The 1,008,455-nt window shown below is 46.3% G+C and overlaps 1 protein-coding gene across 1 annotated transcript; it reads left to right on the top strand.

Annotated features, from left to right (window-relative positions):
- Positions 1-156,123: 156,123 nt before the first annotated feature.
- Positions 156,124-1,003,931, top strand: WDR97 (WD repeat domain 97). The gene is made up of 26 exons (XM_069621894.1): positions 156,124-156,209; positions 210,559-210,715; positions 232,626-232,756; positions 259,726-260,315; positions 332,309-332,430; positions 377,036-377,705; positions 400,029-400,177; positions 431,354-431,590; positions 516,198-516,288; positions 523,579-523,711; positions 543,692-543,816; positions 548,231-548,303; positions 580,527-580,682; positions 601,914-602,069; positions 606,131-606,280; positions 630,087-630,329; positions 728,558-728,596; positions 785,163-785,354; positions 827,281-827,478; positions 875,315-875,436; positions 886,947-887,112; positions 901,182-901,256; positions 921,427-921,507; positions 956,726-956,916; positions 1,002,554-1,002,615; positions 1,003,545-1,003,931. The coding sequence occupies exons 2-26, from the start codon at positions 210,670-210,672 to the stop codon at positions 1,003,829-1,003,831; spliced, it is 4,485 nt and encodes a 1,494-aa protein (XP_069477995.1). The 5' UTR covers positions 156,124-156,209; positions 210,559-210,669; the 3' UTR covers positions 1,003,832-1,003,931.
- The last annotated feature ends 4,524 nt before the right edge of the window (positions 1,003,932-1,008,455 follow it).

Genomic DNA, 1,008,455 nt, shown 5'->3' with positions numbered 1-1,008,455 from the left:
TGCAAACAGGCTTTCTAAACCAGCTAGCCCTGTGGTTCAATAGGATTGTCTATGTATCCCAGCTTGCTATGAACAGCTTACCCGCTAATAGAAAAGTAAGAAGTGGTCTGATGTCTTTTTTAAAAAAAAAAAAGGACACTGGGAGCTTTGAGGGGGATATAACAATTTAGGTAAAAGTAACATTTTAATAACGGTCCTGCCAATGAGTGAATCGGAATTCTAGTCCATCTGGTCAGCTTATCTCGAGTTGATTGTAGCAGAGGTTCATGATTGATCCTGTAAAGGTCTGGCACCTGTCGCACCACTTACGCACCCAGTGTAGTAAGAAATATATAGGCGACGGACATGAAGCGATGATTCAAACAGACCTTTATTAGAAAACGTAAAGAATAACCTGCTCTACTCCCTATCACTAAGAAGAATTCCCTACGAAACTATAAAAAGGATGCTAGTCGGGATATCACATAAGTAATGTCCTCTGTCCAAAACCTAAACTGACCCATGGCTAACCTACTCTAGAAGGAAAGAGCAAAAATAATTCTAAGCTTTTGCTTTTTGCAGGGTTGCTTCACCCCAGGGACTTAGGTGAAGGCTGGTTTCTGACTCCCCTACCCACTGGCGCATGATGTCTCTGAAGATTCTTAAGTAGGTTCTCTTCACGAAGATCTTAGTTTCTTAAAAGTTCAATGGAAACCAGATTTTCAAATCAATAAAAGGTCATTAACCTGTTCCTTCAACAAGGCTTCTGCCAGGTACCTGTGTTTATCCTGTCCCAGGAACTTTGGAGTTTGTTCTTTGTCTTGGAAAGGCAACTTCCAAGATTGCTGATCTGAGGTTTCCTGGACATTCTGACCTCGGGTGAGCTGTGGGTTTTCCAGTCACACTTGTTAGTTCCTCTTAAAATATGGGTGTCTCTAGCCCCTGCTCTGCCTAGGCTAACATCTTGTGGGTTATGGCCACCTGCGGCTCTTGTGGTTTCTTGGTTCAATTCTCACAGATTGTATGCTTCTTTCTCTTTGGCCTTCAGCAGGCCATGGGCTTCTTCGGCCTGGTTTATGCATTGCTTCTTCGGCCTGGTTTGTAGTGGCTTTTCAGAGGCTATGAATGTTTATCGCCCCTTTGGCTCCTCAGTCGTCCCTTTGCGGGCTACGGCTCTTCCCCGCTCCTCCTCCCCCCTCCCCCCATCACCCTTGTGGTTCCTTGATTATCCTTTAGCAGGCTGCAGGCTTTGGTGGCCCTCCTTGTGTTGGCATTTGTTGTGTACAATGGGTAGATATCTCTTGCTTGTTCGGTTCCTTGTTTGGTCCCTCTTGGGCTATGGACTCTTCTAGCCCCGACAGATTTACTTACCTGTCACGGACTAGGGGTGTGTCTCGCCCCTGCTGGTCTTCGGTTGGCCCATGGGGGACTGTGATCCCGGTAGTTCTTCATTTTGCACCTCCAGTGTTTTGGCCTGGTTAGCTTCCCCATGTGGGAATTGGCGGCCTTGCTGTCTCCAGAAGCTGTTTGCCTTTGTTGGTGGTGAGGGCGGTGCTCCCTGCCTCAGCCGTGTGACTAATCAATTTACGGGGCACCAGTTGTCCGAGGATGAATATCTGTTTCTAAACCATCAATCAGTCGCACACTTTTAGTACACCTGAAGATATCTGAACAGATTGGAACATAAGTGAATTATAAACCTACTTGTCCAATTTTGGTAATGTGCATGGAACAGTAGGCTTATCTCTGTAAGGTTGTGTATTGTTGGTTAGTTGCAACACAGCCAAAATACAATTATTACCAAATGATAAAATGGATTGTCCAGTCAAGGTTGCATAAAAATATCTACTTTATTATTATTACAACAGACAGTTCTAGCACAGTACAAAATACAAACCACCCTGTAAAGGAACACGGAGGACAGACAGTTTCACAAAGGAAAGGGAAGCACTTTGGATATTGACATGAGGGTAGTCTGTAAAGCAATCTGTCTTAACTGTTCAAGGTTATTTGGTTTCAGCACCAAGGGAGCAAGGGGTCGTAAATGTCACTAGAGGCCTTCGGAGAAGAACCAGGGGGAAAGAACCACAATGTACCTGGTGCTTGTGATGTTATTGATGCGCGACAGCATCGAGTTGATTCCAGGATGCTTTGCAGCTCCTGCAACAGAGTTCAAGACAGGAGACTGTTGCGGGTATCAGGCGGCAGGCAGTACGGCAAGCGAGGCTGGACGGAAGGCTGCAGGCTGGCCTGCACAGCGACTTGGGTTCAAGAATCGTCTCTTTGCTGGTTGGTGGATCTGGAACACTGATCGAGGCGTCTCGGGTGGCTTTAGTGACTGCAGCAGGACAACAGTCAGTGGTGCAGCCAGGCATGGTTCGAGGGCTTGACTGCCTCAAATGTCCTTAATAGATGGACGCTGGTTGATGTTTGTGTGGCACTCCTAGCTTCTTCACAGGGCTTGTGGCGTCCTTTCAAGGCGGACGGGCCAAAGCGGAGGAGAGAGTTCGCAGGCAACAGCCTTGTCCTTTGATCAGAGACTCTCTGGCACTTCCCACCTAGAAAGTCTGCTGGCAGAACCTAGCAGGGCATTCTGGGTACCGGTTCTGGAGCTGCTGGACGGGTCCTCGGAGTCCAGTATCTTCCCCTGTTCCCTGGGAGATGTTTAAGCGAGGGATCTTGCTTCCCTCTTGGAATCCTGGCCTCCCTTCACTGGCAGAAGATGTAAGGTAGACTGTACCTTCAGCAAGGGGTCCAAATGAGTACTCCTTTTGAGGTTGTCAGATCTGCCAAGTGAGGGCTTCAGCCCTCTTTTAAAGACAACTGGGCCCCAGCGATTGGTGCAGACTAAGCCTACCTTAATGATCCAATCCTAGGTCGCCACCAACAATCTTCTGTTATGCGTGAGGTCAGAACCAGATTGCTTTGCAACAGGTAAGGGGTGACAGCATATACTCCTAAATCTCACTCGTCTTTCTGTCTGGTGTAGATCAAAGTGTCTCTCTGGTTAACTGAGCCCTCTGTGGCTCTTGATCAAAGTGTAGGTCTCCCTTGAAGTTTGTGATGAGAGCAGACTTCCTGTCTCCCTGAAATCACATACTTCTCCCTCTGAAAGGGGTCTGCTCTGCAGGGGTTACTTACGGTAAATGGTGGAACCAGACATGTCATTCACTGCCTTTCATACAGAGGGGTGGGAACCAGCTTCAAGCTGACACATTGTATATCAAAGAGGTGTTGGCCCCGCTTTCCTGTTGTCTGTCCTGCAACCAAGCCCCTTCGCAGCCTTGCCTTAATTATTTCTCATTGGTATGCTCTGCCACCAGCCGAATTAGACAATAGGGAGGCAGATCCATGGGGCTTTTGATATTTTAATTAGGCTGCCCATGGCCGGAGGAAGGTGCGTCTTCCCCCTTCTTGAGATGCTTTGATGTGCCCGTGGCCGTCACATGCCGGCTGAATATGATGGGAGGATGGAGCCTGTAGGCTGTGTCCTGGAGTGCACATGATTATGCGTTTCGTGCAGTGAGCAAGGAAAGTGTGTGCAGAATGGCCTCCCACATTTTCGGACGTTGATTTCCCATCACTCAGCTACATTTTTTTAAAAATCAAAAAGCCCAGGCGAGCGCCCCCTCCACATGCAGATGGTCGAATTCCTCATAAGTGATCCCATATTGCTTGGGGACTCTGTCTTTGTCGGATCTTTCACTCTCCCACCTCAGCGTATGTCTTGCGTGGCTCTGCTCAGCTGATTTTAAGTTCCCCTGTTGATTGGAAAAAACCTGGTTGGGCTGGGTATTCAATGTTTACAAACCCAGCCTCTCACCTTAAACATAATGGTCTCACTTAGTGTCCATATTTCCTACAAACACTTCGGCCTGTAAGGGGAGGGGAGATGTTGCTGTCATTAGGGATCTTGGGTTATTCCTTGTTGGCAGAGGGGGCGTTATCCCACCAGTGGGAATCACACTTGCCCTCTCCTCTATGTAGGGTATTGTGTAGTGTCACCTCCCTAATCCCAAAGAGGGAGAAGAGGCAAAATCCCTGGGTTCGTCATACCAGCTAAGGTGAAGATTTCGGGCATCATCTAAATCCCCTTTCAGCTCTGACATGGAGTGTACAATGTAGAAGAGAATATCTTGGATTTCGACCAGTTAATTCGAAAACTAGATATGTTGGTGCTTCGGCACCTACCCCAAGTTTAGTAGTGAGTTCTTCCACTAAAAATAATAAATTGAGTACAAAGAGGTGAGCACATAGGCCCTTCTTGCTATGAGCCCCTAGCCTGCGTGCTTGGTGACAATCAACAACGTGAAGAAGCGGGGATGGGGAATGGCAACCCTGTCCTGTCCTGGGGGGTAGGGGGGCAACTGCTTTGTTTAGGACCCTAACTGAAGGTATTTAGGAGTGAAATCCCTCATCCTCGGTGTCTAAAAAAACTAATGCAGCTGGAAGCTCTGGATCCAGCATGTTCAATACCAGGAAAAGATTACTAATGTTCCATTGTGACCGCCCGGCTATAAAGCCTGACTGATTTGGCAACACATTTTGGGGGTATTAACGGGAGCAGCGATTGGTCAATACTTTAGCAAGAATTGTAATTTCCAACCTCAAAAGTGAAATCGGACGATATGACTGACAGTTTTTTGTCTTTATCTTGTTTAAGAGGAATTGTGATGAGCTTCCCTTGACGATGTAGTGAGATCCTCTGGCCAGCGCATCATGCTGCATACAGGCTGACTAATTTGAGCAATTACAGATCAAGTAACCCTTCCATTATCGGGACATCAGGCCCCAGTACCGTACCCAGCCTTTTGGATCTCCGATAAGTGACTAGAGCATTCTATTGTCGCCCTGTGTGATTCCTCCAGCCATATTGGCATTGCCCTTTCTAGATGGGAAGCAAAGTGACCCACACAGCCACCGTGAAGCATAAAGGACACAATAGTAGTGTTTGAGTAACAGCAGAGTCAACTCTCACCACAATGCCGGATATCCTCAACCTCCCACATTTCTCGATCAAATTCTTTTGTGAATAGACCAACAAAGTTGTTCACCCGGCAGGTGACCCTCACTGTATAACCTTTCCGTAACGTTTTGAGACAGATATTTAACATCCTGATCAGCCAGCAGCATTATGGAACGGCACGTGTTTCTCAGTTAGTAGGACCTGGGTGTACTGACTTTGTCATGCTCTCGGTTGCTCCAAATCCCCCAATTATTTTTATAGTGTCTCGAGAAACCTGCCTCCTTTCTCAAAGAGTGGAAACATTGTCAACCGACCTGGTGTTCAAATGAAAGAATTTGATTTCCCCAGCTAGCACAGATCTAAACGCCACAGATCGCTAACACAGCACACTTCTCCCAAGAAGGATCACCACCTTCTTGGACGGTCGAGCAATGTGTCTTCTCAGACCAGGCGTCTGCCCAGCCATCACCTATCAGCTGCAGAGTCCTTCAGGGCTCATGCACCTCCCCCACCCTCTACAACCTCTTCACTCTCCCCTTATTCAGTGACCTAGAAGATTTCGGCATAGCCTTCACAAATTATGCCGATGACACCCAAATTCTCCTAACTTTTAACAGGCAACTATGAGCAGGACCTCAAGACACATATGCACGCATCCAGGCCTGGATAGCGGCAAAAGGTCTATGCTTAAACAGTGAAAAAAACAAAATTCTGCTAGTAGGCCCAAAAGAAGCGCTAAAAAAAACTAGACAACTATAGTTCCTTCAGTATTGAGGACACCATCAGTAAAACTTCAAACACAGTCAAAACACTCGGGAGTATATCTGGACTCTACCCTATCAATGGATAGGCAGGTCAGCGCCATCTCATCAGCAGCAGCACTTGCGTCAAAAATCATAAACGCTGTGAGACCAGAACTATACCAAAAAAAATGCCTCAACATTGCAAGGGCCATAACTGGTGCAAAACTAGACTACTGCAACATTCTACTCCTAGGCACCTCCAATAACAACATCAACAGACTACAAATTGCTCAAAACAGTTCCCTTAGAGCTGCACCCGGCATACCCAAGAGAGAGCACATCTCCCAAGCAAGGAAAGCTGCCCACTGGCTCCCGATCAAAGAATGCATAACATTCAAAGCACTCACCATCACACATAGATGTATCGCCCAGTCTGCCCCAGCATACCTAATGGAATGAATACACCAGTCACCAGCCCACTGACCGAAACGTGACCAATACTCGCACCAACTCACAGTTCCTGCATTCAAAAGAGCAAAAGCAGGCAGCTCTAGCGTTGAGGTTTAGCCCCCAAAGCCTCAAACTCACTCCCACTCAGTCTAAGAAAGGAAGAATCCCTGATAACCTTCAGGAAAGCACTAAACACAAAGCTGTTAAACGAAACCCCGTTCATGCATTGTTCTTTAACAAACTCGCCCTGTAACCTGCAAATCCCCTCTACTGTGTCATCTACTGTATATAATAATTCCTGCTACTAAGTTAATACCTGCACAAAGTGTATACCCTGTATTTTATGCACAACCTGTGCCAAGTGTATACATTTATATCATGTATAACGAGCACCAAGTGCATACCCTGTATATCATGCATAACGTGCACCAAGTGAATATCCTGTAACAGCGCCACGATGCCTCCGGGCCGCTGGGCGCTTTATAAATCCAAATAAATAAAATAAAGTAAATAAACACTGACAATTGAAGTGTGTGGGCAGCAACTGAAACTAATCAAATGGGGAATGATCATAGATTTAATGAGGAAGAATCTCACATTCTGAACTGGTAGCCACTATGCATGTAGAGGATAACCACAGATCAATAGGCGAAAGATTCATGAACAGTGGAGTAAAATGTATCATGTGTGGAACCCTTGTGTAACTATGGCTAAACCATGCTAGAGCAAAGGGGTACCTTCATCCAGAATGGCCTTGGCTGCACAAGAAAGCTTGCAGGTGTTTGAGGACCAAAGGGGCTTCGTGTCCAGGACAGTGCTCATACTCCAATATGTCAGGAACTCAGTATTGGCAAATTCAAGGCAATTGGAAAGACGGATGAAAGAACTTGGAACAATAGATGTTTACGATCGTAATAGGGAAGCCCCAAAGAATCTGATTATTTTATTTCTTGATATGGCTGAAAAACTTCAACCTTACAATAGGATTAAAACATTTCACACCGTAAAACAATCCCATAAAATACATTCAATACATAAAGAAACTGAGTTCATTAAAGAATGTTCACATTTCCCAATTGAGTCTATATCGTTCAATAACCCAACCTAATTTGTATGAAATTATTCATATTAGCTGCCCCTTTTTTGGCCCTCTGGTCAAAGCTTTCAAAAACCTAATTGTTGCTTAAATTAAGGCTATGTGCTGTGAATTACACATCAAAATATTTAAACAAATATAAAATCCTTTTGTCTCCTTTCACACAGGCTAACGGCAGATGCCTCAGGGTTTCTAATTCATTCTGATAAGCAAAAAAAACGATAACATCTTTCCCGTATCTGCAATTTCATCCTTATTCCTCTGACCTCCGTTGTTGGCCACAGATTAAACCGCAACCTTAAAACTTTATACCGAGTACACTGTTCAATAGTTAAGATCCAATCAGATCACCATAATTTCCTTTAGCTCTATCTGTGATCAATAACAGAGTGTCTAGGTCTGCTGCTATTAAATCCAGACAGTTCTCTTTCCATTTCTGTAAGGAACGATCAATCTGAATCTCCAACAAATTGGCAATAGCAGGGACAATAGAAGTTTTATGGTCTAGTAGACTTGTTCTCAGTAGCGCTAATGCTCTCCACTTTACCATGATATCTAGGGACAGCAGACCCAATTCAAAGTGGATTATCAGGACTGGAATACTCCTCAGGAGAGCTAAATCCTTGAAGTGATTTTGGTTCAGCCCCATAAATCGGCATTGGGACAACCTTTTGTTTATAATAGGTTACTACAGGTATACATGAATATAGTCTAAACTTCTTATGAATAATCAACCCCTAAAATGCAGCTGTCATAGCCTTCTGTCTCATTTCCTGTCTATATGGAGCCTCGGTTGCATGATCATTGGTACAAACTCCCAATTATTATTAATGGAGCTTTGTACAAATACCAAGTCAACAAAGGGATTTTCCCTAATTTTCTTTGAGGTCAGAATCATTGCATTTTTTTTAAATAATTTTTTTATTCCTTGTTTATAGCCAAATATTGGCTTTTACAAGGACGTGATGAGAAAAAAAGATTGTCGTTAGATGTCAAGATTAGTATGTCGAGAACATAAGTGTGTGAAGAGTCTAAAAAGTATTGTGACGACATTGCTTTACAAGTTTGCAATTTTGCCATTGCCAGTTTTAGGATTTTTGCTACTGCGATGGTCCATCTATTGTTATCACCAGAAAGAAGACGAGTCCACCGTTTGAGTCATTGCATTTGATTACATCACATTAATTCTGAGATGATTCACATTTGCATAGGTCTCTATCATAGTTAACCACCTCTGTAGCCCAAATGGCATCTGGTCTAATAGGACCAGATCGTCCGCATACAGGAGCCATGAAACTGGAGGTTTGCTTAGTTTCGGCGGAAAAGAGGCCAGCTTCGACAGAAGTCCCCAAGTCTGCTATAAATAGATTAAATGAAGCCAGGGATAATATACCCCCCTGCTTTAACCTTCTAAAAGTAGGAATCTGTTTTGATAAGAACATGCTGGTTTAATCTAACTTGAATAGAAGTTTCAAACTAAAGTTCATGAATTATAGCCAAAAGGTGTACTGGACAACCCCACTTATATAGTTTACCAAATAAAATTCCTCAATCAACACAATTGAAGGCTAGCTTAAAATATATAAATGGCAGGTACACTGGCTGTCCTGCCTGCAAAACTTTATTCTTTACTAGAATTGGGGCCAACAAATTAATCAAACTGCCCTGGAACAACCACTGATTGGGCATGGTCAAGACAATTCACCTCCTACACCCATTCCATTAAATCCCTCAATACTAAACGAGCAAATATATTTCCCAAGCGTCAAGGAGAGCTATGGGCCAGTGGTTCAGTAGGACCTTGTGGTCTCCTTTCTTAAGAATTGGTATCACTACCGCCTTCTAACAGACTCATTCAGCATTCAAAAGCCCCTATCATCATTCACTGCCAACCCCTTTTTCGCTCTCAGGGTTAAGAGCAAAACCTGTGTCTGTACACCGGTTAGATTCAAGTCTTCTGCAATGAGAACAGCTGAGGTTTTAGAATCGTCTTCAACTACATTTTAATACATTTACCACTCCTTCCAAGAAAGGGTCTGTATGGATACCCTTTGTGTTGCAATAAAGATGAATCCGTGCAAAATGACCTTGACTCTCACCTTCCTTATTTACCCAATGTTTTGTCAATTGCGAAAAAGTTAGGAGCTGCCCAGGCTTAAAGGCTAAATACCAACCCATTACGACCATCAGTTAACCCTGATGTCGGTCTCCCTTTCAAACACTTGCTAGCCTCCAGCAAAATGAGCGAATAACCGTCCCAGCACGGGGGAGTCGTGAGCCATGTTTCCTGAAGGAATACAATGTCTAGAGAGGATGGAAGATTACCTTTTGTATTTAATAAATGTTTAAATCCTCTAGTCGTCCACAACCCCATAATAACTTGGAGAGACAAATTCCCTGTGTAGTTACTCACTTGGTACCCCAGGAATCGATGCCCCTGGCATCCAGGACCAACCCTCAGCCAGCTGTGTGAGTGTTCGATTTAATAAACTCAATTGTACGACTCCCTTTAGAATTAATTTGGAAACAAGTTGCCCTCAAGGGTAAAAAGGGTGGCAACCTTGCCTTAGAGTCAGGCGTTTGTCTAGAATGCCTTCCAGGGTGAAAAGACTGGACTCTGTTCACTGTCCCAATGTCATAACCAAAAGACTGAAAATGGTTTATTGCCGAGATTAGTACTTACGAAACCAGTTGGGATGGAATATGCAAAACCACTCAGTGAAGATCATAACACATTCAACTTCGGCTATATCACTTGATTGAATAGCCCTTAATCCTGGAATAATAGCTAAAAGTCAAGAAACATTAGATCTATTTAGGATCAAATGATCCACTGGGGTATACACCTACATTCTTTTTTTTTTATTAGCCCAGTTGTCAATGCTACAATTTTGTATTCCTAATAGCCTCCCCTCCCCCAGCCTCCCAAGGAAATGGTGTATAGTTTGTTGTCGTTAGTGTATGAAAATGACTCTTGGTCATCGGATTGATCTACAAATAGTCACACTGAAGATAAAGCACAGTTGCTGGCAAAAATAACATCTCTACGTGCACAGAACCATTGCTTAAAAGGTAACTAATGCAGTCCATTGACCAATATCTAGTAACCAATCTGTAAGGCTATTGCCTGTAACAGTAGATCAGAGAAGTTGGGGCAGCGAAAGAGGTTGGAGGAAAGGTGGACGGGGCTAAATTGCAGCACTACCTTCCACTTTCCATTCCAAATTTAATTCATCTGCATAACACTTTCTTCACAATATTTGTAACTTTTCGAGTATAATTCTGATGCTTGCCCATCCACCCCTCACCCACTGTTTTAGTTTTTATGTGATGTCCAGAGAGTATGTGCCTTTTAACTCTTGTTTTATTTAATTGTAGAATAGTTACAAGCCACGCAAAGACACATTCAGTTGGCAATACATCATTTACAGGCATGGCTGGCGGCTCTGACCAGGACCGAATCATTCCCAAAATCAGAAGTCGTTGAAAATGGACTGTAGATCATTTGCACAACAAAAGGTGATACCTTTTTTTCTACTCCTTTAGAACATGTTTCTATTCCTATATTGGTCGCTTACACAGCATATAACCAATTCTTTGTGTGAATATAAATTAAAAGGCACTATTCTGCATCGATTATGGCCAGGCCCATTTGTTCATTTCATGTTAAAGATATTTGTACCGCACAGTCACCACCGGAAGTGGTACCCAGGTGTCACAAGTCTGACTGGGGAGCACAGGGCAAAGGCTATGCACTGTAGAGTAGGGGAGATTCCGGGGGCAATGCTAGTATATAACGGAAATGGGGTACATACCAAGCTGATCTGAGTTGAAACAGGTATTCACAGGAACTGCAAGGGCAGAAGCTAGCTGTTACCCAAGAGGCCGAGAGAAGGCAAAGACGAGCAAATACCCTGGGCAACACAGATTGATTAGAATAAAGGGTGCACTGGAATATGTTAAGGGGTCTCCAGGGATTAAGAAAAGCCCTTGGGATCGGTACCAGCAGATTACTCTTAACGGTCATACAGCAGTGTCATGAGTTAGGCGTGCCGAAGAAACTGTTGTACTCAGTGCGAGGGTAAAACTGGAGACCATAAACCGAGGCAGGTAAGCTTTCAACAGACTAGGCGAAGGCAACAGAAGTCATTCCCTTATCTGATCTGAACGAAGACCACCCCAGGGGACACACTGTAAACGGATTCAAAGCAGAGGCACAACAGTGGACCAAGATGTAATACAGGTAGAAAGCAGCATTGAAAGTAGTAACCAGGTACAGGACAGGATAGAGAAACACAGTACAAAGCATAGACTGGAATATCAATATACACAAGACAGAGGACTAAGGCAAGATGGATCGCTGCCAACACAGCGAATACGAGGGATTCTGGTAACTCTGAGTACTTAACAGACCTTCCAGGATTTTGCGGCATGAAATGGCAAATTTTGCGGCATGAAATGGCAAATTTTGCGGCACAAACCTTTATTTATTGCAGCATTTTTGCGGGACATTTTGCATTAACTGGAGGGTGTAAGATTGCCACATTGCAGGAAATAGGTAGAGTGCAAGGCTAGAAGAGAGCCAGGGTATCATTATTATGTGTCTTTTGTATTAATTTAATAGGAAGAGTCCCAGATGTCTCTGGCTTGGCAGAACAGTGTTTGATTTGGCTACATTTCTGGTTTAATGTTCATGCCTATTTAATAGTATTAACTAAATTGATCATTATCAATTGTAATGCTGAAAATATTCCCCTTCTATGTTCTCCAATCCCCCAAACACCCACAAACATCTCACCAACTCTCCATCATAACTTACATTCCTTAACCTCTCACTCTGTCATACAAATACTCACGTGCTATGTCACACTGTCAAGTCACAATCTGCACTGCCCAGCCCCTGCCACACTCCAAATCATACTCCCAACTCACACCTTACACTCTACAATTCCTCCCTCAATATACAGTCCTTCATTCTTTTGTGCTGCTTCTGCATCTTGCATCTTTTCTCCCATTCTATCACTTTCTTCCCTCATCCTTTTTCTCAATCTGCAGCTCACTGCCTCTTTCTGGCCAACCGCTTCCTCTACTTTCTGTACCTCTGCTCGCTCTCAGATTTCTGGCCCACCGCATCACTGCTTCCTCTGCTCTCTTGTGCAGCACTTCCTCCTCTGACCCACTGCTCTTCCTCTGCTTTCTTGCCCATCACTTCACATCTCACCCATCACTCTCCCTCTCTCTCATAGTGTAACCATTTTTATTATTTTTTTTTAAATGTAGATTTTGTCCCAGTTCCTCAAATGAGGGGGCATTTAAAAAAAGAACGGAGGATATGCTATTTTTAGACAACCCATTTTTGGAAATGAGCAGGTCACCTTATTCTCAAAGGTGACCGGCGCATTTCCACAGGCTTGAGCTGTAGCGCAAATTGTGCGCTGGCAGCTGCCTTGAATGGTGTTCTGGGTTGTTTGAACGAAGTGTAATTATTTGCGGCGGAATTGACCGTAGTCAATTTTGCTGCAAATTGATTTGCACTTCAGCCAAACAACCCAAAATGTACCTTTCACCACCACCCGACCCCCTCCCCTACTTAACCGCTTGGTCGCTGCAGCTTCCCCTGCAACCCTGCGGTGCCAGATCCGTCCCTCTAACGCGGGTCGGATCCGTCCCTCTAACGCGGGTCGGATCCGACTCTGCAGGGTCCTTTTTTCGTTATTTTCCTTTTTTTTCTGTCCCCGCCTCCAATTTTGAGGAAAAAGGGGAAAACACTTCTGCAACCACCCTAGACCAAAAATACTAAACAAGGGGAGCGGGTGACACCCCCGCAATACATGTTCAGTATTTATAAAAATCGATCGAATAGAACTGCACGTAATTGGTCAAATTGTAACATTCGATAGATTTTTGTCATCAAAATGGGGAGTACTTTGAATAGAATCGCTCTCCCGACAGTGTTCTGCAAGCTCCCAGCGCCTTTCACAGGGACAGGCACTCTAGGTGCCTGCCGCTGTAAAATGTGACCCAAAAAATGCATTTTTATCCTGTTTGAGGAACAGAAATGCAAGCGACTCAGCAGCGGTTCATACCTTAAAAGAAATGCATGACAGGGTCAGGAAAGACCCTGTCATGCAGTGGCAGCCCCACATCCCGTGCGCGTAGGGTTGCCTACAATTTCTGCACATTTAAAAGTGCATCTTGCTTGGAAATGCGGGATGTGCTTTTAAATTGACAGAAACGCCACTTTATTTGATCAAGGAGGTGAAAAAGGCCATCTGAATGGGCGCGCATATAAAATGTGCCCATTCATGTGTCCCTTGTGGATTGGGCTGCAATTTTTGGGGCGCAAGTGATTTCATTTCTTGTGTAAATAAAAACAAAAAAAAAAAGTTGAGCACCTGGCACCCTGAGGATTCTTTTTTTCAAAACAGTAATTTTTGCAGATTACTTTAAAAAAAAAAAAATTTTTTTTTTTTTTTTTTTTTTTTTTTTTAAGATGCTGTTTTTGCACAAAACGGCCATTTTTGCGGCATTTTGCGCAAAACGGCCGTTTTCGCGGCATTTTGCGGGATCGCAAAATCGCAATAAGCTGGAGGGTCTGACTTAAGAACCAGCGCTAGAACTATGGACTGAAGTCGGGAAATATTGCGGGCAAGGAATAAACAGGAAAACTTCAAAAGGCTGGGTTTGCAGAAAGAGCGAAAAGCAAGGCAGAAACAGGACAAGCCTGTGAAGCAGAAATGCTTACAGAAAACAGGGTGTTGTCAGAAAGGCAGAAAAGATATCAGTTTAGAACTGAATGTCTCAAAAGGTATCTGAAGTCAAAAGCTGGAAATCAAGGAAAGATTGAATAACGGGCAAGCTGCAAGGCAGAGGAGCAGGGCAGAAGGCAGAGGAGAGTGGCAGGGCTGCCAGGCAGGGAGTCCAGAGGTGCAGGGCAGAACGAAAAAGCAGACTGGAGAGGGTGCTGCAAACAGCAAACGGATTCAAAAGCCAAAATGAGGATTTTCAGGAAAGGTCAAAATCTGGTAACAGGAGCACAAGCACATCTGATCAAAGAGAGCTTATAAAGGCCCTCCCAGCCAGCAGGCCAACAGGGTGGAGCTGATTGCAGTCTCCGGCAGCTGTGTTCAATTAAGCCCAGTCCTGGCTTCAGTAGCCTGCAGCAGTGGTTTCTAATTAAGGGCTCTCCAGCTCTCTGCAGCCTAGCATGCAGTAGCTTGGAACAGGTAAATGAAATCTGGTCCTCTGCAGCTCTTAGTACCTTGGGGCAAACACATGTATTAGTATGCCTCCTCCAGCCCTCTGCCTTTTGGACAGCATACATGTACCAGAATACATCTGCTGGTTTAACCCAAAAGCCGGGAATGGAACATGAAATTAGATTAGTCCAAAACTGCAGCGGTAAAATAAGTAAATAAATGCAGAGGCATTTTGCAGGTTTTAACTTTGCAAGTATACCATAAACAGTGTCTCTGAATGTGCTCATGTAGCGGTGCTGGGCGGCAGGTGAGTAGGATCGTGACATCAGGCGGATCTGAAAGAGGTGGTGTGGGGGGTAGGTAGGGTGTAGGTAGGGTGTAGTGCGAGTAGGAGAGAGAGCTGTGATGTCCTGTTGGCAGCTTCAGTTTGGTTTTCACTGTGCTCTGAGCTCGAGTGCGGTTATCGGATCAGTGAGAGGTTATCGAATCGGTGAGAGGTTATCAGATCGGATCATGTGCTGTTGATACGGGTTATGTGTTTGTTGCTGCAGTGTGGGGAAGTACGTGTGGATTTCTGTGCAGAGAAGTGATGGTGTGGGTTTCTGTGTGAGAAGTGTATGGGGGAAGTTGAGGTCTTCTGGGGTTAGTGTTTTTTTTTCTTGCCTCTTAGTCTTGTTTCTTTGTTCCACATCTATGGTTAGCTTGTGAGTATGGTATTGTAGTTTGTCCGTCTAGTTGGCAGGTATGATTGGGTTGCAGTTATCCTTGTGCTACTTTCGTGGCTTGTGTACCTGGTTTAAGCAGGCTTGTTCCCCAACCCTGGTGTTTGCGATTTACAGTTTGCAAGATTCAGCTCCCTTCCTGCCTATTTCCGTGTTGGTTAGTCCTTACCTGCCTATGTTTCCTCAATGGACTAGCGGTATGTGGATATGGCATCCTCCCCCTGCCCTTCTGGTCCCTCTTTGCCCATTCCCAAGTGAGATCCTAACCTACCTACGTTTGCGTCTTTGGCATAGTGGTGTACAGTAATCGCATCCTCCCCCGCCCTCCGGTTAGAGAAGATGTGTTAGGAAGTTAGGGAGGATGGGTTCCCTCTCTGGGATTCTTGTTTCCTGCTTCGTATATGCTTCCTAGTCGTTTTCTTCTGGTTCTGGGGCAAAGAGGCAGGTTTTGAGTTGTTTTCTGAATTGAAGATCTCTTGTGTTACATATTTTTTTATAGCTCATGCCAGGTTATTGGTGACAGGTGAGAGAGAGATGATCCTCTGAATTTTCTTTTGTTGTATGGTTTTCGTTCTAGGCTGATGTTGTTGCTTGATCCGAGTGGTCGTGTGGGGTGGTATATGTTTATTTTCTCTTTTAGGCGCTCTGCTCCTTGGCAGTGGATTGCTCTTTGCATTATGCACATTGATTTGAACTTTATTTGTTGTTTTATTGGTAGACAGTGTAGCATTTTCAGTGCTGGTGTAATGTGTTCTCTTTGTGGTAGTTTGAAAAGGAGTCTGGCCGCAGCGTTTTGGATGTGTTGGAGATTTCTATAGTCGTTCTGGCATTTCTAGGTATAGGCTGTTGGTGTAGTTTACTCTGGACATGATGAGTGATGATGGTGACAGTTTTATGGGAGAAAGCGAGGAGTGGTAGGATCCTTATTAGAGCGTTTACTTGTGGCTCTCGCATTAGTTTGTTGTCCATCAAAACACCCAGGTTCTTTACTATCGTCGATGGAGCTGGCACTGTAGCAAGTTCTGTCAGCCATTGGATGTAGTGATTGTTTTCTCCGCTTTTGGATATGATCATTATTTCTCCAGCGTTGGTATCTTTCATGGATTCACATCTGGGAACCTCAGCTTGACGATGGGGAATATTCACAGCATGTGGATCCATGAAAGATACCAATGCTGGAGAAATGGAGTTACAGGTAAGAAACCACTCCCTTCTGTTTTGCCCGGGTTGAGTTTGAGGTTGTTTGAGTTCACCCAGCCGTAGAGTTCTTGGAGGCAGTGTTGTGTTTTCTTCCTGTTTGTCTTGTATTTTGTAGACTATTTGTGTGTCGTCAGCGTAGTTGTAGCAAGTGTGGCCGTGTCTTTTAATGAGCTTGATTAGTGGAGCGAGGTATTTGTTGAGGAGCAATGGACAGAAGGATGATCCTTGTGGTTGTCCACAGGTGGATTCTCTTCAGGTGGCTTTGAAAGGTTTGATACATATGGTTTCTCTTCTGTTTGTTAGAAAGGATTTAATCCATAGTAAGGCTAGGTCAGTGATTCCTATTTTTTCCAATCTCCTGATGAGAATGTCGTTGACCGTGTCAAAAGCTGCCGAAATCCAAAAGTATCAGCTGTGCTTTTGTCTGAGTCTGCATTCGCCTTTAGATCATCCCAGATTGAAAGCAGTGCCGTTACCGTTCCTCTCATTGTTCTGAAGCCTACTTGTGCCTGATCCAGCAGTAGGTGTTCTTCTATGAATTGTTATTCTATAGATATGATATATGATCGGTTATTTATAACACGCTTAATACCCAGATGTTTCTAAGCGCGGACCCGGCGATCGAACCTGTTGCTCCATGTTGTTTTGATGTATGTTTCAAGTAATTTCGATGGGTACGGGATGTTGGAGATGGGTCTGTAGTTGGTCCACGTTGCCTGGTGTGTCCTTGAGGAGTGGCTTGATGTATGATGATTTGAAGGGTTGTGGTATTTTCCCTATTGAAATTGATTTGGTTGAAAAGGTTTCTGTAGTATTCCATGGGTGTTCCTTGCGTGAGGATTGATTTGTGTATGTCTGGGGAGGCAGGCATCCATGGGGGAGCCTGCTTTGTTGCTATTGTTCACCATCTTGATGAATGTCGCTTTGAAGTTTGTTCTGGCCGTCCTCGGATGGGGTTTCTTGGTCTACTTTGTATGATCTGTTGGATGGTTCCGATTTTGTTTTGTCTGCAAGGTCGTTGAATAGTTTCAGCAAAGGTATTGGTGAGATGTTGCAGCCAGGGGTGTTTCTCATTTCGTTTAATTTTAAACATTTCTTTTTGGGTGTTGGGGGCTTTGGTGATTCTGATGGCAAAATATTTCTTTTTGGCCTTGTTGGGAATGGTGGCGACCTGTTCACCCCTCACCACCCCCTGGACCCCTTCCAGCGATTTAAAGTAAGATTAGATGCATTCGAAGCACTGGGGGTCAGTGAGAGTGAAAGGGACGCCTTCCTGTCAAGCAGGACCCCAGGCTAATATAACCAATTATAGTGTAACCATATGGTGTGGCACAAGGCACGGGCTGCATTGCTATTTTGCCTATATTAATCATAGGTTGACGAAAAGGCTTGCGCAGTAAATGCAGCATTACCTGTATTGGGTCCAAATCCATGAGGCCACAGAAATCCTTAGTCATGCCCGAGCTTCCATGAGGACAGTTTGCACCCCTCACCCGCCACACAGTTTGTTCATTGTTCTTGAAAGTGTTGCAAAGGTGTGCCTTTTACCCAAGAGGAATGTGCCCTACAAGGCCAACGATCAGAGGCCAGTCCCTGGTGTGCATGTTAACTCACTTTGTGATATGATATGGCATTTGTAACGCGCCTATACACAAGTGTTTCAATGCACGACGAGGCGGGAGGGGGGAACAAGGGGAGACAGACAACGATCCTACTAGGCCAGGTGTCATTCAGATCGCGCAAGTGCAAGGGTAGAGGGGAAGGGAAAAGTGCAGGGGGGGGAAAGCTAGAGGGGAAAAATGCAGTACAGGGTTGTAGCATACAGGATAAATTACAAGGGCCAGCTGGTGGCAAGTGCGAGGTAAGTGCAGACAAGTGCTGGGAAGGGGGGCTGTAGGGATACAGACGCAGTCCCGCAGTGCAGGGGTTGCCAGGGAGGCAGTGCGGGGGAGAGTGGCTGGGCCAAGGACCAAGAACGGTGAGTGGCCCAGTTGCAGATTCAGTGCAGTTTCAGTACTTATAGCAGGGGAGAGGGGGAGAGAAGGCGGAAGCAAAGAGGAAGGTTTTGAGGTGCTTCCGGAACCGGAGATGGTTCTCCTCAAGTTTCAGGGAGGCAGGAAGGCCGTTCCAGAGCGAGGCCCCTGCAGCGAAGAGAGATCTGCCCCCAACTCGTTGTTTGGAGAAGCGGCTGACCCTGAGGGAGTTGGAGGCAGATGAGCAAAGAGCACGAGAAGGAAGATATTTAGGAAGAGGGAGTTGAAGGTATTTTGGCCCAAGGCTCCAGACGGCCTTGTGGACAATGTAAAGGGTTTTGAACTTCATCCTCGCAGTCACTGGGAGCCAGTGTAGTGATTTCAGTCCTGGAGAGATACGGTCCCTGGGCTTGAAGCCAAGGACAAGTTTCTCAGTCCTGTTCTGGATGAGTTGCAAAGGGCGGAGAGTAGAGGCGGGCAGATTTAGGTAGAGGCTGTTACAGTAGTCCAGCTTCGAGAGAACCAGGGCTCTAGAGACAGTGAGCTTCTGGGGGAAGGAGAGGAAAGGAAGGATACCTCTGAGGAGGTGTAGTTGGTAGTGTGACTTCTTAGAGACGTCGGATATGTGAGGAGAGAAGGAGAGTGTGGAGTCGAAGATGACCCCGAGGTTTTTTGCCTTGCAGGAAGAGGGCCAAGAGAGGCCGGCCAGAGAGCTGCAGGGAAGGAGGGAGTGGGTGTGCCGATGAGTAGAATCTCAGTCTTACTGGCATTAAGGCAGAGGTCGTTGGCGGCACACCATTCCTGTATAGCAGAAAGACAGTCAGAGATGAGGGAAGGAGAAGAGGAGGCCGAGGGTAGCCTAAAAATGAGCTGGGTATCATCCACATAGCACTGAAAGTTGGGGCAGAGAGCAGCGATGCGGTGGGCGAGAAGTGCCAGATACTGGTTGACCAGCCAGGGAGAGAGGTTAGAACCCTGGGGGACACCACAGGTAGAGAAAAAGATGTCAGAGAGGAAAGACCCCAGTTGGACCTGGGAGGGTCGATTTGAGAGGAAAGAGGTCAGCCAAGCCAGAGCCTGTCCAGTAATACCCAGGTTATCACGGAGACGGTTGAGCAGGATGGTATGGTTGACATTATCAAACGCTGAAGAGAGATCAAGCAAAATGAGAACACATGGAATGTTAGAGTCAAGGTTCGGGAGCAGGTCCTCACGGATGTTCAGGAGAGCAGTTTCCATGCTTCTGGCAGCTCTGAAGCCAGACCGATGGTCATGAAGGCTACCAACAGATTCAGCATGGAGATTAAGCTGGGAGAGAGACCACCAGAGAGCTGCAGGGAAGGAGGGAGTGGGTGTGCCAATGAGTAAGATCTCAGTCTTACTGCCATTAAGGCAGAGATCATTGGCGGCACACACTCCTGGATAGCAGACAGTCGGAGATGAGAGAAGAAGAGGTGGCTGAGGGAAGCAAGAAAATGAGCGGAGTGTCATCCACATAGCACTGAAAGCTGGGCAGAGAGCGGCGATGCGGTGGGCAAGAAGTGCCAGGTATTGGTTGAACAGCCAGGGCGAGAGGTTAGACTCCTGGGGAACACCAGAGGTAGAGAAAGAGATGGAGAGGAAGGACCCACCCAAGTGGGACCTGGGAGGGTCGATCGGAGAGGAAAGAAGTCAGCCAAGCCAGGGCCTGATTAGTGATACACAGGTTATCACAGAGACAGTTGAGCAGTATGGCATGGTTGACCGTGTCAAAGGCAGAAGAAAGATCGAGTAAAATGAGGACACAGTGGGTGTTGGAATCAAGGTTGGAGGGTAGGTCTTCACGGATGTTCATAAGAGCGGTTTCCATGCTTCTGGTAGCTCTAAAGCCAGACTGATGGTCATGGAGACAACCAACAGATTCACTATGAAGATTAAGCTGGGAGATGGCCAGCTTTTCCAGGAGTTTGCCCAACAAAGGAGTGATGGAAATTGGGCGATAGTTAGCCGGACAGGATGGGTCAGCAGAGGGTTTCTTAAGAAGACACTGCAATATACAGCTGTAGGACACGGCTCTGCAGTCACACACTAGAAGCCCTGCTCAGAGAGGACACTGCAATATACACCTCGGCAGACGGGCCACTCCAAAGCACTAGAAGCCCTGCTCCGAGAGCATACCGCAATATACACCTGTAGGACACAGCTCTGCAGACATGCCACTCCAAAGCACCAGAAGCCCTGAGAGGACACCGCAATATACACCTGTGGGACATGGCTCTGCGGACACGCCACTCCAAAGCACTAGCAGCCCTGCTCCGAGATGACTCTGCAATGTACACCTGTAGGACACGGCTCTGCAGACACGCACTAGAAGCGCTGCTCAGAGAGGACACTGCAATATGCACCTGTAAGACATGGCTCTGCAGACATGCCACTCCAAAGCACCAGAAGCCCTGCGAGAGGACACGGCTCTCCGGACACGCCACTCCAAAGCACTAGAAGCCCTGCTCCGAGATCACTCTGCAATATACACCTGTAGGACACGGCTCTGCAGACACACACTCCAAAGCACTAGAAGCCCTGCTCCAAGAGGACACTGCAATATACACATGTAGGACGCCACTCCAGGCATCCGACAATCCTCCACTAAATGTTCGTATTATAGGATCTAAACACATCAATCTTCATCAGTGCATGAGCCGGAATTGTATAGATAGACTTGCGGATTACAAAATAAGGGGGTTCCTGCCAAGCACATCTGGTAAACGACCAATGCTAAATTTGCACACATTACTGTGGCAAGCTGAGCAGACCTGGCACGGATCCACTAAACCACGAGAAAGCAGTCTGTTAGTGAGCAAACCGTTGCGGGGTACCCTCTAAAGAACACCTGGCGGGGTGGGGCATCCGTAAATTTCAGGTAGTTGGTGACAGTTAACCAAGCAGAAACCTCACCAAGACAGTGAGGCCCTGCCCAATACGCCAGGGAAGTGGTGTACCTGTGTGTAGTAGTGTTTAAAATCAAGGTCAGCCCACAAAAAAATGAGCTTAACATAAACAGGTGCCAAACCTTTGCTATTGTGCATGCCAAACAAATATCAAAACTGAAGCGGGCCAATAAATTAACGATCTTCACTTATGGCCACAAAATGTCTTCACTACCAACATCAGTTTTACATTAATAAGTTGACAATGAAAGTTGCAATGTAACTCTCCCAAAAAAATGCAGCTACTGCCAACACTACGGGAGTACTATGGGAGTACACTCCTATCTTAAAATCTTATCGCTAGCCATGCCCTTTTAGTTACAATAGAGGATACAAAGTTCCTGGGAGTGATTTAGCTCCTGCTTCTAGCCTAGGGGAGCGTGGTTAGTTTGAAAAGAGATACCTATTTGGCTCCCTCTGCTAACAGGTTCCATACAACCATGAATGTGTGTCATTAACTGAGTTCTTGTGAATGAATCACATAATGGGCAAAAGTTGCCATACATATCATCTGAAGTTAGATTTGTGGTGCGCCGGGTACTCGCTCCTCCGTCACCAATCGGTAGATCATGCCTACTGTGCAATGACCCTCACCCAGGAGCTGGGTTTAGCTCCTCATCAAATCTTAATTTTGAACCATGAAATATAAGTATAAGAAGTGCACAGGGGGTGAACGGTCCAACCTCTTGCGGTCTAGCCTCCTCAGTAGCCCTAAGGTGTGTTGCATATCTGCAGCCAGGTTGTACAATATGTTGTCCAGTTCATCTTTTGCTGGAGGTCAAGACAAAAATAACCCAGACTGAATGTCTCAAGATTCTAAATTGCTGGGTGCTTTTTTGGCTCCTGCTTCTAGGTCAGAGGAGCCTGGCTTAGCTCAGGCTTTGAAATTGAGGAGAGCGGGGAGCTATTTAGCTCCTGCTTGTAGCCTAGAAGAGCCTCACAACAAAAGCTAGCTGGAGCTACTTTTGGCTCCCCAGTCCAAACGACGGTGAACAAAGACACCTATGTGAATGTATCTATAAACAAACACCAGGACACATCAATGCGATAATTGAAGCATAGGGAGTTCTCAATTATGGACACATATATATTTGAATCCTAAGTAGAAGTTATATTTGCGGAATGCTATTTACTAGCTTCTCGTTCCCTAATGGCACATCCTGGTCACAGTTTAATGCTTGATACCCAGGAGCGGCTTTGTGCTTCTGCTTATCCAAGCTTATTTTCGTTCCTTGCACTGCTACCATGAGCTACATTTGGCTCTCCAGGCAAACTGGTGTTAAGCAATCATTCCAATATTGCTCTTGTGTATTTGGGAATTTGCATAAAGCATTATAACCCAATAGAAAAACTCTAGAAGTGTGCATATCTTGTGTAAGAGATGAAGCATGCTATGGACTAGCTCCAGGTTCTCTGTTGGTAGCCCTTGCCTACTGTGTGATGCCCGATGCATAGGAGCTTGTTTCCGCTCCTTTCACAATCTCAATTCAACCCCAGTCAGGATCAGCGCATTTCAAGCAATACAGTACCAGACATCGCAGGTTAAAGTTGGCACATCAGGAGCGGCACCATGTTGATAATGTTGCCAACTGCAAAGCAGGTTACTTTTCAGCGCTCCAAAATGCAGAAATTTCTGGGCCTGGTAACTACTGCAGGGCCTGGATTCTAGATTACGCAGCATACACAAGGCCTCTTTTGCAGGCCCTGAGGGAAGCACAGAATACAAAAGACTACAGGTTACAGTGGATGCCAGAAATGATCAAACAGTTTGACGACTTAAAAGTCGTCATTATTTCGGCACCCGTACTGGCCACCCCGGATTACACACAGGATAGGAATTCTATTTGTTTTCGCATTCTGATGGTCAGCTTATGACAGCAGTGTTGATGCAAAAATACTGTATGGGCCACAAACCATTGGCTTGTTATAGTGGCACTCTGGATGCGAACAAGCATTAGCAGCTGCTGACTTTGCAATAGAGTAAAGTTCTACAATCGTAATGGGGTGTTCAGTTACGTATGTGGAGCATTCTTTGTTTGCCATTGAAGAAGGGTTAGTCTACCATGACTATGCAAAGGTTGTCGGCATATGAGATTATCATCTCTAAACCCCATGTTCATGTGGTCAGGTGTAAAACGGTGAATCCTGACACCTTTTTAACAGACTTGCCTACGGACGGCGCACGACTGTGCCACATACGAGGGGGAGGAGGATCACACTCCACTTTGATCAGGGCAGGAGCCCAGCAACAGCAGCCGTGTACTGCTACATGCTGCTGGTGTCTCTCCATGCTGCAGGAGCAGCTAGAAATGAAGTGATAGCCGCCGTAATGCACCCATGTTGCATTTGATATAATTGCCAGCACGAGGTGTACTGAGGCACCGTGGCACCTAGGCACCATGGCCTGGCCATTTGCGCCACATTGCCTCCCAATCCTACCCCCGAGCCACGAGGACTTTCTACAGCTACATTCCCCTAAGATGGCCGCCGCCCACAACTTGGCGTCGTGTTTGGTTGACTAGCAACCCTTCTGAGCCCACTGCCATATGCAGCCAGGCAAGCCGGAGGCGGAAGCCGGCCCACCATGCCTAAGGCCCACTTAGGCAAAGGCCCCTTCCTGTCTGTCCCTGTCAGCACCTGCGCTACGGCGCAGGACACTGCTCCGCAGTCCTTCTCATCCTCGCCTTGCTGCCGAAAGCATCTAACATTCGAGCCGATCACTCCGCTCACCCCACAATCCCAGTAAGACTCAGGAGGCGCATCTGATATCTTGTATTCCAGCACCAGCACGGCCCGTAACAAACTAGTGAGCGCCCCGCTCTGTAATGCACTTGTGCCTGCCGTACTACCGCCCTGACTTACCCACTTTCCTTTTAACTACTGCCCTAACCTGTTCCTACGCTATCTATACATATGGTCTGCAGCAGCTACACCGCTAATATTGTACATTCATCACGGACTTGCACGCTGCCTGTCTATTTTATGCTTTGTATGTATGATATTTTGCAAATTGTCTGTTGCCTGCAAACCGCTGTACGAATATAATTACTGACGACGTTAATACTCGGTTTCAGTGCCTTCACTCATTGCTGTGTACCACCTTTGTGGCAAGACTAGCATGACACAAACCCGATTTTGTCTCATGCCATCTTACCTACTGCCCTGCCACTGAGTGCCCCTTTTTGCCTGCCAAATTCGACTCGTGCCATTTTACTTATTGTTTTGCCACTGTGTGCCCGTCTGTCTGCCTAGCATGTGTATGGGAGGACAGGTCTGTAGGACCCCCTCCCCTACATTGTCCACCTACATGAAGCTCATGACTCATCGGCAGCCCCCATGCATCTGGGCTCGGGAGGCAGGGCGGCTGTTACTCACCGATGAGATGAGTGCGTTGAACCGGCGAGTATCCAAAACCCAGGAAGTTGCTTGAAGAGCTTTGGGTAGGGCCTCTACCCAAGCCTCCTCTCTGTGAGGGAATAAGACCTTCAAAATGATATGACCACTTGCTGTATTTAACCAGACAAGGGGACTGATCACCCAGAAGGGCGGGGAGAAAGCGCACCGCCACGAACCAGGCTGTAAAGGAAGAACAACAAGTAAGTAATAGGAAGGTAACAGTTGTCCCCTGTAAGCCTTACTAACTGATGGAATACCTGGGCTTTTTTCCCCCCGTAGGATAGAAGAACAGCACAACCCGGGAATCACCTAGGAATATGACAAGACTTTGTATCTAACTGGTTTAAACTATGACACAATTCAAGAGGTGGACAGGATCTTACCAGTGGAGAATGACTGGCGGATTTGAGTAGTTTAGAACACAACGACAGGGATAAAATAAGAAAAAGGTAATGTTAGTAGTAGGATACTAATACCCGGGCGGCACGAGGGTCGCACTGGATTCGGGATGGTGCACAGCTGCAGAGCGTCCTTGAGTGCACGGAAAAAAACAGGTGCAATCCAAACGTTCCGTTTGTGAAGCAAAAAGTCTTACCACTGATGAACGAGTCGGGATGGTAGTTCCAGGTAAGGTAAGTTGAAGGCAGGTACGGTCTGGCACGATGTAGAACAACCAGTCGGGATGGCTATTCCTGAGATAGGTAAGTCGAAGGCAGGCAAGGTCTGGTACACTAGCGGACAGGGACTATGGCAAAAGCACGTAGAAGAGAAGTCCAGAAGAAAATAGGTTTTCGGTACGCAGGCAACAACAAAGACAAAACTTAATCTAGCGGGGTCCGTGAAGCAAAAACAGGTTCGGTACACAGGAAGGCAGTTCAATAAGGGTATTTCCAAAACAGAGGGTCCAGTAAACAGTCCGAGTCGAATCCGTAAGAACGAAGAGGTTTAGCAATTGAAGAAGGAACTTCTAAATGCCGGGAGTAGCTGTAAACAGAAGCGGCGCCCTGGCTGCCTCCATGGACTACATCAGTGAGAGAGGCGGGGCAAGCCAACGCGAGGCTCTACCGGCAAACTACCGTACGGAGCCAGGTTTTCTGGGGAATGTAGTTTCCGATTTGCTAACTTCCACGGCAGCTGCCATCGTGCATAGAATGGGGCAGCATAATGCCGAATCCTTTTGGGGAGCGCTACAAATCTCCTATTCATTCTGGTAGTTGCACTAGGAAACCGAAGTGCTAGAGGTGCAGGTGGCTGGGTTTTGCACACAGAGGGGGGTGAACGTCGACCCATAACAGCATCCGCCCCCAAAGGCGGCGGCAACCCCTTGCGGGCATGGAAACGACGCAGGAGTACAGGTGAGTGAATATTACACAAGGGTTCCCAAGACCTATCCTCAGGACCGTACCCCTTCCAATCCACCAGATAAAAGGGCCGACCCCTGCGGAGTTGGAAGTCCAATATATCAGCAACCTCATATTCATCATCGCCATCCACGCGAATAGCGCAAGGGCGCGTAGGTAGGCGCGTGGAAGGAAGGCAAGGCTTGATAAGACTGACGTGGAACACAGGATGCAGTTTCCATGAGGTTGGCAAAGAAAGACGCATTGCCACAGGATTCAAAACCTCCGTAATGGGAAAAGGACCCACAAACTTTGGTAGCAGCATACGTTTGCCAGGAATACGTAGATTACGTGTAGACAGCCAAACCTTCATGCCCACTTTGTATTCCGGAGCTGCAGTCCTATGCCGGTCAGCGTATTTTTTTGCTCTCTCCTGCGCAAGTAGAAGGTGGGATCGAACTCCCCTACGGACTGAGTCCAATTCTCTTACACAAGCCTGAGCGGCCGGGTTGTCAATGGGGAGTGCCGGATCCAAGGGCAAAGAACGTGGATGGAATCCATACAAGGCAAAAAACGGTGATACACCCGAGGCACAGTGTACCGAATTATTGTAGGCGAATTCGGCAGGGGCGAGCGTCTCTAACCAGGTAGACTGAAATTGGAGACACAGGCATCGGTGGAATTGCTCCACAGTGGCGTTAGCCCTCTCAGTCTGTCCATCGGTTTGTGGATGGTATGCAGAGCTGAAACGATCGTCAATGTGCAGTGAAGAAGTCAAAGCCCTCCAAAAGCGAGAAGTAAACTGAGGGCCGCGGTCCGAAACTATGATAGAGGGAAGTCCAAAGAAACGAAAGACATGCTTGAGAAACAAAGAAGCCAGTACGGGGGCCGAAGGCAACCCCGAGCAGGGAACAAACAGAGCCATCTTGGAGAAGTAGTCTATGACAACCCAGACGGTATCATAACCGCTTAAGGAGGCAGGTCCACGATGAAATCCATGGAAACCGTATACCATGGTTTATGTGGCACCGGAAGGGGTCGCAAAAGGCCCACAGACTTGGATCTAGACACTTTGCATTGAGCACACACTGAGCAAGAGGCCACGTAATCGATGATATCCCTGGACATCGATGGCCACCAAGCCCAACGGCGCAGTGCCTCCAACGTCTTTTGCTGCCCCGGATGGGCTGCCATCAAGGAATTGTGTGACCAGGCTAAAGCTCGAAGACGTGCTTCTCCAGGAGGTATAAAAAGACGACCTTGGATATAAGGCAAGCCCTGTACGATGTCGAGATTCACATTCCTCAACATTTGAGGTCACCCAAGACGATATAAGGGCACGGAGCGAAGGCTGAGGAGTGCAGGCACAAACCACCCTTTCAGGTAACAGCAGGGGACGATCAGCTTTAGAAACACAGGAACTGTGGGATAACCTTGAAAGAGCGTCAGCACAGGCATTGAGTCGAGCCGGTCGATATGTGATGACAAAGTTAAACTGGGAAAAGAAAAGATGCCAACGAGCTTGTCGGGCCGTAAGGCACTTCATTGATTTAAAGGCAAGGAGGCTACGATGGTCCGAATAAACAGTAACCTGATGACGGGCCCCCAACAGATGATGACGCCATTCCGCAAAGGCATCCCTGATGGCTAATAACTCACGTTCTGTGATAGGATAATTGCGTTCATACGGGGTCAATTTTCTGGAAAAATATGCCACTGGATGGATTTCTCCTGAATCGGGACATTCCTGTGACAACACTGCCCCAACAGCTGAACCGGAGGCGTCTGCCTCCACTAGGAAGGGGAGGAGAGGGTCCGGGTGTTGCAAGACCGGTGCCGTCGAAAAGGCGGTCTTCAGGATTTCAAAGGCCCGTTGTGCCTCCGGATTCCATGCATATGGTTTCTTGGAGCTGGTCAGTGCCGTTAAAGGAGAAGAGATCGACGAGAATGAATGGATGAAATGCTGATAAAAATTGGAGAACCCCAAGAAGGACTGCAGTGCTTTAACTGAAGCAGGAACGGGCCATTCCAGAATCGCTCTAACCTTAGAGTGACTCATACGAATGCCACGACTGGTCAAGTCATAACCAAGAAATTCCAACTCGGCGGAATTAAATACACACTTCTCTGCCTTGACGTACAGGTGGTTCTCCCTCAACCTCTGTAACACAAGACGCACATGTACGTAGTGATCTTTCATAGAGGATGAGTAGATAAGGATATCATCCAGATAAATTACGACAAATTGATCCAGATAGTCATGGAAGATGTCATTCATGAAGGCCTGGAAGGTGGCCGGGGCGTTACAAAGTCCAAACGGCATCACTAAGTATTCGAACAAGCCATAACGTGTCTTAAAGGCAGTTTTCCACTCGTCCCCTGCTCTAATCCGAACGAGATTATAGGCCCCCCTGAGGTCAAGTTTAGTGAACACCACTGATGAACCAAGTTGATCCAGAAGCACTGATATCAACGGAAGAGGGTACTGATTTTTTTTACCGTAATAGCATTCAATGCCCTGTAATCTATACAAGGGCGCAGGTCCCCCTCCTTCTTAGGGACGAAAAATAATGGAGATGCCGCTGGGGATTTTGAAGGCCTAATAAAGCCCGTGGCCAAGGCTTTATCTATGTATTCTTTCAGAACCTTGTCTTCTGGTAAGGTGAGGGAATAGACTATTCCGGCTGGTATCTTGGCCCCTGGTAACAGGTCTATTGGATAATCATAGCGCCTATGAAGCGGCAATTGATCTGCCCTGCCCTTATCGAACACATCCCGAAAGGATTCGTATTCAGGAGGGATGTCTTTACTAGTGTCACGAACGATGGCACCTATGACAGACAAGGAAGCCACCAGAGCTTGACAGGAAGACTCTGGGCATACATACGTATCCTGAAAACAGTTTTCATTAGACTCCAAAGAAGGGAAGCGAACACTTTTCTTTACCCAATCAATAGCAGGATTGTGGTGTTGCAACCACGGAATACCCAATATGACCTGATATTGAGGAGCTTTGATTAGATCGAATGAAATCGATTCAACATGTCCGTCTTCGGTCTTCATGTTGACAAGGGAAGTATTCTGTGTAACCAAACCGGATACCAAAGTTGTACCGTCCACAGTATGGACCCTCTCGGGTTGAGCCTTTGGTAGAATGGACACATTGTTTTTTGCAGCGTAGTCAAAGTCCATATAGTTTCCCGTAGCTCCGGAATCTATAATAGCCAAGGAGGAGAACGTAGCGTCTTCGGCCGTGGTAAATAACACAGGAAGACTGACAGGAGCAGACAAAAAACCCTGTGAGTCCAAAGAAGACACTCCCGGCGTAGGGACTCTATCTATCGCCGGGATTTGGCGTTTCCCGCCTTTTTGACCGGTCTTTTGGGACAGTCTTTCAATTGGTGTTCTGAAGACCCACAATACATGCACAAATTATGTGAACGTCGATATTCACGTTGGGCCTGAGTCAAAGGACCCCTCACCGCCCCTATCTGCATGGGTTCTGGAGTCGGAGCAGGAGGAGTAACTACATCTGCTGGAGTGGGGGTAAGGATTGATGTTTTACGTTCCCCTCTTCTTTCAGACCTTCGGGCATCTATTTGCAACACCAAGTCTAATAATTCACCGAAGGAGGTCGGAACGACCGGTACTGTGGCTAGGATATCTTTTAATTCTTCGGACAACCCCTGGTAGAATACGGCTGATTTCTTCTCTTCGGGCCAGTCTGTCTCAGCAGCTAGCTGATTGAATCTGGTGAGATAAGAAAAAAGAGAAGAAGTGCCTTGTCGTAGACTCAACAACTCCAGGTCCGATGCTTGAGATTTGTAACGGTTATCAAAAACCTTATTCATGGCCAATATGAGTTCATCACAGTCATAGAGGACGTAGCTGTTGGACTCAAGCAAAGGGTTGGCCCACGCAGCCGCTGTACCCCCGAGATGGGAAAGAATAAAGGCTGCCTTGGTGGTGGAGTTTGGAAAGGCGGTGGGCCGACACAAAAAATGCAATTTGCATTGATTTATGAAGGTCCGCTATTGCTTTGGATCTCCAGTAAAGCGTTCCGGAGGGGCCAACGGGAATTGTGTGGCCATCAAAACCGGGGTCGCAGAAAACCCAGAGGCGGAAGCTGAAGGTAGACCAGAACCTGAAGCGGCCGCACCCGCCATGTCTACCCCGAGTGTCGGGGGGGTTTGAATACTCTGTAAGCTGTCGATCCTTTGATGCATGGCGTCATGAGCTAATGTCATGTCAGATCGTAACTCAGACACTAAACGAAACAAGGCAGCCAAAGGATCAGCTTCATCCATGGCTTCTGTTTTTGTTACTCACCGATGAGATGAGTGCGTTGAACCGGGGAGTATCCAAAACCCAGGAAGTTGCTTGAAGAGCTTTGGGTAGGGCCTCTACCCAAGCCTCCTCTCTGTGAGGGAATAAGACCTTCAAAATGATATGACCACTTGCTGTATTTAACCAGACAAGGGGACTGATCACCCAGAAGGGCGGGGAGAAAGCGCACCGCCACGAACCAGGCTGTAAAGGAAGAACAACAAGTAAGTAATACGAAGGTAACAGTTGTCCCCTGTAAGCCTTACTAACTGATGGAATACCTGGGCTTTTTCCCCCCCGTAGGATAGAAGAACAGCACAACCCGGGAATCACCTAGGAATATGACAAGACTTAGTATCTAACTGGTTTAAACTATGACACAATTCAAGAGGTGGACAGGATCTTACCAGTGGAGAATGACTGGCGGATTTGAGTAGTTTAGAACACGACGACCGGGATAAAATAAGAAAAAGGTAATGTTAGTAGTAGGATACTAATACCCGGGCGGCACGAGGGTCGCACTGGTTTCGGGATGGTGCACAGCTGCAGAGCGTCCTTGAGGTTTTGCACACAGAGGGGGGTGAACGTCGACCCATAACAGGGGCTGTGGATCGACACGTGAATCTGCACGATCAGTAGCCTGGTATAACATATACACCATTTTGTAATAAGCAAGACTCCATTTTAGGTGTGCTAAACCCTGGCCCATGCAGAATAGCCTGCAGAGAGAGCTGCAGCTTGGCCCCCACTTGACCTCACACAGAGAGGCCTGTACTTCCCCCAGCCTCCACCTCATGGCAGATCCGCTGAAGGCCCGTTCTCACGAGCAACTAGACGCAAACAAGTAACAGACCAAACACTGTATCATTTACCTTCCGCAGTACATCATTGCCCTAGAAGTGACCGGACTTGTAGTTGGAGTCTGGAAAATAACAAAAACCATCCCATCCGGTATGCCCTGACCCTGCATCTTACCCCCAGCGTTTGTGATATATGGAGTCCATTACCCCTGTCCAGTTCTCCCAAATGAAGTGTTAACCATACATACTAAACCCTCGAGTTTCACAGTCTTATCCATGTTGCATATGTGTTGGAAAGGGTTAAAACATATAATGCTATTAAAAGCATGATGACCCCCGCTTACCCCAAGACAGTGTGTGCTCTACCTAATGTATGATCACTCGAACATCCATTTCGTGCTAACTAAGGTTTGCTGCTATTGTAAAAAGGGTAATTGAGAAGCAATATATAAAATGCCTGTATATGATGTGATAACACATGATTGTATTGTATGCAGGCCATCTGGGGCACTGAGCCAGTTTTTACTATAATCGAAATATTAAATTAAACACATTGCGTTCTTGTTTTCAAGCACATAACCCAACCTGACACTACCTCACGTTTGTTATATGGTTATCGTTCTCATGAACTGCAAGTATAAGGTCGACCGATATGTACTGTTTGTGTTAATGACAAATCGCCATTGTTGTGAACCTAATAATGTAAGCATATGTAAAACTGAAGAAATGTGTAATGTCCCTAATGCTTCCAGCTTTAAAATTCATCCCCTCCAAGGGTATAGTATGCAGTCCTATGAATAGAGAATCACTGCGTTACAAGGCCATCTCCCCCTACTCCCGCCAAGCCTCGCAGGAGCTTGCTGGTGTTCGAGCAGCACAGCCTCACCTCCCCACATTCCGGCTGGACCCCAGCTTCAAGTATTTACCTCCCCCATGTCAGAGGCCACCATGGCCTGGCCAAAGGAATTGAGCTACCTGGTCCTAAATCCCACCGCCTTTGAGGGGCCAGTTATGTGTCCTTATTGACCCGATGGTATTCCAGCTCACTCCAAGTTTAATGGGCCATGGAGATAGTTATTCAGCCCTCTACCAACATATCGTAAAACCATCCCTCATTACATCTAACGGAATAGAATGATAAAAGCAGCTTACCCCGTGCCCCTGGCAGGGCACCTGGACTCATGAGACTAGGCCCCTCGTTAGGGGTGACTTCATAATGATGTATTGGTGAAACTTCACGTTGCATACTGTTTTTCTCTGTCTCCCTCTGATCTTAGATTAAAGTATTGTAGGATTTACAGGACAACTTGAAACTGTGTATTATAATGAATGTGTGTGAGAGTAGCCACAAGGGCAAAGTGTTAGTACAGCCACCAATCTTCAATGCGAACCGCGTCTGGCCTGGCAGCTCCACCCCGAAGAGCCCAGCTGACCTGTCTACCCCAATTGGCACCATACAGACGTCCACCAATCCTGGAGCAGCGTCTCTACACAATGTATATAGTTTAGCCAACGCCACCCAATCCCTAAAACTATGTGCCCCCTATAGCTTACATCATGCATGACGTATTTTTGTAATAAATGACTGTCTTTGCTATTGTCACAGAGTCCTCTCGGAGTTTGCAGAGTCCTTTGCATGCCCTATATTGATCTATATAAAACCCTTTTAACTTCACCCGCTCTTTGTTGTGGTCTCATTCCCTCCTGGGGTGTGTGTCCTTTACTGCCTCACATTAAGGGGGGGGGGGGGGGGTTTACTGCCTCATTGGTGGACGCTTACTTTCACATGCACGCTGAGAACCACCAGACATACACTGTATTACTGCATTGCTTTTGACCTATACTGTATGACTACACTCCCCTGAACACGTACCACTGTGCCGCTACAGCAACCGCACTCTACCTAATCTAATCGTTAGGCCACCTGTGTCACGATATGCTGCTGTGGTCCTTTGCAGCATTTTCTTCATACACCCTGTCATTACAGGACAATTAGTCAATGCACATTGTGCAGCATCTTTCAGCACCGCTGAGATTCTCCATCACCACCCCAGTACGTACTCCCCCCACTATGCTCCACAGTACATTACCATTGACTCACCTCTTCCCCCCCCCCACACCTACGCACAACACTACAACTAACCCCATCATTGACTACTCTACCAACCCTTATCACAATGCACCTGCCTTGTGGCTTCAACATTTCGCCACAAAACCCACACCTAATCAACCCTGCTCACTCCAACTCAGGAATGCCAGACTTAGGTCCAGACTGCCTCACATACCGTGCGCCCAGCGCAACACACTCCACCACCACACCTCCAGCCCACGGCCAACCACGCAGACTCTACCCAACCATCCTGTGATTCCCCCTATTAAAGAATTAAATGGAGCCCTCATCAATGCCAGATCCCTCACTCCCCAAGCCCTTGATATCACAGACCTTGTCATGATGCCTACCCCCGGGCTTCAGGACCAAGCCCATCAGCTCCGGGAGAAGGCATCCAGATACTTATTAAAACCCCAACAGCCCCGGCTGGGGGCTGTTTGGGTTCAGTCCTGGTGCCTTAGGCGCCAGGCTCATAGACTTTACTTACCTGATGCAGACCATGCTGCAAGTGAGTCCAAGCCAACGTGAGGCCTGGATGGGACTATTTTATTACAGGGACTATTTTTTACTTGGGCGTGGTTCTGGGGAACTTCTTACCTGGAACTACTTTGGAGGCTATTTAAACCACGCCCGAACAACAGCACACGCTTCGTGTTATTCTGCATCCAGCAGCGTAACGCTCACCGTGCCTGCAGTCAGCATCCAGTCTTCTGCCACGCCCGCCTCGAATCTGGAGCTCCTAAAACCAAGAGTAAAGAAAAGGACAAGGTTAGAAAACAAACTATTTTCGAATTCCTCACCTGATTCCGGATCCATCTCGCCTCCGGACCTGGAAAGAACATCATTTCACTATGCGTCGTATCTCCAGCTGCAGCACCGTGCCATACTCGCCAGTCCTCGCAGTATCTTTTGATTCGGCACTGCCTCCATCATTTCTTCGCCGAACTCCGGCACCTGGGGGACAAAAGAAAACAACAAGGTGAGCCGAGAAAACCAACAAACATAACTCTTATCACCATAGACTTACCCGATTTACCACCGGAGGCATTATTCTATAACTCTCCATATCTTCATGTGCCGCACCTGCAAAGAGAAAAAAAACAACACATTAAACATGTGCAACATTTACCAGACAGCGTTGGGAAATACTATTACCTGAGCGCCACCAGCTACCATGAGAGCATCTTCTCACAAACTGAGCTGCAAGACAAGGAAGGAAGGGGGGAACAAGAGTGAACATCGGAGATATTGAACTCTATGAACTTGATACTTACTGGTCCTTGCCAGGAACCTCAGAGTCAATACTCTCCGGAACTCTCCCACGCCTTCAAACCAGTGAAGTAACTGGTATCAACGCGCCCCTGCAATCCATGCAAGATGGAGAGCTCCTCTTTCAAGAGTATAAGGTGAGATTGCTGAGAGGGCACTTCGGAGGTGATTAGTGGGGAGGACTGTGGGGGGTGCCATCATTTGAATCCACGGGTGGCTAAATCCATCCCTCCACTTGCAGGAGAATACTTCTACGGGTCAAGCAGACAAGATTAGGAGGGCCAGTCTACGCATCACGTTGGTTGAGACCGCAGCCGTCCGGGTCTGACAACACCCCTGTGGGAGCCAGGTGAGCGTAACAGACCTCTTCACTGCCCAAAACCTCGACTTCATCGCCATCACGGAAACCTGGCTACATGCCGCCTCAGGCCCGCTCCTGGCCCTCGCCATCTCTGATAGCTCCTCCATCCTTAGAAATGACCGCCATTCCAACCTCTCCAAAGGGTGCGGCGTCGCATTTGTACATAGGGACAATATCAATATGAGACTCATCCCAACACCCAATTTAGCTCTGCCGAATCTCTGTCAGTGAAACTATCCCTATCACTGACCAACACAGCATCACTACACCTTTATTTACAGACCACCAGGAGCTCTCACCTCCTTCGCAGAGGATATTACTTCCATCCTTACCGACAACACCAAGCCCAACTCCTGCTACTGGGTGACATCAACCTTGGCTTATCAGACCCTAAGGATCTCATGGCCACCGAGGTTGCTAGTATCATTTCTAACTTAGGTTTTCAGCAATGCATTCTCGAACCAACCCATAACAAGGGTAGAACGCTCGATTGGATTGTAGACTTAAACTGTAACACATTGGTAAGTTCTAACTCTGCCTGTGCCTGGTCTGATCACCACATCATTATCTTTCATATACCAGCCACCAACCCTTGCCCTAAACCTATCATAGCCCCCTCTATTCCTACTAGGAACAAAAAGGACAAACTACTCCCCCTCATCTTACCTATTCTTAACACCTGTGCCTCACAGCATAACGACCCCACTGTCTTAGTGGACACCTTTAACCAAACATTGCTCAAAGCAATTGACACCATAGCACCACTCAAACTACGGGAAGCTAAACAACAAGCCCATTTGAATTTGTGGTTTATGCCGCAACTTAGAGCTCTGCTCAAAGAAAAACGTAAGGCGGAAGCACTTTGGAAAAGTCTTCCTTGTGCATCTAACGAAGACAACCTTTTCATCGCATTCCTTAAATACAAGGAAGCGATCATACAAGCAAAAAAAGAGACTTACAACCAGCGTATCTCGCAAGCTGAATCCAACACGAAGGAGTTATTTAAAATTCTCAAAGAATTAGAATCCCCTTCGCCCATCCTAGACACATGCAGCAAAGACAGTACATGGTGCAATAATATCCAAAATGCTCTCCTCGCCAAAATAACCACCTTACAAGCCAAAATCAATGCCAAACAAAACTCCCTTCTTACCTCCTCCCAAACTAAACTCCCTGCACCCAAGACAGCCACAACTGCCTTCACCCAGAACCCATTTAGCTTTAAACCTCTCACCATCCCAGAGGTTAAAAAAATACTTAGCAATCTAAAACCTTCCAACTGCCAAGTTGATTCCTGCCCTGCACCGATCATCAAGAAATCGGCACATGACCTTGCCCCCTTCATTACCGCCTTCATCAACTCCTCATTTCACTCTGAAATTGTCCCTAACAATCTGAATGACGCATGGGTGATCCCATTGCTGAAAAAATCTACACTGGATCCATCGATACCATCCAACTACAGCCCCATCACCACGGTCCCGTTCCTCCTAAAAATATTAGATAGAGCAGCCTACCTACGGATACAGAAGTATCTGAAAACTAACAATTTACTCGGCAGAAGACAATCTGGCCTTAGACCTAAGCACGGGACAGAAACAGCCCTATTAGACCTCAAAATTCAAATTGAGGATTTAAAAAACAATGGCAAACTGGCCCTCCTTCTACTCCTGGATCTCTGTGCAGTTTTTGATCTGGGCAATAACCAAATCCTCTGCCATCATTTGCAATCAGCTGCCCACTTTTCGGAAAAAGCCACTAATTGGATTAGCTCCTTCTTGGACAATAGACACATGAGAGTATTCTCACCTACCTCATCAGCTGATCCAACCGCGGTCCCCTGTGTATCCCCTACACTTTACAATGTATTTACCAAACCTTTGTGTGATGTGCTTGACTATCTGGGTGTCACCTACACCAACTATGCTGATGACACCCAGATGCTCATCCCTATCACTGGTGACTACATCGCTGATTCTAAAGCTTTGAACGACATCTACCAAGTTGTCCAAGCCTGCATGGCCCAACACGAGCTCTGTCTCAACGATGACAAGTCAGAGCTCCTCATCCTGGGCACCCAACAAAGACTCAATAAGCTGGACCCCTCGTTCAGCACTTTCAATATCGATGGCAACTTCATCAAAGTATCCAAAGATACTAAAACTCTGGGAATGTACCTCGATTCTACACTCTCCCTTAATAGACAAACTAATGCGGTTGTCGCCACCTCTGCTTACACATGTAAGCTGATCACAGCCTGCCGCCTATTCCTCTCCACTCAGAACTGCATTATCTTTGCTAGGACACTGGTTATGTCCAAACTCGATTATTGCAATGCACTCTATCAAGGCACCAATGAACGCAACCTCAACAAACTCCAGATTACTCAAAATAATGCTGTTAGAGCGGCCCTCAACATTCCTAGATCTGCACATATCACTGAAACCAGGAAGAGTCTACACTGGCTCTCAGTTGCCCAAAGGATATCACTGAAATCCCTGGCCCTTACTCACAAATGTGTAAACAACCAGGCCCCCATCTACCTAGCCTCTCGATTCTCTCAGTTTATACCTCCACGGTCACTCAGATCTTCCCAAGCACCACGATCCGCAGATAGAAGCTACCGACAGCCGGAGGTGCTAGCTTCCCAGTCCTAGCTGCCAAACTCTGGAACACTCTGCCACTCACCATTAGAACCCTGCCTTCTCCTACCCTATTCAAACACAAAGCCAAGCTATGGCTATCCGCTACATCTGACCAACTGCCTTCTCAGTCCATCTGATCTTCTCCACCTTCTTTCTTTTTTGACAACTACTTCCTTGCCAATGTGCCTGCCAATCTGCACTGCTATGTACTTTACTGCCCTTGTGAATGTAATGTACTGATTGTAACTGTATTCCATGCCATGAATGTACCTATTGCTCTAAGATATGCGCCCGGTTGCCCTCGGGCCTGGTGCGCTATACAAATAAATAAAATACAAATACAAATAAAGCAAGGGACAGTGCATTGGCAGAAGGTGAGATACTTTTCATCACCGGGTCATCCGCAATTGGTCAGGAGGATGGGCAGAGACGGACAGGGTACGACTTGAGGAAGGGGAGTACAAGACGGTGGTCATGAAAAGGTTGCTCACGCATTATTCTGCACAGTCGGCAGAACTTGTGGCTTTCATCAAAAGCACTGAGCGCGTCACAAGGGTGTCATGTCACAATATATTCGGACTCGGTGTACACGCTGATCCCTCCTGTTGGAAGTGGAGGGGGTTTCAGAGGGTGGATGGATCACCACTACAGCATGCATTGCTGTTAGAGATGCCGATAGAAGCGTTATTGCAGCCATCTGCTGTGGCGCTCATCAAGCATGCCGCCCATACTCGCGGGACAAATGAAATCTGGAGGGGAACGCAGCTGTCGATGCGGCAGCCAAAATGACGGCATTTCTGTCAAATTAAATATCCACTGAGTACGTTTTGACTGCCCCACCAACAGAGAAGAATCCAGTGCCTTACACAGCATTGCCCATCTCCTAGATTATCGAATTTCAAGGAAGAAGTTGTGGTTATGGAGGGATGTGAGCAGTCTCCGACAGATCTGTTATGGAGGCAAGAGAGCTCTAGGAAGTCATGCCCTAGGAGCACTGCACAACCCATCTCACAGTGCGAAACAACACATAGCTGCAGAGATGCAGGAGGATTGGTTTAAACCAAACCTCCAGGAAAGCATCAGAGAAATGGTCATACATTGCACCACATGTTAGTTTTAGAACAGGGATGATGCTACGAACGTTACGGGGCACCTTGCCGCACCCTAGTGGACCGTTCTGTGAATTATACATAGACTACAATGATATGGGTGAGCATTGTAATGCATCTAGGTACCTCATTGTGGTAGTCTGTCCCTTCTCCAGGTGGGTGGAAGCAGGGCCCATGAGCACACCCGGATGGCAAGTGCGCTGCAAGGTTTCCAGTGCAGGTGTGTGTGCAAGGTATTGAGGTCAGATAATGGCACACATTTCTTCAATGCATTATTCCAACACGTTACGGCACTACTTAGCATCAAGAATCGGATGTGTTTGATTTATCACCCACAGGCCAATGGCGTTGTGGAGAGAATAACTTACCCGTAAGGAGGCCATTTATCTAAATTGTGCACCACGTTAAAGAAAAACTGGGTTTACTGTCTGCCCCTGTCCCTTTTTAGTGTACACACACAGCCAAGTAAAGTCCATCATCTGTCACTTCACGAGGTGGTTACTGGGTGGCGTATGCAGACCCCCATATCCCCTGTGAAAAGGGTTTTTGATGCACACAGGACTGCAGCAGTGTTAGGAGAGGAATTCAGGTCCTATTTGACAACTCGAACCTGGGCCATTAAATGCGTCTCCCGACAGATTGCACCTCCCAGGATCGTGACCACAGAGATGCTGCACAGACAATGGGGACAGATCCTGAGCATATAACGACTCATCTACTGCTGCCGTGGGAATATATCTAGGTTCGCAATTTTGTGCACCGTTGGAACAATCCTTGGTTCCAGGGACCATACGAGGTGGTCTTTTTGTACTCCCTTCACAGTAGAAGAGTTGCGCTTCTGGGTCCACCTCTGACGTTCATAGGGCACCTCCAGAGACCACAGTGGTGCACAAGTTGGCTTAAAACAAAGGGGAACAGTACCTGTACCCAGAGTACCTTTCCAGCCTGTCCAGAGGAGACACTGGTGTGGTGGCAAATCCGAGTGGCAAGCCAAAGCTTAGCTGCTAGCTCTGCACTTTTTTCTAGGACCGCTTTCTCTCTCTCCCTCTTTCTCTCTCTCACCCCCTCTTTCTCTCCTCTCTCTCCCTCTTGTTCCCTCCCGTTTCCTTTTTTTTTTTTCATACAGTGTACGTCTTTCTTCTTTCGTTGTCTTGTGTGTCTATGCTTCTATTTCAGGAAAGAAGATGAACGCAACTAATGTACAACACGAATGAGAGATTGTGGACATATATCTATTATAGTGGGTCAGTAATTGCTGGAGGATTGTGTGTGGTATTACTAGTACTACTGGGACTGTATTAGGGGAGGTCCTTTTAAAAGGGGGGAGTGTGGGAAATCAGCTGGGATAGCTTACTTAAGTCTTACTGCCAGTAGGACTTTAGGAAAACTCCCCTACCAACACCAAAGAAACCCTTGCACATGTATTTATATAAAAGCCTATTTTTTATTATATATACACCAGAATCACTTTAAATAATTTAGACGTTAATACTAGGACACTTAGAAACACTTGATAATACATTTAAAGGGAACACTTCTTAACCGTTGATACACTTGCAACTGTATCTATTTTGTCTAGACAGGTTTACCGTTATGAGAGTACAGCGCACAGACAGAAAATAATACGGTAATGCATTTAGTTAGCATACACATATAAGATATTAATTTTTAGGAAGGAAAACAGTTGGTTAGGGTTATATCAACTGAGTTTCAGGTAGTAGGGGAAGATTTCACACACTGCAAGTCTTTTAGATTCTACTTTTCAACCCTAGCTAAAGGCAGTTCGGAGCATTTTAAGAGTCTTGTAACGGTATACAAGTCAAAAGTTCTGGTGGATACTTCAAAGTCCCTAGGAAGGAATATGTTAAAAGGCTGAACCAACGATGGAGACCCAGTTAACAGACTCACTAAGGAGACACAACCAGCGCTTGGGTCGGAGGTAAGAGGGGGGTACCCTGGACACCTCTGGGTGCACTCCAACGCACTGGAGTGACTTCTCGGATACAGGTAAGCAATACCTTTCTCCCCAGAGTACCTTTGCTTAGAAGAAAACCGTTGTGGCTGGATTCTCCTCAATGTGGCAGTGCGAGACCCGACCTCTGGATTCCTGAGTATGACAAAAGGCAGGACAATGGATATCTCAGCAGCTGTCTCGAGGGAGGACCTCTGGCAGGGTTTTCATCTGGTTTTGGCGCCTTTTTTCTGCAACACCACTTCAGGATGCGATTAGCCCGATCGACCTTCTCCGCTTTTCTTGAACCTGTACCCTGCTGAGGAGGTCCTTGCGAGTTGGATGAGATCTTTGGAGTGTCCTGGAGGCAGCAGGATGGTAGAAGGGCTGACAACGAACAACCACACTAGAAATGGCGAATAAAGAAGGGAGCCCCCGAGTTGGTACTCGGGTGCCGCTGCTGTAGACAAACTACACAATAGTTGGTAGGACACATCCACTGCCACCAGCCATAACTAGGAGTTTGGACATGTGAGTAAAAAGTCGCAGGAGGAAAGAGAAGGGGGATACTAGGTATCCCTTTGGACTCCACTGAAGGTGGAGTGTGCCAAACTCTCAGATTATGTTTTAGGAGGGATACTAAGTATCTCTATCTTTAAGAACTGTAGTTACTTGAGGATATAGAAAAGAATCTCAATGGAGGACCCTAAGGATCCCCATCAACACTGCCTAAAAGGAGATGTGTGATGCAATAGTAAAACAGACGTCTTTAAGAGTTATGGAGGAGAAATAGACTCCATTTGACAGTAAAACGCACAAGAGCTCATAACAACGAATGAGTGGAAAAAAACTCCACTCATTCAGGTTTAAAGAAAAAGGCCCAGAAGTCCAGCAAAAAGTGCTGGGGGTCTCAGTAGGAGAGGGGGTGAAGCATAAACATGATAAATCTCCCTAACAATCACCTGGAGGATAGATATTTGCACCATAGTTGTAGGCATGGCTGTATTGCAAATGTTTGCAGAGACTCAATATTTTTTGCCTCTACTCTCCTGCTATTCACCAGCAAACACTACATATGCAATCTATGTATCCTAGCAGAGGAACGTTGTTCTCCTACAGTTAGTCATTCATAGTGTGCCATGTCGGCCAATGTGCAGGGCTGAAAAGCAGCTGAAGGGGCCCTTGATTCATTAAGTAAAAATGTCATGATTTCGATCAATCCAACTGTTTAGGGAGCACATTTCTTAAAGGGGGAATTCACCTCACCATGTTTTGTCCCAAAACATCATTGCTTATATTTTAAATACAATCTGTACTTGCACGTTATGAATGTTTGTGTTAATATTATATATTGTGCTATATTTCCAGGCTGATATGCAACAACTGTTTAAGGAGGCCAATGTCCCCATCAGATTTAGATATATAATTGTACCAAAGCGAGAGCTCTACAAACTTTTGGGAGGGGGCTAAAGCTGCTCGAGATGATGCAAGTTTCCTTCTGAATGGTGTCAGTGAGCTTCTCTTTTCCCCGAATAAGTTTGCTTCTGCTAAAGGAGCAACAACAGCCAGAGCTGGGAGTGATGTCCCTGATGTATTGTATTTGGTTATTTGTGTAGAGCTCTTTCCCCACTTGTGTGGCCTCAATGCGCTTTTCTGGTAGGAACGCCCTCTGTGACTGTAGTCGATGTGGTGAAAAATTCTAAGGGGTTTAGTTTAGGAGATGCGTGGGTGCATTTTTCCGGTCTAGGAATTAGGTGGCTGGCTAGGCTCGACTAAGCAGCACGAACAGAGGACAGGCACATGGGTGGGCGCTGTTGGTGGATTAAGATAGAATGCTATCATAGGAGAGCTGAGTTGTGGCCAGCTATACAGAGTTCCTTTCGGATGGTAGTCGCTGTATGCTAGTGACAGTGGTGTTGAGATAAGTTGGGTGTTTCAGTCTGGATGGCTAAGTGTGTTGCTAGACCGGATGTGCTTAGCCGTAGCACTATTCTATGGTGCATGGTTGTGTGGCCGTGCCTGTGGCCTGTGTCCACGCTAGTGGTGTGTATACATACGTACTGTAGGTTTGGAGGTTATTCGGCTGGAGGTTTCATGATGTTATAGGCCGTGAAGGAGACTAAAGCTAAGTTTGGGATTCCTGTATAGCTGGAGAGAGGTCCTTCACGCTACAATAGGCTTCACAATACAATAGGCTGAGATGGTGGCTACACCTAGATTTGAGAACTCCGTATATTGGGGGAGACTCCTAAGTTTCACAATGGAGTTTGAATACCAGAGTATAGTGAGAGAGGGGCCTAAATCCCACAATGCGGCCTGGGTACAAGATTACCAGAGACAATCCACCTAGACCTGAGAATCCTGCGTAGCCGGAGAAAGGCCCATGAGTCACAATGCATTTTAGGTTTCACAGTGCAGTTTGGGTACAAGATTTCCAGAGAAAACACACCCAGGTTTGAGAATCCTGCATAGTGGGAGAGAGGCCTAAGCTTCACAGTGCATTTTAAGTTTCAAGGTCCAGTTTGGCTTTGATTTATTTATATTGCACACACAATGAACTTAATCGAATCCTGGTGCAGCTGGAATATTGACTGAATACAAGTAGAGAAGTCAGCCAGATGATTTAGTGGCAGTAAAATTTACCAAAGGGACGAAAAGAGAAAATAACCTATTTAAATAAATAGGTCTTTAGACCTGCTCTAAATGTCAATAAAGACTTTGCCCTTCATAGGTTCAGAGCCAAGCTGTTCCATAATTTAGTTCCAGTGACTGAAAAGCTACAATCTCCTCTTGTAACACAGTTCGACCTCGGAACAGTGAGCAGGTATTGATCTTCTGACCTAAAGCCTTAGTGGGGTAGTACCGCTTCAATTTATTCGTTAAATTGGTGCCAGTCCATTAAGGCATTTAAATACGAAAAACACACTTTAAATTTGATGCAGTCTTCCATCGCCAGCCAGTGCAGAGAGTGGCGAAGGCCTGAAGTTGGGGTGTTTTTAGATGCGCCAAACACCAGCTTTACTCCGGCATGCCCTGCCTTTTGTAAGTAATGGATCTGTTTAGCCGGAGCTCTGGCCAATAGTACAAGATTATCAGAACCAGCACACCTAGATTTGAGTATCCTGTATAGTGGGAGAGAGGCCTAAGTCTCGTAGAGCAGTTTAAGTTTCACAAAGAAGTTTACATAAGGGAGAACGCAGTAGTCCTGTCTAGATGTGACGTGAGCCAACACTCACCTTTTGAGCTACCTGTAGCAATGTCTAACATTCACAATCCTGTCTGGTTGTTCGGGTGGTTAGTTTTGACATCCTGTCCTGACGGATTTAGAGAGTAAGTAGAGTAGCAGGGCTTCCAGAGTACAGTGATTTGCTGTACTCCCCACCCTTGCAAGTTGGGCCTCAATGTACTATAAACAGAGTTTACACGCAGACCCGGGGGTCCTGGCAGGTGGGAGAGAGGCCAAAGATTCACAATACACTGTTTTACCATACAGTAGACCATGATGGAGGCTATACCTAGAATTTGAGAGTCCTGTAAAGTGGGAGAGGGCCTAGGTTTCATAGTGCATTGTTTCACTTTACAGTAGTCAAAGGTGTTGGCTGTATCTAGATTTGAGAGTCCTGTAGAGTGAGTGTGACGCATGCCAATATTCACAATTTTAACTATATTTTGCTTGTATAGTGGGAGAGAGGCCTAGATTCACAATGCAATGCAGTAGCTTTCATCATATAGTAAACAAGGATGGGGGCAATTGAACAGTTGTCTGGGTTACGATGCAGTTTAGTAATAACAATGCTATAACAGTGTGGTGCAGGCCAACAATAACAGTAGCATCACAGTGTGAAGCCTTCTAGATATGGATTTGGGGCAATCTGAACAGTTCTCTGGTGTAAGGTGCAGGATAGCAATTACAATACTCTCACAATGTAGGTTAGTTTGCTAAGTGATGGGGCCTCCATGGTAGAGTGAATGCTCTATCCTTCACCCTGACCACTCCTACCTTGATTGTAGCTGCTGGTTGATGGCTGGCAACTGCTGACACCTGCAGACACTATCTGGAGCTGCCTTAGTTAGAGCCACCCTTTGCCTCGGGGCCCTTAGCCGCAGGGGCTACATGGGCAGAGGTCTGCCCTGGGGAGACTGGTCAAAAGGACCTAAGCGACCAATCAGGGCCGGGGCTGGCTGGGAGGCGGGAGGAGGGATGGGAAGGGAACAGTGATACTGTGCAGGCCAGGCAGGGGTTTCAGAGAGTGGACAAGAAATATACAAAGGCCCAGGAGGGTCTGTATTCAAATTGGACTCACCTGCAGCTCCGTTCTAAATGTAGTGAGTTTGGTGCCTCACGTTGATTACACCGTGCAAAACAAGGCTGGAAAATGGCCAATCAGGGGTCGGGGACGGGCTGGGAGGCGGGAGGAGGGATGGGATGGTATGGTATGGGAAGGGAAGGGAAGGGAACATCGATGCTGTGCAGGCCGGGCAGCGGAACAAGAAATATACAAAGGCCCAGGAGATTCTGTTTTCAAATGGGATTCACCTGCAGCTCTATTCTAAATGCAGTAGAAAAGGTTAATGCTTTACACAGTAGGTCATTGAAGAGTTTAATTCTTTTTCCAAAGCTAATGCTTAATCATCACTTTGACGTATTAGTTCTATTAGTTTAGAAAACTGTTCAAGAAAATTCAATGTACACACGTGAATGAGAAATAAATACCAAAGTATCAAGCAAATAAAGCCTAATCCATCAAGTGTACATTGTTGACTATGTAAGCATTCAAATGTCTGCTAAAGAAATCAAGACATCAGAGCCAAATTGGAAACCAATGTGTGCACTTTGGGATAGATTGCAAGGATGTCAATCCGTTTTGTAACACATGGTAGGATTTAACATGTGTTTACCTTTTTGTTTTTAGTATTCAACCAAAATGATAACCAACCTGAAATAACTGCAACTTTATGTTGCTTTACATTTTGGGATTGTATTGACAGGATATCAAAAGGATTTTTTTTAAGTGACAAATGGAATTTTTTAAACCTTAAAGACATTGTTCCATAGGACGCACCAATTGTGCCACCTAAGCCACACAAAGCACACTATCTCCCCCAAAGCCACACTATCTCCCCCTCATCACGGAATCATTCCCAATTTGAAACCCATTGTTAACGTACTTACATTTTGAGAGTACCTTTTCCGTATTGAATGGACACCATATATACATATATATGGTGGCCATTACGTGACAGCTGTTGCAGTATCAATTTGCTACTGTGTGAACAAATTCTATTCTAGATTAATTAGTAATTTGTTTCTAATATATTTTAAAAACTGTCCCTCATAATATTTTATTGCACATTGGCCGTTCCTGGTAATTAGTCAAGGAGTGGGTATTCTCTTTGGGATGTGGTATATTTAAATTATTACAGTACATGAGTATTCAACGAATCAGTGATGCATGATTTTCAGGCAGGAGGCCTTGGGTCACCCGTTTAAGCAGGGTGCACTTTGGTATGCCTGGAGTCATGTGTTTCCAGACCTTCTGGTTATGTTAATTAGCAAAGGGTTTAAAATACTATTTCCCCATATCTGTTTCTGCCTTCTATTTCTAAGTGTGTGATAGTTTCTAATTTACAAATCAAACAATTGTACCTACTCAATCTGTCAATCTTGTTTCTGCATAATGCATAATCGCCCTGTTTGCCATCCCCACCGACTCACTACCTGGCTTCACATCTCCACAAAGACATATTAACCCCTTTCACCACTAAAGACCATACAGCTTCTGAATGCAGCCACAGAAAACCCAGATTCATTTTCAGTTCAGATCTATCTTTTAAGCTTGTTTCAAAATGCATTTAAATGTAGTGACGCATTTGTAAGTTGACATTTTAATATTAGTTAATCCTGTATTTATTCTACAATAAGGACTTTAACAATGCCTATTTAGATGTCCATTTATATTCATATATCCTTTCTTTTTTGTAGAATTTTTGAGATCTGTCTGCAATGCCAACAGTTGGCCTACTATGGACTGCCGAAGGAAGCTTGCCACCAAAATCTGCAATGCCAGGCGAGGCCTAAAGAAGAGTCTGCCTTTTGAACTGTAGAATGGTTGATTTTTATTTGTTTGTATTTTTGCAAACTGTTATTTATTCTTATAGGATACATCTATGCTATTAAACTACGTTTGTTAAATAAAGAAAGTGTAAGCCTTAGTTTTTTTATTGAAGACATCTTATGGCCACAGCAATACTATATTAAAATATGAGCAATTTATATCTGCAGTATTTTACTATCGTTATTTATTTTAATATACGTATAGCCAATGATGGGCTTTGTATATACAAGAAAAAACACAAAACAAATCACACCTTATGTTCTTTTCCAACAATAATAGAATGCTTTGCAACATTAAAACTATGGTTACAATATCTACATGCCATAACATATTCATTATTCTACTTAGTCATAAAACTTTTTTAAAAATCCCTGCAGACAGTTCACCTAAAATATCATCACCAGACTACAACATTTTATCCTATTGTAAATCAGATTAACATCGTTGCCCTCCATCAACAGTGTCTACAGTAGAATATCATGACAGTTTATCTCATTACAATAGGCTTTCATATGTTTTATCCCCATATTATTCAAGCTCAGACATAGCATATTATGTGCTGTGCTGATTCAATAGAATTTGACACATTTGCTCTGACCGCGGTATTCCTCTTTTTGCTCCTTTTATTTCTAACATCTGAGTGCTGTTGAATGTAAATAGTAAATACTTTCTAATGATATCACTATCAGGAAAGGCTTCAAGATATTTTGGTGCTACACTGTGTTCCAGCCAATATTTTATAAAAAAGGACCACAACTGCTTTTAGCGGTCAAGGAGACAAAATCGGCTCTTCGGCTAAACTCACAGGTTTTTGCCTTAACCCAATTTACAAACCCTTTATGTAGGAATGTCGCAGTCTCTACATATCCGAGCAGCCAAGTCTTATATAATAAAAGCCTATTGCCCAGAGTGCCAAATCGCTCATGCTCCTATATTCTGTATGCCAACAACACCTCCACCATTATTGTTCCATTGTCTAACTTTAACAGCTTATCATAGCCCAGAGCATATTTAATCTCAATCACAGCTGAGATGCATTTAATGTTAAATTCCAGCATTATATATTCAATGCAAAACTAACCAGGGCAGAGGAGACTGGAACCCACAGCGCTTGTCAATGGTAATAACAAAACCGTATTCTCAAGTGCAACCTAATTGGTAGCCAACCGTGAAGCTGCTGCAGATGATTGCGTCGAGACGTGGTAACTCCTGCCCAGGGAGTCCACCAATTAATAGACCAGAAGAATTGATGCAACCACACTGTGCAAATGCACAAATCGGTTTATCTGAAGGATTGATATGTTTGATACAGCCGATACATGTTTCGACCACAGGTGGTCTTCTAAGGCTTAGAATTCTTGTAAGGCCCACTACTGTGGGGTAGATACTAATGCAATCAGTAGTAAGCAGAAAGCATTGATACGTAAGAAAGATTTCTCGCACTTGCGGAGTGAATTTCCGGGAATTGAGATTTATCCTGCGCATTGGACACACCCTAGAGTTTCAACGCAGGTGTCCGCAGATCCCTCTGGTTACCAGTCAGGAGCAGCACATCCCTAAACTCCTGGAAGGGGTACGGACCATGCTGCAAAAAGGGGCGATAGAGCTAGTGCCCCAACGGCTCTGGGGCTCCGGAGTCTATTCCACATACTTTCTGGTCATAAAGAAGACAGGGGGCAGGAGGCCCATCCTAGACCTGCGGTGTCTCAACACATACTTGAAGTCACAAAAGTTCAGGATGGTCACGTTCCAGAACATGCTTGGCCAACTGGAAAAGGAGACTTCTTGATGTCACTGGACCTGGCGGACGCCCATTTCCACGTCCCCATTCACAAGAAACATCGAATGTTTCTGCATTTCGTAGTGCAGGACCAGCACTACCAGTTCAAGGCCCTACCTTTTCGATTGAAGTCTGCCCCAGAGTGTTCACAATATGCCTGGCGCTGGTGGCGGCCTGTCTACGGGGTATACACGTACCTCGACGACTGGCTCATTAGGGCCTGCTCACGTCCAGCTGCTGACGGATCTCGGATTCTTCATCAACTATCCAAAGTCCTGTTTGACACCATCACAGAGCGTGCTATTCCTAGGAGCCACACTCAATACGGAGTCCTCCTTGGCGTCCCCCTCAGAGGAGTGGGTAGCGGCTGTTGTTGATGAAGATTGCCACGGAGCAAACCATCAAGTCGTTGCTTGGCCTGATGTCATCCTGCATCAGCCGCAGGCTGCAGATATAACCTCTTCAGGAGTTTTTGGACGCTCGCAGGATACAGGTGTCCAGAAGCTTTGCGGACAAGATCCCGCTCAACGAGGAGTTCTGTCGGACGATGGGGTGGTGGGGCGTCCGCTCCAATATCGCCCGGGGCACTGGATTTCAAAACCCGCCATACCAGGAGACTGTCACCACCACAGGCACTTCCCTGGAAGGCTGGGGAGCCCATACCGGACGTCTGCACGCCAGAGGCCTGTGGCTGACGGAGGAGAAGGATCTCCATATCGACATTCTGGAGCTACGGGCAGTGTTCTGGGCTCTGAAGTTGTTCCTTCCATCTCTGAAGGGCAAGGTGGTGAGGATCTTCTGACAACACCACCACCATGTTCAACAGTTATCGGGTATTAATATCGCCACATATATGGTCGGCGTAAATAATATCGCCGGAAAAATGTCGTGGCGATATTATTTGGGTGACTATATATGTGGCGATAGGGGCAAAAAAAATAAACATTTGGGGGTTGCTGGGGTGTCCCCCGCATGTTCCATGCAATAATGTCGCCACAAAAAATGACCATTTTTCGGCAATATTTTTGTGGCGACATTATTACATGGAACCGTTCAACATCAGGAAACCGAGTGCACTCCATCCCCAGCTCTCTCCAAGGAAGCGCAGGACTTGTGGTGTTGGCTCATCGTACAAGAGATGCTCCTCATCCCTCTCCACCTAGCGGGAGTCAAGAACACGATTGCAGACTCACTCAGTGGGGAATTGTGCTGCTGCCATGAGTGGGAGCTTTGGCAGGACCAGGTGGACCGCATCTTTGCCAAGTGGGACAGGCCCCAGATCGATCTGTTGGCGACAGCAGTGAACTCCAAATGCCAGAAGTTTGCCAGCAGATTCCACCAACCGAGGAACCTGGGGGACGTGTTCTCCTTCCTGTGGGAAGGGATGTGTCATGATCTCTGCTTCCAAAAGATCAGGACTTGCCCGACTCCCTTGGAAGCAGACCCATAACCCCGGTTCCGAGTGCCAGCCAGTCCCAATTGGGACCTTTTGGACCCTGTCCTGGCGCCAGTGGCACCAGGCTCATAAAGATGCCCAGTCCCAGCGCTGGAAGCGCCGGGCTCATAATGCTTGGGTGGACTTACCTGCAGCAGACCATGCTGCTTACTTACCTGCCAGTTGAACCCCTGATCCTCTTCTGTTTGGGACTACTTTTCCTGTTGGGTGGGGCAGGAGCCACTCCCTAGGTTCAGAACACTGGAACTCTTCTGGAAAGCAGGAACTCTTTTCTTAGGCGTGGCTGTGGAAGGAGACATCTAAGCACTACAGGAGGCTATTTAAACCACACCCGATGGATGAATCTTGCTTTGCGTTATTCTGCATTCTCTGCAGCAGAACGCTCATCGTGTCTTCTGCTTCTGATCCTGGGCCTCAGGGAAAAAAGGCTCACCATCCTGGAATCCAGTCTTCAGCAGCACCTGTAAAGACAAAGAAAGAACAGGTTAGCACTACGGTCTTCAGTGGCAGCGCATCTCTTACCTGGTCCATCGGCTGTCACCAACGCCTCGCTCTGCATTCCGGCATCTGAAAGACAAAGGCTTACCTACTCTTCGCATGCTCCGGAGGTCTTCGCACTGCATTCCGGCATCTGAAAGACAAAAGCTTACCAGCTCTTTGCACGCTCCGGAGGCCTTCGACGCTGCATCCCGCATCTGAAAGACAAAAGAAGGTGCGTTTAAAGACATTGGGCAACTTTATTACTCACGTGCCATTACTCCTTCCCACGCCGAATCCAGTGGGTATTCCAGCACCCTTCAGCTTCTCTAAAGCTCTGAACTTGTACCTGCAAGATAAAAGGGACAGTTAGTGCGCATCGTGAAGCAGGCTACAAGCGCTTACTTACGTGCTTCCAGGCGCTTCTATTCCTCACGCGGGTTCGATCCTCAACTCTCATCAGCCCGCCATCCGCCATCGCCTGAACCCTGCAAAATAAGAGATGGCATTACAAAAGACTTTTAAGACATTTGAAGTGCCCAGAACTTGCCGTTCGTGCAGTTTACGACGGACAGCAGTCCTCTGAGGTCAAGAGGCCTGCACCCTTATCCAGTGAAGAAACTGGTTACGGCACCCTGCCCCGAGGCAGATGGAGAGCTCGGCGTTCACTTACCTAAGGTGAGGGTGTTAACCTTTGGGGTTCTACAGGAGAAGAGAAAGGGAAGAGGAGAGAGGCACCCAATAACCCCAGTTCATTAATCCCATATTTTCTATCTGCAGACATCTTACTCTTCGAGTCAGACATACAGTGCACAGAGGTCCAGCCCAAAGAGCCAACCGTGTGTTACACATCACCTTTGAAGATACGGCATTCACCCAGTCAAGACCGGCGCCTCTGCGGGAATCAGGTGAGCGTTACAGAACGCAAAGCCTATCGCAAAACTCCCACCCAGGCGCTATGGAAACCTCGGATACCGACCAGCTAGCCCAGTTACTTGGGGAACTAAGAGCAGAAGTGCATGCATCCCGTCAGGAAATGAATGCTCTAAGAAGGGAACTGATTATTTCCAAGGAGCGAACAGACGATCTCGCTAGACAATTGCTACAGTCACAAGCCGGACAAACTCCGTTACCCGCATCAGGGGCAAATCTTCCTTCAACATCCTCTACGAACCCAGTGCAGATCAACCTACCTGGGAATGTACCTCTGGCTCCGCCCGAACGATTTTCTGGTGACCCAAAGAGGTTTGCAGTATTTATTAATCAGTGCCGGTTGCACTTCTTATGCCGGCCAGCAGCCTTTCCAACTGATTAAGCTAAGGTAGCTTTCGTGCTTTCGTACCTTAGTGGCAATGCGGCAGACTGGTCGATCCCTCTAGTTAATCAAGATGATCCGGTTCTCCATGATTTTCGAGCTTTTCAGCTCAGTATGGAAAAACTGTTTGCAAGACATTCACAGGGGCAGGTCTTGGACAATGAGCTCCTTTCATTGTGACAGGGTAATCAAGACCTTTTGGCTTATATTGCGTCTTTCAACAGACTGATAGTGGAAACTCGATGGCCTGAGGACAAAAGGATTACGCTGTTTTATAGAGGTCTACGTGGAGAGCTCAAAGATGTGTTAGCCCAAGTAGTGAATCCCCGCAAGACTCTTCGGACTATATTGACTTAGTCGTTCAAATTGACCACAGACTGCAGAACAGGAAGGCCGATCGTTCCAAGTTTGATGCTCGAGTATTTTCCAAACCACCAACTCCTACCAAAGGAGTAGACTCCGGGGAACCCATGCAAATAGGGGGCCTGAAAGGACCACTAACACAAAAGGAGCGGGAAGGGAGAAAACAGCTGCAATTATGCCTCTATTGCGGAAACTCGGGGCACTTTCTTCGAGACTGTCCGGTGAAACCAGCCAAGAAGGCAGTAGGAGCTGCAGTTACCAGGGTCACAAACTCTGAGCAGGGAAACGACCTCGCCCGACAAGAATAGAGGTCCTCTTGCCGAGTGTTAAAACCAGTTCCGTGACCTCGCATTTCGTGATACCTATGGTCCTCATTAGCCCTGAACATTCGGATCGATTACATGCGATTGAAGCTTACGTCGACAGCGGTGCCATCGGCAATTATGTGGATCATGAAATGGTTTTGAGGATGAATCTGACTCTTTGTCCAAAGGCTGTAAAGGACGTCATTACTACGGTGGATGGTACAGAGATAGCCTCCGGACCAGTAACGCATACCACCCAAGAAGTGACGCTAGTAAGTCAAGATGGACACCATGAGAAGATCGTGTTCGATGTGATCAAGGCCCCCCAGTTCCAGATTATTCTAGGAATTCCTTGGTTAGAGAAGCACAATCCTCAGATCGATTGGCGAGCAAGAACGGTTCAGTTTCCAGAATGTGTCTCCACTTGTCACCCTCGACCTAGTGTTGCACTGGCAGCAATTTCCTCGGAGGCTCCTCAGTTACCTCCTGAATACCTAGAATTCCAAGATGTTTTCCGGAAGGATCAGGCTAACTCTCTACCTCCTCATAGGTCTTATGACTGTCAGATAGACCTGATACCTGGATCTACTCCTCTTTGTAGTAGAATTTATGCCCTCACCGAGCCTGAGAATCTTCACCTCCGACAATACTTGGATCAATACCTAGCGAATGGGTTTATTCGTCCTTCCAAGTCCCCTGCTTCCTCAGCTTTGTTCTTCGTTCCAAAAAAAGAAGGGGACCTTAGAACTTGTATAGATTATCGCGCCCTGAACCAGATCACCGTTAAGAATAGATATCCGTTACCTTTGATCCCTGAACTCCTGGACCAAGTCAGAAAAGCATGCATATATACAAAGCTGGATCTTAGAGCCTACCACTTGGTACGAGTAAAAGAGGGCGATGAATGGAAGACGGCCTTCCGCACCAAGTATGGGCTATTTGAATATCAGGTCATGCCCTTCGGACTTTGCAATGCCCCGGCCGCCTTTCAATATTTTATGAACAATGTCCTCAGAGAGCTCATAGATGTGTGTGTTGTTGTTTACATTGACGACATCCTCGTTTATTCTTCATCGGAATCTGAACATCGGAAACACGTGAAAATGGTCCTCGAGAGATTGCGTCAACACAAACTTTTCGCTAAGTTGAAATAATGTGTTTTCAACGTGACTGAAGTTGAATTCTTGGGATTCATATTATCACCTAGCGGTGTGCGTATGGATTCAAAGAAGGTCGATGCAATTCTCAAATGGCCATCGCCATCCTCCGTAAAAGGTGTTCAAAGCATGTTAGGCTTCGCTAACTTTTACCGCAGGTTTATCCCCGAATTCTCTCGAATAGTCCAGCCCATCACCGCCTTGTTAAAGAAAAACAAACGTTTTGAATGGTCTACCGAGGCGGAACAAGCTTTCCAGAATTTGAAGACTAGATTTATCTCTGCACCGATCTTAAAACATCCTCGCCCAGAACTCCCCTACATCGTTGAAACTGATGCTTCGAGCCTTGCCATGGGGGCAGTTCTATCACAAAAGGACCCAGTAACCAATCGGTTGCATCCCGTGGCATTTTGGTCCCGCAAATTCTCGCCTCCTGAAATCAATTACAGTATTACTGATAAGGAACTTCTAGCTATCAAGTCCGCCATTAAGGCTTGGCGGCATTATCTTCTGGGGGCCCGACACACCGTTACTGTGATTACAGATCACCGAAATCTGCAATATTTGAAAACCGCAAAAGCTCAATCCTCTAGGCAACTCCGTTGGGCACTATTCTTTGCCGAGTTTGACTTCATAATTACCTATCGACCTGGTACAAAAAACGGTAAAGCTGATGCCCTTTCTCGGATGGGAGTGGAAGAACATTTGATCAATCCTAAACCTGTACCTATCATTCCCGAACAAAGAATTCTAGGTGTAATCGCCACACAATCCATAGAGGAAGTTGAGGATAAAGCCAGGCTACTGGTAACTCCAGCAGACATACAGAATTGGCATCTGCAGGGAAAGGACTTTACGGTGAAGGACAACCTATTATATTTCCAAGAACGGTTATACCTGCCCAGCACAGATTTACAGAAAAAGGTAATCTCTTATCACGATTCTTTAATGGAAGGACATCCCGGTATGACCTAGACCTCGGAAAAGATCAAGCGCTACTTCTGGTGGCCGTCTTGGAAAAAAGATATCAGAGACTTTATAATGTCCTGTGGAGTATGCGCCCAAAACAAGAGTCAAAAGGAAAAACCAGCCGGCCTCTTACGCCCTATTGACATCCCGCCTCGCCCTTGGCATACGCTTTCTATGGACTTCATCACCGATCTACCTCCATGCTCTGGATACAATACGATCCTAGTAATCGTGGACCTATTCTCCAAGATGGTCGCATTTCATTCCACTCAAAGGCTTACCAACAGCAGCAACTCTGGCCCGAGAATTTCTCGAAAACATCGTCCGACTGCACGGTTTTCCTTCAGTTCTAATTTCGGATCGAGGTAGTCAATTTATTTCTCATTTTTGGCGAAGTTGCTGTCGGTCGGCTCAAATTGATGTGAGACTTTCGACCAGCCACCACCCTCAAACCGACGGACAAACCGAGAGGACCAATCAAACTCTGGAACAGTATTTGCGCTGCATGCTACAACAAACTGAAAAAACTTGGAAAGATATCCTTTGGATAGCCGAATATGCCTACAATAACTCTGTCCACTCGGGAACTGGGAAGACCCCGTTTTTTCTTTTATACGGTAGTCACCCTCGAACCTCGGAGTTGGATCCACTCCAAGATCTTGGAACACCAGCAGTAGACCACCTGCATTCTACAATCACCCAAGCCTTTAAGGAAGCCGTTTCTCACCTTCAAAGGGCTAAAGAACAATACAAGAAAGGAGCAGACCAACATCGGAAGGAAGCCCCCCAATATCAAGTAGGAGATCAAGTCTGGTTATCCACCAAATATCTACCTCTAAAAGGTCCACGCACATTCAACCCAAGATACCTTGGTCCCTATTCCATCACTACCATAGTAAATCCAGTAGCGGTCAAGTTGGACTTGCCCCCTCACATGAAGATACATCCGGTCTTCCACGTCTCTCTATTAAAACCCGTGCAACCTCAAACCCGACTAACTACATCTCCAAAACCTATTCTAGTTGATGGAGAACTCGAGTTTGAAGTCAAAAGCATCCTGGATTCCAAGATCTCCAAATCTAAACTATTTTACCTGATTGACTGGAAAGGCTACGGTCCCCAAGAAAGATCCTGGGAACCTGCAGAATATGTCCACGCGCCTCGTCTAATCAAAAGATTTCATCGAACATTTCCTAACAAGCCCAAACCCCCGGAGAAGCCCGGTTTGGGAGGGGCCTTGAGGGGGGGTGCTGTCCTGATCTCTGCTTCCAAAAGATCAGGACTTGCCCGACTCCCTTGGAAGCAGACCCATAACCCCGGTTCCGAGTGCCAGCCAGTCCCAATTGGGACCTTTTGGACCCTGTCCTGGCGCCAGTGGCACCAGGCTCATAAAGATGCCCAGTCCCAGCGCTGGAAGCGCCGGGCTCATAATGCTTGGGTGGACTTACCTGCAGCAGACCATGCTGCTTACTTACCTGCCAGTTGAACCCCTGATCCTCTTCTGTTTGGGACTACTTTTCCTGTTGGGTGGGGCAGGAGCCACTCCCTAGGTTCAGAACACTGGAACTCTTCTGGAAAGCAGGAACTCTTTTCTTAGGCGTGGCTGTGGAAGGAGACACCTAAGCACTACAGGAGGCTATTTAAACCACACCCGATGGATGAATCTTGCTTTGCGTTATTCTGCATTCTCTGCAGCAGAACGCTCATCGTGTCTTCTGCTTCTGATCCTGGGCCTAAGGGAACAAAGGCTTACCATCCTGGAATCCAGTCTTCAGCAGCACCTGTAAAGACAAAGAAAGAACAGGTTAGCACTACGGTCTTCAGTGGCAGCGCATCTCTTACCTGGTCCATCGGCTGTCACCAACGCCTCGCGCTGCATTCCGGCATCTGAAAGACAAAGGCTTACCTACTCTTCGCATGCTCCGGAGGTCTTCGCACTGCATTCCGGCATCTGAAAGACAAAAGCTTACCAGCTCTTCGCACGCTCCGGAGGCCTTCGACGCTGCATCCCGCATCTGAAAGACAAAAGTAGGTGCGTTTAAAGACATTGGGCAACTTTATTACTCACGTGCCATTACTCCTTCCCACGCCGAATCCAGTGGGTATTCCAGCACCCTTCAGCTTCTCTAAAGCTCCGAACTTGTACCTGCAAGATAAAAGGGACAGTTAGTGCGCATTGTGAAGCAGGCTACAAGCGCTTACTTACGTGCTTCCAGGCGCTTCTATTCCTCACGCGGGTTCGATCCTCAACTCTCATCAGCCCGCCATCCGCCATCGCCGGAACCCTGCAAAACAAGAGATAGCATTACAAAAGACTTTTAAGACATTTGAAGTGCCTAGAACTTACCGTTCGTGCAGTTTACGACAGACAGCAGTCCTCTGAGGTCAAGAGGCCTGCACCCTTATCCAGTGAAGAAACTGGTTACGGCACCCTGCCCCGAGGCAGATGGAGAGCTCGGCGTTCACTTACCTAAGGTGAGGGTGTTAACCTTTGGGGTTCTACAGGAGAAGAGAAAGGGAAGAGGAGAGAGGCACCCAATAACCCCAGTTCATTAATCCCATATTTTCTATCTGCAGACATCTTACTCTTCGAGTCAGACATACAGTGCACAGAGGTCCAGCCCAAAGAGCCAACCGTGTGTTACACATCACCTTTGAAGATACGGCATTCACCCAGTCAAGACCGGCGCCTCTGCGGGAATCAGGTGAGCGTTACAGGATGTTTCTGTACGCATTTCCTCATTGCCTCTCCTGCTACGAGTCATCAACACACACAGACAGTGCCAATGCAGGATATTCATCACCCCCGAGTGGCCGAGGCAGATTTGGTATTCGGACCTTCTCAGCCTGTCTGTGTCGCCTCCGGTCAAGCTGCTAGTGGTTCCGGATCTTCTCACCAGAGAAGGAAGTGCTATCGTTCACCACGACCCAGGATCGCTGAACTTGAGGACTTGGCTCCTGCAGCCCTAGAGTTTGGAGGATATGAGTTGCCTACGGACTGCAGGGAGGTCCTCGCCAAGGCCAGGGTGTCGTCGACTTTGAAGTGCTATGGTCACATGTGGAAGCGTTTTGCTACGTGGTGCCGATCTCAGACGATTACCCCTCTGAGTGCCACGGCCCCACAGATTTTTCCATACTTGTTATCCTTGGCCAAGGCCTGACTGGAATACACCTCTATCAAGGAGCATCTGGTGGCTATCTCCTGCTACACCAGGTCTTCAGGAAGATCTTCACTTTGGTCTCATCGACTCATCAAGGAGTTACTTAAAGGACTTTTTTTTTATCTTTCCCGCCGGTGAAGGCTCTTGCCCCGGCGTGGGAACGCAACGTGGTGCAGACGAGGCTCATGGGGGGCCCACCTTCGAGCCTATGCATCGGGCCCATCTCAAGTTCCTCTCATGGAAAACAGCTTTCCTAGGGCCATCACCTCTGCCAGGAGGGTAGGTGAGATCCAGGCCCTATCGTGCTAACAGCCATAATTGACTTTCCACGAATCGAGGCTATTGCTGCGACGCACCACTCTTTTATGCCGAATTTCACCTCAACGGGCCTTTGGTGTTACCGGTTTTTAACCCTGAAACCTTTGTCACCGGCTGAAATGGCCTTGCACTCGCTGGACATTGCTCGTGCCCTGAAGATCTACATGGCACGCCCAAAGAGTTTTCGGAAGACTTCTCAACTGTTTGTGAACTTTGGTCCTGTGAACCATGGGAACGCCTTGTCCAAGGGTTCCAGCTCAAGGTGGCTCTCCGGCTGCATCATGCACTGTCATCGGTTGGCGAACCAACCGCTGCCCAGCTGTCCGAAAGCCCACTCCACTAGAGCGATCACTGCAATGACATCATTCCTGTCTGGTGTGCCCCTGCTGAACATCTGCAGGACGGCTACGTGGAGGTCCACGCACACCTTCACGAAATTCTACTGCATCGACGGGGATTCCAGGGAGGAGTGCAGAGTCAACCAAGCAGTGCTCGGCAACCTGTTCGTTTGGGGTGAGTCTGTTTCAGAGGTTAGAGTTGCTTCTGTTGAGCCTTGCTACCCCCTGTGATTGTGTGATGTTGTACTGCTATGTATTCTTTATTCATGAGCATGTGAATCCATGCCAGATATTGTTCTCCAGCATGGGTCTGTCATGGATTCACATGCGTACCCTCTCTCTGTCCCCTCTGCGGCATTTCTCGGTCATACTGCCACTTTACGTGCTTACCAAATCTGAAGATGGCTGCCAGAGAAGGGGCTTAGAGAGAGGACTGTCATTGGATGGGGGCAGTATGACCCAGAGGACAGTGATTGGTTTAAAGGAGAAATACAGTTTGTAAGTGAAAGTGAAACTGCGATTCCCAGCCTGACAATGGGGAATATTCATGAGCATGTGAATTCATGCCAGACCCATGCTGGAGAACAATAGTTACAGGTAAGTACTGTGTTCCTCATCATTCATGTTCCATGTGCTAGTTTACGATGCAACGTTAACCGTCACACTTATACCTCCTTTTTCCACCTCTTTCGTGCACCCAGTTTCTTTCTGTTTAGCCCCACCAATCTCACTATTGTCACAGGTTCAGTTACACATTCACTACCAAGCAGACACTGTACTGATTCCAATACACAATGTCTTATATCTGCTACCTGCGATTGCTTATTCTTTCTACATCTTTCCAACTTGTGAATCGCATCATTCCCTTTGTTGTTGGGCAAGGGCTCACGCACATTTGTAGGTTCACATAAATATTGGCGAATACCATTTAATTTAGGCGGCTTCTTTCCACCTAGTACTATATCAGTGTGGTTGCTCTCAGTCCCACAGTCTGTCAAATCTATTCTCTGAGACTGATTGTTATTGCCCATTACTAGTACTCCCTTCACTACTCGGCACGCAACTGATTTGTTCCCCTTCAATATTTTTTTGATTTGTATCACCAATTTCCAGTTTTCAACAGCTTCCTCTTATCATACATGGCAGCTTGTGCAATATGCTTATTTTTCTTTGTTTTGTGGCTTTTATTATTATTATTTACTGATACTTTTATTATCACTAGACTGCTCTGTCTCATCTATTGGGGTAACTATATCTCCTCTGGTTGAAGTGGTCATCTGAGATGTTGCACCAATCTAGGCTCGCTTTCTGAAGGCGGCCTCATCGCATCTATCTCTGTCATCACCCTTGTTTCCACCATACTGCCACTGATCACCATTAGTACTCGTTGCACAATCTCTGCATGTTTTCCTGCCCCGATTTATACATTTATGTAATGACAGCGACTGAATATCAAGTTTCTTTTCCACCCGTTCACATTGTCCCACCAGTGTGGTCTAAAGGTTTTTAAATACTGCCAAAATTGCAGTCAACAACATACTCATGTCACTGATATTGCCTTCTTGGGACGAATCCAAGTTAATTTCATCCTCTTGGCCCACCACCTGCCCACCCTCACATATATTTACTACTGGACTAAGCATTTCACCACCATCCCCATCTTCAGGCACAGATGACAATCTTCGATTGCTGTTCCCACCAGTATGGGCCAGAGAGCCTTAGACTTGTTACTACCTTGGGTGAGACATTTTCCTTGGTTATCACTTACTAACTGGAGTAGACATTTTTAGTATTTCCCCCAAACCTACAGTGTCACTCGCGATCAGATGACTGGAGGGCACAACACCATTGTCGACAACCATGGAGTCAACGTCGCAAGCATCTAGCCTTTGACTTCTCCCTCTGCCCCCCCCCAAGGGTAGATGATCATTCCTTTCTTCAAAAACGTTGTCTTCTCTCCCACATAGATTCAGTCCTGAAATCCCATCAATACTCACAAGTGTTTCTTGTTGTACAGAACACATTGTCTCACTAATCAAACGTTCATATTGTGTGATCTACTATATTTACTTCTTCGTCAAGTAGTACTGGGGGACACTTTGCCCTTTTAATGAGTTTCAGACCAAGACAGCGTAGCGATGCATTCAAATTGGACACAATCTCTTTCACTGCCGGCTCCTCATCCCATTTAGCAAAGTAGTTGGTCATTTTGGCAACCGTTTAAATTGGCCTACTGATCATCTTGGGCAGGCATGTTTTAGTAGCCCCTCACAGATGGGCATGCCCCCGTGATGACAGCTGGAGGGGCTTGTTACATGTCGTGATACTGCATCTTTTTACAACATTTTCTACACTTCCCAAGTGTTCAACGCAGTCGGTATTCACAGCCACCGTCACCCGATCTTAATTCTCACTTGGCATTTCCACCACTGGAGTGGTCATGAGCACACTTACTTCCATTCTTATTATTATGTACGCTCCTTACCCTCCAACTGCATGTGCGTTTTGAAAACCAGCCCAGCAGCAACGTTGGAGTCTGGGGCTAGAACCGGTTAACTACTCTTACAGTCTTAATCGGGCACCTCACCCAGCAGTGTTCTGCAGACTATCTGGGCTCTGCACAAGTCTGAGTTCACCGCTCAAGTGTAGTTGTCCACCAAGGGGCCGCCACAGTATCTCAAACACGATTACGCTACACCCAGCCAACAGCACTTGTCAAGCACTTCTCAAATACGCGTGCGCACATGCGCGCAGCCAACTCTATTTATTGCGGGGTGGAACTAATTTACGGATCCAATTTCTTGCCTAAAGAAAATACAAAAATAAACATGTAGGGTTATCTACCAAGTCCAGTAAGACCCAGAAGCGTAGATAATCCAAACAGCACTGTCAGTGGGTCCTTAGTTCGTGTTTAGCTTGTCGAGGAAAACATACCCCTTTTCTCCAGCAGGACAGCCAACAGCACTTGTCAAACACTTCTCAAATGCCTGCGCATCCATCTCTATATGTGAGTACTTCCGGTATTAAGGCACGGGGCTAATTTACAGATCCAATGTCTTGCCCTTTTTCTACAGCAGGATCAACGGGACAGCCAACAGCACTTGTCAAGCACTTCTCAAATGCACTATCATAATATAAACTAGTTACACCCTAATGCAAGCAATTTTACTAATCAACAACGTAATGTACAACAATGTCCATCTTTAACAGATTTCCCCAAAGTTACTGATTACTGTGGTGAAACCATACTTCTCCAGCATTGGATCTTTCATAGATTCAGATGCTTGAATATTCCTCGTCGTCAGACTGGGAATCCCCAGTGATTTAAATAATGATTAAAAAACAAAATGAAATATATATACATTATTTCCATAGCAAAAAAAAATGTAGATAGTCCATTATGGCTTATGAGCCACTCAATTGTGCAGTCCCTCCACATCACATTGGTCCTTTATGGCCCCAACCAATGAGGTGGCAGGGTTTAAACTCCACCCCAGGCAGCCATCTTTAGATTTTTCACCGCAGTCTAACAGACTAGAGGGAATCCTCCGCTCTCTGAGCTTTTTGTTTTTTTTTCTTAACTGTTAGATATAATATTTTTTCTCAAAAGCAGCTTTATATTGATGATCTGATCAAATCCATCCTACACAGTGTTTCTGGGCTCAGAAAACACCTGTTTTCACTCGAAATTCATCAAGTGAATCCTCTCCTCATGCCATGTCGGAGGAACCTACTACCAAGAAACCTTCCCTTTTTAGGGATTGTATAAGATGCAAAAAGAAGCTTGTCTACATGAAAGACCCTGATGAGCAGTGCATACACTGTCTCTATCCCCATGACATTCACAAATGTGAGATTTCTAAGACTTTTTCTATCAAAACTCTCCAGGGAAGACATTGAAGACTTCTTCTACATTTGGAATCAATCAGCTAAAACGCCCCTGTACTGTCTATGAAGCTTTCAGAGAGGCAAAATTTAAAAAGAAGGGTCTCCTCTGTGGAAAGAAGTTCTTCTCCTTCACATAGGAGTAAGACAAAGATGGAATCATCTTCCCTTGGTTCTGGAGACCAAAAGAAATAGCACCCTGATGAGAAAGCCTTCTCCAGGTAAGGAGACAATTTCAAAAATTCCAGGGGGCTCGGGGGGGTGGTAATCGTCATCGAAAACAGTCTACGAGCGGCACCGGCGATGGAGGCCCATCGACGAACAAGCTGTTGGCGAAACTGAAGTCATCTACGACAATGCTTCAAACCTCGTCCAAATCGGCCACAGCTAAACAATCATCAATGAAGGAATCTCACCACTCGTCAACTAAGCTTTCGTCGACGGAGCATCACCCGTCCACAAAGCCATCGTCATCCACAAAATCTTCGTCCACGGCACCCTTGTCGTCGAAGACACCCAAACCACCGTTGACAAAAGCACTGTCAATGACAATTGACCCCCAGTCGACAGAGAAGAATAAGTCCAAGGCACTGTCCACGGATGTTTCGAGCACACCTTCCAAGGAAAGCAAATTGTTCAAACCAATGGAAACGGACCTCCACGCTCAGCCTACCAATAGGGACTCAACTGTCTGCCTTAAGATAGATGGCAGAACTGCCTGACATCCTTCAGGAGGATTTTTCGGATTCGGAGCTCATTTCTGAGCAACCAATCCTCAATCCCAAGGAAAACAGCCCACCCTGGCATCCCCCCTTGGAGGAACCGGCATACCCATATGATCCAGAGCTCATGCTTTCATGCAAAGGATCATTGATGATTAATAGGTGTCAAAGGCATCGTTCTTCTGCACTGATGGAAAAATCTCCTACAAGGTGAATTTCACCACCTCATTATTCTCCAGGAAACTCTCCTGACAGGAGCAGGCCTCATAAGCGAGCAAGCTCACCGGAACCTCCCCGCAGTTCTAGAAGCAGGACTCTGTGATTCGCCGACAAGGGTCTCGCCTCCTAGATCGCCTGCACCAAGTTCACCTACAAGGGATCCCACAATAGTTCATCCACTGCATCCGTTTTCCGACTGGCAGAAAGATCCTTTCAGGGATTTTTCTGATCCTGAAAGGGAAATTACCCAGGATCCTGACGTGCAGAGTGAGCGGGACGATTACATTGTGAAAAAGCCTTCGAAGGAGGATTCCCCAGGAGATGCGTGACCACCCAACGATCTAGTGTCTTTTCATACCATAATTGGTAAAGCGGCGGACCTCTTTAACTTGCAAGTTGCATCAGAAGAGAAACAATCGGTGCTCTATGAGCATAGAGACACATAGAAGGGCAGTCACTAGGATTCCTCTTTTGGACACAATATGGGACACTGGAGTGAAGATTTTGATCACACCATTGTCCACACCGGCACTCGCCTCAAGACCCGAGGAAAAAGCATAAGGCACCGAACACAGCACCATTATGTCTGAGAGGACATACTAAACCAGATTCCGTCATAACGATTGTAGCCAGAAAAAGGCTGGCTAACCGATCATCGCCCCTTTCAGTTCCACCTGACAAACAAGGGCGTACATTGGAAGCCTTGGGCAGGAAGCTATCGTCGGCATCTCTCACCATTAGGGCTGGAAACGCTCTTGCCATGACTGCACGTCTGGACCGTGAGCTGTGGCTCTGTATGCCCAAGCTGACCAAGCACTTGCCTGCAGAACTTCAAGAAGAGGCCAAAGCAATCCTATCGGATGGTGAGGCTACCTCTGACCATATGATTGACACAGCTGTGGACATAGCAGTCTGGTTTCAGACAAATGGCTCATGGTACTGTCTTGAGGAGACAAGCATGGATGAAGGCTTCAAACTTTAGACCTGAGGTTCAGGCCCAGATACTGGATATGCCTTTCGATGGGCAAGACCACTTTGGAAAAAAGAGACAACTATCTCAAGGGTATAAAGGCTGACACCGATATGGCGCGGGCCATCAGTTCTCTTAAGGACAAGGACAAAGATCACAGGTCCTTTCAATCCTTTTGAGGTGCGTCTTCAAAATACAGAGGTTTCAGCCGCCCCTCCTACAATCAAAAGACGCAAAGTACCTTTCAAAACAGATACCATCAGTCGACCAGCAGATATACCCATAGGAGTAAACATGGTTCGAACCATGACAAGACCCAAAGCAAGCAAAATTGACAGTTCCTCCCCTCCCCCCTCACGACGATCCCTGGTGGAAGGGAGAGTGAGTAGTTTTTACCAACGTCGGCGAAGGTGGTCAGTCAAAAGGCCGAAAGCATAATACCGAATGAAAAAAATCTCAAATACAAAATCTCGGAAAAAAAAAAAATCAAATTATTTATTTATTTATTTATTTATGTGTTTCTGGGGTCAGCTAAGTAAAAAAAGGGTTAAAATAAAAAAAATAGAAAAAAAGGGGGGTTGAGGGGGAACCCCCCCAATTCGAGAAAAACACGTCATAAAAAAAAATTCAATATTTTTTTTTTCGGCCTTTTGTTTTCGAGATTTTTTTATTCGGTATTATCACTATAAACCGTCGGCGAAAAATAACATCAGACAAGTGGGTGTGTGAGGAATCCATTCAGAACTGCACAAAACACCTATCGGGCACCAGCTCTGGTGAAACTAGCTGGAGTAGGCTAAACAGTGCAACAAGGGGTTAAGAAAATCCTGTCAACCCAGGTGGGTGGAGAGACAGCTTTTGTGACCAATCACCGACAAAGCTCAAGTGTTTTGTTTTCTCTGTTTTTCGTTTTCTGGTTGCTAGGAGACGGGGGAGTCGGAACTTGAAGGTGACGGTTATGAATGGGCGTATTAACGAGAACAAGGTTATTATATTATATTTGAGTTTTGAAGAAGGTGAGGCGCCGTTGGGCTTTGTTAACGTTATTGGTGGCGAAGAATGTAAGACGGCCACCCCTGTGTGAGGGAGGACAGGAGATGCCGATCCGACGAGAGGAGTACATCGTCCGACGAAGGTACGAAGGCAGCTGAAATGCCCATGTGAATTCCCAAGTCCCGGGGATCAGACAGCGTGGAAGCCTCAACGCGATCCAGTATCGGCGTCGTCAGGTGAGGAGAACAGCTGAGGAGAAGGGGCGGAGAGACTCGACGTGAACCCGTCTCGGCATCGCCGGGTCAAGACGTCAGCTGAGGAGAGGGGGCGAAGAGACTCAACGGTCATCCGGAAACAGGCGGAGGCAGAGGGATTTCGACGACGGAACCAACGCACAGGGAGCAGCTGTGTAAAGGTATGAAAAGAACTTCATACGAAAGGGGGAAAAGGGCGAAAGAACTATATGTTGACAAGATGCAGTGAATGTGCTGTAATAACCGGCGAAGCAGAGCAATATTAGCAAGGGGCCTGTTCATCTTCCCCAGAACATTGACATTTGAATAAGGGGCGTGTAAATCTCCTAAGCAAGTGAAAAGATATACATTAAAGAGGTGGGCCAGGTAAATATAAGCCTGAGAAGATGAAGGGGAAGTCAAATTAAACATCACAAAGAAGAGAAGTGAGTCAAGATAGAAATGAGAAAGTAATGATATTGAGTGGGTAGTCTTATACACTGCAAAAAGAACCACAGAGTCAAAGATATAAAAAATGCTGAGGGAAGACCAGCTGAGAACCCAAAGACAGTAAAAAGAAGAAGATAAAGGAGGGGCAGTCCGGAGGAGTCAGAGTATAAGAAGTCTTGAGATAGTTTGGACTATGAGAAAAGAACTGTAGTATTCAACGATACCTGAGAGACTTACCTGAAGTTACTTTCTTCTCAAGGCAGCCGAGTGAAAATTCAAGACGTATCCTTTTTCCTACAGAGAAAGAAAAGTTAATGTTTAAAGTTAATAAAAGTCACTGGTTTTACTTGAAACAGAATACCCTACTTACAGTCTCCGAGTAGTCTTTTCAATAGCCAGAGAATACAAGGTTACAATTTTGGTGGCAGCGGTGGGATGGTAAAACGCCATGGAAGAATTGATCAAAACCCTGAGTGAGGGACAGCAACTGCTCCAGCAAGCCTTGCAACTCCAAAATCAGCAAGCGCAAGCAGATAGACAGGCGTTTCAGCAAGCCATACAAGTACAACAAGCCCAATTATTGGAGGCCACTGCTGTACGTCGACATGCTCAAGTACCAGCTTCAGTACTTCAAAAATACACCACTGGAGAGGATTCGGCTCATTTTTTTGTCAATTTCGAGAGAGTGGCAAGAAATGCTCAATGGCCTAATGAAAGCTGGTGCCATTATATTGCACCACTCATGACAGGTGAGATGCAGAGTGCGTATCAGGCGCCGAATCCAACGGGGGAGACGACCTATATGGACATGAAGAGAGTGGTCCTGGAGCGTTTAGGACACAATGAGGAGGCATATAGGCTAAAGTCTGATCAAGTTACTACCGGATGAGACACCCCGCCAACTATTTTATAGTGTGAAAGAGTTGGGAGAGAAGTGGTTACAAACTACGAATACCACCATTAAGGAAATGAATGAGAAGATTGTAATGGAACAATTCGTTGAGGCCCTACCTATCCCTATGCAACGCTGGGTCTGTCAACATCATCGGCCCAGTCTTGTCGAGGCCATTAACATCGCCTCTGCTTACCAGAAGGCCGGTCAGGGGCGTTCGATGGTTTACTTGCCAACTACTAAACCAAGCACCAACTTCAATGGCCCTCCTACTAATAACACAGGAGCTGCATGATGGCCTAATTCCATGCTCAGGAAAACAGATTGGGAACCTAATAGAGTAAGACCAGGCAGTGAAGGTCCCACAGGAGTGCGAACACCAAGTGTGATTCCTAAAGGAATACAATGCTTTGGGGGTATTTGGCCAGGATGTGCCTGAAAAGAACCAAGTCAGAGCCGATGGACGTGGGGAGCCTGGAGGTTCCCAAGGAAGGAGAATCGTCTGAAACAGCAGTAGTGACCAAGTCACCCTATACCTACACTTGTGAGGCAGAGGTCGATGGGAAACCAACGAGAGCTATGCTGGACACCGGTAGTCCACAGACTGTAGTAAGTACTGAATTAGTAGGAGATGTGAAGTTCACGAACCAAAGAATCCCTATCCGTTGTGTCCACGGGGATGTCAAATCTTACCCTACCAAAGAAATAAATTTAAAGGTAGCTGGGGAACAAATGGAAGTCAGGGCCGCTGTAATGCCGGTATTGCCAGAGCCGCTCCTGATTGGGTCAGATGTGCCGAACTTTGCCAGAATAGTAAGAAAAATTGAGAGGAGTTGGCTACAAGATGCTCCTTTTGCTCAACATGAAATTCCTGTATTCACAGCTAAAGAAAAGAAAACTAAAGCCACAAGAAGAAGGTTAATGAAAGACTGGGAGGAAAAGAATGTCTGTCCAATCGTGGTCGACTGGAAACTGGATGAGGGTGGTGACAGTTTTCGCATGGCTCAGGAACTAGATCCGTTATTAGCAAATGCAAGAGCAAGAATACGAGATGAAGTATCAGGAAAAGGACCTTTTTTCTTCAAAGAAAAGGGTTTGTACTATCGGTACAACGAGGATGAGAATGGAACTGTCACTAAACAATTATTGATTCCCAGAAAATACTACCAAACAGTTATGGAAGTGGCACATCTGCAATTGGGCGAAGGACATTTAGGAACGGAGAAAACCATACAGAAAATTTTAGGGAGATTTTACTGGCCCGGGATATATGCCCAAGTAGCTCGATTTTGCCAGAGTTGCCCTGAATGTCAGAAGAAAAATCGGGCTAATGTGAAAAAGGCGCCACTTCAACCCATGTCCATCGTGTTGGAGCCGTTTAGTAGAATAGGGTTGGATGTTGTTGGCCCTTTAGAACCATCTTCCAGAGGTCATAAATACATCCTAGTGGTAGTAGACTACGCTACTAGGTATCCCGAGGCTTTCCCCCTCAGAACAACCAGCGCTGCAAGCATTTGCGATGTATTGATACCTTTTTTCAGTCGAGTAGTTATTCCAAAAGAAAGCATCACTGACCAGGGGACCAATTTTATGTCGGCAGTCATGGAACAAGTTTGTGGGATATTAAAGATACAACATCTAAAAACGGCCGTGTACCATCCCCAAACTGATGGCCTCGTCGAGAGATATAATCAGACCATCAAACAAATGTTGCACAAGTCTATGGAACCCGGAGAAAGAAGCTGGGACCGGGTTTTACCATGGATATTGCTCACACTACGCAACACACCCCAATCTTCTACTGGATTCTCCCCATTCGAATTGATGTTTGGAAGACCCGTGAGAACGTTACTCGACATTTTAAAAGAAAGTTGGGAAGAGAATCCAGGTCAGGAGATTTCTTTAACAGAGTATGCCTTTCAGCTTAAAGAGAGGGTGGAGATCTTACAGAAAATTGCCCGAGAGAATTTACTGAAGAATCAAATCAAGCAAGAATATTATTACAATCGGATCTCTCAGTTAAGAACCTTCCAGAAAGGCGATAAGGTGTTGGTACTATTACCGACTTCAGAAAACAAAATGCTAGCTACCTGGAGAGGACCATATGTAATCGAAGAAGTCTTGGGGCCTTTGACGTATAGGGTAAGGCAAGATGATCGAAGATATCCAACTCAAACATACCATGTGAACCTGCTAAAGAAATGGTCCGAACCAACGACGACTGTAGCAATGATAAACACTAAGGAAATACCTATGGAGCAGTTCCCACAATTGAAAGGAAACTTGGGACTGGAAGCAGTGATTATAAATGAAAGCTTGTCAGAGAAACAGAAGTTGGAACTCTTAGAGCTTAACCAGAAATATGCAGAAACCTTTTCTAGTTGACCAGGAAGGACGAAGTTGGCTTTCCATCGCATTGAGACTCGACCTGGAGAGATAGTCAGACTCCAACCTTACAGGATTCCGGAGGCGAAGATAGATGCCATCAATAAAGAGATCCGAGAGATGTTGGAATTGGGGGTCATAGAGCCCTCCAGGAGCGAGTGGTCTTCCCCTGTAGTTCTGGTCCCTAAAACAGATGGATTTACTCGATTTTGTCTAGACTTCAGGAAACTGATTGAGATTTCGAAATTCGACGCCTATCCTATGCCTAGGATTGAGGATTTATTGGATAGACTAGGAAAGGCCAAATTTTTAACGACCATAGACTTGACGAAAGGATATTGGCAAATACCGCTTCATCCTAATGATAAAGAAAAAAACGCTTTTGCCACTCCATTGGGTTTATTTCAATTCACGGTCTTACCTTTTGGGTTGCATGGAGCACCTGCAACGTTCCAAAGACTGATGAACTCCATAATAAGGGGGTACGAAGCTTATGTTGGAGCATATCTGGATGATATTATCATCTTTAGCCAAACATGGAATGATCACCTGGCTCATCTAGAAACAGTACTTCGACTGTTACGAAGTTCAGGATTCCATGTAAATCCTAAGAAGACTTTTATGGCCAATTTCCATACAAAGTATTTGGGTTATTATGTTGGGCAAGGAGTCATCAAACCCCAAGAAGAAAAATTGGTAGCTATTAAAGACCTACCTTTTCCAGAGAGGCCTAGGCAGGTGAGAGCCTTCCTAGGCTTTATCGGCTACTACAGGAGATTCATTCCTCATTTTTCCACTTTGGCGACACCTTTAACTAATCTTTTGAAGACCTCAGCACCACAGCGGAAAGAGTGGCGGACACCTGAGACTGATTGAGCTTTTAGAAACCTGAAGGAGGCACTGTCCGGATTTCACCACTCCCTTTTATCTACATACAGACGCATCAGGAACCGGCCTTGGGGCAGTACTCTACCAAAACCAAGGGGAGGCAGAAAGGCCGGTGGTGTTCATAAGTAGGAGGTTATTCCCTCACGAGATGCATTATGCCACAATAGAAAAGGAATGCCTGGCAGTATAATGGGCTATCGAGGCATTACAATATTATCTGTTGGGCAGAGAATTCACTTTAGTGACTGACCATGCCCCACTGGTGTGGCTATCTCGTAATAAGGACACAAATCCCAGGGTACTTAGTTGGTTCCTTGCCCTACAGCCTTTCATCTTCAAAATGGTACATCTACCCGGAAAGTTATCGGCGCAGGCTGATTTTCTGTCCCATAACACCACCCTTCCCGAGCGTAAGGGCGTAGAAGAAGGGGTATGTGAGAAATCCATTCAGAACGGCTTAAAACCCCTATCAGGCACCGGCTCTGGTGAAACTAGCTGGAGTAGGCTAAACAGTGCAACAAGGGGTTAAGAAAATCCTGTCAACCCGGGTGGGTGGAGTGACAGCTTTTGTGACCAATCACCGACAAAGCTCAAGTGTTGTGTTTTCTCTTTTTTTCGTTTTCTGGTTGCTAGGAGACAGGGGAGTCAGAACTTGAAGGTGACAGTTATGAATGGGCGTATTAAGAAGCCCGGCTGTGGCATAACGAAAACAAGGTTATTATATTATATTTGAGTTTTGAAGAAGGCGAGGCGCCGTTGGGCTTTGTTAACGTTATTGGTGGCAAAGAATGTGAGACGGCCACCCCTGTGTGAGGGAGGACAGGAGACGCCGATCCGACGAGAGGAGTACATCGTCCGACGAAGGTACGGAGGCAGCTGAAATGCCCATGTGAATTCCCAAGTCCCGGGGATCGGACGGCGGGGAAGCCTCAACGCGATCCAGTATCGGCGTCGTCAGGTGAAGCGAACAGCTGAGGAGAAGGGGCGGAGAGACTCGACATGAACCCGTCTCGGCATAGCCGGGTGAAGAAGTCAGCTGAGGAGAGGGGGCGGAAAGACTCGACGCGAACCCGTCTCGGCATCGCCGGGTGAAGAAGTCAGCTGAGGAGAGGGGGCGGAGAGACTCAACGGTCATCCGGAAACAGGCGGAGGCAGAGGGATTTCGACGACGGAACCAACGCACAGGGAGCAGCTGTGTAAAGGTATTAAAAGAACTTCATACGAAAGGGGGAAAAGGGCGAAAGAACTATATGTTGACAAGATGCAGTGAATGTGCTGTAATAACCGGCGAAGCAGAGCAATATTAGCAAGGGGCCTGTTCATCTTCCCCAGAACATTGACATTTGAATAAGGGCGTGTACATCTCCTAAGCAAGTGAAAAGATATACATTAAAGAGGTGGGCCAGGTAAATATAAGCCTGAGAAGATGAAGAGGAAGTCAAATTAAACATCACAAAGAAGAGAAGTGAGTCAAGATAGAAATGAGAAAGTACTGATATTGAGTCGGTAGTCTTATACACTGCAAAAAGAACCACAGAGTCAAAGATATAAAAAATGCTGAGGGAAGACCGGCTGAGAACCCAAAGACAGTAAAAAGAAGATAAAGGAGGGGTAGTCTGGAGGAGTCAGAGTATAAAAAGTCTTGAGATAGTTTGGACTATGAGAAAAGAACTGTAGTATTCAACGATACCTGAGAGACTTAGCTGAAGTTACTTTCTTCTCAAGGCAGCCGAGTGAAAATTCAAGACGTATCCTTTTTCCTACAGAGAAAGAAAAGTTAACGTTTAAAGTTAATAAAAGTCACTGGATTTACTTGAAACAGAATACCCTACTTACAGTCTCCGAGTAGTCTTTTCAATAGCCAGAGAATACAAGGTTACAGGGTGCCACAGGTGGTTCGCGAAGTGCACACCATCGAATTTCTGGATCAACCTCAGTTTCTTGCCCCCGTTACGCGCAAGGTACATCAGTTGAAGCAGGTCATGCTGGAAGTTCACAAGCTACTCCTAAAAGCAGCGATCGAACCGGTACCAAACCAGCAAATGGGAAGAGGCTTCTACTCCCGTTTTTATCTGGTGAAGAAGAAAAATGGCCAGTGGAGACCGATTCTGGATTTGAGAGCTCTCAAGTTTATCAAGCGCATCAAATGCAAAATTACATCCCTTCACAACGTTCTCCCGTGGCTCAACCAACACGACTTCCTCGCCACCCTCGACTTGAAAGACTCCTATTTCCACATTCCCATTCATCCTGCCCACAGGCAATTCCTCAGATTCGCCACAGGGGAGTCACATTTTCAATTCTGTGTCCTCCCATTTGGTCGAAAATCAGCACCAAGAGTGTTTACCAAATGCCTCGCACCGGTGGCAGCATACCTCAGAAGATCGAGAACAGAAGTCTTCCCGTATTTAGACGACTGGCTCATAAGGGTAAGCTCATTCCAACTTGCGAGCTTCGCAGTGGAGAGAACAGTAAATCTCTTGAAAGTTAGGTTTCTCGATAAACGAGGAAAAGTCCTGCCCCGATCCCCCCAAAACGGTGCTTTTTCTGGGAGCAGAGCTCAACACCGACATACCCAGAGTAAAACCATCAGCAGACAGAATATCTGCTTTAACTCAGTGGGCTTCATGGTTTCAAAGCAATGGGACAGCCACAGTCCACTCTCTCAAATCTCTTCTGGGCATGATGTCCTCATGCATATTCCTCATACCAAATTGCAGGCTTCACATGAGGCCAATCCAAGAGACCCTGGAATGGAAGCAGGCAGTTGGATCATGGGAGGATACTGTACAACTACCAGCAGCCTTTCACAAGGCCCTTCTATGGTGGGGCATACCTCCAAAACCTGCTACAGGGAATGCCTTTCCAAGTTCCAACTTCAACTCTTCTCCTCAGGACGGATGCTTCGCTATTGGGCTGAGGAGCGCACTTGGCAGATCTACAAACAAAAGTCACTTTGTCCTCTCGAGAATCCCAACTGCACATCAATGTCCTGGAGCTCAGGGCGATACGGTGGGCACTGAAGGCTTTTCTACCGGTACTTGCAGGGCAGGCAGTGACTGTCCAAACGGACAACACGGCATGGATGCACTACACTAACAAACAAGGGGGAACGATGTCAGAGTTGTTGTTTTAAGAAGCTCAAGAACATCACAAGAGCCACATCAACGCAGAACACCTACCGGGGTTGGACAATGTTCTGGCAGACAAGTTAAGCAGAGTCTATTCAGCATCCCACGAATGTGAGTTAGACGAAGCAGAACTCTGATGAATTTTCCACAAATGGGGGTATCCACAGATCGATCTTTTTGCCACCAAGGCTGACAAAAAATGCAGCAGGTCCGCCTCCAGGTACCCAGAGCATCTCTCGATGGGGGACGCCTTCTCAGTGGACTGGATAGGCAAGTTCCTTTATGCCTTCCCTCTAATCCCGCTTGTTAGGGAGAATTCTCTTCTCTGTAAAGGCTAATTTCCCAAACCTTGTGAGTCCCCCAGCAGCTTTGCTGGATTTTGGGTTTTATTTTTTTCTCCTGCTATGAGTGAGACTTTTTTTCTCCCACTCTTAGGCATGATTTGAGAATGTCCTTTGACTTTGGAATGTGTTTTATGGGATATGGGGTCTTTTACTCCATAGGGCTTCCTGTGTTTTTGGTAAGTGTGTTACACAGCACCCTCAGTGCAGTAACACAGGGGTGTCATAGTGACCCCCAAACATAGACTCCATACCCTGGGACTGACTACTGTCTCCCAGGGCATGTAAAGTAACCATTGACTTTACTAGTCTCAAATTGTGAACAGAGCCAGTACAAACCATCATATTGTGGAAGTACAGGTAGGGGTAATTTGATTGCCCCTGGGTCTGTTTCCCAAGGGGGCACTGTCCAGTCCCCCCATGTCGGGTTTCTGGCTGGTGGCAGTGGTTACCATGCGAAATATTCCACCGGAATATTTCCTATGGGATTTTCCCTTCATTTTAAACGCACCACTTTTTGGTGCAATGTTAAAGATACCGCCGGGTTATTTATTTAATATGTATTCCCCGGTTGGGTCTTTTTTGCCAGGACTCAGTTTTAAAATGGCGTTTGTGTTCGCCTCTGTAACTCCAACCCAAGTCGAGCCCTTTGTTCCACCTTTGGCGGGCTTCTGCACAGAAGCCTCCAAAAGTGGTGCCACTCTGTCTGGGTCTACAGGATGTGTGGGAGGGGGGGAATAGGCACTCTGGACTGAGTTGCCTCGGCAACTCAAGTCGCACTCTTGTGTGATTGGCCCAGTGGTGAGCTGCCCGGCTCACCACTTAGCATGTTTGAGTGACAGCTAGGACTGGTGAATGGGGGTTTTCTGCATAAAAGCAGGGCTTTGGGGACTGGAACTTCAGAAGTCGCCACAAGACCTAAAGAATCCGAAGAGGGAGAAGCTGAGCCGACCTTCAACGACGACACCACCAGTGGAGCCCTGCTGAACCGAATCACCACTTCCCAACGACAGAAGATCTTCTTCCAGGAGAGCCTTCTTTCTTTGAGCTGGTGGGGTTAACCAGTTCGCCCTCTTTTTGACTTCCTGGATCGTCTCGTGGTCGACCCGCCCGTGCCAAGCAACCCGGGGGCCGGATAGCCACGCTTCACCACTACCGTGAATAAAAGGGTAGTACCTTTTAACCGGGAAACTCTGCAGCTGGTTTCTTCCCTGGCAGTGCAACGACCTCCAGCTTTCCTCGACGTCTAGATCTTCTCTTCCCCTGGACGAAGCCCTGACTTGCACCCGCTGCCAGGAACAACTGCCCCCACTGGAGCTTTCTCACCATTTCAGGTACTGTGTCCCGCCTGGTCTCCCTTGCAACAGACTCTTCAAGGTGTCCCATAAATCCTTGACTCTCTATCCTGGGATGACCTGGGACATGTTAACTAACTTTTCTAACTCCTTTTTGAACTATCTGCAAAGTCTTTTAAAGTGTACTTCAACTGTGTGATCTTGGGCACATTCCGCCTTGCTCTCTCCAAGAGTGGGCTTGGCCTATGAACTTTTTGCTGTACAGTAGACCCTGCCTTTCTTGACTTGCTGTGGTTCTGTTAAGTGTTGGCATTGTGTGCTTTACTATTTCTGCCTTTTCCCTCCCTTTTTAAATAACTGGAGTGCCATCTTGGTTAAGCGCTCACCTCTGTGTTGAAAATAAGTGGTGTTCTTTTCCTAAGACTTATCGAATAATTAATCAGGGAGGTGTATATATTTCTAGTGACTGATTGAACATGCTTGACATATTAGTGCCAGTGTATTTTTACAAGTGTGTTTTTAAATAAATAATTATATACTTTTATACCAAAGCTCTGGTCAGTGTTTGCTTGTGCTAATGTATTTATGTACCTAATGTGTATACTCTATATACTGTCTAACTCTTCTTGAAAGAAGACTGACTGCTCAGACACAGCTACCAGGTAAATCTGGGTGGTATAGACTGCTACCAATTGGGTTTACTGCCAACACCTGTAGTCTTAAACTTTTTGCAGTGGTCCCTAAGGGAACTGCACATGTTTCTGCCTAACACCGCTCATCGCAAGAGTGCTACGCAGACTGAAGGAACAGACCTGCTCAATGATCCTGATGGCACCGGATTGGGCTCGCCAGGTTTGGTACCCAACCCTGCACCACCTCTCTCTATGGCCCCCTATTCGCCTCAAAGTTCATCAGTCTCTCTTAATGCAACAGGATCGGAAAGTGCTCCACCACGACCCAGCAAGCTTGTCACTCCATGCGGCGTTCCTCAGCAGCGAAAATTAATTAACCTGAATCTTCCTGCAGAATGCTGGTACATAATCAAGGCCTCTAGGGCCCCTTCTACACGAACAACTTAGATTAGGAAATTGACTCGTTTTACTAAGTGGTGTGAAACATCGTCAGTGAACCTGCTCTCTGCTTCCATCAGCCAGATACTGCCATATCTGTTGTAACTAGCTAAAGCAGGGCTCTCCCCATCCATCAAGGTGCATTTGTCCGCCATATCGGCATACACAACTAACCCAGGTCAACAATCTTTGCTCACCTAACCGGCTGTCAAAATATTTTTGAAAGGTTTGATGCGTACTTTCTGACCAACTCCTACACCCGTTGCTGCATGGAGCTTGAACGCGGTTCTGGCAGCGCTCATGGAGCCACCATATGAACCGATTCACTGGTGTGACATAAAGTTCTTATCCTGGAAAGCAGCTTTTTTAGTAGCTATCACGTCGGCTAGGAGGATTAGTGAGATGCAAGCCCTGCCTTCAGAACCTCCATTCACAACCTCCATTCACCTTGTTTCTCAAGGACCACGTCATACTGAGGACGCATCTGAAGTTCTTACCCAAAGTACTGTCAGAAATGACACTCACTGGCCGCATCGTACTTCCAACCTTCTTCATGAATCATTCATCTGATGCGGAGAGATCCTTGCACTCGCTAGATGTGGCTAGGGTTCTAAAGTTTTACATCCAAAGAACTAAGGAATTCCGCTCCTCGACTAGACTTCATCGCATTTGCTGGCGCATCCAAAGAGCAGCACATTTCAAAGCAGAGTTTGGCCCGTTGGGTCTCCCAATTTATCAGTCACTGCCACCAGTCTAAAGGCGATCCACTCGCCAGACCTCCTTCAGCCCACTCAACCAGAGGGAGGGCAGCTTCGGTTGCTTTTCACGCTGGAGTACCATTGAAAGACATCTGCAGAGCCGCAACCTGGCGCACTCTGCATACTTTCACCAAACATTACTGCCTGGCAGAAGATACCAGCAAAAAGTCAGCAGTGGGTCAAGCGGTTCTTTGCCATCTCTTTGCTTAAGGTAGGAGCAGCCTTCTCTTCCCGCCTTCCCTGGTAATCTAACATATTCAGTTGCTGTATATAGTAAGGCAATCAGACGGATCTGCAGAATATACAGAATGATGGGCATGTCTAACTGCTTGGTATTCTATTCAAGCATCTGAATCTATGAAACATCCAATGCTGGAAAGGTTTTAGTTACTTACCTGGGTTAGGCAAAGTTTGAATGCTGTACCCTCTGGGACCACTACAAACAACTATGACTACAGGTATAGGCAACCCAACCTTTGGTATAAGCTTGTACTACACAGTTCTGGTAGCGTGTTGAGCATCCAGGCTTATCTCAAGAGGGGAAATGTGAGCTGTAGTGGAGTTGCACAAAGATTCACAGTTACAAGTATTCAAATAAACTCTTACACTCAAGGTTTCTTGCATAAACCATTAATAATGTATTTGTCAGTTATAAAGCCTTCTTTAGGAGGGAGCAATAGAATAGTAACACACAAACATACTTCAATACTGTGCACTTTGAGTTTCTGAATCAGACAAGACCCTTTTGGGATGGCCCACAGACACAACCTACACCCACAGGTGACTTCAATAACAAGGGTGCTCGGGACATTAATATCTTACTGTTGGCATTCAGAATACTATTAAAAGTTTGTAAAAGGCAAAGGTTATTAGAACACAAATATTCTTAAGCAATGCAGATACTTTTAGAGGTCACTAGAAGAGTCATTCAATTCAATAGGCTAAGCCAAAGTCAATGGGCAAAAGTCTTGGATAGGATAAATCACTTCTGGTAAGTAATGGAAAAGTCTTTGCACAAGTTTTCAGGAGTCTTTGATGAAAAGAAGAATCAAATGTAGGGCCACAAGCTTATTAGACTTGTGAGTTGTGGAAGTTATAAGCACTTCTACATTAAGTGGAGGCCCCTGGAAGACCCTCCAGGCCTTCTAGATATATTATCTGCCCCGTTCTGTGCCCCCGGCCCGTGTACCGCGCTCCCCTTCCCCTGCCCAGACCTCCTCATTGCCGCCTCCCTAGCCCTGCCCCTTCTGGTGATTGGCTACTCCCCTGTTTTAAACAAACCCACCAGGGCAGCCCTTTTCCCGGCAGCCCTCTGCCTGGCAGCCCTGGGCAGAGCCCGGCAGCCCTCTGCTCGCAGCTAAGGGCCCCCAAGGCCAAGGGCGGCTCCAACAGAAGCGGCTCCAGGAAGTGTCAGCAAGAGTCCGCAGGGGAACCCAGTGAAGCCAGTGACCAGCCGTCAACCATCAACTACAAGGACCAGTAAGGTAGTAGTGGCCTGGTTCAGGGGAGAGCTACAACTCCACCCCAGAATTATAGCCACTTACCAGTTCAGCTTTAAACAGTGTGATTAGGCCTCTCTCCCACTTTACAGGTCTCTCATATTTAATAGGGGTTCTGTCCCCATATAGCATTGTGTGATGCCTAGATTGCATTGATAGGCCTCTCTCCCATGATAGGGGTCTCTCATATTTAATAAGGGCTCTGCCCAATAATGCATTGTGTGATGTCTAGATTCCATTCATGGGCCTCTCTCCCACTATACAGGTCTCTCATATTTAATAGGGGTTCTGTCCATATTGCATTGGGTGATGTCTAGAATGCACTGATAGGCCTATCTCCCTCTATACAGGTCTCATCTTTAATAGGGGTTCTGTCCCCATATTACATTGTGTGATGTCTAGAATACATTGATAGGCCTCTCTCCCACCATACAGGTCCCTCAAACTTGGTTGGGGTTCCAATTCCGGGCTGCATTGTGTGATATTTAGATTGCACTGATAGACCTCTACACATGTCTCTCAAATCCCGCTGACCAACTCACTCTAAAGTAAGGCAGAAACCCCCCCAGTGAATTACTGTGGAGTGAGACCCTGATTAGGGGCTCACACCTCAGAAGGCACAAGTCCTAGCTGCGCCTACCCTTCAATTACTATATATCCTTCTTAAACCCACATTGCTAGCTCACTGCAGTGAACCGTGTTTAGGGTGATGGGCACTAAAGAGAGCCACGATAACACTCAACTTTATATCCCCTAACTACCATCCCTACCCCTCTCAAGACAGCGACTGAACCAGTCAGCAACATCAGCCGGAAATACCACCTACAGACAGAGCACTAACTTTTAGCGGACAGCCCCCCACACCCATTACTACACCACAAGACAACCAGACCAAAGTAGAACCAACTTGACATCAGCCAACAATAAAGACTAAACAACTCTCTATCTTATAATGCTACGCAAACGGCCCATTCCGAGCGAAAGAAAAAGAGAAGAAAGAACAAACACTCCGGAAGAGCAACAAAGAACCACAACTACAAAACGCACCCCCTCAGTCAGGAACAAGAATCGAACCAACACCGAGAGAAGAGACAAGTCCCTCTACTTAACTCCTTATCTCACCGACAACTGGTCACCAGAGCAAACCAACCCAACGCTAGAATCAGCAACATCAAACTACCCAACACAAGCGTGCAGAAGGAGGATAAACAACACAAGAAACAACAAATACATGACCAATGCGATAACACCATACATCACCAAAGCAAGAAGAATTCCAATTACCAACTCATGGAAGACGAACCCGATGAAAACAAAAACCCAAGACAGAACCTAGAAGAACTCTTCGAAGACGCTGATGCCCCAAAACCAACACCTCAACAAGAGAATGACCAGGAAGGAAACCCCAACACTGATCAGAAGACCACCTCAACAAGAAAGTCCAAACCAAACAACACCTCCAAACTCCACTGCAATCTTATAAACGCAAGATCCATGTCAAAACACTCAACAGAGGTCTTCGACCTACTCGATGAAAACGGCATTGACATCCTGTTCATCACAGAAACATGGCTGGAAGACAACTACAAAATCACACTACAAACCTGCCTTCCAACCAACTTCAAATGCCTTCAAATAAACGGGAAAAACAAAAAAGGAGGAGGCATTGCAATAGCATTCAAAGGACACTTGAAAATAAAAACAGACAAACCGCTCAACATCCTCAACTGCAAAACCATGGTAATTCACTTAACAGCAAGCCCAAAAACCAACGTCATATTCATCCTGGTGTACAGACCACCTACATATGATGCAACCTTCTGTCGACAACTTCATAGAAGCCATAACCAACATAGCCATCAACCACGAACACCTAATAATCCTGGGGGACTTCAACATCTGGTTTGAAGACAGTCACGTCAACTCCCAAAATTCACTGATCGAACAACTCGCTACCATGAAACTATGACAACTAGTCAAAGAGGCAACACACTCAGCAGGACACACCCTCGATGCAATTTCCGCCAAGGAAAAACTCATCACCACAGCACCACCGATACAAATACTGTGGAGCGACCCTCTCATCATCCCATTCGTGATCACTCTACCTACTCAAGTCTGCATTCATCCTCCTAAACTCACAACCACCTCAAAAAGAAACTGGAAACACGTGAAAGAAAGCAACCTATTCGAACAACTGGAATTAACAAAACTCCCAACTACAGAACTAGAGCTAGCTGACCAAGACAGGAAAGCGGAGCTACTACACAAATGGATTGCAGATACAATCGACAAGATTGCCCCAGAAAAACCATTCACCCCATCAAAAAAAAGAGCAATGGCAAAATGGGTCACCCCACTATTAAGTACCATTAAAAATGGAAAACAAAAAGATGGAACTGGAATGGAGGAAAGAATACAACCCAGACAAAAAAACTGTGTTCCAGAGACAAATCCGTACATACAAGAAGGAAATTCAAAAGGCGAAGAAGAGGCATTAGATGACAGAAACACAAATGACACCAACACACAAAAGGAAATGTTTAACATCATTAAAGAGATGCGAAACCCTCCGGGCTGCGACAACACCCCAAACCCCTCAGGGAAACTATGCAACGACCTGGCAGACCACTTAAAAAAAAAAAACAATGACATCCGACAAACCATACAAAACATACCAACCGACCACAACATACTACCAAGCGAACCTATCACAGAACCTCAGCACAAACTCAAAAACCTTCCCGAAATATCAGCAGAGGCAATCGCAATGCTGGTAAAACACAGCAAGAAAGCTGGATCACCCATGGATCCCTGCCCCCCGGACATCTACAAATCAATCCTCGCTCAAGGAACACGAGCAGAATACTACAGAAACCTTCTGAACCCATCTTTAGCAACAGAAACTGTACCGAGGACCTTCAAATCAGCATATATCAAACCACTTCTGAAAAACACAAGTGGCGACATAGAAGACCTCCAACTACAGGCCGATTTCAAACATTCCATATCCGGCAAAACTCCTGGAAACCTACGTATATAAACAAAACCAAGAACACGTAGAAAAACACCACCTCCTAGACCAAGCTCAAGTCGGTTTCAGACCCGCAAGAGGAAAGGAAACAGCACTACTATCCATCTGGGACGACCTAAAATCTAACGCAGACGCAAACACAACCTCCGCCTTTATTCTACTCGACCTCTCTGCAGCCTTCGACACAGTTAGTCATGACACCCTAACCAAAAGACTAGAAGACATAACAGACCCAGCACTACTCTGGACTAAATCATTCCTAGCAGACAGAACAGAAACCGTATGGATTAAACCCTTCAAATCCACTCCACGAGTTGACTGTGGAGTGCCACAAGGATCCTCACTATCACCAGTGTACTTCAACATCTACCAGACTCCGGTTATCAGAATCTACAAAAAATACAATATTACATGCTACAACTACGCAGATGATACTCAAATCATCTACAAAGTCAAAGACACCCAAGCTGATCACTCAACCCTAACCGAGTGTCTAAAAGAAGTCTTCAACTGGATGAAGGCCAACAACCTGAAAATCAACCCGGGAAAGACAGATATCATGATCATATCCAAAGACCAAGAAAACGAAACCATCATCCCATGGCCAACGGAAATGGGAACTGCACCATCACCATCGAAGGTAGTAAGAAAATCTCGGAGTCCTGATGGACAACACCCTAACCCTAGAACCACAAATAAATGCAACTGTCAAGAAATGCTTTTTCCTCCTCCACACGGCAAGAAGAATCCTACCTTTCCTCTCCTTCACGCAAAAAACACTCACTATCGTCGCCCTCATCATGTCAAAAATCGACTATGCAAACAGCCTCTACCTCGGAATACCGGAATACCTCCTGAAGAAACTACAACGGATCCATAATACAGCAGCCAGACTACTCCTCAAACTATCAAGAAGAGAACACATCACCTCTGCCCTAAAAAACACTACACTGGCTCGCAGTAAAACATTGCATCACCTTCAAAACAATGTGCATAACGCAAAGGGCAATCAATGGACAAGGAGCAGAATTCCTACAAAAGAAAATAACAATCTACAAGCCAACAAGACTCCTCAGGTCAAGCAACGAAATCCGCCTGGAACCAAAACCCATACCTCAAGAAAGAACTTGGAGGCACCTCCTTCTACCACTTACCTGCAAAAACCTGGAACAACATCCCAAAAGAAATCAGAAACACCAAAGATCACCTAAAATTTAGGAAATTACTAAAAACCAAGCTCTTCAACACAACAGACTCAAACTGAAAACCGAAACAACAAATAGGAAAAGGGATGACTAAAGTGGAGTGAACACGGACAACCCCCAGAACAGACTGGGAAGCTCCCACGACACCTGGACGGGTGACGCCGAGTAGAACGGAACACAGGCGACATCCATGGAGATGGAGAACAACCCCACCCAACACCCGCACTCGCCCCTTAGTTGCCACCAGGTACCACAGTGGTGTCGAATTGTCAGGATATTGGCAATCACCACACTAGCCGAGTTGTGTACATTGACAGGTGCACTGGCTGTATGAATGGGAAAGGAACACAGGTAGGGTGGCGATGGAGGCTGGTGAAGGAGGGGCCAGATGTGAAAGGGACCTTGGCAGGTGCACTGGCCGTACGAGTGGGAAAGGAAGGCGGGTAGGGCTGCGATGGAGGCTGGTGAAGGAGGGGCCAGATGTGAAAGGGACCTTGAATGCCGAACGGGCCCAGATCAGGACAGAGGCACAGGGGTGCTCCCGAGCCCCATCTCGGGAGATAACACAAACCCAGTGCCTCAATCCAGGATAGAGATACCAACTATTTCCCCCTCTGCTTACACCTCTCAAACTCTAAACCAAACACATCTACAAACCTACATCACAACAAACCGCACAAACTTCACTACATGATAACAACAAAACAAAAACACACATAGACTTGCACAACAGCAAACGATGACTACCGGCCGCAAACACCCCAGGCCCAGCCAACGGACCCACCGGGGTGGGTGATAGTGCGGGGAACGAAATGCATTAACATTAACAGTAAGAGGTAAGTTCTGTTAGGCTTGTTTTCCAGTACCTTGGTAAAGAAGAAAAGATGCAGCTGGTGACTTCTGTTCCTGTGCAGCTCTGCAGATCTCATTGTTCCTGGGCCTCAGTCGTGGAGACAAGAGGGAGGACGTCGGGGGGGCTTCCTGCACTGTCAAAACTGGCAAGCGGCAAACTTTACTTTCTGTGGCTGTTTTACGTTTCAGCTCCTTGCAGTACAGCAAATAGCAATTAGAGTGGATCCTGGCTGTCAAGCTAGACTGTCCTCACTTCTGAGGTCCCGCACTCTGCTGAGGTGGCTCAGGCTTGGTCAGCACTGCTTCGTGGGAGTCCGGAGGACTTCCAAAAGCTTTAGGCTAGCTTAAAAGTAATGCACACAATCTGGTGTCGCTCTTCCTGGCTATTTGGTTCCTGCTGCAACTCTGAGGAAATTCCACCAGCTCCGAGATGGGTGTCCAGGTGGCTTACTTTGGAGTTGATTGGTCCCACCAACTCAAAGGCAGAAGTCGTTCTTGCAGGGACTTCTCGATCGATGCAAACTTGGCAAGTAGTCACTGCAGCAGGGCTTCACCGGGCAAACCAACGGTCCAGGAGTTGCAGCAGGTGTCCTCTTCAAGCTTTTCTTCAGGTTCCTTCGTCCAGTGGTTGACTCTGCCTTCCAGGCCAAAAGACTCGCCTTTTATTCAGTTCCCTCCCCTTCATTCCAGCCTAGCTGTCACTCAGCCAGCAGGGTGGCTGTCCTTGCCATCCAGACAGTCAGCCAGCCAATCACCACAGAGCGCATTTGGGTCTCCTAGGAGACTAAGCACAGGGAGTTTCGAGCACCACCCTCACTTCCTCACTTCCTGCCTACCCCAGACACCCAGGAGCCAGAGGCCGGTTTCTCTCAGAAACCCCGCCAAAGCTGAAATGAACAAAGAGGTGCCTGGTTTGGCGCCCAGAGAAACGCTCCAGAAGGACCTTTCTACAAAGACCTGGCGGAAGAAAGAAGACTGGCCACCATTTTAGCAAAGATGGCTGGACGCCATTTTGAAAAAGATAGCGCCTGCAGTTACTTTACCCCGAGCCGCGAACAGTCGCGGTAAATGCAAACCAAGGTAGTTCAAAACGAAATCACTGCCACCAGTCAGTCAATTGAGGAAAGGGTAACATAAAAATGTTTACATGGGGATCCACCAGGGGGCGCTGAGATGTGTTGAAGCATCTCCGCTCGTCTCCCCACCAGGGCGCTGATCGAGGGACCCGAGCCCCCCCCGACACCCCCGGAGCGAGACACCGACACCCCCCCCCTGTACGAAGGTGCCGGGCACCCCTGGCCCAAACCTGAGACCCAGGAGTGGAGCAGAGCCGGAGCTGCGAGCCAGCGGACCCCGAGGGCGCGAAACCCCTCCCTCCTGCGGCTCCGCGGAAAACAACTGCGAGCCCGGGCCCAGAGAGGCCTCGCAAAGGCCCAGGCGTCCGAGGCCGAGGGATCCTGCCGAGAACCGACGGCGGCTCGCGGCAACGGAATGGCCCAGGAGGTGGACCGAGGAGCGGGAGAAGGAGGCGCCGCACCAGGACGAGGAACCCCCCCAGCGGGGTGTCAGCGAGGGAGAGGCTCCCCAGGATTGCGCAGATTCTGGCGAAGCCCGCGCGGGGCGAACACGAGTGGCGTGGGAGAGGCCCCCCCCGAGGTAAGGAGACCCACCCCGGGGCTGGGCACCCACAGGGGGCAATAAAACTCACGGCCCCCAACACAACGGTGGAAAAAAAAAAAAAAAAACGGGGAGAACCTGTGGAGGTGGATCCCCCGCCCACGACAAGTGATCTGCCTGGGGCTCCAGCCCCCCCACAACCTCCTCCCCGCCCCTGGCCGCAGAGCTACCAAGGGCCCCCGCTCCCCCTGGGACGCAAAGGAGACAAGCAGGCCCCGGTGGCCACAATCATTTGGGGGCAGACACCGGGGAGCAAGAGTGTCCAGGGAAGGCCTATGACCTGGAGGGAAACACTGCAGAGGTTTCGGCGCCCGTCCCTTGAGCCCCAAACAACCCCTGAAATGGCCGCCCAAACGCAGCAAGAAGCGGCAGACGCAATCTCGGTCTCCAGGGGAATGGCGGCCCTGTTGGATGAAATTAGAGGATTCCGCGCAGACATCACCCTTAGGCTGGACACCCTAGACAAAAAGGTTGAAAACATAGAAGACAGGGTGCAGTCACTGGAGAACAACACACCTTCTAATGACATTCTCGAATCGCAATTTGACATGCGCCTGTCTGAACTTGAGAGAAGAGAAGAAAAATGCTCATTGAAAATGGATGACTTGGAAAACAGAGAAAGGCGCTGCAACCTACGTTTTCTGGGCTTCCCGGAACAGGACGGGGAAACCCAGGCAGACATTGTCAAGGCAGTCAACGTGGTGGTGAGAGTGCTTTTTGACGGAACTAACACTAACGAACCCACCATCGACAGGGCCCACAGAGCAGGGGCAGCCTCCAGAGGCCCCAGATCTGTCTTAGTTCGCTTCCACTACTTCTCTGAGAAAAGCAGGATCCTCGAACTAGCTCGCAAGAAGGGCCCGGTGGAATGTGATGGGGCCCAGATCTCAGTATACCAAGATTTGTCGGCCTTCACTCTGGCGAGACGCCGTCTTTGTTCCCCTCTGACGAAAATGCTCCAAGCCAAGGGAGTCCGATACAGGTGGGGGTATCCTTTTTCACTTTCTTTCGAGCACGAGGGATATAAGTATACCCTGATCACCGAAGACGACATCCAACGAGTGACAGGCGAACTCCTAGATAACTCGGATTTTGAACCGGGAGACCGCGATCGTGAGCGCACCCCGAAGGGCCCTAAAAAGATCAACGCTCCAAAGGAGAGGCGCAGAGTACGAGGCCAAAGGAAATTCAGGAGAGTGGCACCAGCGTCGCCGGACCCTCAGAATAGCTGAAACAAACTACTAGAATCTGATGAAATCTTTCTCCACTCGACGTTGCAAAGGGGGAATGTTGTTACATTTCAAATTCTTGCATCAAGCCCGCAGGGGCGGGGGGGGCTCGAATGGGCGTTTATAATGAGGTAACGAGCCCGGAGGGGGGAGACATGGTTGGCCGGTTGTGTGACTTTGAGACGATGCCTCAATACAACCAGGCGATCTGGGTGGAGGGTGGTGGGGGGAGAGAAGAGGGGATGTTGGGATGTTGGGGAATTTGTTATAATACGCCAAAGTTTGGGGTCTTGATCACACCCTGGGGGCTGTTCCTAACCCTCAGCGAGGTGCTGAAACATAGAGGGAGTAATGACGCTTGCATCCTTGAAATTGGAGTTATGTGCTTCACAACGCATCCTAATGGATGATTCACTACAATCCTTGTCAGTGGGGTCTCTGAATGTTCGGGGGCTCAACTCACCCACCAAGAGGTCACTGCTCATGCGGGAATTTACGAGGACGAAACTACAATTTCTCTTTGTGCAAGAGACCCACTGGGTTCGGGGGAAGGAGCCCAAGCTTAAAGCTAAAAATATAGATCAGGTATTCTCAGCCTCTACCCAGTCCAAGAAGAGGGGAGTAGCTCTGCTGGTGTCCCCCGGGGCTCACTTTGGATTTAAGGTGGCACAGGCCGACCCCGAGGGTCGGTATCTCATGGTAAAAGGGGATGTGCGGGGACGCCTGTTCACCCTGGTTTGCATTTACGCCCCAAATGAGGCGCAGGACGTCTTCTGGGAAAGCATGAAGGGGACAATAATGTCATTTGCGGAGGGGACCCTCCTGGTGGGAGGGGACTTTAATATGGTGCTCTGCCCCGAAAGGGACAGAAAATCTGTGAATCCTTGCCCCAACATCCGCCTCCACAAAAAATTGGCATCAACCTTCCAGGCAGTGAATGGGGAATTGGGGTTGTGTGACACGAGTACACCCAAGAAAGGTCTGAACCCCGACTACACTTTTTACTCTAAGCCTCACGATGCCTTCTCGCGTATAGACTACATTTTGGTAGATTCAGCAATGCAGGGTGAGATCACCAGCGCTGGGGTGGAAATCGTCCCCTGGACGGACCATGACATGGTGAAGATTGGTATCGGCCTCCCCCCTACTCCTGTAGCCAGCTCCCGATGGAGTTGTAACGACCTCCTACTACATGGCAAGGAGACGCGCCAAACCCTTCTTACAGCCATAGAAGATTATTTCTCCCTGAACGACAACGGGGAGGTAGGCACTATGGGAGTATTGGAGGCATTTAAGGCAACCATCAGAGGTACCCTGATTGGCATTGGGGCGGGGAAAAAAAGAGAGAGGGACCGGGAAGAGAAAGACCTGAAAACCAAAATAGAGGCCATACAACCGGGTGGTAAACTGAAAACACAGATGTTCCCTGGGCAGTGGGAGGAATTGCAGAAGCTGCACACTAGATTGGCTCACCTCCAGGTAGGGCAAACGGAAAGGAAGCTCTCGTTTCTGAAACAAAAATATATGGAAAAAGGGGAAAAGGCCGACAAGATACTGGCCTGGAGACTCCGCGAACTTAGGAACAGCAGGAGAGTGAACTCAATCCGCTCTGTGGACGGTAACTCGACCGCAAGGGACTCCAAAATAGCGGAACAATTCAGGCTATACTATGAAAAATTATACTGCTCAGAATACAAGGGGGATGGGATAGAAGTTGATAGGTTCCTGGATTCCCTCCCTGTCCCGGGCCTGCTACCAGACAAGGCCGACACTCTGGAAATCCCTATTTCCCCGGAAGAGGTAATTGATACTATCTCCTCCTTAAAAAGTGGCACGGCCCCGGGGGACGACGGCTTCTCAGTCAAATTTTATAAGACCTATAGATCCACACTCGCCCCCTTCCTGGCCAAGCTGTTTAACTGTGCACTAAATCAAGGGTCCCTCCCTCCCACAATGATGTCAGCCTTAATAGTGGTCCTACCGAAAGACGGCAAAGACCCAGCCCTATGCCAGTCATATCGCCCCATATCGCTCCTAAACACTGACGTTAAAATACTGGCGAAACTCCTGGCGAACAGACTGGCAAAATTCCTCCCCACCCTAGTACATGGAGATCAAGTGGGCTTTATCCCGGGGCGCCAGGGGTCGGATAACATCAGAAAAACCCTCGACCTTATGCATGAGGCTACCGAACAGGGAGTGGAGGGGTACCTCCTTTCACTCGACTCTGAAAAAGCCTTCGACCGGGTCGAATGGCCCTACATGATCAAGGTTCTTAGGAAAATGGGATTGGGAGATAATTTCTGTAGGTGGGTCGCAGCTCTATATAACTCGCCCTCGGCGAGAGTATCAGTTAATGGGGGCACATCCGAACCCTTTTCCCTTTCCCGAGGCACCCGGCAAGGCTGTCCCCTGTCACCTCTCCTATATGCCCTGGCCATGGAGCCCCTGGCTATAGCGGTTAGGAACGACCCGGAGATTAGGGGTATACGATGTGGTGAGTGCGAGTTTAAGCTCTCCCTGTTCGCGGACGACATACTGGGCTATCTGACCAGCATTCACAAATCCCTACCGAGGCTGTTTGATCTCATAAACCTTTTCGGCTCCTTTTCGGGGCTGAGAATAAACGCATCCAATTCAAGTATTATGCCAATGGGCCCAGGGGAACAAGATATTGAGAACAAAACCGACATTCAAGGGGTTAGAAACGAGCGAACATCCACAAGGTATCTGGGCATCACCATCCCCAGAGATCTGTCTCATCTATACCAATGGAATTTCCCTGGAATCCTCGCCCAGGTCAGTAGCGATCTCAAAAGATGGGCCCCCCTCACGCTCTCCTGGCTTGGACGCATGGTCTCGGTTAAGATGAACATTTTACCTCGCCTTCTCTATCTCTTCTCAGCTCTCCCTATCGTGATACCTGAGGCCTTTTTCGAGGTGCTCCAGTCTCGTGTCCTTCACTTCATTTGGAACGGCAAAAGGCCCAGGGTTAAAACTTCCACTCTGACCCTCCCAAAGTCCCATGGTGGCTTCGGTCTCCCCGATTTTAGGCTCTATTATAAAGCAGCTCAGCTCAGGGTGATGTTGGAGCACATGCGGGACGACATGCGTACATTCTGGACGTATGTCGAAGACACCCACGCACATCCGAGGAAGGTCAGGGACTATCTCTGGGCCTCTCCCAGGTCACTCCCCCCACAACTCAAGACACATCCTACTTTAGCAGTCCTTTGGTCACTGTGGAAACCCAGCAAAGCTAATAATTTGATATCTACATGGCCTTCGCCTCTGTCATCTCTCTGGGGCCCGCCCATTGATCTGGATATGAGGGGCTTTCGGGACACCCAGGCATGGTCTGACATGGGACTGGAAAGAGTCTCCCAGCTTACACGAGAAGAGGGCTTCATTGAATACGACAGCTTGACAGAGGCTCTGGTGGACAGGCCCCCCACGGTTTTTGAATTCCTGCGGCTGAAAGGGATACTTACCCAACCGCGGTGGTCCGATCAGCTTAGTCGCCCCCTCACCCCACTCGAACTAATTCTGGCCAAAAGTAAATCTCGCAAAGGTTCGCTATCTAAGTTTTATAGTGTGCTGATTATAGCCGACCTAGAAGGCAGACAACCCTTCAAGCGCATATGGGAAGAGAGGATGGGGATGCTAATAGAGGATCACACCTGGAGGGCGGTTTTCAAGTGCATTTTCACAGGCTCCCTATACACAGCAGCTATGGAACATAACTTTAAAATCCTCCATTCATGGCATCGCCCCCCGGCGCTATTGTCTAGAATGTACCGGGATGTTTCCTCCCTCTGCCCCAGGGGATGCCATCAACGGGGAACCTGGTTTCATATGTGGTGGAGTTGCCCGTCCATACAGGTATACTGGTCGGAGCTCCTAAGCTGGATCAAAGATATCGAGGGTTATGGTCCATCTTTGCACCCGCTGGAAATCCTACTGGGCTCCCCCATGCCGGAGTCGGAGGTGAATGCCTTCCCCAAGGTCATATGCGCCATGTTGCGGGCAGGGAGACTGGCGCTTGCGCAAAAATGGAAAAGTGTCCTGGCCCCCTCCAAAGAGGAGTGGCTCTGCAAGCTCAGAGTGATTTTCAGCTACGAAAAACTCTCGGCAATAGCAAACAATACTATGTCTGATTTTGTCCAAGAGTGGACGGCAGTGCTGCTGCACGATGATTGTATTACTATGCGATTGTAGAGGGGCGATGGAACAAAAGTTTAAACCAACGGTTGCTATGCGCTGGTCCCCACGCCCCTCAGAGGGATGGTCTTGCCCTGGCCCAATCACCACATGGCCTTACCCCACTGTCTCAAGGATCACTTTTCTCTAGCGCAGCGCTATGCAAGTGTTCTTCCCTATGCTAAATCCAGTTGCATTTTCCCTAAAGTTGGCGTAACAATTGTTTGGGGGGAGGGATCGGGAGGGGGGAAGGGGGGTTGGGAGTTAACCAGAAAATGTTTCTGACAATGTGATTTTTTCTTGCATCTATTGCGGGTGGAATAGGCCAGTAGGCCCACCCTGTCGTGTATGTTGTCAATAAAAATAAATTTAAAAAAAAAAAATGTTTACATGAGCATTTAGAGACAGGGGATTCTAAGTAACTCCTCCAGCACGCTATTGTAAGATAGGGTGTGCTGGGTCTAGCAAGTACAATGCTAAGTAAAGTCAATTTCACTTTACTGCTCTTCGAAACAGTAGTTCATCCCAGAGAAGGTATTTAAACCTTGTGAAATCTGGAAGACTTCCCTGTGGCACTGCACTGAATTGTAAAAGATGATGCCTATGGAGTTGGTTAGATTCCATAACCAAAATGAAACTCAGTGTATAAAATCACATTAAAATACATGAGAAAATCCAGCAAAGTTGTTGGGGGTCTCTAAGGTGGAGGGAATTAGCACATTTTTGAGAATTCTCCCTATCAATCTGTAACTGTATTTCTTCAGCATTGGTATCTTTCATAGATTCACATGCGCCCACCCGCCTTCCCTGAGAGGCTGCTCCCAGTTGCCATCTATTCATGTCTTCGAATGCTCAAAATCTGAAGATGGCTGTCTGGGGTGGAGCTTAAACCTTGCCACCTCATTGGTTGGGGCCATAAAGGACCAAAGTGAGGTGGAGGGACTACACAATTGAATGGCTCATAGGCCATAATGGACTATCTACATTCTTTTTCTATGGAAATAATGTATATATATTTAATTTTTTAAAAAATAATTATTTAAATCACAGGGGATTCCCAGTCTGACGATGGGGAATAGTCAAGCATGTGAATCTATGAAAGATATCAATGCTGGAGAAATACAGTTACAGGTAAGTAACTAAAACATGTATATATTCAGTGTTTATGGGACCAGACAGGAGTATTGGTGTTTCAGTCATTTACCAGGGAGCTCATGTGTGTGGAGCGAACATGCTGCCGTGTGAAACTTAAGATGCAAGTGCTCCTGTGTGTAGAACTATATAGTTGGTCTGGTGAATTTGTAGGATTTGCCAACTTGTGAATGGTACATGTTTTTGTGCTATTGGGTATTGTCTATGATTTCTGGTGGGGTCAGCAAGTGTTTCCCTGGGTGTGGTGAATGGTCAAACTGATTGTTAGCTGCTGATAGTGATATTGGCGTGAAGTGACTGTCAGCAGTCTGTCATGCAGGCAGACCTTTAACAGATTCTGTTTAGGTCGCTGAAAGTGTATTTTAGTGCAGTGCTTTGTATTTGTGGGAGTTTACTGGGTGGGATGCCACAGTTTACAGGTTGGTTTGTGACATTGGGGGCTGGATTTGTGGTTTCTGCACTAAATCAGCAAACCTAGCTAATGACATTTGGTTGCTCTAGCATAGAAGGCAAAGATGGAAAGTGACGGCTGCAAATTCCCCATAGGTTTTCCAGTACACTATTCATAAGTCTAACTAGACTCACCCGAAAGTAATACCACCAGTCTTACTCAAAAGGGATACATCATAGGGTCATCAAAACCCTTTACTTTTGGAAGCATCTTGAAATAATTTAAACTCACCCCAGGGTTGTCTGCAATAATCATGATGAATTCCAAACCCGTCCTAAGGTTCTCATAGAGTCATCATGGAGTAATCCCCACTCATCCTGAAGTTGTCATGGGGGTCATCCTGAAGTTATCCCCATCCATCCTAAAGTTGTTGTGGATTCACCCTTGATGTAATCAGAACTCCTCCTGGAGTAGTTTCTGTGATCACTCTAGAGTCATCTCATTTAAATATTTCGGCCTATACACATACTTCAGGATGGCTTCGGATGATATTCCTGATCTAGCCATGGATGACTCTAGGATGGAGTCATGGGGTAACTCCAGAATTATTCCAGGAAGCTCTTCCTTTTTGACTCTGGGAATGCCACTGTGTTAAAAATCGTAATAATAAGCACGTTTTCTTTTTGCCATGATTAATATAATTAAACAGTCACAATACCATCAAAGTTCATGGAAACAGGATACACGCCGCCACCAGCCAACCAAACAGCACTCACGGTGCACTCAACATGTTTGTGTACATGTGCGCACACCTACCAGTGTTTTTAAAAGTCCCAGGTGGTTGTGGGCGTGACTTTTGAGTTTAAAGGCAAAATTAGATACAATGAAAGCCAGAAGATATTAAAAGTTGGGCCAGTAAAATGCAAGGTAAAACACAGTCGAAGTTCCAAGGAGAGAATCAAGTGTAGTAACGTCGGCAAATTATCTTGCAGCCTTGAATAGCGGCCAGTCAACCGGCACTCACGGTGCACTTGAATCTCATTAATGATCGCCAACCTGCCAGTTGAGTTAGTAAGTTCTTTGGTTAGCGGGAACTGTGGGTCTTTTTATGTAGCAGTGTTAGGATCCCCCTAGAGTGGAATGCCAAGTCTGAGTACCATCTAGAGTTCCCATGGGGCTTGGTGAATTTCTTATTTTTTTATTTTATTTTTGGATTTGTAGAGCGCACTGCAGCCCATGGGTATAGAGGCGCTATCAAGGATACTTAAGAAGGCTTGCTTGAGGGTTACAATAAGCAGCCCAATAAAAAGCATATAACAATTGCACTGGTTGGTACAGTATGCCCAACATCTTGCAGATGCCTTTACTACAATAGAAATCTTTTGATTCAATGGAAAAGCAGGTATGCTGGTACCCTGGTACCGTCTGTGCCTTTGCAGCATTATTAAGCCCCAGACATAGTCCAAGAAATACAATGGCTTAACCAACTAATCTGCCCTGAACGCGCTTTGGCTAGTCCTGTGCTTGGTTGGAGTAAGATGTCCTTTGGCAGATCTTGTCACAATGCATAAAACAAGTAGATGTTCTCATCCCAACTGCCCACCAACATCTGTAATAAGAAAAGGAACGGGAAGAGAAGAAGGAGCATAAGCACCCATTGCCCTTAAAGGAAGAAGAGTGATAGACAAAAACCCAAAGCGGAATTTGCTGTGCAGCGGTGTGGGTGGGTCTAGGCAGCTGTAGTATCTCCTGCATTTAGGCTAACAAAATGGTATGGATTGGCTTTTGTAGATCAGGGGTCAGCTGATGATCAGGTGGGTTCCACGTCCTAAACGGAGGCGCACCCTTTCCCGCCTCTCCAAAGTTTAGTATCTTCTATAGGCAAATCCAGCACGAGAAAGGTGTCCCCACAGGACCTCTGGGCCAAACAAGTAGTATATGCCCGCATTCTCAATTATGAAGTAATCTTTATAGTCCATTAAGCCTGCATTAGTGTACTTCCACTGTACTTAATAGAGAGGACATTGGTAGACTGTCTGGGCTTTGTGTTTCAATGTGACGGGATATATGTATGGGCTTCGCCAGGTGATGTCAGAACTGTTGTGAATAATCTTCATCTCATCTGTAGCATTGCACCCTTTTTCTGAAACTTTTTACAGAGCTTCCTCCATAGCTGGTTGCAATATTTTTTTAGGAGGCTTACAAATGGGTGCTGTAGCCTGGAAATATCATGATTTTGAACAAACTGGTGTCCACAGCCTTGTGGAACACTCCCGTCCCCTGCACACCAAATTGTAATATAGTCCAACCAATATTTTAGACCATCTAGATCAATTTCTTTCTGTCGTCACTTTTCTTCCACAATTTATAAATAAGTAATTATGATTGTTCACAAGAAAGCTGTAATGCCCGATTCGTTTAAGTATATATTTATATTTTTAGTTGTTTTGCAAAATAAATTCATTCATCAACAATTCATAAATCATCAATAGAAAAAATCACATGCTCTGTGTTTCAGGAAATGCCTTCCCTTCTTCAGGAGCCATTATTGATACTTTTTCATGCGTCAAGTTGCTTGTTGCTTTCCAAAACTTGCAAAGAAAACAGAGAGTATACTTATTTAGTATGAACATCGTTACCTAACCTTACTCGATACATACATTAGGTAATCAATATCTATCCTGATGCTGTCTTACTATTCGCCTGGTGTTGGTCGGTTGACACCAGCTTTGACTGGCATTCAAGTGTACATGTCCAACGCTATGCACTGTGCTCCAATAAATCAGCAAGGAGATCCCACGCCACAATCACAGGATATGACAAATGAATAAGTGAGCTGGCATCACACTTGTGAAAAAGTTAGGTTGAGCCTACTGAAGGTAGGAGCACTTTTCAAGATGCTAGGTACAGGTGTGTGCTCAGGCCTGAAAGCTGAGTAGTGATGTAATGTGGTCGCAATGAAAGACTTAAAAACACAAAAATGACAACTCTACACCCGTGCTTTGGTGGAATGGAAAATCATCCGTAGGCTGTATTGTTTACAAAGCAACAAACATAACCCAATACAAAACTCCCAGATGCCTCTATTTTGCACACCACGTCGTCAGGGCGGGCGATGCCCCTATTGTATATCACCAGCTTCTTCATTTTTACCAGTGCTCATTGTCAGACCAATCCGTGTTCTCCCCAGTGGAACTGAGCTGTGCTGGCAACCTGCAGTCCATTCTGTGTTTGCAAGCGGGACGTTGTGGCGTTGCCCGATGACGGGCGAACGCGGCGGCGTGACGTGTCACGCCGCCGCGTGGTGTTTAAATAAAGGGGGCGTTCCCGGCCGCGGCAGAGCGACCGGGAAGCCCAAACTAGCAACACAGTGTTTCCGTGTACTATGTATTACGGGGCTTGCGGGACCGCATCGGGGGCGCAGATACAGCCCCCAACAGTGGCGACGAGGTGTAGAGGAGACCCGGGCCCGGCGGTGAATGATTTCATCAAAATTTTTCTTACCGGAGCGGATCGAAGATTCGCTCCGATCAAGGCCGGGTCGCGAGGACGCACACGCGGCCGGCGGCCATTTTGTCTCGAGGCCATAAATCTCTCTCAGGCTCCGGTTTGGAGCAGAAACGTTTTATGAGCCTAATTTTTGGACACATTAAGAGCGGATAGCTCAATCTGCACGCCCATATCCTTGTTATGGATTTTTGAGTTTTTCTGGGACTCATACGTCGTGTGGAAGCTCGGAGAAGGATTGTTATGACTGGGCTTGCCTGAAACCAATCCATGCTCCAGGCTTAATTTTTGGAACTTCCTAAATTGGAATGGACATTCAATAGTGGTTGCATGACAGCTTCTTGATCACCTTCATCATCAGTGTGCGGTGCATCTCCTTCTTCATCTCCCTCATCATCAGGTACACCTGGCGTGTTGGGTCTTGCCGGATCTACCCCATGGTGACTGTTGGTGTGCTGGGGTGACCAGATTGAGGCTGCTGCACGAACGCCGGAATGGTCGTGGGTTTGAGTTGCGGCCCCCAACGCAGTAGGTGGGGGTGCCTGTGCGCTCAAGTCCATGGACGGATCTGATGGTTCAGACGGCGACACTTCATCAACGTCGCAACCCCGGGATCGTGGCCAGGTGGCTGCCCCGCGGACCGCCCAACAGCCAGCTACTGCACCCCCAGGGACTCAGGCTCCTCCAGGTCTGCTGCTGGGTCAACCTGCACCCCCCATCATGGCTCAACTACCAGTGCCCACCGCACACGCAGCTCTGCAGCCCATTCCAGAGTTTGATGCGTCAGGTCCACCCTCAAGCATGGGGCCCCGATGGAGGAGATGGGTGAGTCGTCTTGATATGTACTTCAGGGCGGCACACGTGACGGATGATGACAGTAGAATCGCCACTATGCTGTCTTCGGCTGGATCCGCAGTCCAAGACATTTTTGAGTCCCTTACGCCTGCCAACAACACGTATGATGCGGCCAAGGCGGCACTCCTTACTCATTTTCTCCCTCTTGCTAACGCGGACTATGAGAGGTTTGTCATGCTCTCGGCCAAGCAAAAGGAGGAGGAGACGCTGGACACTTTCTATGGTCGCCTACGCCGTCTCTCTTTGGGATGTGCATGGGGGGATGCGGACGACATGATCCGCACCATGCTCATTCAAGCATGTTCGTCGGGGAAACTCAGGAGACAAGTCCTCAGGGAGCCTGGTATCACGCTGCCACGCATATTGGAGCTAGGCCGGTGCCATGAGGTAGCTGAAGCCCGGGCTGTCAAGATGGAGTCTGGATCTCGATCAGTGAGGTCGGAGGAGGTGTGCGTCGTGTGGCGAGGTGGCCGAGGAGCGAGGCGTCCGGGCGGAGGGCCCCGAGACAGGGCAGGAAGAGCCGGTGAGTCATGCCAAAAGTGCGGCTATGACCTCCCTCACGCAGCGGAGTGCCCGGCGGCTGGAAAGGTCTGTGGGAGGTGTGGACTGGCAGATCACTTCTCGAGGGTGTGCCGTGCAGCCCTGCCCGTGATGGTACCGAGAGGTCAGGCTCGGATATGGGCCCCTCGCCAATACCAGCAGCCCAGCGTAGCCCAGGTGGAACAGGGTGAGGGTGATCCTCAGGCGGAGGTGGCTGATGAAGAGGACGAGGAAAACATATTTTTTGTCTCGAGTGTGGAGATGCTCAAAGGGAAGAGCAGAAGGCAGCCACGGTGTATCGTAGAGATCAACAACGCCCCGGTCCCAGTCCTGGTGGACACAGGTGCCTCTGTCAATGTGATGGCCAGGGAACATTATGACTCTCTTAGACCCCCCCCAGGTTTGGTAACGCCTAGGGCCCGTATATTTGCGTTCGGTGGTCAAGATCCCATACCACTGGATGGGGCGTTTGTAGCGAAGGTGGAGCATGATGGGTCGCACATCAAGGCTCGATTTTACGTAACCCCAGTCAGTAGCAATACCTTGCTCAGTTGTGCGGCTGCGGAAGCTTTGGGGATCGTAAGATTTGCATACGCCGTGCACCGAGAGGACATAAATGACCTCCTGGACCGTTACGCTAAACTCTTCAATGGGATCGGTAAGATGACAGGAGAACCGATCCGACTGCATATTGATGAGTCCGTGCAACCTGTTGCGCTGAAACACCGCAGAGTGCCCTTCCATCTCAGAGAACTGGTGGACAAAGAACTGGACAATTTGGTGCACCTCGATATCATCGAGAAAGTGGAGGGCCCGACACCCTGGGTGTCCCCGATTGTGGTTGCCAGAAAACCTAAGCAACCTGACTCAGTACGCATCTGTGTGGACATGAGGCTCCCCAATAAAGCCATCCGGAGGGAGCGGCACCTCACACCGACCATCGATGACATTATTGCTGAGGTCCAAGGGGCTCGTGTGTTCTCCAAGCTGGACCTCCGAGCTGGCTATCATCAGGTCGTACTCCACCCTGAGTCCCGGTACATTACGACCTTTACTACTCATCGGGGGTTGTATCGGTACAAGCGGCTGAGCTTTGGAGTGTCGTCGGCCGCCGAGGTATTCCAGAATATCATCAGGGGCGCCCTGGCAGATCTGGAAGGCGTCCTTAATATCAGCGATGATATTCTGGTGTTTGCCAAGACCGAGGTGGACCATATGCAGAGACTGGGAAAGACTCTAGAACGCCTTCTGTCGCTGGGCCTCACCCTTCACAGGGAGAAATGTGAGTTCCTGCGCTCGTCTATCGAGTTCTTTGGGTTCATTTTTAAGGAGGGTGGGGTGTCGCCAGATCCGAAGAAAGTCCAAGACATTAAGGCGGCGAAAGCACCTGAGTCGGTAACGGAGGTGAGGAGTTTTCTAGGGATGGTCACGTACTGTGGGCGTTTCATCCAGAATCTGGCCTCAAGATCGGAACCTCTTCGGGCGCTCACCAAGAAGGACACGCTGTGGGGGCCCCCTGGAACAAGCTGCCTTCGAAGACATCAAAGGTGCTCTCACCATGGAGGACACTATGGCATTCTTCGACCCAGCGCTGGAGTCGGAAATTGTGGTCGATGCGAGCCCTTTCGGGCTGGGTGCTGTGTTGACCCAAATAGACATCACTGGGACCATTCGACCTGTGGCGTATGCCAGCAAGGCTCTCACAGACACGGAACAGAGATACTCCCAAATTGAACGGGAGGCTTTGGCGGTGTTATGGGGCTGCCGCCACTTCCGGCTCTACGTGCTGGGGCGCCCGGTGACTGTGGTAACAGACCATAAACCACTGATTCCAATACTGGCAGGGTCCTCATCTAAACCCCCGGCAAGAATCGAGAGATGGATGCTTGCCCTACTTGAATACTCAGTCACCCTTGTTTACAGACCAGGAGCCAACAATGCGGCGGACTACTTAGCCCGCCATCCTGGAGCGAGTGGGGGAGAGGGGTATGATACCTGTGAAGAGGAAGCGGACAGTCATATACGCATGGTCGTGGAGGCGGCAACACCAAATGCGATGTCCATAGAGGAACTGGAGGTGGCAGCAGCAGGAGATGAGTGTTTTCAAATATTGAAACAGTCGATGCACAACGGATCCTGGAAGTCCATTCTGGAGGCAGTGGCCGGACGCACACCAGAAGCTAGAGCATCGCTGGAACAGTTGTGGAAGGTCAAGGAAGAGTTATCGTTCTCTAACTCCGGGCTGCTGCTCCGGGGGGACCGCATTGTTGTTCCACAATCAAAGGTCCTCGAGGTGATCAGTCTCGCCCACCATGGACATCAAGGGGCCGCCAAGACCAAGGCGCGACTCCGCTCGAAGGTTTGGTTTCCCGAGCTGGAGAGAAAGGTCGACGAGTTCGTGGCAGCATGTGTGTGGTGTCAAGCGGCCTCCCCTCTCCAACGGGAGCCTGCCATTGAGGCCATGCCTAGGGGCACGAGGCCTTGGGAGATCGTTCATGCGGACTTTGGCTCGACGTCAGTGGGGACTCATTTCCTGGTGATAATAGATGAATACTCCAGATATCCAGAGGTTGAGTTTGTGGAGTCCGTGGCATTCGAGCATGTGGTGATCGCTGTTGAGAAGATCTTTGCGGCCCATGGTTTTCCACACACACTCTGTTCCGACAATGGTTCGCCGTTTCAAAGCGAGAGATTCTCTGAGCTGATGGAGAGCTGTGGAATACATCATAGGAAGGTGTCCCCACTGTGGCCCAGGGCAAATGGAGATGCCGAGAGACTGATGCGGACATTGAACAAAACATTCCGGATTGCTCAGGGACAAGGCCAATCCTTACAACGGGCCCTTTATCAGTTTCTCCGTGTGTACCGTACCACTCCACATGCCGCCACCGGAGTGGCCCCGGCGGAGGTGCTGTTCCGGAGATGCCCCCGAGGACTGCTGCCGGAAGCGGGGGACCGGGAACCAGGGGTCATTGATGATCAGCGAGTTGAGGTTGAAAGACGGCTTCGGATTGAGCAGGAAAATCTACGACGGGGCCTTCAACCTCAGAGGCTCGAACCAGGGGATGAGGTTCTAATCCGGAATAGACATCCCCAGGGCAAACTCTCACTACCCTACGAACCCAAACCATTGGACGTTGTGGCGGTGAAAGGTTCTATGGTCACGGCCTCTGATGGCAGGTCGGCCGTCACCCGGAACGTCAGCTTCTTCAAGAAGTTGGGTGATTCGCGAACTGAAACCCCCCCTGAACCTGATCCTCCCTACACATTGTTCAACGACAGCTTCCAGGACGAGTTGCCGGAGTCTCCCCTCCGAGGTGAAGCAACCGAGGGACATCAATTGCCGGAGGTAGGCCGGAGGTACCCCCAGCGATCTGGGCGTGGGAAACCCGCCTACCTCAGTGACTATGTTGTTGGACAGATGGCCAGTGAATTTGGGGATCCTAATGGGGGTGGCTGCAATTAAAGGGGTTCTGCTCTTCTGGGTGTGCAGTGAAGTTTTCATAAGTGTGGTTATTGGGTTAATAAAGTTGAAGGTTTTGTGTTGTTTGTTGATCCTCCCGGAAAAGGAGGAGTGTGGCGTTGCCCGATGACGGGCGAACGCGGCGGCGTGACGTGTGACGCCGCCGCGTGGTGTTTAAATAAAGGGGGCGTTCCCGGCCGCGGCAGAGCGACCGGGAAGCCCGAACTAGCAACACAGTGTTTCCGTGTGCTATGTATTACGGGGCTTGCGGGACCGCATCGGGGGCGCAGATACAGCCCCCCAACAGACGTTTGCCTCCGTAGTCTTACATTTTACATTTGTTCCAGGTGGCGAACCATATTTCTCCAGTGGACATCCTCCATCTTGACCTGTTCTGCCACACCTAGATGGGTTTTACAGCCGCACAGGTACCCTCCCCCCGAAACCTCCAGCCCCGCAACCAAGTACTCGTTTAACGCATCCTCTTTCTGATAATGCCTTGAAAACGTTGTTGGAGAAAACCTCAATGCCCTTGTTTGATAAATGTATGCCATCATGGTGAAATAAATCTGGATTGCCTGATGACAGTTGAGCCTGTGTGCTTGCAAAATCTTGCTGGGGTCTTTGTTCGGCTTCCTCCTGGATGTCTCCACCCCTTTCTGGAGATGGCTCTCTGCCAAATCCTTCTGGCACTATCTCTGATAGCATGATCTCTGCATCTCTTCAGCAGTGTGCTATGCTCCCCAGGGACTCGCGCATTTCGTGTAGCAATTGTTTTCTTCCTAACGTAGGCAGGTCGTTACCTCCTAGGTGGATTACTAGGCATTCGGGAGGGTCCCTGAAGGCAATGAGGTTCGAGAGCCTGTCATGGAGGTGTTCTCCCACTGCATACCTGGGGTCCCCCACCAGGCAGCCATGTTTTTTTGGGAAATGCAGGTCTTGGTGTATACCTTCCAGCCATCTGCCTGCCCTCATCACAAATGAGTGTCCCAGGAGCCTAGCAGAATTCAAGGGGCCACTGCGTGTTGGAAAGAGAACGCTATGTTAGATCACATCTTGTCTTATATTTTTTTTTCCAGCTCTTAGACCTCCACCCCCCTTCTAAACGTAATGTGGATAGTAAGCTGAGGCACAGGAATTTTTGATCATCCCATTCTGAGGTGCAGTTATTCTGATGCAATTATCATCCTTACACAAATGATTAGAAGAATGTTCTCCTGGAGCTTGAATTACTTCATTAAAGTGGCACTTGAACTCCTATCAGCATGTTTTTTGACACAATTCTTTTAATTGCGTTAATCCATCGGCAAATGTATTCCGTCTGAATTTCTTGACAGCCACATAAGTTAAGAGATATTTGTATTTTGTAATGCACATGAGTGATTTTCCAGTGGCATAAAACCTACAGGGCCTCATTACGAGTTAGGCGGTATCCTGGCGGCAAATCCACCGGAATACCGCCCCCAAATGAATTACCGTTATCGCTACTTGGTCTGGTGGAATTTCCGCCGGATTAAAAGTAGTGGTGGCAGGATAATTCCCTGTTCATATGGAGTCCATTGCACTCAATGGGACTTTTTTGGCAGAATTACTGCAGTGGAATTTCTGCTGTGGTAATTCCGTCGATGCTGCCAATTATTCGGCAGTGAGTTGGAGGATTTGCCTCCAGGATTTTCCTGGAGGCAATTCTCCACTCCAGGCCCAAAATTGTAATTTGGCGTAGTGGTAAAGTCGGTGTTACTGCCAACTTTACCACTTACCGCCAAACTCGTAATGAGGCTGACATTTTCCTATGCACAGTACGTTTTTAGGCACTACTGTGGCTGATGTTGAAGTCTTGGACTGGTTAATGAGTTTTTTGTATAATCACATATGACATATTTTATTTAAGCCTATGTTCTGAAAAAAGTGTTGTGATATTTGTAAAGAATTGCAGTGGCTAGGAAGAGAAAATTCCTTTCCAAGCTCTCATTTGCGACGGTAGCTCACAAAGTGACTTACCTCATTAGTCAGTTGCGCACATGGAAAATAATGTGCTCACAGCAGCCAACCAGTTCCCCACATAGAGAAAAATAATTGGAGGGAACGTTGGTTGGCGGCACACCACTCCTGGATAGCAGACAGACAGAGAGACAGTCAGAGGAGAAGAGAGCAGAAGAGTTGGCAGAGCGGAGACTGAAAATGAGCTGAGTGTCATCCGCTGTAACGCTCACCTGGTATCCACGGGGACGTCACTCAGCCTGTTCTGACCTCTTACGACCTCGAACCCTTCCCTGGAGGCTATTCGAATGGAGACTGGGCCTGAAACACAGGATTGGTAGGGTTTAACTCCCTATTGTCTCTGTGTGCTTGAACCCCTTCTTCCCTGGGGTCCAACCATTCCCTTTGATCCAAAGCTCACCTCGTTTTCTTGGATAGTGTGCTCTCCATCCTGCTTTCAGCGCAGGGGCGCGTTGATTGATGCGGGCTCGTTGCTGCCTAGTTACTTCACTGGCAAGAGTCCGACAGGTAAGTATAATGAGTCTTTTGAACAGTTTTCTAACTTTGTTCCTTTCCTTCCTTAGATGATGGCCGGCGTCCGGGGATGGCGTTGTGCTGCTGAGATGAGTATCGCTGAAGGTGAGTGAGAGCGCAATGCACCCTTTTCATATTTGTATTGACCTGAGTTATTTTTCTGTCTCTTTTAGGTGCCGCAACGTTTTCAGCGTGGATGCCGGTTATGAAGAACAAATGCGGTGCGTAAGCAAGGTATGCGGCGCCTCTAGATGTTTCCATGCTAACCTGGAGTGTCTTTTCCCTCTTGCAGATGGATGAGAAGTTCCGGAGACAGAGTTCCCCAGAGCGGCTGGGATTCGGGTAAGCGTTTGAAGCTCGTACAGTATTTAAAAATAAGCGAAGATTTGCAGAATGCTTACTAATGCCTTTTTTCTGTTCTTTTCCCTTTTCCTTAGGAAGCGGCGTGCCGGGATGGGAATGACACCGCCGAAGATGCCCGCAGAACAGAAGGAGCGATGAATGATGGGCAGAAGCGCCGCAAGGTAAGGCTGTTCCTAATGGTGTTCTTGTTCTTGCAGGAGGTGAGCGCAGAAGAAAGATGCAGGCCTACTGGAGACCGATCCGAACACGGTGAGTGTCACGCTGCAGGTGCAGAAAACACAAAGCATGTTTCTCAGCCTGGGCGTGGCTTAAATCGTCTCTGGGTATCCTAGGTGTCTCTGGGCTGAACCACACCCAAAAGACTAGACTGCACATGTAGTTCTGGGAACCAAAATATGTGGGGGTGTCATGATGCCTGCCCCCCGGAAGACCAGACCAGGCCCAGCAGCCCCGGAAACAGGCATCATGCCACTTGGAGCATGCCCAAAAGCCCCAGTTAGGGGCTGTTTGGGTGCAGTCCTGGCGCCTATGGCGCCAGGCTCATAAAGATAAAGTCAGTCCTGGCGCCATGGGTGCCAGGCTCATTATTGATAACTTAACTGAAGCTGACCATGCTGCATACTCACCTGAGACAGACCATGCTGCATGAAGACTCAAGCCAAATGAGGCTTAGGAGGGACTATTTTACTGAAGAGACTATTTTGTTACTTGGGTGGGGCTGTGGAAGAATACTTACCTGGAACTTCTTCCAAGGCTATTTAAACCACGCCCGGACAGCCACACGTGCTTTGCGTTATTCTGCTTGCTGCAGCGTAACGCTCACCGTGTTTTCAGCAGCTCCAGTCTTCAGCCATGCCCGCTTCAGTCCTGGGACTCCTGAAACAAGAAGAAAAGAAGGATAAAGGTTAGAACAGGAGTTTTAACTTTAATCCTTACCTGAATCCTGATCCATCTCGCCACGGAGCTGAAAGACAGAAGTCTTTGAAGCATCGCTTCGCATTCCTACGGTGCCGCGCTGAACTCACCTGCTTGGCGGTACTTCAGCATTCCATCACGCTCTCTCCATCTCGCGGCCGCCTTCCGACACCTAAGGAGACAAAGACAGCAAGGTGAGCAAGGGGAGAAAGCAAAGACAATCCAAGTTACCCCCTACAAAACCTACCTGATTTACCACGGGGGTCTCACCTCATCTCGGGTCAGCGCAGTCAACTCTGCTTCATCGCCGTACCCCGGCCCCTAAGGGGAAAACCACAATAGACTTGCCTGAATCTTACCAATTGCCATTTGGAATTCTTCGAGTGGATTAATCGGCAACCTGCAAGGAATCGGATAGAGTTAAGATCAGACATTTGAACTCTTATGAACAATTGGACTTTAGAGTCAATACTGGAACTCACCAATTCCTCTACGCCAGTGAAGTAACTGGTCATCAACGCGCCCCTGCGGTCGACGCAGGATGGAGAGCTCATCCTTCCAAACCATCTGGTGGGACTAAGGAGGGGACATCAAGAGTGATCTGTGGGAAGACAACGGGAGTGGGGAAGGTGGGTTGACACTCAATTCCACGGGTGGTTAATTCCCCTTCTCCTTTGCAGAAGAATATTCCTGCGAGCCAGACGAACTAGGCTGAGCGGGCCAGTCCACTCAGTCATCTCGGCGCTACACGTCACACTGGTGGAAACAGCGGCCCAGTTCCGGTCGACGCCCCCGTGGGAACCAGGTGAGCGTAACAGGGGCATCCATCTTGTCCCCATCAATGCACTACAAGTCCAATCCCCAATGTTATCCTATGGGAGTGAGTGAGTCTGGTGCAACAAGCGCCAAGTCTGACTCCAAGTGGGTCTTTGGAGGGATGGAGAGGCCCTTGAGGGCCATGTAGTTGATCGTGGCCTGGCTCCAGCCTGACATCTTGGAGGGTTGGGGACATGAGGGGCAGGAATCATGACAGCACTCCCCCCCCCCTGACCCCCCAAGGCCCCTCTCAAGGTGGCTCTTCTGTCTGGTCCTGGTTTGGTTGAATGGTTTTGATGAAATCGTCTAAGCAAGCGAGGTGCATGGATGTACTCACAAGGCTCCCATGTCCTGTCTAGTGGACCATACCCCTACCAGTCTACTAAGTAGTTTAATTTGGTTCTGACTGTTATAGACTGCGTCACGAGGACGTTGCGTACCTGTTCGTCCGGTTGAGGACCTTGAAGATGATGCCAGGCTGTCAGGAGTCCTGCGGTGATGTGGTTGATGACGCGAGAAGCCAGCCCAGCTCCCGCCCGAATGGAACCGGGTTGGAGATGAACCAGCTCCCAACGCCACAAGTCTATTCTCCCCTGATTAGCGTGGCGTCAGGACAGTGCAAGCACTGACAGGGGGAGCCTTTCCAGATGACGATACTGAGTCCCAAGGAAGACTGGATCCGGAAGATGGAAGTCCCAAGGATAAGGACACAGTGGAAGTTGGTTGGAGGCTGGATCCGGCAGAGGAAGGAAGTGGGATTGCCCACAAGGTAGGCACAAAGGCAGAGGGAGGCAGTGCGGGCAGGCAGACAAGGTGCAAGAGCAAGAGCCAACTAGTAGGCACAGAAAGGGAACCAACCAACTCGGAAGAAGGGAAAAGGGAGCCCCAACCACAGGACAAGGAGAAGGGAAGACAGGACAATACAACTTCAGGTTGTACCAGGAGGGTACCAGGAACAAGAAGAACAGGAATCAGGTAACAGGTAAGGAAGGCACAAGGAACCGGCGAGGAAACACGATCCAATTCAAACCGCGTTGAGACGCGGTTTGAATGAATGGCCGGGCTCCTTAAATAGGACTACCCATACCTAGGAGGCTTGGAACGCAAGCCGTGCTGTCTCCCATGCGTTGGTTGGCTTGGAGAGAGGCGTGGACCGCAAGGTCCTCCAAACCGAGTGCCCCGTGCAGTGCGCATGCGCGGAGAACGCGAAACGGCCGACCGCGCATGCGCAGACCAACATGCCCAGGAAACCCGGAAGCGCCCGAGGACCAGGAGCCCCCAAGCAAAAGCGCGGGTACATCCTCCAGGATGGGGCGCGCCGCTTCAAGTAAGTGGACCCCAATGCGGGCGGCGTGACACTGACGTACTTTGAATCTAGGATGTCCTTGACTTCGAATTCTGGCTCCCCGGCGACTACTACTGGCTGCGGTGGCGTTGCTACCCGGGTTCCAGGTTGAACAGGTTTAAGGAGAGACACGTGGAACACAGGATGAATCTGCATGTTTGACGGCAAAGCTAGTCTGACCGCCACAGGATTTATCACGGAGGTGACAGTGAATGGACCCAGGTATCTTGGACGGAAAGTTCGGGTTCCTTTAATGGACACGTGTTTAGACGCCAGCCAGACTTTGTCTCCCACTTGGTAGTTGGGGGCCTTTGATCGGTGTTGATCAGCAAACTTCTTTTGGCGATTCTTAGCTTGAAGTAAGTTTTCAGCTGCCCTTTTAAAGGTTTGAGAAATGGTTGTGTGCAAGGTTTTGACTGCCGGCATTTTCAGGGTGGTAGGAACGTCCAACTCAGAAGTATGTGGGTGCCTGCCATACATGGTATAAAAGGGTGTCTGCCCAGTGCTGGTGTGTAGGGAATATTATAAGCATATTCAGCTATGCATAATAGGTCGAACCAACTTCCCTCAGCTTGGTGTAACATGAAACGCAGATACTGCTCGAGCTTCTGATTTGTCCTCTCAGTTTGACCATCCATTTGGGGATGGTGACTGGTGGATAGCCGGATGTGGATCTGGGCCATAGAGCAGCATTTTCTCCAGAAGTTAGATATGAATTGAGTACCTCGGTCTGAGACCAAAACTGAAGGAAACCCATGGAACCGTACGATGCCTTCAAGAAATACCTTTGCCAGAGTGGAAGCATTTGGGAGCCCCTTAAGAGGAATGAAATGTGCCATTTTTGAAAATAGGTCCACGACCACAAGAATAGTGTTAAACCCTTGACTGGGTGGTAAGTCAGTAATAAAATCGAGGGACAACGTGTGTCATGGTGCTGGTGGGATTTCCAATGGTTTTAATAGCCCAGCCGGTTTATGCTTGGATGACTTGTTTTGAGCACACACTCCACAAAATAGGATGAATTGGATAATGTCTTTACGCCACGTGGGCCACCAATAATTTCGTTTTACCTTGGCTAGGGTTTTAGCGATTCCGGGGTGGCCCTCGATCAAGGAATCATGATAACCGGACATGACTTGTTCTCGTAGTTCTTGGTTTGGTATGAATAAGCGATTCCTGAAGTAGGGCAACTGATCTTTTATCATGTAATGTTCTCCTTGTGCACTCCACGCTTGTAATTGCTCCGGACTCATCAGGTTTTGGATTTCTTCATGTAATTCTTTCTGAGTTATGGTTGCTGTGATTCCTAGGAGATTGTCACTCGGAATGATTGCTATTGGGTCAGGGGTCTGATACCCTTGCTCTTCCACCCCCATACGGGAAAGGGCATCAGCCTTCCCGTTTTTCACCCCTGGTCGAAATGTAATCACGTAGTCATGTTCAGCAAAAAAAGAGCCCAACGTAGTTGTCGAGAGGATTGGGCCTTTGCCGTTTTCAGGTACTGGAGGTTCCTGTGGTCAGTTATTACGGTGATTGTGTGTTTGGCGCCCAAGAGGTAGTGCCGACATGCCTTAAAGGCTGACTTAATGGCCAGGAGTTCTTTGTCTGTGATAGCGTAATTGAGTTCAGGGGGTGTGAATTTACGCGACCAGAAGGCAACAGGGTGTAACTGGCCCGTTTCGGGGTCCTTTTGTGAGAGTACGGCTCCCATAGCCATGCTTGAGGTGTACGTTTCCACCAGGTATGGGAGATCAGGGCAAGGGTGGCGTAAGATTGGGGCAGATGTGAATCTTGCTTTGAGATCCTGGAAAGCCTCCTCGACTTCTGTTGTCCACTGGAACTTTTTGTTGCTTTTCCTTAGTAATGACGTGATGGGATGCACGATTTGCGAAAATCCTGGGATGAACCGGTGGTAGAAGTTTGCAAAACCCAGCATACTTTGAACCCCCTTGAATTAATTTGGGGATGGCCAGTTCAGGATAGCATCGACCTTGTGTACATCCATTCGGATTCCATTCGGGCTGAGAATAAAGCCCAGGAATTCCACCTCGAAGACGTGGAATGAGCACTTTTCGAGCTTGGCGTAGAGCTGGTGTTGACAGAGTTTCTCCAATACGGATTGGACGTGTTTAACATGGTCCTGCTTTGGTGTAGGATATCGTCGATGTAGACTAGAGCACAGACATCAATCAATTCGCGTAGGACATCGTTCATGAAGTATTGAAATGCTGCAGGCGTGTTGCAAAGGCCAAAGGGCATTACTTGATATTCGTACAAGCCGTATTTGGTGCGAAAAGCGTTTTTCCATTCGTCCCCCTGTTTTACGCGAACAAGGTGATATGCCCCCCTCAGGTCTAGTTTTGTGTAGATTTGGGCATCTTTGACTTGATCAAGCAATTCAGGGATCAGTGGCAGGGGGTAGCGTTTTTTTATGGTAATCTGGCTCAGTGCACGATAGTCGATGCACGCTCCCAAGTCCCCCTCCTTTTTTGGTACGAAGAATAGAGGACTGGCTGCTGGAGACTTCGAGGGACAGATGAACGCGTTGGCCAGGTATTGGTCAAGATAGGCCTTCAGGTGCTGGTTTTCTGGTTCTGTGAGTGCGTAAATTCGCCCACAAAGGATTTGTGCGCCGGGTATCAGGTTGATTCGGCAATCGTATGGTCTATGCGGTGGCAAGGTACTAGCCTGTTCTTTCTGAAAGACATCTTGAAAGTCGTGGTATTCACTTGGTGGGGTGCCGATTGCCACAGTCGCAAGCGTGGAGGTTCTGGTGTCTATTGGTTGTTTCTCTTGGCGATAACATGTGTGGGCGCAAGTCTCTGGAAAGGCCAATTCGTTTGCTCGCCAATCGATTCGAGGATTGTGAGCTACCAACCATGGCATTCCCAAAATCAACCGGAACTGTGCTGCCTTTATGAGGTCAAAAACGATAGATTCTTGGTGTCCATCCTGGCACAGAAGGGTTAAAGCTGCAGTGCATTGGGATACTAGACCAGAAGCTATTTCCATGCCGTCGACAGTGGTAACAGTGCCGGTGGTTGATTTAGGGCGTAACGGAAGCCCCATCTTTGCCGCAAGATCCTGGTCGATGTAATTCCCAACGGCTCCACTGTCTATCTACGCTCTTACTGCGTGCATCCGAGATGGTTGTTGGTGATTGATCAAGACCACAGGTAGTGCAAAATGGGAGGTCTGTAGTTCACTTTCTTCGCTCGACAAGTGGACCCCTACACTTGCCGGGCTGGGGAGTTTTCCGATTCCTTGATGGTATCTTCCTTGTCCGTGGCCCCTACCGTCCTCCTCAGTGCCTTCACAGGGCACTCTTTAAGGAAATGACCTGACCTTCCACAGTACAGACATAACTGCTGCTGTCTCCTTTTATCCCTTTCCGCTTTAGTCAAGGGGGATCTGACCCCCCCGATTTTCATTGGTTCTCCTGAACCTTCCGTTGTTCGGGCAGTATTGTCCTTTGAACGCACATACATAGGGCGAGGGTCCGGTCTGGTTCGATCTGCTCTTCGGTCCTGCAACCTATGATCCAGTTGAACAACAAGGTCAATGAATTCTGAGCAGTCTTTCGGGGGTTTCACTACTTGTGCGAGAACATCCTTGAGCTCCCCCCGCAACCCCTGATGAAAATAACATGGTTCTCTTCTCCACTGGCCTTTCTGCTTCAACTACGAGTCTATTGAACGTGGCTATGTATGTTAATAGATCTTGATTCCCTTGGCGTAGGGACAGAAATTTGTTTTCTAATGCCTGCTCATGAGTACGACGGGCGAACAGCTTTTCCATCTCCTGCTGAAAGCCCCTGAGGTCATGCAGCAAAGGATTGTCTTGGGACACAAACGGTACAGACCAGTCCGTGGCGCTACCACTCAGGTAGGATAGCACAAAAGCAACCCGTGATTGGTCATTCGGAAAGGCCCCTGGCATACAGAGGAAGTGCAGGCGGCACTGGTTCATGAACGTTGCAAACCTCTTGGGATCCCCTGTAAATCGTTCGGGCAGGGCCAAGGGAACTGCCCCAGGAAGGGTTATCTGAACGGGATTGGCTGATGGTGCTGGCATCGAGGGCACGCTTCCCGGCAATGGTGCATGCCCTGCTTGTGACTGGAGAAGTTGCCGGCTTAAATCATCAGTGCGTTCTTTGGCTACTATCAGCTCTCTCCTCAGGGTGTTGGCCTCCTGCCTGGCTGCATGTACTTCGGAACGTAGCTGCCCCAACATGTGGGCTAACTGGTTGGTTTCTGATGTTTCCATGACACCCAGGTGGATTTTGATGTGAGGCTTTGTGTTCTGTAACGCTCACCTAGTATCCACGGGGACGTCACTCAGCCTGTTCTGACCTCTTACGACCTCAAACCCATCCCTGGAGGCTATTCGACTGGAGACTGGGCCTGAAACACAGGATTGGTAGAGTTTAACTCCCTATTGTCTCTGTGTGGTTGAACCCCATCTTCCCCGGGGTCCAACCCCTCCCTTTGATCCAAAGCTCACCTTGTTTTCTTGGATAGTGTACTCTCCATCCTGCTTTCAGTGCAGGGGCGCATTGATTGATGCGGGCTCGTTGCTGCCTAGTTACTTCACTGGCAAGAGTCCGACAGGTAAGTATAATGAGTCTTTTGAACAGTTTTCTAACTTCGTTCCTTTCCTTCCTTAGATGATGGCCGGCGTCCGGGGATGACAGCGTGCTGCTGAGATGAGTAGCGCTGAAGGTGAGTGAGAGCGTGATGCGCGATACACCCCTTTTGTATTTGTATTTGTATTGAACAGAGTTCTTTTTCTGTGTCTTTTAGGTGCCGCAATGTTTTCAGCATGGATGCCGGTTATGAAGAACAAATGCAGTGAGTAAGCGCGGTATGAAGCACCTCTAGATGTTTCCACGCTGACCTGGAGTGTCTTTTCCCTCTTGCAGATGGATGAGAAGTTCCAGAGACAGAGTTCCCCAGAGCGGCTGGGATTCAGGTAAGCGTTTGAAGCTCGTACAGTATTTAAAAATAAGCAAAGATTTGCAGAATGCTGACTAATGCCTTTTTTCTGTTCTTTTCCCATTTCCTTAGGAGGCTGCATGCCGGGATGGGAATGACACTACCGAAGATGCCCGCAGAACAGAAGGAGTGATGCATGATGGGCAGAAGCGCCGCAAGGTAAGGCTGTTCCTAATGGTGTTCTTGCAAGAGGTGAGCGCAGAAGAAAGATGCAGGCCTACTGGAGACCGATCCGAACACGGTGAGTGTCGCGCTGCAGGTGCAGAAAACACAAAGCATGTTTCTCAGCCTGGGCGTGGCTTAAATAGTCTCTGGGTATCCGAGGTGTCTCTGGGCTGAACCGCACCCAAAAGACTAGACTGCACATGCAGTTCTGGGAACTGAAATATGTGGGGGCATCCATCTTGTCCCCATCAATGCACTACAAGTCCAATCCCCAATGTTATCCTATGGGAGTGAGTGAGTCTGGTGCCACAAGCGCCAAGTCTGACTCCAAGTGGGTCTTTGGAGGGCTGGAGAGGCCCTTGAGGGCCATGTAGGTGATTGTGGCCTGGCTCCAGCCTGACATCTTGGAGGGCTGGGGACAAGAGGGGCAGGAATCATGACATCCGCATAGCACTGTTGCAGCTCCTCTGTGGAATGAGTGAATTTAGCTGCGTTCCTTCCTGCTTGTTTAATAACACTGCCTGAAATTGTTATCTGCTGAGGGCCCTGTCGTCCTTGTGCATCAGCAGCTGCCCTCCATCCCCAAGCTGGGGGGTGGGCGTGTAAAAATAACTTTGTAATCATACTGGACATATCTCCCTTTTCCTTGTTAGCCTATCTTGGATTTCTTCAAGAAATAGGCCGTGCTATCTTTTCCTATGCTGAGTCTTCTTTCGCTAGCCCATCGCCCGCTGATGTTTTCTTAGGGACTAGCTCTCCCATCCTAAATGCCCCAAAGTAAGCTAGGGCAAAGGCTGTCCTGTTGTCTATTGCTTTTAGGTACAAGCTTCATGGCATTAAACCTCGGTATAGATGGCAGTGGGATCCAGCTAGGCATGCCAAGATGTACCCGGGGGTAGAATCACGCTGCTGAAGGAAATGTGGTCAAAAAGCAGATTATTGGCATATGTGGGGAAGTGCAAAAGTACGTGAAGGAGATTCTGGGATGGATAAAGCCCTGGATGGAGTGGAAAGGCACCTAGATCCCCTTCCGGTGCTATTTGGGATGGAAGTGGTAGGGGGGGAATGTATAAAACTGCCCTATATGCCCCACTACCTGCTGCTCGCAGCGAGGGCATGCTTGGCAGGGGGATGGAAGAGAGAAAAGCTCCCGGGTGAACAGGAATGGGCCTAGAAGGCCATGGACACATATATACGATGAACATTTGACCGGACAGCTACACAGCCTGGCCCGTCATGCGAAATGGAATGGTCCACCTTCCATGAGAGGTATGGCCCTGAGAAGTCATAGTAAGGGGACAGCAATGGATAACTATAGAAAGTCGGATGATTCAGAGGCCAAAAATAGAAAGTGACAGGCCGTCGAGAAGGCGAAGGGAAAGGAGTAATAAGGGGTATCCCTTGTGAGGTGGAAGAGCATCCGAGAGGTTTTGGTGAACCTTGGATCAGACTCTGGGAAGGAGGATGAGAAAAGTAGTTAAGAAGGAAGACTCTTGCTGCAAGGTGGCAACATGGAATAGCGGGGCTCAATTACAGAATGCAAAGGAACACTAGGTTAGGCTATCCAGAGGCTAGAGGGAGGCGGGGGGAGGGAGTGCGTTTGGCAAGGGTTGGAGGGGATGGGGGAAAAATGTTGAAAAATAGCAGGGGAACGCAAAGTATGTAATGACTGTATTCAGTTTTATTGTGTTACTCTGCTATTAAAAAAAATAAGAAAACACAAGCAGAACTTCAACTCACTACCAGGTTCAGGAAGAAAGTATCTTAGCACCACTCTTGGCCTTACTTTTGGTAATGCTGTATACTTTGGAAGAACAAGGGAACTTGCACAATCATGACGTATATATAAAACCAAAGGTGATGGGAACTGCTACTTCCAGGCCATCACCTACATCTTGACAGGATCAGAAAACAATTACTCTCTTCTCAGATATAAAGTCATCCACCACATGAGAACTGCCTTGATCAAAGAACTACGGGACTACTTGAGCCAAGATGTGAATGAATATGTAAACGCCTCTGGAATCTCTCGTGATAGTCTCTGCAGCAGATGCCGAGATCATGGCCACAGCGGATCCATTGAGATGTGACATCGTCATCCACACAAAGGTCGGTCACTCCATGGATTGGTTGACTTATCCTGCAAGCTTCAATCTGCATTCAACAACAGAACATGCACTTTATCTTGAAAACAAGATTGATCATTTTGATGTTATCAGTGTTGAACTTTGATCAGTTATAATAGAGCAAGTATTATAGAGTGTTAGATATGTCCTTTTATTTTAATGTGTAAACACTACTGAGAAGTATGGTACTAATCTTTGACCTTTGTGTGAAGTTTATTATTTTTTCTGATTAACGTTTTTATGGTCGAAGTCTGTGTTTACAGTTTAAAAAAAATAATTTGATGCATTGAGTAATTCAAGTGTATATCGCTCAACACTATCGATATCATGGGGGAAGAATTTGGCCTACAGAGGCATGATTTGGCCTAGGCCATAAAATACCACAGTGTATAAATTGGCTCAGGCCATAATATAACCAGGTATAATCTAGCCCAGGCCATACTATACCCGGGTATAATCTAGCATGGGGGAACCGGACAAAACTGAAATCATGATCACACTGGAAGACCGAGGAAACAAGCAACACATGAAATAGCCGACAGAATCGGGAATCCCCCAACACCATCCAAAGCTGTAAAAAATCTTGGAATCATCCTGGACAACGAGTTAACAATCGAACCCCAAGTCAATGCAATAATCCAAAAATACTTCTTCCTCCTACAAACAATAAAAAAGATCTTACCGTTTCCCTCCTTCAGGCACAAAACACTAGCCATCATATCCCTCATTATGTCCAGAATTGATTATGCTAACAGCATATACCTCGGAACGCCAGCTGAGGAAATTACAACAAATACAAAATTCGCCAGCCAGTCTTCTCCTCAAACTTAGCAGAAGAGACCACATCACACCCGCTCTCAGGATGCTACACTGGCTCCTGGTCAAAAAAGGAATCTCTTTCAAAACCCTGTGCATAACGTAGAGAGCAGTACGTGGCCAGGGAGCAGAATTTTTCAAAAGATATTCTCTGTCTACAAACCTGCCAGAACCCTGAGATCCTGCAACAATGACCGCCTTGAATCAAAACGATATACGAAGAAAATCTGGGCAGTTCAGCGTTCTCATGCTTGTTGTGAAACTATGGAACTCGCTCCCCAGGGAAATACGAGCCATCGAGGACCATACAAAATTCAGGAAATTGCTGAAAGCCTGGCTGTTCAACTCCGAACACAACAAAACCGACTTAATGATGCCTGCACGCTGTGAAACCTAGCAACTCCCCTACTAGAAAGTTAAACTCCTCAGGGGGAACCCTGCCAAAGAACCCACACCTGATGCGGACCACCCTCAGGGCAGAGAACCGGCACCCGCCCAAAAACAGAGCCAATGAGCAGAGCTAAAAAGTGCCTACGGACTAGCAGTGCAGCATTGTAACCCATTGCTTCAGAAGTGACCTCACTGATGCAATTAGAAAGGGCAAAGGAAGATGGGTAGGCACTACTAATCAACCGGAAATGGCTCAAAACCTGCCACTAACCAAAAAACTAATACCAACACACCTCACATACTGCAATGCAGACAACCAGAGCTCCTCAGCACAGCAAACCGCACATACTTCACAACACCGCAACAACAAAAGACAGCACACACAACCTTGCACATTACCACATGACGGCCGCCTCCCGAATCTCGCACTGGGGGTAAGTGAATGGTCCATCCGAAATGAACCTGCCAACAGCACATCACAGCTCCCTTGCTCTTTTTTTCCCTGCTCCTCCCACTAACCTTTACACCCCATCCCCTCTGTATTTTCACAGAGCCGTCAGAGCACCAAGAGACCACGCAAGTGGCACCTGTGCGCGGAATAAAAATCTTTAACATTATTATAGTCAATACATTGGTGGTGGGAACGCCCTTGGGCACCGAAGTCCAGAGTGTTGGAGGTCACGGAGTAAGAATGGAATGTGTGTGTGCATTTGGCTAAAATAAGGCTTAGCAGGGCTGGCCAGGCTCAGGTAGAGAGCAACCCATAAGGTCAGGCATGTGGATGGGCGCTGGGAGGGGGTCAGGAGATGACATGAGTACTAGAGGCTTGCCATGTGTGTGCCCGAATTTGTCATAGGTCTTCACTGCATACTGATGTCAGAGGTGTTGATGCATAGTCTGGTGTGTGCGGGTAGCCATGCCTGCGGCCAGTGTCCACCTGAGTGATCCGTTATATGTGCTGAGCAGATTATGGTGGTGATTTGTTGTATGTGCGCCCAATCAGGAAATGGCTTATTCTGTCGATTCTTGCGGCTGCAATAAAACGGTTAGCGACAGAGACGGTCTGTGCTTCAACTAGTTGCAACTAGAGGAGCACAGGCCTCAAAGATAAATGCGATTACAATTTCATCTGTGTGATTCAGTGGAGACAAAGCTTTCTCAATCATGCAAACATCATAAACCCCAAATATTGTGCCCAAGTGCCCCATAACAGAACAATTACTTCAATAATAGGACTTTTTAAAGTTTATTTGAAACTTATTTTTTGGGTATTTGTACATGAAACGGAGGACTGGGATTTTCTGTTTAATATTTTTTTAAAAAAGCATAATTAATTGGTTTGCAAAAGGTAAAGAAGCGATCCTAGTCCACAGTGCATATCTACACCCATTGGTGCTTTTCGTGTATTTCATGAGGAATTACACACCTGTAGGCCTCAAACCTTGTTCAAGAAAAGACTGACATTTCCTAGTTACAAATAATGACATTTGGACCATCTGGTGCTTTTTTAACACTTATCTCTAATAAAAATCTATTTGTGTACCCATAGAAAGCATTCCTACAAAGGATGTCTTACACAAGGGCAGTGGCAGATTTAAGGCAAAGGGCCTGGTGGGCAAAAATATCAGAGGGCGCCCAGGTGGGCGTGTAATGAGGTGAGCCTAGAGTGGGCAGGGTTGCACAATGTGGAACTTTAGGGACAAATGCTACTTTAAAAAAAAGTTTTATGTGTTCGGGGGGTGACTCTATCTAGAGACAGCTGGGCCCCCTCGCCAGGTTTTGGTGTCAATAGTGGTAATATTGAAAGATCAAGCCTGAAGCTAATGTTGGAAATGATGGGGTTCAAGGCAAAGGACGGGGGGAAGGCACAGCACAGGAGGAGATATCACGGGATAATTTCTACAGCATGCAGAAACATTTTATGCATGTCCCCAGTATTCTTAGCCAACACACTTGAAATCTCATTGAACATCACAAACTTAAAGGGTTGCACCTTCTAATCTCAAAACACACCAGTGGTTGCCTTTTTTGTGGGTGCTGCTTGTGGTACTTGAAAGACCCCTTAACTCCAATCCACCACCCGCATATCTCCTCTAGATCCACAGGGGCCTGCAGCAGGGCAGTGAATGGAAATGAAAAGGGAATAAGGGCAGGGCAGTGAGGGAGAAAAGTAGAGAAGGGACAGGTAACATGAACACTGATGGGACAGGAAAGTGGAGAATGAAGGCGGGCAGAAGCGTTAGGGAGCGATTGAGAGTGAGGGAAGGCAGGAGATAAAGTGATTGAAAGGAGCCAGGTGAGAGTAAAAGGTTGAATGGGTACAGAGAATGAAGGAGGGCAGGAGAACAGGGACAATAGTTAATAAGGCACAAGGGTGAGGGAAAATGCAGGGTGAAGAGGATAAAAGGGCAGGGAAAATAGAGAGCAGGGAGTTCAGTAGTGTAAGGAGAATGGGCCATAATGGAGGTCTAAAGAGTCAGGGAGAAAGGAAGAGTGAGGGAGGGCAGGAGAAAGGGAGAGAAGGGAGGCAAGTGAGTGAGGAATGGGCAGTGGAGGGGCAACTAGTGTGACGTGGGTAAATGAGGGAGAGAAGAATTCAGTGAAGGAAGGCAGAAGAACATGTGAATTGCAGGAAAATGAGGAAGAGAGCGGTATCTTTATAACAAAGAATGTTTGGCAGAAATGGAGAAGGAAAAGAGGAGGATGAGGCAAGAACAGAGGATGACAGTGTTACAAAAGAGCATGAAAGGATGGGATAGTAGAGAGGAAATAGCTAGTAAGGAAAAAAGGAGGGGGAAAAAACTGTTGTATGGGATAAAATGGAAGCAGGAGGTAAAGGAATAAAAAGGGAGCATATTTGTGAGGCGAGGTGGGCAGGTGCTTGCCCTAGCTGCCCACCTAAACGCAGTGACAGCTGCAATAGATACATGAACAGGTAAACAAATAAAATGCAGCCACTGTGACAAGAATGTATGCTCCACTGCCACCCCCAGTTTCAGCTTTGTGTTAACCTTATTTCAATAAACCGCTTAGAGGTTGATGATCCAGACACAGGGGTGCCTCTGTAAGGACTGTTCTCCCTTAAAAGGTGCAATTGGTGGGTGATAATAAATGCGAGGGGAGTACAATGCTGCATGCTGTGTAAAATAATGTCTCAAGCAGATTGCATTATATTAAATTCTCCTTCACACTGTGAATACTTTTTTAAAAATCAAATGATATGTTTATAGATCCACATTCCTTTGCAGGCTGCTAGTGCAATTGTGCATTCAAGGTGGTAAAAATAAAGCTATACACTTTTGCTAGACCAATTTCTGTAACAATGTATGTAATGTCAGGTTGGTTTCTTATGCGATTTGTGTACATTTCAAGGCGTTGATAGAAAAACAAATTATTTCCTTTTTGGAAACCCAAACCTTAAAAAAAAAAAAAAGATTGTGACCTATTACTGGGAAGATATGTAGTCAAGTGCTTAAATCACATCCTGGGTCCAAATTGGTGCCACTTTAACGAAATGCGTGATGCTGGGAAAATCTTTAATCTCACTGTGCGTGATCTGCTGACATTGGGTGTAGCTAGAAGTGATTTAGTTTGTAATTATACACATGAAAACCTCTTTTAATGTCTTTACCAATGGTATCCTACAGTATTGAAGACCGATGTATGAGGGAAAATTAACAACAGCCATCTCTCAATCTAAAATAATAAATGCTAAATATGGGAAATTTACGAATGCAGCCATTCTGACCTATTAAAAACAAAAAGTCATACCAGTTATATTATACGGCGCTGAATCCAAGATAGATATTCTGGGAATGAATTGAAGGCAAACATTGGAGATCTGTACTGAATTTGCCTAACTCCCAGCCACTGCCAGTAGTGAGGCATAAACTGGGTCTTTTGTCTTTACATGCAATGCATAAATGGAAGGCATGTGCCTTATATCGAAAATGTAGAACATCAAGGAAACAAACAGATCTGTTGTCAAAATTAGTAAATTATGTGGATACATCAACTCATCATTTCATCACACAGTGGGAGTCCTCTGTTCAAACTTACATGCAGGAGACTGACATCTCAATTGATCTTTTATTGACAAATCCTGACAGAGCCAAGACAAAGATGTGGCTGTCAGATTGGATTAAGACGAGGGAGCAGTGTATGTCGTACAAAGATTTCTCATCAAATCCATTTGCAACAAAGAAATATGGTGTGACCTGCCCCTTATGTGACAAAATCACCTGGCTTATCTTATAGATCACATTTTGTCACGTTTTCGTCTAAATTTGTGGCATACTAATGAAATTAAATGATACCTTCTGTAAAGAACAAATGTTGTTTTTGTCACAATCCGGATGAAAAGTTCAAACATTTAATTGCAGAATGTGCTGTTTTATTAGACACTAGAATATGCCATTTTAGGAAACACTTCACTCATGTTGGAATCTTATCACAAGATGAATTATGGTTAAGATTATTTCATAAAGAAAGCAAATTGGTAAGCTATTCAGTTGTAAATATTTTGAAGATGTTGAATTTGCAGCCACAAAGTGAGAACATAATTATAGAAAAAGAACTATCAAATGTAGAGAGTTAGTAAACTCTAATTGTTTCTTTTTCCTTTTTTCCTTTTCTTTTTTTCCATTTTCTTTCTTCTTCTCTTTTCTTTTTTAAAAGTCTTCTTTAATTTTCTTGCTTTTTCTTGTTGTATGTTTGCTGTTTTTTAATGGTAATGTCGATGAATAACAGTGTATTGAATTGACATTTTTCCTTGCATTGATTTAATAGATTTAGAATATCTCTGAAGTGAAATGCAACTGTCTTGTGAATATTAATTCTATTGTATTATATAAAATTGTTTTAAGTTGTATAAGAAAATATTGAAAAGTTGATCTTGAATCAGCTAGATCAATACAACATTTTAAAAAAAGACTGATGTCACTGCTTGTAATGCTTATTACTGTGATGTTGCAATTGATCTTGGAAATCCATATTGTGCAAATTAGGGGTCTGCATAGCCATTGCTGGACAGAGAACATATCAGTGTGTTGTACGCCTAACAGTCCCACAGTGTTGTGAATTTGTTGTGCTGTGTATGTGTTCAAGAGCCTCAGGGAGGAGATGCCCACACGGCTGCGTCTATTTTGGTTGTCATACTACACAGCAGCATATTTCTTTCTTGCCATTAAATGTGCACTTTGCCTTGTGTGCATGTTACAGGATGCCCTTTTCTGGCTGCTGTCACCTTAACTCAGTGGTATTCAAACTTTTTTTTAAAAAGAGACTGCAATCAACCCTCTGGACATTCTTCGGGCCCCTAGTTTGAAGACCACACCTTAACTGAAGACTTTAAATGTGTGCTTGGCAGCAGGTTACAGACTACCTTTGATAGCATCCAGCAGTGTTTACACCTCTGTTTGGGAGAATTCTCAGAAATGTGCTAATTCCTCTCTACCTTAGAGACCCCCAGCTCTTTTTCTGGACTCTAGGACTTTTTCATTTTTACCTGTAGAGAGTGAGACCATTTTTCCCCACTCTCTCATGTATTTTAATGTGATCTTAACTCTGTGTTTCTTTTGGTTTTTGGAGTCTGACAAACTCCATAGGCATCTTTTTGCATTGTAGCACATAGCACCTTCAATGTAGTGCTACAGGCAAGTCTTTCAGATTTCCCCAAAGGTTTAAACACCTTTCTCTTGGATAACTACGCTTTCCAAGAGCAGTAGAGTGAAATTGACTTTACTTTACAATTGTAACTTTCTAGACCCAACACACACCATCTTACAATAGGGTGCTGGAGGAGTTACTTAGTATCCCCTTTGTCTAACTACTTGTTACTATTTTATGTTACCCTTTCTGTGATCAAGGCTGTGGCAGTGGTTTACTTTTTACTACTGTGGCGTGTCTTTACCGCGGGCTGCATTCGCAGCTACAATAAAGCACCCTTGGGTGCCATTTTTGTCAAAATGGCCCTGGTCTTCTTTTTTCACCATTTCTCTGTAGAAAGGTCCTTCTTGAGATTTACTCTGCGCACCAAACCAGGTTTAGTCCCTTTTCATTTTGCCTTTGGCGGCATTCACGAGTGTAGCCCACCTCTGGCTCCAGGGTGTCGGTGGGGGCAGGAAGTAAGGGAGGTGCCTGAAACTGAAGCCCTGTTGCTGTGCTGAAACTCCACTTTCGTATCGACAGAGAAGCCCTGCGAAGATGACTTCTCCCCTTGCGTTGGTGGGACCAATCAACTCCAAAGTAAGCCACCTGACATCCTTCTCGGAGCTGATTGAATTTCCATTGCAGTCGCTGCTGGAACTGAATAGCCAGGGAGAGGAACACCAGTTTGTGCGCATTGCTTTTAAGTTGGCCAAGAGCTCCTGGAAGACAATCTAGACTCACAGGAAGCAGGACTAACCAAGACTGAGCCCTCTCAACAGAGTGTGGGAGCGCAGAAGCAAGGAAGTTCCATCTCGACAGCCAAGAACCGTAGTGTTGCTGTGTGCGGTAGACGCGAGGAGCTGAGACACCGAAGTGCCACTTGTTTGAAGTTTGCCAGTTGCTGTCGGTAACCATCCCATGCAAAAAACAAGGGGGGTCCTGGGTGTCCCTCTGCCAGACATTAGTGCCGGTTACAAGAGACTTACCCAGAGTCATTAGCTCACTATGTTTCACAGAGGAGAAATATCTAAAACATATCCGTTTTTTTTGTCCTGCCCTGGGGCAGTCCAGCACCAAAATGCTAAGCAATTCTCCTCTGAATAAGAGTACCAACAGCAACCCCAGACACATGTTTCGGTCAGGTTAGACCTCATCAGTAGGGTGAAGCTGTGCCTCGCTAAGAATAGTGAGCAAGGGGTCCACATCTGGATTCCCCTAGTAACTTAGGGTGAGCCCCAAAGTTGCTTAAATATGCAAATTAACCAAAATGCTAAGCATTCTCCTCTGAACAAGAGCACCAACAGCAACCCCTGGTTCGACCTCATCAGTAGGGTGGAGCTGTGCCTCTCTAAGAATAGTGAGGCACAACTCTTATTCAGAGGAGAATTGCCTAGCATTTCGGTGCTGGACTGCCCCAGGGCAGGACAAAGACTGATATGTTTGGGATATTTCTTCTCTGTGAAAGATAGTGAGCAAAAATATCTGGGTAAGGCTCCCGCAACCAGGATTAATGTCTGGCAGCGAGTCTCCCAGGACCCACCCTTGTTTTTTGGTAACTATCCCATTGCAGTGCAGGAGTCCCCAGAAGTCTTCTCTCTTATCCCCACGACTGAAGCCTATGAACACAGGATCTGCAGAGCTGCACAGGAACAGAAGTCATCTGCTGCATTTTCTTCTAACCAAAGGTACTGTGAAAGTCTAAGAGAACTTGCATCTTATTGTAATTTGCTTCTACTGCCCACAAGTCTAACAGCTTGTGGCCCTACATTGATTCTTCTTTTTCTTCAAAGACTTCTAAAACTTTGTGCAAAGACTTTTCTTACTTACCTACAAGAAGTGCTTTAGCCACATAGACGTTTGCACATTGATTTTGGCTTAGCCTGTTTCCCTGAATGGCTCTTCTCTGAATTGAGGGGTGTCTAAAAGGATTTGCCTGCTTAAGAATATTTGAGATCTCTTGTTTGTTCTAATAATCTTTTCTTTGACACTCATCTCAGTACTATTCTAAATGCTAACAGTAACATATCAATGTCCACTGTGTCCTAACTATTGATGTCATTTGAGGGTGTAGGAAGTGTCTTGTGGCATCCCAAATGGGTGCTTGCTGATTTAGGAACTAAGAGTGTGTATTTCTGAAGGTATTTGTGTGTTGCTAAAAAATTGCTTCCTTCTAAAGAAGGCTTAATCAACTGCCCGGTAAATGAATGAATAATTGTTTTATCAAGAAATCTTGGGTTTAAGGGCCTCATTGCACGGTAGGCGGTGGACCAAGGTGCTATTAGCACCTTGGTCCATGCCGGTAAATTACCGGCACCGCCTTGGCGGAAAGGGGAATTACCGCCCTACTCCAAGGTTGGTGGGGCCTTAATTCCCCCTTCCATCATTGCCCTTCCCCATTCCCATTTTTCCCCATAGGGCATAATGGGAATGGGGAAGGTGCTAATTACGGTACCGCAAATTTGCGGTGCCGTAATTAGCACCAAGGTCCCTTTGCGGGTTGGGTTTTAACGCCTGCAAAAAGCAGGCGTTAAATTCCCCAACCCGCAAAGGGATCTCGTAGTACGGCGGTAAGGGTTAACGTTACCCCCTACCGCCGTCGGTGTAATGAGGCCCTAAGTGTTTATTTGAATAGTCACTGTGAATCTTTGTGTAACCACTCTACAGCTCACATTGAACCCTCTTGAGATAAGCCTGGCTGCTCTACCACACTATCAACCCGTGTAGTTCAGACTTATACCAAAGGTTGGGTCCTATTGCCAGGAGGCTAAGGTTGTTGTAGTGCACCCAAAGGGTACTACCCCAAATCTTTAACGCTGGTGGCAAGCAGTGAGGATAGATTGTAGAGTTGTTACATTGAGTATTTGCTTTGCTTTTGTTCAACAAAAACCTACACAAGGCTAAGCTCCACTAGAACATCAATTGTAAAATGCAAATATGGATATCTTCAGCAAGGAAGCCCTGATCATTTTAACAGTAATCAACTGAAAGAAATGTTTAAAGTCGGGAATCTCACTGTTACAGGAAAGAAAAAAAAATGGATTGTAAGATTGTTGAATCATCAAGGTCTGGGTAGTAGGCCTGTCACACCTACTAACCCAGGAAATGTGGAAACTGATAATAAGGATGTTGAATCCGGGTCCAACTCTAATGTCTTAGAAGAGTCAGAGGAGTGAGAGGAGTCTCAGGAAAGGAGTCCCTCTTTACCTCAACAGGCCCTTTTGCCTCAACCTGTATCCACTGAGACCCCACAAGGTCCATCACTGAGTCCAGAATTTGTGTTTCTTGAAAAAATGAGACTTGAGTTAGAATTCAAAAGATTGCAAATCCAAGCTGAAACCAAACATCATGTCATCAAACTCAGGGAGCTAGAAATGCAGCATGTGCTTGAAATGAAGAAATTGTCCCTTGAAAACATTTCCCTCCCAGAGTCCTCTAGGTCTTCCAGTCCCAAGAGGCCTCGCCTGCCCAAAGAAGCAGTGAGTATGTATGATGTGAAACTTGATATTTTGGATTGGTTGGGTGCTTTTGAATATAATCATGGGATTCAGGGTCTCACAGGGAATCAGTTGATTCCTTGGCTTTTGTCTAGGCTCCCCCAGGTTACAACTGATGCTGTAATGGAGGTGGGGGAGCTTGAAAGATTGGAGTATGAGAATGTGAAGCTAGCTTTGATAGCTGGATTTGGGAAAACTCCTTCCCAGTACCTTAAGATGTTTAGGACCCTCGAAAAGACTGATGGTACCCTTTGGGCTACCTGAGTGTGGGAATGTTTGAAAAACTTAGATGGTTGGATTAAGGGTTACAGAGTGAACTCCTTTGCCTTTGAAGGAATGTGAAATCTATTTTTCTTGTGATCTATTTTTGATGCCTGCTCTCCTGAGCTGAGACAGCACCTGGCTGACTCTAAAGAGATTGATCCCAAGAAGTTAGCAAAGGCTGCTGACTTGTGGGTTGCCAACAGGGCCACTCACAAGGATTCTGGGGCCACTCACAAGAAGGATGAGGGGAAGCAGCACAAGAAAGATGACAGAGAATTCTGAAACCTCCCATCTAAAAGAGGGCCACAAACATAAGAAGGGTAAGCAATATGGGAAACCAGGTCAGTTTAGTGAAACCTCTGGTTCTAAACCAGAGGGAGGTCAGCACAAACCCCCATTTGTCAAAATATTTGGAAAATGTTATGCTTGTGAGTCAACTGACCATGTGAAACGGGATCCCAGATGCAAGGGTAAACTTTCAGGAGTCCACACTGCCTCCTTAGCCTTAATCCCTGAGGGAGAAGTTCATATGGCAAGTGGAAACTTTCATCTACTGGCTGAAGACCCCATTGGAGTCTCTGCCAGTTTGTTTGTTTTATTCATTGGTAATGCGCGCCATACCCAAGGGTATCAGGGCGCAGGAGCAACAAGGTTATTCTTAGCTTGGTTACAGTGCTGTACAGTAATGTACAGGTATGTACATGGGTAAGTACAGGTACAGGTACAAGGCAGAAACATTAAAATGCAATTTACAAAATGTACATAAGGAAGGCAAGCATGGGTGAGGTTAGCGGTCATTTTTCTTTATCCACTGAATGTAGTTGCGTCTAAAGTGGGGATAGGTTTGAGCTGTCCTTAAGGTGGGTGGCAGGGAGTTCCAATGTTGGGCTGCTTTCACCTGGAAGCTGTTACCACCAGTTTTGGTTAGTTTATATCTAGGGACTTTGAGTAAGTTGGAATTGGCAGTTCTGGTAGATCGGTTGGGGTGTATCTCTTAACTCTGTCGACAAGATAGCGAGGGGCTGCATTATTGAGGCATTTGCATCAGAGAAGCTACCTTGAGCATGATTTTGTCGGTTGTGGTGAGCCAGTTGTGGGCTCTCCTAATGTTGGAGATGTGTTCTTTTTTGGAGATGCTCAGAGCTGCTCTGAGAGCATTGTTTTGCAAAATCTGGATTTTGTTTGTAACATGTTTATTGGCTTCAACATATAGGGCATTACAATAATCCAGTGTTGACAGGATTAGAGCTCTGGCTACGGTAGTACAGCTCTGGGTCGAAAGGAAGGGTTTAGCTGCTCTTATTAATTTACAGGTGTAGGTTGTAAAGGAGGCCATGGAGCTAGCCTGTTTACGGAAGGAGAGAGTGGCGTCTAGAGAGACCCTATCGTTTTAACTTCTTTGGCTACATTAATAGGATTGCCATCTATACTAAAGCTGGGGTATTTGTGATTGTTTATTTAGGTTGGGGGTGGAACCAAGGATGATGAGCTCGGTCTTGTCATCATTCACTATGAGAAGCCATCCATGCCTGGATGATGAGGTACACCTTGTTCACCAAGGCCAAATCCTTGTCATAATCTCCGTCAGCGGGATGAGGATCTGGGTATCATCGGCATAGTTAGTGTAGGTGATGACCAGACCATCAAGATCATCGAACTGGGGCTTCGTGGACACGTTGTACAAAGTGGGGGAGACGCATGACCCCTGGGGAACTGTAACGCTCACCTGATTCTCGCAGAGGCGCCGGTCTTGACTGGGCGACTACCGTATCTCCAAAGGTGATGTGTAGCACCCGGTTGGCTCTTGGGCTGGACCTCTGTGCACTGTATGCCTGACGTGTAGAGTAAGATGTCTGCAGATAGAAAATATGGGGTTAATGAACTGGGGTTATTGGGGTGTCACTATCTCTTTCCTCTTCTCCTCTCCTGCAGACCCCCAAAGGTTAACGCTCTCACCTTAGGTAAGTGAATGCCGAGCTCTCCATCTGCCTCGGGGCAGGGTGCTGTAACCAGTTTGTTCACTGGATAGGTAGCGCAGGCCTCTTGACTTCAGAGGACTGCTGTCCGTCGTTTACTGCACGAACGGTAAGTTTTGAGTCATTCAAATGTCTTTAAAGTCTTTAGTAATGATGTCTCTTGTTTTGCAGGGTTCCGACGATGGCGGATGACGGGCTGAAGTGAGTTGAAGATGGAGCCCGTGTGATGAATAGAAGCGCCTGGAAGCACGTAAGTAAGCGCTTGTTGCCTGCTTCACGATGCGCTCTAACTGTCTTTTTATTTTGCAGGTACGAGTTCGGAGCGGCTGCAGGGTGCCGGAATACCCACTGGATTAGATGTGGAAAGGAGTAATGGCACGTGAGTATTAAAGTTCCCCAATGTCTTTAAACGCACCTTGTTTTGTCTTTCAGATGCGGGATGCAGCGCCGAAGGCCTCCGGAGCGTGCGAAGAGTTGGTAAGCTTTTGTCTTTCAGATGCCGGAATGCAGTGTGAAGACCTCCGGAGCGCACAAAGAGTAGGTAAGCCTTTGCCTTTCAGATGCCGGAATGCTAACCTGTTCTTTCTTGTCTTTATAGGTGTTGCTGAAGACTGGATTCAGGATGGTAAGCCTTTGCCTTTCAGATGCCGGAATGCTAACCTGTTCTTTCTTGTCTTTATAGGTGTTGCTGAAGACTGGATTCAGGATGGTAAGCCTTTTTCCTTAGGCCCAGGACCGGATGCAGAAGACACGATGAGCGTTCTGCTGCAGAGGTTGCAGAATAACGCAAAGCAAGATTCATCCACCGGGTGTGGTTTAAATAGCCTCCTGTAGTGATTCGGTGTCTCCTTCCACAGCCACGCCTAGGTAAGAAAAGAGTTCCTGCTTTCCAGAAGAGTTCCAGTGTTCTGAATCTAGGGAGTGGCTCCAGCCCCACCCAACAGGAAAAGTAGTTCCAAACAGAAGTGGATCAGAGGCTCAACTGGCAGGCAAGTAAGCAGCATGGTCTGCTGCAGGTAAGTCCACCCAAGCATTATGAGCCCAGCGCTTCCAGCGCTGGGACTGGGCATATTTATGAGCCTGGTGCCACTGGCGCCAGGACTGGGTCCAAAAGGTCCCAATTGGGACTGGTTGGCACTCGGAACCTGGGTTATGGATCTGCTTCCAAGGGAGTTGGGAAAACCCTGACCTTTTGGAAGCAGAGATCATGACAGTACCCCCCTCAAGGCCCCTCCCAAACCGGGCTTCTGCGGGGGTTTTGGCTTGTCAGGAAATGTTCGGTGAAATCTTTTGATTAGGCGAGGAGCGTGGACATATTCAGCAGGTTCCCAGGATCTCTCTTGGGGGCCGTAGCCTTTCCAGTCAATTAGGTAGAATAGTTTAGATTTGGAGATCTTGGAGTCCAGAATGTTTTTAACTTCAAACTCGAGTTCTCCATCAACTAGGATAGGTTTTGGAGATTTGGTTAGTCGGGTTTGAGGTTGCACGGGTTTTAATAGAGAGACGTGGAAGACCGGATGTATCTTCATGTGCGGGGGCAAGTCCAACTTGACCGCTACTGGGTTTACTATGGTAGTGATGGAATAGGGACCAAGGTATCTTGGGTTGAATGTGCGTGGCCCTTTTAGAGATAGATATTTGGTGGATAACCAGACTTGATCCCCTACTTGATAGTGAGGGGCTTCCTTCCGATGTTGATCTGCTCCTTTCTTGTATTGTTCTTTAGCCCTTTGAAGGTGAGAAACAGCTTCCTTAAAGGCTTGGGTGATTGTAGAATGCAGGTAGTCTACTGCTGGTGTTTCAAGATCTTGGAGGGGATCCAACTCCGAGGTTCGAGGGTGACTGCCGTACAAAAGAAAAAACGGGGTTTTCCCAGTTCCCGAATGGACAGAGTTATTGTAGGCATATTCGGCTATCCAAAGGATATCTTTCCAAGTTTTTTCAGTTTGTTGCAGCATGCAGCGTAAATACTGTTCCAGAGTTTGATTGGTCCTCTCGGTTTGTCCGTCGGTCTGAGGGTGGTGACTGGTCGATAGTCTCACATCAATTTGAGCCGACCAACAGCAACTTCGCCAAAAATGAGAAATAAATTGACTACCTCGATCCGAAATTAGAACCGAAGGAAAACCGTGCAGTCGGACGATGTTTTCGAGAAATTCTCGGGCCAGAGTTGCTGCTGTTGGCAAGCCTTTGAGCGGAATGAAATGCGCCATCTTGGAGAATAAGTCCACGATTACTAGAATCGTATTGTATCCGGAGCATGGAGGTAGATCGGTGATGAAGTCCATAGAAAGCGTATGCCAAGGGCGAGGTGGGATGTCAATAGGGCGTAAGAGGCCTGCTGGTCTTTCCTTTTGACTCTTGTTTTGGGCGCATACTCCACAGGACATTATAAAGTCTCTGATATCTTTCTTCCAAGACGGCCACCAGAAGTAGCGCTTGATCTTTTCTGAGGTCTTGGCCATACCGGGATGACCTTCCATTAAAGAGTCGTGATAACAAGAGATTACTTTTTTCTGTAAATCTGTGCTGGGTAGGTATAATCGTTCTTGGAAATACAATAAGTTGTCCTTTACTGCAAAGTCCTTTCCCTGCAGATGCCAATTCTGTATGTCTGCTGGAGTTACAAGTTGCCTGGCTTTATCCTTAACTTCCTCTATGGATTCGGTGGCGATTACACCCAGAATTCTTTGTTCGGGAATGATTGGTACAGGTTTGGGGTTGATCAAGTGTTCTTCCACTCCCATCCGAGAAAGGGCATCAGCTTTACCGTTCTTTGTACCAGGTCGATAGGTAATTATGAAGTCAAACTCGGCAAAGAATAATGCCCAACGGAGTTGTCTAGAGGATTGGGCTTTTGCGGTTTTCAAATATTGCAGGTTTCGGTGATCCGTAATCACAGTAACGGTGTGTCGGGCCCCCAGCAGGTAATGCCGCCAAGCCTTAAAGGCAGACTTGATAGCCAGAAGTTCCTTGTCAGTAATCGTGTAATTGATTTCAGGAGGCGAGAATTTGCGGGACCAAAATGCCACGGGATGCAACAGTAAAGGACAACTTATTGTATTTCCAACCAGGACAGCAGCAGTCTTGGCCCTCCCGGATTGGCCACTGCAACCACAACCTTTGCCATTGGTCGCCGGTAGGCGAAGCCGGCCCTCTCCATTCAAGGCCCTCGAGGACAAGGCTCGTGCCTGTTCTCTGCCTGAAGCAGTTGCTGAATCCTTCCCTCATGAGCCGGAGCTCATCCCTCGAGGCCCCGACACTGCAGGAGCAGCGGGCCTGCCCAGGAAGCCATCCCAGATCAGCAGGGGAATTATGGTAAGCGCGGACCGATTGCGCTTTTTTACCAATGCCACCTAAATTCGATTTTCCCATTCACTGCACGAATGCATACTAGCATTCCTAGATGCCCTATCAAGCACCTAAGCAGCCCTACACCCGCCCTGCTTCGTTCGAGCACGTTTTGCCCTGAATCCAGCTCCGTGGTACACGAGGTACCCCCTTCAAAGATGGCCGCCGCATTCTAGGCTACCTGCGATCGGTGCCTGACCAGGCACACAGCAGCAGTCTTGGCCCTCCCGGATTGGCCACTGCAACCACAACCTTTGCCATTGGTCGCCGGTAGGCGAAGCCGGCCCTCTCCATTCAAGGCCCTCGAGGACAAGGCTCGTGCCTGTTCTCTGCCTGAAGCAGTTGCTGAATCCTTCCCTCATGAGCCGGAGCTCATCCCTCGAGGCCCCGACACTGCAGGAGCAGCGGGCCTGCCCAGGAAGCCATCCCAGATCAGCAGGGGAATTATGGTAAGCGCGGACCGATTGCGCTTTTTTACCAATGCCACCTAAATTCGATTTTCCCATTCACTGCACGAATGCATACTAGCATTCCTAGATGCCCTATCAAGCACCTAAGCAGCCCTACACCCGCCCTGCTTCGTTCGAGCACGTTTTGCCCTGAATCCAGCTCCGTGGTACACGAGGTACCCCCTTCAAAGATGGCCGCCGCATTCTAGGCTACCTCCGATCGGTGCCTGACCAGGCACACAGCAGCAGTCTTGGCCCTCCCGGATTGGCCACTGCAACCACAACCTTTGCCATTGGTCGCCGGTAGGCGAAGCCGGCCCTCTCCATTCAAGGCCCTCGAGGACAAGGCTCGTGCCTGTTCTCTGCCTGAAGCAGTTGCTGAATCCTTCCCTCATGAGCCGGAGCTCATCCCTCGAGGCCCCGACACTGCAGGAGCAGCGGGCCTGCCCAGGAAGCCATCCCAGATCAGCAGGGGAATTATGGTAAGCGCGGACCGATTGCGCTTTTTTACCAATGCCACCTAAATTCGATTTTCCCATTCACTGCACGAATGCATACTAGCATTCCTAGATGCCCTATCAAGCACCTAAGCAGCCCTACACCCGCCCTGCTTCGTTCGAGCATGTTTTGCCCTGAATCCAGCTCCGTGGTACACGAGGTACCCCCTTCAAAGATGGCCGCCGCATTCTAGGCTACCTCCGATCGGTGCCTGACCAGGCACACAGCAGCAGTCTTGGCCCTCCCGGATTGGCCACTGCAACCACAACCTTTGCCATTGGTCGCCGGTAGGCGAAGCCGGCCCTCTCCATTCAAGGCCCTCGAGGACAAGGCTCGTGCCTGTTCTCTGCCTGTTACCTGCCGATCCTGCCATCTGCTAGCCCCCCTGCTCCACCGTACGCACTGGCCAAGGTAACACTGTGCAATAACTACGCCCCGCGGAGCGCACAACCTACCTTTAACCTCACCCGCACTTGCATTGTGTTGTGCCCTATGGTCGCCCAGACCTCATTCGCATTGTGTTGTGCCCCATAGTCGCCTAGACATCACCTGCATTGTGTTGTGCCCTATGGTCGCCCAGACCTCATTCGCATTGTGTTGTGCCCTATGGTCGCCCAGACCTCATTCGCATTGTGTTGTGCCCTATGGTCGCCCAGACCTCATTCGCATTGTGTTGTGCCCTATAGTCGCAGACATCACCTGCATTGTGTTGTGCCCCATGGTCGCCCAGACCTCATTCGCATTGTGTTGTGCCCTATGGTCGCCCAGACCTCATTCGCATTGTGTTGTGCCCTATGGTCGCCCAGACCTCATTCGCATTGTGTTGTGCCCTATGGTCGCCCAGACCTCATTCGCATTGTGTTGTGCCCTATGGTCGCCCAGACCTCATTCGCATTGTGTTGTGCCCTATGGTCGCCCAGACCTCATTCGCATTGTGTTGTGCCCCATAGTCGCCTAGACATCACTTGCATTGTGTTGTGCCCTATGGTCGCCCAGACCTCATTCGCATTGTGTTGTGCCCCATAGTCGCCTAGACTTCACTTGCATTGTGCTGTGCCCTATGGTCGCCCAGACCTCATTCGCATTGTGTTGTGCCCCACCTATATCGCCAATGCCCCCTACCCGCCACTCCTCTGTATATCAGCCTAGCCCTAGCATGCTATTTTGCCTGACTGCGATCATGTTCCCCTTCTGTGTCATGCAAAGTAACACACCTTGCACTGGCAACAGTTACCTAGCCTATAACAATGGTCTAGTCAGACCCGCCTGCCCAAGACACCACCATATCACCTGCCCTACTCCATTCCTGCCCACCACACCAGCCTTCCTCCCGGATACTAATTCTGCCCATCCCACCCATAGCCATGCACACGCTCCACATGTCCCAGCTAATACTCACCCAGCTGTCTATAAGCAGAACCCCATCAACACGAGAGCATCATGCCCCACCATTGACTACAACACTTCTTCAATAGCTAACCCAACTAACTCCCGTAACACCACCCTCATCCCTTCCGATCGGAATACTAGACTTGGCGCCAGAACCTACCACAGACCTAGCAAAAGCCCAGCTAAATCACTTAATAAGACTAACCCTCACACTGTAACACCTATCAACACCATCCATCCCAGTCCTAAAGGAGCTCTTCTAAATGTCCGTTCATTAGTCGCCCATTCCACAGAAGTCGCAGACATTATTCTAACAAACAACCTGGACTTCCTTGCGGTAACCGAAACTTGGCTGCACGATGCTGCAGGTCCATCTCTCGCCCTAGCCATACCTGATAACTACACCATCCTTAGAGCAGATAGACCGAATGCTCGAGGAGGTGGCGTAGCTATTATCTTTAAGTCCACGCTTGACATCAGACTATCCTCTGCTCCCCCACTCAAATCCTGCGAACACATTACAGTCAAATTTCAAACTTCCCCTAAAAGTACCATCACACTACACTTAATTTACCAACCGCCGGGCCCACCTGGCTCTTTTGAGGAAGACATCACCTCACTAGTTGCTGAAAGTTCCAAACCATCAGCACAAATGATTATACTTGGAGACTTTAATCTTGGGTTTAACGACCCCCTAGAGACCCCTGCCACTGCCCTGGCCATGGCACTAGAGGAGCATGGCCTCCAACAATTCTGCTCCAAACCCACCCATTCGAAAGGTAGAATCCTCGACTGGATAACTACCCTTAACTGCAACATTACTATGAAAAATCCCACACAACTTATTTGGACTGACCACTACCTCCTCCCTTTTGACATCCTCACCAGTAATTCAGCTCATAAGAGGCCTATCATGGCACCTGCTTGCCCTACCAGGAAAAAGAGCAATATCACAGCAGAAGCCCTAATACCCCTAGTGATCCCCACTTTGAACGCACTACCTGCTACAACGGACTTGAACCAATTGGTCAACGTTTACAATGAGTCCATGGCCAATGACATCGACATCATTGCCCCACTGAAACTGCGTAAAGGGATACCCAAAGCGCACCTTAACACATGGTACACCCCGGAGCTCAAAACCCTCCGTCAACAAAAAAATAAACTCGAAGCACTATGGAAATCAGTGCCCTCTGTAAATAACAGAACTAATCTCACTAACATCTCCACCCTCTACAAAAATGAGATTATACGTGCCAAGAAAGAATCTCTCAATACTAGGATCTCCCAGGCAAGCTCTAGTACTAAGGAGCTCTTTAACATACTAAAGGAACTAGAAAACCCCATTACGCCTACCGACTCCTGCACTAAGGATAAACTTTGGTGCACAGGGATCCAGAATGCCCTAGCTAACAAAATCTCAGGGCTCCAAACTAAAATTAACAACAAACGACAACAACTCACTCTTGATCCTACTTCCACCCCCACTCCCCCTCCACTTACTGCCATTAGTTCAGGCTTCTCTTTCAAAAAAGTATCCATATTGGAGGTTCAGAAAATTATAACATCCCTGAAACCATCGAACTGCAAGGGGGACAGGTGCCCCGCACAGATTATAAAAGATGCAGCTAGGGATCTCTCCCCTTTTATCACTAAATTAATAAACCTGTCCTTCGCCAATAACATGGTCCCCAGCAATCTGAAACAGTCATGGGTCCTACCTCTACTAAAAAAAACTACTCTCAACCCTGACATTCCCACGAATTATAGACCTATTACCACCGTCCCATTCCTACTAAAAATTTTGGATAAAGTGGCTTATCTACAAATCCAGGACTACCTCGAGACTAATCATCTACTAGGAACTCGCCAATCCGGCTTTCGACCACAACATGGGACAGAGACAGCCCTTGTTGATCTCAAATGCCAGATAGACGAACTCAAAGACAAAGGCAAGGCTGCCATCCTTCTACTCCTTGACCTCTCCGCCGCCTTTGACCTGGTCGACCATAAAATCCTGTGCAACCATCTGTCTCTGGCAGCACACTTCTCTCACTCTGCGGTCACATGGATCCAATCTTTCCTGGACAATAGAACCATGCGGGTCTTCTCTCCCCTAGCAGCGGCTGACCCTATCCCCATCACCTGTGGTGTCCCACAAGGATCCTGTGTCTCACCTACCCTATACAATATATTCACTAAGCCCCTATTCGATAAGCTGGACAATCTGGGTGTCACCTACACAAACTACGCAGATGACACCCAGATACTCCTCACCTTATCAGGTAACTACAACAAGGACGCCAAATGGATCAATGAAGTCTTTTCCATCATTCAGGCATGGATGGCCACACATGGCCTGTGCCTGAATGATGACAAGACCGAACTGCTTCTTGTCGGCTCACCTAACACTATCCGTAAACTCTGTCCCGGCTACACTAGCTTCACTATTGACGGTAACACCATACCCATCGCCAAGAGTGTAAAAACCCTCGGCTTCCACCTAGACACGAACACTAACCTAGCTAAACAAATCAACATGACCGCCTCGGCCACTGCCTACACTGGCAAACTTATCAGGGCCTGCAGACCATTGATCTCCCCCAGCAATTGCCTCATCCTAGCCAGAGCACTCATTCAATCTAAACTGGACTACTGTAATAGCCTCTATGTAGGTGCCAACAAAACAGTAATCAATAAATTGCAAGTCCTACAAAATAATGCACTCCGTGCCACCCTCAATATTCCCAGAAGGGAACACATCTCCGCCACCAGAACTGCCTGTAAATGGTTGTCCATACAACAAAAAATAGACCTGAAAACTATTTGCCTTACTTACAAAGCCCTTAATCATCTTGCCCCGCCCTACCTCTCTAACAAATTTACACTAAGACAGAACACCAGAACCACCAGATCGTCCAACACACTACAACTAACAGTTCCCAAATACTCCCTCAAAAGAGCCGGAGGATCCAGCTTCCCAGCTCTGGCATCACAACTTTGGAACTCCATCCCACTGGATATTAAATCTACACCCACCTTCCAACCCTTCAGAACTAAGGTCATCTCCTGGCTAATCAACAAATAACTGTCCTACCACATATGTATGCACACCCAATCTCCAATTTTACTTATGTTGTTTGACCACTATTATCTATGCATTTCTGCCTTCTTGTTCAGCTCTCCTATGACTTATTACTACTGTACCATTGTCTGTTATTTGTAACCTGATGTTCAAAGCGCACATATACCTCTGGGTCAAGAGCGCTATATAAATAAATAAACAAACAAACAAACAAACAAACTGATTGGTTACCGGGTCCTTTTGTGATAGAACTGCCCCCATGGCAAGGCTTGAAGCATCAGTTTCCATGATGTAGGGGAGTTCGGGGCGAGGGTGTTTTAAGATTGGTGCAGAGATAAATTTAGTCTTCAAATCCTGGAAAGCTTGTTCCGCCTCGGTAGACCATTCAAAACGTTTGTTTTTCTTTAACAAGGCAGTGATGGGCTGGACTATTCGAGAGAATTTCGGGGATAAACCTGCGGTAAAAGTTAGCGAAGCCTAACATGCTTTGCACACCTTTTACGGAGGATGGTGATGGCCATTTGAGAACTGCATCGACCTTCTTCGAATCCATACGCACTCCGCCAGGTGATAATATGAATCCCAAGAATTCCACTTCAGTCACGTTGAAAACACATTTTTCCAACTTAGCGAAAAGTTTGTGTTGACGCAATCTTTCGAGGACCATTTTCACGTGTTTCCGATGTTCAGATTCCGATGAAGAATAAACGAGGATGTCGTCAATGTAAACAACAACACATACATCTATGAGCTCTCTGAGGACATCGTTCATAAAATATTGAAAGGCGGCCGGGGCATTGCAAAGTCCGAAGGGCATGACCTGATATTCAAATAGCCCATACTTGGTGCGGAAGGCCGTCTTCCATTCATCGCCCTCTTTTACTCGTACCAAGTGGTAAGCTCCTCTAAGATCCAGCTTTGTATATATGCATGCTTTTCTGACTTGGTCCAGGAGTTCAGGGATCAAAGGTAACGGATATCTATTCTTAACGGTGATCTGGTTCAGGGAGCGATAATCGATACAAGTTCTAAGGTCTCCTTCCTTTTTTGGAACGAAGAACAAAGCTGAAGAAGCAGGGGACTTGGAAGGACGAATAAACCCATTTGCCAGGTATTGATCCAGGTATTGTCGAAGGTGAAGGTTCTCAGGCTCGGTGAGGGCATAAATTCTACTACAAGGAGGAGTAGATCCAGGTATCAGGTCTATCTGGCAGTCATAAGACCTATGAGGAGGTAGAGAGTTAGCCTGATCCTTCCGGAAAACATCTTGGTATTCTAGGTATTCGGGAGGTAACTGGGGAGTCTCTGAAGAAATTGCGGCCAGTGCAACACCAGGTGGAGGGTGACAAGTAGAGACACATTCTGGAAACTGGACCGTTCTTGCTCGCCAATCGATCAGAGGATTGTGTTTCTCTAACCAAGGTATTCCTAGAATAATCTGAAACTGAGGGGCCTTGATCACATCGAACACGATCTTCTCATGGTGTCCATCTTGACTTACTAGCGTCACCTCTTGAGTGGTATGCGTTACTGGCCCGGAGGCTATCTCCGTACCATCCACCGTAGTAATGACGTCCTTTACAGCCTTGGGACAAAGAGTTAGATTCATCCTCAAAACCATTTCATGATCCACATAATTGCCGATGGCACCGCTGTCGACGTAAGCTTCAATTGCATGTAATCGATCCGGATTATCAGGGCTAATGAGGACCATAGGTATCACGAAATGCGAGGTCACGGAACTGGTTTTCACGCTCGGCAAGAGGACCTCTATTCTTGTCGGGCGAGGTCGTTTCCCTGCTCAGAGTTTGTAACTTTGGTAACTGCAGCTCCTACTGCCTTCTTGGCAGGTTTCACCGGACAGTCTCGAAGAAAGTGCCCTGAGTTTCCGCAATATAGGCATAATTGCAACTGTTTCCTCCTTTCCCGCTCCCTTTGTGTTAGAGGACCTTTCAGACCCCCTATTTGCATGGGTTCCCCGGAGTCTACTCCTTTGGAAGGAGTTGGCGGTTTGGAAAATACTCGAGCATCAAACTTGGAACGATCGGCCTTCCTGTTCTGCAGCCTGTGATCTATTTGAACAACCAAGTCTATATAATCCGAACAGTCTTGTGGGGGATTCACTACTTGGGCTAAAACGTCTTTGAGCTCTCCACGTAGACCTCTATAAAACAGCGTAATCCTTTTGTCCTCAGGCCATTGAGTTTTCACTATTAGTCTATTGAAAGATGCAATATAAGCCAAAAGGTCTTGATTACCCTGTCGCAACGAAAGAAGTTCATTGTCCAAGGCCTGCCCCTGTGAATGTCTTGCGAACAGTTTTTCCATACTAAGCTGAAAGGCTTGAAAAGCATGGAGAACCGGATCATCTTGATTAACTAGAGGGATCGACCAGTCTGCCGCATTGCCACTAAGGTACGAAAGTACAAAAGCTACCTTTGCTTGATCAGTTGGAAAGGCTGCTGGCCGGCATAAGAAGTGCAACCGGCACTGATTGATAAATACTGCAAACCTCTTTGGGTCACCAGAAAATCGTTCGGGCGGAGCCAGAGGTACATTCCCAGGTAGGTTGATCTGCACTGGATTCATAGAGGATGTTGAAGGAAGATTTGCCCCTGATGCGGGTAACGGGGTCTGTCCGGCTTGTGACTGTAGCACTTGTCTAGCAAGATTGTCTGTTCTCTCCTTGGAAATAATTAGTTCCCTTCTTAGAGCATTCGTTTCCTGACGAGCTGCATGCACTTCTGCCCTTAGTTCCCCAAGTAACCGGGCTAGGGGGTCAGTATCCGAGGTTTCCATAGCGCTTGGGCGAGAGTTTTGCGTTAGGCTTTGCGTTCTGTAACGCTCACCTGATTCTCGCAGAGGCGCCGGTCTTGACTGGGCGACTACCGTATCTCCAAAGGTGATGTGTAGCACCCGGTTGGCTCTTGGGCTGGACCTCTGTGCACTGTATGCCTGACGTGTAGAGTAAGATGTCTGCAGATAGAAAATATGGGGTTAATGAACTGGGGTTATTGGGGTGTCACTATCTCTTTCCTCTTCTCCTCTCCTGTAGACCCCCAAAGGTTAACGCTCTCACCTTAGGTAAGTGAATGCCGAGCTCTCCATCTGCCTCGGGGCAGGGTGCTGTAACCAGTTTGTTCACTGGATAGGTAGCGCAGGCCTCTTGACTTCAGAGGACTGCTGTCCGTCGTTTACTGCACGAACGGTAAGTTTTGAGTTATTCAAATGTCTTTAAAGTCTTTAGTAATGATGTCTCTTGTTTTGCAGGGTTCCGACGATGGCGGATGACGGGCTGAAGTGAGTTGAAGATGGAGCCCGTGTGATGAATAGAAGCGCCTGGAAGCACGTAAGTAAGCGCTTGTTGCCTGCTTCACGATGCGCTCTAACTGTCTTTTTATTTTGCAGGTACGAGTTCGGAGCGGCTGCAGGGTGCCGGAATACCCACTGGATTAGATGTGGAAAGGAGTAATGGCACGTGAGTATTAAAGTTCCCCAATGTCTTTAAACGCACCTTGTTTTGTCTTTCAGAGGCGGGATGCAGCGCCGAAGGCCTCCGGAGCGTGCGAAGAGTTGGTAAGCTTTTGTCTTTCAGATGCCGGAATGCAGTGTGAAGACCTCCGGAGCGCACAAAGAGTAGGTAAGCCTTTGCCTTTCAGATGCTGGAATGCTAACCTGTTCTTTCTTGTCTTTATAGGTGTTGCTGAAGACTGGATTCAGGATGGTAAGCCTTTGCCTTTCAGATGCCGGAATGCTAACCTGTTCTTTCTTGTCTTTATAGGTGTTGCTGAAGACTGGATTCAGGATGGTAAGCCTTTTTCCTTAGGCCCAGGACCGGATGCAGAAGACACGATGAGCGTTCTGCTGCAGAGGTTGCAGAATAACGCAAAGCAAGATTCATCCACCGGGTGTGGTTTAAATAGCCTCCTGTAGTGATTCGGTGTCTCCTTCCACAGCCACGCCTAGGTAAGAAAAGAGTTCCTGCTTTCCAGAAGAGTTCCAGTGTTCTGAATCTAGGGAGTGGCTCCAGCCCCACCCAACAGGAAAAGTAGTTCCAAACAGAAGTGGATCAGAGGCTCAACTGGCAGGCAAGTAAGCAGCATGGTCTGCTGCAGGTAAGTCCACCCAAGCATTATGAGCCCAGCGCTTCCAGCGCTGGGACTGGGCATATTTATGAGCCTGGTGCCACTGGCGCCAGGACTGGGTCCAAAAGGTCCCAATTGGGACTGGTTGGCACTCGGAACCTGGGTTATGGATCTGCTTCCAAGGGAGTTGGGAAAACCCTGACCTTTTGGAAGCAGAGATCATGACAGGAACCCTGCAGGTGATGGGGATAGCGTCAGCAGAGGCTGAAGTAGAGAAGACACGCATAGACCTGTTGTTGAGGAAAGATTCAATCCAGCCGATAACCTCTTGCAAGAAGTGGTTGCCGAGTCTAGGTGGTTGCAGAGAATTGTGTGGTCTACTAAATCAAATGCTGCTGAGAGGTCAAGTAGAAGTAGTAGAGCAGTATTCCTATTGCCTCTAAGAGTATCAATTTGTGCTTTAAGTTCGATGAGTGCAGTCTATGTCCCATATCAGGGTCTAAAGCCTGACTGATGGATTCCCAGGAGGTGGTTTTGTTCTAGGTATTGTTGTATTTGCAGATAGGCTGTCTTATCTAGTATTTTAAGCAGGAAGGGGACGGTGGTGATCGGTCTGTAGTTCGTGGATATTGATGGGTCTAAAGAGGGTTTTTTGAGTAAGGGGAGGACCCAGGACTCTTTGAGATTGCTGGGGATGGTCCCTGAGGAGAAGGAGGCGTTGATGAGCTTGGTGATGAAGGGTGAGAGGTCTCTGGCAGCATCTTTGATGATTTGTGAGGGGCAGAGGTCACCCTGGCAGTTACAAGGTTTGAAGCTAAGAATTATTTTTTCAACCTCTAATGTGGAAACTTTGGAGAAGCTGAAGGGAAGGGGGGGTTTAGGTGTGGAGCTTTGGGGGTAGGGGTGGTGTTAGATACATGGGCTGTGCAGACGAGAGATTCTTTCTTGTTATTTATTTCGACTTGTAGGCCTGTGACTTTATTGGAGAGGGCATTTTGGGCACTGGTGCACCACTGTTTGTCTTTCACACATGTGTCAGGGACTGGAATGGGTGTTTCCAGCTCTTTAATGATAGTAAACAAATATTTTATGCTAGAGTTAGCTTGCGATATTCTCAAGTTGTAAGGCTCTTGTTTGGCGATTATGATTTCTTTTTTGTAGAGTGCAGTTATTTTATTGAGGTTCAACTTATTATCCGAGGGTGATTGTCTCCAAGCCTGTTCACTTTTACGTTTTTCGAGTCTGAGAGATTTCAGGTAAGGGGCGTACCATGTGTTCAGATGTTTTTTAGGTTTGCTTTTTCTGTTAGCAGAGAGATGGAGTCTAGAGCTGAACTCATGATTTTGTTGTAGCCATCTACAAAGGAGTGAGGGTTGTAGATTTCTGATAGTGAGTTCAAGGTCAGGAGAATGAGGGGGGATGAGTTTTTCAGCTGTAATGTTTTTCTTATTTCTTGTTTATTTAGTATCCCTGGGTCTGTGGGAACAGCAGAATTTAGATGTATATAACTCTATTCCAGATAATACCAAGGAATATTACAATGACAGTGTACTTATGAAAGGTCATAAATCCCCTGCCATTAGAGACACTGGGGCCAGCATTACAGTGGTGAATGAAACCTTTTTCAAACCTGAGGATGTTGCTAAGGCACGCAAAGGCCCCACTAAGCTTGCTGGAGGCACTATCCAGATGGTTCCAATACTACCAGCTAATAAAATGTAACAATATGACTGTAAGAATACCCGTCAGTGTACAAAATGAGGTGCCTGGGAGACTCCTCTTGGGGAATGACTTAAAAACCCTTGGAGTTGTATCAAGCACCCCCAGGCCTCCCACTAAAAGGAAGCAGGAGCAGACTAGGAAGGCCAGAGAGCTCGCTTTGAATGACTCTCAATGGGAAGTTACAGAGACACTTATAACTCCCAGTCCACAGGAAGAACAACCTTCTGATTCCAGGAAGAAAGATACAAAGGGGAATCCCAAGGTCTCAGGACAGAAGAAAAGTAGCACTCCTGTGCACAAAACCAGGACATCCCCAAGAGGACAGTCCCAAGTCACACGTGACCAGCTGAGGCTGAGTGTGAGGTACAATCAGAGGATGGTGAATCAGCTACTGATGACTCAGAGCTGGAAGAAGCCCTTCCCCCTGTTGGAGATCTGGATCCTAAAGACCATCCTGAGCTGCAAACTTTGCTTGTAGAAGATGACCATGTAGGGCAGACTTCAGCGGAAAACAAAGAGTGTTCAACTCTTGAAGGACTTCACGAACAGGCAGCTTCCCAGCTGCAAGGGAAAGAGACAGGGAAGCACAGGATGTACTGGGAGGATGGCCTCCTTTACAGTGAGCCTATAGAGTCTACCCCAGGGGACTACAGAAGACTTAAAGTGCCTCAGGAGGTGAGACCAAGGAAAGGATTTCTTTATATTTCTACTGGCCTAAGATGGGGTCTGATGTAGATAAGTACTGTAGAAGCTGTCACACTTGTAAGACGTCTGGTAAGAGTGGAGCCAAGAATGTGGCACCCTTGGTGCCCCTCCGAGTGGTGGGAGACCCTTTTGAGAGGGTAGGGATTGACATTGTTGGTCCCTTAGACCCTCCCACATCTTTTGGCAACCAATTTATATATTGGTTTGGTAGACCATGCTACCAGATATCTTGAAGCCATACCTATGAGGGCTGTTACTGCTCAGGCAGTGGCTAAGGCCCTCCTTGGTGTTTTTACCAGGGTTGGGTTTCCTAAGGAGGTTAACTCAGACAGGGGGACCAATTTTATGTCCCACTACATGCAGGCCATGTGGAAAAACTGTGGCGTGACCTACAAGTTCTCAACAGCCTACCATCCCCAAACCAATGGATTGGTGGAGAGGTTTAACAGAACTACAAAGAGCATGATATGTGCCTCACAAGAACCACTTAGAAGACCTTCTACTGCCATTCCTTCTTTTTGCTTATAGAGAAGTCCCCCAGGAAGGGGTTGGCTTCAGCCCCTTTGAGCTTCTCTATGGTCATCCGGTTAGAGGTCCATTGGGCCTAATCAAGGAGGGGTTGGAGAGTGCTCCTTCCCTCAGGCCAGTGAGTGTCACTGACTATGTGTTGGGTCTCCGAAGGAGAATGACACACATGATGACAGAAGCTGCTGATAACTTGAAAGCAAGTCAGGCTCTGGTGAAGCATTGGCATGACCAGAAGGCCAACATGGTTGAGTTTACTCCAGACCAGCTAGTTTTAGTTATGGTGCCTACACGGCAGAGGGCCTTGCAGGACGAATGGATTGGACCCTTCAAGGTTGTGGGAATATTTGGAGAGGTCAATTATTTGTTGGCCTTGGGCAATCCCAAGGAGGCCCCCTGGTAGCAAAAGGGCACTCCAGCAATTTAAAAGGGAGGGAAAGACAAAGTTATTAGAAATTAGGCAAAACCAACAGGTAAGTACTCAGGGCATTTGAACAAGATAGACTACAAGGTTAAAATCAGATAGAAAAGGCTTGGGGCCAAAGTCAATGGTTCAAAAGTCTTTTGCTCAAGATAATTCCATTCAGTGTAGTTTGCGATAAAGTTTGTGGTACAGATTCCGTACGAGGTTGGTTGGTAGAAAAGTTAGTTCAAAGTGAAGAGAAGGACAAGTCCTCGCGTTGGAGAAAGATTTCAAACACTTTCACTGCGGTTGAACGAAACGGGCAACCGGATTTGCACAGTACCTTAAAATGGAGAGGGAGCTGTAGCTGAGGCGGACGTTCCTGGTGGTTCCTGCAGGCTCATGGTTCCTGAAGCAACTGTCGGACTGACACGCAGTAGGAAGACTTGAGGGTCCTGTGCCACCCAGGAAAGAAACCAGCAGCAGAGCAAAACAACAAATAAAAGGTGCGCTCCTTAAAACCCAAGCAGGGTCCGACCTTCCTGGCTATCCGGCCCACTGTAGCTCTGTACAGCAAATTCGACCAGAGGAGGGGTCCTGGCTTGTAGTTTGGGCAAACTGGTTGGTCCCACCAGCTGAAGGGAAGAAGTTTCCTGGAGGATCTTCTCTGTCATTGGATTTGGAGATTCGGACCTGCAGCAGGACTTCAAGGGTTGGTTCAGTCGTGGTAGGGGTCCTCTTCTTCCAGTTCCTCATTGGTTCTTTCGTTCTAGTGGCAACTCTGCTCTTCCAGTCCCAGAGACCTGCTTTTCATGCAGTTTTCCCCCATTCATACAGCCGGGCTATCAATCACACAGCAGGGTGGCTGGCCTGGCAAGGCCAGTCCCCTTAGCCAATCAGACAAGAGTGCGGCTTGGGTTACCAAGGGAACCCATGGCAGGGGTCTGAAGATCCCTCCCTCACATCCTGCCTACCTAGACTATCGGGTGCCTTAAGGAGGGCTTCTGTGCAGAAGCCTGCGAAAAGACAGCAAACAAAGGAATCATCCCCGATTTGGCGCACAGAGAAAGACACGAGAAAGACTTTAACAAAAAGAAATGGCGAATAAACCCAGCCGGAGCAAAAGTAAAATGTATTTGGTCAAGCGGGTTTATGTTTGAGGCTAATATAATAGCCTAAAGCAATACCACGTGTATATAATATAATCGCGGGTGAAAAGTTAGGGTAGATACCACTACCACCAGCCAATTGATGTAAAGGGAGCGAAACAAGGCTCCAAGAGACACAGACCAAAAGGAATAAGAATTAACCCTTTCCAGTACTCCATGTAAGATGTGGTGTACTGGGTCTGTAGTTTAAAGTGACTACAGTAATGTTAATGGCAACTTTACCTTTTGTGGGGGACAGTAGTCAGCCCCAGAAAAATTCAGTCTAAAAGACATCCCTGTGTCACTGCACTGGAGGTGCTGTGTAACACACATGAAAATATGAGGCCATGGAGTAGGTGAGGCTCCAGTGCTCAAGATCACACACAAAGTGAAAACACACAGTAAAACGCATGTAAGAGTGGGAAAAAGGTTCACACTCTTACCAGGTGAAAAAAATAAATCCTAGAAATCCAGCAAAGCTGCTGAGGGTAAGGGAACTTAGCCATTTATGAGACTTCTCACTAACATCCATACATCTGCTTCATGGCCTTAATGCCCCAGCTCTCTGTCACCTCGGCGGCCGCTATCGGGCTGATTAGATCATCCACATCTTGTGCCTAACCAAGCGGTCCCATCCATAGTCCTCAACAATACCTTTGGTCCTCAAGGACCTGTAGGAGACACTCTACCCTTTAATAATATGTCATGTCATTCATGAAGGAGTTGATATTCAAATCCCTTTGCAGTCGAGAAGGCTGTGCTTGTTTATGTTTTAAGAGACTCTGTAATGCTGTTAGGGGTGAAGCCCATTTTTTTGTTGGGGGGCAGATGATGAGGGCAACTATGCAAAAAAAGTGTTGGAACAATAAGCCATTTTGTAAACACCACCATTGTTTCCCATATCAAACTCTGAGCACTCAGCTGCCGTACCACACGCACTGTGCTCTGCTGAGGAAGGGGATGAGTGTCTCCGATCAAACCATTTCGTGGAAATATAGTGGTAAATGGTAAAACCTTTTAATGCCAATTAAGCTGGTAATATTGGTCAAAACGTTATAGTTTAAAATACGACTTTGGATGGGGGATTAAATATTCTTCCGGAACAACATATACAATTAGGGTATATGTTTCATGGGATGTGCCCCAACTATCTGGAAATGTCTGTTTTTTTGCATTTGTATGTGTATTTATATGACACAAACCTCTCTAGGAAGCAACTGAGTGCTATAAATTAATTTGGGGTTAACATAGTTCAGCAGAAGGATAGGTTGCAGGTTATAGTAGCTTGGATATCCCACTCTACTTGGGTGCCATGTACCTAGGAAAGGCAAGTCCTAAGTGGCCTCTAGGTGTTCCCTGAAGAGCAGGATCTTGAGTTCTTTCCTGAAATGTGGAAACGTTGGAGCGGGCCTGATTGCGACCCGGTTGGTGTTCCAGTAGGATGGAGCACAGCAAGAGAAGGCCTGTTTTTGGTTTTCTCTTTACTGGCCAGTTTAGTTGCAAGCCTTTCAATTGTCTGCCTCATAGAGAGCGTGTCCCATCTGAACCTGTATGTGTTGTTGATATTTAGGCTGGTGTTCGGGCACTAGTTGCCTTACATGTGATGCAGACATGTTTGAAGAGTATCCCGGTGGCATGTGTAGCCAGTGCAACTCTCTTAGGATGGGGGAGGTGTGGTTGAGATCTTAGTTCCCATTATGAGGCATGCTGCAGCTTGATGAACAGCCTTAGGGGGTTAGGTGTGTATCTGGGACTCTGGTGAAGAGGGCATACCCTCCATTGAGGTGTGAGATTACCAGAGCTTGTACCAGGATTCTGAAATCCTTTGGCGGAAGGAAGGGTTTTATTTTACGGAGGAGTGCTAGTTGATACCAGGCAGTTTGGCCTTTTTTGTTGTCAGAAGAGTAAGTTCTGTCAGTAACCCGTAGTGATTTCACACATGGTATTAAGTGAAGTGTTAGAACTTGATCCAACAGACGCCATCATGAAAGACTTAAAGCATCCTAATATTTGCTGAGAAAATGGAATGGATCTCGAATAAGCAAAGGACATTTCTATTCAACAAACGCCCACCTGATTCCTCACTTTTACCTGCTGCTCAAGATACATAAGAGCTTAGTCAACCCACCAGGACAACCAATATTAGCAGCCACAGGTGGTATCCTTCAACTCATAGGGACTTACATTGATTTCTTTCTCCAACCCCTGATAGAGAAAACATCGACGTATATCAAAGACAGCACTCACTTTCTACAGATACTTAACACAATTGAGTTGAAGGAGAACAACATCCTTTTTACAATTGATGTATTCAGCTTGTACACAAGCATTCCCCATGACCAAGGTCAGGAAGCTGTTGAATGGCGCATTAAAAGAATTTACGATGATACTTCTACAATTCATTGCTAGCAATTCCTACTTCAAGCACAACCATATATTTTACCTTCAAACTTCAGGAACAGGCCATGGGGGCAATCATGGCACCGGTCAATGCCAATGGTTTTATGTTATGTTAAAGGTACTAATATAGCGCACCGTCACCAACGGAATTGGTCCCCAAGTGCTCTGGCGGATCTGTAAACAGGAAGGACGGGTAGGGTTAGTCGGGAGGAGGGGGCAGGAGAGTGGGAGAAGTGATGTGCTGTTGGCAGCTTCAGCTCGGTATACACTGAGTGCTGGGCTTTGGTGCTAGTATCGGATCGGGCAAGACCTCGAGTGCTGTAGGTGATGTTTGTGTGTTGTTGATGCGGTGTGGTAAAGTGTGTGCGGATTGCTGTGAGAGAGATGGTTGTGTGGATTTGTGTGGTTTAAGTATGCAGAAGATTGAGGGTTGGGTTAGCGGGGTCTGTGTCCTGATTCAGGTACTTCTGATTCCATTAGAGTTGTATCCCTGTGGGTTGGGTTGATGCTGGTTCCTCATGGGCCGCCTCGCTTTGTTGGTGCTGCGTTGACACTGCTGTATCATAGTGAGTAATTGTTTGGATTGATAAATGCACCTGACCCTTTCTTCGGGTGTGGGACTGGGTTGGTAATATCTCTATTCTCTTGTTATCTAGTGTGACACTGGTAAATTGAGGTTTTGAAAGGATCAGGGTCGGAGTGGTGTAGATGTGGCGCTCTAGTGCTTCCGTCTTGGTGAGCCTGTGTATTCAGTCGTTTGTTTCCTCCTGTCATGACTGTCTTTCTGTTGGTTCTTTGTTTTCTGTTGGGTGAACATCCTTGGGGATGTTGTTTGGTTGTAGTTTTTGTGTGATGGGGCATTGTGCTTCCCGCTGTGTAGGAGGTGGACAGTGTGTAATGATGAAACATTCTGTTTCTCACCCACTGGGTTTGGGCTCGTGGTGTAGTGCTTCCTTTCCCTCTGTCTGTTGTCCTTAGGTCTGTTCGGAATGGCTATGGTTTAAGGTCATGGTCCTCTTGATGATGCCTCCTAGGGTTTCTGTCTTTGTCTTGCTATGTATAGCAGGGGTCTCCAACCTTTTCATTGGCGTGAGCTACTTTCAGTGGAGGGCCAACAGTGGAGAGCTACTTGCGAGCAATCGGGGGTGGGGGATGTTCGTAAACATTGGAACTTTTTTTTGCTGTTAATTTTCTCTTTATAAATAGAAGGAATAACATATGCTTCACGATTACGTTAATAAAGTTCAAAAACCTCTTTATTGCATTATTTTGTATTAGAAGCTGTCTCATAAAAAGACTTCACAATGTGGGGAAATGATAGGGACATTCAGTGTGAAGGTTGACACTGCATGCCATCCACCAGTGCTCTGTAGTTGGGTGTATAACTTGATACAGCTACTCGGATGGAGTCACTCAAATGTTCATCGGTCAGACGGGTTCGAAATTTCAATTTGAGGAAGTTCATATCTGAAGGTGCAGATTCACAGAGATAGGTGCAACCAAACCGAGAAGTCACTTTTAATGCTGCTGTGCAAAGGTTACTGTACTCCTTGTAATCGACAAGGCTCCAGAAATTGGTGTGAGATTGTCTGCTTTTCAACTGAATGTCCCCTTGCAGGCTGACAATCTCCATTTCCATAGCACAACTGTTCAGGTTAAACAGTTCACTAATTTGTTCTGTAAGTTCACAAACATTGACTTCCATGAAGGGGTTTGCGATGAACATCACACATGGTTCAATCCTTTCGAAATCCCTGAACCGGTCACTGATCTCCTCCTTAAGCCTGCTCAGGGGACTGCTATATTTGTCAATGTTCAGGAGTTCAGGGCTAGCTGTATTCTCTGTCAGCATTTGGATAACAGAAGGGAAATGATGCATTTTCTTTTTGACCACTTGTTCAATGAACAGGTTAAGTTTGGACTTAAATGTCTTCACTGCGCTTATCATGTCAGCAATGGTTTTACCTTTGCCAAGGAGTTTAATTTCTCAGTAACATCTGCCAGAAATGCCAAATCAAGTAGCCAAGAAATGCTGCATAATTGGCCGAGGTCTTCATTTCTTGATCCCATGAAGTCTTTGATTTCTGGCAAAAGTGAAAGAAAGCGCCGTAGTATTTCCCCCCCTGCTAAGCCATCAGATTTCCGTGTGTAGCAACAGATCACTATGTGCGGAAGATAGTTCTTCAAGGAATATTTTGAACATTCTGTGCTGTTTGGCCTTTGCACGAATTGAATGAATAATTTGAACAACAGGGGCCATTACATGATGAAAACCCATCACTTTGGCACAAATTGCCTGCTGGTGGATGATGCAGTGGTAGTGCAATAATAGACAGAAATCGGGGTCTGCTTCACAACACGCAACAAAAACAGAATGACGCATGGTCATTGCTGGTGTACAATCAGTAGTTATTGCCACCAACTGGTTCAATGGAATTTTTGTTTTGACAAAATAATTCTTGACCTCATTGTAGATATCAACACCTCTGGTTGTGGATTTCTGAGGCAACAAGGTCAAGAATTCCTCTTTGTTGGTGAAGTCTTCAAACACCATTCGAGCAAACAGTGCCAGCTGAGCAGTATCACTTGCATCAACTGATTCATCACACTGAATGGAAAAAAAAAATGCATATCCTCAAATCTTTTTCTAACTGCCCCATCACATTGGCTGATAGACCAGGTACCCTCCTTGCCATTGTGTTTGCCCCCAACTAAACATCTGAAATGGCAGACATAATTTCAGGGCAGTTTTTAAACATGAGAGCCATCGCACCTTTCACAACTGCACCATCTGTAAAAGTGCATTTGTGTTTTGCCAAATAATGTGCAACTTTGAAGGATGCCTCTGTTTGCGTTCTTTGCTGGTTGGGTAAAAAATGATTGTTGCATCTGCAGGGCAGCTTTTAGTTCAGCTACTTTTTGAGATCTCCGATGGCTTCCTTCAGGAAAACTATTTTCATAATTTGTATGCATTGTTCCAAAATGCCTCTCGACATTACTCTTTTTTTCCCACTGCAACTTTGGCACTGCAGATTAAACACACACACTCTTCCCCTTTACGCTTGCGAAAAAGAAATTGGTCTCCCACTTTTGATGAAAATGATATGTCTTCAGCCTTTTGTTGGATGGCCCGCCTACTTCTGCATCCATGATTTCAACAATTGTCGTTTGTACGTTTCTTTTGGGACTGCACGCGCAATGTAATCTGAGGAGGATTTCAATGTGTTATTATGGTTTTTAAAATATTTGAGCACACAAAGTTCTGCTTAGTCCAAAAATAGAAACCAGTGCCATTTTAGCACATTCGCAATTTCCCAAAAATATTAAATGACACTCCCGTCCAGGCATATAGGGCAATGGCCGAGCCACAAAATCATAGTGTGGTCCTGTCTGATAAGTTACTTCACCATGCGGAAAGGGTTAAGTCTTGCCCTTTGTAGTATCTATGGGACAGTTGCCCAACAAGATCTATGGGACACTTTATGAAGTTCTCAGTTTGTCCAGTGTCAAGTGTAAAATAGTCATCCATTCATGGCTTTTATGTGCAGATTTTGAAGCAACCAGATCCTTGCAGTCCAGCATTTACTATACGAACGGGAATGTCAAATGTCAAGTCAAAAATCATAAGGACATAGTAGAAAATTATTTCAGAGATTGGTTTCTGCAAAATCTTAAGCAATGAGAGTGCAGACAAATTATCCTGAAGCCAGAATTTTTAAAGTCGGTGGAAGACAATTGAGTATGTCAGAGATGTTATTGAAAGCAAATACCCACTGCATTCACTATGCAAACAACATTTTTGTCACATGATGTGTAGTGAAGAAGACACATGTGTTCATCAGCAACCTTCAGGATATTTTAAGATGAAACTAGTCTGAATTTTAGAGGGATAAGCAGACTCTGAAAGTGATCAAAGAACACATGATAAATGATCTGAGCGTCGTTTTGCAACTGAGAGATAGTGTTGCATTTGTCTTTTTAATGTATCCGTTAAGCCCGATATTATGGCGTGTTCTCGATAATAAGCAGGAAAAGTGACAGGAATGGCATTATAATATAACATCTGGCTACGGAACAGCTGCGTTATTTTTCCTTAGCATGCTAATGCTTTCTCCATTTTCAACTCTCGTGACCATGCAAATGAAGAGATATTCACACCAAATTAATTGCTAACAAAGGACGCAGTCATTGAACGAATATGCACTACAGACCAAGCAAGATCAGCCTTGGAAGGGTTACATTCAGCAGTGGCACGAGAAGATAGTCAAGAATGTTAACAGTTATTCACTGGAGGAAAATAAGCATGAAAGTAAATGAGCGTGCCATTCGAATGACTAAGAAAAGTAAACACTGCGTGCCGCTGCTCATATTTGCATGAAGTAAGCATTGTTAGGTGAGAGGGCATTGGAAGATGCGACAGTGCAGGGTAGGATAAAAAATAATTTCTCAATGAAAGCTGCAACTGTCCAGTGGCACCATAGTGTGTGTGACACAGTCGATGTAGAGTGCTTTTAAGCCAATTGCAGTTTTCATATGCAAATTGGAATAAGATACCGTGCAGGTTAAAGGTGTCAAAATCGCTGCACTAGCAAAAGTGAGGGGATCGTTGGGAATAGAAGCTGAGCAGAAACCAACCCAGGGGAGGTGCAGTGAGGTTGCCCTGAAAAAAGGAAGTCCTCGAATACAAAATGGCCAAGAGCGAGATTTAAAAAAAACACATTGGTGCCTAAATGGCTTATGGAATAGGTACACTGGGATGTCAATGTGACCAAATGGCTTTGACCGCTGGTAACACCAAAACTACAGTAGAGCTGTCACCAACCCACTCCATAAAACCAATGCCTGGTGATACAATCACACTGTGGGAAAAAATTGGCCTTCTGAGAGGCACCCATAGGACTGGCCCCTTGTGGGTGACCGATACAATATACTTTAAAGGCAAAACGGATTGCAATGGCATGGGCACTAACGGAGAAGCCCCTTTGGCCACCAAAAGTAGGTGAGTGATCCAGGAAATAGAGTGAAAAGCCAAAAGGTTGGGGGACCTAGAAAGTGGGCCCAGAATCCCACCAAAAAACAGGAATTATGTTTTAACAGCCCCTCTGAAGGCTGTTCAGTATGCTGATGCATGCCTCATCACAAGACTAAGAAAACCATATCAACTGCATCCTTGTGGAGCTTCATTGGCTACCCCTTCAAGCATGCATCATGCTCAAGACTACCTGCATCGCCTGCGAAGCAATAGGAAACAGGACACCAATCTACCTCCCAGGAAACTTACCATCTTCAGAGGTCAGTGTGCCACTCGAAGCCACATCACCAGTCTAGAAACAAAGAACTGCAAGAGTGGGCAAAAAAAGGAAACTTGCCTTTTTCTGCAAGACACCCTGCAGGTTACTAACGTAGAAAAGACCAGCCCCCTCCATCACACTGGAGTGTCCTCCTCTGCTTCCTCGGCACTCTTACCCGGAACCCCCTGTGTGGACGTCCTTTGTACACCTCCCCAGTGCTGCCCAGCTAGGTTTGCAAACATGGATAAGAACATTTAGTAGTAGTAGTAAGGAGTAGAAGTAATAATAAGAATAGGTCAGTCATATGAGTTATTAGAAACGCAGGGCTCTGGCGAGGAAGTCCCGAGTGGGGCTTGCTCTCCAGAGCCCTGCCTTCTAAAAATAACTTACAATACTGGAAATGATCCCAAGGTCGAAACAGAGACATGCAGCTAGCATGCTGAATGTCTCCATTTCGCCCTGGGCTCTGTGTAAGTCATATGAGTTACGTTTAGAAACGCAGGGCTCTGGCGAGGAAGTCCCGAGGGGGGCTTGCTCGCCAGAGCCCTGCCTTCTAAAAATAACTTACATAACTGGAAAGGAGCCCAGGGCGAGCGGAGACAGTAATCAGCATAGCTGAAAGCTCCGTTTCACCCTGGGCTCCTTTCCGCCAAGCTGCCCACCCCTCCTCCGACAGCACAAACTTGTGCACACATGAGAGGAGGGGCCGCAGTTCGGCATGCACAGACACAGAAAGAAAAGAAAAGAAAAACATTACATTTCCCTGACCCACCCGACCTCACCTCACAATTCACTTCAGGCAGCCTTGTTACCTCAGTCCACACTTCCAAGCGCCAGGGCAGCTCCAAAATAGAAAAATAAATACATGCGCCACAGTGCTTTTAAAATAGAAAGCCAGGGCTTTCTCACACAGCACAAAGGAACTTGCTCTGGCCAATCACAGGACGCATTGCATATGCTTTACAGATTTGCAGGACTGTGATTAGTCAGAGCACTTCCTTGAATCTTTTTTTTTTTCTTTCTGAAAGTCGAACGCAAGCTACTTCAGAGGCTCTGGCGAGCTACTGGTAGCTCGCGATCGACTGTTTGGAGACCGCTGGTACGGTCTTTGGTTGTATTGCGTCTGTCTCCTGGTTAGTCGTTAAGTATGTTCTGGGAGATTTTCCTGAGGGTATTTCCCATTGATTGCTTGGTGTGGATCCCGGTCTCTGTCTACGTTCATAGATGTTTTAGTTGTGTGCGTGCCCTTGTGGCTGGTCTTTGTAGTTATGACGTGAAGAGCCAGGTTTTGAGTAGTTTCCAGAATAGTAGGTGGTTTCTTGTGTTACGTATGTACTTTGGAGGGTCGTTCCAGGTTTTCGGGGCTTGGTGAGAGAAGGAGGATCCTCTAAGTTTTCTTTTGTTGTAGGATTTCGGTTCCAGGTGGATGTCAATGCTTGATCTGAGCGTTCTTGTTGGTTGATGTAGCCGCAGTTTGTCTCTCAGGAACTCAGCACCTTCGTTGTGTACCGCTCTGTGCATGATGCACATTGTTTTGAATTTTATTTGTTGTTATATTGGTAGCCAATGTAGTGTTTTCAGCGCTGCTGTGGTGTGTTCTCTTTGTGATAGTTTCAGAAGCAGTCTGGCTGCAGCATTTTGAATGTGTTGTATTTTTTTTTAAAGTCGTTCCGGCATGCTTAGGTATAGGCTGTTGGCGTAGTCTACTTTGGATATGACAAGGGCGATGATGATGGTTGTTGTTTTGTTGGCGAACGATAGGAACGGTAAGCTCCTCATTGCCGCTCTCAGGAGGAAGAAGCATTTCTTGAGGAGAGCGTTTGCTTGTGGCTCTAGTGTGAGATTATTGTCCATCAGAACCCCCAGGTTTTTTACAATCGGCGAGGGTGCTGGGGTTGTCCCGAGTTCCCTTGGCCAAGGGATGAATTGGTTTACTCCCCCATGTTTTGTGATGATCATTATTTCAGTTTTGCCTGGATTGATTTTGAGGGAGTTGGAGTAGATTTGAAGTTCAACACATACTCAACCATCCAATATGGTCTAAGAATATCATTCGAGGGATACGTTATATAGATGACATATTCAGAGTTTGGGAAGGAGAGTTAGAACTACTCCATGAATTTCTGACATACATAAACACCATTGACCCCCGGATACAATTCCCAACGGAAATTGGGAATCCCGGTATACACTACCTGGACATAGAAATTAAAGTACGAGACCATAATATCTCAACAACGATGTTCACTAAGCCCACAGACAGCAACAATATGTTACACAGATTAAGTTTTCATCCACAATAGACCCTCGAGAACTTACCTTACGGTCAGATGTTGAGAATAAAGCGGATTGTAAGTGACCAATCGGAATGTGATATACAACCTGCCAACCTTTGCACCAAATTGAAGGAAAGGGGCTAACCCGAAGAAAACTTAGCAGCGGCAATGACCAAAACAGCAACCAAAGCATGTGAAGACTTACCGACTAAGAAATTGGGTAAGACAGCGCCAGCAGTGATGTTTGTCTCAAAATTCTCCACACAGAGTAATCAAATCAGAAAACGCATAACCAAACACTGGGATATCCTCACTAATGATGAAAGAACGAAAGACCTGTTCAGCAATCCACCTACCTTTGCCTATCAGAGGGCAATAATCTAAGGGATCTTCTTGTTAACAGCAATACAAGTACTAAACAACGATCCACAACAAAGAACAAGGGCACGTTTCCATGTTTAAATTGTAACAATTTTATCAAAGGCCTGACTGTATTTCATCCATACACAGGAGAGCTAATTCCTCTGAAGTCTTATGCAACTTGCCTGACAGAAAATGTGGTGAACTGTATCAATTGCCCCTGTGGTAGATACTACGTGGACGAGACAGGAAGAAAAATGTGTATAAGGATGAGTGAACACAAATCGTGCATACGGAATAAGAAGACTCTGAGACGGCACAATGAATGACCAAAATGCATTGGACAAACAAGCAATTAAGGTTTCAGGTTCTGGAAACCATTACTACAAAAGGTCACAGGAAAGACTATAAAACACTCAGAGCACAGAGAGAAGCGTTCTGGATAGACTGTCTAGATGCCCTAAGTCCCAACGGCATCAATGGAGAATGGGATCTGAATTGCTTTCTTTAAAGCCAAATGCATATACATAAATCTAAATGTGCTGATCGGATTGTAGTTGCATGATGCATTTTATGGTAATCATACATAAATGTCCAGAATGGGGGGTGAGTGGGCATCGCTTTGTTTCTTTCCTTTCTGTTTCAATTAGTTTAACTAGATTGATGGTTTAATTGTGTTATTTGGTCCTGTCGCCAGATGCCTCCCCGTTTGCATAATGGGGTGGTATGAAATAATGACAAGTGTGTGGCTGGGTTGGTTGTCCCAGTCGGCTGGAAGGACCTTCGTGGTATCCCACTATTGGTTGTTCCTTACTTTTTGTTGTACAATATATATGCTTGTTCATGAAAAGGTACGTCAAGACTTTATGCAAGTTCAATTGTAATTTTCTTTATTAGTTTGAAATTATTTTGTAATAGGCCTGTTGCAATAATTGCTTGTTTGTCCAATGCATTTCGGTCATTCATTTCACCTTCATCAGGGACTGTTACAAAGAAATCAACAAATAAGAGGAACTAAATAGTAAAATAAAAAAATTGTAAAGCAAAATAAATGTACCACCAATGTATGAAAGAAGATGATGTTTTATTGTATACCTGTATAAATAACCATCGAAGTGGATAAGATCTCAGAAGTGCATACTTACCGACATTCTGTGACCAAAACTATGTAGGATATTTCAAGTTTGAAAAATAATAATTCCCATAACAATGACGTCACAGGAAAATACAAGACATACAAACAACACAACATGGAAAGATGTTGAAATGTTGAAATGTATAATTCTGAATGGTAGCACCAAATTGTCGGCAAATGCTGTGTGATGGTGTTACACTCTGCCACTTGCTTTCACTGCTGGTTCACCTAAGTGTTGTATCGGCAAGAGTGCAGGACAGAGTCATGCAGCTGTCTGGTCAGTGGATTGGTCTGAGTGCAATCAAAGCAATCACCTACCAGTCCACTGTATAGACAGACTAATGAATGTGTTGCATGCTCTGTCCTGGAGCCTGCCTTAGAATCACATACATTACTTGCCACTGTAAAAAGCAGTAGGATCTGTCACTGAAATCTGTAGGCGGTAGGGCAACTTCAAAAGCAGTAGCTTATTGCCTAAATCTGTAGGGTTGGCAAGTATGGAAGTGCCAACAGCTTTTAAGCAGTAGTTCTGATTCAGCTGACCCTAGCTTGGTGAGCTGCACATATAATGGGGATTTGGAATGGTAGTAACTATAGTGAACACTACTGCAGTGAACTTTACCACATGAAGGATACCAGAATTAGATATTATTGTTACTAGCATTCACAGATGCCACACCTAAGGGTTCTCCTATACCCAGATGACACATGATTATTGCTGACGTTCACTTTATGAGACATGATGCATGTTGTGGGCCAAGATTCATAATGATGAGTGCATGTAAATGATTAGTAAGATGAGATGGTTTTGATGTCTTTTCTCGTTTTTATGTGATCTAGTTGCGCTGTTTACAGATTTTATCAACGTTACATGAAGTTATGTCAAGGTCTGGGCAGCGCCTCCCGGCTAGACACGCATGGGTAATTGTAGATCCCTTGAGCAGCACACGATTTCAAATATAGACACAAGCAGTAACTCCAACACGCGAACAGCGTGCCCATTACACAGGTATCAAAGCAGAAGGCACTGTAAGAGGTGAACATGGCCTGCACTATTGAATGGCCAGGAAGGCCAGCGGCGCACTTTAAGAGACAGGCAAAGGTAGCGCCATTAGCATTGATGGACGCGACAGAATTGCCCCCCTACTACATGCAGAGAGGCGCATAATGCGACTGAGCAGTGGGAACAGACAGCATTACAAGATGGCCGCCACATTAGTACGCACGGCACCTCACTGGACATCTTCGATGTCTAGTACCATTGCCATAGCGACGAGAGACTCGCTAGTCAACGTGAGGGACCCGGAGCCCAGCTGCCTGCATGCCGAAGTCTCGGTCTTCGTATCTCAGACGATCTGAATCGAAAAGGTAAGCCGGTGATTAGTGGCACATTGCAGATTCAGCAGCGATATATGGAGATAGGTGAAGTATATATGCAACGCCGTCTTACACGTGCAATGTGCCGTCTAAGATACTGGGGTTTCTTTACACACAAACTAGTAGTAGCAAGGTTAGTCTGACGTAAGAGGTACGATGCATGGAACATATATATCACCCGAATCACTGGGGGAATCCTGGAAACACGCCGGAGATAAAAGGCAGTTTGTGGGACTAAAGGTAAACAACACGTAGACTCGTGTGCACAATAAGCAGGCAGGCATTTAAAATTGTTAATCTGGTGACTAAACAGTGGTGGTCATTTAACGTTTACAGAATGCTTTCGTTTTTTCTTTCCTTTTGTCACTTATGTTCTACCATTTGTTACTGTGCTTGCCCTTGTCATGTGGCCTGCATGCATTGTTACTTTGATATCAATCGCTGGTGAATCATGTTGGTTAATTGCTTTTGATCACAAATTGTAACTGTCCGAAATGCATAGGGATATGGCTTGCTATCATGGCTTGCTATCACGCCCTGAAGGAGGACGTCTAACTGTCCGAAATGCATAGGGATATGGCTTGCTATCATGGCTTGCTATCACGCCCTGAAGAAGGACGTCTAACTGTCCGAAATGCATAGGGATATGGCTTGCTATCATGGCTTGCTATCACGCCCTGAAGAAGGACGTCTAACTCCGAAATGCATAGGGATATGGCTTGCTATCATGGCTTGCTATCACGCCCTGAAGAAGGACGTCTAACTGTCCGAAATGCATAGGCATGCATATGGCTTGCTATCACGCCCTGAAGAAGGACGTCTAACTGTCCGAAATGCATAGGGATATGGCTTGCTATCATGGCTTGCTATCACGCCCTGAAGAAGGACGTCTAACTGTCCGAAATGCATAGGCATGCATATGGCTTGCTATCACGCCCTGAAGAAGGACGTCTAACTGTCCGAAATGCATAGGGATATGGCTTGCTATCACGCCCTGCTATCACGCCCTGAAGAAGGACGTCTAACTGTCCCAAATGCATAGGCATGCATATGGCTTGCTATCATGGCTTGCTATCACGCCCTGAAGAAGGACGTCTAACTGTCCGAAATGCATAGGGATATGGCTTGCTATCACGCCCTGAAGGAGGACGTCTAACTGTCCGAAATGTATAGGCATGCATATGGCTTGCTATCATGGCTTGCTATCACGCCCTGAAGAAGGACGTCTAACTGTCCGAAATGCATAGGGATATGGCTTGCTATCATGGCTTGCTATCACGCCCTGAAGGAGGACGTCTAACTGTCCCAATGCATAGGCATGCATATGGCTTGCTATCATGGCTTGCTATCACGCCCTGAAGAAGGACGTCTAACTGTCCGAAATGCATAGGCATGCATATGGCTTGCTATCATGGCTTGCTATCACGCCCTGAAGAAGGACGTCTAACTGTCCGAAATGCATAGGGATATGGCTTGCTATCATGGCTTGCTATCACGCCCTGAAGGAGGACGTCTAACTGTCCGAAATGCATAGGGATATGGCTTGCTATCATGGCTTGCTATCACGCCCTGAAGGAGGACGTCTAACTGTCCGAAATGCATAGGGATATGGCTTGCTATCATGGCTTGCTATCACGCCCTGAAGGAGGACGTCTAACTGTCCGAAATGCATAGGGATATGGCTTGCTATCATGGCTTGCTATCACGCCCTGAAGAAGGACGTCTAACTGTCCGAAATGCATAGGGATATGGCTTGCTATCATGGCTTGCTATCACGCCCTGAAGAAGGACGTCTAACTGTCCGAAATGCATAGGGATATGGCTTGCTATCATGGCTTGCTATCACGCCCTGAAGAAGGACGTCTAACTGTCCGAAATGCATAGGCATGCATATGGCTTGCTATCACGCCCTGAAGAAGGACGTCTAACTGTCCGAAATGCATAGGGATATGGCTTGCTATCATGGCTTGCTATCACGCCCTGAAGAAGGACGTCTAACTGTCCGAAATGCATAGGCATGCATATGGCTTGCTATCATGGCTTGCTATCACGCCCTGAAGAAGGACGTCTAACTGTCCGAAATGCATAGGGATATGGCTTGCTATCACGCCCTGCTATCACGCCCTGAAGAAGGACGTCTAACTGTCCCAAATGCATAGGCATGCATATGGCTTGCTATCATGGCTTGCTATCACGCCCTGAAGAAGGACGTCTAACTGTCCGTAATGCATAGGGATATGGCTTGCTATCACGCCCTGAAGGAGGACGTCTAACTGTCCGAAATGTATAGGCATGCATATGGCTTGCTATCATGGCTTGCTATCACGCCCTGAAGAAGGACGTCTAACTGTCCGAAATGCATAGGGATATGGCTTGCTATCATGGCTTGCTATCACGCCCTGAAGGAGGACGTCTAACTGTCCCAATGCATAGGCATGCATATGGCTTGCTATCATGGCTTGCTATCACGCCCTGAAGAAGGACGTCTAACTGTCCGAAATGCATAGGCATGCATATGGCTTGCTATCATGGCTTGCTATCACGCCCTGAAGAAGGACGTCTAACTGTCCGAAATGCATAGGGATATGGCTTGCTATCATGGCTTGCTATCACGCCCTGAAGGAGGACGTCTAACTGTCCGAAATGCATAGGGATATGGCTTGCTATCATGGCTTGCTATCACGCCCTGAAGGAGGACGTCTAACTGTCCGAAATGCATAGGGATATGGCTTGCTATCATGGCTTGCTATCACGCCCTGAAGGAGGACGTCTAACTGTCCGAAATGCTTAGGGATATGGCTTGCTATCATGGCTTGCTATCACGCCCTGAAGAAGGACGTCTAACTGTCCGAAATGCATAGGGATATGGCTTGCTATCATGGCTTGCTATCACGCCCTGAAGGAGGACGTCTAACTGTCCGAAATGCATAGGGATATAGCTTGCTATCATGGCTTGCTATCACGCCCTGAAGAAGGACGTCTAACTGTCCGAAATGCATAGGGATATGGCTTGCTATCATGGCTTGCTATCACGCCCTGAAGAAGGACGTCTAACGGTCCGAAATGCATAGGCATGCATATGGCTTGCTATCATGGCTTGCTATCACGCCCTGAAGAAGGACGTCTAACTGTCCGAAATGCATAGGCATGCATATGGCTTGCATCTGCAAATAAACCTCCTAATACTTGATGACGAAAGTTGCAAGGAATAAGTTATGTGGGTGTGATTCACCGGATGTCAGTAAAAATACCAATACTTGAGTGGTAGTTTGGGTGTGCAGCCCACACCGAAGGCTATCTAGCCTTGCTCTCTTTTGTCGCTATTAATGCAAGTTGTATGTCACTCAGCCACCCTTGGTAGCCTCTTGGCGGGAGTCCCCTTGATCCAACGTTTGTAAAGCATCACCTGTTCCCTGAATAGAGGCATTTTCAGTCCTGTATCTGGGTCCAGATCCAGATTGGTAGTCCAGAAGCAAGCCACGCAGTTAACCTGATCATGGAGTGTGTTGGCAACTGCATTCGCAATGACTTTTAGAAATGAACGGAAGGCTGGCGATTGTCAGGTAGCTGGCAAGGTCGCTGGGTCAGGAGTGGGTGGATTAATCCTATTTTTAAGTTGCCTGGATAGATGTCCTGATTGAGGGAGGCATTCTCTATTTGGAGGAGGGGGTACGGGTGTATCCTAGGAATTATCTGGTGGCGGGAAGGATGTCGTGTTTCGATGATGTAGGTTTTAGTAACGTGTAGTTTCAGCGAGCCCTATGTGGACGAGGGGTCTGAAGTCTGTCCAGGGTTTTGTTGCATGAGGTGGGATTTTGAGCGGGGGGGGGGGGAGCACCTTTTTTTTTACACATTGATATATTGTCTGATTTTATCTGTCTTGGTGTAGAAGAAATTGTTAACTGCATTACACTTTCCTGTCGACTTGAGTTTACAGGGTCAAGCAGTAGGGTTGAGCAATGTTTGACTGCCACAAAGAGACCTTTATTACGGCTGCATGATAGGCACAGCGTAATGTACAGCTTTTAGCTTCAGTGAAGAGTGCCTGGTGAGTACTGTGTAACACATTTAAGTTGAGGGGATTCTCGTGCATATGTCTTTTGCGCTAGCTTTTTTTGGTGATTGGATAGTACTTTTGTTGTCAGTCAGTTCTTGGGTATAACAGGATGCAGAAAGTTTAATCCTGGGGTGACCTTGTTTCAGTGGTGTATGTAACTGCTCTCCTGAACACCCGTGAAGACCTGCTCTCTCCAATATTGACTATAATCTCCCTTCTGTCCTCGTTCTCCTGGATCTATCCTCTTCTTTTGACACAGTCAATTTATACCATCCTGCTCAATTGCCTCTGTGACAACCTGGGTATCACTGTTTAGGCCTTGGCCTGGTTGACCTCCTTTCTCACCGACCGACCCTCTCAGGTCCAACTGGGGTCTTTCCTCTCTTCTATCGCTTTCTCTACTTGTGGTGTTCCACAGGGGTCTGACCGCTCTACCTGAATTTTCAACCACTACCTGGCACCTCTTGCCCTCTGCATCGCTACTTTCTGTTCCAATTTTCTGTGTTATCCGGATGTCATCCAGATCTCTTTCTGGCTCCCTTCAGCCGCCTCTGCTCCTTCACTCATACCAGACTGCCTGGTCGCAATTCAGGAGTGGTGTGCCAGCAACGATCTCTGCCTTAATGCCAGTAAGACTGAGATCCTCCTCATATGGGCACCTGGCTCTCTCTCTCGCTCTCTCTCTTTCTCTCTCTCTCTCTTTCTCTCTCTCTCTCTCTCTCTCTCTCTCTCTCTCTCTCTCTCTCTCTCTCTCTCTCTCTCTCTCTCTCTCTCTCTCTCTCTCTCTCTCTCTCTCTCTCTCTCTCTCTCTCCCCCCACTTTGGGCCCTCTTACTGCTCCTTCCTGTGAGCCTAAGATCCTTGGTGTCATTTTTGACTCCACCCTCTCTTACTCTTCTCACATCTCTGACGTCTCTAAGAAGTCAAACTATCAGCTGCACCTCCTCAGAGGCATTCTTCTTTTTCTCACTTTCCTCCAGAAGCTCACTGTCTCCAGAGCTCTGGACCTTTCTAGGCTGGACTATTCAACAGCCTCTTTCTAAATCTTCCTGCCTATACTCTTCGACCTTTACAACTCATCCAGAACAGGACTGCAAGACTTGTTCCTGACTTCAAACCCAGGGATCGTATCTCTCCAGCCCTGAAATCTCTTCTCTGGCTCCCCCGTGGCTGCAAGGATCAAGTTCAAGATCCTCTGCATCGTCCACAAGGCTTTCTGGGGCCTGGGACCGCTCTACCTCCAACTTTTTCTTCCAAAACATCTTTTCTCTCGATCTCCGCTCATCCACCTCCAACTCTCTGAGGGTCAGATGCTTCTCCAAGCAGAGAGTTGGGGGCAGGTCTCTCTCCTCTGCTGGGGCTTCCCTCTGGAACAGACTCCCTGCCTCTCTCACACTTGAGCAATACCACCTCTTGTACTTAAGCGACTCAAGACTTTCCTTTTTGCTTCCGCTTTCACTCTTCTTCTCCCCTGCTGACTCACCTGAATGCTCCAGCGCACTGGTCACCTAAATACAACCCTGAACTCGGGGCCCAGGCTCCTGCATGTCCAGTTGCCCTTGCACTGCTTCCAAATTCTACCAGTACTTAAGGGGCAGTACCTGTAACCATACAGCCGCTTCTCTCTGCACTTATGAGCCACCCGCTGGCTGCACTTATTGAGTTACAAGCACTACTCCCTCCTCCTCCCCCCTCCCGGCAGTTCTCCCCTTCCCGCTTCCCTGCAGTTCTGTGATCTGAAAGACACAAGGCCTAGTAAGATCGTTGTTTTGTCCTCCTTTTTTCCCCCCTTTCTTGTCTTCTCGTGCCTAAAACACTTGTGTACAGGCATGTTATAAATGCCATATCATATGTATGTCTACCAGTATCTTCATGGTTTGCTTGAAGGTTTAAAGTGCATTTGGAAGAAGTTTGGTCTCTGGTGCGATTTTTGTCTCAGCAAGTTCTGATTACTCTTCAATTGGTGTGCTTTTGTGTAATTGCTCTTGTGATGTGGTCTCATAATTAGTTGTCCAGTTGTTCTCCTTCATCATGCTTGTAGTGTTATGTCCAAACTTTGCTTGTGTGATCCTCACTTCATTGCTAGCAGCCACATTTTCAGCAGAGGCTACAATCCCCAGAGTCAATCTGCGGCCTTTCCTTGAATGCTCTCTCAAATTTGGCCACATTTGATCACTGTCAATTTTGTAATCATAGGCCAATCTTCATTGTTGGACTACTTGATTTTGAACTCATTTTCCTAGTACATTTCTTAATTCCCATTTTAATTTTACATTCTGAATCAAAACAAAGTTCTAGGAAGGTTTGATGGCTCCTAGATGAAGAATTTGCACTCGGGTATATCGGTTTGACTGCCTCTTGCTTCATCAGGCAACTGAGTGTTGTTTAGCTGCAGGTGCTGGGTTTTAAGGCAGGAGGTTTCTTCACTTTTTATCTAGCTGTTTAATACTTCTTTGTCCCCATTCCCCCCCACCCCCACACCTTCTGATTTCACTCCCTCCCGAATGAGCCTATTTGCTGCTTGAAGCTAGTCTGGAGTGAGTTTTGGGACCTCGCAATACATGGTTGTTGCACTTCTGTCTTTCTGAAAACTGACTATGCTGGGGGTGGAATGAGGATGTAGTCAATTATCGAGTTGCCAGAGCCAGAACTAAAGAAGGAAGTGGATTGTGCCTTTCTTCTCCTGAGCTACCAAAATGTTTTCAACGATGCATTCTCCAGGACATCTCTGGTTTACTATGTTCTCTTTCTTCTTGGCATTCTGTTGCCATTTTGCATTCAATCAACGAGGGGTTTTGTTGGGCAACACTCTCGCTCTTTTATTTTGGACAGTTAATGATCCATTGATTTCAACATATTCTCTAATGCCACTGCTTTTTTTGCAACCATATATACATTGAGTTCTGCTTCGGTTCATATGAATAATGTCCATATCTTGTGTCAAAGTTAAACTGATCTTGTACAATCCCATATTCTCACATTTTGTAACTCAGCAGATAACTTAGAGTTGCTAAGCCTTCTCTCTACTTGCTTTGCTTCTAGCTGTCACTGTTTTTGCGGTTAAAACCCCTTAATTCTGGTAGCTGGTAAGATAACTCTTGACACGAGTTGGTATACAACCTTCCTAAGCCAGGTGAGGATCCTGCACCCCAAGGGCCTCGCACAACTGCGGCAGGGGAGGGAATGGGGGGGGTAGGGGTCCTGCTGTTGTGTGTTAGGAAAAAGCTGATCGGCTACCAGCCGCAGGAGAGAAGAGAAGGTCTCCCTCTAGGTTCAGAGTTGATCTCTGCTTTCACAGTCAATTAGGTATGCGCGGGGCACCAGGTAGTTGGTCCTCTTTCATAGCTGTATAAGCAACCATTTGAACCTTGCAATATACTTACAGGGTGCAGCAATCTCTCTGTTTGACGTATCCTAAAGCACAGAGGTAGGGAAACAGTATAATACTTCTGATAAGCACTCCCAATAACACTTGCATTCAACACACCGGTGGCAAGGAAAACCAGCATCAATGTACACACATAAGCACTTTATTTACAAGAGCCACAACAGTGTCCCTCATTTCCTCTCACTGGCATACATGAGGTCCAACAATAACCAACATTATAACCACCACAACCCAAATCTTTACATTAGATGTGTCTCAAAACACTTCTACAAAACGCTTGGTAACCTCTTAAATAAGGAAGCGTCGCTTCCTGAATGCTAGTGCCCACTTTCCAACTGTTCTGTACGCAAACGCATATCACTTCCAGAGGCTCTCAAAACGTTTCTAACAATCCTAAAACAAATACAAGATGCAGAACTCAGCGAATCAAAAATGTGAGGCAAAGCCCAAAGCTAACACAGTTCCGTCAGGCAGTTCAACATTACTCAGCATATGAAAAGTAGAGGTCATCATGACGTTAGGCCAACCTCGAGCTTCCGCCCCATCCCTGCTTTCTGGCATCCGCCTAGCTCTGTGGGTGGAACGCATATCTAGAAGATGTTCATTCCTGGAAATCCCCTTCCTAACCGAATAATGCCCTTTATGTCATCTGCTGCCGGGCACATCACCTCAGCTGCTAACACTAGGATCTGAGATGCCGCCCACTTTATTCCTTGGGAATATCTTCAGAGTGACACGCGGATGGTACCACCCATGTTCTGTGGGGGTGCACTTCTCTAAAGAAGGTGGGCATCTAGTGCTTTTTGGCATATTAAGATGCCCCTCGTCCAAGGCCCTATGGCCACGGGGTATCCTATTGGCTCACAGGCCGCCTTAATAATGGCTGCTTCTTACACACAGGGACTTCTGAAATGCACACTCTCATCCCAGCCAAACTACATATATATGTGTGCATGCATTTATGTTTTAGTCTGAAGCTGCTTAGCGTCTTTGCTATGCTATGATTGAGGAGAACCATCTCCGGTTCCTGAAGCACCTCAAGACCTTCCTCTTTGATCCTGCTTTCTCTCCTCCTCTCCCCTGCTGATCTGTTCTGTCTCGGCACTGTGCACCTGGTCTCCCTCTTTTTTCAGGGCCCAGGTAGCTGCTCACCCTGCCGCCCACCCGCGGGCAATCCCTTGCTCAGGGGTCTGTATCTGTAACCCTAAAGCCACCCCCCTTTTTCTGGACTTATTCAACCACATCCGGTCTATTGCCTTTTTCCTAGCAATTACCGGCTGCACTAACACTGTGTGTTGCCTTTTTGTTATTTATTTATTCATGTTTTATTTACTTATTTTTTATTTTTGTTCAGCACTTTCCACCTCTACCCCCTCCCTTGCACTTACCCCTCTCCATCTCCCATGCACTTGCGCATCCTCAATGTCACTGGGCCTAGTAAGATCGTTGTTTTTGTTCTCCCCTGTTCCCCTTCCCTTGCCTCGTCGCGCTCCGAAACACTTGTGTACGAGCGCGATAGAAATAACATATCACTATCTACATGGTTAAATAAATGAATGAACGCGAACACATTTCTTAGCGTCGGAGACATTACTTCACACACCCCACTGATATACGCTGCTTCCTGCTACCAATCTATTATAGGCCTACAGGAGCCTACATCGTTCACTAAAGCGCTTTGAGGGCACTATTGCAGTTTTAAGCACTGCTGTTCAAACTGACTCCAGGCAAATATCTCAATGATAATCTTGCTACCCACTCCAAGCAAACCTCGTAGGATATATCACGGGATATGTAATCTAAAGAGCGGGTTTGCTCGCCCCATCCAGGGTGTAAATGTTTAAATCTTTTATAAAATGGTCTAAAATGTATGTGCAGGATGAAGTGGTCCATGGCTTTCCTACCCCTCTCTATCCCGCAGTGCAGAATGGGTGCAATCCCACAACACTGGAAGAGTTCAGCACTAGGCACTAGGCACTAGGCACTAGGCACAAGGCACAGCCTGCAATCACAGCCTTTATTCCTTCTGAGGTTGATTATGTGAGTACCATTAATCTGGGTAATATAACAAAAAAAATATGACGGTGCTTGGCGCGAGTAAATCTTCACAAAAAAAAGATTAAAATGTGGCATCATTACTACTATTAGCCTGAGGGCACGTGACCTGGTCTCTGCAGCAAGATCCTATTGACTTGATTCAGAAAATATTCATGAGTCTGAGAGGTGGTTTTCCTTTCCTCTCAGCGCTGCCATAGGCCATGGCAAGATGGATCTGGCCAGCCACTCATCTCCTGTTCTTACGTTTTTATTTTTCAATACAGCAAACAGAAACACAGTGTAACAGCCAGTCAAATACTCGACATCCACCTGAGCTTGTCGTGCTGTGATTGGCATTTCCTTGGGGAAGGTAGCCTTTGCTGTGCCCTTTTTTTGGTGGGGCAGGGGGGAGGAACCGCTCAGGGGCCTACGCTTGGAGACAGTAGTGTTCTTTTGTCTGGTAACCAAGAGCATGTCCATATGAGCTTGGCAAGAACCCAAACTATAATAATCATAATTATGAGCTTAATTGACTCTTGGCGAGTAAGAAATGGTGTGCTGTGTGTATGTGAAGCCTCGGGGTGGGGGAGGGGAATTTTATTGTGCCTGGCTAGTAGCTTTCAACTTGAAACATTTCCCCAGGAGCCTGGGACCTCGCTTATTGGCAACTGATGGCAGATGCATTTCTTGCTGATAATGTGGCCGTGCACGACCTCTTGTTGCCCCCATTGCTTTCCTGGGGTTAACAGTGCCCCAGGAAAGCAATGCTGCCCTTGAGTGTTTTGAGGTGCATGCTCGTTGGGGTACAACCCGTGCGTAAGTGTATCCTGTTGTTTCGTTCCTGTGTTTTGCTCATGCATGTATGGCCGGAGGCCTGGGACGCCAATCCACGGTTGAGTTTGCCAGACTCTTGGGCATTGCTACGCTTTCTATAACTGGCTTGACATGACCACTGCCACTGCCACCCCCCTTGGGGCCTTGACTTTATATGTGGGTTGGCACATTACAGCTTCTAACTTGCTATCAATGCTGCTGTTCCTGTTTTTAGTTTCAGCTGATAGTCTGTGTACTTGCCTCCGAGGGGATGCACCAGTCGAGTTGAGGACATGATGATCTGATCTGCCTCCATTGCCTCCCCCCTCTCCCGTTGGTTTATTCTCTTTTGGAGGCTTCCATGGTTGTATACTGATTTCATACTGCCTACTATAGGACTTAACATAATTCATCTCCGCAGCAGCCCCTGAATAGTCTTGATCTACGTCCTCATGAGTTCTAGCAGGATGTACAGCTGGCGTGGGCCAAGAACCTTCACAGGTTCTGGGACATTACCACATTTGATGTTTTGGGGATCATTCAGGGGTGGTCTGGGAACTAAAATTGGCCCCTGATTACTTTTTCACAATGGCTCTATACTGCATAGATTTTATTTAAAAAATGGGTCCAGATTGCGCATCTTAAAATCTAATTTTTCTAATTATAGGGATTAAAAAGTCATATTTCAAAACCTCTCCTGATCTCCAGCTATAGATCTCCAATATTGATGGGAGCAACCGCCTGTTTCTACCTATTTCCATGAGATGCCAGTGGCTGCGGGTACTTGGCAGCCAGGGTCAGGCTGGCTATCCATCGTGGCACCTCACTGAGCAGGTACCGGGCAAATGAAGGCACCCTAACTCCTCAGAATGCTAAGCGGGCTACGATAGGGAAGAGAGAGAATGCGCCTCGGGAGATAGCCAGCCATCGATTTAGGCAAAACCGCCTGCAATCAAAGTCGGACAACAGACAGTAGGGTTTACCTTTCACTAGATCTAACCGCGACAAGGATGCCTGGGATAGGCTGTGAGGAGCCCACGGGGAAAGTAGAGCGATAGGGGCGGCCCTAGCGCCAACTTCCCAGATAACCGGCAGGCCCTAAAACTAGCCAAGAATCCCTCAGCTGAACCAATTCTTATTTTATTTTTCTAAACTTTATTTAAGGTTTGGCAGAAATAAAAACCATTTGTTATACATGTCCAAGTCACTGAGAAAACCAGCATTCACACTTTGTGCAATAATATCTAAGGGCACGTCATTTAATAACAGTGGCGCAGTCTATAGACATAAATCATCATATACCAGAACACTCTCCCCCCTACTCATGCCTGCTGGTTCTTCGTAGGCGCCATGTAGGCCCCGAATTGGCTCCAACTATCTTTAGGTCTGTAGATGGGTGTGATGGTAGAAAGGGAAGTGTCCTCCCGATCATTGGTGGACACTATGTCTCTCAACCATTCAGTGTGCAATGGGGCAGCCTTGGATTTCCAGTGCCTCAAAATACACTTCTCAGCCACTGCACCCGCTGCATTAGAACATCTCTGTGCACCAATGGAGGCCTCACCTCCATCCCCTAACAGATACTTAATCAGGACCGATGCAGCCAGAATATCTGTAATCTCTGCAACATCCGTCCAGCAATACTAGGGCATGTCCAGTGACGGGGCAATATCGGGAAAATGCCATAATGGAACCTCCCTACTCTATGGGGCTCTGATGTCCAGCCTGCGGAACAGTCTAGACCATGCATCAATGTTAGCATGTGCCACACTAGTATGGAATTCTGAACTTTGGCTTGCGTCGCATCTAGATAGAAATGTGAATGTTGGCGTGTGCCACACTCGTATGGAATTCTGAACTTTGGCTTGCGTCGCATCTAGATAGAAATGTGAATATTAGCGTGTGCCACACTCGTATGGAATTCTGAACTTTGGCTTGCGTCGCATCTAGATAGAAATGTGAATATTAGCGTGTGCCACACTCGTATGGAATTCTGAACTTTAGAATTTAACTGTTGGCATGTGCCTCACTCAGGATTCTTAACTCTAGCCTGCGTCGCGTCCAGATAGAAGTGTGACTGTTAGCATGTGCCACACTAGCAGGGATCTCTGAACTTTAGCTCGCGTCGCATCTAGATAGAAATGTGAATGTTAGCGTGTGCCACACTCGTATGGAACTCTGAACTTCAGAATGTAACTGTTAGCCTCACTCAGGATTCTTAACTTTAGCTTGTGTCGCTTCTAGATAGAAGTGTGAATGTTAACATGTGCCACACTAGTATGAAATTCTGAACTTTAGCTTGCGTCACATTTAGATAGAAACGTTATTCCTAACATGCACCACACTTAGAATTCTGAACCCTAGCTTGCGTCACATCTAGATAGGAATGTGAATGTCAGCATGCACCGCACCTGGATGGAATCCCTAATTGCAAGGACAACAATGCCAAACTAAGCAACCAACTAACAATTCCATCCCTCTGCATACACCTCTCAAACTCTAACCAAACACAACCACAAGCCTAAAAAGCAGCAATCCGCACAAACTTCACAAAAATGCAACAACAAAACTAACCACACATAGACTTGCACAACAGCACACGATGACTACGGACCGTAAAACACCCCAAGCCCAGCCAACGGACCCACCGGGCTGAGGCTGCCAACAGCACATCACTGCTCTCTAGCACTTTTCCAGCTTATCCCCACTAACCCACCCTTCTCCTCCCCTTTTTCAGAGCCGCCAGAGTGCCAGGGGACCACTTCGGTGGTGATAGTGCACGGTACAAATGTCCTTTAACATTAACATGCATTAACACTGGTGCGAACCGGATCGAAGGTGCACAAATCTACATATTTGTCACTGAATACAATCAATTTCAATCCATAAGGTGCAGCACTGTATTTCTCCAGCATCACATGTACTACGAGTGGGGATGAGCTGTACCAGTACATAGCAAAGAGGGGTGTTTGAGGATGCTTAGTCCCTTAGAAATAAATGCCCATATTGGTTCAGGGAGATTATGGGGGTGCCTCTCTGTAATTGGGAAGGACCTCCTAAAATGTGCTAGGAGCCTTATGGTGAACTGTCCCACAGACTATATTGAGGTGCACTTGAGTTCCTGGTTCGAGTGGAGGGTATTCTAGGCATTGACTTGCGTGCCATCCCTCGTAAGGGTGTACAAATTCAGGTACGCTCTCAGCAATTATTTGAATCCAACCCCAGACACGTGGGCCCTATCCCCTAGCAACCCAATTGTGTGCCCCACATTAAGGGGGAGGTTGGGGGAGGGGCCTTGTTGGCTACTATAGGTGGCACAGACACTCCTCCTGATACCACCCCTTTTTCGAACCATTTGGATTGACTATTGGGGGATGGATCAGAGGTGGTTACCCCCTAAGAATTCTTTCCTGGAATATAGCCGGCTTAAAGCCAGTGACCATCGATCCGGCTTGGTGTAACTTCATTAGCGGATAACAGGTCATATTGTTTCAGGTAATGTGGGCTATGGACCCAGTTGCCTTCGAGGGCTATGCGACCACCACAATTCCGGCCATCGTGGAAGACCGAAGGCTGGGCTCCAAATTTGGTATTATGTTAGGCTTGACTGGGAAGTGGTACCCGTTGAAACAGATCTTGTGGATCTCCAATTAGTGGTTGTGACTGTAGAGGGGTGGAGAGCGATTCTTGCTCTTCAACTTATAAAATAGGCCAAGTGTGAACACAGGCCTGGAGACCCTATTGAAGCTACAACAATTGTGTAACTCCGACACTCCCTTGATTTTGAAAAGCCACTTCATTTTGGTGGCTAGGAACTTGAATTGACTAGTGGAACCTTTTGCTGCAACAGAAGACCTCTGGGAAGATCAGGATTTTGCATGGTCTAGTTCCTTCAATACTGTCTGTTCCCCCAAAAAGAGTTAATAAAGCAGCGGTAGAGTCAGCATGCATTATTGTCAGCTTGTGTCTTAGAGCATGCAATGGCAGACTGTCAGTCGATTAACCAGGGGCTAAGACCTTAAGTGGTCCGAAGAGAGCCTCCTGCATCAACTACATATTCATATTCATTTCGACCAGCTGGCCAATAACCCAGAACCTGTCCATCATTGATTGGATGGAGAGTGACCATATACCCATATCCCTCTCTTGTTGCATTGGAACCAGTGGAACTCGGGGAGCACGAGGGTCGGGGGCAAGCCAATATATAGTGGTCGAGGGGCATGCTAGAACAACGATAAAGTGGGCAGATGGGACCGAGAGAGGTGTAAATCCCAACGCGCATGCGGCAATAGTGGGAAATCTGGGCAATATTTGTTATATTGGCATTCAAGTGTCTACCATAATTGCAGAGTTTGAGATTTTGGGCAAAAAACGGAAACCCCTTTTATTCCTCGACAAATGCACAGGCCAGACGTAGGGCCGTGGCCCAAACAAATTCTTGGTACAATGCTGAATGCTGTAGATAAAAAAAAAAGACCTAGTGTTGCATGTTAGAACTGTGAGACCTGTGGACAAAGGGGTACTAACAACTGAGGTACAATCACAAAGCAATTTGCTCGCAACGAAAAAACGCACATACCCAAGCTTCTTGGGCCGCTTTTAATGAGGCCATGGAAGAAAGGGGAATGCTGCGGTTCTGGAAGCTGGTTCCCTCGAGTAAGCTGTATGGCGGCCAGTCCCTAGAATGCTGCATCTTGGGGGCTGTCTGGCAAAGGTACTTTTCAAATATCTATGCAGTCCCGGGAAGATCCATATCATGGATGAACTGGACGTAATTCCCAAAGTAGTCTTGGTTATATAACACTCAAGGAGGTGGAAGAGGCATTGCGTTCACAAAAAAGGGGGAAAGTCTGGCTGGCAAAACATTTGGCAAAGTCCTGTTGGGAAAATTGCAGAAATGGGTGGAGGATACAGGGCTTATCAGTAATGCCCAGGCGGGGTTTTGAACTGGTCAGGGCACTGTGGATCACTGCTTTTTGTTGACTCTATTAATCCAGAAATAAACAATTATTAAAAATTAATTTATAGGTCATTTTTCTGGATCTCAAAATGGCATTTGATTCAGAGCATTATTGTGGCTGATTCTGAAGAGGCGGGAAGTCCCGAAAGAGCTGCTTGATGCAATTAAACTACTCTACGTGCACACACAGGCCACAGTGCGATATGGTCTGGGAAGGGACGAGACCGATCACTTCGATGCATTGGAGGGGGTCCACTAGGGATGTGTCCTGGCTCCGCTTATTTTTCTGCTATACATCCAGGAAACTCTGCATTAGAGGTAGGTGCCCTGGACGCCCCACAAATTGGGTAAAATAAAATGGCATAGCCTATTTTTCGCCGATGACGCAGCCATTCTCGCCACTAATCCAGCGAGGCAAAAAGTGACCTTAACATCTTTGCAGCGAAATGTAAGGAGCTTGGCCCCGAACTTAACGGTACCAAAACTAAAGTTATGGGGCCTCATTACAAGAAGGGCGGATTGAGATTAATGGCGCCGGTACTGGAGCCAGTGCCATAAATCCCATTCCGCCCTATTACGAGGTACCCTCGCGGGACCCGCTCTAGATGTCTGCTTTTACCAGACGTCCTGAGCGGGTCCCACAAGGGGACCAGGGAGCTAACAACGGGCCCGTTGTTAGCTCCCTCCCCATTCCCATTGAGCCCTATGGGGGCTCGAATGGGAATGGGAAAGGACCGGGTCCGGGTTCCCTGAAGGAGGAAATACCGGGCCCTCCAAAGTCGGAATTTCCTCATTCAGGGACCCCGGTCCCGGACACGATTTTGGAGGCAGCCATGCCCTTATAAAGGGCATGGCTGCCTCCAAAGTCGTAATGAGGCCCATGGTCTTTAAACCCCCCTTTTCAAAGTCCTGCCAGGTGAAGATCAAGGTTGATGGCCTTGTATTGGACCAAGTTAGGCACTTTGAATACCTGGGGATTAGGTTCAACGGGGAGGAGGGGAGGCAGTCAGACCAACTCGTTAAATCCAAGGTAAATCGAATTAAATGTAGCAGGGTCATTCGTTCTTTTTTTACAGGCCATGGTAGCAGGGCAATCTCACTGACGCTAGCGCTGTTAAACAATCATTGCCTGCAGCACTTTATGGAGCAGTGATCTGGGGCTGCGCAAATACAAAAATGATATCACCTGTTGAGAACAATTTCCTAAAGAAGTTATTGCTCTTGCCCAAGAACGGTCCAACCACGTTGATTCCTTTGGAGCTCCAAATTTTGCCTCTAGCCGACTCGATTGCCCTAAATCCAGCCTTTTGTTGGGTGAGACTTTGGTCTTGCCCGAGCCTGGCCCCATATAAAGATGTTTTGAGGGATTTCTTGCAATTGGAAGGCACAAAAGATCCAGGGCTGGATTCTGCATGTGAAGAAAATGTTGTGTGGGTTAGGTGCTAGACACTTTTGGGAAAACCCTAGTGAGTGTCGTCCTTGACTTAAGGTCGACCTTGAGACAACTGTCAAACGCAACACTTTCTGGAATCTAGAGATTCAAAGGTATGCCTTGAAAAATGGCCAAGTGTTTCTCCTACCGAACTCATTGGGGAATTGCAAACCTTTTTTTGATGGAATACATATCCCCTTACGAGCGCTCTTTATACGTTCGTTTTAGGCTGGGCTTTTTGCACACGGTTTGGTATACTCATGAATGGCCCCCACACAACTCTTGTGTATGTCCACTTTGTAGCCAAGCTGATGAAACCTTAACTCATTTCACGTTGATATGTCCAAACCTAATGGAGCCTAGGCACAGGTAATTAAGACTCCTTCTCGTTGATATGGAGCTAAGAAATACAGGGGAAGCAATGCAGTTCCTTACCAGTGCGCTGGAGTGGAAAGTTGTATTTGCTTCAGCTAGGTACGTCCACCGCGCTGAACTCCTAAGAAGTAAGTTGATGGGCATTAAGCCATTGCAACCATAGATCACCCCCGAGGCTGCGAGCATACTCTGCTCTTGAGGCCTAAACTTAATTTTATTGAAGGTTTTTAACTAGCATCAATTGCTTTAAAAAAGCTTGTGGTTTTACTCTTCAATTATTGTTTTGTGGTCCTTATTGAATTTTATGTCAATTGAATGTGAATGTAGTAACTGTGATTTTAATGGTTTGTGCTAAGGGACCATTCCGAATTAATCTGTTAAACGAACAACATAGCAAACTGTGCCGAACTACCATGAAGTGCGGTTCAAAGTCTGAGACCGCAATCCCCCCACGTACAAATGGTCCCACCATCTTTTCCCAGCTCAGTCTAGCAGCTCATGACCCCCACAAGAATCTCAAAGCCAGTGACTGTAGGGAAGTGAACAATGCTCTTCCGGACATATTTGTGAAGTAATATAGTAATTTAGGGAGGACCATCATTTTCAACAAAGAAAGGCGACCATACAACAAAATTGATAATTTGGACCGCACAGGCTGCTTTGCAGTCAGGCACAGCAGATATGTCACATAATCCTCTGCCTATGACAACTGCAGGTTCTTGGACACACAAATCTGAAGGTACCTGAAAGATAAGGGAACCCACTGAAATCCCAACAGATCAGACATGGGCCTAGTTGCGTCCGTCAATGGAAACAACTCTGATTTTGACCTGTTAACCCGATATCCCGAATATCCAGCAAACTCATAAATATCATCCATCATGCGCTTCAGATTAGTCTCTGGGTTCCGGACATACAACAAAATGTCATCCGCAGATAAAGAAATAACTTGAGGCAGCCCCAAGATACGGATACCCCTATGTCTATGTCTTGCACGCATAAGAGCAGCAAGAGGCTCAATAGAGAGGGCAAAAAGCAAGGACGAAAGTGGAGCAACCCTGCCGTGTACCTCTGCCCAATGTTATGCCTGGGGATAATAAATCATTAGTATGGATCCTCGCTCTAGGGAAGGAGTACAATAACTGTACACACAACTGATAAAATATGAGCCAAAATGAAACCGTTGCAAGACTGAGAAAAGGTATTTCCGTGAAACCAAATAGAATGCCTTCTCTGCACCTAATGAGGGAGCCACTGTATGTGCTCTGGAGTTTATCTTTGAAATAATACAAAACAGCCTTCTGAGGTTTAATGCATCGAACAAGATGGGATAAAGCCAGATTGGACAAAATGTACAAGTGATAACATATGCGGCAGCATCCTCGTTGCCAACATTTTAGCAAAAGTGTTGACATCAGCGTTGATTAAAGAAAACAGTAGGTAGGAAACAACATCATCTGGGGTTTATTTAGTTTGTGTAAAACTGTGATAATCACTTCCCTAAGCGTCGATGGGAGGTTCCCTTCTACTAACGACTCCTCCCACAATTTAAGTAGCTGGGGTGTTAGACTATGCTTCTATTCTTTATGGAATTCCACCACCAACCCATCTGACCCTGGCGCCGTCCCTGATGATAACAAAGTAATAGCTGCCAATATCTCCTCAACCATAAATGGCTCATCAAGAGTCATCATTGAGTCTTCCAACAGCTGCAGCAGTTCAATACCCACTAAGTATCCTTCACTGGCCGTTCCAGGATACATATATGAGTTGGAATAGAAAGCACTTTAATAATCCGTAAATACCTCATTAATGGACTGGCTCTTATTGACTACCATGCCCGCCAGTAGTGTTAGCCCAGAGATAGCTTGTGCCCTTCCCTCCACCTCTATCGCCCGAGCAAGCAACTTTTCAGGTGTGTCCTCATCCCCATATCTACGAGCGAGGACTGGTTTGGAACTACAATAGGTCTCCCTTTCAGCCAGTGAGCAGGATTTTTGGAGGTCCTGCTTCATTCTTTCAAAGCAGTTATTTATTCTTGGTGAGTCCATATTCATTTTTAGATCCTACATAGCCATGCATCTAGCTGATTCAATTCCAATCTTATCTTCTTGAGTATTCCAACCTTGGGGGACAATAACTTGCCCCTCACATACGCCTTAAATGCTTCCCAAATTGTGGACTGTGACTTGACCAAACCCACATTATTAACAAAGAATAAATATATTTTCTCTGATAAGGAGTCTGAAAATATCGGGTCCTATAGCATCGAAGGAGACATCCTCCAAAGCGGCCGAGGCCAGGGAGTATTCACCAGCCTGAGAGATAGTGCCACCGGCGTATGATCTGAGAACATTTGGTGTAATATAAAACCTTCATTAGTTTACTAACAAGTCTATCCCTTCATTTTCTGTTACCCAAGTCTCAACAGGGAGTATGATATTTCAAAACCTAGCTTTGTATAATTTTATTGACATGACGTGTGATTCTTTGCATCGATATCATGGATTTTTGCAAACCTCTCTCATTCTCTAGCCCTTTTTCTATAACATCATATCTTTCAACATCCATTGAGATCAGTTATTCCATCATATCTCTATGTTTTGTAATATTTCAAAACATTGATTGGATAAAAGACAATGTAGACGCACGTGCATTTCGGCAATTCATGAAAACATCTGTTCATCCACTACGCTTTTGTAGAGAGATATATAGGCCTTCCTCAGGACAACAGTTGATTCTATAAATATCATGAACAAATCATTCAATCCCGTGGCTACTTCATTTGGTCTCTTGTTCTCTCTTAAGGGGAGTATGGCTTAATCTTAGTCACTGCAAAATCATTCCTGAATCTCATTGCAGTCTCTTTCGACTCTCTATTGCTTCTAAAGCTTTTTCCGGCTGCATCTGATAGTCACACTGCTTCAGGTGTTCAAGAGGAATCCATCCATGTACTTCATCTCTGGTGTCTATTGCGGGGTCCTCCTCTGGCTCCTCCACTACTGCAGATGCCCCCTTTACCCAGGTAGCAGTCAGAGCCCCAGTGCAGATTCCAATCCAATTTCAAAAACTGGCAGACATGACACTGGCCAATGGGGATGAAATCAGCCAGTAATCTATCATTGACATCGAATAATGGACCGTAGAATAGTAAGTATATTCTGTAACATAGGGGCGAACAGATCTCCATGCATCGAATATCTGTAATTGGGTCATAGCCTGCAGTATTGCCAAAGCTGGAGCCGAAAGGTCACAGGGAGTCCTGGAGGAGCGATTCATGGCAACATCCAGTATTGTGTTAATATCCCCTCTCCCCCCACACCACAGGGATGTCAGTCACTCTATCTATTATAGCTATCAAGTGACCATAGAAATCTGGATTGTCTATGTTAGGTAAGTGTTGACTAATACGAAATCATTGCTCGCCAACCTGGCCCAAAAAGTCACATACCTCCCCTGTGGGTCAGTACATGATTTACCAAATTGAAACAGAATAGAATAGTGAATAAGTGTCATGACACCTTGAGCCTGCGAGGAGTAGTCTGTATAATACCTCCAAGATCCCCAATGCTTAGCAAAGGCTTCATGTACCCACCTCAATGCAGGTGTCTCTTGCAACATAATTATTTTATGAGTGTTGTTATATGTTCACCATTAAGAAATGTGATTACATCACCCACTACTCCAGGCCCATTTACATCACAAAACCCTCTACACTTGAAAATATCCCTAGGACCTCCTCCTCCACCACTTATCAAACACAGACATTTCTACCAGAGGTTGTAAACAACCCCCCGATACAACTCCCACCTTCCCCCTCACCCTCACCATCCACCCCAACATGACAGTGTTAAACCCAACCTCCACCATGTGAAAATTCAAGGGAGGCGATATGAGCAGCAACCAAATCCTGTAGAGCGCAGACTACCCGACACCCACCAACATATATTTGTATGGAGCTGCCATCAAGATGATCCCAGGTGCCTTATCACAGCTAAAGTTGGAAGCCAACACCACATAGAGTCTGACAATTCGGCATTTCGGTAACTTCCCGACTCCAAGCCATCAGCATCCCCAATTGGTTTCAGCGGTATGGATGATTCAATATAGGCTTAGTGTACGGGATGCAGCCTTCATGCAGCAGTCATTTAACGGGATCAAAGTTTTCCGAGCCGCCTGGACATAAAGACCCTGCTGGATTCAAATCGCAGCATTCCACGCCCACTAGCTGCTTTAAGAATCAAATCACGATCTCTCTCTGTATTTCAACAGTTTTGCTATGATCATACGAGGCAGCACTCCTGACTTTGGCTCCTTAGTGAATATTATAATGGCCGATCACTCCTAGGATCTCAACTACCACCGGGATGAAAGACCAACACCCCCACACCAAAATCCTGCTCTGGTCCATAGTCAGCTCTTCCGTATACCACACCCACCGACTGGCAGCAACAACTATGTACGTCTCGCAGACACCTTAGTGGTTGTTTGTAGGAACTCCTTGCTGCCCTCAATCACCTCCAGTATTTCAGTCTCAATGCTGCTGCCGGTAGTATCAAGAAGGGCCACCTCAACGTACCGTGCATACAAGCACTGTCAATCCAGCAGGATATTGATGTAATCTTCTATCCTCACTCGTCTTCTTCGCAGCGCTACAGACCGCTCACAGCGTATCCTTCCTTAATATGGTGTTTATTGCGCAGATCTCTGCGTTAGCACTCCCCCACACAATGCTGCCTGTTTCTATGTCAGCAGCCATCAACCGCCACGCCCTGGCTTCAAATTATGCTGCCCTATGTCCTCCGGACCCAGGTCTCGCCAACGCAGCACGGCTTGCTGCAACAAGTCGGGCGTGACTCCCCAGCAGGAAGCTCACAACTGCGGGTTTACGTACACAGGCCTACTGGATAGGGAGAAGGGATGCCTCACATCATGGCCGCACAGGCTGCCAAGTCTAGCAGCATCCCACTCACAGCCCTGGGCAGTTTATGGATTCACCAGGTACCACAATGGCCCCCCATTTGGTGCAGCGATCCTCCCCTACCATAAGCAAGAGCTCGGCACAGGAGATTTTTGTAATCACCGGAGTTATGCAGCACACCCCGTTCCCCCCCCCACCCACCCCCTCCGCGAGCTAGACCAATTTTAAATCCGAACAAAGACCCTTGAAACGTATTGGAGCGTCTAGGGGGGTTATTTGTGACACATTGACACAATAATGAAAAGAAATGTTGAACCTCATTTTCTTTCATATGTACTGGCCAATTTTTGGGGTCCAGCCTCCAGAACCTGCATTAATGGTGCTTTGAGCCTCCCACCCCCATAATTATATTAAGGGGTACTAATATTCACACTGCCACAGAAATGTTTGCTGTGAGAATCAGGATGAGTGAAGACATTTGGGGGTGAGGAGAGTCTTTTGGAAGACCATTGCTCATAAAATGACACTATATATGGACAATGTAGTTTTTAGTTTGTTTGAGGTTTCATGAACATTATCCACGGTTTTGTCTGAGCTAAGGGACTTTGTGGGTGTCTCACAATTCAAAGTACATTATTCTAAATCTATTGTACTTAATGCCACAATACCTTTGGAAATTCGAATATGGGATCTGCAACCTAAGGCTCTCCAGATGTTTACGACCATGACTCCCTTGATCTCTCCTCATTGATTATACCTCGCTAGAGCTGATGTGAATTGTAGTCCAAAACATCTGACGAGCCAAAGGTTACAGCCCCCTGCTCGAATGGAAACCGAAAAGAATTTCCCATTCAGGTGGTGTGAGGGGTCAGAAATGTGAGACGGACAACTTTGTGAAGGTTTTTCTAAAGATGCCATTCTATTAACTCAAAAGGATGGATAATCGTCTCACTATCTCTACCCTGACGAGGATTTCCCTGCCTAAAATAAACTTAAGGAAACACTATAACAACGGATATCTGTCCCTCACACTTATACATACAGTAACTCAAAAAGGTAATGCATGGCAGTTTAAAGGCAACACAAAAATAACAGTTCAATTCACAATCCCTCTTTATAATCTGGGTGGATTCCCTGTCCCCAGATTTAAGCAAGGTTCTGCTCCACGGTTCCAAAAAGAGACAAGAAAATCAGTTCTTTGTGACTCCAAATTGACAACAGAAAGTTTCAACACTCCAGTGGTACAACAAAGAACGTTTATTTCTCTTCCTCTTGCAATAGTAAGATTCAAAGTTATCTTGTCCACATAAACAAAGACTATTTCCTTAATTCTTCATTAGCAACATAAATTGTCTTTGTCAGGACGCTTTGCACCAATGTATTATTTCAGAAGATATATAAAACTTCTGCAGCAATTTTTGTACAGTTCTTTCTTCAGCAATGAATGTCTGTCAAAAAAGCTGTTTAGCACCACTTCACAGCACTTGATTAACTTCTACCTGGTTTACTTCCATGCCAGGCCTATACTTCAATCACACCTGGTTTACTCCCATGCAGGCCTACTACTTTGAGTTCACTATTGGGGTGTACTCCCCTATCTTAATAGTAATGTACAAGCAACAAGTGCCTCTGTGGTTAAGATCAGCTTACAACAGCTTTGCAGTGTTCACAGCTTTTACAAGATTAGACTTTAAGCAATTCTTTAGGGAAACCCAGATTCACATTTGTGTTCTTTAGTACTCTTTGCACTTTCCAAAACCTCACTAACTTATGCTCCTTTCCTTCTGAACAACCTTTTCCAGAAGGGCAGCCTTCTTGCCACTCTTGTTGTCCCACTGCATTATCAACCAAACTCTGACAAGGATATGATGTTATTCTGCGGTTTATAGTCATAATATCGAAAAAATAATGGCGAAATACAAAAATGTCGAAAGAAGATGTCGAAAACAAATAAATCAAAAACATATACATATAATAGAAAAAGTCAATTTTTCGAAAAAGAAATGTCGAAAAAAAAGTCGACCAACAATGGTAATATACCAATGTAAAGTGTCATCAATAGTACCGTTTAAATGGGGGGGGGGGTCCCCCCAAACCCCCTCCCTTCGTACGCAACACATACCCATTTGTTTTTTTTTGTACATGAAATACATTGACTAACGAAAACCCCACAGAAAGAAGGGTAGAATGGGTTAAGCAAATAGGTGATAACCACGAATAAAGAACCTTGCCTAAATACAGAGGAACAGATGACGGTTGTGAAAAACCGTCATTACCTGACAGAACCAAACGTCAGAGGGGACTACAGTGAATTGAATCCAGTTACTTCAGGCTAAAACAGGTAATATTAGCATGACTAACATGTAACTAGATATTGAAATATCTTACTATAAATAAATGTGTGACAGGAATAGTAAAACAGTTTCTTTTCTCCGTTGTTTCAGACTAAAAAATGCAGACAAGGTGGAGTATATAGCTTCACAAAAGGGAGGAAAACAGATGGTTTACAATGGATATATTGACTATAAAGAAGCAGAAAAAAAAGAACGCACATATTGGAAGTGCACTGAATATGGCAAAACAAAATGTAGCGCACGAGCAATAATTGAGGCTTCTAATATATAGATAAAAGGCCAGCATAACCATCTGCCGGATAAAACAACTATTATAATTTAAAAAAAACACTTCACAAGCTCAAACGAAAGGCAGTAGAAAACCAAGGTGAAGCAAGTGGTTCAGTGATATCAACTGTATGTGACAAGTTACCGATACACATATTGGCACAAATGCCTGGTGAAAAACGAATGCAGCATACAGTAAACAGAAAAAAAAAAAAATAATCTGCCACCAACACCAATGATATATACTGATGTAACAATACCAGAAGTGTTTAAATTAACTACAAAAGGAGACAATTTCCACCATGCAACAATAGAAATAAACAACTGCTACAAACTTCCAGCAACTGAGTCAAAGCCAACAATGGCAAATTGATGCCACATTAAAGGTGTGCCCCCAACCGTTTCAGCAATTTTCTACCATTCATGTAACAATAAATAACAGACTTATACCGCTTGTTTATGTTTTGATGCCAAACAAAAACGAAGAAACCTATAAAATCGTGTTTAACAAAATTAAAGACATTGTACCAGATTCACAACCCACAAATATAATCATGGATTACGAAATAGCACAGATTAGAACATTTTCTACAATATATAAAGATACAAAGATACAAGGGTGTTTTTTCATTTTACTCAAAGCATTTGGAGGAAACTACAGAAGCTAGGACTAAGCACAAAATATACAGAAGAAAGTACTTATCAATATAACATAAAAAAACTTTTCGCTTTGGCGTTTGTTAGAGAGGATGTAGTTATACATTTTTACGAACATTTAATTGACAGTGAGTATTATAAAAATCACGAGGAGGAAAATTCGGATTTGCTAGATTATATGGAGAACACTTGGCTAGGACAATTAACACGGAGTGGGACAAGACGCAAGCCCAAATTTAATGTTAAATTGTGGAATTGCTACCAAGCAACGTTAGAGGGGAAACCAAGAACAAACAATGCATTGGAAGAATGGCATAGCCGAATAAATAAAAATTTCAATACAAAAAACCCAAACTTGTGGCAAAATGAACAAACACATCAGGAATTTCGACTGTCGCAAACAATTTCATTAGCAAATGAAGAAACAAAAAGAAATACAGAGACTACATGCAAAAACTTAAACAACTGCTACACGATTTGAACGAACAAAATAAAGAAAACTACCTGGATTCTGTAGCATTTAATTTAAAATGTTAAAAGTACTTACGTTTTTGTAGAATCAATGATCCAATATGGCAAAACACAAGCGTATCCAAATACACCAACCTGATAACTCCATAAATCCCAAAGTACAAGAAGCAATCCGTAGGAAAATCTAAAAAAAAAACAAGAAAAATCCAAATCTGCAGTTTAAAACAGTTAAATTCAGCACAGATGAAAAGGTGCAAATCCAAAAAGTCACGAAAAGAAACCCCACAATCCACCATGAAAAGTGCATAGAACCAAAAAAAACATTACATCCATGAAATCCGGAGGAAAAAAAGCCTTTTGGTCCAACAAAAGTCCAGTAAAAAAAAAACAAATCCACAAAATCCATGAACGGAGAAACAGAGACCCGAATGCAACGGAAACGGTTTCAGAATGAACTTTAAAAATGGCGCTCACGCATACGTACACTCACGTAACGTGCAGACAAAACAATAATAAATAACAAATAACAGCAATATGTACATTTCTAATGCAATAGCGCCATCTAATGGAAAATAGTTATAATGAATGTTCAATGTCAGGAAAGCATGCTACCTATTTATTATTTAATATTTATTATTACAGTTATATTTAAAATAAAGTTTTTTAAATTAAATAATTATTAAAATATTATAGTACTTTATATTGATAATACTATGTTGCAATATTAAGTTAATGCTTAATAAAATATATATAAATGCTTACCTTGTATATACCTTGCATGTATTATTTTTCGGAAAAAAAAGTAGAAAAAAATGCGATATTTTGTATTTTTGACATTTTTTTTTCCGAATAAATATTTTCGACGTTATGACTTTCGAAAATATTGCATTCGAAAAAATGACTGCACACCTTATTCTGCTTCTTCCTTGGCTTTGGCAATGTGGATTTATACCAGCTTTTGTTGTTAAATGCTTCTTCAAATAAGGGCAATAAGCTTTGCAACCTTTGGAACTTTCATTCGTCTCTTCCTGTCTTTGGCAATATCTGTTGTTTTGAAATTGCCTGGTTGTTGTTTTCTTTTGGCTTGGGTAATGGTTGTCTGCATTAGGTTCTAAAAGCATTGCCCCATCTTCCCATCTTGCTGGTGGGTCCTCCACAAATTCACATTCTAAAAATTACAGTCATTTGGTTTTGAGAAATAATGGTTTCTCTGGTTGACGATAGTTCGGTATTCAAAATTTCCTTCAATACTACTTCCCCTCACACCCAAGTGTTTTCTATTTTGAAAAGACCTGTTTCGGAGTGCCCCAGGGTCACTATCAGCTGGTGAATTCAATGGGTAAGATGTCGCCGTCTGATCCTCTCACAGGTATTTTTCTTCAGTGGCTCCTCATGACCCAGCCATCTGCAACGTTAAGTCCACCAGCGCGCACGCCACTTGTAAACAGACCTTCCTTTGCTCCGGAGGCTCTCTTGTGCTCTCCGGAGACTGGCTTGTGGGGGTGAATTCAGGTCTCAGAGGGCAAGCTTCCTTCTAGCATGCTTCCTGCTGTGCAGCCTCTGCAATTAAGGTTTCTGGAGGCAAAGGCCCTCTCAGGACCAGCTACTGCTTTCTGCTCATCGCTGGTGCCGGCGTCTTCTCCTTCCTCCAGTTTATACTGCTCACACTGCTCTCCCTGCTCACTAATGGCTTCCACCTGAGGGGTTCTTTTAAGCCTCACAGTCTCCCTCGTGTGGGTCATTTCCACTAACAAGCTGACCACTTCTTCAGTTTTGTTCCTCTTTAGCCCTCTCCTTTGTCTCAGTAGTTCTGTGATTATGGGACTAATGACAGCATTAGTTCTTCTCACTTCTATTTTGCAGTAAGCCATTAGAAGGTTGGGGTGCCGGGGGGAGAGGGAGAGTTCAATAAGGGGTTTTCTCATTCCTCCTTACCTGCTCCCCCTTAGGTGTTTTAGCATTCCTTGTGTACCTTCTGCTTTACACTGTTTGCTGCCTCCTTTTAGAATTCGAATTGGCTGTTTTAGCATTCCTTGCCTCCATTATAAAATCAAATTGGGTGTGTATAGTTGATTCAAGTCTCTCTATCACCCACCAAATGTACTTCTACTTTTTCTGGGTTACTCTTACTCTCTCCAACTGTTAACTGTTTTGTAAAGACAACAAAATTGTTCCGAAATACACTGGGAAGAAACAAAAAACCACCTACCTGGGGATATATATGGTGAACAGATGTCTGAAGAAACCCTGGTGGATCTTCGAAGAGTAAGAGAAATCCCCCTGAGAACTCCTCAAAGGACCTGCAAGAGCTTGTCCTTCGTGAAACTCTGAGGGAAACCCTTGTGGGGGATAAAACCCTGGAAGAGCTGCTGGTGGGCGTTGTCTTCCTGCGGAGACCCGGTGAGAGCTGGTCTGGGTATTCTTCTGGCTGTTTAAGACGAGAGGCCTTTGAAACTGAGCTAAATATAGTGGGTAAAATGAACACAGTTATTCCAGAAAGTAAGGAAAGGAGAAGTTCCTATAGAGGGTTCTAAGAGCTTACCATGTGCTAAACATGAAGAGAGCGGAGAGGTAAGGAATCTCCGTCGTGTTGCAAAAGTAAGAGGGCACTATGATGAGGGAAAGAAAAGACCCGTAAGATTTAGGGTGGATGTATCTAGTTCTATAAGAGTAGGATGAACTAGGAGAATGCCTACCCTTTCACTTCCAAGTCCTTTTGAGCCAGCCTGAGAGGATGAGGAAAATCTGGAGGTTCCCAATAAGGTATTGATATGAAGGAAGGGTGAGGAGTTAGAAACAGAAGTCCGATAGCCGGGAGTGATTGAAGAAGTAAGATGAAAAATAGATTAGTACCTAGAGACTCCTTGAGGGAGTTATGGAGGAGATTCCGGGTCTAAGCGTGCTTAGAAGTAGAATCGATCCCGGAAATGCCGGAAATGAAAATGAAAGGTTCCGTAATGCCTTCTGAAATAAAAGGGAGGAATGGAGAACAAGAAGGTGAGTAAAGTAGACAAAAATGGTTGAGAGGAAATGTCTTTGTAATCCTAGTGAGGCGAACTTACGAAGCGTGTGCCGGCTCCTGAGAGAGTAGCAACGCATCTTCCTTCTGTTGTCGCTGGATTATAAGAGAGTGAACAGGAAGTGATGGTGGAGGTTGAGAGGCTTCCTGGAAATGAACAACTAGCCTGCATTGTACGCTAGCGATGGTAACCGCTGCGGCGGCCATCTTGGAATCAGTCTCAACTAAACTGTGGAGTGGACGATTTCCTAGTGCAGAAGTGGCGGCCATGTTGGAAATAGGTCGGAAGTCGAAATGCACATTAGAAACTATCACAGTATGCCCCTTTGTAGACCTGCTTCCTCCCGGTTAAGACGGGTGTTTGAGGTGAAATTTCTTAATAAGGCGGGGAGCATGAATCTCATTCTCAGGTTCCCATGTGCGGTCGGCAGGAGAATACCCCTTCCAGTCCACAAGATACTGTAACCGACCCCGATGGTACCGAGAGTCACAAATTTCTTTGACTTCGTATTCTGGTCCAGTTTCACACATATCTGGGGGAGGACGAACCAAGACCACAGGGTGAAAAATACTTCGATTGTCTAGTTTCAATTGTGATATGTGAAAAACAGGATGAATCCGGGACCAGGAGGTCGGGATTCGGAGTTTAAAAGCTGCGGTACCAATCGTTGAAATAACCTGAAAAGGTCCAAAAAATCGAGGAGAAAGCTTAGATGGTACTAAATGGCGAGGGAGAAATCTAGAGGATAGCCAAACCCAGTCCCCTTTCTTGATCACTGGTGCTGGGGTTCTGTGGCGATCTGCAAAATATTTCCTTTTGACTTGTGAATTTTGTAATGCGTTCAAGGCGGAGCTATGTCCGTGACGTATCTGGAGCATTAGAGAGTCCACATCTGGAAATCTGGTTTCGGATCTTTTCATTATCGGGAAAGAAGTGGGATTGAATCCTTATGTACAATGAAAAGGAGTTGTGTTAATGGCAGAATGGTATGAGTTATTGTATGTGAATTCGGCCATGGGCAGGAGTTCCTTCCAGTTATCTTGGGCTGCAGAAACATAGCCCCGGAGATATCCTTCTAATGTTTGATTGAGTCTCTCAGTCTGGCCATTCGAGTGAGGGTGATAGCCTGAACTGAGAGCCCGAGAAATACCGAGGTGTGAACAGACAAGCTTCCAATATCGTGAGGTATACTGTGAACCCCTGTCAGAGATGATAGTCTCGGGTAAACCATGTAAGGTGAAGATGTTACTGATAAAGATGCGGGCCATTCGTGCTGCCGATGGTACTCCTATCAGAGGAGTGAAGTGAGCCATTTTGGTAAGGGTATCGATGGTTACCATTATAGTGGAACAACCCCCTGAAGGTGGAAGATCAACAATAAAATCTGTTGATATTATCTGCCAAGGGTGAGAGGGTAATGGCATCTTTACCAATTCCCCAAGAGGTGCTTTTCGAGGAACCTTGGTTTGTAGGCAGACGGGGCAGGACCTAACGTATTCCTTGACATCCTTCCGGAACGTAGGCCACCAGAAAAAACGTGAGATCAATTCCAGAGTTGACAGGACTCTGCGGTGTCCAGCTATCTGTAAAGAGTGACACATGTCCAAGACTTCTTTCTGGAGTGGTCGAGTGGGAATGAATGCCTTATTTCCATGAAAATAACAATTGTCTTCCTTGATCAAAGCCGTTTTATCGGTAAGTGACAGTTGGTCCTTGGTAATGTGCCTTGATTGGACCTTAAGTCGTGACAGAAAATCTGATGTGGTTTGTAAACCTGAAGCCATCAGGGGAAAGATGGGTTCTGTCTTGAAAAGTTCGTTGGGAAGGTGTTCCTTCCGTGAAAGAGCATCCGCCTTCGAATTATCCCTTCCGGGAATAAATGAGAAAGTGATCCTGTATGGAGAGAAGAAATGAGCCCAGCGAGCCTGGCGGCTATTACAGGTTTGTGCGTACTGCAGAATCCGGAGGTTGTGATGATCTGTCCTGACTTCAACAGGATGTTTGGCTCCTAAGAGTAAATGACGCCACTCCTCAAAGGCTCGCTTGAAGGCTAAGAGTTCTTTTTCTAGAACAGTATAGTTTAGTTCGGCAGGAGCAAGTGTCTCGGATAGATATGCTACAGGGCGTTCTTGATTAGAATCGTCTAGTTGAAGTAGAACTGCTCCTAGAGCGTACTGTGAGGCATCGGTTTCAACAATAAACCTGCGGGATTGATCAGGTGTTAACAGGATAGGAGCTGAGGTAAACAATTCCTTAAGTTTATTGAATGCTTGGTCTGTGATCGGGGACCATGAAAACATTTTCCCCTTTTTTAGTAGATTCGTCAAAGGTTGAGTAAGTCTTGAGAATTCGGGAATAAACCTTTGATAGAAATTAGCGAATCCAACAAAGCGTTGAATGTCCTTGCCGGAAGAGGGAGTGGGCCAGTTTTGGACAGCAGACACCTTTTCAGGGTCCATTGCTATTCCTTCGGCCGAAAGAACATATCCTAGGTAGGTAACCTGAGTTTGATGGAAGGAGCATTTCTCTATCTTACAATACAAATGGTTTTGTTGGAGCCGCCGTAACACCTCTTCAACATGTTTCTGATGTTCTTGGATATTGAAAGAGAATATCAAAATATCATCTAAATAGACGACCATATTATGAAGTAGCAGATCTGCAAAGATGTGATCCATAAACCATTGGAAAATAGCCGGGGCGTTGGACAATCCAAAAGGCATCACTCTGTATTGAAAATGTCCAAACGGAGTTCTAAATGCTGTCTTCCATTCGTCACCTGGTTTTATTCGAATCAGATGATAAGCTCCCTTGAGATCCAATTTGGTGTAAATGTTGGCCACTTTGACTGCTTCAAGAATGTCGGGTATTAATGGCATAGGGTATTTGTCAGGAACTGTGATTTTGTTCAGCCCACGGAAATCTATGCACGGGCGGAGTTCCGTAGAGTTTCTTTTGGAAACAAAAAACAAAGAGGCAGCCGCAGGTGAAGTGGATTCAGTGATCAGTCCATTCTTAAGATGGGTTCGAAGATACTCACGTAGGACCTCCTTTTCGTTTCAGACAAGATATACATTCGCCCAAATGGTAATGGCTGGTCAGGAACCAGCTCTATAGAGCAATCATCCCTACGGTGAGGGGGAAGTTGAGTGTATTCTGAGACAGAAAAAACTTCCTGGAATTTATGATAGAGTTCTGGAAGCCCAGATACATGGTTAAGGGAGGTTACCCACTGGTGATTCAAGGGAACTGGAGCAGAGTCAACCATCACCTTTTGCTGATTTTTGACACAATGGGTGATGCAGTATTCAGACCCCAGAAAGAAAGATCCAGCAGTCCAGTTAATGAACGGGTTGTGTTTCCTTAACCATGGTAATCCTAGAATTACTGGATGATGGGCTGGCCGAATGATATCCAACGTGAGAATCTCTTGATGGCCAGAGATGTTCATCAAGATTGGATTAGTTTGATCCTTGATAGGTCCGGAAACCAAAGGGCTACCATCCACACTTTCCACTGGAATAGGTTCTACCTTAGTGGACCTGGGAATTCTGTGTGAGATGGCCCATTGATCATCAATGAAATTTCCGGCCGCTACACTGTCCACTAGTGTCGGTATGTTCTGTAGCAGACGATCACCGAAGGAGAAAGAGACCATGAGTACCACCATATGAGAATCGGTCTGACTAGTACAGAAGGAGGAGTAAGAGGTTTGTGAGGAACCCTGTTTAGGTGTTGGTTCCCGTACCGCGGTTCCCCTTACGGCCGGGAGCTGGCGTTTCCCGAACGCCGAGGTGGTGTAATTGGGCAATCTTGTACCGTGTGGTTATTTGAACCACAGTACATACAAAGACCCAAGGTCCTCCTCCGGTTTCTCTCTTCGGGAGTCAAGGGGCCTCGAGCTGTTGAACCCAATTGCATCGGTTCATCATTGGACTGTGGACGAGAAGAAGAAGGAGAGAATGTAGTTCGTGTATTCCTTCCCTTTTTTCTCTCCATTACTCATTCCTTCATACGGTAATCTATTTGCATTACCAATGCGATAAATTCAGTTAGTGTAGAGGGGCGAGGGACCCGGGACACCTCGTCTTTGAGGTCTTCAGATAAACCTCTTCTGAAGAGTGTGACCTGAGCGTCATCTGACCAAGTGGCTTCGCTTGCCATCTGTTTGAATTTGGTTATGTAAGCCAAAATACCATTACGACCCTTGCGGAAATCGACTGACCGGAGCGCCACAGCGTAAATAGCGTTTCCGCCATTGCACGAAGGAGCAAAGTGCGGCCCATTCCGACCCATCGGGCACGAGCACCACGGCATGGCGGAAGTGCTAAGTCCGCGATGGCGGAAAAGACCCCAAAACGGCCCACACCGCCGCCGTACGGGGCCCCAGGTGCAATACCGCCACCCCTCTTAGCGGTCACCGCAGTGTGCGCCTACCGGAAAGTACGGTGGCCGGAAATATACGGAAACGGAAGTTAAAACACGGGCCCGGAACGGGAAACATCCCGGCGTACACCTATAAATACACTAAAACCACACAACCACTAAAAACACTACCCTGAGACACACCCCACCCCGTCAACCACCCTAGCGAAACCAAGAAAAATGGGAAAAGCAGCGAAGAAAGCGTGCGACCGCAAGCGGCAGGTCCACTTCTCCCGTGAGGAACTCACCGTGCTAACAGAGACCCTCCAGGAGAATGCTGCCGTGGTCTTCTCCACGCAAATGACCAGGACGGCACTTGCAAACAAGAAGGCCATATGGGCTCTGGTGGCACAGCGGGTAAGTGCGGTGGGGACCGCACCCCGCACCCCACAGCAATGCCGCAAGCGATGGGACGACCTGCGGATACGCGTCCGCAGCATACTCTCTGCCAACCGCAACATTGCCACAGCCACCGGGGGAGGTCCTGAATCACCCATCAAGTTGACCCCCTGGGAAGAAATCTGTGCCTCCACCATCGGAATGGAGAGCATTGAGGGAGTCGGAGGGATGGAGAAAGGAGTGCAGACATCCGAAGATTCAGGTAGGTGGGCCAGATATAACAAGCCACACAGTCCATCCATGTGAAGCACCATGCGTCCACATAGTGCAACAGAAACACATGTCCAGGATAACGTCCACACACATCGGCCTGATAGCGCACGTTAAAACCCACAATAAATACATAAATAATTAAAAACCCCTAATACACGCACTACACGTGCAGCAGGCACACCCAAACTGCAGGCTGCCAAACAACTGCACCCTCACTCCACACACAAATCAAAGCACCTCCAAGGCCCCGACCCAAATCACCCTCAGGTACCACCCCAAAGCATGTGATACAATGCCATTCCAATTCCCACAGACCCATCAATAACCCTCGCCCTCCTTTACTCCACCACAGGGTCCGATCCAAACGACGAGCCACAGGACACCCCTACCAGCACACCTGCAAAGAGGGCCAAGACCAACGGCCAGAGACCCTCCACCTCAGCTGCACGCATCAAGACACGGCAGCAGCACAAATCAGGTGGTAGCACAGAGGAGGGAACATCAACAGGCACCCCAGCAGCCAGCATGGCCACAACACCACCACCACAGGTCCCCCCAATGGATGCCACAGAAGGCACTGCCTCTGGTGGCAGCAGCACCATAGGTGACACCCCATTGATGGCAGCATGCTCCGACACAGAAGACGGGGATGTCGAGGTCAGATCCATCCATGACCTGTCCCAATCCCCCTGTCTGTCCCATCCCGTACAACATGAGGATACCACGCAGGGGCAGCCACAAGACGACGACTGGCCATCCCCCCCAAGCCCTGTGGCAAGGCAACATGAGGACAACAGCCCCTCTGTGACACCCCCGCAAATGGGCATGGCCCAGCAGAGGCAACAGTCCCTCAACAAGTTAATCGTCCAACAGCAGCAAATGGCCACACTCCTCAAGGACCATGCCGATGAATGTGGGGGCACCAAGGCAGACATAGAAACATCAACAGAGACACTTAGGGCAGAAATGGAGAGATGTACAGAGACGCTAAGGGCACAAATTGAGAGTAGCACCGAGAGCCTGAGAGTCCAAATGGAGAGTAGCACCGAGAGCCTGAGAGTCCAAATGGAGAGTAGCACCGAGAGCCTGAGAGTCCAAATGGAGAGAAGCACCGAGAGCCTGAGGGGGCAACTGCATGCGACGTCCAAAGACGTATGTGCCGAACTTGCCGCAGTGCGCCGTGTGCTCACTGAGCTCTCGCAAACCCTTAGGGACATGCATGGACGTGAGCAGGCAGACACATCATCCGTTGCAAGTTCCGTCCAGGGCAGCCCCCAACGTAGATCAGGGAGGAACCTGCGCTCCACAGGCAGGGGTGCCCCTGATACCCGCAGAGGGGGCTTGCAATAGCGACAGGCCACTGACAATGAGCATCTTTGGACACTGGTGTTCGGGTGGGAGGTAGGAGGGTGGAGGGGGTGTGTTGGGCTCACTTGGGTGGCGGGTCGATAGGGTGTTCAACATGATATCACATATGCCATAAAAAGTGCACGATCACCCAATGAGATGTGTGGACATTGATCTTTGTGTACTAGGCCATCATAGGCGTACAGTCCATATTGTGCATGTCCCAGACACACGCAGTGCCACGAGTCCCGTGTCCATGTATCAGCCCCCAGGCGTGAGTGCTAGAAGCATACATCAATGAGATGCTGACGGATGTCACGGCCCTCCGGTGCCTCGCAGACTCCTTGAGGTGCTGCCACATCCCCACCCTCATCATGACCATCATCCGGTGCTTGCAGTTCAGCGTCAGGGGGCATGGGCACATTTCTACGTACGCACATGTTGTGGAGCATGACACATGCCATGACCATCTTTGCAACCTTCTCATGGCGGTACAGGAGTGCCCCGCCAGACCTGCTGAGGCAGCGGAAACGAGTCTTCAGTAGGCCGAATGCCTGTTCTATGACTACACGGGTACGTGAGTGGGCATGGTTGTAGTCCTCCTCATGCTGGTCCCGTGGGTTCCGGACTGGTGTGAGGAGCCATCTCTTCAGTGGATATCCAGCATCACCTGTATGTGGACGATAAACGTAGGATGTGGAATGCCATTGATACGTACGCACACCCCCCCCCCCTTCCTGCCAGTACATTGCCAAATCACATACCCCACATCATCATGCATGCAATGAGACTCACCGAGTAGCCAGGATCTGTTCCCTGCGTGTCGCTCCATGTAGCGTGGTATGGTAGAGTTCCTCAAGACCATGGAATCATGGGTTGATCCAGGGAATCGGGCACAACAATGCGTAATGATCCTGTTGGAGTCACACACCATTTGTACATTCAGGGAATGAAATTGTTTTCGGTTGCGGTACTGGGCCTCCATGGCATGTGGGACGACCAATTCAACATGGGTGCAGTCGATGGCACCAATGCAACCCGGTATGCCGGCAAGTGCATGGAATCCCACTTTTGTGTTCGTAATTTCCTGCTCCGAGCGTGGTAGGGAGATGTAGTCGTCTGCGTGCTGCAGGAGGGCATCGAGCACTTGCAATAGTGTCCGTGAAAACAGTGGCTGTGATATGCCATGCAACTGTCCGACTGTGTGCTGGTAGGTGCCTGTGGCCAGGAAGTGGAGTACAGACACCACCTTCAGTAGGGGTGGGATTGCGGTTGGGCTATCTATCATGCTGACTAGGTCAGCCTGTGTCATGTCCACAATGGCGGCTATGGTGTCCCGGTCCAGACGGTAGAGGGTGTGGATCTGCTCATCAGTGAGGTTGAACGGATGTGCTCGGAGGCGTGGGATTGCGGGCTGCCTGCGTGGTGGTAGTGGCTGTGCTGCTGGGCCTTGCTGGCCCTGCCTTGGCCTCCTCCTCCTCCTGCGTCTCCTCCGTGCGGCTGGTTGTAGTTGTTGTTCGTCTTCTTCTTGGAGTCGGAGCACTTGCAGTGCTATCAGGTCCCCCAGGGCCAACATCGCGAGTCCTGCCGGTAGCATTTCGCTGTGGTTGTGGGAGGAGACTGGCTGTGCAATTTATGTGTTTTCAGGCTGTATGGCCTCCACCTGTGGTGATTGATTCCACCTGTGCAAACGGCTCTCCCCTTTGGCCGAGCACGTCCCGTGCACTACGCTGCAATTCGGGTAATGGTATCTTGCTATTGCAATCATGTATTTGTACCCGATGGGCGTGTAAGATTGGTTGATATGTTCATTCTGCTGTGGTCCCATTGTTTCACATACTATCTGTGCAGTCGCGAACGGACTTGTGAAGGGTCAGTGGAACGTAGTACTCGAGTAACGGTGGGCCCTCATGCATCACTGTACCGAGTTGCAATGACGGGCGGGGCGTCCCATTTGTGGGTGAAGGCAGTTGCCATTTTCACACACAGCCGCACTCGATGGAATAATTAGTGATTTCAAACGGCCACAGATGCCTTTTCGACGTGATGTTGCAAATGAGGAATTCGAAGGGCGGCGCTTTCGGTTTCCAGCTAGCGGCGAGGAGATGCCCACAGGTCTGACTGCAAATATAACGTTCTATTGTTCTATGTCCTTGAGACAGGGCCCATGGCGAGGGAGCAATGATTGATATGAATAGTTTGGGATGCGCAATAGCTACGTGGGCGATGAGGCCGGCCATTCCCAAATACATGTTACTTCACAACACTGGATTTACGGGCTGGGGCACTGTGGATGTAGCAGGCTGCATTACGCACAGACTCAATGGACGTTTCTAATGTCATGTGAGTAATTATTCAGGCGTTTTGATCCCGGGATGAGGGAATGATGAATGGATGCATGGGCAGGTGATTTGGTGCAGAGTTTGCCATGTACAGGGCTTCTTGGGATCTATCCGCCTCCCCTACGCTATGTGATGCAGGGCTGCCATAGTGGGACCATCGTCTATCTGGCCTTGTTGAGCCCTCCCTGTCTCGACGCGCCCTCAGACACTTGTGTCCATGCACGTTAACATTCCCATCTGATGGATTCTGTTTTGGCAGACGCATGCACAGGTACACTCGTTCGTGATGGTGTTTACACCTAGGTATAGATGGTTATGAGTCGCAAGTGGCTTTGGGGTGTTGATGATCCTTTGGAGTGGGCTGGCATGCATATGGCTGTGGATTTCGTGTGCTCATTGAAGTGAGTTGTTCGAATGTAGTTCTGATGGCCATTCTGTTCTTGTTCTTTTCTTTTGGTTGACAGGTATCTCCTCCCCTTTTGCCACTGCCATCTGTATGCCACTCCTGCAGATGGATTTTACTCCCGACACCTGCTGCTTCGTGTTAATCGGTGGAGCAGCATTACAATCTTATGGGACGATCGCCAGTGGCCCACATGCCCTTACGCAGTACTGGTGGCTCGGAGCAACATTTCGGCCTTTCAGCTGGACTAGTGCCTCCCCATTGGGACGGCCCTGCGGTTGTGTGCGCTTCCTTTTTGCCTTTTCGTACGTGATTGTGGCTCTGTGTACCATGATGGGACAGGGCGTCACACAAGTAGTGGCTGGTCTTTTCTTGCGGATGCAGCCCACAATGGTGAAATGTGTTTTGGAGTTCATGGCCTGATGGCTGTATGGGCTTGGTGATTTTGTTGTGCATTAAATTTCTATTCTGATTTGGGCCGTGTAGCGTTTTTCTTTGCAAGTGATGTGGCATGTGCCTATATGTGGGGCGATGTATTGTGAGGAGATCTGCATTGGGTTCCTGCTTCGGGGTTTAGTTGCGTGGTACTGTGCTGGGCGCGTTTGCCTACTGAGCCCGTGAGGTCAGGGATGGGGGCTGCCTATATGACAGTTTGGATGTTGTCATGCTCAGGGGCGGGGGATTGGGTTTTGTGTGACAGATGGCGGTCAGCCAGGTGGACTGGTGGAATGATGTGATTTTCGGAATGTTGCTGGTCACAGGTGCCTGTGTTTGCGTGCGTTTCGGGGGGGGGGACTGTGGTCATGTCCATTGGGATGGCTTCTGTATTCGTGCCATCTGTGCCCTGCAGCTCCCATTGGCCCCTGTTGTGTTTCTTTTGTTCGTTGGCATGCATGGGTGCTTTGTACATTTCAATGGTTGCATTGTGACTTCATTGCACCTACAGGGAGTTGTACTTTGTGGGCAGGGAGCGGTGTACAGGCACTCAGTGGGGCCGTTTACGGTTGATTCGCGATGCCGTACTTCTCGCCATGGCGGAATGGTCCATTCCGCCATGCCTGATGGCGTTAGGTACATGTCCGCTAGGGTCGGAATTGGCGTACCGTTGCACCATGGTGGTGTTTGCGGTTTGGCATGGCGCGCGCGCGCGTGCTTAGTGCAGTTAGCGTTGGCGTTCACTACGGTGTCGCTAATGGCTTCGTACTTTGCGGTGACGGGTCATAGTCGCACCGAGCGCTATTCGATGGCGGTATTGCATTTCCGCCATTGTTTTCCCCTTTCCGCCAGGGTCGTAATGAGGGCCCTTGTTTTAGATCAAGGAGGTGTTCTTGTGACGCCACACGAATCTCTTGGCGGCAAAACATGGTACGGATGCTATTGCAAAATGCTGTAGGAGAGTCTAAAATAGGGTTATTGTTTGTGACTAAAGGTGTTGCCCAAGCCAATGCTGGTCTATCATTTGTGAGACCATATATCCCACACGATCTCTATCAGTATGAAAATAAGCTGCTTTAAAGGCAAATTGCACAGAGCAGGAGTCCAAGAACTCCTTAACCTTATGCGGGTTACCATCAAATTGTCCTCCTGGTAAGGGTCCTGGAGGAACGTCTGAGCAGTGTGGGATACGAGGGGCTGCAGCCTGTTGGGCCGTTTGCTGTTGGAGCTGTCTTAAGGAGGCATTCTCATGATTTAACTGCTGTACTTCAGTAGTTAGAGATTGAACAGCAACAATCAGCTGTTGAATTTGTTGCTGATCCATGACTTGTGATTCCTATGTTTCTACCCAGAGTACTAGGAACAAAAGATAACACGGGTGTTGCTAACTGTTAACTGTTTTGTAAAGACAACAAAATTGTTCCGAAATACACTGGGAAGAAACAAAAAACCACCTACCTGGGGATATATATGGTGAACAGATGTCTGAAGAAACCCTGGTGGATCTTCGAAGAGTAAGAGAAATCCCCCTGAGAACTCCTCAAAGGACCTGCAAGAGCTTGTCCTTCGTGAAACTCTGAGGGAAACCCTCGTGGGGGATAAAACCCTGGAAGAGCTGCTGGTGGGCCTTGTCTTCCTGCAGAGACCCAGTGAGAGTTGGTCTGGGTATTCTTCTGGCTGTTTAAGACGAGAGGCCTTTGAAACTGAGCTAAATATAGTGGGTAAAATGAACACAGTTATTCCAGAAAGTAAGGAAAGGAGAAGTTCCTATAGAGGGTTCTAAGAGCTTACGATGTGCTAAACATGAAGAGAGCGGAGAGGTAAGGAATCTCCGTCGTGTTGCAAAAGTAAGAGGGCACTATGATGAGGGAAAGAAAAGACCCGTAAGATTTAGGGTGGATGTATCTAGTTCTATAAGAGTAGGATGAACTAGGAGAAAGCCTACCCTTTCACTTCCAAGTCCTTTTGAGCCAGCCTGAGAGGATGAGGAAAATCTGGAGGTCCCCAACAAGGTATTGCTATGAAGGAAGGGTGAGGAGTTAGAAACAGAAGTCCGATAACCGGGAGTGATTGAAGAAGTAAGATGAAAAATAGATTAGTACCTAGAGACTCCCTAGAGGGAGGTATGGAGGAGATTCCGGGTCTAAGCGTGCTTAGAAGTAGAATCGATGCCGGAAATGAAAATGAAAGGTTCCGTAATGCCTTCTGAAATAAAAGGGAGGAATGGAGAACAAGAAGGTGAGTAAAGTAGACAAAAATGGTTGAGAGGAAATGTCTTCGTAATCCTAGTGAGGCGAACTTACGAAGCGTGTGCCGGCTCCTGAGAGAGTAGCAACGCATCTTCCTTCTGTTGTCGCTGGATTATAAGAGAGTGAACAGGAAGTGATGGTGGAAGGTTGAGAGGCTTCCTGGGAATTAACAACTAGCCTGCATTGTACGTTAGCGATGGTAACCGCTGCGGCGGCCATCTTGGAATCAGTCTCAACTAGACTGTGGAGTGGACGATTTCCTAGTGCAGAAGTGGCGGCCATGTTGGAAATAGGTCGGAAGGCGAAATGCACATTAGAAACCATCACACCAACCTCATTCTACTCGGCCTCCTAGTGAGTTCAGCAAGAACTGTGCAGTGCTGTCACTCCTCCCTTATTCCTTGGCTAATCCTCTGACTTCCTATGGCTCTCTCCTATATTCTCTAACTGCTACATTATCACATAATCTCCTTCTCTCCCCAGGTCCGGCAGGAAGAAGCACAAAAAAGACATCCTGAGTGCAAACCCTAGACTTCCCATTGCACACACCTATCTCAGTGCCTCCTCTAGAGAGGTTTTCACTGATCTACTTTTCTCTGTCCCTTCCCCTGATCTCTGCACCCCCCCCATATCTCATCTCCACTCTCTCTCCTTCTCACATCCCTCTAGTAACGGTGGCACCAAGTGGGAATTCCTCTTGGCTGGCTTTGCATCCTCTCATTGCTTCGTTAATGTCGATTACGCTGGTACCATTCTGGTTCAGGGCCCACAATCCAACTGCCTTCTTTTTGACTGCATCTTGCCTTCCCTCATTAACGTCCTTCCTTCACCTGCATCCCCCTTCTCACTCTCTCCCTCCTCTAAACCCCACCTCAGAAAACCTTCAAAAGCACTGACCTCCTCCACCTGGCCACTATTAACGCCTGCTCAGCCAAACGCATAGTGTAAGCACCACATGTGCAATCTGTCTTCTGCGGCAGGCATTGCCGTATGTTCCATTGTTAAACCAGGCAACAGCAGTTGGAGATTTGGTCAACTGCCAACTGGACTACTGCAATAGCCTGCTTGCGGGTATTCCATCCGAACAGCTCCAACGGTTACAAAAAGTGCAAAGTGGCAGTCCTGCAGCACCCTCTCTGTTGGTCTGTCTTCCCTGCTATTCTTTTTTGCTGAAGGAGGAGTCTAGAGTCCACTCTACTACAAAGACTACCTACTACCATGGAGCTGACGCGGAGTGACAGTGAGTGGCAGTCCTGCAGTCCTGGCAGGCATGGCTGCAAGGGCTGCTAACCCACAAACATCCCCCCATAATGCGGCGGGGAGATGGCCCCGAAGTACCCACCTGTGCACGAATATGGACACAGCTTTTACCATTAAATCATTGGACTGTACCCCATTACCTCAGCTGCAAAACAAAAACAACCTATGGAAAACGGAGACACAGGCTGGAAACACCACGACAAGAACTGCGACGGGGCCCCTAGACCCCAGCACGAGCTGTACCCCACAGGAGGTGCCTGCCTCCCTTCTATCTTTGGGACACCATGAAGATCCTCCTACATCTGGACAACCACCTCCACCTATTGCGGCTAGTAGCCCACCTTCAGTTTGCTTACCGGCTACTCCCGGCGGGGGCTCGGGGAAGGCAGCTGACGTGGTGCGCAGTGCAGCGGAGGTGTCCTCTTCCATCTACGCTCCTTACCAGACGGCGCCGAGGGACGGGGCGTCCGCTGCGATCCAGGGGCCCAGATCTGATCGTGATGAGGTGAGCTCGGATGTCGTCTCCTGCGACACGAGGGCGGGCGCTGCCTCATGCGGCGGCTGGTCCACCCTGTAGTTGACCTCGGGTGGAGCCGCAAATAGATTGCCGGCCACCTTTCCGATTCGGGTGCTGGTCCACGCGGCTGCGGCAGAGGGACCACCCCTCTTCCCTTTGGGGGAGCTGATGGACACAGCAGATTCGGCGCCTGGTTCCTTCAATTTGGGGTGCGCTGAGGAGGGAGGCTCCGCCTCAGATCCCGACAACCACGATCCCATACTGTCGGAAACTGAAACACAGTTGGAGGCATTCGATTCAGCACCAACTTTCAAACCCAAGAAACGAGACAGACCAGTGTTGGAAACTCAGTTCTGTAAAACAAAAGCTTGGAATCCACCAAAAATGTCAATCAAAAATAAAGCTCATCCGACTGCTCTTCAAAAAAAAATAAAACAGTTACGGTAGAAAAATCGCAACCGTGAATAAACCTGTTAGGAAAACATCTCCCCTAACCCTGCTGGCTAATATTTTCAACAAACGGACAAATCACCTCACCAGCAACGGTAGTGAACTGTCAGATGCAGAGATCTTCGAGGCAGTTCTGGACAACCAACCGGCCCATAAGGTAAGAAGGACCAATGACAAGACCAATGATAAGACCGTAACCAGGACTGCGCAGTACAAATTCTGAATTAAAAGAAATATTGTTGGCATCTCCGAGCCAATTAAATAATCGAGAATCTGTAGACCTGGAAACCTTAGTGCCATCAAAAGATTCCTTTCCTACGGTCGAAGCTCCAACATCCTTACCTAGTCCAGAGACATTGCAGTTAAAAAGCCTGGATACAACACCCCACTCATGAAGCAGCGCCCAGAAAGAAGCTGCCAACGACGAACACTCTCCAGAGCATCCAACAACTATGGACGTCGTCCTTATAGCGAGCCCAGCTCATAAGCGGAATAATCCTCTGCCTCAATAAAGCCAACCGACTGAGAAAGAACTTGTAAGCCAACCTAGGCTCCAGGAGCCCAGCGACTCAAGCCAAAAATGTATGGGCACAAGTAAGAGTACCATTGAACCAGAAGTCCAAGCAATTCTGCCATCTAAAACACGACCGGCCCGTGGCTACACGTGACCAGAAACCAACGCTCATTTGACTTAAACAAATCCGCATAGGAACCCTTCCTGCAGACTATCTTTGGACTGGCCCGCAACCAAAAAAATCCTAGAGAAACTCTAGGGCCAACATTTTCTCCTTTACGCTTGAACAAACCCCAGGCTCAGCCAGGACAACCACCAAAGAGACCTGTAAAAAAACCAGACATTTTCTCCATAATGTCAGCTATTACTGTCTCGCTAGCACCCTTCATGAAGCTCTATGAATCAATCTACGACACAATGAAAGACCGCAAAACGCTCAAAGCTATGATCCACACTAAATTAATCTACCTTGAAGGATACACAATGGCGCAGGAGGAAAGAGCTAAACACTGAAACTCAATTCTTGAGACCTTAACAACACGACTCTTGGCCATTGAGAAGACCATAACAGAACCGGAAAATCAAGCTGATCTTTCTCTAGAAAAACCGGTCTTAACTACGGCGCCAGCACCTTTCATCGACTTGACGACAACAAATATGATCTCTACAGGCTCACCTGTTGAGGAGCCTGTTAACAACACACCATAAAAAACAGACCCAGTTCCTACTTCAATGGTAAAAGATAAAGAGGTCGTACTTCTTGTCGACGAACCCGTCCAACATCAAGCTAATAAGTCGGCATTAAAAGGGTCCGTCGACCAAGCCTACGCAATTTTTTGTCAACTCAGAGATAAGGACCGAAAAGCCCCAAGAAAAGGCACTTGGCGTCAGACCCAAACAACTGTCCAAAGTGAAGGCAGTAAACTTTTGCATAGAAGGTCGCCCGAAAACGATGCCATCTTCTACAACCGTGTTGATGATTCAACCGGATCCTAAATCCTTACTCCAGCCCCTGCCCTAGACCAACAAACCTTGCCTACAACTACTGATGATTTCTTGGTGGACAAATCCTTAATGAACATCAGCCAACATCTGGACGATGACCTGCAAGCGCCTACCAGGATCCAAGTTTCCCTTGAAAAACAGAGGAAAGTGACGTCTGTCAATCCGTACGCTGATTTAAGCATTCCTAGTCGCGAAGACGCTGCTTTGATGCCCTTCTTTACATTGGAAGAACGAAGAAACAAACTATTCAAGGAAATGTCTCAGGGATCAAACCCTCCACATGAAAGGCACAAGGAGTTATATAAGCAAATGAACACGAGGACTAGCCGGAAGGCTAACCCTTCTAATCAAGAGTCGAAACAAAACAAACGAGAAATCCAAAGAGTTCACACCAGCATTTAAATATCCCATGCGCAGGAAAGACTTGGGGAGCCATAAAGAACCATCTTCTGATACTCGATACAGCTCACGAACGAAAAAATATTGGAAGCCTATGGTAACGGATAAAGCCTGCCATCGGTGGATCCTGAAATTGGTACAAATCCAAGAAAATCACGATGACGTGACTTTAAATAGAAGATCGGTATTGAAGCTGCTCCACTATATCCCAAAGCGACAACAAATCAAAACTGATGACCTAAAAATAGTGGACCCGAGCCATAGCCATTGCAAGGCAATAAATCACCTGCACATGCCATCAACTACAGTTAAAGATCTTTTAATGCAGGAGAAAGACGAACTTCTAAGATTGGGTTATTATATAACTGAATGCAAAGATCAAAACTCGACTTTAGAAAGAGCTACAAGGAGGTCTTCACCCAGCAAACATCTACCTAAATGGTCCACAAATAACGAACTGGATCTACAACCGAAGAGACATGACCACCGCTCGGCTCTATACATTGAAGATACAGAGGGTGGCGACGTTCGCTCAAAATACTTTTTGGCAAAGCAGCCACTATCAAAATATGAATCCACCTCAGCCTCGAAATTCTCCCAAAGAGCCACTACAAGAGATGAACGAAACCTTCCCCATTCACAAACAAAAAAGGAAGAATCTTCAAGACCACAGACAAAGCAAAAGGAGTATAAAGAAATAAAAAGAACTATCACCCAAGATACATCTAGAAATAGTCCCTTGACTGTACCTATTGAATCCAGATGGAATGAACATGGCTTTTGGTCCTGGCTCCCGAAACCGCTAACACTACAGCGAGCCAAATAGCAACCCAAGTCCGCTGAACCATCTGGCTCAACCTTATCACCGATTTAAGGCTAGGTTGCTGGAATACAAGGGGCTTTCTCCATCTAACGGCTATAGGAGACGTCGATTTAGCCTTCTACGACATCTTGTGTTTCAAGGAAACCTGGTTAACAAAGTCCCCAATCCTGGATGGATATGAAATGATCCTGGCTCTGGCTAAAAAAGTACTCACGGGCCACCTTCTTCAGGACTGTTAACTGCCTGTAAAAGTGGTCAGGGCCTCTTAGTGAAGGAAATACTAGTGTCAAACCACGCCTTACTTGCTGTGTCACTGATCTGGACCCACAAGCTGGCCGCCTCAAATCTTAAGCAGGAGACCATAATTGCTGTGCTTAACGTGTATTGGAACCCAGCAACAGCTACGTCTTCACAGTTTCTCGATAAAATCGAGAATGGGATTGATTCGATACTAGCAGTGCACCAAATATATCACATTCTAGTGTGCGGAGACCTAAATGCTACGTGTAGCACCATACATTCAAAACTTAAAACATCACAAGCAGAGCTTAGACAGCATTTACAAAACTGAAGATCGTCTTCCAACCTGGAATAACGGCAAATTGAACTCCACTATTGACTATATCATTGTCTCAACTCCACTTCTACAGATGACAACGTTCTTTGAAGTCATCCAAACCAAAGCCAGCGATCACACTCTTTTGCAGACGACTTGGAGGAATACCAGGCGGGCCGCTCAAAGAACTAAGCACACGTTGGAAGTAAACAGCCAAGGGAATGGCTAAAACTGTCTGAAAAAAGCATCAATGAGATGACCTGCAGATACATGATGGAAGATGTCTTGGACGGTTGCAAACCAGTAGACTACGGCCCTCTGCTGACGGTTGACCAGAAACCAGGCAAAAGGAATCTTTCGACGACTTCACAGAAAAAACATATGTATGACAAGGCCATGGTTCTTAAGCGACGAGAGCTTAGGAGACTTAAAAGAACAGCGACCAAAATGAATCCACATCAAGCAAAATCAGTCATAGCTGAAGCCACAAAATCCTATCGGTCATGGACAAAAGCATCCAAAATCATTGGAAACTATATCAACAAGATGCAGAAGCTATTCTTAAAGCCATCTGCAGTAACAACTCCAAGGAATTCTGTTTCCTCTTGGGATCCACGGCGCCAGCAACCAAAGACGCAATTTTGAACAGAATTGGGGAAGCCACTTGGGTCAGCTATTTTACAAACCTCTTCCAATCCCCGGATGACACCAAACGGATTGCTCCAGGAATATTGTTGAGCGAAGAACCCACATGCCCTGATCAGCTTGAGATTTCAAGCAGAAACCGACAAAGATCACAAATACACACAGTCAAATGGATCAAATTCGACAACCAAACCGAAATTGCTGATCTTCTAAAAAAACAGAAAAACCCCAGGGCGCCTGGCCCAGACGGCATTACGGCTATAGATCTGAAGGCCCATCCTGAAGAATAGACAAAATTCATAACAGACGTCTTCACAAGATGCGCTGATTTAAAATCGATCCCGATCTCCTGGGCCTCTGCCATTGTGGTCCCCATTTATAAAAAAGGGATCTGCAATGATCCAGCAAACCATCGGCCAATTGCGCTATTGGACCCGATTGGGAAGATCTTCGGTTCCCTGCTTCTAAAACAATTTCAAAGTTGGGCCTCGAAGGCTGTGTGTAATGATGATTTCCAGTCAGGTTTCAAAAAGAATACAGGTACATCAGCAAACATCGTGTTGTTAACTATCTTGAAGAATAAAGTGATGGAGGGTGGTCCTAGGCTGTTCACCGCGTTCATAGACCTATCCCAGGCATTTGATTGGGTTGACAGGGACCGCCTTTGGGAGAAGCTCTCACGCTGGGATTGCCCGCAAAATATATTGGAACCCATCAAAGCTCTGTAAACAAACACCAACATAAAAGCCCGCCTAAGTCAACAAGGATTTCTGTGAGTCCCTATACCGACGTACCGGGGAGTCAAATAGGGGTGCCCATTAGCCCCAGCTCTGTTCCTCCCTTACATTGGAGTCTACAAACAAACTGAGGAGTCAGTTTGATCGTTTCCTCCGAACCTAGCACAAAACAAAAATCAGCAGACTTCTTTATGCAGATGATCTAATCTTATTCGACCAGACTCCGATTGGTCTCCAACGTCAACTTGATCGTTTGCTAAATTACACAGCGGCAAATAATCTCGCCATCAACATCGAGAAGATGAAAATTATGATATTCGAAGAAAAAGTACCCAAGAAGGTGGAAAAGTTAACCTGGACGCTCAACAAAAAGAAAATAGACAAAGTAAAAAAATTTCAAATACCTCGGTATAATCTTGTCTTGCATTGCCTTGTCTTTTTTTGTGCTGTCCAACTCCTTTTGAAAATGTGTAAATTGGCCACTCAAGGCAAGGTCATTGATAGAAAATTTGGCAGATTTTCTTCCATCGCTGTCCTAAACTTCTACAAACTTAAAGTAGTACCCACCATCACTTATGGGGCGATGCCTGCCATACCAAAATCAATATGGGTGAAGTTAGAAGCTCTTTACTGGAGAACAGTGCTGAGCTTGTCAGAATCTACACCGGCTGCATTAATAAGGCGTGAACTAAGCCTACTCTCCATGAAGGGCACAGTGAATTGTAACTCTCTGATGCTCTACAGGAAATGTGTGATGCCAGATAGCACGTACCTTTACACCTTGATAAATAGAACATTGAGAGACTAATTATGAAATGTTAAAAACGTGGAGAAACAACAACCTGGTACTCCTGGAAGCAATAGTGAGTGGAGAAGAACTAATCAGTAACCCTACCAAAGTTCTAAAGAAATTAAACGAACTGGACTGGTTTGAGACACTCACAGTGGCGGGCGGCTATAAACTTACATCCCACATGCCCCCAACTTGGAAAAAGCTGAATGAACTGCAGGGGTATATTAAGAAATTTCGTAGTAGACCAGCACGCAACTTCATCTTAAAAACAAGGCTCAACCTGCTGAACACAAATGAGATCCGAGCAATTAGAGGCCAGTCAACGACGAACACCTGTAGAATATGCAAAGACACAAATGAGAAAGAGACCATTCGCCACCTCCTCTTATCTTGTCCAGGTACCAAGTGGGTGAGGTCCCAATACATTAAGTCTTTCATCACAAACTCTTCTCTGGCAGATGAAGAAACTTAGTGGTCCAGAATGATTAGTGGAGACAAAGCAATAGCTACTTTTAAGATCTTGCAACATATAATGACAATCCCACAAGAGCTATCAAACACTTCGGCACAGGAAGCATAATGTCGAACAACGAGAATAGACCTTTTTTCCTTGTGAATCTTCTGCCACAAACACAGGTGACGCTGAAGTCGTAAGCTCAGAAGAGACTAAGAAGTTAAAGTTGTAAGTTGTACAAATCAATTTGTTTGATTAAAAAGCAACAATAAAAAAAAATGTTCATAAAAAGATTAACGCCTGCTCAGCCAACAAACACTCTTACCGAGACTTGGTTCAATGCCAGCTCAGTCACTGCTTTTGACTCCCTCCTCCCAAACGGCTACAAGTTCATCTCCAAGCCTCGACCTCACAGCACTGGCGGGGGGTTGCCTTAATCTACCGGAGTGCGTTCCTGCTTCCATCTTACCTACCCAGACCTACTCCTCTTTTGAAAGCCTGGTTTGCAAGTTGGTCACCTTTCGCACCTCCACCCTGACTATTGCTACCATCTACCGGCCTCCAGGCGCCACCACTCTTTTCCTTTCTGAATGGGATGACTGCTGCTCTTCTTTACTTTCCTCCACCTCTAATCTTCTCCTCCTGGGTGACTTCAACATTCAACTGGACTCCTGTGGCTCTGCATCCACTCTATTCACAGACCTCTGCTCCTCGCTTTCTCTCTCCATTCTCCCTTCAAAGCCAACCCACACAGTTCGACACCCCCTGGATGCCCTCATACACTCTAACCTCTCTCTTTCCCCTCCCTCCCCTAGCAACCCCTCTCTCCTTGTCAGACCACTCTCTTCTCTCATCGTTGTCTCATGACCGCACCCCAAAGTTGCACCAACTTGTTCACAAACACGCGCACGATGAAACAAGTTACTATGGCTGCCTTTGCCTCCACCTTCACCCCCCCACTTCTGACTCTACCTCTGACTCTGCCCTCAGCAACCTCCATCTTTCCATCACCAACGCTCTTGAAATTCTTGCCCCAGGCATGAGGATCCGTCTGAAACCTACCTCAAAGAGTAACACTTGGTACGACACCTAAATTGCAGCCCTGAAACAAAACCTCTGGCTCATCCTCTGACAAACTGGCCTGCCTCCTGCTCCAAAGGCAATACATACTCACCATCCATGCAAAGAAAAGAGCCCACATTCAGGCACGAGTCTCTGGCACATCCAATAACACAGCTGAACTTTTCAAAATCTGTAGGGAACTAGCCAACCCCTCTGCAGTCTCCTCCTCTTCTTCTCCCTCCCAGGTCCTCTGCAATGCACTTGCCTCACACTCTTCCACCAAAACTCAGGACATTTTGACCACCCTTTCTACACTCCCTCACAACCCATCCCACTCTCCCCCACCACACTCTCCCCTCCTCTCTCCCCCCTTCTCCTTCCTCCTTTTCCTCCTTTTCCTCCTTCTCTCCTGTCACTCCTGAAGAAGTTACCAGAGTTATCTGCACCATTAAGGTCTCTTCTGAACCGGTTGCCCCTTGCTCATCCATGACAACATGGATAACATTGGCTCCCTTGCCCCTGCTCTCGCTGATTTCTACAATCTTTCCTTTATCACTGGATCTTTCTCTTGCTCACTGAACCACTCCTTTGTGTGCCCACTTCTGAAAAAACCATCCTCTGACCCTAACTGCCCTGCCAGCTATTGCCCTATTTCCATGACACCCTTCCTGGGGAAGCTACTTGAGAAGCTAGCCTTGCCCCAACGTAACTCTTACACTGAACTTGTTGGAGGCCTACACAACCTTCAATCTGGATTCCGAGCATCCAGAGTGACGGAAACTGCTCTTCTGATGACCCGTGAAGAACTGCTCCCATCTCTGGACTCCAACTCCCCAGCTGTCCTTATCCTTCTCGATCTCTCCTCTGCATTTGACACAGTTAACCTTTCCATCCTCATATAAAGGCTCCATGATACACTTGGTATCTCGGAACGGGGAATGGATTGGCTGTCCTCTTTCCTCACTAACCGCTCTTCCCAATTCATCCTGGGCCCCTTCTCCTCTCCTTCCATCTCCACCTGTGGTGTCCCTCAGGGCTCTATACACTTCCCATGGCTCATCAACATCTACCTTCCTCTCCTTGCACGCCTCATCTCCTCCAACTACCAGTGTTACGCAGACGACACACAGCTCTTCGTCAGACTCCTTGCGGACCCACTTGCACCCTCCATCATCACTGACTGTCTATCTGCCATCCAGTCCAGGTGCGCCTCCAATGATCTCTGCCTCAACGCCTGTAAAACTGAGATCCTTCCCATTGGGACTCCTGCTCCCTCCTTCTTCCCTTCACTCTGGCCTTCCTCCGTGGGTTCTCTCCCTGCACCTTCAACTGAAGCCAGAAACCTTGGAGTCATCTTTGACTCCTCTCTTTCCTTCTTCCCTCACACTCAGGACATTGCCAAGAAGTCCAACTATCAGTTCTTCCTTCTCAAAGGAATTCTACCTTTTCTCACTTTCCCTCAGAGACTCAATGTGACTCAAGCCCCAGTTCTCTCTAGACTTGACTACTGTAACAGCCTCCTCCTGAACCTTCCTCCTTCCACTCTGCGACCCCTCCAGTTTATCCAGAATAGGGCAGTGAGACTTATCCTTGACCTTAAGCATCTCTCCTGCACTAAAAAGTCTTCACTGGCTGCACAGATTAAATTCAAATCCCTCTGCATCATGCACAAGGCTGTCTGGTCACGGGGACCACGCTATCTTAAACTTTATCTCTCCAAATACTCTCCCCCTAGACCACTTTGCTCCTCTGGCACCAACTCCCTGTGTGTCAAGCGTTTTTGCAAAGCAGTGGGCACGGGGTCGCTCATTTTCATCTGTGGGCTCCCTGCTTTGGAATAGCCCCCCCCCCCCCTGCGCCTTGAGCAAGATCTTCTAAAATTCCAGAAGCTCCTTAAGGCTTTCCTCTTTCCTCCTCCTTCCCTCTTCTCTCTTCTGCTAATTAATCAGTTGCTGAATTAGTATCCCTGGCCCTTATGCATCTTCAGGGCCTTGACCTCCTACACCAATTCTTCTCAGCTCCTGTCTTTCCACAGCACTTTGCATTTGCATACCCTCTGCTCTGGAGACTTGCACTTACACCTCTTGCGGCCCATGCCGTTTAGCACTCCACATTCTAGCACTTCGTCCATGGCTCACCCACGGGCTCGGACCCCCCAGAATTGTTTCAACTATGGAGCCACTGTGTGTAATCCTGGGAGATGTGGTAGAAGGGCCTTATCTAGTTTTTACTCCCACACTCAGGCAATTTTTACTCCCACCCTCAGGCAATCTGAGGCAACAATGTGGATGACTCCAACACCTACTCATTGATTCAGTCGTCGATGGCAGTAAACCACTTGTGTCTCAATGGAGACAAAACTGAAATCCTGCTTGTAGGTCTCCCCGCAGTCCTAAAAGATCTCAATGAAAAATACACTGCCTTCCTAATTGATAACATCATGGTCCCTATCTCGGAGGCTGTAAAAACCTTAGGGGTGTCCCTCGACGCCACCCTCTCTGTCCCGCCAAGTTATCATTATTGTCTCTTCAGCAGCCTACACCACCAAAGGTGTGAATGCTGCAAGACCTTTCCTTTGCAAAAACAGCTGTCTAACTATAGCTCGAGCAGTCATCGGCTCAAGACTAGGCTACGGCAATGTCCTCTTTGCAGGGACCTTCGCTAGAAAGCTTCACAAACTACACGTAATACAAAATAATGCCCTGCGAGCAGCTCTTAACATTCCTAAAAAAGAACATATTTCAGCAGCCAGACGAGATGCTCCCTGGCTGCCTACCCGAGAACGTATCCTCTTTAAAACCCTGTCCATCACCCATAAGTGCCGTCCAAGACAGCCCCTCCCTACCTCTCACAGAAAATAGCCAAATCCAACCCAATAAGACCTACCAGGTCACCCTACTCTCCCTGCCCACTCTTACCAGAAAACAGATGGTTCCAGCTTGCCCTACAACGCACTCAAACACTGGAACTCCCTCCCCCCTTCAATGAGGGCAGAAACCTCCTACTGGGTATTTCACAAAGCACTAAAAACACAGTTGTTTAACTAAACTCACCCACACCCCGAGCTTTGCTCCTCTCGCTTTCCTCCTCTCGCTTTCCTCGCAATCTAACCAGCATCTCCTCGATTGTATTGTACTTGCATTGAATGGAAATAACCTGTACTTGTAACAGCGCCTCAATGCCTCCGGGCTGTTTGTGCACTTTACAAATGAAATAAATACAATAAATAAATAATGTCGGGAAGAACTGTCTGCCTGATAACACACTTGCAAAGAGCTGTCTAACTGACCCTAGTCAAGCTCTGGAAAGATCCGGAAGGCCTGGTGATGAATATAGGATGGAGTAGGCTGCCGTAAGTGTTGGCTTTGGAAAACATGACAGCACTTACGCATAATCATCTCCAAAAGTAGAGCATACAAATGTGATCCCCGTGTATTGACTATTACCCCTAAACATGTGCTTGGACCTTCTTTGGAGCTAATGACTCTGCCAATTATTGTCTACTTTATTATGTGTACAATGTATATGTTTACGGAATGATATTTGAGTTATAAGGGCATTGCTGAAGAGTTAGGCCTTGCCAACTTTATTTCACGTAATGATACCCTTAATATGTTACATGGACTTTTTCTGATGTTATACTGTGTTCTCTGCTCACCTTGTCATGGCCTTGATCCATCAACTATATTTGTGATTTCGAAATTTGAAAATTAAATAAAATAAGTGTTTATGAAAACTGTTTGGAAGGGAAGGGAAGGGTAGATTAGCACCTTATAAGAATAGTTGCTAGATACAGCGGGCCAGCTGAGAGGGACAAAGAATAGCCAGAGAAGGAAAGTAAATACAGGATATCATAAGAGTGGTCCTGTTTTTGCACTGAATGAAGGAAATACAATTCTGTTTTATAGTGTATCAAAGTGTGATGCCATCATTGGCAGCCAACCACTAAACCTTTTTTTGGCAAATCTCTATTGATTTTAGAGTTTGGCTAGATAGGCATAAGGCATTACCAGCAGTAAGGAATGGCCTTACGTATACGACATCTTAGAAGACAAGTGTGGATCGATTCTTGCGCTTTCGGATATCCCATTAGAGCATTGGAGGCTGCCAGACAATTAAGGACTCTCAACATGGCACCTCCACTATCCACCAGCCACAATAATGAATCCTACGTATCAGCCAGAGCCGATTACATCCCGTATTGGTGGATATACTCCAGACTGGCAAGTGGCGCGACCAATCTATCAACAGAAACCGTTTTAGCAGGTGGTGATACTAGACTGTTTCAGTGCTAATTTATGTCCTAGCAACAATCTGTGCACAATCGAAGTGTCATGAAAGAAGTGTGGTGAGTAAAATAGCAAGCCAGAGGTCCAAACAAAATAGTGTTGCTAGAACAATATGGGATCAATTAATCTAAAGATTCTTACTTCTGCCTGACAAAATGTGTCCACAATTACCGGTGTTGCTCATTGTGATTTCAGCATATCAATAAGGGAAAACATGTCAACAATAGAATTGTATTATATAGCTTATTCATTGTTCTGCCATTTCTTCACAGTGATGGCATCTATGAAGATGGGACTTGTATATACCCTGGCATTCCGCTGTTCTTAGGATTCTTGTGGAGAGCCCCTTCTCCAAGGACAGAGCGTCCCAAGAGCAGGCAACTATGGCCTTTGACAAGTTGGAGCAATGGGAGACCAGAGACTGCAATTGTGAGTAATGTTATTTTCCAATTGGTTAATTCTCTTCTGCAAGTGTCACTATCCAGATAACTTCCTGTATGTACTGACCAACACACCCAACAAAGGTATACTGCAAAGACAGCAGCGTCAATTACATCCCCTTATCACCTGCATAACTTGTGTTATGGGGATATTATACATCTCAATTTCTGGCCTGCTAGTCAAGTAAACGGCTACAGTTTCCTAACATGCACCAGTGTCTCCTTCCCACTACCCAACAAGTGCATGAAATGTACAGTAGTAGGTATTGTCTTGCAACAAGGTTAATTTAGACCTCCACTCCATCTGCACAGCACAACCTCAGTTCATAATGAGAACCTCGCCTCTACACCTTCTGGAATCCCATGGCCTAATTGTTTCTGGTGAGTTCCATATAGCACCAAGGCATCCCATTTCTTCAAGATGCAACTTCTAGAATTGTTGCCGATTCCTCTCACATACATTCCTCCAGTCTTGCAAGATCATTTTTCTATTGCTAACTTTTAACATGAAGATGCAAGACATAAAGTCATGTCAAATAACAAATGACTTGTATCAGAGAGTTGCAGGACGAGAAAGAGAGAGATGTAATTAATGGTCATGGCAAGTTATCTGCATAAATCTTAATGTCCACTCCCACCTACAATTCGTGATTTCCTTTTCCAATCTTGCAACTAATCCTCATGATTGAGACCCCAGAAGGTGGCTGTTCACGGTGCATTCTGGGCTAAATCTCCCAACAGGTTAGACACTGGCTGGCAGCAAACTGCCTTGTGGTATTGAGGCATAGACCCACACATGATACTGTCTGCAAATCCAAAATAAATATTGTACTGAATTTAACGGAAATAAATGACATTATTATGTTGTTTTCTTACACTTAAGGTCTTTGGGAATGTAGGCCCTCAGTTGTCCTGGACCTAGAACGGTACCAACAGTAAGAACCTTCAGCGCGTTAGTCTTCAGCTTCAAAATCTCTGTCAATTGGCAGCTTTGCAGACTCCAGTAGGACTCTGCCTGAACAAACAGGACTAGCTCAGGATTCCCCAGTTACAAACATGGTCTTCCCCTGTTAAAGAGCTCAGAAACTCAAAGATCAGAATAATACACTGCTTTTGGCTGGATCCTTAGCGCTGAGCATGTTCGTGCCAACAGCACTACTTCTCTGTACCCGCTCCAACCAAAAATAAACAAAGGGCATACATGTTTGCTATCTATAGCTTGCTTAGCCGTTCAGTTGTTCTGCTGTCTGTTGCTGTTCTATACTTGTGCATGAAATAAGCTCTCAGGAAGTCTATCATCGCTTCTTTCTGATACCCCAAGATAAACTGGCAGATTCTGAGCAATCTGGGTGATTCTTAAGACAGTTTATTTCAGCCATGTCAGTGGGTGAGAGGGTGTTAACCACAGCTAGGTTACAGGGCCTCCTGTAAAAACGCTCCCTAGCTCACCTAGGAGTAGCGATGGCTGAGCAGCGACGGTTGAATATTAGAAGGAGAGCAGGTGGTTTGAATATAAAGTTTAACACCTGCAACATTAAATACGAGAATATTCACCTAAGGATATTATCATAATAGTACATTATCTTCTGCAAAGGTAAGTAAATGTTGTGCATGTTACATATAAGTACACTTTTATTCAGGTAGAAACTGAACGAGGACAGAGTAGGATTGGATTTCTGAATTGGATTTCACCTTGATTCCAAGGCGAGTACGTTGCCCATGCGCTATCCTCCCGAGACTTGCATTTCATTGATCTATCGAGAAGGAGGGTGAATAAGATAGAGAAGGGTTGACACAGTAAATTACATGGAACAGCTCATATGCATGATTAATTGCCTTTTTCAATCTAAGATTGAAAGCAAACTGATTAAGCTTTGTTTTAAAGTGTGACCTAGGGGTGCTACAGAGCAGCGACCAGGATGAAAGTATTTTTAGGAAGGTTTCTACGAGTCCTTACAAAAAGACACAATCCTGCTGCAAAGAGCATCACACCCATATCAAAACCGTGGGTGCCTAGTGAGTGCTCGAGAGCCTGGCTGGATGACCTCTATTTATTAACACTCTTGCATCTTGTTGAATACAGAGCCATCTGTATCAGTGCACCCCTCAACCTTAATAATGCCACAACTGGAGGAATCTAGAGCTGCGCACAATGAACTAGTATAGCCTGCATGGGAAAAAAGATGCAATCACCTAAAAGCACTGCAATTAAACTCCCTTTCATGACCCTATGTCAGATGACTCAGATACTTGGACTGCCCCGCACTTTCCTGCTACACGACTGCCCTACCTTGATGAATGCTGAGGGGTGGCTCCATATTGGGCTCTTGGGGAGCTCATCTTCAGTCCTCTGTGTTATCATGGCGGAGACGGATGAAGATAATTCATGCAACAGAAAACAGAAATCAAAGTAGCCAGCCCTGCTTAATGTGAATACTCCTCACAGCTACCAGCCAATGCTTACCTCTGTGAGTTCCAACCTTTAAAAAAAGGTGATCTTAGAATGGCAGAGAGAAGCAATACAAGGTCAAGTATCGTGTCAAGATCATCAGATTCTGATGCTGACAATGTTCAAAGTGCGACATCTGGCAGACCCATCTGCCTCAAGGCCATCGACTAGAGGACAAGAAGGTCAAATGTCAGCTACAAAGGGAACTGACCAAATGAAGGGCGTGCTTAGTGTGAAGGCATCAAGAAGTAAAACACAGACAACAGATTCAACTTTCTAGGAAAAGCTTTATTTTCTTTAAATGTCAGGATGCAGTAAGGCCTAATTTGCCCTATGCTAAGCTGGAAATTTCCCTACCTAAAGAATACTTAGGATAGTCAGTGTCAGCAAGATCAAATGAAAAAAAGTCTGTCTGTGTCCATAACCTCCTACTTGCCCTCGAAACTAAATCAATACAATCTGTAGGGATGTCAGCAAGAAATAAAGTGTTCCAAAAGTAAAGTTCTGAGCTTCTTATAGGTCTTTGGCTTTCTCTCAGCTTTCCCTTCCCCAAGTCCAAAATAGTTTCACAAAGGCCTCAGGGTTCCCTTCCCCAAGAGTCCAACACAGTTCACTAAATCTTGGGGATCCTTCCCCAAGACGCTGACTTTTCCAGCTTGCAAAACCCAAAAGTCAATTCAGATCCTTTGGTTCTCCAAATAGTACCAATTTAGCTCCTCGTTTATTCCCAATGGGCCACTCGGTCTAGGTGCAGTTGTAGGAGCACACAGTCCACCCACTACAGGTCACGCAACCGATAGCCCTGCTTTTCTTGGGTCTTTACAAGTAAGAGTTACTCGGCCTAGGCGCAGTTGTTGGACCACACGGTCCACCCATTACAAGTCATGCAATTGATAACCCTGTGCACTTTGCTGTACTTCTGTATCAACCACAGCCACCAGATTGACAGACAAACTAAGAAATGCAGAACCCCAGAGGATTCATTGGACTGATGACGAGGATGCATGTTACAACAACCTAAAACAAACTTTGTCAGAATCCAATACTAAAAGTAGTAGACTTCTCAAAAGAATTTGTTAGACAGATGGCTCCCACACAGGGTTAGGAGCATTATTTTCGCAAATATACAATGGATTAGAACACCCCATCCTATTCACTAGTCATAAACTCTTCCCACGTGAGAAGAACTACTCTGTGCTGGAATAAGAGGCCATTGCCATTAAATGGGCAATTATCCATCTAAGGTACTACCTTCTAGGGAGAAAGTTCACACTTGTCACTGACCACTCACCTTTGGTATGGATAAACCAACGAAAGGATTCTAACCCTGGAGACATGCAATGGTTCTTAGAACTGCAACCCTACTGTTTCACTGTGGAACACCAAAAAGGTAAAGAACAGGGGAACGTCGATTTCCTTTCCCGGGTTCCCTGTGAAACAGATGCGGTAACACTGCATAGGGCAAGGGTATGTGAGAAACAAAAGGGTGTCTCACCTACTAGTCTCTGGGCATCTCTCTTTCAGGTGGCCAGGGCACGGCCATCACCTTTCGATCAGACCCTGGAGGATCACCTGGGTCAGGGGTCTTCGGGGAATGTGTTGAGGCAGCCAATGGTGAGATGCGGTATTCCCCCCCTTTTCTGTACAACTAACCCATCCTATTTTTTAGGATTCTCTGATGTCCCAGCCCCCCCCTTTCTACACAAACACTGTGCCGAGGAAGAGGGCGACTGAGAGTAACAAGATTAACTCTTATACATCCCACTGGACATGTCCCACTAATCAGGTCAGGCAAAGTCATGTACTTGACTTTAAGTGCATACACCTGATACCAATTAGCTCTCCTCACACGGATAAAAGGCGGAACCTAGAGACACACTCTGAGCAAGGTGGAACACAAGTAAGAGCAGAACCTCCGGGGCGAAGGCAAACCTACTGGAGCAGAGCGACGGACCAAGGGACGAGAGCAGCGGGTCTAGAACCCTAGGAGTTCCCTACAGGAGGCTGTTGCCTTCAAAAGGCAGCAAGTGGAGAAGGCCAAATTCTAAAGCAGAAGGCTGCATTCTGTTTCAAGGACGCCAGCGACCCTCTCGGGTGAACGGCAGAGTTGGGGAGGCGAGGCCAAGCCTGTGGTACTAACCTTGACTCGTGAATTGGACAATTATAAAGAAAAGAAAAGCACACAGCAGGTGAGTTGGCAAAAGATCTGAGAGACTGGTGTGTGTTAAGGAAAGATTGAAGTGGCAACATTATATCACAAGTGAAGACTGATGAGCCTGACATAGGGTGACCGGCGTGAACTTAGTTGAAGGTTGTTTGAAAGGTTGGAAGGAGAGACTTTAATGTGTAAGGCCAGGCGGGCCTCGATCCACGTTTTGAACTATTTATGTGTTAAAATCCAGAGCTAGAGTGTATCATCCTGTCTACGGGGACCGCCCTATTCCGTGTTGTCTGACGTGTGAAGAGAGCTTGTTCAGCCACATTTATTCTTTGTTTGAACACTGATTTTCCTATACATACATATTTCCTTTGTACACGTTTTGTACAAGAGATAGGGCAGGCATTAGTTTCTTTTTAACATAGGCATTTTGATTTGACAGACTCCACTAGGACTGTTTTGTTTATCGTTTTATGGTCTAGAATACTCCCATCCTGGATATAGGGCAAAGTAGGAGTTTTTCCAAACCCATAAACTTTAATAAAGGTTTTACAAATTGTATCTTTTGTGTCAGTGTCATACTTGTGATACCATGCCTCCCCTACAGACAGCAGAAATATTGGAATCCTTCAAAGTGCGGACAGTGTGTAAAATGATGACTATGCACGGTCTAGTTTACATCCTTTCAACCTTGCAATTAATGGGGTACATTACTATAAATGGCCGTTACCTCCGAATTTCCTGAAGCTCTGGCTGGCCTGCGTTACAGCTTCTCCCTCTGGGAAAGTTTGGGGACCCTGCCGGAGCTCCCTGGTACAACTTCTGGGCTTGGATGGTCAAACCACATGGGAGAAAGCCACCCAAGGCCAGGGATATCATCCCTGCCCATCCTGGAGCGCTGGCCGGGCTGTGTTATAGACTTTCACCCTGGGGATGGATGGGGACCCTGCCAGGGGCTCCCTGGCGCTGCCACTGTGCTTGGGGACAGTACACCCACATGGGAAACAGATGCCCACGGCCGGGGACATCACCGCCAACCGTCCTGGAGTTCTTGTTGGCCTGTGTTACAGCTTTTCCCCACCAGGGAGTCCCAGCAGTGTGCCAATACCCCACCCACCATCATTCTGTGATAAAGACTTACAGCTAGTGCCACCAAACGTATGGACTATGAACCCCCATGATGTAGGGTTATTGAAGGAAGTGACCCCAATAAAAATAAAGCTTAAACCTGGAGCAGTGTTGCCCAGGGTCAGACCATCCCCCTATCAAGAGAAGCAGAGGAGGGAATAAAGGACACCATATACGCACTATTACAACAGGGCATCATTGTCCCCTCAAACTCCCCATGCAATATTGCGATTTATTCGATTTAAAAAGCGAAAGGGGGGTCGTGGCGTATGGTGCAAGACCTTCACCCACTTAACGACATTGTCCAAAAGGAGTTCCCTCTTGTTCTGAATCCTGCATCCATTTTATGCAGTATGCCGAAGCAAGCAACACACTTCACGGTGGTGGACTTGAAAACGCCTTTTTCTCAGTACCACTTGACCAAGAGTCTCAACACCTAAAAGCTTTCACTCTAGGGGGAAAAAGAAATGAACATTGCCAATTACCCCAGGGGTATTGACAAAGCCCAAGTATTTTTAATAGAATATTGCACGAAGATCTCTGCAATATTGATGTTCAAAGCACCACCATTCAATATGTTGATGACCTCCTGGTGTGCAGTGAAGGGGAGGAAGCATGCAGGAGAGATTCTGTCACTTTTCTAACATTACTGGCCAGCAAGGGGTACAAGGTAGATAAGAACAAACTTCAATACTCTTTGGCAGAAGTGTTGTATCTGGGCCAATTAATCTCCAAAGATGGTAAGAGAATAATTCCTGACAGAGCAGCGATGGGGTGCGGGCAACAGCCAGACCTCACACAGTGAAAGACGTGCAAAAGTTCCTTGGCATTTGTAATTACTGCAGGGAATGGATCTTAGATTATGCCGCTTACACACAACCCCTATTACAAGGATTGAAAGAAGCATAGAAAGAAAACACAGCAATAACATGGACACCTGAAATGCATACTGCTTTCACGACATTAAAAGAACTGATGTGCACACCAACCGTCCTTGCCACACCTGATTATGACCGGGAATTTTTCTTGTTCTCACATTCAAACGGAACACTGATGACTGCAGTACTAACACAAAAGACATCCTTGGGCCACAAACCACTAGCTTACTACAACAGCAATACCCTCGATTTAATGATGCAGGGCCATTTCCCTTGTGAACAGGCTCTTGCAGCAGCTGCCTTCGCGATTGAAAAAAGTTGCTCCATCACGTTATTTGTTGAACACTCTTTGTTTGCCATACTTGAACGATCAAAATCCACACTCGCAACAGAAAGGGCCACTGCCTATGAAATTATCATCTCAAGCCCAAACGTTCATGTGATACGCTGTAAAACAGTGAACCCACCCACATTCCCTATAGAGCCTTGTACATTAGAGGATATGCAAACGCATGATTGTGCCACTTATGAGGGAGAAGGAGACGACATTCCCAAAGCAAGTGAAATCCCCCTGAATGAGGGAGAGATATTTTGTACACAGGTCAGTATCTATTTGTCTGGAGACTGGTCAAAATCATGTTTTGGATGGCAGTAGTAAGTTTGGAGGAAGGGGAGTACAACGTGTTAATACGGAAGAGGTTGCCCATGCATTATTCAGCTCAAGCAGCAGAATTAATAGCACTAATTGAAGCACTCCATGCGGCCAAAGGGCGTTCAGTGACAATATACACAGATTCAGCATATGTACCAACCACGGTACATACTGGACTATCTAGATGGAGAAGAAGATGGTTCAGAACGGCAGATGGGTCACCAGTGCAACATGCAGGATTACTAAATGAATTGATTGAAGCACTTGTAGAGCCGTGAATAGTAGCACTGGTAAAATGCCACGCCCACGCTAATAATATAGACAAAATATCACTAGGAAATGCGGCGGCTGATGCCGCTGCAAAACAAGCAGCATACTTCCAGAAAGACTTGACAGAATGCGTAGTAAAGGAAAGAGTAGAACAGCCCAAAGATAGTGGATATAACGCTCTCTCAACAGCACAAATAATAAAACTCCAAAAGAAAGCACCCCAGTAAGAACAAGAACTAATTGGCAAAAACGTGGATGCACACAGTCACCTACAGGCCTCCTATGTAGACAGGACACAACAGGAAAAGTGGTGATGCCAATAGAGTTGTTGCAAGTAGCTTTCCAGCAGTTGCACTTTCCTGGCCACACCTCAAAACAACACATTACGGCAGACATCCAGGAGGATTGGTTCATCCCAAACCTCCAAGAATACCTTAATAAATTAACAATTGAGTGCATAACATGCCAAACATTCAATTCAGGAAGGACTCTCAGGACACTGCGGGGAACACTGTCTCGCCCCATCAGACCTTTCTGCGAACTGCACATTGATTATGCAGATATGGGAGAAAGATGCAATGGGGCTAGATTCTTGATAATAGTTGTTTGTTCCTTTTCTCGCTGGGTGAAGGCTGGACCCTGTGCCCACCCAGACGCGAAATGTGCTGCCAAGTTTTTAGTGAGAGAAGTGTTCCCACGGTGAGGCATATGCGATGTCATACATCTGACAATGGGACACATTGTGTGAATGACCTTTTCAAAGAAGTGACTACATTACTGGGAATAAAGCATAAAATGTGTTCAATTTACCACCCGCAAACAAATGGGATGGTAGAAGAAATCTACAGCCTACTTAAAAGTAGGTTGTCCAAACTTTGCCACACTCTCAAAAAGAATTGGGTTTATTGCCTCCCACTGGCCTTATTCCAACTGCGCACACAAGCTAGTAAGGACCACCATTTGTCACCCCACGAAATAGTAACTGGTCAACAAATGCAAATGCCCTTGTCTCCAGTAAGGATGTCCGATGCCCACTTTCAAGTGCCAAAGTGTTGGGAGAGAAATTCAAGGAATACCTCACACACCTCACAAGGGAAGTACGAGTGATTTCAAAAGAAACAGCCCCACCATTCACACAAGAAAACGAAACCGATACTTCAACGCCCTCAGCAGATAGCCCGACAAAACTTTTAATGCCTGAAGAACCAGCTTTGTAAGGCAGTGGAACTCCAAGATTTCATGGCCCTTACGAGGTAATGTATTGCACACCTTCAGCAGTAAAAGTGAAGGACCAGAACTGCTGGATCAACCCTCAGATGTTACAAAATCACATGACAGTGCAGTACCAGAAACACTACAGCCAAATGAACATGAGGCAGCAACTCCTTCAAAAGCACTATATAAAGTAGTATAGTGGCATAGAGATAACAGAGCAACAGCAGTATAGTGATTAAGAGAAACATAAGGATATGTACATATCTATAGCAGAAATATATGTATTTCAAACGTACTATGTGAAAAATAATGTATTCCTTATCACGCTTCTCTCTCATTCTCTCTCTTTCTCTCTTTCTCTTTCTCTCTCTTTCTCTCTTTCTCTCTCTCTCTCTCTCTCTCTCTCTCTCTCTCTCTCTCTCTTTTTACGAAATTGCACCTGTGCTTTTAATGTTCGTAACTACTGATCAACTGAAAGTGTGTTCAATCCCTTATATCACACTCTGTAGGTACTACAATGGCGGAAACAAGGTTGTTGGTTACTAGTAGAAATCAGTTAGATAGTAGTAGGAATGGTATAAGTGCCACTAGGGCATATTCATATGATTGTGGTCTTTATTTTACGGCCATTGTGTTTTCTATAATGTTCTGTTTGAGAATGTACTTGTTGGAAACATAAAAGAAGGGGGAGGGGGAAAATAATACAAGAAGAGAGGAAACTAATATGGGACCATAATACCTCCTTAAACCTTACTACATTACACATAAATCGCCCAATGGTGTCACCTCAGCATGGGCTATTTCTAATGAATGACAGTGAAAAAGTAATTTATGTACATGATGATTATTTATCTAGTCCAGTAATGTTTACAGTACCACCAAGTGACTCGAAGACAACCAGATACCCTACCTCAAATGTTAAGTGTGTACTCTGTCTCCTGCTGACACATCAGAAGAGCTCCCGAGCCCTCAATACTAGCAGCGTAGTAATGGTACCAATGTAAAATTAGATGTGGTCTCTTTCCGATTTAACGCTTATATGCTCTCAGTGCACACGAAACGCAGAGTGTTGATGGTCAACAGCATAAAAGGTCACTAACTAATGGTAGAAATAAATTAATACACAGACGAAAGCGGCAAATAAAGCAATACAAATACGATGCATATCACGGATTGGGGTTGGATAAGGTAGAGGATCTTCGTCATCCGGACCAGTCTAACAAGTCGCACTCTGACATGAGCGCCACAGGGAGACAGGCCACAAACGGTAGCTGTCATGTGTGTTCACTGATACCTCATGCATCAGGGACGCCTAAGGTTTTAGTGCCACAAGAATTCCCCCTAGTGGAAGCCCAGTTTCTCGTTCATCTCGCACCATGGATGATGAGGAGCACCTTGCAGGCACACACAGTAAAACTACAACTGCTTCCTCCTGATGAAAAACTATGCAAGAAGAAACCTGAAGGTGCAACATGCTTCAAAGAGCCATTATTTGCAATAAAAGGGACAATGTCCGCTGAAAATAAATAGCAAGATGCACCAGTGATGTGCAAGGCATTATCAAACAAAAGACTGCAATGGATGGACGACACGTGCGCCCACATATGGTCTCAACACATCACAAAACTAACATGGGTCACAGCTCTCGAAAAACCAATCAAGATCCAGCATCAAGAAAAATATGAACTCTGCTTCCATGGGTTCAAACACGCTACAACAGAACTCTCGTAATACCTGACATGCGAAAAGGAACTGCAGCTTTGATGGACCATTATTGGGTGTGTGGCAAACGGGCATACTTGCACCTCCCGTCATCATGGAGGGGCCACTGTGCTCTGGCAACGCTGGCACTCTGCACTACTGGTGATTCCAGAGAAGCACATCAAGGGTGAAGGGGTGCCCAATCCACAGCAACTGGCACCCAAATCTGCAAGTGAAGAGCCCCCAATCTATGACGCGTTATCAGAAGACAAACTGCAAGATCAAGTGTCCTGCAGAAAGAGAGCATCCAACTACCTCTCTAAAGACTCTTCAGACCTCTTGGCACAGGTTCCTGATCAATACAAACTCTTGAAGTCAGACGAGACATTCTTTGTATCACTGATCCCCAGCATCCAAGCACAAACGAACGCCAAGTGGCTTCAAATAATTTGATGGGAGCTGATCCAATTGGCCAACGACACTGAGGAAGGGTTCAATGTCATCAAGGTAGAACTAAGAGCACTAAGGGTGATGACGATGCAAAACCGTTATGTCGTAGACCTCCTCACAGCAATGGAGGGCAGTATTTGCCAAAAAATCCAGAGTGCATGTTGCACATTCGTGCCTTCTTCAGATGCTGAAAATGGGACACTTTTTCATGTAATATTAGCAGTGCATGAACTCAGAGTGCGGATGAAAGAGGAAGGTGGTGTTCAATCCAGTGACTGCTTCAGCACTGCATTTGACTTGGTGCCATCATGGCTCGGGACTGCAATGAAGTTACTGGTCCCCATTATTGTCTTCCTCCTGCTGATCTTCTGTGTGTGTCAGTTGGGAGTACGATGCTGTGCAGAGGCGATTCCTAATAGTGCGATGATGATGGTAACTGTGGACAATCCAAACAGAAATGGGAAAATGCCTCATGATACTAGGGAAGCCCAAGTACAAACAGGTGAAAATGATGAACCCAAATATTGCGTGGTGGCCATCTACAACACAGGGAATATAGTAGATAATTTATGGCACACAACCATCAAACAGCCCCAAGATCTAGAAAACCACAAGGAGGTGTGGGTTGACCTAGCGGGGGATAGGGGTTGCATTTACATGACCTGTACTCCTGAAGAATATGCACGGCGTGGGGAAAGTCTAAGAAGTGTGTGCCGCGCATGGATGCCGATAAAAGTTACACCCGCATGGGATGAAGCAGAAGAATGTAGACGTACTGGAGGAGGGTATTCGTTACTTTAGGAGTAACGAAAGGGGGGAGTGTTGGGGGAGAGGTGGTCTTTCCCACCCCTCTCACCACTCCCGTATAGATGGATCTCGCTTGTGATGAAGGGGGAGACGTCCCCCCTCCCGCCCAACTGTAATATGTGTTAATCACCTACTAATTACTAACAAGGAAAACATGTAACTAAGCCTTATTGAAGCGCACAGACTCCATTTTTGGTAACCCACCAGACACCATCTTTTACTAGGCCTGAAAATGATCTCTAAAAGCCTGTCTCTCCCTTTGCCCTGCGCTTCAAACCACCAACCCGGACCCCCACCCCACTGCCTCCTGCCAGCATCGCACAAACCCTGTTCTCACTGAAGTTCAGCCATTCATTGTTGCAACCTTTGGTACCGTCCAAGAACAGATGAGCTCACTGCGCCATGTGAGACCAGAACAGGCCCCCGCCTGAGTGCTCATTCATCTCCACTAACCTGCCCATGCCCCTTCTGACCCCCACCCTGCCCCCAGACACTCATATATTCTTCCTAATCCTAACACTTGTCTATTCCTGTCATGAGGCATCAGGTAGATCAAAACCTCTATGATGGGCACCTGGGTCGGGGACTCTAGGTTTATGGGTACCGGGGTGCAGAGGGTAGAATGCATACCTATAACTTGTCAATGTACTCTGAGAAACACCCTCATTCCTACCAGACCTTTATGATTGTCATTTGTTTTATGCTCTCAGACCCTGTCATTGTAGATTAGCCAGTCACGGAGTGTATCATTTTTGCTAACACGACCTTCACCTCACAGAGATGAGCCCAGCTGACCCACGTGCTGCGGGAGTGACACCCAAGCAACTGCCAAACCTACGTGGTCATCATCTAAACATCTATACTGTACTAATGGCTCAACACAATTTTGTTGTAGAATTGTTGACTTGTGATGTGGTGTCATCAATGACGATTTTCCATCTTATAATGTGCTGCCCTTTTAATGTTTGTCAGAGTGCTCTCTGGGCAGCAGAGTTCTATGCGTGCACAGTTTATCTTCTATAAACTGTGTCCTACTTGCAATCACCTAGTCTCATTTCCTACTGGGTTGCGTCTATTATTCTGAGTTTTTGGATATTGTGTCGGGAAATGGACGCCTTCACTAACTACAGCAGAACTCCCTTTTTTTTTTTTTAAACTCTTTTTATTGATTTTCAACAACAACAAAAGGGAAACAAATAAACAAACCCCACCTCCCCCCCCTACCCCCCGCTCACAGCGTTAGCCGGTCCTCGAGCCCAAACACCCTAAGTCAAGCAAAAGAAAACGTGATTTGGCACCATCCCGAGCATGACCCCCAATCCCCCTTCCCTCATCCCCCCTTTACTAACCCCTATGCCATCATCTCCACCAAAAAACACACAAAAGTCTACTGCAAGTCCAGGAGACGCAGGCGCTGCGGGCGCCACCCAATTCGGAAATCATCTTTGAGAAATACCGTAATTTAGTTTATCGTCCATTGCATAAGTTGCCCACTCAAGAGCCATAATTTCCCAGAGTTTCTGCAACAGGTCCCTCATGAGGGGCACCTCAGCACTTCTCCATCGTTGCGCTATTAAAGTCATAGCTGCGAGAATGAGAATCACTCTTGCCCTCTCCCTGGCTCTAGACTCCCCCAAGGTAATATCCCCTCCCAACCCCAGGAGAGAGAGAGCGTTGGCGGTCTGCTGCCCCCCCCACCCCAAATGCCTGCTCCTGGGCCCAGCCACTTCCTGCCAAAAGGGTCTGATTGCAGGGCAGTCCCACCAATTATGTTGCGCCGTGCCCTCTAGACCACAACCCCTCCAGCACCTCCCCGAAGTGTCAGGATAAATCTCTCGAAGGCGCACAGGGGTATAATGCCACCCAAACAAAATCTTGTACCACATTTCCTGGAGTTGGGACGCCCTGGCCAGCTTGGGGATTTTCCGCCATAGCCTCTCCCAATCCTTACGCTCAATGTCCCTACCTATGATTTGCTCCCACCTACCCATGTAACTCCATTGGCTCCTAAGGGTAGCATCGTCCAGGATTTTGTATAAATTAGACACCAGTCCCTTGGACCCATCATTAGATAGAAGAAACTTCTCAAAGCTCGTCTTTTCTCTTGTCGCCGCCTGCTTGTTGATTGGGTTCAATGCCCAATGCCACAGCTGCGCGTATCTGAGCCTGTCCCCCTCTGTTACGCTAAATTCTCTCTTGCACTCCACAAATGAAAGGATTCTTTCCCCGCAGAATAACTTGCCCAGTCGAGTACATCCCCCCTCCTGCCACTGCGTAAATGCACCCCCCTCCAAACCCGGAGTGAAATCCATGTTACCAAACAAAGGCGTGAAAGGAGATGGGAAGGTCGTAATCCCTTTTGTTCTCACCAGCTTATCCCAGTTATCTGCCATCAGTTTCGTTATGGAGCTTTCATAAAGATGCTGAGGCCGTAGCTGCCTAGGGAGCCACAACACCTCCGCAATGCCATGGTGCGCCACCGCTCTGTCCATTTTCGCCCACTGTTTATCCCATGTAGCCTCCCCTTCCAGAAGCCACTCTCTAATTAGCCGCAGCTGCGCCGCCTCGTAATACTGTTGGAAATTCGGCAATGCAAGGCCCCTCCCTTCTGGGTGCCATCATCAGCTGCCTGCTAACCCGGGCTTTCCTTCCCACCAATAAGAATTCACTGGTCAGGGAACTCAGCTCCTTAAAGAAGCCCACGGGTACCGCCTGCGGTATTGCCTGGAAGAAGTACAGGAGGCGCGGCAAAGTCACCATTTTAACCGCAGCTACCCTACCCAACCATGAAACCCGGAGTGCCCTCCACCGCCGGTAATCCCCCTTTAACTCCCTCAACAATGGTGGATAGTTGTCTTGATACCAGCCAACTAACGTTGGCGTAATCGTCACTCCCAAGTATTTAATGCCACCCGGACTCCACAGAAAAGGGGTGGCCACTCTAAGTGCCTCCCGCTCCCCAGGGTGTAGAGTCAAATTCAGGAGCTCTGATTTGCCAAGATTAATCTTCAAGCCCAAGGCTTCCCCGAATTCCTCCAATAAAGCCCTGCTTGCCTGGATCGATTCCCGGGGTGCTGTCAGTGTTAGCAGCATGTCGTCAGCAAATGCTGCAACTTTCTGTTCCCTCCTTCCAAATGGAATACCTCTTATCACCCGGCTTTCCCTAATGGCCTGTAGTAGAGGCTCGAGATAAATTGCGTAAAGCATTGGGGACAAGGGGCAGCCCTGCTTAGTACCCCTGCTCTGCATAAAGGCTCGCGGCATGACCCCATTCACCGCTATTCTCATGGTTGGCACCTGATAATTGGCCCGGACCATACGCAGGAACTCTATGCCAATGTCCATTTTTTGCATTGCCCTGAACAGAAAAGACCATTCCACTCGGTCAAACACTTTTTCTGCGTCTAAGGATAAAAGTACCACGGGTGTCCCTGTTCTGACAGCCTTTTCCACTAGGTGAGCTACCCTCCTGATGTTGTCCACGGTTTGCCGGCCCTTTATAAACCCCGCCTGGTCCGGGTGAATCCGTCCCGGGGAGCAAGCCCTCCAATCTGTTGGCCAAGATCTTCGTGAACCTTTTTGCGTCGATATTAATCAGCGCTATTGGCCGATAAGATGCCCTCTCCTCTGGGTCCTTATGCGGTTTCAGAATGAGGGTCAGTCTCGCCTCCTCCATAGACGGGGATATCCTCCCCGTCGATCTGAACGAATTAAAAAGGTCGGTCAACTGTGGGACAAGGACGGACGCAAAGGTTTTGTAGAAGGCCGCAGTATAGCCATCTGGGCCCGGTGCCTTGTTTGGAGGAAGGGCACAAATCACTTTCCTCACTTCCTCCTCTGAGATTTCCCTGTTAAGAAGGTCCCTCACCTCTCACCCGATCTTCCCCAGCTCTATTCTGTCCAAGAAATCCGTCTGGGCATCGGCCGGGGGCCCCTGCGATGCATAGAGAGACTCATAGAATTGTACCAACACCTCCTGCACCTCCCCCAGCCACGTCACCCGCTCCCCTGCCCCCGTCTTCAGGGCCGTGATTGCATTCCTAGACTGGGCTCCTCTCAGCAGGCGCGCAAGGAGTGCAACCGCCTTATTTGCTTTTGCATAAAACGTCTGGCGGACCCTGAGAAGCGCCCCTTCGGCCTTTTTAGTACGGAGAAGTTCCAACTGCCCCAAAGCTCTTCGATATTCCCTCATAGCCACCCTAGACAGGGTAGCTCCCGCCTGCTGCCTAGCCTTCTCAACTTCCCCCTCTAATTGAGCTTCGAGCACCGCCAGTTGCCTCTTCCTCTGCGCAGCCGCTGCAATGAGCTCCCCCCTCAGCGTAGCCTTAAAAGCATCCCATCTCGTCCCATCCCCCGTGTCTCCCCTCTTGTTAAACTCAAAATAAGTCTTGATCTTATCCTCCATTTCTTGCCGAACAATGGGATCCATGAGGAGATATCTTGGATACCTCCAGGACCATACCCCCTTCTCCTTAGGACCCAGGGGCATCCGCATCGAAACCACCTTGTGGTCCGCTATGCCAATGGGGCCCGTTACAACCTCCCTGATTCTACCCACCAAGCTAGAGGAGACCCATATATAATCGATCCTAGATTGGGACCCATGTACCCCGGATAGAAAAGTATAGCCCTCCTCCTCCCCCTTTAGCTCCCGCCATACATCCCGTAGACCTACTCCACCTATTTTCTCCTTCAGGCCTGAAGACATCATGTCCACCCCTCCTCTCGCAGGAGCCCCCGACCTGTCCCTGTCTCTTTCCCAAGCTATGTTAAGGTCCCCCATTTGCCCCCAGGCCTTTTCTTCCAAAACTCCCAGCACCCGCTTTATAAACTGCTCCTGGCCCGAATTCGGGGCATAAACCACCGCCAATGTATATTGGTCATCTCGGTGAGAGCCCTTAACCATAATATACCTTCCCTCCTTGTCCCTTATAATGTCAGTTACTCTAGAATCCACCGAGTCTCTAATGACTAAAGCAACCCCCCCCCCGACTTACTGCTCCCCGAGGCATGTAGGATCTGGCCAAACCCCCGCAACTTCAAACGCCCCTGGTCTTTTTGTCGAAGATGCGTCTCCTGTAGGGCCAGATGTTCAGACATCTGGCCCCTCTTTTCTCGTAAATTGCTCCAATTTCTTCCTCTTGAGAGGGGTATTCAAACCCCTCACGTTATGCGTCAGCCACTTGAATCCCACTCATACCGCCACAGCCTACAGTCCGCCCCTCTCCCCCCTGCCTTCCTGACACCCAATCCGACGAACCTGGGGCTTGCCTTGCCATTGTGCACGCCGCCCTCCTGTTCCCTCCTGCAATGGTATCGTTGGCGCCCCACCCGGGCCTGGTACTCGAGCCAAGTTACTGCTGCTTGCCCTCTGACCCCCATCCCCCCACCTCCCAAAAACACCCCCCAACCAACTGTCCCCTCCCTCCCACCCCCCCTCGAAGGGCTTGCCCTTCCCGCCCACTCCTCCCCTTCAGAACTCCCTTTTTTTTACAAGGACACAATGGAGAAACGCACAAAAAAGGAAGCACTGTAGAGATTCCTCAAATTCATCCACTTCCTCATCATCTGACTTTCCCACACGCCAGAGCTCCAGTAGGGGACAAAGGTCTCAGGCTCTCTCTAAAAGTGTCTCAAATTCTGATGACACGGTTTGTTTAATTGTGATAGCAAACATGAGACGCTGTCTACCAACCCTTGGAAAGGACTGCACATATGCTATATCCAAAGATTCCAACTTCAAGGCAGAGGCCAGGGCAAAACCCTGGATAAACATGGTTTGCCTGAACTGTTTGTGCAAACAAGAATAAATAACACATCCAAGATTCAGTCATACAAGAGGAGCCACCCACCTCTTATGGCTATATACACAGTTCCCAACACCAGAGGAAAGGTTACCTCTTCACCCACATGTGGGGTACGTGGTCATTCATGAATAGAAAGAACCTGACAAAAGCCTACTCACTTTGCTGATAACTAAATGATATCCCCTGATAGGATAAGAGTGACATGTCATTGATTCAGTGCAAATCTTTACTGTATAGCTTCACAGTGAGTAGAAGCCATCAGGGGCTCAACCGATAGGATGGCGGACCACACAACAAAGCAATCCTTTTGTGATATGCCATGCCCATGCCGCTTGCACATCTGAAAGTTGTTTGCCTGATTACCAGGCTCTTCAGGCAACAGAGTGAAAAGCAAAATGTGCAGAGGTATTGGAGGAAAGACGGACTGAATTTATGTCAGACTTGACCTTTTACTGACATCTGCTTCGGCAGCAGGATCTGCCATCTCTGCAACACAACATTTACACATTAAAAATTGGAACACCGATGCAGCCCAGTAATCAGAAGCCATACGGCTTGCTTTCCAAGGTATAATGCTCTTTGCAAAATTAGTCGAGGGCAAAGTTCATTGAGTGTTCAAAGAGTGAAAGCATGCTTAATGTTCACGCACAAAGCCTAATATGCCCTGACTATCCATTGGGAAGAAGATCGATTACCGACCTTTCCACCAGAAATCGCAGGACAGATCACATGGCAAGCCTGTAAACCAAGACCACTTGCGCATCCCTGCATGCCGCCCTAGGACCCGAAGCCTAGTTCCTGGCTACATGGGAGGGCAAACTCCAGGGAGTTCTGTGGGCGCTTGTCTACTAGGTTTCTCTAGCATCTGGGAATGCTCCCTCACCAGCGAATGGATCAAGAAGATCACTCAGGGTGGCTATTGACTGTAATTCTTCTCTCATGTGGTGACCAATAGGTGCACCCACAGCTCTCAGACCTGGAAGGAACAGCTTTCGATAATATCTATGATCTGGTCAACTCCCCTTTGCCTACTTCCTGCAGCGGGTGAGGTGCAAACTTTCTTTTCTTTTGTTGGTTCAGAAAGAGGAGGGGGGTCCATTTAATACTGAACCTCAAGATACTAAACACATTTATTTCACAAACATGGTTCAGGATGGAGACACATCTGAGAATTGACCACTTGAAATACAAGGAACCCACTTAGTGCCCATTGATGTGGCAGATGCATACCTCTGTGACCCTATCTATCCCTGCCTTCAGAGGTACCTCTGAATCATGACAGTGGACAACCATGACCATGTTACCATTCGGATTAGGATCAGCTCTCAGGATATTTCAAAAGATTCTGGTAGCCCGTGCTTGCAGTGAGCATTTTCACACCGAGGGTCTTTGCAGGCCCTCTTTATTCACCTTCTCACTCACCTTGTCTAACCCACTTTGTCTTCCCTCCTCGTCTCCTTGAGGCCCTACAACAACCAGGAATGCTGCGGTTCCCATCTTAGCTTTTCTTTTTCTCATCTGGTTTGTTTTTGCTTTTTACCCCCCTCTACTTGGGCTTTCTCCTTCTCTCCTTGATCTTAACTAGTGCTCACCTCTCTCTTGAAGTCTTTCAATTGCAACAGATGAGTCATTGTCATTCTCAGCGTTCTGTAGTGTGATGAATCCTGCAAGGTCATCACTGAACCCCTGATAGTGATCTCCTCCCATATAGCCAGGGAAAGGCAGCCACTACCTGATCTTGACCCTGGGAGTGGTATCCTGAGGGAGGACCATATGGCAGGGGACATATATCGGGGGGAAAGGTAACTCCACTAATAGAGACATACGTTTCTTCCAGTTTCCCTGAAACCCAAATTGTTAAAACACTGGAGGCTTATTGTAAAGTGGAGCCAAGCATTATGACCACTAATACACATAATGTTCACATAGCATCTCCTGGTTCTGGCAATCTCTATTCCAACAGGTATTTAAAACAGTACATCCATAGGAAGTCTAGATCTCATATGGACTTCAATTCCCATAACAACTGGGGTACTGATACGAGGAAGAAGGACAAGGAGTCAATGGGGAGGAGATGTGACATTAAGAGTAAGGTGCAGTCTAGTTGTCCGAAATCAAATCAGCTGTGTGGGAGTGGACATTTAAACCTGGAGGTTAACTTCAGCTGGAAGATTGAGGAAGGAGAGAGGAGAGAGGCTGCAGAGTACGTGGAGCGAGAAGCGAGACTGGTGGCAGAGGCAGTGGGGAGAACAGTGAATGTCTGCCTGTGGCAAGTTGGCAGCGTTTGAGACTGGAGAGGAGGAACTCCAGTAAAGCGAAGGTGAATGGAGTGCAGCTCGGTCAGGGGAGACGAGGCTCTGCAGAGCTGCTCGGGTTCTGGCAGTGAAGGAAGCAAACACTGATGTGGGAACCAAACAAACCACTGCCAAGCTGGTCCCACGAATGCCTCTCGCAGCAGCAGTACGGTGAACTGGTGAGTCAGCCTGTAAGCGAAGGGTGCCCTGGAACGTGCTAAAATGTTAGTGTTTGAAGGACAATTCTGAATACCGACCGAATAAAATTGAAAAGAGAAAGCAAACATGGTACAATTCTCCTGACATGAGATGTCAGGTGGGGGAAACCTGGACCCAGCATTGCCACTAGCCCAGAGAGATTGAAAAAAAAAGATTGACAGACATAGCTTGAACAAGCCCTCATATATGGAATGACAGCATGGGGGAACTTGGCACAAGTAGCAACTGAAGTCAACAAAGTTGTGTTATTGAAGTGTAATTGTGTGATACCTAAGGCACAAGTGAAGGTTGCAGAAAGACCTGATAAGAATATCAGGTAGAGATCCTTTTGGAAAAAGATACCTGGCAGGAGAGTACACCAGGAGATCTATGCGAGTTAAAAGGGAGATATTCTTGGCAGGAGAGTACACCAGGATATCAAGAGCTTTCCACTAAGGAGATATTCCTGTCAGGAGAGTAAACCAAGATATCAGAGGATTTAGTTGAGAAATTCCTGGCAGGTAAGTACACCAGGAAAGGCACAGTTGTGTAAAAGAGAAACCATATCATTCTGAATTGTGTTATGTGAAAGAGACATTAGTTTTGTCATCTTGACAAACGTGCTCTGTTGAAGAGATATTTGTTTTACCATTCTGACAAAATGCCAATGCCAATCTAAGGAAGAAACTTTGTGAAAGAGACATTTTCATTCATTTGGACAGAATATTATTGGAACAAAATATTTTCAATAGGTTTCCTAAATGGGTTCAAGGGAAGGGAGCCGACCACTGGACCCAAGGATTGCTTTATTGGAATGACCTCTTTGAACTTTTACACTTTTTTGTTAAGCTGGAACCAGAAACATTTACCTTGCACATGTTTGTATGGTTGTGTGAGGATCAGAGCTAATTTGGACATAGGGTCAGCTTACTTTAGTTTGGTTTTCATAGGGGCACACCTGTTAGGATAGGGACAGTTAGACCTTTATCCAAACCCTTTTTGTTTTTAATAAAAATGACAAATGAAATGTTGAGAACATCACCACTTTGTGTCCGCTTCTCATTTCTGACCCCTCACAGTAGCTTTCTGCAGAAGGACTGGCATGTGGTGGAGGGGTGTGGTAGTAACATCTAGATTACTTCAGGTAACCTCTATTACATTCTGTCATACTACCCCGTGGCTGTCCTTGAAATTCCCCCCAACACCCATCCTGCATTGGGCCGTCAGCCACCTATTGGTGTTAAAGGTAGCAAGTGTAACGGAGGCTGCAGGAGGCAGATATCCAGTAAGGAGGCAAAGTCTGAATAAAAACTGGTGCTTGGCAACTGGAAAAGATACATTTTTATCTTTGAGTGGAATTCGCCTCAATAATGAAGGACTCTGACAAAGAGGAGTAGGATTAGAAGTGATGAAGATTAACTGAGGGAAGTGCAGGCAATCCTTGCACCCTCTGTTACAAGAGCAACCTGGTGTGATAGTGATGACTGTATGTGACTTGTGTGCCAGACCTAGACCACAAAAGTGCAGAATACACTTAAGTCACACCTACGCCACAAAGCAATATCATTTCAGTTTCATGAGTGTCCAGGTCCGATTTGGGTAGATAGGCTAGAAGTTATGAATTCTCTTTTAGCACTGTGTAAAATCACTTCCTTCTCCAGACAGGTATGAGACATTGTGGTTTGTTATGGTACCAAACATGAGGGCATATTATTGTCCATTGTGACTGCCTCTGTGTTTACACATCTGCCAAGCGCATCATGGTCAAAGGCTGAACACATTGCTGGCAATGTGGGGATGTGCCTTGGACAATGTTCATAAGAAGTGATGGAAGAAGCGTTATTTCCACTCTTTCTTCATGCTCATTTTATTGACCCTTTTTCCTTCTGCAGCTTCGTTTATGAGTGGCGACTCTTCCCGCTGCTCCACCACCCACTTGAAGGATGGGCAGGAAACTCCAGCGGAAAAGTCCAAACGTCTCTGGGCCATGCTACGGAAGGCCATTACCAGCACAGTGATGAAGGTATGTTTCTGGCGTCCCCTTTTCATGAATGTAGTTCCATCTTAAGTAGGCTTCCATGCCCCTTTCGTTGGTGTCCATGAGGTCCAATCTTGTATCTCATTCAGTCTTGTCATTTGCATTTTAATTCTTTTCTCTTAGCCTTGTTACAGATCGTTAATATCTATTCAGAGCTTGTGAAGCCACTATAATGGAATGATATGTAATTGTCCCAATTTGTTTGGGCATGTATTTTTAAGCATACTGCAATTGATCTTAAAAATATTTCCTATGCATTTTACCTTAGTTTTCCTCACTTTTACACATGCAAAAACAACGGGTTGGGAGCCGCCATCTTGTGCTAATCTTGTCCGTTGATGCACTGCCCTAAATTCAAGTGCCCTTGCGGCAAGAAAACAGTTTGCCCGCCCCTCAAACTGACATCACTAGTCCAAGCAATATGCTCCACCTATTTTCATGACTTTTGTGGCCAGCGTAGCCAAACGTGGCACCGTCATCACCCACGCCATAACGTTACCTAACGCAGAACCAGGAAGCTAAACACACACATCCTCTCACATCACATAACTTTTATTTCTTGTCCCAAATAGGAGAGCAAAACATTATTTTTCAAGAAAACATCAATAGTCTGCAATGTAATAAGTGCTTTTATTTTTCAAAGACGCTCACAAGAGAATATTAAGTCCACAAATTGAACGATATGTTTTTGCCATACAAGTTATAGCTAGCGAACATCGCATGCTTCAAATGTTGTTTTTAATGTCCTCATGATATGTCGATTGCGTCCAGAGATCGATCAATTATTGTACTCCAATTCTTGTGTGTCCATATGTTACACCAGCAAAAGTTTCTAATGACGCTCATGGTGTTCCATTCGTGAGAAGATATGGATTGTTTGCACTTTCAAGCGCAACGCTTTCGCATCATCACGTTTTCACAACAGAAACAATGACAGGTTGCTCCTTATTGCTGGTACTGCCAAAGGGCAGGTTGGTCCCTGTCGGTCGACCCACATAATGGATCACTAGACTGTTTCTTCTGGCAACGTCCCTTATAATTCATTATTATGAGGTAGACCATATGATTTATTGTCATCTGTATGGGTAGTGTCATGAGGATGACGGGGATCGGAAACACACCAAGACTGCAGTTCTGGGAACTAAACTCTGTACTCAGGGACTCCACACAGGATTGCCAGAATAGCAACAACTGGGTAAAGGTACTTTAAACCTTTCGGTACCAACAGAGCCCTGAAGAATCCATGATTTTGTGTTAATGGGGTATTTCTTTCATTTTACTCTGTAAGAACACCTCAAGTCGGGTTTGAGGATTTTGTGCACCCTTCTTCTGTCAGCCAGCTTCTCGGATCTAAACGGTTCAGACACCCTTTTTCCTCTCAGCCAGTATTGAGTTTAAGGGTTTCCCTCACCCTTTCTTCTCTCTCCATGTCCCTTACTTTAATTTTGGGTTCAGTCTTTTGTGTTCGGATGGTCTTGTAGGCAAATAGGTGTTACCTTCAATGTTAAATGCTTTTTAGGGATTTTAGGTAGGGCAGAGAAGCCTGAAATAGCATTGCCTTCCTAGTCTCCCCAGAAAGGTTCTTTGGGTTTATGGAGTTGGATAGTCTCCCCTCTTGGATGTCTCTCTAGTTGGGTCCTGACTAGCCTCAACACTGCTCCACACTCTAGTGCCACCACCTGCCATGGCTCTGACCGTTTGAACTGGGTTTTTTCCTCTAACTTCTGCCTTGTACACAACTGGCCTCCTCAAACCTTACTATGCTTTATCTACTCAATCCTTCTGCAACCTCCTCCTTCACTAACATCCTAATTGCCTCTTACCGCTTTCTCCTGATGTTAAAAATCTTCTGCCATCTTCCCTTTCCCACATTCATCTGATGTTCACAAACCTTCTCTGACTTTGCCCTTCCCACCTCGGCCTTATTCCCACGAACTTTCTCCTTAATATTCTCTAGCAACCCTCCTGAGGTATTGCAACCTCCACCTTAATTCCTCCTTCCACCCTCCTCTCCAACTTCCAACCTTAAACCCAATTTATGCTTTGTCCCAACCCGCTCCTACTCTCCAAACACCTCCTCCTCTCCAGACGTCTCTCTCCCTCGAGGCTCATCCTTCCCTACAACCATCTCCAAACCCATGCCAGTAGTTTCTTCTGCAAAAACCAACTGTGTCTAACTGAGATGCTTGGGCGTAGTAGTCTGTACATGGGATGGCAAATTGGTGGGGGGCTTGGACTGGCTGAGGTCAGTATGCTCAGTGTGACTCAGTCCCAAGTGTTGCTCAGACCCAAGTCTTTAAATGCAAATCTGTCATCTTGAATTTCATACATGCCATTGCCAGGTTGGCCAGGGAACCATGTTAGCTGTAGCATGCTGCTCCAATGAACCCAGTATTTGAAAATGCTTGTGAGCAAAGGATTTGTTGTTTAATGTTTTCCACTTCCTTGGTGGTTGCTCTTCTGGCAGAGTAAGAGGTGTCAACATTGTCTGGGTAGTCTGTGATTTCCTGCACAGTCGGCTCGCAGGACATTTCTGTTTACTCTCGATGCCTGCACAAAGCCCATGAATGAGGGCGCTCAAGAGTTCCCAAAGGCCCCTGATGTTTGAATGGACTCTGGTACAGGACAGTCATTGTTCACACAGTATACTCTGGTTCACTGCGACACATTTCTTAAGGGAGGCACTTGTCACTAGGGTTACAGTGTTGCTGGAAAGGGATGGGTTGCTGACCTTTCTTTACCAGGCTGCCTCTTTGATGTTCCTAAATAGGACTGTCTTGTTGTTATTGTTCCTGTGACTGTCCTCTGCTCTGTGTTGGGGGAGGCGGGTAATTAGGAGTGACCAGGGGATCCTTCACATAACACCTTAGGGCCCACCATCCTCTGGTTTCAGGTGGTGCCCGACCCCCTTGGTCACACCACTAGAAGTCACCATAATCACGGATGAGAGTTTGCCAAGGTAAATAAAACACCAAAGAGAAGGTTGATATCCATATGAGGCAGAGGTGGCGCTAGCACTTCTCTAGTTATGGCTAGGATGAATCTCCTATTGAAAGGTGATTTTGAATGCCTCGAAACGTTGGGGTCCAACTGGGGACACCAACTGTCCCCTTTCAACCATTGGAACATAAAAGGGATGATGAAGGTAGAATGGTATTAGGACATGGGTTGTGGGAAAACCAGGAAGTCTGCCTCATAAACACATACGCTCCGAAACCACGATACCACTGTGTTCTTTAAGTCACTATATACCAGGTTATCTGCGTATAGGGAATCCACATGGGTCTGGAGCGGAGATTTTAACTGCACTCTTGACCCTAACCTGGACAGGTCAGACAGGAGACACAAGAAACCTGCATCGCCAGCTAAAACCCTGGGTGCCTTTTTGCGGAGCCTCAGACTGGTAGATATCTGGAGGGAGGCGCATGGTTAAACGCTGGGTTACTCACACTTTCTGGCTCCCCGTGCTGGGCGAATTGATTACATTTTCACTGGGAAAGAATATCTGGGAGAATTTGTACAAATAGAATATATGGCCAGAGTCCTCTCTGACCACGCACCATTAATAACAATATGGCAGGGCACAACGCAAAGACCCAGAATACCCACCTGGTGGCTAAGAGCAGAAGCCTTGCTAGAAGACACCTTTAGTGACTATCTGGGCAAACAGATAGAGGAGTATTTTACCTCCAACACCGGCAGTGTGGCACAAGTTAGCACTCTATGCGACGCATTTAAAGTAGTCATAGGAGGGGCAGCGACAGGAAAAAGGGGAGGCCTCAGGGAAGAAATATCACAGGCCTAGAAGCAATTGAAGGTGACATAGCACTGAAGGAACGCATTGGTGAAGGGACAATAGGCGAACCAAAGGAATTCTTGAAACTAAGGAAAAAGGTGTCAGGGAATGAGAAAGGTTGGGCAGATTGGACTTTGCGAAATATACGCAAAGGCTGCATGCAGAGGGGGATAAACCTGGGAGATTGCTAGCATGGCTATGTAAGCGAGAGGAACCAAGAGACATGATTAGTGCTATTACAGATTAAACTGGAGATGTCGTCAGAACACAATGTGGGATTAATGGGGTGTTGTTGAGATTTTATTAATCCCTGTATTCTAGGGACATAGCAGGAGCGGACAGAAATGTGGTTGGCGCACTAGAGCAACTGAATTTACCTAGACTAACAGCAGATTAGGCAGATTATCTTGACGCCCCGATGACTGTAGAAGAAATTGGAGAAGTAATCAGAGAACTCCCGGCGGCCAAGACCCCGGGGCCAGTAGGACTCCCAAGGGAGTTTTACAAGGCGCACACGGAAATACTGGCCCCTAGATTGCTGGACGTTTCACAGAGGCGCATGATTAGGGGGCGCTGTCCAACAGTTTAAAAGATTCCGTTATAGTACCAATCCTAAAGCAAGAGAAATGCTTGCTGATCATACAGGCCACTCTCAATGGTAAGTCAGGACTGCAAAATATTAACGGCAGTATTGGTGAACATGCTCAAGAGGGTAATAGGAGAGCTGGTCCATACTGACCAAACCGAGTATGTTCCGGGGTGCAACACTTCGTGGAACCTGCAGAGTCTACACCACGTCATAGATAGTACAAACCAGATGAAGGAAGACTGTGCGATTAGCCTTGCTGGACGCATTAAAGGCTTTCAACTCGGTCCACTGGGACTGGCTACTAGAAACTCTAGATCGTTTCGGGATTGGCAAGGCCTTTCTGTGATGGGTAAAACTGATTTACACAGCAACCATGACGCGGGTGAGGACTGGTAGACAAGTCTCGGAGAAATGGGAGGTACATAAGGGCACTAAGCAAGGCTGCCTACTGTCACCGATGCTGTTCATTCTAGCGTTGCAACCATTGGCCGTGTTCCTTTGGGAAGAGTATAAAGAAGCTGGAATAGTGATAGACTGGGTGGCACACCTGATCTAACTATATGTAGATGACATGTTGTTGTATGTGAGCCGGTCTGAGGATAATCTGCCGCACCTGCTAGACATCATCGCCAAATTTGCTACGCTTTCGGGTATTATGGTACATCACGAGAAATCCTGTTTGTTCCTGCTACATGAAGGCCAGTTCCTATTGTATTTGGGAATGGCCCAAAGGATCAGAAGGAAATGGTTTAACCAACAAGAGGCGATAGTAATGAACAAAACACTAGACACTATGTACGACGTGTCAGAAGGAGGGCACATGGTCTCGAGATTGTATGACTTCTTCCTGGGTAATTTAGGCGCAACAGATTTGAAAGTGCGAGGAAAATGGGATACAGATATAGGGAGAGAGTGTTCACAGACATAGAATGAAGCAGGGTGTTGTTGTACACCAAGCAAGTCTCAAACGCCAAATTTAAACGAACTCAACTATATGTAACACACAGGGCATATATGACACCACACAGGCTATCATACATAATGAGGGATGGAGGTTAGGTTTGCCCAAGATGCGTGAGGGAAGGGACGGACATGATGCAAATGTTCTGGACGTGCCCAAAGATTCCAAGATTTTGGGGGGAAGTGATGGAGAGAGTAGCAAAGGGAGGCATCAAGATGCACTTGTGGACCTCTGAATTTTGCCTGCCGTGTTTGTTTCCAAGGGGCTGGAAATGAGAGGCCCATTTCTCTAAAAGGAAAGACTTGGTCTGCATACTGGCAAAACGCAGAATAGCAATGGCTGGGAAAACAGCAAAAGGCCAGAGACCTGAGGCTTTGTGGGCAGACCTGAAGCGATGGTCACTAGCAGAAACTGCAGTATGGCACAGAGCACTCAAGAGAGGGATGCATGAAAGGAGTTCTGGAGTAGAGGCCTGGAATGCATTGGGACAAAGTATATTCACCCCTGATGTAGTTGTGTCTAGTTGACTGAGCTCAGCAAGAGAGGAAATGATTAAGGGGGCAGACGCCTGGAAGCTCAACACAGAGCACATAGTAGGAAAATGAGAGAGCTGGGAGATTAATAAACAGAACCAAACCTGGTGAGAAAAGGGTAAAGGGGTTAAGAAAAATAACAAGCCCACTGAAAGTCTTGAATCGATGTATGCCTACACGACTGTAATGACATAGCTGAACCTGTCTTTATGTTTGTTTGTTTGCTGTTGGTTAATAATAAAAACTTTTTTTTTTAAATGTTGAAATGTTGGGACCAAATTAACTGAGGTAACGATTGACAGAATGTCTTGGTCATCTTCAATTTTGACAAATGTCTCCCAACTTTAAAGTTTGTAGGGATTTCCTGCGTTTTTCCCTAGCATCATTCACAGTTTCCAGTGGCCATATATTCATAATGTGGCGGAAGCCCGCAGGCATTATAGAATGAATACAGGGATAAAACATATTCTCTGTGTCCTGATGAAGGCCTAAAGAAAAATGCTTGGGCGCTCGATGAAAAGAGCAGACTACATTTTGTACAGGCAGAACCACACTGTTGTCGACATTTAGTTTTTTAATACACAGTGCTTTATGAAGCAAAAGCAAGTTTGAAATGGGAAACACATAGTCAACCATTACTTGTGTTGACGACCTGTGTGTGCCAACTAGGCTTGGCCAATGTACTTGTGTTGACGACCTGTGTGTGCCAACTAGGCTTGGCCAATGTAATGATTTAAGGTACTAAGTTTAACTGGAACGGACAAGGCAGGAGATAAATGGCACACAGTCCAGACACCTTACTGTTATATATTGCCTGTTGAACAATCTTCTTTACTGAGAGTGAAAGACGTTGGTCTTAGGTTTTTCTAGTTGTTTAAATATCTTGAATAGTTTGTTTGAGCCTTTCTCTGCACTCTCAATTTGGTTATTGAAAAATGATGTTTTAGCTTCAACTATTGCTTTTCTATAAGCTTTTTCTATGATCTTTATTTTGGTCTGTTTTGGATTTAATCCATGTCCGCTCTGCCTGTCTATTGTTTTTTCATGGTTTCTAGTGTGGGCTTAAACCACATACTCTGGTTAACAGTAATAGTTTTTACTTTAGGCAGGGCTACCTGATCAATACTTTCAACAAAGACCTCTCCACTGTTCTATCAGAGAACTTAAAGGATACATCACAAACCCTATTAGTAGGAGATTTTAATTTAGGATTTAATTATACTAATGACCAACAGGCCACTGCTGTAGCCAATATCCTGACAGAACTTGGCTTCACCCAGAGAGTGAATGCACCAACTCCTAGTAAAGGGAGAACTCTCGACTGGGTTGCAGATCATAATTGCATAATTGTCTCTATCACTTCCATCTCATCCCAAATTTGGACAGACCATCACCTGATATCTTTTGGCAACAAAAAGAAAAGACCCACTCTACAGTTACCTCCTGCCCCTCCTACACTAACTAGAAACAAGAAGGATATCACAGGAGACAAAATCCTCCCCTATATCCTGCCTACTCTTAACTCTCTTCCCGACAACATGGATCCTAGCCTTTTAGTCAAAGAATATACCAGTCATGAATACAACTCTTGACAACATCGCCCCATTAAAACTAAGAAAGCGTAAACCTAAAAGCCAATTGGTTTACTCCCCACTTGAAAAACCTAAGATTAATTAAAAGAAAGTGCAAAACTGCCTGGAAACGACACCCTACCACAGAAAATAAATCAAACCTAATCAATATATCATCCCAAAAGAAAAAGGACATCCTTTTGGCAAAACAAGAAACGTACAATAACAGAATTACGCAATCTAATTCCAGTATGAAGGAGCTCTTTATTATTTTAAAAGAACTAGAAACATCTATCTTAACCCAAGACAACTGTGTCAAAGACAAAACATGGTGTTCTGATATTCAGTGTGCTCTAGTCAACAAGATCTCTATCCTTCTGAAGAAAATGGCCCATAAGAAAGCGTCACTAACATTGACGACACCTTCTAACAAAATACCTCAGCCTAAGACTAAACACGTCACCCAATTTAACTTCTCTAAAGTCTCTATTATAGAGGTTGAAAAAGTTATATTGGGTCTTAAACCATCAAACTGCAAGGGCGACCAATGCCCAGCACAAATAATCAAGGACGCCGACAGAGATCTAGCACCTTTCATTACTAAACATATCAATGCCTCCTTCACATCTGGCACCCTTCCCTGCAACCTCAAACAATCCTGGGTACTCCCACTCCTTAAGAAGCAAACACTAGACCCCTCTATACCTACCAACTATAGGCCCAATACCACGGTGCCATTCCTGCTAAAATTCTTAGATAAAATAGCATATATCCAAATCCAGAACTTCCTAGAACTTAACCAACTCCTAGGCTCTCGCCAATCTGGTTTCCGGCCACTACATGGCCTACAGAAACAGCTCTTATCGATCTTAAAGCTCAAATAGATAAATTAAGAGACAATAGAAAATTAGCATTACTCCTCCTCCTTGACCTATCGGCTGCATTTGACTTAGTGGACCACAAAGTCTTATGCAGCCACCTGGACTCAGCAGCCCACTTCTCCAAGGAGGCCATAGTATGGATACAATCCTTCCTTAGTGACCGAACTTTGAGGGTCTTCTCGCCATCTGCAGCAGCAGACCCTATTCCCATTACTTGCGGGGTGCACCAAGGATCATGTGTTTCTCCAACTCTGTACAATATATTCACCAAGCCCCTTTTTGAGGATCTCGATCATCTGGGTATCACCTACACTAACTATGCAGATGATACCCAGATCCTCATACCACTTACTGGGGACTATGATAAGGAATTGGCCTTGGTGAATAGAATTTACAGCATCGTTCAGGCATGGATGGCTACCCACGGCCTCTGCCTGAACGATGACAAAACAGAGCTCCTCATCCTGGGTTCTGCATCTCATCTGATCAGACTTGGCCCTGATTATTCATCCTTTATCATCGATGGAAAGTCTATTAAGGTGGCCAAAGAATTAAAAACACTACATTTTTACTTACCGTCCACCTTAACATTCACGAAACAGGTAAACACTCTAGCCTCATCTACAGCATACTTGCTAATTAATCCGAGCAGGTAAAACATTCCTCTCATCTAATAGTTGCATGATCTTAGCCAGAGCCCTCATTTTAGCCAAACTTGATTACTGTAATGCCTTATACATCGGTGCCAACAAATGTATTATTAATGAAATGCAGATACTCCAAAATAACGCCCTTAGAGCTGCTTTCAGCATCGCAAGTACAGAACACATTTCTGTAACAAGAAGGAAATATAATTGGCTATCCACATGTGAGAAAATCAGACTAAAAACAGCATCCCTTATCTATAAATGCCTAAAGAATAAGGCACCACACTATTTGATAGAAAGAATCTCTAGAAAAACTTCAACCAGACCCATGAGACTAGTCAACTCCAATTGCCTTCAAGTGCCCGCTACAAATTAGCCACCATCAGAGGCACTAGCTTCCCAGTCAAAGCAGCCTAACTGTGGAATTCACTACCTACCCCATCAAGAATGGACCAAACCTTTACTAAATTCAGGCAAAATCTGATCAGACGGCACCTAGAGAACGATGATACTTGAACCTTCAGACTAGGATGATACTGTAAATAACCTTGTATGTATCTTTTGTATATATACTGTGTGTATATTCTTCACTTCTGCTTTATTGTAAATACTTGTATACCCTATGCTCGCTAGACTAGATGTTATTATACACCATTGTAACTTGTGTACTAAACTGTATGACTTCTTACCTCCTACGCCCTGATACCCTAGAGTCTGGCGCGCATAATAAATAACAAACAAACAAACAATGTTCCCAAGATGTGAGATTTATATGAGGCAATTAGGATGTCCAGGTGATCCAAGTCAGTGTTGGACACCAAAAGTTGTTAAGATCCTTTGATGCCACTTTATTAAGGTTCCTACTGAAGTTTTTATCCAGTTTCTTAGTATTATGAGGGGGCTTCTCAAACTCTACAAACAGTGCACGGTTTCATTTCTATATATTCAGTTTGAATGTTCATAGATGCCAGCAATCCAGGGTGTGGCCCCTGATGTGGGTTGGGTCGCTGTTATGTACTGAGATGTTTATGATCTTAAACTTCTGTTCCAATATTACTGCTTCCTTGTCAGATGCGCTGTAATGCAATCTATTCAGGCTACCCCAATAGTATGGTTGAACAATTGGGTCTGTTAAGAGTGGCTAAAAGATGTTTAAGTTCCTCATTAACTCTGGGTGTATCGATTTTTCCAAGATGGGCGTCAAATCCAGGTAGACGTGTCGGCTGCTGCTCCTGAAGCCCGGGGTATATTGATAGTTCTCCACCATCCCCTGAACCACATGAAACCCACAACCAGGAGCTGTAACTCGGGGAGCAGACCTGGGATCACAAGAGCAATCGGACTGCTGGCAAGCACAAAGTGGCGGGCGTGAACAGCTGAGGTTGGCCGCCGCACCAGCAGAGGAGGGAAGGCAATCATATGAGAGCGGGTCGAGAGCCCTGCATCGGGCTATCATCCAGAGAACTGACTGGGCAACAGGGGTAGCCCTCCAGGAGGAAGAGAGGAGAAGCGGCCCTCCCGTAAGGGGAATACTGAGAGGCCCGGCATAGAGGAGGAGCACGAGGGCCTGGCTGAGGGCAGGCAGCAGAAGGCAGCTGCCAGCAGTACTCTCCACACCAAGGGGGATAGCCCTTGATAAAGACAAAAACGCTCCCTGGAAAGGACCCTTCTGGGGGGTGGGCTGATAGAGAGGAGGCCGCAATGCAGGCCCCAACGCTGCAGAAGGGAGAACCAGTCGGCGGGATTAGAGGCAGGGACGGCCCAGCCGATCCAGGAGGCAAACAGCAGGAAGAACGATGAGGAATAGTAAGAAAGGCTGAGGATCGGCCGAGTGGGCCCCAATTCCACAGCAGAAGGAACTCACCCTGAGGCACATAGTGCACCTGGGAGGACCCTGGAGAGATGCGGGAGGCCCCCAGGTTAAAGGAGTAAGGAATAGAGCTGGACCAGGGTGGGGGCAGCTCCTCGGTCATCGCTAGCGACAGTGAAGGAACCAGGCTGCCGAGGGGAGGACTGGAACCCCTGTTCACAGTCCAGACACCACCTGAACAGGAAGGGGGCAGAGGCATGAAGTGCGTGGAGGAAGAATTAAAGTTACACAGATCACAGAGAGCAGGGAGGGGCACCTCCCGGCAGATTCCAGAAGAAGAGGGAAGAACAGCAGAGAGTCGGAGGAAGATTGGAAAGGATGTTGAAGGTCAATGCAAGGGCCACGAAGCAGGCCCTGGGGGCACGGGAGGTACCATTCCCACCCTGTGAGCCACACCAAGTGAGGCAAGAGTGTCCCCGAAACTGAACAGGGACATGGAAGCGCACAAGGACCAGACTGGGCCCACAGGGGTGGAGACATTCTCCTGGTTCGACCTCCACGACGAATCACCAAACATCCCTCATAAAGACTTTCCAGGAACAATTCCAATTGATGAGAAAGGACCTCAACACGGCCCTGACAGAAATTAGGCAGGAAGTTGTCCAGCTGGGGGGGAAGGACGGACCTCCTTGAAAGGGGCCTCCAGGAGGTGGACATGGACACCACGGCACAAGGCGAGGCCATGGAGTGCCTCATTATGGCCACGCACAATCTCGAAGTCCAGATGGAGGACACAGAGAACAGGTTGGGCGGACCAACAAACGCATAAAAAACCTACCGGAATCTATTGCGGACAAAAACCTGAGGGCGGAGATCAGAAAGATCTTTGCGGACATTCTGGGAAATGCGACTCCAGAAGAAATTGAACTGGGCAGAATCAATAGGATGGGAAAAGTGCAGAGGACCACAGGAGGAAGGCCGAGGGATGTTTTGGCGGCATTCTCCCGGTATGCGCAGAAGGAGGCGGTCCTTAGGGCGCCAAGGGTTAAGGAACCAGTGCGATAACAGGACTCTACAATCTTTCTGTAGCAGGATTTGGCAGGCAGCACAATACTAAAAAGGCAGCTGATGGGCCCAGTGGTGAGGGAGTTGGCCTGCAAGGGCATCCGATATAAATGGACATTCCCCTTTCGTCTGGTATTTAAATGGGAGGGGGCGCAAAACGCATCACAACAACTCAGGAGTGAATCGACCTCATGCAGCTGGAGGAAGCTCAGAGTAGTTCAGGAGATCCCTCTGCCCAGCATGCGGGCCGACCAAGACCCAGGCCCTGGTGAAGGACAACGGCGGGAGAAGGACTCAGAAGGAGACCTACTTTGCAAAGCCCCTGCCCATGAGCAGGGGAAGAGAAAGGGGGGACAAGGTTGCACAGGGATAAGGGACAACCCAGTGGCTCACACTGGCAAAATGGTTCAGGCGGTAGTGGATTATTATTATGTGAGCTAATCAACGGGCGACCAGAGCGGGAGAGATGCTCCATCTTGGCATCAGTGAGGGCGATGAACCCCGGGGCGGGGGAGCAAAGGGGGGACTGGGGGAGAGGGGGCACTATGGAAGCAGGAAGGAGAGATGGGAATGGGAAGGGGGGAGAAGGGGAAGCGGTGGGGGTTAGGGAGGAGGGACACCAGAAGTTGGGGGCTGGACTCCAAGGAGGAGGGGCGGAAAAAACAGAAGAGACTGGGTGAGTGGAGCACATTGAGGGGAACTGGAGCAGAAAGAAATGGGGAAGCAACGGAGAGATATTACAAATCAAATGGGCCACACATAATTTAAAGGGGTCTAAATTCCCTGCTTAAGAGGAAAAAGCTGGAACAGCTTGCTAATAAATTAGCCCCGGATGACCTGGCCTTCCGGGAAACTCATCTCCTAAGGAAAGACCAGGCAAGACCAAAAATACAGGGCTACACACTGGTATCCCTGGCCTCTGGGCCAACTAAGACAGGCAGAGTGGCCCTCGCTCTCCGCAATGAGACGGATATCCAGATAAAAGACCTTAAGGCAGATAAAGGGGGGAGATTCATAATAATAGTACGTGGGAATCACTTATACTATGGTGTCAATGTATGCTCCAAATGTAGGACAGGAGGCTTTTATTTATTTATTTAGCATTTGTACCGCGCGCCAAACCCCTAGGTATCTGGGCGCCGGAGAGCAGGTAATAAATAAAAACATTACAGGGTTATCACCGGCAACAATAGAGAACAGTGGTTTGGTATAAATCATAATAAGAATATTTACAGACATAAGATATTTACATATAAAGTAATCCTATTAGTACATAATCAGTAGTATCTACATGTGCAACCTTGTTCACATAGGTAATTTACAAATGACGTAGAGCAGATGTATTCGCAGAAGCGTGTTGTATAAGGAAGAAACTGTAATCATTGAGGCACAGAGGCTACGCATTGGAGGTGAAGAACCAGGCTTTGAGTTTTCTGCAGAATGCAGTGTGGGAAGGGTCAGATCTAATGTCTAGAGGTAGGGTGTTCCAACCTTTGGCTGCCACAACTGGGAAGCTGCGTCCCCCCATCTTTGTTCTTTTGAATATCGGAACAGAGAGAAGGAAGGCTGTAGCGGAGCATGTGGTCTCGGTGGTTTGGGTTGGTGTTAGTAGGTTGGTAATATATTTAAGAGCTATGTTAGTGAGGCATTTGTGGGTGATTGACATTGTTTTGAATTTGATCCGGTCCTGAACTGGTAGCCAGGGCACTTTGCGTCTGATTTTCGTAGTTTTTTTAATGCTGGTAGTGCCAGCCAGCCAGCCCGGAGAACATTACAATAATCGAGTGTTGACGGAATGGGGGCTCTTGCTAAGGGCTCTTAAGAGAACTACTGGACACGCTAGAGGGAATTGCTAGAGGGAATTGCTTAACGCAGCCTGGTCGCAGAGATTAGATAGAAGCACTATGGGGGCAACGCCTATGGGGGAGCTGTGGCCTTGGTATCGCTATGGGAGGGGTTTGAAGAGATGGGTTTGAAGGACGTGTGGAGGGGAGTGAAAGGGGACGAGGAGGGATTTACATTCTTCTCCAGCGTGAATGGTAATCAGTCTTGTATCAACTACGTGTGGGTGTCTGCCCCCCTGCTGGGTAGGGTTGGGGGAATTGAGGTGGGACCACTTGGAATAGCGAACCATGCAATTGTTACAATGGTGCTGCATCTACAGGAACGTAGGCCTAGGATCTGTGGATGGAAATGCTGGGAGAGCTATTGCGGGATCTAGTGGCGAAGGGGGAATTGGAGGGGGAAATTAAGGTCTTCTTTGCGACCAACAAGGAGGAGGACACGGGGGAAAGCCTGAGGTGGGATGCATTTAAGGCTATGGTGAGGGGGGAGGTCATAGCAGCAAAGGCCCAAAGGGAGAGGCAGCTGAGGCAGCTTGAGTCCCATTTGCAGAAGGAGTTAGAGGAGAACAGAAGGAGAGCATTCACCAAGCCGTCGAGGAGGGCAAAAAAGGACTACCAGCAGGTGGTGGGGTAGCTCAATGTCCTCAGAATCAAAAAGGCAGAGAGGGCAATGCTATTGGTCCGTCAAAAGTACTACACGCAAGTGAATAAAGCAGACGCCCTACTGGCTAGGTTGATGAGGGGGGCACCGGGAAGCAAAATCATAGAGGCTATAATAGACGACCAGGGCGCGCGCTATTTCCTCACCAGGGAAATACAAGACTGCTTTGCAGCCTACTATGCGGGTCTATACGCTACCCAGGGGCCAAGGGAGAAGAAGGCAGATGGCCTTCTTGGATGTGCTGTATCTGCTATCATTGGGTAGGGAGGTGGGCAAGGAGTTAGGACCAGAGATATCGGTCGAGGATGGCGCCGGGGCCGGATGGCTTTACGGCAGCATTTTGTAAGGCATTTGGAGGGAAACTAGCCCCACACTTGACCAGCCTTTTTAACCACTTTAGGGACACAGGCAGAATTTTGGGATCAGTGGAAGAGGCGAAATTTATTCTCCTCGCTAAACCCAACAAAGATCACACCAAATGCACGGCATATAGGCCAATTGCCTTGATAAACATGAATGCTAAAATGCTAAAGATGTATCCTGGCTTGCAACATTATGTGTTACTACTGACTTCTGCAATTGTATTCACTCTCCCCTCTTGCTTCTCCACTCTTTTGACTGCTAACTCTCTGTTCTCTCCTCCTTTCCCTTCTCCCTTTTCCTATCTCCTCCCCTTACTTTTTTCTATGCACTTACTCTATCAGAATTGTCCCTGGACCTAGAATGATAGCATCCTCGTCTGTCTCCTCTTCCCTCCCCTTACTGTTTTTTTCCTCCCCAACCCCCTCCAGCACTATCTTAAATGTCGCCTAATATGATAGTCGTCGCTTGTTTTGTTCCTCCCCTACCTTTCTGCACCCCTCTCCCTCACCTCTTGTTTTTTTTCCGGCTCTACCAGAAATGTCGTCAGGCCTAGTACGGTAGTCGCCTGTCTGTTTCCATTTCCTTCCCACTCTCCCCCTCCCTTCCTTATCTATGTTTTAGCTCTTGCACTATCTGAAATGTCGTCAGGCCGAGTACGATAGTTAATTTCACATCCTTACTGTTCATGGCCTGTAAGAATGTCATTGTTTTTTCCCTTGTTCCCTCCCTTGCCTTGAAGCGCTTTGAAACACATTGTGTATAGGCGACATATAAATAAACTATCATATCAAACTATCATATCATATCATCATATCATACCAAAATACTGGCCAGTAGGCTTGAGAAACCTCTACCAGGATTGATACACCCACATCAGGTGGAATTTGTGCTGGGGAGACAGACGTTTGATCATATCAGGCGCATTGTTCACCTCATAGAGAAAGCACATAAAACCTCATCTCCCTCTGCTCTGCTCTCTTATCCGGATCTGTGATCACTGCGACGGCCGAAAATGCGACTTTTTTTTTTACCCTTTACACCACATATATATGTGGAGGGAGACTCCCGCACCCCCCATATTAATATTATACACTTAACCCTCCCACATATATATATATGGTGTAAGGGACGGTTTAAAAAGAAAAAAAGAAGTCTGCATTTTCGGCCGTCACAGTTCCCAGGTCGACATTTTTGTATGATTCCCTCTTATCCCTTTACGCCGAAAAGGCATTTGACTGTGATGGAAAAAATGGGGCTGAGCGAAGACTTCCTGCGAATGGTCAGGGCAAATTAGAACAACCCTGTGGCTTGCCTCCTTGTCAATGGGTCAATGGCTAGAGAGATCAAATTACAGAGAGGCCAAGCAGGGCTGCCCTCTGTCCCCCCTGCTGTACGCAATATACTTAGAACCATTGTTGCAAACAATGCGGGACTCAGGGGGAAATCATGGCATCCCGTTTCGCGGCATCCAACACAAAGTAGCAGACTATGTGGAAGACCTGTTTATGCGTAATTAGACTCCTTTAAGAGACTACTCTGTCAGGCGACACTTTTGGTAATTCAAGATTTGTTTTTTTGAGAGTTTCTAGTGTTGCTGGTCTCTCGCATCTAGTATGAGTTAGGTGGTAGGAAGTCCATAAAACCACCTTGGAAATAGTAGTGTATTTAAACATACTCAGAGATCAAGAAATGTGCCAAGTTTGTTTGTGCCATAAGTTTGAATTTTAATTTTGTGCCCTTAGTGATGACACGTGTTTCGGCTACTGAAAGCCTTTCTCAAATCAGGGCTAATTGTGCTAATAATCATCAATCCAAATATACATGATATGGTTTGCACAGAAAAATATACAAACATATATAAAGATTCACTGATATTGGGGGTTGGAGTGGGGAGGATTGTTGGGTAATTAAACAAAAATAACAAAAGAGAAATAGATGCAAGGGCAGACATCCCCTCAACCCAATCATCAAGACTAGGCGCATTCCGTGATTTCCAGCCCCTCAGGACCAACTTTTTGCCCAGACAAGCCCCACGGAGCAAGAACTTTTTCCGTGACACAGAGAGATCCTCCAGCAATTCTCCACCTCCCAAAATGACTTTCTGAGTATTTACTGGTTTATTGCAGGTTATGTATATATAATATTCTGTTATTCTGTGTATTTTTGCTGAGTATTAATTGTTCTGATTGTCTGATTATCTTTATGTAAAACTTTATAAATAAACAAAAAAAACAAAAACAAAAGAGAAATAAACAAAACACAAAGTCAGATTGACACAAATGATTCAACAGAAAACCACAATAGTACAACTGTGCCATATTATTCTCATATGGCTTGTTTTCTTTAAATACCGTTTATATTTCACATTACCTTCGCAGCATTATGACATTTAAAGTCCTTGTTGGTTTGTTTGAGTTCCTTTTTTAAGGGTCTAATCCCTGTGTACAAATGTCAGAGGCTAGTGAGTTATCTATCCTTGCTTGGAAACCCTTTCTCAGTTGCTCGAGATAGTACAGTAAGTATAGCTGTCTATGAAGTATTTGTATCGATTCTCTTTTCTTTATACATACTATGTGTATACTAGGGCTGCTTTTAGATTTGCACATTGCCTCTTTATAATTCCCCTGTGTGGGAGATATTTCAATAGCTGCATGCGCAATCACAACTTGCTCGTGTCCCATTTCAAATATGCGATTGCTTGCACTTAAAATTATAGCTGCATACGCCATTGCAAAAACGCTCCTGTTATTATTCTAAATACGCTGTATGCTTGTGATTGCACTTCCAGCGGCATTACATTTGTTTCTTTCAAGCATCTGCTTATTACGTTTAAGTTACAAAAAATGCCTCCGCTATTTTGCGTTTCCATTTTATTCATTTATTCTACTTGGAGTGTGCATCTCATTCGCTCAAGACTGCCCGCAAAACTTTAAATTGCTTAGTCCGCTTTGTGCGTATTTAGCAAGTGTTCTGAAAACATTGATGATCTCTTACCTCGAGTTCAAGCCCTCCGGCGTCTCTCGCGTTTGCGCTGCTGCTTGCGTATTCTCTTGCACTCACCATTTTGGAATGCTTTTGTGTGTTGCCTCGGCAACGGACAAAGCTTAAGTCCCTCCTTTGTTCCTATTATGACGTCCTGCTTATTGCGGGCGCCATGTTTTGGGATGGTGAAAACCTTGCCACTAGTGTTAGTCTATTGCACTATACCCTTACCTAAACATTATCGTGTTACATTTGATTGGAATAAATAATTAGGGTCACAGTGCTCACATGTACCCAATCCAAAGTAAATAGAAAGCCTTCCTGCTAATTTCGGTTGATTAATTAATTACTTTGTATATGCGGAAGACCTGCTCTTCACACTTATGAACCCAGTGGAGTCGCTGAGAGCGTGTAGGGGGTTACTGGACGATTCTGGGGAGGTGTCATGCCTTAAAATGAATGTAGCCAAATCGGAACTATACAACTTCACGGTTATGGGCAGGGAAGCAGCAGCACTAAAGGACTCGTCACCATATATATGGAGCCCCAAAGGGATAAAGTATCTGGAAATTCGCATGAGCCCCCTCCTCACAGGTTGGTACGCGGCAAATTATCCGGCCATGCTGAGAGCTATTAAAGCAGACCTTCAAAAGTGGAGAAACCTTTGGATATCGTGGGTGGGCAGGATGGCAGCCATGAAATGGTTATCCTGTCCAGACTACCTCTTTCAGGCGATACTGTTGGAGGTCCTAAAAACTTTCCTTAGGGATTTAGGAAAGACCACGGTCAACTTAATATAGGAGGGCAGGAGGCCAAGCGTCAGCATGTCCCTGCTGACGGCCCGGGCAAAGCGGGAGGGATGGGTCTCCTGAATTTTCGATTGTATTTTGAGGCATTGCATCTGCGGATTATACAGAAGTGGCAAGAGGGAAGCAGTGGGTAGTAATGGATAAGGGCTGTGGTGAAACACAACGTGAGGGAGATCCTCTGGCTGCCAAGCCAACACCGGCCTCACCATCTGTATCTGAGTGCCATAACTAGACTTGTGGCGGACACGTGGGAGAGGATGGCGAGAAAATATGGGATCACGTCCTTCCCGTCCCGCTCACCTCAATTTTCAATAACCCGAAGTTCTCACCGGCATGCAGGCAGGAGGCATTTGTACACTGGCGGGGGGACGGGGAATGTCGGAAGCGAAAGTACATGTTCCAGGGCCCCATGATCAGGTTGTTTGTAGAATGTAAACAAGCTTTCGAAGTGGGAGAGAAGGAAAGGTTGCAGTATTTTCAGTTACGGCACTGGCTTCAGAACCCAGAGGTTAAGTCGGTGGCTACACGCCAACTTACCTCATTCAAAAAGTTTTTGACGACGCACAATGGGGTGAAGGGTATGACATGAAGCCTTTATAAACTCTTGGACGAGTCTACACATCGACCGCCCTGGTCATATATGGGCAGCTGAGAGTGGACGATTGGGAGAGGCTGTGGAGACGGATTCCGAAAGTGGCCAAAGCGTCCCAAGTGCTGGAATTTTGGTGCAAACGGGTATTCAAATGGCACTATACACTGGAGCGACTTCATAGGATCTATCAGGAGTCCCTGCAAGAGTGCTGGAGAGAATGTGGGGCTGCAGGGTACCTGGTCCCATATTTGGTGGAACTGGCCAAAAATCAGACCCTTCTTTTTTCTTTTTTATTATTTATATAGCGCTACAAACCCTCAGGTATATGAGCGCTCCTTATTTCCCACGGTGTGTGGTGCTCATTTATTGACCTCGGAAGGATGAAAGGCTGAGTTTGGCCCTGCCTGGATTCGAACCTGCGTCAGCAGGCTCTGTACAGATGTCAAAGTGAGCGCTCTACTCGCTGTGCTATCGGACAGGCTGGAGGGACCTTCTGGAGGGGAGGTCCAGGAGCCCCAGGCCCTGATCTCCGGAGAGGAGGCAGGGGTGCCCCTGAAGGTCATACTGTTGGGATTGGAGGTGACTAAAAGCTCAAACAATGCTTACTATTGCTGCAATGCTGCTCATCGCGGAGCGGTGGACAGGAGCATGCATTCCCATGTTACAGGACTGGTTTCGTAAAGTATGGGACTTTGTGGCTATATAATGGGCCACCTTTGCGATAAACAATCAGCTATCACACTTTGCCAGAGACTGGGAGGAGGTGCTGATCTTCCTAAAGGAGGAGTACAGTGCCCAATGGTGCACCCAAAGATCAAAACTGCTGGATCTATATTAGTTGAATGACTATGCAAGGAACGCCTCCTAATTGTCACCGGTCTTGGCCTAGAGGTAGCAGGGGGGAAGCAGGGATTGGGAGAGGGGGGGTTGACGTTATTGTTATTGTGTTCCACTTTCCCCACGACATTGTAAGAACGAGGCTGTTCTCCATCGGGCTGTCGCGAGCCCCCCTTCATCAAGATGCCAGTTGAACAGCTGGGGCTTGCACACAGTAATACTGGAGCAGTTTGCCTTACTCGAGTAACGAAGCTCGCGGGGCGTGCTTTTTTCTACAGTGCAAGCGCATCAGCAACATTATCCTAACGCTACAAAGTGAAAAAAGTTTGTATTGGGTATTGCTGTGTTTTGGCACATTTCTCATATCCTGAAACATATTTCCCATACCATTTGAGATGCCAAACATGGCCGCCATGAAAACCTGCAGCTCTTTGTGTCCCGGAGGCAGCCTGATGCTGCGTGATTGGCTGGCATCCGCCTCATATAGCCAAAAGGAAGCAAGCAGGCGAAAGCCCTCTGCCCCCCCCCCGCCCAGCCAAAACCCCACACCTAAGGCCCTGTCTGGGCCAGGAAGTGCTCGAAGGGCACCCTCCCTCTGGTACCTGTACATCATGAGGCAGTTGTTGCTAACTCGGTTTGGTGCCCCTGGGCTCCCACACTGCCTGCAAGTCGTCAAGTGAGTGATGGCTGAACTTTTCCACTACCTCCTCCACTAACAATTCTAAACTTTAACTGTGCCCCTCTTTCTGCCTCTGGCATCACTGTATCTTCCTCTCCCACACTGCATTGTGCCCTGTTTTGACTTTCACATTTAGGTGTTGTGCTTTTTAACATCCTGCACCCCCAGATTGCATTGGTTTTCATTTTGTACCCTGTTTTGACTTTCAAATGTAGGTGTTGTGCTTTTTAACATCGTGCACCACAGATTGCATTGCATTTTGTACCATTTTAATTTTCAAATGTATGTGTTGTGCTTTAACTTCTGCACCACAGATTGCATTGCATCGCGTGCCCCTCCCGTAACTACTTGACCGCCTTGCGATCTGGTCCAGAACTAGCAGTGCAGCCTCTCTTCTCTTTTCTTCAACTATCCTCTGCCATCCTGATGGCAATCACCATCTCTCCTATCTTCTCCAACTGCTACACTATCACCGACCCTCCCTCTCTTACAAAGTCTGAAAGGAAAAAGCACAAAAAAACATACTGAGGGCCAAACCTGGCCTTCCCATCACAAACACCTATGTCAGTGCAACTTCCAGAGAGGTTTTCACTGACATCCTTTTCTCTGTCCCTTCTCCAGTTTGCCTTACTCCTTGGCCCTCTGACTGCACCTCCTCCAGCCCTGCCAAGCTCGTTCACGGATATCCGTTCGATGAAACGGGTGTCAGCTGCTGCCTTTGCATCTACCTTCATTCCCTTCACCCCCCCCCCTAAACTCTACCACCGACTGTGCTCTCAGCAACCTCCATTTGGCCATTACAAGCACCCTTGACATTCTAGCCCCAGTCAAGAGAATCCGCCTGAAACCCGCCTTGAAACGTAACACCTGGTACGACTCCGAACTTGCAGCCCTGAAACGCAAGTGCAGAACTGCAGAACGAAAGTGGCAAACCTCAGGCTCACCCTCTGACAAACTGGCTGCCTCCTGCTCCAAAGGCAATATAGACTCTCCATCCATGCCAAAAAAAGTGCCCACATCCAGGCACGGGTGTCTGGTGCTTCCGACAGCACGGATGAACTCTTTAAAATCCGCAGTCTCCTCACCTCTTCCATCCCAGGCCCTCTGCAACGCACTGGCCACACACGTCACCACTAACAGTCTGGACATCCTGAGCACCCTTGCTACCCTCCCTAACAACCCGTCCCTCACTCCTTTGCCTCCTATGGCTTCTTCACACCCTCCTCCCTGCTCTCACCCCTCCTCCCCTGTCACACATGAAGCCACAAGAGTTGTCTGCTCCATGAAGGTCTCTTCCAAACAGGTTTCCCCTTGCTCCTTCAGAATCATCAAGGACAACATTGGCTCTCTTGCCCCCGCACTTGCTGATCTCTGCAACCACTCTTTTGCCACTTCATCTTTCCCCTCTTTGCCTCTTCCCTCAAGCACTTCCTTGTGTGCCCCCTTCTACAGCAGACCCGACCTATCCAGCCAACTATCACCCCCTTCCTTGGGAAACTGCTGGAGAAGCTGGCCTTTCCACAACTCACTTCATACACTGAACTTGTTGGTGGTCTCCACGACCATCAATCCAGATTCTGAGCATCCAGAGGCACAGAACCTGCTCTTCTGAACACCTGTGAAGAACTGCTCGCATCTGTGGACAATAACTTTCCAGCTGTCCTCATCCTATTTGATCTCTCTGCTGTCTTCGACACAGTCAACCATTCTATCCTCATAAAAAGGCTCCATGATAACCTTGGCATCTCAGAGAAGGCACTGGACTGGCTGACCTCCTTCCTAACTGACTGATCATCCCAAGTCATTTTGGGCACCTTCTCCTCACCTACTTCCTTCTCTACTTGTGGTGTCCCCCAGGGCTCAAACCTCTCCCCCTGGCTCTTCAACACCTGCCTTGCTCAGCTGGCACTCCTCATTTCCTCCTTCTCTGCCAACTTCCAGTACTATGCAGATGACACACAACTCTTTTTCAAACTTCCTGCTGGCCTTCTTGCAACTTCCATCATCCCTGACTGCCTATCTGCCATCCAGTCCTTGTGCACTTTAAATGATCTCTGCCTCAATGGCAGCAAAAATGAGATAATTCCCATTCGGACCTTTGCTCCTTCTTTTCTCCGTTCACCCTCGCCATCCTTTATGGGCTCTGCCCTTGCTCCTTCATCTGAAGCTAGAAAGCTTGGAGTCATTTTCAACTCCTCTCTCCCCTTCCTTCCTCACGCTCAGAGCATTGCCAAGAAGTCCCACTTTCAACTCTTCCTTCTCAAAGGAATTCTCCCTTTTCTCACTTTCCCCTAGAAACTCAATGTTACTCAAGCCCTGGTTCTCTCTAGGCTTGACTATTGAATAGCCTCCTAAATCTACCTACTTCCACTTTACTACCCTCTAGCTAATCCAGAATAGGTCAGCAAGATTTATCCTTGGCCTTAAGTCCAAGGACCGCATCTCTCCTGCCCTAAAAAGTCTTCACAGGCTCCCGGTTGCTGCACGGATTAAATTCAAATCCCTCTGCATCATCCACAAGTCTGTTTGGGACCACACTATCTGCAACTTTCTGCTAATAAATACTCTCCCTCTAGACCTCTACGGTCCTCTGGAACTACCCATTGAGTGTAAAGCATTTCGCTAAAACGAGGGCTGGATGCTGATCACTTTCTTCAGATGGCTTTCTCTTATGGAACAGCCCTTCTGCTTCATCTTGAGCAGGACTTACTGAAGTTCCAGAAACTTCTCCAGACTTTCCGCTTCACCTCCTCCTTCCCTTCTTCCCTCATCTGCTAATTCTCAGTCACTGTGATTGGTGACCAGGGCACTTATGTATCGTTCGGGGTCCTGGCCTCCCATGCCTCTGCCTACCTCGCAGCACTTGCCTCGGCACTCACCGGCCTCCTTCCTGTAGGCTTGCACTAACTACCCAATGCGTATCCAGGTCGCATAGCACTTACCACACCATGCACTTCATTCACTGCTCATCCACGATCACGGGCATTCCAGCTCCTACCCCCACTCCCACTTCTCACTGCACTTGCACGTTCTGAACACTCACTCACAAGGCATAGTAGGTTCACCCTCATCCTGTTTTTTTTATTGCTTAATTCCCATGTTCCCTGCCTGTTGCCCTGTGGGCGATTTTTAACAGAAGTGACTTACTGTATAAGCGTCTAACAAATGCACAATAAAGTAAAACAAATATGTTGAAAATTAATAAAAAGAAACTTTAAGAAATGTTTTAAAAAATCTGGGTGTACCCCCTGGGGGATTGTAAACCAGAATGATATTGTTACAGCTATTATTGTTGGGGGTGAGTTTGTGATGGATAATTTCGCACCCCTCGAAACTGCTGGGGACTTCAAAGAAGTGTAAATTGTTTCTGGCGACAATGGCTACAACATCTCCCTTGCCGTTTTCCCGGTTCTTATTGAAGAAGTTATATTTTCTTGGTACCGTCAATTCTATTTTGGGACCGCTCGCATGGTTCAGCCATGTTTCAGTAAGGCATAGTAAATCAATGTTATAGTCCTCAATATATTCCCTGATGTCATTAGCGTGTTTGTTCAGGGACAATGGGCCTCATTACGAGGCTGGCGGCAGCCGTGCCTGTAATACAGGCACGGCTGCCGCCAGTATTCATTTTTTTCCGGTGCCCAGAAAAGGACAATTAACGGGTCATTACGACCTTGCCGGAACCGGTAATTGCCCTTTTCTGGGTGCCGGAAAAAATTCTTCCCCATTCCCATTTTTTGAGTCCCGTTAATAATGGTACCGGTGCTACTGTCATGTTCTGCTCACGGATGCCGGTACGGCCGCCAGGTCAGACCTGGTGGCTGCAAAGACACACGCGAACAGAACTCATAGTTTGCCGGTACAGTAACAACAGTACCGCAAGCTTACTGGTACAGTTGTTACTGTACCGGAAAACACGTAATGAGGCCCAGTGTGTTCAGAAGGGATATTTTGATGGGTTTGTTCTTCAGCACATTATCCGTAGAGTTGTTGTCCACAAACTCTTTTATTACATTTTTGGTATTCTTTCCCGGGACTGAGCTATCATGACTGTCTGTGCTATGGTTGTGCAGGGATTGAACATAAGTAGCACCAGTTTTTTCCTGTTTAGTGGTTTGCCCTTTTACTGGTTGTTGTGGCGTAGGTTTTACTGTTAAAGGGTCAACAAGGAGAATAGAGGGGCCTGTCAATATGGGTTCCGGTCCAATACATAATGTTAATAAGGTTTGATCTGGAGTCTTTAATGCTGCCTGCACGTTGCTGCTTATTTCTAGGGGGTTAGTGGGTGTGTTAGATTCTATGTCGGTCAGTTTAAGATTAAGGTACCTATTAACCATAGCTTTGCGCGCTGCTTTTTGCGCTGCCAAAAGTAGATTAAGGCCGGGATGTATTCCCACAATGAAATGTGGATAGGTATAAAGAATATCCCGACATGTCTTTATTCACCTGGATGAGTTTTTCCAGTTTCCGTCGAATTGTATTTGGTTGGGCAGCTGTCTTCCACAGACTTGATGGATGAATTTCTGATTCAATTGAAATCTGATAATGAGGCAGGTCTGAGCCGATGTCCCAACAAGGCCCAAAGCTTCTGTTTGACAGGGAGACCACCTCTTAATGTTCAGAGGCTGTACTCTAGGCTCTTGACCACATGCATGTCCAGGAGTCCGGGTCCTTTTGCTCACAAGCCCAGACTCGCTTCTTTCCTCCTTGCTACAATACCACACGCTCCTTTATTTTATTTATATATGGGTGATTTATTATGCGCCTATACACGTGTGTCTCAACGCACAACAAGGCATGGGTGGACGACGATCCTACTAGGCCGTGTACATTTGGATCGTGCAGGTTATTTATAACGTGCTTAATTCCAAGATCGGTTTCAAGCGCGGATCCAGGATTCAATCCTGTGTTGCTCAGCGTGGTCTTGCTTCCAAGACTCGCCCTTTGCCACAGAGCTATCCTCCCTTCCTAAGGGACCTTCACCTAATCCCTTACTATCCACCCCACTGTCTGTCTACTTCTCAATACTTCGCCACATGCTTGTTTCTCATCCCAATCACATGCCCTGCAGGCTTAGGGTGCATGTGTCCATTTCTCCTCTCCCAGGTTCTGCTCTTGTATTACTCTTCTGATGACTCTTCGTGGCCTCTTTTCCCCTACAATCTTTCAACTCCTCATGCCGATTTCTCCCTGGCTCCTCATCACCTCTTCATCAGACCACACTTCCTCCCCCTGATCTCCACCCTCCATTTCCTCCTCGGCTCCTCTCACCACCTCCATCTCCTTAGCTCTTCTCACCATCTCCTTCTTCGCTCCTCTCATTACCTTCCCCTCCTTAACTCTTCTCACTACCGCCTCCTTCATAACTCTTCCCTAAATTACAACCCCATGCCTCCACTCAACCTCACCAACCTCCCGAATGTAACCACACTACGCTCTCGGGCCCTTGGTATATATAGCCCTCACCTTAATCCTGCCTTAGCACGACTTTTGTAATCTAGTTTGCAGGAGTATGTTTGCCGTAATTATACAGTCTGTTACACCTCTTGCAGCAGGCAGACCATGCCTACATAGACGCCCATTGCCATCTTCCATGTCACAACTGCGAATGCAGGCCAAAGGGCAGGCATCACTGAGCCTCTGTCTCTGTGAGCGGATGTAGGTGTCGGGTCCCGAGATGGGAGTGTGCGAACACTCCCATTCCTGTTTGTTTGCGTGTGAGGAGCACGTTCTGTTCCACAAGCTACTTTGAATCCTCTTCCACATGAAATGACTTCCTCTACATGGAAGGATTCAGGTGACCTTGTGAGTCTCATTTCTGGAACTGAGGTGGACCTTCCCAACCCTTCCTCCAAACCGGGGATAACAGAGGGTGAGGGATTGGGACATCTGTTGATGCTCTTACTATCTCAGTGGTATTAATAGGTTCCCTTAAAGGGAGTGTTCTTTGATGTCTCAAAGTAACAAGTGCATGCCTTCTGTGGGTGACATGGTGAGCGTAGATTGGCCTCTTCCTCACGCCGAGCCCTGCATCCCTTGGTTTCTGCTGACACCTGGTCCTCTTGGTGACCACACCATCCCCCACTGCTGGCCAGGCAGGGAACTTTGCCACAGCGTTGAGATGCCATGGCCTGAGAACATTAGCCAGAGGAAGTGATTGACACAGGTAATGCACACCCACAATAGGTCACGCCCAGTAAACTGTGCAGTCACTGTCTCACTGGCTGTGAGTAACATGTTATACAGAAGTCAGGGCTTGATTTGCTTACTAACCAGCTGTGAGTGACTGCTGTGTTGCACATGATTAATCGTGCTGTTATATCTCTGATTTTAGATGAAGAAGTCGGACCTTGTATCTATGCACTTGACACATGGCATTGAGCATCAGCGCCATATAAATACCAAGCATCCAGTGCGCCAGGTGGTATACATCCATGGAAGTAAGGGCTTTGTCAGCCTGGACGCTGCTGGCAGGATCCATCTGCACCAACCGGATGGTCACGTAGAGAAGTCGATCGAACCTGACCTAACTCTCAGCGGTTTGCTGGTTGCTCCCAACGTAAACCAGTACGTGGCTTGGGACTCGGACCACCTAAATGTGCTTAGTGCAGACTTTTCAGTGATTTCTACCGTACATTCTTCGCAGGTAATTTGCTGCGCCACGTACAACATGGAGTTGAACGAGTTGGTCACCGGTGGGGCAGGATACATCGCCACTTGGCGCTTCCGTTTCGGTTCCCACAAACTAGTCAGCCAGAAAGTGATGACCCAGGGCTTCGATAAGCGCGATGTAGTGAGCATGCTGGCTCTCGAGAAGTCTTTGCTGCAGTCCCAAAGGTGCTTTGCTGTCTGTGACAACGGTGTGATGGTTTTCAACCTCTGCGACGGGGCTCTTCTCACAAGCAGGAGGGACCTGCACATGCGGTAAGGAAGATCAGTATTATTGTTCCTTTGCACATGTTTTTGTTTTTCAACTGCTTTATTTGTTATACTAGCGAGATCAACCTGTGAACACGGACATACTAGAACGTTCTGCAAGGTATGGGACAAAATCATATGTAAAGAGGATGACCAGTGAAAATAATGTTGGAAAGAAAGTCGTACAAATATTACTGAAAGAATAAAGTATATGCAGCCTCAATACTTGGAATGAGATTGCTCTGATGGCTACTAAAAAGGCTAACTCGAATATGTGGGCGATCCTAAGAAGAAATGACTCATTGATGGAGTCTCTGAACCTGAATGGTTGTCCCATATTGTTAATACGCTAGGTCAGGGTGAGAGCGACGAAGCTCAGTTTCCTCTCCCTAATACAACATGCACATGCAACGTAACAATTTGTGAGATCATAATAATGATTGAACAACTTAATCCTTCTTGAGCTGCAGGACAAGATGGCATCTGCAATGCTCTCGTTAAAACTGCCCCATGGCTATGGGCTCACTGCCTCCCCCTGTTGTTTACCCACACAGGCAATACTGACTGTATCCCCCAACACCTGGTCAGACAGTCATATCTTGCCAGTTCATATGAAAGGGCCCTGGAACTTGGCTTCCAACTATCGAATGCTTGCCATGTTGGACGTCCTGTCCAAGATCTTTGGCAAGATATTACTGTCTGAAAAAAATGATTGGATTACAACATATAAAGTACTGCGTCCAAACCAGATGGGATACATTAAGAAATCTAGTACCACCCACTATCTGCTTATTCTAGTCACCTATATCGAATACGCGTGGAAGCGTAAACATATACCAGTCTATGCTGTGTTCATTGATTTTACTGAGGCATTCGACTCTGTGCTTCGCAATAGAGTGTGGTCAAAACTTGCACAATGGAACATACTGTTAATGCTATTATATTCCAACACATCGGTGAAGATCCGACTAGATGCTGAAGGCAAATTATCTACCTCAATTCCCACAAAATGCGGTGTTAAACAAGGCTGCACTGTCGCTGCTACATTATTTAACTTGTATTTAGCTGATCTCGGCATTGCGTTGTTGAATCCACTCTCATGCCCTCTTCAAATGGGCGCCCATCGACCTGATCCTGGTTGATTACACCCCAAAAGGGTTGCAAAGATGAATTCTTGACTTAGTAGTATACGCCAAATCTGACTATTAATTTGGAAAAGAGCAAAATAATGAAATGTTCTCCTTCTAAAGTTAATAACCGTATCGTCACGTGTACTCTGAATGGGCTCCCGCTAGCCAATCTTATCACCTATAATTATTTAGGTGTCCATGTTCAAAGCGATCTGAGATGGGAAACACACTGGCTAGCAACAAAGATGAAATGTTATAGAGCTGTTGGTACTCTTTGTCAATTCATAGGCCAACAAGCTGGGATCTCCACTGTGACCATCCTTCTACTTTATCAAACTAAAATTTGTTTGATTATGTTGTATGGGATAGGGATCTGGGGACACAAATATGGTGAAAAATGAAGCATTTTGAAGCATCTATTTTGCGTAAACTCTTGTTCCTTCCAAAATCTCTCCCAATTGAATATCTGTATTTAGAATGTGAGCTTACTGATATATTTGCTTATTCGAGTGTGAAAATGGTAATGTTTTGTGACAACCTTTTCAAATTGAAGAATAAGTCTATGATGCAGGCTTTGATTAGAGGCTTTTAACAAAGTTGATAACTGTAAGTCAATGGGGACCCGTGGTTTGCTGATCTCGGAACATTCCAAATGGAATGAAGGATGTCTTGGTATAACTACTAATGGGGTCGTGTATATGACAATGTCTCGACTAAAAACTAAACTCCAAGCATGTAGCCAAGAACAGCACCTCGTAAACTTGTATTCTGTGCGCAATGCTACGGCATTTTGTGATTACATTTCTGAACGCACCTGAAAACCAACGTACCTTACTGCATATCCTAATAGTGTTATCTCTAGGCAATATGAGACTAAAATTTAACATCAGTAATGCCTTGATCACACAAGGGGCACGACATGGAATCCCACAAAATATTAGATTCTGTCGCTTATGTGGCAATAATGATCTAGAAACCATTCAACATCTGTTGACAACTTGTGAAAGTCTCCATAAGCTACGATGCAGTTACCTACATTCTTATCGCAGTGGTGCGAATTATGATCGCAGCCTATTAGTCTGGTCTGTTTTTATGAATGGTTGTGACCACAATCTGATCGTTTATTTAGTTACATTGTATTGACAATGGATTGAGATCAATGACATATTATCTTGCTGAAGCAATTTTTCTCAGTCATTCCCTTCAATCTGTGAATGAGAGAAACATATTGGTTATTAGTGGCTTGTTTTTAATAATAGTTTTAATTATGCCTTGTTTCATTTGATCTTTCTTCTTAGTTTACTTTAAGTATGTATTTCGTAATGCTACCTGATCCAAGTTCTTCTGATTGTTTTTATCGTGATGACCAATTTTACTGTGAGGATGTGTATACTGTTGATTAGTTTTACACCTTGATGTATAATATTTGTTGTAAATGTTTTGTGTGTTTTTTATGTTGTATATGCAAAGCCATTCGGCTGTATGTATATGAAATAAATAGTAATATATACAAATATTGTATGCTTAAAAGATATCTACATTCACAAATGAAGTGAAGAGTTAATGTTTTTTGTGCACTGACTCCTATCGATTAAGGTAATCTGAATTAAAATGTCGGCATTCTTAATATATCAACAGTGAGAGAATGGGCCTCATTATGACCATGGCGGTAGAGTGCTGCCGGCGCCGTCTCTACCGCCACATTACAAGTTTGCGGCCGCTTTGTACGCCTGGTCAGACCAGACGTGCAGAGGGGCACTCGCTAGCAGAACAGGGTGGTAGCAACAGTCCCGTTATTAACGGGGCTGTGTTACCTTCATCCACATTGGGAATGAGGACGTATCGAGTCCGGTCCCGCGAATGGGAATTACCGGGCCCGCAAAGGTCGGAATGACCCGGTAATTCCCATTTTTCGGGACCAGGACCCGAGTTTGGGGGTAGCCATGCCGGTAAAAAGGGCATGGCTACCTCCAAACTCGTAATGCGGCCCAATGGTTTCTATTATTTCTTTTTTTTTTTAAACCTTTATTTATATATTTTTTGTATTTTTTTGTATTTTTTTTTAAATCACTTAATGATTTTTACAAAAGGTGAATTTAGCAGCCTTAACTTTTCACGTAATACAAAAATGTCTGAGAAGTGTAAAACAACAAAAAGCGATAAGATGATGATTAATCATGGCTCTGTCAGCGAAAGAACTCCTGCATGGTGCTATAAAAGGTTGATTCCTTGTTTGATTTTCCTCAATGCGGTTAAAAGGATTTTTGTTGTTGCTATTGTCCACAACGTTTTTTCTCCGTTGATGAAACGGCCCCACCAAGAATCTTCTTAACCCAAGAGGAACGGGGAACATAACTGTTTTAAGTAAACTCTTCTGGTTTCCTGTATGTAAGGGCATGACAACAAGAGATGTCTTAATATTTCGGTCTAATCTGGGTTTTTGCACAGTCTGCATTTGTTTGTGGTGGAGATGTTTCTCACCACTCGGATTTCGTTTGTGTCCAAGAGGTTTAGCCGCCCCCTAAGGAACACGTTTCTTAAAGCTTTATTTGGGAATTTCTTCAAAAAAGCCTGAGTTTCATTTAACTTTTTAGGGTTCAGTGGAAGGTGGGCTGTCAGCTTGTACTTCGCTGCCCTTTCCAATGTGTGGATCCAGTCCAATTCTTCCATTTTCTTTTTTCTTCTTTATCAAGTCCTCTTCCATGCATTTTACTGTGGCCAAATATATATTTTTTTTCTCATTGGCCCATGCATTCAGCATTTTATAGCCTGCTCCTTTGATTTCTAGGTCTATTAGCTTGTAGATCTTAGGGCTGTCCATGAGCAGGGATTTACTGAATAACATCATACTGTTTGTCTCGATCGTTGCTTTTAACAAAAGTATGCTCAGTTTGCGTCTGATCGAGAGCATGGGGGTTGACTTAGGTAGATTTAGGACTAATCTCCATAAATAGGCTTCCAGTTTCTGCCAGATGTTTTTCGGTATGTTTGGCATTGCCTCAACTCCGTATGTTATGGTTGGTATCACCTTAGCTCTGTACAATTGGATTGCTGGTAAGAGCGAAAAGCAACCAAATTATTTGTCCACAGCTCCGGTTTGCGACGTGAGTTTCCTCCCAAAGAGTACGCTGCATGGTGTTTTCTGCTCTGGAGCTGTCCAGCATCACTCCCAAGTCCTTGAATTTGGGTACTTTTTCAATTGTGATCCCTCCAAGTATCATCTTAGATGTTCTTTTCTTTTATTTTCTATTACCATCACTTTTGTTTTTCCCTTGTTGATTTCTAGGTTGTTTAAACTGATGTACTTGGTAAGGTTGTCCAGTTGTCTTTGCAGACCGATTGCTGTATAGTCAAGGAGAATCATATCGTCCGTGTACAACAAGCGAGATATTGGTGTTTGCCCAATTTTTGGTAGAAATGATCTCACGCTCTTCTCCGTATCTTTAAAGTCCCCAAGGTATGCTAAGAAGAGAGCTGGAACTCTTGTGATGGGTATTTCTTCTGATAACAGCCCCTGCTGGCTCAAACAAACTCTCATTTTGGTTCCGGAATAATGAGATTTCTTCGGGTCTAGGATAGTCAGTGGGCAATTCCAAGCTGAAAGTTTTGGCCATCGTTTTCCTCGATCGGCCTGGTCAAACGCTTGCGCCAGGGTCGATAAAAACAACAAAGACCCTAGTGCTCCCTTCCAGGATCTTGCTCTTAATAATGCTCAAAAGCATTCTGTTGGCCAAGGTTCCAATGTTTTTCCTGAAGCCCGCCTGGAAAGGGTCATCTCAAGCCGCGGTCTTTGCCCAAGATTGAAAACTTGCCAAAAGGAGGGAGCCAAAGACCTTCCCGATTACATCAAGTAATACAATTTGGCAGTAGTTTCTGGGGTCTTCTTTGCTATCCTTTTTGAAGATGGGCATCACTATTGATGATGTCCAAGACGATGGTATGGTCTTGGTCTCTGAGCACCTTTTGAAGACCGTGCTGATGAAGGATGCCCACTCCACTGGATGGTTTTTTAGGTCGATGTTTGTTAACCCATCCGGGCCCCGGGCTCTTGATGTTTTTAACTTGCGTATCACGTTTTCAATTGTGTCTCTATCATATAAGTCGGCCCAGGAAGAGCTCTTTTCCTCTTTTTTTGGCGAACTGTTTTCCGGAGGCGAGTGAAACAGAGTTTTAAAGTGCTCCACCCAGGTGGCTTCCCCCACGCTGTTTGAGATGGTGTCTTCGAATTGAGATTCTGTTGATCTTATCAGTGACCAGAATTCCCAGGCGTTGTGGCCCCCCACCATCTTCAACATTGCTTCCGAATCTTGCTGATATAATTTAATCCGGTAGCTTTTGATCCAGGACTTGTATTTCTTCACTTCTTCGTGCAGCATATTTTTATAATATTGGGACTTGTATTTGGACGCCAGTCTTTTGATTTTACGCATCTCACCACTTTTGTCTACCAGTAGTTTCTCGAAGTTATGTTTTTTCAATTGAGGTGGGTAGCTGGATTTTTCCCCTGCCGATTTGTATACTGTTAACAGTGGTTGGTAATCCGTTGATAAAGAATTTCTGGCGCTGTTCCTATAATTTATCGTTAGTTCTTTGATGTTTCTTGTGCTCAGCCTCACTATATTTCTCTGAGTGTTAGTTTCGATTTCAGTACTTGTTTTTATTTTCAGAGCGTCCATAGTAGCCATTGTTACTGACAATAGATTATGGTCACTATGTGTGGTCTTAATAACCTCAAACGAAGTTATCAATGATAGAATTGGCCATGATGTGAAGATGTAATCGATTGAGGCCAAAGCACCCTCTTTTTCCCAGATTGTAATATGATTTGGTTGGTTAAATAGCTGTCCTGTATCGAGAAGGTTTCTTGATTCCATAAGTTCAATCCAGAGAGCACATCGCTCTTCTGATAGTGACTTTTTCCTGTTCACCAGGTCTTCTGGCCTGCATGTGGCATTTAAGTCACCACATATAATTATGTGTGTGGCTTGATGTTCAGCGTCATCGATTGCTTTTTCTATCATCGTGAGGTAGTTTGTGTTTGTGATCGCTTGGGGATTCCAATAAGTGTCTGTGATTGCAATCATGATCTGTTCCTTCCTTATTTGCATATTGGTCTGTTCCCAGTTTACGAGAATTGCCAATAGGGAGCTATTCGCTAGAACGGTCTCCTGGATGTGAATTCCACTCCCTGAACGGACAGCCGTTATAAGGCCCGAAGATGGTCGTCCTTTAGGCCTTTTAAGAGCCGGTGATATTTCAAGCGCAAATCCATCTAAAGTTGGTTTCTCTATCAGCCAGGTTTCCTGGAGGCAGAGAATATCAAAAGCTCCCAGGTCTACATCTTCGGCTGCCGTAAGGTGTTGGTGTCCTCTCGTATTCCAGGATCCCAAACTCAGCTCCTCAAACCGAGCCTCAGGAGTTGTCATATCATCTGTGTTATGTAGTTGTTGAGGTAAGTGAGCAAATTCCTATTTTTTAGATGTGAAGTTAAAGCCTTTGGCATCCATGCCCACAGTTGATTCAATGGAGCAGGTATTTTTTCCTTTGCCATCGATTTTGAAGGGATAAATTGTGGATCTTGTGTAGTAGTTATTTTTATTTTGGACAACGGACCGCTCAGAAATCTTCCATTGTCAGACACCTCTTTAAAGAGGGCCATGTCAGCCGTCCTAGGGCTGCCCGTCACCTTTTCCGGTCTGGGGGACTGTTCCAGTTGGCGTTCACTTTCCGTATGCCGATTTTGTGTGTTCTGTTTATCCGTGGTATTCTTTGAAACAGGTACTTGTTTCCTGGGTTTCTGTTTCTGTACTGGTCGTTAGTTCTTGAAATATAATGCAGTTTGGTTTTTAAGTCAAGGTTTTCCGGGTAGTGTGTTTTTTCTCTCATCTCCTTAAAAACAAAGCCCCGACTCAATAGGTTTTCTGCTGCGTCTTGGATCGAGGGTTTCATAGCCAGGGAGTTTATGTGTAGGTAGGATTTCGCTTTGTGTACCTCGTGATATGGCTCTACTAGTACGAGGTCCTCTGTATGGTGTAAAAGATTTAAAATTGTTCTCCTGCTCAGTATAATTTCATTGTGATTATCCTGTGTTTGGTCCAGTTTGAACATATGCACACCAGCCACTCTCCTATCTGGACTTTCTGGTAGCTTTATGATCTTTTGTTTTTTTTTCACTTCCTTGGTGGATTCTGGGGGCACGGTTGTTATGATAATCAGCGTCTTTTTGTGTAGACCTTGATCTAGGTCTTTGGGTCCTCTTTGCAGGATTAGCTCTCATATTTTAAATGGATCTTTTCCGTCTGGGCAAGGCTTTAGATTTCTGGCTGGCGTTTATTGAAGTCTTGGTTTTTCTATGCCCTGGAACAACATCCTCGTTTCTTCGTTTGGATGCAGAGGTTTTTTGAAGACCCCAGTTTGTTACTGTGGTCAATTTTCTGCACCTTTCTTCCAGAGTTAAGAAACGACTTTCTGGGTTTGTGGCTGCCAAACTCCTGTCAGAGGATTTTGCCTCTTCCACAGTTGCTGCGGAATTACAGGTCGTCATTGGTTCAGCTGTAAACGATTCCTCTTGTGAATTTTCTAAATCACGCAAGAGATGTTGACTTATGTTCATTGACGCCTGATCTGCTAAAAGTCTTCCACCGTTCTCTGTGATTTTGCCAAGTTTTCTTGTTGGTCCCCTTGTTTCCTCGGCATGACGAAATCGTCTAAATCTTTCAACGGCCCCACACAGGGTATTGTTTTCCTGAGAGCCGGAATCGGATGTCCATTTAGAGTGGTGTTAACCACAGCGGATTTTGTTTCCTCCAACGTTGATACACCTAGTGTAATTTGCCTTGATTCGTCTTTGGTTTTTTTTGGTTTGCTTTTCAATTACTCAAAGATGGGGAATTCTTTGTTGAGGTCAGGCTTCTCCCCAATCAGTGCGGTAGCAGTCTGTCCCGACTCCACCCTCAATACAGTTGCATCCTCCCTGAAAACAGTTATTCTTCGCCGGTGCAGTTTGTTTGGTCTCTCGGGCCACTAACGCTTTCTGGGTTTTTGGGACTATCAATGTTCTAAAGGTTTCTTTCGCCTGCACATGAGAGGGCGTCACAGAAATCAGGCAAGGGCCAATCACCTGGTACCCTCTTTGTCATCTTGTTTGTTGGTGCCTTGTTTCTTTGAGTCAGGTGATATGGGAATGTGATGTTCCACTAAGGTTTGTGTTCCCGTCTCAATTTTTCTTGAGGCCCGCGGCATGCAAACCTTCAAGTAGTCCCCTTCATTGTGAATATTTGCTCTTTGAGTTGGTATCACCTCACTCTGATCTTTGAATCTCTGTTCCATGGCGGTGATGTAACCTTCCAGGAATATGAGCTTTGTGTGCATCATCACAGCCAACGTTGTGTGGTCTTTTAATGTGTTGTTTAACGACTCGTACAGTTTTCTGAAGGGTCTAGGGCAACCGTTACTGCAGACATTATTGTCAAGAGGTCAGGTTATTTTGATGGAGTTTCTTTAGGTGTAATCATCGGGCGTTCACTCAACCTTCTGGTTTTGTGTGGTGAGCGCTGGGACATCGACATTTTTTCCGGGAAGGGTGGCTGTTCCCATTTTCCAAAGGTTTGTTGTATCCTGGTGTCACCATCAAGTTGTACGTTTCTTTTTCCTTGTGTGGAGAAATCAATGTGACTCCTTTTAGAGGACTGGAGTCCAAATTTTCTATCCGAGGAGGGGTGTTTAGTTCCGTTGTTGTTGCCTGTTCAATTACAACTGATTTGTTTGTGGGGGGGTAAACCTCCTCGAAAACTGGTCTTTGTATTGCAATTTGCCCGTTAGCAAGGGAGCGTGCGTGGAAAGACTGATGTAATGTCAAGGGTGGCGAAGACCAATGGGACAAGGGCTCTATTGACCTTCTTTCCTTGGGCGTTTCTGTCGCCAATTTGATTTCAAGACGTTGTGGCCGTGGCTTGGATGTTTCAGCCGATTTCGGTATGTCATTTACAATTGGGTGGATTTTCAAAGTTGTAGGTGTAGATTTACCATGGCTTATTTCAGTGTTTAGGGCAGCCAACTTTGGTATTTCGTCGACTTTCTGGAGTTTTGCTGTTGATTGCGGCTTTGCACCGCTTCCAGGATTTCAGCATCAGAGATTTCCCCTATTGTGTCTAACTTTCTCTTACATTGTTTGTTGAAGAAGTCTTTAAGTGTGCTGGGGGCATGGCTACAGAGCCATGTGAAAGGACGTGTCTCAGAGGGAGCTCCTGATGATCCTGGATGCTACAGACAAAAACGTGCAAAAAATGTTGAAATCGGTGCTAACAAAGAAGGAGCAGCTGTGTGAAGATCCACCGCACACAGACGGAACGAATTGTAAGGACTGAGGCCGGCACGCAGGAATTCAGAACAGAAACAGCATCCCGAGTCTCGCCGAAACAGAAAACAAAATGGTGGTCCGCTCAGAACAAAGGAACGGATAGAGGTCGCAGAGGTCCGCAACACGCTCGCCGCCGGTGCGGATGTCGGCACTGTAAGCTGCACATGACCCGAGAAATACAGGAAGAAATGCGCGGCCGGATGAGAGAATCGGCACGCAGGGTATGCTGAGCGGACCCCAGGGCGAACAAAGAAACCCGCAGCAGAGCGCCACGTGGAGTCTGGAAGTGTCCCCTGGGTGAAGAAGGCTCGTAACATGAGCAGGCTGTGACCATGGACATTGAGATCTGCCGGCGCCCTTTATGAAAGACGCGAGGGAGGCCGCGCAAGCTGGGATAGATACATTGTGGCAAGCGCTGGCGGGACTCAGCCGGCGGATGCATCACGCACGAGGAGCGGCAACACTGTGGCCACGAACTGATAAGGACGTGCTGGTTAGGGCTGAGCCCCAGGAGTGCTGGAAGGTCTCCACCGGAGCACACACGAACATCGTGTGCATGCAAACTAAGTAAGGAGAAAGTTTTATAGCGGAGGCGTGGAGGTGGCCGTGCGAACAGCAGATGAAGGGTGCTCTGCAGAGAGCGAAGTGAAGCGGCGTTAGGGGGATGCCCTGCGCCTCTCCTTGGACATCTGCTTAAGGCTAGCCAAGCAAGGGCTCCACACCGGAGCCCATCTGAAAACATCAGGCGCTGGCCTGAGGAAAATCCCTTGTTCACCTGCCAGGAATTGCAGAACGTCCCGTAGGGGCGCAGGATGGCCTGAATGATGGGATCAAGATAGGAGCTGGAGGCCTATAACAGAACAGCACACGATAATTTGAAGGCCGACCCTCCAAGTGAACATTTTGCAATCGTACAGGCAGAGGGGCCTAGAGGAAAGGCCATGCAAACGCCACAGCATAGGGGGCCATACCACCCCCAGAGAGACATCCCCTGAATCAGCTGCAGAAGGGCACTAACACACAGTCCCATCGCCCATCAGGGAATGTAGTTGGCACTGTAGGCGCTGGGAGACACTTGCCCCAGGAAGGTTGGAAGAGGGACACAGGACACATTGCTAATTCCCATAATGAGCAGCGAAGACCACGGCCCGGGAGGACCATAGAAATGAACTGCGGTATGGTTAGTGGAGAGTCAAGCTCCACGGAGGATAACAGGCCACTGTGAGTGGAGCCACGCTGGGGCACATCACTGGGCAACAGCGTTATCAAGGGTGCGGTGCACAATCCACCCGTGTAACATAGACAGACCGCTAGGACCTTTACCACAGCCTCCCTGAGGCCTCATAAAAGATATTGGAACAGCCTTGAGGCGCTGGGGATTGCACCACTGGGAGTGTATTCTGCAGCATACGGAAATACTGAGATGGCGAACAAACAGATCAAGGTAAAGGGTAAGCAGCCCACACTGGACGAATACGCCAGGACACCGACTGGCCCGGACGGAGCCAGGAGTAAAGACAAAACCCCGGCAGGAGGAATGGCTGCAGTGGGCACAAATCAGGAGGTCCTTGCGGCGATCGCGGATTTGAAGGCGGCCTGGGAGACCAAGCTCCAATTAGCTGTGACGGAATTGAAGACGGCAATGGAGCTCCAGGTTGGGGCGGTACAGGAAGACGTGAACCTCCTCAGGCAGGATGTTAGGACTCTGGCGGAGGGCACAGAGACTCTGGAGAAAGAGATGGGCCCTACTAGGGCAGACTGTGCTGCGCACAAACGAGAGCTCCATGCCCTGGTGCAACGTGTGGGCAATTTGGAAAGTAGGGCGGAGGAGGCGGAAGGACATGCCCGGAGCATTAATATTTGCATTGTAGGACTGCCAGAAGGAGCAGAGGGACACAACCCGATGGAATTCGTGGAAAATATGCTGCTGCAGGAGATCGCCGGGATAACCCTGACTCAGGGATTCGCAGTGGAAAGAGCGCACAGGGCCCTAATGAGGAAGCCGCCGCCGGGAACTCCGCCCAGGCCGATGATCGCCAAGATCCTTAACTATCGGGATCGGGAGAGAATCCTTGAATACTTCCGCAAAGGTGGAACAATACAGAGAGGGGCGGCGAGCATAACTGCCTATCCGGATTATACCCTGCCGGTACAACGAAGCCGTATGAACTTTGGATCTGTCAAGAGGAGATTGCGGGAGGCTGGTTACAAGTACATGCTGCTCTACCCGGCCAAACTAAAAGTTTTCTATAAGAACAAGACATTGTTCTTCGACACTCCGGTGGACGCCATGGAGTGGCTAGATATGCAAAGCTGCCCTCAAGAGCCAGATATCCAGAATGAAGATGGAGCAGGACGAGATAAGTAAAGCTGCGAATCTGGTGGGACCTAAGACTGTAGGACTTGATTATAGTCATGGATGCAGCTGGAAGGTGGGCATACGCTGGTTGATAGGAAACATGATCCGTGAGCACGGAGAATGTTGCGTGGTGAAGGAGCCTCTTAGGGCCGATCTTTATACCCCCATTCAGAGTGTTCTCACTTTTGGGCTTCCAAGGTGGAACCGAACGCGGAGATGCCTGAGATCCAGGGATGGAGCTGGACAGTTGTTGGGGTTGGTTGTTGGGATCGGGCAGGGTGGGGGGAGGGGAAGGGCTGTGGGATGTTTGGGGTGTATATAGTTATGGGGAGTTTTAGTCTGAACATGAGCCTATATAGCAGAATTGGATGGTTGAATCTGTGTCACGCAGGAGGGTGGGATCTGCTGGAGGTAGATAAGGGGGACGATATTGAGCCACGGGGGATCTTAAAATAATCACATGGAATGTCAGGGGACTGAACAGCTACTTGAAAAGGAACAAGGTCATGGTATATCTGAGAAGGCAAAGGATAGATATCGCGCTGTTGCAGGAAACACATCTGACACGGGAAAAGATGGAGCTGATTGTCAAGAAATGGAAAGGGGTGGTGGTGGGCTGAACATACTCTGCGTATGCCAGGGGAGTACTAATCTGGGTGGCGCTGCATGTTCCGTTCTACCCATTGCAGGCGGTGGCGGAGACGGATGGGAGGATGGTCATGCTGAGAGGGCTGGTGGAGAATAAGGAAATAAGCATTGTAGATACATATGCCCCCAATTGGGATACAGCAGCATATTTCAGGACTCTGAGTGCCAACCTCGGCATATGTATGTGCAGTGCAGTGATTTGGGGTGGTGATTTTAACTGTGTACTGAATCCTAACGTAGACAGATCGGATGGTAAGATTGATAGACCTTCCCCAGCTGCGAAGGCACTACAGACACTGCTAGATGACTTTCGTCTGGTGGATGTGTGGAGAACTAGATACCCCCAAGAAAGGCAATACTCGCATTACTCCGCCCCTCAACAGCTACATACGAGGCTGGACTACGTCTTTGCCACGTCGGAGGTAATAGCAGAGATTACTCAGGTAGAATATAAGGCGAGGGTCCTCTCAGATCACTCGCCATTGGTCCTGGGGTGGCAGTATCGCCCCCCGAGGGCACGGATCCCGACGTGGCGCCTTCGTGCTGAGGCGCTCAAGGATCCAGTCTTTAGAGAAGATATAAGGGAGGAGATTGCCAATTACTTTGAAGAGAATACGGGTAGCGTTGACTCAGCAAGTACATTATGGGAAGCCTGTAAGGAAGTGATGCGAGGGGCTGCCATATCAAAAGCAAAGGGCCTGCAGGGCAGGGTTCTAGCTGACCTACGACGGACGGAAGAGAAACTGGAGGGAGTATTAAAGGGCGGATGTGAAAATATGGAGCGGGTACTTGGGCTGCAGCAGCAATGTGCGGAACACTGGGAGAGGCTCTGCAACCTTAACTATAAAAAGTACATTGAGAGACAGCATGCGGGAGGGGATAAAACAGGACGGCTGTTAGCGTGGCTATACAAGAGCGAGGCTCCCAGATCCCCGATCAGAACGATAATGAGGGAAGATGGTAGCGTAGTGGACACCCAAGAGGGTGTCAACGAGGAGTTCGGAGAATATTATAAAGTGTTGTACGCAGACAAAATGGGGGGTAGCCGAGAGGAAATAATGGAAACGTTAAAAGACATATGACTACCCATGATAAGTGAGGAGGAAAGGGAGGAGCTAGATGCACCAATCACCCTGGAGGAGTTAGAAGAAGTGGTGAGGCAGTTACCTACCTGCAAGACCCCAGGGGCGGATGGGCTTCCGAGTGAATTTTATAAGACATACAGGGAGGAAGTGCTCCCCCCGATGTTAGAAATGCTCAATGAAGCGTTTGAGGTGGGACGGTTGCCGGAATCACTTAGAGAGGCGGTCATAATACCGCTTCCCAAGCCTAATAAACCTGCACACAGTTGCGGCTCTTACAGACCTCTCTCGATGTTGAATCAGGAGGGCAAGATATTGACGGCTGTCCTGGCAAACAGATTGCAGAGAGTGATTAGCAAGCTAATACACCATGACCAGACGGGCTATGTCCCGAATAGGAATATAACTCATAATCATAGGCGACTCCGACGGGTTGTTGAATGGGGAAGTATGGCTGAAGGCGAAATGGCGATCGTGTCCTTAGATGCGGTCAAAGCTTTTGACTCAGCCGAGTGGCCGTGGTTGCTGGCGGCCTTGGAGAAGTATGGTATGGGGCCCGGTTATATGAGGTGGGTGAAGATGCTATATAGTGAGCCACTGGCCAGAGTCAGAACGGGATCAGTAATATCTGAGAGGTGGCAACTTAGTAGAGGCACTAGCAGGGGTGCCCTTGGTCCCCGATGCTCTATATATTAGCCCTAGAGCCCCTAGCAATATATCTCAGACAGCAATATGATACGATAGGCATTGAGGTGGGGGGAGAACGACACCTGATCTCCTTATACGCAGATGACCTGTTGCTATACTTAAAGTATCCAGAGGAACATCTCCAGTACATACTGGAGGTGATGGCGAGGTATGCAGGGCTGTCTGGGATAGCGGTAAATCCCCAAAAATCTAGTATGTATCTGCTAGGGGACTGTAAGGGAACCCCTGAGAGACAGTTACCAGTGTTACAAATACCATGGGAGGTTAGTTCTTTTCGGTAACTTGGGATAGACGTGTACCATACGATGGAGGAGGAACACAAGCATAACACCGAGGTGGCACTCAAGAAAATCGAGAAGTGTATGCTATTTCGGGTTAAGTTGCCCTTAGCAATGATGGGACGGGGTGCAATGCTAAAAATGGTGGTCCTGCCTAGGCTTCTGCATTATTTTAGCAATATTCCATACATGATACCTAAGAAGTTCTCTGCTAAACTTAACAGTATGTGTAGGGATTTCTTGTGGCATGGTACCCGGAACAGAGTGGCACTGTGGAAGCTGCAGAACTTTTATGAAAAAGGGGGATAAAACTGCCCAATTTCGAGGTGTATTACGTAGAAAGTCAGCTGCAATATGTGGCTCAGTGGCTTTCAGACGAGGCGACCTCTGAATCTAGGCTATTTGGACATGATTGTACCCCATTTTACTTGAGAGAGATGATCTGGCTGCCCAAGTCCGAAATGAGTGAACGCCCCCGGATGATGATGCTCGGGTGGCAGATGTGGCGTCGAGCATGCCGGATGATGGAGAACCCATTTCCATGCTCCCCGCAGGTACCGCTAGTCGCATTGACGGGGGAAGATAAGCAGTTAAGGGCGATAATCAGGACCCATTGGGAATCGGTGGGGCTAATAACTTTAGGGGACGTCTGGCAGGTGGGGGCTATTTTGGACTTTGAGGCCCTTGAGGGGGAAACAGGACTGCATGAAACTGAATTAGAAGAAGAACCAGATGCCATCATAGAGGCAATATATGATATATCGGATGGGGGACATGAGATTTCTAGGTTGTATGAGATGGTGATGTCTAAGGTTGGGAAGGACTTGACGCAATTGAGACTAGATTGGGAGGCGGAAGTGGGAACCCCGATAGAGGATGGGATGTGGGAACGGGCACTGGGATACCATAAGAAGGTTGTCAAGGAATGCCAGACTAAAACAAATACAACTATATATAATGCACAGAGCATATATGACGCCTATGAGGATATCCAAGTTTGAAAACGCTGGACGACAAGCATGTCCCAAATGTGACGAGGAGAAAGCTGATATGACACATATGTTTTGGTCATGCCCAGTAATTGAGCGTTTCTGGGGAGAAGTGGCACAAAAGCTAGCCGAGAAAGGGGTCACGTTAATCATAGATACAGCTTGGGCCTGCTTGCTGGGAGGGTTCCCCAGATCATCAAAACTTAAGCATGTCGGTAAACTGAAAGATCTGGCATATGTGCTGGCTAAACGAAGGATTGCCATGGGATGGAAGACTTGTCACAGGCCACGGGTGGAGGTGTGGTGGAAGGAGTTGCAGAAATGGGCAGAGGCAGAAACAATGGTATGGCAAGAGTCGAACACTGTAGCGGGGGAGGAGGAGACAGGGACCCTGATGGCATGGAAATCATTAATAGCGGAATTGTTTGGAACAATACAAGAGTGGTCAGAATCTATAGGAAGCGAGACCCCGCCGCGTGCGGCGGACACAGAGAACGATGAACAGACAGGCTCATGAAAGAGGGTGGGGGGGAAGCAGTGACCAAGATTAAAGAATTGATATAATTATTTGGATGTGAAATGCACTGCGTGTTTGGTTGTATTGTTGTTTTGTTTGATTAAAATTAATAAAAATTGTTTAAAAAAAAAGTCTTTAAGTGTGCCGGTGAACAGGGGTTTTGGGAGAAACTTCTTGCTGATTACGTTTTTCACATGTTTTACATTTTCTCGTTTACATGGTTGCCTTTGTTGTTTTTGCAAGTTATTTACAGTGGTGGGGTTCCCAACGTTGTCTTTGTCACCCTCTTCTTCTGGAGGTGATTTCGGTCAGTTTGCGAACTAACTCGTTTTTTTCCGGGCAGATCGAGATGGTAATTTCATCATGGGGTTTACTTTCAGTCTGGTAGGCAGGGTCACTCCAACAGTTGCACCCACTGCCGTTTGGATTTGCATTTCGCTTTCACTTTTGTTTGTAAGCCCATCATTTGCCTGAATCTGATTTGTAGTACTCAGTAGTACTCAGTGTCTCGCCATTGCAGTGGCGGGAGTGGGCTTCTATGGGTACCTCAAAGTAAAATTTGACCGTGCAGTCTGTCTCCTGTAGGTGCCCAGTTTACACAGGCTCATGGAGGCCGCCACCCTCCACCTCCGGTCTCGCCAATATTGGGTCATCAAGGGCCAGGGGTTCTTCTCTGTGCTTTTATTCAGTAAAATACAATACAATAACCAATCATAAATCATGAAATAGTCAAACAATTCAAACATAATAACTAAAGAAAGATGCGTATGAAACCTATATACAATCATCTAACATACCCACCACCCCCCAGATAAAGAAGACAGAAAGCAATAAAATGAGACTAGTATAAATCAGTGAATTTCCCCCAGATCTTATCATAAGTAACCAATCTATTATTATTCCTGTAGCTCACCATTTCAACCTTTGAAAGATTGTGCATTTCAACAACCCACTCATCCAACTGCTGAGCAACCTTGGATTTTCATCCCCGTAGGATCAACCGTTTGCCAACAATAGCGCCTCTAAACAGCCATTTTGTTCTGTGAAGCATTCAAGGTATTCAACAATTCATCATCACCCAAGATCATCGTTTTGAAATCAGGGTCAAGATTACGTACTAGCACATCCACACATACCTCGCACACTTCCGTCCAAAAGCCACAAACTCTAACACAGCTCCGAAACATATGCTGAAGGGTACCGACCTGATGGACACACCCACAACATACATCCGAATCTGAAAGACCACGCTTCATCAAACGTTCTGGGCACCAATACACTCTATTCAAAATCTTAATCCGTCTGGATCTCTCACCAAGATTAAGAGAGCAAAGCATTACATTCCTGCACATCTTATGCCAAATATCTGGGGTTATATTGAAGCCAATCCTCCTACTCCATTCTTCCTGGAGTCTGTCATTATTCCTGTAATTCGCAACTATCAACTTGTATAATCTACTAGCCAAACCCCCTTCCCCCTGTTTTGGTTTAGCCAAAATGAGATCCAAGTCTAGGTTATTTGACTAGTCAATTTCACCAATAGATTTCTACAGACGTCTATAATCAGCCTTTGAAAAATCCAAAATGTCCCATTTCTCTTTCACTTCGTCAGCAGATAGCCACCTTCCATCTTTCTCCAAATCACCAATCCATTTCACAACACCTAAGAACCATTCGGGCAGGAACAGCATTCTTCAATTATCTCTAATCTTCAGATTTAACCAAACAGACACTTGCAGTGACTTCGGAGCATCTACCCCCCAACAGCTCCAGTAAATGTGTCCATGCTTCATGTAAAAAGTCAGTGGCAGGTAGCTTTCCACCACCCTAGTTCGGTTGAGTAGTCAAAAGTGCTCTCTGACTCAACGGGCCAGAAACACTCGCCTCCGCAATAGACCAATCATCTGACTCATTATCCAGAAATGGAAGAAACGATTGAGCTGAAAACGCCAAGTGATAGGCTCGAAAGTTTGGCACCCCCAGCTCACCACAATCCACAGGTAACTGAAGTTTCCAAATTTTGAGCCTAGGAGGCTTGCGATCCCAAATAAACTCCTGCATTAATCGCTCAGGTTCCTTCCAATAGTACGAACGAATCCTCAGAGGCAACATGCTGAGAATGTACCTTGGGGACCGAAGTCATCTTGAGCCCATTGACCTTACCCCACATTGATAAATTCAATAATGACTATCTATCCAAATCCATCTTGAAGTCTTTACAAACCTCCTTCAAATTCTCATCAACCATGTTACTCACCAACGGTATCAACCAGATACCCAAGTAACGCACTCTTGCTTCGCACCACCTGAAACCCATGGACGTGACCAAGGACTTATCACACATATAAGTAAGAGGCCCATAACCGCAGATTTGACCCAGTTAATTTTGTAGCCAGAGGCCTCATGAAAACTGGTAAAAAGTCCATTAAACAGGACAATGAACTACTCAAATCCTGTAAAACAAGCAAAAGATCATCCGCATAGAACCATACCTTCTGCATAACTCCCCAACAACTTACTCCACCCAACTCGGGATCACTCCTGAGTGCAATAGCCAACAGCTCAATTGCAAGGATGAATAAAAGTGGTGAAAGCGGATATCCTTGCCTGGTACCCCGTTCTAGTTGAAAGGATTCTGGTTTCAAACCATTAGTTTTCATATCCACTGTAGGATTTGCATACAATAACTCAATCCATGAAATAAAGTTGTTACTTATATTAATCCCGCGCATTACAGAGTATAAATATTCCCAACTTACTCGGTCGAACGCCTTTTCGGCATCGAGAGAAAGGACTGCAATATCACTAACAGAGTGCAAGGCCTGACCCATGGTAAGAATTGATTAAATTAATTTGATTTGTTTAAATCATTTTCTTGGCAATTGAACACTTCCATTTTGTACGATGAGGATATAATTGACAAAATTGTTTCTGAGGCAAATCGCTTTGTGGAAGAGAACCGCTCTGATGAGATATGTTTACAGAACATTTGGGAGGCGTTTAAATGTACCATGCGTGGGGTTTTGTTAGGCTTGTCAAGCAGGAAGTAGAAAAAAGATGAGAGGACTAGATTGGATCTTGATATGAGAATAAGGGATATCTCTCAAGATTTGATGCTTGATCAGACGGACATTGTGAAAGTAAAAGAACTACGGAAACTGAAAAGAGAGATGTATGATATTCTATCGATAAGGTTGGAATGGAACCTATATTACTCACAGTGTAGCTATTTTGAAAGGGGTGAGAAATTTAATAGATGGTTAGCGTATAGACTGAGAAAGTAGAATTCGGATGCAGCGATTACTTCAATCTTGGATCCTGACAGCAATGTCACACTTGATCCAAAATGGACTCATGGTATATTTAGGCAATATTACATGGATTTGTATCGTAATGAGTCGGGCATTTCAGGTAAAGGGAGTGACTTTTTGGTAACCTTAAGATCCCAAAGATTTCTGATACAGATAGTTTGCTCCTTGAAGTGGGACTGACGGTTGAAGAGTTGAAGACTGCGATTCAAAAATTTAATACTGGTAGGTCCCCGGGGTCGGATGGGCTTCCAGTCAAATTTTATAGAATATTACCAAACTCGGCTCTTGAGTTATTGAAGGATATGTTTTTTGCGTCCCGGAAGGATGGTGTGATGCCTAAGAGTACAAGTCATGCTTCGTATTCGGTATTTCTTAAAAAAGGGAAGGATGGCAACTTGCCATCTAGCTACCGCCCTATCAGTCTTATTAATACCGATAATAAAGTCTTGTCTAAGGTTCTGGCCTTGAGGATTGAAAAGTTTCTTCCAACATTGAATCATGATAATCAATCGGGATTTCAAAAGAATAGGCGTACATCCAGCAATGGTTTCTATTATTAATCATTTGCTGTACTATGCATTTTGATTGTGATCTCATTTCTACTTTTACCCATTCTTTTATCACTTCTTAGTCAATTATAGATTAAGCAACCTGGGCTGGAATACTTATGTGGACAAGCAAAAACTCCATGCACATTTTGCGCAGGAATCTGACCTGGAGGCGGCCCTCCTCACCCTAGACTCTGAGAAAGCTTTCGACAGAGTGGAGGGGAGGAACATGGCCTTGCTTCTTGAAAAATGGGAGCTGGGAAGAATTTTCATTCTTTACATTCTTGGGTTGGGGGTTCTATTCAGAGTGCCGTTTGCCAGAGTCTAGGTCAATGGGGCTCTTTCAGAGCCAATTCGGTTGTCTGGAGGCATGAAGCAGGGGTGCCACCTTTCCCCGTTGCTGTACGCTCTCACGATGGAACCTTTGGCAATAGCGGTACGAGAACACCACAGTATAAGGGGTATCACACAAGGGGGAAGTAGAGTTCAAGTTTGCCGACAACAAATTCACTTACTTGGCAGATGTCCACACTTCTCTTCGCAATTTACTTTCCCTCGTTGATACCTTTTGTGGCCTTTTTGTGGCTGAAAGTTTATACAACTAAATCTGCCATAATGCCGATGTGTGCCTCAGACTCCTTCCTAGACCTGAGGAAACAAGTGCTAGGTTTGAAAGTGGAAAAGACCTCGAGTATCTTGGGGTGTTGTTGCCCACAGACTTAACAAGGCTTTCGGCATACAATTTTTATCCCCTCTTCAAAACCATCAAACTATACTTGAGTAGGTGGACCCCACTTATACTGTTGTGGTACAGGCGTATGACTGCTGTTTAAATGAATGTTCTCCTGCAACTCTTGTATTTTTTCACGGCCTTGCCCACAAGGCTTCAAGAGTTTTTTCAGAGACCTCCAGACGGTGGTGAATAGGTGTGTGTGGCAAGACAAGTGCCCAAGGATCAAATTATCTTCTCTTACCCTACCAAAGGAGGAAGCAGGCTTTGGGTTCCCGTATTTTTCTTTATATTACAAAGCAGCTCAAGTGAGGGTTCTTCTGGACCACATGCGGGATGCTCTGTGGACGTTTTGGTCGTATGTCGAGGACATGGACACACACACACACAGCGAAAGTAAGAGACTTGTTATGGGCCCCTTATAGGACTTATACCGGACAGAATGAAAGATCACCCTAGTTTGAGGGTACTCTGGTCTGTATGAAGCGAAGACAAATTGACTGTCAAGTTATCTTTTTGGCCATCTCCCATGATATCGGTTTGGGGTCCTGACATAGATCTGGGGCGACGTGGTTTTCGCAATACGCAAGCATGGTCGGACTGGGTTTGGAGGTGGCGGGGCAGTTGTTTGCAGACAAAGTGTTTCTGGATCATGTTGCGTTTAAAGAGTTGGGTCCTTTGATGAAACCGTAAACTGAAAAAACTGTGTGGAAACCACATAGCTAGCCAGTCGCTCTCAAAATGTACTCCTAGCGGAGTTACTAATTGATTATAGAGAAGTAAATGAAGTTAATATCCTCTCTATGTGGTCTCAAGAGCCAGTACTTAAATTGATATTTAAAGTTTCAAACACACAATCTTGAGATCTCATTAGTGCAAAATATTGAAATTTAATGTTCAACAGTGAGGGAGGCCAGCTGTTTGTTTGTTCATTTATTTGTATTGCACACCAGACCCGGAGATATCGGGGCACAGAAATTACAAGGAAGTTCAAAGCTTACGTTGCAGAAATAAGTTACACATGGCAAATATGGCACAAAGTCGGGCAAAACGATAGCAAATTACAAGTCATCACAAATAGAGATAGGAACACAGGCAGGAACACTATGTCTAGGACCAGGGGGCAGTATTTTAGAGTCTATGTGCAGTGTAGTGAGGGTGGCAGGCCTTAGAGGTCTGTAGTCTTAAGCCAATTAATGCAGTTATATCTAAAGCTCTGGTATGATTGGTCCACTCGGAGTGAAGGTGGCAGGGAATTCCAAAGCTGGGCCGCTTTGACAGGAAAGCTGCTGCCCCCAACCTTTGATGATTTGAACCTGGGAATAGAGAGGCAGTTAGTATTGCTTAGTCTAGAAGGTCTAGTGGAGGTCCGTCTGTGGAATCTCTCAGAGAGATAGCTAGGAGCAGTGTTATTCAATGCTTTGTAGGTAAGCAAAGCAGTTTTCATTTGGATTTTGTCATTGGTAGACAGCCAATTATTTTGTCGCCTGATCTCAGATATATGTTCTCCCCTGGCTACGCCGAGGGCCGCTGTAATGGTGCTATTTTGGAGAGTTTGGATTCTCCTAATAATATATTTGTTGGAACCAATGTAGAGGGCGTTGCAATAGTCCAGCCTAGATAGGATGAGGGCTCTATCCAGGATGATGCAACTGTTGTTGGAAAGAAATGTTTTGCTGGTTCTGATGAGTTTACAAGTGTAAGCGGTGGCAGAGGCCATGGCATTAACTTCTTTAGTGAAGGTGAGAGTGGAATTGAGGTAAAAACCTTTGGTTTTTACCTTGTTGGCCACTTTGATGAGGTTGCCATCAATTATGAAGGAGGTATATCCATGGCCTAGTTTTTTGAGGTTAGCGGGGGTACCCAGAATGATGAGCTCTGTTTTGTCATCATTCAGGCATAGACCGTGAGTTGCCATCCATGCCTGGATGATGAGGTAAACTCTATTCACCAAGGCCAAACCCTAACCGTAATCCCCAAAAAGTGGGAGGAGAATCTGAGTATCATATGAATAGTTAGTGTAGGTGATACCAAGATGGTCCAGATCATCGTCGAAAAGGGGCTTAGTGAATATGTTATACAAGGTGGGAGAGATGTTGCCTCATCTAGACGAGAGCTCTAAAGCCAATGCATTTCAGAGTCAAGACTCCATCAGGTGCTGAGCCCTTAAAATGATCAAACCCAATACTTTCTCGAACGAGAAACTAATGAGTGTAAAACCACTCGATTCCACAAGCTGCTGCAGCCAGAGGTGCACCAAGTGGGTAGGGAACGCTTTGATAAAAATCACCATCTTTGAAAATGTGTGCCTAAAAGGGATACTGACGGACACGAAATGGAGGGACAAACTAAAATGTTCACTCATACCCTTTGAGAGGGTTATTGATGCCTCGGAGACTAGGAAGGGTATTGTGTTCAGGATGTATAAGGTGTTGAGTGTTACAGATTTGGAGGGAAAACAAAACTTTAACCAATTTTGGAATTAGTTGGGGGGAGGGACTTTCGGCTCAGACTTGGGGGGCGGTTTATAGGATCATGTTCCATGGTAATTTATTCACATCTGCGATGGAGCATAATTTTAAAATGTTCCAAGGCTGGAACAGGGATCCTCTGAGAATTTCTACAATGTTTGCTGGTACTGCTCCGCTATGTCCGACGGGATGTGGCCATGTGGGTTCCAGGGCACACAAGTGGTGGCATTGCCCACAAGTTCAGCAGTACTGGGGATGGATAGAGGGGGTTATAGAGGAGTCTTCCGATGGATCCCCTGCAAATGCTGCTGGGGCTCACGTCAATGAGTAGCGATATTCACAGATATCCCAGAATGTGGGCGACCATGTTCGCTGCTGGAAGAGTGGCAGTGGCACAGAAAAGGAAGAACTCAGAGGTGCCGGTTAAAGCAGATTGGCTGCTGAAATCGAAGGAAATGTACATGAGGGAGAAATTGACAGCGTTAGTTTACGATTACATGGGATCTTTCAGAGATTAATGAGAACCAGCGATACGCAAACGGGGATGAGATGTACACTAGAAGGGGAGGTGATAGAGTTATATTGCATGCCTCCCTTAGCCCCCCATATTAAGGCTTAGTTGAGGACCGGGGAGGGTGAAGGGCTGGACTTCTTGAGGCAGTGATGGGAGGAGTCGAGGGTGTGTTAGCTCTGTGTTATCTTGTTGGGGAGTCTGTCTCCTAAGAATGGAGCACTTCTGTGGGACATTGGATTGTGAACCGAGAACCTATGTCGAGATGAGATTGAATTGTGAATTAAGGTATAGCTGCCTGTTTAACTTGCTTTTTAGATTTAGTCACCTGTAATCACTGGTATTTGTTGGAAGGGGTCGGGGAGGGGCAATAGGGGATTGTTGATTGTTGTTTGGTGGTGATTGTTTTGAGATTTGTTGGTGTAAAATCTTCATCCAAGCCTGTGTCTCTGCGGCATCTAACAACTCGGACAAACTCTTTAAAATCTACAAGGAGCTGGCCAACCCTGCCACAGTCTCTACCTCTCCTGTTGTCCTTTGCAATTCCCTTGCCTCTCACTTAATCTCTAAAGCCCAGGACATCCTGTCCACCCTCTCGTCATCTCCACCTCTTCCCCCTTCTGTGTCGGCTAACTCTGGCCCTCCTGCAGCCACCCCCCCCCTTCTTTTTCTCTGTTCTCTCCTGGCGAGGTTTCTAGGCAAGTCATATCTATGAAAGTCTCATCAAAACAGGTTCTTCCCTGTTCATCTAAAACCATCAAGGACCACATTGACACCCTTGCTCCTACTCTGGCCGATGTCTGCAACCACGCCTTCACCGCTGGAGCCTTCCTGTCCCCCCTGAAGCACTCTCTTGTGCACCCTCTTCTCAAGAAACCGACAGCTGACCCCTCATGAGCGGCTAAATATCGCCCGGTCTCCATCAGTCCTTTCCTGGGTAAACTCTTCAAAAAGCTGGCCATCTCACAGCTTAATCTTCACACCAAGTCTGCTGGATGTCTCCATGACCACCAGTCTGGCTTTAGAGCAGCCAGAAGCACGGAAACTGCTCTCCTGAACATCCGTGAAAATCTGGTCTCCAACCTTGACTCTAACATTCGCTCTGTCCTCATCCTCCTCGATCTCTCTTCTGCCTAACCTGGGTATCAGCGATTAGGCCCTGGTCTGGCGGATCTCTTTCCTCTCTGATCGACCCTCCCAGGTCCAACTTGGGTCCTTCCTTTCCTCTATCTCACTCTCTACCTGTGGTGTTCCCCAAGAGTCTAACCTCTCTTCCTGGCTGTTCAACCAATACCTGGCACCCCTTGCCCACTGCATTGCCGCTCTCTGCTCCTACTTTCAGTGCTATGCGGATGACACTCAGCTCGTTTTCAGGCTCCCCTCTGCCACCTCTTCTCCTTCTCTCATCTCCGACTGTCTGTCTGCTATCCAGGAGTGGTGTGCCTCCAATAATCTTTGCCTTAAGGCCAGTAAGACAGAGATTCTCCTCATTGGCACACCTGCACCCTCCTTCTTTCCTGTCACTCTCTGGCCGGCCCCCCTTGGCCCCCTTCCTGCTCCCACCTGTGAGGCTAAGAACCTTGGGGTCATCTTCGACTCCACACTGTCCTTTTCTACTCACATCTCTGACATCTCTAAGAAGTCAAACTAACAACTGCACCTCCTCGGAGGTATTCTTTCTTTCCTCTCCTTCCCCAGAAGGTCACTGTCTCTAGAGCTCTGGTTCTCTCCAGGCTGGACTACTGCAACAGCCTCTTTCTAAATCCACCTGCTTCTACTCTCCGCCCTCTGCAGCTCATCCAGAACAGGACTGCGAGACTTGTCCTTGGGCACAAGCCCTGGGATCGTATCTCTCCAGCTCTAAAATCTCTTCATTGGCTCCCAGTGGCTGCAAGGATTAAATTCAAGACCCTTTGCATTGTCCACAAAGCTTTCTGGGGCCTGGCTCCAAAATACCTTAAACTCTCCCTCTGTAAATACCTTCCCACTCGAGCTCTTCGCTCCTCCAACTCCCTCAAGGTCAGTTGTTTCTCCAAGCAACAAGTTGGTGGTAGATCTCTTACCTCGGCTGGGGCCTCCCTCTGGAACATCCTCCCTGCATCTCTGAAACGTGAGGAGAACCATCTCTGGTTCCAGAAGCACCTCAAGACCTTCCTCTTTGCTTCTGCCTTTGCTCTTCCTCTGCCCTGCTGATCTGTCTGCCTCGGCACCGTGCACCTGGACCGTCTGATTTCGGGCCCAGGTCCCTGCCCACCCAGCCACACAGCCTCCTGGCAACCCTTGCACTTGGGTCTGTATCTGTAACCCTACAGTCCCCTTCCTGCACTTATCAGACACCCTGTGTCTGCACGCTAAACCTGCACTTGCCACCTGCTGGCTGCACTACCTTTTGTTGTTATCCCTTGCTAGGAATTTCCATTTCTCCACTCCCCTTTGTAATTTCCCCCCTTCCCTCTCCCCTGCACTTGCGCATTCTCAATGTCACTGGGCCTAGTAAGATTGTTGTTTTGTCCTCCCTTGATCCCCTCCCTTGGCTCGTCGCGCTCAGAAACACTTGTGTATGAGCGCGATACAAACAAAATATCATATCATATATCAATAAAAAGTAGCCAGGATACACATAGGCAACATTCTACATACCTCCCGTAACTTGCACAGTAGCCCTGCATCCATCCCATGTCGGAGCCTTCCTAGTGATGGAATGAAGACATGCATCGCTGTAAGCATGCAACCCACCTTTGAGCTTTGGGTTCTTTTGACATTTGTGGGACGTGTGATACATATTTTGGAAACTATTACAGATCAGTAACATTATATAAAACCTGACAGTGTAAAGCAGCCATTTTGTTAGAGGTTGGGTGTTCTCACACAACAAAATGATTTTAAAATGAGCGATTTCTAAACTGCATTCAGACTTTAGTCCTGATCGTACTTGATGGGATTGAAGGGCAATAGTTGGGCTGTTGACATTGATTCCAGGTAATAGGATTTCAAGGCCAATGTGTAGGGGAGAATATATGATGTTCAGACTGCCTAATAGCACAGATATTAGCAGTCTCCTCATGCCTGGTAACAGTTATTTATGGTTCCTTAAAAACCAGTAATCTCAGCCATTGCCATTACTCACATTCCCAATGGTACCACGTAGTGCCAGGTACCTAGGAATAATTCCAGTTTTAAATGGCCCAATGGCAAGAATCCGTGCTGCCAGCTTCACAGCAAACCCCAGTAACTGTGTTGTCCGCTTCAATGGATGCTTTTTTAGCTATTGCCAATTTCACGTCCCCATAGCAAGTGTGGGCAGTTTTCACATGCAGAGCAACTCTATTGCAAGCTCACGTGACCTGCAACAGAACTACCAATGGCAAATGCCCAGTACCAGGCATTTCAGTTTGCATGCCAAGTAACTTGGTATGGGCAGTTGCGCGCCCCCAGCAAGTGGGGATGGCCATTTAGCAAGCCATTCACTCATTCTCTGTCCCTCATACTCTTACTCAGGACGTAGCTGCCTTGATGTGTTCTTGAGAAGGGTCTTGAAACACAGACTAAGCAAACTACGAGTGAAGAATCAAGCTCATTATTGTGGGGTCAAGAAGACAGCAAAGGCAGCACTGCATGAATGAGATACGTACCTTAGAAAAATAGGAATGGGCTAGTTTCTGGCTTTAAGGCTGCAATTGAACATCTGTGGGGCACTTCTCAGCTTAACACACAACACAGGGCAGAGGGGGGGCGGAGGGGGATCAAAGTCTGGCTCTCGGAATAGAGAGAATTGAACATGAAGCCAGAGCCATAGGCATTATCAAATTGCCTTTGGGGTAGAGGACTTGAAACAGTTTTTTCAGGAGTGGACATTGGCAGGGCTGCATATGCAAGATTGGACATTTTTCAGGCTGCTTATTCATAATAGCACAATTTTCACGCTTTCTATTCAGGATTCGGCATCGGTTGGGCTCAAAAGGAGTATGTGTGTCTGCCACGAGCCTGCAGCAGAGTACACCGTGGCGGCCTTAAGCTTATATGTATGCAATAGATGAGGTTATGTGTTTCAAAAATCAAATTAAAGCCAGAAACTAGCCCATAGTAAGCAGCCTGGATGCCACCAGGTGATGTGCAGAAGAAACTGACTCAAATCCAAGAACAAATGGGGTCAGGATGTGAGTGTGTCACATTCGGGAGGATGTCACTCAATTCCAGCCTTGATCCTGGGACTACCAAACGGAACATGGTGCTGAATGCTCATCCCAAGAGGCAGGGCCCTGAGGCTACAGCAATGCTTGAAGGCAGGGCCGTGGCCCTTTACAAGGAAGGGGCTTTGTCAGAAGGCTGTGGGAGTCTGGAGAAGGAGCTCCTTTGGAGGCAGCTTGCAAAGAGTGCAAAAGGAGCAGGAGAAATGACCCAAGAGGCTAGGAAGTGAAGCACCCAGGAGACTTCGGTAGGATGAGACGGGGGCAGAGGAGGGACCCACGAGGCTAGGAAGTGAAGCACCCAAAAGACTTCAGCAAGGATGAGATTGGGGCGGAGGAGGGGCCCAAGAGGCTAGGAAGTGAAGCACCCAAGAGACTTCAGGAAGGATGAGATTGGGGCGGAGGAGAGACCCTAGAGGCTAGGAAGTGAAGCACCCAGGAGGCTTCAGCAAGGATGAGATTAGGGCGGAGGAGGAAGTGAAGCACCCAAGAGACTTCAGCAAGGATGAGATTGGGGCGGAGGAGAGACCCTAGAGGCTAGGAAGTGAAGCACCCAGGAGGCTTTAGTAAGGATGAGATGGGGGCGGAGGAGGGACCCAAGAGGCTAGGAAGTGAAGCACCCAAGAGACTTCAGCAAGGATGAGATGGGGGCAGAGGAGGGACCCTAGAGGCTAGGGAGTGAAGCACCCAGGAGACTTCAGTAAGGATGAGATGGGGACGGAGGAGGGACCCTAGAGGCTAGGACGTGTAGCACCCAGGAGACTTCAGTAAGGATGAGATGGGGGCGGAGGAGGGACCCCAGAGGCTAGGAAGTGAAGCACCCAGGAGACTTCAGTAAGGATCAGATGGGGGCGGAGGAGGGACCCTAGAGGCTAGGAAGTGAAGCACCCAGGAGACTTCAGTAAGGATGAGATGGGGACGGAGGAGGGACCCTAGAGGCTAGGGAGTGAAGCACCCAGGAGACTTCAGTAAGGATGAGATGGGGGCAGAGGAGGGACCCTAGAGGCTAGGAAGTGAAGCACCCAGGAGACTTCAGTAAGGATGAGATGGGGGCAGAGGAGGGACCCTAGAGGCTAGGGAGTGAAGCACCCAGGAGACTTCAGTAAGGATGAGATGGGGCAGAGGAGGGACCCTAGAGGCTAGGACGTGTAGCACCCAGGAGACTTCAGTAAGGATGAGATGGGGCGGAGGAGGGACCCCAGAGGCTAGGAAGTGAAGCACCCAGGAGACTTCAGTAAGGATCAGATGGGGGCGGAGGAGGGACCCTAGAGGCTAGGAAGTGAAGCACCCAGGAGACTTCAGTAAGGATGAGATGGGGACGGAGGAGGGACCCTAGAGGCTAGGGAGTGAAGCGCCCAGGAGACTTCAGTAAGGATGAGATGGGGGCAGAGGAGGGACCCTAGAGGCTAGGAAGTGAAGCACCCAGGAGACTTCAGTAAGGATGAGATGGGGACGGAGGAGGGACCCCAGAGGCTAGGGAGTGAAGCACCCAGGAGACTTCAGTAAGGATGAGATGGGGGCGGAGGAGGGACCCAAGAGGCTAGGACGTGTAGCACCCAGGAGACTTCAGTAAGGATGAGATTGGGCGGAGGAGGGATCCCAGAGGCTAGGAGGTGAAGCACCCAGGAGATGTCAGTAAGGATGAGATGGGGGCGGAGGAGGGACCCAAGAGGCTAGGACGTGTAGCACCCAGGAGACTTCAGTAAGGATGAGATGGGGCGGAGGAGGGACCCCAGAGGCTAGGAGGTGAAGCATCCAGGAGACTTCAGCAAGGATGAGATTGGGGTGGAGGAGAGACCCTAGAGGCTAGGGAGTGATGCACCCAGGAGACTTCAGTAAGGATGAGATGGGGCGGAGGAGGGACCCCAGAGGCTAGGAGGTGAAGCATCCAGGAGACTTCAGCAAGGATGAGATTGGGGCGGAGGAGAGACCCTAGAGGCTAGGGAGTGATGCACCCAGGAGACTTCAGTAAGGATGAGATGGGGGCGGAGGAGGGACCCAAGAGGCTAGGATGTGTAGCACCCAGGAGACTTCAGTAAGGATGAGATGGGGCGGAGGAGGGACCCCAGAGGCTAGGAGGTGAAGCACCCAGGAGACTTCAGTAAGGATGAGATGGGGCGGAGGAGGGACCCCAGAGGCTAGGAGGTGAAGCACCCAGGAGACTTCAGTAAGGATGAGATGGGGGCAGAGGAGGGACCCTAGAGGGTAGGAAGTGAAGCACCCAGGAGACTTCAGTAAGGATGAGATGGGGGCGGAGGAGGGACCCAAGAGGCTTTGAGGTGAAGCACCCAGGAGACTTCAGTAAGGATGAGATGGGGGTGGAGGAGGGACCCAAGAGGCTTTGAAGCGAAGCACCCAGGAGACTTCAGTAAGGATGAGATGGGGGCGGAGGAGGGACCCAAGAGGCTTTGAAGCGAAGCACCCAGGAGACTTCAGTAAGGATGAGATGGGGGTGGAGGAGGGACCGAAGAGGCTAGGAAGTGAAGCACCCAAGAGACTTCAGCAAGGATGAGATTGGGGCGGAGGAGGGGCCCAAGAGGCTAGGAAGTGAAGCACCCAAGAGACTTCAGGAAGGATGAGATTGGGGCGGAGGAGAGACCCTAGAGGCTAGGAAGTGAAGCACCCAGGAGGCTTCAGCAAGGATGAGATTAGGGCGGAGGAGGGACCCAAGAGGCTAGGAAGTGAAGCACCCAAGAGACTTCAGCAAGGATGAGATTGGGGCGCAGGACAGACCCTAGAGGCTAGGAAGTGAAGCACCCAGGAGACTTCAGTAAGGATGAGATGGGGGCAGAGGAGGGACCCTAGAGGCTAGGGAATGAAACACCCAGGAGACTTCAGTAAGGATGAGATGGGGGCAGAGGAGGGACCCTAGAGGCTAGGACGTGTAGCACCCAGGAGACTTCAGTAAGGATGAGATGGGGGCGGAGGAGGGACCCCAGAGGCTAGGAAGTGAAGCACCCAGGAGACTTCAGTAAGGATGAGATGGGGGCAGAGGAGGGACCCCAGAGGCTAGGAAGTGAAGCACCCAGGAGACTTCAGTAAGGATGAGATGGGGACGGAGGAGGGACCCTAGAGGCTAGGGAGTGAAGCACCCAGGAGACTTCAGTAAGGATGAGATGGGGCAGAGGAGGGACCCTAGAGGCTAGGACGTGTAGCACCCAGGAGACTTCAGTAAGGATGAGATGGGGCGGAGGAGGGACCCCAGAGGCTAGGAAGTGAAGCGCCCAGGAGACTTCAGTAAGGATGAGATGGGGGCAGAGGAGGGACCCGAGAGGCTAGGAAGTGAAGCACCCAGGAGACTTCAGTAAGGATGAGATGGGGGCACAGGAGGGACCCTAGAGGCTAGGAGGTGAAGCACCCAGGAGACGTCAGTAAGGATGAGATGGGGGCGGAGGAGGGACCCAAGAGGCTAGGACATGTAGCACCCAGGAGACTTCAGTAAGGATGAGATGGGGCGGAGGAGGGACCCCAGAGGCTAGGAGATGAAGCACCCAGGAGACTTCAGTAAGGATGAGATGGGGGCGGAGGAGGGACCCAAGTGGCTAGGACGTGTAGCACCCAGGAGACTTCAGTAAGGATGAGATGGGGCGGAGGAGGGACCCCAGAGGCTAGGAGGTGAAGCACCCAGGAGATGTCAGTAAGGATGAGATGGGGGCGGAGGAGGGACCCAAGAGGCTAGGACGTGTAGCACCCAGGAGACTTCAGTAAGGATGAGATGGGGCGGAGGAGGGACCCCAGAGGCTAGGAGGTGAAGCACCCAGGAGACTTCAGTAAGGATGAGATGGGGGCACAGGAGGGACCCTAGAGGCTAGGAGGTGAAGCACCCAGGAGACGTCAGTAAGGATGAGATGGGGGCGGAGGAGGGACCCAAGAGGCTAGGACATGTAGCACCCAGGAGACTTCAGTAAGGATGAGATGGGGCGGAGGAGGGACCCCAGAGGCTAGGAGATGAAGCACCCAGGAGACTTCAGTAAGGATGAGATGGGGGCGGAGGAGGGACCCAAGTGGCTAGGACGTGTAGCACCCAGGAGACTTCAGTAAGGATGAGATGGGGCGGAGGAGGGACCCCAGAGGCTAGGAGGTGAAGCACCCAGGAGATGTCAGTAAGGATGAGATGGGGGCGGAGGAGGGACCCAAGAGGCTAGGACGTGTAGCACCCAGGAGACTTCAGTAAGGATGAGATGGGGCGGAGGAGGGACCCCAGAGGCTAGGAGGTGAAGCATCCAGGAGACTTTAGCAAGGATGAGATTGGGGCGGAGGAGAGACCCTAGAGGCTAGGGAGTGATGCACCCAGGAGACTTCAGTAAGGATGAAATGGGGCGGAGGAGGGACCCAAGAGGCTAGGATGTGTAGCACCCAGGAGACTTCAGTAAGGATGAGATGGGGCGGAGGAGGGACCCCAGAGGCTAGGAGGTGAAGCACCCAGGAGACTTCAGTAAGGATGAGATGGGGCGGAGGAGGGACCCCAGAGGCTAGGAGGTGAAGCACCCAGGAGACTTCAGTAAGGATGAGATGGGGGTGGAGGAGGGACCCAAGAGGCTTTGAAGCGAAGCACCCAGGAGACTTCAGTAAGGATGAGATGGGGGCGGAGGAGGGACCCAAGAGGCTTTGAAGTGAAGCACCCAGGAGACTTCAGTAAGGATGAGATGGGGGTGGAGGAGGGACCGAAGAGGCTAGGAAGTGAAGCACCCAAGAGACTTCAGCAAGGATGAGATTGGGGCGGAGGAGGGGCCCAAGAGGCTAGGAAGTGAAGCACCCAAGAGACTTCAGGAAGGATGAGATTGGGGCGGAGGAGAGACCCTAGAGGCTAGGAAGTGAAGCACCCAGGAGGCTTCAGCAAGGATGAGATTAGGGCGGAGGAGGGACCCAAGAGGCTAGGAAGTGAAGCACCCAAGAGACTTCAGCAAGGATGAGATTGGGGCGCAGGACAGACCCTAGAGGCTAGGAAGTGAAGCACCCAGGAGACTTCAGTAAGGATGAGATGGGGGCAGAGGGGGGACCCTAGAGGCTAGGGAATGAAGCACCCAGGAGACTTCAGTAAGGATGAGATGGGGGCAGAGGAGGGACCCTAGAGGCTAGGACGTGTAGCACCCAGGAGACTTCAGTAAGGATGAGATGGGGGTGGAGGAGGGACCCAAGAGGCTTTGAAGCGAAGCACCCAGGAGACTTCAGTAAGGATGAGATGGGGGCGGAGGAGGGACCCAAGAGGCTTTGAAGTGAAGCACCCAGGAGACTTCAGTAAGGATGAGATGGGGGTGGAGGAGGGACCGAAGAGGCTAGGAAGTGAAGCACCCAAGAGACTTCAGCAAGGATGAGATTGGGGCGGAGGAGGGGCCCAAGAGGCTAGGAAGTGAAGCACCCAAGAGACTTCAGGAAGGATGAGATTGGGGCGGAGGAGAGACCCTAGAGGCTAGGAAGTGAAGCACCCAGGAGGCTTCAGCAAGGATGAGATTAGGGCGGAGGAGGGACCCAAGAGGCTAGGAAGTGAAGCACCCAAGAGACTTCAGCAAGGATGAGATTGGGGCGCAGGACAGACCCTAGAGGCTAGGAAGTGAAGCACCCAGGAGACTTCAGTAAGGATGAGATGGGGGCAGAGGAGGGACCCTAGAGGCTAGGGAATGAAGCACCCAGGAGACTTCAGTAAGGATGAGATGGGGGCAGAGGAGGGACCCTAGAGGCTAGGACGTGTAGCACCCAGGAGACTTCAGTAAGGATGAGATGGGGGCGGAGGAGGGACCCCAGAGGCTAGGAAGTGAAGCACCCAGGAGACTTCAGTAAGGATGAGATGGGGACGGAGGAGGGACCCTAGAGGCTAGGGAGTGAAGCACCCAGGAGACTTCAGTAAGGATGAGATGGGGCAGAGGAGGGACCCTAGAGGCTAGGACGTGTAGCACCCAGGAGACTTCAGTAAGGATGAGATGGGGCGGAGGAGGGACCCCAGAGGCTAGGAAGTGAAGCGCCCAGGAGACTTCAGTAAGGATGAGATGGGGGCAGAGGAGGGACCCGAGAGGCTAGGAAGTGAAGCACCCAGGAGACTTCAGTAAGGATGAGATGGGGACGGAGGAGGGACCCCAGAGGCTAGGAGGTGAAGCACCCAGGAGACTTCAGTAAGGATGAGATGGGGGCACAGGAGGGACCCTAGAGGCTAGGAGGTGAAGCACCCAGGAGACGTCAGTAAGGATGAGAGGGGGCGGAGGAGGGACCCAAGAGGCTAGGACATGTAGCACCCAGGAGACTTCAGTAAGGATGAGATGGGGCGGAGGAGGGACCCCAGAGGCTAGGAGGTGAAGCACCCAGGAGACTTCAGCAAGGATGAGATTGGGGCGGAGGAGAGACCCTAGAGGCTAGGGAGTGAAGCACCCAGGAGACTTCAGTAAGGATGAGATGGGGCGGAGGAGGAACCCAAGAGGCTAGGACGTGTAGCACCCAGGAGACTTCAGAAAGGATGAGATGGGGCGGAGGAGGGACCCCAGAGGCTAGGAGGTGAAGCACCCAGAAGACTTCAGTAAGGATGAGATGGGGGCAGAGGAGGGACCCTAGAGGATTTGAAGTGAAGCACCCAGGAGACTTCAGTAAGGATGGGATGGGGGTGGAGGAGGGACCCAAGAGGCTTTGAAGCGAAGCACCCAGGAGACTTCAGTAAGGATGAGATGGGGGCGGAGGAGGGACCCAAGAGGCTTTGAAATGAAGCACCCAGGAGACTTCAGTAAGGATGAGATGTGGGTGGAGGAGGGACCCTAGAGGCTGGGAGGTGAAGCACCCAGGAGACTTCAGTAAGGATGAGATGGGGCGGAGGAGGGACCCAAGAGGCTTTGAAGCGAAGCACCCAGGAGACTTCAGTAAGGATGAGATGGGGTGAAGGAGGGACCCAAGAGGCTTTGAATCGAAGCACCCAGGGGACTTCAGTAAGGATGAGATATGGGCAGAGGAGGGGCCCAAGGGGCTAGGAAGTGAAGCACCCAGGAGACTTCAGTAAGGATGAGATGGGGCGGAGGAGGGACCCAAGAGGCTTTGAAGTGAAGCACCCAGGAGACTTCAGTAAGGATGAGATGGGGGCGGAGGAGGTACCCTAGAGGCTAGGAGGTGAAGCACCCGGGAGACTTCAGTAAGGATGAGATGGGGCGGAGGAGGGGCCCAAGAGGCTAGGAAGTGAAGCACCCAAGAGACTTCAGGAAGGATGAGACTGGGGCGGAGGAGAGACCCTAGAGGCTAGGAAGTGAAGCACCCAGGAGGCTTCAGCAAGGATGAGATTGGGGGGGAGGTGAGACCCTAGAGGCTAGGGAGTGAAGCACCCAGGAGACTTCAGTAAGAATGAGATGGGGGCAGAGGAGGGACCCTAGAGGCTAGGGACTGAAGCACCTAGGAGACTTCAGTAAGGATGAGATGGGGGCAGAGGAGGGACCCTAGAGGCTAGGACGTGTAGCACCCAGGAGACTTCAGTAAGGATGAGATGGGGGCGGAGGAGGGACCCCAGAGTCTAGGAAGTGAAGCACCCAGGAGACTTCAGTAAGGATGAGATGGGGGCAGAGGAGGGACCCTAGAGGCTAGGAAGTCAAGCACCCAGAAGACTTCAGTAAGGATGAGATGGGGACGGAGGAGGGACCCTAGAGGCTAGGGAGTGAAGCACCTATGAGACTTCAGTAAGGATGAGATGGGGGCAGAGGAGGGACCCTAGAGGCTAGGACGTGTAGCACCCAGGAGACTTCAGTAAGGATGAGATGGGGCGGAGGGGGGACCCCAGAGGCTAGGAAGTGAAGCACCCAGGAGACTTCAGTAAGGATGAGATGGGGGCAGAGGAGGGACCATAGAGGCTAGGAAGTGAAGCACCCAGGAGACTTCAGTAAGGATGAGATGGGGACGGAGGAGGGACCCCAGAGGCTAGGAGGTGAAGCACCCAGGAGACTTCAGTAAGGATGAGATGGGGGCAGAGGAGGGACCCTAGAGGCTAGGAAGTGAAGCACCCAGGAGACTTCAGTAAGGATGAGATGGGGACGGAGGAGGGACCCCAGAGGCTAGGGAGTGAAGCACCCAGGAGACTTCAGTAAGGATGAGATGGGGGCGGAGGAGGGACCCAAGAGGCTAGGACATGTAGCACCCAGGAGACTTCAGTAAGGATGAGATGGGGCGGAGGAGGGACCCCAGAGGCTAGGAGGTGAAGCACCCAGGAGACTTCAGTAAGGATGAGATGGGGGCGGAGAATGGACCCAAGAGGCTAGGACGTGTAGCACCCAGGAGACTTCAGTAAGGATGAGATGGGGGTGGAGGAGGGACCGAAGAGGCTAGGAAGTGAAGCACCCAGGAGACTTCAGTAAGGATGAGATGGGGGTGGAGGAGGGACCGAAGAGGCTAGGAAGTGAAGCACCCAAGAGACTTCAGCAAGGATGAGATTGGGGCGGAGGAGGGGCCCAAGAGGCTAGGAAGTGAAGCACCCAAGAGACTTCAGGAAGGATGAGATTGGGGCGGAGGAGAGACCCTAGAGGCTAGGAAGTGAAGCACCCAGGAGGCTTCAGCAAGGATGAGATTAGGGCGGAGGAGGGACCCAAGAGGCTAGGAAGTGAAGCACCCAAGAGACTTCAGCAAGGATGAGATTGGGGCGCAGTACAGACCCTAGAGGCTAGGAAGTGAAGCACCCAGGAGACTTCAGTAAGGATGAGATGGGGGCAGAGGAGGGACCCTAGAGGCTAGGGAATGAAGCACCCAGGAGACTTCAGTAAGGATGAGATGGGGGCAGAGGAGGGACCCTAGAGGCTAGGACGTGTAGCACCCAGGAGACTTCAGTAAGGATGAGATGGGGGCGGAGGAGGGACCCCAGAGGCTAGGAAGTGAAGCACCCAGGAGACTTCAGTAAGGATGAGATGGGGACGGAGGAGGGACCCTAGAGGCTAGGGAGTGAAGCACCCAGGAGACTTCAGTAAGGATGAGATGGGGCAGAGGAGGGACCCTAGAGGCTAGGACGTGTAGCACCCAGGAGACTTCAGTAAGGATGAGATGGGGCGGAGGAGGGACCCCAGAGGCTAGGAAGTGAAGCGCCCAGGAGACTTCAGTAAGGATGAGATGGGGGCAGAGGAGGGACCCGAGAGGCTAGGAAGTGAAGCACCCAGGAGACTTCAGTAAGGATGAGATGGGGACGGAGGAGGGACCCCAGAGGCTAGGAGGTGAAGCACCCGGGAGACTTCAGTAAGGATGAGATGGGGGCACAGGAGGGACCCTAGAGGCTAGGAGGTGAAGCACCCAGGAGACGTCAGTAAGGATGAGAGGGGGCGGAGGAGGGACCCAAGAGGCTAGGACATGTAGCACCCAGGAGACTTCAGTAAGGATGAGATGGGCCGGAGGAGGGACCCCAGAGGCTAGGAGGTGAAGCACCCAGGAGACTTCAGCAAGGATGAGATTGGGGCGGAGGAGAGACCCTAGAGGCTAGGGAGTGAAGCACCCAGGAGACTTCAGTAAGGATGAGATGGGGCGGAGGAGGAACCCAAGAGGCTAGGACGTGTAGCACCCAGGAGACTTCAGAAAGGATGAGATGGGGCGGAGGAGGGACCCCAGAGGCTAGGAGGTGAAGCACCCAGAAGACTTCAGTAAGGATGAGATGGGGGCAGAGGAGGGACCCTAGAGGATTTGAAGTGAAGCACCCAGGAGACTTCTGTAAGGATGGGATGGGGGTGGAGGAGGGACCCAAGAGGCTTTGAAGCGAAGCACCCAGGAGACTTCAGTAAGGATGAGATGGGGGCGGAGGAGGGACCCAAGAGGCTTTGAAATGAAGCACCCAGGAGACTTCAGTAAGGATGAGATGTGGGTGGAGGAGGGACCCTAGAGGCTGGGAGGTGAAGCACCCAGGAGACTTCAGTAAGGATGAGATGGGGCGGAGGAGGGACCCAAGAGGCTTTGAAGCGAAGCACCCAGGAGACTTCAGTAAGGATGAGATGGGGTGAAGGAGGGACCCAAGAGGCTTTGAATCGAAGCACCCAGGGGACTTCAGTAAGGATGAGATATGGGCAGAGGAGGGGCCCAAGGGGCTAGGAAGTGAAGCACCCAGGAGACTTCAGTAAGGATGAGATGGGGCGGAGGAGGGACCCAAGAGGCTTTGAAGTGAAGCACCCAGGAGACTTCAGTAAGGATGAGATGGGGGCGGAGGAGGTACCCTAGAGGCTAGGAGGTGAAGCACCCGGGAGACTTCAGTAAGGATGAGATGGGGCGGAGGAGGGGCCCAAGAGGCTAGGAAGTGAAGCACCCAAGAGACTTCAGGAAGGATGAGACTGGGGCGGAGGAGAGACCCTAGAGGCTAGGAAGTGAAGCACCCAGGAGGCTTCAGCAAGGATGAGATTGGGGGGGAGGTGAGACCCTAGAGGCTAGGGAGTGAAGCACCCAGGAGACTTCAGTAAGAATGAGATGGGGGCAGAGGAGGGACCCTAGAGGCTAGGGACTGAAGCACCTAGGAGACTTCAGTAAGGATGAGATGGGGGCAGAGGAGGGACCCTAGAGGCTAGGACGTGTAGCACCCAGGAGACTTCAGTAAGGATGAGATGGGGGCGGAGGAGGGACCCCAGAGTCTAGGAAGTGAAGCACCCAGGAGACTTCAGTAAGGATGAGATGGGGGCAGAGGAGGGACCCTAGAGGCTAGGAAGTCAAGCACCCAGAAGACTTCAGTAAGGATGAGATGGGGACGGAGGAGGGACCCTAGAGGCTAGGGAGTGAAGCACCTATGAGACTTCAGTAAGGATGAGATGGGGGCAGAGGAGGGACCCTAGAGGCTAGGACGTGTAGCACCCAGGAGACTTCAGTAAGGATGAGATGGGGCGGAGGGGGGACCCCAGAGGCTAGGAAGTGAAGCACCCAGGAGACTTCAGTAAGGATGAGATGGGGACAGAGGAGAGACCATAGAGGCTAGGAAGTGAAGCACCCAGGAGACTTCAGTAAGGATGAGATGGGGACGGAGGAGGGACCCCAGAGGCTAGGAGGTGAAGCACCCAGGAGACTTCAGTAAGGATGAGATGGGGGCAGAGGAGGGACCCTAGAGGCTAGGAAGTGAAGCACCCAGGAGACTTCAGTAAGGATGAGATGGGGACGGAGGAGGGACCCCAGAGGCTAGGGAGTGAAGCACCCAGGAGACTTCAGTAAGGATGAGATGGGGGCGGAGGAGGGACCCAAGAGGCTAGGACATGTAGCACCCAGGAGACTTCAGTAAGGATGAGATGGGGCGGAGGAGGGACCCCAGAGGCTAGGAGGTGAAGCACCCAGGAGACTTCAGTAAGGATGAGATGGGGGCGGAGAATGGACCCAAGAGGCTAGGACGTGTAGCACCCAGGAGACTTCAGTAAGGATGAGATGGGGTGGAGGAGGGACCCCAGAGGCTAGGAGGTGAAGCACCCAGGAGACTTCAGTAAGGATGAGATGGGGGCAGAGGAGGGACCCTAGAGGCTAGGGAATGAAGCACCCAGGAGACTTCAGTAAGGATGAGATGGGGGCAGAGGAGGGACCCTAGAGGCTAGGACGTGTAGCACCCAGGAGACTTCAGTAAGGATGAGATGGGGGTGGAGGAGGGACCCAAGAGGCTTTGAAGCGAAGCACCCAGGAGACTTTAGTAAGGATGAGATGGGGGCGGAGGAGGGACCCAAGAGGCGTTGAAGTGAAGCACCCAGGAGACTTCAGTAAGGATGAGATGGGGGTGGAGGAGGGACCGAAGAGGCTAGGAAGTGAAGCACCCAAGAGACTTCAGCAAGGATGAGATTGGGGCGGAGGAGGGGCCCAAGAGGCTAGGAAGTGAAGCACCCAAGAGACTTCAGGAAGGATGAGATTGGGGCGGAGGAGAGACCCTAGAGGCTAGGAAGTGAAGCACCCAGGAGGCTTCAGCAAGGATGAGATTAGGGCGGAGGAGGGACCCAAGAGGCTAGGAAGTGAAGCACCCAAGAGACTTCAGCAAGGATGAGATTGGGGCGCAGGACAGACCCTAGAGGCTAGGAAGTGAAGCACCCAGGAGACTTCAGTAAGGATGAGATGGGGGCAGAGGAGGGACCCTAGAGGCTAGGGAATGAAGCACCCAGGAGACTTCAGTAAGGATGAGATGGGGGCAGAGGAGGGACCCTAGAGGCTAGGACGTGTAGCACCCAGGAGACTTCAGTAAGGATGAGATGGGGGCGGAGGAGGGACCCCAGAGGCTAGGAAGTGAAGCACCCAGGAGACTTCAGTAAGGATGAGATGGGGACGGAGGAGGGACCCTAGAGGCTAGGGAGTGAAGCACCCAGGAGACTTCAGTAAGGATGAGATGGGGCAGAGGAGGGACCCTAGAGGCTAGGACGTGTAGCACCCAGGAGACTTCAGTAAGGATGAGATGGGGCGGAGGAGGGACCCCAGAGGCTAGGAAGTGAAGCGCCCAGGAGACTTCAGTAAGGATGAGATGGGGGCAGAGGAGGGACCCGAGAGGCTAGGAAGTGAAGCACCCAGGAGACTTCAGTAAGGATGAGATGGGGACGGAGGAGGGACCCCAGAGGCTAGGAGGTGAAGCACCCAGGAGACTTCAGTAAGGATGAGATGGGGGCACAGGAGGGACCCTAGAGGCTAGGAGGTGAAGCACCCAGGAGACGTCAGTAAGGATGAGAGGGGGCGGAGGAGGGACCCAAGAGGCTAGGACATGTAGCACCCAGGAGACTTCAGTAAGGATGAGATGGGGCGGAGGAGGGACCCCAGAGGCTAGGAGGTGAAGCACCCAGGAGACTTCAGCAAGGATGAGATTGGGGCGGAGGAGAGACCCTAGAGGCGAGGGAGTGAAGCACCCAGGAGACTTCAGTAAGGATGAGATGGGGCGGAGGAGGAACCCAAGAGGCTAGGACGTGTAGCACCCAGGAGACTTCAGAAAGGATGAGATGGGGCGGAGGAGGGACCCCAGAGGCTAGGAGGTGAAGCACCCAGAAGACTTCAGTAAGGATGAGATGGGGGCAGAGGAGGGACCCTAGAGGATTTGAAGTGAAGCACCCAGGAGACTTCAGTAAGGATGGGATGGGGGTGGAGGAGGGACCCAAGAGGCTTTGAAGCGAAGCACCCAGGAGACTTCAGTAAGGATGAGATGGGGGCGGAGGAGGGACCCAAGAGGCTTTGAAATGAAGCACCCAGGAGACTTCAGTAAGGATGAGATGTGGGTGGAGGAGGGACCCTAGAGGCTGGGAGGTGAAGCACCCAGGAGACTTCAGTAAGGATGAGATGGGGCGGAGGAGGGACCCAAGAGGCTTTGAAGCGAAGCACCCAGGAGACTTCAGTAAGGATGAGATGGGGTGAAGGAGGGACCCAAGAGGCTTTGAATCGAAGCACCCAGGGGACTTCAGTAAGGATGAGATGGGGCGGAGGAGGGACCCAAGAGGCTTTGAAGTGAAGCACCCAGGAGACTTCAGTAAGGATGAGATGGGGGCGGAGGAGGTACCCTAGAGGCTAGGAGGTGAAGCACCCGGGAGACTTCAGTAAGGATGAGATGGGGCGGAGGAGGGGCCCAAGAGGATAGGAAGTGAAGCACCCAAGAGACTTCAGGAAGGATGAGACTGGGGCGGAGGAGAGACCCTAGAGGCTAGGAAGTGAAGCACCCAGGAGGCTTCAGCAAGGATGAGATTGGGGGGGAGGTGAGACCCTAGAGGCTAGGGAGTGAAGCACCCAGGAGACTTCAGTAAGAATGAGATGGGGGCAGAGGAGGGACCCTAGAGGCTAGGGACTGAAGCACCTAGGAGACTTCAGTAAGGATGAGATGGGGGCAGAGGAGGGACCCTAGAGGCTAGGACGTGTAGCACCCAGGAGACTTCAGTAAGGATGAGATGGGGGCGGAGGAGGGACCCCAGAGTCTAGGAAGTGAAGCACCCAGGAGACTTCAGTAAGGATGAGATGGGGGCAGAGGAGGGACCCTAGAGGCTAGGAAGTCAAGCACCCAGAAGACTTCAGTAAGGATGAGATGGGGACGGAGGAGGGACCCTAGAGGCTAGGGAGTGAAGCACCTATGAGACTTCAGTAAGGATGAGATGGGGGCAGAGGAGGGACCCTAGAGGCTAGGACGTGTAGCACCCAGGAGACTTCAGTAAGGATGAGATGGGGCGGAGGGGGGACCCCAGAGGCTAGGAAGTGAAGCACCCAGGAGACTTCAGTAAGGATGAGATGGGGGCAGAGGAGGGACCATAGAGGCTAGGAAGTGAAGCACCCAGGAGACTTCAGTAAGGATGAGATGGGGACGGAGGAGGGACCCCAGAGGCTAGGAGGTGAAGCACCCAGGAGACTTCAGTAAGGATGAGATGGGGGCAGAGGAGGGACCCTAGAGGCTAGGAAGTGAAGCACCCAGGAGACTTCAGTAAGGATGAGATGGGGACGGAGGAGGGACCCCAGAGGCTAGGGAGTGAAGCACCCAGGAGACTTCAGTAAGGATGAGATGGGGGCGGAGGAGGGACCCAAGAGGCTAGGACATGTAGCACCCAGGAGACTTCAGTAAGGATGAGATGGGGCGGAGGAGGGACCCCAGAGGCTAGGAGGTGAAGCACCCAGGAGACTTCAGTAAGGATGAGATGGGGGCGGAGAATGGACCCAAGAGGCTAGGACGTGTAGCACCCAGGAGACTTCAGTAAGGATGAGATGGGGTGGAGGAGGGACCCCAGAGGCTAGGAGGTGAAGCACCCAGGAGACTTCAGCAAGGATGAGATTGGGGCGGAGGAGAGACCCTAGAGGCTAGGGAGGGAAACACCCAGGAGACTTCAGTAAGGATGAGATGGGGGCGGAGGAGGGACCCAAGTGGCTAGGACGTGTAGCACCCAGGAGACATCAGTAAGGATGAGATGGGGCAGTGGAGGGATCCCAGAGGCTAGGAGGTGAAGCACCCAGGAGACTTCAGTAAGAATGAGATGGGTGCAGAGGAGGGACCCTAGAGGCTAGGAAGTGAAGCACCCAGGAGACTTCAGTAAGGATGAGATGGGGGCGGAGGAGGGACCAAAGAGGCTTTGAAGTGAAGCACCCAGGAGACTTCAGTAAGGATGAGATGGGGGTGGAGGAGGGACCCTAGAGGCTAGGAGGTGAAGCACCCAGGAGACTTCAGTAAAGATGAGATGGGGCGGAGGAGGGACCCAAGAGGCTAGGAAGTGAAGCTCCCAGGAGACTTCAGAAATGATGAGATGGGGCGGAGGAGGGACCCTAGAGGCTAGGAAGTGAAGCACCCAGGAGACTTCAGTAAGGATGAGATGGGGTGGAGGAGGGACCCAAGAGGCTTTGAAGCGAAGCACCAAGGAGACTTCAGTAAGGATGAGATATGGGCGGAGGAGGGGCCCAAGGGCTAGGAAGTGTAGCTCCCAGGAGACTTCAGTAAGGATGAGATGGGGGCGGAGGAGAGTCCCTAGAGGCTAGGGAGTGAAGCACCCAGGAGACTTCAGTAAGGATGAGATGGGGGCGGAGGAGGGACCCAAGAGGCTAGGACGTGTAGCACCCAGGAGACTTCAGTAAGGATGAGATGGGGGCAGAGGAGGGACCCTAGAGGCTAGGAAGTGAAGCACCCAGGAGTCTTCAGTAAGGATGAGATGGAGGCGGAGGAGGGACCCAAGAGGCTTTGAAGTGAAGCACCCAGGAGACTTCAGTAAGGATGAGATGGGGCGGAGGAGGGACCCAAGAGGCTAGGAAGTGAAGCTCCCAGGAGACTTCAGTAAGGATGAGATATGGGCGGAGGAGGGGCCCAAGGGGCTAGGAAGTGAAGCTCCCAGGAGACTTCAATAAGGATGTGATGGTGGGCGGAGGAGGGACCTCAGAGGCTAGGAGGTGAAGCACCCAGGAGACTTCAGTAAGGATGAAATGGAGGCGGAGGAGGGACCCAAGAGGGTAGGAAGTGAAGCACCCAGGAGACTTCAGTAAGGATGAGATGGTGCGGAGGATGGACCCAAGAGGCTTTGAAGCGAAGCACCCAGGAGACCTCAGTAAGGATGAGATGTGGGCGGAGGACTGGCCCAAAGGGCTAGGAAGTGAAGCACCCAGGAGACTTCAGTAAGGATGAGATGGGGCGGAGGAGGGACCCAAGAGGCTTTGAAGCGAAGCACCCAGGAGACTTCAGTAAGGATGAGATGGGGCGGAGGAGGGACCCAAGAGGCTTTGAAGCGAAGCACCCAGGAGATTTCAGTAAAGATGAGATGGGGGCGGAGGAGGTACCCTAGAGGCTAGGAGGTGAAGCACCTGGGAGACTTCAGTAAGGATGAGATGGGGCGGAGAAGGGACCCAAGAGGCTAGGACGTGAAGCTCCCAGGAGACTTTAGTAAGGATGAGATGGCGGCGGAGGAGGGACCCTAGAGGCTAGGAAGTGAAGCTCCCAGGAGACTTCAGTAAGGATGAGATATGGGCGGAGGAGGGGCCCAAGGGGCTAGTCAGAGACACGAAGGGACCCAGGAAGTCCAAGGAAGTGACTGAGACGAGAGTGTCATCATTTCTAAACCTTTTGGTCCCACAGGCCTGCTTCTCCATTCCATCAGACACATGACACATGCCTGATGGAGCTCTGATTAGGGCCTGTAACTGCCATGCCTTTGTATTTGTCTTAGAATCCAGGTGGGACTTGTGGTGCGCATTCCACGCCTTCACCCCCCAATTGGGCTGCTTCCAAGTCAAATTCAACTAAATGCCAGGAAATTACCATAAATTAAAGGTTCCTTAGCTCAGATACATTGTGATGGTTGCATTGACAAATGACACAAAGTGAAGGAGTAACAACTATTTGTTATTGCAGGAGGGGAATCCCATAAGTATAATGCGCCTGTATATCAAAAGTGGAGCGGAGCATGGTTGCAATGAACCATATGATCAGAGTCACCGATAGAAACATTGACATATATGGTACCATCATATTAGAGTAGATTTGCCAGTTTTAACACGCTGTAGCACATTTTGAATGAGCTCAACTGCATTACGCCAGATCTCTAAGAACAGAAAGAGCAAAAGAACCGGTTCCGGAAGCACCTCAAAACCTTCCTCTTTGCTTCTGCTTTCTCTCCTCCTCTCCCCTGCTGAATTCCTGACCGAAATTGCACTGGTTACCTGCCCACCTTTTCTGATCTCTGGCCCAGGCCCCGTCATTTGCCCACCTGCACTGCCTCCCTGGCTACCCCTGCACCTGGGGACCTGTTTTTCTGTATCCCTACAGTCCCCCTACCAGCACTTATGTCTGCACTTCCTTGCACTTGCCACTAGCCGGCCGTTTTATTTATCTTATTTATTCTACTTTCCCATGTACTGCACTTTCCCCGCTCCCTTCCCCCTGCACACTTTTCCTTTCCCCCCTTCCCATGCACTTGCGCGATCTGAATGACACCTGGCCTAGTAAGATCGTTGTCTGTCCTCCCTTTGTTCCCCCCCCTTGCCTCGTCGCGCCTTGAAAGACTTGTTTATAGACACGTTATAAATGCCATATCATATCATATATCATAACCATTTCACTCATAGGATCTCCCTTATCCAGAGCTAAGAGCTTTCTGTGTCTCCCTTTGTTTCGCTTTGCTGGGTGACAAGCTGAGTATAGCTTTCTGCATGCTTGTGCTCTCTGAGCCTCAGATATAGATTTCTTGTGCAACTGCCTAAGGATACAAACATTGAACATTTAAATGTCTTGTTTCTATGGGTAGTTGGGGTTTCTATGTGAGTCTTTGCCTTACATTCAAAGAAGCATTCTTGCACTGGTGAACCTTGAATTTTTATTCATATGCATTATTGTATTGTATTCGTAATTTACATAGCACCCTTTCCCGATTTGTATGGCCTCAATGCGCTTTGTGTTTGGAACGCCTTCTGCGACCGAAGTCCATGTGTGGGAGATTCTAAGAGTTCATTTATAAGATGCGTGTGTGCATTTTGCCAGGTTAGGACTTAGGTGGGCTGGCTAGGCTCCACTAAGCAGCCCGGAGGTCAAGCATGTGGGCGGGTGCTGTCGGTGGTTTAGGATAGAGTGCTAGTGCCAAAGACTCGGTGTGTGCCCAGCTAGACTGAAATTGTTCGTAGTTTGTCGCTGTTTACTAATGGCAGAGGTCATGAGGTGCATCAGGGGTTTCAGTGTGGACGGCTGTGCGAGCTGCTAGACCGTAAATGCATAGCCATAGCTGCATTCTATAGTGTATGGATGGGTGGCCGTGCCTGTGGTCTGTGTCCACAGATGTGGTCAGGGGTGGACTGGGAACTAAAAGAGGCCCTGGAAATTATTTTCAAAGTGGCCCCAAATGCCAACTTTTTTCCTATGGGAAAATATGTAAATACTGCACAAAAGAGGCCCAGGGCCCAGGCTCCAGAGTTCCCTATAGGCCAGTTCACCCCTGGGCGTAGTGCATGGTATGCATACTTTAAACTTGGATGGAGTTCATATTTGATATCGTTTTTCTAGGTCAAACAAGGTTGGCTGGTCTTGTTAGATGTGGTCTCCCTAGATTGAGTGCATGAGCAGTGGGAGAGGGACCCAGGGGGGCGAGGTGGAGGGGAAGGGATGTATGATCATCTGGTGGTGAGCGGGTGGGGGGAATTTATCATGGTGTTCCGCTGCAAGCCCTGTCTGCATCCGTGGAGGTTTGGGTGGATAGGTGCGTTGTCAGGAATGGGCCAGTGTTTCTTGTGCGTGTATCAACAGTATAGATTGTCAGAAGGTTTCAAGACGAGAAAGGGCGAGCCAGGTTTTGAGGGCCTTCCTGAATGTCAGGTGATTACTGATGTGCAGGGGCAGAGAGTTCCAGATGATCAGCGCTTGGACGGAGAAGGAGGATCCGCCCAGTCTGGGGCTGTTTTAATGGGGGACAACCAGGAGAGATGCTGTGCCAGATCTGAGGGTCCTTGAGGGGTGGTAGCGAGTGACTTTGTCTTGAAGGAATTCCGGGCCGGTGTTGTGGCTGGTACGGTGAGTGATGCACATGGCAGTAAAGGTAGTGCGTCGACCAATAGGGTGCCTAATGGTACTCTTAGAGTAGGGCTGATGTGTTCTCTGGGAGGGAGGCTACCGAGCAGGCGGGCTGCAGCGTTTTGGATTCTTTGCAGATTCCTTGGCTGAAACGCTGGTGCGCCTGGGTAAAGATAGTTTGCATAGTCTAAGCAGGAGAGGATGATGGAGATGATGGCAGAGAAACAGTGAGGATAGGTGAGGCATGGGAAGATACGCCTGAGTAGGCATAGGTGGAGGAAACACGCTATGGATACCAAAGATAAATATCTGTTCATTTGAGTGAGACTCTGGGCCTCTTTGCTAGTATCGGCCTCAGGAAGCTGACCCTCTTGGCTATTCATGAAACTGCTTTGCTCCGTTTCTGCATGTTCGTTGCAACCCTTCACAGGCTTGCACCTGCTAAAATGAAATGCTGTTCCAATAATGTGTATAATGAAAGGCATAGTCAACTGGGGCTGGCTACATTATAGAAATCTAATTGCAAAATATTGACACATTCAAAAAAGGTCTGAGAACATTGGTCTTTAAAAAGTTGAGGTGGGCTATGGCATCATGACGATGTAATAAACTGGCTAATGACACCTCTCTCAAGGCCTAAGTTTGTTGAACACAAGAATGTGTCACCACTTGGTAAGGCAATGTAAACACATTTCCTAAAACATTGTCCAACATCTAGAAACCCCTGTCTACATTTTTGTGCTTGTAAAATACAATGTAGGACTTTTTATCATAATAAGCAACAGATGAGTGAACACAAACATTCAATGCATCACATAATACACATATAGAGGAATCATTGAAGCATTTCTCATGAATCCTTAGATTATTTCTTACTAATGGCCACGAATATATCAGTATATGAAGGGGCATAATCTCCAAAACCGTTCAAAATGAATGTCCAAAAGAGGAGGTTTCTGGACTTTCTTTTCCAGCATACAACAGAATTTGAGAATCGCAGTATATGTTTTCAGACATAAATTTTACAAAATGTTACATTGTTTTTTCTTGAAGTATACCAGGATGTGAGTTCCTTGTTGACCCACCTGAGTGGAAAACCGTTCCCCTTCTTCTCTGTGACTAGGAGTGCGGTTGTGGTTCCCTCAATCCATTTCGCGAGCCATTCAAAGCTGTCCATCGTGGCAAGGTCTTAATCCCGGAACCAGTTGTTTTCCTGTGTTCGGCCTTGTTCTGCCTCTGCAGAGTGGGACTCTTCGCCAGATTCCGTGACGTTCGGGGAGCTGCTGAAATTGGTATGCATTCCTCCGACTGCTGCTGCTGTCTGCTGTGACAGGACCCCATTACTGATTTCTGTTGATTCTCTTTGAGGTGCTACAGGCTGTTTGTCAATATCGATGAATTGGCATTAGACGCCACCTGGAAACAGCCTTTGTATGGAAGAGGTATCTCTATGATCTGAGAGACTCCTGTTGGTCGGGCTTGCTTAGCCGAAAGTGTTCTTGGCATGACCCGGATTGACACATTTTCTGCCACTTTGATTACCTTGTTACACATGGTGCACTAGAAAGTGGACTTCACAATGGACATGTTCCTAATCAATGCAGAGAGGAAATGTTGTTCAAATTACTTTCCAAGAATGAAGCCTAGGTGTCTGCAGAAACCAGGCCAGAAAAGAAACGTTTCCGCTTCATGGCACCGGCTTGTTTCATCGCCCATTATTTGGCATCTTGCACAGCGTAACAATGACATCACAAATACTGCAATAGGGACTAGAAGTCAGGTTTGAATGGTTGTGAAAAATCTGACATATGTGTTTAGTGCTTGGTAGACCACCGTTAAAAATCTGTGTAGCAAGCACAGTCACTGCAGGAAAAACCTGTATTCACACCTTTGGAGGCAGATGCATCATCTAGGGCCTGGACAGTCCTTGGCATATCCTCACCATAAAATAACATGAATGCACTCTGTTCTGCCGCTTTGGAGTGGGCCTCAAGACAGGAATCATTACTGCTACACACTTCAATCCAAAGATTTTGTACATGTGCCAGATATAGGCTAAACTTTGGAAATTGTAACCTCCTTAGTTTGTTGTTATGCCAGATTCAAAAACATTTTGATTGAGTAGGTGGATTAAATATAAACCCACAAAATCTCTCCTGTGCACTCACAGTAATAAGGGTGGGTTTTCCAATCCCAGTGTGACAAGATGAAGAGTTTAAGTGCACAAGGTATGAGCCATTCAATAAGCTATGTACCTGACCATGGAATGTCTTAACAGGTGTAACATGGAGTTTGCATTTAGTGATGTATTCAAAAGAATTCACTTGGAGTGCTTGTGTGCCACCAAATAAATGGAACCTTTGCAATCACTTGAAGAGAACAGTGACAATTCAGGGCTAGGTGACGAGACACAGGCATGCGTGTAAGGGGCTTCACAATCCTCCCAACCCCATGTGCCATTGATTAACTGCATGCTTCCCCAGGAGGTAACTCCTGAGAAAACATTCAAGGTGTGGTGTGTGTGGGTATATTCAGAACACTGAGCAATATGCGAGCGGACACCTCAGGTGCCCATGGAGATGAAGCCACAACGCTTCTCTTTAGTACACTGAGCGAAAGGAATGTGGAACCTGACATTGCCTAGCGTGTTGCAATGGTAGACCAGTTAAGTGCATGCTTCTGTTCTGGCCATGAAATCACATTCCAACCTGGGATTCCTCGACTTGGAGCGCCCAGAAAGGCTGTTGCAACAGAAAGACTTACTCCTGCTTCCTGTCACTCCTAACAATGGATACATCCTTTTCAACCAGTCCCTCAGCATCAGCCACAACACCCCTAAGCACACAGGAGCCCTGCGCTAGTGCATGATCATTTGAAGCTGCCCCACTCCGTCTGCTGGATCCGCACTATTGCTCGTGACCACGGTCTAGCGGTTACCTGATGGGGATGCCTTTCCTCCAGCCCAAGGGATTCTAGGTTGAGATGTGGCGCACAGGAACAGCAGCTGTCTGCAGGATGGCTGTCCAACCTTTTCTTTTATGAAAGTATCTAGGGACTGCATCGCCTCGCTCGGGTGGGAGTGTGAACACAGGCTTTGGTACAGTTTCCGTATGGATACGGGTTGAGTCAGAAAAGTGTCATGGGAGTTGCACGCACGATAGGAGTTCACGCTGGTCCTGGCGCTTCTTCTTGTATTGCCTTCATTTCCTTGGACTGCCCATAAACAGGTCTCTTGATGCATAGGTAATATGCTTAGTGCCATTGCATTTCTTTTCTTCTCTATGTAATGCAGTCCAGAACCTACCCTCCTTAAGATCACGATAAAAGAATATGTTTCTGTTCCAACAAGCGGCCGTGAAGTGTGTATAATTCAACAAATACATTAAATAAGGGGAATTTTGCATGCTCTGTCTAATGTGGGACCAGTTTTGATTTGCCAAGTGTGTCTACCCCATGAAGATCAGAGAAGGACAGCCCCTTACCACATTTGTTCAGTCATGTTTGAAAAGAAACCTCCATCAAAAATAACTGAATTAGCAACATGTATGTGCTGTGCGCCATCTAACTCTGGTGGGAAAGTCTCCCGATTCTCAAACCTGCAATTCCCTTCCTGATCAGGCATACGGATTTAGTGACATGTATGGCAATTGTGCTTGGAATTCAGGACTATCTTCCCTGAAAGGCAAGGAACAGTACTCCCAGAACATATGTTTTGGTCATTGAGGGCCACATTTATGGCAAAAAAAAGTATTTTAATATCTCATATAACATACAGGTCTTCAACATTATCAAAAGAATCAAACAAAGCATTATGTGTAAATGCCAGCAGCCTAGCTCTTAACAATTCTCTCTGTTCTGGATACATATGGCTCATTCCCATTCCCCGAGGCAGTTGGAGGGTTTTTATTGAACATTTTGTGAGGCCTATGGCCAGCTCTCTCTCTTTCTCTCTTTATATCTCTCTCTCTTTCTCTCCTTCTCCCCTTCTCTCTTTCGCTCTTTCTCTCTCTCTCTCTCCTTCTCTCTCTCCTTCTCTCTCTCTCGCTTTCTCTCCCTCTCTCTCTCTGTCTCTCTCTCTTTCGTCTTTCGTCTAGTGTAGAAACTCCACCCTAACCCAGGCATCCCAGTTCTCAGGTTAGTAATCACAGAAGGCTGAACCCTACTGTATAGTTCTGTCTTCATCTGGAGGAGATAAACTATCTCTGTAGACTCCCTCCAGGACTTCCTAACTCTCCCTACACTATCCAATTCTATTCCTCTAATGGGGAGTTGGGATAGTGCCTTGGAAATACGCTAGTTGATTCAGGCCCCTTTCGAACATGCTCACTTTTACCTTTCCCTTTTCTACTCTTACTATTCCTCTACTTCAGTCAATCTTCTGTCCCTTCAACGTTCTCACTCCTCCTAGATCCCACCTCCACCCTTTGATGCCACCTCTCATTCCCCACGCTACTAGTCCCTCCACCCTCCAACTCACTAAACCACCCTCCTCTCACTGAGTGCTCACTCACCACACAAACTCACATATTCATACTGCAGTACCACTTCCACTACCTAGCCAATACCTCACCTGCTCCACAATTCGCCTCCACAATCTGTCGGTCCTTCCTTGTTCTCCAACTCTGACCTCTCTTGAAAAACCTACACTTCCTGCTTCCTGTTCTGATATAATTTTACCTATCCTGTCCAGGACTGGATTTCTTTCCCTGGCCATTCTGGCTTGCCCTCCCCACCTGGGGCATGTCTGTAATGTGGATAGGCCTAAGTAGTGGGGTAAGCCCCGCCCACTTTCCCTGCGCAGTGTGAGACATGCATGGTATCATGAGCGAAACACAGACACAATGATTCAAGTTTATGAAAACCTTATTTTGTAAAGAAGGGGGTTTGGAGACTGCCTAACTTGCCCTAGGTCTATAATGGGAGTAGTCTCGACCATCAACCAAAATATAAGTCCAAAGTCAGTCAAAACCAAAGTGTCTGTGTTAAACCTGTGCTTGCCCTCACACTCTCTAATACAATAATGTGCATGGGATTGGACTAAATAAAAGGGGCGCTTCAAAGTAAAGGTCAGGGTAGTATTGGAGCTGGTCCACAGCTGCCTTCCCCAAGTCTTGAGCCACTTGGGATTCAGTATGTGTTCCTCTGCTTTCAAAGGCACTGCATAGAGTTCCTTTCACAAAGTTCAAACAATTCTGGTCATAAAAGTTCAAAGCTCATTTAGGCAACAGTTCCTCTGTGTCACCTATGCTCAGGAAGTCTGCAACTTATCACCAGATTATGATACATTTATAGTTAACAACAGGTTGGTTTATCCAAGCCTTTCGACAAAGCACAGTATTCCTCTGCCCCAGGTGGGACCCCTCTGACACCTTGGCTCTCTTCACCAAGTTATTCAGCAGTTCAATGTATCAGAGGCTTCCGATGAACACACAGTACTTTCCGGCCCTCTGTGGGACCACTCTGATACTTAGGACTCTCTCTGTTTTCTATCCTCATCGTGCCCTGGCACCTCTTTTGCAATTCAATTTTAGCTCTTCTGAATATCATGCCCCGGCACCTTTTTACAATTAACAAACAAGTTTTCACAGGGTCTCAACGTGCCTTTTCCCTCAAGCATAGCCTCCTTCACTTGCTATTCGCTCTCTCCGTGAACTTCACTCTTGTAGACAATGCCTTTGTTAACTAGAGCCCCTTTCACCATGTGTTAATGTACACGCAAACGTTTGCTATTTCGTTGCTCTCATCTTTCAACTTTGACAACGGACAATTGAAGCTTTCCTCTTCAGTGCGCTTCTTATCCTACACTCGTCCTTGTAATTATCTTACTTCTTGCAACATTTTATCCCTTGCACTTTGCTACTATCATCCCCTCTGGCCTTTAACTCCCCGGTTGTGATATCTTTAACGTCACTGTGCGGTCTCATCGACTGAAGACCAAGGGCTCCTCACCAGCCCCTCCAACTCTCATGGGTGGTTTATCTGGCCCAGGAGACCGAACACCCTTCTACGGATTTCACTCTGGAGAACAGCTTTGCACTTAACCCCCTTCTGGCTCTGTGGAGACACAGCTCCCTCGCCCTTTTACGCCATAGGCTCTCAGCGTCTCAGTTCTCCGTTCTCCCCCGGTAGGTCTCTGGTTCTCTTGGTGTCCCAGTTTGCCTGTGCTCTTGTACGCTGGCTCATGAACCTCTTGGGCTCCAGCTCGCTCATTCTGTTTCTATGGCTCACTCCTTTTATACACCTGTGGATTGCTAACAGGCCTCGGGTGTGTTTGTTCCATATTCAGTGCCTGACTTTGCCTGTCCTTGTTAATAGGACATTGATAGAAATGAAAAAGTGCCTCTGTTGGATTTCGCTGTGTTTTAACAGAGAGGGGAGTTTTGGCAAAGGAAAAGGGGACAGTCTGCAGTCATGTAATAGGAGGGAAAATCGGGTAGGGGGTTATTGGGAAAAGGGGGTACCATGTCTTGGCCTCGGGCAATCCCTCCCCAATCCCAAAGGACCCTCTGCCCAGGTGATCCTCCCTCGCTCGTCCACCCCCAGGTTCGGGATCCAATAGCGATGGCCCTCCCTTGGCCACCTGTGTAGAAGATCCCCTGGGAGTAGGGAGGGAAAGACCCTCAGGTTTTCCACAGCTGGCTCACCGCATACCGGAGTTGACAGCCTGGTAAGACCATTGTCTAGGTTTGTGTTCTGGGTCAGGCTAGGTGGGGTCACCTGTTAAGTCTATCAGGGGAGGGTGAGTCCTTCTCCCCTCTTGGTCCCTAGTGGCCTGGGGGGCCTTTGGGTTGTTGTGTGGGCTCGTCTGTTATGTTCGGCAGCTCTGCAAGGTCATTGCCCTGCAGTGAGAGGTCAGGGCTTCTCGCTCTCTTTGTCTCCAGTGTGTTGCAGTGTTTCTGTTTCTTCTCTCTCTCTCTCTCTCTCTCTCTCTCTCTCTCTCTCTCTCTCTCTCTCTCTCTCTCTCTTTCTCTTTCTCTTTCTCTTTCTCTTTCTCTCCTTTTCTCTTTCTCTTTCTCCTTCTCTTTCTCTCTCTCTCTCTCTCTCTCTCTCTCTCTCCAGCTGATCACTGTAACAAACAAGCATTGTTTCTAATCTCTCTTCTGGTTGCAGCTTTTGTGTACTTCTGATGCAGATGCTCTGAAATTAAGAGAAGGACACTGGCAAGACTAGAGATAACAGTGGTTTGCATACAAATATTGCCATCACAAGGGGTGGAGGAGGAACTGGGGCCCTCTCAACTGCTGCCGTCCATCTCAGAGGTGGGACTGGCTATGGATTTCTCCCTGCTAGGCCTCCCATGGCTGAGAGTGGCTCCCATCCCCTCTTGACAAGGCCAAGGTTAATGGGTGAAGTCTGGATTTATCAATTACTGAAAAGGTATGAATCAAGAACTGTGTGTCTGGGCCATTGGAACATTTGTATAATAGTATCCGTACATGACCGATGGGTAGGGGAGGAATATGTATTGCGGCAGGAGCCGCCAGGTCCTGAAATTCTCTTTTAACTAACATGTGTGAAGAACTCAAAGGCCTAAGAATGATTTCTTTGCTTGCAGATGTATTGGGAACCATGCTGAAAATGTGTCTTCATGTCAGTGAGAGGTGAAAGATAGTGAAACTCAACCATAACAGAATGAAATACACTGCCCTCATTGCAGAGAGTTGTCACGAAAAGTTTGCATATTCTGTGTCGTTCTGGACATCAGCCATCATCATTTAAATCTCCATCTCCTGTTCTTCAGGCTCCTCAATTGGAAGTGGATGGTTGCTCGGAAACATCATGGTAACTATTTGAAGCAGTTTTCAGATGATCCACAGAACTTTGCCTCGTGCCTCTCTAAAATGGTAGTGTGGGTAGGAACAGCTGTTGTAGAACCCCTCGGTCGGATTATTTGAACTGTCCGTCTGTAGGAAGGGCCAAATTAAGTTGTGTCTTGGATTTTCTCCCGGATCCAGTCTCGTGCCTTTAGTTTGGTTTCAGAAGTGACCTTGGCAGCTTCTTTCTGGAGGGCATCTCCTAGCAACCTGGTTGCCGGCAGCAGCTCTTTTCTGGAAAGGGGACTGGATAGTGTGTGCAGATCAGGTATAACATTTTTACCTCTGCATAGAGATTGCCGTGGTACATTCCCCATTACCAGCGGCATACATTCCCCCCAGTTACCCCCATTGAAAAGATGCATTTTGTCAAGCACAACTTTATGGAATTATTAGCTCTTTCTATTATTCCATACTTTTCTGGTTTAAATGGATTTAGACATTGCACCTCACATCCTCAAGTTTTCAGTGCCTTCCTGAGGGCATGCCCTAAAGAGCTGGAACATAGTCGGCATGTAATGTCGAAGTTCCTTTCACAAATACTACGCTCCGTAGTGAGTCTATGGCTGATTAGCAATCTGCTTTTTTCTGAGGTAGCATCCAGGTGAAACTTGAGTCTACTATCACTAATGTATACTTGTTCACTGTTGGCAATGGGCCTATGTGGTCTAAATGCTAAATCACAAAAGGAGTGTTTGCCTTTCTTAAGTAAACCTCCTTTGGCTTTCTACTATAATACAGTTTGCAATATATAGTTGAACCTCTTCTCTCAAACCTGGCCACCAATCCTAATCAAGAAACATCAAGGTGTGCCTGTTTAATGTCCCATGTTGGTTTTCAAATCTGTCTTGTTGACACAGGTTTGTGTTTGTTGTCTCTGAAGTCATTCTGAACCCACAAGTCCAAATTAGTGTTTTAAGCTTTGACTATCTCATCTGAGACTATTCAAATGGGTTTCTTTGAATCTGCCTGGCACAGAGTCAGCAGTACCTCATGCAATTCAGCAGTTTGAGTTGAAGTGTCTGCCAGATATTTAGTTGCGGTGTCAGAATGTACAATATTATTCTCATGAGTAAAGTATTATGTAATGGCTACGCAAACAGCTGAGTACTTTGATAAGAGTTCCTGGCACTGCAGACTCATCACAGTATATTTATTTATTAAAATCAAACAATGGAATATCAGGTAATGCCCGGCTCTGTCGCCAATGGTTCAAACCAGATCACTTTTTTATATGTATTCTGCTTCATACTTCTATTTGCATCAGGTGCATTCTGTATTGAAGTCCATCTAGTGTGCCATGCTGTCACATTGGTGCACTAGATGGTGTGGCAACTTCAGGTTGGGCTAGAGGCGTGTTTATAGGTATGGTTGTGTTTACGGCTAAGGAAATACTCTTTTTGCACTTGCATTGCTGCCATTATCCTTCCCTCTGGTGTAAGCCTTAATCCATCAGTACAATATACACGTGATTGATATGCAACTGGGTTTCATTCTGTTTCAGTGAATTCACTGTTCTTTGACATCTGGCTAATTTCTAAATCCAGTTCTGTTTGTTTTGCAAATGGACCAGTCAGCGTCATTAATGAGAAGACATGCTGTACAATATGTTTATGCTCTTTCGACCAGGGAGTAGCCTGGAAATTTGGGTTGATCAAAGCATACAGTGGTCTCACTAGCTCTGTGAAATAAGACATGCGTGATCTTTCGTAGTTGAGTAATCCTAACACAGTTTGTAATTGTCTGAGTGTTTGAGCTGGACACATGTTGGCGAGTTTGTCAAGGAACCCGGCGAACAAACCTTTGCCCTCACCTGTCAGTGAAAAAAGTTAAACAAATACACTTTGGAAGCCAATGATGAAATCTACTTGCTATAAAAGATCCGTAAGGTTTTCATGAGTCCTATACATCTCATCAATTTACTGTCAACAGTTTGAGACATCTGCTAAAAGGCTCTATGTTCGTCTTGTGCTGGAGAAGTCCATTGCCCAGATGAAGGTTGGTTTTGCAGACTGGCTTGAGACCTGAGCTGTGCTGATTTTGAACTACCTTTGTCTTAGAATGTACATTTCATATTCTGTGATCCAGCACTAATCTATGGGCACGATCTGTCTCGGCCACTGCAGTATTATGTGAACTTGCTTGCTTTAAAATGACCCCAGGGTCAATTAATTGATCTGCTATGGTTTGAATGTGTGACCTGTGTTCTCACTCACTTCAGATGAAAAGACAAGTATACATCTCAGTGCCTGCCTCTCATACAGTGGAGGCCAGTGCTGCAGTGCCAACAACCCCTTCAATTGAATGTGTAAATTGGGCGGCAAGAGTTCCTGTATTACTTTTGGGTTTACCCCTTCCAGCTGGATTGCCACAAAATATACCTCATTATAAGCTAAGGTTTGCCCAGTGGATGTCATCTCTGCACGTGTATGTGCTTTGGTGTGCACCAATAGTGCTTTATGACTGGACTCAAATACTGAGATCTCAGACTGCGATGAATCTCAGGAAGAGCTACCATCATCCAAAGTGCAGAGGCAGCCACAGAGAGAAGCCCGCTTGCAGGAGCCACCCCGATGCAGAAAAACAAGAAAGACTGCAGAGTACACGCAACAGAGGAAAGTGTACTAAGAAGAAGCCCAGGTGAAAAGACGGGCTTCCCGAACAGCGTGCGGCAGACTGGTATCGTAGCAGAAGATCAACGGGACGGTCGTCGCTCCCAGAGACCGCTGCATTACTTACGAGTGGCTCGTAGTGACAATGTAGAAAACTGATCAGAAGCAGAAGCACTGCTACGAAGCTGGAGAGCCACAGGAGCCACTGCACAGAACTAGTGTGTTGGCAGAGAGAGAATGATTACCATGGGGAGCTCTATACAATAAGGCTGTTACAGAAACCTATGAATACCGAACTATTGATAAACTGAAGCAGAACTTATTTGAATCTCAGAAAGAGTTTTGAATACCAAACTATTGATAAAACAAAGAAGAACATATTTGATGAATACCAAACAGTTAATGAAAATGAAACGAAGTGGCAAAGACAAAAGTTCCCTCATAAGGAAATACAAGAGGGGAACGTTTGTAAAAAAACATTACCCACACCTAAGAGGCTGTCATAAGACTTTGGGCAAATTGCTAGTGAAGGAAGCCTCAAACCAATACTACCCACAGCCAAAAGGCTATGAGATGTCTGTATTAAAACAAACACTGGGAAAAGTTCACAACAAGCATTATCATCAGCCAATAAGTTGTGAAAGTCCCTTAAGGAAACAACTGAAGTATAAAACCCCTTCTGAGAGATATAACTTTGGGAAAACATATATCTCATCCTGCCAACAGCCAAGAGATTGGGAAATCATACCGAAAGATTGGTGTGGAGAATATTAGAACCAATCATACCATCAAATTTGAAGTTAGTTGTAGGAGTTTTCTTCCTGGCAAGCTAGTATACCAGTAAAGGGCTTATAGTAGTTAGCCCTGGCAGGCGAGTGGACCAGGAATGAAGATGATGGTTTGCTATAATTGTGATGGAAATATATGTGGAAATAACTTTTTTTGAATGAAGAGAATGTATGTACTTTATCATTTATCAACAAGCAGTATAATGAACACAACAAGTTGTGCTTTGCTATTCTGACAAGTGTTCTATTTTATGAAGTATGAAGAAGAAAGAGTAACTTACTATCCTGACAAGAAGAAGTTTTCTTTGGAAGAAAGTGTCACATGTGTAAGGAACTCATGGTGGCAACAGTAAAGAAAGACTCAAGTGATCACAGTTCAAGGGTGTTTATTAAACTGCAAAAGTGGGTGAGATAAATGCCTAATCTAACCTAAATCTAAGATGGGAGCAAGCTTTGGCCATAAAATGAAAATAAGGCAGTCCTAGTGGCGTTGTCAAATAAAAGGGCCTGTACTAAGAAAAACCTATTGCCAGACCTTACACTAATTACAAAAGAGTGTGGGATAATATTCATAGGAAAGATAGAAGTGTTCACAAATAATGTGTCAGACTGCAGTAGTCTGGTTCTCCCTTCCCCACGTTTTCAGCACAGGATAAGGTGGAATCTCTGAGCACAGCACACTTCTCGGGCTTCCCCAGCACGCGACGACAGTTCCGGTCTCAACCTTCAAGAACCTCGATGGCCAAGTCTCCATTCCTGTGAAAAGTCTCTTGCCTTTGAGGGTCGGAAAATAACAAACCACAAAGTTCCTTTTACACAGTACCTATGGTGATCATGGCTCACCCCTAGGTCCCCCTCTTCCGTGCGCAGTCCCTTCTCAATCGTTAGCCTGCCGCTTTTGGGTACTCTATGGCTTTTCCTTGGTACACAAATCTTAGTGTCTTTTTAAACCATTCTTCAGGCTTTGCCCCTTTCTGTCGACATCCCTTTGTCGGTTGACAGTTGTCAACTTTTGCTGAACAGTTCATTTCTGTCGAGACACTGTTCATAGAGATTTCAGGCTTTGCCCCCTTTTGTCAGCAACTCTATGACGGGTTCACTGTTGCCAATTTTATCAATCATGCCCTTCATAGTTGATCAAAGTCTTTTGAACATACAGAGTATTTTGCAAGGCCCCTGTATGACCACTTTGACTGTTCCTTTGCAGCCTTCCAGAGGCCTTCTGGTATTTGCAGTTTCAGCAAACACGGGATTGACCAGCGTCTCTCGAATAAGCACCCACGTAGTGCCGGATGCCTCTGCAGCTGATCTCCCCTTTATTCTATCAGTTCTTTGAACTTCCCTTAAATTGCTATTTTGCGGCTTTCGTTCAACACAGTTCGGTTTTTATCGCTTCTCCCCTCGACTCACCGGATGTGATGAACCGCTTGGCTTTTCAACATATCTGGAGTCAAGGCCGGTACCATGGTAGCAGACGCCTCCCTCGGTCCTGCTTATCAGCGTAGGCATGCTCCGTGTACTGTTGACAGCTGCTGCAACACACTTGAGCTATTGTCCACGGTCTTACATTTCCTTCTGCGCTGGCTTTGCGGGTCTGGGTCGGAAAGGGCAAGGTTGTGTCTCTTCTTGTCAGCCTCTCGATATTCGCCACCTTTCTCCTCCTCTTGAACTTCCCTCTCTGGGTAGCTGTCCCGTCGTGCGGTCTGCCTTGCACGTAGTGTGCTTTCGTGCTCCAACTTTTATCCCTGTAGGGAAGGGAAAGGGCCGTCAGGTGGGCGTGATTCTGGTCAATTGCCTGACCCTGGTATTGGGACATGTTAGGTAAGCGCCTCGGGTGTTAGTCCATTGTCTGTGGTGTGCAGAAGTGTTTGTGTTGGAAAAGAGGGGGGCAGTGTTTCCGAATATCCTACGTGGTCGGAGGGGGAAAAGGTGTTGAAGGAAGGGGGATACCTTTCCTTGCCCGTTAGTGTCCCACTTCCACTCCCCAAAGACCCCCCATCCAGGTGATCCTCCCTCACTGGTCCATCCCCAGGAACTGGATCCAATAGTGATGGCTGTGTCCTGGCCAGATGGATTCCCGGGGACTAGCTAGGGAGACACCTTCAGGTTTCTCACACATGTTAACAGAACAATGGCATCTGATTTTGGAACTTGTGTTTTGGGAGAGAAAGTCAATCATCCTTGCAAGAGCGACATTGTGAAAGACAGTGAGCGGTTTGGACTTTCAACCATCTGCGGTGAAAAGAACATTTGTTGTTTATCTAAGAAAGACTTTGTGGTTGGAAAAGACATTTCTAATTCATTGACTGGAACTTTGTTGAAACAGCACTATAATCTGAATATTCCTGAATTGATCCAGTGGGAGGGAATACAACTCTGGTTACAAGGAATACTTCCAAGAACATTTGAGTTTGAATTACAAAACTGTTTTGTAATTCTAATTCTACTGGCGGAGTAGCGGCAGAGTAGCAGTCTCAGGCAGTGATTGCAGGCTACTCTTTTCTTCAGTCTGTTTACTGTGTTTGTTCCTGACCACCTGACCACCATTCAAAAGCTCCCTGACACCGCGGAGCGGCCACGGAGTAGCGGTAGAGTAGCAGTCTCAGGCAGTGACTGCAGCCTACTCTTTTGTTCAGTCTGTTTACTGTGTTTGTTCCTGACCACCTGACCACCATTCAAAAGCTCCCTGACACCGTGGAGCGGCCGCGGAGTAGCGGCAGAGTTGCAGTCGCAGGCAGTCTATGGCAGCCATGGACGCCGGTGACGCTACTCTGACTTCTTCACTAACTACGGCTTTATGTGATAAAGACTCTCAGCAAAGGAGTTCACGGTCCCGTACACGAGCTGAAGTGGGCCGAAAACTGCCTTCAAAGCCAGAGAAAAGCAGACCAAACCAACTGCTACAGCAACGACACAGAGTCCTGCTATGAGCCAAGTATCAACAATATCGACGCCTGGGAGTAGCAGAAGCTTCTGTCCGAAAACAACTTGGTCAAAAGAGGAGGTGACGGCAAAAAATACACTCCCAGTACTGGGAACCCAGTACACTGATCTGTGCACCAACGACGAAGAGTTGCGGGGAGTGGACATCTTCCCCGTACGCCAAAATCTGGTCCAAACAACTTCAAACTCACTTGGGCGTCCCGTGGCTCTGCTGGAGATCCCGGGCGGCGTCTCCCACGGGCTAGGCCCTGTCCTGTCAGCCGCGAACGTTCCGCCGCCTGTCGGAAGACGGACGGCGTCGAGCTCGGCGGTGATGGGGGGAGCCAGTCCGGGGGAGCAAGCCGCTGATCGGGAAAAGCCGCGGGCTAAGGCGCCGGCGGACCTAGTGGAACTCCCGAGGGTGGGGCTCCCGGAACAGGAACTCACGGAGAAGGTCATGGACCATGTAGTCTTATCAGTAGTGGCCGTCCTGAAGGGCCACCCGGTGGATGATCGGTGTGAGACAATGACGGAAAATGCACAGGGTAAACTTTTGCAGAAAGCTCCCTGCCTACATGACCAACCGGCAGGCAAACCGGCAAGGGTGGCGGAGGAAATCCATCCGCTCCCTCCCAGCTCGCCGACCACAGCAGGTTCAGCAGACACAGTTAAATCAAAAGCCAATGAGACCATGGGCAACACGAGCCACCCAAACGGCGGCCAGTCAACAAAATCACCGGACATACAACCTGATGACGGACCTTGCTGTAAAAAACTGAAAACCACGCTGAAAACGAAAAAACAAACTTCGACAAATACATCATCGACAAGTGCACCAACACTCCCAGGCAAGTCTAAAGGACTTGATTCCAACAATGAGGGAAAACAGAGACCAAAAAGGACAATAAGGCGATCTATAGACAGTACAAAAACAAAAAGCCAACAAGCAACTAACATCTTTTCGCCTCAAGTGGGGCAGACTTTTTTGTGAATCACAGAAAAAGAAAGTTCGAAAACATATGTGAAATAAGTGACAGCGAGATGCTGGAAGTGGTGCACAGCTCAGAAGATTTACAATCTGGGACTCCAGCTCCGGTGCCAGACCTGGGCGGACCCAGTATAGAAAATCACACAAATCTACCTTCCAGTGCTATGGATGAGAAAGAAGAAGTTGAACCCAATGTTTCGCCCACAGACGAACGGCAGAAGGCGGAGACTCCCCATCAATTACAGTGGAGACTGAGACTGGTATGGCTAGCCAGGAAACTGCAAATCTTGACAGTGAGAAGCTGGAAGTGGTGCACATCTTAGAAGACTTAGAATCTGCGACTCCAGCCTCGACACCAGACCTGGGTGATCCCAGTATAGGAAATCATGAAAATCTATCTCACAGAGTGGAAGAGAAAGATGAAGCTGAACCCAGTGCTTTGCCTACAGACGAACGGGAGGGGGTGGAGATGCCATCAACTACAGTGGAGATCAAGTCCCCTATGGCTAGCCTGGAAATCGCAAAACCTGTCGCTGACAAAATACAAAACACTGATTATAATGATGAAGCAAGACCCAAATATTTTATGGAGAGTGGGGAACCAGAGGACTGGTTCCCTTCAGTCGAAGATGAAAACCAAATGGCAAATGACTTAAATTTATCTGCAATAACAATGCCAAGCAGGGACAAAGGAAAAACCCTCGGACAAAACCATTCGCCCGAGAAATCACCAGAAAAAAGACCGGATATGGTGACGCTATGGCAGCGGTGGCGGTCGCAATGGCCCCCTTTACCAAGCTTTATGAAGCCATAAATGATTCATTAAAAGACAATTGCTCTCTACTGACAACAATGCATGCAAAGCTTGCATATTTGGAAGGGTATGTCACTGCGGTGGACCACGAAAAAAACAAGGCTGGTACACAACGTCCTTGGCCGATAGCGCCAGAAGGAATGAAAAGGACCTCTATATCGGTAAGCATCGAAAAGGGGTCTCAAACCGTGTTTGACGTCCAAAAAAAAATTCAATCCCCCCCAAAGTCGACAGAGGAGGCGGACTTGCTCATAATCGAGCAAACTTCGCCAGTCCAACTGCCAACTAAAAGCTCAAAGCCTACAAGTACACACTTGCGAGACAATCCACAAAAGAAAGATGACGCCATCAGTGGTCACAGACCAAAGAAGGCCCAAAACATTGCATCTGAAAAAAAAGTCCTCAAACTAGTGAATAACTCAAAGAACTCACAAACGAAGAATATGGAAGCAGTTACCAACAAAGACTTCTCCATTTTTGCTGATCGCAAGTTGCCAACGACACCAGTTGAAACTAAGGGAAAGCAACTGGTATTCTGCCTACCAGTGCAGGAAAAGATCTTCAAAGATAGGAGGAAGAACTATGGTGATGGAGCGTGCCCAAATGCAAATTCAAATTGCTCAACTCCAATTATCCCAGAGGCTGCTTTGACCCCAACTGGCACGAATCAAATGGAGACTTCCAAAGTCTCTAACACTTCAAAATCTACAGAAGATCTTCTGATGGAAGAAGTTCTCGAAAACTTGAATCAATCTTGCGAACCTCCTTCCCTAGAACTTATAGAGACATCAATGGAAAAAGGGACAAAAGGAGTCCACAAAGCGGAATCCCGATCGAAGCAAGGATCAAAAGAAGTAAGAGGTAAACATCTATCTCTACCATCGAAGGATCATTGTAAAAAGATTACTCGCTCTGTTACCCGGAGTCCTGTCAAACAGGACGAGAAGGGGTGTAAAACCCCGAGTCAAGGTCCGCAAAAACCACACTCTACAAAAGCTAGTGATCTAGAAAATTGGCGGGGAGAGAAATATCGCCCATCCACATCCGGAAATGAGGCTCAGCACCAAGACAGACACATGAACCATCTATGGCGAGAAGATCGGACAGCAAATAGAAATGGAAAAAGACAAGAAAGAGAAGATAAAGGACGATGGGTACCACTTAAAATGCGATCTAGAGATCCACCTGCTTTCAAAATTGAACAAATCGGCCTCTGCCACAACTATGTAATCCTGAATAGAAGAACTGTGATGGAGTTGCTATATAGCATACCGAAACTAAGACCAGTGGAATCGAGAGATTTGCAAATAGTGGAGCCGATTCATGAAGGCTGCCGCGCAACTGCCTATCTATTTATCTCCTCAAAATCTGTCAAACAGAAGCTGCGCGACTCCTTGAAAGACTTCCTAAAAATGGGCTATGACATAAGTGAATTTGGTGACGAGAGAAGAGCTAAATGGGATGACCCAATTTACCCCAGTCCAAATAACCGTTCAACGAGGAAAGGGTATAACTCCTCAAACGATAGATCACCTGAGGGTAGGAGACAAAAATACCTTCAAGAGAACCCTAATACGGAATATCAAGAAGCATGGGCGAACAAATCGACGAGAAACTCGCCAAAGCGAAGACTTCATGAAGAAAATACCAGAAAACTAGACCCACGGGGTAAACCTTCAATGAATAATAAAGAAAGTGACGAGGTGGAAGTGACAAAATATGACAGACAACCAGCTGGGCCATCATTGCCGACTAAAAGAACGAGTACACAGAAGGTGCAACCAGAACAAAAAGGCAACGAAGACAAGGAAAAATCAAATCCTTTGCAAAAGATGTGGGCATGGCTCCTGAAAGCTCTTGGCCCCCAAGAAAAATAGCAATCCATTGCCAACAAGAACTCTGGCGATGACGACTCGAAAAGAGGCCCAACTACAAATCTAGCTAAACTCTGCTCATGGAATACTCAGGGATTTATGCACCTTACAGTACGGGGTGACGTGAACTTTGCCTCTTTTGATATCATGTGTTTTCAAGAGACATGGCTTACCACAAAACCCATCTTAGATGGTTTCGAAATAGCCTTTGCAACAGCTAAAAAGGGACCGAAAGGCCGACCCTCCTCGGGCTTGATAACTGGAGTTAGAATGGGCAATGGAATGAAAATGATTAGAATCCTGACACTTTCCTTCCTGATGATTTCAGTACAAGTAAAATGGAAGTACTGGGACGAACTATATAACAGATCTGTCTCGACAACAGCAATAATCATAAACTTGTACTGGAACCCAGAAGCCATCTCAAACAAGGACTTTCTAGATATGGTCGAACAAGAAATCGACAAAGCATACACTCTGAAGTCCATATATATGTTTGCGGCGACCTGAACGCAGTATGCGGAAAGAAACTGACGAGAACCAAAGCTGAAGCAAGGGGTGCAGCTTGGACAGTACTGATGAAATCTAAAGATCTGTTCAATGTGGCCGCCACTTTCGGGAATTCAGCTCAGTATCCAACATGGAAAGGTCGTGGTTCGGAGGCAACAATAGATTACATCTACGCCTCATCGGCCCTACTGTCTAACATTTCATCTTTCGACGTGGTTAAAACCAAGGCGAGCGACCATAATCTTCTATGCCTGACCTGGCCAACCATTTCAACTGAAAAAATAGCCTCGGCCCCAAAGCTTGTAACAAATCCAAATGGAACTCTGCTTGCATTGAGCCTAAACAGTGTCATCTCTCTGACAAATAACTACTCCAAGTTAGAGCTTCAAGAGCACGTCTCTATCCTTCCCGACTACATTGATCTTCTGAACGTCTTCAAGAAACCGAGTTTGAAGAATAGAACATCTACGAACAAATCAATCCATACTTACGACCAAATCTTGGTCGAGAAAAGACGTCAACTCAGGAAGGCTAAGAGAAGTTTTGTGAAAATTAGATCTGACTCTAACAAACAACTTTGGATCAACGAGCTAAAAGCTTACAAGTCATGGCTGCGAGACCATCGTCTCGCCATGTATCAAAAAGATTCGGAAGACATGTTGCGAAGTGTGTCAACCAAAAACCCGAGAGTATTCTGGGCCCTGATAAACGCAACGGAACGGATCAATTCAGACGTCTTAATCAATGGCATCGCAGAGGCTAAATGGACAGAGTTCTTCGCAAACCTTTTCTTCGATCCTAAGGTTGGCACCGAAACTGCACAGGTCCAAAGCACAGAACCTTGGGTGGAGCTTCACGACCTTGAAGACATAACATACATTCTGAAAAAATTGAAAAATTCCAGGGCCCCTGGGCCCGACGGTCTGACAAATAGGCACCTGAAAGAACATCCTGAGGCATGGGCTAACTTCATATGTGCTGTTCTCCGAAGATTGACAGCTGCAAGGGCTCTACCGAAATCTTGGACCACCGCAGTTGTGGTACCTATTTACAAGAGAGGGGCGAGAGACGACCCTAAAAATATTCGGCCTATTGCCCTGTTGAACGTAATTGGCAAGGTGTATGGTTCTTTACTTCTACAACACTTCCAAAGGTGGGCTAAAGACGCACCCTGTGAAGACCCCCTTCAATTTGGCTTCAAAAAGAATGTGGGAACAACAATTAACATTCTAACGGTCAACATCTTAAAATACAAAAGCCTGGCGGGCGGCACCCGTACCTACGTGGCTTTTATAGACCTAAGACAAGCCTTTGACCAAGTTAACAGAGCGAGGCTCTGGGCAAAGTTAAGGTCTTGGAATTGCCCGGCGTCTATTCTACATCCAATTATAGCACTACACACGGACACAAGGATCCAAGTGAGGCTTGACAACCAAGGCGCACTTTCGGAGGAGATCCCAACCAATCAGGGAGTTAAGCAGGGCTGCCCGTTGGCCCCGGCATTATTTCTGAGCTTCATTGGCGACTACAAAGAATCAGAAGCAAAGGTCAGATCATTCCCTCCGCATATTGGCCAAATGAAAATCTTGAGAATTATGTATGCGGATGATATCATCATCACAGATCAAACAGCAATAGGCCTGCAGAGACAACTTAACAACTTCGCTGAATACATCAAGGCAAATGGTCTTGAAATAAACAAGCCCAAGACCAAAATCATGTTCTTTGGGAAAGACAAAGGCAAAAGCGACTCATATGCATGGTCTTTGAAAGGTGAACACATTGGCACAGTCACAGAATTTAAATATCTGGGCATTGTGGTGGACAACTCGCCAAGGGAGATTGCAATGCAAAAACATCTGCTGTCAAAAATAAAGAACTTAATATCGCAGGCTAAAGCAATAGATAGAAAATACGGTTGCTTCTCCCTCATACCAATTGTGGACTTTTACAAGGCCAAGGTAGTTCCCACACTGATCTACGGAGCTGAAGCAATGCTGGGGTTACCACACACCATCTGGACGAAACTTGAAAGCCAATACTGGAGAGAGGTCCTAAATCTACCAAACTCAACTCCATTGGTTTTGATCAGACGTGAAATGAGCCAACTCTTGCTTGCCTCGATAGTGGAAAGAAACAGCTTGATGTTTAGGAAGTTATTGCTGGAAAATCGCCCTGAGCTTTTGGAAGCTATAAATACAGAGGCAGAAGGAGGGCGCCTGTCTGTCCTGAACAGATGGTTTAGAGACCAAGAAGAAAAATTAGACTCTATTCAATGTTCCAAAAAGGAGTTGACGGACAATCCGATGAAAATCCAAAATAAATTAAACGAGCTTGACTGGATACTTACTTTGGACCAGGCCGCTTCGTACAAGTTAACCTCGCACCTGCCACAGACATTCCACAAACTACACGAATTACAAGCGTACGTGAAAAGATATCCAAACCGCTAGCTGAGGAATACTTTTAAAAGAGCCCGCCTCAACTTACTCCATACGAACAAAATCTTGATGATAAGAGGCCTGGCGAGCTCAAACGTTTGCAGATTTTGCAATGACCCGGCTATGGTGGAAACGACCAAACACCTATTGTTAAGATGCCCAGAAGTAGAGGCTATAAGAGGTCCTTACTTGAAGGAGATATTATCTGCAGCCCACACTTTCGATGTAGAGACTTGGTGGGCGAGGCTAATTGGAGGCGGACGAACTACTTGGGTCACTGCCACAGCAAAAATTTTGGATACAATTCTGTCAACTATAGAAAAACGACCATAGGTGAACAATATTCAAATGGAAAGGATTGAAACGCAAACGCAAAAACTTTTAAAAAACCCTTTGGGTTAAACAAAGTATAAAAAAAAAAAAAAAGTTTTGTTGAACCAGAGGTCAGCCATATATTCCTTCTATAATTTGATTGTGTGTATTAGTGTGAGGGCCAGAGGTATCTTTGACACTAGGTCATTTTTCTTTAGGTTTAGTTTGCTAGGTAGGGACCTTTCTTTTAGGTTAGTTAGGCATTTATCAGAACCCCTTTTTGCTAAGAATAAATGGCAAACTTTGAGAAAACTTTACCTTTGTGTCTGTCTCGCATTTCTGACCCCTCACATATGGTGTCAGGAGTGGGAGCGGATTGAATTGAAACAAATTGGGGAACCCTTACATTTGAGAAACTTAGTAGGAGGGCTTCTGATTCTGCCATTGCTACAGAAAAATCTATAGGTTTTGATATATATATAGTAATAGAGGGGAATTGTTGCAACCAGGAGATAGAGCATTAATATCTACAGCCCCCCCCTGCTACTTTAATCAGACTCACCTCCAAGTCAGGTCTGGCTTGGTGCTATGGCTTAGACTTATTGGCTGGAGTAATTGACCCTGATTATAGGGTTGACATCAAAGTATTAATGCAGAATAATAGTAGAGCCTTACCAACTTAAAGCAGGAGAAATGATAGCTCAAGGAATCTTGGAAAAGGCTCAGTTGCCAAAACCTCAAGAAACAAAAACAATTGATAAATCTGAAAGAGGGAATCGAGGTTTTGGAGAAGCTGATGTAGAAATAACCCTGGATCCAGTAATAAAACCTATTCCTGTTGTTGAAGAAGAAACAGAGGTTATTCTGGATTTTGCTTTTGCCCAAAGGAATGACTCTTTGCTAGCTGAACCCTTTCTTCAGGTATTATCAGAAGAGGAAGGTAGAGAAAAGGGCGGACCATTTTGTTTCTGAAATCTGGATTGTTATATCGGGGAGATGTGAGAATTGCTAAACTGTTTTGTTGAACCAGGGGTCAGTCATATTTTCCTTGCCTAATTTGATTGTGTGTATTAGTGTGAGGGCAATAGGTATTTTGGACACTATGCCATTTTTCTTTAGTTCGAGTTTGCTGTGTAGGGACCTCACTGTTAGGTGAGGGAAAGTTAGGCGTTCATCAGAACCCCTTTTTGCTTTGAATAAATGGCACACTTTGAGAAAACTCTGCCTTTGTGCCCGTCTCGCATTTCTGACCCCTCACACAGACCGAGACGGTTTACACCCAGAAGGAATCTCCCCCGCTTAGAAACCAATCGTTGGTAATAAGCGCGTTACAAAAGAACAATTATGTCATAAGCTGGTTCATGAGAGGAGGGAGAGTAGAGATAAAAGAAGGAGACGCAAGAGGTTGGAGGGGGAGACGCAAGAAGTTGCAGAGAGAGAGAGAGACAGAGAGAGAGACAGAGAGAGAGAGAGACAGGAAGCTGTGGAGAGAGATGCAAGAGGCTGGGGAGAAAGGGGCCCATGAAGCTGGCTATATAGAGGCCTAGGAGGCTGGAGAGAGCAAGAGAGAGACCCAGAAGGCTGGGGAGAGAGATACCTAATCGGTTGAGGAGCACAGAACCAGGCAGCCGGGGAGAGAAGTACCCAGGAATTTGGAAGAGAGAAGGCAAATTTATCTCTGCTTAAAGAGGTGTCTATGGAGGAAGTGGTGACAGAAGCTAAGAAGGAGGTGGCGAAGGGGCGTGGCCTGGCACACACAATGGCAGCCGCCATTAGAAATAGTTCTGTGTGGGCTGGGGGCTATCCAGCTGATTATGTGCCATCCCGGGGGCTGTACATAGTGAGCACGGCAGCAGCAGATGGCAGAGAAGCTGGAGAACAGGCCGGACGAGTGGGGGCACCCATATAGTCTGCATAGAGCAGTGGCAGAGGAGCAGACCTTCTTGGAGCTAAGGGCGCTCACCATGATGCCACGACAAGGAGGAGGCGTGGTGCGGTGGCCAGGCAGGCACAGGGACTAAATCCCAGGGAATGTGAGTTGGGCCTGCATGCCGACTGAGGAGGATGCACTAGTGGATTCCTCATGGGGAGGAGGAGAAAGCGGACCGGCAGGGGCAGAATCTGCAACCGGAGCAGGAGCCCTGCTGGCCGGCTGAGTCGGGGATCCTTGGGGAGAAATGGCAGGTCTTGTTGTTGCTAAAACCAGAAAAGTGATGAGTGGAAGGTTTTGAATGAATCTGAACCACTGGCATTGCTCTGGGAAACCTTCCACAGCACTGTTGTCTAGCCCGTCTGTGCCATTCCAAAAGGAGTACAGCAATATGCAAATCAGTCAGGTACTGCCATCAATTGGAGAAGTCCTGCCTGAACAGCTAGGCCATGTCCCCTCTGCATGGCAACACAAGCAACCCCAGACATGTTTCAGCCTTGTTGGACCTCCTCAGTGAGGTGCAGCTTGGTTCCCTAGGGCGTAGCGAGCAAGGGACCACATCTGGGCATACCCTCTCTTCCATAGGCAGACAAACTAAAACCAAAAAAGTGATGGGTCGAAGGTTTTGAATGAATCTGAATGACTGGCAATGCTCTAGGCAACCTTTCACACCACCACTTATTAGCCCTTCTACGCCATTGCAAAAGGAGTCCAGCCATATGCAAATCATTCAGGTACTCTCAGCAAGGGGAGTAGTCCTGCCCAAATTTCCTGGTCAGGTCCCCTCTGCACAGAAACGCACACAATCCCAGACATGTTTCGTCCTTGTTGGGCCTCCTCAGTGAGGTGCAGCTTGGTTCCCCATGGCTCAGCAAGCAAGGGACCCACGTCTTCCACCAGGAATACAAGACAGCCACAAGCCCTCGAGTTCCTGAACCCCCCATACAAATCTGGGCATGATCCTGCACTTCCCGGCCCACTAACGCTTTGATATGGGCATATCAGCTGTGTGAACGGTCGGTCCACACGTGTGTGAAATTTGGTGCCAAACTCTGGGCAGCTTCTGACCCGTAACACTGGGCCAGCAGGAAGAAGACCTCGGGCAGAGTGCGCAGTATGCCTAGCGTGAAGACATGGCATTGATTGGATTGCCCGTGTCTGGGCTCTCCACCGTCTTTCAGCATTGAGATTTCCGGGAGAGCGGCCCTGATCTGAGAAGGGCTGCTAAGCCTGCTGCGTGAGATGGGGGCACCTCAGGTGCTCTGTGAGGAAAGTGACATCACGCCCGAAAGTGAGGTGGACATCCAAGCAGCGAAATACCTGCGGTGAATAGGCACAGGAGCACCTTCTTGAACTCTGTGAAACGCTGAACGGGGATCGGCTGGCGGTGAACCCTAAAGACGGTGGGCTGCTGCTGATCCGGATCCTGATACCTGCAACCATTGCCTGCAGCTGCGATCTGCCGGCAACGACCTGGCTGTAGGCCTGGCCTTAGTGTTCATATGGAGTCGAGTGCAGCTTGGCAGCAAAATACAGCTTGTGGTGTTCTCCGGTGAGTTGGACACCGTAGACCCCCCTCCACTCCTAGGGGAGGCAAAAAAGCAGCTTGGGGAGCAAAATGTGGAAGATCAACGTGGGGGTGACTTGGAGACTTTGCTAAGAGTCAGGGGCGGTGCTACCTTGTGGAGGGATCCTTGACCTTCTCTGTTGTGAACATTGTCTGCTTGTGGGGGCCGTTTGAGGTTGCTGCAGTCTGGTGGACACTGCAGATCAGGACAATTGAAAAAAATACTGATGTTGCACTCCAATTGTTGCTAATAAGTTAGATAAATAAGGCCACTTAGGGTGCAGAGGAGAGTGTAACTACCCTGGCACCAGGTGGAATACACAAGCAACCATTATTAACTAAAGTGTTTTTTTTCCTCATGGCCAAATTCTGAGCAAGCAGCCCCAATGATCAGAGGCCGAGCTCAGTTTGCTGCTATTCGACAGAGGTATGAGTAATAGAAGGAGCTGTATGGGCTGGGTGTTTTCTTACACCCCTCGACCAACCAGGAAATGTGTCATTGAACCCAGCAAGAGCTGTGACCGGATCTCACCTAGATGCATATGTGCCCTAATTTGTAATTTTGTAGATCCGGGGGGGGGGGGGAATCAGTGGTTATGATGTGGTGATGTGTTGTGGTTTCTTGTAATAGGAATTTTAAAATTCAGTAAATGCATGAATCCGATTTCACCGTAAGGACAGTTTCCTTTTTTGCTATGAAGTCCACGTGCTTACATTTCTGCTCTCGCCCTCCTTTGTAGATCCATCACCGGCATTCTTTATTCCGATGCTGCCAAACTCCTAGTGACATCCTCCCTGGGCTCGTCAATCAAGGTCTGGGATGAGAACTGGAATATCCGAACCATTTTTGTTGGACATACAGGTAAAGCGGGAGTAGTCCTCTCTTCTATAGCAAACACCCCTTTCTTTTGACTCACTGGATATCTTTCTTGCATGTGCGGGACCATATCCCTTTTGTCCTGGATTCAAACTTCCAAATGTCTTTTACTTTGTTATGCAAGCATGCTTCTGTCTCCCCATACCAGAAGGACCTTCCCTGAGTGTAGAGGAAGAGTGCTGCAAGACTCTTAGCATAATAGGCACTCTGTTGAGTAACATTGTAGCGTAACAAGTGTTATTGTCACTGATGACATCACATGTCTGGCTCCCTCTTTTTTTGTTCACTAAGATATCTAGGCCAGGTGGTTTTCTTCACTGACAGTCATATCATAGGATACACATACATAGGTGAAGAAGCAAGCCTAAAACACAGCAATCATTTCTGTGCATGACGGTAAGCAGTTAGGATAGGAACACTTTATAGTAATATTGCAGCTTTTTTGCTTAGTTTACTTTCTCTGTACATGCTTATATTTCTATCCATTGTGGTCTTTTTATATTTTGTGTGTTGTAGTACAATTATGTAATAAGTGAGGTATTGGTAGCTACTTATTACATGTTTCACAGTACGCAAAACTGTGAAACGCAAGCATTCATTATTTTACTATCCAACATGGCAAGATTTTGAATATTGCACCTCTATGGTGAATGCTGCAGACAATGTCTAGGTTTGCACATGAGTAGGTGCATGTACTGGCCAGATCTCTGTAATTCAATGGTGTTTAATAGGGATGCATTACTTAATAAAGTATGTATGTCATGATAGCTATCCCAATGACCTCTGATAGCTTTCTGGCAACATTATAATGACAATCCCTTGTGGAGGCTTTTCATGAAAACTAAATGCACAGGTGATGTGATCAGTGGTGTCATCAATGACATTTGTGATGTCATGCTTGATGTCATGGGTGTTAGTCTTAGCAGTGCACAGTGGTGGCGCGAGTTATGGTTGCTTAGCTTACCATAACTGACACATTTCTGGGGTTTTTCTGTTTTACTTGTAACCATAATATGGATAGGTTTTTATTAGTGCAAAGTAAGTATAATGTTCCTTTCAAGTACTTGTTGCACTGAATTTGATAGGTTTTTATTAGGGCAACTGCAACACATCGTTTCTTTAACCAAGGTTTCTGTGAGCGAATTGCATAGGTTTTTACTAGTGCAACTTAACCGTAAGTTGCCCTACCACAAACCTGTGCACTTCACTAAAAAAACTTTTCAAACGTGCCATTATGGTTCAAAGTAAAACCGAAAAACCCCTGAAATTCGCCAGTTATGGTAGGCTAAGCAACCATACCTGCCCGCACTACTGTGCACTGCTAACACTAACACCCAGGACATGAAAGATGGAATCACAAATGTCATTGATGACATCACTGATGATATCACATGTGTAGCCCCTTTGTTTTTGTTCACTGCCATATACATATATATGTATATTCAGTAAAAAAAACTTTGTTAAAGGGACGTTATGGTTCACAGTAAAACCGAAAAACTCTTGAAATTTGCTAATTATGGTAAGCTAAGCAACCATATCTCGCGCCACCTACATGCATTGCTAAGACTAACACCCAGGACATCAAAGATGACATCACAAATGTCATTGATGACATCACTAATGACATCACATGTGCATGTACTTTTCAGGAAAAGTCTGCAGAAGGGAGTCTTATTATAATGTTGATAAAAAAAACTGTCAAGGATCATTGGAATAGATGACATGAGCTATGTGGTGCATTAAACAATGCATTGATATAAATAACGTTCTATTATGAAGTTCTTTACATTACAATAATGTACTCATGTATAAACATAAGCATTGTGTGCAGCATACATAATGGAGGTGCAATTTCAACTTACACTCTTTACTGAATTTCACAGGTTTTTTGAAGGGGAACTTAATCATAACATCGCGTTAATAAAGTTTTTTTGCTGAATATACACTATCATCATGTGATCTTGGGAGATATGTAGTATAATTTACTTACTTTATATACATGTAACATAGTCATGTCTGTGGACGGCCGCGGACGAGGTCAACAGTACCCAAACAGTCAGGGGGTATCTGAAATTGTACTATTGTGTTACACAAAAAATGCTCAACTTTGAAAAAGGACACATAAAGACATTATAAGTACTAATAAATAAGTAGGGAAACCTAAACATCTGAAAGAAAAAACCATGCATTTAATGACCATGTAGAATGAAATGGATTATACCATTACAAAAAAAAGTATGCCTCCAACGTAATTACCTCACAGAAACTCTGCAGCCAGGACCGACAGTAGACGCACACAGTACAACAAAGGCAAATTACAACAAAATAGTAAGTGAACTTCATTTTTCTTGTATGTGTGTGTACTTTTTTTGGTATGAGGGGCAGAAAAAATAATGTCTGTCTGTTGTTTTGACACAGAAATGTGCAGTACTTTGGAGTGGCTGGAGGGGAATTTTCCGCCTGTGGAAATGTCAGAAGATGGCGATAATAATGGTACACACTGCTCTGCATAAGCAAAATAATGGTCAGTATTTTATGGGCATTTGACATATATATATTTATTTTTAACAGACCAGGAAAAAAAAGTAGAAAGGCCAACAAACGACATAGAGGAAGACAGGCTGAAAAGGATGGAACTGAAAATTGACACACTAAATGACAATTTTAACAGTTTAAGGCAATTTGTGGAGGAATTTGTGAGAAGAAAAATACGTTATCACTGTCCCACCTGTACCTGCCCCCTTCTCCATTTCCTAGTGAACCATCCCCAAACCTTCAAGAAGAAAATAAACGTTTTGATGAAACATCCATCCCTTCATCCCCTCACAAATCCTCCCCTCACAACCAGCCCTTGTTGAACCCTAATTCCCCTATATTCGTGTCAGTATCTGCTTCCCCCTGTATTTCTGTTGACTGATGTGTGTGTGTGTGTGTTTTTTGAAAGTTTTTTTTATATTAGTTGTAGTCGAAGGGTTTGAGGAAAAAAAAATGTTTTAAAAAGACTTAAAATGTCAGCGGACAGCGCGTCTGTTCGAGCTAGCTGTAAGCAATAGAATATGGATGTTCTAACGGCAATACACCTACCCGTACCAATGCCAACCAAGATAGAACTGATCTTAGAACACACCATCTGTTCAAGTTGTGCATAAATGAACAGAATGGGACATTCTAAGGACATTATATCTCTCCGTACCGCTCACAAACGAGATAAAACATGATCTTAGAACACACCGGGTGTCAGGGATGTCTGTAAATGAGCAAAATGGGAGTGTCCTAAGGACACTATACCTGTCCGTACCGTCCGCAGTCAAGATGGAACCATCCGTAGAACTGGCGCGGTGGCCGTCATGTTCGTAGTCAAACAAAATGGAGGTGTCCTAAGGACACTGGACCTGTCCGTACAGTCATCAGATCATGTACAGACATTCGCAGTACACCCATAAGTACTGCGAACATTGTGCCTGTCCCTACCTGTCCGTCTCACTTGTGTCGCACTTTTAATTAGTTTGAGGACCCGAACACTGTCCGTAGAACACTTGCGCGCATGCGCACGTTTGTTAGTCTGCATTTGCTATCCAGCGATCACCCATTTCCCTTGCGGATGTGTTCAGGACGTCATCATGTGACCGCACCCACGCTGAGCGTGTGGACTAATTTGCGCAGTTTGTCTGCTTCCGCAACATTACAAAAGAATTTATACACACATGGGAAATTATGTTACAGAATAAAATCACCATTTCACATGTCCCATACAATAGCTCTACCTGTGAACGTATTGTTTAGAATTTTTGCAACGCTTTTGAGTGATCAAGATGGTCATGAGCCGCACCCCTCCACCTCTATAAATGGCCACACCACCGAGCTCATCTTCATTGTGCTTCTGGCTAGAGCAGATTGAGTTGTGCTGCCTTTAATGCTGTAGCGACCATTAGGCAACTAATCCTTATGGCACCCATGGCTACTGTTGCTTCATTAGCCTCAGCACCACCCCCAAACCCTCCACCGCCACCACCTCCCCAAGGGGCTGCAGAGGGATATTCGGGTGAGGATGTAGAGATCGAAGAAGAGGAGGAAGAAAAGAATGAGGTGGAGGAACTCCGCACTACAAGCACTTGCCGGGAGTCGTGGGTGTGGTGGTGGTTTTCCGTTTTTGGGAACGTACCAAAAGCATGTGCGAACCTGGTCAGGTGTAACCAGTGCCAGTTGGTGCAGAGTCGCGGGAGACCTGGTGCGTACAGCTTTGGTACGACAACCATGAAGCGTCACAAGCCATTTGCAATGCTATTGACCCTTACCTTTCGAAGGTCACAATATTGTGTATGTACTGCGACGCAGTACTCTGCAGGGGGGAGAGTCTTCAAAGTGCTTTTAAGGCTACGGTCACAGAGCACCAGAAGAACTGCCCCCTACCTAAGTAAAGCCCACCCTATATCTTTCTCTCTCCACCTGCCCCTTCTTATCCCCTTGGTTGGTGTCCCTTCCTTGCCCTCCTTTGCCCTCCTCTCCTAGTGTGTCGTGTGCTCAAAAGCAGTAAACTGGAAAACAACAAAAATTACAAAAAAGGCTCTTTTCAGAGCCGCCTTTCTCAGTTTAACAATAGAACTATCAAGTGACCGTTGTAGGCCCCCACTCATTTATGAAAAAGTCTGCGGACAGTCGTAGGACACACAAAAATGGAGGGTGCAAGCGGATCGTAACCAATGGACTTTTCGCTGGGAGTAAGTGGTGGCTCTGAAAAGAGCCTTTCGGTGGTGTTTTGTGTGCTTAAAAAACTGTAGATTGGAAAAAACGGATTGCCAAATAGGTGACTATGAAACCAAAAAAGGTTGCAATGCATTTTGTACATTGCGAAGAAAAATCTGATTGCCAGCATATGTGAGATGGACTCCATCTCTGCGAAAAATGAAAGAGCTGCAAAACAAAATATTTTCATTGTGGCATGAGGACATGCCGACATCTCTTAGAAAGGCACAAACAGCCTTATTCACATTGCGCCTCGCTTTCTCCATTTGTGGACCAAATGCAGAAGAACGCAGCCATATTTATCTTTGTGCAATACGGGAAAAAACTATTTGGCAATTTGGAAACATGTCCATGACCTTCGCAAGTCCTTCCTTCATTGCAAATTGCAAAGAAATTCCAGAAACATGGCCTAAACTGTTTCCTGCGCAATGAATGATAAGTATATCAGGATAAAGCTCTGTCTGTAAAGTAGCACAGAGAGGTACCAAATCCAGCCACCTCATTCCACGCACGCCATGCCAGTGCACTTCCACATGAGGAAATCCAAGATCTGCACATAGACCGCAACTTTCTGCATGCATCTTCAACCAATGTATCCATGAGTCTCCCCAAATCCAGATAATCTGTTTGCGAGCACGCAGAGCCATGGCCGTCTGGTCTCCTGTCAGGGAGAAAACCTTTTCACTAAATTTCTACGTTAAGAACACACCCACTGAACTTTACTGACCAATCCCTACCTTCCCACATTCTCATTTTCATGTGTCTCCACCCCAGAATCCCCCTTGGTAATATGCGCTGCCTGCAAACTACCGCCATGTCTGTGGAAACCTACAGGATCAGAGCGTGACGCATTTAAATATTATTCCCCTTTTCCCCTTTAAGGTGGGCTCTGAAAAGAGACGTTTTTTGTTTTGTTTTTGGGCCTTACAGACACCTGTTATTTTGTTTTTTTATATTTTTTGTTCTTACTTTACTCCTACAACCATTACAGAAACTTCTCCAAAGCAAGCCTTACATTCCAAAAGAACATGGCATTTCCCAAAGACGATAACGCAACACCATCTGCTTCAAAATAAGCCGCATTACTGGGAACAATGTTATTGTGGCTGCAGAAAAACATACCAGCTCGTAACATGAAAGCACGCATGCCGCGTTTGATGTTACACCTCGCAATACTTTGATCAGGACAGAAAACAGAACTGTTGTTCCATTTTCCTCTAGGGAGTAGGGAGTAACCCAGAAAAAATTACTTTCGCAGTTGGAAAGATGTTCATGACTGCTTGAACCAACTGTACCAAATCTTCCAACACTCACGTACCCCAAATGGCAAGCACTGTAGTGCAAAAGTACCACATGAGGAGTGGTCATCGTACGCATGTCTCTACAAACTTGCAGAATTGCTGCAACATTGCGATCAGTCTCAGCGCTCCACACCACCTCCACTCCTCTCATCTCGAAATGGTGTGCCACATGCCTACTTTCGGCATAGTGCTGTAAACCATAGACAAAAATATCTCCAAGCACCAAAACCCTGACCCGCTCCACCTCTGCCATCTTCAGTATACGCACCGTCTTTCGAAACAAAAGAGAAATGTGAACATCTGATTGGCCGATGCCTACAGTCCCCTTTCCATGCTGGATTTGCTGTAGAAACCCGTATGTGACACGCCCTACCCGTGGACAAGCGTTGTCTACGTGCAGCACGTAACTCTTAGCCAGTCCTTCTACCCTTTCCACACCACTCGCAAATCCATTCCCTCATTGGACACAACTAAGCAGTCACACAACCATCCACCAATCACATTCAACATCTCTACATCTAACTTCGTCACATAGTGAAGTGAAATGCACACATGCACTGTGTTGAAATATCAAAGGAGAATACTCTGATGAAAGATGCAAAATTAACGTGTACAGTAACATCACTGCTTTAAACACACAAAGTTACTAACTTCTTCTTTTTACAATCGCAGTGAAGACTACTCTCCTGAAAATCGACAGCATCTACAATGCAAACGACATATCCGAAGACACCTGGTCATTCCGTAAAAAAAAGTAAGTACAGTACTACCTTTATATTCTAACTATTCCTCAAAGAGACTGTGTGGGTTATTTATTTAATTTGTGCACCAGAGCAAACATTGATTTCTGGACCATTCTATCCACAAATCCCCATTTATTAAACAAAGAATAACAGGCAGAATGGCTCACAAATCCCTGTGTGTTTGGAACTCAAATAACATACAGAAGTCTTAGAATGTTAGTACTAGAAAACAAATAGCTGTTTCAATTTTATACCATTACGTTTACTATTAATGCTTTGTCCTCACCACTAGCCCACTTTGTACTCTCATCTGAAGCACATTGTAGTAGTATACAAACAGAAAAATAGCCTTTCCAAATCATTGTAAGAGGCCAATGCACATTCACACACTACCACAAAGAGCTTCCCCATCAAACTCATGCACGCATGCACACAGCACACATACATTGTACAACAGACCAAACCATGCCTTCTTTTTTTCAACAGACCCCAAAGAATGCCTACCAAAAAGCAAGTCCGTAGAAAGGAATGCAGAAGTAGAGCAAATAAAAATAAAATTGTCCAAACTAAGCATCCATCTGTAGCAGAGTTTGTAGAGAATGTTGGAACAAAACAGCTAATACAGTCATTTAGCGAAACAAAGGAAGCTTCAACTACCAAAACTTTACCTCCTCCATCAAAATGTGGCACGAAACACAAAACTCTTCCAAAAAAATCGTCTACCAGTACTCCTAACAATGCGCCTATTAATCCTGATATAGTAACAAGAACCCATAGTAAAAAAAGTATTTTAGCAAAAATGTTTTGCCACTGAGTCCTTCAGAATCTAATAAGAAGAGGACCGAAATCATCCTCAACCCTTAAAACCTATCATAGAAAATTAATCCTACAAGCTCTCGTAGACAGTGCAATCCTTCTCAAAAGGAAGTTGTTTATATTAGTGTTAAATAGGATGAAACCACTAACAAAACAAAGTACCAAACTACAAAAGAAACTTATCAATAAACGGAATGTGAACAAAAGTAACTTCTTACATATTTGTGGAGGTGAATGGAGTCACACAACAACCACAGAACCATATTTTAATGAAGAAGCATACAAACAAAATTAAACAAACACAATTGCCATCCATAGCAGTGGACTGGAGTATGACAAAATCAATAATACCATTATGGAACAAGAAACACTGCTTAGAAAAGTATCCCCTGAAAACTCAAAATTACCTCTCGATTCGACTGAACCAGACCGTCCAGTATACAAATGGCCATGCACATCAAAAAGTGTGCCATTCCTAACAAATCTTTAAAATCTTTACGTCAGCTCCTCAATCAAAATGTGAAAAGTAAAGACAAAATTAAAATGAAAGTGCTGCAAAATATGGATATCTGTCCCGTGCGCAAATACACAGGACTACAAGGACATTTATTAGCCTGCATTTCTGGACCTATTTGCAAAAGCACCTTCCATGATATCAAAAGGATATCAATACATCATTCAAATGTAAGAAATCTAGTGTATAAAATATACAATGCTAAAAGTCCAGCTTCAGAATTAGCCAATTTAAATAACACTGTTCTGCATGGTACACCCAAATACCTACAAGAAGAAATTGACCATATCCAGAGAAAATATTTTGGAAGTGAAAGTCACTTACAAAATGCAATAATTTTAGAACAGACAAGCAACAATGCTGCACATAGTAACCTTCTATTACACACATACAAAAAAGAAATACTAACATTTAAAAGTGCATCGGCTAAAGTACCAAACCATGTGTGTGTGTGTTGCCGCAGAACGTTTTACAAAAGGAACACAAAAAATATAGACATGGCATACAAAATAGAAGACAATAAAGATTCCAAATGGTTTGAATTAGCTCTCTATCTTTTAGCAGAAAACAAATATCAAATAAGTGAACCCCTAATATGTTGCAGTTACTGCACTACAAAACTAGACAACAACCAAACTCCTTCACGTGCTATCACAAATAATTTGGAATTGTTCCCACTACCAAGAACCCTGCAACAACTCAATTTGTATGAGAGCATCATAATTCAAACAGTTCACCCATTTCAAGCAATTATACACCTTCACCCAAAAACAGCAAAATGACCTCCTTCTGAATTGGTGAAAGGCATTCGTGGCAAATTAGTTTATTTGCCATTACATATAACAGAAAATGTACACACTCTAGGAGTGCAACGTTCAATAGAGCATTCTTTAATTGTCTTGGTAAATGGTGTACCAACAAAAGACAACCGAATTTGGCAACAACTGGTGGACTTACATAAAGTTAGACAAGCCTTGCAATATCTAAAAGACAATAACGAATACTACAAGGAAATAAATATTGAAGAAAGCTTAAGGGAAACAACTGAAATAATTCAAGAGTCATCAGAAACTGGACAATTTGAACTTCTAGATCCTGCTGCAGTATCCACTCTTTTGGATCAGTACACAATTCATCCATTGCATTCCAATGAAAGCATAGATGATGCACTAGAAACTTACCAAATGCGACAAAGCAAAGGTTCACCAGTGAGCAAATGGGAAAAAAGTATTGAAGCACTTGCTTTTCCACTGCTATTTCCTACTGGCAAAGGTGGAAGATACGATGATAGACCCACTCAGATTACGGCATCAGAATACCTTCATTACGAATGTATTCGCAAGATCCCAGATTTTGACAAAATGTGGAATACATATTCCACCTACTCATTGAAAGTGAACTAGCAACCCTATGTTACGGAGTTGCACACATTTTGAAATCTGGAACCCACTTTCAAAATATGTCAGCTACGCAATTAATAAAAAAAGTACAAGAAAAAGATGAGGTTTTACAATCAAGTATAACAAATTTGTTTGCAAACATTCGTGGTACAAAAGAATACTGGTTCAGATGGCACGGAGACATACGTTGTATGATCAGAAACCTTGGACCACCGACTTGGTTTGTTACACTAAGTTGTGCAGAATATGCATGGGAAGATTTACATGAGTTCCTACGCATATCAAACAACAACAAATCCAACATAGATATATTAACACCTGGAGAACTTTGCTCTCTAGATCCAGTTAATGTGTCAAGATATTTCCATCATATTTTCATTGCTATGCTACACTTTATTTGCAATAAACGTGTTCCTCCCCTCAGAGAAGTGCAACACTTCTTTTGGAGAAAAGAATACCAAGCGAGAGGAGCACCACATATTCACATGCTTTTATGGATCAAAGGTGCACCTAAATTTGGTCACGACACTGATGCCACTGTTTTGCAGTTCATCCAAAAATATGCCACTTGTGAAATCCCTTCACAACGGACATATAGTGACCTGCATGGGCAGATTTTACAATTTCAAGGACACAAATGTGGCAAATATTGTCCTCGCAAATACAAAAACAAAGAGAAATACTACACCAAATGCCGCTTTGGTTTCCCTAGACCAGTTACAGAAACAGGTGAAGTGAACAATTTCATGTCGACATAGTGTTAAAGGTAAATCACCTAAGAACACGAATTACATAAAAAGAACAGAAGAATCAAAATATATCAATGATTACAATGCAATCATTGCCCTCTTATGGAATGAAAACTTAGATGTGCAGTACATTGCAGACAATTCCACTGCTGTTGCACGATATGTTACAGCTTACTTAACAAAAGCAGAAAAAACAGAGCTTCAAGACCTCTGGGATGACCTATCATCAGACAAAATAGAAATTGTACAGCCTAGGCATAAAAACGCTCTCTCATAGAGAATGTGGCGCCTATGAAGCGGCAGATCGTTTAACCGGTACTGCTTTGTATGGAAAATGAGACAACATAGTATGGTTAAGTCTTGGTCCTGCTAAATCTAGAAAAAGAGTTCTGAAATCATATGAAGATATAGAAACAATTGCCAGAAATGATCCCAACAGCCAAGACATTTTAAAAAACAATTTACTGGACAAATACTATTTGAACAGGAGGAGCACTTTTGAAAGCATGTGTCTATACCACATAGCTCAAAAATTTGCATACAAAAATAATATAAAACCCGATGAAAGCAAAGGTAGATATAGAGTGACAGATTGAGTAGGCAGCTTAGTGAAACTTACTAAACAAAGCTTAATTAATCATGTCAAATTGTCATTAGAAACTCCTCAACAGAAAGAACTATATTACATGTCTCTGCTGCAACTTTTTAAACCATGGAGAAAAGAGGAAGAGATACTAGATAACTATGACTGCTATGAAGATGCTTTCAAAGCAAATGAAAGCGCTATCACCGATGTGAACTTTACGCAGTACAAAACAATGTTGTACAATGAACAGCACCATGAAGAAGAACTTCAGGCCCAACTAGATAAGGACTCTTCCGACAGTAGTCAACCATCTGTAACAGGAAGCCAAGAACCACTAGGACAGCCACTAATAGCAAATGAGGCAGAATTAGCAATGTCAGAAGTGGAAAACACCATGTGTCACTATCAAGAAGATATAGAAGACTTAACTGTACAACAAGCAAAACTTAACAAAGATCAGCACACCATTTTTGAAGACTTAACAAAATAAATTGCACATGGTGTACAACACGAAAAATAAAGAATGTACCTGCCAAAATGACAAACCTAAACTGCTGTACGTCAGTGGTGAAGCTGGGTCAGGAAAAACATTCTTAATCAAAATCAGCAAGTTCCTTCAACAATTGACAAACAACAAACTGTCAGCTGTTGTAACTGCCCCCACAGGTTTAGCTGCCTACAACATAGGCAGTGTCACTTTACACTGATTACTACTCCTTCCAGTAGAGCACCAAAACAAATTAGACTATTACAAACTTTCTGCAGAAGCTGCAATGGAACTACGCAGAGTATTAAAACAAATGAAAATGCTACTAATAGATGAAGTGAGCATGGTCTCCAACCTAATGTTGGCTTTGATTCACCTCAGATTGCAAGAAGTACTTAAAACAAACTACGAAGAACTCTTTGCAGGGAAACACATTATCGTTTTCGGAGATCTTCTACAATTGACACCAGTGAAAGGTGAAACTATTTTTAAAACCTTAGGACACAAACTCTGCCGTAAAACTGTTGGCAGCATAGGAAATGTCAACCTTTGGCAACATTTCCAATACAGAGAATTAACAGAAAACATGCAGCAATCTGCAGATCTCACTTATGCCAACATCTTAAAAAGTATTAGAGTTGGTGTACTATCTCAAGAAGCACAAACCGGCACATTCATGCACTTTATGGCGATAATGCATGTGCTGCTGATGTTATCGAACAATTAGCGCACAAAAATGTCAATTGTATGGCCTTGCAAGCTGTTTCAAATTCATTGAAACAATGTTAAATAAAGACATGCAACCAATAATTGAAATTTGCGCCACAGACAAACTAGACGTACATGGTATGACACTACCCATGTGTGAGCAAGCCACAACAAGACTAAATAACTTAGAAAATTCAATCTCCAACACAGCTGGGTTCGAACAAATATTAAAATGATCCTTAAATTGTAGAGTAATGCTTAAACGTAACCTTGACGTGGAGCAAGGGCTAGTTAATGGGGCACTGGGTACAGTTGTTGGCTTTCCATCATATCCACATGACAACAACATTCAGTTTGTCAATCTTCGCTTCGACAAACTTTCAGAAGTGAAAAGGATAGGGCGCTCAACTGCTCGATTCCTTCTCTTCAAAGACATGTATGTACGTAGAGAACAATTTTCTCTAACTCTCGCATATGCAGTCACCATTCATAAATCCCAAGGTCTTAACCTAGACAAAGCATTGATAGATATAGGAAACACAGTCTTTAAAGAAGGCATGTGCTACGTAGCACTATCACGCTTACATATACTTGACAGTCTATTTCTAATCAACATTGATGCAAGTAAAGTGAACGCTGATATTCCTTGCATTTTAGAATACAATAGACTGCGTTCACTGTACACACCCCATCTGAAACAATATTCTGTTCCAGAAAAAGTACAACATGGTAAAAGAAAACTAATTCAAACAGAAATGCAACAGAATCTGATAGCAAATCCTTCAAAGAAAATAAAAGAAGCTAAAGCTTCATCAATTACCACAAGCAAAGAAGAACCTATTAGGGAAAGTAAACCAGGTACTTCTTCAAAGAAGGAACAGAAACTCTGAAAAAAGCACTCAGATACAGAACGAGCTGGTCCATTCAAATTTTCAAATGAAACTGGTATAAGTTGCTATGCAAATGTAGCAATGAATATTCTATTTCAATTGCCACCACAGTACAGACCAATTGTGTTTGCAAATGTTAGTCCTTCATAGAAACGCAACAAACAATCCTTACAACACATACAGTGTTCGCGGAATAAGACAAGAATTGGACTACTGTGCTGGAATGGTGAGATTCACTATAAACTCACAAGAAGATCCACAAGAATTTGTAATGTACTTACTACAAGTACTGGAAAACAAAAACATACCTATGAATGAAATCTTCCAGATTTCATACATGTGGAAACATACATGCACTCTCTGTAGCAATGTGATACAGGAACAAATCCCAAATTAGCGATTTGTGTATGTATCCATACCTAATTGAGAATCCATTCCATTTCAGCAATTTGTACAGAATGCAAACCATGGCAGATTATGTATTATTTGCAATTCAGACAATTGCTCCACCTTACTGATACAAACACATAGTAACTACATAATACTTTTGCTTCTACGTTATAATGCAGATGGTACCAAAAACAACTGAAAGCTGACTGTTTTCACACACGGTCAAGTGTCACTTGGAAAGAAAACCTTTACAACGATAGGTATAATCTACCATGCAGGACCTACGACCAATGCAGGTCACTACACTGCATACATTAAAAAGAAATGTGGATGGTTGGAATGTAATGATAGCACCATTACTCTAAAGCAGAGATTGCCAGCTAATCTTACAAATGTGTATTTAATCTTCTTAAAGCCAAAATTTAATAACTAATGTGTACTTCAACATTACCAAAAAATGAAGTGAAAGACTACAAACAGATAGAATATGCCAACAGGTATCTAATTGTTGTTAAAAATCGGCAACAAACATAACATTAATCAGAAGGAACAAAGAAATAGTTTGTAGCATAGCAAATAAAGGTTTTTTTAATCCGACAAGGATTTTTTTTCCCCCCAGACCCAAGGATTTGAAAAACAAACAAAGAAACTGAGCAAAATGCACAGTACACTGGTTTGTAAACTAAATATGAGGGTAAAAAAAAACGAATCTGTCTATTATACAATGTAATAAGTTTCATAAAATGCAAACACTAACATGCTTTTTTCTTTTTATCACAGAAATTAAAAAAGGATAGTTCCGCCAAGTACTAAAGTCATGTAAGACATATATGGATTCTGAACAAAGTAAACAGTAAGTATAATTACAGTCATTTCATACACGTCTAATCTATGGCAGTAATATGGTGCAGTGGCTGTAGGCTGGCCCTAGCATCTTCGATGTATAACCTACCGCCTATAGCCCTGGGCCAAGCAACCATAGGTCCTACCCACAACCATCACTGCATATCAAAACCATGGTGCTTGTAATTTGACTACTTATAAGTTTACTCTTGGGTGCATGGTCTGCAGCCATGCACCCAAGACGCTAGGATGTGCACACAACCACCGCACCACACCACACCCATGTTCACTTATAACCTCACTCCTTATGACTTCAGTCTTGGTTGCATGGCCTTTGAACCACCACAGCATATCGCACCCATTGTGGCTTGTAATTGCACTAAGTATAAAGTTGGTTTTGGGATCATGGCCTTCGGCCATGATCCCAAAACGCTACGCCCTCCCCACAACTACCTGAATGATGTTTCATAGTACGAGTGTACCTATACCTGTGATATGTGAAGGCAAGCGTCCCCAACCAGCACGATCCTCCCCGCAATGAGAGACAATGAAGGACTCTCCCAAGTTGGGAATAAAGCCAAGACAGAGTGCGGGTGAGCTTAAATGGGAGTTTATCAATCAGAATAGGGCATGCAAAGAACTCTGCAAACTCCGAGAGCGCTCTATCTGACAATAGCAAAGACAGGCGTATATATTTACAAAACACGTCAGCAGAACCTACATACTATAAGGGGCACAAGTTCAATGGGATTGGGTGGTGATGACTAGTTATAGGCGCTGCTGCGATGTGGTTGGCCTTGGCTGGAGGACGTCACTGGTCAGCCTCGTGGGTTGGGCTGGGCCTGGCGGGTCGGCTGAGTTCATCCGGGCGGTGTTGTTGTGCCATTGTGGCCAGTGTCAGAGATGAATGTCTTTTCCTGACTTATTTGCCCTAGGCCATGCACACCGCAGTCATTCAGTTATTGCAATATTATCTTCTTTAGTAAATCTTTCAATAGGTTATTCTACAGGTTAATGCAACACAGGAGGAATGTACCGTGTGAGGGGTCTGATGGTCATTCATCAGTGCATGGTTACCAGTGTCCTGTTGACCGGTACCATAGGTCGAGGGGCTAAGTCTCAGGGCATGGGACGGGCGGTACATGCCTCTCTGTCTTGTTAGAAGTCGTTATGAATGGGCTGCTGTATGTTGCCACAGTATTGGGTATCCTAATTGCACAGGGCCATAAGTCTAAGGTGATCCGGTGGGTTGTGGGGTTTAAGAGGGGGCGCCTTTGGATTTGTGTATTCAGGAAGAGGTTTACTGCTATGCTGTAAATAATGCATGTGGCGGGCCGTGGCCTTGGGTGCTGCAGAGGGGACTACAAATCTTTGAAGCGGCTCCAGCCTGGTTGGGGGAGGTGGAGCAGCGGGCCTCTGCTCTCTTGTTTGGCAGTCTTCGCAGGGTATTCACAAGGGTATCTTACTCATGTGTTGCTGACTTTAGGTACAAACATTTGAACACTCTATAATACTCATTTGGATCACTCGAAAGCATACATTTCAACTTCGCTAAATGTCTCTCAAATATAGCCAGTCTGAGCACCTTATTTGTACACTATGTTTTAACAACTACAGCATTTAGTTATATGCATATACATTTGCAGTAAGTGAGGTAGTAGTGTGGTTGGTGGAGCACAAAGAAAGAGACCCGCCACCGTGCGTGGCGGTAGTGGCACATAAGGGCTTAGACATACACATATGACGGGTGCATTCTCGCGCGTCCTTCACATGAGCCCTCTGTATGATTACACTTGTCTTCCCTTGTACTCTAGCAGCATTAATTCGGTTATGGCGCGGGACCGTGGAGTGTAAGCTTTTCAATGATACATATAACGAATAGTCCCCCGGAACGCTTTTTATTATTTGCACACAACTGCAGGGGTGTGGGTCCTTCATTGCTGGTGTCATGTGAACCATAATTACACATTTTTACAGGTTTCTTTAATAGAAGAAGTTTTGTGAAGAGAATGCGCGTATTACAAGTAGTTTTGGCATTAGTATTTGGGGACTTTTCTGCTTTCATCCGATGACCATTTTACAGTTCTCTCCATCTCCCAGGCCTCGCTGGCCGGGTCATGCTGGGAGCAGTGATACACTGCGGAAGGTGAAATGTTACAGTGTTAGTATCTTACGCTAGCTCATGTCCGTCTTGTTCGTGGGAACGGGCTCACAGCGGATCCGCCAGGGCGCTGCGGCAACAGGGATAATTGACACTCTCCGAGGGTGGGGGCCGCGCTACAGTGCGCTGAGCTCACACCATCTTTATTAGACAAAATGGTTTCTGAGGCCCAGCTAAATTCAATACGTGTGGGCAATGTCTTCAGCAGGTGAGCCCTCCACCACCTGGGCCCTGGTGGTATGAGGGGATGCCCAATGAGCCATGGCCCTCACCTGGGGAAGGGATGTAGGCAAGGGGGGTCTCTTGGACCAACCCTCCCCTACATTTCCCCCCTTTCGTTACTTAAGTAACAAATTCTTTAACTCATTCAATCTCCTACACTCTTCTTCGTCAATAATTGCGTCATCCCATGCTGGTGTGCCTTTTATGGGCATCCATGCTCTGCACACCACCCTTAAGCTCTCACCCCTCCTAGCATATTCATCTGGGGTACAGGTCAGGTATATACATCCGCTCTCTCCTTCCAACTCTACCCACACCTCCTGGTACCATTCTAGTATACGGGGCTCTCTGATGGTGGTATGCCACAATTTGTCTACGGTATCCTTGTCATGATACCTGGGCACTAGCTGATACCTGGGTGTGTCATCAGTTCCTGTTTGTACCTGCACTTCCTGCATAGTTTGTATTGTACCACGGGTGTTGCCCATTGTCACCATCATCATTGCACCATTAGGTACTGCGTTAGCACAACATCGAAGACCCACCTGGCACAGGCGAAAAATAAAGAGGAGGAACACCACAGCTGGCATCAAAAATTTCAGTCATTCCCAGTCATGAGGGAACCCAGGAGAAGATATTGTCGAACCATGTGCTGTCTTCTGCTCCACCTTCCATTTTCATCCTTTCTCCTAGGTTGTGTACTGCTTCGATCACATGGGACAGGGAGCCATTTTCTGCGTCTTCAGAAGGTACGAAAGTGCAGCAGGCACTTCCGATTTTTCGGCAAACACCTCCATCCATCGCCGTCAACAGGTCCAAGACATACCTGTTTTGCATGGTCATCAGCCGTAAAGCTCTTAGTTCCACTTTTATTACGTTGAATCCTTCTTCAGTGCCATTTGCCTGCTGGATCAGCTCCCATCGTGTTATTTGGAGCCATTTTGCGTTTGCTCTGGCTTGGATACTTGGGATGAGTGAGGCAAAGAATGTTTCTGCCGAGCTGAATAATCGATATCTGTCTGGGATCTGTGCCAGCAACTCCGATGATGCCTTTGATATGTAGTTTGATGCTCGTCTGTTTCGGGACAGCACCTCTTCCTTGCTCCCGGAAGACAAGACATAGATTTGTGACTCTGCAGTCGGCTGGGCCTCGCTCTGTTGGGTGTTTTCTCGTGTTCTTTTGCTCCCATCAATGTGGCTTTCTGGTATTACCATTAGGGCTGAGTGCAGAGTGGCCATTGAGCAGCTGCCACTCCATGACTGGGGAGGTGCAGGTATGCCTGGTTGCCGCATACCCAATACGTGTCCATCAGGGCCGCTGTCCCTTTTCTCAGATCTGGGATGGTGAGGGTCTTGTTACAGTTCTTGTTTGTCCCCATGGAGGTTTTCCCCTCTCCTTTAAAACATAGTTCATAGTCTATTTCGTTCTGCAGTTTGAAGGGTTTTTCAATGGCTGTTACCCAAGTTAGTTTTGAAATGTGTTCCTTCCATACTGGTGTGCACGTTTCTTCTATCCATTGCAATTTCTCTGGTGCCACACCGCTCAGCGCTTCAGCTTTACACATTACTTCTTCATCCTTCCACTTGTCCGAAAAAAGTGTCCCTTGTATCACAAAAAATGGTTCCTCCAGACATACCACTCCTACCGTCTTTGGGTAGCAAGTTTTCTCGTTCTGCAGCATTCTAAAAGTAACTTCATGTGCCTGGAAGGTGTTCTTAATCCTGCATAACGTGAGATGAAGGAGACATTGGGCATCTACAATAGGCAACTCTTTGGGTAACAATACCTTGGGTGTGCCTGAAGCATGGGGAATGAGGGAGCAGACATAGCAGCTCTCGTTTGTTGTTTGTTTAGCTGTTGCACTCATATCCGCATAACATTTATTCGTCTGGTGAGGGTGTCGTGGGTCTTCCATTTTATCTAGTCCTAACCCATAGTACTCATCATACTTTCTCCTCCCTGCTTCCCTTTTTCGTCTGTTATTCTTGTTCCTCATGTACTTCCCAGCCTCCTGGGCGATGGACAAAATGGGCCCCCCTTTCTCATTCCCGCCCCCCTTTGCCCAGTCATCATATAATATTTTGTGTGTTGCTCTCATCCTTTCCTTTTCTTCCTTGACGTTATCTGTCAGTGTGTTTTTTACTATGGGGGCAGGTTGGCTGGTGGGGGTGTTATACAACCACGATATGGCAGACGGGTTTCGGTCATTTAAGCTGCGAGCATTGTAATTAGATTTCTTTGGCGGAGACACTGTGTTATTTTGCATTTCACCCTGTAGCCCTTCATTTTTTGAGATGACAGCATTGGATGGTGTGGTATAATAACCCCATACAAGTTTAGTTCCGTCCCATACCAAAAAGTCACCTTCCTTAGTATTTACACTCGTGGTTGCATTAATTACAGTAGTGCTGTTAATCCCTCCCCCCTCGTTCATCTTGATAGAGATGAACGCTATGAACCAATATGTAACCAGGCCAAACATTATTGTAAAAAACAATGTAATACACACAGATAATCCACACTCATACGAATATCTGCATCTCTCAGTTAACCACTCTCTAAATCTAGTAAATCTATCCGTTGCAGGCTGCCCGTTAGATGCCATGGTAGCTCCTGTTTGAGATATAAAAGTGTATTAAGTGCATGAATGTAAACATTTTGTTGGCACTACCAGTGCCAGTATATATTGACAGGGAATGGAAGCGGGTAGGGTTGCAGGGATGGGGATGCACAGACAAGGGTGTAAACACTTCATAATTTTATCATATCATTAGTTACATATACGTTCACAAGTGGAAAACATTTTTTTTTTGTAATATAAAGATGCAAGTATACTTGTCAGCCATTTTTTTTTCATTCATCTGTATTACTGTCACACACATAAGTTCATATTCAGACATTCTGCTCAGTTGCATTGTTTGCTGTTGTCTGTGCCTCCTCATCCACCTCTTCCTGCACATTACTATATGCCCTTCGTACGTCTGTCAAATGCACCCAATATTTCAAGCCCTTTACTTTAACTGCTGTGGGCGTGCAAAACACTACTTCGTATGGGCCATGGAACCGTGGTGCATTCCACCGACGCACAAAACTCCTGACATATATGAATTCACCCGGCATCAGCTGTAGCTGTGGTTCAAGTTCAGTAACAGACCCTGTTGTGTTTCCTTCCTCTTGCGTGAATGGTGGAGAGAGCTGCTTTGATATTGCGCACGCTGTCCTTGTCAATTTCTTCAAATAGTCTGTGAACTCGTCTCCCAATATCGCTGCGCTTCTGTGTGCATCTGAGTGTTCGCGCAGTGGGGAGTGTGCTGTGTGCATTCGTCTCCCAGTCACGATCTCGTGCGGGGACAAATGGTGGTCCTTGCTTGGCTGATTTCTCAGCTCAAATAGCGCAAGGGGCAGACAGTAAATCCAGTTCTTTTTTAATGAAAAGCATAGTTTTGATAACCTCCCTTTTAACAGTCCGTTCATCTTTTCCACTACGCCATTACTTTGAGGATGATAAATCGAGCACAATTTATGCTTTATTCCTAACAATGTAGTTACTTCCTTGAAGAGCTCGTTTACAAAGTGAGTGCCGTTGTCCGAGCGAATCACGTCACAAATTCCCCAGCGCGGGAAAACTTCCCTCACTAAGAACTTTGCAGCGCTTTTGGCATCAGGTCGTGCACATGGGCCTGCTTCTACCCACCTTGAGAATGGGCATACAACCACGATCATGTAACGTGCCCCATTACACCTTTCTCCCATGTCCGCGTAGTCGATATGTAGCTCTCTGAATGGCCCAATGGGTTTCGGAATTGTTCCCCGGAGCGTACGTAATGTCATTCCTGAATTGTATATCTGACATGTTGTGCATTCCAGTGTTAATCGAGATATGTGCTCCTGGAGACAGGGCACGAACCATTCTTCCTGTATCTCTGCTGCAATGTGTTGTTTCGTATTGTGTGCAGGGAAGTGTAGTTGTTGAAACGCAATTTCCAATAACTTTACTGGCATTACCACTTTTCCCGAGTTATTTTGTCGCCACAGTAAGTCTGTCGCCGATTTGCTGCACCCTCGTTTTGTCCACATCAATTTTTCATCTGCACTAGCTCCTTCCTGTAATTCTAGTATTTGTGATATAGGCATCATATTGTAGCCTTCTGGGAGCTCTTCGTTTACCTTGTGCTGCAGCATGTACTCACCTGCTTCATATTTCTGAAAGTAGGAGGCTTCCTTGGCGGCAGCGTCCGCTGCCGCGTTTCCCAAAGACACAACATCTGTGTTGGATGTATGTGCTTGGCACTTCACTATTGCTACCGCTGTGGGATCTTGTAGGGCCTCAATCAACTCCTTCAGCAATTCTGCATGCTGCACTGGACTTCCATCTGCTCGTCGAAACCCCCTCCGCCCCCATCTTGCTAGACCCCCATGTACTGTTGTCGTCATGTAAGCTGAGTCTGTGTATATTGTCACTGCACAACCTTTAGCTGCATGTAGTGCTTCTATGAGGGCAATCAGTTCTGCTGCTTGTGCGGAGTAATGTGATGGGAGGCGGTATTGCACTAGTGTCTCATACTCACCGTCTTCTAATCTCACCACTGCCATACCCACATGTTTCTCTCCCGTGTCCATGTCAATTGATGCTGACCCGTCTACGAAGTACACTTCCCCCTCGCTCAGAGCATTCTCACACACCACTGTGTCCTCCCGGCTTTCTCCTGTGTAAGTTGCACAATCGTGTTCCTGCATGTCCTCTAGTGTGCACGCTTCTGTAATGAATGTTGCTGGGTTCACTGTCTTGCATCTCACCACATGGATATTGGCGCTGGACAATATTATCTCATAGGCGTTTGCCCGCTGTGTTGCAAGTGTGCTTTTTGACCTCTCAAGTATTGCAAATAATGAATTTTCCACAAACAATGTCACAGGGCATCCCATTACTATTGTGGCACTTTTCTCAATTGCGAACGCGGCTGCAGCGAGTGATTGCTCGCAAGCGAAATGTCCTTGCATCACAGCATCTAAAGTGCCACTATAGTAAGCCAAAGGCTTGTGTCCTAGGGACGTCTTCTGTGTCAGTACAGCTGTCATGAGTGTTCCCTTGCAGTGTGAGAACAGGTAAAACTCGCGTCCATAATCAGGATTTGCGAGTACTGGAGCGCTTGAAATTAACTCTTTTAATGATTTAAAGGAGGCGCTCATTTCTTCTGACTTCTATTTTTTTGTTCTCCTGTTGTGCCTCCTTGAGCGCTTGTAGTAGGGGTCTGGTGTATGCTGCACAATCTAATATCCTTGCTCAGCAATAGTTGCACATTCCCAGGAATTTCTGCATGTCTTTCACTGTTGTGGGTTCTCCTACTGATCTTATTGCTTCTACCCGGTCGGGGATTATTCTTTTTCCATCTTTTGATATTAGCTGTCCCAGGTATAGAACCTCTGTCAGACAGTATTGTAGCTTTCCTTTGTCTACTTTGTACCCCTTATTGGCCAATAGAGTCAGGAGTGTTATTGAATCTTTTCTACATGTCTCTTCGTCTTGTGCACAGACGAGTAAATCGTCTACGTACTGAATTATTGTACTCTCAACTGATAGGTTTCCTAAGTCTTCATGTAATATGCGGTTGAATATGCTCGGGCTCTCACAGTATCCCTGCGGTAATCTGCAATGTTCATATCTCTTTCCCCCTAGTGTGAATGCTGTCAGGTATCTACTCTCTTCAGCCAGGGGGATGGAGAAAAATGCGTTTTTCAAGTCGACCACCGTGAAATGTGATGCCGTTTTTGGGATGCTGCATAGTATTGATGCAGGGTTTGGGACCAAAGGGAACTCTTTCTGAATTACATCATTTAGGGGGCGTAAATCCTGTATCATTCTCCAAGACCCTCCCTTTGCTTTTTTGATTGGGTAAATACATGTGTTGCATGGGGAGTTTGAAGGCACTATTATCCCTTGTGCAAGTAGTGCGTTTATTGTCTCTTTTATCCCTTCTTCAGCTTCACGGGACAATGGATACTGTTTCACTCGGGGTAGAATTGCTCCTTGTTTTAGTTTTATTATCACAGGTTGTACTCCATGCAACAGCCCTACATCATGGGGGCCTGTTGTCCACAAATTATTTGGTACGAGCCTCATGTCATCATCGAAGAATGACGGCGGTGCTCCTACCACTGCCATCAGCTGAACGGGGATTTCTCTGGCTTGAATCAAAATGTCACAGGGCATCGCTATTTCCATTACTATTTCACCATCCCCCTCTGCATCTGAGAAGAGATCCTCATCTGTTAAGTCTCTTAGGGCGATATTGGCATTTGTACACAGTACTGTACGCCACTCACATCCTTCCATATCTATTCCAATCACAGAAATCCTTTTTGCTGATATCTGTACAGCATGCAAATCTAATGATACCACTGATCCTGGTGCTGTGTCAGGGCACACTATTGGGCGGAAGAGGAACTCCGCTGGAATCCTCCAATCCATTCTTCTCAGCTCTGGAATTATGAGGGCCAATGTCTTTAGCCCTTCAATAAACATTTCCTTGTTTTCCGGCAAACCTCGTATTTCTTGTGCGGTTGTGTGAGCCTGTACTACCAACATTACACGTAATGGGCATATTCCGGGTGTTGAGCACACTATACCTCTCTCAGTGAAGGATATGGTCATGTTGAGTTTACTCAGGAGATCTCTCCCTAATAAATTTATTGGTGAGTGTTCATAGTACAGTAAGGGTGTCTTTACAGTTTTGCCCCCCACTGTTACATCCAATGCTTCTGTGTAAGGAACTTCAATTACAGCCCCAGAGAACTCCTGCGTCTCTAACTTCCGGTTAGATAACGGGAACCGGCCCTCTCTAATGCATGATTTCTCCGCTCCCGAATCCACCATGAATATGAACTGCTTGTCTCCTATCTGCGCCCCTACCAATGGTTCCTCTGATGCATCGTAGGTGGTAGATAGAACTGGACATGCAAGTGTTCTCTGTGGGCTGTCCTATGCGGGGCGTCTCATTGCCCCCCCCTGATTGAAGACGCTCCCTGAAACCACTGACACGCCACTATAGGGGGCTGGTGCGGGGGCCCCATTTGCTGTTGTCGCAAAAGGATTGCCTGGCGTGTACTGCATATTGTCATTGTTTTGTGGGTGGTTCTGTGTTCTATACTGATGCCCCTGTTGTTGCTCATTGTGCCCCTGGCCTGGGTTTCTTTGTTGTTGTTGTCCCATTGGGAGACCATATGGACTCCCCGGATGGGGATGGCCATAATATTCTGCCTCTTGGAACCCGTTGTTGGGTCTGCTTCTGCACTCCCTAGAGTAATGTCCCCATCTTCCGCAGTTCCAACAACTCCCTTGTTCACCTCTAGGACCCTGCCATCCATTTCCTCCCATTCCCCCATACCCCGGTCCACCTCCTCTTCGGCCCCTGTACCCACCTCGTCCCCCTCGAGGGGCCCACTCTTGCCACTGCGGACCTCCGCCTTGCTCCTGCTCGTTCCACTGCCGCTGTCCTGCTCCAGCCCAATTCGTTGCCATCCTCCCTTGTATTGCTACCAGCCTCTCCTCCTCCTCATCTCCCTCCCTGCTGTGTGGGAGCGCGGCTACTGCTGCTGCGACCTTCACCAACTTTGTCTGCACTAGTTTCGCTTCGTCTGCCAATCTTTTCTGCGCCACCTCCTTCTCCCTTTCTTTTATTCTCTTACAGTGGTGCACTATTATGCTTTGAATCTCAGGCCATCTTTTCGCTTCAATACCTGCTATCTTGTCGAGCGCCTTTTGCACCTCTTTTGGGAGCCATCTTTTTATAATGAAGTAAAATAAAGATGTCGATTGATACCAGGGCGTACCCGTTTCTGCTCTCCACATCTCTTGGACCCGAAAAATGTAATCCATAGCATCTTCCCCGTCATTCATTGTACACTGCATTACTGACTGTAAGTCTGGTGTATCTGGAAAAGTTTCCCGCAAGGCATCCCACACCCTCGCACGCACTGTGTTAAAGGAGGCCCCATCATGGCGGTCGCAGTCTAATGTTACTCCCGGGAAACCAGCCTTGACCCACACTCTATCAGCCTGATCTCCCACTACTGATACAAGCAAGCTCTTCACATCTCCTATCGCTAGGGGTACCCCGGCAGTGTGTTTCTCAAATGCGTATATCCACTTGCTCGCCCCTCCCGATAACGGGGGCAATAACTTTAATAAATTGGCCTTATCCATCTGAGCCCACGGGATGTAATTCGGCCTCCCTCCTCCCCTATGTATCAGCGGGAGCTGTAACTTTCCTTTCATCGTGGTATCTGTACCCGTCTTCACTCCTGATGTTCCCAATGATGCCATTTTCCCCACCCTGTTTCTCAATCGCCCCGTCCATTCATCATCCAGTGTTCTCATTGAACATGTACCATCTAACCCTTCACTTCCCCCTCCCAGTGCCATGCTCAACCTGTCGCTTTCCTCCAAATCGTCCCTTATATCACATAGTAGTTCTTCCCTGTCCCCTATAGGCCTTTTTTCATTGTCAGTACATCCCTCTCTTGTCCCTAGTTCAGTTATTCGTGTTGGTTCATCTTGAATTCTGAATAGTAGGTTCTTACAAATATGTGATAAGGGTGTTTCTGCCCCCATACTTTGTGCCCTCCTGGTACTTGTGTGTCTCTGTGTATCTCAAAATTACAATGTAAACGTATCACCATGTGAGTCCTCGTCTTCTATGTCTCATTCAATAATGGGCGCCTTTGTGTTCCTCCCCCTGCCTGCACACCACAAGAATGGCTGTACGCAGTCTCTATTCTATTCTCTTTGGGGGGCACATACGAGAGCAAACCATCAGTGATCTTGACAATGTTAACCCTGAAATCAGAAAAGGTACACACTCACTTCCCCTTATTATTTTTGTCTTCATGAAGCTTTGCCCGGCCACACTTACCATGACCATTCAATGGCTATACATTTATGACCATTTTTACACACCCACAACACCAAATTATCTCCTGACGCATACGATGTGCGCACACCTCTCTGTAACAATCTATTCACAATTCAATTTGCCCTCCCTTTCCTCCCTGGCCGGCTGTCCCTGTCCGTCTTATTCTGATATATGTATGCACATATATATATTTATAGGTTTGATCTTTACTCTTACAGTAGAACTCTCTGTCTCTTACTTTATCTCTATGGTTTTGTACTAATCTCACTTTTATTTTTCCCCCAACCCTAAAGAAAAGAACAGAAAGAATAGCAGTCACTAATATATTCTCCGTGTCCCCCTTTGCCAGACACTTTTATCTTGTTATCCACTTCTTCATATATTCCCAGTACTAGTCAAGATAGCACTATGCGGCGCCGCCTTCCACCCCCTTTTGGAGCTAGGTTCCCGTCACTTTTGTCTCTTATTCACCTCTTAATCCTAATGGCCATATGCAAAGAAAAAGCAAAGAAAGTCTAAGATGGTCCTTAGTAGACCTACGTGCCCCCCTTTCTACCCCTTCTTGTTCCCTGTCCTAAATTTCCTCCTCCACTCCCTTTATGATCACTCGCACTCAATACTCACGTGCCCGTCTTGAACCGATAGTCTCCGAAACTGGGTCCGTCCAGGCAGTGTTGCCGTCCGCTCAACTGTCAGCCCCGGCTCCGGCGAGCGGTACTCAAAGGGGATTTTTCAACCGGGATCCCGTGCCCTCTCTCTGTTGAGTGCGCACTTCTGAGCGTACCGGTCGCCGTTGGCGGACAGCCTCCCGGAGCCGGCACACCGTGCGTATCCCTTTTCGACCGGAGATTTTCGTGCCAAAAGGGGATGGTAGTGATAGGTTAGGAAAAAATAATAATAATCACGCTTTCGGGGTCACCACTGAAGGCAAGCGTCCCCAACCAGCACGATCCTCCCCGCAATGAGAGACAATGAAGGACTCTCCCAAGTTGGGAATAAAGCCAAGACAGAGTGCGGGTGAGCTTAAATGGGAGTTTATCAATCAGGATAGGGCATGCAAAGAACTCTGCAAACTCTGAGAGCGCTCTGTCTGACAATAGCAAAGACAGGCGTATATATTTACAAAACACGTCATCAGAACCTACATACTATAAGGGGCACAAGTTCAATGGGATTGGGTGGTGATGACTAGCTATAGGCGCTGCTGCGATGTGGTTGGCCTTGGCTGGAGGACATCACTGGTCAGCCTCGTGGGTTGGGCTGGGCCTGGCGGGTCGGCTGAGTTCATCCGGGCCATTGTGGCCAGTGTCAGAGATGAATGTCTTTTCCTGACTTATTTGCCCTAGGCCATGCACACCGCAGTCATTCAGTTATTGCAATATTATCTTCTTTAGTAAATCTTTCAATAGGTTATTCTACAGGTTAATGCAACACAGGAGTAATGCACCTTGTGAGGGGTCTGATGGTCATTCATCAGTGCATGGTTACCAGTGTCCTGTTGACCGGTACCATAGGTCGAGCGGCTAAGTCTCAGGGCATGGGACGGGCGTTACATGCCTCTCTGTCTTGTTAGAAATCGTTATGAATGGGCTGCTGTATGTTGCCACAGTATTGGGTATCCTAATTGCACAGGGCCATAAGTCTAAGGTGATCCGGTGGCTTGTGGGATTTAAGAGGGGGCGCCTTTGGATTTGTGTATTCAGGCAGAGGTTTACTGCTATGCTGTAAATAATGCAGGTGGCGGGCCGTGGCCTTGGGTGCTGCAGAGGGGACTACAAATCTTTGAAGCGGCTCCAGCCTGGTTGGGGGAGGTGGAGCAGTGCGGCGCGGGCCTCTGCTCTCTTGTTTGGCAGTCTTCGCAGGGTGGGAGGGGGAATGGCCTTGCACGTATTCACAAAGGTATCTTCCTCGTGTGTTTCTGACTTTAGGTACAAACATTTGAACACTCTATAATACTCATTTGTTTCACTCGAAAGCATACATTTCAACTTTGCTAAATGTCTCTCAAATATAGCCAGTCTGAGCACCTTATTTGTACACTATGTTTTAACAACTACAACATTTAGTTATATGCATATACATTTGCAGTAAGTGAGGTAGTAGTGTGGTTGGTGGAGCACAAAGAAAGAGACCCGCCACCGTGCGTGGCGGTAGTGGCACATAAGGGCTTAGACATACACACATGACGGGTGCATTCTCGCGCGTCCATCACATGAGCCCTCTGTATGATTACACTTGTCTTCCCTTGTACTCTAGCAGCATTAATTCGGTTATGGCGCGGGACCGTGGAGTGTAAGCTTTTCAATGATAAATATAACAAATAGTCCCCCGGAACGCTTTTTATTATTTGCACACAACTGCAGGGGTGTGGGTCCTTCATTGCTGGTGTCATGTGAACATGCGTTCTACCATAATTACACATTTTTACAGGTTTCTTTAATAGAAGAAGTTTTGTGAAGAGAATGCGCGTATTACAAGTAATTTTGGCATTAGTATTTGGGGACTTTTCTGCTTTCATCCGATGACCATTTTACAGTTCTCTCCATCACCCAGGCCTCGCTGGCCGGGTCATGCTGGGAGCAGTGATACACTGCGGAAGGTGAAATGTTACAGTGTTAGGATCTTACGCTAGCTCATGTCCGTCTTGTTCGTGGGAACGGGCTCACAGCGGATCTGCCAGGGCGCTGCGGCAACAGGGATAATTGAAACTCCCCGAGGGTGGGGGCCGCGCTACAGTGCGCTGAGCTCACACCATCTTTATTAGACAAAATGGTTTCTGAGGCCTAGCTAAATTCAATATGTGTGGGCAATGTCTTCAGCAGGTGAGCCCTCCACCACCTGGGCCCTGGTGGTATGAGGGGACGCCCAATGAGCCCTCACCTGGGGAAGGGATGCAGGCAAGGGGGGTCTCTTGGACCAACCCTCCCCTACATATGCTACAGTAGTTGTGGCCACAGGCTACAGACTTGGGTGTGAGGCCATAGATTTTTCAATGTATGGGTATGCAGTATATAAAATGCATAGTGGCTTACAACTGCAGTGCTTATAACTTTGTTCTTGGGTGCATGGCCTTAGGCCATGCACCAAAGACTCTACGTCCTGGCAACAACTACCACACCATATCACACCCATTGTGGCGTGTAACTACACTACATATAAATGTGCTGTTGGGTGCATGGCCTTTGGCCATGCACCCATGACTTCAGGCCCTCCCCACGGCAACCTGAGTGATGTTCAATACTACGGGTGTATCTGTAGCTGTGATATGCTGCAGTGGTTGTGGCCAGGGCCTAAAGTCTTAGGTGTATGTCCATACATATTTCAATGTATGGGTGTGAAGTGGCTTATAACTCCAGTGCTTATAACTTTGTTCTTGGGTGCATGGCCTTCGGCCATGTAGCCAAGAATCTACACACTCCCCACAACCATCTGATTGATAATGAATACTACAGGTGTACCCATTGCTGTGACATGCTGCGGTGGTTGTGGCCAGGGCCTAGAGTCTTGGAAGTATGGCCTACGGCCTACGGCCATGCTCCCAAAACTCTAGGCCCTGGCCACAACCACCACAGCATATTACACCCATGGTTGCTTATAAATCAGTAGCACACCCATAGAACGAAACATGGTAACTGTAGCATGTACTCAATTTGTACCCAAGACTCTAGGCCCTGCCCACACCTACTAGATACATAATCGATTGTATGGGTGTGATGCATGAATGTGATATGCTGCAGTGGTTGTGGGCAGTGTGTACATGCTTGGGTGTATGGCATACAGCCTGCAGCCATGCACCCAAAAGTCTACGTCTTGCCCACAACCACCGCACTATATAAAACCCATGTTGGCTTATAAGTTACCAAGAGTGCACGGCCTGCCACAACCACCTGAGTGATGTGCGATACTACGTGTTTTATTCATTTATTTTGTATATTTTATTTATTTAATTGTAATGCACCGGTAACTCGCGAGTTTCGGGGCGCAGAGACAAGGACACGAAGACAAACATAAAGTGACGGGACAGTTCCTAATGAAATCTCAGGGTTAGTGGATCAGGGGTGGCGATGTCAGTTAAAGAGATGCGTTTTCACTAGCTTACAAAAGCGTAAGTAGTTAGATTCTTTCCTTATGTGGACTGGCAAGTTTTTCCAGATACCTGCTGTAATGACTGGGAAAGATTTTACCAGTCCGGACATGCGTTTGTGTTGCATCACTGCAATCCTGTTTTGATCCATGGATCTTAAGGCGCGGCTTAGAACATAAGGACGTATTTTGGATTTTAGGTAGCCTGGTGCCCTCCCGTAGATGCATCTGTGGGCTATTGTAAGAGCCTTGAAGTGGGTTCTACTCTCCACTTTGAGCCAATGTAATTCCTTCCTAGAGTTACTAATGTGGTCTGATTTAGAGTTGAGTTTGATTATCCTAACCACGTTGTTTTGGATAATCTGGTACGCCTGTAGGCTTTTTTTGTTGGCTCCTAGCATAAGTGCGTTCCCATAGTCTAATCGAGATGGTATAGTTGCTCTGGCCACTGTGGCACAGTTATTCTCTGATGGGTAGGGTCTAATGGTTCTGAGGAGTCTCGGGTAGTAATTGCATGTTTTTTTTATGTACTAAGTCTGGGCTTCTGCTCCTAGGGATGCTTCCATCATCATACCCAGGTTTTTTACCTTCTCAAGTACTTTGATGTTGGCGTCTTTCATCTTAAAGTTTGCATAGTCGTGGGATAGTGAGTTTCTGGCTTGGGTGGATCCAAAGACCATCAACTTGGTTTTGCTGCCGTTCAGGCACATCCAGTTGGAATCCATCCATTATTCTATGATGTTATATATTCTGACGAGGTTGTCGTTGTCAGTTTTATGGTCCCCACTAAGTTCCAGTACCAGCTGCGTGTCATCCGCTTAGTTGGTAAAGAATATATCTGCATGATCTAAAATGTAGCATAAGTATCTAATGTAGAGGTTGAAAAGCAGTGGTGACATGCTGGCTCCCTGGGGGACCCCGCAGTGGATCTCCTTTTCCATGGAGAATTTGTCTCCCCAATGGACTCGAGAGGTCTTGTTTTTCAGAAAAGACATTATCCACGTTTTTGCCGCTTGTGAGCAGTTTGCCGTTTTGCCTAGAGCTACTTCGAGCAGGTTATGATCCAGTAGGTCGAAGGCAGCACTGAGATCCAACAGGATGAGAAGTCCCGTTTTTCCCTTGTCTATGATGCTGAGCATCTTTGTCTGTAAGTCCAGCATAGCTGATTCTGAGCTGTGTGATGGTCTGAACCCAGATTGTTGTGGGTGGAGTGCGTCGGAGGCCTCAATGTGTGCCTGTAATTGTGCGGTGGCTGCTTTGTCCATGATTTTAAGCAGGAAGTTACAGTTTGTTATTGGCCTAAGGTTGCTTGGGTCTCTTGGATCCAAGCCTTTTTTTTTATTAGGGGAGTAACTGACTTTTTTATGGCCTGAGGGACTAGCTCGCCCTTGAAGGAAGTGTTAACAATTTTTGTCAGTGTAGGGGTGGAAATGTCTGGATTTTTCCAGAATTAATTGGGCAGGTAGGATGTTTTCCGCACAGGATGTTGGTTTCATAGAGGCAAGTGTTTTTTTCATCTCTTCTGTGGTGAAATGCGAGAAGTTAAAAGGTTCTATGTTCTCAAGAGGCTCTTCTGCTGGCATTTTTATTGTTCTAGGTTTGTTTAGTTGGGCTCTTGTGATTTTGTCTCTAGCCTTTTCCAGCTTCTCAAAAAAAGCTTTCTGGGTGTTGTCGCATTCCTGTTGTGAGGGTGAGAAAGGTGGCGAAATGGCAAAAGGTTTGTCTAGGGGCTTCAAGATGTTAAAAAGTTTACTTGACACATTTTCTTCTGCCATGATTTGTTTATCAAAGTACTGTTTTTTAGCCTCTTATTTCTTTCTTGTAGCTTGTTTCAATGATTTTCCATTTTTCCCTGTTTTCAGCTCTGGGTTTTTTTTTCCAAGTGTTTTCCATTTTTCTTTTGGCTCCCTTTAGCTGGGTTAGTTCTTCAGAGAACCATTCTTGCAGTTTGCTTTTGGTTCTAAATGTTTTGGGCTGTAAGGGTGCATTTTGATCTACTAGCTTTTTAAGATGGTCGAAGAGGGTAGTCATCATGATGTCACAGGAGTCCTCTTCTTTAATACTCGTGCTGAAGTCTTTTATGCAGGATTCAAGTTGTTCTTTCTTGATGTTTTTAAAATTCCTTTGCGTGATTTTTTTTTTGGGCGATTGGGATTTTTCTCTGTAGGCGAGGGGAGAGAGACCTGAAAGGTGACACGGGTGTATCTGTAGGTGTGGTATGCTGCAGTGGATGTGGCCAGAGTATAGACACTTAGCTGTATGTCCATAGATATTGCAATGTATGGGTGTGCAGTAGCTTATAACTCTAGTGCTTATAACTTTGTTCTCTACACACTCTCCACAACCATCTGATCCATAAGCAATACTACAGGTGTATCCATTGCCTACGGCCATGCACCCAAGACTCTAGGCCCTGGCCACAACCACCGCAGCATATTACACCCATGGTCGCTTATACATCATTAACACACCCATACAATGAAACCTTATAACTGTAGCATGTACTCAATTTGTCCTCAGGACTCTAGGCCCTGGCCACACCTACCAGATACATGATCGAATGTATGGGTGTGTTGTATGAATGTGATATCCTGCAGTGCTTGTGGTCAGGGTCTACACTCTTTGGTGTATGGCCTACAGCCTGCAGCCATGCACCCAAAAGTGTACGTCCTGCCCACAACCACCGCACTATGGAAAATCCATGCATATAACTTTAGAGCTTATAAGTTTGTTCTTGGGTGCATGGCCTTCAGCCATGCACCAAAGACTGCAGGCCCTCCCCAAAACCACCTGAGTGATGTGCGGTAGTACGGGTGTATGTATCTATAGGTGTGGTATGCTTCCGTGCTTCTGGCCAGAGGCTAGACTCCTAGCTGTATGTCCATAGATATTACAATGTATGGGTGTGCAGTGGCTTATACCTCCAGTGCTTATGACTTTTTTCTTGGGTGCATGGCCTTTCGCCATGCACCCAAGACTATACACACTCCCCACAACCATCTAAGCGATAATCAATACTACAGGTGTATCCATTGCTGTGACATGCTGCAGTGGTTGTGGCCAGGGCCTACAGTCTTGGAGGTATGGCATTTGGCCTATGGCCATGCATCCAAGACTCTAGGCCCTGGCCACAACCACTGCAGCATGTCACACCCATGGCGGCGTACTAATCAATAGCACACCCATAGGAAAAAAAATGTAATTACGACATGTATTCAATTTCAATGTTCGCTAACACCACGCGTGTCCTTGGAACAGTTTCAAGTTGCCAGTGCACAACACAGACTGAAATACTACTCTTATTAGACCCCTCATTTTCTGTACGTCCAAACATCCCGAACAAGGCGGCATAGAGAATACATCATTAACACCTACTGCCTGAACAAATACAGTTTTTCACCCATCTCTTACTGTCTGAACCTCCCCAAGCAGTATGACACAGCAAAATACTTTTCGAAATAGCATGTTGCTGCTAGTCGCCGCTGCGCTGTCGGCGGATCCAAGATGTCGGGTGCATCCAAACAATCTGACGCAGAACACGCCTCACTGCAGCCAATCGGCAGAGATGTCCGCGGTCATGACGCCAGATCCTTAGCCAATCGGTATCTTGTCCGCGGAGCGAACAGGGAAGTGTGACTGCGGAACGGACATAGACATCACTCATTTTTTTAGACCTATTTTTTGGTCATTTTAAAGAAAAGTACTACACGGATTGTCACCAAATTTACAAAAGCACGCTTTCGGGACCAAGCCCCTGCCCCTGCTGCACATTTGGTGAAAATCCATCCAGCGGTTTGGCCTGTAGCCATGCAGTTTTTTCCCCATTCAGTCTATGGGAAAAAAAGACATTTTGGGACCCCCCCTATAACTTTTCCCCCTAGACGAATCCTCACCAAACTTTGCAAAACAATTCAGAGTGGCCCATATACTTTTTTTTGCAAAGTTTGGTGAGGATTCGTCCAGGGGGAGCAGAGTTATAGGCCGCCCAAAAAGTGCTCTTCCTATGGAAAAGCAACTTAACCATAACTACACAGCCACTACCGTGGCTGTGTAATATATATATATATATATATATATATATATATATATATATATATTAAAATGAGACTGGGAACACTACCCTCACCTCAGCCTCTTACAAGGGATGTTGGAACATAGCCATCTCTGATCACTGCCCTTGTGTCATGATTATTTGGAGTCTTTTAACATTCATTTAAATGTTTTTTATTTTTATTCTTTAAAGCTCAGACCTAGCTCAAGAGCAGCAGATCATTGTACAGAGTGTGGGTATCCCACATTTGGGCTGCCTTCTTTTAACAGTAGCACAGTACTGTGAGGTCTGTGTGTCGGTATGTGCGTCCATTGGAATTAGTCCTTTGTCAACTATTGTTGAAACAGCCATGTTTTGAGAGATTTGCAAAATTGGAGAATTGTGGGGACATTTTGAGCCGAAACTGAGATTGAGGTCCAGAGGGTGGGTGCATGATAAAAGGATTGTTTGCGCGTCCTCTATTTGCGGACGAGTTGTGATTCAAGCCGGTTGTTCGATTTGCTGCGTGAGGAGTGTCTGCCACCAGATGTGGAGCTTAGCCGACAGATATGCTGGAGTTACTCGTGACTGCTTTGTAGATGATGCATGCAGTCTTGAACAGGTTTCATGGCTTGGAGCGGAAGCCAATGTAGTTTGCGTAGGATGGGGGTAATTCGGTCACATTTCCTAATTTTTATGTCCTGCCTATGACTATTTGAGATGCAGGCACCTGAGGTCATGCTTGAATAACTAAGGAGTGCAGTCTTTGATTTCAGCTGAAGAACTGCCTAAAAATTCAAGATATATGGACGCTGTTTTTGCTGTCCCTAGTTATATCAGCAACGCATGGTCTAGGACGCGTCTTTTAAAATCACCATGATCTTTGAATTTTGAATTGCAACTTTGGATATTAAACAAGAATTGTCTATGTAATAACTTGCATTGTTGCGTCCGATATATTGTACTTTTAGGCACATTATATTCTGCTTCCTGGTGAATGAGAAATTATCATAAATGTATAATTGTTAATTTTATTCATTATTTTTTTGTATGCAAGTATTCCGATCCTGCTGATGATGAATTTGTATCCCCTTTACTTGTCTTGACTCAGACTGAATGTGCATTTAGAATGGATCGTGACCTCCCATGTATTCCCCATCTTTTGATATATCCATATTCAGCTTTAGCTGCCTCAGAAAAAAAAATCAGCAGAGTGTGCAGCGCGTCAATGCTGGTCGACTCGAAGTCCCTCGAGGACCTCCGTCCCGATGTCAACGTCACCACTGGTACATAGAGCGCGTGCAGCAACCTTTAGCTTCAGTTCCATTTTTCCATGAGAGCTTTCAGTTCTGAAGATCGTCGGTCGGTTCCTTCGAGAAACCTATCGAGTAAATAATGGCATCTTCATCGTCATTATCAACTCCAAGATCAGGGATTTAAAAAATGCCACCCCATTGGGTGTGTCAGTGGTGTATGGGATCCGATCATAAGACAGCAGAGTGTGGATCGTGCCTTTCGATGACAGTGAAAGCCCTGAAAGATCGTTAAGGAAAGTTAGCTGCAGGTAGGACACAAAAATCCCATTCGACAACTCTGTCGAAAAAGTGATCCTCTGACAAGTTCCTCATCGGAAGAAAGCTAAAACATCTCGATCCAGGAATGGATCTCACCACTCATCTTCATCTTAATGAATGAAGAAAAGGCGTCACAGGTCGCCGTCCTCTTCATCAAGTTCCTCCCCGGAACGAGGAACTTGCCTGACTAAATCAGCTTCACCGGATGAATGGGAGAGATTCTGACAGAAAAAGCTCCAAGTCTTTGAGAATGCGGCCCGACACCCTCGAAGTTGAATAGTAGAAGCCATGCCCCTGTCGAGGAAAAACTCAACATGGAAAGGGCAAATGACCAACTCTGTGTGCTCTCGTGCCTGGGTGTCCATGAGAAAACGCCTCAAGAACCTTTGAAGGTCCTTTCGAGTCGAATCTGCTCTGTGGAAGCCAAAATAAATGCCGAAATTGTAGACAGAGGTCGAGAAAACTAAATAATCTTTCACTTCACTATCAAGACAGGACTTTTTGCAATATATGAGGAGCTTGAGCCATCAGAGGATAACAATCAACCATGTTGGCTTGGAGTATTGAACACCAGTCGTTGCAGGGGCTCTAATATCTGAAGAGTCATGGATGAAGGATCTATATGAAACATTAGAAGGCAAGTGGGATAGACACTACCAAAGAGATTGAATTTGGCAGACCAGACGCTTCAGACCACACAGATGGGTCATACAGACAATTAATGGCTAAAGTAATTGAAATTTTGAGGTGGGGCAAGCCTGCACCACCTTATGACAGATATTTAAACTAGGGACCCAAAGAGGATCCTATTCTTCCCTTTCAAATAACCTTGCAAAGCCGGGTCAGTGCAAACTGGTATATGCCAGAGATAATACCAGTGATAAATACAATTTTTACAAGTAAATACAGGACCTCCAAGAGTGTTCCTTATTTATCGAAACATCCAACTCCAGAAAGCCTGGTGCTACAGGCCGCCACATCTATCTCAAAATAGACTGCCTACACAACGATTCCCCCAGACAGAGATGACAGAGGTTATGATGCCTTGGCAAAGAAATTCTTTTCGGTTGGGAGTATGGCCCTTAAATCGGCAAATGCCACATGCGCACTTGCAAAGTTCACATTTACCCTATGGGACTGTATAGCCATGGCGGCTGATCATATTGCCGAAGTGGAAGAACTAGATGGATTTTTAAGCATTGTTAAAGATGGGAAGGAGGCTATGTGCGAGTCCTTTTGCGGACAGTATCAGCAGAGCATGGCGGCTAGCACTGTGATACGCAGATTTGCATAGTTAAAGTCTGGGTTTGCTTCTGATGTTGATTCAAGGGTTCTTAACATGCCCTTTGACAGCACACACTTATTTGGCAGCAAGGCTGACGAGAACCTGAAGAAGCTGCAGACCTCCAAAGCGGCAGCCAAATCTCTTGGTGCTGCAATCGGACAACCGCAAACTTGCCTCAGTGGAACAGCTTGGAAGGGCCGGTCCTTTCATTTGTATTCCTCAGCTGGAAGAGCGAGAGTACTGGCGAGTCAGAGGGGTCAAATAAGGTTTCCCTGTGGTGGATGGGGGAGAGGTACTAAGACGGCCCAGGCAACAGCTGTTTTACCCTCAGCTGTTGCATCAGCCACCTCAAAACCTCTCTGAGACCTTAGTCCACTAAACTCCACTGAGAGGCAGGCTCTCACAGCATCTACAAGAATGGTGGGGTATTACTTCATATGCATATGCATGGACATTGGAAACAGTAGCCCAGGGTTACTGCCTTCCCTTTCTAAAAAGGCCTCAGGATCATCCACCGGAGAGAGCAACTCTTTCAAAATTGTAGATCTGCTCCTTGTGCAGGAAATGTTGACCATGCTACAGAATGGTGCTATAGAATCAGAACCTGTAGCAGAGAGGAACAAGGGTTGGTACACCCCTTACTTCCTAATCCCCAAGAAGGACGGAGGATGGAGACCCATCTTGGACTTAAGACTCATATCCTTCAGGCAAACCAGCTTCAGGACTGGATGGTATCATTAGACCATCAGGATGCTTACTTTCAGGTGTAAATCCATCACAAGGAAAGAACGTACCAGAGGTTCACCGTTGGCAGTTCTCTATCAGTTTCAAGTTCTGCCTTTTGGGCTGACCTCTGCCCTGAGGGTTTTCACCAAGTTGATGGTGGTGGTGGCAGCGAGTCTCAGGAGAGGGGGGATTCACGTCTACCCCTACCTGGACGATTGGCTGATCAGCCTTCCATTTTTTCAGGTTGCTCTGCCTCATGGCATCCTGCATTTTTATGGTGCCAGAGGCTCGCTTGAGAATGAGATCTCTCCAATAGGCTCTCAGGACTCAATGGTCCCAATTATGAGGCAGGATGTCAGACCTTCTTCAGGTTCTGAGCAGAATCGCACAGGACATTATGTGGTGTGCCTCTAAGGACAACATTCTGAAGAGAGAACCTTTTTGGCAACCATGGTCGGACATAACAGTAGTTACGGACGCCTCACTCACGGGGTGGGGAGCACATGCCAACAATCTGACAATCAGCTGTCATTGGAGTTCAAACTACATATCAATCTTTTTGCGCTGATGCCAGTCAGACTAGCACTGAAGGCCTATTTGCCCTCCTTACAGGGAAAGAATGTCCTGATAATGACGGACAACACAGTGGCCATGTACTACTTCAACAAGAGAAGAGGGGTAGGGTCACTACCACTGTGCGGAAAAGCAATGCTGCTCTGGTTCTGGGCAATTGAAGAGGGAATCTCCCTATTGGCAGTCCACGTAGCCGGAAAGGAGAACACAGTGGCAGGCGCTCTGTGCAGGCAGAGCACAGTCTCCCATGAGTGGGAACTAGATCAGGAAGTCCTTCAAGAGATCTTGACCCTTTGGGGAACCCCTCAAGTGGGTCTGTTCATGACCAGTTCCAACCAGAAGTGCGAGCTGTACTGCTCCAGGGAATTTACCCCAAGAGGAGCGCTAGGAGACGCTTTCGTAGTGGACTGGGAGTTTCCACTCCTGTATGCGTTTCCTCAAGTCCCCATCATTCCTCACATGATCAGGAGGTTGAGGAATTTTGGGAAATCCATTATCCCAATTGCTCCCGATTGGTCCAGGAGGTCATGGTACCCGGACCTTCTGGACATGTCCATCTGCCCTCCAATATGTCTTCCGCAAATAGAAGATCTTCTCACGTGGGAGGAAGGTTGGATTCTTCTTCCAGAGGTCAAGACACTCAACCTTCACGCTGTCAATTTTTAAGAACTCATCTGAAGAGGTATATTTTCTTCAAAATGTCACTAGTGATACAATTTCTCAAAGGACTGACAAATGGGTTCCCGTCAATCCCTTTTCAGGTTCCAGTTTGGCACCGTTTCTAAAATGTCTCAGGTGTACTCCCTTTGAACCAATTAATTCTTGTCCTTTAAGGTTGTTAACCTTCAAATCATTCTTTTAGTTACTCTTACATCAGACCGTAGGGTGGGGGAACTTCAGGTTTTGTCTTGCAAGCCTCCTTATACTATTTTCTCCAAGGACAGTTAAACCCACATTTATACCCAAAAGTGTGTGTAGTTTTCATTCAACACAGAAAATTGTACTTCCTTATTTTTTTCCACCTCCTCATCCTGGAAAGGAGGAGGAGAGATTGCACAGGCTTGACCCTATGCGAGCACTTGGTTTTTATATTTCTCGAATGTCGAAATTGCAACAGGATGATAAACTGTTCGTTGTTTATACAGCCCATAAATTGGGGATGCCAGTGACAAAGCAAACCTTATCCAGGTGGATTATCATTTCTGAGTGTTATAGACTAGCTGGAAAATACCCTCCTGAGGGTGTGAGTGCTCATTCGACCAGGGGCATGCCTACATCTTCTGCTTTACAGAGAGGAGTTCCAATTCAAGATATTTGTTCAGCGGCCAAATGGTCCTCAGTTCATACTTGTGCAAAGCATTATTGTCTGGACTCTTCCTCAGGCCAGGAAAGAGGATTTGGGAAGGTAGTGTTGCATTCTGTTCATACAAACTATAAGGAACTTCTAAATTCTTACTCCCTCCTCCAAAATAAATACTGCTTTGTTAGTCTATCAAAAGATGTGGAATACGTGGTGGGACACAATTGCCCTTTAACTTATAACTTAGAACACTCTGTTCACTGCTCGAGGAGTGTGGCGTTTTTTTAACGAATTATGACGATGATATTTAGCTGGTACTGGAGATGAGCAGTGACTATTCTCAAGACATCAACCTCCTACGCTCCTACGAATCCATCGAGTCCTGGATGCCCATGAATTGGATGTGCCTGAACAGCAGTAAGACGGAACTGCTTATCTTTGGTTCCTGGCAGGTTTGTGCAAAGCTGAGTGATGATTTCAAAAGCTTTAACGTCAAGAGCAATGCAATCACGGTTCAGGGCAAGGAAAAACCTTTAGGCATCACGCTGGAATCCTCCTTGAGCGCAGAGGCTCATGTGAATCAAATCTGCAGAAACTGCCAGTATTACCTTCGTCAGTCACATTAGGTCCCTTGTCAATGAAAAGAAATGTGCCACTATTGCTCTAGCAGTTATCCTCTCGAGGCTCGATTATGGCAATGCATTGCTAATTGGGGCAAATAGCTCCAGCCTGGCAAGCTGCCAGACAATACAGAACAACGTGGTGCGTATTGTCAAGAATAAACTAAGAAGTGAGCATATCTCATCGGATAGGAGGGACTTGAACTGGCTGGTGGTGATGGATCATATTGCCTTTAAATCAAGCACCCTTGTACATTGTTTTAGTTTTGGAACAACGCCTTCCTATTTGAAGCTACTCGTCTCCCATTATGTACCCTGCAGATCCTTTCGCTCAGGAAACCTGGGACAGATTAAGGTCTTTATTCACAGAGCGTTTTCCAATGGGTTTGCTCCATTATAGAACGCTTCTGTGAATCAGGCCCTAACTGTCTAAATTTAAGGTGTTCTGATGGCCTGGGTAGATCTTTCCCAGTAAGAGCCGCAAAGCTATGGAATGCCCTCCCAATGGCCATAAGATTGGAAAATAACCTTTTGGTATTTCGCAGAACTCTGAAGACTCTGCTCTTTAACCTTTAGGTTTAGTCGGGCTTCTCTCCATGCACTCAGTTGTCCCGCACTCTTTTTCATGTTTGTCTTTGTCTGATTGTTGCTCCCCGATGCCTGTGGGCTGCGGCGCATTACAAATAAATAAAATAGATATTTCGAAGAACAAGTTACTTACCGCTGGTAACGTTCTTTCGACTGGATGTTCCTCCCAAGTATTCCTCATCGCCCCTCCCATCCTCACGCAGTGGAATATCCATGTTACACTTTACGTTCTTTCAAGATAACACCATAAAGTGTTGAGGGAATGCATCAAAACAGAACTGAAGCTAACGGGCGCAGCGTGCACTATATGCACCAGTGGTGACGTCGACATCGGGACGGAGGGTGGAAGCCCTCGTGGGATATCGAGTCAACCGGCATCAATGCGCAGCGCCCCCTACTGAAAATGTTTTCTGAGGCAGCTAAAGCTGAATATGGATATATCAAAAGATGAGGAATGCGTGAGAGGAACATCCAGACCAGAGAACGTTACATGGGGTAAGTAACTTGTTCTTCTTAATGCATTTTACAGTTTCTTCTTAGACAAAGTAGCTGGCTGCATACTACAAATTAAAAGTGGCTCTCTGCTGGATCTGTGTCCTTCTATGGTAATCAAGGACCATATGTGGATTTTACTGTCTGCGTACTTACTCTTCAGCAATGATTAAGGCTTTAGCAAATAGGATAGATCTTTCCTAGTTTAACAAGGCTTTTTTTATTCCCCTCCCAAAAAGCCTTCCTTTGGTCCCTCACTCACCTCTAATGTATGCCCCATGTTCCCTTCTTTCTTTCCTGGCCAGGGCTATGCAGATGCTGGCCAATGGATGCAAAAAGGACTCCATTAAGTCATCTAAATACTTTGACCCCAATAGGTGGGTTTTTCTGCTGTAGGTCCTGGATGCCCTTCACATAGAAGTGTATGGTGGGGGTTTCATATCCTGCTGCATCATTTGATACTGTAAATCATCTGCTGCTACTGGGGGGCCTGAGGTATGCAGGCATCTGTGGAAAAGCCTTCTCTCGGCTGGAATCGTGTCTTATCCCATCCACATGGGGGAGAAATCATGGTTTTAAATTTGACAGGTTTGCTTGTTCCTAAAGCCTACTGTCCTGCGAAAGGTACCATCTTTTCTCACTACTCCTCGCTGCGCCACTGTTGTCACTGCACTGATCTCCTCTAGGCTGCAATATGCTGCCTTATTATATCTTGGCTACGAAACCTACCTGACCAAAGGCCTGTAACTGTTGTAGAAGGCAACCTTCTGATGTCTGCCCATAGAACTGATCATGTCATGCATCTTTTGTATACTCTTTAGTGGCCTTTTTGAGTCACTGTGCATTGGTGGTAAGGCCATTCATGGCATTGGTTTTCAATTCTTCCTGGCTCGCTGTGCTCCTTGACTGCCCTGCTTCTCCGTGTTCCAGGCTTTCATAGGTAAAGGAAGGGAGGGTCTGCCCTTTTTGTGAGTGAACTCCAGATTTAAAACGTCCTGTTTGTCTATTTGTCCATCAATCACCATCTCACATTCAGGAGAGCATTGAAGTAATGGCTCCTTTCTAACTAAAATCTGCTCCTTCTGCTCATTTCCTTCTGGCAGCTCCTTATGTAATGAACAGAAAGAAATCCAATGTGGATAACTGCGTCCCCTGCACACTTTCAGTGAGGATAGATTAGCCTAATGGAGATAAATTTAATTAAATAAAGATCTAAAGCAATTCTTTTCACTTCCAAGCCTATGTGAAACTAGTTTTAAAAAAAAAAGAATCCAATAATACATTTGGGTTAAAAGAAACAATCTTTTCTTTTTATTTGTTTCTTGGTTGGCCCAACACGTTTCGAGTTATGAACACTCTTCATCAGGGGCAGCATATTCAACAATTATATTCTAAAACAAGAAAAAATTCAATGCAATATTTTAGAGTCATAAATTCTTTTTTTTACAGAGTAAAGAAGAAATGATATACAATGACAAAAGTAACAAAAGTATTTACAAAATTCCTGAATTAAAAAAATGGCATCCTGTCACTTATATTCATCAGAACCAAATGCTAACTCAAGAAAAGAAGAACTATTTAAAGCATTAAGAAATTCCATGTACAACATAATGTAGGGCTGTAATTGGTTTTCATGTTTACGGATTTGGCCCAGTGTATCAACCACATTAAGTTGAGAGAGGTATGTAAATGTAACTAACTAACACATCTTGTCAAGAAAAAGTCTAAATATGTATATGTGGAATGCTCCACAAAGGTATGAGTCTTACCTAAACGGTAGATATGTTCATAAGAAGGATAAGTTATGAACATCAACATAGATTGATAGCTAATAGCTAATTCCAAGCTCCGTAGAACCTGAAAAGATGGATAAAGGATTTAGGCGGGTGTTTGAAACACGAAAAGGTGGAATTCTGAAGAGTGGAACCAATGGAATGGAAAATCAGGTAATAGTCGTTCCTAAGATTTTAGAAAATTCCAAAGGCTGAATACAGCTAGATGATGTTGGTCAAAATGGAGGCAGCCGGAGAGATGCCAGTTTCAACAAGGGATAGCCTTGGTAAGAAAGAGGTCACCCAATCTGAAATAAATTGGAGAACTCTTCAATGGGGAGCTCAACCTGATGAAACATCAGATGTCAACAAGATCTGTTATGCTCGTACTTACTTTAGAAAAGATGAGCCGGCACGATGGATAACGTCCAGATGCTGTGGGAAACCGCTACTGAATGCCATAGCCTCCGCACGGCTGTTTATATATCTGAGAAAGGGCTATGATGTCATCCTCGCATGCGTCAGCGGCGCCGGACGTGTCCGTGATGTAACTCGCGCATGCGCGGGAAGACGTAAACAAAGCCTGATTAAGTCCGAAACGGTTGATGCCGTAGCTAGTCTAAAAATACAGATTTTGTTAAGGATGATGATTGGCAAGATAATATTTGCACGTCCTTAATATTGCCTCAATATTATCTTGCCACACTTGATAGTAGCTAGGACACTTTCTACTCGTTTTCGAGTTCACCATACCTTTCTATGCTTCTTTGAATACATGATACCAATTGTGTCACCCTTATTCCCTTAGAGTAAGGCCAAATCTGTATTTTTAGACCAGCTACAATACAAATACATATATATGCATCTGCCTCCTTAATCAATCTCCTGCACACCTTTACCGCATAAAGCGCTGCTCACTTCCCCTACCCTTCGAGCCTGTCCCTCCCATCTATCACCTTCCAATTAAACTTTGTCTCCATCCTTTCTATTCTCGCGCTTTAGTATCCATCCACATCTCCTGCAAAACACCTGCTTGTTGGTTCTCTTCTTTTTCTACACCCTGGTCCACTCCCTATAGCCTAACATCCTGTCTTGTCCATCCACTTGGCCTTGTCCCTCCTGCCCATCTCCTCATTCCTTCCTTAACACATAGACTCCTTGATCTTTTCCTCATAGTCTCCTTGATAGTCTCCCCATCCCTATTATCACCTTAATAATGCATCCCTCTCTTGTATTGTAGTATCTTTCTGGTGTTGCATTCATCTCTATCTTTCTCACTCTATGGCTGCATGTGGCCAGAGACTAGTGAGGAGAGGATATAGACTCTAGTCGCACCTTTTATGAAAAGGCTGGCAGGACAATGGCAAGTAATCACTAGCAGCAGAGCCAGGGCGGAGAAAGGCCGAATGGCTGCTCTCAGCCTGTCATTTCTGAACAAATAGTAGTCATTTCACTGGCACAAAATCAATACCTTACTGACTGTATCCATAGGCACTACGAGTGTGCACTTCCTTTTCTTCCCTTTTGACGCCTCCTCAGCTTTAATATTTCAGTACTGTAGCCTTCCTGATTTACTTGCATATTTGTTGATTCCCTTAATTTACTCCGCTCTTTTTTAATTGTTTTTTTTTCAGCTCATTTACCGCCTTCCCCTTTCTTGCTTCTTTCTGACAGTTCCCTCCCCACTGGCCTTTGTCACTTCCTGCTATCGCTTTTCCTCCTTGTGTTCTGCTCCCTTTCAGAGGCGTATCCAGGATTGTCTAACAAATGGGGCCTGAAGCTAATGTAGTTGGGCCCACCGGAGTGCCATTAACATCTATAAATACCCACACAGCTCTGTTGAGTGGGCATTTACAGATTTTGGGTGGGCCATGCCCGCTCAGGCTCTACACTGTCTACACCTTTGCTTTCATTGATGAATACCTCCTGCTCTGACATTCCTTTGCCTCTTGTGTCACCTCTCTATCCTTTGCTCTTCAATCTCCCCCCAATCCACCACACACACACTTTGTTTTACTCCCGTGTACATTATGTGAATCATCTCTGGAGACTGACCTCGTTCTGCCTCTTTCTCGTTGCAGGTCCTATCACAGCTTTGGCCCTATATCATACAGGGACACTATTCTTCTCAGCTTCCTTGGATTCCACTATCCGCACCTGGGACCTGGAGACGGCTGATCAGATAGATGAAGTGCGAGTGAAGGAAGGCGTGCTCGGCTTGGTGGCTCACGGAGAAGGGCAGTCGCTTGTGTCGTACTCTAATTGTGCCATAGACACATGGCAGATCATCCACCTTTATGATCTGTACAGCATGATCGGGTCTCCTGTGACCGAGATCACAACAGTAGACCTGAGCCAGATTGGCAGCTTTCCCATTCGGGCAGTGTGTGTGGGCATGGACTCCACCATACGACTATTGGCGGTTGAGACTGGAGAGGCTCACTGTACCTTGTTGCTGGACAGACCAACACAGGTGGCGGCCGCAGAGTACTGCCTGCCCCGAGAAACCCTTTTCGTACTGACCGAGCAGGGAGACCTCCTGAAAGTGAATGCTCTAACAAATCCTATGACTGTTATCAAGCAGTTGTCTTCCGGGAATGACACCTCTCGGTTCTCCTGTCTGACACTGTACAGCTTCATCGTGGACTTTAAGGAGGCGTTTACATATTGGAGGAATGTGGTTGAAGAAAAACGAGAAAGGCGACCAATGAGCTATTCACAGCTATCCGTAAGGCTTCAGGAGAAAAACCGGTAAGAACCTGCTGTTTCCAAGGGACAGGCAAATCGAACCTTCTCAGGATGCAGTTAGATGTGTATTAGGGAGTAGTACCAGCTCAATGCATTTGAGCTTTGTCCATGGGATAGTACATCTGCATCATTTTGTGGTCCTTCTTGGCACTGCCTCCTAACCTGCTAACCTTGTCATAATCTCTATGGTTTGAGAATGTTACAAAAGGCCACACTATCCATAGCTTGAAACATATACAAAGTTATTAGACACAGCACACTTGGTTAGTATGTTCCCTGTCAAATGTTGGGCATCCAATGTAATGTTTATATTGATATCATGTTTTAACCCAAAGCCCATCATGTGTTTGATTTATTTTAGTGTATTTTCTCTTTCCCCAACGTTCTGGGTGGGAGCTCAGGCCCTTTCACAATCTTTCGCTGCTCCTACTCTTTTCTGAGTTTTGTACAACAACCGGTACATCAGCGGTCACAACAAAGTCTTCTACAGTAAAACATTGACCCCATTATCCCTGGCCCAAGGACTCCTTCCCCTTCTTCCCGCCTCACTGTCTCGTCCCCTTACCACCTCTCCCCCGCCCAAATTCGAACTCCTATAAGTTCACCTTCATTCCCATTTTCCGCAGATCTTTTCATGTTTTTGTGGACATCCCCTTTGTTTGTACACCATCACTGTCCTCCATGCTCCAATTGTTGGGGTGGCAGAGGTCATCCACTTTTCTTCCCATCGTACCCTCTCCCAGTACCACTTCAGCTTGGGGGGCTGCCACAGCATATGAATAAAAGTATTCTCCTGGGTTTTACATTTGGGACAAGTGTCCTCCCCTTTACCCGTTTTATTTAGCCTTTCCCTGGAGTAGTAGACCTTACCTATGCAGCTATTTGAATTGTATCAGCCTCAGGTGGGCTGCGATGGCTACTTCACTGGGGTATTGTAGGGCTTCCCCCATTCGTCACTCCCAAACTCCCCCAAGTCCTGCACCCATCTCTCTTTCAGCTTGTCTAACAGTGTTGTGGAATTAAGATTTAGTGCTTTATATAGAGGGTTGAGGCCTGCTTTTCAGTTATCTCTCGGTCCAGTGCATTCCACTCGATGGGGAAAGCCCGTGGGTTCTCTGTTTCTCCATTCACATAGGGTGCCAAAGCTTGCCTTAGCTGTAGATATTTGTAATGATCTTGTCTAGGAAGCCCCCATTGTTCCCTTTACTCCTGAAAGGACCTGATCCCCTCTGAAGTCACTACATCACTTATCCTCTGTATCCCTTTCCACTCTGACCCCCACTGGAGGTGTTGGATAACCCCAATTCCCTGCTTCCCCCAAATTCTTGCTGCCAGCATATGTTTCCTCCCCCACCCCAGATGCCTGTGAGCTTGTAACCATACTGCACCCATGGCTACTATAAGTGGTAGGCCTCCAGCCTTTTGGGGCTTCCCATACAGGATCTCAACCCAATCGTCCCTACCCATCATTCCCAGATCCATGCCTACCAATTCATCCCTACCCCCCCCCCCGGTACTCCCATTTGTTTGCTATGGCCAGTTGTGTCGACAGTAGTAAATCCTTAAGTCCTGGAGACCTAGTCCTCCTTCCCATTGTGGATTGCTCAGTGTCTTCAACTTAACTCTGGGAGTCTTCTTTTCCCAAAGGAATTCCCTCAGAATCTTGTTTATCCTGTTGAATTCCCTCACCTGTATCCCCATCAGGGCATGCTGTACCACTTACAAGAGGCTAGGAAGGGTGCCCATCTTGTATACCGCCCCACTCTTCCCATCAAGGGGATCGGGAGGATCGTCCATTGCCGGACATTCTGCTCAAATCGCTTTATTGCTTGGTGGAGGTTCAGTTCTGCAAAGGATGTATTGTCTTTTTGGAGAAACACCCCATGGTACTAAAACCCGTTCTCATCCGTTTTGTGCAGCGGGTATCGACTGAGGTGCCATTCCCCCAGTCCACAGGGTAGTGAATGGACTTATAGCAGTTAATTCACAAGCTGGAATACGACCCAAATTCCTCTAGGATAGTCATTATCTTTGATTTCAAAGTTTCTGGGTTGGTCACATATAACAGAATATCGTTAGCATACAGTGATATCTGTTCCTCTCTTCCCCCCGGCCATGCAAAACCAGACAGACATGGGTCCCCTCTAATCCACTCCTCCAGTAGTTCGAGAGCAAAGGCGAACAACATAGGTGAAAGTGGGCATCCCTGCCTGGTACCCTGGCTTAATGTGAATCTCTCTGAGATTGTGGTTGTTCACCTTAACCCGGGCCGTGAGCCCGTTATACAGTACTTGAATTCAGCCTATAAAACCCTCTCCAAAGCCCATCCTTCGCACTACCGCGATCAGGTGTACTCTTTCAATGGAGTCAAAAGGCTTTTTGTGTGTCCAATGCTAAAATGTCTACTGGACACTGCGGCTTCTCCTCCCAGCCCCCCAGGACTAGGTGGAGCTGTCTAATGTTCAGCCTAGTTGACCTGGGTGTGATGAATGCACACTGGTCCCTTTTCACTATATCTGCTATAATTTGACTTTTTTTTTAAAAAATATATATTTATTAGGCTTTTTTTAGGTTGCATGTCACTGCACAACATTCACAACATTGCACCACCATTACACATTATATATTCAATGGCCCCCTTCCCTCAACCCTTCTATTTCCCGACATCCCTCCCTAACCCACTCTAAACAGTGACTTAACCATGGCTTGTAATCTACCTGGATTTGATTTGCAGCATTTATCTTGTACCTGTTTACAATTTTAAGCATCTGGTCTCTTTGCTTTCTCATCCAACTCTCATAAATCTACCCCCTCCTGCTCATTAACTGGCATCAGCAGTTTTCAGGGAAGTCTGTCATCCGGTGAGCTGAATAGTGCATGTACTAAGGCATTCCAGGTCATTAAATCCTCTGAGGTCTCCCTTCTTCCTATTTGAATGGCTCTATACCACACTGCCACCTCTGCTATGTACCACCTTCTAAGATCCTCCCACCATTTGTTTATACATGGCCCATGCCATGGAAATTCTTCTTTTTGCTAATATCCAGGCCAGGTCTATTAGTCTGCTCTCTAATTTGGATGTTTTGAGGCGTGCGAATATGCCAAGAAGGCAAGCGTCTGGTGTCCATGTGTATCTGGTCATACCCCCTTTTCTTAGTCTAAGTTCCATTTCCCTCCAGAATACCTGCACCGCTGGGCAACTCCAGAACATATACACCAATCCCGCTCTATCTAGTCTGCATTTCGGACATCCTCTCTTCTCTGAGTCCGTGGAATGTGACAAAAGTCGTGGCGTCATGTATGCTCTGTGTAGTATATAGAATTGGGTTTGTTTTAGTCTGGCATTTCTCAAATTTTCTTCGGGTACACTAGTGCCCTGGACCATTCTCTTTCCGTCAGCTCTCTACCCATATCCAATTCCCAGGCACTCTTTCCTTTGGTTATAGCCTCTAGTAGGTCCTGATATAGTCTGTACACTTCGTGCCCCCCTTCCGACACATCGTATAGCAGTCCTAGTATGCTGTTCTCATCCAGGGAGCTCGGAAAGCTTGGCCATTTCTTACGTACTGCTTATAATATTCTAGAATATGTCAGGAGCTGCCCCTGATGCACCCCAAATCCCTCCATTTATTTCTGAAATGTTAAAAGCTCATCTGAGGAGAGCAGATCTCCTACTGATATTACCCCCTACTTTCCCAGTGTGTCCTAATCTGCACTTGGTCCTTGTTATTATCCCCATAGATGGCTGCTGTTGGTATCTGGGGTGAGTAGCGCTCTTCCAGTTTTAGTATTGCCCGGGTTCTGGTCCAGACCTTCCTGCCCAACTGCAAGAGTTTTGGTGGATCATTAATCTTATTTCCCCCTAGCCACAGTGCCTCCTTCAGGAAATAATGTGTTATCCCTGCGGTCAATGGGGTGTGTTCTACAGTTTCGTCATCCGCCATCCACCTCGTTACATGTTGTAGCTGTCCTGCCAGATAATAGAGCTCGAAATGCGGGAGTCTCATTCCTCCATCCGTGTATTCCCTAGTCAAAGTGTCCAGGGCTATTCTTTGTCTGCCTTTCACCCATATGAACCCTCCAATCACGGAGTTCAGCTCCCTTAAGAAAGGTCACGGTATAAGATATGGGGCATTTGCAAAATGATATAATAAGCGGGGTAGGGCAACCATCTTCAGGAGCGCTATCCTGCCCGTTAACGGAAGTGGCAACCTTTTACAGAATCTGACTGAGGGTTCCAGTCCAGATCTTGCCTGTAGCGTGTGCTGCTGGTGGGTCTCTGCTGTGTCATGGTAGACATCAATGCCCAGGTACGGAAATGTCTTGCTTTTCCACTGAAGTCCTAGACACAGAAGTCTCGACTCTTCTACGCCCACCCAGCCTCCCAACGGAAATATACAGGACTTCTCCTTGCTGATTGATATTCCCGATAACTCAGCAAAGTTCGCTAGCACCTCTAAGTACGACTCTAAAGTATCCTCCAGACTACGTACGTATAGTAATATGTCGTCTGCATAAGGTGATATTACATGGTGCACTCCTTCCACCTGCAGTCCTGTGTCCTTAAATGCTTTCCTGAAAAACGCTGCATGTGGCTCTAGGCCTAATAAATACAACATAGGGGACAATGGACATCCTTGTTTTGTGCCTCTTTGTATAGGGAACGGCTCTGATATATGTTTACCTCTTCTTACTCTGGCAACAGATCTAGAGTAGAATATCTGGATTAATTTCATTAACTTCTCACCTATCCCGTATCTTCTTAGCGAGGCGAACAGCCATTCCCACCTGACTGAATCGAAGGCTTTGATGGCTTCTAATGCTACTACTACACATCCCTCTTGCCAGTCTCTCGTCCTGTCGATTGATTGCATGCAGCCACCTTAGATTTTCTGATGTTGCCCTCCCCCGGACATATTCCGTCTGGTCCGGGTGTACCAATGACCCAGTTACCCTTTTTAGCCCCCATGCCAGGGCTGCCGTGAGGATCTTGGTTCATTAACAAAATTGGACAGTAAGATTTGCAGTGCTTCCCTCCCTTCCCAGGCTTCAGGGTCGGAATTATAATGGATTCTACCATACGTTGGGGCAGTCTTCCCATCTCATATGCCTCCTCATAGATTCTGCTCTATGAATTCTCTGTAAAACTCTGCCGGAAGGCCGTCTCTTTCAGGGGTTTTGCCCGTAGACAACATGGATATGACACCCTGTACTACTTCTAGTGAAAGCAGTGCTTCCAACATTTAATTCTGTTCCTCACTTAGGGCGGGTAGGCCTATCTCAGTCAGTGTCTCCTCAATCTCCCGTATCTTGGTGTCTCCTGTATCTTCGTACATGTGTCGATAGAATGTCGTAAATGTCTCATTAATTTCTTTTTGTGAACTCCATACTTCCCCAAATTCATACTCTATTTCTATGATACCCTCCTGGTTATTCGTACCCCTACACAACTACGCCAGTAATTTCCCTGGCTTGTCCCCTTGCTTGTCTAACATTTCTGTTTATTGTGCGAAGCTGTACTTGCCCAGTCTGTCCCAATGTGCCATGCATTGAGTTCGAGTAGCCTCCCCTCAGGCTCCTTACTTCTCCCTTCTGCACCCTCTAACTGCTTGATTTCTGTTTCGGTACCTGTTAGTTTCCGCTCCAATTCGTACCAAATCCCCACTGCTTTGGCTATGGCCACTCCCCGTAGCACGACTTTAAAGGCGTCCCAAAGGGTCTGTCCCTCTTCTACACTGCCCTTATTGAATTTGAAGTATTCCCTTATTTGCTGTCCCATTTCATCCCTAAAATCTATTTCTCCCGAAATTTACATTTAAGTTTGTGACACACCTTCCATTAAAACTTCCTCAATCTAAAAAGTCCTATTTCATTTGTAAAATTAAGTGATCACGCAGTTCATTCGGTATTGTTTTAAAAAACGTTGATTTTTGGAAAATGCCCTCACACATATATGCAGTCAATAAGCACCTGCTGGGAAACCCGACTCAAGTTATTGTGAGCAGGAATGTCACCATATACTTTCCCATTGAAAACATCCCCAGTTTTGCATTGGTGTTAGCCACGCTTTGCCACGCCTTCTCGACAGGGATCTATACTCCTCATTTATTAAAAGATTTGTATTTTCATTAAAACAAGAAGAGTTTGGATGCCTGCAGATCAAGATCACATTTTAATTGGATCGGGACATCCAGTCATCCAGTAGATCTTCTATTGCATCAAACAAAAGCTTGTTGGCTTGTTGAGACAAACTAGCTGGGTTCCAATATATGTTAATTAATAAAAAAGAAACCCAACTCAGGGAATCGTAAAGGATCCCAGGCTATTACAACTGCCTGGATAAAAGGATTCAGTGACTTTCAGCAAGAAGCTTGTATCCCCAAGTTATTCCGGACTCCTACAAGTAAGCTGATTGATAACCATCTGAAAAGGGGGAACGATAAAAGCCACATTTCTTGAAACATAAATACATCGTAATAATCAAAGTTAAATTGTGTATTCCCCATCTGGAAAAGGGTTGATAAACAACGAGTATTCCAAGATCGTACCACTATAGTCCTAGGCTTACATATTGTTTCATGCTATCGTTTATTTGTGTGAAGAGCTCCAGCCAGCCAGGACCAGTTATCTTTAAATCTAACGCAGATGTTTTTAACTTATTTACACGGACATGCCTCTGGTTTACATCAGCAGTAGAACAGGAGATTGTGAGTTCTAAGCGTGTTAAATTCATAGCCTTCGTAGTAGTATTATTCTTCCCCTCACAACCCACTTGTCTATCTAAAGATTCTAAGTAATTGACTTACGTCAAATCATATACGTAGGGAAGCAATTGACGGGCTGCATCCAATAAGACATGCATGACATTGTAGACCTAATATGCAGTAACACCCGATCTAGAGTTGAATCATGTATAAAGTCCCCTTGATCTATGTCTCCTGAAACAATGGCACATAAACCAGGAATCAATAAAAACAAGGCTAAAACATTATATCTGTTTAGAACATTTTGTTCAGTTGATCTCGAAATGTGATCTAGTAAGAGGCATCTAGATGATTCTGCCCCCGGCCATGAAGGTTGATTACCCAAATTGGGAGGGACCCTTATAGCAGATGCAGTGTGTTGTTTCTCACTGCCTCTCTTCTTTGCTCTAAAACAGGCTACTATGTGTATTTTGTATAGGGGTAAGAATGGAGTTGCTTATAGCTGGTAAAGGGGGAACTATTAATCATGATTGAGGCTCAACTGAAAGTAGACAATTTTCCTTTTCCTTCAGAAACGGCAGAATAGTCAAATTTGCAACGTCTGACCTATTTATTGGACTGTCATTTATTGAATAGGTCAAGATGCACAGAAGGTCACCATAGTCTTCTTCATTAGAGTTTACATCGTTGCTTGAAACAGGTTCCCCACATCGGGCAAGAGCCCGGGATTTAGATGCTTTTGTCTGTCCACAGTATGAGACTTTTCCTGCTTTATTCCCATTCCATCCAGGTTGTAATACTTTGAGCGTATTGTCTGAAGTCGTTACTGGAATAGTTAATGAACGTTAAGTTACAGGATGCACAGTTATTTGAGACACCTGTAGATTCAATATATATGTATTTGTTCTTTTTTTCTCCCTTTCTCCCTTTTATTAACTCCCTTCTTCCAAGCTTGCTTCTTCTTCCGGCTCTGATAAACAAATAGAATAATTTGATGGATCTGAGTCCGGTTCCTCCGAGATCTGAGGTTCCATAAAGGGCAGGATCGTGTTGGGAGTCGACTAGCAGCACTTCCTGTGTGATATTCGAGGTATTTAGTTTGAGTCGTGAAAGCGTGTCGAAGAAGGAGACTGACACAAGGGTGGCATGATTTTAGCTATAAACCTTTATTTTGGAAATGTAGAAATGGTCCTCAACTTTATTTAATTATTTGTTCATTTGTAATGCACCGGAGCCCATAGGCATCATATCCCTAACTTCTAAGAGGGGCTTCCCTGCCTCAAGACTAATACTGAAAGAGTTTGTCAGAATGTCCGTCAACATAAAATCCACTATCCTGTGTCAAAACCTACTTCTATCCCTCACAATATAGAACTAGAATACATTAACATAAAGTTCCTTCTTTAAGAAGGGTAGCTACTTTCTCCTTATGCTTGAATGACGTTTAACAAAAATATTCCTTCGAAACAAAAGTACCCTGGCGGAATGACTACTTTCCCCTGGTTTGCAGGTTTCACAACAGTCTTTACACAATGTTCTCTCCAGGAAAATGGCTCCCTCCTCCTGGTGTGGTTATGCACAACTTCCAATAAAGCCAGGGGGGATTGACTCCCTTCCCCTCTCCCAAGAAAATAGCTCCAGAAAATCCGAACAAAATCTTTAACGCAGGGAGTAAATAGGTAGAAAAGCCAGAGGAACGGAAATATGTCCCGACCCTTCCCTGGTGGCCGGTAGGTTCCTCTTCCTCACTGCGGTTGCGGACAGGGTGCCAGACCCTTCCCTGGTAACCACTGGGATCCTCTTCCCCACTGTGGCTTTGGACAGGTTCCCAGACCCTTCCCTGGTGGCCAGTGGGCTCCTCTTCCCCACTGTGTTTGTGGCAGAGAGCTGCCTCTGTCTAGAGGGCGACTCCTTTTGATACTTGCTTGATGCTGGTTCGAGTCCCAGACCCTTATCTTGCTTAGGTTCCAACTCTTGCTGTTATCCCTCTTATTTTCATTCAACTTGCATTCCTTTTCCATCTTTACACCCCTGCCAGTTCCCGCATTACACCCGTTACCTTCTCTGGCTTTGGGATGCTCTGCCGGTTCTTCCTGGGGTCTTGCTTCCTTTGAGACCGATGCACGAGCATTCCTTGTCTCCCTGACTCTTGCTCTATGTGTCTCTTTCTCAACCTCTAGACAAGAGGTTTAGGCGGTGTTCCACGACCACACGGTCCACCTTTCTACCTACAGCCACGTACTCGACCAGCTCCACACCACCGGGAAATGATTCTCTCCATCTGCCTCCCGTCTCGAGTGGATGGCAGCTTCCCGCTTCTTTAGTGAGCTCTCTGCATCTTCAGTGTTTTTCCCGGGCTGGACTGTCTCCCATGCTGCTCTCCTTCTTGGATGGCCTGCATCCAGGACTGTTCTTCTCTCCTTCACTGAGTCCTTCATCTATTTCTATGTTGCTTAGGTAAACACTCCCCCGCGGAGCACTAGAACGTTTCCTCCCATTCCATGGGTGACTCTTCATGGCTTCTTGGGGCCTCCTCTTCTCAGTACTTGCATTGGTGCTGATCTTCATGTTTCAGATGATTTTCTTTGTCTCAGTTTGGGAAACTGACACAATGTCACAATAGCATATGGATGTTTCAGTCAGTGGGGGTGTCTGAAAGGACAAAAGAGGTTTTGGGCAGGTTTGGTTTCGGGTGTTGTGCCGCCTATCACCTACGTGGTCGTCCTTATCCCCAGTATCTGCATTAAACCAACCCTAGGGAGAATATTGGGTAGCGGCTTCACCTCCCTAACTGCATGATAAGGGTCTCCCCCCCGTGTAGGAGTGACGGCACCTAGTGAATCGTCACAGTGGGTACTTGCTGAGAAGTCTTCATATATAGCACATCAGTCATAGAAATGATACTTTTTCGACCGTATCCAAAGTGGGAGATTACAGATAAGATATCCCCCAAAGGATTCTCGGACTGAATATTTCCTGGTAGAGGTGCGCTTGACGGCTGTATGATATTTGACCTTGATGCCACAATGAAGCCCTCCACAAAAGACATTTTTGAAGATAACTTATTTAATACAGATTTTTGGTCCTTCAAATTTGAGTTTATGTTCTCATAGAGCCGGACAAGGGAATTTAACACAAGGTTCAGAGCTGATAAGGTTGTGGCACAGAGTGGGGGGCCGGGGTAGGTGTCCAGACATTTGGTCGACCTAAAACTGGTCGAATGACATTTGGTCGACGCAATTTGGTCGAAAACCAAATGCTCGAATTTTTTTTTTTTTAATTCTATATTTATTTTTCGGGTTTTCGTTTTTTACAAAAATGGGTTTTTAGAAAAAAAAGGGGGTTGGGGGGGGACCCCCCCAAAACAAAAAAAAAAAAAGGGTGAAAATAAAAAAATAAACAATTCGACCATTTGGTTTTCGACCAAATTAGTTCGACCATTTGTCTGGTCGACCAATTTTTTTCCACCAAATGTCTGGTAACCGCCGGGGTATTAGTATCCGTAAGGAGAGGTTAAAAAGGTGAAGGAGTAAAAGTGTAAGAAGAGGATTCATAAGCATTACACAGGTACTTAGGAAGTTCCAGGGACTCATTCAGGGAGTCCTGAAGTTGCTCTCTTACTTGAGATGTTTCTGTAACAACACAAACGCTTACCATGTCTAAGGGTATAACCAACACCATTGTCACGTGTTCAGAGAAAAAAGACTGACTTTTTGCAATTTCACTTACCACTTGTACACATGACAATAGTTTGTCATCCAATACATTGTTTGTTAAGGGTACCCTTGTGTTTGTGGATCCAAAGATTCCTTCTAAGTGATCAGAGGGATTTGGCTGAGATGGTACTGACTTAGCAAAAAAAGCAGTTATATTTACTTTCAGCATCACTGTTCAGCTCATTTTTCTTAAGCGGATAGGTTTGGGAGTAGGACACATAATGGGGGAGGTCATTTCAGCATCTGGTGGATAGAACAACTACTGCTGTGACATTTCAGCCTCCTGACTCGGATTTGAGTCCTGAGATTCTGAGTTACGCGGCTCAACCGAAGCTGCAAGTGAACGAACCTCGGTTCTAAATCAGTTTACTACGCAAGGAATAAGACATGAGCATTGTGGTAACTTCAGACAGGTGCAAACGTTTGCTCTCCAAAGAATTTGATTTGGACATCAGTACATCTAAAAACTCCAAGTTAGGCAACAGTTTCAGATGCTGTATTCAGATGAGCGACTTCTCCCAGCGTTCTTACAGGCGTGAGTGTAGTAGAACTGGGTATCTCATAAGTAGATCCACAAACAAGCGATAACTTTCCTTCGTCTCTTAATCTCCATACTACAGCTGCCTACTACAGCTGGCTTTAATAGCCAAGCTTCTTACTGTGAGTTTTCCACTGGACTGCAGCAAAACTACACTTGATCGCTGCACTTCGTGCCAGCGCTCCACGCCACTTGATGGTTTTAAAGGAAAGCTGCTGCTTCTTTCCTTAAATACGTCGCTCCTCACAGCACCAACAATAGTTCCACATACCTCCGCTGTACAGTAGCTTAAGCAAGACCGCACTTAATCGTTGCACTTCGAATTCAATTAACCTTTCTGAATAGGGCACACCTTCTTTTTTGTTGTTGGTGCAAGTGATAAATGCTGGTGCATTTCAACCACTTGCACCAAAAAAGTGTACACTCACTGTAACATATACCCTCTACTCCCTCTTTCTGTTTTTCTACCCATAAGTAAAACACTTATACAGGAGGGGTCAGTTGTAAGTGTAGCTTGCTCTTTTTAGAGAGTCTTCAGAAATGTCTGTGCACCCAAAGGGCAGCAAAAAAATACTTGTTCGCCAGGCAGAGTTAGTCAAAAGCCAATAGAAAAGCCTGCCCCAAGGGCGCAGTGTTTGCCGGAAAGGAAGGAGATTCTTCGAGTCCCGCCAAGGAACCCGTGAAGCCACGCCCCCTAAGCCTCTTAAGGACTGTTGGCGGTCCGCAGGGTGAAGCCCGTGGCAAGGGCACAGTGTTTGCCGGAAAGGAAGAAGATTCGGCTAGTGCCACCAAGGAGCCTGAACAGTAGGCCATACTTGTACCTCTTGAAAACATTGGGGTACCCCCTGATCACGCTCATACCAGAGTAAATGCACCCCTCTAGGGAATTAAGGCCGTGAGTCTATCTTGCATGAGATAACACTTTTCATCTGTACAGAAGTGAGGATTGGCAAAGAACTCTTCCCCAGAGTGGTATATTCTGTCGCTCAACCGCTCCCAGGTCCTGAAGACTGGTGTTGGGCCTGGGGCTGAAATACTCTTGACTTTGTAACTGGAAACCGGCAGAGCTCATCCAAAACTGTTCTTCCTTAAAAGGCATGCTGCAGTTCTTCTTTCTGGCATGGCTGGGCTCCGTTTGGGACAAGCTACATAACATTATGCTCCCTAAGCAGGAATACATTGTCGCTCTTGTTTAGCATAATTTGCTATGTGATAAACATTCATACATAAACACATCTTCCTGCCATTCTTTCAACACTTCACTTAACATAATTATATTTGATCTGGTCCAGTAATTTCTACAAAAAACCCTGTTTTCCCATAGTCCTCTGTATTTCGTGCTGAATCTGTTTTAGTCTCCATTGGCTTGTGATGGACAGGGACAGCTGCTCATCCACTGTGTGCTCTGCGAGAGCTAGCCTCGGTGACACAATGCCTGTAGTCTACTTTTACAACAGGCTGCATTTTTGGCACAGAGGATTCTGCTCTTTACCGTGCTTTCAGAAAAGCTAACTACTCTTTAACAGTTTTACAAATATATTCAGCTAAATAATTATTTGTGCCTCATATTTAAATTCAACTATCTTTATTTAGTGATCCTCCTCCCCCCTGGACTCTTGTAGTACTTAGGAAACAGTTAACAGAAGTATTGCCTAATTCTAAAGCGCTTGGGAAACTTGGGAAAGAAGGAAAGCACTAGGCTCCTTCCCAACAAGCCACGCCCCCTAAGCTTCTTAAGGACTGTTGGCGGCCCGCAGGTTGTAGCCAGCAGCAAGGGCACAGTGTTTGCTGCGCAGGTATTCACCAGGCGGGTGGTCCTAGGACTGATGAGGATGTCTGATGAGGATGCCTGATCAGCGGGCTAATGATTGAGGCTGATTTGGGGTAAGTGCCAGACTGTAAAGATACCTCAGCCTGTAAAGGCATTGAAAGAAACTTCTGTCCTACTACCTGGTTTACGCATCATCTACTACTCAGTACGTTTAGTATGTTTGTATTACACTAGTGAAGCCGCATGGTTATGGCCACGGAGCAGGGCTACGAGTGTAGCGGGGCTGCTAGCAAGTGAGCCAACTGTTAACTGTATCCTGTTATCACAGGCCTGTTAGCCTTGGCTCACTGTTTTACAGTGCTCTCCCGCAACTTCCTGCACCGCACTGCATTACTGGGATTGTTGATTTCTTCGGAAAGATTGACCATTAGAGCAAGGGCTTCCGTTTAACCTTGCTATGTTCGTGAGGAAGCAAGGGCACAGAAACATCACCTCATCCAGTATTGTACTTTCCCATTTAAAATTGAATTTGAAACAGAATACATCTTAGGGTTTGCTTCAGAATGGGAAGAGTACTTAAGTACACCACTGGGAAGGCCAGGGGGGAGAGTCGGTCTAGGGCAGCTCCTTAAACTGTCAAGCATTCCATGCCTCCCAAATTGTTCCTGATGGCTCTAACGGCTCTATGTCTACGCGTAGAGCTCAAAGCAAGACTGTGAAGTGGAGCATCAAACCTGGTGATGCGAAAAGGTGGTGTTGGCACCACAAGTTGTGTGCAGGAAAGGACCCTCTGCGCTTATCACATTCGTGGCCACAATTGTACCACTTAATCTCCCAAGGACTTTGGGGCAGTGGGTCTTCTTTTTCCCTTCACCTCTTTTAACTACAAGTTTAAGTGAATATTGTTACAGTGGTACCCTACTGGGCTGAATGCAGCGCTGTTAGTGATTTTTATGAGGCTGTGGTGGGGAGTCTGACTTTGGGTGTCCCTTGAGCCAGTTGGGCGTTCTTTGCTCCTGTGGCTGGGCTATTCACTGTCTTTTGTCTTAGCACGCACCCTCTTTTTTCAATTTGTAACTAGTATCCTTTATCGGCAAATGCTTCGTTTTGCACACTGAACATACCAGACCTCGGTTTAGCCCTTGTTTTAGCCTTGATGATTTTATTCTTAAATAACTGATTGTCTTAATTGAACTGCTTTTGATGCGTTGATTTATTTATTTTTTGTTTTTTTTAGCAAACTTTTAATAATGTTTAATACCGGTAGATACACTGTATAGTACTGAGGCACAATTTACACATGTTAAATGTTAAAGGTATTTGTACTGCGCACCGTCACCAACAGAGTTGGTCCACAGGCGCTCTGGCGGATCTGCAAACGAGAAGTCGGGATGGGTTAGTGAGGTGAAGAAGGAATTGGGATAGTGAGAGAAGTGGTATACTGTTGGCAGCTTCAGTTCAGTATACACTGTGCTCTGCGAGTATTGCATCGGAGACAGTCCTTTTGTGTTGTTGGTTACGGCTGATGTGTTGTTTATTTGTTGTTGCAGTGTGGTGAAGTGCATGTAGTTTGCTGTGAGAGAGGTGGTTGTGTGAGTTTTTTGTGTGAATTAAGTATGCAGAAATGTTGAGCTTTTTGGTTAGTGGGTTTATATGTTTGCAACTAACCCTTTGCAGCATGGCTACATGCCTAGATTCTGAGAGTCCTGTATTATGCTAACATTCACAATTCTAAATGTGGCGCTTGCCAATATTTCCAAATCTGTCTAGATGCGATGCATGCCAATATTCACTGTTCTATCCAGGTTTCGCATTTGCCAGTATTGTTAATGTTAAAGGATATTTGTACCGAGCGCTATCACCACTGGAGTGGTCCCCTGGCGCACTGGCGGCTCTGAGAAGGGAAGGGGGGTGAGTTAGTGGGAATAAGCGGGAAAAGTGCAAGAGAGCAGTGATGTGCCGTTGGCAGCCTCAACACGGTTAACACCGTTTGCTGGACTCGGGGTGTTTTCCGGTCGGTAGCCATTGTGTGCTGTTGTACAAGTCTGTGCGGTTTGTTTTTTGTTGCGGTGTAGTGAAGTTTGTGCGGTTTGTTGTGGTATAGGGTTGTGGTTGTGTTTGGTTAGAATTTGAGAAGTCTAGGCAGAGGGGTGAAATTGTTAGTGGATTGGTTATTGGCATTGCTGTCTAGAAGCGGTGTGCTGATTTTCCACGTTCTTTCTAGGTGTGGCGTGCGAACATCACTGCATGTCTATCTAGCTCCGGTACTAGCCGATATTCACAATCCCTTCCATAAATGATGCCCGCCAATATTCACAACTGTGTCCAAAATCGGCCCTGCCCGCCTTTGGAACCTGTCTATAGGTTCGGCTAGCTGGTGTTTACGATTCCATCTGAGTCTGGCACATGCTAACATTCAAATTCTATTTTAATGGGATGCTGGCTAATGTCTATGATTTCGTCTAGGCAAGGCACATGTTAGCATTCGCAATTCTGTCTAAGTGTGGCACATGCTGACATTCATAGTTTCATCTAAGTGTGGGACTTGCTACCAAACAGTAGAGTGATTGCTCTACTCCCCACCTTTGCCAGACTCACTTTCTTTTGCTGTCGGTTGACGCCCGACTTCACTGGCTTCCCCTGCTGACACCTGCTGACACACCTTCGAGCCGCCAATGTAGGAGCCGCCCTTTGCCTTGGGGCCCTTAGCCTTGGGTTTGCCGGGCAGAGGGCTGCCCTGGGAAGGTGGTTTAAGAGTGTTGAATAAGCCAATCGGGGTTGGGTACGGAGACAGGAGGAGGGAGGGAAGGGGAACCAGAGGCAAGGGGACGATCAGGAAACAACGGCGGGGGCCGTGGGGCTCAAATGCCAAAATGAAGGCAATGGAAATGGGGCAGAGGGTCCCAAAGAGTACCGCGCTCACCTGCAACACCAAGGTGGAATCAGGCGTGCAGGGAGCGCTGGCGAACTCCAGGCAAGACTGGCTGCAGATAGCCAATCACGGGACGGGGGCTGGCAGGGAGGCGGGAGGCGGGAGGAGGGAGGGAAAGGGAACCAGAGACAAGGGGACAATCAGGAAACAACGGAGGGGGCCGGGTGGTCACATGCCAAAATGAAAGGCACTGGAAACGGGGCTGAGGGTCCCAAAGAGTACCACGCTCACCTGCAACGCCAAGGTGGAATCAGGCGTACAGGGAGCGCTGGCGAACTCCAGGCAAGGCTGGCTGCAGATAGCCAATCACGGGACGGGGGCTGGCAGGGAGGTGGGAGGAGGGAGGGAAGGGGAACCAGAGGCAAGGGGGACGATCAGGAAACAACGGCGGGGGCTGTGGGGGTCAAATGCCAAAATGAAGGCACTGGAAACGGGGCCGAGGGTCCCAAAGAGTACCACGCTCACCTGCAACGCCAAGGTGGAATCAGGCGTGCAGGGAGCGCTGGCGAACTCCAGGCAAGGCTGGCTGCAGATAGCCAATTATGGGACGGGGTCTGGCAGGGAGGTGGGAGGAGGAAGGGAAGGGGAACCAGAGGCAAGGGGACGATCGGGAAACAACAGCGGGAGACTGAGGGTCAAATGCCAAAATGGAGGCACTGGAAACGGGGCCGAGGGTCCCAAAGAGTACTGCGCTTACCTGCAATGCCAAGGTGAAATCCTGCATATTTTGGACAATTCTCTTAAGTTTGCACTAACTAGCGTGGTTTGCACACATTTGTTGAGGCAGTACCGGTGATTACTGGGTTTCCAGTAATAATGTAGCCCCAGAGAATCTCTCAGCCTATCCTATATCTCCTATTTGTCTGTTGCGAATCCAAAGGCAAAAAGGAAAGCAGAGAGATTGTGTGGGAACCTCTTAGTGAGATTAATCATCTGATCTCAGAAATTAAGGGTTTTTTGCAGGGCATATAGGTTATTGATGTAGCTGACGACTCAGAACGAAGTGACAAAGTGAAAATAACAGAGGAAGGGCAGGTTCCTTCACTGTGTGCAGTTGGGAAGGGCTCTCAGAATGTGAGATCAAACTGCGTTGTGTTGTCTGAGAATGTAGATTTGATGGACTTCTGTGACTCCAACCCAACTCCCAAACAATTCCTGCAGTCTCCAAATAAGACCGACAAAAAAGGTGGATTTGTTGGCTCCTTTTAAAGTGTCGCTTCTCCCGGGTCAAGAGGGTGACAAAACAGTGTTCTTCCTATTAAAAATACATCCACATTCCTGGGATCCAAGGGGGTGGATATTATTGAAGTATATAATGAAACACCCTACCCTAGTGAGCTTGGACCTGTACCCAAATTGATACCTAAAATCAGTTCCATAGTTCCTGTAGTAAAAAGCTGGGGGTCTAGTTGTCTCCTCACCAGAAAGGGTAGTGTGATCTCAGATGGAGGGATACATACCCTAATTACAATCCCAATAGGCAATCGCTTTGACCCACTCCTGAGATTGACATCTTCCCTTGGTATGTCCCCCCCCCCCTTAGTAGGAATACCTGAGATCCGCGATAGCACCTCACGAGAACCTAAATGTGCCCAAGCAATACAGGGCAAAGGAAGGATCCAGTTAAAGGGGAAACGGAAGACAACAATCCCGGTAGTATACAAACAACCCGGGCCGTTGCAATGCACAGTAGGCACCCAGACAGAGCTTTTCCCGGTCTCTGTTCACAGCTCCAATACTTCCTGCCCAACTATCTATCCAGATCCAACGGCCGAATTAGCAAGAGACACCCTGGCTGTTAAAGTGGACAGTATGATTAATCTACTAAATACCCTGAAGGTGGAAATCAGGGAGATTAAACGTAATCTTGTGGAACAGAGCAACCCTATGGTTGCAAACTTCTCACTAAATAGAGTAAATAAGGGTTTGATAGGGACCAGTGCCTGTTAATAAGGCTAGCTCCATGGGTAACCCGCTTGGAACAGAAAGGGTCCCTGACCCGATTCAGAGGAAGGCCCCTGATATACAAACATGGGGGTCATATGAGTCGTTTTCACGCTCATAGACCCCCTATTCAAGCATGGGGCCATATGAGTCATGTTCACGATCATAGACTCCCTTTGTATCATGCAAACGATATAAGGAAGTATTCCCCTGACAAGCTCCAATCTGACGCCAATAAGGAATCCCATTACTTGTGTCCCAAATGTAGTGAAAGAACATACAGAGGCAAGCGATTGCCGCCCTAGTGTGGTGATGAACAATGTTCCAAAACTGACAGCTGGGTAGTATGAAGATCAAGAGAGTTTGAAAAATAAATGTTCATATTGGATCAGGCACAAGGAGTGCCTTTCGATTGTTCATGATGATATTTTGTCCTGTCAGAGGGACAATACATCAAACTCACAATGGGATCACAATTATACCATCAAAGTGTAATATTGATACTCCCGTATTCTGTGATCTGGAAGATGTTGAGTGACTGGGCATAGAGAGCTACTGGCGCAAAGCAGTTATCGGGGCTATTAAACTCCTGCCCTGGAATATAGCGGGACTAAACAGAGTGATGATAGACCCTATTTGGGACTCATTTATAAGAGACTTTAAGGTAATAGTTTACAGGAGACCTGGGCAACGGATCCTGTTTCACTTCAAGGGCTTCAGTCCTACTGTGGTCCAGCAATAAAAAACCGAAAGGGTAGTAAGGCCAAAGACGAACTAATCCTAGAATCCTAAGAAAACCTAAACAAGAACATACTTCCCTTTATTTCTTTTACTGCAGGCAAAATAAGTGACAATACAACCCATGAAGAGCGATGGTTCTACGAGGACTATCGTAAGGCCAGAAAAAGATTGATTGTGCTGCAGTAAAGGAGAGGGTAAATAAAGTCTTTGTGGTAATCACGGCTAGAGTATAAAAAACTAACACTTATGAAGAAAAAGGATAATGTGTCAGATAAATGGAGGGCCCTGTATGATGCTTTACAGTCTAAAATAATGCACTATTCTGGAAATTGGTCACGGACAAAGGATTACGGGGAGACTCAAAATTGTTGTGATTGTTGTATTACTGCAGAGGATTAGTGGCAGCATTTGTCAACTTTTTATGTTCACCAGATCTGTGCAGTTCCACAGTCCCAGCCATGGGTGCCAGTGTCTGCTAATTTGTCTGACCGTTTGATTATCATGTTGAGGGAAGTAGAACGTGCTCTTTCTGCCCATAAACGTGGCAAAGACGCAGGCACAGACCTCATTCCTGGTCATTTGTTTAGAGGTGAGGTTGAAATCTGGGCACCTTTAGAGTTTTTTATTCTATCATTAGGAGGGGCCAGATACCAGAATCCTGGAGGAAAGAAATCCAAAATAATCCCACTGTACAAGAAGGGAGGGCAAGACATATCAGCAAATTACAGCACAATTTCCCTTCTGGACAGTGCGGGTAAACTGTTCAGCAAGGTTCTGTTGTCACGTCTCCAGGACTGGGCCGATAACAACGATGTTATTACAGATCTTCAGGCAGGATTTAGGAGGAATAAGGGTACGCTGGACCAATGTTTCGTGCTGTATTTGTTGATCCAGAAATACGTTGTATTGAACAAAATTAAATTATATGCTGTATTTCTGGATCTCAAAATCGCTTTTGATTCAGTATCCTGGGGAAAAACTGCGGAGCATTCTCTCTGGAAGGAATGTTCCCCCCGCCCTGATAGAAACCATTGGTTTATTGTACACAGAAAATAGCGCCTCTGTTCGTTATGGCCTCTGAGGGGAGTCTACAAAGTTATTCCCAGTCACTAAGGAGGTAAGACAAGGCTGTACCCTGGCACCTTTAGTATTATTTAATTTTTATATTCAGGAGGTCATCAACGCTTTAAATATCCAGCATTATTTTAGGCAGATGATGAGATTCTTTTGTCCACAACCCTGTAAGGCGTGAAGGAAGCTCTGGAAATGTAGGGAGTTACAATTAGAGCTTAATATTGAAAAATCCAAAGTCCTGGTCTTTAGGCCCCGATTTGCAAAATATACTCCCTTAGTGCTAGAGGCGGAAGGGAAACGATTGGCCCATGTTAAATGTTTTGATTATCTTGATGTAAAGTTTCAAGACATGGGTGGGTGGATAGAACAGATGAAAAGCTCTTACTACCCTGGAGAAACTCAGTGGGTCCATCAAATCTTCCCATGTCAAACACAAAGGTGGAGCCATTTCACCCGCCCTGAATCTTTATGGAAAACAAGCTTTACCTGAAGCCCCATATGGGGTGGAATTGTGGGGCCATGCTAATGTGAAAGATATTATTTCAAGTGAAGAAAAGTTCTTTAAAAAAGCTGTTATTACTGACTAATAGTGCTCCCTGTACATTGATGTTTATTTGAACTTGACATAGTCACAATGGTTATTCAGTTCAAACTTAAGCCTGTGCTAAAGCAACGGTCGCAAGAGGGCCTAGAAAATCTACGGTCCGCACTAAGACATCTAATGTACATAGATGGCGGAAGCTCCATAGCATGGCTCCGTCATTTGAAAAAAGTCTTGAAAGAAGCCGGTGAAACTGATTTGTGGACCAACCCTGAAGGTCAATGTGCAGGTGCCAAAAGAAGAATGAAAGCAGCTTTGGCTCACAAAGCACAATATGAATTGCTGTATATGGCCATGGAACAAAAAAAAGGCCCGGATTATCTTGAGCTTTTACCCTTTGGCCATAAAGCTTATTTGGTTTATATCCAACCAGCATTTGAAAGGTCGCTATACTTACGCCTAAGGCTTGGCACTTTACTGGTGGCAGTTGTGACCCAAACATGGCATGCCTCCAACACGGCACAATGTCTGATGTGTGGGAATCATAAAGAACCAATGCTACATTTTATGTTATTGTGCCAAAAATCTCTATCTCAGGCGATTGTATTTGAGGGCGGTACTACGGAAATTGGAGGTCTGGGGTACTAAATCAGCATTTAATCGGCTAAAAAAGACCACATGTCCCTTTGTGGTCTTTGGGTGTGCGCGTTATATACATAGGACATAGCTTTTAAGGAATAAATGGTTGAAACCGGGGGGCAATTGAGCAGTTCTAAGTTCAACCCACACCCTGGTAGCATATTGGAGCAATTGTTGGTCTTTTTGTATCCCGCATTTAGATTACCTTTTTTATACCTTAGTACCTTGGTTTAATTGTATTTTGAGGCTGTGAGCATCACTCTCTCAACGGTTTAATTGACTCCTGTTCAGTAACAACGTCTTTTAGCTCTCATATACCACATACTCTGTTTTGATATGATATGGCATTTATAACGCGCCTATACACAAGTGTTTCAAGGCGCAGCAACGGAGGGGAAAAAGAGGGAGGACAGAGACAACGATCCTACTAGGCCTGGGGACATTGAGATCATGTAAGTGCAGGGGAGGGGGAAGGGGAAAAGTGCAGTGGGAAAGGGGAGTGGCAGTGCAGTACTTAGAATAACAGTAAAATAAATAAGAAAGACAATAGATAAAAGTGCAGCCAGCTGGTGGCAAATGCAGGGTAAGTGCAGACATCAAGTGTCAAGTGCTAGTAGGGGCTATAGATATATAGAACAGTCCACAGTGCTGGTTTTACCTGATTCCATTTTGTTTTTTATCGATGTATCTGACTATCCTTGTGTATCTACTGAGTTGTTTTTGTATTTTTATGTCAATGGATGCATGTTATTTGTTTTTTACTTGATGGCGCACGTTGAATGAAAGTATATTGACTGACTGAAAAGCCAATAAAGCTCATCTCTTTGACATTTTCACTTGCTATTGTGACTAGTCAAGTGAATTTGTTTAAGCCTGACCATAGTTCAGGTGAGGTCTTAAAGTTGTGTGCAGTGGCTCTGAAGCTTCCTTTTGCAACTGAACTTGCCACTTCTAGGACATCCTACTGAAAAGCAACATCCAGTCACTTATCTATTTAGTTTAGTTTATTATTTGTATGGCGCACCATACCCTGGAGTATCAGGGTGCAAACAGCCAAGGATATGCTCAACTTAGTTACAGATACATAGAAATCAGATGAAGGTACAGAGATGCGCTGAGCTTGATTACAGATATGCTCGGCTAATTGCAAGTACAAGGAAACGGCAGGACGTGTAGACATAGACATCAGCAATATTACAGTGAGCAGATATGAACAGGGAGAGATCAAGGACAGGGGAGCAAGGAGCATGCTCCTGCATGGTCCTGTTCATGTAATATATAGTAATATACAGTTATGTACAATGTAACAAGTGAAATAGTTAGCTGTCATTGGCTCTCAGCCACCTAGTGAGGTTTTGTCTATTGATACATATGTGCCATCCCACTAACAACCCAATTTGTTTCCTTGCTAAAATATATAAATTGGGTGTTGTGGGGGCAGGAGATGCAGTAAATATTTATTAATGAGAATGTGTATCTCAATCAGGCATTTTTAAGATCTTGCTTCAGGAAAACACTGATTGCCAAACCTTTTGTAGTCCATCCAATTGCATTGCACTGCTGTGTTTTCTGGCTTCTGTACTTCCTTAACACCCTATTTATACAATTCAAAGTCATTTATCATAACTTTGCACCCTGAAAAACCTGTTTGATGAGACCAATCTTGCCTGAAGGTTTCCCACTGCCAAGATCTGTACAATAATTGAACACTTACCTCCTCTCCCAGGTACTTGCTAATCGCTGGCTCCGAGGATGGCACACTGAGTGTATTTGAGTGGTATACCTTGCGTGTCCAGTGCCAGGTGAAGGCCCATGACTTTGGGAAGGTCACCAAGGTCATCTCCAGCCCACAAAACAATTGCATCATCTCGGCAGGTGAGTTGTGCCCTCCTGTAATGTTAATTGGTAGAGGATTTGAGTGAAGCAGTGGGTAAGAGAGCAATAAAGAGAGTTGCATTGTTTTATTACAATTTGATTTAAGCATAATCATCAAAAGGCATTCAGTAAAGTTAAGAAAGTGTTCAGGAACTACTCGGTGCAAGACACTTTGACCTTTGGCTGGTGCTGGTGGATGTGGGGATCAGCGTGTCAGGCACTCAACATCAGCCAGCAATTCTTCAGCTGCCAATGCCAGAGAATCTGATTTTGTAGCAGAAATAACATTTGTAACAGGTTTACATCCTGTTGCGTTATTTCACTGTCCATGTTCCTGGCCCTCGCTAGACAGACAAGTCACTTCGTCTCTGTGTTCACCATTCATGCCTTCGCCCCTATGGTTCAGTGTCTTAATCCACACGCACCCCTTTTCTTTTTGATTCTTTTGAAGTAGCACATGTTCCTGCTGATGACACCCCTTCTTTCTCTGCTGTGACCATTGTTTCTTTGGTCTGTTCTACAGACATTGCTTTGCTTTTGCTTAATATCAATGTCATCCCCCACTCTAATGCTGGTTCACAACATACATTCTTTTGTCTGTGCAAACGTTTGTCTTCTTTTTGTACGAGCAGTCTTTTTTTCTGACTGCTCCACTATTCTTTTGGATGACCAATTGTATGCCTAGGTTGCTGGCCTATCATCAGCGTGGCTTGGCTCTTTCCTGTGCTTTCCTACTGGTTATTTCTGTATTGCGTATACATTTGTACAGATCTTAATGAGTTGAATTTTCCTCAATCTTTGCAAGCTGTATGGATTTTTTAAGTGTTCTGTAAGGAAGGCATGGTATCAACAGTAAGACAGACACACTTGACCACAGTTCAAGGGTGTTTATTGAACTTTAAACAAGAGGTTTGAAAAACGGCTATCCAATCCTAAATCTAAAGATGGGAGCAAGCTTCGACCATCAAATAATAATATTGCATTCCTAGTGGTGTCTTGTGAAAATAAAAGAGCCTATACTAAAAAAAAAAGTATTGCCAATCGTTACCTCTAATCACAAATAGTGTGGGAAACAGTGTTATGTAAAAGAAAGAAGTGTCCAAGAAATGGTAAGTCAGGATATTCAGGCCATTGGTCTCCCTTCCCACGTTTACAGCACATGACAAGGTGACACACTCAAGCTTAGCACAGTCTCTGGCTTCTCAAGGACCAGGGCGCGACTCAACCCTTAGCAGCAGGGCGTTCCATGCCCAAGTCTCTTTGCCTTTCAAAGTCTTTTCTTTCAGAGGGCCTGATGGAACAAACTAAGTTATTTTCCTCTTAGGATTTCACGCACACTTAATTTGTCAGGTGATTCAGTATTCACCTCCGATCCCCTTCCGCCTGGCTCAGATCCTCTTTAACACAATGTTCGTAGGATTTTCATGCATCCAATTAATGTATCCAATTTATCGGGTGATTCACGATTCACCACGGATCTCCCTCTGCCGGGCTCAGATCCGTTTCAACACAATGTTCAAACAGTCTCCCTCCTCCGGGCTCAGACCAATTTATATTTGCTTTAACCAAAAGCTCTCAGCTGATCTCCCTTGTTTGGTATCGGCCTCCTCAACTCACCTGCTATATTGATTTCACTGGCGCTGCTTTGTTGTAGGAGCCAAGGACAGTACCACGACAGTAGGCGATTCTCCCCGCCTTGATTATCGATGCTGGAGAGCCCCGGGTACCTCTGACACAATGCAGGATTCTTCAGCCTGGTTTCCTGGTCTTACACTTTCTATTCTCGAGGTTTCGTGAAAGTAACGGTTCCTCGTCGAAAAGGTCAAGGGCACTTCCCTCCTTGCGATCCCCTTCTGTTTTGTCATCTTTCACCTTGTGTTAAACTGCCATCTTGGAACTGCTGCTTCCTCGTGTGCTCTGCCTCGCTCAGAGTATGCTCTCGTCCTTTTATCTGTGTGGGGTATTGCCATCAAAGTCAGGTGTGTGTGATGGTCAGTAATTTCCTGACCCTGCCTGACTATCGTATTGGGACATGTCGGGTATACGGCTCAGGTGTTAGTCCGTTTTCTCTCATAGCGAGCCGTCTGTGAGCAAGTGTTTGTGTTGTAATGGGGAAGGGGGTTCGGTTCCTAAGTATCCTACCTGGTAGGATGGGATAAATGTGTTACAGGAAAGGCGATACCACATCTCGGCATCCGGTGTCCCACTCCCACTCCCTGGAGACCCCAAACCCAGGTGATCCTCCGCACTGGTCCACCCCCAGGAACTGGATCCAAATGCGATGGCCATGTACTGGCCACCTGGATGACAGATCCCCGGGGACTAGCGGGTGAGAGACCAGGTGTCTCACAGTTCCCATAAATCTTTCAATCTTGTTGCTTGAGAGAAGAATGTCACTCGCAAAGGTCACTGGCAGGATGATGTCACGTTAGGTGATGCCAGTGTTTTATGGGCCACTCCTCACCTAGCAGTCTCAGCTGGGAAAATGAGTTTGGACGACGAGGAGAATGGGGCAGTTGCAGGACACTGATTCGGTGCATGTTGTGGAAACAGTGGTGCTGGAGGGAATTACTAAAAAGAAAAGTGTTTGGCATTTGCTGACGACCTTTCTTGATGGTGCTCGTCAGAGAACTCTGTTACAACCTAGGTCTGCAGCCATCTTCTGCCACATCCTTGGAGGTGGACTACCTGTTGACGTGCATTGGCACACGTGAAATTACTTTGTCATTTCTCCCGCTGGTTTTTCTGCCTCTGTGCCTGTCTGTTGCAGCATACCCTTACTTTTCTCTCTCACACTTTTAATGTCTCAGAGGTGTGGATACTGGTCATTTCTACACTTTGTAACGTAAATGCACTGTACACAGGCCTTCTTGATTACCTCCTTCACTGACTTTAGATTGCTCAAAATGCGGCCATTTGCCTTATTCTTCATGTACCCAAATGTTCTCCTGTATTGCACTTTTAACAATTGTTGGCTGCCTGTTGCAGCTAAAATGAATTCATCACTCTCATATGAAACAAGTTGATTAAAGCTCAACCGTAAAGAGCGACCTCTGCCATCTCCCGAGCAACGCCTGGCATAATTCTGCGACCCCTGGCCCTGGACTGGAGCCGGGAGCCTGGAGCTTGCGCTTTTTAAAAAATGGTGTGTTGCTTCAACAAACTATTTGAAAAAAACAAGCAAGCTCCAGATTGCCTGCTGCCATCCATTCCTGGGCAGTGGACACGGCGTGGCGCAGTGCCTCCGTGTCTGTGTTATGTTATGGTTTCGAGCTATGGTTGCTTAGCAACCATAGCCAGTCCAGAGATTAGCCGGGGCTGAGGCGGGGCAGAGCTCTGAGTGCAGCAGCCAGCCACGCGAGATCGCTCTCCAGGCTATGCAGACCCACATTGGCCTCTGACCAGAAGCCTTTGCTCTCGGATGAAGACAGCCCAAGCAACCTGGCAGTGGCTCGTGTTCTGCATTGTTGGATCGCACCGAGGCCGGAGGCGAAAAGCAAAGGCAAGTGCAAAGAACTGTGCCACAAATGACTTCATTTTAATTATATTGGAAGGTGAAAAGACCAAGCCGACCGTGATGTCATTTGCACTTGTGATCTTGAGGTTTGCACACACACTCAACTATTAGCTAGCGTCGCCAGTTTTCGCTGATGAGAAAAAGTAGGTCATATTAGTTTTTATACATATACGTAACAATATCATTGATGTATGTTAAAGTTTGCATGCTCACGCAAGATTACCTAAGGCTTTGCCCGTGTAAATTCAACTTGAACCCGGTTCTCACTTTGGACATAGTTTGTCAATGTCTACGTCCTTACCATAGCGCTCCGCTTCCTTACCGAACACACATACGCAGTGGAATCTTAAGAGTGATTGCTCCCGCTAATTACTCAATGCATTATGCTCTCCAATACCCTAAAGATGCTTCCAGACACAGTAAAGATGAATAACCACACAGCTCGCTGTTACACGGTGGCGGCCACAGAGAAGGAGGACGCGGACACAGGAATTGTGGAAGCCCCTTTTATTTTCTTTCTTCCCAAAAAGTACTGGCGCTCGCGCGCCTTCCCATAATTCCCCCTTTTCCCCGGCCTTACGCCGTAACTGGCTCCGCCCCCACAACAGTGGGGCAAGCACTCCTTTAACCCTTGGGGTGCTCGGTAACATCACCCCCGAACAATATATTCAAACATCACATCAACATTCTTCAACAAGTCTCATAGGTTTCCTTACGATTCTCTGTGGCCTCTCCTCTTGGTCACCTGCCTCTTGTAGTTCCGTGGTTCTCGCTTCTCTGCTTGTCTCCCCCGGATCTCCTCCTGGCGGGATCCACAGGTCGTCCCGCGGTTCTCGTGGTTCTGGAGAGGTCGACCGCTGGAACGGCTCTGTTCCTTCTCGTCTGGTGTAGTGCCTGAATTGTTGACAGTTCCTGGTGACAGATCTGCTTTGATCCTCGGCCGTCACCATCGTGCCTTTCACGGCGGTTACTCTCATGGGGCTTGGAGCAAACCGCGGATCTGTCTTTCTGGGCGTTGGTTGCTGGACGAGTACTTCGTCCCCAATGTGGAAGTCTGGTATTACCGCGTGGCGGCGAGCATCTGTCTCTCGTCTTGCTCTCTCCTTGGCTTCCGCGTCCCTTCGGAGTACGTCTATGTCAGGCAGCTCCTCATCCAATGGGTTGCACGGTATACGGGTTCGCACTTTGTATCGAAACATTAGCTCGGCAGGTGTCTTGTTGGTGGCTTCGTGCGGAGTGTTTCTATAGTCCCGTAGAAGTCGGCACAGTGCCTGGTGTGGATCGACTGCTTCTATTCTGGCCCTTTGTCTTGTCTTCTTGATCGACGCCATGAAGCGTTCCGCCATCCCGTTCGCTTGTGGGTGTCGAGGAGTTATCTTCATGTGTGCAAATCCTAGGTGTTCTGCTAGGGTTCCAAACTCGTGTCCACTGAACGGGAGCTCGTTGTCGGACTTGACTGTTTTGGGGATCCCCCACTCGCTGAACACTTCCTCTATTGCCGCTGCTACTTGAGGGAATGCGGTGGTAGTGACTGTTTTGACGATCGGGAAACGTGAGTGTTCATCTATTATGAGCAGGAGGTAGTCACCCTCCTCCGTGGGCCCGTAGAAGTCCATGGCTACACGCTCCCACGGCCGTTCAGGTATCTGTGTGTGTTGGAGCGGGGGTGGATGTTCCGCAGGAGCCGTGCACTGACAGGCATGACAGTTTTTTACCCATTCCTCTACCCCTGCGTCTAGAAACGGGAACCAGATATGGCACCTCAGCTGTCTTTTGGTGTTCTCCGCTCCTCTGTGTCCCTCATGGGCCGTGCTGACTACTTCGTTCCTGAGCGTGGCGGGGATGACGATTCTGCAGCCTCTGAGGAGGATGTCGTTGTCCTTGATGGCCAGTTCACTATGTATCCTGGCCAGTCTTTCGATTTCCTGTTTGCACACCCCTGGGTGCGCCAGCATTGCCCTGTGGTGATCTCTCCATTTGTTGGTCAGTGTGAGGCTGATGGCGAGAGCCATGGTGGGGTCGGCCGCTGATGCAGCTGCAACTCTCTCCAGGGATAGCGCCGGTGGTAGCGAGTTGGATGCAATGTATTGTACGTAGGCAATGTCTCCTTCGCGGGTTAGGGGAGCCCCGACTGGGTGTCGTGATAGGTAGTCCGCGGGGTTGAGGTCACCCCTGGGTCAATGCACAATGTCATAATCGTATTCCTGTAAACGGATTCCCCACCGCTCGATTCTAGGGGGCATCTTGGTGTGCGGGTTGCCAAAGAGCGAAAGCAAGGCCTGGTGGTCCGTAATCAGCGTAAACTTTTTCCCGATAATGAAGTCGTGGAAATGTTTGCACGCCCAGACGGCGGCTAGACTCTCTTTTTCCGCTGGGAGTAAGCCAGTTCAGGCGTGGACAGGGCTCTGCTTGCATAGGCGACCACGTGTCTCGGGTGGACGTCTGCCCCGCTGGTCTGGGCTAGGATGGCACCAATGCCCACTGGGCTAGCGTCCACCACTATTTCAGTGTGCCACGAAGGGTTGAAGTACGCCAGGCGATGTGCTTTCATCAGGGCACGTTTGATGTTGGAAAATGCCTTGCGGCACGCAGGGGTCCATTCGAAAATTGTATCTTTATGAAGGAGCATCCGCAGAAGGTCGGTAAGGGACGCATAGTGCGGTATGTACCTCGCACAGTAACCAGCCATGCCGAGGAACGAGCGAACATCTGCAGCCTGCCGCGGTTCATCCAAGTTGGTGATGGTGTCAACCTTGTCGGGATCCGGCAACATTCCTTCGCTGGAGAAGATGTGTCCGAAAAACTTCAGTTTTGTCTTGCTGAAACGGCACTTGGCGGTGTTGAGAGTGAGGCCCGCTTCCTGGAGTGCTGCACACACGGCGAGTAGAGCCTTGTCATGGGCCTCCTTAGATGATCCAAAAACGAGGATGTCGTCGCTGTAGTTTAGTGTGCCCCTGATGGGTCTGATCACCTGTCGGATGGCCTCCTGGAAAATTTCTGCGGCTGATGAGATTCCAAAATTCAACCGCCGGTACCTGTAGAGACCGTCGTGGGTCGCAAACGTCGTGATGGGCCTGGACTCCGGATGTAACTCTAGCTGATGGTATCCTTGGTTGAGGTCGAGTTTGGAGAACATCCGAGCGTTGTTCAATTGCACAATCATGTCCTCGATGCACGGGCCCGGATGTCTCTCACGCTGGATGGCAGTGTTAGCCACCCTCATGTCCACGCACAGACGGATCTTCCCTCCTTCTTTGGGTACGACCACGAGCGGGGAGACCCATGGTGTCGGGCCTGTGGCTGGTTCAATGATTCCATCAGCCAGCAGCTGTTGAAGAGCATCTGACACAGCCGTTTGCAGGTGGAATCCTACTCTCCGAGGATGTTGTGGTACTGGCCTCACAGATGTGTCGACGTGGAGCTGGATGGGAGGGGCCTTGAGTTTGCCTAGCCCTGTGCAGAGGTTGGGGAATTGCCTCGTGATGTCAGACTGTGTGACCAGGTTCTGCGGCTGGTGGCATGCGATGGAGCCAACTGTGTTTCTCGTGATTGTGCTTTTGGAGGTCGCTGTGATGGAGTCTCCCGGCCTCACGTGTATTTCGATCAAGCCCAGGAGGGATGCCGTGTGATAGCTGAGTAGGCATCGGCTTCTGGCAAGTGACCGGATAATGTGTATTGTTGTGTCGACTTTCCGGCCATTTAGGAGAAGGCGTTGTGTGAAGCATCCTACCGTCGGTAGGGGGGTGGTAGCTACCCACTGAAATATCCTTGAGCGAGAGTGTTCGAGTGCTGGTGGGTCCGGTAGTGCGGCATAGTCCTGCTCGCCCATAATGTTGAGGGTAGCGCCGGAATCAATCATGAACTGGAATTTTCTGTTTCCCATTTTGATGGGGATTTTTGGGGCTTCTCTGGCCTCTTCAGTGTCAAGTACGAGGTTGACAAACTCGTCATGGTCGTAGAGGTCATATGGCATGTCATATGCGGCTCCGTGCTCCTCCTGGTAGAAAGTCTTGGGCCCATATTCCTCTGGTGGATGATCATATTCGTCCGTGAAGTATCTTGTTCGGTCAGCTTGCTCCGTCTGTAGTGGATATTCTGGTGTTTGGTATTCGTCGATGGCCCGGATGTATCTCCTTTGCCCCTGGCCTTGTTGGTAGTATCTGGGTTGAAAGTATCGTGGGGGTGGTGGACGGAAAACCGGCCTGGCAGGCGTTTGGGGTCTCACAGGGGGAAATGGTATGCCTTCCCGGCATACTGAGTGAAAATGTCCTTCTCTTCCGCAGTTCGTGCATCGCTGTGATAGCGCCGGACATGAGCCTGCATGCGGAAAAGACATCCCACAACGATAACACTGTCTCTGTTGGCGGGGAGTTTGGATGGATTGAGTTCTGTATAACTGCGGCCCTCGGTCACCTGGGCGAGCTGGTTGAATAGTTGCGACCAGTTCCGCTGCGTCCTGCTTGGTGTTACTCGGGTTTCCCATGGATGTGGCTTGGGCATCAACCCTTTCATGTATGCAGGCGAGTTCGCTCACTTCCTGGATGGTGAGGGGTTTCTTCAGGAGCTGTTTTTTGAGCACCGGGGATAGACAGCCTTCGATGACCCTTAATCTTATGGCTTCCTCCAACGAGAAAGCATCAAATTGGCAATTTGCGCCTTTCACTCTTAGGCGGGTTATGAATTCGTCAACTGTCTCCTGTGGCATTTGGGTGCATTTGTTGAAAAGATAGCGTTCATAGTCACGATTAACCTCTATGATGAGGAGTCTATCTAGAGCGTTGATCAAGTCCTTGAATGTGTTCTGTTCAGCTGCAGGGATGGTCTTGACCACCGTCTTAATCTCACCCCCTACCAGGTTGAGGAAAATGTCCCTAATGTTGGGGGAATTACCATCACCAGACCCCCTGATGTAGTGCTGGAAATCTTCCATCCAGTCGGTCCATCTGGGCCCCTTCGTGGCTTGTGGAGTCATGGTGAAAGGCGGTGGAAGTCGCAGCTGAATTGGCTGTACAATATGGGCTGGTGTCAGCGACCCAGGGTTGGACCATGAGGCAGATGCTGGCGTGCTCGTGGTGCCAGGAGCTGGGTACAGCACTTGTGTATGGATCAGTTATGCTGAGAGAGTGGTCTGCCAGGTGTGGAGAGGGGTGGCACACGTCCTTGCTTCAAAACTCGCCAAATGTTCTTGATGATATTTAACAAAAAAAAAAAAATGTTTTTTTTTTTGTGGGCGTGGGCGGGCTATGCCAGCACACCGCGCAGTGGAAACGCTGAAACTCCCTTGGGCAGTTTCTGGGGGGGGCTCGTCGCAGTGCCGTGAGAATCGGGCGTGCCTCCAACGTACAACGTCGTGATATGGCGCAGCTGCAGGGTACCTGTGGAGCGGCCTCTACTTTCTGGCCGTGTAGGAGGTTAACAGGCAGAGGGAGGCGCAGGAACGTCCTCAAACGCGCTTGCAGCGCGGAGGCGGCATGAGATCAAAACGGAGGAGAGCTGGCGGACTGCCAGCAACGCCGCGGATGCGCTCGTAGCGCAGGACGTGGTGGAAAACCACAGGAGGACGGCGGACTGCTGAAGGAGGACTCCGTGGGCGCACGGGGATGGTCCTCGTCGCCAGTGTTACACGGTGGTGGCCACAGAGAAGGAGGACGCGGACACAGGAATTGTGGAAGCCCCTTTTATTTTCTCTCTTCCCAAAAAGTACTGGCGCTCGGGCGCCTTCCCATAATTCCCCCTTTTCCCCGGCCTTACGCCGTAACTGGCTCTGCCCCCACAACGGTGGGGGCAAGCACTCCTTTAACCCTTGGGGTGCTCGGTAACACTCGCTAGTGTGTTTATTTTAGTTGTAGCCCATTGAGGGCATTCACTTCAATAACGATGGTTAAGGTAGTGGTTTCTTCCTATTTCCAAGGCCAGACCTCCAGAAACATGAAACTGCACATTCCAAGCTGGGACAGCAAGGAAAGTCTCCTCAGAGGGAGCTTTTTTCTCCAACACCTTACCCTAAAATGCACCACTATTCTCATCGAAATTCCTGTTTGGTCGAATTTTCTGAAGTGGCACAGATTGGATGCCCTAGATGTGCTCCCCCTATCCTGCTCCTGCGCAGGTCCTGGCCCACCCCGCTGCCCCCGGGATTTATGTCAGCTAAACAGCAGCAGAGTGCGAGACAATGCCACCACAGACGCCATTCATTGGACCTTGCTTGAGTAGGCCTTTTGTGGCAGATGGGGGCGTGCGCAAAAAAATGAAAGGTCCCAAGCTGAAAGAGAATGGGAGCGGAAATATGTGAAAGGAAGGGGATTGTAATTGATCAGAGTTAACAAACACAGTGGACGTTGAAATACCACCATTACAAAATTCATATAGACAATGCCCTGCTGGTCGGGGACGTCCCAGATAATGGGAGCAATTTGGAAATCCCAAGCAGCTCACTGCACTGCGCATACATATTTTTACGAACTGCCTCTGCATAAAAATAACAGAGGACTTCCTTTCTGCTTCACATGCCCAACCCCAGCTGCTTCCACTTCCTTAACAAATGCTGTACAAAGTAACATGCTTACATTATTTCCTCTCCAACATTTTTGAGAGGAAAACACTTGTGGTAAGAGGCGAGGTCAGAACAATGTATGGAGTCCAAATCAGCTGCCGGGATTCATCTCAGCGGGTTGGCTGTGCTTAGTGCATGGGCAGGAAACATATATAGTGATGGATATGTGCCCTCTTCTGCATACAGCCGTATTGCTGTGACTGAGGGTCAGCAATTCGCTGCAGAGGCTAAGGTGACTGGGCAGATAGGCAGTCCACCTCTCTATACCTTGCCAATGTAAATAATGGGCTCTATAAGAGACAGCGTAAAACAATTCGGGATGGCAGCAAATGAGTATAAAATACGGGGAGTATGTTCATTTTATGGAGACCATCTCTTCAAATGTGATTCCAAGTGCTCCAAAAAGGGCTTGTAATTAACTTTCACAATCCCCCAGATCTATTGTAACTCCGATCCCCAAATATTTTATGCTCTTATGTTCAACCCTCATACGCTAATATCCTTTCTGAGAGTCTAAGAGAGGACTTTGTTTTTGAATGGGCATGATAAATGACTTCTCCACATTAATTTTAAAACCTGAAAGGTGGCCATATATCAAGATTTGTTTCATTAGTGCCAGGAGTGAATGCTGCGTAAGATAACCCAGTGCATAGTCTGCAAAGAGCGATAGCTTACAATTCAGTCTCCCCACCAGATATGCCTTTAATTTGTCGGTTCTCCTGGATTGCATTTGCCAAGGGCTCCATCGTCAAAGCATAAATTAGTGGAGAGTGGGGACAACCTTGTCTAGTACCCCTTGGTAACATGAATAGCTCCGGAAGCCCGCCGTTTACTTGAACCCTTGCCCTAGGACCAATATAGAGTCCTGCAACCCACCTTAAGAGGTTCGTGCCAAACCCCATTCTCAGCAAAACCTTCATCACAAAAGGCCACTCCACCCTATCGAAGGCCTTTTCTGAGTCAAGGGATTCTTAACCGGCATCCAGTTCCACTACTTGGGCACAGTGCATCAGATCAATAGTCTTCTGTATGTGGTCTGATCCCTGTCTCCTCCAGACGAAACCTACTTGATCACCATGTACCAGTGTTGGCATCCCTACCTCTAGTCTTGTTCCCAGGATCTTAGCTAGGATCTTGACATCATTGTTCAGGAGATAGATGGGTCTATATGAAGAGCATTTAGTGGGGTCATTCCCCTCCTCATGAATAGCTACTATTTTTGCCAGCAATATTGTAGCGGGTAGGGCCTCCCCCTCCAAGCATGTGTTGAAAATTCTCACTAAATAAGGGGCAAGTAAACTCTGAAACAATTTATACAATTTCATCAAAAACCTGTCTTACCCCGAGTCCGTCCCCAACTTCATTCCCCTTGTAGTCAGCTGTACATCCTCTTCTGTAATAGGATGGTCAAGATTCTGTCATGTCGTGTGAAAGGTTGGGATGGGCAAGCCCTTCTAAAAAGGTATCTGTCCTCCTCACCCTTCCATTCCGAGGTATATATATTCTTTCAATATTTAGTGAATTCCTTCTCGATGCCCTGATGATCATATATTGCATTGTATTGTATTGTATTCAGTGATTTATATAGCGCTCTTTCCCCATTTGTATGGCCTCAATGCACTTTATATGTAAGATGATCCCCTTCTTGGTCCCAATGCCCCCTATCGTTCTCTGTTTCCTTTCCTCCTCCAATCTCCACGCTACAATCTTGTCTGCCTTGTCCCCCTTTTCATTATACATCTGCTTCAGGTACAGGAGTTTTTTCTCGGTATCCTGAAACAGAATAGTATTTAATTGTGTTTCATATTGTCGGAACTTACTTGCCACCGCAGAAGACATATAATTGCCTTGAGTACCTCCCGGTTGCAGGCATTCTATCTTTTGACGAAGATTGTTTTCCTGCTCCCCACCTCTTTCTTTTTCTGAGACCATATCCTTATCAGAAGCCTCCGAATTGTTGCCTTGAAGCCCTCCCAAAGGGACCGAACACCCACCTCCCCAGGTCATTGAAAATGAAGTTATCCTTAATGGCGGTGAGCAATTCCTGTGTCACATCCCTATCCTTAAGCAGAAAGGCATTACATCTCCAACCCCCTAGTGGGTTAGTGTCTGTCCCGTCCCCACTACCACCTTTACCATATCACGATCTGACCATGGGATTGGGGTGACCTGAGAGAACAAGACCTGCGCTTTCAAGTGTGTGTCTACCAATATTGTGTCTATCCGCTAGAATTATGCACTGCTGAGAAGTGAAAGGTATGTCCCCTTCGGAAGAGGGGAAGGTGAATCCATCAAGCCCAGGACTTCATTCGCACTTCTGAAATGTGCGTAATCTCCATTATTCAACCGTGCTACTGAGCCCTTCCCTATTCTCTTACGGCCTTTCATTAGGTCCAACACCACGTTGAAGTCTCCCCTACCACAAGTTGGCCTTCCGTACAAAAAAATCAATGTATCCATTACACTCTCCCAAAAATCGCATTGAGCCGCATTAGGAGCATATAAAGACCCCAGAGTAATCTGGGCACCATGCAGTTGTCCCTTGACAAACGCATAACGGCAATTTTGGTCAGTCAAGTCCCTTTCCGCCAGGAATCCTAGGCGGGCTGAGACCAGGACCTGTCAGAGGCCATGAACACTTCCCCCACCTCTGCAGCTTTTAAACAGGGTTCCTTGCCTTTCTGCCAATGTGTCTCCTGCAAACACAGCCAATCCAATTTTGCCCTCTTAAATTCCTGGAGAACCATCAACCTCTTACATGGTGAATTGAGGCCTCGTACGTTGAGGGAGCTGATTGTCATTTCACCCATTGATGCCATTTTTCTGTTGCTGGAGTGCTGTAAATCTCCCCTTACTCCTGAGTCCTCCCTCTTGGAATGCCCCTCTCACCAGGGCCCACCAGCGCCCGTAATACACCTAAGAACCTTTGGAACTTGTATGAAAATGAACGTGCCCATCTCCCCACCATGTCCCCCCTCACTCCTGCATCCAACACCTCCCATAACCCTGCCCATAATATTTCTCATCCACTCTCCTCCCCAACTCGTCTCTCTCCTCTGCCCTGTGCCCCCCATTCAAAGTCAGAAGTCAGTGTCATGTACACTCTCCTTTTAACCCTGAGTAACGCCCTCTGTGAAATCATCTTTGTATAGGTCTCTCAGAGTCAGATTCATTGGCTCCTCTTTCTGCCCAGGGTGGTGTTAAGTTTCTTAAACTTGCACTCCCTGGGAATATTTTGCCTGTCCTTCGGTTGGTCTTGGCTTGTTGTCCCTTCTATTGCGTCTCATTGGCCTCTGATCCGGGCTCGGGGGTCATCCATGATTTCAGCAGAAGCTCTTTGAATGTTGTCCTCAGTGACTAATTTGTTCAAAAGAGATTGAAAAAGGGATCTTACCCCCTTTTCGTTTGGCCATTTAGTAAGGAGTCCACATTGCTTCCTCCTGGCCAAGGTGAAGGCGGGTAGATCTTGATAGATAGTTATTTTGGGTGAGCCATATTCAAGTGGGCCCGCTTTCCTCACCCTATCCGGTATCTTCTTCTTTTCCTAAAAATAATTAAATTTGGCAAGTACTGTCCTTGAGCCCCTGACACCTCCCCATGCCCGGTGCGCCCGATCAATTGTGGGTTCATCGATTACATCTGAGCCGAACAGAAGCCTCAACACCTCCATTTTGGGTCATTTTCTGCTCTCGGATTCCCCCTTCTCAGGGAACTTGAAGAAACTGAGGTTGTTTCTTCATTCTCTATTATCAAAATCATGACTTTTTAGCTGAACCTCAGTTTCTCTCCTTTCCAGTTCTGATAGTCGCATATCGATTTACATCTCCATTGTGTCAAGCGATGTTTGGTTGCTCTCCAGACCCTGGACCCTTTCATCTATTCAGTCCATTCTCTGGTCCATTTTGTCCAGCCTCTGGCCCCACACAGTGCACATGCCCCTTATTTCCTGCGTGAGCGCAGCTATGTCTTTCTTGGTGGATACTGGGTCATCTGTCATAGTCACCACCCGGGTGGACTCAGTAGGGTCAATATTTGATATAGTGGCTTGAAATAGAAATGTCTGTAGCACAGTCCTTCAAGTCATCTATATACAGTCATAAAGTGCTCTCCAAGAACCTCACGGCAAGCACATGAGCTCCTTTTCGTCCTGTACCAATGCCCTCGGTGCACCAGTTTGAAGGCCCACTGCCGTATTGGGGGTACACTGTGATGCTGACTCGGGAGGATAGCTCAGGGGCAACATGCTCGCCTTGGAAGTAAGATGACACGGAGCAACACAGGTTTGATCCCTGTGTCAGCGCTTAGAAACCTCTGGGTATTAAGCGTGTTATAAACTATCATATCATGGTTCCACTGGATCAGGCACGCATCTTGGGGCTCGCGGGACCCTCCGGCCGCATGTCGTTGGTGAGGTTTTACTTCCCCAGATAGCTTTATTTTGTACGCACAGACTTAAATTCCCCTGCGCACACCAAGGAGTGGCAGGGGGATCCAGGCACCGGAGTCTGAGTATTGCAACAAGCAGCGTCCTCAAGGTGTGCTTGTGGAGCCCCTGTTATGAGGGCCCCTAGGTGGACTTTTCAACTCCACACCCAATCCTGGTAATTTCTATTGCGCAACCCCCGCTTGGTCGCCCTTTATTAATGAGACCCTGTGAGCTCCCGCAGCCTGCACTCGTGTCTCTGGTTTGGGATCAAGTTAGTATTGTGTGACCACCCCCAGGCTTCCACTTCCTGCAGTCTGAAGGTACAGCTCACTCCTCTTTTCCAGTGCCCAATGGTCAGGATAATGGCTGCACTCCCCGAGGGGCTGAGTCCACAACACTCCCACCAGGCTCCTGCCTCCAGCCTTCTTTTCAGCCTTCTATTTGTATGGCCCTTTCAGCTTCCCAATGTTTCAGCACAGCCACTGCTCCCTGACTGTACATATGAGCCTTTCAGTTAGCGGGGCTGTTCCAGTCACTCCCCCAAGGATGGTGTATCCCCTTACTTTATACCACTTGCGCCGGACTGTCACTGATAATGCACTCTGTTTTGCCCCGCGACACACCTGACCCTGCGTTTTTGTCGGCTCTGCACTCCTCACAACGGGATGCCACTCCTGGGCTGGAGTCGCACAGCCCCACCGGGACCAAGCAAGTCAACACTGTGTCTCACCATAATATGTAGCCGCTCCAGGGTTTCATGAGGGAGGGTATTTCCAAGTTTCCAGCGCAGATGTTGACAGCCCAGGTTCACTTTCAAACCGCTGCTCAAACCTCCCTGGTCCACTTCGAGAGGGGCACTCACCACTCCCCTCCTCAAGCAGCCATCACTGAACGTCTGCACTTATCTATCTGTGTCGGACTGCTGAGGAGCCACAGCTGCTGTGCTGCATCCCCTGACAGAGACGCTGGATAGAGTCCAGCGTCGCCTTGCTCAGCACCTCCTGATCACCAAGGGGGGACGAATCTCCTCTGTCTCTTGGCCCACAAACCACAGTGTTGCGTAGGAGCACACTGGAGCTCGGCGCCAGGGCCGTTCTTTAGACTCTACACAAGCCTTTTTTGCAGTCGGCTAGCTCCACCAAATCGCTACCTTTCTGGACAAAAGTTTGGTTGAGTGGTCCTTGTAGGGTGGGCTATTGAGTATAAGGTTCAAATCCGCGTTTGAGGGGGTTAAAGCAGGGACTCACAACCCCTTTATGTCCTCAGCACCGGGAGCAGCACGAATTAGGCTGTCATCGCCTGTGCGCCCACTGGTGGCCTCCCTCTGCATCCTTTTCAGTCTGATTTCCGTCCTGACAGAGGTACTGAGGCAGTGTTCATCTCTGTACTGGATGACATGACCATTCTCCAGGACTTCCCAGAGGTTGGAGTTTTAATTCTCCTGGACTTCTCAGCAGCTTTTGATACAATCGACCATACCATCCGGCTTTGGTGCCTGGAACTGGCAAGAATCACTGGCCTCGCCCTGGCTTAGTGCACCTCTTTTCTGTCAGAACGTACACAAACGGTCTCTTTGTTTCCTTACAGATCCTCCTCTTCTGCCATCACCTGGGGTTTTCCCAAAAGGTCCTAGCTGTCGCCTCGTTTTAATCTCTATCTCTGACCTCTTGCAGATCTTATTCAGGAACACAGGATATGGTTTTGCACATATGCAGATGATGCGTAGCTGCTTTTCCGTCTGCACTCCCCTATATCTGACTCCCCCCGTAAGCTCTGTAATTGTTTGGAGGCTGTAGGGGAGTGGATGGCCAGAATTTGGTTAACAGTAAAAAACAGAGATCATGGTCATAGACTTTGCTGCAGTGCAGGCTGCCTGGACCAAGGAAGTCTGGCCTGAATCACTCGGACCGTACCCTTTACAAAGTGAATCAGTAAAAAGCTTGGGTGTCAAAATTCTAACCTTCAAATCTCATCGGTCTGCAATTCTGGTTTTCTAAAGGTAAAAATCCTCAAGAAACACTGCCTTTCTTCCGCCAGACTCTCGAGACAAGATTGTAACAGTGTCTAGACTATTGCAATTACATTTACCTCGGACAACCTACTATTCTAATCCAGAAGCTGCAGCTTTTGCAAAATGCTGCAGCTAGGCTGGCATTGAGAGCTATCCACTTGGCTCACTCCCAGTATCTTCTCCGGCAGCGGCCGTGGCTGCCTGTTAGCAGTCACGTCAAATTTAAGATTTTCTGCACTGCTCACCGTGTTGTTGCAGAATACCTTCAAGACAAACTGATCCCCCTATGTCCTGTGAGAGACCTGAAGGTGTACGCCATGGACTGCCGTTTTGGGGAGCTTTGAAGTAGGAGCAAAATACACTGCAATGCATTCTGGGACCGGAAGTCCAAAACGGTTTTTTTTGGGGAAAACTGAAGAAGGGTCTGCACCCGGCAGAGCGAGACCCTTAAAGCAAGGTGAGAAGGTCTGAGCCCAGAAGATGGGGACCCGAACTTTAAGAAAACCCAGTGAAGGACCAGCAGCAGAGTGATCCGGCGCTGCAGGGGCGCTCATTCGAAGGACTCTGACTGGTCCCCTTTGTTGAAACTAGAAATACCAAGAGGCCCTAGGAGAGACCAGCATATGAGGTCAAAGTGGTCTTACAAGGGTAGAGCAAAACCCCTTGTACAATCGTAAGTCTTTGACACGCTGAGGAAACAAAGTGAACTGTGTTAAGGGGGCAATGGTAAACCCGACTGAGGGATGCCTACGAATCAGGGTGACCAGTAACGACCCTGAGAACATTTTGTTAATAGAGCTGTGTGATGCCTGGCTTGGGGATTTAAGGAAAGCCTGACTGGGGCCTGAGACAGGGACTTATGTAAGAAGTGAACCTAGGGGGTCTAGAGTTATTTTCTTGTGAACTCTGGCTAGTGTGAACCCGATAGAGGGATGCCAAAAGAAAGCTAGGGGAAGAGAACCCTGCTTTCTGATGAGATGATAATATTGTGAAATGTGTTAGAATGGGTATGTGAACCCGACTGTTGCCGCCATGAGTTCCTTACAGGCCCCACAAGGAAATTGATGTCGCCCTCCCAGAATCTCTTGATAGTTCCACGCTTTCGTCTTGTAAGAGCAGGAGGTCGAGCGTTCTCGACTTTAGCACCCACTACGTGGAACTCTCTCCCCGTGCTGATAGGGGAGATGAATGATCACCTAAGCTTCCGGAAAGCTCTGATTTTATTTTTTTAAACATCTATTAAATAATTTCCAACAAGAAGAAATAACATTCCCCACCCTTCCCCTAAACACCCCCCTCCTTCTGTTCCCATTCTTCACCCTCTCCCTCCCCGATCATCCCTACACTGGGCCCTTCCCCCTGGGGCCAGTATAGCTATATAGCCACTTAACATATATGAGTTCCTGTCGTGGGGTTCCATTTAGTACAAGTCCAAATGTCTTAGACGGTGGGAACACCATTTTGCTCTGTAGTCATCCTGTAGGAATGCCAGGACCTCGCACCAATACCTGGCAAATCTTGGCAGGTTGTTGTTCATAGCATAGTTTGCCCATTCCAGCGCAACAACATCCCAGACCTTATGAAGCCAATCTTGGGCAGTGGGGACTGCCTCTCCTTTCCACTGCTGGACTATAAGCCGCATCGCTGCCAATCTAAGCACCATCCATGCTTTCGTCCGTCCCATGCATTTGTTCTCCTCTGCCACTCTGGCCAGCCAAAACAGAACCTGTTCCCTGAAGACCTGAACCTACGCCTCCACACCTCCCTCCAGAACGACTCAATTTTGGGATATTTCCACCATATGTTGGACCAGGCACCCACCTCCCCACAACCTCTCCAACAACCCCACGTAACTGCAGGGTAAATCTTGTGGAGGCCAGCAGCCATATAGTGCCATCCTTATAGTATTTTATACCAATATTCTTGCAAATTGAGATGCCTTGGCCTCCTTAGGTATTAGCCTCCACAATCTCGGCCATTCATACCTACTGTTTTCCCTTCCGATCGTCCCCTGCCCAACAAACCATATAGGGCCATGTTGCCCAGTGAGTGGCTTTGTCCAAAAGTTGATAGAGATTCGAAACCAGACCTCTGGACCTATCATGTGTTACCAGATACTGGTAAACTGGTGGCAGACTGCTGTTTTAATCTCTTTGCTTTGGAGCCAATGCCGTAATTGAAAGTATTGCAACCTCTCTTTTTCTCCCATCCCAAAACACTGCTTGCGCTCTATGAATGATCTAATGATTGAGCCCTGAAACATGTGTCGCAACACCTGGCACCTTCCTTCTTTTCATTGGACAAACGCCCCCTGATCCTTTCCCGGCATGAATTCTGGGTTATTAAAGATGGTGGTGAAACGGGATGGGAAGGTCGTAATTATGCATTTCCCTGGCAATCTGTCTCATGTGTCTGCTATCAGCCTCGTTATGGTGCTCAGGTACATATGCTTTGGCCTGTGTTGGTGCGGAAGCCACCATACCTCCCTGAGGTCCTGCCTTTCAACCGCCCGGTCATAGCCTCCCACTTTTTCTTTTTTTGTATCCCAAGAACCCTTCCCTTATTATCCGCAGCTGTGCGCCTCATAGTACAGCTGAAAATTGGGGAGCGCCTTCCCTCCTGTGGGACGTCGATAGGAGCCAATTAATCCTCTGCCTTTCCCCCTCCCATCTGAAATTGCCTGTCATCATTCCCAACTCACCAAAGAAGCTATTCGGGACCGCCAGTGGGATCGCCTGGAATAGATAGAGCAGCCATAGGAGTGTCACCATCTCGACTGCTGCCAATCTGCCTACGCAAAAGATCTGAAGATTCTTCCACTTTTGTAAGTCTGTCCTTATAGCTGATAGCATGGGTGGGTAATTAGTTACATACCAGCCGGGAAGTGATGGCATGATTCGTACTCCCAAGTATTTAATCCCTCCCGGGTTCCATACAAAAGGCGAGGACGCCTTCAGCTCAGCCACTACCATACCCTGCACCGTGAGGTTAAGCAGCTCTGACTTGGTGATGTCAGTCTTAATGCCTGAGACTGCTCCAAAGCCTGTGAGTATCTCCTTGTATGCCCTTAACGATTCTTCTGGTCTAGAAAGTGAGAGAAGCATGTTGTCTGCAAAGGTGGCCACTTTGTGCTGAGCTCCGCCAAAGGGTATGCCGTGTACCGCCCCGGACTCCCGTAGGAACTGCAGCAGTGGTTCCAGGTAGATTACATAAAGCAAGGGGGAGAGGGGACAGCCCTGCTTAGTCCCTCTGCTCAACTGGATGGCCCGGGACAGGGACCCATTAATAAGACGTGCCACTGGGGTTTTATAGTTGGCTTGCACCATTCGTAAAGAATTTTCTCCTAACCCCATCTTTTCCATTACTTTAAACAGGAAGGTCCACTGAACTCGGTTGAAGGCATTCTCTGCATCAAGGGAGAGGAGGATCGAGGGAGTAGCTGTCTTGTGGGGCCTTCTCTACCAGATGTACCATGCGCCTGATATTATCAAATGTCTGCCTCCTGCGTACAAACCCTGACTGGTCCGGTTGGATCAGGCTCGGGAGGTGTCCCTCTAGCCTGTTGGCCAGAATTTTAGTATATACTTTGGCGTCTACATTTATCAATGCTATTGGCCTATACGATGTGCACTTGGTGTGGTCCTTGTTGGGCTTGGGGATGAGTTATTTTAGCTTCTACCATGGAGACAGAGATTCGACTGGTTTCCCAAAAATGGTTAAATATGCTAGTTAGGTGGGGTACTAACACTCCTGCATAGGTTTTATAGAAAGACGCTGTGAAGCCATCCGCCAGAGCGCCTTATTTGGTGGGAGGGCTGTTATGACTCTCCTCACCTCCTCCATCGTGACCTCCTGCCCTAGTGCCTCCCTCACCTCCACTCCCACCGTGGGCAGCTGAATCCCATCCAGGAAATCTTTTTGATGTTGACTCAAGCGGTTCTGAGTCGAGTATAAGTCAGCATAAAAGCTAGCAAAACAATCCTGAATTTCTTCCGTGCAAGAATGGCAGAATCCCGGGACATCCGTTATAGCTGCAATGGTGTTGTTGCCCGCTGCGCCTCTTAGTAGTCGCGCCAGAAGCATGTCCACTTCTGCCAGACAACAATGAGCCTGCCTATATGCCCTCATTGAGCTCTTGAATGGGGCCTCCCCTTCTCGCCTCCTGACCTCTTTGACCTCCTCCTCCAGTTGGGCCTCAAGGAGCCTCAACTGGCTTTCCCTCTGTGCCTTTGCGGCTATCTATTCCCCCTTATTGTGGCCTTGAATGCATCCCATTGGATGCTTTCCCCTGTCCCGTAGGCCTTATTTAACTCAAAGAAGGCCTTGATCTTTCCCTCCAATTTCTCCCTGATAGCTGGGTCTCGCAACAACTCCCTGTTGATCTTCGGAACCCCAGACCACTGCCTTGTGCTCAGGTAGACATATATTGATTGTTACCACCTTGTGGACTGCTAGTCGTAGGAATCCACATCTCAGTGTCCTCTACTGCTCCCAGCGGACGGTCTGAAACCCATATATATATTGAATGCAGGATTGTGTTCCATGCATGCTGGACATAACCCTCACTGTCTCCCCTCAGCCCCTCCACATATCCCATAAACCCAGGGGCTCAAACCTGTCTCGCATTGAGATAGACACCAACACCCCCCATGAGGGCTCCTCCCGAGGACCTATCCAGATCCCTATAACAGATCAGATTACAGTTACCCATCAGGATTATATGTCCCTTCGCAAAAGATATGATATGGCATTTATAACGCACCTATACACAAGTGTTTCATCCCTCAAGTATGTTTAGGAGTTCCCTCAAAAAGGCCTCTTGCCAGGAATTAGGCACGTAAACGGAAGCCAGCATATACGTTGCTCCCATGTATTCCCCACTACTGTGACTTATCTGCCTCCTTTGTCTTCCTTAGTATCCTTTACTCTGAGCTCCTTTCTGTTCACAACAGCCAGTGCCACCCCACATGTGTTAGTTGGGCCAGAGAGAGACTTGACAATTTTGAGAGAAACCCTGCAGTTTAAGTACCGCCTGGTCCTTTTTCAGAAGTGAGTCACCTGAATCGCCAAAATGTCAGTCCCTGAGTTCCTAATGAAACTGCTCCAATGTTTTCCTTTTGAGGGAAGTGTTCAGCCCTCTCACGTTATGTGTTGACCATTTCAATGGATATGACTCTCATACATGCCCTCCCCTGTCTTCTCTGCAGTGTGTTGTTTCCCCTTCGTCCCTCCCCAGCCTCTCCTCACCTCCCTTCATTCGGCCAAGGCGCTTTATATCTGCTTCTCCCCCTTCCAGTCAGTCCCCTTAGCTCCCACCCCTCATCCATCCTGCTCCCCAACACCGGGATGACCACTGCCACTCATTCCCTCCCTCCTCCTCCCAACTTCACTTCCCCCTGGGCTTCGCTGCCCTCAGTGAAACCAAGATGGAGCGTCCTCCTGCGCTCCCACTGCCCAATTTATAGTCACTTCACTCACCACCCCCCTATATCAAAACTCATTGTGGACCCTTCACTCCTTCCTGCTATCAACGTTTGGTTTTCTTCCTTTAGCCTCCCCTCTGGGTTTTGGTTGCAGGCCTTGCAATGTGGCCCTCCTTCTGCACCTTTCTCCTGCCGTTGCCCATTCCCAGGGTCGGGACCTCGTGTGGGTCTCCATTTGGGAGCGGGAGGCTTTCTTCCTGGTTGTCCTGGCCTGCATCCAACTTCAGAAGGTTAGTTCCCTCCGGCGGTGATGCGATGCACTTTTGTGCCCCTTGCAATTCGAACACAAGACTGAAGGGAAAAGTCCACTTACATCGGATTCCTTGCCGGGTCAGCTGCTCTCTTAAGAAGAGTGCTGCCTCCTAGGTCCTGAAAGAGGGAGATAAGGGAGCCTTTATACATCACTGGTTCTTGTGCCCCAGCTGCATGCAAGAACGCCTCCTTCTGCCCGTATTGGGAGAATGCAGCCAGGACATCTCTCGACCTGGCGTTGGGGCCTTTCACCATTTTGCCAGTTCTATGGATCTGATCCAGCTCTATGCCCCCCAGTAGGTCACCGAAGATCCTCTGAACCTCCCCCTTCAGGTCTTTGTCCATGACAGACTTCAGCAGATTTGTAATCCTTATGTTGATCCTCCTTGATCTGTTCTCCATATCCTCCATTTGTAAGTCTAGGATTTGCGTCGCCACATTGCGACGCTCTATGGCCTCGCTGTTCTCTGTGGTGTCCCTTTGTCCACCTCCTGTAGACCCCTTTTGAGGAGGTTTGTCCTCTCCCCCAGTTGGCCTAACCCCTGCCTTATTTTCACCAGGGCTGTTTTAAGATCTGTTCGCATTAGTTGGAATTGTCTATGAAAGGCTTTGGTGAGCGTCATTTGGAGGTTCATTAGGTCACTACGGAGGTGTTGCCTTGATTATGGGCTCAGTGATTCCTATGTCCATGGGATCCCTGTGCTCCGTCATGTCCAAGACGGTCTAGTCTGATTTGTCACCCACATGATGGGGAGGGTGCCCGGCACATCCCCGTCGATGGTGCCTGCTTTGATGCTTTTATTTTGGCTTTGGCATCCGCCCCACTCTCCCAGGCACGAGGCCTCAGACAGTCGTCCTTGATGGGGGTCCTTCCGTCTCTTCTCCTCTATCCACACCTAGTTCTCTCTTGCCGGCTGCAGAGGGCGCAGGGGGTCACAGCCTGGGTCTCTTCTGCTTCAGATGTGCCCCCCTCATTTGGGGCAATTTCCAACCTCCATCGTTGCTTCCTTCTTGAGGGGGGAAGGGAAAAGTGCAAGGGGAAGAGGAGGGGGCAGTACATAGGATAACAGTAAAACTAAAAAGTAAAGACAATAAAGTGCAGCCAGCTAGTGGCAAGTACACGGGTGAGTGCAAACTTTATGAGTGAAGTGCATGTAGGGACTGTAGGGATACAGAAACAGTCCCTGAGTGCATGGATTACCAGGGGGCAGTGCAGGGGTGCAGCTGGCAGGGGAGGGGACCTGGGCCCGAGATCAGAGGGTAGCCAGGTGACCAGTGCATTTTCAGATTCAGCATGGAGATCAGGAGGGGAGAGGAGGATAGAAAACGGAAACAAAGAGGAAGGTCTTGAGGTGCTTCTGGAACCGAAGGTGGTTCTCAAGTTTCAGAGAGGCAGGGAGGCTGTTCCAGAGGGAGGCCCCCGCAGAAGAAAACAATCTAACACCAACTCGCTGCTTGGAGAAGCGACTGACCCTGAGGGAGTTGGAGGCGGATGAGCGAAGAGCTCGAGAAGGAAGATACTTGGGAAGAGAGAGTTGAAGGTATTGAGATCCCAGGCCCCAGAAGGTCTTTTGGACAATGCAGAGGGTTTTGAACTTAATCCTCGCTGCCACTGGGAGCCAGTGTAGAGATTTCAGTCCTGGAGAGATGCGATCCCTGGACTTGAGGTCAAGGACAAGTCTTGTAGTCCTGTTTTGGATGAGTTGCAGGGGGTGGAGAGAAGAGGCAGGCAGATTTAGAAAGAGGCTGTTGCAGTAATCCAGCCTAGAGAGAACCAGAGCTCTGGAGACAATGAGCTTCTGGGGAAAGGAGAGGAAAGGAAGAATACCTCTGAGGAGGTGTAGCTAGTAGTATGACCTCTTAGAGACGTCAGTGAGGAGAGAAGGAAAAAGTGGAGTCGAAGATGACCCCAAGGTTTTTAGCCTCACAGCTGGGAGCAGGAAGAGGGCCAAGAGAGGCCAGCCAGAGAGTGACAGGAAAGGAGGGAGCAGGTGTGCCGATGAGGAGAATCTCGGTTGGGCTTCCTTCACTCTTTGAGTCCTGCACTCTGGTGAGAGGACTCGAGCTCTGGTCTTCCTGCTTCTGGAGGGTCCTTAGGAGGCTCCAGGAGCTTCTGGCCAGATTGTAGACTTTGCACTCGACAATGGATTTCTCGACCCCTGGCACTTGGTTCCTGCAGCAGCAAAGAAGTACAGCCAGTCATGATGATTCTCAAGGGCTTGATTTCTAATATTTCATCCATATTGTTTCTGTTCTATTTGTTAGGAAGGATCTGACCCAAAGTAAGGCGTTGTCAGTGATTCCAAATTCTTCCAGTCTCGTGATGAGAATGTCGTGGTTAACTGTGTCAAAAGCTGCAGAGAGGTCTAGAAGTATTAGAGCTGTGCTGTTGTTTGAGTCTGCGTTAAGCCTTTAGATCATCCCAGATTGAAATAAATGCTGTTTCTGTTCCTCTCATCGGTCTGAAGCCCACTTGTGCCTGGTTTAATATGTGATGTTCTTCTATGAAGTCTTGGGTTGTTCTGTATATGTGCGTTTTATGGAGTTTAGCTGGGTAGGGGATGTTGGTGATGGGTCTGTAGTTGGAGAGGTCCTCTACGTTTCCTATTGTGTCCTTGAGGAGTGGTTTGATGTATGCTGATTTGAAGGCTTGAGGCACTCTTCCCATTGAGATTGAGTGGTTGAGGATGTTTCTGTAGTATTCCATTGGTTTTCCTTGTGCAAGGATTGATATGTAGATATCAGGGGGTAGGGATCCGCGGGGGAGCCAGATTTGTTGCTTTGATTTACGAGTTTGATGAAAGTCTCCACTGATATGTGCGGGAAGTTTCGGAGTTTGTTCTGGTGTTCCATGCATCGGTGGGTGTCTTCAGTGTTGAGGTTGCATGGTCTGTTTTGAAGTTTGAATTGTTTTCCGCACTCTTTATTGATCCTCCATTCTAATTCTAGTTTTCGTTTTCGTTTTTTCCTTTTTTTCCTTTTCATGGTGCCTTGTAGTGGGGTGAGCCATTTTGCCGTTGCTCCTTTGCGGGATGGATTGAAAGGTTTTTCTTTTGCGATCTCGTCGATTGTTGTGGTGATCCCTTTGTGAAGTATATCTATTTCAGTGCCCATGGTCGTTGTTTGTGGTTTGGTGATCTCCAGTCGTTCCGTTAATTTGGAGTTTTTTTTTATGGTTCTCCAGTTTCTTTTCATGATGGTTGGTAGTTTTCCTTGTTTCTTGGTAATTGGGGAGGGCAACGTGATTACGAATGGGATGATGAGGTGGTTGCTCCAGAGGATCTGAATCGGTGGTGCTGTGGTAATTAGATTTCTGTTGGCAAAGATTGCGTCTTGTGTATGTCCAGCCGTGTGGGTTGCTCCTTTGAACAGCTGATGTAGTTCCATTGTTGTTAGTTGGCCGGTAAGCAATTTTTGTGAGGTTGTGGTTTCTTCATCGAAAAGATGTTGAAGTCTCAGAGGATAATCAGTTGGTTACGCTCGATGGCTAGGTTGTTGATTGCTTCTATAAAGGTGTCTATGAAGGTCGCATCATATGTTGGTGGTCTGTATATCAGTATCAATTTCAGGTTTGTTTTGGGATTTGTTGATAGAGGTATGATTAGGGATTCACATTTGTTGGTGTTTAATGGGTTTTCCGGTTTAATTTCCAGGTGTTCCTTGTGGATGATTGCTAGTCCACCACCTCTTTTGGGTTCCTGTTTACTTGGATGCACTTAAAGGTATCGGGCAGGCAGTTATTGAGGGTGATCTTGTAGTTGTCATCTAGCCATGATTCGGTTACTAAAAGGATGTCGATTCCTCCATCACTTAGGAGGTCGTAGATTTTGGTGGCGTGTTTGGACATTGATCTTGCGTTGATTAGGTTGCAGTGAATCTTTTTGGTGTCATTTGGTTTATTTTTTGGTCCCGGTTTTGGTTTGTGGGTGTTCAGTCGGGGTGCATTTGTGTTGCCTCCAAGCAGTAGAGGTTCTGTGAAGGCGGCTTCGTCATTGCATCGGTCTGTGAGATTGATAATTGGGTCGCTGTTAGGGAGAATTCTCTGTTTAGGCTGAATTTCCTAACCTAGGTAGTCCCCCAGCAGCTTTGCTGGATTTTTGGGGTTTATTTTTTCTCCTGCCAAGAGTGAGACTCTTTTACCCTCACTCTTGGACATGACTTGAGAGTGTTTCTGTGACTTGCTATGTGCTTATGGGCTAGGGGGTATTTTTTCCCCATAGGCTATCATTGGTTTTTGAATGTGTGTTACACAGCACCCTCAGTGCAGTAACACAGGGGTGTCATAGAGACCCCCAAACATAGACTCCACACCCTGGGACTGACTACTGTCTCTCTGGGTCTGTAAAGTCACCATTGACTTTACTAGTCTTAATTTAGGAACTTAACCAGTACAAACATCTTACTGTGGAAGTACTGGTAGGGGCAATTAGATTGCCCCTGGGTCTGTTGTCGAGGGGGTACTGTCCCGTCCCCCCTCGCCGAGTTCTGGCTGGTGGCAGTGGATACCACGGAAATATTCCACCGGAATATTTCCCAATGGGATTTCCCATTGTTTTTAATGCAAAACTTTTTGGTGCAATGTTAAAGATACCGCCGGTTTATTTATTTAATATAAATTCACCGGTTGGGATTTTTTGCCAGAACTCGCCGCCAAAATGGCGTCTAGGTTCACTTCAGTAACCCTGAACCCGAGTCGAGCCTTTGTTCCACTTTTGGCGGGGTTCTGCACAGAAGCCCTCCACAGTGGTGCCATTCTGTCTGGGTACCACAGGGGGTGTGGGAGGGGGTTTAGGCACCCTGGACTGAGTTGCCTTGCCAACTCATGTCGCACTCTGGTGTGATTGGCCCAAGTGGTGAGCCACCCCGCGCACCACTTAGCATGTTTGAGTGACAGCTAGGCTGTATGAATGGGGGTTTGCTGCATAAAAGCAGGGGTTTTGGGACTGGTTCTTCAGAAGTCGCCACAGGACCTAAGAAGCCGAAGAGGGAGAAGCCGAGCCGACCTGCCAAGACGACACCACCGGTGGAGCCCTGCGGAACGTCTCACCACTTTTTCCGACGACAGAGGAGATCTCCCGCCGGAGAGTCTCCTTCCCTTAACTGGTGGGGACAACCAGTTGCTGCCTTCTTTTCGCCGACCCGAAGAATCTCGTGGCCGCCTTGCCTGTGCCAAGCACCTCGGCAACCGGGATACCACTTTTTACCACTTTTTACCTCAACCGCGAAAGAGGGGTAAAATCCTTTGTGACCGGAAAACTCCACGGCTGGTCTCATCCCTGGTAGTGCAACGACCTTCAGCTTTCCTCCACGTCGAGATCACCTCTTCCTCTGGACGACGCCGCGACTTGCACCCACTACCAGGAACAACTACCACCGCTGGAGGATCCTTTCCACTTTTAAAGGTACTGTGTTCCGCCCGGCTTCCCTTGCCACCGATTGTACGGGGTAGATTTAGCCCTCGGCTCTCGAACCTGGGTAAGCCTGGGATACCCTAACTAAACTTTGTCTAAATTCAGTAAAACCTTTTCTACTCACCTGCAAAGACTTGTGACATTGTGTGATCTTGGGCGTATTTTCGCCTGGCTCTCTCTAAAGCGGGCCACGAACCAATTCTCCTTGTTCCACAGTTGACTGCCTTTTCTAACCTTATGTGAAAAGTGTTTTACCTTGCTGCTTGCATTACTTCTGCTTTTTCCCTCCCTTTTCTAATAACTTGTTGGAGTGCCATCTGACGTTAAGCGCTCACCTCTGTTTGGAAATAAGTGGTGTCCAACAAATGACTAGGGATGTACATATAAGTAATAGTGACTGTGTTTTGACTTACTTACCTTTTTCTGTGCTAGTGAGTGTGCCTTTAAAATAAATAAGTATATACTTCTACACCTAGCTCTGGTCAGTGTTTCCTTGTACTACTGTGCCTCTGTACCTATCCTGTATCCTCTATATACTGCCTAGCTCTTCTTGAGGGAAGTCTGACTGCTCAGCCACAGCTACCACAGTGAATCTGTGTGGTACAGACTGCTACCAAGTGGGTTTACTGCCAACACCTGTAGTCTTAAATCTTTTGCAGTGGTCCCAGAGGGAACTGCACAGGTTTCTGCTTAACAGTCGCTGACTTGTATTGTTTCTTCATCTCTTGTCATTTGGTGTGGGTGTACTGAGGGAGCCCTGGCCGGCTCATAGTCTGGGTCTGCCCTGCAGTACTTTAAGACGCGATAGCTGCACCTCGAGATGGATGGGGTTGCAGGGTCTCTTACTCCAACACTAATCAATAAGGACAAATCAATGGTTTGGCAAAGGGGAGTCCATTTTATGACAAGTACAAAAAACGGGGAAACATGGACATTAACAGCAGTGCGTCAGCCTGTCTCGCTTCAACTCCCTCGAGCTTCACACACAACATACCTTTTATACTCAAAATGCATCATAATCTGACGTGTAACATTCAAAATTAACATGGTAACATTAGAATAGGTGCTATATCTGTATATGGTAACGGGGTGAGGGGATTGGGTAAATACTGTCAGGTGGGTATCTAAGCCCTTCCTTCACAAATGACTACTGTACACGTCACTAAAAGTATGACGTCTCATTGGTTCTACTAACTATAGGACCCTAGATTATGTGGTCCATTGTGATTGGGTTGGCATTAACCCCAGGCATAAATCTCCACTTTGCCTAGCAGCACGCAAAACGGTCATCCAGGTGCAGAGTGTCCCCCAATTCACCATGCCTTCCTTCAATCAATCATCGCTTTATGGGCTATGTGTCAATTAGTTCACTGTGGTTGGCCTCGAAACTGCATCTTCTTGTCTCGAAAAAGTTCTGATATCTCTGCCTGAGCTGGTGCCAGGCGTAGGTGTGAAACCGTGCCTCTTCTCGCTTTCTGGTCACGTGCTAGCGCACCATGGATTCACCTCATTTCTCTCCATTTAGGCATTTGATTTTCGTTTCACCCTGCCACCTGCATTCGCTTTCTTATCTCGGTTCCTTAGAGGCAGGATATTCTGTTCTTAGCTTCAATTAAAAGTAGCTACTGTCTACAACTTCTACCTATGTGGCCTCGGCTCTCCTGGCACGAGCTGCCTCTGCTGAGTTTCGATTCAGTCTTTTTCCTCTTGATGCTAAAATATGAAACTTCTTGCGTTTTACCTGGAATAACCTGGGTTGGTTCTGCTTTTTATGCAAAGTGGATTCATACTTATACTATCGTGCTTTGTTTTGAGGTAGATTATGTACGATGGCGCTTGCCGCTCTATTCTTCTACTAAGCGTTGCAAGCCGCACTATTTTCTTCAGCTTCTTGCGGTTCCAAGCATATGTACAGGCGTTAGTTGGTTGAATATATTCACCATGCTTTCAGCTTAAGCTCCCTTGTGTTTCAACAATGTTCTCTTCCTTTGGGTTCACAATATCTTTATGGCGTTTCGTCTCTTTGTGTCATCCTTGGGTCGTCATATCTTTATCTGTACGTTAGTCCGGGCCTTTGTGATCTCACCATTCGCCCTTCGTTAAGGATTGTCAGGCTTCTTCTTGTACAGTACTTAAGCAATCTTCACTTCGTTTCATTTGCTGTTAGGGATTTCTCAATGGGTACCCCATTGCCCATGGTTGTCTGGTTATTGGTACTTCAGTAGGTGTTATTCATCTAATAGGCACTGGGCAGAGCCCCACTGTGGCTCTCTGCTGGTTTATTTGCTCATCATACGTCACATATTTCGGTGTGAACGTTCCTGGTACTTCAAAATGGGCGACTGGAGTGCAGGCTATATTTGGGACCTCAGCTACATGGGTATCGATAGTGCCCATCTGTTCTTGTGATGTAGGGAGTAAGGAGGTTGGTGTCATCCCATTGTCTTCTCTGGTCCTCTCTTCTTTTGTTCTGTTGTTCTGGTGTTTTATTTATCCATCTGGTAATGTTGGTGTCGTTGGAGTATTTAGGTTCTTTGGTTGGTGCAAGGTACGGTGTAAGGTATAAGGATTTTTTGCTTGAGAAGTTTGTACTGTTGATAGTATTGTTTTGTGGGGTGTGTTTTGTATTGAAGGTGTCTTCTGCTGGGGCTGGTTGCGCTTGTGTATCCGTGTTGCTTGTGCCGTGTTCCTTTTCTCTTTGTCTGCGTCCAATAATGTGTCGGGTCATTTGGGGAGGAGACGGTCTAGGCGTTAGGCTTATAGGGGCAGTTTCCAATTGTGGTTCCTCATGCCAGGCTAGTGTAGTTTTTAATCTTTGTTCTGTCTGATAGTTTCCAAGGGTGTGTCTTTCCGGTCAGTTGGGTATTGAGTCAGTGGGACTTCTGTCAGTTGTTTCCAATTCTCTTAAATTGTTCTGTCTGGAGGTTTTCAAGGGTTTTTCTTTGTTCTGTCAGTTGGTTATGATGTTCCTATTACAAAAAGGGCTGTCCTGGGGTATTGTACGTTACTGGTGGGCGTATGGATTGGGCTGAGGTTGCAGGTAACTGTGGAGGCGATTATGGTACTAATTAGAGGCTGAGGTGCTTCGTGGATGTCCTGGGTGTCAGTTTCCTAGGATTCAGTAGTAACAGCTACTGATAATACCTGGACGACTACGGGACAGGAGGTTGAGAGTTCAGAAATTTTACAGGTGGTTTACAATGAGATTTTATTCTTGGGAGTGCGGTATCAGAGTCCGAAGCAATGTAGGTTTGACGGGATCCAAAGGTGATTGAACAGTTTGATTCTGATCCTTGGACTGCAGTGGGTAGGTTTGATTCCGCAAGGCAGGATGTGGTTTGGCTTTGCAGATGGCAGGGGTGGCAAAGTATCATGTCGGAGATGCCTAGGTGGAGGGGAAGATTAGTATTGAAAGGAGGGTGGCAGTAATTAAGGCCAAAATTGACGTCTAGATATCTGGAGGAAGGTTCAAGGTTCTATGACTGTGATGCTCTAATCCTTCACTTTCTCCATCTTTCCCTAGGTTCTGACCTCGCTATCAAGGTTTGGCATGTCTTCCCACATGCCGAGGAGTGCCTGAGTTTGGACATGACGTTTTACTGCTCCTATGGTGTGGCGCGTATGTGTACCATGGCATCGCTGCTCATTGTTGCCTTCGAGGACCCTTCCACCGCCAACTACAGCATTGTGCAGTACAACCTTCGCAACAAGAACCGTGCCGACCACCGACCGGGAGATGACCCACACGATAAAACTACTGGTTAGAAGGCTCTTTACCTGTCATATTAAGGACAGTGTGTTGGGGATTTGGCAAGTCTACATGTGCCGAGTAAAGCTTGTTCTAGCTGAGTGGGAGAGTACACGAGGCACACACCCGACAAGAAAAGATGGGAGCAGGGATGCAGGAGAGAGAGAAGGAATAGCAATGATGCAGTGGCGATCGTCTCAGCTGGGATGAGCACAATGCAGATGTGTTCATGGGAGGGCAGGCAGGCAGGCTACACAGTGGTGCCTGGAAATGTTACACACGTTTGCATTGCAGGGGAGTTGGGGCACTGGTCCTGCTGTCCATGGTGGCTTTTACTGTAACTGCAGGCATCAGTCTACCATTCACAGGTGTATTCTGTAGTACTTAGTCTTCGAGCGGTGTCTCCCGAGCATAATGTTTCAATGTTAGGGCTTAAGCCCCAATAATGGATCCGTCCAGGCAAAGATGGAAATATATATATATATATATATATATATATATATATATATATATATATATATATATATATATATATATAATGTATTAATTCTTTATAGTATAAAAATACACATGACACTCCTACAACTTATATACAATGAACAAAGCGATCCATAACATACATCAATACTGATACATAAATCAGATGTGCAAAACCATGCATACAAAGTGCAAATGTAGTGCAAAACCACACATAGAAAATGCAAATATGCATAAAAGTGCAAACTGGCTATTTTTTCTAATGTAAACACTGCCACAATCTATTAAGCAAACATCGAATGATACAATATTCTTCCTGAAAATGCACTACATACCCATCAAGAGAAGGGGGAGTCCTCAAGCAGGTTTCCTGAAGGATAATAGTTGTGTGATTCCTAAGGTCTTGGCAACAGTGTTATTAAAAAGATGGTTAAGCCCACGTGCATTCAAAGAGACAAGTGAGAAAGAGCTAGAGTCGCAAGGAGTAGATGAGAGAGATGGCTTTGGGATATTCTCGATTCAATGCACCCAGCGGCCAAGACCAATCTCGACTCTCCTCAGAAGCCAAAATCTTTCTCTTCCGGGAGATGACCTATTCCTCCAGAGCTGCACCTCCAACCAATGTTTTAGCTGGATTCTTCAGTCAGTTGTAAAACCCTCCCCCAAAAACCTGTTCTCACTAAAAGGAAAAAGGTCAAAGCCTAACATTCTTTTAGGATCATATCATACACGGTTTTAGACTTCACATACATAAGTGCACGGTCCGTTCTGTGAAGATCAATGCAGCCAATCCTTTCCAGGTCCTTAGAGGCTATATGTGCCCATCCCTTCCAGGTCCTTAGAGGCTATATGTGCCCATCCCTTCCAGGTCCTTAGAGGCTATATGTGCCCATCCCTTCCATGTCCTTAGAGGCTATATGTGCCAATCCTTTCCAGGTACTTAGATGCTATATGTGCCAATGCTTTCCAAGTCCTTAGAGGCTATATGTTCCAATCCCTTCCATGACCTTAGAGGCTTTATGTACCAATGATTTCAATAGAATGAATATGTTTCTGCGATTTAGCACAACAGGTCGAGTATCAGAAATGACACTTTTGATTAAAACCGTAAACTGGTGCATTAAATCAAAGTCATTGGGGTGCACAGAAATATTGGAAGAGCTAGGTGCAGTCAGGCCCTGCGGGCCAGTTGGAAACACCCAGCTGCATACTGTTGCCATAAAGGTCATGCAAAACTCCTGATTACACAAAAGACGACCCTGTATTAGAGGCAGGTAAATGGCTTATAAGGGCCGGAGGTTGGGGTGACTGTCCTAAACCCCTCAACTAAAACTATGTTAATAGGTGGAGGGATCAGTCCTTGGCCCAGAGAAGGCAGTGGGAATTGGGTGATCGATAGAACCACACTATGCATAGGATCAATTACAGGCAAGATGGTCTTAATTGCGTCCGATGCTCGAGGACAATCGATTACATTTGCTGTTGCCACCTCCGAAACAGATGTAGATGCCTCTGTAGAAGGAACTAGTGTTCTGATGCATGTTGCAGCCACCTCCACCAAGGATGCTTCCAAGTCAGTTGAATTACTGCTAGGACATAGCCCGGAAGCAGTCAAAAAAGTAGCTGTATGTTAAGGATTTGCCAAGACTGCCTTCATTGCCGGCTGTACAAAGAGAGAGCGTAAACATTGATGCACAGCCTGCTTATTTACCTGTTTATAAGTATTACTTTTAGGCTTCTTAGACTGAGTGCCATGCTTTCTATGACAGGCTAGAGGTTTTCAAGACAATGAGGCCTCTCTATTTAAAGCAGATTTCTGAGAATCTACAATAATTTCATCATCTACGCAAATGACTTCATCAGATGATATAGAGTCCACCTGATGCAATGGCAAGGCCTCCATTGGTGCAGGAGGCAGACTTGGGAGGGGCAGGCAAAGAATTGCAGAGATGAAAGGTGGAGGAGACTCTTGAATGTGAAACAGGAATTAAAAGCTCCCTATCGATCACACACGCCAAAGTCACTTTGCCTCATGTAGAATCGACAGCGCCCGAGATAGGCCCAATGAGCCCCACTCCACCTTGATCTCGATGATCATACAATTTATCGTTGGTAACAAAACTCTTAGCAGTTTGGATCTCTGTTTTAGCTTTCTTGTGAGAGAATAAACATTCTTTTGCTGCCACATGCAAGTTAATATGGTCAAACTTAAATAATAATGATTCTAACAAAACAGTATTAGATTTAGTTTCTCTCTGCAGTCCCTCATAGAGAGAAACCGATATGCAGAGCACTTGGTTGATTTCAGTAAGAAGCGCATCTTGGGCTTCACTGAGTACACCCTCAAGTTTTCTCATAGCCGCCGAAAGCTGTCGAGGAGATGGTGAAGTCGGCGAAGAAATCGAGGAGGATAGAAATGAGTCAGACTCAAGAGTAATTCCGATTTCAGTTAGGTAGATTAGACCTCAGCGACAGGTCCACAGGAGTATCAACAGGGCTTAAATCAATAGAAGCCATGTAGGAAGTTGGCAGGGAAAACTGAGGCAGTTGATCATTCAGCCAGAACAGGTCTTACAGTGGGAGAGCCAACAAAGGTTCTCGCTGGAATCGGGATAACTCCAGAGACAGGAACAGTCTCTCTAGAAGATTGCTTCCGTTGCTCAATGGCGGGAGGGGAAAAAACAATGTGATCTTCATATTTGTTTTCTTTGTCCCCTGTGAAATGCTGGGCAATGAGAGCTCCGCAGCTATCTCTAATGGCAGCAGAGAAGGGTCCTCACCTGGAGAGGGAGGGAGAGGTAGGTTCACCGCTGCAGCTAAAATCTTGGCGTCCAAGATCAGATGTGAGGAGGAGGATGACATCAATTTCCCACCACTTCTTAGGTCATAAAGCCACACTCGACAAGACCTCTAAACTGGAACTGATGTGCAAAACAAAATGTGTTCTCAGACATCAGTAGCTGCAAGGCAAGAAGTCCTGCTGCACTACTCAATGGAAACAAATAAATAGCTGTAGAGAGAATTACAGTGTCACTCACCAGTGTATGAAGCAAGTTGTCCAGTAGCACAGATGCAAAAAACAGGAGTCGGGCTCCAGCGATCTAAAAGCTCCAAACACTCACAAACACACAACGTTGCACAACGCGCGCGCTCCGTGCCGGTGTTAATTTTTTGTACTGAAAGCTCCTCCTACAGTATAGTAAGCACTGTGAAAACGCTCCAAGAGCTACTTCAAAAAACAATGAGGTACTGCTTTTTCACAAACACACAGCATCTTCTATTTTGCTTTTCAACCCCTGAATGTTCTATGATAGCAGGAGATTGGAACCACCCAAACCATTTGTTTGAAACCCCAAAGTATTGATACAGTTGTCCACTTTTGTGGCAGGGGGCACAAGGCATCAATCTAATTATATGTTTGAGCTCATTAATGGGTACAGGTTTATCCGATACAGTGTTACCTCTAGTGTCTGAATTTCTGTTATCCAGAACAAACCACAATCATCGTTTCGATCCTTTAGTCCAGGAGCCGAAAAGAAGATGTGATTAGAGATTAGGGGGATAAGGAGGATTGAGTCGCCTTGGTTGATAAGTGAGGTCCGTAGTGTTTAACAAATATACAAAAATTGGCTAAAGGGCCACACATTTTTTATGGGGATCAATGACTCTGAGAAAATGTTGGCCTGCATGCTGGGAAACAATAATACAAGATTCTGGCAGTTGATTAAGCCAAGGGGGACAGACCAACATCTCCAAATCCCAGCAATACCTGAAGATGCAGGGGTTACCTATTTCTCAGCAGTCTATGTAAAGGAGGGGGCGCAGGGGGGGATCTCAATTCGCACATGTTGGCTGGCGGGGGGCCCTTACCTGGACCCTGGATGATATTGCAACGTTGATTAAATGTAGTAAAAAATCGAACGCTCCCAGGCCGGATGGTTTGACTAATTCGGCTTTTAAATCAAACATGCTGCTTTGGACCCAACCTTTGTCGTTTCTGTTTAGTAACATTTTGGTAACTAGGAAACTCCCAGAGACTTGGTATAAGTCCTTGATTGTCTTAAATTTTAAGGGAGGTGACAGATAAAACTACAGTTTTTCAAACATTATTCTAAACAGTGGACTAGGGGTGCTAATTGTCTGGATACCTATCAGACAGGTTTTAAGAAGGGGGTGGGAACAGCCCCATACAGCTTTGTTTTGGCGCTTTTGGCTGCGCACGTAAGGGTTCAGGGAAGGCCTGTTTACTTGGCTTTCTTAGATATTAGTAAAGCTTTTGACCATGTAAACAGGGCCACCCTCTTGAACAGTCTTTCTGATAGTAGATGCCCCCAAGCGTTGATTGGCATTTTGTAGGCTCTGCATCGAGGAACACAAATTAAAATTAGACTGGATTCACATGGTGCCTTCTCCCGTTGGATAGAGACAAACCGGGAGCTGCATCAGGCGTGTGTCCTCGGACCGTTTTTATTTTGTTTTTATATAAAGGACATGCTTGCCTGCTGGAATACTGCTAGAACAAACCTGCCTAAGTTGGGAAACCTGGCAGTACAATATTTAGTGTACGCAGATTATGTAGTCATCTGTGATATGACTCCGATAGGCTTGCAAAGAGCCTTGCAGGTGGTTGAGGATTTTTTAAGTAAGCTTGACCTGTGGCCTCATTATAACATAGGCACTCCCGTAATGAAGGGTGCCGGTATGGGACCGGCACCCTTCATTACGGAACGCCCTATTACGAGGTTCCCTTTGCGGGACCCGGTAAGGACGCCTGGTAAAACCAGGCATCCTTAGCGGTCCCGCGAGGGGAACAGGGAGCTAATAACGGTCCGTTATTAATGGGCCCGTTATTAGCTCCCTCCCCATTCCCATTGAGCCCTATGGGGGCTCAATGGGAATGGGGATGGGTTCCTTCAAGGAGGAATTACCGGGTCCTCCAAAGTCGGAATGACCCGGTTATTCCTCATTGAAGGAACCCGGTACTGGGACCCGTTATGGAGGCAGCCAGGCCCTTATTAAGGGCATGGCTACCTCCATACTCGTAATGAGGCCCCTTGAAATCTAAAGTTTTGGTGCTCAACATGGTGAAGAGTAAATGGAAAAAATGTGGTTGGGATTTGCGAGGGCACGCTTTAGTGGTGGTTAAGATGTATAACTATCTGGGCTTGTCCATTTATTATGGAAACTGAAGAAAAGCCCCTGAGGCTGAACTTGAGTCCACATTTTTGGCAGAGACTAGTCAACTGATCCAATTTGGTTACATGTTTGGAAGGTTTTCTTTTTTACCTGTCTTGAAATTGTTCAAACTGAAAATTGCCCCGAGGTTAGTTTATGGTGCCCAAACAAGGAAAGACTGGGTATGCTGGGCAAGTTTAGAGGCCAAGTTATGGAGAAGGGTGTTGTACCTACCACCCTCAGTCCCAATTGCTGGAATTCCCTTTGAGTTGGGGCAATTGCCAATTCAGACTGTGATTGATTGGGGAAGGCTGCAGTTGTATGCTAGTATAATGTCACCACCTAAAGCCTTGTTCTTTGTCCACCTGAATGAATTGGTTAAAGGCAATTGTAAGGTATTGATGAATTGGGGCGTATGGTGTACGGAGACTGTTTCCAAAATTGATTCCTCAACACACCCATTGTCTATGAATCCTAATAATGTAAAGCAAAAGCTGTTTAGACATGAGTGGATACGGCTTAGGGCTGTTCTGTTGGAATATCGTTGTTTTAATGATCATTTTACTTGGTTGTTGAGGAATTATAACACCCCGCCCCATAGCTGAGAAAGCATCCATCGGGGGAATTTAGGACCCAAATGTTTTTTTAAAATATATTTTTATTTATTTTATAAGGTCAAACAAACACACTACAACTGTTTCAAAACATAGAAAACATCATATTTCAACATATTTTCAAACTCCCCAACTCCCCCCTCCCCCTTTAAACTAGAGCCAGTTCTCACATATCATTTACGGGAACATCACTGGGTGGCACACTACCTAGACTACCATCAACCGGGTCCTCTGTTTCGTTGTCACCCTGATGAGGGTTTGCCAACGAGGCCACCAATTGTCGCCAGGCCAGCAAGGGCCCTACTTCTTCTTCGCCCCCCCTGGAGACCGCTTCAAACCAGACTACGGATTAAGCTTCTGCCCATCTCAAGAGGTCTGTCCACCACAACTCCACCCTTGGTCTATGGGCCGCCTTCCAGCCCATGGCGATCCTACGTTTGGCCAAGACATAGGCCAGGTCCTTCAACTTGCTTATGTGTTTCAAATGCCGGGGTCTAGGGAATAGTCCAAGCAAGCATGACCAGGCCGATTCCACATCCAGCACCACCCACCCCGCCAGCCAGTTTCGTCTTGACCTTGTCCCAAAATCTATGCACCTCCGGGCAAGCCCAAAACATGTGTAGCAGTCCCGCGTTCACCTCCCCACACCTGGGGCATTGCTGTATAGCTGATCCCCCAAACTTTGCAATCTTCCCGGTGGTTAAATAAGCCCTGTGGGTAACATACAATTGAAGCTGTTGGAATCTCGCGTTACGGGACACCTTTTTATGGTACCTCTGGGCCCGTTTCCAATGCCCATCCGTCATGGGTCCTCCCACCTCCTCCTCCCAATCTTGTCTCAATTGGAGCAACTCCTTCCCTGCCCTTGTCCGCAGGAGTTCATATATCCTCAATATTTCGTGCCCGCCCTCCGATACATCATACATGGTTTCCAGGGAGGCATCTGGATCCTCCGCGAGCACTGTCTCCGGCCATCTTTCTCTAGTCTTTTTCACCAGCCTAGTGTAGGTTATATATTGGCCACCATGTACTCCCGTCTCTTCCTGCAGCCGCTGAAAGTCCACTGCCTCCCCTTCCTGTCATATGCCCCCGAGGGTGGCTAGGCCTACCTTTTCCCAGTATCTGCGGACCGATTCAAGTAGTTGGGCGTCGCTCCCACAAAGAGCCGCCAAAGGGGCCTGCTGGGAGTATGGTTCCGAGTCCCCCCCAATCTTCCATGTCCTGTGCCAGATCTCCCAGCCCAACCTCAGTAACCGCCCCTTGCCCACCAGTTTACCTCTGCTCAACCACACCAGTTCCATCAGAAAGTATGGGGCTGTATCTCCGCGCAGGAGCCTGGCTTCTGCCGAATCTTCAGTCGAGAGCCACCTGGCCACATACTGCAGCTGCCCCACCAGGTAATAGAGTTCGAAGTTAGGCAGGCCTATCCCCCCCCTGTCGCCCGGGTTCTGGAGCTTCCACAGAGCCACCCTATTCCTAGAGCTGCCCCACACAAAACCCCTACACACGCTCTGAAGTTTCGCGAATAGGCTTCTGGGTATCAGAAACGGGACGTTTGTAAAAAAGTGCAAGAGTCTAGGCAGGACCACCATCTTGAGCAAGGCCGCCCTCCCCATCATGGTCAGGGGCAGTCTGGACCAAAATACCATACTGTTCTTAATCCCCTCTATCGCCTTTTCCGTGTTGCGCTTGTGTTCTGTCTCGATCTTGTGATAAATGTTTATTCCCAGATACCTAAATGTTACGGGCTGCCATGGTATTGGCAGAACAGGCAGCCTCTGCACTGGGACATTCCTATATCTACCCAAAGGGAACAGACTGTACTTTCCAGGGTTCACCGATATACAGGAGAGGATGGCGTACCGTTCTATCACCTCTAGGACGTACTGTAGGTTTTTTTCTGGGTAGCGTAAATAAAGGAGCATATCATCCGCATATAATGATATCAAATGCTCTCCACTGGCCGTGTTTATGCCCACCTCCCCATATTGTTGACGCAGGCATATTGTCAGCGGCTCCAATGCTAGTATATATAGCATAGGTGACCAGGGACATCCCTGTCTGGTCCCCCTGCCCAGTTGCCAAGAATCTGAAACCGTGGACCCTGTCTTGACCCTCGCCATCGGGGTGCTGTAAAACAACTGTACCCATCTGAGGTATCCGGGTCCCCCTCCATACCCCTTCAGGACTGCTTTCAGCCAGGGCCATCGTACCGAGTCGAAGGCCTTGACCGCGTCTAACGACACTATAGCCAGCTCGCCCGTGTCCTCCTCAGTTTGGTCTATGACATGGTGTAGCCTCCGGTGGTTATTGTTGATGTTCCTGCCCGGAACATATCCCGTCTGATCTGGGTGTATCAGTTTCTTAATCACCCTCTTCAGTCTATTAGCCAGCACGCCGTGAGTATTTTGCTGTCCTGGTTGAGCATGGACAACGGTCTGTAAGACCCGCGCTCCACGGCCGGCTTGCCTGGTTTCAAGAATGGGATGATTACAGCCTCACAAAGGGACAACGGGAGTTCTCCCTTCTCATAGGCCTCGTTGAAAGTGGCAAGCAGTGGCTGGAGCAACTCTTGCTGGTATGTTTTGTAGAACTCGCTGGGCAGCCCATCCAAACCCGGCGCCTTGCAAGTGGGAAAGTTCTGAATCACTACCTCCAGCTCATCCGAGGTGACGGGTGCGTCCAACTCAGAGCATTCTAGATCATCTAAGGTGGGCAGCTCAATGTCCCCCAATGTGTCTAGTATGTCTTGGCCCATATCCTCCCCCGTGTCCTCATACAAGTGTCTGTAAAACTTAAGGAATTCCTCATTTACCTCTTTCTGGGTGTTGCATACGCTACCTCCTTCGCCCTGAATCTCACTAATCACCGAGCAGGGGGTCTCACTCTTGTACAGCCAAGCCAGCAATCTGCCCGGCTTGTCGCCCCCTGCGTGTATCCGCTCCGTATATTTCCTGTAGCTGAGTCTGCACAGTCTATCCCAGAGTGCGCTGAAGGACAACTGTAGCTCCTCTACTTTGGTTCTGTTATCATGAGCGGTGCTCACGCAGCGCGTGAGCTCCTCTAGCTCCCTTTCCGCCTCCCAGAGCTCCCTTTCGACCCCCCCTGTAGCCCTTTAACTTGGGAAATAGCTACCCCATGCACCACCACCTTAAACGCTTCCCACAGTGTGCCCACAGAGCTTACGCTTCCCGTGTTTGTATCAAAATATTCTTCAATGGCGTCCCTCAGGCCCTCCCGAAACCCCTCATCCTGCAGAGCCTCGGTCCTAAGTCTCCATGTGGGGATCTGCGGGCGTGGGGGCTGGTGTCTCCAGTCTACCACCAAGGGCGAGTGGTCCGACAGCACTCGGGCCTTGTAATCCGCGCCTTCTATTTCTCTCACTATCCCGGCTGTTACAAACATGCAGTCTAACCTTGTGTACAAATCATGTGGCGCTATGTAGTGTGAGTACTGTCTATCCGTGGGATGCAGCCTCCTCCACGCATCCTCTAGGCCTAGGTCTTTCAGTAGGGTACTCAGCGCTTTAGCCGCCGGTGCCGTTTTTCCTGCCCTATCCTTGGACCTATCCATACTGGGGTCTACGGTACAGTTAAAGTCCCCCCCCACACTACCGTACCCCCTGCCAGGGAGCCAAGTTTACCGTAGAGGGTCCTAAAGTAAGCCGCTGTATCGTTATTGGGGGCGTACAAATTTATGATGTGTATTTCTCTGTTTTCCAAGAGACCCGTTACCACCACCATTCTACCCTCCGGGTCCACCGTAGAATCAAGCACTCGAAACGGCACGTGGGGCGCCACCCATACGCTGAGTACGCCGCCCCCACAACGGTGCCCTTCCATTTCCTCCCGACCACCTCCAGCCTTTCCCTAGTGAGGTGGGTCTCTTGCAGCAAGGCTATGTCTACGCACATCCTCTTTAAATACATCATCACTTTGTTGCTTTAAGGTAGCTGTTGAGGCCCCGTACATTCCAGGTCACAATTCTGAGATTACCCGATGCCATCTAGTCGGTCTATCTCCGTCCCATCCCTCCCCATAATGTTCCCCATGTAGGGTTGTTTCCTGGCTCCTTTCCTTCTGTTAACGCACCGTGCCCCCCTCCCCCTTCCCCAACCGCACACCACTGCACACAACTCCCCCCCCGTCCCCACCAACCCCCAACAATAGCCCAGCTCCATCCCTGGATCTCAGGCCTACCCACGTCTGGACCTGTCTCGTGACCAAGAACAAGGACCCCGCGGGGTGTCACCAATCTAACAGTGACCTAACTAAGTGTACTACTATCGGGTGCAGAGGTTGCTCCCCAGGAGCTCCCAGTCATCTATTTGGGAGAAGTGAATTCAACGGGACCCGCCGGCCGATGCCGTGACTTCCCCCACACAAACACAATATCAAGCTATATTCTAGTCCCAATGTCATAGCTATGGCCTCACGGGTGCCTCTGCAGCGCGCTACTTATCTCCACCCGCTTCTGTCTGGGCATCCGATTCCTGTGGTCGACCTTGCATGTCCAGCCATTCCATCGCGTCGCTCGGCGTCTCAAAGAAGAGGGATCTGTTCTTATGGATCATCTTTAACCTAGCGGGGTAAAGCAACATGTAGTGGTGGCCTGCCTCTCTGAGCCTCCTCTTCACCGTTCCAAAGTTCATCCAACTCCGTTGTACAAGTAGCGTGTAATCCGGATACGCTGTTATATTCGCTGACCCCCTTTCTATCGTGCCCCCTTTCCGGAAAAATTTGAGAATCTTCTCGCGGTCACGATAGTTCAAGATCTTTGCAATCAACGGCTGCGGTGGGGCTCCTGGGGCCGGCCTCCTGGTCAGGGCCCTGTGCGCCCTTTCAACCGCGAACCCCTGGGTCAGCTCTCCGCCTGTAATCTCCTGCAAAAGCATGGTTTCAACGAAATCCGTGGGGTTTGACCCTTCCATTCCCTCCGGTACCCCCACTATGCGAATGTTATTGCGCCTGGCGCGCCCCTCCGCCTGCTCTGCTCTGTCCTCCAAATTGCCCACTCGCTGCAAGAGGGCATGAAGTTCCTTGGCGTGTGTATTGCATGCCTCCACGGTCGGGGCCAAGTCCTGCTCCAGTTCCCCAGTGCGCTCCGCGATCGTTCGCACATCCTGGCGCAACAGGTTCACTTCTTCCCGGACCGCTCCTATCTTGAGGTTTAGGCCCTCCTGTAACTCTTTCATGGCCAGGCCCAGCTTCGTCTCCCAGGCCACCTTCAGGTCAGCAATTGCTGCCAGCACCTCCTGGATGATACCCGGTGGGTCTGTCGCCGCCGCAGGGGTTTCTTTGCTCTTGCCCCCTTCCGCGCCCGAGGGCGACCTAGCATAGGTCTCCATCGTAGGCTGCTTGATCCGGGGTCGCACCACCTTGGAAGACATCCTGTTGCGTCGATTGGGCCCATGCGCCCAGCTGTATCCTCACGGGGTTCGCTCGCCGGCCCCTTCTCAGCGAGGTTTCGCTGAACCTGGGTTCACTCTGCTAGCCCGCCACAACCCACGGCCTCTGCAGTGGGGGCTCACCCTTATGTTCTCGCTTTCAGCCCGAGGCGCATGCGACCCGTCTATCTGGTTGGGCTCGCCCATGTTCCGACCAACCTTGTCTTCCTCAGCTCGTCTGACCTTTTATGGCCCTTTGTCCAAAGGCAGCCATCTTGGGTGCTCCCCTTCCTTTGCGCGACCGCCAACTTCTTCGGGGTCTAGTTCCGTGAATATGCAGTTGGGGAGGGCACGCACCGTATGCCCCCCACTTTAATACGCCTTTAGATGCACCGTGGGCTCGAAAGTCTGCCAAAAACCATCACTTTTTTCCCAGGATCAGGGTCGGATCATCGGGAGCTCCTCCAAGGAACGTCCTCTCACGTAGCCATCAAGCCACGCCCCCTAGGACCCAAATGTTGAGGCTAAAGTTAAATCTCTTCCCCCACTAGGGATGTTCTGTGCAAAAGGAGAAAGGTCCCTCAGGGGAAAAGGCTCTGTAGGCACTGTGCTTTACACAACTAAACACTAAAACATTTGTCTGTGTCTTGTCCAGCTCTGCGTCTGCAGTGCGCGGAAAACACTGCGTTACGGCCATCATTACTTGAGGAGGATTTATGGATTAGAATCCTTAATACAAATGAAATGTCCCTGTCTATTAGGTTATTGACATTTTTAGTATAGAAGAAAGGCTTTGTACTTTCCATCTTCACCCTCCTCATAGTCTCGTGCGGATATTAAGTGGGTGGAAGCTGTCTCTATATACTGCTGTCAAGTTGATTGCGTCATTTATTGCTCCTTGTTGCTAGTATGTATACTTGCTGTTGTTTTAGTACTTCTATATTTTCATACTGTTTTAATCATAAGATCTATTTGGATTACAAGTCATGATTTTACAGTTTTAAAGTTTAAAGTTTAAAGTCTAAAGTTTTAACTATGCAAAGATGTGTAATTGTAAGTAATTAATTGATTGTGCGTTTTGTGTTTTTATCTAATTGATGACTGATGTGTGAAAATTTCAGTTTTGTACTAAACACACAATACATTTTCCAGAATAGAGGTGCTAAGAGCCCTTTTGCTCTTTTCCAGGTCAGGGCAGATAGGAGGTACTGGCGGATCTGGATTGCTGATCCCAATGGTGGTAGAGTTCTAAACTCTATAGCAAGTAGCCCTTCAGCTAGATAGTCTTTGGACAGAATTATATCTTTTGTTTAGGCATTGTGTGGGCATATGCAGCATTGTGTAGTGCGTAGGTATATGTAGAGTGGGTGGGCGAATACTTTTTGGATGTCAGTGGAGAGTTTTTGGTGTATCCGCAGTGAAGGCATTTTCACAGGGTCTACTTTGGGTAGATATGCATGCAGTATGAACCTCTATGCACAGTGCGTGGAGTTGCATGGTATATATGTACTGTAAGTGTGTGTGCATTGTGTGGGTGTATATATGCGGTGTGTGTGCTTCCTGTGCCTTGTGATGGTTTAATTTCAGGGTGCTTGTAAATTGCGTGGGTTTTGAAGGTGCTATTCATTACGCTCATGTATATGTGCAGGGTGAGGGGGTAAATGCAGAGTGTGTGTTTGTGTGCGCTGTAAGGAACTCATGGTGGCAACAGTAAAGACAAACACAAGTGATCACAGTTCAAGGGTGTTTATTGAACAATGTTTGCAGGGTGGAGAAACACCTACACTAAACCTATATCTCAGATGGGAGCAAGCGTCGTCCAGCAAATGAAATTAAGGCAGTCCTAGTGGCATTGTGTCAAAATAAAAGGGCCTATAACTAGGAAACCTATTGCCAAACCTCCCAACCAATACGAAAAGGGTGCAGGATAGTTTACAAGAAAAGAAAGAAGTGTTTTCAAATAATATGTCCGGGTGCTGTAGCTTGGGTCTCCATTCCTCACGCTTTGAGCATGGGGCAAGATGGGAGCTTGGAGCACAGTACAGTCTCAGGCTTTTCCAGCACAAGATGATAGTTCCGCTCCAACTATCAGGACAGTCGAAGTCTTGTTTCACTTGAAAGTCTCTCGCCTTCGAGGACCTGAAGTGTTCAAATAACAAAACATATAAACAGTCTCTTTTCCATGGGCTTTGGGTGACGACTTTCACCCCGGGATTCCCCTCTTCTGGGTGCAAATCCCTAGAATGTTCCTTAATGATATCAAGACCCCGGTAAGCTACGTTCTCTCGCTTTCGAGGGCCTATCAGGTTCCAAAATAAAGTTCAAACAAAAAAGTTCCTTAAACAATCTTAATGTCCTTTGTAACAGTTCAACGTGGACATCCATGCCGGGTTCACTCTTGTCAACACACTGTTTCTTGGGACTTTACTCCTCTTTACTGGCATCCCTCCTTCGGGTTCATTCTTGCTGTCTCATTATTCTCTTTTGCCTTTATGTCTGGCTTTTACTTTCACCGTTGTCTTGGGAGGATAGCTCAGAGGCAACGTGCTTGCCTTGGAAGCAACACGACACGGAGCAACCCATGTTCGATCCCCGGGTCCGCACTTAGAAACCTCAAGCTATTAAGCACGTTATAAATATACAATTACAATTACCGTTCTTTGGAGTGGCAACTTTTCACCCCTGGATCCCCCTGTGCCGGGCTCTGACCCGTCTCGACTGTGGCCTCCCTCCACCGGTTCCACTGTGGCTCTTGATTAGATTGATAGTGACTCACACCTGGGTCCCCCTCATCGATGCGGTGACCTCTCTTTACTTTCAATTATGGCATGATTCACTTCCCTTGTTTTCATTACTGTTTGTCGATCAAAGACTTTCGATTGTACAGGGATTTTACTAGACCTCCTGTATGACCACTTTGACCTCAATTGCCTTCTGCCTCTGTAATTTCATCCACACAGGGACCACCCAGAGTCTCTCGAGTTAGCACCCACGTGGTGCCGATTTTCTTCTGTAGCTGGTCTCCCCTTAACACTTTTCACAGTTCATTGAACTAGGTTCAAACTTGCCACTTTGCAATTCTCATTCAAAAGAGCCTGGTTCTTATCGGCTCTCCCCTCGACTCACCAGCTTTGATGAACTGCTTGGCTTTCTCCGCAACTGGAGTCAAGGATGGTGCCACGGTGCCGGGACCCTCCCTGGCTCCTGTTTATTTGTGTAGGCTTACTCCGTGTACCGTTGACATCTGCTGCAAGACACTTGAGCTATTGTTCACAGCCTTATGCTCTCTTCCACGAAGAGACAGTGGGCTTGGGATGAAAAGGGCAAGGCTGCGTCCCTCCTCATCACCCTCTCCATTCCCGCTGCCTTTCTCCTTCTCTTGAACTGCCGCGTCTGGTTAGCCATCTCGTTGCTCATCCTGTACTCTTTTGCTCCACCTTTTATCCCTGTGGGGAAAAGGAAGGGCCGTCAGGTGTGTGTGATTTAAGTCAATTGCCTGACTTTGCCTGTCCCTTGTGTCTGGACATATCAGGTAAACTGTATTATTACAAGTCTGTTATAAAACAGTGTTTAAGTAGGAACGGTGAGTTTGGTGGAGTTTATGAAAGAAACGAAAATAGAATAAAGTTCTTATTGTGTCTTCAATATGGGGTATTGCAGTGAGTTGTTAAAGCAACCTGGGGTTTTTGAAAGTCTGATTGACCTACGGGATATGACGGAGAAGTGGTGCTATTATAAGAAGGGAGTCGGTTGGTAAACTGAGAAGGACGAAATGGGTAAGGTTTGTGAAATGAACGAGACTGAACAGGATGTAAAACAGAACATAGTTGATTATGGGAACTGTAGTATTTTATCTGTGCAGGTTGGAAGTGCAGAAAATAATAATAGGGACGGGAAGAAGAATGATTGGGAGTATTCGGATAGGGAACAGGAAAACAAGGATTCTGGGAGTTGTGATTTATGAAGGTAATGGGGTTCGAGTTCCTAGTTGTTTTATCAGATTGGCAGGGGTGGTAGGATTTTGTTACGGGAGCTCTTCGGGTGGAAGGGATGTAGATGTGGAATAGCCAAGGAAAACCTCAGGGACTTCGTCCCCCTCACCTTCCTCCTCGATATAATACAGCGTCTCACCTGGGACATTCCCCCGAACATAACCTCAGGTTCCCCAACCCAGGTGATCCTCCCTCGCTTGTCCACCCTCAGGGATGGGATCTGAGAGCACCAGCCCTTCCTTGGCCACCTGAATAAGGGATTCTCAAGGTTTGCTCAGGAGAATACCCTCGGGTTTCTCCCAGTGCATTTTGTGGTTTTATGTGCTGTGACAATTTCCCCTGCCTAGCTCTGCATACAGGTAGGACTGTGGCTATGTGGACCAGGTTCCTCCCCGAGCACGGGACAGTCATATGAGGGGCACTGAAACCCCTCCCCTAAACATGCTCATATTAGGGAACCTCTCATACATGCTACCGCCTCACAACCTTATATTAGCCCCCCCAAAACAGCCCTGACCCAGTTTGTAAGTGTCTCAGAGTCTCCCGCAGACCTGCAAGACTACTCGTGGCACTCGCAAAACTGAGTGTCTCCACCAATAGTTACAGGAGGTTTTAGGGCTCTCTATCACAGGTTTGTAACCTACTCATGACTACTACCAACCCACCCACAAAATTAGCAGACCTGCAAAGGATTCGCAGAACCTTCCAAGGATTCAAGACCAGCCCACGGGGTAACCCAGATGGAAACACAGTTACTTACAGGCCACACTTGAATACCTTGCTTATACTTTCTCCCTGCACATACAAGAAAACAGAGAGAATCCAAAATAATAGACACAGCTTCAGGCCGTCTCGCTCAGCCTCATTCTGGCCTCCTAGCAGTTTCACCAATCTCACCCACACCTCCAAACCTCCAACCGTAGTCCCACCAAGGTGAAGGGGGGGTCCTCGCTATAAAAACCTGTCATCCTAGACTTGGGTTATGTGTTGTTAGAGAATGTTGTGATTAGCAGTGGGACGATTTTCCAAGGCATGGCAAAGACTGTGAGGATAGGCAGTTTCTGGTGGAGAAAGGAGGAGAACGAGCCAGGAGGAGAGAAAGAGGAGAGGACGCTTGAGGAGGAGATGGTGTATGACTACTAGAGGAAGAAATGGTGGCAGGAGGAAATGGTGAGATGGAGGCAGAGGAAGTTACATCTGGAGGAGCAGTTAGAGACCGGGATGGAGTGGCAGTAAGATGCTGTGGCCAGAATCCAAGGTGCAGGGGGTTACTTCAGCAAGAGAAAGGAGAGAACTGACGGTAGCGGGATAGGAGGAGGTTGGGAAAAGATGAAGTAGTAGGAGCCAACAGCCAGACAAGAAAGAAAGAACCTTGAGAAGATAGTGGAAAAAAGATGGTGGGAGGAAGTTGTTCCATGAAGAGAGTTGGGGGCATTGAAAGGTGGTGGTCACGGCCCAACGAGGTCAAACATCCAGTTAGACTAGGAAGGAACGAGGATGCTAGATTAAGCCAAGGTAGGCAAAAATAGTGGAGGGAGACCCAAACCGAGACACGGACAAAGTCCTGGAGGACCCCAGTTTTTGTATTGCTTGACAGTATGTTTTCCACCAAAATACTGAAATCCCAACTTCCTTGTCTGCTCCTTTGTAGCCCCCATCTGGCCACTGTGACAGTACGTACAAGGTGTAGGTTCAGTGAGTGCATTTATTTGTATTGTGTGCATCTGTATGTACAGTGTGTAGGCCAAAACGAAAAAAGCATATTTATCATTTTGTGTTTGAAAATGAGGATATCCATGAAGCAATCATTAAGCTTTATAGACATAGCCCAAGCGGTACCGTGATTTATGAGAGCTGAAGACTGAGATAAAGGCCTGAGCGCAAGGTTTTCGGCCATTAACTCCAGGTACAGCCTATTGGGCAGGATCTATAAAGCTGTTATGTTCCTGTCCAAAATGCTAGGTGCTCACAGGCAACCCAGCCAGTTTCCTGCAACCTACACAGGCAGATTGCTGTCCCCACCTCCTTTAAAAAAAAAAAAAAGAAAACATAATCTTTGAACCAGAACGTAATAGCTTTACAGCTATGTTCTGGTCCAAAAACCTATGTTCATTAATGAAAAAATAAAACTGAGGGGTAGGGAATTCTGCCTTGTGTGTTGCAGGTGTCTGGCTGGGTTGCCAGTAGGCACATATGAATGGGCTGAGGGTTGTGGTCGGCCGGATGTGGGGCACCACAGAACGACAGTGAGTGAAGGTGGCCAGTGAGGATGATGTGTGGTGGCTGCCTGTTGAGCCATGAACCTGGGTCGTTTATGCCATATGAATGACCATGCTTTTTAGGTAAGCAGAGGGCCAGTGATATGAGGGGCGCAGAGGCCATGTTCTCAGGTGTGGCCTGAGTGTCTAGGGGAGAGGTGCGGATGTGGGCTCTCAGACGAGCGCTCCCATGATGAGAGGGAGCGCCTCACTGAGAGCCCTGCCTGCCTCTGTGACGGGGGAAGACACGCAGCTCCCCCTCTCATTGGCCAATTTCCGAGATGTTTATTAGATTTTCAAACCATACCAGCTCATATGGTGTGAAAAGTAAGTAGTTGCCCCTATTTGGCCGTCCTCATTACCTGGACCCACCTGGGCCTAAGTTGGTTGGGAGCATTTAGAGTGCAGTGGAGTCATTAATGAAACAAAGAGAGAGCAGGTGATAAATACACAATTTTGTGTGCTGAACGTTCATGTGCGACAAAGAAAAGTAATCATATCTGTACAGAATTTTGATAGTGACCTGCAGCAGAATAGCTTCAGTCACATTTGTCAGGTTTTTTTAAAAAAATACATGTCAATCTACATTGCATGTGATATTGTACATCATTAATTGACTAAATTAAATTGTAGTGTTCACCTACATAATGCCTCAGATTGCTTGAAGCAGTCCTGTTACTTCACTAAATGTAATGTACTTACTTAATGTACTTACTTTCTAACATACATGTTTATGCCTATTTTTACCATATGTTTACACTCAGGTATGACCCACATGAGATATCCTGTGTACACAGAGGTTTGTTTAATAGAGAAAAGGTGACATCAATGACATGAATGCATCACAGCTGCCCAGCCGCCCAAGAAAAAGCATTCAAACATGATGCCCAATGGTATATGCATAATAAGAAATGTATACCGACGTCCACTGAGTACATGGTAACCAGTGATAGCTTGGAATTGAATATATTTGATTTAAAGGTCTCTTTCAACTGAGTAAGTGTTATGTTCACCAGATAAGGCAAATGTTGAAATGACAATAGATATAGGCCCTCATTACGAGTATGACAGTATGTATGCATAATTAATGCAGAACTACCGTCAAATGGAATTACTGTTACTGCCACTTGGTCCTGTGGGTTTACCACATGATTAAAAGCGGTTGTAGGCGGTGTAAATCCCATTATTTGGAATCCGTAGGATTTGTGACAAATCTTCGAATGTCGTCCCTTCTCCCGTAGGGGGAGACCCTCCTCATGAGGCCTGGGAGCTGAGGCCACTAACCAATAGTCCCCATGGGAGTGGAACTCAGTGAGAGGATCTCACGGGTAGGGATCCCATCCAGTAGGACAGGGGATGACTATCTGAAGAGAACGCAGAATCCCTGCCAATCACCTGTCCCTAGAGTGCCTTCCTACAACCCTAACAACAACACCTTCAGTGTTAGGGCCATGAGTTATTGTCACCCTACCATTCCCTTAGAAAGTACTGGGACGAGGAAGAATAGGAATGATCTCAGTGAAGATCCCTTCGCCAGTACTGTGACAAAGAAGAGAACTCCATTGACTTACAAGGGAAATGCAAGCAAGGTCTGTACTGTGACGAGGGAGAAGTGCAGAAGCATGACGATTATCTGTGTGAACCACATTGAGCAGTCTAGTGGTTACCGACTTTCTATTGGTACAACAGTAGTTGAAATCGGGGTGGGAAACCATTAAGTGTTGTAAAGCCCTCCCTGGGGGAGCAAGGAACAGGAAAACTGTGTTCTGATGAGAAGGGGCAGTGGACGAGTCTGCCTACCTGAGAGAGGGTGAACCTTTGCGAGCTGGCGAAGTACAGAGTGCTGGAAGAAGCTGGAGAGTTCCTTCCTGGCAGAACCAAGGTTCAGCCCTCCCTCAAAGACAAGGAACAGGGAACCTGTGCAGTGCCAGAAGGGGTCCCAGACCAGTTTGCCTCTCATTAAGACAGAGAACCTCTGCAGAGCCGCCGCAGACCCTGCAACCTGTGAGAGACAGCAAGAATGGGAGAAGAGCCCAAAAGACAGTTGTGAGAGACCAGTCAGAACCCAGCGGAGGGTTGGAGGACCAGAAAGGCTGTTGGGGATCTGAGAGACAAAGAAATAAGAAATTAAGAGTCTGGGGCCCACGTGTGAAATTGAGTGGCAGTACCTGGGAGGTTAGTGCACCAGGTCTTCCACATTCCCAAAGAAGGGAAACAAAGGTCTGGGATCCGCCTGTGAAATCAAAGTGCAACCAGAGCGATCGTCCTAGTGGCAGTACCTGGAAGGTTAGTGTAGCAGGTCTGATAGATTCTCAGAGAAGGGAACTAAGGGTATGGGACACACAGAACCAAGAAGGCTCAAATTACCCAGGATCTTGGTGGAAGGACGCCCTGAGTGAGGAAGAATAGAGGTCTGCATGGTCTGCTGCAAGTAGAAGAGCTGAGAGATGCCACATGCTGTGGAGCCTCACACATGAAAAACAGGTAAACGAAAGCTGCTGAGTAGTCCTGGGGGCCATAGAAACCTGCAAACACGTTCCCTGATGGCTGGGAAATAAAAGGGGCAGGCCAAGGAGTGAGGTGTTGGCAAGAGGATGTAGAAGCAGCCTGGAGCCCAATGAGAGGCACTGGGGATTAGAGAAGCCCACATACATGTTCCCTAAAGGCAGGGAAGCGAAGGGGCAGACCAGGGGCAGACCAAGGGACAAAGAGCAGGGTGATGGGAAGAGGAAGAGAACTGTGAGCAGCAAATATATCAGTGTTTGGCAGGTTAGTGAACCAAACCCGTTAAGGAGTAGAAAGAAGGGTCTGGCACCAGTATGTGTTGTGAAAGGAAGAAAGCAGTGTTATTGGAATAATAGTGTTTGTCAAGAGAGTACACCATACCTGTTAATGAAAAAAGGGTCTGGAACACTGACAGAGTGTGAACATTTGTGAAAATACCAGGGAAAGAGGATTGTTCCCCTTGGCACTTTGGACCTGAAATAATTAGGGGGAGGGACACTTCCGCCTAACACAGTGACGTGGAAAAGACGAGGGGAAGAGGATTGTCCCTCTCGTCATTTTGGGACCTATAAAGATTAGGGGAATGGAGTCATCCCCCCAACATCAAGTCTGGTGAACTATCTATTTCATAAAAGGCCAGATGTATGTTTGTCTGATGCAGTTATGCGCAGTAGAGGATGCCTGCTTTGCCTGTTGTCACCACTGGAGGGAGCTGTTGCCTTATGCATACGATATTAAGACTTCAGGTTCATGTGTATTTTAGTAATGATAACATACAATTAGCTGCAGAAAAGGCCCAAGACAGCGATACTACTTTAACAGCATACTTCAAGTTGAATGAAGAGAATCATGCTGCACGTGAATTGTATTACTCTGACATCTTTCAACATTCTTTATTTGATTTTAAAACCCATAAATCGAATCCAAGACAAGGAGGAGCAGATATGTCTATGTTGATCTTTCATGGGCTTCTGAGAGATTTTTTTTTGTTGAGATTACTACTCCATGTAAAAGGAGCAAGGTCCTTTACAACTGTTTTTTTTAGTAAAATTAATTGCATTAAAATATACCACATACTATATAAACACTCAGAGAATGTCTCCCTTTACACACTTTAGCCCGTGTACACAGGCTTTTACACTGATATGATATGATATGGCATTTGTAACGCGCCTATACACAAGTGTTTCAAGGCGCGGCGAGACGGGGGGGAACAAGGGGAGACAGACAACGATCCTACTAGGCCAGGTGTCATTCAGATCGCGCAAGGGTAGAGGGGAAGGGAAAAGTGCAGGGGGGAAAGCGAGAGGGAAAAGTGCAGTACAGGGTTATAGCATACAGGATAAATTACAAGGGCCAGCTGGTGGCAAGTGCGAGGTAAGTGCAGACAAGTGCTGGGAAGGGGGGCTGTAGGGATGCAGACACAGTCCCGCAGTGCAGGGGTTGCCAGGGAGGCAGTGCAGGGGAGAGTGGCTGGGCCAAGGACCGAGAACGGTGAGTGGCCCAGTTGCAGATTCAGTGCAGTTTCAGTAATTTTAGCAGGGGAGAGGGGGAGAGAAGGCGGAGGCAAAGAGGAAGGTTTTGAGGTGCTTCCGGAACCGGAGATGGTTCTCCTCAAGTTTCAGGGAGGCAGGAAGGCTGTTCCAGAGGGAGGCCCCTGCAGCGGAGAGAGATCTGCCCCCAGCTCGTTGTTTGGAGAAGCGGCTGACCCTGAGGGAGTTGGAGGCGGATGAGCGAAGAGCACGAGAAGGAAGATATTTAGGAAGAGAGAGTTGAAGGTATTTTGGTCCAAGGCCCCAGACGGCCTTGTGGACAATGCAAAGGGTTTTGAACTTGATCCTCGCAGTCACTGGGAGCCAGTGTAGTGATTTCAGTCCTGGAGAGATACGGTCCCTGGGCTTGAGGCCAAGGACAAGTCTCACAGTCCTGTTCTGGATGAGTTGCAAAGGGCGGAGAGTAGAGGCGGGCAGATTTAGGTAGAGGCTGTTACAGTAGTCCAGCTTCGAGAGAACCAGGGCTCTAGAGACAGTGAGCTTCTGGGGGAAGGAGAGGAAAGGAAGGATACCTCTGACGAGGTGTAGTTGGTAGTGTGACTTTTTAGAGACGTCGGATATGTGAGGAGAGAAGGAGAGTGTGGAGTCGAAGATGACCCCGAGGTTTTTTGCCTTGCAGGAAGAGGGCCAAGAGAGGCCGGCCAGAGAGCTGCAGGGAAGGAGGGAGTGGGTGTGCCGATGAGTAGAATCTCAGTCTTACTGGCATTAAGGCAGAGGTTGTTGGCGGCACACCATTCCTGTATAGCAGAAAGACAGTCAGAGATGAGGGAAAGAGAAGAGGAGGCCGAGGGTAGCCTGAAAATGAGCTGGGTATCATCCACATAGCACTGAAAGTTGGGGCAGAGAGCAGCGATGCGGTGGGTGAGAAGTGCCAGATACTGGTTGAACAGCCAGGGAGAGAGGTTAGAACCCTCGGGGACACCACAGGTAGAGAAAAGGATGTCAGAGAGGAGAGACCCCAGTTAGACCTGGGAGGGTCGATTTGAGAGGAAAGAGGTCAGCCAAGCCAGAGCCTGACCAGTGATACCCAGGTTATCACGGAGACGGTTGAGCAGGATGGTATGGTTGACAGTATCAAAGGCAGAAGAGAGATTAAGCAAAATGAGAACACATGGAATGTTAGAGTCAAGGTTCGAGAGCAGGTCCTCACGGATATTCAGGAGAGCAGTTTCCGTGCTTCTGGCAGCTCTGAAGCCAGACTGATGGTCATGAAGGCTACCAACAGATTCAGCATGGAGATTAAGCTGGGAGATGGCCAGTTTCTCCAGGAGCTTGCCCAGCAAGGGAGTGATAGAGATTGGGCGATAGTTAGCTGGGCAGGAAGGGTCGGAAGAGGGTTTCTTAAGAAGGGGATGCACAAGGGAGTGCTTGAGAGGGGATGGGAAGACTCCAGAGGCAAAGGAGTGATTGCAGAAGTCAGCAAGGGCAGGAGCCAAGGAGTCGATGTGGTCCTTGATAGTTTTGGAGGAACAGGGGTGGACCTGTTTTGACGAGACTTTCATAGATCAGACTTGTCTCGAAACCTCGTCAGCAGAAAAAAGGGGAAAGACAGAGAAGGAGAGAGGAGGGGTGGCTGCAGAAGGGCCATAGGAAGGGCAGGGAATAGAGGGGGGCAGGTGATGGGAGGAGAGTGAGGACAGGATATCCTGAGTTTTTGAAATGAAGTGAGAGGCCAGTGCCATGCAGAGGGCCTGGGAGGGGACAGGAGAGGTAGAGACTGCAGCAGGGTTGGCCAGCTCCTTGCAGATTTTAAAGAGTTCGGCCGAATTGTTAGATGCCGCAGTGATGTGGGCCTGGATAAGGGCTCTCTTCTTGGTGAGAACGGAGAGCCGGTATTGCCTTTGGAGCAGGCGACAGGCCAGTTTGTCAGAGGATGAACATGAAGCACACCATTTCCTCTCTGCCACCCTGCACTTGCGTTTAAGGGTGACGAGATCCGAGTCACACCAGGAGTTACATTTGGCTTTGGGCTTCAGGCGGATTCTCATGAGAGGGCCAGGGATATCAAGAGTATCAGATATAGCAGAGTAGAGAGTGGAGAGGGCTGTGTCAGGGTGGGAGTCAGCCGAGGGGGGAGGGAGGGGGCGAGAAGGTGGCAGCGAAAGCCTCAACTGACACACGCTTCATGGGTCGGATGACCGAGAAGGAAGATGGCAGTGATGAGGATGGCTTTGCCTGTGGGGTAGGGAGGGTGAGGTGGGAGGAGAGGAGAAAGTTATCACTCCAGGAGAGAGGAGTGGAGAGAGGGACAGACAGAGAAGGTCAGAAGAGATCGAGGTATCTAGAGTGTGCCCTGCAGAATGAGTCAGCCCAGACAGGAAAATAGAGAGTGAGAGAGAGTCGCAGAGGTTGCGAAAGAGTCCAGAGGGGGGACAGGAGGAATCCAGGTGGATGTTGAAGTCTCCAAGAAAGAGGAGTTGAGTGGTTGAGGACAGGAGTGAGGAGGAGAGGTCCGCCCACTCGGAGAGGAAGGAGGAAATTTGACCAGGTGGCCGATAGATAGTAGCCACGGTAAGGGAATGGCTAGGAGAGAGAGAGAGAGTCGGCAGACAAGACATTCAAAAGAGGAGTAGGTCTGCGTGGGAGTAACAGTGGCAGAAATCCACTCAGGGAAGATAAGGGCCACACCCCCCCCCCCAGCACGGTTGGGCCTGGGCTCGGAGAGGATCTTGTAGCCGTCAGGTAGGAGTGTGTCAAAGCTGGTGACAGAGCTGGTCGTGAACCATGTCTCAGTGAGACCGAGTACGTCAAGGTGCAGTTCCTCAAGAAGGCGGCAGATATCAGGGGAATGTTTGACGGCAGAGCGAGAGTTAAGAGTGGCAATGTGGAGAAGGTTGCCATCTTTGAAGGACTTCCGGGGAGGGGTACAGATCAGAGGTACGCCCTGCGGAGGTGAAGAAGGAGCACGGGAGGGGGCAGGGAGGGAGGGTAGAGGCAAGGTAGCCGAGGACAGAGGAGGGGGGACAGCAGGAGAGGAAAGGAAGTTGATGAGGCGCAGGAAGCGTCTATCAAAGGGGTGAAGGTTGGCCTGAGGGCCTTGGATCAAGACGGTCCCATTAGCGTAGACATTAATGATGGCCTTAGAGGAGTGGAAGGAGGCCAAGAGGACATCCCAACGGGTGCCACCATTAATGGAAGAAGAGGAGAAAGGAGAGAGCACAGAGACCATATGAAGGGTCCATAGGTCAGGTGAAGGCACGAAAAAGAGGATGTCAGTGAGAGTTCCCTTAGAGGAGGCACTGGTGTAGGTGTCAGCGATAGGGAGGCCTGGGTTGGAGACCAGGATGTCCTTTTTGAACTTTTTCCTACCAGATTTAGTGAGGAGAGCAGGATAGTCAATGGAGAAGCAGTTAGAAAAGATAGGTGAGATAGAGAGCACCATGGGATAGGAGGGTGTGGGGGGGGGAGACAGGACAAGCACAAGCGGACAGGAAGAGAGCGGCAAGCCCTAGTTTACCACAAATTCAGAACACAGTAATGCATATCAGGTACCAAGTGGAGAGGCCACCTAAGTTTGAAAATCCTGCGAGGGGAGAAAAATCCCTAGTTTACCACAATTTGCAGGGCACAGTGAAGTGAGGGCACCATGCGAATTAAGTGAACAGGTGTAGGTGCGGCAGGCCGAGGGAGCAGGTGGAGCTAACAAGGTGGACCGGCGCCAAGCGTCCCCTGCGGACACCTGCAGACACAGTGGGAGCCGCAGCTGTAGGAGCCGCCCTTTGCCTGAGGGGCCCTTAGCCGTGTGGGCTGCCGGGCAGGGGGGCTGCCCAGGAGGGTCGGTAGATATGGGTGGGAGGTGGGCGGGCAGGGAGGCGGGCTGGAGGGGGGCACCAGGAAGAGGCTGCAAGGGGAAGCGGAAGGGGGAGGGGGGAGGGAGAAACACAACCACGTGCTCGGAGCGCTAAACAAAAAAAAACAAAAACACACAAATCCTTACTTGAGGCCCAGATGGACCGGCAGGGTTTCTATCTTGCAACTGGGCTGCCCGGCGAGCTGCTCTCAACCCCAAAGGTTCCGCGCAAAGAGGCGAGCGGGGAGAGCAGCCGTCGGGTAGTCCAGAGGGACACCCGATGGAGCCAATCAGAAGGGGGGGCGGGCAGGGAGGCGGGCTGGAGGAGGGCACAAGGAAGAGGCTGCAAGGGGAGGGAGAAACACAACCACGCGCTCGGAGCGCTAAACAAAAAACAAAAACACACAAATCTTCACTTGAGGCCCAGATGGACCGGCAGGATTTCTATCCTGCAACTGGGCTGCCACTAGTATGTATATATTGGAACTGATGTGAAGCCGACTTCCCTTGGAAGGCAAGTGAAAACCAATTGGAAGTTTATTTTGTGTACCATTTGGAACTTTGTTTCGTGAATTGAGAAATAACTTTAAGTTATAAACTTTGAAGAAACATTCCCCTCTCACTTTAGTTTGAGTTCTTAGTGTAAGGGTGGGAAATAGGTTTTTGATACAATGGTGGACTTATATTTATCTAACATGCTGACAGACACATTAGTTTATTATTTCGAGGTAGGGAACCCCCTCTAAGCCTTAGAGTAAGATGGGTGTTTTCCCAACCCCATTTTCCTTAAATAAAAGTCTTTGGAAAGAAGCATACCACCTGTGTTGATCTCCTTACTTCTTCACCCTTACTGACCATTATTGACACAAAGGGGATTTCGACGGAACTACCGCTGGCGGTTATTACACTGATTTTGCTGATTTCCCAGTGTTAAGGTAGAGGATTTACCACCAGAATCCTCCACTGCAAGCCAGAACTCAGGATTTGGCAGAGCAGGAAAATTCTGTTATCACCAATTATTTACGCATTCTGCTACACTCAGAATGCTAGTCTGTTTTTCCTTCAGACCAGGGAACCTGATCAGCATTTGTGAGGAAAACAGCCCCAGTAAATTGACTAAGAAGGATGATTGTTCTTTACTACTTGGAAGGAGTGCTTGGTACTTTGCACGTCTGCTCCTTTGACTGCCATTTCCTCCTGAACGCAGCACTGCGAGCGCTGCTCTTGCTGCCTGGCCGCTTCCTGGAGGGGGCGGGGCCTAATCCCAACACGTGACGGATCACGTGATTATCTCCCTCCTCATATTGCCGGCACAACCGCTCTTGCGGTGTGTTCTTTACTACTTGGAAGGAGTGCTTGGTACTTTGCACGTATGCTCCTTTGACTGCCATTTCCTCCTGAACGCAGCACTGCGAGCGCTGCTCTTGCTGCCTGGCCGCTTCCTGGAGGGGGCAGAGCCTAATCCCAACACGTGACGGATCACGTGATTATCTCCCTCCTCATATTGCCGGCACAACCGCCCTTGCGGCGTTAAGCCCTGGAGGGAGTAAGGGCTGGTGCTGTTTGGCTGTTCGGCGTGGTCGGCTGTTGGTTGCGGTAAGATAGGTACTGATTAATTACCGCCAGCGGACAAGTATCTGCCACTTATTGTCCCAATTCGGATCAACTACGGTCTGTTCAACAGCCTTAAGAGTATTAATTCATTGATCTGTTTAGCCGGTCTTTTGGGAGGAGAGACGGACTAAGGCTGCTCCTCAAGCCATCGGGCGTTCCCTAGACGGCTAAGAATTTTATGTGTAAAATCAGCACAAGCAAATAACTAAGGTACTGTTTGGCGCATTTGCAAGAATTCAGTTCCACTCTCCATTTTTAAATTTTTTTTTTTTTTTTCCTCAACTTTTGGACCCTCTCTTTTAAGCAGCATTTATCTATCTTGTTTTAGTATCTATTTGTCTAATCATAATTCTTATCTATTTGTATTTATACTCTGTGATAGTATTACTATAAGGTGACATGCGTACCCTAAGAAGTGCAATTTTGAATGGGCCAATTTTGGTTCAGGATAATGCCGAAACACACCAGCGAAAACTAAGGGGCAGTACGCCCCGGAGGCATCCTCCTGCTAGTGCCTCGAACAACAATAGACCTACATCTCCAGCTGATATAAAACATTTCTTTTTTGAGTCTAAACCCTTATCCTGTGACTTCACTGGTAAACCAATTGACCCTTGTTTTAAGTTCACCACGAGCGCCCAAGGCTCGAATGTAAAAAACTTTATGGGAGTTTCTGATAACACTCTTATTAAAGAGGGCGTAATCCCTCTTTTTAAAGAGCTTCACCCTATGCCTGTAATATGTGAAGCACCTGGATCCCCAGGGTCCAACACCAATTCCAACAGAAATCTAGAGCCTCAAACACTATGTCAGAATTATTCAGGTCCTGCTGGTGCGGGTAGTTCATCATTACATGACTGTCATGCTCCCCCTCCACTCCCCCTGATCGAAAGCTGCTGCGGTTTATCGGATCCTCAGCCTGCAGTCATTGAATTAAGCTCGAACTCTTCCTTTTTGGAAGGGGATGATTGTCGGAATTCATTAGAGTTACCCGAAGTTTCTTTCATATATTCAGATACAGCACATAGTTTGGTCGCTTCATTTGCTGCCCCCACTCCCAGACGCGTCCCTGACATCTCGGCTAGACCACCTGAGGACCCTATTTTGCCTTCAGTCATTTCTCCGTCCATTTTGATTGAGACCACGTTGCATGCCATGAATTTGGCCATTTCTTCCCTTTTTAAGCTGTTTGAAACGCTTGACCGAAAACTGCAGGCACATGATAAACAGATTATTACATTGACAAGCAACGCTTAAACATAGTATTGAAACGAATATCCGGAAAAAACTAAATCCAAACCTTGACAAATCACTAATTTTTGACAAGCCGCCTATCGACCCTATTACACAATCACAAGCTATAAAGTTTAAGACCTTACCTGCTTTTCCGAATGTAATTCACGACGATTTTTCTCTGCCCCAAGGCATTGAAAATCCGAAGGACAGGTCTTTGTCGGACCCTGTAGTTCCTGGAGACAAACAAGTGTTTAACATATTCTCACTTAATGGATCTAAGCCACGCGAAATAATACTTAAGCCAAAAAAGAACCTGGTTTGTAAAAAAACAAAAAATGCTAAAGATATAACAAAAACGGCAACCTCAGCAACTAAAGCCTTCATTAAAGCCCTATCCTTGCCCAGGAAGAACACCACCATGGCTGCGGAAGCAGTACAAAAAAAATATAGCGCCTTGGCTAATGCTAAGAAAGCTAGTAACAAGCCGACGGCTTGCCCTGTCGACATAATAGCTTATGACCCACTAGACGCGCTGGTTGAGGCCGCCGAACATGATAGGACGGTGAATACACAAGCTTCATTTTCTTTAGTACCCCAATTTGCGGTGGTACAAGTAAAAGAGGGTGCTACCCTTGCAGCTTCATCACCTTGTTCTCCTGAGAGGATCTCAGATAAGAATGTTGAAGCCAGACGGAATGAAATCAGAAAGGAGATCGACTACTATATGACTAAACAAAGACCCTTGAATGCCCAAGCAGAGATGCTGAAGGATCCTAATATTCGGGAGATACCCCATATAACAGTCCATACAGAAAAGAATCATGTGGCACAGTCACTCATTACGCCCCTGATCCCTGAGCTTTCCTCTTTAAAGAAAATGTCTGCTCCCCTTAAAATTCCTACTAACTCTGTTAATACACCCACCACCAAGCAACTCACATTTGGTGCATCTGAAATGCCAATACAACAAGTAATAAAAACTGCGGTGGAAGAATATATGACCAACTTGAACAAAAATGCTACATTACATACGAAGTTAGAGGTTGACCAGCATACTATGCATTCACAAATAACTGATCTGAGCCGTTATCCAGCTGGTCCTGTTGCAAAACAAAACCACTCACTGGGTACAAACTGGTTTCACTCTAATAGATTTTCGTCTTTACCACCAAAAAACTCGAAAATATCACCCAAACAAACGCTATATCCATTGATCATCCGATGCAGAGATATACCTTATGCGAAGTATGATTTAAATCGCTCTAGTATACTTGCAATACTAGCTGAAATTCCTGCGTTAGACGATCTGCAATCCTCTGATATTGATTTGGTGGAATTTATCTTCGATAATGATCTCTCTGTTGCATGGTTTTGGGTGTCCTCACGAGTTGTGTTAAACACTTTGTGGCTTGCTAAACGAGAAATATATGAATTAGGGTTCGAGCTTCTCACTACTGTGACAACTCAAGCTCCCATTTCTGCGGTGCAAAATCCATCAACGCAGACATATGTCTCCAATCAGAGTCGGGGTTTGTGTGTTCAGTCGATTAACCAAAATTATCATCCAATATCTCAATTTGTATCAAAGCAGTCGTAACTTACTTTTCAATATCCTCTGCCATCTTTGTCTATGATAAGTTGGAACACTCGGGGCCTCGGGCACTTATTGAGGAATGGTTCCAATAAGTTATCGCAGCATGATATTATTTTATTTCAAGAAACTTGGCTCACGGAGCGGCCAGTGTGGGACAACTTTGAAATAGTTTTTAACCCTGCAATACGATCTGTGAAAGGTCGGCCCATGTCCGGTCTCCTTATGGCCTTAAACAAGTCCTCAGAAATTGTTCTAGAACACCAGTCTGCGCCAAATCGATATACTCAATTGATAATTATCACAATAAGAGAACAAAGATATGCGATAGTAAATATATATTGGAATCCAGCTGCAATGTCCACCAAAACATTTCTTAAAGATCTGGAAGAGTTATGGTTAGAGATTATTAAACTCCCTATATACCCGCATGTTATTCTGGCGGGCAATTTAAATTTGCACTGTCTGGATGCCCCCCATAAACGTATGGATAGCAGACTGGTCTCCTGGAACACTTTTATTGAGACAAAAAACTTGGTTATGTTAAATGGTTCATGCCCTGCCGATAGCCCGCCACAGAACACATGGAAAAAAGGACATTCCAGTGCCATTATTGATTTCATTTATGTTAATCGTGAATTATTCTCTGATATTAAGTTGTTTTGTATGATCCCCACTGAGGACAGTGATCATAACATATTGAATGTGAAATGGCACTGTATGGCTTCACAGGGAAAAAAGGAGATATATAATACATACCACCCCCTATTAGTAAACAAAGGTATGAATAGATTACACTGGACTGAATACAATTTGGCGAAATTCGCCAGGGTATTTGAACAGACAATTGTGTATGAGAGGATCTCAGGCACTAATAAGTCACTCGAGTATAGTGACTTATTGCATACATTCGGTACAACAAACAAGGCGAAGACAAAGTACTTTCCCTTGCACTCTTTTGACAGGGAAGTACAGCGTCAAAAGTCCTGGTTTAGAAGGGAAAAAAAGGTAGTTTTGGCTTTGCCTATCCAAGTGAAATGGCAAGCCCTTAAATCATTGAAAACAAAACATAAAAATTGGATGAAGGCCCATCGATCTACTGTTTATCAAACTGATGGAGAATATATGCTCCAAAAGATGGGATCAAAAAACTCTGCGCAAATATGGGCACTAATTAATAAGACCAACCCTAATACGCAGATTTCATTACAAATCAATGACGTAGCAGAGGCTCAATGGGTCGAACATTACACAAATTTGTATGCCTGTCCTGAGCCTATAATTTCACCACTTAGTCAGTGTGATCCAGGAGTTTTTACTTTGCAATTCTCAGTAGCAGACATTTTATTTTATATTAATAAATCTAGTAGATCGCGTGCCCCTGGTCCAGACGGGATCTCTAATTACATGATGAAGCAAGATCCGAACCTATGGGCAAAGATTTTATATCAACTCTACTCCACAATCTTGCGCACTCAACAATTGCCTAAATCATGGTCTCTCTCTATTATTGTCCCGGTGTTCAAGAAGGGTAATAGACAAGACCCCTCAAATTATAGACCGATTGCCCTCCTTGATACACCGGGCAAGATCTTTGCCCGGTTGATTCTCAGAGATTTGCGGGCTTGGATAGAAACCTCTGGTAATGCCGATGTATTTCAAACTGGATTTGTTGCAGGTAAAGGCACGGCAATAAATATCACAGCAATCAATGCGATCAAAGCTAAGTGCGAATGCCTTAATCAGCCCTTGTTTTTAGCTTTCGTGGATTTTAAAGAGGCCTTCGATTCAATCGATAGACATCTTTTAATTAGTAAATTGATTAAAATGGGCTGCCCCGGTTCACTAATTAAACTGATTGCGCTTCTCCATACAAATACTGCAATTCAGATAAGAACTACTTTAGCTGGGCATTTAACCACTAAAATCCCGACAGCAAGAGGTCTGAAACAGGGCTGTATTCTGGCGGCCACTATTTTTAACCTGTTTATACTGGACATGGGCAAGAATATTATTGATATCAACTCAGATGCTCCAAAACTCGGGTCCCATCAAATTGCATGGTTATTATATGCGGATGATCTTATTTTATTCTCTAAAACGCTGTCAGGTCTACAGCGGCTGATAAAAGGCCTTTCACTGTATGTTCAAAGCAATCATATGGCTATTAATTTAAGCAAAACACAGATCATGCAATGTCATAACAAAAAATGTCGCCCCTTAAAATCGTCCATCTGGACTTTCCAAGAAGAGCTCATCTCTATTACCCCACAATATAAATATTTAGGAGTGATTATTAACAATCTGAAGTGTGATATTCCTTATGTCCAGGATATAAAACAAAAGCTGCAAACACTAATATGCCAAGCTAAAGAACTCTTGCATAAATTTGGTAAATTTACATGTTCTCAGATACTTTTATATTACGCCCAAAAAGTTCTGCCGATAATAACATACGGCTCTGAAACTAAATTACCAAGAGACCGTGTGTTTTGGGATCGACTCGAGGGAACATTTTGGCAAGCAGTGTTTAAGTTACCGAATTCAACTCCAGGGCCTTTGATACGTTATGAGCTAGGAGTCCTTTCAATGTTTGTGTTTTATGCGTGGAAATTGTGTTCGTTAATGAGGAAATTTTTGCTGTGTATAAATTGTTCAGATTTATCTTATATATTGGCTATATAAATGCTGAAATCCACACATCTTTTTCCCAATAAGTGGAGAAATTTTATTACCAATCTTTTAGTAGAAGTCGACATTACTATTGAATTGCTTTTAATCAATCCCAATCGTGCCCAGCGAAAACTATATCAGCATGACTGGATTTGCACTTTAGAGTTTTGCTCGCGGTATAAAGATTATAGCGGTCTGCCTTTCGGTACGAAAAGAATGAGAACTGCTGCCTCTTATTTACTTAAATTCCCCTCGCCCCACTTCAGAAACAACTATCTCCGATTTAGACTCAATCTATGGCCCACCAGAGAAATTTTATCTCGAAGAGGTCAAATAACAAAACAAGAAAATATTTGTCGGTTTTGTCAATTACCAGAGTGTGAGGACACTTTAAAACACTTGATAGTAGGTTGTTCTTCATTAAAAGAATTACGCTGTACATTCTTTAAAAAACTGTATGAAAATTATAACTGCTTAACTAAAGATGTACTTTGGTTTAGAATATTCTCCTCACCTCTGCAAGCTGTCCGTATAGCTACTGTCCAATTTATGTTAGCATTAAATCTTGAGAGATAACAAGTACAGCTTAAATATGTGTGTTATGTAATTAACGTCCTCTTCACACGTGGTTTATTAATGGTTTTAACGATGTGGTAAATTCGAACCTATTTTAGATTGTTTTTATAAATGATAATTCATAGGATGTACATATATGAATTGTGAGTTTGCCACCTTTTGCTGTTGTTGTAAAATGATGAAATGCTGAAGCAGAGGGGTTGTAGGGTTTTGTTCGGTACTGATTTGAGCTTGATTTTATTTTGAATTCATTTTGATGTTCAATGTGATTAACTTGTATTATATATTAAATTGAAAGGTTGATTACCAACCAACCAATTAATAAAAAAGAAAAAAAAAAGAAGGATGATTGCACCTGGCTGCAGTGGACTTGAAGCGTTTGTGCAATGGGGATATAATGTTCAATATGAGATGACCTTTGGGGGATGGACAGAGATGAAAAATGTTTGAGCCAGTGCGGCGGATGTGTTAAAAGGAGATAACAGTTGAAATGGGACTGTGAAGGACCTTAAGCAAATACTTACAGCCCTGCCTGGGCCTACCCTCCCTCTGCCCATTAAATGAGCATTGACAAAGTTAGTAGGCCAGGCTTTGTGAGCACATGTTAATGTTTTGTGGGGATATATTTTATTGTGTAAAACTTCAAAAACAAATATTCCACTTGTTGCATTCGACACCTCTCACTTCTATAATGTAATTAATTTGGACATACCTTTTCAGATTTTGCAGCTTTAAAGCATTCTATCTAATAATAAAACATAAATATAAAATGTAATAAATAAATATTTAAAAATATAAAAATGATCAAATCTTTACCTTTGTTACCAATCACTCTCTTCTCCCCACCTCTCAATATGGTTTCCGCCCTAAGCACTCTACTGAAACTGCCCTCACCTATGTTCTCAGCTCCCTCCTTACTGCTCGCTACTCTAAGCAATCCTCTGTCCTTGTCCTCCTTGACCTCACTGCAGCCTTTGATACCGTACTTCTTAACACTCTTTCATCCTTTGGTATCAGTGGCTCTGTCCTCAACTGGCTCTCCTCCTGCCTTTCCAACCGCTCTCTTGCTGTCTCCTGGGGTGGTCGTACCTCTTCCACTCTCCCTCTGGACTTCAGTGTTCCACAAGGCTCTGTGCTTGGCCCTTTCCTTTTCTCACTCTACACTTCTCTTCCCGCCCCCATTATCTCCTCTTTTGGCATTTCTCATCATTTCTATGCAGATGACACCCAGCTATTTCTTTCTTTCTCCTCTTTCACCCCCAAAATCCACCAAAATCTTTCTTCCTGTCTTACTGCTATTAAAAACTGGATGTCTTCCCACTTTCTTTCCCTCAACTCTGACAAAACTGACGTTTTATTCTTCCCCTCCAACACTCTTCCTCCCCCTTCTCCCTCCTTTCATTCTCTTTCCTCCTGCTAACCTCCCTATCTCTGCTTCTGCTCGTAACCTTGGCCTCCACCTTGACTCTACCCTCTCCCTTTCCCATCATATTTCTCTTACCTCTCGCGCCTGCCGCTTTCATCTATTCAATGTTTGTAAAATCCGCTCCTCCCTCACCTTCCATGCTACTAAACTCCTAATATATTCCCTCATTTTCTCACGACTTTTATACTGTTCCTCTCTCCTCTTTCGACCCCCTGCCTCTAACCTTGCTCCCCTCAAATCCCTTTACCACTCTGCTATCCGTACCCTCTGTTTTCTTTCACCACTTGATTCCATTTCCTCCTTCTTGGCTGGCTTATCTTTCACTCCCAACTTAAATGTAACTTAATCTGCCTAGTTTTTAAATCTCTTCATGGGCTAGCCCCCCCTACCTTTCCTCTTTCCTTTCTTTCTACTCTCCTTCTCGCTCCCTCAGATCCGCTGATCTCTTCCTACTCACAGTACCTCCTTCCCCTTATGCTTCCTCTCGTTTCTGTTCCTTTCAGCTTCTAGCCCCCCATCACCGGAACTCCCTACCTCTCTCCATCCATTCCATTTCCTCTTACCCCTCTTTCCGTGCCTCCTTGAAATCTTTCTTTCTTCACCCCCGCCCTCACTTCCCTCTTTCTCCTATTATATCCCTCCTTTATCTCTACCCTCCTTCCTACTTCCCTTCTTCTTCCCTTTCTTTCTCCTACCTCCTTCCCTCCTCCTGTTATCTCTGTATTCTTCCCCCGCTCTGACCTCTCTTTTTACTTCCCTTTCTTCTTTCTCTTACCAATTCCTCCTTTAGACTGGTCAATTGATCTACATACTGTTTTTGATGGTTTGTTTCATGTCTTTGTAACTTTATGCTTCTTGTTTCCTATGTATTCTTGTTGTTGTATTGTAAAGCACCTTGGCGTAAAGCAATATATAAACCTAATAAATAGAAATACAAAATAAAAACCAACATAAACAAACATTATATTTTGCATGTTGTAAAATAAAAGTAAATAATACAGAACAACCTTACCTCGCATTTAGTTAATATCCAATTTGTATAAACGTCTCACCATAGATTACAATCTTCCACAATGATATAAGTCTTCTAACATTCCTGTTTGTTTCCCATCTGTTTAACCTACATTAGATCCATCAATTAGAATTGTACTTGGAGTACCCACAGCCATATGCCAATGAATGCCCCAAAAGTAGGGAGTAACATAGAAATCTCAACCTAGTATGTACGATTCCCATGGGTGCCTATCCTCTCAGACTACGTCATCTTGTCTTCTATCATCATTTATCATACACCGCCTCAATCTGTTCCCTTTCTTTAGGCAAACAGCTTTTAATTAACCTTTGTCGTTCCACTGTGACTAATTTGGTTAATTGTCTGCACAAGCTAAGGATGGATGGGCCACCTTCATCTTTCCATACTCCAAGAATTTCTCTGATTTTTTGAGATCTGCAGAGTATGCGTTGCCCATTTTTATATTGGAGGAATATTTAACAATGGAATACCTTTGCCGAAGAGCCATAGCACAGGTGAATCTGGGGCAGTATATTGCCCTATTGGATCATTTTACCTTGGAGTAGGACCAAACCATGACCCATCGACCCTGGTTAAACCTGCACCAAAATGGAGATTCCCTTACTCTTGAAGGCACGCCCCTAAACGCTCACGCCAGAAAAAATACAACCCGCTAGGGGAAAAAGGCGCAAGATGCTCTTGCAAGTGAAACAAGTATTTATTTCTACAAAAATAGGTGCATCAGCAAAGGACTCTGCTGCCATGGAACGTTCTGCCAAAAAGTGTACAAGCAGAATCTTATACAGAGACACAGCGTCATAGGTGATGTCATCGTATATGATATGATTGGTTATTTATAGCGCACTTAATACCCAGAGGTTTCTAAGCGTGGACCCGGGGATCGAACCTGTGTTGCTGCGTGTTGTCTTGCTTCCAAGGTGAGCACGTTGCCACTGAGCTATCCTCTTGAGACAGTGAAATGCCATGTGGCTGTTTGGTGCGACCCTTTACATGGTCGGCCTGCTCCATAGGGATGTCAGGTCATTGGACCCAGCCATGTCTTTCCGTCTTCCATCACATAGGTTCTGCTGGGCTCATTGTCTCCAAGGAACCAAGGCTGAAGAAGCAATTAGCTACATTTGCGAACAATGCTACTCTATTATTATACAGTGCTCCTGACAGGCTTGAAGAATGGCGCAGGGAGAGTCTTGAGGTCACACCGACCCACACATACTTCACTCATTCCTTATCGCGTCTTCAGCTCCCAAGGCTTCCACCCTCGCTTTTGCAACTATAATGTATCCCTCCCTGTACCTCGCACTACAAACCATGTCATTATGAAATAAAGGTGGAACAGCCATACTCTCAGATCTTTATGGTTGATTGGTTTATGGTCGCAGGTCTGGGGTCAACTGGTATCCTGGAATTCAGAGGTCTCTGGACTAGGGCAGTTGTAGAGGCTATAACTCATAGTTAGCTGGATGGGTCGGAGGCCTGCTTCAGCGCATTTGTGATAACCCGAACACCAAAGCGCCCAGTACTGTCTCGTGGCCTTGCATGGCACATTGAGAGCTCATATCCAAGCCCGCATCTCTGTGGCATCTAACAACTTGGCTGAACTCTTTAAAATCTGCAAGGAACTGGCCAACTCTGTCGCAGTCTCTACCTCTCCTGTCCCTTCCGAGGCCCTCTGCACAGCACTGGCGTCTCACTTCATTTAAAAAATCGAGGACATCCTGTCCTCACTCTAGTATGTTAAATGGTTCATGCCCTGCCGATAGCCCGCCACAGAACACATGGAAAAAAGGACATTCCAGTGCCATTATTGATTTCATTTATGTTAATCGTGAATTATTCTCTGATATTACGTTGTTTTGTATGATCCCCACTGAGGACAGTGATCATAACATATTGAATGTGAAATGGCACTGTATGGCTTCACAGGGAAAAAAGGAGATATATAATACATACCACCCCCTATTAGTAAACAAAGGTATGAATAGATTACACTGGACTGAATACAATTTGGCGAAATTCGCCAGGGTATTTGAACAGACAATTGTGTATGAGAGGATCTCAGGCACTAATAAGTCACTCGAGTATAGTGACTTATTGCATACATTCGGTACAACAAACAAGGCGAAGACAAAGTACTTTCCCTTGCACTCTTTTGACAGGGAAGTACAGCGTCAAAAGTCCTGGTTTAGAAGGGAAAAAAAGGTAGTTTTGGCTTTGCCTATCCAAGTGAAATGGCAAGCCCTTAAATCATTGAAAACAAAACATAAAAATTGGATGAAGGCCCATCGATCTACTGTTTATCAAACTGATGGAGAATATATGCTCCAAAAGATGGGATCAAAAAACTCTGCGCAAATATGGGCACTAATTAATAAGACCAACCCTAATACGCAGATTTCATTACAAATCAATGACGTAGCAGAGGCTCAATGGGTCGAACATTACACAAATTTGTATGCCTGTCCTGAGCCTATAATTTCACCACTTAGTCAGTGTGATCCAGGAGTTTTTACTTTGCAATTCTCAGTAGCAGACATTTTATTTTATATTAATAAATCTAGTAGATCGCGTGCCCCTGGTCCAGACGGGATCTCTAATTACATGATGAAGCAAGATCCGAACCTATGGGCAAAGATTTTATATCAACTCTACTCCACAATCTTGCGCACTCAACAATTGCCTAAATCATGGTCTCTCTCTATTATTGTCCCGGTGTTCAAGAAGGGTAATAGACAAGACCCCTCAAATTATAGACCGATTGCCCTCCTTGATACACCGGGCAAGATCTTTGCCCGGTTGATTCTCAGAGACTTGCGGGCTTGGATAGAAACCTCTGGTAATGCCGATGTATTTCAAACTGGATTTGTTGCAGGTAAAGGCACGGCAATAAATATCACAGCAATCAATGCGATCAAAGCTAAGTGCGAATGCCTTAATCAGCCCTTGTTTTTAGCTTTCGTGGATTTTAAAGAGGCCTTTGATTCAATCGATAGACATCTTTTAATTAGTAAATTGATTAAAATGGGCTGCCCCGGTTCACTAATTAAACTGATTGCGCTTCTCCATACAAATACTGCAATTCAGATAAGAACTACTTTAGCTGGGCATTTAACCACTAAAATCCCGACAGCAAGAGGTCTGAAACAGGGCTGTATTCTGGCGGCCACTATTTTTAACCTGTTTATACTGGACATGGGCAAGAATATTATTGATATCAACTCAGATGCTCCAAAACTCGGGTCCCATCAAATTGCATGGTTATTATATGCGGATGATCTTATTTTATTCTCTAAAACGCTGTCAGGTCTACAGCGGCTGATAAAAGGCCTTTCACTGTATGTTCAAAGCAATCATATGGCTATTAATTTAAGCAAAACACAGATCATGCAATGTCATAACAAAAAATGTCGCCCCTTAAAATCGTCCATCTGGACTTTCCAAGAAGAGCTCATTTCTATTACCCCACAATATAAATATTTAGGAGTGATTATTAACAATCTGAAGTGTGATATTCCTTATGTCCAGGATATAAAACAAAAGCTGCAAACACTAATATGCCAAGCTAAAGAACTCTTGCATAAATTTGGTAAATTTACATGTTCTCAGATACTTTTATATTACGCCCAAAAAGTTCTGCCGATAATAACATACGGCTCTGAAACTAAATTACCAAGAGACCGTGTGTTTTGGGATCGACTCGAGGGAACATTTTGGCGAGCAGTGTTTAAGTTACCGAATTCAACTCCAGGGCCTTTGATACGTTATGAGCTAGGAGTCCTTTCAATGTTTGTGTTTTATGCGTGGAAATTGTGTTCGTTAATGAGGAAATTTTTGCTGTGTATAAATTGTTCAGATTTATCTTATATATTGGCTATATAAATGCTGAAATCCACACATCTTTTTCCCAATAAGTGGAGAAATTTTATTACCAATCTTTTAGTAGAAGCCGACATTACTATTGAATTGCTTTTAATCAATCCCAATCGTGCCCAGAGAAAACTATATCAGCATGACTGGATTTGCACTTTAGAGTTTTGCTCGCGGTATAAAGATTATAGCGGTCTGCCTTTCGGTACGAAAAGAATGAGAACTGCTGCCTCTTATTTACTTAAATTCCCCTCGCCCCACTTCAGAAACAACTATCTCCGATTTAGACTCAATCTATGGCCCACCAGAGAAATTTTATCTCGAAGAGGTCAAATAACAAAACAAGAAAATATTTGTCGGTTTTGTCAATTACCAGAGTGTGAGGACACTTTAAAACACTTGATAGTAGGTTGTTCTTCATTAAAAGAATTACGCTGTACATTCTTTAAAAAACTGTATGAAAATTATAACTGCTTAACTAAAGATGTACTTTGGTTTAGAATATTCTCCTCACCTCTGCAAGCTGTCCGTATAGCTACTGTCCAATTTATGTTAGCATTAAATCTTGAGAGATAACAAGTACAGCTTAAATATGTGTGTTATGTAATTAACGTCCTCTTCACACGTGGTTTATTAATGGTTTTAACGATGTGGTAAATTCGAACCTATTTTAGATTGTTTTTATAAATGATAATTCATAGGATGTACATATATGAATTGTGAGTTTGCCACCTTTTGCTGTTGTTGTAAAATGATGAAATGCTGAAGCAGAGGGGTTGTAGGGTTTTGTTCGGTACTGATTTGAGCTTGATTTTATTTTGAATTCATTTTGATGTTCAATGTGATTAACTTGTGTTATATATTAAATTGAAAGGTTGATTACCAACCAACCAATTAATAAAAAAGAAAAAAAAAAGAAGGATGATTGCACCGCGCTGCAGTGGACTTGAAGCGTTTGTGCAATGGGGATATAATGTTCAATATGAGATGACCTTTGGGGGATGGACAGAGATGAAAAATGTTTGAGCCAGTGCGGCGGATGTGTTAAAAGGAGATAACAGTTGAAATGGGACTGTGAAGGACCTTAAGCAAATACTTACAGCCCTGCCTGGGCCTACCCTCCCTCTGCCCATTAAATGAGCATTGACAAAGTTAGTAGGCCAGGCTTTGTGAGCACATGTTAATGTTTTGTGGGGATATATTTTATTGTGTAAAACTTCAAAAACAAATATTCCACTTGTTGCATTCGACACCTCTCACTTCTATAATGTAATTAATTTGGACATACCTTTTCAGATTTTGCAGCTTTAAAGCATTCTATCTAATAATAAAACATAAATATAAAATGTAATAAATAAATATTTAAAAATATAAAAATGATCAAATCTTTACCTTTGTTACCAATCACTCTCTTCTCCCCACCTCTCAATATGGTTTCCGCCCTAAGCACTCTACTGAAACTGCCCTCACCTATGTTCTCAGCTCCCTCCTTACTGCTCGCTACTCTAAGCAATCCTCTGTCCTTGTCCTCCTTGACCTCACTGCAGCCTTTGATACCGTACTTCTTAACACTCTTTCATCCTTTGGTATCAGTGGCTCTGTCCTCAACTGGCTCTCCTCCTGCCTTTCCAACCGCTCTCTTGCTGTCTCCTGGGGTGGTCGTACCTCTTCCACTCTCCCTCTGGACTTCAGTGTTCCACAAGGCTCTGTGCTTGGCCCTTTCCTTTTCTCACTCTACACTTCTCTTCCCGCCCCCATTATCTCCTCTTTTGGCATTTCTCATCATTTCTATGCAGATGACACCCAGCTATTTCTTTCTTTCTCCTCTTTCACCCCCAAAATCCACCAAAATCTTTCTTCCTGTCTTACTGCTATTAAAAACTGGATGTCTTCCCACTTTCTTTCCCTCAACTCTGACAAAACTGACGTTTTATTCTTCCCCTCCAACACTCTTCCTCCCCCTTCTCCCTCCTTTCATTCTCTTTCCTCCTGCTAACCTCCCTATCTCTGCTTCTGCTCGTAACCTTGGCCTCCACCTTGACTCTACCCTCTCCCTTTCCCATCATATTTCTCTTACCTCTCGCGCCTGCCGCTTTCATCTATTCAATGTTTGTAAAATCCGCTCCTCCCTCACCTTCCATGCTACTAAACTCCTAATATATTCCCTCATTTTCTCACGACTTTTATACTGTTCCTCTCTCCTCTTTCGACCCCCTGCCTCTAACCTTGCTCCCCTCAAATCCCTTTACCACTCTGCTATCCGTACCCTCTGTTTTCTTTCACCACTTGATTCCATTTCCTCCTTCTTGGCTGGCTTATCTTTCACTCCCAACTTAAATGTAACTTAATCTGCCTAGTTTTTAAATCTCTTCATGGGCTATCCCCCCCTACCTTTCCTCTTTCCTTTCTTTCTACTCTCCTTCTCGCTCCCTCAGATCCGCTGATCTCTTCCTACTCACAGTACCTCCTTCCCCTTATGCTTCCTCTCGTTTCTGTTCCTTTCAGCTTCTAGCCCCCCATCACCGGAACTCCCTACCTCTCTCCATCCATTCCATTTCCTCTTACCCCTCTTTCCGTGCCTCCTTGAAATCTTTCTTTCTTCACCCCCGCCCTCACTTCCCTCTTTCTCCTATTATATCCCTCCTTTATCTCTACCCTCCTTCCTACTTCCCTTCTTCTTCCCTTTCTTTCTCCTACCTCCTTCCCTCCTCCTGTTATCTCTGTATTCTTCCCCCGCTCTGACCTCTCTTTTTACTTCCCTTTCTTCTTTCTCTTACCAATTCCTCCTTTAGACTGGTCAATTGATCTACATACTGTTTTTGATGGTTTGTTTCATGTCTTTGTAACTTTATGCTTCTTGTTTCCTATGTATTCTTGTTGTTGTATTGTAAAGCACCTTGGCGTAAAGCAATATATAAACCTAATAAATAGAAATACAAAATAAAAACCAACATAAACAAACATTATATTTTGCATGTTGTAAAATAAAAGTAAATAATACAGAAGAACCTTACCTCGCATTTAGTTAATATCCAATTTGTATAAACGTCTCACCATAGATTACAATCTTCCACAATGATATAAGTCTTCTAACATTCCTGTTTGTTTCCCATCTGTTTAACCTACATTAGATCCATCAATTAGAATTGTACTTGGAGTACCCACAGCCATATGCCAATGAATGCCCCAAAAGTAGGGAGTAACATAGAAATCTCAACCTAGTATGTACGATTCCCATGGGTGCCTATCCTCTCAGACTACGTCATCTTGTCTTCTATCATCATTTATCATACACCGCCTCAATCTGTTCCCTTTCTTTAGGCAAACAGCTTTTAATTAACCTTTGTCGTTCCACTGTGACTAATTTGGTTAATTGTCTGCACAAGCTAAGGATGGATGGGCCACCTTCATCTTTCCATACTCCAAGAATTTCTCTGATTTTTTGAGATCTGCAGAGTATGCGTTGCCCATTTTTATATTGGAGGAATATTTAACAATGGAATACCTTTGCCGAAGAGCCATAGCACAGGTGAATCTGGGGCAGTATATTGCCCTATTGGATCATTTTACCTTGGAGTAGGACCAAACCATGACCCATCGACCCTGGTTAAACCTGCACCAAAATGGAGATTCCCTTACTCTTGAAGGCACGCCCCTAAACGCTCACGCCAGAAAAAATACAACCCGCTAGGGGAAAAAGGCGCAAGATGCTCTTGCAAGTGAAACAAGTATTTATTTCTACAAAAATAGGTGCATCAGCAAAGGACTCTGCTGCCATGGAACGTTCTGCCAAAAAGTGTACAAGCAGAATCTTATACAGAGACACAGCGTCATAGGTGATGTCATCGTATATGATATGATTGGTTATTTATAGCGCACTTAATACCCAGAGGTTTCTAAGCGTGGACCCGGGGATCGAACCTGTGTTGCTGCGTGTTGTCTTGCTTCCAAGGTGAGCACGTTGCCACTGAGCTATCCTCTTGAGACAGTGAAATGCCATGTGGCTGTTTGGTGCGACCCTTTACATGGTCGGCCTGCTCCATAGGGATGTCAGGTCATTGGACCCAGCCATGTCTTTCCGTCTTCCATCACATAGGTTCTGCTGGGCTCATTGTCTCCAAGGAACCAAGGCTGAAGAAGCAATTAGCTACATTTGCGAACAATGCTACTCTATTATTATACAGTGCTCCTGACAGGCTTGAAGAATGGCGCAGGGAGAGTCTTGAGGTCACACCGACCCACACATACTTCACTCATTCCTTATCGCGTCTTCAGCTCCCAAGGCTTCCACCCTCGCTTTTGCAACTATAATGTATCCCTCCCTGTACCTCGCACTACAAACCATGTCATTATGAAATAAAGGTGGAACAGCCATACTCTCAGATCTTTATGGTTGATTGGTTTATGGTCGCAGGTCTGGGGTCAACTGGTATCCTGGAATTCAGAGGTCTCTGGACTAGGGCAGTTGTAGAGGCTATAACTCATAGTTAGCTGGATGGGTCGGAGGCCTGCTTCAGCGCATTTGTGATAACCCGAACACCAAAGCGCCCAGTACTGTCTCGTGGCCTTGCATGGCACATTGAGAGCTCATATCCAAGCCTGCATCTCTGCGGCATCTAACAACTTGGCTGAACTCTTTAAAATCTGCAAGGAACTGGCCAACTCTGTCGCAGTCTCTACCTCTCCTGTCCCTTCCGAGGCCCTCTGCACAGCACTGGCTTCTCACTTCATTTAAAAAATCGAGGACATCCTGTCCTCACTCTAGTATGTTAAATGGTTCATGCTCTGCCGATAGCCCGCCACAGAACACATGGAAAAAAGGACATTCCAGTGCCATTATTGATTTCATTTATGTTAATCGTGAATTATTCTCTGATATTACGTTGTTTTGTATGATCCCCACTGAGGACAGTGATCATAACATATTGAATGTGAAATGGCACTGTATGGCTTCACAGGGAAAAAAGGAGATATATAATACATACCACCCCCTATTAGTAAACAAAGGTATGAATAGATTACACTGGACTGAATACAATTTGGCGAAATTCGCCAGGGTATTTGAACAGACAATTGTGTATGAGAGGATCTCAGGCACTAATAAGTCACTCGAGTATAGTGACTTATTGCATACATTCGGTACAACAAACAAGGCGAAGACAAAGTACTTTCCCTTGCACTCTTTTGACAGGGAAGTACAGCGTCAAAAGTCCTGGTTTAGAAGGGGAAAAAAAGGTAGTTTTGGCTTTGCCTATCCAAGTGAAATGGCAAGCCCTTAAATCATTGAAAACAAAACATAAAAATTGGATGAAGGCCCATCGATCTACTGTTTATCAAACTGATGGAGAATATATGCTCCAAAAGATGGGATCAAAAAACTCTGCGCAAATATGGGCACTAATTAATAAGACCAACCCTAATACGCAGATTTCATTACAAATCAATGACGTAGCAGAGGCTCAATGGGTCGAACATTACACAAATTTGTATGCCTGTCCTGAGCCTATAATTTCACCACTTAGTCAGTGTGATCCAGGAGTTTTTACTTTGCAATTCTCAGTAGCAGACATTTTATTTTATATTAATAAATCTAGTAGATCGCGTGCCCCTGGTCCAGACGGGATCTCTAATTACATGATGAAGCAAGATCCGAACCTATGGGCAAAGATTTTATATCAACTCTACTCCACAATCTTGCGCACTCAACAATTGCCTAAATCATGGTCTCTCTCTATTATTGTCCCGGTGTTCAAGAAGGGTAATAGACAAGACCCCTCAAATTATAGACCGATTGCCCTCCTTGATACACCGGGCAAGATCTTTGCCCGGTTGATTCTCAGAGACTTGCGGGCTTGGATAGAAACCTCTGGTAATGCCGATGTATTTCAAACTGGATTTGTTGCAGGTAAAGGCACGGCAATAAATATCACAGCAATCAATGCGATCAAAGCTAAGTGCGAATGCCTTAATCAGCCCTTGTTTTTAGCTTTCGTGGATTTTAAAGAGGCCTTCGATTCAATCGATAGACATCTTTTAATTAGTAAATTGATTAAAATGGGCTGCCCCGGTTCACTAATTAAACTGATTGCGCTTCTCCATACAAATACTGCAATTCAGATAAGAACTACTTTAGCTGGGCATTTAACCACTAAAATCCCGACAGCAAGAGGTCTGAAACAGGGCTGTATTCTGGCGGCCACTATTTTTAACCTGTTTATACTGGACATGGGCAAGAATATTATTGATATCAACTCAGATGCTCCAAAACTCGGGTCCCATCAAATTGCATGGTTATTATATGCGGATGATCTTATTTTATTCTCTAAAACGCTGTCAGGTCTACAGCGGCTTATAAAAGGCCTTTCACTGTATGTTCAAAGCAATCATATGGCTATTAATTTAAGCAAAACACAGATCATGCAATGTCATAACAAAAAATGTCGCCCCTTAAAATCGTCCATCTGGACTTTCCAAGAAGAGCTCATCTCTATTACCCCACAATATAAATATTTAGGAGTGATTATTAACAATCTGAAGTGTGATATTCCTTATGTCCAGGATATAAAACAAAAGCTGCAAACACTAATATGCCAAGCTAAAGAACTCTTGCATAAATTTGGTAAATTTACATGTTCTCAGATACTTTTATATTACGCCCAAAATGTTCTGCCGATAATAACATACGGCTCTGAAACTAAATTACCAAGAGACCGTGTGTTTTGGGATCGACTCGAGGGAACATTTTGGCGAGCAGTGTTTAAGTTACCGAATTCAACTCCAGGGCCTTTGATACGTTATGAGCTAGGAGTCCTTTCAATGTTTGTGTTTTATGCGTGGAAATTGTGTTCGTTAATGAGGAAATTTTTGCTGTGTATAAATTGTTCAGATTTATCTTATATATTGGCTATATAAATGCTGAAATCCACACATCTTTTTCCCAATAAGTGGAGAAATTTTATTACCAATCTTTTAGTAGAAGCCGACATTACTATTGAATTGCTTTTAATCAATCCCAATCGTGCCCAGAGAAAACTATATCAGCATGACTGGATTTGCACTTTAGAGTTTTGCTCGCGGTATAAAGATTATAGCGGTCTGCCTTTCGGTACGAAAAGAATGAGAACTGCTGCCTCTTATTTACTTAAATTCCCCTCGCCCCACTTCAGAAACAACTATCTCCGATTTAGACTCAATCTATGGCCCACCAGAGAAATTTTATCTCGAAGAGGTCAAATAACAAAACAAGAAAATATTTGTCGGTTTTGTCAATTACCAGAGTGTGAGGACACTTTAAAACACTTGATAGTAGGTTGTTCTTCATTAAAAGAATTACGCTGTACATTCTTTAAAAAACTGTATGAAAATTATAACTGCTTAACTAAAGATGTACTTTGGTTTAGAATATTCTCCTCACCTCTGCAAGCTGTCCGTATAGCTACTGTCCAATTTATGTTAGCATTAAATCTTGAGAGATAACAAGTACAGCTTAAATATGTGTGTTATGTAATTAACGTCCTCTTCACACGTGGTTTATTAATGGTTTTAACGATGTGGTAAATTCGAACCTATTTTAGATTGTTTTTATAAATGATAATTCATAGGATGTACATATATGAATTGTGAGTTTGCCACCTTTTGCTGTTGTTGTAAAATGATGAAATGCTGAAGCAGAGGGGTTGTAGGGTTTTGTTCGGTACTGATTTGAGCTTGATTTTATTTTGAATTCATTTTGATGTTCAATGTGATTAACTTGTGTTATATATTAAATTGAAAGGTTGATTACCAACCAACCAATTAATAAAAAAGAAAAAAAAAAGAAGGATGATTGCACCGCGCTGCAGTGGACTTGAAGCGTTTGTGCAATGGGGATATAATGTTCAATATGAGATGACCTTTGGGGGATGGACAGAGATGAAAAATGTTTGAGCCAGTGCGGCGGATGTGTTAAAAGGAGATAACAGTTGAAATGGGACTGTGAAGGACCTTAAGCAAATACTTACAGCCCTGCCTGGGCCTACCCTCCCTCTGCCCATTAAATGAGCATTGACAAAGTTAGTAGGCCAGGCTTTGTGAGCACATGTTAATGTTTTGTGGGGATATATTTTATTGTGTAAAACTTCAAAAACAAATATTCCACTTGTTGCATTCGACACCTCTCACTTCTATAATGTAATTAATTTGGACATACCTTTTCAGATTTTGCAGCTTTAAAGCATTCTATCTAATAATAAAACATAAATATAAAATGTAATAAATAAATATTTAAAAATATAAAAATGATCAAATCTTTACCTTTGTTACCAATCACTCTCTTCTCCCCACCTCTCAATATGGTTTCCGCCCTAAGCACTCTACTGAAACTGCCCTCACCTATGTTCTCAGCTCCCTCCTTACTGCTCGCTACTCTAAGCAATCCTCTGTCCTTGTCCTCCTTGACCTCACTGCAGCCTTTGATACCGTACTTCTTAACACTCTTTCATCCTTTGGTATCAGTGGCTCTGTCCTCAACTGGCTCTCCTCCTGCCTTTCCAACCGCTCTCTTGCTGTCTCCTGGGGTGGTCGTACCTCTTCCACTCTCCCTCTGGACTTCAGTGTTCCACAAGGCTCTGTGCTTGGCCCTTTCCTTTTCTCACTCTACACTTCTCTTCCCGCCCCCATTATCTCCTCTTTTGGCATTTCTCATCATTTCTATGCAGATGACACCCAGCTATTTCTTTCTTTCTCCTCTTTCACCCCCAAAATCCACCAAAATCTTTCTTCCTGTCTTACTGCTATTAAAAACTGGATGTCTTCCCACTTTCTTTCCCTCAACTCTGACAAAACTGACGTTTTATTCTTCCCCTCCAACACTCTTCCTCCCCCTTCTCCCTCCTTTCATTCTCTTTCCTCCTGCTAACCTCCCTATCTCTGCTTCTGCTCGTAACCTTGGCCTCCACCTTGACTCTACCCTCTCCCTTTCCCATCATATTTCTCTTACCTCTCGCGCCTGCCGCTTTCATCTATTCAATGTTTGTAAAATCCGCTCCTCCCTCACCTTCCATGCTACTAAACTCCTAATATATTCCCTCATTTTCTCACGACTTTTATACTGTTCCTCTCTCCTCTTTCGACCCCCTGCCTCTAACCTTGCTCCCCTCAAATCCCTTTACCACTCTGCTATCCGTACCCTCTGTTTTCTTTCACCACTTGATTCCATTTCCTCCTTCTTGGCTGGCTTATCTTTCACTCCCAACTTAAATGTAACTTAATCTGCCTAGTTTTTAAATCTCTTCATGGGCTATCCCCCCCTACCTTTCCTCTTTCCTTTCTTTCTACTCTCCTTCTCGCTCCCTCAGATCCGCTGATCTCTTCCTACTCACAGTACCTCCTTCCCCTTATGCTTCCTCTCGTTTCTGTTCCTTTCAGCTTCTAGCCCCCCATCACCGGAACTCCCTACCTCTCTCCATCCATTCCATTTCCTCTTACCCCTCTTTCCGTGCCTCCTTGAAATCTTTCTTTCTTCACCCCCGCCCTCACTTCCCTCTTTCTCCTATTATATCCCTCCTTTATCTCTACCCTCCTTCCTACTTCCCTTCTTCTTCCCTTTCTTTCTCCTACCTCCTTCCCTCCTCCTGTTATCTCTGTATTCTTCCCCCGCTCTGACCTCTCTTTTTACTTCCCTTTCTTCTTTCTCTTACCAATTCCTCCTTTAGACTGGTCAATTGATCTACATACTGTTTTTGATGGTTTGTTTCATGTCTTTGTAACTTTATGCTTCTTGTTTCCTATGTATTCTTGTTGTTGTATTGTAAAGCACCTTGGCGTAAAGCAATATATAAACCTAATAAATAGAAATACAAAATAAAAACCAACATAAACAAACATTATATTTTGCATGTTGTAAAATAAAAGTAAATAATACAGAAGAACCTTACCTCGCATTTAGTTAATATCCAATTTGTATAAACGTCTCACCATAGATTACAATCTTCCACAATGATATAAGTCTTCTAACATTCCTGTTTGTTTCCCATCTGTTTAACCTACATTAGATCCATCAATTAGAATTGTACTTGGAGTACCCACAGCCATATGCCAATGAATGCCCCAAAAGTAGGGAGTAACATAGAAATCTCAACCTAGTATGTACGATTCCCATGGGTGCCTATCCTCTCAGACTACGTCATCTTGTCTTCTATCATCATTTATCATACACCGCCTCAATCTGTTCCCTTTCTTTAGGCAAACAGCTTTTAATTAACCTTTGTCGTTCCACTGTGACTAATTTGGTTAATTGTCTGCACAAGCTAAGGATGGATGGGCCACCTTCATCTTTCCATACTCCAAGAATTTCTCTGATTTTTTGAGATCTGCAGAGTATGCGTTGCCCATTTTTATATTGGAGGAATATTTAACAATGGAATACCTTTGCCGAAGAGCCATAGCACAGGTGAATCTGGGGCAGTATATTGCCCTATTGGATCATTTTACCTTGGAGTAGGACCAAACCATGACCCATCGACCCTGGTTAAACCTGCACCAAAATGGAGATTCCCTTACTCTTGAAGGCACGCCCCTAAACGCTCACGCCAGAAAAAATACAACCCGCTAGGGGAAAAAGGCGCAAGATGCTCTTGCAAGTGAAACAAGTATTTATTTCTACAAAAATAGGTGCATCAGCAAAGGACTCTGCTGCCATGGAACGTTCTGCCAAAAAGTGTACAAGCAGAATCTTATACAGAGACACAGCGTCATAGGTGATGTCATCGTATATGATATGATTGGTTATTTATAGCGCACTTAATACCCAGAGGTTTCTAAGCGTGGACCCGGGGATCGAACCTGTGTTGCTGCGTGTTGTCTTGCTTCCAAGGTGAGCACGTTGCCACTGAGCTATCCTCTTGAGACAGTGAAATGCCATGTGGCTGTTTGGTGCGACCCTTTACATGGTCGGCCTGCTCCATAGGGATGTCAGGTCATTGGACCCAGCCATGTCTTTCCGTCTTCCATCACATAGGTTCTGCTGGGCTCATTGTCTCCAAGGAACCAAGGCTGAAGAAGCAATTAGCTACATTTGCGAACAATGCTACTCTATTATTATACAGTGCTCCTGACAGGCTTGAAGAATGGCGCAGGGAGAGTCTTGAGGTCACACCGACCCACACATACTTCACTCATTCCTTATCGCGTCTTCAGCTCCCAAGGCTTCCACCCTCGCTTTTGCAACTATAATGTATCCCTCCCTGTACCTCGCACTACAAACCATGTCATTATGAAATAAAGGTGGAACAGCCATACTCTCAGATCTTTATGGTTGATTGGTTTATGGTCGCAGGTCTGGGGTCAACTGGTATCCTGGAATTCAGAGGTCTCTGGACTAGGGCAGTTGTAGAGGCTATAACTCATAGTTAGCTGGATGGGTCGGAGGCCTGCTTCAGCGCATTTGTGATAACCCGAACACCAAAGCGCCCAGTACTGTCTCGTGGCCTTGCATGGCACATTGAGAGCTCATATCCAAGCCTGCATCTCTGCGGCATCTAACAACTTGGCTGAACTCTTTAAAATCTGCAAGGAACTGGCCAACTCTGTCGCAGTCTCTACCTCTCCTGTCCCTTCCGAGGCCCTCTGCACAGCACTGGCTTCTCACTTCATTTAAAAAATCGAGGACATCCTGTCCTCACTCTAGTATGTTAAATGGTTCATGCTCTGCCGATAGCCCGCCACAGAACACATGGAAAAAAGGACATTCCAGTGCCATTATTGATTTCATTTATGTTAATCGTGAATTATTCTCTGATATTACGTTGTTTTGTATGATCCCCACTGAGGACAGTGATCATAACATATTGAATGTGAAATGGCACTGTATGGCTTCACAGGGAAAAAAGGAGATATATAATACATACCACCCCCTATTAGTAAACAAAGGTATGAATAGATTACACTGGACTGAATACAATTTGGCGAAATTCGCCAGGGTATTTGAACAGACAATTGTGTATGAGAGGATCTCAGGCACTAATAAGTCACTCGAGTATAGTGACTTATTGCATACATTCGGTACAACAAACAAGGCGAAGACAAAGTACTTTCCCTTGCACTCTTTTGACAGGGAAGTACAGCGTCAAAAGTCCTGGTTTAGAAGGGGAAAAAAAGGTAGTTTTGGCTTTGCCTATCCAAGTGAAATGGCAAGCCCTTAAATCATTGAAAACAAAACATAAAAATTGGATGAAGGCCCATCGATCTACTGTTTATCAAACTGATGGAGAATATATGCTCCAAAAGATGGGATCAAAAAACTCTGCGCAAATATGGGCACTAATTAATAAGACCAACCCTAATACGCAGATTTCATTACAAATCAATGACGTAGCAGAGGCTCAATGGGTCGAACATTACACAAATTTGTATGCCTGTCCTGAGCCTATAATTTCACCACTTAGTCAGTGTGATCCAGGAGTTTTTACTTTGCAATTCTCAGTAGCAGACATTTTATTTTATATTAATAAATCTAGTAGATCGCGTGCCCCTGGTCCAGACGGGATCTCTAATTACATGATGAAGCAAGATCCGAACCTATGGGCAAAGATTTTATATCAACTCTACTCCACAATCTTGCGCACTCAACAATTGCCTAAATCATGGTCTCTCTCTATTATTGTCCCGGTGTTCAAGAAGGGTAATAGACAAGACCCCTCAAATTATAGACCGATTGCCCTCCTTGATACACCGGGCAAGATCTTTGCCCGGTTGATTCTCAGAGACTTGCGGGCTTGGATAGAAACCTCTGGTAATGCCGATGTATTTCAAACTGGATTTGTTGCAGGTAAAGGCACGGCAATAAATATCACAGCAATCAATGCGATCAAAGCTAAGTGCGAATGCCTTAATCAGCCCTTGTTTTTAGCTTTCGTGGATTTTAAAGAGGCCTTCGATTCAATCGATAGACATCTTTTAATTAGTAAATTGATTAAAATGGGCTGCCCCGGTTCACTAATTAAACTGATTGCGCTTCTCCATACAAATACTGCAATTCAGATAAGAACTACTTTAGCTGGGCATTTAACCACTAAAATCCCGACAGCAAGAGGTCTGAAACAGGGCTGTATTCTGGCGGCCACTATTTTTAACCTGTTTATACTGGACATGGGCAAGAATATTATTGATATCAACTCAGATGCTCCAAAACTCGGGTCCCATCAAATTGCATGGTTATTATATGCGGATGATCTTATTTTATTCTCTAAAACGCTGTCAGGTCTACAGCGGCTTATAAAAGGCCTTTCACTGTATGTTCAAAGCAATCATATGGCTATTAATTTAAGCAAAACACAGATCATGCAATGTCATAACAAAAAATGTCGCCCCTTAAAATCGTCCATCTGGACTTTCCAAGAAGAGCTCATCTCTATTACCCCACAATATAAATATTTAGGAGTGATTATTAACAATCTGAAGTGTGATATTCCTTATGTCCAGGATATAAAACAAAAGCTGCAAACACTAATATGCCAAGCTAAAGAACTCTTGCATAAATTTGGTAAATTTACATGTTCTCAGATACTTTTATATTACGCCCAAAATGTTCTGCCGATAATAACATACGGCTCTGAAACTAAATTACCAAGAGACCGTGTGTTTTGGGATCGACTCGAGGGAACATTTTGGCGAGCAGTGTTTAAGTTACCGAATTCAACTCCAGGGCCTTTGATACGTTATGAGCTAGGAGTCCTTTCAATGTTTGTGTTTTATGCGTGGAAATTGTGTTCGTTAATGAGGAAATTTTTGCTGTGTATAAATTGTTCAGATTTATCTTATATATTGGCTATATAAATGCTGAAATCCACACATCTTTTTCCCAATAAGTGGAGAAATTTTATTACCAATCTTTTAGTAGAAGCCGACATTACTATTGAATTGCTTTTAATCAATCCCAATCGTGCCCAGAGAAAACTATATCAGCATGACTGGATTTGCACTTTAGAGTTTTGCTCGCGGTATAAAGATTATAGCGGTCTGCCTTTCGGTACGAAAAGAATGAGAACTGCTGCCTCTTATTTACTTAAATTCCCCTCGCCCCACTTCAGAAACAACTATCTCCGATTTAGACTCAATCTATGGCCCACCAGAGAAATTTTATCTCGAAGAGGTCAAATAACAAAACAAGAAAATATTTGTCGGTTTTGTCAATTACCAGAGTGTGAGGACACTTTAAAACACTTGATAGTAGGTTGTTCTTCATTAAAAGAATTACGCTGTACATTCTTTAAAAAACTGTATGAAAATTATAACTGCTTAACTAAAGATGTACTTTGGTTTAGAATATTCTCCTCACCTCTGCAAGCTGTCCGTATAGCTACTGTCCAATTTATGTTAGCACTAAATCTTGAGAGATAACAAGTACAGCTTAAATATGTGTGTTATGTAATTAATGTCCTCTTCACACGTGGTTTATTAATGGTTTTAACAATGTGGTAATTCGAACCTATTTTAGATTGTTTTTATAAATGATAATTCATAGGATGTACATATATGAATTGTGAGTTTGCCACCTTTTGCTGTTGTTGTAAAATGATGAAATGCTGAAGCAGAGGGGTTGTAGGGTTTTGTTCGGTACTGATTTGAGCTTGATTTTATTTTGAATTCATTTTGATGTTCAATGTGATTAACTTGTGTTATATATTAAATTGAAAGGTTGATTACCAACCAACCAATTAATAAAAAAGAAAAAAAAAAGAAGGATGATTGCACCTGGCTGCAGTGGACTTGAAGCGTTTGTGCAATGGGGATATAATGTTCAATATGAGATGACCTTTGGGGGATGGACAGAGATGAAAAATGTTTGAGTCAGTGCGGCGGATGTGTTAAAAGGAGATAACAGTTGAAATGGGACTGTGAAGGACCTTAAGCAAATACTTACAGCCCTGCCTGGGCCTACCCTCCCTCTGCCCATTAAATGAGCATTGACAAAGTTAGTAGGCCAGGCTTTGTGAGCACATGTTAATGTTTTGTGGGGATATATTTTATTGTGTAAAACTTCAAAAACAAATATTCCACTTGTTGCATTCGACACCTCTCACTTCTATAATGTAATTAATTTGGACATACCTTTTCAGATTTTGCAGCTTTAAAGCATTCTATCTAATAATAAAACATAAATATAAAATGTAATAAATAAATATTTAAAAATATAAAAATGATCAAATCTTTACCTTTGTTACCAATCACTCTCTTCTCCCCACCTCTCAATATGGTTTCCGCCCTAAGCACTCTACTGAAACTGCCCTCACCTATGTTCTCAGCTCCCTCCTTACTGCTCGCTACTCTAAGCAATCCTCTGTCCTTGTCCTCCTTGACCTCACTGCAGCCTTTGATACCGTACTTCTTAACACTCTTTCATCCTTTGGTATCAGTGGCTCTGTCCTCAACTGGCTCTCCTCCTGCCTTTCCAACCGCTCTCTTGCTGTCTCCTGGGGTGGTCGTACCTCTTCCACTCTCCCTCTGGACTTCAGTGTTCCACAAGGCTCTGTGCTTGGCCCTTTCCTTTTCTCACTCTACACTTCTCTTCCCGCCCCCATTATCTCCTCTTTTGGCATTTCTCATCATTTCTATGCAGATGACACCCAGCTATTTCTTTCTTTCTCCTCTTTCACCCCCAAAATCCACCAAAATCTTTCTTCCTGTCTTACTGCTATTAAAAACTGGATGTCTTCCCACTTTCTTTCCCTCAACTCTGACAAAACTGACGTTTTATTCTTCCCCTCCAACACTCTTCCTCCCCCTTCTCCCTCCTTTCATTCTCTTTCCTCCTGCTAACCTCCCTATCTCTGCTTCTGCTCGTAACCTTGGCCTCCACCTTGACTCTACCCTCTCCCTTTCCCATCATATTTCTCTTACCTCTCGCGCCTGCCGCTTTCATCTATTCAATGTTTGTAAAATCCGCTCCTCCCTCACCTTCCATGCTACTAAACTCCTAATATATTCCCTCATTTTCTCACGACTTTTATACTGTTCCTCTCTCCTCTTTCGACCCCCTGCCTCTAACCTTGCTCCCCTCAAATCCCTTTACCACTCTGCTATCCGTACCCTCTGTTTTCTTTCACCACTTGATTCCATTTCCTCCTTCTTGGCTGGCTTATCTTTCACTCCCAACTTAAATGTAACTTAATCTGCCTAGTTTTTAAATCTCTTCATGGGCTAGCCCCCCCTACCTTTCCTCTTTCCTTTCTTTCTACTCTCCTTCTCGCTCCCTCAGATCCGCTGATCTCTTCCTACTCACAGTACCTCCTTCCCCTTATGCTTCCTCTCGTTTCTGTTCCTTTCAGCTTCTAGCCCCCCATCACCGGAACTCCCTACCTCTCTCCATCCATTCCATTTCCTCTTACCCCTCTTTCCGTGCCTCCTTGAAATCTTTCTTTCTTCACCCCCGCCCTCACTTCCCTCTTTCTCCTATTATATCCCTCCTTTATCTCTACCCTCCTTCCTACTTCCCTTCTTCTTTCCTTTCTTTCTCCTACCTCCTTCCCTCCTCCTGTTATCTCTGTATTCTTCCCCCGCTCTGACCTCTCTTTTTACTTCCCTTTCTTCTTTCTCTTACCAATTCCTCCTTTAGACTGGTCAATTGATCTACATACTGTTTTTGATGGTTTGTTTCATGTCTTTGTAACTTTATGCTTCTTGTTTCCTATGTATTCTTGTTGTTGTATCGTAAAGCACCTTGGCGTAAAGCAATATATAAACCTAATAAATAGAAATACAAAATAAAAACCAACATAAACAAACATTATATTTTGCATGTTGTAAAATAAAAGTAAATAATACAGAACAACCTTACCTCGCATTTAGTTAATATCCAATTTGTATAAACGTCTCACCATAGATTACAATCTTCCACAATGATATAAGTCTTCTAACATTCCTGTTTGTTTCCCATCTGTTTAACCTACATTAGATCCATCAATTAGAATTGTACTTGGAGTACCCACAGCCATATGCCAATGAATGCCCCAAAAGTAGGGAGTAACATAGAAATCTCAACCTAGTATGTACGATTCCCATGGGTGCCTATCCTCTCAGACTACGTCATCTTGTCTTCTATCATCATTTATCATACACCGCCTCAATCTGTTCCCTTTCTTTAGGCAAACAGCTTTTAATTAACCTTTGTCGTTCCACTGTGACTAATTTGGTTAATTGTCTGCACAAGCTAAGGATGGATGGGCCACCTTCATCTTTCCATACTCCAAGAATTTCTCTGATTTTTTGAGATCTGCAGAGTATGCGTTGCCCATTTTTATATTGGAGGAATATTTAACAATGGAATACCTTTGCCGAAGAGCCATAGCACAGGTGAATCTGGGGCAGTATATTGCCCTATTGGATCATTTTACCTTGGAGTAGGACCAAACCATGACCCATCGACCCTGGTTAAACCTGCACCAAAATGGAGATTCCCTTACTCTTGAAGGCACGCCCCTAAACGCTCACGCCAGAAAAAATACAACCCGCTAGGGGAAAAAGGCGCAAGATGCTCTTGCAAGTGAAACAAGTATTTATTTCTACAAAAATAGGTGCATCAGCAAAGGACTCTGCTGCCATGGAACGTTCTGCCAAAAAGTGTACAAGCAGAATCTTATACAGAGACACAGCGTCATAGGTGATGTCATCGTATATGATATGATTGGTTATTTATAGCGCACTTAATACCCAGAGGTTTCTAAGCGTGGACCCGGGGATCGAACCTGTGTTGCTGCGTGTTGTCTTGCTTCCAAGGTGAGCACGTTGCCACTGAGCTATCCTCTTGAGACAGTGAAATGCCATGTGGCTGTTTGGTGCGACCCTTTACATGGTCGGCCTGCTCCATAGGGATGTCAGGTCATTGGACCCAGCCATGTCTTTCCGTCTTCCATCACATAGGTTCTGCTGGGCTCATTGTCTCCAAGGAACCAAGGCTGAAGAAGCAATTAGCTACATTTGCGAACAATGCTACTCTATTATTATACAGTGCTCCTGACAGGCTTGAAGAATGGCGCAGGGAGAGTCTTGAGGTCACACCGACCCACACATACTTCACTCATTCCTTATCGCGTCTTCAGCTCCCAAGGCTTCCACCCTCGCTTTTGCAACTATAATGTATCCCTCCCTGTACCTCGCACTACAAACCATGTCATTATGAAATAAAGGTGGAACAGCCATACTCTCAGATCTTTATGGTTGATTGGTTTATGGTCGCAGGTCTGGGGTCAACTGGTATCCTGGAATTCAGAGGTCTCTGGACTAGGGCAGTTGTAGAGGCTATAACTCATAGTTAGCTGGATGGGTCGGAGGCCTGCTTCAGCGCATTTGTGATAACCCGAACACCAAAGCGCCCAGTACTGTCTCGTGGCCTTGCATGGCACATTGAGAGCTCATATCCAAGCCTGCATCTCTGCGGCATCTAACAACTTGGCTGAACTCTTTAAAATCTGCAAGGAACTGGCCAACTCTGTCGCAGTCTCTACCTCTCCTGTCCCTTCCGAGGCCCTCTGCACAGCACTGGCGTCTCACTTCATTTAAAAAATCGAGGACATCCTGTCCTCACTCTAGTATGTTAAATGGTTCATGCCCTGCCGATAGCCCGCCACAGAACACATGGAAAAAAGGACATTCCAGTGCCATTATTGATTTCATTTATGTTAATCGTGAATTATTCTCTGATATTACGTTGTTTTGTATGATCCCCACTGAGGACAGTGATCATAACATATTGAATGTGAAATGGCACTGTATGGCTTCACAGGGAAAAAAGGAGATATATAATACATACCACCCCCTATTAGTAAACAAAGGTATGAATAGATTACACTGGACTGAATACAATTTGGCGAAATTCGCCAGGGTATTTGAACAGACAATTGTGTATGAGAGGATCTCAGGCACTAATAAGTCACTCGAGTATAGTGACTTATTGCATACATTCGGTACAACAAACAAGGCGAAGACAAAGTACTTTCCCTTGCACTCTTTTGACAGGGAAGTACAGCGTCAAAAGTCCTGGTTTAGAAGGGAAAAAAAGGTAGTTTTGGCTTTGCCTATCCAAGTGAAATGGCAAGCCCTTAAATCATTGAAAACAAAACATAAAAATTGGATGAAGGCCCATCGATCTACTGTTTATCAAACTGATGGAGAATATATGCTCCAAAAGATGGGATCAAAAAACTCTGCGCAAATATGGGCACTAATTAATAAGACCAACCCTAATACGCAGATTTCATTACAAATCAATGACGTAGCAGAGGCTCAATGGGTCGAACATTACACAAATTTGTATGCCTGTCCTGAGCCTATAATTTCACCACTTAGTCAGTGTGATCCAGGAGTTTTTACTTTGCAATTCTCAGTAGCAGACATTTTATTTTATATTAATAAATCTAGTAGATCGCGTGCCCCTGGTCCAGACGGGATCTCTAATTACATGATGAAGCAAGATCCGAACCTATGGGCAAAGATTTTATATCAACTCTACTCCACAATCTTGCGCACTCAACAATTGCCTAAATCATGGTCTCTCTCTATTATTGTCCCGGTGTTCAAGAAGGGTAATAGACAAGACCCCTCAAATTATAGACCGATTGCCCTCCTTGATACACCGGGCAAGATCTTTGCCCGGTTGATTCTCAGAGACTTGCGGGCTTGGATAGAAACCTCTGGTAATGCCGATGTATTTCAAACTGGATTTGTTGCAGGTAAAGGCACGGCAATAAATATCACAGCAATCAATGCGATCAAAGCTAAGTGCGAATGCCTTAATCAGCCCTTGTTTTTAGCTTTCGTGGATTTTAAAGAGGCCTTCGATTCAATCGATAGACATCTTTTAATTAGTAAATTGATTAAAATGGGCTGCCCCGGTTCACTAATTAAACTGATTGCGCTTCTCCATACAAATACTGCAATTCAGATAAGAACTACTTTAGCTGGGCATTTAACCACTAAAATCCCGACAGCAAGAGGTCTGAAACAGGGCTGTATTCTGGCGGCCACTATTTTTAACCTGTTTATACTGGACATGGGCAAGAATATTATTGATATCAACTCAGATGCTCCAAAACTCGGGTCCCATCAAATTGCATGGTTATTATATGCGGATGATCTTATTTTATTCTCTAAAACGCTGTCAGGTCTACAGCGGCTGATAAAAGGCCTTTCACTGTATGTTCAAAGCAATCATATGGCTATTAATTTAAGCAAAACACAGATCATGCAATGTCATAACAAAAAATGTCGCCCCTTAAAATCGTCCATCTGGACTTTCCAAGAAGAGCTCATCTCTATTACCCCACAATATAAATATTTAGGAGTGATTATTAACAATCTGAAGTGTGATATTCCTTATGTCCAGGATATAAAACAAAAGCTGCAAACACTAATATGCCAAGCTAAAGAACTCTTGCATAAATTTGGTAAATTTACATGTTCTCAGATACTTTTATATTACGCCCAAAAAGTTCTGCCGATAATAACATACGGCTCTGAAACTAAATTACCAAGAGACCGTGTGTTTTGGGATCGACTCGAGGGAACATTTTGGCGAGCAGTGTTTAAGTTACCGAATTCAACTCCAGGGCCTTTGATACGTTATGAGCTAGGAGTCCTTTCAATGTTTGTGTTTTATGCGTGGAAATTGTGTTCGTTAATGAGGAAATTTTTGCTGTGTATAAATTGTTCAGATTTATCTTATATATTGGCTATATAAATGCTGAAATCCACACATCTTTTTCCCAATAAGTGGAGAAATTTTATTACCAATCTTTTAGTAGAAGCCGACATTACTATTGAATTGCTTTTAATCAATCCCAATCGTGCCCAGAGAAAACTATATCAGCATGACTGGATTTGCACTTTAGAGTTTTGCTCGCGGTATAAAGATTATAGCGGTCTGCCTTTCGGTACGAAAAGAATGAGAACTGCTGCCTCTTATTTACTTAAATTCCCCTCGCCCCACTTCAGAAACAACTATCTCCGATTTAGACTCAATCTATGGCCCACCAGAGAAATTTTATCTCGAAGAGGTCAAATAACAAAACAAGAAAATATTTGTCGGTTTTGTCAATTACCAGAGTGTGAGGACACTTTAAAACACTTGATAGTAGGTTGTTCTTCATTAAAAGAATTACGCTGTACATTCTTTAAAAAACTGTATGAAAATTATAACTGCTTAACTAAAGATGTACTTTGGTTTAGAATATTCTCCTCACCTCTGCAAGCTGTCCGTATAGCTACTGTCCAATTTATGTTAGCATTAAATCTTGAGAGATAACAAGTACAGCTTAAATATGTGTGTTATGTAATTAACGTCCTCTTCACACGTGGTTTATTAATGGTTTTAACGATGTGGTAAATTCGAACCTATTTTAGATTGTTTTTATAAATGATAATTCATAGGATGTACATATATGAATTGTGAGTTTGCCACCTTTTGCTGTTGTTGTAAAATGATGAAATGCTGAAGCAGAGGGGTTGTAGGGTTTTGTTCGGTACTGATTTGAGCTTGATTTTATTTTGAATTCATTTTGATGTTCAATGTGATTAACTTGTGTTATATATTAAATTGAAAGGTTGATTACCAACCAACCAATTAATAAAAAAGAAAAAAAAAAGAAGGATGATTGCACCTGGCTGCAGTGGACTTGAAGCGTTTGTGCAATGGGGATATAATGTTCAATATGAGATGACCTTTGGGGGATGGACAGAGATGAAAAATGTTTGAGCCAGTGCGGCGGATGTGTTAAAAGGAGATAACAGTTGAAATGGGACTGTGAAGGACCTTAAGCAAATACTTACAGCCCTGCCTGGGCCTACCCTCCCTCTGCCCATTAAATGAGCATTGACAAAGTTAGTAGGCCAGGCTTTGTGAGCACATGTTAATGTTTTGTGGGGATATATTTTATTGTGTAAAACTTCAAAAACAAATATTCCACTTGTTGCATTCGACACCTCTCACTTCTATAATGTAATTAATTTGGACATACCTTTTCAGATTTTGCAGCTTTAAAGCATTCTATCTAATAATAAAACATAAATATAAAATGTAATAAATAAATATTTAAAAATATAAAAATGATCAAATCTTTACCTTTGTTACCAATCACTCTCTTCTCCCCACCTCTCAATATGGTTTCCGCCCTAAGCACTCTACTGAAACTGCCCTCACCTATGTTCTCAGCTCCCTCCTTACTGCTCGCTACTCTAAGCAATCCTCTGTCCTTGTCCTCCTTGACCTCACTGCAGCCTTTGATACCGTACTTCTTAACACTCTTTCATCCTTTGGTATCAGTGGCTCTGTCCTCAACTGGCTCTCCTCCTGCCTTTCCAACCGCTCTCTTGCTGTCTCCTGGGGTGGTCGTACCTCTTCCACTCTCCCTCTGGACTTCAGTGTTCCACAAGGCTCTGTGCTTGGCCCTTTCCTTTTCTCACTCTACACTTCTCTTCCCGCCCCCATTATCTCCTCTTTTGGCATTTCTCATCATTTCTATGCAGATGACACCCAGCTATTTCTTTCTTTCTCCTCTTTCACCCCCAAAATCCACCAAAATCTTTCTTCCTGTCTTACTGCTATTAAAAACTGGATGTCTTCCCACTTTCTTTCCCTCAACTCTGACAAAACTGACGTTTTATTCTTCCCCTCCAACACTCTTCCTCCCCCTTCTCCCTCCTTTCATTCTCTTTCCTCCTGCTAACCTCCCTATCTCTGCTTCTGCTCGTAACCTTGGCCTCCACCTTGACTCTACCCTCTCCCTTTCCCATCATATTTCTCTTACCTCTCGCGCCTGCCGCTTTCATCTATTCAATGTTTGTAAAATCCGCTCCTCCCTCACCTTCCATGCTACTAAACTCCTAATATATTCCCTCATTTTCTCACGACTTTTATACTGTTCCTCTCTCCTCTTTCGACCCCCTGCCTCTAACCTTGCTCCCCTCAAATCCCTTTACCACTCTGCTATCCGTACCCTCTGTTTTCTTTCACCACTTGATTCCATTTCCTCCTTCTTGGCTGGCTTATCTTTCACTCCCAACTTAAATGTAACTTAATCTGCCTAGTTTTTAAATCTCTTCATGGGCTAGCCCCCCCTACCTTTCCTCTTTCCTTTCTTTCTACTCTCCTTCTCGCTCCCTCAGATCCGCTGATCTCTTCCTACTCACAGTACCTCCTTCCCCTTATGCTTCCTCTCGTTTCTGTTCCTTTCAGCTTCTAGCCCCCCATCACCGGAACTCCCTACCTCTCTCCATCCATTCCATTTCCTCTTACCCCTCTTTCTGTGCCTCCTTGAAATCTTTCTTTCTTCACCCCCGCCCTCACTTCCATCTTTCTCCTATTATATCCCTCCTTTATCTCTACCCTCCTTCCTACTTCCCTTCTTCTTTCCTTTCTTTCTCCTACCTCCTTCCCTCCTCCTGTTATCTCTGTATTCTTCCCCCGCTCTGACCTCTCTTTTTACTTCCCTTTCTTCTTTCTCTTACCAATTCCTCCTTTAGACTGGTCAATTGATCTACATACTGTTTTTGATGGTTTGTTTCATGTCTTTGTAACTTTATGCTTCTTGTTTCCTATGTATTCTTGTTGTTGTATCGTAAAGCACCTTGGCGTAAAGCAATATATAAACCTAATAAATAGAAATACAAAATAAAAACCAACATAAACAAACATTATATTTTGCATGTTGTAAAATAAAAGTAAATAATACAGAACAACCTTACCTCGCATTTAGTTAATATCCAATTTGTATAAACGTCTCACCATAGATTACAATCTTCCACAATGATATAAGTCTTCTAACATTCCTGTTTGTTTCCCATCTGTTTAACCTACATTAGATCCATCAATTAGAATTGTACTTGGAGTACCCACAGCCATATGCCAATGAATGCCCCAAAAGTAGGGAGTAACATAGAAATCTCAACCTAGTATGTACGATTCCCATGGGTGCCTATCCTCTCAGACTACGTCATCTTGTCTTCTATCATCATTTATCATACACCGCCTCAATCTGTTCCCTTTCTTTAGGCAAACAGCTTTTAATTAACCTTTGTCGTTCCACTGTGACTAATTTGGTTAATTGTCTGCACAAGCTAAGGATGGATGGGCCACCTTCATCTTTCCATACTCCAAGAATTTCTCTGATTTTTTGAGATCTGCAGAGTATGCGTTGCCCATTTTTATATTGGAGGAATATTTAACAATGGAATACCTTTGCCGAAGAGCCATAGCACAGGTGAATCTGGGGCAGTATATTGCCCTATTGGATCATTTTACCTTGGAGTAGGACCAAACCATGACCCATCGACCCTGGTTAAACCTGCACCAAAATGGAGATTCCCTTACTCTTGAAGGCACGCCCCTAAACGCTCACGCCAGAAAAAATACAACCCGCTAGGGGAAAAAGGCGCAAGATGCTCTTGCAAGTGAAACAAGTATTTATTTCTACAAAAATAGGTGCATCAGCAAAGGACTCTGCTGCCATGGAACGTTCTGCCAAAAAGTGTACAAGCAGAATCTTATACAGAGACACAGCGTCATAGGTGATGTCATCGTATATGATATGATTGGTTATTTATAGCGCACTTAATACCCAGAGGTTTCTAAGCGTGGACCCGGGGATCGAACCTGTGTTGCTGCGTGTTGTCTTGCTTCCAAGGTGAGCACGTTGCCACTGAGCTATCCTCTTGAGACAGTGAAATGCCATGTGGCTGTTTGGTGCGACCCTTTACATGGTCGGCCTGCTCCATAGGGATGTCAGGTCATTGGACCCAGCCATGTCTTTCCGTCTTCCATCACATAGGTTCTGCTGGGCTCATTGTCTCCAAGGAACCAAGGCTGAAGAAGCAATTAGCTACATTTGCGAACAATGCTACTCTATTATTATACAGTGCTCCTGACAGGCTTGAAGAATGGCGCAGGGAGAGTCTTGAGGTCACACCGACCCACACATACTTCACTCATTCCTTATCGCGTCTTCAGCTCCCAAGGCTTCCACCCTCGCTTTTGCAACTATAATGTATCCCTCCCTGTACCTCGCACTACAAACCATGTCATTATGAAATAAAGGTGGAACAGCCATACTCTCAGATCTTTATGGTTGATTGGTTTATGGTCGCAGGTCTGGGGTCAACTGGTATCCTGGAATTCAGAGGTCTCTGGACTAGGGCAGTTGTAGAGGCTATAACTCATAGTTAGCTGGATGGGTCGGAGGCCTGCTTCAGCGCATTTGTGATAACCCGAACACCAAAGCGCCCAGTACTGTCTCGTGGCCTTGCATGGCACATTGAGAGCTCATATCCAAGCCTGCATCTCTGCGGCATCTAACAACTTGGCTGAACTCTTTAAAATCTGCAAGGAACTGGCCAACTCTGTCGCAGTCTCTACCTCTCCTGTCCCTTCCGAGGCCCTCTGCACAGCACTGGCTTCTCACTTCATTTAAAAAATCGAGGACATCCTGTCCTCACTCTCTGCCTATTGCCTCCCTCCCTCTACTCCCTACTCTTCCTCTGGCCCTACTGCAGCCACCCCCCCCCTTCTCTGCCTTTCCCCTTTTCTCTGCAGACAAGTTATCTAGACAAGTCCGATCTATTAAAGCCTCGTCGAAACAGGTTCACCCATGTTCGTCCAAAACTATCAAGGACCACATCGACTCCCTGGCTCCTGCCCTGGCTGATTTCTGCAATAACTCCTTCACCTCTGGAGTCTTCCCATCCGCCCTGAAGCACTCTCTTGTGCACCCTCTTCTTAAAAAAACCTCTGCCGACCCCTCCTGCCCGGCTAACCATCGCCCAATCTCCATCACTCTGGAGAAACTGGCCATCTCCCAGCTGAATCTCCACACCAAATCTGTTGGCTGTCTCCATGACCATCAGTATGGCTTCATAGCTGCCAGAAGCACGGAAACTGCTCTCCTGAACATCCATGAAGACCTGCTCTCCAACCTCGACTCCAACACCCTGTGTGTCCTCACCTTGCTTGATCTCCCTTCTGCCTTTGACACTGTCAAACATGCCATCCTGCTCAACCGTCTCTGTGATAACCTGGGTATCACTGGTTGTTGGGCAGAATCCTGTGCAGTGCCCTTAGGGACCACTACACACAATTGGCAATACAAGCGTTACCTTTGGTACAAGCCTGTACTACTATGTTAAAGTGGTAGCAGTAGCGGAGCAGCCAGTCTTATCTCAAGAGCATATGAGCAGTAGCAGAGATTACACAAAGGGAGCACAATTACTGTGACTCAAGCAAACACTGACTCAAGGTTTCAGGTAGAAAAATATAAGTACATTTATTTTTAAACCATTTGTTATCAACGCAACACTTCTATTAAATTTAAAACCACACGTTAAATACACTACAACTGACCAATCCACTTTGTACGGTATGAATCAAGGTAAGTACCCTGTGTTTCAGAGAACCGGTATTATGGAACAATACACGTTACCGTGAATACGATTGCGATCACTTTTTGACAGTTCAGTCTACTAAATAAACGCGTATCCGCGGCAAGAAATGCTACCGGGGCAAAAACACACTTAGCACCTGAGATACCCAGAGAGAGTTGGGGCAAAAATCATAGGCAATATGTTAGTTAGGCAAACGGAATCGAAAAACAATCATGGACAGAAATGCAAGAGTCAAGGGGCCGGAGCCAGTGTCAAGTGGAACCGGCTTCCTGTGTCGAGGATCACACGTCGGATAGTTCGCGATTCAAAGTTGCCAAGAGTACTTTAGATATTGTCAAATGTTCGGAAGCAAAAGTTATAAGAAGGAGGGAAGAATAAGGACAAGCCATATAAGCGAGAAATAGGGATTTCACCCAAAATTCCTCAAGCAGGACACGGTACCTTTTCAAAGAAGAAGCTGGTGCCACGGCAGTTGTTCCTGGTAGTTTCCTGTAGACCCACAATTCCTGGCTTTGGCACGAAGAAGGACGATGAAGGTGGTCTACACCACACAGGGATGAGTCCGGCAGCAGCGACGATGAATAAAAGGTGCGCTCCTTAAAAACAGGAGAGGCTCTTCAGGTGGCTATCCGGACCACTACAGCAGTGTGCAGCGATTTCGACCACGAAGGGGACCTCTGGCTGAAGAAGACGAGCTGGTTATCCCCACCAAGCTCAAGGGAAGAAGACTGCGGACTAGATCTCCTCTTAGTCGTTTAAGGGTAGATAGCTCAGGACTGCAGCAGGGCTTCACCGGTACGGGATAGTTGCAGTCGACCTCTCCTCCGCTTATCTTCGGTTCCTTGTAGTTCCAGTGGCGACTCTCTGACTTCCAACCCAAGAGACCTGCCTTTTATGCAAAAATCCCCCATTCACACAGCCTGGCTGTCAATTACACAGCAGGGGTTTGGCCAGCCCGGACAACCAGCTCGCTCAATCATGAAAAAGTGCAAATTGGGTTTCCTAGGATACCCTGTGCAGGGGTGACTACGCCCCTCCCTCACAATCAGCCCACCTAGACACCCAGGCGCCTTGAGGAGAGATTCTTCACAGAAGGCCGCCAAAAGACAGCGAACAAAGAAGGCAAACCTGGTTTGCCACGCAAAGTAAAACACATGATGGAGTTTAACAAAAAGAAATGGTGAATAAACCGCACCAGAGCCAAAAGAAAAAGCATTTGGTCAAGCGGGTTTAAGTTTGAGGCTAACAGGGAAGAGTTGTGTGCAGTGGGGTGGAGTTTTGGGAAGGGTAGGGAGTTGTTGAGGGTGGGAGGGCATAGAGTCGGACAACGGGTCATCAGGGAAGACATCGGAGGGGAGGGTGGAGGGGAGTACATCGAGTAGATGGCGTTGGGTAATCTCAGAGTGGCGACCTGGAATGTGCGGGGCCTCAATAGTTATTTAAAACACAACAAAGTGATGATGTATTTAAAAAGGATGCACATTGACATAGCCTTGCTACACGAGACCAACCTCACCAAGGAGAAGCTGGAGGTGGTCAGAAGAAAATGGAAAGGTAATGTTATAGGTGCCACATAATAGGCATATGCAAGAGGGGTGATCACCTGGGTGGCACTGCACGGGCCGTTTCAGTTGCTCAGCTCGACAGTAGACCCAGAGGGCAGAATGGTGGTGGTGGCGGGGATCCTGGAAAATAGGGAGGTGAACATTATAAATCTGTATGCCCCTAACCATGATACAGCGGCATATTTTAGGTCCCTATATAGTAAAATTAGCCCCCTGGTTGGTGGCGCAATGGTGTGGGGAGGGGATTTCAATTGCAACCCCAGGATTGATAGGTCAGATGACAAATCAGGAAAGCCAGCGCCAGCAGCTAAAGCATTGAGGACTCTATTGGTAGACCTCGGTCTGGAGGATGTGTGGAGAAGGCTACACCCAACGGATAGGCAGCATTCGCACTATGCAGCGCCACATGACCTGCACACAAGGTTGGATTACGTGTTTGCTGCGGCAGAGATATCGGGAGAAATGGTGGGGGCCGAATAAAAGGCCAGGGTATTATCTGACCATTCGCCTTTGGTCGTAGAGTGGCAACATCAACCCCCCAGAGCGCGTATCCCGACATGGAGGCTCAGAACTGAGGCTCTACAGGATGCGGAATTTCGAGAGGATCTGAGGGTGGCTATCGAGGAATACTTTGAAATTAATACGGGCAGTGTACGCTCTGTGGGAACAGTATGGGAGGCATTCAAGGTGGTGGTGCGTGGGGTAGCCATATCAAAATCTAAGGGGTTCCAAGGGGGTATTGAACGGGAACTGCTGGAAACAGAAAGAGAGCTGGAGGGCCTTACTCAAAGTGAAGGGACTGCCCCGAGAACAGCGCCAAGATAAGACTTACAGTTAGCTTGTAGTGAACTCTGGGATATTTTATGCAAATTAAATTATAAGAAATAGACGGAGAGGTTACATGCAGGGGGGAATAAGCAAGGTAGACTACTGGCCTGGCTATACAAAAATGAGACCCGCCGTTCGGTGATCAGAGAGGTCAGGTATGGGGAAGGTCGAACCTATAACACCCAGTAGGGGGTAAATGGGGAGTTCCTCAAGTACTACAGACTATTATATGAGGATACAGGAGAGGATATGAGCCAGGAAATACTGGAAACAATAGAGGATATGGGGCTGCCCACCTTTGATGACCTAGAACGCGCAGACTTTGACGCCCCCATTACCGCGGACGAACTGGAGGCGGTGATCCAACACCTCACTACATGTAAAGTGCCTGGGTCGGATGGGTTACCCAGCACATTTTATAAAACGTACAAGCAGGAGCTACTCCAGCCGCTGCTGGCCATGTTAAATGTAGCCTATGAGCGGACGGAACTGCTGGCGTCCATCCGCGAGGCAGTGATCGTCCCGCTCCTGAAACCAGGTAAGCCGGACATGGAATGCAGGTCCTACAGGCCCTTGTCCATGCTTAATCAGGATAGCAAAATACTCACGGCAGTGCTAGCCAACAGGCTAAAGAGGGTAATCAGCAAGCTGATATACCCAGACCAAACGGGTTATGTCCCCGGCAGAAATATCACAGATAACCAAAGGAGGCTGCACCATATCATTGATCAAACTAAGGAAGACTCGGGCAAGATGGCTATCGTGTCGCTGGACGCGGTGAAAGCCTTTGATTCAGTGCGGTGGCCGTGGTTGAAAGCGACCCTGAAAGGATACGGAATGGGACCAGGATATACTAGATGGGTCCAGTTGTTGTACAGTTCCCCTATTGCGAGAGTTAAAACTGGACCCACAATCTCAGACAAATGGCAACTCAGCAGGGGGACCAGACAGGGTTGCCCCTGGTCACCCATGTTATACATCCTGGCATAAGAGCCGCTAGCAATATGCCTGCGGCAACAATACGGGGAGGTATGGGATTCGCACGACAGGGGGCACACACCTGATATCACTGTAGGCAGATGATATGCTTCTCTACTTGCGCTACCCCGAGGAAAGCCTCCATTATGTGCTGGAGGTGATGAATCGTTACGCCACCCTCTCTGAACCCCGGGAAGTCTAGTTTGTTCCCTTTGGGAAGGTATTGGAGCACCCCATCGGCGAGGCTACCCGTCCTGCAGATACCCTGGCAGACCGTGACATTCAAGTATCTAGGTGTGAATATTTACCATAAGATAGAGATAGAGCAGAACCATAATACAGAGAAAGCGATTGAGGGTATTAGGAATAGCATGGCGTTCTGGTCTAGGTTATCCCTGGCCATGATGGGGAGAGCAGCTCTGCTCAAAATGGTTGTTCTGCCCAGACTCTTGCACTTTTTTGTGAATGTCCCATGCTTGATCCCCAGACGCTTCTTTGTAAGACTCCATGGCATGTGCAGGGGCTTCATATGGGGCAACTCCAGGAATTAGGTGGCCCTGTTGAAGCTACAGAACACTTGTGATAAGGGGGGCATAAACTTGCCAAACTTTGAATTGTATTACTTGGCGGGACAGCTGTTGTATGTGGCCAGGTGGCTGTCCGCGGAGGACTCGGCGGAAGCCAGGCTTTTGCAGGGTGACACAGCCCCATACTTCCTAAGTGAGACAGTGTGGATGCATAAAACTAAGATGGCGGGGAGGGGGAGACTATTGGAGTTGGGCTGGGAAGTGTGGCGCAGAGCATGGAAAACAGTGGGCGACCCAGACCCGCTCTCTCAGCAAGTCCCGCTGGTGGCTCTATGCGGGGATGGCCCCCAATTGTTCGAAGCGGTTCGCAGATACTGGGAACCGGTGGGTCTAGCCACCCTTGGAGATATATGGCAGGAAGGGGAGTTATTGGAATTTCAGAGGTTGCAGGAGGAGACAGAGGTGCATAGTGGCCAATACATCACATACATCAGGCTCTTGAAACGGGTAAGGGGGAGGTGGCCTGAGACGGCACTGGCGGAAGAACCTGATGCCACCCTTGAAATGATGTATGATGTCTCAGAGGGTAGACATGAAATATCTAGGATATACGAGCTCTTAAGAGCGAAGGCAGAGAGGGAGCTACTCCAGCTGAGGCATGATTGGGAGGAGGAGATAGGAGAACCCATGACAGATGGACAATGGGATAGAGCTCAGAGGTACCACAAAAAGATGTCCTGGAATGCGAGACTCCAGCAGATCCAGCTGTATGTCACCCACAGAGCCTATCTGACCCGTGGAAGAATAGCCAGGTTTGGAGGCTCAGCCATACAGAAATGCCCAAGGTGCTGAGAGGAGGAAGCAAGGTTGCTGCACATGTTCTGGGCTTGCCCAAAGGTGCATAGGTTCTGGGAAGAAATAAAGACGAAAATGGCCAGATGTGGGGTCTGCTGGGGCATGCATGCTTGGGAATTTCCCCAGGCCACGTAATTTAAAGCATATCAACAAAATGAAGGACCTGGCATATGTCCTGGCCAAGCGCAGGATTGCAATGCGTTGGAAGGCGGCCCATAGGCCTAGAGTGGAGACATGGTGGGCGGACCTCTTGAGATGGGCAGAAGCGGAAACTGCGGTTTGGTTTGAAGCTGCTACCAGCGGGGGAGAAAAGGAAGTGGGTCCCCTGATGGCCTGGAGGCAACTGGTGACCTCAATGGCTACCCCTCCCGGAAATGCTCATGTAGATGACACTGATGAAACGGCTCGAGTTTGTGGGGAGTGAGGGGGGAGGACGGGAAATGTATAATGTGTTGGTTTGACATTGATTATGAATGTCCTAAAAGTTGTAATGTTTGGTGTGTTGTTTAAAATAATAAAAACTGTTTTTAAAAAAAGTTTGAGCCTAACACAATAGCCTTCAATATTACCACTGTTATATAAGATAACCGCGGTAGAAAAATTAGGGTAGATACCACTGCCACCAGCCATGTCTAAATGTTAACAGAGCGAAACAATGCTCTAGGAGGTACGGATAAAAAGGGCTAAGGAGGAGTAACTCTTTCCAGAACTCCATGTAAGATGGTGTGTACTGGATCTGTGGTTAATTGAACTATGTAAAGTTAATGGTAACTTTACCCTTTTCTGGGGGACAGTAGTCAGCCTCAGAAATGGAGTCGGTGGGAAGTCTGAACGACAACCCTGTGTCACTGCACGGAAGGTGCTGTGTGACACACAAAAGAAGGAGGCTACTGAAGTGGTGTACTCCTCACTAGGTAAGGGGAATTAGCCATGAAATGAGAATTCTCCCTAACACTGGTCAAGCTCTGGCGTGGCTGACTTCTTTCCTCTCCGATTGACCCTCCCAGGTCCAACTTGGGTCCTTCCTCTCCGATATCTTTTTCTCTACCTGTGGTGTCCCCCAGGGATCTAACCACTCTCCCTGGCTGTTCAACCAATACCTGGCACTCCTTGCCCACTGCATCGGCGCTCTCTGCCCCAATTTTCAGTGCTATGCGGATGATACCCAGCTCATTTTCAGGCTACCCTCGGCCTCCTCCTCTCCCTCCCTCATCTTTGACTGTCTGCTATCCGGGAGTGGTGTCCTGCCATTGACCTCTGCCTTAATGCCAGTAAGACTAAGATTCTACTGATCGGCACACCACTCTCTCCTTCCCTGCAGCTCTCTGGCCAGCCTCTCTTGGCCCTCTTCCTGCACCCACCTGCAAGGCTAAAAACCTCGGGGTCATCTTCGATTCTACACTCTCCTTCTCTCCTCACATTTCTGACGTCTCTAAGAAGTCACACTATCAGCTGCACCTCCTCAGAGGTATTGTTCCTTTCCTCTCCTTCCCCCAGAAGCTCACTGTCTCCAGAGCCCTGGTTCTCTCTAGGCTGGATTATTGTAACAGCCTCTATCTAAATCTGCCTGCCTCTACTCTCGCCCTCTGCAACTTATCCAGAACAGGACTGCAAGACTTGACCTTGGCCTCAAGCCCAGGGATCATATCTCTCCAGGATTGAAATCTCTGCACTGCTCCCAGTGGCTGCGAGGATTACGTTCAAAACCCTCTGCATTGTCCACAAGGCCTTCTGGGGCCTGGGGCGGCAATACCTTCAACTCTCTCTTCCTAAATATCTTCCTTCTCGAGCTCTGCGCTCATCCGCCTCCCACTCCCTCAGGGTCTGTTGCTTCTCCAAGCAACGAGTTGGTGGTAGATCTCGCTCTTCGGCAGGGGCCTCCCTCTGGTACAGCCTTCCTGCCTCCCTGAAACTTGAGGAGAACCATCTCCGGTTCCAGAAGCACCTCAAAACATTCCTTGTTGCTTCTGCTTTCTCTCCCCCTCTCCCCTGATTAATTCCTGACTGATATTGCACTGGCTACGTGGCCGCCCTTCTGACTTGGGCCCAGGCTCTGGCAGTTGCTTACCTGCACTGCCTTCCTGGCAACCCCTGCACCTGGGGACTGTTTTCTGTATCCCTACCAGCACTCAAGTCTGCACTTACCTTGCACTTGCCACCATCTGGCTGTTTTATTCTCTTATTTATTACTACTATACTATTTATTTACTACGATCCCATGTACTGCACTTACCTTTCTCCCTTCCCCCACGCATTTTTTCCCTTTCCCCCTTCCCATGCACTTGCGCGATCTGAATGACACCTGGCCTAGCATGATCATTGCCTGTCTTCCCTTTGTTTCACCTCCCTTGCCTAGTCGCGCCTTGAAACACTTGTGTATAGGCGTGTTATAAATGCTATATCATATCATATCATTCTTTTTATAACAAACATATTGGCAACAACTTTAAAACAAAGAAGGTTTCTGTGGAAGTTGGCAGCGTGGGCCTCTCCCATCAGCGTTTGGGCCTATTCAGATTTCCCCTTCAGGCTTATGGCCTGTGTCTAACACACTAAATACTGCATGGCCGTACCAGCCCTGTGCTTTGATTATGGCTACTAGTATCTACAAAAATGGCGTTCGCTTGGTTACGTGTACTACATCTATATGTCTACATTGCATGCAATATTGTGACGGTGTGGGGACTTTTAGAATGCCCCACAGGTCTTATACTTCTTTTAATGGGGCTCACCTCTCCTTAAAGCACCTGGGTGGGTTGGATGGGTTCATTCCCTTCCCAACAATCTCATTTTGTATAATGCAAGCGAAGTATGATACATTCTATTTAGAAGTTTATATTATGTTTCTTTAAGTTTAAGGAGATAAGCACATTTGGAAGGAAGTCCCATAGTGTAAGAAACTCCTTGGGATCCTTATTCTTGTGTAGGTCCTGAGACCATGCAGTTGCTAATGATGTATCATTTGCCTGGACTCGTACCGACCCTTCCTAGGGTATTTGTTTATGGTCCATATGAGAAAGGGATAGATTTTGACGCACAATCCTCTGTAAACCCCTTTAGAAGATCAATTCTGTTAGTGGAAACATGTTTTTGTGCTGTAGTGCTTCAAAACTTAATATCTTTAAGAGCCATTTTATTTGAAATTATATCCACAGGGATGTGATCTATAATTGCTCCCTGTGTACGACGGATACAAAATTTCAGCCAAAGGTAGTGGCCAACTGAACGGAATGCCACAATCTTGTAATGTTTATCTCAGATAAAGAATTTGTGTAAGCCTCAAGGTTGTACTATTTCAATAATTTTCTATTCCGGTTGCCCTCAGAATTGAGCAATATTGAACCTTTTTTTTTTTTTTCTTTTTTTCGCTGCTGCCTTTGCGCCTTACAACAACAACGTAAACATAGACATTGTAGGGTGCAACATCTCCCAAACACTGTGGTAGAGTTATTGGGTTAAACACATTTCAGCACTACTTTAGCCAATCGGTTTTTAATGCATCTTCCCGGTATTATTGTAAATTCACTCAATGCAGAGGTCCGATTTCCCCAGAGTTCTTGGGTTTCTTCACTGCCCTCCTTCTTATTACTCCGCGTGTGGGTCATGCAGAGTCATCAGGGGATTTTTGACCGCTGCAGTGTGCATCTCTAGGACGAAGAGGTCAGATATTGTACATACGTGCCCCATATGTCCCTCGGTGTGGTCTGATTATGAGACAGCCTGCCGAGTTCTGATTCCATTTCATTACAGTATAAAATGTCAGCCCGCCACTGTTCCACCTTCTGGTATTGGGACCTTCCCCACATCATTGCCACCCTTTGTTTAGCCAGAAGCAGCAGTAGACTAGCCAGTCTCCTCACACCCGTCGGGATCTGAGCTGTGTGACCCAGTAGTGCGGTCAGCGGTTTGCAGGGCCACATTGTCTCCCACTATTACACTTAAAACTTCGAAGACCTTTTCCCAGAACATGTCAGGTGGAGGAAATAAGCCTGGATTTTTATCTCATCATGCACAGCCCTTCGAAGTTTCTGGGTAAAACCTATGTAATGAGATCGGTGTGTGGTAGAATTGATGTAAATATTTAAAATGTATCAGTCAAAATTTGGTGTTAATGGCAACTATTCTTGTTTCCCTACAGCAGTATTTCCAGGTCTCATCTGAAATTACATATCCCATCTTCTCCGGATGGGTATTCCCCTCCCACCTTGGCTGTCATGCACATGCCATACAGTGTAGATGTCACTCGTCCCTCGTGTGCCCTTCCGAGCATCTTCGCCAGAACCGGGGCCACTTTCGATTCCTGAGGGAGTCTCGGGAATATCTGTTTCAGGGAGGTTTTAAGTCGATAATATTGAAATACGTCCAGGGTTGTAAGGGCCACCCTCCCCCTCCAGTGACAGGAACTGTCCTTCAGGGAACACATCCCGGAAGCAGGTCACACCCACCCGCTGCATGCATGTCACGTAATGCCTTTTGCTGGTTAGTGGGATCCCTGGTATGTAAGTCACTGGCAGGTCCCGGGAATAAATAACCTCCCCCTTTTTCTTTTTTGTATGTGGGCCCATGCTCTACAAGTTGCATCAACCATGTTAGTCACTCTGGGGTCCTATCCGGAGCTGTCGGTATAATTGACCGGAGAAGAAATGGGGACGGCAGGGCCCTCTCTACCTCTATATGCCTTCTATCTGTTTGGTCCCCATACCAGTATAAGAGGTATCCGGCCTAGGACACCTCATAGTATGCCTCAAAATCGGGGAGTGCTAGCCCCCCACCACTCTCCATCGGCTCCACCAGTCTTTCCCAGGAGATCCTAGCTTGTTTCCTGGCCCATATAAATCGCATTATTGTGGATCTCAAGTCTCGGAAGTAGATACCTGGGACTGCCAGGGGGACATTAAGAAAAACATATAAGAAGCGAGGTAGTAACACCATTTTGACCAAGGAGATTCTTCCCTACAAATTGAGCAGTAGCTTCATCCACCTGTCTATTGTCGAGCTGGCCTGTCTCAACACCCGCTGCTAATTCTGTTCATAAAGTTCCCCAGGGGGCCTAGCTATGATTATGCCCAAATAAATGTGTGTGTGTGTCATGCCATTGGAACCTGAACTGGTCTCTGAAGAACATAGTACCCTCCGTTCATGTGATGTTACCTAGAGGGACACATTTTAAGCTCATCAGTCCAACCTGTGAGGGGTCAGAAATGAGAGATGGACACAAAGTTTTACATTTCTCAACATTTTCCATGTTTATTAAAAAAATAAAAGTGGTTGGGATAAAGGCCCATTTGTCCCTATCCTAACAAGAATGTCCCTACCTAGCAAACTAAAGAAATCAGACCTTGTGTCCAAAATATATCTGAACCTCACACTAACCTATACAACCAAAGTGCGCAATAAAAATGTATCTTTTTCCAGCTCATCAAAAATGACTTCTGTTCCAACAATATTTGATTCAGTTCAATGTAAATTGTCTCTTTAATCCCCCACACATCCCACACATCTCTTAAATTGCCATAGAACACTGGTTCATAACCACAGCAACTATTTATTTCACAAATTATTCCTTCCAAGATGTCAAAATGGTTGTTCAGAAGGATGCCACAGCAGTCCTTCTTGTAGAATATTCTTGTCAGAATGGCAAAGCAAGTCTCCCTTGTTGTATAATAGTTTATTAAAATGGTAAAGCAAATATTTTTTTCCCCACCACACTCTCTGTAACAATGTATTTCTCCTTTAAAGCAACTGCTCCTTTCCTGGTTCACTCGCCTAACTGGAAGTGTCTCACTTTTACACAACAGTTACTCTCCTAGTTTACTCACTGCTAGGAATAATTTCTACTTCCCATAACTTGTTCCTTTCCTGGTTCACTCGCCTGCCAGGAATGGTTTCACTTTTACACAACTGTTAATGTTTCTCTGCGAACTATCAACGTTTTTCTGCATGTGGCAATGTTTGTTCCAGGTTTTTCCACACCATCATATCACATGGTGGAGAATTATACAATGTTTACCTGTTTCTTTACTTATGGTAATGTGGGTTCCAGGTTTCCGCAAACTGACATCTCATGTGAGGAGAATTGTACCTTGTTAGCCATTTTGTTCTACTTGATTGGTGTTGAAATTGCCTGTCCAAGTGTCCTTCAGCTTTACAACATGTCCCAGGGCCCCCACCTCCTTTTGGTCTACTCTCCGGGTTAACGTATGGCTGTAACGGAGCACCATTACCGGACTGATTGCGCCAGTTGCACAGAGTCTCTTGTGGTTCCAGTGTCAGCCACTCGTGCCCCCGCCAATGGGAACCTCTGCCGCTCTGCAAGACCATGTCTCCTCGGGTCACGTCACCATCGGCGGGTGCCTGTGAGCATCTCCGTCCTCCAGTGCGGCTTGTTCCGGTGGCTCTGCTTCAGAACTAATCTCCTGCTCTGCGTCCTCCGTGGGTTTCTGCTCCTTCTTCTTCCATCAGATTACGACCACCTCCTCCTCTCCAGTACACTCCTGTGCATAGTAATGTGCACCATTTTTAAATCTCCTGCACAGCTGAAAATGATTAGAACAACTAGTGTGCACCTTTGACTTAAGGTTGTTGCTGTTCCACATTAACTCTTCTCTCCTCTTCTCCATCCCAGTACCATAGGTATTATGGAACTTTAAGTCCATAAATGTTACATTTTCCAAGGCTATATTGTTTCAATGAATGGTTGCACTTACGTTTGTCAGAAACAGAAGATGTTATGTGAATATTAGCAGTTACATTACTTGGCTCCACTTTACAATACGCCATCAGCGTTTCAGGGAGATGGGTAGAATCAGGTGTTAATAGAGTTACCACTTCCTGCCGGTATGTGTCTCCTCCCACATGATCTTCCCTCATAATACCACCCCCAGGATCAGGTAGCGGCTGCCCTCCCGTGGCCACATGAGAGGAGGCCGACACGGGGGTTTTAGTGCTGATTTCACAGGGTATTTCACAAACCCCAATGTAATAGTAGCAGTCTGCCACAAACTGCTAGGTCTGACTGCTCTTTGCAGGACAAGCCATACTACACATGTTTCCCCACATTGCCGAGGTATAGTGTGGTTCTCCAGGCACAGCGAGCACACATCAGCTTCTACCCACTTAAATTACCCACTCTTGAGGAAGGAAAACCGAGAACAAAAAGAGTGATGGAATTGCTTAGGTGAATGCTGCGAAAACACTTGGGTACCTCGGGGAGCATGCTCCATTGTTTATCTCATCCGTCTCATTATGCATCTGGTGGGACAGGTTGGACTCTTTGGCATAAGGTTCCTCCTCATTGATAATGACACTGCCATTCTAAATGATGCAAAGTTGTGCTGAAATGTATTCCTGAAGCATTTTGATTTATTTATTAGAGTTATATAAAGTTCCAAACATGCACCTTCATGGTAACTTGGGCAGATGTGATTAATCTGCCGATCAAAGAAAATATGTCACAGCAGCGTTACGGTTCTACAGTTGTTCATTGTTATAGTCAGGGTGGATTGGAATTAACTTCAATGCGACATTGTGGTGTTTTCGTGAGGATAGCTCAGCGGCAACGTGCTCGCTTTGGAAGCAAGACGACACAGAGGAGCACAGGATCAAACTCCGGGTCCGCGCTTAGAAACCTTTGGATATTTAGCACTATAAATAACCTATCATATCCTATAAACCAGTAATGGATTCGTTTCTTTCAGTGCTATGATCATAAGGTGCAAAGAACTATGTAAAGAAGTAGTGGCACAGTGCTACTCCTAGTGTCAGGGATCCAGCACTCGGCTATCTTCCCTGCCAGTCTCAGGGACATAGCACCCAACACGCTTCTTGCTTTACACCCCAGTCTCAAAGTTATAGCTCCCAGCATGATTGTGGCATTACTGCTTAGTCTCAGGGATATTGCACCAAGCATGCTTCTTGCTTTACTTCTTAGACTGCGGTTTATAGCGCCTAGCATGCTTTTTGTTTCCCTCTACAGTCTCAGGGTTATAACACTGAGCCTCAGGCTCTGCAATACATCACCAGCATGCTCTGCATCCAGCAATGCAGTGCACTGCTTTCTCTTCACTCGCCATCCAGGGATCTATTGCAGAGCGCGCTATGCAGATCCACCTTTCAATTAAACTGCACAAGATGATTGGAGTCAGGAAGGTAGGAATGTGAGTAGGTGCCTATGTAGAGATAGGATGTCTCTGTTACCATTTAAGACTCAGTTATACAGATGGGAGTGTCCTACAGGGCATGAGCCTCGGTCCTTCTTTGTATGGGCTTGGCTGTGATGTGAGGAGCGGGCAGCATCCCTTTTCTCGTTGAGCGAGCGGGGCAATGGTGGGAGGATTAGTTCAGTGAGGGAAGATGGGAAGAACTGGATACACGGCTCATTCCATAGGGTAATTGATAGTGTGATTCATGTATTCCTAACCCCTTTGTCCAGAATGCTTGCCAATAAAATTGTGTTTTGCCCATTCTCAGCAGAATTCCTTTTCAATTATTCTAGGGGTGTCACCATCTGTGCAATCAACAAAGATACGTCATGGTTCTACAGCTATTGATCTAATCAAGATGGGTTCAATTTAACTATCTATATGGGTTTTACTTCTCTGACTGATATGATCATAAGGTTCAATGAACTAAGGAAGCTAGCAGTGCCAGTGTGGTGATACTCCTTCCAGGGATCCCGCACCCTACCGGCTTCCCCATCGCTCTCAGGGTTATAGTGCCAAGTGCACTTCTTGCTTTCTTTCTCCATCTCAGGTGGCAGTTGCCTCAGCTTTCCTTGTTCGAGCCACTCTTCTAGCCAATACTTTTATACCACTGAATGCTCACATGAGGCATGGATAATCCCTCCAAGGATGGCCCAGCAGAGGACATTCCTTTGTCTGCAAGGAGCTTCAACAACCGCATGGCGAGTATCCACAAATTGTTGGCGATTTCCTACCGAGCGATGCCCCAATCTGAACCTGTAGTCCATTTAACGATCTGGGTGGTTGGCGATGCTGAGCAATTTGAAATTGCCCTAAAAGAGGATGCCCTGATGGAGGCCATCAATGTGCCTCATGCCACCCAACATACTGGCAAACCCATTCCGGGTCATGGTGGCCATCACTGTCGTTTCTAAAGCAGATTCCACTGCACTCAGCAGCACTCAGCAACAAGGATTAGCCTCTTGAGGGCACTGGTGAGATCTACACTATTTCTCCCTTGCATCTTTTATAGACAAACTCAGTCACACTTCTGGCCACTACTAAACAGCATTTGGGGAAAAACTTGATTACTTTTAACGCTTTCTACCCACAAACAGGAACAATTTGAATCTGGTCTTTGTGGGCTGGCCAGCTCACCCCCAGGATATGTGGGAGTCAACGAAACACCACATACTTACATGGCATGAAGCATATAGCTAGGGATAATGCCCTGTTTGTGGACTGCAAAATTCCACCTGACATCCAAGACAAGGTGTTAGACATACCATGATCCACGTGTCTGCCGATGACGAATTACAATGGAAAAAGACCAGTACTCTGATTATATTCCACAAACTGTTACCCATACCATTTCAGGGCCTCCCCAGCAGCACTAAGAATTCCTTCTGGGAATTTTGCATCTTTGAAGAGAGGCGCGTTAGACAACCGGACATGTCCCTGAGCACACAGCGCAGGCAACGAGGGCGGATTTCCCCTCCGGTTTTCTCCTCCTCTTCCTAACACATGCACAAACAATGACATGTGCATTCTGGCCCAAAGCACTCCCGTTCAGTGTCCTGTCAATGGCCAGACGAGGCTGTCGCCTACCTCTTCGCCCGAACCTTCTTGCTTGTCCCTCCACATTCATAAGGGATCAGTGACTTTCTTCCAAGAAGTAGCCAAGTTCCTGGAAATGCAGGCAGTAGAGTTGGTTCCCACCCTCAAGAGGCACCCTGGCTTCTTTTTAAGGTTATTTGCAGTGCCAAACCCTTGTCTGTGCACCATTCTGGACCTCTCCCAGTTCACCCCTCTTTTCCATTGGAGGAGTTCAAGATGATCACTACAGGCCAATCCAATCTCCCACTCTCAGGGGTGGGGGGACTGGTTTTGTCCAGTGGATCTGAAGGATGCTTTCCTCCACATTCTGATTTGGTCACCACACTACTGCTACCTGTGGTACCCTCTAGGTAAGAAGCAATTTTGGTATGTTTACTTCCATTTGGTCTCAGATCGGTCCTGTGAATTTTTTATGATAATATGATGGCTGTGGTTGCCTTCCACCTTTGTCTGCAGGACATCCACATTTCTCTGTATTTGGTGAACTTGCCGATTTGGGCAGCCAGTCATCAGGAAGCTATTCTACCCACATTAATTGGGGCGCCACTTTTCCTTGCTCCCTAGGCTGCAAAATTAACTGTTTGTCCATATTGATTGTGTCCCATTTTGAAGGCTCGTAATTGTAACTTTACTCTTTTTTTGTTTACTCTTTACTGTTTTAACATGATTTGTATACCACATTGTTGCCCCACATTAATGGTTCACCCACTTTGATTTTGCTCCCTTGTGTCATGCTACAATTTTGCTCCCTTGTGTCCCACGGTAATGGTTCCCTCAGTGTGATAATACTCCCTGGTGCCCTACAATAATTGTTTCCCCAATTCTACTTTGCTACCTGGCGTCCGAAAATAACTTCTGTGCCACTATGATTTTGATCCCTGGTGCCAACATTATTGACTTTGATTGTACGGGTATTCTACTATCTGTCCCACATTAGTTATTGCCGGACTGTGATCGCACTTCCTGTTATTCTACCATGAGCGCTGGCCCCCTCTTAGCCTCGACATCCGAATCTGCAACCAGGATGGTGTCTCCTGACTCTGCCCATGTAGTGCTAATCAATGTTAAATGTGACAGCTCCCTATTCTCCCAGGAGGGGGGGTGATTAACAGGCTGCCTACTGCGCCCCTTACCCCCAACTGTGCCCCAGGACATCACCTGGTTTACCCACCCCAAGAAACAGGCCTGCTGTTAGCCGTAATTAAAAAAACGTGTTCATGAATAGAGAAGATTGACGCTCTCATGGCTTGGCCGTAATGCCCTGATTAAAATAAACATCCTTCCCTGTTTGCTTTACCTTTTTTAGGCTCCTCCCATCTTCTCGCATCTACAACTTATATAAGATATTCCAATTTATCTGGAAAAGAACTAAACCCAGAATAAATAGGAAGGTGCTCATGCGCCCTGAACACAGGGTGAGGTGGGATGCCCGGACACTATCACAGTCTACAAGGCTGAATTAAGGGGGTGATTATAGAATGGATGGGCACGAGATCAGGTAAGCCCATTGCTCCACATGGAGCAATCAATGGCGATAACCAGGATATGGGCACAACCCTGGTTGGAGCATCATAATAGAGTTTGCTTACCATCTGTTATTGCAGGGGTGTCCTCTGTCGGTTTGGGATAGAATCGCTCTGAGACATGGCTTCACGTCTTTCCTGTCAATGATCACTCTGATTTTTGCCATTCCAGACTTCATGCAGGGAACAGAGCTAAGGGCATTTGATTCATGGAAGAAAGGGGGTGCAAATGAATAGTGGAAGGGCTCCTGGCTAAGCCCTGATTTAGCCAGGTGGGTATAGACTTATACGGTCATACAATAATCAGGGTGAGAGAGAACACACACTTTCATATATATATATATATATATATATATATATATACATATATATATACACACCTCTACGTGTAGAAAATCCAGTACTTCTAGATTCATAAGGGTAAAAAAAAAGTTTTGGCCCAAGGTTTTTAATACGCATTTGTTTATCATAGTAAAACAAAACAATCAGGAACACTCATTGATTTACAGTTTTGTACACAACATACATGGGTACAGTCCAGTCAAATTGACTGAATTTGGTGAACATAGAACATGTTTCTTCCTTTCTACAATCTGTGGAACTCTATTTACAAGTAATATGTGAGCACAATACAAGATTAATCAGTGTTAATAATGGACACTGGTGTGGTCGTCGACACTACTGTGTTTCGGCCAGAGTAGTAAAGCTGTTTAATGAAGCTTGCATGTAGTTGGCCTTCATCAGGACGGTGGAACTGGTGGTGGAAAAAGGAGTGTCCTGTTTGTCTCTGTCAGGGAAATTACAAGAGATACGTGGTTCAGAGAGTGTGTGGTTTCAATGTATAGTTGCTAAGTTATGAACAAGCTTTTACTGCTATATTTAAGAAAAACAGTGATAATGTCAAGATAACACATCACTGGTCTTACCGTGAGAAAAGTGTTGCTACGGTGAAGGGCTCGAAAGCAGTTCCCCTGTTCTGGATGTGGGAGATTCAGGCCACCAGATTACTTGGTGGAAATGGGCAAAAACAGCTGCCTCTAAGAAAAGGCAAAAGTGGAGTCTCTTTGAGAAGACTATTAATATAAATCTAAGTCTCTTATAATGGGTGTGTGGTCACCACCAAAAGAAGAAGGCAAAACAATCTCTCTGCTGCTGCCGGATCCTTTGCAGCTCTTCCCTGGAGCCTCTTATGCTCCTCTGCGTCTCCTGCGACTCCAGTAAGAAATGCTTTGCAACAACTAGTCCCCGATTTAGTTTAGGGTTTCTTTCAATCCATACTAACTCCTTCTTCCTCTTCCTGGTTTCAGAACTTGAGGCGTTATGGGAGTTGGACTCGTATCATTGATAGGATTTCCAAGGGGATTTTGCTTGGGACTTCTACCTAGTACAAAATCATCAGCGATAGGAGATATAATGCGTGTGTTAATATGAGGTGTGAATGGCTTTTTCCTCAGAATGGCAGTATGCCATCAGCCGTTTAGGTATTATAGTGCTGTCTTTACTTCAAAAGGGGGGGGACACTGTGTCCTTCCCAAAGGAGTCATCACATCCCCCCCACATGATCCTCCCTTATAATACCACTCCTGGGTCAGGATCAGTTGGCGTCACCTGGCCATGTGGGATGGAGACCATCACTGGGGATAGTGTTACAGACACGCCTATGCCAACATTCCCTTTCGATCCTCGAAAGACAAGATGCAATACTCTGCTGTTACCACTGAATGTCAGACCATATGCACAGCAGGGGAATCTAAGCAGATACAATCCTCAGAAATGCTATCACAGTGAGTAATGCATGTCTTCAGGATTCATCACAAAGGATATACCCAACTCCAGGATACTCAATTGATTGATCTCAAAACAATGATGGGCTGAGTCAGCCCTGCCAGGATTCTAACCCGTAACTGCCAGTTGCACAGTCACTAGTATACTTCCTGCTCTTTCTTTCCAGCCCTAAAAGCAAATATTTTATGCACAAGTTAGTAGATTGATGGAAACTCCTAGCAGAATCAGTGGAAGAAAATGCGCAAAGAAAATGATGAGGTGGGTGTTGGTGCCTTTTGCTGCAGTACAATTTTATGTTTAATATGGAGGATAGATGATATATCAGCAAGAGGCATGTGGCAATGAGGACAGCGAGACTGCAAAAATATGCTGGGGTCAGACACTGCACATAAATATAGGAGTCAGAGGTTAAAGCGAGGAAGCAGCAGAAAGGAATGCCGCCGGTGGCATTGGTGTGCAGTGTAGGGAAGAGCAAGGTACTCTGTGGCTAATGTTAGGGTGTGAGGGTAGAAAGCACCGTTTTAACACTGTCGTGTAGTCTAGGGCGATAATGCTGTGGATGATGCACCAATATGATCTTATCTTCTCGTTACCATAGGTCTTTGCTGTTGTCCTCGTCTTAAACTTGTTGCTTCGGCCAGCAGGGATGGGTCTGTGAAGATCTGGAATGAGGAAAATCGACTGGTCAGGTAAGTAGTAGCACGAAAGAGCTGATCTTTACAAATCGCTGCCAGAATGCTGTGCCCCAATATTCTCAATCTTCTTTATTCCCTAAAGCCAGATTTGGCTCCAGGAACACAATGATTGCACATGCATCACATTTTGTGTTCTTCTTTCAGGAGTCTCAAGTCACGCACCTCTCGTCCACACACTCACCCAGAGCAATGACAATAGAGATGTGCGGTCACAGCGAGCCATCTCATGTAGTTTTCCAAAACCCTGAGAAGCATACGGTGCTACATGGTGACACATATGTATTATGGACCAGGAAAGGAACCCTGGGTACATTTCCTTTTGGGTGAAGAGCCTTCCAAGTAGAATGCACCAGTCATACTGGTGATACAATACCTTGTTATGTACACTACCTCTCTTTCATACACTGTACAAATAAGTATTTTTCACAATTTCCTGTAAGATTTTTGGAAAAGTTTGTCTTGCATGCTCGTGTCTTAAATTCACCTAACATTTCTTTGTTTGTTGAATATTGGAATGTTTTGCTCAGCGAATGGAGATCACTGTTTTTCCCTCTTGCACATTTCAGATTTTAAAAGTGCACTTAACAAAGCCCTTAGAAGGTTTCACAAAACACCTGATAAGATATGGTAAGTTATGTAAAAAATATGTGCAAAAAGCCTTCTACCTGAAATTTAAGAGTAGAATTGGCCATACCGCCATTCCACCCCTTCTACCTGAAATGTAAGAGTAGAATTGGCCATTCCATCCCTTCTACCTGAAATGTAAGAGTAGAATTGGCCATTCCATCCCTTCTACCTGAAATTTTAAGAGTAGAATTGGCCGTTCCACCCCTTCTACCTGAAATGTAAGAGTGGAATTGGCCATTCCAAATTTACAAGCACATATGCCACAGTGCCACACAACAGCCATGCCTGAAGGTTCATCTCCAGCTCTAAAACTCTAATCGATGCGTTATGGATATTTTGACGAATCCAGGGAATTGATCCCTTCTCCCCAATGGGGAGCCACCACCTTTGAGGCTAGGGATGTGAGTCAGCTATGCCAAAACACTTCCTATGGTATTGAGCAAGCGGGATCTCACTGGTGATGACCCCCACCCCTTTGGGGGCAAGGACTCCCATGTGAAGCAATATACCACCTCCTGCAAACCCCATGTCTAACAGGTTTGTTGCCTAGATGCAAATGGATCACATTGTTAAAGAAGTGGGCACTTTAAAAATGCTGGGCTTGGGTGCCCCCCCCTCCATGAAGCTAAACGTCCACTCTGTCTCTCCCACCCAAGCCGAGCATATAAGAAACAACTTACATGGTGGGGAAGCAGAGCCGCAGCAGAAGAAGACGACTACAGGAAAAAGACCAACAGTAAGGAGACCGCGCAGAGCAGGATCCGCTGCTGCTGCTTGGAGCCAAATTCCTCTGGAGGTAGGACGATGCCACTGGCATGGTGGGCGCAGAGCCCATGCAATTCTCTTTCCTGAGGTTTTGAGGAGAGACAGGGCCACAACCATAGCGGCAGACCAACGGGGCCAAACCGCAGCACCCAAGCAAAGAAGGAGGAAGCTGGCAAGGCGAAAAGGACAGTCCCCACCTGGAAGGAGTGAACGCCTCCCTAGACGACAGGCCCCGCAAGAACACTGGTTCGAGGGCCGCAGCGAGGAGAGGGAGAATGGCGTCTAGACTTCGCGAGACGTCAAAAGAGAACCGCAAAGCTCAAGCGGAACAAATACAAAGGGAGCCCAGTGCGCCTACAAGCACTCTGAAACAGTGAGAAAACCTCAAAGCGGGGAGGGTTGTAGCTGAAAGATAAATTCCTCAAGAGGGAAACTTTCCCCCAAGAGGTCTGAGTCCAGTCCCCGTTACACCTAGCACGCACACACTGTGGGTGGAGAACTGTAAGCCATTATATGAAACAGACTAATTTGGTCCCCGTAGGACAACTAACAAGTGCAGCCTATCTGATATCCAAGCACAGTGGAAGGCTGTGTCAACAACATGGGAAGAAAAGTTAAGAGTTAGTGTCATTAGGAAGCTCGAGAGGCACTAGATCGAGATATCAGCCCGGAGGAAGTGATACAGGCCATTAAGCAACTCCCCAAGAACAAAGCACGTGCTTTGAATTCGCAAGGGGAAGAAGTCGGGTGGATATACATGAGGAGGTGGGAGGCAACATTAGGGGACGAAATATTGCGGTCTCACTGGGAGGAGGTATGGCGAAATGACGCCAAACTGACAACGTCAATTCACCTGAGGGAAATGTGGCAAAAAGTTGATTTCTATGGACTATGTTGGCGAGGATGTCACCAGGAAGGAGACTGGAAACTCATCTGGAACTCATGCCCACTCATTGCAGAATTCTGGTATGATGTCAAGGATCAGGTGGGGAAAATGGTCCAAGGGTCTGAAAAATTAGGGGATAGAATATGGCTGGCGGGACTATGGGACCCCAAACAAAAAACATATACTAAGCGCCAGTGGAAAGTGGTCATGGTTCTGGTGATAGCAGCATGGCTAGCGATAGCCCAATGCTGGAAACAACAGATGCCCCCAACACAACTCCAGTGGCTCAGGAAGGTGTGGCATTTCGTTGTTATGGAGTGGATGACTTGCAAACTACAGGGAACCCCTGAGAGCTTCAAATTGGATTGGGACCCGGTCCTCCAATATTTGCAGAGTGACTATATGCTCCAATGGTGTCCCCATAACATTAACATCCTAAACCATGCTATAGCTGTCTCAAGTTCCAAGGGAATAAGGGGGAGGGTGGGTGGGGTATGTTTTGAACTTGAAGTGTGTTAAATGTTGAAACTAAGAAAAAGATAATAAAATAAAAAAAGTTTATTTTTTATTTTAAGTATTGCGTGAGTCAGTAGGGCCAGTAAAGCAGTGGCAGCCCTCATGCACGTATTTAAAGTGGGCGCATAGGGTGGCCTACAATTTCTGCACATTTAAAAGCGCATCTTGCTTGTCAATTTGGGATGCGCTTTTAAATACACAGAAACGCCTGATTTGCGCTAAGGGCTGAAAAAGGACATCTGAATGGGCGCATATAAAACGCATCCATTCAGATGTCCTATGTGGATCGGACTGCTCTTTTTTTTTTTTTTTTGCTCATGTGATGAGATGTGCTTGCGCATTTCATTTCTTGAGTCCAAAAAAAAAAAGAGTTGACTCTTGAGTATTTAATTTTTTTAATTATTTTTTTTTGCAAAAACTGACATTTTTGTGGGTGTTTTAGCAAAAACAGCAATTTTTGCGCTTTTTTGCCAAAACTGCTGTTTTTAGCAGCATTTTGCGGGATCGCAAAATCGCTATAAAATGGAGGGTCTGCAAAATGTAGGATTAGTTTTCATGGTAACATTTGCTGTACCATTGGGCCCCAGGGGTCACGAGGATTTCTGTTTATTAATTATATAAATAATATCATCCATCTCAAATTCCTCATCAAAGAGCTTTGTCTGTGAGGAATAATTTTCATCCTCAGACTCTTTGCTTTCAGAGTCAAAGAATAATTTAGTAATGCATGTTTCCCACTGGAGTTCTTAAACAGTATTTAGTTCAAGGGGGGTAGATCCCGCCAAATACTCCCTATATCATGACCAGAATCTCCGTTTATCATTATTTTTCTGAACCCCCAATAAGAACTTGCAATTGGAATTGTTTATAGAGTTCTTAGGTTGTGATAACCAATTTTTATATCGAGTGGCTATGATGGTGCACTGCATCTCTCTCCCTTTTTACAGGATAGCAAAGGATGTCTTCTAATAGGTGCCTTGGTCTTACAGTATAGCACTTTTCTTTGGTGTAAAAAGATCTTTACCAGATTTACTAGCAAAAGAAGATCTCATAATATGCTGATGGCCGACTAAATTCACAATCATACACTCAATGTCCCAATTGTGAGAAGTCAGCCATGTTTCAAGTAATGTTTTATTTTCAAGTATAATGTTATTCATCTTGCTTATCATTTTCGAGTCCATGTGATACGATTTCCGTGTTGATTTACTTGAACAACAGCAGAGAGGTGAGATCGAGGGTGAATTTGACTTAAACGATGTCCAAGTAAGAGCAGCATGATCCCCTAATTTGTTATGAGAGATATTCAGTGAATCTTAAAATCTGTTCATTTTAGTATTGGTAATAACATAAACAATGTAGGTTTCAACATTAAGATCAGTATTATCGAGATCTTTACTAATTGGATGTCGCAATTTATAAAGTTCAAAAAACTTTTTCCAACCATGATCATTAATATAAGTAAAATGAGCTGAATGATTTGTAGATTAATACATTTCATTTAACTAATTATCAGTATTATATAAATAAAGATCATGTGCATTTAAATCGCCCGCAATCAAAACCTTAGATATAGGTAGTTGTAGGATATTTATTATACCACGATAAAAGCAGTTTTTCAATTACGCTTTGTATTTTCTTTGTAGCCAAGGCACTAGGAGGATCATATATATGTTAATGATCAATGTTCTTTCATTAATCTGAGATTGACAAAGTGAAGCTGATAATACTTAATGGCGACAGATGTCAGCAGTAAATGGTTCAAGAGTGTATCTAGACTTGGCACCAATAGCCAAACCCCCACTAGGGCGGCCTCTATGAGGTTGTTTTGCCCGATTACACAGGATATGATTTCCATCAATGTTAAAATGTTCTATTCTCCAAGTTCCCTGCCATATGAAAGTATCTGAAGCCATAAGCAATGAATGACCCAGAGGCTGGCCAAAGAAAGATCTATATCCTCTTGTATTCCCTGATAGCCAGTTCAGAGTATACTTTCCAGTTTTTTGTCAAATGCACTTCATAGCCACCGCTTCACTGATCCATTGTTCATTTTGTCCTCTATTCTCTGATATTTTATCAGATTAGATTGTGGAGGCTAATAGAGATGCACGTTCTGAGCAATGGTTTTCCAGAATGGGGCTCATCTAGTCAGGAGCTTGTTTCGGTCGATTTGTGTCCTTTTGCCAGCAAATTTGGAGGATGTTTCTGACAGATTATTAATTTAAGACCTATAGCCTCCAACTCTATGACACATGTTTTAAGTAGTGCAACCATCAACGGTGAAACAAACGTAATAATTGCCCAGTTAGCTGAGCTTGCGATCATTGGCAGTTCTATACAAATGATTTTCGCAGAACTTAACATACTGAGTTGATTTATCTTGGTGTAAATAGCCAAGATCACACTACGATTTAGAAATGGACTAGAATTGGGATATAATTCTTCAATTTGACCCTGTTCCCTAATGATCTAGTGTCATGATCAATTATAACCCTCCTATTATCAGGTTGGTTAATTAGGTTCCACTCATTTATTGGAAGATCTGAAGATGATGCCAGAACATGAGTGGTAGAAGGATTGTTGTCACTTCGAGGAGGCCTATGAAGCCACAATAAAGGTTCCTTATCCAGCTGTAGTTGAGGCTGCAAATGCACTTGACTATTTATCGCACATGAATCAGGAGCCATAGAATGAATTATCATTTGAGAAGCACCTGTACCACTAAGCGCACTAGTAGGTACTTGCAGCCACTAGTCCATAGGGCCATGAACTTGAGGCTGCCTTACTGTGCCCACTTGTAAGGTATGTGTTAATGTGGTCTTCGCAGTTTGAGATGAAAGAGTGTTTTTTATAAGGACAATCTTCAGCAGCGACATTTCCTAGATTTACTGGGACAGTACATTTTTTTGTTTATTTTCTTTCTTTGGATTTATCTAGTCTTCGTTTTCTGCATATTAAGTATAGATTATGGTGCCAATCGTTCATTTATGGTTGCCACCTTATTGGAGAGCGGCGGAAAAGTAATTTCCCCATAGTCCCAGTCATGCTCAGAATCAGTTTGAAGCAATATGATATCTTTTTCTTGCAAACTGACTCGTCGAGTGTCTCCTTGATCGAATTCCACTGTAGTCAATGAATTTTCAAAAATCACGTCTACTATCTTCGCCAATATATGTTTAATATCCAGCTGCTCTTTTGCGATGTTAGAGCACAGTATAAACAGGGCTTCCACACTCCTTACAATCCTATTTAAGATAGGTATTGGTGTAAGCTCCACATTTATTAAAGAGCCTCTCAATTCAGAGACGCTTTCAACCTCACTTTCACTTTCACTCTTAAGGAATCGAAGAATTCAGAGGACATCAGTCTTGCTAGCTCTGAAGAGGCAGATAGATTTGTCCCAATTAGGTTCTCATAGCCATCGGCAGATAGAACAGTTTTTGCCAATGTACCTAAGGAATCATGTTTCAAGCCGATATACGTATTGAGTATGGAATTGTTATTGTCAATAGTTGGCAAAAAATTTGAAGCAACATGAAGATGCGGGGAAAGGGTTTCAATATTAGTAGTAGCTTCAACTACTAGCGGAGCAACATCAAGAAAATCAGTAATCGTCGTTGGTGTCGGTGCCCTTGTCCGTTCTGTCCTTTTTCCGGGTACTAGTAGTACAATCAGGACTTTTTAATCTTTTACTGGGACTGGAGGACGCACTTCGTAGGCCATATTTGCGAGTGGCAGACCACTTCATGTGTTATATATAAAAGTAGTAACACTAATAAATATCTCTGCACTCAACACAATACCCAAGACACTCTTCTCCACTCCTCAAAGCGTGCGCTGAGGCGCAGGCGGGATGGTTTTTGAAGTTGCTGATGGCAGGCGTAGTAGAAAGCACCAGAAGCAGTGATTAGGCAGGCACAGCAAAGCAATCTCAGAGTAAACAGCAATACAATCTACGGAAAGAGCTGTTACAAGGCCCAAAACACTCTTCCCCACTCCTCAAGTTCTTTATTGCTTGCCCATTTTCCTCAAATGTCCCTTGTCCTTCTGCTGCAGACAATATGTGGGATTCCTTGGTGGTAGGTGTGGTGGCTCCACATATTGCGGTGTGATTTTGACTTCTGGGCAGCACTGCTATGTGGCCGAGTAGATGCATGGGTATTTCTTGAAACCCTCATTTTTCCCTGATGCCCACACCTATATAGAATGTCTCTGGACTCCAAACCAGCCAGCTGAAGCTGGAGTTAGTTCCAAGATGAATTAACTGGAGATATAAATCCGTATCCATTAGAATTGCTGTTAAGGTAATTTATTCTTTAGTAAATAAGGCAATGGCATGACTTCTGCAGTAAAAATAGGTTAACGATTAATTGATCACAACAGCACATTGTCCCGGCTCCTGATAAACTCTTTACCTTACGGTTTTGTCTGTTATTTCATAGCTGTTAGCTAATCATTGCCCGCCACGTGCTTTTCTGTCTTTGCAGACACTTGAACTTGAGCATGGTTCCGGAGAGCCTGGCATTCAGCAGTAACCAGGTAGACCTGCTTGTGGGAATTCAGAGGCACATATATCGCATTGACTTGGCCAAGCTCTTACCCATCCTCTATCAAGTGAAGGTACTGTATGTCAGCCTAAAAGCCCATGTGTGCTTGCAGAGACTGTGTGATATTGCTTCTGGTCTCCGGTCACGCATTTGTGGAATGTTGCTTGTTTGGTAGAAAAACTGTTTCACATTGTATGCTCTGCAAACGTCAAGTAATATGTATTAGATGAAATCCCAGCTTGATGGTGGTTCTCTTAAAAAAAAAAATTAAAGGAGGAACACATCTCCTTCTAACTTATGTGCATTACACACAGAGCCATCTGGAAGATAGGTTCTAAATATATGTCAAAAAGACTTAAATGGTACCCCAGACAACTCAGATCAGCTGTAAGCGTGAGTCTGTATTTAGGATGGTACAAGAAAGAATGCCAAGGGTGCAGACCTTTCAGGATACTTGGGCCAAAACTATGGAATGACCTTCCCATCAAGCTTGAACATGAAGAACAGCAACTTTGGTTCAGAAAGGTGCTGAAAAGAAAGCATTTTCTACAACATTTTGATCACACATGTTGGGCCAGCTAACGCCACCATACTTTACCAAAAGTCGACTTCCTGCTACGTTATTCTCCAAGGATCTTCTGGAAAGTGCCCTTAGCCTAGCTGTTATATCTTTTTGCCATACCCCGATCTCGACACTCCCACCGCTCCCACATTTCTTCCTGTGCCTTGAAGTGGCCTTAAGTGACCTAGTGTGCATTAAAAGCACCCTTAATAGAAAATAGTGCTGAAGTTCTGGTAATAAAGCTCAGCAAAGTAGCCTCTCGTTTCTGAGCTCTGTGTGCAAACCTAAAATTATTCTAATGGACTGGCTCACTGGTTCCATGCTTACTTGTCTTGAGATGTTCACTCATATCAACCGGTTCTGCATATACGATATTTATTTTGGATCTGTGAGCGGTTAATGGGCTGATAATGTACAAACTGTGTCTAATTTGTAGGAGTGTTTGCCAGGGCAGAGCTCCATGACTTTTCACCTGCATTGATTTGTCTCACACTCAATTCATTTATGTTGTGGTGTTTTGTCAACTTTATCTTTATTTTTTACTGGCAGTCATTTTTAGTGCTGCAACAAGCAACAACAGTGTGAACCATGCCAGTGCTGCTATACTAGCTATCCAGTTTCATTACCAACAATGATCCCTAAGGCAGCAGCCTAGACGCTCGTGCTGGTAATGTCAGCACCCTGCTCTAATCAGCCTACATGACATTGCTCCCCCTCCACACAAGTAATAATGGCCAGCACTGCAGCAGCATAGTGGGTGACTTGGGTGAGTGGTGCGGGTAGCAGCCCGGCAGCAGCCGTACTAGTTCAGTGGGCAGGTAGGCACACACATGTATATGTCCGCGTGTCTGTATGACTCAGGCTTTGCTGTGCCTCTGATGCAGTGTGCCCATAGCTGCCGCATACCGGTCCTTGTTAAGCTGGGCACTTCCTGTTTTTCTTCTGGTATGCAGCCAACGTGGGGTGCACCAGTATGCAGGATTATGACAGGCTGCCAACTGACTGAGTGTTCTACACACACTAGCACATGGACCCGACTGGTGCCATCAGTTGGACAGAGAGATACCTACACAAAAAGCCAACAAAAGGACAGTCACCAGCCAACAATACCACCAGAGGGCCATGGCCAGGGAAAAGGCCACTACCAAGGAGGGGTGCTTTAGCTGAGTGGTGACCCACAGAAGATGATCTTGCGGATGTGTTTGACAGGCAAGTGCATCGGTTCAGTACGGATTTTGTCTGAATTTGTCCATTACTTTACTATTGCAAGGAAACACATATTCCCTATTTCCTGTGGCTAGACAGTCAACATATTCCACATGATATCTCTAGAATCAGGGCATATTGATACTGAGGCTGATGTCTTTGAAGAAGAACATTTTGTGTCTCATTTAACTGGTATTTGCAAATCACACATCAGCCATGTGTAATGCACAAATCACCCCCAATGAGCCAATGAGAGTTTCAGCTGCAGCCCCAAATATGTTGACTCTGTGGGGAGCAGCAGTTGGTAAGGGCAGCATTGCGTAGCAAGCTTTGCCCTGACATGCTAAAGCGCTAGAAAATATGGTTGCCTCGGCCCTTCTTCATTTACAAATGAAGCACTGAGTAGAAATAGCTTCACGTTTCCTTTACTGCGCAGGTTTTGACTTTTTATGTGACTTTGCAGATCTTTTCATATGCTGTACCATCTGATGTTGCTGTCTATGTGTACCTGTGATTGTCTTATTTACAGGCCAAATGGGAGAACCTTGTCTTAAGTAGAAAAGAGAATGTATTGTGCAAAACAATAAAAAGCTGTCAGTTGAACATGTCTCTGGATGGTTGTGTGTCAAAGTAGCGTGTGTGCACAGAGTGCCTCCTAAGCCCCATTCATGTATAGTCCTTTGCTGTAGGGCAAACGGACTTCCAGACTAAACTGTAGTCTCCACAGGATAAATTGAGGCATGACCAGTGCCTTGTGTAATGAATCCTTGGATGGGGCCCCTTCTCCCATAGTAGGGAAACCTTCCCATGGGGCCAGGGCGGTGTGGCCACAGTCCAATAGTCCCCCTGGGGGTGGTGCACTGTGTGAGGATGCCATGGGGAGGCAAAACCCTTATGGGACAAGGGACGAGACTGCAGGGAGATCGCAGTATCCACCTCCCCTTTTCAGCCACCCTTATCCTCTCTCCCTATGCAGGGTAACATAGGTAAAAATACCTCAATGTATTTGTGTAAAGTGGACAACCCCACTTTATTAGCTTATACTGAGACGAGGAGGGACTACCCATGTGTATCCTGTAATGGAACTGCGACAAAGAAGATCATGAGTAACCCAAAGGAGGAAATCAAATAACTACTGAGATGAAAAAGAAGCCTGGCGTGTTTAAGAGCACCCTGCAGGAACAACGTGAGGAGTCTAGTTTATCTGGATATTGTATAGGCGGACCCATGATCAAAAACGAGGATGGACTCACGTTTTTGATGAGCCCTCCCTAGAGTAACCGCAAAGTCCACCAAAGCAGGTGGTGAGAGAAATTGGATCAGGGCGCTGCGAGAAGAGCGAACCAACCCGGAAGAGGCCCGGTGTGGAAGGAACACTGAAGAGAAGAGGGAGAAGAGGCTCCTGGCATTCTGGGAACACGAGGAGCGTTGCAAGCAGAAGTGAAGCCGCCCAGAGAGACATTTCCCCTGCGGAGCTGCCGCCGACCAAAGGGAAACGTAGCACAGTGGCCAAACCACCTGGCTGACAGCCAGCGTTCCCAAAGCCCCAGGACCACTGCAGATCAGAGAACAGGGTGCACAGGTTGCACAGGAGGCGCAAGGCCCCCAAGCCAGTGGTGTAGACATTGGCAGACCCAAGAAAGCTCATAGTATAGGGTCTGGGACCCCAGGAAAATAACTTTTTTCAATTGGGAAAGCCTCAGCAGTACTCCTCATAGTCGCAGTAATTGGCAGGAGAGTATACAGGTAGACTGTGCACAGAAGCAGAATATGCGAGTCTGGGACCTGCACCTATAAAACAAATCACATGCATCAACATTGATCTTCATGGTCACAGTACCTGCTAAAGTAGTGAACCAGGTTGATTGTGAGAAAGCTAAGAAGAACCAGGGGAAGGGAGTCACCCCCCCGGCATTTGTGGACACTGTGAAAAGCCAAGAGAAGGGAGGCATTGAGGGTCATTGCGAGGTTGCCGCCCAATATCCCGGTATTACCAGAATATTCCGGGTGGCCGAGGAACAGCAAGTTCCCATCCCATGGAGTCCTTTAGGACTCCATGGGATGGGAACCACTGAAGTACCGGCACCATTGTTAACGGTGCCGGTGCTATTGTGAATTATCTGCCGGTAAGGGCGTGAACTACCAGCAGGTCAGGCCTGCCAGTAGTTCAATGCCCCTACCGGCAGACTCGGAGTAAGTCGATCCACAAAAGGTACTTGTTGTTAGCGGCACCTTATTTCCGGACCGGCATGCTCCTAATGAGCCCTATGCTGTTGGTATTGTGAAAAGCCTAAGAAGAGCCAGGGGAAGGGAGTCATTCCCCCTGTTATTGTGCACATTGTAAAGAGCCTGAAGGAGACCACAAGAAGAGAACCATTCTCTTGGTATCAAGGATTTAACTTTAGAACTTTGGTTTTTGGCACAACTTTGGAACTTGGTTGTAACTTTTTTTTAGTTTTTTTTTTTTAACTTCTTTATCATTTCCAAACAAATATATGTGAGAAATTACAATACAACGTAAACATACTATCTTGTCTATTTTGAATATCGATTTGCGATTACTGACTCCCTATGAAAGAACTGATTATGTGTGACTAAATCTTAATACGTCTACTAATAATGCATGTTTAGATTTGTATTTTACTGAGATCTATTCTTGTATTTGTACTTTTGTGTTTTGTACCCTCGTAACAAAAGTTGCACCAATGGCTTACGAGTTCATTGCCTCATATGATTTTATGTAAAAATGTATTGAAAAGTTGTTTTACAATTGTGACAATAATTTCTTTTTTAAAAAATAAACATACTATTAAGCAGAAATTCTCCATCTCAGCATGTACAGATATTCAGTGTTAAACCTATCTCAAATTTTTATTCACAAACTACCTAAAAACATACTTATTCGAACATGAATAACTAATCTTAATAACATTAAACAGCTGAAGACAAGAGTCATCCATATTCCCAATGAATTCAACAGGAAAAGAGAAAAGAAAAAGAATAAAGAAAAAAAAACAACAAAAAAGACACCCACACACACAAATGACAACAATTACTATCTCATCTTTGCCACCACCTGATCACTTAGATCAATGAGTTATTCATTCTGATGTTCCATTACCATGCAAATCAATAAAAGGTTTCCATAAGATCCAATAAGTTTCCTCCTTACCTTTCCTCTGAAACATAACCGACTCGAAATCAGATAATATCAGTATATCATTAATCCAATCCTCAACTTGCGGCTTCTTCCTGGATTTCCACACTTTCAATATCTGTTTCTCTGCTATTACTAAGATTCTATCTATCCAAGAACCAACAGCCGAGCCATTAAACAACATTCACTATTTGCTAACAGTAAGACCTGTAGCAGCCCTCTTGGGAATTTAATAGACAAAATCACATCCAGCCTGTCTAACACCTCACACCAAAAGGTTAATACTCTGCGGCAGAACCACAGCATATGGAGTAACAACCCCTTCTCTTTACCACATCCCCAACAAGTATCATCAGCTACTAACCCTGATTTACACATGCAATACAATCGTCCCAAAACTTTTTGGTGAATCAGTCGTAGTTTGAGATCCGCTTTACTGCTGTGCCCAATCCGCCACACATGCCTCCAAACTTCATCAGTGATGATCAAGCCTAAGTCTACCTCCCATTTTCGTTTCAGGTTACTCCACGATTCTAAAACTGAAGCACCCTCTGGCATGAGCTTCAAATACGTCGAGACTCTACGCGCCGACAAACAAAACATGGACCATCCTGCAGGTTCTTGCTCCAATGGTGCAGATAACATACGAAAAACCTGGGTCAAGAGACCTTCTAATTCCCCAAACCTATTCCTTTCTCTCCCACTCAAATGAAAAAGCCTTTGGAGCTCCCCAAAAGGGCATCACGCATCCAACACGTATCAAATCCCCTAAGGACAAAATTCCCTTTGAAATCCAGCTACGACCAGTACAGAGTTTTATTCCTTATCTGCAACGCAGGGTTATGCCAAATATACGATTTAAGGTTTAAAAGCATATTCCACTAAAATTAAATAGCCACCATGTCATCAAGTTTTTAGTCACCTTAACAGCCCCCTTAGGTAGGTTTCCCATTGAAAAAATACTATCCAATCAAAATTGTGATAGCGCATCTCTCTCAATTGCCAACCAGATCGCTTTCTGTTCTGTCTCCGCTGTCACATAAAGGGCCGCCTTCTTCAGGATAAAACCCGCTGTAGTAATTTTCCGAGTTTGGATATTCAAAACCCCCCTCTTTAGCGTCTCGTAGTAAAATAAACTTTGGAATCTTGTGAGCCATTTTCTCTCCCCAGAGAAAAATCTTGAAAAACCCAATCAATTTCCTTTAGCAGCATCTTTGAAAAGTTAAGAGGTATTGATTGCATTTTTCAAAGAGAGGGATTGCGACCTGGGGAAGGGAGTCATTCCCGCAGGAAACAGTTTCCTAGATCACAGAAAATGTATGCCCTTGTCCAGGAGAAAGGAGCCATACCCCTGGACCAAGACATTGGCAGAACTATTAGATTAGTTAGAAGTGTGAGGGTCAGAGATGTGTGTTTGACACTGGAAGGTGGACTCTTTTAGTTTCAAGGGCATTCTGACAGCTCTTTAGTTTTAGTTGAGGCAAGGAACCCCCTCTTAGTTAGGTTTCCTTTTCTTCATTTTGGCAAAAATAAAAGTGTTTAGCAACAACCATGCCCTTTGTGTTGATCTCTTACCTCTGCACCTTTACAGTGGGTAGTGTGTGCTAAATAACAGTGGGACACTGATACTAACTGACTGCTGCCCTGTGGAAGTATAGGGATGAGGAGTGGATAAAGCTCCTAATCCACCATCACACTACTACTAAACCAGCTGTGATCTCAATCCTAACAGTGAAAAAGGCACAGCCTGACAGGTATACTTCCTCCTCCGCTTGTGGTAACATGGCGCAGGGGCAGGCTATACACTTCAGGAGGGATTTAAGCTAGCAAAGAAGCTTGAAAACAACAATGGAGCTGATGTACCAAAATACAAGGATGTGTGATCAAGGTTCTAAAAATAAACAGGATACTTTAATTAAACTAAAAATACAAACACACTAGTCAAAGACACTATAACCTACTCTTGTAGGAGACGACACAGAATATGCAGACTTTAAGATGAGAGGCACGCTCGGTCTGAGGACTGGGAGACAGGCAATGCTGTCACCTGCAATGTTCAAGTTCAATGAAGATGTATTTAGGAAGGTAAGGAGTGGGGTTGTACACGTCATTAGGGCCCTTTAAAGCAGGTCAGGAGGACAGAACCACTCCAAATCCATTTTAGGCTTATCCTTGAAGGTCAACATCATCAAGGCAGGCTTCTAGGCGCTTTACAATGGGTTGAGTTAGTGTTGAGACGTTGAGTGGGTTGGTCCCAATGAATCAAGTGCATTTAAATGGTCAAGTCCGCTTGACAAGGTCCTGCGATGAATCTGGTGAATAACAGACAGAGGAATGGTGAGTCGGCATCTAGAAGTGGATGAGTCGATTTGAAGAGGTTACAATGATGTGATGTAGTTCTTCAATGGTGATCGGCTTGAAAATAGCTGAAGTGCAGGCTGGCGATGGTCGAATCAGCATGTGGATTCGGTTTGAAAAGCTGTGCATGTCAAATGCAGTTCTGGGGTATCCGCTGCTGCTCAAAAAGGACTCAAAAGTGGTCACGTTGTCTTCAGGTGAGAAACAGAGCCCAGCACTGTTCTTAACTCTTGGGTTGCTAGTGGGCCTCTCCTGGGTCTCTAGGGATAAAGGGCCTTCCTGTTCTGCCAGTACACACCAGAAAAGTGTTTAGGCAGCACTTGCAGTGGCTGTCACCACCACTGATCAGGATCCTGGTTCAAGTGTTCAGGAAGCAGGTAGGTCTTGTCCACACAGCAATACACCCCAAATGTTCCTCTGAGATGGATGAGGGAAGGGTCATTCTCATTTCTTGGAGCTTCTCTTTCAGAGGACTTTGTGCAGACTATGCCTCTGTGGAGGCCCAGGTGAACTCCTTCTTCTGATGTCCAAAGAAGATTCAAATAAAGTAGTGGTCTCACCAATTTATATAGTCAGTCTGTCACAGTGGATTGGTCAATTTCAAGGCAAATTCAGAATGTATGCTACTCCATTTCTTATTTAATATAAAAGTAGCAAGTGCTACATATACATATGTGGGGACATAGGATACTCAACATGAAACATGGATACAATACATGGCATGATACATCAGTAGCATGGCCCAAAAATACATTTTGGGTATAGGTTTCCAACAATTACAAACCCTGTGTACCCTATTAGGGGTGAAGAATCGGAATATTGGGAATGTAATCGGGGTACTTAAACAAACAAGTGTGTAGAAGCTATACAATAGTGGAGTGTTTACAACACAAGTAATCTGGGTCAACACAAAGGTGTTTCGGCCTAAAAGCTATCTTTGGGTAGCTGTAGGTTGAACGGCCTTCATCAGGACGAGAAACGTGGTGCACGTAGGAGTGCTCTATGTATATCGAAATCAAGAGTCCAGTGTCATAGCTACTGGTGGTCCCCGTCTTCAGTGAGGGCCGAAAAGGGCAAAAAATCGAGGAGGAAATATTATGCCAGCTATTGTGGAGGGGGCTGGCCACTTTCCTTCACTATAGAGTCCGTGAAAGAAGTAATCCTGAAGTTGAAACATTCGAGAGCTCCTGGTCCAAATGGGTTGGCTAATATTGTCCTTAAGAGGAAACCAGACCAGTGGGCTCTTGTTTTATGGGCTCTATTTGAAAAGGTATGCCAAAATCAGCATATACCCGACACATGGCATAATGCGGTCCTTTTACCTGTTTACAAAAAAGGTGACAGGATGATCCCCGAGAACTATAGATTATTGTCACTATTAGACGTAACGGGGAAGATCTTTTTGACCTTTATACTCGAGGCTCTGAATCAGTGGGTTGAGGAATCCAAGATCTTGCATTTCACCCAAACAGGCTTTAGGGCTGGCTCAGGTACGAGCCACAACCTGAGGGTATTAGACCTCCTCATACGAGGCACCCTTGAATCTGTTACCCAGACATTATATATCATTTTTGTTGACTTCAAAGCCGCATTCGATACGGTTGATCGGCCCAGACTCTGGGAAAAACTTACTAAGGCGGGATGTCCAGTGTGGCTGGTTAGTGTACTACAGCGTCTGCACCTATCTACTAAGGCAGCGATCAGACTTTCTGATGATGCAGTGATTACGGAGATGGTAGAAAACTGGAAAGGAGTTAAACAGGGCTGTACATTGGCGCCGACCCTGTATAATCTGTATATGGCCGAAGCCCCGGATTGGCTCTATACAGAGGTGGACTGTTGTCCCATGGTAGGGGGAAATCCCTTGCCCTGTCTATTGTATGCGGATGATTTGGTCCTCTTGAATCATACCTTCTTGGGTATCAAAGCAATGTTTATGGAACTCTGTAACTATGCAGATGTAAACAATTTGACCATAAATATGGATAAGACTAAAATTCTGGCTGTTTCTGCAAAGAAGGTGAAAAGACCCATACTTAAGTGTGACTTGGGAATAATTGAATATGTGGATGTTTATACATATCTGGGGTTAGACATTGATAGTACAATATCTTACAAGAGCATCATGGAGAGAAAAAAGGTTACGGCCCATAGGATGATCTGCTCTATTTGGAAATTTGCAAGGAACACTGCAGGGTATTCATTGGAGGGAATTATATCCCTGTATTAACAAAGTTTTTGTCCAACAATACTTTATGGATTGGAAGCTCTGGCCATGGTTGATTTATTGAGGATAGACAGCTTAGAGGGCAGTTTTTGGAAGAAAATGCTGAGACTCAAGCCTTCTGCAACTATACAGTACATAAGACTTGAATTTGGCTTGACTGCCCTTAAAGGAGAACTGTTGAGAAGACGTGGGTTGTTATACATCAAAACCCATACAAATCCCAGATGTCAACTGCTCAGTCTCCTGGCTGTCCCGGCATATGGCAAAGATAGTTTTGGTCTGTTGGTGAATGACTTGTTCAATGACCTAGGATGGTTTCCGGACATTACCAGGGGTACACCCTATGTTACATTGAAGCAGGTTTTCTCAAACAATGTAAAACAGTGGGATTGAGTGTCAAATTACAGACATGTAGAGTCCCTACAGAGCTATGCCTGTATGACAAATGTTGTGCATAGTTACCTGCAGCCTCAAGCCTACCTTAGACAATGCCCAAACATGGGTATGCGGGCATTTCGGCTAAGGCTGAGGATAAATCAGTTACAGATATTAACGGTAACGGGTCCACAGTTGGGACTGCTTAAAAAAGATAGATATTGTTGGTTGTGTCATAATACACTATACCCAGAGACTGCTAAACATATTCTCACCGAATGCAGGACATTGGGTCCAGAATATATGTTTTGGCTGGGACCACTTGTTTATTACTTGGAATATATTAAGAGTGAGCATTCATATTGCTATTTATCATTTGTTGCTAATTATTAAAAAAAAACGTCTAGATAGTGCAAAATAGCACTAATGTATTGACTGAATGAAATGTGGTTAATGTAGTGTGTGGATTTTAAAGCCCTGGCAAATGAATGATGTTTTACGGTATGATACTCTGGTACTCTGTATTTGTTTTAATGGTATAATGGATTTGATGCACTGTGTTTTATTGTTGTTATAATTTTAGTGTTTTTGTAAAGTTTCTTTGAAACTAAACAAACAAATAAATAAATACATAAGTAACTATTAAATAAGAAATGGAGTAGCATACATTCTGAATTAGCTTTTGGAATTGTTTTTCAGGATTTCATTTATTTGATTTGTCGACTGGTCAGGCTCCCCATATGACCTTACTCAATTGTTTTCTATAAATGTTCACCTACCTGGGTACAGTAATACCAATTTCTAGGCATCCATAGTGTTTCAAGCATGGCTAGTATGATCAGTGTCTCTTCCTGGTGATGTTGCTCCCAGAGTGCTTTGTCCGCAGGAGGTGAAGAGGGAGCACCGGAGGTGTGAGTAACCTAAGAGCTTCTAACATGAGGGCACCATTGTCTGAACGGTAACTCCTCTACTGGCTACTCTAACGTCCCCGTCTCCCATGTCTGCCGACTTTAGACAGTCTATAGGGACACAGGCCTGCTCTCCTGGAAGGTCACTAGTCTTCCCAGAGATAACAAAAGCTTTGCCAGGGCTGAACTCAAATGGTCTGTTTTGGGTCGGTGAAACTCAGTTCCAGACAGCTGGATACTCCCACTCTGACAAGGGTACTAGATCACTAGAAACCAAGTTGACAATAAAATGACATCAATAGGTTTTGGACAGTATAATTGTGGATTCCCAGAGGCTACCATGTAAAAAGTAGACATGGTTTATCTATATAGTTATAAATATTTAGTTATAAATCTTGCACTAGTCTCTGGGAACACACAATGATATTTGGATCAGGGCTGCCCTGGGTAAGGGCAGTCTATGGCTGTTTGCTGGAATACAAGTGTTACATGTTAGTCTGTAACTGCCAAGTTGCTAAACTATAAGGCAGTTGCTGAAGTGCATCACTAGACCAGCTGAGCAGAGTTATATATCTGCACTATACTTTTCAGGATAGAGAATTATGAAGGTGAGTCTGATTTGCAAAGTTCACTTTCAGAGGCAGAATTATCAGTGTCATTTTGAGTTACAAAACTCAAGAAATCTCAAGCTTTTCCGCCTTCACAGATGGCATTCTTTGAAGGACACTGAGGAGAGAAACAAAAGGGTGGCATGTTTACAATGCCAAATGAATTAATGCCTTCCTCAGACCTATTTCACCTCAAGAATATCTCTACCTTTCATCTAAATCCAATGGCATCTCTATGTTTAAGCTTCTTCTGTATTATGATCACCCGAGGGAGACCAACCATGCATAAATACAAGTAAGATGTGAAGATATGTGGACAATTTTCCTGACTTGTTGATAGGCTCTACAAGAACAGGAGATGTTTCAGGATGATCAAGAAGAAGGGAAGGTGCCATTTGTGGAGCTGGAAGACCAGAAGGGGCTTGAAAGAAGAGGAGGTCAAACCTGTTGTTGGGAACAGACCGAAATTCACAGTAGAAAAGAAGCTTTATTGACATCTCAGACACATGAAATCAGAGACTATGAGAACTGAAAAGCGTCCAGTGAGCTGGTGGAAAGCTACCTTTCAAAGAATGGAGTAACAGTGGGAAGCCAGTGATGGAGAAAGGAGGCAGGGAGGAGTAACACACCCTACTAGAAGGAAATGCCCAATAGCCTCAACAAGCTGCACAAAATGCCTAAAGAAGAGCTTCCTTGTAAAGTGAAAGGTGGCAGACTATTAAATATGCCTGTACCCTGTGCCACTGGGCGAGTAGAGATCAATAGGCTAGCAGAAACAAAATATTCTTCATTTTGAGGGTGTACAAAAGATGGCCAAACAGTAAATGGGTGCTTTGGGACAGTCCAAAGCAACTATTTACCACAATGCTCTGGGGCATGGCAGTTCATGGCATCCATCTCATCAGTCTGGCTGTGGTTCCCTTAATCCCTGGGTTCTTACTCTTCTGTTTAAGGGTTTCACGCAACCCTTCTTCACAGTCTGTGCTGAGGTTCCCTCCCCCCTGGATATTCTCCTTCTGGTTGTCTATCATCCTTCTTCACATTTAGTCTCAGAGTTTGAGTTTTGGGCATACAATTTTCCTGCACCCCTCTTCAGTCTATCCCAAGGTTGCCCCAGGGTTGCCTCATCTCTGGATGTTCTCTCTGAAGCGTGAGAGATTAATGCACCCTCCTTCACACCTTGTCCCAGTGTTGCCTCACCCCTGAGCTAATCCTAAAATCTCAAAACTGGGTTTAAAGGGCTTCCCACGCCCTGTTCCAGTGGTCTTCCTTGGTAAAGTGTCCTGTCAGTGAAGATCCAGGTTCTTCACCTAACATCAGTTGGTATTCTTTCGTCTCTGTCAGGAGCTGTAGGTCTTACTGGATCTTCAGCTCTGGGTTTAGTGTACGGCAACTGGACTGGCCCTACCCCAATTGCCGTTAAAGCACAATAGGCTTGAACACCTCCCTTCTCTATGGGCTGCTCTCTTCTGCTTGTGGCAACCTCTCAACATCTGTACAATTCCTGCTCTTGCTTGACACTATGCAACATGCTCGTACCTCATCCCACCATGGGCAGATTTCATTAATAGTACCTGCCCCAGACCAAACGTGCCGACTCTTACCTCCCTAGCCTGGCTGTCTAGTACTCCTTTTACCTCTGTTCTGACACCAGCCTCATTCCACCCTCTGCTGTTCAGCCCCAACCTCCTCTTAATCATGGTTCCTCTTTAGCTGCCTCCTATTGTTCAACTTTAACTTCCACCTGATGTTCCTCTCATTCAGCCTCCTGCCTTTGATGTTGTCCAACCTCCTCCATCAACTCTCCAAACCTCCTTGTTCAGGTGGAACCAAACTAGCTCTGTCTCCCCTCAAGTTCCACCTCCCCCTCGCCAAGCTCTTGTCCTGCTCCAACCTCTTCAGTGTTCTCAGTTTATTCTCCAACCTGCTCCAAACTTCAATCATGTACTCCTTCAGGCACCCACATCCCTTAACGGGGGAACTGGACTGACGTGGCCCTGTATGCCTCCTCTGGTGGAGTGTTACTTGTGAGGGTTTGCACTTGTAAGTGTAAATGGATGAAGCCCATCGATTGGTTAGCTTTAAAAGACCTGCATGTGAACAATTTGAGAGACAGAGGACAGATCAAGTTTATATCTGCCGGGTGGCATTTTGGAATCTAAACCCATCCTCTGTTTACCGCAGGTCATTCCTGTAGCGTTGAGAGAAAGGGACACTGTGTACTCCTAAGTTAAATTGGGGTAGAAGATTGCTTCCACTACAGCTGCAAGAATCTGGTAATTGGGACACTCAACCCAACCTAAAAATAAACTAGTATGCAAAATAAACCAGATACCTTATATGCACTATGAAAATGCACCACACATTTTTCCCTGCAGCACTGAGATGCTGATAGTGCACAGAGAAACAGCGATACCGTCTGAAATGCTTCAGTTTTGCTTACTTGTTAGTGCCCCTTTTCTTGTTCACAAAGCGTGACTCCAGAATGCACAGAACACTACAGGAATGCCAAATAAACCAGATATCTTTGCTCTGTGGTTTGAATAAAGAACGAGAACAGAGTAATCCTGTGTACATCTAGTATGTGGCAAACTTATAAGGTATTCAATAGTAATGTACATTTATAAAAACCTGAGTAACAGACAAATTATAATATGTATTTGTTTTACAAACCAAAGATTGCAGTCACAATCCATAATACACATTTATCCCAACACCTGAGTCAAAAACATAATCTAAATCATAATGTACAGTTCTCCAAACACCTGAATCACAATCACAATTTAATCTTTAACTGATGAGTAGAACCAAATCCAACAATAACTCATTGGACAGCACGTGCCAATGTTTCGCCCTACTCGGCTTCTTCCAGGTTGTTAACAGAACTGGTTTAAATATTTGCAGATGATTTATCTGTGTTCATTGCTTGTTCCCATTAAAGGTGTATTTTAGAAGTCTCGTTCAGCTTCCCGATGCTTCATAATCCTTAACCTATGGTGGCCTGACCAACATTTGTATAATCATTCAGTCGTCACTTGACCAATTAAATAAGTTGATTTAATGGACGCAAATCTTTGTTTCCTCTTTATCCTTTTTGGGCTATTTCAATTATTTAATGCAGAAATGGAACCAGGATGTTCTGAGAAAAGGTCATCAAAGAAATTGTTACTTAAATAGGAGTATAGTGAAATACCATTTCTGCATTGAATCTGCATATCCAAAAACAGAAAATATGACTAACAGTTATTCCGATTAAGAAAACCTTGAAATAGCCCAAAAAGGATTTGGATTTGTATTTTGTTTATTTATAACGCGCACCTTCCGGCCCGGAGGCATCAGGGCGCAACTTATGCAGGTGTTACATACAAACTTATACATATACATAAATAATATACATGAATACATGAATAAAATACAGACTTAGCTAAGTACATGAGTTACAAGATGTTGGACATTGGAGGCATAGAGAAGAGCATGTGCAACAAGCAAGGAGCAAAGGGATGCTCGGCAGGAGCAGTATTTGTAGGGTTGTAGTATGCAGAGCATATAAAAGAGTGTCTCAGTTCTGGTTCAAAAGCCAAGATTTCGTTTTAGACTTGAAGGTGTTAAAGGAATCTTCAGATCTGATGGTGACAGGGAGGGTGTTCCAAAGCTTGGAGACAAGGACAGGGAAGCTCGTGCCCCCAGCTTTTTGGAGTTTGAATCTAGGGATCGATAGACAGTGGGTCTGGGCAGTTCTTTGGGGTCGGGTGGAAGAATGGAGTGAGATCTGACTACAGAGGTGGGGGGGAGGGCTTTGTTAGCCAGGCATTTGTGTGTGGGGGCAAGAGTCTTCAAGGAAATTCTCTGCTTGACAGGTAGCCAACGTAAGTTTGTTCTAGATTCGGAGATGCGGTGGTTGCGCGGGATGTTTAGGGCTGCTCTAATAGCATTGTTCTGGGTGATTTGAAGTTTGTTCAGATTCCCTTGACTAGTTCCTAAGTACAGGGCACTGCAATAGTCAATTTTAGACATAATGAGGGTTCTGCCTAGGGTGATGCTGTTAGGAGTGGTTAGATATGGTCTGCAGGCTGCGATGAGTTTACAGGTATATGCAGAAGCTGATCTGACTACATTTATTTGTCGGGATAAGGTTAGAGTGGCGTCAATGTAGAAGCCTAATTTTTTTTGTGTCTTTAGAGTCTTTGATGGTATTACCATCTATGATAAATGACTGGTAGGAGGGCTCTAGTTTGCTTAGACGCTGCGCAGAGCCCAGGATGAGGAGCTCCGTCTTGTCGTCGTTGAGGCATAATTGATGTTGGGCCATCCAAGCCTGGATGACCAGGTAGATGTCGTTAAGGGCCTTGGTGTCAACTAGATAGTCTCCAGTGATGGGGTTGATTATCTGGGTGTCGTCTGCATAGTTTGTGTAGGAGACACCCAGATAGTCAAGTGCATCAAAGAGCGGTTTAGTAAAAATGTTATAAAGTGTAAGAGACACACAGGATCCTTGAGGGACGCCGCAAAGGATCGGAGCGGGGTCCGCAGCTGCTGTTGGGGAGAAGACCCTCATGGATCTGTTACTCAGAAAGGATTTGATCTAGGCCGAGGCTGAGGCCGAGAAGTGGGCGGCCGAGTGCAGGTGCCTGCATAGGATTTGGTGGTTGACCAAATCGAAGGCCGCAGAGAGGTCGAGTAGGAGTAGCATAGCTAGTTTGCCCTTGTCCTTCAGGACCTCGATTTGGGTTTTTAAGTCCATCAGAGCCATTTCGGTCCCATGTCTCGGGCGAAATCCAGACTGTCGTAGACCTAGAAGATTATTCGATTCCAAGTAGTCTTGGATCTGCAGGTATGCTGCACGGTCTAAGATCTTGAGTAGGAACGGGACGGTGGTTATAGGTCTGAAGTTAGTGGGTATGCTTGGGTCTAGAGGGGGTTCTTTGAGCAGTGGGATCACCCATGCGTCCTTGTTGTTGTTCGGGACAATGCCTGTTTTAAAGGAGGAGTTGATGAAGGCCGTGATGAATGGGGCCAGCTCGTGGGCGGAGTCCTTGATGGGAGCGGGGCAAGGGTCACCTTGACAGTTAGATGGCTTGATTCTCATGATGATGTTTTCCACCTCGGCAATAGTGAGAGGGGAGAAAGCAAAAGGTTTGATATGAGAGGTGTCTAGGGGGTGGACCCTAGCAGAGATGAGTGGACGGTTGTCCGGCTTCAGACTGACTTGTTTTTCTTTGATTTTAGATTGTAGCATAGAGATTTTATTTAATAAAGCTGACTGGATGTTGGCACACCATTTACTGTCTTTAGTGCAGGTGTCCGGGGGGGTGGCTGGAGATTTGAGTTCTTTTAGGATCTTGAAAGTTCCTTTGTGTTCGAATCTGCTTGCAGGATACGGTTATTGAGGGACTCTTTTTTCGCCGTGATAATGGCATCTTTGTAGGTAAGGGATGCAAGGAAGAAACCATCTTTATGTTCATCAGAAAGGTGGCTTTTCCAGCGGGTTTCCACGCAACGTTTGGCTTTGCGGAGCACTCTTAACTGTGGTGTAAACCAGGAGTTGATATGTGCGCATGGGTTAGACTTCCTCAGTTTGATGGGGGCGATGGCGTTTATGGCCGTGAGCATACTAAGGTTGTAGGTATCTGCTAGGGCGATGGGATCAGTGCAGGAATGTGTGGCCACCTTGAGAGATGGGAGTAACAATGGGAGAAGTTTCTCGGATAAAGAGGAAACAAAGATTTGCGTCCATTAAATCAACTTATTTAATTGGTCAAGTGACGACTCAATGATTATACAAATGTTGGTCAGGCCACCATAGGTTAAGGATTATGAAGCATCGGGAAGCTGAACGAGACTTCTAAAATACACCTTTAATGTGAACAAGCAATGAACACAGATAAATCATCTACAAATATTTAAACCGGTTCTGTTAACAACCTCGAAGAAGCCGAGTAGGGCGAAACATTGGCACATGCTGTCCAATGAGTTATTGTTGGATTTGGTTCTACTCATCAGTTAAAGATTAAATTGTGATTGTAATTCAGGTGTTTGGAGAACTGTACATTATGATTTAGATTATGTTTTTGACTCAGGTGTTGGGATAAATGTGTATTATGGATTGTGACTGAAATCTTTGGTTTGTAAGACAAATACAGATTATAATTTGTCTGTTACTCAGGTTTTTATAAATGTACATTGCTATTGAATACCTTATAAGTTTGCCACATACTAGATGTACACAGGATGACTCTGTTCTCGTTCTTTATTCAATCAATCCACAGCGCAAAGGTATCTGGTTTATTTTGTATTCCTGTAGTGTTCTGTGCATTCTGGAGTCACGCTTTGTGAACAAGAAAAGGGGCACTAACAAGTAAGCAAAATTGAAGCATTTCGGACAGTATCGCTGTTTCTCTGTGCACTATCAGCATCTCAGTGCTGCAGGGAAAAATGTGTGGTGTATTTTCATAGCGTATAAGTGCCACCAGGAACTGCAACCTGCTATTTTTGTTTGTGTTGCCTCACCAAGCTTGCACAGGCTATTTAAAGTGGAGGGGGAAACTTGCTGTGAGTATCCGATTGCCGAATGCATCTTTGCTGGCTGGATCACCAAGAAAAGATGTGTATGCTACATGGATTTTCAGAAGCAGGAAACTCTGTTGCCTTAAATCCCTAGCAATAGCAGTGTGTTGATCATATGGATTGTTTTCTGGATTTAGAGGAATCGTCATATTACTCCTGTTGCTTAACTTTGGAATTCCTAATGTGGTGACAGGATGCATGAAAGTGTCTTCTGTTCCTTGAAACCCACGACAATCTCTGGGGTCTTCATATGACCTTTAGGCCACTTGACATGGGGGGAGAAGGCTTGTGTGCGATATGAGGTCAACTATTCGCTACCTCTCCCAAGCTCTACGATGGTGGTTCGACAAGGGGGGTCTGGGCAACCCCCCATTCCACCTAGGACTGTCATCCAGGTCGGGGAGGCATCCAAACCCTAATTTCACACCACTAAAAGTTTCCAGAGTTACATCTCTACCCCTCTTTTATCTACCCCCATTATAGCCTGATCTGGCTCTCAAGTCTCCAGCAGTCTTGAATAGCTTATTATCATTGGTTCATGAGTAGGGAGGCTCGGACCGGAGTGGGCCATGTGACCGCGCATAACACTCCAGGAAGGGTCTGTTGGGCATTGTCGCTGTTGGTTTATTTAGGTCTGCCAAGCTGACCCGGCATTCCTGATGTGTCTGACTGAGTTGATAATCGCCTACCAAAATCCACTGGGAAACAGTACCCATTGATACCTCTGGGTTCTCCATTGGGTGCGGCCAGTGCTGACCTCCCAATGTGTGGTTCTGCCCATGTAGGGCTCCACTGCTTGGCTTTCCCATGCTCCTGTAGCAGTCTGTATAGCCAGTGCCAGAATCAATGGGTGAGGTTGTTGCACCTACCTTCACGACTTATAAATACCCAATAAAATAAATAAATGGGAAGTCCCGAAAGTCGTACAGGGGTTCCATCACACCTGCTAGTGATTGTATGCTCCAATCTGCATTTTAAGATCTGCATACAGTAGACCATAGCCTAAATGGCTCCCGCTGGGAACAAGCTATTTTACAGAGGGTAGAAATAATTTGCTGATGGGATACGCGCGCCTCGGGACAAGACGGGGTCCTGTCAGCTCAGGTTTGTCAGTTCAGAGAGTTCTCTCATAATTGTTTTCAAGTGAGGTCCTATTGTTTTTCTTGATTAATTCCAAAGCAGAAGCTGCTGCCCCCTTCCCTCCCTCTTTTTACAGTCCTGGTTCCAGGACTCTACACGTTTTGTTTATTCAAAGCAGTAACCGAGCCCCAAGCTTTTCAGGAAAGCTTAAGACTATTGTAGGTCAGGAAGCATCTCCATTGCGTCCTGCCAAGACTACTTGTCGCCTTGACAGGTTGCCAGGAAGTGTCGCACCTCTCTGTAGGGGCCTCACTGATCAGGCTCAACCCACAGACAGAAACATGACACAAAGAGCTGCGCCGCCCTAGGCCTATCTCCTCTGAATGGTTTACATGGGTGGGCTACTGTCAAATGCTGCCATTCCTGGGGGTGGGGAGGATATCAAGCAATTTTGCCACATAGATGGACTGAAAACCAAATTTATTTTTGGGGATGATTTTTCTATTTCTGGGGGAATCTTGTTGGTAAGGCAAATATTTGTAATGTTTTTATTTATGATGTTAGTTATTTATGGGCAAAAGTGCCTCTGAAGTTAAGAACTTTGATTATGAGGTCCTAAGTAATTCAAACCTGATAATGTATTGCTCTGTAGCGGGGTACAAGCAGCACTAGCACTTCTTCTGTGTCCTGCTGGCCTCAATTTTGAAATTACGCTTTCTCTGATGTTCCTTTTCCTCAGCATAACACAATGATAGGCACCATTATTTCATCTTTGTAGTGATGAAGTGTAAAAGGAAGCCTATGTAGCCAGTACGTAAATGGCCTCTGTAGATCCTGTAGGATGTAATAGACACTAGCACCATGGTAGACCATGATGCATGTATGGTCAGTGCATCCAAGAATGTAGCTGATCCCTTCATGCATATTGCATGCAACTTTCAGTTATAATGCCTAAATCATCATCTGTCTGTAACATGGCACTGGTCTGTCTTTTGCATCCTTGTGCAGTTGGCATGTGTTGAAACCCAGGCACCAGTAGCAGATCCACCGATACCTGTCTTGGAGACCACCCTGAAGTCCCTTTCCAAAGATTCCCTGAAGCGTCTGCTGGATCCTCACTCTGCCATCAACAGGTAAACAGGCTCCCTGTTTGATGTCCATTCCTCCTATATTTTACCAGTGGTACATGCTTGCACATTAACTTCCTGGAGTTGCAACAAACGAGTCTCTAATCCTTGTCGCCCGTGCATGGGCTGGCACATCCATTTGGAGAAGCTAGACTCCAGCCTCTTTGTTTAACCTAATCTTCCTAATCTAAAAGGAGTAGGTATATGCATCCATCCTCAGAGGCAGAACAGGAGTCTTGTACCTGCTTCCATCAGAAAGATGAGTCTGGCACTGCAATCTAGGCGCAAGACCAGGCTTACGGTCCAAGATACCCTGACAACATACACAGATTGATTTAAGTTGTGTAATACTGCAAAGAACATCAGGACTGCTCCTTCATCCCCAATTGAGCTATCGGCCTCAGTCGGTTCTCACCTCTGGCCTCTTCATATCTTATTGAATAATGGGCCACAGCTCAACCAGTGCATATAATTCCATGCCAGTCTGCTCAATTTGATTTTCGCACACTATCAGTTACTGACTCCACATTTTGCTTCTGGCATCCTATGATAGGCTGATGACTGGTTGCTCAAGAGATGCAGAACTCAGAAACAAGCCTGACCCCATCTAGATCTTCAATCGCCCATTAAATTGGGAAGTCATAATCCCTATTATTACGGTGCTTTGAAGTGGAAGGTATCCAGCATGAAACACTATATAAAAAATTATCATTTAACTATTATCATTAAAATATTGTATGTTTAAAGCATGACAACAATGCTTTACCCATGCAGTATTCATGCTTTTTAATTTGTCCACCGCTGAAGATGAGCCAGAGAATCTTCATCCCCCAGGGCAGACTGTGCTGTGATTCGGTACTCCTGGAAGTTCCTAACGCAAAAGCACATCCTGATACTCTGCACTAATCCCAGAATCTCCAAACCACAGATGGACCCTGTCTGTGCTGAAGCACTCCCACAATTGCCAAATGAAAGAGCACATCACAATGTGCTGCAGTCCTCTCAAAATCTCCAAATCAGAGACGGGCCCTGTGTGTGCTGCAGTACTCGCACAATCGCTAAACCCTTAAGCAGATCCTGATGTTCTGCACTAATCCCAGAATCTACAAACCACAGACAGACCCTGTCTGTGCTTCAGTACTCTGCTAATCACCAAATCCAAGATCGATTATGATGTGCTGCATTCCTCCCAGAATCTCCAAACCACAGATCGACCCTGTCTGTGCTGCAGTACTCCCACAATTGCCAAATGAAAGAGCACATCACAATGTGCTGCAGTCCTTCCAGAATCTCCAAATAAGAGACAGACCCTATCTGTGCTGCAGTATTCCCACAATCGCTAAATCCAAATGTAGATCCTGATGTTCTGCACTAATCCCAGAATCTGCAAACCGCATACAGACCCTGCCTGTGCTTCAGTATTCTCTGAATCACCAAATCCAAGATCGGTTTATGATGTGCTGCATTCCTCCCAGATTCCCCAAACCACAGATCGATCCTGTCTGTGCTGCAGTACTCCCACAATTATGAAAAACACATCATGATGTGCTGCAGTCCTCTCAAAATCTCCAAATCAGAGACAGACACTGCGTGTGCTGCAGTTCTCCCACAATCGCTAAACCCATAAGCAGATCCTGATGTGCTACAGTCCTCCCAGAGTGGACAGGCTCCAAAACAGACCACATTGTTTCCACTATTCTCTGAGAGAAACCTAAAGGTGTCTCCCAATCTAATCCCCGGGGATCTGTCATCCAGGTGGCCAGGACACGGCCATCGCTATTGGATCCAGTTCCTGGGGGTGGACTAGTGTGGGAGGATTGCCTGGAAAGGGGGTCCTCAGGAGTGGAACAGGAACGCTGACAGGTAAGACGTGGTATTCCCCTTCTCTCAACTCCTTTTCCCTTTCCTACTATATAGGACATCCAACCCCTCCCCCCACTTTTCTAAAAGAAACACTTTTGCACACCACAAAAGACGTCGGACAAACACCCAAGCCGTCTACCTGACTTGTCCCAACACAAGGGTCAGGCAAAGTCAGGTAATTGACCGGAATGACACACACCCGACGGCCCTTTCCCTTCCCGATTGGGATACAAGGTGGAGCATGAAGCACAGTAGGAGCAAGGCAGACCGCACGATGAAAGGGCTAATTCAGCACGGCAGTTTAGGAGGAGGAGAACGACGGTGTGAAGCAAGCCCTTTCCGAGCTAGGCCTGTGAAACCTCTGTAGAAGGAAGCATAAAACTGCAAACAATAGCCAGTGTGTGTTGTAGCAGATGTCAACGGTACGCAACACCCTCCTCCACTGATAACCAAGCCGGGGAGAGACGCTTGTCTCGGAGGTACCGACCTTGACTCCAGAGAAAAGAAAAGCCGAACGGTTCATCACAGCCAGTGAGTCGAGGGGAAAACCGATAAGAAACAGAACTGTGTTGAAAGAAAAGTAGCAAGTGTCTAATTGAACTTTGCGCAAACAAAGAACTGTTATTATTGAAGGGGGGAAAGCAGCAGCAGAGGAGTCCGGTACCACGTTGGTGCTCACTCAAGAGAGTCTGGGCGATTACCCGAAGGTAGAAGCTCACAGAACAAGAAGGCCTTGGGAAAGGCGAGTAGGGGGTCGAATTTGCATACAGGGGTCTTGGAAAATCCTCTGTACAGTCGAAAGTCTTTGACCGACAGATGATTGTAAAGCAAAGGGAAGTGAATCCTGCATCATAAAAGTTGAACCAGAAAATGTATAACTAGCAAGATCGGCGAGAGTGAACACGAACGAGGGAAGCCGACAAAGAAGGGGCAAAGTCTACAGTCTCGAAAAACAGTGTGCTAACAAGAGTGAACCCGGCAGAGGGATGTCCACCATACTGTGTGAAAAGATATTAAGATTCGTGAATATCACTGATGAACTGATGTTAAAAGATAAAGCGAACCCAACAAAGGGAAGCTTACATTGGAAGGAAAGCAACGTTGATTGTCAGAAGGGTCCGGACAAAAACGAGGAAGATCCAAGAGGTGAACAGCCATCACCCAAAGATTATGCGCAAACAGAAAAGAACCTTTGAACTTTTGTTTATTATTTCGAACCTGACAGATCCTCAAACAGGAGGGGACAACTTTCAGGGGTTCTGGTATTGTCCAAGAACTTTCAAGAGATCTCACCCCGTAAGAGGGGTAGATCCAGAGGTGACAAGGCATCACCTAACTTGTAAGCAGAAAGGAACTTTTTTTTGTTTATTGATTCGAACGCCATTAGGTCCTCGGAGGCCAGAGGCTTCTTTTTGTGAAAGAGACTAAACCACTGAAGGCTCTGATTGGCAATAAATGAACTGGTGGGTCGTGCTAGGACGGCTCAAGCGTGTGCTGTACTCCACCGTCCCACTTTATCCTGTGCTGAAAACGTGGGGGGACCCCAACTACCCCTTCCTGACATATTCTTTATGCACCTTTCTTTCTTATGAATATTGTCCCACACTTGTTTTGCATTTAGCGTTGGATTGGCAATAGGTTTTTCTTAGTATAGGCCCTTATTTTTTGACAAGATGCCAGAAGGACTGCCTTATTATTGTTTTATGGTCAACGCTTGCTCCCATCTTAGATTTAGATTAGGCGTTTTTACAACCTACCTTTACAGCTTAATAAACACCCTTGAACTGTGATCACTTGTGTCTGTCTTTACTGTTGCCACCATGAGTTCTTTACATCTCCTAGAATTTCTGAACACAGGGCATGGTGTCTTTGTGTTGCAATGCTCCCTGAATCAGCAAACAGAAGGGAATGGCTTGACCTATTAGACTACGTTACTCCCAGAAGTGCCAAGGGCAGGCTCTAATGAGCTGCAGTTCTTTCAGAATTGCAGATCATCAGATCAGACACGGTGCTGCTTTGTCCCCACGGTGCAGGCATTGATAGCCACTCTGCTGCTCAGTGCAGATATTATTGTGGTAAACTCCTGACAATTGCTACCTGTCAAACCTATTACATACTTCGTATTATTTCACTGTATGCATAACAGAGCATGACACTCATTCCATCACTCACTGATCGCAGTCTCAAAGTAGTGGTGATTCCACACTTCAAGGTGCATCCATGAACAGAAGTGAGAGACCCAAATCCGTTCAGGGAAGATAAACATACCCTCGGGTCCAAACAGTCTCCCATCTGCCAGCAGACCATCATGGAGAGCATGGGCCCAGCCTACTTGTTCTATAGCCCCCCTTCGGGTGGTTGGGCACAAAGTCAGCGACCTGACCCGATGAATCAAAATGGCCCATTTGGTTACAAAAGGATAAGCTGGCATTGCCTACCCTCCCCATCTGGGTTGGCAACAAAAAGGCAGATGGTTGTGCTTTGCAGGAATACTTGCCTCTGAGCCTTCACCCTCCTTTATTGTCTCTCTTATTCACTTTGTATTTTCTTGATACAGGTCTGAAGTAGCTTTATTGCAGAAAACAGCAGAAGAGCAACAGATTATGAGGGCCTGTGCAGAAGAGAAGGAGGTAAAGCCCAATGTCGACTAAGATGTCCCACTTGCATGTGCACCGGGGGGTTCAAAGCATGCTCCATGTAACCTGTTGTGCCCACATATTTTGGATGTGACTGACTCTTTCGCTGCACTTTTTAACCTTTTGGTTGCTCATATTTTTATGTAAAAAAAGTAACTTGTAAACAATTTTGCCAATGTTCATTGTGCAACTATTTAAAATAATTATCTGAAAGCCACAGCTCATAGGCCCTTGAGGAAAGATGCAGTGTTTGCTTGTCTGTGGCAAATTGCTCACTAATTGCTCACTGTGGCTTCAAGCCCTGCTCAAGTATTGCATGGTCGTGAAGACTACCACAGCATGCACTGCGGAAAACGTCTGGGCTTGAGTAAGTCCCTGTCATGCAAAGAATTGGCTTCAGTGTAGAGTGTAGGGGCAAAAAAGAGGATGTGAGTACCGGAATTGACTTTGCTGAGCCTGACCAAGCACAGACCATCCCGGGCTTCTTTCCCCTCCAATCACCACGCCAGAGCCTGCGCAGAAAATGGGCCTACCTAGGCACTTGAATTAAGTAATCTCTTGTCAGGGAGTTGGGCTAAATATTAATTTGCATATTTGTATTTTTTGGAGAAAAGGGTGTCCTTTTGAACAAAGTGGATAAAAGGAGAGCAAGGGCGTTCACAAAATAGGGTGCCTTTACATTAAAGCACTATAGCATTGAATGACGGCTACCTGGTGGTGAGGGTGCAAGAGCTGGATTATATTACAGGGACTGGCAGACAGTACATATTTAACATTGAGAGCCTGATACCAGCATTTACATATTAAGAGAATTAGGTAGAGTAGTCCTAGGGTAGAATGGAGAAAAGAGGGGTTGGTAATTAAGTTGAGATGGAATAGAGCAGGTGGTGGGTGTTGATGGGCGACGTCTGTCACTAGCTTCTTGAATTTGAGGCTGGTATTCAAGAGTTGTGCTGACGATATAGATTTGATGGCCAGAGGGGAGAGCATTCGGGTGGACTGTGGCAAGTAGAGAAAATGAGAAAAGTGAGAAGAGCCACAGTGGGTGCGCGGGAGATGAATACATTGTGAAGGGATGAGTAGCGGAGACTTTGGAGAGTGCAGTGAGAAACAGTCAGCACATTAGTGGGGAGAAAGACCATGGTTTGCTTTATAGACTAGTAGCAGGAATTAAAATAGAAAGTGATTTTGCATGGCAAACCATTCAGAGTGGTGACAGTAGATAGAGGGTGGGGGAGTTTTAGGATTCTCAGAACTAGTACTGGTGTAGGGTTCTGAGAAGACCACTTTAGTGAACATGCAGAGGTTTACCACGAAAGGCTATCTAAACTCTCACTTGGTTCGGAGGCTGAACAGGAAGGTTTAGACTAATGCGACCAGGCTCTTGGTGTAGAGTACATTTAACTAACACAATAGGTTGTCGAGTAATAGAATGTCCACAAAGGTAATTCTCAAAATATGCATTTATCAACGTAGTTTCATTAAGCTACAAGAAAGTAAGTAAAAGAATATATAAGCACAGATAGATGTCCAATGGAGGCTCCACTGTAGGATGAATAGAGTTAGAGATAGATATTGTTACAAGATGGGGGAAAATAATATTAAACATGTTATTATGGGCCTCATAAAATTGAAAGGCAACACCAGTACCCAGAGACTTCACTGAATGAGTCTGGCACTAACCCAAGGACAGTTGTTCAACCGTGTTCAAGATAGGTAGTCAGGTTTTGGCTTCTTTGACATAGTTTAAAAGTAATTCAAAGTTCTCCCATAGGAAGCAATGTGCTTAAAGGTGTGACTTGTGCTTTAGTCATTGGCGCTTTAAATAATAATTCAGAAGAATGTATCCAATAAAGAAAGGGGGCAACTTTCAGTCCTGGTCATTTAGGGGGACCTCAGACAGAATTCTTATAAATATAGGTTCCACCACCAAAGGTAAGTTAAGAGTAGTTGCAGGGAAGGATTTTGTGCCCCAAGTTAGTGAACGGTGACTAGGGGGACAGCTAAGCAAACCGGCCCCTTGAACCTTGAATGGAACTGACAATAACCCTAGGTGTGTCTAGGCTGTTGGGGTCAGCGGTCACGGGTGCGGAGTGTTCTTCGTCTGACAACTTTGACAACTGAGTATGGTGGTTTGGTGGTTCTGATACCTGTCAGTGACCTCACTGTCCCAAAAGTCTACTCACCTGAACTTAGGATAACCTCATCCTATGACTTTGGAGGCCACAGACTAGATGAAGCAGCTAAGTGAACCCTGCACAGGGTCTCTACAGGCATGAAGATATAGTACTACAGAACTCCGGCTTCAGAAAGGCACCTCCTCTTGGCAGAGAGCAGCAGCAGTGGAGCAGCAATGTCTAGGGTGCACATAGAGAGCACTCTGCAACCCCGGTTTCACAGCACTATTGTTGGGAAGGGACCAGTGTCCTCCCGAGCCCCCAAGTGCTTTAGAGTTAGGCAAGACCTCTTTAAGGCACTATAATGGACTAGAGGGGAGGAGGGGCACTGGGAAGGCTCTCTCATGCAAATATAATCACATACACAGACCTCGGCAGGCACTGAAGACGGCAATTATTGCTTAAATATAAGGCGCAATTAACTATTAGCTGGATAGATTTGTAATGTCAGATCCTAGGCATTGTAAAATCTTCGTACTATAGAGGATTCAAGCTCCTTCCCAGAAGGAATGTGGCCTGTGGGATCTAAAAATAACCACAGGCGCTTAAGTGTGCAGTGTTCGTCACTATGGCCAAGCATTAAAACACACAGTTAAAATAGCCACGCAGGCTCCCTAGTGCCAACACCAACAAAGTCACAGAGCGTCTAGACCTCTGAGAGATAGTATTTGAACATTTTGAAATGCACATATCGCAGCCTTTGAAGCCGCTAGCAAGGGAGCCTCTCTAAAACACAGCCAGAGGGCGCCAGAAGACACCTCAGTAAGAGATAGCAACACATTGCGTTTGGGAAAAATAGTCTAAATATGCATTCATAGTTTCAGAAGTGGAAAGCCTGAATTTATGAAAACTTAAAAAAATTACAGGGAAGAGCCAAAATTCTAGTCTTTAACCTAAAACTCCTGTCGCCCAAACTGGAGGATGGAAACAAGTTCAGGGGCAGGTAAGCACCCCAACAGGCACTTTAGAAGAGTTTCAGGTGGGTACAATGTTCCCCATAGAAGTCAATGGGATCAAGTCAATAGGCAATCCGCCGGTATGGAGAAAAGACAGGTGGGTCCCAGTTCTACTCCACAGGTGTGCATTTACCAGCAAACAACTTCAGGGTGGACCACAGGAGATCCCAATGAAGACTTCCAGAAGTCAGTTAGAGAACCAGCACAGCAGGAGTAACTCCATTGTAAACCAATATGAACATTCAGTTGAGACTCGACTGCGAATAGTCACAAAATCGAACCACAGGGACCCCTGTGGGGGTGAGCATCTTGTAACCCACTACCCATGGACCAGAGGAAAATACTCACTGTGTTTGATCTGCAAAAGTTATTTCCCAGAAGGCTAAATAAGCTGGTAATTATGAGGCGTCTTTTCTGGTTGCAGTTTACAGAATACAGCCTCCCAGGGGCTTGAACCCTGTGACTACGGAACTCCAACGACCAAAAAGAAGAACAAACAGCCTTCCTAGAAGTGAGCCTCCCGAGCCAGCAGCAAAGGTAACAAAACATGGCAGGCCATCCATAAAAAAACTGCTCCCAAATAAATACTACAGTGGCAGAAACGCTGGATGGCCATGGAGAGCAAATTAGGTGGGATGTTGGAGTCCCAACACACCTACAGGTGATGGCAGTGACCATCAAAAAGGTGGGATAACCATGGCAGTACAGCAGGAAGCAAGTGGTAAAACAGCTAGAAAACCCAGCCAAGCACATAAGTGCAACCAGAAGAATGACAGAGGATGGCCAGGAAAGGTGCCCAGAAGCCAAAAGCCCAAACTGCAGCCCAGGACACATCATTCAGCCAGGATGGCTGAAGCTGGTCAATACAATGCAGTAATGGCAGGAAAACGGCAGCAAATCCTTCAGCAGGTAACCAAAATACAACTTCAGAAAATTCCAATAGAAAATCCGAGCTTAGGTAGAGGGTTTCACTTTAATACCACCACTCACAGGAGCTACCTAAGCCAGCCAACTAATCATATTTGGGAGTTAGGGCGAAAGGATTAGGAGGCCAGCCCATCTGGTTAGCCCTTAAATATGCCACTCAACCCAGAACACCCCCACAAAATGTGATATGACCAGTTCAGTGGTAAAGTCTGGTCTAAACAAGTACACCACAATACCTCACTGGGCATACAAAGAGCCAAAGTAAGCAGAACAGCCATCTTTTGGCCAGCTCATGGTTTCCCTGATCAAGGAAAGTCCCAAAAGCCAAAACTAAACAATTGCTGCCTCCAGCCACGCCCCTAAAACCAATGTAGGGTGATATAATCTTCCTCGTACACAAAAGGGGTTCTTGAGAAACTCTTCTGTGCCTGTGAGCCTTACTGGCAACCAAGGGACGGAGAAGGATTGATGCATTGGCATACTGCCAGGAATACGAGGCCCGCTCATTCAGTCTAAATTGCTCACTCTCAGGACCGCCAACGTATTGTTCAGGCAGACCTGGATGCTCTGCACCCTAAGTCAAACTATGGAAGCTACAGACTGCTATTTAATCCGGGTTCTACTTGACCGTTCCCTTGAAATATTGTATTGAAACATTTTGCAGACAGATCGTTGCCAGTGCCAGGCCTGCAGGTCTGTGTTCAGTGTCCTGGCCCATGCTGCATCACTGTGTTTCTCAATTTTGGATTCTGGTGCCTTCCACTCTAGTTTCAATAGAATCTTTCTTTATCTCCTACCGTTTCCTCGATGTTATACGCAGTCTGTTTCTACTAAATTGTTAAGACAAAATTCCTGTTTTGGTTTATTCTAGGCCTCTCAAATATTTGCTTTTTCTCCTCTATTTTCTTTTGGATTACTGACCTATATTCTCCGGAAAGCCCCACTGCCATGGCAAAACATTTTGCCCCACTTAAGGTATATGGTATAAGGTGCCCATTCCCAAGGGTGTCTCGTACACCCATTTTTGCCAACGGGTGATTATACCACTGACTTTCGGGGGTAGATTGTTGGCAGCTATACTTCAGTTTTGACTTGCCCAGGGTGCAATTGATTCTACCACAATGGTAGCCCGATGTACCTTTATGGTAGCCACTGGGGTACAATTGTATTTCAAAATCCTGCTCTCTGCAATATTGTCTTTTTGGGCTTCCTTTTTCAGGCAATCACAAGGATAAGCTCTAAATGTTGACCAATTGGGCCCTTTGCGAACCTACATGGTAGCCTACATATTGGTTCTAACTGGTTTAGACCGGTACAAGTCCCTGGGATCTCCCTCTCACTTCTATTGTGGGCTGTCTTGAATGTGTGCCAGTCCTACTGACCAAGTAGCATGGTCTGTCATCTGATCCATTTCCCCCCAACCCTGCTAGTAATTGGTGTGCTACCCTTTGACCAGACGCTTTTTACATTGGCACCTAAGGCTCTGCCTGGTCCCTGCTTGCTCTTCTGGCTCTCTGTTCTGGAACCTGAAGAAGCAAGTCGACTGACCTGCTAAAGTAGTTTTCCAATCGATTACCTCCAGTTTTTGCCCTTTTTTGTGATTTAATCTTTTTATTAAAGTTTAACCATTTCAAGATTCCCATAGCGGAAAAGGCACATTCATGAACAAGGGGCATTAGAGAGGCAGAGCTGTAATGGTGGAGGTTCTGTAGGCTCTGCTGAGTGACCTGATTAATCCTGAATAAAACTTACTTCAGAACAAGGGTTGGAGTGCCTAGCGGTCCTACGAGAGATCGGAAGGTGTCCGGCATCAGTTGGACTTCTGAGAGCGTGGATAGAGACGGCTGCAGCATGGCTCCAAGGGAAATGGCCTGCTGCTGGAACAGCTTGCGGAGTGTAGCTGTAAGGGGCACTCCCGGACAGGAAGAGAGGAGGCAAGGTGTAGCCCCCCGTGGCACGGAGCAGACACAGCAGGTGCCCATGAGGGTCGAACTTGGTTGGGGCTGATGAGCCTGAAGTAGCTTGACACACAGCATGTAGTGGTGGCTCGGCTGTTTAGGAGATGTGCACCGAGGAGGAGGCAAAGGGAACTGAGAACTGAAGGGGCCCCGCTTCTCCCTGTGGAGGAGTGAGGTGGTCATGCCGGTCTGCAGGTCCTGGTTTGCCATGGTGGGCACTGGAACCTCCATTGTGCAGGAGCGCTGCGCTGCACTACAGGGACCTTGGTGAGCTGCCTGTACTTAAGATTGCAACATTCGGCAGACACTCCCCAATTCCCAGAAAACAAGGTGGGCATCGTGTAAGACCACAGGAGGAGGTCTCCCCAGTCGTTAGGTCCTGGCATAGATTTGTGGCAGCCCTGATTGGTTGTGCAGGGTTGCTGAACCTGGTGAGGGCCTCTCTCTTTCTGTCCGCCCAGTGGTGACTTTGTGTGCCTGACCGGGCTGCCGCTAGTTGCAACAGTGCATGATGAAGACAGATACAAATCAGAGGATGCTCTCGTTTGAGGGAGGGCGCCTACCAAGAAAAGAAAAATGCTGCAGAAACATATGGATGAGGTGCACAATGGGGGCGCCCTTTCAGAGGAGATGGAACAACAAGACATGGGCATCAAGGAACTCCTTCCGCAGCTGAAGTCGGGCATAGGGTAGATTATTGCAACTCTCTGTATCTGGCCCAACCTAAGGGTTTGATTCAACGGTTGCAACGTATACAAAACCTAGCCGCTCGGGTGGCAACTGGTTCGCCTTTTGGAGCAAATATCTCTCCTGTGCGTCAGACTCTCCACTGGCTCCCTGTGGCCCAGTGGGTTGAGTTTAAGGCTTTATGCAAAGTTCATCGTGCCCTTCACAATCAGGGTGCTGAATATCTCCAAGCCAAATTCACCCGCCACTATCCTACCCGCAGCCTTCGTTCTGCCACAGCCGAACAACTTGTAGTGTCTAGATACAAACTGTCTCGGGTCGGCGGCTGGGCGTGTCCCGTGGCCACGGCAGCTTTATGGAACGACCTTCCACTTTTCATCAAGAAAACATCAAATTATTTAGCTTTTAGAAGGTTGGTGAAAACATACTTATTCTAGACCGGCCCTGTAGTTGTCCTGCTTTCACTCTCTCTCAAAGTGCATGATACTCTTGGGTGATCGTGCGCTCTAGAAGTAAACGTAACATAACATAACATAACATAACATAACATAACATAACATAACATAACATAGGCAGCCTGGATGCTAAGTTGGACACCTTAGCCAATAAAGTAGATACACTGCAGCTACACCTTGACAAGCATGGGTAGCGAATTGATACAGCAGAAAACAGAATCTCAGACCTCGAGGATACTTCAACCTCACTAGTCTCCTAGGTGAAGGTGTTGGAAGACATGATGAAGCTATTATCTGCCAAAAATGAGGATCTTGAGGGGCGCTCTAGGCGGAACAACATTAGACTGTTTGGTAGCAGCGCGGCTCCAGTCGCATGGATGGGTTTGTGGAAAATCTGTGCAAGACAGTGTTTGGCAACAACGAGTTGTCCTCCATGTTCATAGTTGAAAGGGCACACTGCATTCCTGCTTCCCAGCCGGTGCCGGGGGCGCCTCTGCGTCCCATCAGAGCCCGTGTCCTCAACTACCGTGTCACGGACATCATCCTGCATCTGGCTCGACTCAAGGTTGAACTATCGTTTGATGCAGACCGGCTCCAGGTTTTCCCTGATTTCTGGGCGGGAGTCCAGGAGGAACTTCGCGGGTGTGAAGCATCAGCTGTGGGAACACAATGTCAAGTACTCAATGCTCTTTCTGGCGAAACTGCGAGTCCAAAACAAAGGGAAGGTTCAATTCTTTATATCACCCGAAGAGGCAAGTGCATTCATAGCATGGAGTAGGTCTCCTCCACGTTGCGCTGCCCTGAAACCACGCTAAAGGGCCGGCAAATCACAGTCCACACCCCTATTTTGGTAGTAATGTCGTGGGAAGGCGAAGGGCACAGCTGGTAGGAGTTTGGAATGTCTGTGTAGCTTCGGAGAGGTAAATATTCAGAAATAGTGAAAATGACAAGGCATCGTTTGTCAACAATGGCAGCTGATCAAAGCTGGAGTGGGAGAGGCGGAGCGCACTACAGGCGGCCGGAGAAAACACAGGTGGCGCCTCTTAGGACCGGGACCTACACCGCAGGCACATCGGGGAGCTGCAGTCCTGTGAGCAAACCAATCGGGGCCGGATGGGCAGCCAGAACAGCAAGTAGAGATTGGGAGTACTCCCGCTCCCCCCACTCAGAGCGCAGCTCTCCCGGAGCTGAGTTCAGGGGAGCTGGAGCGGTGGAGCTGTGGGAGACGGTGGTCTGCCTGCCCGCCCAGCAGGCAAGTGATACTGAAGGAGGTGTGCGGCCCAGAGGGGCTAAGAGGAGCTAGGAACCCCCAACGGTGGAAGTGAGAGCGGGCGCAGCACTCAGGAATGCTCAGTTCCTTAGCTGACGCTCTGGGACTGCAGTGAGGAAGGCAGCCCCGATACTTGCAAAACACTGTCTCCCCCGGTAGAATGGGGCCCACTTAGCACAGCAGGGAGCCCTCGGGGCGAAGAAGCGGTTATTGCCATACGGATGCTGCAGGCCATTGGAAAGCAGTAGCAGTGTACTAGCAAAGTGCGCTGTGTACAGACATCGTTTGGCAGCAGGAGGAATGGTCAACCGCCGCCCTGGGTGCTGGAGGGGTGAGACAGCCAGATGGTCCTGCCAGACCCACATAGTGGGTCTGGCAGGGTAAAAGAATAAAAAAATGAAATGTGGCCCAAGGTAGAGGAGCCGCCACCCTCTGTAACCCGGAGCGGGAGCGCAATGAGGCCCCCGTCTCACCTCTTGCTTCCACATCTGGCAGAAGGCACCTCACCTGGCTGGGAGGACCCATCGCTGAGGGGAGAGTGAGGGGCCATAATGGGCACCCCGAGCTATTGGAGCACAGCACAACAACAACGAACGAGGTGTGAAAACCACCAGCTGAGATGACGAAGGATAAAGTGCAGAAGCCAAGCAGCCAAACCAGGATGGATGCGTATGTCACGCAGCACGCGCCACTCACCTGTTCTGGGGGCCGGGGTCCTCAGCTGCGGCGGTCTCCCTCCTGGAGATTGTTTCTGCGTTGGCGCCTTTCTCTATGGCGTACCGCGGTCCGAGCTCCCGGCTCCCTGGGCGCGGCCATCTTGAATGTCCTGCGCATGCGTGGAACGTCAGTATCCGACGTTTCGCGCATGCGCAGTGACAGCGGCTTGCGTTCCAAGCCTCGCTTTGGTCCCAGGCTATAAGCAGCATTCGCAGACCCAGAAACAACGCGTCTCAACGCGGTTGTTCCGTGTATACGCTCCAGGAGCCCTACTTTGTCTGAGTCTCTGTTCTGCTCCTGTCCTGTTCCTGTTTCTTCCTTGTGCTTAGCCCAGTGCTCCTTTTCCTTTGCCTTGTTCCTTGCCCCTTTGGGTTCCAGTCTGGTACTTGGTCTTGGGGTTAGGTAGGTCCCTGCCTGGGTTCCTCTCTAGTCCTGCACCATTCCTTGGTTGGGAAGGGGTCCGGTCCTGGGGTCTTCGTTCTCTTCTCCTACTCTTTCTTTCCTCCTTGAAGGGTCTGCCACCCCATTTCCCTTTCTACTGGTCTTGTGCCCTGCCGGTATCCGTGCCATTACTACCACCGAGGAATTACCGAAGATCTGTCCCTCGAACTGCTGGTACCGAAGTGGACTTCACCTTGCCTTCTCTGTCAGTGTTTACACTGTCCTGACGTCACGCAAATACAGAGAAGTGCTACCCGTGACGTTGGGAGCTGGTTCAGCTCAATCCTGTCCTTTATCGTCAGGAGGGTGTTGGGTCAGTTCCCCGCGTTGCTCTTTCATCTTTGCGAAGATTCATCGACAGACTGGCAGCCTCATCTCCTCGCTCCCCAGGAAGAAAAGGTAACCAGCGATCTCGCGACGGCTCTTATAACAGATTGAGACGCCTTTCCCCCAACTCCGATATGGCAGACATGCAAGAACTACGTGAGGAACTACGAGCCATGCGTCTCGAGATGACCACCCTTCGCCAGGAGAATGACACTCTTCGGCAAGCAATGGGTCGAGGATTGAATGTTGCTCCACAACCTGAGAATTCTATGGCCCACACAACTCCTATGAAGTTCGATGGTGATCCACGTCGAGTGGCGGAGTTTTGTACCCATTGCCGGATTCATTTTCAGTTCCGATCAAGCCATTTCAATCAAGACAAGGCCAAGATAGGGTACATCCTAGGAAACTTGACCGGCAACGCTCTAGCTTGGGCTGCTCCCCTGGTTTCCACAGATAGTCCCTTGTTGAGTGATTTTGCTGCTTTTGAAAAGGCCTTTCTGGATATCTTCAAACCACCAAACCTGGCTGCCGTGGCCCTAAACCAGCTGATGGAAATCAAACAGGGATCTGGTGACATCATTAACTACATTAGTCGGTTTCGGCAGCTTGCAACTGATTCCCAATGGCCCGAAATCACCCAGAAGACTTTGTTCCGTCGTGGGTTACGAGACGAATACAAGGATGAATTGCTGCATATTCCTGAACCAGAAACCCTACCCGCATTGTTGGATCAGGTCCTCCGTATCGACCACAGACTGGCTGAAAGGAGAAGTGAACGTCGTCGAACGGAAAGATACCATCCGGGTCTCTCAGTGCACCCTTCAGGATCTACAACCCCAACTGATGCGGGTCCTGAGCCCATGCAACTGGGAGCTATTCGCGGACCACTATCTGAGGCTGAGAGGAAGAGAAGATGTCAACAAAACCTATGTCTGTATTGTGGAGGAACTGGACATTATCTAGGTACCTGTCCTCTACGTCCCTTGAAGAAGTCGGAAAACTAACGGGCCCGCTGTGTGGTGAGAAGGCAGCGGTGGGCCGTTTTCCTGATTCAGACCTTCCTCCCATGCACTCGGTGCCCTTGTTGGTCTTGGAAGTCGGTATAGCATGGCAAGGGAAATGCATTACTACCAGGGCTCTTCTGGACTGTGGAGCATCAGGCAATTACATTGATGCCTCGTTTGCGGTTTCCAATGGGATCCACTTGTATCGCAAGGAACATCCAGCAGTGGTTGAGGTAATCGATGGTACACCATTGTCTTCGGGTCCTGTGTGCCAACATTCCGGTCAGTTATGGCTATCAGTGGAAGAACATCTTGAACGGATTTCATTGGATGTGATCAAGTCTCCCTCCTTCCCTGTAGTGCTCGGCTTGCCTTGGCTGCTTTACCACAATCCACAGGTCAATTGGACTTCCCGAACCCTGGTCTTTTCTTCTGCACGTTGTTCTCAGGAATGTCGTTTTCGTGATACTCTTCCGGCGAAATCTGGTTTGGGGCTACCCACTCCTGGAAACACCTCTGTCCGCCTATGTGTTACTCAGTCCGTACCTCAGGAATATGCTGAATTTCTCAAAGTATTCTCCAAACCAGAAGACATTCCATTGCCTCCTCACAGACAGTTCGACTGCTCCATTGATATTCTGCCTGATGCAGTCATTCCTCATGGCAAGATTTATTCTTTGACGCAATTAGAAAAGGGTGTCCTGCAGGAGTACATCGAGTATTGTCTTGATAAGGGCTACATTGTACCATCTAAATCCCCCGGGGGTTTTCCGCTTTTCTTCGTCAAAAAGAAAGAGGGTACTTTGCGCCCGTTTATTGATTATCGCCAGTTGAATGAAATCACGTGCAAGGACCGATACCCCCTGCCACTCATCCGGGACATCATTGAATCCTTGAAATCTGCTCAGATCTTCACCAAGTTGGATTTAAGAGGAGCCTACCACTTAGTGCGGATTAAGGAAGGTGATGAGTGGAAGACGGCCTTCAAAACACCTTTTGGGCATTACGAGTATAGGGTAATGCCGTTTGGACTCTGCAATGCCCCGGCCGTCTTCCAACGGTTCATGGATGTTGTCTTTTCAGATCTTGTAGGAGTGTCAGTATGGGTATATCTGGACGACATCTTGATTTTTTCTTCTACTCGCATGGCTCATGTGGAACATGTTCAGGAAGTCCTCCGTAGATTATCTGCCAATCATTTGTATGCTAAAGCTGAGAAATGCCAATTTCATCTGGAAAGTGTGGAATTCCTAGGCTATGTAATCAGCAGCACAGGAGTTCGGATGGACCCCACGAAACTGCAAGCCATACAGGAATGGAAACAGCCCCATGATGTTAAGTCACTGCAACGGTTCTTGGGCTTCGCTAATTTTTACCGACGTTTCATTCCTCAATTTTCTCACTTAACTGCCATGTTGACTCGTCTGACCAGCAACAAGATTCCTTTCTTTTAGGATTCTCAGGCCGAAGTGGCATTTCAGGAATTAAAAAAAACCTTTGTCAGCTCCTATTTTGAATCATCCGGATGACAAAAAACCATTCTTAGTTGAAACAGATGCCTCGGACTATGCAGTTGGTGCAGTCTTGTTGCAGCATGATCCAGTTACGGAAACAGAACATCCTGTGGCCTACTATTCGCGGAAGCTCTCACCCAGCGAAAGAAACTACGCTGTGATCGAGAAGGAACTTTTGGCCATAAAAGCAGCCTTCGAAGAGTGGCGACATCACTTGCTGGGTGGTAAATATCCAGTGGAAGTGCGCACAGACCACTGTAACCTTCAATTTTTACGTTCCTTGCAATGCAGAACCTCACGGCATGCACGTTGGGCCTTTTTCTTTTCTCAGTTCGATTTCGTGGTGACTTACATACCTTGCTCTCAGAACATAAAGGCTGATGCCCTGTCCCGATCCTTGGAGGACGACATAGACAGAGCCAAGACCCAGGAACCCTTGATTGCTCCAAAGCATTTTCTATCGATGTTGACTCCTCAGCTTCAGCAACTCTTAGATGCGACTCGGGCGGATCCCTCCAGATCCCTGGTATTGCAACATTATGACATCTGTGAACGCGACGGATTGCTTTTCTTCAAGGATCGCCTGTACGTCCCCACTTTGAATCTGCGAAGGACTGTCCTACAGAATTGTCACGATTCCGTTGTCTGTGGTCATCGTGGGGTCAATACCACCCAAGAATTGGTTGCACGACAATTCTGGTGGCCAGGATGGGCCAAACAAGTCAATCAATATGTGGATTCTTGCCCCGTTTGTGCTCAGGTGAAGGTTCCACGCAAGAAACCCCTTGGTCTACTGCAACCTACGTCTACGCCACCGTACCCATGGCATACTATTGCCACGGACTTCATTGTTGAATTACCACCCTCTGGTGGGAATACGTGTATCATGGTTGTGGTGGATTATTTTTCCAAGTTGGCTCACTTCATACCTTTTCCGAAGCTGCCCTCTGCCTCCCAGATGGCTCGACGTTTCTTACATGAGGTGTATCGCCTTCATGGTCTTCCTGAGAAGATTCTGTCGGATCGTGGTTCGCAGTTTATTTCTTCTTTCTGGGATCAACTGTGTCGTCATTTGGACATTCAGCACGCTCTGAGTTCCGGTTACCATCCCCAAACTAATGGGCAAACCGAGCGTACAAATCAATCCCTTGAACAGTACCTGCGATGTTACGCCAATGCCACTCAGGACAACTGGTCAGATTGGTTAGACACTGCGGAGGTGGCTTACAACAATGCTGTTCATTCTGCTACCGGACTCAGTCCCTTCGTTTGTTCTGTTTGTCTGCATCCCAAGCTGCTGCCTCTTCGTCCGATGCCTCCTAGTGCCGTTCCGTCGGCTGATGCCATGGTGGCTCTCATCCGTGATCAACATCGCCTGGCGGCCAGTACCTTGGCAGTGGCACAAGCTCGTATGAAGGTTTAGGCCGATAAACGGCGGAGTCCTGAGCCCGACCTTCGGGTTGGCGATATGGTTTGGCTATCTTCCAAGAACCTGCCTGTTCGCAATTTGCCCGTGAAATTGGCTCCCCGCTTTTTTGGGCCCTTTCACGTCCTTCAACGCATTTCCCCTGTTGCCTTTCGTTTGTCTTTGCCTCACTCTTGGCGGATACATCCTGTTTTTCATATCTCTCTTTTGAAACCCTGTGTGCCCGATGTTCTTGGCCGTCCCTGTTCCCGTCCTGCCCCGGTGTTGGTTCAGGGGGTCCCTGAGTTTGAGGTAGAGGAGATTTGTGATTCACGGATTAGACGTGGGGTGCTTCAGTATTTGGTCAGTTGGAAGGGCTATCCGGCTTGTGACCGCACTTGGGAGCCTCGCTCCTTTGTGCATGCCCCGCGCTTAGTTCGGGACTTCTTCCGTCGCTATCCCTGGAAACCTAGTGCCCCGGGATTGTCCGGGATGGGGTATGGTGTCACGCAGCGCGCGCCACTCACCTGTTCTGGGGGCCGGGGTCCTCAGCTGCGGCGGTCTCCCTCCTGGAGATTGTTTCCGCGTTGGCGCCTTTCTCTATGGCGTACCGCGGTCCGGGCTCCCGGCTCCCTGGGCGCGGCCATCTTGAATGTCCTGCGTATGCGTGGAACGTCAGTATCCGACGTTTCGCACATGCGCAGTGACAGCGGCTTGCGTTCCAAGCCTCGCTTTGGTCCCAGGCTATAAGTAGCATTCGCAGACCCAGAAACAACGCGTCTCAACGCGGTTGTTCCGTGTATACGCTCCAGGAGCCCTACTTTGTCTGAGTCTCTGTTCTGCTCCTGTCCTGTTCCTGTTTCTTCCTTGTGCTTAGCCCAGTGCTCCTTTTCCTTTGCCTTGTTCCTTGCCCCTTTGGGTTCCAGTCTGGTACTTGGTCTTGGGGTTAAGTAGGTCCCTGCCTGGGTTCCTCTCTAGTCCTGCACCATTCCTTGGTTGGGAAGGGGTCCGGTCCTGGGGTCTTCGTTCTCTTCTCCTACTCTTTCTTTCCTCCTTGAAGGGTCTGCCACCCCATTTCCCTTTCTACTGGTCTTGTGCCCTGCCGGTATCCGTGCCATCACTACCACCGAGGAATTACCGAAGATCTGTCCCTCGAACTGCTGGTACCGAAGTGGACTTCACCTTGCCTTCTCTGTCAGTGTTTACACTGTCCTGACGTCACGCAAATACAGAGAAGTGCTACCCGTGATGTTGGGAGCTGGTTCAGCTCAATCCTGTCCTTTATCGTCAGGAGGGTGTTGGGTCAGTTCCCCGCGTTGCTCTTTCATCTTTGCGAAGATTCATCGACAGACTGGCAGCCTCATCTCCTCGCTCCCCAGGAAGAAAAGGTAACCAGCGATCTCGCGACGCCTCTTATAACAGCGTATACCACTGGGGGTGCAACGGGGCCAGCTGCGCCAGAGATCCCAGGGGAGGAGGCTGGAAGGAAAGATGAGGGGTCGAGCGCAACACAGGACATCTTGAATGCGATACGATAGGTGAGGGTGCAGCTGGAACACAGGATGGATGCAGTGGGCATTGACGTGGGGCTCCTGTGGCAGGACCTGTGGAACATAGCTTCCAGAGTGCAGGAAACTGAGGTCTGCATTTTGGGGGTTGAGGACACACTCGCACCACTGCAGCAGGACACCCAAACAATTCTGAAAAAGATGAAGATCTGGAAAACCAGATGGACGAGGCGGAGGGGTGACCCTGCCGGAGTAACATACGACTAAGTGGCCTGCTGGAGCAGACGGAGGGCCCCTCCATGTAGTTGTTCTTGGATCAGTGGATACAGGAATGGATTGGGCTGCAGAGCCTATCGCGATTCTTTTCCATTGAGCATGCCCACAGGGTCCCAGGGAGTGGGCCACTCCCAGGTGCCCCGCCCAGAAAAGTGATTGCATACCATGACAGGGATGCCATCCTCCAAGGGGCGCGAAAGAAAGGACCACTGAGCTACAACAGAGCAGTGGTGGGGGGTATATCCAGATTTCACCAAAGCTGTTCAGAAAGCAAGGCAATCCTTTGATGTAGTGAGGTGAAAGCTCAGAGAGAGGGGAGTCAAATATGCTATGATCTACCCAGCCACCGTGCGTGTCTGCGGGCCGCAGGGGACGTGCTTCTTCATGATTCCTCGTCACTTAGACAACAGACGACAAAAAGAGGCACCAGGCAAAACAAGTGCGAGACATCCCAGAGTCGGGCCCTCAGGAAGCGCACCAAACTAGCATCCTTTTTGGAGACGACCGGGTTACGAGATGCTTGGAGGGACCTCCATCCTGACCAGATACACTTCTCCTACCACTGTGGGTCCATGATTCCTGGTCACGGCTAGATTAAATGCTGGTGCCCTGTACCACACTGGGCAGGGTGGTGGAGGCACAGTATCTACCCAGGGAACTGTCTGACCATGCCTCATTCTTTATTTGTTGGGAAGGGAATGAGAGAGCTAGGCAGAGGGAATGGAAGTTGAATGCTTACCACCTGGGGAATGAATCGATCAGGGAAGTCATTGGGGGGGGGGGGTCAGAGGAGTACTTCACCCTGAACATGGGGATGGTGGCAAGGGGGGGGCACATGATGGGACGCATACAAGGTAATGAATAGGGGAGCAGTCGGAGGTGCAATAGGAGCATATGAGAGGGAGAGATGCACTAAGCGACTGGAAAACGAGAGGGAGCTGGTGGAAGCGCGAAATGCCCAGGCACCCTCGCTCAGAACCAAGTGAGTGCTGGCCATGGCAGAGCAGGATAAAGGAAGGTAGCGACGGATGAAGCCTGTCAGGCTCATGTAATCAAACAGGCCAGAGTCTATGACCTGCGAGACAAAAGGGAACGTATGCTTGTCTGGCTGGAGAAGAGGGAGGAAGGTGCAAGATGGGTTTGGGCCATTGCGGATGGGGATGGGGGGGAAAACGTGGAGGTGAGGGTCATTGCCCAAGCCTTCTCAGACTACCAGAATCTATCCGCAGAAATACCAGACCCCTCAACCCTGGAGATAGATGGGTACCTGGCCAACATAGCCCTGCCCTGCCTGAGAGAGCAGGAGCGGTTGGGGTTGGAGGTGGACATAACCAAGCAGGAGCTCCTGGAGGCCGTACAGGGGCTGCAAGGAGGGAAATCAGCAGGCCCCAACGGAGAAGCACCTGGGACAAAGTGGGTGACCGCATGCTGGGAGTGCTGCAGGAAAGCCGGGAACAGTGCCAACTACTGGAGGATATTAGATTGGCCAATATAGTAGTTATACGTTAAAAGGGGAAACCCCAGAATGTGTGTTCCTCATATCGACCAATCTCGCTATTGAATGTGGAGGCAAACATCCTTGCCAAAGTCTTAGCTAATAGATTGCTCCCGCTCGTGAGCAGGTTAATACATCCGGACCAATGTGGTTTTGTGCCGGGCAGGGCCACACAAATTAATTTATGAAGGCTCCACAATGCCATTGCGCTCTCTGACTCTCTGGAGGGGCCCCATGTGGTCATGGCACTAGACTCAGAGAAGGCCTTCGAGTCGGTCGGATGGGCTTTTCTCTGGGCGGTAATGGGCAAATGGGTATCGGACCTTACTATATTAGCTGGGTGAAAATGCTCTACACGCAGCCAATGGCCCGGGTTCGGGTTAATGGTCACAGATCCTGCCTGTTCCCTCTGCACAGGGGTACCCGACATGGGTGCCCACTGTCACCTTGGTAGTTCCTCATGGCAATAGAGACACTGTTGCAGGTTATCACGGCTGATCAATCAATCCATGGGTTTGTATGGCTGGGGGGGGGAGGATAAAATCTCCTTATACACAGATGACTTGCTGGTGTATTTAGGGGATTTGGGAGATTGTGCCTGAGAACTATTGAGGTACTGGGAGAGTTCCAATGGTACTGAGGGCTAAAGATTAACTGAGAGAAATCGGTTATTATGCCAATTAAAGGGGGGCCAGAGGCCATACCGAGAGGCTGCCCCCTGAAGGGGGCAGCGGATGGCTTTAAATAACTAAGAACATATGTGACGCAGGATTCGAGGACTTTCTAGAAACCCAATCTCGACCCACTGGTCAATAGAGTACGAGAAGATACCAGGCACTGGGCACCCTCCCTGTGACCCTACTGGGGTAAGTGAATTTATTAAAGATGCTTGCACTCCCCAGTCTATTATACGTGTTGCAGAATACCCCGGAGCGGCTTACAAACAAACAATTTGATGTAATTAATGCGCTGATCAGGGGGGTGATATTTGGAACGGAGGGCTCAGGCTACTTGATATTCGGCAATACTATTGGGCAGAACAGCAGATCGTAGCGGACGAGTGGCTATATGGGGGTGAGCATCTCCCACATACGAGGCTGGAACTGAATTCGATGCACGGAGCAGACCCACTGCAAGTGGTGTACGGGAGCTCGGGATGGAGGTGATTACCTACGGCAGGGCAAAGGCAGGCTAGTGCACATCCGGGAAGCAGCTAAGAAGGCGATGAGATGGGCATGTAGAATTCCAAGACTTCAGACCCTATGAGTCAATCCGGCACTGGGAGAGATCAAGAAGCTGCGAGGTCAACCAATGTGGGTCAGGGCCGGGATAGCAAGAGTAGCAGACGTGATCGAATGGAACGCCATGGTACCCTTCCAGGAGCTGAGGCATAGGCACGGCCTGAGCCGGGAAGAGGCCTACCTGTATGCACGCCTAACACACGCAGTAGCAGCACATTCGCAGGGGACCCGGACCTCCCGGATCACAGCCCCCTAGAGATCAAGCTGTTCACAGAGGTCCTACCCAAAAAGGGGATAACAGTACTATACCAGGCCATTAACAATTTCGCAGCACGCCCCTTGACGAACCTGAAAGAAAAATGGTAATGGGACTTGGGCACCCTCGAGGGTGAAGAATGGGTGGAGGCCATGGTGGTAGTAAGGGAAGTAAACGGGTCATCCCGAATGCGGTAGATCCAGTATAAAATCTTGCACAGAGTGTACCACTCGAGGGATCAACTACATAGGATGAGCAAGGCCGAGATGGCCACATGTCTTAAATGTGGGGAGCTGGAAGGTACATTATACCATACGTAATGTGACTGTCGGTTGGTCTCGGTTCTGTGGGAAGCGGTCCTTGTCAAAATGACAAGAGTGCTAGAGAAATAAGTCCCTGAAGACCCCGAAGCTTTACTCTTACACATGAGTGGAGTCTTTGAAGGGAATATGTGGGAAAGTGCATTAATGGCGATTGCGGCAATAGTGGCTAAAAGAGATCTGGCGGCCAGATGGGGTTCTGGAGACATGCCAACAGTGGCGACATGGGAGATGGGAATGGAGAATTGCCATAGCATGGAAAAGATAACATACTGAAGGCAAAGGATGCATGGCAAGTACACTAAAATATGGAGGAAGTGGGAGGGCTATGTGGTGTGAAGAGAGGCCGATATTAACACAAAGGCATCAAGAACCAGCGGGAACTAAACAGAGACTGGTTGGTGCAGTGAAACGGGGCAATGTTCTGTTGTTTGAAACCATGGTTATTTGTGTTTCTGAAAATGCAAAAAAAAAAGAGTTGATTAAAAAAAAAAAGAAATAAGGGACGAAATTAAGACCAGACGCCGACTGGCTTGCAGCGCCATCTCAACTCTCTGAGGCTGTATGTCGAGCGGAATGGACTCCCGATAAATCTGGCTAAGTCAAGAGTCTTGATATTGCGCTCGGCACTCGGCAGGTGAAGACCTTCACGTACTTGGGCATGTGGATGAACATCAGTCTGAGTGACAAGCCAAGAGAAAAGTGCTGAGAGCAAAAGCAAAAGGTTTGGCATCTCAAGGTTGTGTTTTGCTGAGACGGTATGGCCGATATTCTCTATTCCCTGTTGTGAATTTTTAGCACCTCAAGGCTGTGTCTATACTAACGTATGTTGCGGAAGCCTTTTTTGCTTTATCATTCAGCCTGGTGGTGGAAGGCCTCTACTGGAAAAGAGTCCTTTCATTGCCTAAGAGAGTTCCAGTTCAAGTGATTGTCATGGTCATGAAGTCAGGGGCTAAGGCATGCAGGGGTCGCATGCACAGGAGACCTGGGTGGACACTGTCCTGGTGCCTTTGGGACCAGGCTCATGAACAAAAGTAAACAAGAACATCCATTTAACACCAAAAAGCTTTTATTATGAACATAGCACTACAGATGCATTAACCTTGAACATTCCATCCATTAAGCAGGATGCATTAACCTTGAACATTCCATCCATTAAGCAGCCCCAAGTGTATTCTTGGGTGTGGCTGCTAATGGATTGCCTTCGCAAGTGCTCACTCTCTAGGAGTGGCAGGGTGTGGCTGGTAAGCCGGCCCTAATGGGCGTGCCCACGATCTCAGCTATATAAGCTGCCCCGATCCTCAAGACAGACGCTTCGCGTTATTCTGCACTTGCAAGCAGCGTAACGCTCACCGTCGCCTGAGGTCAGTCAGACTTACCTTTGAAGATCCTGCTTCCTGGACATCCTGCTTCCTGTCAGCATACTTACCAACTGGGGGAAGCTGTTCTTACCTGTACATCTCTTCGGCGAACCAAGTATTCATCTTTACACTTTCCGAAACGCCGAAATCTTCATCTTGGCACCGCAGCACGACACGCTTCATCGTCGACAGCAGCGCCTGCAAGGAAAAACAGAAGACAAGGTTAGACATCGAAAAAACAGTCAGTTTAAGGTTGCACTTCGCCATACTTCGCGCTTTCCTTAAACCATCACTTACCTGCTGTCGAACATTGCGGTAGCATCCATCTTTCATCCTGCCGCGTCTCGCGTCTCACAGCTGCATTGAGGCCGCATTTCCATCTAAGGGAAGAAAACAGAAGAGAGACATTATTGCAGGCAGAAATAGGAGCAACATATAAAGACATTAAACAGAACGAACAGCATCACAAGAGTTCAAGAAAGACTTACCAATCATAAGGAGAAGCATAGTCGCAGCTGGACTGGACTAATCCTTATCAGTGATCAGTGAAGGAACTAAATCCCATTCGACGTGCCCCTGCCAGAAGTAGCAGGACGGAGAGCTTATCTTCCATAATTCGCAGGTGAGCTTTATGGGGCGGCGTGTGCTCATAGAAACCGTAATTTGGGGTGAAGGGTTCGGGAGGTACAACAATCACAGATTGGCGCACTCACACACTCTTATCTCCACGCACGCAGGAGCAGTATCACCACGTACCACCGCTCATATCTTTCTACCGATGGAGAGGCCTGAAGGGGGTGATTTAAGTTCAGGGAGGGCTGCAACCGTGCCCCAACTTCTCCGCAGAGACCAGGTGAGCGTAACAGTGATCCAACACAAACTGGGGCTTATTTCTCTAAATGCTATGGAAATCGTTGTCCCTCCATCGCAAATGTATTGTCAAAGACGCCCCAAGAGGATTTCAGCTAATAAGGGGATCTTTAATAAATAATAATGAGACGATCCCTGAAGAATGGAAATCTGTTTGCTGCAAGATTCTTGCGAATCTAGATACAAATGAGGAGACATTATTAGCGAACCCAGTGGCAGTCAAAACAAAATTATGGAGGAAAGATTGGACTAAAACCCAGGAACTAAGGCAGGAGTATAAGTTGTAAGTTGAGATGTGTGGGCACTAGGTGTTTCAATCCACTTGCGCTGCATTATTAATTTCTGGTGATTTATTAGACTAGTTGGGTGCAAGGTCACGGGTTGTGGAGGTGTTGCCCACACCTCCTGTTGGGATTAGAATTTGTTTGTTAACGGATGCTTTGCACTTGCAAAATAATTGTTTTACTCTTTATAGTTTGTAAGAGGTTGTGTACATTTTATTAGGGTGATTTTGGTGGTTAGCTAATCTGAAAGACTACCTACACAAGTGGCAGGATCTCCCATTATTCATAATGGGGCGCATATCAATGATCAAGATGTCCCTAGTTCCGAGGTTTTGGTATCTGTTTTTAAAGGAGATTATTTCTGAGGTTTTTTTGGCCGTAGGGAATCCTAGGGTGAAATGGCCGACATGAACTCAGCCATATGCCGGGGGGGTGCTTGGAGTTCCCAATTTTGAGCGTTACTATTGAGCGGCTCAGGCGCACTATCTTTCCTTTTAGTACGCAACAAGTTCTATCCGGCCGCAAGTACAAGTGGAGATGACGATCGCTGCTCCCAATTAGTTGAGAACCGCTGCACTGCCGCCCTATAAACCAAGGCTGGTATCGTTAAATACTGTTAGGACTTACCTGTGTGATCTGGCACAAAATAGCAGATGGCTTGCAAGTGGAGGGATTATATTCCCCGCTAATACTGGCTGGATGTGTGGCCGGTTTGGACATTCCGAGGGAAAAGACCAATTTACAATAAGTGGCTAAAATTGGTGTCACTGTGGTGGGGGATTGGTATCCCGACGGGGTGTTTATGTCCATGAAATAAATAAAGGGAAGAGGGGATACGTCCCCGCTGGAAATGTTCTTTCAGGATCTGCAAGGACTTCAAAACCAAATTACCAATGTTCGCCACACAACTTGTTCACTGTTGCAAACCGCCATCCTAGCTCAGGGTAAAGGACGGTTGGTTTCCCTGCTGTATAATAGTCTACTGTCGAAGTTGTCATGGGATGGGGAGCAAAAATGGGAAGAGAGCCTGGGGAGGGAAATAGTGGATGAAAGCTGGTGTTACATACTTCAGATTAAAAAAAAAAGTCTCCCTTAACTCTCTTAAGGCTGAAAACTGATACAGTTTACATTTGTGCATCAAACTTACTACACCTCTGCAAAGCTCCACGGCCACTACTCTGTCACGCCGTATGAACGGGCCCTGCAGACGTTTTACACTTGACCTGCACTTGTCTGCAGGAGACTGGGTTCTGGGCAGACGTTCTCACGAGGGTCTACCGGATTATTGGTGAGCAGATTGGGTTAGAACCATTGGTGGTCCTCCTGGGGTGCACAAGAGGTCTCCCCAGCCATGCACGCCGATTGGCTGCGCTGTTACAAGTACTGGCATGCAGGAGGGTTACCATTTCCTGGGGGAGGAGGGCAGCTCCTCGGGTTTCGGCATGGTTGGAAGATGTGGCATATTGCTGTGATCTGGAAGTGGCTTTCGTATGCACCATGCCGCTCCATGCGCCTCCCCCTGATATCTGGGGACCATATGTACAATATTTGCTATCTCTGACTCTTGCTCCAAATGTGGTGGTGACTGATGGCCTCGATGGGTCAGCTATTGTGTGCCGGCGGCTTTGAGATCTAAGGACTGTTGTTTTTGTCTTTCTTTTTATTTATATTTACATAATGACAAAGGTTTCTTCAACAATGTTATCATCCAAGTCGAGTCCGTCTGGCACTACTTTCTTCTACAGTCCTGTGTACATAAATATTACTGATTTACATAATACACGTGTGGGCAACAAAGCCGAACATTTCCATATGTGCTTGGGGCAGCTTTCCATGACTCCCTCTCCCTTTGTGATCTATCATCCATTACTAGGTCACTGATGTGGTCCAGATCTATACGTGCGTACCCCAGTTATTGTCCAATTCTTTGTCGGGCAGACTCACCGGGGTCTCTGCCGTTTCATATAAATTGGTCAAACATCTCACATAGCCTACCATGGCGTGGTGTCTGTTGCGTATTACAGGTCTTCTTTTCATATGTACAAGTTTTAGAGAGTTTTAGAGAGGAGATGTTTCGATAACCCCGGCCGATTTCCATATGAGGATAATAGCCTTTCGGCTGTAAACAACATGATGGGACGCATGGGATGAGTTTACACATCCAATTAGCTTGCTTATTTACAGTCAGTAGCCGATATTTCAGTTGATAGTTGGGTTACATAATGTGGGGGATGCTTTTTTAAGACACCATGAGTAACATAAATGATGGTGCTTAAATGTTAATCATATTAAAACAAAAAATAAGTGGGTGTACGTACAAGTTTGGTAACCTTTTGCAGAGCCAATGTAGGAAGAGTCAAGGTCGTCTGATAATATCTGAATGTGGCCTTGGGTGGAAGTTAACATTTTTCTTTCAAGGGTTGCCCCCACACTATGGTGAAAATCCCTCCTACCAAGTGGGGATACAATGTATATGATCATCAAAAGGAAGGACTTACAACATATTAATGACACAATGTGTACCCTAAAATAGAATCCTACTTACACAACCTCTTAGCAAATATGGGCTGTGCACCGTGTATTCAAATAGAAAAAGGTGTTTCATAAAATATCATCTTTAATTCATCTTCTTGTCAAAGCACAAGTATTAAAACATTCAAAAACACATATACACAACATAGCAGTATACAATAATAAAATTATTCCACCGCAACTTGTCAAATCACTAATACTTGATGGACCACAGCGGCAACTTAATTTTTCCTATTACCCACTGTGTCAACAAAGCCTAACTTATATAAGTTTCTGTCCTAAGTGTTCGTTATAACTGGACATTCTTCAGGGGCAGAAATTTGTCTTGTGCTTAAGGTAGATCTCATTCATTCCTTCATACACAGGATCCCTGTATCTGAACCAATTGTCTGTAGTGATGAATATCTTCTTACAGCAATTCCAAAACTTGCTTTTCGCTTTAGTAGCAGAATGTAGGATTCACTCAAAAGAAAGGCACCCATGGATGTAAATACGCCTTGCCCACCGTGGTAAACCAGAACAGGAAGTCTTCAGATGTATAATAGTCTCCCTCAATGGTCGATGTATAGTTTCTTCCTTTGACTTGCTGGTATATTCCAGTCAGAAAAATGCCAAACGGGACACCTAGTAAACAGGACCTTCCAATCCACATTAGGCTGTACAGGACATATCCTGAGTATGATTAGTTTGTGTGTCTCAACTGGCTTAGGACTGACACTCCAAACGTAGAGAGTGGGTGGAAGTTAGTCATACGGTATAAGTGTGGTAAAGTCAAGTATAGGAGTCTATGTACCGTTGTTTTGCCGAAGTAAATTACTTTGTTGTAATTTCTTCAAACACATTGTTCTATGGGGAAATAATTCTTTATATTTTTTGAGTTATAGAATATGGGGTAGGGGAGGTTGGGAGGTAGTGACGGTTGTGGCGGGGAAAGCTCGTATGGGAACACCCATTTGCAAAAGAGACATTTTAAAAATCAAAGTAATGTTGTCGGCAGGTAGTTTACTTCGGCAAAACAAAGTAGAACCATAGTAGTCATGGGTGGGGAGGGAAGGTTATTTGGTTGATATGTGCAAGCATATCTTAGTTAGCTCTTCTGTTCAGGGTACAATTTCTTGAGTGTATTCTGTTTTTAGGGTTTTTAGGTGTATAAGGTCACGCTGGGCATAGTAGTGTAATGTAAATAGGCTAGACTCGAATGTAAGGACTAGTTAGTATAATTATAAATTTATATTTATTTAATTATTCATAAAGCCGAATAATGAACAATCCATAACATTCCAGAGTAAAAGAAAAACTTTTGGACAAATCATGTAAAATTTGCATAATCACATCATAACATTTAACCATATAATAAATAAAATTGGCATTGTTTCCATCCATTAAAAAATCCCATAAAACAGTAGGCTCATCCATATTACTCGTATTAGTATAGGCATAAAAGTATCTGACCCGTAGATGATATAATAATAATAATAATTAGGCTTTTATATAGCGCTACAAACCCTCAGGTATCCGAGCGCTGCTTATTATTACCCACGGTGTGTGGTGCTCATTTATCGACCTCGGAAGGATGAAAGGCTGAGTTTGGCCCCGCCGGGATTCGAACCTGTGTTAACAGGCTCTGCACGGGTGTCAAAGCGAGCGCTCTACTCGCTGTGCCACTTGACCGGCTATGAGCTTTCACACCTAAACAGAAGATGCTCTGTGGTTTCCACATTATTTTCCACACACAGTCTACATAAACGCAAACTTTGGGGGAATTGACAGCTTAGCACCCGCTATTTAAAAAAATTCGGGCCATATTAAATTTGATTTTAAGATACCGTACTAACATATGGCTGGTCGTAAAGGCATCTATATATTTGGGCCTTTTTACTTGCCTTAACATATATTAAATAAAATTGCCACTGTTCACATTTGACGCCAATTTCGTAATATCAATCTCCATGTCATAATCTTTCAAGAAATCTTTGTCTGTTCTCTTAAATACACTTTGCGATATCACCATAGGACGAAACACCAGACGTGGCTGTCAATATGCATACATTAAGGACATTGCACTTAGACAACCTTTTCTTTCTTTTTCATTCAGTTCTAAGAAAACATGAACTAGCTGAACTGTAATTGTGTTGTTCTCTAACTACATCAGCGGTGCATAGCACATTGATCTTTTATACACTACTTCCATATGAGTACTTCTTAAGTCAAATTCCAGATGGATAAAACTCGGAGATTGCGAATTAGGAACTTTAAACAGTAACTTCAAGACTTTTCCTTCCAAAATCTCCAATGGCTTAAGATATTTACTGGCCCACACTTCCGCAACATAGAGCATACTAGGTAAAGTTTTAGCCCTATATATCAATAATATTGTTTTTGGGGAATAACCTCTCTTAGCACCAATACACTTATTTATCGCTTTGGTTGCTGCAGAGTGTTAACTTGCATAATTTCCAAATGTTTAGTCCATTTGAGCTTATCATCCACAACACCACTAAGATATTTATAATAAGCAACCTGTTCTTACGATTCCTGATTAAGCTTCCATATATATTTTTGCAGTGATTTCCGCAAGGAAGCAAAAACCATCATTTTGGTCTTATCAATGTTTATGCTTAGAACATTATCTCTGGCATATTGCTCTAATATATTCAATTGGATTTGCAGGCCTTTTGGGGAATGGTCTCGTAACACAAGGTCATCGGCATACCCAAGCCACCCCACTTTCACACTCCAATATTTGAGTGGGTATACCATGGGAGATCGTAATACCTCATTTAACTCGGCCAAGTAGAGATTGAAGAGGGTCAGGGCCAATATGCACCCCTGCTTCACACCTCTCTTGGTCGATATTCAGTTTGTTACATGTCCTTGCCGATCTAGACAAATTCTCACCCTGGTGTTAGAGTATTCTGCGTAATCATCGCCACTAGCCAAGCACAACTATTCCAAGATGTTAATTTACACCATAATCGATTTCGCATTACAGTATAGAATGTGGCGCTGAAGTCAATGAATGCACAGTAAATCAGTAATTTACGTTTCAGCCAAGAATGTTCTCCCAATGTCACCAGGGAAATCAAATTATGTACTGTGCTAGTGTGTTCGCAAAACCCTGTTTGATTAGGGGGTAAAATATTATTAATGCCAATCCAATCTCTCAATTCATCTAATAAACCCCTTGCAAACAACTTAGCCGGTATGTCTAACATCTCAAGCCGACAGTAATTTCCCGGATTCTTCCTGCAACATTTTTTGTACATAGGTAAGATGTTACTATCTTTCCATGTTAAAGGTGCAATCTCAACTTTGCCAATAGAATTGAACAATATAAGCAGAGCGAGATCCCACAGCCATGGATTTTGTTTTATAAAGGTGTTGCCGGTTCTGTCTTGGCCTGCCGCCCAATGAAAAATTCAGATTTTTTATGAGCTACGCTGTATCACCTACATTTTTCTTACAAGTCCAACCATCCAGCTGGTTTAAAATATATCCATGTTCTTGTACCTCAGAACCTAGTGTTCTCTCAATATATGTCCGCCACACTTTATCTGGCACACTATTAATTGGCAGGGCCCTTGTTTTGGATGCATTATTATTGACCATATTTGCCTGGTGTCCTTCTGTCTAGCATACAATGCCAGCTCTTACCATTTATCATTAGCTTTTTCCTTAAAATGATATCTTAACCATCTACGATAATCTTTTTTTCAAATTTGTAATGCCCTCCGTTATCAACCTGATAATGAGAGCTTTGAAGAGTGATTTTTATAGCATGGCACACATTTCTTTTAGCCTCTGGGATTTTACTATCATAGCTGCCTCCTCTACTTGACCCTCCATTCCATCGCTCGACACGGCAAAATCCCTTTATTTATATTCTTTATCATACATTCAAACTGTCTTACTTGGGCTTAGATACAGAGTTTTCAACAAAATGTATCAATGTTGTTTCATCCATAGAATTGTCCATATTTAGTTTACCTGGATCCCAACGTATTCGGTTTTGGCCATTTGTGATATCAGTGTCACCACTCAGATCATAATTTGCCTTGCTGAACACCAGATTTAATAGAGCACATAAAAGCAGGTGATCCCTTTCTTCACAATTTAAAATGACCATATCTTTTACTAAGGCTTTTACCAAGGCCATGGCTGCTGTATTAATGAATATATCATCTTTGGTACTTGTGCTTTTCCCACAAGGTCTAGTGTAAGCTTGATGCTCATCACCAGCACATTGACCATTTAATATCATTAGATTATACAAATAAAGGGTTTCAATAAATATGTATTACCAACCATAAAACAACCTAAACTCAAAGGATTTTTGCATTAAAATGTCCAGCTACAAATACGGTGTTACTGTCTACTACATCATGTAACCATTTTTGTACATTACTCTCATGAGACTTAGCATTCAGCGTGTCATAGACATTAACTATCAAGAGGTCCTCTATGCTGGGGCGCTCCATAGAAACCGTACCAACTAGTACAGTATCTGTATTGCAGTTACTTTCTTTAATCATCCACCGGTGAAGAACTGTTGTAACAAGACTGCCCTTTGGCCTACCTTTTAGACCCTTGCCAACCAAAACATGAATTGTTGATCTTCCATCGATCACAATCGATTTGCTTATCCATGTTTCTTGTAGTAATAGCAAACCGAATACATTTACATTTTCTAACAAGCCACCTTATTCAGAGAGATGTGAAGAACCTCTCTTATTCCAGGAACCCAACATAACAACTTCATCAGGGTGTATTTAAAAAATATGTCTGAAAGACCTTGGAAGACATTGCCAATATTCTTCAACTCTCTGAGCCCCACTGATCAACTTGTCTCTAGGCTCATAATTTCGTAGGTGATTAGTTGGATTTACAAATCTGTTATCGGCAAGTTTCAACTCAGACCTTTAGTATATTCTCCCCTCATTTCTTTTGAATTCAGATTGGATCCAGTACACAATTTGTTTGGACCCACTGTTGAACGTATTTGTATTGCAAAATCTAACAATGAACAATAGTATCCTCTCTTATAAATGTCATCCTCAAATTTGAATATGAAGTCAAAAATGGCTTCTGATGCAAACCAGATATTAGAAGTTAATGTATTATCTTCTTCTACCTGATCTACAATGTTTGTCATCTGAGGTAATGACATTGAGCGGCACTATATTCTGAAGGATACACAACATTGCAGCTCTGTTCAGTGGGGGATGTTTCTCCATAATGGAGACCACCTGCAATGGCAGTGCTCTATACATCTTCCCATGTTATTCTTGTTATCCCCCATTATGTGTCCTATCACTTTCTCACACACTTGGCAGGCTATAGTGTTGACCCTAGTTGTTTGTGACATTGCATCTTTCAACTGTAATCGTGCCTGCCCCTCAATTATTTGAAATTGCCCCTGGCTCCACATTTTCCAACATGTATAACCAGCCTGAGCTTTTGTTTCTTTTTCCTACGCAACAACTCTTACTTTCATCTGCTTCTGTATCACTTCTATCGTTACCATTGAAAAAAAGGACCTTATGTCATTGTTGTCTTTGTTTCCCATAGAGGCTTGCCCTACATTGAGTCGGTTAACTGAGCCTTCTATGCCCTCCACTGCACAAGTAGCATTTTTTGGCAAGTCCTATTTTTCTTGCCTTTCGTATGTTTCGGCTGCACTATTGGAGCAGTTTCCTTAATCGGTCCCATATCATAATGCCCCGATTATTTTCGATAAGTCTCTCTGTATTGGATTCTGTGAGGAGCTTTTTTCACTTTCTTACTTTTGCCTTTTTCCCATACATCACAGCTTGACTGATCAGCATCTTTTTACGCTTTCCCAATTTTTTTCTCCCTTTTCTTCTAACATCCTTAGCGAGATCTTTTTCCTCTATATCACCATCTTTACCAGGTAAACAGGTACCTCTAATGATCTCACGAGTTATCCGGTTTTCCTTAATGACTGAACACCAACACTGTCACCCACCACGTTACGCAGCATAAGTATCCTTTCTGATATGTCAACATTTGTGCATTGATATTTATACACACTTGTGACTTTAGGTGTGTACTTAATAATAGTGACTGCTGAGCTAGTTCACCTTCCAATGTCTCACATTTTTGCACCAATATTGTTTTTTAAAACATTTTTTTTTCTGTCTCAGAGGTTTGTGGTGCAATGGAGCTTGGTGTCGATTGACATTCGTTGCTATTGCTCAGTGAGCTGGTGCCGGTGTATTCTTCCTGCTGCCCTGGAACAGGCAGGCAGTCTTCCATGCGTTGCGCAGCCTTGAGATCTGTCGCTTGTGCAATCAATACATTGTGAGGAGAGATATATTTGCATAAATATCTGTCTGCTCCGGAGCTTCGTCAGCCCGCGGCCATCTTACTCGGGCTACCGAGTGCCCCCCCCCCCCCTGCACCAATTTTGTTAAATGTTTTTTCAATACTGAAAACAATGTTGTGGAAGAACCAATCAGGTCACAATCATGCGTAATTTCCAAATGTATCTCGTCAGCATGTACCCCATTAGAGCTTTCTACACTGTTAGATTCAAACAGGAGAGGGGTGGATGAAAAATCACTTTGCGTTGAAGGTACCACATGTATGTCTATAGAGTCAATCACGAAAACCTATGGCTCAGCACCCACAATATTCACAAGCACCTTTGCCTCTGTTTCCCTCTCATTCGCGATACGACTACAGCCCCCCTTGTCTTGATTCAAATAGCAATATAGCTCTCAACTCTCAAATATAGCTCTCAACTCTTCACCCTCTTTTTTTGGTACCATCCCTTCTTGTAATCTACCCATTTCAAAATTCAACTGTTCAAATACCTGCGGTTTTGGGTTGAATTGAGGTAATAACTTGCTCAATTAATTTAGTACTCAAACAATTGAGAGAGGAAGTGAGCTCTGAGGCTAAATCCTTAAAAGTACCTTCAGCCGACACAATTTCCTCCTCTCTTCTGGGGAAAAAATGAGTGGTTTTAGCAACTAGATTCTCCTAAGCTTCTGTAACAGGTGCCCGAATCGTCTTTAACGGGCAAGTTCTAGGATTTCTAAATTGGTATGTACAATTAGGCATCTCCACACGTTCCACAGCCTTCAACAGATCTTCATCAACAATATCGAGAGTTGTTTGTGCTGGCTCAGACACAGACATTTCCATCTCACTGTTTTTCTCCGCCATGTCTGCCGTGCCGCCTCGGGGCGTGACGGATACGCGCTTTGCGCGCTTAGCGTGCAGCGCATGTGCCTCTGTCATGCCACTAAATCGTCACTTCAGCGTGTGCTTGGCTTTTATAAGAGGGGGCAGGCAGCTCAAAGAAAATCCTGCAGTCACTGCACTGCCAACTGGAAGTTGAAGTCCTTAATCAGCTGCAGGCTCCGGTAAGTTTCACCACCAAAACTCTTGATCATCCTGTTGCAGCCGCTTCTGGGTTTGCACCTTTCTGCTTTTCCACCTTTCTGCATTTATTAAGAGAGAAAGCAAATGTCAGGTAACTGCTGTGGCTTGTGCCTTATTAATTCTTGAGAAGGTTGGAAGTGTCTGTGTGCGCTGCTAAAACTCTTCTGAGCGGCACCTATAAGGAAGTTCGGCATGCGCACAGCTTAGAGGGAACATTGGTCCAAACACTTGAGTAGGAAGGGAAGGAAGTCTTTGTATCTCCTGCCATATACATCTTCTGTGTAAGGGGTCAAAAATCTTGGGAGTGCATAAGTGGCAGTCCCTAGATTACTGGAAAGGGCCAGATGGGGATGAACAGGGAATCCTTCCCCTACCAGCTCATGGCTCATCATCCACTGGATCGGGGAGGCCAACAAATCTCGCCTCTGGATGTCCCCAACAAGGCAGAACAGCTAAATGGTATTACAGACATGTAAAGAAAATACCTGCTCTGTGTATTGTAGTTAGCAATAGTTGCTTGTTGGGTTGATGACCCTTGTAGGTGCAATGTGGGCACTAAAGGGAAGAAGATGGGGCAGGGGTTGGATTTAGATGTAGAAGGGGTAGGATAAGTTGTGGGTGAAGTGGCTGATAGTTTTCTTTGTTGGGTCTGAGGAAATCTGCTCAGATTGTGAGTCGAAGGGATCCAGAGTCTTTCAAAGTGTCCCATCACTAAACATAGCAATAACCAGTTCCCTATTACAAAGTGCAGAAGGCCTTGTGAATTAATTTTGCAAAATAACTTAACAAAAGCTGACAACTGTCTGAATTTTGACTATTGCAGAAGTATTCCGTGCTTGCAGCCAGAGACCAAGAGCTGCTCCTTATAAAGCAAGGGAAGCTTCACTGCAGCAAAAAGCCCAAAAGAACTGAGGCAACAGAGAAGGAAGCTTTTGGGCGCTATCTGCAAATCTTCTACCGTGACAAGCCGCGCCTCAAGGTAAGGGAATTCATCAGTGTGTTGGGCTGGAATGCCAGTAAGCTTCTTTGTCCTTTTGGTAAAGTGGAGAACCGTGAACTAGAAGAGTATGCCTTTAACCCGACCAGGTGATATGGCCTAAAACACCGATATAGTAACACTACCCCTTCCAAAATCAAAGTAAGACATTCGAAACACACTGTTTAATAATCAATAAATGAGTAAGCATTGCACTTAAGCATTGCACTATCACCTAAAAAAGACTATGGAATATATGAAACACACTGTGGAGAGAATACATGCTTGAATTTAATTATATGCAATTTAAATAGTCAAAAAAGATTAGAAATACAGTACAAACAATAGAAATACAGTAACGACGGGTAACAACAAATATGACAAACAAATAGTGCAAACAGAGGAATAATTCATGTTTGCATTTTAGTGTTTCTCAATTGTAACATATCCAAAAATGGGTTTTCAGTACTAGGATGAAGCTGTTATAATGTTAAGAGGAATAATTAAACTATACATTTCAAGTAAACTAATCACCATTAAAGAGAAATGGGTCAGTAGGTTACTCATGATTACAAATAAATGGTTAACATGTTTCATGTTTCTGCATGTATACTCTCAAATACCTTCTTCAGGACTGGAATTATATGTGTGGAGGAAAGTGATGTTCAATTCTAACATTTTATCAAACTTTGCTACACACACAGATGAACTAATTAACGTTATCCCAAAGCAGATTGTTTGCCTGGAGTAAAGATGTAAATAGAATTAACTGGGGGGACACACATTAAAGAAAATCAATTTGATTCAAAAATGTAAAAATATTACTCGCTCATGAGACCAATATGTTTGTGGTTTCCAACTAGACACTAACATGTACTGGCATGTCACCCTGTTCTGAGGTGAATGCTGTCTGCAACCAATAACACTACTAAAGACTAAATATAACTGTATATAATAAGCAAAATGTATATGATGAATGTGTTAACTCACCCCAATCTGCGGCAAATTAATTGTGTGCACTTCTTGAATGCTCCGAGAGTTTTATTCTATTCACATCGTAACAGATACTAAAATAGATCAATTGTAAATACTAATGTGAACCAAAAATGATTGTGAGAATTAATAAGTTCAGAAGCAAATGTCGAGACACAAACCTACTGTTTTGCCCTCGGTAAATACACATCGTTTAGGACCTATAAAGAGCACAAGATTTAGTACCCACGTGAAACGTTTATGTTATAAACGTTACCTGATGCGTGAGCAGATTAGTAATGGTGGCCTTCTTTATATACGTAGCACATCATCTACATATGCTATCACTGCGGACCACATGTAGTGTTAACAAAGAAAATATTGCTTTTTCATACAAATTAAATTGGATAATCAGCGGCCATCTTTTAAAAATGGTCTACCGCAGGATACGACTACGACAAAGCTGATAAATCATGTTCCCTGATGTCATATAGAAGAAACCGACCTAACTAAGAATGAGTTTCAACTTTCATAGTGTGATAACTTTCTTGACAATTGTAGTAATCCAATTACTTTTGATTCAGACCTGTGTCCTCTGGGGAGGAGCCATCTGATACTTGAAGTGAAGAGACTGGCAATTGAGTGAAATAGCAAGCTTGCGTGTTGCCACCTTTAGGACCAATTTGGTGCGCTTTAGCTGTTAACATGGACCAGTGACTGACATCACTCAACCCTCCAGTATGTTACTAAATGGTAGAGCTATAATTGTTCCCTAAAATGTAACATCTGATTTGTATAATTCATTGAGTGATCCAGTGGTATGCTGCCAATTATCCACCTATGGAGATCATCATGCGAATGGCCATATTCTTCCAAATTGTGAACAAAAGGTGTATTTGCATTTTTGCATCAGATTCTGGATCGGTGTTCCAGTATTCATGTTTTCACAGCTCTTACTGTCTGTCCAACATATCTTACATTGCACGGGCATTTAATAAAGTGTTTAACCGACTTGTTGCTACAATTAGTCATGTTACGCAGTTCCCAGTCATAAGGCCCATATTTGAAGTGTGCAGTTTGGCATGTGAAAGGAAATGCCACACAAGATCTGTAAGGAAATGACCGTTAAGTTGATCTAACGTTGTATGATTTAGCTCATATGGTCTCCTATGGTAATGCAAGTGATTCAGCATGTCAAGTATGCAACAAATTTCAGCATTTAAAGTAAAATATTCCCCTTTAACAATTTCTTTGTAGTATTTAGAAATGCACATTGTTCTAGCTTCCCTTCTTTTTTTTCTTTTCTTACTTTCCACTAACTACAACCACTAACTACAACCCAAACTTGACTATATACTTTTGTCAAAATGTTTTCTAAACAAAGCTCACACTGGAAAGCTCAATAGACCCTTCAAAATGAGGTTCCCTGTGCCTACAACACCCAGAACTCTGCCTGCGGGTCAGTAAACCACTAGCAGCGCTGTGATTGGCTCCTAGGGGTTCATATGACACACTGCCTACATTATTCAGTCTCCCCAGGGTGTCCTGCTTGGGCGTCTTCAGCGAAGGGCCAACAGCAGCAAAGGACACCTCCCTGTTTGGCCCTGTGATGGCTGGAATGGCCTAGGGTCAGAATCCCAGCTCAAGTCTGGACTCTTCTGAACTCACCCTTTACCTGAGTCCTGCTTCCATGCATAGGGATATTTCCACCCGTTAACTCTCCATTCACAGCGACCAAGGAGCATTGCTGTTTTTGGCCTGTTAACTGTCTTTTGGCTACCTATAGCCCCATTCTTGCCCAACTCAGAACTTACACATGCTTCTTTACAGCCAACCATCCCATCCCCTTCCCTTTCCACCTAATCTCTCTCTATTGGGCTGCACCCTGTCTTCATTGTCTTCACTTGCCTATTTATTTTACCTTACATCATACATCTTGACTTCACTCCATTCCTCCCCCTTCACACTCTTCTCCTTAGCTTCTCTAATAACCTTCAGCCTAAACTTGCTCTAGCTTCTGCATTACTCTCTGGCCACCCCATCTTCCTCCTTCCCCAATGGCCCAGCATTCCTCAAGTAAGACACTTCTGACTGGCAAGTTCTCTAACTTTATCTATCCCCCTCGCTGACCGCACAACACCTGCTCCTCTTCCTGAGCTCCTATCACTCTTTCACTCGGCCTCTGGAATACACAGTCCCTCTGGAACAAGTATTCCTATATCACTGACCACTTTGACTCTAATCACCCTCAACTTTCCCTTCTTGCCATCACAGAAACCTGGTTCTCCCCTCATGACTCTGCTACACTAGCACTTCTCCACAGTGACCGTGATACCTTTTTCCACTCTCCCCGACCTGTTGGGAAGAGTGACGGTGTGTGGTTCCTTATCAGTAAGGCCCTAAACACTGTCTCTCTACCCCTGCCTGACATCACCTGGTCTTCATTTGAATATGCCACTATTAAAACTCTTCCCTCATACTCCTCTCTCTGTCGACCGACTGGTTCTCTCCACTCTTTCCTCCCTTATCTGAACCTTCTTCTTGAGTCACTTCCTACTGACATCCCCATTGTCATGCTGGGGACTTCAACCTCCCCAAGCACTCTGTGGTCACCTGCCTTGAACTTTACCCCCTCCTATCTGACCAGCCTACCAACTCTAGTAGGAACTCTCTTGATCTTGTCTTTCTCTCTATCTGGCACTCCTCGTCTAACTGCTCTATTGGCCTCTCTACCTCTGATCATTCCATTGTTTACTTGGACATCTCGGTTCCTCCACCTTCTACTCCTCATCTCCCCTCTTCAATGACTAACAGGAAATTCAGACATAACTCCCCCTACCTCTTCTATTCTCACCTACTTCTCCCCTATCTCTCCTATTAAATTAGCAACCATCCTTCATAGTGCCAACCCATCTTGCACTCCTATCAACCTTTTTACTAAGCAAATGGTCAAAGACTTCCTCTCAATCACTTGCCCTCAGCTCTCTGAGCTCTTTAACCTCTCTCTCACAGCTGGACTCTTGCCTGCCTCATTCAAATGTATAACTATCCTACCCTCATTGAAGAAACCCTCTGCTGACCCAAACCTCCCAGCAAACTCTTCCCCAGTTTCTCTCCTTCCCCATTATTCAAAAGTAGTTGAGTGCGTGGTCTTCGACCAGTTCACTAAGTCATTTTAGGATAACAGTGTTGGTGATCCACTTCAATCTGGTTTCTGTAGTGAACACTCCACCGAGACAGAACTCATGCATATCTCCAACTTTCTCTTTGATGCTCCTCACACCAAACTCTCTTCTATACTCATCCCTTTGGACCTTGCTGCCTCTTTTGACACAGACAACCACTTCTCTCTCCCCACTTTCCAAGAAATGGAGTTTTGCAAATCTGCTCTTGCATGCCTCACCTCCTAACTGGTAGATCGAACCTTTAAAATATCTTGGAGTTGGCAAACCTCTGATCCCACTCCTCTCGGCCTTCCTCAAGGGTCAGTCCTTGGACTTCTGCTCTTCACCCTCAATACTTGTGCCCTTGGATGACTTATCTCATCCTTTGGCTTTCAACATAATTTGCTGCTGACATTCAAATATTGCTCCCCTTTCCCTCCTTGACCCCAGCCATCTCGGAACAGATTACGATCTCTTGCTGCACTGGATGGCTCTCTGTTTCCTCCTGCTGAACTCATAAAAACTGAAGTCCTCTTTCTTCCTGCTTCCAATGACATCCCTCCCCTCCCCTCTCCTATCTCCTTTCCGCCTGACCTTCTTGCTCTGTCGCCCAAGGCTTGCAATCTTGGGATCCTCTTTGATAGCGACCTCCAACTGCAACAATTCATCACTAGTACTGCCTAGTCTGCTCGTTTTAACCTCCTCAACATTTAGAAAATGTGTCCTTTTCTTACACAAAACTCTAATCTCCACTCTCTCATGCTCACAAACCTGTCTACTGCTCAAGCCTACTCCTTGGCTTCTCTCCCCATTACTTCCTCTTGCTAGATAAGGTTCTCAACTTTGCTACCCGCACCCGCACTCTCTACAACCTACCCAGAACCTCTCCCACTTCTACCTACTGGGAACGGTTCCATGTGATTTCATCGCCTGCTTTTACATCGCCAGGCTTTTAAACGTGCACATTCCATCGAATGTGCTCATGCTCATAGACCCCCCAAACCCGCACCCACACTTATTTTTTACTATTGCCCACCCGCCCAAACCCTTATTTGCCCTTTCCCACCCCCCCTAAAAAATTCGATGAGCACATTCAATGTAATGTGCACGTTTAAAAGCCTAGCGATGTAATAGCAGGCGATGAAAGGACGTCGTACCCTGAGAACATGCTGGTTGGCTGTCCATGCGTAAGCACTCTCTTTTCAGGTTCCTTCTCCTAGTCTACAGATAAAGCTATCAAAGGTCTTGTGCCTCAGTACCTGTCTGATTGCATCTCTCTTTATTCACCATCTTCTACCCTGTGATCCTCAACCTTACTGTTCCATATCCTCCCTGTGCCTCCCCTCGCCATCGATCTTTCATCTTAGTCACGCTGCTTCACTGCAACCCACTCCCCATAACAATCAAAGCAAACCCAACTGTGGATCTCTTCAAGGCTCGGCGTAACTTACTTGCTAAAGAGAGAGCTCCTCCTACCTTCTTCCCCCATCATCCCTGCCTGACACTTTAAAATGTAACTTTGTATATTCATATAGTACTCTTCCTTAATTTGAGATACTTGTCCCTTAGGTTAATATTACTTTTGCGAGTGATCTGTTTTCTTATATTTATTTATTTTTGTTTGTTTTGTTTAATCCCTGGTCTATGACCCCCTTTTTTACACCCTTATAAATTGGCTCTCCACTTGTTCTCATCTTTGTGCTATTGTACAGGCGCCCTTCGTAGGAATGCCGCCACCATCTGTAAATGTGTTATTGTAAGCCCGAAATTGACATCCCTGTTCTTCAAATAAGTATAATTACAAATATTGAGCATTTGCCCTTGCACTTTAAAAGAAAAAATAGATATCTCCATTTGTAACCTTTATTGCAGCATTATTTTAAAATGGCTGAATGTTTGTCTGGGTATGGTGTCTCAGACAGCTGGAAGGACCTGCGTGGATTTCCACTCAGTTCTCTTTTGACTCTTATTTAGATCTGTTATATCCTTTTCTTATGAAAAATATTATTCTGATTCAAAGTAGTTCAAAGGGTTGTAAAATGTTTTTTTCGAGAAAAAAAAGGTGAAGAAAAGGCCTGTGGAATTTGTGTCCAATGCATTTTGGTCTTTGTGACCATCTTCAGGGACAATTTCTAAACAAAAAGAATATGTACAAGAAATAACATTAATTATTAGTTTAAACTTTCAAAAAAAGATATACTCATTGGTAATTGTGCACTCATATTTACCAGGCTTCTGTTTCTTAGTTTGGCAATGATCATGCCATTACTTTCTCTGATCTAGAGCCCTTGGATATGTATTTAACACATTGGTTTTTAACTTAACGTTATGCACTTCTTAAGATTCCTCAATACAAATATAATACATTAGGTAGAGAGTTGGGTATATATCATACCTTGATAGCTTCTTAGCTGTGTTACCCAAGGGTTCCTGCTCTGGTGCCCTATATATAAAAGTATCTCTAATTAGGCAAGTTCCTAAAAATTGCATTGTTTCTATTAGTGGTACTTGATATTAGATACAAGTTTGTTTTTACAAGACATGAATGTTATACCATATAACATAGTTCTAAATCATTCAGAAACTGACCTACTGATAACTTCGATATAGAAAGTAACAAATAATGCAAAAACGGCTGAAAAGTATGGAACCCTAGAGAATACTTCATCTAGATTTACCCAAAATGTCTCTAATCTTATTCCATTTTAGGCGATTTAAGCCCTGCTATGTTTCCATCCAAAAGGGAAATTGTGCAGGAACCCGTTTTTTCCACTTCCACTGCCAACTAGTTGTTATTGTGGCATGATCATTTACAAGATTACACGTCGGTGACATAGACTGCTGGGAGGAAAAGATGCATAGGAATCTTCAGTAATAAAATGTTCTCTCAGAGGCTATAATGGGTAATGTCAATAGGCTTGTAGCATTGTAGTGTCATACTCGGTAAGTTGCTACTTACAGGTTCTAGTAGTGGAGTGCAGTCCCTAATCTCAAATGTCTAGGTGGACCCTGGATGAAATTCCTATACCCATGTTCCACCAGCAAAGGTAAGGCAAGGGTAGCTTCTAAGGAGGATAATACAGCCGATTGAATTCAGGCAGGACTTAGGACACACAAAATAGTTATGCAGCCCCAGCCCTTGAACCTCTGTCAAGAAGAGCAATGACTTCTGGTATTCCTAGGTTATTGGAGGCAACTGTCCTCACTGTTGGTTGCAGCATTGCGGGTCCAGTGGTCTTCTACTGCTTAAGGAGCTTTGTTTGACAGCTGGGTTCGGCGTGTCAGTGGTTAAACTCTCCATTTAGATGCTACAAGGCTAGACTTCAAGCTTTCTTCAAACCCCACGATTGGGAAGGACCGCAATGATGCAACAGCTGTAAGAAGAAGTCTTGGTGACCCAGCATGTATCCTGAGGCAAACACGAAGGAGGACCATGCACTTCGGCTCCTGGTGAGCAACAGCAGCATCAGAGCCATTACATCAATGTCATGTGACGAAATTGCACAGCAAGTTGCACAGCATCAAAGGCTTTATGATGTCAAGGCACAAAGGAGACCCCACTCCAGAGGAAGCAGACCAGCTTCCTGAGGGTATCCAATGATCCTGGTAACCAGTTCAGAGACATTCATGCTGTTCGTCAAAGTGAAGATGTGCAAAGTGAGGATTCAGCGTGTAAACCACTCCTCACCAGTTCTAAGCTCTCAGCTGGCTTTCCTGGGCTCTGTACAGAACAACATGAAAAGGCATGATTATATATGGCAATTTCTTACCTTGCGTTGGGGAAAGAAAATCAGGTCACACTGCCACAAGCTGAATTGTAGCACACTGTATCAGTGGAAAATCCACTGGTGATAAAATAAAACAGGGCACCAAGTCCCCATGTACTGCTATCCTTAAGGAGGGTAGTGATGATCCATTGAAAAGGACTAAAATGGAGGATCGGGTGACCTTGTACTCGGAGCCTTACGGAATGACCTGCACTGTGGAAAGGATTTAGAGTCATCAAAAGTAAAAGGGCAATTTCCAAAAAAGGATCAGGATCAGGAAACACAAACAAAGGTTTAGCAGATATGCTGGGGGTGTCGTCATAGAATGCGGCTGAAAAGCAGCACAACAACCTCTTTCCTAACGCCCTCCAAGTGTCCATGTCCTGGGAAGCAGCCAGCAGTGCAGCTCTGGAGTCCGGACCGGAGTTCGCAGTTCAACAGGCCGGGTGGTGCTGAACAAGAGGAGGAGGCTCCTGATGTGTGTTGAGAGTGGGAGCCTGGACTGCCTGGAGTGCCCAACGGTGTTCTCCTCCAGCCTGTAGCACGGGTTTGGCAGCGCGTTGCCCTCGGAACCTGTGCCGAGTGCTGGAGCACCTAGTAGGGCGTTGTGAGCGCCAGGTGGATCAGTGGTACTCAGCAATCTCTGTGGCGGTATTCCGCCGTCTGTAGCAGGGGCCTGTTGATGTGGGTCCTTGGGCCCAGTGCCGGTGCAGACTTATAGTGGTGCCGGCATATGCCGGTGTGGAGGAGATGGACCTGGTGAGCATGGTGTCTTTTGCTCCAGTGCCAGAGCGGAAGAGTAGAGGTGCCGGCGGGGAGCAGATGGCAGATGGCATTGCCAGTGTTGCATGCGACTGGGGGCAAGGAAGAGAGGTGCCTCTGAGAATTGGTGTCGGAGTGTGTCGCATGAGAGGACATTGTTTGCCCACTGTCTCTGTGGATGGAGAACGGGATGTCCTCGGGGTCCGCTGTATTCCAACTGCTGGGCGATGCGACCCCTGTGGCGCTGCATAGAAAATGATGACGTCGGGTGGGCGTCACCATGCGTGCCATTCTCCATGGTTGGAATCTTACGACGTAGCGGAGTACGCGGCACTGTTGATACGAAGGTTGCCGTCCGATGTGACTTTCCTGATCCCGGAAGCGAAATACGTTGGTCCAACGTATTTGCCAGCATGGTGCGGTTTGGCTGTCGGGGTGTTGGTAGCCTGCGGGCGGTGGACTCTGGATATGGTAACGTCAGAGAGGATGGAAGTAGCAGGACATTGTGGACCAGAGTTAAGTATCGGTATTGTGATGGATGGTACTTTGTGTATGGGAATGACTAGCACTCTACAAATGTTGGTGTGTTACTATTATTAAATGAAGGGAGGGAGAAGTGTTATAATGAGTGTCTTCCCTCCTGTGTCTTCCCTGCAGCGGTGATGTCAGTGGAATGTGGTGAGGTCACTGTGCTTAGAGTGTTGTCATCTGAATGTGTGTTCCATGGGGGACAGTTGGAGATAGAGAGCTGGCTGGCAAGGATGTGCCGGTGTTTCCTGCTGTGTACTTAACTAATAAACCCATATAATTTACCTGCTGGCTCAGGTGTGTTGATGACAATACGACATTGTTACACACAGCAAATGATAATGCACATAATTGCATATGAAACATGTGCAGAGCCTATAGGGGAGGGGTGGACTGGGTCGGTTTGTGTGAAGTGTGGCAGGGGTAGGAGAGGCCCCTTCTCTGGATCTGGAATTCCATGGCAAGGGATTTGGCTTGTTGGTGGTCAACGTATCTGTTAGAGTGGCTCTGGTGATAAACTGGGGAATGAGCCTCCTATAGTAGATGAAGAATCCCAAAAAACACTATTCGTCAGTTGAGGTGGGGAGATGGTCTAGATTGCCTGAACTTTAGTAACCGGAGGTTGTATGTCACCATTCCCGAAATGGTATCCTAAGTAGTAAAAAAAGTCGCTGGGTTGGCAGTGAGAGCAGCATCTGTAAGACTGAAACATACCAATCCCAGCTGCTACCCTTCTGGGCCTGTGGATCAGTACAGTGATGATACACGGGCTGATTCATTACCTTTCACATGTTTCTGTCACCCTGATGAATCCACACAGCAATACAGTGACTGGGAAAAGGGCTTGTGAAGAGGCAAAAGGAGGCCTTTCTTTATTTTTGCAGTGGGACTAGCCAACACCTTTTGGTATGATCCAATGAGTTAATGAACATGGACTGCCCCAGCAGCTCCATCAGTTCATCTATGGGGGAATATGGTAAGCATCTGACTCTATTTTCCAGTCAATGCCTTTTTCAAGCAGACTGCGTTTCCTGGGAGGGACTGAATGCGTATAACCCGGACAAGGTTTATGTACTTTGAGACCACTATGGTGGTGAATTGGCGCAGTATAATCAAAAACAATAATAATAAAATGGAGTTCACTTTTCTAAAGGTAGTACAGAACCAATTTGATTTTGATAGTAGAACAATGGTAGAGGCCAATTCACTAAGTGATGTGCCTATAACTCACATTTGTAACAGTTGAGCTGCTAATAGGAAGTAGGGTTTTTGGAAGATTATTTTTCTTGTAGGTGTTCTGATCAGATGACTGATGATATTGCCCATCACTCCTGAAGAAAAGGCTTGCAAATCGAGGAAAGTCTGTACATCTTTTCCTTAACCTTCCTTCAGATTCTGTGGCATTTGGGAACACCCGGTAGCTGCGTCTTCTCCTGGTTGGTGAATTATGCCATGGACTGCTTTCCTCTTCTATAGGCTTCCCATGCTTTGAGCTAGCTCTCATTATATAACTGCTTTTTCTTTTTCTGGTCAACATGATCCTTTAGATCACTGACACATTCCATTATTCTGTATAAGTCATTGAGTGGGTAGTTTCTTCTCATTATTTGGCATCCTCACATGCACCCGATCTCTCACCATCAAGATGTGTAGCCATGTGTTCCTGCCATAACAGGTTTTATGCTTTCCTTTTCTAGGTTTGCCCGCAAAAGGGTTCTGATTAACCCCATGGTATGTTAACTAGGGAAATCCTGGTAGAAACTTGAGGAATTATTTTCTGATGGTAAAAAGGATCCACGATTACTAATTCAGTCTTAATTCAGATCGTGATCTGTAATCTTCCTCAGAAGGCACTTTAGGTTTTTATTGAACCTCTGAACCAGGCTCTTAGTTTGAGGATGGTGTATGAACGTTCATTGAGTTATGGTTTTTAAAAATTCCATTATTTGCTATTAAATATTTCCTGTGGAAAGCCTACCCTGTTGAAGTATGTTATTAATAACTTCCGGATGTTTTGGTGGAATTTGTATTTGCATTTTTTTTTTCTTTCGCCAAAGTGCTTTACAAAAGGTAATTTACACAGTACAATAAAAATGAAAATGGTGGCAAATCAAAAAAATCAGCGAACTGGAGAGAGAGAAAGAAGATGAGTTTTGAACTGAGAGCAAAAGATATGATGGATAGAAGAAGCGCGAAAAGAGCGATGAAGAGCATTCCAGTGTTTAGGAGCAGGAAGCGAAAAGGAACGAACCCGGGAAGAAGCACAAGACGGCTTAGGAACCGATTGAAAGAAAAGAGATTCAGAGCGAAGTGAACTTGAAGGGGAATACAAAGATACAAGTGAACAAAGATATGAAGGAGCCAAGACATGAAAGGCTTTGTAGACTAAGCAGAGAAAATGAAAAATAAGATTGAGATCAAAAGAGAGCATGGAAGCAGAACAAAGACAAAGAGAAGACGTGATAGAAGAGTGAAAAGGAAGCTGAAAAAGCAAGCAAATAGCAGAGTTGAAAACAGAGCGTAAATGAGTACGATGAATGTTAGGGAGACCTAATAAAAGAACTGAGCTATAGTTTAAACGAGAAAAAACAAGTGAATAAATCAAAAGTTAAGTAGCCTGAAATGATAGAAAAGACAGAGCGTGGCGAAGATTATAAAGATGAAAACTAGCAGTATTAGAAATTTGTAGAGAAAAAGAGAGAGAAGGATCAAAGATGGTAGCAAGATTTCGAGCAGAGGACGAAAAAGATAGAAAGGACAGGGGGAAAAGGAGACCACAGGGAAGAGAGACAGGGGTCCGAGAAGAAGAAGGAAAGAAAAGCACCTCAGTTTTAGAGGGGTTGAGATGAAGAAATTGAGAGGCCATCCAGGACTTGACCACAAGCAAATAAGAAGACACAGTGTTATGAAGAGAAGGACAGAATGTTGAGAAAAAGATTTGTGAATTACCTTCATAAAAATGGCAATACAGGTTAAATGAAGAAATAAGATCAGATAGTGGTATAGTATATAAAGAAAAGAGAAAAGGTCCATGAAGGGACTCTTGTGGTACACCATAAAGGAGCGGGTAGGAAGAAGAAGAAACAGAATAAGTGCGTACAGAAAATTAGGATGTAAACCAGCTAAACACAGATCCCAATAAAACAAAAGTTGAAGGAGAAGAAAGCAAAATAGTGTGATCAACAGTATCAAACTCAGCAGAAAGATCGAGTACAATAAAAATGGGAGGATTGTTTGTCATGCTTTTCAGAAAGTAATGAGTTGGAAACGTGTAATAGAGCAGATTCAGTAGAGTGAGCAGGACGAACACCAGATTGCAACTGAGGAAGAAGAGAATGGAGAGGAAGAAAGGAAGAAACCTGAGCATACACAACTCGCTCAAGAGGTTTAGACAAAAAAGGAAGCAAAGAAATAAGACAGAAATTTGAGGAAAGAGAAAAAGTCCAAGGAAGGGTTCTTAAAAGTAAGAATAATACCAGCATGTTTAGAAGTGGATGGGGAAATGGCAGATTCAAGTGAGTAATTGATTAGAACAGTGAGATAGGGAATCAGAGTAGAATAGATAGAGGAAATCAGAGCCGAGCGAAGGGGTCCATAGGGGATGCAGGGGTGAGCCATGGTCTAGATAGAGAAGTATCGCAGTCAAAAAGAGGAGAAAAGTAGGAAAATGAACAAGCAATAACAGAAGAAGAAGAGTGAGAAGGAGAACAAGAAGAAGAAAAAGATGAACAAAGAGAAGTTACTTTAGATGTAAAGTAATCAGCAAAATCAGTAGCCGAAAGTGGAACAAAAAGAGAAGGGTCTGTAGTACGAGGAGAAAGCTTAATAATTGAAACAGATGTCAAGGATGATGTGAGAAAGAGTAAGAGAAAAAAATTATTGTTTCTTAGCAGCAAGAAGAGGAGAATCGTAGAAAGAATGAAGAGTGGATAAAAGTGAGCAAATAATCATGAGCGCAGGATTTCTTCCAACAACGTTCAGCCTTAGGCAAGGTTGAGCGGAGGGAACAAAGTGTAGAAGAAAGCCGAAGTTGAGAAGGTTTTTTTAGAAGGAGAAAATGAAATGGAAGGATAGAGATGGTCAAGTGTAGAACGTAAAACTGAGTCATGATGAGTGGAAGCAGAATAAACGTAAAGAGAAGAGAATTGACTAAGAGGAGAAAGCAATAGAGGAAAGAAAGGAAGAAAAAGATGTAGAATTAAAAGAACGAAGATCAAAACGCGAAAGAGAAATAAAAGGGAGGGAATTAGAATGAGTATCAGGGAGAAGAGGATGAATTGAAAGTAAAAAATGATCAGATAAATATGGAGTGGTGTCTGGAAGAAGAGGTGAAAATTGAATTAATCGAAGAACCCAGATTATGAGGAGGGGTAGAAAGTTGGCTAAATGGAATGAGGTGAGAAGAGGATCCAGAGGCAAACGAGCATGAGTAGTAGAAAGAGGAAGATGAAGTCACCAAGAAGTATAAACAGAATGGAAAGAGGCAGAAGATGAGAGGGAAGAGAATTGGAATCATCTAGAAAGGATGAAAGAGGACCAGGAGGACGATAGAGAATAAGAAAAGCAATTGAACGTGGGTTAGAAAATTGAGCAATGCGATATTCAAATGAGGAAAATGGAGGAAGTGAGACTAATGGGGCAAGAGACCATCAAGAATGGAAAAGAATAGCAGTACCACTCCCTTTACTATGAATACGGGGGGAGTGTGTAAAGTTGCTAGAAGTGGTAAGAAAAGAAGCAGGAGTAAGTGTTATCAGGAGTAATCCATGTTTTAGTAAGGCATAGAAACTGAAAATTAGAATGAAAGAAGTTATCAAGGATCAAATTAGATTTTCTTTTACTGAGTGTATGTTCCACAGGCCAATAGATAGCAGAAGAGAATTAGTAGAGGATAAGGGAGGATAAAGTAAATGAGTAGTATCATGAGTGTGCGATAATAGATAAAAAAGCAGATCGAACAGAATAGCGGACAAAGATACATTGTGGCATATTAGTTACAAAGAAACAAAACCAAAGAAGGCCTGATGGATACAAAAGACAGGCCGTGACTAATGTCTGGCAAAAAAGACAACAGAGTCAGTGAATGTACCTTGGGCACGCATCGGCAAACAGGGGCCAACAGGGATAGCCAATGCCTTTAGAAGAGTCGCCCTTTGAAGTGAATACCCAGGGCTTAGGACTCCTTAGGGCAGTTCTTGAAATAGCGGTCATGTGACCCTCGCGTGACCGTTCCTGCTCGTCCGGAAGGGTGGGGCCAAGCCTGGGAGCCAGCAGCAGTGGCAGTGATGGAAAAAGCTGGTAGATGTAGTCCTTCAGTGCAGGACGGCAGGGACAGGGGCCAGGCAGCAGATGGAATAGGAGGTGAGCAGGGAAGCACACACTGCAGATCTTGACAGCACACCACACAAATGGGGAACTCCCTGAAATATGTAAAGGACATGCATCTGGGTAGCGAGTTGCATATTACACTATGGCCACGGATATACTTAAACCTGCATTCCCTTTTTCCGAGTACACTCATTGCTTTTCTCGCAAATGGAATGTCGATGACAGGTAGGTGTTGTAACGGTGCTTTAAAAACATCCTTGGCCCAGATCTTATGGTAGATATCTCAGATCTGATGGTATTTATTTTCTTATACTATGTATGGCTAGCCAGTAAATGCAACTTGATATATGGTCTTAAATCTTGGCCTCTACCAAATGTGCTACAGTGAGAGGCGCATGGGCTAGGTCCATTACCTATCTGTGAAAGGGCTTCATGACCATAAATTGCCAGTAAAGTTGTCTGTCACCTTTTGGGATCAGGTTCCCCTCTGAAGAAGAGTCCCTGCTTCTCTATGAAGAAGACCAGATAACTCTCCATGCTGTCTTCATAGCTGGTGCTTTGTTCGAAAGCCAGTTTTAGAACTTATTAGAAATGAGTTTGGATAGGGGTCCCTTGCTGTCAGCATTTACAATCGCAGAGTCGGTAGAACTAAACATGGGGTCCCCTTTGTGTTGATTTCAGAGGTTATACTTCTTATAACACTTGCCAGCAAATCTAACACTTCGCAATTCAAAAGAAAGGTACACAAAATGGAAGAACAGGACTCCAATGTTTCCCTGATAGTCTTCCTTGAGGTCTCCGGGAACCACAATGAGGACAGTCTTCAGTGCTAGTTCTGCGACTGTCATAATTGTTCTAGTCCTGTTTTCTGTGGGTTGGACTTCTGAGTCGGGTACTGTTCAATCCCATTTCCGCCACCATTTGGGACAGACTTGATGAAATAAAACTCTACCAACGGCATACATTTAAACCAAGTGCTATTATATCAAAGGTTTGAAGGGAACAAAGATCTGTTACTGCACTTTCCAGGGTTAATTTGTTACTGTAGTTGTCTGCCTCAGTATGCTGTAACCCTTCTAACTCCACGGCATGCACTGTAGTCTATTAATGTCTCTTTCTCAAAAAGCCTTGGGAGTTTTGACTCGCAGTTCCTGTATACATTTTTCTTTCAATGACTCTTTTCTATGACAGGTCAGGAGTTTGATTCCAAGTTCTAGTGTACAGTGTGGCCTTTCAATATAACATTTTAAATCTGCTCTACTGCAAGTTCCAGCATGCAGCATGTGCTGTAAATGTCCACTGAACTGGACATTTGCCGTGCCTGTTTTCTCCCTCTTGTCTCAGGATTCTGTCCACATATCTCCACTCCGGTCTCATCTCTGGTAGTCACATCCATATCTTTCGTTCCACTCGATTGGTTGGCTCCATGTGCCATGACTCCTATGTTCGACATCCACTGGTGCTTCTCGACTCAGCTTCTCGCCTCGAATTCCCTAAGGCTCCTGCAGGATAATGTTTCTCAGGCTCAAGAGTGCCCCCACGATGATGAAGTCCCCTTCCTCGCGGTTTAATGGGGCTTTTCTTCTGGCTGGGGCGCCTGTCTGCATTGAAGGAATACAGACTCAGTACATGATTGTTATTGACGGCAGTCATCACACATCTTTAGCACTGAAAAGGGTACAAGAAAAGTGACCCGTTTTGCTAAAAGTAGTGTGGGCTTTCAAGACAACATTCGGCTCTAATTGGAGTGTACATCCTCTACTGGCAAAGCATAGCAGGCATTATGGGCTCCTCTGACGACATATGTTTTTAGCATTATTACCACACACCGCTGCCATTTGCATCATCTCAGGCACAGTAGAGACCATGATTACTGAATAACATGAACGTGTAAAATGGGATGGAGGCCTAGTAGCGGTGCACTTTTTTTTGGATAATCCTTCAAAACTACAGCTGATTGAGAACCAGAAGTTCCCTTTCAGCATCATAATTACATTGAAAAATACTTGCATAAATAGCCAGGCTCAATTTGCCATGCACGTGAGTGTGCGTGCGTGCGTGCGTACATGTGTGCATGTGTGTGGGCATGGCCGGTTATTGCTTTGTTTTGGCAGGGGGTATTTTAGCATAAAAGGTTCCTGGCTTGTTTTGAGCCCTGTTAGAAGTCCCCATGGCGTATTGGGCTTATCCTTTATCCCCAATAAGCCCCTCCTCGAAGCACCATGGTATATTTGTGGAAATATTTTGCTGAATCACATTATTATTTGAATGGTATTACCCGATGTTATTTTTGCTATGTTCTGACTGGCTTAAAATGCTATTCTTTCTTAGTTTTGGTATGTTAGGCTAAGTCATAACAGGCCAACATTTCATAACATGTTCCAGCAGCTTCTGGGGCATGTTATGAAACATTGGTCTGTTATGAGCTATATGTTTTGTTCCCAAATCCATGTTTGCCCGAAATATTAATATTAAGTAATTGTGCTTTTTGATTTTAAGATTGTGACCTCCCCATACACACACATCTTGAACTTCCACTTCCCACCCTCACAGGGTCTCTTTTTCTTTTTCTCATTCTCTCTTCCTAATTTCCTTCTTGTAACTGAATTGCTTTTCATCCTTTATAAGAGGTTCGCTCATTTTCCTTTTTAATTGCTGTTTTTCAATTGTTATTGTATGTTGTAACTACAACAGTGTTCCATAAATAGCTTGAATAAGGGAAATGAAGCAAACCAATAACACTGGTACAGGTCCTAAATTACAGTCTTTCCCCAATATTTCAGACTTCCTTTCTTAACTGAAAATCAATTTCCATTTTTACCACCGAGCTCAATTACCTGTCCTAAATCTTTATTAAAGCCATAAATAAATGTACACTCACAAGTGCGTTTCCTTTTTCCCTTTCTTCTCTTAAAATAATAGTCGTAAACCCAAACCACCCCCCTCCAGTTTCAAACGATCAGAAGTCTAGCATACATCCTTGCTTTGCCGCCTCCATTGTTAGGCCCAATATCGTTCATTTCCATCTTCTGCCCGAGATCATAACATTTCCAGGGCATATCGTTCTTCCATAGGGGCCTATCTACGAAGTAGATCAGTGGCTCAGACAGAGATGGTATGCCTGTAAGAATGGAATCCATTCCATATCAATAGTCACTGTAGAATCTTCTAACAAGTGAGTCCGTTTCTTCTGTAGTTCCCAAGCTTTTGCTAACCATTTATTCTTCATAGGCATGTCGGGCCTCTCCCCAACTACTACTAGGCTTGCCCTAGCTTTCAGAAGCAGATGGTGTATCATATGCCACAGGGGGTTCGCCCTTCATCTGCCTGAAATAGTTTAAACATCATCATCATAGAGTCTACGTCCATCTGTATCCCATACCAGTCCCTAATCCAAGACAACACAGCCTTTCAAAATGCTTGTCTGAGATCACCACACTGCATGCCAGTAGATTCCCATTTCTCTGCAACCCCTCCAACACATGCGGCTCACATTGTGATACATTTTAGAGAAAGAGAACTGAGGCAATTGCCCTCTGTGCAATCTTTTAACCCCATGTAATTTGAATTGGCACAACACTGATGCCTTACATGCTCCAACACATAATGGTCACCAGATCCCATTCAACATTTCCCACCCCAAACCTCATTCCCCCTAATTCTACTCTGCGCTGGCCTGTACGATCCGCTTAAATCAAGACTTCACATAATCTAGAAATTAGCCTCTTAGGGCCACCCAATACATCAACAATCTACTCAAAGGTGCTAAAGCTCTCCACAATCTATCTTTCCATGTAGGTGCCATAGAGAGAGAGCACAATTCATCTTCAAGTACAGGGAGACTGAAAGTTTGCCCAGTCCCAATTCCTTTGCCTACTGTCTGATAGCAAGAACACTTCTCTTTCTCCACATATGTCCCACCCTTTCTACTCCCACTTCATACCATTGCAGAACATTCTTGAATCTGGTCGGGCATCCCTTATATTGTTCCAGCCCAAATGAAACTCAGCAAACTTGGCCAGGTGGAACTGAGCTAGGGGGTCTTTTTCCCAAGCCACAAATTCCATAGAAGCATCTCGCTGTGTGGCATACTATTCTTATAGGAACTTCTTTGTTGGGACTCACTGCCACTCCCCTACAGTCACTGGGAAGAGGATCTGAGTTTCTAGATATAATCATTGTTCTTCACTACCTTCTTGCTGGTGTCTAGCCATGATCCTCAATTGTGCTGCCTTGTAATATGCGTCAATATGCGGGACACATATGCCCGTCCCCCTCCTCCTGTGTGAACACCAATGACTTGTAGGATTTACGTGGCGTACTCCCTCCCCACACAGAAAGTGCAATAGAACCCTACTAACCTCTATGAAGAAGGCATCTGGGACATTTGCCAGGACCATCTAAAACAAGAATTGCATTCTAGGTAAAACCTTCATTTGATGCTTAACAATCTACAAATCCACGAGCGTGTCAATTTGCCCCATTTCATTAAATCTGCATTAAGCCTGGGCCATTACAGTGGCAAATGTGCCTTGTGTAGATTCTGTAATGAACTTGTTGAATGAATTCCAGGATAGTTCACACTCTCACATTGCATCTCAAATGGGAAGCAGTACATTCTCTGTAATCTCTCATAATGTACCTTCCCTAACGGCATCACGGCAGGCTTTTGATAATTGTCCTTAATGGCTGAGAGTTTCCTGAATATTTCTACATCTTTTAGCAGCACTGGGATAAAATCCCCTGAATGTCTGAGATACACCAACACTTCATCCGTGAAAAGGTCTATTTTGAACCCCCTGTCGGCCCCTGCCACTCCCTTAATCCTATTATTCTTCCTGACCGCTGCAGAAAAGGAGTGGCACCAGAAGATAGTCCTGACTTTTTCTGGCTGAGGGAGCAATTAGAAGGGTGTTTCCTCTCTTAACTTGTGCATTATTTCAGTATACCCATGCTGTTAGTAGGTTTTTATTCCAGCTACTGGTTTACAGTTCTGGGAAGCCAACCTCAGTGGACCTGCAAATGTTTCACTGAAAACTCTGAACCAGAATCTCTCTTGGTAGCTAGTGTGAGCAGTTGGGCTGAGACTGAGGAGATCAGGGGTTTTGGTGTAAAGTACAATTGCCAAACATAAAAGCTGAAAGTAACAGATTGCCCACACAGTTAAGTACAAAAATACTCTAGGAGATAAAGTCCAAATGTGGGGAAGATACAGATGACTGTGCGCTATTTTCCAAACTGCAATGTAGAGACTATCACCAGCAGTGAAAATCTTGTAAACTAGGAGCCCCCCACTGTGGTTCAGAGAAAATATAAGTAGTGCAAAAATGTCACTAGACTATATTCACGCTTGGTTTAGATTTAAATCAAAGACAGATACTGGGGGCATGGACGGTACTTGGAGCAATTTCTTCTTTCAGGGATTTAACCCCAATCATGAGATCATGAATTTCTGCTCTCTCATTCCGTGAGGTTCTTGAGTATCTGCCGCTCACATAACCTTTCATCCAATGATATCCACAAGCTACTCAAGTGGGACACAGTAGTCCCAGAGATTGTTTAGAATCCTGCCACAAACAGGCCTTGATAACGACCAAGCAGGTCGAAACACGTGTCGGCTGTTCTTGAATAAATAAGACATTGGGCCTCATTACAAATCGCTCGGTAGGGAAACAACGGTGGCGGTAAACCCGCCGCCACCGTTGTTTCCATGCCGGGAGATCACATCTCATGCAGGCGGGAGGTGATGTTCCCGCCAGGTCCGACGAGGAAACACCGGCAGCATTACAAGATGCTGCCGGTGTTTCCATGATCCCCATTCCCATTGAGTCCCCTAGTCCCCTAGGACTCAATGCGAATGGGGATTAACACCATTCCGCCTCCATGATTCCCAGAAAACCGGGGTTGTAATGCCCCGGTAATTCCAGGAATCACGGAGGCGGAATGGTAATACGGGTCCGGCGGTAACCAGGCGGTTTTACCGCCGCGGTTACCGCCGGACTCGTAATGTGGCCCATTGACTTTCATAACAGATGGTGTTGCCTCCATCCAAAAAGAAATTTGGGATTGGACCACTTACGAACTTATTTGGACACTTTGATTTAAATCCAAACCAAGCGCGAATATAGTCTTGTGACATTTTTGCACTACAAAAATACTCTGTTTAGCAACCCAGATGCATTAAGGCAAATATACTAAAAGGTAAGTCAAAGCAATATACACACATAAAGTGAGCTGGTCCGGAAATATGGCACCTTTTCCTGACCGTCTCACCCCGAGTCTGCCGGTAGGGGCTGTGAACTACCGGCAGGCCTGACCTGCCGGTAGTTCAGGCACTTACCGGCAGAAAAATCACTGAAGCACTGGCACCGTTAAGAATGGTGCCGGTGCTTCAGTGTTCCCATTCCCATGGAGTCCGATGGTACCACTGAATTGATATGCAACTAAACTATCACAAACTCTATCCTTCTGGCTGTATGTTGCCCCCTTTATTTATATCTACCTCCCCTTCCCCCACCACTTCACCCCTTTCCTTTTCCTTTCCCTTGCAGACTATGCTCTGGGCAACACCAGGTCAGGGCACAATATACCAAATTCATGGCAAACCTTGACTTTTTGAAGCCACTTCTGTGGTAATTTTGGGACGTATAGACGTTTTCAAGCATAAGCTAACCTAAGGATCCTTCATATTTATTTCTTTGGTGTCATCACAGATCACTCCATTGGACCACTTTGACTGCGATGATCTCCTGATGCCACCTCAGCCTCCACCCATGGAGAACCCGTACCATCCTGAGAAATATAAAGGTTTCTTTCCAAACCCACTCGAAGCCATGAACCAATGTATCATAGCAGAAATCTATCAGAAGGTAAGACCCACACCCTGGTCTGTAGATCTGTACGCCCAACTTCCTAATCCAGCCTCCGTTTGGTTATTAATGTATCTAATAACCATGCCATCAGATGGCAGCTTCAGTGTACTAGTGTCACATGACTGTGAATCCTTAGAGAAATCACCAGCGTCAGAAAGGTGATGGGAGTAGTCCGATTTGGTGAGGAGCAAGGGAAAAGGTACACCATTTGATCACATGTTATAAATAGTCTGCCCTGGTGATTAAAGGTTCTAGCAGAGCAGAAAACGGGGGTTGCTGAGACCAGCATTGAACGGGACAATGTTAGTTATCGCATTCATATCTGGAAAGAGGGAATTACAAGTATTGTATACAGGAATTTGAAGACTTTGCATCCAATGCATGCCTTTTGTATGGGTGGTACAACAACACGCGCATAGTTTCCAAAGTGATGTATGCGTGTTGCTTGCTCATTGCATACCCTTGTCTGTCAAGCAGGGGCGGATTTGCTATGGTTTGAAGTATTTTGCAGGGAACTTTAACGTTATTCTGTTGGTGATCGGGAGCCATTTTCTGTCTTTCACTAGCCTGTTGGGGCAGTGGCCGGTGATGTTTGCTCTCATGCTGAACTGTTAGATCACGCGCTCCGCCTGTTTCTGGACAGTGTGCGAATATTTAATAATTCTTCAGATATGTTGATGCGGAAACATAGTGGAAATCGAGCCTGGGCATAGTGGTCGCTCTGATGAGATCAGTACCTTTGTCAGGGAGCGTGGAGTTTGACCACTTCCTTGGCAAGAGTAAGTTGATGTGATAGGAGGGTAAGTTTGCTGTTATTTTATGGATGATCTGGAAGAAGGGGACCTTGTAAAAGTGTGATATAACCAGTGAAAGTGAGATATCCTGTTGGTCCTCCTCTACATGTTAAGTATTTATAGCTGTAGTTGTATTGGTATTTGTTTAAGAACCAGGTGTCATTTTGAAATGAAATAACTTACAAACTAGGCAATATCAGAGGGACGAGGCAGTCCTAGGGTAAGGTGCTTTCACATAAGAGTATTGTTTGATCGAGGGACATACACAGGGCATAGAAGGGGTACGAGGGCCTACGTATGCCTGGAACAGGGACTGTAGGATTTAATATGTTTTAACATGACAGCCTTAGGCCAGATTGTATATATGTATGCACTTCATAAAGTGGTTTTGGGGGCGGAATACAGGAGAGGTGGGTCGGTTGGATAGTTTGGATAGGAGGGTGGATAGGTTTGGGGGGCTCCTTCTACTGCTAAAAGATGGAGTTTGAGGAGCTTTTTGAAGAAATCCATTGAAGAGATGGCTTTGATTACCGGGGGTGAGCATTCCAATAATGTAGAGAAAACAAGCAAGAGAAGAGACAGGAGTGCGGGGGACTAATAGGTTTTTCAATACATGGGAAGTAGAGACTCTGAGAGGGAGAATGAGATCTGGTCAGCAGAGCACTGAAGGGTAAGACCATGGGTGAATTTATAGAGGAGTAGTAGGAATTTAAAGAGACAGCGATTTGTATGGAGAGTCATCGAGCATGCTGACTGTAGGTGCAGGTGGAAGAGGATCAGTGAAGCTTGAACAGGGTCCTTATCGCAAAGTTTAGAAGACTTTATTGCAGGGAGCCTAAGGGCATAAGGGTAGAACAAGAAGTAGCCTTGCTCAGGAGTCCCGTGTTCTGAGCACAAGAGTAGAGAAGTTTCTTAGCAGAGTCACGCGAGGTAAGGGTAGACCTTTCTAATGTTTAGGAGGTTTGGTCTGGCTGCGGTGGCCATGGCCTTAATCAACAGTAAGAGTTTAACGTAGCTGTCAAACAGAATCTGAAGGTTTCAAGCCACAGGTGATAGGGTGTGGATGTCAGGAGGCAGAGGATCTCTTAGAGGAATGAAGAATGTGGCAATGTGTAGTGCTTTCTAGTGGCAGTTGTCGGTTAGGCTGTGCTTTTGTGTCCAGCGATTGCAAGAAAGAAGAAGATCTGAGTATTGTCAGCAAAGAGGTGATAGTTAACGCCAACGGAGGAACTGTGTTTGCCTCGGGTGGCGGTGCATAGAATGAAGACCGGTGGCTTAGGACTGATCCTTGAGGAACGCCTACTGGGTAGCATGGCAGGCGCAGATGCTAGAGCCCCATGAGATAGAATAGAGTAGCCGGACAGATAGGAGGAAATTCACTTGTCACGTCTCTGCCAATGCCCCTTATCCAATTACTTCAAGAGGCTGGAAACATCAGTACCATCCAGCACAGGGGTGGAGGCCCAACCATAGATTATAGGATGCTTTAACAGAGTTGATTTATATATTCTACCCTATCCATGGCTGCTGACAGATCTTCTAGGATGAACAGGCATATCCACCCTAATACACTATGCCAAAGAGACATTAGCCTCCTGGCCTGAGGGTTGTTTCAACTCTGTAAGCGGGTCTAAAACCAGGCAGAACTTAAGCAAGGTTACTAGATCTGTTAAGATGTTGCTAAAACGGAGCTACTTCGATTTCTCTTCAAATTTGACATGCAAGCAGAGGGTCATAATTGGATGATAGTTGGCCCATTGAGTGTGATGTTTGTGGGCCCGACAATACACAGTGTGAAGCATAGTCCTCTGATAGCCAAGTTCCACCAACTTCCAGCAGGATTTCAATGAGGTCTTAAAGAGTAGCATCACTTTATTAATCTGTGTGTAGCTTCATTCAATTTTATATTTATTCTTTTGACCCAATAAAGCAACACCCAAATTACAAGCAATATCAAAATGCATTTAAAATGATTCCAGTGATAGGTATGTTACTGCTCTACATCTATTGCCCGACCTTGGCTCAGCCACAATCTGCTCTTCTGCAGAATCATATTGAGCCCTGGCTACTTCCTCACCTTTTTTGATTTTCTTGCTTTGGGCCTCATTACGAGTTTGGCTGTAATTGGGCAGTAAATCTGACTAATGACCACCTAATTTATTTACCGTTACTGATACTCGGTCCTGTGGGTTACCACAGGATTCCAAGTGGTGGAAGGGTGGTGCAAATCCCCATTTTCAGAGTCCATAGAACTCCTTGCAGATTTTAGAAGAATTACCCCTAGCATAATTCCACCCATTTTTGGGGGTAAAGTAGAGGATTTGCCTCCAGCTTTTTCTTTTTGCTTCACTTTTTCTCCTTCACTGAATTCTGTGGTGCGATAAATACTCTCAAAAAGTGGCGGTAACGGAATTGCCACCAGATTTGAGCCCCACTGGCCTTTTTCTCTGGTTCCCAGCCTTATGGCTCCCTGTGCAATTCCCGCCTTTGCTTACAAGATGATTCCTGCTCCTAGTTCTAGATTTCTCCTGCTCTAGGTGCTTTCTCTATTTATCTGTTACCTGTAGAGTTCTCTCATTGGTTGCTTCCCTTTCTAGTCCCAACTCAATATCTTCTTTTCACAGTTCTGTTTTTATTGCTCCACCTCCAGCCTGTCCCCTTCTGACCTCTTTTGCACCTGGTTCTGAGTTCCCTTATCCGTTCCCTCTGTTCCCCCTTCTGGGATGAGGTTTAAGGTGCTTTCTTCATGTGATCAGACATCTTGTATCCTCATTAGAGGTTCCTGCTCTGATTCCTACCTCTCCTGATCTGATATCCATGGCTTTCAGACTCCGTTCTAGGTTGCCTATTCATTGTATGTCTCTGATCTTCTGTCATCTTCTGTTCCTACTTTGTTTGCTTACGTTGTTCCTACTTCTTCTCTTCTAACCTCTGCTATTTCCACTTTTCTTGCAACCTTTTGTGTTTCCAGTTTCCTATTATGTGATGCCTCCTGTCCAGAACGCTGGGTTTTCTTTTCTGTTCATTGATTCTCTTTGGCTCGTATTCTCTAAGGTTTCTCATCTGACATCTCAGCGTCTCTGATGTGAGGTTCCTCATGAGGTTTCTCCCTACCCACACCTTCCATCTCCACTTCACTGGGTTGGGTTTCAAAACATGTTCCTAATTATTTATGGGTCTGTCTTCCCACCATTTACTTTGTTTCAGTTTTATCTTTTATATGTCTTATAACCATTGTTTTGTTTTTTCTTCTTTCCCCTCCAGCGAGACAAGTATGAGAAATTACCTATTCCGCCATATGGTTTCATTCCTAACTCAGTGCTGGTGCGCCTGCTGTGGCCCATGCAGATACTGCATAAACAGTTTGAAGCGGAAAAAAATCTGTGTCCAGAGCCATACACAGCGGAGCTGCAGGTAACCTAGCTCACCTTGATTTGTGTACAAGTAAACCCTCTGCGATGTTGTCTACTCCCAATGTTACAAGGTATGAATAGATACAAACTGTGGTGACCCAGAAGAAGGACTCAGATTGCATGTGGTCATGATTGAGTTTTATTTAAATAAAAACCAAAATGCCTAACTAACCCTATCGCTATGAGGGACATAAAAGTAAAACTAAGGGTTCTCGTCAAGTCCAAATAAAAATCTTCTGTCCAAATCCTAAGTAGATAACTGGCCCTACAACTTTAACAAAATACCTAACTCGAAAGAAAAGAAATGCTTGTTCACTGGCCCAATTGTAGTAGACTTGTTTATAATCGTAAGATTCTTATAGATTGTCTTCACAATTTTAGTACCAAATCCTTTTGGAAAATCAACAACTATCTTCTCTAAAGGTTTCCTTATTGCTCTGATAAGGACACGTTATTTTGAAATGTTCAAATCCCTCCAGGATGACCTGAAAAATACACTTCTTTCTTTCCCACCTTTGTACCGTTGGGACTTCCCAAATGTCTGTTACAGCTGTGGTAAAAAGTCTTATTTCTCAGTATACAATATAGCTTAGGATTCTTTCCCAGTCGAATAACACTCCTCCCCAGAATTTATACACTATGCTGTCTAGGTTGTAGAGTATTCTGCTTCCTGTTACTTTATCTCTGTTTCTGGACACTGTTGGTGGTTACTTCAACTTTGATATACAGTTTCTGTATCTTTTCCCACTCTTACTTAGTGAGCACTGTGTCCCTGTCTCACTCTCTTAACTTGGTGTACTTTATCGACTATTTTAGCATTGTATTACATTGTTCGAATCCCTTTTCTGTATGAATTAGAGAGGCTGAGTGTCTGTTACGTTCTCATAAAAATGTGGTAGTAGTATTGGTGGCTATTCCAGCCTTTCAGTACAATGTTTATATGGTTTGCTCTCTTCTACAATCGGGCTGTGTGCCTGTTACATTTGCTCTATGTTTTGCACCTATGTTGGATTCTGTGATCCTGGAAACCCGCAGTTTTGTATCTCGCTTGCTTCCACAGGTATGTAGCGTCTCTTTCCCTGTCTGTGCCTCTCGTGGCGGGAAAGACGCTCGTCAGAGGGAGCTCAGGGTCTCAGCATTGGGTGCTGGGCACCAGGCCCACCACTGCTCTTCAGGGGTCATGACACCCGGGGAGATGGTTGTCTTTCCTTCCTCCTGTCTCGCCTTGACTGGAGCCTCAAGCTCGGTTAAGGCACCCCCGTCCAGCCTCAAGCTAATGGGTTTCTTGCCCTGCTCGTCACGGCTGGCTCCGTGGCTCGTCGAAGCGGCACCCCTCCAGGACATAGATGCTCCAGGGACTCACCTTTGCGTAGCACTTCCTCTCCTCCCACCGTGGGAGTTCCCTCTCCATTCACAAAATGCTTGCATCTTATATACGTCATTAGAATGAATTAAATGATGTCGTCTTCCCTGATTATGGCACTCGGGTAAGGTTCACCATTACCTAAAGCCAATAGGGTTACAGAAGGATCTTTGTGATTTCTATTTGGAACAGGGAATGCAGGAATGCAGATATGCAGAAATGATAGTTTTGACTGGGAGTTCCATGCTGGAATGGGAGTCTTTGCCCCCAAGAGGGGAGTCTCTCAATTGAGGTCCCAGTTGCCCATACCCGTAGGGAGGCTCTCACGTAGCAGGCTCACCTCCCTAGCCTCAAAGGGGGTGGCTCCCCTCTGGGGAGAATGGACGAATTGTCCATATTGGTCACTTCATCACACACCCTTGATGCATGTGTGTGTAGACGTGTATGAATGCACTAATGTGTATCTAGGCCATAAAGACCCCACCACAAATATCCCAAGAGGATTGTATGATCTCAGACCACATTATGGGCACCTTGAACAATGCGGCTGGAATGCTCCCCAATTATTTGTACCATGTTCTTTTTACCAGAAGGACTTTCAGTCTGCACCTTAACTACCTTGAATCTCAAAACAAATTCATAGCCTTCCTTTTCTTTTTAGAACATCCTTACTCGGATCACATGCGAACAATGAAGTAAAGCGGATGGACATGGAGTGGGAAATATTGAAAAATGTGGGCATGGAACATAAAAATAGGAGTTCAGACCTTTCTTTTCCCCATCACAGAAGAACTACTAACTTCACAAATGCCATTCTACTTGCATGTGGTAATGTCATCAGCCGTGGTAGCAGTCACAACCAAAGCCACAATATCAACAAAAGTGAGGTGGAGGAGGAAAACCGCTTTCTGCGACAGCAGCAGAGCATTTCAGTGTCTGTTGTGACTCCTTCCACAGAGCACACAGATAATGGGAACTAATGGAAGCTAATTTGCCCATTTTCTTGCATGGCATGCACACAAGGTGACTGGGTGATAATTTTTTTTCACCTTCCACCTGCAAAACTCTCTATCACCAAAGGGGTCTGTAACCCAAAAGAACACCAGGCTGAGCTGATAATCAATTAAAGAAGATATCCGGCATGCTGCGGCCACATATTTCTGCACTGATCGTGCACTCCACAATCCAATCATCCAGCATAGTTCTACCAGCAGTGTTCCTAGGCAAGTGTAAAGCCTTCTCTTCTTTTTAGACCATTTGAAGACTCATTCTGGCCAGTACGCAGATGGTCAGTCTCCTGGTTCTACGGGCCATGTTGCAGCACCACACTCTGTCTCCACTGCACACATTCACCTTCTGGTGCGTGACATACTATGATGTGAGATGTGTAGTGCATGAAGCCTGAAGCATATGTGGGTGGTTGTGTTGTCCCCATTACTGGAGCATTAACATAAGCAGGTGGGAATGACCATGCAACTGCCACATTAACAATAGTATATGAAGCATAACTCAAGGCATGTATGTGTCTTATGCCTTATGACAGGTACTCCCTGTCATAGCTGAGACTCAGCACTCTCCATTTGTGTCTCGGACTCTCTTAACATTCCACTAAAAAGGGAGTCCATTCTGATCACAAGAAATGTCTGAACTCTGGGAAAAGATCCTGGATCTAAATGGAGATACAGACAGAGTTAAATAATATCATCAGGGAGGGGCAGAGATTAACTGAAGGCAGCAAAGAGATAACACATATGTGGTAACATCGGTTTTTCAGTGGAAGAGGAGGACTCAGTGGATAGTAAAAAGAAATCTTACAAAAGCTGCTTCCTAGGATTTGAGATTGGCAAAAGAATACTGTGGTATCCGACTTGCGATCATCTCCTAGAGTAGAACGATTCTTCTGAGAGCTCAATAGACCCACAGTGTCCAGCAGTCCGAGGAGTATCCAGCGGCACAAAAGTATGCTTAGTGTGTTCTCTGTTCATGTCATTTCAGTATTATACGTCTCATTAATCTTATGTCTCCCATATCACCCCTAATCTTCCTCAAACGGCCATACCCAAGTCGTCTGACCAACATTTTTACAAAGGCTAACATTGGCCTTATTATAAGTTTGCTGGTCCGGGAACTATGGTACCGGTAAGCTTGCCAGTACCGTAGTTCCCGGACCGGCAAACTACGAGTTGTGTTCGTGGGTGCCTCTCTGCCCACCAGGTTGGACCAGGCGGGCAGAGCGGCACCCGGGAGCACAGCATGCCGGATGCACCGGCACCATTCATAACAGTGCCAGTGCATCCGGCTTCCCCATTCCCATTGAGCCCTGTGGGGCTCAAATGGGAATGGGGAAGAATTTTTCCCGGTGCCCAGGAATGGGCAAATACCGGGTCCGGCAAGGCTGTAATGATCCGGTAATTGGCCATTTCTGGCCGCCGGAAAAAATTAAATACCGGCGGCAGCCGTGCCTGTGTTACAGGCACGGCTACCGCCAACCGCGTAATGACGCCCATTGTGTTTAAGGCTATTGGGTCAACCGTCTCTATAGAAGGCATGTGTTGTGAGATTTCCTATAGACTGGTTTGGAAATATAGCCTACGCAGGGTAGGAGGCTATTGGATCTTGATGGTGATTCAATAGGAGTCATTCATTGTACAATATTATACATTATCAGGACATGTAGTACTCTCAGTATACACTCTTGCACTTTAAGTTGCTGTAGGCAGAACATTCTCTTATTCTTCCATTTATGAAATCATGTCCAGCAAGTTCTGTTTGTATGTTTTCATCTGGGACAGACTGTACACTATATTATATAATGTTAAGTTATGTTAATACGCTTTTAAAATGCTCCCAGCAACACCATAGTGGTCTTAATGCTCTAAGGCGTGTCCGTATAGTGGCGTATTGTACCCCCGGTAGTGGTAACCAGACCAATATCCGCACTGGAATGAAAGAGGTCAAAGAGATGATAGGATAGTTGCAGTGGCAACAGTAGAATTGAAACAAACACAAACTGTTGTTCAGGTACAATAACCTCAAGGAGGAGGGTGTCTGCTCGCATTTGTAGATAGGCATGTTTAATCCTTGCTAATGAATCAAACAGAGTGATGGTCATGGAAAGTGAGAATAAGTCCTACCTCTAATACCAAGCATTTTATGTTGAGACATGTTCTAGTACATTGTCACATGGTACTAGAATTAGTCAGCAGATGGATGTGTTCAAGTGTTCAACGAAAGTGTGGAGGCTTCTTCACCAGATAAAGGGGGTAATTCATAGAATTGAGCGCACAAGTGGCGCACGCGGCTGGCACACAGTGTGCATGTGCGAATTTCTGCGCCAGCCGCGTGCGCTAAAATCTATTTCTGCGCACAACGTATTCATGAATTTTAGCTTCCAAAACCAGCTGTGGCGCAGCAACCCTGCAGCAGCGCCAGTTACGCCCCCAACCCCTCCCCGTGCGCCATGCACAGCGCACAAATCCCATACATGGCGCACAGGCCCCCAACCACGAAAACGCCTGTAAAACTCCCCGCACACCCCTCCGAATACATGTACCCCGCTGCACAGGGAGTGTCACATGCGATTGGAGCGGGGTACGTGTATAACAGTGGTTCGCGGGATGTTTCACACACGAAATGCCCTGTGCGAGTGGGGTACGTGTATTCCTGGGGTGCGCGGGAAGTTTCACACGCGATAGGCCCTGTGCGAGTGGGATGCATGTATTCCTGGGGTTCGCGGGAAGTTTCACACGCGAAATGCCCTGTGCGAGTGGGGTACGTGTATTCCTGGGGTGCGCGGGAAGTTTCACACGCGATTGGAGCGGGGAACGTGTATTTCAGGGGTGCGCGGGAAGTTTCACACGCGAAATGCCCTGTGCGAGTGGGGTACGTGTATTCCTGGGGTGCGCGGGAAGTTTCACACGCAATAGGCCCTGTGCGAGTGGGGTACGTGTATTCCTGGGGTGCGCGGGAAGATTCACACGCGATTGGAGAGGGGAACGTGTATTTTGGGGGTGCGCTGGAAGTTTCACACGCGAAATGCCCTGTGCGAGTGGGGTACGTGTATTCCTGGGGTGCGCGGGAAGTTTCACATGCGATAGGCCCTTTGCGAGTGGGGTACGTGTATTCCTGGGGTGCGTGGGAAGTTTCACACGCGATTGGCCCTGTGTGAGTGGGGTACGTGTATAACTGGGGTTCGCGGGAAGTTTCACACGTGATTGGCCCTGTGCGAGTGGGGTACGTGAATAACTGGGCTTTGCAGGAAGTTTCACATGCAATTTTGCTGTCAGAGCGGGGTACGTGAATTTCGGGGGTGCGCGGGCTGTCCTACACGTGAATTGGCAGTGTGGGTCCTCCCAGGTGTTCCCTCTACACCCTCCACAGCCCCTGCAGGCAGCCCACACCACAGGGGACTACCCTGCACCCCTGGTCATGTCCCGCAGACAGCCCATCCACCATGGGCATGCCCCCCAGCCAAGCCACTTGTCACTTTGCACTAGTGATCACCAACTCAGGTCCCCCAGCACCCCCACCCCCCAGCAGTCAGGGGCACCTGCCAGCAGGCCTCCACTCATGTCCCACACATGTCCCCCAGCACCTCCACCCCCCAGGAGTCAGGGGCACCTGCCAGCAGGCCCCCACTCATGTCCCCCAGCATCCCCACCCCCCAGCAGTCAGGGGCACCTGCCAGCAGGCCTCCACTCATGTCCCACACATGTCCCCCAGCACCCCCCCAGCAGTCAGGGGCACCTGCCAGCGGCCCCCCACTCATGTCCCACTCATGTCCCCCAATACCCCCACCCCCTGCAGTGAGGGGCACCTGCCAGCAGGCCCCCACTCATGTCCCCCAGCACCCCCACCCCCCAGCAGTCAGGGGCACCTGCCAGCAGGCCCCCACTCATGTCCCACACAGGTCCCCCAGCACCCCCACCCCCCAGCAGTCAGGGGCACCTGCCAGCAGGCCTCCACTCATGTCCCACACATGTCCCCAGCCCCCCCAACCCCCAGCAGTGAGGGGCACCTGCCAGCATGCCCCCACTCATGCCCCACACATGTCCCCCAGCACCCCCACCCCCCAGCAGTCAGGGGCCCCTGCCAGCAGGCCCCCACACATGTCCCCCAGCACCCGCACCCCCCAGCAGTCAGGGGCCCCTGCCAGCAGGCCCCCAGTCATGTCCCACACATGTCCCCCAGCACCCCCACTCCCCAGCAGTGAGGGGCACCTACCAGCAGGCCCCCACTCATGTCCCACACATGTCCCCCCAGCACCCCCACCCCCCAGCAGTCAGGGGCACCTGCCAGCAGGCCTCCACTCATGTCCCACACCTGTCCCCCAGCACCCCCACCCCCGAGCAGTCAGGGGCCCCTGCCAGCAGGCCCCCACACATGTCCCCCAGCACCCCCACCCCCAGCAGTCAGGGGCCCCTGCCAGCAGGCCCCCAGTCATGTCCCACACATGTCCCCCAGCACCCCCACTCCCCAGCAGTGAGGGGCACCTGCCAGCAGGCCCCCACTCATGTCCCACACATGTCCCACACATGTCCCCCCCAGCACCCCCACCCCCCAGCAGTCAGGGGCCCCTGCCAGCAGGCCCCCACACATGTCCCCCAGCACCCCCACCCCCCAGCAGTCAGGGGCACCTGCCAGCAGGCCCCCACTCATGTCCCACACATGTCCCCCAGCACCCCACTCCCCAGCAGTGAGGGGCACCTGCCAGCAGGCCCCCAACCATGTCCCACACATGTCCCCCCAGCACCCCTGCAGCAGTCAGGGGCACCTGCCAGCAGGCCCCCACTCATGTCCCACTCATGTCCCCCAGCACCCCCACCCCTCAGCAGTCGGGGGCACCTGCCAGCGGGCCCCCCATTCATGTCCCCCAGCACCCACGTCATGACGATCCTCAATCATGGGCCTCATGGCCACCCACATCACACCCCACGCCACCCCAGCCCAAAGACCCAACCAAGTATTGCATCCACCCACAGAGAAATGGCCATTACATGGTACAACCCGAATGGCAAGTATGTACATGAACACATGTCTGTCACACACACACAATGGGTGCAAGTGAATGTGAAAACCCATATCATGACATGCATGAAACCAATGAGAGAATACCACACATCGAAGTATGAAACAAAAATGTATTGAACACAACATGAATGTAATGGAAAAAAAAACACTCAATAATGGGAATAAGAAATAAAATGCAGCATGTCCGGAAAAGAATAAAAAATATGAAATCAGAATCCAAAGAAATCCAAATGAAAATGTGTCCAAAGTCTCAGTCCAACAAAGCAAATCCAAGGGAAAAAGAATATATGAAATCCATTGCGTCATGGTGAAATTAAAATAAAAACGAGAAACATCCACTGTTCAACTATATACAAATCACCAATCCAGGGTCCATGAGCCCAACAAATGAAATGAAACCTACAGAAAACACTACCTAATAAAGAACTATATACAAAAATGTGGTGCATTGTCCAAGCGGCCCAAAATAAACAAAAACAGATAGGAAACCTAACACTATCTAACTATTTACAATGGCAGCGGGCTAGTCCGACGGCTCACTTTTTGATGTCTCGGGCCAGGGCATCATCGAACTCCCGTTCAATGTCCTGGAGGCGGTCCTCTTCATCGCCCCGAGGGATCGCAGGGACGATGACATGTTCACCTCCAACTCCCTGCGAATTGCCTCGAGGCACTCGGCCCGCCTCAGGGCCCTCCGCATGGAGTTCTCTGCCCTGACCATTGTGAGCCGTGCTTCTTCCGCCCGCTGCCACTCCGCATCTATGACGTGGCCCAACCGCTGCCACACGGAAGACACTTGAAATCCGGGGTCCTCCTGCCCTATGGCCGATGCCTGCCCCTCTGATGTTTAAGGCCCCAAGCCATCATTGCTCCTACCATGTTGCTGCTGCTGCGCCTGTATCTGTGCCCTGGCTCTAGCTGCCTGCACGTCCTCCTCCGGCTGGGGTGCAGTTGTCATGGTGTCCACCCCTGCTGGACGTCCGACTCCTGACTGTGGCAGGGATGTGTCCTCCACCAGCCTGGCCGCTGGGTCAGGGGCAGCTCCACAGGGCACCCAGGTGATACATGGGTGGGAAGATGGCATGGAGGACGAATGGCGCGTAGGGGGTTCAGGTGACGAGGGGGTTGCAGAACACGGAGGAATCCAGCACCGTTGACCCGTCCCAGTAGGTCAACGTGGTCAAAGAGGCATGCGAGACGACGTGCAGTCTCTCCACGAAAAGACTGCAGGTCATCTCGCATGCCCCGTTGACGCAACGCTATCCCACTCAGGACAGGCTCAACATGGTCCCGGATAGCCACGTCCGCAGGGAGAGGAAGTTCAGTTGTTGTGCGCTCATGCCCTCCCTGAAAACGGGTCTGGACGTAGGCATCCCTGCTGGTGCTAGATGATGCAGTGACAGGATCAGGGACAGGATTACACACAGGCACCTCCGCGGAGGCCTGTGCTGCCCCCTGTCCCTGGTCCTGCACTGCACCACTAGCACCAGTGGAATCCCCACCTCCAGACCCTGTGTGTGTCCCTTCCGCCACCTCCTCCTCCACCAAACCCCCCACCAACCTGGATGACTCCGTGCCATCTTCCTCCGTAGGACCCTGTGGGGTCTCAGCTGCCCCTTCTGCTGCCAAGGAGTCCACCTCCGACCTCTGCCTCTTGGACCTACCCTCAGCAGCTGCGTCCTGGGACGCGGCACCAGACTCCTCACTCCCCGACGAGATGACAATCTGGGAGGGGTGCTGGGCCTTGCATCTCCGGCTGGTGGTGCGATCCCTGCCGCTGTGCTTCACAGCACCCTCTCCGCCCTCTTCATCAGTTGACGCTGCAGACAGGGAGAGATAAAACACAGACATCAGGGCATTGTACAATGGACTGAAACACACATGACAGTTGCACATGAGTGGCAGTGTCAAACTTCAGACATGGCATCACACTCCACGACACACATGTCATTTCAACTCACACACATGAGCATTTCCACAGCAATATTGCACCAGGCAGCAACATCCATACACATACAACAGCATGAACAGCCGAAGGTGAGCCTGACATCACATGAAACACAGGGAGTGCACTAGACATGCACACACGCCACCATATTTACATGCATGTCTACATCTCCTCCAACTGTCGCAGTGATGCGATCGCCATACATGTCACATCTGGCATTCAGCCTTCTACATATCAGTGTCGCGTGCATCCATGTTGCATCACAGTTGCACACTTGTCAAATACACCCACATGCACATGTACACAGTGCAGATACATGCAGCAGGAACCACCATCCATGTGTGACACCACAACCATGCCAACGTACATACACAGAAATTCAAACATTTGTGCTCCCACACCTGCATTTGCACAGCATGCTTACCAACACATACATCATCGATGTGTCTCACACCTAAGAGGACTCACATGTGGCAGCCTCACGCCCCTGTTCATACACATCCCTGCATGGCCCTATGAAAACACATGTGCAACCTGCACACTACTGGCACACCACCACACGCACAGCGTCCAATCAGTATGCATGTACACTTACAGCTCGACTCCAGACGGGTCTGCCTCTCAAGGGCCTGGACGTGGAGCGCTGGGCATATGTGTTCCAGGACCCTCATTTGGTGGTCGGACAGGTGGCCCCGGTGCCCCTTGGCATCCGCTGCCTTCAAGAGGTGCCGGGCCATGTTGAGGGTCCTGGACCTGACGTCCTCCCAGCGCTTCTTGACATGTTGTAAGTCGTGGACTGCCACCCCCTCCGCGTTGATGGCAGTCACGATGTCCATCCAGATCCTGGTCCGTCCTTCATTGTCGGCACGCGAACTTCCAAAGAGGGCATCATACTGCCCCAGGACTTGCTCCACCAGGACACCAACTTCCCTGGCACTGAAGCTGGTGGCCCTCTGCCTCTCTGGCTGGAGGTTGCCAGTGGTGCCAGATGGTGTTGTGCCTGACATGGCAACCCCAGAGGCAGGAGTGGGTGGGCAACTGGGTCCTTGGGCTGGGCTGTGGAGCGATGGTATCCCAGTCGGGAGTCTTCGGTTCCAGCAGGGGTGGTCACAGCAACTGCACCACTGGCTGACGTGCAGGCAGCAAATAGCAGGGCACGTGGGCAGCAGGCAGTCAGGCAGCAGCAGATGGCAGGTGGGAGCATGCTCGGGGCTCTGGGGGGACAGTAATTCGGCTTTCTGGGCAGGAGCGTGGTCTTCCGTGTGTTGTTGCGTGGCCAGCTTGATACGGAGTGATTTGGCACGTGAAAATCTTGCACGTCAGCGTGTAATTCGAGGCAAGGCACTTCGCGCGTAAGCGTGTCAGCACACGTACACGGTTTCATTGGACCAAAGAAACAGCGTAAGCGCTTCTGTGACGTGACTCGCGCAGGCGTTTCCCTCGTGACGTGGGCATAGTGGTTCAGCGCGTGTGAAAAAACTGCACGTCCGCGTGTGGATGCGTGTAATCCGAGGAAAGGGCCTACGCGCGTAAGTGACGTGACGCGAGCGGGCTTTTCCATCAACACGGGTACATGTTCATCGTACATGTCCAAAAACTGCACGTCCGAGTGTCAGCTCGTGTAATTGGAGGAAAGGACCTTAGCGCGTACACGCGTAAGTGACGCTGTACGTGTAGGACCCCATTCCCTTGTACGTGCTTTTCGTGGAGAGGGAGTGGGTAAATTCTGTACTTCTTGTCGGTTCACACGCGATTACTTCACAGGGTTTCAAGTTCGTACTCCCTGTTACCTCTGACAGCGTTCTTTATTTTTTTTGGGCCTGTTCCCTCAAACAGCGTTCACTTCTTCTTTTGTCCTGTCTCCTCAGACAGCGTGCAGTTCTTCTTTTGGCGGGGGTGTTGCCTACGCGCACATGCAGGTTTTTTTCACATTCTTTTTCCAGGCAGACGGTGAGTCACGCACGCATTTACTAACTGTGCTTGCCCCGTGTGTCGCGTACCCCTTCAGGGGTCATTGTAGGCTATGTGTAACACGCGTACGCTTGTTTTTGTGTTTCTGGGTGCCACAGCGTAGTGCAGGTTCATTTTCCCACACACGTGGTCTACGAGGGGTTGCGTGCACGTTACTTTTTGTTTTTGGGGTGCCTGTGTGTTGCGTGACCCGTCATCTTCCCCCAGGGGTCACAGACAGCCTTGCTAGAGCACTAGGGTACAAATTCCATCTAGTACCCTACCCCTTTCACCCCCAATAGCCCAGGACAATTGTTTACTGCAACTCCCATACGCACAACAACATCAGTGCCATGGTTGGGAGGTGACCAAGCGGTAAGGGAGGCAAAGGTGGCCGACCTCCAAAAGGTGGGCGTGGTGGGCGCAGTATGGGACGTGGCCATGATTTGCAGGGTGCCCCTATACCCCCATGTGTGGAGGACCAATCAGGGACACCCATGCCCCCCCCATGGTTGAGGGAAACGTGGCTGACACCATCCCAGCTCAGCCCTTGTTGGACCAGCCCATTGTGGCACCTGACCCAGCACAGGATGACTCCCAGGCTGACTTCCAGGTCAGCAAGTCTAAGCCACGTGTGCCGGTGCAAGTTGGTGTCACCAGGCCACGTGGATCTGGGGCAGCGATTTCATCTGCTGCCCCAAGTAGGCAGGGTGGGGAGGCTGCAGGGGCAGCTGCAGCTCTATCCACCCCAGCTCTGAGTCTCCCAGCCAGGACAGTGTCGGTCCTGGTCCATCAAACTGATGTTGCCCCTGCCAACATCACACTTAAGCCAATGCCTGCACCAAGACCTATGGTCATTGTGCATTCGCACACTCCCAGTACCCAGTCCACCTGCGCTTCTGCCCCTACTGACCAGAGCGGCGCAAGCCACTCAGGCTCTGCTCCACCTTTGAAGAAGAAGAGGAAGAAGGGTGCTCTGGCACTACAGGCTAAGACCCCAGACACGGCTACACAGTCCGGCACGTCAAGGAAGCCTAGCTTTAATGACCCCGAACTTGATGCACTTGTGACCTATGTTGATGACTGCAGGGTGCAAGACCACACCTGGTCAACGTAGGGCACACTGGCAGACCATCGCGGACCACATAAGTGCCCTTGGATTTGTGAGGCACACAGCTGATGATTGCTACAAGCTGTGGAATGACCTGAAACGCAGAGCAAAGAACAAGCTGGCCTCAAATCATGCCGCTACTCTGGTGACTGGCGGTGGGTCTCCACAAGAGGACAACAAACTCACTGAACATGAGTCTGTTGCTGGGACCTTCGTCAGAGAGGAACAGATCCAAGGTGTGGGAGATCTACCTGATTACAATGCATTGTCCGGTGAGTGCCCATGCGTGTGTGTGTAATCCATGTGTATGTTGTTTGGGTGACGGGTTCTGATTGAGTGCCAGGTGAGGGTGTGTACTCCTGAGTGTTATGGGTCACCCACTTGCTTCCTCCCATACATTCACGTGCCTTGGTTTTGGGTATGACTGTATCCCTTCTGCCCACAGTTGCCAATTAGGCCCACATTAGTGCACTTTACCTTGAACTGTCATCTTGCAACTACATTGTTCAGATTTTGTAAGTGTTCATTCAGGCTGATTGTTTCCACTCTCCCATTTTTACTACGCATTTTACTGCCCTATTGCAACATATGTGATATGCTTCGGTCATTGTTTACAGCCCACACTGGGCCACTATTTTTACCTGGTTATGTTAATGATTACACCATTCAGGCCGATGGAGTATTGGGCTGCAGAACATTTTTATTAGGGCCTGTTTGCATGTGGAACATGACAGATGTTTCCTGTAATGTTAAAGTGACCAACCATTGATCAGCACACACTGACTTTATTATTGGACACTGGATGTGTTTCAGTGTGTGGCACATGCATATTTAGCAACACTATTCAGCATTAATCTTCGCATCATGTCGATGTGACATGGATGTGTGACAGTACTCATTCACTGACATATTGCTGTAGTTTTGTAATTTAACGTGGCTATGCTACATGACATCTGTGTGGTGGCATGTGTCATGCTTGTGTATTGGACATGCCACTCACAGCCTGATGTGTGATGCCAGTGCTACCCAACATGCTGCAAATGTGTTGCTTTTCCATCTTGCTCTCCCCAGTGTCTGCCTTTTTGACTCCACTTACAACTCTTTGACAGTGCATGCATGGCAGGGTTATAGTCATGTGGGACATGTGTAAATCATGTACTGGATCTCTGGCTTGTCACGGCCTATGTGTGTGCTATGGTGCTCATGCCTGTTTCCATTTGTTGTCTTTCATGTTTTTGCAGGTGATGACGCACTTGATGCTGTTGAGGTTGAGGAGATGGTGCAGACCCAGGAGGAATCTCAGGCACGACCGGGCACCAGTGGGGGGTGTGGTGTGGTGGTGGGTGAAAATCCAATGTTACTGCAGACCATACTGTCCAGGGGTGTCTCTTGGTGCACCTCCCCAGACCTCTATTCAGGTGCTGAATCGGATGATGGGACGTATGTGCAGTCGCGGGTAAGTCTTTCTGGCAGGGATTCTGTTCTGTCCAACCCACCTGCACCGGGGGTAGAACCCTCTATGGGGATGTCAGTGTTGGTAGGTCCGCCTTTGGCAGTTACGGATGCAGGGTCACACTCCACAGCATCTGATCCTGTTCCTAGGCCAGCAGATCAGAGGGGGAATGCAGTCCTACAGCCTCAGGCACTGCCAGCACAGCAAAGTGCAGATCGCCTTGCCCCAAACAGGTGTGGTGTCCGTCGACGGGGTGGCCGTGCACCACCAGGCAGTACTGTATGGGAAAACTCCATGTACGGTATGGCAACCCAACAGGCAGCATCAGTAGAAATGATGGCTCAGGCAATGGAGAGGGTGGCCACTTCCATTATCCCCCCTGAAAAGCAGATGGAGCAACAACAGCAGGCAACAGACTCCATTTGCCAATCACACAGGGAAGACATGTTGGCGTCCAACAGGGACTGACGGGCGGCACTGGAGACTCGGCGCGAATCCATATCAATAGACTCCCAGGGCCACAGAGAAGCCCTGAGGGTAGAACTACATAACCTCAGGCAGACTCTGGTTGAACTTGAGGCTTCCAGTAATTTAAGGGCAGAACAGCAGCTGGAGCAGCTCACACGTTCGCTCTCAGCTGAGCTGCATGCAACACGTGAGGAGATCCGGGCATCACGCGAGGCCATGCGTGCAAAAATGCAGGCAACCCGTGATGTGCTGCATGGGGCTCTCCGCACTTTAATCCTCCAGAATCAGACCTTCCAGACCCGCATGCTTGCTGCCATGGAGGAACATACCAGGGCTTTGCGTGGGCTGCCTCCCATAGTGCCACCACCTCCTGATGCAGCAGCAGAGGATGAGCAGAGCGACAGCAGTTCTCCCACAATGGCATAGCCGTGCAGGCCATGAGCCCAAGGAGGTATTTTTTTTTCTGCAACATCCACGCAGGTGGGTGTTGGTGTGCACCCTGTCCTCAAACCTCCTGGGTGGCCTCCCCCACGCCCCTGACCTCCACATGGCCATTTTTTTTTTTTTTTTTACAGTGTGTTGCCTTGTGTGGCTCCCGTGGGCATCCACTGTATTCCGGCTGGGCACATGCAGGCTTGTCCTGAGTTTGGGTTAGATTCTTGGGTTCGTGAGACACACAGCCCTCCTGCTTCCCGTTTCCATGGGCTTGCAAAGGGTGTGACCAAGTGACAGTGAATTACACATTGACGTTGGGCTCCCATGAGCTGTGTGCGCAGTCTGTAGTCAATACTGTGTAGACATCCCTTGTGGATATTGTTGTTGTATTCTACACTGCATGGTTTATTGATATGTGCTTGTGCATCCATGTCTTCCTCCTAATTTGCAGGTTCCTTCCTCATGTCTTCACAAGGCCGTCTACTTTGCAGATGCAGTTCATGTTGTATGCAGTACACTGAGACATTTGCGTGGCAGCAACACTCTACAGTTGGAAGGGGTCGATGTGCTGGCGTATTCAGGTTGTAAGACTACCACTACTTGAACTTAGTACTGTCATGTTTTTGCATTTTTCCATGGTGTGTTGCAGCATTGTGTTGGTGGTAAGTATTTGGTAATGTGTGCTGTTAGTTATACATTACTGGGAGCATATTGTGTGTGGGCAGTTTCCATTAGGGACAGTGTACTTTGTGACACTTGTGTCAGGTCTTGACATGCCATGGTGTGTTTGGTGGTGGAGCTGGGGGAGAGGTTGGGTGACATGGCGCTGTTCTCATGTTGTATTTAGTAAGGGGGATAATGAATTTAGCAGCATAGATGTATGTCTTTTGATGACAAAGCATTTGTGGTGTTTGGGTATGAAGGGATGCACACAATGTAACACTTCCAAGTGACCAATCTCAGGCTGGTATGGTTGTGACAGTTGACTGTCCCTTATGTCATCATCATTGATTGTCAGCTGGTATGTGCCAGGGCTGTGTGCACTCCACAGGGGTGTGATTTTATGTGAAGTAATTAGCCACCAGCTGCGTACGGGCTGCCTCACCACGTGCCCTTTCCCCTCCCATGCGCAGCGGGCGTGCATGTGGTTGGGGATATGGGGGCACCACCATGTCCACTGGCAGGCCCCGGCGTGTTGCAATGTTGTGCAGGACACATGCTGCCACTATGATCCTGCACACTACTGGGGGAGCGTATAACAGCTGCCTACCAGAATGGTCAAGGGAGCGAAAGCGTGACTTGAGCACTCCGAATGTGCGCTCCACTATGCCCCGGGTTGCAATATGGGCTGTGTTGTATCTTACCTCGGGTGGCGTGGTGGGGTTCCGAATTGGCGTCATCATGCGGGTGCTCAGAGGGTAGGCACTGTCCCCTGGGGAGGTGGTGATGGGTATTATTAGTGGGGTTGTGACATTACTCAGTATCTGACATGCATGCATGTGCAGTGGCATTTATACTCACCGAGCAGCCATGTATTGCCATGCCGCCCAGCTTCTAGGTCCCGGTTTAGGGTTGACATTCTGTAAATGAAACTGTCGTGGGTGGACCCTGGATAGTTGGCATATACTGAGGTGATGATTCCCTTGGCATCACATACTACCTGCACGTTGATGGAATGGCAGTGCTTGCGGTTTCTATAGATGTGCTCAGATGCCCTGGGGGGCCGTAGAGCCACATGGGTGCAATCCATGGCACCTAGCACTTTGGGGAATTGTGCCACCCCGTAGAAATCCTGGATGGCAGCCTGCCTTTCTGCAGGTGTTCTGGGCAGGTATATGTGTCTGCAGACTGATGGGCGTGCAGTCATGATGGCCAACACCTGGTGTAGGCAGCGTGACTGCGTGGCCTGTGACACCCCCCCACTATATCCAGTGGCCAAGAAGTGCAGTACATTGAGGACCTTCTCCAGGGGGCTGAGTGCTTAGGAGCACAGGGTGGGTGATGTGAGGTCATCCTCCCACTCACTCACCAGGTCGAGTATTATGTGAGGTGGAAACCTGTACCTCCCATACACCTGGTCATCAGGCATCCCAAAAAGGCTGGTTCTTGGTGTAAAAATTCTGGGCCTGACTATCCTCCTCCTCCTGCGGTATCCCACGACCACTGCTGCTAGGAACGGTATGTTCATCTTGGCATCTGAGCTTGTTTGTTGTTTGCGCGCACTTTTATGCTGCGCGGGTCCACATACGCCTGCTTCCTGCTGGCGTACGTGTTTCCGGATTAGCGTGTCTTTTTTGGCGCACGCATTAGCCCTGTTTCCATGAATACGTGTTGTAGACGCGCGTGTGGGCGTTCCGCGCATTTGCCTCCTGTACTTCCCTGTGAAGCCCACATTTTCACGCGTTGTTCCCCATTCCGCGTGTTACGCCCACTGTTCTGCCTACTTTTGTTGTGTGCGCTGCACTATGTGCGCTTTCGCTGTGCGCTTAGCGCACGCTGTTTGGAGACGTGTGCGCCAGCGTACGCCACACAGAATTTTAGCGCACAACCCGGGATTTACACGCGCACGGACTTCCATGAATCGCTGTGCGCGGGTTTCTCTGCGATTTTTGCACTTGCGCTGCGATTCGCACGCTTTCGCCGAAAATTTCAGCGCACATTAATTCCATGAATCGGCCTGTAAGTTTCAAAACATGAGATGACCAACAGAAGTGGCAGAGCCACGAGATATTTGTGTAGGCGAATGCAGGAACACAAAGGGGACACAGGAAAGAGTAAGAAGGGAAAAGCCAGACTCCCCAAGAGACATACCTCCTGAGGAGTGATTAGATGATCCCTGTTAGGTGATGTGGGTAATTATAGAAGAAACTGTGAGTAGGATTCCCGATTATGGTAATGTATACTCCTCTTTAGAAGGGAAGTAGACCTCTGAAATCCTAGTTCTTAATGTGTCTGAAGACCTAGGCCATCCGCCGTACATCAGAATATATATTGTGTAAAGTTGGGCTGGAGAATAATACGCCTGGCGTAGATATTTACATTGAACCAGGAGTTGAAAAAAACACATTTAACTTGGTGGCCGACATAGGCCCAAACGTCGTCCCGGATGTCGCCAACTAAGTAGTGTTCCCAGCTATGTTTGGCTCTAGTCAATTTGCTAACGCAGCCAACATTTATTTTACTATATAGGCCAGAGACTAGCCTTACCTCTCCCTACCCTCTCCCTGCGTCATTATGATATCACGTAGGACCTGCGCTGTTTCCGGCTGAGCTGAGACAGAGGGCAGCACAGCCTTCAATGCCATTTTTATCCTATAGTACAAAAATAGTTCCTAAGAGGAGGAGGCAGGCCCCGGCCTGTTTCCACAGTTTCAGTGACATGAACTGACCCGGCGGGAAAGAAACCGACAACTCTCCCCAACCTCCCAGTAGTAATAACAAATAGCTTCTCCGAGGTAATCGGTATCCCGGCTATATGGATTGGTAGCAATGGATCATCAGGGAGTAGGAGCCCGGCAGGCCTAGCTTAAAAGCTTTTTTCCCCAAGGCACATGTTCACGCCACTTCGTTGACTTCTCCTCTGCCAGCGTGAATGCCATATAGAACCATAATTCTCAGTATTGCTGAGGCTGCCACTGCCTGCTCCACCTGCACATTTGGGTGATCAGGAATTCTTTGGTCCCAGAATGAGAGATAATATGCCTCCAACGGCAAGTAATAGTTTTTCAAATTGGGATGCACAGCTCAGCCCCGGTCTAGAGGAGCAGAGAGTATTTTCCAGCTAACTCTTGCTGGCTTCCCTGCCCAAATAAACATAAGTATCTCGCTTTTCAGCTGCATGAAGAATCAAGGGCAAATTAAGAAACAGACACAGGAATCCGGGGAGGATGATAGTTTGGATCAGTGAAATCCTGCTCCTTAGGTGGAAGGTCTCGCCAGCTGGCCAATTGCAGTATAAGTTTCTCCATTGCCTCTCCAAAGTTTCCCTCATAGATGCTCTTCACGTCTGCTATAGTCTCTATCCCTAGATATAGTCTACTTCTCGTCTGCCAGACAAAACCCAGTGTGTCATTGACTTCGGCCATGGCTGGCGTTGGGGGGAAAAGGATAGATGTAGTGGTGTTAATCCGTAAGCCAGAGTACTCGCCATATTCATGTATAAGTTCCTTCACTGGAGGCACATTTTGCTCAGGATTCTTAATAAACAACACTAAATCACCTGCATACATTAAAACCATGGATGCCCTTATGTATATTTCTGTCCCTCAAGAGAGTAGCCAGCAGTTTATACATAGCTTGGCTACTGGCTGCTTATACAGTAAGGAGATTAAAGAAAGTAAATGGGGCCCCTAGCCATCTTGTATAATACTGACAAAAGGAACGCCCATTCCAATGAATTGAACGCCTTGTAGGCATCCAATAAACAGACCCTCCAGGATCTTGCGGCATGAAATGTCAAATTTTGCAGCACAAACCTTTATTAATGGCAGCATTTTTGCAGCACAATTTGTATTGACTGGAGGGTGCAAGATTGGTACATTGCAGGAAAGAGGCCGTGTGCAAGGCTACAAGAGAACTAGGGTGTCAATATATGTATCTTTTGTATCAAATAGTAAGTCCTAGATGTCTCTGGCTTGGCAGAACAGGGTTTGTTTTGGCTATGTATTTTGGTTTATTGTCCATGCCTATTTAATATTATTAACGTTATTAATCATTATCAGTTGTAATGCTGAAAATGTTCCCCTTCTGTGTTCCTCAATCCCACAAACACCCACACACCTCTCTCACCCAACACACCTGACACGTCTCACCAATTCCCCAATCACGCTCAGTGATACACATACTCACATGCTCTATCACACTGCCAAGTCACAATTTGCGCTCTCTAGTCACTGCCAAACTCCTAATCATCCTCCAAACTCACACCGTACGCTCCCCAATTCCTCCCGCAGTATACAGTCCTTCATTCTTGCATGCTACTTCTGCATCTTTCATCCTTTCTCCCATTCTATCACACTCTTCCCTTATCCTATTCCCAATTCCCAATCTGCAGCTTACTGCCCCTTTCCGGCCAACCCCTCTCTGCTTTTGGCCCACTACTATCTCTGAGCTCACGTTCCTTCCACTTTCTGTACCTCCACTCTCGCTCCGATTATTGGCCCACCGCCCCACTGCATCAGTGTAATTGCAAAAGCCGGTGCCCTGAACCTTACAGGTGTGTATGACACTAATTTAGAGCTGTACTTCTCCATGTATCTCGGCTCTCCCTGGCAGCCAGATGCCTCACTACATGAACACACATGAACCTTTCTTAACCATGTGTCTTTGCCCTGATACATTGGATTGAGAAGTATACCAAGACCAAGTACAGTTGTTCTACCACTATATTCAGGGACTGGGTTAATGTAGGGACGGCTAATTTAAAATGCAAAACTGGGATCTTCTCCCAAAAGATAATGAACAAGAGGTTGTCTTACAAATGTCACCCTTCTCCGGATAAGGGAAGTTAGGTGTTTGGGCCTCTGGAGTAAATATTTCAGTCCTTAAAGTTCACAGGAGTTTACTTCATCCCCTTCCCCCCGGATTCTCCCCCATGGTTGCATGCTTAAGGGTGACCTGAACCTTTTTCCTTCTATCAAAGCTACTTGTGTTTGTTTCATACCCCACAACTGATTCTGCCTTATTTCTCTGTGAGCAGAAGGGTCAGTATTCGTAGCTGGCATGGAGAAATAGAGCGGTTCCCCTGCCTGAACGAACTCTTGATTGCTCTGCCCTCACTGATCTGACCATAACCTCCCTGTTCCAGTCTCGTCATCCTCCCACTGTTTGGCCCAGACTAGAACCACCCTGGCACTCCACATCCTTACTGCTCCTGCTATTCCAACCTCACCTTCACTCCCTGCCCATCCTCTCTATCCTTCCACCTAGAGGGATGTTGTCTTCTCCGGCATGTTGCTTGCTTTGGCTGCTGTTGAAGTCCTGCATGCCACCAATTCCAGGGCACTCTACCACGTTCTATATGCAGTGCACCTCCTTATGCCTCCTGCGTCTATTCTCTTCCTTTAATGTTACCTCTTCAGTGCCGCTCACAGCATCTGATATGTGCATCACCTCCCGTCCCCTGAGTTTTAAAAACCTCTTCCTGCACCTTGTCTGGTTCCACCGCCTTGCCATATCTGGGTCCTTATGCTGTCCCCTCCTCCTGTACATGTAGTCCTTTTCATGTTACCACCTTTGTCACACCCTTATCTCTCAAAAGCTAGTCCTGTCCTTTCCCCTTCTCTGCTGCTACCACCTCCTCCACGAGCTTCCTTCCCACTGCCACCTCCTACCAACGTGCGCCTTCTGATGTTACCACCTTCGAAACTTCTACCTCCTCCTTCTGTCCACTTTTGCCTCTGGATGTTATTTCTCCTCCTTTTTCTTTTAACACATACACTTAATTCTGTTTGCCCTCAATCCCTGATCTTACCACCTCAATCTCGACCCTCATAGCTCTCACCACCCCATCCTGCTCTCCACTGCTGTTACCTATTCAAGCTCTTCCTTCTCTCCAGCCTCTGCTCCATCTACCACTCTCCAGTCTCCTGTCTTCTCTAGACGTGAGCCTCATGCTCCCGTAACCCACACTGCTAGACTGGAGTCCTAGGGTTTTATAGGGATCGCTCTCCTTTCCCTGGGTGGGACGTCTGGCGAGGGTCTGCACATGTGTTCTCTGATTGGAATGGGGCTATAATTGTTCACGCCCCTGAGGGCACCTGGATCTGCTTTGGGCTTAGAAGGGTTGGAGCTGGTCTATAACTGGCCTGTCCATCATCTTTGAAGCCAGTCAATTCTCTGTGAGACAGTTCCTCCCCCCACCCCCCCAGTGCTACATGAAAGCACTGAGGTCTACCGCTTTCACAGTGTGTTCATTCAGTGCTGAAAACACTGGGCGAGCTTTCTACACCATTCAGCCTACTGAATAGTCTGTCTGCACCATTTTATTCTGAACAGAGAAACTCTGGTGAGAGACAATCCTTCTCTTAATACTTTGTTTTCCCTCTGATAGAATTCACATTTAGAAAGCTACAGCCTTGCGAGTGTGTATTTACAGCCCTCCCTGATTCCTTGACTGTCCCTTTAGCTATCCGCCTTGAATTAGGCTTGCCGTCTCTCCTCTCACTTTGGAAAACCTCTGCTTGTAAGTTTCGGGCAAAACTCCATTGCTGGTGCCTGGAGGAAGAGCCTCTAAAGAGTTTGACTATTAACTTTTCTAGTCAATGCTGTAAACGTGTATACTATAGGGAGCTGGAGGGCATGGTAGCCCGCTATTCTGCTGAGGTTGGTCTGGACAGTGTGCCTGAGTCGTGGCTAGATTTCAATTTACTGAAATTGGAAAAGAGGTCCCGATGCTATGACACCGCTCAGGTACTGAAAAATTTAACCAATCTCTGTAAGTATGCACTTTACTCACAACAAGGCTTCTTGTATAGATCGCCCAACAGGTTATCGCACTAAACTCTGTGTGCCTGCACTAATTGGACTCATTCTATCTATACACCTTCATACTTTACCTGTTCTGGAAAATACTGGTGCCTCGGTGGGTAGTACCTGCGGGGAGCGACTCTGTAGACTGTGCGGTAAATATGTGGAAACCCAGCGCCATAGTCTAACCCAATGTGAAGAACTTCGCTTGGAGTATGAAAAATGCTACTGTAGATGTAAACCCTATTTTACTGACCAATTTTGGAGCATAGTTTTTGGTGCTGAGTCACTGGTAGCGGTGCTGTCTGCATACCATATATGGCAACTAGCGGCTGATACGTTTTTAACTTGCCCTAAATTTTAAGGTGATCATTTTACAAAAATGTATTTATTTATAGGTATTGTGATATTGATATTGTTGTGTGTGTTTTGTTGTTTTCATACTGTTATTTTTATTTAGTGTAGAAGGTTTGGCATGTTCAACCAAATGCACTTAAATACATTTTTTTTTAAAAAAAGAATGTCCCTTTAGAGTTTTGAAATGACTTCCTTGATGTTCCAGAGGAAGTAACAGCAGCACTACAAGGCATGCCACCAATGTCTTGGGAATGAAAAGGCCTTCCCTCACAGGGAAAGTCGCCTCTTTCTACACTGGAGCTGGAGGTTTGTTTAAACAGACCTGCAGGCTTTCCTAATTGGGGAGTCTGGGGTGCCCTATCACCCTCCAGAGTGTCACCATGGGTTTAGCCAGGGGTCAGGCTTCCAGGAGTAACCTGGCATAGTCTACTGATGGAGTGGGTAGGGCAGGCCAGACCCCACAGGATTGGCTTGCAGTGGTGCACCCTGACTGTCCCCTGGCATGAGACAGGCGCCAGGATCAGGTGACTAGGGGTTCCCCTCACACCCATCACATTGCATAGTTCCACTTCAGGAAATGTGGGATAAGGAAGTTAGGAGGGCTGATACCTGCAGTTCTGGATGGCTGAATGCTGATCATCAAGAAGAATGCAAAAAGCCTTGTTATCCAGCTCCTTTGCTCTGTTTCCTGGCTCCCCGCCATCTATAGTGAACCTTGTCACAGCGCCCACCTTCACTTGAGGTTTCTACCCTTTGCTTTTACTTGCAAGCAAGTGACTTTACTGCTAAATCAAAAGGTCTAACCCTCTGGATGTATTCCGCTAATCTATAATTGCCTGTTTTTTTGTAAAACCTAACAAGAACAGCTTCACCGCACACATGCTGTTTTTTTATTAATACTTCTCACTGTGGTGGTAGCTTAATAGTTTGATGTACTGTAGCAATAGACTATAAAACTGTTGTGTCTTGCTCAGGCGTCACAACCATGGTTTTCCTGGACAGTAACTGGTTGTTGTTAACAAATATGGAAGCAGCGTTTAGCAACGGGAAAAGCAGTATTAGATAAGGTGAAGATGAAGGTATTTATGAGGGAACGAGGAGGAGCCTGGAGTACACTTCAAAAAGAACATCCAACACTATACTTTGATCAAATGTACCCTTATAGAAAGGCAAATGCTGTCTCATTCTGGGTGGTCGTATGACATGTTCCTTCTATTATCTACAGGCTGGCGTGAAGGAGGGCATTCAATCTCAGAAAGGGTTTGTGATGGTGGAGGACGACGAGATTGATCTGGCAGAAGAGAAAGAAAGGGATAGCAACCCGACTCTTCTGCATAAAACATCCAGCACTTCGTTCACGAGTTTCCACAGCGCCCTTGCTCGTGCTGCCCGCTTCCCTGATCACGAAGACACCTCTTCCTCTACTGCCCTCGAGGATGAAGAAGAGGCTTCCTCTTCCAGAAGAAAGGTATGTGAAAGGAATTCTGAAGCAGGCGTGAGAATCCAAGATGGCTGTGCATGGCCACCTTGCCTAGAGGCTGTTGAACACGTTTGACTCCTAATATTTGAAAAGGACAATCAGATGCAGACTCATCGAGGAGGGGTGCTGAGGGGCACTGTTTATGTTGCTTATCTAGACAAGGTTTGGGGTTTGGCAGTGCTGGAGGACCCAGTAGGCACCTTGGACATGTACCTAGATACCCCAAAGTTAGAGGAATGCCACCGCCATCTCATTTTGGTGTCCCTTGGCAGTGCATGCACTGCGTACCTGAAATGGAGGATGGTGCTTTCTTGCAAGCCCTTTTTGGCAGCTGGTGGTGGCTAAGGGGGACAACCCCTCTGAGCCTCAATGTCATAGAACACCCATCTTCAACAGCTGACTGGCTGCACACAGAAGGGCAAAGTGTGGTAGTCACCAGACCACAGACCATGAGTTGTGAGATAGGACAATAGAAAAATGGATTGTGCCTGAAAATTAATACATGCCCCCCTCTTTCAGTCCACTGGTGGAGTGGACTGAAAGAGTGGCTCATGGATTCATTCAGCTCTTTCTGTTATGAAAACAATACTCAGGGGGATGTTTTAGTGGGTTCTACGACCTGCAGCTGTTTTTTTAAAAATAGCACAAATTAACTCATGAAGCATCCCTTCTTAAAATATTTGTTTTGTTTTGTTTATAGGATCTCAACCATGCAGGATGTGCATTTTTAATTTTGTGCTCCTACTTGTTTCAACTACAGGCCCCAAATTAAGAAATATGTACATATGTCCCCTTCAAAGAATAGCACATTTGTCCATTTTTTTAAATTGCCCACCTTTTTTGGTACCACTCATTTAGATCTGGAATGTCATCACTCTTCCATCTGTTTGCTATCAAGAGCCTACCTGCCAGCAAGGATTGTGTTTTGAGGTTACCAGATCTGTGTGCCAAAGGGTGCATACCCGCTACCAGCGTACTCAGCAGGCAGACTGCAGGATCCATTGATCGATGCACCTTTGCGATCACCACTGCATTTATACTATTCTCCCAACATGGAACCAATTTGGGGCAATCCCACCAAATATTGAAAAATGCAGCCCCTCCAGCTTTTCCATGACTCACCCTTGCTGTAGTCCCTTAGTATCTCTGGTACTCTTTGCCATCTATAGAGCATCTTGTAGAGCTTTTCTTTATGCTCAATGCAGGTAGATGCTCCATGTGCCCTGGCCCAAATATACTGCCACTCCTTTAGCGTCAACGCCCACCCAAAGCCTGTATGCCATGTGAGCCTGCAGATGTTGTCGAGGCCAAGAACAAGCTGTGCATTTCATTGACTCAGTTCTTTGTGGATAGGGAGAAGTTCAGCTTATCAAACCTGTCATCAGCCTAGGCCCTTTAGGTTGGATTTCCCTGTGTAGCTGACAATACCTTAGACACCCTCCTTCTCCAACACTATAGTCCCTCTTACATTCAGTCAGTCAGTCTGGACATAACACGCCTTATTATTTATGCGACAGGATGAGAGTTCTCAGCGAAACCCTTGGTTTAGTTTGCTGCCAAATAAACTGCATCTCTCGTTGCAGATTTTAGCTGGAGGTAAATCTCCAGCTTTTCTCCCATATTCGTCACTATTCCCGCCAGCGATATTACCGCCGGTGCTAATAGCACCAAAAAGCCCCATAGAGTCCTATGAACTCCAAATAAAGGGGTACTAACAGCGCCACCGCAACTCTGGATCCAGCGCAAATTGTGCCGGGCCAAGTTGCGGTAACGCTAATAGCGTTGGGCGGTATCCAGGCGCATTAACCTACTGATGGACACAGTTTTGTTTTAAGGCATTAGAACCGGAAAGCATAGAGTTCTTTCATGTTCATCATAGTAGTTACACCTCTGCACATGCTAGGTGGGAAGCAATGGAAGCCACAATAAAAGAATAATTCATTGAGAAATCTGCAAAAATCAAGAAGCTCATGGCAAGGAAAGAGGAAAATGTCCTCTGAGAAATTAAGGAATTGGAACATGCACATAGTACTAAAATATCAATTAAAAATTATAAACCACTTCGAATGGCAACAAAACAATTATCTGCCCTCCAAATAAATATAGCGGAGATACCGAAATTGCTAATAAGAAAATACAAGTTAGGAATTAGAACACAAAGCCACTAAGTTATTAGCCTTTCAACTTAAAGCATGCACAAAGGCAATAGGCTAGCCCTGCTAAGAAATAAAAAGCATTCACAAATATTTATTGTTAAGTTGTTGGCATGGCATAGGTATTAACTGGCCATTATTGATAGCTACTGAAAAAAGGTGTGATTACCTGCGCATATAAGCATTGCCTGGTAAAACCTATACACCAGCCACAACCGTTGGCTTTAACAATGCTTGTTTTTAACAGGACTTCAGCGAAGGACGTTCATACTGCTTATTTTGTATTTATTAATTTGCATTAAAATTGAAACAACCATTTTTTAGCAAGATTTTTAAAAAGTAACTTGTAAAAGACGAAAAAAAAAGAAAAAAAGAACTAGAACTCCGAGGATCAGAACAATGCAATCAAGCAGTTAAACAGGTTCAACCCATAAAAGAACTTCAGATAAATATTTAACCACAGCAATTACGTAATTCGTCCTTCCATTAGGCACCTCCACCAATCATCTGATTCTGATATTGCAAAGTCCGAAAAAAGGGATCTAAAATGTTTTGATCGAGCATCTCTTAAAGCCGGACATATTGTGATAAGGTGGAACAAGTATTCAACCTTGGAGGCATCCTTACAATGCTGACAGTGGTTTCCTTTTGATTGGCCCCTAATTGCACGAATCTCATTTGTTGGATATAGATTCTAACGAGCTCTCAAAAACTGATCCCTAATGTTCTTGTCAGGGAACTACTTGAGGTATTGCAGACCGTGTTTAGTTTCCGACCTTCCGAGGGAAGATGAGCAACAGATTGGTAGCTTCTAGCCACCTCCAGAGTTTGAATCCAGTCATGCTCTTTTGCTATTTTTTTTTTACTCAGACCGGATTAGTCACCAGTTGCTCTAGCAAGCTTCCGATCTCTGCCAGATAGTTCATCATTCTCGAACGCCAGTTTAAAGTTTGATTGCGGTCAGACGTCATTTCTTTAAATGCCATATCCAAGATCACAGGACGTGATGGAGAGCAACACTTTCCAAAGAAGGCAAGTCTGTTCCAGACAATTATGCACTTCAGAGATGTAAGGCCCAGTTCTCGCCGAATGATGGCAATCGGAGTAGACAGGGGAACCCCGAGTACCCTTTTCCAAAAAGAGCCTTCAAGGCTTGACCATAGGGGCTCTGGAATATTGAACGTGGCTTCAGGCCCATAAATCGCCAACGATATTACATTAGCTTTGTAGTACCTCAGAACTGATATGATTGAAAAACTGAAGAACTTTCTATTTAATGCACATGTTTGGCTAGTCAGAGCATCCATCCTTCCACACAAATGAGCTGTCATCAGAGCTTAAATTACTCACCAAACGCCCACATATTTAAAAGATTGCACCTGTTTGATCTTCTCTCCATCTAGAAATCAAGAAAAGCCATTTTCCCCTTGTTGGAGTTGCCCAGACTCAAGGTTTTTGTTTTTCCCTTGTTGATTTCCAGACCGTTCCTTAGGATGTAGCTTTGAAGGGCATCAAGTTGTCTTTGTAAGCCCAGTGGGGCCTGATGAATGAGTACAACATCTGAGTACAGTGATCAGGGCAAATGGACTCGGGGGGGGGGGGGGGGGGGGGAGATCTTGTTGACAAAAAAGCTTTGGGCAGGTCCTCCAGAAAACAGTTGAAGAGTGCCAGGGCCATGGGGCACACCTGCATTAACCCTCTCGTGGTCTTGATTTCATTAGAAAGGATCCCCACTAGTGAGGTTTCAGAATGCATAGACATAATTGGGTGAAATAATGATTTCAGACAATTTTTCTTCGCCAGTTTCGACCAGAGTTTTCGTCTGTCAATTTGGTCAAATGCCTGGACCAAGTCCACAAAAGCCATATAGATCTTGGGTTTGTGACTTCCTGGTTTTCCCTTCAACAGTTGAAATAACAGAATGTTAACCGAAGTGCCCAAACCCTTGACAAAACCTGTTTGAAACGGGTCAATGCAATTGATTTGTGCATACCAAATAAATATTGAACTGGTCTAAGATGAATGTACTGAATAGTTTGCCAATGATGTCCATGAGAGCGATAGGGCGGTAATTCTTAGGATTCTCTTGATCACATTTTTTATTAATTGGTACCACTATCGCTCTCCTCCATGAACTTGGTAGTTGATGTGAAATGGCTATTTGTTTAAACAAGATGGATATAAACACAGCCCAATCTTCTGGGAACTCTTTTAGCATGCAGCTGGTTAGCCCGTCAGGGCCCGGTGCTCTTGAGCTCTTTAACTCTTTATCCGCTTTATGATGTCACTAACATTGTTATTAAATACCCACTGTTCAGATCTCTCACAGACGTTATCATTGGGGGTGGTGTCCAAAACCGCGGCATATACATTTCTGAAATAGTTAGTCCAAGTTTCCTCACTTATCGAGTTTGACTGGTCTTCGGCTAGCTTAGTCTCTTCAAGTTTTATTAATGACCAGAATTTTCTCTAGTTTTTACCAGCCAAAGCTTTGAGCACTGTCTCAGTCATTCTGGTATCTCTGTTGTTTGGTAGATCGAAGCCAGTTTTTATAGCTTGATTTAGAAGACAAGGCTATTTGGCAATCCTTGAATAAACCAGACTTCCTTGCTGCCCTTACCAGCTTTCTCACCTCTTTTCTCCGTGCCACCAGTTCAGTGTTAAAAGTATGATTGTGATTGGTGGCAAAGTTGGCCTCCTTGGATTGGTGAACAAAGAATTTTTCCAACAGGGGAGCGTAATTGACCAAAGGGCCAGATGTTCCAAGGTTCGTTGTTAAAGTTCTGATCTTTGTAGATGACAATTTCAAACGCAGCCCCCCCATTGCAGGTGTCGACCAATGTCGGCATCCGTTCTCGGACCGTAGGTCTGCAGGCCCTCCATTCTAACAAGAGAAGGTGGTGATCACTGTCTGTGGTTCTAACCACTTGAAACTTATTTACCAGAGGCAGAAAGTTATTAAAGATGTAGCTGTAGTCTAAAACCAAAGCACACCCCATGTTTTCCCCACGTAGGCTGGGATGGAATATCGCCTTTGAAGAGTTGCCATTAAGGAGGTGCATATCTGCAGAATCCATTAGAGTGCTCCACATGTCACGTCTGCTGTGTGCGGGTCTTCAAGATTCCAAGAATGGTCCTGCCTTTTTTCTACCTGGTTACAGATGTTAAGATCGCCACAAATAATGACATATTTATACCGCTGGTTGATATAAGTGTCGTCCAATTGCTCGGAGAGCTGGCCTATGAATGCTTCATTCGAGGTCAGCACAGGGTTCCAATAAACATTACTGATTGTTAGTTTGTTCAGGGGTTCTGAGCCTGATGATAATGCCTCAGTCTCCCCGCCAATCACAAGTTCTTGGACACAGATTTCAGAAGATTTGTAGGACTACCAGATTTGACTGCGGTCAAAAGGCCTGCTGATGGTCACCCAACTCTCCCTTTAACATTAGGATTTATGGATATTTCGAAGCCATCCAATACCGGAGTCTGCCTTTACCAAGTCTCTTGTAGACAAATCAGATCTTAGTCTCCTACATTTATTATGCTAATTTCATTGTATGGTTAAACCACCGGGTGCTCCATGAGGCCAACTTTAAGTTAACAGGTGTTGAAGCAGGAAGGACGGTGTTCAGGTCAGAACATTGTGCTTGGAGATTACAGTTGGGTTGCTAAAGGTGAGCCGATAATGCATGTGACAAGCAAGACCAGTCTGTTGGTATGAGACTGGGCGATTTAGAAGATGTTTTTTGTCTTAGCGCAACCCACTTGTCGGGAAGAGGACTCTGCTTGGAAAGTGAAGTTTATATGATATGATCATTTATTTGTATCGTGCTCGTACACAAGTGGTACAGAGCGCGGCAAGGCAAGGGAGGGGAAAAGGGGAGAACAAAAACAACAATCTTACTAGGCCCAGTGATATAGAGAACGCACAAGTGCATTGGAAAGGGAAAGGGGAAAAGTGCATGGAAGGCCGGCGGAGAGTGGAACGTGCAGAGCAGAGAGGAACATATAAATAAAAATAAATAGATAATAGAGGCAATAAACAGTGGCAGTGCAGCCAGAAAGTGCTGTGTTTAAGGCAGCAGACTAGGTAAGTCTGATAAGTGCAGAAAAAAGAAAATGGGGGTCTGGGGAACTGTATGGGTACAGATACAGTGCCCAGTGCAAGGCGTGGCCAGGAGGAAGTGCAGGAGGGTGGCAGGGTGAGCGTGTACCTGGGCCCAGGGGACAGAGGGTGGCCAGGTGCACGATGCCAAGGGAGCAGTTCAGCAGGGAAGAGGGGGAGAAAAGGCAGAAGCAAAGAGGAAGGTCTTGAGGAGCTTCCGGAACTGGAGATGGTTCTCCTCAAGTTTTAGAGTGGCAGGGAGGCTGTTCCAGAGGGAGGCCCCAGCCGAAGACAGAGATCTTCCCCCAGCTCGTTTCTTTTAAAAACGACTGACTCTGAGGGAGTTGGAGGTAGAGGAGCGAAGAGCTTGAGAAGAGCCCTGGACCAGTCAGAACTTTTGTTCGGTCCAACGGGTCCAGGTAGTTACCCGTCGATGTCATTCGCGTTGATGGACCATCTCCCTGCTGATCTGAGTTTTTGTAAAGAAGATTTTTAGTTTGTGTTGCATGTTTTGGTTGGCTTGGGGATACGTCGTGTATACAACAAAAAAGGAAACACAAACTACTTCCTGCTCCTGCAGATCAAGTGATTTTTCAGTTATCACAACCAAATATACACCCTGAAGTTTGTGACCATATTAACTTCTTATTGACCAGACCTCAAAATGAAAACGATTTTGAAAAGAGGACACCATATTTTTATTCTTTACTCATCTTGAGTCCCTGTTTTTTTCACAAAACCATTGTTTTTTCCATTTATGTAAAAATACATAAAAACATGTATCACATACAATACTGTTGTACTGAACACGTTTCCAAACATATACGTTCAATCTAAATTCCTATCACAGGTACGAGTGGTGCATTAAAGTGTACCATCTCATTTAATTTCCAAAGGATATACTCTCTAAAGTTTTGTATCAAATTACTGAAGACGCACAGTTGTTTGATTTTTAAAGTGCTCACTACCTATCACCTCCAAGGGGATGATTAGCAATGGATGAAATTGCTAAACATTATGTCAAGGCAGTGCATTTCGAGGATGTGAGGCAATGGGAAGATCGAGATGAAAGAGACAAAAAGGATAGAGAGAGAGAGGAACGATTAAAAGAAGATGGGGTGAAAAGGAAGGATAGACAAAGACGGGAACAGTTGTATCAAGACGAACAAATGAAAAAGCAGGAAAGGGCATAGGAGCAAAGAAAGTACGACAACAGACAGAGGGCAATCGAAGAACGAGAAAGATTAAAAAGAAAGAGAGAGCAAGTGGAAGAACAGAAATGAGGGGATACAAGAATACAAAGACGTAGAGATGAAGAGATACGAAGGGAAAATGAGAGAAGGGACATGAAAAGAAAAGAAGAAGACGGGGTGAGAGAAGAAGCAAAGAAACGAAGAGAGTTTGATGAGGAAATGGAACGAAAGAGGAGGCAGAGAGCGCGCGATCTTGAACGTGTGGAAAAGGAATGAATGGATCCTAATCCAATAGTGGCATGGGAGGACATAGAAGAATTCTTCCCAGCACATGAACCAGTAGCATGTCCGTCTAGAGCAAATCTAGAGGATGAGCTTGACTCTAGAAGTATTGGGGATGCAATCGATAAAGTCTATCATGATATGGGGACTAAGAAAGAACTGAAGGGAAAGGGTAAAAACGATTGACTCGAAAGTACGCAGCTGTACAACAAAGAGGGAGGCTTGTGTAGTTTTGAGCGTAAAGAGCTGTTTTTAGATAGACTGACTCTGAGGACAGAGAAACCTTCCGTGGGCAGGAGGAAGGTAACACATGTGGTCCTGAAGGATGTTTTTTCAATGGACAAGGAAGTAAGATTAACAGATTTAGACCAACCTATATCTCGAGCGTCAGAATCTCTGATGCAACACGATCAACCTAAAGGGCAATCCCATGGTGAGAGGGGTTATTCACCACCTTATGTGAGCAGGTTAAAGTTGCTGCCAGGAAGAAGGCAGTGCAGAACCATTGTCCCTGCTATAGACAGACAGACGATGGGGAATAATGTGAGTTTGGGGTTTCGCAGTTTCCCTTTTTAGAGAAAGGCGGAGCCAGACCACAGTATATACCTTGGCCACAGATGGATAAGGATCATTTATGGTGTAAACTCCCGACTTTAACTTCTGGCGCTGGGAAAAGGATACATGAATTAGAGAAAATGACAGGAGGAAACACGTTAGCTGTAGGGGACATTAAGGGTCTCCTAGTAGCTATCCTTGGGGAGAGAGCTGATGACATTTGGTCAAGAGCAGGGTATTCGAGTGTTACCGCGTTGAGAACCGCTCATGATGGATCACTGTTTAATAAATGTAGGGCGGCAATCTGGAAAGTTCTTAGAGTGCTGTATCCTGACACGTCAGACATGGGAGCTATAATGACGAAAAAGATGCAGGAAGGGGATGATCCTCTTGTTTACATTAAGAATTTTCAGGAGGAATGGAGTGTGAAGACTCGCAGGCCTTGGGGGAAATCTACACCTGTATTTTATCATATACTATGCCAAGGGCTGCCAGAGCCGGTACAGAAGCAGCTCAAGAAATTGCTGGGCATGGAAGCAAAGCCATGGTCAGAAATTCAGCTGACCATTGCACATTATTGCAGACTTTTGCAAGAGAAGAATCGAAAGAAAGATGATAATAGGAAAAGGTAAAGAGGCAAAATTAGTGCAGAAAGAATTATCAAAGTACGCCATTGAATGGGCAATGTCGACTAGTGGAGAAGGGACAGGTTCGCAGCAGGCATGCCACAGGTGAATAATCAAAGGCAGTTTGATTAAGGTAATAATGGATTTGTACCACGAGGTGGGGGAAACTGCTGAGGTAGATGATTCCAGAATAATCAGGGACATTTCCAGAATAACCAAGGAGGTTTTCAAAACATGCAGAATGATAGTCAAAGCATGTAGGACAGGCTGATTAGGAGGCCTCCTCCTGTATGTTGGACATGTGGTATGTCAGGACACCTTGCATGTATGTGTAGAAGTCAAGGGTTTGTGCAAAATGGGCAATTCTCAAGAGGGGGACCGCATACCAGCCTGCATACACTCAACAGACTGGAGATGGGTTTGTTCAGGATCAGACAGCCAGATGTACAAATGCAGCGGACAATAATGAATCCGCCGCAAGGGCATTCACAGCATTCATCCATGCAGATACAGCAAGGCACGAGCACGGGACAATTGATGATTCTTAGGATAGGGGGTGTCACTGTTGATGGAGGGAATCCTTTTACAGGTACAAGGATGAGAATGTATCCACAATAGGACAGCTCACTGGGAGACTTGATTTGTTCGATACTATCTGTAATGCCCAATCCTCAAGAGGAAGCGAGGGTTGCCGTTAATATAGGGGGCAAATCCTTTTTTTCTTTTTTAGTAGACACGGGTGCAACATGCTCATGTATACAAGAGAGAAAATTTACAATGTCTGGAAATACCATGAATACTCAAGGTTTCACAGCAGCTACAAGTAGAGTTCCTTTTACAGAAAAATTACCAGTCTCTATAGGAGAATGTGACATGTCTGTGCCATTATTATATTCAAGACAGACACCTGTCAATATACTAGGTTGAGATTTAATGACAAAACTGAACATGACGATTTCGTTCTCTGTGTGTTCAACGCCAGGAATGCATTATTTAAACTTAAGTGAGTTTATTATGGCATCTGCAGGACAAGTGAGCATAAGAGGAGTGCCATTACAACCAGAAGTTTTTCACTTTGGGGTACGCATTCTGTTAACATGGCTACCAGGTTTAGTGGGAAGATACCTGATGAATTTTTATTCAGGCAAAAAATACCTATGGATGAAGAGGAAGGACAAGTCTTTCCTTTAGAATTACAAGCACCCATAGTGCGAGGAGAAATGGCTTTGCTTGATGGAACTGATTATGAAAGCAGACGATGGTGCTCAGTGATTGCCATAGGAGAAGCTTATAGATTGACTGACATCACTGATGAGGATATGCTTGGGGACCATCCATCAGATGATGAAGTAGTATTTGAGATGAGTATTACTTATTGAGTAGGAGCAATTAAACGTGAGGTTCTTCAGAAAATGTTAGCTCAGAAGCGTCCCGAGTATTTCGATGAAGAAATGGCAAAAGTGCCAGTTTCATTATGCACAACAGGCCCCTATGATGTAGGCCTATTGAAAGGGGCTGGAGAAGTAAAGGTTAAATTAAAACCAGGAGCAATTTTACTTCAAGCACGACAGTATCCCATGTCTCAAGGGGCAGATGAAGGTATTTTCAAGACGATATCTGCCATGATGGAACAGGGTATCTTAGTGACGTCAGAGTCACTGTGTAATACGTCAGCGTATACGATTAAAAAAAGTAAAGGGGGGTTGTGGCGTTTAATACAAGACCTTCGCCCAATTAACCAGATTGGAGAGGACGTGTTCCTCTAGTTCTTAATCCTGCGACAATCTTATATAGTATCCCTGTTGAAGCACAATATTTCACTGTGATTGATTTGAAAATGCATTTTTCTCAATCCTATTGCATAAAGACTCACAGGATCTGACGTCATTTACTTTCCGTCAAACTCAACTGAAAAGTACTGGCCTGCCCCAGGGGTACTGTGAGTCTCCATCGATTTGTTTCAATAGAGTCCTGCAGATGGACTAAAGCAATATTGATGTGGAAAGTGTTGTGTTGCAAAACGTAGATGACATATTGGTCTGCAGCACCTCAGAAGAAGAGTTCAGACACGATTCAGTTCAATTGATGATTATTCTTGCAGAGAAAGGATATAAAGTAGACAAAGAGAAATTGCAGTATTGTCAAGAAGAAGTGTCATACATAGGTCAGTTCATTTTGCATAAGGGAAAAAAGGTTACTCCAGAGAGAGCTGAGGCTATTTTGAAAACAGTAAAGCCGCACACGATAAAGCACATGCAAAGATTTCTGGGACTGTATAATTATGTGAGAGCATGAGTCTCTGACTACAGTTCATACATATGGACCTTGTTGCAAGCTCTGAAGAAAGCACAGGCAACTCAGGAAAACATTGTCTGGACTGAGGAAATTGAATGAAGGGTTTGATGAGTTGAAAAAGGCAATTTGTACAGCTACAGTTTAGGGATTCTGAATTATTCTGAGGAATTCTTTTTGTTTTCGCACACAAATGGCGCTGTTATGACAGCAATACTCACACAGAGCCCCTTGCATATTACAGTGGGATTCTAGACTCAGTAATGAGGGATCATTTTCCGTGCGAACAATCTTTGGTAGCCACCTCATTCCCCATTGAGAAGGCGGCAAGCATAGTAATGGGGTGTTCCATGACGTTATTTTTTTTTTTTACATCTTTATTTACTATTTTCAAACAAATACAACAAGAAAGGATAAAAGCATTATAAAGATGATCACTTGAAGTATTTTCCAAAATAATTAATTAAAAATGAGCATCGAATAAGAAATACAATGACAGAGTAAACAAATCAATAAGAAATAATCATTAAACAAAGATACTCGCATAGTAAAATGACCCAAAATCCATAAAACAACCACAGATAAAACAAACTAATAGACAACCAAACAAAAAAAACAAAAAAACACAATAAAAAAAACAAACAACAAACAATCCACACCAAACAAACAAACCATCAACCAAATACACTCATACCTCACTTCCATCATCTTGTGTTATATCACCATACAAATCAGTAAAAGGTTTCCACATTCGGACAATATAATCAGATCATTAATCCAGTCCTCTATATTTGGCTTTTTTCTAGACTTCCATACTTTCATGATTTGTTTCACTGCCACTACTAACACCTTATCTATCCAACACCCATATAAACGGGTTGTCAAACAACAACCTCTCTTTGCCAACAATAAAACCTGAAAGGGCCCTCTCGGAAAGGATATCGACAAAGTAACATTTAATCTATCCAGCACCTCCGACCAAAAAGTAGACACTCTCGAGCAATTCCATAACATGTGAATCAGTGTCCCCTTTTCACAGCCACATCCCCAGCAAACATCCTCTGCCCTACTCCCAAACTAAACATTCGCACTGGAGTCCAATATAACCTCCCCAAAACTTTCTGACGCACAAGACGCAATTTGAGATCCATCTTACTTATATAACCAATCTGCCATATATATTTCCAAACACCATCACTGATTGTGAAACCCAAATCCATTTCCCATTTCTGCTTCAATGTGTCCCAGGACCGTAATACTGAATCATCTATACGCATGAGTTTTAGATACATGGAGACATTATGCGGTAACAGGTGGAAAATGGTCCATCCCCCGGTTCTTTTTTCAACTGCAAACCCATCATATCAAACATTCGGGTCAGGCAACATTCAAGATCCCTATATCGTTCCACTTCCCGACCACTTAAATTAAATTCACCTTGAAGTTCCTCAAAGGATTTTAAGACCCCATCTCGCAATAAATCCCCCAATGTCAATACTCCTTTTGAGATCCAACTCCTCCAATACAAAGGTTTATTATTTATCTGTATCGTTGAATTATGACGTTATTTGTCGAACATGCATTGTTTGCCATTTTGGAAAAACCTAAAGACAAGTTGACGTCTCAAAGGGCTTCTGCCTACGAGGTATTCATATTGAATCCAGCTATTAAAATAGTTTGTTGCAGAATAGTGAACCCTGCCATGTTTGTAGCAGAACCCCTGGCAGAAGATGAGCATGCACATGATTGCTCGAACTATGAGGAATCCTATGATGAACTCCAGAGGGTGAAGGAAAATGCGTTGGCAGCTGGAGAGATTCTCTTTATTGATGGTTCTTCAAGAATCAATCAGAATGCTGGACAAAGATATACAGGTCCCGCTGTGGTGAAGCACACGGTCAATGGGGAATTTGAAGTATTAATAAGTGCATGACTACGTCTCACTTTTCAGCACAAGCTGCAGAATTAGTGGCGCTGATTGTCACACTCGAGAATCATGCAGACCAGGATGTAATTGTGTACAGTGACTCCGCCTATGTGATGTCGACAGTGCACGCAGGGCTAGCACGTTGGAAAAGGAGGGCCTACCTCCGAGCGGACAGCACTCCAGTGCAACATGCTGCATTATTGGACAGGCTTATTAAAGCACTATAACTTCCAGTAGCCATAGAAGTCGTTAAGTGTGCAGCTCACGCTAAAAGGGCAGATTTTATCTAACGTGGAAATCAAGCAGCAAAACGTGTTGCATATTTAGTGAACATCATGAAGTTTGGCACGCCTGATTTGAATGAAAACATGGTGGTTATGATGAGTGTGCCTGATTGTTATAACGATCTGTCCAAGACTCAGTAGTGATTCAAGGGGAAGCGCCTCAGGATGAGGACAACTTGTGGGCGCAGAGGGATGTTCTTTAAGCCCTTCTGAAGCACTTTGGCTACAAGACAGCACTGGTAAACTGGTGATGCCTGTAGCCTTATTAAGGGTGGCATTAGAACAGCTACACTACCATGTGCATGTTGCTAGAGAAAGCCTTGCCGCAACAATAGCATAGGAATGGTTCGTACGGAATTTGGTACAACACGTTGCATTTTATGTAGTAAACTGTATCGTATGTCAAAAGTCTACTGCTGGGCACATACTGCGTACAGTTAGAGGAGTTATTCCCAGACCTACTGGTCCTTTCCAGCATTTACATATCGACCATGTCGACATGTTGCAAGTCTGTAATGGATACAGATATATGATTGTAGCGGTATGCCCCTTTTGGAGGTGGATTGAGGCTGGTCCATGTACACATCCAGATTACACCGGTCCAGCGAGATTTCTAGTACGAGAAGTGTTCCCTATATGGGGAATATGTGAAGTATTAAGATCAGATAATGGCCCTCATTTTGTTAAGGAAGTCTTTGAACAGATAAGCTTGATGCTTAGTATAAAACACATATTTTCATCGGCTTATCACCCGCAAGCAAATGGGGTCTGTGAGAGACTCAATGTCCTGCTTAAAGAAAGAATAGCCAAATTGAAGCTTACCCTGAAGAAAGGATTGTTGCATTGCCTACTACTGGCATTCTATGCATTGAGAAATCAGCCAGGTTCCGACCACCATTTTATCCCCCATGAAATAGTGACAGGGAGGCAGATGAAGACACCCCTTACAACTCCATCTAGAAGTGATGCCCAGTCGACAGCAGAATTGTTAGGAAAGGAGTTACGTTTTTACAACGTTTTAACAGCCCATTAATCGTGGAGGATATCACACCATCAGCAGTGAAAGTGCAAGGCAGACATGCTCGGATATTTCTTGGAAACATGAAGATCTACGCTGGAGAACCCTCTTGATGCCCACCCCTGTCAGAAGCAAGCATCGGGGAAGAACCTCAGCACGTGCAGACTAGGTCCATAACGAGGAAGAAGGACACGGAAACTGTTGAATAAAACAGATAAGGAGTACATTGGACTGTGGCTTGTGTTCGGGACACTCTTTTCAGCTACAAAAAAGGAGTTAAGGGAAGCTATTTGTTCTTGAGCCACAGGCGTTTGTTGACATTGGACTGAGACATGTTTAAGTCTTGTTCGTGAAGGAAAGCATGCCAGATTTGGAGTTCCCTTTCGACAACTAGAAGAGGGAACAGTTCCCCGATTCCTTTCTCACTAATTTCTTTTAGGAGTTGCCCATTGTGGTGCCCAATGACAACGTTCATTGGATCATCCTTTCGGTTTTTATCTATGTTCTTCGTTCTAGCCCTGCGCTGGTGGGGAGAACTTTTGACGTTCGTCATTTTCTGCCAGATCCTATGTCTGGTCCAATCGTGAGGAGATTGCTTGTAGCTATAATAGAGCAAGTTCTTCAGCTTCGTGAGTACAGTGGGGAAAACACAAAAGCCCCTACCGGATGACAATGCGCATAGACTGGTTAGCATGGTGTTCTATTACCTGATTGAGGAATGCCTGCATCTTCTTGGAAGACAAACTGATTTTCGCACACTGAGACCAGAATGAGACTTTTGGAGGAAGAGATCCAGAGCCTAATAGCTGTAGTCGTTTACTTCTTGCTCGAGGAGAATCTTCATTTTGTCTGGTGAAAGGACGATTCCTTTGTCTTTCTTGGGAACTTTGTTAATCGTCTAGCAGCAACCAGCTGATCAATGAACTCGTGGAGAAAATTCAGCAGCTTCCAGTGTATTGCCTGATGTTGCCCGATTTAAAGCAGATTTTTCCTTCCTTAAAAAAGATAAAAAATGGGCAGTGTTAATAGCAACAACATAATGGCAGACGAGAGGCGTCCACACTGTGCATGAAGCTATTGTTGTATGAAATGGGCTTACCTGTACATCATTTCATTTTGTTTACAGTTATAGAAGTGTGGAGGAGGACCTCGGAGGAATGCTTTGTTTGTGCATTCCTGCCTTATAGAATGGGGAAGTCTAAAATCTTCATAGCTATTGAAATAGTCGTCCAGACAGCACATCACACATAGCACTCTGCCGTACAAGAGGCCAGTTCATGGGCCGAGATGCCTACCTTAAATGGACAACTGAATGGACAGATCCAGATGAAGATGATTATGTCTAAAATGTGAAGACAAGAAACAGGGTGCACACCAAGAATCATGTGATCCGATATGAAAAGCCCAGAGTAAAAGGAGCCGAGATCAGATGCGAAGTAAACAGAAGACTTGAGAGTCCAGGACAATCTGCAGAAGAAATTCATAGATGGAAAAACAGAGGCCAGATTCTGATTTAGGGATCAGTGTTATCAATAAATGTTTGGGAACAAGGGGTGGTCATCTGCAGAGCATGGGTGGTCATTGGTTGTTATCAGCCAACCATTGATATAGTGCAGAATGGATGTAAGCCTCTATGGCCAAGACTTGCTAAACTACTGACCTGGGTCAAAGATAGAGGAGGACCATTACAGAAAGTGCCTCTGGGAAGTGCAAAGCTGTGCTTCAGAAACAATAGCACAAGAAAAGTCGGAGAGAACCAGGACTGTGGTCGTATCTTTGATGTACCAGGAATGAAACTTGGAACAGTAGTAATCATGGATCAATGGTGGGCTTGTGGATCCAGAGCGTATATGAAGCTACCCAAGGATTGGGAAGGAAAATGCTCACTAATAAATGTCCACGTTCCAGCATTGGTGATTCCTAAAAGTGACTTGAACCCTGACAGCTTTCCTAAAGTAGATGTTCACCTGAGGAAGAAGAGATCTGTGGAACTGATAAATCGAATGAAGAGAGAGAATTTTTTCTCAGCCATCCCATATGAACACAGACTGTTCAGTCAGACTTTGTCTGTATTCACGCTGATCTTCATGCCGAGAATCCAGGTTGGAGCAAATACAGAGTGGCCGCAGATTACCAGATGGGAGTTGCTACAGACAATCAACACTAGCATAAAGGGATTCAATGCTATCAGAGAAGAGATGAGAGCGATACGACTGGTGACTCTTCAGAATACATATGTCCTGGACATGATTACAGCTATGGATGGAGGTGTTAATGCAAAAATCAGGGAATCATGTTGGCCATTCATACCTTCTCATGATGACGAGAATGGGACCTTAACAGAGGCCATAGAGATAGTGACGAAGCTACATGTCCAGATGATAGACGAAGCGGAAGACTTTACTGATGATAGCTGGTTTGGATTGCTCTTTTCTTGGGTACCACAATGGATGGCAGACATGTTCAAGTTCCTTGGAGCCCTGATCATGATGGTGTTTCTTGGATTCTGTGTGATTAGGTAAATAATCTCACAATGGAAGAAGACTGCAAAGAAAGCTATAGGGATGAAAATCATGATCAATGTCGAATCAGGATGGACGGCCAAAGATCTGACAGATGAAGAAATCAGAGACTTTGTGAAGGCCAGTATCCACAAAGAACCATAAGAAGTATGTGGGAAAATTGATCTAAGTGGACAGTGCATGCCCATGACGTGGAACAAGGATGAGCATGTAAAATCATCTGGATGTCTGAAAGGAGTCATAAAGATATAGATACCAAAAAAGCATTTCTTCAAAGGAGGATGTCTGGATATGAAAGATGATGGGGAGAGTGGTTGATGAATCGCCCAGATGGGGAAGTGTAAAGAAGGAGCCAAGTACCCCCACCTCAACCAGCTCGCCCATATTGCCTATATGTTGGGAACCAGAGTGTGAGACATGTGCAGTACCATTGGAAATACTTATACCAAGGAGACTTCTGGAAGTTAGGTTCCCATTGAGAAAGCCTTACCTGCATACATGACAGTATGATGGCCATTTGAATGAAATCCGGAAGAAACAGGATCAATGAATGAAAGAGAGGAATGGTGACATCAGACAAAGCAAGCCTGATGTACGTCGAAGAGATGCAGAGACAAAATAATGAAGCTACTGTAGATTGGAGATTCCTATCAGAACATTCACCTGTCCGGTCCACAGGCCCAGACGCATTGAAAGTCTGGACAGCTTTTGAGCAAACAGTGCGTTGGGCGCCTTCTTTTTGGTGCATCTTGCTGTCGTTGACAGAAAGAGGCTGCTTTTCCACACTTAGGTCTTCATGTGCCGTGACAAAAACTTCCAAAAAGATGAGTTTGGAATGTGTCATAGCTAGGATTGTGGTATGATCTTTAAGAGTATCGTTCAGTTGTTCATACAATTTGGTGAATGGTGCCAAGGCTATGGTGATGGTTGACATAATAGAAAATAGATCAAGTTTATAAGTTTATCTCTCCTGTTGGGGGGGGTAAGATTGCTGTTTGCCAGAAGACTGATCGTCTAGCGTCCCGGCAACCTTGGATAAGCTAGGAACTGATGTAGTCTGAATAGGTTGGCCACCCCTGATTTGATCTGGAAGCAGCCCCTCTTCTCCAAGAGTAAACCGGTCCTGGCTCGCCAGTGCGCCAAGAGAGACTGGCTCCAGCCTCTTTAAATTTGGGGCTTGAGCGGCCGGATTGGACCAAGAAGTGCTCAAGGCTGTCTCCCAGATGAGTACGTCCAGGATGTTTGCAGGTCGAACCCTTTTTTATTCGAAGCCACATTTAAAGACAGTACACCCGTGTCCAGACACTTATCGTCAATATAACAGTAGGCAAGTTAGATTCAGACATACCAACATCACCCCGACTAGGTCCAGACCTCTGGTCAACGATCTGCATGTTTTTCCTAGAAAGCAAAAATGAGGATTTAGCCGTGGATGTAATCGCAGAAAAGTTGAACGGGATGATCAGGTTGGTTCCACAGTCAGGGGCCTTTAGTTGTCCCTGGAGATATTTTGACGGCCACCCCCAGGATTCTCCACCCTCCAAAAGTTCTGCGTCTGAAAGATCACCAGGGTTAAGATCAACAATGGGTGCAACCGACTTTTTCGTGAACATTGAGGAGACCACGGGGCCCAGAGCAGGTTCACGTTTATAAAGTCTGCGATACGTAGGAGGCTTATGACACAGTTTAGTAATAGACTTAACTGATTTTTATTTTATGGCCTCAATAAGTCTCGGCAGTGAATCACTTGAAGATTTCATATTCAGCCCTGTTTGAATCTTGGGACCTCGAAAATTTGAAAGGGGGCTTACATTGTCCTCTGTAGGAGTGCTGATAGCATTCATGTTGGCACGGTCCACTGCACAAAGTTCCCCCGTTTGATGGGGCTGTGGATCCCCAGTTATGCAATGGAGTTTGAGTCGGGTTGTTTGGCGATCAAGTCCGTCCTTGATCAAACAAACTCTTATTCTTGCAGCTCCTTAGCAGCATGTCCTCGTCCATCGGCCGCCGGACACCAGACACTCTGATACACTCTGCTACGCTTCGCTTCTCAAGACGGCTAAGAGAGCGAGAGTGCGCAGGAGGAGGAGCGCCGGTGAAAGGCAGGAAGGAAAGACTCAGCGAGTCAACAGCAAGCAGGAAAGTCTGTAGCGGTTAGCGCATTGTCCCAGACACACCAGATACTCTGATACGCTGCTTATCAACCAAGTGACTAAAGGCACACTTGATTAAGACATTTTCATTTCACCAGTAGTGAACAGTTCCACTGAAGCTGTACACTGTAAGAGCTATTGTAGATCTGAACTTTCTCCAACCTGTATGATGCCGGAACTGAAACTACATCTGGATTGCTACACTCTTAGTAAACTGGGCGTCCCCAGGTTTCATCAAACGTCTAATACTATGTGTATAAATATATGAATAGTCCTTTTTATGAGTCTATTATGTCACTTAATTCTGCCTGTTTTATGTCCCATAATTTTGCTTGAAGTTTGTCTAGTATTTCTACTTTTATATATTGTTCACCACATACATGTTTTTGGTATGTTTTTGATGAAAATTCACAATATATGTTATGAACTTTGAGAAATCAGGTGTGACATTCAACAGCAGTTATTAGTAGGGTATATTTTGCACATGAGAAAAATGAGCTTTTTGTTTTTCAGTTGTAGTCCGGTGTTGTAATTGTCCTGTACACTCAATAAAACAACTATTGGAATATCCGGATCTTAAAATGTACCCCCAGATTTGTTGCAGTTTTACAGCTCCATTAACTCTCAGAAGACTACTTTGAAACAACACAGGCACTTTCAGCACAAAGTGTGATGTTACTGCTTGATAAAGCTAGGTGAAAGAGATCCCAGGCAGGTATATTTTGCCAGGAAGAGACAGTAGTGGGTGGGTAAGGCCATAGGGATCAGCATGGCCATGGACAGTGAATAGGTGGATAAATAACAAAACAGCACCTACAAGCTTTATGTCCTCCTCATATACCACCTACCTGTACTCCAATGCACAACAAGGCCTTTGAGGCAAAGATTTCGCCTCCTAGGGCCATTTTCCAGATGCTCGATGTGCCCTGGAAACAGTTTGTTTGTTGCCTTGTACTCATTCAAAAGAGAGCTCCACCTTGACAGGCTCCTCTGTAGACCCTCTATTGCTACTTTGTTAGCTACCCCCTCTCTGTAGTGGAGACCAATTCTTTTTGTTGAGCTCCCCAACAAGTACATTATTGGCTTGAGCCAGCTCAACAGGATCTTCCTGATGTGCCGTTGCCTGCTCCTACGCCTCCTATTGGACACCCCTCACATGCCCACACAACTGCTCTTCCTCAGCCTGCCAACCTTATAGATACTGACTCAGAAGATATCTCTCACAGTGAAGTGTTCACTCATACTAATAACTCTGAGTTTGATAATGTTGCACCAGGGGATGGTGAGCCTGAAGATCCTATGCTCAGAGATTCTCCTACAAATGAGATTGGTTTGTTCCACACCCTCATTTGTAGGGCTGCTAAATTGTTTGATCTCACCACAGAGGCACTAAAGAAAGAAGGTTTCTTGTACCAGCTGATGGAGCAAACAAGGAAGTCTATGGTTACCATACCCATCCTTGAGGACATTTGGAAATACAATCTCTTGACCATGAGGAATTCCTTTTTCTGATCTACCCAAGAAGGACAGATTTGAAGAAGTACAAGGCTCCTTATTCGGCACATAAGGGTCTATGAACACAACCCAGCCTAGACTCTGTGGTGTCGGCTGCATCCCTCACACGTTCAGCTAATTCATCCTCTCCATGCTCCATTCCACCCGACAAGGAGGGCAAACAGCTTGATTCCTTCGGAAAACGGATCCTCTCTGTTGCTGTGATCACCATTAAGGCAGATAATGCCATGGCTATCCTGTCCCGCTATAACAGGGAGTTGTGGTATAAAATGGGCCCTGTATTCTTTTTCCAGATGACAAGAAGGATGAAGGTTTCGCTCTCCTTCGCGAAGAAGAAGCCGCTTCAGACTACGCAATTTTGGTAGCTGTGGATATTGTGGACACTGGCTTCAGAAAGATGGGAAATGGTACTGTTCTCTGCCAAAAAGGTTGGCTCAAGGCCACTAATTTCTGCCTTGATGTCCAATCAAAGATGGTGGATATGGCCTTCAATGGGAGGACCTGTTCAGCAAGACGTTTGATGACGCACTTCAAGCTATCAAAGCGGATACAGATGATGCCCATTCGCTGGGCATGCTCTATAAATGGCGTCAGTCCTTCCGATCAGGCAAGACAAAGTTCTCAAGGACCTCCCATGACTACAGACCCTCATATTGGTCCCAGTCATGTTGGTCAAATGCCTACGCTGCCTCAGACAGGTACAAGGGAAATCCCAAGCCTACAGGGGCAATCCGCAGCTCTGCGGTTCCTCACACACCAGGGGCCAATCTACCAAGCAGGCCTGACCAGGTTCGGACACCGCCCATCCATTTCCACACCAGCATGTCGCCAGGTCTGTCGAACAGTGGCACTCCATCAAAACGGATGAATGGGTGTTGTCGGTAATCCATCAGAACACACGCTGGAATTCATCGAGCATCTGCTCTTCATGCCTCCCTTGTCAAATGTCGAGAAGCACTTGCCATTACTGCTGCGTGAAGTTCAGTGCCTCCTCTCCAAGGGGGCAATCAAACGTGTTCTGTTGCATCAACAAAGCCAAGTGGTATACTCAAAATACTTTCTTGTCAAGAAGAAGTCTGGGGGCTGGAGACCCATTCTTGGTATGCGTCTTCTCAACCAATTCCTACAGTCTCTAACATTCAAAATGGTTACCCTCCAGCACATCCTAACCCAGCTGCAGGAAGGGGATTTCCTTTTGTCGTTGAACATTGAAGACACGTACTTTCATGTCCCGATTCTTTCATGGCACCGAAGGTTCTTAAGATTCACAGTCGCAGGACAACACTTCCAGTTCAAGGCCTTGTCTTTTAGCCTCTCCGGCTCTGAAGCTTTTTAACAAATGCCTAGCCCCAGGGGGGGCTCATCTCCGTCTTTCGGGGATTCACCTTTACCCGTACCCTGACGACTAGCTGGTTTGCGCAGAATCTCTTCCTCTGGCTGGTATACGGAGACCATTATCCAATGTGTAACATCGCTGGGGTTCTCTGTCAACTATGCAAAATCCTGCTTCACCGCTGTTCAACGCTCTCTGTTATTGGGAGCTCGTCTGGACCCGTTGTCTTGCATCAATACACCGTCGGAGGACAGAGGGAAAACTATGCTTGCGAAAACTCTCCTGCTTTCGCAAAATGCGTCTGCGTCAGTTTGTGACCTGAAATCCCTGCTGGGGATGATGTCACCCTGCATTCCCATGGTCCAGCAGTGGAGGCTTCAGATGAGGCCTCTCCAGGAGTTCCTCGATGTGCGATGGAAGCAAGTCTCTGGCTGTTGGGAGGACAAGATCCTGCTGACACGCTCTTCCCACGACGCTCTGTCCTGTTGGATGCTCCACTCCAATCTCACTCATGGGGCGCCCTTTCGTCTGCCGGACCATCAAGACACAGTCATGATGGTCGCGTCCTTGGAGGACTGGTGTGCCCATAAAGGTCATACCCATGTCAGAGGCCTCTGGACCAAGAGGAAAAGGAGTTGACCATCAATATCCTGGAATTGCAGACCATGTTCTGGGCCCTCAAGTGTTTTCTAGTACAGCTTCATGGCCAGATGGTCCGTGTGTTTACTGACAACACACCCACAATGTTTTACATTTGAAGCAAGGCGGCACACAGTCCTCAATTCTGTCAACAGAGGCTCAGTCTCTTTGGGCTTGGGCTCTAGCCCACAATCTGTTCCTCATTCATTTCACTTGCAAGGGATACCCAACACAGTGGCGGATTCCCTCAGCAAAAAGCTACGATCCTGCAATGAGTGGGAACTTCTGGAAGACCAGGTTCACTACATCTTCTGCAGGTGGGGAGCTCTGGATGTCGACCTCTTGGTTACCAAGGAGTACAAGAAATTTTTGGCTTTCACCAGCAGATTCTAATATGCAGGGAGCCTATGGAATGCCTTCACATACCCTTGAGAGGGGGTGTTCCAGCATGCATTTTCACCAATCCCTCTCGTCCCTTGATTAGACGACATTTTCAGTCTGCATCAGTACAAACTGATCTTGGTGGCCCCAGTTGGCCAAGGCAATAATTGATCTCCTCAGCATCGTACATCAGGCTGCCATTACTCGTCAATCTGCTGTCCAGAGACCAAACAGCAGGGCTACACCACGACGGGGCCTCCCTCAATATGGCAGCCTGATTCCTGCTTTCTTAGATTTTGGGTGTTTAACACCAGACTGTCGAGAGGTTCTAGCCAAGTCCTGGGCTTCCTCCCTGGTTTCCTGCTACAACAAGTGGAAGCATTTCTCCATCGGGTGTTCTGGTCGTGGCCTTGACCCCTTCAGTATGCAAGCTCAGAATGTCTTGCCCTACCTTTTGTCTCTGGCGCAGTCTGGTCTGGCTCGCTGCCATTTTCAGATTTGCACATTCCCTCGAGACTCTCAAAGGAATTCCTCAAATTACTCTTCTGCTCGTTCCCTCCTGTTGAAGCCCCTGCTCCAGCTTGGTAATTGAATGTGGACCTCTCCAGACTCATGGGGCCCCCTTTCAAGCCTATGTACAAGGCTTCTCTAAAGTTTTTTCCTGAAAGACTAGAAGACCACCCTGTTGGTTGCCATTACCTCAGCGAGCCGTGTGGGAGAAATCCAGGCTCTCTCGTATGCAAACCTCCCTATTTGACTTTCCATAGATCCAAGGCAGTTCTTCGTGCAAAGCCAACTTTCATGCCCAAGGTTCTGTCTTCCTCCCAACTTAACAAACCTGTTGTGTTACCCGTCTTCTTTGGTCCCCTTTCTCTCCTGCGGAACACTCTTTGCATTCCTTGGATGTGGTGCGATGCCTGAAATTCTACATCTCTCGCACTAAGACTTTCCATAAGTCTTCTCAGCTATTTGTGGCTTTTGGTCCATCTGGCATGTGCAATGCTCTTTCAAAGTCATCGAGTGCACAGTGGCTGTTCTCCTGCATTTCCTGCTGTCATCAGCAGACTAACAGGCCTCGTCCTGGCAGGCCTCAAGCTCATTCTACAAGGGCTGCTGCAGCTACAACAGCTTTCTTCCCTGCTGTATATGTGCAGTGCAGCCACATGGAGATCAGTGCATACCTATACAAGGTACTACTGTGTCAACAGGGATTCCACAGATGAGTCCAGGGATGGCCAGCCAGTGCTGCACAATCTGTTTGGGTAAGGTGAGTGCTTCCTTCAGATGCACTTTTCCTCCACCCATTGTTGGTATTGTTTGTAATGCTTTATAATCGATTCAAGCAGCATGTGAATCTTTGAAAGATGCAATGCTGGAGAAGGAATAATTACTTACCTTTGTTAGGTAAGAGGACTTTCGAACGCTCACACTTGGGACACAGGGCTACAACTCATAGTATAGGCATGAAACACGCACGTATGTTGGCAGCAATGGCTGAGCAGGCTTATTTTAGGAGGGAGAAGGGCTGTAGTTTGTACAAAGAAAGTAAAGTATACACATAGACCCAAATAAACACTGATACACTAAAGTTGTATGCACATAATGGTTTATTTTATATATGCACTAAGGTAAGGTAAAAAAATAAGTACTATAACATTCAATATGCTCATAGAAGAACAAATGCAATTTCACATTAAGTAAAACACTTTTGTATACTTTGAGAATGGCAGTACGCAATTCAGAAGGTAAGTAAACTACTTTTGTAATAACTGTTTCAGGTAAAATAAATGAAACAAAACCAACACAAGGTAAGTAAATACTTTGCAACATTTTCACAGTGGACTAACACTTTAGAAGTCCATCCCTAACACGTTGTGAGTGTCTCAGAGTCAGATTGGGGGGTAAATCAGGTAGGCACAAGCGGTAGAAGGTTCAGAGGTTCCACAGGAACTCGTCTGTAGCAATTAAGTAAAGTCTTGGTTGGAAAAGGGTCAGGGACTTGGGAGAAGGCTCACTGAAGGCACACAGGCGTTAGGCCTGGGCGTATGTGTTCGGGTGAACTCCCAAACACAGAAATCAGCACACCAGCAACACAGGAGCAGCAAAACAACTCTAGGTAAGTTCAACCTTGAGTCTCACAGTACCTTGTAAGTGACAAGCGGTTTCAGCATGATGCAGCAGCAGCCGACCCGGTCACCGGATTCTTAGTCGGGTAGACGAAAGAAGGGATGCTGCAGTGGATATCGCAGTAGCAGTCGAGTGAAGAGGCTCCCAGAAAAGGATTCTTTGGGGTTCTGGGATTTTTGGTGCCTTTTGGGAAGCACCAGTGAACAACGATTACCGCCCGTCGATTTGTCTCGCTATCTTGGTCCAGCTCTCTGGTGAGTGGAAATCGAGTGGAATCTTGCCTATGGAGGTCCGGAAGGAGTTCACTAAAGTTTCGGGAGGATTCGATCATCGGAAGATGATGCACTGCACAGCGGCCACAACTGCTTTAATGTTACAGAGGTTTCCCAGCCTGACGACAGGGAATATTCAAACAGCATGTGAATCTATGAAAGATACCAAAGATAGAGAACAGGAGTTACAGGCAAGTAACTTATTCCTTACATGGCCACTTGACACACAATCTACTATGACGAATTCCAAGGTATCGTCACTGCTTTAGAAGGGGAAGCCCCTTCTCATGAGGCATGGGAGGGGAGGCTGCTACCCGATAGTCCCCCTGCAGATGGTACTCAGCGGGAGGATCTCATGGGAGGGAGGACCCCATTGATAGTAGTGACCCTTCTGGGAGAACGCAGTATCCTTTTAACCATACCCCTTCCCTAAAAAAAAAAAAAACAGTTTCACACCACCTAATGCCCCCGTGCGTTTTGTAGCACATCCCAGGTCGGAACTACTGGGACGAAGAAGAGGCCATGAGTAATGAAGATCACTGACAAGAACGAATGCACACACTCTAGTCTTTTGGTTAATTCTATTGGTCAGCTGTCATTCAAAAGCAGAGAGGGAAGAGAACCATGGCATCTTCATTTTCGGCTCTGCATGAGCCGAGCCTCTGGCAGCATGCACACAGACCAGCAGAGCAGATAAGCAGATGGTGTCCAGGGAAGAGGCGCACTCATGGAAGGCCCGTGAATCAGAAGGAACCACAGAGGAGATCCGCAGAATAGAAGGGATGGCTTTGGTGAGCCAGAGAGTCGGCCGAAGCTGCCGAGGGATCCGTGAACAACCGTAGGGTGATGGCCGAGACCCTACTGGTGCTAGGGTCGCTAATCCCAGGGTTGGGGAGACCCAGAGGGTGTGAAAGGCCCGTATGAAGCACAGAAGGAATCTTCACAGGGCAGAGACACAGAGTGAAGGGAGTCTGGGACCCCTATTGGGAAAGCATATCCCAAACAGTAGCAAAAAGGAATACGAACTTTGCATGTACAAGTGATCTACATCTACCTGGACTCTCCACTCTGTATATACCAACAGAACTAGCGCCCAGATGCCTGAGGGCTTGGTGCGATGCTATAAATACAAAAATTAAAAAAAATAAACCAAGGCTGGGGCTTGAAAAGAAATAAGATAAAGATACAAACTTTGCATATACAAGTGACACTTCCAGACCTTTGCAGGGGAGTAAGCCAAGACTGTGGCTTGAAGAGAGATCAGATAAAGAGAACTGTGAGAGCAATCAAGTGAAGGCGGTCTGGGACCCATGCTGGGGAAATACACCCTGAACAGTAATAAAGAGGAATACGAAGCTTACAGAGATCTTGGCAGGAGAGTAAACCAAGGCTTTTGGTGAAAGTGAAGACAGAGAGCGAGAACGATGAGAACATTCTGTACCCTACTTGGATGGAAAGTGGGCCAAGGAAGGGGTACTGAGAACAGGGTCTGGGTCCTACAGCAGTTGAGAGGAAGACCTGCGCAGCTTGGCATTGAGAACCAGGCTGATCTTCCTCGTCGCAGTACCTGTGAGCCGGATAATGCACAGAAACGGTCGGAGAGCCTCCGCACAGCTTGGGAGAGAGAACCGGGCTAATCTCCTTCGTCACAGTACCTGGGAACCGGATCTGCTCACAAAGGGTCTGGGACCCTCAATACGGCTTTGAAAAGTCATCAAGGCCGTTCCTTGTCGCTGGGCCTGGGAGTCAGGCCTGCCAAGTAAAGATAAGGACCTGTCTTGATGATAGAAGACACAGAGACAATTCTGGATAACGTTGGAGAGACTCCGGGGAGAGGGAATCACCCTTTGAGTCTTGTGGAATGTTTACTTGCTTTTCTACACCTTTTTGGAACTTTTGTTTTGAACTGCAAAGCTGGGCTGCAGGTGGACAGCCAAGTGACATTTTCCCTTTCCACCTTCTTTTGAGTTTGTTTTATGAGGGATAGATTAGGATTTGGACATAGGATGGCAAACTTTACTTTGGGCATTCTAATACAGACCGTTTCATTAGCTAGTTTTGTTGAGGCAGGGAAAACCCTCTTAGAGGTAGGGTTAGTTAAGATTTCCTCCAACTCCTCCCATTTCTCGTATTAATACAAGTTTTTGCCAATCAACATGCCACCTCTGTGTCCGAGTCTTATTCCTACTCCCTCACACTACTGAGACACCTTCTTTATGTCTGCTGTGATCGTTCAACTAGAACTATAGCTACAAAATGTTTGCTGCTAATAGGAGGCTTCATCTTATGTGCACAGAGCCCCGAGAACAAACAGGCATCATTCAGATTCAAAAAGAGACAGACCATTTACTTTTCATGCTTAAATACTGAAACACGTTATACACATCTCCACAGTGGTGGCTCCTTTGTATGTGAGGTTCCGACGGCCACACCCCATCACCCGAGTGCCAGGTAGCACAGTCCACAGTCCACCCAGGTCCACCCAGGAGGTGTTCTGCCTACTTCGGCAAAGGGGTGCATCACTCCGCTAGGTATTCTTGTTTTTTTCATGTGTACTGTAGAGTCTGTAGGTCTCAATAATGAGAACATCCAGCCCAGCCACTTCCCACTTCCCATTATGAGTCTATTACGCTTCAGAGTAACTGCCCGAAGAAGATCTGGGGCCATTTGACACAGGTAAACGGCAAAGTGAGAAACTCGACCTTAAACCCCATTCAGGAGGAAGAATGGGTTAAATACCTGAAGGACAGTGATAGTGTTAATGTCTCAGGCTCTACCACGGACCATCTGGTGGGTGGTTGGCCACTGGATATTGAGGAAGAAGAACTTGGCATAATCATACGCAAGTTAAAGAGCTCCAGGGCTCCTGGCCCTAACGGGCTGGCGAACGTGGTTCTAAAACAGAACCCAGATCAGTGGGCCAGGATCCTGAAGATTCTGTTTCATAAGGTGTGTAAGTCCCAGACCATCCCTGCGTCCTGGCAACAGTCATTCCTGTTGCCGGTTTATAAACAGAGCAACCGTATGTGCCTCGAGAACTATAGATTGCTGTCACTTCTAGATGTGTCTGGCAAACTATTTTCGTACCTGGTCCTGAAGGCCCTACAGGCTTGGGCTGATGAAACAGAGATTCTGCCATTTATGCAGACTGGATTCAGGCCAGGTAGCAGTACGCTGTTCAATTTAAGGCTATTGGATTCCGTGACAAAGGACATGCAAGGGGATAGTAACTAGACACTGTATGTGGTATTTGTAGATTTTCAGCCGCTTTTGACAGAGTCAACCGACTAAGGCTGTGTGATAAGCTCCTAATATGGGGCTGCCCAGTGTGGATAGTTAATATAGTGATAGCCCTACACCAAAATACACAGGCCCGGGTCCGTTTCTCTGAAAATGGGGGTGTTACAGCCTCGGTAAAGATTAGGAAGGGGGGTAAGCAGAGGTGCACATTAGCACCCTTGCTTTATAATTTATATATGGCAGACTTGCCGGATAGACTTATTTATTTATTTATTTATTCACATTTGTTAAGCGCACATCAGACCGAAGGCATCGTGGCGCTGGTTACAGTGTTTCTTACACGCATTTGTGCCCTTGGTTACATTGGCAATGGTTATGCTTTAGTACATGTGCATAGAGAGCACAGAGGTGGTCAGGTGCACAAGTTAGTTGAAGAGAGAAGTTTTAAGTTGTTTCCGGAAGGAGAGGAGGGAAGATTCTGCTCTGAGGTTGGTGGGCAATGCGTTCCAAAGCTTAGGTGCCAGGTATGGGAAGCCTATACCTCCTGCCCTGGATCTATTGATGCGTGGTATGGTGAGACGGTTGGCGTATGTGGATCTGGTGGGTCTTGTGGATTGGGATCTAGACAGTGTGTCAGATAGGTAGGAAGGTGCTGTGAGGTTGATGCATTTATGCATTGTGGTGAGTATTTTGAAAGCAATCCTGTCCTTAACTGGGAGCCAGTGGACGGCTTTCCTTGCTGAGGTGATGTGCTCTCTTTTGGGTATGCTGAGTGCTGCTCTGAGGGCATTATTTTGGGTGGTTTGGAGCCTTGCTAGGTTGTTCTTGGAGGTGCCGGCTAGGAGCGCGTTGCAGTAGTCCAGTTTGGCTCCAATAGTGGCTCTTGCGATGGACAGGCAGTTTTCTTTTGTTAGGAACGGTTTTATAGCATTGATGAGTTTAGTGCTCAATGCCGATGCTGAGACGATTGCGTTTACTTGTTTATCCATCGATAGGGTGGCATCTATGTGAACTCCTAGTGTTTTAACTGATGATAGGACTGGGATAGTGCAGTTGTCTATGCTAAAGTTAGTGTAGAGTGGGTTGAGGTTGGCAAGGGTGGGCTTCTGGCCTAAAATGAGGATTTCAGTTTTGTCCCCGTTCAAGCAGAGTCCGTTGGTGGCCATCCAGGCTTGTATGGTAGAGTAGATTAGTTGGAGGGAGGTGGAGTCTTGATGATAATTACCAGTCAGGGGCAGGAGTATCTGCGTGTCGTCAGCGTAGTTCGTGTATGTGATCCCCATGGCGTCCAGTTTGTCGAATAGGGGCTTAGTAAAGAGGTTGTATAGCGTAGGGGCCGTGCAAGAGCCTTGAGGAACCCCACAATGGATGATGGATGGTGCAGCGTGAGCTGTGTTTGAGAAGACTTTCATAGCTCTGCCTTGTAGGAAGGAGGTCACCCATGAGGCCGCGTTCTTGGAAAAGTGTGCTGCTTGTGTTAGATGATTGGTGAGAGTGTCGTGGTCTACCAAGTCAAATGCTGCTGATAGGTCGAGGAGGAGGAGGAGGGCAGGCTTGCCCTTGTCGAGGATGTTAGTGATTTCATTTTTTAAGTCTAGAAGGGCAGTTTCGGTTCCGTGTCCCTTACGGAATCCAGATTGCCTTTTGCCTAGAATTGCGTTGGATTCTAGGTAGTGTTGGATCTGTATATGTGCGGCTTTGTCAAGTAGTTTTAGAAGGAAAGGGACTGTGGTTATGGGGCGATAGTTGTTAGGGTTTTCGGGGTCAAGTGTGGTTTTTTTTAGGAGGGGGCGCACCCAGGCCTCTTTGAGGGTGTCTGGGACTATGCCTGACCTGAATGATGCGTTGATGAACGCAGTGAGGAGAGGAGCGAGCTGTTCCGCACATTCTTTGATGATTTTTGGGGGGCATATGTCACCCTTACAGAGTGAGGGTTTGAGATGTTTGAGGATGTTGATGACCTCGGTTTTGGTGATTTCGTTGAAAGTGAACTTGTGTATGTTGTTGGCTTCGACACTATGTTTCATGTGTGTGTGTGTACTTTGTTTAGGTAAGGAGTTGTAGTGGTGTGATATCTTTTTTTGGAGGAGGTTAATTTTTTCTAGCATGGCTGTTTGTATGCCTGTGCACCATGCCTCGTCCTTGATGATCTCGTCTGGGCAGGTGGGCGGTATGGTTAGTTCTTTAAAGATACAGAATAGCTCTTTAGATTGAGAGTTGGCCGCCGTGATGCGTTGGTTGTACGCTTCGGATTTGGCTCGGAAGATGGCCTCTTTGTATTTTTTGGCTATGGTTTTGAATATATCTTTTTTGTTGTCGCAGGGATTACGTTGCCAGTTCTTGAGCGCTTGACGTTTGTCTGTGCGCATTGCTTGGAGATCCTCTGAGAACCATGAGTTGGAGTGGAAGGATTTTTTCTCTTTTTTGCTTTCTAAGGGGGCGGCAGTGTTGACTGCCCTTGTGATAGAGTCTTTAAATATTTCCGCGAGTGTATTAGGGTCTGATGAGAAAGGGGGCTTTAGACAGGGCACGTTGAGTAGTGCACTGATATTAGCTGCTGTGAGTTTTTTGGCACTTCTGGCTAGAGTAGCCGCAGCTTTGGTGGGCACTCTACCGCTTACAGTGCATGGGATATCGAATAGGATGAGGTTATGGTCTGTCCATGGGAGGCTGGTGTTGGCGGTGATTACTATGTCGCAGTTATGGTCAGAGATCCAGTCTAGGGTGCGCCCTTTGACGTGAGTGGGCGCTAAGATTTTTTGAGAGAATCCTAGGTTTTGGAGGTCCTTGGCTAAAGATAGGGCAGCTTTGTCCTTGAGATCGTTGAGTCCTAGATTTAAGTCTCCTAAGAGGAGTGACTTCGTGGATTTTTTAATGTTATTTCCTACGAGGTGGTTAATTTGGCCTTGGAAGTTGGTGGAGGGGCCAGGTGGACGGTAGATCGTATGGATATTAATAGTACAGTTAGGTGATGGTGCTAGTTTGATAGAGAGGATGTCAACATTTCCGTCTTCTTGATTAGGTATGGTTCTAATGGGTAGGGTTTCCTTGTGTATAAGGGCAACCCCCCCTCCTGTTTTGGTCATTCTATCTTGTCTGATGATGGCGTACCCTGTAGGTATGGCTAGGGTGATGGCAGGGCCGGACGCTTGGTGAAGCCATGTCTCGGTAATGGCCAGTATGTCTAAGTCATTGGAGGTAAGTAGGTCATGTACTTCTATGGCGTGGGCATTGAGGGATCTGACATTGAGGAGAGCGCACTTGTATGGGGTATGGCCGGAGTTCTGAGGTCGCATGGTAGGAGGATTAGGTGTAATGGAATCGTTAATATTGGCGCAGGCATTACTGCTGGGTACATTGATTGTAGACTTACTCCTATGGTATGAGGGGGAGTTCCTTTGATAGTATGTTGTGCTAACTTTCGTGGTACGTGAGCTGAGTCTATAATTTCTGAGTGTTAAGTGTGCAGTATTGGCCTGATGTAAGAATGGAGCTGTGCGGGCTCTCAGTCTGCCTAGTCTGAGGTTTGCATCTGGTGTCAATGCTGTGAGTTGTGGTAGAGGTGTGGGCGTGCGCATACGGTTCATTATAGTTGGGTGTCTCTGTGAGTGTTGTGCGAGAGTGAGGTCTCTGTTGTGGCTGAGTAGTGTGATCATGAGGGTTAGTAGAGCACATAGTAGGCAGGTGTGGAGGAGCGAAGAAAACATACTGGGCGTGAGTTAGATACACAGGGCAACCTAACACAGTGGAGGCAGGCTAACATAGTGGAGGCAGGCTAACACAGTGGAGGCAGGCTAACACAATGGAGGCAAGGCTAACACAATGGAGGCAAGGCTAACACAATGGAGGCAAGGCTAACACAATGGAGGCAAGGCTAACACAGTGGAGGCAGGCTGTCTCGGTGCTGGCTAAGGCGAATCTATGCATTAACAATTGCCGCAACTGTGGTGACTTACGATTGCTCTGTCTTCCATGTGTTGAGACTGAGCGCATTGTAGTCCTTAGTTCTTAGCTCGATGGATTGCAGGGCAGTGTCTCGCGCCGTAGCGCAGTGGCAGACAGGAGGGGCCTTTGGCTCACGGACCAAGTCTAGGGTGTTGTCTGAAACGAGGGGGGCGTCTCATCCCCTGTATGCTCTACGCAGACAGATAATCTCGTCATGTTAAATTACACTCTTAGTGGGGCAAAGCCCATGTTTTCGAATTTGCATATTTATGCAGCTGAAAATGACCTTAAAATAAATATGAGGAAAATTAAAGTCATGGTGATCTCTAACAAAAAGGTGAAACGCCCTAGCTTTATTACTGTATTGGGCATAGTGGACTACGTGGAGACATACCCGTACCTGGGTGTGGACATGACTTGCAGGAAACCCTATATGAATATAGTTGAGGCTAAAAGAATTAAAGCTTTACAGTTGATTCAGTTGATTGCTAATTTTGCAAGAAATATTGCAGGTTTTTCACTTGAAGGGATTATAATACTATATAAACAGTGTTTCGGTCGCATGGTGCTATACGGGCTGGACACCCTGGCCATAAAAGATTTGGCATGGCTTGAGGTACTTGAGGGTACCTTTTGGAAATGGATATAAAGATTGAGTCCATCCACTTCGATACAATATATCCGTTTAGAGGCAGGGTGTCAGGATTAGTCAGGCGAGTACAAAGGCAGCGAATATGGCAAGGGAAATGTGCACTAAATCACACAGTGAATAGCTTCGAATTAAACTACGTGCACACAGGAACAACGACTCATGTATGCTAGAACCCAGGAGTGCAAATAGAGTGTGACAACAAAACCAATATATGAAAAGGGATGTGGGGTAAGCACCTGACCGCGAGGAAAGTCGGCAAGCGCCTTACCCCCAATTGCTGTTACAGGTACTGACAGCGCTAAACCCACGTGGAGGGCAAGCAATGACAGGATCTGTGAACTAACACTCTTGATGGTATTAAATAAGGGAACTAAAGAACTGTACTCACGAGGACGAGATAAACCTCTTGAATGTCAGCTAGCCCACGAATCCTGTTGATGAAACTGGGACCCAGAAAGGCTAGAACAGCAATGGGAGGAAAACTAAATACCTAAGTTGGAATAGTGATTACAAATTAGTGAGGAAAACATAAGCATTCACACAGGAGCTAGCTACAACCACACACCACACCTAATAATCAAATGGGAAATAAATGCAGAAGTGCAATGGAAAACATGGAATGGATCCCAATAGAAAGTAAGGATCAGGAGCAGGGAAAAACGAAATAACCAATGCAAACTTCTCCCTGCCCCTCCAAGGAAAAGAAAGGAAGCTAATCTAAGAGGAAGGCTAAGGCATACGGGTTTACAGCAGCAAAAGACAGAGTCAAAGAAATATAGAACACAGACAAACTGGGCTGCATCTAAAAGGGGAAAGCACTGAGAAATGCTGCCTGCAAACAGAGGAAGACAAAAAGGGAATCAAGGGAGCAGAAATCAATTAGCGCATGAATCCGAGATTCAGGGCGGAGGAACAAGAAAACAGGAACTAGGAACTAGGTACAAAGGCAAGGAACAAGGAACAAGGGACTAGTCACAACAGGAACACTGCAAACGATGACCAGCGCTGGACTGAAGTAAGACTGAGGCTTTTAAAGCTGCTTAACGAGCACACGCCTCAGGCGTGCTGATTGCTGCACCTGCAGCCACAGCTGTTACCTATCCTCCACCCAACCTTGTCCTGCAAGGGTGGAGGTGGAGCAGTGGGCCAGGCATTCTGGGAAGCATAGTCATTTGGTTAAAGAAGCATGCTGGCTGCCAAAAACCTGGAATGGATCCGGAAGGGAAGTAGCTTGGAAAATAGGGATTTAGCGCTCCCAATTCATCACAGCACTGTAGCATAAGGTTCGGAGGAAAGGTCCAGTAGGGAATAAACCCCAAATCATGCCCCCAAGTGGTGGGAACGGGAGCGAAGGGAGCGAGTCGTGACAGTATACCCCCTCCTACGGCCGTCTTCGGGTGCCCGCCACCCGCACGAGACATCTTCTTTCCATGATGGGAGTGCTTTTTCTTTGGAGGTGGCACTGATGGAAATGGTGGCCTGTGGGCAAAGGCAGATGGACTTCCATGATAGGAGTGCTTTGTCTTTGGAGGTGGTACTGATGGAAACGGTGGCTTCTGGTGAGGAAGAGACTCATGGTTCGAAGAAAGGTATGAAGGACTTGCAGGACCTGAAGCAGAGTTGGAAGGTCCAGGAAGCTCAGTCACTGGGAGTGGACCCTTATAAGTCTTTGAGGAGGGAGGCAGGCTGGTGCAACATGCCTTAGACAATGGTAGAAGCCCTGTTAGCCTTTCTGCCGAGAGTAGACATGCGGGAGGTGAGGAAATTGCTGGTTTCAGGAAAGGTTTATGTTCAGCCATTAGAGAAGCGGGGCGGCTGAGGTAGAGGTTCAGATTTTCTTCTGTCATCCATCTGGGAAAAGGCTTGTGGTTGAAAGTGACTAAGGTTTGACTGCACATGTTCTACGCCTTGGAGACCTGAAAGTCCAATGGGTTGTACAAGGCTGGTACTCCTGGTGACAGTCGTGTAACCACCTTGTTGCACGTGGGGTACAACAGCAGGGACGTTTGGCATAACTATAGGAGTGATAGACGCAGTACTTGGTATTTCAGGCACACTCGCAGAAGGAGCAATAACAGACACATTTTGAACTGTAGCAGTCATTCCCTTCCTTTGGCTACTAGCACCCAACTGGTGCTTCTTGGCGGAATTCTGTTGCACAAGTCCTGTAGGTAATACGCCGGTCTGCACCACCCCCTGTGCACACCCAGGTGAGTGGTTCTGACTCACCACTTGATCCAGCTTGATGACTCTGAAGCGGGAGCTGGCAAAAGTCTCAAACTCTGATGCTGCATTTTTAAGAGGCTCTGATGCTAAAGTGAAGCAGTTGGGAGAATCGTCTTGTGGAAAAGGCAGGCATTCTGGTGCTCCTCCTGAAGCAAAAGAAAGGCAAGCTAGACGTTCATCGACAGTAAATGGTTGGGATTCAGGAGGAATCGCTGGAGCAGAAGAAAATACAGCAGGATCTGATGGTGTAGACAGGTATACCTCTGATATTGGCAGCGAGGCTAAGCAGGATACAGGCGTCTCATGAACTGAAGGCAAATACTCAGTATACTCCGGGACTGAAGACATGCACTTTTGATGGACTACCGGAGGCTCTAAAGCTGAAGGATGATCTGCAGGATGAGTCACTGTAGCTGAAGACAGGCAGGCCAGGGGAAACCTTGAGGCTGAAGGCATGCAAGCTGAAGCAATCTCGGTTGCTGGATACAAACATTTCCAGGTCTTTGGGACTGGCTCTTGAGTAAATGGCAGACATGGCAGCGGTTCATTGGTTGAAGACACGTGTGCCAAAGATGACTGCAGGGCTGTGGATTGGATCATAGAAGAGTCAATGGTTGTAGGAGGACAGCCAGAAGTCTCAGAAGTTGACAGACACATTGGTGGCTCAGGAATGGAGGGCACCTTTAGGGCAGTAGACTCCTTGGCACCAGTAACCAAAGACTGAGCTGTACCCTTGCAGTCCCTTTCTTTAGTGGGTGACACAGAGTCTCTTTCTTTGTAGAAGTCAAAATCAACCAGTGGAATCACCATAGTAAAGTCTCTGTTAATCAGGATTTCGTCAATTGTCCATTCCTCTGTTTTAGCTTCTGAAAGAGGCAGATTAACAATCAACAGTTCAGGAATCGCCTGCCGGTTTTTTGGTTCTGTATACTGTGGAATGAGTCCATCAGAAGATGAAATCTGTACTGTTTCTGACTGTTCGTATTGATCAGAATTGGCAGAAGGAAGAGTGAACCCAGAGGTAACATCGTTTTCCACATCAGCTTGAACGTCTACTTCAGTCTCAGCAGCTGTATCAAGAGCAGGGCCTAAGCCTACTGTAGTGACTGAATCTGTGTATGCCACCATTGTGGATTGTGTTTGGAAATCAGAAGCTTGCATGTGTGCTAGCTCAGAATTATGACAAACTGCTACACAGGAAATTTTAGGTAAAGGAGTGGCTTGTAGATCTTCAGCTAACTGCAATCCCTGACAAACAGCAGAACCATTGTTAGAAACTGTGCCCAGATTAAGCGCTGTGCTAGAAGAAAGACTTTCACTCCCAATAGATCTAACATATTGACAAATATCATGGTTTACCAAAGTCTCTGCACTCAGGGGCTGAACCGTGTTCACTTCATCAACATCAACGGATAAAGTCTGAGGTGTATTCAGTAAAGAGTGCAAGGTTTTATTCTCCTCTTGTAAAGAAATGAATTCTTGTCTTAACTCCTCAAGCTTAGCTCTTAGCATGCCCTGCATTAACTGTACATCGCTATCAGTAGGCATAGTGGCATCAGGGCTGGATCCTGCACTAGCAATCTGGATGTGCACCGATTGTGCATTGTCCTCTACTGCTTTCAGGTTCTGAGATTTATACTTTCTCTTACCAACTTGGTCTGTGTTTCCCTTAAGCAAACTATTGACATTAGACCTCTTGGCATTAGGGACTACAGTATGTACTTGTGCAAAGGAGTATGCTTTAGACTGAGGGTAGAAAACAGAAGTTATGCAAGGAACCCCTCCATTCTTTATGTTTGTACCATGAAACTGTTCTATCTGAGGTGAAGCACAACTGGAATCATGGGTTTCAACAACAGGGGTACTCTTGTATAATAAGTCTAACAGTGTGTTGTTTTCTGCGGCTAAGGCGTGCGCTGACATAGAATCTGGATCAAAACAAAAGACAGAACTAGGATCAGGCAATGTAGGATGTGCCATCCTATGGGAAAAATACTTTGCACGTAAATGCCCATTCGTGACAAGGAGTTCATTTAAGTCAGGACTAGTGATTTGATTGTCACAGGTAAATGTAGGGGAAGCTTTCTGTACAAACATGTTAGAGGCCTTGCTGCCTTTCTTTCTTAAACTTGCCATATTCAATGGGAATTTTAGGCTGGTCATTCTGTCAGGATTAGTCAGGCGAGTACAAAGGCAGCGAATATGGCAAGGGAAATGTGCACTAAATCACACAGTGAATAGCTTCGAATTAAACTACGTGCACACAGGAACAACGACTCATGTATGCTAGAACCCAGGAGTGCAAATAGAGTGTGACAACAAAACCAATATATGAAAAGGGATGTGGGGTAAGCACCTGACCGCGAGGAAAGTCGGCAAGCGCCTTACCCCCAATTGCTGTTACAGGTACTGACAGCGCTAAACCCACGTGGAGGGCAAGCAATGACAGGATCTGTGAACTAACACTCTTGATGGTATTAAATAAGGGAACTAAAGAACTGTACTCACGAGGACGAGATAAACCTCTTGAATGTCAGCTAGCCCACGAATCCTGTTGATGAAACTGGGACCCAGAAAGGCTAGAACAGCAATGGGAGGAAAACTAAATACCTAAGTTGGAATAGTGATTACAAATTAGTGAGGAAAACATAAGCATTCACACAGGAGCTAGCTACAACCACACACCACACCTAATAATCAAATGGGAAATAAATGCAGAAGTGCAATGGAAAACATGGAATGGATCCCAATAGAAAGTAAGGATCAGGAGCAGGGAAAAACGAAATAACCAATGCAAACTTCTCCCTGCCCCTCCAAGGAAAAGACAGGAAGCTAATCTAAGAGGAAGGCTAAGGCATACGGGTTTACAGCAGCAAAAGACAGAGTCAAAGAAATATAGAACACAGACAAACTGGGCTGCATCTAAAAGGGGAAAGCACTGAGAAATGCTGCCTGCAAACAGAGGAAGACAAAAAGGGAATCAAGGGAGCAGAAATCAATTAGCGCATGAATCCGAGATTCAGGGCGGAGGAACAAGAAAACAGGAACTAGGAACTAGGTACAAAGGCAAGGAACAAGGAACAAGGAACAAGGGACTAGTCACAACAGGAACACTGCAAACGATGACCAGCGCTGGACTGAAGTAAGACTGAGGCTTTTAAAGCTGCTTAACGAGCACACGCCTCAGGTGTGCTGATTGCTGCACCTGCAGCCACAGCTGTTACCTATCCTCCACCCAACCTTGTCCTGCAAGGGTGGAGGTGGAGCAGTGGGCCAGGCATTCTGGGAAGCATAGTCATTTGGTTAAAGAAGCATGCTGGCTGCCAAAAACCTGGAATGGATCCGGAAGGGAAGTAGCTTGGAAAATAGGGATTTAGCGCTCCCAATTCATCACAGCACTGTAGCATAAGGTTCGGAGGAAAGGTCCAGTAGGGAATAAACCCCAAATCATGCCCCCAAGTGGTGGGAACGGGAGCGAAGGGAGCGAGTCGTGACACAGGGCTACTCTCCCTCAAGGGAGAATTATTGATACAACGTGGTCTCTTCCATCTGAAAATGTACTCAAAGACGAAATGTCAATTGTTGGCACTAATGGTTGGGTGTAATTCTCTACATCAAGTTTGCAGGGAGGATGGATTCGAAATATAAGTGTCCACATTTTATAGGGCTATTGGAGGAAGTCCCGAATTTCAAAGGGGAACTAGCTATGATACTCTCAAGCATATTTTTAAAGGTAAGGTGAAAGAGTGGGATTATGTAAATAATTACACCCACTTGGACACCTTACGTAGTTCCTCACTTTTGCCTGTTTTCAACCACAGACCTACCTGAAATTGTGTCTTAACCCTTCCTTAGACTACGGCTGCGTATTAACCAATTACCAGTTTTAGCCCACACAGGTGGACAATAAAGATTGCCCATGCTTACAGCTCAGGAAGTCTTCATTCTATTAAAGACAAGGAGGTGAGCATTATGCTTATTCTTTCTTTAATACTGCCATATCAGCACTTTAAAATATCAACTTTAACATCACATTTAATTTTTTTCTCTAACTGCATGTTCTTGGAAAAAATGAAATAATAAAGTTAAAGTCTCTGAATCAAACAAGGATCCAACATGAAACCAAGGTACTACGCTTCCCATGATCCTCCGGTCTCTAGTAGTCTTGACCTTCCTTCCACCTATCAGTGACCATCCTGGGGTATAACCACTCTGACCCGCAGTTCCCTTCCTCTTTCTTTGCCATTAAAGTCATTGATCCATAATATGCATAGTTCTTGTCGACAAATAACTCCAACTGGCTGCGGGAACTGTTCCGCTCTGCGAATACTCAATGGTCCAACAGGGACAACTTGTGAACACACTTTCCTTTCCTGACTTCCCCACTTTCAAGCCGTTTTCTGGTCATCTCCTGCGAGAAATAGAGAAGTCAAAATGAGGGTGGGAATGATCAAAAGTTTGCACAAAATAAATCATCTGATACATCAACTTTTGTCATTCTGGGTGGGATATAATGCTTGCCTCCTTGTCTTTAATAGAATTAAGACTTCCTGAGCTGTAAGCATGGGCAATCTTTATTCTATGACAAGACAGGAGGCTTGCATTATGCTTGTTGAAAGCTTGCTACCACCCTATTAGATATATCTGAAACTGGCTTGAAATAAACTGTCTTAAAGGTCGACTCAGAGGACCAATCTGCTGATTTCATAATGTCCTGGAGAGAAACTCCCGCCGCAAAAGCTCTGGACGCCATCTCCCTTTTAGCAGAATGCACCCCAAATAAGGATAAGTCTATCCCTGCCCATTGCATTATCTCTCTCACCCATCTAGCAATAGTCGCTGTTGCTACCGCATGATAAGGCTTTCTACGCGCTATAAGGAACTGCGTCACTCCACGCGGTCTAAGCTGGGCTGTCGCTGTTTCATATTCTTTAATGCACTGCGCAACGCACAACTTCTTATTATCTATGAAGTACGGTTACGAAATAACTTTAGAATCAGTCTTCGTCCTTTTAGCGATATTAAATGCCACTCCCTCTGTGTAGAAGATCTTTCTATCTGTCTCCAGGGCTTTAACATCCAACACGCTTCGGCATGCTCTTAAGCATAATAGCATAGCTAACTTTCCTGAGATCGGGACAAAAGTTCATTCTCTGGCCATCTAAGAAATAGATGAAAGACGTCTCTAACATTCCATAGAACTGTGTATTTGGGTTCTGGCAGCCTTCTCAACTTCAAACTTTTGAGGATATGTAATATTGCTGGATGCTCCCCGATAGCGCTACCTTCCACTCTATCATGACTGGCTGAGATAGCCGATCTGTATACTACTATAGTTCTGTAGGCACTGCCTTCTTGAAACTTAGAAGCTAGGAAATTCAACACCTGCACTAAAGGGGCTGAAACGGGATCGAAACTGAATTCCGTACACCATAGCGTCCAACCGTTCCATGCTGCACTATAGCTCCTAACGGTGGAAGGCGCCCAGGAGTCTCTGATACAGTCTGAAGCGAGCTCCGAAATTCCTGGCAACTCCCATCTTCTCCTGAAACCCTGCAGGCGATCAAGCGCAGCGTGGCTGACTCTATCAGGGGGTGAACTCGCCCGGTCGGGTCGAGTAGAAGGTCTGGGCGATTCGGAACTATCCTCAGGAAATCTGAGGATAATTCCATCACTACTGGAAACCAGGCTTGAGATTTCCAACTTGGTAGCACCATCACCAGTTCCGCCTTGTCTCTTCGGACTTTCACTAGGGCTCTCATGATCATCACAAATGGCGGGAAGGCATACTGTACTGCTCTACTCCTTGGGCGCACGAACAAATCTTTTCCCGCTGCTCCCGGGTCGATCCTCCAGCTGAAGTACCTCTGCGTCTGAGCGTTAAGTCTGGACGCAAATAGATCTGTATCTAGAGGTCCCCATAGACTCTGCAACCGGCTGAAGACTTGAGGATGTAGCTTCCAATCACTGGAGTCTACAAGATATCGTGAATTCCAGTCTGCTACACTTGTCTGATTCCCTGGAAGGTATTCTGATGTCACTGCGATTTTGTTCTGCAGGCAATAATGCCAGAAATCTTTCGCTAGCTCTGCTAGCATTTTGGACTTTGTGCCTGCTAGCTTGTTTATGTAACGCACTGCTGAGATATTGTCCATCTTCAGCAGCACGCAGTACCTTATCTTGTCTCTTGTGAACGCACGAACAGCGACCGAGCCCGCTAGCAGCTCGAGACAATTTATGTGTAAGCTCAGTTCTTCGCTGAACCATTTCCCTTCTGTTTGAGTGTGATCGCACCTGGCTCCCCAGCCTGTCCTGCTTGCGTCTGACTCTATGATAAGGTCTGGAACGTCCCTGAATATTGTTCGACCGTTCCAGGCCTCCATATTTTGCAACCACCACTGAAGCTCAGTAATGGCTTCCTGGTCCAAACTCACTAGTTGATGATAACCCATGCATCCTCGAAGGAGCCTGATCTTGAGCCTCTGCAGAGCTTGGTAATGAAGCAGCCCTGGAAAAATGGCTTGAATGGAGGCTGCTAGCAGACCCACTACTCTGGCGAGATTCCGAAGTGAAAGTCTTCTTCGCTATCACTGCTTTGAGCTCTTTCTTTATTGATCTCACTTTGTGGCCTGGGAGCTCTAGAATCACTTTCACAGTGTCTACGGTGAAGCCCAAGAATTCTATTCTCTGAACTGGCACAAGCTGAGACTTTTCCAGGTTCACTAGGTAGCCCATTGAGGATAGGAGTTTGAAAATCCACTGCCCGTCTTTTGTGAGGGTTTCTTTGTCGGACCCCATCACGAGAATATCGTCTAGGTAGATGATATTGCGAATACCTCTCCCTCTTATGGCAGCGGCCACCGGTCTCATCCATTTTGTGAATGCCCAGGGTGCTGACGCTAGGCCGAATGGGAGGCATGTAAATCACCATATCTCTCCTTTCAACCGGAATCGGAGAAACTTCCGAAAAGCTGTCGCTATCGGAATCGCGAGATATGCATCTTTGAGATCTAAGCGTGCGAGCCAGTATCCTGAACGCAAATTGTCTCGGAGGAGGTTAATACCTTCCATCTTGAAATGGTTATACATGAGCCACAAATTTAAGGCCTTCAGGTTTATGACGGGTCTGATCTTCTCCCCTCTGCGTACTAGATACATGTTGCTGAGGAAACCTTGTCCTCCTTGGCAATTGTGCTCTATCGCATTTTTCTCTATTAGTTTTACAAGTTTGCTGTGCAGAAGCGCACTCTCTTGTAGCGGCATGCTGATGGGATAAGGCTCTCTCCTTTGTATTGGATTGCCTATAAAATCTAAATTAAGGCCTGCTACCAAACCCATGCATCGCTCGATAAAGCTTGCCATGCTCTTATAAAATATAGCATCCTCCCCCCGATGCGCAAGCTTGGTGCACTCACCGCCTGATGCGCTAGGCTGACGGAAGCAACCTCTCCCCCTGCGACCTCTCGAGTGTCTTGCTTTGGCGGGAAAGAAGGTGCCTTGCTGACGACTCACCCAATATTGGGCACGCGACCCCTGGGGACTCTGCTGGTAGATGAAATGACCAGACGATCAAAGCCTGAAATGTCCGGTCCCGGCAGAAATACACCCCGGAAAGATTTTCCTTATGGAACTCTGAGCTTTTTCCAGTGCTGAGTATGTTCCAACGAACTGTGCCATCTCCTTTGCAAAAGCTTCTCCGAAAAGACCTTTTGCATTCTCTCCCGCCTCATAAGAGGCTAGATCGCTGAGTTTACTGTCGATCTTAAGGAGAACACCTCTACTCCTCTTTGAAGAGTGGGAGCAGTTGGAGTTCTCTAGTAGGCACACCGCACTCTGGGCCCGGTTTGCTAGGGCTTGGGTGTCTACCGGAACTCCGGTGTCCTTTGCCTTCTCGGCTAAATCGATAATTTTGGCCAGGGGGCCCGCCAAATCCAGCACCTTGCCCTGGCATACTCTCCATGCACAATCGACCCCTTTTCTGATGTCTTGCGCAGACTTAGTAACAAATGTGACTATTTTGGGGTCTAAATCAGGCGTCTCCGCAAGTCTCCCTGGCAGCTCTGGTCTAGGGCATTCTGATCTCATACGAGATTGAACTTCCCTGTGCAGAGGCTTCCTTATATGTTGAGCCATATATAATGCCACTCCTATTGAGTGGGCTTACAGATGTCTTCCTCTTCACTTCCCTCGTCATCGGGAACATAACCTTCTTCATAATCCCCTGAATTGTCCACCCCTTGGGCAGGGGGTCTGACTTGGTGGTCCGCCATTTTCTCAAGGAAGGCTTTTTTCAATCTTGCGACAGGGTCGCTTACACTTTGGGGAACAGAGTTAACCCTTTCTTCTGTGCCCAAGGGGGTCAAAGAGTCTGAGCTCTTCCGGGCCCTCTTACACCCCTTCTTCTCAACCCCTTTTTGGGGGTGTCCTGCTGAAGTCCCCTCACCAGGGCTGTCTGCCTTTCTTTTTCTAGCTTCCAGCTGCTCTCACTGCTCAGCCATAAGAGCTTCCAGTAGATCCAACCTTTGTGTGATAGGTTGCACTCCTTGAGAAACAGCTTGTGTCAGGGATTCCCCCAGTATTTTCTTGAAACTGAGGGACAACTCAGTGTCCTGCAGTGTGGGTTCTTCCAACCGCTCTTCCTCACCCCACTCAGGTGTAGTAGATTGTGAATCTCTGGGCTGAGGAAATTGAGCCACCTTCCTTATGATAGCAAAGCTAACTTGTGGGGATCCACAATTTAGACGTTTTCAAACAGAGTGAAAAGTGCTAAGGACTTTGTGCCTTCCAGTCAGCTGAGCTGTGCAGCCTGCAGCACTCTAGCATTTGATATACAAATTTTTATTTTTTAATTTTTTAATGAATTTACTAATTTATGCCACTCGAACTCGCTCTGCGCTTCGTTTCTCTTCAAAAACTAAATGCGCAAGCGTTACACGGCCCGGAGGATTCCGGGAAGCTTGTGCCGGCTCCTGCACCTCCGGGTCCTAAAGCCCGCCACGTTCGACGGCGCCGCGAGCGAAGATTAGAGCAGCAGAGAGCGGGGTGGTTGCCTTATGCTAGCGGCTTTACTCGCGGCTCTACCCCACCTCTCCTGAACGCAGCATTGAAAGGCTTAAAGCGAGAACCGCGAGCTGAAGAAAAAGAAAATATGCACGCTCGTGGGAGCTCTAACTGCTGCCTGCACAATAGTTTGTGAGGTAAAATCTACGCATTAACAAGTGTTCTTAGCGTGTTGATCATGTAAAATGAAATATTTTCTTCCTACCAAATAAACTCTGAAGTACTACAGCTATTATCTCCACCATGGCAGCAAAAAGAAAGAGGAAGGGACCTGGGGGTCAGAGTGGTTATACCCCAGGATGGTCACTGATAGGTGGAAGGAAGGTCAAGACTACTAGAGACTGGAGGATCATGGGAAGCGTAGTACCTTGGTTTCATGTTGGATCCTTGTTTGATTCAGAGACTTTAACTTTATTATTTCATTTTTTCCAAGAACATGCAGTTAGAGAAAAAAATTAAATGTGATGTTAAAGTTGATATTTTAAAGTGCTGATATGGCAGTATTAAAGAAAGAATAAGCATAATGCGAGCCTCCTGTGTTGTCAGAGAATTGGGGATACCACTTAATGAGCAATATTGTAGAGTCTGTAAAAATCATGTAATGATGGAGACCGCCAAACACCTCTTGACTGAATGTTCTGCCCTGCGACCTATTTATATGACTATACTGGGTGGACTCGTGCACTCCTATGAATCCATCAAAAACGATGATTTTTGGGTTTATTGTTTGAATACGGAGAACCAATGTGTCCACCTAGCTCTGTATCGACTCGGGGAGATTATTAAAAAGCACCTGAAGTCGGAGTAGGATTAGTATGGTACAGGCAATTTCTTAGTATAACTTCTCCAGAGGCATGTCGGTAGTTGGTCGCTTGGACCCTGTATATAATGAGCATCTTTTAACTTGTATAATTTCTAACTGTATTTTTAAATATATCTATGAACCTTGGTAAGACTTGTTTTAAAAATGTTTTAAAAAATGTGTCTTAAAACAATGTTTCGAAGGGATTGGGTCCTCCGACGTATTCCATATCTTTGACAGGTAATGTCCACAGCTGTGCTGCTTCGGAAAATCTTTGGCGTCTGCGTCCTGCGTCGATGACGTCGATGCGCCGTCCTCGAGGACCGCCTCCGACGGCCAACGTCACCCGATGTGATAAGTAGGACGCACGACGCCCAAAGCCTCAGTTTCGTTTTTTCCGCGAACGTGTTCGCTTCGTGAATCTCGGTATGCCTCGACTCGTTGGAGTTTGCTGTTTTCAATTCTCGGTTCGTTGAACCTGTTCGGTTTATGTGAAGACCTGTTTGTGGCGATGTCTTTCTCATCTTCAACCCCGCGTCCAGGCTTCAAGAACTGCGGGGACTGTGGGTCCAAGATGTCGGTCACGGACTCGCACGACGCCTGCCTTTGGTGCCTCGGGGAGGCCCACGATACGGACGACTGTGTCGACTGCCAGTCGCTCACTGCAAAGGCCTTGCGGGAACGCAAGAAGAAGCTGTCGGTAGGCCGGGTGTCTAAGCCCCGGAAGTCGAGGTCTGCGGGGCTTTCGACCGATGACTCGAGGGGTGACTCTCCGCGTCATCGTCGGAAGTCCGGTGGGTCTCCTTCCAGGAGTCGGTCTCGCCACTCCTCTGCCTCTTCTAGGCATTCCAGGAAGCGCCGGCATAAGTCGCCTTCCCCGTCCTCTTCCGAGGACTCTGCCCATCGGCGGGTCGCTTATCCCGCCATGCAAGCGACACAGGAGGAATGGGCTTCCTTCGGGAAGCAGATGCTAGCGATTCTGGAATCGCAGGGCACTGGTCCATCCGCGCCTCTAAGTGGGGTCGGTCGGCACCGGTCGTGAGACACCGCCCGTACGCCTTCGGGCTCGGGTGGTCGGCACGGCTCGCGGGAGAGGTCCAGCTCGGACAAGGGTAGCCGTTCTCGCCATGCCCGTTCCAGGTCCCGGTCCTCAATGAGCTCGAGACCACGTGATCCTGTGCCGTCTTCGAAGAAGACGTCGATGCCTGTGGCGCCGAGGTCATCGTCGATTTCTCTCGAGGCTCCGCCTCCGAGGGGGTCGTCGACACCGTCGGCGCCCAGGTTGTCGAGAGACACGCTCGGAGCTCCGGCTTTGAGGACTGTGTCGACGCCGCCGATGCTGGTGGCGCTGCAGCTGACGTCGACGCCGATTCGCTAGACGTCGGCGCCTTTTCTGTCGACACGGGCGCCGACTCGTTCGGTGCCCTCGCCGCCTTTTCTATCGACGCCGGCGCCGACTCGTTCGCTGCCTTCGACGCCTTTCGAGGCGGTGGTGTCGGAGGGGCCCCGTGGCGCGGAGCTTGTCCCTAGAAAGGCTATGGCTAAGGTCAGGCACTGCTTTGGTCCACAGAGGTCTTCCTCTCCCCGCCTGGAGTACATTTCAGAGGGTGATGAAGGCTCTGATGGGGGCTTGGTTCCGGTTCCGGTTCCAGATGACCTTATCTCGGGCCATAGCCAGTTTGATGATCTGCGGCAGTCGCTGCATGATGCCAGTGGACTGGACACCTCTCCGGAGGTGGAGTTTTGTAGGCCGGAGCCTGGCTCTCATGCCGATTCTTCATATCGGTGCCTTATGTCTCGGGTCACTGAGTACTTGGGTTGGTCAGCTCCCCCAGGGGAGTTCGTTCAGGATGATCTCACGGACATCCTTGATCTCGGTCCCCCCACTGACCCGGTTTTGCCTTTTGATATGGCTCTGCAGAGAAGGGTGGCGGCGGCTTGGACTGCTCTGGAGAGTCTCCCGGCAGTGGGCAAGTCTTTGTCGCGAAAATACCGTCCAGCCAGTAGCGACCCCTGCTACTTGTCTAGGAACCACACTCCGGAGAGTTTGGTGGTGCAGGCGGCTACGGCCCCGGCAAAGCAGGTGTCGTATCCTACCATCCCTCTGGATAGGGACGACAAACGTTTTGACGGCTGGGCGAAGAAAGTGTTTTCTTCTGGGGGTATGGCGCTTCAGGCGGCCAACTCCATATGTGCCTTGTCTCGTTTCACACACACTCTGTGGAACTGTGTTGCATTAGCGGCTGAACATATTCCCGAAGGGGACCAACGGGATGGTTTCCTTGCTATGGTTCAGGATGGCAAGGATGCTATGTGTGAGGCCGTTCAGTCGGGTTTGGACTTGGTGGATTGTGTCAGCCGGTCCATGGCGGCGAGCACCGTAATGCGAAGGTTTGCTTGGTTGCGGAAGTCTGGGTTCGCTTCTGATGTGCAGTCCCAGCTCCTCAACATGCCCTTTGACGGTGAACACCTTTTTGGCAGCAAGGCTGACGAGAGCCTTGAGAGGTTGCAGACCTCCAAAGCTGCAGCAAAGTCGTTGGGCGCTGCAGTTCGCCAACCTCCGCCTTTTCGTCCTAGGGGACAGCAATGGAGGGGAGGTTCCTTTCGCTATTACTCGTCCTTCAATAAAGCGAGGGGAGCTAGCAGTCAAAGAGGCCATCGTAAGAGTGCCAGAGGTGGAAATAAAGGTACTCGAGGTGCCAAGGCCGCTCGGGCACTTGCCTCTTTGCCCTCGGGCAACGCCGCAGCTGCTACCACTCAGTCATGAGGCCAGGTCCCATGGTTCACCGGTTGGGGGAAGGCTGGCGCAGCATCTTGTAGAGTGGCAAGCCATTACTTCGGATGTGTGGGTTCTGGAGATCATAACCCACGGCTACTGTCTTCCTTTTCGGCAGAGGCCTCACGACAATCCACCAGGGAGCCTCTCTTTGAAGAGTCCGGATCCGCTCCTTGCGCAGGAAATTCAAGCCCTGCTGGAGAAAGGTGCCATAGAACTGGTGCCTGTAGCGGAGAGGAACAAAGGATGGTATTCCCCTTATTTTTTGATATCGAAGAAAGACGGGGGATTGAGACCCATCATGGACGTGCGCGGTTTGAACAAACTCCTCAGGAAGGACAAGTTCAAGATGGTGACTCTTTCTCAAGTCCTCCAGGCCCTTCAACTTCAGGACTGGTTGGTGTCTCTCGACCTCAAGGATGCTTACTTCCATGTGCCGATCCATCCCAAGCACGAGAAGTACCTGAGGTTCGCGGTTGGCGACTCGCACTTTCAGTTTCGGGTCCTGCCGTTCGGATTGACCTCCGCCCCGAGGGTTTTCACCAAGCTCATGGTGGTGGTGGCAGCGCATCTCAGGAAACGGGGGATTCACGTCTACCCCTACCTGGACGATTGGTTGATCAGGGGGAGCTCTCCCGAGCAAGTCCTGGATCATCTGTCCGTCACCTGCCACTCCCTTCACAGGCTGGGCTTCTCCCTCAATTTAAAGAAGTCCCATTTGACACCAATGCAGCGGCTCCAGTACATCGGAGCAGTGCTCGACACGTCCCTGGGGCAGTCTTTTCCTCCTCAGGTGAGGGCTCTTCACATTCAGCAGATGGTGCACAAGTTTCAGTTTGCCCAGAATCTCCCAGCGTCCGAGTTCTTGAGACTGCTCGGCCTCATGGCATCCTGCATTCTTCTGGTGCCAGAGGCTCGTTTGCGGATGATATCTTTGCAGTGGGCACTCAAGCTCCAGTGGTCTCAGTCCTCTGGCAGGCTGTCAGACCCTGTTCAGGTGCCGTCCTCGGTAGCCCGGGACCTTCTGTGGTGGGCCGTCGAGGGCAATCTGATGAAGGGGGCCCCATTTTTGCTGCCCTGGCCGTAGGTGACGATCGTGACGGACGCATCCCTCACGGGATGGGGAGCTCATGCCAACGAGTTGACACTCAGTGGTCGTTGGTCTCCGTCGGAGTCCAGACTCCATATCAATCTGTAGGAGCTGAGGGCCGTCAGGCTAGCCCTGAAGGCTTTTCTGCCGACTGTGCGCGGAAAGAGTGTCCTGATTCTAACGGACAACAGGGTGGCCATGCACTACCTCAACAAAAAGGGGGGGGCACGGTCACTTCCGCTGTGCAGGGATGAGATGCAGCTCGAGTTCTGGGCCATCCAGCAGGAAGTTTCGATCTCGGTGGTTCATCTGGCCGGAGACGACAACGAGACGGCGGACGCTCTGAGCAGGCAGAGCACGATCTCTCACGAGTGGGACCTGGCTCAGGAGATTCTCCTGGAGATCTTCTCCCTTTGAGGGACCCCTCAAGTGGATCTCTTCACCTCCAGTGTCAACCGGAAGTGCGAAAGGTTTTGCTTGCGGGAATTTCCTCCAAGAGGAGCCTTAGGAGACGCGTTCGTGGTGGAGTGGTCATTCCCACTGCTGTACGCGTTTCCTCCAGTCCCCGTCATCCCGCAAGTGCTGCGGAGGTTGCGGAGGTTCTGTTCCCGGATGATCCTCATTGCTCCGGCGTGAGACCGGAGGACGTGGTACCCGGACCTTCTAGACTTGTCCATCTGCCCTCCACGTCGTCTTCCCTACCGAGACGATCTGCTCTCACGGGAGGGGGGTCAGGTTCTCCATCCAGAGGTCAGATCCCTCAATCTTCACGCTTGGCTTCTGAAAGGTTGAGGTATAAGGATTGGGACCTCCCTGAAGACGTGATGGAGGTGTTGTCTCGGCCAGGCGGCTGGCAACAAAGTCTCTGTACCGTTGCCGTTGGAGAAAGTTCTGCGACTGGTGCAGAGTTTAGAATGTGGATCCTTTTGAATGTGACATTCCCATGGTTTTGTCTTTTTTGCTTTCTTTGGCCCACAGGGGCTTGCAAGTGGGGACCATTAAAGGTTACCTGGCGGCGCTGTCTATATTTAAGCGCTCGTCTGAAGAGTGTTCCTATTTTAGGATTCCTTTAATTTCGCAGTTTTTGAAAGGGCTCACTAATGTGTTCCCTCCGTCACCTTTTTTGGTGCCAGGTTGGGATTTGAACCTTGTTCTTAAGTTTCTTATGGGTGCTCCGTTTGAGCCTTTACATTATTGCCCTTTGAGGCTGTTGACTCTGAAAAATGTGTTTTTGGTTGCGGTTACTTCCGCTCGCAGAGTGAGTGAGTTACAGGCACTTTCAGTTAAGCCACCCTTCACTGTGTTTCATAAGAACAGGGTTGTCCTTCGAGTTCGTCCTTCTTTTCTTCCGAAGGTGGTTTCGGAGTTTCATTTGAGCCAGAAGGTTGTTCTTCCGGCGTTCTATCCTCCTCCACATCTTGGTAAGGAAGAGGAGAGGCTCCATAGGCTTGATCCTCGGAGAGCGTTGAGCTTTTATATTTCGCGCATGTCCCGGGTCAGAGTGGACGATCAACTTTTCATTGGTTACGCTGGAAAGCGTTTGGGACAAGCTGTGACGAAACAGCCTTTGTCTCGTTGGATTATTTTAGCTATCTCCGAGTGTTACCGCTTGGCGGGTAAGGACCCTCCGGCTGGCTTGCGGGCCCATTCTACCAGAGGAGTGGCTGCGTCTACTGCTCTGCAGAGGGGAGTTCCTATTCGTCACATCTGTGATGCAGCCACCTGGGCTTCAGTACATACTTTTCTACGTCACTATTCCCTCGATTCCATCAGAGGGCAAGATCTGGCCTTTGGCAAGGCAGTTCTCTATTCCGCAATTTGATTGGGCATGCTAAATTTGTATTCTAAATTCTTTCCCACCTCCTTGCTTGGTACTGCTTTGGGAGTCTGTCATAGATATGGAATATGTCGGAGGACCCAATCCCTCGAAGAACAAGTTACTTTCTTACCTGGTAACGTTCTTTCGATGGGATGGTCCGACGACGTATTCCATATCGCTCCCTCCCTGCCTTCCCCGCTGCAGAATTTCTTTTGCGATTGCAGCTTGCGTTCCGCAAGGCCTTGTGTGTCTGACTGGCAGTAGACTGGTGGCACACGTTCTGGGAAAAAACTATAACTGAGGCTATGGGCGTTGTGCGTCCTACTTATCACATCGGGTGATGTCGGCCGTCGGAGGAGGTCCTCGGGGACGGCGCATCGACGTCATCGACGCAGGACGCAGACGCCAAAGATTTTCCGAAGCAGCACAGCTGTGGACATTACCTGTCATAGATATGGAATACGTCGTCGGACCATCCCATCGAAAGAACGTTACCAGGTAAGAAAGTAACTTGTTCGTTCGTATAATAACAATTGTGAAGTTTTATTTAATGCATTTTGTAAAGTTTTAGAACTAAATAAATAAATACATTTTGAGCCATCTTCTGCCAGTCAGGGTACTCATGTTGCAGAGAAGAGGGGTGGGTCATCCGGTTTTGTGTGATGGCGGTGGTGGGCTGAGGGGGCAAGCATGTAAGTGAACTATGATCAAGATCACCCTGGACAGTGCTAAACACTAATTATCTGAATAGGGTGGTCTTCAGAAAGGTTCAGAGAGGTTTATGTGTTTGTTATGTGTTTGTTTGTACGTGTGTGTGTTTCTTTGTGTGGGAGGGTTGCTCAGCCAATCTGGTAGCTGGAAACATAGATGGAATCTGCTACTGATCCCCCACGTTCTCCCAGCACCCTGTGCCTCACCTCATTTGCGCCATTTTTTCCTTGACCTGCCAGCCACTCTTCCACCACCCCCTAGCCCCACAGTATCCTGTACAACACTCCCACCCGACTTAACTCCTGGCATTGAGGCTTCCTCCTCCGGGCTGCTGCGTTACTTCTCTGTGGTGTGCATATATTGATCACCTCAGCATTTGAGGGCATTGTGATGAATCCTGCGGAGACCTCACTGATTCCCCAGTGATTATCTCCTCCCACATGGCCTGGAGATGGCAGCTGCAACCTGATCCTGACCCTGGGGGTGGTACTACGAGGGAGGATCATGTGCGAGGGTACGACTGCCGGGAGGAGGTGATGACTCAATTAGGAGCGACGCTGTATCTCCCCCTTCCTTATGAAGAAACCCCTATGACACCTAAACATCTGATGGCATACTGTAATTCCAGTCAGAAGTTCATTAATACCTCATACACATAACACACACCTTACATCTCATGTTTCTAAATAAAAGTTTTGAACATCATTTTAGAAATCCTTGAAATTCTATGAACTTCAACTCCAATAAAACCTCAAGTACTGAGACGAGGAAGGAGGAGTTGGTGCAGATTGAAAAACACCAAGTCGAATATGCAGGCTAGTTGTTTTTGTGGATCTCGAGTGCGTGGGACATTTAAAGATGGTATTCACACTCCAGAAGAGAGGAGAAGTTGCAGATAAGGAAGCATTATGGGAGAAGACCATGCTGGCGGAGATCGAGATTGCATGCATTTCCAGACAGCAGTGAGGCCAGGACGCCATAGGTCCCATGGGAGGACAGTTGGAGCACTGGCAGAACCAGCAGAGCTACCGGGATGCAGCCTTTCCTCTCGTTTGCAGAGAGAAGTCGGCGGGGAAGTGCAGAGCTGCTGAGAACGCCGAAGGAAGGTCTGCAGCGCAAAGGAGGCCGTCCCAGAGAGGAAGCTTTATCGCAGCAACATGCCACTGGTCTGGAAATCTGCAAGACACCGGTGTGTCTGCCCAGAGCCAGTGAGGACCGCAAGGCGTAACAGGCATGTAAGCAAAGCAGAGTATTTGAATACCGACCAAGTAAAGTACAAAGACCTTGAACAAGTGCCCAAGTATGAGATGTTAATGTTGGGAAAGTTGGTACAAGTCGTATCTCAAGCCAATGAAGTGGAAGCAATGTGAAGTAATACAGATGTGCTATATTAAAGGACCGTGAAACAGAGAAGACGTCCTGGTGAAAGGAATGGATCAGGCAGTGAGCATTTGGGGGGAGATACCTGGCAGAAGAGTATACAAGGGGATTTGCAAGCTCCCAGAAAGGTATACCTTGCAGGGGAGTATACCAGGCAGTCCACTCAAAGTATATGGAAGTTTAAGACACTTTTGCTATCCTTAGGAAACTGTTTGAAAAAGACACAATCGCCATCCTTAAGGAACTGTTGTCTGAAAGACACTTTTTGTCATCCTACCTAAATATCCAGGGGAAGGGAACCACCCTCTGGATCCAAGGGTTTCTCCTTGGAAAAAACGTTCTGTTGGATTCATCTACTCGCTATAATTATGAACACTTTTATCCAAACCTAAGTCAGAGATATTTCCTTGCACCCTTAGTTGTTCATATCTAGTGTGAGAGTCAGATTAGTATATTTTGGACACAAGGACAGTTTATATGGTTTTGACAACTGGACACAGATTGATCTTTAGTTTTAGTTCCCTAGGTATGCAATCTCTCTTTAGAACAGAGACAGAGAGGCCTTTATCCAACCCTTTTATTTTAATAAAAGTATAAAGGCCTATGAGGCTCCTCTACTGAAAACGAACATGGGTCAAATACGCTGTTCTATGGCATTTCTTCCACTTGGGAGGGTCTACAACCACGTTTTAGCCCAAAGCACCCTTCACAAAGGAGAAATATACATTTGCAAATCAGTCTTTGTCCCACCCACAAGGACAGTCCAGCACTGAAATGCTAGGCCATTCGCCTCTGAACAAGAGTACCATCAGCAAGTGTGAACAAATTGTCTTTGTTTCTGACTCTGGAGGAAGCCACATAAAGCTGACCATGAGCAAAGCATGAATCCCGTAAATTGATTAAAGCTACTTTGAGTTGGAGCATTGAGATTGCTCAGAAAAATTATTGGTGTCACAATCTACAGCGGAGGCAGCAGCGACCTCAACATAAGTGGCGTACGTGTAGGGCTGATGCGTGTAAGCTTGAAGTGCCGTACTCGTAGGTGTACGGCTGAAGATTGTAAGCTTTTTACTGTTGAGATGGCATATATTCATCAACTTCCGTGGGAAATAAAGTTTCTGTAATTATCATCAGAGGTTTGCCTTGATGTGATGGGCAACGTCATTGCGGACACTACTGAAGAGACATGCATCATTTCCTGTCACCCTCATCACTACAAAAGCACCATTTTGTGTCACATGCATGACTCAAAAAGTGAGTGCCGCTAATGTCAGCTAGAATGCTGATAGTGTGGAAAGTTTCGGAACAATGAACTGCTGAAGTTTTCATGAGCTGCTGATCTTTAGGAACAATGAACGTAGAACTACGGCAGAACTACAGTGCGAAGAGCCATATGGCAGGGGTTAGCATTGCAGACCGCTTAAAAAAACATATCCGAAAAAGGTATAATCTATACTTTTTACATTGTATACACCATGGAACCTACCCACATGCCACATTTCAGGTTTTTAGTTTGTTGGGAAGTATGCTGAAAACACACACACACACTGTCACGCTCACCTGATTCCCACGGAGGCGCAGGTCTGGCTTCGAGTGCTGATGCTTCTTCAATGGTGAAGGGCAGGACTCTGAAGATGGACAGGAAGGGCCCCTCTACTCTGGCTTTTCTGGCTCGCAGGAATATTCCCCTGTGCGAAGACAAAAGAAAACACAAAAGAAGGCACCACCGTCTTTGCAGAATTCAGGAAACAGATTTATTACAGACAGGGAAGAAGGCGTGTTGCCAGCAGAGAGGGAGAGAGCGTTTGGGAGAGAGTGAGTGGCACAGATAGAAAGAGAGGCAGGGGGAGAGCCAGGGGCAGAGGAGATTAGGTTGGGGAGGAGGGGGCACAAGGGGATGGGGGGGAGTAGGCCAGACTGGGAGAAGGGTACCTGCTAAGGGTCTCTATAGTTCCCCTGCCCCCACCCACGCATCCAGCACTGCAGCCAAAACAAAATATCCCCAGCCCTGGTTCTCTGTCCACTTATAAGGCTGTTGCGCCACCCCTGCACAGCCCGCCCAAAGGGTACCAGGAGGAAGGGGGTGACAGGGTGTAGGATAACACATGCAGGCACAGGTCCCCCCTCCACAGCTGTTGATTCCCCCCTCCAGGGGGGGGAGATTTCTCTGGAAGAGATGCCATGATGAACACAGCTGTCCAAGTGACAGAAAGGGGGAAAGAGGAAAAGACCATTCCCAGAGTCTAAGTGGCAGGAACAGGGTGGGGATTTACAGGGTGTTGGATGCACAACCTCCTCCTTCACAGCTGTCCCAGGAAGGGGGTGCAGGGATCAAGGAAGAAGGGGGCAGGGACATGACAGTTGGGCAAACATCCTAGAATGGACACAATGGTTCCTACACAACTGTTCCATGGTGCAGAGGGGCTGGTGACAGGACAAATCGGCAGATGAGCTAACATAGGCAGGCCCCCTTGGAAGGGGAGGCAGCTGTTCCCAGGACTCAAGGAAGCTTAGTACAGGAAGAGGTAGGCAAGCTTCCATGCTGAATATTTTACACAGGCTGTAAAACTGGCAGCTCTTAGCTGTCGCCTGAGGTGGGAACAAGTTTACAAGATGAAAAATACAGTGGGGCATGAAAAGTCATGTAATACATTGAAATGCAAGTGCAGTCATATAAAGTATGATATGAAAATACATTTGTGGAAATGAAAAATCATGCAATACATTCAAATGCAACAAGTGACCATTATGAGAAACACAGGTATCCACCCATGGAAACTCATTTCCACAGTATGCATGGATATTTTCCTAATTATGTCTAAATTACAGCCTGGGAAGATGCAAGCTTACCTATCAGTAACTTTGGTTTCCTAAACTCAAGCCAGAAAACTTGGAGTGAAGGGGTTGTGTCTTCCACAATCCCCCTTTCTACCAAAGAAAAACTAGACCAGGAAACTACATATCCTCCTTTGGGGCCAAGCAGACAGTGTCCAAGGCTGCAGCATTGCACAGGACACCATCCCCCACACAAGAAATCAATGGGGAACCCATGCCCCACTTCCATTTGTAATCCAGTGGGGAAGGTGGTAATGAAGCCTGTATCCATGGAGCAACAAGGCAATACTCCCCCTTCTATTCCTCTTTGAGGAAAGACCAGTATGTAGGAGAACACATATCTCCCTTCCAACTGCAGGCACCATGATGATGATAGAGACCCCTGCAGCCCCTCAATTCTATGGAATCAGTGGACGAGATATCCCTGCCATTCCACAGGCAGGTGGAATGAGTTTTCAGCCTCCTCTCCCATCAAGGTGAAGGCTCATTAAACCCACTTGCCTGTAGTGTACAAGACACAGTCAAAATAAAGTCTGAGGTGGAGGGCTTCCAGCAGCAAACAAGAAGAGAGAGCATCCAGCAAGCAGAAGCAACTTTCCAGAATGTAATTCAAGATGGCAGTTTGCCTATTTAAGGACTTCCTCCAAAGGCTCAAGAGTACAGAATATCCTGGGAACTGCACTTGTTCAAAGGGATTACGTGAGCCCGGCAGCCAATAAGGGCAAAGGCAGTCACCCAAGGCCCTTCGTAACAGCTAGTACTCATCTCAGCAGGGAAAGAGAGTTTCCGAGTTGCAGAGTGAGAGTATAGAGGCAAATAATGTGCATTGGATGAACCTGGAGTCGAGAACAGGAGAAATGAGATGGGAGAGAGCTTATGCTGTTTGTGAATAAAGAGTGCTGAGGAGACGTGGAAGACCAGTAAAATGAAGGAGGTTGGTGACAGAGTGGTGAGGAGCAGAGGAGGTACATCAGGTGGAGCGAGAAGATGAAAGAAACAGGACTGAAGAGGAGGTTGGTAGAGATACTTGTAAACATCGGTGGAAGAGGAGGAACTTATTCAGGAGGTAGTTGGAGAAAAGATCAGAGGAGAGACATAAGAGAGTGCTGAGGAGAAAGTTGGAAGGTGAGTTGAGGAGATACTCAGGAGGGTAATCAGGAGGTGATTGGAGAAGAGGGCATGTCAGGTTTTAAGAAGGTCCTAAATGCAAATCCTAAGCCTAAAGAGGGTTACTCTGGGACTGGTGGAAGAACAAGTGTGTGACGGAATGTCAAGGCTGTCCAGGGGAAGCACTAGACCGGTGAGGAAAGGAGACAGGCAAAGGGGTGAAAAGGAACTCTGGTTTTAGGAGGTGAGAGGATATATAGGTGCTTAAAAGAGAAGAGAATATGAAGGAACCGCACCTTGAGCCAAGGGAGTGTGGCATGAGGGTGAGTGGAGGTACAACCACATGGCAAGGCAATCTGGAGGTGAACATAGTAGAGGGAAAAGGTGGTGCAAGAAAGTTTCACTTAGGCAGGAAACCATAGCGACTTGTCAAAGTGGTAGAGTAGGAATGGAGTGTTTGGGACTAGCGCCAGTTCCTGAAGACAGGGAGGTAGCAAGGATAGGCAGACCCAGCTTCTGAAGAAAGCCTGCTGACCAGACTCTAGTGTTCACATCCACCTTGTCCAGCTTTGTTCCTCATACTACTGAGACCTAATATGCAGGTGCATGTAGGTCCCTGAGTCCCAGAAAAAGAGGTTGCAGGAGAAGCAGAAACTTCGAAAGAAGAATGATAATATTCTGGCAACAGATCTTTTTATTTAGGAGTATGAAAACAGTATACTCGGTAGTGCTCCTGGCAATCTCCTGATCTATCCAGGTAAGTCAAGAAGTAATATGCACAAATGATCAGGGCATCCAAACGAAATAGCAACCTCCTGTATCTTGGGGAATCTTGTATTGAACTGTAGAAAACATAACAAATGTACATGTGGTGCACATAATAAGAACATTGTTGTCAATACATGTGGTGCGAGGCAAAAGAACAAAGAAGTCCAGGCAATCTCATGGGACCACACAATCTAATCTAACATGGGTTGATTTAAACAATTCAAAGATGACATTAACATCAGGACAAACGTGAAAAGCTGGTGGTGAAGCACTGGATGCAAGATCCTGTGTTGCTCTGCAAATAATTAACAGAGTAGAGTATATAAGGAGGTGCATAGTCGTTCGGTTAAATTATATAATATTTGGTAAGCACCTAATGCTTTCATCAATGAAGAGGCCCCCATGTGGGGGGAGAGGGCTTACCGTGTGTTTGTTTTTATACACCGTTAATGCCTAATGGATTGCGTGGATGATAGTGCGGGTATGAGCGTGACCGCCGTGCTACCACCCAGATCTTGGGCCATGTACGTGGGCGTGCATAAGGATCCCGGGGCAGTGCAGATATAAACGGGATGCCGTGCCACTGCAACAAAGATCAACCCTTGCTTGTATCCTGTAACCGCATGGTGGTGGAATGGAATGGTGACACGCAGTCGAAAGTGGTGGTCGCCCACAGTTGTGGTGAGTTCTAGTGAGGACGGCCATACAGTGGGTATAGCGACATAATCTCACCCTGTTCAGTAGAAATCTGATCAGACCGCCGGCGTAGTAAAGCAATCGGAGGCCGACAGTGCCTGATAGTCATCTTCCAGCTCCTATCCCCCTTTTTAAGAGGTGGGATCAGATTGTTCCAAGCAGTAGAGATTGGCCTCAACACTCGTGCTTCCACATATTCTTTGATGGTGTCTGAAATGTCTTTGTGCCCCCCAGGAATGCAGTATTGTTTCATTGACAAACGCTTTGTGGTCAATAGAACTTGCACTGGTGGGATCTTCAATTTGCCTATAATAACTGGTGTAACAAATTAATGCATTTACTCCAAATTGATATGTTTTACCTCCTAACCCTAGAGTCAACCCTTCTAAAATGTCATTTCCAATACTGTATTCAGTTATCGGGACAATCAATATGTCATATTTATGTTTTTCAAATTGCCAATCTTCATTTCCACTCCTGTCTGTACTGCAGTGTCTCTTTTCCACCCAGCCCAGTAATGGTAAAGTGTCTACCTTTAAATCCAGAAGGATTTCCTGAATCAATGAGGCCTCCACCTTGTGTCAATCAAAGCTCTGACATCTTGTGTGTTTCCAGGCTTCCAAAAGATCTTTACATCAACATGAGGTTGCCTGTCCATTTTTATAAAAGCTGACACCACCGGGACTTGGCCATATTCCTATTCAGACTTTGAGTGAGTGTACGCAGACTCAGCCTTCAACATTGCACTCACTATTTTTCTCAACTCAGCATATGTTGGCTGGTACTAGGAAGGAGTTCCCATAGACCTACCTTTCTCCCTGCTCCTCCTCAGGAGGCGACAAAGTTGAAGTGTCTCTCTTCTGCTCAGAAATCACCTGTCTCTTGACCTGCTTATAGCGTTCCTACCCAGCAAGCCCTCTCTTCTTATAGAGTTCATAAAGCTCTTTGGTTTCAATCCCATCTATTTCTTCCTGTGGCACACCATCTTTAGATAGTGCCAAAAATATGCCCTTTCTAAACACTCTGGCATCTCTGATATCTTGTCTCCTGTCCTCTGTTCTCCTGTCACTGCACCCCTCCCTCTCATGGGCTTGTCTTCAGTTTTTTCCCATTGCCCCAGATCTGACAATTGTGGTATGGCATCCACCACTTCATCAGTGGGTTTGCCAGTCATTCCTACTAACAAGATCAAGATGGCATTCGTGTATGCTGGAGGGGCAATTCTGATAACCATATTTCTGGTTGATACCGATAGTGGCACTACACCCATGTGGCCCGGCTTATCAACATGAATTGCCTCCTTGATTGCATGTTCCCTAATCTTTTGAATTGCCTCTTTCAAAGTGTACCATCTCTTCTCCTCAGAGGGCCAATCAGTGGTAAGTGGGTACTTTCTACTACAACCCTGATCTGCAAGGTGCAGGTATGATGATACCTGAGAGGCCTGCCCATTCGCATCCGGCTCTGGCCCAGCTTGCAGCACTTCCTGAACATTAGTATCATTTGACAAAGGTAAACATTGTGGTGAGTCAGTAGAGTCCACTAATAAACCTGCCCTGACCCCACCATATAACCTCGGCATCCAAGCCAATAATGTCTCACCTGACATCTGCTTCAATCTATTGATTATTTCATCTGCTTCTTGCAGAGTGAAATCCTCAAGCGTGGTTAAATCAACTATTCCCCCCCGCACCCCCGCGTTGGGTTATGTGAATTAGGTCCAGCTCTGCGCCTGGTCACTGGGTTCACATTAACCTTCTTCTCATCTTGTTTCCCTGCTGCGTCTGCTTGTACTTCTGGATCAGAATCAGTGCTACTCGAAGAGGAATCCCATATGTTTCCATCCCAGTTATAAATGTCCCAATTTACATCAGCTTTAGAAATGACAGCTGCCACTTTGCGCTTATTAATTCTACCTTTGCGCTTTATATTTATACATCTGAATTTGGCCACCCTAATTGCAGCATTTTCTGCAATTTGTTGAAATCTAGAGGCCTTGTCACTCCAAATTTTCAACTGCAACTGTTGCATTAAAGTAGCTTGCCTTTCTTTTGCCAATTCTCTTTGCAAATGCTTTACTTCCCCTTCTAAATGCATAGTCCTTTGATGTAATTTACGATAAGCTGCAAGTACAATCCAACCTCTTCTGCTCACAGCAGCAGACTCACCCCCTTTAATCATTGGGACATTTAGTAAATAGGCAATCACCTTATCAGGCTGTGCGCGAGCCAAAAATTTGCCCCATTGCTCACATAAACCAGAGCTACATGCAAATTCTCTAGCTAAAGCATCATACGGAGTACAATTCTAACAAGGAATGAGTAATTCACAAGAGTCCCTGCCAGCAGGTAAACTCATGTTTCCGGAACAAAGAATGCATATTATCACAAAGCTACACACTAATTCAAGTACAGTGAATAAATCACTGCGGTCGCTTTAAAAAGCTAATGTAAAGATTCGCGCACAGCAAAAGCTTTCACGTACAAAACAAAGCCAAGAAAAAAAAAATCAAACCTTTTAAAACATCTTAACTCAAAGTACATGGAAATTAAGTCTTGCACCCCAAAGCACAATAACTACAGATAACAGCCAGCCAAGGAATTAACAACTCAAGGCCACTGTTTGTAATGCCAATTGTTTTTCCATCCCCAATCTTAGCACTTTAGATATCTTTTGCAATTAAGGGGTTCCCCAATGCAGGAAGGCAAGGTGCTTACTGGAACACAAGAATTCCTCAACACTCGTGTAAATTGTAAAATGGGCACTTATCCAGCCCTCTTTATTATCTCTTATCAAAATACAGAAAGAAAGAAGAGCAGACAGTTTAAAACAGCGTTGTTTTAAAACACATCATCTCTGCCAAATCGCTTCACTGGCATCCCCAGGTTCGAAGAGAGTCACACGCCAACGGGAACAGGCTGATGGAGCACGTCTGCTTACATCAGCCCAGTCGAAATTCAAAGTGACTTGCTCTTTCTCTGTGTGTCCGATGTCTTTGCCTCAAAATGTAATCCAGTATTTTTCCCGAGAGGTTTACCGTCAGTAGAACCCTCCAGCTTTGTGGCCATTCCAGCTACCGGGCTCCACTGAATTTGTAAATAATCTCTGGTTTCTTATGAGAAGCCGACAGACCTTGCTTTCGCTTGCTGAAAGAATGCAAAACAAGCTTTGTCTGAACACATAAGCTGTCTTTCCATGGCTCCAGCAAATGCACTTCGTGCTCAGAAAGGACTTCTTTTTAAGTCTGAAATCTAATGTTATGTGGTGTTCCCAGAATGCCTCTAATCTTGACTCCATATTGGAATCAAAGCTAATACATTTTTAAATGCATTACAATGTCTTAAGTCATTACAACCACTGCCACAACTGTAAGGGCTGCCCTACCATAGCGATCCTCATTAGATATGAGTGCAAAATGTAGAATAAGCTACACTCTATCTTGGAGTTCCTCCCAGATGATGAGAGGTGGCTACGGCAATTCTGTATTATGCAGAGGCAGCACTGGACCATGCCATTAATGTGGCTCTGGCGTAGCTGCCATGGTATTCTGCCAGCTGGGTAATATAGCCAACCCTAATATCCAGATGAATGCTTGGACATTTTTCAGGTCGACAAGAGTCTACAGTCTACAAAATTGATACAGGAGTAGCCCTGTCAGTGGGAACACTTAGCAGTGCTGGCACCGTCTCTCCTGTCAGGGCTCTGGCAGCGGTTTTTATCCTCATTCCCACTCTTGTAGGGCATCATCATGGGCTACTGAACAGCACTACAAGTCCTGTTCCCACAATTATTGCAACTCCACCAGGCGTAGGCAATAAAATGAAAGACTTCAATGCAAGCATGACTTTTTCTCAACGCACCCCCCTACTTATGGACCTCAGTGATGGACTTCTATCTTGTTACATCCAGCAATGGCATCACATGATGTTAGGCTATTGATCTCCGGTCATGCTTGGAATTTCTCTGAAGATTGCCATCACGTGCTCTGGTTCACAGGCCAGAAAACATCTAGATAATCTTGAAAAAGCAGTTTGTGCCCTGCTGCGCGAAAGAGTGACAGAAAGAGTACCTTGGCCCCCAACAAACCAAAACGTATCAAGGCACTTTCTGGTCTACAAGAAATCGGGCAGGTATGAACAGCTCCTCCAGCTCTGATTTCAAGAAATCCGTTATTCCAAATGGTAACTTTAAATACACTTCTATCACAGCTACAAGACAGAAAGTTCTTGCCCTACATAGACCATGAGGATACTTATTTTCACATATGCATCCAATACAATCACAGGAAGTTTCTTCACTTTTTTTGTGCAAAGCTGGCACTACTAGTTCACTGTATCATCTTTCGATCTCAGATTGGTTGCTTGTGTGTTCCGCAAGTGCTTGGCTGGAGTTGCCGCTCACCTCTGGAACGCAGGTCACCACGTCTACCCTACATGGTGAACCGATTGATGAACGCTTCCCACAAACATGCAACACAGTGATCTCCTTAGGGTTCGCACTGAGCTACAGTAAGTCATTCTTAGATATCTCCCAGCTACTGGTTTTCCCATGAGCCTTATTTGACACAGACCTTTCAGTGAAAGAATTAATTCCATAGTTGCAAAAAAACTTGGCATCCAAGCGGGTCATCAGTCTGCACTTACAAATCTCTATTCGGCATGCCCTCATCCTGCACCCTTCTTATCCAGAACTGCAGGTTGCACGCAACTGCTCTGCAGGAGTACTTAGATGGCAGATACTATCAGACAGATATTGGGCATCTGGAGTGATAGAATCAACCTGACGTTGGACTTACAAGGAATTTTCTCTTGGTAGAAAAGCAAATTGAACTTGCTATCAGAATCCACATTTCGGGACCTAAGCGTATTCTCAACAACTGTAAACCATTGTTGCCTCCATGTAAGGATGGGTAGCTTACCTGGGAACCTTATACACCAAAGAGCTTCGGGAACTGCCAGAAAATGATGTGCACATCAATGTCCAAGAACTGCAAGCACTTAACAGTGCCCTCAGATAGCTGGCCTGAGCTGCAGGGCAGGATGGTCAGAATGTGTATGGACTATACGAACACTATGTTTCTATATAAGGAAACTGGGAAGAACATACTGCAAGATACTGTCAGCCAAAGCTCACACCATCTGGAAATGGGCACTCAGAGGATATTCCTTCCACGTGTACGGCCGACCTAAGCTGAGAAGTAACAGCATGCTACAATAGCAAACTAAATCAGGACCAGATTGATTATGCATTTGGTGGATCTCTTTGCTACACCATACAATGTCAAGTGCCCGGAATTCACCAGTTGATAACGTTACCCCAGCTATCACGGGGAGGCCTACTCATTCTCATTCAGGGGCATGTCTGCCTATGCTTTTCCTCCTTTGCTACTGATTACCAGGTTGTTACACAAGGTTCTTCAGCGGCCATATCAAATGATACTCGTTACCACAGCCTGGACCGGACATTGCTGTTTTTCAGACCTTCGGCAACTGCCTCAAACGAATCCATTTGTTCTTTACCAATCACCTGATCTGCTAATGAGACAGCAGTGCCACATCCTTAACCATGATCCTGCCTCCCTCAAGCCGAGAGCATGGCTCCTGAATTCTGTGAATTCAGAAACGTAGTCATGGGTCAGGAATGCAGAGACATTCTCGCCGAGTGCCTTCAGCTAACGCATGTTAAGACCTCTCACACAAGGTGCGTCCCCATTAGTGTGCCTTCTGCTTCAGACTTTTCCGTACTTGCTGTCATGGAAACATAACCATAGACTATTCCAGTGGATTGGTGAATGATTTGTAATGGCAAACAGCAAAGCCAGCAGAGACAGGATAGCAACAACCCAATGACAGAACGAGTCTCTGTGCAGCAACTCCCCTCTCCTCCAGGCAATGAGCTTTTATTCTGGAGTGCACACGTGCCTTTCAATGGAGATGGAGGCGTAGACATGACATGTTATCTTACAGAACAAACAATTGAGATGAAAGGACAGTATTTCAGCATACAAATCTTGGGTAGAGGCTGCGTTCAAACGCTAAGGGAATCAAAACCAGGATGGAAGGAGTACAGCGACACATTTCAGTTTTTTTTTAATTTTTGTTATTGTGATTTGGTTTTATTTCAACAAACCTTTCACCTATAAAATATAACAGATTGCAAAAGAAAGAAAATAATCATATATAACTTCACATTAAAAGGAACCTTTTACAAGTTTTCAATAAAATCAATAGAAAAGTATGCTTTTTTGGGGGGGGTCCCCCCTACCCCGTTTTTTGTGGTAAAACCACTTTTTTTCCCTAAGTGAAAACCCCCAAAAAAAATGTAATTTAAAAAAGAAATTCGATCCTTTTGTTTTCGGTCCTTTGGTGTCGATCCTTTCAAGGTTTCCTTATTAGTAGCTTTCTTACAAAAGTGACAGATAAAAGACAGATTTTCAACTTTATTTTCAAAGATTAAGAGTTTCACTCGTAAGCAATAAATACAGATGAAACCTTAAAACCAGGGATCAAAACCTTGCGTTAGTACATTTATGTAAATAATTCAGAAGAGTATCACATTTTCATGCTCCTCTGCAATATCCATATATAATTTGCAACCCTTAAGGGCTGCACAAGTTTTGATCCAGTCAGTCTCCCAAAGACACAGTTTCACTAGAGTAGGGGAGTCAGTTTGATGATTCTGATCACAATTTAACAACTTTAGGCACCTAATTGCCTATTTCGTTAAAGGTTGACAAGTATTCTTATACAATAAACTTTGGGTACTGCAAAACAGGGAATCCGGCAGCTGAGATATTATTTTTCTCAGCAGAGAGAGTGCATTCCATGCCAGTCTGGACTGTAATGAGAATGGACCTAATTCAAAACGCAATACAGCCAGTGGAACGCAGTTAGGTAAGCTCAGAGTCAGCATGAGATGTTTATGTTGCAACATTCAATTATTTTTTTTCTGCTTCGAAAGTTTTGAGTTTTTCAAATTAGTTATTTCATTGGCATCACTACATCTAATAGCGGAACCCTCTTTTCCTAGTGAGAACCCTCTCATCAAAAGTATGAACATGCAAAAAAGGATTGCACATATATTTCCCTTGAAATACAGAAAGATTCTCTTTTAGGAAAACATTCATCTAGGAAGGAGAGAAGGCGAGAACAGCCAATTTTTCTCATAGAAATGAAGACTCACCCAATTATTAAATGTGAAAAGATTTCCAGAATTCCATGAAATATGATTACCAGAGGGAATAACCATAAAGACCATTGCTCCCATTGAGTCCGCTTTTTTTCTTTCCAGTCCGAACACAGCCGCCAACATTTTATGGTCACTTAAATTAGTGCCCACAACTGAAAAGCGAGTGCACCTCATGAAGAGGTCTGGGCTGAAGTACATATAGTCTATGCAGGTTGAGTAAATACCATTGTGCCTGGTGGGCACAACCATTAAATCACCTAACACATTCGTATTTAGCTTCATAAGGCCCCACCTATGGACAAAGATGGACCATATCCAACCATTACGATTTCCCTCCGATATCATGTCAATATTATCACTCTCCTTATTCACACCCAAATCAGAACAAACAGCATTAAAATCACATGCTAGTAAAATCAGACCATGTTTAGGATCCGAAGTGCAATCCTCTCTTATTACATTAATATTTGTTAAAAAGGAATGAATATCAGATTTACTAGAGTTCCAATACATGTTTAGAATAAGGACCCGGCAATGCTCGAAACCCCTAAAGAATGTAACTTAGATGGCATAAAGGTCCTGAAATGAATCCCATATTCTCCCAACCACTGTACCTATAGCATTTCTTAAAGCAATCAGGAGTACTCCAGAGAGTCGACCCATGGAGCTTTTCAAGGCTTTTTGAGCACATACATGGAAGCCATCCAGATGGAATTGTGTAAGTAGCCAAGTATCTTGAAGTAAAATAATATGCTGCTGCACATGAAACTTGGAGAGCTCCACATTTGTACAGAGATAATTATGTCATCTAGAGTTCCATGATAAGATTTCCAAGGAACACGCAATTTTAAAGGTGAGGTTTATCCAAATTGTGCTGCTTAGCAGATTCAATCAAAGGTGCTGGAAACCAGAAAGAATCCCGAAGAATTATTATTTACATTGATTGGGTTCCCAGTAGAATTCAAACACCTCGCTGGAAGATTAGTATTTTGTTAAACCTCAGCACTCAGCGGGGGCAAACATATATTCTGCCCCTGCTGCTGAGACCTGGCTAGGAGAGGCGACTTCGCTGATTCTCTAGGAAAGGTGATACATCATAACCCATTGACCTGAAGCTCCCCACTTTGGCCACCAACATGTCTCCAATTACTCTTGAGGGAATTTGAAGAGGTACCAAGTCCAATCGATCTTCTTCCAGAAATTAGACTAAAGCTGTATCCTACAAAGGGATTAGTCTCAGCTTTGGAATATCGTAAAATAATGCCAAGGTGTTTGATCGATTAAGTAAGGGTCTTTTTCTATCCAATAATAGATAAAGGACTAACAAATTTATTAAACATCCTAGACCCAATCAAATATGGTTTTTTCAGGGTCTCAGCCCCAAGTTGACCCTCATTGGATTTAAACCGAAGGGGGCTGTGATGAATTTGATGGAGTCATCACTGTTTTCCCAGGGTAACCTCCTCCCATGTGGCCAGGGGACATCAGCAGCAACCTGAGCCTGACCCTGGGGGCAGCTATATGAGGGAGGATTACATAGGAGGAAACAACCTGCGGAAGAAAGTGGTGGTGCTCACGGATAAGACATGGCATCCCCCTTTCCCCTTACAGGATAAATCTCCAATACACAACACCCTAATGGTATATTGTGGTTCTTTCTCTGCTCCCTCAAAGGGGAATGCCGAATGTCCCTCAAATAGTTCTTCAGAGCAACTTTCAAACATTGATTCACCCTCAGGACATGTTAAAACCATTCGTCAATGTTTTCGTTCAAGTTAGTAAAAAGAAACTACTATTCCCAGAAACACCTTAACACTGCGACAAGGAAGAGGAATGGAGGAATGCAGAGCAGAGGAAGTCCTGCGCACAGACAACGCTTTAGTTGTGTGAGCATACATCTGCGCCCAGGACGTTTAAAAGAAGATCACCAGAAGAAATGGCAGACTGCTGGTGGGGGCAGACTGCAGCTCTCCAAGTTGCAGAAGAACCAAAAAGAGACCATTGGAGCCAACTAGCTCATGCAGAGGAGAAGCCCAGCCAGAGCCACGGGGGACATGTAAACCGAAAGCTGAGCAGCGCAAAGTAGGGAGATTCCCGTGGCTGTTATCTGCGAGCTGCAAACAGACCAGGAAACGCCACAAAGAGTCGGTGAGTCCACGCTGGGATGAAGGGAGCACCCACATGTATTGGTATACACGCTGTATGTTAAACATTGAACAATCCAAGTCGGATCAAGAGAGAAAATCAATTATTAATAATTAAAGTAAGAAGTTAAAAGCACATTGGCCTCAGAAGGGAATCATTAGCAGACAATGTAAATGAATCCACAATGCTAAGGTGGTGAATGATTGAAAGTATGAGCAAAACACTGATGAGGCAGTGTACTATGGACTAAAGTAATTGGCCAAAAGGGCTCATTAGTTAACTATTGAAGGTGGAGTTGTAGAGACAGACAACTTCAAGAAGTACTCGCAGGCAAGTAGACCAGGCAATACCAAGTACATGAAAGCAAAAATCCCTGGCAGGAGAGTATACCAGGCAATTGCAAGTGTGTAGAAACAAGAAGCCCTAGCAGGAGAGTATACCAGACAATTGCAAGTGTGTGTGAAAACCAGAAGCACTGTCAGGAGATCATACCAGGCAATCACAAGTGTGTGAATACAAGAGGCCCTGGCAAGAAAATATACTAAAAATATAAATGTTCGGGTGCCCTGGTGGATAGCCAGCAGGATGGGCATATATGAAAATTAAACGGAGAAAAGAAACTGCCGTCCCCGGTTGATACTGTGGAGGTCACTGATTCAAGACCATATGATATCCACCTATAATTTGAATAATGATTAAATCAATATCAAATTCATTTAAGTGCCGGAAAGAAACACCCAGACTAGTAGCGATTATTCATAAAACATTAAAATAATGTATTGCTTATTCAATAAGATCTCTGCATAAAAGAGATACAGAGCAGGTGTTCAGTAAATGTTAGTTTGTGCCGAAAAAAAGGGTAAAGTGGATGCATAACCCATGAGTTGTGCAAAAGACCCAGTGTGGGGACAATTGTGAAGACCTAAAGACGACTGTCACAAAAGCCCCAAAGTGAAAAAGAAAAAGAAGAATACTTTGGTAATAAGAATATATACATCGACTATGTACATGAAAGGCCACTGTTGTCTTGCAAGTTTAAATCACTGTTCATTAGATTCGGAAAAACACACAGTTGCCTCTGTTGTACAATTCAAGGTATATTTTAAATCTCAATTTGTATCAAATGGAGAAACATCTAACTGCTCCAAATTGTGTTCAAAATACACTTCCTAAATGAACTCAGTTTGAATGCTCCTGCCCTTAATGCAGAAGAAAGGGTTGAAGCAGGGTCATCCAAAGCAGTCCGGGGCAATTCCTTAGCAGGAAAAAAAAAACAGAATGTCCATAAGTCACAGAGTAGGTCCAGCAGTAAGACCCCACGTCAACCCAGTGGGTATCGTGTTTCGTCAACAATGAGAAAAAGTGTCAGCCGCCTTCATCAGGGCGTGATTTTAAATGAAGTCAAGCTTGGTGTTGCATGTTTCAAACTAGCGCCATAGGGTAACATTCTCATAGGTAATTAAAATAACTTAAATGGTTTGAGCAAAGAACAAGAATACTCCGGATAACGGGGTTTACCGCGAGAAACTGTGATCCTTTACTTTCAAACATGAACCTTGCACAGGCAAAAGTTCCACCGTGGCTGCCGGCCGGGCTCAAAATCCGAGTAGGGTAGAGAGGAGTATGAGGAACCCCGTAAATTGATAGGTATGCCAAAATGAGAGAAAATATGCGTGCCAAAGGCGCTTGTGGGGTTACAACAAGAAAAAGGGGGGGTGTTGGTCTAAAGAAACTGGTTATGGTAGTTATCCGCATGACCTAATCTAGGAAAACATGAGTAAAATGCGGTAGAAAATGGGAGGAGGACTCGTTTTACCTGGCACATGCCTAAAACTTGGACGAAGCACAAGAAGACGGCGTCTGGCATTCCTATGTGCACAGACGGGTCGCTGAGCCCTTAAATGGTTGGGGATCTCTCTCCAAAACTATTGCTGTACTGTCAAGCTGTGTATTTGTCTGCGTGGGTTCCACAGACAGCAGGTAATGCCATGCTGGGGGGAGAGGAGGGAGAAAGAGAGGAAGTGTTGTGAGGAAGAGGATGAACACGGACCATGTAACAAGCACAGAGCGCTGGTGCCGAGCTGCAGTGGCTGTATCTGATAGAAAGCACAGATGTGAAAATACACATGTTGAAAAACTTACTTGGGTGGCAATGTGTGCGTGCCTACATAGAAACATACTCCAGGCGAATAGGTTCCAAACTGGAGGAGAAGAGCCTCTGTTGGTGGCGTAGGTGGCTTTGTGATGAAGCCTAAAAAAAGCAGGCACAACTGCTACTGAAAGGAAAAAGGGATGCACATGGCCCAAGGTCGTGCAGTAGCGTTGCCTGGATACGGTGTACGGCTCGGCACCCTGGTCAAGGGTGTGTCGGGCTGCAGCCAATCACGTTGCAGATCGCGTCTGTAAAGGCTGGAGTGGAGCTGCCACCGCTTGATACGTGAGCTCCCTCTGATTTGTTAAGAATAGGTTGTGGCTTAAGCAAGATGGGAGTAAAGAATGTCAAGGCAAATTCTAACCTTAATTAAATCTCGGTACCGTGGCCTACAAACCGCGCGTGGCCAGTCAATATTCAAACACCTACGAATTGGGAGGTCACATGCCTCGCCATAGCAGGCTAACAGGTAGGAATCACTCTGGTAGATGGTAACTGCCTGATTGTCCTGGCATAGATAGGTAACCCGGAGGCAGGATGAAAAACACAGGGGGCCTCATTACGAACCAGGTGCTAATGGGTTAACGGCACCGTATAAGGCTGCGGCGCCGTTAACCTATTAGCGCCTAATTACGAGGTCCCTTTGCGGGACCTGACCTTAACGGCTGGTGTAGACCAGCCGGTAAAGTAGGGACCCGCAAAGGGACCTTGATGCTAATTACGGTGCTGCAATTTGCGGCACCGTACTTAGCGCCTTCCCCATTCCCATTGAGCCCTATGGGGCAAAAATGGGAATGGGGAAGGGCCATGGAGGAAGGGGGAATTACCGCCCCGCCAACCTTGTAATGGGGTGGTAATTCCCCCTTTCTCCATGGCGGAGTCGGTAACTTACCGGCATGGGCCATGGTGCTAGTAGCACCATGGTCTTCCGCCAGGGTCGTAATGAGGCCCAGGGACCTACTCAGGGTTAAGTGCACCCCGGTTGTAAAAATGCTCAAACTGTCATGCAGGATAGGTTGTAGTGACTGGTCAGGTCTAGTTTACAGACCCTGAGAGAAGATATGGTAAACACGGTGAGAGCATGGTGGGATTTACGTGTACCAAGAGAATATACCAGGCAATCACAAGTGTGTGAAATAGAAGGAAACAGAGAAACCCTGGCAGGAGAGTATACAAGGTATCCATACAATCGAAAGGCCAAAGATAAATATATGTGTGACTTTGATATTGAATAAGAGAGAAGACAAGAACTATTATTGTCAAGAAATTGTGAAGAAGAAACCAGGGGAAGGGAGACACCCTCTGGATTAAGGAGCAATATCCTTGCGTGGCTTTATATTGGAGGTATTTATTTCTTTTTGAACACTTTTGAAAAACTGAAGGCCAGAGACTTTATCCTTTTCACATTAAGATTTATTTTATTAGAATGTTAAGGGTCAGAATAGTACTTTGGGCACAGGACGGTTTCATTTTGGTCCTTCTGACACATCCTTATTTTTGAGTTGTGGTAGGGAAACACCTCTAGTACAGGGACAGTGAGGCAGTTTCCCAACCCCTTTTATTTCATCAATAAAAGTCTGTCGCCAGAACCATGTCTAAATTGTGTCCCATTGTCATTCCTGACCCTTCACATGGCATTTATCGTTGAGCGATACTAAACCCTCTTTGATTAAGCCCTCGATTGGATGGATTTTCTCCATTTGTGAAAGAGAGGATAGATTATTTCCTTTATCAGTAGTAGGCTCAAATGAGGACTCACCAATTGTTGCCATTTCCGATTCATTAACCCTCAAAGATGGTACAGTAGAATCATTATCCAGTGCTGCAACCTCCCTTTCATTCACCTCGGAAGTAAAAGTAGAGGTACCTTTCTCCTCAGAAACTGAAAGAGCTCCACCGAAATTGATGCATGCATAGGGGTAAGAAGAAATATATTTATAGGCATTGCCTGCTGTTTCTTTTTATTTTTCTTCTGACCCTTTTTGGGAGTATTTATATTTCTAGTATCACTCAAAGTGTTTCCCTAAGCTTCTACAATAGTCAAAGATTTTGAACACTTTTAAGATGATTTTCTATTCTAGTCTTCGTTTCTTTTTTTGTTTTCTTTTCAGATGTCATATTGACACCGGTATTGCTCACTGGGAAAAAGAACACGTTGCTCCAGACAGCTTTTTGAAGTGGTAGCCTGGATGGGCCAAGTACCATCAGCAAATGTTTGAGCAGGATTAGCAGTGTTAGGAGGAATCCAGAGTTCTTGACCAAATAACGAATCCAAACTGGCTTGTATGGTAGACAGACTTAGTGTATGTTGCTTCTCCGTTGAGGTTGAGCTCCGAGATGGAAGTTGGGCCCAAGTTCGTTATGCCCCAGGTATTGTCTCCTCCAGAATAGGATGTATCGACACAGGCGAGGGGAGCAAGTAGTTATCCAAAAAATGAGTCCCCTAACCATTCTATCAGAATGACAGAGGTAGTCAAGGGTGAAACATCAGAATGATCAGAGTAACCTGAGATTGATTCAACCATTTCCCAACTCACCGCTCAAATGATTTAGAGATGCAGGAACCAACTTCGCTACCATAGCCAAGTCCTAATATACATTTGTCCTAACAGTGGTGGAGTCTGATATTTCCAAAACCTCCACTGCCTCCACCATGTTTGCAGGAGTCTGAACATTTGATGAGGAGGTAAGGGAATCTTGCACATGATGCCCAAAGGAATCAACAATATTTTTCCTGCGCCGAGCTGCCATTTTAGCTGTGGCAGAAATATCCTGATGCAGAGATTTGCTGATCTTCTCCAATGAATCATGGGGGGTGGGAGGGAGTTGACATTTTGCAATTAATGCAAAGCACTTTTACTCTGAAGATTGTACATTCTGGAATAGGCACATAGTTATAGTGAAAAGCAGGTTTTGGGCTGAAACAGGAGACAGACACCAAAACAGGATTCTTCGATCCCCCCTTCCTGTCCTGATATGCTGATAAGCCTATTTAGGTGCCAACCTAGAACCAACCTAGAATGAAAAGCAGTCGCTTACGGCTGAGAGGTTTTCTTAAGCAGGTCCCTATCGCATGAGGAGGAAGGAGCAAGATGGCTATAAGAGCAAGTCTATCTATGGGAGCAAGGGTGGGGGCTAGATAGCAGCTTAATTATTTGAAACTGGGGCAGCTACAAAATAAGTCACCTTCCACACTCAGCACTTCGTGCCACATATCCCCACCTCCTCACTTCACTCGCCTCACCTAGTTAAACCGACTCTGTGTGCCTGGTGATTTCGAGTGGAGGCGTTGGTCAATATGTATCCTCACGGATCACAAATACAACAGGGTGCCAGTGTCCTAGGTGAGACTGGAGCTTGCTAGGACCTGGGCCAAGTCAAGCCCTAATGCAGCCCGCTAACCGTCCTCTGTCCCCCGGCAACCCTCAAAGAGCCTCTCCTTTTGCTCCATCCGCCTGTTGCTCGCCTCTCAGGAACAGGATCATGGTCTCTACTGGCCAGGGGGCAGAGAAATGCACCTTCAGACGTCCTTGCTCGTGTTCGCTTTCGAGTGTCAAGCCACACTTTGTCAGCTAGTCTTAGCCTCTTGCAACACTCACTCCAGAAGAGAACTAGGCTGTCTATTTCATATGGTTGGGTTTGGGTGGGGGTAGGTGCAAAAGCTACTTCTACAGTTCACACACTGCTCTGGGCATGCAAGCCCGCTTACTACATGACAACATCTGCCTGCTAAAGTGCATTGCCTAGGAAAGTGGCACTCTAAAACACGTTTCTTAATGGCAAAAGGGAAACACGTCAGAGGTGATGATTATGGAAGCGAGCGCAGCTGGATACTAGGCGATGAAGCCTTCGAGGTTAGGACATATGCATTAGAACACAGGGCTCATACAATGATGGCAATAAGGCACTTGGTAATACAATGCAGTTAGCATTTGCAGATCATTATAATGCAGCAACAAACATGTTCAAGAAGTGTATTACATTTTTTAAAACAATAGACCCCCCCCCACATTGCTAAGCCTAGCATGTAATGGTTTAGCAGCAATCTCACATTATATGCATTGTCCGGACACTGACTTTGCTCTGCGCCAAAAATATCATCAAAAATTCATCAAAGGTCCATTCATAGCGTATCCTCCTATCAGAGAGGCATCTCTGACTTGGGAGCTGAACACGGTCCTTTCAAAGATAATGGGACATCCCTTTGAATCAATGCAAACAAATTAACTCAAGTTTGTCTTTTAGAAGGGAACCCTCATGGGTGAACGAGTTACTGGCCTTGTCAAGAGTGGGAAAATACCTCTGGGACGAAGCGGGAACATGAAGAAGGACATGCAATCAACATTCATCCAAATCCAGCCCAATTTGGAAGCCAACCAAATCTTGGGTATGCGCCATTCTGGATTCCAGCCAGGCCACGGAACCGAATCGGCATGTTGGACTTGAAGTACCAGCTAGATGACTTCAGGGATGAGGGTAAACTGGCCCTTCTACTCCTGGATCTATCTGCATCCTTTGATCTAGTTGACCACAAGATCCTATTTCATCACCTTTCTTTGGCAGCCAACTTTTCACCAGAGGCCACAGCCTTCGCTGCCTCCTTTTTGGAGGAAAGATTGGTCAGAGTCTTCGCAGATAATGCCAGTGCCCTGCCGGCACCCATCTCCTGCGGGGTGCCCCAAGGATCCCGAGTATCTCCCACCCTCTATAACATCTTCACCAAACCTCTGTTTGACCTTCTAGACTCTACTGGTATATTATATACCAATAATGTCGATGACACTCAAATCCTCCTTCTTCTCTCAGGCAATTACCAAGAAGACTCTGACACATTAAACACTGTCTACCTGACCATGCAGGCCTGGATGGCCACTCACCACCTCTGTCTTAATGATGAAAAGTTTGAAATCTATGGTATCTGAATCTCAGTCTCCCCTTCAGTGGAGGCACTGGGAGTCTATTTAGATGACACTCACTTACCCGTTAAGTGAATGCCATTGCCTCCTCTGCTCCCTACACGACGAAACTGAGCAACCTTTCCAGACCCTTTCTCTCGCCTGACAGTCGCCTGACAATTGCACAAACAGTCATTGGATCAAGACTGGACTATTGTAAGGCACTGTTTCCAGACACATCAGCCTCTAACATCCACAAGATGCAGGTGATCCAGAATAACTCTCTCTGTGCAGCACTCAACATACCCAAAATGGATCACGTCTCCACTGCTAGAAGAAATGCGTATTAGCTTCCGATAAAAGAGCGCATCATGTTCAAAACGTTATTACGCACAGATGCCTTTCCAACACTGCGTCACCTTACCTCACCTAGAGACTCAGGAAAGTCCGATCTACTAGGGCTCCCAGAGTGGCTTATGCCCACTGACTCGCCCAGCCCAAAGTCAAGCAGGCTAAAGCTGTATACTCAATCTTCCCTTCCATGGCATCAAAACCTTGGAACTCGCTTCCTCCTGCCCACCGGACCGAACCTTCCTATTGGGTCTTCCGTAGAGCGCTGGTTGTTTGTGTAAATCTGATCATGGTGTCTTCCAACTATGTTTTTATCTAATATGTCAAAACCTTGCGGGTAAGCTGTTATCTAACAGCACCTTGATGCCCCTGGGCTTAGTGCGCTTTATAAATGTGTAAATGTATTTTTGCAGACCGTTACTGTCTCCAGCCTTACTTCCGACCCCAAGTACTGCCAATTTTTGTTTTCCCTTTCAGTGATTACCAGCCATGGGAAAAGGTCCAGCTGGAAAAGCCACATGCTGTGGGGAGAAAGAGAGACCCAGCAACGTGACTAAGAAGGACTGCAGAGGGAAGGTCACAGCCCCGCAGGCACCCAGCCCCAGCAGCACACTAATATACAGGGAGAGAGGCTGAAAGAAGCTGAATCATTGGCCACTGAGTACATCTGAACTCCTGAGGTGCCACACCAGAAAGGGAGCATATACACATCACAATGCCAACAAAAGGGAAGCGGTGCAGAGTCACCCAAAGGAGAGTGTCTTTATGTCCACAATAGCATAAAACTCCTAGACCACCAGTGACAAGCACAGGAGGGAGAGCTACACGGCCAATAAAAACCTACCGTATTGCTGCCCAAAGGTCAGATAGTGAACACAGACCAGAACATTGTCCATCGCAGGTAGCCTTGGTTGTCGCTGCGTGGGAAAACCGTGTGGAAGAAAAGAGGTAGGGCTTAGGCCCTTTCTTCAGACTTTATGGCCCCAGGCTGAGAAGACAAGTAAGGATTGGCTAGTGACAGAATCTTGGATATGTTGGTTACGGATTAACTACAAAAGCATGTGGAAGCCTGTGGCTCCTTGCACGAACAACAATCAGGTTTCCGGGAAGCACATAGTACAGAAACAGCTATGTTGGACTTGAAAACACACATGCAGGAAATTGTTGATAAGGGCAAGGCGGGGATTCTGATGCTGCTTGATCTTAGCGCAGCATTTGTTTTGGTGGATCACCAACTCCTGCAGAAAGCCCTGGACAATATAGCGGGCTGCTCCCCAACGTCACTGGCATGGCTGAGCTCCTTCTTAGCAGATCAGAGTGCCCGAGTACACTGGGGGGATACATTCTCTGAACCCTCGCCTATCTTTTTTGGTGTTCCGCAGGAAGCTAGTTTATCTCACCTTCTCTTTAATCTATATATTAGATGCCTAAGTGACCTCATAGAAAGCGTTGGCGTATTCCTTACAAACTACACCGATGATACGCAATTGATCTTTGAACTAGGTGGGGATCATGCTGTAGACAGTGCCAAAATAACGGAAGTCTACAATATAATAGACAAATGGATGAGACAGAATTGGATGTGCCTAAACGGTTCTAAGACCGGACTGATGGTTTTTGGCTCACGTCAGGCCAGAGCCAAACTGGTCACAGAATATGATGCCTTTGTTATAAAGGAGGCAATTATTCCTGTCCCGCCCCAGGTCAAAACATTGGGGATGACAATGGAAGCATCTGTGGGATCGGAAGCACAGGTGAAATACCTCCACAAGAATAATGCCTACTATGCACATCTGTTGAGAGCCATCCGCCCTTTCCTTAATGAGGAAAATACGCCCACGGTTGCTAGGGCAATTATGTCCCGTCTGGATTACGGGAATCCCTTGCTCCTTGGTGCCTCTACGAAAGAAATAGAAAAGTGTCAAGTCATGGAAAATCACACCGTCCGAATAGTCAAGGGCATCAAGAGCAATGAGCATATTACGGAAGGAAGAAAAGCACTGCACTGGCTGAGAATAGAGGATAGAATTATCTTCAAATATATGACTATAGTTCACAGATATCTATGGCACAGCCCCAAAGTACCTAGAGAAACAGTTCTTGAAATACATTCCCCCTAGGTCTTTACGATCGGAAGATCAGGGCTTACTAAATGTACTGCAATCTAGCCGGGCCACCGGTAAGGGTAAAGCCTTTGCAGTAAAGACAGCACAGTACTTGAATAAGCTGTATGGCTCCCTCTGGTTGGAAATGAACTTGCTTTCTTTCAGGACAGCTCTGAAAACACATCTGTGTAGATAAGGGGCCCTGTTATTTTCACTCTTTACCACCTGTCACAATCTGTGCAAATGATTGTCCCTGTTTGATGTTTTGTTCTGTGTCCCTGATGCCTGCGGCCTTTCGGCGCGATATAAGTGCATAAATAAAATAAATAAATAATGCCAATCCTGGGAAGGGGAGGATGTTAAAGTAGATCAACAGGAAGTAGTAAGTGTGGGTTGTTTGGGTGAGGGGACAGGAGATGTGCGTGGTGGAACAAGAGACCAGCAGGAGGAATGCGAGATGACCTGTGGAGATTTGTTGTGAAGTGAGGTATTGGCCTAGGAGTGATAGTTGGTGTAAGTGTGTATGTTTTTGTGGCAAGAATAATTGGAGTGGGAGATTAAGAAGTGTTTGATAAGCATCGGGTTACAGGCAGAAAGGAGGGTGATTGAATAGGAGTAGGGGTTTGAAGGAAGGAATAGTGGTGTGGACCGTGAAGTAGTGGTTGTAGGAAGGAGTAGTAGTGTGGATGAGGGTGCCTTAGTGGAATGGAGTGGTAGGCGACGTAACATCAAAGGGTGGAGTCATGAACTAGGACGAGTGAAATGTTGGAGGGACAGAATTGGTGGGAGGAGTCAGAGGAGAACGGAAAAAGTAAGAGTAGGAGACGAAAGGTGAGCATGGGAGTGAGTGAACTAGTTTGAATCCTACTCAGTAAGTGCAGGGCACATCCCTAAATCCCTTAGGATACTTACACCTGGATAGAGTAGTGAGAGAGATCGTAAGTCCCTGAGGGAGTTAGAGAGCCAGCATTTTAGGGAGTCATCTGTAGCCACAGACAGTAGAAGTTACTGAGCAATAGTACTAACCTGAAGTTACGGAAGCCTGGGTTAGGGAAGGTCATCCCACAGGAGATGAGAGAGAGAAACGGCCCACAAGATATTTAATAAAAACCCTTGGATCTTCCATGGGTCGTAGGTGTTAGTTGCCATCACATCATTGATAAGGGCTTGGTGAATTTAAGCTTTCGACATCGACAAACTGTTTCTTAAATTTATAAGGGAGGTAATAGCTATTTATAACAAGCCGACCGCACAATTTCGAGTGAATGGATTCTTGTCTAAATCATTCTTGTCTATGGGTACTAGGCAGGGGCGTCCGCTTTCACCTCTTCTATTTACTTTCGTTGTCGAACCCCTAACCTAGACCATCAATGCAGCCAAGGATATTCATGGTATAGACTATGGCAGAGCCACTTACAAGGCGTCCCTGTTTGTGGATGATGTACTCTTGGCAATAACCCAACTTGACCAATCAATCCCAGCACTATTGAACATATTAAAAGATTTAAAAGAGGCTTCCGAATTAAAGGTGAACATAACTTAAAAAAATCTGAAATTTTAAACATTAATATGAACAAAACCCGGAACAGCGAACTATCAATGAAAACACCATTTACGACCGCCCCCTCAAAGATAAAATACTTTGGAATATATCTCAAAAGCACAGTGGCAGATCTGTTTGCTGCCAACTTTCCCAGCACCATCTCAACGCTGAGAAGAGCTCAGATCTCAGAGACAGGTTGCAGTCTCATGAATGGCGGGAATCTCCTCAGTTAAAAAGAAATGTGATTCCAAGACTTCTTTATCTCTTCAAGACACTGGCAATCATGGTTCCAAAAAGAACACTGGAGTTGATACAGAAATACAACATGACATACGTCTGTGAGGGGGAGAAAAACGCAAGTCAATCCCAAGATCCTCTAATTACACCACAGTCAAGGGGGGGGGTTGGCCTTCCCTAATGTGGAACATTACTACCAAGCAGCCCGACTGTGGGTGGTGAGTGGTTGAACAGAAGTTATACTAAACAATGGGGAAACCTAGAAGAATAGGTAATAGGGAGGGCTTTGTGTCATGTTCTCTGGCCACATGAGGAGGATCATCCACTGGTCGCCTATGAACTACTATCAACGAAAACCACATTGTCAGTGTTGGACAACCGAAGGGAATAGAAGATCATCTCCCTGAACCAGGGCCCATTATCTCCAATCCAGAAACATTTTACACCTGCATACAAGGGAGGGGGATTTAGGAACTGTCTTGAGTGTGTTGCCAATTTGCTGCTCAATTGTACCAGGACAGCAAAGTGAAAGCAGTCATGCAGTGTATGGAAGACATCGGGCTGACTGAAAGCTTCCTACTCATCTACTTTCAGATAAGGCATTGGCTCTTAAACCACGATCTGCGGAATAGGTTACTAGACTGAAAGCGTGGCCGGGTGACCAGGGGAGGGGACTGGGACCCTGAGTATTGGGGGGAAGTCCGGAAAAGGGCAGTAACAGCTTCCATAGGTACACTACACAAGGGGCAATATTACAACATTTTATGTTGATGGTACAGGGTGCCGGAAACTCTATGCGACGTGAGAAATGTGGCTATGTGGAGAGGACTGTGATTATATTATAATTTCATAATATACTACATTGTCTCGGGAGGATAGCTCAGCGGGAACGTGCTCGCCTTGGAAACAAGACAACACGGAGCAATTCACGTTCAATCACCGGGTCCGTGCTTAGAAACCTCTGGGTATTAAGCATGTTATAAATAACCCATCATATCATATCATACATTGAAATATCTAGATATGTAAATGCTCACATGTAGAACTTCAATTATACTTATGAAGATCAGAGAACATGCTCTAAATTCTATCAATGTGCACTGTGAGAGGAATAACATTTAGTAATTCTAAAATCATTCACTGAGGTGAGCAATGTCTGCCTACTCACAGATGCAGTGTTCTCATTCAACGCCACGCATACGTATAACTAATAATTCTTCCCTTATTTCTCTTTCTCTCCCTGTTTTTCAATCCTCCTATCCCTCTATATTGCATCATTGTAACATCTAATGTTAATATTTATCTTCTAACTTGTGATTTGCTTTCCACACATAAGGCATAATGAAGCAACAACTTAATAGTTTTCAGTATTGGGCAAAATGTTGGACACATTGTGAAATGAACAATGACCAGTTAAATCACACAAGATGCACAAATAAGCTACTTTATGAGATAACAGTTGACATGTTGGATACATTGTGAAAAACAAGACAAAGACACTTTGTGGAACTACAAGACTATTTTTCGTTTCTTGCTTCTTGATAATAAAAAATGGACTTATATTTTAATAGAGCAACCTTCTTGGTCCATTTAATGTTAATAGGGCACTTTTACCAAGACCTCATCATCTTTTCTGTTTACAAATGGGCTTGGCGGACTGCGGCATAAAATGACACCACAAAACGACTACATCCCACTTTCAGTGAGACGGGACGATATTGTGGCCTAATACTTTAATTGCATTCCACTGACCTCTAGTTTAGCCCCTATGTGTTCAGTTATAAGTCTATATAAATACTTCTTGCAAATGTGTTCTATATGTACTTTAGTACAATAAATGCAGACACGCCCCCACCATCTTGAGCCCAACAGACTACTTTTAGTAATACCTATTTTTCTCACTGTTTTCGCGTAATTATTCCCTTCTCGTTCAGACACCTAGAAATGTACCTTCTTGTTTCTGCATGGTGCTAGAGGTCCTAGGGTCAAACCCTAAGGGGGAGGACAGGGGGCCTGGAAAGGGTGGGACCTCTATGATCTACTTTGGATGGATCGACATACCCCCACACATATGACCCTTCTTCCTTTAACCTTCCCCACTCCCTACAACTACCCCCTGTTTGTTTTATCTTTAACCTCTTTCACCCGCCCCTCAGCCCTTCACTTTTCCTTTCCTCTTGGATTGCGACTAGACTGTGGCCTGAATATCCTGGGGCTGAGGCATAATACACCAACTTCCAGACAGCCTTGCTGTTTTGAAACCCCTACTATGGTGATTTGACACAATATAAAAGATTTCTACCATAACTCATATTTGTTGTAGTGCACCTGATGAACGCTATTGCCTGAAATGTGTGGTGTGAGGGTATCAGTGAGACATTATTAACTTTACCTTTGAAGGATGCATGTATTTAATGGATACTTTTGTTTATCATGAACTCGACCATGGGCCAAAAGAATGTATTGTGTAGGATTGCAATGAAATGAAAGAACTCCTTTCAACACCATGGATAGTACCATAAGCTTCATGGCAGGGACGCCATTAACAAAAGTTAGTATATGGGAAACACTGGCCCCATACTATCCTGTGTGAGATACATTGGTCCAGTGTTTTTTATTTGAATTGTTAAGTTCCACAGTCTCTTGATTTAGCTCCGCCTCCTGTTATTCTGTATCTGTAAGTGCTTGGAACCTCTAGTTTGGCACACAACACTTCTACTAATGCATGGACTTAGAATAAATGTCATATACCACAAGCTGCTTGAATCTCAGCTCAACCGGGAGCTTTGGCCTTACTCTTCGGCTTAGCTGCAGAAGGTGAACCAAGTAAGTGCAGTTTCAGGGTTTCCTTAAATCTGAGGATGATACAAGGTAGTAACAACGTATTTTATGGTAATTTGCCTCTCTTCGAAAAGTTGTGTTCTTTTAAAAAGGAACAGTGCCCCCCTCTTAGTGAGGCTATGTTGCTGCTGGACAGGTTGCTGTGCACACGAGAAGTGTCCTACACGTGGCTGCATGCCTCATCAAGGGTCTACGCAGATACGACCACATGACCCCGGCCCTCATGGACCTTCACTGGCTCCCAATGCATGCATGAATCACCTTCAAGTCTTGCTGCATCATCTGTAAGGCAGTCGCTCTGAAGTCCCCCAGCGATCTCGCGGAGAAACTCGGCATCTCCGGCAGACAGTGCTCCACCAGAAGCCAGGACACGTGCAGACTTGGAATCTGCCGCTGCAAAAAGGAAAGGACCAGAAAACAAGCCTTCTCTTCCTGTGCCCCAAGACTATGGAACCTCCTGCCCATCAGACTTGCCCCCACGCTCCTACAATTCAGAAAATAACTCAAGACCCACCTCTTCAAGGAGTCTCTCCTCCTCAATAACTAGCACATCACATCGGTCACTGCGCCACTTGAGTTGCTCGACTCCGCCCGCCCCTATCCTCCCTGCTACCCTGTACAGCTGTACCCCTCCTCTGTGTCCCTGTGTCCCCTGCACCCGCTGTATATCTGTTCTGTTGTTACCTCTGAAAAGCGCTCTGTTACGCATCTGTTCTATTGTTGCCTCTGTCAAGCGCTCCGATACTTCTCGAAGCTAGGCCCACATTAAATAAATACTACAATAATAATAATAATACCAAGTAAAGACAACATGTTGACTTTGAGCTATGGTGGTGTGTGAGCAATGTGAGTAGGCCAAAACCTTTACTGACATGCATGACTTGTTGATTTACTGTGTCCTCTGCTCTTCCATTGAGGAGAAGTGAGACACTTCAAAAGGTATGATGAGTGCTGTAAACTAAGAGCCAGGATCTGCTAAAAATGACTGACTGGCAGGGACTGTGTAGCGCAAGTTCGTTTCATAAATGCCCTCTGCTGTAGGGCCAAAGTCCAATTCTCCCCGGCACCTTCACATTACCCCCTTCTCAATTCCTTCCTGATGCTTGCCCATTTATTCTGATTAAGCCTATGTATGCCGGTGTATGTGTGAACACAAATGACTTGAAACCTATTTCGGAAGGTATAGCAAATAAACCCCTGACATACTGGATGAGAGTAAGAAGTGCACCAGGACTTGCAAAATATAGAGAAGCGCTAATAAGTTTGCAGCATGTCTCTGGTCCAGGTTCCCTCCCTTGGTTTAGGTTTGTTGGCAAAGGGTTGGAGGACCAGGGCCTGACCGCCTTCTGGTCCAGTACTGCTGGTTTATTACCAGGTTCCAGGGAATTGGTCAAAATGAAGTGCAAAGAATCAATTGGGAACATGAAAAGGGCATGTGCTGGGTTGTACACGGGATCTCTGCATATATTGACAAAGCAGGAAGAGGGTATTGAGTTCTACTTAGATTGTGTAAGCAAAAACAAAGAGGTGTTGGCTGGAAGGTTTAGAATGAATCTTAACCACTTGCGTTGCTCTGGGCAACCCTCCAGACCACCTTTCTTCGCCTGCCAAGCCATTACAGAAGGGGAAAGACCATATGCAAATCAAGCCATCACCTTTCTGTTCTGCTAAAGTCACCCCGAGTGGGACGGGTATGCCCAGATGTGGGTCCCGAGTCTGCCAGACCTACAGACCGATGCTACTCCTCACTGATGACGCCCAACAAGGCTGAAACATGTCTGGGGATGCTTGTGGTCTCGTGCAGAAGGGATGTGACCTAGCAGTTCAGGCTGGACTGCCCCTCTTGGGGTAGGACCAAGCCTGATTTGCATATGGTTTTTCCCCCTCTGTAATGGCGTGGCAGGCTGAAACACAATGGTCTGGAGGGTTGCCCAGAGCTTTGCCCATGGTTATGATTAATTCAAAACCTTCCAGCCATCACCTTTTTGTTTTGCTAATGTCACCCCGAGTGGAACGGGTATGCCCAGACGTGGGTCCCGAGTCTGCCGGGCCTAGAGACCCAAGATACTCCTCACTGATGACGCCCAACAAGGCTGAAACATGTCTGGGGATGCTTGTGGTCTCGTGCAGAAGGGATGTGACCTAGCAGTTCAGGCTGGACTGCCCCTTTTGGGGTAGGACCAAGTCTGATTTGCATATGGTTTTTCCCCTTCTGTAATGGCTTGGCAGGCTGAAAAACGATGGTCTGGAGGGTTGCCCAGAGCTTTGCCCGTGGTTATGATTAATTCAGAACCTTCCAGCCATCACCTTTCTGTTTTGCTAAAGTCACCCCGAGTGGGACGGGTATGCCCAGACGTGGGTCCCGAGTCTGCCGGGCCTAGAGACCCAAGCTACTCCTCACTGATGACACCCAACAAGGCTGAAACATGTCTGGGGATGCTTGTGGTCTCGTGCAGAAGGGATGTGACCTAGCAGTTCAGGCTGGACTGCCCCTTTTGGGGGTAGGACCAAGCCTGATTTGCATATGGTTTTTCCCCTTCTGTAATGGCTTGGCAGGCTGAAAAACGATGGTCTGGAGGGATGCCCAGAGCTTTGCCCGTGGTTATGATTAATTCAAAACCTTCCAGCCATCACCTTTCTGTTTTGCTAAAGTCACCCCGACTGGGACGGGTATGCCCAGACGTGGGTCCCGAGTCTGCCGGGCCTAGAGACCCAAGCTACTCCTCACTGATGACGCCCAACAAGGCTGAAACATGTCTGGGGATGCTTGTGGTCTCGTGCAGAAGTGATGTAACCTAGCAGTTCAGGCTGGACTGCCCCTTTTGGGGTAGGACCAAGCCTGATTTGCATATGGTTTTTCCCCTTCTGTAATGGCTTGGCAGGCTGAAAAACGATGGTCTGGAGGGTTGCCCAGAGCTTTGCCCGTGGTTATGATTAATTCAAAACCTTCCAGCCATCACCTTTCTGTTTTGCTAAAGTCACCCCGACTGGGACCGGTATGCCCAGACGTGGGTCCCGAGTCTGCCGGGCCTAGAGTCCCAATTTACTCCTCACTGATGACGCCCAACAAGGCTGAAACATGTCTGGGGATGCTTGTGGTCTCGTGCAGAAGGGATGTGACCTAGCAGTTCAGGCTGGACTGCCCCTCTTGGGGTAGGACCAAGCCTGATTTGCATATGGTTTTTCCCCCTCTGTAATGGCGTGGCAGGGTGAAAAACGATGGTCTGGAGGGTTGCCCAGAGCTTTGCCCGTGGTTATGATTAATTCAAAACCTTCCAGCCATCACCTTTCTGTTTTGCTACTTACATTGTGTGGCAGCAGGTGACGCCCAATATCTCTACCCTCAATTGCGTACCAATACCCTGATGGTGGCTACTTTTACGGTAAAATAGTCAAATCCCCTAGACACACAATGCAACATTTGTGGCAACCCAGAGGAATCGACCAGACACTTCCTATTTTTCTGCCCAGGCTATTCGGGCCTGAGGGAATGTTACTTGTTGCCACTTCTTCGTTTGAGGGAAATTAGACAGATTGCTGTGGCCTTCTGCAAAAGTACCAATGATCTGAATGCAGTCTATTTTATTTCGAAGTTCCTTCACAGGGCTTGGTTAAGAAGATTACATTTTCTGAAATAACCTGTGATAAATTTCTCTGGCAAGTATTTTTTAGAATTTATAGCTGTCGATCCACCTGTTGTATACAAATCTTAAATATGGATTCTTTAGGTCTTAGAAATATTTGATTTTAGGGGGCGTTGTTGCGCACAATCAAGATGGCCGCCTGATTCCGGAGCTCCCGCTCCACCACAAGATCCGTATCAAAGACATCCGTTTGGAGGCTGTTTTAAGAGCCGCGAGACGGCTCCACCAACATACCATATGGCCGGGCACACCGTCTGAAAATCCTGGAAAAAAACGGCTTAAATCCTTCAAGTTACGGCCGTGTGAAGTTTGACCGCCGCCTAGCTCTGTGGTGATCCGGCGGCTGGAACCACGCGTATTCACCCGGGCGACGGGGCTGTGGAGGTGCCGCGGGCCACAGGTGGGAGGAGTCTCACGCCTGATCGGGGCCTGGCTGAGACCAGTGGAGGCGGTGAGGAGCAGTGGATCCCTCCCTCTGTTCGGGCTTGTGGTGCCGTGCTGCCAGCTGCTGCGGGCAGCGGAAGGTAAAAACTGAACAGCGTGGAATCCTTCCTCCTTGGGGCGACGCTGGAGCGGGATCGAGGACGAGACCTGATCCGGTTGCGCGCTCTCTGAGGTACCGGGAGCATGCGGGTTTGAGCTTCGGTTGCGGTCCTGGCATTGCAAGTCTCCATCTCCTGATTGACCTGAGAGACGTGGGGGGCAGCCCCCGGGCCTTCTACTCCTGGATCCCGGAATACGTGCCGGTAAGACACGTGCGCTGCACGCGCCAGGCTACAAGCGCGACTGGGAAATAATACTATAACTAACTGTATACGTGGCAGAGCACAGTCCATCCGAGCTCACGAGCACTGGTGCACTCCGAAGTGAGGCGAAGCATGGAGACATTTAAACCTCCGCCCTTGCCTGTACGAGCTGAGTTCTGGGGGGATTGCCTTCATACCAACGCTCCTGGAGATCGACAGACACTGCTCTTCGCCAAGATGGGGGAACCGCACAAGTCGGGCAAGTCATCCAAGACCCCTGGAAGCAGAAAGAAGGGCCCAATGGACACCTACACGAACACCCAGAGCCAGAATACTACGATGGGCAGTCACCCAGAGCCCGTTGGGTCTGGAGAACATGATTTGGGGGAACGTGATGACAAACTAACGATGTTGGTTCAGAACGGGTTCCTGGCAGTAAATATGAAACTGGACGAAATAGTGACGACCATAGGCTCCATGAGGGCCAGGATCGACAAGGAAAGCGCTAGAGTTACAGAAACTGAGAATAGAATATCCGTCAATGAGGACACTATTGCTCGCCATAGCCAAGATATATCCCAGATCAAGGACACGGTGAGTAAATTGCAAAACAAGTGCGAGGACCTCGAATCGCGATCAAAAAGGAACAACGTACGTGTGGTTGGCGTATCGGAATCTTTTGGGAGGAACCAAATGGAGAAGAAACTGGAGGAACTGTTCAAATCTTTATTTGGTTCCGATGCTTTGTCAGAACATTTCTTGATTGAAAGGGCTCATCGCACACTAGCGCCAGCCCCCAAGCCTGGGGCACCTCCGCATACGATAATTGCCCGTCTCCTGAACTACAGAGACAGAGACACGATTCTTCGACTAGCTAGGGAGGCCGGCACGCTTCAATTTGAGGAAAACCGTATACATATCTATCCAGACTTCTAAGCTGCGGTTCTTTCGAGCAGACGATCATACGAACCTGTAAAGAAACTCTTGAAAGCGCGCCATGTCACGTATGCCCTAATATTCCCAGCAAAAATGAGGATTCAACATGCTGGGAGAGCTCACTTTTTTGAAAACCCTGCCAAAGCCCTGGTTTACATAGAATCCTCTATACCCCTGCCTCCCAGAGAAAACAGTCCCACTCAGAACAACAGACCCCATCCAGCTGATTGAGGGGTAAGGTTGCATGAACCTGTCCGAGCCTGTGTTTATTTAGTCCTAAAAACAGCCTCACAATCTTATGAACAGGTGGGGTGTTGGGGGAGACAGAGTTGGTGGCCATGTGAGGCAACATGACCACCCCTGGAATGCTCCACAAGTTGCTGTGGGAACATCATCAAGTTGGGGGAGACGGTGAGGGAGGGGGGCTAGTTGAGGGGAATCCAGTAAGTTGTTGTCACTATGCAGCCCTGCAGTTTGAAGCGGGCAGTGGGTTTCATGTTACGAAACCCAGTCTGGGTAAGGGAAGGGGAGATCCAGGTTGTTGGTTAACAGTTAATCAAGTGATCTCTGAGGTGCTGGCGCAGTGCATGTTCCACATGAGGTGCATTGCCACAATGTATGACATTATCCGATCACTTCTCTGTAAATGTTGGTTGCGGTCTGAAAATGAAGCTACTGTCATGGAATGTTAGGGGCCTAAACAATCTATCTAAAATTAGGAAGGTGGCGAACTACATTACCAGACATGGTGCCCAGATTGTGCCCAGATTGTCATGTTACAAGAAACACATGCCATGGATAATACTAATGAATGCATAATGCCGGGTTGGGGTAAAACAAGGTTCTATACGAATTACTCATCCCAGTCCAGAGGGGTTGCCATTTTAATACACCCAGGTGTGGGATTCACACTGGAAGGCCAGAAAATCGACCCCCTTGGCAGGTATGTCATTGTGTGGGGTGTGATCACTGGTCGACAAGTGTTACTGGTTAACACGAATGGTCCTAACATAGACGACCCAGCCTTTTATACCTATGTATATCAGATAGTCATTTCCATTGATGTGTCCACCATGATTTGGGGGGGAGATTTTAATGTTGCTCTCAACCCCAGGTTAGACAGGTCCAGTACGATTGTAAGGCCATCCAGCAAAACTGTTCTTACCTTGCACAATATCCTATCTCAACTCTCCCTTGAAGATGCTTGGCGGGTTCTCCACCCGGAAAGTAGACAATATACATACTACTCGTCCGTGCACGATTCGCTGTCTAGAATTGACTACTGGTTTGTCTCCCCCGCTGCACTTACTGCGGTCCAGACGTGTGAGATATTGCCCTGCACGCTGTCTGATCATTCCCCGATTGTGATTGAGATTGACTTTCGTGATTCCCCCAGACCTGTCAAAAGATGGAGAATGCCCAGAGGGTTGCTTTGTGATGCCGGGGTAGTGAAAGTATTGCACATTGAGATTGCAGAGTTCCTAGACAGAAATATAGGCTCTGTTGACAGGTACTCCACAGTATGGGAATCCTTGAAAGTTTGGCTGAGGGGAACCCTGTTGTCCAAATCAGTGGTACTCCTTAAAGGAGTCCGAGCCGAACTAACCCAAACTGAACTCAAACTTGGGGAATTGGAAGGGGCTTACACTCTGACACAAGACAAGGCGACATTGGCCGAGATACAGACACATTTGCAAAAATATGGTAGGCTGGCCACTAGGGAGGTGCAATACATGGTTGCCCCGATTCGCGCCCATAGATATGGTGAGGGCAACAAAGCTGGCAGGACGCTGTCTAACCTCTTGAAGCAGGATAGACATTCCAGCCGGATCACTAGCATACAGACTCCACAGGGGGAGGTCCTTTTGGGGGAACAGGAAATTAATTTTGAGTTTGCTAAATTCTATCAGCAATTGTATAGTAACAAGGATACCAAAACACCCGCCGAAATTAAGACTTACCTGGAATCATTGAGGTTGCCTACACTCACCGAGGAGGCCCGACTGGCCATGGACCAGCCGGTTACAGCTGAGGAAATCGCCAAGGCGATTAAAGACTTGGCATCCAATAAAGCCCCAGGATCAGATGGAATAGGGGCGGAATTCTACAAGGAATTCCACGAAGAACTTGTCCCTATGCTGTTGCAGATGTGGGAGGAATCACTACAGAGCAATACCTTGCCCCCTACAATGAGGGAGGCCAACATAACTGTGCTCCCTAAACCCCGGCATCCGCCACAGGACATTTCATCCTACAGGCCGCTCTCCTTAATAAACACTGACGCCAAGATATTTGCCAAGGTGTTGGCCAACAGGCTTCTGCCTGAGGTCCCGAACCTGGTTCACCCTGATCAGAACGTGTTTATCCCAAACAGGTCCATGGCCCTCAACCTCCGCAGACTCTTTGGGATCATAGCTCAGATAGATCCGGAGAGGAAAGCAGTGGCCATATCCCTGGACGCCGAAAAGGCCTTTGATTCGGTCTCATGGGCCTATTAGTTGGCGGTGCTGGAGGCGTTTGTTATCGGTCCCCATTTTCTTTTTTTAATTTTTATTTTAAACCGTTGTTTTGTTAGTTCGATCAACAAACTTTTACAACATTTATAAAAATATAAGTTCTTTTCATATTACATATCAAATATTTCATTTTTCATTTTTTCACAATTAGACAAAGTTAATCTGCAAACTCTCGTGTATACAATATGTTGCGAAAGTTCCAAGAGCAGTTTTCATATATAACGAGACAAACTGAATATGCTAATATCTTCTTAAAACTTTCAACACAATTTTACAATATTTTGAATAGATGTTGCTGATATGGTGAGGAGTTGCAGTCATGTTTAAGTTTTTGTATACAGTGCATAACATTCAGAAATTGCTAGGGATTGCAGTATTAGAGGAATGCAAGTGCACATTTTCTTGCATTACATGTTCCCCTGGGGCTCACTCATTCGAAACCTTGTCTCAAGATCGGTGTTTATAATCGTTAGGAATCTACATAGAGCTAATATGAAACTCGTTCGCGTTCCCCACATCGAGGCCAACCAAAGCCATTCCCTGTTGTCCTCAGTTGGTACACCATTAGATGCAATAGTTAGTGTACGCATTGTTTCAAAATGAGGGCACAGTGTGACTAGATGTTTTAGTGTTTCCTTGGCTGAGCAGTCATTGCAGAACCTACATCCGGCATCTGCAATAGCCTTCCAATACGGACTCCAGCCACAAATTCGTTCTAGGGTGAGACATTGATTCAATTTAAAGCGAAGATATATTTCTCTGCCTTTATTGCAGGGAAACTGAATTAAATAAGGTTTATGCGGTCTTCTAGTAGAACAGAAACGAGCCGCTTCCTTATAACTCTTTAGTGATTCAATTTCCATTACTGTTCTACACCAGTCATTTTCTATGAGACGATGTTTCACATATCCCAGTCGGAATTCTAAGTCAGCTGGTAAAAGTGCAATTCCGTCGAGTATCTGCACCATTTGAGCACAGTAGATTGTGAAAGACGAGCATTCTGGCGCTATCATTAACTGTCCCAAATCCTCATATAAGCAATTAGAAGGAGGATATAACATTCTGGCAAAGTTAGCTAATAAACGCCAATTACGACGTGCAGATAATGCAGTGATACCAAGTTCCTGCCTTAATAGGCTATTTGGTGTCGATTTGGCCAATCTTAAGGCTCCCTTCCACATACATCCTTGTATTTGATCAAGATGGTTGTTGATGTCCACTAAACGCGTATCTAAAGCATAAAGGATGATAGATTCCACTTTTAGGATATAAAATTGGAGTAGTGGTAGCAGTGAGAATTTGCAAAACTTTAGATATACCAGCCGCATCTGTGTGGCGAGAGGTGCCGCTTTTTTGTGTAGTACATCGCGCCACATAGCGATAGAATTGCAGTCAGATATAGTATAGCCAAGGTATCGGATTTCCGGCACAGTGGCTATAGAAAAGCTTTCAATCTTCCAATTGCGTGTAAGATTCTTTCTCTTGTGGTTTCTAAACACTACTATATTCGACTTTTCCACATTACATTTCAGATTGTGGGTCATGCAGTAGGATGCAAATAGGTCTAATTTAATTTGCATCCCTTTGGGCGTGCGATCAAATAATACGATGTCATCAGCAAAGGCTAGCCATTGTACTTTAAGATGGCCGAGCCTTGCCGGATACGAGATCAAAGAGTTCCAGATGTCGTTTATGCCACATATGTAAAGGTTGAATAGTGTAGCAGCTAGGTTGCAGCCTTGTTTCACGCCGACAGCGATGTTTATTGGGTGGGTAGTGGCACCTTCGCTATTTACTCTTACCAAATAAGTGGTATTTGTATGAAGTTTCGCTATTAGTTGTATTATATACTCGGGTATATTCATTACGGCCATTTTTTTCCATAAAAGTGCACGAATAACTGAGTCAAACGCAGAGGTAAGATCTATAGATGCCATGTATAGTGGGCCAGAGTCCTTAATCTTGTGCTTAGCTAAAAGGTGGGCCATGATTGTAGCATTTAATGGGGTACCCATTCTGGCTCCAAATCCAATTTGGTACTTGGAAAGAATCTTGAGATCACTAAAGTTCCCTTAAAAGCAGGATCGCAAACACTTTAGCAGCGGTATCAATTAGAGCTATCGGTCGAAAGTTGGAAGGCTGAGATCTTGCTCCTTTTTTATATATTGGAACAATAATGGAGGCTAGCCAAGACGGGGGAGTCTCTAGAGATGTCAGCGGTTGACCTTGAGTTATCCCGAAGAGCACATGCCCGTAAGGACTGTAAAACGTCCAATGTTATTTTAAATAAATCCACCCTCCCTTGAGTAGGCAACTTCCAATTTTCCCCGATGTTACAAGCAAGGTTCAGACGTGCAGAGATAATTTCGTTAGCCCTGTCACAAAGTTTCGTGGCCCATCGGAGAGACAGGCCAGGCCGATCCCCTTCTATAAACCCTTGCTGATGATCAATAGGTAAATGCACTATATCCATTTGGATCTTCAAATGGATAATGCAGTGGTCCCCATACCCAGGCTCATGATTTTGTTGCTGGGCTTCTCCCTTCGTGTCCTGAGTGATGGAAAGTCTGCTCAAGCTCTCCCGGACATTGCCAGGATGCATGGGCTGTTGCCGTTCCATGACTGGTTCACTTGTGCCAGTAGCCGTGTATAAGTCACATTCCGTCACGTTGTTACTGGGTGGAGGAGCATCAGCCCTACTTTTCTGTGTGGTTTTATTTTCAATGATTTTGAAAAAATTTGGTAGTTGGGACTGGGCCAAAACAAGGCCGGGTCCCTCATTAGGGGAATGTGATGGCTGTAAGGGACATTTTTTTGGGTTTTTATTAGGAATTGTTGTATCAGGATTCAAATCATTTACAGCATTTTTCAATAATGGAGGTTTGGATATATCCTTTTCCACAATTTTACTTTCGTTTTTGCCTTTCTTTTTTCCATTTGCTTTAACTTGGGGGATCGGTTCATCATGTGCAAGTTTAGACAGTTTTAGCCGATCTGCTTTCCTTTTTAAAGCACGGAAAAATAGTCTTTTTTCCTTTCTTGATGCAAAGGAGTGTTTAGCCTGGTGCGGAGAGGATTCCTCATCTGCAGTTGGCATATTTTCAAGCACGATTGGAGGATTCTCAAATGACGGATCAGACTCAGAGGTAGTAGCAAATAGTTTGATTAATGCTGAGGGGCTATCCTGCCCTGTCTCAATCGAGGGAGAAGAATGCCCCACATTTGCTGCTTCTTGGCTAGGTTGGAAGAAGAATAGCAGCTGTTCTAGTTTTTCTGCCTGTGATGCCACCTCTCTACATAGTTGGGCGTGGGTGAGAATTTGGCAAGTGTTGTCGGGTTTGGGGGCAGTCAACGTTTGAGCAAATGATTGCGGGAATGCATAGTTAACTAAGGAGGGTTTCACAGTGTGAGGTTCTTTGTCAGGGGCATCTAAATCATCTGTTTGAGTAGTCACTGATGTTGTTAGAGAGATTTTTCGGGGCGTCATTTCTTGACGGGCCACCCCCTGTCTAAGGGAATCTGCAAATATGAAGCCCTCTAGTTTATTGATTTTCATTAGAATATCTGTGAGTGTTGATTTGCAGTCCCTCAATTCATAATGTGTGTATTCGTGGCCACGATCTAACAGGTTAAGTATCCTTGTTAAGACCGGGTAGGATGCTTCAAGAGATTGCATATCCCCTGAAGGTTCTAACATGTCAAAGCCCAGCGGATGATTTATATCTTTTTTGGAGGGGAGGTGCCCTATGTTGGTATCAAATTTATTGAGGTCAGGCGAAAGCTGGGTAGGGGGCATTGGCCATGCGCTGGCTATCGGGGAGTTGGAGGTCTCAGGTACATTGGCTGCTGATGCTGATGCTGTGGAGATATTAGAGTTCTCCATACGTAGCTCGTCATTGCAGTGTATGTGGACATCAGCCCTTTTGTAGCCCGTATGGGTAACTGGGGTAGACGGCCCAAGGGATAATCTGACACGTTTTTCCAGGGCAGCGAGCACCACCGGCGCCAGTATGGAGGTGTCCGAGGGGGATAAAGGCATGTCATCAGTTGTTAAATCTGTTTGGACAGAGCCGGTATCCATCCGCATACTCATAAAGCTTTTGCGGGGGGCTTTGAGATTTGGGCCACTACAGGATGGTACAAGCTCAGGTGTCAGAGCTAGTTGCCCCCATTGGTAAAGGTTGGGCACGTGCGTAGGAAAAAGCCATCTCATGTTTTAGTAAATCATGATCAGTTATTGGTGCCCAAAGTGCTGGTACTTCCGCACCCTTATTTAGTACCATTACGGCATTTTTTGCGGGGTCTTTAGACATGAACATTTTTTTATTTTTTTGAATTTTTTTAGGGTTTTTGCAAGGAGACGATTCCAGGGGGTGCCCACTACGGAGACTTGAAACCATTGAACCCACACATACAAAGTAAAAAATTACGTGTGATGTAGTACCAGTCCTCACTTTTGTCCAGGCTCCCAGCCTCACTGCCTAACAGCCCAACAGCCACTTGGAGCCCACTTCGATGGAGGAGTAGAGGCTGCAGGGGCGGGCGGATAGGCGGAGTCAGGCAGAGAGTGACTGCAGCAACAGGGACACAAAGAAAGGACAAAACAGACCGTTAGGAAGTGGGGCAGAAAAATGCTCGTGATAGGTAAGACATAGAGGAATGGCTGCGGAAAAGCCGCAGCGGCGCTGTGGCAAAAGACACTTTAGCACATTTGCAAAAAGAGTTAGTCAATGTTCATTTACTTCTGAGTCTGGCCAATACAACGTTTCGCTTGCAGTGATCCTTCCTCTTGCGCACGGCGCGTGTAAACAGGGCGAGAAACAGTCGCAGAGCAGTTCCACGGGATGTTGAAGTGGAGGAGTAAGTCCGGGCAGCCCAACAGCCACTTGGAGCCCACTTCGATGCGCACGCGCGATGCGCGTGCGCGCGGGCTATATGGAGGAGTAGAGGCTGCAGGGGCGGGCGGATAGGCGGAGTCAGGCAGAGAGTGACTGCAGCAACAGGGACACAAAGAAAGGACAAAACAGACCGTTAGGAAGTGGGGCAGAAAAATGCGCGTGATAGGTAAGACATAGAGGAATGGCTGCGGAAAACTGCTATACACGGAACCCGGGCCATGAGTGCTGACCAATCGAACTATTTCTGATCTGTTCCTGCTGGGGAGAGGCACCAGGCAGGGTTGCCCGTTCTTACCCATATTGTTCGCACTGACAATAGAACCTATGGCAATTGCGATCAGGCTCAGACACTCGGATAGGGGTATCAATTTAAGGGGGGCCTCCCAGCTGATATCTCTTTATACGCGGACAACACCCTTCTGTATGTTCGTGAGCCTGAAAACAATATCGCTCCCCTGATGTCTGAGATTCAAGAATTTACTGCCCACTCGGGATACTCCATAAATAAGGCCAAGTCCGAGGTAGTCCCACTTACACCGACAACCATGTGTCCCAACTCTACATGCGGACTCAAGTGGTCTGCAGAGTGCATTCGATACCTGGGAATTGTGGTCTCAAGGAATAAACACACACTTTACACAGACAACCACGAAAACACACTCCAAGCCTTGAGCACTAAATTACTACTATGGGACTGCCTCCCGATATCACTGCATGGAAGAGTAGCGGTCCTTAAAATGATAGTTTTACCCAAGCTGCTATATCTTTTTGTAAATATCCCCATATGGCCAGGCCGGCTCTTTTTTAATAGGCTTAGGTCAATGGCGACAACCTTTCTCTGGAATGGAAAAACCCCTAGAATAGGGTGGGAAAAACTGATTGAGCCATATTATTCGAGAGGCATAGCTGCGCCTGATTTTGAGTTATACTATTACACGGCCCAAGCCCAATTCTCGAGGTACTGGTATGATGAACCTACTGGTCCCCCACACGTAGAGATAGAAACGCTCACCACACACCATACTAATATAAAGTCTGTGGTATTTGACACATGCTATAAAGACACATGCGAGTTCAACCCGGTGAGTTGTACAGTTGGTGTGTGGAAAGCCATATTTAAAAAACTGGGTGTTGAGTTCCCATATAACCCGGTGACCCCCCTTTGGAACTACACTGGCATACCACCTACACATGACAGTGGCTTGCGGGAGGCCTGGGGCCCCAATGAGGAGATGGAGCTGGGTGACCTATTCGTTGATGGGAGGTTCGCCACCCTGCTGTAAATTACTAGAGCTTTTGGCGGGGGTCCGCTTAGGGTGCTTCAATACCATCGAATGCGATCAGCCTTTCAGAGACGCTGGTCAGCCTTCCCCGAGGAACCCCCCACTCATCCCTGTGTACAGTTGGTAACATCTAATGACAGGCTGGGGATTTCAGGTCTATATGCTGCGGTCCAAACACACTCCCCCTCGACTAACATGGTTAAAGTAAAATGGGAGAGGGATCTGCAGATCTCCATAGATGACCAGACCTGGGAAAGGTACTGTTCACTCACCAAACGAGTCTCCCTGAATGCAGGCCTTCGTCTGAGTCAGTTCAAAATTGTGAATAGACTACACTTTACTCCAGCCAAAGTAGCACGGTTTGCACCGGAGGTGACGGGAGAATGTCCCAAATGCAAGGCAGATGGGGCGGGTGCATTTCTTATGTATTGGGGATGTCCGATAGTGGCGGGTTTCTGGAAGGAGGTGGCAGAGATTTTAGAGGAAATAACACAAGTCCCCCCTGCATTAACCCTGCAGAAATACTTGTTTGGAGACATAGGCAAATGTTCCAAAAGAACCAGAAGACTGTTTAATGTTTCGTGTGCAGTGGCTAAAAAATGCATTCTACAACAGTGGAAGAGTACTGGGCCGCCCACTATGAAACAGTTTCTTAAGGAATTGACATATGTTAATGAAGCTGAAGAGCAGTTTGTCATCACACGTCCATCGATGTGTAGGCCCAAAGACATATGGGGGCCATTCAGAATGTACCTGTGTGACATGATCCCAGAGGAGGATGATACTGTGTGACCCTGATGTCTGTACGATATGTATTTAATTTGACGTTTCTGCATTGTGGTAATGATGTAACTGAGCTATGCATCTCTCGATCACTAATAAAAAGAGTTCCAAAAAAAAAAGAAATGTATGATTTTAGGTTTTTTCTCAGTTGTAGTATGTGTAATTTTTACTGTCATATTTTTTGTTTCAAATATGTTCAACTTTTATAATGTGATGTAATGCTGCTTTTATGGTTCTCAAAGCCGAATAAAGCTATGCTTAAACATAAAAGATTAACTTTTTCAATACGTGCTCCTTTTGTTATATGTGATTTCATCACTAGGAAAAAACATCGAGGGGTACTCGATCATTTTTTAACCCACTAAACACCCTTCCCAAATATTTTAGGACTGATGCAATTATATAAACAAACTCCAGTACTAGAATATTTTGGGGAAGTGTTGGTAAGTGGGTTAAAAAAAAAATATTCAGTGTCGCTCAATGTTTTTTCAGCGATGAAATCACTGGGTACCGTTCCTTTTTGATGGTCTGTGCCCAGATGTAATTTCCATAAATTAGAACATAGTCGACCTGTGGAACTGCTTACATGTGTTATCAATGCCCTAGCTTTAAGATTCAATGGTTTATTCCTGACCATTCAGTTCTAATTAACAACAATTCATTGCAGTCGTCGACGTATAAGAAGCTGGTCTATGACTTCCTCTGCAGAAATGTAGGTTTGGGCAGTCCTGCTCCTGCATGCGATGCACCCACATTTCTTGATATTGACGGTTAGAGATTGCCACATCCTGCTATACCCTGCCCTCCTATCCAGTGGATCATGTGGGCATTCATTTGCATGTCTCCTGCACTGCTGAGTGGGGGGATACGGATGGCAGACCTTCCCTCTTCTGCTCTGGTACAGTAGCTGGCATTGCTAAGTGACAGCACAGGATAGAAATAAGCTGCAGCGTGCTGTGCTTACACCTATAGGTGGCCCGACTTCGCGCTCCCCTTCAGGGCTTGATGTGACGACACCTGGCTCCAGCCCATGCATCAATGTGTTGAGCGTCGAGGAGTCAATGGGTCTACGAGCTGCTGCAGTGAACATGCACAGGCTTGGCCCCTTAGTTTTATTTACTTATACTAAACTTGGCTCCCTTGGTTGTTCCAAATGCTCAGGTCTATGGGGGCGCTGGCTGTAGAACAGCAGCGGTAGATTCTACTGGAGGCCCTTTACAAACCTCTCGGAGTCTAAAGGAAGACATATATTTCACCCTTACATAGCTTTTGAAGACCCCAGTTTAGTATTAAGTACTGATATTTAGTATTTATTTAGTAAAGGAGAGCGTGAAGCTGTGTTTTCCCAGAATGCTTGGTCGGCCCTAAAGGCCAAATTGTAAAAGATATTTCAGTTTTAAAAAGATGCCAGTTGAACATACAATATTGCATACCTAACTAGATCATTGTGTCTCCATTTCTTCAAGGCATCCAGACTAATGCATTCCAGATCCCAAAGGCCTTCGGTGAGTATCACCTGCCCAGCTGACTTGGGAAAGGTTTAATCTCTTATGAATGGGATATTTCATCCACTCTGTCTCTTCATCTTCTGACTCTGCCTTGGTATCTATTGGGAATGCATGCAGCCTCTCCTGTAGCTTCTGACGGTACTTGGGAAAGGTTTAATCTCTTATGAATGGGATATTTCATCCACTCTCTCTCTGTCTCTTCATCTTCTGACTCTGCCTTGGTATCTATTGGGAATGCATGCAGCCTCTCCTGTAGCTTCTGACAGGTCTTGGGAAAGATTTCATCTCTTATGAATGGGATATTTCATCCACTCTCTCTCTGTCTCTTCATCTTCTGACTCTGCCTTGGTATCTATTGGGAATGCATGCAGCCTCTCCTGTAGCTTCTGACGGGACTTGGGAAAGGTTTCATCTCTTATGAATGGGATATTTCATCCACTCTCTCTATCTTTTTTTTTTAACTTGTTTATTTTTGATCAGCACACAGGAGAACATTGCATTACAGATATTACAGTATATGCCGCATATCAAGCCATATAGTCACATTCCCTTAAGCTTTCCCACCACCCTTCACCCCTTGACCACCATCAAATCCTTACTCCTCTGACGGTTGTACCGGTTCCCTGTCCTCTGCCTGTAGAGCGTTCACCACGGAGCGTGGTTTATATGTTAGTGCTGGGTAGCTATGGCCGTAGTCGATCACAGGCGACCAAATGTTTGTGAAGCGGTGAAGGTGACCCCTGTTTGCCGCCATGATCTTTTCCGCTATGAAGATGTCCCAGAGTTCTAGCCACTACAGGGTCATTAGGGGGCCCTCCGGGGATTTCCAGGTTCACGCCACTGTAATCTTAGCGGCCAGGAGCAGCTGTGTTATGAGGGCCGCCTTCTTGCCAGATCTCGGATATATACCTGGGATCGGGGCTCCTAGCAAAATAGGTTCTGGCTCCAGTGGTAGCGATATCTGGGTAGTGTCTGCTATGGTGGCTATGCATTGGGACCAGAAGTTCGCCACCACCGGGCATGTCCACCACATATGTAGGTAGGAGCCCGGGAGGCCGCAGCGGCGCCAACAGAGGGGGTCCAGGGCCTGGTTGAAATGCCGTAGTCGGAGCGGCGGGTAGTACCACCTTAACAGGAGTTTGTACGCGCACTCCCGGTTGGTGATGCAAAAGGAGGACGAGTGAGTTCTTGACCAAATGTCTGCCCAGGACTGGTCTTGTATTGGGTGTCCTGAATCTGCTTCCCACTGCGACATATAAGTCGCTTTAGTGACGACAAAGTTTGTCTGCAATAGTCTATATAGCATCGAGATTCGCCCTCGGCTCGGTGGATCTGCCGCTGTCAGCTCGAGGGGATCTAGTTCCCGTGTGGCCGCTAAGCGGGTCTGAGGGTGTGAGCACCAATGTCGGATTTGGGCATATGAGAACCTGTCGGTTTCCGCTAGACAGAAGGCGCTCTTACATTGTTCAAAGGTCAGCGGTTGGTTCCCCTCAAATAGTTAACTCAAGGAGTTAAGACCCCTGGTGATCCAATTTTTAAAGTTCGAGGGGCAGGCACCTGGTGAAAAGGCCGGGTTATGGAACACTAGGGCGGACGGGCTCAAGTCTCTCGGGATGCCTCTATATTTACGTGCCCACTCCCATGCTTTTACTGTGTGTTTAGTTGAAGACAGGGTAGCTGGCCATGTCCTACGCAGGGAGGCCGGCATATGCAATAGAAAGCGGAGGGGGCGGGGTAATCGAGATTGTTCAATCTCTGCCCATTTAGGGCGCCTCGATGTGATGGTCCAAGCTCGGGTGTGAGCTATCTATGCCGCTATCTGGTATTTCTGGAGATCGGGGACCCCCACGCCTCCCAGATTTGGGGCGCTCAGCATAGTTCTCTGTGGGATCCAAGACTTTTTGCCTTTCCATATAAAGCAAAATACCTTCCTTTGGAGGCGCTGGAGGGGTGGGACGTGGGATCATGGGGAGGGCTGAGCAAGCGTTTAGGAATCGTGGAAGGAGGTTCATCTTGCAGGCTGCGATGTGGCCCAGTAGCGAAATCTCCTGAGTGAGCCAGCGGTCGAGGTCTCTCTCCAAGCTCTTGAATAGTGGAGGGAAGTTTGTCTGGTAGGTATCTTCCGGGCGAGCGGGAATCTGGACCCCGAGGTAAGGGATTGACTTTTCACTTAATTGGATCGAGCAGTGGGATCCGAAGGACTCTTTGTCTTCTGGTTCCAACCCCACCCCCAAAGCTGTTGATTTCGCAAAGTTAATGGAAAATCCTGAAGCCCTTCCGAATCTATGAATTTCTGCTAGGGCAGATCTCAGAGACTGAGAGGTGTCCGTTATGGTTAGCATCACGTCGTCTGTGTACAGCATAATCTTGTGTTGGGCGGAGCCCACTTGGAGGTCTTTAATTCTGGGGTTAAGGCAGATTCGTTGGGCCAGGGGGTCCATAACTAGGGCAAAAAGCAGGAGGGAGAGGAGGCATCCCTGTCTAGTTCCACATGTTAGAGGGATTGGGCTGGATAGTAGGCCATTGACCCGGAGGGGGGGTTTTAGGGCTTGGTAGTTCGCTAGGATGAGTTTTAGAAAGGTGGGCCCAAAATGGAAGGATTTTTAGGTGAGTCGGAGGAACGACCAATCCACTTTATCGAAGGCCTTGGTCGCATCCAGGGCTAGCAAGCCTAATTTTCGTGAGTCTTGTTTAGTGACCTCAATCAAATTGAGGACCCTGCGTATGTTGTCTGCGGTTGCTCTATTCATTATGAATCCCGTCTGGTCTGGCTCTACGATGTCCGGGAGTACTCTCGCCAGTCGGTTTGCCAGGACCTTTGAATAAATGTTAGCATCCAGATTCAACAGGGAGATGGGTCTATAGGCTGTGTTGTCTCTGGGGTCTTTTCCCGGCTTGAGGACAAGGACTGTGATCGATTCCTGCATTGATGGGGAGATCGACCCTGAGAAGGCGAAGGATTTAAACAGCGTTGTCATGGGGGCCAGCAACTGGGGACGAAAGATTTTGTAGAATCGGGTCGAGAACCCTTCTGGTCCGGGGGCTCTTGGTTTCAGACTCTTAATGACAGCGTCAACCTCCTCGCATGTGATCGGGGCTTCTAGTTCTTCTCTCATCACGGTTGTGATGTGAGGGAGGGCTGCGTCTTGCAAGTAGGCTTGTTGCTCTTCGCTAGATCTTGGAGAAGCCGACATAGTACCTGTGAGGTGGGCCACTGCAATTTGTAGTTTGTCACGATCCGCAAACTGAACTCTACCTTGAGGATCACGTAGGCCTAGGATGGTATTCCTCTTCTTGACCTTCGCTAATTTCTCCACCAGGAATTTGTTTGCCTTATTACCTTTGGCGTAGTAGCTTTGTTTTGTTTTGGCTAGGAGCTGAGCTGTATCCTCCGCATAGTGGGCTTCCAACTTCTTTCGGGCCGCCTGCAGGGCTCGATGGGATCTCGGGGTCCAGTTTCTGGCTTTGCACACTGCTTCCGCCTCCTGTACTTTATCTTCCAGGCCTTGGTGGACTTGTCGTCTTTGTTTATGGTGGGCTGCTCCTTGGGAGATAAGCACTCCTCTCACCACTGCCTTCATTGCGTCCCAAGTGTTGGCTGGGGAGGTATCTTCGTTTTTGTTTTCCTTAAAAAAACTCTTATCGATTTCGCCACCACGTCTCTTAGTGACATGTCTCCCAAGGTCGGATCATAGAGGGACCACCTGCGTCTCGGGGCGGGGTCAGGGTCATGGGCTCTGAGCGTTAGCGTTATTGGGGCGTGATCTGAGAGCATCCTGGGACCAATAGTCACTTCGTCTGTGAATGCCAAGACTTGTGGGGAGGCCAGCAGGAGGTCGATGCGTGAATACGTTCTATGCACGTATGAATAGAACGAATAGTCTCGGTCCTCATGATGCAGGACTCTCCAAGTGTCCACCACATTTAGGGTTCTGAATAATTTAAGTAATGCTATTGCCAAGCTGAAGTCTCTACGAGCCAGAGGGTGTGATTTGTCTTTTAGTGGATCAGGGACTCTGTTGAAATCTCCCCCGATGATAGTCTGGCCCTCAGCGTATTGTGGGAGGGCCTCTTCTAGGGCTAAATAGAACTCCTCTTGTTTGTCATTTGGCGCGTAGACTGAAATAAGTGTGTAGAGTTGGCCATAGATCCGGCATTTTATTGCTACGAAGCGGCCCTCCGAACAAAGCAGGGAGTCTAGGATTTTGCGGTCTGAGGTCCTTGGCAAATAGAATCGCCCCCCCCACCCTTCTTTGTGCTGTTTGATGCCAAAAATTGTAACAGAAATTGACTATCGTGGAGCCGGGTGAAGTCTGCCGGGATCAAATGAGTCTCTTGGAGAAAGACTACGGAGGCCTCCTCGTTCTGTAAGCGCCGCAGCGTGGATTTCCTCTTCTGCGGGTAGTTCAAGCCTCTGACGTTTATCGTCAGGAAGTTCAGTTTTTGGTGTGGAGGGGGGGCCTCCCGGGCATTCTCCGGCGCACGGAGCCGATCTTGAGGGGGAGGGTGTTGGTTCTCAGTCACCATCTAAAGGCTTAGCGTCGGCGCAGTGCCCCTGTGGCTGGGTTTTGTAATCTCTCCAACGGGAGGGAAAACTTGTGACAACGTGGGGGACCGGTATGTTCAGCTCGGCCTCTCTCCTGGCCAACAGGGCCATATCTGTTTTCCCAGCCAACGGGGCTAGGATCGAACAACCTAACTGAGTTTGCCTCCAAGGGTCGATAATTGGCATACTCCTTGGAGCGCGGTATGGGCCGCTTGGGGCCCGCAGCATCGTTGTTTCCATCTTTGATTCCGGAGTCGGTCGGTCGTATCACGACCGTTGGTCATGGCAGGTCTATTTCATCTTCTGGCGCCTCTGCGCCTTGGACCAGGTCGGTTGCTGCTGTTTCTGGGGGGGCTGGCTTGGGTCCTCCGGCGGGTGGTGAGGACTGGGAGTGGGCGAGCTCCCTGGAGAGACCGGGTGTAAAATGGACTCTGCGTCTTCCAGGTGGCTTATGCTGCGCTGGGTTCCCTGATAGGTGAATTGGAGAGTAGTGGGGAACAGCCATCGGTAACGGATCTGCTGGTTCTGCAGGAATAGGGTTAAGGGTTTGAGAGCTCTTCTTTTTTGCAAGGTTATCAGGGAAAGGTCCTGGTACATTTGGAGGGGGGCACCCATGAATGACAGCTCCTCCCTGGTGCGGCTTATTGCCGAGATGGCCTCCTTAGTAGCGTAGAAGTGGACCCTCGCTATCACGTCCGGCGGAGCATCCGAATCTACCCCTCGCCTTGGGCACAGCCTGTGGGTGCGATCTAGGATGAGTTGGGCCTTGTCCGTGAGCGGGAGCAGAGCTTGGAAGAAGTTGCCTATATATTCTGGCAGCTCTTTGTCTTGTATGGTTGAGGGGACTCCTCGGATGCGCATATTATTTCGTCGCGCCCTGTTTTCCAGGTCCTCCTGCTTAAATTCCAGTACTTCACTTCTGTTTTGCAGCGCCTGAATCTCGCGCCGCATTTCTATTATTGTTGCGTCATGACTCTGGGTCAGGTCCTCGACCTCTCCCAGCCTCTGTTCCACCTCTGTGAGTCTTTGATCCGTTTGTTCCATCTTCGTGGAAAGCTCTGCCATGCAGGATCTAAACTCGGCTTTAATGTCTCGCATGAAGGCCTGGATATCTTCCTTCGTAGCCGGCTTTCCCTGCTCCTCGGGGGTCTTCAGTGGGGTGAGTTTGGGGGGAGTGTCCGATTTCTTTGTCTTGTCCGCCGCTAGCAGCATGGTGAAAATGTCTGCACTTTTGGTCGCTTTAACGAGCTTGGTCATCGTGCTTGATGTTTGATTCGGGGGCTCTTGTGCCTGTTTTGGTTCCGCTGGGGGAGAGGGTCCGCTGACGCAAGAGCTTGATTTGGGGGCTCTCGTGTTGCCGGGTGATGCCGACGGGGTAGCCCCAGCTAGGGCTTGCTCATGGTCCGAGGTCCACCTAGGGAGGTTTCAGTGAGCTGATCTCTAGGCTCCAGACGTGGTGGGAGGGGGTCGGCAGCTAGAACCAGACCCTTAATGCAGCTAGCCAGGCCCAGATGGAGGGGGGTGGGGCTTCTTTCCTCGGAGAGAAGCCTGAGCCTCGGATCACCAGAGAGATGATGGGGGGGGGGAGTGGGCTGGGGCGCCCCAGGAAGCAGCCGAGTTGGAGGGCTTAGTGGGGATTCACCCACCGGTCGTCAGCGGGGCTGGGGTCAAGCTGGAGCCGTTGTGTCGCCGGTGCAGGCCCTCTGGTAAAGCGGGGCTCAGGTAGTGCAATCCAACTAGGGGCTTTCGGAGGGCCCAGAAGGAAGGCTTATCAGATACTGCCACTGGTGGTAGGCCCTGGATTGTCCATGGTCTAGGGGGTGTGGGCCGGAGCGCCCCAGGAACCAGTCAGGCCAGAGGGCCTAGTGAGAGCCCAGCGCCAGAGTGGTGATGGGGCCGCTTGATGCTCCAGGCTGCATCTGCCACCCAAAGGAGCCACTAACCGGGAGTTGCGCGAGGGATCACTGGGAGGCCGTGGGCCAGACCCCCTCCCCGCTGCCAGGCGGCAGCCTCTGGAGCCCCCCCTCAGTGCTGCTGCAATGTCTGCCTGTGGACTTCGCAGGGTGCATCGGGTGAGCGCAAGGTAATTGAGGGAGTCCGGGGTCCAGGCACAGATCTCGCCGCAGGGCTCTCACCTTCCCGTCGTCGTCGGGGTCTCCAGGCTGCCGCTGGTGGAGAGCTGGGGAGCCGTCTTCAGGCGCTTCAGATAAGGTCCAGCCCAGGGGCCGTCAGCTGGATCGGCGTTCAGTGGCAAGGTCCGCGGCTCCCCGGGGCCAAGGCCCGGCCCCCGCTCTGAGTAAGAGAGGGGGAGGGGGGCTCCTTTCACCTCGTCTCGGCGTCCACACCCACCCTGCCTCACGGAGAAGGAGTCTCGCCCCCACCGCACTCCCAGCTCGTTCCAAGCTATGTATCTGTTTCGAGCGGTGTCTCCCCTCACGTCCCTCTCCGCCCGGCGGAATCAGCTTTTCCCGCCTGCCATCTTGGATGCGCCACTCTGGGCCGGGAGACGTAGGCAAGTCCGGACCGCTCCAGGGCTACTTGGGGTGGGAGGGGTCACAAAGCCCCTCGAAATTGCAGAAGGTGCCCCTGCCATTCTCGTTATCTGTGATCCGGAGATCACTTCTGTCCGACCGCAGAACATTAGTTTATGGCTGGATGCCGCGGGTCCCGAACGGAGGCCATCGGAGGAGCTGCCACATCGCTGGCACTCCTGGCCACGCCCCCACTCTCTCTATCTTCATCTTTTGATTCTGCCTTGGTATCTATTGGGAATGCATGCAGCCTCTCCTGTAGCTCCTGATGGGACTTGGGAAAGGTTTCATCTCTTATGAATGGGATATTTCATCCACTCTCTCTCTGTCTCTTCATCTTCTGACTCTGCCTTGGTATCTATTGGGAATGCATGCAGCCTCTCCTGTAGCTCCTGATGGGACTTGGGAAAGGTTTCATCGCTTATGAATGGGATATTTCATCCACACTCTCTCTGTCTCTTCATCTTCTGACTCTGCCTTGGTATCTTTTGGGAATGCATGCAGCCTCTCCTGTAGCTTCTGAGTCGTCCAGCACGAACACTGTTTTTTCTGCATGCTCTTTTGGTCAGCAGTAATTCTGCCCATGGTAAATCCTTAATTTCTTGGAGGTAATTTGCAGGAGAAACCTCCAACGCATAGGCTGAGGGTTTTTCCAATGCATCACTCAATGTTTTCATTACTTTGCCTTTTTTACCACCTCGCCATACTCCTAATGAGGCCCAGGATACCTACCCCAAAAAGTTTAGTTACAGACACTAAGATAACATTAGTAGCGGGATGGTATGGACCCTGACTCTCCAAATCAGGGCCCAAAAAGATTTTGGGCAGGTAGTGGGGTGGGTTTTGGGGTTGAGAATTAAATGGTAAAAATGGGTGAGAATGGAGGCTATGGGTGGCTGGCCCATTATGCTAAATACAGTATACAATTGTTTGTAATGTCCTAGGTGGACAAATAGGGGTGATCTAGAAAGAAATGGGCAGCCACCCCCAATACCATAGGTAGTCCAAGGCTATTTCATAGCCAAATTCAAGACAGTATAGATAAAAAAGTGCCAACACATATATTCACAGCTTTGCCTCTGGATTACATGATGTTCCCAGACAAATCATCTTATCTCACTGACAAGGTTTGCATTCTCATATTATGACTTCATTTTTAGCCCATTCCCTGCTGTTTATTTTTATGAATAACATATCAGGTGCTGTACACAGGAGGGAGCTGAGCAACTGTCACAGACCACTGGTGAGCTTATTTCCAGGTCTGCTTATTTTACATAAAAATATTGCTTTATTTTAAATTCCAAATGTTGCTCACATCATGAATCTCAATCAGCTAGTCTGTATAAAAAAAGAATGAATACAAGCAGGTGACCTTATTGCACAGTTCATTTTGCACAGTGGGTTTACATCTTTGAAATGCTCTAGTTAAATCCAAGTGATATTTTGTTGGGTTCGTAGTTAGGATGCAGCAGGTGCTTAAGAGTTCTATTTACAATGCAGAAAACAAAGCTGGAATCATGCTGCTTTTGCACATGTTTTATAGGGATTTTAAAAAAAAATGTTAGGTTAGTTTATCATTTCATTTGTGTGCAGTTCTACAAACTATGAAATTATTTTAGTTCTTGGAAGACAAACATTCACACAAAAAATACTCTGGGCTGTATAACAAGAGTTGGAATGGAGTGTGGGTGAGTGTTACAGTTACAGACTTCTGTGATGGCTCCTCTGGAGTTATCACTGAGCTCCAGCCTAAGATCTCCTCCCATGTGGGCAGGGGAAGCTAACGCTACCTGATCCTGATCCTGATCCTGACCCTGACCCTGGGGGTGGTATTATGAAGAAGGATCACATGGAAGGAGATGACTGTCGGGGAGATGAGGTGACCCCATCAGGAGGGATGCAGTATCCTTCCATCCCATGTCAAGAAGACCCTATAATCCCTAAATTCCTGATGGCATGTTGTAATTGTACAAATCCCTCCTTTTGTAAAACCCTAAAACCCCTTCTTGCCAAACACCCTAGACAAGATACCATTAACACCTCCTATGAACATAAGACATCTATAACACCTCCTGGTCTGATGGTTTTGATTTGAACAGAACCCCAGACCAATACAACTTTAAAAAGCACAATAATCCTATGGACTCCAACTCCCATAAAACCTTAAGTACTGTGATGAAGAAGAGGAAGAAGGAGTTAATGTGAATTAAATGAAAAAAATGGAAATCAGCTGTGTGAGACATTTAAAGATGGTGTGCCTCTTCAAGTTGAAGGTAAGGGTGGAGACAAGAGATGCAGAGCAGGCAAAGTAAAACCGAAGGCAGACACCCGAGAGGAGACTGTGCTGAAGGAAGCAAGCGCTTCCTACCGGAAAGGTGGGAGAGGCACAACGGGTACTGCAGGACAACCGCTGGGAATCCGGCAGCAGTGGAAAGGCTGTCTGGAATGCGATCACAGTGAGGAGTGGCAGTTCAATCGGCGGGTGAATTAGAAGCCGGCGGGAGAACTACTCAAGGGTCTGCAAAGCTGGAAACGCTTTACCGAAACAAGGACTTTACTGCAGCCATACGCTGTGGGTTGGAAATGCCAGAAAACCCCAGTGAGTCTGCCCAGAAGTATTGGGAATCCTTGGGTGTACCGACAAGTGTACAAACAGTTGAAAACTTGTTTTATTATCATCCAAGTAATATAGAAAGACAGAATGTTCACAAGTCTCCATATATGAGATGTCGATATGGGAAAAATCGGGCTAAAAGTTGTCATCAGTAATTGAACACTAATGACGAAGTTGAAAGGCAAGATCTTTATAAATGTTCATATATGAGATGTCAATATGGGGTTGATTAAAACAAGTATTGCCACAGGCTGATGAATACTAATAATGAAGTCTCCATATATGAAATGTCAATATGGGGCAAGTAGGAACAAGTAGCACCCAGAACCAATAAAGTATAAACAGTGAAGGAGTACAACGGTGTTATACTTGAAAAGAAGGAGAGCTGAAATATAAAGAAAAGGTTATGTGAAGACCTGGTGATCAGGCAGTGAGCCTTTGGGTGAAAGATACCTGGCAGGAGTGTATACCAGGGGATCTTCAAAGCAGAGGAGTATACCCTGTAATTCTTCTAGAGTATGTGAAGGGAAAGACATTATGAAACAGTTCCTGGAAGGAGAGTATACCAGGAGGCCATCTTTAAGAAGTTGCTGTATAAAAAAGAGACGTTTGCCACCCTTTCAAACATTGCTTGGAAAAGACACTTTGCATATGTGAAAGGAAAAGACATTGTGGGAAGGTTCCTCGAGATGCTTTGGAAAAGCTTGGAAAAGACACTTTTTCATCATTCTTATGAATGTGTTCTGTAAAAGAGACATTTCTACTACTCCTTTTTTTGTTGTTGAATATACTAGGTTTTTGCAACAACACACATTCCAACATACACAGATTTTAGTATTATGTCTTAACTATGAATTTCATAAACAAATTAATATTCCATACTACCGTAACAACAATACCATCGAACATTATCCTACAGTCTTATACAATGAGTCTATGACCCTACAGCGATAGGTCATCTCGAATCCCATGTAAAAAATAAAGAAATAGAATATACTATATTTACACACACATGCAACACAGGACAAACAAACACAACAACAGAGAAAAGAGAGAGAAAAAACACAAAGACCCCAAGATTATTCACTCATATCAATTATTAAAAGGACTCCACAATGAAAGATATATGTCCTCACAACCCTTATTTATTAAAGATACTCTCATATTTTGAAAATATTTGCATCTCCACCAACCAATCTTCTAAAGCAGGTTTTTACCTACTCTTCCAAACTCTACGAATTAACTTGACAGCAACCACCAGAGCCTTATCAATCAACCCATGCATTATATTCCCTTGTAATTAAACATCTTCCTCTAGGCAGTAGTAAAATCACATTCGCAGCTGACCTAGGAATAGTTATATTAAAAACTATGTATTCTGGCTAAAACCTCTTTCCAAAAAACCTGTAACCGCGGGCAGCTCCAGAGTAAATGTAATGGAGTTCCCCTATCTCTGCCACAACTCCAACACACACCATAGTTCATTAATTTTAGCTTATATATTTTCTCTGGAGTCCAATACTTTCTTCCAATAACTTTTTGCCTTACCAACCTTAAACCTGTATCCATTTTTGCGTTAGGTCCTACTCTTAAGGAACCATTGTTTGGAAAAGACGTTTTTGTTCTCATTATCCTTATAAAAGCGTTAAAATACCATCACGGCAGGTGCTGTGTGGAAGAGACACTTTTGCCATCCTTTCAAACACCATTGCTTAGAAAAGACAATTTTCATCATCCTTAAGAAAGTGTAATGGGAAAGAGACATTTCTACTATTCTTAAAGCATTATTGTTTGAACAAAACATTTTCAATAGTCTACCCTCGACAGCTCATGGGAAGGGAATCATCCCTGGATACAGGAATTGTTTTGTTGATTTATATACTTAGTTTTTGCACACCTTTTACTGACCCTAAAGCAGAGACATTTACCTTGCACCTTTTGTTGTTAATTTATAGTGTGCGGGTTGGATAAGATTTTGACACAAGGATTGTTTGTCTAATTTTAATGACGAGACGCAGACTGAACTTAAGTTTGTATTTCACAGGCAGGGAAACTCTCTTTAGGATAGGGACAGAAAGTCCTTTTTTTCCAAACATTTTACTTTAATAAAATGTCTAATGTTGAAAACATTACAACTTTGTGTCCGCCTCTTACTTCACCCCTCACACTGCCCTCAAATCCCAGAAATATCCCTGTAGTATATGAATTTAGGCAACTCGTTTGCTCTCATAGTCCATAACATTTTAGCATTGCCGGTTCCTAAATATTAAAACATTGTCCATCCCTTGGTGTGATTTAGTTCTCATTTTAATTATAATTGTGAATAGATTCACCCTATGCAGGTGCTCCAAAACTCAAAATATTTGTAAAGAAAAATGTATAGTCGAGTTTTCTAGCAGCATAAAATAATATGAGTGTTAGGCAAGATTGTCTTTAGTACCCTGTGGGAGACTGCACCAGCCTTGTCCTCTTGGCAATAGTTAACCCAACCTTTGGTATAAGCCTGTTCTACACAAGTTGACTGAGTGACTGAGAAGCCAGGCTTATCTCAAGAGGGGCCAATGTGAGCTAAAGGGTTGCAACATAGTTTCACTGTGACAAGTATCCAAATAAACACTTAAACTCAAAGTTTCTTGTTTAAACAATTATATATTAATTTAAGTCAGTTGAATAAGCCTTCTTTAAAAGGGAGCAAATATATGTATGATATACTTCAAAATACACACTCTCAGTTTCTTTAAATCAGTAGATACCCATTTGGGATGGTACACAGTTACTGCCTACACCTGAGATGACTTAAATAACTAGGACACTGTGGACATTGACATATCACTGGCACATTTAGAGCAATACTGAGGTTAGTGTCAAAAGGAAAAGATGAGGGAATAAAACAATGGTTAACAAATATTCTTAAGCAGGTAACTACTTTTGAAACACCCCAATGCAAAGTAAATTAACCCTTTCCCAGCTACACAAGTTATAGAATGTGTGACTTTTGTTGAGGGATAGTTAAAGCACAACGTCAGACGTTAGAAGAGTCTTTCAGGGAGCTAGGACAGCCAATGTTAATTGAACAAAAGTCTAGGTAAGCTGAAGCACTTCTTGAAGGTAAGTAAAACTTCTTGCACAATGTTTTAGAAATCTTTGTTTGTAGAAAATTAAATCACTGTTGGACCACAAGCTGGGAGGCTTGTGAGTAGTAGAAGATGCAAGCAACTCTGCAAAAGCAACCAAGGCAGGTCTCAACTGAGAGCTAGCAAGGCTACACAACAAGGGGGAAGCAACCCCTTAGTTTCCCAGTACCTGGTTTGAGGAAATTGGTTCCAGTTTTAGTATGGCATATCCTGTTGTTCCTGGGCCTCAGTCTTGGGGACAAGAGGCAGGACGTCTGGGGACTCCTGCACTATGAATTGAAGGTCAGTGGCAACAATGGGCAAACTTCAGATCAGCAGCACTTCACAGTTTCAGCTTCTCGCAAATAGCACCACCGCGGTTATCGGATACCTTATGGACTTTCATCGCATCTGGGATCCTGCACTCAGTTGAGGTGGCTCAGGCTTGGTCAGCCCCGCTTCATGGGAGTCCGGATGATCTTCCTGGAGCTCGGGTCCGACTATAAGATGATACACTCGATTCTGGTGTTCCTCTCCCTGGCAATCTGTTCATGCAGCAGCAATGGAAGTCCAGCCAGCTCTGAGAGTATTTCCAGATGAGTTCGTCTTGGGGTCGATTGGTCCCACCAACCCAAAGGAAGAAGTCATCCTTTGCAGGGCTTCTCTAGTCGAGGCAAATTTGGAGATTCAGCAATGCAGCGGGGCTTCACGGGGCAAACCAACGGTCGAGGAGTTGCAGTAAGCGTCTCTTCCAAGTTCTTCTTTGGATTCCTTTGTCCAGTGGTCGACTCTGCCTGACAAGCAAAAGACCTCACCTTTTATGCAGGTTTCTCCCATTCATTTGTGGCCTAGCTGTCAATCTCATAGCAGGGTGGCTGTCTTATGGGCACAGTGGCAAAAACAGCATCCCACGGTGGAGGCCCAACTAGAAACCGACCTACGAGGCCATTAAGCAAAGAGCTTCAACATGTCAGGGGGCAGCTGAATATGCTTGAATCGAAAAAAGCCCAGTTGCGTCTCTTAGTAATGAAACACAAATACTATGTACACGCTAACAAGGTGGACAGGCTGTTAGCCAGGCAGCTGCAGCGGAGAACCGCCGTCCACACAATTACGGGAATTGTATCCCCGGTAGGCGAGAAGCTACATTCTACCCCAGATATTGCAGCCCAATTTGCCACGTACTATAAAAATCTATATAGCTTGGATAGTCCAGGCAAGGGAAAACCACAAAAATGTCTCTGCTCTGTCCCCCTACCCCAAATTCTGAATGAAGGCAGGTCGGTTTTAGAGGTGGATATTACTTTAGAAGAGGTACTCATGGCAATAAAACATCTTCCCATGGGTAAAGCTCTCGGTCCAGATGGCTATACTTTGCGGTTTTACAAAGCCTATCAACAGCTCCTGGCACCTAAATTGATAACTCTTTTGAACTCCTTCGTGACGGCTGGGAAGATAACCCAGACGATGGAGGAAGCAAAGATTATCTTATTTCCCACACCAAATAAAGACCCCACTCAATGCGGCTCGTATCGACCGATCGCATTGATAAACATGGATGCTAAAATATACAAGAGTGCTGGCCAGAAGACTGGAGGGACTCTTTCCGCAACTCATCCACCCGACCAATCTGGGTTTATTGGGCAATGCCAGACCCACGATAATATTAGACAGATCTGCCATATCCTTGAAAAGACACAGAAAAAGGGAACTCCTGTGGTCTTACTTGGACGCAGAAAAAGCATTTGACCAGGTAGAATGGTCATTCTTATTTAACACCATGCGGAAACTGGGTATGGGGTCGAATTTCATGGCCATGGTCAAAGCCAATTACAGTAACCCTTCGGTCCGAATCCTAGTGAATGGGGACTCTCATCCCAATTTCATCTTTCCAGGGGAACTAAACAGGAGTGCCCCAGGGACATCATTTGAGGGTCGCAGAGGTCGCAATTGCGACCTCTGAGGTCTCCCTTGCGACCTCTGTAAAAAAAAATTAATTAAAATCGTTTTTTTTTCTTCCGTTTTTTGTAATGCAAGCTCCTGGAGTGGCTGGCTTTCATGTTCAGGCCCTTTAAAAAAAAAATAAGAAAAATAAGAACAGGAGTGCCACAAGTCTAACACTTTCAGCACTGACCCTAAATAAGAAAGAATAGGAAACCAAATAATGTGTCTTTCTGGAATATTGGACAATAATTGCTAGACTCATTAAAGGTTTATTTCAGGCACACTTCAGGGGGTGAGTCACTGATTTAGTCTGTTCTTAAACGTCTCAACTCAGCCTTTCATCCTTCTGAGGTCGATAAATGAGTACCGACACAGGTTGGATGATATCGGGTGTATATTTTTTCTATATAAAGCGCTAAAGCGTAAGTGCTATATAATAACACATCATCATTTGGTCATGGACGTCTGCTTGCATTCACAGTAATTTGAATATGTGGGCCTATACACACTGATCTTAACGCTACATATGGCGATCCATTCTTGCATGAAATGTACATCACATTATAGTGATATTGTAACCATATTTTTCATAGTGTACAATGCTATGTGATGTCACTTCCTGTTTTGTCAACGGGTGAAAGGTTGTGTTCCATCGCTTCTGCTACCCCTGGCATTTTGGTGAAATGACGACCCTGGAGTGCCCCCTGTGACCCCTCCTATTCGCACTATATCTGGAACCATTCCTGGCAGCTATCAGCCTAAACAAAGACATCAACGGCATCCCATTTGGGGGAGCAGAGTATAAAGTATTGGCATATGCCGATGATATGTTGCTAACCTTGGGGACTCCGGGAACTTCACTCCCAGCAGTGGTTAACATTATACATTAGTTTGTGGAAATAGCAGGTCTAAAAGTGAATCTTGCTAAATCAGAGATATTGGGCCTCATTACAACCCAGGCGTTAAGGGTTAACGCCGTCGTTAACCCTTAACGCCTGATTCCAATTTGAACGGCTGCTTTTAGCAGCCGTTAAAATCCATGGCGGTAAACCGCCTTGGTGCTAATTACGGCACCGTAATTTACGGTGCCGTAATTAGCGCCTTCCCCACTCCCATTATGCCCTATGGGGCAAAAATGGGAATGGGGAAGGGTAAATGGGAAATGGGGATTTACCGCCCCACTCACCTTGGAATGGGGCGGTAAATCCGCCATCCACCATGGTGTAAACGCAGTTTACACCATGGTCGTAAAGTCGGTGTACTTACCGCCTGGGTCGTAATGACCCATTTAATCTGACACTCACTCCCAATTCAGATGGGTACGATCTAGTATAAAAATATTGGGAATTGATACTATGCCAACGCTTACGGGTCTCTAATGCCAATTACCCCCAGTAATTAGTCCACCTCAAAAATTAACTCCATACTCGGGGACCCCTCTCTACCTCCTGGCTAGGCAGGATAAACGCCATAAAAATGTCGATCCTCCCAAAGCTACTCTATCTTTTCCAAGCCCTCCCGATTGAGGTGCCAGAGGCATTTTTCCACACCCTGTACAAGTATATCAGGACTTACATATGGAAACGAAAACCTCTGCGGTTGGCACTCAAAATATTGCAAATGCCAACTAAGGTAGACGGCCTGGGTCTACCGGATCTGTGGGCATATTATAAGGCGGCCCAGTTCAGAATAATAAAAGACTGGCTTGCCCCAGACTCCGGGAAGGTTTGGCGATGAATGGATCAGGCGGTGGTGGGCACCCATTGGGGGAAGTCCTGTGGCTACATAGAGACTGGTGCCCGCCCAACATGCACAAATCTGACATCACAGCTCTGGTAGAGCACACCTGGGATTGACTAGCAAGGGAAAAATGCTTTACCACTCCCCCCCATGCACTCCTATTTGGCGAAACCCAGACTTCACCCCGGGGATACCGGAAGGAGGATTCAGGAAGTGGAAGGAGGCAGGCTACTCTAAAATCGGGGATATGTTCCATGAACAGGTCATAAAATCCTTTACTCAGTGCATGGAAGAATTGGGCGTATCCGAAGCAGACAGAATGCGATACCTTCAACTGAGACACTGGTTTATGCACCCTAAGATTAAGTCAGATGAAACGAGATCCCTAACCCCATTTGAGAAATGTGTTACCACATACACGGGGACCAACACCTCATCACAAACATGTACAAACTGTGTCTAGCAATTAACCGCACCGCACCCAAAGAGCAACTTAGTTATAAGCGGGCCTGGGAGGCAACTCTACGGGAACCGACTCCAGAGGACAGCTGGGTAGAACTCTGGCACAACATCCCTAAACTTACACAAGCAATTCAAATAAGGGAGTTCTGGTATACACTAATGACTCAGTGGCACTAAAACCCTTCAAAGTTAAAGAGGAAATTCCCCAAATCATCTGGGAAATGCTGGAGGGACTGTGGTGGGGAGGGGGACCGGCTACATGTCTGGAGGGGATGTAGCAAACTGCAGGCATACTGGACCCAAATTGAACAATACATGCAAGCGATTTTTAAAACCATGGCGCAGCGAGGCCCAGGGGCAGAGATCTTAGGTTTACATTTCCCTGGATGGAAGCAATGGACAAAGCCAGTTAAGAACGCTTATGCAATCCTGTCACTATCAGCACTGCTGGTCATTGCGCAAAGGTGGAAAGAGAAGGACCCTCCGACGGAGCACAACTGGTTCTCAAAGATCTGGCACTTTATAGCCCTAGAATGGATGTCGTATACCCTGCAGGGCACGCAAACAAGATTCGCAACGTACTGCGCTGTGGTTATGGACTTCCTAAGCGATGACTTTAGGAAAGGGTTCTGTCCCTACTCCCTACACATTTTGGAAATTGGGTGAACTCTTTTGCACAACCGCTGCTGGATCGTAAGGGGTGGGAGGGATCTGGGTTACTTTGTTTGTGTTTACATGTTTTGTACTTTCTCGCATTAAGAATAAACTTAATAAAAAAGAATGAAGAAGAAAATAGAAACACACAAATCAATGACAAAATACATGGGAGGGTTGGAAAAAGGTCTCACTCTCTCCAGGTTAGAAATGTAACTTCCCAAAGTCCAGCAAAACAGCTGGGAGTCTCTATGGTAGAAGGGAATTAGCAAATTGCTCAGAATTCTCCCTAACAATCGTCCCCCCCAGACTAAGAAACAGGAGGATTTAGTCCACTCCTGGATGAATCTCCTTACTCCAGTCGGTCATACTTTCTGGAGAGACCATCAACATTTTTGTGATTACACCCTGACCTGTGTTCTATGGTGAAATCAAACCTCTGAAGGCTGATTGACCATCTTAGCAATTTAGGATTCCCCCCCTTCATCTTCATTAACCATCTCAAGGGTTAGTGGTCTGTTTGAATCACAAAAGTAGATCCATACAAGTATGGTCTGAACTTCTTCAAAGACCACACAATTGCAAAGCATTCTCTTTAAATTGTTGCCCACCTTGTTTCATGGTTTCCTACTGATGAAGCAGATAGGGTGTTCCCTGCCTTTCTCATCCAACTGACTCAGAGCTGCACCTATTCCTGTTTTTGAAGTATCAGTTTGTACAATAAAGGATTTGTTGTAGTCAGGAGCTCTCAAGACTGGAGCTTGACAAAGGGCTTTCTGAAGTCTTTCAAATGCCTTAGTGCACTCCTCATTCCACCTGACCTTCTTGGGGAATTTAGGTGAGGAGATCACATTCAAGGGAGAAGCTATGGTTCCATAGTTCTCAATGAAGTTCATATAGTAACCTGTGAGACCAAGAAATGCTCTCACTTGGGTTTGAGTAGTAGGGGTGGCCCAGTCTTGTACAGCTTGTACCTTGTTAGGCAATGTCCTTATTCCACCTCCTCCTACCTCATGTCCAAGGTTGACCACTTTACTCTGACCAGTCTGACTCTTGCTTGCCTTTATGGTCAGATGGGCCTGCTCAAGAGCCTGCAGTACATATCCTAGGTGGTCAAGATGTTCTTCTCAAGTGGGGCTGAACACTGCAATGTCATCCAAGTATGCCATGCAGAAGTCCTCCATCCCATTCAGAACATGATCCACCATCCTTTGAAATGTAGCAGGGGCATTTATTTTTAGTCCAGAAGGAATAACCTTAAACTGGTAGAGGCCTCCTGGGGTGAAAAATGAAGTCTTCTCCTTGATGGTTTTTCAGAGCTTTTTGCCAATAGCCTGATGTTAGGTCGAATATACTGAGGAACTTGGCTGAAACAGGTTTGTCCATCAGCTGATCTGTCCCAGGTAAAGGATGGGCATCAGTCATGGTGACTGCATTAAGAGCTCTGTAGTCCACACAGCATCTCACCTCCTTGGATCCTGCCTTTGGCACTAGCACAACGGGACTAGCCCATGGACTTGTAGATGGCTCTATTACCCCGAGATCAAGCATCTTCTTGACCTCTTCCTTTATGTGGGTTCTTACATGGTCTGACATTCTGTAACCCCGCCTTTTAACAGGGAGACAGTCACCAGTGAGGGTATCATGCTGGCCCCAAGGGGTCAAGCCTGGTGTCAGTGAAAACAGGGAGGCAAACTGATTTAACAGAACTTTGCACTCCTTCTATTTTTCCATCTAAAGGCTGTCCCCTGATAAGGTCAGGTAGAGGTTCACCCTCCTCCTCCTCTTGATCAGATGCTAAGAGCAAAGCTCCCAGTTAAGGTCTGGATATAAATGCCTTTAGGCGGTTAGTGTGAAAGACCCTAGGGGCCTCCTTGGGGTTCCCCAAGTCCACTAAGCAATTGACCTCTCCAAGTTTGCCCACAACCTTGAAGGGTCCAGTCCATGTATCCTGTAAGGCCCACTGCCTTGTAGGCACCATACATAGAACTAGCTGGTCTGGAGTAAACTCCAAACTCTGCCATGTTGGCCTTCTGGTCATGCCAATGTTTAACCAGAGCCCGACCTGCTTTCCAGTTATCAGAACCTATCAGAAGCTTCTAAGATCATGTGTTCGGAGACCTAATACACAGTCAGTGACTCTTACTGGCTTGAGGGAAGGAGCACTCACCAACCCTTCCTTGATTAGAGCCAATGGACCTCTAACCGCATGACCGTAGAGGAGCTCAAGGGGGCTGAACCCACCCCCTTCCTGAGAGACATCTGTATAAGCAAAGAGAAGGCATGGCATTAGAAGGTGCCACTTTTTTCTAAGGGGTTCCTCTAAAGCACCAATCATGCTTTTCATAGTTCTATTAAACCTCTCCACCAACCCATTGGTCTGGGTATGGTAGGCTGTTGAGAACTTGTAGGTCACTCCACAGTTTTTCCACAGGACATAAAATTGGTCCCCCTGTCTGAGATAACCTCCTTAGAAAAACCAACCCTCGTAAAAATACCAAGGCGGGCCTTAGCCACTGCCTGGCCAGTAAAAGTCCTCATAGTTATGGCTTCAGGGTACCTGGTAGCATGGTCTATCACAACCAATATAAAGTGGTTTCCCTAAGATCTGGGAGGGTCTAGGGGACCAACAATGTCAATCCCTACCCTCTCAAAAGGAACTCCCACCACTGGGAGAGGCACCAAGGGTGCCACGTTCTTGGCTCCACTCTTGCCAGAAATCTGACAAGTGTGACCTCTTCTACAAAATTCATCTACATCAGACCCCATCTTGGTCCAGTAGAAATATAGAGAAATCCTTTCCTTGGTCTTCTGAAAACTTAAGTGACCAGCTAGAGGAATCTCATGGGCTAATTGTAGAAACTGGGGTCTCACCACCTGAGGCACTACAAGTCTTCTGTAGTCCTCTGTGGTAGACCCAACAGGCTCACTGTAAAGGAGGCTGGCCTCCCAGTACCACTTGTGCTTCCCTGGCACTTTCCTTCCAGCTGGGAAGCAGTCTGTTGGCGAAGTCCTTCAAGTGTAGGACACTCTCTTTGACCTCTGCTAAAGTCTACCCTAGAGGGTCCACCTTCTGCAAGACATGTCTGCAGCTCAGGGTGGTCTTTAGGATCCAGATCACCAACATAGGGAAGGGCTTCTTCCAGCTCTGTTTCGTTCCTCACACTCAGCCTCAGCTGGTGGAGGGGTCACAGGTGTGACCTTGGACTGTCCTCTCAGGGATGTCCTGGTGTTGTGCACAGGGTTGACACCTGTCTTCTTTCCTGAGACCTTGGGTTTCCCCTTTGTCTCCTTCTTTGTCCTAGAAGTAGAAGGGTGTTTTTCCTGTGGACTGGGAGTTACAGGTACCAAAGTAACTTCCCACTGAGAGTCATCTAAAGTTGCCTATGTGGCCAATCTAGTTTGCTCCTGCTTCCTTTTACTGGGAGGCCTGGGGTACTTGATACAACTCCAAGAGTCTTTAAGTCATTCCCCAACAGGACTCTCCCAGGCACCTCACCTTGTACACTGACAGGTATTCTTACTGTCATATTGTTGCACTGGATGAGAGCTGGTAGTATAGGAATCATCTGGAGTGGGCCTCCAGCAAGCTTAGTGGGACCTTTGAGTGCCTTAGCAACATCCTCAGGTTTGAAAAAGGTTTCATTCACTACTGTAATGCAGGACCCAGTGTCTCGAATGGCACGAATCTCCTGTCCATTCACAAGTAGACTGTCCTTGTAATACTCTTTGGTGTTGTCTGGAATAGAGTTATATACATCTACATTCTGCTGTTTCCACAGACCCAATGACACTAAAGAAACAGTGGCTGAGACTCCAATGGGGTCTTCAGCCAATAGTTGAAAGTTACCACTTGCCATATGAACTTCTTCCTCAGGGATGAAGGATAAGGAGGCAGTGTGGACCCCTGAAGGTTTACCCTTGCATCTGGGATCCCCTTTCAAATGGTCAGTTGACCCACAAGCATAACATTTACCAAATGTTATTTGGAAGGGGGGCTTCTGCTGACCTCCCTCTGGTTTAGCACCATAGGTTTCACTAGACTGACCTGGTTTCCAATGGGGCTTACTCTTATGTTTCTGGCCCTCTTTTGGGTGGTTGGAATTTAAATTTTCTTTTCCATCTTTCTTGTGCTGCTTCCCCTCATCCTTTTTGTGAGTGGCCCCAGAATCATTGTGCCATGGTTGGAATCACACAATCCTTGCATACACTGGCGTACCAAGAGGCTGACCTTCTCAGTCGACTGTGTTCAGACTTGTTATCCAACTAAAGGACCTTTGGTCACTGGAGCGACAGCGATCATGAAACCAACCAACTCGCTACCTCTGGTATATCAAGGCTATCAGGATGTATTCCAAAAGGATCAAGCCAACACACTGCCCCCTCACAGGTCGTATGACTGCCAGATCGACCTAGTACCAGGAGCACCAATTCCATGCGGTCGAATCTATGCTCTCACAGAACCCGAGAACCTGCATTTGAGAAAATATTTAGACCAGTATCTGGCTAACGGTTTCATCCACCCATCCAAGTCCCCGGCGGCTTCACCGTTATTCTTCGTGCCTAAAAAGGAATGTGACCTTAGGACTTGCATCGACTACCGCGCATTGAATCAGGTCACTGTTAAAAACCGTTACCCGTTGTCTCTGATTCCTGACTTATTGGATCAAGTTAAAGATGCCCGGATTTACACCAAGTTAGACCTCTGCAGAGCTTACCACCTGGTGCGGATCAGGAAAGGGGACGAATGAAGACCGCTTTCCGCACCAAATACGGGCTATTTGAATACCAGGTGATGCCTTTTGGCCTTTGCAACGCCCCAGCGGCGTTCCAATATTTCATGAACGATGTTTTGCGAGAAATGATTGATGTGTATGTCGTAGTATACATCGACCACATTCTGGTATACTCCCATTCAGAGCAAGAACATGTGAAACATGTCCAAGCAGTTTTGGACAAACTTCGACAACACAAGCTATTTACAAAGTTGGAGAAATGGCAAGGCAGACTCACTGTCCCGTATAGGAGTAGACGAGGAAAACGCCAATCCCGACCCAGTGCCTATCCTTCCTGGTGAGAAGATTCTTGGGATTACTACGTCTCTAACATTAGAAGACGTTCAAGAGAGTATCTCTCATCTTATGGATTCCAACACCCTAAAGGATTGGCCGACCAAAAGTCCTCACCATTCGGTCACTAACCAACTACCCTATTTTCGAGGACGTCTCTATCTACCCAGCAGAGAACTTCAGGAAAAAGTCATCTCACATTACCATGACTCATTAGTAGAAGGTTATCCTGGAATTACAAAAACTGAGGCCAAGGTCAAAAGACAATTCTGGTGGCCAACATGGCGTAAGGACATGAAGCAGTTTGTGCTATCCTGTGGAGTTTGCGCTCAAAACAAGGCCCAAAAGAAAAAATCACCAGGCCTGCTTCAGCCATTAGACAGTCCACCAAAGCCTTGGCATACACTATCTCTTAATTTTATAACAGACCTTCCTCCGAGTAACGGATTCAACACAATTTTAGTAGTGGTAGATTTGTTTTAAAAAATGGCCCACTTCATCCCGTTAAAAGGACTACACTCAGCTTCAATTCTGGCTAAAGAATTTCTGGAACAGATTGTCCGAATTCATGGATTCCTTTCCATTCTGATCTCAGACCGTGGCAACCAGTTTATCTCACGCTTCTGGAAGAAGTGTTGCGAGTTAGCTCAAATCAACGGAAGACTTTCCACCAGTCACCATCCCCAAACCGATGGTCAAACAGAGAGAACAAACCAGACCTTGGAGCAATATATCAGGTGCATGTTACATCAAACTGAAGGCAGCTGGAAGGATGTTTTATGGATCACCGAGTAGGCCTATAACAACTCACTCCATTCCAGCACAGGTCAAAGCCCCTTCTATACAATCTACGGGTTACACCCACGAACTTCCAACCTTGAACCGTCACAACTTCTGGAAATGCCAGCTGTGAAAAGTTTGCACTCTACCATTTCCCAAGCCTTCAAACAAGCAACAGATCATCTAAGGTGGGCTAAGGAAAGGTACAAGAAATCAGCCGACACACATAGAAGTGAAGCTCCAAGTTATCAGGTTGGGGATGAAGTCTGGTTGGCGTCAAAGCACATACCCATTAAAGGGCCTCGTACCTTCAATCCCAGATATTTGGGTCCGTATACCATCAATGTCATAATCAATCCAGTGGCTATGAAATTGGACTTACCCCCGCACATGAAAATTCATCCAGTGTTCCACGTCTCACTTTTGAAACCGGTGCAACCTGGAACACGAGTTGTGAAACCACCGAAACCGGACACAGTGAACGGAGAACCCGAGTTCGAGGTTAAAGAGATTCTGGACTCAAAAATCACCAATTCAAAACTCTTTTACTTGATATACTGGAAAGGGTACGGACCGCATGAAAGATCATGGGAACCTAGCGAGAATGTACATGCTCCACGGTTATTGAAAAGGTTCCTCCGTAATCACCCAAACAAACCAAGACCAATGAGTGGATCAGCCATTAGGGGGGCCTTGAGGGGGAGTGCTGACATGGTGCAGGCACCCAAAACCCTGAAACTGGTGGGGCCATTCCGAACTTTGGCCCCCTTGGGGGCTTATCAGGCCCCAGCCAGGCTCACCTGGACTCAGTCCTGGCGCCGTTGGCGCCAGGCTCATGGAGGTGTTAGTTACATGATCCATTAACTTGGCTCAGAGAGGCTGAGCCATTCAGTTCAGGGTTTGGCCTGGAACTACTTTACCTGAGAGAAGGGATACAGAGAAGAGGACTATTTTCTTGGAACTACTTGCAAGGCTATTTAAACCGCACCCAACAATCTGAACACGCTTCGCGTTATTCTGCACTCCTGCAGCGTAACGCTCACCGTGTCAGATCAGTTCTTGCTTCCTTCTGCCACGCCCGTCCAGAGTCTTCCATCCATCGGCACCTACGAACCGAGGATAACAGGAGTTATTTAAGCATTGAAGGCCTTACCTGCAGTACATCCAGATCTCGTCTCCTGCTTTCCCATGGACCGCCGCATCTGCAGAACAGAACGAAAAGCACCCTCTCGGGTAGCTACTCACCTGATCGGCCCGCTCCAGGAACTTCATCGGACAGTTCTTCACTCAGCAGCGCGCTGCAGCTCGACACCGCCACACGGATCTTCTATTCTTCTTCCTGGACTTGCGCCGTACCTGTTGAACAGAAAAGGACAAACAGGTTAGTCGCACGTAGCAAAGGAAAGCTACAGAGGCGAACATTCGCGCACCCAGCACAGCGCTATACTTACCGGCAGGAATCCTGGACATCATTGTCAGGAGGGTCATCCATCATCCGCAGGTTGCTTAACGCCGCACCTGTAAGGCAATAACGGACATTAGTTATCTTGAACTGAAAGACTTAAAGGCAGTCATTCCAAGCAGTTATTGGAATAGAGACTTACCTGCTTACTCCCAGGCCTTCTATTTCAGCAACTTCCTTCGGATCAGTGACGTAACTCGATCCAGGAAAAACTATGAACCGCACCCCTGCCAGAGTGTGCAGGATGGAGAGCTCGCCCATTAAAATACAGAGGTGAGCCAGAAGAAGTGAAGGATAGACCGGAAGGAGGTGAAACCACTGACCAGCTCCCTTCGGTAGCTAATGTCTCGTTTCGACTTGGAGGCTAACTTCTCCAGAAGCAAGGACTAAGGGGAGAAGCAAGCTAGCATCGCCAGCCAAGCCGAGCAGCATCAGGACAGACAACACCCTACGCACACGAGCACACCCCCGTGGAGACCAGGTGAGCGTGACACTCCCCCTCTCCCTGCTGAATTCCTGGTTGAAACTGCACTGGTTACCTGGCCACCCATTCTGATCCTGGGCCCAGGCACACCTGCACTGCCTCCCTGGCAACCCCCACACCTGGGGAATGTTATTCTGTAGCTCTACAGTCCCCCCACCAGCACTTATGTCTGCTCTTACCTTGCACTTGCCGCCATCTGGCCGTTTTATTTATCTTATTTATTCTACTATCCCATGTACTGCACTTTCCCCTCTCCCTTCGCCCACGCACTTTTCCCTTTCCCCCTTCCCATGCAGTTGCACGATCTGAATGACACCTGGCCTAGTAAGATTGTTGTCTGTCGTCCCTCTGGTCCCCCTCCCTTACCTCGTCGCGCCTCGAATCACTCCACTATTCCTCATCGTGGGGCGAGGGCAGGAGCCCCCCCAGCACCCCAGCCCAGCAGAGGAACCAAGAGGAGAGGAACACGGACAGGGCCTGCCTGACCCTGTCCCCACACGCCGCCTGACTCGCGCATGCCGGGCGCAGCGCGGGCTGAAACCGAGGCGGAGCCTCGTTATCATCAGCTGTAACCGCCGGCAGGCGGATCACGCCGGCGGCCAGCCCAAAGGCCACTCTAAGGCCTGTTGAGAGCCTGCTCACCCCCTCACTCCACTATTCCTCATCGTGGGGCGAGGGCAGGAGCCCCCCCAGCACCCCAGCCCAGCAGAGGAACCAAGAGGAGAGGAACACGGACAGGGCCTGCCTGACCCTGTCCCCACACGCCGCCTGACTCGCGCATGCCGGGCGCAGCGCGGGCTGAAACCGAGGCGGAGCCTCGTTATCATCAGCTGTAACCGCCGGCAGGCGGATCACGCCGGCGGACAGCCCAAAGGCCACTCTAAGGCCTGTTGAGAGCCTGCTCACCCCCTCACTCCACTATTCCTCATCGTGGGGCGAGGGCAGGAGCCCCCCCAGCACCCCAGCCCAGCAGAGGAACCAAGAGGAGAGGAACACGGACAGGGCCTGCCTGACCCTGTCCCCACACGCCGCCTGACTCGCGCATGCCGGGCGCAGCGCGGGCTGAAACCGAGGCGGAGCCTCGTTATCATCAGCTGTAACCGCCGGCAGGCGGATCACGCCGGCGGACAGCCCAAAGGCCACTCTAAGGCCTGTTGAGAGCCTGCTCACCCCCTCACTCCACTATTCCTCATCGTGGGGCGAGGGCAGGAGCCCCCCCAGCACCCCAGCCCAGCAGAGGAACCAAGAGGAGAGGAACACGGACAGGGCCTGCCTGACCCTGTCCCCACACGCCGCCTGACTCGCGCATGCCGGGCGCAGCGCGGGCTGAAACCGAGGCGGAGCCTCGTTATCATCAGCTGTAACCGCCGGCAGGCGGATCACGCCGGCGGACAGCCCAAAGGCCACTCTAAGGCCTGTTGAGAGCCTGCTCACCCCCTCACTCCACTATTCCTCATCGTGGGGCGAGGGCAGGAGCCCCCCCAGCACCCCAGCCCAGCAGAGGAACCAAGAGGAGAGGAACACGGACAGGGCCTGCCTGACCCTGTCCCCACACGCCGCCTGACTCGCGCATGCCGGGCGCAGCGCGGGCTGAAACCGAGGCGGAGCCTCGTTATCATCAGCTGTAACCGCCGGCAGGCGGATCACGCCGGCGGACAGCCCAAAGGCCACTCTAAGGCCTGTTGAGAGCCTGCTCACCCCCTCACTCCACTATTCCTCATCGTGGGGCGAGGGCAGGAGCCCCCCCAGCACCCCAGCCCAGCAGAGGAACCAAGAGGAGAGGAACACGGACAGGGCCTGCCTGACCCTGTCCCCACACGCCGCCTGACTCGCGCATGCCGGGCGCAGCGCGGGCTGAAACCGAGGCGGAGCCTCGTTATCATCAGCTGTAACCGCCGGCAGGCGGATCACGCCGGCGGACAGCCCAAAGGCCACTCTAAGGCCTGTTGAGAGCCTGTTTGGAGCATCAGGAGCCAGGGGCCACGGACCCTAATCTTATGTGAGTAGTAGGAATACCCTTAGTCTATACCATTGTGCTTTCTGGTATGTCCTCTGCTACTCCGTACCCATAAACATTTGAACTCGGTTCTTTAACTGTTTGCTACATACGCTCATGCTTCCAACTCCGCCACCTCTATGCATTACTGCTGCCACCTCTTTAATAGTACAGGCATTTTAGCACCTAGGCGCCCGGTCCCCACTCGCATTGTGTTGTGCCCTAAGGTCGCCTAGACCCCACCTGCATTGTGTTGTGCCCTAAGGTCGCCTAGACCCCACCTGCATTGTGTTGTGCCCTAAGGTCGCCTAGACCCCACCTGCATTGTGTTGTGCCTTATGGTCGCCTAGACCTCATTCGCATTGTGCTGCGCCCCACCTATACCGCCAATGCCCCTTACACACCACCCCTCTGCACTTCACCTCAGCCCTAGCATGTTACCCTACCTGACTGCAATCATGTTCCCTTTCTGTGTCATGCAAGGTAACATACCCTGCACTGGCAACAGTTACCTAGCCCATAATAATGGTTTAGTCAGACCCGCCTGCCCAAGACACCACCCGATCACCTGCCCTACACCATTCCTGCCCACTACACCAGCCTTCCCCCCGGATACCAAGTCCGCCCATCCCACCCATAGACATGCACACGCTCTGCATGTCGCAGCAAATACTCACCTAGCTGTCCATAAGCAGAACCCCATCAACATGAGAGCATCATGCCATACCATCGACCACAACACCTCCACATTAGCTAACCCAACTAACTCCCGTAACACTACCCTCATTCCCTCCGATCGGAACTCTAGACTTGGCGCCAGAACCCACCACAGACCCAGCAAAGGTCCAGCAAATCCACCCACTCCTTGGAACCCATGCACATTAAAAGACAGAAACCTGAGACTCGGCTCTCGGTTCATAACCCCTAAAACACTCGCCAAAAAACACTCCTCTCATCCCGCACACAGTCAAGCAAACTCCACTCAAACTTTGAACATCACCCAATCAGCCTCCTTGAGTACATCTGAACAACCACTAATCAAGGGCGCCCTTATCAATGCCCGCACCCTGGTCGCCCATGCGCTAGATATCGCAGACTTCATCTCTGTCAACAATCTACACTTCCTGGCTATCACGGAAACTTGGCTGCACCAAGCAGCAGGCCCAGCCTTATCCCTCGCCATCCCAGAAGGTTATTCAATACTAAGGAAAGACCGGGACACAGGCAAAGGAGGAGGAGTAGCCTTCATCGCTAAAACATCCCTTGGACTTAGATTAATCCCGCCGCCTAGCTTCCGATCTGCAGAACTTCTGTCAGCTAAGCTCCAACTCTCTGCCACACAAACCATACTATTACACCTCCTTTACAGACCTCCAGGCCCCATCACCACATTTGAGGAAGAGATATCTGACCTCTTGACCACCAACACCAAAACAGGATCTCAAATTATCCTTCTTGGCGACCTCAACCTCGGTCTCGGCGACCCAAACGATACCAATGCGCTCTCCCTGGAAAGCACCATCTCCCAACTAGGGTTCAAGCTCAGAATCACAGACCCTACCCACAACAAAGGCAGGACCCTGGACTGGCTAGCGGAACTCAACTGCCCTACGACCATTACAAAAAACGAACAAACTGCTTGGTCTGACCACCACGCCATCTCCTTCTCCATTCAAGGGAAATCACAACCAAACTTTCCAACCCCTACCATCCCCCAAACCCTCACCAGAAACAACCGCAACATTACTTTACAAAACCTCTGCCCACTTATAGACAATATCTGTACCCCTACAAACTACGCCAACCTAGATGCAGAGAAACTCGCTGACCTCTACAACAAAACGTTAGAATCAGCAATAGACACCATCGCCCCACTCAAACTCACCAAAGCCAAACCGGCAGCCCATATGAACAAATGGTTCACACCAGAGCTAAAAATCCTCCGAAACTCCAAACGAGCCGCAGAAGCCACCTGGAGAAAAACGCCCAACCTTTCCAACAAAACTCAACTCTCGATAGCAGCCACCACCTACAAAACTGCTATCCTTAAGGCCAAAAAAGAGACATACGATAACAGAATTGAGAACGCCAAATCTAAAACAAAAGAGCTCTTCAATATCCTTAGGGAACTCGAATCCCCCCCCACTCTGGCTGAAACCTGCGTGAAAGATGCAGACTGGTGTGAGAGGATTCAAAAAGCCCTTGCAGACAAAATCACCATGTTACAATCCAAAATCGAACAGAAAAAGCTCAGCCTATCCAAAAAAACAAACCGCCCTCCGCCCACCACCCCCAAAACACCTACCTGCCCCCCCTTCTCCTTCTCACCAGTTTCCACTAAAGAAGTAGAAAGCATCATTAAGGGCCTCAAGCCCTCTAGATGCCAAGGGGACTCATGCCCAGCCCCCATCATCCAAGAAGGCGCCAACACTCTGGCCCCCTTCATAACAGCCCTCATCAATGCATCCTTCAAATCAAGCTCAGTGCCCAGTAGCCTCAAGGAGGCCTGGGTCATGCCACTTCTAAAAAAACCTAATCTAGACCCCAATAACCCAACTAATTACAGGCCAATCACCACCGTTCCCTACATCCTGAAGATCCTAGACAGAGTGGCCTACCTGCAAATACAGAAGCACCTGGAAGACAACAATCTCCTGGGTCTCAGACAATCCGGCTTCAGGCCAAGGCATGGAACAGAGTCAGCCCTACTGGACCTAAAAATCCAGATGGACGAGGCAAAGGACAAGGGTAATCTAGCCATTCTCCTACTGCTAGATCTATCAGCTGCCTTCGACCTCGTCGACCATCAGATCCTCACAGAACATCTGAGGACCTCAGCGGCCTTCTCTAACCAGGCGACTGCCTGGATCCAGTCCTTCCTAACCAACCGAACCACCCGGGTCTTCTCCCCAGGGGCATCAGCACTCCCTGTCCCCATCACCTGCGGCGTTCCTCAAGGCTCGTGCGTCTCGCCGACTCTATACAATATCTTCACAAAGCTATTGTTTGACCGCCTAGATAATCTAGGTGTCACTTACACAAACTATGCTGACGATACCCAGGTTCTCATCACCCTATCAGGGTGCTACGACGAGGACTCCACCAAAATCAATAACCTTTATTTAGAGATCCAAGCCTGGATGGCAGAGCACGGCCTATGCCTCAACGATGAGAAAACTGAGCTCCTCATTGTCGGCTCCCAACCGCGGCTAAACAAACTAGACCCCCGTTACGCGTCCATCAACATTGACGGTAACCTAATCACAGTAGCCAAAGAAATTAAAACCCTCGGGGTTTATCTAGACTCCACTCTCTCACTCAAAAGACAGGTGAACGCAACTGCCTCTTCAACAGCTTACACCAATAAGCTCATCAACGCCTGCAAACCTTTCCTATCACCCTCTAGCTGCATTACACTAGCCAGAGCGTTAGTGCTCTCAAAAATTGACTACTGCAACACCCTCTTTCTTGGCTCATCAGAACACAACCTGAACAAACTACAGGTACTGCAAAATAATGCCATCAGAGCAGCCCGCAGTATCCCACGAAACGCCCACATCTCCAGCTTCAGACAAGATGCTCACTGGCTCCCAGTACGAGACAGAATCTCCCTCAGATCCCTCGTCATCGTCCATAAATGCCGCTCTAATGACGCACCCAAATACCTGGCAGACAAGTTCCACAATCACACCTCAACTAGACCAACTAGAACACCATACGCACACTGCCTCTCCGTTCCCAAATTCTCTCTAAAAAAAGCAGGCGGCGCCAGCTTCCCGGTCCTAGCTGCCAAACTATGGAACGCTTTGCCACCACACCTTAGAGCAGAACCCTCATTTTGGACTTTTAGAGCCAAAACAAAAACATGGCTTTCCAACAAAAACGCCGCTTAATGCACTTCCTCTCTGCTTGCCTCTGTTGACCACCTGTAACCCGGTCTACTTCACCGTTGTTGTTTTATCACAATCTGTACTGTATATTTTTGCCATGCTGTAACTGTTTTTAAGTCTCCGGCGCCCAGCTACCCCAGGGTTCGGTGCGCGGTACAAATAAATGAACTAAACTAAACTAAACTTGTGTATAGACACGTTATAAATGCCATATCATATCATATCATACCCAAACTTTGATGATTCAACAACCTTGTAATCAACTAGTTTTTCTTTCCTTTTACAGTAAGATTCCTGACTTTACACATTTCTTTCAGTTGATCTACTGTCAAAAAGATCAGGGCTTCCTGACTGAAGTTATCCATATTAGGCATGTTACAATTGCTGTTCTGATGGAGCTTAGCCTTGTGAAGGTTTTAGTTGAACAAAAGCAAAGCAAATACTCAATGTAACAACTCCACAATAGATCCTCACTGCCTGCCACCAATGTTAGACAAGATTGTATTGCAGGACCCTGTGGGAGATTGCACCAGCCTTGTCCTCTTGGCAATAGTTAACCCAACCTTTGGTATAAGCATGTACTACACAAGCTGGTAGAGTGACTGAGCAGCCAGGCTTATCTCAAGAGGGGTCAATATGAGCGGTAGGTTTGTAACATAGAGATTCACAATGACAAGTATTCAAATAAACACTTGCACTCAAGGTTTCCTCATGAAACAATTATTTATTAATTTAACAGTCAGTTGAATAAGCCTTCTTTAGAAGGTAGCAAATATGTGTAACAAAAAAATATACTTCAAAATACACACTCTCAGTTTCTTTAAATTAGTAGATACCCATTTGGGATGGTACACAGGTACTTCCTACACCATGAGGTGACTTAAATAACTAGGACACTGTGGACATTGATATATCACTGGCACCTTTCGAGTAATACTGAGTTTAGTGTCAAAAGGAAAAGATGAGGGAATAAAACAATGGTTAACAAATATTCTTAAGCGGGTAAGTGGTTTTGAAACCCCCCAATGCAAAGTAAATTAAAAAGAAGCACGAGTCATACAAATGCGAATCCATAATTCTAAGAAAAATAAAAGAGACAAAGAAATACATTATGTTCCTTAATCAAACAATAATGTCGTCATCATCTGGATTGAGATGTCTATAATCTCGGTCTGGTAAATGATCAGCAACCGTACAATGTCACATGATGACAGCTATTCCTCAGGGCAGACTTCCACTCACTTGGTTAATAGGACATTGATGATGTAGTATTATAAAAGGCCCAGTTTAAATACAGGCCCATGGCAGATGGCAAATTCACTTAGGCTCTGGCAGTGTCCATACAATGGCTCAGCGTAGTAACTTCCTATATAGTTATAATGAGACAAGTTTCCACCGTCAACCAGATATTGTACAGTGCCATCAGGGGCCTCATGCTGTTGTAATGAATACAATGATGCCAAAATAATTCCTCTTTGATGTATCCGTTACTATGCACAAGTTTCTCCAGCATGGGGTCTGGCATGGATTCACATGCTCATGAATATTCCCCGTCGTCAGGCTGGGAATCCTCGGTAAAGAATAAATCAGTATGAGTTTTGTTTCTGATCTGTCTTTCGTAGTACTAACCAATCACTGATCTCTGCGTCATACTGACCACAGCCAATGACTGCCCTCTACCTAAGCCCCGCCTCTGGCAGCCATCTTCAGATTTTTACCGCACGTTCAAGTGTTGGGAGTCCTCGTGCTTAGCTCTCGAGCTTTTACTGTGTGTTTCATGCTTTTTCAGGTGAATTTTCACATTTTTTCGGTTAATCGAGCCTCAAGCTCCACTGTTTCTACTCCCGTTAACGGCTACCCGTTGCGGGATTTTCCTACGCCCCTCAAGGGTGAAGATTTCGTCGAATCAACTTCTTGGAGGATTCCAGAAGATTTGCGGCCTACTTCGAGATGGCCCAGGATGCAAGTTTGTCGCCCGGACCCAAGCTGTTTCGCAGCTGCCCTGGAAGCGGGATGCAGAATGTGTTTAAGGAAGACGAACATTCGCGATGCCTCTACTGTCTTCATGGGGACAAGACTCCTGTAGAGAAGGACTGCCAGTTCTGCAAGAACTTGTCGGAGCGGACCATGAGGGACCGTCGATCCCGTCTCGCAAGCTGGTTGGAGAAGGGCTTGACGGGTGAGAAGAAGAAGAAAGGGTCCGAGCGGGCTTCTAAGACGGGGGCCCAACACCAGTCCAAGCGCCGCAAGTCCGCTGGCTCTGGGAGCACCGAAAGGTCGGGCTCTTCGGTCGCCAGGCAGGGCGCTCCTTCCCCGGCACCGTCAACCACGAGCCAACGCTCCGGTTCGGGGAAGAGAAAGTCCGAGACCCCGGGTAAGCTTCGGGAGAAGCCCCGTCCAATCTCGGAAGAGGGGGAGCGAGGCGTCGCCCCTCCCCCGAAGGAGAGGGCCCGGGACGCACCTAAGGTGTTGAAGGCCCCTACCCAGCAGGCGAAGGCCTCTATCGAGTCTATCGCGGCGACTCTGGCCAAGCCGGCAGAGACACCGCCAGCGGAGACCGCCTCCGGGACTAGAGTTTCCCTGCCGCCAAGGAGGGAATCCTCTTTTCAGCCCATCGTCGTGGCCGCCATGATGGATGAAGCTGGGGGCGGCACGGTGCCCTCCTCGAGCTCGGAGTCAGCCTCCGAGGAGGAACTGACCGAGGCCGTGAGGAACCTCGAAGTCCAATTCGAGAAGGTTCGATCCCGTCAAGAAGATCCTCGGGAGATAACCGAGTAAAACGACGATGGTGAGGAAGAGCGGCCTTCCCTTCCGGCGCAGCCGGATCCTAGGCCTCAGGATGGCTCGGTGGCCATTTTGTCTGCCATCCAGTCCTTATGCTCTGAGATAAGAACGAGATTCCCACGGCCCAGGCCGGAGGACCCGCAACCTGGCCCGTCGGGAAGTCCTCAGAACAAACGACGGAGGACCCAGCCCTCTCCTCCGCTCGCCCCCGTAAGGCCTACAGTTCCCTCCTCATCCTCCCACGAGTCGGGAGATGACGGTGCGTTGGGCTCGACGACGGGTTCTGAGGGCGACGGCGACGACGACGGAACGGGTCTCCCGTCTCCCGTCGCACGGGCCTCGCCGCCCGACGCGATTGGCTCATTCCACGCCATGATCGCCAGGGCATCCGAATTGTTCCAGCTCTGCCGAGGTAGCAGAAAAAGGAAGGTTTCCTCTATCAGCGCCGGGAGGCCAAGAGGAAGACGGTCATCGCGGTGCCCCTAATCGATGACATCTGGGAGGAGGGCCTGTCGGTTCTCAAAAACCCCTCCACGGCACCAGACAAACGGGACCGGTACGAGAAGAAGTACCGGGTCCCCGAAACCGCTCCCCTGTGCCTCAGGGCCCAGCCAACGCCAGACTCGGTCGTCTCGGCGGCGGCGAAGAAGAAAGCGGCGGGGTCAGGAGCCTCGACGTCGAATTCCCCGCCGGATGGCGAGGGAAAGAAGTTGGATGCCATGGGGCGGCGGGTCATTTCGTCGGCGGCAACGACGATCAAAGCGGCCAACGCCCTGGCGATCGTGGCCCGTTACGACAAGGAGCTCTGGTTTTTTTTTGAAAATATATTTTTATTGACATTTTACAGGTTATTACTGTGAACATTGCACCAAGAAGAAAACAGTATTACATTTATTGAAAGCGTACCCACCAATAACCCTTTTATCCCCCCCCCACCCCCCTAGCCGATTAATCAAAATAGAATCTGGATTTAACACCCCGTAGCACAATGCACAGTCCCAGAGCACAGGCGATGGATATTTTTTGCACACTTGCCCTTGGGCTCAACCCATTGGGACCCCCTTGTGGGGGGGAGAGAACATGTCCCGATTAATGGGTGCCATTGGAGACCCCGACTTTACAGTTTCACAGTGTCTAAAGGACAGAACCGGGCCCACCATAAAAATTAGACCCCTCATGTACTGCGTTCGTATTTTTCAAAAAATGGGAGCCAGAGTTCTCCGATATTGGTTTTGGATTCATCAAGAACGTGCGTAAGGAATTCCATGTCATAAATCGCTCTGACCTTGATGACCCATTCCTTTTCCTGTGGCATGTTTGGGTTTTTCCACTTTTGGGCCAGGCAACACCTGGCTGCCACAAGCATGACCTGGAGCATGTGGCCCTGAGTGTCCTCCTGGTCGTCCCCAACACCAATCCCAAAGAGGAGCAGCCAGGGACAGAGGGGTCTGTCTATCCCATCCACCCCCCTGATCCAGGATAAGACCTCTCCCCAATACATCTGTACCCTGGGGCACGACCACCACATGTGTATGTAGTCTCCGGTGGTGTTTCGGCATTTCCAGCAGTGTGGGTCGTAACCTGGGAGCATTCTGGATAGTCTCTGGGGGGGATAGTGCCACCTATGTAAGACCTTTAATGCCTGGTGTCTGTATTGGAGGGACGTGGTTGAGCGATGGGCTCGGATACACATCTTGGTCCATCTCCTATCGTCTATTGCCATGCCAAGGTCTCTTTCCCATTGCGTTCGTGCTGGGGGGGGGTCCCTTGGTATTGAAAACAAGAGGAGTCTGTACAACCGAGCAATCACCCCCTTGGAGCCCCGAGTAGAGATGATCTCTTTCTCAAAATCCGTAAGGTCCCTCCTAAGAGTGTCCCCCCACGAGGGTTCTGAGAGAACTCCCTTAAGCTGGAGGTAGCGGAACGGTGACAACTTGCCCAGACCCAGAGCCTCCTCAAGGTCAGGAAGGGGCATGAAGGATCCCCCCACCCATAGATGGCAGGCCCTGACCAAGCCCGCCTCGTACCAACTCTGGTATGCTGCTGGTTCCGCTATTTTGGCCAGGAATGGTGGCGCCCAAATGCAACTTAGCGGGGAGGGCCAGGTCGTAAGCCACCTGAAATAGCTCCCCTCCTTCCAGACCGACCAGAGAACCCCCAGCACTGGGTGTTCATGTACCCTCCTGGGGATGCGTGTTCTTGGGACCCATAACTGCTCGTCGATCGTGACTGGGGCAAGAAGTCTATTGTCCAGAGCCACCCACTGTTTCTCCGTCCCAGGATTAAAATGGTCAACCAGAATCCTTAGCTGTGATGCCCTGTAATACGCATCGAAATCGGGAAACCCCACTCCTCCATCCTCCTTCGGTCTTGTCAAGACATCGTAGGAGATTCTATGTTTCTTTCCCGCCCAAAGGAATCTAAGCAATACCCGCCTCATTGAGTCGAAAAAGGGCTTCGGCACTTGGGTGGGGAGCATCTGGAAGAGAAATAGAAACTTGGGGAGTATTACCATCTTAATCAGGTTGAGCCGTGCCATCCACGAGAACCCCGCCGCCGCCCACCTCTCAATATCTCTCTTAACAGCCGTCCATAGTGGGGTAAAATTGCGCGCGAAGAGGTCACCCGGGGAGGATGGGATTTGGATTCCCAGGTATCGGAACCCCTCTCTCTGCATTTGGAAGGGGAGACTTTCCACATACTGTACTTCTGTTTCCGGGAGCTGACCCCCCACGAAGGCCACTGACTTGTCTAGGTTAACTTTATACCCCGAGAGGTTACCATAGCGCGTCAGGGCCTGTAGTACATGAGGGATCGTCTGTGACGGCTTGGTAACATACAAAAGGACATCATCTGCGAACAGACTAATCTTGCAATGGGAGCCGCCCAATTGGACCCCTTTGATGTTTTCGTTGTTACGTATGGAGATTGCCCAGGGTTCCATAACTAGGGCGTATATCAAGGGGGATAGTGGGCATCCTTGTCTTGTACCTCGCCCCAGGGGGAAAGACCCTGACTTCGTCCCATTAGCTACCACCCTAGCTGTTGGGGAAGAGTACAGTGCCGCCATCCAGCCCAACCACCTTTGGCCCATTCCCACCGCAGACAAGACCTCTCCCATGAATTCCCAGCTCACCCTATCGAAGGCCTTCTCTGCGTCTAGGGATAGGAGCAAAGCTCCCTCGTTCCGGATCTCCCTTGAGTACAGCACGTGGAGAGTTTTACGCATGCTGTCTGAGGCCTGTCTGTTAAGTATGAAACCCGCCTGGTCGGGGTGAACCAGTCGGGGAAGGCACTTTTCTAGGCGAGATGCCAGAATTCTAGTGAATATCTTTGCGTCGAGGTTTAAGAGGGAAATGGGTCTGTAGGAGCCACACTCCCTCGGGTCCTTTCCCGGCTTTGGGATAACCGTGATGAGGGCCTGGAGGAAGGAGGGTGGGAGCGTCTCCTCGTTTCGGATTTGGTTAAAGAGTTTGGCTAGGGGTTCCACCAGCGAAGATGAGAATTGCTTGTAAAAATCGGCTGTGTAGCCGTCTCCCCCCGGGGCCTTACCCACCCTCAGCCTCTTGATGGCCGCCTCTACCTCGTCAATAGTTATGTCCGACTCTAGCGCCTGTAGTTCCGCCTCCCTCAAGCGTGGCGGGGGGTATTCCTCTAGATATGCCCGTATCTCCTCTGGTGATGTTCCCCCTTGTTTTGTATATAGTTCCTTATAGTAGTCTGCGAAGGAGCCCACTACCTCTGCTTTGTTGTTGAGCATGGAGCCCTCCCGGTCCTTAATGGGGCCCACCCTTCTCTCCAGTCTACATCCCCTGGATCTACGAGCCAACAGCGTTCCCACCCTGTCCCCCCTCTCATAGTACCTCTGCCTTGTGTATCTCAGCTTCTTTACCACCTCTCCTATGAGAGCCGTGTGTAGGGCCTGTCGTTTCTCGCTCATTTCCACTAAGATGGATTCCCTGTCCGTCCCCGCCTGATTGAGTCTGCCCCGTAAGGTTCCAAGGTCCGCCCGTATCCTGGCTTCGACGAGCCCTCTTTCCCGTTTACGTCTGGCTCCTTCTGCTATGAGGAGGCCACGGAAGGTGGCCTTTGCTGCCTCCCACACCGTTGGCATGCCTGTTTCCCCATTATCATTTGTTTCAAAGTATGCCGCCATTTCACCTTTTAGGAAGTCCCTAAAGACTGGGTCTCTAAGAAGCACATCATTGCACCTCCAGTGAGTTGATCGGGGGGAGATGGGGAGAAACCAGCTCGCCACTAGGAGCTCGTGATCGGACCAGGTTATTGCCTCGACACGCGGGTCCGTGGCCACTCCGCCTCCCTCCTTGGATGTCAGAAGCAGGTCGATTCTGGTGTATGTGTAGTGTGGGGGGGAGAAAAATGTATAGCCTCCCGGTTCTGGATGTGTTACCCGCCAAACATCTTCCCAGTAGTGTTCCCTCAGGAGAGTCTGGAATGAAATATTGTCTTTGGATATTGCCTTGGGTCCAACCCCTCGGGCCGTCCACCAGTCTAGTTTGGGGTCCATTACGAGATTGAAGTCACCTCCGAGGATCATGGCCCCCTCCGCCCATTCATCCATTACTCCCATTATTTGGGTTAGGAACCTAATCTGGCCAGAATTGGGTGCGTAGAGGGTAGCCAGAGTGATACGTTCGCCTTCATGAGTGCCCTTGATTGCCAGGAACCGCCCCCCAAAACCCCTCTTGGTTTCGGTATTGGAGAGGTGGAACGTTTTATTGAGGAGGATCCCTACCCCCTCCTTCTTCGAACTTCTGTGTGAGGCCCAGTAATTGGATCCAATGTCCCTTCCCCTTATGGGTGATTCCTTGCCCTGTCTGTAGTGAGTTTCTTGGAGGAAGAGTACCGTTAGTTGTTGCTTGCGAAACATGTTGCTCGTCAGGGATCTCTTGTTCTGAGAGTTAAGGCCCTTGACATTGAGTGTGCCTATCTTTCCCTCAACCATTGTCGTATGGAGAGGCCACCTTTGTTTGTCCTGTGTCGCCGAGTTGCCCTGTGGACTGTGTCCGTATTGTAAACCCTAGTTTGATTCGGCTATTACCCCCTTCCTCCCCCTGTGTTCCCCACCCCCCTACCCCCACCCATTCCACCCCTCCCGCCCCTTCCCCCCATTCCCTTTTCCCTTTCATTGTAAGGCGTCCGTCCACGCCCCCCAACTAATGTCGGGGTTGGTCAACGAACCACCAAGGACTCTTACCCCAGCCCCGGGTATTTCTTATATTAGGGATCCCCATCTTTTGTTCTTCCCTATATATCGACCCCATCCGTCACCTCAGTGGAGGTGATCAACACTGGAGCCCGAGAGCCCCTCGGCCCCCACCCCCACCCCCAGGTCCAAACTCAACCCCACACCGGGAAAAACACAACCAAACCATTAACCTTGCATCAAACTGCTTCCCGCCCTCCAACCCGGCGGTCCAAACTCGCGCCAACGTGGCGCCTGGCCTTGGCTTTATGAGGCCAGGCCTCATTTTCCAGCTCTATCAAAGCCTAAAACATAGGAGCATCAGTAGGGTTCCTCGACCCCCGAAAGAGTGGTATAGTCATGAGTTCGGAAGGACCTCAGCGGACGCTGATGGGTGTCTTGTTTTCTGGAATTTACGAGTACCCTTGACCTTAGACTTGCCGCTAAGCTTTCCCGGACCGGCCGGGCCTCTGGGGAGATCTTGGGTGTCACCCACTCTGCCGCCCGAGGGAGCGGGCATGTCACCAAGGAGGTCATCTGTGGCCCTCTGAATGTCCTCCTCCGAGACCAGATGGTACTTCTCACCCTGCCATTCAAACGATAGGCGAAAGGGGTGGCCCCAGCGGTATCTGACCCCCTTCCCTTGTAGCCATCTTGTGAGGGTGCCACATTTCTTCCTCATTAGTAGGGTGAGAGCTGAGAGGTCCTGAAATATGGACACCCTAGAGTCCCCGTATTGGATATTGCCTAGGTTTTTTGCCTTTTCCAGGATCCTGGCTTTGTCCTTGTAGTGATGCAGTCTAGCCAGCACTGAGCGCGGGCCCCTGCCTCCTCCGCCCGCCCGGTGGACCCTATCAAACTTGATCTCGCCTCCAGCACTCTCGCCCAGGGCAATCCTTATGATATCCAGTACTTTACCCTCCAGGCCTTGTATGGTCTCGCCCTCTGATTCCACCAGCCCAAAAATGCGTAGGTTGTTCCTCCTTTCTCTATTTTCCATGTCGTCCACTTTAAACCGGAGTTCCTCCTCGCGCCGTTGCATGTCCTGGAACCTGACCTCCATTTGGGTCTCGAGGAGGGTTGTGGAGAGCTGGTTATTTTCGACCCCCTCCATCCGGTCCTCGAGGGTGGTAACTTTGGTGGTAAGGTCCGCCAATTTGGCCCCCATGTCAGTTCTCATCCCACGTATCTCCTCTAGGATTATCTGGATATTGTTTTGTATAGCCCCCAGGTCGGGGGGGGGGGTAGAGGAGCCCCCTGCCGCCATTCCACCTCCAGAAGCCACAAATTGGTATTTGGCGAGGGTCTCCCTCCAGCTCATGGGGGGGGGGGGACTCCGGTGGGCTGTATTCGGTGTGGCCTGTCCAGCCCACAATCTTGATCTTGGAGTGCAGCGTATAGTTAACGACCCCAGAGGTGAGACAGGTAGGCACCTGGTGGGCGAATGTCCCCCCGATGACGATCCCAAGCGATGGGCGCAGCCAGGCCGAGGTTTCCGTGTATGGTACGTTGCCCAGTCGAGAGTCCGGGGGTCTGGTATCGGTGGGGCCCTCTGGCGTGCCCCCGGTGCCCTCTCCTCCCGCGTCGTGCTCCAGTGGGGTGATCGTGAAGGGAATGGTCCGATTGACCTCTCGCCAATAGTCCTTGGTCCCTTATGTTCCTCCGTGTGTCGGCCCCCCGGGGGGATCCACTGTAGCAGGAGCCGCCCCAGGCCCCATTCAAGGTTAGAGAGAGGGGGGGGGGGCCGCGCCCCTGCGTCGGCCTCCCGAATCCGTGGGGGAGTCTGGGGTCGCTATTCCGCCTCGGGCCCCGGGCGTCTTCCGGGGAGGAAGGTGTGGTGGGGGGGGGGGGCGCGCTCCTGCGTCGCCCCTCCGGGCCCGTACGTGTGCCGAGGGCGCTCTCGCCTCAAGCCCCGCTTGTCCCCGAGGGGGGAAGAGTCAAAGCCGGGGGGATTCACTGTGGCAGGAGCCGCCCCAGGCCCCGTTCAAGGTTAGAGAGAGGGGGGGCCTCCCGAGTCCGTGGGGGAGTCTGGGTCGCTATCCTGCTCCGGGGAGGAAGGTGAGGCGGGGGGGGGGTGCGCTCCTCCGGGCCCGCAAGTGCGCCGAGGGCGCTCTCACCTCTCGCGCCGGGCCGACGCGCTGCTCTGTGGGTCCGGGCTTCAGGTCGTTTCCTCGTTCGGCCGCCGGTCCCGCGTGTGGTCTCCGCCTTAGCCTCTGCGCACTCTGTGCGCATCTGATCTCTCCTTCTCCTGGTCCTGCGCGCCCGCCGCGGCCCTCAGCCGTGCTCCGCTCCGCTCCAGAGTGTGGGGGGAAGGGCCGATGGATCCCCCGGGCGGCCGAACTCGATGAAGCCTGCACGGCCGAGGGTCGGAGTTGGACCCAGCTGGGGGGCGAGGGCTCCCACAGTCTCGTGGGGGGGTCTCAAGGAGGGTGGGGGCCCCACTCTTCTTCACCGCCAACGATAACCCGGGGCTGGGTACGGAGTTCTCTGCTCAGGCAGCCATGTTGCCTGCGCCCCCTGGTGGCCTCAGGAGCTCTGGTTTAAGCTGGCCCCCATATTGGACTTCCTGCCGGACGACAAGAGGTCAGAGGCCCTGGAAATACTGCAAGAGGGCGAGGTGGCGTCGGACGACGCCATAACGGTGGCAACCGATATTGCCGATACCGGGTTCCGCCGCTGGGCAACGGTGTTTGCCTACGATGACGGGGTTGGCTCCGGGCGACCGACTTCCATCAGGACGTCCAGACCAGGGTGTTGGACATGCCGTTCGACGGCAGCAACTTGTTCGGGAAGGCGGTGGACGAATCCCTTCAAGCCATAAAAACGGAGACGGCCCGCGCCCTAGGAGCCCTTCAGCAACGACGGCCCTTTCGGAGCTCCAGAGGCAGACAGGGTGCCTCCAAGGGATCCAGCGGTGGCTCGTCGTCCTACCGCCAGGCGGCACGCTCCTCGTCTCAGGAGGCCTACAGGGGTCGCGGCAAGCAGGGAGCGCCTCGCCGCCGTCGGCAAGGTGGCCAGGGCGGCAAGGCCACCACCTCCAAGCAGGACTGAACCGGCCGTGGTCTCGGGCCCCCACCGAAGCACCCCGGTGGGAGGCCGGCTGACGAACTTCGTCGGCGTGTGGAAGTCCATCTCCACCGACCGTTGGGTGCTGGATACCCTGGCAAGAGGACACTCTATCGAATTCCTGAAGAAGTGCCCTCTCGTTCCACCTGTGGCCAGGAAGGAAAATCACGTCCCGCAACTGCTTTTGGAAGTACGGGCGATGCTCCGGAAAGGCGCCATCGAGCTTGTCCCAAAGAGGCTCCGGGGCTCCGGGGTATACTCAAGGTACTTCCTCGTCAGGAAGAAGACGGGCGGCTGGCGCCCCATCCTGGACCTTCGTCGTTTGAACAAATACATCAGATCACAAAAGTTCCGGATGGTCACCCTCCAGCACGTACTGGGACAGCTGGAGGAAGGCGACTTTCTATCGTCATTGGACCTGGAGGATGCGTACTTCCACGTTCCCATCCTCAAAAGTCACCGAAAGTTCCTCAGGTTCGTCGTCCAGGGACGCCACTACCAATTCAGAGCACTGCCGTTCGGATTGAAGTAGGCCCCCAGGTCTTTACCAAGTGCCTAGCACCAGTGGCGGCGCGGCTGCGCCTGCAGAGGATTCACGTCTACCCCTACCTGGACGACTGGCTCATCCGCTCAAGGACGAGGGAACTCGCCGTCGAACACACTGCGAGGACCGTCCAGCTACTCACAGACCTGGGATTCGCCATAAACTACCCAAAGTCCCACCTGGTGCCGTCGCAGGTGGCCCTGTTTCTGGGAGCGAAGCTCGATACAGTGAGGCGCCTGGCGGCCCCGTCGGAATAACGGACGAAGACCATTCTAGGCAAAGTGCAGCGCCTGCTTGCCACGGACGTGGCCAGGGTGAGGTCCATCAAGTCCCTCCTGGGGATGATGTCCTCTTGCATCTACCTGGTGCGCCTCTGCAGACTACGGATGCGCCCTCTTCAAGAATTCCTCGACGCCCGTTGGAGGCAGGCGACGGGCACCTTCGAAGACAGGGTCCCCCTCAACGAGGTGTTCCGGCGGGCGATTCAGTGGTGGGGCGTTCGAGCGCACCTCACGGCGGGCAAGGACTTTCAGACGTCGGCGTACCAGGAGACGGTGAAGACGGACGCCTCCCTGCAAGGCTGGGGCGCCCACACCGGAGATCTCCACGCAAGAGGCCTCTGGCTCCCGGAGGAGAGGCTCCTGCACATCAACGTCCTGGAACTCCGAGCCGTGTTCTGGGCTCTCAAATCGTTCCTCCCGTCGCTCAAGGGCAAGGTGGTGCGGATCTTCACGGACAACACCACAACAATGTTTTACATACGGAAGCAGGGAGGCACCAGATCCCCAGCCCTATCCAAGGAGGCAGAGGATCTGTGGCACTGGGCGGTCGCCCAGGGGATGTTCCTGGTCCCCTTCCACCTGGCAGGAGAAAGAAACACCATCGCCGACTTGCTCAGCAGGGAGCTGCGCGCGTGTCACGAGTGGGAACTGCGCCAGGATCAGGTGGATCAACTCTTCCGACGATGGGGCAAACCCCAAATCGACCTGTTCGCAACAGCAACGAGCTCGAAGTGCAAGAGGTTCGCCAGCAGGTTTCCCCAGCCGAGAAGCATGGGCGATGTGTTCTCGTTCCCCTGGGACGGCCTATACCTGTATGCGTTCCCTCCGTTGCCGTTGCTGCTTCGACTCATCAGCCAGCTCAAGAGCTCCCGGTGCAGGATGATCCTCGTCGCACCGGCGTGGCCGAGGCAGATCTGGTTCCCGGACCTTCTGGACTTGTCAACGTCCCCTCCCATCAAGCTGTCGGCGGACGCGGACCTTCTCTCCAGAGAAGGAGGCGCCATCTTCCACCACGACCCGGCGTCGCTGAACCTGCAGGCTTGGCTCCTGCAGCGCTAGAGTTCGGAGGCTATGATATACCGGCCGATTGCAGAGAGGTTCTTGCAAAGGCCAGGGCGTCCTCGACTCTCAAATGCTACGGTCATAAGTGGAAGAGGTTCTCTATCTGGTGCCGAGCACAGAAGATCAACCCCCTATGGATTACGGCTCCTCAAGTGCTGCCGTACCTGCTATCGCTGGCAAAGGCTGGGCTAGCCCATGCCTCCATTAAGATTAATCTGGCGGCGATCTCCAGATATACCAGAACCACAGGACGGACGTCCCTGTGGTCCCATCGACTTTGAAAAGAGTTTATGAAAGGACTGTTCTGGTCGTTCCCGCCGGTGAAGGCCCCGGCCCCGGCGTGGGAACTTAACGTGGTGCTGACCAGGCTCATGGGGCCCCCATTCGAGCCGATGCACTGCGCACCGATGAAGTTTGTGTCGTGGAAGACTGCGTTCCTGGTGGCCATTACCTCCGCACAACGAGTGGGAGAGATCCAGGCCCTATCCTGCAAAGCACCATACTTGACTTTCCATGCCTCGAGGGTGGTGCTTAGGACGCACCCCTCCTTTATGCCCAAGGTGCCGTCGGACTTCCATCTTAACGAGCCCTTGGTGTTACCTGTTTTCTTCCCGTCTCCTTCGTTGCCGGCCGAGAGGACTTTGCACTCGCTGCATGTGGCTAGAGCGCTGAAGTTCTACATGGACCGCACGAAGAGTTCCGGAGGACATCACAGCTGTTTGTGAACTTTGAACCTGTGAATCAAGGGAAGGCTCTCTCGAAGTCTTCTATTTCCAGATGGCTCTCCGGCTGCATCATGCACTGTCACCGGTTGGCTAACCGACCGCTGCCAGGCCGTCCGAGAGCCCATTCGACCAGAGCGATCGTTGCTACTACGGCGTTCTTATCTGGTGTGCCCCTGCTGGACATCTGCAGGGCTGCTACGTGGAGGTCGACGCACACCTTCACGAGATTCTAATGCGTCGATCGGGATTCCAGGGAGGAGTCCAGGGTCGGCCTAGCAGTGCTGCGCAACCTGTTCGCTTAAGGTGAGCCTGGTGAGGAGGTAAGAGATGCTTAATGTTGAGTTTTTGTATTGCTTAATGTTGAGCCTTTTGCCACCCCCCGTGGTTTTGCATGTGTGTACTGCTATTTATTCTTATATTCATGAGCATGTGAATCCATGCCAGACCCCATGCTGGAGAAGGAACAAGTTACTTACCTGTAACTGTTGTTCTCCAGCATGGGTCTGGCATGGATTCACATGCGAACCCTCCCGCCTACCCCTCTGCGGCTCTTCACTTGGTCACACTGCCACTTCACGTGCTACCAAATCTGAAGATGGCTGCCAGAGGCGGGGCTTAGGTAGAGGGCAGTCATTGGCTGTGGTCAGTATGACGCAGAGATCAGTGATTGGTTACTACAACGAAAGACAGATCAGAAACGAAACTGATACTGATTTTTTCTTTACCGAGGATTCCCAGCCTGACGACGGGGAATATTCATGAGCATGTGAATCCATGCCAGACCCATGCTGGAGAACAACAGTTACAGGTAAGTAACTTGTTCCTTGCCCAAGCAGAGATTTATAACACTTGACATTTTGTGGCATTCTGTCAGTACATGTCTGGCCGTTTCTGGCTGATTCTGTTCGTTACCTAATCGACAGAGCCGTAGTTCTGGTGCAATCTTGTCTCTTCTCCCAGTGATCATTAATGTAGGTAGTTGTTCGAATCTTAGTAGTATAATGAAACGTCTAAGTCTCGCATCTGGGCACAGATTAAGGTAGCTCTGAGGTTTTTTAAAGTTGTACAGTCTATACTGGTCAAACTGGTAGCTTTTCAGTTCCCGTAGATGATCGTAATTCTCTAACCAGTCCCAAAGATCTATACGTTTGCCCAGAGCCCTCTGTGCCTCTTCTGTAACACTACCTTTCCTAATTTGCCACCCGATAGCTGCCAGAAATGTGGTCATCTGTTCCTTATAGGGGCAAGGGGAGTTCGCCTTAGAAATCGCTTGATGGACAGCAATTAATAGCCCATTATTGGTCACACTGCTCATTTTCAAATAGAGTAGGGCTCGCTTTTTTAACACTTGCGCTTTCAATGAGGTCAACCCCAGTTCGAGCCTTATTATTGCCATGGGGATACCTGGGGGTAGACCCATGATAGAGCGCCAGAATTTTCCTTTTATCATCTGGAACCATTTCAGGTCGATATTAAGGAGAGCTTCCAAACCATAAATAATCATTGGGGACAAGACTTGTATGTATTGTTGGCGTGTACCCCAAATGGTAAAGCCTCCCTGATTGACTGTGAATCTATGGAACAGGGCGGTCAGTTGCGCCGCTCTGATCGTGCGTGTTTGTTTACATATTCCATAGTCACCAACTGTCTCAATTTCGATCCCTAAATAGCGATAGTGAGGTGTATAGGTGATGTTATCGAGGCCAACTCTCAGCTGTACTCGAGTGGCGTTCTTTTTGGTGAATCTCATGGCCTTTGTTTTATCCAAATTGATTTTAAGGCCATTTCTCTCGGCATATTCCCAGAGGGCAGTGGCCGACCTCCGTAACCCACTAATAGTATGGTCGAGTATAACTAGGTCGTCGGCATAGGCTAGTACAGGGCAGACGGAATCTCCTATTTTCATGGGACAATTTGTCGCAGCCCTAATAGCCGTGGGGATGTCATGTACATATAAGTTGTATATTAACAGAGCCGTAACGCAGCCTTGTTTCACTCCCCTATTTTGGTGGACGCTTCTGGTAGTATGGCCTTCCTGATCCAATTTTACTTTGACTGAGGTGTTATGGTGAAGCAGTCTGAGATAATACGTCAGGCCTTCGGGGCAACCCATAGATTTTAATTTCTGCCATAGGCACTCCCGGGGAATGGAATCAAATGCCGCCGAGGTGTCAATATGAAGGGCATATAGTGGGTGCTGCCCCCCTGATCTTGCTCGTGATCTTAAAAGATCCATAACCATGATATTATGCGCCGTGGAATATCCCTGCCTAAAGCCACTCTGGAATTTGCAAAGTATGTCAGGTTGCTCAACCCAGCGCTGTAGTTCTTTTAATAAAAGAGAGGCAAATATTTTCCCCGTGGCATCCAGCATTGAGAGAAGTCTATAATTACTGGGATCAGCGCGGTTACCCTTTTTAAAAACCGGTATAAGAGCCGCCGTTTGCCAAGATCGAGGTATTTTCCCCTCATTTAAGATCTTTTTAAATAGGATAACTAGTAATGATGCCCAGAATTCAGGATGAGACTTCATCACGATGTTTGCCAGTCCGTTAGGGCCAGGGGCACGTGAGGATTTTAATTCTATGATTTTTTCCAACACCATTTCGTATAAAGCAAAGTAAATTAACCCTTTCCCTTTACTCAGGGAGCCAGGGCAGCTAATGTTAATTGAACAAAAGTCTAGGTGAGCCGAAGCACTTCTTGAAGGTAAGTAAAAAGTCTTGCACAATGTTTTAGAAATCTTTGTAGAAAATGAAATCACTGTTGGGCCACAAGCTGGGAGGCTTGTGAGGGGCAAAGCGGCAAGCAACTCTGCAAAAGAAACCAAGGCAAGTCTCAATTGAGAGCTAGCAAGGCTACACAACAAGCAGGGCCATTTTAAGCATTTTTGGGCCCTGGGCATGGACATCTTTGGGGGCCCCCTCCACCAAACCAAAGAAATTAAGTGATCAAGAATATTTGGTGGCACCCCCCATCTCCCACCGTGATCATAACCTATAGGTTGATATGCTGCCTCACAGCATTGAAAATAAGCATGTTTACTTATTGTTAGTCATGTTAGTCCCCTTACCCCCTTCATTCTTGCTCTAATCAGAATTATAAACAAGTAGCATTTGAAGGCCAACATTAGCAATCTTTGAAGAGGTGACTTCTCTTCTAGTAGAGAAACAGGATACTTTTGATCAATAGGATCCGGAAAGGTATGCAGCCTGTGGTATTAATGCAGGACTGTATGTAAAAGGTACATATAACCCAGAATAGGCCGAGAACTCACATTAGCTGCCTTAGAGAATGCAAAACTGCTCAAGCATGGATAGAGTAGACCAATTGTAAGGAAGGAGAAAGCTACACATAGCATGACATGGATAGTGAATGCAGATTAGTAGCTACCAGAAAGGTGTCTCCATCGAGACAGACTGAGATTAGACGTGGGACATGGTTTTCAAATAGTGTTGCCATTAGAGATCAAGAGAACAAGTGCCTGCGGTGTGCAATATGTCAATGCTCACTATTATAGTGGAAGAAACCCTATAGCCAGTGAAACCATGAGTGAGGCTTTTATGAAGATCATACCCTGAGAAGGAAATCACTCTGAAGGGCTGACAATTTTGAAAGGTTTAGGGACTGGCAATTCTGAGAAGTTGGGCAATACAAGATTAAATGAGATGCACAGGATCACACATTGCGTAAGGGGTGAAGCTGGGATTTGTGCCAACTCTGCAATTTCTGAATTTGAACACTTTTCCAGCTCTTACCATGTACTAAAGCAATCTCATTTTATAAAACTGACTTGCAAAGTACAAAAATCACATTTCCAAACATGACCATTTTTAAAACCAAAATATTACAGAAGGGTGTTACGCAAAATAGGAATGATTCTATCTTCATTCTCTCCATCATCAAGGGAAGTATATAAGTACCAGAATACCAATCAATGTGATTTAACAGATTTAATCTAGGTATGTATTTTGTACTTTTAAGCTTGAAATACTTTCAAAACAATGGCTTGTGAAATTGTGATTTATAAACGTGCAGAGAATCCTTTGACTTTTATACAAAAAGCAAATCTTTTTTGTGTCAAACAAGCAGACCTTAAAATGTGCTTGGCCAAGGCGTACAGCATCTGGTCCGCTCTATCCTGTCTACCACCTCTTCCACTCCAATGGCCTACATAAGAAGAAATATCAAGTACTGAGCTAAACGATGCCACAAGGCAAACCTCACAGAAGACAGCACAGTAATGCAAGATATATTATATGATTTGACCAGGATCACTGTATCGTCTGCTGGCAAAGCCAGGATACAAGTATGAACACTTTGGTTCCACATAGTCTTAAATTTGGATACTTATTCATCTCTTGGACTAATAGTTTATGCTCATCTTTGGAGGGGCTTGCATAGGTTTTAGAATGCCCCATCTGAACAAACCAATTTCTAGACCTTCACCGTACGAATGGCATGTTAGTTTTAATAGCAACCCCTATCTGGTGCAGGAACACTGCTGATAATACCACCTCTAATGCTGCAAAACCAAGAACACATGCAGGTTGGTTTATAAACTTCACACATAGGAAAGGATCAGCCAGCCTTGCTGGAATGTGCTCTTCTAACCTTTCATATGAACACATATCTCTGCAATGACTGCTTAACACACTGAGCTAACTTCTGAACCATTGTGGCACTCAATTTATCTATAAGGATTTCAACTTTGGCTATTGCACATGATCAACATAATTCCCACAGGAAGGAGAAACACACAAACTATGTATTCCACAGTGAACACAGAAAGCATTGGTATCCAGTCAAAATCTCGAAAAAAAAGTCGAATGACAATAATCTCGAAAAATAAATCTCGAAAAAAAAAAGTTAAATTCCCTCTTTTTTAATTATATATTTATTTTTGGGTCCGGGAATAACAAAAATGGGTAAAACAAAAAAAAAGAGGGGGTTAGGGGGGAACCCCCCCATTTCGAATAAAAAACGTCATTAAAAAGATTCGACTTTTTTTTTTCGAGATTTATTTTTCGAGATTTTAACATTTGACTTTTTTAAATTCGACCTTTTCACTATAAACCGAAAGCATTACCTGATTAATTGATCAAGACAGAATGTACTTGTCAAAACAGACAGGCAATATGTTTAGGACCTCAGCAGCATGCCATCAAATCTCCTGGGGTGTGCTATTTAAGTCTGCTGAACAATGGAATTGTACTTTAGATCAGGCCCCTTTTGCCCTCCCATAAAAACATCTCTGAAAACAAGAGGTAAGCAACCCCTTAGTTTCCCAGTACCTTTAGTTTGAGGAAATTGGTTCCAGCTGGCTTCTGTCCCAGTTTTAGTATGGCAGATCCTGTTGTTCCTGGGCCTCAGCCATGGAGACAAGAGGGAGGACGTCTGGGGACTCCTGCACTACAAATTGAAGGACGGCGGCAGCAATGGGCAAACTTCAGATCAGCAGCACTTTGCGGTTTAAGCTTCTCGCAAATAGCACCAATGCGGTCCTCGGATACCTTATAGACCTTCGCATCTGGGGTCCAGCACACTGTTGAGGTGGCTCAGGTTGGTCAGTCCTGCTTCATGGGAGTCTGGAGGATCTTCCTAGAGCTCGGGTCCAACTTAAAGATGACACGATTGATTCTGGTATTCCTCACCCTGGCAATTGGTTCCAGCAGCAGCAATGGAAGTACAGCCAGCTCAGAGCGGATTTCCAGATGAGTTTGTCTTGGGGTAGTTTGGTCCCACCAACCCAAGGGGAGTAGTCATCCTTTGCTGGGCTTCTCTAGTCAAGGCGAATTCGGAGCTTCAGCAATGCATCAGGACTTCACCGGGCAAACTAACGTTCCAGGAGTTGCAGCAAGTCTCTCTTCCAATTTCTTCTTCGGATTCCTTCGTCCAGTGGTCGTCTCTGCCTTCCAAGCAAAAAACCTCACCTTTTATGCAGGTTTCTCCCATTCATTTGCAGCCTAATTGTCAATCACACAGCAGGGAGACTGTCCTCTGAAGACAGCCAGCCGGCCAATCACCTTTGGGAGAATTCCTGTAACCAAGGCGACTAAGCCACGATGCCTCAGGGCTGATTCTGTGCGCTTAACAAATACGAATAAATAAATAAATAAATAAGCACAGGGAGTTTCGGGCACCTCCGTCGCTTCCTGCCCTGCCAGACACGCTGGAGCCAGATGCAGCCTTCACCAGTGAATCCCGCCAAAGACAAAATGAAGAAAGGCACCAAATCTGGTATGGCGCGCAGAGTAAATCTCAAGAAGGACCTTTGTTACAAGAAATGGCAAAAAAAGAAGAGTGGGGCCATTTCAACAAAATGGGCACCCATGGGTGCTTTACTGCAGCTGTAATTGCAGCCTGTGGTAGAAAAACACAATGGTAGTACAATATAAATCACTGCCAGCAGCCATTAATTGTAGAAAGGGTAACATAAAAATGTTATATGAGAAACTAGATAAAGGGGATACTAAGTAACGCCTCCAGCACCCTATGGTAAGATAGTGTGTTCTGGGTCCAGAAAGTTACAAAATGTAAGTAAAGTCAATTTCACTTTACTGCTCTTTGAAACAGTAGTTTAACCAAGAGAAGGTATTTAAATCTGGAAGACTTCCCTGTGTGTCTGCACTGAGGGTGTGGGTGACACAATGTAGAAAGATGATGCCGATGGAGTTTGTCAGACTCCAAAGTCAAATGAAATAGTATTAAAATCAATGAAAAATATATGATAGAGTGGGAAAAAGGTCTCACTCTCTCCAGGAAAAAAGTTAAAGTCTGAAAGTCCAGCAAAAGTGCTGTGTGTCTCTAAGGTAGGGAATTAGCACATTTCTGAGAATTCTCCCTAACGACTGGCTTCAATTTACAATGACACTCATATTTCCTTCTTTGTGAGAGTGTTAGTAAGTGACTTGTAAAACTTGATATGTCAAATAAATCATAGAAAATAACAAATGACTACCAAAATTAGTAGAAAGCAAAGGAACTGCCAACTGTATGGCCACCAGTTTCGCCCAACTGGGCTTTCTCAAGGCAAAAAGAACAACATAAAATCAAATAAACATACTGTTGGAGTAATTATTGTTGTAAAAGTAAAAGGAGGGTTGGAGGAGATGAGAGAGAGAGAGTTGGAGGGAGACAAAGGGAGACAAATAATAACTTAGTGTTAGGGATATAGCTGTGAATGACTCTTATTAATAAACAATGGTGAATGCAAGTGAGTACTGTCACTACTGGGTATTGCATCAGGCGACTAGGTACATTCATATCCTATTCCAAAAGTGGCTTATGGTGCGAGTGCAACTGAGCTTCATCTAAGTGTTGAGCTAGAACAATGAATTGCGTCGGATGGCTTGGAGCATTGCTATTGGATGTGTAATTGGTTATGACCCTAATGTAGGAGCACCTGGCCTGGGTAATGATCTAAACTAACAAATAGTGAGATCCAAAGGAGAAGCTGCTCATTGTGCATATGTATGCCATCCCAAATAATGGTTAGTATTGGCATGGGTCAGAGGTGGGCCTCTAAGTATGTGAACAGAATGCGGATAAGCTCACCATATATATAGGGGTATTATTACCTGATACCGTTCACTTTAGGTAGTAGATGGTAAGATTTAATGGACGGCTGGTTGCCGCATACATAATGGGTGATTGTTGGCAAATGCTCCTGTTTATGATATCCGTGCAAAGGGACAGCACGTGAGTGAGAGCTGTATGGCCATAGTATCCCATAGTCGTGATTAAGGAAAATACACTCACTTATCAAAAAGGCTGGTTGGTACGCACATTAGTGAACCGTGTTTCTGACCGTTCCATGCACGGCATAGGCAGAGGGCTGGCTCCCATGTGGACTTTTATAGCGATAGTTTGTAGTTGGTCCATGATATGATATGATATGATATGATATAATAATAATAATAATAATAATAATAATAATTTAGCATTTGTATAGCGCTACGAACCCTCAGGTATCTGAGCGCTGCTTATTATTACCCACGGTGTGTGGTGCTCATTTATCGACCTCGGAAGGATGAAAGGCTGAGTTTGGCCCTGCCGGGATTCGAACCTGCGTCAGCAGGCTCTGCACAGATGTCAAAGCGAGCGCTCTACTCGCTGTGCCACTTGACCGGCTTATGGTATTTGTAACGCGCCTATACACAAGTGTTTCAAGGCGTGACACGGCAGGGAGGGGGAACAAAGGGAAGACAGACAACGATCCTACTAGGCCTGGTGTCATTCAGATCGCGCAAGTGCATGGGTAGAGGGGAAGGGAAAAGTGCAAGGGGAAAGGGAGAGGGAAAGTGCAGTACAGGGGTAGTAGAATAACAAGATAAAGAAGGGCCAGCTGGTGGCAAGTGCAAGGTAAGTGCAGACAAGTGCTGGGAAGGGGCGCAGTAGGGGTACAGAGACAGTCCCGCAGTGCAGGGGTTGCCAGGGAGGCAGTGCAAGGGGAGAGTGGCAGGGCCAGGGACCGAGATCGGTGAGAGTAGCCCAGTTGCAGATTCAGTGCAATTTCAGTCAGGAATTTAGCAGGGGAGAGGGGAGAGAAAGCAGAAGCAAAGAGGAAGGTTTTGAGGTGCTTCCGGAACCAGAGATGGTTCTCCTCAAGTTTCAGGGAGGCAGGAAGGCTGTTCCAGAGGGAGGCCCCTGCCGCGGAGAGAGATCTACCCCCAACTCGTTGCTTGGAGAAGCGGCTGACCCTGAGGGAGTTGGAGGCGGATGAGCGAAGAGCTCGAGAAGGAAGATATCTAGGAAGAGAGAGTTGAAGGTATTTTGGCCCCATGCCCCAGAATGCCTTGTGTACAATGCAGAGGGTTTTGAACTTAATCCTCGCAGCCACTGGGAGCCAGTGTAGAGATTTCAGACCTGGTGTGACCTTTAGGATAAAAGCTGTGACAATATTCAGTACTGGTTATGCGTATTGCTACTGGAAAGATCAATTGTTATATTTGCTGCAGTCAATGATGTGTATTCTACAGTAGTGTGTGGCAGGATTAAGCAGCGCTCAGTGTTAGTATCCGCTCAGAATGAGCTTAGATCTCTTCCACCATTTCTGTGAATTGACCTCCCTGTAAAGGTAGACATTGTCAAAGTAAATAGAACTCATTCAGTGAGTGGTCTCATTTGATGATGCGTGCAGTGTCTGTATTTGATATTCATAGTCTTAACACAAACGTTCTCTTGGGACACCATGTTCTTGGGCAGGCCCAATAGGATCACAGTGATGTCTGTGCCGGTGTATGCTATCAGCCAGACTTCATTTGTGTCATCTTGTAACACGCAATTTGGCTTTGATCCCATGTTCTTGCGCAGACCCAATGGGATCACAGTGATGTCTGTGCCGGTGTATGCTATCAGCCAGACTTCATTTGTGTCATCTTATAACACGCAATTTGGCTTTGATGCCATGTTCTTGGGCAGCCCCAATGGGATCACAGTGATGTCTGTGCAGGTGTATGCTATCAGACAGACTTCATTTGTGTCATCTCGTACCACGCAATTTGGCTTTGATCCCATGTTCTTGGGCAGCCCCAATGGGATCACAGTGATGTCTGGGCAGGTGTATGCTATCAGCCAGACTTCCTTTGTGTCATCTCGTACCACGCAATTTGGCTTTGATGCCATGTTCTTGGGCAGCCCCAATGGGATCACAGTGATGTCTGTGCAGGTGTATGCTATCAGCCAGACTTCATTTGTGTCATCTCGTACCACGCAATTTGGCTTTGATGCCATGTTCTTGGGCAGCCCCAATGGGATCACAGTGATGTCTGTGCAGGTGTATGCTATCAGCCAGCCTTCATTTGTGTCATCTCGTACCACGCAATTTGGCTTTGATTCTCTAGTTGTTCCACTGTCAGTTGTCATTACTGTATCAAAGGCTTCTTCTTTGCCGATTCCTTCATCAGCTCCTCCCTCCAATGCGGTCATCCTCTGTCGCCATACTTTGCCTAATAAATATGTGCAGTGCATATGGCACCTATTTTACTTCTTATGGGGCAACTGCGATCGTTGCCAATGTGAACTTGACTTTGCCCTGAACTTCCTTCTGTCTTTGGCTCTCAGCTGATCTTGGTGCTGTCCTCTTCACATTTCACATCTTGGAATCTTTTATGAGAAACACCAGAATGTCACAGATCTTGATGCTTGAGCTTTGACCTTGCACGCAACTGCCCAATCACAGAGGCTTACTGTGTAGTCATTGCTTGAATCACTTGCACCTTTAGTTCTTGTGCAGAAGTTCATCTAGTGTATAATGGCATTTGCCTTGACCGCAAATCACCAGGTCAGACTCCTCATTGCTTCTTTCGAACACTGTCATCATGATCACTGTTGGACTAGGGTATTTGTTTCAAACCAGCAATGATCCTGTGACCTTTCCCTCCTAGAACCTTCCGTGCCTACTCCCATCCGGAGCTCTTACATATGGGCGCATGCACAGGGAACAAATGCATGCTCCATTCCTCACCTTCTGATCCCGGGGGAGGACACTGTAGTATCTTTCATTTGGTTGTTAAATCTGCCCAGTGACTTTGTGAGATTAGTGTTGTCTATCAATTTAGCAATTTAGCCCCAGTGTGAAGGCACTAATAGGGGTTTCATTGCCTGGCACGAGAGTTAACGGTTTAGAGAGAAGCAAGGCCATTAACAAGGGGCACAGTCATTCAGGAATGACTGTTAGGAATGGGGGTGGTGTCCACTTTCTGTTTCCATCATTGGGACAGCATGGAAGAGCAGAGAGAAAAAGTCAAACAGGAATGTAGAAGTTAGTTTTGGATCACAAGATCAGGTGCGTTGCAGAACAGGATCTGCAGGTTATGAAGATGTGTTGGCAAAGAAAAGAAGATCCGGAGGCGCAGTGGCGAGATGGTGCTGAGCAGAGGCATTGCTGGAGAAGGTGCTGAGGGGGCTATAGCCCCGGGTCTTTTGGCTGTAGCCCCGGATAGAAGCTCAGGTGCTACAACCAAAATGCTAGCTAGCCCCGAGTCCCGCCAGTCCTGAGATTAGCTTAGTCCCTGATCTTTTCCAGACCTCGCAACACCCCTGGTGCCGAGCATGAGGTCAGGGTGGGCATGTTCTTGCCAGGCTTCTTGGAACTGCTGGCAACCAGCAGCAGGCAGAGTGCACTCTGCGGATCATGATTAGGTTCTGACTTATCCAACACTTGGAAGTGGATGCTAAGGAGCTGTTTCATATTTTTAACTGTGTTTTTCTTCATCCAAGATATCTCCAGCTTTCCATATTAATCAGATAGATCTACCAGTATTTATTCCTAATCCTTGTACTCTTGAAAAGCATTCCAAACCAGCGTTGACCTCTTGGCTGGTTTTGTTCATGTTTTTTTGCTGAGCTTGAGTCTTGTGTAGTTGTGTAGTTGTGTATTCAAACCCTGTAGGTACTGTAGGATTCATGCTGGGGTTTAGCAATTGACAGCTCTCTGCATCTGATGTGTTGTTTCACATTGGGACTGGAGTGTGCTAGCATCTGTGGCCCCATCCAGGGATTACAAAGAATGAGGCTGCCACACTACATGGACTCCAGCAGCTAGGAATACCCTGTGTGCATCACGGTGGTTGACCCTTGACTCACCTGTATCTGCTTTCTTTATAGGACTTCAAGATCACATTACCACCGTTGATAGAGGGACGGCCCAGTGCTCCTGTAGAAATCAAAGCAAAAAGTCCACCAGCACCACCGACACCGTCACCCGTCTCGCCTGCACCCACACCGATCCCCAATTTCATTCTCCAGTTTCAACACGAAGGATGGTTTACGGCCCTCTTTCCAGATTTCGGCCCTCAGGTGAGTCCAACAGGAAGTGAGTCTCTTCTTACCTTGTACAAATCATGATACTGTGGTGATCTTTGTATGTATTTTATTTTAAAATGTATAGAGCGCAGTCCCTAAGATGAAAGGAGATTGCACAATAATCACACTTCACAAAAAGGAGGCAAGAAATTACAGCATGACAGAATTCCCAAAACACAATTATTGATCTTATAAAAACATCATTCAACAACAATCTCTGATTTTAGATCATCTTAAATAAATGTGTTTGTAAAGCTTTGCAGAAGGCAAATCCAAGCGCCCTAGGCTGCTATAGAAAGGCTTGCGCAGAGATGCAAGGATGCTGGGGCCTTAGGATGTTGCATCTTAAAATGCCCATGCTCCAATTGTGCCCGAGACCACCTGTAATTTGCAGTGCCCCTGCCAAGACTACCAGCAATCTGCAGTGCCCCAGCCAAGACCACCAGGAATCTGCAATGCCACAGCCAAGACCACCAGCAATCCCAGGTCCACCAACAATCTGCAATGACCACCAGCAATCTGCAGTGTCACAGCTAAGACCACCAGCAATCTGCAGTGTCACAGCCAAGACCACCAGCAATCTGCTGTGTCACAGCTAAGTCCACCAACAATCTGCTGTGTCACAGCCAAGACCACCAGGAATCTGCAATGCCACAGCCAAGACCACCAGCAATCACAGGTCCACCAACAATCTGCAATGACCACCAGCAATCTGCAGTGTCACAGCGAAGACCACCAGCAATCTGCAGTGTCACAGCCAAGACCACCAGCAATCTGCTGTGTCACAGCCAAGTCCGCCAACAATCTGCTGTGTCACATCCAAGACCACCAGCAATCTGCAGTGCCCCTGCCAAGACCACCAGCAATCTGCAGTGCCACAGCCAAGATCACCAGCCACCTGCAGCGCCTCAGGCAAGACCACCAGCCACCTGCAGTGCCCCAGCCAAGACCACCAGCCATCTGCAGTGTCAGACCCAAGACCACCAGCAATCTGCAGTGTCACAGCCAAGACCACCAGCAATCCCAAGTCCACCAGCAATCTGCAATGTCACAGCCAAGACCACCAGCAATGTGCAGTGCCCCAGCCAAGACCACCAGCAATGCACAGTGTCCCAGCCAAGACCACCAGCAATCTGCAATGTCACAGCCAAGACCACCAGCAGTGTGCGGTGTCCCAGGCAAGAACACCAGCAATGTGCAGTTTCATAGCCAAGACCACCAGCAATGTGCATTGTCACAGCCAAGACCACCAGCAATCTGCAGTGTCCCAGCCAAGGCCACCAGCAATCTGCAATGCCACAGCCAAGACCACCAGCAATATGCAGTGCCCCAGCTAAGACCACCAGCAATCTGCAGTGTCCCAGCAAAAACCACCAGCAATCTGCAGTGCCCCAGCCAAGACTACCTGCAATCTGCAGTGCCCCAGCCAAGACCACCAGCAATCTGCAGTGCCCCAGCCAAGACCACCAGCAATCGGCAGTGCCCCAGCCAAGACCACCAGCAATCTGCAGTACCACAGCCAAGACCACCAGCAATCTGAAATGCTACAACCAAGACCACCAGCAATCTGCAGTGTCCCAGCCAAGACCACCAGCAATCTGCAGTGTCACAGCCAAGACCACCAGCAATCTGCAGTGTCCCATCCAAGACCACCAGCAATCTGCAGTGTCACAGCCAAGACCACCAGCAATCTGCAATGCCATAGCCAAGTCCACCTCCACGGCCTCATAGGGGATGCAGCAGCTTTTCAAAAACCTCTGCATTTAAATCGGTGGCCAGTGGAAAGAAATCAAAATGGGGAAAACCTGATCAACATTCCATAGACAGGTAATCAATCGGGGAGCCAAGTGTTGCCTATATATGAAAGGAGCTGAGCCAGTGGCTGGAAGGGCTGTTTCAAAAGCATTGTCCCCATCAAGCCTCGGTTGAAATAATGCTTGAAATGTTGTATGGATGTCTGTGGGACAGACACAGGATCTCATCTTTTTCAATGAAGAAAGTTGCAAGAGCAAATATTCCTGACTTGTGCAATGTGTAGGATAGCTAGGGGGTGGTCATGAGAACATGCTAGGAGGGTATACTCGCTGCAGTTTACTTCATAGGGATCCCGAGCTTCATGATCATTTACAGGATATTTGTTCCAAATTCAGCTATTTTATTCCGGGTCACAGTACTGACAGCCTTCAGAAGAGAAATGTATGTAGGAAGGAGACACATGATACATTTTCAAACCAATACATACTGTGCTATTGCCTGAGCTACCATCAGACTCCAGCCTGTTCCGTGAAGACGGGAAATGCTACAGGTTGGTTGCAGCTGAAATCCTATCCAAGTGGCTGTTACTCAATGGCCCTAAAGCCTGTCTCATTAAACCACGCACATTGCTTTCCAGCTTTGCCTTTTGTCTCACGTTATTATAATATGTACCCGCCTGTTGTTTTCAAACAGGTTTGAACAGTGGAAACGCACACAATTCATCCCTGCATAGATGCTTCACCCATGAATGAAAAGGATGAGTGAGTTCTCAACTCGTCCGATTACTAGCAGACAGAACTAAGCAGTACTGTGTATTTCTTAGATTCTAGTGTTCACTTTGTCGGCAACATGTTGTAGATCATCCTGCATTTAATTATGTAGTGCTATTCCTTAGATAAGCTTGACAAGAATCCACCATATGAATTGATTAACAACATTGATTTTCCATTAGTTACATCTTAAAAGAACGACTTCCACAAATCTTAACCCCTTTCCGCCTACTCCCCTGCTCTCTCCCAAGCTGTCCATCACTTCGACATCAGTTCCCATGAACAGATAATCATGGGCTACATGAGATATGACCTATAAATGTAGGGTATGTCTTCATAAACAGGGCAAGGCTACCATTGAAAAAGGCAAGTCCTCTAGTAAATATGTATCCTCTCTCTGACCCTCTAATGGCACCTGGTAATTTCTCATTTATGCAATCTCCCGTATCCTGCAGTAGCATTAATTATTATTAGGATCTGATTGATATCTCCCATAGATGTATAGACTGCGAGACTTGTATCTCTCCAAGACTGACATCTCTGCACTGGCTCCCAGTGGCTGCAAGGATTAAGTTCAAACCCCTCTGCATTGTCCACAAGGCCTTCTGGGGCCTCAATACCTTCAACTCTCTCTTCCCAAGTATTTTCCTTCTCAAGCTCCTCGCTCATCCACCTCCAACTCTCTCATGGTCAGTCGCTCTCAAAGCAACGAGTTGGTCTTAGATCTCTTTCTTCAGCTGGGGCCTCCTTCTGGAACAGCCTCCCTGCCTCTCTGAAAATTGAGGTGAATCATCTCCGGTTCCGGATGCACCTCAAGACCTTCCTCTTCTGCTTTTGTCTCTTCCTCTCCCCTGCTGAACTCCTGGCTGAAACTGAAACTCCACTAGTCACCTGGCGACCCTCTGTTCATGGGCCCAGGTCCCCTCCCTGCCAGTTGCACTCCTGCACTGCCCCCCTGGCAGCCCTTGCACTCTGGGGCTGTTTCTGTAATCCTATAGCCCCCCTACCAGCACTTGACACCTGATGGCTGTACTTCTTATTTATTGTTTTGTTTATTTATTACTGTGTATCCTATGTACTGCACTTCCCCTCACACTTTTCCCCTTCCAACCCCTGCACTTGCGCAATCTCAATGTCAACTGGACTAGTAAGATGGTTGTCTTTGTCTTCCCTCTGTTCCCTTCCCTTGCCGTGCCTTGAAACACTTCTGTATTGGCGCGTTATAAATGCCATATCATATCATTTCCGATTATATACTAACTAACCTAGCTGCCAAGACAGGGTGAGCAACAAGGACCAATTTCATGCTGTACTTTTGTCAACCCAGCAGGACAAAAAGAAATGGCGTAGTCACTAAAGTCACTAAAATAATTCAACTCCACTGACATGTTTTGACTGGAATTTAAGAGGGTAGAGTTTACAAAAATATAATATTCAAGGGTAGCCTGCTTATTCTCCAAGAGCATTTCCCTGGGCAATCACCCTTTGTGCAACCATTTAACATGTTTAGGTCCCAATCATCTAGGAACTTCACCCATTTCCGCCCCTGCATGTTGGAGGAGGCTTGGATCATAACACGTCTACTTTCCAGTTCGGGCCCCCCTCAATATCTTTGATATACTTGCAGTGGGGGTTAAGACTAGTCCCTGGGCAAACACCTTCAACTTCAACTTCTAGGATATAATCCTCACAATCTGGGATATGAATCCTTCGGTCAGGAAATTAATGTTTCATACCAATCAGTAACCCCCCATAGTGTCTCCTGCAACATAAATATTTGACTGTACTGCTGTAGCTTCTATGACTTCCCGGAGTACACAAGATGCTTAATTCCTCATGTATTCCAGGATGTCATATACAATTCTCATTGCTGATTGACCGGGACAGTGGCCAATGCGTCTGCCAACCATTTCGAGACTCTTTGGATGTCCTCTATTTTTGCAACACCCTTCACATGATTTGCTATAATGCTGTGTAGGGATTGGTAACTCGGAATGTGGTTTAAGCCAATCAAAGGCAGGTTTAAAGCCATCACATACATGTCCAATTCCAGACCCATGCCCTGCAGTTGTATATAATAATTGTGAGTCATTGCTAATGTATTGCTTGTTTTACAGTGAATGCGGGTAACATTGGGGTTCCTATATTCAAACGGCTCAACAAATTCAAAATCCTCAGTTTCTAATAACCGCAATAGAGGAATTTGTTTCAAAATCTGCAAGAAGGATGACCGATTAAAGCAACAGTTTCTTGTTTTCTGATTTAAGCGTTTCACATTAAATGTCTTATTCAAAACCAGTTTAAGAACAGTACCAAGCTTACAACTTTTTGCCGATTCTACCAGCTCCACCTGCTTTGGTAGCACAGACTTACCACGTTCAGGGGTAAAGCTGTAATCATTGCCACCCCCTCTGTTTGTCCCCAAATTGTCTAGTTCCCATACAGAGTCATCTATGACCTCTTCTAAATCAACACTGGCCACTGACATCTCACAGTTCAGTAACCAGCTGGTCAGAGTTCTCATAGTTTTTTATTGTCTCTTTTCTTTTGTGGGACAATTTCTTTTTAGATTTCTTTGAGGCATTCCCAACCTTTAGTGGTGTCCAGCTTGCATGGTCCTGATTAATGCTGGTACTAACTACTCCATTACGAAGTGCTAAACTTCTCTGTTTAGGTGATAGTAATATTTTTGATGTATCAGCGGGATACAGCGTTGTTGCCCTTCTCGCTATCAGGATCCATCCCTCTATCATTACATTTTTTCATGAGCTTCCTCCATGACCTTATTAGGAGGGTGATCGAAAGATCGTTCTTTATCAACCGCAGGCTCATGGTTCATTACAATAGAAGAAACAGATATTTGTTTTTGTACTGCGTTAGTACTCACATTTTCATGGATTTTGCCACACTATTTTAACAAAATGTTAACGGTAATATAAGGAATACATGGTGGCAACAGTAAAGGCGGACATAAGTGATCGCAGTTCAAGGGTGTTTATTAAACTGTATAATGGGTGAGAAAAACACCTAATCTAAACCTAAATCTGAGATGGGAGCAAGCTACGACTATCAAGTAATAATAAGGCAGTCCTATTGGTGTCTTGTAAAATGAAAAGGACCTATACTAAAAAAAAAAAAAAATTGCCTATCCTTACAACTAAGCTACAGAGTAGTGTGGGATAATGTTCACAAGAAAAGAAAGACGTGTTCACCAAATGATAAGCCAGGATGGTAGGGCTGGGGCTCCTTTCCCACGTTTTTGAGCACGGGACAAGTCAGGCCGTTTGAACACAGCACACTTCTGGGTCTCGCCAGCACGATGTTACAGTTCCTTTCAACAATGCCAGGACCTTCTGGGGCCAAGTCTCTTTCCTGCAAAGTCTATTTCCCCTCAATTCACAGGCATCCCTCTGTCGGGTTCACATTTGTCAGTTTCACAGTTCAATCAGTTTTCTCCAACGTGTCAAAGACTTTCGAGTGAAGTGTCAAAGTGGTCCTACGAGGGTTGTGCAATACCCCTCGTAGGACCACTTTGACACTTCACACTGGCCTCTACTAAGGCATCTTAATTTTCATAGTTTCAACAAAACAACATGACCCAAAAAAGGCGTCAGTCAGAGTCCTTCAAATGAGCGCCCCATGACACCTGACCACTCTGCTTCTGAACCTTTTACTAGGGTTTTTTTAAAGTTCAATTAAACATGTTCTTTGTTCAACAAGGTTGCCGCCTGCAACATTGGACCCAGCACAGTTCGGTTTTACTATCTGACTTCTCCCACTCACCGGCTGTGCTGAACTGTCAGAGTTTCTTGTCTTGGGAGTCAAGGACGGCACCACAACAGCAAGCCATTCTCCCCGCTTTGGCTATCAGCGCCGGAGTGCCCTGTGTGCTGTTGACACCTTTACCACCAAACGCCAGCTGGACTTTCCGGTCGTATGATTTCCCTTTCGGAGGCTTTGTGGGTCTGAGTTGAAAAGGGCAAGGGCAGTTCCCCCCACCCCCCTCACCCGCCCTCCAGGTCTCGCCGCCTTTGTCATCTATTTGAAATGACGGTCCAGTGTCGCTGTTTCCTTGTGCGTTCGGCTTTGCTCAAAGTGTGCTCTCGTGCTCTGCTTTTTATCCCTGTTGGGTAAGGGCAAGGGCCGTCAGGTGCGCATAATTATTGCCAATTGCCTAACTCTGCCTGACCCTTGTGTTGGGACTTGTCAGGTAAACAGCTCTGGCGTTAGTCCATTGTCTTTCACGGTGTAGGAAAGTGTTTGTGTAGTTAAAGGGGGTGTATATCTTCTAAGTATCCTACGGGGTAGGATGGGGAAAAGGGGTTAGAAGATGGGGAAATTGTGTCTCTCCCGTCAGTGTCCCACTTCCACTCCCTGAAGACCTCCATACAGGTGATCCTCCCCCACTGGTCCATCCCCAGGAACTAGATCCAATAGCAATGGCTGTATCCTGGCCACCTGGATGACAGATCTCCGGGGAGTAGCGGGTGAGACACCTTCAGGCTTCTCAAAGTAACCATGAACAATAAATTGAAATTCAGCAAAGAACTTGACAACCACACTCCCCTCTTCTATACTAACTAGAGAGTTAGATTGGGAAAAGAGGTTAGGTGAGGCAGATAGTCTTTTTGGATCTTTAATTAAGGACTCCGCCATTCCCTTTCTATTTACCTCTATTTACTTCCAGCACAACCAATTCTGTATAAGTGACTTATCCGCTGATGCAGCAATACTCTCCTGTAACGAGTAACAAAGGTCCAGTAGAGAATTATTGTCAATATGGTCCATATTTGAATTTTCCTCATTTCATGGGCCATTATTGCTAAGTGGCTTTCCCATTTGTTGTAATTACTGCAGTATCTGAAGAACAAGTGACCACGTCAATAGCCCCTATTTATTCAGCTTGAAAAAATGATGTCATTTTCCCCTTTTGGATTAGTTTTTTACAACTTCTATTCCACACGTGTTCACAGTGCAATAGGTCATTCATTTAAGTCTGTGGAGTGAGCCCTCCCTTTGCAGAGGTTATACCTATCACCTTTAGGCTTTATTTTAGGCAGCATTTTGCCATTAGGAAAACCGGCACTGTCTCCCATTGAAATGTAAACTATACAGCTGCTGTTAATTCACTTGTAAAAGTATTGTCGTTGCTTTGGCTGCCAGCGGTCTTGCCGGACAGCGAGACAGCACTTGCCCAACACACTCTTCCAAAGCTCACACACCGATGCACGAGCCGCTCTGCCTTTATAGTATTCGGTTCCTAAGGCAGCTTTTGGCACCCTGGACAAGTAATATGAATGAAGCTTGTAGAAGCAGCCAGCAGCAGTGTAAAGCAGTACCAAGGAAGCAGCGACACAGCACTCGCCCAACACACTCCTCCAATGCGCAAGCCGCTCCGCCTTTATAGTATTCAGGTCCTAAGGCGGGATTTTGGCTGCCTGGACCAATAAGATGACAGAAGCTCATGGAAACAGCCAGCAGAGCACTGTAAAGTGGTACCAAGGAAACTGTGCGAAAGCACTTGCCCAATGCACTTCTCCAATGCGTGCCAATGTAATTTGTCTCTCTCCACGCAGTGTATAAATGGACGATTTGTGCAGTCCCATAAGTATCGTTTCCCACATTTCTTTTCATATATTTTGGTTTAAAGTGCCTCTGGTCAACTAGCTTTAAATTTCCATTCACTCTGGTTCCTGTTCCCTCAGTAGTAGACTATGGGCCTCATTACGAGATTGCCGGTAGGCCGCTGGTGCTACTGGTGGCCTACCATCAATCTCAGCTTGCCGTTTCCGCTGCCGATATCGCGCTAATAATACCGGGATATTATGGGTGGTCGGGAAATGGTAAGTTCGGACTCCATGGAAATGGGAACATTGAATTACTGGCACTGTTGCTAGCGGTGCTGGTACTTCAGTGATTTTTACCCTGGTAAGGGCCTGAGCTACTGGCAGGTCAGGCCTGCTGGCTGTTCACAGCTCCTACCGACAGACTCAGCATAACCTGTTCCGGAGAAAATGCTGGTATTTATTCCAGACCGGGTTACTCGCAATGAAGCCCTATATACCTTGGAAATCAATCCTTTCATGAAAGTGGCTTTTTCAATAAATAACTGCTGCCTGCTGCTTCTCGTTGGATAGTCTTTCTACTGCCCGTACAATCAGCTGTTCCTGGAAATGCTTACCAGAATAGCCGTACATGCGGAGCGTGTTTGGCGTGCGGTGAGCAGTGGATTGTGCCTCCATTCTTGATGCGTTGAATAATATGAATTCGCATTGTAGCTGTGTTGATGCGAAAACTTTAATCTGGGAAACGTCATTATATGCCAAAGCGTCAGGCCAAATGGCTGTGTTGGTCTGGGAAAAGTGACGAACAGAGCCCTTCGGAGCAAGCTGATAGAAGGCGTGTAAGATAATCCTCGTATTCGCTGGCTCCACACTCAGATGGAATTCTTAACCTCTTCCTGCGTCGCATCTAGATAGAAATGTGAATGTTAGCATGCACCACACTCAGATGATGGAATTGTGAATGATAGCATGTGCCACACCTAGATTGAAATGTGAATGATAGCATGTGCCACACTTAAATGGAATTGTGAATGATAGCATGTGCCACACCTAGATGGAATTGCAATTGGTAGCATTGTGCCAAACTTAGATTGAATTGCAATTGGTAGCATTGTTCCAAACTTAGATGGAATTGCAATTGGTAGCATTGTGCCAAACTTAGATTGAATTGCAATTGGTAGCATGTGCCACACATAGATGGAATTATGAATGATAGCATGTCCCACACCTAGATGGAATTGCAAATGGTAGCATGCACCACACTTAGATGGAGGTGTAAATGGTGGCGTCTGCCGCCCCTGGATGAAGTCGCGAACATTGGCCTGAGTTGATTCTTGATAGAGTTGCAAATGTTGGCATACCCGACACTTGGGTTGAGTTGCGAACACTATCCTGAATCGCTTCAAGATGGAAATGCGAATGTAAATGTTAACATGCCACCCTGTATGCTGTGTACCCTGCTTTCCTGTTCCCCCTGTCCCTATATGCCCATGTGTCGCTTTGTTCCCCGCAATCCTGTTCACGTGCCTGGTCTTGGGCGCTTTAAAGATAACCATCTCATCACATCACTATGCTTACTCTCCACTGTACACCATCATACAAATAGAACACAGCTATACACCTGACTAATTTGGCCTAGCTGTTCACATACGAATATGACCCTATGAACACCTCATCGACCTAATAAAACGCAGCTAGCCGAGCACATTCCGGCCTTGATGCTCACATATGCGTCCTTCAGGCCTAACGCAGCCAGAGCCGAGTCTGGATGTCCACTCACCAGGTTGCACACATTCAACTGATATCTTTAGCACCACACCTAACGCTAGGATGCAGCTATCATCAGGCAATTATATCAGCTGCACACATAACTGTTGCACCCACGCAACCCTACGACTCTACCTCTTTCAACTGACCAGAACTACGGTTCCCGAAGGCGTTCAGCCTACCAGCGCTTTGAGGTCATACCAATGAAATATAGAGCGATATACAGTGGTCGAAGTGGGCGGGAGCAGTCGGGACCGGTGCTCCTCTACTTCTTTTAATAAAGTTTTACAGTTCCTATACTTAAATTTTAAAAAGAAGCCATTCCGGAATGGTTTCGTTTTAAGATAAAAGTGTAGGAAGAAGTTGAAGGTTTCACTTTCATTGCACTGCACTGAGAGTTCCTCTAAACAGCAGGAGCATGTGTTTCGGGGTTTGTATTGTGCGTGGGAGGGGAGTGGGGATGGGGTTTGTAGGGAGCGATGCAGGCTGGTCGGGAACATAGTTCCACTACTTCTTTTTGTACACTTCGACCACTGGCGCTATATAAATGCCAAGTAACATAACATAAAATTTACCCTTTGAAATAGCAGGCAAGTTTCAAAGCAAAAATAAACACTATAATCTAAGAAACTCTAAACCATATGTCTAAACCTATGGCCATCAAAGAGAAGACCGAGACGTTGTTTCAAATGGAAAGGGAAATGATGCTGATGCAAACAACTTAAAATCGTTGCCTCTGCCTGCTAAGAAACGTACTCACGATTCCCATGCTCCCGGTCACATCACTGCTTATTTTAAACCTGGGAATGTAGTAATAGGGCCTGTGGTCAACAAAGAAGTTAATGCAGTTGCTGCAGAAATTCATGTAAATAATGCAAATACAAGCTTGCTATCTGCTACATCATTGAGGGAAATTGATGCTAATTCCTTACTCGATCTTTGCTACCGCTTTTGCAGCACTGCACGAGAGTCTACAGAGGGTGATTTGGTGAAACCACATGAAACACTAAGTGTTGATAAACTAGAGACCAGAGATACAAAGGCGATTGCCTCGCCAAGATTATCTACCACACCTACCCTTTTCCCCTCGACTTTGCCCTCCCCTTTGCATTTTGTGCCTACACTTAATGACAATGAAGTAAACGAATATAAGGAGAGGAATGCGGAAGAAATGGAGTACAATAATCCTAAGCATGGAGATGGCGTTTCTACACCTAATGGCATATATTACCCATTGGAAATATTCCCCATATCCAATGTGTCACTGATTGTGATAAATACTCTAGATGTACACGATGCTTAAGTATGCACAATTTATCGGGATCTTCTTTATCATATCCAACACATAAACAAAAATGTAAATATGTGAAATCACACAAGCAACAGGAAATGTAAATCACAACCAATTATCTCTGAATATGAGGTAGATGACCAGCCGCAACCTTTTAATTCCACCATAACATCCACATGTGATCTCAAAGCAAAATCCAGACGAGTGCGTAAGACAGAGAGAACAGCAGAAGGAAAAGACGCCTACAGAAAACAGAGACTTTGACCAGTGGGCTGCGACAGGATAGCAATCTTAGCAACACTGATGTGCAGGCTCAATCTCCTGAGAAAGTAAAACAGTCTGGGAGAGCAAAACATGAAATAATTGCCCTTCCTAAAGAAATTACCCCTGTCTGAAAATATAACAACTGGTAACAATAAAGTCAACATAGCAGTAAGTAAGACTGAGAAGGAGCTGGTGTGCTCTATTAATATTAGAGTGGTTACTATCAGTGAAAAGGCTGACAAAAGCACAAAAAAGCATATAAATATATCGTCATTAGTCAACCTATTTTCAAAGATTCCATCATTATGAATACTGAATTCCTGTGATTTTGAGTTTATACAACCTTTGAAAAGATATTTCGGAGCAATAACACAGGTACATTGTGTACTGCTAGCAACAGCTACTCTGATTAGATCGCAAGAATAATTATTAGACTTTCTTGGCATCGAGCTGGACAAAGAGATACCTGTTTCTACACAATCTTTCCAGTGTGAACATTGCTGCACATCCAAAAATAAAGAAGTAGTAAAGAACAAACAAACTACTGCTATAGACTATCAAGTGATCAAGTGGGATGGAGATGGTTAAAAAATCTAGTCCATCAAATGGAAAGTGATCAAACATGAGTGTTCAATGTAGCCTCGTGGAATACCCGAGGCCATGCCCATTTTCAAAAAATGGGCGCTTCCCTTGACCATCAAATAGGCTACCATATATTTATGTTACAGGAGACGCGGCTGATGAATGATTTCCATATTTACAGCCGCATTATATACCAGTCAAATGCAAAAAAAAGACCAAAAAGGCCACTTTTATGACTGCTGTGAATCATGATTTTTACTCTACGGAAATAAAACTAGAACAAGTAAATGGCAACATATTGGCAATTGAAGTAAAGGCGAAATATAGCTTAGCCGCCCCCAATATATTGATTATTAACATATATGATCCTCCCACTAGGAATTGCTCTAGTGAAATATTTGAAATTATTGATACAATGATTGTGAGAAATAACATGATTATAGTGGGAGGAGATTAAAATGCCAGGTATGGTGTATCTACTATGTCTTATTATACAAATATTGCTGCTGCCAATGTAATGGAGAATACTAAATGCAATGATAAAGGCTTCGAATGGAAGCACTTTATGGCAGAATGGGCTATATGGCTGCTTACTGGAAGAACAAAAGGTGATACTCCTGGTAAATGTACCTGGTCAAGTGGCACTAGATTGGCCTCACTAGACTTTATATGTGGTAACCCGCCAGTATTAAGATATGTCACTGATTCAGGAGTTCTCCATTTACCCTACAGTGATCATTCTTTGATTTGTGTTAAATGTACCTTTTCCCTCTGTGAATGATAGGGGCCCTAGAAATGTGACTGTCGGCAATAGCGATATGAAATTAAGATGGACAGTGCCTGAAATTAATAAAATGTGTGGTCGATAATGGCATTAAGGTACTGAATAGTGAAGAAATTGAAAATCTAATTAAATCAGTTCTGTTGACGTTGCTGCCCTCCCATCGGCCCCATTGATTGCCACAGGGAAAAGATCCAATAAAATCCATGATGTTGATTTATTAGTAGCCAAAAGATCTCATTGGGAAACTTTGCAGAAGTTTAAAAGCCAGAATATGACAAATAAAGAATATCTTAGTAAACAGAATAAATTGAGCAACCAATATAGAAACTGGCGCAAAAGAAGACAAGTTGAGAAATTGAACTTCAAGTGGCAACAAATGATGGGTGTCTTGCAAGAAAATAACACCAGCTCTATATGGAAATTATTGAATAAAGTTAGGGTGTTTAGCCTCTCCTGCCACTGAACAATATTGGTGAAGAAAAGTGGGTGTCCTACCTCTCTACCGTAATGTACGAGGATAAACCTGAAATCATTTACAGGAGCGAGATGACAGCCTGGCCCTTAACATTTTCTGTACATACGAATAGAGAGATAATGGCTCATTACGAGTATGGAGGCAGCCATGCCCTTAACAAGGGCATGGCTGCCTCCATACCGGGTTCCAGCTCTGGGTTCTGTGAATGAGGAATTACCGGGTCATTCCAACCTTGGAGGGACCTGGTAATTCTTCATTTACAAAACCAATCCCTATTCCCATTTGAGCCCCCATAGGGCTCAATGGGAATGGGGATGGAGCTAATAACAGGCCCGTTAATAACGGGCCCGTTATTAGCCCCTTGGTCCCCTCGTGGGACCTGGAAAGGACGTCTGGTTTTACCAGATGTCTGTTCCGGGTCCTGCTAGGGAACCTCGTAATGAGGCATCCCGTAATGAACAGTGCCAGTCCCGTACCGGCACCAGTCCCGTACCAGCACCCTTCATTACAGGAGCGCCAGCCTAGTAATGAGGCCTAATAACTGAAGCAAAAAACTCTAAAGCCCTTGGCCCAAATGGCCTTGCCACTACTGTAATTAAACAAGATCTAGAAACTTGGGCCGAAATTTTGTATATTCGCTTTATGAAAGTATGTAACAAAATGCATATACCTACCTCATGGAAAACGTCCATTCTAATTCCAGTGTGCAAGCCTGGAGAGAAGCTCGCCCCTGAAAATAACCGCCTGTTATCATTATTAGATACCACCAGCAAAGTCTTTGCAGCCACCGTTCTAGATCATGTGCAGAGTTGGACTAAGCATAACAGCTTACTCCACGCCTTTCGGATGGGATTTAGAGCTGGATCTAGCCCCACTCATAATATTTCTTTATTAGATGCGATAATATCCAAGGCGAAAAGGAGCAATAACCCCTCGGTCACCTTCATGGATTTTAGCTCTGCTTTTGATAGAACAAACTGTCATAAGCTGCGGGAAATATTAGCAACCATGAATTGTCCGAGCGGGTTATTAGAGATTATATTCTACATACTGACACCAGCGCTCAAATACGCTTGGACAATGAAGGTCGCCTCACTAGACCCATCAAGATCAATAAGGGTGTTAAAATGGGTTGTTTATTGGCAGCCCATTTATTCAATCTCTATCTTGCCAACCTAATAAATCGCATTGAGAAAAAGGCAAATTTTCCAGCCAAATTCAAGCCTACTGGAGTCCCTGCAATGCTTTATGCAGATGACTTAGTCATAGGTGAGCCCACCTTTATTGGCATGAGGGCAATATTGGAAGAGCTCGGCCCGCTTTGCAACTGAACACGATCTAAGAATAAGAGACAAACCCAGATAATGTTGATATCCTCTAAGAAAGTCACTGAGCCTAGAATGGTGATGGCTGGGGGACGATTAACTATAATGAATGCTATAAATATCTTGGTATTGAAATCCATAGTAGACTAAGTTACACCCCTCTGATTGAAAATAAGATTTGTCGAGCTAAACAGATAATATTGTTTGTACATAGCTTTGTCTCTAATTATGCAGGATATTAAGGGATCATGATTTTATAGACTCAGTGGCTCATTCCAGTGATAGCTTATGGTCTAGAGGCCCTCTCTATCAGAAATGTATGCTGGTTGGATAGAGTGGAAGGATATTTATGGCAGACTGTAATGCGACTTACCTCTTCTTGCCCCATTCAATATGTAATAGTAGAATTTGGCCTGATCTCTCTTAAGGCGACTATCCTGTTGCAGAGAGGCTTACTACCTCTGAAAATAATTACTCATCCTGAATGCCAAAGGTTAAGAACAATAGGTAATAACATCATCACCATAGGAAAGCCTAAACACACTAACTTATATGATGAGTTGAGCACAGAACTATACACCCAACTTCAATGGTCAACAGATAATACCTGCTGTGGCAGATAGAATACCATTAAATATGCCTTCAAAAAAATATTGAAAAAATGGGATTGGAAAAGTAATTGTATATACATGAGTACGCTCCATAATTACCCCCAAATAGAGGGAATTGTCCACACATATTTCAACCCACAAATCTATCTTTTGCAGTGTCCTTATCAAGTGGTGCATGTATTTCAACCGCTTATGCAGACAAACCAACTCCCTGTTAGAGCTATGTGGGGTGCCCAATGGCAATTGCCCCTGGAACAACGGTACTGTTACATTTGTAAATGTAGAACTAATCCTGAGACACTAAGGGTTGTCCTCACTGAGTGCCCATGTTAGGGTACGATATATATATGTCTGACTATGGCCACTTTGTGTACCAGTATGACGCAATTAAAACCGTGCATTTCTGGTACTACTGCCTAAATACGGACACTGGAACTATGCATATTGCGCTACATAGTGTTTGGATGCATGCAGTGAAACCCTTCGATCAGCTGCAATAAGAAAGTGGAATATGAACCTCTTGCACAATTAAGTAGCGTTGTTAGACACTGGAGATAAAAGTAAGGAGGAAAGCCCCCAGCTTTTGAAACATAGATACAGTATGTATATACCTTGAAGTGTTAACTTGATTCCTAGCTGTTATTATTCTATTAGGAAAGCTTACTGGAATACAGTTTATCACATTGTGAAATGTATATATTTGTCTTTGTGCTGTATTAAATTTAAACATTATTTTTATGAACATAATATTAACAGAACTAAATACAACTATAACAATAAATAAATAAATAACTCTAATGTTAAGTTTCTGGAGGCCCCCATTGTCACACACTGGTGCATTGCCAAAATGTCAAAGCTGAAAATAAACTGGATAATTTCTTTAATTCCATAATCCATTTTACTTTGGTTAAACAATGTAATATCCCCTTCAGTAACTCAATCCCCCTGCGTAGTGCATCCTCTCTCTGCTCGTGTTAAAACCCTTATCTCTAAATACTAGAGAAAAATCAGTATTGTATATGTAAAATTGTAAAGGAGTATAGGGTTGTGAAGAGATCCATGTAACCCGCTAATTATTCCTTGGCTTCCAGGGATCCTTTCTTAGGCTGTAAACGTACACATTTGACAATGGTCTTAGTTTAAGATAACATTAAAACATGAAGGAAGTATTACAAAAAGGGAAGAGCAATAATCTATCCTGAAAAAATATTAGATATGATGAGATGTTTAGTGACATGAAAGGACAGAAAGTGACGAATCCAACGAATGTTGTACAGGTGTAAGTGGAAGGTTCAAGCAGTAGTATAGATGTGTGACGAGAACAAAAGCGAAGGGTCAAAGATGACACCAGGGTTACGAGCAGATGACGAAGAAGTAAGCAAAGAAGGAAGGAGGCAAAGACCCAGGGAAGGGAGGCGAGGAGAAGGGGAAAAAGGTGTTTTTGAGCGATCGAGATGTAGTCAACGTGGCTCGTTGTAACACGCCCCACGTAACACAGTACTTGCACAGAGGAATGGGCCAAACCGCAGCAAAGGCGCCCGACGACGAACAGCGCTGGGCATCGGAGGAAGCCACCAACATGAATCGTATGTCCCCTGCGGCACACCCAACATCGGGGCTGCAGGCAGACCCCAGCAGAATTGCCAGGCAGCGCGCCACACGCACGGAGTACCCGGAGCGGTCCCAGCCGGCACGAAGAAGAAGCAAAGAGACGGCAACGGATAGCAGCGTGTGGGTATAGCCCTGAGACAAGCCCCAGCAGCACAGACGGCCCACCCGAGGGACCGGCGACCATTGCTACCTGAGAAATGTTCCCCACCACCTGACCACACAAAAAAAGGGGGGAAATTGCAGCAATAAGAAGAGCGCCAGGAGAAAGCGGGAAACCGCGTACTGGACCCAGAAAAGGGAAGTGTGGTGAGAAAACAGCACCCTAAGCCCCAGAGAGTGTCCACAGAAGAGCATTGGACCCTATCAGGGAACTAAGGAGCTCCCAACAAATCCATGGAGGGGCCCACAGGACGTGTCACGACCCCCAACTGGCAGTAGAGCGCTGAACAACGGTCCAACATTAGGACACAGACACACCTTAAAGGGGAGGCCATCTTGAAATTGGATTTGCAAGTGGAAAGAAGAGAGCAAGCATCCACACACCAAGAAAGTTATGTGCCCAGACCCCCGCCTTTGTCACACAAGTGAGATGTGATACGACTGGTAATAATAGAGGCAGGGGTAGACTGATCCCAGCACTGTGGGTGCATTAACTGGGAACCAGGGCACAGGAGAAGCAAACTGGTGCTGCACCATTGTATAGCATAGATGCGGCCGGCAGGCCAATCTGGACCCCCAACCGTGAGAGCTGAGGTGAAAATTACAGGCACTACCAGCCTGGGGCAAGGAAAGACATCCATACATTGGCAGACCCAACATAAATACCCTGCATGCCTCCCTAGCCCCCAGCACGCCACACTACAGGGGGTCGCAGGTAAGAGAAAGGCAACCGGGAGGACGCACTCAGAGACCCCTGGAGACAATTCAATCAGCAAAATGGGTCACACGAATGCGGTGGCCCAGGACAGTGTGAATAAAGCAGAGAAGGCAAAGAAGCAGCATAGGAGAGGGGGAAGGGAGGATCAAATTGTGCACTGAAAAGCAGGGGCGTTGCTAGGGGGCTAAGGGGGCTATAGCCCCTGATCTTTTGGTTGTAGCCCCAGATAGAATCTCAGGAGCTACAGCCAAAAGACTAGCTAGCCCCCAGTCCCAACAGTTCCGACATCAGCTTAGCCCCGGGTCTTTTCCAGACCTAGCAACTCCCCTGCTGAAAAGGGAGGTAAAAGGTGGAACACGAGAGTCTACGCTGAGGGGATCGAGACAGGCGCATAGGATCCGCCCCCACAACAGGAAAGCCACAGGAATCGACCTCTCCCGGTTCTCCACAAAAGAGGCTACAGGACACATTGTGGCAGAGATCAAGACCCTAAGAGGGGACATCCAAGCATCGCTAGCCGACCTAATGGCTAGAGTGACCACAGTTGAAGGCAAAGTTTAGGCATTGGAACACAACCAGCTCAACACTGACATGGTGGAGATGCGTCTGAACGCCAGAATGACTGAGCTGGACCTAAGGGAGGAAGAAATGAGGTTAAAAATCAATGACCTTGAAAACGGGGAGAGAAGGAACAACCTACGAATACTGGGCCTAAAAGAAGTGGAAAGGAAAACGCTGTGACATGTCAAAGAAAAAATACATGTATTAATACTCCAACTCTTCGCAACAGAAGGAGGCAAGACAGTGCAGCTGGCAAGGGCTCACAGGGGAGGGAAACCTTACGGAAACGGCCCCCGCTCCATAGTGGCCAGATTCCTAAGTTACAGAGACAGACGAGAGGTATTAAATAGAGCAAAATAACAACAAGAAATTGAGTTTGAAGGTTCCAAAGTTTTTAAATACCAGGACCTCTCTAACCACACACTGGCAAGGAGGAGAGGCTGCAGGCCACTCACGACTTGGCTGCGGGAGAGTGGAATCTGATACAGGTGGGGATACCCATTCTCACTAGAATTTGAGGCCGAAGGAGTAAAATACAGACTGACGTCAATCGAAGAGGCGGAACAAGCCTTGAGACACCTCACATCGGATGCAGAAGAGTATCAGACTAGGGGCCTGCAAGGTCCGCAAGACCAGTCCTCGGAGGAGTCACGCCCTCAGCCTGCGCCAGGGCCACAGAGAAGGAGGAGAGTCCAGACGGGACAGAAATTCATGAGGCTCAACGACCCCTCACCAAAAAAAGGACATGGCGCCCAAGAAAAGCAGGAGGACTGAGATGAAAGCAAAGAGAAGATGAACGGTTACACATTCATCAATGAAGCCCGGGTGGAAGCTCTGGTAAACAGGGAAAGGTGCTGGGGAAGGCAGTCCTAACCTCTCCAAAGTGACACCCAGTGAGAGAGGGGGCGTCTCCCATATCAATGTTCATACCCCCAAGTTGGAGGGGTTCACCTTGTTGAAAGTTGTGTGGTTAAAAGTTAAGTTTGTGGGGTTTACCGGTACCAGTAGGGCTAATTTAAGACATTTGTGGCAAAACCCACCGAGGGGAAAGGACATACATCTTGAGGTGGCACCAAAGCCATGTTGCGAGATGGTAAATGGGAATAACAGAACTGGTAATGGGGGACGGTGCGGCTAAGAAGGGCCTGAAGGTGGGCACTCTAAATGTAAAAGGGTTGAACTCCCCGACCAAAAGATTGTTGGTAACAAGGGAATTTCGGAAAGCCTCCCTGGACATCTTATTGTTGCCAGAAACTAGACTGGTGCAGGGTGAGGAGCGAGAACTCCGAGGTGGAGGGGTGGGGCGAGTACACTGGGCATCCGGATCCACGAAATAGGGAGGAGTGGGAATAATCCTCCATAAACAATGTCGAATCCAAGACTGTAGCCACTAATCTACTTGAGGGCAGGCTTCTAACAATAGAGGGAACTCTGGAAGGCGATAAAGTGCTACTGGCTGCATTATATGCCCCAAATCAGGGACAAGAAAGATTCATAAAAGAAGCAATGGACATGATACACGAGCAGGAGGCTGATTTATACATTATTGGTGGGGACTTTAATGCCTGGGCGAATGAAATATGGGACAGAAAGACAAGAGGGGATAACAGGGACAAAGGAGTTGATAAGTTGGGTCATCTGGGCCGGACAATGGAGAGCTACGCACTGGTGGACATGTGGCGGCAGAAACACCCGAGGGAAGAGGGATACACGTCCCCCACCCCCCACAGAAAACATATACGAGATCGATTACCTCCTTCTCAACCAAGAGTATAGTTTGAGACTGGTGGAAAGTGTCATAAGACCTGTGGGATGGCCAGACCATGACATGGTAACTGGCACTCTCGAAATCTCTGGCCTATACAGACCAAGGGGCACGTGGCGGTGCAATGACTCGCTTTGAAACGACCCCCTCTACTCTGATAACTTTTCCGAAGGAATAGCAGAATACTTTGAATTAAATAACACAGGGGAAGTGAATATCGAAACAGTGTGGGATGCTGGGAAGGCCACCTGGAGGGTTATGCTGATGAGAAAGGGGGAGAGAAAGAAGAGGGAGGGAGGTCTGGTAGAAGAGAAAATCTGCAAGGAAATAGCAGAATTGGAGAAGGCGATGCACACTGGGGGGGGGGCACTGAGGGGGGTGGTGCTGGCTAAGAGGGCTGAACTGAGGGCTCTAGGTATGGGAGAGACGCTATGAAAGCTGAGATATTTAAAACAAAAATACTACAAAAAGGGTGACAAGGCGGACGCGCTCCTGGCGGCTAGGCTATGAGCCCAGAGGGGAGAAAGGTGGATTGCAAAACTGGGGAACCCGGAAGAAGGGGAGGAGACAGGCATACACCGAATGACATAGTGGAAGGGTTTGTGCAGTACTATGAAACACTGTACGCGACTGAAGCACGGGGAGCAGACGGAGAAGTAGGGACATACCTGAGCGAAGTGCATATGAATAAACTCACACCCCTAGAGATAGAACACTTAGACAGTCTGATCACGGCAGAGGAGGTCCAATGCACAATATCCCGCCTCCTGAGCAGTAAGGCCCCGGGAGAGGATGATAGCTGTACGATAGGGTTTTACAAAAAATACTCAGGAGCCCTGACACAACACCTAGTCAAACTGTACAACCGCATCCTGGAGACAGGGAAGGCCCCAGAATCATTTAGCAAGTCCCAGATCTCTTTCATCCCCAAAGAGGGTCGCAACCCGTCCCTCTGCTACTCATACCGCCCAATCTCCCTCCTGAATGTGGATGAAAAGATTTTCACCCGCATCTTGGCAACGAGTTTTGAAGAAAAACTACCACACATAATACACCCCGATCAAATGGGATTCATAGCAGGTAGGCAGGGAGCAGAAGCTATTAGAAAGATACTTGACCTAATGCATGACCAAGCATGTAGGGGAGAATCCAGGGAAACAGGCACTCCTAAATTTAGACGCCGGGAAGGCATTCGATAGGGTGGAGTGGCCCTTCCTCTTTGCGGTGCTGCGGAAAATAGGGGCAGGAGACAAAATGTGCAGAGCAATTAGAGCGGTCTATACAGGACCGACTGCCAGAGTAATGGTGAATGGAGTCACGTCACACGAAATCCACCTGACTAGAGGCACCAGGCAGGGCTAGCCTCTATCACCGCTACTGTTCACCCTGGAAATGGAGCCCCTAAATGAGCGGATAAGTGGAGATGATGGGATAGAGGGGATTGTAGTGGGGCAGCAGAAGCATAAAATAAGCATGTACGCAGATGACATCCTAATGTACCTGTCAAATACAGGGTACTCCCTACAGAGAGCACTTTGGGCAATAAAGGAATATGGAAGGGTGTCAGGCTTTAAGATAAATATTGACAAATCAACTATACTTCCCCTGGGGGAAGTTACACCAGAACAATTGTTGAGATGGACAGGACTGGGGATACCAGTAGAAAGGGACTGCATAAAGTACATAGGTGTGCGAATACCACGGAGATTGGATAGAATATAAGAATGTAACTCCCCCCCATTAATGCACAGGCTAGCGGGTGAAATGGAGGAATGGGGGAAAAACTGGCAATCTCTAGGTTAGGGGGGCTGAATGCTCTTAAAATGGTGATTCTTCCCAGAATGTTGTACTTATATCAAGCACTCCAGATAGAACTACCGGACATAAACTTTGGGGAACTGAAGAGGAAAATACTCAGATTCTTATGGCAAGGGTGGCCTATAAATTACTGATCCAGTCAAAGGAGAAGGTGGGTTGGGACTTCCTGAGATGAAAACGTACTATAGAGCGGCCCATTTCAGAGCCCTGGTCCCTCACCTGCGTATGGACAAAGATAAACAATGGGTAGGGATAGAAAATCACTGCTTCCGCCCGGTCACCCTGGGGGAGTGGTTATGGGCACCAATGAGAGCCATGCCAAGGAGAATCCACCTATACAGGGTCCTGGGTCCACTACTGAAGTTATGAAGAGTTTGAAAGGAGATGGAAGGAGTCACGACGTGGCCCTCCCCACTGAGCCATATATGGGCACCACCTATATGAGAAAACATACTGGACCATGGACGGTTCCAGGACTGGTTTGAAGGGGGTCTAGAGAGTGTGGGGTAGGTTCTTAAGAAGGACGAATTTGTGGGGATAGCAGACCTGGAAGCAGCCCTGGGGGTGGGCAGCCTATCAGTCTTTAAATATATACAACTGAACAGGGTACTAATGTCGGAAAGATGGAAGCAGGAACTACAGAGGGACCTGACACAAACAGAGAGAGTGCTGGACACAGCGAAGGCACCAAGGGCCTCATCTCAAAGTTGTACCAGGCACTACTAGAGTCCAGAGGGGATGAGGGATCTACACTTAAGGAGAGGTGGGAGAGAGATTTGGGGAAGGAAATAGACTCGGATCAATGGAGGACGCTGTGCCTAAATGCCTATCGAACATCAGCGGCCTGCCAGTATAAGATAAACAGACTCAACCTGCTATATAGGTGGCAATGGGACCCGGCAAGACTGGGGAAAATGTACTCGGGCCTGACCCCCACTGCTGGAGGAAATGTGGTCAAGTAGCTGATTATTGGCATATGTGGTGGAACTGTGGAAAGGTACAACAATACTGGAAAGAAGTGTTGGGCTGGATTAGGGACCTGGATGGGGTGGAAAGGAGAGTGGACCCACTACTAGTATTATTTGCAACGGAAACGACATATGAGTACTGAGAGAAACTACTGCATATGCCGCACTATCTCCTGCTGACAACTAGGGCGTGTCTTGCAGTACAATGGAAAAGGGAGAACCTCCCGAGTAAAAAGGATTGGGCTGCCAAGGCACTGGACTTATACAGAATGGAGGAGTTAACGAGATTGATACACAATCGATCCCCAACGAGAGCTATGGAATGGGCCCCATTCCTGACAAAATACGACCCAGAACATTTGCAAGATTAGGAGGGGGCAGGTGGAGCTTGAGAAGGGCTTGAATGAATTGAGTCAGGAACAAAGGGTTGGCCCAACTAGTGGCAAGATAACACAGGGAAATGAGAGCCGGACGGAGATGAACTGGAATGGATGCGACACCAGTCGAACTGAGGGTGTCACCACCCAGGCCATCGAACCTCAAGGTGTAACTAAAGGACTAGGATTTAAGATCCCGGAGACTACCCTAGAATGGCTGGAAAACAGATGGGGCTAGGGTGGGGCGGGAGGTGGGTAGAAAAGTTAAAACCCTGTTGGTGTCTAATAACAGGTTGATGCATGCAGGATTCCTGTGCTGAGTTGTAAAAGTGCTGATGCCAAAAAATAAATAAAAAAAGACTCAATGAATGGGAAAAGGAAGTGCGGTCAGAAGATATGCGTGAGACCATCGAGTGACAGAGTCACAGAGTCTGAGAACCCCTTAGCGGAGAGGGCATATAGCCGAATGTAGTGGTCAACAGTGTCAAATGTACCCAAGAGGTCCAAGAGAATAGAGGAAGACTTGTGCCAGAGAAGGGCAGTCAAGAGTACAGGGTAAAATATGTTTTCACATAAGTCATTCTACATAGCCATGCTCTATTCCAGTACTTGGAAACTGCCTCAGTCATTGCTTCCTTATTTGCCTGTTTACAGAAGTTCATGGCGGCATAAACTCTGCTGAATTAAGAAGTAAAGGTCTTAGGTAGAGTCTCCTGTATTATCTTTAGGTTGTGCAAAACAGCATACAATGTTCTTCTGTTTCTGCTGCTTTGTGACAGGATGGACACTGGTTAGTTGAGTTCTCGGTCTAGGACTTGAATCGATAATCTAGCGGTAAAATCCCAAATCTGAATTTAACAAAAAGAGTGTGTAAGCCTCGGTCTCACAACATCCATGTTTTTTTCAAAACCAAGTATTATTTTGTAATCCATGTACCTTAGTGTCAGTGCAAACTTAAGACTCTCCCGTAATATCTGTTCTTCCTCTTAATGATGATATTGTAACATTATTTGGTGCTTGGTACCTAGCAAGATTATAGCGGTATTAGACCAAAGCTCAGAATGTCAAGTGTTTTAGCATCTCCTTCATGCGCCTGCACCAGCAACGTGCAGTGTCTCCATCTTGTGTTAGGACATCCCTGAGCACTTCCCAATTTTTGTCTATTGTTGGCGAGCTCCAGATTCTGAGCAAATAAACAATAGGCTTCAGGGCAATATCCCGATCAATAGAATTTAAATGGCCCTTTTTGTGTTGCAATATTGTTGCAGAATTCATAGGTAGAACAAGGGCCGTTTTCAGGAAACTATTTTCCATAATTGCCAGTCTAGGCCACAGGCGATCCCTCCAAAGGTCTGATCCATATAAGGCAGCCTGTCGTGCCTGGAGTTTATACTTTGTTAGAGTTTGGCTTAATGCCCCATCACCATGTTCTTTTGAGAATCTACAAATTGCTGTGCTATATTTACATTGCACCGGATTTAAATGTTCAAGTTGGAATTTCCATTTGCCCTAATCCATCTATCCAATTGCTAAATAGTCATCACATTTGACGTATTCAACATCTTCAACCTGAAGAGAAAATATGAACCGCTTTTTCCCAACAGGTCTAATCACCATTGCTTTAGTTTTTGTATAATGAATTACTAGACCCATAGTCTTACAAAAATGTGTAAATATATTACGTTGCTTTTTTCATCTTTTTGGGGTCAGCAATAGCAGAGCCACGTCATGACAATGGGGGATATATATTGCTTCCAAAAGTAGGAGCATCCGTTGAGGTAGATAACAGAGTCAGTGACACTGTTGATAAATAAGCAGAAAAGCGTGGCAGCAAACACACAGGCCTGTCGTACACCTTTCTGAACCTCAAATGGTTCTGTGGTATCACCGCCCAAGCACCATCTCATTGTTGTAGGTAATGCCAATGGGGCTTTACATAGCGGCAATGGTACACCCAACCTCCTTGAGGTTTCACACAGCTTAACCTGTGGTATTTTGTCAAATATATTTCAAAGATCCACAACCAGAATATAAAGGTTAACCTGTATAAGAGTAATCTGTTTCTGTGTAAGAATAATCACTCTAAAGCCATGATCTACAGTGCTGATTCCAATCTGAGACCTAATGATTTTCCAAACTATTCTCTTTCATCCAGTTATTGAGATTACCTAATAATCCTTTAGTATAGATCAGGGGTCAAGTCCTGAAAAGAAAAGTGGGGGGACTCTTTAACATACGCAGTAGTGTGTGACGTCACTAGAAAGCAGCATATCAAGGTGACATATGCACATTTCATTCAATTGGCTTTCCATAACCATGCACATTTCACAGGATGAATGGCATTTGCCTTTCATAAAATCAAAACCCACCAAAAATGAAGAGAGGATATCTTCTTCTAATAGTGTTTAAAAATGTTAAAGCTCCAAGAAACAATACCAATGTTTGTCCTGGAGCATGCAGTCCCGAAATATGTAATTTCAACTTTAGTTGTATTGCATTTTTCATCAGGTTATTTGGTGCAGTGGTGAAGTACGTGGACTGCGAACCTGGCAACTGCAGGTTTCAATCCCCAGGTTGGCATAAATTCAAAGAAGACAGTCAAATGTACTTATTTTACACACAACCTCTAAAATACGCAGGGGGACTGCGTCCGCCTTCTAATAAAAGTGGGTGAACTATGTCCACCTGCGTGTACCCTCGATTTGAGCCCTGGCATAGATATTCCTAATCGAATCTGAAAGGGAAATAGACTGATATTGGTCTCTTCCTTTCCTCCCTTGTTATGACTCAGTAAATTGCAGCACTTGTCCAAGGCTTGGGCATCGTACCTCGCCTTAATATAGCTTTACTCAATAACAAAAACAAGATCTCAGATTAGTGGTTAACTTTTAAATAGATTACCTCTGATTTTATCAGGTCCCAGTGATTTATTGCGTTTCTTGTATTCAATAGCAACAGGCACCTCATGTAATGTAAGAACCAGTGAGTGGGGTGAACTCTGAGGTAAAACCATATCGTATCTATTTGTCGTAAAGGATCTTGACTCCGAGATTTTAAATGTGTTTAAACAAAACATGTGCTTATCAACGAGTCATTAACGACACTGCATCTTTGAACTAACAAAGCGCTAGTTTGAGATTAAATGCTATGAAGGTAAGGCGGCCATTTCAGGATTTCATAACATACATACAGAAATGGCTGTTACCCTGCTGCTGCAATATGCTGAAAAGATCTGTGGGGCTTTATTAGGTAATTGGTCTCATTGGGAGCTTGGTGCTACCGCCATTTGGTCTCTGACGTGTACTGTTGGATTATGAATGGGGTAACGGTTAGACCACATCTTTAGAGTCTATAAGGCTCCATAGGGATTGTGTGGCATTTCCTGAAAGCAGTAGTTTACTTCAGGTTGTACAACACAGGTTAATCATTCATTTCACCTCCTAGATCAGAATTCGGTGGTAAATCCATTACTGCTATTTAACCACCTTTTTTTTTACCTCACTGTTGAACTTCTAAGTAGCCTAATGCGTTGAATCCTCTAAGGTTATTTTATTGTTTAAGTATAATATTAGGGATCATAGTTTGGATTTTTGTGATTTAAAAACTTTAATAACACATTCGATCATTATTTTGCGCAAGCCTGGTTTTAAAAACATGGCAGCCTTTGTGAACTCATGTGATGACTTGTCTACATTTTTCTTTGACAAGGTTTCCCTAGCTTGCTCTCTGTTAGTGGTAGGCACATGTCTCTCCCTGTCTTCCATGTTCGCACCCCTTAGCCTTAGCTCAGGCCCCTAGGCCTCCATAGCACAGTCCCCCCTCTGTCTCTACAGGATACACTGGACCTCTTTAAACTAGTGAAAGACCCAGGATCACCTAAGCTTCCGTAAAGTCTCCAACACAGTTACCCTTATTTGTGCCTGCCCTAATTAACACACCCTGGTATCGTTGAGTCACATGTACAATTAGCCACACTCTCGTCCCAACTCTGACTTACTTTTTTTTGCAAAGTCCCACAAACATGTGGAAACAAGCCAGGTACAGGTTTTGTTGACAACATCCTCTATCTTGACCTCATGTGGGTACCCTAGCAGAGCACAGACAGTAGTGCTGGTACAGGGATTGTATCTCTTTATCCCTGAAAATCCAGAACAGGACTGCAACACGTGTCTTTGGCCTCAAGACCAGGGATTGTATCCCTTCAGCCATGAAATCTCTCCACTGGCTCCTGGTGGCTGCAAGGAATCTGGTCCAAGAGTGTCTACATTGTACACATGGCTTTCTGGGGCCGGGGACCACAGTGCATCCAACTCTCTCTTCCTAAGCACTTTCCTTCTTGAGCCCTTCGCTCATCCACCTCAAACTCTCCGAGGGGCAGATGCTTCTCCAGGCAGAGAGTGGGGGGTATATCTCTCTCCTCGGCTGGCTCCTCCCTTTGGAACAGCCTTCCTGCTTCTCACAAACTTGAGCAGGATTCCTCCACAGATTCCGGAAGCAACTCAAGACCTTCTGCTTTCTCTCTCTCTCCACAGCTGATTTTCTTGTCTGCTGCACCAACTGGTAACCTGACCTCCCTCTGAACCTTACGGGGTCCAGGCTTCTTCACGGTAGCCCCATTTACTGCCTCCGGGCCTACAGCACACTAGGGACTGAATCTGAACCCTACAGTCCTTTGCCTCTTGCATTTACCTAGTGCCGGCCACCCCGGAATCACTTACTTGAGTTTTGCTTTTGCACTCTCCCCTTCCCTCCCCCTGGCATTTCTCCTCTCCCTTTCCCTTGCACGATCTGAATGACACAAGACCTAGTACGATCGTTTGTTTTGTTCCTCTTTGTCCTCCCCTTCCTTGTCTTGCCGCACCTAGCCACACTTGTGTACAGGCACTTCATAAACGAGTTATCATACTTATCTGAGAAGGCTTGAAGACAACAGTGATGTCATTGCATTGATTCACTTGAACCTATCATCCACATCGAATTTGGCTGACCACCACATTCTGCTGACCTGACTCTATGGGGCATGGGATGTCTTGGCATGTGGGTCATTTGGGTTTGATTGTTAGTTACGTAACAGCTAAAGACCATCTCCAGTCCACCTTATTTACTCTGGCTGCCTCTTTAGCCCCATTCTTATTAACCCTATGTTCACCCGTGGTCGCACTTATTTCATGTTTCAAGTGTATATTGTGGTCATACAATGAGTACGCTTAAAATCTGCTCCACCTCTTGAGGGCTTGTGCGTTTACAGCAGCCCATTTCCACAACCGCTTGGAGGCAGTGAGGACCTGGATGAGCACAAGCAGGTCATCCTAGGTATCAGAAATCTGCACACCATGGAATTCTGAGACTCTTCCTGTGGCAGCACACATGTTCCTGCAGCATGTAAAAAATCTGGGGGCCTCATTATGAGTTTGGTATTACAAATACAGTCATACTGAATAACTCTTACCACCAGTTGTATTGGTAATTCAGCCCCTTATTAAGTGTTTTGGTTACTTCCAATTCAGAGTGTGTACAGAGTGTTCTGTGTTGGCAGTGTGGCGTGCTACTTTGTTGCAAGTCTGTTCTCTCCCTCTACTATCTTGGAGGTGGATCTTCCTGGGAGACAACTATGATATGATAGGATATGATATGGCATTTGTAACGTGCCTATACACAAGTGTTTCAAGGCGAGACGAGGCAAGGAAGGGGGCACAGAGGGAGGACAGAGACAACAATCTCACTAGGCCAAGTGACAATGAGATTGTGCAAGTGCAGGGGAGTGTGGAGGGGAAAGTGCCAGGGGAAAGGTGTGGGGGCAGTGATGTACATGGGATCAAAACAATAACAAGAGTGTGGCCAGCAGGTGGTAGGTGCAAGGGTAAGTGTAGACAGCAGGTGTCCAAAAGTGCAGGTAGGGGGACTGTAGGGTTACAGATACAGACCCAAGTGAAAGGGTTGCCAGGAGTCAGTGTGGGTGTGCAACTGGGCAGACAGGGACCTGGACCCGAAATCAGAGGGTAGCCAGGTGACCAGTGAAGTATGGGTCTCGGGAGGATAGCTTAGGGGCAACGTGCTAGCCTTGGAAGCAAGATGACACAGAGCAACACAGGTTCGATCCCCGGGTCCGCGCTTAGAAACCTCTGGGTATTAAGCGCGTTATAAATAACCTATCATATATCATATCATATCAGACAGGAATTTAGCAGGGGAGAGGAAGTGAGAAAGCAGAAGCAAAGAGGAAGGTCTTGAGGTGCTTCCGGAACCAGAGATGGTTCTCCTCAAGTTATAAAGAGGCAGGGAGGCTGTTTGAGAGGGAGGCCCCAGCAAAAGAAAGAGATCTACCACCAACTCAATGCTTGAAGAAAGCAACTGGCCATGTGGGAGTAGGAGGTGGAGGAGTGAAGAGCTTGAGTAGGAAGGTATTTACGAAGAGAGAGTTGGAGGTATTAAGGACCCAGTCCCCAGAAGGCTTTGTGGAAAATGCAGAGGGTCTTGAACTTAATCCTTTCAGCCACTGGGAGACAAATGCAGAGGTTTCAGTGCTGGAGAGATACGATCTGTGGTCTTGAGGCCAAGGACAAGTCTCGCAGTCCTGTTCTGGATGAGTTGCAGAGGGCAGAGAGTAGAAGCAGGCTGGTTTAGAAAGAGGCTGTTGCAGTAGTCCAGCCTAGAGAGAACCAGAGCTCTGGAGACAGTGAGCATCTGGGGGAAGGAGAGGAAAGGAAGAATACCTCTGAGGAGGTGCAGTTGATAGTTTGACTTCTTAGAGACGTCAGAGATGTGAGGAGAAAAATAGAGTGTGGAGTCGAAGATGACCCCAAAGTTTGTAGCCTCACAGGTGGGAGCAGGAAGAGGGCCAAGGGAAGCCGGCTGGAGAGTGACAGGAAAGGAGTGTGCAGGTGTGCCGATGAGGATAATTTCGGTCTTACTGGCATTAAGGCAGAGATCGTTGGTGGCACACCACTCCTGGATAGCAGACAGACACTCAGAGATGCGAGAAGAAGAAGAGGTGGCAGAGTGGAGCCTGAAAACGTGCAGAGTGTCATCAGCATAGCACTGAAAGTTGGAGCAGAGAGAGGCAATGCGGTGGGCAAGAGGTGCCAGGTATTGGTTGAACAGCCAGGGAGAGAGGTTAGACCATGAACATCCCTGAAGACCTGCTCTCTAACCTTGATTCTATTCTCCACTCTGTCTTCATCTTACTTGATCTATCTTCTGCCTTTGACACAGTCGACCATGCCATCCTGCTCAATCGTCTCAGTGAAAACCTGGGTATCACTGATCAGGCCCTGCCCTGACTGACCTCCTTCCTTTTTGATCGACCCTCCCAGGTCCAACTTGGGTCCTTCCTTTCCTCTATCTCACTCTCTGGGCAATGCTCTTGTTACTGGGACTAATGTCTGGCAGAGGGACTCCCAGGACCACCCTTGTTTTTTGCATAATTTAAGTAACGTTGGGTCTTACCCTAAGTTACTAGTGAAACCAGATGTGGACCCCTTGCTCACTATTCTTAGAGAGGCACAGCTATACCCTACTGATGAGGTCCAACCAGAATGAAACACGTGTCTGGGATTGCTGTTGTACTCTTGTTCAGAGGAGAATTGCCTAGCATTTCGGTATTGGAATGCCCCACGGCAGGACAAAGACTGATATGTTTTGGATATTTCTCCTCTGTGAAAGATAGTGAACTAAAGACTCTGGGTAAGTCTCTCCTAACCGGGACTAATGTCCGGCAGAGGGACTCCCAGGACCACCCTTGTTTTTTGCACAATTTAAGTAAATTTGGGTCTCACCCTAAGTTACTAGGAGAATCCATATGTGGACCCCTTGCTCACTATTCATAGAGAGGCACAGCTCCACCCTACTGATGAGGTCTAACCAGAACAGAACACATGTCTGGGATTGCTGTTGTACTCTTGTTCAGAGGAGAATTGCCTAGCATTTCGGTATTGGAATGCCCCACGGCAGGACAAAGAATGATATGTTTTGGATATTTCTCTACTGTGAAAGATAGTGAACTAAAGAATCTGGGCAAGGCTCTCAAAAACGGCAGAGGGACTTGCAAGAACCTCCCTTGTTTTTTGTTTAGATATTTTAGAACATGAATAATAACACTGCTGTCTTGGGGTCATTTTAATTATACCGAACATGGATTTATGAGGAGGAACGTGGCATAACAGCTGTGTCTTCTTTTGTTTTTGCTTTTGTTTAATCTGATGACATGTAAATAATTTTTATTGGAATGCATTATTTTTTTTTCTTTGTATTTATTATGTCCTTTATGTAGAAAGGTTGAATTGTATATTCAACTAAACCAATAAAAAAAAGGACAAATAAAAGAGGTGGACTATTCAGAGTGCTGTCATTCACTTTCAATGGAGGCTTTCGGTTGCTGGAAACTTGAAATAAAACAACTGCATAACTTCCTTAGACAAACAACTGTTTACAAATTCTGAAATTCTCAACAATGGGCTGTGCATTGTCTGTGATAGTGGATACGCTTTAGAGCCCACTTCCTAGGTGTACCATGAACAACAACCACATACGCTCCCCCTGGAGCCGAACAAATGATGCCCTCCCCTGTTTATCATCTCAATTGTGCCTGTTTTCTGCACAGCCTGTATTGCATCGTTGATACTGGGGTGAACATGAAAGCGGAAAAGGAATTTTTCTCTGATGTGAATGACATCAGTGTGTAGTGGCACTGACATCCAGGAACCCAACGTATGTCTTCTATATTAAATGAATAATAGAGTTGGAATAATAGAGTGAATATACCTCAATTTGAAATATTGTGGGAACACGAAAAGTCAAAAAAAGATGATCTTCTAAAATGGAGGGCAGGATGTCGAGGCATCCTAAGACAATTGAACACTGATGAAACAACGTTAGTGAATAACCCAAACGCAGTCAAAAAGAAACTACTCCAACAAGACTGGATTGAGACGATCGAGAAACGAAATCAACATAAATGCATGAAAAACAGACCTATTGAAGCCAGAGGTTTAAATACTCATTCCAAATACCTCGAAGTATTTCCTTGTAAGGATCTCAGAAAAATATATATGAAATTCAGGTTAAATCTATTAGAGACCAAGGAGATTCAGAAATTAAGACATGCACCCGGAAGTGAAGACGATCAATGTTGTTTCTGCACTGACTCTGAGGAGACACTGAAACAACTTGTACTAGAATGTCCTGAGATGAAAGATTTAAGAACAAAACATCTAGGAGAGGAATTGGCAAAATTTACGACATATAGCTCCGAAGAATGGTGGATTAAATTCCATAATGATGACTCACAGAGACACACCGTAACCCGTGCACGCTACCTAGAAAAACTACAGAAATTATTGACAGAAGATAATGATAGTTATTGACTGTAATGAGTGTAAGAATCTGTAGAGAAGGAAAATTGTTTGAAAGAGAAGATACGAAACAAGGAGAAGAATATAAAAAGATTGCGTTCAGCACACCGAGCGCTCATTAAAAAAATAGGAAAGATGTATGTAATAAGTCGATACTTAGTTTAAAGACAAAAAAATAATGAGCGCTCGTGAGGATTTAAGAATGGAAAAAAGTTTTTTTTGCCTTTTTTTAAAAATTGTTTTCTTTTAAAAAGTTTGTAACAAACTGTATTAAAAACAAAAAAAAAATAATAGAGTTGGCAGCAGATATGGTTGTACCTTTCTTGGGTTGCCGTCTTTCACCCCTCATTCAGCTGCCGACTTGAAACTGCTGCACCTTCGTGTGCTTTGCCTCGCTGAGAGTGTGCTTTTCGTGCTCTGCCTTTTATGCGTGTGGGGAAGTCTAATGGAAGTCAGGTGTGAGTGATCGTCAATAATTGCCTGACCACAGTAGCGGGACATGTGGGTAGAAGGCTTTGAATCCCGATGAACCTACTGGCTCTGGACACCAATAAGGCTTTCTAAAGGGTGGACTGGTGATTCATTCTTCTTTTTTATTTTTATTTATTTGATATTTTTCCAAATATTACAACCATCCACTTTCCCTTCCTCTCTCCCCTCCCTCCGGCACACCCTCCATCCCTTCCCCCTTGCCAGAAAAACAGAGTGCATACATATAACCTTGAGTGTATAAACCAAACTGAATTGCAGTTTGCCCAGAAATCAGGTTTTCATACAATACCCAAAACACTTACCTTTTGAGGGCAGTGTCTAACAATATCGTCTTTTTGTAAAAAGTTCAGGATCACATTCCAATCTCTGGTGAATTCCTCCCTGGCTCCCTGTATGGGGTACATTATCCATTCCAATGCCAAAAAGTTCCATACTTTCAGAGAGCCATTTAGAAATCTGTATTGGTTCTTTCCTTTTCCATCTATGGGCTATCCCCAGCAGTGCGAACGATTGCAATATTGGTATCCCTTCCAGATTGGTCGTGAGTTTCTTCTAAGGTCATTATCCATACACACCAAAATACATGATCTTGATGTCCTGGGAACCCTTAATAAAAAACATTTCAACCATGCATTTATTGACATCTTCCCACTATTGATTTAAAACTGGACAACTCCACCAGACATGTTTCCATTTCCCCACTTTCCCACTTTCCCTCCAGCACTTGTCGGAGACAGATGGTAATATTCTTCGCAGTCTAACAGGCGTGTAGTGCCATTGCACCAACAACTTCTACCAGAACTCCCTCAGCTGAAGCGACCTGGTAAGTTTTGGAATCTCGTGCCACAGAGTATCCCATTCCTCCTCTGCTGTAACCTCCCCTAGAGTGTTGTGCCAATGTTGTGTATACATTAGTGATTCCCTGGTATTGGATTCTACCAACAGGAGCTAAATGTTCAAAATCAATGCTTTGTTACCTGGATTAGACGTAACATATCTCTCAAGCGGCGTAAGGTCTCTTAATCCGGCCTCCTAACAGGTGGAGCTAAAATCCAATGCCTGACTTGAAAATACTGAAATCTGAAAGTTCATGCAGATCAAGCTCTTGTTTGCATTGTAAAAACGATTTGACATCTTTACCCTGGAACTTGTCTCTTAATCTCGCACATCCGACTCGCTTCCATTCTTTAAAAGCATTAGGATCTAAACCGGGGGTAAATTGTGGGTTATTAAACAATGTAAGCAGAGAAGGGTAGGTTGTTAAATGAGGTTTATTTACTATGGAATCGCTGTGTGCTCTACAGTCCCTGTGATCATACTAAGGTGTGTGTTTGGAGAACAAATCCATCTTGTTAGCCACAGAACATCTCTAAGGGATTGGTCCTCCAGCGCTGTCTTCATTTGAAGTCATTGTTTCTCTGTATCCCCCCGAAACCAGTCATTTGAAAGCTGTATTTGAGAATTATGGTAATATTTCTTTACATTCAGGAGTCCTAACCCGCCCTGACCAGTTGTGATCCATAATGTAAATTGGGATAACCTAGGGGTTTTATTATTCCAAATGAACTTAGATATCGCTCTATGCATTTTCCAGAAAAAAGTCATTGGAACCCGTATAAGTAAAGCCTGAAAAATATATAATGCCCTAGGCAGAGTAACCATTTTTAATGAGATGATCCTACCTAACCATGAAATATTAAGTGTACCCCATTTCAATGCTATTTAGCATAGGGAGGTCACCACCGGTAGGGATAGGTTCAGTACCTCTGACTTTGCATTGTTAATTTTCAATCCTGCCACTTTACCTGATTTCCCGCATAACCGCATGCAACGTATTATGAGGATCTGTTGCCATAAGTAGCATGTCATCAGCATATGCCATGATTTGATGCACAATTCCTCCAAACTCAACCCCGTTAATGTCCTGTGTCTGTCTAATTTTTGCGAGTAATGGTTCTAAGTGGATTGCGTAAAATAAGGGTGATAAAGGGCATCCCTGTTTTGTAATGGTTGTAATGGAATGGGGGGAGATAATTGCCTATTTACCATTACTCTCGCCTTGGGCTGTTTGTACTTGGCCTCAATTTTAGCTATACATTTTGGACCAACTCCATCTTACCCAATGTACGAAACAGAAAAAACCATTCGTCCCGGTCTAAGGCCTTCTCTGCATCAAATGAAACAAGGGCCGTGGTAATCGCCCTCCTCTCTATTTTTTCCAAAATATGACACACCCTCTGTATATTGTAATGCGTCTGCCGCTGTCTTATAAAGCCTGTTTGGTCTGGGTTTATTAAAATGGGAAGTAAGCCCTCCATTCTGTTAGCCAACACTTTCATATACATTTTTGCATCAACATTTATTAAGGCAATCGGGCGACAAGAGCCTCAATTACCTGGATCATTGTCCGTCTTGGGGAACAATATCATTTTTGCTTCTTCCATGGAAGGGGTTAAATCTCCTGATTGTTCAAAGGAATTAAATATGTTTGTTAATTTTGGAGTTACAATTTCACTGTACATTTTATAGAAAGATGCCGGGAAGCCATCAGGACCTGGGGATTTATTCAGTGGTCATTCACGAATCGCCCGATACACCTCATCTTGTGTGATTTCCATTTCTAGTGCTAGCCTTTCCTGCAAAGTAATCCTAGGAAAAGAGACCGCATCCACATATTCTCCTTGAGCCTGTGGGCCAGGAGAATCGAACTATCGAGATCTAGATAAAATTGGTAAAATTGTGCGATAATATGATCAGTCTCTGTAGTAAATTTGCCATTGGGAAGTTTAATCCGCTAAATGGTTTACGAGACCACTTGCTGCCGAAGTTGATTAGCTAACCAACGGTCTATTTTATTAGCTTTCAAGTAATATATTTGTTATAGGTAAAAAAGGGATTTTTCTGTCTTTTGTAACTTCGGGCCCATATTTGTTTCCATCTGTGAGAGAACCTGTTGGACTTCCGCCTCTATTTCTAGTGCCATCCTCTGCTTCTGTCTTATAGCTTCTTCCGCTATGAGGAACTCTCTCATTGTGGCCTTAAAGGTGTCCCAGACCACCTGTGTCGCAGTGTCCCCTTTTTCATTAATTAAAAAAAAAATCTGATGTGTTCAGCCATGTCTCCCTTGATAACTTGATCTTGTAATAACCCTAATGGAAATGTCCATGACCACAAGTGGGGCCTTTCTTTTGGGACCTTCATCTCAATTATAATCGGCGCGTGATCTGAGATTGTTATCGTCAGTGTCTGAATTTGTGGTATGTTATCCAGAAGTGGAATCGAGACCCAGATATAATCAATGCATGAAAATATGTTTGATGCACATGTGAGTAGTGTGTAAAGCCCCTATCTGCCCCCGCACGGGCTGTCCATACATCTGCCAGGGAAAGTTGTTTACATTTCTGTTGTAGAGCCCTAGAGGGCGGGGATTGAGTCTAGCGCCCTAGAGGGAGGGGATTGAGAGTATCATGTTTGCAAACTGCGATCTCGCACAGGGTCCCATGGAATATTGAGATATCCTAGCATTATTATGTCCCCTTCTGCAAACTCTGCCAGCAGCCCTAAAGTGTTTCTCAAAAAACCTTCATGACCTACATTAGGGGAGTACACAGTTGCCACTGTCAGTTTACTTTCGCCCGATTGCAAAATGGAGAATATGTATCTGCCTTCCTTATGAGTCTTTGAGCAAATTACTTTAATTGCGGGGCCCCTTCTAAAAGCTATGAGGAACCCTGCCACCTTCCCTTCAGCATTTGCCTGCAGTATCGGAGGGTGTTGGCGCAAATTAAGTTTATTTCTATCCGTTCTTCGTATGTGGGTCTTTTGGACTGCCCCAAGTCCGGTTGTTGTCGCCCCAAAAGACCCTCTACCCTCCTTTGTTTCTGTGGGGGGGTTCAGCCCCCTAACATTCATTGTTAAACACCTGAATTATCTATATCCATGTCCTTCTACCATGAGGACGCTTTGAAAACACTGCAAACCAACCTTACATTCACAACGTATTTGTGCACTCTGGTTTTCACCCGTAAACCTCCCCTGATTCACCCCCTTCCTCCTGCCCAACTCCCTTCCAGAAAGAGTTCCCTGGCGTGGCACACTGAACCTAGTGTTACCTGGGAAACCAAACTTCGGGCATGACCTGCTACCCCAGGGATAAGGGCAGGGTAGAGTACCACCCCCATCTGTTACCTGAACAGATGAAGTTCAAAATGGCTCTCTCCATGCCCAGTCTTTCGCGAAGCTTTGCTGGCTGATACAGTTCCCATGTCCAGTAAAATCCCTTTGGCATTCCCTTCTTATGCCGATTTCGGGGGTGGCCCTCTGTCTGAATCTCCAGTCATCTCTCTGTACATCCTTGCGATTCCTCCGTCAACGTTCAATTGTAGTCCATTCCCCTGGAATTGGATGTTTGGAAACACCTTCCTTTTCCACCATTGTTATTGCTATTATACCAATTCCAGCCTCATCCTCTATCTAGAGGAGCGCCATACCCGCCTCTTGAGATGTTATGTGGTGCTGCCTGCCTTGCAGAGTAAAAAGAAGACCAAATGGAAACATCCATTTGTACCTGATTTCCTGAAGGGTTCTTAACACTGGCTGCATGTCCCTTCTTTTTTGGATGGTGGTGAAAGATAAGCCCTGGTAAAGCTGAATCTCCACCCCGTTATATGTTATTGGTGCCGACTGCTGCGACGCCCTTGAGATCTGTTCCTTCTGCGGGTATGAGGTGCATGCTGCAAGAACGTTTCTAGGGAGAGCTCCAGGTTCCACCCTCTTTGTGCCTGTCCTGTGGAACCTATCCATTAGGACAGTAGTTGCTATTTCTCCTTCTATAAGATCTATAAAGATATGGATGACTACCCATTTGAGCCCAGTCTCATTGACTGATTACGGGAGATTCTTGATGCAGATATTTGAACGTCTAGAACGATTCTCCAACTCTTCGCACTGGATCTCAAGATTCGGTGTAGCCCAGGCCAATTCTTCGGTTGCATTGTTTCGATTGTTTATTGTCCTCAACCATGCCATGAATTGCTCCTTCATTTGTGTTTATTCTATCTCTCAGCGCCGAGATTTGTTTGCCAAAGTCAGCCAGTGATAGTTTCTGAGGTAAACGTCATGAATTGAGACTGGTAAGAGGCAGCAAACTTGTCTTGAAAGTCCTTGCAAAATCTTCTCTTGATGCTGCCATGGTTGGGCCTTCAGTGGATGGAGACTCATAAAGCATTCGTTTTTTGAGTGAGAGTCTAGTACAGCTGTAGGTGTGGCCATCACTGGTTTCTTCACCAGAAACTTCTCTAATGGATTACTCTGTTTGGGGTCTGTTGGATCTTGCACCGCATGTGTCTGCTTCTTTCATCCCCCTGGCATGTGTATGCAGCTTTTGTTCCAGCCCAAATCTCTTGCGGCAGCACTCACACACCCATTGTCCCCAATGCATAGCTTTATGAAAACAACGTCTTGTTAATAATGTTACATACCCAGTCAACGCTTCCGGCCCTCATGGTGGAACTCAGTTTGGTGGAACCGGCTTGAGGATACTTACTAAATCCATGGGATTAAATGTTTCTGAGTCTTTGGGCAACATGGCCGTGATTCAACAGTAAATCTCATTTCACTGCATCTGTGCCCTAGACTATCTTCGTACCATGCTAACGCCGTCCTTTATTGAGTTATATCCGACCAACTTTCCTGCACCCTTCAACTCTTTGAGTAATGATCTGTTAAGATGGGAAAATCAAGAGATTTCCTGGATATTCCGTATCATAGTCGTAAAAAAACTATTAACCCCAGCCTTCTCTACACACTAGACCCCTCCTGTCCCCCAGTTATGGTTCCACGCTCCTCTTTCGGCTTTACATCAGACAATTATGGGGTTCATATGGTTCAATCGCAAGCCCCAGGTTAGCAAACATACATTACATTCAAATAAACATAGTGTTGGGTTAGGTCTTCCTCTTCTTCAAAATTATGTTATGGCAGCCAATATTTTGCACATATTGACATAAAGAGTTAACACTGTTAATGCCCTTTGGGTAAGCATTGAACAATCTGTCACTAAACATTCCCTGTCGAATCTGCCACGTCTCAGTGGCATGCATAGAACTGGAATCGGCATGTTACTTCCTTATACTATATCTTCCTGATTATGGTTCCTTAAAGCATGCGCAAATTCCCTTATCATAATCGTATTGCTGACAATATTTGTTCTTGGTGTACAGTCAACTTTATTATTTTATCCAGCAGTATTGAGTCTATGCCAGTATTGAGTATGAGCCGACACATGTTTCGACCAATGCAGTCTTTCTCAAGGCTCTAACAATACCAATAGATGGATCAGATTACAGCATATTGCATAGGCACAGGAAAACCAGATTTGGTATTTAAAAAGTAGGAGAACCTACAGTAAATGTAATAGAATATCAATATGGAGTTACGTCAAGAAAATTTGTGAAAGCAATAATAACAGGAAGGGAGTGAACAAATATAAAGAAAAGAACATACCATCCGTACAAGCATGGGGAGATGGAGAGGAGGGATGCGGAAGGGTGGAAGATATACAAAAAAGTGCAGATTAGCTCATCAGGCGATCAATATTGCTAGTGATTAATAGTAATATCTAACCCATGTTGGTATATCGTACATATAAATTAGGACTGGTCTATATATTGTCTGATGTGCTTTTAAATTTCTAAGTTAATTTTCTCACTTCTTATCGTATATTCTGTGAACAACACTAAATATAAGTTGTTGGCTTCGACAGTTATTGGGGTTTGCCTATTCCCAGAGTTTGGAAGTGGGGATGTTAAAATTAAAGTTTGTTTGAACTTAGCCAGATATCCTGTTAGTATATATTGCATCATAGAATTTATTATATGTGCTCTTCACTTGATGATTTGTTCATATTTCTAGAGATAATTATATAGATGTAGTAAGCTAGAACTGTTCCAGTTACAAACAGAATAGTGAATGAGAGAAGCAGTCATGTGTCCCCACCAATAGCTGTAGTGTGGGCAAGATTGTTGTGTGATAGGCCGTGACTGGTGTCTATCTATCTAAATACATACAAGTTCACCATGCTCACTTCCCTGTAGTTAAATGTGAGGAAAGTTGTTGTCAAAAAAGCAAACGCGAGTGACAATCCTTGCGTGTCATCAATGGGCATCTTTAGAAGTGAAATCATTCTATGGTTGGCCGTGATTGAAATCGCTGTACCTAAATAGACGTGCGTGGTCCAGACTTCCTTACCTTGAATTGCATACAAAAGGCTGTGTTCGGCCATTGCTCCCATATTGATCGTGTACGCGGGTGTCATCTTTGTTAGTGTTTGTGTCATGGTGGGTCACATTGCATGGAATTGATATGTCATTGTGAGTATTCTATAGAAAATAAATAGCATCTAGGTCCCCTGATAGACAGTAGTCTCCAAATCCTGTGCTTGCTATATTGGGAAAGTATTTAAGTTTGAGATATCCATATTAGCAGATGTATTGCGTCATGACACGTCATCAGCATATCAATATACTGCATAATGTCGATATACTCATAGCCCTCTACTTTCTCTGACTTACTGTGATATGGCAGTTAGACTATGGAAAGTTCCAAAAGGTTTTGGCCTCCTTTACCCAGTTCTCAGAAACCTTTGCTTTTCCCACAGTCTCGCTTTGAGGGACTTCCAAGCATGGCATAGGGGCAGTTTACTACACTTGCATCAGTTGTATTGTGGAAATGTTCCACTTAACTTTGAGGAATGCAAGGAAATATTTTGTGTCACCAAGTCTGAATGCTTCAGATACTGCCAACTTGAGAAACACTGATGTCCTGAACACGTCCGCTCTCTGCTTTAGAGTTTACCGCACATGAAGGTTGCCCTATAAGGAAAATCACTAGATTATACAAGATATTGGACAGACCGGACAGTTCCACCCGGCTCTCCTATATGTTGCAGTGGGTAAGGGATCTGGAGGGCTTTCTCTCGGAAGAGTCCTGGAGGAAAATATGGTAAGAGCTGCCTCTGCTTCCTGCTGTGTGACAGACAAGGAGAATGCATACAAAGTTCTATTTTGATGGTACATGTATCCGACCGACTTAATAAATTTGATGCTTCCATCTCTCCCTATTGTTAGAGGAATTGTGGGCAGAGTGGTGATTTCCTGCACCATTGGTGGCATTGTGGCAAAGCCCAAACATTTTGGAAGGAGGTAACAGCCGTAATTAAAGGCATTACAAGGTCACTTTGATCCATAGATTCCTTAGTGAGAGAATCGTTGGAGTCAATCTACCCTATGAGCGGCGCCAGTGCTCCACTGATTACCAGCTTAGCTGCGTGTATTGTATTGGCTAGGAGCTGGGAAACAGCTGAGGGACCTCGGATGCCTGGTGGTACAAGATATGGGAGGTAGATGCAGTGGAAAGGTTTTGTGCACCTCCCAAGGTTGCCTACCCAAACGTATTGCCTCTTGGCTTCCTCTTCACTAGTTTAGTGAGAAATACCCCCTTCGATCCATTAACCACAAATGAGGAGATATTTTACATTAATATAGTGTATAAATGTTACATTTCTACTGGAGGTGTGTTCTTAATCTGCATTGTATGTGTCTGTCCGTACCTTGTAATATCTTTGTCCATTGTACATCATGCTTGTGCTTCTTTGACACACTTCTTTGAGTTACAGTTTTCGTATTTTTTGTTCACTTTTGTTTTTGAATTATTGTACTGTTAAAATGATAACGTTTTAAAATAAATATGCGGTAAAACATGGTTTGGCAGAGCACATTGAACCATGTATAGCGGTGTACAAATAGTGTAATTCTGTGGATCCTGCGACATTAAGTAATGCATAGACGGGTATTAGGAAAGGAAATAAAGAGTGTCTATGTTGATTAATGTTTCCATTTCTTTTCATTTTCTTAGACTTTTCCAAAGGATATTACTGTCTCTAAGTTTGTGTCCAAGCTGCTTCAAGGCATGACCCACGTTAACTTCAAAATGAAAGTTGGAATCATTGATGCTATCCTCCGTCTCCATGAAGAAGGAGGTTTTGAGAATGTCCGAGAAGTCCACGATGCACTCATCTCCAGTCTAAATCCAAAGACGCCACTGGACCTGCAGGTACAACTATTGTCCTGTGGGACGAAAGAATGTGAATGCCACACATCGGTATTAAAATCAGAGACTCAATGTGTATCTCCAGTAGATACCAGAGATGGGATCCAGTCACCGCTAATCGGGAGCGGACAAATGGGGACAAATGGGGACAAGTGGGGACAAGTGGGGACAAGTGGGGTGCCGCATAGACCAGGACCCATGCTGCATATTCTGGTAGGCGTGGGGGAAGGCGTGACTCTTTGTAGAATACTCTAACATCTGCAAGACAATAGATACTAGATCCTCTGGATTGAGTAGACACAATGTGGGGGGATTTGACAAAACCCGGTGGGATCAGAGACATAGGAGATGCGATCTAAGACACAGGGGAAGCAACACCTGAATGGGCAAAATATATTCAAGGACATCACAGAGGAGACGAATCTTGGCATTCTGTACCTTATTCTAAGACCTCACAGTTTCTAAAACTTAAATCATTACAGAGAGCATCCAGAGTAATGCTTGGAGCATAGGGAGAATTTTAATCCCAGTGTTAATCCCAGTAACTATAATAATAATCTCACAATATATGACTTTTTATAAGCAACCTTCTCATTCTCTTCCTTACATATGTATTAATCCCGTAATGCTGTCACCACAGATTCCAAACAGTGCAGAGGGTAGAACCCAACCTCAATATGGTCGGCTTTCTACAAAAGCTTGCAATTGGTGGGTGACAATTTTTGCCAATCCGTCTGAAGGGGAAGGATATTGGTATGCAATTAGGCCAGTCATCAGTGTCAACCGATGGTTTCTTCAGCGTGGCTGTGACTTAGATGACGCTGAAGGCTTCAAGAACTATGCCAGTGGTTTAAAGAGTAATTGGGAATGCCTTTACATTTCCTCTGTCTCTTCTCTTTGGGGATAAAGTGCCCTTCTTACCTTTTTCTCCTCTTGGGATAGGCTCCCCTATTTACTCCCTTTTCTTCTTAGGATTTTTCCTCCTCTCCTTCTTTCTTTCACTGTATCCTCTCCTCTCTTGCTTGAGTGATCCCCACCCATGGACTTGATGTGGCTGTCTCCTGTATCCACAGGGTCAGTGTATGTGCTGAACAGTCCCTGTGTGGCGTAGGAAGACTGAGAAAGCAGTTCTTCTGTCTGCAATAAGTGAGTGGTTCTGGGCCACATCATAGGTTGGTCGGAGTGGTAAAAATGCAGCAGTAATGCTATTACCGCTGCATTACTGCACGGCCCAATCCCGAGTTTGGGCTGAAAGTTGGAGATGTACCTCCAGCTTTGACCTGGAGGTATATCTCCAGCTTTCCACCCCTTTTTGGCACTATTACCGCTGGCGCTATTACGGCTGACGGTAATAGCGCCGAAAAGCCCCATAGAGTCCTATAGACTCAAAATAAATGGTGATTAACAGTGCCACCGCAACTCGGGATCTGGTGCAAATTGCACTGGACCGAGTTACAGTAACACTAATAGCGTTGGGCAGTATCCAAGCACATTTACCGCCGAGATACTGCCCAACTCATGATGAAGGCCACTCTAATGGAGGTGTTGGTGGTTGCTGCATATAGATGGTCTGTGCTGGTCTGTCACACAAGGTGTTAAAGGAGAAAGGGGCACACGCTTATCTCCACCAGAGTGTGGAAAGCACTTCTGTTTGTGCTCCGGGCCCACGGCAGTCTGGCCCCAGAATCCTTGAAGGTGTTTCCTGTATCCTTCGTTTGTTTTCCTTCTGTTTTCCTTCTGCAAGCAAGATGGATTATGAGAGATGTTGTTCTGTTTTGTTTGTCAGCAGGGTCCAGTAACTTGACTTGGGGGAAGGCCCTCTAGAATGTCTCTTTGTTTTGGGTGCCTGATTTGAGTTTCTCCATAGCAGTCTGTAGTTCCCGCCTGCGGATTCACTCCAGGTTTTCCCGAAATAAGAAACGGCATTTCTGGGAGGCGTAGTCTTTCAATGTTGGGCTTTTTGACTTGGGCGAGTTGACTTGGCTTGGTGATACGCTCTTTGGTATTAAAGCTTACTCTGGGGATCTGTGAATGTCATTTCCAGCTCCAAGTAATGATAACTGCGAGATGACTTCATCAGATAGGGAATGCTCTGTCTTTCATGCTGATTTCCGATAGACAGGTGAGAAAAATCATATGGCTGATGGTGTCAAAAACCGCCAAGAGGTTTAATTAGACCAGCCCATCCACCATCTCATGCCCTGCCTCACATTTTAAGTCATCCAGGAATGAGCAACAATTTATGGTGTCAAAACAGATGGGACAAACAGCGAGATCTGCCTGCATGTTATGTCCCTGCTCCCAGCGGAGGCGTCGGCGGGAGACATGGTTGTAAGGCCTGGGGCTGCCAGGCCGTGTTGCGCAGCTCCAACGGGAGCAAAGAAAACTCAGACGCTGCTGCGTTGCTGTTCTGCCCCAGAACTGCTCTAACTGAGCGGGGGTGGGGCTTTTATTAGTAACGCCTTACGTCGCCGCGTAGCGGGACGTAAGGCAGATATAACATTCCTCCTTTATTATAACCAAAACATTAACAAAAACAGATGTGACATTGGGTAGTGTTCCTTGCAGTGAGTTCGGTAGTCACTCGGGCTGTTCTTCTACCACTCATAGTCTCTGAGCCTGGCTGGGGGCCGGTGCGCAGTTCTTAGCTCATAGCGTCCACCCGTAGGTGCTGTCCCCTGACTCCCCTCAGGTTGCTCTCCTTCATAGTTCGGCTCACCCAGCTCTGGCTCACTCGGCAAATCTTCCACTCTGTCGTCAAGGGACATTTCGCCTTCCTGGTGATTACTTTTCTCTCCCCTTAGCTGGTCATCTTCTTCTTCCTGTTGCAGTGTACCATCCGTCTATAGATGGGACTGTCTTGAACCAAGACGTGTTTCTTGTGACTTGTCTCTGTCCCCTCCTGGCTGTTACTATGGTCCCGTTCCTTTGTGTTATGGTCCATGGGACGGAGTCATACTGTGTGTCTAGTTTGGACTTGGATGGGTTTCTCACCATCACCACCTGATCGCCTACTCGGTGGCGGGACCTCTTGGCGTTCCTTTTATTGCTCATATGATCGTTAGCCACGGTTCTTCTTTGTTTGGTGCGTACCCTGTCGTACGTGTCCGTGCTTCTGCTCGGGTGATGTGGGATGGATGAGTTAAGGATGGTTCCGAACATTATGTTCGCCGGCGGTATCCCCCTGGTGCTGTATGGTGTTACCCTATAATTCCTCAGGAATCTGTAGAGGTCCGCTCTCCAGGGGCTTGAGTTTTCGCGCGACAGGCGCAGGACTTTGTTTATTGTTCGCATGAAGCATTCCACGTCGCCGTTGGCCTGCAGCCATCGTGGCATGATGTGGTGGTACTGAATGTTGAGTTTGGTTAGGTACTTTCTGAACTCCTCTCCTTGGAATGGTGGACCGTTGTCACTCCGAATCTGCCTTGGGAGGCCGTGAGTGGCGAACATTTTTTCCATTGCTGGCATGACCACCTCTGCCACCGTGGAAGTTACAATTTCGACTTCTGGGTACCTGGAGTGGTCGTCGATCGCCACCAATAGGTATATGCCTTCTTGTATCTTACAGAAGTCTATGCTGATGGTGTCCCATCTTGAGGACCCTCGCTCCACTGACAGTATGGGCTCGGGAGTGGGCGGCGCCCCCGTTATTTGGCATGGGAGGCATGTGTTGATCAGTTGCTCCACTTTCCCATCGATCTGTGGGAACCAGACGCAGTGTCTGATCTGAGCCTTGGTTCTTACCATTCCTTGGTGACCCTCGTGTGCCAGTGCCACGATTCTGTCCTGCCTGCTTGTTGGGATAACGATACGGGTCCCTCTTAGAATGAGTCCTTCTTCTGTGATTGATAGGTCTTGTCTCACTGCGAAGATGCCAGTTAGGAATTCTTTGGCCTCAGCCGTTCGATTGTGGATGTTACGTAGCAAGGACTTCCATTCCCCCGAGATGATCGTGTCTTTGACTAGGTCACAGCATGGGTCGGCTTGCGTGGCCTCTACAATGTCTTCAAGGCCGCTGGCTCTTGGCTTTTCATTGTGTGGATCACCTGGCAAATGTGTTCCTCCATTTCTTCTTCTGCCGGTGTGGCTGCTCGCGGGTGTCTCGATAGGAAGTCGGCTGGGTTTCCACTGCCTGGTTGATATGCTAACTCAAAGTCATATTGTTGTAGGTGTAGTAACCACTTTCCTATCCTGACCGGAGGATGTGAGGATAAGCCAGTGAAGATGGGGAGTAGCGGTTTGTGGTCCGTGTAGGCCTTGAATTTTCGTCCATAGAGATAAAGATGAAAATGGTGGCAGCCCAACAGCACTGCGATCGCTTCTTTTTCAATATGGGAGTATCGTTACTCCGTCAGCGTCAGGGCGCGGGAGGCATATGCGATCAGCATTGACTCTCCTGTGTTGGTCTCCTGTGTTGGCTCCTAGGCCCACTGGGCTGGCATTGACATACAGCTCGGTCGATAAGGTGGGATTATATGGGATATAGTATGCCATGGTGGTGTCTGCCGAGAGTGATGCCTTGATTTTCTCGAATGCTTCTTGGCAGGCAGGGCCCCATGCCCATTTCGTGCTGGCCTTTGTGAGCTCCCTTAATGGTTCTGACAGCGTCGCCAGGTTGGGGATGAACCTCCCGCAGTAGGTTGCCATTCCTAGGAAACTGCGTACCTCCGTTGGTGTCATGGTTGGTGAGGCGGCTTGGATGTCTGCTACATTTTGGGGATCCGCCGAGATACCTGCACTGTTGAAAGTATACCCGAAGAAAGAGATCTCTTCCTTTAGGAACTCGCACTTGTCTTTGTGGATTGTTAAGCCTGCATCCTCTAGCCTGGTGAGTAGCATGTGGAGCCGTCGTATGTGTTCTTCCGTGTTCTCTGCGTGTATGAGAATGTCGTCACTGACGTTTAATACCCCCGGGATGCCGCGTATCACCTCCTGGATCGTTTGCTGAAATAATTCAGCTGCAGAGGAGATTCCGAAGCTGAGACACTTGTATCTGCGTAGGCCAATGTGAGTTGAAAAGGTTGTGATGTACCTGGAATCACGGTGAAGTTTCAGTTGGTGATACCCGCCATTGAGGTCGACTTTCGAGAATACCTTGGAGCCTGTGAGGTCTGCTACTATCTCATCAAGGGTCGGGGTGATGTGACTCTCTCGTTTTATTTCTGCGTTGGGGAGGCGCATACCAATACATATTCTCACCTTCCCGGGTTGTTTGGGTTTCTTGGTGACGACCATGGGCGACACCCATTGTGTGGGTCCTGTCCCTTCCTCAATGATGCCAGCTTTCTCGAGTGCCCGGAGCTCTTTCTCCACCTGCCCTCGTATGTGAAATGGCATTCTTCGGTGTCGTACTGCTCGTGGTTGGACGGACTCATCGATGTGCAGCTTGATGGACTTGCCTTTTAGGTATCCAATCCCCTTGAGGAGGTTTGGGGATCTCCCTAGAATGCTGTCGTCGTTTTGTGGCTCGGTCACCTCGCATATGAAGCTTATGATACCGAAGTCCTCTACTGCATCTCTGCTTAGTAGACACTCGATTCCAGCGTTTACGACATAGATTTTGTACTGCAGCAACTTGTCACCCTTGCTGAGTGAGGTCTGGAAATGGCCTACTATGGGCAGTGGAGTTTTGCACCCATACGCAAATAGCATTGTTTTCAGGACTGGCGGGGCCATAGTTTACGGAATGCGGTCAACGGCATGACATTTACGGACGCCCCAGTGTCTATGGTCATTTGCGTGTCTTGTCCTTGTATGGCTATTTGGCATTTCCGCCTTCTCAGTTTCCGTGTAGGTGTGGTGTCTCCGTAGTTCAGTGCTGACACCAGGTCCACTTTCTTTCCTTTTCTCCATTGCTCGTTTGCTGCCCCTTGCTGGGATTGTGTTACACGTCCCCTTCCTCCTCGGTCGACGAGTTTGCAGTCTCGACTCGGCGAGCACTGACCTGTTTCTTCTTCTTTCCAGAGGTTGAGGTCCTCTCTTGGGGAGTCTGGGGTTGTTGTGGCAGCCCCGATGATCTGCAGACCTTGGCGTAGTGGTCTTTTCTGCCGCATGCTGCGCACGTGGTGCCTTGAGCCGGGCAATTTCGTTTGCCATGGCGAGTTCCTCCGCACCACCCACATTCCGTGGGTCCCAGGCTCCTTGGTTGCCATCTGGAGTGTGCATTGTTACCACCAGCCTCTTCCCTCGTGTATGGACGGTTCATGATTTGGGCCACCGTCACTGTCATGAGTGCCGGTTGGAGTTTCTGCAGGGTCGTGCCCATGTGCGCTGCTCTGGCATGTGCCAACTCTCTCTGGTGGCCAAGTTCCAGGATTCTGGTCAGAGATATGCCTTTTTCACTGAGCACCATCCTCCTCAGCTCTTCTGAGTGCATCCCATTAATGATCTGTCGTCGGATTTCCTTTTCCACGTTGTTAAATTCGCATGAGATTGCGAGTTTCCGTAGCCTGGTGTGATAGGCATCCAGTGTCTCGTCCTCTAGCTGAATGGTGGTACAGAATATAAATGTCTCATAGTCGGGATTGAGCTGCGGCATGAAATGGGCCGTGAGCGCATCCTTGGTTTGTTGGTAGACGTTGAGGCCATCTGCTATTGCCAGCGAGTTGTATGTGCGTAGGACCTCATCCCCAACATTCAGTAGGAGGTGCAACCTCAATTTCCTTGATGTGGTAATGTCTTTGCAATCCATGGCCATCTCGAATTTTTGCAACGACAGCTGCCACCGGGGGCCAACCGATGACGGGTCGGTGTATGGATCAAAAGGGCCAAGTGCGATTGACGTTCCCCCTTGTGGGCGTGCTTGTGGTGTGGATGGTGACAAATTTGCGGCCATTGTGGAGGGTGTGCTAGGCCTTGGGGATCTAGCTTCCTGTCGCCATGGTGCATAGCTCCGGTGCTTGCCTGTGTGCACTTGTTAAAATGCCCCCTCACCTTGGTATTCGCAGCCCAGCTTGATTCCCACGTCGTGCGGTGGAGGTGTGGGTTCAATGCTCTTGCCCGTCTTCCTTTTCCACACAGATGGGCCTCAGAAACGCCTGCCAGTTGTTCCTGGGCCTTCAGGTTTGGATGTGTGGCCACTGTGTCCACGGTACTGGAAAATATGCCAGTCATTTCCAGTTCATTTGCATGGTGGCAAAAGGGAGACAGGGAGGCGAATGAGAAGACACATTTTTTTTTCTGGTGGGGGATGGGCCCCCCACCGTGCATCCAAACATTGTGCCCTTGTCAAGGGCTTAATTAGCTGGGCGTCGCCTGCATCGTACGTTTCACTTTCCTCGTTGCCAATGTTATGTCCCTGCTCCCAGCCGAGGCGTCGGCGGGAGACAGGGTTGTAAGGCCTGGGGTTGCCAGGCCGCGTTGCGCAGCTCCAACAGGAGCAAAGAAAACACGGACGCTGCTGCGTTGCTGTTCTGCCCCGGGACTGTTCTAACTGAGCGGGGGTGGGGCTTTTATTAGTAACGCCTTACGTCGCCGCGTAGCGGGACGTAAGGCGGATATAACACCTGCATTATCCTGACAAGGTTGTGGGCAGCAATAAACATTATTGACTTCAGAAAGCCCTATCAGTGCAAAGAATGTCAGACCATCGGAACAGTAGGAAAAATACATTATTACTTATGTTCCAGAAGACAAAGCTTCTAATACTGCTACTGGTTAGTTCAATTTATTTGAAAAACATGCAAAGCCACATAACATACAAAATCTAAGTGACAAAGTGCAATTTAATACATAAAAACACAATATAAATATAAAATGACAGTTCATACAGCGAGTTCATCAAAAGGAGCCATAAAAAACAAAGTGCGCCATTGCAATGAAAATACAGTCCATGCAAAAATGCAAAACACATCCTGACACCACAGAAGTCTAGACAGGGAGAGACCCTTTAGTTCTGAGATAAAGCAAACCGGGCCAGAGAGAGAATTATTTTGACCACATTATGAATATTTTGATTCTTAGATCCTTATCTACGCCGTACATCTTTCGATCCCAAAGACCAATTAACAGGATCTTCTTCAGGGGCAACAACAGTTGTGTGGTGTGTAGCACCAATCACTGAGAATGAGAAGTTGCATTGAAGTTAATTCAGTACACTCTGTTATTTTAATTTTATTGTTTAAAGCACCGACCTAGCTTGAGAGCAGCGGAGCAGTACAGAGTGTGGTTAGCCAGCATTTGGGCTTGCATCTTTTAACAGTAGCTCAGTACTGTGAGTTGAGGTATGTGCATCCATTGCAATCAGTCCTTGGCCAGGTGTTATTAAAATGGCCATGGTTTGAGAGATTTTGCAAAATCGGAGAATTGTGGGGGGCATTCTGAGCTGACACCAGCATCGAATTCCAGAGGGTGGGTGCATGAAAAGAGAAAGATTTTTTGCAGGTCCTCTCTTCTGTTATTCTGATGGGCAACACAAAGAGGGGGGGAACCTCACTTGTAGGTGGTATACCAGTACCATTCTTGGGTAGACCCATCAGGGGTTGGGGTTAGACCTCATGTGAGACTATGGGCTTGATACATATGTGGCATATCTCAGAAGCTCAATGTGGTCCTCCATTAGCTCTGCCTTTGTCAGGGGCATCACCCAGATGTTCTTTGTGATTGCATGTCTTAGTGTTTTGTGTGGCTTTCTGATGTGCACTAGAGTATCTAGAGAGCCACAGTTTGTCTTCCAGATGATAATATTGTCTTCATCTGCATTCCATTTCCTTTTTTCCTTCTTAAGCTCCTTGAGCGCTACAGATAACCAGTTAGTCAGTGGCTTCTTCTTCCTAATTTTCTACTGTGTTGCTGGTCGATACTTATCAATGATTTACTTTTTCCACGCCAACCTTTTCAGCTGGGGGTGATTTTATTTTATGGTACCCACAACTCTTGTGATTTACATACATAAGAGGAGATACTCATCTGTGTCCCCTGCAATTCCTTACCAATGATGGATAAGTGCTTATCAGCAGCCTCTGAAGCCTCAGACCAAGTCTTACATGTCTGTTTGCATTTGCTGGTGGAGGTGTAGGGGCAATAGCACGTGCATCTACATGCCCTGCCTCATCATTGATGTTCTCTTGGTATTTTCTTATTTCACCCATTTAACAAAGGCATCAGTTCAATGTGGATGCAGCAACTTTATGCAGGCTGAGCCAGTTGATGCAGAGCTCAGTTTTGGATGGGAGCACAATGTTAGTATTTACTGTGAATAATGAGCAGGGTATTACTATTCAGGATGTTACTAAACAGTAGGTACTTGAATCCTAGCGCTCGTTTTTTGAGCAGAGCACAGTTGGCCGAGGTAGTCAGCAATGAGAGGCGGACACAAAGTTGTAGTATTCTCAAAGTCAGACATTTTAATAAACAAAAATGATTGAGGTAAATTGGTATTGTAGAAACTGTACACTACTAGATTTTCATAGTGAAATATAGTTAGCGATTGTATGTGCATTAGCTAGCTTGCTAGCATTTTTCTGGAGGTAGTCAGTTTCATTGTTCCGGCACTTTTATATCATTGTGAAATACCATTTCTGTCATCTTGCACCAATAATTGCTGCCAGACATCTATGCATTATTGTGTTAGTATTTGTGCAGCGAGAAAAAGCACTTGCATTCAGGTATTACTGTGAAACCTGATACTTTCTACCACCAGAGAACTACATTTCCCAGGTCCCCAAGCCCACTATTTCCCGAAACATCAGGCGCTTCAGTGCCGGAGCTTCAGAGGTAAAGTCGGTCTTCGACGGTCCTGCCGTCGCTATGCTGCGAGGAAGTTCTCGCTCTCCAGATTCTACACTGCAGATTACTGCAGTAGGTATAGTACGATGGGCTTCATCAAACAGGAACCCCTATCCCTGATGACACTCTGCCTAAACCGCCTGGCACTTATAGACCGTCTTAAAAGGACCATCTTGGATAGGCACACTGCTAACACAGCAGAGAAAGGAGTCTTAAGTGGGCCCTCACCTACCATCACCCCACATGAAGAGCTAGCACCTACACTCAATAGGAAGGAAAGGGACCCTTTGGCACAGGAGGGGATGGCGGTGAGACCAACGCCAACCCCAACCTCCGATGCCTCTGACAACAGAGTGTCTACATCGCCCGGTAAAGCAGCCCAATACGGTATTAGTTCTTCACTTACCCAGGAAGAGGCAATTCCAAATGCACTCAAAATTGCCCTTATTAATACCCGTTCCCTGGTAAACACGCGTAAAACATCCATGACTAAATAGTGCATAGTAAAGCAGACATCCTTTTGTGACAGAGACCTGGCTTCAGGACACCAGTGGCCCTTTCATCTCTCAAGCCTCTCCCCTAGGCTACACATTCTATAGCGTGGATTGCACAGAGGGGCGTGGAGGCGGGGTGGCCATCATAGCTAGATCTAATCTAGGCCTATTCCCCGCAACCATTTCCTGCACTGACTGCGAGATTCTGCATCTCAAAATGACTCCTTCCTATCATCACTGTGTGAATATTGTATTCGTTTATCGTCCTCCCCGAAATCTGCTGGACTTTAACGAAGAAATACTGGGTCTAATTATTAGTCCAAACTCATCTACTCTTTTTCTGGGTGATTTTAACCGATGGAAGGGAGACATATGTGACAAGGAGGCAATACTCCTAGAAGCTGCATTAGCGCACAAATTATAAATAATGACCCCACTTTAGGGAACTCTCACATCCTGTAGTGGGTGGTCAATAGGAATCTTAAAGCAAAAGACATTGCCACCTCATCATGCATTTGGTCAGACCACTCCATGGCCAGTTTCACACTGCATCTCCCAAAGCCAATTGTTAGACCCACAAACACACTGAAATCTGTCAAAGGTCGTAACTTTAAAAAGGTGAGCCCCACTGATATTCAGTATGGAATTGAAGCTATCATGGCCAACTCTAAGCCGACTGACCATGTTGATTGCCTGTTGAATAATTTCACTAATACATTCACAGAAAGCTCGACAAAATAGCTCCAATACAAACAAAAATAGTCAGTGTGAACCCCAGACATCAAAGCTGGTTTACGCCAGAATTAGAAGAGATGAAAAATATATATCAAATATTCTTCTGACACCATCTGGCAAGACTGGCAGAAATGCGACAAAAACACTACAGAGCTTTAATTGTGGAAACTAAGAAACACTTCTATAATACACAGATAGAACAATCCTCAAGTTCCACAAGAAAACTCTTTAGTATTTTAAAATCACTGGAAAAACCCAAAACCTCAGATCCCCCATCTCAATCACTGATCAAGATTGCGCCAGTATAGCGCAAGCCTTTGAAGGGAAAATCACAAAGGCAAGGAACAAGATCATAGCCACACAGAGCCCAGCCATGGTAATAGGAGCTCTCAGCAAGCAGATACAAGTTGCTATTCCCCACCCGAGTTTCTCTTTTTCTACTATTTCTTTAACCCTTTAACCCTTCTTAAACCCTAGCCAAAACAATTCCTAACACAAATAATCCGTCATACTTAGAAGAGTGCTACCAACAAAGCCTCACCCATACTATAGACTCACTAGCCCCTATCATTGTCAAATCTCGGAAATCAGATAAACGCTCCTGCTTCTGGTTCAACGAGGAATTGGTATCCCTGAGACGCATAAAAAGATCACGTGAGCACCTCCATAGAGAATCTAACACCCCCGAATCAGCAAAGGCCTTTGAAGAAGCTAACAAAAACTACAAATCATCTTTAATACTCCATAAAACCAACGCTTTCAACCTTTGCATCAACAATGCCACCTCCGACAGTAAAGAATTGTTCTCCATCCTCAGAGAGCTAGCGAATCCCTGTCAAGTCTCAGTACCCACCAATGCTAGCAAAGCCTGGTGTACTACTATACAAGACCACCTAGCTTCTAAAATCTCACGGTTACTAAAGGAAATTGATAGTAAAAAAACACTAATAGCAGAAAAAAACACGTCCTACCATAACAGCAAACCCATCCAATATCAATTCATGCACTCCATTTAATTTCACCCCAGTCGCACCTAAAGAAGTATTAGACACAATAGTCAAACACAAAGCATCCAATTGCAAGGAAGAACAATTCCCGTCCCTTAGTCAAACTCTGCACCCCCACCCTATCATCCATCATTACCGAACTTGTTAACGCTTCTATCAACACAAACACGGTCGCGACCAGCATAAAAACAGCTTGAGTTACCCCATTCTTAAAAAAACCTGACCCTAGATCCCTCAATCCCTACTAACTAGCAATTACAACGGTCCCATTTCGCCTGAAAATAATCGACAAAATAGCATACTCCCAAATACAAAACCACTTAGAACACCACCAACTATTGGGGGACAGACAGTCAGGATTCCGTCCTAGCCACAGCACGGAGACAGCCCTTCTCGACCTGAAAATCCAAATGGATGCCACCAGAGAAGCAGGCAAACTTTGCCTATTAATGCTACTAGATTTATTGGTGGCCTTTGATTTGGTCGACCATGACAAACTCTGTGTCACATTAGCCAACAATTTCAACCTATCCAAAGATGCCACTGATTGGATCAAATCTTTCCTAGCAGATAGTACCTTAAGAGTGTCCATTGGCAAAGAAGCAGCCGACCCCATACCAGTCCCTGTAGGCGTCCCACAAGGTTCATGCCTATCCCCCACTCTCTACAACACTTATACCAAGTTGCTCTTCGCAGCTCTGGATGCCATGGGTGTCATCTACACCGCTTTGCAGATGACACCCTCATTCCACTCTCAGGCAACCATGAGCAAGACATCAACCAAATCTACGCCCTAATCCAAAACTGTATGGCTTATAATAGCTTATGCCTCAATGATGACAAAACAGAGCTACTCATATTAGGATCTTCCTCTAAAATTGATGCTCTACAGCCTGTTTATACTTCCTTCATCATTGATGGCACCACAATCCCATTGCTCAAACAAGTCAAGACACTAGGTGTCTACTTAGATGCCACCCTAACGATGTCCAAACAAGTCAAAACCCTAGCCTCGACCACCTCCTATACAGTCGCAAATTCCTCACATCTGAAAATGGCGTCAAATTAGCAAGAGCACTAATACTTTCCAGGCTCAATTACTCTAACATCCTCTTCCTTGGTACCTCCAAAACCAACATCGCCAAACTCCAACATATGCAGAATAAAGCCCTCTGAGCGGCAATATGCATAAAACATTCTGAACACATCACTAACATCAGGAGAGACAACCACTGGCTCCTTATCAAAGCTAGGATACTATTCAAAACCCTAAGCATCACACATAAATGCATTGCAAACAAAGCCCCCAAATATCTCATTAATACAGTTATGAAGAAACATTACACTAGACTCCTTAGATATAACAACAACGCTCACATTGAAATCCCACGTTACAAAAGAGAGAAAGCAGTTGGTAGCAGCTTTAAAGTCCTTGCTCCCAGACATTGGTATGCCCTACCTACCAATGTCAAGAACGAAACATCCTACCTACTTTTTAAAATATAATTGAAAACTTGGTTATTTAACCAATACTAACCTGAACCTAGACCCTTTCCTACACCGATCAGTCTCCCTCCAACCTCATACACATAAATGTATGTTTATTTCACTTCTGTTCTTATTTTTTGTTCAGTTTTAATTATGAAGCTTGTATTTTCCCACTGTCTGTAACTACGCCGTGATACCTCCGGGTCTGGGCATATAACAAATGTAATAAATAAATAAATAAAATACATAAACAGAGATGACCTCTTTGTTGTCTTCTATGAACCCGACCTCATGTCCTTTAAACCTTCTACCTTCCAAACTCATATTGGAAAATGAAAACTTATTCACACCCTTCCTAACACAGTTTGTTAATGCCTCTTTCAGAGATCAACAGGTCTCTGCAGACATTAAGAAAGTCACTATTACGCCTATTCCCAAGAAATTGAATTTGGACCACACTGACCCTAGCAACCTTAGGCCAATAACAAACAACCAGTTCCTCCTAATAACCTTGGACAAGGCCGCTACCTTCCAACTACAGGCTTTTATAGAGAATAATAATCTACATAGCCGGCAATCCGGCTTTCGACCTGCTTATAGCACAGAGACCGCATTAGTGGATCTCCAAACCCACATGCTCGATATTGTTGACAGCAGGAAAGCTGGGATGTTGATCCTGTTGGACCTGTCGGCGGCATTCGATCTATATCGCCCCTCCTTTTCAACCTGTATATGCGCTCGCTCTGCACCCTGTTGGAAGAGCTAGGTGTCTTTTTTACCAACTATGCTGATGACACGCAGCTAGTCATCGAGCTAATTGGTGATTATCAGCAAGACTCATTAACATTAAAGACACTTTACAACACCATTGAGAGCTGGATGTCCTTGAATTATTGGCTTTGCTTGAATGGCAATAAGACTGAGCTAATGATCTTTGGCTCCTCTCAGGCTCGTGCCAAATTAGATCCCACATATGCTAACTTCATGTTGCAAGGCAACAAGATCCCTACTCAATCTAAAAGTGAAGACCCTAGGGGTTGTCCTAGAGGCCTCCTTGAATTCAGACGCGCAGGCACAAAATCTCTGCAAGACATGCAATTATCACCTGAGGCTTCTTCGCACCATACAGCCTTTCATCAACAAAAAGAATTCAGTGACTATCGCTTGTGCCATGATTTTTTCAAGGTTAGACTATTGCAACATATCGGACCTGCCAGACCATTCAATAGGACGCTGTCTGCATTGCCATGACTATTCCTAGAGGATCTCATATGTCTAACGCTAGGAGAGAGCTGCACTGGTTACTAGTGCAGCAATGCATCGAGTTCAATATGGGCCTAATAATCCACTGCTCCCTCTATGGAAAAGCCCCGGAGTACCTTAAAAAATGATCATATGCTATAAGCCAGCCAGAGACTTACGATCTTCCGCCCTCTCTTAAATACAGGGAATAAGAATCAAAAGAGCCAGAGGCCTAGACAGATCTTTCCGGGCATTGGCTCCCTCCTTCTGGAATTCCCTACCGCCGTCTATCAGAGAGACTTCCAGCTTGAGTCAATTCAGAATCTTCGAAGACGCATCTTTTCAGCTAAATTCCCCTGATGTTATGATTTAACACTTCTTAGCAAGGGCATATTAGTTTTGCCCGGTTTCTGTCTTGTCACTATGTTGATTACCTTTGTGTCTATGTCAGAGCCCTGATGCCTGCGGGTTTTTGGCGCTATAGAAATAAATAAATAATAGATCAAATAAAAAATGGGTTTAAAAAAACGCCTCTCTAGTCTTATTTTATAGAGACATGTCCCTTCATCAAAACTCTTAAACTAAGGATCTATCTGGGTCAAGTAGTCAGTAACTTAAAAACTGACCTTGTGTCCAAACATTCTAAGCTGATCCTCACACTAGAAATGAAATAACAAAGGGTGCAAGGAAATGTCTTTGGCTTGGTATTAGCAAAACAAGTGTCAAAAGTATTAGGATGACTCCAACAAAAATAACTTCCAAGGAAAGACCCTTGGATCCAGTGGGTGGATCCCGTCCCCTGGACTTTATGTGGGATGGCATAAACATCTCTTTATCCGAAAGTTCTGTTTGTGTCTTTATACTGAACTCACAAAGTTCTTGTTCAAGTAATGAATTCCATAACAGTCTTTCTTTAACTTGATCGATTAATAAGTTCTATAACAGCTTGTCTTTAACTTAGTCAAACAATACATTCCATGACAGTCTTTCTTTAGGTCTTCTGGTAACTTTGTGGATTGCCTGGTATTCTTCCTTGCCAGGAATCCTTCTATGGGCTTTTTACATCACCTGCTATGCTGGTATATTCCCCTGCCAGGTATCTTCCCGCAATGTCTGAATTTGTATGCAACTTCAGGTGCCTGGTGTTATTGTCGGCCAGGACCTCTTATTTGTTTTGCTGTTCTTTTTACTGTACCACAGTAACATACATTACATCTTGAGGTGTCTGATATATTTGTTTATGGTAACACTTACTTTAGCTTTTTCCCACATTGGCATCTCATGCAGCTGTACTTGCTTGTGGTTTGTTGTTGTACTTTGTCTCATCGACATTCAAATATTCTACTTATTGGATATTTGAAACAGCATTGGTCTTTGTTTGCATTCAACCACTTTTTTTATTTTTTATTGTTTGATTTAATTGAATTACAATGTTTACAAACATTTTCCCAATTTCCATATCCATATCCATTTTTTCATTTATCATCACAAATTTATTAAAATAACATCCAACAATCCTAGGATTCTTCTTCTTTCTTTTCCACAACACCTAAGGTCTGTTGGTTTTTCTTGTTTTTGTCCTTACTTATTGTGTAAGTTGTGTCCCTTCATGCGGGAGAATCTTGTTTAAAAATGAAACCACGGCTATCACTGTTGTTGTCCTTTCTCCATTCATCAACACTGTCCACCAGTCCACTGTGCTATATGATGGATACTTTGCGAAACGATGTCCCAAAAAAAGTTCTCTGTCCTTTAACAGACCCTGACAATCCAGTAATAGATGTTTCAAATTCTCAACTTTGTTAAAATCGTTACAAAATCGACAGTTATTCTGTTCTCTTTTACCTCTTTTTGCCAGGATCTCGTTGGTAGAGAGACGATTTAATCTAATCCTGAGGAAGGTTTCCCGATTGAATCTACCTGGGAATTTTACCAGGAAAATCGCAGGTTGGTTTAGTTTTTTGCCGAACGTTGGAAGGTTTTGACATTAGATGATAGGCCTGAGCGACTTCCTGGGTACAAATCCAATCGTGCTCGCCCAGTTTCTTTTTCACTCTTGCAGGGTTTGAGCATAGATCTTCTTCCGAACAGCCAATTTCCTCCAATTTTGGTCTATTTATTTCCACCCAGTGATTCAAAAGTTTACTTGCACCCCCTTTTAGTTCCTCATTTATGATGTCAAAATTATTTGAATGTTTGGGTAACAGGATTTTCCTAAAGAGGGCTAGGGTATTCCAATCAATCACAGCTTGTAGTTATAACAGTCCCAGTTCTCTGCGTATTGTAACAATGGACGTCAAGTTGGGCAAGCCCAACACTCACCTCCAAAATATGCCCTCAAGCTTGGGCCATAATCTTGATGGTATCTCAGGCAGAGCCTCTGCTTCATATGTCAAAGCAGGTACTACCTTCCTCTTGTTAGAATTCAGAACCACTGATTTAAAAACAACGACCATATTCTTTGTCCATGACACTGGCCTGGATTGCTAGGACCTTTGTTTTTTCTCGTAAGGAAACCTACATTTCAACCTTCACTGAACTGTTGCACAGCGTCATTCGTAGGTTTTTTAACTGTTTTACCTGCTCGATCTTAGGGGCATCTAGGTACCATTGCAAGTTCCCTTTCTGATTTTTTGCTTTCTCGAAGCACGTGATTTTCGTTTTCTTCTTGTTTATTTCCAAGTTGTTTTTTTGGATGCATCTCTGAGCTGCTTCGAGTTGACACTGAAGACCTAACACAGTCTAGTCTATTAGAAATAGATCATCTGCATACCCAAAATACGACAACTGTGCTCCTCTTATACTTGGAGGGAAAGACCTTACTGCGGACTCATGATCTGTGAAGTCTGTGAAGTAGAGGTTGAATAGAGCAGGCACAAGAGGACATCCTTGCTTTACACCTCTTGCTGTGTGTATTTCAGATGACAAAGTTCCTGTTCGATTCAAACACACTTGCATCGATGTATTAGAGTGCAGGTCGATTATTGGATCCAAGATTGACCTTGGGCAGTCTTGATGACGCAGCCTTTCCCAAAGGTTTTCTCGGTCAATCTGGTCAAACGCCTGAACGAGGTCTACAAAGGCAATAAAGATTCTTGGTTTGCCTTCAGCAACTCTCCCTTTCAGGATACTAAGGAGATAAATGTTCGCTGCTGTCCTGATCTCCTTTACAAACCCTGTTTGAAAGGAATCGTTGCAGTTCTCTTTCTCTGTCCACTCTTGGAAGCGCTGCAGAAGTAAGGAACCAAAGACCTTCCCAATCACATCAAGAAGAGCGATCAGTGTTTAGTTTCTTGGATTCTCCTTCTTACCTTTTTTAAAGATAGGAACAACTGTTGCTGTTTTCCAGGAGCTAGGGATTTCATGACTTTTGTTGATGTTTTCAATCACTTTGTATATAAAGAGTGCCCATTCCTCCTAATGTTCCTTCAGGGTTGCATTTGTTAACCCATCCGGTCCTGGGGCTCTCGATGTACTCAGTTTCTGTAATTTTTGCCAAATATCATCAATCTCATAGGGTATATCCCATGAAGTGTTAATGGGCCCCATTGGTTGAATGGGTGAAGAAGTGATATTTTGGTAGAGCGATGAAAAATGCTCTATCCAGTACTTTTCTGAGACGTTGTTTTGTTGGGCATCACTCTTACTTGGTCCAGTTTCTTTGACCAAGGACCAAAAGTCTTTAGATTCTTTTTGGTATAGTTTCAGTCGATGGCTGAAGGTATTTGTCTTTATGGCCAGTCGTTTGGCTCTTCTCACTTCTCTTCTTTTTACTACCAACAACACGTCAAAAGTATGAGTACTCTTTACCTGGTCCTTGTTTAATCCCTTCTTTTGTGTTCTGTAACATACCAGGAGGGGAATGTAATCAACTACTGGATGCTTTGATGTCTTGTTGCTGGTTACTGAGTTGATATCATATGCTTGGAAGAGTTGTTTCACGTCAAGCTTGCTTAGTCTTAACCTGGTACCTCCGTGACATTCTTAACTGGTGGAGGCTTTTGACATTTATTTTCCACTATCACCACTGGCCAAGTAGCTCGTAACAGATTATGGTCGCTGTTTTCCGTACAAATCACCTTGAATGATATTGTTAGAAGGAAGAGATCTCTTGACACAAAGATATAATCGATGTCTGCTTGTTGGCTCCCCCTTTCCCATGTAGGCACCAATGTTTCCGCCCCTTTGGCCATAGATGCTAAATTGTGCAGATCCCAAGAGTTCACGAGAGACTCCCATAGGCTACCTATCTCACTTGTTTTGCCGTTTGATCTGTGGGCGGAACTCAAATTTAAATCTCTGCACACTATGATGTAGCTAGTGGTCTGGATGGCATACGTAACTTTAATGAGGCTTGAGACCATGTTAAAAAAGCCTCATTTGTAACAGCCTGCAGATTCCAATATAGATTTATCACCACCAAAGAGGTGCTCTCTACTTGGTTGCGTGGGTTTGGATGGTAATTCCACATCAACAGAAGATCTTGTGTGAACAGACTTGAGAAAATAGATCTTATCAAGGTTAGTCCGCTTTCTGATTTTATCGCGGACATTGGGCCTAATGTCGGGCGTCCTTTCGCTTCCTTCTTAGCCGAAGAAAGGATGATTTCATATCCGTCCAGGGAAGGACTGTCTTGTAACCAAGTTTCTTGGAGATATATCAGATCAAAATAACATCACTTGGGGCTGTCAGATGCTAAAAGCCCCTAGTGTTCCATGAGGATATTTTGATCGAGGTCTGCCCAAAGATTGCGTTTGCAAGAGTCTCTAACTTGGGCGTATCCAATTTGTTTATCTGCAATTGCTATTGGAGCACTCGTTGGTTAAATATTAAGGTTATGCTTGCTCTCGGGCCTTTAGGAAAGCACCCAATGTTCAAGGGATCTCTAAATAGATTGGAGTCTGCTGTTTTAATTTCAGACACCAGTTTGGAAAGGGAATCCTCACTACCTCCATTCAGAGCAGCCAGGTGACCGTTTTTAAGCTCTTCTTTTTTTTCTCGCTGGGGCGATAGATCTTGCGTTTGCCTTACTACTGTCAGCTCAAAACCCAGCATCAGCAAACTTTCAGCCACTTCCAACACCATACTTTTCACTACTGGAGATGGAATATGAAGGTAAATGCAATGTGTCCGACGATCGTCTTCAAATTCTATGATCGTTCGAAAGGATGTTTCTCAAATTAGGGACACAATGTAATAGTGACATCACGGTTGATCTATTTAGTATTAGGTTGTGAATCGCTTTTTATTACAGAGGCCGACACCTTTGAAGTACTGACAAAAGGACCGGGATCGTCTAGAGAGAACAGTGTCCCAAGAGGAGCCAGGGGTTTCAGCTTGCGTAATGAGACTACCGCTGGTGGCGTTAAAGTCAAGAAGATATTCAGGGCCGACACCCTTCATGTTTTCTTACCTGCCACCATCGTGCCTCTTTCGACTGGAGGATCCTGCTGAAGGTTGGAAGAATGGAGCAGCCTCAATGGTTCCTGGGCTCCTTCTTCCTCAGGTTGTGCTTTTGCGCTTGGCAAGAAGCGACCCTCCTGCTTGTTTTCGAGTGCACCGAGCCCCACACAGCCCGCGTGGACTGCGCTGACTGCAAACTCAGCTGCCAAACTCCACGGCCGCTCGGCGGCTGTACAGAGCTTTTATAGTAGGTCCTCCCACACACTGTCAGCAGGAAACGACAGTGAAGACAGACAAACAGCTCTCTGATGCTCGGTGACTGCGCTGACTGCAAACTCTGCTGCTAAACACCACTTTTGAGTATTATCCGTATTCTCAACCTCACACCGTTCAGTCGTTTGGTTACATGCATGTTGGTATGCTTTGAGTAGACTCACCAGTGGTTCAAAGCGGCTCTGGCTATTGGCATGCCTGTGCAGTGAAGCTCCCATGCTGACTCGGCTTCTTGCAGGGTGCAGATATTCCCCCAGCATTTCCTGCAGCTCTGCGATCACTCCCCGGCTTCCCTCTGTGACCAGGACTGGCGAACACTGCTTCTCGGCACGACCATACCTCCGGGAGCTGAGCTGCAGCTCCCAATGCTGCCACAGTCCTTCAGGTGTGCCTGCTGCGCCTCTCCTCTCTCGCCATGTCGGTATATGTGCCTCACGTTTGCGAGCCACAGGAAGGAGTGGGACATCCTCTTGCTTACTGCTTTCTTCTGCATGGTTCTCCTTCTCATTGCCTCTGCCATTTTTAAATATCCTGCACACTTTTGGCCCAGTAAAACAACTAGCCTGCGCATTATGCTTAAGGCTTCTCTTGATCTGCATAGACTCCTTCTTCATCTTCTTCGTCTCACTAAATGAGAATAGATGTTATTGGATTTCTTGGATGTTGTTCAAAAGTCTCACATAAAAACACATCAAAACCAGAAGATGTTATGCATGAGTTGAGAATGGCTGAGTCATAAATGGAGGTTGGCCTCAGGTGGCTGTTAGACCCTCATAAATTGGAAATGGCCATGTGCCCAGTTCTCCGCTCATGCCTTAGGGGTCTCTATGGCTTAGCTGCCCCACCTGGGATACCTTGGGTAGCTATTTCCCCCCACTTGGGGTGGTATAGGTAGAATTCTTCTACCCCTTTACCTGAGTAGTAACTCTAGGATTTTGGGTTAGTGATGATGATATGCTTGCTGTCACCGTACACTGAATTCACCTGTCTTTCCACTTGTGATAGTCCTTGGTATATAGTGCCCCACTTGCTCTGCCAAGTTTAGGGGATATAGGACCCCTGATCCGCTTAGGCACTGAAGGTGATGTAGCACCGGATTCACTCAGCAGACCTTAAGGTAGATATAGTACCCAGACTTGCGTAATAAACTTTAGGAGATACAGTACCACTTACTCACTTCAGCAACTTCTCTGGCACTCCCTGTCTACCCAGGTCCTCAGCAGGCCCCCTACTCTGGCTTGTGTGCTAACCCTGGGTACTAGGTTGGCGGGGTCTTTGGCCCTACGTAGCTCTTCTGGTCCTTATACCTTATTAGCTATTCCTCTCCTCCTGCCCTTACACCTACTTCTCTCCATGTTCATGCTGCACCAACACCTGCTCCAGTCTTTACTCCTCTTCTTCCTCCTACTATGAACGTCACACCTGCTCCTCCTCATCCTGTTCTGTCTCTCCTGTTTCCTGCTCCAATCGCTCTCTTTCTCTACCCCAAGCTCTACCCCCTCCTTGTTCTCGCATGTGCCTACCTCCCCCCCTTGTGAGTAACCCTTCCCCCTACTTAAACCACAGGTGAACAAAGCTTTCTAATGGTCTAGGCAGGTTTGCAGGGTTCTGGCTCTCCCAATCCGGGACTGTGCATGACAAGTTCAGGGGGTACTGGCTCACCTTTCTGCCAACGATTTGATGTCAGATGTATGATCCAGTCCTTCCCTTTGTCCTTGAAGCTTTTTCTCTTAATTCCAATCCATTGACCAGCCCAGATTCTGTTCGCCCGACGGGTTCACATTGTAGACTGATGCTTCAGTAATGTATTTGTGAGTGAGACCTGAAGGGAACATCAATGCGTTTGTATTGTGGGCTATGCAGGGCTTCCTCTGCTCATGAACAGGGTTTTCTGGAACAAGCAGCCCTTAGCACCCTGCCCTAGAACCTCTTGTCTCCCTCTCAGAGGTATAGTTTTCCTCAACAAGTCTGGGATCTCTCCTATTATGATGCTGGAAATGCTTTTGGAGGGACAGGGACGCCCCATCCTTGTCCTACCTCTTCCCTGTATGTGTTTTAAGTGAGTTTTGCTGCACAGGAGTCCAGATCGGACCCTTGGCAGTGCAGCTCTTCATTGTTATTTTTGGTGAGCCAAGACTCATGGGATACCCTTATGGCATCCATGGGAAGGGGTATACCCTGGTACTCCCAGTGTATGTGTTTGGGTACCAGTGTGTTTCCCATAGAGCAGGATATGGGTTGGTGGCAGCTACATGCTGACTTGACAGTGGCTCTGAGTGTCCTCCATTTTTTGGACAACCAGGCCCTGCCACAGGAATCAGTGGATTCCTGAATAAAGGCAAGATGGCCACTGTAGCCTTCTGCCTTTCCCCCTTATTTCTCAAAGTCCTAAGAAGCCCTGTATCTCTCCCCATCCTCTGATTGGATGTTGGGTGGAAGGACGATATAAGGCTCTGGGGCTGCCCCTGCTAGATTGGTAGGAGCCTTCCCAGGGACGGCTTGATTTGGGTACACCCAAGGGGTGGGAACCTGAATGAATGAATGGAGAGAGGAGTCGATTCACATCCTGTGTTGTAGGTGTCTGGTGGTTTTGGTTGTGTGTCCCAATGCCTGTGGCCTGCCCGAGCCAGCCCCGAATGAAACTGGAATTAATGCAGTGTGTGCTTTGAAAGGCTGGAAGTTGCCTCCAATACACATTCCCTGTTTTGGGTGTCTGTTTTGGGTGAATGGTCTGAATGCCTGTGAGCCTGATTGGTTGCTACCTGATGAATGCACTAGTGTGTGATTGGCTAGCTGAGCCTAGTTCAGCCTGAGTGAATGGGGGGCATTTGTGTATAACAAGGCACCCCCTCACTTACCTCTGTTTCATAAGCTTGGAGTCGACCTAGCCAGAAGCTGAAGTCAGAAGTGTGAGGGGTCAGTAATGCGAGGTGGACAACTGCATGTATTTTCTCAGTATTTGACATATTATTTTAAACAAAAAAGGCAAAGAAAACCTAACTAAGCCTACTCTACCAGGGGATTCCCTACCTAGTCTAGAATCTAAGTGAAAACCTCCTACCATACACAAAACTGTCCCTCACACTAAACAACAAAACAGTCAAAACAAAACATAAACAACACAAATAAAGAATGACCAAATAACCAGTATCTTGGATGACTTCTACTTATCCAGGGTAGTTCCTGTTCCCCAGGAATGTCCACAGTAAACTTCTCTAAAAGAAAAGTAAAGTCTGAAAAGCAGTTCTTGAAAAGTTCCAAAGAAACAAAAGTTCACTCAAACAAAAATCCACCAGTAACATTTCCTTCTTCGTTTATTGAAAAGTTCACTTTCCAAGTTCCACCAAGAAAACAACACCAATGGAAATCCTGGATAACCTTCTTCTAGGATAGAATTGATAAAGTTCAAAACAAAAGTACCACTCCTGTTTCAACGACGACTCTTTTGTAACCTCTGCAGCGTCTTTAATATAACTCGTCAGGATGCTTCTAAGGGCGTTGCTTTCCCCTTGACAACTCCCTTCTGCAATTGTTAATGTGAAAGCAGGCTCCTTTGCTTCACAGTCTGCTACTGCTTCAACTACAATCCGCCATAAGTATATCTTTGGATCTGACCCCAAGTACCTCAAGGAAAAGTTTTTTATACATCAGCCAACTAGAGATCTCCGATCTGCATCTGCCCACCTTTTCACAGTGGGCCGTGTTAAGAGTGCACGTGGAAATAGACGCTCTTTTCCAGTCCTTGTGGCATGCGCGTGGAATGAGCTGTCACTAGTACTAAGAAGGGAGGAAAATCACCTGGCCTTTAGAACATCATTAAAGACCAGACTGTTCATGTCAAGTATTTGGTTGGAGGTCTTGCCTCACTGTTCCTACTGTTTTAGCACCTATATAAATCCAATAACATAACATAACATATAAAGTGTTCTGACAAAATTACAGACAACTACAGTTCTACTGCTTCTCCTGCAACTTTTTACTTTAAGAATGTATTAGGCAACTTAGACAAGAATCTTCGACCTTTAAAGGTAGGCCAGGCACTCTTCTTTCCTATGCCATAAACACTTGTGTATAGGCGCGTTATAAATGCCATATAATATCATATCATAAGAAAGGGCAGCCTCTGCCTCTTCTCTCTTTCTTACAGCTACCACAGAAATCTGTCCTGGCTTCTAGACTGCTTCTCTCTCTCAGCAGCAACAGTCTGAGCTTCACAGATTGTTGATCAGTTCTTTTAACAAGCACCCAGCTCCCTTCCTTAGCTTTATGCACACCTTCTTGTTTCCAGTAGTTACCTCAAAGCTGTATTGCCACACTTCCAGTTTTCGATAACCTTGGCACCCTTGTATCAGCGGACTCTGAGTTTACAACAGTTTCAACAACTACAAAACATTGTTGTTTAGATTTTAATTGGGCTGGTTTCACCTTAGAAAGCATCTGTCTACTGGGTTGGGTAATGCTTGTTCTTCGTGTGACTTCAGTAATCTCTACTACAACGTATTTGTTTTGAATGTTACAAGAGTCAGGTTTTACTTTAGAAACAAAATTATGTCCATGTGATCACTCTTTGATGATGAACTTCAGTCTAAATACTTGTGTTCCCCTTTATTCACACAGCGTTCTTCTTTATCGAATATCGGGAAGCACAATTTCTTATACGCAACCTTACTTTGATATTCGTAGTCTTGCAACACTTCGGGAAAGTCAGCTGCTATTTCTGAAGTGATTACTGACAATGTTCTCCCTCTTAATAGGAGACACACGACCACTCTGTTAATGGTTTAAATGCAACAATGGAAATTCAAAGGTTTGCTTTCTTTGCGAGCACTTCAACTTGTTCCTAATAAGCGCGTGATACAATTCCCTTTGTTGTGAAGACTTCCCACTATCACAAACAATTTTACTCGCTCTCACTCCAACGCAAGTGTTAATTCAGCTGGCTACAGTTACCGGCAATGAGTTTCTTGTGATTTGGAGTACAGAGATTCACTCACCAGCTCCACAGTCACAACGGTTGAGGCCTGCGTTCACTTCCTGACTTTCTATCTGCTTCTACTACTGCAGGCACTCTTGGGATCCACACCCATATGCAGTACGGGTGTCTCAGATCTGGCCTCGACCACAGAGAGTCTGCTTTTCTCCTGGTTCCCTCAGCTTGCTTCTGCACACGAGGCTCGGGCCTTGGGTGTACACAACAATCAGGCACACCTGGAAAGACCGTTAACTTCTGTCAGTCTCTTCCAGTGCAGCCACAGCCAAACAGGGTTTGTGAACACAGGACAAACTCAGGTACGTCATTTCACCAAAATGCCAGGGGTAGCGGAAGTGGCATCGCACGACCCTTGACCCCCTGATGACATCACAGGAAGTGATGTAATTTGACCCCACCCGAAGTGATATTGCGGGTAGCGATGGAACACGACCATTCACCCGTTGACAAAACAGGAAGTGGCATCACATAGCCTTGTACACTACGAAAAATATGGTTACAATATCACTATAATGTGATGTACATTTCATACAAGAGTGGATCGCCATATGTACCTTTAGGATCAGTGTGTATAGGCCCATATTACCAAATTACTGTAAATGCAATCAGACGTTCATGACCAAATGATAATGATGTGTTATTATATAGCACTGAAGTGCTTTATGTAGAAAGAATATACACCCAATATCACCCAACCTGTGTTGGTACTCATTTATCGACCTCAGAAGGATGGAAGGCTGAGTTGAGGCGTTTAAGAACGGACTAAATCAGTGACTCACCCCCTAAAGTGTGCCTGAAATAAACCTTTAATGAGTCTAGCAATTATTGAATAGAATTCCAGAAAGGCACGTTATTTGGTATTCCTATTCTTTCTTATTTAGGGACAGTACTGAAAGTTTTAGACTTGTGGCACTCCTGTTCTTATTTTTTTAAGGGGCCAGAACAAGAAAAGCCAGCCACTCCAGAACTAAAGAGCCACATGGTGCTGGCCAAAGCACAGGAGCTTGCATCCCAAAAAAAAAAGAACAAAAAAAACCTTTATTTTTTCTCTTTTTTTTAGAGGTCGCAAGGGAGACCACAGAGGTCACAAAGGAGACCGCAGGAGTCGCAGTTGGGACCTCTGGCGACCCCTAAATGACGTCCCTGGACAAACTCAGAACCTGCAGCTGAAATCTGCTCCTCTCTCGTTCCGGTGTCCCTTCTGTGGTCACACTTCCTAGTGAACTGCCAGCCTTATGCTCTGCTTCTTCTGTTACTACTGCCAACCTACCAGCTCCTGTCCCAGCTTTCTTGTACTCCTTCTTGCTGCTCCTTCCTGATGCAACCTTTTATGCCTCTCAGTTGGGTAATTGGCTGCAGGTACAGGCCCTTAGTGTAAATTGCCTGACACTGGTAAAGGCTGTTAGGCCTGCTTGCCTTTACTTTACCTCTGTATGACTCTTCAGCCCTCTTCTTCATCACAGTCCCTGAGGGATTCTGGGACATGTAGTCTATTTTAAGGAAATTCCGTTTTTCCACATCCTTTCTACTTTTAATAGTGATTTTACTTCCCCTCTTGTTTTAAGAAGAGGGACTTGTGGGGTTTAACCTTTTTAGAGACAGATGTTATTGAAAAGGCAACACTTTCACCACTTCTAGTAGTGTAACCTCGGTATTGAGGAGGACATGTAAGTGTAGGAATACAAAAGGCTTGTTCTTTTGATATATCAGATTTAGAAGTTTCAACCTCAGGTTTTACTGCCTTAGTTTTAATTGTATGCTGAAAAGTATCAGAACAACAACAAGTCATAACCTCTTTTGGGAGGATAGCAAGAGTATCTTTCTAAGAGTAAAAATAACATGTCGCATCCTGTGGAATCTCCTCACTACCCTGGGCTTTATCTCCACCCATGTGATCCTCCCGCAGTTCACCACCCCCAGGATTGGGATCAGGGAGCAGCTGCCCTCTCCTGTCCACCTGAGAGGAGATTTTAGGCAGGGTTTTGGTGGGAGAGCCGCAGGATTCTCCACAGAAGCCAAAGGAAGAAACCTGGAGTATTTTGTAAGCTTGTATCCTGAATGCAGCTTGAGTCAGAAGTCTGCGCCTGCAACTCTCCAACAAATCTAAAGGCTGCTTCTCTGATTCAAAGACTGAACCTGAGAAGACCTAGACAGGCGGCATCTTCCCGTAGCAACAAGGTGACATTGTGAAACTGTTGCTCTTCACCTGAAGTGTCCTAGAAGCCAGTCCTGTGTGCCTGCCGTCCTGCAGAGGTATCTGTGTGGGTCCTAAAGCAGAGGGTGCAGACATCTTGAGCCCAAGAAGTCCACCAGCGTCATCCAGAGTCCAGAGGCCGGTAGTGACTGCTGGGAAGTGTAAGGGAGGCATGGTATCACAAGTATGACACTGACGCAAGAGATACAATTTCAAAAACTTTATTCAATTTTCGGGGTTTTGAAAAAACTCCTGCTCTGCCCTATAGCTAGGATGGGAGCAGTCTCTACCATCAAATAATAAAGAAACACAGTCCTGGTCAGTCTCTGTCAAATCAAAGATGGCCTATACTAACAGACCTAATGTCTGCCCTATTTCAATGTAAAAAGTGTGTAAATGGGAATATGCATGCAAAGGAAAATCAGTGTCATGACATAAAGAATCAATATGGCTGAGTCAGCTCTCCTTCCCACATTGGACAGCACGGAGTAAGGCGGGCCCCGTACACAGAATGACACACTCTGGCTCAGGTTCTCAAAACAAAGGCAGTTCAAAACGTTGATCGAGGTCCACTTGGCCTTCCACTTTAAAGTCACTTATTCCAGCTTTCAAAAATTCTTTGACAGTACAAAAAAGGTTCATGTAGGTCTCCCTCGGTCGGGCTCGGGCCTCTCGGAGAAAAAAGTTCACGTAGGTCTCCCTCGGTCGGGCTCAGACCTTTCAACTAAAAAGTACCTGATTCAATGTAGATCTCCCTCAGTAGGGCTCAGACCTCGCTATCACAACACTTACAGGGGTTCCCCTCCCACATTCTTTAGGTGTTTCCTTCCCTTAATTTATCACACTTTCGGACTCCCTCAGTCGGGCTCAAACCTTTTCCTGAAATCAAAGACTTTCGAATGAGCGAGGATTTTACTATACACCTCTGCAGGACCACTTCAACTTTCCCTTCAACTCAGACTCTTGTGTTATTTGCCCCACTGTCTTTTGGTCTGGGTAGTTCAGTATCACAAGCACAAAGTTTCACCATTCACCTTTTCACTTCCCCTTTTGTCTGGTTTAATCTTGATCATTACGTATTTTAGAGTTCATTCAATTTGTTGTTTCATAACAAAACATTTCACCTTTCAACTTTCGAGTGGGCTACTTCCTTTCGCTGGACCACTGCGCTACTCTGTATCACTTGCTTCACATTTATCAGTCATTTAAAGTTCCCCAGAGGTATGCCTTCCTTTGTTTCTCATCCACACGTGTGCAGCCTTCAATTGTGAGATATACTGTTGCACCTTCAATCTTTCCTTAACCCACACCAGCCTTTCATGTCGCTCGCCAACTCACCAGTTGTATGCATTCCTTTCTTGTCTTTGAGGTTTTAATTCATGAGTCAAGATTAATACCACAGACTTGGCTTCGCGTCCCCAACTCTGTCGTTCACCCAGGAGGGTCGCTGGTGCCCCTGACACACAATGCACTGTTCTTGTCTGGGATTTGGCCCTATCCGCGTATCTTTCATGGCTCTTCAGAGGCAACGACCTCCTGCATTTATCACCTGGGTTTCTCTACCCTTTGCTCTCATCCCTCTGTCGGTCATCCAGCTCCAGTAGGTTCGCCTTCGCCCTGGAAGTTCTGCTCCTTCTCGTGTTACATCTTGTTCAGAGTGTGTCTCTATGCTCCGCCTTTTATCCGTGTGGGGAAAGATAATGGGTATCAGATGTATGTTATTAAAGTCAAGTGCCTGACTTTGCTTGACCCAATTAGCAGGGCATGTCCAATGAGATATGTAAGGGTTAGCCTCTTTACTCTCAGTCGCCCTCTTCCTCGGCCCAGTGTTTTTGTAGAAATGCGGGGGTGGGGTGGAGTTGGGACGTTGGAGGATCCTATAAAATAGGATGTGTTATAAGTAGCAGAAAGGGGGGAATACAGTGTCTCACCATCGACCGTCTCACCCCTACTCCAAGAAGAGGCCTCACCCAGGTGACCCTCCCGCACTGGTCCACCCCCAGGAACTGGATCCAAAAGCTAAAGCTGTGTCCTTGCCACCTAGATGACAAGTCCCTGAGGACTAGCTAGTGGGACACCCTTTGGTTTCTCACAGAAGACAGAATGCTGTGTATCGCCCAGAAGAGGAGGTACACTGACATAGTGCTGCCTGATGCCCAGATCTTGCCAAGTTTCAGTAAACACTTTACTGTCTGTCATTTGGTTGATCCTATGCGCCTGGACAAACAGCCTAGAATTGTAAAAAACCAACGTAATTTTAGGAATGTTACTCTCTCCAAGTTTGTCGCACTTCTTCAATCGAAATTGCCCACACCCGCCTCGCTTGATAACGTGACATCCTTAGATTCATATCTGTCTTCCGCTATCTCGTCTATAATTGAGGTACTAGCCCCAGAAGAAATCAAGGTCATCAAGCCTGAGACTGTAAAAAAACTCCTGGTTCAATGACAATGTCCTTAGATCTAGACTACTGAATCACACACTAGAGAGAGAATGGCGGAAGAAACCATCATGTGTAACTCTTGCAAACTACAGAAAGGCAGTATACAACTACAAACTTGTTATTGTGGAAGACAAATCTAAACATTTCAATACAAAAATATGCAATGCCAAATCAAAAGTGGGCGAGTTGTTTAAAGGAGGTGGAGGGCAAAAATACAGACACCTCCAGTATCAAGCATGATGCTGCTTAGTGTCAGATGATTCAAGCTGAATTTTCTTACAAACTTCTTGGTCACCCAAAAGCCATTCGTACAAAACAACAATTGAGCTCAAATACTATCTCACAAGAAATGTCGACACTCGCAGCCCCTATTAGCAGTCTATTAACAGCTGAGTTCAAGTTTAAGCCATGTTCTGAGACTGAGTCAATGGGCCTCATTACGAGTTTGGGGGTAGCCATGTCTTTAATAAGAGCATGGCTACCCCCAAACTCGGGTCCGGGTCCCGCAAAAGGGGACTTACCGGGCCATTCCGACATTTGCGTGCCCGGTAATTCCCATTCGCGGGACCCGGACCCGGTACATCCCCATTCCCATTTGAACCCCCATAGGGCTCAATAGTAATGGGGAGGATGGTAGCAGTCCGCTGCTACCATCCGAGTCTGCTCGCGCATGCCGCTCTGCACGCCTGGTCTGACCAGGCATCCAGAGCGGCACCCACGAGCAAACTCGGAATGTTGCGGCAAGTTAACAACGGCACCGGGAGCATTACCGGCGCCGATGCTGCCTTACTGCAACACTCCTAATGAGGCCCAATAACCTGAAGCCCACATCGTGCAGGGGTGATATATGCCTTGCAGATATCATTAAGGAATCTATTGCATTCCTGAGTCCCAGGATCACTAAAATGATTAATTTATCATTTAGTGAAGGTGTGGCTCCCTCCTCTCTTACGGAGGTATGGATAACCCCCCTTCTGAGAAAGAGCTCATTGGAACCTACTGTAGCCAAGAATTATCGCCCCATTACCAACGTCTTATTCCTGTTCAAGATCCTGGAAAAAGTGACCTACCTGCAATTCCAGGCTTTCCTGGAAAGAAATAACATTTTAGGTATCCATCAGTCCAGATTTAGAGCACGGCATGGGACAGAGACAGCTCTCCTGGACCTTAAGACCATTTTGTCCAGTATAGTGGGTAAGGGTCACTGGGCACTGCTGATGCTGTTGGATCTCTCGGCGGCTTTCGACCTGGTCGACCATTCCATTCTTGTCGACAGGCTGAAGTGTCTGGTGGGTTGCTCAGACAGGGAATTAGATTGGATAGCATCCTTTCTTGGGCCTACGGTCTCGAGAGTAGCAGTGGAGGATGTTCAATCTTCTGCTAGTTTCATCAATATAGGAGTCCCACAGGGCTCCTGCATCTCACCATCACTCTTTAATATCTATATAAGACCTCTGCTAGACCTATTGGACCATCTGGGCATCTGATACATCAACTACGCAGATGATACTCAGCTGGTACTTGAGCTATTTTTCAACTTTGCCCAGGATTCTGAGATGCTTAACAGTGTGTATGTATCAATACAGTCATGGATGCTGTCCAATTCTTTGGCACTGAAAGACGACAAGACTGAGCTCCTGGTTGTGGCCACGGGGCAGCGGCTCGCAAAACTTGATGCCTCCTATAGATGTTTTAGCATCACTAACAACCAAATTATGGTGTCAGATTGCGTCAAAACATTGGGTGGTCATCTAGACGCAGAACTGAACACGAAGGCCCACGTATCCCAAACTCACTCTTCTTGTGGTTATGTGGTCATGCTGTTGAACCAAATCAGACCTTATCTATCACTCAAAAACAGATCCGTTCTTGCGAATAACAAAAAAAAAAGAAACTTACCTTTCCTGCACAGCAACGGGGCGCGCAGTGTTGTTGTTCCACAGTCCATTTTCATGTTGATGACGTTGCAGTCATCAACAGTGAAAACAGACTGCGGCTTTCAGTAGCACTCTGTGGCCCGGTCGTCACCGCAGGAAAGGTAAGTTTCTTTTTTTTAATTATTTACAAAAATAATAATACTTTAACACCCGTGTATAAAGCTATACAGGTGCTAATGGCAATCAGGTCCCTTAACGCGGGCGGCAGTGCCGTTTCCGAAACGGTCGGACCGCCACCTCAGTGCATATTGCCTCAGTATTGCATTTCTTATCTCAAAGAAAGCATTCTGACGGTGTTGTAAGTACTGCCTACATTTCTAGTCTAATGTCTATGAGCTTAAACATTGCCTAATAATTGTAAGCTTTTTAATAGCTGTCAGCAGTTGGTGCATTATAAATGAATCTAATGATAATTTTGGTACCATATAGGACTGTATATGTTGAGTTAACTATTTGATTAGAGTACAAAGTGAGTCTTATTTATTTGTATATATCCACATAACTTTCATGTTACTTAATAAAAGAACGAGGGTAGCACCTAACATGGAGTGTAGACATTCCTTGGGAGTGGGAGGGGGAGGGAGGGCTTGGGGATTCACTGTACCTAAGAACCAGCCTGAATCACCTCCCTTGAGTTTCAGCCTTGGTTGCTCGACCACATTTACTAATTTGAGAGCCTTAACTGGGGTGCCTCTGTGCCTCTACACCAAACATATAGTGGGTAGTAGTACACATACCCCCTCCAGTCTATACACCTATTATGACTCTCAGGCAACCACTCACCATATTAGTCTTTTAAACCCATCACCTGTCGCCGCCCCTTTCTCCTTGCATTCCCAGGATTCCTGCTTCTTCCCGTGCTGATGGAGGACAGTACAACTGGGACAGCTTTGCTTGGGGATGGGGTGGTGGCAATGGGAACCCCCATTTGCTGCATCCGGGATTCGGTTTATGTGGCGGGTGATTCTTCTAGCCCTCAAAGTCTCATGGTCTCCCTCTGCAGGACAAGAACCCCATATGGCTTTGCCACATTGTTCACGCAAATGAAACCGTTTGCTCACTTTGCATTATGGGACTGCTAATCTTGTGACTCTCCCAATCTCTTGATTGGAACTATTTCTTCTCCCATCACCAAATGCTCTCCAGTGCCCTGGCTGCCCCGAAAGACGGTTATCCATGTTCTATCCCCATCCACCTTATACCAGAGGGTGTTTTATAATTGTAAACTCCATGGCATTTCCATTGCGGGCCAGTTGCCTGGAGGATGGTGAACATCCGTGGTCTCTGTAAGAATCACTGCTCGCTAGCCATGAAGGTCTCTTTGCATTTCAAGAGTGGTTCTGGGTATAACTGGCTGTGGGATCAATCCTCCACAACATGTTTACAGCAGGCATTTTCATTTTCATTTATGCCATCATATTTCCTGGGACATTGACTGGTCTAGCTTGGTGGAGTGAGTGTGGTGAATTTGACGTGTAATGGTTCCTATGGATTGCTTGCAGTCACCTATGTATTGTCTGTTCCCTGTTCTTTAATTGATGCTGTTAAACAATATGATTATATTCATACATTATTACTACTTTGAATACATTGTTGGTTTCTAAAAGTGTTGCCCCAGGGATATTCTCTGTTTTTGCTGTAATTGTTCCCCAGATCCTGGGAACTAGGGACACCTGCTCTTCCCTTGTTCTAGCTTGCATGAAGCTATGTCATTGTCAATAAAAGTAGACAGCAGGTACTTAAAACTTGGCAGGCCCTTTACAGTGGGGGATTGTTGGTAGAGGGGAACCAGCTGTTGTATACCTCTGTAACGTGACTAGTTGCTTCTCGAAGCTCTGTCCGCGCTCAGTAAATACCATCATGATAATAATAATGTATGTAGGAGGGTGCATCATAAGTCAAAACCGGTAGATCTTCCTCGGTTCAGCAACCTTTGGCCAACCAATGCTTTTTTACTCATATATTTATTTGGGAAGCAATCAGCCCAAATATTGCATGTCACAGCACATCTGTTAGGTAGGTCCATATACACAAAATACTGTTATGTTTCACTCAGTCCCTACAATTGTCTTGGCTAGCAACACTCTTCATAAATGTGTGGCTAGCCACTGCACTTCTGCCCACTCCCCAAAGAGTGTCATTGGGGGCAAGAGTTTATCCGCAGGCCCAAAAGCCTCATTAAAAGACGTGGAGGTCTCTTTCCATATGCAGGTGGGGTTTGCGGCAGCGATGACGCTAACATTGGGACGAGAGTGGTACTGCCCATACAAAGCATGCGCTGGATACCGGTTGGGTCCCAAGAATGCCATCATCAGTTACCAATCAAATATGTCCCCAGTTCAGTGCTCCTACACGTCCAGTGCTGGTGCCGCTGGTAAGGGATCAGCAAAAACGAGTTTTGCACAATGGTTTGCGGAGTTCATATACACACATTTTTGTTTTCTGCACAGACTACACTGGCAGATGGCGAATTTATTTTATTGAAGACTCAGCTCATGCGATTAGCTAGCATTGCTTTATGCGACTGGTACTCTATAGCTGCTCCCTACCCTAACAATGCCATGCTCATGAATCGCGCCGAAGCATATATCATGCTTAAAGATACATGGCAATTAACATGGGAAAATGTGAAAATATGTCCCGCTCTAAGTTCTGACCCCATTCCTAGACATTAACCTAATTTCCCCCTAAAAATAGGGTGTTCTTGGCATATACCCTGTGGAGGATGGATTTCAGTCAAACCTTCTTAAAAGCATACACTGCTTACATGCGGAAGTAACGACTAGGGTCTGGGTAAATGGTGCACTATCAGACAAATTTCCCCTGACAAGTGGTGCCCATGGTCGCCGTTCTTGTTCAATATTGCCCTAAAATCTCTTGCAGCTTACATTAGACCAGAGCGGGGATTTCATGGTATGTACACGGGAGGTAGTCAATTAAAGGTGTTGTCTTACGCGGATTGCATGACTATAATTTTGTCAGGAGGGTAATGTGCCATAGAAAGAAATGTTCGAGTAAGTGGGTAGTTTCTCTGGCCATAGGATTAAATGGGATAACACAGAAGTGTTCCCTCTTTCTACCTCTTGTTCTTGGAGTGACTTTGACTTGTGGAACTGCAAATGGTGTGAACATCGTGTGAGATGCTTAGGGGTTTATATTGTGCGCAACTTGAAGACTATAGTGGAATTTTATTTGAACAAACTAGTTGAGGTGATCTCAAGTGATGTGAGGAAATGGGAGAAATTGCATCTGAATATTTGGGCCACATAAATGCCATCACAATGACTCTTTTGCCAAAGGTGTTGTATATAATTCAATCAGTTACACTGCGGTTTATAAAAAAGAATCTCCAGAAGATTGACGTTTTTCAAAGTTTTCCATGGGGCGTTAATAAACAGCCAAGAATTGTGCGATTCATGTTGGTGTGTAGTGTTAAGGAGGGGGGGGGTTGGATATCCAGATCTTAGTAATTATCATGAGGGCTTTCTGCTTAAAAATTCTGTGTATTATTTTGCGTTGGGTGAGGCCCTGCTTCTGGTTTGGGTAGATATAGAGAGGGAGGTGATGTCTCCTTATACATTGTCTAACGTAATTTCGATGGGAAAGGTACCGGAGGTTGGCGCTGGGTTACCTTTGATTGCAGCTACCCGGGAAGCCTTTGCGATGTGTTCAACGGGTAATAACCAGAATGTGTGGTTACGCTATGATGCGTTGCTGTGACATAAACCAGCGCTTCAAATTAGGAACAGTTCCTTATTGCGCCATACATTTTGCTTAGGGAAACGTGAATTGGAAAGTTGCACGACGCTCAAATCACTTTTGTCGCATAGGTTAGGCTTGATGGATGCTTCTCTGGCTGACAGACCAGAGTATTGTAAAATATTTGACTAGCCACTCCGAATGGTCTTGACATTCCTTTACATGAGGCCTATGGAGCCTGCATATGCTGAGTGTTTGGACTAGTTACGTCAGGTGTGGGCAATGGAGATAAATTGTGTATTTCAATGTAAAATTGGGATTGCTTAATGAGGACGGGGTCTAAGGCAAAACTGGACTTGAAACGACATCTCATTCAACGGAAGATTTTGGGGCGTTTGTACCGGACACCTGTGCGTATACATCATTACAAGTTTCCTGGTATCCCTCTAGTAATTCCTGCGGGATACTGGGAAACAGACCTACCGTTAACAGCGCCTGATATCCCAGTTTGCCGGTCCTTGAAAAGTGCTGGTCACAGAATGACCACCACTTTTCACAGACTGGCAAACTTATAATGACCCCCAATGATGTGTGTTGGGTTTGTGGAAGCGAGAGGGGGACATTACTGCACACATTGTGGGAATGTACCAGAGTTCATCGTTTTTGGACAGATGTGTTGGACAGGCTGGATGTGATATTGAACATATCCATTCCTAGGTTGCTTACTCAGATTATTTTGCTATCAGAGAAAGGCAGGTGCGAGATTACTGGTAGTCATAGGCAGTGGGCTGATAGGGCTTTAGTGGTGGCAGGAAGAGCTATATTTGGAGCTATCATGGCGCTTTTTAATGATTTTTATGGCTAGTGTTGAAGTTTCATGCTGTATTGTGAGAGTGGAATAGGAAGAGGACATGTTCTGTTTCGTGTGTGTCTGTGTTTATAGTTTTTTTTTTGGTTCTGTCTTTTATTCAACTTTGATATGGGATTGTTTCTTCTTTTTTTATTAGGTATATACTGATTGTGCTGGTGATATGTCATGATATACTGTTGGAATGTTATCTGGCACAACGGATTTGATTATTTTCTAAACAATGTGATGTATGTTCCGTTTCTGATGGGTTCTCACTTAAACAGTCGGATTACCCTGGTCAGCACCAGTTCTAAGTCAGCTGCGAGGCTAAGTTAATGAAGTTGTTTGCTTTGGTTACTTGAAATGGGAATTATTATAATTTTTTTTAATTACGAGTTAGTTCTGTATGGAGATGTACCTGGACATGATAGGAGATGATGCCGCAGCGTTTCGATGGTTTGTTTAGAGTTGCAAAAGCGGCAGCTATTAGTCGCAGAGTGGCGTCTTATGTGCAGGATCTCATTTGTCGGCAATAGATTCAGCCTGGCGCGAAGAAGTGTCGATCGTGTTTTTCTGTTTGGGTGCTTTATGAGAAATGGTTGGACTTGGTTCAATTTTCTGGCTGTTGATGGCCTTCTCTAACGTATTTATCCAGTCCATTTCATCTAAGCCTTTCTTGGTTTTTGTAGGATTACACACCAGTTCTTCAGTGGAGCTGCCACAGACTTCTAGATGTAGTTTGCATTTAGTCTCCCAGGTGGTCAGCAATTTGCATTTGCCTGTGTTCATCTCCTCTTGTACCATGGAGAAAACCACAGGAGAGGATGGGTCCTTGATCTTCCGGTATAGCATAATAGAAGCTCTAATTACCATTGACGCCAAGGACGAGAGTGAGAGTTCCCGTCTGATCAGTGCTAAAGGTGTAGAAGTCGGAAGATTCAGGACAGAACACCAGAAAAGGCTCTCCAATCTGGGCCATAAGTTGTCAGGCAGAGAGGGCATGGCGTCTGTTCCATAGGTGATTGTAGGGATCACTTTCCCCCAATAGAATTTGAGTAGGGGCATAAGAGAGAAACGGCCATATTTCCTGTCTAAGACTTTGGCCTGTGAGATGAGATTTTTCATTTTAGCGTGGAGATGTAATTGCATTGCTAAATCTTTTCTTGTAGAGTCGATCAGCACATCGAAATATTTGAATTCTGAGACCTGTTTCACTTTTTCTCTTGCCAACCATGAGGGTTTGCCTCTTTTTCTACTCCTTTTTTCAAAGACCATGATCTTCGTTTTTTGTTTGTTAACTTCCAGATTGTTGTCTTCAGTGTATTTAGTGAAGGAGGCCAGCTGGCGTTGTAAACCAATTGGGGTCTTAGACAAGTTGTATGAGGTCATCAGCGTAAAGGAGTCTTGGAACTTTTATGTTGCCCATTACTGGGGGAAAAGATCGTGACTCGGAATTTGATTCTTTATAGTCCCCAAAATACACCAGGAATAGGGCCAGGGCGAGAGGGCAGCCCTGTTTGACCCCTTGGGTGGTTGGCATCACTGCAGAAGGCAGCCCCCTTGAGTTCAGCTGGACCTGGACGGTGGTGGAGGCGTGTAAGGCTTGTAGCGGGCCCAGGATCTCCGGTGGAGAATTCCAGTTGCTTAATTTTTCCCAAAGTTTTCTTCTGTTAACTAAGTCAAAAGCCTGGGTAAGGTCTATGAATGCCAGGTATAGTTTCTGATTACCTTCCAGGGCTTTTGATTTTAGTATGCTCAATAGGAAGATGTTGATGCTGGTTCCTATTCCCTTTTTAAACCCGTATTATAGAGGGTGGTCGCAGGGTGATTTTTTTGCCCATGAATTGAAGTGTTCCAGGAGTAAGGAGTCATAAACCTTCCCTATGACATCAAGTAGAGCCACCGAGCGAAAATTCCTTGGGTCGTCTTTTCTTCCTTTTTTGAATATCCAAATGATCACCGCTGAAGTCCAAGTGGGCGGGATCCTGCTGTGTGTCGAGCATCTTTTGAAGATCAAGCTTAGTAGATTTGCCCAGTCTTCTAGAGCAGATTTTAAGTTTGCGTTGGAGAGGCCGTCGGGGCCTGGTGCCCTTGAATTCTTCAACTTGGTTATCGATCGTAATATGTCCTTTTGCTCATGGAGGTCGTCCCAGGGAACAGATGCTGCTTGCGGAGCAGCTAGAGGAAGCGCGTCTGGGGAGCTAAACAGTGTTGAATAAAAATGTATCCATGTTGACTCAGGAATACTGTTTCACAGCGCTAATTCGGTGGCTTTGCTCCGTGGGTTAATCAGCTTCCAGAAGTCTCTAGAGTTGCTGTTATTGATTTGTTCCAACATGGCCTTGGAATCTTTTTGGTAGAGAGCGAGCAGATATAATCTTAACCAGTTTTTGTAATTTCTTATCGCCTCATTTGCATGGGTTCTGTTGGTAGCTGTGTTGTGTCGTGCAGCAGTTCTTCTGGCTCTGCGGAGCATGTTGCGCTTTGCCACCAACAAGGCGTCAAATGTGTGTGTATGACACGGAGGATCCGAGTTGGAATCGTTTGCACCGGTAGAGATGGATCTGTAGGGTTGCAGGAGCAGTCTATAATCCACTTCGAGTCAGTTTCCACTGCTTCCATAAGAGACTGTGATATCTCGGATGTTCGCCCGGGTGACCCTTACCCGGTTTCCCTTGCTTTCCGGTTCGACTACTCCCAGGTAGTGGGTGTTTGGTGGTTTTACTGGTGACCATTTTATAAACAGAAGGTTGTGGTCGCTTTGAGTTGTCTGTTGAACACTGAATTCAGCCAACCGAGCAAGAAATAGCTGGGAGGCAAAGATGTAATCAGACCACGCTTCCATGTTGGTGTATTGGTAGTATCGGGTAGCGTAGTTGCTGTATTGTAAAGTTGTCTAGATGTCATTAGCTTAGACCACTCCGTAGGCAAGCTTGGTAAGCTTGGTAAGGTGTAGACTATGTAGGATCTGGGGGATTCATAGGGCATTTGATGTTAAGGTCTCCACAAATAATGACCTCGCAAGATCCCAGCTCTAAGTATACGGAGTCCAGTGTAGTTGTTACTAGGCCGAACAATGAGTCACTTTGGATTGCCTTGGGGTTCCAGTAGATGGTCATAACCAGCAGGTATGTGTGCGTAAAAGATTCTGCGACAACCTCTTTGGGAAGCCATGGGAGGAGGTCCGCTAGGACGAATGGTGACTTCAAGATGGTCTTAACTATTTGTAAGCCGCTACCCATCTGAACTGCGATCATCAATCCTGAAGATGGCCTGCCTTTTTCCCCCGTCAGTGCCTCTGAGAAAGCGATTTCGAACCCATCAAACATTGGTTTTGTTTTCAGCCACAACTCTTGTAAACACAAAATGTTGTATCCTCCTAGGTTGATGTCTCCTGGGGTTGTTAGGTGAAGGAATCCCCTTGTATTCCAGCTGGCTAAGGAAAGTAACTGAGGATCTGTAGAAGTGGTGGCATGCGATGGTGGCTATTTGTGAAGGTGAGTTGATAGGGCTTTCGGGAGCCACGACTATATTTGGGACTGAGGATCTGGTCTGCAGGGAGCCACCTTCTTTTCCTCCCCTGGTGCCCTGATAGGTATTGGGTGATTTTTTTGATCGGGATGTTGGGTCTTCCCTTTGGGAAGATGACTGAGCTGTGTCCGATCTATAGCCTGACGAAGACCCTGAGTGTGGTCCTTCTCTTGGCAACGATTCAAGATTTTGTGAGGCATGATGCCTGAATCGTTTCTCCGTCTCTCCAGGGCATTGATATAGCCTTCCAGATAAATTAGTTTTGAGTTCATCATTGCAAAGATGGATGTGTGGTCTTTTAAAGAGTTGTTAATCGTCTCATATAACTTGCAAAATGATGATAATGCAATAGTCACGGAAGACATGATGGACATGATGTTGGTATAAGATGCATCACTTAATCTTCTGTTAGCAGAGAATCTTGGTGGTGATGTTGGCGGCCACGGCCGCGGAATTTGTTGGGAATTATGAGGATGTACAGCAGACAAGGGAGGTGTATCCACAAGAGCTTCTCGGTCTTGCTCCTTCCTTTTTGTTGGCCCTTGGATGGAACTAGAAGCAGGCGCCATAGTAGAGATGGGGACGTTATCAATCTTCCCCTGGCCATGATTTTGAATCGGTAAGGTGCCCTGAGGTCGAAAGTTGCTTTTGTGCGCTGGACCTGTAGGTATTGTTGACAGACCTATAGAGCCAGTCTGTGCTTGAGGTACAGGGCTTACAGATGGATATCGGCTGGCTTGACCAATATGATGGGGTGGTGAGTCCACAAGCGAGAGCGCTGGTTGTGGGGCCAGTTTTGACACTGGAGGAGTTAGCTGGACCCGGCCCCGCTGTTTCTCAGAGGTAGGTAGTAGAACCGCTGGCATGAAGTTAGTAGCATCTCTTACTTGCTCTTTTGCAGTTGGTGGAGGGACTTGATCCGAAGTGCTAGATTCACTCGTTGAATGAGGTATTGTGGGAATGAACAAGGGTTCGAGAAGTGCTTCCAATAAGTCAGTGTCCGAAATTTCCCCTAGCCCATTTTTGTTTTCTTTTAGCTTGCCTTTGAAAGAGATGTTTCAAAGAGTTCTCTAGGCGCATGCTTGTAGATGGGTTTGGCGGGGGGCCCTTTTTATTAGGCTTTTTTGTAGATGATCTCTTGTTTGCAGTTGGGATATCGAATTTTTTAGTAATCAGCCGGAAAGGAATGCCATGCGGTTGGCAAGTTGGAGGGCCTTGCCTTGCTCCCTCTTTCCTTTCTTCATTCATCCATTCTTCATTCAAAGTATGGAGAACTTGTAGGACCTCTGAGTTTGGTAATGGCTCATAAGTGGCTGGATTATGGCCGTGTGGCCGAGATTCATCCTTGGGGTCATCCTCGGGGTCCGGTGCTTGGCTTGAGCCAGTAAGTGAGGTCAAAGCACGCTGGCCCGGCTGTGTGGCAGGTGTGGATGCTGGTGGATCATGAATCTGTGCACTTGTAATTACGAGTGCCATCGCAATATCTTCGTTGGCTACCAGATGACGCTGAGGGGCCGCTGCACCAGCTTCCAGCAAGTTTAAGGTTGTAGCAGCCCCGGACTCGCTGGTTTGAGCGTCAGAGATCTGGGAGCTTCGGTCCACGTCAGCTCCTCTGCCAACTCTCGCCCTTCCAAGGCAGTGGCTTGAGTGCCCCCATTGCCCGCCCACAGGCCCCACCGTCCCCCGGCATGGGTGGCCCCCCTCCTTCGAGGGACGGCTCTTCCATGCCTTCCACAAGGAGGGGCAAGGGCAAGGGTGCCACAGGACCACTTTCTCCCAGGTCTCCTGGGTGCCTCGCACATTCCGGCGTCTCTCCAGGGGCCCCCGCCATCTGATCCAAGGTGCAGGCGACGTCAGCTGGCAAGGTGAGTCCGGACGTAGGCTGAAACCAACCCGTTGGCAGTTGTTTTTGTTTTTGTTTATGAATATGCGGCTGCAGTGTTTGTTTGGCAACCAGCGCTCTTTTAGAGGAAAGATTCTGTAACGTGCCTTCCGGCCGCTTTAGCCTGCAATGGCTAAGATGCCCACTTGGGGTATAGTGGGCTTGTTTGTGGGAGGTGTCACTGTGAAAGCGTTTAAGGGGACATTGTCAGAGTGAGAGCTTCGCAACCTACGGGGCTCCTCATCGAGGCAAGAAGTGGTGAGTCGGGAGTCCAGGGGTTCGCCGCCATCCACCCCAGCCGCCAATAGACTGCCACAGACTGCCCACTCTCACACCACTCCGCTCCGCTTCGCTCCAAACAGTAGCCTTTGTAGAAAAAGGCGCCAAAACAGTAATCACAGTAGAAAGACTGCAGGACTGAGAGGGACTGCCCACTCTCACACCACTCTGCACCGCTTCGCTCCAAACAGTAGCCTTTGTAGAAAAAGTCACCAAAACAGTAGTCACAGTAGAAAGACTGCAGGACTGAGAGGGACTGCCACAGACTGCCCACTCCAACACCACTCCTGGAAAATAAAAGGATACAATAAATTAAAAATAGGGTGTTTAAAAATTGCTTTGTTTTTCTATCTAACCAAAAATATATGCTTTTGGGACAAATATGTCAAAATGGTCTACTTCAATTTTGTAGATTTTTTGGCATACGCCTACAACGTACGTGGATCGGGGACACACTACACACATTTAGAAAAGCAGATGAGGCCGTTTTGTAGTCTAAATTCACTTTTTTATATTTCCTAAATGTATCTATATTTTAGGTGTGCACATTGGAACAGAAAAAACACATTAGACAACACATATGCAAACACACAAAAAACGTACTAAAATGTAGGATGGAAACCATTACGACTCACTTTTCAGGCATATGCACAACACGTGGAAAACACGCATATGGAAAGAGCCTCTTTGGCTCCAGTTCATGACCAATGGCGACCGTGACGGCATCCGACATTAGGCCCCTGCATGTGCTGTTCTGGGAATGCCGGGCTCTGAATATCATGTGCCCCAACTGCTTTACCGTGCCACCCTGTGTCTGTGCAGAGACCGCAGGCCTGGAGACCCCGATGGCTGGCTTGGTACGATTTGCATCTCACCGTATATACGGGGGCTGTGGTTATGCGCCACTGTACCCACAATCACAGATAGGTGCTACCTTCTGCTATCCGCAGAGCACTCCCCTTAGGTTATGTTATGCCATAACTGACACTCAACACCTGCCTTTCCCCCAATTGGATATGAGAGTGATACAGCAACAGCGACCCTGCTGGCTTAGGACACAACCAGACATAGCAGGTTGTCAACGGAATGCAACAGCTACCAGATGCATCCAAAATAAATTCAAAATGACAATTTTTTCAACTGCCGCATGGTAACAGTCTAAAGCAGGAGGGTTGAAGTCTCTGTGTAGAAATAAACACACTTTTTTCTGCTGTTTTCTTGACAGTGTGGTAAATCGCGCTGTGGCCCTGAAGAAAGTGGAAAAAACAATATTTACCACTGAAACCGGTAGGCCAAGGGTGACCCCCCAGACTAATGAGGGGGCAACATATGAAAGCACTATATCTGTTTCACCCATTCTAAAGTGAAAATTGATGATTCCTTTTTGCAACAAATTTTGTGCCACTCAACGATAGGTGAACACAAAAAGATGTTGCTGTGAAATACCGGGATTCGGCACTCACTACCTTTAACTAAAAACAGCAAGGAATTGGTTTGTCTGTTTTGACATGATTTGTAACGTGTGGAATGCGGAGCAAAGAGACTGAATAAGATTTGACTAATTTCATTTGCGAAATATTCCGCACTATTTCTAAGAAAATCAATAGGTGAGTAGAGCTAGATAGGGCAAGTTTTCTCTTTCTTTACCCTAACCCCAGATAAGTGGACCACCAGCGCTACATAGGGATATAAATAGCTAGGGTTAGTTAATATGTTGGAGGGCAAGATATAATTAGCTAGATATTCAGTAGAAATGTTGAAAGAAATTTTGAAATAAAAACCTGTGATATCTGTTGTGTGATACAAATACTTATTTGCCCATAACACACTTCAGCAGTGCACAGGACCCGAAGAGGAACATTCCTCATCAGAGCGCTTAGCATAGGCAGGCATGTCACTTACTTTGTCCCAAGTGCATCTAGCAGACAGGCAAACATCAGGAAAACATTTGTTCAACAGAATTCAGAGCTAAACATTTCAGAATAATAATTCGACGCCAACCTCAACTATAGGAAAATGACAAAAATCAATTTCTGACATCAGGAACAGTGCACGCATGCCACTTCATTGTGATATCCAGGTAGCTATTGATTCATTTCTTCACATGCTTTGGGTCCAAAATGTGTTGGCATTTTGAAGTGGTGTAGAGTGCAGATGGTGTAAAGGAAATTCCAGGTGCATTAGCCTTTAGTTTGGACTGAGGTAGCACCCTCTTATTGTGGTCTGCTGGTCTCACCTTAGCGGAGGCTTTCAGCTTATCAGACACCGCCGGTCAAGGCCGCTGCAGACCGACATTTGTAGTGCACAGTAACGCAGCCCATGCCATAAGTAGACAGCTGTGTGGCTCTTCTGTTCCTGATGTTTGCAGCAGAATTAGCATGGTTTTCATGGAGGATGCAGCGCAGACATTTTCTGCAGCATTTAGGCTCTCATCTGATGCCTCCCTATCATCCTGCACACAGACTGCACATTGCACGCTCTCGCAGACCTCACAGAAAAGGGTGGTTCAGAGACAGACTGGCCTCACAGACACCCTAAAGAATCCCGATAAAGAGTTGGAACACAGAGATTGAGGACCCTACGAGAGAGAGATCCTAGACCGATGAACAACATATATTAAAATAAGTATGCAGAGGATGAGAGCGTGGCGTTTCAGAGATAGACAGCTGGAGGTGCATTTATGGGTGTAGCCTAAATTGCATGCACACACCAACACGCACAAAGTATGATATAAATCCATATACTTTACTTTTAGTCAATTTATGGCGCTCTGCCATGAGCCCTGAGGCGTGAGGGCGCATACAAGATGAACAAACATGAAAAAACTGAAACTGAAAATGTCGTCAGCTAGTAAAGGGAAGGGGCGAAGAAATGGTGAAAGTAAATGTCAGAAGTCAGTGAAAGAGCCAGGTCTTAAGGGCCTTCTTAAACGAGGAGATAGAGGGATGCTGTCTGAGAGTGCATGGAAGAGAGCTCAATAGTTAGGGTGCCTCGACCTTCTTGAGTTTATTGCGCGGGAGTATCAACAGATTCTGGTTGCTTGACCTTAAAGCCCTACCGTTGACCTTATCTAGGATGTGATTTTGCAGGTATTTGGGCATTTAAAGACTATTGTCAATAGCCTGAATTTAGATCGTCACTTAACAGGCAACCGATGTAAGGAATGTTGGGCAGCTGAGATATGGTCACGCCGAGCCAGACCCATAGTTACTCTGACTGCACCGTTCTGACTACCTGAAGTCTGTTGGAGTCCATTTTTCCCAGACCGACCAGGAGGCTGCTGCAATAGTCGATCTTTGCCCCAACTATGGCTCTGGCGATGGTTTTCGCATTCGCTTGCGAGATGAAAGGGCTCAGGTGGGATAATAGTTTAACGTAGTAAAAGGAGGCGGCGACAACGCTGCTCACGTGAGCTCTCATATTGAGGGACTGATCCAATACCACACCTAACATTTTTAATTATGGTTGAGGGAAAGTTTCCACAGCGCCTAGCCTGAATGATTTGTACGAGGGGTCCAATTTGGAGAGGTAGTTGGGGTTACCTACTATCATCAGCTCCGTTTTGCTTTTGTTCAGAGCCAAATTGTTACCCATCATCCAATTATCAATTAGTGAGAAGATTCTGTTTAGCTCTTGTTCGTTCTGGGATTTCTTTGCATGCACCTGTGGATCATTTGTGTGGATTGAATGTATAAATCCCTACACACTCATACACTGGCCAGACAGACACAAGCATAGATGCTGTGTGTTTGTGTGTGTGTCTGATGCACGCATAGACTACACCAACATAACCTGATCCTCACCGTAATCCCTTCTGCAGCCTCTCCTTTCAACAACATTGTTTCTGGCCTTCCATCAAATAATGTTGAAAGCAGCAAACCTTTTCGTTCAACAGGTAACAGAGGAGAGAAACAAAGTCTTTCCACTTTGCCTTTCCTCAATCCCATCAGGAGGAAAATAATGAAGGCACCATTGTCACTCCCACTTTTGGTCGCAATTGCAGTGATACGTCATTCCTCCAATCCAATGGTGTCCTCGCAATCCCACTGGACCTTAAGGGATGTAAAGTGGAGGTCATGTAGAATAATGTCCACAGCTTCCTTGATGCTCGACCTCTCCATAGCCCTCTCCATTTTGGTATGATCCTGGAAGGCATTATCCATCATCAACGTAGATATATCTAGATTGTAAAAGCAAATCCAGAACTGGATGCTAGGCAGAGCACACAGTGTTCCTATGTTGTTATTTATTTGTATACATTTGTGGAGTGCAGGGTATGCACCTAGCTTGCTCTCTTGATAATAGGACTGCATGCGAGGGAACAAGAGTAATGTGGGAAGGGACCTTGGAGAAAGCTGGATGGTCTTCATTGTTCCTAATGGCATGTGGGACGTAGATACTGGCATGGCCGCAGAATCAATGTAGAAGCCATGAACCCCAGTCCCGGATTTGGTGCAGATTGGTATTTGAATAAGGGACACCTAGGAAAAGCATTGGCATCTGGAAGGGTTATGAAGCCTGAATTTACAGGTTGGGCAAGGAGAGGTCAACTTGGTAGACATTCTATATATTTATGTCTTTATTTATTTGTATAATTACAAACCTATCCCCACGGCATAAACTACTTTCTTTTAGCAGAGTGGAGGGTAGAAATGATGCTGTGGTTCCAGTCCTTTCCTTTTTACACAGCCCAGACAACGGATGTTGCTACTGGGGCGGTTTCAGCAGTCAGGCCAGGATTAATCATGACTTGCATTGGAAAGAAATGATTGAATGTCTGGAGTGTTCTTGCCTTCTGCAATACTTCAGTATTGGACAGGCCCTGTTATAACAGATACCAGAGGTCAGCCAATGTGCACCCATTACCAGTGACCCTTGCAACTACATTTCATTACTGCATACTAATTACAAATATTATTTGAAGGTTATTGAAAAATGAACAATACTGTCAAGCAACAGGTTGAGTTGCAAAGTGTGCTGACAATAGACTTTGTTCCTGGTGGACACAAAACTCAACAAGTAAACAAGAAGACTGCCAACATCTTTTCCATTGTGGGGATCACCTACTACCAAGATCCCCAAATAACCGTTGTGTGATGCCTGCCGGACTAAAATATAGGTGTACGGTTTACTTTTTTTGTAAGCACAATTATTATTACTCTGGTGCTGTAGGTCATCCGTAGCTTAGCCAGACAGTGCTGATAAACTGTTTTTAATTATGCTTCAGTCATCCGCCATTATTTCCGTCTTGGCTTAATGGCTATTGTACTGGGATCAAATTTACAACACAGTTGTACCTGTAAGAGAATAAAAGGTACTGAATGGTACCCTTATTACCGCAATTATTTTTGTATTTATAGAAGCTCGACTCAAGGTGACCTAGCTCAGGAACTTTTAATGCATGTAATTCAGTGTTTAACCATTAGGCACTCTCCATCCACAGTTAGCTTCAAATGGTCAACCAAAATAGAGAAAAGGAGCAAGAGATATATAAGCGTTGGTCTCTTGTCCTTTTGGAAGTGCGTCATACCTTTGAGCTGAGCCTCATCGCACAATTTAAAAAATACAAAGAGTTGTTACTCCGTAGGAACCCTCAGACCATCAATTACTGGCTGGATGTTGGTCTTAATACCGTTTTCAATTTCTGGTTGTCTGTCCTCTTCCAGGTGCAGGAGCAACTGAATTTCATATTGGCCACTCTGAGAGCTCTCAAGATTTTAGACTGCAACAGTAAGGATCTTGCACTGGAGCTGATGACCTTCTTTCAACAGGCAACACTTAAACACAGGTGAGTGAGGAGCATCAAAGCTGTTCTTCCAGAAAGGTACAGGCAAAGCCTTTTTTAAATCTTGTTTTTACAGAGGTTTTATAAAATATAGTTTTTGGCAGGAGTACCGTTGTTCTACTGTATAATTCTTAAGTAAAATTCTACTTGGTCCTTTCAGTCTGGATATTTCATTGACTCCCAAAATATAGCCTGAAATGTGAAGGCAGGCACATAGCCCTAAAACGTGGGCCATTCAAATGAAAACTACACCTTGTAATGGCAGACGTATGTAAGATGGGTGCAAGGTGCCTAGAAGTACTCACTGAAGCAAGAGGTTTGCCAATAGTAGCATCCTATTAGGTGCAAGAAATCCACCACTGGATTTTTTTTAATTGTTAAGCTGCTTTTTTAACTCTAATGAAACACACTTGTTAATGAACGAAAATGCTGTTAGTCCTTGAATCTTGGTTTTCTGGATAAATGCCAGTGCCCCTTGTCTGGGTAGGTGGCACACAACAAGAAGTGTTTGTACTTTGTTGTGGTGGGTTCCCAGGTGTCTGGGTAACTTGTAAGGCTCTGAAGCATATTGTATTCTGGTCCATTGGAACAGAATGCAAGAGTCCCTGGATCTGTTACTTTCTTTGTAGGGGTATCTAGAGGGGAAGGTATGTGTGTTTTTGGACAAGGTCTCATGTAACTGGTTGGGCAATTAGACTGGGACCAGGTGCCACTACCTGCTCTGTGTTGTAGGGCTAGGATAAGGATTAGGCAGATCCCACAACTCCCCCAGAGGTTGCCATTTTGATTATACTATGCCATTTTTAGCCGCTTGCTTCTAAGCTGAGAAATATGCTTGCATTATGGGAAAAGGTGTTTATGCTGAAGGCAGACCTGCACATTAGCACATGACAAACATTGGGAAATGAAAGCATGGAAGGTCGCTTCTAAACTATTGCCAGGCCTTGTTTGTCAGCACACTGTCACGACAAACAAATGCAGTTAGATCAGCCGCTGCTTACACCTGTAAACTTGTCGCAGCTTGTAGACCTTTTCTGTGTACTTCTAACAGCATCACCCTAGTCAGAAAGCTCATCATGTCAAAAATTGACTATTGTAGTGCCCTCTACCCGGGGACTAGTCAAGGGAACTTGAATAAATTACAAATCACCCAGAACAACGCCATCAGGGCAGCGCTAAACATTCCCAGAAACCACCACATTTCTGAAGACAGAACTAATCTACAGTGGCTAGCTGTCAAGGAGATAATCTCACTTAAAACACTTGCCCTTACACACAAATGCGTGGCGAACAAGCCCCCCCCCACCTCTGCAACCGACTCTCCCTCCACACCTCCACCCAACCTCAAAGAACCGCCCAGACCCACTGCCTATCAATCCCAAGGTTCAAACTTCAAAAAGCTGGGGGCGTGAGCTTCCCTGTCCTAGCATCCAAGCTTTGGAACACTCTCCCTGCTACCGTCCGATACGAGGACTCATTTAACACCTTCAGGTTGAAAACAAAATCAAGGCTCCTTGCTCAGAACTGAGTCAGTCCGCTATTGCTCCATGCACCACAGTTCCGAGTCACCTGCCTCTGCCTCTAACTCCTTGTTAATTTTATGGCATATTCTACTCGCCGAACTTTGTTAAGACTATGACCTTGTCTATTCTCCTTGTTATGTTCTGATCACAATGCAATGATCCCTGCTCGTTTTACATGTCTGCCCTTATATCTCCACTTCAACTACTGCTGTAAATACGTGTATGTAACTATGTATGTAAATAATTTCAAGTTTGGCGCCCTGATGCCCCCGGGCCTGATGGTGCGCGTTACAAATAAACAAATACAAGATAAGGCAGGGAAGCTTCCCTCTGTAAATGGTCATGGTTTGTTCGGCGTGCTGGGCACCCAGTCCAACCAGGAGTCTGTCAGATAACCAGTCGGATACAACGACTTATTTATCTCCAACTTTGAAGTTGGTTTCAGGCATACAAATGTTGAAAAGCAAATGTACCTTTGCCTGACCTTGCATATTTAGAAAGGGACACTGTGAATAAAGGTAAGTGTTAGTTTGCCCGTTCTTAGATTAAATTAGAAATGTATTAAGCGCATATCCTTGCGGAACCCGGCAGAAAAACTGCATCACAGCGCAGGTGATAACTTGACTTGCGGAGGTAGCTATCTTCATGAGTTCTAGGTTCAATCACACAGGAATGTTTTCAGCTTTGAACGAAAAATAGCAATAGAAGTGATATTCCATAGATCTACTGTAAGTGCGTTCCATAGGAGCTGGCCGCTGATGGAAAAACAGCGATCCCCACCATTAGCATATTGGGATGAGGGGACAAGTAACAGGTTTTTACCAGATGATGGTAAGGTTCGAGATGGCAGATAGAGTTGAATTGTTGACACTAAATGCTTAGGTGCTACGCCCTGAATGCATTTGTGTACGAGACATAATGTTCTACTTCGGTAGGCAGAAATGGGAACTCTCTTGGGTAGAAGACCAGCCTGGCGGCGGCATTCTGGGCTACCTGGAGACAATGTACTTGACTCTCTGAGGATCCCAGAAGGAGAGTGCTGCCATAGTCAAGCCTGGCGTTCACCATTGTCCCTAAAATGCCTGCACGTTCTGTTTTAGCGATAAATGACAGAAGGGGTTTCAGAAGTCTCAGTTGGTAGAAGACCCCCCTCACTACTTCAGAAACCTGGGCTTTCTAGTCCAGTTGCACATTTTTGTTTGCTCTCTTCACCGATAAAAAGAGATGGGATAATACATTTGAGAAATATTTTTCTGAGAGCTGACGGTGTGTGTGTGATTAGTTTATTTAGCAGAACAATCGCTGCTTCTCCCAAATCCATTCCAGAAGCGAGAGAGCAAAGAAGAATCAGACCTTTACACATCATTAGCCTTAGAATAACATGTAGATTTGCCTGCTCACTGAACGTCCAAGCAAATCCACATGCTTCTTTGTAGCAAACCCCTAGCTGCAGTCACTAACCCAATTAGCCGACCTCTGGGTTGGCCCCTGTAATATAAAAGGGAGAAAATAACCACAAGTAGCTTCAGAATTGGAGGCAGAAAGAGTATGTTTTTATGTGGCAAAGGTGCAAGGATGAGAGAAGCAGATTGGAGGAGAGGAGACATGGGAGTGGTGAGGCTGAGAGGAGGGGCTGAAAGAGATGCAGAGAACAGGAAGTGGAGAGAATGTTAAAGGGAAGAGGGAAATAGTTGTAGAGGCAAGGCGCGGAGGTAGGTAGGACATCATCAGGGGGAGAGGAGGATGTGAAAGATTATCAGAGGAGAGGAGAGGAGATGGATAGACCATGATTAGTAGGAGAAGGGAAGGAAAAAAGCTGAGAGAGGAGGTGGGGAGAATATCAGGAGGAGAGAAGGGGAGGTGGAAAGAACATCAATATGAGGAGGTGAAACAGGAGCAGAGGCGAGGAAAGGAGATTAGAGAATCTGTCACGTCAAAATGAAAGCAGGCGACCAAGGAGCAGAGAATTGCAGAAGAGGAGAAAGAAACATCAGTTAGAGGAACAGAGGCACAGACAAGGGTGGAACGGTAAAAATGTGGTACTCCAAAACAAGCAGGGGAAGAAGAAAACCGTTGTTGTAGGAGGGACTTAGGGAGGATGGTGGAGAAAGCAAGGAAGGAGGAAGGGAAAACGGACGATCAGTAAGGCTGTGAGTAGAGAGAGAGAGATCATTTTCTGTTGAATTTTGAGGAGGAATGGTGAAAAGACAATGAGGTGGAGGTTGGAAGGAGAGAGACAATCCGTGTATAGAAGGACAGTAGAGGGAAGACCTCAGAGGATTAGAAGTAAGAGTTGGTTGGACGGTACTGGGTTCCTGAAGAGACTTTTGACTTAGTGAAGGAGGCTGAGCGAAAACAGTCCCCAGAAGACAAGAAGGGGCTAAGCACCACAACCCAGGATCCTAAAGAGCCATGCAACTGACCACATCTTGACGAAGCAAGGCCCAGCGTGGTGGAAACAAAGTTATCTAAATCAAAACAAAAGGGATGGCTGGAAGGTTTTGAGTTCATCTTAACCTCTGGCATTACCCTGGACAACCCTCCAGACCATAGTTCTTCGCCTGCCAAGCTATTACAGAAGGGGAAAGACCATATGCAAATCTGGCTTGTTGCCACCCCAAAAGGAGACGTCTAGCCCAAAGTGCTTGATCGAATCCCTGCTGCACGAGACCACAAGCATCCCCAAACATGTTTGCCTCATCAGTGAGGAGTAGCTTGGGTCTCTAGGCCTAGCAGGCATGGGATCTGCATCTGGGCATACATGTCCCACTCAGGGTGACTAAAGCAAAATAAAAGGGCAGATGGCTGGAAGGTTTTGAATGAATCTTAACCTCTCGCATGGCTCTGGGCAACCCTCCAGACAATCGTTCTTTGCCTGCCAAGCCATTACAAAAGGGGGAAGACCATATGTAAATTAGGCTTGGCCCCACCCCAAGACGTGGGTCCCGAGCCTGCTGGGCCTAGGGATCCAAGCTACTCCTCACTGATGACGCCCAACAAGGCCGAAACATGTCTGGGGATGCTTGTGGTCTCATGCAGAAGTGATGTGATCTAGAAGTTCAGGCTGGACTGCCCCTTTTTGGGTGGGACCAAGCCTGATTTGTATATGGTTTTCCCCTTCTGTAATGTTTTGGCAGGCTGAAAGACGATGGTCTGGAGGGTTGCCTAGAGCTGTACCTGTGGTTATGATTAATTCAAAACCTTCCAGCCATCACCTTTTTGTTTTGCTTAAGTCACCCCCCGAGTAGGACAGGTATACCCAGATGTGGGACCCGAGCCAGCTGGGCCTAGAGACCCACGCTACTCCTCCGTGATGAAGGCCCATCAAGGCCGAAACATTACTGGGGATGATTGTGGACCAAGCAGTTCGGGCTGGACTGCCCCTTTTTGGGTGGGACCAAGCCTGATTTGCATATTGTTTTTCCCTTTCTGTAATGGCCTGGCAGGCTGACAAACGATGATCTGGAGGGTTGCCCAGAGCTGTGCCTGTGGTTATGATTAATTCAAAACCTTCCAGCCATCACCTTTTTGTTTAGCAAAGTTATCTAAGAAAAGAAGAACACAAACGACATCCTGACAAAAAAAGATACCACAGTCAAGAACCTAAAACCCCACAGCCTGTTAGAGACTCTTTGATAAATGCCGGGAGAGAGGGAAGGACCATGGTTCGGAAAGGTAGAGATTGAGTTTTTTCTTTTTTTTGCCTTTTCACCTCAGTTAACCCTACTCCTTTAGTTTTCTGTCGTTCTAGAGTCCCTTGGCACTTGGCTTTGTGTCATCTGTTGATCCTCCGACCTTTGGAAGTATGTATATGTTAGTGGAAATAATCATTTTAAAAGAAGAGTTGAAGTTACTGGCCCTCATTAGGACCTTGGCGGAGGGCCATGGCGCTATTAGCACCATGGTCCATGGCGCTAAGCTGCCAACTCCGCCATGGTGGTTGGCGGACTTACCGCCCCATTCCGACCTTGGCGGGGCGGTAAGTCCCCAATCCCCATTTACCCTTCCCCATTCCCATTTTTGCCCCATAGGGCATAATGGGAGTGGGGAAGGCGTTAATTACGCCACCGTAAATTACGGTGGCGTAATTAACAACAAGGTCCCTTAGCGCCATGGATTTTAACGCCTGCTAAAAGCAGGTGTTAGATCCGCCATGGCGCTAAGGGAACTCGTACTCAGGCGGTAAGGGTCGGCTATGTTTACGCCGGCGTAAACCCCTTACCGCCTGGGTCCTAATGAGGCCCACTGTCTTTAAAAAGCTAGCCTACAGACCCAGGGATGTGCTAATAGCAGTAACGTCCTACGGTCAGAAAGAAGAAATACTGAGAGCAGCAAGATTCCACAATGACCTAACAATCAATAGTTCCCATATTCAACTGTATCAAGACCTGGCACTCATCACGCTCCGCAAAAGAAGAATGATGCAGCCAATTACAAAGGTATTACAAGCAAAACAGATACGATATAGATGGACTTACCCTTTCGCCTCTCATTTATGTGGTAGAGCAAACAGCAGAAGATTACAAATTGTGAGGAGGGCGGTGCAATCATGCAGCTAGAGGAAGTCCAGGAACGTCCGATCGCCCGTACACGTCCCGATTCCCTAGACACTGCGAGTAAACCATGGGAATGGTCAATTGAGAAAAAGCGTAAACCAAAAAAAACAGAGAAGCCCAAAATCCAGCAACAGAGCCAAGAATGACAAGATGCGGAAGGACGCTCGAACAAGCAGCTAACCAGGGAATGTACAGCAGCAGAACAATGTTGGAGGTTTACAATACATCAAAACAGCCGAAACCTACACAGAGAAGTGGGAACAGCACACCCAAAAGGTGGGAGCTGAGAGGGAGAACTGGAAGGCGGCCAGAAGAACAAAACGTATCAAAAACTACAACAGCAGCACAATCCCGAGCCCTGGGGCACCAAATAATAAACGTGGAAAGCACAGACGCAACTCAATCCCAGCTTGTAACAGCGCAATCCCTCCTAAACCAAAATGGCTGAGTCAAGAGTCATATCTCTGAACGTACAGGGCCTGAACTCGCCAATAAAACGCTGGGCGATACTAGACAGGCTGAAATCAATGCAGACAGCGATTGGGCTCCTGCAGGAGACACATCTCCTCCCCAAAGACGAAAAGCGCATGTCCAGTCGGTGCTTTCCACAACAATATTTTGCTTCAAGTGGTGAGAAAAAAAGAGGAGTGGCTATACTAATTGGGAAGGCCCTAGAGTTTAAAAAACTACAAACTCGCAAAGACAAAGAGGGCAGATACTTGGGGCTTAAAGGGCTGATAAAAGGAAAATTGTACAAATCATAGCAATTTACGCTCCAAATAGCCGTCAAGATGTGTTCATAATGGATCTGCTGGGCAGACTCGGCAGCTGGTGTGAGGGCCAACTGATAGTAGGTGGGGACTTCAACTGCGTTATGGACCCAATGCTGGATAAGACTCTTCCCCCAACTACCACTGATCAGAAAAACAGACAAGCCCTGGGCCGGTTCTACAGAGAATTAGGAGTGATTGAGACCTGGCGATTCTTCCATGGAGATCGGAGAGAGTACACCCACTACTCAGCGGTTCACCTCGGTTACTCCCGGATAGATATGATCCTAGTATCCACATCATTAGTTCCGCAAATAACGGAAGTAGACATTGGAGTGGAATATCATTCAGACCATGCACCAGTGATGGTGGGTGTGGACTGGGGGGTGGAAGGGAACAGAGTTAAACCACCTTGGAGATTAAACGAAATTCTCCTAAAAGACATTGCACTAAGAGCCCATATGGAGACCGCCATCAACAACTACTTTAAAGAAAACGATAACGGGGAAACGACCTGGGGGGTAATATGAGACGCAGGAAAATCAGTGATCAGGGGAGAACTCATGTCACAAGCAGCGGCATACCACCGCGAAAGAGCACTAGTGACAAACCAACTAGAAAAAGAGGTGAAAGCTGCAGAAGCCCAACACAAGACCCGGGGCTCAAGGAAAACCTTAAGAGCACTACGGAAAATCAGAGCTCAACTGGAGAACCACACGGCGGACCGGGTGGCACAGTCGCTGCTAAAAACCAAACAATCCTACTACATACATGGAGGCAAGGCTAATTGATTCCTGGCAGCAAAACTGAGAAAACAAAAAACCCGGAACTACATAGTGCAGCTAAATGACTCCCATGGGAAACCTCACACAGCAGAGCTAGAAAAAAAAGAAATAATGAAACGATTTCACATGGAATTATTAAAGGGGTAAAATCTAGACTCAGAACATCAACTCAACTATATCAACTCTCTCCAGCTGCCCCAAATTGCAGAGAAAGACAGAACCAATCTTGGGAAACTAATTACGGCCCAAGAAATCAGCGACGCTATCACAGCACTACCAGCAAATAAGACTCCAGGTCCAGACGGTTTTGGCAATGGCTATTACAAAACATTTCGTACACAATTGCTAGGTCCACTGTCAAAACTATTCAATACAATTAGAGAAGAGGGGAAGGTCACGCAAGATATGGGGAAATCCATAACTATACTACCGCTAAAACCAGGCAAAGATCCCAAAAACTGTGCAAGTTATCGGCCTATAGCACTGCTGAACTCAGATGTAAAAATCTACACGAATATTTTAGCAACTCGTCTAATGGAAATCCTTCCAAACTTAATACAGGATGACCAAGCAGGGTTCATTGCCGATAGACGCACACAAGACAACATCAGAAGGGCAGTAGACGTCATAGACGCTGGGTGACGTACACAACAATCATTTGCAGTAGCGGCTCTGGATGCCACTCGGGCCTTCGACAGCATGGACTGGGGCTATCTGAGTTTGATTTTAGAGCGGTTTGGTTGCGGTTCAGAATTTACGAAAATGGTGCTCGCCAACTACCAACACCCATCGACAAGCTTCAGGATCAATGGTCAGGGCACAGAATCGTGGAGATTGGAAGGGGCACACGACAGGGCTGCCCTCTCTCCCCCCTAATTTTTGCAATGGCAATGGAACCATGTGCAATGCAGATCCGCCAGGACGTCAGTATCAAGGAAGTTACAATAGGTCAGGAAACACACAAAATAGCCCTATATGCGGATGACATCATGCTCTTCATGGGAGACCCAAAAAATACAATGCCCAGAGCCATGGCCCAGTTGGAGGAGTTCAGACAGGTCTTGGGGTTCTCCATAAACTTCTCCAAATCGAAAGCTATGAACATAACGGCAAGGAGAGAGGATGTCGAGACTCTGGCGAGATCATTCCCGATGCGCTGGGTTGAAAGAAAATATTTAGGAATTCACCTCGCCAGCGATCCTCACAAACTATATCAAACAAACATAACGCCGCTGTGGAAACAATTACAGGAAGACATGCGCAGTTGGGATTCCCAGGAGCTGTCATGGTTCGCCCGCATCACAGTGGTCAAAATGACCATTCTCCCCTGCCTCCTCTATGTAGTAAGCTCACTGCCAGTGCCAATACCACCAGCCAAGATCTGGGAGCTGCAGGACGCGGTATTCAAATTTATATGGCATAATAAGAAACCTAGAATCCAGAAACGAACCCTAATGCACTCCCCACATATGGGCGGTCTGGGAGTTCCAGAAATGGACAGATACATTATGGCAGCACAATTAGCGCCAATGCTGAGATGGGCGAAACCAGAAGACCATAAAGGATGGTGCAGAATCGAACAAACCGTCTCATCTGTCCCCCTAATAGCCCATCTGAGCCTGAGCAAAGAAAACCGAAAGAACAGAGAAGCCTTACTAGAAATGACAAAATGGTCTCTACTAAGTTGGGACAAAGCCCGGAAAAAGAAACACATTCCTGGTGGAATGGGTCCATATACGCCACTGATAGGCAACCCAGATTTCACTCCGGGCCTTCAGCGTGGATACTGGGTGGGCTGGGCAGGGGCAGAAACGACGCACCTGAAAGACATGTACAAAGACGGCGCTCCATTGCACTTCACAGATTGCCAGTTGAAATTCAATATAGGTGAAAATGAACGCTATAGATATGCGCAAATTAGACACTGGATTACTCACCCAACGGTGAAGAAGGCGGGCATGAGAACACCATCAGGCCTAGAACTGTCGCTTCAAGAAGGCAACACAGCAAAGGGGGTCTCTAGACTCTACAAACTCCTCTCCAACGACCAGCCAACCGACCATCTCACATACAAAACGAATTGGGAAAGAGATATGCAAGAGTCACTAACAGAGGAGGAATGGTACCAAATATGGGCGCGTGCACACAGCACCTCCAGATGCACTACAATAAAGGAATCTGCGTACAAATTGTGCCTTAGATGGTATATGACCCTGAACCGCATCCACAAAATTACAAAGTCTTACTCACCAAACTGTTGGAGGAACTGCAGGGAGAAGGGAGACTTGTTCCACATGTGGTGGACGTGTCCTAAGGCAGTCGCCTACTGGAAGGAAATACTAAGCTACATAAAAGACATCTCAGGAGTGGACCTGCCGAGATCTCCGAAGACAATTCTCCTAGGAGTCCCTATAGAAGGGAAATACGCAATGTCGGGAGCAACAGCCAAACTTATCACCCATCTACTATCAGCAGCCAGAATGACTCTTGCACAAAATTGGAAAAACAAAGAAGGTCCAATTTCAGCATGCTGGTGGGTTAAGATCTGGGGGGTGATGGCTATGGAAAAGATATGCGCCATCAGCACTGGTAAATACCTAAGATTCCTAACTACATGGAATCCATTTCATGAACATGTACGGGACAGAGAAACTCATTTCTTCAAACCCTGCTTGCTCCGAAACACACATGTAACATGAACTCCCTCAAAACGAAGATAATGAGACACTGAGGTTAAGAAGGGGAAGAAAACTTCAAAAGTTTAGAAATTGAAATGTAAAACAATACTTAGAGTTGGGGGGGAGAGGATCCTATAGAGGTTAAGAGGTTAATTAAAAGAAGTGTGTGAGTAAGGGAGGGGGAGGAGGGAGGGAGTGAACTGAGGGAAGAACTTGAGGTAAAGCGTATCCCAACGATCTGAAAGACAAAACGGGTGTCAAATGTAGAGCATAAGAGTTTAATGTTGTCAAATGCTATGTTGTAATTGCTTATATGCCTTCAAACCAAAAATAAACATGGTTAAAAAAAAGAAAAGCTAGCCTACAAATATTAGGAATGCTAACATTAAGGTTACGCTCAATACGCCTAAATAACGAAAAAGGAAAACCTAGAAACGTTTGAAATGCCATCGTTAAGGTTAGTATCAACACTCTGAGTTGCGGGTTAGCCCATTATTGCTGCTTGACGCCGAGAGGTGAATTATGCAGGATTGTTTATAGATGTTGGATTGTTGGTTGATTTTAGGGTTGGTCTGATTTTCTGTCCAGCCCTTCTCTGCCAACACATATTTGCTCTTTATCCCATGATGAACTTTAGAGGGAAGGATTTTCTTACGATTTGATTGGCTATTAATAGTGAAGGAATTATGATATTCTCATGTTTCTTTCAAGGAGTGCAACGCTGTGCAGTACTAGGAAGTTCCTTTCTGTAGTCACCATAGGAGTCTCTGTCACAAGAGCCTTTCTTAAGTTGCCATTCTGAGTTGATAGTTGGCGAGTGGTTGTTGGTTATGGAGAGTTGTGGTTGTTGCTTGATGCTGCGTCATTGGTTGTTTGTTCCTTTGCTGTTGGATTAATGGGTTGCTTGGTTGCTAGTTGTTGCTGAGTTGCTTGAGACACTAATTCTAAGTCGCTGTTTGGAATTTTGTCACTGACTTGGACTGGGTCACGTGTGTCTTCTTGATACTGAGGTCTTGTTTTTTTGACTTGTTGGGTAATTCTGAGTCGCTGGATGCTGTTGGGGTACTGGTTGACTTGGAGTCACTGGTTGGCACTGAGGCGGAGGTACTGGTTCATGCAGTGTCGCTAGTTAATATTGGGCTCCTGGTTGATGCTAAGATGTTGCTAAATATGACAAATGCTACTTCTGTATTACTGACAGGACTCCACTTATGGCTTTGTTTGAAGAGCTGGGACTTCAAGATCGTCACGGCCACTTCTACGAAGAAATGGACTCCTGGGAAACCTGGCAGGAGACTGACGGCAGCAAAGCATCCATGAAGGACTTCTGCAACAGATGGCTGAATGAGTGGATAGAGAAACTTCAGGTACGCTTGGGCACCATCTATGCTGTTCAGAACACATGGTGCATGCATTACCCTAGGTCATGAACACAGACATTGGGAACGTGGTTTTGGGCTCTGTGTTCTTTACAGTAGCAAGCCAAATCCCTTGGCTCTAGACTTTGCTGTAACCCAGCAGATGCCTTTACTTAGGAGAGGGTCCCGGATCATTAGGGGATTGCACCGCGTATAAGACCAAACACACATGTAAAGAAATCCCCTTAATACATAGGCTTAGAGGACACTCGAGTTCAAGAATGGACTTAATCCCTCATTTCCAATTTGTATTAAAAATTATATTTTATTACATTATTTGTCTGTGTAAAATACATCACTAATTAAAAACAATGGGCCTCATTAGAAGTTCGCTGGTCCGGAAAAAACAGTACCGGTAAGCTTGCTGGTACCGTTGTTTCCGGACAGGCAAACTACAAGTTCTGCGGACCTCAACAGATGCACCGGCACCGTTCATGTATGGTGCCAATGCATCCGAGCTCCCCATTCCCCATGAGGCCAATGGGACTGAAATGGGAATGGGGAGTAAGTATTACCGGCACCCTGCAAAGGGGAATTGCCGGGTCTGGCGGGGCTGGAATGCCCCAGTAAATCCCCATTGCCGGGTGCCGGTAAATTCATGGCTCCGGCGGCAGCCCTGCTGGTATTTACCGGCACGGCTACCGCCATAGTCAGAGTGAGGCCCAATGACTTCCAACAATTGTATTCAGTCATTTTTGCAAAATCACATTTTTATATCCAAATTGAACTTTTTTAGCATTTTCACAAAACTGTTACAAGCTGTCATTACACCACCTATTCCAATCAAAACAACAAAGGGAATTCAATTCACCCCACCCCCGGTTCCTGATCCCTCTCCTCCTTCCCTTCCCCCCATGCAGCCGGTCCTCATTGAGTACACCAAGTTCAAACTTGGGGTAAACCCCTTTACCATAAAAAAACCTGTTCCCAAGCCCACAGATCCGTGTTAATTCGGCCTTCCACAGTCTACCTGACCTGTGGGCTAGTCACATAGGTTCCTCGCTGGACTATTTCAGGGCCACAGCTTAGGTTTCATGTACTTCCTTCCCCCGAGACCTCCCCGGGGTCAGGCAGGACATGGTATAATCCCTGTCATGCCCTCTCTTAGTGCCCGTATTTCTCAAAGAAGGGAAGCCTCAATATTCGACCGGGACTCATCTAACACATGAGTAAGGTATTCCATATCATAGATCGCTCTTATCATTGCTACCCATTCCCTTTCCTTTGGCATGCAAGGATTCTTCCATAGTTGGGCCAGATAACATCTGGCGTTGACCAACATGATTTGCAGCATATGCACACCTTCAACCTCCTCCTCCTCTTCCACCCACACTCCAAAAAGACAGAGCCACGGGGAATGTTCCCTGTGGGTTCTGTCCACCCCCATTATCCATGAGAGGACCTCCCTCCAGGAGGCCTGTTCTCTGGGGCACCCCCACATCATGTGTATGTAGTTGCCCTTCACTTGTTTGCACGTCCAACAGTGTGGGTCATATCCTTTATGCGTGGGGGGCAGGGAGGGTAGTGCCACCGGTGTATCATTTTTTTTGCTTGGTGCCTGTATTGCAGGGAGATCATTGACCGTACTATCCCTCTACAGATCTGCATCCATAATGCATCCTTAGTCTCTTTCCCCTGGTCCACCCCCCCACCTGGCCCTGGCTGTGAGTGGTTCCCTTGGTTCCACCAGCAAGATCGTCTTGTATAATCACACATTGGCCCTCATTACGAGTTCGGCGGTAACCATGCCGCTATTGCGGCATGGCTGCCGCCGAAATCGCGTTGGGGTCCGGGTCCTCGGAATGAGTATTTACTGGGCCATTCCGAGTTCGGAAGGCCCGGTAATTCCTCCCTCCAAGGACCCGGACACGGTCCTTCCCCATTCCCATTTCAGCCCCCATAGGGCTGAATGGGAGAGGGAGCAAACAATGGGTCATTACGAGATGGCCTGTTGTTTGCTCCCTCTTCCCCTCGCGGGACCCGGCAAGCACGCCTGGTTTTCCCAGGCGTGCTTACCGTGTCCCACGAGGGGAACTCGTAATGCGGCGGTACGGAGTGAACGGCGCCGGCACCTTTTACGGCACCGTTCACTCCGTACCGCCAGCGTCGCAATGAGGCCCAATGAGTCCCTTGGTACGCCTCCTTGTTAGCAGGAGCTGTTCCAAGTCCATCAATTCTCTTTTCAAGTTCTTCCCATGCCGGGGGTCCAATAGGACTCCCTTCAACTGCAGGTATCGAAAGGGTGACAGTCTGAAGAAGAGGTTCCCACATTCAGAACCTCTTCCAACTTATTCAGTGGGAGAAAGGTGCCTCTATCCCACATTTGTCTAGCTCTAGAGAGCCCGACCTCATACCAGAATTGGAACGCCAATGGTTCCCCTATCTCGTCCCTTAGGGGGGGAGGCCTATTTGTAATTCCCTCCACATTGCCCACAGGACTTCCAACACCGGGTGAAGCAGCACCCTCCACAGAATACTGGCTTTGGGCACCCACAATCATTCTCCCAGTGAGACTGGGGCCAGTATTGCATTGTCAATGGGCACCCACTATTTTTCAGAAAGTGGGTTCAAATGATCGACCAGAAACCAGAGCTGGCTGCTTTGTTGTAGGTTTCTAGGTCCAGGAATCCCCCCCTTTCCCTTGGTAGGGTTAGTGTCCTGTAGGCCACCCACTGATTTGCGCCTGCCCAGAGAAATTTTAGCATGTCCATTTTCACCTCGGCGAAGAAAGTCTGCAGGATCATGACCGGGAGCATCTGGAATAGAAACCGGAACTTAGGTAACATTACCATTTTAATAGCGTTCAGGTGCGCCATCGCGCTATCCATCAGAGCCCCAGTCTAGCCCACCTCTCCATGTCGTTCCTTACAGCCGCCCACAGTGGGAGGACATTCCCAGAGAATAGATTTGCGTAATTATGTGTCACCTGGATTCCCAAATACCTAAAAGAGTTCTCCTGGGCCCGAAATGGTAGGTTCCCAAGGTTGTCCACCTCTGCCTCTGACAGCCTCTGTATCTTAAAGGCTACTGACTTTTCCAAGTTAATTTTGAAGCCGCAGAGCTCCCCATATTGCACCACGCTCTCCAAAATGGGGGGCACCGATCGCGCCGGCTCTGTAATATAAAGCAGGGCATCATCTGCAATGAGACTGATCTTGCACTCCATATGCCCCATCCCGACCCCCTTTATTCTGCTGTCTTCCCGGACTGCCGCTGCCCATGGCTCCATGACCAGTGCATATAATAGCAGGGACCCGGGGCGCCCCTGCCGCGTGCCCTGCTGCTGTGGGAAACCCTGCAATATACTTCAGTTAACCACTACCCTCACTGTCGGGCTGGAGTATAGGGCCGCCATCCATCCCATCCACCTCTGGCCCATTCCCATGGTTGCTAGGACCTCCTCCATGAATGACCAACTCACCCGGGCAAAGGCCTTCTCAGCATCTAGGACCAGCAACAGGGCCGCCCTCCTCCCTCGCCGCCCTGGCATTGAGAACATGGAGCGTCTTGGACATGTTGTCGGCTCCCTGCCTATGCATCACAAAACCCACCTGATCTGGGTGAATGAGTCACGGGAGGCAGGATTTCAAGAGTGACGCGAGGATCCCGGCGAAGATTTTTGCATCGACATTCAGCAGTGAAATCGGTATACATGAGGCACAGCTGATCGGGTCTTTCCCTGGCTTTGCGATGACCGTGATCAGTGCCCGGAGGAATGCCAGCGGGATCGTGGCTTCCCCCACTATTGAATTAAACAACTTTGCCAGCGGTGTAGCGAGTGAGGACTGGTATTACTTATAGAAGTCTGCCATAAACCCATCTTCCCATGGGGTCTTCCCCACCTGCAGTCTCTGGATTGCCTGCAATACCTCTTGCCGTGTCACCTCCCTGTCCAGGACCTCCCTCTCCACCCCCGTTAACTTGGGGAGCCGACGATCTGCTAGATACCCCCTCAGTTTTTCCCCCGGGGCCCCACTGGTCTGCAATAGAGCTTTTGGTAACATTCTGCACACTGGGAAGACATTGCCTCCCCTGTAGTCTCCTTGCTCCGATCTACCCCTTGTATTGCGCCTATACTCCTTTCCACCCTGCACCCCCTTCACTATGTTCGCCTGAAGCATTCCCACTTAGTCCCCCCTTTCATAGTACCTTTGTTTCGTGAACCTCATATTCTTTACCACTTCCCCTATCAATGTCTTGTGAAACTCCTGCCTCTTGTCCCTCATCTCTCCCAGGAGTGCTTCTTTATCTGCCCCTGCACTTAGGAGTCGCAACCGCAGCACTTTCAGATCCCCCCTGAGCTTGGTTTCAATCAGGCCCCTCTCCCTCTTCTTCTGTGCACCTTCAGCTATGAGAAGGCCCTGAAATTTAGCTTTGGCCGCTTCCCAGACCATCATACTTTTCTCCCCATTAGCATTAGCCCCCAGAAAGTCCTGAAAGACCCTATCCCTCAGCAAAGTGTTGTTGCATCTCCAGTAGAATTGCTGTTTAGGACTCCTTATCCTCCACCCCGCTACCACCGATCAGGTGATTGCCTCAACCCTGGGTGCCCCCATCTCGGCCTCCCTGTCCAGCGGGATCAGGAGCAAGTCTATTCTTGTATATTTCTGGTGCCGGGTGAAAATATTGTGTAGCCCTCCGGCCCCGGGAAATGTCCCCGCCATACGTCGCCCAATAATGGTCCTGCAGGAGGTGTTTGAAGGCAGTGTTCTCTGAGCTTGCCGTTCTCGGGCCTTTGTCCTTAGCCGACCACTAGTTTAGCCTCAGCATATAAGGTGGCCAAGGTGATTTGTGCTTCCCCGTAAAATCCCTTTATCCCTAGGAATCGACCCCCGAATCCTCTTTTAGCCTGTATCTTCATCATCTTGAAGGCTGTTCCCAATATAATAGCCACTCCCTCGTTCTTGCAATATTTATGTGAGGCTCAGAATTTTTTATCAATTTCCTTCCCCCGTATAGCCGATTCCACCCCCTTTTTATAGTGAGTCTCTTGGAGGAAGAGGATCGCCAAGCGCTGTTTGCGAAACATTGCTCATAAGGGATCTCTTGTTTTGGGAATTAAAGCCTTTAACATTCAGCGTGGCTGTGTCAATCTCAGCCATCGCCTTTCTTTGCCCTTCTCCTGTCACCTTGAACATCACTCAAGAGGTACCCCCGCATCAACCCTCCTCCTCTCTGCTGCATGAAACAAGCCCCCTCTCTGCTCCACCCCACCCCCCCTTATCCCCACATTGAGGCATCCGACTGTGCACCCCAAACATGTTGGTCACACCAGTCAAACCACCGGGAATGCTGTCCCCTGCCCCCATTACAAGGTTAGTCATCTTTCTCATCACCTCTGCTGCTGGTCCCCTTCCTGTACCTTACCCACCCCGGTGCTCCCCCTTGCTGCACAACAAAAACTCCCCCCTGTTCAAACCATAACTGTGAGAGGAATGGTTCCCCCTGCTTCTACCCGCTAACCCCTCTCGTATCCCTCTCACCCTTATGCCCGTAAGCCTATCCAATCTACCCCCGAACACTGGGTGTCCCCAACCTTGTTAACCAAAACCAATTTGCTCCTCATACCTCCCCCCTTCCGGGTGAGATCCCCTCATCCCTTCATGTATGGGGTGTGTAGGGACCCAATATCTGGCCCCTTCGCCCTCTCAGAGCCATTTAACCATGTGCCACGTGGTCCATGTCACTCATTTCACTTCACTTCTTGGAGAGGAAGTGTTCAGTTTCCGAAACATCCTGCCACCCTGCATTCTTCAACGGCTTTTCTCCCTGTGCGGTCCATGAATGTCTCGCCTCTCTGACATCCCTTCTTCTCCTTCCTGGGTTGCCAGAGTTTCTGTGGCTCTCTCAATCTCTTCTTCCAACACCAGGTGACCTCTTCGCCTTCCCATTCGAATATTAGCGCAAATGGGCATCCCCACCGATATCGGACCCCTTTCTCCTGTAACCACTTTGTGAGCGGGGCACACCTTCTCCTCCGCAAGAGGGTCTGCGCCGAGAGGTCCTGGAATATTGCCACTCTGGAGTCCTCATAGTCCATGATTCCCATTCGTTTGGCTTTCTCCAGGATGTCGGCGGTAGTAGTGCAGCCTCACCAGGACAGCGTGTGGCCACCTAGTACCTCCTCTTGCACGGTGCATTCTAACTAGGATCACGTGTGTTCCTTCTTTTGACTCTAGGACCGTCCCAATATTTTCCTGGATTTTCTCTTCAAGTCCTACCAGGGATTCTCCCTCCCTTTCCTTGAGGCTAAAAAACTGGAGATTGTTTCGCCTCTCCCTATTTTCGATGTCGTCCATTTTGAGGTCTAGCTCCATTTCTGGTCTCTCAATGTCCCCAAATCGGGCCTCGATCTACTCCTCGAGAATGCTCGTGGAAGCCTGATTAGCCTCCACCCCTTCGAGCCTTTCATCCAGCGTGTCTACTTTTGCAGACAAGTCTGCCACTTTGGTTCCAATGTCAGTTCTCATCCCCAGGTCTCTTCCAGAATCATCTGGATGTTACTTTTGATGGTGCCTATCTCCGCAGAGCTGGGGTGGGTTCCCGTAGCTTCCTTTGCCCTCTCCATTTCTACTCCGACATGGCTGTGGTATTGCTATCGGGAGAGCTTCTCTCTCCAGGTCATTGACCATACACCCTTTTGTGTCCTGACCCCCACTTAATGTCTCACTGTTCCCTCTTCCGCAAGTGTCCTTTGCCACGTATCCCTTTACCACTTGGCGGGGTCCCCCCAGTGCACTCCGTCGTCTGTCATTTGTCAGCCTCTTGACCTTCCTCGTTGGCCTTGTCCTTGTTACCAGCCCTTGTCTCTGCACAACCTCCACGGGCCGCCCCTTCCTGTCTCTGGGTTTCTTTCACTCCCCTCGCCCCTCCACTCCTCCTCCGCGTCTGTTCGTCCTGGTTGGGCCCACTCCACGTGTTATCACCTCCCTAGGGCCTCCACCAGTGCTCTGGCCGACTTGGACCTTCTGTGATCAGGATGATGTGGGAGGGTTACGCTTGGTGGGGGCCATCTGGCCTGGGTCCTGGCAGGCATTCGGTTCCTTGTTTCTCAGTTCCTTCTGCCGTGACCATCCTGGAGGCAGTTTGGGTGGGGTGGTGCTCACTAACCTTTGGGTTCTCAACTGGGGACAGCACCCTCCCATTTGTGGCCCAGGAAAGGCTGTGTGCACAATGACTGTGAGCTCCTGCAACCCCTCTGGGGGGTGGTCTCATGATCAAATGTGCTCCGCTCCTCCTTTGGGTTTTTTTCCATGCTGGGCTTCTTCTCACTACCCCAACTCCTCTATCCGTCCCTCACTGGGCACGATACGTGGTACCAGTGGGGGTGCTCTTCAGAGGAGCCCTCCTGCATCAAAGACAACTAGCTGGTTATTGCCAGGGGAGCGGGGGGGCTTGCCCGCTTGCCTGAGTCCCCCACCTCTCCTCACCTCTGTGGTGTGCTCCCAATGCTGTTCCGGTGCCCACCGGGGGGTGCCGTGGGCGGACTGCTCCTCCTTGATATGGCCTCACAGGGCCCTTCACTCGCACAGCCTTGCCGTTCCTCTGCCGCTGGTCACCACCTTCTGCCTCCACTTTAGCCCCCCCCCGGCGTTGCTCATATTGCCTCCTGGAGCTGCCGGCTCCTCCTCCCAAGGCTTCACCGTTGCTGCCAATGTCTGCGGTTATAGGTTATGAGCGCAACGAGTCGTCCTCTCCACCTCACCTCTCCGGCCAAGGCTCAGCACATAGTAACTGCAGGGGGTGCCGGTATCAATCTGCTCCTTCTTCTTGAGTTCTTGCCATGGCAGCCGTTAACTCTTCCCGCCACGGCCGACAACCTCTGGTGTGGCAGTGCAGACTTAGCCGCTCCATTCCCGGCCTTCCCGGGAGTGCCAGCTCCCGCCAATGGCGCAGATGATGCCCCTCTCATTCCTGGGCAATGCAACCCCTTTTCCACGGGTTGCGGGATCCATGCTTCGCTATAACTCCCCTAAACTCTGGGGCAGGGGACAGAGTACGATGTTCAGGCAACTTTTTTGCCTGCACCCTTGGTGGCCTGTGCAAAATCACATTTTACTAGAGCACTGCCACGTATACTTCACATCCAATATATTACCCTGTACACTGCATTCTACTAATAACCATCTCCACACCAAGTGAAAATGTGTACAAAATAAATTATCCCTCAAAAAACACAAAAAATATAAAGACATCTATAGGTCGCTGTGTGTATTTTTATTTCCACTGCCCTTAGGTCCCAACATGTTTCTGTTCCCTATGATTTGGAACTTTCTTCAGGTGGAAATGAATGATATTTTCCCCTTAACGGATATGTTCATACATGTGACTTCAAAGTTGAATGTGGCATGAAGCTTGTGAAGCCCTCATGAATGCCTCAATGTTAGGACATATTCTAATAGAATGTAACAAGAGGATTTGCAGATGAACGGCAGTCCTTTTTGAATGCTCAATCAAATGTGCATCTCAGACTGGATTGTCACAGTATGGCTCTGTTCCAATGACCATATCCTCAAAAGGTTCTGGAAATGAATCTGATCTCTAAATATGAAAGCACTGCACGCATACACCATGAAAACTCCATCTTCGACATGCACATTTCATTGATCAATCAAAAAGGACTGACGTTCTTCTGCAAATCATCATGTTAAATACTATTAGAATATGTCCTAAAATGGAAGCTTTCATGAGGGATACGCAAGCTTTATGCCATGTTCAATTTTGAAATTGTGAACATATCCATTAAGTGGAAAATATAATTAATTTCCACCTGAAGAAAGCTCCAAATCATAGGGAACAGAAACATTTTGGCGCCAAGGGGTAGAGGAAAGAAAAATGCACACAGAGACCTATAGATGCATTCATTTTTTTAAACATTGTCACTGGGTCCGGTGAAGGTTATTAGTAGAATGCAGTGTACAGGGTAAAATGTTGGATGTGATCTGGGCCTCCCGTTGGACTATCAATCTTAGGTGAACATTTGGATAAGGAATTTCTCCTCTTTGAGATGTGTGACAAACAAAAAGTGTGCCCTTAAGCTGCTTTTTCGCTGGTAGTACTCCAGTGTGCGGCTACATCAATTCCAGCCCTCATTGGACCCTGGGTGTTGGCAGACTTGTGAGGTACTGGAGACATATCTGCATATGTGGTGGGACTGCCCCCTTGTTCAGGCTTTTTGGGAGGGGGTGCTCACCTCGATTGAAGCCATCACCATTGTTGGACCTCCAAAGAGCCTTCAAATGATCCTACTGGGCTCCTCGGTTCGTGGGGCTTACCCAGTGGCTTGGGCGAGGGCTAAATTACTGACCCAGCTTCTCCTGGCAGGTAATATCACGATTGTCTGTACTTGGAAATCTCCCGAGGGCCCACTGCTGCCTTTATGGTGGGTTAAGATCTGGGACATCTTGGTTGCTGAGAAAGTAACCGCAGAAAAGGAAGGCCGACTACACCGGTTTACAGATATTTGGGCTCCAGTCCTGGAATATGATCGGGACTTTCCAGCAGAAACATATAAACCTTGCCTGCCAGGACGGTTCTTGTGAGCCCATGGGGAACTATGGGATAGTTTTCTTAACTTTCCAGACGGACGATGTGGGAGAAGCGGGAGGTGGGTCAGAAACCACTGGGGTGAACGGGGGATTGATCCAAATTGTGTATTGATTTAAGAAAGAAAATTATGTGTATTACGCTGTTGATTGTGTCACTCTGATTTGAATAAAGTTGTTTACATTTTTTGTTAAATGTTGGCTATGATGTATATGTGCCCGAGCTATTGTAAAATGCTATTGTAAAATGGGATTTTGCAAAAATGAATTTAAAAAAATTGTTGGAAGTAAATGTTTTTAATTAGTGATGTATTTTACACAGACAAATAATTTAATATGATAAAATATTTTTTATAGAAATTGGAAATGAGGGATACGTCCATACCAGAATGAGAATGTCCTATAAGCCTGCCTATTAAGGAGATTTCTATCTATGTGTGTGTGAACCAAGCAGATGCCACCATTTGAGTTATGTTGTTTGTAAGTGACAGACAGGAAGGGGCTGGCTGCTAAGGGCGAAGCCACATGGACTGCTGCGCTATAGAACATCCTCTATAAAGCGAAATTTGAATTGTCTGTTAATTTGTTGAGTTGTTTTTTAAATAGTTAATTTGTTTTATTTTATCTACATTTGACAAAGGCCAAAAAAAATATTTGTATATTCAAATGTCCAATTGATCATTTCAGTTGCACATTTGATGATATTGAATTGACTTCCAAACAAAAAAGTAGGTCACGTTATAAACGAATCAGGGATGATCAGTTGATAGACAGCATCAGATGCCAGTATATTTGTACTATATCATTAAAGGTGTTTTACTATATCATTAAAGGTGTTTTATGGCTTGACAGTAGCCAGGATCTCTTTGACCATTAAAGAAGAGAGCTCCCAATATTCATCTCGACAAAAATTATTTAATACTACATTTACAATATAATGTGAACATGAAAACTTCTTAAAGGCGTTTTTGGGAATAAAATATAAATTTTGTATATGGAGTTATTACATTATTTTTGTAGATTTTAATATCAGAGATCTCAGATCTTGTGGGACCATTAAACACATTATGCCAGTGGCATCTTTACTATAGTCGCCTTCATGCTCCTATAAGGCCCAGTGCCATACGTCCAAACTCCAGCCACCGAAAAAACATTAAGAGCAGATGACAAACAATGGGGGAAAAAACTAATAGTGACTAAAACAACAATGTGAGTGACTGCGGAATAGATGTAAATATGAATAAAGAATGCTTGTCAATATTGGACATGGCAACAAATACGACCGCGTGATGATGATTTTTAGTAGTTGTTTCAATTGTTTGTTTGTTTGTTTGTTTATTATTTATAGCGCGCACCAAACCCGAGGGTAACCGGGCGCGTTGTTCAAGGATACTTTAAACTTTACAGGTTACGCATGCTTACAAGTGGTGGTTATACATCGTAGAAATTACATAATGCAGGACAGTAGGGAGAATATACATTGTGCATAAAATAAACATATAACATAATATGTACAGGAAATATGCAGTAGGAAGATAGAGAGTATATAATTATGTGCATAGAACGTCTGTAGGACAGTAGTTATGTTAGTGTAGGGCGGGACTATCGGTCATTTTCTTTGATCCAGTTGATACAGTTAGATCTGAAGAGAGCGTAGGATTGGGTAGATCTCAGGCCGGGCGGGAGGGAGTTCCAAAGCTGGGCAGCTTTGACCGGGAAGCTGTTTCCTCCGGCCGTACTTAGTTTAAATGGGGGTATCACTAACTGGTTGGAGTATACTTCTCTGGTGGGTCTAGTGGAGATTTTTCTGTTGAATTTAGCAGCTAGGTATTTGGGTGCTAGATGGTTGATACTACAATATGTGTTCCCAGAAATGTTCCTTTTAAATAATGTCTGTGTATATTTTAGTACGTTTACAGGGATTGTGACCACAGCAGAGTCTACCTGTTGGTTAACTACAACGTTTTATTTCTTTTTTTTTTACGTGTGTGTGTGTGTGTGTGTGTGTAGAGGTGTATGCCTGTGTGTGTGTGTAGAGGTAGTATGTGGGAATGGGCTGGGCCAGGTATAGGGGCTTGGGGGACCCCCATATAAAAAAGAAATAAAGTCGACTTACAAGAGTCAAACTAGCAGACCACAAAAAAGGGCACATCAATGTGTGCTACTGTCGCATCTGAAAATCAAGCCTTCCCATCACACCACCATACCACTGCATCTACAAAATATAATACTAACAATATCAAATGCAATAACCCAGCCACTGCAACGTTTACTAGTGGGCAGAATGGTGCACAGTCCGCAAGCTCATTCAGCAGACATTTTACCTGCTTGTTTCAGGCTGGCACAAATGAGCAATAGGGGGATATCGCTTCAGAAAACACGGTTCAGGGGTGTTTAATCAATTTCTGTTCCATAAAATGTATGAAGCATTTATAGAAGCATATATGCCCATTGTACTGGAGTTAGTTAATCATAACAAACTTTATTTTGGCAAATAAATACCATAAACGTATGCAAATAAAAGAATAAAATTTCACATCCAAAATGCACAAAAAGGTTGATTAGAACCATTTGAAATAATCCAAATACTAAACAGAATATTAACACACATTAAAATACACACTCAAATGCACAGAATAAAAAACGTATTACACTTATCTTTCAAATAGAATAATATTTAAATTCTAAAAAAGGAGGACCTCTGGGTATTTATCTGCCCTTTAATATAAAATCATAAGTGACAATTTTGTGTAGCATTGTATATAATGTTTTTTGTAACGCTTTAAATTGAGGTCCACGTATGTCCTACACACATGGGTCTGGTGTCATTCCGTTCCACACTTAGCCCACTTTCATGGAATACTGTCCAAATCTGCAATTCCTAAGGCGTTGGAAGTTTCTTCACTGATGAAGGTGTCTATAAGTGATGATTTTGTATAATTTTGTTTTTGTAACGCTTTCATTTGGGGCCATTGAATACTACAGACATGGGTCTGGTGTCATTCCGTTCCACATTTCTCCCCCTTTAATGGTATACTGTCAAAAGTGCAATTGCTAAGGCGTTTGAAGTCAATTCACTGGAGTTCATGCACTGATGAAGTTGCGTATAAGTGACGACTTCGTGTAACGTTTCATATGAGTCTGGTGTCATTCCGTTCCACATGCATCTAACCTTGATGGCATACTGTCCAAATCTACAATTCCTAAGGCATTTGAAGTTTATTAACTGATATTAACTGATGAAGTTTTTGATGAAGCTTTTGAAGTTGTTTGATGAACCTTTGTAAGTGGCAGTATCGTAGTGCTTTGATTTCCGGCAGCCCAAGTTATTGGCTAGAGCGAAGCAAGGGTGGATGATGAGGGCACCAGGCCGTTACCCCCGTTCCAGCACTTGGAACAGGGGATTAGGGCTATTAGCACCCTTAGTTGCCACAGCACCAACCCAGGGTGCTTAAAAAAAAGTATTTTCCTTCATTCAACCGGACACAGCACCCATACCGTTGTACCAAGGAAAATCCTTTTCCAAGATGGCCACCATGGAAAGGGAAAGTGGGGCTCCATTCGCCATGGCGGTCAACTGGAACGCTCAGGACGGTGGGGAGCAGCTGCACCAAAAAGTAAGTGAAGGGAGGAGAGGGGTTTGGTTTAGATAAAGAAAGAAAAGAATTGCGGCCTACGGCATGTTGGCAGCCTGTGGGTTCCGTAGAGCGTGGGATGAGCTTGGAGATTTCAGCCTGTGTTCTGCAAGAACTGATTGGCTGTGCCCCACGCCCTGTGTGCTAATATGTGTGAAAGCCACCTAAGAGAACTATCCTTATCATATGATAGAACATCTTTCAATGCTTCTCTATACACTTTGAGTGGAACTCGGTAAACCAGATACTGGAGTGAGTTACTTCACATCCAGTAAAACTCTTTGGGCCTCATTACACGGAAGGCGGTAACCATGGCGCTATTAGCGCCATGGTTGCCGCCGGTATTTTACCGATCCCGCCATGGTGGATGGCGGAATTACCGCCCCATTCCAAGGTTGGCAGGGCCGTAATTCCCCATTCACCATTGGCACTTCCCCATTCCCATTGAGCCCCCACAGGGCTCAATAGGATGGGGAAGGCGGCAATTACGGTACCGCAAATTGCGGCACCGTAATTGCCTCCAAGGTCCCTTTGCGGGCCCCGTCCTTAACGGCTGGTAAAACCAGCTGTTAAGGTAGGGACCAGCAAAGGCACCTCGTAGTAGGGTGGTAAGGGATTACCACCACCGGTGCCCTTACGGGTGCCGGTAATCCCTTACCGTCATCCGTGTAATGAGGCCCTTTGTATTGAGACAATACGCATAAAAGAGAAATCATCAGCTATATGTTGTCTCAACCATACACCATACACCATACAGATGACCTGTCACTCTGAAATGTTTCTCAAAACGCTAGCATTACAGCAAAGCATTTCCCATTTGTATTTTTGTCTCTTTCAGGATCACGTGGCAAATATATTACAAGGGCTACCGAAGAAGCCACAAGACGGCCGACAACTACCGGCAAGGAAGAAGGTAAGACTGGCCTCGATCTGGAAGGGTAAATGCAGCACACTGATAGCAGGCAGGAGACTGGGGAGGAGGGACATGTGCCTGAAGGGTCAAGGCTTGGGTTTTGTAATTAGTAAACCATGACTTAGGACCCTCCGAGGTTCTAAACATATATGACAATGTGTATTTAACCAGGTTTATAGCATTTTGTAATATGATGAGCCAACGTCTTTTGATTGGCACTGATACGTCTTGTCGAAGGTGCTTGGATAAATCATTTCCTCCATTTTGATTTATATTGTATTGTAGTGAATGCTTTCAGGCTGTCCCTTCAGCAGAGGATTTTTCTGTTATTAGCAGAGGATGAACACACTCCATGTGCATTGTGGTATATTTAAACTATGTGCCCATGTTATGTAGTTCAAGTAGCAGAACATATATACTGGAACGCAGGATACCCATTTTCCTTCTATTTTGTAATAAAGCTTTGCCCTGGAGAATGGCTGCCACCAGTCCCTGTAGAAATGGTGAGTACAAACAATGGGCCTAATTCACAGAAGCGTGTTATAATGGCAAACCCGCTTTGGAAAATGTTCTGTGAATTAGGCCTAATAAATCATGTGTCTTAGACAGGGAAACACAAGATGGAAATTCTATTGAGAATTAGCAAATTTGGCTCAAGATTCCCCATGTGATGTTGCGATGGACAAGGCGGGGTGGGTACAGCGTTTATTCATCGCCTGTTTTATTTCGAAAAAAGACATAAAAAAATATGGGGGTCGGGCACATAAGGGGTAGGGTGGGGGTATTGTATAGGGAATAAATAATAGGGGAGGGGGAATCCCCAAATAAAAATAAAAAAGTGATGATTATTTTCACCAAAACATTTCAGCAAAAAATGCTGTGAAAAAACGGGCAATTAATATTTTGTATTTTATTTGTATTTATTTGTTTTTAACGCGCCAAAGCCCGTAGGCATCAAGGCGCGGTAAACAGAGCTTGAAATCAATACTGAAAATCCAAAAGGGAAAGGATGTGCTAAATTAACAAAAGAGATTTGTTTTCATAGCTTTTTTAAAGGCCAATAGATTTCTTTCACATCTAATATCAATAGGCAATTTGTTGCAAGCTATAGTAGCTTTAACTTGGTAAAAACTTTCTTTCCCATTTACCTGTAATGCTCTTGATCTTTGCAAGCGCATGGTATTTCTGGACCTAGTGTTTCTGACTGAGGATTGTACGGAAATGAGCGCTTTGATGTAGCCAGGTGCATCCGTAGAAACAAACATTTGTGCTTTAGAACATTGATTTTGTACTCAATTCAGGCTTCGATGGGAAGCCAGTGTAGAGATCTCTCCTATGTTGTGAAATGTGCTCCTGTTTGGCTACACCTCTTACCATCCGTACGGCATCATTTTGCAAAATCTGCAATTTATTGATAGTGTGTTTACTTGCTCTGCAGAATAGTGCATTGCAGTAACCTAACCTTGATAAGAACAAGGCTCTAACCAGTGTGATACAATTGATCATATAAATAAATGTTTTTATTTGGCAAATAAACCTATGATAATAGTGAATAGTTCTTGTAACTTTAGCGACTCTTGAGCATCTGCTTTAAGAGTAGCCTCAATGATCACCCCCAGCGTTTTGACACTATTAGCTGTGTGCATTACATGTTGGTCAATACACCACTTATTATAGGCCTCTCCAAGTTTATTTCTTGCTATATCAGAGCCAAAGATCAGAGGTTCTGTCTTTTGGCCATTTGAATAGAGGCCATTTGACATCATCCAAGTGTATATTTTTTGATAAGTGGAAATCAGATCTGAGTCCTTTTCATGAGTTCCACTTAATCTGAATAAGAGCTGAGTATCGTCAGCATCATTAATAAAATATAGTCCCAGTGACTCGAGAAGGTCACATAAGGATCTACAAAATACATTATTAAGTGCTGGCGACAAGCAAGCTCCTGGCGGCACACTGCAAGTGATCAGCTCTTCATTCTGCCAGATAATTTTTGATTTCCTATTGCCTAGGAATGATCGAAACCACTTGGCAGAGTTAGAGGAGCAATTCCCACTTTCCTGAATGCATTTTAGCAATTTGGAGTGGTCAACAAGGTCGAAAGTCCCCAGGAATATCCAAATGCATCAATAAAGACTGCTTTACCATTGTCCACTGTATGTAAACATAGACCTGATGCGGTGATAAGAAGGCAGTCCCTAGAGTCAATTAAGGGATTATATTGTCGATGAGACCCAGAATCTGAGTAGATGTTAGATGTAGTTATCTTAAAAATACGCCCATAGCTTGAGCATGAAACATCATGGCCCTGGGCACCACAGCTTTGTAGAACCATGTGTCATCTTGGAGGGAGTCAAGACCACCAACGCATCCCTATTCCAAGAAGAAAATATGGTATATCTACTACTCAATCAACATCACACTGAATGTGTGTGCAAGCTGTTTCCTACCGCATCAAGGATGGCTGAGAATGTTTCATCTTCTGCAGTGACACCCGAGTATTACCCAAATTGACCTTTTACAATTGACCCTTTGTCCTAATTGACCTTCTGCACAATTGGCCTTTATATTATCTTAGTTATTTTATATATGTATTGAGAGTTGGTTTTGAATTATAAATAATATAAGGGGATTGGGTGGGTGGTTGCAGGGTTTTTTGGATTGGGAGTAGGGTTGCGGGGGTTTCTCCCCTTATATATGTCCTAATTGTCCTTTTAAATTGTCAATTCTCCCGAGGTCAATTGTGAAAAGGTCAATAAGTATACCTCCGACACTCGAGGTCTCATGATTTCAATCCTTGGCACAAGATATTCTGCCAATGCTTTATGGAGTTAAACAAATGAAGAGGTTGAGACGTTGCCCAATGTATGTATCAAAGAGCAGCTCCTGGGGTGCAGTGGTTATGACTTTGGTGATGCTGATTATCTTGGCTGGCCTATCTCTCACAAGTGTTTTCACATAACATACTTGATCCATTAATGCACAGAAGATGACTAATTACAGCACTGAAGAGCCGGGATACAATAATAACTGTGCCAGTAACAACACTGTTCAGGTGTCTACAATGCAAGACTGTATGGCAGTCTATTCTATATTTAAAAAACGGAAGCTGTAGTAGGGGTTTCATTTTTAATTTCCAATAGCAGATCAGTTCAATAAGTCTTTTTGAGTAGCATTCCAGTTTTATGCCCGCAATATTAACATTTTGATCTGCATAGAAGACCAGGCTAACTCAATGCAAAACATTACAATTTACATGAGTAGGATTCAGGGTTAGATGTCTACCAAAAACTCATGCATTAACAGGAGCAGATCAGAGATCCTGTTCTGAAACCAGCTGAGCTGACTCACCTTCACTTTGCTTCAACTTTCCAGACAGCATTGGCTCCACCTGAAGCCTGCCAGATCGGTACGACATAGCTTCCTACCCACATATGCATGCTGCCAGAAGGAACGAGCAGCAGTGGCTTCAAGTGCTAAGGAAAATCATCTTCATCCTGGTTATACATCGCCAGGGCCGTTGTGCTCAGGCGGTTGGGCTACTGTGATACTGTGCATGTACAACGGGCTGAGAAAGCACAGAGACAACTGTGACTGGTGCAGTTGCCTATGTAGTAGGACCACAGTTAAGCAAAGAGTGACCTTTGAAGGACTTTTTACTAGTTACCGAGCCACCTGTTACATCATCCCCAAATACATTTTACATGAGATGGCGAGATACACTCTCACCAGAGCACGCACATTGGCTGGACCAGGTATTCTGTAGAGGCGTATATAGAACAAACCTAGAGTGGGAGTTATGATGATGTCACAGACATGTCCAACGTTATGGCACCCTCTGGCAGAAAGCTTATAGGAGTACACACAAGACCTCCTTGCTCCAGAAATCCTTGCCTGTTTGACAGGAAGCTACTAATCCTTAGCACAAGGGTGCACAGGCCTGCTGAGTGAGGTTGCCCCTCCCACTGCCAAGGACTCCACGTTATCCTGCTAACCCTCTGCAGTGATTGCATGCCTTTCTGCACTGTCAAATGTCAGATGTTTAATAATGGCTTTTGGGACTATGGACAACTAAGTGTTCTTTTTACAGTTCGTTTTCTATAACACTTTATGTTTTAATCTGTGTTATTTTTCTTCTCTTCTTTGCTTTGTTTTTATCGTACTTTCTTGTTTTTATTCTTTTTTGATTGACTGTACTTAATTCTTTGAAAATGGTAAAGGTTGACTTGTTAACCCAATACATTTTTTTTTTAAATGGCTTCATGCACCCTCTGGTATTTCTGTGAAAGTAGCCATTCTTTCTCTCCCTTCCTACCCACCCATCTCTCTCTATCCTGATCCCTTCACCCAAATTTTTTCCTTTGACAGCATGCTGAAGAAGTTTGCCTTTGCCTGTGGTGCCTTAAAAACAATATTGTTAAAAGGTCGGGTATTAGGTGACCTCGTGTTGGTTATCTCCCACACAGTAGAGTTAAACCTTGGTATTATCTCTGGGGTTGGTTCCTTCTTTGAACCTATGTCTAGATGCGTCTACAAATTCTTGATTAGCCTTTGAAATAACAATATTGTCTAAGAGGGAAGTGAACTGAAGGCATTGCCTGGAGAGTGGAAGATAACAATCGGCTTCAAAAACATATTCTAGGTCAAAACAAAGAAGCATCCATAGCACAACCAAGGATAAAATCTAACTAAAAACTAGGACTATTGCGAGTCAGTGTACTGAGAGCAGAAGAGGGGCATAAGAACCCTTTAAGCTCTAGATGTTCAAGGGATGAAAAAGCAGACATGTGGATTTGCTATCAAATTAGCAAAGATGGCATTGTGATGTCAAACAAGTCTTTGTCTGTCCCATACTTTAAAATTGCCTCATGAATGTATTCAATGAACGCAATACCTCATTTATCTGATCTTCAATTGCATGAAGATCAGATAATCTTCACCCGCACCCTCCTGCTTGGGCTTCCTCCTCTTCCTGCTCCTCCACGCACCCCTCCATGGTGCTCTCAGTCTCCCCATCGCCTTCTTGGGCTCTTTCCCAATCTCTGTGACTCTCTCTCTATTCTACCCCCTAGCCCCGCACACTCTGATGGGCACACCCTGGATGTTCTCATCGCTTCAGGCATCCCCCTCTGTGTTAGGCGGAAACCTGTGCAGTTCCCTCTGGGACCACTGCAAAAGATTTAGGACTACAGGTGTTTGGCAGTAAACCCACTTGGTAGCAGTCTGTACCACACAAATTCACTGTTGGTAGCTGTGGCTGAGCAGTCAGACTTCCCACAAGAAGAGTTAAGCAGTATGTGGAGAATACAAGATAGGGCAATTCTTCACAGTAAGACAAGAAAACACGCAACAAGGCTCATTGTAAAGATATTAAGGTATTTATTTATAACGAAACATCTATCAAAAACACTATGGCACTATCACGGCAAATAAACCAAACACAATTACTCTACGAAGAAGAAAACGATCAATCCCCCTAGTAATATTTTGACAAGTCTAGGTTCTACCGGCACCACTTATTTACAGACAGAGGTGTATGCCTCAACCTAGATGGCACTCTAATATTAGTTAGGACGGGAGAGAAAAAGAAGCAGGTTATGAATTCCACACAGTTCAATACTTCACGGGAAAAAGATTGCAAGGCAAGAAGGCAAGAACCACAATAGATCATAAAGTTCAGAGGCCAGGCCCACTCGGAGAGAGGCAAGGCGATATGTCCGAAAAATCTCTAGTGGAGATGCGTTCGAGTCTTTGTAGCAAATTGTTATCGGCAGATTGAGCTAGTTCAGAACAATACGTGAGAAAGCTTGGAGGCGACCCAACGGAAAGGAGAGGATTAAGACACCTCACTCGAACCGATTGAAAGGGAAGCCAGGCGGACACGGTACCTTGTTGTGGAGGGCAGCTCCGGCGGGGGCAGTTGTTCCTGGTGGTGGATGCACGTCGGGTCTTTGCCAAGAGTAGAGATGATCTCGTCGTCGAAGAAAAGTGAAGTCCGGTGCACCACCAGGGAAGAGATCAGCCGCGGAGTGCTCCGTCACAAGGCACCACCTTTTGGTCGCGGTACAGGGGTATTGGCTATCCGGTTGCCGAGGTGCTCTGCACGGGCAATTCGACCACTGCGTCCTAAGGCGAATAAAAAGCAAAGGGGACTGGTTGTTCCCACCAGTCAGGGGAAGAGACTCTCCGGCAGGGAGATCTCCTCTGTCGTCGGGAAGTGGTGAGTCGGTTCCGCAGGGCTCCACCGGAGGTGTCGTCGTGCAGGTCGGCTCAGCGTTACCCTCGTCGGATTCTTAGGTCCTGTGGCGACTTCTGAAGATCCAGTCCCAAAAGCCCTGCTTTTATGCAGAAAACCCCCATTCATTCAGCCTAGCTGTCAATCAACACATGCTAAGTGGTGAGCGGGGAGGCTCACCACTTGGGCCAATCACTCCAGAGTGCGATCGGAGTTGGCAAGGCAACTCGGTCCAGGGTGCCTAAACCCCCTCCCACACCCCTGTGGTAACCCAGACAGAATGGCACCACTTTGGAGGCTCTCTGTCCAGAGGCCCGCCAAAAGTGGAACAAAGTGCTCAACCTTTGGTTTAGGAGTCACAGAGACGAACACAGACGCCATTTTACAAACCGAGTTCTGGCAGAAAATACCATCCGATAAACTTATTTAAGATAAGTAGACCGGTGGTACGTTAGAGATTAACGAGAAAAAGTATCAATCTCCAACAATGGGACGAGTCCCATAGGGTTATGTTCGGGGTCGAACATAACAAGTAGTTTCCACTGCCACCAGCCAAAACTCGACGAGCGGGGACGGGACAGTGCCCCCTCAACTAACAGACTCAGGAGTAATCGAATTACCCCTACTAGTACGTCCACAATAAGATGGTTTGTACAAGTTCTGTTAGTAAATTTAGGTCTAGTAAAGCCAATGGTGACTTTACATGCCCGGGGAGACAGTAGTCAGTCCCCGGGTATGGAGTCTATGGTGGAGGTCCGCTAGGACGCCCCAGTGCTACGGCACGTAGGGTGCGGTGTAACACACATAGCAAAACATATGAGACCCTATGGAGTAAAAGACCCCATAGCCCATCGAACACATTGACATTCAAAGGAATTACACACATACATGTCCAAGAGTGGGAGAAAAAGAGTCTCACTCTTGGCAGGATGGAAAAAAACAAACTCCAGAAAACCAGCAAAGCTGCTGGGGGACTCCCTAGGTTAGGAAATTCAGCCTAAACAGAGAATTCTCCCTAACACTCGCCCCCCCCCCCCCGAGACTAAGGGACAGGAGGATTTAATCCACTCCTGGATGAATCTCATACCTCTAGTCGATGACATACATCCTAGAGAGACCATCAGCATTTTGGTGGTGACACCCTGACCTGTGCTCAATGGTGAAATTAAACCCTTGCAGGCAGATCGACCATCTCAATAGTTTTGGGTTTTCCCCTTTCATTTGCATTAACCATCTCAAGGGTTGGTGGTCAGTCTGAATGACAAAAGTAGAACCATACAAGTACGGCCTAAACTTCTTCAGAGCCCACACGATAGCAAAGCACTCTCTTTCGATTTGTTGCCCACCTTGTTTCAGGATCCTTCAGCTTGCGGCTGATGAAGCAAACGGGGTGCTCCCTACCTTTCCCATCCAGTTGACTGAGTACGGCACCTATTCCTACATTTTAAGCATCTGTCTGCACAATGAAGTGTTGGCGGTAATCAGGAGCTCTGAGTACTGGGGCTTGGCAAAGAGCCTTTTCAGGTTTTCAAAAACCTGATTGCACTCCTCGTTCCATCTAACCTTTTTAGGAAATTTGGCCGAGGAGATGACATTCAGTGGAGAAGCTATGGTCCCATAGTTCTCTATGAAATTCCTGTAATACCCAGTGAGGCCTAGGAAGGCTCTCACTTGGGTTTGAGTAGTCGGTGTTGTCCAATTTTGCACAGCTTCAATCTTACTGAGCAAAGGCCTTCTTTCTACACCTCCTACCTCATGTCCAAGATAGACTACCTTACTCGGTCCAATTTGGCATTTGCTCGCCTTTATGGTGAGATTGGCTCGTCCAAGAGCCTGCAAAACATCTCTCAGGTGGATTACATGTTCTTCCCAGGAATTGCTGAACACTGCGATGTCATCCAAGTATGCCATGCAGAGGTCCTCCATCCCATTCAGAACCTGGTTTACCATCCGTTGAAAAGTAGCAGGTGCATTCTTCAATCCGAATGGCATTACCTTAAACTGGTATAAGCCAACGGGGGTAGAAAATGCAGTTTTCTCCTTGGCATGGTCTGTCAGGGCTATTTGCCAATAGCCTGACGTAAAGTCAAATGTGCCGAGGAACTTGGCAGCGCCAAGTTTATCCACCAACTCATCTGTTCTTGGCAAAGGGTGGGCATCAGTCTTGGTGACTGCATTAAGAGCTCTATAATCCACGCAGAATCTAAGCTCTTTAGATCCGGCCTTTGGTACTAACACAACTGGGCTAGACCATGGACTAGTAGAGGGCTCTATTACCCCGAGATCAAGCATCTTGCTGACCTCACCTTTGATGTGGGTTCGTACGTTCTCTGACATTCGGTATCCTCTGCTTTTGACCGGCAGACAGTCACCATTGAGTATTTCGTGCTGGCCCCATGGGGTCAAGCCTGGGGAAAGCGAAAACAGAGAGGCAAACTGATTCAACATAGATTTTCACTCTTCTTGTTGTTCGGGTTTCAGATTGGAGGAGAGATTTACTCCTTCAATTTTTTCATCTAAAGGTAAGCCCCTGAGGAGATCCGGAAGAGCTTCACTCTCTTCTTCTTCCTCGGATGATGCTAGAAGCAACGCTCCTACATCAGGTCATGAGACATACGCTTTAAGTCGGTTGGTGTGAAAGACGGTCGGAGCCTCCTTGGGATTGCCCAAGTCCACCAGATAGTTGACCTCTCCGAGTTTACCCACAACTCTGAAGGGTCCCATCCACTTATCTTGCAAGGCCCTCTGCCTTTTTGGGATCATAGTGAGAACGAGCTGGTCTTGAGCGAACTCAACCATGTTAGCCTTTTGATCGTGCCAGTGCTTGACCAAGGCTTGTCCAGCTTTCAAGTTATCGCTTGCTTCCGTCATCATGTGCGACATTCTCCTCCGGAGACCTATCACATAGTCAGTCACTCTGACTGGCTTGGGGGAAGGAGCACTCTCCAACCCCTCCTTAATCAGGGCCAATGGACCTCTGACGGGATGACCATAGAGAAGCTCTAAGGGAGAGTAACCTACTCCCTCCTGAGGGACTTCTCTATAAGCAAAGAGAAGGCATGGCAGTAGAAGGTCCCACTTACGCTTAAGGGGTTCTTCTAAAGCACCTATCATGCTCTTCATGGTTCGGTTGAACCGTTCTACCAACCCATTGGTTTGTGGGTAGTAAGCTGTTGAGAACTTGTAAGTAACTCCACAGGTTTTCCACATGGCTTTCATGTAGTGGGACATAAAGTTTGACCCCCTGTCAAAGATTACTTCCTTAGGAAACCCGACCCTAGTAAAAATACCAAGGAGGGCCTTAGCCACAGCCGGAGCTGTAACAGTCCTCATAGGAATTGCCTCAGGATACCTAGTAGCATGGTCTACTACAACAAGTATAACCCTGTTGCCTGAGGAGGTTGGAGGATCAAGGGGACCAACAATGTCAATCCCTACTCTCTCAAATGGGACTCCCACAACTGGGAGAGGCACTATAGGTGCCACATTGTTGGAGCCAACCTTACCAGATGTCTGGCAGGTGTGGCAGCTCCTGCAGTGTTTTTCCACTTCTGCCCCCATCTTCGGCCAATAGAAGTAGAGAGAGAGCCTTTCCTTAGTCTTCTTGAAACTCAAGTGACCAGCCAAAGGAATCTCGTGGGCTAACTGCAAGAACTGTGGTCTGTTCTCTTGGGGTACTACAAGTCGTTTGTAGTCTCCAGGTGCAGACTCGGTCGGTTCACTGTAGAAGAGGCCATCTTCCCAGTGCAACCTGTATTTCCCAGGCTCTTGCCCTTCAGCCTGAGCTTCTGCCTGGTGGCGAAGACCTTCCAGAGTTGGACATTCCCTCTGTCCCTTACTGAAGTCTGCCCTGCTGGGTCCACCTTCTGCCAGTAAAGACTGCAGCTCAGGATGGTCAACAGGATCCAGATCTCCAATGAGTTCCTGGCCTTCCATTAGCTCTTCCTCAGAGTCTAATTCTACCACACAGGGTTGTACCTCCCTCTCAGCCTCGGCTGGAGGTGGAGTTACGGGTGTAACTTTGGACAGCCTCAGGGAAGTCCGTGTTGGCTGCACTGGAATGCGGGCTGCTGGTTTCGGGACAGAAGTCTTAGGTTGCCCTTTCGCTTCTGATTTCTTGGAGACAGCGGCTGACAATTCCAGTGGAGCAGGAGTGATTTCTTTCTTCATCATCTCCTGGAGAGTACCGCACATGGTCCTCTCTCTTGCGGGTCTGGTTAGCTCCTGTAACCGTTTACTAGGAGGTCTGGGAGTATGCGATACAACTCCGAGAGTTTTCAAATCGTTACCCAACGGTACGCGTCCTGGTACCTCACTCTGTATGCTGACAGGTATCTTTACAGTCATGTCGTTACACTAGATGAGAACTGGTAATTGGGGAAGCATCTGCACAGGCCCTCCAGCTAACTTGGTGAGGTGTTTGGGTGCCTTAGCAACATCCTCAGCCTGAAAAAACGATTTATCCACCACAGTTATGCTGGCCCCAGTGTCCATAATGGCAGGAGTCTCCTGACCATTCACCTGGACACTGTCCTTATAATACTCTTTAGTATTATCGGGGATAGAATTATAGACATCTAAATTCTGTTGTTCCCACAACCCCAGAGATACTAAAGAAACGCTGGCTGAGACTCCAATGGGTTTGTCAGCTAGCAGTAGAAAGTTTCCACTTGCCATTTGGACTTCCTCCTCTGGAGCGAAGGCTAAGGAGACAAGCTGGAACCCTGAAGGTTTACCCTTACATCTGGGATCTCCTTTCACGTGGTCAGTCGAGCCACAAACAAAGCATTTACCAAATGCTTTCTGGCTTGTTCTGACCTCCTTCCGGTTTGGCACCAGAAGACACACTATTCTGCTGTGGTTTTCCTTGTGGCTTACCCTTCTGGTTTTGTTTGGGGCCCTCTTTGGAATTTGGGTTATTAGAATTCTCTTTTGAGTCTTTTTTAGGCTGTTTTCCCTCATCCTTTTTCTGAGTTGCCCCAGAATCCTCATGAGTAGCCCTGTTGGCAACCCATAAGTCAGCCGCCTTAACCAGCTTCCGGGAATCCAATTCCTTTGAATCAGCCAAGTGCTGTCTGAGCTCAGGAGAACAGGCATCATAAATAGACTCCAACATAAAAAGATTCCTCATACCCTCATAAGTGTTCACTTTGTAACCCTTAATCCATCCCTCTAAGTTTTTCAACCCTTCACTCACCCAGGTAGCCCAAGGGGTACCATCATGATTTTTGAGGGTTCTATACCTCTTAAGATACTGGGAAGGGGTCTTCCCGAATCTAGCTATGAAAGCTAGTTTCACACTTTCGTAATCCATCTTATCCGCCTCCCCCAACTCCATTACCACATCAGTCGCAACAGGAGGGAGCCTAGAAAACAATCAGGGAGGTAAATCATTCCCGGTGATGTCCTGGAGCCCATGATTGTACTCAAACAGTTTCAACCAATCCAACACATCCAATCTCGGTTCATACATACCCACTAATTCCTTCAGCATCCGGGGTCTTTTGGGACTGGAGCTCCTAGAGGAACCAGAGGAGAGAGAAGCATTTTCTATAGACAACTTTTTCATCTCTAACTCGTGGTTAAGTTCTATTTCCCTGAGTCTTAACTCAGCTTGCTCCTGCTCAGCCTGGGCATTCATCCGTCTGAACTCGAGCTCTTGGTTTCGTTCAGATTGAGCCAAGAACCGTTTGTATTCTAATTCGAGCTTCATTTTTTCAAGTTCAAAATAAGCAGGGTTACTTGTGGGACCTGGTATGGGCCCCGTAGGCACAGCTGGTAAGGCAGGTAGAGGAGCAGGGCAGGGGAGACAGTTTTGTTAGCCTCTCTGTCCTCGTCAGCCTCTTCATCGCTATCATCAGAATTACGATTTAGATCAACACCATCACTGTTATCTACATTTGCTGGGGAAATTGGTTCCTCTGAACCAGTACCCAGACTTTGGTTCGCCAGCAATCTCTCTATTAATTCTAACTTTTTGCCTTTTACAAGAAGATTCTCTTGCCTACAGAGAGCTCACAAACTCTCAGTATTTTCACCTGACAAGGATTCTTGACTGTAAGTTTCCATCGTAGACATGTTTTTGAAAATTGCTTTTTAGTGCTAAATTTTGTGGTTAGTTATCCTAAAGTGTCGAAAAGCACTCTAAACTGTATACTCGATACAAATCCCACCGCTGCCACCAGTGTTAAGCGGAAACCTGTGCAGTTCCCTCTGGGACCACTGCAAAAGATTTAGGATTACAGGTGTTTGGCAGTAAACCCACTTGGTAGCAGTCTGTACCACACAGATTCACTGTTGGTAGCAGTGGCTGAGCAGTCAGACTTCCCTCAAGAAGAGTTAAGCAGTATGTGGAGTATACAAAACACGCAACGAGGCTCAGTGTAAAGATATTAAGGTATTTATTTATAACAAAACATCTATCAAAAACACTATGGCACTATCACGGCAAATAAACCAAACACAATTACTCTACGATGAAGAAAACGATCAATCCCCCTAGCAATATTTCGACAAGTCTAGGTTCTACCGGCACCACTTATTTACAGACAGAGGTGTATGCCTCAACCTAGATGGCACTCTAATATTAGTTAGGACAGGAGAGAAAAAAAAGCAGGTTATGAATTCCCAGTTCAATACTTCACGGGAAAAAGATTGCAAGGCAAGAAGGCAAGAACCAAAATAGATCATAAAGTTCAGAGGCCAGGCCCTCTCGGAGAGAGGCAAGGCGATATGTCCGAAAAATCTCTAGTGGAGATGCGTTTGAGTCTTTGTAGCAAATTGTTATCGGCAGATTGAACTAGTTCAGAACAATACGTGAGAAAGCTTGGAGGCGACCCAACGGAAAGGAGAGGATTAAGACACCTCACTCGAACAGATCGAAAGGGAAGCCAGGCGGACACGGTACCTTGTTGTGGAGGGCAGCTCTGGCGGGGGCAGTTGTTCTTGGTGGTGGATGCACGTCGGGTCTTTGCCAAGAGTAGAGATGATCTTGTCGTCGAAGAAAAGTGAAGTCCGGTGCACCACCAGGGAAGAGACCAGCCGCGGAGTGCTCCGTCACAAGGCACCACCTTTTGGTCGCGGTACAAGGGTAGTGGCTATCCGGTTGCCGAGGTGCTCTGCACAGGCAATTCGACCACTGTGTCCTGAGGCGAATAAAAAGCAAAGGGGACTGGTTGTTCCCACCAGTTAGGGGAAGAGACTCTCCGGCAGGGAGATCTCCTCTGTCGTCAGGTAGTGGTGAGTCAGTTCCGCAGGGCTCCACCGGAGGTGACGTCGTGCAGGTCGGCTCAGCGTTACCCTCGTCGGATTCTTAGGTCCTGTGGCGACTTCTGAAGATCCAGTCCCAAAAGCCCTGCTTTTATGCAGAAAACCCCCATTCATTCAGCCTAGCTGTCAATCAACACATGCTAAGTGGTGAGCGGGGAGGCTCACCACTTGGGCCAATCACTCCAGAGTGCGACCGGAGTTGGCAAGGCAACTCGGTCCAGGGTGCCTAAACCCCCTCCCACACCCCTGTGGTAAACCAGACAGAATGGCACCACTTTGGAGGGTGCTGTCCAGAGGCCCGCCAAAAGTGGAACAAAGTGCTCAACCTTTGGTTTAGGAGTCACAGAGACGAACACAGACGCCATTTTACAAACCGAGTTCTGGCAGAAAATACCATCCGATAAACTTATTTAAGATAAGTAGACCGGTGGTACGTTAGAGATTAACGAGAAAAAGTATCAATCTCCAACAATGGGATGAGTCCCATAGGGTTATGTTCGGGGTCGAACATAACAAGTAGTTTCCAGCCAAAACTCGACGAGGGGGGACGGGACAGTGCCCCCTCGACTAACAGACTCAGGAGTAATCGAATTACCCCTACTAGTACGTCCACAATAAGATGGTTTGTACTAGTTCTGTTAGTAAATTTAGGTCTAGTAAAGCCAATGGTGACTTTACATGCCCGGGGAGGCAGTAGTCAGTCCCCGGGTATGGTGTCTATGGTGGAGGTCCACTAGGACGCCCCAGTGCTACGGCATAGCTACACATAGCTACACATAGCAAAACATATGAGACCCTATGGAGTAAAAGACCCCATAGCCCATCGAACACATTGACATTCAAAGGAATTACACACATACATGTCCAAGAGTGGGAGAAAAAGAGTCTCACTCTTGGCATGATGGAAAAAAACAAACTCCAGAAATCCAGCAAAGCTGCTGGGGGACTCACTAGGTTAGGAAATTCAGCCTAAACAGAGAATTCTCCCTAACACTCTGTAACTCTCTCACCGCTCCTCTCTCTTGGACTGACCACTTTCTTCTAAGCCGCCCCAGCACTGTCACCTAGCTTCACGATCATCCGGCCCATGTAGCGTGTGTCAGTGGAGGCTTTCGATGCTACTTTCTCTCCTCCTCCTACACCTGCGGCTGACTCTGACACAGCCCTCTCCAACCTGCATCTCTATCTCTAACACTCTTGATGTCCTTGCCCCTGTCATGAGGATTCGTTTGAAACCCACATCCAAGTGCAACTCTTGGTATGACTCCGACCTCGCCATCCGTACACACAAGTGTAGGGTGGCTGAGAGGAAGTGGAGGGCATCAGGCTCATCCTCTGACAAACTCGCCTGACGCCTGCTCCAAAGGCAATACAGACTCTCTGTCCTATCCAAGAAGAGAGCTTACATCCAAGCCCGCTTCTCTGCGGCCTCTAACAACACGGCCAAACTCTTCCAAATCTGCAAGGAGCTGGGCAATCCTGCTGCAGTCTCCACCTCTCAAGTTACCTTGTAGGCCCTTTGCACGGCACTGGCTTCTCACTTCACCACTAAAACTCAGGACATCCTGTCCTCTTTCTCCTCTTCCTCTACCCCTCTCTGCCCCTCTCCAGCTGTCTCGGCTCCTACTTTCTCCTCTTTCCCTGTGTTCTCCTCTGATGATGTTTCTAGACAAGTCCGATCTATGAAAGGTGCGTCCAAGCAGGTGCTCCCCTGCTCCTTCAGAACCATCAAGGACCACATCAACACCCTTGCTCCAACCTTGGCCGATTTCTGCAATCACTGCCTTCTGCCGATCCTTCCTCTGCGGCAAACTATCGCCCGATCTCCATCACTCCTTTCCTGGGCCAACTCCTCTAAAAGCTGGCCATCTCCCAGCTTACTCTCCATACTGAATCTGTTGGTTGTCTCCATGACCACCAGTCTAGCTTTAGAACAGCCAGAAGCACGGAAACTGCTCTCCTGAACACCTGTGAAGACTTGCTCTCTAATCTTGGCTTTAACCTTCCTTCTGTCCTCATCCTCCTTGATGTATCCTCTGCTTTCGACAATCGTCAACCACACCATCCTGATCAATCGTCTCTGTGACAACCTGGGCATCACGGTTCAGGCCCGATCCTGGTTGACCTCTTTGATCGACCCTCCAAGATCCAGTTGGGGTCAATTATCTCCACCACCTCTCTCTCCAAATGTGGTGTTCCCCAGGGTTCAAACCTCTCGCCCTGGCTCTTCAACCTTTACTTGGCACCTCTGGCCCACCTCATCTCCACCTTCTCTCCTAACTTTCAGTGTTATGTGGATGACACTTAGCTCTCCTTCAGACTCCCCTCAACCTCCTCTCCACTCTCTCGCTCATTCCTGACTGTCTATGCACGATTCAGGAATGGTGTGCCTCCAACGATCTCTGCCTTAATGCCAGTAAGACTTAGATCCTTCTCATTGGGACCCCTGCTCCCATTTTTCCTCTTTCACTCTGGCCCCCCTCTTTGGGCCGCAACCTGCTCCTTCCTGTGAGGCAATAAACCTTGGTGTCATCTTCGACTCCACCCTCTCCTTCTCTTCTCACATCACGGACATCTCTAAGAAGTCCCACTATCAGCTGATCTTCCTCAGAGGCATTCTTCCCTTTGACACTTACCCAGAAGCTCACTGTCTCTAGAGGGGTTGTTCTATCTAGGCTGGACTACTGCAACAGCCTCTTTCTAAATCTGCTTGCCTCTACACTTGGCCCTTTGCAACTAATCTAGAAAAGGTTTGCCAGACTTGTCCTTGGCCTCAAGCCCAGAGATCGTATCTCTTCAGCCCTGAAATCTCTCCACCTGCTCCCGGAGGCTGCAAGGATCAAGTTCAAGACCCTCTTCATTGTCCACAAGGCTTTCTGGGGCCGGCCACCTCACTACAACCAACTCTCTCTTCCTAGGCCCTTTCCTTCTCGAGCCCTCTGCTCATCCATCTCCAACTCTCTTAGGATCAGATGCCTCTCCAGGCAGAGAGTGTGGGGTAGATCTCTGTCCTCGGCTGGGGCCTCCCTCTTGAACAGCCTTCCTGTCTCTCTCAAACTTGAACAGGATCACCTAAGGTTCCGAAAGCAACTCAAGACCTTCCTTTTCGCTTCTGCTTTCTCTCTTGCTCTCCCCTGCTGATGTACCTATCTGCTGCGTTAACTGGTTTCCTGGCCAACCTCTGAACCTTAATGGGCACCAGGCTCCTGCACTACCTCTGGGCCTCTCACACATTTGGGATTGTATCTGCAACCCTTCAGTCCCCTGCCTACTTGCACTTACTTGAGCTGGCAAGCCCAGCAGCACTTACTTGAGCTCATCTTTGCACTCTCCCCCCTCTTTCCCCTGGCACTTCTCCTCACCCTTCCCTCTCGCACTTGCATGATCTGAATGACACAAGGCCTAGTAAGATCATTTGTTTTGACCACCTTTTGACTCCACTTCCTTGTCTTGTCGCACCTAGAAACACTTGTGTACAGGCGCGTTATAAATGACCTATATCATATCATATATCAGAGTCTCAACATCATGCTCATTGTGCTCCTGTGCTAACAAACCCTCTCTGACTCAGGCAACAATTCGAAGACATTATCATATCTGAGAATTTTGCCAAAAGTGTTTTCACAGCTTGACCTGAACCAGAGTATTCAGTTTCCAGTGAACTTTCCACCACCTCGCTGATGAGCAAACAAAATGAAGTTGTGGGGGGGATGTTGGACAATTTCTTTAATGAATGGAAGAATATTGGACAAAGCGTCTCGCCATATAGCCCCACCCAAGCAGACAATATTTCATGCAATAGCAACCTGTGTTGCTGAGTGGTGCGGAGGCACAAATAAGGCTGCTTGGTCTTGAATGCACATGCTCAAACTGTATTGCCGTGATATGGGTGTGATGGGAGAAGCTTTGTTTGGGCAAATGGCGACTCAGTAAATCTCTGTGTAGTGCAGTCTTCTTATGTGAGTTCACAGTGATCCCTACTTCTCCATTAATTAGGCGATTGCTGAGGAAATCTTTCAAAGAGGAGAAATATGCAAATGACAATCTACATTACAGTAAACAATTACTTACATTCGGTAGCGCAAACCAATCAGGGATTTGTGTTTCTTCCATTGTTGGAACCCCACTATCTTCCAAGGCATAAAATAAGCAATGTCGCATAGCAATTTGCTATGCAATTCTGTAGGTTTGCTAATCAAATGGACACTTGTGTAGCAAAGTTAGCTATTTAAGTTGACCTCTTCAAAGAACGCACAGCTCGCCCTGCATTCCACTCTTGCCCATAGTGCTCCATTCACCCTCTTTTCTCTGTTCACGTCAAGTGCTAATGGAGAGAAAGTGCAGCAGTAATCATCTCCTCCACTTAAGTGCCAAAGGCATGTGTTTGAGTGCTAGCCAAGAATTGTTTTCTTTTTCAAATAATTGCAAACCAGAAGTAATCGGGATACTTTTATTAAGCTTTCTATATCCTGTCTGGCAAAGAACAGTATGTATCAACTTTATATTTATATAAAAAGAGTCACGCAATTCCATTCCTGAATGTAAGTTGTTAAATAATGAATGTATTGATACTGTAACACTGCATCATCTCCATGCGTTACCATAACATTTTGGTTCATGTATCTAAATTTCATAGTGTCCACTGTATTTAATTTTGTTGGCAAAGATGCATCATATTGACAAGTGAACTAGTTGAAAATGTACATGATCAAATGCTATTGATGGCAAACCTAGTTCTGTGACCTGCAGGTTGCATACATCTTACAACTGGTGCTCGACCCATGAGCAAACCCATATTGCTTGAAATTCTGTATCATCATTGCTTTATACCAGGTACCCTGAAAGTGATATGACTACAGACTACAATATTCCACCTATTCTGCCCAGTTTTATGGCTGCTAGACCATCCACTCTGCTTAGTCTCTTTCTTACCTCTTACATAATGAATACACAAAGCGAACTAGATGGTTATGCAAAGTAGTGATCAATAGTTCCATCCAGTCTGTACAGCTACAGATTTACTGCAATACCAAACACTGTAGTTGGCCTCCAGAGCAAAGCTTTGCTTTATGATTGTATTATATATTACCATCTGCAGAAGACACTTAACCAACCTGTTTTCAGAGCCTTTTTTTATCATATCTATTCATTTTTGTGCATTCATGCAGCTAACCTTTTACATTTTACAGACCCTCGTCTATGGCTCGTAAAGTCTTTTCGCCCACTCGCATAGTCAAGTAGATTTTAGAAAGGGCGAGTAGCATTTGCAAGAGATATTTGAAACTTTGATTTAACATTTACTTTGCAGAAAAATGTCAAAAGTTTCACTGTACATGTCTGGCCTCTGGGTGGCAGCAGTGTGCCAAACATAGTGGGTTTGTAGGGACATGTACCATTTTAAGAAAATCATATTTTAAATTTGTTGTCCTCAGTTGCTATGGGTCGAGTGCATTTCTCTTAGGTTGAATAGGTAAACTAAGTTACCTGACCTGCAGATCTAGTTGAAGTTTATAGAATTTGCAAGGCCCGACTCCTGTCACTAATGTCTTATTTCAGCTGTATGCAAAACTGCTGTATTGCTGCTCGTTTCATGTCTTGGGTACAAATAACTTCCGGTGACATTAACAATATTAGTACAAAATTGCTAATCAAATGATCTTGTTTGCTAATCAAAAACAATTTAATTAGCAAACTCTGCTAATCAATTTTTGAAATCTAATTTATGCCTTGATCTTCAGTTAGCTTTATGGTCCGTCTTTGTTAGTCAGTGTCTAAGAAAATGAGGAAATAAGTGTTGTGGAACCATGTATAGCCCAGAGTGTGGTTCTTTAAAGACAGTGCCCCGCTGCATCTGTGCGATACCAAGATATAACTGCAGGAAGGTATCTTAGTGCGAGAGCAAACATAGGAGTAGCGGCTAAGTAAGGCCTTGGTGGGCCTGCCAGTCCTTACATGTTAACATGTAAAGAGATAAGACTGCCCCTCCCCACCAATCCTACACTTCAGGAAGGAACTGAAGGTCGTATTCTTCAAAGAACAACTTGCCAATCACTGGTCTCGCCACTCAACCATATTTCGGACCCTCTGGAGCTCCCTCACTCCCTTGTTCCTCCTACCATTCCGAGCTCCTCTGCTGTCCCCGCACCCAACCTGTACCTCCCCGAGTGTCCCCGTTCTACAGTGCTGTGTTGTTTCCCAGCTAGGCAAGTTTGCACTTCATGAATCTCATACATACAAACATACATACATAATTATAATTGTTCTTTTATACTGTGCTTAATACCAGTGAGTGGTTTCTAAGCACGGGATCGGGATTCAAACCTGTGTTACGCTCTAATGTCTTGCTTCCAAGAGAAATGCGTTGTCCCTGAGCTATCCTTCCTCACCATGTATGTGCCGTTGAAGTGGACGCTCTTCACACATCCGATAGGGTACTCTGCCAAAGTGTCCACACACACCCGTTCACTTCAATGAAGGGAAGGTCTTTCTTGACCATCTGCCACCAATAAAGGTTTAAACAGTTCTAACAATCTTTTAAAAAGGATTGGTTGTGAGCACACCAAATGCCTACCTGCCCCTTGAAGCTACCATCTTGATCCTCAGGCTTTCTCCCTTTGGGGAGGGCAGGCGACGTTTGATCCTTAATGTCTTTTTTTTCTCCTACAGAGTCGTGGGTGTAAGGAAGAGGCCCAGACGCAGGGGGCACCAGTGAACGGAACGACCAGCCAGTCGCTCCAGAGTAAGAAGGTAATGCATAGCCCTCTCTGGAGGTGTCCTTCTCAGGACAGTGGGAGCTGTCAGGAGGCAGGCGACCCTGTCAGCTCTTGCTCCCATATGTCCTTGTTTGTATGTTGTTCCTCTTTTGTTGCACCATGTCTGTTTCTGCTGCCGCATCCGAATATGATACCACTCTCCAAACAGCCTGAAGCACTCAGGCAGGTAAAAGGTGGCCTAGGCCGGTTCCATTATCCAAACCCCTTCTCCACTACCCCGTGTGATTTCACCCTGCCACAATTACCCCAGATAGAGTAGGAATAATGTGGTTGCCTCTTCTCGAAATAAACACCATGAGAAGCCAGGGTTCACTGAGAAGCCAACTTATAACACCACAAGTGAGGGAAACCTGTAGAACAAACCAGGTGCTTTGGAAATGCATGCTAAATATGTAATTCCTCTTCATCCAGTTATTTCATGTAACAGCATCCCTTGAAAAAGTCAATTAAATTGAGGAATTTCATACAGTGCCGTCCCAAGATACAATTCTATAACAGTAAGACCATTCTGCAGTCCTGCCCATCACTGTGCCACTACTCCCCGGAAACATTCCAATATCTGTTACATGTCATCATAAAAATAACAGTTTGTACATATTGCGTTACAGAATGATGCTAAGGCAAGTATTGCATTTTGAAAGGGTGATGCTTCATTAGAGTCTTGAGCCCAGGAGATCTGGCGTGATGACAAATGTTTAGACCTAATAATGTTATAGAGCAACAGAAATTGCCCCGACCAGGAATATCTATAGGCTGTCAATACTAAGATTAAGCATTTTTAATTAAATTCTCTATACCTCTAAATAATACAAGCAATAACCCTATCTCTAAAGAAAAACAAATATAAATTAGATTGAATCAAATCATGTTCAATTATCATCGAACACCATATCAAACGTCTAAAACCAAAAATAAAGCATGAATCAAAGACATACAATGAACATGAATATACATAACATAAGACACACGCATATGAATAAGACAACAAATTGAGTTTAAAGCCCCCTAATGTGGCTTAGTCCTGTTGAAACTACTTGAGATCCCCTAATCGATTCCTAGAGCAGTCTAGGACCTGTTAAAAATAACACAGATCACCCACTCCTATTTTAGGGGATCGGAAAAACCAAGGGTCAGGTTGAAAATGGGGAGGCACGGTTGGTCATTTATCCCTGGAATACTCTGCGTGGAAACCTCTGTCTGCTCCTGCGCCCTCTCATTGGAGAATCGGGGCTGTTGGGTCCCATCCAGGACCGCTTGGCTGTCCTCTGCCTACAAAAGGTCTGTAGCCTCTATAACATTTGCACAATGAAAATCCAACAGAATTTGTGGAGCCATTTCTGTTTTCGGTTACAGTATCGAAATTGACCCCTCCGACACGCAGGTGTTTTCATTTATGTGGACGAGCAATATTCGGGCTTCTTGCCATACTGGTACATTTTCTTTCGTATGGCGCACAATGCAAACTGAATTGCCTTTTAGTGCTGATCCAGCAGAAAGGCATCAGATACCTGGTAACAGATGGTGAAACGTGCCAGGCTTTAGAATGTTTGTCATCCGGTAACAAATGGTGAGCTTGCAGGTACTTCTGCGTAATTCACCTGGTGACATCTGGGGGACCTGGTAAACAAGAGGTCAACCCGCAGTTTACTACACAGATTGTGTGGGAACAATTGTGTGTTGACTGTATCAGTGTGGAGGTCTTCCATGTATTGAGAGACTGGTTAAGTGTATATGAGAGTCTAGCAGAAGATGTTCGGGGGAAGAGAGGGCGTTATTAAGGGTGGGCCTGTGTGAGGACTGGGGTGGTCATCTACGCTCGATGTCCAAGTACTACCCCTATGGCTTTCTGCTTGTGTGGGGCTTTATTGATGAATTACAGTGCATCGTAGAGTGCCACTGTGCCAGGAACATACGTGCACTGATGGATGGGGGTGGGTGTTAGTGTTTAGTGTTCTAGTGCAGCACCTCTGTACCCCACATCCTTGATCCTTTTTGTTTCCCCTGCGTTTGCTTCGTGCCCCAATTGTCTTATGAGTGGTATGATCTACCCTCTTGTCCCTGTCCTGAAATTCCCCTGGGGATGGGCCAGAGTGTTTTCCCGCTATCTGGCAATTCTTCAGACGGTAATGTCATCTCGGTCCTCGCTTGGCCCCTGGTAGCTTCACATGCGCCGGCATGAGTGGATTTATGGTGGTGGTGGTGGTCTGCATGTGAGCCATGAGGTTGCTAGGTTTGTCCACACCTTGGAGTTCTCTGGCAGTATGTCGTGGGCAACACGTTTCACTGCTCTTGACCTCCTACCAGACCATGCAGACAGACACCCCATTTTATTTTTTTGATTGATTGGTTTAGTGCATGCCATGTTTCTCACTTTTCACCATAGTGTGTTTTCTTATTATGTCTTGTTCTTTCTGCTATTTTTCTTTGCTCTATATATATATATATATATATATATATATATATATATATATATATATATATATATATAATAAAAATATATACAATCGGAATGCTAAGTAGGACAGAGCAAAACAGAATCAGTTTTTCTGAAAACCGCCAGGTCTCCTTTAAACTCCAAAGTTTGGCAGGTCCTGTCATTGACCTTAAAAGGGGTGGGACTACCACAGTTTAGCTGTCTGGTAGGTGAACATCCGGCCACACAGCCAGGCACTTCGACTGTAGCTGTTGAGAAGCTGGACTGAGAATGCAACAATGTGTCTTTAGCATGTCGTACCAAATCTGGGATGCTACTTTCCTCTCCAAATGTTTACCTAAATAGGGAATGTGGGATATTTTATGAACATTTGAGGGGATATTTGGGTCTAGGGACTTTCTTTTTTTAGGGAGTTCCCTGTGGAAATTAATCCAACACCAAAATGGTGCTAAGAATAAAACCAAAATAACATGGCTGGTAGATTTCATAATCATTGCCGGTCAGGGATTGTGTGGCCAGATGCCCAACTCAACCGGATAAGTGTCATTAACTGCATTCTATTTAAGGATTTGCTCTAGGGGGAGCAGTAGAGGAGTTAGTTCTCTGTTCCCATCTCATGTAAAGGGTTGCACTGTGTGAGCGGTAGAGGAGTTAGTTCTCTGTTCCCATCTCATTTAAAGGGTTGCACTGCGTGAGCTATAGAGGAGTTAGTTCTCTGTTCCCGTCTCATTTAAAGGGTTGCACTGCGTGAGCGGTAGAGGAGTTAGTTCTCTGGTCCTGTCTCATGTAAAGGGTTGCACTGCGTGAGCTGTAAAGGAGTTAGTTCTCTGTTTCCGTCTCATTTAAAGGGTTGCACTGTGTGAGCGGTGAGGAGTTAGTTCTCTGTTCCTGTCTCATTTAAAGGGTTGCATTGCGTGAGAGGTAGAGGAGTTAGTTCTCTGGTCCTGTCTCATGTAAAGGGTTGCACTGTGTGAACGGTAGAGGAGTTAGTTCTCTATTCCCGTCTCATTTATAGGGTTGCACTGTGTGAGGAGTAGAGGAGTTAGTTCTCTGTTCCCGTCTCATTTAAAGGGTTGCACTGTGTGAGCAGTAGAGGAGTTTTTCTCTGGTCCTGTCTCATGTAAAGGGTTGCACTGTGTGAACGATAGAGGAGTTAGTTCTCTGTTCCCATCTCATGTAAAGGGTTGCACTCTGTGAGCGGTAGAGGAGTTAGTTCTCTGTTCCCGTCTCATGTAAATGGCTGCACTGCGTGAGCGGTAGAGGAGTTAGTTCTCTGCTCCTGTCTCATGTAAAGGGTTGCACTATGTGAGCGGTAGAGGAGTTAGTTCTCTGTTCCCGTCTCATTTAAAGGGTTGCACTGTGTGAGCGGTAGAGGAGTTAGTTCGCTGCTCCTGTCTCATGTAAAGGGTTGCACTGTGTGAGTGGTAGCAGAGTTATTTCTCTGTTCCCGTCTCATTTAAAGGGTTGCACTGTGTGAGCGGTAGAGGAGTTAGTTCTCTGTTCCCGTCTCATTTAATGGGTTGCACTCTGTGAGTGGTAGAGGAGTTAGTTCCCTGGTGCCTTCTCATTTAAAGGGTTGCACTGTGGGAGCAGTAGAGGAGTTAGTTCTCTGTTCCCGTCTCATTAAAAGTGTTGCACTCTGTGAGTGGTAGAGGAGTTAGTTCTCTGGTCCCTTCTCATTTAATGGGTTGCACTCTGTGAGTGGTAGAGGAGTTAGTTCTCTGGTCCATTCTCATTTAAAGGGTTGCACGCTGTGAGTGGTAGAGGAGTTAGTTCTCATTTAAAGGGTTGCACTCTGTGAGTGGTAGAGGAGTTAGTTCTCATTTAAAGGGTTGCACACTGTGAGCGGTAGAGGACTTAGTTCTCTCGTCCCATCTTATGTAAGTTGTTGAACACTGTAAGCAGTAGAGTTTGTTCATTCTCTGATTCTGCCTTATTTAAGCGGTTGCACTCTGTGAGTGGTAGAGGAGTTAATTCTCTGGTCCCATCTTATCAAAGGGGTTGCACTCTGTGAGTGGTAGAGGAGTTAATTCTCTGGTCCCATCTTATTTAAGGGGTTGCACTCTGTGAGTGGTAGAGGAGTTTGTTCTCATGTTCTGTCTTATTTTGGAGTTGCATTCTTTTTGCGGTAGAGGAGTTAGTTCTCGCGTCCCGTCTTATTGATGGGGTTGCACTCTTATGAGCAGTAGAGGAGTTAGTTCTCAGGTCTCGTTTTATTGAAGGGGTTGCACTCTGTGAGCGGTAGAGGAGTTTGTTCTCATGTTCCGTCTTATTTTGGAGTTGCATTCTGTGAGCAGTAGAGGAGTTAGTTCTCACGTCCCGTCTTATTGAAGGGGTTGCACTCAGTGAGTGGTAGAGGAGTTACTTCTCGGGTCCAGTCTTATTGAAGCGGTTGTACTCGGTGAGTGGTAGAGGAGTTAGTTCTCATGTTCTGTCTTATTTAAGAGGTTGCACTCTGTGAGTGGTAGAGGAGTTAGTTCTCAGGTCCCGTCATATTGAAGGGGTTGCACCCTGTGAGCTTTAGAGGAGTTAGTTCTCGTCTTATGGAAGGAGTTGCACTCAGTGAGTGGTAGAGGAGTTAGTTCTCATGTTGCGTCTTATTGAAGGGGCTGCACTCGGTGAGTGGTAGAGGAGTTAGTTCTCGGGTCCCATCATATTGAAGGGTTGCACCCTGTGAGATTAAGAGGAGTTAGTTCTTGTGTCTCGTTTTATTGAAGGGGTTGCACTCTGTGAGTGGTAGAGGAGTTAGTTCTCGGGTCCCATCATATTGAAGGCGAGCGTCCCCCAGATAGCACGATTCTCCCCACAATGAGAGACAATAATGGACTCTCCCAAGATGGGAATAAGGCTAGGACAAAGTGCGGGTGAGCTTAAATGGGAGTTTATCAATCAGAATAGGGCATGCAAAGGACTCTGCAAACTCTGAGAGCGCTCTGTCTGACAATCGCAAAGACAGGCGTATATATTTACAAAAAACGTCATAAGAACCTACATACTATAGGGGGCACAAGTTCGTGGGGATTGCGTGGCGACGACTAACTATAGGTTCCGCTGCGATGTGGTTTGCCGTGGTCGGTGGACGTCACTGGTTACCCTTGTGGGCTGGGCTGGGCCGGGCAGGTCAGCTGGGCTCATCCGGATGGTTTTGTTGTGCCAGCCATGACCAGTGTCAGTGATGAAGGTCTTTCCTGGCTTTCTGCCCTAAGGCCACGCACACCGCAGTCATTCAACATTACAATATTTTCTTCCCCAGTAAATCTTTCAATAGGTTATTCTACAGGTTAATGCAACACAGGAGGAATGCACCTAGAGTAGGGTCTTTTGGTGATACATCAATACATGGTTACCACCGTCCTGTTGACCGGGTAGCATAGGTCGTGGGGTTGAGTCTCAGGGCACGGGACGGGCTGTCCGAGTTATCATGTCTCGTTAGAAGTCATTATGAATGTGTTCCTGTAGTGTTGCTATAATATTGGGTGTCCTAATTTTACAGGGGCCATTAACCTAAGGTGAACCGGTGGGTCGTGGAGCCTAGGAAAGGGCACCTTCGGGCCTGCGTTTATGGCCAGGGTTTACTGCTGGGTTGTAAATAATTCAGGTGGCAGGCCGCGGCCCTGTTAGCTGCGGGGGAACGTGAATGTTTGAAGCGGCTCCAGCCGAATTGGGGGAGGTAAAGCAGAGCGGCACAGGCCTCTGCTTTCCGTGTGCCAGGCTTCAATGGAGAGGAAGGGGGGAATTACCTTGGATATGCCCACAATGGTGTTTTCCTCGTGTGTTGCAGGTTAAGTGGAAGAGACATAAACATTCATATAATATACAATATTCATTGAGTCTTTCCAAAGCTTATGTTGTCTACATTGTTAGTGCCTTTTACATGGCCATTTCAAATGCATTACCTATACCCATTTTGCAATTGATAACTATATGTTAAGTATTTAACCGCTACAACATTTTGTTACATTTCTATGAATGCACGGTAAGCGAGGTAGTAGTAAGGTTGGTGGAGTACGCAGGAACAACTGGCCAATGGGACTGATGGCAGTGACACATGGTGAGCTTGGACATTCGAATATATATATATACATATATATATAGTGTGCATTTTCGTGCACAATTTACATGAGCTCTCAATGTGGTTTAATTTGTCTTCCTTTGCACTCTAGCAGCATTAGTTCAGTTATGGCATAGCGCCTTGGGGTGCGGTCTTCTCGGCGAAACATGTAACATGAAAACCCCCGGGACACTTTTACCATTTGCGCATAGCTACGGGGATGTGGGTACTTCGTCCCGAATGTCATATAAGCACACATTCTGCCATCTTCATGGAGGTTACAGGTTTTTAGTCAAAAAGGTCATGGAGAGAAAAGTTTCACCACAGGTAGTTTGCTCATTAGTATTTGGGGACTTTGCTTTTGTCAGGAGACCATTTTACAGTTCTTTTCCACCCCGGCCCTGCTGGCCGGGTCATACTGGGAGCAGCGATAGATTGCGGAAGGTGAAATGTTACAGTGTTGGCATCTAACACTAGCTCATGTCCGTCTGTTCGTGGGAACAGTCTCTCAGTGGATTTGCCAGAGAGCTGCGGTCACAGGGATAAGTGAAACTCTCCAAGGGTGGGGGCCGCGCTGTGGTGCATCTTTATTTCACAAAATGGTTTCCAGGGCCTAGCAAAATACAGCATGTTTGGTCAAAGTCTTCAGCCAGTGGCCCACCCACCACCTGGGCCCTGGTGGCAGGGGGAACCCCTGACGAGCCTTGGACTTCACTGGGAGGAGAGGATGCAGGGGAGGGGGGTCTCTTGGATCAATCCTCCCATACAATATTGAAGGGGTTGCACCCTGTGAGCTTAAGAGGAGTTAGTTCTTGTGTCTCGTCTTATTGAAGGGGTTGCACCCTGTGAGCTTTAGAGGAGTTAGTTCTCGGGTCTCATTTTATTGAAGGGGTTGCACCCAGTGAGTGGTAGAGGAGTTACTTCTCATGTTCCATCTTTTTGAAGGGGTTGCACTCTGCGAGTGTTAGAGGAGTTAGTTGTCGGGTCCCGTCTTATTGAAGGGGTTGCACTCTGTGAGTGGTAGAGGAGTTAGTTCTCGGGTCCCGTCTCATTGAAGGGGTTGCACCCAGTGAGTGGTAGAGGAGTTAGATCTCCGGTCCCGTCTTATTGAAGGGGTTGCACCCAGTGAGTGGTAGAGGAGTTAGATCTCAGGTATTTTCTTATTGAAGGAGTTGCACTATGCTAGTGCTATACAAATTAGTTCTCTGGTCCATGGAGTTTAGGTAGAAGCGATCCATCTAGATTCATACAGGGTAATTTCGTCTCCCATATTTCTTTTTGGTGGAAAGATCAAAGTGTGAGAGTATATTGATAAACGATGGAGTTGACACTGTAATCACCCTAGAATTTCAGAGTTAATGAGGAGTGTTAGGAAGAATTCTCTGTTTAGGCTGAATTTCCTAACCTAGTGAGTCCCCCAGCAGCTTTGCTGGATTTTCTGGGGTTTATTTTTTTCTCCTGCCAAGAGTGAGACTCTTTCACCCTCACTCTTGGACATGACTTGAGAGTGTTTTCTGTGACTTGCTATGTGCTTATGGGCTAGGGGGTAATTTTCCCCATAGGCCATCATTGGTTTTTGAATATGTGTTACACAGCACCCTCAGTGCAGTAACACAGGGGTGTCCTAGAGACCCCCAAACATAGACTCCACACCCTGGGACTGACTACTGTCTCCCTGGGTCTGTAAAGTTACCGTTGACTTTACTAGTCTTAACTTAGGAACTTAACCAGTACAAACCATCTTACTGTGGAAGTACTGGTAGGGGCAATTAGATTGCCCCTGGGTCTGTTGTCGAGGGGGTACTGTCCCGTCCCCCCTCGCCGAGTTCTGGCTGGTGGCAGTGGATACCACGGAAATATTCCACCAGAATATTTCCCAATGGGATTTCCCATTGTTTTTAATGCACCACTTTTTGGTGCAATGTTAAAGATACCGCCGGTTTATTTAATTAATATAAATTCACCGGTTGGGATCTTTTGCCGGAACTCGCCGCCAAAATGGCGTCTAGGTTCACTTCAGTAACCCTGAACCCGAGTCGAGCCTTTGTTCCACTTTTGGCGGGCTTCTGCACAGAAGCCCTCCAAAGTGGTGCCATTCTGTCTGGGTACCACAGGGGGTGTGGGAGGGGGTTTAGGCACCCTGGACTGAGTTGCCTTGCCAACTCATGTCGCACTCTAGTGTGATTGGCCCAAGTGGTGAGCCACCCCGCTCACCACTTAGCATGTTTGAGTGACAGCTAGGCTGTATGAATGGGGGTTTGCTGCATAAAAGCAGGGTTTTTGGGACTGGTTCTTGAGAAGTCGCCACAGGACCTAAGAAGCCGAAGAGGGAGAAGCCGAGCCGACCTGCCAAGACGACACCACCGGTGAAGCCCTGCAGAATCGTCTCACCACTTTTCCCGACGACAGAGGAGATCTCCCGCCGGAGAGTCTTCTTCCCTTAACTGGTGGGGACAACCAGTTGCTGCCTTCTTTTCGCCGTCCCGAAGCATCTCGTGGCTGCCTTGCCTGTGCCAAGCACCCCGGCAACCGGGATATCACTTTTTACCTCAACCGCGAAAGAGGGGTACAAATCCTTTGTGACCGGAAAACTCCACAGCTGGCCTCATCCCTGTTAGTGCAACGACCGGCAGCCTTCCTCCCCGTCGAGATCACCTCTTCCTCGGGACGACGCCGCGACTTGCACCCACTACCAGGAACGACTACCACCGCTGGAGGAATCTTTCCACTTTTAAAGGTACTGTGTTCCGCCCGGCCTCCCTTGCCACCGATTGTACGGGGTAGATTTAGCCCTCGGCTCTCGAACCTGGGTAGGTCTGGGACACCCTAACTAAACTTTTCAGAACCGTAGTAAAACCTTTTCACCCACCTGCAAAGACTTGTGACATTGTGTGATCTTGGGCACATTTTTCGCCTGGCTCCCTCTAAAGCGGGCCCCGAACTAATTCTCCTTGTTCCACCCTTGACTGCCTTTGCTAACCTTATGTGAAAAGTGTTTTACTTTACTGCTCTCTTTATTTCTGCCTTTTCCCTCCCTTTTGGTAATACTTGTTGGAGTACCATCTAACGTTAAGCGCTCACCTCTGGTTGGAAATAAGTGGTGTTAACTTAGAATTGTCCAACAAACGATTAGGGATGTACATATGAGTAATAGTAACTGTGTTTGACTGTCTTACCTTTTCTAATGTGCTAGTGTAATTTATGAGTGTACCTTTAATAAATAAGTTTATACTTTTAGACCTAGCTCTGGTCAGTGTTTGCTTGTGCTACTGTGCCTCTGTACCTATTGTGTATCCTCTGTATACTGCCTAACTCTTCTTGAGGGAAGTCTGACTGCTCAGCCACAGCTACCAAGTGAATCTGTGCGGTGCAGACTGCTACCAAGTGGGTTTACTGCCAACACCTGTAGTCTTAAATCTTTTGCAGTGGTCCCAGAGGGAACTGCACAGGTTTCTGCCTAACAAGGAGGTTGGTCAGATTTGTGGCCTGCTCTTTCCTAAGTATAAACATGATTTCTTCATGGCAAATGGGTGATTTTATAGTTCCTTGGAGCTCTCTGATCATGATTTGTTGGGCTTGTCTTATTGATGATACCCTTTTTATTTTTGTCACTTCAGCTCACTTCTGGTGTAGTCCATTTAATTAAGGGAATTCAATATTTTGCATTGTCTTCATAGTGCCTAGAGACCTAGGGGTGAATGTATGCTCTGAAAATAAGAAAATCCAGTCAAAATCAAATTCCATTGGTGGTGACAATGATAGTGCAGTGTCTCTCTCTTCTCACCATTTGCCCACAGTCTTTGGGGTGGACATGTATCATGCACGGGGTGCAAGTGGACCGCTAGCACTTAATCCGCTCCTGAAAATGCATAAGCAGGGATCCGGTTATCCCTTTGTATCTGGGGCACAGCCCTTTGTATTGAATTCTGGTGTAGGCTGGGAACCAGAGAAGGTTTCTGAGGTGGGTTTAGTAGACGAGATGCCATCCTATGCTTTGCACCTTTGTAGCTTATGAAGTTAGTATTTGGGGTGGTAGTAAAGGGGACTGCCTTCGAGGTAGGAGGAAGATGTGGCTACTAGCAAACCACATTCAAGGCCGGTCAGGCTGAGCCGAAGGTAGGGATACTAAGGAGAGCCGTATTCAGGCGACGGGGATCGGGCGACCAATAGGAGACTGCAAACCTTTTGGCTATTGCTGCATTCAAGGAAGACAATGACATTGGTTGGCCCGACTAGATAGTTCCTAAAGAGTGTGAGGATTTGTGAAGGCGGCCCAATGGATTCCAAGCTTAGGTAGGGAGCCTTAATGAAGGTGACAGCCTTGAGGATCGGAAAAAACAAGCCTACTCGCTAACCACTTAAAAGGAGGCCAGGCTGTGCAGAAGGGAGGGTTTATATGATCTGAAATGATGAGTTATTTATAACACACCTGTACACAAGTGTTTCTAGGCGCAACACGACAAGGTAGGGAGACAAAGGGAGGATGAAACAAACAATCTTACTAGGCCTTGTGTCATTCAGATCGTGCAAGTGCATGGTGGGAGAGGAGAAGTGCCAGGGGAGGGAGAAAGGGAATTGCGTTCACGGGCAGCGATTGCTCTGAGGAAGTGCAGCCGGGGGACCAGCTATGAGAAGCGCAAAAAGTGTGGGGGGGGGGAGCTGTGATGTTGCAGACCGTGGAGGTAGCCTGGTTCCTGATGAGTTCAGAGGGTAGCCAGGAGACGTGCTAGCGCGGCAGACAGGTGGTCAGTAAGGGATGAAAGTTGTGTTCAGGCGAGGGGGAAAGGTCACAAATAGAGGAATGCACACCCACTGGTTAACCACATATTAACGAGGTCCGGCAGAGCAGAAAGGATGGCTAGTTATGATAGCTATATTCAGGCAAGAGGGAAAATGTAGCCAGTGGAGAATGCGAACCAACTGACTGACAGCACTGAAGGGAGGACATGATATTGAATAGGAAAAAAGCATGAAGGAGAGAGAAATTGGAGAAAGGGAATAAGAGGAGGAGGATGGGGAGAAGAAAGGGGATAGCTCAGCAGACGTTTCCTTAGTCAGATGAGGAATGTTTGAGTACCCATTGAGCCCTGACAGCCTTCAGGGTGGAAATGCAAGGGTGTACAGGCATCTATTATCAGCCATTGGGAGAGGGGGAAAGAAAGGCAGTGATGCAAATAGAGCAGCTGTTTGGTAAATAGCAGAGTTAGGGTGAGGAGCTAAAGGGCTAATGGCACGCATAGAACACATCATGGTAAAGATCAAAGGTCAATGAAGAGCGAAGGAGGTAAAAGAAGAAGGTGGTGGAGGGTAAGCAAGGCAGAGGTTACAGAGATGACTGTCAGGTGTTGAAGGCTGATGGGCGGTCAGCGATTCATCTCATGTCACTACTCATCATCTAAGTATCTTATACATCTCTCACTATACAGAAACATGTGTACATACTAAATACCTACCTCTCTCTAAGTGAAACTATACAAGCTCCACATTCGCACCTAGAAACACTTGGGTACAGTCGTGTTATAAATGCATGATCATATCATATCATTATCCCCCAGGATGTTAGAGCACAAGCTTAAACATGAATGCTAGTTATATTCAATGTAATAATGCTGTTCCAGGTCTATCATACACACATCTAGAGCTCACACTCTGTCTTGCTCTCTCTATGTCTCTCTCGCTCTCTCTATGTCTCTCTCGCTCTCTGGCCCGCTCTCTCTGTCTCTCACTGCGGACAAGAGTCACATTGCTAGAGCCAGCCATGATAGAGGTGAGCAGGAGTGGACGGGAGCAGTGCTCCTATACTTTTTTAAATTAAGTATTACAGCTCCTATACTTTTATTTAAAAAAGAAACCGTTCTGGAACGGTTTTGTTTTAAAATAACAGTGTAGGAAGAAGATGAAACTTGCACTTTCAGTGCACTGCACTGAACATTCCCTTAAACAGCAGGCAAATGTGGTTGGGGTTTGTATTGTGTGTGGGAGGGGGCAGGGCGGTGGGGTTTGTGAGGGGCGGGGCAGGCTAGCAGGGAACATAGTTCCACTACTTCTTTTCTTACACTTCGACCACTGGGAGACACCTATTATCATGCTTTGAAAGCATCCTACCGCATTGCAAACAAAAAGCCCTTCAGATGCCAAAAAGTGCTGCTAGCAACAATATTCGAGGTGAACAGGATAATGCTTGGAGACAGTGCAGCAGAGAAGTACAACGCCACCCCGTGCTCTGACAACCCAATCTGCTGCTGCATTGCTGACATGGCACTGGAGATCACTTCACAGTTGGGTTCCCGCTCGAAATACAGTCCATTTGCCATGCAGTTGTGTGAGGCCACTGACACAGCAAAACAAAGGACAATGAGTTGCTTGTGCAGTGCCCAGCGTTCCTTCTGTGGTGTGTTGTTGATCCCGCCCGCCCCGCTCTCATTTGTCCACCGTTCACAACTCCCGCTGCCCTTCCTTGGGACTTCCTGCCCCCCCCCTCGCCCGCATTATTTATTTCTGCTGTGTTTATTTATTTATTAATTACGCGTTTATTTATTCATGTTTTATTTATTTTTTATTTTATTGGGTTTTCAAATATACATAATAAAATGAAACTTAACATTCCTATCCCCCTACCTTCCAACTTCCGCCCTCCCCCACTTCACCCTTTCCTCCCCTTCCCGTACACCGGTTTGCATGGTATATAATAGTGTTTATAGTATGCCCAGTATCTGTATGTTCTGCGGACAGTGTTGCTCCATATAGTCTCCATGTAAAAAGTTCAGAATCGGTGCCCATTCTGCTGATAATTTGTTCTGTTCTCCTTCAATCGCATGTGTAACCCATTCTAGGGATACAAAGTTCCAAAGTCTGTGGCACCGGCCTTTGATATGCCGAGGTTCTTTAGACTTCCATTTCTGGACGACCACAAGTATTGCCGCAAAGTGGAGGATGTAATACGCTTTCCATTTGCGCTTCAGACAGAGTTTGTTGTCCTGTCCTGTCATGCCCAGGAGACATTCGCTTATGGGTCGTTCAGATTTAAATGCAGACATTGCCTGCATATTCCCCTTCACCTCATGTCAGAATGGTTGCAATTTAGGGCATGACCACCAAACATGTAGCCCCCACCCCACACCAATCTCTCCCACAGGAGTCCGGGACGGTTGGAGCTATCTTGTGTAATCGCTCAGGGGTATAATGCCATTGGAACGTTAGTTTGAGCCAGAATTCTCTGATCTGTATGAATCGCATCAGTCTGGCGATAACTGACCAGAGGCGTGACCACATTTCTTTCGTTGGCGTAAACCCAAGAGTTTTTTCCCCTCCCGTTTGGTATGATGGTGCTTTCTGCGGGACCTCGTCTGTTAGAAACTTGTATATCTTTGAAACCAGATCTTTATCCCCCGGGTTAGAGGTCAGGAATTTCTCAAACGAGGTAAGGGTAATGAGGGCTGCTGACTTATTTGGCGGGGCCATCTGCCAGTGACGTACCAGAAAATATTGGAAGCGCTGCTTCTCCTGCAGACCCAGTTCTTCTTTACATGTATTAAGGGATTTAATGTCCTGCCCCAGAAACATATCGCGTAATTTTATGCATCTCGCCCTTTTCCAATGTGGGAATGAGTTGGCGTCTACGCCTGTGGTGAACTGCTGGTTCACGAATAGTGCGATGAAAGGGGAAGGGAAGGGTGTGATGTGGTGTTGTCAGACAGCTTGATCCCACGAGTCTTCAACAGCCCTTGTCATCTCGCTGAGATGTACGTTTCGTGGCCTATCTGGTCTATGTAGCATTAATTGTTCTCCCATTCTTGTGCACACCGGTGCCTTTTTCCACCTGGCCCTATCTCTTACTTGTGTTTTCCCTAAACCAGTCATTTATCACTCGCAACTGTGCTGCTCGGTAGTATTCACTAATATGTAGGCACCCTCCGCCCCCTCTGTTTGCAGGGAGCATTAGAGTTTTAAGCGCAATGCTGGGAGGTTTATTTTGCTATATGAAGTTTGATATTGTCTTGTGTAGAGTGCGAAAGAATGTGGTCGGGATCTGGATCGGGAGGGCTTCAAACATGTACAGCACACTTGGCAGAATGACCATTTTGATCGAATTGATCCACCCCAACCACGAGAGTGTTAAGGGGCTCCACGTCTGCACTTGTTTCTGGATACCCTCTATGAGCGGCTGAAAATTAGCTACATAGAATTCTCTAAGTGAACATGTAATGTTCACCCCTAAATTACAAATGCCCTTTGGGACCCAGCGGAGCCATGTCACCTGTTTAGCCCTTTTTAATTCTTCTTGTTTGACCCCCAGATTAAAAATTTCAGATTTTGTGTTGTTCATCTTTAAGCCGGCCACTGTACCAAACCTTTGCAATTTGAGAAGTGCAAAGGCGAGCGAGATGACTGGATTGGTAATAGTGAGGAGCATGTCATCTGCATAGGCCATCAGCTTGTGGATCTCTCTCCCAAATGGTATACCCTTTATTACCTCCGCTTGACGAAGCTGTGACAGTAGTGGTTCCAAGTGGATCGCGTAAAGGAGAGGGGAAAGGGGATATCCCTGTTTTGTGCCCCTACAAAGGGAGACAGCTGACCATTTATCAGCAATCTGGCCAAGGGGTTAACATAATTACCTTGTATCATGGTGACAAGTTTAGATCCGAAGCCCATTGGTCGCAGGGTGTCAAAGAGGAAAGGCCATGCTTTTTCAGCATCGAACAACACCAGTACCGTGGCATCCTCTTTATTAGCTACTTTTTCCATCTAGATGGCTCACTCTCCTAATGTTGTCATGGATTTGATGATTTTTTTCCGAACCCCATTTGGTCAGGGTGGATCAGTGCGGGCATTCAGAGTTTCAAGCCTATTTGAGAGAATTTTAGTGTACATCTTTGTAGCTATGTTTATAAGTGCAATCGGGTGGTATGATACACATTTAGCTGGGTCTTTCCCTGGTTTCGGGATAAGGATTATTTTGGCCTCTTCCATCCATAGTTGCGGCTATTTTGCGGACTGCAGCAAAAGAGTTAAAGCGGTTGGTTAGTTTCGGGGCTATGGTCGCAGAAAATCTTTCATAAAAGGAGGCCGGATAGCCATCCGGGCCCAGCGATTTGTTCACAGGGAGGTTCGCTATCACATATAGCACTTCCTCCAGGGTGATGTCTTTCTCAAGCTTCTCTCTATCTTCTATGAGTATCTTTTTTAATGTGGTTGCCTGTAAGTATTTTTGTTGTTTTATCTGGTCGGGGCAATCTGGCTGAGTAAAATGCCTGAAATTGTGAGGTTATGATTTCAGTCGTCACTCTTTTCCCCGATGTGTCTTCTACCCCTAGAATAATTTGAGCCACATTTTCCTGTTTAAGGTGCCTTGCTAACAGTATATCTGCTTTGTTTGCCTTGATATATAATTTCTGCTTTAGGTAGATTAGGCTCCTTTAAACTTGTTTTGTGTGAACGAGGTCCAATCTACCCTTTGCGTTCCGGTACTGCCTTTGGAAGCCCGGACTAAAGTCTGTCTCCATCTGCTTTAGGGTATCCTTCACTTCAGCTTCAAGGTCTGTTTCAGTCTTACATCTAAGTTTCCCCCTGTGTGCTTCTGTCGCTATGATTTCCCCCCTCAATGTTGCTTTAAACGCATCCCATAATACACCCAAGCCTATTTCCCCACTAGTGTTAGTATTAAAATATTCTTTTAATTTTCTTTCTAGTTCCTCACAGATGACCTGGTCCATTAATAACGCATTTGGAATCTCCAGTTCCAGAGTTTTGATTGAACCGTGAGGTGAAAGAGGTCCATAGTCAGTGAGCATGGTCTGAGATTGTTATAGTATGGGTATCAATGTGTGCCACTTTTCCCAACAGTCTGGTTGAGGCCCAAATAGTCACTACATGAAAAGGATTTATGTATGTGAGAATAGTGCATGTATGCAGTTTCATCCCCCTTCAAGGTTTTCCAAATATCTTTTGAGTGCCAGTAGTTCAATTTTCTTTTTATGGGCATGTGATGGCAGAGGTCAGGCACATTTAGTTTAGGAGCTTCTGTCCCGAAGGGGGTCCCATGCAATATTTAACTCTCCCATCAGTATAGTCTCGCTATTACTAAGCTTTCAGAAACCCCTCTTGGCCAGGGTTTGGGGCATATATAGTAGCTAGTGCTAGGGGCAGCGGTCCCAATTGTACAAGGAGGAATAGGTAGCGGCCCTCTTTGTCAGCCTTCATCGTTAAGATTGATACTTGAGTGTCCATCTTAAATGCAAGGAGAACTTCCGCTGTCTACCCCTTAACATTGGCCTGCAAAAATGTTGGGTACTGTCTTAATTTTAACCTGTATCGGTCCTGGAGTTTAATGTGTGTGTCCTGTAACGCGATAAGGGTGGGCTGGTGTGTGTTAAGAAGGCGTTCTAGTTTACTCCTTTTAACGGTGGTATTAAGCCCCCTAATGTTAAGTGTCAGACACCGGAAAGTGATACCTTTTTGTATTGTTTCTGCTTTGGGTATGCTCAGATAAAGGCATCTTTCTGATCATTTTTACTGCCTCCCGTGTACTTCCCCTTCCCTCTGAACTTTTACCCCCGACTCCCAACAAATCCACTCACCCATTCCCCCAACTATAATAAAACATTCCCCCCGCCCCCTGCTGTAGACCACCCTCGCAATTCTCTCCTCTGACTCCGTCCTTAGAGATGTCCTACTTCTAGAACCAAGGATAAGTGCGGGGTAGCTTAAAACCCCTTCCATGTGTCTTTGGTGGATTCCAAGACAAGCGTATGATGCCGAACCCCACCTTTACTATGCCAACATACATGCTCTACGGACGTTTACCTCCTTTTTGCTGAATCGTCCCGTTTTTGATAAGCCATTAGCGGTCCAGGTACTTGAGACAGCTCGGCGTGGGGGGGTGACCTTTCTGGCTTCTCTTGCAGGCACGTTCTGTTGTTGTCCATTCCCAGTGGCGGGGACCCCAAGGGGCGTGTGGTCGGGCTGTACTAGCTCCTGGCTGTTCGTCCAGTTCAGTCCGCAGTACCCGGGCTCCATCCTTTGTTGTTACCCGATGATGTCTGCCTTCCCAGCTGAATAAAGGGCCAAATGCGAAGGTCCACCTATATGGTATCTTTTTGGATTGCAAGTGTTCCAGAGTCTTTTGCAGCGTCAGTAGGGAGAGGTCTTGAAACAGGTGGATTTTGTTACCGTTGAGTGTGATCGAGGCTGCTCTCCTGGCTGCCTCAGGATTTGCTCCTTCTGAGGATAGCAAGCTAGTACAGCCAAGGTATCTCTGGGGTGAGCACCCAGGGCCTGACATTTCGGTCCCACTCCATGGAACCTATCTATAGGGATAGCCACCTCTCCTTTCGTGTTCAAAAGTGTGCATCATTCCCCAAAGTCACTCCCGGATATCCTGCTTTTACCCACAGGTCCGTAGTCGCTACCAGTAAACTTTGCATGTCACCGACTGCCAGGGGTACCCTGGCGTATGCTTTTCGAATGCATAAATCCACTGGCACAGACCCAGCGTGAGGGGCGGGAGCGCTTTTATCAAATTATTTGTATCCTTCTGTGCCCATGGCAGATACTGCGGCCTGCCGGTCCCCTTGTGTATAAGGGCCATCTGCATCGGCATCTGTGCCCTACTCCTGTAACTCTTTTTCCTGCTTCCTTTTTTCTTAGATACGGCCATCTGGCCAAACCTGCTTCTCAACCTACAACCCATAAGCTCTCCACCAGGGGAGTTTGTTCAGGTGCTTGCTCTGCTTCCTCTTCCTCATCGTCCTCAAACTCATCAACTCTACTCCACCTGTCTTCCTCTTCTCTGCGAGATCCTAAATTCTCGTAGCCTAAGCTGCCCCCCGCTCGCTCCCTTCTCCTTCCATCTCTATGTGCACTTTCTTTATGGCTGTGCTATCTATTCTGATTAAAAAGCCTCCTGTTTTCCACCCATCTACTCCTTGCTCTGCTGGTTTGTCTGTCTTCACCTCACTCTGTACTGCCCGAAATTGGCTAGTTCTGTTTGTGCCAATGCTACTTCTAGGTCTCTTTTATTGATATCGGCATGTGCTGGGACATCCAGAGGCGATGCATATGGGGGTGGTGGACGCATAGGTCGGCTTAGTATAACCTACTGCGGGGCGAGCTGCCAATGCTTATATTCCCCTGCGCAACCCTGGTGCCCCGTCCTCCTTTCCTTGACAGTCGCCTCTGTTATCATTCTGCGCTCCTCCACCTGCCTCTTCCGTAGCTTCAAACATTTTCCATAGTTCTAATATTTCTCTCCTCTTTTGCAGCTGTTTACCCTTATATTTGGCTGTTAAAAATATGGACATGTGTTCCAGAATGCTCTTATTATGGGAGCCCTGCTCTGGCCATGAACGGTGCATCCCCCCATCTCTTGTCTCCACCACCCATTGCTTGTGATATTTTTCAATTTTCTCAAGATATAGTGGCAGGGCCTTATACATATACTCTATGGGTGTTTTTCCTCCCATTATAATGATCTTTGCGCCTTACTGTCCTTACGCCCTTGATAGCCAGCCGCGCACGCTGTCGCTGCTCATCAAAAAAGGCAGTCCTCCATTCCCACCTGCCTGTCAAAAAATCTAAAATACTCTCCGCCCCTTTTTCTCCCTACATACCCCCTCTCACACTTAGCACACTAAAAACACACTACCACTTACACAATTCCCCTCCTTGGGAACCGCACTACACAATTAAAACACAAACACAGCATGCTAAAATAACAAGCTAAAATAAGAACGACTAATATTCCTGAGCCCACTAATTATGCATGGATCCTACTTGTTTCCTTTTTCCTCGTTACACAATATGCGTGGTACCACCTTCTCCCCTCACTTCGGAAGACCCCCTAACATTCAATTTTCCTTTCCATAATAATCTCCTTAAAAACTTAATACTAAAAACAATATAAACCACACCACACCAATAACTTCACTTTCCACGTGCTCACAACAGTCACACTTTCCCATATACCCGTCCCCTACTTGTTATCACTTGCAAGTGTATACTCATATGCGCGTGTTCACCCAAACTCCTCTGTCACCAGGTCCCAATAATACCAGCCTGCACTCTCCTCAGAGTTGTGCCTCACTCCAAGAGCAGACAGGGATTCTGCATAGATGGCTCCTGTAAAACCACTTGATAAGACGCGTTTCTCGGTACTGGTTGCTGTAGGTGGGCACGGCCCCTCCGGAGAAGCAGCCTGGAGGTCGCTGTCGGGGGGAGGGGGCAGTGCTAGGATCACTTTGGGGTCACTAATAGAAGGCACGTCCCTAAACGCTCACACCAGAAAAAATACAACCCGCTAGGGAAAAAGGCCCAAGAAACTCTTGCAAGGATAACAAGTGTTTATTTCTACAAAAATAGGCGCATCAGCAAAGAACTCTGCTGCCATGGAACGTTCTGCCAAAAAGTGTACAAGCAGAATCTTATAAGGAACACAGCGTCATAGAGGACATCATCATATTCAGTAGAAACCCATGTGACTGATTGGTGCGACCCTATACATGAACGGCCTGCTCCATAGGGGATGCCAGGTCATTGGTCCCAGCCCAGACCGTCCATCTTCCATCACGTGTGTTCTGCTGGGCTCATCGTCTCCTGGGAACCAAGGCCGATGGAGCAATTAGCTACTTTGGTGAACAATGCTACTCTATCATTACAGTGCCCCTGGCAGGCTCGGGACTGGCACAGGGGGAGTCTCGAGGTCAAACCGACCCACACATCCTTCACTTACTCCCGAATGCGTCATCCGCACCCAAGTCTTCCACCCTTGCGTTTGAACTATAATTTATCCCTCCGTGTACCTCGCACTAGAAAACCATGTCAATATGAAATAAAGGTTGGGGGACCATGCTCTCAGATCTTTATGGTTGATTGGTTTATGGTCGGTGGTCTGTGGTGAACTGGTATCTTGGAATCCAGGGGTCTCGGGACTGGGGCAGTTGTAGAGGCTATAACTCGTGGTTAGCTGGGTGGAGTTCGGAAGCCTTACACGTACACCAAGGCACCCAGTTCTGTTTCGTGGCCTTTCAGGGCACATTTCTTTTGGAGCTAACATATTGACAACAATCTTAAGAAGGGTTTCTGTGGAAGTTGACCGTGTTGGCCTCTCTCCTCAGCCCTTGGAACTATCCACATTTCCCCTTCAGCCTCGTGGCCTGTGTTGAACACACTAAATGCTGCATGGCCGTGCAGGCCCTGTGCTTTGACATGTGCACTATGTCTAAATGTCTAATTTGTATACAATGTTATGATTGTGTGGGGACTTTTAGGACACGCCTCCTAACCCCTGGTCTATTACAGTTCTCTCAATAGGGCCCGCCTCACCTTAAAGCGCCTAGGGGTGTGGGATGGGCTCACTCCCTTCACAACATTGGCAACTGTCGTCAACAGAAGTATTTTCGTCGCTGACGAGGTGGATGTCTCAGTCGTTGACAGTCATGGTGGATGAAGCCGTCTTCGACAGAGGCACCAATGAGGAAGTCAACAGAGTGATTGATGTGGGCAGGATGGAAGCAGACTTGCTGATCATCGCCGCAATGGATGAGGAGGTCATTGACTAAGTCATTGTTTCAGTGGACAAATGTGTTGAAGACACTGACAGCTTTGTTGGAGCACTACAGCAACTTTTGTGGACTCTGGCTTTTAACTTTGTGTTTTGGGCACGTTGACTGCCATATCTCTTGGCAGATTGAGTGTGGGTGGCATGTTCCTGCCTCACCCTTTCCCCATGGGAAACCTACTTGTGGGACCTCAACCTCTTGGAAGAGGGAGTACGCTCCTAGCGTCTACTGTGTCAGACCGAAGCATGGCTCCAAACGGAAGCAGTGTCTGAGGCCACAGTACCTGCATCAAGCCAAGTCACCAACCTTCTATGCCGGTCCCAGAGAGTCTTGTTGAAGTAGGAATGGGGGATAGTACACAAGTTTAATTTGTGTTCTGGGTACAGTTAGGAGATGCATTCTACATGCTGTACCTTGTTCAAGTGGAAGGAGTAGCATGCCTTGAAGAGACTTTTCTTTGCCTTCAGATCAGCCATGGTGGGGTGAATAGGAACCTTCAACATGTCTCATAACTGCTGGCAAAGGTATGGTCTGCAGGGAAGCACCCAGAATGCAAAACACTGCCAACCACCAAAATATGAAAGAATTCGATAGTGTCTTTTCAAGAAATTGGCCATATGACCCAAAATGATTCTAAGAGAACACTAAAGTGACTACAGTTGCACATTTAAATGTAAACTGCCTTAATGTTACAGAGGAGTGCCAGCCTGGCAACAGGAAATATTCAAACAGCAGGTGAATCTACGAAAGATCTAATGCTGAAGAGTTTAATACAATGTGTTTTTTGTTTGTTGGTTTGGATGTATGGTACATTTTCAAGTTTTGTTCTCAGATTTGATTTGTAAAATGTACATTTTAAACAACTCAAGTGTAATAAGCTGCATAGCATTTTGTTTAATGCTGGTGTGTATTTATAGACTTGTTTTGTACTTAGTTATATTTAGTAAAGTGAGAATTTGCACTTTTAAACAAGTAAAAAGATTAACAAGACATTGGAGCTCATTTTCAATGGTGGCATAATGTTAATGGAAGGCGTAAAGCCTTGCATTAGGCTTTTACGCAATCCATTAACGTTACCCCCACCCCCATTTTCATTTATTTTTTATGGTGGAGAAGAGGGGCCGAATACAACTTGCATTCGTGCCGCCTTTCTTCCTCTTCACCATACACATGCTCCAGCATTTGCACCTGCATGGATTTCAATGCCAGCACAGATACTGGGGATCCCTATGGAGTCCGCCTGCTTTAGGGGTCCATTGTAATTGTGAGTACTAGTGCTCACAATGAAATGCAAGCCTGCCATGTGGCTTTTACTCGGTTTCACGGCAGAGTGAAAAAGTGCAGGGCAAAAGGCGGCGTATACATATGTATGCTGCACTATTGAACCCCACCGTGCAAATGACAAAAATGTGGTGCCGGGGAGCCGCTTTCATGTATGGAATTAGTTACTTACCTGTAATTCCTATTCTCCAGCATTGGTATTTTTGATAAATGCACATTCCCTGTCAACAGGCTGAGAATCCTCAGTAACATAAAAGCAGTTTACCTTTCAATTTGTATTTGCTGTCACTTTAGTGCTCTATTAGTCATATTTCCCCACAGTCAATGGACCGGCCTCCCTTAGCTCCACCCCTGGAGGCATCTGCTGATTTGGTGTAGTGCATGTAAAGTGGCAATATGAGCCAACGAGTAGGCGGGAGGAGGTTGCATAAGAATCTATGAAAGATACCAATGCTGGAGAACAGGAGTTCCAGGTAAGCAACGTATTCCTTTTCCAGCATTGGATCTTTCATAGATTCACATGCTTTTTGAATAATGTTATAAAGCAGTACCATGTAAAACCACAAGGGCGGAGATACAGCTCAACTGAAGGAAACTCGCCCCAGAAACCACTCACCTCGCCCAAACAGGCAGTCTAGCACTGGCTGGCTGACCCGGGTCACCTCCCTGGAATCCATATTGACGCAGTAGAACCTTTTGCGGGTATGGACAGACCTCTAAGTGTCTGCCCTGAAAATGTCCATCAGGGGAACACCGGATAGGAGAGCCGTAGTAGCAGCAACACCTCTCGTCAAGTGTGCCCTAAGCCTGGCCAGAAGGAACCTGTTAGCCAGTCGGTGGCAGTGTGAAATACATGCCGGCAACCATCTTGCAATAGAAGATTTTCAAAGGACGTTGCCGGAAGGAACAAAAGCCACTAACGATTGGGATGTCCTTAGTGAGAGCCACATAGAACTTCCAGGCTCGGACTACATACAGAGAAAGCAAGAAGGGTTCATCAGAAGATGGAGATCCAAAAAACACTGGCAATTCCTTATCCAGTCTGTGAGGCAGAAGGGAAGGCGTACCTGTTGAAAGTGCATACCAGGATATGGACACCAGATGCACCTTGATGGAGGAATGCGCCAAACCTGTTGTGGCCAAAGACAGGAAATATTGGCAAACTTTCTGAGGCTTGTATGTGGAAAGGGTTGAGATGATGATCAGCACACCAGATGGAGAAGTGCTTCCATTTGCTCTTGTAAGAGGACAGTGTAGATGGCGCTGTGATGCTGGAAATGCATCAGAGGGACAGGGCCTCTGAATCCTTGTCATTTACTGCCTTTTATCGTGTGTTCTGTCATGTTTTCTGCCCAGGAGTCCATTTGGGACTCCTGGCAGTGCAGCTCTCTTTTGGTTTGGTGAACAGACCCATGGGATACCCTTATGGCACCCATGGGTAGGGGTACAACCCTGTGCCCCTAGTGTATGTTTTTGGGCACCTGTGGGTGGCCCAGAGAGCAGGGTATGGGCTGGTGGCAGCTCCATGCTGAACTTGACAGGTGCTCTGGGTGTCCTCCATTTTGGGATACCCAGGCTCTGCCATTGGGATCAGTTGATTCCTGATAGAAACAAGATGGCCCCTGTGGCCTCTTGCTTTCTATTGCCTGTTGTCTTGTTTTTCCCAAAGTCCTGGGAAGCCCTGACTCTGTCCCTTCCCCCTGACTGGCTGTTGGGTGGAAGTTCCATCTATGGTGTTGTTGTGAAGGCCCAGCTAGACTGACTGGAGCCTTCCCAGTGACTGTATGTTGTGGGTACCTCCTGTGGGTGGGCCCTGGGTGAATGGAGTGGGTGACCAATATACACTCCTTGTTGTGGTTGTCTGGTTTCTGGCATATGAGACAAAGACTGAGACAGCCCTGCCCGAAACTGGCCTGAATGCAGTGTGTAGTGTTGAATGGCTGAGTACTTGTCCCATTCCACATTCCTTGTTGTGAGTGTCTGAAAGGGAGGAGTGTGGCCTGAATGCACTGTGTGCCTGATTGGCTGACTGACTGCATGAATGCCCTTCTGTGTGATTGGCTGCTGTGTGTGTGCCAGCAGTGTGGATGAGAGACAGAATAGTATATCTGGGGAGCTCTCACCACTGGAAATTGTTCAGAAGCGTTCAGAAGCGTTCAGAAGCTGAGTCTCCACTCAAGAGTAACTGGAACTGCTGATCCTCGACGTCCAGCTGGAAGAAGAAGACTTGCTGCTGCATTTGCTTCGACAGATCTGAAGGTTGCCGAATTCGTCGAGGACTGATCCGAGAGAGGACCTGGTAAGGCGCCCTCTTCCTGTGCTCCGAGGGATCATCGAGCACCGCTGCATCTTCGCCGAAGCGCCCTGGAAGTCAGACCCTCGAAAGGCTGCCGACCCGAGAAGGGACCGCCGAGGAGATCGAAGTGAAGCACCCGGACATCGACGCCGTCGAAGTCCATTGCCGTTGACCAGGGTTCGCAGGTCTGTGGAACCGCTGGAGGCCTGTCGAAGTTGTGTTGCCCAGCCGTGGGAACCGCTTGACGCCGTGCCGCCGACGACCGGAGCCGTCCGCTCCTTGCCTAAGAACATTCGAATCGAAGGACTCCCTCGTCTGCTTCGTCGACCGCTTTTTGTCCTGCCGGAGAAAGTCGAGGACGACCAACGCGCCGAGGAGAATCCGCCGGTGGGTTTCCCGCCACCTCACGACCCCAAAGACTCGAGCGACTCGACGCCCTTGTTGGGCCACCGTCATTCCCAATCTTTGCGGTCCAGAACTAGTGTCGCCGAGGTGCCCCGCACGCCTCTTCCTCGCAGGACGCCGACGTCTCGACGCCGACGAGCATCGCTCGGATCGAAGCCTGCCGCCTCATCGACGCCGTTCTACCCTGTTTGTTGTCGGACGTTCGACGCCCCGTGTCTCCCGCTTGAAAGGGAAGGCATTCAAGAAGGGCAGTCGATTCCCCGACACCGAACACCGAGTTCCTCGACGCTTCTCGACGCCTCTCGACGATCCGTGACTCCTGCTTTAAAGGGGGTCACTCAAGAAGGATCTGTCGACGCCTCCTCGAAGAACTCGACTCCACCAGGTACATTGGGGGGGTAAAAACATTGTAGGAGAGAATAAGACTATTGAACAATATATGGACTGGGCTTGGGTTATATCTCTTTATTTTACAGGTTGCCCAGGTGGGGGGGATCTCCACACAGAACTGTGTCCAGTGGTAGGGGCCAGTATTCTGCCTATTGTTTCAACCCTCTGTTATCTCTCCTCTCTCTATTGCTGGTTTCCTTCCTATTGACCTGTGTGACATTTTGACAGTATTGTGGGTGCACTTTAATGAGGTCTAATATTAGTGGTACCACTTTAGAATTGTAGATATTTACCATTATTGATTTTCCTGAGCACAAAGTGCGTTATTGTGATAAGTGTACATAACCTTTGAATATTAATTATATAAAGACTGTGTTTTCAGTAATACAGTGTGTGGACATTCCTTTGTGGGGGCTTGGGGATACACTGTACTTAAGAACCAGCCTGCATCACCTCCTGAGAAGCTAGGCCTTGATTGCTCGTCCATTGCTACCGTAATAGAGAATCTTGGCTGGGGTCTTCTGTGCCTCTCTTCTACCATATAGGGAGCAGAGGTACAGACACCCCCTACCGGTCTTTACAGGCGCACAGGCCAAAGCTTGGATATTCCGGCAATCTGGAGGCAGCGGAACATTCCCAAACTCTAGGGATGCAGGAGCAAGGCCATCAAGTTGTGGGAGGCTAGCTCATGGTGCAGGACTGACCGCCGTCTCTGGAGAGAAGGTTGAAGAGCAGAGGCAACCTGATGGAAGGGGCCGCTGAGAGTTCTAGGAGGTCCGAGTACCATATTTGTCGCTGCAAGGCCGAGGCCACTAGGATCATCCTACATTAATGCTGTTTGAGCATACTGAGCACTTGAGGAACGAGTAGGATCGGAAGAAAGACGTAGAGGAACATTGTCTTGCATGGGAACGAAAACACATCTCCCAGACTCCCCGTCGGATGAAATCTGTTTGCAAATGCTTTGTTGTTCGTTGCAGTCGCAAAGAGATCGATGTCTGCAAAACCCCACCTGGAGAAGATGTGAAGTACCTTGTCTTGCAGAAGTTCCCACTCGTGTCAGGATCGGAGATCCTTGCTGAGTGAATCTGCCACCACATTGTATGATTCTATGTCATTATTTCGATTTTTGTTGGTCGCCTAACCGAAAGACTGATTTTCAGCTAATTTTAGGCAGCCTACAAAAAAAATGGAAATAATGACATTTCTCCCCCAATCAACATCCCCCCACCCCCAACAATCCCCACCATCTGTTCCCGTTTTTAATCCAAATCTGGGGTTTCACCACCAAACCCACTCCATAAGCCTGCCACCTCCCTTCCCTCCCAAGTCTCTCTCTCTCTTTCTGGAATGAGGCCTACTTCTGCCATGACATGAAAAAAAGATCTAAATCTGTAGCGGACATAGGCACCATGAAATGGCACTTCAGGCGGCCTGGGGATCACTGTTTCAACACCAAATTCTTACCCCTTGCATGCTGAGAAGAATGACTGCTGTACCTCCTCAGGGGTGGGGGGATGTTGATTGGGGGAGAAATGTCATTATTTCCATTTTTTTTGTAGGCTGCCTAAAATTAGCTGAAAATCAGTCTTTCGGTTAGGCCACCATGGCTGATCTGAAGGCAAAGAAAAGTCTCTTCAAGGCATGCTACTCCTTCCACTTGAACAAGGTACAGCATGTAGAATGCATCTCCTAACTGTACTCAGAACACAAATTAAACTTGTGTACTATCCCCCATTCCTACTTCAACAAGACGAAGACCTGCTTTAAACAGTGGAGAAAGCCAACTCCCAGCAAGCTGAAGGTCCCGCTACTATCTCAATGCAGGACACGTGGAATGCGGAGGGTACAACCCCCTTGAAAGGTGGTGGAAGGGAATCAGTCAGTACGGCACTCACAAGAAAACCCAAAGCAGTCGAGGAGCAGTGTGCTCAGGTGCCTGCTGTGGAAATATCTGAGGATCCTGTAAAAGGCTAATCCCTGGCAGGCACGGGCGCTTGGGTAGACGTTTGCTGCGGGACCTGAACAGAGACATTGACACAGATTTGGGGGTTCCAGCCAAATGAAGGAAAAGCACTGCAAACATAGAAGAATTTGTATTACCTTCACCACAACCTTATGACACAAAGGCTATCCCAGCCACTCCAAAAGGTAGCCCTAGACAAGAAGTAGTTAAAGGGGACAGTTGCCTTGAACAAAATACTCTCCTGAGCTTGGGGGCTGAATCCAGTGATGAGTCTGGGACCGACTCCTCATCGGAAGCGTTAAGTGTCCCTGAAAGCAGGGTGGCGGCCCAACAAAAACTGTACAGAGATTGGCCAACAGGAAAAAGATGTTGTAAAGTCTCTCCGAGTCCAGAGAGAATCAGAGACTGCATGGCTAGCCCACTTGTAAACAAATATTCTTTCATCAGTCTCCATTACGTTGGCCCCCTATCTGAAGCTGTATGAAAATTTAAATTAAAACTACAGGGATAAGGCAACACTGATAGCCTTAATGCACACCAAGATGACGCAGGTGGAATCATTCATAACGGCAATTAAAGAAAAGAGCCACGGGGAAAAGGACTTGGAAGGCATGATCTTAAAATGACTGATTGACCTTATGCAAGAAGCAAGGTCGGATAATAAAATCTTCTTGAATGGGGGCCACGACTCTGTGCTGCGACTACACCCACCAGGGCTCTGCGCCACCAGCCAACCTCAGAACCTTGAAGGTCCATCTTCGACCCCCACCTAGTCCGGCTGGTAAACTGCCTCTAAGCCGGGCTGATAATTCCACAAGAGTGCTTCATGAGGGTTCACTGATTCGACTCCCCTCGATATCGGAAAGTGTAACCTGTACAGAAAGACAGATCATACCTCCTATTGCAAGGAATTCATTTCCCCGTCGCAACCAAATGGAAATAGAGATGAGTCTGGAAGTGGTTCAGGTCGAAGGGGCGACCTGAGTGACATCGACACAAGGTGCTGCCTCAGTGGATTCTCTATCGGAGAAGAGGAAAAAGTTTTCAATATTTGACCAAAATAAAAAAAATCTGTTCCAACCCCTTGTCTGCTACCAACAAGAAGGAACAGCCAAAGAAGTTAAAAAAAAAAATGCTAAAATCAAAACGGGAAATCTCACGGATCTCAAATCTTTTTGAGGAACCTAAAATCTGTCTTGACTGGTGCTTTCCTCTCCCAGAGTAAGACAAATCGAAAATCGCCCTTGAACACAAACATTAGGGTCGGTCTTGAAGAGAGCACTCAGGGGCCTCCCACCACCAGTGCAGAAAACAGAAATGACCCAGGAATCGATGAAGAACTATTATTGCAATTGTCCACCTATGAGGTCTCTGATGACGAGGATCTGCAAACTGAGCCCAGGACTGTAAATATCACTGCCAACACCACTTCGGAACAAAACATACAAGGAGCAGGCAAGGCAAAGGAACGTCGGCAAGTGACGAGGATAACCACATTAAGATCACCCTGTCCCTTTTTGACATTGGCTGAGCGGAGAGCTACAGTGATCGGTTTAAAGTCGTCCTCCCCTACAGCCTCATCAGAACAAATTGGTTTAAAACTCGAGACAGGAGCCCAGTCTGGTCCCCGATAAATGGTCAAAACAAGGAGGGGCTAATAGATGGAATGAGATGGCACAAAAAACTCTGCCCCATCAAAATGTCAGCGGGCCGCAACCTTTCTTGAGCACGTGATCATGCTAGAAAGAATTCTGAAAGCAAACGACAGACTCATATTAAACCGGTCGAACACCTTGCGCCTGTTCCATCACGTTCCGAAATTGACGGTGATTGGCACTGTAGACATAAAAATAGTCGGATTCATAAATGAGATTGAAACCGACCGAGTGCGGCTATACATGAGAGCCACCTCCTTGATCACGCTGCTTTTGGACTCGAGAGACGATCTTCAGGCATTGGGTTTTGAATTGCGGGCAAATGAGAGCACACAGAGCCAAGGTACACAGGTGAAAGTCCACTAGAGAAAAGACATGATTGGGAGAATTGTATCACAAAACCTTTGACGAACAGCAGACAAAGCCTTACCAGGTTTACATCCCTTGCTCCAGAAAACCTAGAGGAGAAGGGCTTGGCAAGGAAGCCAGGCTGGACAAAGACAGTCCTGCCTAAGAACTTAAAGAATTTCAAAATAACGATTAGGAAGGAAAACTCCAAAACAGATTGCAAAAAAGTGGGGTTCGAAGTTCCCCAAAATAAATCAACTATAGAAAATGAGCAGTCGTAGAATTGGATGGCAAGGGCCCTGGTGCTGAAGCCTCAGCCATAGAACCAGACGAAGGGAGAAGTGGGAACTTGGAGGATTGGTTCATGGAATAGCAGAGTCTTTGGCCGCCTCTTTCAAAAACTGGATCCTATTGTGATCAGTCTTGACATATTATGCCTACAGGAAACCTGGCTGTCGGAACATCCCTTTGTTAGATGGCTATTCAGCGCACCTAAATAAAGTAAAGAAAGGAAGCCAGGGTAGGCCCTCTTCTGGATTCTATGTCATTTCATCGACAGCTGTTTTTACGACGGGTGTTTGTACGCTGAGTTTTTGCCGAAAATACTCATCGAATTTGTTTTTTAAATTATTTTTGGGGTGTTCACTCCCCAAACCCCATCCTCTAGCTTTTTTTTGGTATCACCGACCCCCCAACCCTTTATATGCCCTTTCCCACCCCCCAAAAAAAAATCCAAATTTATTTTGTCAAAATCTCTGCGTAAAAACACCAGTCAGAAAAACGAGTGTCGATGAAAGGACGTACTACCGTCTTCTGGGCTTTTAACCCTGGTCGGAAATGGTGCAAATCTGGAAGTAATTGAAACCTTTAATCCAAATCCATGCATCCAAATATTGGTTGTAGCCTCCCTAGAGTGTGCTGGTGAGGCGCAGAGGTGAATGACTCTATTCAATCTTTACTGGAATCCAGACTGGCAAGAGTCAAGCACTTTTATCGACCCAGAAAAATAAACAAACCGCACCTTGGACACAAAAGGTGGAAGCGGAAGGAGAGATTGAGACTGAAACCCAAAGCGATTCCACGCTTAACAGAACATCTACTAACCTTGCAGACAAGTCATGACGGGGAGCATTAAATACGGCTCTGCTTTAGCAATGTTTAGCGAAAAAACTGCTAAGAGCAGCAGACCTTTCTTCAAACCCTTACACTCCTACGATAAAGAGGAGGTCAGACAGAAGTGCCTACTACGGAATGAAATAAGAACGCTCAAGGTCCTTCCAATGAAGACCAAGCAAGATTTGATCAAAAAGAGAAAACAAAAATACAAACACTGGTTCATCTCACACAAAGTAATAAGGTACCAGAACAACGCTGAAACAATGCTCAGTGCCTTGACCAAGAACAACTCCAGGACTTTGTGTCAGATCATCAACGACGAAGGACAATCAAACTCTTCCCTTCAGCTAAACCTGATACCAGAAAACAGCTGGGTGCCCTCATTTGGGAAGCTATACTCACTGCACAATCAGAATGAGAAAGCTGTACCCTCATTGCCAAAGCAGAATTGGAACCTAGAGGGAGAAGAAATTCTATCCCAAATAAAGAAGGTGAGCAGATCACGTGCCCCTGGCCCAGACGGCCTGGCCAACAAGATGCTGAGAGCTGCCCCGGAGGCCTGTGCTGACGTCTGTGTGATACCGTTCCAAAGAATCTTGTCACGAGGTGAAGTACTGCAGTCATGGAAAACTGCTGTGGTGGTGACGATATTTAAAAAGGGAGACAGAAATGATGCAAAAATCGATTGGCCCATCGCATTACTTGATGTCTTAGGGAAACAATTTGCCTCCCTTTTACTTAAGCGCTTGAATGACTGGACTACACAAGCGGGATGCTATGATTGCCGTCAGACTGGCTTTGTCAAAGAAGTTGGCTGCAATCTGAACCTTTTCTTAACCCGCTAAAGATGAGAGCAAGCAAGGGGCTCAGTAAAATATACTTAGTCTGTATTGACTTAGAACATGCTTCGATCAGACCGAAAAAAAAAAGGTCCGACCGTACAAAAAGCCTGGAAAATGCTACCACCAAAGGTTCGAACACCAAATGTTCGAACCTTTGGTGGCAGTATTGCAGGTAAGTAAAAAAGTAAAAAAATGTTTTTAAAAAGTCTGCGGGGCGGCAGGGGTGTACCCTGCAACACCCCGCTCACCTGTGTGGCATAGTGAGCGGGGTGTTGTGGGGGACAAACCCGCAGCACACCCGCAAACAAAAAAAAAAAAACAGGGGCTGCAGGGGTGTCCCCAGCAACACCCCACTCACTATATTTTACAGTATAGTGAGCGGGGGTTGCGAGGGACACCCCTGCAGCCCCCGTAGTATGTAAGTGTGTTCGCATGAGGAAGGTGCGAACCTTTGGTAGTTCGCACCTTTCTCATGCGAACTTTCCAGCCACGGCAAAATAAGCCGCGGTCGGATCACTTAGTATCCTTTTGACAGAATAAACCGAGAGTCACTGTGGGCTAAACTGGAAACAAGAGGGTGCTCAAGGGACCATTTTTATCGATGAAAGACCTCTATACCGGCACATCTATGAAAATTGGGCTCAACCAAGCTGGCACACTAACTAAAATGATACTGACATTTAAAGGCTTGAAGCAGGGTTGCCCGATGGCGCCAGCCTTATTTAAGTTCTTCATCAAAGATCTGAAAGAGGTACTATCCAACGGTCGCTCCTTTTCACCAAGAATAAACAAAACCGCGGTGGGGTGGCTCCTGTACGCGGACGATCTGGTATTGTTAGATCTCACACCAGTCGGCCTCCAGAGAAAACTTGAGCTTCTGCAAACTTACATCCTCCGAAACGACGTAAAGATTAAAGCAAAAAAGTCAGAAATCATAATTCTGGAAAATTTGAAAGGGAGGAAAAGCAAAATGCGGAGCTGGTGGCTGAATGAAAACCGTATCAGATCCGTTGATTACACAAATACCTGGGAGTAACAATAGACGCTACTGCCTGTGATGCCCCAAGGTCTAAATCTCTAAAGGAAAAAAGAAAAAACCTAACCGCACAGGCCATGGTGATTGGGCGCAAGTACTGAAAGGTCTCGCTTGCCCCGATCATCAAGTTTATAACCAAATGGTAGCATCATGGCTTACCTGGGAAACCTGGGAAACTCTGGAGGGTCCCTTCTGGAAGAAAGTCCTGAGACTTTCATTCTGCGTGCCAATGGCGATAATTAGGCACGGAGTGGGCCTTCTTTCACTCTATGCAAGAGTGGTTTGGAACTCGCTTCAACTATTCAGAAAGATACATCTTCCTTGTTGCCCACCGCAATTTGGAGTATTGGTCGAAAAAGAAGCTGGAAGCCAAGACCCAATACACTAAACGCATGGTCAACCCAATGTCGAAGGATCCTACTGAAGGTGGGGGTGTCCATGGAAACGCTGTTTAAAAATCCTCTATTGGTAAGAAAAATTCTCTGGGGGGACGACTGGCGGGAAACTGAACAAAAAAGATCAAATTCAACAGTGGACGCCCTCTCAGGTTTCCCTGTAGCCTCTTTGAATGTGACACCCCTTTACTTGAAGAGATCCCGCAGTGTGAAACATAGACACTTTCTTCTGAGGTTCAGCTTAAACGTTTTACGCACGAAGGTTACCCTTTTGAGATATGGAGAAGAGGTTCTCCATATCTGCGACCTGTGACCCTAATGCACCTACTCCTGTTGTGTCCCAATCTAAGGGCAGCGCTGCTTTACGAGGCCTGGTGGGAAGTGTTATATGGCGGGAGGGATGTGAAACTTAACTACGCCCTTGTGAAATACTTGGAAATCACTTGGAAGAGATTGGAAGTCTAGGATGAAAGAGATCTTCTCTTCTCTCCCTCTCCTCTCTGTACTCTCTTTTCCCTCTCTCCTTTTCCGTGCCCTTGCGAGCTGCCCTGCTTCCTCTTTCCTTCTTTATTGTCCTCTCCTGTCATACAGCGACTTGATGGTACATTTCCTTGCGATATATTAGATTTTATTGGAATCTTTGGGGAAATGTTGATGGATTTGTATGGAAGAGATTGGCAAAGGTTTAAATAAACTAAATGCCTAATAATAAAAAGATATAGAAATATATATATATATATTATTTATGAGCGTCATTTTGTGGGTGTGGTATTGGTGCAGTACCAGCCCTTGCCACACTGATAGGGCACACATGGTCATCCGTCCAGTAGGAGGGTGATGGGCATATGGGTTGTGTTTTGCTGCAGCTGAATGCTCCCATGTGCTGTCAGGAGCCCAGCATCTGTAGTATTGGAATCCTGTGTGGCTTCACCTTCGAGGACTGCTCTTCAATCTTAAGGCTATTTCTGCAACCTTTCTTGGAAATTGTGCTGGAAAATAGCCCATTTACACTTGTCATTTTAAAAGGATTGTTGTGGGGAAGGAAGAGCCCCCACTACCTCCATCCCCACCAGACCAGTTCTTGGTGGATTCGGGCTTGTTGCTCGCTATATTATTATTATTATTATTATTATTATTATTGGGATATTTATTGAGCACAAACCTGGCTTTGGGAAGCAACAGAGCGCTTTACAATCATAGGGGGAAGAACACAGTGAGGGGAGCAGAGAATCTGAGGGGCAGAGAGCCAACGGGCGAGGGGGAGGACGGGCAGTTTGGTAGCACGGGACGTGCAAACAGTCGGAGCTCACCAGGCACCAATGTTGCCGGCATCCCTGGCGATGCCGATCCATTCCTCGGCCCTGATGCACGCACGGTTCAGATCCGCGCATCAGAGTCGATATTGCGTCATTTCCCTGACTACGCGTTGCGGGGGGAGAGCCGCTGTGGGTGGGATCAGGGACACTAGCATTATCTCAGGAGGCCCATCACAGGGAAGTAATTCAATAGATGTCATTAAGAGTTAGGCGGTATAGGGGTGGGGGTGGAAGTGAACGGGGAAGGAGTATGGAGGAAAAATCAGCAAACAAGGTGAAGTCATTTCAACAAAGTCATTTACCACGAACAGAGGGTGGGAAGGAATTGAGCTCTTTTTGCGATCTAGAGCTGCGCCAGACAGTGAATGTCAGGGAGCAAGAGTGAACATCCCACCATCATTGCGCGTGACCCGAGCCGGTTACAGACCATCATTGCATTTCTGGCATTGACTGTCCTCAGGCCATGACACATTCTTCACAATTGAAATGATTAAATTAATAAAGATGCTGGAATTGTACAAAGACTATTCCTGAGGACCGGGCGGAAGAGGTGTTTTTATTTTATTTGTAAATACTGTGATGCTGGATATGAAATAAATTGAAACACATTTGATTAAAAACAACTTGAGAGAACCTCCCCCATGAGATCAGACTCTCAAGCACTTTCCCCCTTCCTTGCTGCACTTGCACGTTACAAGGCATAGTAGGTTCCTTCTCTCCCCCCCCCCCCACTGCTCTTAAATATTGTTTTTTAAATGTTTTTTTATGTATTTCCCTCTCCTGCCCCCTCGCTTTCTCCGTGAGCGCTTTTAAATAGTATGTTCTTATTGTATAAGCGCCTAACAAGCAAACAATAAATAAATAAATAAGCCAGGTGCTATGGACAAGAGAAGCCTCCATGTTGAAAGTGATGTGTTGTGCCTTTCCATAAAAGTAAGGTCGGCGCTGGCCAGCAAGGCATCCACCCCCTCTGACATGCTTGGTACCTGCCTTCAGGGGCATGGCCTGGTGACCTGGCGTCACCATGGTGTGGCAGTGTGCATGATACTAGCCCATACTCTGTAGAGGAGACGCCATATGTAAATGCCCTCTTTGTGTTCCAGGTCCGGGCGAGTCAGGGTGGCGTGAGGCCCGGAGGTCAGCCGGCATTCTGCCTTAACCTCGTGCCGGTGGAAGCCATAAACTTCTTCTGTCAAATGCAGGATGAGAAGGCCAGGCAAGCCCTGAAACCAGTGTGTGCAGAAGAGAAGGCTGGCCAGAAGGACACCGTGCTGGCCCTGCCCCCGCTAGACAGGTGAGAATCTCGAAAGGCCCTGCCGCCGCTGCAGGGCATGTGTTGCTCAGAGCCGGACGGCTGCCAGACTTCTGCAATATCTGTTCTTGTGAGTCATAGACATCGCCTTCGGACCTCCTTGGTAGCCTTGATGGGCTTGTGTGACTCTCTACCATGATGCAAAGCTTTGCTTCTCAAACATAGTTCCTCGCACGTCAAAACAATGTCCTTTCAGGGTCTCTGTCATGCGCACACACTTTATATCCGAGCCCCAATCTTCTGAATACCAACTTGAGCTCATCCCAACCTTCCACAGTAAACTGTGACGTTCCTTCTCTCCTGTGTTTTTGGGTGCTTTGACAATTGGGGATTTCTTCACCCATTTCAAAATCAGGATGTTTGTGTTGTTTTTGAATAGAGCATTAACAGCATGCTCGCAATACAGACACTGCAGTACAGAGCAACATTTTAACACATTCATCTTTTTTCCTGCCTGGAGCAGATGTTTCATCAACACAGATCGCTATTATTTCGGCTTCAAAATCTCCCCAATGTGCGCTTGATACAGTCGTGCGATGCGCTGTATCGTGTTACCACTGGTTGCCGACTTGTCATTCAACTGGCTAGGTATACCATTCTCATATACCTAAGAGCTCTGGTGCATATCATAGCCACAGCTTGTGCACAGGGACTGGCTATGATATGCGCCAGAGCATGCACACAATTATACCATTCTCAGGCTCCTGAGAGCTCTGGTGCATATCATAGCCAGAGCATGCACACAATTATACCATTCTCAGGCTCCTGAGAGCTCTGGTGCATATCATAGCCAGAGAATGTGTACAGGGACTGGCTATGATATACGCCAGAACATGCACACAGGTATACCATTCTCATATACATGAGAGCTCTGGTGCATATCATAGCCAGAGAATGTGTGCAGGGACTGGCTATGATATACGCCAGAACATGCACACAGGTATACCATTCTCATGTACATGAGAGCTCTGGTGCATATCATAGCCAGAGCTTGTGCACAGGGACTGCCTATGATATGCGCCAGAGCATGCTCACAGGTATACCATTCCCAGGCCCCTGAGAGCTCTGGTGCATATCATAGCCAGAGCTTGTGCACAGGGACTGGCTATGATATGCGCCAGAGCATGCACACAGGTATACCATTCTCAGGCCCCTGAGAGCTCTGGTGCATATCATAGCCAGAGCATGCACACAATTATACCATTCTCATGTACCTAAGAGCTCTGGTGCATATCATAGCCACAGCTTGTGCACAGGGACTGGCTATGATATGCGCCAGAGCATGCACACAATTATACAATTCTCAGGCGCATAAGAGCCCTGGTGCATATCATAGCCAGAGCATGCACACAATTATACCATTCTCAGGCCCCTGAGAGCTCTGGTGCATATCATAGCCACAGCTTGTGCACAGGGACTGGCTATGATATGCGCCAGAGCATGCACACAATTATACCATTCTCAGGCGCATAAGAGCGCTGGTGCATATCATAGCCAGAGCATGCACACAATTATACCATTCTCAGGCCCCTGAGAGCTCTGGTGCATATCATAGCCAGAGAATGTGCACAGGGACTGGCTATGATATACGCCAGAACATGCACACAGGTATACCATTCTCATGTACATGAGAGCTCTGGTGCATATCATAGCCAGAGCTTGTGCACAGGGACTGGTTATGATATGCGCCAGAGCATGCACACGGGTATACCATTCCCAGGCCCCTGAGAGCTCTGGTGCATATCATAGCCAGAGCTTGTGCACAGGGTCTGGCTATGATATGCGCCAGAGCATGCACACAATTATACCATTCTCAGGCCCATGAGAGTTCTGGTGCATATCATAGCCAGAGAATGTGCACAGGGACTGGCTATGATATACACCAGAGCATGCACACAGGTATACCATTCTCATGTACATGAGAGCTCTGGTGCATATCATAACCAGAACCTGTGCACAGGGACTGGCTATGATATGCGCCAGAGCATGCACACAGGTATACCATTCTCAGGGGCATGAGAGCTCTGGTGTGTATCATGGCCAGAGCATGCACACAGGTATACCATTCTCAGGCCACTGAGAGCTCTGGTGCACATCATGGCCAGAGCATGCACACAGGGATACCATTCTCAGGTGCATAAGAGTGCTGTAGTGCATATCATAACCAGAGCATGTGCACAGGGACTGGCTATGATATACGCTAGAGCATGCCCACAGGTATACCATTCTCTGGTGCATAAGTGCTCTGGTGTGTATCATAACCAGAGCATGCCCACAGGTATACCATTATCTGGTGCATAAGTGCTCTGGTGTCTATCATAACCAGAGCATGTGCACAGGTATAACATTTTCAGGCACATAAGAGCTCTGGTGCTTCTCATAGCCAGAACATGCACACAGGTATACCATTCTCAGGCCCATGAGAGTTCTGGTGCATATCATAACCAGAGCATGTGCACAGGGACTGGTTATGGTATGTGTCAGAGCATGCACTCAGGTAAACCATTCTCAAGGTGCATGAGAGCTCTGGTATGCATCATAGCCAGAGCATGCACACAGGTGTACCATTCTCAGGCGCATCAGGGCCCAGGAGCATATCGTAGCCAGAGCATGCACACAAGTAAACCATTCTCAGGCCCATGAGATCTCTGGTGTGTATCATAGCCAGAGCATGCACACAGGTAAACCATTCTCAGGCCCATGAGATCTCTGGTGTGTATCGTAGCCAGAGCATGCACACAGGTAAACCATTCTCAGGCCCATGAGAGTTCCGGTGCATATCATAGCCAGAGCATGTGCACAGGGACTGGCTATGGTATGTGCCAGAGCATGCACACAGGTAAACCATTCTCAGGTGCATGAGAGCTCTGGTGTATATCATAGCCAGAGCATGCACACAGGTAAACCATTCTCAGGCCCATGAGAGCTCTAGTGTATATCATAGCCAGAGCATGCACACAGGTAAACCATTCTCAGGCCCATGAGAGCTCTGGTGTGTATCATAGCAAGAGCATGCACACAGGTATAACATTCTCAGGCCCATGAGAGTTCCGGTGCATATCATAGCCAGAGCATGTGCACAGGGACTGGCTATGGTATGTGCCAGAGCATGCACACAGGTAAACCATTCTCAGGTGCATGAGAGCTCTGGTGTATATCATAGCCAGAGCATGCACACAGGTAAGCCATTCTCAGGCCCATGAGAGCTCTAGTGTATATCATAGCCAGAGCATGCACACAGGTAAACCATTCTCAGGTGCATAAGGGCCCTGGAGCATATCTTAGCCAGAGCATGCACACATGTAAACCATTCTCAGGCCCATGAGAGCTCTGGTGTGTATCATAGCCAAAGCATGCGCAAAGGTATACCATTCTCAGACCCATGAGAGCTCTGGTGCTTATCATAGCCAGAACATGCATACAGGAATAACATTCTCATGTACATGAGAGCTCTGGTGCATATCATAGCCAGAGCATGCACACAGGGACTGGCTATGATATGCACCAGAGCATGCACACAGGTAAACCATTCTCAGGCCCATGAGAGCCCTGGTGCATATCATTGCCAGAGCATGTGCACAGGGACTGGCTCTGATATGCGCCAGAGAAGGCACACAGGTATACCATTCTCGGGTGCATAGGAGCTCTGGTCTGTATCATAGCCAGACCATGCCCACATGTATACCATTCTCATATACATAAGAGCTCTGGTGCTAAGGCTGAATTCTTCAACTCTGAAATAGAGCATGCAGACAACAAGACCAGCAAACTCTTCAATATTCTGAAGAGTATTGAAAAACCTGCATCCATCACTCCTCCTTTTATGCCCACAGAGGCCGATTGCAATACGGTCCTAAATGCATTTCAAGCCAAAACGGATAAAGCCAGACAAAATATTATTAAAGCTAGATCCACCGCTAAACAGGATTTGCCACCCACACAAATGAGGGCAACTGTCAGAAAACAGTTTTTCAAATTTGACCCCATTTCGGAGGCAGATATGCTTGAGTTGCTGAATAATATGAACCCTACTACTTGTGCAGAAAACATCCTACCTCCTAGCATCATTCTCCAACATAATGATATTTTTGCTCCGGTCTTTCGGAGAATAGTGAATGCTTCTTTCCAAGAGGGCACAGTTCCCAGAGACCTCAAGAAAGTCACTATTACACCACTTATAAAGAAAGTTGGCTTGGATCCCAAGGATCCAGCTAACCTTCGTCCGATAACTAACTCGAACTTTATTCTTAAACTCCTAGACAAGGTTGCAACACAGCAACTCCAACATTTTGTAGAGAACCAGGGAGTTCTGCACCAGCAACAGTCAGGCTTCAGGGCGTCTCATAGTACAGAGACAGCCATGCTGGACCTGCAGAATCGGATGCTGAGTTTGCTCGATAAGAACAAGTTAGGGTTATTAATGCTCCTTGATCTAAGTGCCGCTTTCGATCTAGTGGACCATCATCTACTCATCAAGGCACTTAGAGAAAATGTGGGGTGCTCTGAAAGAGCCCTGGACTGGCTTCTGTCATTTCTATCTAATCGCCAAGCTAGAGTCCACTGGGGCAACAGTTTTTCTGATCCCTGTGATATCCTTTTTGGAGTTCCCCAAGGTGCTAGTTTATCTCCTATGTTATTTAATATATATATGCTTACTCTGTGTAGCTCACTGGTGGAAGCAGGTGTGTCGTTCACGAATTACGCGGACGATACCCAACTCATACTGGAACTGGGGGGCAGACACCACGCTAAGGACAGTGAACTGATCGCCAGGATTTACATGACAATAGACGATTGGATGCAGGCAAACTGGATGTGCCTGAATGATTCAAAAACGGAATTGATGCTGTTCGGCTCCAGCCGCCAGCTGGCAAATTTGGGACCTCAGTACAATTCTTTTCTAATCAAAAATGCCACCATTCAGGTGGCTTCTACAGTGAAAACACTGGGTATGATGGTCAATTCTGCGGTCGACTCCCATGCCCAGACCAGTTACCTGCATAAGAACACAGCGTATTACCTGAGATTAATGAAAGCTATCAAGCCGTTCCTTAATGAAGGTAATATGGCCACGATAGCTAGAGCCATTATTCTATCACGGCTTGATTATGGTAACGCTTTGCTGTTGGGGGCCTCTTCCAAGGACTTAGCTAGCTGCCAAGTGATCCAGAATAACGCGGTCAGGCTTGTCAAGAACTTAAAGAAGAAAGATCACACCACAGCAGATAGAATATCACTGCACTGGCTCAGGGTAGAAGAGCGTATCAAGTTCAAGGCCCTCTGCTTGGTGCACAAGTGTTTCTATGGCTCTGCGCCGGTCTATTTGAAAAAGAGCCTAGTGCCCTATATACCGAGGAGAAGTCTACGCTCGGAGGGAAAATGTCTGCTGTCAGTCCCCAATTTCAAGCTGAAATCTGGTTTGGGCAGATCATTCTTGGTGATGGCCCCCAAATTATGGAACAGTTTGCCCGAAGGGTTGAGGTCAGAGATAAACCACCTTACCTTCAGGAAGCACCTGAAGACATACCTCTTCAGATGAAGAGCCTGGGGAAAGTATTATTTCGGGGTCTCGGACAGGCCCAGTGTCTGTTATTTTATGTCTGTCTGGTGTTGTTGTTGTATTGTAAGTGCAAGCGCCCTGATGCCTACGGGCTACCGGCGCTATACAAACTATAATACATACATAATACATACATACATATCAGAACCAAAGCATGTGCACAGGGACTGGCTATGATATGTTGTAAGTGATTTCAATCCAGCCCACACCCAAGTCAACGTCTAGCTGTAATGCACAACTGAAATCTTTATTTCTTTTTGTCTTAAAGTTCTTTATTCTGAACAATATACCACTCATATCACGCCCCTCTCCTGGAACCCCCCCATCCCCCGGTCACACTGAACCAGGCTGGTTTGCAAAGTAAAAATATTTATTTAGGTATTTACAATTTAATCACACTATGTTTAATGGGTACACAATAATCACTGATGGGGTGATATAACACTGAATAATCTCTTTAATAAACAAGGAGTAGTAGTGAGCAAAACAATTCAGCACAGAAATAATACTTTTGTGTGTGTGTGTGTGCATATCAAATAGCACTGTGGTTATAGGTTCCCCCTGAACGCCCCTCAACCCCCCAATAGGCAATGTAAAGAGATAGGAGGAGAGAGCAGGTATTCAGGAATGGCAGAATTCAAACAAAATAACAATCCCACTTTCCCCCAGCAAACACAAGAGAAAACAGAATTGACTGTCAAGCTGTCTGAATGGCTTTTAAAGTTATCTTGAGAATGGATTGGGTAAAAACACTAAATATGGCCAAAATTGCTGAAATTCTACGCATTCTTATGGGAGCAGCTTTGGATAGTTGCACACAAACTTAAGCAATGAATTAGTACCAAGAAACAATTTGAAATCTTAAAATTCAAGTCTGAAGTGATCAAAAGCTGTTTTACACGTGTCAGAATTTCCCAAAAACGAAATTCGAGGTAAACTTTTCACTGCACGATAATCGCGTTAACGGGAGGACCGTATGGATTTGGGATGCGGTTTTAGATGCGATTTAAAACTGTGGATGTTAGCTACAAGCAGAAGTTTCTAGCACAAAAACTGAGGAAGCTATGGACGTTTTAGTGGAGATTGTTTTTTCGAGATAGGCTCGAGAACGGAAAACAGGAATGCACTTTTAAAATTACAAATGAATTTCTTACACTAGAGGATGACTATGAACAAAACTAATACCCCACAGGAACACATCCACTTGATCAGAATGACTGCCTGCCAAGGACTCACCTTTTTCAGATGAGAAAAGATCAGCGCAGAGATAGTTTTAGCAATACTAGTACAGGAGGAAGATAGGAGGGATCGGATAGGGAGTTCAGACAATTCAAAAGTACTCCTAACAATGCGGTTCTGAATACAAGATAGGATGGGTTTAAGATAGGGATTAACTAAGCAAGATACATATGCTAGTAACACAGTTCTATCTATAGATACTCACTAGATATGTTTTTAAAAGGAACCATTAGGATTCTGGTCCGTCAAGATTCTGGTCAGGGAATGGGATCTGGTTTTCGGACAGACAGCTGGGCACATCGGATTGGATCTCCAATCAGCAAGGCGCTCTGGTCACAGCACGGCACAGGACTGGACTGGCTCTGCAATGGCTCTGGTCACAGCACGGCACAGGACTGTACTGGATCTGCAATGCACTCTGGTCACAGCACGGCACTGGATTGGATCTGCCCTTCTTGGTGCTGATGATAATTATTTCAGCAGGCAAGCAGTACAGCGCAGCCCGGCTGTATTTTGATGCTTCCTCTTAGGTTTGTGGGGTTCTGGTTCTGGAATTTGAGGCCTAACTGAAAATGGTACAGCTATGCAATGGGTTTCTGCTTTGCCAAGTTTCTGGAGTCTGGAGCAAGGAAGATGGAGAGTTCCGCAGCAGGGTGCTCCGCCAGTATCAGGATAGTGGGTGAATCTGTCTGTCCTTTTGAGTGGTGAGCTGTCTCTTTTTATGCTATGATAAAGGGGTGTGTGTGCTGGTGTATCCTAAGCTTGCCCCTTTGACAGGTTATTGGGTCAGAGTCTCCTCTCTGCCTTGATATGAGGAGAGAAACAGTGTGTCATCTTTATGATGTGGTTTTATGAGGCTGAGAATCCAATCCTAGCCTCTTGAACACAAAATCTACATTTGGCACAATCCATATTTACACATGTGTAACCTCTATAACAATCACATATACAGATTACCTATTTTATATAGCAGCTATCCCTCAAAACCCTGTATCTGTGGGATCTTGTCTCTGCTTTTCACTGAATTTTGCCCTTTTCATCAGGAACACAAAGTCCAATTTATCAGCAAATTTCTACAAATGTGCGCGTTTAACATGGGCATAAGTGTAAGTGTATACAGTTTCATACTTCTAGCAGCAATACATTTTGTGTAAAGTCACATTTTCTGCCATTTCTTTCCAGAACATGTCACACGATTTTGCTGCCTCTTGAAACGTGCAGCCAAAATTTAGATTCACAAATCTGTTACTTTTATATGTTTCACAATATTACATAGTCAGTTATCAGTCTTTTTAAAATGTGTCCTTTGTCCTTCTTAAGGAGCAAATGGTGGTTTAGCGCCACCCCTTTGGTCTCTCCCTGAGAGCCCAGGAGCCCTCCCCCTTGTTTTCTCCTTGCAGAGGCCATTTACAACTGTCTTCGTACTTCGCATTTCCTGAGCTGGAGCTGTTCATTGTTCCCTTTTGCCTCTGTAGACCAGGTTCTTTCCAAACCCTATAATTATCGCCTAGGTGTGATTTCCTGCTGGAGGAAAATGCCTCTGTGAGGAAACCTGTTATTCCAGTTTGGTTAGCTTTAGCCAGGCTTGATTTAATTGTTAATTCAGTTGCATTTTTCCTTAGCTTAAAACAAAATTGTGATTTCAAAATAGCAGCTAGAATTATCATTCAAGATTTTAACCCATGTAAGCAAAACAAATACAATTTCAGCATCAGGCCTCTTAGATAGCAAACATCTGATTTCACTATCAGCATCAGGCCTCTTAGATAGCAAACATCTGATTTCAGTTTATACATGTTTAAAGTTTAATCAGGCAGGCTTCCTGACAGCTCTCACCCCTGCAGTCCACTGCTGCACAGAGATTTTGGCATCCACAGACAGGCCACTTTTGCTGTGGAAATCCCTTTATGCTTTCAGCTTTTCAGGACCTTACAAGTTCGCAATGATTTATTAGACTAAGTGAATTTTAGCACCCAGCAAGAATTTTGGATGTTTGAGGGTGTTTTGTACCGGCATTCTGCAGTTTCAGCAACAAAGAAAAAGGGATTTAAACCAAGATTTTGGGGTTTCATTTAGCAAAACCCTGCTTTTTCCTTCTGTACTCCATTTTCACATGTTGTGGAGCCCAGTGACGTTTTCCAGGAATGAGATCTCTGTTCCGCCACTGTCAACCTGCGTGGTAGATTGGGCAGCCATCTTTTTGTGCTTTGCAAAGTGCAATTTTCAGAGGTTTTGGCGCGCATAAGGGTTTTGCGGCCATTTTGATGTTTCTGGCACCAACATAACACAGTGATGCGGCATAGCAGAGCAGAAGTGGGTTAAAACATCTCACAGAGCCCCCCCTTAAAACTTGAGTTTGACCGCCCGTCAAGGGGAATTCGGGAGATTGGGATGTTCTTTCTTTCTTTCGTCCAGGTGGAGAAAGTCAGCAGCTTTTCTCATCAATGCTCGATTGACATGTTCTCCTCACCGGCTCTAGATGGGAGTATGGAGCGATACTCCGAGCTCCTTGGGTCTTTCCTCCCGGTCCCCAAGTGGTCCTCCTTGGTAATTAGAAATTCTTGGTTCCAATGCTATGAGACAGAACAGAGCCTGGTTATGGATATTTCCCCGCTACTATTCTTGTAGTGGGGCAGATGCATACATTGAATACAATTTACAATATTCCCCGCCTGTATTTACTACTGGTTTTAACAGGTGGATTCTTCTAGGTATCCAGAATGTCCCCCTCTGGGTTTCCGGTTGACTCCTCTATTTGCCGCAAAGCATGCCTGGGATGGCAACGCTTCAGCTGGTTTATGTGGACCCACTTGTCTTCCCCCTCTGTCAAACTGCCTTTGGGGATGCAGATTTTGTAGGTGACCGGTGAGATTCTGTCTACAATTTCAAAAGGACCCCGCCAAGTTGGGAGGAATTTGCGCTGTTTGGCTTGGTTCCTTTGGAAATTGTACAAGTAGACCCGATCTCCTACTTGGTATTCTTTTTTAGTTGTCTTAAGGTCATAGTGGGTCTTCATACTGCCTGCAGATCTTTCTAGATTCCGCTGAGCATAGGCAAAAGCATGTTGAAGGTGTTTTCTCAGATTCTCAACATACTCATGAGTTGTGGAGGCATTTATCAAGGTCTGCTCTTGGGTTCTGTAGGGCAGATGCTGGGGTAGCACCATCCTTCATCCAGTCATCAGCTCAAACTGAGACATTTTTGTTGCAGAAGAAGGGGTAGATCTGATGGCCATCAGGACAAGAGGTAATCGAATGTCCCAACTTGGCCCAGAATCTGCCACAAACTTTTTAAATATGCTCACAATAGTTTTGTTGTATCTCTAAACTCCACCACTCGAGGCTAGTCGGTAGGCAATGTGTAGTTTCCTTTTGACCCCAAGTATCTCCCACATCTTTGTCATCACTTCGCTAGTTTAGTGGCTATCTCGGTCTGACTCAATTCTTTGGAGTAGTCCAAAATGCGAGAAGATGTAATTGATCATCAGGGCAGCTGCTGTTTCTGACTTGCAATTTGGGGCCGGGAGACATTCCACCCATTTAGTGAACAAGCATGTTACAGTCAACATGTACTTGTTCCCTCTAGAGGAGCGAATCATGGGCCCGATAAAATCGACTTGCAAATCTGACCAAGGCAGTGTCATCCCCCTCTTTTGGAGGGGAGCACGGTGTGTGAGTGATGTTGGCTGAAATTGTGCACACACAAGACACCCCTTCAAGTATTGGTCGAGGTCCTGCCCCATGTGTGGCCAGTATGCAACCTCACGCAAGATTTCTAATGTCGTATGAAACCCCTGATGATCGGCTGTGGCCGCATCATGGGCGTGACTTAGCATCAGGCTTCAGAAGGAGGTAGGGACCACCCACTGGTCATGGCCAGCTATAGATCTCCTCACCATCTTGGATTCAGAACATTTTTGGACATTTCATCAACACTCTGAGGTCCTCTTTCCCAATGTAATCTGTATCCGTCAGGAGAAAGTTCTCAGGGTCCTTAATGTGTTGATAAAACTTACCAATTATTGGATCCCCTTTTTGAGCCGTAATCAAATCAGCATCTGGGGTCTTCTTACTCCATTGTGCAGTTGAGAGTTCATTGTGAGCATTTGTCTGGGACCTAGTTATAGCAGTGACCTGGATTTCCCCCAACAGGGACTCGATCTCAGTAGATCCCCTTTGATGGCTCCGGTTTTGGCCAGCTGATCAGCTAGGTCATTTACAGTTTTGTCTGGTCCCTCTACCTTAGAATGACCCTTGATCGTTTTCCAATAGATGGTCATCCCATGCGAGGTGACCAGATCATCAATATTTTGTATTAATTTTCCGTGTTTCAATGGTTTATTTTTAGCACATAGCATGCCTCTGGTTTTCCAGTTAACCAGGTGCTCCACGAACCCGTTCCATACATAATCTGCATCTGTGATTATGACCAGTTCATGAAGTTGGTGTTGGACAGCAGTGAGGATGGCTTGATGCACAGCCATCAGCTCTGCCACTTGACTACTTCGGGGACCGATTTTGTACCTAGCGGAGGGTTCTGGGGCATCATTCACCCATGCATTCCCTACACCAGCCACAAGTTCCTTTTCCCCGTTGTTGTCAACATGGTAGGAGCACCCATCCACATAGACAGTGGACATTCCCTCACACTGGTCTTCTTCATAGACTTTGTGTGGGGAATTAAGGTATGCCTCCATGTTGTCCTTGATTTTAAGACTTTCGTCCTCGAGACAGTTTTCTCTGGCACAATCAAGCAAGTCAACCAGACCTTGCCCGATGGGACTCTTCTTGTTTTGGCCATATCTGACCTCCACAGGAAAGCCTTGCATTGACATAATCCAGGAAGTAATTCCGGAATTACTCACATTTCCGGCACGGATTCTGTCACTTTGAAGATATTGCAAAGGTTGGTGGGGAGTCTCCACTATGATGTGTTCTCCCTGGATAAACGGGCAGTAATTCTTCAATGCCCACACCGTTGCCAGGAGTGCCTTCTCACAATTGTTGAATTTTTCCTCCACAGAGCATAAAGTCTTACTCGCATAGGAGATTACTTTATTGACCTTGTCATGCTTTTGATATAATACTGCAGTCAAGCATGTATTTGAGAACCCTGTCTCCAAGAAGAACTCCTTGTTTTTGACAGGGTAAGATAGGCCACTCCCACTTGATCCTCCCTTCAAAAGATGGATCAGGGGTCTTGTGATCTCTGCGTAATTCTCAATGAACCGTCTGCTGTAATTAGTTAGTCCAAGGAGGCTCATTAGTTCCCGCAGAGTTGTGGGGTCTTTTATTTTCTGGAGAGCTTCTACTTTCTTTTCCTGGGGACAGAGACCCTGAGGAGTTATCCCATGCCCCTGGAAATTGACACGGGTTCTGCACTATGGTGCCTTTTGAAAGGAGAGTTTTGCTCCGGCGGCCCTCAACTGTGTTAGGACATAACGGATCTCCGCTATGTGTTCCTCCACAGTTCAGCTTTTGACTAGAACATCATCTACATAGGCCAGGTTACCCCTTTCACCCAGGTCGGGCATGGCCTTATGCAAGAAGATGTTAAATTAATTGCCAGAGTTGATGTATCCGAAGGGAGTCCGGGTCCAAGTGTACTGCTGCCCCCGAAGGTAAAGACCAGCTTGTATTGGTCCTCCCTACTGACAGGTACAGTCCAGTACCCATTGGTCAGGTCAATTGCAGTGAATACCTTTGACCCCTGGGTCTGGGCCAGACTTTGGTCATTGTACGGAAGAGGCCATCAGGAAGTATGGACACGTTTGTTGAGCTCCCTTAGGTCGGCACAGCGTCTCCACTGACCGTTAGGTTTCAAAATCCCCAGCACCGGATTATTGAAGGTGCTGTGGACTGGAGGAATTATCCCACGGGACTCAAGGTTCTTAATTATTTCAGTAAGGGACTACATTGATGCGAGAGGCAAGCAAAATTGCTTCACAAACACGAGTCATACCAGGGTCCATGGGAATTGTTGTTGTGTGGATGTTCGTGCGACCACAGTCATATGAGTCCACCACAAAGAGATCTTGAAAATCTAAGAAAACTTGTTTCAATTGTTGCTTTTGCTCCAGAGTCTCACAGGCATCAGCTAGGTTGACTCTCTCTTCAACCATCTGCCTGAAGCCTGGAAAGACCTCCGGTTTGGCTATCTCAGCAGCCTCCTCCAGCTGGGTGGAGAAGTCCCTGGTCAAAGTATTGACTTGGACTAATGGCTTTAGGTAGGGAAGGCAGTCCTTGTGGACTTGAAAGATCACCTCATTCCTCCAGAAGTCAACGGTCACATCTTCCTTATCATAAGGGCAGGAAGAGTACACCAGAAAATTCCCCCCATACCGGGTGAAGATCCTGTCAGGTGTTGTGTCATTGTCACTATCACTGTCAAAAAAGTCCTTGGGGATTGGTCCTAACAGTTCATTGCCTAAATCTATGGAAAAATGTCGGTCATCAACCGCCATTCCAATAATGATGCCTGTGCCCAGAGTGATTCTCTTTAGGTCGCTGTTATCCACCTCTATTGGAATGGTGTTGTGTTCTATGTTGACTAGTGGTGTCAGATTTACCCCCAACCCTTGCTGTTGGAAATGGGCATTGAGATGGACATAGGTGTCAGGGTTTTTCAGTTTCTGTCCTCTTTTAATTTTTACCTCCAGTGAGAATTGTCAGGTCCATTCTGGGATGGTGACTTCCTCTCCAATCTGAATTTCAACGGCATATGGCAGCAGTTGTGCTGACCGAAATGCTTTCTCTGGGTCATCAAAGTCCATGGGATTACCCGCTAATCGGGACCAAGCTTTGAAGTTTATTAGGTCCAAACTAATGGCAAAGCGATTGAGAATATCACTGCCTAAATAAAATGCAGCAGGGACATCTCACACAACCCAACAATTATGGACTATGCTCTTGTTGCCTATGGACATTTTGTGCATACACCTGCTAGGCAGGAGATGTTTGGAAATGAGTGTTTCCAGGTACATTTCCCATTTGTCGAACAGTTTAAATGTGGGAATGGCTGGATCTTTTGGGAGTTTGCGGAACATGGCCTCGCTGATGAAGCTCTTACGGCTGTTCACACATACTCGGGCGAGAACAGAGTCCTTCCCCTCATTTAACTGATTAGGGATGAACAACTGCTCTCCAATTTTCTGAATATCAGCCAAGCTTTGAGCTGATTTCTCATCTTTTTGGACTATAGGAATGGGATTTTCTGATTGTGAATTTGTATAGAATTTCAGAGTGTTTCCTTCCAGTGTGGAATGCCACCTTAGACTGGAAGGAAGGTTGATTTTCAGAAATAGAGAGGACTCCCCATCACCAGTTTGTTGTCCTACTGCAATTACTGTCACGTCTGGGATTTGATTATTCTGGAAGTGAAAAACGATTTTTGTTCAACCATGTGGCATGTGCCATTTAAACTAACATGGTTGGCACTCTGTTTTAATTTTATTGGTCGGTTAGTCTGGGTCCAGAGGACCTTGTTTACACAATCTATGAGGGGAGACAATCTACGCATGATGTCATTCCCTAGTAAACAAGGTGTGTCCTCTGGAGTCACAACTATGACCGGGTGCTTCACCTTGTGTCGCCCAATTTTAATGTCTAAATCTGCAGTCCCCTCGACGGGAATTTCCTTCCCCTCGAAGTTCTGAAGTTGTCCAGGAAGAGGGGTGAGAGGAATTTGGTGTTTCTCCCCCCTTCCCAAATTCAGCTGATCAAAGGCCCTTTTTGACAGAAGGGTAGCTTGGGATCCAGTGTCCACCAGTGCCAAATTTGTGCATTGCCCCTGTATTTGGACCGGGGTATAAAATCTTCCCTCCTTTTCCTCAAGGGGGCAAAGATAATGCACATTTTTGGCCAACTGGTGGGTTAATTTCCTTGCTTTGGATACTGACAGAGAGGTGATTTGGGCTGGGTTTTGTTTGGGATCTTGGGAACCTGTAAGAAAAAGGTGACAGCTAAATGTGAAGTTTGGGTTCCCCTGGTTCTGATTCTGGGCTGCCCTCCCCTTTTTGGAGGCAGTCACCAGGATGGGTTTGAACCAGGGGATGTTCGTGCTGGTCATTCTGGGTACTGATGAAGGGCGGTTTTAACTCGGTCTCCACATCTACCCAGTCTGGATTTGGATCCTTTGAGACCCATTTTTCTTTGGGAGGAGTTTCCCCATCCCTGAAGGAGAAGATCCTTCCTTTTCACAGAATCCTCTGAGGACCCCTCTTCTTCAAACTGCAAGATTTGCACCTCCTCCACAAAATGGCTCTTATAAGGCTCTTTATTTCTCCTCCCCACCCTCTGCTCCTTGGGTTGCAGACTTTCGGGGGCAGGAGATTTGGGTTCTGGTTCCTAGGTTTCCAGGGGCTTTTCACAAGTGGGGAAGGAAGCTTCCTCTAAGACTTTACACCCCCCTTCCCCTTGTGCCTCCTCCCTGGGAACCGGTGGGTTGTCGGGGTTCTTCCCCCGTCATTGTTCCGGAGCACCAGACCCTGGATTTGAGGAATTCTGAGCCACCATGCTCATCTGAGGTTTCTGTTGAGCCCTCAGCATGCGACCCAGATCCTGTGCCATGTTCTGGACCTGGCGCTCTAGTTGGGACACCCGCTCTGGCTGGTACGGGGTCCTCAGGTCTACCCTGGGTTGATCGCCGGAAGGTTAACTATCTCTTCTCGCAAAATACCCCTGGTTAGGAAAGTTTGGCTACCCCTCCACCCTTGGCCTCCCCTCTCCCGGATTGGGCTGTCTGGGCTCAGGAAAGTGGGGAAAGAAAGAAAGGTTGTTTTGGGGGTTCAAGTTTGGCGCGTATCGGGGAAAGAAATTTGGTCCGGTATTTGGGGGATTACTCCCCTCCTGGGGAAAGTGAGGAGGGAAGTTTTGTGGGTTTCCAGCTGTCTGGTTGGATCCCACCACCCCTTGGGCTGGAGGAGTCCACACATAGCCCAGGATGTGTCTGTTCCCATTGTAGCGTCGGCTGATGTAGTCAAGGGACTCATTTGTGGGGTTACCTACCTGGCTCCTTGTTTGGGATTGACCCGAGGGCCTTCTGGGTTTGGGGTTGGTCGGATGCTGCATGGAAAGGTTTTTAGGCCCCCCATCTCCAGATCTAAAATGGGGGCAACCTTCACCTCCGCCATTTTAGCAGCAGCAAGGGTGTTGGTTGGTTTGGGGCTTTTGCTAATATTTTCATTTTCCAACGGCTTCTGTACCTCATAGATGCACGTTGCTTGTTCAATGACCCAGCGTAGTGATCTTTTCTCATGAAAGACCCTCACTAGCTGGGTCATAATGTATTTGGGGAGAGCATGAAAGAAGGTGTTCACAAATTCCTTACTGTCAGTGCGCACCTTTCTCGTGGTCTGCGCAAAGGCGCCTTTCAATTCCTGAACCCATTTTTGTGGGGCCTTGTCTTCCCCACATTGTAAGTAGTAGGCTGCCTTGCGAGCCTCTTGAGGGTTCCCATGAATGGAAAAATGTTTTAGGATGGCCGCCCTATATGTGGACCATCTGGAATGGTTCTGATCCTCCAGCCCTGCAAAGAAGCTGGAGTACTCAGGAGAAAATGTCCACTTTACATACCTAATACAGCTTTGGCTGTCCTTCAGATGGAACGTCTCCATCATCTGCTCAAATAATTCAAGGTGCTCCCAAACCGAATACTTGGCATTTTTGTGGTAGGGCGTGATGACGCACCTAATAGCTTTTATTTGTTTCAGGGGATCCTTGAGTAAAGCCCTCTTAACTTTGTTGCAAAACAGAGGGGGGTCTGGGCAACTCTCTACCAGCACAAACACAACCCATTGACTTGTTCTTGGGTGGATGGCCCCTGGGAGAGTCTCAACCAAGTCTTTAGCTCACTGTTCTTTTCACAGAGAAGAAATGTCCCCGCATATCAGTCTTTGTCCTGCCCAGGGGCAGTCCAGCACCGAAATGCTAGGCAATTCTCCTCTGAACAAGAGTGCCACAGCAACCCCATACACGTGTTTCAGCCTAGTTAGGCATCATCAGTGAGGTGAAGCTGGGCCTCTCTAAGAGCAGTGAGCAAGGGGTCCACGTCTGGATTCCCCTGGTAATTTAGGGTGAGACCTAAAGTTACTTGGTATGCAAAACAGAGGGGGGTCTGGGAAACTCTCTACCAGCACAAACACAGCTCATTGACTTGTTCTTGGGTGGGTGGCCCTTGGAGAGGCTCAACCAAGTCTTTACTTTGTTGGCCTTTTTAGTTCTGGTCACCCTGGTCCACTCATCCTCTGACTCAGAGGCACTGCTACCAGAGGTGGCTGTCTGGTCTTCTAGACTCTCCCGGATTCTGCAAGCTTGGAAATAGCTGGCAGAATGTGGGGGCCTACTCTCTTGGGACCTGTGGCGCTCAGAAGAGTCTGCTGTCTCTTCCTTGCTCCCAGGATTGGCTGAGTACCGCCCCCCAACTGTCCTAGCTGGGAAGAGGTTTTTAGTATACTCTTAGTGGGCCTAGTGTCATGGAATTCCCCACCAAATTTCACTGCCTGATTTCTTGGTAAGTTATATTTCTGAGGATCCATTTCTCTGATTCTCCCCCCACTGGTATCTCCCTGATCAGAGAAGATGGCCCTAGCACTTAGGAACCTGTACATAGATGCCCACCCATCCATTTCTTGGAGGCACTGACCTATTAGCCCCATATTCCCCATTGGGCTGAAGTCTACCATCCCCGTGGCCCTTGGTTCATGTGAGCCAGTGGACATGGGGGTGGCAGAGTCGATGGAATTGAAATGATTAAAGTCTCTGGAGCCAGGGTTCCTGAGGTTATGCTCAGGGGTTTCCCTCTCCCAATCTGACCTCATCTCTCTCAGCCCCTACTCCCAGATGGCATGCAAGAATCTGACCCTTTTCTTCTTCTATTAAGGCCTTACTTGTCTCTATTAGTTGTTCCTGCATGGCTATCTGTCTATGGAGCCTGTCTTTTTTCACAGAGAGCCTCATTGTCTCTCTGTGCTTCTTGTCTGATTTGGGAGTATTTGGCCAATTTCTGCTGCAGGAGGCTCACCTTCTGAGTCTGATCCTTACTAGCCTGATTATTCTTTGCCAGAGCTTCTTCCACCCTCCTGGTGTGCTCTAACAGCTTTCCATAGTTCATTTTGAGTTCACCCAGTCCCTGATGGGCCAGGTGATTTTCTTCCACCCTGGTTTTTAAATGGCTGACTTCCTGGCCTAAGGCGTCCCTTTCCTGAATCAGAGTACCCCTCTGTGCAGCCAGGTCGTCCCTTTGTTTCTTAAATGCCCCATCTTTCTGGCGCTCCTCATCAAACTCTGTTTGGGATTCAAGGTCTTTGATAATTAATTTATTATTTTCCTCTTTTAATTTGTCTATGCGGTTCTCTAAAGTGACCATCTGTTCTGCGCATGCTCTGTTAAAGGTTAATTCCTGTTCCAGCATTTGTTGGCTCCGTTGTAGAGAGTCCAATCTTTCCTGACACTCTTTTTGTAGTGTCAGTAATTTGGTATCTTGCTCTATCTTCTCTTGCTGCAGGAGATCCAGATCTTCCTTTAATTTTGTCAGGTACTATCTGGTTTCTCTCTCTGAATCTTGGCTCTTTTGTAGCCTTTGCTCTGCAGAGTCCAAATCAGTTTGGGTTTTCTCTAGGGATTGTACTTGCCTCTTTGCCAGATCTAGGTTTTTGGCATATTTTTCCTGTATTACTCCATTGTGGAGGTATAGGTAAGCCGCTATTTTGGTAATTTTACATTGCTCTTCTTTTACTTTTGGGGCCATGTGCAATTCACTAAGTGCCTGGTGTAATGGACCCTGGTCCTGCCATGTATCTAATTCTATGGTAGTGATTTGTTGTTTGATTTCCTGCAGCCAGACATTCTCATCCTGCTCTACCCATTCACCCCTGACAAACAATTTGTGCAGTAGGGGTTCTTTTGCAATATTGATTTCCACTGGTGTCGCCATTCCGGAAATATTAATTTTCTTCGGATTTACTCAGGGTTATTTTTACCTTTGCAAACGGGCCCAACTCCTTTGAGTTTTTCTTTAGGGTGTTTTTACAGTGTAGCACAGTATGCTAGCCCAACAGGGTGTATGTACCCCGTCAGTTAGCATGCTGTGCAAGACTGTCTAATTCAGGATCGTGGATGAGCCCCCAAGCTGTAAGTGATTTCAATCCGGTACACACCCAAGGCCACGCCTAGCGTGTAATGCACAACTGAAATCCTTATTTATTTTTATCTAAAAGTTATTTATTCTGAACGATATACCACTCATATCACGCCCCTCTCCTGGAACCCTCCCGATCACACTGAGCCAGGAATCAGGCTGTAAAAATATTTATTTATGTATTTGCAATTTAAACACACTATGTTTAATGGGTACACAATAATCACCAATGGGGTGATATAACACTGAATATTCTCTTTAATAAACAAGGAGTAGTAGTGAGCAAAACAATTCAGCACAGAAATAATACTTTGCAGATCAAATAGCACTGTGGTTATAGGTTCCCCCTGCATACCCCCCAAATCCCCAATAGGCAATGTAAAGAGATAGGAGAGATCAGGTATTCAGGAATAGCAGAATTCAAACAAAATAACAATCACACTTTCCCCAGCAAACACAAGAGAAAACAGAATTGACTGTCAAGCTGTCTGAATGGCTTTTAAGGTTATCTTGAGAATGGATTGGGTAAAAACACTAAATATGGCCAAAATTGCTGGAATTGTATGAATTCCTATGGGATCCGCTTTGGATAGTTGCACACAAACACACACAATGATTTAGTACCAAGAAACAATTTGAAATCTTGAAATTCAAGTCGGGAGCGATCAAAAGCTGTTTTACACGTGTCAGAATTTCCCAAAAACGAAATTCGCTGCAAACTTTTCACTGCTCGATAACGGGAGAACCGTATGGATTTGGGATGCGGTTTTAGATGTGACTTAAAGCTGTGGATGTTAGCTACGAACAGAATTTTGTTTCTAGCACAATAACTGAGGAAGTTATGGACGTTTTAGTGGAGATCATTTTTTCGAGAAGGGAAAACAGGAATGCACTTTTAAAATGACAAATGAATTTCTTACACTAGAGGATGACTATGAACAAAACGAATACCCCTCAGGAACACAGCCACTTGATCAGAATGACTGCCTGCCAAGGACTCGCCTTTATCAGATGAGAAAAGATCAGCGCAGAGATAGTTTTAGCAATACTAGTACAGGAGGAAGATAGGAGGGATCGGATAGATGGTTCAGACAATTCAAAAGTACTCCTAACAATGCGGTTCTGATTACAAGATAGGATGGGTTTAAGATAGGGATTAACTAAGCAAGATACATATGCTAGTAACACAGTTCTATCTATAGACACTCACTAGATATGTTTTTAAACGGAACCGTCAGGATTCTGGTCAGGGAATGGGATCTGGTTTTCGGACAGACAGCTGGGCACATCGGATTGGATCTGCAATCAGCAAGCCGCTCTGGTCACAGCACGGCACAGGACTGGACTGGATCTGCAATGCACTCTGGTCACAGCACGGCACTGGATTGGATCTGCCCTTCTTGGTTCTGATGATAATTATTTCAGCAGGCAAGCAGTACAGCGCAACCCGGCTGTATTTTGATGCTTCCCCTTAGGTTTGTGGGGTTCTGGTTCTGGAAATTGAGGCCTAACTGAAAATGGTACAGCTATGCAATGGGTTTCTGCTTTGCCAAGTTTCTGGAGTCTGGAGCAAGGAAGATGGAGAGTTCCGCAGCAGGGTGCTCTGCCAGTATCAGGTTAGTGGGTGAATCTGTCTGTCCTTTTGAGTGGTGAGCTGTCTCTATTTATGCTATGATAAAGGGGTGTGTGTGCTGGTTTATCCTAAGCTCACCCCTTTGACAGGCAATTGGGTCAGAGTCTCCTCTCTGCCTTGATAGGAGGAGAGAAACAGTGTGTCATCTTTATGATGTGGTTTTATGAGGCTGAGAATCCAATCCTAGCCTATTGAACACACAATCTACATTTGGCACAATCCATATTTACACATGTGCAACCTCTATAACAATCACATATACAGATTACCTATTTTATATAGCAGCTATCCCTCAAAACCCTGTATCTGTGGGATCTTGTCTCTGCTTTTCACAGAATTTTGCCCTTTTCATCAGGAACACAATGTCCAATTTATCAGCAAATTTCTACAAGTGTGCGCGTTTAACATGGGCATAAGTGTATACAGTTTCATACTTCTAGCAGCAATACATTTTGTATAAAATCACATTTTCTGCCATTTCTTTCCAGAACATGTCACACGATTTTGCTGCCTCTTGAAACGTGCAGCCAAAATTTAGATTCACAAATCTGTTACTTTTATACTTTTATATGTTTCACAATATTACATAGTCAGTTATCAGTCTTTTTAAAATGTGTCCTTTGTCCTTCTCAAGCAACAAATGGTGGTTTAGCTCCACCTCTTTGGTCTCTCCCTGGAAGCCCAGGAGCCCTCCCCCTTGTTTTCTCCTTGCAGAGGCCATTTACGACTGTCTTCGCACTTCGCATTTCCTGAGCTGGAGCTGTTCATTGTTCCCTTTTGCCTCTGTAGACCAGGTTCTTTCCAAACCCTATAATTATCGCTTAGGTGTGATTTCCTGCTGGAGGAAAAGGCCTCTGTGAGGAAACCTGTTATTCCAGTTTGGTTAGCTTTAGCCAGGCTTCATTTAATTTTTAATTCTGTTGCATTTTTCCTTAGCTTAAAACAAACTTGTGATTTTAAAATAGCAGCTAGAATTCTCATTCAAGATTTTAACCCATGGAAGCAAAACAATTACAATATGGGTTACTATCAGCATCAGGCCTCTTAGCAAACATTTGATTTCAGTTTATACATGTTTAAAGTTTAATCAGGCAGGCTGTCATCCCTGCAGTCAACTGCTGCACAGAGATTTTGCCATCCACAGACCGGCCACTTTTGCTGTGGAAATCCCTTTATGCTTTCAGCTTTTCAGGACCAAAACAAATACAATATCAGCATCAGGCCTCTTAGATAGCAAACATCTGATTTCACTATCAGCATCAGGCCTCTTAGATAGCAAACATCTGATTTCAGTTTATACATGTTTAAAGTTTAATCAGGCAGGCTTCCTGACAGCTCTCACCCCTGCAGTCCACTGCTGCACAGAGATTTTGGCATCCACAGACAGGCCACTTTTGCTGTGGAAATCCCTTTATGCTTTCAGCTTTTCAGGACCTTACAAGTTCGCAATGATTTCTTAGACTAAGTGAATTTTAGCACCCAGCAAGAATTTTGGATGTTTGAGGGTGTTTTGTACCGGCATTCTGCAGTTTCAGCAACAAAGAAAAAGGGATTTAAACCAAGATTTTGGGGTTTCATTTAGCAAAACCCTGCTTTTTCCTTCTGTACTCCATTTTCACATGTTGTGGAGCCCAGTGACGTTTTCCAGGAATGAGATCTCTGTTCCGCCACTGTCAACCTGCGTGGTAGATTGGGCAGCCATCTTTTTGTGCTTTGCAAAGCGCGATTTTCAGAGGTTTTGGCACGCATAAAGGTTGTGCAGCCATTTTGATGTTTCTGGCACCAACATAACACAGTGATGCCGCATAGCACAGCAGAAGCGGGTTAAAACATTGCACAATGTGCCAGAGCATGCGCACAGGTACACCATTCTCAGGCGCATAAGAGCTCTGGTGCGTATCATAGCCAGAGCATGCACACAGGTATAGCATTCTCAGGTGCAGAAGATCTATGGCGCGTATCATAGCCAAAGCATGCACACAGGTATACCATTCTCAGGCGCATAAGAACTCTGGTGCTTATCATCGCCAGAGCATGCACATAGGTATACCATTCTCATGGGCATGAGAGCGCTGGTGTGTATCAGAGCCAGAACATGCACACAGGTATACCATGCTCAGGCGCATAAGAGCTCTGGTGTGTATCATAGCCAGAGCATGCACACAGGTAAACCATTCTCAGGCCCATGGAAGCTCTGGTGTGTATCATAGCCAGAGCATGCACACAGGTATACCATTCCCAGGTGCATAAGAGCCCTGGTGCATATCATAGCCAGAGCATGCACACATGTAAACCATTCTTAGGCCTATAAGAGCACTGGTGCATATCGTAGCTAGAGAATGCCCGCCGATATACCATTTTGTGGCGCAGAAGAGCTCTGGTGCCTATATAGTCAGAGAATTCTCACAGGCATACCATTCTCAGGCGCATAAGAGCCCTGGTGCATATCGTAGCCAGGGCATACACAGGTATACCATTCTCAGGCGCATAAGAGCCCTGGTGCATATCCTAGCCAGAGCACGCACGCAGGTATACCATTCTCAGGCGCATAAGAGCTCTGGTACGTATCATAGGCAGCGCATGCACACAGGTATACCGTTCTCAGGCCCATAAGAGCTCTGGTGCATATCATAGCCAGAGCATGCATGCAGGTATACCATTCTCAGGCGCATAAGAGCTCTGGTGCGTATCATAGGCAGAGCATGCACAAAGTTATACCGTTCTCAGGCCCATGAGAGCCCTGGTGCATATCATAGCCAGAGCATGCACACAGGTATACCATTCTCAGGCGCATAAGAGCCCTGGTGCATATCATAGCCAGAGCATACACACAGGTATACCATTCTCAGGTGCATGAGAGCTCTGGTGTGTATCATAGCCAGAGCATACACACAGGTATACAAATCTCTGGCCCATGAGAGCTCTGGTGCTTATCCTAGCCAGAGAATGCACACAGGTATACCATTCTCAGGCGCATGAGAGCTCTGGTGCATATCATAGCCAGAGCATGCACACAGGTATACCATTCTCAGGCGCATGAGAGCTCTGATGTATATCATAGCCAGAGCATGCACACAGGTATACCATTCTCAGGCGCATGAGAGCTCTGGTGTGTATCATAGCCAGAGCATACACACAGGTATACAAATCTCTGGCCCATGAGAGCTCTGGTGCTTATCCTAGCCAGAGCATGCACACAGGTATACCATTCTCAGGCGCATAAGAGCTGTGGTGCATATCCAGGCCATCACACCTACCCACAACGCCTCCCAACACAAGCAGATTTAAAATCTGCAAAGCGACCTTCATCACGTCGCTAGATGCCTTAATTCATCATTTTTCTGCAATCATCAACCTACGCTGAGTATTTCGTTTCGACTTCATAGCCCCTATTTGGCTCCACGAGGCAAGCGCCATTTAAAGATGGCCGTCTGATTTATTTTACACTACAGCCTTTGTCTGCATCAGGCTGCGTCTGCTGTGATTGGAGCTCTGTGCCTATTCGAGCCAATCACATCGCCGGCAGGCAAACGCAGGCCCTCCCACTAAGGCCTCCCAACAAGGCTTCCTGTCCTGAGCCTGTCCTGCCTTCCCAGCAGTCAGCCAGGACCCCTGCTCATTTGCCTTGGATAACCCCCTCCTCAATTTCCACGGCACGCACAAGGTACTTTATAACACTTTCGGATACAAACTTTCCCTCATGCTGCATCTGTACAGCCTACACTTACTCCTGGGGTCTGCTCCTGGCTATTGTTAAGCATATCCAGCTGTAAGTAGCCGACCTACTGCTTGTGTGCAATGCTTAGTGCTAAATGTTAAATATGTCAAATAGACTATGACAATCATGGTATTGCCGATCCTAGCCACCATGACACCCTAAATTGTGTACTCTCAATGCCACTGTACTCCGCTTTAGTCACCGAGCCTAGTCCATTGCTGCTCCGCATATTGGTCACCTCGTCTTGCCATGATTATGTCTGCATATGCCCTGTTCACACATACTAGCAGTTTACATTTTGTTGCGTGTTGTTCCCCCTCATTGCGGCACTAATATGCGCTTGGTATGCTCCGCTGCTCTGCCTAAACGACTTTTAAAACCACATTGTTGTTATTACATATTAGGTCCACAGTAAACTCCCGCCAGCACAGCTCTTTCACACATCTTTCGTTGCTTGCTGTCCGCTCCTCATTGCGGCACTCATACCTGCTTGTATGCGCCTAATTCCACTGTTCTCCTCAATTGCCTCGTAACCATCATTGCTGCCACTGCATACCAGGTCTACAGGGAACTTGATTGCATAGCGCATTTAGCCCCTCACTGCGGCACCCATATTTGTTGTGTTTGCTCCTGAGTCCACTGTTCTGCCCAAATGCTTTTGACCTCACTGTTGTTATTGCATATTAGGCCGTCAGTGTACTCCTGCTTGCATAGTATACTTAGCCCCTCACTGCGGCACCCATATTTGTTGTGTATGCTCTTGAGTCCACTGTTCTGCCCAAATGCTTTTTAACCTCACTGTTGTTATTGCATATTAGGCCCATAGTGTACACTTGCTTGCATAGTATACGTAGCCCCTCACTGCGGCACCCATATTTGTTGTGTATGCTCTTGAGTCCACTGTTCCGCCCAAATGCTTTTGACCTCACTGCTGTTATTGCATATTAGGCCCACAGTGTACTCCTGCTTGCATAGTATACTTAGCCCCTCACTGCGGCACCCATATTTGTTGTGTATGCTCTTGAGTCCACTGTTCCGCCCAAATGCTTTTTAACCTCACTGTTGTTACAGTATATTAGGCCCACAGTGTACGCCTGCTTGCATAGTATACTTAGCCCCTCACTGCGGCACCCATATTTGTTGTGTATGCTCCTGAGTCCACTGTTCTGCCCAAATTCTTATCAACATCTTTGTTATCACTGCATATTTGGCCTAGCCCTCCCACATCGCTCTACGAGCACCACATACACCACTACCTGCCAATTATACCGAATTGTTGCAGGTCGGGTAGTATCCTGAAGCCCACGTCCTATACATTACATAGAAAGTATATGTACCACCATTATAATTTATAGCGATATGCATGCCATGCCGCTATTAGCGCTGTTTCCATCCTATATGCAAACCTACTCGACACTCACTATGTTCCCATTCTGCATTGAGGAAAACAATTTACCCTGCTTTGGTAATCAATTTGTTACCTTTAAGAACGGCCTAGCCAAACCGGCCTGTCCCCGACACCATCCGATCACATGCCCCACTCCATTCCTTCCAACCACACCACCTTTTCCTACAGCCACCACACATCCTAGCACCTCTAGCCCACCTGACAGCATATACTCCAACTTTCCTCAGATCATGCCATCCATTACAGAGCTCAATCAAATACAACCTAGTACTGGTAATCACCCCTCCCTCCCGATTCTGGGGGAGACCAGACGTTACCTTCTAAGGTCCTGTACTCAAAGGCAAGATTACAGAACTTCTGCCATCTCTACTGTACACAAGCCAACCAAACCTCCAAAAGCCAACTATCCATCTCCTCTCATCAATAGCACACCTAAACAAACCCACCTCACTTCTCACCCTAAGCAGTCCAATACATCAACCACCAACAATCAAAATCCTAATCCTAATCTCAAAGGCGCACTTATTAATGCCTGCTCCCTAGAAGCCCACGCCACTGAAATTCATGATCTTATATTAGACTCACAACTAGACTTTCTAGTCATCACGGAATCCTGGTTGCACCAAGCCTCAGGCCCTCTTCTCTCACTCGCGATCCCTCCTGATTATACTATACTCAGAGCAGATAGGACTCATTCTCAGGGAGGCGGTGTTGCTATCATTGCTAAAACCAACCTCCACTTAAGAGCATGCCCTATCGACAGTCCCGATGGCTATGAACTACTCCACACCAAACTGGCCATTAATGATAAAAATACCTTTAACTTCATAGTCATATACAGAGCGCCAAATTCAAAAAGCAAGCCTGAATTAGACATCCCCCTTGTACTCGCCCCACTCATCAAACCCAACACCAAATGTATCATCCTTGGAGATATTAACCTAGGCTTCAGTGATAGTAGTGATACCAAAGCAGAAGCCCTCCTCGTTGCTCTTAAAGACATGAGCTTCAAACAACTCGTCAAGGCACCCACCCACATTAAGGGTAGAACCCTAGATTGGATCCTCACGCATAACTCCACTATCGACATTGATTCCATCTCTCCACTCAATTGGACGGACCATTTCATCATCCAGTTTACCATTACCACTGCCAAACCCCCCCTCGCTGAACAAAAATCTACACTCACCCACGAAGTTAGAAACCTCCGTAAACTCACACCTGACAACATCAATCCTTTGCTCTGCAAAGCTTTAGATACTGCAATCATTTCCAGTGATAACCCTTGTCACCTAGCAGACATTTATAAAAACTGTCTTACCTCCACAATCAATGAAATAGCACCATTAACCACTAAAACAAAACGCACTGACAAACGGTCTTACTTTTGATTTAACGAGGACCTGGTTGCCCTTAGAAGAAGGAAACGTGCACTAGAACATGCCTATAGGAAAAACCCCACGCCTGAATCTAAAAATGTCTTTCTCTTATCAAATAATAGTTATAAATCAGCCATAATCGCTACCAAAGAGAATGCCTACAATACAAGGATCAGTAACGCTGCATCCAACTCAAAAGAACTATTCTCCATCTTGAGAGAATTGGAAAATCCTATCCCAATCACCAACCCTACCAAACCAAGCAAAGATTGGTGTACCACCATACAAAATGCTTTAGCCACCAAAATCAAACAGCTACAATCCAAAATCGCCACCAAAAAAGATGTACTAGCAAGTAAACCCCCTAATGACAAACATCCTATTAACACTGCTGGTACTACCAGCCCTCCCTTTGCCTTCACCCCAGTCTCCCAAGAATCAGTCTGTAACACATTCTCCAAACTTAAAGCATCAAATTGCAAAGGAGATCCAGTCCCAGCACAAATAGTCAAATCTTGCGCCCATATTCTCACTCCTATCATCACCAACTTTGTTAACGCCTCCTTCAAAGCCAATCGGGTCCCAGCTAGTATTAAAGAAGCATGGGTCATCCCATTACTAAAAAAAACACCCTAGACCCGACTGTTCCCACTAATTACCGCCCAATAATGACAGTTCCCTTCTTACTTAAAATCATTGACAAAATAGCTTATAACCAAGTCCATTCTCATTTATAAAACTACCAACTTCTCGGATCAAGACAGTCCGGATTCAGGCCAAACCATAGTACAGAAACAGCTTTATTGGATCTCAAAATCCAGGTGGATACCATTAGACACTCAGGCAAACTATGTATCCTCCTCTTATTAGACCTCTCTGCAGGGTTCGACCTCGTGGACCACGATAAACTCTGCAACACCCTAGCCAAGGACTTCAACTTTTCCATGGATGCTACCTTGTGGATTAAATCCTTTGTAGCTGACCGTACCTCCAGAGTCTCTATAAGTAAGGAAGCTGCTGACCCCATCCACGTCCCGATAGAAGTACCCCAAGGTTCACGCCTCTCTCCTGCACTGTATAATGCATATACGAAGCTCCTCTTCTAAGCATTACATGATATGGGTGTCATTTACACCAACTTTGCGGATGACACCCAGATCCTCATCCCGCTCTCCGGAAACTATACCCAAGACACCCTACTCATCAACAATATATATGCGATCATCCAAAATTGGATGACTCTAAATAGCCTCTGTCCAAATGACGAGAAGACCGAGATCCTCATAGTGGGATCACAGTCTAAAATCAGCACCCTTCAGCCTGACTATGCCTCGATCAACATCAATGGTACCATGATACCTGTCTTGAAACAAGTAAAAACCTTAGGAGTTTACTTGGATGCTAATTAATCTAACTATAAATAAACACATCAGCAGCCTATCATCAACCACTTCCTACAAAGCAAAACTAATTGCATTAAGCAGACAATTTCTCACTCCTGCCAACTGCGTCACCATGGCCAGAGCTCTAATAGTGTCACGACTTGACTACTGTAATGTATTGCTACTAGGCACCTCCAAATCTAATCTAAAAAAACTACAACTCATACAAAACAAAGCCCTAGTAGCATCACTGGCTACCAATTGCAGACAGAAACATCTTCAAAACCCTGTGCATTTCCTACAAATGCCAACAGTGCTCAGCTCCCACATACCTTAATAAAGTTTTACAAACAAAACTGTCTTAAGAACACTCAGATCACACAACCAGCAACTACTGGAAATCCCTTGCTTCAAGAACACCAAAGCTGGCGGCAGTAGCTTCCTTAGCTCCCAAACATTGGAACTCCCCTCCCAATAGCATTAAATAAGTGAGTTTCCTTTCAGGCTTCAAAAAATCACTCAAAACATGGCTTTTCAAATAATATGAAGTCCAATAACCATGAGTGACTGTAAATATAACTGTAACCTTCGCTCATGCATAATTTTGTAAACTATGCTTATTGTGTTTGCCATGCTATGCGAAAGAATGTCAAGAATGAATCAGCTCAAACCCACTGTGTAACCATGTGATTATTATGTATGCAATCGTGAATAATGTTTTATGTAATCTCGCCGTGATACCTGAGGGTCTGGGCGTGTAACAAATATAATAAATAAATAAATAAAAATATCATAGTCAGAGCATGCACACAGGTATACCATTCTCAAGTGCATAAGAGCTCTAGTGAATTGAATTGATTGTTTATTTGTATAGCGCCTATACACAATGTGTTTCAAAGTGCTTCAGGGAGGGAACATGGGAGAATACAGTTACATTCTTACTTACAAGTCCTTGAAACAATTCAGAATGTCAAAAATAGCTATCTTAATCAGTCTGGCGACATTTCATATAGTGAAAGTGCAAGGAACAATAAGGGAGGGTGGGGGGGATGAGACAAAACAAGCGGTTACATTATTATGCCTGATGACAATTGATGTAGTGCCGGAAAATTAACAAGAGGAGAGGGGAAGGGGAATGTGGTGTATGGAGTGAGGGAGAAGGGAACAACACAAACAACTAATATACTAGGTCTATACAAGCAAAAACCTGGCACGTTCGCATGTCTACACTGCCAACATTGCAATAACGTAATAAAAGGAGACCAAATCAGACACCCTTACAACGGCAGGAAAATCTCGCTAAAACAATTTGCAACATGTGATACTAAGAATGTAATATATGCTATGCGTTGCCCATGCGGTATCTACTACGTGGGGAAAACAAACAGGAAAGTTAAAGACCGGTGGACGGAGCATAAATCCTGCATCTGGACCAAAAATTGCAGATCCCCAGTATATAGACATTTTGAAGAGAAAAAACACAATATTTCACAAATGCGACTTGTGGTATTGGAGGTCCTACGACCATCAAGTAGAGGTGGAAATCTTCCTAAAAAGCTTGCGCAAAGAGAACTCTTTTGGATCAACAAATTGGACGCTATGACACCCCTTGGAATTAATGAGGACTACTATCTAGGGCCATTTCTATGAACCCCCCGGACAACGAGGTAGCCATCTTTGTTTTACTTGCATAGGTCACCCCTACACTACACATAACCTTCTGAATAAATTGTTTGCTTCTTACAAACTATTTTTGGTTTAAAACTATTTTACATCCAAAACCTCTCCTGTGGTTTTCTTATTTTGCTATGTCATGGTGATTATATTTTTTAACATTTAGATTGTACACTCATACTACTGAAATGGGTTAGTCATTGGTTACTATTTAAAATGTGTGTTTTCCTTATGTTTCACTTGCAACCTATTGTTAACAATGGTCTGAAAATGCTAAATGTTTAAACAAAAGTTCCCTTGACAATACTGTTGATGACATGTAAACAAAGTACAATTCCATAACATCACAAATTTAGAGAGCGACCCTCTCACAAACCTAATTCTACAGTTGCCCTTAGTATATTAGCCAAATTATATGGCCCGTTTGACCTATTTTTCCCACATGGAGGCCCACGGATCACCGCTATATCGAATTTCAGATCAGTGATGTACATCTACGGTCATCACAAACACTAACTAAGTGACGTCATATAGTAGAAATGTATACCATGACTTCTTCTCTCTTCTTTATGTAGTTCCTATGGTAGAATGCTACGTTGAATTTCATAAACAACATGGAAGATTGTTTACATCACTTCGCGCATGCGTGAGTGACGTCATACGTTCGCGTGATCCCGCCGACGCATGCGCGAGTGACGCCATAGCATTCAACAATATAAAAACACGGAGTATGCGAGAGAGGCTCATTCAACTGCCGTCTCCCGCGGCACCTGAACACCTCCTTGCTGGCATGAATCGAAGTGATTATCCAGGTCGGACTTTTTACTTGTCACTCGCACTCAGTTCTTGGCTCTGAACCTGTTTACGTCTGTTGAAAGCCTTCTCTTTTTCACAAATAAATTTCTTTTCACAAATATCTCTTCTTCTCTATAGACCTGAGAGAATCGCATCTCCCATCTGTTCCTTTGAGGAACAGACTAAAAAGAACTAGATTCCGAGTGCCTAACAGACAGTGCACAATTGACTGCCTTCTGAGTCTTTGCTGGTTTTAAGCATAACTCAAGGTAAGAGGTTATTATACATCAACCTAGCACTATGATCCCACCATAGGTGGTACTGATTCCCACTCCATAGTAATATAGCACGGAAAATCCATTGCACCTAGGGCAAAATATATGGTCATTTATCCACCATTGATATATACATACATGTCGTATAATCATACTCACTTGGTGAATGTGATAAAATTGAGGTTTAACTGGGCATTTTTTCACCCACCAATTCAGCAAAAGTGTCTAACTGATTATTGTTTACATAACAAATGGGATTTTGTTGTTATCCTTTGTTCACTATTAAGTCTATCTAAAACGCTAATATATTGTATATAATTTTCCTTTTTGTAGAAATTGTTTGATGAATATGCTGCCCCTGATGAAGAGTTTTTACGACTCGAAACGCGTTGGGTACTTGAAAACACAAATAAACAGCAAAATGTGTTGTTTATAATCACTAATTGTCTATTGAATTTGTTTTTTCTAAATCTGCTGCATTTGAAAATATAAAGAAAGTCATAAACAACGAAAATAATCTTCGGATTAATATCTCCATTAGGCAATTTGGCCTGTTAGACAGTGTGCAGGGGACGCGGCTATCCTTATCGGATTGCTCTCTCTTTTCCTCATATGTTTCCAGCCTCGATACCAAGGCTGTGTATTTTCTCCCCTGCACCTTGAACTCTGTAATCATTTTGTCTAAACAATCTTCACTTTACAATTTAAACTGTTATTAACTTGGTGTGCAAGTGTATTTACCAGTTTGTGTTCAGGCAATTGAGGTAGTGCCGTAATTTAACAAGAAGAGGGGAGGGGAGGGGTGGGGAGGAGGAGAGGGCAGGAGAATGAGAAAGACATGTGGCTACAATTACTATGCTTGACGGCATTTGAGGTAGTGCCGGAATTTAACAAGAGGAGGGGAGGGGTGGGGAGGAGGAGAGGGCAGGTGGATGAGAAAGACAGACGGCTACGATTACTATGCCTGATGGCAATTGAGGTAGTGCCGGAATTTATCAAGAGGAGGGGAGGGGTGGGGAGGAGGCGAGGGCAGGTGGATGAGAAAGACAGGCGGCTACAATTACTATGCCTGACAGCAGTTGAGGTAGTGCCGGAATTTAACAAGAGGAAGGGAGGGTTGGGGAGGGGAGGAGGAGAGGGCAGGTGGATGAGAAAGACAGGCGGCTACTATTACTATGCCTGACGGCAATTGAGGTAGTGCCAGAATTTAACAAGAGGAAGGGTGGGGAGGAGGAGAGGGCAGGTTGATGAGAAAGACAGGCGGCTACAATTACTATGCCTGACGGCAATTGAGGTAGTGCCGGAATTTAACAAGAGGAGGGGTGGGGAGTGGAGGAAAGGGGAGAAGGGATAAGGGGTGAGGGAGGAGGAGAAGAACAAAACAGGCAACTAACATACTAGGCCAGACGACCTTTCAGAGTAGTGCTGGAGGGGAGCGGTAGGAGAAGAACAAAAATAAGGGGGGGACAGACAGGCAACTATCCTACAGGTCAGGAGGCAAGTCTGAATAGCAAAGTGCTAGAGAACAGAGAGGGGAGCAAGTGGGGTAACAATGCACCAATAAGGAAGAACCAAGGGGGAAAAAGGGGGGGTAACAACACACCATCAAGGGAGACCTGAGGGGGTTGGGGGAACAACACATCCATCACGGGGGCTGAGGAGGGGCACACAACCATCACAGGGGCAGGGGGCCTGGGGGCACACAAACCATCATGGGGTATACCATTCTCAGGCCCATCCGAGCTCTGGTGCATATTATAACCAGAGCATGCACACAGGTATACCATTCTCGGGCGCATAAGAGCCCTGGTGCTTATCATAGCCAGAGCATGCACACAGTTATACCATTCTCAGGCGCATAAGAGCACTGGTGCTCAGGCGCATAAGGGCCCTGGTGCATATCTGCATATCATAGCCAGAGCATGCACACAGGTATAAGAGCTCTGGTGCATATCATAGCCAGAGCATGTACACGGGTATACCATCATTCTCAGGCGCAGAAGAGCTCTGGTGCATATCATAGCCACAGCATGCACACAGGTTTACCATTCTCAGGCCCATAAGTACTCTGTTACATATCATAGCCAGAGCATGCACACAGGTATACCATTCTCTGGCCCATGAGTGCTCTGGTGCTTATAGCCAGAGCATGCACACAGGTATACCATTCTTAGGCACATAAGAGCCCTGGTGCATATCATAGCCACAGCATGCACACAGGTATACCATTCTCTGGCCCATGAGTGCTCTGGTGCTTATAGCCAGAGCATGCACATAGGTATACCATTCTCTGGCCCATGAGTGCTCTGGTGCTTATAGCCAGAGCATGCACACAGGTATACCATTCTTAGGCACATAAGAGCCCTGGTGCATATCATAGCCACAGCATGCACACAGGTATACCATTCTCAGTCCTGTAAGAGCTCTGGTGCATATCATAGCCAGAGCATGCACACAGGTGTACCATAATCAGGTGCATATCATAGCCAGAGCATGCACACAGGTGTACCATAATCAGATGCATATCATAGCCAGAGCATGCACACAGGTGTACCATAATCAGGCCCATCAGTGCTCTGGTGCTTATCATAGCCAGAGCATGCACACAGGTGTACCATTATCAGGCCCATCAGTGCTCTGGTGCTTATCATAGCCATAGCATGCACACAGGTGTACCATTATCAGGCTCATCAGTGCTCTGGTGCTTATCATAGCCAGAGCATGCACACAGGTGTACAATAATCAGGTGCATATCATAGCCAGAGCATGCACACAGGTGTACCATTATCAGGCCCATCAGTGCTCTGGTGCTTATCATAGCCAGAGCATGCACACAGGTGTACCATTATCAGGCCCATCAGTGCTCTGGTGCTTATCATAGCCAGAGCATGCACACAGGTGTACCATTATCAGGCCCATCAGTGCTCTGGTGCTTATCATAGCCAGAGCATGCACACAGGTATACCATTCTCAGCGAGGGGTGCGGGAGTAGGTTTGTGGAGATGGATGAGCTACAAGACATGGTTCAGGCCGGTTCACACACAGGACAGTGAATTCAGAGGAAGAATGATATGATACATAATGTTAATTGTTGCAGTTGGCTTCGGGGCATCCGTGAGAAAGGGACTTGAGCAGCGCAGAAAAGGTGGGGCAGCTGGTGCTCGCTGTGCGCGATGCTGCAGAGGGGAGAGGAGACTGCGTAGTGCTGAATTGCTGCCTAGTTCAAAGATGGAGTCGAGGGTACCCAAAATGGAGTCCAAGTGTGTCTTGCAATAGTCCCACCTCTGCTCCAGCTGAGGCCTTATTACTCATGGCAGCAGAAGGGCAATGGAGGCATCCCCCACTAGTGCAAGAGCAAGCGGTTCATCTTGTGTAGAATGTATGGGGGGGATAATTCGCCCCTTCCTTCCTTACAAGGGCAGCGAGCATTCAATTTCCGAAGTATACATCTTTTTGCTACCATGCTACAGATATTGAGAAAGGCTCTGGTTTTGTTTTCCAAGGGTCTTCCCGCTGCCCAAATAATGCAGACATCAGAGTGGCATCCAGGCTCCTACCAATTATTTTTGACATTACCTTGTGTATATATGTGCCCAGTAGTGTGAAAGATTCGGGCAGGACCAAAACATATGTTGATATCCTGCTTCCCTTGCCCCACATCTCCGGCATTGTCCAGTATGATCAGGAAATATTCTTTTAAGTCTGTATGGCGTATATTGTAACATATGTAGTATCTTTTACTGTATTAATTTCAGTTGACCATTCATGGATACTGACGTGGTGAACCTACACATCTCACCCCATTGCACACCATTTATTTCTTGTTTTAATTCCATCAGCTATTCCTCACGGGAGGGATCAGCCTGTATCAGTGTTCCAAGCAGAATCTCCCTATATAAGGTAGCAAGTACATGCCTACAGCCACTGGCATTTGATATGTAGGCCAGCAACTTATTTTCAGGTGGTTCAATAGGGTATGAATCCCATCTAGCGCTGATTGCAGCACGTAATCTATAGTACTGTAACAGCCCTACTTGTGTACTTCCATGTTTGTATTGAATTATTCAACCGTCAAGAACTTCCCCTCGAGGAACAAGTCACCCATACATGTATATCCTAAGGGTTCCCACCGTCTCTGGATAGTAATGTCTGGTGTAGGGGAGAGCTGTGGAACATCCCACAGTGGTAGCCAACGGTAAAATTGATTATTTCCATCTGTTATGAGGAAGATGTACTTCCAGGCACTTAGTGTGGTGGAGACTGGGTTGTAAGGGCAGTCATCCTTATATGTCTCGTCTATTGTGAGTGTCCTCATTTCAAGGCCTTCGGCCGCTGATTTTTCTAGTCTAACGTGAGGTGGTGTTTCTCCCTGATCATACCAGTAGGTGGAAAATTGTGCTTGACCCGCTATGCAGTAGATCTCTAAGTTGGGTCGGTTGAACCCGCCCATTGTGTACGGCAGCGCCATTTTTTTCCGTACAGCCCCAGAGTGCCATAAAAACCTAGCCAAAGTGTTAGGCAGTTCTGCAAAAAAACTGGCACCCGTCCATCTAGGTAAATTTACAAATGTGTATAGTACTTTAGGTACTAGAATCATTTTAATGAGCGAGAGTCTGCAGATCCACAGCCATGCAGATATTTTTGTGTTTGCATATTTCATCAGGGCAGTATAGTTCTCCACCAATAACTCGTCCTTAGATCTAGAAACTGTTACCCTTAAGTATCCAAGTTTATCCAGTGTCCATTTTAACAGGGTTTGTGTCAGAGGTCGGGCCATAGCATCTGTGAGGGGGAACATTTCTGACTTTCCATAATTTATTGTGAATCTAGAATATGTCCCAATTCAGGCTACATCCTGCATTATGGAGTCCAGGTTTCGTTGCGGATCTCTGGTATACAGCAGAACGTCCTCTGCATATAACAAAATTATCTCCGAGGTTCCAGCTATTCGTATACCTTTTATTCGTATGTCTGTCCCGGATAAGATCCGCCATGGGTTCTATTGCCATGGCAAAAAGTAGAGGGGACAGTGGCCAACCCTGGCGTGTCCCTCTGCCCAGTTCAAAGGAAGCTGATTGTGTCGTATTAGTTAGGACAGAAGCCATGGGCTTGGTATACAGTATTTTAACATAGTTTGCAAAAAGCTCACCCAGTCAGCATTTTCAAAGGAAACAACAAACAAGTGAACAAATACGGCCACAATACTATATCGAATGCCTTCTGGGCGTCTAAGGCTGCAGCTACTGCATGAGTCTCCGGGGATATACAAGCTATTATATTAAAAAACCGTCTGAGATTAAGTGACGTTGCTCTCAAAGGCAAGAAGCCGGCTTGATCCTGATGTATTAATGCCAGAATGAGTGGCTGTAATCTATTTGCTAGTAGCCATGGGTACATTTTAGTGTCAACATTCATCAGCAATAATGGCCTATAGGAACTACACTAATCACACGGTTTGTTCAGTTTAAGCAGGACTGTTACAACCGCTTCTTGGAGAAATTGTGGGAGCTATCCTTCCTCGACTGCCTCTAACCAGAGCCTCTGTAGATTAGGTGCCAGAATGGCACTGTGTTCCACATAAAACCCTGCTGTGAGGCCATCCGGCCCAGGGGCTTTATGTCTCGGCAGTTGCTTTATCAACCTGAATATTTCCTCTGTCGTGAACGCAACACCTATTTGAGTTCTGGCTTCTACCAACATTTCAGATATGGGGATAGAGTCAAGTAATGCCTGAAGCTCTGATTCGTTTTCTGGATTTTGTGCCTGATATAATTCTTTATAGAATTTTGTGAATTCTTCTTTCATTTCCGTTTCCGAATATCGCGGTTTATGGTTTTTATCTTTTATTGCCACTATGTGCCCGCTTCCTCTATCCAGCTTAACAGATGCTGATAGAACTCTTCCCAGTCTATCACCTTCACCGTAGAGTCAGGCCATGGTGGGTTTAGCAAAATATCTCACTTCCCTGTCCGCTAGCTGTCTATACCCCTCTAATTGCAATTTAATCATTGCTAGTTTAATGTAGTCCGGATTGCCAGAGTATTCAGCCTCCAGTTTCTGGAGTTCGCCTTTGCTTTTAGCTATATCCCTGCATATACCCCAAATTCACGCGACATGGCCAACCCCCTAATGTAAACCTTAAAGGCCTGCCGAAGTGTAGCCTGCGTCACTGTCCCATTATCATTTAAAGAAAAATATGTACGAATGTCATTTTCTAGGTCAGTGCGAAACACTAAGTCATGTAGACCTAGTGGCTTAAACCTCCAAGGATATCGAGTACAAGCTGCATCGTCCCTATTCAGGGACAGCTTGATTTTGGAGTGGTCAGAGGTAGGATGCTGGATTCTACCGTTTGTCCCTCCAAGCGATTCGATATAAAGAAAACATCTATTCTGTATGACATATCATGTACGGTGGAGTAATATGTATAGCCCCCCACATTCCGGTGCTGCAGAAGCCATATATCTTGTAGCGCCAATGTATTTAACAGATCTATTATACAGTCAGCAGCCTTTGAAACACTTGTGTATAGGCGTGTTATAAATGCAATATCATATCATATCATGAAGGCCTGGGCACTCGACCTGTGCGGTCCAAGTCTGAATTGAGGATTTTATTCAGGTGTCCTGTCCATATCACTGAGATCAGTGTATAACCCATAATAATGGTTTGTCCATTATTCAATGATGTTCAGGCAAAAATGTTGGTAACATTTCTACTAGAGAGTGGGATTAGGTCTTGGCAAGACGCACTTCTGTTTTTGCTCTCCTCAGATAAGCCTGCTTTCCTATTCGGTCTTGCATGTATTTTGCAGAAAGCATGGCGAAGACAAGCTATGCTTAGGATAACTACGGAAGTAGTGAAGGGCTCTGATGCATGATGATGTATATATTTTATTTGTGATTTTAAGGAATGTTCATTGTGATTGGTTTTATGCATGTCAATGATCTGAAATAAACCTGATTTGATTTGATCAAGAGTTGGATTTCCAAGCTTCCTGAACTAAATCAAGCCATGAAGCAAAGAATGTTTAATGTTTTATTAATTGCTATCTAGCAGTCAGCTTTGTTGATCTGGTTCCGATAAGCTACAATCGTCTCCAAGTTACCTGGTCTATAAGAATCGGGGGGAGGTTTGATGAATCCAATGGAGTTATCACGGACTACCCAGTGGTTGCCTCCTCCCATGTGACCGGGGAATGGCAGCCGCTACCTGATTCTGACCCTGGGGGTGGCTATATGAGGGAGGATCATATGGGAGGAGATAGCCACCGGGGGATGTCATGGCTTCATTTGATTCCCACAACACCCTGATACTCAGTTAATATCAGTGGACTTCAAATCCCACAGCCACCTATGTACTGATATGAGGAGGATGAAGGAATTGACACAGAGCAGCAAGGGTATTGAGCGTGCTAGTTGTTGGATGAAAGCACCTTTAAAAAAGCGAACCGAATGGTAAGAAGCAACTCAGGGGGAGATGTGACTGCTTCAGTGAAGTCAGACGCAGGCTGGAGTCACAAGCCAGTGTGCGGAAGCTGGAGGCACGAGTCGTTGTGCAGAAGCTGGAGGTGCGAGCTGGTGTGGCGGAGCTTGCCAGTAGAGAAGGAAAGAAACGTGTTGCGAGTGAGGCATCCCATGGAGACACCAAGAACCACCAAAGGGTCTTTGGGTGTCCGGCAGCAAAGAGAAGCAGCCTTGTCATTGGCGGAGAAGCTAGCGTGCAGGAGCGGTGCCGTAAGGAAGCCTGGAGAGACGTCAGAGATGCCCGAAACCCCTACAGAGAACCAGTGAGTCTGCCAGAGCAGAGTGGGGACCCAGGGCGTTTCGCCAAAGAGAAATAGAACATTATAAAGTTACAGAAAATATAATTACCAGAAGATTGTTTATAAATCAAGAGAGCAGAAGATTGTGATCATTGCGAAATAACTGAAAGTAAAAGAGTTGTTTGTCAAGTAGATATACCAAGCCAACAACGTGCCCTGCAACACAGCACAGGAGCTGGAGCTCCTAGGACCGGATCCCGACCTGCAGGAGCAGCGGGCATCCTGCAACAAGCCCTCCAGCCTACTGCCCAAATTCTGGTAAGCGCCGCTCCATAGCGCCGCCTCGACTGCATTTTATTTTTTAATATATTGCATCCGCCTGAGCTTTACAAGAAAATCGCCATTGAAGAACATGAGGCACTCCACAGCTTCAAAATGGCCGACCGTTTCCTGATGTGTACCTGCACTGCCTATTGAGGCTCGAGCAAGCCTCCTGATTGGCTGCCCCAGCCTACTTGTCCTCCTATTGGGCTGCGAAGCCGGCCCACTTCACCCAAGGCCCACAGCTACCAAGGCCATCTCCTGTTTCCATGCCTGTTACCTGCCTACTCTGCCGTCTGCCAGAACTCCTGCTTCTCCCACACATGACCACCAAGGTGCACTAGTCTGGCTCTACCTGCTTAGTCCCTGCAACAAAATTACATAATTTCTGCAGTAGATGACTTTTGCACCATATCATCACCTCCTGCAATGCACTTTTAAACTAACTCAGGCATTGCTGCCTTTCTTGTGCACCATCTAACTGAGTACTTCTTGCTAACCAAACCCAAATGGGGCCCCATACACTTTAGCTTGACTGTGATGCCTGTACTAACTCATCATCATACTACAGCTTGCCTGGCTGGCCAATTCTAGATACTGTCATGCGCACACTAGTTTAACTGTGCTGCCTTGTGCTGCCCGCACTGATTTGAATTTAGATGTGGCCATGTACACGGATGTTTGCCTTGCTGCTCAAATCCAGATACAGCTCTGTGCATACTAGCATGTTGTGCCTTGAGATCGCTGTCAGACATTTAAAATTGTGTTGTGCCTTAAGGTCGCTCTCAGACCATTTAAAATTGTGTGGTGCCTTTAAGGTCGCTTTCAGACCACTCTAAAATTGTGTTGTGCCTTACGATCGCTGTCAGACATTTAAAATTGTGTTGTGCCTCAAGATCGCTGTCAGACATTTAAAATTGTGCTGTGCCTTAAGGTCGCTTTCAGACCATCTAAAATTGTGTTGTGCCTTAAGGTCGCTTTCAGACCATTCTAAAATTGTGCTGTGCCTTAAGGTCGCTTTCACGCACTCCTGCCACTATCTAGCATGCCTCCCCTGCTTAGTAACTACCTTGCCAGCCCCCTATTCTTCTTAATTACCATTATACTATCCAACATGCCACCTCAACTCCCTACTACCATGTACACGACCTCACCTAATTTCAATTCCTCAATCAATTTACTGCCAACAACAACTGAGGCTCCTCTAGCAATTATGATCAGCCTCCCGTGCCCCACTGTAGTCAGGAACACAAAACTCAGAGCTAGACTAGCCAAAATTTACGAGCCACTCGCCCGCTCCATGCCTACTAATAAAAGATCCAAATCCACTCTCACTAGCATTGACAACTACAGACCCAAAATATCTCTGAGCTATCCCACTAAAGGCCCTACTACTCCCATCATCCAGAAAAACACTAAACCCCCTCAGAAACTGTCGGCCCCTACTGCACCTCTAGTGAGCCCCCAAATCAAGGGAGCTTTAATTAACACCACATCACTAGTAGCTCACGCAACTGAAATCGCAGACCTACTTATCAATGAAGACCTGGACCTCCTTGCCATCACAGAGACCTGGCTCCACCCGGCAGCAGGATCTATGCTGATGCTAGCAATCCCAGAGAACTACACCATCCTGAGACAAGACCGACCCAATTCCAGAGGAGGCGGTGTTGCCATCATTCACAAATGTAGCCTTCCAATAAGATTAGCTACCCCCACCAATGCCCCATCCTGCGAACTATTTTCAGCTAAAATCCCCATCACAAATACTCGAACCCTTAACGTCCATTTGATCTATCGCCCCCCAGGTCCTTTAGGCACCTTCGATGAGGATCTTAACACTATCCTATCCACTAACTTAAAAAACGCCACACAGATGCTCACCCTCGGAGACTTCAATATGGGCTTTAATGACCCTGAAGACCAAGCCGCCATCACCACGTTGAACACCCTCACCGAATTAGGATTTACTCAAAGAAGCCTAAAACCTACCCATGACAAGGGCAGAATACTAGACTGGGTAGCCGACTACAATTGCCTAGCCAACGTCACTGACATATCACCCCTAGCCTGGACTGACCACCACCTGGTATCGTTTGTGTTGTCCACTACTAGACCTCCACCCATATTACCGTGCAGGGCACCACCTACTCTTACGAGAAACAAAAAGAGTATCACAGTGCAGAGACTTATCCCCAACCTACTCCCCACACTTAACTCACTCCCTGACAACTTGGACCCTGAAACCTTGGTTGAGGAATATAATAAAATCATGTCTACCTCCTTGGACTCAATTGCCCCTCTCAAACTCAGGCCAAGCAAGTCCAAAACCCACCTTAACAACTGGTACACACCTCTCCTTAAAAACTTAAGACAACAAAAAAGACACTGCGAATCTATCTGGAAAAAAGACCCATCAGCAGCCAACAAAATTAAATTCACCAAACTAGCGGCCCTGTACAAAAAAGAAATCTTCCTTGCAAAACGTACCTCCTTTGACTCTCGCATCTCCCAAGCCAGCTCAAACACAAAGGAACTATTCTCGATTCTAAAAGAAGTAGAAACCCCCATAGCACCTATAGACACCTGCATAAAAGACAAGAACTGGTGTACCGACATCCAACATGCCCTAGCTAACAAAATCGCCACGCTACAAAATAAAATATCCTGTGAAAAAGCCTCCTTGAACAATCCTGCCCTGTCTAAGCCACCTGAGAAGCGGACCACAAGTGAATATTCACGATTTAACTTTACCAAAGTGACCATACTCGAAGTGGAAAAATCATCCTGTCATTAAAGCCTTCTAACTGCCAGGGAGACTTATGCCCAGCACAGCTCATAAAAGATGCTGCCCGTGACCTTTCCCCATTTATCACTAAGCTAATCAACGCTTCCTTCTCCACCGGCTCCATCCCAACTAATTTAAAACAATCCTGGGTACTACCCCTACTAAAAAAAAACACTCTTGACCCAGCAATACCCACTAACTATAGGCCTATAACAACGGTACCATTCCTTCTGAAAATTCTGGACAAGGTCGCCTATGTACAAATACAGAAGCACCTGGAGGATCACCACTTGCTAGGAGCCAGACTATCAGGCTTCCGACCCCAACATGGGACCGAGACAGCTCTCATCGACCTTAAAACAAAGATTGATCTGCTCAAAGACAATGGTCAAGCAGCTTTACTCCTCCTCCTATCCCGCAGCATTCGACTTGGTCGATCACTCGGTCCTCTGCACCCACCTCCACACGGCTGCCCATTTCTCCCCCGAGGCCATTACATGGATCAGATCCTTCCTTGGTGGCAGAACCATGAGGGTCTTTTCGCCGACAGACGCGGCAGACCCCATACCCATCACCTGCGGTGTGCCTCAGGGTTCCTGTGTCTCCCCTACACTGTACAACATATTTACCAAGCCCCTTTTCGACGATCTGGATCATCTCGGTATCACCTACACTAATTATGCAGATGATACCCAGATCCTCCTTCCGCTTTCTGGAGATTATGCAAAGGATCTGGCCTTGGTGAATAGGGTTTACATCATCATCCTGGCATGGATGGCCACTCACGGTCTATGCCTGAATGATGATAAAACGGAACTCATCACACTGGGCACCAAAGCTAGCCTAAAGAAACTGAGCCCGGCATACTCATCATTTATAATTGATGGTAATACCATCAGGGTTGGACATGAAGTCAAAACACTGGACTTTTACTTGGACTCTAATTTCAATTTTAGCAGACAAGTGAATTCACTAGCCTCCTCCACGTCCTATACTTGTAAATTGATCCGGACAGCCAAACCTTTTCTATCTGAGGCTAGTTGTCTGACCCTGGCCAGAGCCCTTATACTCTCCCGCTTGGACCACTGTAATGCCCTCTATCTTGGGTCCTCCAAGGCCGTCACTGGCAAGCTACAAACTCTCCAGAACAACGCACTCAGAGCGGCCTTGGGCATCTCAAGAAGAGACCACATTACAATACATAGCAAGCAACAAAATTGGATTCCCATCATAGACAAAATTTCCTTAAAAACTGCCTCACTAACCCATAAGTCCCTTAACAATGCGGCCCCTACCTATCTGATCAACAGATTTCATAGACTAACATCCATGAGACCGACGAGGATAGCATAGAGAGACTGGCTCTCCGTCCCTTCTTACAAACGATCAACTAAAGGTGGCAATAGCTTCCCAGTGAAAGCGGCCAAGCTATGGAACTCCCTACCACCCACTCTTAGAATGGACCTACCCTACCAAAACTTCCGCTCAAAGCTGATGTCTTGGCTGAAGACAGCTATCATCTAGGACCTCTTGTCTCCCACCTTCACTTGGTCACTCTGGATACACAACTGTTAATTGTACATATGTTTATATCTACCTCTTATTGCTATTATTACTGTGTTCATACTTGTATATATTGTACTGTCTGTAACTAAGTCTTGCAAATTCTTGTATCTGCTGCGCCTTGTTACCCTTGGGCTTTTCGGCACATTATAAATAATAAACAAACAAACAAACAAGAAAAGTATATGCTACTTGAAGATAAAGAGGAACTATAAGATAAGAGAAGTCCCGGCAGGCATACAAGAGAAGTCTTGACAGGGGAGTATACCCTGTAGTTATGAAGACAAGAAAGGTCCTGGTAGGAGAGTACACCAGGCAGTTGAAAGTGCATCAAGAGTCCTGGCAGGGGAGTATACCAGGCAAACTGCAAACCTACAAGTAGTGTCAAGCAGAAACATTGTTTGTTAAGGCTGAACAGTGTTTGTCTAATAGAATTGTTGTGGACACAAAGGAACTGCTAAACCCAGAGTCATTTGTGATAGCAGTAAATAATCCAGGGAAATGGAATCACCCTCTAGAATTGTTTTTTTCCATTTTTGGAGAACATTTATGTTGGAGCTATTCTACTTTTATTGTTTGCAAATACAAGGTTATAAACATTTCCCTTGTGGCTTTATTATTTTGTTTTAGTGTGAGGGTCAGGATAGATTGTTTGGACACAAGGACGGCTTTTGATTTATGCCATCCTGACAAAGACAGATCTTTCGTTTTGGTTTTTAGGTAGGGAAACTCTTCTTTAGAATAGGTTCAGAGAGGCATTTTCCCAACCCATTTAAGTTCAATAAAAGTTTATAACCAAAAAATGATAACTTTGCGTGCGGCTTTCACATATGGTGGCAGGGGTGGAATTGGGCACAGTTGACATGAACTGGGGAACCCTTAGATTTGAGTAACTGAGCTTCCGATCCATCAATTACCACAGAACACTCTATTGGATTTAACTTGTGCAGTACTGGGGGAGAATTGATCCAACCTGGTCACTGGGTTTTAATATCTACAGACTTAGTCCTCAATCTCCCACCCGGAACTTACATTATACTTGCCTCTAAGTCAGGTCTAGCCTGGTGACAAAGCTTGGACGTGTTAGCAGGCATTATAGACACAGACTATAAAGGTGGCATAAAAATCCTGATGCAAAATAACAGAAAAGAGGCATATCAAGTGACGTTTGGCGGGAGACGAGCCCAGAGGCATATCAAGTGACGTTTGGCGGGAGACGAGCCCAGAGGCATATCAAGTGACGTTTGGCGGGAGACGAGCCCAGAGGCATATCAAGTGACGTTTGGCGGGAGACGAGCCCAAGAGATTTTTTAGAAAAGGTGCTATTTCCGAAACTTAAGGAAGTCAAAAGCTCTAATAAGAAAGACAGACGAAGTTTATAACCAAAACATGACAACTTTGTGTCCGGCTTTCATTTCTGACCCCTCACAGAGGTCTCACACAGATCTGAGAGTGGTAACCAAAGATATCTGTCTTCTACGCCTTGTAAACGGTTCTAAGACCTCTGTTGAACTGTCTAGTACCTTCCTAATTGGATGAAGGTACTTGGTTTATGAGCATTCTTTGAGCACTGAACAAAATCCTATATATTTCATACAATGCTATTGTTAGGTTGGGCACAACCATGTCTTACAACCTGCTCACAGTAGTCAGCTATTTAGGAGAAGGTATGTGATCAGGTTGGGTGCATGAAAGGGAATATGTTTGCAATTTAGTGGGATTAGTATTGTTATATACGTTCGAATTGTATTTTAACAATGACTCAACATGTTTTGAAATAGCAACTCTTCTCATGGTCTAGTTTGTGTGCACTTGATTGGATTGAAGTGGTAGTAGCAGGCATTAGTTTTGCACAACATGCCATGATACATTCCACTGATCTGCCCTAATGCTGCAGATGTACGGTGTAAACTCTGTGAACTAGACTTGTGTCCTTTTTGTCCATTGTGTATTCTGAGCCACCTTCCTTTGATTTTCCTGCCAGGTGTGCGGCCATCCTGAGACTAGGAGAGACCCACAGCATGACCCGAACAAGGAAAAGAGAGTGTGAGTAATGAAAAGACACAATCCTCCTGATATTCCTTTTTCCACCTATTCAATCATACGGCCCATGTGGGTCAGTGCCTGTGCTATATTTTCTTAACTTTCACACGTCATCACTACTCCTTTTTTCTTCCACTAAAGCAGTTGACTCTTTCTTGTTGGTCTTAAGATATAACTCCTGTTTTACTCTCTCCATGTGCAAGTTTCCTTTTACCCCTGCCTCGTTGTACATATATAGTGAAATCAATTGTTAAGCACTTTGAAACAGAAATCCTATATATTACAATTTTCGCAGGCTGTGTGGACAGTTGGTAGCAAACCAATGCACCACAGCACACAAGAACATAACATTCAATAGTAATTGCCGCAAAGGGAAATATGTGAGACATTACATGACAACTACTGGGGTCATCAGCCATGTAAGTCTAGGGCGTGTTTAGTTCTCTGCATCATTTGGTAGTGGCATTGAGTGGGCATTGTCCTAATCCAAGATGGTGACCTTCAGAGTTCTATGGAAGAGGTTTACTTTGATCTCTGCTTGAAGATTCAGGATTGGGCATTCTAGAAGCATGGAGGAAGGAAGACTGATATCTGAAAATGGGATGTCCTTAATAAAAGTAAGGTGGTCAAGGCAATAGGGACATAAGGGGCAGACTGTGGCATACACAAGGGCATTGTCTATGATGAATATAAACACCAGCGTCAAGAACTTACCAGTGTTCCACTGAAGCCAACCCCCTTGATGCCAGGAGGTACGGCGCATAGAAAGTAAGCAGGCTGGACACAATTCACTGTACCAAGATACAGGAGTATGGTGTTGAGGATGGGTTCAAATCGCATTCTCAGGTGCCAGTTCAATCACTTATAGTTCGATGATTGTAATCAACTGCATTAGGCCCAGTCATAAGCCTGTCTCTTTTTTTTCTGCGCAGGTTTCTACCTACCGCCAGTTCCCCAAGAACACTTCCTCACTGGATTCGGGCGCTACATCAACTTCCCAGTGAAAAAGATCAACTTAAACCCATTCCCTTCGATTGTAGACCTGGACTATGCACCGAACCTGAGTGCATCCCTCAGCCAGATGGCGCACCGATACTTCTTCCTGGATCACTCCATAACCGAGAGCTATGCCAAAGGTGCCTCAGTGGGGCCTGCTGCTGGTGGCCTCAGAGAAGGATATGCAAACCTAGACTCCTGCTCTGTTCCCCCCTACTCCTAGTAGAGCAGAGAGGGAGAGCATAAAAAGCCACTCATGTCCAACGCTGCTCTGTCAGAAGTGCCACAAAATATCTTCAATAAATCTATTTTCTTACCAGAGACAGTGCCTTTAATGCATTTATAGGGAACACATTGGATATTAATGATGGACACTGTGTGTTTAGTACAGTTTTTGTATTTTAGCAGCAGCTGCTTCTTGAATGAAGGATGCTCATCAACATCAGGATCAGGCAATGGAACTTGGACTACTAAACAACAGAGCAAATGAGCTTTAGCTGCAGGCGCTCCTTGCCTGGTGCGGTGCCAGTGTGTCTGTTCATTGGCGAAAGGTAGTGAGAGAAAGATGATTGAAGAGAAAGGAATTATTGACCTGATAATGTATGCCCTTTTTTGTTTTTAAGTTTCTTTATTTCGGTCCATTTTCAAACATGGAGATTAAGGGTGGTAAGATAAAAGCTGCTTAATTGTTAGAGAAAATTCCCTGCCTTATGAAGGGGAATATTCAAACAGCATCTGAATCTATGAAAGGTCCAGTGCTGGAGAAGGTTCATTAATCATTTCGGTCACCGGGAGACAAAACCAGACACCACACATTTAGACAATTGTAAGCTCAGACTCTATTTTGTAGTAGAAATGATTTAGAAAAAGAATAACCGTACAGCATGATACTGTCCAGAAGGGCAGGCTTCTTGGGTGGTTGGAAGATGTTCAAGTGCAACCATGTATTCGTCGGTCTGGTGGAATGGGCTTGCAGTATGTGACCACCATTGTACTGTAAATGGTGAGGCCTTTCGACCAAATGTACACTGACTCAGGGTGGCCTTGCCTCAAGTCATCAGAATTCTTCTCCAGGCCAAGACAGATATAAGCCTACATATTTTCTGACAGTCGTGGGAGAATGTATATGTTCGGGCTTTACTTGCCCACCCATGCTAGTGTTAATGACTGTTCCGCAGCACTATAGCTCATCCTTTCAAAAGGCAGGAATAAGGGGGCATGATCATGGGCGGTGTAAGAATCCAAGACTCCACGTTAAGCTGTTAAATGTGCATTCTAGCTGCCCATGATACAAGAAATCAGTTCACTCTTAAGAGATACAACTGTGGCATATCAAATGGAGGTTAATCTACCGATTTCTTTGGCTTGAATCATCAGATCTCACAAGTTTAAAGTTGATGGCTGCTCACAGAACGTAAAGAAAATCCTTACATGTCATGCACGGTTACGTAGCTACCCAGTTCTACTCTCCAGACTGATGTTTTGAACCAATCTTCACACTTGGCCAAGATTACCCAAACCCTTTGGCCGAAGGCACTCATCCGTACTTAAAAACACCTCAATGAATTCAGGTGCTTCCTGTGAGGAAATGGAAATTCATTTAACTCTTCACACTCCGTAAGACTTTTGTGAACACAAGACCCATAGTAAAAATATATATTATAAAAAGTAATATCTAAAAAAATACATTATAATCATAGACACAATACACAAGTTAAAAGTACAGGATATATTGGGCGAGGAGGATAGCTCAGGGGAAACACATGTGTCTTGGAAGCAAGACACCGAAAAGGTCTCCAGGATTGAGCGTGTTGCAAAAGATTAATAATACAAAAGCCAATAAACAATAAAAAGTGTAATTATTTCCTAATTAAAACAATCATAGAAACCAACACAGGGGGTTTGAAGCTACATCTTATTTTCTGGAGTAGCTCAGTTACAAAAGGTGCATACCATAGACCCTACATTTCAGATAAGCTTCTTTATCATATTTGTTCTACTCTTCTGGGCAGAAAGCTGACCACGGACCTGGTCACTTTGGCGTCCTAATCACCATGCATGCTTTGATGGGTTAAAGGTGAAGACGTCGGTCAGTACAGCGTGTGCTCTTTAGTCCCAAGATTATAATACAGGGCTGAAATTGCCTTTTTGGGAAGCGCTGCCCTTTCTTTGATGCTTAGTCGTGGCAATACACTAACAGCTATCTACTCGGCAATGTGTGAAAGCACCGGTAGATTAATGCTGGCTTCAGATTGGGCATGATTTAGAGTGTCAGATTTAAAATCTGGCAGTGTAAATTACTATTTTAAAATTGCACTGTACTGGCTTTACACCGAGAATCCGCCTACGAAAAATCCACCAGTCTCCATTGACACCCAATACACTTACATTGGCAATAAGGTTCGAGTCTGTTCACATGGAAGCAGTTTCTGAATTCCTTTGGTACGCTGATGTCAACTGCACTTATATTTTGAAGCATAGCATGGGCGCCACTTCATTCGTCCTTAGAATGTCTGGATTGCTTTGGCTCAATCGTCGGTGCTCATGTCTCTGATGAGCTTCGATTTCAGGTTCCAATATAGGCACAAATAGAGATGTGCCCTTACATGATCTTGAAGTCCCTCAGGCACAGGAACCTCTCCATGTGCTTTGTTACCCTTATGAGAGTAATCTAGCACAGCTGTGAGGACTTCACTCTTTTAGGGTGCACAGGCCGAATGCTTGCCACGCATAACATCCAGTTCAGGGTCCTGCAGCCAGGCCCTGTTCCTATGAGAGAATGCAGGAGGCACGAATGTGGAGATTTAGGATAATGGCTCTACTAACTCATGAGTGTCAGGGCTGTGGAGGCAATGACCAGATAAGACTAGGTTTAACGGCTTGTATACTACAAAAAGAGGGAACCCAGACTTAGAACTAACTCAGTGTGAAAAATATAGATGCACCCCAAACTTTCAAGACTACAAAATCAGAGCATACACGTGCTAATGTCAAACATTTTCAGAGATTCATAGTGTGCTTAACCTCTTCTTTTTGTTAACAAATATTATATCCTGATCACCATCAGTCACCAACAATGCTGCATGGATCCATGATCATGACTCACGCCACTGTAAACAATAAAGAAAAGAGAGTAAGCTCACTAATGACCCTCTGAAGATGTGGAAATTAAGCACACATATGCTACACAGATTTGTGAAGTGTTTTGTTCTATTTGTAATTTGTTTATTAATATACCTTTAGCCAAATCGGCTTTGTATATGTGCAACATTACATTACATCATTAAAAAAGCAGCAACCAGTACTATACAACGGGACTGACAAAATAAAAGCAATAGACATGATACCTTGCAGGCCAGAACGCGTGCTCATTATACACTTAACCTACTACCGTCACTCGTTGCCAACCTAGATCATACTTTCCACTATAAAAATAATGAATCAATTAAAAGTTAAAACACACCATGTGCTAATTTGAAATCTCAATACATTCCATAAGAAATGTCCCTTTAAAATAGATATAATTTATATAATTCCCTTCCATTCATTTGCGCCACATTTCTACTGTCTTAGTGCTGTCACATTTGTTGTTATAGGATTTGATCCATTTGGCTTGCAGAGTATTCAAGCTTTCGCATTCAACTAGGAGATGCTCTGCAGACTATTATGTTGGTACTGCATAATCTACACAATCTATCTGTTCTCATTATGCGTGAACGTGCTCCCATAATTTCTAACAAAGGACATATATTAAATTTGATCAGCAAATATTGCCTGACCATCAAACTACTTGGGAACGCCATTATGTAATTAGACAAGCTGCATTATATAAGCTATGAATAGACTACTATACACATTAGTAGCTAATTTAACAAGGTCTGCTTAGTAGCTATTAGAAGCCAATTTCAGTTTCAGCCACCTTTTGCATGACCAAATGTGATTAATGCTACTATCCCAAGTGAAACCTGTGAGCCAACTATCATGAGTCTTCCTGATTTTAGCAAGTGTGCCGTGTGAGTGTACGCTTCAATCGATACATATGCTTTTAAGTAGCTCACTATACTAGTATGATTATCTAGACTCAGTAGCTTTTCGTACCATAAAGTTGCTCTAGATATGTATACAACCATAGTACTTTTTATATTAAATTCAAGTCTAAGATATTCGACTGGCAAACTCTTTGGCACTTGAAATCATTTCCTTAACATTTTTGCTTCGTAAACATTCATTTCGGATCTTACATCATGACCCCACACTTCAACACTGTACATAAGAACAGGGATGATCTTTGCAGTGTATAACAACATAACTATTTGGATTGAGATCCCACCTTGCACACCAATGAAAGCAATTAAGGCATGAATAAGTCTCATGCATTTGTTTTGGGTCGCAATCCAGTGGCATTTCCAGGTTAGCGTATCATCAATGGTCACCCCTAGATATTTATATTGTTTTACACATTCAAAGAGCAGTGAATCGTAATATCACACATACCTAGAGCCTACTCTCGATGATTTCCATCTAAAAGCCATGATTGTGGATGTACTAATGTTAGCCTTGAGAACATTATTGTTAGAATATTTATTCAGACAATCTAGAAAGTTTTGCAATCCATTTTGCATTTCATCGAATAGTAATAGATCGTCGGCATAGCCCAACCAGTTTATTTTCTGCCTCCCAATATTAATTGGGAAAGATTAAAAGTCATGAAATGCTGCTGGCAGGTCAGCTAGGTAGAGGTTAAAGTGTGTTGCAGCCAAGATGCAACCCTGCCTGACACCTCTTCCAGTGGCAATAGAAGCTGAGAGTTTGCCCTCGACATTCAAACTTATTTGTATATTAGTGTC

Source organism: Ambystoma mexicanum, chromosome 5q (assembly GCF_040938575.1).
Source record: "Ambystoma mexicanum isolate Mex_15411 chromosome 5q, UKY_AmexF1_1, whole genome shotgun sequence".
NCBI lineage: Eukaryota > Metazoa > Chordata > Amphibia > Caudata > Ambystomatidae > Ambystoma > Ambystoma mexicanum.
Note: the sequence above shows the minus strand (reverse complement) of the source record. Positions and strands in the feature narration are given on the sequence as shown.

Coding starts and splice junctions, on each gene's coding strand:
- WDR97 (XM_069621894.1), top strand. CDS start 210,670: ATGGCCTTTGACAAGTTGGAGCAATGGGAGACCAGAGACTGCAATT. Junction 431,591..516,197: donor CCCACACGATAAAACTACTG/GTTAGAAGGCTC, acceptor TCGTTACCATAG/GTCTTTGCTGTTGTCCTCGT. Junction 901,257..921,426: donor AACTACCGGCAAGGAAGAAG/GTAAGACTGGCC, acceptor TTTCTCCTACAG/AGTCGTGGGTGTAAGGAAGA.